The sequence below is a fragment of the Microtus oregoni genome, unplaced genomic scaffold (assembly GCF_018167655.1).
Source record: "Microtus oregoni isolate MIOR12 unplaced genomic scaffold, Mior012 000036F_ref0000092, whole genome shotgun sequence".
Classification (NCBI taxonomy): domain Eukaryota; kingdom Metazoa; phylum Chordata; class Mammalia; order Rodentia; family Cricetidae; genus Microtus; species Microtus oregoni.
Genome location: NW_024543095.1, coordinates 16,609,752 through 17,763,184, shown reverse-complemented (window position 1 = coordinate 17,763,184; position 1,153,433 = coordinate 16,609,752). Strand labels below are relative to the sequence as shown.

Sequence of the window (1,153,433 nt, the reverse complement as noted above, 5' to 3'; positions counted from 1 at the left end):
GTGTGTGTGGTATGCCAGTGCAGTAAAAGGAGTATGTGTGTATATGTGTACTGTGTATGTGAAACGTTTGTGTGATATATGTATGATATGTCTATATGTGCATGGTAGTATGTGATAGTGTGTGGCCTGTATATGTGTGTGTATATTGAGTGGTGTACATGTGTGATGTGTGTCTGTATGTGTGGTGTGTGTAGATGTATGTGTAGCATGGGTCTGTATGACGTGTATGTGGTATGTATATTTGTGTTGTGTGTAGTATGTGCTGTGTATGGGTGGTGAATAGTGTATATGTGTGGTATATTTTTACCTCCCCAGTGCTGTGATTATAAGCATGTTTCACCATGTCTGGCTTTTTTTTATGACTGTGTTCTGGGTACTGAACTTGGGTCAAGAGCTTAACTGACTATATCTGCAGCCCCTGGAGTCAGGGCTTTTGAAGAATTATTAAGATGAGGCCTCGGGCCAGTCTTAATGGTGTCCTTACTGTCCTTTCTTCCAGGTTGGTCATAGCAATCACAGACCCATGCAGGCCCTCTGTGAGATCAGGCCAATTTGCACACTGTTGTGAGGGAGGCAGGAGGCTCACAAGACCTTCTTCAGCAGCTCCGCCCCTCCCTGAGATTATGGAAGATGTGGGGTATTGACTGATGTGGGACTTCCCAGTGGGTCACTGCCTGTAAACCAGACTATCCAGGGAATTTCTGAAGGGGTTGTGTGGCTGACTTTGGGCTACTCCTGCTTCTGAGAACCTAATAATTTCATTAGCCTTGATAAATAAATAATCCTAATAAATCTATTAGTTCACCAGACCAACTTCAGTAGAAATCTTTTATTGGTCTTTAGGAACCTATTTGGGATGATTAGACATTTAAATCTTCCCAGAAAAAAAAAAACATGCGACAAAGATAGCTGAGCATATGGAGGGACAGGTGAGATATATCTGCACAGAAGAAGGCCATATTCAAGCCAAGCGGGGCAGCTCCTGTGTTCAGGCTTCCAATCTCCAGAACTGGATGGAATTCCTGTTGCCTAAGCCATCTGTGCCATTTGCTATGGCAGCCTGAACAGTCTAACACTAGGTGGCCATGGGATGACCAACCCAACAGTGATGCATGGTTCATAAAAACTCAGAGGGAGAAATTGGGGTTCAACCTGAAGATCTGAAAAGCAAAGCAGCCAGCCACTGACTCTTAACCTCAGCCTCAGTCTGAAATGGCGATCCTGACAGGAGGAATCTCAGAATGAGATTGTGTCTGAGAGCTGCCTCCTCCCATTTAATAATCCTCTCTAGGGCTGGGATTAAAGGCGTGCACCACTGGGATTAAAGGCGTGCACCTCCCGGTTTCTATGATAAACTAGGGTGGCTACTGGGATTAAAGGTGTGTTATTGCGGCTTGGTATGTAAGGCTGGTCAGTGTGGCTGTTTTACTCTCTGAACTTCAGGCAAGCTTTAGTTATTAAAATATAAATGAAATATCACTGCACAACAGAGTGGGCAGAGCAGACATACTGAAAGACTTTGGTCAAGGTACGCCCTGGCAAGAAGTCTTTGGTGCAGTCTGAGTTCCCAGGGCCTTTCCCAGACTCCCTCTTGCCCCCTTCTGTTCTGGGCTCCATGGAATTGCCGCAGTTGGGTGGTGTGTACAGCCACACTGTTTGCTGCTCTGGCACCTCCAGGATCCAAAGCTGCTCGTCCTCTCACAGAGCGAAGCCGCCCAGGGTGGAAGTGGTCAGCCCTTCTCGGGGGTGGGGAAGGTCCTGACACTCCACCCCCATCCCACTCCCCTCACCCCAGTACTCCTGCCAGGTCTCCTTGCTCAGCACTTTCACAGGACTTCCTGGTGGCTTTCCTCCAAGATCTTCCTCTGTCCCAGGACTGAACAAAGGCCCCTTTGATGACAAGTTTGAATCAAAGTCACCATCATTTTGTAAAAAAATGCAGCTTTCTATTTTTGGATTTTCTAACCTAGAGAAAGAGTCAGCTAGATAGTGTACAAGGCAGGAGAGAAAGGAGATGTGTCCCCAAGTTGGAGACTGGGTAGTCTCTGGGAGTCCTGTTGAGTGGCTAGGGACGTACAATGTGCCATGCTCACTAGACAATGCTTCCCTCAGGCCCAGAATCCGATCCAGTACTGGGATGTACATGAAACTGTGTAGTGACATTTCAATTGTATTTTAATAAACTTTGCCTGGGGATCCAGAGAGTCAAACAGCCGCACTGGTCGGTCTTACAGTCAGGCAGTGGTAACACACACCTTTAATCCCAGTAGCCACCCTACTTGCCATAGGAACAGGGCAGTGCACGCCTTTAATCCCAGTGGTGTATACCTTTAATGCAGAACTAGAGAGGATTATAAAATGGGAGGAGACAGCTCGTAGACGCGGTCTCATTCTGAGATTCCTGGAGGCAGGATTGTCATTTTGGACTGAGGTTGAGGTGTCAGTGGCTGGCTGCTTTACTTTTCAGATCTTCAGGTTGAACCCCAGTTTCTCTGAGTTTTTATTAAAGCTTGCCTTGGACACCAGACTCAGAAGTCCCTAGCTAGGCATACTCCAACAGCCTGCTATAGGATGGTAGCAAGAGCCCCCAGTCCTTACGCTAGGGCTGTCAGAATCAGGAATTCTCAGTGTCATTACTATTGTTGTTGTAATATATTATATTACAATATAATTATATATATGCAACATACTACAACAACAGTAATGATATATAGTAATATATATGGTATATATACACATTTTACATACATACACACAACACACACACATATACATACATATATATATATATATATATATATATATATATATATATATATATATATGAGAGAGAGAGAGAGAGGGAACTTGTGAGCAAGTGCACGGTGTGTGTACAGCAGAGGATAACCTCAGGCAGTAGCCCTCAGGTGCTGTCCACTTAATGGTTTCTCTTTTCTTTCTTTTTGGAGACAGGGTATGTCCCGAGCTGAAAACTCACCTAGGAGACTTGGCTAGCTGGCCAGAGCCCCAGGAATCTGCCTGTCTCCACTCCCCTACCTTACCAGGCCCCTCTGTCAGCCAAGCCTGGCTTCTTTGTGTGGGTTCTAAGGAATGAACGCACTTTACCAACTGAGCCATCTCCCCAGCCCTTGGGGTTGTTTTTGAATATGGGACCCTGTGCTGTTCTTTCTGACTTAGCTCACAAATTCAGGAGCCCTGTCCTGCCTGTCACCCTCAGGTCGCACATCCAGGTGGACAACCCCCTTCCCCGTCTCCTCTCTCCTGTTCAACTCTGTTCTCCCCACCTCAGGCTTTTACCACGTGACCATGTTAATCACAACCCAATGAGTGAGGGGCTGATGTGGGGACCTGCCCCCCAATGAGGCCTTTTGAGGGCACCATTTTGCTCTCTGAGGAACAAAAACACCTTTCCCCCTGGCCCCATCTCAGGCAGTGTGAGAAACTTGCGGGTTTGAGCCAATCTCCTGCCTTACTCTCGGATCCCACAAAGCTTAGGGAATACTAGTAACGAACCCGCAGCTGTGCCCCTCTGGCTAATTAAATCTAAAGAAGTCACGGGCTTTAAATTATGTAACAGGGATTGGCCAAAACAGCTTCAAATTGTGGGAGTCCTCACTGTGTTGATGTGCCCTGTGGAAAAAATCCCATCTTTTAATCATGCTTAACCTTCCTGAAGGAGCAGGGACACGCTTTAAATAATGGATGGATTTGAGCAGGATTCCTCAAAGCCCCACATAAGAGACATCAGAAAGCCTGGAGAGGTAGACATGGGCCTGAGGGATTCGAGAACTTTCTGGTGATTTCTGGAATGCTGCCTGAAATCAACTGGCTCCTCGGAAGCCCAGAGCAAGGACTGGTCAAAGAGCAGAGGGAGGAGGGACAGATGTGCAGCTTCCAGACTGGGCATCCTGTGGTGCTGCCAGCTCCTGCCAGCCTTTACCTATGCCAGGTATAGATGGACGAGGCCCTCTTAGCACTTCTAGGACCCACACCGAGGTCTCCTCACCTCATTTTCTGTATTGTCCTTTTATCTTTCAGGAATGTCCTCCAGGCCAAGAGAAGATCAGAGAAAAGAATGCAGTCTCAATCAGGGCAACAGTATCTTAGAGGGGGTGGTGCCCATCACAGTGTGCCCATCAGGCCGCTGCCCTGACGGTGAAGGACAGAGAGTTCTAGGCACACAGACATTCAGGTGAAACCGATGTACTCAGTGGACTTGGGACCCAGGCTGCCGCATGTCTAAGGTGCTCCCAGGCTTCCCTGGCTCTGCCGGCCCACAGGTCCTGGCTGCATGAATCAACCCAGGGCCTGATTCTAGGCTAGAAAGTTACCTCCAGACACAATGTCAGGTGAACTGTGTTAGCTACCAAAGCTCTAAGCCTTTGTTTTTCTCCCTGGGTTCCTAGATAATCTACAGGTCACTTAAATGAAGCCCAAGAAACTTAAAGGGGCGACAACAGGAAAGGTGGGGGAAGGGGCCCTTAGACTGATGCCTGCTGCCCTTCCCTGCAGTAAACGACAGCAATCTGGGCCTTGGACAATCTACAATATTCTATTTGGGGGTCTGGCGAACTCTGGTGTCTTGTCCTTCCCCCGAGACCTACTTGAAGTGTTATTAGGGCCTCATTATTTGGGCCAAAGCAGAGTAGACCTTGGGAGTGACTTCTTTTCGTGAGACAGTCTTTTGAGGCTGGATGTAGCACCATGGATTCAGAGTGGATCCCCTGGCCAGCAGTGGGCTGTGTTCTGTGGGTCCTGAGTCAGGAAGGGGAGAGACTGTAGCCTTGGATGCATCTCTCGCAGTTTTGGAGGATGCCCAACACTTATCGGTGTGTCCCGCTAAGTCCCCAGACTGGGCCACTGCCCTGATGGTGAAGGCCAGAGCAGTTCTAGGCACACCTGCATCTAGGTGAAACCAAGTCCTTCCCACTGTGGTGTGTAGTTGTGGCCACTTGTGCTCATCCTTAGACACAGCATGGGGCCAAGCACAGATTGGCTGCTGCCGGGCTCCCCATGCCTGACTCAACCAACCTAGGCCTCTGCCTCAGTCACTCCGGCCTCCAGAGCAGGAATGGTGGGCAGCTAGTTTCTTATTCAACTTGTCCTTTTGGAATTCTAATTTTGTTTAAAGATGCAAAAGTATTCTGATAAAAACTGTGCTAGGGAAGACAGAACAAGAGGTTCTTCTATCTTGTTTTCTTGATGAGGCCATTTCTGTTTTAACTAGAATTTGAGCTCTTTGACGGAGAATCACCTGGGAAAATCATCCAGCTCTAGTCTAGGAACCCAAGGTCAAGATGCCCCCAGCTACCTTAACCTCCCCTTCTAGCTAACAGTTTATCTTAGCTTCTGATAAATCACCTGCTTGTGCAAATTTCCCCTTTGCAACTCCTGTGTGAGATGCCAGGGTGTGGTTTTTGCCTTTAAAAGACCCTTGGCTAAATGTTCACGGCTACACTTGGAATCCTGAATACCTGGGTATAGTCCCAGAGGACTGGAATAAAGACTTTGGATTGGCTGTAAACTGAGTGGTCATCTCTGATGGGCTCCCCATATAAAACCTCATTCACTAACATGCCCTGTAGCTAGAAGTAGCCTGTGTTTGACCAATGAGATATAATCAGAAACCTGTGCTTGGGACTTCTTGGAAAGGCTTTTGTGGTTTTGTTATTGTTGAGACTAGTTCTCTGTAGACCAGGCTGGCCTCGAACTCACAGAGATCCGCCTGCCTTTGCCTCTGCTGCTCCATCACTTCTAGTTAGGAACACCTTTAAAGGGCAGGCCTTCCTTGCCACCTGCTCTTGGCCAATGGACTTGGTACCTAGAGCTGTGGTAGCACTGTAAGAGAATAAGGCTGAAGCCATAGGATAAGAATGAAAAACTGGGCGGGGCAGTGGTGGCGCACGCCTTTAATCCCAGCATTTGGGAAGCAGAGGCAGATGGATCTCTGTGAGTTCGAGGCCAGCCTGGTCTACATAGTGAGTTCCAGGATTGGCTCCATAGTTATACAGAGAAACTCTGTCTCAGAATAAATAAGAAATAATAATAAAAGCTGTTGTCATAAGGATAGTGGAGCCACCAGGACAGCGCCCTCTGCAATTTCCATTGCACCTTCACCAGCCCCTGGCTGACCACCTGGAGCTGCAAGGTTTGTAAAAGTAGTAGTCTCTGGGTTTTGTTTGGCTTTTGTTTTTTTGTTTTATATTTGAATTTAGTACTCAGACTCCAGCCCTCTTAACAGCATGGTTCCTGACTAACCTTGGGAAGGGAGGTCAGGGTGGGCAATGGAGGTCAGGGTGGGCACGGTTCCTGACTAGCATAGGAAGGGAGGGTCAAGGTTCCAGATGTGTTTTGTGGCAGGGAGGCATTGTTTTTGTGCCACTATTCTTCTCTGTGAGCTTCAGGACTCAGTTTCCCAGAGGATTAAGTCCATACTCTGAGACCAACATCCGAGACTCTAAGTAACGTTAGGCTGGAGCAGCTGTCCAGCCGTCACCCCCCGCAAGGACATTCCATGCCTTCTGCATAGATACACCTCCATGCTGATCTTGTGTGAGTCCTCCCTCCCCCTCCCCACTTACCTTTCCAGGTTTAGGAACCCCTCCTGGGGGACAGAGGCTGCTCTTCTTTTACAAGAAGCCTTCATGCCTAAGCTCTCTATGCTGTGAGCTCTCTTAAGTGCTCTTGTGTTAAATCCACCTCACCAGGCAGAAACTTGGGAAGAGTCTGTTCTCCAGAGTAAGGCTCTCTGAACCCTGGAATTCTCTACAAGCTGGTTCTGCTATGTCTCTGCCTCCCTGAGGTTTTGGCAAGCTGGCCTCCTTAAGCATTGAGCTGGTTACTTGGCATTGGAGGCACGCAGAAGCTGCTAACACATTGACTTGTTGCTAGGTTGGTGACCATTTAGCTGTGTCTCTTTCCTGTCCTTTGTGTCTGTGTGTCTCCTGATTTTCTACTTTGCATTTCAACAAGGGGACTTGTCCTAAGTTGGAGGGTAAACATACAGAGTTGCATCTTCCTCAGCTCAGGTCCCAGACTCCTGGCACCAGACTTCAAACACTAGATCTGGGGCAGAGGACAAAAGAGAGTTTGTATCTGGAACCCAGAGTGTGCCATAATAATTTAGTGGCTTAAGAGAGTTTTTCTTTCTCTTAGGAAAAACAAAAGCATTTAGGTCCAGTGTTGCTAGGCAACAGGAGTGACAGGATGGCCTCAAGCCACCTAGTTTTTACCCAGTGCCCACCTCTGTCTGTGACAGGTGAATAGGCAGGCCTGCAATTCTTTGCTATCCTAATCTCCTTGCCTCAGATTCATGCCAGAAACCTGGATCAAATAAGTGATCTTGAGAATTGACCCACAGCAAGCATCTCCATCACTGCAAGTTTAATGAGAAATGCCAGTTTTACCATTTGCAAGTTATAAGTGCCCATCCCACACAGGCGTAAGTGGGGATGGAGGCATTGAACAGGGCGGAAAATGGCATGCTAATACATCCTGACAGTGTGGTCCCAAGAGGGTCTTCTCCGATTCATTGAGTGTCACTCAGAACCCTGCCAGCTGGAACTTATTTCCACCCCTCTTAAGGCACAGCCCTGTGACAGGGAAGAGAGAGTGGGTAGAGATTCTCTGAGTGCTGCAAGCTGCAACCAGGCTCGCTCTCTTTGCCAGTTTATCTCCTCATGTGGCTCCCAGTGCCAGAGCTGGCCATCCTGCTGCTTGGGCTGCTGGGAGCTGAGCAGGTGACAGTCCCTGCTGGGGCGAGCAAGGGGGAATTAGTTGCTGTGTGTGGGGGGGGGTGGGGGGGGGTTAAGCTTCTCTTCTTTGTTGTATAGAGCTTGCAATTTTGCTTCTGGGCTCCACTGAGCCCTCTTCTGTTTACTTTGGAGACTGATGAACAGCCCTGCTGCAGGAAATTATTTACCTTGATCTCTGTAAGTCAGCATGTTTGTATCTACTTTTTGAGAGTCTGTGCACCTCTGTGTGTGCATGCGCGCCTGTGCATGTGTGTGTTATGTATGTGGTATTTTTAGTTCTTCGCATTTTCCCATAAAATAGCTACGATGACTTTCCTCCAGGTTCTCCTCTTTTCTGGGTCTGGGGTGTGTGTGGCTGTATTTTCCTGCCTATCTTACCAAGGGAGACTCTGGCTGCTTTAGAGTACCCTTTCCCACAGTTCTTAGAAACCTGTCCCAAGCTCCCTGGTGGGTCTGTGGCAGGTGTTAAGTCTGGAGCATAGCCCCAGTCCCTGGCATCCATCCCAGCCCCCTGGCCTGGGAGTATATTGGTCTGGACTCAAAATCCCAGGAGGGGTCAGGACCACTCCCACAGGGTATTTAAGTGGGCTCCCAGAGGAGAAACATGTGGTTCCGGGTTTGCATGTGCTCCCCCCTTTCCTGTCTCTCCGCCATGCGCTTGGCCACCCGTATTTAATAAAACTGTGGGCATCTTAATTTGGTTTGATTTGACCTAATTGGACTTCTTTGTGCCTGCAGAGTTGCCCCTTATTATTTTTTTTCCTAACAGCAGGGTGGCAGCGGCATGCCAATGTGTCTTCCTTTTAATCAGTTGTCTGAAGGCTCAGGCCAAACGCAGAATGGCCCTTGACAGCATGTGCTGCCATGATGATATGTTTGCATAGCCGGGAGGGCCCCGGAGTCTTGGCTCCTATGAGGTGCCTGTAGCAACTGCAACAAATAACTGTGGGCTTGGTGGCTTAAAATAAAAGGGCTTTCTCCCTTTACAGTTCTGGAGTTCAGAAGTTTAAATTGCATTGACAGGGCTATTCCTTTCTCTGGAGACCCTGGAGAGAATTCATATACTGAATGTTTCCACCCTCTAGAAACTGCCCAGTTTTTTTAAAAAAAATTTTTATGTGCATTGGTGTTTTGCCTGTGTGAATCTCTGTGTGGGGTTGTTGGATCCCCAGGAACTGAGTTGCAGACAGTTGTGAACTGCCACATGGGTGCTGGAATTGAACCTGGGTCCTCTGGAAGAGCAGCCAGTGCTCCTAACCACCGCACCATTTCTCCAGCCTTTCCCCCCATTCCTTGACTTGTGGCCTTGCATCACTCTGACCTTGAGGATGGCTCCCCACACCTGTTACGATATTGGGCCCACCTGGAAAATGCAGGCTCAGTTCCCATGTCAAGAGTCTTGGACGCGTCTCAGAATTGTAACTATGTGGGCAGGAATAAAGACATTCTAAGATAGACCAAGAGGCATGTGTGCTCCCCATTTTGGCCATCAGATTACCAAAACAATAGACGTTAAGAAATTGAAATTTCCCCAGACGTCTCATACTGGGAGAAGAAAGCTGAAGGCTGGAGCCGCCACAGGAGAGCTTGCTTCCTGGAAGGAGACTTCATGTAGTTCTGCGCTTCTCCAGACCTTCCAGGGGAGACTGGCCAAGACAGCAACGGGCAGGGCCACACCCAGGCTGCTTACTGATGCACATCTCTGGCTCTCTACTTGAGTCTAAACTTTGTGTTAGAACCCCCAAGGTGGACCTCTCCATTCGTCCCTCTTTCTAATGTGGTCACATTGAATAAATCTCCATTTTTCTGCATTTTATTACTGTCTACTTGGCCCGTAGAGGACAGGTGGTGGAGCTTCAGTTTGTGAAGGCTGCCAGGACACAGGATCTGAACTAACAACCTTAGAAACCGTCTCTTTTGTGAGCCAAAGTAGCATTCTCAAGATTCTGGGGGTTGGGACAAGGACATCTGTGTTGGGGGAGGGGCCCACTTTAACTTTACGATTTAAAGGGAAGAAAAAACCAATACTGTATGAGCATGTGTGGATGCGGTGGTATCCAAGCCAGTATGGCCACTCATGTGACGACGATTCTAGAAAGGTTTTCAAGGCCGTCCTTGAAGATCCACCCCTGAACCTCAACCTTTTAACTTCTGAACTTCTCCCTTGGTCACAGTGAGAAACAGGCTGAGGGCAGTGGCCTGGCCAGGTGTCTTCACCCACAGGCGGCAGCAGCTGGCAGCTGTGCCATCAGACAGGTTACAGTGGGCGGGGAGGAGTCCTGCCAGTGGTGGACGACGCAAAGGCACTTGGAAGTAGGACCACAGGGTTTTAATCAAACACAGCAAGATGGCTGCGAGGCAGAACAGGTAGTGCTTGGAGAAGAGAAAGAAGACCATCTCCTTGGCAACGTAGATGATGTGGATGAAGATGAAGCAGCAGAGGAACATGGCGAACTGGTTCTGGGGGAGCAGGAGGTCCTGGAGGCCTCCCGAGAACTGTGAGGAAAGAAGACGGCATAGCTGGCCACACCAGCTATGTTTAGGCCAAGATGTCCCTGAGCTAGTGAGAAATATTAGTTTAGGTACATTCAGTATTATTGAATTTATTTATCCATCCGTTCATCTTTGTCTCCCCTTTCCTTTCAACCACTTAGAGAAAGAAAACTATAGAAGGCCCCATATTCAAGCCCCCCCCCACCAAGATTTTGTAAATAAACCATAAGTAAAACACTTTTAAAAAACGATTCCCAAGGGCCCAGGCCTTAGATACATCATTGCCGAAAACAGCTTCAGACCTGTCCTGATCCTGACGGTGACCTCAAGGAGGTCGCTGAGTCATAACCCCCCTTCCCAAAATCATGAGGAAGAATGAGAAATGATAAAATAAATCCTAGTGAGGTCACTGTCACGTAGACAGATCTCATTCATTTTGTTTCTTGAGTTAACCTTATTTTTCCTGACCCTGGGCAGCAGGCCAATGCTGTCCTTCCTCTACCCCGTCTTGCCCAGCTGGGTTACTATGTGAACAAGTTCTCTAGGGCTCCAAGTTTCCCAGATCTGGACTCTGGTTCTTAGCAACATTCTTTGGATATTGTCCCCTAATGGCCTAGTTTTTGGGACGGTGGCACTCTGAAGGTACATCCTTGAGCTCAAATGAGCGTCTCAGACTCCCTGTGTCTTGGTACATGTCACATGGTTAGTATGTGGTCCTCCACCGTGGGATTTGCTCTCTCCTGGGGCAGGTGGCCAGAGTTCCAGGCTCCCTGAACCTGCAGAAGTTGGGTTTCCGGATGGGTCTGACTGTGAGTCGCTCTTTTCTGAAGTCAGTAACTAGAGTCAGACCCTATTTTGTCATGGGTGTATGAGGCAGAAGCCAATATAAATATTCTGGTCTGAGTTCAAGAATTTGCCATGGTTTCTGCTCCACAATACTTTTTAAGATGCCATATTTTAACAGCTAAATGGCAAAGGCCGAGATGCCCTAAACTAGCGAGAAATATTAGTTTAGATACATTCAGTATTATTGAATTTATTTATCCATCCGTTCATCTTTGTCTTCCATTTCCTTTCAACCACTTAGAAAAAGAAAGCTATGGAAGCCTCCATAATCAAGCCCACCCTAAGTTTTTGTAAATGAACCATAAGGAAAACACTTTAAAACTATTCCCAAGGGCCCAGGCCTTAGATACATCATGGCTGGAGACAGCTGCAGAAGTGAGAAAGCAATGATATCAAGACATAAAACTAAAGGCATGGGAAATGATTCCAACTCTGCTGTCTCTAAGGTGAACAGCAAGGAAGGCAGGAGACCAGAGGAAGAAATTCAGTGTTCTCTAGGCAGGGTAGTGCTCTGTAGGCTGGGGCTGTGTGTCATGACCTCTGCCACACTCTGCAGCCTGCATGTGTTTAGCCTGAAATGAGGACGGAGGGAAGTTATGATGTGTGGGTGTATGTGTGTGCATATATGTGTGTGTGTGTTTATATGTAATGCTCATATATATGCATGTACATATGTAATATGCTGATACAGTGAACTCTGTCTTGTTCATATTATATGTCTATATGTGTGTGTTTATACAATTTTCATATATATGAGTTTATATATAAAATGTTTATATATAATTTACTGATAGTGAACCGTCTTGCTTATATTATATATATAAGAACACACATATATACATATACATGGACGTATATACATATATCATACCTGTTAAGCTTTTCAAGACACTGCCCATAGCCTATCTTTTAAGAAGTAGAGGACTTTTGGGTTGGAGAGATAGCTCAGAGGTTAAGAGCCTGGTTGCTCTTGCAGAGGTTCTGAGTTCAATTCCACAAGGTAATTGTAATGAGATCTGATGCCCTTTTCTAAATTAATAATTACATAAATCTTAAAAAATAATAAATGAACCAGAGGACTTTATGATAAGGATTTTCATGTCACCCAGCAAGGAGAGGCATTCTTCCAATTAAAAAGAGAAAAATAAGTAGGAGGGATGGGCCTACCACTGTTGATCGCTAATTTTCCCTGTCACCTAGACAGGACCTGGAAGTGCCTAGTGCAGCACCTTTAGACATGCCTGTGAGGTCTTCTAGGTTAGGCTTACTGAGATGGGACTTCCCACCCAACTGTGAGTAGGCTCCCATGGGTTGGAGTCCTGGACAGAGTGAAAAGGTTATCTGAGCCCCAGGCCTGACCTAAGCAGCGGGACCAGCCTCCTAGGGCTCCTTCCTGGAGCCGTGAGCTCAAACTGACCCTTCCTTCAGCTGTGTTTGTCAGGGCGTCTGTCACAGCAACCAGATAAGAAACTCTCACAAATAGCATGCCTGATTTAAATAGTTTCTGGTTCAAATCTGCAACTATTTCATCCTTGGACATTGAGAAAAATCTAAGAATGTACAAGAAATGGAAAATATCATCGAGTGTGTGTGAATTCCAGAGAAAGGCAAATGTTTTCTAGATAGGAGAGAAAAATGTATTTCTGATGTCCCATTCAATAAGCTTGACTTGGCTCAGTAATATCATTCAATGTACACTTAAGCAGGTATCTTGTGAGCAAGAAAAAAATAATTAGGAAGCCAGCATGTGTTCACTGAGAACAAGTCATGTCATAGAAACCCATTTTCTCTTTAAAGAATTGGCCAGTCGTTGGGCCAATGTAACACCTTATTCTGGGAAGCCATTCGACACGGGACTCAGGGCAGCTTTCTTGGGCAAGCTGCGGAAATGCGAGCTGGGGAGAATGTACCGGCACAGTGTTGATTGATGCCCCCCCCCCCCCATAACCTGTGGTGGGATCTTGCAGTGGGATTCCCTTTGGGTCAGCTCCTTCTCAACAGTGATAGCAATCACTTAGATGAGGACAAGCTTCTCAGAACCGAGGGTGACTCAGAGCTGGGAAGCTTAGCTAATAAATCACATCCCAGTAAAACCGAGAAGCCTTGAGCAGAGCTGCTGCTGCGTGCGGGTCAAGAAGGGAACTGTATGAGTTCATAAAAATGCTAGCAGCCAACCATTATTGAGCGCTTTCCTAATGCGCTTGCTCATTGCAAAGCGGCTTGTGTACGCTCGCTCACTTACGCTTCACAATGACCCCATGAGATAGGTTTGACTTTAGTGTTGAGCAAGTTCAAGGGGGATTAGTAATGTGTTCAAGGTTAAGTGGTTTTTACCCAGAACCCATGACTTTAGAGAGCAGGAAGCACCACTTGGAAGTGGTGACTTCCTTCACCATGAAGTGCTTAGAATGGTCTGGTCACAGTGATAAGTACCTCACACGACACTTCATCTCATCTTGTCCTTTGAAACAAGGATTCGCATAGCCCAGGCTAGCCTCAAACTTGTTATGTCACCTTGAACTGATCATTCTGCCTCACTTCTGGAGTGCTGGGATCCTGGAGGCCCCACATGTGGTTTATTGGGTGCTGGAGACTGAACTCAGGGCTTCAGGCATGCAGGCCAAGCGCTCTACCGGCTGAGCTAGATCCCCATGGCTCAGATGATCACTCTTGTCCCCATTTAGGGCTAGAATGGGCTGAGTAGGAGTTGAATACACATTTCTCATGAAAACAACATTGCATTAGTGGTTATCAGGCAGAGTGTTCAACAGAGAAAGCTCAGACCTGAAAGGGAGGTGATGGTTCTGTTGGCATCCCGTGGTCAGATGAACGAGGGCTGCTGGGTCTACTACTGCATCTTGAGAGAAAGACAAGTGGTGGAAGACCAGTCGAGGTGTGAGTATCGGACACAGACTGTTAAAAGCGGTGCTGGGTAGAGGATGCGGTTTCAGGGTATCTCCTGCTCTCAACTCTCTTTGGAGACTTGAATCTCCTTTAACGTGGAAGCCCTAACAGAGTTAACCACACGGGACGTGATCTCAGACCACCCTGCAAACTGACTCAAGGCACCAGGGGCTGGAGGCAGCTACGAGGATGCTCACCACCTCTCAGCCAGACCTGGGGCTGGCAGGCAAGGCACATAGCCAAACAGATACAGCGAGGTCTGTCTTGCCAGGGTCCACGGGGATGGCCCTTGGCCCTTAGCACTACTCCGCTACCTGGTGAGGCAAAGCCTGCTGCTGCTGCTGCTGCAGCTGCTCCATCACCTCCTCGTGGTGCCTCTGCCGCTCATTCTCCTGGTGCAGATACTTCAGGCGTGTCAGCTCAAACTCCATGCGCACCTTCTCCAGTTCCATTGCATTGTGGTGTTCTGTCTCCAGGGGTGGGGGCAGCTCCATGGGTTCCTGTCCAGGTCCGTCACCAGCCTGACCCTTGGTGGTATGGCCAGACTTTGGGGACAGTGACTTAGGGGTCCCTGGGCAATCTCTGTCTTCACAGGTTTCATTCTCTTCCAGGATGGGCAGTTCTAACTTTAGGGGTTCTGCATCCTAGGATGGGGAAGAAGGGGTGGGATGATGATGGAGTCAGTGTGGGGCTCCCTAAAACCACATCCTCAGCTCTAAGCCTCAGTTAGCCTGGGGCGTGTTACAAAGAGTATTTAGGCTAGGGAATGGTGGTGCACACCTTTAATCCCACCCAGCTCTTGGGAGGCAGAGGCAGGCAGATCTCTCTGAGTTCAAGGCCAGCCTGGTCTTCAGAGTGAGTTCCAGGACAGCCAGGGCTGTTACACAAAGAAATCCTGTCTTGGAAAACAAAGCAAAACAAAAACCCTAAAGACAAAGAGTGTGCACTTAGAGACTCAAGAACAGAAAGCAAACTGCCACGAAGGCGTGGTCCCTAAAGTTGGAACTGAAGGCATTGATAGGTGAGGTGGGCATCTGCTTAGGTAGCAGTTCTTGTCACCAGGGAGGTCACTTTCATATTTCCCACATTTTACCTAACTGTTAGGCAATGGGCCTTTCAGGGACTCCAGAGTGGAAGAATCCTAGGGTCTGTGTTGAGAGAACCAGTCAATACATGTATATGTCTCTGCACACAGAGAGGAGGAAGGGTCTCAAATAGAGAGATAAGATAGTTTCATGGAACATTACAATCCCACGACGGGTTGCTGATTCCTGGAGGCAACTGGATACCTACTATGGGGATGAGACCCAGTCCTGCTCTTCTTGGCATCTGAATCTCATAGTAATGCCTTAGACTGTAAAGCTTAGAGTGCCCCGCCCCGCCCCGGCCCCATGGAATGTCTAGGGCAATCAAGAGAGGCATCCTCTTACCAAAGAGGCCTTTGACTTCCCTTCGGGCATGTTGTCACCAGGTGCCACCTTGGAGAGGGTGGGGCAACTTTCTCCTGCCCCACGTGCTCCCATCATCTCTCTGTCCTCTGTTGCCATCCAGATAACCACAGTGCTGCCAACTAGGGCCAGAGGACATATTTTGAGACAGCAACATTTGGCTTCACCAAGTTCTGGTGACCATCATAATCCCTTATCCTCATAATAGCCACATTCTACCAGTTGCTAGGGCACTTTTGGTTAGAGGCTGTCACACCATTGAGGAGCCATTGGTAAGAATGGCAGGTTGGGGGCAGCAAGGTAGTTCAGCCAGTAGAGTTGCCTGCTAGCAAGATCCAGTAACCTGAATTTGATCCCTGAGATCCACATGGTTGAAAAGAGAGAGAGAGAGAGAGAGAGAGAGAGAGAGAGAGAGAGAGAGAACTGACTCTCTATGTTTCCTATGGAATATGTGTATACCATATAACCCCCAAAGAAATAAACGTAATAAAAAATTAAAAGACAAAGCTCAGTGAAGATTGGGCCTTTCTTACCCCAGGGCTGCTGAAAACTGGAATGTCAGTTGTTGGTGCTAGAAGCCTATTGTATGAATTCCAATCCCTTCGGTTTGCCCTTTAAATGCGGATTATATTGGGATGGATCGGTTTTCTCCTCCCCGAGTTCTATGCTGAATGCTCCTCAGGACCTCAGAATGTGACTTTATTTGGAGATGGGATCTTCCTAGCAATGATGTCACTGCACTGGATGCTAATCCAGTGTGACTAATGTCTTTAGAAGATAAACGCACCAACAAGTATGGAGGGAAAGTGGTGCAGGCACAGCACAAGAGGGGAGCCTTGTGTTGGGTTCCCCAGAGAAACATGGAAAAAGAAACATGAGAATTAGCTCACATAATCATAGAGATTGAAAAAGTCCTTAGTCTCCTGTCTGGAAACTGAAGACCCACAAAGGCTGGTGTTGTAAAAGGAGCGGCAGGCTGTGTTCCTGGTGCCCAGCCACCTGGCTAGTTTACATCCGAAGTAATTACGCAGAAATTGTATTAATTTATTTGCTGCCTGGCCCATTAGTCCTAGCCTCTTATTGGCTAACTCTCACATCTTGATTTAACCCATTTCTAATAATCTGTATCGTCACTTGACTATGGTTTACCGGCATGAGTCTAACCAACGTCCGCCTTGGGCAGGAGAAGCATGGCGTCTGTCTGACTCTGCTGTCTTTCTCCCAGCATTCTGTTCGGTCTGCTCCACCTATCTAAATTCTGCCCTATCAAAAAGCCAAGGCAGTTTCTTTATTTGACCAGTGAAAGCAACACATAGACAGAAGATCCTCCTACACCAGGCTGGCACTGCCAGCTGTTACTGCTAGGCTGAGTCCAAAGACCTGGTGCCCTAGTGCAAGGGCAGAAGACTTAGGATGCCATAATACAACCAGCCACCTTCCACCTTCCATTTCATTTCATTGAAGACTCGTTGCATTGGATGAGGCCCACTCCCATTGGGGGTGGCAGTCTGCTTTTCTTACTCCATTTCCTTAAAGGCTTGTGTCTTCTATAAATGCCCCTAAAGATACGCCAGTAAATAACACCTAACACAATACTAGGCACCTGGGGCAAGTTGACATGTAAAATTAACAGTTATCGGCTTGGATCAGAGCCTTCTGTCCCAGTGATTTTGGAAAAACTGAGCCTGCCGATGCTTTGATCCCAATGTCTAGCTTTTGGAACACTAAGAGTGTAAATATTAGTCGACTGAGCCACCCCACCCATGGGACCCTGCTGTAGAATCACTAGAAAATGAATGCAACTTGAGCTATACATTCCAATGAATACCATGGGTAGTGGAGGAGGAGGTGAAGATTCTGGAAGGCTGGGAAATATACTTTGTCGTCTTTGGTTCTATTAAAACTTTAACAAAACACTTTCAGTAGGCAGAGTCAGGGTCACATTACAGGAGAAAGGGCTACATTCCAACTCTAGCTTTGTTTACATGGCCGGCAGGGTGGCAGTTGGTAGTAATGTATCTGGGGTTCAGTGCCCTCATTTATGAACGGGGAAAAGTGACAGAGCTGCCTGTATAGCACAACACTAATAGGAAAATGGGGTGGCGCATTCCACAAGGGACTAAGCATATGACTGCCACCATGATTATTGTAATGATGATGGTGATAATGATGGTGGTGTTGGTGATGATGATAAGTGCTTTTTTATGGAGTGAAATAAGAGATTAAAAGTTACCGTTTTGGAGATGGAGAGGTGGCTCAGTAGTTAAGGGTGCCTTCTGCTTTTGCAGAGGACCCGAGTTTCATGCCCTGCACTCATGTTGGGCTGCACACAATTGCCTGTAACTCCAGCTTCAGAGGATCTGATGCCCCGTTCCTGCCTTCATGGCATCACACAGGCCCAGGAGCAAGGCTTGGGATGACCTGGCCTCGTAGGGATAGTTATGGGTTCAAGGCAGTCCTGAGACCCTTGCTTGTGTTTCACTGTCTCTACAATTTGGCTGATTCGGGAGCAGGTCTCTGCTCCTGTGTGGTCTTCTTACCCCAGTCTTGTCCCATTTTAAAACTGTTTCACAGCTAAGATGTGCAGGTTTCTGCTCCTTTCTGATTCATCTTATTAATGACATCAACTGCAAGTGGTCCGTCAGGGTCCTGACCACATGGCCACTCTCTCTGCCTTCTTGGTCGTCCTAAGTCACTTGTGATTTGCCTAGTAAATGGTTCCAAGGGTGAGACACAGAGTAACCTGGATACGGTTACAGATGCAGGGCCTTGCTCTGTAGTGCAAGACTCAGAGTAACCTGGATATGGTTACAGACGCAGGGCCTTGCACTGTAGTCGCTGGACAGCCTCACAGAAGGTGCCCGGCCCAGTTCCATCTGGTGTGAAGAAATGGAAGGATGCAAAGCGTACGGCAGCCTTAGGTTGCCAAGCAGCAGGAGCTGCAGGTGGACAGCTGCTCTTTCAAGGGGCGGGGCAAGCAGTACACTGGAAATGGAGGGCACATCACAAAACATGCATCAATTACAGGTTTGGCAAAGACTTCGATCTGTGAGGACAGCGCTCTTGAGATTTCACACACATTTGAGTCTCAGGATGCCCCCCCTGTGAGGCAGTGCAAGGCAGGTGCAGTTACCATGGCCTAATACGCAGGGAAGCTGGGCATGCAGAGCGGCGGGGGGTGTGAGCCTGGCCTGGAATGCAGACCTTCCTTTCTCTGCCCTGTTTCAATACAAGACCATGAAGGTGATCTTTGGGGGTTTCAGCTCGAAGACACCAGATGTTTTTTGCATCGAAAAAAAAAAAAAAGCTGGTGTATCGTAGAGAATTTTTTACAAGCGTATTTGTAGCAGCAAGACTGGGAGCCACTTAAATGTCATCAGAAGGAGCTGATTAAATAGCTACCGTCGCACGGATGTCCAAACGGCTAACTGGGGTAGTAGTGCAGGTCTGGAATCTTAGCAGTCCGGAGGCAAGACAACTGAGAAGTCAGCACCAGCCTGGCTTACATGAGATGCCATCTCAAGAGAACAAACAAAGCAGATATTTTAAAGAACCATATGAAAAAAAAAAAAAGACGGTAGCTTCATTTACACCCGTATCTTGTCCTCAGAGAGAGATGATTTAGAAAAAGCAAAACAGTCGCCCTCTTTGCACTAAAATGTGAAAATACATTGAGTTCACCATACCTGTCGAGAGCATGTCTGAAAAGACTCCAGAGGAACCGCTTCCCAATGGCTGTTCTGAGGTGAGAGAGCTGAGGAACCAGGCTTATTTTCTTGTTAACTGTGCCATTTGTAATCTGACTTTAAAAAATGTGCATGTATTATGTTTTAATTAAAATTTCAAAGCGTGCCCAGAGGGGCGAGATCTGCTCAGCGCAGGTGAAGAGGTCAGGACGAGTGGCGAGAAGAACAGGGAGCCTTAGAAGCACTTTGTCCTGTGGGACCCGCACACCCCCTCAACCTCATCTAGTCTGCTCTTCAGTCCGAGATGACGTCGCGCTGTTGAAGCAGCCCCTCCCCTTCTTGGCTCCTCGGTTCTGGACTTGGCAACATTGAGACACTGTCCGCAGGTTGCTGGAGTGGTTTAGAGGGTTAGAATGGTAACCATAACAATAGCTTGTGGCTGTCGGGGACTAACTATATGCCAGACACTGAAATGTTTTCCATGGTGTATTGTACATAAGTTTCAGAACAGCCTGTAAGTTAGGACTATCGCTATTTCTCTAGAGGTAGAAACTGTATTACGGGGGAGGCTCAGCAACCTGGCCACTGCTACACAGCTAGGAAGAAACCAGGACTTCACCACGAATGTCCCTGTCTTAAATCTCTTCTGACTTGAAATACTTGGAGTGTAGGGTTAAGCCAGCCCATTTAGGGGGTGGGTTTGCCTCGGGCGGATGCATACGAATAAATCGGCGCAGGAGGCCGCTTGCCCCTTTTCTTTCCTACCTCCTGTGCTACGCGGGAACCTCGGTTCTGTAAGTTTTATTTAATCATTAAATTTGTATATATTCTTTAATATTTGCCTGCGTTTATTCACGTCGATACATTTGGCGCCCGCCCCGTGGGGCTTTGCAGAGACCCGCCCCAAATCGGAGTCTCTTGGGGCCACCGCTCACAGCGGTGGTCCCCCTGGGCGCGCAGACTACCCTTTCAGCCGGTCCGACTACGGGCTGGGGACACAGCTGAGATTCTGAGCGACTCGATCTTTCCTGGTGCCTGCTAAGGGCGGTGGTGGCGCACGCCTTTAATCCCAGCACTCGGGAGGCAGAGGCAGGCGGACCTCTGTGAGTTCGAGACCAGCCTGGTCTACAAGAGCTAGTTCCAGGACAGGCTCCAAAACCACAGAGAAACCCTGTCTCGAAAAAATAAAAAATAAAAAATAAAAAATAAAAAGTCAAACGGGACGGGAGTATTAGCACTCCCCCGGCCCTGCCCTGCCTGACAGTGGCACAAGCGCCTCTGTAACAGCTTGATCAGTCTCTGTTCCCCTCCCACCTCCGCCAGCGAGCCGGCTCAAACACACCGGTCCCTTTGATTTGTTCACTTTGGCGGCTTTCTCTCTGTTCCTTTTCCGGCCTAATTGCTATTAATCAGCCTGGTGTCTGCTCCAATTTTGTTTTTGAGTCATTTATTTCAGACTTAGGCCACGTGGACTCAAGTTGACTCTTTCGCCACCACTGGCAGGAACCGGTCATTGCAGGCAAAAGAATTTTTTCTTTTATAAATAAAATGTCTGAGAACGTGACTATTTCAGATTTCAACAGCTTTTTTTGAGTGTACCATGTGGGAGAGTTTACAAGAGGTGTCTATCACCCCACATCTATGGATATTTCTGGGATTCTTAATTTTCCTTAGCACTATGTGGTTTGATAATAGGAAAATGATAAAATCTCTTAAGGCAGAGGTAGAACGTTTAAAAACTATTGAGAATGACAACAATCTTCTCAAGAATCAGTTTGAAGTTCTCGAGGAAGAAAACAGATCTTTGTTTAACATGACTCGGTTAACTGAGCAAAATTTAGAAAAGGTACAGGCTGATGTTAAGGAGGAATTCACTACTATGGATGAAGGAACAGCTGAATTAGATCGTAAGTTCCAACAGTCCCTTTCTGTAGGAACTGAAACATTAACTGAGAGAATCAAAATTGCTGAATGTGACAATCGAATTTTGTCTAAAGTTTATGACAGATTGGTGGAAAAATTATCAATACAAGAAGGCATGGTTTATGCCATAAAAATTATGTCCAAAGATGACAAGTTATCTCTAATGGACAAATTTCATACTTTAGAATCCTCAGTGAAGGCTTTAGAACATAATTCTGGACAAGAGATTCAGACATTGCAGAAGGCAATGGTGAATAGAATTGAAAAGATTGAGGAATTTCTAAATTCTGATGAAGAAGAGCAAAGGGTAGAAAGGCAAATTTTAACTACATCTGTGGATAAATCCCTCTGGGACAATTTCCACAAAGCTCTACCTACAGCTCTACATGCCTTTCCAGTAATAACAACAGAAAAGGTGATTGGTTCCAGAAACCCTAGGATCATCAAGGAGGATACATGGGAGCCTGTCCGTATGAATGATCTCAAAGAAATTAAACAGGCTGTCATGACTTTTGGGATGCATGCCTCTTTTGTTAAAGATATGCTAAAATCTTGGGCCACAACAAGCAGAGCAACCCCCTCGGACTGGCTCCAGCTGAGCTCCGGGGTCCTTGAGAGTGGACGGAAATTGAAATGGAAATGCTTATTCAGGCAAGAGGCTAGACTCTTAGAACAGCAGGAAAAGGCGAAGAGAATTGACATTTCCCTAGATAAAATTCTAGGTGAAGGGCTCTTTTCTGACCCTCAGGAACAAGCTAATTTGGATGAAAACACACTCTCCATGTGTTCTACTACAGCAGCCTTAAGGGCTTGGGACAGGGTACAAGACCCAGGACAGAGAATGGAATCATTTGTCAGAGTTAAACAGGGTCAGAGAGAACCCTTTAGTGACTTTTTACAAAGACTAACTAAGGCTGTACAAATAGGGATATCTGACCCAGAAGCAAGACGTATAATAATTGAGTCTTTGGCATACGAAAATGCAAATGTGGAATGCAAAAAGATCTTGGGGCCTTTAAAGTTCAGATCAGCGCCCTTGGAAGAATGGGTCTTGCATATACTGAATGTTGATACATTTGATTATGGCACTGAAGCATGGGTAGAAGAAGCAATTTCCAATGGTAAAAGGAGACACCAGAATACCAAATGTTTTAATTGTGGCAAAATGGGTCATATGAAAAGGAATTGTAAACAACGGATTTTCAGAAATAATAATAATAATGCATCTTCTAGAAATAACAGAAATAAAAGGACTCAGCCTTCAGGTTTATGTAGAAGATGTGGAAAAGGCAGACACTGGACGAATGAATGCAGGTCTACAAGAGATAGACAAGGCAATCTGATACAGTCGGGAAACATGAGAGGGGGGCCTCACAGGCCCCCATGGCAAACATGGTTCAGTCATTTCCAGTTTCTGCAGAGAATATGCCTCGTCAGGACAATTAGGAAGCCACATGCCTACTGTTACAAGCAATAGTGATCAGAAAGATGAGTTACGTGTGTCTTGGCAAACTTCTATAAATGATCAAAGACCTAAGCTGAGAGTGTGTGTAAAGGGCATTTTTATTACTGGCCTGCTGGACACAGGTGCTGATGTAAGTATCATTACCCCAGAATCTTGGCATCCATATTGGCCTCTTCAGAATGTAAATGTTCAGCTCCTGGGAATTGGAACCCTATCTCGAGTAAGGCAGAGCACAAGATGGGTTGAATGTATAGGGCCAGAGGGACAAATAGGAAAATTAAAGCCATATGTAGCCAATATTGCAATGAATTTATGGGGTCGTGACCTATTACAACAATGGAATACCCAAATTAACATTCCTGCTACTTCTAGAGCCTATATTTCTGAGAATAATATTAAAAGATATTACAAACAGAGAAAACCAGCCATTAGGGCTGTGCAAGAACAAGCAATTGATGTCCCTTCAGAGATACCAACAGCCTTGCCTCTAAAATGGTTGACTGAGAAACCAATATGGACAAAGCAATGGCCTTTAGCTGAGGAAAAGTTACAGGCTTTAGAACAGCTGGTGCAAGAACAACTAGATGCTGGACATATAGAAGAATCTACCAGCCCTTGGAATTCTCCTGTATTTGTGGTTAAGAAAAAATCAGGTAAATGGAGAATGGTGACAGATCTCAGGGCCATCAACAAGGTTATTCAACCTATGGGCCCTCTGCAATCTGGAATTCCTTTGCCCTCTTTATTACCAAAAGGATGGTCTCTCATAGTTATTGATTTAAAGGACTGTTTTTTCACTATACCTTTGCAAAAAGAAGATAGAGAAAAATTTGCCTTCACAGTGCCTACTTATAACAATTCTCAACCTTCGAGGAGGTACCATTGGGCTGTCCTCCCCCAGGGTATGTTAAATAGCCCCTCCCTGTGCCAATATTTTGTGAACCAACCATTGCAAATAATACGCAAGAAATTTTCCAAATCTATAGTATACCATTACATGGACGACATTTTGTTATCCAATTCAAACATAGATACCTTGAACAGACTGTTTGAAGAAATACAGATACTTTTACCCAAATGGGGACTGCAAATTGCTCCTGAAAAGATTCAGAAGGGAGATTCTGTTAATTATTTAGGTTATAGAATAGGTTTGCAAAAAATTAAGACACAAAAGGCACAAATTCGGAGAGATCGCCTACGGACTCTTAATGACTTTCAAAGACTGTTAGGAGACATTTCCAGTCTACGACCAGCTATTGGGATAACACCTGATCTAATAATTCATTTGAACAAAACCTTGGATGGTGATAAAGATTTAAACAGTCCCAGAGAATTAACAGCTGAATCAGAAAAGGAACTGACAATGATTGAGGAGAAATTACAACAGGCACATGTGGACAGAGTGAATCCAGAGCTCGATTGTATTCTCGTCATATTACCATCAAAAATTTCCCCTACAGGAATTTTAATGCAGAGAGATGATATTATCTTGGAATGGATCTTTTTACCACATAAACCAAGTAAGAAACTGAAAACTTATGTGGAAAAAGTCTCTGAGTTAATTATAAAAGGCAAGCTGAGACTTCGTCAACTAGCAGGCATAGACCCAGCAGAAATTATAGTGCCTTTCACTGCTGATGAACGAAAGAAATTATGGGAAGATAATGAACCATGACAAAGAGCTTGTGCTATTTTTTTTTGGGAGACATTAATAACAACTATCCAAAAAGCAAGCGGCTTAACTTCATAAAGCGAACTTCTTGGATCCTTCCTCGAATCGTCCGTGATGCTCCAATAACTGGAGCCTGTACATTCTGTACTGATGCCAATAAATCAGGGAAGGCAGGTTACAAATCAGAAGACTTGGGTAAGGTGGAACAAAGTCCTTATGATTCTGTCCAGAAGGCAGAATTATATGCCATTTTTATGGTACTAAGGAATTTTAAAGAACCTATTAATATAGTTACTGATTCACAATACGCAGAAAGAGTTATTTTACATATTGAAACTGCTGAATTTATACCTGATGATACAGAACTAACCTCATTGTTTATCCAGGTTCAAGATTTGATCAGGAACAGGCTTTGCCCTATGTACATAACACACATCCAATCCCATATGGGTCTGCCAGGTTGTCTAGCACAAGGTAATGCAGAAATTGATCAATTATTGATTGGTAGTGTGCTACAAGCCTCTGAATTTCATAAATAACATCATGTTAATAGCAAAGGTTTGAAGAAAGAGTTTTCTATTACATGGCAACAAGCTAACCTTCTCTTTCTATAACCAAATGCCACTGCCTGCAGGGGCTAATCCGAAGGGCACCCATAGGAATGAAATCTGGCAGATGGATGTGTTCCACTTTGCAGAATTTGGCAAATTGAAATATGTTCATCACACTATTGACACTTATTCAGGCTTTCAGTGGGCAACTGCTTTAAGTTCAGAAAAAGCTGATGAAGTAATCACTCATTTATTAGAAGTCATGGCTATCGTGGGTATACCTACACAAATAAAGACAGATAATGGTCCTGCTTATGTCTCTAGGAAAATGAAACGGTTTTTTGATTATTACAATATCAAGCATGTTACAGGTATACCATACAATCCTACAGGTCAAGCAATCATAGAAAGAACAAATCGAACTATAAAGGATATGTTGAGCAAACAGAAAGTGGTGGAAAACACCCCCAGAAATAGGTTACATAATGCTTTGTTAACCTTGAATTTTCTCAACGCTAATAAGAAGGGAATGACGGCTGCAGAAAGACATTGGATAATGGAAAAGTCTGCTGAACAAAATCAACCAGTTTATTTCAAGGATGTGCTGACCTCACAATGGAAGCCAGGAGATGTGCTGCGTTGGAGAAGGGGTTTTGCTCTTATCTCCACAGGTGAAGAAAAATTATGGATACTGTCAAAATTAATAAAGGTTTGGTTTGAAGAAGAGAAGTCACTTGGAAAAGATAAATAACAATTCATTCACAAGGATGGCGAGCATTCTGAGGGAAAGGTTTACAGATCGGTTGGGGGCAGGGTTCTTTTCTTATCTCCACAGGAAAATACTCATCTTCAAAGAATTTAAGGGACCATGAATATTTAATTACTGATTGACGGAAAATAGTTATGACCCACTAAGTATCAACAATAAAATTCTATACATACTGTAAGTATTGATTTTTATATATATTTATATGTTTTATTGAACACTTCTTTATAAATGTGTAGAGCTTGTTTTGGAGTTGGACTATGGCTCAGTCCCTCTTCAATTCCAAGCCTGTTGATAAGAGATATTTCAGAGTTTGTGTCTCAGGTCAGGAGCCATGAAATGGGACAGAATAAGAATAATTTTATACTTGATAAACTTTCTTTGCCTTTCCTCATATCTGTGTCTTTCTTTATATGTCAGTATATGTCCTTGTTGTTAATGTTTAAATTTCCCATAACAAGCAACATATTTTCCTACAGTAATCTTTGAAGTTTCCAGGATGAAGATGGGGCTCCACAACATCAACTCAATCTGGTTTTTATGACGTCATGAATTTTTTTTAAGCACTAATATTAGACCTGTTTTTTGGTACCAACTGCAGGAGACAATTTCGAATGATGCACATTTTTGACAACACTCTGGCCGGACCTTCTCAAAACGCTCAGAGACTAGTTATAATTTTCTTAGGTCAAAGGTTAATTTGGGAATTTTACCATCATTTGCTTTCACAAGGGCCCCTAAGAAGAACGTCGCCCCCATGTCAGCTAGAAGCAATCTAAGAGGACAACGTCCCCTCTCCCAACAGAGTTTGCCCACAGGGTTAGGGACATCTTTTAGTGGTTGGTTTAGGGTTGAGGGGATGGGGAGATATTGTATGGAATTAGGGGTATATTCAAAAAAGGGGGGGATTAACTGGTTTGATGGGATGATTGGTATTTGTGACTTACTGTTTTTAGAAAATTATATTGGTACTGTTTTTTGTATATTGATATATTGAATATTGAATGTGAGTGTTCCTACCTCTATTCTTGTATAAGAGTATGCTTATATTGTATGGATACATCTATCATATCACAATGTAAATTTCTACCTCTGATACTATTTATGTAATAACATTGTTTACATTTGATATGTAATGGCATTATTTACAGGTGAAGATCATTGTCTTCATATTTTGCACAGTTGTTTATTCTCTTAGTTTTCAAATTAGATAGGTATTGAGAATTATATGTTTGTCATATTTATTTTTAGGTTAATCAGGTCTTTTAGATACATAGAGATTATTTTTAGTACAGATAGTATAATCTTCAGCCTCTTTGAAGAGCTGTAGAAAATGGCCTTTAATCTAATCTAGAATTCTGTGCCAACGAGACACAATTACTCCTGGCAACACCACTCTACTCCCGAGAGAACGTTGAGCACCAAAGACACTCCACTGGGAGCTTGTCTTCTTGGCAGAACTGGCCTTTGGGTTAAGAAAAGCCCATACCTCAACTACTGACTAAGATATAAAACAGGATTGTCTTATCTTGCCAAGACAGGGTAGGATAATTCTAAGAAAGTTCCTTGCACTTGATAATGGTATGTCAGTTATGTTAGGCCTTAGCCAAAGTTGGTTGACTCAATGTTGCAAACGAGACTTTGGGTGATTGCCCAGGTCGTCAGTTGTCTCTGTCATTTGTTGCACATTTTGGATATCTCTCATTTGTTAAGTAATATTTATTCCCTTCTCAGATCTTTGATGGAGTTGAAGATTATTTAATTGTAGTTACTCTCTACATTATTTAGACTCCTTGAGATAGAATGTCTAGAAAAACTTTTGTCCTCAATATTGTTTGTTATATTTATCATTTGTTATTATTGTTTATAGTTATATTTGGTTTAGTTCTGTCTTATTTAGACAAAAGGGGGAGATGTAGGGTTAAGCCAGCCCATTTAGGGGGTGGGTTTGCCTCGGGCGGATGCATACGAATAAATCGGTTGCGGGAGGCCGCTCGCCCCTTTTCTTTCCTACCTCCTGTGCTACGCGGGAACCTCGGTTCTGTAAGTTTTATTTAATCATTAAATTTGTATATATTCTTTAATATTTGCCCGCGTTTATTCATGCCGATACATTGGAGTGATTTCTGTTTTCTTTTTTTTTTAATATTTATTTATTATGTATACAATATTCTGTCTGTGTGTATGCCTGAAGGCCAGATGAGGGCGCCAGACGTCTTTACAGATGGTTGTGAGCCACCATGTGGTTGCTGGGAATTGAACTCAGGACCTTTGGAAGAGCAGGCAATGCTCTTAACCACTGAGCCATCTCTCCAGCCCCGATTTCTGTTTTCTTAATCCAACCCTGCTGGTACAAGGATACTCAGGAGAGGAAGCGACTATAAAGATGCTCTGAGGATATGGGGGAAGAGACATGGAAGTGGAGGATGACACCGGAAGTGGAGGATGACACCCGGAAGTGGAGGATGACGCCCGGAAGTGGAGGATGACGCCCGGAAGTGAGGGAAGACACAAGGAAGTGGAGGAAGATGCACAGAAATGGAGGAAGACGCCCGGAAGTGGAGGATGACGCCCGGAAGTGGAGGATGACGCCCGGAAGTGGAGGATGATGCCCGGAAGTGAGGGAAGACACAAGGAAGTGGAGGAAGATGCACAGAAATGGAGGAAGGCAAGGTTCTGTCGGCAGCATCCCAGAGTCCCGTAGGCTGTGTGGGAGTGTTTAACCACTGTAACCAGCTAGGAGACAGGAACACACAGTGATTCCAGCAGTGAGGGAAGGAAATACAAAGGATTAGTAGTTACAGCAGGTTGAGAAATACAGGAAACAAAGAAGGTAGGGTCTGGAGAGATGGCGCAGTGATTAAGAGCACTGATGTTCTTTTTCTTTTGGTTTGGTTTGGTTTGGTTTTCTTAGACAAGGTTTCTCTATACAGCAGTCCTGGCTGCCTGAAACTCATTCTGTAGACTAGGTTGGCTTCAAACTCACAGAGATCTGCCTGCCTCTGCCTCCTGAGTGCTGGGATTAAAGGCGTGAGCCACCACCACCTACTGGAGCACTTGCTGCTCTTACTGAGGACCCGGGTTTGGTTCCCAACACCCACACAGAGGCTCATAACCTATTAATTGGAGGCAACTCCAATTCTAGAGATGCCGACATCCTCTTCTGGCCTTCCTGGCACCAGACATACATACACAAGGTACACATACATACATGCAGACACTCAAGCATACATATTTTTTTTTTTAAAAAAAACAACTTTACATTTCAGAAAAGTGAGGTTAGGGAGATGGCCGGGACATGATGATGGGAAGGCGTTTGCTGTACATGCATGAAAATTGGAGATTGAGTCCCCAGCACCTGCGTAAGAGCTAGGTGTGGTGGTGCATGTCTGTAATCCCAGCACTGGGCCGGAGGAGAGAGGTGGATCTCTGTATCTCACAGCTGGTCTAGCTGAATCTATGAGTTCTAGGTTGAGGAAGATTTCCCATCACACAAAGTAAATGGAGAGTGATCGAGAAAGACCTCAACCTCTGGTTTCTATACAAATTACATGGACCCACATGCATGTATACACCACACACACACACCACGCCCATGCCACACACATACCACACACACGCACACTCAAAATACACAGCACACAACATATACACACACACCATGTACACAAAACACACAACCACACTCACACACTATACACCTAGCCACCCTTACCCCTCCCTCACGTGCACTACAGAGAAGGAGATGCTGTGAGAGGCCTCCTAAAGGTTGAGCTTCAGACTTCGCAGAAGAGGGTGTGGCCTAGTCACTGAAGTCAAGGTCAAAGGGAGTCAAGATTGTTAGATTGCCAACAAAACTGACCGGGAAGTCGTCCCAGGAGATGGTGAACTTGCCAGGAAGTCATTGCAGAAAAATCTCAGCTGGGGGCCCTAGCCCTGCTGAAACTCTAGAGTGGCACAGTGGCCAAAGGGTTTGGCACTGGGGTCAAGCACTGTAGCACTTGTTAAGAAAGGTACCCTGAGCCAGGCGGTGGTGGCGCACGCCTTTAATCCCAGCACTCGGGAGGCAGAGGCAGGCGGATCTCTGTGAGTTCGAGGCCAGTCTGGTCTAGATAGAGCTAGTTCCAGGACAGGAACCAAAAAGCTACAGAGAAACCCTGTCTCGAAAAATCAAAAAAAAAAAAAAAAAAAAAGGTACCATGGAATCAGAAAACAGAGCCTCTGGCCAGTGATGGCTCAGCTTCGCCCTCTGCAGACACAGTTTAGAATCACACGCAACAGACACAGTACAGGGATTGTTCACTCAGATCCCAAGAGGGGCAATGAAGGATAAGTCAGTTGAACACCTGCCTCGCTGACCTACCTGCCTTTGAGAAGTCACCAAAAACCTTCCACGGCCCTGACCCTGGTAGAGTAATAGCAAGGATCATCACGTGCAGTTCTCTCTGTGGAGTGTGAAGCCGCACTAGAGAGAGGAGGCGCCTCTTGGCTTCGTGCTCCCTAAACACACATATATGGCCTGTGCCCCTGATCACACAGGCAGACATTGCTCAGCCCAGAAAGCCCTCCTGGGGTTGTCTCTGGCTGCTCCCGATAAAAGGATCTTTTCACTTTTCTAGCTGGATAAGATACTGCTGTGGTCACAGCCTTGTCCATAGCAAGTGCCGGTCAAGGGGCTGTTCAGCCAGTGGTCCAGATAGGATACTGAGTGGTCAATGTGACATGAGCAGGCAGGCCAAAGAGTCACGGAGCCATACCCCCACCTTGGGTCTGGACACCCCAAGGAGAACCAGAGGTCCTGCTTTGTAAGCCACTTTCTTCCTTCTGCCCCTCACCTTGACATTTTCAGTTTGATTTTCAAGGCTTGGGCAAAGGTGTGTGGGGTTTTGCTATTTAAAGAAATTTTAGTTTGCTTGTATAATGTGTGAATGTATACATGTTTGTATATGTGTGTAGAGACCAGAGGTGAATGAAGAATGTTCTTTATTGCCCCCCCCCCTCTCATAGAGAGAGACATCTATCTATCTATCTATCTATCTATCTATCTATCTATGTATATATATGTATATATATGTATATATATATATATTTGAGACAGGGTCTCTCACTTACCAATTCAGTAATTCTAGCTGGCCAGCAGGTCCCAGACATCTTCCTGTCCTCATTTCCCCAATACTGTGATTATGGGCACAAGTTACCTGGCTTGCTTGCTTTTTACATGCGTGCTGGGGAGATTCACACTCAGGGCCTTATGCTTGCCCACCAACCACTTTATTGACTGAATCATCTTCCCAGCCCTACTTATATATGCTTTGGAGAGAGGGCATCCCCATATGATTGAGCTAGCCTCGAGTGTATGGTTTTCTGGCCTCATCTTCTCGAGTGCTGGAACTAACGTCCAGCTCTTTACAGAAACTTTGCATGATTTAACAAAGCTATTTCATCCCAATGTATGCTTATAGGACACGAGTTACTTTTTTATATATTGGGTTTATGATAGCAGAGCCCATTTATGGGGACCCCAGAAAAACCTGAGTGAAGGAGTCCTGTGCTTTAGCCAGCTTGGTGCTTCCAAAGGATGGAGAAAGGATCCTTCATAGAGAAATGTTAAAGAAAGAACCTATGCCAGGAGCCTGGATCTCAGCACTTAGGTGGAAGAACCTGGATTCCTTCCAGCCTGAGTGCACAGTGTCCCCATTACTGGCTTGTGGTCAGAGGACAGGCCTATCAAACACAGTGGGTGTCGCTGTGCCCAGTACAACTCTGTCACCAGCCAGGCCAAGAGCGTGGCAGGTAGGTCACTGAGCACCCTGGGGCTGCGTGGGCATTGAAGCCGATGCTGTTTCCTGTAATCTCTGCTGTTTCTAACTTGTCACATGCAAGCCTGATTGCAACGGTGGGCCCAACTCTTCACTGACCTTTCAGAACGAGTTTTCTTGGTTCCAGGGGCCGATCTAGATAAGCTTAACAATGAGGGGATCTTTCCTTAAAAAGCTGCCTCACCCGGTGTCCCTTTCCAGCACCAAGAACTCCATTCCATCCTTGCCCTCAGATTCCTCTTCGCCTTGGGCATGGAGCATGAGCGCAACTCTACGATCATGTGGGCCAATTCTGCCCCCTTGTGGTCAGTCTTTGTTGAGCCGTAGCTCAGTTTTGCCAGGGATTCATGGCAGGATGATCTGATCACCTGCAAAGAAGCTGAACCCACAGATCCTTGGGAAACGGTTTCAGTTCCAGAGAAGGCCTGTTGGTAAACCAAATCTGTGGCCCCATATTTGTGGAGGTCTGTGTGTAGGGAGGAGAACCACAGGCTGCCATCGGGAATACCGGGGTGCTGGACTGATGGGCTGAAGTGAATGGAGCCATGGGCATTTAATTTCAGGGACATCAACAGGAAGCAGCCAGTAGCAGCACCAAGAGCCTTGTGGAAGTGGCCCCTGGAGTTCTCTTCCAGCCTGCAGGAGGGGTGTTGAGCTGTGGCAGCACACGCCCGGCTTTGCTTTTGGGTTTGGGTGGAGAGGGATCTCTGGCCCTACAATGAAGGTCTAAGAGTTTGGGATTGGAAGTGGCAGGGAAAATAGAACACCCAGGAAGGAGGCAGACAGTGGGGCTTAACAAATAAGGTAGGAGAAGGCACACGTACACAGCCCTTGAAACTGGGATAGCAAGTGAGAATGTAGCCCAAAGCCACCTGTGCCCCTCAATGCCTGCAGGTGGCTTAGAGGGCCCTGGATGGGCTGGGGTCTCCTGAGGTTAGCTGAACACACAGAGAAAGATGGCGTGGTGAGGGGTCACCATCCCAGGCCTGTTTGGATCTTTCTAAGATTCCACAGAGTCTGATTTTGGCCCTGCTACCCAACCCGTGTTTCTTCTTTATCAGCTCTGGCCCTGTGCTGTCCTTCAGACTGCACCCAGACCCAGCTCTGATGTCCTTGTTAGGAAAGCAAGGAGATCGGGTCTACTGACTGAATGAAACACACAAAATCGTGGAGACGGCCGACAATAATGCAAGTATCCCATGGATACTTGTTTGCACTAGAACCAAGGCCTCTTAGCCAAATGATAGCATTTTAGCTGGAGAGGTAGAAGGGGGGGGGGGTGATGACCTGGAGTTAGAGGAAGGCTTCTCAGATCGATGCTTGTGTCTACAAGCCCTAAACAGCCCAGGTGGTGTTGTCTGTAGGCCAGTTTGGCACTGTCTTTGCTTGCTGATGGGATCCCAATGGCTTATGCTAAGCCAGGCATGGTGGGGCACGCCTATAATCCAGCACTTGGTGGATAGGGTGAGCAGAGCCAAGAGAATCAGGACTTCAAAGTCATCTTCATCTGCATAGCTAGTTTGGGACCAGCCTGGGCTACTGGAGACCCCGTCTCAAGGAAATAAGCAAAGGCTCACATTGACGAGGGTGGAATGAGTACTTGGGCCTCCCCGCATCAATAGGAGTTTCTTCTTGACTTTGCTTTCAGGTATCAAGCCCAGAGGGCATTTCTCAGGAAGCCAGTCCCTAAGGGAGGCTCGGGTGTCTCTGGTCACATGTGTTTTGGAGGTTCCCTCCTGCCATGTTGATGCTCCATAATAATGCTCACAGTTCACAGTGATAGAAGGTGGACCCGTGGAATCCAGTGGTACACGAAAGGGAACACCTTGGCTTATGCAGATGTCTCCAAAGTTCTTTGATTCAAGACTTATTTTTCCCTACGCGTGTGTACTATGCCTGAGAACTGGTTCCCCAGCACCCATGAGGAACCTGCTTTTCTCATCCTGGGATCATGAGAGTGAGATAAAGTTGAGGCTTTAATCTTCAGAGGCTACTGTGAATTCCTGACCTTACTCCGAGGGGCTCTGACATTTACTTCCACTTGCTCCTTTGATGGCCTCATGTCATGGTCTCTGTAGGTTTTGAAAGGATAATGAATGCAACAGGAGGTAGACCAGATGTACTTGGTTCTGGATAGGCAAATGTTTTCAGTATCTCCCAGGCAGTTTGGAAGATGACCAAGAAGCATGGGGAATTCTCTGGGCACAACAGCTGGGACCTTGGCATTGCGCCCTGATGCCACCACTATCAAGCATTTACAGAAGCTTGCATGTGACCATGTTTTTATTTCCCCAAGGAACTTCTATGGTCATCCTTGCGGGTATTGTGGCTCAAAGTGATTAAGTAATTTGTCATGGCACACAGCTGTTAACTACCAAAGTGGAGATTCAAAACCAAAGCTGTTTGGCTTTGAGTTCTGATTTTTTTTTTACCTTTTTTTGCCCCCTTTCACCCTCAGTTCTGTTTCACACATGTAGATTGAGCTGATGAACCCACAGGTTCTGAGGAGTTGTCTTGAGAAAAGGCCCACAACGCCCATCTCCTTATATCTCTTTTCTTCCTTCTCCTCTTTATCTTATTTTGAAGCAGAGTCTCATATAGTCCAGGATGGCCTTGAACTTGTCATGTAGCCAAGGCTGCCCTTGGACTCCAGGTCCTCCTGGCTCTACCTCCTTATGGCTAGGGTTCTAGGCCTCTGCTACCACATTCTGCTTCTCTCCCACGTCTTTCCGATGACCCCCAAAGCCTCCTGGTGACCCCCTTCCTAACTGTCACCAGATCTATGGCCATGAAGGAGCAGTGAGAGATTTTCGATTCAGTGTGATATTAACGAGATGCTTCTATCCTTTCTTGTTCTGCCACCCCCGTAAGACGTCAGCTTTGCTGTCTCCTCTGGCTATTTCCCCTTGTTCCAAGCAAATTTCCTCTTTGGGGACTTGAAGCCGGTGACATTTTACTCTGCTGCATGGATATCTTCAAGTATGTCTCGGCTCATATGCTTGACTCTAGACTTCAGGCTTTTTTGGGTCAGGGACCATGGGATTTGTGCCCACTACAGTATCTGGCATCTGGCATGGAGAAGGTGCTCAGCCACATGCCAGTTAGGTGACAAGTAAGGCAAGGGACCCTGGAAACGATTTCTCAAAAGAAAAGCAGTGTGCAGTTGAACGCATCTTTGCTGTAGAAAACGACGCTCTTTATTGCTTTCCTGGTATTTAGGAATGGCTGCAGATTTGTTCTGAGCCTGGACCCATTGCTTCCTTGGCAGTGTTACTGCCTTTGTCCAGAAGATGGCGAGCAAAGCCAACAGGAAGGAGAAAGTTCATTAGCTCAGGGTCAGGCCTGAGTGAGCTGACAGTTCTTCTCATGAAAGAGACAGGGATGGAAAATTATTTGTCAAAGTTTATAAACATGCACCAAAGAGGCAGGTTTTCTGGTAAGCTTCAGGAAAGTGAGCAGTTTCGAGAGGGTGGTTGAAGTGGAGAGGCTGCAGCAGGCCGTGACTGGGTCTTTCTTCCAGATGTCTCTTTAGTCTCTTTAATATCCCTCTCCTAGGCAGCCTGAGAGTCTCAGCAGGCCAGGACATCGTCCTTGTCTGAGAAGTTCACTTTGGAAATCTCCTAGCTTGTGGCCTTGGTAACTCCATGCTGTGCTGGAAGATTCCAAGGGCTTCCCATTCATCTTTGCACGGGTCTTTTTTATTGATCAGGGCTTGGGCAAGACATGCTGATTCGAGCTGGCTAGAAGAGGTAACAGCTTAGCAGAGTGGACAGACTGGAGAGGTTCCAGCAGGGTGGGAATTTGCCAAGTAACTTTTTAAAAGAGGCTGAGGAGGCCAGACAATACTATATCTTCAATGACAGAGCAATGCAAAGCAAGGGCAGCCAATCCCATCGAGGGCAAGGGTTTGACCCTGGAAAGAGGTGGCATGCCTCCCCCATCTTTAGAGAGACAGATTTCTAAGGCTGTAGCCACCGTCACTGCAATCCCCACCCCCCATTTTTCTTGTGACCTAAATCCTCCCCTGAAGCTGAGCTGGGCTCTAGGCCAGGGTGTCAGTCATGGACAAAGGCGCCCTGTTTTAAAGGCCTGGCCGCTGTGCTTGCCTGTAAGGTCTGGCAAGTGGTGTAGGCCTCCCCAAGCTGATAACATAGAAATACACAAAAAGGACACCCCCTCCCAGGATGCTAGCAACACTGCCCCCTCAGGTTTCCACTGCATGATGACAGAGCTATGTTCCCGAGGCCATTCTGTTCAGGCTGGTTGTGTGGTGGGTGCTGGGCTAGGTTCTTCTTCCAGCTGGCCCCGTTCTGGCTTTGTTTGATTTTCCTAGCTGACTGGAAAGTCCCTTTTTCTCTGGGTCTTTGGACCAAGAGTGAACGACATCCCAATATGGCCTCTCCTCTTTCTCCATCTACTTCCCCTTCTTGTTTCCAGCACCCTGGTCCCTCTGTCATTGAAGGGGCAATGGCAGAAGCGCCAGCTGGGCTGGGGACACACTGCTGTGAAGAAGGGAGATGGGTCTTTTAGTTCGGCAGGAAGTTCCTGCTCCTGTGGAATGGGGATGCCATCATCTACCTGACCTCTGGTCACCGAGAGTGCGAAGACAGTACAGGTGACAAATGGGGTGTACGTTCATGGTAGCCAGGCCTCTCGATGGGCCTGGAAGGTTCAAGCAAGAAGGAAACGTGAAAGGATGGGATAGACTTAGATGCGCACACTATGTGTGGGAGGTATGTCAGGTGGGAAAGGGGAGGACAGAGGCACAAAGATAGGAGTCTGTGGGACATTTCTAGGTGTCAGTAGGCACTTCCTTCTCACTAAACAAGAGCTGTGTATGTACATGGGCAAGGGCATCCATGAGAAGGGGCGTCCAGGAAGCTGGTGTGAGTGTAGTTATAGAGGTCTTGTTACAGCCCATTGCTTTACAGACTATCGCAACTACTTGGGCAGAGACTGTGTAGAAATTAGTATTAGGAGAATTTATGTGGCTATACTGAGGAGGACTGGAAAGGCCAGGGGGAAGGGACCGTTAGGAGGTTGTGAGTTCTGGGTCCAGTGGATGACACAGGAGATGAGGAAGATACCTGGGAATTGATGTCAACCCCATCCTACAGGAAACGTTGACACAGTCACCTGAGAGACCAGGACAACCACAGCATTGAGGAAGACACATAGGGTCCTGTACAAAAGCCTGGTGTGGGCGGTAGTGAGGAAGGTACATGGGGTCAAGCAAAAGAGTCTGGTGAGGGCACAGCTCAGCTTCTAAAGTGCCCTCGAAGGGACCTTGTTCACCTGGCCACTTGTGTGTGGAGGAAAGTGGAGCCCACAGTCAGACAGAACCCTTCTGTGCCTTCCTCTCCCACTCTGGGCTTCTCTTCCAGAAGGTCCTCCTTAGCCTGACTGCACACTTGACTCAGCCTCCTGGTCCAGGTTCTCTGCGGAGCTGTGACCACATCTTAGAGCAGAGCGTTCTGGCTTCACTTTGCTGAGGGCAGGTGTTCTGTCCCTCAGTGCCGGGATCCAGCTGTCCCGGGAGTGGGAGGGAAATGTAGCCCTGTTTGGAAGGCTCTGTTTAGGAAGTGAGACCAGTTATGTCTGAGAAGGAGGGAGGTAGGATGGGAGAGAGAGAGAGAGAGAGAGAGAGAGAGAGAGAGAGAGAGAGAGAAAGAGAGAGGAGAGGACAGAAAGAACTTTCTGGAAGTTAAAACAAGCAGCTCAACTCGTCTGTTCTTCTAGTCCAGGTCCCCTGAGACAGCTGCGTGTATGATGGATGGCTACATTTATTTGCTGCAGTTTTTCTGGGATCCCAGCTCTCTAATAAATGCCCATCGCCCTGCAGGAGAACACTGCTGGCATTGTGAGGGGTACATTTTCATTCTAAGGGAGTTGCAGAGGCAGGGCAAGACATTGAGTCGGCAGAGAACTGGCAGGAGACAGGTGTAAGAGGCACAGAGGAGCTGGGGGTGGGGTGAAGCCACCCCAGCCTGCTGCTCCTTGGTCGCCCTCTCTCCCACCTGCTTTGGTCTCAGCTGTGTGATGAGTTTGCTGCCCAGGGGCCATTACCACACTCCTTCAGTATGGTGGCTTCCCGTGACATATGCTGTGATTCCAGCCTGGCGAGGAGTTCAGGCATCAGATGCAGGGAACAGTGATGACCGCCCTTTTGGGTCATGGCAATCTCAGAACTGGCCATCCCCAGCCTTTCAAAAGCTTTGAAATCAGCCCGAATAGGGTACTGGATTTATAGGCTGCTCTCAACATAACCTCGTGTTCTTTCCTTTACCAAGTTAAGAAAATACTCTGAAGAGAGGTAGTTCAAGGCAAACTTTCACTGTTTTAAAAAACAATGGAAGCCTTCTATGAAAGGGCTTTTATGTGGAATTGAGATAGGCAGATCATTACAAAGCTCGTCTGTTTTGGTGGAGGGGTCCACAGCAGTGGCTCCTCCCAACCTTCTTGATGCTGTGACCCTTTAATATAGTTCCTCATGTTGTGGTGACCCCCAGCCATAAAATTATTTTTGTTGCTATGTTATAACTGTAATGTTGCTACTGTTATGAACCATAATGTAAATATCCATGTTTTCCAATGCTCTTAAGGCAGCCTGCCTCAGGGATTGAGAACCACCCCTATAGATTCTGAACTGGGGAGTTGGTCAAGGGCCAACCTTAGGGCCAGATGCGCCAAAGACAGGGATGGGATAAGTGAGGTTCTAGAATCCATGTTCATGATTTAGAAAGTACTTCCTACAAGGATTAATAGAGGGTGTCTTCTGTGTCTGCTATGAACTGCCACTGAAGACAGCCAGTATGTGTCCACTGACTATCACGGCATGACCCAACGTTGTGGATGGGCCCCCTCCCCACCAGCAGACATTTTTCTCAGCAGTTAAGATTAGCAAAAGCCTAGCTTTATTCTAAGGACCTGCAATGTTTCTCAACTCTTCGTTCTAAAACACCAAGCATGTGGAAACGTGGTGAGCTCTCAGGTAGGATGCTTCCTGAGAGGAAGGATGTAGCCCCCGAATTTTGCAGAATGAAATGGTGTAGAAACAGAAGGGCAGTAGCAGCCTTTAATAACACGACCAGCCTTTCAAGGAGACCGCGCAGACTCTGGACTGCTGATGTGGGCTGCTGGAAGGGTTGTAGCTAGAGCTAAGTGGGCTCATAGAGCCTAGATAAGGCCTGGTACTCCTGCCCAAGAAAAAAAAAATATATTATTTATTTTCTTCTTTTGAAACTTTTTTATACAATATAGTCTGGTCACACTTACCCCTCACCCAACTCCTCACATATCCTCCCAACCTCCCCAACTCTACAGCCTTTCTTTATCTTTAGAAACAAATAGGCAAACAATCAAACAAGCAAACAGCACACACACAAAACACTCTGTCTCTCTCTGTCTCCATCTCTCTCCCTCCCCTTCTCTCTCTCTCTCTCTCTCTCTCACACACACACACACACACACACACACACACACACACACAAACTAGAAATAATGACATTCAAGCAAAGGACCAATAAGACAAAAAAATGTCCAAACACAGTGATATGAGACAAAAGTCTATAAAAATACCATCGAGTTCACTTCAAGCATCTGTCCACTACTAGACACAAGGCCTACCACAGAGTGTGGTTAATACTCTGAAGTGAGACTCAATTGATGAAAACAAGTTTTTCCTTTGAGAGCAGATGTCAATTTCAGATAGTTACTTGGCTAGGGGTGGGGGCACATGTCTACTTCTTCCATTGGGCGATTTATTTTCTTCATAGATATCATTTATATCTCTTCTTAGATAGAGAGAAATCTGACTAAAGGATCACACTTTGACAGGCCAAAGGAACGAGATTAGAAACAGAGCTATCTTTTAGCACAGCAGGGTGGTAACCATAGATAAGAAAATGGCTACTAGAATGGATTTTGAATGCTTCTGATACAAAGAAACAGTGCATTCCCAACTACCCTGACCTGACCATTACATGCTGTATACACACTGTATACATGTTATCCTCTACTTCCAAAATATGTAGAGTTGCTATGTAAAAAGAAAGAAGCAAGAGACGGCAGGAGATTTGATGGCCGTTCAAATATGAGTTGGCTAACAGATGGCAGAGGAAGCCAAAGGTTCTGGAGCATCCAAGAGATGTGGAGAATCAGGGAAGAGCAACTCAGGGCTTTGGCTAATTGGGCCAATGGTGCTCACTGAAAAAGACAATTCCAATAAAGGAGGATATTTGGTCATACTGATTCTGAGGTTACCTGGCAACCAGCTGGTCTGGTGTATACTTGAGAGCTGCTGTAGATTTTAAACAGTAGTCAGCACCCTGGGTGTGGGTGACTAAGGGGAACAAGATTCTAGTAAGGAGGTGGGATGGAGTGTTGAGATAGAGGAACGGAATGAAAGAGAAGCCCAGGGGAAGTACAGCAGTCAACAGTGTCATGTGAGGCCTGGAAAGTTCTCTTTGAATTAATATATTTTTCACAAATATATTGAGTCCCAACAGTAGACCAAGTGCTCTTCCTAGACCCAGGCACCAGAGGAAAACTCATCTTAGTGGCAGAAGATAGCCAACAAAAGATAGGCACAACAAATTATCTCTCACACAGTGTCTTAGAAGGCAGCACAAGCTAAACATGAAGAAGAAGATGCAGACCATACCAAAGGAAAGATGGGAGCATTAGACAGGGGGTTGAAGTTTTAGATGTGTTGGTCCTAAAGTTCAGCATGAACAAAGGCTTGAAAGCAGCGAAAAGTTGACATGTGACACGGTGGCAGTGGGGGCTGGGGACTGGCAGGAGAGGTAAAAAGTATTTGGAAAGCATCAGGAAGGTAGCCTGTGTAGCTAGAGTAGAGGAGGAGGATCTGGAAGGAGGTAGAAAGAGGCAGGATGGAAACAGTTTTGCTAGGCTCTGGTTGGTGACTGCATGGCGGCGGCTGCTGCTTCTTCTGCTTCTTCTTCTTCTGCTGCTGCTGCTGCCGCCGCTGGCACCGCCACCACAAGGGCTTGGCTTTGAGGAATCCCTGGAAGGTTTTTAGCCAGTGAATAACACGGTCTAGTGTATACTTTGCAAACTCTGGCCACTGCATTTCTACCAACCACCAGACCAGCAGCAGTGGCTATTGTGGTGGTGACTTAGTGCTAAAGATATGGATGGGTGCCTTCGAGCAGGATTGTCATAGTTGGGTTGGTCAGATGAGATGAACATTTAGGTATGTTTTGAAGGTAGATGCATAAGAATCCCTGATGGATTGGCGAGTGGGACATGAGATGAGAAATGGGTGAACCTGAACTTGTTAGTATGAGCAACTGGAGGATGATGGCATTGCCCTCAGATGAAGTAGCAGAGTCTGTGGGTGAAGTTTGAGTTTGCTAGGTGTGGCAGGGCATGGCTTTAATCCCAGTACTCGAGAGGCAGAGGCAGGCAGATCTCTGTGAGCTCAAGGCCAACATGCTCTAGACCCTCTGGAGCTACGCAAAGAAACCCAATCTCACAACAACAATAGCAACAAAAATAAACAAACGAACAAAAGCCCAACCAACCAACAAAACAAACAAAAATCCCACAAAAGTACGCGTTCAGAGACCCAGTTTGGCTTTGGACAGGCTGAATTCTATTTGTCTATCAGACACTATGTGCCATTGTGGATGGTGTTGTGGGTTATTTGTTCACATTGATACACCAAGATTGTTAATAAAGTTTACCTTGAATCAGAGGGTGGAGTCAGCGATTGGCTGACCAGAATTAGTCATAGAGATTGTGGACGATCCAGATGGGGGGGGGGCACCAGAAGATACAGTGAGGGGCTTAGAGAGATTCTTGGCTTTTACCATCTGGGAAGCGTGGAGAGTTTGGATCAGCTGGTCATTCCTATGCCACTCTTTGGATATATCACATTTTAACCTTAATATCTGACTCCCCAGGGTTTTTTATTAATAATGAACAATATAAATGTTTCAGAATAGGGGTGTGGAAACCGGATTATCTTTGATGGGGAAGCAATTGTATAGACAGAGACTGCTCATTTACTTTCTGGCCACCCAGACCCGAATAATCATACAGAAACTATATTAATTACAACACTGTTAGGACAATGACTCAGGCATATTTCTAGCTAGCTCTTACATCTTGAATTAACCCATTTATATTAATCTGTCTATTGTCATTAGGCTGTGGCTTACCAGAAAGGTCTTCAACAACTACATGGCATCTGCTTGACTCCACCTACTCTCTCTCTATATCTCTCTTCATATTTCCCACCTGGCTCTACTCTGCTAAGCCATTGGCCAAAACAGCTTTATCCATTATCCAATAAAAGCAACGTATATACAGAAGGACATCCAACACCATCTCCCCTTTTCTGTCTAGTTAAGAAGAAAAGTTTTAACTTTAATGTAATAAAATTACAAATATAAAACAGTTGTCAAGCAAGAATTAGAGTTACAATACTAAGTCTATTTACTATTTGGCAAATTAAGGAAAATACTCTATCATCTATTCTATCTTTGTGAGTCTAAATTTTATATCTAATTTATCTTTTATCATAACTAAGGAAAACTATAACTATCTGTCTTCAATTCCATCAAAGACCCCAGAAGGATATATTACCTAAGTAAACAGGAGGTGCATTGTAAGCAACTCCCAAACTTCTAAAAATGGTAGAGACATCTTGCTGCTTAGACAGTCACCACAGTTCTTCTGTAACATCGGGGCATCCATATTCAGCCTACAAGGCATCTGCCTTGTACTGGTAAAGTTCATCAGTGGCATTATTTTGTGTCCTGCAGAATGTCTGGCAGTTTCTTCTGTGAAGCAGGAACCTTGAAGGACTGTCTCACCTTCTTTAGGCAAGTTCAGGAGGCACTTTTCTGTGGGTCCTGCATGTCCAGTTCATACAGCATACCATCAAGCAGTCCAGACAAGAATAGTTTCTTGCCCAAATGTTAGCCTTATCACATTGAAGACAAATTCCATAACAACTTTCTTCATGCCCATCAACTTATTTAAAGTAATTGGTGCTGTCTGAAGCAGACATGTCTCACTGTCGAGAAAAGTCTATGTTCTTAAAACAATTTAAATGCCATATTCTGTAAGTCTTTGAATTGTTGAAGGTTATCTATTTAACTGAAATATATCCCTGTATATCTAGAAAACCTAACTAGTTTGACTATTATAGATGACTATATACTAATCTGTATTTTTAATTATACATTACATTTAAAGTGAGCTGAACAAGTATAATACCTTAAACAAGAGCAGAAATACATATACAGAGTGTAACAAAATAGACCTTAAATTTGTATCAATAGACCAAGATCCATACCAATACAAAGTATTCATACCCCCCTTTAAATGAAAACAAACATTTATAAACAATCATTTTGAGAATTTGGGTGTACTTTTCTCCAAACTTTTTCCTGATGTTTGTTGGGTGAAGTATTTTTAGGGTTCATGGAGACCTTTTGGGTGGGAGAGGTCTTGTTTCATCAAACCACATTAGTTTGGAAGGAATCCACAGGTTCCCATCCTCTGTGGAAACAAAAGCAGAACCTCTTTGCCAAAGTAACATATCCTTAGATACAAATTTTGAAGTCAAGATAACTTTAATATATATTATATAATTATATATTAATATATAATATAATTAATAATTAATATATAATATATATTGGTTTAGTTTAGCAGCGTTCAGAACAAATGTCTCTGCAGTCAAAATATTCAAAGAAAACACATTAATATGTATAATTCAGACTCTCTGTGTATTTTCCACCTTCATGTGGCTTATTTTTCTTTACCCCTTTAATCCATGACTGTCTGTACTCTTTTATATTACTTTTACTGTCCCGTTAAAGACTTTGCTTTATTTTAAAACTATTTATTTCTTTTTAAAACTGTCTATACTCTTTTTTCTTTCTCTTCCAAGCCTATATACATTAAAAAAAAAACACATAGTGCCTCATTTAGAGGTTTTTAATATCTGAAACTGTTCTATTGTATAAATGTAATCATTTTCTTACCAGGAGTTGTTTTTTTTTTTAATCGCTAAGCAGGGGTGGCTAGGACCAACTCTGTGGCCCTGCCTGTTTGCTCCACCCAGTCCAACATGGCAGAGGTGTATTCGCTGCCTCTGAGAGCCAAGCACACCACCCCAGCTCCAGGGACACAGCAGGTCTATGTCACCATTAAGCAGTTTGTAATAGGCTGCTCATAGACCCCATTTAAGTACAGGACCTCCTGAAAGAGCCAGAGTTCATGCTCCCAGCACGAACCAGGACGTGGTCTCTTAAAGAAGCTTCACGTTTTTTGCTGCTTATGCTGAGTCAGGAAGCTTTCTCTTAAAGGAGTCGCACCTCTGCTCATCACCAACACACAGAGCCTATCTGGAAAAATGCAGCTACCAAGAAGCTGTGCTTAAATCTGTTCTTTTGTGTCTAAAATTCCTTCCCAAGCTGTCCCAGTTTTTCCAAGGATGTCGTGGCCCCGCCCTTGTGCCATTCACAGACAGAGACTGCTTGTTCACTTCCTGACCACCCAGACACAAATAATAACATTCGTAGACAGAGACTGCTTGTTCACTTCCTGACCACCCAGACACAAATAATAACATTCGTAGACAGAGACTGCTTGTTCACTTCCTGACCACCCAGACACAAATAATAACACAGAAACTATATTAATTGAAACACTGTTTGGCCAATGACTTAGGCATATTTCTAGGTAGCTCTCAGATCTTGAATTAACCCATTTATATTAATCTCATGGTATTGCCATGAGACTGCAGCTCACCAGAAAGTTCTGGTGTCTTTCTCCTTCAGCAACTACAGCAGTGTCTGCTTGACTCCGCCTACTCTCTCTCTATATCTCTGTACCGATTTCCTGCCTGGCTCTACTCTGCTAAGCCACTGGCCAAAAATCTTTATTCATTATCCAATAAAAGCAACACATATACAGAAGGACATCCCATATCACACTTGGAGGTGTAAAACTGGACAGTGAGGCTATGGGCTACATGAAGATTACATACATGTGACTGTAAAAGAAAGATGTTCTGTAGGATGAAGTAGAAACTGGCAACATCGGACCAAACAAGACTCAAGTCTGAGCTCATTTTACAGGGAGGCGGAATGATTCTACTGGGAACCCAGAAGCTGGTAGTCACAGAGGAGACCATGTTGCTGGGGGGACCAGTCTTTGAGGACATCAGTTACAGTTATGCACCCAGGGTGCTCCTCTTCCTTTGAGGACTGAGATTGAGGGCAGGCACAGGTAGATTTCTAGGTGATGACTTAGAGGGCTGGGAAATGGGGCGATTTTTACTTAAATTTCTGTAAAATAAGAAATGTTGTCATTGATGCTGAGATGGTAGTGCACGACCATAATCTCAGCACTTGGAAGATGGAGACACGAAGGCCATGGGTTCAAGGTCATCCTAGACTAATAAAAGAAGTTCAAGGCCAGCCTGAGCTACGTGAGACCCAGCTTCAGGAACAAACAACAATAAAAAGTCTGCCAAATGAGAGGAAGAGGAGGCTTCATCTGGGAACTTAGAGAAGCATCTTAAAGTTCAGAAGTGACCCTAAGGGGAGTGTTGACTGAGCTGGTCTCGTAAACATGGTGCTCTTTCTCCAGAAGTTCTTACCTCCTTGTTTGGGGGTTAGTATTCACCCCATCTCTAGAGGTAGACTTGATGGAGAGAGAAGCATGATAGAGCTGAGGTGGTTGACAAGAAAACAGTTGACGCAAGCCCTCCTGAATGCTGAGAGACTGAAGAGCCAGGTGGAGCAAGGTGAGGTCAGAGAGTAGGTGCAGTGGGAGGTTCGAGAGAATGAGAGGACCACCGTGTGATATGGAGCGGTTCAGAGGTTAAGATGGGAGCAATGGGGGCTGGAGAGATGGCTCAGATGTTAAGAGCACTGACTGCTCTTCCAGAGGTCCTGAGTTCAATTCCCAGCAACCACATGGTGGCTCACAACCATCTGTAATGAGATCTGGTGCCCTCTTCTGGCCTGCAAGTATATATGCAAGCAGAACACTGTATGTGTAATAAATAAATAAATAAAAAATATTTATTTATTAAAAAAAAAGATGGGAGCAATGGTCACTATGGTGGCGGTAAAATGGAAGACAGAGAGGGGCATGGATGCCCCAATACGGAACCAAGTGCACACTGGACAGAGTGTGGTTGTCACACCCATGGAAGCCAAGTTCTCTCATGATTGGAGGAGGAAGTGGCATGTAAGCAAAGTCAGAGGGTGACAAATTCTTCACTCTAAGGTGTGGGAAGCCTGTGTAGCCTCTAAGGAACTGATAATGGAAACAGGAGGTTGGAGAGAATAAGAGTCATCCCCCTGGCCCTCTTCTACAACATTGGTTGATCCATGAGAGCAATTATAACACGCACTCACTCTATAGGTGAGTAAAGCCAACTTGCTAAAATGCTAAAACTTTTTCTTAATACACCCCACACTGCTTCAAAGAAACTGAGAGGCTTGGCCAGCTTGGAGTTAAACATTGGGCTCACTGCCTGAAACCGACCCATGAGCCCTTTATTTTCTCCCTTCAGTTTGCATTTTTGACGGGAAACCCCATTGCCAAAGTTGAAGGTCTGAGGATTGTTGAGCCCACGAGGAAAGTAAGAGACTGATTAGGGTTCCTTGTGTGCCTCTGGAGACCCTGAGACCTAGAAATGTTGGTAGAATCTGAGTTTCATATACTCTTAGAGCTCTCCAAACTGAGGCAGAAACAAAAGGGGCAGGAAAGGATGCCAAGTCCTGCAGAATCGAACTTGCAGGATTACGTGTGCAATAAACAGCAAACTGTAGGTAAAGGCAAATATTTAATTTGAGGTGGGGTTTTATTTTCCCTCTCTCAGAATAACAGAAGGCTTGGATCAAAGCCTCTGGAACTAATGACCAAATAAATTAAATTATGTGCCATTATACGCCTCTCAAAGACTCCTGGGAAGCCATCCGAACATGCAAAGGTCCTTTGTGAATGCTAGACTTGGTTCTTCCAGATTGAGAGAGACAAACCGAGGAGGAGGTGGGTGGAGACGAGTAATTATATTTGATAAACTCGATTAAAACTTCTTAGCATCTGTAATGGGTTCTGTTCTAGCGATGGAAAACTATCAACTCAGTTCCTTTGATGATTAAAATGAACAAAAGAAAGATTAACCAAGTTTCTAGAACCTGATAACTTCAAGGCAAGACCAGGTCCTGAAGTATAGAAGATACTTCAGGGCTCATTAATACACATTGGTTGACCCATTTAGCTAGGCGATGGGTCGTGGATATTCAAATGCAGGGGACAGAAGATCATCTATGCTTGATTTCGATATCATTCTGGATTTGACATAGGTGCTGTCCATGGCTGGCTTGGGGAATGTTCCATTTTCCTCTCTGTCTTCATCTTCCTGTCTCTGTGTACATAGCTGTTTATGTCGGGTTCTCACTATGGAGGTGGTGGAAGACTGCTTTAGTTCACTCGCTGATTTTGGTTTTGGCTTTAGAGGCTTAGATCACTAAAAAAAAAAAAAGCAACACCACCACCACCAACACACACACATACAAAAAGAGCCTGTATTAAGTTCTTTTGGCCTAGGGGATTCAAGCCAAGAACTAGTTGTAACTCGATTGGATTAACACTGTGACTGTAGCGAGAGTTTTGTCTCCCATGCCTTGATTCCTGTTTCTGTTCTGACCTTCAGAGCTCACGGGTAGCAGCTTACTGGCGTTTCATGGCCACTTCCATTCCATTCTTCCTCTCAGAAATGCCCTCCTTCTTGCCACTTGTTCCCTGCTATCCTCCATAGAAACTGAGAGCGATCAGGAATCTCCTCTCTCTCTGAGTTTATACAGTGACTGCATCCCAAGTGGCCCATCCCCACCCTCTGAAGCCTGTCATCTTTGTCCAGCCCCAGTGGCACAGCTTCTTGTCCATTCCTTGGCTGGGGGTAGTCAGTCTCTGGTTGACCTTCCTGACTCCATCGTTTGCCACCTGTCCTCTGTGTTGTTGCTGGAAAAGTTTGAAAATAAAAGACGGGATTATGCTGCTCATGGAGTGACCATTGGTACCCGGTTTGGGTGTGAAGGGTTGTTGGGTTCTACCTCATCCTGGCTGGAATGCTCAGTTATCTCACTGGTAAAAAGAGGACTGAAAGTACTCTGCACTCTGGAGGGTTTCTGCAAGGATCCAGTGAATGGCCTTTCAGAGTGTGCTTGGCCCACGAAGTCAGCACCCAAGCAATGTGGGGACCTACCAGCGAGCTATGGTTCCCAGCAGTCATCTCACAGGGTGCTCTGGGATGGCCCACATGTTGAACACGCTGAGGAAAGACATGTAAGAGATAATTTTTACTCATATCTCAACTTTTGTATTAACATTTTAAAAATGAAAACTGAGTCGCTAGTTCAAATCTTAAGTTTATGAAAATTCTATTTGGCAATAAGTCAATATTTAAAGTTACTTTACAAGGGCCCATATAATTTCTGCTAAAGTACTTAGACCCCCTTAAAAAAATTTTTCTTACTTATGTGTGTGGGTGTTTTGTCTGTATATATGTCTGTGCACTGTGTGTGTCTGGTGCCCGTGAGGACAGAAGAGGGTATCAGAGTTCCTGGAATAGAGATGATTGTCAGCCTCCATGTTGGTGCTGGATGTTGAACTCAAGTCCTTTGGAAGAGTGAATAAGTGCTCTTAACCACTGATCCAGCTCCTCAGCCCCATTTTAAAATTTTATCAGTTTAGTTTCCCAGCGTTTCATCTGTTTGACTAACAAACAATATCTCCCGAGATATTTCATAGTTTCCAAAACTATAATGAATACCTACATTTATTAACTGTACACATTCTTTACAAATTAAGGTTTCTACTTAAATCTATAGGTTTACAAGTAATATATATATTTAAATCAAAACCACGATTCTAAATTGTTAGTCTAACAGAAACTCTCTTAAATATGACACCTAGTTGAAAGTTACATATTATGTTCCTGAATTTTAATTTCTTATTTTTAGAGAGCATTAGTCATTTCTATACTTAAATTTCAATTGCCTTGGGTTGGAAAGGCAGGTTCACAGCAAGAAAAGAGTAGTATCATTTAAGTCACGTGGCTTATGGCTTTGAAAATTCCAAGTTTCTCGGTAGTGAGAGCAGACCCCAGCCAGGGCACAGAGCTCGAGTCAGGCCCAAGACACCGGAGCAAGATTCTGTCCTCAAGAGCCAGGCAGTCACAGTCCCCTTACTCTAAAGCCACCATCAAGTTGTACAGGGTCAAATATTTGGTGACTCTTTACCTTACACAGGGTCCAAGATACTCTGTTTCCTCTGCTGAAGCTGACATGTCTTTAGGTTTCTGAGGAGTTTACACGCATCTGCTTCTGCTTCTACCCCTCAGAACAGTTTCATCATCTCTCTTAAGGTCATTTTAATTGGTTATGTGTATGTGTGTCTATATGTGGGTCTATGCATGTGAGAACAGGTGCCCACAGAGGTCAGAGATGTCAATCCTCTTGGAACTGAAGTTACAGACAGTTGTGAGTCACCCTTGGAACTGAACTGGATATGTAGGTGATTGTGAGTTCCTGACATGGGTGCTAGGAGCCAAACCTCAGTCCTCTGCTGGAGCAGTGCTTTTATTAACATGAACCTTATCATTAAATCTACAATGGATCATGTCTCATCTTCTCTAGCCCTCTGACGTCCCCAGATGGCCTCCTCACATGAATATCCCCAGATTTTCTCCAGGGGTCTGCTGAGTACCAATCAGTGCCGGCTTATGGGGAAAGTGCCTGATATCTCAAGGAGCCACCTGAGTGAAAGGGAAGGACTCCCGCCTGGGAAGCAGCTAGGCTGCCTGCAGGCCTTCTAGCTTCCCTTCTCTGATTCCAATGCTCGGTCTGTCTCACAGTCTGCAGCAGAATGCCTGCACCCTGATGTCAACTGAGGTTTCTGTCCTGCCTGGTTCCCATAGTCGTTAAGTCCCAAAGAGATCACACAGAGGTCTGCATTAATTATAAACGGATTGGCCTAGTATTTCAGGCTTCTTATTAACTCTTATAACTTACATTAGCCCATAATTCTTGTCTGTGTTAGCCACGTGGCTTGGTACCTTTTTGGTGAGACAGTCTTGCTTGCTCTCTGTCTGGCTTCCTCTCTGTCTGGGCGACAACTGCAGACTGTAACTCCCCTCTTCCCAGAATTCTCGTTACCTCACCCCTACTTTCTGCCTGGTCACCCCGCCTATACTTACTGCCTGGCTACTGGCCAATCAGCGTTTATTTAAAATACAAGTGACAGGGTACAGACCATTGTTCCACAGTACCCTAATTCCCCATCTCCCAACTCCCATCTCAGGGGATCACATGGATCTTCCCCTCCTGACTTCCCTTCCTCTACTTCTTGCTTCATCTCAGCCCCTTTCCTCTGAGATAAACCCAGAGCCACTCCAATCAAAGAAGCAGGTGGGTGAACTTCAGATCTTTCCTCTCTACTCCTCCAAGTCCAATCTCCCAGTCTCAGCCTTAGTTTTGTAGCAGACCTTCTGTAATGGCCTCTCTTTACTCTCTGCCCCAATTCCCAGGGGACTAAGCAGATCCTGGTGGGACATCCTGCTTTTCTCCCTCCATGGACCCTTCAGCACCCCTTTTCTGGCCAATTCCCATCCTAAGTCTCAGCTCCCAATACCTAAAAATATGTTTTGTCTGGAATCCCCAGTGGCCACACCTATCAGGATCCCAGAAGAGCTACTACAACACACAGCCATTACACTCTCTTAAGAACCAGAGAGGGCAGCAGAAACCAAGGAACAAAACACCCACCTAACAAAGACAAGACCAGATATCAGCATCTAGAATCACAACCTTCCCCAAACCATATCTTTAGACACCAATCTAAAAACACAATCAACAACAGGCAGAGCCCAACAACCTTACCACAGCAGGCCCTGAGTACTGCAGCAAAGCTGAAGAACAGGAGAAAGACCTTGAAACAACCTTTATGAATATGATAGAGGTGCTTAAAGAGGAAATGGATATCCCTTAAAGAAATCTATGAAAACACAAACAAACTGTGGAAAGAAATGAATAAAACAGTTCAAGGCCTGAAAGTGGAAATAGAACCAATAAAGAAAGCCCACACTGAGGGAAATATGGAAATGAACAATTTAGAAACTCAAGCAGAAGCTCCAGAAGCAAGCCTCTCCAACAGAATACAAGAGATGGAAGAGAGGATCTCAGGCATGGAAGACACCGTGGAAGAAATGGATGCCTTGGTCAAAGAAAATGTTAGAACTAAAAATTTGGGACACTGTGAAAAGACCAAACCGAAGAGTAATAGTAATAGAGGAAGGAGAAGAAACCCAGGTCAAAGACACAGAAAGTATTATCAACAAAATCATGAAATAAAATTTCCTTAACCTAAGGAAGAAGATTCCTATCCAGGTACAAGAAGCTTACAGAACACCAAATAGAACAGAAAAGAAAGTCCCTTTGGCACATAATAATCAAAACACTACATGCACAGAACAAAGAAAGAATGTCAAAAGCTGCAAGGGAAAAAAGAAATAACATATAAAGGCAGATCTATTAGAATTAGAATAACACCTGAATCCTCAATGGAGACTCTAAAAGCCAGAAGGGACTGGACAGTTGTTCTACAGACTCTAAGAGACCACAAACGCCGGTCTAGACTGCTATACCCAGCAAAACTTTCAATCAAAATAGATGGAGAAAATAAAACATTCCATGAGAAAGTCAAATTGAAGCAGTATCTGTTTACAAACCCAGTACTACAGAAGGCACCAAAAGGAAAACTCCAAACTAAAGAAGCTGACCATACCCAAGAAAACACAGGGAATAAAAAGCCCCAGAGCAGCAAATAAATCAAGGGGAATCTCAATCTCCCTCTCTCTCTCTCTCTCTCTCTCTCTCTCTCTCTCTCCACCCCCCCCCCCCCCAGAGCAGCAAATAAATCAAGGGGAATCTCAATCTCTCTCTCTCTCTCTCTCTCTCTCTCTCTCTCTCTCTCTCTCTCTTTCTGTCACACACACACACACACACACACACACACACACACACAAAACACATCCCCCCAACACCAACAACAATAAAGTAACAGGGAACAGCAAACACTGCTAATTGATATCTCTCAACATCAATGGTCTCAATTCCTCAATAAAAGGCAGACTCACAGAATGAATGTGAAAACAAACAGGATCCATCCTTCTGCTGCATCCTAGAAACACACCTTAACATCAGGGATAGACAACCCCTCAGGATAAAAGGATGGAAAAAGATCTTCCAAGCAAAATGGAATCCAAGAAGCAAGCTGGTTTAACTATTTTAATATTTGACAAAATAGACTTCAAACCAAAACTACTGAGAAGAGATAGGAAAGGCCACTATATACTCATCAAAGGAAAGATCCGCCAAGAAGACATTGCTGTTATGGAATATTAGTTAAAGATGTATTACATTTGTGTAACGATGGAAAGATGTGTTGCATTCTTTTATGTTGCATTTGTTTAACTCTGTAAAGTTGAGTTACTTTGCCTATCTAAAACACCCGATTGGTTTAATAAAGAACTGGACGATCAATAGCTAGGCAGGAGAAAGGATAGGCAGGACTGGCAGGCAGAGAGAATAAATAGGAGGAGAAATCTGGGGAGGGGGATCAAGGAATGTGAGAAGAAGGAGGACACCAAGGTCAGCCTCCCAGCTACATAGCCAACAATGGAGAAAGAAAGACATACAAACATAGAAAAGGTAAAAGCCCAAGGGAAAAAAAAATTAGACTGGTACTTTAACAAACACTGGCTAGAAATAAGCCAAGCTAAGGCTGGGCATTCATAAATAATAAGTCTCCATGCATATTTATTTGGGATCTAGGTGGCGTCACCTTCCTCAAAACAGCAAAGAGCCAAAGAGTAAAAGAGTGAAAAGCAACTATACATTACAATTCTTCAATTTATGCATCAAACACAAGGGCATCTACATTCATAACAACAACAAAGCACAACCACATCTTAAGTCACATTTTGACCCTCTCACACTGATAGTGAGAGACTTTAATACCCCACTCTGGTCAATAAGCAGGTTATCCAAACAAAAACTAAACAGAAAAATGCTGGAGCTAACTGACATTATAAACCAGGAGATCTAACAGATATTTATAGAACATTTCACTCAAACACAAAAGAATATACCTCCTTCTCAGATCTCATGGGGCTTTCTCCAAAACTGACCACATGCTCAGACACCAAGCAGATCTCAACAGATACAAGAAAATTGAAATAATTCCCTGCATCTGATCAGACCACCACAGATTAAAGCTGGATATCAACAACAAGAGGAACAACAGAAAGTTGAACAGGAAACTGAACAACTTACTACTGAATAAAAGATGTTTCTAGGAAAAAATTAAGAAAGAAATTAAAAATTTTCTAGAATTGAATGAAAATAAATTCATAACATACCAAGACTTATGGGACACAGGCTGCCCTAAGAGGGGTACAGGAAAATCTAAAAGAAATGGACCATTTTCTTGATATATACCACTTAACAAAGCTAAATCAAGATCAGATAAGCAATTTAAACAGACATATAACCCCTAAGGAAATAGAAGCAGCTACTAAATACCTCTTAACAACAGCAACAAGAAGCTTAGGACCAGATGGCTTTAGCAAAGAATTCTACCAGAATTTCAAAGAAGAGTTAATGGCAATACTCCTCAAATTATTCCACAAAATAGAAACAGAAGGAACATTACCCAATTTGTTTTATGAAGCCACAATTACCATGATACCCAAACCATATAAAAAACCCAACAAAGAAAATTTCAGACTATCTCCCTTTATAACACAAATGCAAAAGGTTATCAATGCAGTACTTGCAAACAAAATTCAAGAGCACATAAAAAAAACATCCACCATGATCAAGTGATGCAGGGGTGTTTCAACAGATGTAAATCAACAAAAGTAATGCAGCATATAAACAAACTGAAAGACAAAAAACAAACTGAAAGATCATCTCATTAGATGCAGAAAAGGTCTTTGATAAAATTCGTGATAATATTCCTGGAGAGATTAGGGATACAATTTTATTTATACCAACACAATAAAGGTAGTTTACAGCAATCCCATAGCTAACATCAACTTAAATGGAGAGAAACTCAAAGTAATTCCACTAAAATCAGGAACAAGATAAGGCTGTCCACACTTTCCATACCTATTTAATATAGCACTTGAAGTTCTAGCTAGAGTCATTTGACAACTGAAGGAGATCAAGGGGATGTGAATTGGAAAGAAAGAAGTCAAAATATGTTTATTTGCAAATGTAATAGTCCATGTAAGTGAGTCAAAAATTCCGTCAGGAAACCCTACAGCTGATATACACTTTCAGCAAAGTAGCTGGATACAAAATTAACTCACAAAAAAATCAGTATATCTCCTATACACAGATGACAAGTGGGCTAAGAAAGAAATTAAAGAAACAGCCTTCACAATAGCCTCAAATAACATGAAATATCTTGGGGTAACCCTAACCAAGTGAATGAAAGATGCATGATAAAACTTCAAGTCTTTGAAGAAAGAAATTGAAGAAGATATCAGAAGACAGAAAGATCTCCCATGCTCATGGATCAGTAGAATGTATCTAGTAAAGCTATCCACCAAAAGAAATCTATGGATTCGATAATTTCAGCACAATTCTTCACAGATTTTGAAAGGTCTAGTTTCACTTTCATATGGAAACACAAATATCCTAGAATAGCCAAAAACAACCCTCAATAATAAAAGAACTGTGGGAGGAATCACTATTCCTGTTTCAAGTTGACTTCAGAGCGATAGCTTTAGAGACAGCAAGGTACTGGCACCAGACAGACAGACAATCAGTGGAATCAGTTAAGACCCAGACATAAATTTACACACCTTTGGACACCTGATTTGTTAAAATAAAGAACCCAGAAATTCACATTTCTTGATATAAAAAGACAACACGTTCAACAAATGGAGCTGTTCAACCTTGCTGGCTAGCTATATGTAGAAGAATCCAAACAGATCCATACTTATCATCCTACACAAAATTCAACTCCAGAGGATCAGAGACCTCTATATGAAACCAGGCATCCTGAATCTAATAAAAGAGACAATGGGGAATAGCTTTTTAACTTATAGGCACAGGAAAAGACTTTTGAATAAAACACCATTAGCACCGGCACTAAGATCAACAATTAATGGATGGGACCTCAGGAAACTGAGAAGATTCTGCATGGCAAAGGACACTATCATTCAGACAAAGTGGCAGCCTACGGAATTGGAAAGATTTTTACCAACTACTCATCTGATAGAGGACTAATATCCAAAACACAAAAAGAACTCAAACTAGATAACAAATAATTCAATTTAAAAATGGATACCAATCTAAACAGAAAGTTCTCAAAAGGGAAACTCAAATGGCAAAAAAAACCAAAACCAAAAACAAAAAACAGAACACTTAAAGAAATGCTCAACATTCTTAGCCGTAAGGGAAATGCAAATCAAAACTACTTAGATTTCCTCTTATACTTATTTCCTTTTATTGATGAATGTCAATAAAACAAGTGACTGTTCACGCTGGTAAGGAAGTGGCATGAGGAGAGCACTCATCCATTGCTGATTGGAGTACAAACTTATGTAGTCACTTTGGAAATTAGTGTGGTGGTTCCTCAGGAAGAGGGGAAATCGATCTGATGTGGGATTCCCCTCTGTATGCTATGAGTATCATTAATGAATAAAGAAACTGCCTTGGGCCTGCACAGGGAATAGAGGTTGGCGGGGAAAACTAAGCTGAATGCTGGGAGAAAGAAGGCGGAGTCAGGGAGATACCATGGAGCCACCACTATAGACAGACATGCTGAAACTTTGCTGGTAGGCTACGACCTCGTTGTGATGGACAGATTAATGGAGATGGGTTAAATTAAGATGTAAGAGTTAGCAAATAAGAAGCTAGAGCTAATGGGCAAAACAGTGATTTAAATAATATAGTTTCTGTGTGATTATTTTGGGTCTGAGCTACTGGGCAGCCAGGAACAAACAAACAGCCCCATACAACATTGATCTACTTCAAGATCTAGCTATAACCACTCTTGTACATACACCCAAGAGATGCTTAATCCTACCACAGAGACACTTGCTCAACCATGTTCATTGCTGCTCTATTCATAATAGCCAGAAATCAGAAACAACCTAGATGTCCCTCAATAGAAGAATGGATAAAGAAAATATGGTGCATTTACACAATGGAGTACTACTTAGCCATTAAAAAAATAAAATTTGCAGGTAAATGTATGGAACTAGAAAAAAAAATCATCCTGAGTGGGGTATCCCAGATCCAGAAAGAAAGACAATATGGTATGTATTCACTTACGTGCGGATATTAGCTGTTTAGTTAACGATAATTGTGGCTACAATTTGAAGAACCATAAAGGTTATAATATAGACTAAGGGACTGGGGAACAAGGACAGGTAGCTCTCATTGGGAAAGGGAAATAGAAAAGATTGTTATGAGTAGATTCTGGGAACTGGAACAGAAAGAACAAGTGGGGAAGGGGAAGGAGGAGGGAGATCAGGGAGGAATGATAGGGAGAGACAACAAAATTTAAGGGCTATTTGAGAGGTAGCATGAAACCTAATACAGTAGAATATTCCTAAAATATACACATATATGAAAGAGATGTAAATAAAATTGTCAAATAATGGGGGAGACAGAGCCCCAGCTGACCATCTCTCATCTCCAAATGAAGCTTCCATGACCAGGATTGGGTTACATCTAACTGAGTTTTTGGCCAAAGAGGATCTAGACAATTGTCTGCTCTCCACGGTCTGACGGCAAGGCCCCATTGCTGGTGGCAGCACTTATACAACTCTTTGAACATGGAGGTGTAGGGCTGGTGCCTACATAGAGCCTTCACCCCTACTTTCCAGCATCTTTGGTACAGGAATGTACTCTCCGTGCCACCAAAAGAGTGACGTAAACACCAACCCAGTCACAAACTCTTTGTTTTACAGCGGTGTCCTACCTGCTAAGTTTGTGGGAATAAATAACCAATATCTGATTTGACTTCAGGCCTACTCTAGGAGATGGAATACATACTTGGCAGTGCTTGGGTGATCAAGAACCCAGGGACCTAAGTTAAATCCAAATACTACTGTTCTATAAAAATAATAGCAATAAAACGACTCCTAATGACACTCTGCTATACTCACAGATCAGTGCCTGGTTCAGTTATCATCAGAGAAGCTTCCTCCTGCTGTAGATGGTAGCAAATGCCTGACACTATACTGAGAAGGAGAGAACTTGGAACGCGCAGCTCTAAACTGGGTGTGTCCATCAAAGTCCTCCCCTCAGGACCCAGAGAACCCCACTGAAGAGGAGGAAGAAGTGTAAGAGTCAGAGGGGATGGAAGACACCAAGGAAACAGAGATCACAGGGACTCACAGGGACCCAAGCAGCATGTGTAGGGCCTGCATGGGTCTGCATAGGTCCTCTGCAAGTTTATCGTGGCTCTTAGCATGTTTGTGGTAACCCTGAGTGTGTGAATCTTGATTTATTCTTGTGCCCTCTCTTGGATTCTTTTCCTCCTGTTGGTTTATTTTGCCCAATTCCAATGTTTTAGCTTTTTTTTTAAAAAAAAGAAATCTTATTATACTTTATTTTATTGTATTTTATTATTCTTTAGAAGCCTGTTTATTTTCTAACAAGATATATAAAGATAGTATATCTGGATGGGAGGGAAGGGAGTGGGGAAGAATAGGGAGATGGAAAACCCTAATATTGATATATTAGGTGAGAAAAAAAATTCTATTTTTAATAGAAGGTGTTGGGGAGTGAGGCTAGGATTCCAGGGAACAGTAGCCAGACAGACATCACAGAGAAAGGCGACATATTTAACTCTAATCGCCAGACATCGCAGAGAGAAAGAGACATTTTTAATTGTAATCACCAGACATCGCGGAGAAAGGAGACATATTTAATTGTGATTGCCAGACTGGAAACCCTTAAAACTCATAAGGTTGTATAGATGAGTTAGGAAAGAATCTTTTTATTTTTCAACTTAACTTTTTATTGATTCTTTGTAAATTTCACATCAGACATCTGGATCCCACTCCTCTCCCTGTCCCTCTTTTATTGATTCTTTGTAAATTTCACATCAGACATCTGGATCCCACTCCTCTCCCTGTCCCTTCCCATCCAGTCTCTACCCTTGTAACCTCCCCACGCCCCTAGGATAACCCAAAATCTCATAAATAAAAATCTCATCGCGGAATCTGTAGTGTGACACAGTGCGTCTCACGGTAGACCCTTTAGTCCATACATCTTTACTGCAAGAGTTCATCGTAATGGCTCCTTGGTCTGGCTCGAGGCCTCTGGTTTATTTGCTACACCATCGATACTGGGCCCTCACGGGGGCTCCTCCTGCATATTCTGCTGTTGTCCTGTGTCATAGAGATCCTGCGGCCTTGGGTCTGCAGGACTGGCCCTTTCACGCGTCCCTCCTTCACACCAGGGTGAGTGCTCCAGCGTTGCTCTCCTGCTCTCGTGTCCTCAGGTCTGGCTCGCCACACATGCACCACCTCCAGCTCTTCTGTGGGGCGACTCTGCCGCTGTAGATTCTCAGCTGGTGAGAGATGGGGGGGGCAGCTCGCTCACTCTTGTGACCTTGGGGACAGTTCTTCCGCGTACCATAGGCGTCGAGGGGCTCACAGGAGGTGGACAGGGCTTCTCTCCCTGGCCCATGCCATCTTATGGTAGACGAGGGCCAGGGCCAGACCCTAAATTAAATGCTGGTCTAGTTTTTAGACCTGTACTCCAAAACAAAGAATGCTAGGACTATAATATAGCTCACAACAAGACAAAACTCACAATGAATAGCATCTAATAACCCCCACCCCACATACACACATATGTATATTGCAGCCTTAATGGAGAAAAAGATCAGACAACTGAAAGTGATGACCGAATTAGGAGGCAGAAGTTCAGTTATTTTGACCATTTCCATCTTATATGTTCAAAGGCAGAGAAGAAAAGATCAGATATAATGTAGAGAACCAGAAGATAGTGACATAAGATGAATTTCCAGAGACTAAACTATGTGACATGAAGATTCAATGTACGAAGTAGTATTAAAGGCAGATGAAATGACATGCAGCAAAAGAGTTAGGGAACTTAAAACAAAATGAGACGATGAAAAATGATAGAGAGTAAATATTAGTGAACTGTTAGCACCACCATGGGAGGAAAATTATGGCTTAAGATTTTCCAACAAAAATTAATATGCATGCATGTGTGTACATCCACTAGTTTCCTTTCGGTTTTCTATGATAAAAGGCTGATCAAAAAGTGGCAAGGGCAGAAAATGGTTTATTTCAGTAAATAGCTCATCCTTACAGGAAGCTGAGGCAGGAGCCTGGAGGCAGAAACTGAGCAAAGACCATGGAGGAGTGCAGCTTACTGGCTTGATCTTCACGAATTGTTCAGCCTGCTTCCTTAGACACCCGGGACCACCTGCCCAGGAGCAGGACTGCCCATGGCGGACTAATCTTCCCACGTCAGTTATTAATCAAGAAAATGTCCCGTAGGCTTGTCTATAGGCAATCTTACAGAGGCATTGTGTTTTCCAGTTCAGGTTTCCCTTTCTCAGAATTTCTAGACTGAATCAAGTTGAGAAAAACAAACAGAAACAAAACCAACCAACCAAACAAACAAACAAAAACCCAAATCCAACTGACACAAGGTTAGAGGTCAACCCTAGGAACCGTCCTCAGGAACTGTGGACTGAAGGCATAAGTCGCAAACAATGCCACACCAGTTTGGAATTATGATTAATAGGGTGATATTTATTTAAAGGGGAAAAAACTTACAGATAACCATCCCAGACAACAGGCTTATCATTTCCTTTACATATGCAGAGTGCAAGCCAAAATTAACAACAGCTTGCTTAATTTCTTTCAGATCATTCATTGCTATTGGTGTCCATCTAGCTTCTCTGACTCCCTTTGAGCCTTTAGAAGTTGACGCTTTGTCAGAATTAAGTATAGGGTATGTCGCTAGAACTCTGGGTAAGCCAGTTCTAATAGCTGGTGGAGGCATTGTATCCTGTCCTTGTGCCTCCTTACTCTGTTCACCAGCTCTAATAATTTCTCCAATCTTTTCAAATCTTTTTATCATTGTCTCTCTTAAATCCTGAATCTCCTGACCTGTATATGTTTCCAGTGATTTCACTGAGGTATCAATTTTTTGGTACCCATTCTGCACCTGTGATTCCAAAGCTTTAATTTTTTCCTTTAAAGATAACATGTCCTCCTTAAACTTTTCTTGTATATCATGTAGATTCCCATCTTGGAGGTACATTCTGTCTGTTACCTTATCAAAACTTTATGATAAAGTCTGAACGTCAAATTCAACAGCCTGAACCCTTTCAGGTAACTTTCTAATATCCTTGGATATGGAGTCAATTTTGTCTGTCATAGTATCCACTTGTTCAGATAACCTCTAATTTTCAATAATTTTAATCCTGTCAATTAGTTGTTCATTATTAGTTCGTAAAGATTCTATCATTCTTAGGAGTGCCATATTCTTCCTTAATGATAGAATATGGAAAAGAAAACTGAAACCTAGTAACAAGCAAATTAAGGTATCCCCATAATCATATAAACCTGGTATGACATAATCCATTGTATTGGTAAATATAAATTTACTAATCCATTGTATTAGTGAAAACAAAGCAGTAAAATTTGCGTTAGAAATTAAAACTGCCATATTACCTATTATCCAGCAGGTGGCGCTATTGCCGAGTTGCGATGAAAACGGAGTCCTGTTTCAGTGCCTTAGTGGATGTTAAAAACTGGAAAATGCGAGTTTCTCAACAAAGTAAATGTAATTAAATCAGTTCCATAGATGGAACCAGAAACCCAGAATCCAGGGGTAGAGAAGAGCAACCTGGAAGCCGCTTATGCCTCCAGGTGACAGAGTCACCCTGAGGGGTTGCAGCTTTCGGCAACCAGCAACCGCATGCTCTGGTTCTGGTTTGCACCACTTAAGAGCTGTGCTTGCAAGGGAGATTTAAAAAAGACTCAGAAAAGAGCAAACTACGTGGGCAGAGACTACGTGGGCCTGTGGACTTTAAATCCACGTGGGGAGGCAGACGATAGGGTGTGTGGGGACTTGAAGTCAATCTGAGGTGTCTAAAGGGAAAATATAAAGAACTGCAGCAAGAAAAGCCACTGCGTGATAATTTAAATTAAACTGCTGGCTCCACGCACAAGGCACAGGCCGTGGCTGAAGGAAGGGAGGGGCTTGCGCCAAGCCGAACTCACGGCCAGCAGCCGAGGGGGGGGGCGGGGGGGGCTGGGGGGGAAGGAGGCGTAAGTCACAAACAATGCCACACCAGTTTGGAATTATGATTAATAGGGTGATATTTATTTAAAGGGGAAAAAACTTACAGATAACCGTCCCAGACAACAGCCATCTGAGCAATCAGGAAGGAGTCTAGTCGCCTAGTCGCTGGAAACGGAGCAGGAAGCGAAAAGGGGCTAGAAGGGAAGTAGCCGCTTTTTTAAAGGGAGAGAGACCACGCCCCCAATGCGTTGGTATCTCAGAGGCTATAGGCTGGAGGAACAGAAGGACCTCCCGCAAAAGTGGACCTTGGTTATGGAGAATTTCATGGGCCTGGAATTTGTGGACTTGGTTAACCCAGGATTTGCTGAGCTTGATAAAGACTATCCGCCCACAGAAGCTCAATAAACCCAAATGCCGGAAATAGAAAACTAAAAAGAAGTAGAAAATTCTATAAAAAGGTGAGCAGAATTGTTTAGGATCTGTGATGAAGACCAGCCAGTTAGGCCCCAGGAAAAGAAAAAGAAGCAAAGATCAGAATGGCAATAGTTCTTAGAAGGGATGTGAGAAAACACCGGGGTGGACTCTTATCATTACATCACTGAAACTTTTAAAAAGTTGTCTTTGAATTTCTTACCCAGTGATAAGATTCTAGATAAGAAAACACATAAAATACGTTTTCTGACCCCAGTAGACTTGTTAGGGACCAATAAAGGAAAGATATCTGGAATATAGTCAATATTTGAAAGATATGTAATACACTTACAAGTAATACGTGATTGAATAACAAACTCCAAGAATATTAAAATGTTTCATATGAAATGGAATTGATATAAAAAGATTTTCCAACGTGGTGGCATACAGCTAAAGCAGAACCTAAGAGGAAATGTATAGGCCTAAAATACTTGTGTTAGGAAAGATTTCTAACCCATGACCTCAGAGAGAGGAATTAGGGGTGAGGTGCAATCCGGTAGTAGAGCACTCCCTAGTTTGCATGAGGTCGTGAGTTCCAGCCCAGTGCGGAAAGCTAACAGGGTAAGAGGCAGACAGAGAACCACAAACATGTAAGCAGAAGGAAAAAAGGCGAGAAGCCTGGGAGACTGGGGCTTCACTGGGTGAAGAGAAGACTAGGACCTGGGGTTGAATCTGCAGCGCCCACATCGAAGCTGGGCACAGCAGCACTCACCTGTAATCTCAGTGCTGGAGGGAAAGACACGCAGACCTGGTGGCTGCTCACTGGAAACAGCAAGCTCCAGGTTCAGCGAGAGACTCTGCCTCACAAAATAAGGTGGCGGCTAACATCTGGCCTATGCAGGGGTGCAGCCCTACATATATGTGTAAGCATGTGTAACACACACACACACACACTCACACACACACACACACTCACACACACACTCACACACACACACTCACACACACACATACACACACACACTCACACACACTCACACACACTCTCACACACACACACACACACAATCATGAAAAAAAACCCTGAAAGAAAATTGCACTTTATAGATCATGAAGATTTTCATGGGGCCTGTCTTTCCCCATTTGAAGTAAGTGTGAATTTTTAAGTGTCTTTGTGTGCATTCAAGTGCAAGAAACTTAGCACTTTTTTCCTAATTACAAAATTCCAAGTTTCTGAACACAGTCTTTTGTCATGCACGTCAACTCTTTAGCGGGAGGGTCTGTCATTTTGAGCTGACCCGCAGAAGGAGGCTTCCAAGGATGAGCACCTGGAGATATGAAAACCTGACCCACAAGACTCTTATTCAAAAGGCAAGCTTAGGGGGCCGCAGACATGCCTTAGAGGTAAGGAGTGTATACTGCTCTTCCAAATGACCAGAGGTCAGTTCCCTAAATGACCTGCTTCCAGGGTATCTGCAAGGACAGAGTGTGTGTGGCCATTGCTATGCTCTCTGTGAGGAGACATGGGAGTGATCTCATCAAAGTCTACCCAGTGACCAGGGGACCCCACGTTTACTGGGTCAGTTTTGACTTCTCCCAGGATAGTTTAAGGGCTGAAGGTAAGGCACTCGTGTGATGTATGCGGGGCAGTTTCCTCCCAAATCTCAAACTCTTTGAATTTAGGGCATTCGGTTTCAGTGATGGAGAAGATGCTAATGAGATTCTTCCATTATAGGAGGCAAAGCCGGGGCTCAGAAACGGTCAACAGAAAAACATGGATGCAGTTGGATGAAGATGCCCAAAGGCTGTAGCGGCGTAAACGAATGCAGACAGAGTGTAAATATATATATATATATATATAGCTTTAATGTAGAAATAGACTTACAGAACCACCGTTCCTGCGGAGACCAGGAAAGCAGAAGCGAGAGCTCAGAGCTTGCTCGCCAAATTTATAGGCAGACATTAGCCCGAGGCGAACACGCCCTTAAAGGGGCGGGACTTATCCCTACAGCTCCCCTTTTTGTCTAAATAAGACAGAACTAAACCAAATACAACTACATACAATAACAACAAATAATAAATACAACAAACAATATTGAGAACAAAAGCTTTGCTAAACATTCTATCTCAAGAAGTCCAAATAATGTAAAGAGTAACTACAATTATATAATCTTCAACTCAGTCAAAGATCTGAGAAGGGAATAAACACTACTCAACAAACGAGATATATCCAAAATGTGCAACAATTGACAGAGACAACTGACTACCTGGGCAATCACCCAAAGTCTCGTTTGCAACGGTGAGTCAACCAATTTTGGCTAAGGCCTAACATAACTGACATACCATTATTAAAGGCAAGGAACTTTTCAAAACTATCTTACCCTGTCTTGGCAGGATATGACAGTCCTGTTTTATCCATTGATGCACGCTCTGTATCTGTGTCAGTGGTTGAGGTATGGGCATTTCTTTGCCCAAAGGCCAGTTCTGCCAAATAGAAAGGCTCCAGATGGAGTATTTTTGGTGCTCAACATTCTCTCGGGAATAGAGCGGTGTTGCCAGGAGCAATTGTGTCTCACTATCACGAAACTCTGAGTTAGATTAAAGGCCATTTTCTACAGCTCTTTGAAGAGGTTGAAGATTATCTATCTATACTGAGTATAATCTCTATATATCTAAAGAACCTGATTAGTCTAATTATAAATGACAAACTTAGATGACAATTAGTCTATATAATTCTCAATATCTATCTAACTTAAAGACTAAGACAATAAACGACTGTGAAACAAATGAGGACAATGACCTCCAAATATAAACAATGTACAAATATACATTGCAGTAGGTAAATATATATCAATACACAAATATTATATAAGTATCTTAATCAGAGGTAGAAATGTACACTGCAGTATGGTAAATATATACAATATATATATATATATATATATATCAATACAATATATGTCAATACATAAAAATGTTTTAAACAGAGGTAGAAACATGCATGCGTACAATAGTCAATATAATTTAACTTTGTATCAATATACAAGAATCTATACCAATATATTTGTCTATTATCCCATCATCCCTCTTTTTTTTTTCAAAATGATCCCTGAGCTTATAAAATTCCTCCCCCAACCCTCAATCATATACTAATTATAATCAACCCCTAAATGATGTCCCTAAACCCAAGGGCAAACTTTACTGGGAGAGGGGACGTCGTTCTCTAGAATTACTTCCAGCTGTCATAAGGGCGACGTTCTTTCTGGGGGATCCTGTGAAAGTAAAATGATGGTTAAATTTCAAGATAATGTCTTTTAAAATTGCAAATAGTCTCTGAGTATTTTCGTGCAGGTCTGGCCAAAATGTTGTATAAGATGTGCACCATTTCAGCTAACCAAGTTGGAACTGTCTTGTGCAGCTGGTACCCAAAGCAGGTCTTGTAGTAGCGCTATCAGTATCATGACGTCATATCAACCAGGTGGAGTTGTTGTTATGGGGCCCCATCTTCTTCCTGGAAACTTCAAATGTCACTTCAGGAAAAACTCATTGTTCATTATGAAAAACTTAAACATTAATCATATAGACATATATATATATATATATATATTCAATGAAAGACATGATAGATATATTCAATGAAAAGTATGATAGATATGAAGAAATGCAAAGATGTTTTCTAAACTCATATTTCTTTCTGTCCCATATCATGGCTCTTGACATGAGACAGAAACTCCAGAAACTCTGGGTTTTTCTCTTACCAACAGGCTTGGAATTGGAGAGGGACTGAGCCAGAGTCCAACTTCAAAACCAGCTTTATAAATTTAGAAATATGGTTTAATATTACTTACACAACCCATTCAGTTGTCTTGATATTTCCTATTGGGCAGGTATTTTTCCATCTGTCAGTATCCAAACATCCAGGGTCCCTTGAATTTCTCAAAGATGAGTGTTTTCCTGTGGAGATAAGAACAGAACCCTGCCCCCATTCTATATGTTTTTCTTACCACCTGTATGAATATCATCGTTGTGGATGAGTTGTCATTTCTCCTTTCTAAGAGGTTTCTCCTCTTCAAATCGAAACTTTATTAATTTTGATGGTATCCACAATTTTTCTTCTCCTGTGGAAACAAGAGCAAAACCCCTTCCCCAACGTAGCACATCTCCTGGCTTCCACTGAGAGGTCAACACATCTTTGAAATAAATCGGTTGATTTAGTTCAGCAGACTTTTCCATTATCCAATGTCTTTCTGCTGCTGTCATTCCTTTCTCATTAGCGTTAAGAAAATTCGAGGTTAATAAAGCATTATGTAATCTATTTCTGGGGGTATTTTCAGTCCCTTTCTGTTTGTTCAGCATATCCTTTATAGTACGATTTGATCTTTCTATGACTGCCTGACCTGTAGGATTATTTGGTATACCTGTAATGTGTTTTATATTATAATAATCAAAAAAGCGTTTCATTTTCTTAGATACATATGCTGGACCATTATCTGTCTTTATTTGCGCAGGTATACCCATGATGGCCATAACTTCCAATAAATGTGTGATTACTGAATTAGCCTTTTCTGAGCTCAGGGCATTAGCCCATTGAAAACCTGAATATGTGTCTATGGTGTGGTGTACATATTTTAATTTGCCAAATTCTGCAAAGTGGAACACATCCATCTGCCAGATTTCATTCCTTTGGGTGCCCTTTGGATTAGCCCCTGCAGGCAGTGGCGTTTGGTTATAGAAAGAGCAAGTAGGGCATTTCTTTACAATCTCCTTAGCTTGTTGCCATGTAATTGAAAACTCTTTCTTCAAACCTTTGCTATTAACATGATGTTTTTTATGAAATTCAGAGGCTTGTAGCACACTACCAATCAATAATTGATCAATTTCTGCATTACCTTGTGCTAGAGGACCTGGCAGACCCGTATGGGATCGGATGTGTGTTATGTACATAGGGCAAAGCCTGTTCCTGATCAAATCTTGAACCTGGAGGAACAATGAGGTTAGTTCAGTATCATCAGGTAAAAATTCAGCAGTTTCAATATGTAAAATAACTCTTTCTGCGTATTGTGAATCTGTAACTATATTAATAGGTTCTTTAAAATCCCTTAGCACCATAAGAATGGCATATAATTCCGCCTTCTGGACAGAATTATACGGACTTTGTTCCACCTTATCCAAGTCTTCTGATTTGTAACCTGCCTTCCCTGATTTATTGGCATCAGTATAGAATGTACGGGCTCCAGTTATTGGAGCATCACGGACGATTAGAGGAAGAATCCAAGAGGTTCTCTTTATGAAGTTAAGCCTCTTGCTTTTTGGATAGTTGTTATTAATGTCTCCCAAAATATTAGCACAAGCTCTTTGCCATGGTTCATTATCTTCCCATAATTTCTTTAGTTCATCAGCAGTGAAAGGCACTATAATTTCTGCTGGGTCTATGCCTGCTAGTTGACGAAGTCTCAGCTTGCCTTTTATAATTAACTCAGAGACTTTTTCCACATAAGTTTTCAGTTTCTTACTTGGTTTATGTGGTAAAAAGATCCATTCCAAAATAATATCATCTCTCTGCATTAAAATTCCTGTAGGAGAAATTTTTGATGGTAGTATGACGAGAATACAATCGAGCTCTGGATTCACCCTGTCCACATGTGCCTGTTGTAATTTTTCCTCAATCATTGTCAGTTCCTTTTCTGCTTCAGCTGTTAATTCTCTGGGACTGTTTAAATCTTTATCACCATCCAAGGTTTTGTTCAAATGAATTATTAAATCAGGTGTTATTCCAATAGCTGGTCGTAGACTGGAAATATCTCCTAACAGCCTTTGAAAGTCATTAAGAGTCCGTAGGCGATCTCTCCTAATTTGTGCTTTTTGTGTCTTAATTTTTTGCAAACCTATTTTATAACCTAAATAATTAACAGAATCTCCCTTCTGAATCTTTTCAGGAGCTAATTGCAATCCCCATTTAGGTAAAAGTATCTTTATTTCTTCAAACAGTCTATTCAAGGTATCCATGTTTGAATCAGATAACAAGATGTCGTCCATGTAATGGTATACTATAGATTTGGGAAATTTCTTGCGTATTATTTGCAATGGTTGGTTCACAAAATATTGTCACAGGGAGGGGATATTTAACATACCCTGGGGGAGAACGGTCCAGTGGTACCTCCTGGAAGGTTGAGAATTGTTATAAGTAGGCACTGTGAAGGCAAATTTTTCTCTATCTTCTTTTTGCAAAGGTATAGTGAAAAAACAATCCTTTAAATCAATAACTATGAGAGGCCATCCTTTTGGTAATAAAGAGGGCAAAGGAATTCCAGATTGCAGAGGGCCCATAGGTTGAATAACCTTGTTGATGGCCCTGAGATCTGTCACCATTCTCCATTTACCTGATTTTTTCTTAACCACAAATACAGGAGAATTCCAAGGGCTGGTAGATTCTTCTATATGTCCAGCATCTAATTGTTCTTGTACCAGCTGTTCTAAAGCCTGTAACTTTTCCTCAGCTAAAGGCCATTGCTTTGTCCATATTGGTTTCTCAGTCAACCATTTTAGAGGCAAGGCTGTTGGTATCTCTGAAGGGACATCAATTGCTTGTTCTTTTACAGCCCGAATGGCTGGTTTTCTCAGTTTGTAATATCTTTTAATATTATTCTCAGAAATATAGGCTCTAGATTTAGCAGGAATGTTAATTTCAGTATTCCATTGTTGTAATAGGTCACGACCCCACAAATTCATTGCGATATTGGCTACATATGGCTTTAATTTTCCTATTTGTCCCTCTGGCCCTATACATTCAACCCATCTCGTGCTCTGCCTTACTCGAGATAGGGTTCCAATTCCCAGGAGCTGAACATTTACATTCTGAAGAGGCCAATATGGATGCCAAGATTCTGGGGTAATGATACTTACATCAGCACCTGTGTCCAGCAGGCCAGTAATAAAAATGCCATGTACACACACTCTCAGTTTAGGTCTTTGATCATTTATAGAAGTTTGCCAAAACACACGTAACTTATCTTTCTGATCATTATTGCTTGTAACAGTAGGCATGGGGCTTCCTAATTGTCCTGATGAGGCACGTTCTCTGCAGAAACTGGATATGACTGAACCATGTTTGCCATGGGGGCCTGTGAGGCCCCCCCTCTCACGTTTCCCGGCTGTATCAGGTTGCCTTGTCTATCTCTTGTAGACCTGCATTCATTCGTCCAATGTCTGCCCTTTCCACATCTTCTACATAAACCTGAAGGCTGAGTCCTCCTATTTCTGTTATTTCTAGAAGATGCATTATTATTATTATTTCTGAAAGATGCATTAGTATTATTATTATTATTTCTGAAAATCCGTTGTCTACAATTCCTTTTCATATGACCCATTTTTCCACAATTAAAACATTTGGTATTCTGGTGTCTCCTTTTACCATTGGAAATTGCTTCTTCTACCCATGCTTCAGTGCCATAATCAAATGTATCAACATTGAGTGTATGCAAGACCCATTCTTCCAACGGCGCTGATCTGAGCTTTAAAGGACCCAAAATCCTTTTGCATTCCACATTTGCATTTTCATAAGCCAAAGACTCAATCATTATACGTCTTGCTTCTGGGTCAGATATTCCTATTTGTACAGCCTTAGTTAATCTTTGTAAAAAGTCACTAAAGGGTTCTCTCTGACCCTGTTTAACTCTGACAAATGATTCCATTCTCTGTCCTGGGTCTTGTACCCTGTCCCAAGCCCTTAAGGGTGCTGTAGTACACATGGAGAGTGTGTTTTCATCCAAATTAGCTTGTTCCTGAGGATCGGAAAAGAGCCCTTCACCTAGAATTTGATCTAGGGAAATGTCAATTCCCTTCGCTTTTTCCTGCTGTTCTAAGAGTCTAGCCTCTTGCCTGAATAAGCATTTCCATTTCAATTGCGGTCCACTCTCGAGTACCGCAGAGCTCAGCTGGAGCCAGTCTGAGGGGGTTGCTCTGCTTGTCGTGGCCCAAGATCTTAGCATCTCTTTAACAAAAGAGGCTTGCATCCCAAAAGTCATGACAGCCTGTTTTATTTCCTTGAGATCATTCATACGCACAGGCTCCCATGTATCCTCCTTGATGACCCTAGGGTTTTTGGAACCAATCACCTTCTCTGTTGTTATTACTGGAAAGGCAGGTAGAGCTGTAGGTAGAGCTTTGTGGAAATTGTCCCGGAGAGACTTACCCACAGATGTAGTTAAAATTTGCCTTTCTACCCTTTGCTCTTCCTCATCAGAATTTAGAAATTCCTCAATCTTTTCAATTCTATTCACCATTGCCTTCTGCAATGTCTGAATCTCCTGTCCAGAATTATGTTCCAAAGCCTTCATTGAGGATTCTAAAGTATGAAGTTTGTCCGTTAGAGATAACATCTCATCTTTGGACATAATTTTTATGGCATAAACCGTGCCTTCTTGTATTGACAATCTTTCCATCAATCTGTCATAAGCTTTAGACAAAATCCGATTGTCACATTCAGCAGTTTTGATTCTCTCAGTTAATGTTTCATTTCCTACAGAAAGGGACTGAATCTTATGGTCCAGATCAGCTGTTCCCTCTTCCATACTAATGAATTTCTCCTTAACATCAGCCTGAAGAACTTCAACCTGATTCTTGAGAAGATTGTTATCAGCCTGGAGAACTTCAAACTGATTCTCGAAAAGATTGTTATCAGTCTGGAGAACTCCAACCTGATTCTTGAGAAGATTGTTATCAGCCTGGAGAACTTCAAACTGATTCCTGAGAAGATTGTTATCAGCCTGGAGAACTTCAAACTGATTCTTGAGAAGATTGTTGTCATTCTCAATTGTTTTTAAGCGTTCAATCTCTACCTTAAGAATCCTGGATTCGTCTCGTAAAGACTTTATCATATTTCTATTATCAAACCATTTGGTGCCAATGAAAACTACGAATCCCAGAAGGATCCATATATGTGGGGTGATAGACACCTCTTGTAAAATCTCCCACATGGTACAATTAAAAAAATCATTAAATTCTTGAACAGTAATGTGTTCAGACATTTTATTTATAAAAGAAAATTTTTTTTACCTGCAATGATCGGTTCCTGCCAGTGGTGGTCTCTGTGTTTTTGGAGCCTGTCCTAGAACTAGCTCTTGTAGACCAGGCTGGCCTTGAACTCACAGAGATCCGCCTGTCTCTGCCTCCCAAGTGCTGGGATTGAAGGCGTGCACTACCAAGGCCTGGCAGGCCTCAAACTCACAGAGATCTGCCTGCCTCTGCTTCCCAAGTGCTGGGATTAAAGGCGTGCTCTACCACTGCCTGGCCGGCCTCAAACTTGTGATCCTCCTGCCTCTGCCTCCTTCAGCAAATCCTACCGGCGTGCGCCACCACAACCGGCCAAGTCACTTTGTAACAGACCAAATCTGACACTGTGGCAGCTTTTGTTGCAAAACCGCAAGTACTTGAGCTTCTGCTAATTCAGGCAGTGGGGTTCCGCTGCAAAACTTAGCCAAGGCAGGCAGAATGGGCCTGTGTCGCCTAGTGTGTCTCGGACTCGGCACTGGGGCTGGAGTCACGAACTGAAAAACAGCATCCAGGAGGGTGCTGTGTTAGCTAGCGGGCTACCCGCTTGAGTCGGGGGCAAAATAGCCCGACGTTGGACGCCAAAATGTAGCGGTGTAAACGAATGCAGACAGAGTGTAAAAATATATATATATAGCTTTAATGTAGAAATAGACTTACAGAACCACCGTTCCCGCGGAGACCAGGAAAGCAGAAGCGAGAGCTCAGAGCTTGCTCGCCAAATTTATATAGGCAGACATTAGCCCGAGGCGAACACGCCCTTTAAGGGGCGGGACTTATCCCTACAAAAGGCTGTCAAGGAAACAGAACAATGGGAAAGATTGAGGTGGGGAGGCGTGTGGTCTCCAGGAAGTGTGTGCCTTGGGTTGTGAGGGTCTAGAAGGCATGGATGGCAGAGGCTGAACCAGTGGTGCCTTTGTGGGTCTTTGGACACGAGCATAGTTTTTTTTTTCTGATCCTTGAACTACCCACCCCTCTGTGGTTAGAGCACATAGCCTGGATGTTAGATATGTATAGATCTGGCCGAGGGGACTATGCCCCCAGCCACAGCCCAGGCACTACTGTCTGGGAGGTTATTGTGACAGGTAACTTCAATCTGTGCTACAGGTAAGCTTTTGGGTGACACTCTCATTGGTTTAAGGGCCACTCAGGGTGTATGGCAGTGTCCCTGCTCCAAAGAGTCCCATCCAGGGTTGTATTTCCTGGCTTGGACTGAGGTTTCCATAAAGGGCGGTTGATCTGATGCAGGGAGAGAGGTCTCATCAAGGAAGAATCAGAGCAGGTGAGATGAGTGTCTCAGTCGATTAAGGCCGATGACTTAAATTTGGTCTCTGAAACCCACATGGTGGAAGGAGAGAACAGACTCCCAACTCCAACCAACCCAGCATGCATGCTCCCCCGATAAATAAATAATGTAATTAAAAATATTTTTTAAAGTATTAAAGAGAGACAGAATGAGCCCTGGTGGTGGGATCCCTGCAGGAAGTGCTCAGGCACACCGACAGGCAGAGCCAGTGTGGGTTGGAGTTTGGGAAAGAACCAGTTTTGAGCTGAGTGGAGCTGGGACAAATTATCTGTTGGGCTAGCACGCTGGGACATGCTTCCTTCTGTCCCGAAAATTATCATTGACTCCAATAAGATGGACAGGACTTAGGAACCGCACTGAAGAAACAGCAAAGGGTTTGGTAAATCAGACCCTAGCAAGTGTTACGTGGCTCTGTCTGGAAAGAGACTTTGGGAACACCAGGCACAGGTCCTACTGGGCCTTGCAGGTGTGAACAGCCTGGGAGCCTACATCTGCATTCCTAGGCATAGCTTTCTCCAGGCATGTGGGCCTTTATCAGCGATGTTGTTTTTAAGCAAAGTTCTTTAGACCTTCTTCATAGAGAGAGGGGTCCCTGAGACTCTCACACTGCAGGGCTCATTAGGGTGACCGTAATTCAGGATCACTGAGAGGGAGAGACTCTGTTTCAAAGGCTGCCTGTGGTGAGTGTTTGTCTACAAGAGGTGAACACTGGTCAGGCGGTGTTGGCGTACACCTTTAATCCCAGCACTCAGGAGGCAGAGGCAGGCTGGTCTCTGAGTTCAAGGTCAGCCTGATCTACAAAGAGAGTTCCTGGACAGCCAGGGCTACACAGAGAAACTGTAGCTCTTTTCATGCCCAAGTTTGGTCTACCTCTGGACAATTGTGCTTCCTTGATAAAAGGGCCTTAGGACCTTTTCTTGGCTAAGAAAAACTGAAGCGGCTACCTCACTGACATTCAGTCTTGTCTCAGCCGTAGGACCCCAGAGTGTGCTGTCTGTGACTACTTCACATGGAAGTCAGATCAGCCACACAAGCCCTTGTTGACACGTGACTCTCTTCTGGGGAAGAAAACTGGCCTTCGTGAGGTAAATACTGAAATGATCAAATGTTTGTATAAACTTTGACTTGCCATGCATACAATTTTAAGACCCTGATGGGAAATTTAAGTATTGGCTTGTAGGGGGAGAAAGAATAGGAACCTGCCCTGTAGAGGCTCCCTGACATCATTTCAACGCTTTGTCTCGTTTTTTTTTCTTTTTGTATCAATGTGCATTTGTGTGGAGTTTTACAGAGTTGAGATCCTAGCGTGTTTGTGTCCTGACCTTTTCACATAGATGTCTTAGAGATTTTAAATGTTCCTCACTGTGTTGTAATCAGCAGTCATTTGGAGTGGAAAGAAACACGCCTTATACATAGGAGAAGTTGAGTCATACGTTCTACTAGAAACAGGATTGCCATCTCAGATTCAGTGGTTTCATGAGAAGGGGTGCCGTGAGTTCAAATTAGGGAGCAATCTGAGAAATGAGAGCCTAGCAAAGGACTCTGTTGTAGGTGAGGAAACTCGAAACCTCCACTACGGTGTTCCACTGTGACCTGTTCCTTGCTGCCCTCCATGACCCTGGAGTTGGACCGATGTACTCCTGAATCCCTTGCAGTTTGTTCTTGGCTTGGGGTAAAAGCCATCCAGAGGCTCTGAAAGAGTGACATTTCATCCTCCACTGCATACACGAGAGAAGAGTTCTTGCCTAGGACACTCTGACCAGAAAAATACTTGGTCATTTTGCAGAGACATAATTGGCTTATCCCGACTTGAAAATAAAATGATCTCTACTATAAGATACTGTATCTACCAAGTACTTCACGCCTGGTCACAGAGGGCAAAGGGGGCACATAACAGGGCAGCTTTAGGCCGAGGTGTGGGCCTCCCTGCCCCATCGAAGGTCTATGGAAAAGCAGAGGAAAACAATCATGTATCACAGGATCCACCTGACCACAATTTGGGCCGCTTACAAACTCTCAGCCCATGAAAAGTACGAAGAGCAGCATTTTCTGAGTTTCAGTTACCATGGCAAAAGGGTGGGCCCTTGTTTTGCTGACTGCATTCTCTGGGGCCTCCCAGCAGATGCCCATGGGGCTTGGTGGGCTGGGACCTCTTTAGAGTCAGGAGGGCCATTGCCCCCTTGAGCTGCCCTTGGAGGCTCTAATGGGCTGATCGCTTGCTTTCTAGGTGTGTGCTCTGGTAGACCTGTAGAGTAAAGCCCAACCTGTCTCCCCAGTCCATCTTGCTGCTGTTACAGCGACTGGGCTTTCGTGTCTCTGCCCGTCCTGTCCCACCACACTCTTGTTTTGTCTTAGTTCTCATCAGACGAGCTTGTCATTCTCGTTAGTCACCTCCTGACAAAGTCTGGTTTGTTGGCATCCCATGATGACACCTCTAGGGTCAGACTTTGATGAGCAATCCCATTTTCAAGCTCTGCAGGCAGAGGAGGTCTCCCTTTAGACCCCCCTTCTTCTTTATGAAAGTATAAAATAAAGAAATCCAAGAAATTGACACACTGAATCAACACAACTATGGTCACCCACTGCCTTTCTGATGACAAGGCCAGTTACTTGCCAGGTTCATTATGGGACAAAGATAGAGGCTGGATAAAGGGGACCAGGAAAGAAAGTCAGTCTCAGCTTGCTTTCCTCCAGCATAGTAAAAAAGATCTCTTCGTTTGCAGTTCCAGAAGGCTGGAGCTGCAAGATTCGTAGACATCACCTCTGGTACCCACACAGGTTACATGACTTGCCCAAGATCAAACAGAGATGAGGATCCTAAACTAGAACCCACAGCTTTAGTCCTCTTCTCCCCACCTTTCCTAGCCTCCCCCCACGTCACTTGGCACCTCCCTGGAGATCAGTCTTTAGTGCCCCCGAGTTTCATTCGTACCTGAGAGCTTCATTCTGAAAACACAAACATCAAATGCTAACAGTGCTTGATACTCCTTTATTTTTTCCCATGAGAATCTTCTGCCCTGTGGTTTGTGGAGGAAGCTGACTAGCAATTTAGGTGACGTGGTGGTTATCAACAGAGAACAGAGGCTGTTAAGATAACACATGTGTCTAAATATGTCAGCAGGTGCAAATGCTGTCTTGCCCCACTGCGGGTACAGGAAATGTATTCACCCCCAAAGTACAGGTCATAGATAGGTCATGGAGATAGCACAGTGCCAGGGGTCAAAGCAGACATAGTACGATTTCTGTAGACAGGTGTTTGTTGCAGGTTAAGGGGTGTAAATGTCCATCTCTAGAAAATGCCTGAGCAGTCACAAGGGTGCCCATAGGATGAATCACTCATGGAAACACATCTCTTTAGAAAATCAGGGGCCAACTACTTCAGCTTTATGCTTGGATCTACTCATTGCTTCTAAATTATTTCTTGGACATTTCGATTTATTCTTCCCCCCTAAGCATTCATTCATTTATTCTATGCATTCATTCACAAATTCATTCAACTAACTTTTAGTGCCCGTTTGTGCTCACAATGTTCTCGTTACTTTCTGGATCCTGCTCCAAATTTGTCAAGAGTCTTCCAAGATCCACGTCCTATGTGGATTGCCTTTGCCGTCTATTAGACCCTGTAGAATTCTGCTTTTTATGCTTCCTCTGCCTCGTCTGCACTAGGCGCTTCAGGGAGTGGGCATTGGCAACCGACCATACCAAGTGGGTAAACAGACTGAACGAGCATTTTCGGCCAGCTAAGTTCATGTGTCTCGTCTCCCAGTAGCCAACAGATGTTTTTTTTTTTCTCATTGTAAAGGTGAGGAAACAAGACCCAGAAAGATTGAGAAACGTGCTTGTTAGACAGTTGAGTGTGGCGGTGTAGGGCTCACGGCTTGTCTGTCTGGTCCTACATTGGCATTAGAAGGGTAGTGTGTTGGTGTAAGGCTCACAGCCTGTCTGTCTGACCCTAATTGGTGTTAGAAGGGTAGTGTGTCGGTGTAAGGCTCACAGACTGTCTGTCTGACCCTACATTGGTGTTAGAAGGGTAGTGAGTCAGTGTAAGGCTCACAGCCTGTCTGTCTGACCCTACATTGGCGTTAGAAGGGTAGTGTGTCGGTGTAAGGCTCACAGCCGGTCTGTCTGGCCTACATCTGCCTTCTCACTTCCATCATACCGTTCCCACCTATTCTTTTTATTCTCACATTATTGGCGTGCAACTGTACGCTCATCTGTTTCATTCCTCATGACTACGAAGTGGCATCTAGAGATCATCAAGAAAATATGGACACACGTGGTTGAATTATGGCCATTTGAAATAGCACATATTGTTTGGGCTGAGCCTAGAAGATGAGAAAGAAAATGAAATAAATGTATCGCCATCTTAAGATACTTCATTGGTGTTCAGTTACCACGTCATGCCCCTTCAGCTGTATAATGGAGAAGTAAATGTCTGGACTATCCTGGGTAGAGGAGGCTACAATCCAAATGGCCTAAACAGATAGGTCACCTTGGTAACTTGACATCTTGTAGAGTGCTGTACCTTTCTTTTGAGTGTCTTGTCATCCATATCATCTTAGCTCAAATTTGCTGTTTACAGAGTTTGGCTTTATATCCTGGTCAGTTTATTTTTTATTTTATCATGCATTCTCTGGTGGTCTGTACCATGAGCCTAATAAATGAGCTTTACTCTCTTGGTTTGGAATTATATCATTAAATTAACAGAGCTCTCCTTAAAACTGGGTGTAAGTTTTATCTCATGGCATTTGTAATTATGTCCATGGAGAAAAAATAGTTTAATTGCTTTCATTTCTCATCTTATTGCAGTTGCCAGTACTTTTACCATGATACCAAAAGAACGGGTAAGAATGAACTGAACATTATTAACGTTGTTTCTGATCTCTTTCTCTGTGGAACACCATTAAATATGGTATCACCTATAGGCTTTTTGTTGACGTTCTCAATAAAGTTGGTGAAACGCCCTCTCCCTTTTAGTTTACTGAGAGTTTTTGTTATGAATTGGTATTGGGTTTGTTAGCTGATTTTTTGTATCAATTGATGTGAGCTTAAGACTTTTCTTCTTAGCTTCCTTTTTAAATCTCTCTCTCTCTCTCTCTCTCTCTCTGTGTGTGTGTGTGTGTGTGTGTGTGTGTGTATAAGGGGAAGTTTACAGGTGGATGTGAGTTGCCAGTGTGAATGCTGGGGACCAGCCCTGGATCCTCTGGAAAAGCAGTATGCGCTCTTAACTGTTGAGCTGTATCTCTGTCCCCTTTAGCTTCTTGATGTGTTTTATATCATCTGCTTTTTCAAATGTTGAGCCTAGGATAGATCTCACTTAGTTATGGTGTACAAGGCCTTTCTATACATAGTTGGCTTCTATTTGATAATGTTTAGGATGCAGCTGCTCCATCTAGGGCAAAGACAGAAACCAAAAGACTCAATAGTTGCCAAATACAATAAACTAAAATGCAAATTTCTTAGTCATTCAAATCCTCTGTACCTGGCCTCAGCGTATGTTTCTGAGCTTTTCTTCCTATGTTAGGGGAAGTACCATGGTTTCTCTAAGCCTCCTCTGTAATTTTTGAATATCCTGCTTCCTCCATTTATAACTAGACAAAACAACCAACTCTTTTCACCCCCATTTTCTGACACCTGACTTTCCTTAGATACCCCTTTCACAACACCAATTATGTCTTTTTTTTTTTACTTTTCTTCTGTAACACAATGCATCATATCATATTTAAGCTCTTTTGTTTTGTTTTTGTTTCTCAAGACAGGGTTTCTCTGTATTATAGGCCTGGAACTCACTCTGTAGACCAGGCTGGCCTCAAACTCACAGAGATTCACCTGCCTCTGCCTCCTGAGTGCTGGGATTAAAGGTGTATGCCACCACGCCTGGCTATATATAAGGTTCTTAGTCTACATTTTCTTAAAAGAAAGGAACTTGAATTCAAATTTATCTCATTTCTTAGAATTAGTCTATTTTTTAAAAAAATATTAGATATTGTAATTATCTAATTTAACCTGACATTCAGAGCAGTGGTTCCTCTATACCCAACACAGACAGACTTGTTTCTGTCCTGACAAATTCATTACCTCATGATTCCATTGCTGGACTTTGTAACTACTATATGGTTTATGTGACAAAGTTTGCATGCCCACACCTTCCTTTATTGCTATAACATTTGGTGGGAGAACTCAGCTTTCTTTAAAAAATTATGATGAGGAAGCCCAGGGAACTGGAAAGAGTTTGAGTTTTAGCATTGGGCAGGCAGTGTTGGATCAAATCCTAGCCTGTGGTTGCAAGCTGCAGCATCCTGGGTGCGTCTATACATTTCTCCGTTTCCCCATATTAAGAATGGGATGAGGACAGCGTTCTAGGAGAATTGCTAGAATAAATGACAAAATGCATGCATGAAATAATTTATGTGCAACATCAAATGCAACTTCTTGAATAAAGTAAGTGTTGAGTACATGGAGTCACCATCAATTAGCTCCTACGCTTGCAACACTCCATGAATTATATTGAATTATATTATACAGTACGGGAGGATGGAGGTGCTCTGGCCTTCCCTCTTAACACCTTAAAGGCTATTTTGAGTTGCTTCCCAAGTCCAGTGATCTAGTTAGAAAGATGGTGAGCTTTATTCCTTTGCTTGGCCAAGGGATGAATCCGGCTTGAAAAGGATGTGCTGTGACTTCCGGTGGGATAATGTAACCTCTTGGGGTCAGAGGTGGCCTGCTAGAATTAATTGATCTGCCATCAGCTAAGCTGAAGTTGCTAGTGGTGGTTTAGGATAGCCAAACTTAGTGTGTGGTACTTGCAAAGGTAGGAAAAATGAAGACTTTTAGGGTTTGCGGGGTGAGCCGAGAGAACTGTCTAGACAGTGGGGGGGGGGGGGGTGCACAGGAGAATTCCTCAGAACTTTCTTTTCATGTCATCAAAAGACTTGTGGGTGCAAGTAGCTATTTTCAAAGACAATTCAGAATATAGACAGGCAAGCCTTTTAAAACATTCCCCTTTCTCATGCTCGTACTTCCGTTTTAGACCTTATGAAGATAACTATATCTGGCCCGTTACCATGAGACCATGTGATTTTATTTTTAAGCTGTGAACCAGCATTAGGGTCCCAGTGTTCTGGATGCTGTATTAAGTGTTGGGGTCTTAGCGAGCAATGGTAATGAGTGCTGCACCTCCTCCAGGGCGTGGCTAACCTCTGAAAGTCACTTGCTTCAGAGATTGGTTACTATCACAGTAGCCTAGAAAAACCTTCAAAGCACTGGTTGACGGTTCATGGCCTGTTAACTTGAACAATTGCTTATACCGATGTTAAGCTTTTCTCTTAAAGTATTAGAACATTTAATGACAGTTTTAATTAAAGCTTTTCCCTTAAAGCTAAAGACTCAGGGGTCCTATTCTTTCAGAAGATTGTTTGCAAATTTTTATGTTAAAAATGTTAGTGTAGCCAGGTGGTGGTGGCTCACACCTTTAATCCTCACTCAGGAGGCAGAGGCAGGCAGATCTGTGAGTTCAAGGCAAGCCTGGTCTATAGTGTGAGTTCCAGGACAGCTAGGACTACATAGAGAAACCTTGTGCTGAAAACAAGAACAACACAATTGTGTGTGTGTGAGAGTGTGCGTGCATGTGTGAGTGTATGTACATGTGTGTGAGTGTGAATTGCGTATGTATGTGTGTGAGTGTGTGTGTGTGAGTGTGTATGTGTTTGACTGTGTGTGTGTGAGTGTGCATATGTATGTGTGTGTGAGAGTGTGTGAGTGTGTATACATGTGACTGTGTGAGTGTGTATGTGTGCATATGTATGTGTGTGTGACTGTGTGTGAGTGTGTGTAAGAGTGTGTGTGTCAGTGTGTGTGTGGGGGGGCGTCCAGGCATGTGCCTGTGTGTGATCAGAGGATGAGGTGTTGGAATTGGTTCCCTCTTCTACTTTATTGAGGCAGGAACTTCCCTACTGTTCTACTGTGCTATGTATTCCAGACTAGCTGGTCCATGGGCTTCTGGGTAATCTTTCTCTGTCTACCATCTTTCTGTAAGAGTGTGGGATTACAGATGTCTGCCATCAGATCCTCCTTTTTTATTCAGGTCCCAGGAATTGAAGGAAGCCAAGGATCGGGAACAGTGTACCATTTTGCTGAAGCACCTTACTCTGCTTAGTGCATTGGATATTGGAGGTCAGATACTGTAGTCTTATGAAATATACCCATTTTAGTCCTATTCTACCACAAGGAAAGCTTAGATAATTTCATCCATATTTATATGTGTATTTTAGCTTCTCCTGCCTCCTGCTAAAGCCTGTACCATCATTTTCTCCTTTTCCGGATAAACCACTCTTAGAATTTCCCACAACATCCTAGAATCTAATTGGTCTTAGTAGATCATCCCTCACCATCCCTATGGTGCCTAACTATTAAAGGGATCTGGGAAGGCACGAGCTGAGTGGCAGAGCACTTGCCTGCATGCCCGCTTCTGTTCCTAGCCCACGGGGACAAAAGCACACCTGGAGGTCTTCCTTCCTGGTCATGATTCTGATGAGAGTGATGCCCACATGTGCCTGGAAACTCTCTGACCACATGTCCCATGTCACTGGTCCAAATCATGACCGAGTGTTGTCTTGAAACCAGTTCAGTGGGACATGAAAAGTCCTCTATTCAATGAGACAGAATAGGGAACAGAACCAGACTCCACTAAATGCATGGCTACACGGCGTGTTTCACCAAGCCTGTACCTTACATGTGTAGACGCCGTGTGCATGCAGAACTACATTGTAGATGTGTTTGAAATACATGGAAACACTGCGTGTCTCACCAAGCCTGTACCTTACATGTGTAGACGCCGTGTGCATGCAGAACTACATTGTAGATGTGTTTGAAATACATGGAAACACTGCGTGTCTCACCAAGCCTGTACCTTACATGTGTAGACGCCGTGTGCATGCAGAACTACATTGTAGATGTGTTTGAAATACATGGAAACACTGCGTGTCTCACCAAGCCTGTACCCTACATGTGTAGACGCCGTGTGTATGCAGAACTACATTGTAGATGTGTTTGAAATACATGGAAACACTGAGTGTTTCACCAAGCCTGTACCTTACATGTGTAGACGCCATGTGCATGCAGAACTACATTGTAGATGTGTTTGAAATGCATGGAAACCTAGAGGAAGCTATGCTGCATGGCGATACTAACACAACTAACAGTTTCTGGAACAAAAACAGACATATAAGCCAGTGTGGCCGAATAGAAGACCCAGAAACCCCCCGCGTGAATTACACTTGACAAACGGAGCACAGACGTACACTGGAGAAAAGACAGCCTCGTCAAGAGCTGCTGGAGAAAGTGGAAATCCACAAGAATAATGAAACTAGATCCCTATCTTTCACCCTGTACACAACTCAATTGAAAGGAGATCAAAGACTTCAATATAAGACCCCGAACGCTGAAACTGCATGGGGAAGTCACAGACAAGACTGTCGGCAAGGACTGTAGCTCAGGGCAAGATGGCGAGGATTAACCACAAGGGTTGCACCAAAGGACAGAAAAGGAGACAGTAACTCTAGTGAGGCTGGGGATACAGACACAGGAAGACTAATTTGAGCTCAGGTGGACTACGTAGTGAGACTTACCTCAAAAACAAGCAAAAAGGCAAACACTGAGGATGGACCTGGTGGGGTGTTTGCAGCGCTGGTGGGGGCCGTGAAGGAACTGTGGGGGCCAAGGGCGGGGGGGACGGGGAATGGGGGAATAACTGGGGCAGCAGAGAACATTTGGGAATTAACTAGATAGGGGTAGCAGGTGGACATCACGGAATGTACTAAACAACATCAAGTTCAACACTTTCACTTGGTTGATTTTTTTGTTTGTTTTTTAAATGATATTATTATTTGTTATTAATAATAATAATAAGTAATAAAACATCTCAACTGGTTTCCCCTCCTCCTTTCCTCCCAGTCCCTCTCCTCTCCCTGCTGCCCACCCCTATCCACTTCTCCATTTCCTTCCAGGAAAGGGCAAGTCTCATGGACATTAACCAAGCACGGCATATCAAGTATCAGTAAGACTAGGCCCCTCCCCTCATAATAAGGTTGGACAAGGCCACCTATGAGGAAAAGGATCCCAAAAGCCAGCAAAAGAGTCAGAGACAGCCCCTGCTCCCAGTGTTAGGAGTCCCAGAAGAAGACCAAGCTGCACAATCATAACATATATGCAGAGGGCCTAGGTCGGTCCCATGCAGGCTTCATGGTTGTCTGTTTAGTCTCTGTGAGCCCCCATGTGCCTGCTAGTTGATTCTCTGTTTTGGTTTGTTTGTTTGTTTAGTTTTTCAAAACAGGGTTTCTCTGTGTAGCCCTGGAACTCACTCTGCAGACCAGGCTGGCCTCGAATTCACAAAGATCCTCTTGCCTCTGCCTCCTGATTGCTGGGGTTAAAGGCATGCACCACCACTGCCTGGCCTTTGTGGGGTTTCCTGTGATGTCCTAGAACTCTCTGGCTCCTACAATCCTTCCTCCCCAATGTCCACAGGATTCCTCAAGCTCTGCCTAATGTTTGGCTGTGGCTCTCTGCATCTGTTTCCATCAGTTGCTAGATGAAGCCTCTCTGATAACAACTGGGCTAGGCACCAATCTATGAGTATAACAGAATATCATTAAGCCTCATTACACTGATTTTTTTCCCATTGTGTTTGGTTCTATCCTAGGTTTCTGAGGTATGTAGCCTCTGGGTCCTGACACTCCAGGCGATATCAGGCGTGGGCTCTCTCTCATGGTGTGGGTCTCAGGCCAGACCAATCATTGGTTGGCCTCTCCCATAATGTCTTTATCCCAGCACATCTTGTAGGCAGGACAAATTCTAGGTGGAAGGTTATGTGGCGGGGTTGATGTCTCATTCCTCCACTGGAAGTCTTCCCTGGTTACAGGAGATGGTCAGGCCAGGCTACATATTCCCTCTTGCTAGGAGTCTTAGCTGGGATTACCCTTGTAGATTCCTAAGTATTGTATAAATTCCTCTATTGGATAAATATACTACATTTCCTTTATCCATTCTTTGGTTGAGGGGCATCTAGATTGATTCTAGTTTCTGGCTATTATGAATCAAGCTGTTGTGAACATAGTTGAACAAGTGTCCTTGTGGTATGATTGAACATCCTTTGGGTATATGGCCAAGAGTGGTATAGTTGGGCTGAAGAAATCAATTCCCAACTTTCTGAGAAACTACCACTTGATTTTCAAAGTTGCTGTACAGGTTTGCACTCCCACCAGCAAAGGAAGAGTATTCCCCTTACTTCACTTTCTCTCCAGCATGAGCTGTCACTTGTGTTATTGATCTTAACCATTCTGACAGGTGTAAGATGGAATATCAGACTCATTTTGGTTTGCATTTCCCTTGTGACTAAGAATGATGAACATTTTTTTAACTGTTTCTTGGCCATTTGAGATTCTTCTGTTGAGAATTCTGTGTAGATCTGTATCCAATTTTTAATTGGATTATTTGGGGGTTTTGATGACTAGTTTCTTGAGTTTGTTAAATATGGGCTTGGTGAAGATCTTTTCCCATTCTGTAGGCTACTATTTTGTTTTATTGATGGTGTCTTTTGCCTTATAGAAGCTTTTCATATTCATGAGGTCCCATTTGTTTATTGTCAACTATAGTGCCGATGCTATTGGTGTTCTATTCAGGAAGTTGTCTTCTGTGCCAATGCATTCAAGGCTATTTCCCACTTTCTCTTCTATCAGGTTCAGTGTATCTGGATTTATATTGAGGTCTTTGATCTACTTGGAGTTGAGTTTGTGCTGGGCGATAGTATGGATCTATTTTCATTCTTCTATATACCAATATCCAGTTAGACCAGCACCATTTGTTGAAGATTTTTTTCCATTGTATAATTTTGGCTTCTTTATCAAAAATCAGGTTTCCATAGGTGTGTGGATTTACATCTGGGTCTTCAATTCGATTCCATTAATTCACCTGCCTGTTTTTCTTTTTTTCCCTTTCTTTCTTTCTTTCTTTCTTTCTTTCAGATTTCTGCCTCCTCCCCGCCACCGCCTCCCATTTCCCTCCCCTTCCCCCGATCAAGTCCCCCTCCCTCATCAGCCCGAAGAGCAATCAGGGTTCCCTGACCTGTGGGAAGTCCAAGGACCAACCACCTCCATCCAGGTCTAGTAAGGTGAGCATCCAAACTGCCTAGGCTCCCACAAAGCCAGTACGTGCAGTAGGATCAAAACCCAGTGCCATTGTTCTTGAGTTCTCAGTAGTCCTCATTATCCACTATGTTCAGCAAGTCCGGTTTTTTCCTATGCTTTTTCAGACCCCGGGCCAGCTGGCCTTGGTGAGTTCCCGATAGAACATCCCCATTGTCTCAGTGTGTGGGTGCACCCCTCGTGGTCCTGAGTTCCTTGCTCGTGCTCTCTCTCCTTCTGCTCCTGATTTGGACCTTGAGATTTCTGTCCGGTGCTCCAATGTGGGTCTCTGTCTCTGTCTCCTTTCATCGCCTGATGAAGGTTAATATTCAGGAGGATGCCTATATGTTTTTCTTTGGGTTCACCTTCTTATTTAGCTTCTCTACCTTCCTGTTTTTCTGCCAATACCATTTGGTTTTATAATTTTAACTCTGTAATAAAGTTTAAAATCATGGGTGGTTATACCTTTGCAGGTTCTTTTATTGCACAGGATTGCTTTAGCCATCCTGAGATTTTGTTTTTTAATATGAAGTTGAATACTGTTTCTTCAAGGTCTATAAAGAATTGTTTTGTGATTTTGATGAAGACTGTGTTAAATCTGTAGATTGATTTTGGTAAGGTTGCCATTTTTGCTATGTTAGTCCTACTGATTCATGAGCAAGGGAGATCTTTCCATCTTCTGAAATCTTCTTCAATTTCTTTCTCAAAGACTTGAAGTTCTTATTATATAGGTCTTTCACTTGCTTGGTTAGAGTTACATAAAGATATTTTATATTATTTGTGGGTATTGTGAACAATGTTATTTCCCTGATCTTTTTCTCTGCCCATTTATTACTTGTGTATGGAGAGCTACTGACTTTTTAAGGTAATCTTGTATCCAGCCACTTCACTGAAGGTGGTTATCAGCTGTAGGAGTTCCACAGTAGAATTTTTGGGGTCATTTACGTGTATTATCATATCACCTGCAAATAGCAATATTTTGCTTCTTCCTTTCCAATTTGTATCCCCTTGATCTCCTTTACTTGTCTTATTGGTCTAGCTAGAAGTTCAAGTACTATATTGAATAGACAGAGAAAAAGAGAGTTGAGAGACTTTTCATATTCCTGATTTTAGTGGAATTGCTTTGAGTTTCTCTCCATTTAACTTGATGTTGGCTGGTGGCTTGCTGTATATTGCCTTGATTAAGTTTAGATATGTCCCCTGTATCCCTGAGATCTCCAAAACTTTTATCATGAAGGGGTGTTGAATTTTTCAAAGGCTTTTCCAGCATCTAATGAGATGATCATGTGTTTTTTTCTTTCATTTTGTTTATATAGTGGACTACATTGATAGATTTTTGGATGCTGAACCATCCCTGCATCTCTGGAATGAAGACTACTTGATCATGGTGGATGGTGATCTTTTTAAAAATGTTCTTGGATTCAATTTGTGATTATTTTATTGGTTATTTTTGTATCAATGTTCATGAGAAATATTAATCTGTAATTCTCTTTCGTTCTTGAGTCTTTGTGTAGTTTGGGTATCAGGGTGACTGTGGCCTCTTAAAATGAATTTGGCAATGTTCCTTCTGTTTTGATTTTGTGGAATCATTTAAGAAGTGTTGGTACTAGCTCTTCTTTGAAAGTCTGGTAGAATTCTGAGCTAAAATTGCCTAGCCCTGTGCTTTTTTTTTTTTTGGTGTAGGGGGTGTTGGGAGACTTTTAATGACTGCTTCTATTTCCTTAAGAGTTATAGGTCTATTTAAATTGTTTGCCTGATTTTGTTAACTTTAGTAAGTGGTATCTGTCAAGAAATTTGTCCATTTCTTTCAGATTTTCCAATTTTGTGGAATACAGGATTTTGAATTGTGATCTAATGATTCTTTGGGTTTCCTCGGTATCTGTTGTTATGTTCCACTTTTTATATCTGATTTTGTTAATTTGGACATTCTCTTTCTGCTTTTTAATTAGTGTGGATAAGGGTTTGTCTATCTTGCTAATTTTCTCAAAGAACCAAACCTTTGTTTCATTGATTCTTTGTATTGTTCTTTTTGTTTCTGTTTTTATTGATTTCAGCCTTCAGTTTGATTATTTCTTGCTCTCTATTCTTTTTGGGTACACTTGACTCTTTTTGTTCTATAGCTTTCAGGTATACTGCTCAGGTGTTAGTATGCAATCTCTCAAATTGCTTTATGTAGGCACCTTAATGTTATGAACTTTGACCTTAGCACCACTTTCATTGTGTCCCATAAGTTGGGGATGTTGTGCACTGGTTTTATTGAAGTCTTTAATTTCCATCTTTATTCCTGTGTTGGCCCAGTAGTCATTCAGTATAGAGTTGTTCAGTTTCCATGAGTTTGAGGGCTTTCTGTTGTTTCTGTCACTGTTGATATCCATCTTGAATCTGTGATGATCTGATAGGATGCAGGGGTTATTTCAATTTTCTTGAATCTGTTGGGATTTGCTTTGTGACTAAATATCTGGCCAGTTTTGGAGAAGGTATACTCTTTTGTGTTTGAGTGAAATGTTCTGAGTTATCTGTTAAGTCCATATGGTTCATAACATCTGTGAACTCCAATATTTCTTTGTTTAGTTTATGTCTAGGTAACCTGTCCATTGATAAGAGTGGGGTATGAAGTCTCCCACTATCAATGTGTGAGTCAATATGTGAATTAAGCTTTAGTAATGTTCCTTTTACTAATGTGGGTGCCCTTGTATTTGGGGCATCAATGTTGAGAACTGAAATGTCTTCTTGCTGGATTTTTCCTTTGATGAGTATGATATCCTTCCCCATCTCTTTTGACTACTTTTGGTTTGAAGTCTATTTTGTTAGATATTAGAATAGCTACACTAGCTTTCTTTTGGGGCCATCTATTTGGAAAATCTTTTTCCAGCCCTTTATCCTAGGTAATGTCTATCCTTGATGTTGAGACGTGTTTCCTGTATGTTACAGAATGTTGCATCCTGTTTTCACATCTATTCTCTTAGTCTGTGTCTTTTCATTGGAGAATTGAGTTCATTGACATTGATATCTATATCTTTCAATATCAATGATTAATAATTGTTATTTTGTTATAATTGTTACAACTTGTTAATTTGATATACAATAAATTGTTAATTGTTAATCTTGTTAGTTTGTTGTTGTTGTTGTGTGTGTTTCTTCTTTGGGTTATGCTGGTGTGAGATTATTTATTGCCTGTGTTTTCATGGTGTAGTTAGCCTCCTTGGATTGGAGTTTTACTTATAGCACCTTCTATAGAGCTGGAGTTATAGATAGATTTTGTTTAAATTTTACTTTAACATGAACTATCTTGTTTCTTCATCTATTTGATTGAAAATTTTGCTAAATATAGTCATTTGGTCTAGCATCTGGGTCAACTAGAGTTCATAGCAATCTGTTCAAGCCATTCTTTCTTTTAAAGTCTCCATTGAGAAGTCAGGCTATTATTATTATTATCTTACTATTATTTTGACAGGGTTTCTCTGTGGAGACCTGATTGTTCTGACCGACTGGTCTTGAATTTACAGAGATTTGCCTACCTCTGCCTCCTGAGTGCTGGTATTAAAGGCTTGTGCCACCACTGCCTAGTGAAAAGTCATTCTAGAAGGTCTACTTTTATATGTTACTTGGCCTTTTTATTTTGAAGTTTTTCACACTTTTCTTTGTTCTGATGTTTAGTGTTTTGATTATTATGTGGCAAGGAAGCTTTCTTTTCTGATTCAATCTATTTGTGGTTTGTAAGCTTCTTGTACCTTTATTGGCATATTCTTCTTTAGGTTCAGAAAATTTTCTTCTATGATTTTGTTGAAAATATTTTCTGAGCTTTGAGATAGGAACCATCTCCTTCTTCTATTCCTATTATTCTTAGGTTTGGTCTTTTCATAGTGTCCCAGATTTCCTGGATGTTTTGTATCAGGAATATTTTAGATTTAACATTTCTTTGACTGATGTGTTGATTTCTTCTATCATGTCTTTCAAAACCTGAGATTCTCTCTTCCATCTCTTGTATTTTGTTGGTGAAACTTGCATTTGTAGTTTCTGTTTGCTTACATAGATTTCCCACTTCCAGAATTTCGTAATTGTATTTTCTTTATTGCTTCTACTCCTATTTTCAGGTCTTGAATTGTTTTATTTGCTTCCTTCAACGGTTTGCTTTTTCTTGACTTCCTTGACATTCTTTAATGGATTTATCAATTTTCTCCAATTTTTCATTGTTTTTTTTTCCTCGATTTCTTCAAGTGATTTATTTATTTCCTCTTTAGGGCTCTCTACCATCTTCATAAAATTGGTTTTAAGGTTGTTTTCTTGTGCTTTACCTGTTGGAATATTCAGGGCTTGCTGTTATTGGCTAGCTGGGCTCTGGTGGTGACATATTCCCCTGGCTGTTGCTGATTATGCTCTTACACTGATGTTTAGGCATCTGGATTTGGAGTGATTATAGGTCTAGGTGCCAATTTCTGTGTTTGTCTTTGTTGGATGGGTGTTTTCTTATTGGTTTTTGTTTCCTCTCTGGTTTTCTGGCTGGAAAGGCCTGTTGTTGAATAGAGGATATCCACCCACGTTTGGGGCTGGACTTTTTACAGCCTGGATGGCCTCTAGTCCAGCAGTGGGTTGTCGCCCAAGTTGGGGGTTGGAGGTCTGTCTATGTATGTGGCCTCTGATCTTGCAGGGGGTTCTCTAGGGCTAAGGCCTGGCCTCTAGTGGAGTAGAAGGATTCTACCAGAGGTGTGGACCAGAATATGGTGATAAGAAGAGAGGAGGGGTGGTTGGGGTTATTCTGGACAGACATGGGTAGGGTGGAGAAGTGGTCTTACTTGGGGTTCAGGATGCTGCCCAGGCCTTTGGTCTGGTAGGAGGCTTCTGCCAGAGGTGTTAGTCAGGATCACATGGCTGATTTTTTGTTGTGTGCATTTTGTCTCGTCCAGGGACAGTCATACAACCTCATAGGGAGACAGGCATCCTGTTGCTTCTGAGAAATAGCTGGAAGCAAGGATTTGAAGGCCCCTTGGAGACGTTGATTCCTGCTACCGTCCTAGTGTTCTATCATACTCCACGAGTCTCCACGGAGTCACACCACGTGGCTGCCACAGTCTGTAGTAAAGAGCGTCTGCATTGTCCCTCTTCCTCTGTCATCTGTGGATTCTGTCTCTAAGGGGGAGTAAAGAGGTCTCTGGACAGTAAGTCTCCCGGGAAAACTTTATAAAACACACAAAGTAAAATCAACCTCTTTGGGGGAACATTTACCTCCTGTGTCTCCTCCTCCTCCAAAGTATAATAAAAGATCCTACCTCAGGAGAGGCGCATGGTCTAGTAGATGGGGTTCTCAGGGTCAGCCTTGCACACAGTAGATCCCCTACTAGAACAGGCCTGGAATTGCTGAAGAGGCCGAGACCCTGAGGAGTTCTCTTAGTCTTCATTCCCAGTACTTCATCAGAAAGTCTCTCTGTTCAACAGGGATCCAATTCCCCCTCTTCTCCCAAAGGCCCTGAGTTAACAAGCCCTTCTTCACAAGGCCCCAGAGCTGAAGGTAAAAGTGGATCTGCTCTCAACTTCCCGACCTGCTCAGCCCCTTCCCATTGTAATTAGATAAACGCTAATTACTCACTAGAGCCTTTCCGTCACTCTAAGGTGCAGAGGCCTTGGGCCACTGCCACTGCCTCAGTCTTAAAACAACCTGAAATGCTTTCTAGAAACATGGATGCCCCAGTTTTTCATAGATAAACTAAACCAGAGTCTAGGTGGATGGGATCTGTGCAGCTGATTCTGTGATGCCATCAGCATTAAATGTCCCAGTAACTTGGTGGCTACCTGCCTTTTTCATTGCCACTTCAGCACTGTTCTCGTCATTGCTCATATGCCTACTTCAATGTCTAAACCCAAATGAGTTCATCTAGACCCTGTCCTTCCCCTGTGAGGTCTTCCTTGGATCTGTCGGTGACACTTTCAGGTGGTGCTTAAATCTTGTCTTCTGGATCTACCCATTTGAGCTAACGTTGCATCCACAATTCTTTCCCCAACTGCACAGTAAAATGCTCCGTATTCATGATATTTCTTGCTATTGTGAACAACAACAATTCAGGAACCACAGAAACAATTCAGGAAGGAATTATTTGGGCTCGTGGTTTCAGAGAAATCTATCATAACCGGAAGGATATGGTGGAGAAGATGGTCCATGTCAAAGTGGGCCAGAATGTAGAAAAAAGGCAATATAGGAAGTAGCTACGATAAAATAACCTTTAGGGTCATGTCCTTGATCACTTTCTTCCTCCAAGCAGGCTTCCCCTCCTGTCACCATCATGTGCCCAAACTGCCGTCATGTTAGGAATCCACTAATGAATTCATCTACTGATCATGCCAAAGCTCTTACAATTTAATCGCCCGAGGAGATGCCTCCACAGACACCTGGAACTGTTTCGTAAGAAATCCAATCAAGCTATCCATCAAAATGAACCACTACACTTGTTAATAATAGTTCACATCTCAAATTTTGTTTAAGTGATAATCCTTTTAAATCTTGGGTTAGCCAAAACATGGTACTAAAATGTGTTTCTTTTTCCCCTATCTCGTTATGTAGTTACTACAAAATTTAAAATTTATACACACAGCTGCCATTCAGCTTTGTTTGGCAGGTGCTCTGTTGGGGCACCCCCACCAGCCCCCGTAATCACACAGTGCCTATGCTGGAAGTTTCACGCGAGGAAAATGGTAACTGTAGATTTCCTGTTTCTACAGACAACTGATCACTGAGCTGCCTGGCTAAGGGCCCTTATTAGTTTGGTTTGAGAGCCCTCCCTACTTCTGTCTTCCTGTCCTTCTCCTCCGTTGTTTTCTTGTCCTCTTCTTGAATCTCTGTTCTAAACCGATTAGCAGCTGCTCCTTTCCCTCAACAATGACCCACACAGCCGCAGTCCCTGCTCATCCACGGTTTTCCTAAGAAAGTTATTCACAGTAACCATGGTCTGAAAATATTAAGTGGAAAATTCCAGAAATAAACAATTCATATGCCTCAAGTTGCGTGCTATTTCAGGTGGCATGATGAAACCACTTGTCCTGCTTTCTCCTGAACCTTAATTATTTGTTTATCCAGACTATCCGCACCGTGTAGGCTACCTGTCCTTTAGTCACTTGGTGCCTGTCAGCTACCAGCTCAGCTGTTACTGTATCACAGTGCTTAGATGTAATCCTTACTTTATTTTACAGTGGCCCTAAGCATGAGGAATGAATGATGTTGGCTGTTTGTGTAGGGTACAAGGGAGAACTGGAGCAGGAAACCAACCAATCACTGAGCAACCTGACTCTGAACCCAGAGTCAGAGAAAGAAACACACCCTGTATTTGAGACCTGGGCCAGGGAGAGAAACATCTTTATCCCTAAAACCAGGACTAAAGACAATGTGCCCTGGCTCTGAAACTAGTGCCAAAGAAACACACTTTGTCCCCAGAATCAGAGCCAGTGAAAGAAATATGCCCTGGTCCTAAGATTAGAGTCAAAAAACTAAAAAGGACCAGTGAAAGAAACACAGTTTGGCCCTGAAGTCAGAGTCATCTCTGCCACTGACCAGTCCCTGAGCAGGAAAAAAACTAACCAGTCCCCCTTCTTCCTGGGAATACTCTGCCCTTAAGAAGCCCTATATAAGCCTCTTCACCCCTTCAGTTAAGAGCTGCTATTAATCCTGCCCTGGCAGAGGCAGCCACTCTCCTGGATTCCTCATTCCCAAATAAATCTTTTTCTCAAGAGTCTTGGGTGAAGACCTTCATTTTCAGTGCAGAGCAGAAGAGCCTGGTGGGGATGTCCCTTAGGGGACTGAGCTGAAAAACCTTGCTGAGACGCTCCCTAGGGACCTCAGCAAGGCAGAGCAGAACAGAAGAACCTTGCTAGGATGCTCCTTAAGGGGAACTGAGCAAGGCCAGGCAGGGATGGAGGGGATGGAGGAAGTGGGGGGGTGGTAACAACTTTTCACCAGAGCCAGAGGAGATTGCTACATTTCTGTGCTTCCCTTTAGCAGAGTGTTAGCAGAAGAAACATCTTGGACCAGAGAAGAAGCAGGTAGTTCTGCTAGGATGCTTCCATAAGGGAGCAGAGCAGAACTCAGCTGTAGCAGCTCTCCAGGAGAAGAGCGGGATCCTTATATCCTGTGGGGAGGCTATCCTCCACTGCACCCTAGCTTCAGGTAGCCTGGCTTCCCGATAGTCAGGGCACCTTTCCTCCAGGGCTGAGCTTTCCTATTGCAGCTCCAGCCTCCAGAGCTGTCCTATTGTGTCTGTACCCCCTCCCCCCGGAGCTGTCCTATTTGGGCTCTAAGTATATCCTGGCTTCCCGATAAGTCAGGATATCCCTGCAACACTACTGTAACACATTTCCCTCCAGTTTGGATATGCCCAACAGACACTATAAACACTTCTTTTGAAAGACCAAAGATCTCAGTGAATGTGTAGCATTTGGTACTCGCTGGGGTCAGACACCCACTGTGAGTCTTGGAACACATCCCTCTATAGATTATGAGGAAACTAATATTTGTTGTTTGGAAGTCTTGCTTTTTCATTTTCTATTATATCTTTTCTAAGAGGTAGAAAAACATTAAAGAAAAATCAGAATTATGAGAGCTGGAATTATGAGAGTTCTAAGGCCAAACACAAATAAAGATATTAACTGGGTATGACATATATAAGCCACTCAGGTAACCTATGGCATGGGCAGATAACAACGCATCAACAGAACATGACAAACAATATGTATAGTCAAGGAGGAGGGGAAGACACTTGATGCTGACACTGGGGGGTGAAAGTGCATTTACAATAGGAAGGAGGCTTGGGTTTAAGAGATTGGGAACCTTCCAGGGAGGGCAATTGCTTTAGGACTTTCGTAAGTCCTGAGGTGACCTGCGACCACAGGTATATTGGTTTTTCCAGACTTAGCCTTCAGAAGGAATTATTTTAGTAGCCAAGAGATTCTTGAGGATACAAAACACATGGTATTAAAATCCTTATTTTGAAGCAGGAGACATGGCTCAGTTGCAGAGCTCTGGTCTAGCATGTATGAATACAATCCCAACACTGAAAAACATTCTTGTGTAGGTCAGCAGACTTCTTGGTGGATGAATAAATCTATTTACTTTTATAGGATATTTTTATCTACATCCATGAGTAACACAGGCTTGTATATTTCCTTTCTTAAAATACTCTAAAGTTACATTTTTATATCTAGGTCATATTGGTCTTAGAAATATTTTCCAAACTTGTTTCTCTTTCAATACTACAGAAAATTTGTATGATGTTCCTAAATTATCTTAATTAATTATGGAGTATAATTCACTTTTAAGTATTTGAACCTAGAATGTTTTCAGAATATTTATAAATTAAGTTTCTTTAAGAGCATCTAACTTTTGATCCCTTCTATTAGTTTTAACTTCTTTTATACTTTTATATTTATGTTATTAAGTGTGCATCGTCATGTGTGTAGGTGCCCTGGAGCTATGGTGACAGACAGCTGTGAACATTCTGTTTTAGGTATTGGGAACTGAATGATGGTCCTCTTTCAAAACAGCACATGCTTGTAACTGCTGAGCCATCACCCCAGCACATTTTGCTTTTTCTAGGGGTTTGTCCATTTTCTAAATAAGATCAAGATTATTATTTTTTCTATTTAAAATATTTCTTTTAAGATACGACTGCAAACATTGTCTGTAGAATCTGTAGTGATGTCCCTGTTTTCATTCTTAAGATTGAGTGATTGAGATTTCTCACTTACTTGAACAGTCTAACCACGATTTATTAATTTTATTTATATTTTAAAAGAAACAATATTTGTTTATATTTATTTTCCCTATTATAGAAGCCTACCCCAGATTTTATGCCAAAAACATGAACCAATAGAATTTGTGTATATATAGTTTTAAGTCAAATTAATAAACTGCTAAATGATGTGATCTATTTTATCTCACAAGTAAAACCTATATAACAAGAAGATAAAAATACATAAAACTGTGATTTTCATATGGTTAACATTGTTAAAACATTATAAATTATTTTTATTAGGCATATCTGAGTATTCTACATATGGATCAATAATCTACTGAGGAGGAGCAGGTTGCTGAAAACAACCAATAAAGTCTTAATGAAAACTTGCATTTTTAGTAAGGTGAGCATCCAAACTGCCTAGTTCCCAAAGGGCAGGGAACCCTGATTGCTCTTTGGGCTGACGAGGGAGAGGGACTTGATTGGGGGAAGGGGAGGGAAATGGGAGGCGGTGGCGGGGAAGAGACAGAAATCTTTAATAAATAAATAAATTAAAAAAAGAAAAGGCACTTGTCAACATAAAAAAAAAGAAAACTTGCATTTTTGTCTTCTAAATAAAGTTAATATGTTTTCAAAAATCAAGATTTGCATAAGGTTTATATTTGATTGACAGTAAAGTCAAATTATATGTCTTTTCCAGAGGCTTTGTGGTCCTCTTTTTTTTTTTTTTCTGGAAACATCATCGATTGAGGTATTTGCAATTGAAATTGTCAGAGCATTGCTTTGGCCTAGCAGCAAACTTTACATACATGGCAGGTAGAGTAGAGTTGCATAATGCAAACTTTCTAAAGAAGTACACCATAGAATTTCACTTAAAAAATCCTTATCACTTAAAAGCAGTATTTAGATCCCTCTGGCAGTTGTTAAGTTCTATTATTTTCACAGTCTCCAGTGCTTAGATACAAGAACAGAAATACAGTGTGACAAATCAATCTTAAATTTGTATCAATAGACCAAGATCCATACCAATACAAAGTTTTCATCTCTATATCACATCCTCCTCCTCCTCATTATTATTATTATTGGAAATTTACTGTGACCATATAACCATTTATACTCAATCCCTTTTAAATGAAAACAAACATTTATAAACAATTATTTTGGGAATTGGGTCGTAGTTTTCTTCAAACTGCTTCCTGCTGTTTGTTGAATAAAGTAATTTTAGGGTACATGGAGACCTTTGGGGGAAAATATTGCTTCATCAAACCACATTAGCCTGGAAGGAACTCACAGGTTCTCATTTTCTGTGGAAACAAAAGCAGAATCTTGTTTCTAAAATAATATATCCTTAGACTCAAATGTTGAAGTCAAGATACCTTTAAAATATATATGTTGGTATAGCTTAGCAGCCCCCAGAATCAAATATTCTGCATTTAGCTCATTAGCGTCAAAAAATTCAAAGAAAACACAATAATGTACATAATTCAGACTCCTTGTGTATTTTCCATCTTCATGTGTTTTTTTTACTTTATTACATTTCAATATTTATTTTATTATCTTTACTCCTTTAATCTATAACTGTCTATACTCTTTCTTCTCTCTCTTAAGCCCATGTACATTTATCCAACACTGTGACCCACTCAGGGGTCTTTTTTGTCTGAATCTATCTTATTGTGTCTCTGTAATCATTTTCTGACCAGGATCACTTTTAAAATGGTAGCAGCTTGGTTGCAGTGATCCTGGATGCTGGCTCTGCTGCTCTTAGTCTTTTAACATGGCAGAGGTATGTTTACTGCCAGCTCTGCAGTCCATGATCATTGCTCCAGCTCCAGGGCCATAGCTTATCTATGTTACCATTAAGCAACTTGTAGTATTTGGCTCTCAAACCCCATTTAAGTGCAGGACCTCCTGAAAGAGCCAGAGCCACTGTCTCTTAAAGAAGTCATGCAGATTTTGCTGCTAATGCTGAGTCAGGGAGCATTCTCTTAAAGGATCTATGCCTCTGCTTGCTGCCAGCAGAGTCTATGTGAAAATGTGTGGTTACCAAGAAGCCACACTTGACTTCTGTTTTTGTGGGTGTAAAAGCTCGCCCCCCCCTTTTTTTTAACTTTTTTAGGTCTTATGTGGATCCATGTCCCAGACAGTGGGTGCCATTTTGTAAGTGGAGACTGCTTGTTCATTCCCACCCATCCAGACCCAGATAATCACACAAAAACTATATCAATTACAACACTGCTTGGCCTATTAGCTCAGGCTTCTTATTAACTAACTCTTACATCTTAAATCGACCCATTTCTATTGATCCATGTAACACCATGAGGCTGTGGCCCACTGGTAAGTTTCTGGCATCTGTCTCCTTCAGCAGCTACATGGCATCTCCTTGACTCTGCCTACTCTCTATATCTCTTCCAGCCTGACTATATTCTGCCCTGTCATAGGCCAAAGCAGCTTTATTCATTAAGAGCAACACATATACAGAAGCACATCCCACATCATCTTTTGCCTTATATAAGCTTTTCAGTTTTATGAGGTCCCATTTATTTATTATCAATTATAGTACCCACTCTCTTGGGGTTCTATTGTCTCCTGTGCCAATGTGTTCAAGACTATTCCACACTTTCTCTTCTGTCAGGTTCAGTGGATTTGGATTTATGTTGAGGTCTTTGATCCACTTGGATCAAAGTGTTAGATATGGATCTATTCACATTATTTTATATACTGACATCCAGTAATGCCAGTCTTTGTTGAAGATGCTTTCTTTTTTCCATTTTATAATTTTGGCTTCTTTGTCAAAAATCAGGTGTCCATAGGTGTGTGGATTTACATCTGGGTAAATCAATTCAATTCAGTCTTTTGATCTTCCTGTCTGTTTTTATGCCAATACCATTCAGTTTTTATTACTTTAGCTCTGTAATAGAGTTTGAAATCAGGGATAGTTATACCTCTGCAGATTCTTTTATTGTACAGGATTGTTTTAGCCATCCTGGGTTTTTTCTTTTTTTCCATATGAAGTTGAGTATTGTTCTTCCAAATTCTATAAAGAATGCATTAGGATTTTGATGGTGATTGCAATAAATCTATAGATTGCTCTGGTAAGATGGTCGTTTTTACAATGTTAATCCTACTGATTCACGAGCATAGGAGATCTTTCCATCTTCTGATATCTTCTCCAGTTTCTTTCTTCAAAGACTTAAAGTTCTTGTCAGACAACACATTTTAATTCTTAGATGACATACTATCAATGAAAACTACTGTACAAAATCCTCCCCTTTGGCAAATATTTTCCTTTAAGGTGTTCTCATTGTTTCTGGTTTTATGCAAATTTATTAAATCTATGGTTTGATATCATTTGTTTTGACATATATGTGTGTTGCGTGCACGTATGTGAAGGTTAGAGGCTGACATAATGTGTCTCCCTCCCTCCATTACTTTCCATTTAGTATGCTGAGGCAAGGCCTTTCACTGGAACCTAGAGATCACTGAATTAGCCAGTCCAGCCAGTCACTCCTACCCTGCCCCACCCACAGGAATTCTGTCTCCCCTCCCTAAGCCCTTGGATTATAGGCAGACTGCCATACCCACCAAGCTTACCTGGGTTGGTTAGGGGTCTGAACTCTGGTCCTCATGCTTGGGCTTGGCTAGTACTTCTGCTGAGTCCCCGCCCTTCTCCCTATTTATACTGTTTATTTTGTCTGGGCTTTGTTGAAACTTTGGTGTCTGTAGACTTATAGTTTGGGAATGTTTTGGCTACTGTCTTCTCAATAGTATTTTTGTTCTTTCTTTTTTCCAAATAAATTTCCTTTGTTTACTTTGCTGACATTTTTTTCTCCCATGATCTTAAAAGTTTTTTTAAGCTTCTGTTTTTTTGTTTTTTTTTCTTGGTGTTCTTTCTTTCTTTCTTTCTTTCTTTCTGTCTTTCTTTCGTCTACTTAACACAAGCTGTAGTCATCTTGGAAGAAGAACTTCAACTGAGAAAATGTCTCTATCACATTGTCTGTAGGCAAATCTCTAGAGCAATGGTTCTCAACCTTCTTAATGCTGTGGCCCTTTAATACAGTCCTCATGTTGTGGTGACCCTAACAATAAAATTACTGTGATTTTGCTACCATTTTGAATTGTAATGGAAATATCTGTGTTTTCTGATGGTCTTAGGAGACCTCTGTGAAAGGATCATCCAACCCCCAACAAGGTTGTGACCCACAGGTTGAGAGCTGATTATGCTTTAGAGCATTTTCTTGATTTATGAATCATCTGAGAGGGAATTCCCAGCCCATTGTGGGTGGAGCTACCCCTGAGCAGGCAGTATATAAGAAAGCAAGTCAAGCAGCCATGAGAGCAAGTCGGTAAGCAGCTTCCCTCCATGGTCTCTACTTTTGGTCCTACCTCTGGGTTCCTGCCTTGAGTTCCTGCCCTGACTCCTCTTCCTAATGGACTATAAGCTTTAAGATAAAATATGCCCTTTTTCCCCAAATAGCATTTGTTCATGGTGTTTTATCACAATGATATAAATCTAGCAAGACAGCCTAGAGCAGGTAATTGCTTTTGTTTTTACAGTGTGATGTTTTGACCTAATCTATATATACATTATGGAAAAAATTAGCCATGCTAATTTAGAATGTCTATTACCTACACAGTTTGTCTTTCCTATGTGTGATGAGATTATTAAAAATCAATTTTAATGGCACTGAAATACTTTATTGAAAGCTGTGCTCACAAGACTATGTAATTGCCTATTAAATTTGATATTGCAACTTTGTGTCCTTTAATCGCTGTCTTCCCTGTACTCCATCTCTTTCATTTCATTTCAGAAACTTCCTGTTGCTATATCATCATTTCTGATTGTGAAACTGTTTTCCTTTGGATTGAAAATTTTCCTCTTGGAGGGATGAAGGAGGGCCATCAGGGTCACAAAACACACAAGAGACTCATAAGGCCCTTCTTTGAGGGTGTGTGAGCAATCACCAATCAACAACGAGAGAAAGCAGACTCTTGAGTGGTGCAGCTGCCCGCCAGTTGTACCAGCATCTCCAGTGACGTAGCTCTCACCATTTTCCTGCAAGTAAGCCCTCGGGGCATTCACCAAGGTAGAGGTGGATGGAATTGTTTGTTTAGTCTGCCAACGTACTCTCTGGGATAAATGGAATTACTCTCCCCAGGAGAAGTCACACCGTACCTGTTTATCTTGTCTGTGTTTACTTTTGGATTTGGGGATTTTTATTTTTATTTATTTATTTTTTTAAAGATTTATTTATTTATTATGTATACAACATTCTGCCTCGATGTATGCCCGCACGCCAAAGCAGGGCGCCAGATCTCAGTACAGATGGTTGTGAACTACCATGTGGTTGCCGGGAATTGAACTCAGGACCTCTGGAAGAGCAGCCAGTGCTCTTAACCTCTGAGCCGTCTCTCCAGCCCTGGGGGTTTTTATTTTTAAAGCCGGACTGGAGTCTTTTCTTCACTTTGCTATCTCTACTTAACACATTTGCCTTCCTTTCACCTTCTTAGGTGTATATAGTTATGTTTGTTACTTTAATAGTTTTATTTGCATTTTATGTACGTTTCTATTTAGTTTATTTCCCATTTTGTATTTCTCGTTTCCTTTGCACACAATTTTTAAAAGCTTCAAACTCCAGACATTATGAACTTTATCTTTTTTAGGTACTGTATGTTTTTGTTTTTTCAGGACAGGGTCTCTCTGCACAGCCCTGCTGCCCTGGAGCTCACTCTGTGACCAGGCTGGCCTTGAACTCAGAGATCCATCTGCCTCTGACTTCCAAGTGCTGGGATTAAAGGCATGCACCAACACCACCTATTGTAGAATATTAACTATGTAAAGATGTGTTTTATTTGTTTTTGCTACAGATTATTTCTTTAACTATGTAAAGGTATGTTACAATTGTTTATTCTGCCTCCCTTAACAAGGTAAGGACGTGTGTTTAATTATGGAAAGATGTGTTGCATCTGTTTTACCTGGCCTGCCTAAGGCACCTGAGTGTTCTAATAAAGAGCTGACTGGACAATAGCAAGGCAGAGAAAGGGTAGGTGGGGTCGGCAGGCAGAGAGAATAGGTAGGAGAAGAGGAGAAAAAGAAGAGAGAGAAGGGAATGAGGAGAAAGAGAGGGACATGCTTGGGGCAAGAAGCCAGGCAGCTGCCAGCCAGCCAGACATGAGAAGCAGCGGAAGTAGGATATACAGAAGGAAAGAAAAGTAAAAACCCTGAGGCAAAACGTAGATACAGAGAAACCGACAGGTTAATTTGAGAGCTAGCCAGAAACGAGCCTAAACTAGGCAAGCATTCATCACTAATAAGTTTGTGTCATGATTTGGGAGCTGGTTGGTGGCCCCCAGAAAGCAAAAGCCTGGTATAACCACCCAGCTACTTTTGGATTCCTACAATTGTTCTGGAATTTTATCCTCAGATGTAATTAAATGACTTTAAAACAGTTCAACACTATCAAGGCTTCCTTTCGTGAGCCAGGAGCATGGCGTCTTCTTGTTGAAGACTCAGTTTCTGCCCCAGGTATGTGTGATGGATTCATGCTGTCCTGACATGCCAATTTGGAGGCTTTCTGTCCCAAAAGATGGGGCTACAGAGTAGCCCTGCCCCTGTGTGATTCTGGTAACAAATTTCTCTGTCTTCTGGGGTCTTTTCTATAAAATCATCTAATTTCCTCACTGCTTTGCCCATATCTAAAGATTCAGGGGACCTTCACATGGTTCAGTGTCTAGTCTGTCTCTTAAGCCTCTTTGTGGTTGATAGCGCTAATACCCATATATTACAAAAGGGGAGACCGGTGACGTACGCAGCCCAGCCCAGTCGGCAGGTGATGGAGCTGGGATGTGAATCCCGACTGTCCCAGGGTCTGAGTTAACCACCTTGTTGTAGGTCACTCAGATGGATTGTGTTGTATGCTTTTAGTGAACAAGCTTCTGAAAGCTCTGTTCCTCGTTAACCTGCAGTTTTCCAAACGGAGGTGAACTGCCGCAAATTATACAGAACTCAGTCTATTCTTTAATTACCCCCTAGATTTTGACAGCAAAGAGGGTTTCTCCTTGGGAAGATGTTTTGCCTGTGAGAGCCACAGTAATGCTCAGACTTTAATCTCTTCTTACCCTTATCCTCTTTGCAGGCAGGGTCCAACCTCACTGCCTTATGCCCTTTTGAAACTCTCTTGAGTCATCAACAAATTTAACCCTTTGAGTGTTGCCTCTAAAATAGGAGTCTTTTTTTTTTAATGCAAGGCAGCTGCTGTTGAATAACCTTTCTGTACACTGTGAATATATATTACTCTCATCGGTTAATAAAGAAGCTGACTAGCCAATAGCTGAACAGGATAAAGTTAGGCAGAAAAGCCAAACGGAGAATGATGGGAAGAAAAAGGGTGGAGTCTGGTGTCCCCAGAGATACAGAGAGAAACATGATGGGCATGTCATTTTGAGAAAAGGTACCAAGACACATGGTATAGATAAAAATATGGGTTAATTGAAAATCTAAGAGTTAGTAATGGGGCTGGAAGGATGGCTCAATGATTAAGGATACTGACTGGTCTTCCAAAAGATGTGGATTCAAATCCCAGCACATAGGCAGGTAAAAATTGTAGGTAACTCCAAGATCTGTCACTCTTACACAGACTTAACTGCAGGCAAAACCCCAATGTACATAAAATGAAAGTAAATAAATTTTTAAAAAAAAGTTAGTAGTAAGCCTGAGCTATTGACTGAGCATTTTTTGTTTGTTTGTTTGGTTTGGTTTTCTGGGACAGAGTTTTTCTTTGTAACAGCCCTGGGTGTCCTGGAACTAGCCCTATAGATCAGGCTGGCCTCAAACTCACAGAAATCCACCTATCTCTGCCTCCTGAGTGCTGGGATTAAAGGTGTGCATCACCAGTGCCTGGACGAGCATTTGTAATTAATATAAGCTCTGTGTGTTTATTTGGAAGCTGCCAGTGGGGCAGAAACTTCTACCTACATGTAGTCCTTCCTTGGTCTAACTTTTTATAGGAGGCCCAGGCAGGAGGCAGAGTTTTGTCCACCTTAGACTGCAGCCACATCCAAGCAGAAGCCAGTACAAATGACTTCTACAAATAAAGTCCTTGATACTGGATTCTGAGCCAGGATCAGCTGTGAACTGGAAAGACCACACAATGATGGCAACAACCACAGAAAAGGCTACCTAAATTATTCAGCTGAGGGTCAGGCGTGGCGGCACACACCTTTAATCCCAGCACTGGGAGGTACAGGCAGATAGATCTCTGAGAGTTCAAGACCAGCATGGTCTATCTACAAATTAAGTTCCAGAACAGCCAGTGCCACACAGTGATATCGCAAATTAAAAAAAAAAGACAAAACCCTAATTATTTAGATGACAGTTTTTAAACTATGCCTAACTTTAGATTACTTCTTAGGAGAGGAGTCCAGTCAATGCTTTGTAGAATGCCAGGAAAATATGTCATCCATATTATCTGGATTTATTTGGCTGTATCATAGCCAGTTATTTATAGGACCTAAGCATAAATAACTTCCGTTAATTATAATTACATATACGTCTATGAAAACACCAACACAACTCTCAACCACAATGAAGTGAGGTGCTGACCTAATTAATTTATTTTATGAAATGTCAAAATAAAATAACTTTTTGTCTCAGAAAGTCATTCCAATTTTGTGGATTTTGTTTGAAAACTCAGCATTTTAATGGCAGTATATGACTTAGAACAGCTTTTGGATAATATCCACAAGTCTTTTCCACCCAAGAATAAGTATTTTAGCTGAAGTTTAAAAGGAAAAGCCAATATTTGGCTAGAGAGTAAGGGTTGGTCTGTTTGTTAATTGTACCATGAGCTTGTTTCTCTCGCTCGCTGTTTTAAATCAGGAATCAGGGAGCACCCGGGTTTGTTTGCCCTGGAATCTTAGGGCTGTTCTTCCTGGTGCTTGGCAGAGAGGTGAATCTTAGCCTTCTGGGGCAAGGCACAGAACAGGTGCTCGGGATGTTTGAGGATTTTCCAGGGAACTTATAAGGAGGCAAGAAAATGCCTACCCTGCCCAAAGGGCTCATTTCCCAGCTGATAAAATTTTATTGAGGTATAAAATTCTTGCAGAAAAGAGCACAAATCAGAAGATTTGGGCTAGATGGATTTTCCCAGTGTGCAACCTGCTAGTTCAAGTTACAGAGGATGATTGGCATTTCAGAAGCCCTTCCTCTCTTAGTATCCACCTGCCTGCTCAAAGATAACTATGTGCTGACTTTTAATATCACTGGCTAGTTTCGTCTGCACTGAACTTTTAGGTTTAAATTCATACGGCCTGTAGCACTGAGCGGTTTGGAAATCATTGGTGTTCTTGCCGATGGCCTGCTGCTCCTCTGAGCTGCTATAGCACAGCCTGCTGTAGCACAGCCTGCTGTATCCATACACGACAGCTCACCTCCTTGCTCTAGCGATAACTGTGCAGGGTGTTTCCAGTTTGGAGTCACTGGAAATAGTGCTGCCATGAATGCTGTTTTTTATTAACACATTTAAGTTAGGATCTAAAATAATGGGTTTCATTGTGACGTTTTCATGCAGGTGCATTATTGCACTTTCTCATATTTGCCCCTCCACTGTCCTTTCTTGTACCCCCTTTGCCCTCCTCTGATCCCAGTCGCCCCCTCGAGTCACTCCCCTGCTTTTCCGGTCACCTCTGCATGCACCTAGAGGCCACATATGAGGAAAAGACTCGGTGTTTGCCTTCCTGCTCACCTTTGTCTTCTCTTTCTCTCTTTCCCCTGCCTGTTCATAGCCTTTATTGTCCTAAATGCTCCCTTCTGATTTCGTGCTATACATGTATGCTCATGTATATAATATTCCGTGTTGTATGGCATTAGAGAAAATGTAGAATTTATTTTCTTCAGTCTGGTTTATTTTGCTTGACAAAATTATATCCTTTCAACCAATTCCCTTCAAATGACATAATTTTATTCTTCTTTATGGTAGACTAATACTCCAGTGTGTGTGTGTGTGAGAGAGAGAGAGAGAGAGAGAGAGAGAGAGAGATATTCTGTTCATTCCTCTATTGATAGTTGTCCATCTTGCCTATTGTGTATTTTTTTTCTTTAACAGAACTTGCCTCAAGTTTATTTGTAGAAACAGCATAAGGTCCTGATCATCTGCAAATACTGTGTAGGTGTTCACACCAGTCCATCTGTCTTCACATTGGCAGACTGCGACCCTTTTTATGGGGCCTTCACGGGGGCCTGGGCACCTTTGGGAGCCTGAGCTGCAGCTGAGGCCTCTGCCTTGGCTTGAACCTTGGGCTTTGTTTTTTGGAGGCTACGACCCCTGGCCATGTAGCTTCTAATCCGCTTCCCAAGCTTGGGGTGAGCAATGAAAGCCAGGCGGGTGAGTTTGCGGCTGGGGCCCTTTGGCCCCTTGGGCTTCACCACCTGGGGCTTCACCAGGGCCTTGATGGCCTCCGCGCGTGCGCTCATGGCCTTTGCATTATTTGCCTGCATCTTCTTCAGGCCTTTCTTGTTGTGCTTCTTGGCAAAGCGCATGTTCCTCAGGAACTTGGGGTCGACCCCCTTGAGAGATTTGTATCTTTGTGACCGGGGTTTCTTGATGCCGTTTCTGTGCCATTTCCGGGACTGGTTGTGTATGGTGTGGTTCTTGGACTTGGCCATGGCTGGACGGTAATCGGCGGCTCCCGAAGCCGCCTATTGTGTATTGTATATATGGCTGTGCATATATCTCTGTGGTATGCTGATTTAGATTCATATCCATATCTACATCTATATCTATGTATTCAGGAACAGTAGAGCTGGCTTACAGGTATTTTTTGCTTTTGAGGAACAGCCATACTGGTTTCTTTCTTCCTTCCTTCCTTCCTTCCTTCCTTCCTTCCTTCCTTCCTTCCGTTTCTATAGTATTTGTGCCAATGCACACCCCCGCCAGCAGTGATTTCCATCAATAAGAAATTTCCATCATTTATTGTCACTTTTCTTCTGACAGATATTCTGACTGTGTAAGATGTAAGGTTTTTGCTTAATTAGTGGTTGATAGTGGAGGGCCCAGAACATTGTGGGTGGTGCCATCCCTGGGCTGGTGGTCCTGGGTTCTATATAAAAGCAGGGTGAGTAAACCATGGGAATCAAGCCAGTAAGCAGCTCCCCTCCATGGCCTCTCCCTCAGCTCCTGCCTCCAGGATTCTGCCCTGGTGAGTTCCTGTCCTGACTCCCTTCAGTGATGAGCAGTGCTGTGGGAATGTAAGGCAAACAAACCGTCTCCTCTCCAAATGTCTTTGCTCATGGCGTTTCCTCACAGCAATGGTGCCCCTAAGGCACTGACTGAATAGAATCTGGGTGTTGTTTAATTTGAATTTTTCCTGATAGCCAAGGATGTTGAACCTTCATCATATATTTATTGGATGTTTATGTTTTTTCTTTGAAGAACTGTCCATGAAATTCATTTGCCCATATATTGGTTGAATGAGTTTCTTTGGTGTTTAAGTTTTTGAGTTCTTTTTAGCTTCTAGGTATTAATCTCTTTCAGGTCTCAGTTGCCAAAGATTTTCGTCTATTCTGTGGACTGTCTTTTCTCTTTCTTTCTTTCTTTCTTTCTTTTTTCTTTCTTTCTTTCTTTCTTTCTTTCTTTCTTTCTTTCTTTCTTTCTGTCTCTCTGTCTGTCTGCCTGCCTGTCTGTCTTTCTTTCTTGTCTTTTCTTTCTTTCTTTGAGATGGAGTCTTACTGTGTAGACCAGGCTGCCCTGGAACTTGTGTGTAGTCCAGTCTGGCCTTGAAGTCACAGAGACCCACCTGCCTTTGTCAGTTCTTCACCAATTTCCTGAGCTATTGGAGTCCTAGTCACCGCCATCTTGATGTGTTCCTCTTTGTTCTCCTGCCATATGTGTTCTTAAGCCTTTTCCCCCTATGACAATGTGCCCATTTGTCTTGGCTATATCTAGAAGTACAATAGCCAGGTTTTGTCTGATCTCCGAAGGAGGCAGGGCTGGGCCTGGTTAGTGCTTAGATGGGAGAGAAGGTGCTTAGGGGCTGGGGAAAGCCCTTGCTGCACAAACAGAGAACTGGGTTCAGACCCCAAGCATCCATGCAAAAGAGTGGTCATGGATGCTTGTTGTTTTCTTTTTCAAGTCAGGGTCTAGCTATATAGTTCTGACTGTCCTGGCACTCTGTAGATCAGGCTGGCCTTGAACCCACAGAGATCTTCCTGTCTCTGCCCTCCCAAGGGCTGGGATTAAAGGTTTATGCTACTACTACTCCTGGCAGCTATAAAAACTTTTGTGACACATTTAAGTCTTGTGCTTATTTTCCTGTTGGACTTTTTGATGGACTGAATTGAGGAATTACATATCCCGAGTGATGCTTTTGTGGTATGTAAATACATGTCACTACCCATTCTGTGCATGACCTTTTCATGTTCAAGGAGCCTTGTCTGCCTGCTGACCATGGATGTATCATACTTTCCTTTTTCACCTCTGTGAATATGAATATTTTCCATATAGAATGAGGAGCCAAAGCTGGTTTTTCCTATATGGCATCACCTTTGTTTTAGAGAATGCCTATTTATGAATAGATCATTTTTGGTCTGCTTTGCTCCATTCTGTTCAATTGGCTCACGTTTTCCCTTACAAAATACTGTACTGTCAGAATTACCATGATTTGAAGTAGTTGTGTTTTGTGCATGCATGTGTGCGTGTTATACAATGTGTGCATGTATGTGAGTATGCGCACGTGCGTGAGGAGGTCAGAGGACAACCTTGGGTGTCGGTTCTCACCTTCCACCTTGTTTGAAGCAAAATGTCTTTGTTGTTTACTGTTGCCTTTCCAGCCCACCCACACCTACTGGGGACTCTCCTATGCCTTCCGTTTCACAGTGTAAGCACAGGGATTGTTGATATATGCTGCCATTTCTGTTTATATGGGTTCTGGGGATTCAAACTCAGGTCCTGAGCTTCCACAGTAGGCACTGTGCCCACTGAACCTTAGCCCCTTAGCCCCAAAGTGATCTTAACATGCACATAGTCATATAGAGTCAACAACTTTGTTCTTCCTCAGAGTTCTCTTGGATACTCACTGCTGTAGTTCTAAAAAAAAAGTTTAGATCAAGTTTTGTTTTTTTTTTTGCTCATCTTTGATTTATGCATTATACTCATTTAAAATGGAACTTTTCAATTATCCATTGCTGGAGATAAAATCTAGTTAGTCTTGTGTGCCATGTTTGAATCACTGATTGATCTGCAGGCCCTTTGGCATTCTCTGCGTGTACAATCATAGAAGTTGTCAAGAATGATATCTTCCCATGTATAAACTCTGCTTTCTTCTTCTACTGTAGCATTGATTGGATCCTTTAACACAGTGTCTATGATATCATTGAATGTGCGTTGAATCTTTATTCTCTTTTGAACAACTTCTAAAACACTTGGAATTTTCAGGATGATGAGAAACTACTGTATTCTAAGATGACTGGTTACCTGGTGGATCCTAGGGAATTTCAGGATTGGGATTGATCCTCAGAAAGACTAAAGCTGGATTAGATAGTAAGGACCTTCAGCCCCTAGTGAAGGGAGAGGCACCGGATGAAGGTTGATCACCAGTGGTCAACGACTTAATATTGACAGTAAAGAAGCTTCCGTGAAGCTCCAGAAGGATAGGGTTCAAGGAGCTTCCGGACAGCCAGACATGTCCCAGGAACACACGAATGTCCCTTAAGGAGGGGCTGGGGGGTTCTATCCCTGCCTCTCTGTGCATCTAGCTGTTTACCCATAGCTTCTTCGACTTCTGTGGACTGTGCTAGCCAACTAGAGGTGGTACCTAGGACTTGCTACTGGTATCGGATGTGGAGACATTTCTTGTGGGACTGAGTTCTTACCAGGTGGGATCTGATGCTATCTCCAGGAGAGTGTTAGAAATGAATTGAGTGGTGTCTTCCGGGGAATTGTTTGGTTGGTCTGTGGGGAAAACCCTTCCTAGTGGGTGTCAGAAGTGTGAGAGCCTGGGCTGAAGAAAATGACCTTGGCTGTTCCTGCCTTGTTTACAGCTGAAGTGATGTGGGCTGGTGTCTCTGCTTGTTTCTCTGGGGAAAGTTTTCCATTTTTTTCCACTGTGAAATGTGAGCTTTGGTTCAAACTTTAATCACATTGAAGAAATTAATCTCTAATTAAAACATAATGCATTCTAAGTTTACTAAACATTTTTCCTATGTCTGTTTTTATAGGTTGTCCCTTTATTCTCTTAATATAGTAAATACATTGATCCATTGTTCTGTGTTAAAATAACCTTGCATTCCTGGATAACCCCAGCTTGTTCACGGTGGCCGTCGCTATTTGGTTGAAGATGTTTGAACTGATGTGTGAGACCGGCATCTATAAAACGCCTTTCCTACCCTGGGCTTGTTATGACTCCTAGGTATCTTCAGGGCATTTCTTCTTTTTATTCTCTCAAGCATATTTGAGATAGAGTGATGTCCCTCAAATATCCGGGAGAACTAAAGGCTGAAGACATTTGGAACTGAAGCTTTCCTTGTGGGAAACTTTCATTTAAATTAAATTTGCTGGGACTGGAGAAATGGCTCAGCGGCTAAGAGCTTAGAGTGCTCTTACAGAGGGCCAGAACTCAGGTCCCTGCACCCATATCAAGTAATTTATGATCACCTGATAATTCAGTTTCAGAGGATCTGATGTTCTCTGTGGCCGCAGTGGGCACCTGCACACATGTGATGCATATAAACTCACACGCGCGCGCACACACACACACACACACACACACACGCACGCACTAATAAATAGAGAACAATCCATGTACATTCTTCTTATTTTTGGTTAATTTGATTTTTCAATGAGTATATTTTACATAGTGTACTGACAGAATATTGATTATATTAACTTTACACTTTAATTTCTGTTCTTAATTTGTGCTGACTCTTCCTGATAAATCTTGCTAGCAGCTTACCAATCTTACTGCTATCTTCAAAGAAGTCACAATGGCTTTGTAGATTTTCTTATTTTCTTCCTGTTATGTTTAAGTGCTATTGACTTTTTAACTTTTGTTTCTGTTTTGAGGCAGGGCCTTGATGAAAAGCCTTGGCTGGCCTGGTAATTCAGAGTGAGCCTCCTGCCCCAGACTCCTGAATGCTGAGATTACAATGTGGCACCTTGCTAGGCTTGACTTTCCATCTTTGTTGTTGGTATGCATATGATTGGTTTTCGGGCTGCTCTTGATCTGAGTCACATTTAAGGCTCTGGCTCTGTTTCTCTAGAAGTGCAGCTGTCCATGGATCCTAGGAGCTTCAGTTCATTGTTTCGGAGAATGCTGAAGATGCATTCCAACACTCTCTGTTTTATTTTGCTTTTCTTGAGATAGCCTTACTCCACAGGCCAGGCTGACCTGGGACCTCGTGCAGTTTTCCTGCCTCAGCCTCCCGAGTGCTGGGATTACAGACGTGAGCCGTTCTGCTCGCTTGCTCACCTGTTTTTATTTTCTATGGTGCTGAGGACTGAGCCTCTGGGTACTTGAGCAGAGTGGGCAAGTGCTCCATTATTCAGCTACATCTCAAGCCCTCAGTGGCTCCCCATCTCCTTCTTCCCCCTCCCCACCCCTCTTCTTTCTAAGATCCATGGCTTACTTCAACTCAATACTTAGTGATTCTTAAACTTACATGTGGTTATTGATTTGTATCATAATTTTGCTGTGGTCAGGAAATACGTTCTGAGTAACTTTGAACTTCAGAAAGTGTTACAGCCTTCTTAGTGCTGGTGTTATGGCCTTAGGAAACTACCATGTAGCCCTCAAAGTGCCTATTTTGTAGTTGTTGGGCAGACAATATTTTAAGTAGCTCTAATTTCTTAGTTATGCACTTTGTTTTATTTTATAGGGATAAACATCCACATGCCACAATAGTTATCCTTTAAAATGCACAGTTCAGTGGTTTTTAGTGTTTTAATAGATTTATGAGACCGTGTCTAATGCCACATTTCCACATTTCCAAGGGGACACCATCACCAATTCCCCTTCCTTTAGCCCTTGGGAAGCATGGTTTACTTCTTGTCTCCACAGTTACTTGTTCCCTGAACATTTCATCTGAGCACAGTCATGCAGTGCGCAGCGTCTGTTCAGCATCTCCCACCCGGCGTATTTTGAGGTTCGTTCAGGTTCTTGCCTGCTTCTGAACTTCGCTGCTTTCAATAATTGATCATTATTGTGGATATACCCCATGTGGCTTATTTATTCATCATGGTGACTATTTGAGCCATTTTGACCTTGGACACTTAGGAAAATCACAGCTACAAATATTTGAGTATGAATTTCTGTGCGAAAACGTGTTTTCCTTCTCTTGGATTTGTGCTTTGGAGCAGAGCTGCAGGATTGTGTGGTTGCGAGTTTCTAGAGGTTTCCAGAGGCCTGTACCATTTCATATCCATCAATAGAGTTGTCCACTCATCCTAGTGGTATGTGAATGGTATCTCATTGTGGTTTTAACTTGTATTTCCTGACAATGACAGTGGCTAGTGACTAAGTTTGTGGGCCATTTGTCTATCTTCTTTAGAAAAAGTGTCTATGTAAGTCTTTTGACTGTTTTTGAACTGGATTATTCTCTTTCTAGCTGATGGCATATAAGTATCCTTTATACATTCTGGAGCAGTGTCTATGAGATACTGGTCCTGAATCAGATCCTCCATTAGTATGGATGTCTGCACTTTCTGGATCCTCGTTTCTTTCCTACCTGCTCTACCAGTCATGGAGTGACAGTCATAAAAATCTCCTATTAGGATTGTAAGGTTTTCTTTTTCTTAGTAGGCTTATCAGACGTATGTAAGTATAGTTGAGAATCCCTTGCCATTTTGGTTCATCTTTCTTTAAATCAATTTTTGATTTTTCTATATCTCTGTTGAAGTATGAGAGAGAGAGAGAGAGAGAGAGAGAGAGAGAATATGTAGAGGCAGCTACCTAGCTACCTGTAGTACTGTAAGATTGCCAATTCCTTTTGGTTTAGCCCTATTTTTTTTCATTAGTGGAGAACGGGGTCACATTATTATTATTAAATAAACAAGCCCTGGTCTTTTGCCAGCACTGTAATTTCCCCCCACTTAGATAGAAGGTACCCAGAACTAGTTCCAGGACCTGGGCTCAGCCCAGAGTGGTTCCGAGTGCTCCATTGGAGTCACCCTCAGCCAGAAGCCACCTTGGCTGCTGCAGCCGGTGCTCTAGGATTTAAATGGCAGGAATGAACATAGGGTTTTGGCATTCCCAAACTGGCTTCTGCCAACCCGCCCCAATCTGAATCATCCTCACCATCTAGAGTTGAATGCTGGAGTCCTGCCTCAGCACTTCGTGAAGCTCCTGCATCGCTGTCAATGTTCACGCTCAGCTGCCCTGGCCTCACCCGGGCTAATGAGGCTTGGGGAAGTGTCCTTTGTCTGGAGTCAGTCGGGGCTCCCTGCTGCAACTGTGTTCTTTTTCTCTTTATTCACACACTGGGCCCCTTCATAGGGGTCAAAGCCCAGATCAGACAGACAGGGAGCCAGCTACCTTGGCAACTCTTAATCCTTGCTTCTAGAAAACAGGGTAAACACAGACAAATCCATGTGTTCAGAGTGCACGGGTGTGATGGTTCCTACATACTATAACATGAAGAAGGCATGGAAATTGTTATGCCCAAATCTGCGAAGTCCCCGAAAAAGCCAACAAAGAGACCAAGTACCGTGTGTAAAAACAAAGAGCCTTTATTTTAATCAAGTTTGCAAACTCGGTCTGTGTGTCCAACATATTGGAATAGCCGGAGAACCCCGAGCTCAATGAGAATAGGGTTTTATAGTAGTAAAGGTGGGGGTTTCTGAAGTTTTAAGACCCCTGATTGGCTGACAACTGGCAGGTATTCCTATCTACAGCAGTTGGAATGCCAGGCATTTCCTTTGAATGGTCTGTTCTTTGGTGGAGGTCTGGTGATCTCAGTTTGTGGTTCCTCCTGCCACCAGGCATTGCCTCAGGGTAAACTACTGAGACATTTAAATTCCTCACTGGCCAGAGTTTTACTCAGGCAGGTGATAATGGTTGTAAGTAAAGAACTTCCTTTGGGTGACCTGCCCATACTTAGCTTACCATAGCTAGGCCCCACAGAAATTTCCACAGATTCCCAGGAAGCCTCTGAAGCTCTCTGCCATGCTGGTCCTTTCAGGCTTCAGGAGAGGTCTGCTCCGGACTTGAGACAATGTTCCCCATGTCTCTTTATCTCAGAAGTCAGTACAGACCAAGCCTTCCAGGCCACCAGTCACCACTTGGTCCTCGTCCCCACGTTCACATGTTCACATGTCAACAGTTGCTACCCCTCCCCATCCCCTCCACTCTCCAGGTTTTTGCACTGTAGTCTCAGAAACTTGATCTGCTTCCTAATCCCTTCTCCTCCTCCTTCCCACTGGGTTCTTCTCAGAGCTGCTAACCCTGGCCTCCAGTCAGGATCTCTACCCTCTCTCCCTGGCTCTTCCCCCCTCCCCCTCCTGCCCCAGACCTCTACTGTCTCCTGCACCCTCAAGCCTCCCTTAGACTTTCTCCTCCATTTATTTCAGCCACCTTCTGAAACTTCAAATCTTGATCTTGTTTTTAGGTTCATGACAGGGTCCACAGGTATGGGTCCTTTCTACCTTGACTAAAGGTCAGAGAATTGGAACTTACTTCCGTTCCTTCAAGGTTATTGTCTACAGTTCAAAAAGCAGGTCTGAGAGTTCTGCTCTCTCAAGGTTATTGTCAACAGGTGTGGCTAATAGCCAGACCTGGTATTTCAGGTATTGAAGAAGTAGATCTGTTTCTACCTCAAACAAAAGTCTAAGGATCCAACTAGGTTCCTACTCTCTTAGGGAGATAACATAGGATTCCTCCCAGGGAGTGGTGTGCCTACAGAATGTTGTGTTCTAGGGTGTGAGTGTGACTTGCCTTGTTCTGGCAACAAAATATTTAACTAAAAATGTAACCTGTAATCTTTTAATGGGTCTGTTCATTCCTTGAATCATGTGATCTTATTCCTTTTGGGGTTGGGGTAGCTAAGCAAATGGAAATTAAATGTGGGTGACCTTCAGTATTCTCTGGATGTCCCCCCCCAATACTATCCTATGTCTTTGCCTCTTGTTTCTCCTATATCTGTGTTCCTTTTGCCTAATAATTCTAATCCTCACACTCCTACCCTGGAACACTCAAACCTGCCACAGCTAGGAGCCCGACAGAAGTCACCCCTAGAAAGGTGGCTTATGACAGGGTCACGCATTATAAAATCCCCTTCTGGGGTGTGTGTGTACATAAACCATCACAATCATTATAGATAGACATAGAATAATTCCAACATATCAATGAACTTTCTCACAGTGTCCCTTTAAATTCAAACTGTTCCTTCACCCATTTGCTGGAAAAGACCTGCTTTCCATTTCTTTTTCTTTCTTTCTTTTTTGCCCATCAGAGTGAGACACACATGGCATGCGGTGGAATGGCCTGTTCTGACCATCTCCACTCCTTGTGCTTAACCTTTGGGGTTCCCCATGCTGCTGCTTGACTCCCGCATGAGCCCCCCTAGTGCCCAGTGCACCCATTCCAGCGTGCAGCTGTGCCCTAGCTGCTGTGACCTGCATGTGCTCTGTCAAAGGGTCAGGTGGTTTTACTTGGTGATTATGAAGAACGCTGCTTAGACATCTGTGTGCAGAATTCATATGGACTTAGCATTTCCACTTCTTCAGAATAAATATCCTGCGGTTAATGTGTGTGAAATCGCCTTTCCTCGGACAATGGCTCTCTCTGCTTGGTTCCCTCCCGGGCCAGCACTCGACCTAAGAGTTTGCTGATCCTACCACTGGTTTGCATTGACTGCCACATCTTAATCGTTTTTCTTTGTTCACCACACAACTTGGATCTCATCGTCCATTGGAATGCATTCTTGTTGGAACACCAACTTGGAAACAATTACTTTGTGTGTGATGGGAAGGGTTGTGGTGCATGCATTGGGGTCGGAGGACAACTGGCAGGCCTCAAGTCTCTCCTCCCTCCATGGCGCCTGAGGATTGGACTGGATCCGTAAAGACAGACCTTAGACGGCCGGGCTTGGCAAAGAGTGCTTTTACCCATTGAGCTGTCTCACAGGTCCTCTGGGCAACATCCTTAAGTCCTTCTCCTGTACCCTCCCGGCTGAGCCCTCCCCCGGTAGACTCAAGGTTTTGTCCATTCTGCTCTCATTAGAACAGGAAGCTGTAACAGGAGGAGAAGGCACTGGCTGTGACATATGTCCATGACTGCGGTATACTCCTGATAGTGACCGTCAGCCCAAGCTTCTAATATGACGAGCTCACACTTGTATCTCTTCTCTTCAGACTTCAGACAGCCTGGCTCCCTCGCAGCTCATGGTTTGTTCCCTGGGAGCTGGGAAGCAGCCATACTGGAGATAGCTCATCATCTTTGTTATGGTTTTGGTCTCTTTAAGAGACAAGCCATGCCCACTCCCTCCCCCATCCGCTGAGGCAGGCTGATCTTCAGCTTCCGGCCTGAACTCGCTTCTCTTTTCCATCTTCCTCTCGGAGAGGCAGCTTCACTTCTGCCTCTCTCCCCACTTCTCTGCTTTCCCCCTTCTCTGTCTCTTTCTCCTCTTCTCTCTCTCTTTCTCTCTCTCTCTCTCTGTCCCCCCTTCACCCTTCCTCCTCCATAACCCCCTGAATAAACATTCAACCTCACCGTGCATGTCGTGTCTATCCATGTTTCTGTCTTCTGCCCGCCCACCATGTATCTCCCTGCCTGGGACCAGCCATTGCTTGGGGACTAGCAGCCGTCTCTGCCTGGGGCCCACTGCCTGCTGCCACATGGCCTGCCACCACTGCTCTGGGACCAGCAGCTGTCTCTGCCTGGAACTGGCTGCTCCCAGGGCCCGCTGCCTGCTGCCACATGGCCCGCTGCCACCATTTGGGACCTACAGCATTTCTGCTGCCTACTGCCACCGGGGATCCTGCAGCATTTAAAAAAAAAAAAAAGAAACAGTCTCCACATGCTAATTCCACCTGAGTGTATCCCTTTCCATTCCCTTGTCCCTGTCAGAATGATGCACAGCCCTTTCTTTGATCCAGAGCCACTGGCCCATATTCCATGGGGCACTGATTTCTCTCAGCACCTACTCCATCTTTCCCTCATCTTTGCTCTTGCAAATACTTCCTTCCCTTCTCCTTTTATCAAGGGCCCCTGCATCACCGCCATGTACACATTTCCTAATATAGATCATCAGTAAACACAACACCCCTGGAAAAGCCAGTAAGTCTACAGTTGGGAGAGCTGACAAACATGACCTCAGCTGAGGGGTCAAGGTTCACATAGGCCACGGTAGTGGTGAAGACGCATACTCTTAACCCAAGGTAATATGAGGTTCCCCTTTCAATGCTCACCACCAGAAGAACAAGAGGGAGATCTGCAAAGCCTGCGTCCTCAAAACCAGGTGTTATTATCTGTTGACCTGTCCTGCCACCTGGGTACCCTGTCACTTTAAGAGAGAAGCCCCACCCACTCCCAACCCTCCCCTTCTGCAGAAGCAAGTGGACCTCCTGCCTCCTCTTCCAGTCTGGCTCTCTCTTTTTGTCTCTCTCCTGAAGAGTTAACTTCTATTATCTTTCCCCCATCCCCTCCTTCTCCCCCTCTCCCTCTCTCTCTTCTTCCTCTTTTTCCCCTTCCCCTTTTCCTTTTCCCTTCATACCCCACTAAATAAACTCTATACCCAAACTCTCCCTGCATGGTGTATCTGTCTGTCTGTCACTTACTGTGGTCTCCCACCTGCTAAGGTGACCCACCAAAGCCTCAAGGGACTCACTGAGGCCTGGGGAACCCATCAAGGCCTCGGGTCACCTGCCACTGCCCCTCATGGGACCACCGCCCCTCGTGTGACCACCCCCCCCTTATATCTTTAAAAAGAATAACACCAGGATCACAAAAACACAGCAAAGTTTGGGAGAAGGTTAAAGACATAGGCCTGCTCAATGGAGTGTGTCTTGGATAGAATACTAAAACAAAAAAAAGTGGGGGGAAGCCGGGCGGTGGTGGTGCACGCCTTTAATCCCAGCACTTGGGAGGCAGAGGCAGGCGGATCTCTGTGAGTTCGAGACCAGCCTGGTCTACAAGAGCTAGTTCCAGGACAGGCTCCAAAAACCACAGAGAAACCCTGTCTCAAAAAACCAAAAAAAAGGGGGGGGGGGAAGGGAAGAAGAAATTAGCTCAAAAACTGAAGAAATAAAAGTCCCGACCTTATAGTCAGTATTTTTAAATTTTATTTGCTCATTTTATGTGTATGGGTATTTTGTCTGCATGTATGTATATGCACTACATGCATGCCTGGTCCCCGTGGAAGCTGGAAGAGGGTGCCAGATCATCTGGAACAGGAGTTGGAATTCTGAGCCACCATGTAGGTACTGGGAATTAGACCTAGGCCCTGTGGAAGAGCAGCCAGTGCTCTTAACTACTTAGTCATCTCTCAGGTCCATAAAGTACAAACTTGAAATAATGTACTAACACTGGCTCATCAATTGTGACATTTATATCAGTTGTGATATATATATATATATATATATACACACACATATCAACATCATATATGTATACATACATATATCATAGTAATTTAACAAAACAGGAAGCTAAGGGCAAGAAATGATAAACTCTCAGGATTTCCGTATAAAGGTAAAACTGTAAGTTTATTTAATACTGAAAATGAAAGCCCACGCCCTCCTGAAACTGCCACTCCTCACAGCTGCACTCTTTCCCCTGCTCCCTTTCCCAGGGAACCCCTGGGAATAGTTGTGCTGTGAACTTTGCTCCCCACTCCGGTCTGCTCACTCAGCTCTCCTATCCTCAACCTGCCACCAGACTGTTCCTGTGAAGGCCAGCAACCACCTGCATGGTAGCAAGTTCCAGAAGCCATCTGCTCTCCTTATCTTACCTGTCAGCCTTCCGTGAGGCCCTGCTCATGCTCCCCTCTTTGGTGAAAATGTGGTCTTGGCTTTGGTATACTCATGGACTGCTTTCCGTTCTTGGGTGCCTCCTGGTGAGTCTTGTTGCTCACTCTTCCTCCTTAGTCCTGCTCATTTCAGCGTCCTGGGCCCTCTCCGAGGACCTCTGCCTTCTTTTGTCGACCCTTACAATTATCTTCCATACCCTCTCATGGACTAAAGCACAATTACCTATTGCACCCCCCAAAGTGTGTATCTCCAGCCTTGGCCTGTGAGGCCACAGGGGGTTCGGTTTGTAAGAGAAGTCAATTGAGACTTTGCTGAGGTTACGGAGAGGCCACACAGTTCCCATATGGGTCACTGGGTTTGAATCAGCAGAGATGACATTTTGATCACTTTAGAACTGGAAAGCACCCTTTGTAGACAAACAGGAGGAGGCAGGAGATCTAGGAGACCATATTGGGGAACAGGCAATGTGTGGGAGGGAGGTCCTGTCTACTGGCTAGGAAATTGGTCCCTGTCCCTGTGATGCTAGCCTGGGCTCGGCTCCCAGCCCTGTCTCTCAATCATAGTATGTCTGTAAGCAAGTCACTTACAGCTTTTACTTCCCTGGAATTCAGTCTCTTTAGCTATAAAACACAGAAGTTGATAACTTAGAGAATGAGGTTGGGTTCAGGCCTTTGTAGGCTCCTGTCAGCTTCTACAACCAATCTGTGTGAACACAACCAGCCCCATCTCACGGATCCTGCCCTACCCTGGCCCCGGGGAGGAAAGAGCAGGATAATCGGCCTGCTCTTCTACAGAACTGTATATTCTCTCATACAAAAGCACAGGGTGAGCAGCAAACAGAAAAAGGCAGGAGATGGCTGAAACTTCAGTGTTGTAAAGGAAATGAGTCTACATCATGTCTTCAGCCAAACCACAGCTCAGAATTGGGCCAATTTGTCCTGCACTGAGGGGGTGGGGCTGGTCAAGTTCCACAGGGAAAGTAGAATCTCTTGGTGCTCCAACCTTGGGTCTGGGTTCCCCTCCCAGAGAAAGTTCTAATCTGGAAGCTACCAGCTAGAGCGACACTGAGATAGCAGGTACCACTGAGAGAGGAGAACACGCCTACAGGCAGGAGGCACTCAGGGGCTCACCAGCTATCATTTCTTTGTCAGGATCTGGTCCTGGGGCTGTGCGCATCGCATGCTGGCACGTGTCTGCTCCTAAACCACGATATGACATCGGGAACAGCCAAGCCAGTCTTCCCTAGATACCTGAGACAAAATCTAAAGCTGTGGTGACTGAGATGGGCACTGTGTCTTATGCTTATGCACCCCCAAAAAAGACCGAATTTCTACTGACCCACTGGGAACAATGACATCCTTATGCTTCCTCTTGGCCTGCTTGCTGGACTTGGAAGTCAGAGGGGTTGGACACTCTCCCCACTCCACCAAGGCCTGGAGGACCAACCACAGCTTTGGGAGTATGGTCAAGGCCAAATACTTTGCCACAGAATAACATTATAGGCTCCACAGGCCCATTGAAGACATTGGGGACCAGGAGAGTGTTCCTCCAGACTTAAGTTCTAAATTTGCTTATTCTCTGAGTTGACCTGGTACTCAAAGTGAAGTGTGTCACTCTCAGAAGAACTGAGGGAAAAACAGATGATGTTTGCAGGAAGCCCAAGATGGTGGATAGAGGTGAGAAAGAACCTGGCAGGGTCCAGATAATCCTACTCAATGTCCAGAAACCAAGGGGACCTGTGGAGGCTCGAAAATGTGAGCCTGTTTCCACGTTGACCAGAGGTCAGAGAGTTGGAACTTTCCTCTAGATCCTTCAAGGTTATTGTGCTTCTGCCTCAAACAAAGTTCCCACCTAGACTTTGGATAGGGAGTTCTGCTCTTTCAAGGTGATTTATCGTATACAGGTGTGGTTAATAGCCAGACCTTGTGCTCCAGGAATAGAGTAGATTGATCCTACCTCAAACAAAGAGCCTAAGGATCCAAGTGCGTTCCAATTCCCTTTATGAAGATAACTTGGGATTCCACCCAGGGAGTGGTTTGCCTATAGAGTGTTTTGGTCTAGGGTGTAAGCATGACTTGTCTTGTTCTGGCAACAGAATGTTCAGCTATGAATGTAGCCGCTACCTTCAATTGGTGTGTTCATTTCCTTGTATCATGTTAATGCAGTCTTTTATCTTACTCCTACCTTTTTGGGTCAGGGTATTTTAAGCAGCTGGAAATTAAACACAGGTGAATTTTCAGTACTCACTGGAATTCCCTCCCGATACTATCCTATATGTTTCTCCGTTTTATTATTTTCATTTGTGTCTTCATATTCTTTACTATATTTCTAAATCACCTTTACCCTGGAGAAAGGTATTTTTGTTGAGGCTGGTCCCAAACAAATGGCAGCCCAGCATGGTGCGATCAGCCGACAGGGACCAGAAAGAAGCAAAAACTCCAGAAGCCTCAGCGTTAAAGTAAGACTGACTGGAGTATGGCATGTGTATTGCTTGCATTTATGTATGTGCACCATGTGCATATCGGGTACCTGTGGAGGTCAGAAGTGGGCATCAGGTCCCCTGGGACTGGAATCACAGATAGTTGTGAGCTGTCACACAGGTGTTTCCTGCAAAGGTGAGTGCTCTTAGTCACCGAGCCGCCTCTCCGGCTCAGACAGGACTTTTTGCAGAAGATCTATCTCATGGCTAGCTTTGGGGCCAGAAGGAGAGCAACACTAGATGTGAGCTGTATGTTTCTTAGAAATGAGCTGGGACGTGTGAAAGTCACTGAGTTCTGGTCTCATCTGGCAGATGTGTACACACAACATCTTTTAGGCTGATGGAAACTAACAAGGCAACAATGAATCCAAATATCAGGTGTGCAGGGAATGTTGGGATGGCTGGTCATAGGGCTGTCTATACAAATAGGGATGCTGCTGGCCTCCTCTCCTCCTTGTGTCACCCTAGAAAGATGCCTGTTTGATCCCCAGAAGAGGGACTTTGACAGGGAATAGGGAGCCCATCAGGTCCACGCCTAGTGCTGGCCTTCTGCTGTGTTCTGTCTCTGGTTGAAGTCTTTTTCTCGACCTGCAATCTACCTAGGAAGACCTTGACCCCACCTTAAAAGTAATGTTCTGTCCTGTCCCTTTAAGAGACAAGCCACACCCACCCCCTCCCTGTCTGGAAGAGACAACTCCATTCTCCCTTACTTCTCCCCATCCCCCCTCTCTCCTCTTCCCTTCCATAACCCACTAAATTAATATCCAACCTCATTCTGCATGGCATGCCTATCCATGTCTCTGTCTCTCACCTACTGCATGGCTCCCTGCCCAGGACTAACTGCCTTCAGGGACCTGAGGCATGGTCTCAGGACCCACTTGGGGAACAGTACCATCACCCACCATGCGGCTCCCTGCCTGGCACTTGCTTGCTCTCAGTCTCTCACCAGCCATGTGACTCCCTGCTGGGGCCTTACTGCCCCTAGTGGGCTCCTGCCTGGGACTGGCTGCCTTCGAGGCCTGTCATGGTCACAGGACCTGCTGCCCTCTGCAGCCACTCGCGCATTCGAGCTCCTCGGAACTTCTGGATGTACAACATGAAGACACAAGGACCAGCATGCTCCTGAGTATCTCATGTGGATTTCGGAAGGCAGAAACTACGGCTTCTTCCCTTCTTTTCTAGCTTACAGAGAAAAGGATGTCTTCATTCCTTCTTCAGACTTCTTGTCGGTTTGGTCTTAACCATCTGGTCCAGTTTGGTTCCAGTGCTCATTTTCTGTATGCTGTTGGGTAAGGACTTAATTTTCCGTTGGCACAGCCCATGATAAATGCAGAGGAAATGAGAGGCACCAGCAGGCATAGGATCAGAATACTTTAATAAGATATCAGTGTCAAAATACATTTCCTTATAAAGTTAAGCTCCCAGACAGTTACAATGCCGTCAGTAGGAATTTGACAATGCAGTAATGTTCGAAGTTGTTACATTGACAAGAAAGGTTAATGTGAAGCTTGGAATATTTCTCAGTGTTTTCTGTTTTTGTTTTTTAGTAAAACTGCAAAGGGAAAATGCCCTTAATGCTGAGGCAACAACACAGGAAATCAAATACCAGCATTTACATGTCAATAACCCTTTATGTTCTCTCACCGCGTGTCAGGCCACACCGTGGACCAATGTGTGACTTGGACAACACCATGCCTAGATACTTTTAGCTAGGCTGACTTTGAAAGTTAATTTTTGGTTGGAGCAGTAAGTCCCTTTAGGCTTACTGCATTTTGGCCTGATGGACTTTGTATGTATTTAAAGTTTTATTGTACCCAAGTCAACAACATTGTATGTCGATTGGTATCACACACCCAAAACGTGGCCTACCTCCTCCCCAGTGAGTTACAAAGTGCTCTGGGACCAGTATTTTCAGTGCTTTCTACCTATTCATGTCACTTCATGTGACTGAGACCTCAGCTAGAGGCTATCCCTGGAGGTCTGCCGGCTATTCACCAGCAGGGGGCGCTGCACCTTGGCTTTGCAGGACCCTCTGCCCTGCAAGCTGTGGGCTGTGGCGCGGTGCAGGGCTGGTCAGACCTGGCACCATCTCCCAGTTTAGCTCTCCAGGGACTGGGTCACTATATTATTTGTGAATCCCTACTTGCTTTGTGAATTCCCATTCAAACCATTTCATGGTAGCTGTGGAAATACCCAAATGTGCCGCATGAGAGAGAGACAGGTCGCGTAGCGTAGCTTGGTGCACTTGAAGGGCTAGCAACGTCACCTGAAAAAAGTGAAAGCACTTCCTGCCCATCCCCCACGTGGCAGCAATGACAATGCATACGTACATAACACACAGTGAACAAGAGGAGAGACGAGAGCTTGCCACGCTCCCCCTTAGTGACTCCACATCTATGGCATAGCAACAGGCCAAAGCAAAAGGTCACCAGAGAGAGTGGTGGGGCAGGGGATCCGTAGCGGAGTTAGTACAGGCCTGTGGGAGTACTATACAGTTCTACAGTGTGCAGAACACCGAGAAGAATAACAAGAACAGCCCTAATGAGATCTTAAAAGTGATTTTGTGAGCAGGAGTCCATTTCTAAGTTTTTAGATATTAAAAGTACCCATATATATGAAAAACACCAAACCCAGATATAAATTTTCCTTAAAAAAAAACTCTCAGTTTTGCTTTAGAGTAATAATAATAGTAAAAATCCACTGAACCTGGGGTGAGATGGGAGACATCATGGTTCAGGAAGGCCACTGTGTAGCTTCACAGGTAACTCTGGAGTTTACCCTTCACATTGCTTTCCTGCCCCGCAAGTCAGATCAAAATCAGAGCAAAGAACTGGCTTTTTACAATATGGTGATTGGGTGTGTGTGTGAGGGAAAGAGACAGAGAGAGAGAGACGACAGAGAGACAGAGAGAATCCACAGTGGGGTTCGAAAAGGAAAACTCTTCTCTTTGGCAACAATGACAAACGCACTTCCGCTGAACGGAGCCAAAGCTTTCCCTAGCAGGAGAGCCAACATCCACCATGACTGTTAGTAGGGATACTGAGTGTGAGAGAGAAACCTTTGGGGAATATAAATTAGAAATAAGTCAAGGGAGGGAGGGGGAAATCTTATAAAATTTCAGAACATTTTCATCGACGGTAAAACAAGTATGTATTTTTAAAACACAGATAATCAAGTGAGCATGTCAGATAAAGGCCACGGCTTGGTGACCTGGGCAGACCGGCCCCGGTCAGTACATCTCTTAAGAAGTGTGCTGGTGTTAGATATACCTAGTTGCAACACAGACGGAAGGTGAAGCTGGCAGGACAGGATGGCCGGGCAGGAGCATGCCCGGCCGAAGGCCCTGGCTCAGGTGGCTTGATCCAGGGCTCTGAGAAGGTCTCTCCCCTGCAGGAGTGTGGAACTTCCCGGCACAGGGACGTTCACCTCACAGTCATATCTGGTCAGTTCCGGCAACAGGTAAGGTTCCAGCGACGGCCCCAGCAGTCGGCTCGCCATGCCTATGAGAAGGGGAGGGGAGGCAGTTTTAAAAGCCTGACCCAAGCCCTGACACAGTTCCTACTCCACTGTAGACAGTCAGGACGAGGGCACTCGTGGAAAGATTGACATCTCCAGCTGCCAGGCCAGGAACGTCAGGTGCCACAGCCCTCTTGCCCTGGGCTCCACTTCCCATTCAGAGAAGAGAGCGTGTCTCAGCAGTGCTGAGATCCAAGGCAGGTAGAAGTGGCAGCAGGGGTCTCATAGCTTAGGTACAGAGCCATATCCTGGGGACCTCTCCCTCCTGGGGTCCACCTGCTTCCCCTTCTTGCCTACACACCTATGAACAGATACCCCACCCCTTGTTAATTTCACCTCTTCTTTCAGTCATGGTCAGAAAATGCTCTAAATTGAAATTATTTTGGCTGTGGTTTTAACCACTGGGGAAACTGGTCATTTGCTGACTGCTGCTGACCAGATGTATACCAGGGAGTGAGCGACGCATGGTTCTCTCCTTTAAACCTTCGGGTTTGCTAGCCCACCTGCTGCCCAGGGCTTTTGGGGTTCCACAGACTGAGAACACACCTATAAATGTCTCCCAACTATACTACTGTAGACAAGACTCTGGGATTTTCACCCCCTCCCCCAAGACCACAAACTGTGACAAACAGAGGCTTCTGTGGGAACATATCTGTTTGGTGGCAACAGCTGAACTTTCGAGATTATTACCAAGCCACCCTCCTGTCAGTGGGTCCCTGTGCATGCTTCTAGAGAGATGCCCCAGAGTGCTGTGTGTGTGCACTTCAGGCCAGGAGGAGCTAAGGAAAGACAGAGACTTCTGGTCTTACGGTGCCCAGAGCCTGCAAGTGACTGAATTACTGGAGGATTCGTAGACATGGAGCCTTGCTACCCATTTCCCATGGCAGCCAGCTTGTCTGCATGGCCCATCCCACCTTCCCAAAGCAGCCAGCTTGTCTGCATGGCCCATCCCACCTTCCCAAAGCAGCCAGCTTGTCTGCATGGCCCATCCACCTTCCCAAAGCAGCCAGCTTGTCTGCATGGCCCATCCCACCTTCCCAAAGCAGCCAGCTTGTCTGCATGGCCCATCCCACCTTCACAAAGCAGCCAGCTTGTCTGCATGGCCCATCCCACCTTCACAAAGCAGCCAGCTTCTCTGCATGGCCCATCCCACCTTCCCAAAGCAGCCAGCTTCTCTGCATGGCCCATCCCACCTTCCCAAAGCAGCCAGCTTGTCTGCATGGCCCATCCACCTTCCCAAGGCAGCCAGCTTGTCTGCATGACCCATCCACCTTCCCAAGGCAGCCAGCTTGTCTGCATGGCCCATCCACCTTCCCATGGCAGCCAGCTTGTCTGCATGGCCCATCCCACCTTCCCAAAGCAGCCAGCTTGTCTGCATGGCCCATCCCACCTTCCCAAAGCAGCCAGCTTGTCTGCATGGCCCATCCACCTTCCCACGGCAGCCAGCTTGTCTGAATGGCCCATCCATCTTCCCACGGCAGCCAGCTTGTCTGAATGGCCCATCCCACACCAGCTGTCTTGCTCAGAAGTCCATCCCAGCCCTGGGCTCTTCACCATCCTCGCCACCTCCTTTCCAAAGCCTCCCCGGCCTGAATTAGTCAGAAGTGGCTGTAGTTCTGCCCGCTCTCTGGGGCCAGAGAGCCCTTTCTCCTTCTCCTGTCCCTCAGTTCAGGTCCTCTCTGAGGGCGTCTTCAAGGGGCTCTTTGAACAAGTCACTGTCAAACCCTTCCTGGCCTGATATCAAGCAGGTCCTGGCTAACCCAAGCTCATGCAGCCTGACTGGGTGAAGAGCCCTGTGGACTCTAACCAGTTGTCTGAGACTTGAATACGGCCTGTTGTCCAAATGCCGAGCTGCTATGTGAGCGGCTGCTTCCCACCCAGCTTCCTGTCCATCCAGGCCACCTGCGTGCAGGTGTGAGTCTCCAACACTCACCTGACACCTTTGGGGCTCCTGGAGGACGGAAGTCCTGGAACTGTGAGGCGTAGCCCTGTGGCGGGAACCCACTCTTGGGATTTTCTCCTGGGCTCATGGCAGATGGTGGTTGTGGGGGTGGCAGGTGTCTCAGTGGCTGACCCAGGCCTCTCATGGAGTTTTGGGTGAATTCATCTGGAAGATCCAAGCCAGAGAGTGAGTTGGTGCTGCCTGATAAGACAGGGAGTAGCTCTCGGCCTTCTTTTTCTTTTCAGAGGTCATGGAGAGACCTTAGAACCTGGAGCCCCGCTCATGGCATGGGCATAGCCCATCTAACAAGACTCAGGGAACGGGCCCTGAGCCTCCAACCCTTCACCAGACGCCTGGTTCAGGCCTGCTTACCAGGGGCCACATTCGTACTGATGGTCTTGTCAGGCATCAGAGGACAGGTCCTCCCCATGAGGCTCTTCATACGTTTCCACATCAGATGGGAACTGCTGCTGGTGCCCGGAGGGTCCCCCTGTGGATGTGAAGTGTAGCTGGAGGAAGAGGGTCGGGGGTGGAGTGGGGTGGGGGCACCACACAGACCCAGCAGGGGCAGACACAGGAGGGTGCTCACCACCGGAAGGAGCTGTCTGCATCTTTTTCTTAGCCCTACCTCCTGCCCAGCGGGGTTGAGGCGCCCATGGTATTCACAGTGAAGAGGTGGCTTACCCCACTTGTGTCTTGGAAGCCTTGCTCCTCATACTCCAGCTGGCGCTTTAGCTTCAGCTTGTTGGAGAGGGCTATCATGGCTGGACTCATCATGTAGGGGCTGCGAGCCCCGAAGTCCTTTGCAGATCTGCCAAGAAGAGGGAGTAGGAGTAGGTGCGAGAGGGTCATGGTCTCCCACCTGGCGTCTTCACCTGGACCCAATACTTATGACAAAGGTGCTTTATGGACCCAGAATGCAGAGTGCCAAAGGACCTGACCAGCCGTGTCTGCCTTCTGCTCCTCTACCTGGTGAGATGCCAAAGCCTGCCGTCACCTGTACCTCCTTCCACACACTTATTTTACCTCAGCTACTCTCAGGCAGTCCTGCCCTCCTGGGAGTCTGTCCTGCTGGATGACATCAGTCTCTACAAGGATTTCTGCCCAGTGCCTCCCACCCGAAGACTGTTTGGGGCACCTAATTACAAAAGGCACACACTACAGACAACACACTTCGGCTTCTGGGACATAGTCCAGTGAGCACCTGGTGTGTGTGAGATAGGAAACGCTAGCACCTGCATGTACCCCATAAAGGCTCTTGGGTAGAAAGCACAGGAGTGTGGAGAGAATGGAGAAACTGTCACTCAAATACCTGTTTGTGCCCAAAGATGAACCCTAGGTAAGTAAAGTTCCCTTGGGGTGATCTAAAGATAGACACCAGGTTGTAAGCCCTTCCTCCTTTCTCCTGGGATTTTGCCCTTCAATGTCAGCTCCCTAGCTAGGTAGATAGAGCGCCGGCTGCTGCAGAGTGAGGGGATATGGTGGGGTAGGAAGCCCATGGGGGGGGGGGCTCCTGAGCACCCACTAGGGGATGTGTACCTATGTCTTCTCCCTGCCCAGTAAGGTCCTTCCGGCCAGGCATCTGTCACTGACCTCATCTTGAACATGGAGACATGGGGTGAGGTGTTGGGAGGCTCCAGCTGTGATGGCCCCAATGGCAGAGCCCCCAGGGCCTCGGCGTTCTGATCGTCAGCAGGCCACTTGGTGGGCCCAAACTGTAATGGTGGGTCTGGAGGCCACTGAGTGTTGGATCTGCCTCCCATAGAAGAGAGAGGAGTACTGGCCTGGCCACAGCATGGTGGCAGGGACCCTTTGTCCCCAGGGTCAAAGAAGATGGAAGACATAGGCCAGTGCTCAGGCTCCGTCTTCCTGCTCTCCAGCTGCTGTGGGTACTTGTCCAGGAAGAAGGGGCTGTGGGCGGCCCCCGGGGCTAGTGGCTGGAAGATGCTTGTCATGGTACTAAAGCAGTGCTGGGCATTGGGCTGGGGACTCTCTGGCATGTGTGGCTCCTCCGGGCAGATTGGGCTTAGCTGGAAGTCTTCCCCATCCATTGGGATGTAGGGTGCCAGAGTCTCCAGGTCCAGCTCATTGAAATCGGTCTGAGAAGAAAAGAGCAAAGACGAATTGCGGTGACTGCCCATCCCATGTCCATCCCAGGCCTTTTATTTATTTTTTATTTTTTTTTTAAATATTTTTATTTATTTATTATGTATACAATATTCTTTCTGTGTGTATGCCTGCAGGCCAGAAGAGGGCACCAGACCTCATTACAGATGGTTGTGAGCCACCATGTGGTTGCCGGGAATTGAACTCAGGGCCTTTGGAAGAGCAGGCAATGCTCTTACCCTCTGAGCCATCTCTCCAGCCCCATCCCAGGCCTTTTAAAATGGGTCAGTCCCCCATCCAAATTCTCCTGTTGGAAAGTCTCAGGTTTGCCGTCAAGGGTGCAAGAGTTTCTGTCGTGATAGTAAGCTTCCCATGTATGTATCCCCTCACTCAGTATTGTGAGCTTCCACCCCTGACCTGCAAAGCCTTCTCATTCCATTCTCTTTCAGTCAGGCAAGCCCCCTGCCTCCACAGCATGGGCTGCCCCTTCATACTATTCTGGCTACACGTGAGCTCCTGAGATGAAGGACAGCTTACCTTCCCCTCCCTCGCAGCCCTGTAAAGGGCCTGCCATCCTCACCAGCAGGTACCCAGAGACCCTGCATCGTGTTCCCATTGTCACAGCGGAACACTCATAAACAGAGACATGAGCTGTGGGGACTGACCCCTCCCTACAGACAGGCAGACCTCTGTAACTAGCACCCAGAGACTGTTACTGCAGCAACACTGCCTGTTCGCACCCAGGAAAAGAGACACGCGCAGAGGAGCAAGCCACAAGCCTGGATGGAGAACTGGGCCTGAGACAGACTGAGGTGGGGATTGCCCCTAGCATGCTGGCCATCACCACGTCCTCCCACCTCCTCCACTTATGTTTGTGCAAGAGCATGTGACCTTGTGCAGTAAACTGTCATTGAATATACAACCCAGGAGCACCTTTGTCTGTCATTTTTTTTTAAGTATTTAAAGTGAAATGGTTTTTTAAAATGCATTGGTTGAAGAATCTGGACACGCCTCTCTACAGGTCTGGTAGCGTGGTTTCAGTCTGGCACGTGTGTAAAGGCAGCTGTCTAAGGAAGGAGGAGATCAAGTTGAGAGTTAGAAACAGAAGCGCAGGACCAAGCGGTGAAAAGGTGGGAGGAAGGGTGATGGCAAGCTCTCTGTCCCCAAGGCTTTGCTCAGTATCCCCGGGACCTCCGCAAGGGGATGCAGGAGCCTTTATCACCCACACAGAGCCTACCTGGGTGTTGCACTGGTCCTTTGCCTCCGTGTCCATGGCAAAGAGCTTCTCAATCACTTCCATCTTCAAGTGATCCTCCAGAGAAGAGTAGTAGTCCGCAGGGCTGCTGGGCTAGAAACCGAGGAGCCGACCAAGTCAAGAACATGGTGTTGTCTCCCCAGAAGTCCAGTGTCAACAGACAAGCATGGTTCCTGGCTCATTCCTCCCCATTCCACCACGTATCTATGAAGGGGGCTCTACTATTGACAAGTGGTATGAAGTAGATCCCTTCATCACCCTCTCTGAACCTTGGTCTCCTCATAAGATGTTTGCATCACTTCCTAGAGCAGGGGTCCTCAACCTTCCTAATGCTGTGACCCTTTAACACAGTTCCTCCTGTTGTGGTGACCCCCAACCACAAAACTATTTTTGTTGCTACTTCATAACTGTAAATATTGCTACTGTTCTGAATTGTAATGTAAATATTTGTGTTTTCTGGTGGTCTTAAGTGACCCCTGTAAAAGGGTTGTTCAACCCCTGGCATCACAACCCACAAGTTGAGAACCGCGGTCCTAGTGTGTCCTGAGCTGCACACTGGATAGTGGCTGTGGCCAACAGGGCTCTGTGACTGAAGCCTTCTGTATGCAGAGACCAAACTCGGGTCTCACTGCAATTTCAGGCATCCCTGCTTCGCTAGGAGTGGAGGCAGCAGTTAGCTCTACAGGCCCTGGTGGATGAGCGTCACAGCCGTTCTTAGGGAGTACTGCAATAACGGGAGGGGGACAGTACTTCTCAGGATGTCTTTTCTGTCCTCTGGCAGCAGAGCAGAACCACCCACTCTGCCTACTCCCCGGAGGGTGGGGCTCACCGTGGAGCAGCTGCTGCTGCTTGTAGCACTGGGTGTGGTGTTCCCTGGGGTGCCCGCCTGGGGCACAGTGAAGGCAGGCAGGCTCCCGGACTCACTCTGGGCACTGTGGCTCAGCTCTGCAGCCCATGGCTGACCTGGGGGCAGCACGGCCTTGCCATAGGCTGAGGACTCATCAAAGTTCTGGCTTCCTATAAAGACAAGACATGCATGGTGGACATTCGTGAGGTTGAGGCTCAGCCCAGGGAGGAAGAAGCCCAGAAGATTCACAAAGGTCCTAAAACAGTCCTGAAAGTGGACCTGGGATTGACACCCTCTGTACCCTGGAGCCTTGCTAGGACCCAAGAGCTGCTGACCAGAGCTGTGGTTCAATATGGGGACTCCTTACAACGAGAGCCATTTCTAACAGCGTTTGGCTTTCAGAACCGACTAAACCTACTGGAAGCAGTTGCTCCCTGCAGAGCACTCCAGAATGTAGATGAGGAAATTACCAGAAAAGAATGCGGCCATTTGCCTTAGTGTCACCACCAATCTGGGGCTGCGAGGTATCTCATGCAAGGGCTCAGTGCCCTTTGGAATTCGGTGAGGTATCAATTTTCCTCTCAAATGCACGTTATCAAGGGGTGAGTGAATGCAAAGACCTACAGTCCGGATCGGGCTAGGGGGAAGGGTATGAACTGGAAGAGGCCTTTGGGTGTACACAACAAAAAGTTGAAATACCTGAGAACTCTGCCTGGACCACAGTAACTTGGCTTCTAGTGAGACAGGTGACCATTCTAATGTGGACGATCTTGGGGACTTCATCCTGGGCCTGAATTTTCTCCCCACTGGGTGTTCTTGGCCTTATTCCTTCCTTAGCCTTCCACTTAAATAAGGGCATCCTCTTTGAGATGATACATGAGGGGCCCTATCGTCTCTCTGGATATACCCAGAAAAATCCTCTCTCCCTCAGCTCAAACTCCCACAGCCAGGTGGAGAATGGACCCTTCTCATAGCCCGCCACCACTTCACGAGGACATATAACTCAGTGGCCAGGGAGTTTGTGGTTCTTTTGTGCCCAGCAGAGCCTGACCATGAACAAGTGATTGGCACAAGGGCAGGGTGTGGCTCTGGTCTAGCGAATGTACGGCTGCAGAGGTTTGCCATAAGAAGAACTGTGCCCAGTCTAAGGGAGTTCAACTAGGGCTAGGAAGTACCCACCAAAATCCAGAGAAATAATGGCATCTCCCGGGGTGGGGGCCAGCTGAGCTAGCTCCTCGGGCTCCTCCTTCAGCTTGGTGAACAGGTAGTTACTCTTCTCAGATCCAGCTACGCCACCACTGCTGTCGAAGATGCCGTTCATGGCCATCAGGTGGGGCCTGAACAGGGACTCGGTCTGGTCCATGGAGAACACCACATCGTTCTTCTCAATCTCACTACCGGCATGAGAGAGCTGGTCAGGGTTTCTGCAGATGTCTAGCCAAAGCCTTTAGCTCCCCCAGATATGTAGAAAGCCTGATAGCTAACCCTCGTAGACAAAAGAGATGGGCAGAGATACTGTTGGCAATTTGGAAAGAGTCCAAGTCTGTTAGGCACGGAGGCAGAGACAATGAGAATAACCTCTCCCCATGGGCTGCTTCAGATGGCTGCGCGCGCGGCTGGCGCACAAGACGCCTGGATGCTATGTCAGTCTCCTTCATACTAGCAATGGCTGCCTCTGGTGTTTTTCCCAGGCATGGTGGGGGGAAGAAGGCACAACATCTGAGTCTCCCCCAAAAGCAGGAGCAGCTCTCCTGTTTCCCATCCACACAATATTAAGCAACTACTGTGTACAATCTTCTCCCCACAACACAGTCAGAGACACGACACCATAACAAACAAGGCGGAAGGTGGATTAGGAATGTCAAGAGTTCTCCTTCTAAGATCTCAGAAGGATTCCTCCAGCAAACAGCTTTTAGAGGTAGCACCCAGAGCGGAGGCTGGTGCCCACCCCCCCACTCACCTCAGGACATAGTTGACACACATGATACACTGGGGTTGCAGGTTGCGGGGGTTGTAGATGACTGTCCCCTGGGTCTCCAGCCACACATAGCCTCCATGTTTTGCTAGCATCCGGTACTGGCCAGACACCACCTGCCCCTTGGTGCACACTAGGGAAGAAAGGGGGCAAAGGTAAGGGATGTGGGGGAGCAGTGCACAGCACACACTCAGGTCCCACAGGAAGTATCACCTGCCAGGGGAGGGGTGGGGTGGGCAGGGCTGCCAGATAGACACAGGGGACTGGAAAGACTGAGCTAGGAGCGAGGCTGGAGGTCATGTCAGCATGACCTTTGTTTTAGGAAAGGAAAGCAGAGCACTGCCTGCCCAGTGCGGGAATGACCCACTCCCCGCTATCAAACTCCCAGGCAGCTCAGTGGAAATTATAACCAAGAACAGCACCCTACTTTCTTCACGGGCTTCATCCTCTGCAGGCAGCAGGGGCTAGAATGCATCTTGGAGAAAGGTCAGCTGCATGGGTGCGGACCCATCATCATTCCCTGACTGAAGGACAGACAGAGGGTCACCCACATGCTGGACTTGCAAACCCAACTGTCTGCTTTCATTTTAACACAAGGTCTCTGTATTGGTCAGGCTGGCCTTGAACTCACTTCGTAGCCCAAGCAAGCCTTAAGCTTAATGATTCTTCTGCCTTAGTCACCAGAATAACTGGGACTCGGGGTTGTGCCATGAGACTAGCTGAGGTCTGGTTTTTAAAAATCATGACCTTTGCACTTGTTAGGTCTGTCACCTTAGGGGATGTGGACAGTATTAGATAAACTACTGCACCCTTCAGCTGGGGTCAAGAAAAGCCTATAACCAGGACCAGCACTTCTCTCAGCCTCCTCCTCCTTGGCCACTGGGAGTTCTTCAAACTTGCCTCCCCACTGCCCACTGAGACTACCAGCTTGGAGTTCGTTCTTTTTCTAGATTGTTCTAAGAGTTCATTTTCTCATGTGTTATCACTGTCTAAAAACACCAGGGGAGGGGGGTCCTCTTTCCCATCTCCAGATGCATTTTCCAGTTTTGTTCACGCAAGCTCAAGAGCTCCTTTTCACTAATGTCTGCTGCCTTTAGAAACGTCCGCTAGCCTTTTTAAACTGTCCACTTGACTTTCATCCCCTGGGATTTCATTGTTCGGAGCTCGAGCCCAGAAGAGCCCAGGTCACAGAGAACTGGGTAGAGGTATGGTGGGAGGATCAGGAAGTCTTGCTGGCTGGGGGACTTTGGGGGAAGGAACAGTCCTGGTGTGGTTTCCTCCTCTGCAAACTGTGGTATTAAGAATAATAGTACTGTTCATCACTGTCGTTATCAACCGTCCAGGATGCTACCGCGGTTCCTGCTGAGCATCAGATGGACTGGCCTACCCCGTCAGCCGCACAGATGTTGTTTAGAGTCTCCTCTTTCCTAAGCTACTACTGTCCAGTGCTTGGGTTACAGTGCTCAGAACTGTTTACAGGCCCTGTCTCAGGAGGCTCTGTGGGAAAACATCCAGGCATCTCCCCAGGTTTCCCGGTCAGCTCATGGGCCATCTTCCTGTTCATTGGTCCCACATGGTAGAAAGACGCAGCCTTGTCATAGTCATGTTCATCATAGTCCCTGTGTCTTGGCACTTCTTATCCTCTTGAAAACCTTAACCAGCACCAGCAAGGGGGCAGGAATGACTGAGAATTACATATATGAATTGCTCCACAGAGTCCAAATCTGCCTTGGGAGATGAATTCAAGCTCAGGGCCTGGTAAACAGTGTGCCTCTGGGAACCAGTGTCAAGACAAGTGACAGTGTTGGTTATCATTAGCATGTGAACACCTGTTTCACATCTGCAGTGACTGCAGCCCTCACAAATTTCCTTTGGCTAAGCATAATTGCTGACCTGCATGGAAGTCTCAGATTTAGAAGTCTAAATTAGATTCCCATTTTCACCTTTCTTTGCCTTTCTGTAACGAGCTTTAGTGGGTTTTCATTTGCCTTCATGGAAATGTACCCATTTTAAGCATACAGTGCAATGAGTTGACAATTGTAGACACCTATCTAGCCATCACCTTGGCGAAGGCACAAACCCTCCATCTCCCTCAGAGCCAATGCCCATATTGCTAACTAATCCTAGTTCCAACCTCTGCTCCCTGACTTGTCTGTCACCATCTCTTACCCTTCCTAGACTTTTTATAAGGTCATTCAAACTTATTTCAATGGCATGATGTCATTATACTTGATCAGCATGTTTTTTTTTTGGAAAGTATTAGCATTTAATTGACCTCCCTGAGTGGCTTCAAGACACCAGAACACAGGCACCTCCAACACCCTTTATCTTTTCTTCAGCTCTTCTGCTGAAAAATTTGGCTTTCACGATGACAGGCTGCTTAGGGAGCTTTCCCTTCCCCAGAACTTTGTAGTAGCCCGATCAGACGACATCAATGATAGGAGCAACTCCAGTTTTGTTCTTGGCAGCGTTGACCCGGGTCTGCTCACTGACCAGTGTCCACAGCTTATCCAGGTTGACGTCGGGCAGAAGCTCTGGTTCCTCTTTAAGTGGTAATGCCTCATCCCAACTTTCCCGAAGTAACCTGGATGATATTTGTCGAAGTTGATCCTGTGATGATGCATGCCTCCAGCGTTCCCGCGTCCTCACGGATGCTTGCAGTGTTTACCAATGCGGCCATGGCTGTGGCTCACGTGGCCCCGGAGTTTCCGGGGCCTTCCTCAGTCTGGATGGCATGGTGGTGACAGAAAGGAAAAAGGAAAGAGGGAGAAACCAGCAAAGTATCGCGAGGTAGCAAGTGTGGGGCGGGAAAGACGAATGCCCATCAGCATGTTTTTGAGGTCCATGTTATTGCAGATGTTTCTTCTGTCTTCTCCCTTTTCATGGGGGAGTAGTACCTCATTCTATGGATAAACCATAGTTAGTTCATCTCTCCGTTTGGATAGATGTTTCTTCTGTCTCCTCCCTTTTCATGGGGGAGTAGTACCTCAGTCTATGGATAAACCGTAGCTAGTTCGTTCCTCCGTCTGGATATTTGAGTTTTCAGTTGTTGTGAATAACACTGCAATACACATCTGTGCCCAAATCTTTGTTTGACGGTCATTTCATTTCTCACAAGAGTTTAGTAAGAAGTGAAACTTCTAGATTATATGCTAAGATCATGCTTTTATTATCAGCAACAGCCGAATTATTTTTCAGAGTGGTTGAGTCATCCTAATCTAATCTTTCCGATGGAATATTGGGCTGTAGGGAGGAACGACATCACCCTTTAACGTGAGGAGACTCAGGACTCAGGGTGGGAAGGCTTGACTCACTTCACAATGCACGAGACAATAGGACAGCCTTGAAACAGGTAGTGGGTCTTCCGATTCCCAAGGCAATCAGTCCTCCCTGACTACATTATGTCTGAGCCCAGAAACAAGCGAGAAAGCAAAGTCTGTTATGGCCACTTGGTTAAACCAACATGGACTTCTGGGGCAAAGAAGGAACTCTTGTCTTTTCTGCTGTCCTTTTTTTGGTGCTATGGAGACCCTCTTTAGCTGCAAGGGAAACAATTCTCGCACAATTTCAAGTCTGAAGTTAACTCATTTAGACAGTTCTTAATGCAAACCACACTCAAGGCTCTTAGTCTTTCTGATGAAACAGTTCACCAAGCAGAGCTTGCAACTGCATTTCCAGTAATTGCAGGCAAACGCCTGCTCCGGTCAGCAGAATCTAATTCACACCAGCATCCTAATCATCTCATTAACGCCAGCCTTGGTGAGGGGCCTGCTACTTGGTAGGGAGATAGGCCTTTTATGGCCTTTAATCTTGTTTTCCTAAGAGCACAACAAAGAGAAGCCACTCCAACCCCTCCTTTGAGAGTAAAGATGTATAAATTATTAATCCATTTGGAAATGATGACTTTCAATTATCTAAATCTGCTTGAAGACTGAGCTTCTCCAGGCATTTTGGTGGGAAACACGTACAGGCTGAGAGGCACACGGGGATGAATTGGAGACATGTAACTTAGACCTGCTTCGAACCTAAGCCTCCGCCTTGGCAGGGATGAGTGTAGCTGTATTGCAGGGGCAGGTGGGATGGGGACACTCCTGTCACCACTGACGCTGTTTCCAGCCCATTTAAACTCAGCGTGCTGTAGTGCTCTCAAGCAGAGGCCTCTGTGCTCAGGGCAGCTTTACCCACCTCCACCGGGGAACAACCACAACCAGAAACAAAAGACAAAACCCAGAGTCTGTACTTTCTATTTAGACCGTGAGTTATCTTTAAGTGTGCTGGGAGATTAAATATACGGATTAAGTAAAAACAACATCCAACCAAAAAGTTTTTCCATGTATTTCCCCCAGGAGTCATCCTCAAAACGAATAGGACCAACTTTTTTTTCTTTTTCTTTTCTTTTTGGCTAGCTCTTTTTTATAGAACACAGCGTTCTAAAGAGGGAGGAGCCTTTTCCTATGCCTGCCTGGTGAGAAGTCCATTAGCTATCTGCACATTCCACTGTGTCCTTCTGTTCACCTCTCCCCTGATGAAAAAGTACAATACTGTCCTCCAAGAATTCAATTCAGATTCAATTCAATCCCAGAATTCCCAGATGCTTAAAAAAAAAAAAGTCCTTGCCTCCCTGTTTTGACAGATCCCTTGGCTTAGAAGGCTAAGGAAGGAAGGAAGGCAGACCCCGAGACACTAGCTGGTAAGCGAGGCCAGGGCTGGGCAGAGTGCAGCTGTGTATCTTATCCAACCTGCCATGGGAGTGGGAAACCTCTAGGAAGCACAAAAGCATTAAACCCTTCAAGAGAAGGCTACAGTCTCTAGTTGGGTCACAGTCATGGCTTCCGGGAGCACCCTGGTCTCTTTCTGCCATCCCTGGGCCCCTGAGTGGGGTTGGATAGAGGCTTTTTGTGTTTGGATATTTGGGGATTTTTGCCAGAGATCACAGTGAGAGACTGTCTGAGATACCATAACGCTTCCTGCTGTATTATTAGATCAGATGAAACCCAAATGTCACAGGGAGAACAGGGAGAAACTCCCCCACCCCTCTCTCCATGCTGTATGTAGCTTGTGGAGTTGCTGCTTAGAGGATCTGAGCTCCAGCTGTCCTGACTGGGAGGCAGAGGAAAGGGAAACAGACTCGGGACTAGGACCTGTTTCCTATGTTGTCATTAGGGCTCCTGGGAAGCATCTCAGGGTTTTACCCATTTGAATCTCCTATCCCACACTCTCATCAACCCTGTCTGTACCAGTGTCATGCTCTCTCTCCCAAATATATTTTTGTTTCTGAAATTAACGTTCACTTGGTGCCCCAGACACTGTGAGAGATGCTGAGGTTAGAGGCCAGCCAACTTCAGGGAGCCCAGCCTCTTTTCCCCTCTGAAATAAGACCCCTTACAGAAGAGATGAAGTCTGTCAATTCCTAGTCTTCAGAGGGCAAGACATTACCTTGGAGCATCTACACATGGGAAGACTACATTGGGAAGCTGGCTAAGGGAACACTACAGAACCACCGTCTTCAAGAAGGCGACCACATGCCAAGAAAAGCCACTAAATTCTTTAAAAATTCAACTTAGAAATAAGTGTCTCATTGCATCAGCCACATGTCAAGTACCACCTAGGTCATGTGTGACCTATGAACCTAGGTCATGTGTGACCTATGAGGACACAATGGTTCCACGAGAGAGGTTGGGCTGGACATTTTCGGTCCAGGTCCCTCACGGTCCAGGCCTTCGCCCCATGCTTACACTGTGCTACCTGGACAGCCCCACCCCTTCACACTCTCTCCTCTGTTTAGCTCCGCCCTCCTCTGCCCTTACAACCGATCCAGAGCTAGCCCACTCCCTTCTGAACTCTCCCAGACCCCTCCTTATGCTGGGGTACTTGACTGCCTACGAGGACCTCGGAGTCTTTTTCTTAATTTGCATGAAATCATCTACAGGCTGCTGGCAGCTGTGACTCTCTGACCATCCTGATGGCATCTACTTCATGTGCCACCTAAGATGGTGACCGTGGGAGGCCAAGGCTGTGTCTTGTTAATCATACTCCTCATGGGCAGATGACAAGGACACGGGTACTCAGGAAACTTACAGTTCTGGTGACTTTTGGTCATGTTCTCCGAGTCCAGGGCATGGTAGAATTCGTAGGCAGAGCGGCCAAGGAGCTCCTCGGGGTGGTAACCAATCAGTTCCATGATTCTGATGAGAAAGAAACCAACAGGTGAGGAGGAAAGGGCCAGATGAGCTTGGCAGAGCATGCGAACGGGACTTCCGGAAGCTCAACCGAGAAAGCATCAAGTTCATACCCTGGTCACCACGTGTTTATTCAAGCAAGACCCCGTCACACTGGGCCTGCAAATGTGCATCGTCCTCCCGCCCCACACCTCCTGTCCTTCCTGAAGTCCTGCACACACAGCCTACTATCTAAGAAGTCCTGGGGCCAGGAAGGGTTCACCTAGCTCCACCTCCCGGCTCATGCAGAAGAATTTGTGGAAATCCAGGAGGGCAGAGGGGTAGTTTGATGTTCAGGCAACTGTCCAGGTCAGAAGAGGAACAAGAGCTGAGGCCTCCTGACTTCCAGCTCGAGCACATTCTAGTACACGTTGAGGAACATTTAAGTGTACTCCTGTGGCCCAGGCGGGGAGATGGCTCGGTAAGGAAGAGGCAGGCGGGGAGAGCCACCTGTGCTGTGGTGTCACCCCCTGCTTCTCAGGTGCCATCTGTGACCCTAGGTATGTCTCCAACAGCTCCTTTGATCCCCTCCCCCCATCTCTAGGAAAGGAGGACAGGGATTGCTAAGGGGGAGAAACAGGAAGCCAGGCCTCACAGATAAACAAGCAGCAAGGCCGGAACAGGGCACGACTGTGCAGAGCATGGATGTGTTCATTCTGTGTGGTGTCTGGTTTGGGTGGGAGCCGGCTAGGGGAGCCATGGAGAAGCACTGAAGCCTCTGTGTGGAGACGTGTGTGTGAGCAAAGGGCTGCTCCGGAAGCACTGCAGTGGCCACCTTCTGTGTCACATGTCTTTCCTGGGACTATTTCTCCATCTCGATACGTCACACATTTTCTCTCTTGAGTGCGTCGTCCAGTTTACTCTGCCTATCACAAGTCGGAGCTGACGATATGGGCTCATTAAGATAATCCTACTTGGAAGCACATTCCTTTGGACATGGTTGTGTCCTGTGTCCCCTGGGCAGAGGCTAAGGACAAGAAGAGGAAAACTAAAGCCCCATGTACACAACTTGCTGTTCCATATTCCTTCTGTCCACATGGGAATCCTGCATGTGGCTCTCGGACTCCATTCTTCTAAAAAGTCATTTTCGACCTGCTATTCTCTGGGCTGGGGGAAACTGCCCAGGTTCTGGGTATGCCAGAGTCTTTGTTCCCAAGCAACTTTTCGGCTCACTGGCAGTGTGCCGTGTACCCTCGGTCCTGGTCTCTTCTCCAACCATCTGCAAGCCTTAACTCTTGCAGGATCAGCCTGCGGCCTCTCTTTCTCCAGAGTCCCCTCTGATTCCTTTAGCCCTCGGAGTCCTGAAGACCATGTGCAACGGCCTTAGGAAGGTAGCGCTTGTCTCTCACATCCTGTGCTTTTTCCTATCATCCCTGCCACAATGCGGGCTGAGCAAGCACTGATCTCATGTCCTCTTTGCATCTAAGGCACAACCAAGGTCTGCCAATTCAGTACCACCTTATCCCTAACCATCTCCTTTCCTTCCTTGAGCATGGTTGACCACCGCATTGCATGCATGTTTACATGTATGTGCACATGCATGTACACACGTGAGTACCTCTAGCAGTCCATCATAATCTGCAGCCTATCCTTCCATTTTGCATGGTGCCTGCTATTACATAAACAGAAGAGGTACACTTTCTGACTAGATACATTGATGGAGGTCCACGTCTTTGTCAAACAAAGGTTAGTGCCACTGAGCAAAAGGCTGAAGTGCAGTTGATTCTGCCCTGTATTTCCTTAGTGAGAGGCTGGCTGAATACTTGTGCAAATGCCATCTCCATAGTGTGAGGATTTGCCCCCATTTGGTCTCTAGGTTCACCGGCCATCGACATGTTACCGTAGCCTTGACCCTGGAGCGGGCACCCGAAGGTACTTGAGCTGAGATGAAGCTGGGGAGAATGAGGATAGGAGCAATGTGTGCTTGTACCCCCACACATATGGCATTCTTGGTAAGTCAGGTACATTTCAAACTTTGTCTGGGAGCCAGAACTATAGTGACAACAGGATGCCCGCCTTACAGGGTCATTGATGGCCATTCTGACTGGGCAGAGGTAGAATTCTCTAGAAACCCTTAATACTGAATCCACTGACCTTCTAAGAAAGAGATAATTCTCTTTCATGGAGGAATCCCATTTCCTTTCACGATTAGGATCTTTCCGTCAAAATGCTCCAAGTAAATATTATAATTAACCTCATAATAAGATGCTTTTATCTAATTATTGCATCGTCCGTTCAAAGGCAGACAATGGGCAAGTTCTGGAAGACAAACAAGCCTAGATTTCAGACTTGCCAGTTATCTTCCCTCTAGCAGCTCTCCTTTATCTTGTCAGCCAAAATAAATATTTAATATCCCTCTTCATTCCTTTAAACAGACCCCTGTAAAAACTGGGAAATGCACAGAGCCCAAACACAATCACAGAACGTTTGGGTCATCAGACTTCACAAAGCCAGGAAGCCCCAACTTAAAGCTAATGGCCATTCGCCCCTACCACAGGCACACCGACGCCACAGGGAGGTTAAAGAACTGAGCTTGTTTATGGGGTCTGCTGCTCCGGCCCCTGCGGCCGTCCCTGCTCATTTCCCTGGCTGCACAAGAACAGGCTCTGATAGGAGTGGCAGCTGCTCTCTCCATTAGGAGAGGAGCCACTTCTTTCTCCTAATTAGAGATCCTTGACTCACTGGGGGAGGGTCAGCTGGGGTCACCCAGAAACTTGAAAGTCAACTAAGGGCCGATCTGAGAGGAGAGGGCAATGTGAAAAGACTATCAGGTCTCAAAGTTGAGGACAGAGCATATTCTTGAATAACAAGCAGAAAAAGATGGAGGCAGCAAAGACAAGGCCAGGCAGCTACAAGGAGGCAGGAGAGGAAGAAAGAGAGAACGTAGATGATGCATAGTCAAAAGGTTACTCGGTTCTGAGGCCAGTGTCACCCCAAGAAGGTGTGTGGTGGACCAGACTCTGGCGCGGGCCTTCAAAGTGAGATGACGTACTCACCGCCCTCAGTGGCTCTGTTCTTACAACGCGGTGCAAGTGTGACCGTGGAGACGGCTTCGTGGGTTAAGTGCTCGCTGTGCTGGCTTGAAGAGCTGAGTTCAGATCCCCAGCCTCTAGGTAAGAAGCCGTCATATGACAGAACATGTCTGTAACTCTGCTGCCAGAGGTGGGGGTGGTATAACAGGCAGACTCTGGGAGCTTACTGGCCAGCCAGTCTAGCCAAAACAGTAAGTTCCAGGCTCTCTGAGAGAAGCTGTTTATAAAAAACTGAGGTGGAGTAGGACAGAGAGAGACACCCAATGCTGACCTCTGACCTTCAGAAGCACGACTACAGGCAAGTGAATCCATACATACATCTACACATAGATGCGTACAAAATAAAGTGTGGTATGATAAAATACATGTATAAGTACTGCGTAGAATAGCCTAGCAGAACAAGCCAGGAAGGGAATTATTTTCTGAGTGTTGTCCCCTCAAGAGTGACGTGCCTCATGGGGCTCACTTTATTCCTCCCAGCCATTAACCATCATAGGCTGTTCGTAAGCAGGACAGAGCTCACCGACTTCAGATGCCACTGCCTGGAGACCAGGAAGGCCTGGGTGTCATTTCTACCCTGTTCCCTCCAGAGGTAAAGGGTTTAAACAAGAAAGCTACCAGTATCTGAACTCTTTATGAAGATGAAAGTTCTGAGCCCTTTTAAAGCCCCTACTTGTTTCCCGAAGAACGCTTTCATGAGGAAACGCTGGCACTGAAGTCTGTTCTTCCCTTCCATGCCTTCACAGCCCTTGAGACACTCATGTTTATTCTGTATGCTTACAAGCATTGGCAATGCATTTCTTTAATGATATCTAGACTACTCCCTGCTCAGATCTCAAGACCTATTCATTTTAATACATTTTTATAGAGATTGTATTTGTATACTGTATTGTATAATTTGGTTAAGTAACAGTCCTTAAACCTTGCACACCCCTCAAAATATTACCCAGTTATATGAAATCTATACAACCAGCTCTATGGTTGATGGAAAACCAATTTCTACTCTCTCGGTGAGATGCACTGTCTGTCTGTAGGGTGAAGTGACGCACCAGGAGGTAGCTGGGTCTCCATTCTAGACCAGTCTTACCCTGCATGCCACCAGCCAGCTTTCAGCAGACAAAACCCCACAAACAGTACGAGAGAAATGTGAGGAGCAGATCATGGAATGGTTCGAACCCTGAGACCTAGGAAACTTGGAGGTAAACTCCAGAGAGAAATTCTTGAGCATCTCTAGCAGTCTAGATGAGGCAGGACAACACATGAATATTTTATCCACTCCAGCATGGTTAGGGGCTGATTCCAGAACACTGTCAGCTGAGCAGGAACAAGGGCACAGAAATCATTAGAGTGTAGCTTTCAGATCTAAAGAAGCACATGGTAACCACTGAGAGGTATAGAAAGGGTTAGTGTATGGGCCTGTGAAAGTACTCAGAATCAGTTTTACATACAACCAGAATATGTGCACTGTCCTTGCAAAAGATAACCCTGCACTTAAGACACTTACCATCTGCTAGAAAAAGCAGCAAAAAGTTTATGAAGTATCTCCAATGTTCAATAAAGAAGACAATATTTTACAATTAATTAGCTTGAAGTCAGTCTGTTTTTTTCTTTTCTTTTCTTTTTTTTCTTTTTGAGACACGGTTTCTCTGTAGTTTTTGGAGCCAGTCCTGGAACTCATTATGTAGCCCAGGCTGGCTTTGAACTCACAGAGATCTGCCTGCTTCTGCCTCCCAAGTGCTGGGATTAAAGGCGTGTGCCACCACCACCCAGCATTATTCTTGGACTTAAACATAGATGTCTTCACACATGTATGTCTCGCACCTTTTTACTCTTTATAATCTCCTCCTTAAAACTGCATTTGTGTGCACGTGTGTGGGTGTGCATGCAGCAGTCAGAAGACCACTTGTGAAAGTCGAATTTGTCCTTCCATCATGTGGGCTCAGGGGATCAAACTCAGGCTCTCAGGCTTGGCAACAGATGCCTCTTGGCTGAGCCATCTCACCAGCTTCTCTCCCTGAGCCTCATCTCTTTTCTTACTTCATTCTTATTGCTCCTAAGCTCTTTGAATAAAATGAATTCACCACAAATCTTTCCTCCAAAGGTTTATTTTAACTGTGTGTGTATGCATGTATGTATACATGTGAGTACAGGTGCCAGAGGTTGGATTCCCTTGTAAGTAGAGTTAGAAGTAGCTGTAATTATATGTGTGTCTGGGTGGGGGAGTTTGGGATAGGGACAAACAGACAGACCTAACATTTAGGTTCTCTGCAAGAGCCATACGCACCCTTAACTACTGAACCATCACTTCAGCCCCTTACCATAAAGTCTTCCTAACTCGCTAAGCTAACTCCTGGTTATGTCCTATATTGTTTTCACAAAACGGGGTTGCTCTCAAATTCCTTGCCTGTAAAGACCAAATGGTTGTATTCATTAGTTTCAAATGCTTACTATAATTTTCATATATCTTTCCAAGGTTTCATATATCTGTCCAGGGTTTCTATTGCTGTGAAAAACACTATGACTGAAAAGCAAGTTGGGGAGGAAAGGGTTTATTTGGCTTATGCTCTAGCATTGCTGAAGAAAGTCAGGACAGGAACTCAAACAGGGAAAGATCCCAGAGGCAGGAACTGATGCAGAGGCCAAGAGGGGTGCTGCTTACTGGTTTGCTTCCCATAGCTTGCTCAGCCTGCTTTCTTATAGAACTGAGAACCAGCAGCCCAGGTATGGCACCATCCACCATGGTGTTCAATCACTAATTGAGAAATGCCTTACAGCTGGATCTCAAGGAGGCAGTTCCTCAACTGAGGCTCCTTCCTCTCTGATGACTCTAGCTTGTGTCAAGTTGATACACAAAACAAACCAGTACACAGGAAGACTCACCAAAAAAAAATCACACAGGGTCTACACGTGATTTTTCCAAGAAAACCTCTAGTCTTGATGAATGGCTTTCTTCACAGTTATTTTACTTGGCCACTAGATGGCATCTCCACATGAATTAAAAAACCCAACCCTTTTAAGGGGATTTGAAAATGACTGGTCTTACTTGGAAGAGTGGAATGTTGTGTGTTGTAATATAAATTCACTGTGGTTTCATTAGGCTGCTGGTATCTCAGGCTCAGAACTCTTAGTTACCAGCGATTATTTCTTCCTTCTTTGATATAATAGTTTAGACACATGGCAGATGTTCCCTAGTATTTAGATACACGAATTAGTTCCCTAGTATTTTATGAAGCAGACTAATAACTTATATTTGCGTGCACAGAGGAGAAGAACATCAGTTATGTTGACAATAAACTCAGGATGCTGGGGCAGGAGGATGGCTGCAAACTACAGGCCATCCTTGAGAGGGTGGGTGCTGGAGACCTGGCTAAGCAACCTTACATCCTGTTGTCTGGGTGACAACAGTCAGTCATAAACAGATTGCACACCCTTCACCTGTAAAAGCAGATGCTCACATCTCCCAACATGACATCTGAAAAGTTTTGGGTTCTAGACCACTTTGGATTTTGAATTTCCAGGTTGAGTTAGGAAAGTCTAGACAATAATTTTCTCAAACTCTCAAAGCTGAAACATGGTTCCAAGCTTTTCAGATAAGCAATCATGTCTCAGTCATGACTAGTCTGTACATAACTGGCAGAAGTTATTGGAGGGTTTTAAAGCATTTACTGTCTCAAATAATTAACAGAGAATATCAAGTGCCCCTCCCCCTCCTAAGGGAGCATAAATGTGTCTTGAACCATAGGGGCATCAGAATTGGCTCTTTTAAATTGACTAATTGTGGGAACCAGAGAGTTCAGCAAGTGATTTAGAGACTCCTGTGCTGTCTCTCTCTTCCCTTTCTATGACCCCCCCTTTTCTCTTATTAAATGTCTGAAGACCACAGACACCATCAAAGGAAAGTACCAAACTGCCTCAAATATGACTGTGGATTCAAGCTGCCTGCCTTTCTTGTCTCTGGGTAAAATGGGGGAAGCCCTGCCCTGCACTGGTCATCATGTGTAGCTGCTGGGTTTGGAGCAACTCTCTCACACACACACTGCTCACCATCTCAACATAGTGAGAACAGAACTAGCCCCTCCTCCAACCCAAAGCAATGGAGAAGTAACACTGAGGGATTAAACACTTAAAATAGTCCCTTCGTCAACTGTCTTGCCTGTACCCTGGTTACCTAATCCACTAATCAGTTAACGCTCCATGTGGCACAGCACTCTGTGTTTGCATCCTGCCGTCGTCTCTCCAGCACAGCAGAATTGTGTGTGTTGGGCCAGGGCCTTGCCATCAGGTTCCTTGAAAGGCAAGGTTATGCCGGAAATAGAGTGTGTCCTTAGACATCATAAGCAGCATCTCTCTCCACGATGAGTCATGAGGCCCTAAATCATAGGATCCTTCAAGCGATCTGCTTGTCCGTCCTAAGCCAGACTGAAGAAGTTACCACTGTGCCCCTCTCCTTTCTGTGTACATGGTATCTTCAGTTCCTTTAGGTGCCCATTTCTTGTGACATTCTCTCCTTCCTTTAACCCAGGGCAAGCGTTTTTACCTGAAACCCATTCAAACCACAATAGTGAATGAACAGATTAGCATCGAACTAACTTTCCATGGAATACTTCCCTCATCTTAAAAATAATCAATGTCACCAGGTGGTGGTGGCACACGCCTTTAATCCCAGCACTCAGGAGGCAGAGGCAGGCGGATCTCTGGGAGTTTGAGACCAGCCTGGTCTACAAGAGCTAGTTCTGGGACAGGCACCAAAGCTACAGAGAAACCCTGTCTTGAAAAACCAATAAATAAATAATCAATGTCTGAGGGCTCCCTTTTTAAAATCTTTTCTGTTATCTATAGGTGGCAAGTGATTTGAGGCCAGCAGGACTTTCCCTGCTCATGAACCTGGTGATGGCTGAGATCTATTCAGAGACGACTTCAATGTTCATTACCCACAGCCCTGGCCACTTCCAGGTGGCTGGATAAGGGTCCCATGTCATTTCAAAGCTGATGACACGCATCAGGCATTGGGACTTCTCAGGGTATCTGAAAAGACTGCTGAGAGCTGTCTTCTGCTCAGAATGCTCATGTGGATGCTAGGATAATTGTGATGCACAACCGTCTCCTGAACAGGTTCCGGGGACCACCACCCTAACAGCAGTGGCAACACTCAAATGACCATCTGTACTGACAGAGTTCAGCTTTCCCTCCCTCTAAGGTTGTAGCCTTTTCCTAATCACTTAACAATAAACTTACTTAATAAACACTACCTCCCACTGCCTTGAGTTCTAACTCCGTTGTAGTCAGAATGAGGACCCAGGAATATGCAAGGATTCTTTTACATCACTTCTGAAATGGGGCTATAAGCGATAGCCAATCACGAGATGAAGAGCAGGCCCATCTAGACTCAGAGTGAAGAATATACGCTTAATCTAGAAAGCAGAAATGCTCCCCTGTAAGACTCAGACGCCCTTAGATGTCTAGCTGGGAAAGAGAGGAGCTGGGCCTGAGACTGGTAGAAACTTCCGGTGTTGTGTGAATCCATTCAGCCATAGCTGGAGAATATGCCGCTTCACTCAGCCTTACTCCAGCTCCATAACCCAAGAGAGCACGCGACTTTTCTCTCTCTTTTAAAGACATCACTCGTCCACAGACCAGAAGCCACACCTTAAGGCTGGAATGAATTCCCACAACACTTCCCCCTTTTCTGTCTTGGGCCATGGAGGCCTCCTGATGAGAATACCAGGTTTGCTCGTGTGGGCCACAGGCTTTCATAAGCAAACTCATTGCCTTGAGCTCAGGAAAAAAATCTTTGCTTTGGGGAGGCCAGGGATGGGTGTGAGCTGAGACTCAGCCTCCTCACGCTATGGAATAGCACTTTGCTTCTCTTGACTCTTCTCACAGTGACCCTATGAAATATATCAAGAACACATTGTTCACTTCGGTAGGAGTGACCCAGTTCTCACAATGACCCCATGAAATACACCAAGAACAAACCATTCACTTCAGAAGGAGTGACCTAGAGTTTCAGGTAACACAAAGTTGACTTGGGGCACTACAGAGTTGAGGTCTTGCTGGGTAAGGCAGTCGGGCATGGTGGTGCCATTTACTCAGGCTAGGTATAACCAAGCCCAGTCACTCACTGGGCTTTCCTTCCCCTGGTGCAAGCCACTGCTCACCGCAATCTGTTCTGTCTTTTGCCTTCACATCTAGATCCCAGGAGCAGGACAGGATGGGGTAAGAAACTGCCTTCCTTGTGCAGTCTTCAGTGTCTCCCAACTTTAATAAAGGTGAGAACAAGAGCTTACACTGATGATATATAAATACATCAGGGCCTAGGCTGTCTAGTCCAAATCTACACTATTTATCACTTCTGGGTCCCCCAAGAGAATGTCCAGTTGCCTTCAAATAAGGGACTAGAGCTCATCCTAGCTCACTTTACTTAAAGTCTTCACAAGATAGCTAGCTGTTTAGAATGAGTCTGTACATAGCAGGGGTAAAGGCTGAGTGAAACCTGTCAGTCACGGAAAAGAACTGGAGAAAGTCAACTAATGTGGGTCAGTATTCAGGCCAGAACCCTACACTTCTGGTTAGCCTTTGAATCAGAATACTTAGATAATTTCTTCTAGACTCTTGTCATATGGGACAAGAAACTGCCCTTGAAAATTTCTCCTGGAACTAGATACATAAGTGAACAAATATGCACATACCATGATAATAACAACAATCACACCAGAACAGCTCTAAAGACAGACCCTTAGGCTATGTCAATGGGAGACTTCACACTATGATGCTAGAAACCTCTGAGTAGGACTGGTAAAACGACATAAGTCTAGAAACCTGCATCCAGCGATAAGACACTCAGGTCCAATTTCCGTGCCCTGTAGGTTCACTCTCACACATGGAGACACTCAGGTAAGACCCACCCTCTCCCTGCTCACGCCACACATTCTCAAGGCCGTACCTGTCATCACAGTAGGTGAACTTCATGTCCATGCTGTGGCGGCTCAGGAAAGTCTTACTGTCCAAGGGGATGTCCATGTGGGATGGGTGCTGGATCGGCTCACACATGATGATGAGGCATGACAGCAGGGGCTCCTTGTAGCCACAGAGGCTACTGTGAGGGGGGCAGTTGTTGTAGACTCTCACTTGTCCAGTGCAGTGCAAGACCTGGGGACAAGCAGCAGAAGGCAGAAACGTCTGAGCGTGCTGAAGACGGGCCAGGGTTTTAGGCACCCCCAGCTCCCAGGCTACAGAATACCGAAGTCTCCAACCCACAGCTAACGACCCACCTTCCAGGTGGCTGACTTGAGGTTGACAGTCCGGCCTCTGTTGGTCACTGTGCATTTCATCCTCATGAAGAAGTCGCGCTCGGTAGACATATCTTTGCTTTTCTTCCCAAAGCCAGAACCTGAGTGGGGAAGGGTGTGGGAACCAGTTGCATTAGTTCAAATCACAATGTTTCCAGACTACTTGTAGCCATGCTTCCTAGAAGCTTGTAGTTTAGTGTTGCCGACTGCCATGGACACAAAGTCATTCATGCCTAAAGACTAATGGTACCTCAGCGGCTGCACCCTAAATCCTGGCTGGATTATGGTCAGAACTAGAGGACAGAAATATGTCAAGGAAGCGTTTTACAAAACTTCTAGTTATGGCCACTCAGGGCTCAATGGCTAACACCAGGTCCGTGGAGACTCAGAATGGAGGGCCTGCTGGAAGGCAGAGCTGCTCTCCTGCAGAAACCAGATGCCTTTGATGTTTGTGTTGGAGAGAGAGGTGCTGGGCCTGAGGAAGGCTGAGTAGAAGCTCCTGTGTTACTGTATCACTAGGAACATCCAAGGCAGGCACTGCCCCATCATTTGGTACCTACTGCACACAGCATGCAGTCACTTAGTGCACTCGGGGTTTGTCACCTGAGAGTAGCAAGGCTCTGACCAGTCTCAGCATGAGGCAGGCCTGGTCCTCTAGTTAAGGGAGACCATGGTTACTCCAAGGACATAAGTCTTTCCAGTTAGAACCTTTGTGGACATTCCTGTCTGCTCTTCCTAACCCATCTCTCAGGAACGTGAACAATCTGTATCCTAGCTGAATCCTGGGACTACTGTGTTTTGAATCAGTTTTCTCCTTAAGGTGTCAAGGAGGGGAGGGAAATGAACACACACATATACTTATACATACACTCACACATTCACAAATACACACTCACATGCACACACACACACTCTCTCTCTCTTTCTCACACATTCTCTCTCTGTCTCTCTCTCTCTGTCTCTCTCTCTCTCACACACACACACACACTCACACACACACATACCCCTTCTTTTAACTGGAACTGGGTAGACAAGTCTATCTTAAAGATGTTCTCGACAAAGATCAATTAGATCACCTTTCATCCAGGATTAAATAAATCACGGAGACAAAGAACGTACAGAGTCTTTCTTTGTACAAGTCCCCAATGCCTGCCCAGTTTTTCTGCTTCTTGTTATGCAGAGTGGTAAACACAAGGCCAGGTGTGTCTAAAGACTGCCATCTCCATTCTGGGCCTTCCCGGGCCCAGCATCACAGAGCAATCTAGAGCCTTCCTTCAGATAGCCACACCGCTCTTTCCAAGAGAAGCTGCCAACTTCCGCACCCAGACCTCGGAGGAACCTGATTTATTTGACTGACATAGTTTGGAAGAGCTGTGTATCCAAAGAATCAAGATCCTTGAACTGGCCTTAAATATCTTTCGGGAACTCACTAAGTGACAGATTGAAAGTTGTTCTGATAAACTGTTTCTCCCAAAATTATGTTTCTTATAATTTTAGTTTTAGGGGGGTTTGTATATGATGAATGTAACTGTACTGGGGGGAGCCCCAGGACTTAGGAATGAAGAAAGGAACTAGCTCCCAACTGTCTGCTGGACAACGTTTAAGGCCTTACACCTCCCCAGAGACCATTCCACAGCCTGTCTCCTGATCTTTTCTTCCTCCAGGAATCCACCCTGACCCTTTGTTTTTAGATCACGAATGGAGTCTATGCAGACTGAAACCTTCAGTGAGGACTTGCTGATTCTCTGAGTTTGACTGATCCCAAATCCCAGTCATGAATCAATGAGCAGAAGGCGCTTAGCTGTGAGCCAGCACCCATGAAAGCTAGAAAGTTCTGACCTCAGCCTCGTGTCTGCCATTGATTTAAAAAGAAAGAAACCCAACAGCCTAGGAGTGAGCCACTTAGTACAGCTCACAGAGTCAAACCGAGACTCCGGTTAGTACTGAACTGAGATCAAGAGCCCAGCGCCAGGAGTTCTCCAGGAAAGCAGAGAGAGCCAGCCCCTTAGAAAGTGCTTCTGAGCACCTGTGAGCAAAGATGAGCAGACCAGAGCGGAAACTGTGTGTCTCAAAGGGCCAAACTATAGCTTCTATGACAAGATTTTTGTTTTTGTTTTGTTTTGTTTCTTTGTTTGGTTTTTCTTTTAAATTTGGTTTTGATTGGGAGAGTCGCGGGGAGATAAGTGGGATGTGAAATCCACAAAGAATCAATAAAAGTTTAAAAAGAAAGTAATAATGAAACCCAGGTATGTTGGGTAATCTCAGGATTTGAGAGGGAGTATTACAGGTTTGAGGCCAGCCTGGGCTACTCTGTAAGATCCTATCTCAGGGAAGGAGGGAGAGAAAGAAAAGGCTATATTGACAGCCCCTTCCTCATAAAGAACCAATCATTCTATACAGCCTAGAATTTCTCACCAGCACAGACAAGACATTAAATAAACTCATGGTTGGTCCTTAGCCTGTGCACTCTGGGAGCCAGCTGGGCTAGGCCTTTGGATAGAAAGCAGTGATCCAAGCTGGGCCTTGAATCCCAGCACTCAGGGATGCAGAGTGAGATGTGAGTTCAAGTCCAGCCTGGTCTACAAGAGTTAGTTCCAGGACAGGCACGAAAGATACAAGATACACAGAGAAACCCTGTCTCAAAAACAAAACAAAACAAACAAACAAACAACCCAAGAAAGCAAGCAAGCAGTGATCCAGGTGAGAGGTTGGGCATCACTGCAAAGGGAGGAGAGGAGTCCATAATTCTACAAAGCTCTGTAAGCCTCAGTGAAGATTACAGCACTCTGTACCAACAGCAGAGGTAAGCCAACAAACACCGGCTTTTGCAGCAGGCATGGTGATGAGAAAACCTTGCAGGTGTGGTATCCCTGCCTTTGTTATTCAGGTTGGATGAGCACACGCCCCATGGTAGTGACAGGCGAGAGGTGAGAAGGAGGATGTCTTGATGAGCAGTCTGTCCAGACCAGCGATAGGTGCTCGAGTTTGGAGAGGATCTTGGCAGTCACTGGGTGCCGCTGCTACCTATAGCTATGACTCTGTTTGGTTTTGAAAGATTTTACTGTACTTTTATCTTTGTGTTTGTGTGCACATTTGTGCAAGTGCCCACAGAGGCCAAAAGAGGCCACTTGATCTCCTGGAGCTGGAGCTACAGGCAGCTGTGAGCCACTGGACATGGGAGCTGGGAGACACACTCAGATCCTCTGGGGGAGCAGCCTGTGCTCTTAACCACTGGGCCATCTCTCCAGCCCCAAAGTTTTAATTCTTCTGAAGATCCCCATGCATGCCTTTTTTGGGAATGTTCCTAGGGATGAACCAAGTGCCTTCTGTCTGTATGATCCTCATACCTACTGGCCCTGGCTAGATACCCACAGAGTTCAGTATAATAATAGAGCTTTAAAATCTTCTCCACCAAACTTTGCTGGCCCAGTCTCATTGCCACAGGTCCATTCACTTCATGACTCCTGTAATATTAGTCTTTAGTGGTGATCCTAAGGGCCATGTCTCCTGACACTCACCCAGCCAAGGTAGGCCTGAACCTTGCATTCACCAGTAAAATAGGGGCAGAGGTGATGATGGCCTGGTTTCTGGACTTAGTCCTGGGAAGGTCTGTCCGCTTCTACTATTGCAGTTTGCAGGGGAAAGAGGAGTACACGGTCCTGAGCTGCCATGGAAGACAGCTATTCTAGAGCCCCCTTACAAAGCAGGCTACCGTGACACTCCACAGTGTAAGCTCTGGTCACTTGTGCCCTAGCTACAAGCCACAGGTGAGCCATTTTGATCACTCCAGCCTAGTCCAGCCTCTCATGACTGCAACCCAGCTGATGTCATATAAAGCAAGAGACCCGCCCACAGAACCCACAGGAACTTGGGAGATTGCTCAAGCCTGTGCTTTGGTTGGTTTGATACATAACAAAAGACATCTGTAGCATTTCCCATAAATAACCTGGCATGGGTGAAGTTATTGGTTTGGGTGGCGTCACATGGCAGAGATAATTGATCTCAGGTGATGAAATCTCCTAGCGATGGCACCCTGACCTGAAGGAGTACCCTGGTAGTATGACATCAGGTGTCATGTATGGCCACCAAGAGCTTTTCTGAGTCCTGGGTCATATAATCTCAACTCTGCATATCCACCCAAGAGCTAGTCCAACTGGAACTTACGGATATCAGTTTTCCTGGTACCAGAGCATAATCCATCTGGCCTATACGTGTAGATTTGGGGGTGGGGATCACGAGAAGAACATAAACATAGAAGAACACTTTACCATTTTTGAGAGTCAGGTTCTCACGGATCTCCTCGTGGTCACAAGGATGAGTGAAGTCAAAGATACTGTGTCCTGTTAGTTCTACCTGTTTTAAAAGCAAGGTCAGAATTAGTCACTCCTAACAATGAGGTCAGATTCCAAGAAGGAAGCTGGGATAACTTCTAGATTTGGAGGCAGGGAGAAAATTGAATTGAATGGTCACTGACAGTCTCTGGCCAATGTTAGGTCCATGGACTTACAGATGTACCAGATCACTATTGCTGGTGACAGGGACTTGATTCATAAGGGTCACCATGTTAGTCTAGCTATAATAGATCAGCTAGGATGGCCACAAGCAATGTCAAGCCTCATGCCATTGGGAACATGCTCCTAAGGCTTGTGGCCCAAGAACTGTAACCATCAGGACGGGCATGTGAAAGGAGAACTCAAGGGAGATGGTGGCCAGGACCACCCATTAGCTTCTATCCCCCACACGAAGACATTGATCCCTTTTGAATGGGGCAGAGGAGGGTGTCACCTGGGTAAGTCCCATGAACTTGCTGATATTTTCCGACAGGAAGATCATATCACCGTCTTGGGTCACCACGGCAATGAAACCCTCCAAGGCCTTCAGGTACAAGTTATCCATCTGCTGGTCAGCCTCAGCTTCAGACTCATTCTCAGAACAGACTGGAAAGAGAGGGACAGACAACGTGCATGAGTGTGGTGTTCAAACAGACACGACTGAAGGGGTAGAGGACTGCCAGGCATGGCTCCGGGGTACAGGGTGGACTTCTTGGGAAATGCATACTGCCAACTAAGTGTCTGTCACATGCCTGATGAGTGGGCACTAGATGAAACACGCAGAACACACTGATAGTGATTTGGGGGTAGTGTGGTTATTGTAGTAATGGTACTTGTGGTATCAGTAGTCATGGTGCTGCTAGAGACTAGAGATATTTTAGCTGCTAATATATGTGGAGCAATAACCGCAGGCAGACACTGCACTGAACATAGGCATCACAATGATTCATGACATAGGAACCATTCCTATTCTCATTTTACAGAGCTAGACTTGCAAGAGTTAAGCTGTTTGCCAAAGGTTGTGAAGTCTAGGAAGTTAGCAAGCCCCAGGGGCTCTAGGCAGTGGTTATGTTCAACCCTCTTGTAGGCTTTGGAGTCAAATATTGCATCTATTCCTAGATATGTCTCCCACTAGGTGATGACTCTGGGTAACAACTGTTTGAACACCAGTGTCCTCATCAGCAAAACTGGAATAGTGGTTTCCATCTTCTTGGTATCAACAATTGTGAACTCTTTACTCCATCGGCTCCCTCTAAGACATTGCCACGACCCTCAAATTGTTCAGAGCCAAGGTGGAGAATTCACAGTACATACCTCACAATGCTAAATAAACACTTGGACGTGATACAGTGGGGCACCCAAGTCGGGGTACAAAGAGCAAGTGCTGTGGGGCTCAGTGGAGGAGAGTTAGTTTGCGGTGGTCAGAGGTGTGCCTTCCAAAGAAGCAGGGTTGAGAAGGCTCAAGAGACAGAGTTCACATTAGGATGGAAAGAGAGGCTTGTCAGTCTGGATGAGATTGGGCTGCTGTTCCAAAATGCATGGGTCAGGCTTCCTCCCAGTACTGAGAGCGCCCACCTGGAGGCAGAAGGTACATCTCCCAGTATTACAGACTGTGCAAGTAAAGAAAGCCGGTGTTCTGAAGGGACCCCACTCTTCCCACCCAAGGGGCACAGAGGTGGCATCTCAGAGAACAGCATGCAGAATAATTGAAAGAAACTACACCCTACCCAGGATGAAGCTAGAGGGGTCTACTTGCGGCTTCCTTCATAATCCAGGGGAGCTGAGAATGTGCTTTTCTCTTCTTCCTCTTTTTTTTTTTAAATCATTTTCAGAAGGTGTCAATCAAAGTTGTTGCTCCACCAACCACATGCTGCAGACTGTCTGGACTCCAGGTTAATTACTAGCCCATGTGTAGAGAAAACCAGCCCCTCTGGGCAGGGTACCTGACCTAGGAAGTGGGCATAGATGGGCAAGCTGCATTTGGGTTACACTAACTTGATGACCACTTTTCTCCAGACAAGCAGAGACAGCCCTGAAGCCCAGTAACGAGCGATTTGCTCTTCTGTTTCTCTGATCCCAGTGGTAGCACTGACTTCAAAATCTGGAGTAATCCCAAGACACCCTATTTTGGTTAACTAGGCCCAGAGAAAACAACTCTGCTTAAAGTTTCCTGTCTTTAACAGGCCTAGCGAGCACAGCCAAGCGGCTTTCCATGGTGTCCAGTCTGCCTTCTTCCAGGAGGTGGCGAGCTTGGCCACAGTGGTGGGTTGACTTGTCTTTGGAGGGAAGGAGGTGCTCTGGGGCCTTGGAGAGAAACAGTCTTGAGACTGAAGTCACCAGGGCTACAGGATCAAGGACACCAGCAGTCCCTGCCCCTTCCCTGGAACACAGGGGCGGCCAGGCCTGGGCGTGGCCTCTTCCTCCAATGGAACTATTTGCTCTTGCAGCACCTGCTTATCCTCTTGAGAGTCTCTGAAGGAACTTAGCCAAGTCACTCCCAGCCTGGAGGAGGAAGGCAGACATCCCCGCTCTCGCGCCCTGAACCTCATGTCAGATCTTGGCCGAAAACTGCTGTCCTTACCACCGAACACATCAAGGCTTCCCTAGATACTACTGGGCATGTGCTGGGCACAGGGAAAGAGGTGCTCATGGCGCAGTTACTGCGAGTTTATTCTCTGTCTGTTCTGGGCCGGAGGAAATGCCTCCCTTTACACACTCCATGCTGTTCTGCAGAGCACTAGGGGTACCATAAGGATGCCAGTAATCCCACCCCTTCAGGATCAATAGACTTCCAGGGAAGCCATCTGCTGAAAGGAGTCTAAACCCCTGTTGGGGACAATGATGGAGAGTAAGCCATTGGTACAAAATAAAGTAGGTGCTCACTTTCATTATTTTGGGTTCCACCTCCTGGTCACTTGCTTCCCAAGACCTGCCAGGGTTCAAACCTCAAAGAAGGATGATGGTATATAGACCAGCCGCCTCCACCGAGAAGGAGCACGGTCATCTAGGGAGCACAACAAGATTCTTTAATGCTAAAAATAGCCCTGGTAAACAGTCTTTGATGACTCCCCCAGCCAGGATATGTGCCGCTGAGGAGGCTCTGGAGCACCTTTTCCGGAGCACTGCTCACTTCCTTCAAGGCAGCACCACCCATGTTGGTGGGTGGCACACCAGGAGCTGGCTGTCTCGGGGAAACTGGCAGGTGGCAGAGCAGGCAGCTTCTGACTGGGTCTCTGAAGCCCAACTGTGCCAGCAGTGATGCTGGCCAGGATGCTGGCTATGGTCTTACTCCACCAGTGTTATTTGTCTCAGCACTTCCTTCTTCCATAAACTCCGGGACAGCTTGACCTGTTCCTAACAAGGTCAGCTACAGGCTTCCTGCTCCAGGAGGGCTTGGTGCTCAGTCATCTCTGCAGGATCGTTCCTTTCAAAAGCTTTTGCCTAGGCAGTTTCTCCCCTCCCAGGTACACTGACAGCAAATCCAGTCCACACAAAGCCACAGGAACTGAGTGCGAGCCGCTTACTACATGGTATCTTATACCCGACTGTGGGCAGGCTTGGGCTATCTCAGACTTTTGGCAGGGGAACTAGATCTCACCCGATCTTGCTGGACTCCCAGTGTACCCCAGAAGTCCACCATTGGAGAGTTTTATCTTGTTCTTTCCATATCTGCTCATCCTATCTTCCCTCTCCGTGTGAGCCTCCATAAAATGCTATGCGGGGCTACATCAGTTGATACGCACTGATTAATCAGGCTGTTTGCTTTAAGAGAATATTGGGAACAGGATTGGCATTTCTTGAAGGAGCTTCTGGCTGTCTCAGTCAGTAACAACCTGGCAAGAATCAGCTTTCTGGCTCTCTTCCAAACAGGACAGAAAAGGCCTTGCTTTGGAGTAGAGGTGGAGGGACAGTAAAACAATTGGGATGAAAACCAGGGAACTAGGTCTGACCATGAGACATAGAGGACACGGAAACCATTTCTACTGCCATAGTTTTGTCCCCCTTGTCCCATGTTTCCAGCGGAAAGGTCATGCTGAAAACTTTAAAATCACATCTCCTGAGTTTTAACGTCTTTCCTGACATCACCTCCTGCGAAGACTATGTGCCCTCACTAGGCAAACGCCAGGAATCCAAAATAAACCTGACATTTATCTCTAGAAACCCAGCTTTGAGTTGATCTCCAACTCTATATTATAAAGAGAATTTGAATTTCACCAGGCATGAATCTGGGAAAAGGGCTCACAGCGGTTTTAAGAGTAAAAGCCCGTTGCACATTTACTGTGGTCTAAAGCTCTCCTTCAGGCCCAGAGTGCAGGGCTTGTCTTGAAAGAGCATTTAAGACAATCAAGTAATGTTTCCACTCATGTTCCCGCCAGAATGTGCTCTGTCCTCAGCCCAGCATGGGAGAGAGCATCATAAAGCTATTGTTCCAGTTTGCTTCCTGCGATACGGATCTCAACTGCGGCCCGACTCACAGCCTGGATCTCTCAGTGTCAAGGCTTCCTCTCCAACATTCCCACACACAACAGCCTACTGTGAAAATCAAAGGGAAGTGTGTTACTAAGTAAAGAAGAAATGTTAATGCCAAACCTGGTAGTTTTTAGCCGTTTGAATTCTGAGGTCTACAACCTCAGCTTACTGAGATAATGAGTGTGCAGTTTGACTTGGGAATGTATATGTAATGTCCAAGGACATTAGCTTCACCCTGTTTTTTCTTTTACCTTTCTCCAAAAGATCAACACTTTTTTTTCTTGCAATTATTACTAAGCTATAATGTGTACAGCAGGCGAGAGATGAGGGTCTTTCATATCACCTAACAGAGGTGCAAGTGAATATCATTCCCTCCAAGCTATAAAGAAACTAAGGCCCAGAGATGACAGCCACACTCCAAATGCAGAAGGATATCTGCTCGAACATCCTGCAATCTTTTAGAAAAATGTAGAAAAAAACAAAGCGAAATATAAAATCCTGACTCAGGGTTGACAAAATGGTTCAGCAGTGTGAGTTAGATCCCTAGAATCCATGGTGGGGAGAGAGAGCCAACTTCCACAAAAGTTATCTTCACACACACACGCGCGCGCGCACACACACACACACACACACAAATAAGTTAAATTTTAAAACAATCATTTAGCTGGGCATGGCAGTGCACGCCTTTGATTCCAGCACTCAGTAGGCAGAGACAGTTCAAGGTCAGGCCACTCTACAATGTGAGTTCCAGAGCAACCAGAACTATACAAGAAAAACAAAAACCCAAACAAAACAATACTTTCAAATGACAAGACAAAGAAGGCCCCGGGGAAGCGGTGAAATATATAAAGACACTTGCTCACAAGCATGAAGGTTGGCCTTTGACTCCCTGATGTTCATGCAAAAGCTGAGCTTGGCTGTGTGCCTACAACCCCAGAGCTGAGGGGCAGATGTAGGGAGACCTGGGAGTGTGCTGGCCAGCTAGCTGAGCCAAAAAAGTAAGCTTTGGGTTGAATGAGCTATGCTGACTCAGAGTGAGGAGGTGGAAGCCATAGAGCGAGACCCTAGCATCCTCCTCCGTCCACTGCAAAAGTGTGTGTGTATATACTAAAACAAATGGGAGGGCAGGGGAGGAAAAAGGTTGTTTTGCATTCTACTTCTGAAAACAGTTTCTGCAACTGGTCCAGAGAATGCCCGGTAGGAGCCTTTGAGAAATGGAAGAGGAAAGGAAGAGCTAAGTCATCACTTCCTTCCCTGAGTGTGCTCATTATGAGAACTTCTCCTTCAAGGACACCAGGACCAGATGACCAAAAGTAGAAAGTTTTTTTAAAAAATCATTTTCTGACTTCTCTTTCTTCGGGACAGAGAGCCCTGGAACTGATGTGCCGAGAGCTCTGATCTGTCCATGCTCGGGCTGTCTAGAGGGTAGGCAGTCTTTGTCAACACTCAGAGCTCCTGAGCTGGGATGTGTGGTATCTGGCATTGCATCTGCGGCTTCATGGAGCACACGGAGTGTAGGAGGGGTTGCACCAGGCCATGTGAAGACAGATCTGCTCAGAAGATCCAACGCTACGCTACCCGAGACCTCAGCAAGTCAACCCCACAACCGGTGAGGAAGACACCCAGGCATCTGTGTGGGCGAGCATAGACAATGTGTTCCTGCTACATGAGCAAGGCACAGACAGCTCTGAGAACCTCCTGTCCACCCGCTGCTCGTGGCTAGTCCTGGCCAGTCTCCAGCTGCTTCCCTTGGACACTGGCTCCCTGGCCCTCATCAACATCTTTGCCTGGCGAATCCTACAAATCACCTCTGTCTCTCTCACGTCTCCAACAGGACAAACCTCTGTATAAGAAGGGCACGTTCATGGCCTGGGATGGATTCTCCAGCAGTCTGCCTTTTATTTGGCAGTCCAGGCATTACAGGGTCTTAACCCGCGCTTCCCTCTGCCATTTGCATCAGCAACTGTGTGCTCACTACTGCCCTGCAGTCTGCCCTTGCTTTCCCCCCAGGATCTGCTTGCTTCTGCGACAGCACAGTCGCCCTGACCTTACTGCACAGGTTTAGCCTCTGGGCCCTGTCATTCTCTCCTCCACCCTCCAAAGGTCTTTCCCACATATCCTTCCTGTACACAGGGCCCAGAATAGCACAGACCAGTCTGACTTCCCTGCTTTACACGGGATCCTCTCTGTGCGGGGGGGATCTTTCCTAAAATAGCTTTGTCGTTCCAGGATGGCAGAAGGAGTTCGTCTCCAGAGTGCCACACTCACTTTGGAAAACTGAAGATAAACCAGAGATTCTCTGTTCCTCCTTCGCTCATTCATGCCCACAGACACCACTACATGCCGCCCGGTTTCCTTACAGGACTGATAAACTCAACAAGATTGCACATAGGATCTGAAAGTGGAAATCCCAGGCTGCCTCTTCCTGGTGGGGCCTAACAGGAAATGGTTTTTGAAGAATGTGACTCTGGGAAAGGGAAAAAAAATATTTTTTATGGACTGTTGTCAGAGAGATTCTAGGGAAAGGAGACTATATCGGCTGGCTGAGGATAAGTGATGCCTGAGACTGTCATCAACCAAGGGGCTATCCTAGCAGGAAGGAGTGAAGCTAAGCCCCTGTCTCCATTAGTTCCTATACGCCCCCTCCCACACCCCGTGCAGTAGGCACGAATAATTCCAGGTTAGAAGCAAAGAAACCAAGGTTCCAAGAGACCGCATGGTACATCCTCGCAGAGGTCCCGGAGATGCAGCTGGAAGACAAGAGTGAAAGGCTTCCCGCAGAGGGCACAGGGCTCACAGCCAGACGGAGCAGAGCAGGGCCTCTACGCTGTTTGTTGTCTGCTCTCATACTCCTGCTAGGGCCTCTCCCTGACCTCTTTCTGTGGGTGTACTCAGACTACGACCACTGACAGAGAGCGGATGGCTGGAATGCAGAAACAGGGCTACCAGACGGCTCGGTAGGTAGAGGCCCTTGCTGCCAAGCCTGACAATCTGGGTGTAAGTTCTAGCACCCAGAGATGGAAGAGCAGAACAGAATGGGCTCCCAGAAGTTCTCCTTTGACCCCATATACACCAACACACACGAACTCACACCCAGATAAAGTGATGTAAACTAAAGGCCCATCGTTGGCCTTTATGGGGGCACACTGGCAGAGCAATATGCCTGTGAGTAAGGTCTAGGGATGTGGCAGCCTCGGGCAGGACCTGCCAGCCTCACCTGAGGACAGGAGCTTGTGTGTTCGCAGGAAGCTGATGGCTAGCCGCATGATGGAGGCTTTGTCCAGGTGGGAGCTCACACTGGGAGGCAGGGGCAGCTCGTGGGCCAGCTCATAGAAGACCTCCGTCTCCTTGCTGCGACGACACCTTGCAGCATCTCGGGATTTCTCCTTCCTCAGCTCTGAGCTGCTCCTAGGTGAAGAAACAAGGGGTTAGTCCCCGGAACATCCCTGCCAGCCCATCACACTCCTGGCGGAGTCAGTCAAACTTATGTCCCATCCACTGTAAAGTCAGTGCTCCCCCTGACCCATTCTGGAACGACAAACACACTGCTTTCTGCTATTGGCTCTGCACTGGTGTGTGCTGGTATCTTCTCAAACAGCTTCCTTCTCCTACATTCCTATGGGGGCCGGAACTGGGCTTCATGTTGGTAGGGTTTCAGTGAAGACTTTTTGATTAAATTAATGAACAGACCTTGGGGACAGGGTCAAAATCCAATGATGGGAAGGGAAGGATGAAGAAACCGTGGTCAATGGCACACATGGTATTGGCAAAAGCCCTGGAGAACAAGGTTCTCTTTTTCCGGGCAAGATGCAGTCTGTAAAAATGAAGCCCGGTCCTGGAACTCAATCCTGTTTCAGATCTGAGAGGGATGTCATAGCAGAAACTGAAAAAAGCCAGTGAATCCCAAGGAGAGCAAGAGGCAGACACACCTCAGTTCACACTGCCAAAGTGTGTGCCTACCAGGAGATCACAGGGTGGACACACCTCAGTTCACACTGCCAAAGTGTGTGCCTACCAGGAGATCACGGGGTGGACACACCTCAGTTCACGCTGCCAAAGTGTGTGCCTACCAGGAGATCACGGAGTGGACACACCTCAGTTCACACTGCCAAAGTGTGGCAGTACAGTGTATACAAACCCTGCTGGCCTGTGCTACCAAATTGACTCTTGCTCATTTTCCTCTCTGTTGCAGGATGGAAGAAAGACACGCTCTCACCCAAACCCACCACTTTCAGGAGGTTCTGAAGATTCAGAGTCCATGCCAAGTACTAACACAGGCAAGTCAGAACATCTGGGCCAGAATTCTTAATTCTCTGCTTGCTAACTCCACACTTTAGCTAGGAAGGTGCTTAGCATCCCCTCATTGGTACCCACTTCACAGTTATTATGAGGAATTAATGTGGTCATTTGTGTGAAACCTTTAGCACCAGGCACATCCCACCATAAGCAATCAACATTAGCTTAATAGTTAAAAAAAAAAAAAGACAATCCCTCTATGAAAAGACAACCTATCAACAGCATAGGGCAACTGTGTCCTCAGAAAAATGCATGCATCACACGGAACACTTTCTGTTTTATTATGCAGAAAAACAGCTAGAAATACGGTAAATAATAACCATCCTTACAATGGTCACAGCATCACAGTTACACTGTTTGCTAGAGTTCCGCTGTGATTTTAGACAGTGCCGTGTTAGCATCTTTAAACTTCACAGCTTGCTGCAAAGTAGACATGACTAGCATCCCAGATTTTCAGAAGAGAAACAGGCTCTCAGAGGCTAAATAATTCACCTGTGGCTGCCAGCTGATAAATAGAGAACTGAACTCTGCCCTGGGCAAGGCAACCCCAGAATCCAAGCACTTAGTCATTAGGGATTGTTAAGAGCTGCCTAGTAATAGAGTTAGGGAGCTCCCCTCCCCCAGCCCTGGCCTACTGAGTAATTATCTGTGTTTTCTTGTGTTTCTATAAATAACATATATTACTTGTATAATAAAGAGATAAGTTTGTTTTTATTTCTGTAGAAGATGTTCAATGTGTTTTGTGGCTCTCAAGGCTTGATCTAATCAGCTCCAGGCTGGCTCGTTCTACCTTACCTTTTGAGGTTGCCAAACCCAGGGGCTGCTTTCCTTTTTTTTTTTTTTTTTTTTTTTTTGGCTTTGAGCTTCTTGTTATCTGAACAGAAAATCACTATTTGGGGATTCCAGGAATGTTGACGTGCCTTTCACCCCTTTACGGATTTGAGGCAGAAGCCCTGCTTTGACTTTACAGCATACCTCATTGGCAGACACAGATCCCTGGATGGATGGATTACCCACTGGATTCCAGACTGCAGGAAGAACCATACAACACTCTGAGGGCCAAGCAGAATCCTGTGCGAAATTGTGGAGTGAGGGAATTGGGCTTTCTTGTCCTCTCTGTCCTTTCTGTTTTCCTCGTCTACCCTTTCTTCCTCCACTCTCCCCGACTTTCAGCTCTTAGGAATCCCACCGCCGTACCCATCCGTCTCACCCTCTAGCAACCTGTCCTTGGGGAGATTTTGCATCTTCATTCTAAATTCATCAGGGTGGGATGTGTTGAGGGCGCACAAGCTTTTAGGCGTGGGAAAGGCTGGAGGGTACAGCTCTGGGTCATGAGAACCAGGTAGGAGATGCTGAATTCTGCTCCAGCACTAGGCCCTCACCCTTCCTGATGACCGCAGGGTCAACACATGACCTAGTCATCGGGAACATCTAAAGCAGCCATGCTGGGTGGAGCAATCATCACAGGCCGTCTATTACAGGAGCACCTTCATGGGCAAAGCCCCTGGCATGTCAGGACTCCTGCGTTAGAGAAGGAGAGCCTCCATGGTGGAGGAACAGCCGTGGGAAAGGGGGAGGCTACCCAGAGGCAGATTCTGTTTGGCATCTGAGATTTGAGCTGGGCCACATTCCTTCAACCACACGAACACTGTTCGGCCACTGCACCGCAAACTGTCCATACCACCCCATTACACCCTTCTTCCTGACGCAGCTCAGCAGACACTGTGCAGTTTACAGATAGGAAAACTGAGGCTCAGAATATATTATGCCATTTTCCCAAGGCCTTGAAGCCAGAACCTACATAAACCCTAGGAGGGTTTCCAGTTATCTTTGCAGCCGTGTGAGGAGAGCAGGCAGGTGGGACCCATGTCCCCATTTTAGAGACCTGGAAACTGAGAACCAACCAGGTTATGTGACTTGCCTAGAGCCATTATCTAATTAGTGGCAGAGCCAGGAATAAATCCTTAACCCCCAAACCCCTAGCACTCTTTTCAGTGTTCATCTGTAGGGGCCAGTACCTCTCCTAAGCAAAAAGGAAGAAACTTCCACACATTAACCATTCAGAAGAAAGGCTGAGAACCTGCAGCAGACCCCTGGTTTAGAGAGGTGTGCACTCCATTTTAGCTACCTTGTTTCTACGGTCCTGCCCTCTAGAACTAGCTTGGTTTTAATTAGATTCCCTGGTTAACATAGTCCAGAGATGTCTAATGCTGGCTCTCAGGAAAATAGACAAAAATCTGCAACACTCAAATCATTTAATTAGCAACCCTGAAGAACAGAATAATCAACATGAAGGTACAAGTAACAGAAGCCCGAGCTTGTGCATTGGCCACAATGCGGACTACCCATTCTGACTTTGGAGAAGAAAATGCATTCTCTGGGCTCTGCTCCCTTCAAAACAGGAAGAAGACTCCACGTCTTGTCAGGATAAAATAGGGTAAGTCAGCACGCTCTAGAAGGCTCTCTGGCCATGAAAACTGTCATGGCAGAATGAAGATCCATTGTCTGGCTACCAGGAGCATCGGCTGCATTTGGACTCTGCCATAACACCTAGCAGACTGTCTGGGGGTACAGGGCTGTGTCACACAAGCTGATCCTGGCCAGTTCTGCATGTCACATTGGGGCATCTTGCTAGGCCGACAAAGGGTTTCTTCCTGAAACACGTTTCTTCCAAGATGGGCCCTGCAGTGATCACGTTTTGTTTTCCTTTATTGTGTCACAACCCTAAAACAGACATGTTTGAATCCACTGGCCTCTCTTAAAAAGTTCTCAGATCCTAAATGTTTAGATAATTAGACGTGAGACTTAGTAGTGTCTCATACCACATTGGTTTTTTTTGGGGGGGGGGGCAAAGTCTCTCCTCCCCATCCTAGGTGGCTCTCCTGTTCCCACGATGAGGCCTTGTGGCACGTGTTTTGTATGAAAGACACTCTGCCTCCTGTCCTTACACACACCGAGAGCTACCTGCTAGGAGCCGCTTCTGATTTGCTGGGGCTTTTCTGCCCCTTCCACATCCATGCATAGGCAGTTGCTCTCCCTGGGGGAAGCACACATAATTCTGAAAATGTTAATCTCACGTCACTGAAGCAACTTCAGGACTACGCAGCAGACTGGAAGTAAAACAAAATTGAGTGCATTGAAGCATTGATTCATCAATCGCTAGGTACAGGTACAACCATTCCTTTGCTAGTGGTCGGCTGGCTTTAGGACCTCACAGCCATCAAAGTCCTCAGATGCTCAAGTCCTTAAGGAGTGTAGTGTTTGCATGGAACCTACACAATCCTCTTACATACTTTAAACCAGTTATAATGTTTCCTACAATGTGAGCACTATATAAGTAGTTACTATACTGTATTATTGACGGGGGGGGGTATGATAAGAAAAAAAGACTGTACATATTCAGCACATACATAATTTCTCTCTGAATATTCTAGATGTGGTTAGTTGAATAAAAGGATATGGAACCATGGAAAATAAAGTGATGATCTTAGACACTGCCATTCAACCAAGCAAAACAACCTTTGGCCAGAGCACTCGATGTTGTAAGTGTGACATTTATCCACAGTGGCCTACTCCTGGCCCAGATGAGCCTTATTTCTGACCTCCAAGTGACCAAAGCCTGAGGGGAAGTCTAGCCATTTCCAGCGCCACCAAGGAAGTTGGTTGCTCAGTTAGCTTTACCGTGACTACAGTCATCAGGTATCTAAGCCATATGTCTATTACCCTATAAGGTCAAGTAGCCGAGGAGTCAAGTGTGGGTCAGGGAGGAAGAGGGACGGAGGCTCATTAAAACAGCTTGGATCAATCTGTTGTTCTGACCCAAAGTTCCAAACTAAAGCTGAATCACAGGGGATGTGAACGCAAGAAATAGGGGCAGATGAAATTGGGAAGGAGGTGGACACTTGCATGAGTCTGTCCAAGAACTGCCTGGAGGGAGAAACATGGGCCCTCGAGGACCCGACACTCTGAGGTTGGCACTGCACAGACGTCATACACAGCCATACCGGCAGGCAAAACATCCATATACATAGAAAGAAAGAAGTAAATATTTTTTTAAAAAAGAAAATACCAAGTTCAGGTCCCAGAGAGGATCAAGAATCACTGGACCTTGAGTTTAGCAGTTAATTGCTTCATGGATGAAATCAGAGCAGAAACAAAGCTTTTGGGTTCTTTGTCTTGGCTCTTCACTGGAAGAACTTTAAAAATGGATCCTGGGGCCCTGGCTCCAGAGATTTGGATTTGATGTGTCTGTGGTACAAGCATGGCATCATGCCCCTGCCTTTGCAGTTCTTATGTAGCTAGGACCAAGGACCACTGTTACAAAGTTGACAATTTTAAAGGCCCCTTTTGTTGACTTTTGTGCATATTATATATGTAATCTGGAGTTATGGATGTCTTGAAAATATAAACACTTTAACCTTTCTCAGACATTTAGGAGGAAAAACTTTTTTATGGAGTTCTGGAGTCCAGTGCTTTTTCTAAATGGTTCCATTTGATCCATATTACATTGAGATTATTGTTATTGATGTCAGTTTGGCAAAACAGTCATTTTCAATGTTACCTTGTATCAGAATCACCTGGAGTTCTTGTTGATACAGATATCCGGGCCCATTATCATACATCACAGGGGTCTACATCTGAGACCTAGCCACATGCTTCCTCTACCTTACATGGTGCCCATAATCATCACATCTAGTAAATTTGAAGACACTATCATAAGCTAAACAGATATTATCTGGTGGCTGATGAGGCCATTGATCTACTAGGTGTTATAGCTATGGAAAGAGATCAAAATAATGACATAGAGATTGGGACTGTCACATGAAAGGTGGTGGCCACTGCAAGAGTCACTTCAGGAGAAGGCTAGGGCTTATTCTGGTGAGGTGGCCACTGCTCTAAGTATTTTGGAAGGTCATCTTGGAATGAATGTTGGAGCCACACAGAATATCAGTTACAACATTTAATAGTGTTGACGTCATTCTAAACCCCTGGCTATCTTCCCCTACTTATCCACCCTTGTAGTCACCAGACCAGGCTGTGAAAAGCTCATAATTCTTGAAAAGAATAAAATGTGCTCTCAACTGATAAGGTTTTGCCCAACTGGAGGTACTCAAAAGAACACGACGACTCACAAGAATTTCTCAGAGAGTAATTTTAAGGCTAGCAAGAATGTGTCCTGTGGAGACCGTGTTTTGATGGTCCACTTCCTGGGAGCATTCTGACATTTGTCCAGAGGTCAGTCAGGAGCATCTCTTCCAAAGGGAGGGAAAAGCCATCGGTCAATACGGAGAATACCAAGCTATGAACTCAGGAAGAACCGAGACTCGAGCAAACAGAAGAGACATTGGTGCACTCAGACGGCAGACCTTCTGTGAAGAGAGACATTGGTGCACTCAGACGACAGACCTTCTGTGAAGAGGACTAGCAACAGAGAGTGGCACGGAGGAGTGAGGAGCGGCTGCACAGGGCTAAAAGGAGGGTGCAGTTTTCACGGCCCTGTCTCTGAAGAAAAAGTCCAGATGATTGTCTTCCAGCCCAACCTCCTCTCTCGTGAGGAGTTTAGCTCCCAGCTGCCTGACCCTCTCTGAGGGTCAGTGTCCCTGGAGCAGCAGGCCTGGACTGCATTCAGGGCTGACAGTATAATGTCTAGGGCTCACCCCACTTGGCCCTCTAATGGTCAATTCTACACAGGGCTGACTGGAGATGATTATCACCCTGGCCTCCCCTGCCTCAGGCAGCCTTGCAGAAGACAGTAGCAGATTCAATTACCGAGCAGCCCATCTGGGGAACCAGATACCCAACTTCTCCCATCACCTAGGACATGTGGAGTCCCCAGCCCTGCTGGGAAAGCTGGCCATGGACTGGAGTGACTGTGACAGGCTGTTGGTGGGCTAGTCTCGCTGCACCAAGTGCCCTGATCTGAATTTCATGTCTCCAACATTCATGTTTAAATCCTTGCCTCCAATGTGGGGGTGGAGCCTCAGGGTGAGATTAATACCCTTATAAAGCAGGCCTAAATGGCCACCTCAACCCTCCCATTATGTGGCCACAAAGAAGGCGCCAGTGTGCGAAGCAGAAGGCGGGTGCTCGAGCTCACCCCTTGATCTTGGCTGTCCAGCTCCCAAGCTGTAACCTCTGCTGTTTGAAAGCTCCCAGTCTATGGCTTTTGTTTTAGCTGTCTGAACAGCCTATGACACTAGGTACCCACTCACACGTGAGTGAATAATGTCACTTTACATCTGAGGCACGTGACAGCTTCTAAGCACTTCGTGTTGACTCCTCAAGGACTATAGCCATCATTCCCAAATGGTTGCAGAGAGAGACAGCAAAAGGAAAGAAAACCAACCGTGCTTGCTTTCTCTGTCTGGGTGCCTGTTCCCTTGGCTTCCTCTTTTCCTTAGATCTAGGCTGAAAGGTCTAAAGAGATACGACCACCGACACAGAAATGGGAGCCTGCCTTTAACCAGGTCCTGAGACGATGGCCACCTCGTGGGACACTTGTCTGTCTAGGCGCTGTTCTTTATTGGCCGCCCATACCCATTGCTGTCTGGCGCCACCACTGTGCAGACTCTAGCTACGGGGTTAATCGGTATCCACAAAGCTGAGATGCTGTTGTAGCCACACCAGCAAGTATCCACAGGCAACACTTCCCACTTGATGAAGATCACTCAGCCCACCGCCTCTGATTTAATCCTCAGGTCTCAGATCACACGGCATGGAGAGGCAGCCCCCAGAGACGGAGGCTAGCATGATCAGCGCTTACCCTGTGTCAGTGGAGCCCACATACCACACCGGTTTGTAATTGAGCTGTCTTCCCCAAATGCCAATAGCCAGGCCTTTCTTGTAGCCCAGAAGGCTTTACTGAGCTGGGTACATGGAGGGTCTAGCTGCTAAGTATACTGAATTTGATGAGCCATTGAAAACACACCCTCTTGGTGTAGGAAGGAGCAAAAGGGGACAGCAGGATCATCTCCTGCTCTAGGTTGTCACTTCAAGGGGCAAACATGCCCTGGAGGGAAAGTTCTCCTTTGTTTGGAGATCTCTGTCTAAAGACAAAGAGATAAAGGAAAAAGTGGAAGGAAGGAGGGCAGGAGGAGAGGGCACAAGTGGAGACTGAGCTGCAGGGACAGAGCTGGCTGTTCTTGGCAGGTGCTCTGGACATCATGGAGAGCATTGCTTTCTCTCTGGACGACTTTCGGGCCTCTTCCCTAGGCTTGGCCAAGCCCATGCCAAAGTTGTTGCCAGATGAGCCCTGAGGCTTTCCTTCTGGTCTTCTGGGTTCTCTGTATCTTCTGTGTCTTCTGTGTCCTCTGTGTCCTTCTGTGTCCTCTGTGTCCCTCTGTGTCCCCTGGCCTTCTCTGTTCTCACAGCCTTTTCTTTAGAATCCCACAAACACCCAACATCACAATCTGTGGCTTGGCTCCACACGGACAGCCTGTTCCTACAGCGCGGCTTTCAGCTGAGAACTAAAGGGCTGACAAAATCTAAACAGCAGTAGAGATGGCCCGGATGTAAGATGGACTCCCTAGCAGGAAGCAAGACTCTGCAGTGTGGAGGGCAGCTCCCTATGAGCCCTAAGATTGAGCCCTAGCCACTGATGCTACCCACAGCCTTCTGCATTGTGTCCTTTCCATCGTTTCAGCCTATCCCTGCTGTGCTGGTCCTCTGGTCACCTCCACAAGGAGTCCATTTTGTCCAGGAAGGCCCCGCCTAGTCTGACCTCTCCACCCATCTTGCTCTAGAGATTCCACACTGCACAGTCAGCCCTGGGCTGTTCTCCTTTTTATTTTACCCCATGTAGACATGTTCTTCTGGGAAGGGCCCGCACCCTGGGTTCCTCCAAAGCACAAGCAGTACTAAACGAAGACATAAAAACCACCTCAGTGATTTCCGCTGTATAAATTCCTCAAAGTTGCTCACTGTTCTAAATCCTTCTGTAGAACTCTAATCCAGCACGTGATGAGAGCGAGATGTTTCCACCTGGGGAATAGTTATTTGTGCGAAAATGTCAAAGGTAAAAGTGTGTGTGTGTGTGTGTGCATTTGTGTGCACATGTGTGTGTACGTGTGTCTCTTTGTGTGAGCATTTGTGGGAACATGCACGTGTGCATTTGCATGTTCACGTATGTGTACATGTGTCTGTTGTGCATGCGTGTGTGTTTGTGTGCATGTGTGTATCTGCTTGTGTGCATGTGTGTGCACGTGCGCACATACACTCAGACACACAGGCACACATGCATGTGATCTATTCTCTCTGAATAAACATTGGGGTGTGAACTGGATATGCTGACATGGGTCTGTGATGTCACTGCGCACACAGAGCACTAGGAACTGGGTCTAACACACTATTAGTGTCAGCAAGTCCGGGCCAGGGCGTGAAGGTCTACATTTCTAGCATTATCCTAGCTGATATGGATGTTGCTAGTCTGACCTCACACACAGACAGAATTCCAGGGCCCTTAAGATCTCGAGGCCAAAGACACAGTGAAGTGTGTCTGCTACCCTGATGCCACCCTTGGCCAAGGGTACTTACGGTCTAAGGGACTGGGCCTTCTCCTCTGCCAGCGAGAACCCCACTCACTTCTCACACTTCTTTAGGAAACTTCTCTAAGCTTGGTGGATGCCACTCTCCTCTGATTATCGCTTCATCTCCCCTTTCTTAAAATCCCACACCCGTCTCCCCTGGCAGCATCCTAGGTGCCAGCTCCCCTGGGCACTTCTTGCCCACATTAGAGGATGCCCTGTCTGTGTGAAGGCCCTGATGCTATTAAGGACTGTGGAGGCAGAGACATACCACCTTCCACTTTCTAATGTTCTCCATAGGACCTGTGCTCTGGGCAAACTGGGTAAATATCGCTAATTGATATAAGGGCGGCTCAGATGTGCCCTTTACCCTCTCCCTCTCCCCTTCCCCACGGAAAGAGAAAGTGATCCCAGCTGTGCTGGCCTCCAGCCTCAGCCCCCAGCCACACTCCCTCCTCTCTCCCAGGGAATTGCAGCTGGGCCAGCTAGGGTTTTATTTCGCTCTCTGTAGCTCTTCTTTCCTGCAGGGAAGAGTTAAAGCCTTGGGAAGGCCGCTTCCCACTTGGAGATGTCTATTTCCTCCTGTAGCTGGAACAAGAGAACTCTATGGACAGAGGCTGAGCAGGCCAACTGCTCAGGGAGTGAACCCGCTCTGAATGAGGCTGTTCTAAGGCCGCCAAGTCAAGTTGTTCAGATGCCAGCCCCGAGGAGCAGCCCCCAGCGTCACCTCTGGAGAGCGGTATCCTCGAGCCCAGACCCAGCAGAGGATGAATGGTGAGCACCGAGCCAGAGAAAGCAGAGAGCTCTTTCATGAGCAAGCATGGAGAACCTCATCTCTTCCTAGGGTGGGGGCAGGGTGCTGCAAAGGCACAAAAGGAGGCATACCCCTCTCTCCCTGCCCCGTCTTCACCACTGAACTAAAATTAACCCTCTGATTTTACATAGAATTGCCAAAAAGACGGAGTGCTCCTCAAAAGGCAACCAGAAGGGTGGAGGAGGTAATAATAACATTAGAGAAAATATGTGCAAAGCCAAAAATAATCACTGTGTCATGAGAAAACAGAGCAGGGCTGCCTCTGGGGCCAGCAGTGGGTATATGCAGGAAGGAGGGGGCAGAAAGTCCCCTGGAAGGGCTAGACATTAGAATGCAGAAAACGGAGACGAGGAGGGGGAGGGGAAAACTGAAAGGGGGAGGAGCCACAAGTGGGATGGACAGCTGCTGACCGCAACGCCTCTCAAATATGGATTATAAGGGTCAATCCTCTCTTTACTTCAGACACTTTAATTTTAAAAAGAAGAAAATAAGTGTTTAGCCTTTCCATCAGGATCGATGCGTGGCCACATGCTCATCCAGTTCAAGGCCAGAGCTTGTGGGACTTTATGTGTTTGGAAACAAGATAAAGGGACAAACCCTGCAGGGTGTCTGTTCTCCTAAACCACCACTTCTCCGTTCACTATTGAAAATATTCAAAGGGCTGAGGATGTAGCTCACTTGGTAGGATGCTTGCCTAATATCCAAGGAGCCCTGAACCCCAGCACCGCCTAAACTGGGCATGGCAATGCAAGTCTGGAACTCAGCACTCAGCAGGTGAAGACGGGAGGAGCAGGAGTTCAAGACCATCCTCAATTATACCGCAAATTCAAGGCTAACCTGGGCTACATGCTTAAAAAAGAAAAGAAAAGGAAGAAAGTCTAAAAAGAGTGGGTCTAGAATCTGATTCTGTTGTAGGGAGTTCTGGTTTGTGGCCTATTTACGTGGTCACATGTCTGGCATTCTGGGTCTGATTCATGGCCACAGGGCAGGCACTTGTTTTCTCCCAAATTTGTCCCTTCTTGTTCCTATGAGAATTGGCTATCTGCGCATATTTAGGAAGCTTTACTCCATTCCTTTGCAAAGAAGTCATCCGAAGCCACGGGAAATGCCAAAAGACTTTCCCTCAAGTGGTAACCCTGAGCAACCTGGGGAACCAGGCTGTCTTCCCCAGCCACAGTTTGTCCCTCCACTCATTCCACAAACACGATTCCCTCGTCACAAGCGGGGTCTCTGAGCAACAGAGTGACATGTGGGGATGATGCCTGTGACATCGGGGAGCTTGCAGACGGCAGGTTTACTCCTCAGTCAACACCAGAGGGGTGTGAGAGGAGAGCGTCCAAAAGGCCGGAGCCATAACTGGACAGTGGAGCTGGTGGAGGGAAGGCAGACCGAAGAAAGGACACAGATGCTGCCGAGGAAAGACTAGCGGCCTGGAGCCACGGACAGCAAACTGGCAGTGGGAAGGCGGCAAGTCGGAGTGAGATGTACGTACACTACCAAGCGAGCAATCAGAGGATGCCGTGGTGGGCGGCACAACAGCCAGCCTGGGTCCTTGTTTATTCCGTTGGCCATGCTTTTGCCACACAGGACAGTACACAGGAGAGTTTCTTTCGACACCAAAGCCAGGAGAAATGGATCTTTGTTAGAAGATTTTAAAAGTCTTTTTTTCGAAGCAATAATGGCCGGGCTGCCACAGGCTGGCTTCTGGCTGGGTAGACAGAGACCCTAGCCAGGCATTCTTGCTGAAGAACACATCACATACATACATTACCCGTGGGATGGAGCACAACACCTTCCCCAGGCTATACCCCTTCTCAGGCTGCATGGGTGTTTTCTTTATTTCCACAGACGTTTGCCCTGTCTTCCAGCCACGGCCCTTTGCCCCTCACCTGTTTATTATGAATCAAGAAGAATATAATTGCCATTAGACCTCAGAGAGAACAGTTCGGGAGCCGAGTGCTCTTTCTCCCAAGTCACTCCTCAAGTACCACCTCCCTCATAGGACAGGAAGTGTGTCACACCTCCTTCGTGGGGAACATACTCAGCATGCCCTTTGAGGCCTCCTAGCCCCAACCTTGTTCTCTAGACTTGGAACCCCTGCTCTGAGCCCCAGTGCCTGTTCCAGCCAGACTGCAGTGCCTTCCCAAATGCCACACCCTTCTGCCACCCAGTTAAGTCCCTGTTGTTTGGCTTTAGTTGAAAGGGTCTCCTTCCTTCTACCCGCCCAAGTTCTCTGCTTTAAGGTCCGACATAGCCTGCCACTCTGCAGAAGCTCTCTTGGCCCTCCACCTGTCCAGGGAGATGCTTCCTCCCTAGCGCTGGCCTGAGCACTGAGGCTCGATTGTGTCAGTTAACTGTGAGGTACTGGCCCCTTTGTTACTCCTTATCTCGGGGTTCCCTCTGAGGGACAGCAAGCTTATGAATCATATACCTTCCCCTGACCATAATTAGCATCAGGCAGATCTTTCAGATATGGTCAGCTAGTGTGAGGGTTTAGGCAAGCCACACGCCTCCAGCCACGGGAACAGCAAGGCAGAGTTCTAACGCTTTGGTACTCTCTGGCCAAAAACAAAGGGTAAAAAGAAATAATTGTGGCTGTATTCATGGCCGGGTTATTTAGCACCCAAGGACTCTACTGTCCCCAAGAAAGGAACTGGTCCACATATCCCGGGGATATCTTCACATAGAGGTGTTTCAGTAAGCCAGCAGCCAGTCAGAGCCCACTGGCACAGGAAACAAGCCCAGACAGGGGCCACCCTCTCCCCATCCCTTTTCTAAGAACCCAACTCCTTGAAAAACGGAACAGTCTATCCCTCGGCCCTGTCTGTTGCCCAGAGCTTTTGCTACATATGTAGGTACCCTCCGCAGAGTTATTTCCGGTGGGGAGGATGCTAGAGCTTGGCCAGGGTTCCCACCTTTTTTGGTGATGTAACACGGATATGAGAAAATAGGACAAACCAACACCCCACAAGTGCCTAAACCCCTCCCCCCAAGATACAACACCAAAACAAGCACATATAAAACTTAGTGACAACCTCAAAATCACTAAGTAGTTTTAAGGACTAGCCAACACTTAAAATAAATTCTCTCCGTTAACCTGATTTTCTTTTTAAAAAGTTTACACTCCACCCCCAGCCTTCAACTCATACCAGACCTAGACACTCGTGCCACCAAGAGGAGTTGGCGGAGCCAGCTGTTTCCCTTATCTGTCTACCTGCTAATGAAAGTCCCTGCTACTGGGGTGGTCAGCGATCTCTGCAAATCACGCTTATTAGGGATAATGTCATTTGGACATCATTATCTAGCCCAGCAGTCAGAAAGAAAACAAGTTGGTATCTTTCTGTGCAACACTGTTTGCGCCTATTAATGCTGACAGGTGATGGGGAACTGGCTTCCCATGAGATGTTGGTGAAAAGGGGGCAATACTCTGTCTGTCCCAACACCAAGCCTCTGACCTCTTCCTGGAGCTACCAGTGTCTAGGCCTGTCATAGTCCCTGTATCAGGAAGAGACTGTAATGACACAGTGACCTGCCTTACTTGCTCTGCTCACTCTGTGGAAAGCAGCAGAGAGAAGCTATGAAAGTCACTAAGAACCTGCAGCCTCCATGACCCTGTGTGTGGGGCAACCTGAGTGGAGCGGGGGCTGTGGGACCCCAGAGGCTTGTCTGAGTGTCACGTGGACACTCCGAGACCTGCTCATTGGCGGAAGGCAAGGCCCGCCTCTCTGGAACTGCAGATGAAATGCTCTTTCCTGCTCTCCCGCTCGCTCCCCCAATTATTCTTAGATACCCAATGGAGCTTTGGCTTCACCGAAATAACTTCTAATGGCCACCAAAATGCTGACAAAAACACTGTCCTTTCCACCATGGCAGTCCGCCAAATCCTACAGCTCTGTCTACACTGCCTAGAGAAAGTCCTAAAGCAACCCGAGTGAGTCCTAAAGCACCGTCCCTGGACCAGGTCAAGTCACTTGCTACCAATGTGAAGACTTAAGTTTGATTCCTCAGACACACAGGGCGAAAGGAGAAAACTGAATCCCAGAGGTTGCACAGATGTGTAGTGGTGTGTTCTCTCTTTCTCAATGTAATTAAAAAAAAAAAAAGCAACAACAACAACAGATAAACATCACGGTCACTTTGCTACAATGAAAACTAAGTGCTCCTTTGTGTTTATGCAGCTTTGTAAGCTTCATGGCCCTTTGTAATTTAAACCCCACCAGGTATTTGTCAGTGGTAAGCTTTGGCATACTGAACACCTACAGGTGCCTACCCACCGGGGGGTAACGTAGGTCTCTGCATTTAAGAGGACAAAAGCCTAGTGAGGAGCCAGACAGGCAGACAGATGGGCAGCCTGGGCCTGCAGGCCTGGGTGCTAGCTCTGAATTGGTGACTTCAGCTTTCAATGCAGGTCTCTGTCCCACTGAGCACTTGAGAGGAAGGAACGGCACCCACTATACCCTCTCAAAACAGTGTCTAATGCCTACGGAGCACTCCAAGGGGCTGGAGCTCACTTTCAGCTATTGCAGAAGTCAGGGTAAGTGTTCTGGGGACAAGAGGGGGCACATAACCAGGGGAAGCTGCTGAAGAGGCTTTCTCTTCTGAGTTCCGAGTGACGAATAGGAACTGACGAGGACATCGGGCACTGTCAGACCTGAGGCTCAGGTTGTAGGTGTGGGCTCCTACATAAGCCCACACCTTATGAGTCAGATGAAGTTCGGGTGATGGGACTGAAGCTCTGAGGTGTCCCAAGGTGCCCTCAGTGGGGAACAGACTGGCTCACTGAGCCACGGGAAGCCCTATTGTGGAATTTCTTCTGCTTTTGCATTCCTTGCGCTTCGACAATGAGATGATTGTGTGGATATTACAAGAGGAGATTATCTCCATGGGCACTGAGCCCATTTTACTGCAAAGACTTAGCCTTGCCAGAGCCAAGATTTCTGAGGTCACAGCTAAGTTGCCAATTCTAGAGAACCCCCGGCAGACCTCAGAGCCATCAGAGAAACTGCTCGTCGGTATAAAGGCTGTGCTCTCCTGAACAGGTGCTTGGCAGGAAGAAGATAGGCATGCACAGAATCACTCCTATCCAGGGAAGAAATCTGTGCAGGCCTTACTTCGTGTGCAAGCATCACAGGAAGGAAAAACTTAAAGAAGACAGCTCATGCCATGAAGTGGCAACTTCAGCTCAGCAAAGGTCATCCACGTTCCTAGATTTTGGAAAGCCTTGATCTCTGGTCTCTGGTCTCATCAGCAGATGTGAGCACCAGTATGCCCCAGTCTGAGAGGACTGCAGGGATGTGAACAGCTTATGATCTGGGCATGAGGAAAGCATTCTGAGGAACGCAAAAGGAAGAGAGTGAAGAGAAAGGACAGTTTCCGCCACAGGGCACAAAGGGTTCGGAGACCTGAATCGGAATTTGCAGAGCTATAGTTACACATCCTTAGGCAGGTTCAAGTCATTCGAGAAAGGACTTATGCCAATGGCTGCAAGGGAACTTCTCATCTGTAAGGGGGACGTTGGGGGAAACTCAGGTGTGCGCTACTCCAGACAAGCAAGCAGAGGCAGCCCAGGCTGAGAGTCTGTCTTTCAGAAAGTGACTGCTGTTATGTGAAGGGGCAAGGTCTCTGGGAGAATAAGCTTGTCTGGGTGGGACAGTTCCAGTCTCACTTTCCTTTAGCTGCCAGCCTTCCATAAGTATCACCGAGCTCCTTCCAAGGTCTCCCCATCTCAGACTCTCCACGGGGACCCTCAGAAAAGATTCTGGGTCCTTGGAAAGAAAGAACGTTCTAGAAACAGGGCCTCCTACCCTATTGTTGCCTAGCACCCAGATAATAATCCCCAAACTAGGGTCAGTAACCAATCCTAGGTCTCTACTTTCGGACATGGCCTAATTATCCCGGACGGAGCTCTGGAACGGTCCTTATTAAGGAAAAGAAATGTCATACACAACCCAGCTTAAACCCCAGGAAGTTCTAATGCTCTACCAAGTTCCTCCGACTTTTTCTTTCTTCCATAATCCTCAGCTAAGTTCAAAGGTGAGCACTTTCCCAGAGGCTCATTAGAAATAATGTTTATTTCATATATTTGGAGGTTGCTTATTTGGAAGAAAATAACTTTTTTATGAACAAAAAGGGGAGGGAACAGGAATGAGACGACGGGGGTGACATTTGGGAGAGCAGAACTTAAGGAGGCCTCCTGGAAGACAGATCTCTGTCCTGAACACAGGGCTTCAGCAGCAAAACACTGTTTCCCTCTGACCGCCAGGGCTCCATCCGTTCTGCCTACTGCCTTGGGTGCCTGTGTGACGGCATGTTCTCACAGCAAGTGTGGCATGTGCTTGTGTTTTTACAGATGGTGTGATGTGCCACATCTCACCAGGATCTCTGGGGTCTGCAGCAGGAAGGAGGCTCAGCAGAGAGCTGTGGTCTGTTGATCTGACGTGTCAAGTCAGGCCATCTCTGACCTCTCGGGCAATGAGTGGGCAAGGCCAGGGAGTTCACCCACCTCGTCTTCTGTTTCTGTCTCATTTCCTCCCTGAGAGTAAAACACCAGATCCAAACGCATAGACTACCTGCTATGTTTGGCTGGTGGTGAGTAGAGTGTGTGTGTGGGGGGGGGGGGGGTCATGGAAACTGAGGTAGTTGAGGCCTCCGGAGGCCCATCTATCTCTGACATGGCCTCTTCTCATTCTTTAAGACCAGCTGAAGTTTCTTGCTCACCCGTCCCAATTCTCTGACTGAGATGACCCTAACTACTATCTGTTCCACTATTCTGGCCATTAGGGATCTGTGGACTATTCCCCTGTGGCCTGGGTCAGCCAATTTGCATATGAAACCTAAGGAATTATGGTTTGGTTTATTATGAAACAAATTCTTGTAGGTTTCCTCAAAATGTAGATGTAGATACTGCAGGGGTAGGAATGTCTATATCCCCCTCCCCCAAGATAGGAAAAGCTTAGGCACTGGAAGAATTGTCTTAGAAAAACCTGGCCCAGGAAGCACGGGGCCTTAGGAAGCTCTTCTCCAAGCTATGGTGAGACAAGTATTATCTGTGCACTGCCCTCTAGAGGCGGGGCTGAGAACACCACCTGCTATTAAATCTTAAAAATGTAGAGCCCTAGATTTTCCCAGCCATTGGAAAGTGCCTATTTTGTGCCAGATACATTTTTCTGATAGAAAGGGCATCCAAGAATATTTACAAAACCAGTTTGGACCACTTCATATGTTCTGTCTATACTGCTATTACAAAATTTTGTCTTTCTAGGTCCCAAATAGGTGGCTGTTTTCTACAGTTTCAATATTAATGCCAATGTTTCAGGAGCCAGAATTATGGGGTATGACAAACAAGTTGGAGAGCTGCCATCAAGTCTCCTCTCTCTGGTCCACTCTGAGCTTTCTTATCCTAATATTCTTCAGATTCATATTTACTTTTATTTTACATGTATTAATCTTTTGCTTGCATGCATGTATGTGTATCAAACGCATGCCAGGTACTCATGGAGGCCAGAAGACGGCTTCAGATCCTCGAAACTGGAGACACAGACAACTGTGACTTACCATGTGGGTCCTCTGAAAGAACAGCCTGCGCTCTTGACACATGGGTCATCTATCCAGCTACGTCTCCAAACTTTAGTTATTAATGTTCTCGCCTATGTTAGTGTCCTTTCCTCACGCCAACAAGATCTTAAGTACAGGGACCCCTATTCTCTATGGTTTGCTATCCAAGCATGCCCAGTGCAGCACTGGAACATACAACAGACACTTAATATTTATTCAGCCATGGAATCGTCTCAGAATAAAGGAAAGGCTAGCATTTATCTGATCTCATCCTTGTACTGTACAGATGAGGAAACAGACCTGAAGGCTTACTGAGTCAAAAACTCAAGGTTACTGCAGCTCGTCCTCTAGTGCCCTCCTCTGGAGCTAGGACCAGCCTCTATGAAGGCTACACCACTACCCTCTGGTTCTAGTACAGTGATGGCCTCCAGGTTGCAGTTTAAACACATAGGCACAGAGTGCTCACTTTCCCAAGATACCTCAGCTAAGAGGTAGACCCAAGACCTGAGCCCAGGTACAATGTCTCTAAAATATGCAGGTCTGATACCACTCTGCCCTGTGACTTCTCTGCAGAAAAAAGTTCTATCCCATGCCCACACGTTAGCATTGACTGTCTCCCACCTTGTCCCATTCTACCCACCCTCTGCTTCCCCACAACTGCCGCAGGAAAGGGGATGCCATCTTTAATCTTCTGAGGTCTTCAGTCCAATCCCCCACCCCGTCACTGGTGCTTAGTAAATAAAACTCCACTGATTTCTGAGGAGGCAATCAATGTCCTCCAAGATGCTGTACTGATCTCCTAACACTTGTTTTTCCCTCATGGAGGAGATAGAAATCTATTAGGAGTGAAAACGCCTTTGCCAAGACCTCTCCACCCTGGCCAAATGTTGCCCAATTCTTGCACAACCATGAAGTCACACGGGTGGCTCACCCCGCAGGCAGGTGATGCAGCCACTCCTTTCTGCACCCGTTCACGGCCTTTCTTTCTGCAGATTCATCTCAGCCCTCATACACAAGAGGAGTCGCTCCAGGAAGCAGTGACTCTTGATAATACATACCTGGGACTGGAAGGCAACAACGTACTTCCCCAGATACTCCCTGGAGTAAGAGTTGATTCCCCATTGGTGAACAACAATGACAAGATTCAAGTGGTTCCCAAACCCACCTAGGAGAGGAGACTGCTCTCCCAGGGGTGGGCTGGGGATGCCTGGATGAACTAGCCCTGCATAGGACCATTTTCTTTTCATCAAGTTCTCAGATATGCAAAACAGCACCTATGTTAAGCCAGACTCTCCCTAGGGAAGAATAGTTACAATTTTCTCTGTAGGGACTAATCATAGTGTGGGGGGCATCTCTTTAGGATTTAAATGTTGTGCAGGGGGTAGCTTTGTGAGTTTCTGCTTGTACTGTTTTTGGTCTTAGCTTTAAAAACAAAAAGATCTGGTGTAAATTCTGAAAAAATCATGGTGATAGAGTTTCAGTTTTTTTTTCACTGAAATTTTCATGAATGCACCAACCAATGGTGGACATAAAGTCCATTTCAAACGAGAGTGCATGGTCCAACGGTGCAACAAGCTTTCTTGTCCAACTATCTTTGACCATCAGCCTGCAAATAGTGACCCGGAGACTTATGGACTATAACCAGCTCTATAACTTAACTAACCCACATTTTTAAATCCACATTCTGTCATGTGGGCTTGGTTACCTGCTCAGTGCAGCGCCTGCGACTTGTTCCAAGTCTGCTGGCAAAATACACATGCTGAGGTTTCTCCTCCTCTTCCTCTCTCTTCCCAGAAATCCTGCCTATCCTCTCCTGCCTAACTATTGGACATTAAGCTCTTTATTAAACCAATCAGAAGGCACCCTAGGCAGAGACACATCTTTACAGTACACATAAATATTCCACAACACAATGGAGTTTTATACAACTTGAAAAGTATCGAGAAAACGGCTTATGGAACTCATCCTCCAACACATGCCTGGCACCAGATCAGAGTCTTGCAGCTCACCAATAGAAAGGCTGAGCAGTCCCAGATAGTCCTACCTCTACCGATCTGACTTGCTAGGCTCAGCGGAACCAAGAGGAAATCAGCACAAAGTGAATCATGCCACCCTTCACCTGCCTACAGGATATTCTTAAACGGAGGCCAGTGGAGCTTTTACCATAAAGGAAGCACACCCTTGCTACCCCTCCCAGCACCTTGGCCCCAAGCAAATACCCACGTCAGCAGAATTTTGGTCTCCTCCCATCTCCAGTGGACAACAAAATAGCTTTCCCTCCAAAGGTAATGACCTAAAAACTTCCACAAGACATTAATATTCTGATGTAACTCAGTCATGGTTTCCACGACTCTGTTTCTAAGTTTCCAACCTATGCATACAGAACCCCTGCCCAGCAGAGAGCACTGGGGCCAGTGGGTCTTAGGGGAGGGCTCCTTGGTGGGCTTATAAGTAAAAAGGGGGCTCTGACAAAGACCTGGCCTTAGGAAATCTCTTCTCTATCAGGAAAGTTCTGCCCATCCCAAGCTATACTCTGTTCCCTCCTCTTTAAGTGACCTCCGGAACATGCTTTCCTACTAAAGACTATAGCAAGGGCCTCTACCCAAAGGTACCCTAGAGGAAGCAAAGTAAGACCAGGGAAAGTTGGGAGCCTGGTTCCAACCCAACCCATTTGCAGCATAAAGCAGAAATATTAAGCAGTTTCTGTAGCCTTGACATTTAACAAAATAGCTCGAAATTACGGACTCTGCCACTCTTGTGAAGTTTTTTACAAGCTGCAGTCAGATTCCCACTTATGCAACTGTTCTTAGTATGTGACTAAAAGAATATCATTATAGGTGGACGTCAGTGGAAAAAGACTTGTTTATAATATATGTGAGGCCCTATGTTGGATCCCCAGCACTGAAAACAATTTTTTTAAATACAAAATAAAATGTGATGTAGAAAACCCATGGCATCTGGGAGTTGCCCAAGGAAGTCCAGTTTTCATTCTAACTAGTCTACCTGATTCTCCACCACAGGGAGTATGACAGCCAAAGTATCTGTGCTCCTGAATGCATTCTGGTCGCCTTCAACAATCTAGTTACAGTCACCTCTGCTCCCCAATAGACATGGATGCTTTATCTTCTCATGAATTAAATTTGCACTTAGAGATAATATTTACGATAGTGAATATTTACATATAATATTTATTATATACATGGCTTACTAAGTAAGTGATGCAGGGAGAGAAACACAAACACACATACACAGAACCCCCACCATCAAAAGCATAGTTTATCTTGCTCTGCCTGGCTCCTTTCACCCTTAGCTGATGCAAGGATCAAACTCACGGCCTTGTGCATGCTAAGCAAACACTCTACCACTGAGCTACGCCCCCTGCCCTACCCTTGCTGTTAATCCGCTTATAAACAGCTCCTGAGACAAGAGATCGCCCTGTATACACAATGGTCACAGACTAAATATTTGTTATTGGTGGTAATGAGGAATAGGCAGTGTGTGGCTTGGCACAAGCATCTGAAAGATGGTGGTAGGTTATTTCCAAAGAAGAATCACAGCTATTGGTTAGCAGTCTCCTGAGGTACCCAAAGCCCCACTTTGGCTTCATTTTCTCCTTGTGAAAAACATGTAACAAGCATCCTAGGGACAGAACACGGGCAACAGCCACTACAATGCACAAATCTTTAAGAAGCATTTTGAAGCTTTCTCTCAGGTCTATGCATATACACCTGTACATCTATGTAAGCACATTCATTTAATTTGTTATGACCATAGAAAAGACACAGATCTGAAGATGACTTTGGGATCAAATGTGTCGTCAGTTCAAGGTTTTATCCTCTTGTTCCATCTTGTTTATCCCTCCTGCTCGGGTGGAAGCTCTCATCGTGTTTGCACACAGTTGCCTCTGGCACCTACTGTGTTTGCCTTTCTTGGCAAGTGTTTATTGAGCACGATTTTAATATCTGTCACTATACTTCGTGCCAAATAGTGGAATGTTTGGAACATAGGAGATGTGCATTAAGAAAAAAAATTGGAAATGTAAACAACAAAGCTAAACAAACAACAACAAAACCCTCTTTAGTAACTTTATCTGCGTTTTAAACTTTGTAAGCCCTGTGTTGCCTGAGTCCCAGGCTCTGGCTGTGGTCTGTCCAGGCCTAGCCCAATTTGGGGATGCCATGTCTCTCCCATTTCTGAGCTACCAACTACTCCCCTCCTAGGCAGCCCAGAGATGAGTGTAGATGAAGTTTTTTGTTTTAGCCATCATTAGCTGATTTTAACAAATGTCAGCTCCAATGATGAGAAGGGACAGCCGGGAGCAGCAGGCCTCTGAGACCACCTTTGGGCTACGACAGGTTAATACTGTGTCTCCTCGGAATAGCAGAAGCAGAATGCTCCAGGACTGTGCTTCTGCCCCCTTTTGATATGACAGAAGCAGCAGAGGCTTTAGAGCATCCATCCATATTCAAGCTCAAATTCTGTCACCCGTAGTATTTAAGATGGAAGTCATTTGGTCTTTCTATGTCTTGTTGCCCATTTCTCAGTCTCAATGTAAAGCATCAGTTCTCAAAGTCTGGACTGAGTACCAGCACTGTCAGTGTCTCCTGGGAACTTGACAGGAAGGGGAAAACCTCAGTAAGATACTCTGAGAACATTCAGCACCCAGAGGAGTTTTGGAGTGTGTGTGTGTCTTTGTGTGTGTGTGTGTGTGTGCGCACGCGCGTGCGCATGCACATGGACTCTGATCTTTATCACTCTTCACTTTTTGTTTTGAGATAGTATCTCTCAGTGAATCTGAAGCTAGCCATTTTTGGCTAGGTCAACCAGCCAATGAACTCCCAGAATCTACTAGTCTGCCTTCCAGTGCCTGGGGGGGTCACAGACATGCAGGGCCATGCTTTCGCATCGGTGCTGGTGACTCAAACTCGGGTCGTCTTGCTTTCAGAAGTGTTCTTAACCACTAAGCCATGTCCCCAGCCTGCACTCTTGAGTTTAGATGACCCCTGTACGGCTTGAATGTGTGCTCCAGTTCTGAAGCCTGTTGTAAGGAAGAGACAGTTAGCTGTAAGACCTGTACTGCTTCCCTGTAAGGACAAAGGCTAGCTTTCCATCCACTGCAAATGGCTAGAAGGTGTCCTGTAAGTTCTAAATCTAGGCTGCCAATTTAACAATGGAAAGAGGAGAGATTTACATACTGCTTCAAGTAGAAAAACTAGACAGCAGAATGGTCCAAAGCCCTAAGCAAGCACTTGGCAAGACGTCTGTATAATTTGTTTCCCCAAGAAGAGGAAAGAAAATGGGCCCAGGCTCCTAGAGCAGAGGACAACAACGCTTGTTCTCTGGAAGAGGGATGCTAACACCTACCTGCAGTGCTAACCAGGAAGGATTACCAGGGTAAAGCCAGCCTTCAGCATGCTTGCTGTAGTTAAAACTCATTCTAAGTTTCCGTCAAAAGTCTCAAAGGCCTCTATTTAAAGTTTCATCTGCTCCCCTGTAGGTCCTCTGAGGTGCCTGGACCAGAGAAGCTGACCACATGGTCTCTCCTTTTCTCCTGATACATTTCCCTCCCCCAGAGATACTGACCACATGGTCTCTCCTTCCCTCCTGATCTTTTCACGCCCCCAACTTGACCATGAAAAGCCCCATCTGCCTCATAGGTATAAACAATGGGTCAGTGATGTCCAGTCCCACCCATGCCACACACGTACGAGGTGCCAGGGCAACGTGTCTATAACGACAATTAAATCAGTAATCATTAGGAAAACTGATTCTCCTCGCTGGCAAGGATACAAAGAAGCTGGTACCCTTGAGCACTGCTCAGAATGCAAGGCCCTACAGTTGCTATGGAACACCATGGCAGTACCTCAAAGACTAAATATAAAGTTGCTGTATATCCCAGAAGTTTCACTTCTAGGTACTATACCCTAAAAAAAAAAATCAAAAACAGGGACTCAAGGAGATGTTTATAAACCCCCACACATAAAGCAATGCTCCCAACTACCGAAGAAGGAGACAATCAAAATGTCCATTGATGATCAGTAGATAAATATCATGTAGTATGTACGTAAAATAGATTCTTCAATTTTAAAAAGAAATGAAGTCTTGATCATTGCTATAACGTAGATGAAATGAAAAGATGCTAAGTTGCAAAAAATCAGACACAAAAGAATACTTTATGTTTTCACTTATATGAGGTACCTTTGAATTGTCGTATGCATAGAGAAAGTAGAATGGTGGTTTCCAGGGGTCTGGGCAGGAGTAGAGAACTACTGTTTAACAGATGCAGAGTTTCAGTGGGATGAGGAAAGAGTCCTCGAGATGGACAGTGGTGACGGCAGCACAGCAAAGTGTGTGTGGTTAATACCACCGAATTGTATGATTAAAAACGCTGAAACCAGGAAAGGACGGAGCTAACTGGTAGAGGAGTACCTAGCATGCAGGAAAGGACGAAGCTAGCTGATAGGGTACCTAGCATGTAGTAAACTCTGGGTTCAGTCCCCTGCACCACACAAGCTAAGTACAGAGGTTCATGGCTACCATCCCAGAACTCTGGAGTTAGAGGCAGAAGGATCAGAAGTTCAAGGTCATACTCAGCTGTATGGGGTGTTTGAGGCTAGCCTGAGTTACTAGAGACCCTGGGTCAACAGACAAACAAGAAACAAAAGTAAACAAATAACTCCTCTCAGAACCCAAACAAACAACCAAAAACCATAGCTAAACCATGCCAGACAGGTCAGCCACCGTAACACCCCCTGCGCTATCACCACTAAGGAAAACAAAAACACAGTGCAAAGCTCTTACGGTGACCTAGGATAAACTCCACACAAAGTAAACGTACTGAATAAGAAGGACCCCGAACTCCATGCCTAAAACTAAAAAATTAGGGCCAATGCCTACTTTTAAGGCAGCTTCCTCCTGTACTTCACTTTGCCACACTTCAAGGTCCTCTCCTGTAAAAAGAGACACTTAGCTGGAAATGGAGACTTGGCTGTGGCTCTCCAGCTTCACCCAGTAGCTTCAAAGTCCCCATCCTCCCATCCATTAATGAGGCTTTGCTTCAACCTTTCCATTAGCCCACAAACTACTATTAAAAAAGCCATTTATCAAATTAACACGGAGTACTGCTAAAGTCATCTGCGAGCTCCGTGCACTTTGCCACGTAGGAGTTGCCATGCCAACAGCTGCCGCACGTTCATTGTACAGACCTATCAATTTTAACAAAGTCCTGTTTCATAATTCTGACTGCCGATTCAGGCTTCTTGTCCCTTCTTGCTTCCCAAATGCGCACGAGTGGCCAGGAACCCAGCAAAATCAGGTACTGACCGAGTAAAGAGATCAGTCTCAAAAATCACTCGCTAAATTAGTCCGTAGAGAAGCTTTTGAAAAGCAGAAGCTTCTTCTCTCTAACTCTTAGTTCCATCATCCCTCAGGAATACAGTATCAAGGAATTTGATGTAATAACAGTCTGGCCAGTAAATCTAGAATAGGGCGTGCAGGGTGAATAAGTTGAAAGAGAGACTGTAATTATGCAAATTGTTACAATAGATCATTTGCGGGCAACTATCAACAAAATGAGGTAAATCCTTGCAGTCTACTGGTGCCAAATTTTGTAGCAAGTTTCTGCTTTAAAAGATGCCTGAGAAGTTTACAGTAAAAGTGCTTAAGCTGAGAGTGTTCTCCTGCTTTTTGATTTAGGTAAAAGGTTGAAGCCAGGGAATCTAGGAAACAACGTGTCGTGACTCAAAAGCAAACCTTACAAACAATTGCAAATGGCAAAGTAATTAAACCCAGTCTCAAACTGCAACTTTTGGATGTATGAATATATATATATGGCCAAGGAGTTCCGTGGTAGAACACACTCCTAGCAGTTCGTGAGGCCCTGGCAGAAGCAATTTTGGAGACAGTTAATCCAGGTTAAGGGGCAGTTGAAACAGACAAATGCTATAGACAGACACCCAAATCCAGTACAGGAGCGTCCATTGTGTTGACGCAGACCGTGGATTTGCCACCCTTTCAGCATGCGGGGTGCAAATGCTCATCACTGCCCTCAAGAAAGTACCGCTTTCAGAGGCAAGGTGGACACCCTGAATCTATAGCGTGTTTTTGTTTTCAATAATCACCTTAGAAGCAAATCTGAACACTACGAATGATTCCAAGTTCTCATATAATAACAACACGGGACAAGGAGAGGTCCCTTCTTTAAAGATATGGATTGTGTCACACATTTTCAGGAAGATGGTCGCCGAGTAAAATTAATTGGAACTTCTTTGAAATCTTGGGATGGGAAAGCCACCAAAGCAAAACTTGCTCTACCTGCTAGTGGGTTCCTAGCTTAAGGCACACACAGTCCTCCTGAGAGATCATTTTCCCCAAAGTGAGACCTAGCCCAGCCCTTGGAGCTGTCGCTGGCACCGCCTCCTCCCATGTCACCATGTGAATCATTCTAAGCCTACAGAAAGGCCTACACGGTCACATAAAGTTTTATTTTGCAGTTATTTCTGGGATACCAGCATATCGGTCAGAACTTCAAGAGGGACATTGCTTTCCAGGCTTGAGAACAATTGGTGCGCTGGTTACCACTGCTTGTTGAGCCTCGAATGCACCGAACAGGAATTTCATGAAGCCATGCCTCTGAGCAGAACTGAATGCAGCTGATAATACTGACGTCCCACAGCCACCTATCAGGGGTTCTGACATAGAGGAAGTTAATGGAACTTGTTATTGTGAGGTGACAGAATTTTGGTGATTTTCTTATATGGTGACTTTATGGGAATAATTCATATTTTTTATGATCAGAAGAAAACAATTTAGCCACTTTAACAATTTTACAGGAGCGATGACTTATGAATATAAGACAGGGGGTACTGCTATGTGCAAGCGAGTGTGTGCATATGTCTGCAGTGTCCCCTAAATCCCTTCTTGCTAAAATCTTACATCAAGCAGTTCGAGGGGCTCTGCCTCCATGACCCTCAACCATGAGGACCCAGGGCACCCAAGGGTCAGAGGCAAATGCCACCCATCCTCCCTCCACATCCTACTCGTCATCCAGCAGGGCCGGGGAACTGCCCCCGCACTGGGGCCAGCCATTCAAGAGGCAAGGAAATATTATGCAAGAACACAGGAAGTCAGAGGAGACAGGATTCTGGGCAGGCCTGGCAAGGATTCTGTGTGAACTCCAGCGAACAAGCGGACTTTGCTCAGCGGGGCTGAAGCCAGGAGAAAGCCTTCCCAGGGCAGTTGGGAGGGCGGGTGGCAAAGCAGAGCTGGCCACATCATGTCTCTGGCCAGTGGGTGGCCGTCCAGAACTTGATGTACCTGATAGGAGGCTGATAAACGCGAGTCCCAATATTTCTACTTTTTTGGCCCACGTTCAAGGTGACTCCCCAACACTCTTGCACTGTGACTCACCTCTGTCCTACAGCATGATTGGCCCCTCCCTCAGGGCAGCATGACTTCATTCAATAATTTAAGCCTTTCTCTCAAGGCCTTACAGACTTTCTAGCTCACTTCTGCCTCCATGTTTCAGGCTGCAGGACACGGTATTTTCAGGCTGCTTGTGCCAATCAATTCTTGTCAGCACTAGGCCTGAGCACAACATATATAGTCACATATAGGAGTCACAGTAGCGGTGGCCCTTCCTCTGCAGAAGTTTACATACAGTAGGGATATGAAAACGGAGGCGCAGAGGCCGCGTCCCACCACTGTAGAGTGACGGCGTCGGAGAATCCATGTTCCAATCTAGGTGCTCTCTCTCGTCCCAGAAGCCTGGATCCCCAGGAGATGGAGACACGGCTCCTCCTGGACATTCAGTTGTCTCCTTTTGGGGACCCTCTATCACATCACATATCATGCCTCACTCAGTTTTTTTTGTTTTGTTTTGTTTTTTAATTTGGGGAGTAGGCTGTTAGTCCTGCTGCACTCACAGAGATGAGCTGAGTCCGGCCAGCAGGAGCTCCTGATCGAATGGAATGTATTTTTGGAGAGGAAGAGCGCTAAGAGATGGAGAGACTTCTTCAGCTTCTGCCAATGACCCTCAACTTCCCTGGAAACAGATCACTAGAAACCCCCTTCAGAGCAGAGCTGAAATCTCAAAGATCTATGAGGTTTTCTGCTCTGGTTCCCACCTACTGGTTCATTTTGAAGGAAGGGAAACTGAGGCAAGGGATGGTCATCTAGCTGGCCAATACTCATCTCTTCTGAGAAAACTCACTAAACATAGAACATCGTCCCCTGCAGAAAGTCCATACTTCAATGTAAGTGGGAGGGTCAGGGTGGGCATTCATGGGGTTGTAGTGCTAGGATCCCCACCCCATGGAGACACAGAACCCGCTGTGCAGGGGCAGCACCTACCCCACTGTTGCTCCTGGCCTGACAATTTCTAATTGTGGCAAGAACAGCAATGGCCATTCCCCTGAGACTTGGCTGTGCATTCCCAGACGCTACCAGCACACAATGGTCCCTACTTGTCCGGTGTAAACATTGCCAAATATGACAAACAATAACATCGCCACAACAGAAAACTAAGGTGCCAAGAGAGGCAGCACGGGTCTTTGCGAATAGTCTGGGGCTAGGAATCTATTAACACAGGTGCAGCCAATCCATGCCATGGTCATGACCCTCTTTTGTCTGAATTACATCATCTATAAGCTAAAAAAGACAATTCCTTATGTTTCCATCAAGAGCTTTGGAAAGGGTCAAGTATGTTGGCACATGGGAAACCAGCATGGGCTACATAGCAAGACCCTTCCTCAGAAAATAAAAACAAAATCAGCTTTAGAAAAACATTAAACACTAGACAATTATAAGTAGTGGTAATGCTGAGGGCAACACCCCGCAATAACAGCGCAGTTATTTCACAGAATGAACATTTAAGAAACGCCAATATGCACAGGCTCTGTTCTAACCACCAAGCACGAGAGGGTAAGCAAGGCCTGTGTGGAGCCTGCACCTCCACAGTTTCACCCCAGCAGGGGGGTCATGACGGCCAGAAGCAAATATGTAAACGGCAGCATGTGGGCAGTGTCTCGCAGAGACATGGGACAGGGCTAGAGGTCAGGTGAAGGAGTCACGAAAGACTCCCCTGAGGAGACCTGAGGTCAGCTGGTCAGTCTCCTGGGCGTGGCTGAAGGAAAAGCAGGCACGGAGGTATGTGGTTCAGACATGATACTGATGGTGAGGGGTCTGAGGCCAGAGCCGAGTGACCTGCCAAATCCCATGGTCAGTGTGTAGCCCAGCAGGCCTCTGCATCCGCAGCCTCTTTCTGACTTCCAGCAACTCAGGAGACCAAGGTCGCTTTCAGCTGCCCATCCTCAACTGTTTCTACACTGTGGTTCATTTTCTTGGGCATAGAGCGACAAGAAGAACCCGCGTAGCTGCGGCCCCAGCAGTCCTGGAGTCTACAGATCAGGTATGCTACATCAAGGGATCTCATCCTTGACATGAACACTGACCTGTGACCTCTCCTCCTCTGCAGCTGACGGGAAACAAAGCAAGCATGGAGGGCATATGATCTGATACTTACTAGGACTTTCTTCAGTCCCTTGGTACTAATCAGATTTCCTCAATCTCAGGGTATGGACAAAATATCACTCAACTCAATGTCACGACTGGCAAGAGCCCACAGGCCCAAAAAGCCCAGACAGAGGAGACGGCCTGGAACCAGAGTCTCCTATAGACTCTGCCAAAGCTTCCAACTGCAGTCAGTTCCCTGTAAGAGGTAATAATATGCCTAATGATTATATTGCAGGGCCTTTTAATTACAATGCCTTGAAGGTTTGTACTTTATACTTTTCAAAGTTCTTTCCATTGAGATAATGCTGACAAAGTGAGCTTTTAAGTAGACTTTTCAAATACGTGGTCTTATTCAAACATTACCTGGTTTTAATCCCATAATGATATTTGGAGAGAGCCGCGCATACATCTAGCACTCATGGGAAACACACAGAGGGTGGAATCTCTATCCTGGGCCACACAACCCAGAGAGAAATACAGGACATTCTTTCCGGCTCCTAAGGACTGCCGAAAGTATCTCTGAGCTTCATGGGGAGGCAGGCTATGCCAAGGACACAAAACAAGAGAAGGGAGCACCAAGAGCGTTTAGAATCTGCTAGGCAAAACAAAAGCAAAGCAACACAAAATGCTTGTGGTCATTCTGACGCTCTTTGGAGGCCAAGGAATTCAAGTGGGTGAAAGCTTGTCACTCTCCAAAACAAACAAGGGCCCTAGAGACCTAACTCAAGGAGAATTAAGGTGAAGTCGCCACCCTTGTAGTGATGTTTGTCCCCATACAAGGAACTACATATAGGTGGCCAGAGCTGCAAGGCACCTGTTGATTTAGATGAAAACCAGTTTCTAATGTGCTTAAGAGCAGGCTCAGCCACTCAGACAGCTGCCTGCTTCTAGTCCTGACTCTCCCCACAGCCTTGACCTAGCTAGAGCACATGGGGACCACACTAGCTTGAGATAGACCTAGACCCTAGCATCTCACTGACCAAGACCAGACAGAATCTGCTATGAGTTTCAGAGAAGCAAAGGTGGATTTTTTTTAAAAGGACCTTTTACTTTGGAAAAGAAAGTGAACATGGAAGCTAGTGAGACTACTCATCAGTTAAGAGCATGTAGCCTCTAGCTGAGGATCCAGGCCCAGTTCCAAGCACTTATGCCTGGTGGCTTGCAACCACTTGTAATTCCAGCTCCAGGGAATCCAACTCCCTCTTCTGGTCTCTGCAGATACCTTTGCATGCATAAAAACACATGTGCTTACACATTCTTTTTTTTTTTGGAACATTAAGAAAACCTTATATTCAGGAAATAAGCACAATTGTATAGACATGAAATGACTCACAGGTTGGCAGATGTCTAGTCACAGGTGAACCTGGTTAAGGTGACTTCCTTTTTCTTTTCTGATGCCTGTAAGGAGTGATGGGAATGTAGATGCTAGACTCGCATAGTGTGGCAAGATCTAGAACATGGCAACCTGTGGTCTTAGGGTTTCTTAGAGTTTCCCCGAGGCTTCCAGAGGAATGCCCAAGGTCTCAGTTGGCCCATGAATAAGGACCAGTTTGCATTGTGCTGCAAGGTTCCGCTGCCTTCTGTCCCTTTCTCGTTCTGGCAAGGTGATTAAAGCCCCCTGATCCAGAAGACTCATCTCTGGACTCAGGCATGATGCTCACACAGCAAGCACATCAAAGCAAACCATTGGCCTAACCAACCTGCCAGGACTGAGCAGCGGCTTCTCCATTCTGCAACCAGTTACCAACCACAGAAAAGGGGACAGAAAAGAACCAAGACGTACAATTGTCGTCGGGAGGTTAAATTTTAAGCACAAAGCAGTTGGGAGCTATAGCCTCCCTTGAAGAGCCACAGGCAGGGTAAGCTCGCGTAACTATGATCAGATTGCTGGCCTCTGCTGTCCCTGGAGTGGGATCTTGTCCAGGGATTTGGGATCTTTGACTGACTCCTGGTCCACAAATGTTCAGCTGTGACCTTAAGTGCTTCTAAATTCCTCCAGGGAGAAGGTCACACCTGCTGGCGGAGAGAAAAGGGCTCTGACTGTCCACCCAGGTGACTCCGAAAGACGATTCCTTTTTGCTCCCCACTCTACCGGCACTGCCAGACCCAGAACATCAGAGCTGGGTTTTAGGGAGTGGTGTGGCTACATAGCAGAAAAGGAGAAGGTCACAGAGCCACTTGGACAGAGCATCTGGGCAGGATGTGTGAAGAAGAGCTACCAGGAGAGACTGACCAGCAATGGTCCGACGCGGCCTTGGCTGGGGAACTCCCTCACGCGGTGGGTGTCGTATCTTTCTCTAAAGAGAAATGGCAAGAAGGGATAGAATGCATGACCTCACGAAATCCCTCAGGGGACAAAGGCTTTGCCATCAGAGCAAGAATATGAGGATGCAGGGCATCACCGTTGTAGGGCTCATTCCCTTTCTGGTTCCCATTCTGAACTCTAGCACCTATTACTCCCAAGTAGTTGTGCAAGCAAAACAGAAACGTGTACCTAAATAAGAGCCAGTTGCGTAAGACCTGTGGGCGCTGTGCCTGAGGTCGCTGTTACGGAGGACCACCAAGGCTTCCTTCAGTCAGTCCTAGGTGTTCACACTCCAGCTTGGCTCATGGGAGAAGGATAACGACAGTGCCCTGAACAGCTTCTATTGTCCCCAAAGAGGAACGCTAAAGATTTCATCACCAGACTTGAGAAGACCTGTCCCCAAATTTCCTAGGACAGGCTCAGGCCCAGGCCCCATCTCTTCTATTACATGAGCTACTGATTCAGCACTGGAAGAGGCACTTGCCAGCCCTGGCCTGTACACTTCTTCTCAGTTCCTACCATCTTCTGTTTTTGTTTTCCTTTCCATAACAAGATGGCAGCATCCTAAAGATGCAGCTAGGATATCCATCAATGTCAACCACCACACACGCGTCATTTGAAGAGGCCAGAGCAGGTCAAATGCCTCGCTGTGATGCTTCTGTGCAGCACAGTCCCCGGATCAGTAGATAGCCCTGCAAACACACATGCTCAGTGCAGGGCCGCCGTTACCACAAACCTCACAAACCTCATCACTTGCGTGATGATTATCACATACAGAGGGGTTGAACTGATCTGAGCCTCTGGTTTCCCATCTCTCTGCACGACGGTGCCCATATTCCCGAATTCCTTCTAGAAACAACTACAGAGCACCTAAAAGGGAGATAGGAAAGCAGGTTTTAAAATAATTATTCAATGAAAAAATTCAGAATGAAGACCAGCTTGATACAGTGGCTGCAGTGTGTTGCTGGCCAAAGAAGGCTTTCCAGGAAAGACGCTCTCTGACAGCTGGTGTCTAGCTGCACAACTTCCCACCAGGCAATGGGTTAACTTCTGAGTTAAGCCGGGGGACTCTGCCGTTCAGCTGGCGTTTGCCTGAGAATATCATATATCTCGGATGTGTGGCATTGACATACTAACCTGCCTGATCCTGCCTTTGATAGCAGGTAATGTTCATCTGGCCCATGACCTCCCCCGTTATTTTCTTTTTTGTTCTTACTAAGCAGAAACCCATGAAGGGAAGTTGTGTGGATGGAGAGAGCTGAGTCCAAGAAATGGGCTTTCTAACTAAACCAGGGCGCATCAACAAAGCAAGTCGGGAACTTTTTTTTTTTTTTTTTTTAATGAAACATGATTTCGGAGAGAAACAGAAAGGATCAAGGTTTTATAGTCCACATCGAAAATCAGACATTCCTGCTCTTGGGCAATGTGGAATCTTCTTGGAAAGGCAAGAACAAATAAAATGTCACTAGATAGCAAGGAACTATAACCGTCTCTTTGGCAAACATAAGCAGAAGCTATAACAAATGGAGGGGAGGTGACAGAGTGGAAATGACCATGGGATTCTATTAAAGGAAGAGCGCTTAGGCCTATGGGAGGAAAAGTGGGAGCCATTTAGGTAGAGAGGAAAGCCAACCAGGCATGGGCTAAGGTAAAGAAACAGGTAGGAATGAGTACGACGGCAATGCCTTTGTGGCAGAGGAGAGAAACTTGTGACTGGAACTCAGGAGGCATCATGGGTAATAGTGAGTGGAGCAAGTGGGAGATCTGGGTGGGCTCCTCGTTGCCAGCAAAGTCAACCATCACATAGACTCCCCTTGGAAAGGACTTTGGGTCAAGCTGCTACCTTTTCATTTAGGTGCTGGGCATCTAGCTAATCCTTGGATATCTTCAGAGAAACAGCCTAGTCTGCATAGAACCCCCTTGCCACAAGGGAGATTGGCTGTGCTCCCAGGACAACAGGGAAGTATTGGTACCATGTAAACGTCTTTATTAGCCTAGGAAAACCATGCCAGTGCCAGGGCTTTTCCTAAGCAAATGTATGGGTAATCCATTTCCATCTAATGCCAGACGACTAGAGTGGGGCCACAGATTCCCACAGAGGGCACTAGAATTCCCTCTGGCTTCACCAAATGGGTGGGGCACATTGGCTGAGCCAAAACAGCATGGTGTCAGAAATAAAGCCAGAAAGAGAAGCTGAGATGGGGCCTTGACTTTTATGCCCCACCCACCATTAATTCCCTTAAGTCCTGGGTATAGAATAGAAGAGACTTCTGCTAGATGGTGATGTGGCTACAATTATAGACACTCCCTTGTCACCAGTGAAATGTGACCTTCATATTTTCTTTATCTGAATACCTAGGTAAACATTTATTGTGCAAGCACACAAATAAAGGCTTTAAAGGTGAAATGTGGTGTGTCTGGTAACACCACACTGCTCTAAGCCTGGGACAAGAAAGCCTTTTGGCTCTGCACATGCTCTCTCTCTCCCTTTACCCTAGGCACCAAAATTAGCTCCATCGACCTCAGCCAGGCCTGGAGTGAAGGCTGTCATTCTAAAATAGCATCTGAGAACTCTTGGACACACCAGAGAGAAACACAAGGGTACAGTGGCTCACAAAAAACTTACTGAAAAAGCTATTGCACTGGGCTGATTTAACAAAAAAAAAAAACTAAATATATAGGAAAAAAGCAATATTACAAGTTCTGGAACTTGGGGAACTGCCCACATGGCATATTTTATATATCTTGATTTACTCTATCAAGCACTACTATTTTCATTCAGAAAGCACTAGAAGGTCATAGTTTCATTTAAAAAAATATTGTAGAGGTTGTATGGTCATAAAAGTATTTATGAAATGGCTATCCAACATTTTACTTTATAAACATGCACAGTCTTATTTCTAGGCTGCTCTACACACATCATGTCTGCTTCTCCCATTCACCTAGCAGTTGAGAATTATTTTTAAAACTTTGTTCTGAAAAGGTAAGCTTCTAAGCCCCTTGAAGGTATAATTTTCTGTTATTCCCACACAGAATTTATAAACAAAGCCAAGTGACGTGTGCATGTGTGTGTGTGTGTGTGTGTGTGTGTGTGTGTGTGTATGCTCAAAGGCACTCTTTTCCTGCAACCGTGTATGACGTATTTTCCAGAACAATCTTTCTCAACACTCCAAAGTGCTTCAGCAACAGGAAGTCGTAAAGGTAGGAAGGAGGCCAGTAAATATTTGCTGCAATTACTCATTAGTAATGAGCCGAGCTAGAGCTGCAGTTTGAGTTGCTTCCTTGACCGTGCCCCCCACCCACCCAAACCAAACCAAACCAAACCAGGCGCCTGAGGCGGTGTCCTGGGGCCCAGCCCTGCCACACCTAGATCCACCTCTAGGTTTGGCTTCAGATGACGTGGTTTGGTTCTTTCAGCAGCTCTAGTTCCCCAATGCAAAAAGACGATACCATACTGTTCTTGTTTCCCCATCTCCTACAAGAGGCAGTCAGGATGAATCTCACACAGTGATGACAGTCAGAGTTTCTAACCATGAGTGAATGTGTATTCATTCGCAGTTACCTTCAGAAGACAGAACGCTACATAGCTAGTCACGCAGCATCGTGGTTTAAATTATTACCAGTCCCAATCATATACTAGAGTTGACATATTTTAAAGGACTTACGAATTTTCTTAGATGGATCCTATGTATCCTCTTATTCTTAGCAAACTACCGACTTCCCACAGTTAGAGGCCAACTAACTATGAACTTCAAACCAACAAGAGACCAAAGGAGGCCACGAAAATCCTGACTTACATGTAAGAGCGGCAGTGGCCGCACCCTGGCATTTGGGAGTAGCCAGTACGGCAGCGGGACTCAGCCTCTAAACCAGTGGTGCTCACCTTCCTGATGCTGCAAACCTTTACTACAGTTCCTCATGTTGTGGTGACCCCAACCAGAAAATTATTCCGCTGCTACTTTATAACTGTAATTGTGCTACTGTTAAGAACCATAATATGCAAATTTGTCTTCTGATGGTCTTAGGTGATCCCTGTGAAAAGGCCATTTGATCCCCAGAGATACTGAGATCCACAGGTTGAGAATGACTACTCATGACTCTCACGGTCAACAGGGCAGCATAGGAGATCCATGTTTGTATCTCCATGGTTGGTCACATAGTCTAACCAGGTGGAAGCCAAGAATCTTCTGATTCCTAGCACTTACCTATGACATCTAAATTGTTTTTTTTCAATTGGAAGTTGTCACTAGAAGAGTGACAGTGGGTGAAGAGTGTGGTGAGTCACTAGGGGAATATAGGGAAGTTTCAAAGGTCCATTTCCATGGCTCTGTGGAATTAAGACAACTATAGGTGGATATATATATATATATATATGGATATATATATATACATACATACATACATACATACATACATATTTTTTAATTATAGGGGGCATGTGTGGGTGACTGCAGTGCCTGTGAAGGCGGGGTGTCAGATCCCCTAGGAGCTGGATTTAGAGGCAGTTATGGGCATGTAGGTGCTGGGAGTCAAACCCATGTCTTTGAAAGATCAGTGCTCTTAGTGCTGAGTTAGTTCTCTAGCGTGCATGCACATGTGCGCGTACACACACACACACACACACACACACACACACACACATCTTAATGTGTGTGTTTTACTTACCAGCAAGCCATTCTTTCTGAAACCTCATTCTGTTTGAGAAAGCAACCTACTTCCTAGGATCTGGCATGCAGATTACTCATAACCTTAAAGAATTTTCTGCTTTCTGGTAGGCGACACTATATTAAAGGAGCCTTAAGGATGTATTGGAGGTCATAAGCAAACCAGAATTACTTGAGCAATTAGGGGAAAAAAAATAGTCACTCAGAAGTTCCTAACACTTGGGTCATTGTCACACTTATCTCTTTGGTTTGGGAGATCTCAAAGGACTTCGACATTTTTCTCAATCACACGCTTTCAGATCAGTTTCTGTGCCTTTTAACAAGCATGACCAGACAAATGGAACCGAACTGCAAACTCTACTTGAAAACTGCAAGTCTCACTGGCTGTATGTATCCACAGGGGCTCCATCACAACCACTGCACACACACACACTGTGACACACAACTGTTGCAATGGTGGTTTCTCCCTCTGCTATGATATGTTTCAGGGTAATCACGGTTTGTGGCAAGGAAACTCCAAAAGACCTCAAGGTTCTTAGTACAGGGACTTGTGCTGCTCACCAGATAGGGCTCTATAAAAATACAAAATATGATCACAACAATCATAACCATTTTTATCCCCCCCCCCATTCATTCTTTCCTTCCTGTGCTGGCAATTTCAAAAGATCAAAGAGTCAGAGGAAGTCCTGTGCATCTTGATTTGTAGATGATTCTTCAGAAGCCACAGAGGAAGAGCACCTAACAGGTCCCTGTACAATGGAGTCTGAAGACTGAGCAGTTATTGAAGTCTTGCCACCAGCAAAGGGTGGGTGGAAAGCTTTGAACTTCTAGGGGCAGTAAAGACCTGTCTCCTGTTCAAGGTGAGGGGGAAAAGATCTATAAAAAAAATAAGAGAGATTCCGGGAGTTCCAGGAATACCCTTTGGCTCTTTAGTTCCTGCCTGTGTGTGGGGTTTGATACAAGGGATGAGTCATAGGAGAGAAAGTCATTATAATAATTATAAACACAACAACAAAAGAAGTTATCATTTATAGAGTGCTTACCACATTCACACATGGTATTAAGTGCTTTATGGGCCTCTTAGGGAAGGCCAGGAGGCACGGAACAGTTGGTAAGACTGTGGACTCTGGAGATACTTTGCCCAAGTGGAGGCTCAGCTCTCTGCTATACTGCCTGGGACATGGGGCAGCAACCTCGCTGTACTTGAGTTCCCATCAGCGGAGCGGGGATAATGACAGGGCTTATCTCACTGGGCTGGTACAGGGATTAAGAAAGTTAATCCATGTAAAGTTCTGAGGATAGGGCTGACTGGCACCGGAGACTGAGTGTGCAGCTTTTTGTCTTGTCCATCCGCGCACAGCAGGTTCACTTCCCCTAGAACTCATCCATTTCTGGAATACAAAAGAATCTCCAAATGGTGGGTAATAATGGAAAATGTGAGTGTCAATTTCTTTTCATGCCCTTCCCAAGATAAGAAAGACACTAGCTCTGAAATGTAGGCCCAGGCAGCCTGCAGCCTCCACAGAAAGATCTTGAAACTCAGGGCAGCTCTAGGCTGCTAAACAAGCCAACCAGGAAGGCCTTGCCTCTTCCAGATGACAGCACCTCTGAAAGGCTGCTAGGAGCTGAGCAAGGGATGGGGGCAGAGGATGCTTGCCCAGCATGTACAAAGTTCTGGGTTCAGTCCTCAAGGGAGATCGACAATAACTTAAAAAGAACATAAAAAAGTCAAAAGAAGCAAACATGCACTTGGTAGAATTTTGGACACTGAATACTACAGGAGGCCGGTTTAACAGAGCTCAGGGGAAGAGCCCAGTCCCTTTCCAGCCTTTGTGCACTTATCACAGTCAACTCTACAGCTGTCCTCACTGGAAGCAGAAACCTCTAGCTGTCACTGTGGAGGCCTGCAAGTCCTCCCTCCATCGTCGTCACAGTGTGTTTCCTTACTCTACCCCCAAGTGCTAACTTCTACCACTGCTGGGCTGTCTCCGGGATCCAGTATATGCTGGTGTCCAGTATCAGTATCTATATCTTTTTATGTGTCTTTCAGGAACACTGTGAGCCAGATTCCCCCACTTAACGTCAATGTGTCTAGATAATGATGTGTGTTGTTAGCAAGTGAAATGTCACTCAGGAGTTTCTTTTCTTTAGCTTCAAATATTTGAACCCTACAAGAGAAAAGCCATTATGGGTGATGATACCTACGGCTTCTTGTGTGGTTCTCTCTGCTTCCCAGTACAGACCAAGCAATTGGCAGTGTGAAACCTATTTCCCGTTCCTTAGCTTTCAAGCATCTCTTTTCAGACTGGGAGTGCTCGCTCTGCCCCTTGCTGATCAATATCGTGCATGTATATCATCACAAGGGTCGACAGCACGGGGCTGCAGTGTAAACTACAGGTAAAGAATACGGAGGTTTTGGGAGGAAGCGCTGCTGACTCAGCAACAGGGCAAAGGTTCAGTAGTTTGTGCACTACAAAAGTTTCCTTAGTTTGGTCAGGACATAAAATGAAGAAAGCTCCCTCGGGGTAAAATGGAAAGGGAGCTATCATATTGATATAGGACAGAACTGAGGGAGATCCTAAAAAATAAAAAAGCAAATAAGTGAGAAGTGCTGAATAGGAAAGACTGCCTCAAAGAGGAAAGGCCTAAACTTTGAAAGAATCACAAGGACTTTCAAAGGTATTAGGTCCACGTCTGGGGGCATTAAGAATTGCTTGCTTGTTCCTTTCATCTCTAAACACTTTACACCATAGATTCCTAGAATACTAGAAATCACCATGCACGCGCGCACGCACACACAGAAGCGGTGACATAGAAACTGATTTATGGGGTAAATAAAGCAGGCTGTTTTCATCTCACAGCTTTCACCCTGTGAAAATGCCTAACGGGGCCACACAACAGTCTGGTAGCTGTGGAATGTTCTCCACTTCACAAAGCAACTTGCTACATGCAGGAACTAAGGAGGGCCTTGTCATGGTTTTGCTCAGTGACGTCTACCAGAGTAATAGTTTTTTGTTGTTGTTGTTGCTGTTTTGTTTTGTTTCTCCCGGAAATAAAGGAAAACTATCAAGCCTTGGATTTACATTTCCCAGAGTTAGTAGATACAGAAAGCAGCGCTAACTGACTGGTAGGCAATTTTTCGGCCACAGCTGGAAGGCTCTTGCAATTAACTAGGAAAGTAAATCCCCTGTTTTGAAGGTCCGGGGTCTGGTGGTGGTGATGGGGGATCTCCACTAGCTCCTTGGAAATCCTCAGTGGCTAGAAGCGCATCAGGGCTGGGGGCTCTGCTGGCCACATACTAACTACGGGCTGTAAAGCGCTGACATTCTGCTTCTTATCAGCACCAATTTTCCTTGTGAGGAGGGAGATGTTTTACCATTCCTGGACCTTACCCAGAAAGAGAAAATATTTTTTATGGCTTCCATGCTTGTTTACAAAATAATCTTTAACCCATAATAAAGCAAAACCAAATAAACAAACAAACAAGCAAACTCTTTGATCTGTCATGACACCTTCTAAATTTCCGTGAAAGCTGTATGAAGCACAGTTTAAGTGCCTGGACTGACAGTGTTATAGACCAGTTCTCGAGCATTCTCTAGTTCCGGTAAATCAGTGAAAAACGCTGACGGGTGTTGAAGGAATTCTTATTAGAAAATAAGTTTCAGCCTGAGAAACCCATCCAGATTTATGTTTCCTCGACTTGGACAAGCGATGGACTTTGGTTTCATTTTCCGATGGAACTGAGAATTGAGCCAGAGTTGAAAAACGTGAAGGTCCAAGTGTCTCCAATTCCTTGTGCACCCTTGCCCCTAGCAAAAGAGCACTCGTGAAAAGTCCCTGGACCAGAGTCTGGCTTAGGCCTGGGCTTGGAGTCCTGGGCATCCGAGGACGTTCTGCTCTGCAAACCTCCACTTGAGAACATCCACACTTAGCCCTTCCTAGAGTCAGGGACCTTGGCGGGTTGATGCGCCTCTGCTTCATCTAAAGAGAGCTGATCATGCTTCCCCCAAAGCCTGATCAGTCAACAATTAAAAACCTGGCACTTAATTATTATGGATAAACATATCCACCCACACAGGGATGTCTGGGAATAAAACAATCCTTCTGGCTTCTTGAGGGGCTGTTTCTAGAATGAAAAACATGCAAATGTTCAAGAATGTTCTGGAGAAGAAACAGCTCTTAAACCAATAAAAATACAAATCTTTCAGAACGACCAGTGGATGGAATTACCAGTTCAGGAAACCCTGCAGCTCACGTTTTCATGAGGTGCTTGGGAAGCTTCGGGCAGCCACTTAAGGGATACCAGCTTTCAGGGCCCTGCTTCACAGTTTTTAATCTCAGTGCTCCAAGAAGCTAGCCAACACGACCGGAGTCTCCAAACTATTATCCTATCAGGAATTGGGCCTTGAGGGACTTCCACAGACTTGCCCTGCCTTTCCTTCACACACACGCACACACACACACACACACACACACACACACACACACCCTGCCGAGCTACCACTAGGGCACTGCACTACCTATGGCGACCTCCTAGGGGGTTCACGGGCTGCAGTTCACTGGTTCTTAAAGTGGCCACACTCATCGATAATTTTTGTGTCATTATGCAACTTTGCTCCTATTGAGACACCCATACTCTTCAACAACTCTCTGTAAAGGAGGCTGTGAAAGCCGGTATGGAAATAGCTTTGCCCACTCAACCCCGTTTCTCCCAGTGATTGGTAGAGCTAAGAGCAAGATGACACTTCTCACTGATCACCACCAGGTCTCTTCTCTGCAAATTCGACAATCACCCATAGGCACCAGAGTAATAAAATGTTTAACAAATTCCCCTGGTGTTGATAGTTTATGATTGCATTCTGATTGGCTTTACAGCTTAAATCTTTTCCCTTACTTCTCTACCCTCAAAGGACACAGCACCCCAGAGCTGTATGGTGGGTGACAATGGGAAATATAGAACCGGACTCTACACCACCCCCACTCCCGTCACCCAGAGATCAGCCAGTGCAGGGTGCGGGCGCCCCGCCAGGACGGGTGCGATTTGCTCGCGTTTATCAAATCCTTATCGGTGCCCTGAGGTGGGAGCCGGCACTTTCGGCCAGAGGATACACTGTTCCTGGCTTGGGTCCCTACGTGCAAGTCCAAACAAAAGCCAATCTGCTCGGGGTCTGAGCCTTCAGCGCAGTCCTTTACCAGACTGGCTGTGGGTCTCCCATGGCTCGCGCCACTCCGCCGTCACGCGTTCGATTCCGGTCACCCTAGCCAAGTCTCGGAGCGCAGAGCTGGACGCTCTAGCACAAGGCTCGCACCGGTCGAAACAGGAGCAAAGGGCCAGGTGATCAGCCACAAACTTTTGCAGGAGGCGAGCGTGTACTCAGGTCTGCGTGTCCGCATAGTGCGCTTCCACCCAGGTTCTGAGAGAGCCCGGTGTCGACAGATCCGGGGCGGATTGAAGGAGACTCAGGGCAGCGCGAGTTAGCCGGAGTTGCCTCTCACCCAGTGCGGAAGGGTTCGCAAGGGCAAGCCTTCGTGGCTGCCCTTTTCTGTCTTCTTCAGACACTCGGAGAGGCCCGGTGTCGCCGTCCTCTCTGCACATTAAAACACCTGCCCCCGCAGGGCAATCCAGGTCACTACCCACACTCTCTGGTGGAGTTTAGATGTAGGGAGAGCGAAAGGGGGGGGGGGTATCCTAAAACTTGAGTGCCTTCTGGAGCAGGACAGTTGGCCATGTTCTGGCTCCTCAGGCCAGGGCGCGCCCCCGAGTTGCGCTTTGCACTCTGTCCCTTGCTGGTTTGGGGGCGTACAGCCCGCATAGAAGCGCTCTCGAAAGACCTGGAGGGTCTTAGTTTGAAAAGAAAAGCGTGTCTGCTGCTCCAACAGATAAATCCAACAGAAAGACGAAGGTATCAGTCCAGAAACATTTCAAACCACTGGCTGGGGGAAACTTGGTGCTCTGGGGACTACAGACTTTGGAAGGCGCCGCGGAAGCACCCCTGACCTCCAGGGTCATCTCTCTGTGTCTCAAGGTCTTGAACTACTGGATTCGCGACTCAATTTTGCGAAGCCACAGCTACGCGTACCTAAAGCCCGCACCTGCTCACTCTCTCACCCGCACCCCAAGAGCGGTCCTCCTTCTTCCCAGACCTCTCGCGCCCCTCTTGCAAAAGTGCCCCGGGTGGCGCCCGCCTCGCGCAGTTCCGCCACTGTCCGGGACCGAGTTGGTCGCCGGCTCCGACGCCCGCTTACCTTTTCTTCTCCTTGTCAGCTGTCATTGTCGCCGTGTTCCTCCGAGACCCGGAGCACCTGGGTTCCTAGGGGCTGCAGCCGCTGCCTTTGCGGTGGCCCTCGGCGGCTCTCTGTCGCCCCAGCAGGTGTGAAAGGTCTTTAGTGCTCGCAGGTCCGAGTGTCCCGCACAATCAGGTGGAAGTTTGCGGACGGCTGGCTAGGTGCGGAGGAGGAGGAGGAGGGAGGAGAGGGGTGACAGGGAGGAACCTGCAGGAGGAGGCGGGGCCGGGGAAAGGAGTGGGAGGAGGTTGTAAGACGCCAAAAGGGAGCAGCGACAAGGGACCTGAAGTTCCGTTTATCCGCGAACAGGAGTCAGTTTTCTGGGATTTCACAAAACAAAACCAACCAACCAACAAACAAAAAAAGAGTGGTTCGAAAAGAGCGAGTTAGAAGAAATCCGGGGCCAGGCGAGTGCGGCCGCTGAGATGACCATACAGTCTCAGGACACTGCCGAGGATTGTACGGCCGCCTCAGGAGACCTGGAGCGGAACGCTGGGGACTCCGAAGCTGTGCACCGGCCGCTCTCGAATGTCCTGCTTCCTCAGCTGCCAGCCCACTTTAAAAACTCGGACGGCCCGCCCGCGGGAGGGAGCGAGGGGCGCGGGAGTCCGACAGTGGGCCGGGGGTGGGGCCGGGGGCGGATCCTGGGCGGGGCGCCATGCAAGCTCCGCCCCCGCCCTCGGGCTGCCTGCCCACCGCGTCCTGGCCAATGGGGAGGCGCAACCACAGCCTCTGCCTTGACCCCGGCCCGCCCCTTTCTCCCGGGCTGCGCTCCTCCGGCACTCGCCCAGCCCTGCCTCCTCTTTCCGCGGGTCAGAGACTTGTTTTTGTGACTGCCTGGTGGCGAGTAGCTAAGTGGGACTCGGAGCGGAAAGGCTCAGTTTGCGCGGAGTTGAATAGTGGCCGGGGTCAGCTAATTGAGCCCAGAGTGTGCCTTCGCGCGAGCGTCCTCTCATCTGCACTTTTCCCGGAGAGCCAGGGCAGAGCGCGGGGTCCGGGGTTCAGCGCTTAGCCGGGACCGGGGTCGTGCGGCGCCGCTCCCGGGTACTGCTATGAGTCCCTGCCCCAGGTGCGTGGCTCCCTCCGGTCGGTGGGAATAATTCCCAGGACTCCGACCGCAGTGCTGTTTGCCTGCCTTGGCAGTGTGCTCATTTTGGTGAAGCGTGGCTGAACTTGACTTCTGAGTCCTGCCGGTGTCTTTTCCTCAACCGGGTTTATGGTTGAGGTGCTGCGCATGCTAGAGAGTAGGGCCTTGGAGTCTTCTGGCCTGCTCTGCCAGCTCTCTATAAATAACCCAACATCACTGTGGGTTCCCTGGTGTGATCTTAGGGTTGAGAGTTGACAAGCAGACCCCAAGTCACTGGATTTGCCTGCCTTCTAAGGCTCCAGAGTTCTAGGACGATAACACCAACTGCGGGAAGTGGTGGTTCTAAAGTCCCACATAGGCAAGCAGAGAGCTCTTTGGTCTTTTCCACCTGTGAGATGTTTCTGCCCTGCCAGTTTCCCATTTCCTACGTGGTGATCAGAGGGAAATCTCCAAAAGAAACCAGGGAAGTCTTTGATTTTTGAAGACTGGGAGAAAGGCCGTGGGCTCCAAGTGTGCGTACTGCCAAGAGAGCAAGCTCCTGCAAACTGAGCCATCCTAGGTCCTGTACTTACTGTATTATTCTCTCACCAACATTTCCTAGTAAAAGTATAAGCAGAAACGGGGTGTGTATTGGGACCGAGGATGTATCTTAGGTTTGTGTAGGCACGCAGGAAGATGGGCGCTTTTCAGGAGACTTGGGAAGGTTTCTTGAAAGAATGAGGAGAGTGGGAAAAAGGTGGAAAAATCAGAAAAGAGAGACCCTTTCCTTGAGAACTTGGAAATGAATTTACGCACATGACTGTGAGTTCAAAGAAGTCAGCGGATGACTTCTCACGACACTTCTCCAGCCAGACAACCCTATTGGACGCATTTATTTGTCTTTCTTAATGAGAAATCCAAATTAGTAGATATGGTTATAATAAACTATAAGTATATTTACTTCACTTAAAACTGGGGTGGAGGGAGGGGGAAAAGAGTCAAATAACAAAAACCTCAAGCACTTTGGTCAGGGCCCTAACATTGTTTTCCACCAGAGCTCCTGAATCCTAAGCTGCTCTTGACAAGTGACTAAGCAATACCTCTAACCCGCAGGGGACATTTCAGTAGGGCTGAGGTTATGAAATTTGTCTGGGAGATTTTTGTTTTTAAGAGGAAAGGTAGGGCCTGGAGGTGCAAGTTTGTGTGGGGCCCTGGATTCAACCCCTAGAAGGCGGACACTGCAAAAGTCACTCAAGAACACAGCAACCATATCAGCATAGCTCCTTCCCCATACTAGCATCCCCTTTCTAACTGGGATTTTAACCAATAAGTGAAATGTGTCTATATGATTCCCAGAAGGACCCAACCTTGCATAACGCAAAACCATCTGACCTACCTAAAGCCTCTTTAGAGGTCTGCCAGAATTCAGTCAACAACCTTTGTAAGGAGCTGAGAGTATAAGCCAGGCATGGCAAATTTTTGCTGTTTCAGCGTCCACGGATGAGCTTAGGTCTTTGGAGAGTAACCCATTAGAAGAATGAGCTGTTGTTGATAAGGGCTAACCTACAAACCTTCAGAGAGCAGTCACTGGGGATGTAGCAGGAAGGTGTGAGGATGACTCAGTAATCCTGTCAAAGTGACAGACCTGACCCAGGATATGGTTTGTAATCAGGTTGGAGTGGGTGGGACTTAGCAGAAGAGACCTTGGAAGGCTGAGCTATTGCTTTAGCGTTTGACAGACTTTCACTTCCTTGTACAATGGGATCAAGAAGAAACAAGAGTGGCCCCTAGGAATCAGAAACTGGAGGAGACACTCAAAGTCACAAAAGCCCGCATTTGCCACTGTTCTATGTGTATACTGTCTCATGTGACAGCCCTCTGATCTCAGACTGGCCATTTAATTGGTTTGGAATTGTCAAGAACACAGAGAGGAGAGAATGGCCTATCTGGGAGAAGCCATTGCTCCTCCTCCTTGAGAAACCTTTCTGACTCACCCCCAAGAATTAATCTGCATTTATCAAGTCACCGGGTTTATAATTCCTTTGGAAACACAACTCTGAGCCAAGGGATTCCAGACTGAATAAAGGGAGGAGTGCTGAATACCGGCTTCTCCTCTCTCCTCCTCCTCCTCCTCCTCCTCCTCCTCCTCCTCCTCACTGCAGACAGACACAATGTGCTGTTGCACCTACAGCCATCCTCACCACTACACCATCCCCACATGATGTCTGGTCCCCTCGAAGCCTGGGTCAAAGAAAACCCACCCTTTCTTAAACTGCTTTGGTCAGTTGTCTTGTCACAATAAGAAATGTTTACTCTTATTCATAGAGGCACCACTGCACGCACGCGCGAGCACACACACACACACACACACACACACACACACACACCTCCATTCCAAACAAATCCAGCCCATTCTGTAACTTTATGAAACCTATTTTCTATATTCACATCTAACCCTGAACTCTGGTACCAGAAAGTCATCCTGTGCCTGGCTCCTGGCCAACATCCTGAGGTCATTCCATAGACACATGCTATATATGCTATTACACATTATGATTTGGGGCCCATACACTCAGGATCTGTTGTCTTTTTAAAGAGGTTCTGTCATTTTATTTGGAGGAAGGGGTCAAATAGGTTATTTTTCTACTCGGCTGTCTAAGTGACTCCCGATAGAGTCATCTGGCTACACCCTATCCCACTGCCGCTCCTTCACACCTGGACTGCCAGTGATTTAGAGACCAGCGGCTTCTGTTGGCCCGTCTTGGAATCAGGTTGGAGCAGGAAGGTTGTTTGTGTTTCTCCCTGGGTCATTTAGCCACAACCATTCTGCTGTGCTACTCGATGGAAAAGAATGCATCAGTCTAGTTCCCTCCCTCCTGGAGGACCCCCATTTGCACGACACTACCTGCCTTACATTATAAGTATACATTTGCTCCCCTTTCAAGATTTTTGAGTCGTAGGTGGTGGTGGTGCACACCTTTAATCCCAGCACTCGGGAGGCAGAGGCAGGCGGATCTTTGTGAGTTTGAGGCCAGCCTGGTCGACAAGAGCTAGTTCCAGGACAGGCTCCAAAGCTACAAAGAAACCCTGTCTCAAAAAACCAAAAAAAAAAAAAAAAAGAAAGAAAGAAACCAGTGACAACTTTTAAGTTATACTGATACTTTCCATTTCCTCCAAATAGTTTTTAAATTCTTAAATGAATATAATTGTACTGGTTAGTTGCTGGTTAGTTGGTTTGCTGTCAACTTGACACAAGCTAGAGTCATTTGGAAAGGGGGAAGCTCTATTGAGAAAATACTTCCATCAAAGTGCTCTTTAGGCAAGTCCTTGGGTATTTTCTTAGTTAATGATGGCGAGAGGGCCTCGTCCACTGTGGGTGGCACCATCACTGGGCAGGTGGTCCTGCGTTGGGTAAGAAAGTGAGGCAAGCCGTCCGTGGACAGTGAGCCAGTAATCAGCATCCTCCGTGGTCTCTGCATCATTTTCTGCCTCCAGGTTCCTGCCCGGATTGAATGCTTGCTTTGACCTCCTTCAGTGATGCTTTGTAATCTGGCTTACGTATAACCCAAATAAACGTTTGCCTGCTTTTGGTCATGGCGTTTATCACGGCAAAAGACAGCAAATTAGACCAATAATGAATATACTCCCAAGATTCTCTTAAATATGAAAATTGAGCACAAAACCATACGCTAACTCTCTGAACAATAGATAAGTGACAATTTGGTTGGGGGTTGGGGTGAAAGAGAATGAAAGGTAAAGAAATCTGGAATCCTAACTGTCCACTCCTAGGACCCGGAGAAGCTCAGCTGGGATTGGCCAGGCAGCAGATGGTGGGTGTGATATCTGAGGTGACAGAGTAGCACCTATGTGAGAAGAATGGCCAGTAGGAAAGAAACGCTAGCCCCGCCTTGGAAAAAGCATACACAGAAATGCAACTTCTCTTGTCACTAAAAATGATGACGCTGGGCCCAACCATCCCTGCCCTGGAGCCTGGATGACCAAAAAAGGCAGAGTAAGGGTTAGTAGAATGACCCTCAGCTAGTTAAAGTGGCCATGACCTATAACAGGGTGTCAAAGTGAGTCTCTTCGATCTTTCTTGAAACCAAGGTCCCAAACGTCAGATACCCTCTGCCCCCATTTCCAAAATGCAGAGCACAAGAAATCTTTGGAGAATGGTTTCGAGTGTTTTCCCAAGCCACTGTCCACCTCAAGGAAGCACATGATTTTCTGTAAGGAAGACTCACAACGAGATTGCCAGGGTGCATCTGTCAGCATCATGGTCCACCTAAGGGAGAACAGGCACTGCTCTCTTCAAGGCCAGAGCCTGGGGCTCTGGGAGATGACATAGGGAGCTCGTGGATATTCCTGGAGCTTGGGGGATGCACGGGGTGCAGAAAAGGTTGCTTTCATCACAGCAAGGGAGAAGGTTGGAGTTCCTGGAATCTGACCAAGGGGCAAGATGAGAGTTCATGGGAGCCCCATTTAGGACATGCTCTTGGGGGACACTTTGGTGAGGAAATAAGACCAGACAGATGGAGAAGGGGAGTCCCTAGGCAGTGTCAGTAAAGGCCTCATCCAATGCTCCAGAAAGATCTGAAACTGAGTTGTCCCATGGCAGGACCAGTAGGTCTTGTTACCCCTGCAATGAACAGTCTTTAGTGATGGATTTGAAGTGTGTGGTCTTTGGAGGTAGGTGGGTAAGTGTGCCTTTTATTCTGGAAGAGGAGTGATGGGAAAGTCTAATGTGAATCATGATATTCAGAACCAGATGTGGAATCCACAAGATGAACTTTGCCTGGAATATTTCATGAGAGACTGTCTGCATACATGTCCTCAAGAAGTCCTCAGAAAAGGGGCGACCATGTCACTGGAGGCAGAAGCTGAAGGACGGTCACAAGGGGCAGCTGAGGGAGAAGCCTTTCTGGAACCATAAGACTTTAAGCTGGAAGGGGGAAGTCGGTGATTGCAAGGATAACACAAGGGTATCAAACAGAGACATGTCTGCTGTGGCCAGAAAAACCAAAGAGAGATTGTAAAGAAGGAGGGAGGGAGGGAGGGAGGGAGGGAGGGAGGGAGAAGGAGGGAGGGAGGGAGATCTAACCTCCTTGCACTGCCTCCCCCTGGCTGAAAAGGGACAAAGACACTAGGTGGCAATGTATGTTGGCATCCTCAATGGGCAGTAGGGTATTCAGCACAAAATGGTAAATATCAGCACACGTGATAAATAACACACGGAGTGGAAAATGTTTGCCCCTTCATGGCTGTTTTGGCTTGCACAAGAGCCATGGCATCTGCATCACCATGGGTGCAGAAAGCGGGCCTTTCTGAGGTGTAGGTGTCTGAGGAAGAAGAAAAAGAGCAACCACTGAAGCACACTACCCAGCACACTCCTGAAAGCACCTGTGCGCATGCTCACCCATGCTCATGCACCTGTGCAGCTGTCACGCCAAGAAATAAGCGCCCACACAAACTGAGTGCATACCTCTGTCTTTGCCCTTTGAAGGAAACCAGGAACACAATGCGGAGAATGTGTTTGTAAATACTTAAGATTTTAACCCCCCCGAGAATGCTCTCTTTGTCTCCTCAGAGGGTTGAAGATTCTGGATTATGAATTCTGGGGATCCAAGGCCAGCTGTGCCCAACGTGCTCGCTGTCCTATCTAAATGGGCAAGTGGAGAGATACGGGTATTTCAAAGCCTTTAGATATCGGGGCATGCTCTGTGTTCATTGCTGATTTTGCATAATAGGTAGGTTCCTCTGGTTACTTCTAATTTGGCCAAATTAATGTGAGTCCTACTCAGATAGTCATTTATGGACGCAAGCTGCTTTTTGGCCTAAAAACACGGTAGAGGTAACACTCAAAGTCGATAGCTCCGGGATAGACAGTTCAGAGTTCATGGTATATCTATGTCTTACAGAGTGAAACTTATATGGCAAGGTTTAAAGACTAATTAGATCCATAATTACAAAAGTCCTGGGAAAATAACCCATGGATGATTCAGGCTAATTACACCTACTAAGAGCATACACTTCATTTAAAAACTAATAAAATGGTAGCGTTGACATAACATAGTATTGTTATACTAGCCCTCTTCAAATTCTGTTGAGGCAATATCCCATTTGACTGCAGTTCTGGGACTCTTGGCTTCATCTCATCCATCCATTCTGTATCTTAGCATCTGAGCACTGAGCCCATGCTCATCACAGTGGTTGATACTCACCCTTGAGATGTGAGCAGCATGTGGCCCTCCTATTTAACCTCACAGTTTGCTATGGGAGATGGACGTCCATATAGGTAAAATACCAAGGCCTGCTTTTTTAAGAGCTCAGGATGGGAAATAACTGGTTAGAGACAGGAGAGGGGAGCCAGGTGGTGGTGGCACACGCCTTTAATCCCAGCACTCGGGGAGGCAGAGGCGGGATAACTCTGTGATTTCGAGGCCAGCCTGGTCTACAGAATAAGTTCCAGGACATCCAGAGATACACAGAGAAACCCTGTCTTGAAAAAAACAAAACAAAACAAAAAAGAGGGAGAGAGAGAGAGAAAAAAAGAAAAAAATAGAAGAGGAGAGAGAAGTTAGGGAAAGCCTTTAGAAAAGGTGACATTTTGGCTAGATCTTGAAGGATGACCAGGAGTTTCCTAATAAGAGAAGCTGAAGCAGAGCGTTCTGGGTAGAAGAAGGCAACTGCGTCATTTCTTCCAGACTCAAAGCCAAGCACCAGCCCTACAGAAGCCACTCAAACCTTTGGCAGAGTTCTGGCTCTCGTCCATCTTCGATCTCTGGCTTTTGCTTGTTTCCACAGTCCTTGGGCCATGGAGGCCAGTGGCTACCGGATGTGTAAAGTGGGCTGTGCTTGTTCTTGTGCTCAGTGTGAGTTGGGCATGAACCTCGAACATTCCAACTTTCCCACCTCAGGTTTTGTTCCTGATAATTTGCTTTTCTGCAGGTGTCCTTGGCCCACGCAGCTACTTGCTCAGTGAGCCAGGAACCTACTTCATGTCCTTCCAGAGAAAAGTTTCCTTTTTGTGCTGTTGCTCAGCTCTATTTTACAAAGCCCATTCTAGTCTTTTTCCACTGGCATTTTGCATAACAGGTATTCATGCCAGAGGGAACTTCTCGTGCGCTCTAGACCCTAGGAGAGCCAAGTACTATCGGCAAAGCACCACTTCTTGCTACCCAGAGATCATGTGGTGCTGAGGTCTAGGCACTTGGCTATACCATCTTAGGGATGTTAAATGGGTCAAAGGCAAATCAAAGTGTCTCCAAGAGATTATTTTGTAGGTTTGTACGGCAAAGGGAAGCTCAAGGACTGGGAGTGGAGCTATCAGGGGAATCCTGGGACCTTTTAAGTTCTGATTAAACACCCCCTGGCGCACACACACCCTGACTTCTCTGTGCACTTCCCCCCTTTCCTCCCCTCCCCTTTTTATTCCTTTCCCTGTTCCTCCTCCCTAGTGAAGATCTCTTTATCTCCAGAAGTTTCTGCTGAGTTTAAAGGTGTCAGTGAGCACACTGGTTACAGCCATTGTCCAGCGTTATTTCCCTGTTGGGGGCCAGGAGGGAAGGCTCCTGTGTACGAAGAACAGGAGGGAAAGGCAGCCAGGTGTGATGGTCTAAGTCAGCTTCTGTGGTCTTAAGTCACTAGGCCACTACCCATAACTCGGCTCTGTGTTGGACCGTAGGGTGGGCACTAGGGAAGGTGTGATGTCAGAGGCTGCTAGAAAAATGTGACAGAGAAGGAGCTAGGAGACAGAGCCCCCTTTTCCTATTGTTCCCAAATCAGTTTTTCTGCTAAAGCAAAGGAAGTCACTCTTCCTTGCTCGGTGGAGGAGGAAATGACAGGGCCTGGAAAAAGTGAAGAGTACAAGTCTAAGTGCTTCAATTGGACGGATTCAAGTCCGCGAAGGCCACGGCCCCCTGTGCTGGGCTGGCCATGCAGCCAAAGGCAGCTTCGACACCCATCACCCTCCTTTGGCCAAGAAGTTCAGGGAGCTTGGAGCTGGAAGCTTGCTCTTGTGGCCTCCACTTCTTCGGGTAGCTCAGGTTCAAGTTTTCACAAACATGTCTAAGCCCAGCTCCCTCACCTGAAGGAAAGCATCCTACCTCGTGGACTTAGAGACAAGGTCACGGGTAATAGCCCAAAGGCAGTTTAAAGCATAACTCAGATGTGGTTATGATGATTTCACATTCTGGTGTTTCTTACGTCATAATTTGCTGTAGTGTAGGCTGGTTTCATGGCAATCCTCCTGGTTCAACTCTCCCTCTCTTCTCCATAGGAGATTGCATCTTAAGCTCCCATAATGAGTTTTCAAAGACGGAGTATGAAGAAGATAAAGGAAAATTAGTGAGCCTTATATACTGAAGTAATGCATATTCAATACATTTAAAGACTTAGTTTGCAGGCAGGCATGGTTGGCACGCCTTTAATCCCAGCGCTTGGGAGGTCGAGGCAGACAAATGTCTGTGAGTTCCAGGCCAGCCTGATCTACATGGTGATTTCCTGGGCAGCAAAGGCTACATAATGAGACCCTATCTGAAAACAAACAATCAAAAACACCCGAGAGAAGTAAATAGCACATAGGTTGGGTGGTAGAGTTCCGACCTATACTGCATGAGGCCTTTGGTGCGATCTCCAGCGTAAAATCTGGTGTGATGGTGCATACCTCAGAACTCTGCATGAGGGAGGTGAAGGTGGTAGGATCAGGACAAGGCCGTCAATTATTTAGCAAGTTCAAGGCCTACCTGGGATACGAGAAACCGTGTCTCAGAAAAATAAACCCCAAACTTAGATTTTGTTTTTTATTTAAAAGTTAGTTTTTATTAGCATTTAAAAGGATTTTCTAAGTATTGGGAAGGGCCTCTCCCCCTTCTCTCCCATGGTAAGCCTCTGGTTATATTTTTAAAGCAGAGTTGACGGAGATGCAGGGAGGATGGCCAACCTGACAGGAACAGCAGGTTTTTCTGCTGTCTCTCCCTCCCTGCCTGTCCCACCCTGCGTCACTCCAGTGGAACTGTGGGCCCAGCCCACCATTAGAGTGTGCTGTGCAAGATGCCCACTAGCTACCTCCTCTGGTCTTCTCTCTGCTGGAAGAACCTCCCCTCAGCTTGGAAGAAACCTCTTCTGCTGGCTGGGCTGTTCCCACCCAGGCCCTAGCAGCAAACATCAGTTCTGAAGAAGAAATGAACTGGGGGCTTTGGGCTTGGACCTGAATCGCTTGAACAGATCTGGCCTGAACAGATTTGGCTTGAACAGATCTGGCCTCGATGCAGGCTCTGTTGGGCACATCCAGTGGCCCTGGCCTCCATCCACCATGCTCCAGAGGGATCAAGAACCAGGAAACAAGGAAATCAGGCCACCTGGCTTCCAGGAAATGGAGACGGAATCAATGGTACCGTCCCTCTCCCCACCGTACCCTACAGCTCTTGGCTCTGACTCACCCAGTCTCATCTTCTTCTTCCTCTGTGACTATCACTGTCCTTCATTTGGGTAGACATTACTGGACCTTACTCTTGAATTACCAATAGACAAGCATGCCTTCCCTGCTCCGCCAGCTCTCTCACACATAGGCCTTCAATATTTATTGGCTGGTTGCTCTTTTGTCTTCCAAGGATAGAGGGGCAAATCAGTCTCGAGAGCTGAGTTTTTCTTCAATTATTCCTGGCCTGAGAGGTTCCCAGGATGTGAGGAGCACTGGCCTTTATGAAACAAGAGAAGTCTTCAGAATGGTAATCTGACGACTGGGAGCCATCTTAGAATGACACTGACTGTGCTTGACTCCATCAGCTTCTCTTGGTACCAATTTCCTTGGCTGTAACTGAGATAAAACTGCCCAGTTCCGCAGTCTACTGTAAGGATCTGCTGTGATGTGGTTCAAAGTAAGCTACACCCCTCGCTGAAGCACACTGAAAGGTGGTATCTGGCTTTTCAAGTTTTCCTTTGTTGCACACAACATGACGAGTCTTCTACCATTGACCCATGACCTCACACCAGTGTCTGTCTTCTTCTTCTTCTTTTTTTAATTCTTTATGCTTGGTTGTTGTTGTTTTTTTTGTTTGTTTGTTTGTTTTTTTTTTTTTTTTGAGATAGGGTTTCTCTGTGGTTTTGGTGCCTGTCCTGGAACTAGCTCTTGTAGACCAGGCTGGTCTCGAACTCACAGAGATCCGCCTGCCTCTGCCTCTCAAGTGCTGGGATTAAAGGCGTGCGCCACCACCACCCGGCTGCTTGGTTGTTTTGTAAGTGTAGATACATGTATATGTATTTAAACAAAATCTCTTTACTGAGATCTGCCCTCAGGGCTGAAGTTGGGCACAGCTGACATCTGCTAGAGGAACACCACTAATGACTGTGGTCTTTCTTGACATGCTGCAGGCTTTATTTCTCAATCCTCTGACAACAGGAATAGTTGTCCTTGGGCAAAAACAATGGCACAAGTAATACTTGGACACTTCCTGAGGGGTTTCTGGTGACTCCATAACCCACCCCACCCCTGCCCCCCACTAATTGCTTCCGAGAAGAGAGGCAGTGGGCTACCTGAAGCAAATCTCTGCTGTCACACATAGCCCTTGTTTCTTGTCCTAGAGGTGGGTGGCCTCCATGGTGAGGGACTAAGTGGAATTGCCTTCATTCTTTCAGTGAGGTCACCGATGATCAGCAACACCCCGTTCAAAGCCACCTCTGGTTTGGGAACTGAGGGGAAGAATCTGGCTGGCCCTGGGGTCCCATCGTTGAGTTTGTCCTCATTAGCCAAATCAGTTATCCAACCACCACAGTGAGTGAGGCCTTAGAAGCCACAGTATTCGCAGTGGAAATTAACTCACATTATCTTATGGACCCCTGCTAGCCAATTGGATTAGCAAGTATCCAGTGTGGGGAGGAGGAGGGCAGATAAGCACAGCCTTTGCTCTTGTGTGGCCCTTTGTTCTGCGAAAGTAACTTTTTAAACATTCTATCAGTGATTCCCACCGTGCCTCTATGACATAAATAGTATAGATATTTCCAATGGCCGTTTACAACCAGATAACCATACAGATAGATTGGACTAAATGACTGACACATCTAAACATCTCGGCTCACAAAGCATATTGAGGAATCCAAGGCTCTTATCTCTTAGACCATTGTTTTCTTCTATTTGCTTCTCCCTCTTGTCAGCGCTACAGGCTATTCTCCACAGTGCTGTTAGAGTTGTCAGAGTCTCATGACCTCCAACGGGTGTATGTCACTTCCCGGCTCATGGCCTCCAATGGTTTCCCACCTGAGATAGACAAATCCCACGGGTTTACCTGACTCAACCACCTGGCTCCTGTCCTATTCCCTTCCATACCGAGCCCAATTCTCAGGCCTGCATTGCTCAGACATCCAGGCCAGTCCTTCTCACTGCCTGTCTTTTGCTTTCTGGAACCATTCATTTGTTGATTGCCAGTTGCCTGTCTTTAACCAGCAGACCATCAGCTCCTCCCGGGCACGGAGATTATTTTGTTCATGCTTAAGCCACAGGATCTAGCATAGGAACTGCAGAGACAAGATAGGCGGTCAGGGCTTTTTGAATAAATGGAGATTGCACTGCGTTCTTCAGAGTAGGAGAGACAAAGTCCTGGAATTAGCCTGACCTCGGCCAGAAATCCGGGGCAAAGAGACCGTTAGCAGAGGGAAGTGCTGTGCCTAAGTTAGGGGCTGGATGGGCTCTGCTGAAGATTGTGGTGTTACTGGGTCAGCCCATCCTTTCCTATCTAAGTCTCCTTACCTGGTTTCCTCCCTCCCTGGAGACCTGACTAGCAAGTCAAACCTCGCCATCTCTCCTGAAGCTGATTCTGTCTCCAACTCAACATCACCATTGGACGGGCTGCCAAAACCAACATCTTTTTTTTTTTTTTTTGGCTTGAATCCTATGCACAATCATTCCCTTAACTTGATACTCTACTCTGAATGGCCAACCTGAACCCCTAAATAGTGTCTCCTCTACTCAGGGGATCAATCATAGACCCAGACTTTATAAATTATCTCATTTTGGCCGGCGGATCTCTGTGAGTTTGAGGCCAGCCTGGTCTACTAGGACAGCCAAGGCTGCACAGAGAAACCGTGTTTCAAACAACAACAAGAACAAAATACCCAATCAAATAAAAAGTATTCACATGTAACATACACTTAACATCCACAAATAGCAAACACTTTTTAAAAAAAATCCTATATATTTAAAATTTCTGTTGCCTCTTCTTCTTTTCTGTCTTTCTAAATTTTTATTTTTTATTATTATGGGTGTGTGTGATGTGTATATGTGCAGGAGTGTGTATGTCATGGCACATGTGCAGAGGTCAAAGGACAACTTTTAGGATCAGTGGTTTTTTTTTTCTTTTTTTTTTTTTCCCCAGCATGGGACCTAGGACTTTTGAACGCTGAGTCATCTTGCTAGCCTCCTTCCTTCTTGTCTATAAGTCATTTCCATTTGCTCTTTGGTCTTCTGTGTTGCAGAACCTCACTTTTCTCTTCATTCCTGCAACCTCTACAGCCTCCTGAGGCTATATCCTGGCTTCCACAGATCTGTACCTTCACCCAGTTTAAACATCCTACTGCTAAATCCAGGTAGAGCCATTAGTGAGAGAGAAGGCAGAGGGCAAGTGGTCCCTCTTCTTCCTGATCCTGTCTCTTCCATCCTCTTTGACTCTAGAAAGTGGGGTTTGAGGGACTTCAGAGAGGTCAAAAAGTTTGGGGACTCATCAGGAAGCCCTGTGCACCCTTCCCAAGGTCAGCAGCCCAGTCTCTCTTTCCTAGTGTCTCACTCCTAGGAATGACTCCTTTACAATCAGTCAGCAAAGGGCAGTAGAACGTCAGGTAGAAATAAATGTGATTGGGTAAGACAAGATGATCAAGGAAATCCACAGTGTGGTGATGACACATATCTTTAATCCCAGCACTTGGGAGGCAAAGGCAGGTGTATCTCTGAGTTCAAGGCCAGCCTGGTCTATGTAGCAAGTTCTGGGACAGCCAAGGCTACACAGAGAAACCCTGTCTTTAGAAAGCAAAAACAAAAAAAATAAATTCATGGAAAATGGATTCAAAAAGGAAATCTGCACTTGGATGAGGCTGCTTGCCTCTGAGGCCCTCTCATTACTACCCACAAGAACTACCACGGAGCCCCTCGGCTTTGGGAATATACAGAAGAGGGCAAACCAAAGCTTGTCCTGCTGTGTGCACCACAGAGTTGGAGAGCTTTCTGGCACATGGCTGGAGGCAACTCTCTGAAGGGTCACTGAAGGGAGAGGGCACAAGGAACTCATTCCTGAGCCCAGAGGCAACGATTAGAAAGATACACAGCTGGCCACAGATCAGACTCTTTCCTGGCTCCTAAGTCTCCAGCCCTCTGTAACTTCTCCTCCTCCCTAAGTGTCAATCCCTCTGACCGGTGACCTTTAGTGGTCCCACCAAACATGATCTACAGCTACTGTTACTAGACCTCCCTCTTCCCTATAGTCTTCTTCTTTTCTTTCTTTCTTTCTTCCTTTCTTTCTTTCTTTCTTTCTTCTCTCTCTCTCTCTCTCTCTTTCTTTCTTTCTTTTTTTTAGTTTTTTGAGACAGGATTTCTCTGTGCAACATCCCTAACTGTACTAGAACTAACTCTTGTAGACCAGGTTGGCCTCGAACTCACAGAGATTTGCCTACCTCTGCCTCCCAAGTGCTGGGATTAAATGTGTGCACGATCACTGTCTGGCAATCTTCTTCATTTTCTAATTAAGAGCTCTGGAACAAGTCATACTGAAGTTTAAATCCCAGATAGATACTTATCAGTTAACTGACTTTAAGTAATTCATGTCCTACATTGACTTGAGACTTTCTTTGTCTATAAAAATGGAGATTTCTTCTTCTTCCTCCTCCTCCTCTTTTGAGAGCTCTTCTTCATTTGGAAAAATTTTCAAGAATAAATATAATTGGGATAGCACTGAGACACTTAAAGTATACACAAAGAGGTCATCTAAAACAATGAGAATATTCTGAGATAAAAACAAGTTAGGGGTCTATAACAGATAATTCCCAAAGATAATAAAACAAATAACTATGGGGCTGGAGAAATGGCTCAGCAGTTAAGAACACTGGATTTTCTTCCAGAGGACCTGGGATCAATTCCCAGCACCCATACAGTGGGTCATGACCATATTTAATGCCAGTCTCAGGGAATCTAAGGCCCACCTCTTGCCTCCACGGGCACCAAGCATGTACATGGTGCACAGACATACATATGCACAAACATCCATACACATAAATAAATAAATAAATAAATAAAGTTATCTTTAAAAAGAAACAGCAACATTTCAAATATGCTTAGCAACAATGATATGTTATATATATATGGAAGTATAACTCAGGGACCAGGGGTGAAGCGAAGCTTAGTGACAGAATGTGTGCTTGGCAGACATGAGGCCCTGGGTTCAGTTGGTGGCATCGGAAACTAAAGGAAAACAAGCACACTTTGTCTATGAAATGTTAGAGCTGATTTTTTGCTTTTGTTTTTGTTTATTGTTTTTTGAGAGAAGGTTTCTCTGTGTAGTCTGCCTCTGTCTCCTGAGTGCTGGGATTAAAGGCGTGTGCCACCACTGCCCTGCTGTTAGAATAGTTTTCAGTTTTTAATAATTAGTATCAGACAGGGTCTGGTTTTATCTTCCTCTGTCCTAGGAATGTTTTTGAGAACAAAGTTTGGCAATACGTACCAAGAGTTTTAACAATGCACATAAACTTTGACCTAGTAATTTCACTCTTAAGGATCTGTTTGAAGGATGTAATCGGAGATGAGGTCAAAGATTAATATTCGCAGATGTTCAGACGTTCATCATGGAGTTATTAATAGGAAGTGTTTAGAAATGAAATCTAATTGGTCATGAGTAAAAACATGCTTAGCATGTTAATAATACTCGGCTTGAAATCACATAGCTAGTAAGATATTTTCAATGAAAATTAAAGGTACAATGATTACAATACAATGCTGGCAGGCAAATGAGGTATGATATTATATATAATACAAATTCCAATTTTACGCAGCTATTTTTTTAATACTGGTATCCAGATGTATTAGAGAAGAGATTGACAGGGCTGGGGAGGTAGATCAGTGAGTTAGACTGTTTGCTGTGCAGAAAGACCCCAGTTTGAACCCCAGTACTCATGTCAAAAGCTGTGAGGGACCAAGACAGGAGCGTTGCTAGGGCCAGCCTAGCTCAGGTGGATTCCGTGAGAGCCCCTTTCTCAAGGAAATAATCTAGAAAGTGATAAAACAAGACATCCAACACTCGATTCTGGCTTCTGCTCATGCATGCATGAGTACACACAAATGCTCATACACCATACTTAGACACACACACAAACAGAACTGAAAAGTACTTCCAATCCTAAGCATTAATAATAATCCTTTAAGAAAGGCTATGGGTTTTTTCCTTATTCATATTTTCTAATGTACTCCAAAAAAAGTAAACATTACTTTTAAAACTAAAAACCAAATTATTTAAAATCAGAACTGGACAGATTAACTTCAGAGTCAGGAACTTAGCCCAGCTTTGCCTGTGTTGCTTTAAGTCTATGTAGGTTGTATAATGCTCAGAACCAGGGACACACAGCCTCACAAACATTTGTCCTTTCTTTCTGGTTCAGGTGTCCAGAACTGTTTCTTCTAGATTTTTCTATTTAATCTGAATAAGTAAGATAAATTTTCCTCTCTGTCCCCATCTGGCAGGTGAGTGCATGAGAGATATGATGGCTTGCGCCTTGCAGGGGACTGCACCTGTGCCCTGGCCGAATCATGGGATCTGGGAGACCTTCAAAAAGAAGATAATTCCTCTTTCTTCCAAATCATTTTGTTCTAAGGTTATATCAAAATAACCCATTCCCAAAAAAGAAAGAAAATTAAAGAAATATGGCAAAGTATGTCGGGGCAATGGTGCTATTCACCTTTTGGATGCCCAGAAGCTGGGGAATGGCTGGGAAACTAGTTGTATTTCCATGGGACACTGGGAAAGCACAGAAGATGCTTTTCTTTTTGTCGAATTTTTAATGTCATGAAAATATTTTTGTTGTAGAGGTCACCAAGGAAGTACATTCCGCACACAATGTGGCATTACATGTGTTTAAAATGTAAAACCTGAAATTTACGACATACTTGAAGGCTACCGTGTTGTGTCGTGACCATGGGGACTACAGATGCTCTTTATTTCCTTACATATAAATACTTTTATTATTTTCATGTAGCATGCCTGTAATGAACACGGATAACTTTATGGCTAGAACTGCAAAGGAAAGAAGAAGTGAAACAAACTTCCGTGTTTGGGAATGTTGCCAATAACATTGTCTCCCAGGATTGCAGGGACAGTCAGATGATGTAATAGACAGAGATGTGCCTAGCCTGGTGCCTGGCACATGACAGCTGTTCAGTAAGGGCAGGTTTATCCCTCCCCGTTTCCATCTGCCCCCACACCTGCTTTCTTTACTTGAAACCCCCCTCCCATTGACAGTTCTCTCCCCTCATTCTCAGTGGGGCAACATTCACCTCCCAGCAGGCACCTCGCCCCAGGAGACTGATGACCCAAACTCCTTCCATCAGCCTTGCACCAGAGCATAGTGTCTGCAGCAGCCCTGGGGAGCCTTCTTCCCTCCCCCTGGTAACTCCTACACAGGTTCTCTTCTCCAGACGATAGGAAGGACGTGAAGTTTGCGTGGCCTAGGGAGAGGAATCGGTTAAGTTCTTGTTTTCATTTTTGTAAATGGTTTCTGGCTCCTCTGTCTGTCCCCTAATCTAGAGCTGACAAGAACATACCCAGAGGAAGGTAAGGAGATGCTTCCTGTACCAGCCATTCTTTCTCTGCTGATAACTGACACCCGACTGTCAGGGCTCAATGGTGGTGATCTTTCCGGATGCCTTTACAACGTCCTCCCTCTGGAGAACAAGCAGATGGAGGCTCCGAGCTCTTGCTGTGCAGTGTGCACTGTGTCATCTCCCCTTCTAAAGGCGTGTTTGGAACACGAGGATACGGGAGCCAAACGTGTAACAAGTGAGAAGACACGGAACCCAGCAGCAAGGGGCTGGACTTCCCACTGGTAAACCCCGTTCTCGGTCTCCCAACTTCCAGCTACTGTGTCACAGCACAGTCTGAGACAGGGTGAGTCTGCACCTCGGGCTCTAACTTTATAGATGAAAAGCTGAGACAGATGCATAAAGGTAAGCAAAACGTGTTCTAGGACTGCAGGGACCTTTAACACTCTGGGGGTGACTGGTTATTAAATCATTGCTACAGGGAACAAGCATAAGAGACCACTTATGTGGGAGATGGTTGAGCCAGGACTGCTGAGCTAAGAATTGTCAGGGCCAGATGGCTACAGGAAAGTGGGAAAATCTTCAGGATAGGTAAGACTCAAAACTGGCCCATTGCGCGAAAGAAACTGGCAAAGGGGAGCAGGGTCAGTCCGCAGAAAACCTAGAATTCCAGGCTTTAGTGTTGTGCTCTTGTCCTTTGGGCGAGCCTTTACAGGTTTCTGAGTAAAGAGGCGACCTGGAAAGGGAGCTTCAGAAAGTTGCTCTAAGCGGTGAGTCACAGACATTCCATTCCATCCAGGTGACAAGACAAGGGTATGGGTCGGGGCTGTGCGGACAGGAACCAGAAGACGAGACAGTGGTAGGAACCTTTCAAAGGAAGGCCAGCTGATCTTGGGGGGGCAAGTAGTAGCCAACCAGCCAGTATGGCTTATGCTTATAAGAACTTGGCCTCTGTGGCAGAGGCGCCACAGCCCCAGGAGTGCTCAGGTCCCTAGGGGAGGGAAAGGAAGCACATTAATGACCAGGGTTTCCAGGAGTTGTGTAGCCAGCCCAGACTGGCACCCAGGGCAGGGGTGGAGTCAGGGAGAGGGGTGGCTGCTCCTATTCTCTTGGACACAATGCCTCTTGAGCCAGTCATTTTCTATAGCGAAACAAGACTCTTTCCCCAACACCAGCCCCTTGGCCACAGGAAATCTGTATCCTAGGAGTCCACAGCTGAAAATACAGTTTGTGAAATAGCTAGAAGCCCGGTCGAGGCTGCCCACTGAAGGTTTCCAAAGCCCACTTTGGGCTTGCCCTATCATTCTGCATTCCATTATTGAGACCTACTCTGTTCCAGGCAGGTGCTGGGTACAGGAGGGGGAGGCATAGCCAGGCATAGCCAATGGAGCCTTCTAATGCATCACCTATAACGTAGTATGGCCAGACACGGGCCAGTGGGTTTCTGCACCAAGTGTCATGCAAACAGAAGACAGAGATAGAGGAGGGAGAGAATGTGATGCGGTGTAGAGTCTCAGAGGAAGATTACCTACCCCCTTCCTCCCCAGCCCTGGTGAGCTGCAGGCCCTAGAGGGGAACAGGACTGGAGAGATAAATTGGTTCCAAGTGGATACAATTTATCCTGGGAGCCAATGGAACACAGATACAGTTATTCCCCATGACTGGGCAGGCAGAAGTAGGGGACTGCATGTACACTCAGTCTGCCAGACAGGCTCCCCAAGCTAGGTGATGTCTCTCCTCCTTACCCCTGGCACCACCCACCACCTACTGTGAGCATGCTTCTTACTACTATGTCTGCTAGCCTTTGTCAGTCTGTCTGCTACAGTGGCAGCTTCAGCAGAGCAGGGACGTTTGCCTTCCTCATTCCCTGCTCCCTAATCTTTGTTCTCTTCCTAGCAGGCAGATGAAGCTCAGCAGCCATTTGCAGATGGAGTGAAAGAGTGGACGGATGGGTGCAGGGAACACAATGATTTTTTTTTTCCCCTCAAAACAGCCCTAGGAAGATGCTAAGAGATAAGAAATACTGTCCTCACTGTGGGAATCAAGGCAGCTCTGCTCTAAGCCTTAATGGTCTGTTTGGGGTCCCAGTAGTGGCACAGTCCCCTCCCCATGCCCAGCAGGGCACTTGGCATAGCCCAGGGCGACGTGCCACTCCTCGGCAAGCACTTCCTCCCTCAATGGGCCCCGCCCTGCCAGGCTGCCTGCTCCTGTGCCTCCCGGAAATGCCTCCCTGCAAGGCCTGCTGGCTTGGCCCTCCCTATGTGACAATGGCTTGCAGGAAGGGCCAAGCTGAGGAGGAAGCATGGGCGGGCCCTTCTAGGAAGCGGCCTTTGAGGGCCTCCTCTTATCCCAGCCCGAGGAGACCCAGCTTGGGGTCATCGGGGGCCTTTGCTGCTTTTGGCCAGTTACTTATACTCCCTGCCAACCAGTCTCCCCAGACACGGAAGACCCTTTGAGTAGGGCTCTTGACACTGAAAATATCCCGGTGTGTTTCTGTATCCATTCACAGTTTTAGATATAATTTATACTTAGATGAGAAAGAAAGCCTCCCCGTTCTGTTGGGGGCAGTTATGGGGCACTATAGCCACTAACCCATCAGGTCTTGGGTAAAAATAAAATGACCAGAGGCAATGTGAAACCTTGGCTGAAATTTTGGGTGGTTCTTCATATTATTTTTCCACTTTTCTGTGACTTTAAAAGTAGTTAAAGATTAAAAGTGAAATAAAAGCCCGGAGGAATGGCTGTGCCATTAAGAACAGATATTGCTCTTGTAGCAGACCTGAGTCCAGTTCCCAGCATGCACTGGGCCACTCCCAGCCTCGTTTTAGCTCCAGGAATCAGATGTGTCTGGCCTCTGCAGATAGCAGCACTCACACACAAGACCCACAGGAACATAGTCATAATTAAAAAGAATCAGTCTTTTAAAAAGCGAAGTAAACAAGGAGAGAGGCCAGATTCGAGTTTTCTTTTCCATGACAGCGACTTGGAGGTTTGCTGACTTTTCATGTCCTGGATTTGAGCTTTGGCGATGTTCTTTAACCATCTGGGAGAGCAAGGTGCCATGGTATCTGCTGGGAGGGAGAGAGGGCGAAAGGGTTTTCTCCCACCTCCACCCGTTTTATTTTAAGCTGGGATTAAAGGCATGCACTACACAAAAATCAAGATTAATCTGTGCTATTTTAAACTCTGTGTATGTGAACATGTCTGTGTGGAGGTATGTACACACATGTGCATGTATGTGAGCATGTCTGTGTGGAGGTATGTATGCACACACTTGAGTGTATGTGAGCATGTCTGTGTGGAGGAATGCACACACACGTGAGTGTATGTGAACATGTCTGTGTGGAGGTATGTACACACATGTGCATGTATGTGAGCATGTCTGTGTGGAGGTATGTATGCACACACTTGAGTGTATGTGAGCATGTCTGTGTGGAGGTATGCACACACACGTGAGTGTATGTGAGCATGTCTGTGTGGAGGTATGCACACACACGTGAGTGTATGTGAGCATGTCTGTGTGGAGGTATGCACACACACGTGAGTGTATGTGAGCATGTCTGTGTGGGAACGCACACGCGAGTGCAGATACCCACAGAGGCCAGAGGCCTTTCATCTCCTGGACCTAGAGTAACAGACTTGGGTCCTGGGGACTGAATGTGGCTCCCCTACAAGAACAATTTATGCTCTAAACCAATAAACCCCTAAGGTGTCTTGCTGGCCTTGAGAAGGAGCTTTCTAAAGTCTCTGGAGCCTCACCAACAGATTGTACTGTATGCTTTTCCATGCATTGGCTACTTGGCTTCCTGCGAAGTTTATTTGATGCCTCAAATCTTCATGTTGGCACATGAAGGAGATAGTGAAGAACAAACCCTAAACCAGGAGGTGGTGGCACATGCCGTTAATCTCAGCACTTGGAAGGCAGAGGCAGGCAAATCTCTGTGAGTTCGAGGCCAGCCTGGTCTACAGAGCAAGTTCCAGGACAGCTAAGGCTGTTATTCAGAGAAAGCCTATCTTGAAAAACAAACCAACAAAAAACCCAAAAACAAAACAATGAAAAAGAACAAACTCTAGGGGCACTGTCTGACCATAGGGACTCAGTCAACACCCTCTCAAAATTTCCAAGTCTCTCCTCAGCAATCTCCAGTCAGTGGGGGAGGGGGCTTGAAGAACAATCTCATAAGATCCAGTGAAACCAGGATCCCCTCCACCCTGCTTGTCTGGTTTCCTCCAGGCCTCAGGGAAACACAAATTGGTTAGATTTCCCCTTTTCTATAGCCAATAAAAACTACACCCATTTTCCCCTGCTTTCAAGAAGTTAGGAGAGCAGCCTTCTCTCTCTCTCTCTCTCTCTCTCTCTCTCTCTCTCTCTCTTTCTCTCTCGCCTTCTTGCATCCTCTGCCCTCTTCTCCCTCTCCTCCTTCCTTTTCACTCTCCTCTCCACTCCACTCCCCTCACTCCCCACTGCTGTCTTCCTTCTCTTTCCTGTCTGTTTCATCTCTCTCTTTCCTTTCCTTCCTTTTCTTTCCCTCCCTCTCTCCCTGTACCCCTCCCTTACTTCATGTCTTTCTTGCTAGTGTTTCATTTAGCCAGGGCTGGTCCCAAACTTCCTGTGTAGACAAGACTGGCTTTAAACCCTGGTCCTTCAGTCTATGCCTCTCAAGTACCCAGATTACAGGCATGCCTCATCATACCCAGCCTTTTCTCTCCTTTCTATAGCACCCAGAGCATCTCCTGCAAGGGCTCCTGCGAGATGTCAGGCCAGTGTATGTTGTAATAAGAGTGATGGGGCTGCGTCCCCAGCACCCCGGCCGCCTGGCTGAAATAATTACACGGACACTGTATTCTTTTAATCACTGCTTGGCCCATTTCTATCTAGCCTCTTCTAGGCTAACTCTCGCACCTGGACTAGCCCATTTCTAATAATCTGCTGTAGCCCACGAGGTGGCTTACCAGGGAGATTCTAGCCTACGTCCATCCTGGGTCGGAGCTTCATCGCGTGTGTATCAGAGAGCAGAGCTATCCCCGCGTCTGCCCAGGAGAGGGGAGCGTGGCGTCTCTGCTCCAGAGAGCAGCTGTGGAGTCTGAGCTCACTTCCTCTTCCTCCCAGCATTCTGTTCTGTTTACTCCTCCCACCTATGTTTTAACCTATGAGGGCCAAGCAGTTTCTTTATTGCTTAACCAATGAAATAAACAGATTGATATGACACTCCCACATCACTTCCCCTTTTTCTGTTTAAACAAAAAAAAAGGAAGGCTTTAACTTTAATATAGCAAAATTACATATAACAAAACAGTTATCAAGTAAAAATTACAATAATCTTTATCATAACTAAGGAAAACTGTAACTATAACTAACTATTCTTAACTCCATCAAAGACTGCAGAAAGATACAATATTACCTAAGCAAACAAGAAAAAAAGCAATTTTCAAACTCTAGAAATGACAGAGACATCTCACTGCCTGGACAGTCACCCAAAGTTCCTCTGTACAGCTGGGGCATCCATCATCAGCCTATAGGCCCATGCTATCCAGCAGACATTTCCATGAAGCAGGAAAATTCAAAGTCAGTTCAGTCACTATCTGTTGTGTCCTACAGAATGTCTTGCAGACTCCTTCATGAATCAGGAACCCCGAAAGATCATCTCACCTTTAGGCAAGTTCAGTAGTCCTCTCTCTGCGGGTTCTCTGTGTCCAGTTTATGCAGTAGTCCAGGCAAGAGCAGTTTCTTGCCCAAATGGCTATCCAACTCCATAAGGATCCTCTTCGATGCCCATCTTCTTCTCGAAGTAGATTGGTGCTGCCAGGAGCAGACATGTCTCATTGTCATGAAAAGTCCTAAGTTATTAAAATATTTTAAATGCCATATTCTGCAGCCTTTGAGAGATATGAAGAATGCCTATCTGAAATATATCTCTATATATCTAGAAAATCTAACTAACATGACTACAAGCTTTACTATTATTGATAATTATCCATTAACAACCTATATTTCTTAATTATACAGTACATTTTTAAATGAACTACACAATCACAATACCTTAATCAAGAGCAAGAAATACATATAACAAAATTGACCTTAAAATCCATACCAATGCAAATTATTCATATCTATATCATTTCCCCCTTTAAATGTAAAAGAACATTTATAAACAATATTTTGGGAACATGGGTGCAGTTTTTTCTCTCCAAACTGCTTCCTGCTGAATGGGGGTGCTGTTAATCAGATCATTTAGGGTGTAACCTGTGTGCCAGGTTTATCTCAGTTGGCAGTTGAGTGAAGTAATTTTTTGAGGGTGTTCATAGGAACTTTTCGGGAGGTCGTGGTCTATCATACCATATTGGGATAGATGCAATCCACAGGGTCTGGTCCTCTGTGAAAACAAAATAAGAAACTCCTTTCCAAAGCATCATGTCCTTAGATCCAAATTTCAAAGTCAAGGCATTTTCAAAATATCTATGTTGGATTAGTTCAGCAGCATTTATAAATAAATATCTTTTAGCAGCTGTTGCTCTTTCCTCAGCATTCAAATAATTCAAAGAGAGCATAATAGCATAGAGTATCAAAATTCTCTGTGTATTTTCCATCTTTGTGCGCTTTATTTTAACCTCTATTTTGTTTATTTTTACTTTTATTTTTTGAGACACCTTCTCTATACATCTTTGTCCTGGAATAATTCTGTAGACCAGGCTGTCCTTGAACTCACAGAGATCTGTCTGTCCCTGCCTTCTAGGCACTGGGATTAAAGGCGTGTGCTACCACACCTTGAAGTCACAGAGGTCAATCTTCCTCTGCTTTCCAAGTGTTGGGATTAAAGGTGTGTACTACCACACACAACAACTCTCTTCCTTTTTTTGTTTTTTACTTTAAGAACTTCAACTTTTAGTCTGCATATATTTTTAACACACTTTAAACCATTTAGAAATTTTCTTTGTCTTTGAATCTCTCTTTACTGTATATCTCTCTTTTTCTGACCACAGGAGCCTTTAAATTACTGAGCAATATGGGTAGGATTAAAGGCGTGGCTTTGCCAGCTAGATCCAGTCCATTCCTTGGCGTTCCAGCCTCATGGTGGATATACAGGCTTTAGCCATGTTTACTGTCACAACTCTATGGCATTTCAAGGTCCCTGCCAGCAAGTGAGCTTCAGCAGCCTGTGCTTGCAAACCACATGAACCACCTGCGTAAAAGAGTCAGAGTTTGCCCTGGCAGGACAGCCCAGAAAGTTGGCATTTTTAAACGGCACAGCTTTTTTCCTGCTACGGCTGAAAACCGAAAAGCATGCGTTCAGCTTTTTGTCAACACCGTTTAAGTGTTTCGTGGCAGGACCTCTTAGTGAGCTGCAGGGTTTTGCAGCTAAAACTGAGTCAGGAAAGCCTCTCTTAGATGAGAGCACTTGCTTGCCTCTAGCAAGCAGAGCAGACCCAAGAAATTGCCACAAGAAACATGCTTTACTCTATTCTTTTCCAAGCTTTCTCAGGCTTTCTGTGGATTCAGTTAGCCACATGTCTGGGCGCCATTCTGTTGTAATAAGAGCTGTGGGGCTGTGTCTCCAGCACCCCGGCCGCCTGGCTGAAATAATTACATGGACACTGTATTCTTTTAATCACTGCTTGGCCCATTTCTATCTAGCCTCTTCTAGGCTAACTCTCGCACCTGGACTAGCCCATTTCTAATAATCTGCTGTAGCCCACGAGGTGGCTTACCAGGGAGATTCTAGCCTACGTCTATCCTGGGTCGGAGCTTCATCACATGTGTATCAGAGAGCAGAGCTATCCCCACGTCTGCCCAGGAGAGGGGAGCGTGGCGTCTCTGCTCCAGAGAGCAGCTGTGGAGTCTGAGCTCACTTCCTCTTCCTCCCAGCATTCTGTTCTGTTTACTCCTCCCACCTATGTTTTAACCTATGAGGGCCAAGCAGTTTCTTTATTGCTTAACCAATGAAATAAACAGATTGATATGACACTCCCACATCAAGTGTAGACTGAGTAGCATCTCTTTAATCTCCAGATGGTGTCTTTGTCAACTCAAGTTACTGTGACAAAGTGCCACACACTGAAAATATCATTATCAGAATTTGATCTTCTCTTCTTTTAGGGAGGGACAGGAATCTCACCATGGGTATTGTTCCCTCATGACCTCATTTTACTATATTTTGCTATGCTATACTAAACTACACTACACTGTACTATACTATACTATACTATACTCCCCAAAGCCCTGCGCCCTAGTACCCTGAAATTACAGTATGTAAATTTGGAGGGAACACACACTTTCAGTCTATCATCGGTTGGCGTCATCTTGGGAACCAACCCTCTAGAGTGGCACAGAGCTCCTCTGGGTCCCCTGACTATATACATGCTGTCTTTCTTTGATTGTTTCCTTGCTCACCATACCTCCCCTCATTCACTCAAAATCACTGCACAGTTCTCTCAGGAGCCCTGGCATGTATTCGGCTTCTCTGCCCATTCTCATACTGATAGGTCCTTTCTCCAGACTAAACACTCAGGCTCTTCCCCTAAGTCCCCTTGTCTCTTACTGGACAGGTCTATCTAATGAGAATGGAAACCTTAAGTATATTTTTGTATCTTGAAGAGATCTGAAATTGACATTGAGGATGTAGCTCGGGGGTGGAATGTTTGGTAGCAAGCACACGGCCTTGGGTATGATGCTCAGTGTGGTGTAATACGGACATGGTGGTCCATGCCTTTAGTCCTAGAACTTAAGAGAGCTGGTGAGGAGAGCAGGAGTTCAAGTTTTAACTACATGGTGAGTTTGAAGCTACTTTGGTTATATTTAGGGGAAGGAAAGAGAGAGAGGGAGATGAAATCTATATGAGAGAGGAGAGTAAAAGCCATATATATATATATACACACATATATATGAGAGCCTGATGTAGATCCTACTACTACCTCAAAGAACTGAGAATTGGTTGGGATTATTTTGTTGAAAAGACTTTTCAATAAAGATTGGTAAATGATCAAACTCCTCTCTAGGGCAGTGACAGCTTATGGCCAGCTAAGCCATAAAATCATCCTGATCTCAGTACTTCCTGGTCAACTGGACCATAGAGTTTGTTGACAATCGAGTGGCCTTCCAGAACGATTTAGTTATAGGTTCACCCTGGGTTCAAAAAACTTAGGATTTTTTACAGGAATAGCTATTCTTAAAAGTTGTCCTTGGTTGTCCCTTCAGGGAATTAGAACACTAAGAGCCTGGAATATGGTTAAGTGATAGAATTCTTGCCTAGTTTGTCTACCATGTGCAAGATCCCAAGTTTGATCTTCATATTTCCATCACCTAAAGTGGTGCTAAAAAGTCCTTTACCTGTGGCTCAAGAAGCCAGGCATGGTCATGTAAGCCTATAATCCCAGTTCTCAGGGAGCTGAGGCAGGAGGATTGCTGTAAGTTTGAGCCAAGCTTGAGCTATAGAATTAGTTCCAGGTCATTCTGGGTTACCAAATGAGACCCTGTCTGAAAACAAAATAAAAAATATACACATTAAAAGTTTGATTTGACCCCAAATCCTTCATACACATCTTCTTTACATTCAGACGCCCCTCCATTATGAAGCACTTTAGGAGGTGGCCTCAAACAGCATCTGTCTGTGGATATACTGGGGTTCTTTAATCGCAAGATAATGAGTGTGAAGGATGTCCCGAGCTTCCTTTTAAGATTGTTTGTCCTTTGTAACTCACCCAGAGCTAACCCATGTCCTGGGGGGTCTTGCACACCTCTCACTCAGCCGGAATTGTCATTTAGAGGCTGTGGGCACAGGAAGAACAGCTTTGCACTAACAGGTTTTCTCTGGGATTCCTTGCTGACTCATTGTGGCCCTGGGCGATTACTCTGGCCTTTCACATAGCAGGTTCCAGGCTGTGCAACTCCCAGGGCCCAGCTCCAGCTCCTTCCACGACCAGGAGGCCTTGGGGAGAAAGAGCAAAGGGCATTGGGAGACCTGGATGACTTCTCTGTAAATCATGGCCGCGGGTTCTGGGACCCATCCTACCATGGCTGCTCTGTGAATCATAGCTGCGGGTTCTGGGACCCACCCTACCATGGCTGCTCTGTGAATCATAGCTGCGGGTTCTGGGACCCATCCTACCATGGCTGCTCTGTAAATCATGGCCGCGGGTTCTGGGACTCATCCTACCATGGCTGCTCTGTGAATCATGGCCGCAGGTCCTGGGACCCATCCTACCATGGCTGCTCTGTGAATCATAGCTGCGGGTTCTGGGACCCATCCTACCATGTGCCTCTGGCCATGAGATAGTTCATACAATTGTTTTCTTCCCCCTACCTTTCCCCTGTTTATCAGAAATCAATATATAGTTCATGTTTTCCCCACTTGAGTTTTGAAATACAGAATCAGCCAAGGGGGTGAAAGTCTGCTCTACTATGGACAGAGCCCCTGACAACAAAGGCATCTTGTTGAGGTCCTCCTCCCGAGGAGTGACCTCAACAAACAGCCAGCAACAGGCCATCAGCTGGGATAGGTCCTTTTCTGAGCTTGGCAGAGCAGTAAGGGTGCATGAAGCTTGTCAGATCCCTTTGGCTCTGTTCTGCACTCGGAACTGTGGGGTCAGCGGATCCCCCACAGTTCACCCGGGAGAGAGAGGAGTGAGGTAGGACTAGCTGGTCAGCCAGGCAGACGCCGACGTCTGTCTCTTCATCAAAGACTAAGGGTGGGAAGAGGCCACCCCTCTCCCTACAGTCTGTTTGGCAAATGGCATTGGTTGACATGTGGGATCGAGAGTCTGGGTTAGGCACTGGCTGCAGGGAGCTGCAAAGCCCTGACTCCAGCAGCTGTCAAGGGTCTCTGGCAGGCAGGGAGGAAGTTTTCAGTTCGATTCCATGATACTTTTTCAGGATTGGTTTGGTGCCGGTGCCAAGATAATCTGGAAAATACAGGAACTGCAAGAGCCCTGCCTTTGACCTTCTCATCTGCTGAAGCCAAAGCTCACGCTGTGCTCCCCAGAGCTGAGGGATGAATAAAGCGCACACAGGGGAGGAAGCAACATTTCTGCAGGGAGACAGCTGAAGGGAGAGCGTCATATTATGGCCCCGACAAGAGACGCCATGTGCGTGAACCAGAATTAGAGCTACCAAGGCCACTGCGCTTGGTAGATCACTTTTCACTTTTCCAAATCCCAAGCTGTCAGTGAGTTTGTGCTTACGGCCGTAGTTTCCGGAGGGAACAGCAGGTCTACACAGGTCCCCCGATTAGCTGCTATGCTGTGCCCAGGGACTCTGAAGACGGACTTTGGGCCATGCTGGTACCCTACTTGAGTGTGCTTCCTCACTGGGACCCCAGGTGGCTACAGCACAAGTTTTCTTGCTGTGGCTATGGGGGACTCAGATCAGCTTACAGAGGAACCGGGGTCTTCACAACATGTTTGTGATACTGCTCTTCTGAAAAGGCCTTGAAACCAAGCACGCCAGGTTTAGAGAAGTGTTTTGGATTGGCGTTCTCCCATTAATATGAGAATCATTTTCTCTTCGGACCAACACGTGCTTGAACTCTAGAGAAGGCACCAGCTTTTCCTAGCAGGTGTTCTAGGTTATTTGCCTGACTGTGGGACTGGCCAGACTTCCCAGGCCCTGACAAATGGCTCCAGGCTACTGCTGCTACCACCACACCCAAGCAAACCAAGGTGTTGGCTTCTGTCCCCAGAACACAACTATGGCCAACACCGAAAATCCATCCTCTCCACCCTCACTCACATGCCAGTTAAGGTCCGCCCTGATTTAATAATATGGTAATGTTGAACAATAACAAGGGATTAACTTCTACAAACAGAGAAATCTGAGCTGGGACACTCTGTGCGCTGAACTGACTTGCCTCATTTGGGGCCACAGCCATTCTTTGGCAAGGCTGGGTCTTGGGAAGTCATGGTTGGAAGTCACTCTTGCCCATGGAGGGACTTCAAGGGTGTGTGTGAGAGACAAGAAGAGCAGTTGTTCACAGGGCTAGGACAACCTTGGCAGTTCTCCTTGCCCAGGGATTTGTCCAGTAGGACCTAAGAAAGTGGACCTACAGTGGACCTAAGAAAGTGAAAGCTGGGGCCTGAGATCTCTCTTCTCTGAGTCTGGTTCCCCACCAGGTCTAGGGGTAGGAAGGCGTCTCTTCAGGGAGGATGCGCTGGGCAGGGTGTAATGGCTGTTTCACTTCCCTCTTGTTTTCTACAGTATTTAGAAGGGTGCCCAGGGCTTACAAGCTACTTAGCCAAATAAATATTTGTCGAACAAATGAATGAATTCATCTATTTCCTCCTAGCCAGAAACTCCCCATCCCCAAAGGGAAGCAAGTCTTGGGTGAGTCACAAGTATTCCGATTGTTATATCCAAGACCCTCCATTTCCACATTGTCTATAGTTCTAGGAGTTTGCTGAGAAACCTTCACACAGCAAGACTTGGCTTTATGCAGGAACAATGCTTCCGAGAATCTGGGTGTAAGTCAGACTTTTATACAAACAATTTAGCAGTGTAAATGCACAATGAGAACAGACTATTTTAAGAATGCTGTGAATTTGTGTGGAAAGAGAATAGTTTGGTAAACTAGCATAAAGCAAATGCAGGCAAATCTCCGGACTGCACACACTTGTGGATGCAGGCTCACTGCCTTCTCCCACACCACTCTGCAGCTGTGGCTAAGAACCACCTTTAAATAAAGATTGCACTACGTCATTTAAAAAGTAAGTCAGTAAATCTCACTCCTGTTGTTGCTTCTCCCCTTCTCCCCAGCATGGAGGATTGACTCTAGGGCTTCATGAATGCTTATATCCCCAAACCCTAGTTTACTTTTTGGGACAAGGTCTCCGTAATTTACCCAGGCAAACCTTGAACTTTTGATCCTCCTGCCTCCACCCTTTGATTAGCTGGGATTACAGGCCTGCTTCATCAGCTCCAGCTGTTGTTAAGCAAACAAACAAACAGCTGTGTGTATCGTGTGTGCACATAGTAAGTCTGTATATGTAATGCATATGTGGAAGGCAAAGGCCGATGTTGGGTGTCTTCTCCTAGTGTCTCTCACTGAACCTGGAACTCATCAATTTGGCTAGACTGGCAAAAGCAAAAACTCATCCTGCTTGGACCCCGGAGCACTTGGGTTGCAGTCACACACCACTGTGCCCAGCGTGTTCACATAGGTGCTGGGGACCCGATGGCGGGTCCTCAGAGCGGCACCGCAAGCATGGGTGCACCAACTGGGCCAGCTCCCGAGCCTCTGCTGCTTTTGTAAACATGCAAACCATTCAGGCACGGTGGTTCGCTCTGGGCCTGAGGCAGGAAGAATGCTGCCAGTTCGAGGTCAGCTTGGGTTATACAATGATTTTCCACATCACTGGACCACACAGTGGGAGCCTGTCTCACAAAATCAAAGCAAACCAAACCAAACGGATACAATAAACAAAGCCAAGGGGAGCAGCAAGTAGCTGTAACTCAGTGCTTCAGAAGTGGCCGAAAGATCAGGGGTTCAAGGCCAGTCACAGTTACGTACTAAAGCCAGCCCAGACTACAGGAGCCCCTGTCTCAAACAAACAAACAAACAAACAAAAAAAAACGAAACAGCCAATCAACCACGAACAAAACAACAAAGTGTATATTTTAAAAATGCCTGGTATTGATAATGTTTGTCTCATCTTTCAGGATTGTAGCTGCTGATTCTGATTCCGAGTAGTGGCAGAGGGGAAATGGGTCAGGGATCATTCACCACCAGATGTTGGTTAGCTTCTGGGAAGACAGTGAGTCACGTGTGTGTGTGTGTGTGTGTGTGTGTGTGTGTGTGTGTGGTGTGTGTTGGAGGAAGTGTCTAGGACTAGTTTATCCAGCCTCCAGTTTTACCTGCCTTCTGGGGACTGAGTGCATGTGTGTGGCTGGGGTGGGGGTGCTGAGGAGGGTTGGAAGAGACAGGAAATAGATTATCAGCATTGGTTAGTAACAGACAGCGCTCTGCCTGCAGGAGAACCATACAATCATCTCTTGTCTTTCAAGTGGGATTGGCTACAGGATAACCTTGGAAACAAAAATCCAAGAATAATCAGCCTTTTATACAGAACATTCCAATATTTACATATAATCTATAGTCACCTTTCTTCCCCTATACTTTAACTCATCTCTAGATTTCTTAAGATATAAACACTATGACAATAGTTGCTGCTCTGTGCCGTTTATCATGGGGCAAGAAGTCTGCATAAGCTTAGAGTAGATGCAGCCCAGCCTACTCCCTGCCCACTGCAATACTCCCAGTCCGCATTTGCTTGAAATTCTGGAAAAGGACCCAGGAATGCAAACCCAGCTCACTTCTTCCGTATTTTAAGTGGTGATAGGGCATGTGACGTAGCTTGGCCTCAGAGGTTTTAAGCCTTCGAAATGCAGACTGGTGCACATAACCCTAACTATGCAGCTAGGTTAAGCTTAAACCCTACAGGAAGAGCTCACAGTCACGAGGAACACACATGTTTAGGCTGCTTCCTTAGGCAGGCAGAGATGGCGAAGGGAAAGGGACCATACATCTCCCTGGTTACCCCTCATCCTGAGTCGCCAAGCTCCAAAGATCTGAAGGAAGTCTTATCTGGTCTCTTTGAGATTAAGATAATCTTCAGTGAAACCTGACTGCTAGCTTCTCCTAATGAACACATGCAGGTTTTCCTGTTTGGTACCTTGAGCTTCCTATTCTTGTGTTGATCTCCATCTATGAATTGCGTTTGACCCGATACATAGCCTGGTGCTGCTGTAGAGAATGAGGTACAACCTAGAACTGACCACTTGCTTGGAAAAAATTTAATCTGCAAGAAACTTTGTCCAAGTAAAGGAGGATAGACCCACGTGACAAATTCTGCCATCCTTAAAGAAAAGGGGTGGGGGGGGGAGATGCCTGTAACATGAAATATGCAATCTTAATCATTTTGGGGTGCTCAATTTCACGCTATTAACATTTGTGCTGCTGGGGGGCTTCTCCCATCGTCTGTTCACAGCAATCAGCAAGTCCTGTCTCCTCCCACACCCTACAGCACTGACATTACAAGTGCTCAGGATCACTCTGGCTTTTTTATGTGGGTTCTGGGAATTGCACCCTTAGGTTTGTCCAGTAAGTGCTCTCACCCACCGAACCAGCCCTCCCGCATTTATCTGTCCAGTTATTTGTCTGTATGTGTCCATCAGAGGCCAAAAGATAAACACACAGCTTAATATTAGTCAACCTCAAAAAGGAACAAATTCTGATCATGTGATGATATGGATGAACCCAGAGAGTGAAGTAAGCAAGGCACAGAAGAGAAACAATCTTGCAATTCCCTTTGCACAAGATACTTTGAAAAGACACATTCACCATGCCACATCCAGGTCAGATGGTACACACCCATTGCCAGGGGTCTAGTCAGATGGAGACCTACAAAAACCCACAAGAGATCGCAATGCAGAGAACAAGAGTTTTTGTGGTGCCCAGTCCCAACTGCTACATCTACAATATAATCCTACACCCAAGGCTCAGGGGTCATTTTAGAAAAGACCTGGAGGGGAGATTCTGGAGAGCCAGAGGAACAGGAAGTTTGCTAGATGATTGTGTCTCTAAAAACATCAGAGAAGTTACACTGAAATCTCATCCACATGACCGCCTACACAAGACCTAAACAATGACACCACCAATGCTGACAGAAGGGGAGGATCACAGGCCATAACCCTAGACAAGAACTGCAGGCAACCGGGGAAAGCCAAGAGTGAGAGAAACGATCTTTCCCATAAAAGATAGAAATTATCCAATACCAAGTAGTCGGCACTGAGATTATACATACAGATAGCCAGACAACATTATACAGCAATACCAGTTGTATTTATGTTTTTAGGAATAAACACACACACACACACACACACACACACACACACACATTTTGATATGGGAAGGTCTTCTGTCTATGTGTTACTTTCATTGGTTAATAAAGAAACTGCCTTGGCCTTTTGATAGGACAGCAGCTTAGATAGGTGGAGTAGACCTAACAGAATGCTGGGAGAAAGAAAGCAGAGTCGGGCAGACGCCATGACTCTCCTCTCCACCACAGACGCTGGTTAGACTCATGCTGGTAAGCCACAGTCAAGTGCCAATACAGATATTAGAAATGGGTTAGATCAATATGTGTTAGTTAGCCAATAAGGGATTGGAAATAATGGGCCAGGCAGTGTTTAAATGAATGCAATTTGTGTGTTGTTATTTCTGGTGTAAAGCTAGCTGTGTGGGAGCCAGGCGGGATGAAAAGCAGGCCTGCTCGCCTCATCACTACAACATTTGTATCAACAACTAAAGAAAAGAGGGCACGAATTTCAGAGAATAAGGGATAGGGTACATAGGCGGGGTTGGAGGGAGGAAAACGAAGTAGGGAAATAATGTAATTATATTGTAATTTCAGAAAAGTTTAAAATATTACAAAAAGACACTTGCACAGAGACAGAAGGTAGACTAGAGGTGAGTGGGGTCAAGGAATGGGGAGCCTACTGTTCCTTTGTTACAGTGTGCATTAGGGATGAGGGAAGATTCTGGAAATGGTTGCACAACATCTGAACGTGCTGGGTGTTACCAAACTGCACAGTTAAAAAGATTAAGATGGGGCTGGAGAGATGGTTCAGAGGTTAAGAGCACTGGCTGCTCTTTCAGAGGTCCTGAGTTCAATTCCCAGCAACCACATGGTGGCTCACAACCATCTGTACTGAAATCTGGCGCCCTCCTCTGGCGTGCAGGCATACATTGAGGCAGAATGTTGTATACATAATAAATAAATAAATCTTTAAAAAAAAAGATTAAGATGATCAGTCTGACGCTCTGTATTTTACCACAAACAGGACTTCATGCTGATGACTCTGGATCCAACACAGTTGAGCCTGTTCTGGCCACCCCTCTCCTCACCTCTGAGAACTCACTTCTTCCTCTGAGAACGAGAGACTGGCTCACCTTGTCCACACTAACTTCTGTTCAATCTGAGAAACCATTTTCAGAATCGCCGACACGTGGGTCTGCGGGACACAAACGTATTAACGCCATTACTTGTTCACAGCTTAATTTCCTTTAATCACACACTTTCAGAGCATGCTTGGGTACTGGGGCTCCTTCTTCCGTGTTATGGCATCGCTTATTTACAATGTAGTTAGGTTCGTTTGTTACAGTTTTTGTCCTGTTTTGAGTTTCAGTACGCATTCTAATTTTTTTTAATTTACATTTTTTTTTCATGTTTACTCTTTGCATATAGTTCTTGGGTTTTAGCCAACACGTGGCATCTGTCAGTCACTAGACATAGGCAGCTGTCTGTTCACCTTTAGATGCCCTTACGCCGCCATTTGGTCGTCGACTCCTCCCAACACCTGACACCCACTGATCTCTTCCCTGCTCCTATAGATTTTCCTCTTGCAGAATGTCAAATAAATGGAGCCATGCAATATGGAGCCTCTTGGCTTCAGATTACTCCATTTATAAAACACATTTAGGATTCACCCACGCTGCTATTTCTTCACCCTCCATACTTTGTCCTTTCTTAGGGCTTGGATGTATCCTATCAGTCATACAGCTTCTGATCTTTGTCTGCTCAGACATGAATTTCTTCTAGTTTTGGCAATTATGAGTAAAGCTACCAGAAGCCTACATACATAGTTTCTTTTCTTTTAAGATTTGCCTATTTTTTTTTTTGAGACAGGGTTTCTCTGTAGCTTTGGTGCCTGTCCCAGAACTAGCTCTTGTAGACCAGGCTGGCCTCAAACTCCCACAGATCCTCCTGCCTCTGCTTCCCAAGTGCTAGGATCAAAGGCATGCGCCACCACCGCCTGGCCCTTATTTTTAATTATATAGTTCTGTGTGTGTCCCCGTAGTATGGGTACGTGCACATGAGTTCCCGTGCCTCCAGAGTCCTGGAAAGGGAATGAACCCTCTGGAATTACAGACGGTCGTGAACCACCAAATATGGGTGCTGGGAACCAAACTCAGGAGTCCAGCAAAGCAAGCACACTTCTCTCCAGCCCTCAGACATAAGCTTTAATGTGCATACAAGTCTTCGTCTCTCTAGGATAAATGCCCTTGAATGAGATCACTACATCCATCATATGCCGAGTGCATGTTTATATGAAACTTCAGAACTAGAACTCAAAAGTTGCAGTATCATTTGCCCTGATGCGAGCTCACTGGTAATACTATCACAGGGTTGTTTGCCGCTCCAAGCTTTGTATCGCTTTAAGCTGTTCTAACGAGTAGTGTCTCGTTGTGGTTCTGATATTTTACCAGTGACTAATGATGTGAAAATCTTGTCTCTATATTTCAAATTAATAATAAATATGAGTAGATCCTTAAGTATTTCTAGCCTAATTGCATTACCATCCAACTATTGGAGGCCATTACTGTAGGGGTTGACTAGGGAGGAACTTGGTCAGGGCTGGAGCTGAGCAGATTGCCTGAGCCATGTGCACAGGGTGGGGATGGTGTGGTGACCAGAACTGTTTAGCAGTGGGGAGGATCCAGGCAGGCTGAGACTGGCCCAGGCGGGGCAAGCCGAATCACAGTTGCTGGGATCTATGGTGGCCTGGAAGTCCTTCCGATGGACGAAGAGATAAACTCAGGAGCTGATGCTTGTCATTCCTGTCCCCAATGGTTCCCTCTAAAGGTTCCCTTTAAAAGGAGTTTTGTACATTTTACACACAAGCACCACTCTGCTTCAAGAATGCACTTTGAACTGGTTGTTACGATCACTCCCATTTTACAGACAGGGGAAGCAGCTAGGAGAGGTTGAGTAATCTACCCAGGATGACCCAGGAGAAGCCGGCTACTGTAAGCAGCAGGGTGAGAACTCTGAGCCAGGGCGCTTCTTCTGGAGCTGTGTTTCTGCTATCATCCTTGCTCTGTGTGTGTGTGTGTGTGTGTGTGTGTGTGTGTGTGTGTATGTGTGTGCACGTGTGTGTGTGTGCATGTGTGCGCGCGCTAGGGGAAGATGAAGGCACACTATTGTCATCACAACAAAATTAATCCTGAGTTTATTTTTTATAGCTATGTCTACATGCCCTATAAAAGTTAATGAGTCTCCACCAGTGTAAGCAAGCCACTCCTGGGCTGTATGGGACTTCAAAGATGAGTAAGACATTATGTTGACATGAAGCGACTTATATGCAAATAGTTTAGATTGGATGATTCTCAAATTGACGGCTTGGGTGATTTCCCCAAATTCCTTGCTCAGACACAACTGCCCACCTCGCACCTCTACCTGGATGGCTGAGAGATTTCCAAACTCAAAACACCTAAAGTCAATTTTCTGTTCTTTCCCAGATGCCATTAGCCCGTTTCCTCCTCCCTCCCCAGCAGTGATGACTTATCCCAAAGCCTTGGGCTCATCCTGAATTTCTTTCTTTTATATCCACATTTCGTTCATTAGCGTGACCTGTGGACTTTGGGTTGAGAGACAGCAGAAGTCACCCTTGTGTCTCTCCTATGTACACTCCAGCCACTCTGGCCCAACTGCTGTCATTTCTCCCTCTGCCCCATACAGTGTCTCCTCAAGGAAAGCAATCTGATGAAAATAAGGTCAAATCATATTGTTCTCCCTGTTGAAAACTATGTCTCTCTCATTTAAAATAGAAGCCAGGAAAGTTTCAATGACCCCTGAAGTCCTGAAGCATGTCATTCTGACTGCCTCTCCCTCTGCCTGGCCACATGGCCCCTGAGCTCTGCTGGGATCTCTTGCTGTCAGGCTCTGCATCCACAGTACCTTCCGCTCGCTCCAGAACTTCACGTGCCTGACCTACTCAGTCTTCCCAGGCAATCGCTCCTCAGCTCACGTTGCCTAGTCTCTTCTCCTGTGCTTTCTCCGGAGTTAGTGTATTGTAGCATCTGATGCTTGTTCGAGATACAGTACTTTATTTCTTTATGTGCTAAAAGCCCTGTAGGGCATTGGCTGATCTGCTTTGCTCTCTGTATGTCCGTATCCCTAGAACAGAACCGAAAGCACTCATTGGATACAACAGACAAGTCACTCTTGAGTGAAGGAACTTGGTAATAGGAGATGAACACAATCCATGACACAAACTGGAGGTCAAAATGGGTGCCTGGGAGACAGGGTTGCATCCAAGGGGAAGGCAACAATGTGAGAAAGCCACTTTTCATCACTCTGGGTGTTACCTCTACACCTTGTACTGTTTTCCCCTGTCTCTTTCAGACTCTTTCGTGTTTAGCATTTAGATTAGGATCACAGTGGCAATTTCTGAAACGTTAGCTGTTCTTAGCACACACACCCACTCACGTGAAAATTTTTTTTTTTTTAAACAAAGTGACTGGTTTTCAGGTGCCCTTCCCTCTGCTGTGAGTGTCCTTTCAGTTAGGGGTGTCCCCATTCCTCCACACGCAGGGCTGCCTCAGCCCCCACAGTGCTTCCCAGTTGCCTGATCATTTTCTTGCTTCTTTGTTTGTTACTAGAAGTCCTTTTGGGGGTATGGGAGTCTTGTGCACCCCCCTTTTTTAAATTTCTATCTCAGTTGTCTGGCTTTTTCTCAATGTCTAGAGTAACTGGCTGTTCAGGATAGAAATTGGTGCATTCACAGAGGTGGGAGGTTTCATTGCCGTCCATCTGCGCTGGTCAAGCTGAATCCAGTTAGCTGGAATTCTGTTCGAAAGCAGAACACTGCACTTCTCCTGCCCATATCATCCCCACACCAAAGACTGTAAAAGAGGCCGGAAGAGAGAAAGCAGGAAGTGCTGACGTGTATTTTTTTCATTTCACTTGGTGAAGCCAAGAGAAGTGGTTGGAGAGGGCCTTCTCATGAGGGAGCAAGTTAAGTGTGGGGTTCCTGCTGCAGTCTTTCTTAGAGAGGGGAGAGCAGCCCAAGTCAGCGCTCCTACCCTTCGGTCCCTGACCCAGGCCCTTCCTGCCCACTCCCGGTGCCATATTTCTCTGCAGAGTAACATGGCTCATAGGGGCTCTGCCATCTTCCCTCCCGCTCGGCCTCCTCAGCAGGGACCCATCCACAGTCAGTCACTCACCACTTACTGCACCAACACCAGACCCAGGGAAGAGACTCCTAGTATCTTTCCAGGGCTACTGAGGGAACCCGCTGTCCTGGTTGGTTCCTTGTCAGTGTGACTGAAGCTAGAGCTATCTGGGAAGAGGAATTCTAATTGATAATTCTTACACAAGTCTGTAAGGCATTTTCTTGGTTAATAATTGGTGTGGGAGAGTCCATATCACTAGGGATAGTGCCACCCCCCGGGCAGGCGATTCTGGGTGGTAAAAGACGCAGACAGAGCAAGTCATGGGAAGCAAGCCAGTAAACAGCACTCCTCTATGGTCTGCGCTTCAGTTCCTGCCTCCAGGTCCTTGAGTTCCCTTTATGATGGACTATAAACTGTGAGCTAAAATAAACCCGTTTGGAGTTGCTTTTGCTCGTGGTGTTTATCACAACGATAGAAGCCAAACTCAGACACACATCCTTGCTTCTGTGGGAGTCTACAGTTCAAGGGCTCAGCTGTGTATGCTGTGAGCCAGAAATCTTTTAGGGAAGCCATTTGGAGAGCTCTAAGAATTGAATGTGGAAGAAGGAGAAGCCTGAAGGAAGGCAAGGTGATGGTGGTCAACAGTGGTAATGGACAGAAGACAGCAGTCTTCTAGGATGTCTTAACATCTTTTCAACCTCCCTGTGCATGTCATACTCTCCCGCCACACAACCTGATAGAGTAGGCATGGCTGCAGACAATTGTCTACCATTGATCAATGAGACAACTGAAGGCTCAGACGGAATAAGGGCCTCACCCAGCCTTGGAGATTGAGTCACTGTTAAAGACAAGACTAGAATTGGGGTTTTGTTGCTACACCAGTAACAAAGACATTATCCTGTTTACAACGAAGTCATGTGAGGTGTGTATGTGTCTCCTCATTAGACTCGTTTTGGTCAATTAAGTGTCATGACTTTCTGTAAGGATATGAAGCATTTCCCTTGACCTTGTATGAAGAAATATGCATAGTCGGTTGGCAAGATGATGAGTGTCATGAACTGCCCACAGGAGACTTCTGAGGCAATTTTTTTTTAGGCATAGTTATTATGGTTGGTCATACATTGCTGTGGTTAAGATTACGAGAACACTATTTGAATGCCTATTGTCAATTGGTCAATGACATGTATTCTGACAAACGCCTTTCTCTGCAAAGATCACAAGGTGTATGTGTAGTCTGTGGAAGCCCCCCATCTGGTGAAGGCAGGACTAAGATGAGGTGCATCTCAAGCCCAGTTCTTTCTTTTTTTTTTCCCCTTAGAGTTTCTCTGTGTAGCCCTGGCTGTTGTTCTATAGACCAGGCTGGCCTTGAACTCACAGAGATCCGCCTGCCTCTGCCTCCAGAGTGCTGGGATTGAAGATACACACCACCACTGCCCAGCAGAGCCTAATTCTGATTCACTTGTGTGAAGGACTAATGTGCCCCAATTACCTGGACATGATGTCAGGCTGACTGTGCAGATAGCCCCGCCCACTCTATAAGTCTCTGCAGCCTGTGCAGATGGCCTCGCCTACTCTGTAAGTCTCTGCTGGCTGTGCAGACAGCCCAGCCTACTTTGTAAGTCTCTGAGGGATTTTCATCCAGAATCTTCTATTCCCAATATGGAGTTTGAAGTAGACAAAGTCCTCCTGCATCAAGCATTCCTGGTTAGTTGCTCCCACATCCATGACTGGAAGGACCTAGGCATGCATGGGGAAACACAGGGCTCCTTTAAGGTAAGTAGAGTTCACACAGCAGCACCTGCTGCCACTGTGCCCAAAAGCGTGGGTGTCACGTGGTCTGGACCGGTAGTTTTCTTCAAAAAGTCAAGAAATTACTCTGCCGGGTGGTGGTGGCGCATGCCTTTAATTCCAGCACTTGGGAGGCAGAGGCAGGCGGATCTCTGGGAGTTCGAGGACAGCCTGGTCTACAAGAGCTAGTTCCAGGACAGGCACCAAAGCTACAGAGAAACTCTGTCTCGAAAAACAAAAAACAAAAAACCCCCAAAACAAAAACAAACAAACAAAAAAAACCCCTACATTTCTAAGTGTAAAGTTTCCAACATTTCAATACTGACTCAGAAACACTGTAAACACTGTAGAACGTGCGCACTGTACTTCAATACTGACTCAGAAACACTGTAAACACTGTAGAACGTGTGCTCTGCACTTCAATACTGACTCAGGGTGACTGTCCCCACCTCCTTCACTGCACCCACCTTTGGCTGGCGTTTTACACAAACTGCCCCTCCACACACACACTCATCCTTTTTTGGTTAAATGGATTGAAAATGCCAACACCACGGTCTTCTGTTCCTCAGTTTTGCAGCCTATCATCTCATAACCAGGATGCACTTGTGAAGACCACAAAATCATGACTGAAAAAGTAAACGCGGCAGGATGGTATTTAATATGCAGGCGATACTCACACTTCCTCAATTATACTTTCTCTCTGAAACTTTTTAAAAACTTACCTTTGTAGTTTAAGTGTATGCGTGTGAGCCTGCTCATGTTTGAGTGTACGAGGTGGCCCGTGGAGGCCAGAGGAGGCCGTGGGGTTGCCTAGACCTGGAGTCACAGGGGGTTGTGAGCAGCCATGTGTGTACTGGGAACCACCTGAGCCCTCTGCCGGAGTAGCAGGTGCCCTTAGCCAAAGAGCGACCTCTCCAAGTCTGTGCACTTCCTTTCCTTAACCCACAAACGAATCTGCAATCCCGGAGTGCAATCAGCTCAAGCTCTCTAGTGTCCTTCCACAGCCAAGGTCAGCTTCTTCGTCCCTCACCGCACTCAAAGTTGACAAGAGTCCTGACTCTTTGAAGATGGGGTCTGCATTTCTCTGAAGATGGTTTTAGCACAAGCTACATGGAAGTGTTGCCGTGTCTTCGGCGCAGCACTGCCGGAGACGAGTGTGCCAGTTCACTCAATGATGGGCGAGGCCACGCCAAGGTGGTTTCCACGGGCAAGCTCCACTGTCAGGTGACCCCGTTTCCCTTTGTACCTAGGAAATAACCTTTGGAGTGATGGTTTGAGACTGTCACTTCTGGTTTGTTTGGCGTCGTTGTAGGTGGTCTGGAAATTCAAAAATGGCAATGATATTAGAATAAGCAGTTGTCTAAGTTCTTAAGGCCAGGTACACCGGAGCTCGGGGAGCCTGTATCAGGTACGCCGGAACTCGGGGTGCCTGTACCTGCTGCTGGTCTCTGCATCCAGGAGCCCTTATCTGTGATCACTGGAAGTGAGGACTGTATTTGTCACAGAAATCAGAGGATTATCATTCGAAGCAGACACAAGCAAATCTCTGTGTGTTCAAGGTCAGCTTGATAGACCAGTGAGTTCCCAGTCTTCCAGGGCTTCATAGTGAGTCTCCGTCTCTCAAAATAAAAACAAAGCAAACACACTAAATAACCAACTTTGAGTGATGTGGGGGTGTGCTTATTGTACGCCACTCATGGAAGAGGCAGAGGAAGCAGCATATAATCCCATAGGTGCCCTTGTGCACAGTTAGGAGATTGACGCGTCAGCCTGTAAACCTAGGTGGTGGAAGCACAGACAATTTATTTTCTTCTTTACCCTGTTTTTGTGTAGCTCAGGCTTTCTCTAACAAACATTTGCTACTTTCAGCATAAAAAAAAGAGTACAGTAAAAGTTATTCAAACAAATTTAGCCTCGTTTTCCCTGCACTCTCTGTGGCTCTGGGCATAGTTCCCAGGACCTCTTCTCCTCCCTCCTCCCCCTCCCCACCCTGCCCTGATAAATAACAAGCAAATAAATATTTCAAAGGTCCTGCTCTCTGATGCTGCCCAATACCAGCAGCAAATTAAAGAGACACTGCCTTGTTCAGAAGCCCAATTTCACTGTGGTCCTGGCTCTCTCTGTCTATGACTGGAAGCCCAAGAGGGCCTTGTAGGAATCTGACAGACTTTAAAAGAAACAGCTGGCCACCATGGGATGTGGGGCGAGGGAGAGGGACCTTGGCCCCTCCTACTCAGGACTAGAGTGTCTCATTGGAAGGGTTATCAGTCATTTACACTTCAGTGTGGCCAAGTCTGTCCCTTTGCAGACAATGGATTGATAAGAACAGAGGCCACTACATTCCCAAGAACGACAGAATCATTCCTTTAGATTCTTGAATGTTGACTCGAAGGGAACTGACTTTTAATAGTATACACGGTAAGCAGAGACCATTTCAGGGATCTTTTCAGGCAGGGACCCTCACCACACCAGCTGAACACTGGAATCAGCTGGGCAGCATCAACAGAATAGACGGATGCCCGGCACCACCCATAGAGTTTTGGATATCAATGGCCTCCTATGTAGTCCAGGCTGGTTCAAGACTTCCCATGCAACAGAGGATCTTAAACATCAGAGCCTCTGCCTCTATTCCTCATGTGCTGACAATAGAGGGTGCACCACCCTACCCAGTGTGTTTCATACTAGGCTTGAACTCAGGGCTTCCTACACACTAGGCAAGGAGAACTCTGCCAAATTAGCTACATGCTTGACCCTCAACCAGATATTTTCTTAGCAAGTCACTCTCAAGATTCCTGCCAGGAGCCGGGCGGTGGTGGCGCACGCCTTTAATCCCAGTACTCGGGAGGCAGAGGCAGGCGGATCTCTGTGAGTTCGAGGCCAGCCTGGTCTACAGAGCTAGTTCCAGGACAGGCTCCAAAACCACAGAGAAACCCTGTCTCGAAAAACCAAAAAAAAAAAAAAAAAAAAAAGATTCCTGCCAGGATTGAGAGGAACTGATTTATGCCTTCCCATCATCTCTCTGGGGTTAAGGGTAATTAAGCTAGTCAGGAGTGATGGCACACACCTTTAATCTCAGCACTCTGGAGGCAGAGGCAGTCAGATCTCTGTGAGTTCAAGCCCAGCCTGGTCTTTAGAGTGGGTTTCAGAACAGCCAGGAGCTAGAGAGCAAGACCTTGTCTGGAAAAACAAACAAACAAACAAACAAAATAAACAAAAAGCTGATGTGTGTGTATGAGGGGGAGTGCTTATGCGTGTTGTGTGTACAGATCAGAGGATAACTTGCAGAAGTCAGTTCCCTGCATACTGGGGATTGAACTCGAGTCCTTAGGCTTGGCGGTAGGTGCCTTTTATCCACTGAGCCATCTTTACTTGCCCTTGTTAAGTGTAATTTAAAGAGTGCTACTAATAAAAACATCCAGATGCAATTAGCAGTAAGTAGTCTTTTTTATTCTGACAACTAATTTAGTGTTTAATAGATATGTCTTATACTTGTGCATAAACAGGAGCCATGGTCAGGAACCGGACTGAGGAATCCAGCAGAGATGATATTTGTTTGTTTGTTTGGTTGATTTTTCAAGACAGGGTTTCTCTGTAAAGCTGTGGCTGTCTTGGAACTCCCTCTGAAGGACAGGCTGGCCTCGAACTCACAGAGATCTGCCTGCCTCTGCCTCCTGAGCACTGGGATTAGAGGTGTGTGCCGCTACCAGAGATAGTATACCTAACTTCAAACATTTGGAGACAACATTATTATGTATTGCTTTTGATTTTCTGACACCTGGAACAAGTTGAGATTGGTCAGAAAAACAAGCAGGCAAAAAATTACAAGCAACATGGTCAATTTTTAGTCTTGAGCCTGAGGATGAAAGTCTCTGTGTGTTTGATGCCTTCTGCCTGCAAACCAAAGAGGAGTTGTTTGGGTTAACTCCAGAATGAGTTTTTTTTTTTGGGGGGGGGTATGGAAGCACGAAGAACAGGAAACAACCTCAGATGCACTGAAGTGCACATCTCAGGGAGGCTGAGCTACCAACAGGAAACACTATGTTTAGGCACAACACAGCTGTTGTGACATGGTATTTACTCATTCCATTAGCCACAGACACCAGCTCAGCTATTAGGGTGTCTGGGCCACCCTTCTCCTGCCATGTTGCACCTACTCCTATGGCTTTTTGAACCTTTGGTCATTTGTTCTAAGATTTTTTAATTCATTGAATTGACAAATATTAGCCAGGTATTGTTTAGGCCCCAAAGACAACGTATTAGGCCAAGGCCAGTGGTTCTCGACCTGTGGATCATGACAGTTTTAGAGACGATAACCCTTTCACAGGGGTCACATATCAGATATTTAAATTAGGATTCATAACAGTAGCAAAATTACTGTTATGAAGTAGCAATGAAGTAATTTGCAGCATTAGGAAAGTTGAGAATCACCGCATTACGCAATTAGGGTGTTTCTACTCTAACAGAAGAAGACACCATCAACAACGAAAGCCCCACATAGATCAGAGGGTCAGTGTGAACAGAGAGGCAAGAGGGCAGATTCAAGCCTCCCAGTTCTATTGCATAGAAGTCTACACTGCAAACGTGGCCAATGAACCTAAAACTGGAGCTTTCTGTAGGGAGTCAGACAAGCAGGTGACTCTGTATAGGAAAGGCAAGGACTCTGTACATGTCCAAGGAAAGAGCTACAGTGGCCAACATGGCTATGGGGACCAGGCAAACCTGGTTCTCTAGGAGATGCCCAAATCACCAAGACTGTGCTGAGTTGTAAGTTTATTGAGTCCACCTGTTGATGTCAAAAGAAGGACTCTGCTCAAGAAGATGGAATCGCTCTGGGCTAGAGGGGACAGAGAGACAGAGACTGTGGGCTCCAGTTCCAGACTTCAGGCTGTTATTGTTCTGAAGTTTGAGGAGAAATACAGCTATAAAAAAATGACCCATTGGAAAAGAAATACAGCGCAATTCAAACTTCCCAGAGAGGGGTATAGCATCAGAGAAGGAGAGAGGCTGTGGTGGTTTGAAAGAAAATGGTCCCCAAAGGGAGTACGGTTAAAAGGTGGTTTTGTGGGAGTAGGTGTGGCCTCGTTGGAGAAAGTGCGTCACTGTGGGGACAGGCTTTGAGGTCTTCCTTTTGCTCAGGCTCCCCTCAGTGTGACACTAAGTTGACTTCCTGCTGCCTGCAAGATGTAGGACTCTCAGCTCCTTCTTCAGCACCACATCCGCCCGGATGCCACCATGCTTCCCGCCATGTTGATAATGGACTAACCTGAAACTGTAAGCTAGTCCCAATGAAATGTTTTCCTTTATAAGAGTTGCCACCGTCATGGGGTCCTTTCACATCAATAAAGACCCTAACTAGGACACATGGTGACAGGTGGCACCGTGTTTTATTGTGCACAATGGACAAACTGAACTCAGGTGAGAGCTGGGGTGGCCAGGGAGCAAACCAAGGATGCACTAGGGAGGAGCTTTCCAAGCACTAGAAAGAGGAAATAGAAAGTTCTAGGTGGTGGAAGCTGGGGATTTGCTTGTGTTAAGAAAGAGCAAAGACATGTAGCTGGAACATACAGAGCTGGGATATGAGGACCCAGGTGAGACCAGTGTCACCTGAGTTTAGAACAGAGGGGTGATGGGAACACCTTTGCTGTTATTGTTTAACAGACGCTGTTACTAGTATAAGATTGTGCACGGTGATAGGTCTGTTAAAGAGTTTCGATTGAGCTTAGTGTGTCCTTTGACTCTCTTCCCCCACATAACGTTTATAGATCACATAACGCAAAGGAAACAGACAGAGCAACGAAGTGGGGCCATGCTACAAGCTCTCAAAGCCCACCCCAGCTACATACTTCCTCCAATGCATTTCCACATCCTACGAGTCCAATTACCTCCTCAAGCAGTGTTGCCACCTGGGACCAAGGAAGGGAGCCTATGGGAGACATTGCTCTCTCACGCCGTGACATCCACTGAAGTCTATAGTTCATAGTAGGGTTTTCACTTTGAGCTGAATAGTCCGTAGGCTATCCACTTTTGTTTCGGGAAGACCAGGGCTGCTGGTGTGATGAGGGACAAGGATGTGGACAGAACAGTACGTGTAGAGGCTGCTGTTGGCCTCTAAGTGTAATCCAGGAAATTTTAGTGGACTGCGTGAGTTGACAAGAGTTGCTAATGCATTACCGAGGCGGGGAATGAAGTAAGGGCATTAAGGATGACTACAGGAGAAAATAAAAACGACCACAGGCTTTGCTTGAGTAATTGGAAAGGTTATAAAATGGGGAACTACAGGAGAGGAAGAGCTAGGAAACAAACGGAGACCTTTTTTTTTTTCTTTTTGGATAAATTTAGTTGGAAATGCTATCCAAAGGTACATTTCAATCAAGAGTTGAATTCTGAGTGGCATTCAGGAGAAAGGCCTGGACTTATACATACATTTGGGATCATCAGTTTCTACATAGCAAAACATGGGACTGGATAAGGTCAATCCGAGCGTGGGTGTGGGTGGAGAAGAGAAAGCCCAAACCCTAGCATCCTGTTATAGTCAGAGACCGAGAATACGAAGTAGAAGCTGCACAGGAGGCTTGAAACTGTAGGAAAAACTGAGGGTGAGGTCAGAACTCAGAGGAACTTTCTTGGGAGATCGACTGGGCCCTGTGTTGCTAGCAAGTGGGGAGTGGGTCTAGAATTGGCCACATGCACCACTGGTGGCTCTGGCAAGAGGGAAAGCTGGGCCCGAGGACCAAGTAGAGCAGATTTAAGAAACAAAGAGAGGAACTCTTCAATGCATGAGCCAGAGGAGTCAATGCAGAGACAATGACTTCAAGGGGCTTTGTAATAAAGTAAGAGAACAAGGCCACCACAACACAGGGTGTTGGAAAAGGGTCGGAGACCTGGTGAGAAATCTTATGCATGATATAGTTAGTGTGTTCAGACCAGAGACCTCACACTTGCTCCCTTTCTAGCCTTGTGTGTCCCTTGTCCTTTGGTCTGGGGCTAGATTATGTATTCTAGAGCACTAACTGGATACCCTAAGGAGCATCCCAGGGCTTGAGTATAACTGCACTCCAGTTGTAGGGCCAACCTAGGATGATCTTTTCTATGAAGTAAATGATATTTCCCTTTGCAAGTCAGGATCTCACTCAACATGTAGCTCAACCTAACCCTGAAACTGTGATCCTCCTGCATCATCCTTTCAGATGACATATCGTAAGCTAACTCTTGGGAAGAATCCTCTCCATTCAAAGAACACGTGCACGCTCTGGAATTTCACAGCCTTGTCTTCACATTGGCAGAGCAACATCCACATGGGTCCCAGTGCCTGCTCCAAGGGGACTTCACGCTCTCCCCAGTCCTGGGTGTCCACAGCATGCCTCACTTTAGAGTTGGGGCCTCAGATGTTGGAGACCTAACCAAGGATAGACAGGAAACTGGAATTAGGGCACAGGTACCCAGACATAAGATCCACAATCACAATTTCACCAGGCTGCCTGAGTGGCCATAGGCTTTGGATGCTGAGCTGTCTTCAGGAGGTGTTCCGTCTTGGCTGAGTTCAGAGTGAAGTCATCCACAAGAGCCCTACCTGTGATTTCCACATGGAAGTAAGGCAGATCTCCTCAGAGGTCTGTCTAGAGAGCATCATCAGGAAACTTGGACCAGACAAGGAACCTATTTGGTTTACAAGGGGCTGAGAGAGAGAGCCATTATTACATAAGAGAACTTCAAGACCCCAGGGCTGGGTAACATTCAACCTAGCTTCTTGGGCCCAAGTTTTCACTTTCTCAGGGGCCCAGTCCCTCATCACACTCTCCACCCCAGATGCAGCACAGCCTCTAGTATTTCCTGCGTTTCCCCTCCCTCTTTTCTAAACCTCCCCCCTTCCTACCCAGACCACTGAGGATTCTGTCCCAGGAGAGAGCAGTCAAGGGAAGATAATATTGCCAAGGGAGTAGCTCAGAAGGGCAGATTTCTTTTCTTTTCTTCCTTCCTCTCTTTTTTTTTCATTTAATGTTGTTGTTTGTTTTGTTTTTGTTTTGGAGTCTGTCCAGGAGCTCACTCTTTAGACCAGGCTGGCTTCGAACTCACAGAGATCCACCTGCCTCTACTTCCTGAGTGCTGGCCTTAAAGATAGCTACCAATGCCCAGCTAGAAGAGCACATTTCTAACGAGAGTGTCAGTGGTGCTCCCCAGAGCTCTCTGAAGAAGATGGCCTTCACATTCAACTCCAAAGACTCTCAAGTCCTTGCCCTGAATACTGAGCTCTCCCTCCCAGTGACAAAGTCAACCATTCTTGGCTTTCTCCATCTTCTTCTTTCTGGCTCATCACCCATTACCCTGACTGACTCACTTGGAAAATGTGAGAAATTATTTCATAAAGAACTGCCCTGAGGGAATGGACAGGTAACAGGCTTTAAAGAAATGATATCATCTCATGCTTCATTTAGTAAGAACTATGCTCCCAATGTGGCTGTTGGTAAGCAAGACAGAGAGCAGATAATAGAAAGATGGACATGCTGTCAGCGGAGCTTTCTGGTAAAGCGCACTCTCCCTTTCTGTGGAGCCGGGCCAAGGAAAGCCACTCTGCCTCGCTTGCTCTGTGTAGTGAGGCAGGGCCTGGGACTCAGGCCAGCCTGATGGCGGCCGTAGAACTAACATGAGCTATGTGGCTTTGAGTCAGTGACCTCATGCTTCAATGTTCCACACAAGGAAAGGGGACAATGATACACATTTAACTTTTCCACCATATGTGCATGTGTGTGTGAGTGTATACACGTGTGTGAATCTTTATATGTGCCAAGTGCCAGGCATTGTGGTAGACAGGGCTGAGTGTTGTGTAGGAACTCTACAGGCTGCAGGGACAGGGCAAGAAGACGGAATGGCAGAGTGGGAGTCAGTTGACATTGGAGCTGAAAAGCCTTTCTTGTCAAAGGTTAAGGAGTGCTGTTGGCAATGGGTAGTGTGGCTCCAAAATCTTGGAAGGACGGACCTTTATCCTGTTGATAACTTTGTCTCCTTTTCAGCCTCATAGAACAGGCATCAAATGGGAATCAAAGTTGCACTGACAAGTGCAGGCCGTGGGCCAAAGGTGGGCTGAAGTATGAGGTAGACTCCAACATAATGAGCATCCCTTCCTACCTGTCCCCACACCTGATCTGGGGTTTATGAGCACAGCTTCCAGCTGTGTGAACTAAGGGTAGAAAAAAAAGCCATATAGAGGTCTGTGGACTAAGATTGGCAAGCGGGGCCTCCCTCGCTCTGTGGTTGCTTCCTGACACAGCAGCCACCACCCGCACCCTCACCACCAAAACAACAGCCCTAGCTCAAGTGGAAAGCCATTGGAAAACCTCACAGAGGAGAAACCAAGAAAAAAAAAAGGTAGAGTTTTATACGTGTATTGTTTATATTACAGCCACGGGAGTTGGATAAGGAATAGGATGGTCATGCTAAGAAATAGTAAGCCGGAGGATGAAATTCAGAAACACTCAAGCAGGAAAGGAATGAAAAAGAGGAAATAAGGTTTTCTATTAGAAATGATAAATATCTGGATAGCTGGAGTTATCAGAAGAGAAATCAAACTGGAGAAAAAGAAAAAAAACCTTATAATACAGATAAATTTTCTGAAAAAAAAAAAGTAAAAGACCAACCTCAGATAGAAAAGACTCAGATGGAGAGAGAGCAAAAATCGAGTCCATCTACCCATTTTAAATTATCAAAGACAAATATTCTAAAGCTTATGAAGTTCATTAAGGTGCCTGGTTATAAAATTAGTAAAAGTCAAAGATGCTTTTTCTGTTCATTTTTTGAGACAAGGTCTCTTTATGCAACTCTGTCTATCTTACAACTCACTATGTAGACCAGACAGGCCGTGAACTCACAGAGATCTGCCTGCATCTGCTTTGTTGGGATTAAAGGTGTGCAACACCATTCCCAGCCCAAGTGATGTTTCTTGCAGCAGCAAATAACTGGAAAACGCAATTGAAGAGATCTCCTTTACATAACATTAATGAATATACATCTGTAAGGATAAATCCAACAAAAGACACCAAAGAATGAGAATGTTACTACATGATATTTTGAAATCATAAATAGAATCAGGGAAACTGATTACCCTAAAGATAGCGAGTCTTTCCAGTCTGACCTCTACATTAAAGCAGAATCAGGCTGCAAGATGACTGGGCAGGTAAGAGTGCCTACCACCAAGCCTGTTGACCTGAATTCAAGACCCAGACCATAGAAGAAGAGAGCCAGTTCCTTAAAATTGTCCTCCGACTTCTATACTTACACTCTAAATGGGTGCATTCATGTGCGTGCACACACACACACACACACACACAGAACAAATAAAATAAATACATTAATTTAAAAAATCCTATAAGTAACAAATGCACATCCCAATTGAAAATGGGTAAAAACAGTGTCAACAGGCACCACCAAGACAATATAAAGGTACCCCATAAGCACATGAAAAGAAATTAAAGTCATTTTTCATTAGTGAAAAGCAAATTAAAGACACACTGAAAACCCATACTAATTTCAGTATGTCTAAAATTAAAACCTGATTGTGGCAAGTATTGGTGGGGAGGTGAGACAGCTTTTATTGGCTCCTGGAAGAGCTGGAAACTAGAACAAGTCCTTTGCCAGACAGTTTGGCAGTGCCCCAGAAGGTTGAACCTACCACACTATAGAAGTCACCCACGACACTGCTAAAGTCTTCGCCCAAGAGAAATGAAGTCATATGTGTACACAAAGATGCCCACAGTGGCTCTATCTGTAAGAACCCCAGCTGCCATCATCAACACAAGGTCTCTCAAGAGAGCAGATAATCAGTCACACACATCTACAGTGGAATACCACTCCGCCACGAGAAGGAAACATGACACCGATGAATCTCAAAATAATGAAGCAAAGTGAAAGAATCCAGGGGAAAAGGAAAGAGAGAAAGGAAAGATGGAAGGAAGGGAGGAAGGAAGGAAGAGAGGGAGGGAGGGAGGGAGGAAGGAAGGAAAGGAAAGGAAAGGAAAGGAAAGGAAAGGAAAGGAAAGGAAAGGAAAGGAAAGGAAAGGAAAGGAAAGGAAAGGAAAGGAAAAAGTTCATTCTAGGACAGACCATGGCTCAGTGGGTTAGGCTGAGGATCTGAGTTCAGTCCCTAGGAGGACACGCTTTGAGCACACACCACACACTCCCTGCCATGGTGCAGTATTAGTTTGACTGATGGTTGATGTGAGAGGGTACAGCCCTTTGTGGGTCATGCCTCCCCTGGGTTGGTAGTCCTAGGTGCTATAAGAAAGCATACCGAGCAAGTCACAGAGAGCAAGCCCGTAAGCAGCTCCCCTCCAGGCATGGTTTCTGCTTCAGCTCCTGCCTTTAGCTCCTGCCCTGACTTTCTTCAATGGTAGACTGTGATATTAATGTACAAGCAAAATAATAAAACATTCTTTGTTTCTCAGCTTCTAGGTCACGGTCTCTATCACAGCAATAAAAACCCTAACTAAGACAACACAGTGCGCAGGTGCAGGGGCCCTCCCTGGCCTACCTGTGGGCTCTCTGGTTTGTAGCTGAGGACTGGTTGTCTGCCCCCTGCTTTGCCATAGCAGCTGTCCACGAGAAGCCTACGACAAGCCAGCAAGCCAGGTCCCTTGCGAGCCACTGTCCTTCCCTGTACCACGTGTCCCTCGAGCACTCTGCTGGCTGTGTTTCAGCTTCCGCCTTGCCAAGACCTTTCCCCCTCTTGGCATTATGGGAGCAGCTGAACTGTGAGCTCTGAGGAGCTCACTCTGGGAAGCAGGTGCCATTATCTCTTGCCGTTGGCAGAATGGAGTGGGTGGGGGAGGGGAAGCCCTGGCCTAACCAAGGTCCAGCAGCTCTGAGCAGTAGACCGTGTGTCCTGAAGCCCAGGCCTTTCTCCAGCTAACTGTGCAAAGCTCTGTTCTCCTTTCTCTCCATGTCCTGTCCTTCCTGAGGCCGGCAGAGATACCACGAAAGGACATAGTCAAGTCTATGATGGGCAGAGGAAAAATAAGCCACACACAGGGGCCCATGCTGAAGCTGAGCAGGAAGAGAAAACAAATCAGATGTCTTCTTACACCTGCTCATTGCTCCTTTCTATAACCCCATCTCCAGAGCATGCACAAGACTTACAAGCAAAGGCTAGGTACTGTAGAGACTGTCCCCTTAGGTCTAAGGACCTTAGTGTGCCTCTTAAAGCAGGATGCTGGTGAGCACCACACAGACTATAGATCATTGTTTATATAAGGCTGGTGGTGAGCCAGGTGGCACTGGCCTTAGACATCAAGATTTTCTGTATCTAAAACTGCATGGCAATGATCTTGAGTCCAAGGAAAGGCAGCTATCATTCTGAAACGTATTAGGCCGTAATGGCTCAGGGGGAGGGGCCATGAGTGTTATCCAAATTTTCTTTGCCTCTCAAAAACAACCACTATGCTTTGTTTTGAGGCAAGTTCTCGTGCAACCTGGGTTGACCTCAAAGTCACCACACAATGGAGGATGGATTTGAACTTTGGATCCTTCTGCATCTGCTTACCAAGTGCCAGGATTACCACACGAGCTGTCCATGACTCTTGCTGACTGAATCCAGAGCTATGTGATGACTCAGAAAGCGCTCTACCAACCAAGCTACATCTCAAGCCCCTTCAAAACTCGGTGATTGAATTCATTGTCAGTAATGCTTCCCCAGGACATCACTGGCTGCAGACTGCGGCCAGCTGCTCTTCATCTTCATAAGTCAACATGTTCATACGCAAAGAAGGATGGCTTCGTGCTCAGAGTCACCCAGTCAAACACCAGCTCCACTGTGTCTGAATAATTTAACTTGGGACAAGTCCTGTAATGTCTTTGAGCCACCATTTCTTTGTTTGTACAACAGCGTAGAGAATATTCCCATCTCTTCCTTATGTCAAAGGCAGTAGTTAGCCTCCACCTGGCTGTTGAATGGACCTTTCTTGGAGGGACACAAACAAGTATCTGCTTCTCTTATGTCACCAGGGACAGATCAAACTCTGATTCCACTGTAGTCTAACATGTTAAGTCAAAGAGTTGATGGGGCTTATTTACAAGGCACGGCTGAGGGGTTGTTTATAAGAGTGTAGATGACCGCAAAGCAGTCTCAGCCCTGGAAAGTCTCACCACAGGGTGGACAGTGACTTTCCCATAGATGCATAGGTGGAATGCCCCCTTCATTGACCTTCCAAACTCTTCGTATGACAGGTCCTCCTGAGATCACAAGACCACACACAACTTGGACAGAATTATGTGTAGCTAAAGGGAAGTATAGGAAGGGGTGGCTGGGATCTCAGGGGAGGATCTAGTGATCCTCCTGCCCCATTTGTCTATGAGGAATGTCAACAGGAAACATCTTGAGGGTTTCTCACACATGGTGCTCTGTTGAGGATGGTGATGGCTACAGTGTTTGGAGAACTGTGTTCTACAACACTGAACAAATGTTATAAAGGTGTTCTGAAGAAGACAACTGTATAGGTTACCTGTTGACATTCAATAGTTATCTGATGCCCCACTCTACCCCCCACTACCGAGGGCTCATGTCGGTTGTAAATTCAACCTCGGTCCTCCTAGCACCATGGGACAAACCTTGCCTCCGAGAATCAGTAGAGGATCCTTGGCTAGATACTGGGAGATGGAGTTGTAGTTCCTGGGCACTTGGAAGGTTTTTTGTTTGTTTGTTTTTGTTTTGTTTTGTTTTGTTTGCTATTTAGGAAATGCCCTTTATCAAAGAATGGGAAACCCATAAAACAGAGTGATGCTGGAGGCAGAGCAGCAGCCTGGATGTCTTGGGCTCTGATAGCAAGACTCTGCAATGGACCTGGGCCAGCAGCTCTTCGGCAGAAAGCATAAAGGGGCTCATGCACCTAGAGCAAACCAGAATGGATGATTGGTGGGTGGGAAACTGGGGGAGCAGGGGTGGGGTGGGGGGACTGATGAACAGGGGAGCTGCTTCATAGACTTCCAGCTGCAGAAAAAGCAAAAAAGGATAGACAGAGGTGGAGCAAGAGGAGGCTGAGCTGGGACACCTTATACAGTGGAGAGGTCATGAGAGTTAGGTTTGACACCCCAGTGTAGAATTGGCTGTACAAGCAAGGTGGCCCAGAAGCAGGTAAGGAACAGGCAAGAGAAAAGATCTTGTGTACTCTTGGGGAGAGCAAGGCTTCATGTCAGCAAGGATTTCATGGCAGGTTTGCCTGAAATCTGCAGCACAGAGTAAAGGCAGTTGAGGGAGGCCAGGAGATGAAGGGCTCCACCTATTCCCTTTCCTTGGCATTCTCAGAAAGCAGGGCTATGTGGGTGATCATAGAGCACAGCAGAATGAGGGGCTTAAAGCACACAGACACATCCCATGACTGCCTGGAGCCTTGGAGGGCAGAATCGAGGTGTCAGTGGCTGAGAGTCCCTTTGGAATGTGGTTCAAACTGCATCACACCGACATCTGTTGTCTCCTGTCCATCTGGGTCCTTCTCTCTCTCTCCCTTTTCCCTTTTCCTGCGTTTCTCCTTCCCCTTCCTTCCTTTTACAGCACTGCAGACTGAATGCATAGATGCAGCATTCCACCCCAACTCTAGCGTCTCTCATCTTAAGACACTAGCCATGGGGGATTAAGGCAATGCTAGTGACCTCATTTGATTGTGCTGATTTTCAGATAAAGTCACATTCGTAGGTGCAGGGGTTAGGTAGTCATCCTGGTACACATTCCAATCAGTACGGGACATTCTAAGGCAGCTAGGGAGGCAGATGGGGCCTATATAAGAGCATCTATGTGTTTTCCATTTCTGCAACTGTGACAAGACCCCTAGGGGTAGACAACCTGAAAGAAGAAGTTTCTTTCAGCCCATGGATCACTGCTTTGATGAATTTGTGCCACGCTGAACACTGTACAGGATCAAACCTTCCACATAAAGGCTTAGGGACATTACACATTCAAACTGTAACAGGCTAGAGAGCAGGAAACAATGTCACAAATCCCAACATGTGCCTAAGATCATCCCACAGACCCATCATGGGGTCCTCTCACCCTTCCAGCCCTTTTCCCAGGCCTCTGGATACCAATGGGGTGATCCCTAAATTTAATACAAGATACAGAAAAATGGCAGACTCAACAAGAAAGCACTAGCACCCACTCCTTCCAGACACTAAAGTTTGGTTTGCAGCATGCTTGAGTGGTCCGTGCACCTCAAGGGGGAAGACAGACCTTTGCTCCAACCTACGGCCAGAAAATAAGAAGTTTCCAATTATTAAACAACTAACAACTGTCTAATCAAACAATCTAATTAAGATGACTTTGGTCCAGATACTGTCTCTCTCCTTGTTGCCTATGGATCTGAATGTAGACTCTCAGCTCCTTCTCCAGCATTCCATGTGCTTACACACCACTGTGTTTTCTGCCATGGTGATAATGGACTAAACCTCTGAAGCTGTAAGCCAGCCCCAATTAAATGCTTTCCTTGATAAGAGTTACCATGACCACGGTGTCCCTTCACAGCTGTAGAACAGTGGCTAAGACACGACCTTTTCTATGACCCCTCTGAGTCTCAGCAATTCTGTCATATGTCTCATGTCTGACTCTACCCCTCTTGAGCTCCTGGCAGGAGAGACCGAACGTCTTAGGATTTCTATTGCTGTAACAAAAACACCATGACCAAAACACAAGTTGAGAAGAAAAGGGTTTTCTGGCTTATACTTCTATATCGCTGTTCATTATTGAAGGAAGTGAGTATAGGAACTCAAACAAGGCAGGAACCTGGAGGCAGAAGCTGATGCAGAAGTTATGGAGGGGTGCTGTTTTCTGGTTTTCTCTTCGTGGTTTGTTCAACTTGCTTTCTTATAGAACCCAGGTCCACCAGCCCAGGGATGGCCCCATGCACAAAGGACTGGGCCCTTTCCATCAATTAAGAAATGCCTTATAGCTGAATATTACGGAGGCATTTTCTCAGTTGAAGTTCCCTCTGCTAGCTTGCTTCAAATTGACATTAGACCAGCCAGCAGACTGAGTCAGTGTGGGTCATCAGCCCTTGGTACAAGGCCTTGTCTAAAAGGGCGCTGGAGGCTTACTGCAGAGAAATGTCGCCATGGAGACTAGAGGACCAAATGCTACAATGCCTGGGAGGATCTTCCTTTGCAAAATAAAAGGCCTCCCATTGGCTGAAGCTTTCTCCTACTGTTACCTCATTTGTCCTTGATGGTCCCTGTGGGCTGTACTGGAAAGGTCTGTGCCCAGTGGGATGGTTGAGGAGATCACGCCAGGGAGTCTAAGTGCTATGTTCAAGGTCACCCACTAGTGAGGAGCAGAGCCAGGACTGGCACCAGAGTCCATGGACTTCTTAAAGGTCAGCTGATGGCTTCTTGGGTCAGGAAAGCACAGGACGACCGGGGAAGGAAGTGGAAGATATTATGTTCTAGATTTTTTTCTAAGCCGATGAATTATACAACTTTTAAAGAAAGTTTATTTTAAATTATTCATTATGTAAAATCTACAAAACACATAGACACTTATATTTATAACTTATATGAATAAGTTGATCACATGTAATCACGACTAAGTTGATTAATAGAAACAACAAAGCAATATGCAGTCCAGATTCTAAATCACCCCACTGACCTTTCCTGTCCAGCATACTTTCCTAGTTTATATTTTGCTTTGAAATGTCACTTCTTGGCCTTATAGCTCCACAGGGAAGTTAGCAAAGACTCCCTATTGGCCATCAAGTAGGTGCCAGATTATTATGGATGTCAGTTGTCACCAGCGGCTGCACAGACAGTGTCATGTTATAAATACTGTTAGTGTGAGCAAAATGCTTCCCACACAAGCATGAGGACATGAGTCTGATCCCAGAATGCATGTAGTACACCCCTATAACCTAGTACTGGTGTGGGGGATTATAGGGGGACCCCAATTTCAGGTTCAGGGAGAGTTCTTGCCCCTCCCCTACAAGAAGGAAAATGATTGAAAAAGACATTTGATGTTGACCTCTGGCTTCCACATGCTCACCCCTCCCAATATGTACACACACACACACACACACACACACACACCTCACACCATTTTTAAAAAGTAATTTCAGGGATCTTGTCTTCTCCCCCATGTGAGCACTCAAAGATCTTGGCAGCATATGGAATTCCATGAGAAGGCAGTATCATTAACTAATTTTGTACTGAGATATCTGTGCTGTTTCCAAGGCGTGCCCTTGATGTAGACTTGCATGACGATACATTTTAGCATTAGAGTAAAGACGTCCTAGAAGGGTGGCTTCTGCAAAAGGCGGGGAAGCGATATGACTGCATAGGCAGTCCAAACTAGCCTTCAGGGTCTGTCTAATCCATGGTCATGGCCAAGTCTGAGGCTGCCAATATCCTCTAATGGTATGTGCTATTTTTTCAGTTGCCAACATATAGTTAAGGGACATTTCTTTAATTTGAATGTCTTTAGTTATTAAAAAAAAAAGTAGATCATCTTCCCGTGCCTATTGATGATTATACTTCTTTCCCTATGGTGTCTATTATGGGTTGTAAAATTTAATCAACTATATACTGGTTTCTTTTTCTCTTGTGTGTATGAGAGGCAGAGATAGAGATGGGAGGGAGGGAGGGAGGGAGGGAGGGAGGGAGAGAGAGAGAGAGAGAGAGGAGAGACCCTGGATGGAACCCAGAGTCTCACACATACTAATCATAGGCTCTACCACTGTGTGATATCTTCTCTTCTGTTCTTATCTTCTTAACTGTTTCTCAATGTCCAACACAGTGGGCCACTCCCTACTCTGTCCTTTTTCTTGGATTTAATAGGTCGTAGCATTCTTTCCGTGGAAAAGTATATGAATATAAGAAGTAGTCGTGTAGGTTTGGAAGGCTTCCTACAAAACCGAACAGTTCTTCTTTTGTGCCCTTCACTAAGTACTGAGTGATAAAGGCACGGTTTCCCCTCCGTATCTGAACATGACATGATGATGTTCCGACCAGTGGGCTTTCCCGCTGTGGATAATAGCCGTTGATTTCCCACTCTGGATAGCACAGACTTAGCTGCGTTATCATCACTGGCTCCCTCAGGTAGGCACAGGGCTCTCATCCCCCAGTCTCCTGCAATGCAGCTAGATGGGTAGTCTGGGATTTTGTGTTTTAGCTTTGTAAACACTAGCTCCAGTGGCGGTGTGTAGCAAGCTTTGATTGTTTTGTATTTCCTCCAGTGTCTTATTTTTTTCTAGAACTGGCGTTTATTTTATTTTCCATTGTCTTACTTCTTGGAATAATATCGATAATTTATGAGGTTTCTTTTTCTTTCCTTTTTTTTTGGGGGGGGCAGGCGGAGGGAGCACAATGAGTAACTTGATGTAAACGGGAAGGCTTTCTTCAACATTCCCTCATCCTCATTAAGACCAGGCTGCAACTGGGAACACAACTGTCCTTCACCAGCAGCCTGAGGTCCTGTCATCTATCTCAGAGAGGACAACCGAACAAGGAATCTAACCACACCTGGTGGAACCATAAATAATTTCTCCCCTTGTGCCCAATCAAATTCCAGAGAAATGGCAGAGCCATTCACTCCCCTAGCAATAAGTCCCAAGCTCTCAAAACTGTCCGCATTCTCTCACTAATCCACAGAAGAACAAAACTTGTCTGAGTAACGTAACATAGCCGCAGCTCATCACATTCCTGTGATCATAGAAATTTATAAGTCGTTCTCTCTAGTTAATCTTTTTTTCTTTGCTCCAGGGAATAAACTTCTGAGAGCAGAGAGGAAATCTCCTCTCACATTTACAGAAGAATTTGTCACTAATTTACCCTCAAACCACAGCGTGGGTTGTATAAAACTCTTCCCAACACGTGCCGGTACGTGAGAGTCTCTCCCCTGAAGCTCTGCGTGGACAGCCTTCTGGGTCTCTCGACCTGTTCCAGTCCCTTCTGTTTGTCCTCTACACTTGGCACCTTGCTGTTGTCTCGGGCAACCCTCTCTGCATCATTCTGGCGACCTTTTTCTGTTCCTTGTATTGAAGTCCTTATTTCCTGGACCCCACTTCCTCAGGATTTCTGAGAAAGAAATTTTTAAACTTTGTTTTTTATTTTTTTAACTAACATTTAATAAATGATTCTTCTTGGGGATAAAACTATAGGCTTAAATAATTTCTTTATTTAGATTTTCTAATTACTTTGTTATTTATTATGTCCTCATTCATTATATATGGCATTACATGTCCTATAATCTTGCCACTGAAAAACATTATGTCTCGGTCATTCTACATGCTTACATGTGACAGCTTTTATGTTGCATTTTAAAATCTTGTGAAATTTTCTTTTTCTTTTTTCCATGATAGGGTTCTCTGCAGCTTTGTAGCCTGTCCTGGAACTTGCTCTGTAGACCAGGGTGACCTCGAACTCACAGAGATCCACTTGTCTCTACCTCCCTAGTACTGGGATTAAATGTGTGTGCCATCATCGTCCTGCTCTTTTTTAGTTTTAAATGTTCTCAAGTTTCACAATTATATCCACTGGATGAGGGTCTATTTTATCTACTGTGATTGAAACTTGAAGAACCTTTCATCAAAAATCTAATAACTTCTCATCTAGGAAACTTTCTTTTATTGTTTCTTTGATTACTTTTGCCCCTTTGTAGTCTCCAACACTGAAAAGGTCGGGCAGTGTGACCAACCAATAGAATACTATGGAAGTGACTGGATGCTATCCAAGGCTGGTCAGAAAGGATATTTTAGGCTTTTTTTGCTATTGTTCTCGTGATTCACTTGCTTCAGAGAAGGAGCCACCCATGTTGTGAAGACCATCAAGTCATTCTATAGCCCATGAGGCAAGGAAAGGAGGCCTTCTGCCACCAACAAACAAGCTTGTTAGTTCTGTGAGCTACTGGAAATGAATTCTCTAATTATAACCAAGTCTTTAAAAGCCAACAAATCATATCCCTGTCCCATACCCAGTGGAACTTCATGAAACATGAACTAGAATGACTCGGCTAAGTCCTTTGTGAACTCATGGCCACAGAAGGAGAGAGTGTTGTAAATTGATCATTAGTGTTTTAAGCTTCCGAGTCTGGGGTGAATCTGCTTAGTGCTGATTTGTTAAATAATGTATATTCTTTCTGTAGCCTCCAAGTAATGCATGTTGCATCATCTGGCCCGAGGTCTTCGATTTTATAATCTTTGTATTCCTATCCATGATCTCAAGTTCTCTTCATTCTGCTTTCCTGAAAGTTTCCTCATCCTTTTCTTTAATTATCCTTGTTAAGATGATAAAGTAGGGGCCAGAGAGATGGCTCAGGAGTTAAGAACGCTGGCTATTCTCCCAGAGAACTTGGGTTTGAGTCTCAGCACCAGATGGTGACTCACAATTGCTTTCAACTCTAGTTCCAGGGGATCCAACAAACTCTTTTGGACTGGACACAAACAATTTTGGTCCCTTTTTTCGGTTGGATACTAAATCAAGCAAGGATGTAAATCTTAAGGAAAGGAAGCAGAGAGATGTTTATCAGCTCACCCAGCACTCTCTCTGTACCAACCATGGATGCCTTCATGGAGGCAAGAGACTTGTTACAGGCCTGGGCACCTGGAAATCTCACACAGGAAAAGTCAAAGAGGCTGTGAAAGTGGTCACTGATATAGGCCAGCACCACACTCTGCATATACCTATTGGAAGGAGAATGAAGTCGGAGAAACCCTCTAAGAGAAGGTCCAGGGGAAGGGTGCAAAGAGGAAGAACCTCTTCCTTGCCAGCTAGTTGTGGTACACCTTCTTTGAGGGAAAACTGCCGAGGCTGTTGAAGGGTTGAAGGGGTCTTAAGACTCCCACAGATCTAAACTGGACACCTATTGTAGTCACTTGCCACAAAGACCTTAGCCTAGGGAGGGCTTCCTCCCCAAAGATGATAAAGACCCAGTCCTCATTGGTAGATTAACACTTGCAGATGCCAGGAAAGTCATGAAGGAGAGAAGACAGACGAGGAGCTGGGGAAGCCCCGTGTCTCCAACACCAGACTGAAGACGCATGAACAAGCCTGGACTAAAATACAGTTGGTGACTAATCAGGTTGAGTGTCACCCGTCTCTTACCCCAGGACAAATGAATCCAGTGCTGCTATTCCAATGATATCATTGTCTACAGATTCTTGAGCTCTCTAGGTAGACATCAGACCCATCCAGAGGACCTTTCAGTACTAGAGAATCCAAGATTAAAGAGATCGTTGCACAGCTCAGGCTCTGATATTGTTCCATATCCAGAGGAACGTGACAGACGTTCCCAAAGCTGTGACAACACACATAGAATTGAAACTCCTTAGGTCTTGATTTCAAACTGAGCAACGAGGAGACGGCCACTATACTCGGCTTTAACAGAGGGTGGAGGGCCTATGTCGTGGCCGACACTGTCAACTTGGAGGAGCATCCCTTCCCTGAGGAACACTGAAGAGGGAATTGTCCAATGGGTTTACCTGGTAGAGTCCTTCTTTTTGCTGACTCAGAACTCACTTCCCTAAGACCTGTTTTAGTCAAACTTGTCTGACATCATACTGTCTCTATCTTGTTTTAGGACCAGAATCTTTAATGTAGTACTATCCCACATTTAATTCCATGTGTTTAACCAGGAACCGACTATATCACAGGGAAGGAAGACCCAGATGTACAGATGATAATTTTTTAATTTATTTGATCTAACAAAATGCTTGTTAAACACAGGGAAATTGGGTAACATTGAAGATAGGGAGGTAAAAAGAATAAAAGATAATAATGATGGAAAAATAGAGATAAAAAGACAGAAAAAGAGAAAAACTTAAGACTTAGCATATGTTATCCCAGAGGTTGATAAATATTTCTGTAAAGAATCATGTGGTGTATGAATAAAAATAGCCCCCATTGGCCCATAAGAAATGGCAGTATTAGGAGGTGTGGCCTTGTTGGAGGAATTGGGCCTCATGTACTTCCTGCTGCCTTCTGATCCAGATGTAGAATTCTCAGCTCCTTCTCCAGCGTCATGTCTGCCTGCATGCTGCCACGGTTCCCTCCAGTGATGAGAACTGGTTACACCTCCAAAACAATAAGCCGTCTCCAATTAAATGTTTTCTTTTCTAAGAGTTGCTGTGGTCATGGTGTCTCTTCACAGCAAAAGAACCCTAACTAAGACAGTACACATTTACAGTTTTGTATGGTTCTATGAAAATGATTGACCTCTGCCAATATGGCAGGCAAACCATAGGCATATGGAAACGAACACCATTATAACTTTGTCTTGAAAGCAGACAGCAATTCTGATTTGTAGGCTGTAGTTTCTTGCTCCTGCTTTAGAGAAAGCAATCCAGTCTCTAAACAGCGTTTGCCACAAATTCCAGTCTTCAGTGAAATGGTAGTAACTGTTGAAGAAAATGGGGGAAAGAGGACACAGACCAAGAGATTTTGAAAAGGTCAGTAGATAGTAGATAGACACAGGGAAGAGGCAATCGATGGTGTTCACAGACAAGAATTCCTAACTGAGTATGATTCATACATTGACAATGTAGAAGTACGGTAGCTAGATGGTGGATGATCATAGGCTTCCACAGAGAATTAGCACAGCTAGAAAAAACAACCAGTGCCCTAAACACGGCTTAATGCATATCTGAAATGAATAACTAACTTCCTGGTTGCCAGAGGAAGGCATGTGACTTAGGCAGCTGCAAAAAGGTGGATGAGTATGCTCCTCTCGGAGGATGCAGGGTCTGAGAATCGAAGGAAAGAAAGAAGGCAGTGGATTTTATCTTTGGAGGTGTATCTGTTTAGAAAATGACTGACCTTTGGTATTGAAGTATGGATTCTTAAGTGAGGCTGATTGGCTGCCATTCAGGCATATGGTTAATATAGTTGTGAAAGCTGGTGTACCTGTCCTAACTGATCCTAAGAGATCAATCAGTCTGTTCATTGTGAGGCTAAGCAAAGACTAGACACAGACAAGGTGAATTCAGGAAACTCCGTGTTTCTTGGTTTTGTTTGTTTGTTTTAGTTTTTAGTTTTTCGAGACAGGGTTTCTCTGTGTAACAGCCTTAGCTGTCTTGGAACTTGCTTTGTAGATCAGGCTGGCCTCAAACTCATAGAGATCTGCCTGCCTCTGCCTCCCGAGTACTGGAATTAAAGGTGTGTGCCACCACCGCCTAGCCCTCAGTGAAGTTCAGAAAGTAAGAGAAGAATGGGTAAAAATAGAAACAAGTATAAAAAGATAAGACACATTTTCAAATATCCGACATACATACAGTTGGTGTATCGGAAGAAAGGATGCGGAATGGATGAAAAGCAGGATTTGAAAAAAATGGAGGTTTGTTAAGACATCCTATTGCACTTCTGTGTTACTGAGTATTTATTTATCCATTTATTTATTTGTTTGTTTGTTTTTTTCAGACAGGATTTCTCTGTGTAGCCCTGCAGTTCTCTCCTGGAACTCACTCCGTAGACCATGAACTCAGAGATCTGCCTGCTTCTGTCTCCTGAATGCTAGAATTAAAGGCTAGCTGTAGTTATTCATTTACTGTCCCTAATAGTCCCTCACAGGTCCTTTCACTGTGGCACATATCTGTAATTCTAGGACTCGGAACACTAAGACAAGAGAATTGATTAGAAGTTTGAGGCCACCCTAGTCTACATAGTAAATACCAGATCAGTCAGAGCTACATAGTGAATACCTGTCATAGAAAAATATAAAGTATTAAACCATACACACACACACACACACACACACACACACACACACACACACACAGAGAGAGAGAGAGAGAGAGAGAGAGAGAGAGAGAGAGAGGAGAGAGAACAAAAACAAAACCTTTCACAGACTTTGAATATTCCTCTCTTTTGTAAAACAAAACAAGAATTCCCAGAGCACTGTCTGTGCTTCTGAATCAGGCTCCTCTTGCCTCCCTACCTGAGTTCTGGGATGACAGCATGTGTCACCAAGTATTGCCATTTTTGTTTTAAGATTGCGAAATCTCTTATCTGAGAACACTGCACTTTTTGGGTTTTTTTTTCTTTTTTATGTTTTCTTCTCATATTCTCTTCTTAATTTTTCCAAAATGTTTGTTTTTGTTTTCTAAGAAAACCTGATAAATACTATGAAATAAGAACTGCAGGATGTTTTAGCAACTAAATAAGACATGGCTTTCATTAATGACAAAAAGGCAAATATAAACCAGTTGCAGGTAGCTATTAAAAAAATAAAATAAGCAGCCAGGCAGTGGTGGCGCATGTCTTTAATCCCAGAACTCAGGAGGCAGAGTCCAGCTTATTTATGAGTCTGAGGCCAGCCTGGTCTACATTGTGAGTTCCAAGATAGCCAAGGCTACATAGTAAGACCCTGTCTCAAAAAAGAAAAGAAATTGTTTCTATGACAAAAGACTACAAAGAAGAATAAGCATCCAGGGATGAAAAGATAAGAAATCAAAAGCTAGTGGTCAAATCATCCAGACGGTGAACTCGAATCCACAACATTAGGAAAGAGGAGCCACCACGAGAAAACACAGATGAAATGAAAAGGAGGAAGACAAAATGGCCATGCAGAAAATAATTAAAACATGTGCCAGAAAGAGAAGCAAAGGACCGACAAGATGGCTCCACGGGAACAGGCGCAAACCCCCAAGCCTGATGATCTGTGCTCGGACCCCAGGAACTACATGATGGAAGGAGAGCATTGGCTTCTGCAAGCCGACTCACCCCACACAGAAACAAACTCACAACAAAAGCATGGATGGATGCTGAACAGATGGATGAACAAAACAAGGCAGAAATGTTCCCGAGAATTTGGGAGACCTTAGAGATGCAAAGCAGGTTAATATGTGTACACTTTGAATTACCTGGGATTAAAAAGGAAAATGAAATGGAACAGATATTTGAATCGAGAGAGGAGAGAGAGAGAGAGAGAGAGAGAGAGAGAGAGAGAGCGCACAGGACTCACTTGACATGAAAGGCAGCTAAGGATGATGTCAGAAGTGTTCTGCATGCCAGAGCAAACTAATTAACCCAGCATGGTCAACATGGAGGCCTAAACACCAAGTCAACACTGGGACAAAGAGAAACGCCATCTTTGTGGTCAGCCATACAAAAAGCTGCTTCTTAAAGGGGGAAAAAAATATCAGATTGGCTCAGATTTTGCTACATCTTTGAATGAGCTAACTACTTCAATTTACAAACTCGCCAAATGTTTTCATTTCTGAATATTCTTTAATTTTTCTTAATGTTTTATAGTTCTCTTAATATCATATTCATTTATTCCTGTTTTATGTAAAAAATATTGTTGTAACCTTTTCACTCCTTTAAAACTGTTTTAAACAGCAGCTCGTGTTGCCCAGGCTGGCCTCTGTCTGATTCACTTGGTGTCGTTTCCCTCCATGGCTGTCTGTTATTAATGTTCTCTCGTGTCTTCAGAAACCATTGCCTGGATCTAATTACATCATGATGAACATGGTGAGTTATATGATTGCCTGTAGAATGCTGATTAGCGGTTCTTGTCCAAAGGAGGACTGCTCTGGCAATGGAACGTAACAAATAAGATCCCCTAGAGGACAGTAAGTTATAATATTTCCTACTTAGCTTCATCAGTCAAAGAGAAAATGTACTCAATCTGACACTCAACACACGTCAGATTAAAGAAACAGAACAGACCTCACAGAAACCATCTCACAAAGCAGCATGGGCAGGCTGGAGAGATGTCTCTGTGGTTAAGAGCACTTGCTGCTCTTCCAAAGGACCTGAGTTCGGTTCCCAGTAAGCTCGCAGCTCACAACCACCTACAACTTCAGTTCCAGGGGCTCCTATGTCCTCTTCTAACCTCTGCAGACACTTACACATAAGCACACATAAATAAAAATGAGAAAAAACACACAAAAAAATTTTTCACTTACCTATAGTATCACACTTAATGTTGAAACTCTAAATTCCCCATCAAAACCAGAAGCAGCAGGGGGTATAATAGCACAAGCCTTTGCTCTCAGCACCGTGAAAGCAGAGGTCAAGGCACCTCAGCTACATAGGGAGTGGAAGGCTAGCCTGGGATACACAGATCTTGCCTCACCGCCTCTCTACTGCAGGGCAAATTAAGAATGTCTACTCTACTATTATAGCTTCTAATAAAACTGCCCGAGTTACCCTTAGGAAATAAGCTTTGGAAATGTAAGAAATGAGAAATTCATGTTTTTTTTTTTTTCTCAAGAAGCATGAGACAAGGTCATGAGTTAAAAATGGGTGGACTCTGGGTGAGAAGCCTTCAGACTTTTGGCCAGAGGGTAAGGGACTGACTAATCTTGCTCTGGGGGAAGACAGGAAGCTGAGGACCATCCTGTGACTGCCAGGAAAAGTTAAGTTCTACTGTATTTTGTGGTCATGAGTAGAAAGGAGAACCCTGAGACCTGGAATTTGATGAGCACTGTAACACTGTGTTAGGATTTTGCTCGATGAGTAACCCCGAGTTGCAGGGAAGCTGCTGGGTTCAGTGGGAGATGACATTCTGGGAAATGATGGGACCCCTGTGATGGAAGCTGAGAACTGTGGTATACAAAGTCACATGCTTGAAGACTCCAAGATCAAATAGGAATGGGGCTTGGAAACCATGGAGGTAGAAGGGGGATGGATTTTAAGAAAAGTCAGAGGCGTGGTGGGCAGGGAACTGGAAGACCAGTTAGATGGGGTGGCCATGTGGGTGGTAGAATCTCAGTGGAAAGAACTCAGGGAGGAGAAGCAAAGAGCTAAGGACTAGAGGGGAGGAGTTGGGAGGAAAAGGGGTACAGAAATTTCAAACCAAATGACAAAACGGATTGAGAGTCACAGACGCTGAGATGTTGAAATAAACTGGGAAGGGAGGGTGCAGAAGGTGAGGACAACATACCAAGACCTAGGACAAACCTGCTTCTCATGGAAGGGGAGAAAGCCAGGGGGCTTGCTGATGGGTTGAGGGTCCCAGACACCCAAAGGGAGAGTTTGAGGAGGGACTAGGTAGTCACCTCAGTGAAAATCAGAAAGACTCAAAGTTTACAGTTAAGGTGACAAAAGAAGTACAGTTCTCAGGAGGGGCTTAAAGGAAAATCTTTTTCAAGATAGGGTTTCTCTGTAGCTTTGTAGCCTGTCCTGGAACTAGCTCTTGTAGACCAGGCTGGCCTTGAACTCACAGAAATCTGCCTGTGTCTGCCTCCCAAGTGCTTAGATACTTTTTTTAGTGCTACCATGACAAGATGAGAAAAAGCATTATCAATGTGAATGAAATCACAGATGATGACTTGGTCAAGAGGGTTCCTGCCTACAATCTGGAGGGAAGTTTCCAGGTAAGGATGTTTCCAGAGAAAGGGGCCAGCAGGGGAGGAAGGAAAAGACCCTGAAGCAGAGCATGAATCAATAAGTGTGCAGTCTGAAAACTCATTGAGGTTGCAGAGGGTCATAGGACTTCAGCCTGTGGGGCAAAGGTGTGATCACCGACTGGGTGTGAAGGTGTTAGGTAGAGATAAAGTTGAAGACCTGGTCTTCTTCAACCCCTGAGTGGTGGCCTGAACTCTTGAACCTGCTACTGCCTGAGCAACAGATTCCAAGATTGCTGCTTGTTTGGGCTGGGCACAGAGAAGCATTCCAATCACACAGACATTAATGTCCAGGAGTCCCTCTGATTTGGGCTGAGAAGGTGGAGTTCAGGGAAATGACTGCCTTGGGCTATCTCCTCACTCCTGTCCACAGCCTGGACACCTACCATGTCAGTAACTTGGCTAAAACCCGGAAAACATCCTGTCCATAGGAAGATACAGTGTCACATTTCTCAGCCAGAAGTCACCTTTAAGCCTTGCTCCACAGTCTGACCTCATCTGGTAAGGGGCGGAGCTAAAGAGTTCTTTTACTCTTGGCCTTATTTGGAAATTACAGTGCTAGCGTACTTTTGTACAAGGTTGGGGAGGGGCAGGTAAGGTCCTTGTTGGTCACCAGTAGTTGGAGGGAACCTGTTTTTCTTTGCAGCCGGGATCTCCTCTTTTATATTATGGTAGAGTTCAGCCTTAAGCAAGACTGGAGAGAAGTTCCCTGGACTCCCTCTCCTCCAGGCTAATTCAAACCCCACCTTCCAGGATTGGGTGGGTGAAAGTTTTTGCTTCCTTTTAGTGCAAAAGTCTCCCTGCTGAGCCTGGGAAGGATGTCGGAAAAGGGTGGTCAGCAACTGACAGCCTGACGGCTGTGATGCTGGAGCTGAAACTGAGAAAAGCGTCATCTGGGTCCTAGTCCTGCAGGCGGGACCAAGGGGAGAAGTCTGTCTTTTGGAGCATCCAAAGACACTGGGAGAAGGGGCTGTGCTCATGACTCAGCAGGAGAGAGCCTGGAGCATGAAGGAAATCCAGAGCACAAAAATGAAGGCTTGACCACAGTCCCAGATCTACGAAGGGAAACAGTACAAAGAGTCCATGAGGAGGAAAGGAAGGACATCGTGGGCAACAAGAAAGCTTCTACAGCTCTTTAGTGACGACTTGACAGAACAAGAACGGATGAGTGGAGGGTAGACGGAGAAGAAGGATACCAGCAGGAGTGAGCAGGGAGCAGGCCCCAGATGAATTTCTGTTTAGAGGCAGGGGCCTGCCATAGGGGATGAAGCTGGGGACATGAGGAGAATACCCAGTGTTAGGCTGAACCCCCTCTCTCTTGAGCAACCTCGGAGTTAGAGGCGAACTGAGAGAAAACTGATGGCCTTCTGTCCCACCAACCTCAGAAGAGGCTCTCCACGATCCCTGGAGAAGTCTGTCCTGTCCCAGGGTATCTTCTCTCTCCACACACCTCCCAGTGGTACACAGCACGCCGGGACACATGAACAGGCTCGTGATAATGCATACATTGCCCTAGGGTTTTTTAGCTCCAGGCCACAAGTTGACCCCCTGTGGCAACATTCTTCTTTCTCCTTTTCTCAGAGGTTATTAAGAACCACAATGCCTCACTGGGCAAACTAAAAAGCAAAATAAAGAATTATATCCTTAAAAAAAAAAGTCCAAGATCAACAGGAAGCCAAACAGGAAGTTCCCATAGAAGATGAAAATATCTGATATTTGTGCTGAGAGCAACAGGCTGAGGGGATCTTAGGGATACATAGCCATGGAGGTGTTCGTGGCCTGTGCCAACACTTTCCTTTCCCAGAATACCCGTAGACCTGCCAACCAGCCCTGCCCACTCCCAGGGATTCCAGATATAACTTGCACCTAAAGAAGCACACACACACACACACACACACACACACACACCACATCCATGAATGCATGTGTGTATTCCTGAATGTACGAACAAGTGTGCACAGAGATAAACACACAAATACAGACAGTGCAAACCTGCTAAGAGAAGCTATGTGCAAAAAAAAAAAACAAAAAAAACAGTCAAGATAATGAAAGTCAGAGTCGGGAACGCCCCTCACTTGCCATATTGACCATGTCTTAGCTAGAGATTGGGCTTTCAACGGGGCCTGCCTGCTGTGAGGCACCTCACAGACGGATCTCCTCTGACCATCCAGGCCACCCCTCATGAGGCTCCATCTTTCCAGACCTGCTGTTTCCAGCTTCTTGACCTCGGAACCCTTCCAACGTTCTTAAAAATTATGAATTAAGAAGTTTTTATTTCTGGAGTTCCATCAGTCACCAGGGGGTATTTACATTTAAGTGTATATGAATATTGTCTGTACACCATACTCATGCTTGGAGCCTGCGGAGTCCGGAAGAGGGTGTCAGATCCCCTAGATCTGTAGCTATAGACTATTGATAGGCCACACATGGGTGCCAGGAATGGAAGTCAGGTCCTCTGGAAGAGCAGTTAGTGCTCTTAACCACTGAACCATCTCTCCAGCCCCTTGTACTTTTTATAAGTGTCTTTAGGGAGCAGTTTAAGGAAGGCAGCTAGGTTCACATATATGCTTCTCCCCTAAAGTTTCTGGGATGCATTTTGGTTGACATATTTAAAAAAAAACAAATCCAGCGCCATAGAGATTTGAGACAGAGTTGAGAAAGAGAAGCCCTCCTGGACGCCTTCAAATTATCTCCTAGAAACTATCTCTCCCCAAAGGTGGAAGGACTTTCTTGATGGGATGTCAGTTTGAAGTTTAAGTCACAAAAAGACTGTACCTTCTACTCTCAGTATGCCCCCTTTGCCCTTTAGTTCAGGCTGGGATAACCTGTTCTAAGTTGCCCTGTAGAGAAACCCCAACAGAGAAGGATCCAAAGATGTCTCTGTTAGGTTCCAGGGATAAACTGAGGCCTCCCTGGTCAGCTGATTCCAGCAAGAGGAGAGCTGTGAGCTTGAACTCCAGCACAAACAGTACCAGCCCTGGCTTTCCTCTCTTGGCAAGTTCTGCTAAGGACAGTGACTTGGGGACCACATGTCATCTTTCCAGACCTTTCCCTGGCTGAGCTTACATTTGATCCCGAAGCCCAGAAGACATCTTGATCAGAGCCCATGAAAGATTTGTGATCTCCCCTAAGCCAGAGTTCTGAGTTACGGGGATATTGTGGGACCCATAATTCTTGTTTGAAGATGGTACATTGGGGGTGATTTCACAGTAAAAGGCATCTGAAAGAGTCCTCAGACCTCACTTGAGGGTTGCTCCTCTAGTCCTAACCTTATCTTTCCAAGGAGGTTTTATCCAACAGGATCTGTGTCTTTCAGGTCCTCCTCTCAGCAGATACAGGAGAACGGACCAGCAAAGGAAGGTGACTGTAACTGGCAAAGATGCACAGTCAGTACCCGGGCAGGGCAGTGCCTCCTGCTCTCTCATGGCAGGCTTGTGGGTCTTGTGCAGCCTGTAAGCTGTGTTGAGAGGCGTGGCTACTTTGATCATGGTCTCTTCTTCAGCTGATCCACCTTTATCCCTAGTGTTAGTCAGGCAACTAACCTGTAGCTTCTCTGCACGGCCTTAAATGGCCTTAATTGTAAATCTCATTCCTCCTAATTTTGTGGTTACCACACCGTCAGAGTCTGATCCTGTTTTTCAGTTGCAGTTATGTTCACAGAAGTCTGTATGTCTGACCTCCAAGGACCCTGATCGGCTGGTGCCCGATCTTCTTTTCCCAAGGCAGGATGAAGGATCAGTAGTACCATTCACAGCGCCACAGTACTTGGTAGAACCAGGGAAATGACTTTCAAACACAAGAGATTCCTTTAACCCCATTGGCCACGTAGAAGATTGTGTGTTCCTTCTCTTAAGTCCTCCAAGGACCAGCACTAGACCCAAACAAAGCAGTACCACCTCTGCCTTTCCACTCTGGGCTTGTTCTACTAAAGACAATGACCTGGGTACCACGTAGCATATCATCCTTCAGTAGAGGACCATAGAAACCACAGCCTAGAGATGAGGTGACTGGTCCATTGTCAGTCAGCAGAGTATACACTGTGCAGGGCCTCAGACTGGACACACCCTCCCTTCCCCCACCTGCTGACCAACTTCCCTAGGCTGTGGAGGCTATGAGGATCGAATTGGGCTCACACCACTTCGTGCTTGCTCCGTAGAAGCTCAATAAAGGACAAAGGACAACTGAAGACACCATCAGTCATCCGACTTGGTCTCTGGCCAGTGTCATTTTGCTGGAATCAAAGGTCAGTTTTCTACAAGGTCAAAGTGAGAGGGTCAATCTCCCCAGAAAAGAAGCCAACCACAGAAGGTGCTAGGAATGACATTTTTGCTGGGGGCCAGCCTCTGCTGGGGGTCAGTCAGTCTTGGGTCCCCGGTCCCTATAGAGCTCAATCTGAGCCAGAAAAGTTTTCATTCACACCAGAGTTTGATTGCTGCGAAGCTGACTGGCTTATCTGGTGCTTTGGGTAGCATTCCTGGAACCCAGAGCAACCTCACCCTCCCAGACTAGCCAAGGCGCTGAGTAGGGGTGATGATCCCATTCAGGAGGACAGGGAACTCAGGAGTGACACCAAAGATCACACTCTCAGGGCTGGGGGGTTGGGGTGGTTCTGCTTCCAGACTGTCTCCAGCAGCTGGCTGGGGACACAGACCCTGCCTGAAGGGTGCAGTCACTCAAAGGGCTTCAGACCTTTGGAGGCATTTCCTGTTTTCCAGTGAACTGAAAAGGGCTTCCTGCTTGGAATAGTCTGTGGGGATGGTTTCTTTCTTTCTTTTTTCTTTTTTAGTGGTGGGCGTGGCATCTGGGCAGAGGATGCAGGCTTTGTAGGACTTGAGGACCAGCTCTCAGGACCCTGCTCTGTGGTGGCATGGGAAGAAGGCTGGGAAAGGAGAGAAAAGAACCCCTGAGTGCCTTGTTTCCTGGCTCTGCTTTTGTGTGAGAGACAGAGCAAGTCTTAAGTCTCAACTGTGCTATACTTCACCTACGCCACGCTCCTCTGCAGAGATACACGTTCCTCTGCAGAGGTAAAGCAGAGCATCCCTAAGCTTGTGTTGAGATGCAAACTAGGAACATGTGGGAGAGGCTCTGTCTTCATCCCCAAGCAGCCCCAGATTCAAGTGAGCAAGTCCACAGAGCTATGCCCCATTACCACACCGGTTGTGTTGCTTGGATAGTTTCCTGCCCTCTCAGGGCGTTCATTGCTACAATGGAGGCAGAAGTGGAGCTCTAGCTCTTCCCAGATGGAACAGGAGCCAGAACCATAGGCTCTCTAGAAGGTTGTGTTTCCAGGCACCAAATGGGACGCCCAACGGCCCAAATAAATCAATACTCTGTAGCTGTGACAATTGACCTCTTGCTGGGTCCTGCCTGCTTTCCCTAACCCTGCAGGCTCACTGAAGTCTCCCTCTGGACTGGCCTCCTGGGGTAGTCAGAGGGTGGAGTTTCCTGTTGGCTCCACCCACCGGTCTTCAGCCACCTTTGTCCTCCTCAGGCAATCCCTTGCCCCTAGCTCCTCTCAGAATGCAGATAAAACACTCAGGGAATGAGGGGGTGGAAAGCAAGGTCCACAGATTTGAAGGGGGTTGTTGGTTGGTCAAATAAGGACTACCAATCCTTGTGCCAAAGCCTGGAGTTTAGAGGCACTAACCTTGGCCAAGAAAGAAGACTGTGATAGGCTGAGGAGGAAGCTCCTGGCAGAGCCTCTGCTGGGGACTCTCCCTGCTCTCCTGTCTTTTGTGTCACTGACCTTGCTTAGTGACACTTAACCTTTCTTTGAAGAGGAAGCTCCTCAGAGCTGCAGGGACTGGGTCAGTAACTTTGCTGAGGTCCTCAGCTGGTCTGAGGGATACCTACCTCTGGCTTTGGCCTTGCTTTCCTTATCTTTCTCTTTTCTGGTCCTTCTTTCTCTCCATCTCCTTTTTTTCCTTTTTTCTATTTTTTTTAAACCTTTCTCTCACAAAGAAAAATAAAATGAGAGTGAGCTAAGCCTGGTAAATCTGGAAATAATAATAATAATATCAACATTTGTTAGTGCCTGTGTAGACACCAGCGGTGACACAGCCCAGGCCTCATGGCCCTGAATTAGCATGTTATTGCAAGGAAGCTCCTTCAGGAAAACAGCCTATAGGCTGGAAAGGTGGACTCAGTGGCTGAGAGCACTGACTACTTTTCAAGAGGACCCAGGTTCAATTCCTAGCACCCACACAGCTGCCTACATCTGTCTGTGATGCCAGTTCCAGTGGGTCCAATGTCCTTTTCTGACCTCCACAGGTATCGTGTGCATGTGGTACCCAGACGTACATTCAGGCATTTATAATAAAATAAAACTAAATTTAAAAAAATCTCAAATAAAGAAAAACAAGGTAGCTCAGAAAAGTAGAAAGAAAAAAGAAGAAATAACTAAGAAACCAACTCCAAAATTCATAAGGAAGCATAAAGGGGTAATATTCAAAGTGTTGCAATCATTAATTTCAAATTACACTACAAAAATCACTAAAATAAAACCCACATGGTATACGTAGAACAATGGCATAGAGGAGCCAGAAATGAATCCAGCTACAGCCACCTGATTGTTGGCAAAGATTATCAAAACACATATGTTAGAAAGCCAACCTCTTCAACAGATGGTCCCGAAATACCAATAGCTGTGCAGAAGAATGGACCCAGATGCCCACTCTAGACAAAAATCAACTCAAAAGGCATGAAAGACCTTACGCTAAAACCTGAACTATTGAAACTGCTAGAGGAAAAGCACTTTCAGATCTAGATATATGCAAGAGCTTTCTACATGGGATTGAAATAACTCAGGGAGCATGGGTAAGAACTGAAAAGTGAGATTTCATGAAATATCAAGGCTCTAAGCAACAAAGGAAGCAACCACCAGAGTAAGGATACAATCTAAGGAAGGGGAGAAAAATTTCTGCCTACTAAGTATTTGACAAAGGATGAGTATATATAATATATAAAGAACTTAAAACATTAAACACTAAACAAACTAATGAATAGATGAATAAACGAATTGAACGGACATTTCTCAAAAGAAATACTAATGGAACTTGTGTTATGGCTCAGCAGGTAAGGAGTCAAGCCCAATGAACTTGAGTTCAATACCAGGACTCACACGAAAGAAAGAGAACCAGTTTTTGAAAGTTGCTCTCTGACTTCAGTACACATACTGTGGACAGACACAGACAGACAGACAGACACACACACACACACAAATAAATGGAAAAAATATAAATACTCAATAAATAGGGAAGAAAGTGCAATCTCTGTTTGGATGAAAGCCATACCCCAGGCTCTGGCATTCACATATCCAAAGAGCCTGGGTTGTTTGGGTGGAAGCCTCACCCCTGGCATCCATATAGCCAAAGAGTCTGGAATGTTCCGGCAGAAGTTCAACTCCAAGCCGCCACACCTGGGAGTTGCCTCAGTCTGACTCCACCTCCGAGAAAGGCCGCCAAACCATGACCCCTCCCCAGAGAAGCTCAAGACCACTCCCACAAGGCATTTAAACTGCCCCCCCCCCATAGAGAACAAACATGTGGTTTTCCAGTCTTCCTTTCATGGCTCCTCTCTGTGGGCTGGAAAGCCATCCGGGAGAGTTTTATACATTAAACCTGGCCTTTTTCTAATTCAGTTTGATTTGCTCTGATTCAGATTATTGCGTCAGTAGAGAGGCTTATTGGGGTACAGAAACTCTTCAGTCTCCTTAATTGTAAAGGAAATGCAAATTAAAACTCCACTGGGACTCCAGCTCCTAATAAGAATGGCTGCCTACCAATCAGCAAGAAACAAACACGGAAGCAGGAGGCTGAGGCAGGACACTACATAGCAAACCCAGTGCCCCTGCCCCAGCGCCCCCACAGCAAGGAAATAACAAAAGCTGGCATGATGAAGGGGAAGGAAGCTGATCTACTGTTGGCGAGAATGTAAGTGGAACTAGCATGGAGGTTCCTAAAAGAAAAGGCAGCCTGGTCTGTGCAGAGAGTTCCAGGACAGCCAGACGTACATAGAGAGATGCTGTCTCAAAAAAAAGAAGGGGGAGTGTCTGTCAGGGTTACTATGCTGTGATGAGACACCATGACTCAAAGCAGCATGGGGAGGAAGGGAGCGAGTTTATTTGACTAACACTTTCACATCCTTGTCTATCATAGAAGGAAGTCAGGGCAGGGACCTGGAGGCAGGAGCTGATGCAGAGCCCTAAAGAATCACACAGAAGTCTCCATAAGATTATAAACTGATTGGCCCGTTAGCTCAGGCTTCTTTATTAACTCTTGCAATGTGTATTAACCCATTATTCTTATCTATGTTAGTCACATGGCTCAGTACCTTTTTCAGCAAGGCAGATCACATCCTGCTTCTTGGGTGATCTGGGCAGGAGTCAGGAGGAATGGGCTTCCTCCTTCCCAGAATTCTCTTCTCATCGCCCCACCTCTACTTCCTGTCTGGTTGACCTGCCTATACTTCCTGCCTGGCCAATCAGGGTTTATTTAAAACATGATTGACAGAATACAGGCAATTCTCCTGTACCACTAAGTTGCTTCCACGGGCTGGGGAAATTCATTGGTTCCTTCATTCACCCATTCTCTTCATTACAGATGCAATCTAATAGAGCCTTAGGTAAACTGCGTCTGCTTCATCCCAGACTCAGGACCCTTCAGACTTGACTTTCTTTCCTCTCTCCAAGCAGGCAGTTTTCTTGGTATAGTGGAGAAGAGCCTGGACCAGGACATGATGTGCGTCCATGTTTTCAGGCCCCAGAGTCTGCTGTACTTTTTGCCTTTCCCAGGGTGAGCCAACCCCCAGCCTCACACCCCTGACTAAGGGCTTAGATGGACCCTGGCTGTGATAACTGCAGTATGGGAGTGTGTGTCATAGCTGGGGGTAGGCAGAAGGGGCTTAACCAAGGTCAGCGGTGTCCCTGGAAACTGGTACTTGTAGGAATCTAGAACATATTTTAAATTCAAGCCTGGTATTCTAAGTTGTTATGAACAAGTCGTTTTCAAGGGACCAAGCTAAGTCACATTTTATTTAACAACTTGTTTGATTTATAGTATAATAAATATTTAAGTGGGCTATTTATACTATTGTTTAAACATCAGGACAGTTCGGATTTCCTAACACATTACATCATTTATTATTTTTTATTTACATAATATGCTTAATGGTCGTATTTAGTTTTACACACCACCCCCACATAAGCCTGTTAGGCAGAGACTGTCACCAATAGAGTAGTTCTCAGCCTTCCTGATGCTGTGACATAGTTCCTCACATTGTGGTGCCTCCAAACACAACATTAGTTTTGTTGATACTTCTTAACTGAAATTTTGCTACTGTTAAGGAAGTGTAATGTAAATATCTGTGTTTTCTGATGGTCTCTGGCAACCTCTGGGAAAGGATCGCTTGACCTCCAAAGGGGTGGCAAGCCCCAAGTTGAGAACCTAGATTACTGGCCAGCACAAGGTAGCTGGATGTCCATGCAAGTTTGGAAGAGAATGGACATGTGAACGAATGACCCGAGGTGACAAATTCAAAGAAAGATGGGGAAAATGAAGGAGCATGGGAGGGGGAAGAATCTCTCAGCCTGGAGTCTGGCTAAAGAGCTTACCAACAGAGAGTCGAGAATTCAGCACACACAGTTACCAGCATTTTTTATAAAAGTTGCTATAGAGCAACCATTCTGGGGTTCCCAGGCCATTCTGGGGTTCCCAGAAAGTGGCAACAAGACACATTTTGCAGAGACTTATAAAGGCAGACCCAAAAGGCTGTGTATTTCCCACCAGGACCAAACGGGCAAGCATACATCCTGACGAATTTCCTGCCTAAATACCTCCCACCCAAATGCAATCAAGCACGTTGGTGTAGTTGGGTCAATAAAAGTTATTTAGGGGAGCAAAAACATGTGGCTTTACATAAATGCCAGCCTCGAGCTTCTCCCACAGTATCTGTCTTTGGGCCGGGGGCTTACAGGTTAGAGATATTTTTGTTTTATGGATCTCTTAGGCACAATAATTAAATAACTTTGACTCTTACAGTGTATGAAGTTAAATCTAAAAGGTTACTAAAGAACTTTTTTCTTTGGGCGGTGGTGCCTCATGCCTTTAATCCCAGCACTTGGGAGGCAGAGGCAGGCAGCTCTCTGTGAGTTTGAGGCCAGCCTGGTCTACAGAATGAATTCCAGGACAGGCAGGGCTGTTTCACAGAGAGACCCTGTATCGAAAAACAAACAAACAAAAAATTTTGGCTCAGAATTGTGGTAATGATCTTATTCTCCCTCTGTGGGATTAATATCACTACAGAAACGCTACCTATTGCTTCGGTGGAACCACTGAGCAGTGTCTCAAGAGAAACCTCGTAGCCACACTTACACGGACCTCTGTATTAATGTTGAAACCCAGCTCTGCTTCATATGGACTTAGACCAAAATTCTTTTCTGCGGCAAAGTCACAAATCTCAGCTTCACAGGAATGTGTCTCTATGACGGCTCAGGCTGCAGCCTGTAACCATTTGGAGCAGTGTCTACGCACACCCACTGACACGGAAAGGGGATGGATATTTTTGTGTGTAAATACATTCTATACATTTTTCTTTTATTGAAAATAGACTATTTTCTCACACAATATACTTCGATTATGGCTTCCCCTCCTTCTATTCCTTTACTCCGCCCAGTTCTCCCTTCCTCCCCTTCTATCTGGACCCACTCTCCCTTTCTGTCTTTAGAAATGAAACAGGCTTCTAAGAGATGAAGGCATACTAAATCTAATATAATATAAATATTGCTCTAGTTGAGACTTGAAGTAATATATTAAGTAAGGATGGGGAGATTGGACAGCCTTGTTTTTTTTCCTGGTTTTAGTAGAATTGCTTTGAGTTTTTCTCCATTTAAGTTGTTGCTGGCTATGGTCTTATTGTAAACTTCCTTTAGTATATTGAGATATATCCTTTGTATCCCTAAACTCTCCAGGACTTTTATTATGAGGGGTGTTGAATTTTCTTAAAGGCCTCTCCTGCATCTAATGTGGCTTTTGTCTTTTGGGTTATATGGTGGATTACATTTATTGAGTTAAGTATGTTGAACTATCCCTACATCTCTGAGATGAAGCCTACTTGATCATGGTGGGTGATCTTTTTGATGTGTTCTTGGATTCAGTTTGCACATATTGTATTGAGATTTTTTTTTTGCATCTATGTTCATAATGGAAATTGTTTTGCAATTCTCTTTATTGGAATTTTATGTGGTTTAGGTATCAGGATAACTGTGGTCTTGTAAAAAAAAGGTAATGTTCATTCTGTTTCTATTTTGTAAAGTAATTTGAAGAGTATTTGAACTGAAATTCTGATAGCATTCTGTACTAAAACCATCTGACCCTGAACTTATTTTTGGTTTAAAGACTTTCAATGACTGCTTCAATTTCAAGAGGAGTTATAGATCTGTTTAAATTGCCTAACTTCTTTTAACTTTAGTAAGCCGTATGTATCAAGAAAATTATTCATTTCTTTTAGATTTTCCAATTTGAGGTGATACAGGTTTTTTAAAGTATGTCCTTATTATCTCTGGATTTCCTCAGTATCTGTTATTATGCCTCCCTTTTTATTTCTAATTTTTTTTTTATTTTTTCTTTATTTTTTGTTTATTTTTTTTAGTTGTTGAAAAAAATTTCAGCCTCCTCCCCATTTCCCATTTCCCTCCCCCTCCTCCCACACATTGCCCCCTCCTCCCACTCCCCTCCCCCTCCCCCCTCCCCCACTCCATTCCCCCTCCCTCTCGAGAATGAAGAGCAGTCCAGATTCCCTGCCCTGCGGGAAGTCCAAGGTCCTCCCACTTCTATCCAGGTCCAGGAGGGTGAGCATCCAAACAGGCTAGGCTCCCACAAAGCCAGTTCATGTATTAGGATCGAAACCTAGTGCCATTGTCCTTGGCTTCTCATCAGCCTTCATTGTCCGCCATGTTCAGACAGTTCGGTTGCATCCCATGCTTATTCAGTCCCAGTCCCGCTGGCCTTGGTGAGCTCCCATTAGATCAGTTCCACTGTCACAGTGGGTGGGTACACCCCTCGTGGTCCTGACTTCCTTGCTCATGTTCTCCCTCCTTCTGCTCCTCATTTGGATCTTAAGAGCTCAGTCCGGTGCTCCAATTTGGGTCTCTGTCTCTATCTCGATCCATCGCCAGATGAAGGTTCTAAGGTGATATGCAAGATATTCATCAGTATGGCTATAGGATAGGGTCATTTCAGGTTCCCTCTCCTCAGTTGCCCAAGGTACTATCTGGGGACATCTGCGAGCCCCTCTAGAGTCAAGTCTCTTGCCAACCCTAAGATGGCTCCCTTAATTAGGATATATATTTCTCTGCTCCCGTGTCCACCCTTCCTTTTTCCCAACCATCCCATTCCCCCAAGCTCCCCCAATCCTCCCCTTCTCATGTTTCTCACTCCAATTCCCCTTAGCCCCATGCCACCTCACCCCCAAGTTCCCAGTTTTTGCCCGGCAATCTTGTCTACTTCCCATATCCAGGCAGATGACTATATGTTTTTCTTTGGGTTCACCTTCTTATTTAGCTTCTCTAGGATCACAAATTATATGCTCAATGTCCTTTATTTATGGCTAGAAACCAATTATGAGTGAGTACTGGATATTCTCTCCCTGCCTTATGTAAATCAACTAGCTTAAATCACACATTGACCCTCATCACTGACAGTGAGAGATTTCAGTACCCCACTCTAGACAGATCATCAGAAGAAAAGCTAAACTCTTTGTTTCATTGCTTCTTTGTATTATTTTTTGTTTGTTTCTACTTTATTGATTTAAGCACTCAGTTTGATTATTTCTTGCCACTTACTCTTTTTGGATATAATTTCTGCCTTTTGTGCTAGATTTCAAGTGTGCCACTAAGCTACTAGTATTAGATCTCACCAGTTTTTTGTTTGGTTTTATGTAGGCTCTTAGTGCTATGAGCACTCTTAGAACTGCCTTCATTGTATCCCATACGTTTGGGGATGTTGCGTTCCTTTCATTCATGTGTTCATTTTCATTCAATTCTAGAAAGTCTTTTTTTTTTTTTTTTTCTTTTTTTTGGTTTTTCGAGACAGGGTTTCTCTGTGGCTTTGGAGCCTGTCCTGGAACTAGCTCTGTAGACCAGGCTGGTCTCGAACTCACAGAGATCCGCCTACCTCTGCCTCCCGAGTGCTGGGATTAAAGGCGTGCGCCACCATCGCCCGGCTAGAAAGTCTTTTGTTTCTGTCTTGAACCCTTTTTTTATTCCGGAGAGAGCTACTCAGTTTCTACCAGTTTGCAGGCTTTCTGTTGTTTCTGTTCTGGCTGATGTCCAGCTTTAATCCATGGTGGTCTGATAGGACACAAGGGGTTATTTCGATTTTCTTGTGTCTGTTGAGACTTGCTGTGCGTCTGAGTATGTGGTCAATTTTGGAGAAAATTGTGTTTGATGAAATGCCCTTTAAATAGCTGTTAGGTCCATTGGTTCATACCATCAATTACTCTAGCATTTGCCTAATTTTTGTCTAGATGACCTGTCTAGAGGGGGTGTTGAAGTCCCCCACTATCAGCATGTGACGGTCACTATGTCATTAGACTGTAGTATTATTTCTTTTACGAACTTGGGTGCCCTTGTGTTTGGGGCAAGAATTTTAAGAATTAAAATGTCCTCTTGATGAGTTTCCTATCTCTTCTGATTAGTTTTGGTTTGAAGTCTATTGGCCAGATATTAAAATGGCTACATTAGCTTGGTTCTTAGGTCCATTTGCTAGGAATGTCTTTTTCCATTGTTTTACCCTATCCTTGATGTTAAGGTGTGTTTCTTGGATGCAGCAGAAGGATGGATCAAGTTTTCACATCTATTTTGTTAGTCTGTGTCTTTTTATTTTATTTGAGGAATTGAGACCATTGTTGCAGAGAGATATCAATGAGAGTGTTCATAGACTCCTGTTATTTTGTTGTGGTATGCATGTGTGCATGCTCATGCATTTTCTCCTTTTGATTTGCTGCTCTGGAATTATTTATTCCGTGTTTTCTTGTGTGTGACAGAACTCTTTAGGGTTGGATTTTTCTTGTAGCACATTCTGTAGGGCTGTTAGGGATGGATTTGTAGACAGATATTGCTTCACCTTTGTTTTCTCCATCTACTGAGATTGTAAGTTTTGCTCTAGTAGTCTGGGTCGGCATCTATGCTCTCTTAGAGTCTGCAAAACATCTATCCAGGCCCTTCTGGCTTTTGAGAGTCTCCACTGAGAAGTTGGGTGTAATTCTAATAGATCTGCCTTCATATGTTACTTGTTCTTTTCCCCTGGAAGCTTTTAATATTCTTTCTTTGATCTGTACGTTTAGTGTTTTTATTATTATGTACTGATGGGGATTTTCTTTCTGGCCCAGCATGTCTGGTGTTCTGTAAGCTTCTTGTACCTGGATAAGCATTTCCTTCTGTAGTTTAAGGACATTTTCTTCTAGGATTTTGTTAAAAATATCTTCCGTGTCTTTGACCTGGGTTTCTTCTCCTTCCTCTATTCATTCCCGTTGTTCTTAGATTTGGTCCCAGATGTTTTGTGCCAGAATTGGTTTTAGATCTAACATTGTCTTTGACCAAGGTACCCATTTCTTCCACGGTGTCTTCCATGCCCGAGATCCTCTCTCCCATCTCTTGTATTCTGTTGGTGAGGCTTACCTTTGAGGTTGCTTATTTGAGTTCCTAAATATTTCCAGATTTCCCTCAGCTTCAGTTTTCTTTATTGATTCTATTTTCACTTTCAGGTCTTGGACTGTTTTTTTTTCTTCCACTGTTTGTTTGTGTTTTCATAGATTTATTTAAGAGATTCTTTCATTTCCTCTTTAAGAACCTCGATCACATTCATAAAAGCTATTTTAAGGTCTTCGTCTTCTGCTATGTGGCAATACTCGGGGCCTGCTGTGGTAGGGCTGCTGGGCTCTAGTGGAGACGCATTTCTCTGCCCGTTGTTAATTGTGTTTTCATGCTAGTGTTCAGAGATTTGGGTTTGGAAGGATTGTAATTCTAGGTGATGATATCTGGTCTTATCTTTATTGGGCAGATATTTGTTCCTGTGTTTCTGTTGACCTCTCTGGTTTGTAGGAGAGTATTGGTGGCTTTGTGCTGCCCAGTAGGAAATTCTTCTGGGATCCTGATAGGTGTGACCACTGGGGGTTCCAGGTAAAATGTGTTTCTAGAACTGACCCTTAAAAATGGAGTTGGGATGGGCAGTGGTGGTGCTATCCCAGCACTCGGGAGTCAGAGGCAGGTGGATCTCGGTGAGTTCGGGGCCAGCCTGATCTATAAGAGCTAGTTCCAGAACAGGCTACAAAGCTACAGGGAAACCCTGTCTTGGAAAAAAAATGGAGTTGGGCTAGGTGAGGGGGGCCACCAGAGGGAGGAAAGCAGGGTGTTCCACCAGGGTCTGCTTAGTTTCTTGGGAATGGGAAAGAGAGTGTAGAGAGTCATAGCAGAAGGTCTGCTACAAAGATAGGGATGCGTTTCGGGGACTGAATTTGGAGTAACAGAGGGATAGGTGAAGATTTATAGTTAGCTTACCGGGTTTTCCTGGTCAGCGTAGCTTGTAGGTTCCCAGGGAATGCCTGCTGGAGTCGGGGGCTGGGAAAAAGCAATGAGTTGAGTGGAGAGGGTTAGGAGAGAAAGATCAGTGTGATCCCCTGGAGATGGGGTGGTGACTGCAGCAGCTGGTCTGCTACAGACCTGGGATAAGGCTGGGGGTCGTTTCTGGGGGTGTTAGAGGAGAAGCGAAGATCTGCAGTTAGCCTACCTGCTTCTCTGACCGGAATCCAATTACATTTTAAAACATATTAATATTTTCATTAATTCTTTGAAGATTTTATCCAGGCATGCATTGTATTTGGAACATATTTTCCTCTCATTCTTCCCCCTAACTCTTCCCAAATCTACCCCTATCCACCTTGGCATGGTTTTTGAAGTAAACGTGATGCGACCTATTATCATTTGTTAGAGATCAGCCAGTAGAGATCAGCCCCACCTATATTCTCTCCACTCCCAGCCCTGGCAGCTGAGTTCAGGGGCCCCTCCCCTTTAAAGTCTATGATTATATTTTCTCTGTCTTTCCATCCCAGCTCTCCCCATTATTAAAAGACCTCATTTCTCACAATTCAAGCCCACATACCTCACCAATGAACCTGGAAAGAATCTTAAATTATTTAAAGCATCACTGAGCCTAAGAATTGGAAAGTTTCTGACCTGTAGACTGTACCGGCTTGGTGAACAGAGTTGTAAGAACTATGCAAATTATGTAACTTCTGAGCCTCCGTATCTTCAGTGATGAGACGAGAACGGTTCTTTACATGCTTGCTTTCTTTCTTTCTTTCTTTCTTTCTTTCTTTCTTTCTCCTTCTTGGGTGGTGTTTCAAGACAGGGGGTCTCTGTGTAGCCCTGGCTGTCTTGGAACTCACTCTGTAGACCAGGCTGGCCTCCAACTCAGAGATCTGCCTGCCTCTGCCTCCTGAGTGCTGGGATTAAAGGTGTGTACCACTACCACCTGGATAATTTCTTTCTTTTTCCTTCCTTCTTCCCTCTCTCCCTTCCTCCTTCCCTTCCTTCCTCCCTCCCTTCCTTCTTTTCTCTCCCCTTCTGTCCCTCCTTTCTCTCTTTCTCTTTCTTGGGACAGGATTCAGGTGGCTTAAGTTGCCTCAAACTTTCTATGTACCTTGAACTCCTGAATCCCCTGCCTCTGCTTCTCTAGTCCTGCGATTATAAGTGCACAACACCACACTTGGCTTTTCACAAAGTTTTAAAGGGTGACTTTATGGCGTGTACAGTATGTAGCAACAAACAAACGTTAAAGTTATTAATAATCCTGAGAGGAGGTATTGATGTAGGATTGTACCGTGGCCTTCAGAGCAGCCGGCTCCAGTGAGCACAAGGCCTGAGGGCAGGCATACTTCTCCACTACCCATGTGGGTCCTGGAATGGACACTGGGCATCTCAACCCTCAGGAGCTTTCACGGGCTTCACTGAGCAGAGCAGCAAGTGGATTGAACTCTCTCAAGATTCACAGACACCATCCAGGAGGTGGGTCGGGCACACTCAGAGACTGTCCCACGCACTGCAAACAATCCTAGGAGGGAGGAAGGAAGCCAAGAGCCCTCCTGCAGCTCAGTTCCCACAAACTCCCAACTCTCCTAGGGTCTATAGCACCAAACAACTCCCTAAGAGGCCCTCCTTTGCCCTGCCCTTAACTACGCTTTTCCTCCTCTGCCTTAGCCCTTTCTCTGCACTTCCCCTGTGTGAACAGCCTGCAGGAATTTCTTTGTCTTGTTTGTCTGCCTTAGGCTTCTCACCTAGACTGGTCAGTTTGCAAGAAGACCAAAACCCCTGTCTCGCACATTCTGTTCCTTTCCTGCATTAGAGAGGAGGCCTGGCATGATTGGAGGGTAGAGAGGGTCTCTGGCAGTGAAAGGGTGGATGGGCCGAGATGGGAAAAGCCAATCAGAGGGTGAAGATCAGCTGCCCTAGATACACTAACTCACCTGACCCCCTGCTTAGCTATATGATGATTCAGGGTTTGAGGATGCTTATCAAGGAGAAACCTTAACAAAGGCACTAGTCATTGTGCGTGCTGGGCTTCTAGCTCACTGCCATTTTACAGATGGGGCCAGAGAAACTGGAATCAGATCCCCATCTCTCACTCTGCATAAGAAATCAACTCAAAGTGGACCAAAGCCCTTCACGGAAGACCTCCAACTCCGAAAGTGCTCTAGGCAAACACTTGAAGATAAAGGTGTCCTGAGGACTTTAGTAGCTTGGGAAGTAACAGGAGGAAGTAACAAATGGGAAGGCTTCACAGTTTCTACGCTGCAAGGGGACACTTAGCAGAGAGCCTGCTCTTTCCAGCTGCTCATCTTGAGGTAGGATGCCAGGAAGAGTCTATTGTCACCTCTGTCCTAAGGAGAAATAGCTGAGGCCAAGTCTTTTTGGTGCTGACTCCCTAAATCTACCTCGTGAGTCTTACCTTGGGATTTCTTGTCAAGACAACACAGAGGGCCAGAGAGACAGTGGCTCGTGGGTAAAGGAACTTGTTGCCAAGACAGACAACCTACGTTCAATCTCTGGGATCCATGTGGTAGAAGGAAATACTTGACTTCTGACCTCTAACCTCTATGTGTGTGCCACTAATACACCTGGCTTATGCACCCCTCCACAAAAATAAATAACCCCCCCATCCCCACCAGGATTTCACCAGGTAGCTCTAAATCTCAAACTGGAACAAATGGTTGGGGGTCCTATTTAACATAAAGCAGACCTGGCCTCCGGGTTCTCCCAGCATCCCTCAGTCCCTGTTACAGGGTATAGCTTGTATATCCCCACCCTCTATGGTGAACTCTTCAACCCAGGGGCTGGGCTGCCCTTCTCCCAGAGGTTCTGCCCTCTGTAGTCCAGACATTATGGTTATCTTCCCTTTCTTGGACCTTTGGCCTCCTGACTGTTGCACCTGGTTCCCTTTTCTTCCTTCCCCTCCCCAGTTCCACAGGGCTCAGCTCAGTCTGGTCTGGTTATGTCCACTCTGAAATTTCCCAGATATCCCTGCCTCTGGCTATACTCTCCCACATACCTATAATAAACTTTCTCCTCTACCAGACCTAGGAATAGTCATGTCCTTTCCTTTTCATTTTTTCATTCAGTAGCCTTGACTGACTCACTCTGTAGACCAGGCTGGACTCGAACTCAGAGATCTGCCTGCCTCTGCTCCCAAGTGCTGGGATTAAAGGTGTGCATCGCCACCACCCAGCTCTTTCGGTTTTTTTGTTTTTGGCTAGGTGTGGTAGTGCACACCTTTAATCCTAGCTCTCAGAGGCAGAGGCAGGCAGATTTCTGTGGGTTCAATGCCAGCCTGGTCTAGTTTTAGGCTAGCTAGAGCTGTATAGCAAGACCACGTCTCAAGAGCAAACAAACTACATGAAAACCCGGGCGACGCACAGGGTCCATCTCAGGTGCCATCCCAGGAGAGAAGGACAAAGGGGTCAGTGACCATGCCACTTTGTCAGGGACCAGCCTTGACACAAAGGCATCTTGGTCCATTCTCCATGTTGCTTATGAAGAGTCACTTACAAAGGAAAGTGGTCACACCTGGGCACTGCAAGGCCAAGGAATAGTAGCAGCAGCTGGCAGCAGCTGGCAGCACCAGGCGGTTCTCAGTCAAGATCCTCTCCTCCCAGATGACCCTAGGGTGTTTGTATTTAACGAGTACAACATCTTGAGCCAATGGCGTTTTTTTGTTGCTGGGGGAGCACATTGGTTTGTTGTTGTTGTTGTGTTTTCTTATTTTTTTATTTTTTTTTTTTTGAGACAGGACTTCTCTGTGTAGCCCTGGCTGTCCTGGAACTAGCTCTGTGGACCAGGCCGACCTCAAACTCACAGATCCACCTGCCTCTGCCTCCTGTATGCTGGGATTAAAAGTGTACCATCACCGGCTTTTTTTTAAAAAAAAATATTATTAGCAGTAATTCTTTAAAAGTATGTTACCAGATGTTGTCAATCACCCAGAGTCCTTGGATCATTTTATTCTCAGGGAAGAAACACTGAAAGAGCACACTCAGGTCCAGATCTGAAGCTCCTACTGAAGGTCACCATCACCCACTCATTCTCCGCTCCCTTCTGATTGGTCATCCTCATTCTCCGCTCCTTTCTGATTGGTCATCCTCATCTCCGCTCACTTCTGATTGGTCATCCTCATGGCTGAAGGCCTCTGCCTTCCTGTACTTGAGTTTTCTCTAATCTCCTGAACTTTGTTGTTGTTGTCCTAGACTTTGGGCCTAGGGTCTTGTTTATGGTGGAATCAGAGAGGAAATACATAATAAACAATCCCTTCTTCTTGGTGCGGGTCTGAAGATCCTTGTTCATAACTCCAGGCAGGGAAGCCATATTTGGGGGGGGGGGGGGCGGGATAAGCAGAGAATCCTTGGAAACCTTTCAAGGGGCAGAGCTATTTTATATTTTGAGATAGGGTCTTGGCCCAGCTTTTCTAGCATGGGACCATCAGGTCCAACTTTTGTTTTTAATGTGGAGACTTGTTTGAAGTATCTTTGCCCATCTACTTACTGCCAATATCATCCTCCTTATATCTTTTATGTCCTTTATGTTAACTCATGAACCAACATTTCTTCCCGGAGTTGTTCCTAGTCCGGCCTTGTGCTGCTAGCTGGGCCTCAGCTGTATGAACAGCATACACACAGAGCAGCCCCATTCAGCCCTGACAGCCGAGGGGCAGCCAACCCCAGGAGCTTTGGTCTTTAGTATACAAACAGCAAAAGGAGGGAGACATCTAGCTGGGACAGAGAAGTAAGATTTAACGTCATCATATTTATTACGTTCTGGAACAATACACATTCACATCTCTTGAGTACAGTACATTTGGCACAATAATGTTTACAATGAAATTACACTAATGGATGGCGAGAGGTTAAAATCACATCCAGAAAGGAAAAAAAAAGTGTACAAAGAAAGCTTCACAATACAAAATAAAACCCCTAAAATTGAATACATTTTCTATTAGCCAGAATTATTCTGCACATCATTTAAAAAGAGGTAATTTTTTAAGCCTTCTTTTATTTTTAAAGCAAGAATGAATTGTGTTTTCACTGTTGGAGGAAAAAAACATGTTTCTACTTCACAAAGTCCATCAATGAGAGGAATGGAGGAAGGAAATACTATCCTTCATGTAGGCTTTTGGCATTTTTTTTTTTGCAGTTTATTTTTTTTCTAAAAGTTAGAGAGTGAGAGTTGAAAAGACAGGAACCTGGCAGAAATGGATCAGTGTGGCTATCCTCAACTTGGCGGCACTGGAGCCCGAGCACAGGGCCCAGAGTTCCACCACTGCGTCCCATTCCCTGTGCCTAAGCTCTTGCTGAAAAGACTCAGTATCCGTCCAAGGAACTCACACCAGTGTGGATCTTCATTGGATTCAAATCTGCCTGTGTGAGAACAGCATTGGCCAGAGGTATCCTAGCCAGCCGGTTATGGGCACCGAAAAGGAGCCAGGGCGCTGACTGCTTACTGCTTGCTGGTGGAATGTATTGTTTGATTTCCCAGTAACAGTGCCAGTTGGCTGGGAAGAAGGGCCTAGCCCCCACTGTCATGTGAATACCACCAAGCCCTGGAAAACAGCCACTTGGTATTGGCCTTGGCTGTCCAACATTCACGATAGTAAAGGAAGCGGAGGACAAAGAGAGAGGGAGAGAGGGGAAAAGAGAAAGAGAGAGAGAGAGAGAGAGAGAGAGAGAGAGAGATTATATGATATCTGAGTATGATGGGCGTATTATCATGTTTTTCTAAACAATGAGATGATACCACCATGAAGATGTTTCTGTGCTTGTTATCCACTCCAAAAGATAGTCTTCCCCCAGTATGTCAAGTCACTGAAGATAAATTAAATTAACCTAATGTTCTTCATCACTTCCCTGGTATGCCAAACATACAGATTGATACAGCATAGTATTTAATATTTGCAATCATCATAAGAACAGATCACAGTTACACCTGAGTTTTTCATTAAAAAAAAAATAGCAGAAGAGAACTGAAGGTCATTATCAGTAAGGAAGGCTGTGCTCAGCCAGATGCAAATAGGGACACATTTAGTATGGGCCCAAAATAGTCACTGTCCAAGCTTGGCAACCACTATGGAGAACATTCCTCTCCGTCTGCCATCTATATCAGGGCGTGACGGAGCACAGGAGAACCATGTGAATTTAGTATAGCTCATCATACGGTTACATCTTTAACCCAAAAGGAAATAAACAAATACAAGGGGCCCCAGCCCTCCCTAGAAAGACACATACCTCTCTCTCAGTAACTTGAACCGATAGCTGATAAGAGGATTGCACCTGGACATTATTATAGCTATTCTTTCATCGACTACAGTTGTATAATATGCCTGAGCATGCAGCAGTTGATACCTCTAGATTCAATGAGTTAATTCCACAGGCCTTGCAGCAAACACTATATACAAAAAAAAAAAAAAAAAAAAAAAAAAACCTCAAATGTACAAAAGGCAAAAAGCTTCGTTAGTGCCACTTTGCCACTCACAAGTATATTTAGGGGCAGCTGGGAAATCCACGTGCAACAGTTGGAATGGATTCCATTCCCTGCTAAATCAGTTCAATAAAATAGGTAATCAAATGACCTTCAGGGAACATATACACAAAGCCACAGAGAACCCTTGGGAGTCAGAGACTAACACTGTCAGCATTATCTATGGGAGGTAATATCAGTCCATTAAATAGAGTCCATGTGAATTGCCATCGCGTGCCACCAAAACTTTGGCCACATCCCGCTACCCTGTCGGTCTTCAAACCATTTGTTCTTCAGTCTTCTGACGCCTTCTGCCTGGCCCAGGCTGAGCTTCCTTCCTCGCATTCCCACGCAGATACTGCATTTTACACACCGAATGTTCCAAACCACAACACAGTGGTACTGCCATTTTGTAGAAGTGCACAGAAGATAGAGTTTATGCTGGGAACTTGGGGGGGGGGGGGCGGACCGGAGCAAGAATTTGGGAGTTGAACTTTTCTGGAAGCTCAGGGTCTCGGTTGTTGCTCTGGCGGCCTCTGTGCTCAGGGGGAATTCTCACAATGATCAGCCAGAGTTTCCCTTGCTGCCTTTGCATAGCCCTCATGTGTCACTAAAGCACTAGTAATAAACTTTGGACGACTGGATTCTCACTGTGCGTTAGCCCTTTAATATCTACCTGCATTCACACTGGGATGTCTATCTTTTGGCCAATTAGAAAGTGAACTTGGTAACGGGTTTGTTTTTTTTTGAAATGTTAGAGAGTTCAAACTCAAAATAATTTCTTCCAGGAGATACAAACGTACACAACTTTGGCATGCTCAAAAAAGCTAGAACCAAAGCAAGCAGGAATGTGCAATTCCAGAGCGAACTGACACAGCTGGCCAGCCTGAGCATCCCCGGGCTCCCCCCAGCAAGGGCGTGCCTTGGGGGCACCTGCCCTTACAGAGAAGAAGCACCAGTTTCATCCTAGGTAGGAGGGTAGGGATGACAGGCTGGGGAGGAGGAGGGATGAGAGGAGAGGAGAGTCAGGGTTCCATATCCAGCGGCAGAGCCAGAGTCCTGGTGTTGGCTTTCTTTCTTTGTTTTCCTTTGTAATAAAAGAACTGAATTGCTTCAGGGTTGCAGACGGACGGACAATCCAATTCCCCGCACTGCACACAGCTACCCACAGAGCGATACAATTCAAATCGTGTGTTTCTGGTCGAGTCTAGACCCAAGAGTGCCTTCTGGTCACTGGGAGGGTAGGGAAGGACATGGCCTGGGGTGAGGGATTGTAATAAATAGAGTGGACACGGGACTGGGGCTCTGGGGAGGAGGAATAGTTCGAGACCTTCCGAGCCTCTGCGACGTGGAATTTTCCCACCCTCTTTGCAGCATCAGCTAATCCACCCGAGGCAGCTTCTCAGGGCATCAGGTCTTCGCCAAAGTAGGAGAAGCCTTTGAATTCCTCCTGGTTGATCTGCTTCACTATTGCTTCGTCCACAAGCGTAAGGATCGGCTCCTCCCGGGTAAAGTCCTGGTCAAAGTTATTGACGTCTCTTTTGGTTTTCTGTGGAGAGAAAAGAGAAGGTGCTGTGTTGAGGCTTGACGTCCTTCCTGAGGCCCCTCTCCCCTGCAGGGAGACTGGGCATCCAGGTGACCAGCCTCTCGCCAACACTAGCCTCTAGCTACTGGGAGCAGATACAGGGCTATTCCAATGAGGTAATAATGGATGGCCCCAGGACCCAGAGGTGAAGAGGAGGAGAGCAAGAATGAGTTAAGGTGAGAAGGAAGAGGGTGCGTGAGTATGACGGAAAAGCAGGGAAGTGGGATTCCCGCGGGCTGAGTGCGCAGTGTGGGTATGTGTGTGTACGTGTGCGTATGTGTGTGCGTGTGTGTTTGCGCAGGCTGGGAAGCACAGCTGCTATCTCCAATCACCTTTTAGCATCATTGTAAGTGTCCATCTCCTTGAAGACAGTCCTTGTTGTACCCAGGGGATAAACTTAAATCCATCTGCCCAAAGTCTCCCATGTTTTCCACAGAGACAGGCTTGATAGCCTTGCCATATCTGCTTCACAGACCTCTCTGAGGAGAAGGATGGGTCACCAGTAGGACAGGGGGAGGCCTTCTTTGACTCCCATCCGCCCTCATCATTACCTGACTTTATGGTCCCATGGCTTGGTCATTATTACAATGTTGATTCAACATTGCTTACAGTGTTTCCATACTTTTGTCTATACTAGTGGTTCTCAACCTGTGGGTCGAGACCCTTAGAGAGGGTGGAATGCCCCTTTTATAGGATCACCTAGGACCATCGGAAAACACAGCTATGTACATTAGCATTCATAACAGTTATGAAGTAACAGCATAATTTTATGGTTGGGGTCACCACCACATGAGAAAATGTATTAAAGGGTTGCAATATTAGGAAGGTCGAGAACCACTGCTCTAGACCATAGGGCCTTCCTTCTCTTGGTCAACTTTAGGTTGATGGCAGCTCTGCCGCAATAAATAAGAATCTACTGAATTAAGTCAGAAAACCTACAATGACTTCTTCCCCAGCTCAGAAGGACATGCCCACTAGATATTCAAGTTTCTAGAGGAAATCTATGTGTTCCTGGTTTCTAGGGCTTGGGTAGAGGGAAGCCATCAACACACCCACATATTTATTCTGGTTTGGGGAGAGGATCAGGAAGTGTCAACAATACCCCCACCTTTAAGGGCTTACACCTGAGTAAAAGAGCCAGCGTGCTTGTCTGGGATGTGCTGTTTTAACTACGAAGAACTTCCTCAGAGAAGTCAGGATTTGGCTAGGACCTGAAGAATGGTTTAGAATGCAGTGGTACAGATGAGAGGAAGGTGGGATAAAGCAGGGGTCAAGAACATACAACACACAACAGAACAGGGGGTCTTCCGAGCTACCTGGGCCAGAGCCCAGTGAGGGATGGTCAGAAGGTAAGGCTGGAGTCTGGCCACAGAGACCTTCAATGCCAAGCCTATAGAACTGAACACTGTGTGGGGGTCCAGTGGAAAGGCTGGAGGCCCTCCAAACAGTGTCTTTTTAGATACTGGTTAACTGGTAGTTAGTGGCCTAGATGACGAGATACACCTCATAGAAACGTTAGAGTCACTATTTAAAGGATTATTAGTAAGGAAATATGCTGCCCTCAATGGAAACCCGTAACCTTAAAGGTTAAAACGTAGTCTGTGTTTGAGACAAAGCTACCTGTTGTGTCTGTTTTTGGACAGTCACCATGAGTGTGAACAAATTCAAATCTCTGAGAAATTTTAGAAGAAAGAACCCTGGTCCATTTTGCTTAGGCTAGACTTCCTCAAACTCAACATGAAACTTTCCATCCTGAGCTCCTGAATAATGTCTTCAAAGTTTCCCAAGAGGAAAATTCTACAGGGAAGTTGGGAGGTAGCGCTCCAGAGCTTCTGAAGGCATCTTCACGTTCATTCGCTCATTCAATCCTTGGGCCAGGCAAGCACTTTGATTCCAGTTTTCTAGCAGAGGCAACTGTGACTCAGAGAGGTTTGGTGGCTTGGCTGGGGTTACCCTACTGGGAAAGAGCCAGACTCCTATCCAGGTCTTAGTATGATGCCTCCTCCCCTAGAAGAACTTAAGGAGATGTGAACCCTGTAGAAAGGGGATGATGTACAAGACAAGGGCCAAGTCCAACCAGGAGACATGTTTTTAGCATGTTTTTAGAAGAACCCAATAGTTTTTTGTTGTTGTTGTTGTTGTTGTTTTTAAGTCAGAAGGGCCTGGCACAGGCAAACAGGGAGATAGCTGGAAATCACAGTGAGAGGGAATAGAGGAGGCTGGCAGAGGAGCAAGCCCAGTGACCCAGATTAGACAGGATGATGGACAAGAAGGAGCAGGGATGAGCTACTTGTCTGTGAGTTACTGAGTTCGGGGCAGACACCGTGAAGGAAGACAGTGTAAACCACGAGAAGACAATAAATGTCCAGAAACAGGATCTGTGGCTGAGTATGGCTGTGGTCTCTTCGGAGGGGATCTCAGACGTAGTGTGGTCTTCTCTGACAGAAAGGTTGGCCTGGGGCAGGATTAGCTCTTCTCCTTCTGGGGTGTCTGAGCCAGAGGAAAGGGAGGACCTGAGCAAAGAGCTGCTTCAGAGAGGTTCCTAGGGTGATGTAAGCCGGCTGTGGGGCGGTGGTGACTGGGGAAGAACATGGCAGCAGTTGTTCTGAGGAGTCTCTGTGAAAGGAGGGAGGGGTCACAGAGCAAAAGGATGGGGAGGGCTGTGCTCAGTGAAGGATGGACAGAGGGACTTCGGGGGAGGGGGGGGTAGAGAGGTAGCAACGACTTGTAAAGTATCAGGCATTGTCCAAGGGCATCTAAGTGGCACATCTTCTAGTGGCCAGAGTGAAAGGCTCCCGGAGGAGGAGGTAAGATCCACAGGGTAGGGCAGGAGGAAGGATCCATTTGGAACATAGCTAAAGATGAGCTGAAATTCCAGGGCAGGGAAATGTCTGTCCTGGTCCACCCTTCAACTAGCTACCAAAGAGGGCAGGGTGCACAGAAGGAACCTCAGAAAACCCATAGGCTCTACGGCATTAGCTGCCTTTGTTTACGTAATGGCTCGCATTTCATCAGTTAGTCGTTAGTGACGGATTAGTGCTCATTGCTCATAGGCACTGGCTTGCTTCCTTGAGGTCAGCTGCGCACAGCGGTGGATCAAGAGTCCACAGTGTGTCCACGCTTCACAGCTCGCTGGTTCTGTGTTTCGAGAACCGGGCTCAGCTGCTACATCTAGACCTGTAGATGACCTGGAGAGTCGTCTAGTCGTTTCTCAAGGGAATTCCAGAATCATCTGAGTGCATTCAAGAGAGCACCCCATTTTCCCCTCCGACAGGTCATCTAGGAATACTGCTGGGCATCAAAGCCATGTTTGTACGTGGCAGCCAGGCGTTCTACCATAGCGTCACATCCCCATGCCAGAGGATCCCACTCCCGCTGGCCTCTACAGACGGCGGGCCACAGCCAGAGGATCCCACTCCCGCTGGCCTCTACAGACGACGGGCCACAGCCAGAGGATCCCACTCCTGCGGGCCTCTACAGACGGCGGGCCACAGCCAGAGGATCCCACTCCCGCGGGCCTCTACAGACGGCGGGCCACAGCCAGAGGATCCCACTCCCGCGGGCCTCTACAGACGACGGGCCACAGCTCCTTGCACAGCTTGGCTCCTGGCCCTATTTCCCTGAGAGATATTGTAAGTGCATGTTAGTTACCCATTTCCAATTTAAATAGATAATAGCCCCACGGGATGCAATTCCTGACTGTTGGGGACGGGAGGCTTGGGACATTTTTACAAAGCCTCTCTCCCTCTATCGCTGCATAGGCAGCATAGGATCCCCAATCGGAAAGGGCTGAGATGGTCTCCTTTGTTCACTAATTTTATTCTTTCCAATACTTCTGCTTTCTTCACAGTACACCCAAGACTCAACTGCACAGTTCAAACTCGGACGTCACTGGTCAGTCCACATGCCTTCCCAGTGCTCATACTGCGTTGCCTAACAAGTGTTGCTGGGCACATGGAACATCATTCTGACTCTGCAGACCTTCCCTCCTCTACAGCCTTTCTCACAGCCTCTGGGCCACACTCAGGGAGGATGCACGGAGAAAGACAAAGACCGCTGTCTCTGATATTGTCTTTCCCTGCTTACAGGACACTGATGTTAAGCTCTGTGGGCACTGTTTTTCTGTCTGTGAAACTGTAGAGGTGACAATACCCTACAGGCTGCCAGGTGTATTAGGTGAGCACCTGAAGGCAGTGGGCACCGTGTGCTCACAACAAACAGCTCTCAAGTGTGTCCATGCCACTGAGGAGCATCTTGGAAGCTAGGGGACAACCCTGCATCTCTCTCTATACCTCCAAATCCTAAGACAGTGCTACCTTGGGGCCTACCTGAATGACCCAGCACTTTATTTACTGATTGAGATTCTTCTACAGTACCTTGTGATTCTGAGAACCAAGTCCCAAGTTCCAATGCCTGCTCACTTTTAAGGCCTTTAGGATCCTGTGCCTGTGTGTGTAGTTGGAACGGTGTGCTCTGCCATCACTACTGGGCACTGCTGACCAGTACGAGGCTCCACACTCACAGGGTGTCTTCATGTCCCTGTGCTTTGCACAGCTCACCTTCTGCCTGGAGTACACCCTCTCTTCCCAGCCTGTAGTCCTTTTCTGTTTCTCTTTCCTATCTCAGTGTGAATGCCCTTCCCTCAGAAAGCCTTGCTTGTCCGCTGTGAGTGATCTGAGAGGACCCTTGTGAGTGGATGTCCACCACTTCTCCATTCTTGCATACCGTGGGCCTCCCTGCGAGCCCTCTACAAGCCGGGATGGGCTTGAGCTCACCGTTCCAGCCTCAGCACGATGCCTGTGATTGATGTCTACAGGCGTCTGCTGGAAGAAATGAATGAGCATCTCCTGCTGCTGCTGTGTCTAAAGCAGCAAAGTGACCTGGATGCAGGGCCAATGGCTGCCGTTCTGCCAGAGAGGTTTGTCTGACGGGGAAGTGGAGGTGGGAGAGGGGCGGGATAATGTCTGACTCACGAGGAGTCTGCAGTTGGACAGTCCAGACAAGGCCCAAGCCCCAGGGCCCTATGAGTGGGAGTTAGGCCTAACTGATGGGCTCTCTTGTCCTAGTGCCCCAGGCAAAGTTAGCTCTCTAATTGCTGCTACAAGATAGGAACAGTAACCAGATGGGGTTTGGGGAAATTCCATCAAGGCAGAAGCGTTTAGGGCCTCGAGTTCTAAGATGAGGTGTTGGGTATGTATGTTAGAGGTCAGCATCAGAGGAAAACAATTCCTGCTTCCTCTGGCATTTCTTCAGCAATGGAAGCTTAGGCTCCAGAGATCCAAACCTGGCTCCAAGGAAGAGGCATGTTTCCGGCATCCACAGTGGGGGATAGAGGAAGAATTTGGGGAAAGCAGCTTCATAGCTTCCCACATCTGAGAGACTCCACCCAAGAAACAAAGCCCCAGGGACCCAACTTATCCTTTTTAGGCCAGGAGGCCCTCTGGGTAGCATGGTAGACCCCAGCCAGCACCGAGGTGGGTTTCTGGTTACTTTTTGCCTGGCAAGGGCGATTCTCTCATAGCTCTCATACACTGAGCTCCTAATGCCAGCTCGTGGAGGAGCTGTACTGTTTGTCTCTGTGACATCTGCCTCTGTCCTGATCTGACGGCCAGATTAGTTGATGACTGTTCTCTTATGGTCTGTGTCATGGGACTGGCCCTCGAGTGTCTGTCTCGCTGGTCCCTCTCAGGCTCTTCTGCTTGGTGTGAGCGACAGTGACAAGATAGCACAGTGGTAGAGTTCAGGAAACCACACCGTACAGTTGTGGCTGAAAACAGGGGTACAAGATGCCTATGGATGGCCTCCTGTTAGGCTTCTCTTGTCTCCCTCAACACCAGCATTTCCTGACTCCCTGTCTTCCCAGGTCCCCACAGGTTAGCCTCTTGCATTTGACTCTTCTAATGTGTCATATGGGTCACCTTCCTCTTGGATAGTCCTTGAGGTATCCACTGCAAAGGAGGTGACAGGAGATAGATACTTCATGTTTATGAGCTAGAACTAATTTTTATTTCATTTAAACAACTCCTCCACTGTAAAATGTCAATATTCTAAGTTTTACTTTTTCCCCTTCATAGAATGATCCAAAACAAGAAACAAGAATTCCAATCAGGAAGCTGCTTTCTCAGCATCTACTAACTGGGCCTTTTGACATGCATGTTCATTGCAAACACATGCTCATCAATAGAGCATATGGAAAGAGGCGCACACACATGCTGGTATGTAAAATTAAATGGAATAAGGAGGGTTTTATTCTGGAGTGCTGACTAGCTAAAATGAGGGCTGGGACAGAATTTCAAGTTAACTCTCAAGTTAGAAACTTCTCTAAACACAACCCTTTACAGTTCCTCCTTATTTAATTATTTCATTAGTTATTTAGTTATTTTTGATACAGAGTTTCTCTATGTGGCTCTGCTGTCTTGGAGCTCTCTTTGTAAATCATGGTGGCCTTCAATTCAGAGACCGCCTGCCTCTGTCTCCGAGTGCTGGGATCAGAGGTGTGCGCCACCTCTGCCCGGCTAAGCATTCATTTCTATAACTCTCATCTGGGAGGGGGAACTGGGAATACACACACTTGGAGCACTTCCCCACCAGTCAGAAGTTCACGGCTTCACGGGATTTACCATTCTTTCTCTAAACATCCCCAAGTGAAGTAATGGAACTTTCTAGATTCTTGCTTTAAGAACACTCAGCTCCGGGTAGCTAAGCTGATTCAGAGGGTAAAGGTATCTCCTGCCAAACCTGAAGACCTGAGCTGGATCCCTGGGATGTGCATGGTGGAAAGAAAGGGACCAACTTCTGAAAATTGCCCTCTGATGTCCACTCGTGCCTGAGCATGCCCCCATACACATAAATAAGAAATGTAAAAATATCAAAAATAGCATCCATCTAGAAATAACCCCATATTTTCCTAAATACTATTCTTGAATGCTAGGAGATCATGTGCCTGTCTCCAACTGCTTGGCTCTGTTGGCTATTCTGTCATGTTCAAGTTGGCACAAGCTGGGGCAGCCACAGCAGAACCTTTGACCACAGGGCCTAGGGCAGTGGCTTAGTTCCAGATCTACATGGGAGTCACTTGGGAGGGCCCTAACCAATATGGTCAGTGCTCTACATCCAGAGAGTCTCCTTAACTCCTCTGAGGTCTGGCCTGGGCATGAGCTATTAGGAATGCCTAAGTGAGCTTTATAAAGAGTAATTCATGACTTTCTCTTGGGCTTCAGTTCCCTCTAAGGAGTTCTTGCCCTAATCTTTGTAGGCTATGTTTCTCTTTTGGGGAAAATGCACTGCACACATGATCACAACTTTGCTTCATTTAATTTTGTTTTTTGGGGTGTGTGTGTGTGCTGAGTATGTGTGTGTGGTATATGTATGTGTGTAGGTATGTGTAACTGTGTGTTGTGTGTGCTGAATGTTGTATGCATGTTATGTGTGTATTGGTATGGTGTGTATGTGTGTTGCATGTATGCATATTGCATGTGTGTGTAGGGTGCGTGTGTGTGTTGTGTGCATGTATGTGGTGAATGTGTGTGTGCATGGTATATATGTGTGTATGCTGAGTGTGTAGGTTGTGTGTATAGTGAGTATGTATGTTCTATATATGTATATGTGTGTGGTTTTATGTGTTTTGTTTGTGGTATATGTGTGTAGGTGTGGTGAGTATGTGTTGTGTTCTGTGTATGTGGTATGTGTGTGTGGTGTGGTATATGTGAGTGTGTGGTGTGTGTGTGTGCATTTGTGTGGTGTGTGTGTGTGGTATGTGGTATGTGTGTAGGAGGGTGCTGGGGATAGAACAGAACCCTGAGCTTCATGCATGCTCAGCCAGTGTTCTGCCACTCAACTACAGCCACAGCCTGTCCCTGTGTAACAGAGGCTGTTGGTCTATCAAAAAAAGCACAGCTGTCCAGAAACCTAAGCCTTGCTGCAGATCAGGAACTTGGCTCCACAGTGGTGGGGCTCGGCCTCTGTATTTCAACAGCTCTGAGGGATTCAGATGCACAGCCTGGCTGAGGCTATGTACGGAGGGTGGATCACTTTCTTTTTCTTATGAGCTTCAAAACAGTCTTTTGGATGTTGAAAAGCTTGTTCAGCAGCCCCCAGTCCTGGATTCAGCTCCTTGAAGTTCATGCTAACTGGGCATTTCTTTTCAGTTTCTCTCTTCCATCTATACTTGATACTTCTTGAAAAATAAAATAATAAAATAAAATAACAGAGACATCTGAAAGCTTGCCAGTGAACCACACTGGTTTCTTTCTAAGCCACTTTGAGAGGTAGGATGCTCAGTAGCTAGCCTTCATGCCCTCTGCCTGACCACCTAGATCAGAGGTTCCTAATCTGTGGGCTGCCACCCTCACAAGGTTGCGGATCAGGTATTTACATTGTGATTCATAATAGTAGCAAAATCACAGCTATGAAGTAGCAATGAAATAATTTGATGGTTGATGATCAGCACAGCATGAGGAACTGCAGCATTAGGGAGGTTGAGAATCTAGATTCTATTTGTATGGTTGCAAGTTGCCATGTGGATGCTGGGACTTGAACCTCTGGAAAAAGCAACCAGTGCTCTTAACTGCTGAGCCATCTAGCCCCCTAGATTTTATTCTGGATTCTCCAATTACCAACACTTCTAGCCTTGGGCAAATATGTGATCTCCATGTCTTCATTTACATAAAACAGGGGCGTTAATCCTATTCCCCCGCCATATATTTCAGGATCAAGAGACTGAATGCACTCAAGTGGGAACACCAAATGCCATAATTATTAGCATGGTCCATCTCAAACATCAATCAAAGCCGTCGGGATGGAGCAAACAGCATCATCTTTTGGTTGATCCAGGAAAAGCCTTCTGTCTGGTGTCACTTTGTAGCAGCAATGTCCTTTCATCCCCTATGCCTGCTAAGTCTAGAAGTGGCCAGCCTTCACTTACAGCAAAGAGTCAAATGTGTGACCACTCAAAAGAAGCTTCCTTAGCTGGTTATATTTAGGAATATATATGTATATGCAATCCATATGTGCATGCAGGAACAAATGATGACAAAACAGGCCAGGAATCTGAAGGAAAGAGGGAAGAGGCATATGGGAGGGTTTGGAGGAAGGGAAGGGAGGGGGAAATGTCATGATTAAGTTACAGCCTTAAAAAAATAAACAAACAGAAATGAGAAAAACAAAACAGAACCTTGTGTGCCTGTTCCACCCCCCCCCCCCCGGCTTTATGTTCCCTGATATAACATCCATGGTAGTGGTATGTGGGCTGTGCACCCTGGTGGGATATATGTATACTTTCTGAAACAAGGCAACATGAAGAAGAGCAAACAGAAGCCAGATTTTGCTTTGAGCACTGCTTCCTGTTGTTGCTATCTATGAAGAACAGGCGCGCCCAGGGCCCTGGGGGCCTGGGGCACTGGGTGCAGCAGAGCCTGACAAAGTGGGGCCAGGCGCCTCTGGTCCTGATGTCACCTGCCTGGAGCCAAGGCTCAGGTGCCTTGGTCTTCTCAGTCTCCAAGAAATGCCTACACCACCTGCCTGGAGCAAGGACTCAGTGCTTAGGGCTTCTTATTTTCCAAGAAGTGTCCCCACTTGCTTCTCCTCTTTAATAATCTGAAGTTCAAAATTAGCCAATGCAATCTCTGACAACTATCTATTCTCCGCTGCACATGAGCCACAGTCCTGGAGTTGTGACCACTCCTCTCATTTCATAAAGCTGCTTGAGCCTTGGATGAGAGAAGAAGGCCAACACTAATTTGTCTTTGAAACATGAACGATGAGCTTTACAGCAGCTAAATTCAGAACCCTTCACTCAGTTCCTGGCCACTCCCTGGTCTAAAGAGGGAAAAGGAGGTTTTGGGGAGGAGGTGGTTGGTACACAAAGACAGGAACCACAGAAGCCACAGATGGGGGACCCCACAATCCCCAATCCCCATCACAGTATGGCAGCTCTCCCCAATAACCAAATTCTGCGGGGCATTGTGAACATTCTCTCTCTCTCTCTCTCTCTCTCTCTCTCTCTCTCTCTCTCTTTCTGTTGTAACTTAATTATGGCATTTCCCCCCTTCCTTTTTCTCTACACACACACACACACACACACACACACACACACACACACACTTCTTGCCCTCCTGGCCTAGAACTCAGTCATCCCCCATGTCTTTAGTGTGGAGCTGACAGGCATTGTCCACCATACCTGGGATATTCACATACATGTATTAATATGCAAGTATATAATATATACATGTAAGATATATGCATTTATATGTAATACATGTGCACATCCATTTCACTTGTTAATCTGGTATCTGGTGGAGGTCTAATGTAGGTCCTCACCTTCTACCTTGTAGAGGTACAGCCTCTAGTTTCGGCCCCTGTGCTCTGCACTCCAGGCTGTTGGCCCAGGAGCTTCCAGCTAAGTTCCTGTCTCCACCTCTGATCTCACTTTAGTGTGCTGGGATTATGGGTGTGTACCACTGCCATCAACTTTTCACCCGGGTTCTGAGGCTTGAACTTCGGTCATTGTACTTGTGGACTCCTTACTTTTAGATGATAAGACATCTCCCAAGCCATTTTAATTAACTAATTATTCTATCTATCTATCTATCTATCATCTATCATCTATCTTGTTTTTTAGAGACAGGGTTTCTCAGCATAGCCTTGGCTGTCCTGGAACTAGCTCTTGTAGACCAGGTTGGCCTCGAACTCACAAAGAGCTGCCTGCCTCTGCTTCCCAAGTGCTGGGATTAAAGGCGTACGCCACCACTGCCAGGCAGTTTGGTTATTTTAAGCAAAAGTAAGGAGTGTAGAGTGAAACTCGGGAATCTGGGGGCCCAGACTGTGATGGTCCTCTCCGTGGACTTGACTGGACACCTCTGAGTCCCCTGAGCTCATCTATGAGGTGTCGGTGCAGAGAATTTTAACTAAGAAGGGGATGGCCCACCCTGAACGTGCATGGCACCATCTCTTGTGCTGGAGCCCTGACCTGACTAAAAAGGAGAAAGGGAGGAAGCCAGCTAAGAGCCCATCTGTCTGCTCCTGCCACCATGCCTTCCTAGCCATGGTGGTCTGTGTCTTCTCTGTGAGCCTAGTAAAACTTTTCTCTCTTAAGTTCTTCAGCAAGGCACATGGTCACAGCAAGGAGAAAGGTGACTAACATAGCCTAAAGCAAGAGTTGACAAATTCCTCTAAAAGGCCAGATAGTAAACAGGTTAGACTCTGTGAGCCAGGGAGTGTCTGTTGCCACCATACCACAGCTCCAAGCTTGTAGCACAAAGGCGTTATTGACACCATGCCACTGAATGGCCCTGGGTAGCATTCCAATAAAACTTTATTCAGATTCTGACATCAGACTCTCTCACCTGGAGAAGCTGTTTATTCAAGAAGGGAAATCAGGGTCTCATGAACATACAACACGATACAGCTATGTGTGCTGTATATAGTGGCAAACTTAGGTTTTTCTGGTGAGAATGTACTGTGTTAGGTTTTTGACAGGGTGGTGCATGGATTTAGAGGTGAGGTACAGTTCACTTGTCTTACATGCAAGATTCTGGGTTCATCCTCAGGATTGCAGTGAGTCTCACTGATGAAGCAAATTCCCATAAAAGCTGACTTTCTAGGGTACCACAGCTCTCTCAGAAGATTTCCAGGACACAAGGAACCCCTCAGTCTTCAATGACATATCACGCTCTATGGGGGAGGCTGTAATAAAGTGGGGGGTGCTCCTCCTAGATAAAGACCACATGGAGTTGATTGCCTGAGACCATTAACTCCGGGAACGCCTTCACCCCCTCCCTCTGCTCTTGGAAAAGAGGCTTTGTGGGCAGTGCTCACAACTACCTACCTAGGCCTGCCCAGCATCCACAAGAACACTCTGGCTAGGACCATTTGACTACAAAACCTGGCAACAGAAATAGAAAGCCTAAATTCTAACTGAGAGTCTTGTGGAGCTGATTGAGTCTGCTCTGCCCGACTTCAGCACACATGAACAAACTTCCCTTTGCTTGAACGAACTCTGGAGAGCCTAGCAGGGAGCGCCAGGCCCAAACCGCCCTTCAAGAGCATAACTGAGGGCAGGAGAGGGTTAATCTCCATTTACAGGGCTGCATACCAGCCCCAAGACCTGATGTTAAGGACAGGAGTCTTTTGGTGCCATGTGGCAAAGGAATGCCCTTTCTTGGAAGATTGGCCCAAAGCCACTGACTGGTCCTCTCGCACCTCAGCCATCCTTCCTCCCTTCCTGGAACTCCTCTTTCTTGGCAGTTGTGGCTGACTGATGGCTCAGCTAATGGCTGTCTTCCATAGCCCAGTGTTCCATGTGTGTGGGTATCAGCCTGGTGTTTCTCCCTGCTACGGTGCCTGGCACAGCCTCAGGGGAAAAAGTAATAAAGCTCAGAGCGACAGATTTGGCTAGATGTGGACCCTGCACAAGTGCCTTAGGTGCCCCGATACACGAAACCTGCAGCCACTCTTAAGGGCAGGTGGGCACTGCCATATTCTACTATGAGGATAAAAGCCAGACTTGTAGGCATTAAGCGACTTGCCCAAGCGCCTTCAGCCTTCAGCAAGCCGTGAGTCAGAGCTGGTGTTCAGTTTGTTCTGCCTGGGGCTGGGTTCCCTGGCTTGAGCCATCCTGCCTCCTAGTAAGACCTACCTGCCAGGAGGCATAGATGTGGTGATCTATGCACCTGGCTAGAAGAACTCTGCCTCGCCAAAGCTGCCAGGTGTGTGGCCGCACCAAAAGAAAATGAATTCACCTCACATTGCCTAGTTCGTTCAGCCCCCATGACTGTTAGGATTTGGGTCTTGGAGCTGGAGAGACAGTTCAGTGATTGAAAGAACTTAGTGTTCTTGCAGAGGAAAATGGGTTTGGTTCCTAGCACTCACATGACAGCTTAGAATTACCTGAAACTCCAGTTCTATGACATCTGATCCTGACCTCGGTGAGCTCTTGTATGCATGTGGTATAAATACATACTCACTGACACACACACACACACACACACACACACACACACTAAAATAAACATCTAAAAAAAGATTCCAGGGTCATTTCTTACACCTTATGGGGGCAGCATGCACCTAATTCATAGTCCTTAGGAATTTGGAGCTTTTTATGTATGTCCCAGTACATATCACTTCATGCTATCACTACAAGATTCAATAAACCATAGTTTACATGTACTCTCTGTGATGTGTTCTGTATTTTGTTCCAATGCTCTGTCTCTTCTATTCTTTTCTGCCCCATCCTAACCTGTTTTTCCACTGAACTGATTTGACAGCCTACTACTAGGTGGATCTTGAGGTTCGGCAAGAAGGTCTTGGGGGGGCCCAGAGGCTTAGCATGGTATGGAAAACACGGATGAACAGCTGTAGGAAGAGATACCACCCTGTCTACTGCTGCTTCTTGGGCCCAAAGTCACAGAGCTGGGCCCTGCAGTGCACAGGCTGTACACGGTTGGGCATGCAGCAGTCACATCTGAGGTTGGTAATGCATCAGGAGACCGAGTCTCCAGCTGGAAGCAGGCAGCAGACCATGGCAAACCTGAGCTAACTGGCAGTCACCACTGACTGTGGGTGTTTCAATGTAATGTCACCGCTAAGAGCTGGAGTCTTCAAGAGGGAAACATTGCAGCCTGGCCCTGGCCAAGCCCAGCATTCTCTACTCACCAGCCTCTCCCACTCCTCCCCCTTATTTATGAAAATGTGCTGGCTAGAGATCAGTTCTCTTGGCCTAGGATTTACTATTATGCTGCCTGCTGGCTTCTAAACAGTAACCGTAAACATTCAAATATGTGTCTCTCGCGTCAAGGTGAGATCACTGCTTTCCCTCTCGATTCAACAGCAAGTGTAGGTTTCCTAATATAGGTTCTAATTACTTTACACTTCCAGGCATAGACTGGCACAGCCATAAAAGGTGAGAAGAGACTTTAGAGATAAATTCGGGAGAAAAATACTATCTGGGCAAGGGCTGTAGAGATCTCTAAGATTTGCAGAGTGTAACATCTGCTCATCCCCAAACAGACCAAATACCTGCACTATATCAGGAGACATCCTAAGTGCAGGGAATGCACCATGAACAAAGAAAGCAGTGAAAGCCCCTCAGTAGAAGTAATTGTTGACCTTGGCTCATGGGTCTAAGGTCGTGCATTTGGACCCTTGTCTCTATGTTAGGGCATGATTGGAATTTTCTATAATAAAAACTTAAAAATATGAGCCCTACCCTTAAAGGCATGATGCCAAGTGGAATGCAACGCAACAATGAAAGAAAAAACAGACACACAGTGTGTGGTTCCATTTACGTAAAACTTGAAAAAAAAACCGGAAATAGCAGCTACAAGAGGAAGCTGAGAAGATGGGGACAGCTCAGTTGGGCAAACACTCGCTATGCAAGCAGGAGGACCTGAGTTTGCTTCCTGGAACCCACCCAGAAAATAAGCTGGGTATGCGGACACCTGTAATCCAGTACTGGGAAGGCAGAGGCGTGTAGATGGCACCGCCTCATTGGCCAACTGGCCTAGTTTAATGTGAGAGTACTACATCAATGAAGAATCTTTGTATCAAAAAACAAGGTGGGCAATGCCTGAGTTAATGCTGGATGTCATTTCTGGCCACACACACACACACACACACACACACACACACACACAGAGAGAGAGAGAGAGAGAGAGAGAGAGAGAGAGAGAGAGAGAGAGACCGCTGTACATGAACACATATTCCAAAAGAAAAGACTAGACTCTCTCCTGTAGAAAAAGTAAATCAAACCTGTTCCGAGCTAAGGAACCAGGCCCTTCTGGAGAGGATGGAGGTGGTCCTTGCACTTACTGTGTAGGCAGAAAGACAGGTACAGATACTTTTAGAATTCATCACAATCGCATAGTCCATTGTACAGTTTACTGCCAGAAATTTTAGAACCCCACAGATTCCTTCCCTCATGAAGCATAGTGACATGGAGATCTGCAAGGAGTCTTGGGGACTACTTAAACCCTTTACTTTATCTGAGGGGAGAAGACTGCCCTAGTAACTCGCTCAGGGTCGTTCCGACTGCAGGGACCAGTCCCCAGGTGTCTAGTCTTCTCCTTAGCCCACTGCCTGTGATATAGAATGAAAGTGTAATTCTGGTACTCTGTATTTTGGGGTGGCTCTATTTTGGGTTATTTGAAACCAGCATGGCACTTAGGGCCCAAGTCTGTCACACTTCTCTGGAAAGACTTCAAAGGGAGATGGTTGCTGTAGGAGGAGGGAAGTCAGCTTCTGTCTCCAGGAAAGACAGAGTTCATGCTGCAAGTCATCCCAGTTAACAAGCATACTCTGTAGAGCTTGTCTCTATAAAAGGTTGCATGCTTCACTGGTCCAGCCTTAGCGATCCAGACTCATCTGGACTCACACGACACGCGGGGCTCCGTGGAAACCCTTCAATGTGGAGTATGTCTTGGGAATGAGAATTCAGAAAAACATGGCTAAAAGATGGCTAGTGTGCCTGTGGTCAGGCCCCTTCACTTTGAAAAGATAAAGGTTGATGTGACGTCATCACAGACATCATCATAGACGACAAACCTGTAGAATTCCAGAATTCTACAGTCATACTTCTGTATTACTCTTTTTTCCTCCCTGAGACAGGGCTTCTCTGTGTAGCCCTGGCTGATCTGAAGCTCACTTTGTAGATCAGGCTACCCTTGAACTCACGGAGATACACCTGCCTCTGCCTCCCTGAGTGCTGGATTAAGGGAGTGTGCTATCACACCGAGCTGAATATTCCCATCTGGTACCCAACAAGGGGCACAAACCCATGACTCTGGGATTATGAGTCCCATGCTATGTGTCTCTGGGTTTTTATTAATTGTGCTATACACATCCAAGTCTACTTGCTCCTTCCACTGTTGGCACAAACAATAGGAGTAAACAGGGCATCCATACCCCATAAACAAAAGTAGACTTGGGGGGCTTCTTTCTGTCATGACTGACAATACCATGGAGATACAAGGCATGGACTTTGAGGCTGGTACGGGCAGAGGATCCCATGAGCATACCCAGTGTGCCTCTATGCTGTACTCTGCAGAGAGTGAAGGTGGGCTGGAGGCCTTCAAGGCCGCAGGACTGAGCTCCTTCTTCGGAAGTACTGAGGCTGTTTATTATTTTTCTTTATAAAGGAAAGGAGCCAGCCTCAGAGCTCTGTCACTGCTCTCCTGGCTGCTGGCCTATCCTTCAAAACTCTCTACAAGACAAAGGCAGGAGCACACTGCTCCTTTAGCAAGGTGGCCCCATGTTTAAGATGGAGGGTGGGACTCTTGGGATCGTGGAGGAGCCTGTCTGGTGGGCTCCTCTTATTGACCCTGGCTTTCTCACCCTTTGAAAGGCCAGGCTTACCGTTCTTCTCCTCAGCTGTGTCAGCAGAGTTCTGGAGCTTTCCCTCACTATTACCACCTATATATTCCAATCCGTTTCTCCCTGTACTCTAACTTTGTCTAGGCACTGCACGAAGAGTGTTGGTAGAAAGATTTTTGTATTGCTGCTGTCAATGTTCTCCTCCAGGACTGCAAGGAAAGGACTAAGGATGGCTCCATCATGTTGGTTAGAAGTGGAATAAAGCCACCTTCCCACAGATGCCTCTCTCTTTGACCATCTTCATCTTTCTCTGCCCAGATTTGGCTTCTCCAACCAGCTGGCTCTGCTTTCTCCTGCCTCTCTCCCTTTCCATCACACTTAGCTGCACAGAGCCTTCAGTGCTTTCAACAGGTAGGTGTGGGTTGTATGTGTATGGTCAAGTATTGATGGGGTAAGGAGGAGATTAAGTTCAATAAATACTATGCCGATGAACTCATGACGGTACAACCCAACCCAACAGCCATAAAGGCATAAAGAAAACTCATGAGCCCAGGGAAAGGCCCAATCAAGTCCAGAACTCACTAGATGGGCTCTGACCCTTTCCTGGGATGTTAGGAGGACTGACGTGAAGTACTGCCTAGTCTTTCACCACAACCCACAGGAAGACTTCTGGAATCAGACTTCTCAGATGGCAAAAATGGCTAGTCTGGGTTTTCACCCCATAACGGCTTGGTTAAGGGACATCCAGATGTCTGTGCCCTGGAATGGTGTTCATTGATGACAGCTACCATGCCAACGCCAGGACACTGGAAACCACACAGCTGCATTCAGCCAAAACACTCCTGAGAATGAAGGCAGAGCGAACGCATGTGGTGAGCAAGTCACAGAGCAAAGAAGGGCAACTTGGGCCAGCTGTGGTGAAGCATGGGAAGTGGAGGGAGGGGATTAGGAGCTTGAAGACACAGCTACCTGCAGTCCAGTCTGGGCTACATAGCTCTCTATTCTAAAAACAAAGGGATTGTGCCACGAAGCAACCTTTGGCACCATCACAAGAGATAAAACTTGAGAATCTCCCATCTGGCAAGTCACCCTTTGCTGTACCAATGACTGCATCAGAATTAAGGCCATTAGCCTCTGCAGAGACTCCTGAGTGGCATTCCTCCCCAGTCTTCAGATACTATTTTACCTCTTTATAGCTACTGCCCTGAGAGGTGGTGCTGCCCCGTATCTGGACTCCCTTCATCTCTGTGTGACAGGAGTGCTACACAGACCAGCTTCCCCCAGCCTTAGGCTCCTCATCTTCCTCACTATCCTGTTTGCTGGGTACCAGACACAGCGCTCATCATTCTAAGATCCCACAGGCCAAAGTGGAAGGCCACAGTTTTGTCTGATTCCTGAGCCCAAATACCATATGATTTCCCATAATACTTAATTAACTCTTGGTTCCCGGAGCCTTGGTGAGAAAGGAAGAGCACCTTCAGACTAAAGAAAAACAGCATGAAGGAAGAGAGTGGAACTAAACTTTACCAAGAAGCTAGGAGCACACAAGGCATCTTAGGCTCGCTACTGGTCCTGTGTTCAATGCTACGAGAGAACTATTCTCACTCCATTTTACAGATAAGACGGTCTGAGGATCAGGATGAAGTGATTTCTCACAATCTTAAGGTTATCCTGTGACAGCAATCATAGTCAACCCCAGTCCCTCTGTGATCAAAACCCCTGTCCTCTGTAGCACACTGTAACTTAACCAACCAACAAAAACAGGGATGTGGTCTTTCCCTGTGGTCTCTAGACCTGGGCCAGAGCCCCCCTGGCTCTTTGTGAGAGTGAATAGCTTCTTAGGGGGAAGGTATCTCACTCTGACATGGAAGTTGTCTTGGAGGTGTCTTTGGTGAAGGACCCTGCAAAGCCCTGGTCCTGATACACCAGGATGGAAGATGATGATGGTGTCTCATTGGCCTCTGCATTACCATAGTCCATGCTAGTCGGGTCCCTGGGCAGGTGGATCAGCATTAGGGGGAGGGGATGCCTGCCCAGCCGGGCTCCTCCTGGGGCTGCTAAGTAAGTGAGCATGTGAGTTCTTGAGCCCACTTCCCAGGTTTTCTCTCAGCACAGCCCAGTCATGCAGGGGCATGCAGGGGGGGCTTCCATCGGGGTCCTGCCATGCAGCATGGATGGCTGAATGGAGACGGATCATGAGGTTGAGAAGGGCCTCTATGTTATGGGGCCTGTGGGCTCACCTACCTGGAGAGACTCCCCACTCTGGAAGCCTTACCTTACAGAGGGACATTCACACTGAAGCAAACTTGAAAAGAGAGAACACGTACACAAAGAAAGTTTACTTGGCCAGTATTTCCCTTGTTGCCTTTGGCGTTCATGGAGGACAGCTAGGGCTCTGAGGGAAGCAGGTCTCTCCCTCTTAACTGGCTTGCTCCCATTCCAGTGGTGAAACCCCCAGAGCCTGTGATCTCAGAGTCTAATTCTTTGGGGTGCACCAAATGGGAACCAGAAGTGAGCTGACTAGCCCCGCAATCTGCAGTGTCAGCCATACCAAATACATCTCTTCTCCCCTCAATCCCCCCAAAAGATAAGCCTACTGGGAGCACAAAAACTAGATGAGGGAGACGTATTAGTGATCAGACACCATCACCATCTTGGAAGGAAGGCTCCGGTGAGACAGTGTTCACACTTGGCTGTCACCTCTAGTCTAGTTCACACTTGGAGGGAAGGCTCCAGTGAGACAGAGTTCACACTTGACTCTCACCTCTAGTCAAGTTCACACATGGAGGGAGGGCTCCAGTGAGACAGAGTTCACACTTGACTCTCACCTCTAGTCTAGTTCACACTTGGAGGGAAGGCTCCAGTGAGACAGAGTTCACACTTGGCTGTCACCTCTAGTCTAGTTCACACTTGGAGGGAAGGCTCCAGTGAGACAGTGTTCACACTTGACTCTCACCTCTAGTCTAGTTCACACTTGGAGGGAAGGCTCCAGTGAGAGTGTTCACACTTGGCTGTCACCTCTAGTCTAGTTCACACTTGGAAGGAAGGCTCCAGTGAGAGAGTTCACACTTGACTCTCACCTCTAGTCTAGTTCACACTTGGAGGGAAGGCTCCAGTGAGACAGAGTTCACACTTGGCTGTCACCTCTAGTCTAGTTCACACTTGGAGGGAAGGCTCCAGTGAGACAGAGTTCACACTTGGCTGTCACCTCTAGTCTAGTTCACACTTGGAGGGAGGGCTCCAGTGAGACAGAGTTCACACTTGGCTGTCACCTCTAGTCTAGTTCACACTTGGAGGGAAGGCTCCAGTGAGACAGAGTTCACACTTGACTCTCACCTCTAGTCTAGTTCACACTTGGAGGGAAGGCTCCAGTGAGAGTGTTCACACTTGGCTGTCACCTCTAGTCTAGTTCACACTTGGAGGGAGGGCTCCAGTGAGACAGTGTTCACACTTGACTCTCACCTCTAGTCTAGTTCACACTTGGAGGGAGGGCTCCAGTGAGACAGTGTTCACACTTGACTCTCACCTCTAGTCTAGTTCACACTTGGAGGGAGGGCTCCAGTGAGACAGAGTTCACACTTGACTCTCACCTCTAGTCTAGTTCACACTTGGAGGGAAGGCTCCAGTGAGACAGAGTTCACACTTGGCTGTCACCTCTAGTCTAGTTCACACTTGGAGGGAGGGCTCCAGTGAGAGTGTTCACACTTGGCTGTCACCTCTAGTCTAAGGAGTTTGCTGGCTTTTGTTGATTTGACTGCACGTCCATAGAGCTTTTTGGTTTGGTGTTGATGGCATATCATTTATATAAAATCAGTGTATGGGTGCAGAGAGCTGGGACAGGAGGAACACACAAGGGAATACAAGGGAGGAGGGTACAGCAGTCAAGAAGACACACGAGAAGAGACTTTCCATGCTGAAGCAGAAGCCACTGAGTGGGGGCCCACACAAAGGGGTGACAGCCTGCAGGCTGGAAACCCCCATTGCACTCCTAACCTCTGGGGAACCAGAGCAAGGGTTACACAGTGAGACTGAGACGCCAGAGGCACAGGATTCTCAGCTTAGCAAACACGTCAGGAAGGCAGAGAGCCCGCAGGGACAGCAGCCAGGGGAGGTATGCGATGGAAACTGACCAGAGGCCAAATTCCAGCCTCCAATCTGAACAATCTCTTTGGTGACACCTTCAGAGGCGGGAGGCTTCCTGTGGAGGGGATGGGATGGGAGTCAGGTCGGAAGCTGCTCTGATTTCGCCCTCAGCCCCTGTGGGTGTGAGCGGGACCCAGTCTCCAGGTGAACCCATCATGGCAGAAACGGTTTTGCCTGGTGTGATGGGTTGGTGGAGACTTAAGAGTTCTAGAGACACAAGATACTACATCGTGGCTATTCTCAAATGCTAGACTGGATGCTAGGACCACTCCTGGGCCAAACAAAACCACTTCCCCCTGAATCCAGCAGGCAGGTCACCTTCCAGGTGACTCAGCTCTGGTAGCCAGTAAGGGAACTGAGGTAGAGGCTGCTGAGTAGGTTTCTGGGGAGCGGTGGCATTCTGGTATAAGGCCAACAGGGCAGAGCTGGAGAATAAGTGGAGTTAGTTCCAAAGAGAAGAAAGCCAGGCTTTCTCGTGCCCTCCAGCACCTGAGCACACTTCCCTAAAGGTGTCTGTGTTAATGGGTGTGTGTGGGGGGGGTGTTGGGAGATGGGGGTGTCTTTTCTGAACCTGCCTTATTTACTGGTTTAAGCTTGTGCCCAGTTTCTCTTTGTGCTAGCAACACCTCCAAGGCTAGTGCTGTCTGCTCAGAGAGCTTATCTTTTTCTTCACACGGTATCTATCCCTTCATGTGCCATCTGTCTGTAAGACAAGATCCAAACACTTCACAGTGTCCTGGCGTATAGTCCCATGTCCTCATTGCTTTTTCTCGGTGTTGAACTATCTTTCCTTCCTTGAGCTCTCCCAGGAAGGCAAATGACATGTCCTCCATAGATAAGATACCTGAGGCCAAAGAAAGCCAGTCTCGCAAGGAACCTCTGCCCCGCGAGCAGGAGGGCTCCATGGCAGCATGCTGCAGGATCTCCCTCCGCAGGGACTTGTGCATGGCTGCTTTGGCCCAAGGCCATGGGGGCTAATGGAGCACAGAGCTGGCCTGCCTCCCTGCTACCGCCTGGGCTAGGCAGACATCCCTGTGCTCGTTGGCTACACGAGGATGGTGGCTCATAAAAACCCACTGAGTTTCCACACTGGGCCTGCGAGGTTCTCCCAGGTGATATACATGGAATGGTTTTGGTTTAATCCAGCATCTTCTGCTTGACTTGCACCCACAGGTAGCGCAGAGTGACTCTTCTACATTGCAGGGATGAGCTTTAGCTTGGGGACAGGGTCAGGACACCTTCTTGATAATTGCTTTCTCTTTTTCTTTCTCTTTCTCCCTCCTCCTCCTCCTCCTCTTTTCTTTTCACTCACAGATTTGATATTTATGACAGAGACCTCAGATCCCAAGGACAGAAATGTGATCAAATATTTAAATACCTCGATGAAGTCTCCGAAGACCTGAGACTGGCAGCTCTGACCATGCCACGGGACTCGGCCAAAGTATGGCCAGAAACACCTCTCGCCCAATCTGATTATTTCCTCCCCACTTTCTTCATCCCTAATGCCCTAATTTCCTCATCTCAGCTCAAACAAAACAGCGCATTGAACCCTTCTTCCTTCGCCCCCCAGCAGGGTAGTTTGGGGCACAGTGGGGAAACATATACAAGACAGTTTCCATGGAAACAGTGAAGATAGTTTTAGGAAAGTAAGATGGATGTTGGACCTCCATGGCCCAGTCCTTTCTCTCTTTTGGTCATACTCTCTCAGTGAAAGAAAGCCACCGGAAGCTCGTGTGGGTCCCCCAGCAAAGGAATTGAGCAGGGACCTGTTTTTACTCCCAGGGGGAGGCTTCCCAAAGGCTAAAGTAAGGGCAGTCCTTGTCTCCTGTGGACTGGGGTCCAGGGGAGTATAGAACCCCACCTGATCCCAGACCCAGAGAAGTACTTCCTCTTCTGGTTTCTAAAAACCCCTTGCCTATGGGAACATCTTCACACCTGCCTAGGGATAACCTGAAGGGGTCTCCACCTGCCGAGCCCTGGTGAGACTTACTCATGGGTGGGGAACACTTGGTAGCCTACCCCATTTGCTCCCCACTCTTTCCCTGTTTCTTCAGTGTCTGGGTTCTGTCCCAGATCCCAGGCCCACAGTGATCTTCCACCATTCTTCACAGCCCCTGTCACTCTGCTCTCACTCTGGAACCAAGGTGTGCTTCCTCTCCAAATGTCTTGTGATAGGACCCATAGAAGCCGAGCAAGGTTGAGACTACTAAGAGACCACATCCAGTCTACAGATTGGAAACTCAGTGAGGATATCCTGGATTGACCGGGCTTTAAGAGCTGCCTTAGGAACTTGAGTTTCTCACCATTGCTTAAATTCCAGAGCCTGCCTTGGATTGGAGTAGAAATTTCTAGGAAAGGCCCGTGGTCACTTCATCTGTTAGACCCCAGGGTCCCAGCGACTCCATTCATTAAAAAATATCCTTTGTAAACTGAGGCTCAAGCTCGCTCTCACTTCTTTCGTGCTAGGAGCTTCTCTGCAGCACTAACTTCCTGGCCTTTGCTTCCCTTGATAGCCCTAGGGGGGCTTCCTTGGGCCTCTTCACCATACAATCTCTTGAGAGGCCGTGCCTATTCCTCATCCAGCCTTTCTGGCTCTGACTGGTCCTCCCTGCGTCTGGCTGAAAGTGCCTTGCTGACATAAAGTCTCAACGTAAGTTCAAGCCAATCTACGGATGGCAATGACATCTGACTGGCCGTGGGTCTTGTCTGGGTTCTTGTTAGTTGGGGCTGCATGGTTATAATTCTGCTTCTCATTTCTCTAGGGATTAAGTCAGATTCCATGGAAATTATAATTCACCTCTCGGGCTTGATCCTTCTGTTTCTTCTCAACCTCTGGCGACCTGCTTCATATATTCTGTCAGGTATCCAGTTACTCTTCCCCTTTGAGGCTACTTTAGAGGCCCCAGGCCAAGCCATCAGATAGGCTTGACACACGCAGTGAGCTCTGTCAGCCCTACAGCCAGAACCTCAAACCTTCCTTAGGTACAAAATCCACTGTATGAACTTGGCACGGGGTGGAGTAGGGGTGGAGGGACAAGCTGTGGTAAGATGGGTTAAAGTGGAGGGGAGGTTCTCAGAGAGAAACAGACCACAAGCCTGGCCTGTTCCATGCTGTGTGTCTCTCAAAAAGCACGCAGACCAAAGCGAAAGCAAAATAGGAATACTAGTAAGCCTTAGCCTACGTCACATCAACCTGTCACTTTTGGCTTTGTCTATGGTCTGGAGCATACTCATCAGCTGGCAATCACCTTCCAGAATATTCCTCTCTGGGGGTCCAAGGGACACTTGAGGTCTTTTCTATCCTTGCAGGTGGGGGAGGAAGGTCTCCTCGGACAGGACATGGTGACCCATGGCTGGTTGATGATCTCAGGTCTCCTGCCAGCCTCACAGGTCTGGGATCCTGTCTAAGAGACTCTTCCCTTTGGTTCCCAGGTGCCTGAAGCTGGCTGCCCGGATTCTCAGCCTGAAGAACTCACTACCTCCTGAAATACCGGAACTGAGATACCTCTCTCTCGGGATTACATTGCCTGCTCTTTGAACACCGCCATAGTAGGTCAGGTCGCAGGCCATGGCCTTGGTTCCCCAGCCAAGCCTTGAGTGTAGTACTCTGTCCAGCTTTCCGAGTGTCTCGTCCCTTTGATCTCCAGCCCTCACCTGTGCTTGGCACTGCACATGGAGGTCATCCCATGCTGTGCCCGGAGCAGGCAGAGGGCAGGGACACATGAGAGACAGGACTATGACTCCCCGCAGGATTTGGGGTCAGTCTTTCTTGCAATAGCCACTGAATCTCACTTCACTCTCTGTCATACAAGGACCACGACAAACACTTAGGTCACGCTTTCCTCTACATGGCTGCTTTCAAAGCCAAAATCCCATTTCTCTCTCAAGAAACACCATCATCTCTGTGTCGCGTGGAGAACTAGGATCACTATGGCTGCCACGGCGCGGCGCTAAGAGCACGGAGCGGCAGGTGTCATTGTTGACAGTCAACACCTAAGGCCTCAGACTCTCCTAGGGGAGACCCCTCCCTGGGCTTGTAGCCACACCCCAGGTACAAAAGTGCCAGCTGACCGTGGAGGGCAAGGGCTGGGACCCACTTACAATTCTCGGCTTGAAGGGGGGCTTGATTTTCTTCTGCTCCAGCAGCACCCAGTCAATCTCCTTAAAGAAGGGGTGCTGTTTGATGGCGTCTTCCCCGTTCTGTGCCGCCACACAGCCCAGGCGCTTGTGAGGATTCTTGGTCATGAACTGCGGGAGGAAGGCACGAGAGAGTTACTGACGGAGGCTCCCAGGCATGGGTCATGAGGGAATATCTTCCACATTGCTTCCCATATCTGCACGGACACGCTAGGGGCCTCACTCCCACTGTGTTCTGCCCGTGAATATGATGTAGCATGTGCCAGATAGTATTCTAAACCCCCGGACAGATAGGCACTCATCTCCGCATGAGGTACGATTGCTAGCTCTACTTTATCAGGGAGGAACTTAAGGCACAGAGAGGTTAGTAAACTGGGCTAAAGATACACAGCCGGCAAGGTGCCAAGTTGCTATTAGGACCTAACTCCTGTTCTCTCATTGCATCCCGACGTTCAAGTCTTTTCAGCAGAGACTGAGATCTGATATACAGAAGTAAGGAAAGATAACGAGCATGTAAATATATGCATATATATGCAAATGATAATGTACCTCCCATCTCTTTCCTTTCCCAACCCCCTCTCGTTTCTTTAGTTAGTTTGAATTTCCAATTGCCACACAAAAAAATCCCATGTAGAATCCAGCAAGATGGATTACCGGTGGATAAAGACACTTGCTTTTACCAAATCTGACAGTCTGTGTTGGATCACGGGGTCACGTGTGATGCCGGGAGAGAAACAAGGCCTGCTAATTGTTCTCCGACCTCCACGTGTGTGGCATGGCGCACGGGTGTATGGGTATGGTTTTGGTGCCTATCAAAAATATTTTTCTTTCTTTCTTTTTTTTTTTTTTTTGGTGTACACTGGTTTTCAGCTATTTGGCTGAAGTTATGTTTATTCCCAGGACTGACTGCTTTGGTAGACATGAGCTCATCATGCAGAACATGGAAGTTTGTCACTGTGACTTACTTATGAGCACTAAAAGTAATAACTTTTCTCTAACTCACATGGACATGTTTTAAAATTACGTGTGCATGTGTGTGTATGTGCGTGTGTGTGTGTATGTGCGTGTGTATGCGTGTATGTGCATGTGATATGTGTGCGCGTGTGTGATGTGTATGTGCATGTGTGTGTATGTGTGTGCGTGCATAAATGTGTGTGTATGTGCATGTGTGCATGTGTGTATGATGTGTTTTTCCTGCATGTGTTGGAGATCAAGGGCAACATTTTATCGGGCAAAGGTCAGTGGGAAAAGAACCCGAGAGGACAGACTGTGGTGGAATTGCAAGGCTCACCAGCAAGTAAGATCTTCTTAAGCAGGAAAGGGTTAAGGTTAGAGGTCAGGGTCCCACCATATTCCCCTGGTGTTGTCGAACCCAAACCACTGGGCATGCGCTTTCTCAGACAGGAAGCCACAGAGAAGATGGGGATCAGTGCTTAGAAGCCTCAAATTTGTAGATGACCCATGATCTTCATCTCTGGACTAGATCTTCCTCTACACACTCTTGTTTGGTACATGGCGACATCTCAGTTTGTGTCCTGCCTACTCTTCAGGGTCTCCATGCAGTGTTTGCATATTCTCTAAGAAGCACTCGAGATGCCGAGTCCTCTGCAGCTGGCTTGAGCACCACATTTCTTGTCAATCTAAATTATAAGCTTGTCTAAAGGTCACTCCCCCTTGATGAGCTGCCTCCTACAGGGTGCCCGGTAGGTACACTGTAAAGACTGAACAGCATGCTGAGGTCTCAGTCTTGTGGGAGGGAGCCGAGTATGAGCAGCAGTAAGATGGCTGCTTACTGTTGAGTGAGTTGTTCTCTGCTTTACAATACAAATGGCCTTCTCTAGATCCTGAACCACCTCCACACGGGTAACACCCTTCAGAGACATATCTCTAAGGGCAGAGTCTTAGAAAACGGGGGCTGGAAACATTGAGTGACAACCTAAAGGAACGGGATGGGGGTTCCAAAGAGAAACAGAGGACTCCTCCCTTCTGTAGCCCTTCCTGTCCCCCCCCCCTTCTAGCAGAGGAAAGAGAAGCCTCAGGGTGAGGCCCTGGGGTAACACCTGGGCCAGAGCGCTCCTCTCAGACCTTAGCAGTTAACACAGCATGACCTCTAACTCCTGAGTCTCTGCAGGTCAACAGTTTCCTTTTTTGCCCCAAAATTCATTTTTTAATTTTAAAATTCTGTGTAGGTATACATGTGTGAGGGTGTTTGGGTGGGAATGGAGGGCAGAGTTCAGAAGACATCAGTCTCCGGAAGCTAAAATTACAGGTGGGGGGCAACTGCTCAGCATGGGTGCCTACAATCAAACTCGGGTCCTCTGTAACAGAAGCCCGTGCTCTTAACCACCAGGCCACCGCTCCAGCCCCAGGTGTTGACAGTTTTCCTACTCAGTGCTACTGACATCCTTTGCTGTAGGGCTGGCCTGTGAACTCTAGGCTGTTCAGCAACATCTCTGATACACCTCAGTATATCTTTACACCCAGCCCCGCCAACGGTGTCAACTCCAATATCTCCCAACATTGCTGGATGTGTCTACAGGGAGGATGTCAAAACCATGGTGCTGACTGGGCCATCTGAAGAGAGGGAGGGATGGAGAGAGGGAGGAAGGGAGGGAGGGAGGGAAAGAAGGAGGGAGGGAGGGAAAAAAAGAAAAAGAGAGAGAGGGAGGGAGGGAGGGAGAGAGAGAGAGAGAGAGAGAGAGAGGAAGAGAGGGAAGAAGGGAGATGGGGGAGGAAGAGAGTGAGGCCACACACTTGTCTGCTGTGTGGGCCGAGGACCCTGAGAAGGGGGCTGAGCTGGTGTCCGCCAGGCACAGTCCTGCTCTCTCCAGTGTGGAGATTAGCTGCCTGGGGCCAGGTGGGGATCTCAGAACTACAGTGGAAGGCTCATCACTCCAGGATGCTCTTTGGTGGGGGGAACCCATGAGACAGCTGCCCAAGGGCTTTTCTAAGTGTAGAGATAGGCAGACACAACATCCAGTAGAAGTGAGAGCCCTTCTTTGAGGATGAGATAGATGTAGGGCCTCCTGAGCTCTGTTTCAACAAAGAAAGGTAAAGGAGTGAGAATCTGACTCTGTATCTTCTTGGTATACACCTAGGGAACTTCTGGAAGGTTGTATAAAACTCCACAGCTGAGTCATCCCCTACAGAGCATAGGGGACAGGCGGATGGACATGGGGACAAAACGAAGCCCTGGTAGCATCCCATGTTGTGCTTTTGGCATTTAAAGGACTCATTATGTGAGAACACAAGGCTGGGCAGGGCCCAGAGATGGGGCAGGGCCCAGAGATGGGGCAGAGCCCAGGACTTTATTCTACTCAGGGATCAGTGAGAAACCCCAGAAAAAAAACAACAAGGGCATGGATCAAAGGGTGGTACCCAAGAGTGACCCATATGAGCTCGGCTTTGATCTGCACACCCTTCTTAGGGAAGGAGTTCAAAGCAGAGACTTGGCTGGCTTCTAGCTGCCTCTCGGAAAGGCTGGCTGGTCTACTGAAGGAAGCTCTCACTGCTGCAGGCCTGTGCTTCGCTGGAGGTAGGGAGTGGACACACTCCAGACAGGTGTGGCTCTCAAGCAAACTCCAAGTCACCTGTCACATCACTGTCTTGTATACCGAAGGCATTTTTCACCTTGTCAACTAGGGCAAAGGGAACAACACAGAGAGCAGCCATCTTCCATGTGGCAACGGACGCTGTGTGTGGCGCCTAGGATGTGCCCGCCATTGTCTGCAGCTCCCAGGATCTGTGAGGGAAACTGATAAAACCCCTGCCCTGCCCTGTGAGAGGGCTTCCATCCTTATGGCAGCAAACAGACTGCAAATGGATAATTTTGTAGCCAGGCATGGTGGCGCACGCCTTTAATCCCAGCACTTGGAAGGCAGAGGCAGGTGGATCTCAGTGTACAGAGTGCCAGGACAGGCTCCAAAGCCACACAGAGAAACCCTGACAAAAAATCCATTTTTAAAAAGGTTGTATTTTTAAATTAACTAGTTTACTTCCGGGGTGGTGAGTGCAGGTCCATGAACGCTGCCATGGGCACGTGGAGATCAGAGATCAACTCCCAGGAGGGAGTCTCTTCTTTCCTGACGAAGCAGGATCTCTCGTTTGTGCCAAGCCGCGTAGCCTGTGAGCTCCTGGCTGTTTGCAGCCTCCTCTCACTGTGGCAATGTTAGAAGTGTAGGTGACCCCACTGCATGGGGCTCTTTACACGGCTTCTGTGGACTGAACTTGGAAAGCAAGTGCTTTTGCCTGCTAAGCCATCTCACTGATGGGGTTCGCTGTCTTTGAGACAAGGTCTCAGGTAGCCCAGGTTGGCCTCTAAGTCACCACGCAGCTGAAGAATAGCCTTGAACTCTTTCCTTCTCTGTCCTCAACTTCCCCAGCACAGGTGTGACAAGCCTGCACTGCTTTAACTAAATTATGCATGGCTGGGGATAGAACTCGGGGCGTCATGCATCATGCGTGCTAGGCGAGCACTCGACAGCTGAGCCACAGTCCCAGTCCTCCACAGTCTGCAGGAAGGCAAAAAGTGTTATGGGGATGAATGCAGGAGTTTTCGTTTTGAAAGTCCTGAGGGTGGGGTAGAGCAAGCCTCCTACACAGCAGGGCACTTGTCCAGGGAGAGGCAGAGAGAGCAAGGGGGACAGAAAAGAGGGTGACACGGGCCACCAAGAAATAACAAGAAGCACTTTAACAGAGGGGCTCAGATAAGCTGCCAGTCTTCAAACATGGGGGCCACGAAAGGAGTGAGGCAGGGGAAGGTGTGTGATTCCAGACTCCTGCAAAATGCGTGTACACCAAAAAATGTTAAGACTTTTATTAGTTATGTCAATTGCTGCAAATTCCCCATCTGTCATACAGACAGACAGCATTCTTCATAAAATATATAGCCTAAAGTGAAGATTGTGAGTCCAGAGCCCTTGAACAGGGCTGGTTCTACGGATGTGGTTGTTCAACTACTGAACTCTGGGCTGTTCTGAAAGGAAAGGGAAGGTAGGACTAGAAGCTGAGGCTCCTGGGCTGTCCCGGGACTCTGCCTTGGTCCAGCACTGTGATCTTTGGCAAACTGACTGGTGAGCGCGCGCACACACACACACACACACACACACACACACACACACAGAGAGAGAGAGAGAGAGAGAGAGAGAGAGGGAGAAAGATACAGACACACACAGATACACACACAGACACACACACAGACACACACAGACACACAGAGAGAGAGAGAGAGAGATACAGACACACACAGATACACACACAGACACATACACACACACACACAGAGAGAGAGAGAGAGAGAGATACAGACACACACAGATACACACACAGACACATACACACAGAGAGAGAGAGAGAGAGAGAAAGAGAGAGAGAGAGATACAGACACACACAGATACACACACAGACACACACATACACACAGACACACACAGAGATACACACAGAGACATACACAGACACACAGACACAGACCACATACACACAGACACACACACACACACACACAGAGAGAGAGAGAGATACAGACACACACAGATACACACACAGACACATTCACAGACACACACATACACACAGACACACACAGAGATACACACAGAGACACACACAGACACACAGAAACAGACCACATACACACAGACACACACACACACATACACACAGAGAGAGAGAGAGAGAGAGAGAGAGAGAAAGAGAGAGAGAGAGAGATACAGACACACACAGATACACACACAGACACACACATACACACACAGAGATACACACAGAGACATACACAGACACACAGACACAGACCACATACACACAGACACACACACACACAGAGAGAGAGAGAGAGAGAGAGAGAGAGAGAGAGAGATACAGACACACACAGAGACACACACAGACACAGACCACATACGGACACGCCCCAGAGGGGGGCGAGAGAGGAAGAGGTGGGGAGAACACCCTCAGGCAGCAGAGTCAAAGGTGAGAGACAGTGACTCACGGCTTTCAGGATGCTGACGGCCTCCTTGCTGAGCCAGACAGGGTACAGTACGTCATCATGAAGGATGGATTCGAACAAGTCGTCCTCATTGTCGGCCTCAAAGGGGGGCTGCCCCGCCATCATCTCATACATCAGCACCCCCAGGGCCCACCAGTCCACCGAGGGGCCGTACTCCAACTCCTGCAGGATCTGTTCAGGAAACGGAGCGGCAGGGTCATTTAAAAGCCTCCCCCAGGAACACAAGCTCTCATGGCACCTTTGTGTCCCTACCTTCGCTTCCCACTTGCTCCACCTCAGAGTGGAGTTGTGTTCCCCGATAGAGGCTTACCCCAGCACCTCCAGAGAGGACTGTGTGTGGGAGGAAGATTGAATGTGGGTGGTCAAGAGTCCTCCGGCACAGCCAGCACCTAGCCTCTGGTGGAAACAAAAGGCAGTCCCTTTGTTCAAGCTCCTGAGTTGCACTGAGGGCCACTTTCAAAAGAAGAGAGCACAGTTTGACACTGAACTCTAGGTTAGGGGGTAAGATATGAACTTCAAAAGGCCATGCTGAGAGGGATGTGTAGCAAGCCCAGTCCTGTTGTCACACACAGCTGGAGGGAGGAGGAACAATATGCTGACTCCCCAAGTAGGAAAGAGACCAAAATCTTGTATTCCCCCCTGAGCTAGATACCCATGACTAGCCTGGAATTCACTCTGTAGACCAGGCTGACCTCAAACTCACAGAGAGATCTTCCAGCCTCTGTCTCATGAGTGCTGGGATTAAAGGCGTGCACCACCATACTTGGCTTGAACCAGAAAGCTGCTATTCCTTAAGTGGTAACCAACACCAAGCTTACCTGAGCCCCGTAATCCAGGGAAAGAAATAACAGAAAAGACATCTCCTGAAGCTCACCTGTTCTACCCAGAAAGGTCCATTGTGTTCTGTCTAAAGACCCGTTCTTGTCCTTTCTCCTGGTTCCCTGAGTCTCACCAATGAACTTCTCATTTAATAGACCCTATAGATCCCAGGGCCTGTCCTTGGGACAGCCTTGTGAATGAATGCTATCTCTATGGGCAAAGTCAAAGTTCAATCAGTTCTATGACTGTCTTTGAATTCTGTCTTTGACAATGGCCACCCAGCCTCAGCAGCATCCCCTCATCCCAGACACCGCTTATCTGGCCCAATGGGCAGAGTCAGAGAAGTAACTTAGGCTGAACCCATGTGAGAGAAGCTAAGCAGTTCTCTGGAGCAGTCCCAAATTACTTGGGATTAAACAGAAATCGATAGACACATCTAAGAACCCTAAGGACATGCGCAGTCTAGAAACCATCTAACTCTGGGATGGAGAAGACTGGGAGATGCTGTAGCGACCTCTACAGTATTTTATCCATTTCCTTAGTGGGGTTTCTCCAGTCAGTGCTCAGTGTAAAATCAGAACTATAGACTGCACCAGACTGGGGCCGCAGCCAAAGCCGGGTCATCTTTCAACCTCCCGAGATCTAGTCGGCAGGCTGGCTTACCAAGTCTTAGTGGTACCCTGGTTTCTTGTCCTTCAAGGTCATGCCTGAGCCTGTTCCTCCAGAGAGTCTTTTCAGATTTCCCTAGCATACTCCTGTTCCCTCAGGCCTTGCCCGTTCCTAAGGGTTGCGAGCACTTCCCTTATATATATGGCCATCTCAGATTTCCCTAGCATTCTCCTGTTCCCTCAGGCCTTGCCCGTTCCTAAGGGTTGCGAGCACTTCCCTTATATATATGGCCATTTCAGTCACTGTTTCCACAGCCCACATTCTCCCGGGAGCATCTGGAAAGTACCACAAAGTTATTCCCCATCATTTTCCAGAGCCTGCTGCTGTGGCCAGTCCACGCATATACTCAACACAGCTACCACTTCACACCTTCCGCTGAGCCTGCTGCTGTGGCCAGTCCACGCATATACTCAACACAGCTACCACTTCACACCTTCCACTGAGCCTGCTGCTGTGGCCAGTCCACGCATATACTCAACACAGCTACCACTTCACACCTTCTGCTGAGCCTGCTGCTGTGGCCAGCCTGCTCATACACTTAAGACACAGCTACCACTTTGCACCTACCACTGTGTGTCTATCTTATCCAGTGTATCCTGTTAACTCTGAAGCTCATGGCTCTAGCTGATAAGGTGGGCACTTCAGCATTTTGGGGTGGATGGTTAGCATCTGTACCTCTGTGGTTTGGTACCTTGTGTACACTCAGAATGGGTGATGCTGTGGAAATGGCAGGGTGGTTTTATTCAGCCTTCCTAGTTTCCCTTTGAGCTTTGATTTTGGTGAAATCGCTTTTAACTTCCTCTTAGGCTCTGCCCCAATTATCCATGGCTTGATCACCTTGCCAGTCATGGAGCTGGTAGGGAGGGTTAAATTTTGGACATCATGGGAGGGTAAGTGGTATGGAAGCCAGCCCTTGAGAGGGTCAAGTGTTGAGTTGAGAGAGCTGAACAGGAACCAAGAGCTGACAGCTGTTTCCTGAGGAGCAAGGGCCAGGTGTGGAGAAAGAAGGGGGCTTGAGAAGTGCCAGAGGGGTGCAGGGGGTGTGTATGGGGGAACTGGCAGTGCTGATCCCTCAGAAGGTGACTCTGGTTTCAGGGCTAGCCTCTCCTACTTGAATAAAGGTGTTTGCGTTCTGAAGCACTCCCACCTTTAATCCCATTAGAGTCTTAAAGCAGCCTGCTGAGATGGGCAGGGCAGGCATTAGGATTCCCATGGGAAAGATAGGAACCCAACGTTTCAAAAGACTTCCTGACTTCATCGAGGGTACATGGGGACATTCTGGGCAGGTCTGGACGCAGCTCTCACTACTGTTTCTTATACCCATGATATAATCCAATGGTGAAGACAGCACGGGAGGGAGCTACACTTGGCCAGTCTTTGTTGTGGGCTGGGCACTGTGGTCTGTGTTGTGGGCTGGGCACTGTGGTCTGTGTCATGGGCTGGGCACTGGGCACTGTGGTATGGCATGCGCTCAAGAAGCAGAACTTCACTTCACCCTCTCACTAGCCCTCACCAAGGCAGGCACACCGTTCCTGATCAGCTGTCATTCGCCTTCCATAAGACCAGCATTTGTTCGCCATTTCCAGGGCTCTAACGATTTTATACAATGGGCACAAAGGACAGGTGGGCAGGGAGAGTTATGAAGCCTTGTGCTAAGCACTTGCTAGTGCGCTACTTTACATGGAGCTGGCCTGGGCTTCTCCTTCACCGTGAAGTGCATGTTTTTCTTGGGCAGGATCCTTAACTATTATCAGCTCTTTGATCTTTGTGGCACAGGCTCACTGAGGGACAAGAATAGGAGCTTCTTACCATAAGAATTCTTTACCATGGTAAAGAATGAGCGTAGAGGGTGAGAAAGTGAGACTCATTCTCAGTCCTAGTGAGACTCCCTCCTTTCCTTTATTTTTCCTTGCCGGCTGCCTTGCTGCTATCCTTGCTAAGGAAACACATTAGCAGAGAGGCTGAAATCTCTGCTTTTAGAAGACCAAAGCTCCAAAGAGCATGGAGATGCGGAACCCACAAGCCTCACTCCTGAGCTCTCCCTGGACCCACTTGTGTGCAGGTCTGTCCTTTACCTGCTTGCTATTGTTTGTAGAAACTTGATCCAGTCATAGAGTATTGAGAATAAATCCTAAAACTAGAGGTTCAATATCAGCACAAGGAATCAAAGGCAATGCCAGTTTTTCTTAAAGAAAAATCTCCCTAGACATTCATTGGATATCTTGCAATGTTATCAGAGTGTAAGAGGCTATAAAAACAAAACCCACAGGGTGAATCTTTCTCTGAACACTTAAAACATTTTTACATGAGTATTCTAAAGAGGAAGTATAAGAATTTCAGATCAAAGACACATAGGTTCAAATTCTAGGCAAGAGGCCATTAGAGCTGCTCCCATGAGCCAGGTGTACGAGTGAACCCAACAGGTATTCTATATTCACAATTAGCTCACGTGTACAGGAGACAACGGAACGTCTGCAAAGCAGCACCAACTCCAGGAGACAGCCATGGAAATGATAGCTAACAGTATCACCCCCATGACCAGGAAAGAAAAACGCAACCCAAGCAGTTACATTCTCCGGCTGTCCAGTTCAAGTTCACTAAGATCAGAATGTTTGAAATATTTTGTGACACAGGGTCTCAGGAAGCTCAGGGTAGCCTCGGGCTTCCTACACAGCTGAGTATGACCTTGAACTTCTGAGTCTCGTGCTTCTGCCTCCTGTGTGCAGGGATTACAGTCTTGCACAATCAGGTTTGGCTTCTGTGGTTTCTAGGGGTGCACTGTGAAGGTTCTGCTCAGCCTGTTGGTGAGTACTGTGGTGGCCTGCCTTCTTCCTGGGATGGACGTGATGAAGATCCACCTCCAAATACACCCTTAGCTAGTAGGTTCATGGATCCTTCAGGGTTGAAGTCACATTCCTGGCTCTTTTTATCCTAATTTGTGTTCATCATTACAAGCACTAATAAACCACTTGCTCTATCTTTACTATTTTAAAATTTTGTTGTATTGATTAGACCAGTGTGTGTGTGTGTGTGTGTGTGTGTGTGTGTGTGTGTGTTTGGAGGTCATACATGATGGTGAAGGTCAGAGAACAACTTTTATAATTGGTTCTCCCATTCTCCCTTTAAGTGTATTCTAGGGATTGAATTTGGGTTGTCAAGTCTATGCTATAAGTGTGAAGCATGATTAATAAAAACTCAGAGAGAGAAATTGGGGTTCAACCTGAAGATCCGAAAAGCAAAGCAGACAGTCATTGGCTCTTACCTCGACCTCAGTCCAAAATGGCGATCCTGCCTCCAGGAATCTCAGAATGAGACTGTCTGAGACCTGTCTCCTCTCTTTTTATAATCCTCCCTAGGGCTAGGATTAAAGGTGTGTGCCACCACCATTGCCAGGTCTGTAAGGCTGACCACTGAGGCTGTTTTACTCTCTGACCTTCAGGCAAGCCTTTGTTGAATTGAAATGCCACTATACCAGTACTTTTTCTTGCTGAGCTACCTCACCAGCTTTTTAGTTATGCTACTTAAGTTTCCTGAAAATGGCCAAAGTGCTGTCATCTCTTGGCTTCCACACAGGTTGAAATGTCACATCCACACATTCAAAAGAAACCTGTGTGCTGGACCCTGAGAATGCCCAGAGTGAAGCAGACCCTGCCTTGAGAGGACTCACAGCCAGGAGCCGTGGCCCTTCCTTCTCCTTGGTTCCACTCTGACCCTTCCTACAGTTTCCAACAATGCTCTCCTCATCCCTGTGCTACGTATTCTCTGCAAGTCGATTTCTCAATTCTAGATGCTCCAGATGCTTCTGTACCCCAAAGGCACTCTCCTGGCTCGGGTACTTTGTTCTGCTTATAGATGTGTCACTCTCTGTCTAGACTAACAGCTCCTTTAGAAGAGCAACCAGAGTCTCAGTCAACTCCCATTCCCACGCAGCTTCGTTTAGCGGGTGCTCAAATCACGTCCACTGGAAGGAAGCCTCTCCACACAGGCAATACTTAATGGGATTGGTGCCCCTCTCCCATCTTACATGTCTCAAAACCATCAAATACATTTAATTGTCTATGGGGCTATATGGCTAAGTGTGAATCATGCCTGCTAAGTATCTCTTGGTTTGGGACAGACTGCTCTGGAGGACACAAGCCAAACAGTCACCTCATGGTGAGCACGCTATTCCCTTAGCTTTCACACAAGGCGAGCACAAAGCAACCCTCTGGTGAGGCTCACAGTGGACATCTCTGACCTTTGCTTACACCGTTCTCTTGCTCCACGCATGTGCCTACTCTGTAGACTTGCGACCTCAGTGCAGACGGCAAAGCCTTTCTGGCTTCACTATGGATGATACGTTCAGTGAAGCCACTTGCTGCCTTTTCGGTAGGATTTCACTGTTCTGATTGGGAAGAAGTGAAAGCTCTCCTGCATGTCGACCAATTTCTCTTAGCCCTAGCTCTGGTGGTAGCTCTGGACTAGGATGGACACGTGACACTTCGTAAGGACTCACTCAGGCCTGGGGACTAGCTGGTCACTCTCAATCCACCTATCCCATCCTCGTTACCTACCACCTCATCCTTCCAGAAGAATCACAAAACCATCTTCCTTCCGTGTCTTACTCTTAGAAGCCCCCCCCCCCCTTTCCGGATCCTTCTCTTAGCACCTTTGGGTGATTGGCATTGGATTGTTGCTTCAGCCCTGATACTAAGAGAGAGAAGTGGTCTTTGCACACGGGACTCACCTCGGGGGCTATATAGTCGGGGGTCCCACAGAAGGTGGTAGTGGTCACGCCATTCAGAATCCCTTCCTTGCACATCCCAAAGTCAGCCAGCTTGCAGTGACCTTCTGCATCTAGAAGGATGTTGTCCAGTTTCAAATCCCTGTAAGACAGGTTAAGGTCACATGGTTAGCCTCACACACACAATGGGGGTCTTCTTGAGTTAGACACACCCTAGGGAAATCCCCAGTGAAGGGAGTCTTGGGAGAGGGGGTGTCTGACCTGCCTTAGACTAACCCTAGTCTGGGGCATCTCCCAGCTTGTCAACCTTCAGCAGTACTTACAACTCAACAAAATTCCTTCATAATCTCCTGGCTGCATTAAAGTTTGGACTCATGTCATTTAGACCCCGCTGTGAGAAATGAGTAGGCCCCCTCTCCCACATCTTTCACAAGTTAACAAGCTTGGGGGATACAGAGTGGCATATACAATATCACTGGATCAGAGAAAACCCCAAGAGTCTGAGCTGCTCAATTTCAGGGGGAAATGACTGGAGACAGGTTTCGGCATGAGAACAAGCAAGGAGCAGTGGCCTTCGGGTGGATGGAAGCTAGTTTGGACAGATGGCAAAGAGAGGAACCGAAGGAGAAGGGGGATAGAGGCAAAGGAGAGAAGACCAAAGAGCAGGGTTCCTGAGAAGAGAGAGACAAGACAGGTGTGTTAGAGTCAACCCCAGAGAGCTTGGGGTGTCAGGAAGAGGGGTTTGAAATCCATGCTGAGGGGACTGAGTCCTGCCTGCAGGAGCATGGTGCCTATGCAAGATCAGTTTCCTGCAGGTGAGAATCATAGGTCATGCTGGCCTCAATCATGGTGGCTCTTCTGTGGCCCATTTTAACACTCCAGGGTTCTGAGATTTCTTATCTAAAACCTAGAGTCCTAGATAAGAATTTTCCCACCACAACTGGAATCTCCAGGTCTGGTCCCATAGAAGGGTCTCGATTATATGGTTGGAGGTTCCTATTCTATGCCTCTCGGCGACTACTCTGGGCTTTTGAGGTGGGCCTCTCAAAAAGGCCTCTTCCCCTATGAGCAGAGGTCAGGAAAGGCCACGCTCATGGCCTGTTGGCATCTGAACTTGAGCTCCTGGCATCCCATGGGGCTCAGACTGAAGGAGAGGTGGGGCAGGAAATACTTCTGGTGCTGCCTGTGTTGTATCTGTGACCCTATTTCTGATTACAGTTGGAATTCCTTGAGAGAAAAGAAAGCACATAGAAAGGGCAGCTCTAATCACAGAACACTGAGCCCAGCCAGCTGCCCACGGGGGCGAAGTCCTGACCCCGACCCTGGCACCGAGTGAGGGCCAACAAGGCTCAGCTCTGGCGAGGGTGGGAAGGCAGGAATGAATGTCGGGCTGGGATCCTGGCTGCCAGGGTTTCATCACTGGCTATGGCATAGCCTTGTTAAAGTCATCTTGCTGGGCTGGGCCGCATCTGTCAGGTTGGGGTCACACACTGTTTGCATGCTTGTTTGAGGGACTCATCGGATGGAGTGTGCGAAAGGCGGAAGTCTTTATTCACTTCCTTTGTGGAACCTGGAAGGCCTTGCAGAAGTTTCTTAACGGGAACGTGGGACTGGCTGAGGCAAATATTCCTCCACGCTGTAGTACCCAGGGTTGCCTCTACAAGGTCCACATGACTGTCACACAGATCATACAGCAAGGACTGTAAAACCAGTGAAAACAATGCTTCTGGTGGAAACTGCACTTACCCCCCCCCCCCATTACCAAGTCCAGCATTCTTGCCTGGAACCTGAGCTCTGAAGAGCACGCTCCCTGGCTAAGCATTTTCTACCCTTGCAGACTACAAAGACAAAGCAGGGGGGAGGTAAGGGATTTATTTCAGGTGACCAGGGTTTCCTGCTCCAAAAGCTGCTCTCTTGGCTCTGGGCTACCCTCCTTCCAGGGCCAGCCACCACCTTAGCTAGATAAAACGCCCCCAGTTCTATTCTCAGGGCACCCAGCTAAAGCCTTTGTTGTGCCATAGAAGGGCCTTATAATCCTTTAAATTAAAAATCTTTTCATACAATATATTTTGATCATGCTTTTCCCCTCCCTCAACCACTTCCACCTCCTTACCCACCCAACTTTACCATCTCTCTTAAAAACAAACAAACACGAAAATCAAAACAAGCAAAAGTACAGTAGGACAAAATAAGAATAATGCCTAAGTGAAGCCAAATGAGACAAAACTACCACTCAATTCCTTTTATGTTGGCCAACTCCTTCTGGGCATGGGGCATCCCTGGAGTACGCTTGATATACCCAGTGACACTCCAGAGAAAACTGACTTTCCCTTTGCCCGTGGGTATCAACTGCAGATAGTTTCTCAGGGAGGGATGGGACCTCGTGTCCACCTCCTCCCCTCTGCGCTGGCAACTGTGCAGATGTGGTATGTGCTGCCACAGTCTCTGGGACTTCATGGGTGTATCAGTCCCGGGGAGTCTAGGACACACGGCTCTCTCAAAACAGTCCATCACTTCTGGCTCTTACAATCGCTCCTTTTCCGCACAGATTCCTGAGCCCTGGGGACAGGCGGCGGGAGGAGGTTGGTGATTTAGGACTGAATGCTCCAATCTCTCTCACTCTCTGTGTATCGTCCAGTAGTGGGCCTTTGTGTTAACTCTTGTAGTTCTGGCTGTCCTGGAACTTGATCTGTAGACCAGGCTGGCCTGAAACTCAGAGATCTATCTGCCTCTGCCTCCCAAGAGCTAGGATTGAAGCCATGTACCACCACCACCTGGCTTTTATGTTAATTCTTATCAACCTAGAAGCAGTTTCTCTAATGTGGTGCTGGACTGTGGGCATTAGTCTCTAGTGAGGCGCTGGTCTATGGGCATTAGCAGCGTGTCACGAGTAGAGAAAAGTCTAAAGACTTGAAGCCAGCCTTGTTCTGGCTCTGATGTGCCTCAGGTTGCCATATAGAACAGTCTAGGCACCCACCAGCTCCCACCCTCCTCTCATGGGTTTCTGGCTAGCTTGGGACAGCCCCCTCGTTCTTTCCTGCCGCCTGCTTTTCTTTCTCTGGTTCACTCCTCCTGGCCTCTGCTTCCTGCCCCCTCTTCTCCCTGGGGAAGAAGTTGACCCAGCTGCTGTCGGATGTGAGCAAGTCCTATGGGCGCCCTTGGCTATGACCTGGATTGGCCCTAGCCAAAACACTCCTTCCCACCCTGTAGCCACTGTATGCAACTCTACCTCTGTTCACTTCCTCCTTTGCCATTCAGATATCCGAGTTTTTGAAAACTCTTAACTTTGCACGCAAAACCAAACAAAGAAAAAGTGAGTGATTTCTAGTCCTTTTTCTTGGAACAGAAGGCTTAGAAGACAATACTCCCCCACCCCCACCCCCACCCCTGCCCGTCCAACCCTGCCTGGGGAACCAGGCTGGCTGCTATTAGAACACCACTCCTCTGGAGCTTTTCAGTCTCATCACAAAGTGTTCATCCATCTGGGGCAAGCTTGTCTGGTGTGGGCTTGTCAGGGGAAGCAGTGGTGTGTGTGTGTGTGTGTGTGTGTGTGTGTGTGTGTGTGTGTGTGTGTGTTGGGAGTGGGGCTTTAGCAGATGAGATCCCTAGGGAAGCCAGGCCATGCCAGCTAAGGGAGGAAAGAGAGGATGTCCTTTTCCGTGAGGAGGAGGGGAGACGGATGTTGGAAGGAAGCAATGGAGGACAGTGTGGTCCCTGTTTTCCTCCCTTCTCTTCTCTAGCAATGGCTGCCTTAGGGCCCTAGCTTCTCACTTCCCCAATCCTGCCCAAGAGCCTCTCACCTGCAGTTTTTAGTGCTGTTGCCCCAATAGGAGTCCTAGGCCTCTCTAAGAGGGAGGGTAGAGAGGAATGGTGCCCAGATCTGACTTCTGAGGGCTATAGGGCAGGGGCAAGCCCTTCCTCCCGGAAAACTCGCAGGTACTCAGAACCTAGCCTAACACAGAGCAAATGTTTAGCAACCTTGACTGGAAGCGGTCCAGAAAGACAATTGCCCAGGCACCAACCTCTCCTTCTCAGTCCTCAAACACAAGAGGGCATCCATAGTCTGGTACTTTTTATTATTTTTTGTTTGTTTGTTTGTTTTGTTTTTATTTTTTTGTTGCCCCCCCCTTTTTTTAAAGATTTTATTTATTAAGTATGCAGTGTTCTGTCAGAAGAGGGCACCCGATCCCATTATAGATGGTTGTGAACCACCATGTGGTTGCTGGGTTGAACTCAGGACGTCTCGAAGAACAGCCAGTGCTCTTAACCTCTGAGCCATCTCTCCAGCCCTTGTTTTTATTTTTTGAGACAGGGTTTTGTTGTGTAGCCTTGGCTGTGCTGGAACTTACTCTGTAGACTAGACTGGCCACAAACTCATTTTTTAATTTTTTAATTTTTAAAGTACTAAGGAGCCGGGCAATGGTGGCACACGCCTTTAATCCCAGTGCTCAGGAGGCAGAGACAGGCAGATCTCTTGAGTTTGAGGCTGGCCTGGTCTACAGAGCAAGTTCTAGGACAGCCAGGGCTGTTACACAGAGAAACCCTGTCTCAAAAAAAAAAATAATAATAATAAGGTCATAGGTCATTGTTTTAGAATAAAACATTTAGTACCACCCTTTTCCCTATACATGTGATGTGAAAATCTTTACTTAATTTATTGCTAATTTCAAATTCATGTTTTCCTTTTTAATAGATCATATATGCATGTGTCCCCAAAACAGAAACCTGAAGGATGATAGGGCAGAGAGAAATAATCCCTCTTTTGGCATGGAGTCCCAAGTCATCCTTTCCTTCCTGAGAGGCAATTATTTTGTGTTCACTTCCTCTGTACCCTGTTGTTCACGCTTTCTACATAAATAAGAAAGCATGAATACACATTCATTTTTCCCACTTGTAACGAAAGGGGTACTTTCCCAAGAATATCTTTTTTAGCCTGGCATGCATTAGAGTTCCTTTCCATTGCACTCATCAGAAAGCTTTGTTGTTTATGGCAGCATAATGCTCTATCATTTTTAATCAAGGGACATTAAGACACCCCTAGCATTATACTATAACCCACACGGTTGCCTTGAACAGTCTCATGCATGTGATATTTTTATGGGTATCAAGGAACTGTATGCACTTTCTAGATGTTTCTGAATTTCAAGCAAGAATGTGGGTTTTGGTTGGTATCACCAAGCTGCCCCATTAGAAGCTAAAACATCTAACCTTCCATTGACAGCAGGTGGGGGTGCCTGCCTCTCTACATTCTTGCCAATGAGTTAAGCTACCAAGCTTTGGTTGCACGCTAGGTTTAAGTACTATCTCACATTCTTCCGTTTCTGTAGAAGTACGAGTGTTTACTTTCATATGCTTAAGAGGGAACTGCAGGGGTGTGTGTTCACTCATATGCACACACTTTTCTTCACTGCGGTATTTTTTGCTGATTCTCAGGAGTTATTTCACATTAGGATACAGACTTGGTATAGAATAAAATCTGGAGAGACTTCCACCAAAAGAGGGCTGAAGCAGCAACCTCCACAGGAGCAGGTACAAGGGAGCAACCTCTGAGAGAGCAGGCCTGAGTCAGAGACCTCTGTGGGTCTGGGTGTGAGTCAGGGACCTCCGCAGGAGCAGGCCCAAGCCAGGGAGATTGATGGGAACAGGCTTTGTCTAGTGACTTCCACCTGAGCAGGCCTGAGGCAAAGACCTCCTCAGGAGCAGGTACAAGGGAGCGGTACTGGGGCGTGAATCAGCGACCTCTGACCTCCTAGGTAGCAGGCTGGAGCCAGCGACCTCTGCTGGAGCAGCCCCAAGCAAGAAACCTTCATGGGAGAAGGCCTGAATGATCCCCAGTATTGCAGAGCAACCCCTGGGAGCACTGAGTGACCTCCAGGGTGACTGGAACCACATGACCATGACTGCACTGGGGGAGTAACCATCGGAGCCTTGGATCCACTGACACCTGGAAGACTGATCACCAGAGCCCCAACTACACCAATCAGAAGAAAAGATGGGTAGACAAGGTAAGAATACACTCAACACCACAAAAAGCAACACGACACCAATAAAAACTATTGGTCCTGTTGCACGAGGAGGGGTCCCTTTGTTTGTCCCGGATGCCCGACTAGCTTACACTCAAAATAATCACACAGAAACTATATTAATTTAAACACAGCTTGGCTCAATAGCTCTAAGTTCTTAATGGCTAACTCTTACATATTAGTTTAACACATCTCCATTAATGTGTATTGCCATGTGACTGTGGCTTCCTGAGGCAGGAGAACCATGGCATCTGCCACTCTGCCCTTCTTTCTAGCATTTAGTTCTATCTACTCTGCCTACCTAATTTCTTCCCTATCAAAAGGCCAAGGCAGTTTCTTTATTCAACCAATGAAAGCAACACATAAACAAAAGGACTGCCTACACCAGGTCCTACAACAGGAAGACTTGAACAACCAAATATAGATGAAGCAGAAGAAAATGACCAAAAAAAACCAAATAACTTTAGGAGAATGTTTGGGGCCGTTAAAGAGGAAATGAAAAATTCCTTCAAAGAAATGGAGGAAAAGAAAAACAAAAAATTGGAAGAAATCAACAAATCCCTTAAAGAAAATCAAGAAAAAGCAATGAAATAGATGAAAGAAACAATTCAAGACTTGAAAACTGAAATAGAGACAATAAAGAAAACACAAACCGAGGGAATTACAGAAATGGAAATTATGAGAAAACGATCAGGAACCACAAATGTAAGCATGAACAGCAGAATACAAGAGATGGAAGATAGAATCTTAAGCACTGAAGATACAATAGAGGAAATAGACTCATCAGTCAAAGAAAATATTAAATCTAACAAAAGCTTAACACAAAATATCCGGGAAATATGGGATATCATGAAAGCACTAAACCTAAGAATAATAGGGATAGGAGAAGGAGAAGTCAAACTCAAAAGGACAGAAAATATATTCAACAAAATCATAGAAGAAAACTTTGCCTACCTAAAGAAAGATATGCATATTCTGTAAAGCTTACAGAATACCAAACAGACTGGATTAAGAAAAAAAAGTCCTTTTGCCACATAATAATCAAAATACTAAACATACAGAATAAAGAAAGAATACTAAGAGCTGCAAAGGAACAAGACCAAGTAACATATAAAGGCAGACCTATCAGAATTACATCTGACTTCTCAATGGAAACAATGAAAGCCAGAAAGTACTGGTCAAGCATTATGTAGACATTGAGAGCCCAGACTACTATACCCAGCAAAACTTTCAACCACCATAGATGAACAAAACAAGATATTCCATGACAGAACCAGATTTCATCAATACCTAGTCACAAATCCAGCCCTACATAAAGTACAAGAAGGAGAACTCCAACCCAAGGAAGTTGGCTACATCCACAAAAGCACAGACAATAGATGATCTCACAGCAGCAAATTCCAAAGAAGGGAAAAACACACATGATAACATCACCAACAATAAAAACTAAAATAACAGAAGATATCAATAACTAGTCATTTATATCCCTTAACATAAATGGACTCAGTTCACCTATAAAGAGACACAAGCTAACAGATTCAATACGAAAAAGGAATCCATCCTTCTGCTACATACAAGAAACATACCTCAACCTCAAAGAAAGACATTGCTTCAGAGTAAAGGGTTGGGAAAAAGTTTTTCCAATCAAATGGACCTAAGAAACAAGCTGGTGTAGCTATCCTAATATCTAACAAAATAAACTTCAAACGAAAATCAATCAAAAGAGACAAAGAAGGACATTTCATGTTAGGCACAGGAAAAATTCATCAAGAGGAAATCTCACTATTGAACATTCATGCCCTAAATACAAGGACACCCTAATATATAAAAGAAACACTTCTAAAGCTTAAATCACACATTAAATCCCACACACAAATAGTGGGAGACTTCAACACTCCACTCTCACCACTGAACAGGTCTGTCAGACAAAACATTAACAGAGAAATAAGGGAATTAACAGATGTCATGACTCAAATGGACTTAACAGACATCTATAGAACATTCCATCCAAATGTAAAAGAATATACCTTCTTCTCAGGACCTCATGGAACCTTCTAAAAAATTGACTACATACTAGGTAACAAAACAAATATCAATGGATTAAAAAAAAACTGGGATAATCACATGTATCTTATTGGCTTAAAATTAGAATTTAACAGCAACACTAATTCCAGAAAGCCCACAAACACATGGAAATTAAACAATGTTCACCTGAAGCATCAACGGGTCAAGGAAGAAATTAAAGACTTCCTAAAATTCAAAGAAAATGACCACATAACATACCCAAATTTATGGGACTCAGTGAAAGCAGTGTTAAGAGAAAAGTTCATAGCACTAAATGCCTACATAAATAAGCTGGAAAAATCCCACACTAGTGAATTGACAGAATATTTGAAAACTCTAAAACAAAAAAAAAAGCAAACTCACCCAGGAGAACTAGACAGCAGGAAATAATCAAATTGAGAGCTGAATTCAACAAAATAGAAACAAAGAAAACAATACAAAGAATCAATGAGACAGAGTTGGTTCTTAGAGAAAATCAACAAAACAGACAAACCTTAATCCAAACTAACCAAATGCAGAGAGAGAATATCCAAATTAACAAAATCAGAATGAAAAGGGGGGACATAGCAACAGTAATGTGAATCCAGAGAATATTTAGGTCATATTTTGAAAACATATACTCCACAAAATTGGAAAACTTAAAGGAAATGGACAACTTCCTGGATAAATATCACTTACCAAAATTAAACCAAGACCAGATAAGCAAATTAAATAGACCCATATCTGCTAAAGAAATAGAAACAGCCATCAAAATCTCTCAACCAAAAAAATCCCAGGACCAAATGATTTCAGTGCAGAATTCTACAAGATTCTCAAAGAAGAACTAATATCAATACTCCTCAAATTGTTCCACATAATAGAAACAGAAGGAACATTACCAAACTCTTTTTATGAGGCTATAATTACCCTGATACCCAAACCACATAAAGACATTACTAAGAAAGAGAATTACAGAACAATCTCACTCATGAACATTGATGCAGAAATAATAAAATACTGGCAAATTGAATCCAAGAACACATCAGAAACATCATCCACCATCATCCAGTGAGCTTCATCCCAGAGATGCAGGGATGGTTCAACATATGAAAAATCTGTCAATGCAATCCACCATATAAACAAACTGAAAAATAAAAACCACATGATCATCTCATTAGATGCTGAAAAAGCTTTTGACAAAATACAACATCCCTTCATGATGAAGGTCTTGGAGAGAGCAGGGATACAAGGAACACACCTAAACATAAAATACAGCAAACCATCAGACAACGTCAAACCAAATGGAGAGAAACTCCCAGCTATTCCACTGAAATCTTGAAGTCCTAGCCAGAGCAATAAGACAACAAAAGGAGATCAAGAGGATACAAATTGGAAAAGAAGAAGTCAAGCTTTCACTATTTGCTAATGATATGATATTTTACATAAGTGATCCCAAAAATTCTACCAAGGTACTTCTGCAACTCATAAATACTTTCAGTAATGTAGCAGGATGCAAGATTAACTCAAAAATATTAGTAGCCCTCTTTAAACAGATTATAAATGGGAGGAGAAAGAATCAGAGAAACAACACCCTTCACAATAGCCACAAATAGCATAAAATATCTCCGAGTAACTCTAACCAAACAAGTAGAAGACTTGTATGACAAGAACTTTAAATCTTGAAGAAAGAAATTGAAAAAGACACCAGAAAATGGAAAGATCTCCCATGTTCTTGGGTAGGTAGAATTAACATAGTAAAAATGGCAATCCCACATCTTGTGGATTAATATCCAGGTCTTCGATTTGGTTCCATTGGTCCTCCTGTCTATTTTTATGCTAATACCAGACTGTTTTCAGTACTGTAGTTCTGTAGTAGAGTTTGAAGTCAGGGATTGTGATGCCTCCAGAAGTTCCTTTATTGTAGAGGATTGTTTTAGCTATTGAGTCTTTTGCTTTTCCATATGAAGTTGAGTATTGTTCTTTCAAGGTCTGTGAAGAATTTTGCTGGGATTTGATGGGTATTGCATTGAATCTGTAGTTTTTCCCAAAGCACAGAAATACTTTTCTCCACAGAACAGGGCCAGCCTGGAGTAGGTGCTGTGGGGGGAAACCAGCAGGGCACAGAGAACAGAGAGCCAGCGGGGATTTTCTGGATGCAGGTCTCCCTTCTGGGAGCTGCTGCTGCTGCCTTGCATGAGAGAGTCACTTGGGGCCGCTTGCAGCTACTGCTCTCCTTTCTTATTTTCTCTGGGGAATCCTGGAAATCCCCTCCCATTCCACACTCTGAGGTCCATGACTCTCTTCTTTACTAAGGCTGTGCCCTGCACCAGCCTTGGTGTGCAAAATCTCTATTGGTTTGGAAGGACGTTCCTTAAATATATAACTTCTACCACCATGAACTGAGTTGCAGGATTTTGCTTTTTGTCTAAAGTGCCATGGATCAAACTTGGGGCCTCAGGCATTCCGTCAAGTATTCTGCAACTGAGATTTACCCCTAGTTTATTTATTATTTCTAATTTGGACTCTCAAAGCTTGGAAAGAAAATAATTAAATCACTTTAAGGCAGTGGTTCTCAGCCTGTGGGTCGCAAACCTTTTGGCAAAACTCTATCTCCCAGAACGTTTCCATTGTGATTCTTAATAGTAGCAAAAGTTACAGTTATGAAATAGCAGCAAAAATAATTTTATGAAAGGGGGTCACCACAACATGAAGAACGTTATCAAAGGATTGCAGCATTAGGAAGGTTGAGAACCACTGCTTTAAGGACAAATGCCTATTCTTCCTGGGCCGCAGCGTGCTAAAGAAACTCTCAACCTCTAGCTTGAGGAACTCTGTCACCGACTGACAGTCATCGACTGACCACGTATGTCTCTTGGTCACACTTCTGCCTCGGGACTTTCAGGTGTCACAGTCCCCTCCCTTTGTGCTCTGTCACAAACACTGGTGGCTCAGTGCTGCGCTTGCTTCCCAGGTCTGTCCCAGCCCTCTTTCCAAACCGTTCACCTTCCTCCTAAATCTCCAAGAAGTTCACTTCCCCACAAACCTGCCCATGTGACCAGCGAATACGAAACCCTGTGAGAAGTGTCTGAGGTGCCTTTAGACTCGGGGACACACAAAGAGCTGTTGGTTTGCCCTTGACCTCACTGTGAAGCCTGCAACTCTGGCACGCAATAAGCGTCAAGTAAACTCATCAAATGGAGCAACTGCCAAACTCCTCAGATTATATCTTCTTTGACGAAAATGAGAAGTCTTAGCCTGCCTCATCCTTTCAAGATACATTCTCCTCCCTTCGCCCATGTGTGGGCATGATTATAGCACTGCACCCCTTCTCATTCACACACATACACACGCATGCATACACACATACACACACACATGCACACACATACACACACACGCACAGACACACATACAGACACACATACAAACACACATACACACAAACACATACACACAAATACACATATATGCACACACATACACACACACAAACACACACATACACACACACACACACACACACACACACACACACACACACACACACACTTCTGATCAGCTGAAGCAATGCACGGTCCAAAGACAAATACCACCAAAGCCAAATTAAACAAATACACATGTGAGCTTTCTTTCCTTAAGAATAATAAAATCTGTTTTCTGTCCCTTCAGAGGTCAATCCATTTCCAGCTCTCTGGCCTTTCAGCAGGCCATTGATAGCCTTCAAGTAGTCGGGGTGACCTCCTGTTTGCAAGAGGACGTGTCTTCCCACCCCTGTCAGCTTTGCAGACTTCCATTTGTGTCTCCTCAGCACTTTATGGAGGTCAGGTGACCCGCCAGCGCTGACCACCCTTCTAGCACGTGGGTCTCTGTGCGGCAGGACATAGAAGATGGACGCTAACTAGTTTTCCTGACATAGGAGCTTGAAGGGTCATTTTCTGACTGTTCTGTCTGGGAATGCTGGCCCTGCACTGGGTCCTGCAGATCACTTCCCCCAGGATCCAGGCATGGCCCTCCAAAGGTTACTCTAGGTCCCTTTGCTGGCACGGTTCTTTCTGTGATGACAGAGGGTTAGCTGGACCAAGAACTCCACATCTCTGGGACCTAAAAAAGGCAAAAGTATAAGCTGCTTCCTTCTAAGGGCAGTCGTGCTGGCCACTTGTCCTCTGCTGCGGGACTCGCCACCCTCAGTGCTCTGGCCTTTGTTCAGGTCTTCCTCTACACCCAGGATCCACCTCGAATACAAGACTGTCTTCTTCTTGGTATCTCCAATGCCCAGCATAAAACAGACTCAAGTAAAACTCAGTAACATCACAGAACTCTTAGAGGGCCTGGTGAGTGAGGGACAGCTCCCTCGTCATTGTCACAGCATTAACTGGCTGGCTACTAAAGTGGCCTTAGCAGAGGCTCTGCCAGTCATTCCATTCCAACAGTGAATGAACATTAAGCACCAGGCGCTTTGCAAGTCTCTGGGGACTGGGCTGTGACCACAAAGACAAGGTTCTTTTTCTCACAGAATTCACATGAGGGAACAAGTATATAAGCAAGTTGAAGAAAGACAAATTGTGCCCATTTCTGTGAAGGGACTAACAAACCAAGGTGCTGTGACCATAACTACAGGGAGCACCTGGGAGGGAGGGGGTGACTGCTGAAGAAGAGAGTAGCCAACAGCGTCTGGACCAAGAAGAGCCCAGGCAGAGCCTCTTCTCCAGGGAGAGGGGATGCTGATGGGACAAAGGTCCCCAAGGCAGGAAAGAGTAGCTGAGCACAAGGAACTGTCTGGAAACCCACGTGGTTAGGCAGAGGAGGGAAATGGCACCAAGTGATAGGGGAACATCCTGCTCTCAGAGCCAGTATAAAGAGCCTGAATCCCAGAGTGCTTGGAGGCTACTGGACACATACAGAGGTGCCCTGGTTGCATCGAGCTCTTCTTGGGTATAATTGGGAGAATAGGGTCAAGGCTATGGGAGAGCATCAGACTCGCTGCCTGTCTATGGTGGTTCAGGCCTTACCTTAATAGCTCCTGATGATAATGGGTTTGAGCAGCTATGTATGTTGTTTGGAAACGTGGCTGCCATGGATGTGATCTGAGAAATCTCCTCTCTACTTTGGTTTTCCTGTATCCATCTGAGCCACGACCGTGGAGATGTTAGGATGCACCAGGCACTGTGGCAGCTCAGGCTCCTTCCTCATGGAGTGATTCCTTATGCATGAACAACACGCAGCGAGATCAATGCTGGGACATCAGGGAAGGAGGTTTCCAGTGCGACTTTCGAGGGTCTTCAGGTGTCGCTCATCTTGCCATCTCATCTCATACTTGATTAACAGTAACACAGGGAAACAACTTGTTTGCCATTACCTCTGTCCATGGATATAGTTATTCTGATGAGTATGATAGTTTGAAAGTAATTGGCCCCGATAAGGTATGGCCTTGTTGAAGGAAGTGTATCATGGTGCGAGCAGGCTTTAAGGTCTCCTATGCTCAAGATACCTCCCAGTGTCCCAGTTCAGTTCCTGTTGCCTGCACAAGATATAGAACTCTCAGCTGCCTCTCCAGCACCAGGCCTGCCTGCAGGCCGCCATGCTCCACCATGATGCTAACAGACTGAACCTTTGAACTCTAAGCGAGCCTCTCCAGTTAAATGTTTTCCTTTATAAGAGCTGCCATAGTCATGGTGTCTCTTCACAGCAGTAGAAGCCCTCACTAAGAATGAGTAATGTGGTTAATGACATGACGAGGGATGGGATATGAGAAAGACATGTCCTAATAGACCTCGGAGCCTATTTCCATGCCAGGGGACACAAAGAAGTACTCATTTGACATCAGTAGGCGTCAGCACACTGTCCAACAATATGAAAGCTACACATGTTCTTTCTTTGTTAGTAACTCTCTAAAAAGATGTACTTTCGCTTATGTGCTTATGTGCATGTGTGTGTGTGTGCGTGTGTAAGTCATACGTGAGCGCAGGTATCCGAGGAGATTAGAAGACAGGGTCAGATCCTCTGGAACTGAAGTTATGGGCAGTTGGGAGCCACCTTCTGTGAATACTGAGAATCCAACGTGGTTATTCTTCAAGAGAAGCACGGGTTCTTACCCACTGAGCCATCTATCGGGCTCCTTGCTAGAGATCTGTAAGAAGCAGTGACTAACCCCGCAAGCAGACAAGTTATTCTGCAGTGACTCTGAGGCTTCGTTCTCAGGTACATCCCTGAGTTATTTGTCTTGGCTGTAAACCAGCATGCTGTTTGACACCTCAGGTTTTCAGCTGTCGGTATAGTAGCTGAAGGTCTGCTCTCTCCAGATAAGCCTAAGTGAAAATGCCCTTGTCTGGCTTATCAGTTACATCTTATAAACATGTTTCCATGAGTCACAAGCAACCACCCAGTGGTAGCAGCGATGCTCTCTGTCCCACAAAAGGGCAAAGTCAGTGGACACACCGACTTTTCCTCAGGCAACATAGCAAAGTGATTGAGCACATGGAAGTGATTTCCTGCCACCTGTGCGCTAGGGATCAGTTAAAAATCTCTTCAGAACCTTTTTTTCCTCATCTAGAAAAATGCAGATAATAGCCCTTCCTGGAGGGTGTGATAGTGCACACATCTAGGCCCAGCTACTGGGAAGAGGGAGGTGGGAAGATCTTGGGAGTCTGAGATGAGCCTGGGCAGTACATCAAAATAACAAAAGAACCAAAGCAATAATCCTTAGGTTCACAAGCTGGGAATAGATGAAATAAAAGATGTTCAAGACTTAACACTGAGCAGGACATAAAAAGCATTTTGAGAAAATCTCTTTAGAAGGCAGTTCTTGGGGCCTCTTAGAAATCACTCAGTGGTTAACAGCACTGACTGCTCTTGTAAAAGACTAGGATTTGATTCCCAGCACCCACGGGGTAGCTCATGACCCTCTGCAATTCCAGTTTAATAGTATCCAGTGCCCACTTCTGCCATCTGTAGACACCAGGTATACACGAGGTGCATGCATGCAGGCAAAACATTCAAACGTATAAACTATAAATCTTATTTTTAAAAGACAGTGAAGGCCAGGGAGATGGCTCAGATGGTGAAGTGAGTTTGGATCTCCCATAATCCAGATAAAACAACAGACACATGGTGCCACATACATATAAACCTGTCATTGCGTAGACAAGAGGATCCCAGAGGCTTGCTGTCACTAAATTCAGTGAGAGATCCTGTCTCAAAATTATTAGGTGGAAAGTTACTGAAGAAGCAAGCAATGCTGACCTGGAACCTTTGCACTCATAAGGACCCATGTGCACAGGCGTTTCCCCCCACAATACACCAGGCTGCATTCTAGGTGACTGAATTTTCCTATGACAAGGTATAGAGCAGATAAAAATAAGTAAACAAATAAATGGGTGAATGAATACACACATAACTAAATAAAAGGTGTTTCTTTATTTTTATGTGCATAGGTGTTTGCCTCCATGGGTATGTCTGCGTGAAGGTGTCAGAACTCCCAGAACTGGAGTTATAGAGAGCCATGAGCTGCCATATGGGTGCTAGGAACGAAATGTTAAATCATTTCTCTTGGGCTTCATACTGAATATGCCTTTACTTATGGTGATAGATAGACCTCACTTGCTTCCCTGCTTGGCCTCATGTGGCCTTTGAGAGGTTGAGCACTCTTGAAAGAGAGGGGTAGGTCCTTGCCTCAGAGGAGGCTGGGGAGGTGGTGCCTGCCAAGTCATCAGCATGAATGATGATAGCCAAGGGGCATTTAACTAGGGGCTGTTTGACAGTCCTGGAGAAAGATTGCCTTTCTCTTGAGCTTATTGTGAAATGTGAAGGTGTTTGGCAACTTGTGCCAAGAGCACTTCCATTCCCATCTGATTAGCCACAGTCAGCCCCAAAATAAGCAGTTTCTTCACCACCTCCCTCTAGGGCCTGCTCTCTGAAGATCCGAATTCTTGGCATCCCCGGAGTCATTTTGCTGATCCCTTATCTCAAGAAACTGCAAGAACTCCCCATCATCTGTGTGGCACTGAGGCCCAAGAGCTATGGAATGAACATGCTAGAGGAATGGAACATTCAAACACAGCTCCCCCCTTTCAGAATTTCAAGTCAAGTAAAAATATTTTCCCCATTGTTTTTCTGACGTGTTCAGTCTCATATGCTACCATTTTCTAAGTGCCATGTGGTTTATATATGGCCTAGTTTTTATTCTTGGGGAAGCTGTCATCAGATCAGAACAGCAGTGTCCCAAAGGGGAAATGTGACAACCCAGGGGCATCATCGTGAAGAGAAATTCGGAGTTACAGCGACAAGCTTCACTTCTGAACCTAACTCAGGTCCCAGCTTTGACTAACATTCACCCCTTCCCACCACATAGAGATCCCTGCACGACATCACGTGGTAGATTGGTAGATGCTAAAAATGATCATGGGCTGAGAAGTGTGCTCTCGTCAGTCCTGGCGATTGACGCTCAGGCCGCTCCGCTCTCAGGTCGACTCCACCACTCTTACACTCTCTTTCCAGCAGAGGCAGAGACAGGAGGAACCTGGGGGCTTTCTGGGACTGCTCTCACTGGGTAAGGTGGGAAAATCCCCCATCACCATGGTGACTCATACAAAGTAGGATGTAATAATAATTCCAAAAATAAAAGTCGCTATGGAATCAGTGCCTTACCCAATAGCTGGGGAAGGGTATTTTCAGTTTTGATTGCTCACAGACCCCAGGGAAAGACAAGACCTGATAGAGAGCTTTCACCCATCATTCTATCCTTAGTCATGGCCACAAAACCCTAATTTAACACATAGGGTAATGAATCCCCAAAGACACTCTGGGCTGTTCACTCTTATCCGGCTAAGAAGCAGAGTTGGGGTTCACACGCAGAACTGTCTCCCTTCGTACTTAATCATCAGTAACAGAGAGGTTGGGGCTGCTTGGATCTTTCTTCACTGCATGGAGGGCTAATAGCTTCCATTCATAAACTACCACACAGGTATTGGATTCTCCCATAGCCATGCTCTGGGGGAGATAAGGCACAAAAGTCTTAGTTAAATCATCCTGGATGTTACTAGTACTCTCTGCAGATGGTTCTTTTCTTATTTAAAGCATTGACCTGGAGCTCTAACTCACAGGCAGAGGACAGACTTATCCCGCAAAAGGCTCTAGGTTCCACTCCTAGCGTCGCAGAAGGAAAAAAATCAAAACAAAACTCAAAACTAACATGTGGGGTTCATAGATGGCTCGGTGACTAATAGCACATACACCTCATGCAAAGGACCTGAGTTCAGTTCCTAGTACTCACATTAGGTGGCTCACAGCCAACTGTGACTTCACCTCTAATGGACCCAAGGACCTCTTTCTGGCTCCACACTCACAGGCAGAAAACCACAGAGATACACACATATATACAAAATCAAAAAGCTTTAAAAAGACGTATAAAGTATACTTTTTTTTGAGTCAGTCTCACTATGAAGTCCTCGCTGGCATGGAATTCAATGATGTAGACCAGGCTAGCCACTAACTCACAGAGATCTGCCTCCCAAGTGTTGGGATTAAAGGCATGGTGATGCCATGCCTGAATAAAGCATACTCTTGTTAAGGGTATGTCTCATCACCAAGACAGATTCTTTTTGTTTTTAATTATCTATTTTTATTTTATGAGCATAGGTGTTTTGCCTGCATGTATGTCTGTGTGAAGGTTTCTGAACTCCTGGAACTGGAGTTACAGACAGTTGTGAGCTGCCATTTGGGTGCTGGGAATTGAGCATTTCCTCTACAAGAGCAGCCAGTGCTCTTAACCACAGAGCCAACTCTCCAGCCCCTGGGACACATTCTTGATACTAAGAGATTCATATACTGACAGGTATACCAGTCTTTATCTTCTTACAGCAAGCTTGCTTTAGGAGCCCCTCCCCATTTCCCATCTCACTAAAGTAACAAGCATAGCTTTAGAAGTCAAGCTTACATGCACGCACACACACACACACACACACACACACACACACACACACACCCCTCTCTCTCTCTCACACACACACACACTGAAACTAATCATTAAACTTTAATTTGTTTTTCTCATCACATGGGTTTTTCAGTACATTGTATGGGAATTTCCTTTCTTAACATCCTTTGGTTTTCTGGAAGAGGACTGCGCTCTTGCCCCAGGGGACCCTTGGCTGTGCCACCCTGCCCCTAAATCAGTCCACCCCTGACAGTGACTGTGGCCTCTCACCACAGCCTTCTCTTCCCAGCCCAGAGGAATTTGGCTCCTAGTGTCACACAGAAAACCTAACTCATCTGACAGTCCTTGTAAAGGTGATCACAGATAACTTACCCCTTCTGAGCCTCCGTTTACCCACCTGTTTTCAAAGGTGGGTTGGTGATGCCAGCCAGTATTACTGGGTTTATTCCAGCTAGGATCCCTGTATTTTCCTTTTCCCTTTCCGTGTGTCTTAACAATCTGAGCCTAGCCCATGTCAGAGCCGTGACTTGATCATGAACACTGTGACTTCCATTAGGATGATGGCTGTCAGCTAGAGGCCCTACCAGGGACATCTGCCATGTCTGGAGACCTTTGGCTCTGCTAAGTAGAGAAAATTTCTAATAACACCTAACACTAGAACCAGAGACAGCACTAAACATCTGCAAACTTCCAGGTCAGCCAGCACAACAAAGAAGTTCCTCCCCAGAGTGTGCCAAGGCTGAGAAATCAAGGATCAGATTGGGACTAAAGGACTCCCCTTTCCTTTTGTTCACAGCTAATATCCTTATGGCTCTCTGACCAGCTGAGGAAAGGAGTGAGGTTCCCAGGAAGTTCTCACAGGTCTTTAGTTTAGTGCAGAGAAAAGGAAGCCCCTTGGAGGGCCAAAAGGCTCTGTGTGGGGGTTCTGCCTGAGGGGCTCTTCTAGGAGTGAGCCTCCTCGAATCCAAGTCCTAAAGGTGCTCAGGACCAACAGTATTTGTTTTCATTTATGGATATGTGTGTGCCATGTATGGTCAGATGCCCAGGGAAGCCAGAAGTGGAAGTCAGGTTCCCTGCCTGGAGCTAGATAAGATTTGTGGGCAGTTGGGAACTGCCTGATGGGGATCTGAACTTTGGTTCTTCAAAGAAACAAGCACTTTTAACTCCTGAGCCATCTTTGCAGCCCTAGGATAATCCAGATTATTTAGTGTTGTTCCTGGGATTCTAGTCTATCTAGAGTCAGACAAGAGATACAAACCCAAAACATAAATACTGAAAAAGAAGAGATGATGTGATCGTTAACGGCAGACTATTTGAAAAGTCTAGAAGAATCTGCTGGAAAACTTGTTAACAAAAACTAAGAGAATTCAATAAGGGCGGGGGCAATGGAAAGATGCAATGGGAAGAGTTGTCTCTCTGTGGAAAGACTGGAAATCTAAAGCAGTAGCTCGCATTCTTTAGAAGTAAGATTCGGTAGAGTTAGCATAGTAGTACCACACAGCAGGGCTTTCAGTCAGACGCAGGGTTCTGTCTCTGTCATCTGCGAGTCACCGCCCATTCCCAAGGCTTGATCTTTGTCTTTATGGTTAAAAGTGACCAGGGTGCTATCACGCTAGCACCATGCATGGTAGCTTCATGCAGGACAGGAGAGGGGAAGGAGAGAGAGAAAAGGTTCTGTACATGTGATTGGCTAGAACTTAGTCACCTCTCCATACCCAGCTCCAAGGGAGACTTTGAATTCTAGTTGATAATTACATAGCTCAAAAAAAAATTAACATTCTCTTACTAAGGAAGTGAGAGTATATTGGGACAATTAGCAGCCTGCCATAAAATGTAGCAAGAAATACACGAGGTCTGTACGAGAGAATCATTAAAATTCTCCTAAAGGGCACAAATAAGACTGAACAAATGGAAAGACAAACAGGGTTATTGGCCAGGAAGATTCAACATCATAAAGTATCAATTCTCCCCAAGTTAATTTATAACTTTGAACATGTTCCCAATAAAAACAGAACCAGGATTTAAAAAAAAAAAACTAAACAGACAATTCTAAAGTTCATATGGAAAAACAAACAAGAATCTGAGAGCTAAGAAATTTTGAAAATGGAGACCAGCCATGCTGAGTATTAGATATATTACAAATCTATAATAATCTTTTTAAAAATGTACTATTTAACAGTGTTCCTGGGCAAAGAGTGAAGCAGAAACTCTATTTGCGTATGGGAATTTGCCATGAGATCTGCAAAGACCATATTCCAGTCAACGAGGGAAAGATGGCTGCTCAACACTGCGATTGCTTCCCCATTTCTAGGAACAAGGAGGTGTAGCGCTGACTTTTGTCAGAATAAATAAGTTCACTAAAGATCTATGTTTATAAAAAAGTGAAATAAATAGGAGAAACATGGGCAGATACATATATTACTTAAAAAGAAAAAAACATTTAAATTAAGACACAGAACCCAAAACTAATGAAACTAAATATCCATTTAGTTATGTAAAAATAAATATGAGTAAAACCTTCATGAGTCACATCGAAAGTCAAGTAATATTTTGAGAAAAGAGCTTGCAGATTTTATTTTTTTATTGTTTTTATTGAGCTATATATTTTTCTCCCCTCCCTTCCTCTCCCCTCCCTTTCTACCCTTTCCTATGGTCCCCACGCTCCCAATTTATTCAGGAGAGCTTGTCTTTTTCTACTTCCTATGTAGATTAGATCCATGTATGTCTCTCTTAGGATCTTCATTGTTGACTAGGTTCTCTGAGATTGGTTTTTTTTTTTTTGCTTTATGTCTAAAATACACTTACTAGTAAGTACAGGTGATAATTGTCTTTCTGGGTTTGGGTTTGGGTTACCTTTTCTAGCTTCATCCATTTGTCTACAAATTTCAGGATGTCATTAATTTTTTTCTGCTGTGTAGTACACTCCATTGAATAAATGTACCACATTTTCCTTATCCATTTTGGGTCGAGGGAGAGTTAGGTTGTTTCCAAGTTCTGGCTATGACAAACAATGCTGCTATGAACATAGTTGAGCACATATTTTTGTGGTACAATTGAGCAACCTTTAGGTATACACCCAAAAATGGTATTGCTCGGTCTTGAGGTAGGTTGTTTCCTAATTTTCTGAGAAATTGCCATACTGATATCCAAAGTGGCTGTACTAATTTGCACACCCACCAGCAATGCAGGAATGTTTCTTTTTCCCTATATCCTCTCCAGAATAAGTTGTCATCAGTGTTTTTGATCTTGGCCATTCTTACAGGTGTAATATGAAATCTCAGAGTTGTTTGGATTTGCATTTCTCTGATAACTAAGGATGTTGAACATTCCCTTAAGTGTCTTTCAGCCATTTTAGATTCCTCTGTTGAGAGTTCTCTGCTTAGGTCTGTATTCCATTTTTTTATTAAATTATGTGTTCTTTTGGTATCCAATTTCTTGAGTTCTTTGTATACTTTGGAGATCAGACCCCTGTCTGATGTGGGGTTAGTGAAGATTTTTTTCCCATTCTGCAGGCTGTCATTTTGTCTTGCTGACCATGTCTTTTGCTTTACAAAAGCTTCTCAGTTTCAGGATGTCCCATTTATTAATTGTTTTTCTCAGTGCCTGTGCTACTGGGGTTATATTTAGGAAGTGGTCTCCTGTGCCAATGCATTCAAGTGTACTTCTTACTTTCTCTTCTACGAGGTTCAGTGTGGTTGACTTTATGTTGAGGTATTTGATCCATCTGGTGATAGATATGGATCTATTTTCCTTCTTCTACTTGTTGATATCCAGTTATGTCAGCACCGTTTGTTGAATATGCTTTATTTATTCCATTTTATATTTTTGCTTCTTTGTCAAAAATCAGGTGTTCATAGGTGTGTGGATTTGTAGGAAGCTGCTTGTTTGGTCCCAGCCACCCAGATTCCCGAAATAATCATACAGAAATCTGTATTAATTGCAGTACTGTTTGGCCAATAGCTTAAGCATATTTCTAGCTAGCTCTTATATCTTCAGTTAACCCATTTCAATTATCTGTGTATCACCCTGTGGCTGTGGTTTACGGCAAGGTTCCGGTTGGCTTCCATCTTTCCCCTCTGGTGGCTCCATGGCATCTCACAGACTCCACCTTCTTTTTCCCAGCACTCAGTTTAGTCATGGCCCCCCCCACCTCACTCACATGGTGGCTCACAGCCATCTATAATGAGATCTGGTATCCCTTTCTGCTTTCAGGCATACATACAGGCAGAACACTGTATGCATAATAAATAAATCTTTAAAAAAATCAACAGCAAGTCTTTATCAATGACTTAAACTTCTTGCTGTTGGACCTTTCCCAATTTTGCACTTTTTAACCAACCTAATAGTTTATGAAAACAACAACGAAAGCAATTACTCCTGAAAATTCAAAAGTAGACATACCAAAGTTTGTCTTCTCATCAGGCTGAGACAAAACCACCATTTTCATGCGCTAACAATACAGGTAGACATTAATTTTCTAATCTGTGATGACTGGCAATGAAGGTATATTGCCAGAGATTAGCTGTTAAGATAAACACCCACAGCCAGACCTACTCCTTTTAGAAACATAAATGTTCTGATTTAATGGAAAAATCACTGTGGGCACAAGAATGAATTGTAAAACAATTAAAATAATAAATCCAAATGGCAGCAACTCCAGATGAGTCTTACAACATCTAACTAAAAAGCTGCCAACCCGTGGAGTCTGCCTTAGGCCCTGGAGAGGCAGGGGCAAGGGCAGGCACAGGCAGGGACTGGGGTGGTCTCTAAGAAGAAGCCAAGGCTGGCTGCAATCCTAGGTAGACAGAGCCAGTAGGAGTCAGGAGGTTTAGGACAGAGGCAGCCCACGAGTGATATGTTTGTCAACTTTCTCAGAAGGAATAGGCTATGCTATGGATGCCCAGGCTAGGGTCAAAACGAAGAGAAAGCCCCAGGACATGATGCTCAATGGTGGCATTTGCTGAGCATTTGCTAGTGTGCCCATTTGATTGACACGGGTCCTATCAACATTCCCATTCTAGAGGTGACTAACCAGACTTTATGAAGGTGGACACTGTCCCCCAAGGCCTCCAAAGCTAATATAGGTGCAGAGATTCCCCCCCCCCCCCACACACACAAAATAAAGCACAGAGCCCATCCTCCATGTAGGTCTGGGCTGGGTGGCAGAAGAGATCAAAGAGAGCCGCTGCTTGTGCTGGTCTCTGTCTTCTCCCTTGGTCCACAGTGCCAGGTTCCAGCAGCAGCAGCTCAGGAGGTACTGACTGCTCAGTTGCTCTCTTGGTCATCTCTGAAGCTTTTAGCTCAGAAGTGTGCACATCTCCTTTTTCTTATTGTGTGCACAGCGAGCGCATGCGTACACACACGTCCCATAGCATGCACAGGGAGGCCAGAAGTCAACCTGCAAGAATGGGTTCTCTCCTTCTGACATGTAGAGCCCAGGGGTCAAATTCAAGGCAGCTTGGTGGGCTTGACACTCCCTGTGGTCAATCAGGACCGTGGTGATCCCCAAGATGAGGGTGCCCCAGATGCCACTGAAGGGTCGCAAAGACAAAGCTGCCCAAGACTGAGCAGGAGAACATTACAGTTGAGTCTGAAGATCACTCGGAATCAGCCACCAATGCCATGCACGTGGCAACAATTACTTAATCACATAGAGCCTCGGGTTCTTAATCTATAAAGTGCGAATAATGACATTCAAAAAGCTCCCTGTGATGCCTAAGTGAGATTAAATGGTAAGGTTCGGAACCATTCCTGGCACAGAGTGGTGCTTGACAAATATTAAGTCTAATTCTCATTCACACAATTACCAAAATAGCGTTCAAGAAGTCTGCTTTCTTACTCTTCTCTAACACGTGAAAATACTTATGGTGTGTTACACAGGCAGGTTTAAATGTCTGCCCAGTTTTAGACCACATAACTAGTCACACAACAGCTACAAAACCAAAAGACAAAACCCAAACTAGGACCGTAAATGAGCCATCAGCGTTGTGGCCTGGAAATCGTAGGATGGTGGCTGTTCCCTACTGACATGGTTTTGTCTTCATGTCTTATGTTAGCAGAGTTTGCCACAGAGCTCTATGTGAGAGCTTTGGAAGCAAAGAACACACTGAGGCTGGACCACCTTGATCCCCTGTGGGTTTTGAGACAGTGGCATGAAGGTAAAGAGGCAGTGGGCTGCCCAGGCCATGATTCCCGTGTCCGTGTCTAAGACACATGGCTGTCTTTAATCTCCTTGCTCTTTCTTACTCCTTTCCTACTGATTTCCCAGCTTTCCTGATGGAGCCTGGAGCTGCCTCGTGGTTTTCCTGAACTACTTTACTGTGTAAGTGGGCTGCAATCATGCTTACTATAAAGAACCTGACCAAATCTGTCACCTCAGGCCAATATAAAAATCCCGATTCCCATGATGGCTGTGCCTTACTACCCAAGGCTATAAAATAGGAACCATCAGGAAGCAGTGTCATGCATTTGAGCTTGGAGGGGACCTGCTGGCCATCATCTCTACAGCACAGGCAACTGTTTGCCCCGTTGTGTGCATGGCTCTATGAAAGGGGAGAGCCTAATACAAGCAGTCAATGGCCAACATGATCAACACTGACAGAGCATTTGGCTTCCATACTGAGAGGAGACAGTGAGAAATGTCATCCAACTTATCATAAACACCCAGAACAGAGTTCTCAACCTGTGGGTCAGGATCCCTTGAGGGGGTCGGTTGAATAACGCTTTTACAGGAGTTGCCAAAGATCATTGGAAAATACAGATGTTTACATTACAATTCGTAACAGTAGCAAAACTACAGTTACGAAGTAGCAAAGAAATAATTTTATGGTTGAGAAGGTTGGAGCCACTTCCCTGGAAGCTGATAGGAATCAAGCTTAGAAACAAGGCGCAATGACGCTCTCCTATTTTTCTTTCTTTCTTTCTTTCTTTCTTCTTTCTTTCTTTCTTTCTTTCTTTCTCTCTCTCTCTCTCTCTTCCTTCCTTCTTTCCTTTCTAAAAATAGAATATAAACAGTTGTTTCTACTCCAGCTTCGAAAATAAAAGAAAATACTGAGTTTATTATTATGATGCAGAAGAGTCGTCATGCAGCTGGCTGTCTTAGAAAAGATTCTGAGAATCCCGGATGTCAGTCATCTGTGGACAAATATCAAAGATGGATCGCTCAAGGACAAGGATCAGTGACACCGAGACGCATAAACCTGAAAGCTAAATAAAGAATCGAAACCGAAGTAGCAGAAAACCCACAAAGGTCCAGGTCTACAGACTTTCTGACCCTTGAGTTTTTTCCTCTTTTCCTATTTGCTCCTCAACTCTGAGGCTAAAGGTCTGGGAATTTAAAATAGCTCTGACTCCAGCTCTAAATTTTGAGCTCAGCAACACCCAGAACAAGTTTGTCAGCCCTTCTTCGGGTCCCCTGGCCTGTGCTCTGTGGTGACCCTTCCATGCCTCCATGTCTCTGGTCTCCCAACGCTCACGCATTCTCCCAGGTGTCTCAACCGACCCTCTCTGTGACTACTCGTGGGAAGAGGGAAGTAACTCCGTTTTGTCAAATACTTTCATTGGCCACATTTGTGCTATCTTTGGAGGCAGAACACAAGAGAGTGAGCACAGAAGAACTTTTAGGGGAAGTGCTTTGTTAAACTAATTGGAACTATGGGCCTGAATAAGTGTCAAAAGATGCAAATGTAAGCATTAGCTTTGAGCTCTTCCCTTCCCCTGCCAGTAACTCTCATCACTTCCTGCAGGAAGCCTGTGTGGACTCCCACAGTGAGGTTCCATGCCTCTCTTATGGGTCCAATTCACCTGGACTGACCCTGAAATAGAACTCAATGGGAAGGTGCCTTATTGGGCACTGAGGCCCTCAAAGAAAGGATAAGAAAACACAGTGAGCATTCTGTCCCAAGAGCACCCCTCCACAGCACAGTAAGCTCTTGGTAAGTATTTAGTCTCTAAGAATGAACAAGGACCAAGAAGAGACCTAGAGAGCTCTTCTGGGTAGAACAGGGTCCACTTCCAGTATACCAGGCACTGTGGAGTATTTACTAAAGAAAGACCCATTAAGCAATTTTTCTTCTTGGAACGTATTGTTGCCTGTGCTCAAACTTCGATGCCAAGTTAACAAAACAATGCTGCCTGGAACACACACAACAAGCACCAACCTGCTGAATTAATAGTTCTAGCTTGGCAGTGCCTGGCGCGCTCTTAAATCCGTGCAGATGAACCACCCTGAGTCATTTCTAATCATTTAGAACAAGCTCTCCGCTCACACACAATAAACACAACTGGATTTCAACCCACTCCATTTCATGGAGGCAGCAATCAGGCGGTGTGGCATGGACTCTGAGTTCCACGGTTGTTGGATCCTAAAGTGAGTTATGAGTGACTCACGCCATAGGCTTACCATTTGCTTTCCTCGGGGGTGGCATTACTCACACAGCCAGGTCCACGCTGCTAGAGGTTGGTTTTGTTAGTGTTTACTGGCAGCAATAGGTTTGGGGGAAAGGAATTATCCAAAGACACTGCAATCAGTCCTTAAATCAGTAGCACTCATCACAATGAAGTGATGAGATTTTTCCCTCCTCAGGACAAAGAGACAATCGTGGCTCTTCCAGGGCAAAGTCTCCTGCCACCTCCTTCTTCATGTCACAGCCAAACTCTGGCTTCATACCCAGATCTCAGAAGTGTTCTCTCTCTCGGATGACTGATTCTCATAAATGCAAACTTTTATTTTAAATTAGTCACTGTCATCTAGAATGTCCACAGTCACAAATATCAGCTTGTTTGAAAGAGCTTTCTAAAGAATAGGCTTTCTTTAGAAATAGGCTTAATCCCTTTTGCCAGCCACATAATGGGAGACTATGCCTTTTTTCTAGCTGGTTTTGGATTGTTGAGTTCTATATTGATGTGGGAAGGTCATTTGTCTATCTGTTGATTTCATTGGTTAATAAAGAAACTACCTTGGCCCTTTGATAGGACAGAAAATTAGGTAAGCGAAGTAAACAGAACAGAATGCTGGGAAGAAGGGAAGTGAGGGCAGACGCGATGGAGCCAACCGCCAGGTCAGACATGCTGAATCTTTCCTGGTAAGCCTCTACCTTGTGGTGCTACACAGATTATTAGAAATGGGTTAGTCAAGATATGAGAGTTAGCCAGTAAGAGGCTAGAGATAATGGGCCTGTGTTTAAAAGAATACAATTTGTGTGTTGTTATTTCGGGGCATAAACTAGGGAGGTGGACGGGAGCCGGGCAGCAGGAACGCTGCCCGCAGCTCCTTCTACACTATATAATGGATGAGAGGCCACAGGGATCTTCCGTTCATTTTCCTAAATACTCTTCCCAAAGAGATTTCTATGAATATTGAGATAAATTGCAAGTCAGTGAAATTAATATTTTCTTTTTCCCCTCCGTCTTCTTGCAGCCTTCCCTCTCTTTTCCTCTACATATTTTCTTAATTAGAAATTATTTTATTATGTATGCATGGGTGTTTTGCTTCCATGTCTCTACATCACTTGTATGCCTGGTACCCACAGAGGCCAGAAGAAGGCATTCGATCTCCTGAGACTGGAGCTAAACTGTGGGTGCTGGGACTTAAGCCTGCATCCTCTGCAAAAGCATCCAGGGCGCTTAAGCATTAAGCTGTCTCTCCATTGATACATGGATGATGTTTTGGGAAGAAGAAAAGCCCAACTCAAAAGGTCATGGATTTATGAGATAATTTTCAACATAGAGGTCTCTAATTATGGAGACTAAGCATAAAGGTAAAGGGTAGAGCCCAGTGAACTGATCAAGTAAGATTTAATGGGGGAAGAGAGTCTCAATATCTATATAAATGTCGATTGACTGCATGATGTGGGATTCTCCATTGAATGCTGTGAATACCATTGATTAATAAAGAAACTGGGCTTGAGTCCGTAATAGCATAGAACAGAGGTAGGCAGGGAAAACTAAACTGAATGTTGGGAGAAAGGAGGTGGAATTAGAGAGGTCACGGAGCTCTCTCTGCTGGACATAGAAGCCAGAACTTTAGCCGGTAATCCACAGCCTCGTGGCAATACACACATTAATAGAAATGGGTTAAATTTATATGTAGGAATTAGCCATTAAGAAGTTAGAGCTAATGGGCCAAACAGTGATTTAATTAATACAGTTTCTGTGTGGTTATTTCGGGGCTGAGCAGCCGGGAATCAACAAGCGGCTTCCTCCTACAACTGCATTGGCTGTTCTTTAACAGGAGATCTCAAGGGTCTGGAGAAGTGGCTCGGTGGTTAAGAAAACACGTTGCTCTTGGTTCCCAGCATCCAACGGTGACTTAAACAATCATCTGTCTCTTCATTTCCAGGGGATCTGAGGCCATCTTCTGGCCTCCACTGATACTGTGCACATACGGGACACAGGCACAAATGTAGGCAAAATACCCATACATGTGAGAGGAAAATGACACTTTCTAAAAAGGAAAGGCCTACAGATAATTTTCTGACAATAGTCAATATGTCTTGGGACATAGTAGTGTTGAAGTGAAAATAACAATAATGTCATTCATTGGACACTAGGGTCTCTTTAATAACAGACACTTTAATGCCACTGCGAAGGCCTGGGGTGGGGTTTAGTGTAGAGCACTTGAGCCTAGTGTATGCAAGGCTCTGGGCTCAAACCCTAACATCACACAAACAAAACAGAACCAAAATAAACAAAGCAAATCCGATGGAGTGACTTGGTCCCGCTTTGGCTGTGTTTCCCTTTGATTAACCATGTATATTATGGAGAGCTATTTTTTCCATTCACTACCTGACAACTCTGGGTTTGAAGAGGTGTGATCCTTTCCACTAAATACCTAAGAAGAGTGAATAAGATAAATTAGAACCTACAAAGCACCCCATTTGCTGTTGGCCAAGGATCTAGCAGTCTTGAACAGATAAAAGCATTTATCTGCTAAGCTCAGTCACTCTTCACTTTGGTGCGCTGCTTGGGACATCCCCCCCCCCCCCACACACACACAATTCTTTAGTCCCCATCTTCTCATGGATGCTCATTTTGGCCTCAGAAATGCCAGTTACTGGTCCTCAGTTGGAGACAACAGCTTCAGACATGAAAGAGTGTGTGAGCTGCTTATCTTTTTACTCTGCGTTTCCTTTAAACGGTGTACAGACAAAAAAAGAAAACAGAGAGCTTCAAGTGTTTTCCTTTGTAAAGCTTTTCCTTTCCTTGTACTGTTTTTTTTTTCTTTTGACTGTGAACTTGAGTCAACTTGCTTTTCTAAAGTTTAAGCATACATGCCAGAGGGCGATTTAGTAAACTGGGCCATTGGGCAGCAACACTGTTACAAAGACCAACGACAAGGTAATTTAGTCTGGTGAAAAGTTCTAGAACCTTCCTCAGTTTTTACTAGGGAGGACAGAACCCCACTTTCCATGAAGAATAGCTGGTTTGACAGGATGCTTCTAGTTAGCACTGGAGGTAAGCACTCATTGGTGTGGGGCTAAAGACAACAAAATCAGGTGCTGGAGAGATGGCTCAGCAGTTAAGAGCACTGGCTGCTCTTCCAGAGGATGCAGGTTCAACTCTCAGCACCCACATGGCAGCTCACAACTGTCTGTGCTCTGGTTCCACGGCTTCTGTCACACTCACACAGACATACATGCAGGCAAAAAGCCAATAAACATAAAATAAAAATAAATTATATTTTTGGGGAAAAAAAAAGAAAATAGAATCCAGCTCCAATGCATCATCTGGGGACATATTTAGGTACAGGAGCCCCTGGAGCTATGCACGCTTTTCTACTTTCAAATCTGTGTACTGACATGCTCTAAATGGCTGGTGCTAAATGAGCTTTTTATTAAAAATGGCAGGCTAGAGAGTTGGCTCAGAGGCTGGGTGCCTGCTCATCCGGAGAACCCATGCTCAATTCCCAGTACCCACATGGTGGCAACTGTTGGGAACTCCAGCTCCAGAAGATCCAGCCTCTTTCATGGCCTTCTCAAATGCTGTGTGTATGTGGTACACAGAAAGGTATGCAGGCAAAACATACAATACACAGAAATGTATACTCATATACGTAAAGTAAAAAGAAAAATCTCAGTTTTTAAAATTAAAAATAAATGGTGACAACATGATGCCCATCATGGCGGTAGACGAAGGACTATAATACTACCATTGGGGTGGCAGAGACGGGTGGGTCTCTCTGAGTTACAGGCCAGTCAGAGTTACATAGCAAGACCTGTCTCCAAACATATAAACAAATACAGAGTGAGCATGATCATCAAGACGGCATTTCTACTAATCAATTGGCCAGTGAGCTTTCAGACATTCCTTTGTAAATCAAGACTATTCCAGGTCTTCTTCTTCTTCTTTTTTTTTTTTTTGTTTGTTTGTTTGTTTTTCGAGACAGGGTTTCTCTATGGTTTTGGAGCCTGTCCTGGACCTAGCTCTTGTAGACCAGGCTGGCTCAAACTCACAGAGATCTGCCTGTTTCTGCCTCCCGAGTGCTGGGATTAAAGGCGTGCGCCACCACTGCCCTGCTATGCCAGGTCTTATAAATTCCCTGTGTTCCCCTGTGAGTACTGTAACATTTCAGGCCTCCAGTGTGGGGCTGGCCACACCAGGCAGGAGCTTGCAGGAATCTGCTTGTGGATATCAAAGGTTGCTAGGGATTGTTTTGGGCCACCTGCTGTCAAAGCAAACAGAAGGAGAGACTCCTGTCAGTTCAGGGTGGAGCCTGTTTCAGAGCTCGGGGATAGTCTTCTCTAGACTGATCTCATGCCATAAACCGTTCAAGGCAGTCTGGCTCCAACAGGCCATAAACAACACAATGTCTACAGTGAGCACACCAAGGTGGAAAGGAAAGCTGTCTACCTGTGTCTTCTTAATCCTTTAAACCCCAAGAACACGGAACCACTGAGTGGTATAAACAGCTCTTAAAAGATGCTGAGAGGGTGGGGGAGTGAAGATACTCGGGTTAAATCAAGTTTTGGAGGTAAAAATGACTTTAAGATATTTTTGTTTGTAGCAAACTTTATATGGCGAGGTGGTTTTCTGTTGGGGTAATGGATCCAAGTGGCCCAGGGGAACACTGTGCTGACTTAGATGGTAGCCTTTCATGCCTGGCTAAGTTGGGATTTTAACAGTCATCAGGACATAGGTGAGTATCGCATAATTAGAGATCACAAGTGGTGGCAAACTGCTATTTACATGCTAATATTAATATGCTCATCAGGAACATAGGCTATTCTGGCTTTTACCGTATAGATTAATTATTTTCTGGACATAATAGTTATGGGAAATATAGAGCCGCTTGGCTTTTCAAAGACGGTGGTATCCTTTGAAAGCAACTTCAATCCCTTCTAAGAAACTAAATTATAAGAACTTGTCTCCTGGAGAAAGGAAAGGAAATGACAGGTGGAAGTTTCTGCCTTCTGCCTTCTCTGACCTTTAAGGGTTCAAAAGGGCTTCACCAGCTTGATTAGACCCTGAAGGATATGCCAACTTGCACACTGGCTGCGTTCCACCCAAGGTCCATGGCAACAAATAAGAGGCCTCTTAACACACAAGCTTCCAAAGCCTGGGGGATCACATGACTGACAGCCCTCTGTTGCAGTCACCATCCTGTGCGAGGCAGAATGGTCAGCATTCTCGGCCTCCATCCTCTCAACCGAGTGTGCGCTCTCTCCCCCCTGTATCTGCCCGGTTCCAATGACCCAAGTGTATCCAGACATTGACAACTGTCCTCCCTAGTGTTAGGGCACCTCTGTGCCACAGGACCTGTAAGAATCACCTCTTCTCATTGAGAGGTAAAGAAAAATAGCCAGTGAGCGTCTACAGTGAGTTCAGCACATTTTCTCCAGAACAGGGAAAGTACTGAAGCAAATCCTGCTTTCTACCTGAGCTAGGGAATTGAGTTTCCTAAGTCTTTGCTGTCCTGCTAGCATCTCCTGGGATTTTATGAACACAGAGGACTTGGGGCCTCACAGGTCGACCATAGCATCTCCTATGTCCATGACTTTCAAATTCCCAGGGTACCCACCAAGTGAAAACCAAGAGAACCCAAGATGTCCAAATATGACATTCCACAAGAGACATTATTATAGACATTGACGAGCTGTGAAGCCAGCATTAAGAAGTGCTAAACAGACTGGGTGACTGTTCTCATTTACCCCTGCTAGTTCCTCTTGGTGGGACCCTAACTCTGCTCTCTTCTCCTCCCCTCCCCTCCCACCCCACCCCTTTTCTCTTCTCTTTTTTCTATCTCTTTCTTCCACACCCCTTGACTCTCGGATAGGGTGTCATGAAGCCCAGGCTGCCCTTGGACTTCTTATGTGTCAAGGATGACCTAGAACTTCTGATTTTCCTGCCTGCAAGTGCTGGGATTGCAGGATCATGAAAAAGTGCTGGGGACCAAGTGGCTTTGTGCTAGGCAATCACCCTGCCACCTGAGCAGTGTCCTCAGCCTGAATCAAACATTTTCTTTTGTGAGAACAGTCAACGTGTTTCTCAGTCAGGCTTGAAAGGGCCTCAGAGCAGGTGTGGCTTCATTTACTAAACAGTGACAGTTTCTAGGAAAGCAATGGTGAACAGAGTTCTCTCGTACAGCCCTAGGACATAAAAGAGACATCATGCTAAAAAACCCTGTACCTATCCCGGACAGATCAGAAATGGATAGAATTTGGAATCTATGAATCCCCGGGGCAGATCAGCCAATCTTTGAACCAGTGGCTGTGTGTTATACTCACAAAATTTTAGTGATGAAAATTTTAATGCCTTCCTTTCCTTCCTCGTTTATAAAGATCAAGTGATACCATTTAGCCGGAGTAAAGAATGCCCTAAAAAAAACTAATAGGCCAGCTTGTTTCTACTGCCTAGGAAGGGGCGGTAGGGGTGGGAGGGGTGAGCCTTGTTTTTCTTTCTTTTTTTTTTCCCCTCTACAAAAATAACAGAAGGAAAGCTGCTGCTGTAATCAGCGGCAATTGAAGGCATTTCCTGCGTTTTTATATCAAGCTGGTTGTTTTTTTTCCATTACATACCCAGTGAACTCCAGTTAGGTCAAGACTGGAGAAAAACAGGACCAATTATGCCTCTAAACCCACAAATCTGCCTACTTAGCTCTGCTAATTTTATCGTGTTGACTGCAGGGTTTCAAGACAGAGACAGGAAAACCTTGGAGGGCTGCTTGCTCTCCTAGGAGAGCGGATCCCGGCACTTCCTCCTCTTCTACCCCATCTCCTTGCCAGCATCCCAAGAAGGAGCATTTGCTCCATCTGCTGCTGCAGGTTGCCCAAATGAGAGGATCTTGGATCAAGTTCCATTACAGGAGAGGTTCCCAGGCTCCAGGGCAGTGGTGTTCAAACTGATTCCTAAATCTCAGAGGCCAGAGTTTTTCTGTATCACTATCTCCCTGAGAAGAGCAAGGTGTTCTTCCCTGTGCTGTCCCTTCCACCATGTCTAGGTTTAGCTAACGCCACCTCTCTTGTTCTTTCTTCAGAGCCTCGGGCTGCAGACGGGAGTTTGGACCCCAGTACCAGCATAGGGTATCTCATAAAGATAGGGAACTCTAGCTCTCGGGGATCAGATGCCTTCTTGTGACCCCTGTGGGCACCTATGTGGACACACACACACACACACACACACACACACACACGGCTTGGAGGGTGTTCCAGAATTAAGACTGCATATTCTTCTTTCAGAGTACTCGTTTGAGTCCCAACACCCACATCGGACGACTCAACAACTGCCTGAACTCTAACTCCAGGGAGTCCGGCCGCTACAAGCTCTGGCATTTGGGTGTACCACCCCTGCCACACAAACACATAATTAAAAATAAACCTTTCAAATTATTTATTTATATTTATTTTAGTGTGTGTGTGTGTTTTCATGCATGCATACGATTGTACCGCAGGATGCATGGGACAGTCGGAGGACAACTTGCAGGAGTCAGTCTTCTCCTTCCCCCATGCGTTCTGGGGATGGAAGCAAACATCTACCTGCCAACGATCTCACAGGTCTGTCTCTGCGTGTTTACAGTAACACCCATCAACACCCTGCTGCTGCCTCAGACCACTCTGCATTTTGCAGTTCATGCAGGGCTCCCATGGCTGCCAGGAGCTAGCCTGGCTCCCAGGCCTTTCTGAGAAGCTAGGAAACCTCCTTTACCAATCCGAGAGCATGGCATAGCAGGGAGCAGATCTTTAGCCACCTCTGGAAAGTTTCTTTCCTCGCCTTGACCCTCAGCCACCGAATTCTGCAATCTCCTAAGCGGGTGGACTCTACACGGATTCCTCTGAGCCATGCCTGACTGCTTCATGGGAACAGCTACTTTAGCTTCTTACAGGACAGAACCACAGAGGCGCCTGGGTGGGTGCTAACTACACGCCGCTGTCCTCTCGGATGACCCTGAGATCACCTGGCTCGGGGTAATTTATTCTTCAATTCTCCACGCCACTTAATAACATTTCCCGCCCCCTCCCCCCCCCCCCGCCCCGGGTGTTCACATTAATCCCCTTGTTCTGTGTAATTCGGCATCATAGTTTTACAGACCATTAGAGTTGGCATTGACCTCATAGGGAAGTGGATCCCAGCCAGCCTGGATCAAGAATTAGCAATGCTCTTTAGCCTTTTTGCGGTTACTTCAGGTGACGCTACTCATCAGACACAGGCGAATGGACACACGAGCTCAAACCTGGCATCCTGACCATCACCCTCACAACCCTCGAGTGCCTATCTGTAACCTGACTCCATGTCAAGGTGTTTAAAGGGTTAACAATCTCTGACCTCCGTGTGCTTTTCCCAAGCCTTCTTCTGCCAACAGCCATGGTCACCACAAGGCACAATGGCCCTGCTGCTATACACGTTTTTAAATTTTAACTTGTAATGATTTGTTCTATGTGCATGAGTGTTTCGCCTGCATGTATATCTGGGTACCACATGTGTACCTGGTGTTGGAGGAGGACAAGAAAGAGCATCAGATCCCCTGGAACGGATCTGTCACGTGAGTGCTGGAAACAGATACTGGTCTTCAAAGAGCAGCGAATGCTCTTAATCTACGAACCACTTCGCCAATGCACACCCCAGGTTTTAGGTGAGAAAATGGAAGGTCAAAAGGGGAAAGAGCATGCAGCCCCAATTCAATAATTTCGTTTATAAGAGTGGCCGTGGTCATAGTGTCTCTTCGCAGCAATGGAAACCCTGACTAAGACACTTTCAATGACAGAAAAGAACCAACGTGCAATCGTTTGGGTTTCCCAAGTGTAAAGGCTTCCTAGAGTCAGCTACATTTTCCCTCTCCAAAGCAAGCTTCCAGCGCATGTCTCGGTCACCACTTCACTTCCTTTCACTTCAGCACACTATGTCTACTCCTATCTTCCCCGTTCATCTTTTAGGGATCCTTCCGCTTGAAACGGCCATCCTTCTCAGAATCAGCTTTCTTTGTTAGCTGACAAAGGTCTCTGGCAAACCCCAGGGGAGGGTGGAGACAAGTACGTGGACCACACACTCCCTAATGACCAGAGGAAAGCTGCAGGATGTTGGCATAGGCCAAATCCCAGGAATTAAGGGTGTCACTTGATGTCACCTGAGGACATAGAGTAGGACAGGATGGAAGATCACCCACTCAGGGTACTCCACAATCTCATTTCAGAACTGTTCCAAGATGGCAGCAGGGCCAGGCTACCTCAGTGCCTCACCAAGCTCTTCTTCATCTTTCATAATCATTCTATTTTATTTGAAACTAGAATGACAACAGCCAGGTCACGCTTGCTGAATGGTTCGCTGGTCATGGTGACACTGTAGAAGATCCTATGGATTACAGTTGGCTACATCTTATTCCATCTGTGCACACTACTCAGAGAGAAGCCCCTCAGAGCATGTAGGCTTGTCAGGTTGGTAGTATGCACTGACTGTCCAAGTTACTCTGCACGGCCCTAAGCCAGGAACATCAGTGCACCCGAGAGAAGAATTCATGGTCCTTGCTATCCAAGGGTGGACAATTTAGCTGGAAACTCAACACATCCGGTAAAAGATTTTGAGACCGAGCAAGCACTGGATCCCTACTTATACTGGGACACCCCCAAAGCGACTAAGCATGGTTCACTGATGTTTTGAGAAAACTGCATTCATATGCCCCTATTCTTGGGAGGTTACAAAGGAAGTCCCTGCCCTCTAAAGGTTTTGACCTTTGGCTGACTAGGAACCACAAGTTCCAAATGTTGAGGAATTTTGGTTCTTCTTCTTCTTCTTCCTCTTCCTCTTCCTCTTCCTCTTCTTCTTCCTCCTCCTCCTCCTCCTCCTCCTCCTCTTCTTTTTTTTTTTCTGACAGCCCTGGCTGTCCTGAAACTTGCTCTGTAGCTCAGGCTGGCCTTGAACTCACAGAGATCCACCTGCCTCTGCCTCTGAAGTGCTGGGATTAAAAGCACATGTCACCACCACCTGGCCCTTAGTTGTTCTTTATCGAAAAGAAAACAAAGGTGACGAAGCAAAGTTTCAGGGCTAAAAGAAAAGAAGGCACAGGGTGGCAACATTCTCTCCGTGCAGAATTCCCCAGAGTGTGCTCCAGGATGGGTGCTCACTACAGAGAGGAAAGCAGTCTGGGTCCGGTTCCGAAGAGGTTCTGATGATAGCTTGCTTTTGCTCCAATCTGCCTAAAGCACCGCTGTATCACAGCCCGGCACAGAGAACATGGCAGCCTTAGAGCGAGCAGTGACGCACAGAGGTATTTCCACACCTGAGCGCCCTGCACGCAAGCGCTTCCCACTGAGGGCACACACACACACACAAGTGTCACTCACAGGACAAAGGGCTTCCTTCTGGGCTGGAGAATCCTGGGGAACCCGTGGGGGGAATGGGCTTCTTGGTGATTCGCATTCCTTAGTCTGTTCTTCCTGCCACATGACTGGTGGGCTGCATACATCTCAGGGCAACCCTGGCTGGGTAGAAACTTTCCACTGGGTTTTAAGGAATAAACATTTCTTTGTGTGGCAGTTGGCTTTCCAGACTCTCAGCAATGGTGAGGACCTCTCGGGAGCCTGGAGGGAGTGGAAGGCCACTTCTGCAGATGGAAGTGCAGGAGGCTGGGAGATAGAGTCTCAGCTGATGTTTGAGCACAGATGGCTTTGCTGGGCTTTAGATAGCTCAGCACTGGAGATAAATCACTTTTCTACTACTTTATCCATAGACTGAAGCTGCAATGACCTGTCTCCGGGAGTCACATCAGCGGGAGCAATGGGCAGGCCGCATGATCCCTGAGAAGAGCCACAAAGAGCAGGCCAGAAGCCTTTGAAGAATTGCAGTCTAGTCAGCCCAGGGGTCCTGGGGATGCTTTGTGACATGCAATCTTAGGAAATGGGATCTTGAAATACATATGCATATGTATGTGTATATATATGTGTGTGTACATATGTGTATACATACACACACAAGTATTTTCCCCAAAGTCAGTCTTCTAGACTTCAGCAATCTAGCAAATTGCTATAATTCTCTCTATATAAATACATATGTATGAAACAGATAAAATTTACATTGCCCAATGATTTCTCCAAATAAGACACAGAGCATATGTATTACACACCCACATGTACACACGCACACTCTGAGGTGATGAAAGAGTACTGGAATATTCGGTGACTCATAAGGCACGGCAATGTGACTTCTGGAAAGAAGGGGACGTTTTGATTCCCCCAGAAGCCCTGGGTTCCAGGATGCCATGTTTAAAGCATGTCAGCTGAATAACGCCCCGTCTCTGGGAAAGTCACAGCCTTGGCTCGGGGAGTTGACAACAAAGCTCCCGGCCACAGGAAACTCGGAAGTTTCCTCGCAGGGCACCCACCATTCCTGTGAACTAGAGCCAAACAGTTCAGGATTTTTCTGTCAGCACCTCTTCCCTGCTTGTCTGGGCCCAAAGGTTCAGACTGGCAGTTCTGACATTCTGACATTAAAATCGTCTGCAGAATAAAGACAACGATTTCCTCCCATCAAACCAAAGCTATAGATCCAGAAAATGGAAGTGAGAGAAAAATCAACAAGCAAATGAAAAGGAATACTATCTAGAATATTCCTGAGGTGACAACTACAGAGTTGACGCATGGCCGTCCAGCTCAGGCACCTGTATCAGCCAAGGCGGAGAAGGACAAGGTGCTGATGGCGCTTCCGGAGCGCTGGTTTACAGCGGGGAGGTAAATCAGCTTACCATACTGTCATGTTTCCCTGCTGCCACTGCCACTCAGGGAATTACTGCCCTGGCCCATGCTGGGAGGAGCCCCCTTCCATGACACAAAGGAGAATACAAGGCCATCCTTCCCCATGCCCAAGTCTCTGCTGGGAAACGTTACTATAGAGATCCGTCTGTGCCGTTCGGGGCATTTTCTCCGCTAATGGTTAAGTATATGTAGCCTCTTCATAAGGCCCAAATGTTCCAATAAGAAGCCTAGAAAGGAAAACCGGGTCCAGGGAGCATCCTGCCTGAAGGGGGACATTTGATAACCAGCGGGAGCAGAACTACCCATGGCGGGAGCTCCTGCTGGATCCTGACCACATTCTATGGGAGAGGTGCCACTACCAACATTTTACAGGTGAGGAAATGCCAACTAAGAACAGAGAAGACTTCACAAGGTCAGTTAAGTGACAGCCTTAAACAAAAGGTTGCTTGGCTTCAAAGTCAAGTATTGTATTTAATGATAGACTATAGAAAAAACAAACAAACAAACAAAGAGACTGTTCACAGTGACACAGAAAAAATCAGTTTAGAACTATATTGTTATGCATTTAGGGTAATTGCTCCCAACCTTTCTGCAGAGATGGGAATGGAATGTGTAAATCAGTTATGAGCTCCATGAAGCACTTAGATAGTAATCACAGTCGTGGCTAATAGCTGTACTTACTGCCAACCCAAATAAGGTGCTAAGTAGTTAAATGCTTTATCTTACTTAATCCTCAAAACCTCCCAGGGCAGGGAGGTGCAGGGCACTGATCATGTCACAGATCTAGGACACACTTTGTTTTCACATTTTAACAAATTGGAAATGATATACATCTTACAATTACAAATGGCAGTCTGTCTGTGTGTGTGTGTGTGTGTGTGTGTGTGTGTGTGTGTGTATGCGCGCGCGCACGCGCGCGCATGCGTGTGTGTTGTCCGTAAGAAATCAATTTTAGGGACCACGAGGGGTGCACCCACCCACTGAGACAGTGGAGCTGATCTATTGGGAGCTCACCAAGGCCAGCTGAACTGGGACTGAAAAAGCATGGGATAAAACTGGACTCTCTGAGCATGGCGAACAATGAGGGCTGATGAGAAGCCAAGGACAATGGCACGGGGTTTTGAACCTACGTAATGTGCTGGCTTTGTGGGAGCCTAGCCAGTTTGGATGTTCACCTTCCTAGGAATGGAGGGAGAGGGGAGGACCTAGGACTTACCACAGGGCAGGGAACCCTGACTGCTCTTTGGACTGGAGAGGGAGGGGGAGAGGAGTGGTGGGAGGGGGAGAAGGGTGGAAGGAGGGGGAGAAGGGTGGGAGGAGGGGGAGAAGGGTGGGAGGAGGGGGAGGGAAATGGGAGGCTGGGAGGAGGTGGAAACTTGTTTTTTTTTTTCTCCTTTTCTCAAAAAAAAAATGGAAAAAAAAAAAGAAGTTCTGAGTACTTAAGTTATAAGGCAGTATACCTTTATCAGGCCTTTAATACATTACCAAAATACTCACTTTGGTAAATATGCACATGTGTATTTTAAGTGAGTATATAAAAAATAATTTTAGCACCCAATAAAAATGATTGGACAAAAAAAAGGAATCAATTTTAACATGACGTTCATCTAAGATAAAAGAAAAGAGAAAAACAAGTAAAAAGAAAGCCATATACTCCGTGGAGACTGGAAACTGCATTTCTCTTTTCTGAAAGACTTGGGGAAAGTTTTCTTTTTTTGCTTTTTTTTTTTTTTTTAAGTTGAATGTAGAATAGTGATGCCTGTAAGCTAAGGAGGGAAGATAAAAGAAGGCTGGATTTGATCAGCACATTCTGTATGCATAGATTAATACAGCAAATTGAATCTCATTAATGTATACATTAGTACATATTAATAAAAAACAAGGGAAAAGGAAGAACATTATGAGATTAATAAAGAGGATTGTTGATGGCTCTCCTTGTTTGCCAACTTGACTGCATCTGGAATTAACTAAAGCCCAAGTGGCTGGGTATATCTGTGAAGGAATTTTCTTGATTGCATCACTTGAAGTGGGAAGACCCACCCTTAAATCTGGGCCACACCTTTGGGTGGCAGCCCACATAAAAGACTGGGAAGAAGGAAGGAGGTTTTCGCTCTTTGCCTGCTTGCTCTTGTTCTCGCTGGCAAACCCATTCCTCACTGACTGTAGAGCCTACTTCCTTGGGATTCTGGTCTATACTGAAGACCAGCTGGGACATCCAGCCACATGGACTGAACAACTATGGGATTCTTGAACTTCTCACCGGGAGACAACCATTTTTGGAATAGTTAGACCACAGCCCGTAAGCCACTCTAATAAATCATATATATATTCACTCATTCTGTTGGTTGTGCTTCTGCAGAGAACCCTGACTAACACAGAGGTCAACTCTTTAAAATGACCTAAAAATGCTAAGCAGCAACAACAGAACAGGTGAAACACACAAAGGCAGACACTAGCAGGACTTGAAAGCAAAGGTTCATACACAGCACCCACTTAACCAGCAGGGTGGATGGAGACAAGTGTGGGTGATAGTGTGAAGGGGGTAGACCCCTCTTTCGCTGTTGGCAGACATCTAACATGGTACAGCTACTTTGGAAAAATAGTCGGGTAATGTCTCTCTCTCTTTTCTTTTGGTTTTCTTGAGACGGGGTTTCTCTGTGTAGTTCTGGCTGTCCTGGAACTCACTTTGTAGACCAGGCTGGCCACGAACTCACAGAGATCCGCCTGCCTCTGCCTAACAAGTGCTGGGATGAAAGGTGTGCACCACCACTGCCCAGCCTTCCAGTTCTCAAACAACTAAACATTTTACTTAGCAAGTCATGCATAGGTACACATTCAAGAGAAGGAAAAATGTATTTATTCAAAAATTATACATTAATATTTTTACTAGTGATAGAAGTGACTCAAGTGATCATTAAGTAATTAATAAATTAAAAAGTATAGCATAGCCACACATGAAAGGATGACCACAATTTAGGATGAATTACTGATGCATGCTACAGGATAGATTTTTTTTTAATGCAGGATAGATTTTGAAGCACCACGTTAATTAAAAGAAGCCAGTCACTAAAGTTCGCATATTGTATGATTCCATCTATAGGAGATGTTCAGAACAGAATATTTATAAAGAAGCAGAAAAGTGGCCTCCAAGATCATAGAAAGGATGGAGAATGGTGATTTGAAGGAATGGAATTTCCTTCACGGCTGCAATAAGAAGGCTCCGAGGTGGTTACAGAAATAATTACACAACTTTCTGAATGTACCAGAAACAATCAGCGGGTTAGTGGGCGGATCCTAAATTCTGTGAATGGCATCCCCACAAACTGCTAACAAAAACTACTGAACTAAAAAGGGGAGAAGATAAATCCCCTCCTGCAGTGGTAACTCATGCCCACAGAAAATCAATATGGATATAGATGCCTGTGATAGCTGCAAAATTTACGTGATCAAATAGATATTGATGAGTTATTCTATCTAACAACAATCGACTATAAATTCTTAAGCTTGTATGGAACGTCCATCATGATATATTATTGTCTAGGCCACAAAGGCCTATATTTTACTCAAAAGCATTAAAATTAACAAAGAATAAAATCATATTGGAATAAAATTAGATATCAGTAGCAGAAATAGAAGAAAAATTCTAAGTAATACATTTACAAATTATACATGAGTCAAAATCTCAAGAAAAATTTTTTAAATTTTAACTAAAAATGAAAATACAGCTTACCAAAATCAGTTGTCTAAAGAGAAATGTACACATTATATGATTGGACATATTATAAAATAAGACTTATAAAATAAGTGTATAAGCCAGGTCTTTCTTCAGAAACTAGAAAAAGAGCAACATTTTTAAAGTTAAAGCAAATAGAAACAGACCAACAAAAATTAAGGCATCACAATTTGTTTGTGGGAAACCACAAACAGGAAAATAGCAGCGAAAACCAGTAAGATCAACACTTGCTTCTCAGAGAGTAAGAGACTGCAGGGTGCTCAGCCCTAAGGGGAACCTGGCCCAGGTTCAGAGAACATTGCGGAAGAAGGACCAGAAAAAGTGCTAGAGCCAGAGGCAGTGGGTGGCTACAAGCCTTGGATCATCTTCTGGACACAGCAGGAGAGATGCACACAGCAACTCAGAAGCTGTGACCGCAAACACAAGACCCACAGGATCCTAACCCAGAGCATGAAGAAGGGCGCTGGGCGCACAGTCCTAGTCCTAGCTGTGGACCTACTGACAGCTGTTAGCCGCTGGGAAAGGGAGAGAAGGTGTTCTCTATGAGTGTAGTCCCTGGTAAATTGACCACTTTTCAGGGGAAGACCACATTGGGACAGGACAAACCGGTCTTGAAGGCTGATAAAAAGAAGAGAAAAAGAAAAGAAAAAATTTTAGTGGGAAGGAAGGGGGGTAGTGGATCTGAAAAGAGTGAATATTATCAAAATATGTTGTATGGAACTCTCAAAGAGCTAATTAAAATACAATTTTATTTTAATGTACCTCTAGCTGGCTAACCATAAAGAAAAAGAGAGAAAATATAATGAGTAACAGAAACAGAAAGGTGGATCCTCCTGTCTCACAGTTCCTTCCCCGCCCGAGATTGCAGAACGAGCCACCAAGCTGCTGCTTGAGATAAACACAGTATTCAAGTTTTCCTAAAAACTAGGGAAATGCATTCACGGGGGCCGGATGTGTCCCCTTTGGGTCTGGATTAAGCACTTGACTGGTGGCCCAGGGTGACCCTTCAAGTCATCACGAAGCCTCCTTTCTGGAGAGCTGCGCTTGCCTCAGAGCAGCAGCTTCTGCACTGGCCCAGAGTTGCAGCATGGAGGTGTGTAAGGCAGACAAGAAACCCCAGCCGCTGCTCCGCCTCCTTGGAAATCCTAAGCAGGAGAAGCACATGACCTCGTAGTAGCGGGTGCATACGTGGTGCACCACCAACAGGCCCTGGATGCTCTGGCGAAGAGTGGGAGGATCCTGCGCACCATGAAATATTGATGGAGTTTCATAAGCTGCAGACCAGGTCCTTGGTCATCCCTGACATGATGACCTAGGAACTGATACTCCTAAAGTTTGTCAGTGTGACCCTCCAAGCAATGCCATATATTCGAGGTCCTTTCCCTCTCCTCTGTCTAGAGACTGAGCAGAGAAAGATAGGAACCCAGAGAAAGATGAACATGCCCTATGAATTACATCATTTGAATGTAATTAAAACATTTTGAAATCAGGGCCTCGTGTAGCTAAAGATGACCTTGAACTTCTGATCCTCCTGCCTTTACTTCTTGAGGGCTGAGGTGACAGGCACACTCCATCACACTTGGCTTCTGGGCTTCTGGGGACAGAACACGGGGCTTCACCTGTGCCTAGCAACACTCTATCAACTGAATTACCTCTCCAGCCCCTAAAACTGCAGAAGTAGGCAAGTGGCCCAATAGCTTGATGTGTTGATAATGGTGCATTTTCTGGGAATCACTCTCAAACAGTGGGGTGTGGTGGCTCAAACCTATAACCCCAATATTTGGGAGGCTGGCAATCATGACTGTGTTAGCCTGGGTTTGTTGAGACATTGGCTGCAAAAGGATTGGGCGGCAGAGGCAGGAAGGGGGCAATGGAGGGATAAATAAATAAGGACAAGAAAACTCCCTGTAATGAAAGTTCTCGAAGCAGTACAGATTTACAGAGTGCTGAAGTGGAAAAGATCAACACAACCAGTCTAAGAAAATTGTAATATCTTCCCCCAAATGAGCAAATAACTTCTCACGTGCTTTTAAATGTCAAAGTCTGAATTCAAACCCCAAGGAATGCTCTCATAGACGCCTGACATCCCAGGGTCATTTTCTTCTTTCTGCCTTCCATTGATTCTTCTGAGATCTGCTGTGTGGCCTGGGGAGGCCTAGCTTTGTGCAGGTGTTCTCAGAGTCTCCTGCCCATCCCTCATGGTCCTGGCTGCAGTGTCTGTTTGACTGCAGTTCTCCTATGCGCACTGGCTCATGGGGCCTGGCTCCTGCTATCTGGTGCTCCAGGGACACCATCCCACCCTCTCGCCCTAGCATCTCTAAGCACGACCACAGCCGCACATGGGCCACTGAGGCAACGCTCTGGTGTTCCTGCTGCCCATGGAGGAGGCCTACACCAGCCTCATGGCCATCAGCCAGAAACACCCTCCGTAGGAAAGGAGCCTCCCAAGAAATACAGTAGACCTCTACTGAAATTCCTGGCTGTCACGCTGGCTGAGAGAACAGAATCTGAGAGGGCATGAAAGCCTTTTCATGCTACCTCTTCAGGCTGAGGGAGCCTGCCTTCTCTGGGCTTGCTGGAAGTCTTGCCCTGCTGAGGATGCCCAGGGTGCCACAGCTGAGGGAAAAGCAGCTTCTAGAATTTGTACCTGTGGACATCCTTACAGACATGCTTCCGTTTAAATATAAAACTAAATAAAAGCAGAAGCAGAAACTTTGGGAACAAAAAAAAAAGAAAAGAAAAGAAAACAGAAAATGAAGGGACAAGACAATTTGTTAAAAATAAAGCTTGGTTGCAGCAGAAGCCCCAAAAAGAAAAGGAAGAAGATGAATGGGAAAAAGAAAAGAGGTGCGTGGTTCTGTTACCAGTGACAAGGACGTGGAGGAACATTTGATGACACAAGGCTCTTGAAAAGGCTAAAGAAAGCTAAAATCGTGAAAGATGAATTTGAGAAGGGCTGTTGGTTGACAAGCAGTAAAGGAACTGCCCAGCGGACAGGCTGGGAAGGGGACAGCTGACCTCTGAGCCTCAGGTGAAGGTCCCCACACAGCTGACCCCACACGCCTTACTGCAGAATGTCAGGAGACATCCCAGAGGACTTCTGGAAAACTGTCTGCTCTGGGTGGGGGAGGGAAGCAAGGGACAGGGGGGCCAACGAAGAGGATTGCACACTTGTGAATGCTGCAAGCCCACCAGAGTCTTCGAGAAGAGTGTGGAGATATTTAGGTGTAAATAACAGATATCAGTGTTTGCTTCAATTGATCGAGCTTATTTTCTCGGGTGATTTTTGTTCTTTATTATACTTAATTTCTTCTTTCTTTTTTTTTAATATTTATTTATTATGTATACAATATTCTGTCTGTGTGTATGCCTGCAGGCCAGAAAGGAGCATCAGATCTCATTACAGATGGTTGTGAGCCACCATGTGGTTGCTGGGAATTGAACTCAGGACCTTTGGAAGAGCAGGCAATGCTCTTAACCACTGAGCCATCTCTCCAGCCCCTTAATTTCTTCTTAAAACATTAAGTACATTTGATTTTTAGGAAAAAAAGAAATTCAAAGATGTCACTACTATGTGTCACATATTGAATATGTGAACACTAAAATCAAGGAACACTAAGAATAATTCCATGTTCACAAACTTGATAATTAATGGGATAGACTAATTTCTTGAGAGAAACAAACTACTAAGTTTTATATAGGGAAAACATAATGAAATTAGGCCTCTATTTGTTTAAAGTTTGTATTTTTATTTATTTTTGTTTTGTCTTGCGATCTAGTGCTGACTGGCCTGACACTCACGCTGTAGCTCAGGCTTGTCTTGAACTCATGGCACTACCCCTCCTCAGTCCTTTGAGGCACATGCTACCACATACAGCGGAATCAACAATTTATAACCTTCCTAACTCACACGAGGATGCCAGCAGGAGCCGAATTTAGGACCAGACAAAGACACTGCCAAAAGGAAAACTACAGTTAGCAAACACGGCGATGAACAGGAAGGAGCAACTATCAAACCAAGAAAGATTTAGTGTAAGCATTCAAGGCTGGTTCAACCTCCAGAAATCAATACACTACACATGTACCAGTCACCTAAAGAGGAAAACTCTGTATATCAATTGATAAAGTAAAAGCATCCAACAAAACTGAATGCCTATTAATGATAAAAGCTCTCAGAAAACTAGAAACGGAAAAGAACATACTGAACTTGACAAAGAACAACTTCAAAAAAAACTCCCAGAATATCTGTTTAATGGTAAAACAAACAAATAAAAAAACCCCAAAAAACATAGGCTACTTTCCCACTAAAATCATGAGAATTTCCTTTCCCATTATTAGTGTCCAACATTGTACTGAAAATCCTTGTTACTGTGATAAAATCAGAAATGAAATTGAGTTTATGGACTATGAAGAAATCCATAGAATTTGCATATTATAACAGTTATCTGTACAGAAAATCTGAAATAATGAATCAAAACTTCTTGGAATTGATAAACCAGTAGAAGGTTAACATATAAAAGTCAACTGATTTCTTGTATACTTTAATATAAGAAATACCATTTTAATAGCACATCTAGATTAAATATCGACTGTCAACCTACCAAAATGTATGAATGGCTTCTGTATGAAAAATTGCAGACCTCTGATAAAAGAAATCAAGGCTATATATGTGGACAGATTTTCCAAATTCATGGTTGTAAGGCACCATTTTATGAGGTCAGTTCTTGCCAATTCAGTCTATGGCTCAATACAACTTGAAAAGAAATACCACAAAACTAATTAGTGTACTGGCATTTCTTTTTTTAAAAAAATAAATAAATAAAGCTTGCCTGAAGACCAGAGAGTAAAACAGCTCCATTGGTCAGTCTTACAGATGAGGAGCTGGTAGCAGACACACCTTTAATCCCAGTAGCCACACCAGTTGCCATAGAAACCAGGCGGTGCATGCCTTTATTCCCAGTGGTGCACACCTTTAATCCCAGCCCTAGAGAGGATTATAAGTAATATGGGAGGAGGCAGCTCTCAGTCTCATTCTGAGAAAATTGGAGGCAGAATTGCCAGTTTCAAATTGAGGTAGAGGTAAGAGCCAGTGGCTGGTTGTTTTGCTTTTCTGACATTCTGGTTGAACCCCAATTTTTCTCTCTCAGCTTGTACTAATTGTGTATCAAACATATATCAGCAGATAAATTCTGATATCTAAAAATTTTCCTCAAGTTTATATTCAAAGGCAAAAGACATAGAATTCACAGTACCAATACTCATCCTCAATGCACACAGACTTAAAATCATTGAGGAAGTTGGGGAGTCCCAGGAAGGAAAGAAAAGTGTGACAAAATTGTCTGTATTGTAAGTGCATACAGCTAATTCACAAAGGGCATGAGGGAGAAAGGGTAATAACGAAGTACAAAATTAATAGCCTCTGTAAAACAATGGACACAAAGATACATAAGCTTCGTACTTGTTATCAGTACTTATTACATCTCTAAAATTCATTCATGGAAGCCTTAGTGTACCAGGCTATGACTGCATTTGAAGACAAAGCCTTTAAAGAAATCATTTTATTAAAATAGGACCATCCAAAGTGGACCTTAATCTAATCTGATTGTTTCCTTAGCCATAGTCTTGCAGTGATACACAGAGTAATAGAAATGGGTTAATTTGAGATATAAGAGCTAACTAGAAATATACCTGAGTCATTGGTCAAACAGTGTTGTAATTAACATAGTTTCTGTGTGATTATTTTGGCCTGGTCAGCCAGAAATGAAAGTGCAATCTCCCTTTACATGAAATAAATGAAACTCCATTGGCTAAATGCATACACGTTTCTAATAATCCAGGGATCCCTGGCAAAATGGCTGGTGCTGGCATTGGTGCACAAAATATGCAACAGAAGCCTGAAGCACATCGTAGAACCAGAAAATAAGGAAGTGCTTGAAACAAACAGGCTACCCACAATGGCACGTGTGTGTATGCAAGTGTATGAGCATGTGCGCAAATGTGTGTGTGAGTGTATGTGAGCATGTGTGTGTGCATGTGTGCACGGGCACATGCGGGCAACAGAGGAGTTGATGGAAACCGTTCCAAACAAAATCTTGGAAAACTGAAAAATAATGGAAAGTAGTATTGGATTATAATCCAAGGTATAAGGTAAGTATCTCTGGATCCACACAGATATAAGTAGGAAGTGAGCAAAGTACTGTTATCTTCATGTAAGAAAATTCTAAGCAATGTAATAATCTAAGTAGTTGCACTCAATACAAACTCCCACTTTTTAAACTTGAACGTAGTAAATCAACCTCCTTCCAAAAAGACAGAGTAAAAGGAAGAAAGCAACAGATTCAGAAGGGAGCCACCAGGCAGAGACTGCCTCACTGGTGGTAACAGTCAACAGGACCTCAGGTTCCTTCACTGGGATGGGATGAAGACAGTCTTTTCTCTGGGGTGTTGCTCACCAAAAGCCACAGCCACAGTCGACCTGTGAAAACCACCGGGCAACTTCCAGTGCAGAGCCCGAGAGCAGAATGCTGACCAGCATCCCTCATACTGTTGAGATCGTCACAGCACAGAAAGTCTGAAAACTCACTGCCAAGAGGAGCCTAAGAACACCGTGCCCGCTGACTGTGCTGAGCTGTGCTATTCTGGGTGGGATCCTGGGGGTGGGCAAACAAAAAGGACACTAGGTAGATGGGGGGGGATTTGAATAAAGTATCTCTACTGCGCTCTGTTAGCTATGACAAAATCCCGTACTACTTTAGATGTCATCTTAGACATTTTTATCGCCTTGACTAGCACCTGTGAAAAGCAACTTCAGAGGACTGGGCTCAGTGTTGGCTGCATGTGTTGCTTTGGACCCCGGGTGGGGCAGAGTATCATGTGGCAGAGACTGCTCAGCTCCTGGTGGTTAGGAAGCAGAGAGGGAGATATAAGGAAAGGGTTAGGGCCCCTTAGCATCCTTCAAAGAAATGCCCACTGCCTTTGTTTTTCCCACCAGGCCTCAATTTCCACAGGCATTTTCAAATGTCTCTTCAAGTTTTGAATCCAGCAAGGGGTTAAACTTCTGATTAGGTCACTGCCCTCACAGTCTGATCATCTCTGGAAATGCTTGCAGACAGAGCCAGGGGTCTGCGGCACTCGTCTCCGAGGCTTCTCTCCATCCAATCAAAGTTTAGTGAACGAGACATGTGTATGCTAGCCCTGCCGATATGTCTCAAGGGCTGCTCCTTACTCCTCCCCATCGCCCTTTCCGGAGACAAGACTTCTCACTGACCTGAGACTCTACGCGAGGCTGGGCCAGCTGGCTATGCAGCTAGGGATCTGCTTTGCCTCTTTAGCCCTGGAATGACAAGCACACGCTGCCATGCCCAGCGGCTTTCTTTTCATATGTGGGGCCTAAGGATCAACCTCAGGTCTATGTGCTTGCAAAGTAGTCGCCCTACTGATGAAACTATTTCTCCAGCCAAAATAAAATAATAATAATAATAATAATATCACCAATTACTCTTAAAACCGATGCTGTTCTAAGAACACTGAATGAAGTCCAGAGCTGTGAGCAGATAGTGCAGGGCAGCTCTGTCTGTCTTCTGGGGAAACTTCTGCCTATTGGCCAATGGAAAACGTACTCAAGTAGCATACCAGTAAATGATGAATGCCGGCTCTCTGGTAGATCAGGGAACTGCAGCTCCAACCCTTAGTGACTGGTAGGATTTAATTACCCTGAATTGGCTGACAGTGAGCTGGGGAGAGAGAGGTCACAGGTCGGCTTTCTCATTGGGTCCTGTGGTAGCATGTACTAGCTCACTGGAGCATATTGCAAAATTGCCAGGAACCTGGTGAGCTGGTTGTTAAAAACTTGTAGTTGGAAACCGGGCCCCGGGGAGAACATTTATGCCACAGAAATAAGACAATGCTGCAAATCTGGTTTGCTTTGTTTGGCTGGGAGTCGTTTATCAGCACATAGCATCAGAACCCTGGAGTCCTGACTCAAAGTTCTGTCTTTGTCACTAAGAAACAGGGTGGCCTTGGATAAGTCTGAGTTTCAATTTGTTCATATATATATATATATATATATATATATATATGAGTGGCTGCCTCTCAAATTCTTTTATTTCTAAAAGTCTAGGAAACAGCATGCCTATCATTTAGTTCCCACATACAATACACCCCGAGATCATGCTGTGACACTCATGCCAAGGCCCCTCCCCCAGAGCCGCTTGCTTCCCAGGTCTCCCCTCACTGCCCACCAAGCTGCCTTTTGTGCTTTGGGCTTCCATATATATTAGTTCTTCAGGCCCAAGGTCCATTTGGTGGTCCTTCCATTCCCATCCCCCATAGGAACCTTTTGTATACCCTGCCCTTTACCCTTCCCACACCCTCCACATCTTTTTCCTCTGACTACCTCTTGCCTACCCCTTCAGGCCTCTTTGGGAGAGGCTACTTCTTCCCCAAAGCCTTCCTGACTTTCTCTAGGCCATCCCGGAGACCTCGCCGTGTTTCTCTGGCAGCGCCTATACTCTCCCTATCTTAACCCTTATCGGTTTTATTGTTATGGCTTGTTTCATTGTCTGCTGTTCCCACCCAAGGGCCAAGAGGGCAGAGACTGGATGTCTCCTGTCCTGATCAGAGCATCCTGAAGCATACCTAGTACACCAAAGCACCCTAACAACCATAGTTAACCTGCTGTCATGACAACACAGGCATTTTCTTGGTGGCTTCTCAACAACCTTCTCCTTCAAGAGATGGCAGCTGAGAGACGAGCGTATTTCCAGCAAAGGAGCAAATGTCACCCCTGCTTTCAAGAGGCAGGTGCCTGTGAGGGCCTCAGTCCTGACAGGACTGAGACTTCACCAGCATGCATCTCTGCCCTTGGCTAGGTGTTCTTGCATACAGGTGTAGTTCCTCAAGGTAGCACGTTCACCAGAGGAGTAAAAAAAATTGGCTACATCCAAACCTTGAAAACTGTTCATTTTGTTAATTAGGAAGCATTGTGAACAAACTGGATGGGAGGAGGGAACGACCCATCACTGGTATCACCTGCCAATGAACTCCCATGTTCTAAGGAACTGCAGGAATTATGGGCTATGGTCTTTAAACCCTCCCAAGAGGTTACCTTGGATACCAAAGCTTTCCAGACCCTCACAAAGATAATGAAGACAAATTTGTAATCCGCCTTCGGGTTATGGTCAAGGCATTCTCAGTCTTTGGGTCACAAAGCAAGCTCATCCTGTCTGGCCATCATATTGTATGGGTGGGGAAACTGAGGCCCTTTCAAAGAAAGTAGTTTGTTCAAGGCCACCCAACTAAGTGCTTTACCAGTTTCTGGTCTGGGTTCTACTCTGGTGTTCTTTGCCCAGTAGCAATGCCTCAATTAGACACAGTAAGGACATGCGGCACAGGGCAGGGCACTCCAAACAAAGTCTGGGGAAAGGCTGGTCTAGCAAGAAGCCATGAAACATTTTACCGTGTAGCCAAATAGGTTCAGTGAACTCCTCTCTTCTAATCTCCAGCCTCCTTGGTGGTAGGCGTCTTTGCTTTGTCTTATTTTTGTAAACTAAACAAATGCATAACTTAAGCATTAAGATATTGTGGTTCATTAAGGGAAACCATCAATTTATGATAATCCATGGGATACCTTAGGACCATTCAACCAAGAAATAGACACAGCTGAATGGGGGAACTGTTTTAATACACTGTAGCATAAGCAGTGTGAAGAGAGAAAGGAATGACTGGGTTTGCAGGAAACGGCCAGGGGAAATAAGTTACCATTTCAAGGATGAGAAGGAGGGAGCTAAGCGAGCAAAGCCCACTATATTCTAGGGAAAGTTCAGACGTTCTTCAAAGCTCAGAGGAGGCTGGCTGCCTGGGGACTGTTGCTGCTTGGAAGGGAATCAGTAACTGTTATGCCTGAATATGTCACAGGTCAGTCAAAAACCATACCTGTTAGGCTCAAAGGTGACTTAGAGGGAAGGTCATTGGGAGAAGCAGCTAGGAAGATAGATGGGGACCATCTTGTGACAGAAAGAGACTTATGTGTAAGTCCCAGTGGCCAAGCTTCTTGGTGACAAAGCCAACAAGAGCCCCGGGGTTGTGGCTGCTATTGTGTGAGGGGCCCTAGAACCTCCAGGTTATCTTGAGACAACACAGACCTTCTATGCTTCTTTCAACCAAGTGCCCCAGTTTCTTGCTTTATAAAAGACAACTGGGCAGCGACAGTTGCCTTAGAAAAGACTGAGGCAAGGGTCACAGGGAGCACAAACAACAGCACATGACCACAGCAAGAAGTAAAGCCAACTACGATGGCCTCTATGGTCTCTGCTTATTGTGGGGCCTTTTCTGTTCTCTTCTCCATCCCTCCTGTGACCCAAGTCACCTCAAAACAAACACAGCCCATAGGGAGGGCCACTGAGCCACCTCAGACTTCCACACAAGACTTCGCCTACCATGGCAAAGCTGCTGATTGTTTGCTAAGACAAGTCCCATTTTTAGTAGCTCAGTCATTAGCCAAGGACCTTAAAGAAACAAAATCGCATGACTCAGGGTTGGAGAATCTAGTCTCTGCTTGAATCCACAGCAGTGACGCTCGTTCCAAGATTTCGGCTTCTATATGAGCACCGTGTGCTCATAAAGAAACACACCGCTACCCAATTCCACTTCAGAGGTCAGGTCTGACACCTCAGCGTCTCACACATGTCTTCGTTTGGAAGACATATCCAGAGGAGATCTTTTCGCCAATCGGCCAATTGGCAGGCCACATCAATGGGAACTTCGGAGAGCAATGTGAAGGTTACTAACTGTACATCCAGCCACTAACTTAGTAAGTGTATGTTCTGTGCCAGATGGGACTGTAACATTTCTCATGTGTTAACTCACAGTAGCTTTGTCAGGGAGCACTAACCCCTGATCTCACAGATGGAAAAACTCAAGGTTCTAGATGCTGAGTACATGGTGTGACTCATGTTCTTAACCCTGACACTGGGCTCTCCATCCCATGCTAGGTACCAGGTTGTGCCCAAATGTAGGAATCCATGACCATTTCATCTCTAAACACACATTACTAGCTCAAATGCTGACAAATCTGATCAGGAATTTCCCTCTGGCTCTACGTTTCCTGTTTGTTCTGAATCTCCGATGTCAACAAAATTCAGGACCCCTCTTCTGCTCTGGTTAGCAGTGTCCTGGCTTCCTCGGAGGAATGTAAATACGGCTGTGGCTGTGGTTCCAGCCAGCCCCATCTGTGCTCTCTCCCCTGCCCTCCTCTCCATCATGTCACAGTGACTTGGCCACATGCTAGTACCAGTAGGACACACTGATGAGAAACCAGTTTAGGGCAAAAGATGACCTCACCCTGAAATAAATCTGGACCCATAAAAACATATAAAAACATAGCTCGCGCTCTCACAAGATTATGGGATAATATTTAGCATGACTTTTATTAGGGGATGCATTTTCAGTTGTCAGCAAGGCAGGGGGATCGCAGAGTCTCTTGAATGACGTGCACATTACTTATGGGCTCGGGATGGGTGTGCAACTGCAGCTCATGGATGTGGCAAACAGAGCCCGAGAGAAAACGGAGATGCCAATGGCAGATGCCGAGGCTTCCCGACTAGCAGGCGGCTTTGGCTTTTCCCACTCTCTGCCTACAGTCAGGGCAGGGATCAGCACAGCCAGCTTCCAAATACGTCCATGAGTCCTACATCTGTGGAAATGCCCAACCTCCCAGGCAAACTAGGTTTTAAAAACTGAATCTGTTTTGAACATACACTTTAGTTCTTGCTGTTCCCCATACAGTACAATATAACCACTATTTACATAGCTTTTACAGTGTTTTAGGTAGCAGGAAACTGAAAGATGACAGGGCTTATAGGGTAAACAGTGTGTTATTTGCCAACAGACTCCACTTTGCATACGATGCTTGAGTTTCTCTGGATTTTAGTATCTGTGGTGATCCTAAAAGCATGCTACTGTACATACTAAGTAATGACTGTACTTTTCCTGTCTCGTGGCGCTAACACAGTCGTTCTCAGCCTGTGGGTCACAACCCCTGTGGGGTCAAACAACCCTTTCACAGGGGTCACACATCACATATCCTGCATATCAGATATTTACATTATGATTCACAAGAGTGGCAAAATTACAGTTATGAAGTAGCAATGAAATGATGTTGTGGTTAGGGGTCACCTCAACATGAGGAACTGTATTAAAGGGTTGAGGCCGTAGGAAGGTTGAGAACCTCTGCTCTAACAGGAATGAGCTATAATCAAATGAAGGCTCCTTTCTCTGGAATACTGTCCAGTGCTGAGTTGGAGGCTTTGCTCGGATGGGCCCTTTACTTTCATGGCAGAATTCACATGCCTGCCAGGCCATTCACCCAAAGGAGGGGGGGTCTTGTAACACTGCCTTCATCACAGACGGTTTATTGGCCGAGCCCTCAAGCCACCTCCACAGGCATGCTTCTGTCCCTAGCTTATCAAACAGCCCATGCCAATCCCACGGGTCTTGCCACCTGGCTTTTCCTATTTTACTATAAGCACATTTGACATACGACGCTCTACATGAGTGGCTGTTTAGGTGCTTGACCCCAGCTCCTTTGTCTTAGTTTGTGAGAGTCGCCACAAACTGCATAACCTAAATGACAGGAACTGACTTCTCTCAACTGTGACAGTTAGATGTCCAGGGTGAAGATGCTGGCAGCTTGGCTTCTTCTGAGGATGTTCTCCTTGGCTTGAAGAGGACCACCTTCTCCAAGTGTCGTCTTTTCTCTGGACTTTTCTAGGCCTTAATTTCCATTTCTCTATAGATCACAGTTGTCGTGTATTACAAGCCATCCTAACTTAAATGCAACTGCTTTTTTTTTTTTTTTTAGAGATTCTACTTTTAGAGAGAGGCATGGTCTGTCATGCTGGCGATGAAAACTTCAATATAAGAATTTAGATGGAGGGAGGGGTTGTTCCAGACACTCTCTGACTTCAAAATCCAATATTCCCCATCTATCCAACTAATATTTACAGAACCTTCCAGGTGCCCGGGACTGCACACCGCACTTCTGAGGATGTTTTCTCATGCAATTTTCAAAACACTCCAAATCGGTTTATGTTATAATTCCCATGGCATAGTGAAAAAGAAACATTTCAAACCATCTGATGATGCTGGTTAGGAAGACACAACAAAGATGGGGCTGACCCAGCCTTCAGCTGCAGTTCTTTGACCCCAAACTCAGCGTCATCTCTAAAATAGAACTCCGCTTCCCATGTGAAACTGGGACAGGCAGCAGCAGGGACAGGGTGACCCGACAGTGGCGGTGAAGGTGGTGGGATGGGGTAAGAGCCCTCTCTTAGGAAACATCACAAATATTGTGGACAGTAACTAGGGCAACCCTAGGCAGTCCGTGGTGGCACTGTGGTTACTGCTGTAGTCGCTGACCTCTGGGTGGAGAGGGCAGAGAGAATACCTGTTGATACTTTCTCTCTCTCCCAAAGCTGGTCCCAAAGATGGGGAAAATAAGAGAAGAAGCAATAACCATACAATTTTGGACGTGGAAAGCACATAGAAGCATGGCAATTGATTTGCCTAGCCAAAGAAAGCTGAGTCCTGAGCCAGTGAGGAGGAAAATCAAGAAAAACTAAATTTATCCTGCAAAGTTCCCTCTCTCCTCCAGAGACCAGGAATAAATAGTTGTTTCCAGAGAGATGGAGAGATGAGAGGAAGCTGCGGTGCAGCTATAAGTGCAGATGGCCAGGCATGCCTGGCCCCTCCCCTTCACCTGCATTCAGTGGCTTACTCCCTGAGAAGGGAACCAGTGTGCTGCCAGCCCTGGAGGGTGGGTACCAAGACAGTAATGATGGGAAGACTAACCAGAGACCGGAGAGTGATCTTCCAGGCCTCTCCCTTCTCTTTGCTCTGACAGAGCTAGCTGCACCACTCAGTTCCAAAGCATCCCTGAGCAGCCACAATAGGCTATACACTGTATAGTCACACTTCCCTATAAGGAGCACAAGTCTTTTTAAGGAAATACAATCACTCTAGAAATAGCCACAGAATTTTCCCAACTGAGCAGTCATCTAGAAAAGTCTACAGTGAACCCAACTTGACTAGTCTCATAACCTAGACTATTCATAGGAATCCTTCAGCAATAATCCAGAACTGAAGGATTTGACAAGGTCTCTCAGTGTCTTGTCAACAGATCCAAGCAGACCCAAACCACATCCCTGGGTAGTTCTGAAACCCTGAAGACAGAACGACTTTAACAAATCTCTGGAAAAAAGAAATAGGTTCGCACAAGGATCAAGAATCAGAATGACAGCAGAGGCAATCTTGAATTAGCCAATAAGAGAACAGTATCCTTGAGTGAAAGCCGGCTTCAGCCTTCAGCATTACAAGGTAAAGACAGGATGGTTTCAGGTGTAAGGGGGAGTTCTCCTATGATTAGCCTTGATTGGTAGTTGACGAATTGTATAGTCATTTGGGGGAAGAAGCCTCAAGGAATTCCGTAGGTCAGATTGGCCTCTGGACATGTCTGTGGTGAGTGAACTGATGTGGGTGGGCTCATCCCACTATGGCTAGTACCATCCCCGGGCAGGTGGTCCCAGCCTACATAAGAAAGCCAGCTAAGCACAAGTCTCTGAGAGAGCCAGAGAGTGGGCCAGTAACACTTCTCCATGGCTCCTGAATAGAATTCCTGCCCTGACTTCTCTTAATGACAGAGTGTGAGTTGGAAGTATAGAGCAGAATAAACTCTTTTCTCCCCTAAGCTATGGTTTTGGTGAGAGTCCTTTTTCACAGAAGGAAGTGAAAACAATATAGGACTAGAAAACTCCTCAGTGTGGTCCTTCCCTACATTTCAGGGATCTATAGTGTGTATATGTATGATATTTTCAAAGAATTAACATGAAATATTTCTATTTTTTTTTTGAGACAGGACTTCCCTGTGTATCAACCCCAACTGTCCTGGAACTTGCTCTGTAGACCAGGCTGGCCTCTAACTCACAGAGATCTGCTTGTCTCTGCCGCCCAATTGCTGGGGTTAAAGGCATCGACCACTACCACCTGGTTTATAAAGTATTTTTTAAAAGAGAGAGAAGGACACGGGATACAGGAAAGGGAAGCCAAAAAGATGAATCAGATAACGGAGAACAGGGTTGGCAGCTCGCAGCTGGCACACTGGAGAACTCTTCATGCTGGAGTAGTTTAGAGGCAACGAGACAAAGCCACCCAAAACCATGAACTAGGTAGAGGAACGGCTGCAAATGGGCGTCTTATGGGATGATGTGGCCATCTGTGGGGAGCTTGTGGTTGAATCGATAATGAGAGCATAGATTATTATTAGATTACTATAAAGGCACAATTATTGACTCCGGGGAAAGCAAACCCAAATAACAGGCAGCAGAGGAAGAGTAATTATAGTATACCACATGACTCAGTCTCCAAAGGCACTTTATTTTTTATTTTTTCTTATTTATTTATTTATTTTGTTGGAAAAAATTTCTGCCTCCTCCCCGCCTCCCATTTCCCTCCCCCTCCTCCCAGTCCTCTCCCCCTCTCCCCACTCCTCTCCCCCTCCCCCTACTCCATTCCCCCTCCCTCTCAAGTCTGAAGAGCAGTCCGGATTCCCTGCCCTGTGGCAAGAGACTTGACTCTAGAGGGGCTCGCAGCTGTCCAGGGAGATGTCCCCAGCTAGTACCTTGGGCAACTGAGGAGAGGGTACCTGAAATGACCCTATCCTATAGCAATACTGACGAATATCTTGCATATCATCATAGAACCTTCATCTGGCGATGGATGGAGATAAAGACAGAAACCCACATTGGAACACCGGACTGAGCTCTCAAGGTCCAAATGAGGAGCAGAAGGAGGGAGAACATGAGCAAGGAAGTCAGGACCGCGAGAGGTGCACCCACCCACTGTGACAGTGGAACTGATCTATTGGGAGCTCACCAAGGCCAGCGGGACTGGGACTGAATAAGCATGGGATGAAACCGGACTTTCTGAACGTGGCGGACAATGAAGGCTGATGAGAAGCCACGGACAATGACACTAGGTTTCGACCCAAAGGCATTTTAACAGCCCTAAAAAGGTGTGCAATGCATTATCACTTATTCAAGGTATGGTAAACTAGAGAGAGAGGAGGCAGGGCTGGGAAGGGTGTATGTGACGCGTGGGAGATCGGGTGGTGGTCAAGGAGGAGGACTAACGTCTTATTACACAGGGAAAGTCAACAGGTAATACCTGAAATAGTCCCATCCAGATAACACAGTCCCATCCAGAAATCCAGAGGACTGCAGTAAATGCTAAGAAAGTTAACAGTTTCTACTTTTTGTGGAAGGGAAGGAGGGCAGAAAGAAACTGCTTTTGTCTCAACACCTTGCTGAGCGGTCTGCTGCTCTATTTGTATTCCTATCTGACTAAAATCATATTTAAGCTTTACTCTGTCTCACTTTATAAACCTGGTGAGTTACTGCCCAAGCTTGGTTTCCAGGTTCCATATTTATAAAATGAAGGAGTGGAGTCATGTGATCTCCTAGGTCCTTGATTTAACTGTCACTCACAACTCCTGTCATGGTGCCTGGGACTCTCTTTAAAAACTCAACTCTTTGATCTTGGGGAATTTTCACATTCTATAAGAGCCGGGGAAAGCAGGCAGCTAAAAACAATGCTTCCTGGTGGCACAAGTGGGTTCCATAAACCTGGCAAGTCTGGGGGACCCGTCGCCCACCATACCATCTCTGCTGCTTTGTGGCAGGTCTTAAATAAACTGATGAAATGAACTGAAGGCCAATGATAACAGACCTTCTAATTACTAACAGAGTTTTAACTAGGGACCTCGAGCAGGGAGATTCTCAACTGTGTCAATGGTGGACAGAATTCCAAGGGAATAAGGCAAGGTGCAATGACTACTCTTGGATGTCAGATTGACTATCACAGCTGAAATTAACTAAAATCCAAGCAGGCTGGTGCACCTGGGAGGGACTTTTCTTGATTGGGTCATGTGAGGTGAGAACCCTAAATCTGGGCCACAGCTTCCGGTGGCAGCCTACCTATGTGAGAGAAGGAAGCTTTTTGCTTTGCCTGCTTGCCCTTGCTCTCACTGGCAAGTTCATTTTTTTACTGGCGGTAGAGCCTACTTCTTCATGATTCCAATGTATACTGAAGACAAGCTGAGACATCCAGCCTTGGGGACTAGGTCCTGGGATTTTCTGTTGGGAAAGAGTCACTGGGCTACACAGGGCCTCCTGACTGTTCCCTCCCATCCTTCCAGGCAGACCACAAGCTCTCTTTTCTCTCACACTTCACAGATAGAGGTGTCATCTCTGACAGTCAGGGGACACCGCTAGACACTGAGCACAATGCAGAGGAGGAGAAAGTGGCTCAGGTCAAGCGACAGAAGACTGGCTCACCGCTCAAAGTCACTCCTCACAGTATGTGCAAGGGGCTTGGGGGAGGAATTTTTTCTCTCATTTTTTGTGTGTGTGTGCACGCACGTGTGCACACATGTGTGTGCTTTGCACATGTGTGGGTACATGTGTGGGTACATGTGCCCAAGTTCAAGGTCAATAATCATGCTCAATTGTTTTTTCACTTTATTCATTGGCGCAGGCTCTCCTAATCAAACTCATAATGCATCAATACAGCTGGTGTCGTTAGCCAGCTTTCTCCAGGAATCCCACCTCTGCCTTTTTGAGATTAGAATTACAGGAGGGCCACCATACCTACATGTCACTTACGTGGCTTTCTGAAAGTCTGAACTCAGTCCTCATTCTTGTACAGCAAGTGTTTAACCTCTGAGCTGTCTTCGCAGCTCAGTAGGGAGACTTTCAACAGCTACAGTGAGGATGAGGGGAAACAGTGCTTGAACACACACTTCACTTGTAGCACCGAGGAGCGGCATAAAACAGCCAGCTCGGGACATAGAGACAGTACCCTGTGCTGTGGGGTAGAGAGCCTGAGTCTAAGCAGGACTAGAGGAAAAAGCACTATGCCTATCAATTTGGGCTTTCTTTTAAGTATGAACCACTGGCTAGGAAGTGACCGCTTCCCTTAGTTATTGAATACTGGTCAATTTGCTATTAATTAGTGTACATATAAAAGTTTAGTGGGAAAGATGGAAACCCAATCTGTTTTTTTAAAGATTTATTTATTTATTATGTATACAACATTCCTTCCATGTGTGCCTGCAGGCCTTAGAAGAGGGCACCAGATCTCATTATAGATGGCTGTGAGCCATCATGTGGTTGCTGGGAATTGAACTCAGGACCTCTGGAAGAGCAGCCAGTGCTCTTAACCGCTGAGCCATCTCTCCAGCCCTGGAAAACCCAATCTTAACCCTAACAGTGAAATCCATACAACCTGGCCTTGCCTATCTGTAATATAGATTCCTCCCCCACCCCATATGTCATACACAATAAAATGGCCATCCAGCATCAGAACAGGACACACACTCAGCCTCTCTGTGTCAACCTCAGACACAAACCCTTGACAGCCCTTCTGTTGGAGGCTTGGGATGAAGCCAACAGGGTACACAGTGATCCCCTGGTCCTCCTGAATCTGTACTATAAGACATGGAAAGGAATGAGATGGCCTTTAGAGTTAAAAAAAAAAATGCATGTCAGGAATGCTTCAAACAGAGACTTTTGGGAAATATAGCCTTAGGAAGCAGCAAGTCCCAGACTGGAAAGTTCTAGAACAGAACATGCCCGAATAAGCAAGCACGAATACCATGGATGAAAAGAGCACTGTCCTATGCCACCCCATGTGAGCACTCTCTTGGGTGTAGCTCTGAGAGACAGGGACAAGGTCAGCAGAGGGATCTGCCAAACACTAACTTAGAGAGATACTATCTTGTTTAGGAGACCTTAGCATCAGGACAGGCTGGAAGGGAGGGACAGTTGCACAAACGGTACAGGTCATTATCCTGAAGATAGAAGGGAACTTCTCTAGAGCTGCAGTTCCCAGGAGTGGTGACTTGAATGATAACGACCCCCACAGGCTCATAAATTTCCATGCTAACTCCAGTTGGTGAAGTATTTGAAAGGATTAGGAGGTATGGCCTCGTTGAAGCAGCTGTGCCTTTGTTGGAGGAGGTGTATCACTAGAGGTAAGCTTTGAGATTTCAGGCCTAGCTGTGTGTACACAGGGCCTCTGCAACCAAGATGCTTACCATTTTAAAAGCTCTCCAGGACAGAAAAGGATTACAGATACACAATAGGACAGATTCAGACATAAAAGACCTCTAAATAAGACTCAGTGGGAAAGATGAAAAACCCAATAGTCTTGCCTATATGTAATATAGATTCCTGCCCCACCCCATATGTCATACACAATAAAATGGCCATCCAGCATCAGAACAGGACACACACTCAGCCTCTCTTGTGTCAACCTCAGACTCAAACCCTTGGCAGCCCTTCTGTCAAGGTACATAGGCTTGGGAGAGAGAAGAAAAAGAATATAGACAGTTATAGAAGAAAGTAAATGGTTTATAAAAATAAATAAATAAAACAAAGTATTTAAAAAGAGAGTACAGACAGTCAGAGATTAAAAGGAGTAAAGAAAAATAAGCCATGTAAATATGGAATATACACAGAGTCTACATTATGTATACTATTGTGTTTTCTTTGAATTTTTTGACTATGAAGGAGCTAAGTACAGAGAGACATTTCATTGTATGGACTGCTAAGATAAACCAGCATATATATTTTAAAGGTATTATGACTTCAGAATTTGGGTCTAAGGATTCATTGTTTTGGAAAAGAAGTTCTTCTTTTGTTTCCACAAGGGATGAGAACCTGTGGATTTCTTCTAGACAAATGTAGTTTGATGGTCCAAGACCCCCTGAATGATCTCCATAAATACCCCCCAAAATACTTTGCCCAACAAAAAGCAGGAAGCAGTTTGGAGAGAACTATGCCCAAATTCCCAAATATCGTTTATAAATGTTTGCTTACACTTAAATGAGGATATGCTATAAAGATGGATACTTTGCATGGTCTGGATCTTGGTTTATTGATATAAATTTAAGGTCAATTTTGTTATTTATATATTTCTGCTCTTAATTAAGGTATTGTGTTTTTATAGCTCATTAAAAATGTAATGTATTAATTAAAAATACAGGTTAATAGTCATCTGTAATAGTCTATAACAGTCATCTATAATAGTTTATAGTAGTTAAGCTTGTAGTCATGTTAGTTAGATTTTCTAGATGTACAGAGATATATTTCAGATGGATAGGTATTCTTCAAACCTTTAAAAGGTTGTAAAATATGGCATTTAAGGTGTTTTAAAACTTAGGACTTTTCATAACAATGAGACAATTTGTTCCTGGCAGCACCAATCTACTTCAGGAGGATGAGGGATATTGAAGAGGCCATTTGGGCAAGAAACTGCTCTTGCCTGAACTACTTAAACTGGACTTGCAGGACCCACAGAAAAATGAGTGCTAAAGTTGCCTAATGAAGGTGAGACAGTCCTTTGGGGTTCCTGCTTTATGAAAGAGTCTGCCAGACATTCTGCAGGATACAGAAGAAAATTACTGACGAACTGCCAATATAGGCAGAACTGTCATTGAAACTTCCTGCTTTGTGGAAAAGTATGCTGGATATTATAGGCCTGTAGGCTGAAGATGGATGCTCCAATGTCACAGAAGAACTTTGGGTGACTGTCCAGGCAGCAAGAGGTCTCTGTCAATTCTAGAGTTTTGGAAGTTGCTTACAATGAACTTCCTGTTTACTGGGTAATATTACATCCTTCTGAAGTCTTTAATGGAGTTGAAGAATAGATAGTTATAATTATAATTTTTCTTAGTTATGATAAAAGATAAAGTAGATATAAATATTATAACTAATTCTTGCTTGATAACTGTTTTGTTGTATGTAATTTTACTATGTTAAAGTTAAAACCTTTCTTTTTATTTAAACAGAAAAGGGGAAATGGTGTGGTAGGTCCTTCTGTATATATGTTGCTTTTGTTGGTTAATGAATAAAGAAGCTATCTTAGGCCTGTGCAGGGCAGACTAGAGCTAAGCAGGGAAAACTCAACGTGGGAGAAAGAAGGCAGAGTCAGAGAGACTCCATGGAGCTACCAGTCAGAACCTTGCTGGTAGGTCACAAGCCTCATAGTAAAATATAAAATAAAATCAATGGGTTAACTAAAGATAAAAGAGCTAGGTAGCAATACGCTTAAGTGATTGGCTAGGCTGTGATTTAATTAATACAGTTTCTGTGTGATTACTTTGGTTCTGGGAAGTCGGTAATGAAAAGTGACCTCCTACAACAACCAACTACTGTGTACACCAACATATAAGAATTTAAAAAACACTACAGGTTTAAGAAAAATGGCCCTTTGAAGAGCTTGAAATTTAGTGAACAATGGTCTAGACCAGTGGTTCTCAACCGTCTTAATGCTTCAACCCTTTATTACATACAATTTCTCATGCTCATGTTGGGATGACCCCAGCCATAAAATCATTTTGTTGCTACTTCATAACTGTAATCTTGTTTCTGTTATGAATTGTAATATGAATATCGGATATGCAGCATATCCGATATTCAACCCCTGTGGGGATCATGAGGTTGAGACCTAAAGGTGATGAGACCCCCAGTGAACTACATTCTGTATGCTGCCTTCCCCTCCCCACCTGATGAGGGAGAGTCTTCTGTTTTGTGTTAATTTCATTGGATAAATAAAGAGACTGCCTTGGCCCTTTAATAGGACAGAAAATTAGGTAAGCGGAGTAGACTGAACAGAATTCTGGGAGAAAGAAAGCAGAGTCAGTCAGTCGCCATGATTCTCCCACTCCAGACAGGTCTTTCCTGGTAAGCCACCTTGTGGTGTTACACAGAATATTAGAAATGGGTTAGATCAATATGTAAGAGCTAGCCAATAAGAGGTTATAACTAATGGGCCAGGCAGTGTTTAAAAGAATACAGTTTCAGCCGGGCAGTGGTGGCACACGCCTTTAATCCCAGCACTTGGGAGGCAGAGGCAGGAGGATCTCTGTGAGTTCGAGGCCAGCCTGGTCTACAAAGGGAGTTCCAGGACAGGCACCAAAGCTACAGAGAAACCCTGTCTCGAAAAACCAAAAAAAAAAAAAAGAAAAAAAAAAGAATATAGTTTCCATGTAATTATTTTGGGGTATAAGCTAGCCATGCAGGAGCCGGGGCGGCCGGAACGCAGCCTGCTGCTCCTCACTACACCCACCAAGTAGGTAAACTTGTGAGTTGCCTCTAAACAACAATACAGCACAACAAAGACAATATGATGTCACTACTCAGGTGATAACATACTGCGTGAGAGGCATGGGATTTTTTTTTTTTTTTAATGAGCTGTCCTGTTCTGGCTGTTCTTAAATTCCTGGGCTCATGTGATCCTACTGCCCCAGACTTCTGAGTACCTAGAATTATAGGTGTGTACCATTATGCCCAGCATGGGCACACAGATCTTAGACTCAAACCTGCTTTTAAGGTTACCAGAAGGGAATCCCCTTGGGTGGGCCCACTAGCCTTTGAGAGGAGGTTCTATTCCTTCTTTGAGTTTAGAAACTCTGAGAAGTTAAGCCCTTCTCTCCAGCTAACCTCAAGCAAGCCTCGTCAGCTATCAAGTCTTAAGAATTAAAATTCTGACCATCAGCATGTGATCTTGGAAGAAGAACCCAGACTTCATATGGGAAGCTGACTTAGCTGTCACCTCCACCACAGCATGGTGATACCGAGCATTAGAATGGTTGCGAAGCTGGGAAATGAGTAGAGGTTATTCCCAGACTCCAAGGCTGTGTGGTATGAGCCAGACAGCAACATGAAGTACAGACATGGATTCCCCATAGGACAGGCTAGAGCCATGCTTCTCAACCTGTGGGTCGTGACCCCTTTCACAGGGGTCACATACCAGACATCTTGAATGTCAGATATTTACATTATTATTCATAATAGTAGTAAAATTACAGTTATGAAGTAACAACAAAATAATTTTCTGGTTGGGGGTTATGACAACATGAGGAACTGTATTAAAGGGTCATAGCACTAGGAAGGTTGAGAACCACTGGTCTAGAGTGCAGTCTGCTGGAAACATTGACCTCCCCCACCCCAGTGATCCTGCCCCAACTTTATGAAACTGGAGACTAGCAGAAGGAAGGGAATCCTGGGGAGAGCTTGACCAATATCTTTCAGAGAACAGATATTCAAGAGCAGACAGAAGTACTGAAGCAAGAGCCTGGTCAACTCTAGCGTAAGGCAAAGCCGCTCCTCCACCACCCAGTTTTGGAAAAAGGAGGAAGCAAAGACCAAGTAAAGAAATGAATAGTCACTGGGAAAAAGCAACTTTAGCATCCTTGTTGCTGATTTAAGTATTTACTCCTCCCTCCCAGAATTCCTGACCTCACAGAAGAGCCTGCCTAAAGCTCTTTTACTGGAAAGTGTGTGTGTGTGTGTGTGTGTGTGTGTGTGTGTGTGTGTGTGTGTGTGTTATGCTGGAAGGCGACTGAGCTACTAGCAATAAATAAAGGACTGGACAATCTGAAAAAAGTCACTTCCTGTTGGATAATGTCTAGTTCCCACTCCCCACCCCCACGCCTGGAACATAAACCTCCAGCCCTGCACAGGACTCCTCCTTCCCAGAGTCTATTGACTGGAGACAGTTAAGCCAAACAAACTCAGGAAAGGGCAAGAGATCAGGAAGTGGAGGAAGTTCGTGGCACAGGAGGAAAAAGACAAGAGAATGCCCTGATGTTCGAGGAAGAGGGTGGAGGAGTCGGAGGAGTGAAGGCTGCCTCAGGATCACAGAGTCAAGACTTTAAATGTCACCGCTCGAGCCTTAAATCAAAACAGGCATAAACAGCCGGTCAAATCTCCTGGGGCCTTTCAAATATTAACATTCATAGAGATAAACAACGCCCCCTCCCCGCCCCAGTTCTCTGTATGCAAATTGGAACAAACAGCTGCTGGGAGACCCGCTGGGCAAGGACCAGAGGTAGTTCAAGGGTCTGGAGAAGTCAGCTTTTGTTCTCTGAGGAGGAAAGAGAGAAGAGGCTACCTGTATATCACGCCATGCTGGTGGAGGAACATGAGAGCAGACGTGACCTCTGCAGCATAGAACCGGGAACGAGGCTCGTCGAATTTTCGGGACCGCTGAATCTGGAACATGAGGTCTCCACCGTTTACATATTCCATGACGAAAAAGAGGCGATCCTGGAAGGAGAGAAGGAAGTGCTACTTAAGCCAAACCTGGGCAGCATCTAGTTAGGGCTAGCTATCCCCTGGGGATCCTCCAGGGGCAAACAAGGCCTTATGGCGGGTGAAGGCTGATGGAGTATTCCAGAGCGAGACAAAGGGAGGAAACACTTGAAGTAGGGTGTCAAGGGCTGTGTCAAATTCAGTCTTTGGGGATGGGGACATAGCTCAGTTGGTACAGGGCTCGTCTAGCAACCAAGAAGCGCTGGATTACATTCCCAGAAGCACACAAACTGGATTATGGTGCAAGACTGCAATCCCAACTTTGGAGGCTGGGTAGAGCCAAAGAATGCAGAACGCCCTTACACCAGGGGTTCTCAACCTTTAACACACTTCCTCATGTTGTGACCATACCAACCATAAAATTATTTCATTCTACTTCATAATTGTAATTTTGCTATTGTTATGAATCATATGTAAAAAAAAATCTGTGGGAGACCCCTATGAAAGAGTTGCTCAACTCCAAAGGGGTTGTGACCCACAGGTTGAGAACCACTGCTCTAGGCTTTTTTTTCCCTTAAGCACAGCCCCAGGAAGCTGAGCCACATTCACCCACCACTCGGGGTAGCACCTCCTTATCTGTATCAATGACAACGTGAGGAGAAAGAAGCTCAAATCCACTTTGCACAGTTCACCATTTCCTAAGCAGCTAGCATGTGGGATGGCATTGGGGAAGGGCTTATAAGTGCGGTCCTGCTGGCCTACAGTCAAGAACAGAGATGGGACAATGGGCAGAGTGGCAGAAAAACACAAATACATGGTGCTATATGAACTAGAAAACCAAGGAGGAGCCTAGAAGGAGATAGACCTTACTTCACCAAGTCAGGGGCAGATACCTCACCATGGAGCAGAGTGAATATGTTTAGGACAGCAACGTGACCAGACCAGAGGGAAAGCAAAAATAATGGAGGTCTAAGAGGTCAAAGAGACACAAGGCATCTTGTTCCCCGCAACAACCCTTCTTCTTTCCCCCTCAATCTTTCTCACGTCTCATGTAGTCCAGGATGCCCTAAAATTTACTGTGTAGCCAAGAAGGATCTTGAACTTTGATTCTCCCGCCTCCACTTCCTAAATGCTGCGATTAGAGGTATATGCTGCCATGCCTGTTTTGTGTGTGCTGGAGATCAGTCTACCAACTAAGCTACCTCCTCAGCCCTGGACACATTCTTAGCATAGAAATGTATTCTAAAAGAAGCTCACGAGAGGATATCATCTTCCCCTAAGACGGAATAAAATCATCCACAGATAGCTCTTCATTCAGGAGGCATGGCTACTTCACTCTTACCAATCCTCTGGCAGAAAGTGCACACTAATCTCTTCTGTGGGCTACGTTACAGGCATTCAAAGAGGACCCAGGGTAGAATTTCTCTTCTGTTTGTCTCATATTTCCTCTCTCTGTAGTGGTTTGAAAGAAAATGGCTCCCAAAGGAAGTGCCATTATTAGGAGGTATGGCCTTGTTGGAGGAATCATCGCACTTTGGGGGCTGTCTTTGAGGTCTCTTTTGCTCGTTTCCCTTGGTGTGACAGTGCACTTTCAAATGCCTTCTGATCGAGATGTAGGCGGCACCATGTCTGCCTGCATGCTGCCATGCTCCCCAACATGATGATAATGGACTGAACCTCTAAACTGTAAGCTGGCCCCTCATTTAAATGTTCTCTTTTCTCAGAGGTTCTGTGGCCATGGTGTCTCTTCACAGCAACAGAAGCCCTAAGACATCCTCTAAGGCCTCCCCTGCTTTTTCCCCAGCACATCAACTTGTCCTCACAAGTTCATGCTACCTTGCTGACTGTTCAACTGAGCCAGTGGTTCTCAACATGTGGGTCATGACCCCTTTGGGGATCAAATGACCCTATCACAGGGGTCACATATACATATCCTACATATCAGATATTTATGTTACAATTTGCAACAGTAGCAAAATTAGAGTTATGAAGTAGCAATGAAATAATTTTATGGTTGGGGTCACCACAACATAAATAACTGTGTTAAAGGGTCGCAGCATTAGGAAGGCTGAGAAGCACTGCCCTAAACATTCCTTCCCATTCATATCCTTAAGACCGATAGTGCTCAGACCAACTCCCACCCAAGGGAGTCAACAGCTCTAACAGTGGGACCAAGTCACTCATTGTTAAAGCCCCAGGTGATCCTGATATCCGTCCAGGGTGGGGAACCACAGACTCTCATCCCATCTGATTTCTACCAAGATATTTTTACAACAGTAAAACTTAAAGAATACTAAATTAGTTCTCTTTTTTACATTTCAAGGATTCCTTCTATGGTGTGAATTAAAACTACTTTGAGATTTTATCTGACCCCAGTCACGATGGCTTGCTATGGGACAATGGTCTTGTACTCTGTAAAGATTTGTTACTTGTATTTTAATAAAACACTGATTGGCCAGTAGCCAGTCAGGAAGTAGAGGCAGGGCAATGAGAACAGGAGAATTCTGGGAAGAGGAAAGGGTCAGTCTAAAGTTGTCATCCAGACACAGAGGAAGCAAGATGAGACTGCTTGCTAATAAAAGGTACCAAGCCATGTGTCTAACACAGACAAAAGATTATGGGCTAATGTAAGTTATAAGAGTTAATAACAAGCCTGAGCTAATAGGCCAACCAGTTTATAATTAGTGTAGACCTCTGTGTGTTTCTTTGGGACTGAAAAGCTGCGGGACGGGGAGAGACTGAAACCCCTGTCAACAATGGCTATCATCAAGAAAGTAAACTGCTGTTAAGTCCAACAGATGTTGGCAAGGATGGGAGAGTGGTGGACACACCACTGGTTGGGGATGCAAACTGGTGAAGCGACTGTGGAAGTCAGTATGAAGGAGGTTCCTCAAAGAACTGAAGAGAGAACTCCAATAAGATCCAGTCAGATCACTGGTGTGTACCTGAAGGTCTGTATATCCACATGCCAGAGAGAGCTTGTACGTCCAGGTAGACTGGTGCCCTATTTGTAACAGCTAAGACACAGAACTAGCCTATGTGTCCATCAACAGCAGAATGAAGAAAATGGGGTGCACACACAATAGTTTAATTCAGCTGTAAAGAAGAATGAAATTGTGTGGAGGAAGAAGGGGTGTGAATGAAGGGGGAGAGGTACAAGAGAGAATAATGGGTGGGCGTGAACATTAGTGTGTCAACCTGGTGTGACTCTCAGTGAAGGACAGCCTAGACAGGCTAACATGTGACCACATCTCTGGAGCTGTCCTGATGGCCATAAGAGATGTGAGAAGTCTCAGACTCAAAGCGTAAAGCTCCATCCTCTGGTTTGGGGTCCTGGTCTGCATAAGAGTAGAGAAGACTGGCTGAGTGGTAAGCATGCATGCTTTTCTCTCTCCGCTCTTGAAAGTGGATGTCACTGACTGTTTCACGCTCCCACCACACTGAATTCCCTGGTGGGATGGACTGTACCCTGGACTCAGAAGTCAAATCAGTCCCCTTCTTCCATAAGATGCCTTTTTGGTAGGACATTTCATCATAGTAACAGAAATAAAATTAAAACAGCAGGGGAAAAAAACAATTTTAAATGTTTTTGCTTATACATGGAATCTAAATTTAACTCTGTGTGTGTGTGTGTGTGTGTGTGTGTGTGCGCATGTATATGTGTGTGTGTACAAGGAAAGCAAAAGAGGAATCAAAGAGAGGAAGGAAAGGGATTAATAAGAGAGGGGACAACCGTAAATAATGGTTAAATATGAAAGAAGTACAATGATATATGTACAAAAATGCCTTCATGAAGGCTATTATTCTATACACTAAAACTTAATTTAAAGAAAAGAAAGGGATCCCTCCAAGAACAAACACCTTAGCCATCCGCATCACTCAGAGGCACACAAGAGCAGGGATCCTTGCAGCCCACACTATTTCTGATTTGGAACATTGACATCTCTAACAAGGTCTCCGGAGATGATGCTGGTCCAGTGACCACATTTGGAGAACCTCTGTCCTAGAGGCCATGGGACCAGCCTTTTCCAAGGCAAGCACAGACACACTGCTTGTTCATACTGCCCCATCAACTGGACAATTCTCCATCAGAAATAATGGCCATAATGTCCAGCGAGTAGTGACCAACCCCGAGCTTAGGCTGTGACCACAATGGAGGATTTGAAGAATCCAAATCTCTAAGGGAAAACATCTCCCTCTCCTCTTGTAGTCTACCCTGACATTAGCCACGTATTCCTCAGGGTGGAGGCTGCAGAGTGACAGAGGGGAGTGCCCACCACAACTATGGCCCTCACTGGATGCCTGACCGCGGGCAAAGAATCTGCAAAAATGAGGACGCAGGGTCTACCTTAGAGAACTATGCTTTACTTTTTGTTTTGCAGTACCCAGGGCTCAAATTGAAGAGTCTCGAGCATGTTAGACAAGCCACAGCCCTAACCCTAAATTCTATGTTAAAACGCCCAGTTTGTAGTTGGTGCTCCATGAGGATTAGCCAGGCCTATTGTCACTGGCTGTACTGATAGCTGTTATTACTGCGTGTCTCTTTTCTAACCTTTCTCCAGCTTTCTTCCTTGATTGTCTTCTCTTCCAACAAATATCACTTCCCTCAGCCCTCAGGCTGATTTCCTCCTGTTGAGTCTATGTCCTTTCCTGTCCCTTTTCTCTTTCCTGTGTCACCTCTGCCTCTTTTCAGACTTCTCCCTGCCACCATGAAGTGCCGAGCTCACAAGGCTGGACGCTGGGCCTTCCTGGTGGTGTGAACTTATTTATGTACACCCACAGCTTCCACGGCTCTCTGCATGGATGACTCATTCGCTTAGCCCTAGACGCCGTCTGTAAGTTCCAGACCCTCGTGTCTGCTTCTGATCCCCCTCCAGATGCCTCTCAGGCACTCAAACATGACAAAATGAACCTCATTGTCTTCCTCAGCAAGATGGTCCTCGCATGGAGCTTCCTGTCTGAGGTCCAGTCTTCACCTTCAGCTGGGTTTTCAAGCAGCCGTCTTTAATCGTCCCTCCGCTACCTCCCCAACACCCCCCACCAGCCCTGCTGCTCTTGCCTTTTCTCGTGCCCTGCCCACTTCTCTTGGTCTCCACCACTGCCATGCTGACCTCTCTGACTCAAGCAGCTTTTCTCTCTTGTCTAGAGTTCTGCTCTGTTAGGAGGGTTCTGCCCTTGTCTCAGCTTCCTGACCTGATGTTAGTCACGCTGTAGGTGGAGGGACTCGGCTAAGATGGAATATGATTACAATCTTCCATATTCCTTCCCTCACCCTACTGCTATTAATACGTGTGTTGTGTGTGTGTGTGTTGTGTTGTGTGTGAATATGATTACACTCTTCCATATTCCTTCCCTCACCCTACTGCTATTAATATGTGCGTGTTGTATGTGTATATGTGTGTTGTGTTGAGTGTGTGTTGTGTGTGTATATGTGTCTTGTGTTGTGTGTGAATATGATTGTGTGGGTGGTGTGTGTGCGCGCGCGCACTGTATGTTGTACACGCACATGAGTGTGTGGGTATGTCGAACCATGAATGCAAGGGCGGAGGCCAGGGCAAGAGATGAAGCATCTTCCTGTTTCATTCTCATCCTATTACCTAGAGATTTTCTCTCACTGAACTGCAAACTTGCCCTTTAAGCTAGACGAGCTGGCCAAGGCAGTGTCAGGAGCTGCCCCTCTCTGCCCATCAACACTAGAGTTACAGGCATGTGCAGATATGTCTAGAACCTTACATGGGTTCTGGCGATTCAAACTCAGGCCCTTCTGCTTGCACAAGGCAAGCACTTTCATCCACTGAGTAACCTGCCAAGAGCTCCTTAATTCTTTTAAAGGCTTGTGTTCCTCTTAGGACAAGCAGCAAACACCTTAGCACACGGTAGGACTCATATGATCTTCTGAGTCACTTGCCTTCCAGCTGTCCCTTACTCCTTCTGCCCTAGAACCTCATTTCATGTTCTTGCTGTCTGGAATGCTTCCCCTTCTCTCTCTCCCACAATGAGTTCCCCGTATCTCCTTACTGCAAAGATTTCAGTGCCATCAACGTTTCTTTGGGGAAGCTGTCCTTGATTTTCCTGACAAGATCCACTCCATCTGTCTTTGTGTTATGTCCCGCATTACAGCATTTAGTTCAAGGGATGTCATATTTGCGTGACTAGGATATTCCCATTCCCTCTGTACTGGCTAGATTTATGTCAACTCAACACAAGCAATTTCACTTTAGAAGGGGGAACCTCAACTGAGAGAATGCTCCCACCAGGTTGGCCTGTGGGCAAGCCTCTGGTGTATTTTCCTCACTGATGGTGGCTGGGGCGGTGTGGGTGGGGCACTCCAGCTCACTTCGGGTAGTGTACTAAAACTGGCTGGCAGTCCTGGGCGCTGCAAGAAAGCAGACCAGGAAATCCACAAGGAGCAAGCCAGTAAGAGCACTCCTCCCTGGTGTCTGCTTGAGTTCCTGCCTTGAGTTCCTGCCGTGGCATCCCGCAGTGATGGGCTTGTCCGCTGCAAGCAGAGATAACCCTTTTTCTCCTTGTGCTGCTTTTGGTCACAATGTTTTCTCACAGTGAGAAACTTTAACTGAGGCAGTCTGTATGCTCCAGGAAGGCAGGGGCTGTTGGTAGCTCTGCAGTGCTTCTTAGGAGTTTTTTTTTTTCTTTTTAAGGGAATTAGAAGCCCCAAAGGGAAATTTTTGTAATTCTCTCTCTCTCTCTCTCTCTCTCTCTCTCTCTCTCTCTCTCTCTCTCTCTTAAATGTGCTATAGAGCTGGGGACAGAGCTTAGTATGCAGGACCCTCCTGAGTTCTATACTCACTACTGCGCCAACAGCATTCAGCAGGAGGAGGCAGAAAGGGCAGAAGTTCAGTGTCACCCTAGCCTAACCCTGAGTTTTGTTTCCTATCCTCTCCATCAGCTGGGAGCAAATCTCACACACAGTAGGTTCCTAGCGCATCTATGCTGAGTGCTTGCATTTTTCCCTTTTCCTTCTTCTTTCAGTTTTTCAAGACAGGGTCTCTTCGTGTAGTCCTTGCTGTCCTGCAACTCACTCTGTAGACCAGGCTGGCCTTGAACTCACAGAGATCCACCTACTTCTGCCTCCTGTGTGCTGGGATTAAAGGTGGGCACCACCACTGCCCATTCCTGAGAGCCCGCCATATACCCCCATTGTTAGACACTCCAAAGGAACCGGGTGTTCCCGTGTTATTTCGGAGCAGAAGAGCTCAGTCCATTTTGAACTTTCCTTTGCATCTGCTCTCTTCCCCACACGGCTCCAATGACTTCACCGAAGCATTAACTATGGACCTCTTTACACATCGAGTCTGCTTTCTTCCCCCACAGGGCTCCTATGACCCCAAAGCATAGCTATTGACCTTTTGACATGTTAGGGATGCTTTCTTTCCCATGTGGCTCCTATGACCCCCTCCCCACCGCAAAGCATAGCTACTAACCTTTCTACATGTTAGGGATGCTTCAAAGCAAGGCGAGCTTCCCCTTCCCTCCCTCTATTCAGTGTGGGTTGCCGCTGACCTCTGACACATTTGAGAAGGGTGTTTTGATGCAAAGGGAGAAGCTCAATCATTCTGGGAACTGCTTAATTATATAAACTGAAATCAAAAGAAAGCTGGCAGGGCCAGCGGCTACTCATTAATCTCCTCTTGGCACCCACAGAAAACAAAACCAAAAACCAACTTCCTGGTAGAGTAAGCAAATATGTTTTCTGAGGTAATCAAAGGTTTGAAAAGCCTATTCTACACCCACCTTCCTTAATCTCCCTTGACTGTCTAAAATGTTACGGTCTTATGATAGCGAGTCAAATAATAAAAACTGCAAAGAGATTATGTGTCATGGCCATTTAGGGCAAGAATAGGGAATGAATGACCAACCAGTTGGAAGGATCGCATCATGGCTCTGAAATTCCCACTGGCCTCCTTTTTCCAACCCACCCACCTTCTTGCCTTCTAAGGTGACCCCAGCTTGCAGGCTCGTTCGCCCTTAAGGTATGACAGATAAGACAGAGGCGTTCCCTCAACAGCTCGGCACGTCCTGCCTAGGGGGTTTGTTTGGACACACGTTCTCCACCGTTTGTTAGATGTTTATAAGCACAGAGATTATATCTCGTTTTGACTTCACACGAAGGCCCAACAGGAGACTAGACTTGGAACAGTCCGCCTTTGATGAACCTGTGATGACATCAGAGCCTTCTCTAGTGTGCCCAAGGGAGTCCTCTTCTTCTCTGCACTCCCACCCAGTGCTGGGGACACAAACCATAGGCTTCTACGTGCTGGGCAGGTGTCCTATGATTGAGTAACACCAGTCCTTCACTCCACTGGCTAAACAACGTCATCCTACCCTACCTCACCTCACATCCACATATCTAGGTCGGGGTTCTCAATCTGTGGGTCAAGACCCTTTGAAGGTCCAAAGGACCCTTCCACAAGGGTCGCATAAGACCACCAAAAAACACAGACATTTACATTACAACTCATAATAGTAGCAAAATTACAGTTATGAGGGGGTAATGAAAATAATCTTATGGTTGGGGTTCACCATAACATGAGGAACTGTATTAAAATGGTCACAGCATTAGAAAGTTTGAGAACCACTGACCGAAGGCATCAACTCAGCAGGTCTTTCTTAAATATGTGGCTTGCATTTTGGTATCCAGGTGAACCAGAAAGTTATATAAGTTATAATTCTGGTATCCAGGAGCTAGGAATGTAAGACAAGAAACCAGAGGGCAGTCCCATCCACTAGATGAATTCTTCAAGAACTAAGCAGGTTGTGAAAAGCTGGAAATCTGGCCTGAATCTTCTTGGGTATTTGTCACTTAGGCCCTACCATGAACAGGTCACCATGAGAAACAGTTACATATCAAGTTGGTCTACCTATTCTCCAAAATACAAGTGTATGGTGGAACTGGTCATGGCTGTGGGATTTGGTTCAGATTCGCCTGATTTGGGGCAAAGACCAGTCCTATCTAGAACAATGTGGGGCAGAGGAGGGGAAAGCCTGCCCGAGACTGGAGGCAAGCAGAAATGAGCATGCAGGAACAAGAGGGTAGGACCACCCACTAAGCGATCCAATCCAAGCCACCCCCAACACCCAGGAAGCCGACTCCTAGGAAACATTGTATCCATCCGGACACCAGGTAGGGACAGACTGCAGGTGGGGCCGCAGGAGGGCTCTGAAACCCAAGTAGGGGAATGGGGATTCTAGAAAGCTTTTAAGTTGTAAAGTTACATAATTAGAGCCAACTTTAAGGGCAATCATCTCGGAAGCAGTGCCTTAGAAGCAAGACAACTTAGAGTTGTTCTACCTATCGGCAAGTTTGGTGATATGCAAGCATGTGTATGTGTGTGTGTGCACATGCATGTGTGTATGTGTAAGCAGAAAACCATTCTCTCTGGCAAATTTCAAGAGTCTGATACAGCAATTGTAGGGACTAAACTACACAGAAAAGCTCTGGGATGTAATCATCTTACATTGCTGAAACTAACTCCCAATTCTGTCTCCCCTGGTCCCTGACAACCACCATCTTTCTCTCTGCTTTTATCAGCCTGAATAATTTGAATTTATCACGTAAGTGGTATCTTTTAGTTCCTCCTTCTCCTCCTCCTCCTTCTTCATCTTCTTTTTTGTTTTTTGGAAAAGGGTTTCTCTGTAGCTAGGGAGCCTATCCTGGAATTTTCTCTGTAAACCAGGTTGGTCTTAAATTCACAGTTATCTGCCTGCCTCTGCCTCCCAAGTGCTGGGATTAAAGGTATGTGCCACCACTGCCCAGCTAGTATTTTTCTCCTACACTTGCCTTATTAGACTTATCATAACATCCCCCAATTTTATTCTCATTTTTGGAAATAGAAAGACTTCTTTTTTAAAAGCAAATAATATTTCCTTGTACATAGTCAAGAAGACTGTTTCTCATCGCAACCATCTGTGTCAAAGAGAGTGGACCCAACCCTATTTGCAGCAAAGAGAAGATCCTTTCACAATTATTATTAACTTTCACTCAATTAGAGTTGGGTAAATGGCAAAAACTCACATTCCAGTCTACTGGGTAAAAAGATACAGACATGACAGATATAATAAGATGTTTGTTTCTAATTGTTTAACCGAAGCAGGGAGTCTCAAGTTAAAGTTCAAAGGGACTTATAGTTGGGTCAAATTGAGTCACCTAATAAAAACTCAAGCAAGCATTTCCTCCTTCAGATAACACCACATTTAGTCCCGAGACCAACCTCAAACCCTGTCCCCTACCCTCCCATGCTTCTGTCTGGGTGGAGAAGGTGGGGAGAGGAGAGATGCGGTGCCTCCCAGCAGAGAACTCTTTCTTTCACAGGACCAGCATGTCTGTAGAAACAGCTCTTCTCCAAGGCTCTGCTGGTCCACATGAACCAGACCCAGCTGCCAACACCTCAGCAGTGCTGGGCACCAGAAGGATCCCTTCCAAGACTGAGGCTGCCACCACGGTAAGGCAGGAAGGGAGTGTCCTTGTTCCCAGTTTCCTCTTTGTCTGACAGATAGAGGTTAGACAGAAGCCTTGCCATCCATGAAGGACACTGTGGTGCTGATTCACGGAAGCTCTTTCTTTTTCTCCATTGTTTGATGAGCATCGTGCCCCAGCTGACCTGCCTCCTCCCAGCATCCTGGCTTCCTCCTGGTTCCACCCCACTGGAGGCCTTCTCCAGTAATTGGCACTTGTGAGGCATGGCAGCTAGCCGACATCCTCTGTCTCCAGCTACTGCTCCCTTACCCTCCAGGAAAGCAGCGAGTCTACCACACGCCGCCCTAGTCACGTCCCCAACGAGTAGCCCTGGTCATCTTGCAGAAGTTTCATGCTTTGCAATACAACTGGAGCCTCAGAATCTGGTCTGTACATGCTGCACAAGATCGTGACACAGGCCAACTATTTCTTTGATGTCGTAAAGAAATAATTTAAACAGAAAAGGAGAAAAAGGGAGTTGCTGCATTGGAGCCCATTGGAGCCAGTCATCAACTGTTGGATGCCAAAGTGAAGCAATTATGGGATGAGCTTTATAAGTCATCCTAAACACAAGAACAAAAGTGTTGCTGTAACTTCATTCCTCAGCCTGGTCAAGTTCCACCAACGGGTTCTCCTTTTACCAACTCTGCCCATGAGCTTAGGCTATGTCCCAACAATCCTGTATCCATCTCATGTGTTCACATATGCCTTCCTGTGCTCCAACAGGACAGAACTCATGGCACCCCTTATGAGTCCATATCTGTAGAGCCTCAAGGCTGTAGAGTGCAGTACCGCAGTACTGAATGAGTGTCCCTAGCCTCCAGCTCCGGGATGCTGGAGATGGTCCCCACCTAAAACTAGAGCTGGTCAGAAGGCTGATGCTGTAATCCCAGAAACTCAGAGGTATCTTATCGCCTCTGTCAACAGAAGATGTAACTCTCAGAGAAGTCATGCTGGAGTCCTGAGTTCTAGGAGGCTTACAACCTGAATACCATTGTCAACAACACCTGCAGCTTTGGGGCTGGATCAGTCCACACCATTTTGTTGTTACTGCCTATTATTGCCACATTCTCTATCTTAATCCTTTGTCCACCTGCTTACTTGCTTACCTCTATCTAGAACTGAAACCCTGCTAGCTAACCCAGGGCTTTAGAGGGGCCCGTATCTATGTTAAAGTAACCTATCAGTTCAGAGAGAGGCAACCAAAAAAAAAATAAACAAAAAACAAAATGATCACCACCTGGATAGTTCACCTCACAACCAGTTCTCAACACTCCAAGAGTCTTTTCCCTTCTCTTTCTTTCTTAAGACTATATAAGTTCTTAGGCCCATCCTGTACCTTTTAAATTAGAATATATTAATTTCGATTAATGTTTGATTATGACATTTTCATACATGTATAGAAGGCATCTTAATCACATTCACTCCCCCCTCCCCCCTCCCACTGATCCTCTTTTCTCTTCCCAAAAAGTTCCCTTTTGTGCTGTCTTCGGTGTCGTTTACCAGAACTTGGGTGAGGGCTTACTTACAGGAATATGGGCAACTTACCAATGGGTACACCAGGGAAAAAACAGCCTGTCTTCCCCACCAACCATGAAATCCTCAGGGAGGGGCATGGCATTGGGAGCTACTCCCTGCTCCATGACAGGATTGGGACCGATCTTGTGCAGGTAAGCAGAACTGCTCAGAGCTCAAGAGTGCAATAGCCAGATCATGCCCAGAAGACAACATTCCACAACGCTCCCTCTTCCTCTCCCTCTTAGGAAATCTTTCTGCTCCCCCATCTTTTGTGATGTTCCTGGAGTCTTGCAAGGGATTCCAGAGACGTCCTGTTTTAGAGCTGAACATTCAGCACTTGCGGCTGCTTTTACAGACAGGCAAGGTTGGGAAGCTGACCCCAAATACAGAAGGCATATGGGTCTTTCCCTTCCGTTGTGGGAAGGGGCTACAACCTGCTTAGACGGTAGCAATTGGGTTAGGGAGGAGGGGAAAGAAGCCTCCTCTTGCTTCCCTGGCTTAGTGTGACAGTCGATGTGACAGGTTGTACTTTTGAGAGCAATGACCTGCTCAACTTAAAGACCACACATATCCGCCAACATGCTGACACACACATACTGACATACACACTGACTGAGACCCACACTGGCCTACACTCCGATACACACACACCCATACACACACACACACACACACACACACACACACACACACCGGTACAGACAGACACCCTGACACACACACTGACTGAGACCCACACTGGCCTACATTCCGATACACACACACCCATACACACACACACACAGACACCCTGACACACACTGACTGAGACCCAAACTGGCCTACACTCCGATACACACACACACACACACACACACACACACACACACACCGATACAGACAGACACCCTGACACACACACAGTGTGGTCTCCACCACTCTTGCCTGAGTACTCTATAAAATGTAGTTTCTTGACATAGATTGTCGTAAGGCAGATTAGATGTCTCTCCCCTCTCACCAGGCACAAGCTTACCTCTGGTCATTCTAAACATAGCAACCCTTTCCATCCCTCATCTGCCCCAGAACATTCAGTTATCACCAGGTCAGCCTCTGAGGACTCTCAGAAGGGTCTCCATAGAAGCAGGCCACAGACATTAATGAAGACTTTTCCTGCGGACCCTGTTGGACCCTTCTGGTCAGAGCAGGGGTCAGTGTGATGTCCAGAGCCTTAAATTCGTTCAGAGGAAGGCAAACGGCAGGGCGAATGGACGTCCTGGCTTACAAGAAGCAATGTGGCAATGGTAAGGAAGCATTCTGCTTTAGAAGAGGACTGTCTGAAGGGAATAAGTACATGGACCATCAGACAAAAGGACCCACTGGAGGGGAACTCTCTTAAATCATTAGAAAAACTCCCTGCTGCAAGGAGATTCTGTCTGTTACTGAGCCATGCTGAGACCAATGAGCAGAATAGAGTTATCAAGGCCTCTTTTGTTACGGGAGACCCAAGTTTCCTTAGAGTGCCAACACTCTGTCAACATTGATTCCTACCGCTTTGTTCTGCACGAAGTTTCCTTCCAACATGAAGGGTTCTGGCCTCAGCCGGATGGTCATACTTCGGGGCTATTCACAGAGATACCCGCTGCTCATGGAGAGGCTGGACCAGACAGCCAGGCTGAGTGTCAGTATGTCTTGGGAGGGTTTTCAAGTATACAGCTTACCAGACCAGACTTCTCTCGGAGTGCCCAGCTCTGTGGTGGCCTCTGGAATATGCGTTTATGCTCACTGCCCCAGGTGACCCTTGTGAATAGTAACGGCTAACAGCCAGTTGACTAAACAGAGGCAAGGAAACCTTCTAACAGCAAGACTTGGTGATTCTACTCCATCCCAATCTGCTTTCTCTGATAGTTTCAAATGTTAGTGAATTTAACTAGAACGTAAATGGTATGCAGTGTCCTTCTAACACAACATAGTGACGGACAGGCACCACCCTTGAAGGGACAGTTTCTACAGTAAGAGCTGTCTCCTAGAATTACCAGGACTGTGCTGCCTGCATCTGCTTGTGTCCCTATAACCGTCCAGACAGACACTTACGCCATCAGACAATGGAGCAATGAACCCCAAATCATTAAAACTGCCCCAAGAATCCCACGCTGGGAGAATGTGAAAAGCTGCAGGGGGGATTGTACACCATTCTGACTACTTATCGGACCACCTGATAAGACAAACCAAAGCCAAGACAATGATAGGCAGGACCACACCTGGGCCAGGACTGCCAATGCATACCTGTCCTCTATATGAACCTAAATTCCATGTCAGTGCCCCCAAACAGAGACCCGGGAGTTCCTGGACCCTTTATTTGTGCCTCTTCCCACACGGCCATATTGAATACATCTCCTGATTCTGTTTTCTTATTCGAACATGTGTCTTTAATAGATGTACTGGGCACTGGTGGCTGAACACTGCTGCCCGAGCCCAAGCTTTGACCCTGGAGCTCCAGGAAGATCCCCAACAATGCTTAACACTCTACTGGGCCCAGCCAATCCACTCCAGCCTCAGTAAAGCACTGACTGTGTAACTGATACCACTCTGCATTATGTTTAGACAACTGGAAGGTTCTAGCAATCAAACCAAAGGCTTGAAATTCCTTCCAGGGCTTGATAACTATGGTTTGACGTCAACTGTGCTTCTCATCCTCCAGACTCGCCTTTTAGTGTGATAGACAGTGCTGTTCGGTTCACCTGCATGGTTGCCTCAAACCAAAGGCACCGCTTCACAAAGGCGAGAAAGTGGACTTGGCATCTCCACTCTGCTCATCCCCTGCCACGCTGTGTCTGCTTGAATGGAGCCAAAATCAGAATGGGCTAATGTGAGGTGTTGGCAACGCGAACCCGACACATGGATGTATACACGGAACCAAGCCTGTGGCTTCTGAACGCTTCGTGACATTGTTTTAGAGCTCATGGGGGCAATGTCTGTGCATGTGGAAAGACGTTTCCATAACATTTTCCTAATACTTTCATTAGCTGGCAGGCAGAGCGTGAACTGGGGCTTCTGGGGGATGAAGCACTTTGGCTCCCCATTTCTGCTCCGTTTAGTTCTGAACAGTGAGCAATGCCGTAAGATAAAGCTGTAAATATTTGATGTAATAGCACAGGACTTCTGTGAAGAATCAGAAACATTCTTGTACTAGTGGGAGGAGGACCTGTATTCCCATATGTGTTTATTTAAAATATAGGAGAGCGAACTCCAGTTAGCATCACATGTCTGCGGTAAACAGGCATAGGTGTTTGCGGAAACAGAATAAAAAACAGTCTGTGTTTAATTTGTTCACAGGCCTTTTGTTCTTAGCTGTCAGGGGAGAGTTTCAGGATGGGGATGGAGTAAAGCTTTGATATGGAGCCCAGGCTGACAATCCAGGTAGGAGGGTGGCTTCTCTCGGTGTAGAAACCCGTTCTCCAGCAGATTTGTTAGTGCCATGAATTTGGAGGAGGGAATGGAAACCTAAATTGGACGGTCTATGATCTGACTATAGGCCATGCATGGACTGAAGGGTCAAGAGTATGTGTCTAGGGATGGCCGGAAAAATCTAAATTTCACGACAAATGCTAGATAAAATGAAACCCTTCAGAACAGTGAAAATTGATTTTTAAGAGGCCATAAAACATACAAATAAGTTTATGGTTTAAACTATAAGCATCATTGTTGGTGTCTGTTTTTTTTTTCTACTTCATCTTTTTCTGCAAAAACATACTAAACATAAAACAACAACAACAACAACAGCCCAAGCCCCTCCTTATAGAAGTCCACCATGACTGCAGAGCCCTTCCCAATCCACCAGGGCCTCAGACCAGCTTTTGGAGATTACTTCTGGCAGCAGCAGTTAAAGGGCTTCTTCAACCGTGGGTGACAGGCAGGGTGGGGCTCTCATGCTGCCTGTGGTGACGGATGAAAACATGGAGGAGGCTGCCACAGACAATCTCCCAAGGAGACCTCCCTGCAAGGCCCCCACCTCCACTGTCACTGAGAAGAAAGCCCAACTTATCAACACGGTGCTTTCCAAACTTCAGTACACAGAAAATGCAATGGGAATGTTCCAGAAGCAGATTCCTGGAAACTATCTCCAAATTCCCAGTGTGCATGTCTAGATTGAACCCTAAAATCCTTCCTCTCTAAGCAGCTCCCAGCCAATGCAGTGTTCTCACGTAGGGCTCCCGCTTTAAAGGGCATAGGTTAATACCCCCATGCCCAGTCTGACAGCAATCGGATTAAAATCTGGGGGGAAGAGGGTATGGAGGAGGGAAGTGGGGGAGGGGAGCAATGATGGAAATATATGAAAATATCACAACGTCATTCATTACTTTGCATGTAAACCTAAAAAATTTATTTAAAATTTCCAGTGTGACCCCTCAGAAGTCCGGACCGGAACTGATGCTCCACCCCATCACAACCTTTGCTTGTGCCGTTGGTGCTTCTCATGGCTCCAGGAAAGTGCTCCAAGCCCTCCTTCCACTCTCCCTTCTCCCCTTGCTGATATTGGAGGCAGCCCTGAGCCAACTTTCCCTTGTGTGAATTAATGGAGGTAAAGTGTGCTGCTGGCCGGATCCTGAAGCCCACTCGGTGCCTGCCAGCCCTATGTCATACCTTATGTTCTGATAGCAGACACGATTATCTGACCTGGTGGTATGTGTTTGGCCTTTGTGTTTTCCAAAGATGGGTTTTCTCAGTTCTTAAGTCCTGGCGTGTAATAACCAACAATTAGCAAGCAGAGTTACCAACGGATGTGTTTACCATCTCTTCATGCTACACAGTTGGCCCTGTCTGAGAACACCACTTGCAAGACGCCCAGTGCAGCACCATCTCAAGATCCTGACTCCGGGAGCCCCTGATGTGTCATTCCGAAGCCCTTCCTAGCAGAATGGGCAGGCAGGCTCCTAGCTTAAATTCCTCAAGGGGGTCAACTAAACAAATGACTTTTCTTCCTTCTTGATTCGGACTAAGTTTTATATTCTTGTGTTACCCATCTTATGTTTTATTTATTTATGTATTTTTGAAATCCCAATGGCTGATCCTACCTGTCATGGTTGGTTTGATTGTCAACTTGTTCCATGGGGGGAAGAGGGAACCTCAATAGGGGAATTGCTCCCATCAGACTGATGACCTGGTGGGCATATCTACAGGGCAGTCTCTTGACTGCTAACTGGCGTAAGGGAGCCCAGCCCACTGAGAGTGGTACCATCCCGAGGGAGGTTGGCTTGGGCTGACTATGAAAGGCCAATGAGAGAGAGCAAGGAAGCCAGCAAAGAGTGGCATTTTCCCATGGTCTCTGCCCCATTTCCTGTTTCTATGTTCCTTCTGCGTTGAGTTCCCACCTTGGCTCCCTGAGTGATGGACGGTCACCTCCCTAAGTTGCTTAGGTCACAGTGTTCTACCACAGCAACACACTACCCACCCATCGACAGTGTAAAGGGGGAAACAAACCTTTCAGTTGTCAGCTGCACTTCCCTTCAGTTAAGTATAGGTCTAAAGTCGGCATGGAAACTCCCTTCAAGCATGGAATTAGGTAAGAAGTGTGTATTCTTTTGCAATACTGACCTAGGAGCATCTAACGTCAGGAAACGAAGCAACCACATGAGAAGCTGACTTATTTCCAGGTGCATGTGACTTTTACCTTTGCCTCGCGTTACATGGTCTGCCATGTCAGGAGGATAGCTATCATCTTAGAGATGAGCAATTAATTCCTCTACCTTTAATCTCCACGATTTGCTTTGCACTGGAAGTTTTGACAAAGGCTTGTGACTACCAGGAAGTCTTCAGCAGCCCTGTGTGAGCATCTGCTAGACGCTCGCAGTAATCCCTCCAAAGCACAACCTGCCTCTTGCCTCTCTTACTCTCGGAGCATCAAGGCATGGCAGGTCTATCCTTCACAGTTCCTGTGTAGGCTGAGCCCAAACCTGAATGCACAGAACAGGTAGAATGGACAAACAAGATTGTGGGACAGCCAGGCCCGGGCCAGCATGCAAAACTCACTGCCTTGGGCTCAGTCTATCCTCAGCCTGGCAGGGAGGACCCTTCGATGCCACCTTGGGCTGTTTTTCGCAATTTCAAACTGATGGTGTAAGTCCACTCTTCTTCCACTACACCAAACCACGTGAGCCAAATTGTTCTGACAGACAGAGTCTCGTGGCATCGCGCCTGTCAGTCATCTGGCACTTATTCAAGTACAATGCGATGCTATACCCCTCTCATTCTTTCATACACGACGGCAACTGACTTTATTCACGCGGCTGACACACCTTGTCTCTGTGTTGCGTCCCACTCCTCCTAATATGGTGGTATTAAGAACCAACTGGAAATTTAGCTTTTGATAGGAATACATCACTTGGACAATTAATAGCCAATTCAAATGCATATGGTTTTAAATAATTAATAGCCTACATTCTTGAGCACCTCAGTCATGTCCACCTATTTTGCAAGTAACACAATTAAAAATGACTCATCTTCTGTATCATGTAGACCGTCTACCTGGCAACAACAGAGCAGTTCTAACTCCGGCCATGTAAAGAAGCTGGAGCATTTCTCTGGATGTCCACGGACACGAGTTGGGCCATCGGTAGTTGCCTTTTTGTCATGTGTCCCTGTTAAGATGAGATAAAACTTTGCCAACTTGGTCAAAATAGAAGCGCCAACCAAAACAACAGTCAGCAGGCACTTCCCGCTAACCCTAAGGCAGAACTCGCCACCGAATTAACTATTCCATCCTATCAATGACACCCGGGATATAGTTCCCACGGACCTATCACCAAAGGTCAGCCCACGACAACAGCAGCTTGCAGCTTACCAACAGAGAGAGAAACGTCTGCCGAATTGTGGTCACCCCAAGGGGAAATTTATTAGAGAGACAGAGAGATGAGTTCGTAGACTGTACCCTGTGCACTGGAGATAACCTATTTTCACAATCCGTTTGGACAAAATGCAATGGGTGATAATAAGGTTGCTGGATGATTGTATATCTAGTGTTCATAACTGCAGGATAGTTTCCTGGTCCCTTTGCGAAGTCCCACTCTCCCTTGTCTATTCCCATTCATAAAGCTGAGGGGAGAGAATGGAAGGGAAAGAAGGTGAGCATCAGACATTGCACGAGACAGTTGACTCCTAGTCCTCACTATTGGAGGTGACTATAACTAAGCTGGCATTCTCATGGTGTGCTGGCCAAGAGATAGAGATTCATCAAGACAAAGGGAAGGGTGCTCACAGATGCTTCCCCTTCACCCAATGCTATAGGAACATCATTCTGCAGTCCTGACGCCCTTCCCCTCTTCCGTGTCCTTTCCTCTAGGCCGCAGCCTGCTACCCCACCCTCTCTCAGAGAAAGGCTAAGATCCACACGGAAAGTGGGCCATCATCACCTAGCCCTTTGGAACATTACACAACAGCAGAATCTGGAGTAACCCTGGACCTTCGCAGACAGGCAAAGGAGGAAGGCCACAGTCTTCAAAGGTACCCTCAGCTCCTTCCGCATGAGGCAAGAGCAAGCAAGCTTTTGGGACAGACAGTCAAGCGGGTCTATTCTAGTTTCTAAACTTGGGAGAATATCATTAGGAGGATGTTTTCCTGGAATCAGCACTGGGACTCAAAATATTTATGATCACCCATGGATTAGAATACAATACAGTTTTTTAAGATAACTTTCCTATTGGAAAGTAGCTTGATTCCTTCCTTCCTTCCTTCCTTCCTTTCTTCCTTCCTTCCTTCCTCTTTCTTTCTAGAATGTTTCTGATCCCTTAAGGGCTAGAGAGATGGCTCAGGGGTTAAGAGCACTTTTGTTCTTTTAAGAGAACCAAGTTCAATCCCCAACATTTACATCTACATGGAGCAGCTCACTCTTGCCTATAATCCCAGCTCCAGGAAAATCTGATGCTCTCTTTTGGCCTTTAAAAGCAACACACACACGCTATATATATATATATATAAAATGTATATCCTAATCTTAGAGACCAGAAGCTCCTTGAGCCCAGAGGGATTATCTTATTTGTCACCGTGTGCTCATTAATAAAAGTGGGAAGGCAGGTGCGATGGCACACACCTACACACCTTTAATTCCAGTACCCAAGAGGTAGAGAGATCAATAGATCTCTCTGCATTCCTGGCCAGTCGGGCTACATACTGAGATTCTGGTCTCACAAGCACTCCACAAAACAAGATCTTGACCTTGAAGATAAAGACTGGACGCGAGTGTCTAATCCTGGACTAGGAAAATAAAGGGAGTCCGCTGACCTCTGGAGAGTGATGTCTCCAATGACGCTATAGCACGTGCCCTGAACTGTGCAGTATTCTCACAGACGCTCTCCCCCTACCCCATTCTGATGGAGAGAACTGGGCAAGCCTTTCACCAGCTTGGTGGGTTCACGTCCCAGCCCTGGAGCTTACGAGCTCAAGAAAGATGGCCATGCTGTTAGGGGAATCTCAGAGGTGGATGTGTAAGTGACACCTGCTTCCCCTTGTTGGGAAACGAGGAATTTCAAAAAAGAATGTGAGAAAATATGACGGAGCTAAACCAATGCTTTGCCCTAAGACTCTTGGAGGATTTGCAGTCACCCACTGCTATCTGCCCCTAGGAGACTAGACAGACAGCATTCTTTCAAGGTGCGGGGTTCAAACAACCATCCCTCCCATTCTTCTTCCTTAATACACCTTTAAAAATGAGGTGGGGGAAAGTGTGGTTTCATGGGTAGACTCCAGACTCAATCACACCAGGCAGGTCTCTCCCACAGCACTACAGCCCCAGGTTATCTCCTAGCTCCATATCCATAAGCGTCTCTGTCACCATTTGCCTCCAGTTTAAACCTATATGAATAAGAACAGTTTGGAGACTTACTATCATATATCATCCAATCCCAGCTCTGAAGTTGGGTAGTCACCTAACTTCAAGCATGGTCGTACGTATTTAGAAAGCAGCCATCATGCTTCTCTTGGTGTTCAGGTTAAAACATGAACTGCAGAGATAAAGGTCTCGGCGATGCTCCACCCCCAGCCATTGTCCCCACCCCCACAGGTAACAGCAGCATCTATAGTCCAGGCCATGAGAGAGATATATATGAGGGTGAGGTAGAATATCCTGTCACACTAGGGAACCCACAGAGAGAGCCAGAATTAGTGGATTACAACAATGGGGGGAAGGGCCTGGAGAGATTCCCCAATGGTAAGAACACTTGTTGCTCTTGCAGAGAACCTAGGCCTAGGTCCATTTCCCAGAACCCACATGGTGGCTCACAATCATCTGTAACTCCATTTCCGGGGGATCCCACACCTTATTCCGACCTTTGCAGGCACCAGGCAAACATGGGGCACACAGATACAGATGAGAGCAAAATACTCATACACGTAACAGAAAATAAGTCTTTTAAAAGAAGAGGGGTACATGAAGTGGGGAGAGAAAATGCTGGGGGTGCTTGTGGGGAGCGGGACCGGACACTGGTGGTAGAGATGATTAAGATACTTTGTTTACACGTATGACATTATCAAATAATAAATAAGAGATATTCTATTAAAATTGCAACAATAATTCTGCCCTCTAAACTAATTTATGGTACTAGTTTCAGGCCAGCAATGTGGCATTTGCTAGTTCCCACTGTTTGAACTCTGATCAAAACTGAGCATAAACACTGCCTGGAAAATGTCTCCCTAATTCTATCTAATCTAGAAAAGAGATAGCATTCGGGCAGATTTAGCTCCAGGTGTAGCCTCTGATGCTAATCTGACTCCCTGGGCTGGGTTTAAACCTTTGTTTGCTAGGACTGCCCTTCCATTATCATCACATACCGAAGAAAGCATTGGTACCAAGAAATCTGATCAGCTGGTGCTGCCAAAGAATAAGCAAGGACCACGTTGCTAAGGAAAATTCAGGCACCAGGATGTTTAGGCAAAGGAATGAGACTGCGTATTTAACGGCAGTTAATGGTTTTCATAGACAATTTGAGGACTCAAGCCCAAAACAGTTATTCACAAAGGAAGAGAGACTCTGTGGAACCATTAAAAAGGTTAAGTCCCAGAAGGCAGTGGCGCACACCTTTAATCCCAGCACTCAGGAGGCAGAGATAGGTGGATCTCTGTCATTTCGAGGCCAGCCTGGTCTACAAGAGCTAGTTCCAGGACAGGATCCAAAGCTACACAGAGAAATCCTGTCTTGCAAAACAACAACAACAACAACCAAAAAAATCAAACAAGCAAAAGAGTACGCCCCCCCTCCCCCTCCCCCATTCCTTCATGAGTCTTCTCACGAGTTTGATAGGAAAATGCTGCTCCTATTTATACACAGAAAGAGGATCACCAATGACAGAAACAGAGGGGAACCTCTGACCAAACACTTGCCAAAGCCTTCCTGCCCTTGTTTGAGATGGTCTCAGTGACTGAGTTGTCTGCCATGCTACCATACTTGACTTCTCCTTAAAAGGAAAGAGAAGGCCTGCTTCACAGAGCCCAATGAGCTCTTTCCAATCAATGACAATCTATTTCCCCACCAGGTGATGTTTACATAGCAGCCTCAGAGACCTGAGTCAGCTCGGGAGCTCAACACAATTAAGGAATTATTTCACTTGTCTTCACTTTAGATGTAAAAACAGGCGATATCAAGTAGGAACAAACACATGCAAGCTTCCATGGATCTAGTTTTTTACAAGAGATAGCCCTAGAAAGTATTTGCCAGTATTGGAAACCGGAAGCTCCAAAGTGTCTCTTCCTAAATTGGCACAGGTTTGCTCACTTTGCTAAGTTAAATCATGTATAGGGCTCCTGTCTCCTCTCCCTGACCTCGACGGAGCGGCACACAGCCCGAGTTGCACACAACCGCTTGCCTTTCCAATTATGGTCGCCATCTAGTGGCTGAAATGGTAAACTGCAAGATACTTGGTAATGTCCTTAGAAAAGTTCACTTTCTCCACTGGGCATTGGTAACATGATTGCTAAGACTCAATTTAGTAAAATGGAGAAACTGCTTGAATGTCTATGTGTTTTTGTTTAAGCGAGAAAAATGGACATTTTACCTTTTCTCTTTTAACTTAGAGAAAAAATACAGGACGTGAAAGGAAGAGTAGATGGGGTGGGGGAAGAGAGCAGTCTACCACTAACGAAGAGAGATGGTTGTGTGTCTCAGAGAACTCCAGGCATCACCCTGTCCAGATTTCCCACTCGCCCCTTAGTTCCCAGTCCGTGTTCGGTTCCGAATTCCCAGGCATAGTTTTAGGAGCCCGGTGGGATACTCGTGACACATGACCTGTGGTGGCTTGCCAGGGAGAACCGTTTGCAGGAAGAGGCTTGACCTGATGAAGCAAGACCATCCCCGGGCCAGGAAATGCCCACAGGGAGACCACAACAGGCTCCCTGGCCCTCACACCCTGCCTTCCAGCTGTCCTCAGCAGGAGCAGTTGTCTAGATTGCTCACCCCACACCCCCAGGACTCTACCCCCGGCAGGACACCAGGGAAGGTTTAACTGAGGAATGAAGGCACGGTGCTGATGGACACTGTGGAAACCCAGGAAACTGATTGCCAGGCCTGATTTTCCCCAACAACCAAATAGGAAGAATCTAAAACTCTACTTCCTGAATCCGGACCGACGCCGAGGAGGCAGCCCAGGCCCAGCTGCCTGGGAAAAGGCCCTCCCTGTTACAAGGTCAGGGGTTGAGAATCTCAGCAGCATTCTTTATTATCTGTTTGTTTGTTTGTTGTTTGTTTAGGTCATGCTGAGAATCAAGCCCTCAGGCATGCTGGGCAATTGCTGCAGCCCATCCCAAAAGTGAATCCCCCTGGAGATCAAACCCAGGACCTTGATTCACTAAGCATGTGTTCCAGGACCTGAGACTCTGGGGTAACCACAGTAACACTGACCATGGAGGACTGGTCTGCCATGGAATCAGAGGCAATAAATCAAGCTGAATTGTAAATTTAAAAAAATAGAATGAAGAGAAAATCATTACAGAAAAACAAAGCAAAACAAAACAAAAACCCAAACCTCCAATGGGACTTTAAGATTGACGGGGCTACTCCATGTCTCCTTGGGTGCCGGGTTGAACACCAACACAGATACCAATTGGAGGGGGGGAGTGTGATGTGCACCAGAGGTTCATCTGCTTCTGGGTCTCCACCACACTGGCCTTCAGGGACATGGGTGGCAGTGCCTTCTTTATGTACCTAACACAAGTGGGGTACCTTGGGCCTTCACTGGCTTTGGCCATCTCCCTGAAAATGTCACTGTTTCAGTGAGTGTGTGGTCACCTGGGACATGTCAGTATGTGGTTATCGGAGGCATGGCAACTCTGAGACCCACTGCAAACCTCATCCGTAGCAGGTGCCATGAAAGGCTGGGCGGCAATGATGCTCCAGTACAGCAGTCTCTTGGGCTGTCCAGGCGACACTCACGAAGGGCCGGCCTGTGTGACTTCACATGTCATGACTAGTTGAACGTCAGTCATTCACTTTGTTAACTTCAGTTCCGGGAAACTGAAAATGCATTTCTCTAACGAAAGACTATGTTCTCCAGGGAAAACATATATTGGACCAAATGGGATCTTCTCTCAACTTCCAGGAGTGAGTAATTCAAAGCCAGACAAGATCAGAGTAATTAACAAGGCAACTTCTGGTTATTCCCTTCTTTTATCTGGTAAGATTGCAAATATCTGGCCCCGAGCAGAAAGCAATAAGGAAACACCACACAGCAACTGCAAATACTCTTGCCCATGCTCTCTGAATATTCAACAACTCTTGCATTTTTGCTTTAAAGATAATTCAGAGTCGCCTTTAAGGTGGTAAATAGGAGTAGCAGTAGCGGTGGGCGGGCAGAGCAAACACAGGTGTTAGGCCTGGTGGGAAATCGCCAAGGAGGGACGAACTGCCTCTCAGGTTTGCTTGGGAACTTAACAAAACTGTTTATCTCTTCCAAGGCCCCATGAATCCTGACCTCCTTGAATCCCAAATGGCCTTAAAGATGCATTTTCTGAACCAGACACTCTCTGCTGTGTTGGCTAGCCATGCTGATACTGGTTCCTTTAATAAGGTGCCTGACATAACTGCCCCAGGCTGAGGCATTTGAAATAATTCTTACCTCCCCTTCCCTACTGCCTCTTGTCTCCAAATTGGGTTTCTGGAATTTAAAATTCTGACCATCTGGCATTTTTGATTGGAGTTTGGTTTGACCAAACAGGTATTTAGCTTCTTCAATCATGACCTGGATCTTCTGGAAACCTGTCGTTCCACTGCCACCCTGTGAGAGCCTGGCTCCTCCCCAGATGTCTAAGGGCAGGATGGATGCTGAAGCCACTGTACACTGGACATTCATGTCTTACCAGGAGAGCAACCAGCAGCAGCCCACCAGGCCCTCCTGCCAGCCTTGTCTACATCTCTGTGGGTCCCTAAGTTCCCTCCAGATCCCTAAGCAAAGCAGCAATTCACCTGGTCTTCTTCTGCCACAAACTGAGAGACATGGCCTTGGGCTGGGCCGGAGTCAACATTGTGCATTTCCTATCATTGCTGTTGGGGCTCTTTTCCCCTGTCTGCATTTCAGTCCGTGCAAAAAGAACCACTGGATAATCCCAACTGTGGCATTTTCGCTCCAACCTTTCCTCAGGTGGCGTCTGTCAGATTCCCACAGAACCTTGGCAAGAGAGGTGGGCAGGCAGGTGCTAGTTCCCATTTTGTGGCACAGCAAATTAAACTCTTGACAGTTTGAGTGTGAATAAGAAACATAAACTCAAGCAGAACACAATGCCAGATCACAGGGTCACTCGGCCAACAAAGGCTTCAAAAGGAGCCTCTGTTTCCTTACTCCAAGGCTCACTCCATTTCACAGAGCTCCTCAGCAATAATTTTAAATTATAATAAAAGGAGGCTTGGAATTCAGGGGAGCTTGGTGGGGGAGAACACTCATGTTCCCAAGACAGCTCTAACGAATTTCCCATTTCATATGGCCCCCAAATAGACTTGAGGGGAGAGGGGAAAAATAATGTCACTGTGACTTGTGTCTTGGTCCTCATAAGCGACACATGAAAGTGATGATGTGCAGGGCTGGGGAGATGGCCCAGCAGTTAGGCGCTAACTAAAGAGCATTTGATCTTTCAGAAGACAGGAGTTCAGTTCCTGGCTCCCTGTAATGCTGGCTTCGGGGAAGGGGAGGGGGTGGTATGATAATCTCTTCTGGCTTCTATGGTACTTACGTGAACATACACGAACACACAGACTCCCACACAGACACACATAAATAAATAATAAATCTTAAAAAATAAAGAGATGATATAAACATCTCTTCTTAAGGGGTGGGGATACTGAGACTCAGAGGTGGGGCCAGCTAAGACCCTGAACTGGGCGCCTGCGCTCTGAAGCCGGGCACCTGGAGCTGGCCCCAGCATCCATTCTTCAGAACTAGCCCCTTCCATCCTCCTTTCTCCCTCCTCACTCTTCTCACTCCCCTCCCTCACCCTTTTCCTGTTTCTAAGACAGAGACTCACTTTGTAGTTTAGGATGGATAACAGAGTACTCATAGCAATCCTCCTGACTCAGGTTCCCAAGTGCTGGGATTATAGCTGGGAGGCATCATGCCTGGCTTCTAAGGCTCTCAATGAATCGATTCAAGAAGTGAAAAAATCCAAAAAGCAACAAACAAACAAACAAACAAAAACCACCTAAAACTAGAAACACTTCAACTCTGATACTGCCGCCATTTTTTATATTTTTGGTTATGAGCCTAGCCTTTAACGGCTGAGCCATCTCTCCAGCCCCTGCCGCCATTTTTTAATCTTAGTGTAACACCTTTTGTTAAAGGAAGAGGAAAGGGCTTGAGGTAAGGACCAGATAAACCCTGCAGATGACACATGGGAAGCCAGTGTCTGAATGGGAACTGTCTATAAGGAAGACATACATCATACATCCCAAAGACAACAAAGATGAAATAACATGACCCAGGGATGGTAAGGTTAAATATTAATAGCAAAGATGGCCCAGGGCAACAGCCTGTGTAATTTCAACTTCAAAACACAGTGCCAGCCTGCAGCAGGTTGGGCCTCCTACTAACGTGGTACACCTGGGTCACTTATTTCCATTTAATAGTTCAGCAAACTAAGGCCTAAGATGAGAGGCACACACCCTTGGGGAGCCTGGAGTCAAACCCTAGGAACTGAGCACCTGATTCCTGTACCATGAACCATGAATGCCTGGTGCATAACAACTAGAAATATTGGGTATCATTCTGAGGAGCATGCCCGGTCTGAGAGAACAAGCCACCGCCAGGCCGATAATGACGGATGCTCCAAAAGAATTTTCTCTGCAGTAGATATGAAGAAGAAATGCCTGTTCCAGGGAGCGGCTGGGACCAGGAAAGGAACTGATCACAGGCCTCACTGTGTGCGAGCCGAATAAGCCAAATCCAAAATTTTAGCTCTGATTGAAATTCAACTGTCAGATTACAAAGAGACATAAAACCTGGGATTCTGTGCCCATTTGAAATCACAAGAATTTTAATTTGGGGATGGGATTTTTCCCTAAGGATTGAAGATTTATTTTATCCTCCATAACTGATCTCTATCTATTAATCTTCCTGCAAGGGTATCCACTCTCAGCCGGCAGAGAATGAGGCAGGTACATGCCGAAGAAAACACTCAAGAGGTGCAAATTGCTTGTTGCCTTAAATGAACAGGTGATGTCTCTGGGCTTCAGTTCCCTCACTGTTAAACACAGGAGTTAAGATACTGGTGCCTGGAGACTTCTGGGTAAGATGGCCCACTGGTAGTCTCGCCCCCTGGTGAGACACTTGGTGGGAGAAAGCAGTGAAGATTGCACACAGTAAGCACTTACTCTGCAGGAGACAAGGACTATAACACAATTCGTAAGCCAATAAAGAGCCCTGCATGGAAACAGGAAAGAAAGCCCCCTCCATGCAGGCCTACCTGTTTAATAAAGCTGCCCAGGGCTTGACATGTTGGCACAGGCCTGCACTCAGAAGGCCGAGGAAGACAGATTTCTGTGAGTTTCAGGGCAGCCTGGTCTCTATAATGAACTGTAGACCAGGCAGGGTACATGGTAAGACCCTGTCTTCAACAAAAACAACAATGTCTGCTATCTATGAGAGAGCAGAAACTCCAGGGGAAGTGGTGTTTCTCACACACCCACCTAGCCATCTGCAGGACTGGAAGAGAGCAAGGTGGGGTGCAAGGTCTAAGGGAACCACCTGGCAAGGGCTCACAATCTCCTGGAACTCCCAAGGAGCACACAGAGTGTCTGAGCTTGAGGACCAGGTAGAGGCCCTGGAGCAGTCAAAGAGAGAGAAGGCCAAAGCAGTAAGAAGGCACCAATGGGAGATACAGACATATAACTATAAAACCTACAGATAATAGATAGAGAATATCTTATATAATCATATATTTAATAGACTATAGAAACATAGGTAATACTTTTGTAGGAATCATAACAGAAAATTTCCCAGAGTTTGAAAAAGACATGCGAAGCAGAGAAGAGCAGAAGAGAATTCCCCCCGCATATTATAATTGCAATGTTAACTATACAGACGAAGGAAGCACAATGCTACTATACCCAGTAAAGCTCTCAGTTATAACTGAAGGAAAAATAAAAACTTTCCACGATAAAAATAGGTTTAAAGGAATTTGTGACGACTAAGACAGCTGTATAGAAGATACACGAAGGAATCCTTCAGACAGAAGAGAAAAACAAATCCACCCATGAGGCCACAGGAAATAATAAACCACACTAGAATAATAGCAAGAGAGGAAGAAGGGGGGAAAAGACCCAAACACTGCAAAGCCAACAAAATGGCAGGAATCAATAAACAACTTCAATAATAGCTCCTAATATTAATGGTCTCATCCCCCAACCAAAAGATACTATTAGGTTGGATTAAAAAAACAAAACAACAAAAAAATACAAACAAACAGGAATCATTCTTATGTTGGCTTCCAGAAACTCACCTCACCACAAAAGGCAGACACTAGCTACCTCAGATGGCATGTGGGAGAGGTATTTTAAGCAAATGAACCTAGGAAAGAAGCAGGCTTTGCTGTTCTACTATCTGACAAACAGCCACCAAAGCAAAACTTGTGAGGAAAGCTAGAGGCCAGTAGATACACACTAGCAGGACAATCCACCAAGAGGTTATGACGATGCTAAATACACACAACCACAACATGGATGCAACTAATTTCATACAATAAGGACTATTAGATGCAAAGCCATAGACTGGGCCCAGTACAATAGCAGTGGAGATTTAGTATATGCCCGTCTCACTCCTCGACAGATCATCCCACAAGAGTTAGGCACGTGAGAACGGCATCATGGATCAAAGGAACTTAATAAATGCCCACAGAACATTCCTCCAAATGTTTCAGAATGTACGCTCTCCTCAGCAGCTTTCTCTAAAACAGATTGTCTTGTGAGGATGCAAAGCAAGTCCCACCAAGTACAGGAAAGAAGAAGGAATGCATTACATCCCACCCGTTCCCAGGGAAACAGACTACTGACCAACAGCAGGAGAGAGTCTAGAACACACACAAACTCGTGGTGTTTGACCAATACACTGCTGACTAAGGACTGGGTCCGTGAGGAAATCAAGGAAATAAGAACAAATCCTAGATGCAAATGAAAAGGAGGGCACATCCTATTGAAGCCCATGGGCTATAATAAGAGCTACGCTGAGAGGAGAGGAAGGGGCCTTAGAAGCCAGCCAGCACTGTAGCGGCCCCGTCCTCTCTCGAGCCCTCTTCTTTAAGATGCAATCCAAACAGCTTCCTCCTCAGATACAAGGGGACTTTTCATATTTCCACTCCCCCTCCTCATCCAATTTTCTCAATCACCGAAGATCTTGACAAAAAGACAACCTTATACTTATATTGCTGGCAGCCTTCAATACTCTCTACCTTGTTAACCAGGTGAGAAGTCATTTGTAAGGCTCTTCCCCTTAGGCATGTTGCCCATGGAGTAAACTTGAGGTTGCAGTGTAAGAGGAAAGAGAGCATGATAGTCTCACAGTTGGTGGAGGGTTTCAGCACTAGGGAGGAAATTGATGACCACAAATCTAAAGGTTCAACTCTGTGTCACTGATCCCTCTAACTAGTTCTAACTACTACCACCCTATGTTTGTTACTATGGCTTTTTAGTACATTTTGAAATCTGGGAATATGAGATTTACTTTGTTCTCTCTCTAGATTGTTTTGCCCCTTCTAAGTCCTTTCTATTTCCATACAGATTTTAAGAGCGTCCTGTCAATTTCTACCGAAAAAAAAAAAAAAAAAACCACTGAGATTCTTAGCAGCGGGGCCTGTGTTGTATAGATCATTTGGGAAGAACTTCCATGTGAATAATACTGAATCTTCAACTCTGTAAGTGTAGCCCATTTCTCTATTTAGTGCTTTCTTAATTTCCCTCAGGAATGTTTTGCATCTTTTGCATACCTGTCTTCCATTTCTTTCAGTACTTCTAATTTACTTCTAAGTGTTTTCAATCTTTCTGATGTCACTATGAATGGAATTTCTTCCTTAATTTGACTTCTGTGTCACTCAGTGCTTGTATATTGAAAGGGGATTGATTTTTGTATATTTTTCTTGTTTCTTGCAGCCTTGCTCTATTCATTTATTAGTTCTACGAGATTTCTGTTTTGATATTACCTGAGTGTTTTCAGCATATTGGATCATGTAGTCTGAACACTTGAACTTTTTGAAAATGATAAAAATAGGTTGAACCAGTAAGAGAGGGGACTGCATCCAAATCAACACAGCGTTGGATGACAGGTGTTCGCTTCTCATGATTTCAGTAAAGTGGAGGCAGAGAGGGGAAAGCAGAAACAATGTGTGTTGACTGAGATAGTCCCCAGGAAAGCCGTAGAAGTCTTAAGAACCTAAAATGCTGTGTGCCAGTTTCCTCCCACAAGACCAGAGCTGCCTGTCAGCCAGCAACTGGAGGAAGCATGTTAGGGTGCTGCTTTACTCCCCAGATCCTCCATGTCACTGTACACAGATCTTCTGGGCTCCTTGATCTCCTACCTTCACATTCATGGTGCAGACAGAAAGCGGCAGCATGTGTCTAGTACACTGAGGTACAAGGAGAGTTCCTTCACACCAAAGACCAGCTCAGGATCCCCCAGCCTCAGGCTACCCCAGGGGTGCTCACCACCTACCCAGAAGACACATGCATTGCCCTTCTTGGAGAGGTCAACTTGAGCATTGAATGACGCAAGAGGAGAGTTACAAATGACACGCCGATTATAGAGCTTGCCTGACAACGCTTTAGATGCTTTTCCTCAGTGGGCTTTGAGAAAGACCATATTCATGATTGCTTTTAGGAAAGAGTGAGGCTTAGACACAAAGAAAAGATTTGGAGACATATCCAGCTTTGTATGGAGGGGCATGACAAAAAGGAAAGAAGGGAGGGAGGGAGGGAGGGAGGGAGGAAGGAAGGAAGGAAGGAAGGAAAAGAAAAAGAATATTCAATAAGCCATTCTCTTTCCAGGCCACAGGGAGTAGTCCCCAGTCACCTTTAGAACTACAAGGGCACTGCTGGAGAATGAGAAGGAAACAAGACCTTTCTTTCCCCACCCTGGGTCACACCTAACATTATGTAATCCATCCAGCTCCCAGGGGAGGAACAAGGAGAGAGAGCACAGGCAAGGTAGGAAAAGAAGCCAGAAAACTAGACATGTTTCCCTTCCGCTGCAATCCACATGGTTTAAACTCACTCGACCCCAAGGTGATTGCCGAAATTGGACACCTCCTAAGGATCAGAACACTGGAGCCTTAGGTGTGCCCCAGCACAGGCCTGCAGAGACGGCTCGGCAAATAAACCCTCCACAGGCTTCTCACGGCTTGGGGATTAGAGAAGGGTGTTTACTTAAATTTCATAAACTCTACACTCACAAAGAGCCCAGAAGAAATTACCAGGCTTGAGTCTTGGTGGTAGCGCCTTTGCCAAGCTTTCTTACGTTGGTTCTTTTCTTGCGAAAGGCAAATACAATTTAAAGGAAATGACTTTACAGATCTGGGGCGGGGCATGGCCTTGGCCACACTGCGGACAGGACCGCGAGGGAGGAGGGAGAGGCCAATGCAGGACGTGCCCCCAGTGCTGTAAGGGCAAGTCTCTCCACCAGGGAGTAGGCACTGGTGTTTTTTTTTTTTTTCTCTACCCTTCTGCATTGGCCATGATAATGGCTTCAGGCATTTCACAGGGAACCTACCTAGGCAACAGTGTGCTGGTTACTTAGACAGAAGGACCTGCCTGGTCTTTGTCCCAAGAGTCATATGAGAAAATAGAAATCACATAAAAATCTACTGAAGATTTCACTGGGTGTGGTGACACAGGCATTCCCCTAATCCCAGAACATAGGAAGATAAGACAGGAGGGTCACAGGTTCAAGGCCAGGCTGGGAGGAGAAATCCTTTCTCAAAACAAAACAAAGCTGTGTCAGAAATCTTCATACAGAATTGCATTAAAAGTGAATAAAAAAGTGTCAGACACAGAGGACTCTCAGTTCTTCAGCAGGCAGAACTCAGATGGTTTTACGGTGGGAGAGCACAGAGGGGTGCTGTACCCCTAGGACAGGGGCTCCAATAAGGAGAATCCCCTGCAGCCGTAAAGACAACAGAGGCCCTTTCCACAGAAGGTATCACAAATCCCTCTCGCCTGAACTGAGGACCTGGTAGGAACAATCCAGGCACCAGCCAGTTAGCTGCCTGAAGGCTGGATCCCATCTAGGCTCCCAGCAAGCTAGGCAGGCTCCTATGTGTGGCTTAGCATCAACTTGACACATTTTGGCCTGTTCCTGCTGCCCTAGCTCAGGCCACTTTAGTGAACAGTGGTTTAAAGGATTTGTAGGCCTGAGAGATGTGGTGCCCTGTGCACCGTGAAATTGCAGAGAACTCAGAAGCATTCTTCTAGAGGAGTGGGAACCTTTTTCATAACTAATGGTATTTAGTGTTTGGTGGTGCCTTAGTAGACGTGCCCAGGCCCCTGAGACTACCAAACAGGGGGAGATGCAGTGTGGGAAAGCCTAGGGGGAGTGAGTCTTGCCTCCTGCAACCCAAATGAGAAAAAAAGGGGGCCTATTTCCTCCTCTGCCTTCTAACTCTTGACTCCAGAGAGGAGACAACTAAGCCCTTCATGGAACATCTTCTATGTGGACAGGATATTGGCATTAGAGAGTCACGGTAACCCCGGTCTGGACCAATACTACAGCCTATGATTTGTGCCACAGGAAAGTTCAAGAGCGAAGAGTTCATTATCTCTAGGATGGAGAAAGAGAAAGAGCAAGTCTGTCATGGTACACTTGACGGTCCATATCTCCATCCTACCGGTTCATGGTACACATCTTCAATTCTGGTACCTGGAAAATTGAGGCAGGAAGAGCTCATGAGGAGGGCTAGCCTGGGCTACATAGAGAGACGTTGAGGAGGAGGGGAGGAGTGGAGAAGGAGAAAGGGAGGGAGGGAAAGGGAAGATGGGGAGAGGAGGGCTAAGAGAGAGACAGAGAGACAGACATAGAGATTGAGTTAGTCTTGCATATGTTTCCTTGGGTAGAGAAGTCTCTTGGTACACTGACCAGGGCCTTCCACACTAAGTGCTCAATGCATTTCCCAAAGACAGAGGCCATGCCAGACACTGCCTAGGTACTTTTCTTTGACATTTCTTTGAGAAATGGACAGAACCCTCACATAGAGCTTGGAGGCTACAGTAGCCATGATCTGTCCACCATCTGACTCCCCTTGGAGAAGGGCCAAGTATTAGGACAAAAAAGGATCAAGAACAACAGGACATCCTCAACAATGGCATAGCTGCTTCTGGGCCAAGAAGCAGGGGCGGCCTAGATGTGTTAAGAGACGCTGACTTGGAGACCAGCGAGATGACCCAGTTGGTAAGGTGTTGGCTATGCATGTGTTTAGACCCAGCACCCACAAGGAGATCCAGGGATGGTGGCACATGCCTACAGTCTGAGTGCTCAAGAGGCAGAAGCAAGAGGCCCCCAGGAGCTTCCTGGCCAGCTTATCATCCGGAATCAATGAGTTCCAGGTTCAGTGAGAGACTGAACTGTTTTTAAAAAAGAAACAAGATGGAGAACAATTGAAAAAGATACCCAGCATTAACTACGGCCTCCATACATATGTATACATATATGCACACAAACATGTACACGCTATGTCATATACACATAAAAGGAAAAAGGGTGAACCTTTAAGACTCTTGATTATAATTTGCATATATGCTGCTTTTCTAATTTTCAAAGAACTTCTTCCATTTAATGAGCAACTCAGTTGGCTCTGGGAAAAGCAAGGGAGAGCTGCATTTGAAAAGCCAGCTTCCATTTTCCACCCTCTTGGTGCTTGACAGAAAACTTCCTGTAGGATCAAAAACCAGAAATCCTTAATAAATAAATAAATAATAATAAAAAAAAGAAAACTTCCTGTAGGCAGGCCAATGGTTAACCATTACTGGGAACACTTTGATAGAATTTATTTCAGGCCAAGATGTGCCCTCCCTTGGGGAAAAAAAAAACTCCCTCCTTAGCATTCTTATTCAAAAACAATTATTTACATCAGGAAATAAGGGGAGGGGCATAGGGAACCACCTTGATTAGAACAGTCGAGGTTTCCCAGAGTCTGTCCTGGTTAAATTCAGTGTTGGGAAATACACGGCTTTCCAAACATTTAACATCCAGCATGTGAACAATAGCTCTGAATTTTAGCATGACCTCTCATGGGCAAATTACACTGGATAAGCCTACAGGTGTTTCTCTGGCTGATCACGCGGTGCCATCAGCCTGGCAGGCGGGCAGAGTAGGATTGCCCAGATTATGTTTTCTGAGGCAAGCGGCTCCCTTTCCCGCCTCCCAGACCGAGCAGCTACACTGCTGGTTATCAGCTATGCTCATCCACCCTTAACAAGAGGTTCAAGTACTCCAGGGGTTCCTTAGCCACGTAGAACTGAGAAGTCCATGCTCTTTCCAGCAGCTACTTAGAAGTAGCTGCTTGGTGAGGAGGCTGGAAGACAAAGTGTCCCACTTTGGGGAACAATGTAGCCAGTCCATGTACCTGGCCCAGCCTGTTCCTAACCATGTGCTCTTCCCAGCAGGGGTAAAGATGGTTGGGGAGGATGGGTCCCTTCAGGAAATACAGGGTTCATTCCTCGAGCTCATTCCTTTAAGCTCCATCTTTCCTAGCCGATAAAAGAACTGCAAGGGAAGTGCAGGCAGAACAGCCCCGAGCCCTTCCTCCTCACCGAGCTGAGAAGCCTGGGCATGTGGTGAGCTCACAGGAGCTGTGGAGATTGGTCGGTGAGAAGCCTTGGAATGACGGGAAATACAGGGAGGCTCACACTCGTAGGAATGCTGGCTATAAAAGAGCCCCAGGATGCTGCTCTTAAAGAGATTCCTAGAGGGGACTTGGTGCGGGAGAATTGTCTGTATTCTGTCAATCATGTTATAAATAAACGCTGATTGGCCAGGTAGGAAATACAGGTGGGAAAACCAGACAGGAAGTAGGAATGATGTAATGAGAATAGGAGAATTCTGGGAAGGAGGAAGTTGATTCCTCCCACTCCTGCCCTGATCATCAAAGCAGCAGGATGTGATCAGAAAAAATGGGTTAATCAAGATGTGAGAGTTAGCCAGTAAGAGGTTAGAGCTAATGGGCCAATCAGCTTATAATTTATGGAGACCTATGTGTGATTTTCTTTGGGGCTAAACAGTTGCGGGGTACTGGGCGGGACAGAAAAACCCCAACAACAAGCAGGCCCAGCCTTCATGTTACAGGGACTTGTCCATAGTGTCACCCCTCAGAGAGGAGCCTGAGTGCTGCGGACACAGCTAGGCCACCCACTTCCTGCCCCTTTTAATGCTATAAGCAGCGGTGTCAATCCTGACTAAGGGATAGAGGAACCCAAATTAGCCATCTTTTTCTCTTTTAAGGTGTGTGTAAATGTGTGTGTGTGCACATGCATGTGAGTCTGTGTGTGTGTGTGTGGTGTGTGTGTGTGTGTGTGTGTGTGTGGACGCGTGTGTGTGCATGCATACCTCACACACTGTGAAGGTCAGAGGACAGTCTTGAGTGTTGTTTCTCATATTTTCTTTTGTTTGAGGTAGGGCTTCCTTGTTGTCTGACATTACCCTACAGATGCCAGACTAGCTGGCCTGTGAGCTTTCAAGGGCTCCATTCCGCCTTGCATCTCACCATGTGGGTGTGGGATTACAGACACGCAGCTTTAGATAGGTTCTGGGATTCAAACTCGGCTCTCATACTCACACCATGCTCCTAAAGCACTGAGCTCTCTCTCCAGCACATAAAAATGAAAATATTGCTCTATTCCTAACAGCTTCCTACTTTCCAAGGTGATATCTATAGGAAAAAAAAAAACCTGACAGTTTAGAGCCAAATTCTGAATATTCAGAAGAATGCTCCCAAATCACTGGATCTAGGAATTCTACTTTAGGGATTATTTTGATGTCAGTGTGTGCTCACTCTTTCTCCACTGCGTATTTTTTTTTCTTCCAAAATGGGATCATATTATGTTGCCCAGGCTGGTTTTGAACTCTAGTATTCAAGCAATTCTCCTGCTGTAGCCTCCCAACTGTCAAAACTGCAGAAGCATGCCACCATGCTCAGTTAAGAGGCACAGTTTCTAAAAGCCACTCTCGGAGAATCGCTGTGCGGTGAACCAGACAGGCCATACGGTGCTGGGGGAAAAAAAACTTGCACGCGGGGTTAGATACACTCCAGAGCCCATAAAATGACAGATAAGAAAGAACAGGGACTCATCCTCGGAACTGGCTTGCCTGGAGTTCTCACTGAGCACTGCCAGCAGGATGAATTCCAGACACACCTTGCTTGGTAGGTGACTGGGACACTGGCCTGTCCATCAGAAGGGAGATTTCCTCCATCCCCAGAGGCCATCTTCCTTGGCATCACCGAGGATGTTTGCCATGACTCTGGCTTGTTTCTAAGGCACTCTCTTTGCTCCCCGTGAGGCAGCTTGCTGCTCAATACCTACATTCTAACAAGTTATGCTGTAAGGAGAAGAGAAGCTGAGCCCCTAGACACCAAGCGCACCCCAACCCTAGCATCACTTTCACTACAAAGCGGGTGGAAATTCAGAGCTCCTGCCCTTAATTCATAGATCTGCTGATGTTTTTAAAAAAAACAAATTAGCATAAACTGGGGCTGTTGAGTGAGATGGTTCGGTATGTAAAGCTGCCTGCTGTGAGTTCTATCCCTGTGATCCACATGGTGGAAGGCGAGAACTGACCTCTGACCTAGACAGCTATGCTGTGGAGTGCACACTGCCCGTCAAATCAACAGATGTAATAAAAGATTATAAACTAGCATAAATCTCGCCCGTGGTAACCTCACAGCACTCCTACGGGTACCAAGTTCCTACTGGACTTTGTCCTTAAAACACTAAATGATATAAACATTTGCGATGTGCGAAATGAGTGACCTCCTTCGCTCAAAGTGCAGAATGGAAACACGGAGCCATATACCACCAAATATAACAGCATTCATTATACGAGTGTCTCTTGTAGAAAAAGCAAAGAAAAAACACTAAGTGGTTATTTTAAAACCCAAACCCTTAAGGCTCCAGTTAAGTTCCCTTAGGGCCACTGCTCATCTTTCCGAAGCCCCCACAGCAGGTTCAAGACATAGGGGAAGAACCAACAGGGCCACTGCTGAGCACTTCCTAGGGAAAGGTCCTTGAGGCACTATGCAGAGAGTGACAAGCCCACTAACTATTGCCACATAGTTCAGTTCATGGCCGCAGGGCCATCGGCCACCTGAGATATGGAACTTTGGTGCCGCTGACCAGTCTGGTCTCGTTCACAAGGCACAGGAACCAGGTGGGTTCAGTACATCTCTATGTTCACGGAAGAGGTGACCCTGGTTCATCGGAATCCAGAACTTCTAATTATCTGATCTTAACCAGTTTCTGGAAGTGCCTGGTATCAGGAGAGTGTCCTTGCTTCCTTCCCTCACCCCAAAACTCCTCTACTCTCACCCCCTGCTTATACTTGTCTTCAAGATTTCATCCAGGTCTCCCAGACCACTCTACAGTGACAACTTACACGATAAATCTGAGACTTCAAGCACCCTTGAACCATGTCATGCAGCTGAGTCTTCCCCAGTAAATAAGAAGTCAAAGTTAAGCCCAGAACCTCTCAATTACTCACTCAACAGCGTGTGCTCACTTGGAACCAAGGTGTGCCTAATTCCTGGTCTTTCTGCTACGGTACTTGTTAGATTTCGAATACATTTATTTTATGTGTATGTGTGTGCATGCCTGATGGATGTATGTACACCAGTTGTCCGCAGGAGCCTGAAGAGGCCAGAATTGGCACAAGATCAGCAGGAACTGGAATTACAGATGGCTTTAGGGCATCATATGGGTGCTGGCAGCTCACCCTGGATCCTCTGTGAGAGCCGTATGTGACCCTAACTGCTGAGCAGTCTCCCCAGTCCTGAAGTTATAACGATTTATGGACCTGGAGAAATTCATCTCTGATTGTGGAGCTCTATTTACATTGCGTCTAGAATTTCATGTTAGAGAATGAGGAGCATGAGCAACAGCTGCCCCCTGGCTGGACTTTCTTTGATGTGTCATCTGAGTCAACGCAAACTCTACCACACCCCTGCCACACAGGCATCCAATCTACCATGCTTTGTTTTTAATCAATAAAGAAAAATCTTGGTAGATATTCATTTCCCACAATACTTTATAGGCAACAGCTGACTTTTGACCAGTTTATCTCTAGGTCAAAGTATGTAGCTGCCCTTTAAGGTTCTTTTTTAAGTAATGCAATATGTTTTTAAAAACATCAATAGGGAATTTCTAATATTAAAAAAACCACAAACCTTTGGAATGAATACTGCACATATGACTCTTACCCTCTTTGGCTGGCTTGAAACTTGTTTGTCTTGCCATATAAGCATGCCCATAAGAAGTCCAAACAAGCTCTGAGTTATATAGCATTTCACACTTTTAGGGGCTATAATTAAAGTGATAAGATTGTGGCAATGGTCCTAGAACAGATTAAGGACATAATTCTGATGAAAGAGGGCTTTGGGTCAGTAAAAGTACAGAGCCAACACGGTTTGATTGAACACGACTCTGGCAAAGCATCAGTAATAATCCTATATTCAAGGAACACTTTTGCAGAGCTGGTCCATGCAAGGTCCTGGAACTTTCCCTGGGCAAGTGTTGAATTTGGATGTGACTGCTGTGCTGTGTTAAATGAAGTTAGAAGACAGGAGTGGGGGAGTGGGGGGGGGGCAGTGTCTCTCTGGAACCTGCCACAGAGGCTTGTGATGGCATGAACCGGGTAAAAGCCAAGTGGTTTCTGTAACTATGCTCTTCTTCTATTTAGAGGTTTAGCAGAGAGCCAGGGATATGGCTCAGTCAGAAAGGTGCTTGTGCAAGCACAAGGACCTGAGCTCCATCCCTGGGACCCAGGTAGAAACGATGGACAAAGTAGCATGCTTGCAATCCCAGCACTGGAGAGGTGGAGACAGGCAGGTCCCTGGGTCTCAGCACCCAGTCAGCACAGCCCACTTGGTGAGTTACAGGTCTCAATTTTTTTTTCCAAGTAGATGATGCCTGGGGAATGACACCCACAGTTATCCTCTGGCTTCCACACGAACACAGATAACATGCACAGATAAACACCAGCATGTGCATGTATGTGTGTGTACACAACACAATTACACAGGGACAGAAAAGTGTCGAAAGGGATGCCTGAGAAACCAGACACTAACCAGGCCAGGGTCTAGGGAAAGACGCCCACAAAGAAGCCCACAGTCAGGCTGAGGCACACTGAGGAAGAGGAGCTGTCTTGTAGGAATGTGGCTCCACCATTTCAGGTAGCATTTAGTATACTATGTGTAACCCTTCCATAGAGAAGGTCCAGGTAAGGTGTCTTCTCCCATCTTTCTACTTAGCAGAATACTGAAGTGAAACCAATCCCAAGAGCAGTGTACACGACAAATTTTAAACATGGGACCTGACCAGAGACAAAAAGGTAGGACGCAGGCCTCTCAGGCCTAGCTGGTCAGTCTACCCTCCAAAGCTGGGCCTATTTTAGAATCACACACTCTAACCTGCTGGTGCCTTTCTTTTACTTCCCTTCCTAATGGTGTTTCTAGAGAACAATTCTAACTGATTATGCAGTTAAACAGAACTCGGTAGGAATAAAAGCCTATTGGGGACTAGGGCACTGGGGAGAGAAGGCAAGAAGGGAGGACTCTCAGAGATAATATGGGTCAGCCATGGAGGTTCCCACCTTTGTCAGCAGGGGGAATCTGGGAATCTATGCATGCTGGCACATGCCCGTAGTCCCCACTCAGTGTGAGGTTGGGGATGGAGGAGCACTTGACAAATTCAAGACCAGATATGGCAACTTACAAGTGTAATGATCTGTCCTGTCCCTTTAAGAGACAAGCCACGCCTACTCCCTCTGCTGAGGCAAGCTGATCTTTAGCTTCTAGTCTGAGTTTCTTACCCCCCCCCCCCGTTTCTCCTAGAGGCATCTTCTGAGCTTCTGTCTCTCCCCACTTCTGCCCTTCCCCCCATCTGTCTGTCTGTCTGTCTGTCTCTGCTCTTCCCCCTTCTTCCCTTCTCTTCCATAATCCACTAAATAAATATCCAACTTCACTCTGCATGGTGTGCCTATCCGTCTTGGTCTGTCACTCACCACGCAGCTTCCTGCCTAGGACCTAGCTGCCTTTGTGGCTTGCTGTGGTCTCAGGACCCACTGCCCACTGCTGCCACTTGGGGACCTGCAGCCTTTTACTTTTACCATTACAACAAGACTCTCTCAAAAACTAACAGCAAGACCAACAGGTATATAGTCTTTATTGAAATTGCAAATTTACTTTCCTTTTAATTCTTATTAACCTACTAATGCCCATAATATTAGCACAAACTGTTTTTCTCAGTAGTCAACTTTTAGCACTTAACCATAGTGATATATTTTGCTCATTTTTAATTAATTATTTTTTTTTACTTGCACAGTTAGGGTCTCACTTTGCAGCCCATGCTAGCTTAGAACTCACGGTATAGCTCAGGCTGGCCTCAAACCCATGGTGATCTTTCTGCTTCAGGTTCTTAATGGTTGAGAACAAAGGTATGGGCCACCATGCCAGTATATTACCATGTAGTTTTTAATGTAATAAAAAAAAAATAAGCTAGGCCTGGTAGTATAGACCTCTAATTCCAGCCACTGGGGAAACTGAGGAAGCATATGAGAAGTTTAAGGTCAGCTTCATCTGATCCATTCTGTCTCGTAATTAAAACGTGTGAAGAGGGCTGGGGACATAGATGTGGTGGCGCCCATGTTGGTCAAGGCCCTAGTTTCAATCTGTAGTATTAACATCAGAAAAATAAAAGGAGGAATCTTCAAGGGAGCCTGCCACATCCAATTACATCAGAACCGAGGGTCAGAGGGCATGTGTTTGGATAGCTACAAGAGAGACCACCGCAAAGAAAAAGTCATGTTATGCCTCGTGTACAGAAAAGGGAGATCATTCACACAGAGACAGCAAAACACAGGCTGGCTTTTTTTTTCTAGCATCGAATTATTAGTAATAGAGTGTTGTTCCATGGGGCAAATTCTTCCAGGTGGCAGAATTTGACATTTACACAAGGCACAGTATATTAATCTACATTGTATCAAGATGCAAATGGGATAATATGCACAAGAAGACACTTCCGAGCTGTTTTAAGTCTCTTTTGAGCTATTCTTCATGGCCTTTGCTGTTTCACTTAGGAATCAATGACTAAGTCGACACCTTTCTGATTATGTGGACCAGCGACTGTGAAGCTTCTCCAGAAAAATGGGCAGAGATTCCTGTGGTTCCTTTCTGTGCTACAAGGTTACCAGCACCCTCCCAGAAGCCAGCAGGAATGAAAGTTAGGTCAGAAACACACATGTGCTTTTCTTTCTTTAAACCCCAAGGCCAGTCTGAGCAACTCTAAATGCCTGAATTAAAAAAGCAAAAGCATCACGGACAGAAAGATCAATGAGCTCATCATGTCTACGTAAAATAATTTTGTTTTAATACTGCTTTATTCTTTTTCTGTTCGTGTTTTGTCTTTCATTTTTCCCTGAGACAGGGTTTCTCTGTGTAGTCCTGGCTCTCCTGGAACCTGTTTTATACACCAGGCTGACCTTGAACTCAGACATCCGCCTGCCTCTGCGTCCAGAGTGCTGGGATTAAATGCGTGCACCACCACTGTCTGGCTTACTTTAACATCTTATATGCTCAGCACTCTGAGGCAAAGGCTACCTGCCCCGCTAGTCTAGGCCCTCTTAGTCTAGGCCCTCTGGGCTGACGACGGGTATCAAGAGAAAAGCGGAGTTCACAAATGCCTGCTATGAACCTGACGGTCTGTGGGACACAAGCTATTTAAGAAAGAAAAACTTCCTATAGTTTGTTTGTGGACAGACACGATTTCCAACAAGTCAGAATATGTCAGCTAGAAGGAATGATTTGGTTTCGACCACTGGAAATAAACACCCCCAAGTTACTCCCAAATGCCTCATTCCTACTACACGTGGCAGCCTGGGCTGTGACCAGACAAAGGACAGGCTCTGAACTGTAATCAAGATTAGTCAGTTTGCAAGCTTTTGGGAAATGAGCGGATTGTGAGCACAGAAGATACGGTTAGGAAATGTGGGGGAGCAAGTCTGATTCAGTCCTTCAGACTGCTTGCCCTTGGCGGGGCGAAGTCTGAATCAAGTCCTTCATACTACCTGCCCTAGTCTTTGTTTCTCTTTGGCATTAAACAGATTTCTCTCCATGAGTTTTTACACAACTCCTCTAAATTCATTCTGCAATTCTGAACTCAAAACTGACGATCCTCTTAGGAGTGTTAGTAAGTTACAGTCAAAGATGGCTTCAAGGCAGGCTCTCTGCTTAATGTCCCCTGAAGTCCTGAGCAGGGGCTCTGGCCACCTATGCAAGCAGGCTCTCCAGCCTCAGTGACTTTGAATGTAGTATGGAGGAACTGGATCTTCAAACTAGCCAAGTAGTCTAACTGAAGTCAGAGTAGACCACACTGGCCTAAGATATTCCAAGGCATCTGCTGTCTGTCTGTCTGTCCTTTAACTATTCTTACATGTCATTAAACTGCAGCCCGATTGCTATTTACCCTTCCCAGTCCCTGCCCACACCCCTTTTCATGTTCACCCTCCCCCTAGGAATGCCTATGGCTCTCCAGTTCTTTCAGCTGAAACCATAGTTAACCCTCAAGGCCAGTTCAGTTCAATGGACTGACTGCTCCCAGGCACCTATTGTGATAGGATAAAGGAGTATAACCTTGGCAATGCAGAGATCCTGCCTCCAAGGGTCTTCCAGTCAGAGAACACCAGATGTCAGAATCTCCTAAGACATTCACTCCACCCAAACACTTTTCTCTCCACCACATGCACGCAGGTGTTAAACATCAACAATGCCCATCTGAGTAGGGATCAAGTCTGAGATGTCAGTGACATTCACCAGCAAGTCCAGCAAGAACAGAATATGATGCTAACCTGTGCATCTATGAAGAAGACAGCTATGGAGGGAACTGGAAGCCAAGTCCTGCGTGTGAGCAGGCCTCAGAGACACCTCTACCAGATTCAATACTGTCTTCTCTATTTCTCGAATAAACAACAGGGAAGCACTTGAAAGAACAACAGCTAGCATAGACTCCAGAGGAGGAAGGCAGAGCCAACCCAGAACGGCCACTTCAAGCCTGGGGGTAAAGTAGGTTTGGATTTTTGTTTATTTGTCTGTTTGATGACTTGGACCTATAAGCCCCAGGTTCAGCCCTAGGTTTATTTAGCAAGAAGGCTCTGGAGCTCCAGTGTGGAGCTCTGAAGTTCAGCTAGGCCAGGTGTCATGATGAAGAGAAAAGGGAAGTGGGGACTATGAAGATTCCAAGTCCCTGGAACTACTGCTCCTGCAGGAAGGGGTGAGCCAGATGAGCTGGGAAGGCAGCAGCAGGGGGAGGGTGAAGTGGCCTCGAACAGGAATACAAAGCACAATGAATTACAAGCATCATGAGATTCCTGAGAGCTTCTCACTGTAGCTGCTTACTAAATCTCCCTAACCGGATGACTAGAGGCCATCACTATCTTCATTCTGGTGATAAAGAAGCCAAAATCCAGAGCAGTTTAAATAGCTTGACTGACATGGTACAGTTAGTTAAATCAGGGGTGAGTCGAAGCCACAATGATCATTTGGAGCCACTCCCCCCGCCCCTCTTAACGGACTGCATCTCAGTGGGATTTTGGATGTCCAAGAAATGAGAAAAATTGCATTTTAGAAACATTCCCTGATACCTACTAAAATCCAGGAACTATACAGGCACTTCAAACGATGCCCAGCAAGATATGATGCCCCCACGAAAAGAACCACAGATTTCTTTATGGCAATAAGTAGCAATGCTCAAAGCCATCCAGCATCTAAAGGTCCCACGAGCTAGGCCGGGAGGCTCAAGTGTGTCCTCTGAGCTAGCTCCTCGGATGGCAGGAGAAACACAGTACAAGGCTTTCCTGAGTTACATAACTAGTTCAAGGCCAGCCTGGAAACTCAGATTCTGTCTTAACATACAAAGTAGGCAAAGGGATGGGCAGATAGTATAATGTTCGTGGTTTTGACCAGTGTGCACGAGGCCTGGGTTTAATCTCGAATACAACCAGCAACACAAGCTAAATAAATCACTTATTTCTGGCATTCCCCTATTTGATGCTGCGAGAGGGAATCTGTCTTATTATAAAGAATGGTTTAGGTCTGCAAGCTTGATGCACACAACAAGGGTGTCAGAAGCAATATCTGGACACACATCGTGTGTGTGTGTACATGTGTGTGTACATGTGTGTGCGTGTGTGTGTTCTGGTCAAGGTATCATTATCCTTCACTTCATCTCTTGAGACATTTCAAATCTCTTCACGAAGGACTCCAGCAAGGACAGAAAACTATTTCGGAGGTAGGACCTTTAGCCACCTCATGCCTGGAGTCTCTTCTGGAACCAGTTCACCTGAAGTTCACACGGCACTTGGGAGCGCACAGCAGTCTGAACTCTTGGCCCTGCGAGATATCCTTCCCACTGGTGAGCAAACATGTGGTGGGGACAAACAGTTTTCACACAAGTCTTCATTGTACAGGGATAAGATCTGGAGAAACATTTCCCCCTGGTTTAGATGTCTTTATCCAAATGCCACACTCAGAAAATTCCCCAGCCTACTGTGCCAAGACCCAACCTTGGCTCTCCCGTCTGGGAACGTCAACAGTTTGGCATTTGCCTCCACTTCTCTCTAAAGAGAAATTGAAATGCTATGTAACCATTTGGTTTTGTTCGCCTCAAGATTATACGCACAGCATAAAAGGCTTAGAGGGACGGTAAACAGGAAGGGGCCCTAGCTGCCTTGGCCATATTCAATGGCTCTCCCTCTGCCTTTCCAGCTTAGATGAGGCAAGGACTGGGTTCAGTCCCTATCCGGGGTTCTGAGTGCACTCCCACATGCAAATTTGAAATAACCTTTAAAAAGGTCACTCACTAACCTTCCTTCCACTTCAACTTTTCTAACATTTTTTGTTATTTTATGTGTATGGATGCTTTTCCTGCATGTATATCTATGCACCAAGTGTATCTGCTTCCCACAGATGCAGGAAGAGAGCATCAGACTCCCTGAATGAAGGTTCCGAAGTCGTTAGTGGCTATACGAAGGTTAGGAACTGACCCTGGGTCCTCTGCCTGAGCAGCAGGTGCTTTTAACTGCTGAGCCGTTTCTCAATAAACAGGCCCCGTTTATTGGCAGCATATACATATAAGTCTTCGCAGCCAGTGCCTTTTTTCCTTTTTGGTACAGGGGCCATGATCTTTAAGACCCTTTCTGTGGCTCCCAAAGGCCTCCTCATAGCTCCAGGGATCTGGATGTCACTTAGAGCAGGTTCTGTAGGCTAAACGGCAGCCTGAGAGGGAACAACAGACACAAAATCCTGCTCTCAGAAGCCATCTCTTTCTAAAGTGTGATTGCTGGCTCAATAATGACTCGGGTATTTTTCTACATCTTTTGAAAAAAAAAAAATGTCAAATGAGTGAAACAATGCGAGCTATAGTGTTACCAGGGCAGGAACAGGAGCATTAGTCGCAGGGACATTCGACCCTTCCTGAGTAGTTTATGTAACAATGCATCACTTAACCAAAGCACATTAGCTGATAATCCCTTTCTCCCTTGTCACGGGCAGCACCTCCCTGCTTCTCTCACACGCAGGTTAATGAGTGATGTAAGGGGGGGAGCAAGGCTCGGGGCTGCTTGCACAGAAGTTGGCCTGGAGCCTGGGCTCCTTATCTTCAAGCCCTCGCTGTCTTCCTGGCTCAGAAATCTAGGAGCACCTTCCATTAGAAAAGACGCCCCATTGCCCCACTCACCCTCCCAGTGAAGGGGTCCCAGCAAGCCCAGAAAGGCCGAGAAAGTCTCTCGCAGCCCTCAGAGGAGGTTTCTTTCTGGGAGTGTCTGTGTCTTGGAGGGAACCTGGCTTGTGGCCCTGGAAGAGTGACACCATCAAGGGAGGGAGGCATGAGAAAGTCAGCCAGTGGAAGTACTGGGCCCAGGGCATGGGCAGCCGCTATGGAGACCTGAGGCCTGGGAGGCCTGGGCCTTGGTAGAAAAGTGAGTGCTGGCAACTCTGCCAGCCTAGGCCAGGTTTCTCTGAGGTGGGGGAGCCAGACTTCCCTTGGCTTTGCAGAACTCTCTCTCTCTGAACACTGCCCTGGCCTCTCACTGTTTCTCCCAGGCTTCAGGACAGACTCTCCTCCACACTTGTGGCCACTTCTCCTGCCAGGGAAATTGTAAAGCATCCACACGGCCTCTTGTAGGAGGATTTTCATGACTGCGCCAGCACAGAGGGAATTCCATCAGGTGTCTTAATCAGACGTGTGGGTGCCTTCACATGGCACCTACCTGCCCTCACATGGTGCACCTCAGGCTTAACTCAGTTGTGTTGTTTTCCAAAATAACTTCAACTCATTCTCCTTTCCAGCCACCAGGACTTCCTCGCTGGACTGTATAGGCAGGAACATGTCTGCTATAAGACCTTAGCACGGGCAATGTCCTCTTCTTAGACCTTCCTCCCCGGGGTGTCTGACTGGGTCACTCCTCTCACTCCCATCATGCCTCTGCTCATATGTCACTGTCACATTGGGTTACAACACACATTCACACACACACACATACACATACTCACACACTCATGCACACACATGCACACACACACACACACCATAATCTTAGCACACTCACTTTCTCACATTTTGTGAGTCTCATTTGTTACTACATTGGATGCTTAATTAATCTGTTTATTACCTTTTTGAGATTGCATGTATGTTATTAAATAAGTGGTTTTCCAGCTATTTTTGTTCATTGCTGCATCCCTAACAGAACAGAGCTTGCATGTAGTAAATACATGGTAAGCATGTGCTGAATGAGATGAGTTATTATAGCTCCTCTGTGGCAAACCACACAGAATTAGGATGGACACACACATACATTACTTATGTGTGTGTATAAGCATGAATGCTCACATACATATCTTGTGTACATATTTACATATGTTATGTCTAGCACCTATACTAGAATCTTCATCTGGGTTCTGTCCAGGGTGCTAGGCTTCCTCTGAGGAGCCCAAATGTGGGCTGTGACGAAATAGGCGTCAATGCTGGCCTTTCTTGTGTTTCAGAGGACAGGTGAGCAGTCTCTCTACATTCTCAAAACTGAGAGTCGGATTGAGAAGACGGTCTGACCAGGAGAGAACACGATGTATGATACGCAATCCCCGAAGCATGCTGCCCCTCCAGAAGGGAGCAAAGGGAATGCCTGCACCATTGCTATCCCTCACAGGCTCTTTACTGTGGGCCTGACGCTCGTGGGTAAGGACTGAACTCAAGCTACTTCATCTGATCCTCATTCCACTCTATAGACTTGGCAGTATCTCCCATCTAAGGTTTACACTGTGCTTTAAAAAACCCATAAAACACTCAGAGACAGCATTAAAGTATATATACCCAGAGTTTGGACACTCATATACTAGCTTTTCATCTCAGGATGCTCAAGATACTAAGTTTTTTTTTTTTCAAAGCAAAATTTCTAAATGCCCAAGTGTTGACTGCCATCTCCAGAATGACCTGAATCAAGTCCTTCCTTGCTGATGGGTTGGAGCATCTGCTGAGATTCGGTGGTCATCCTGGGCACATTAACAGATTTTAGGGAGCCCTAGACAATGCCCTCTGAGGCTATGGCACTCTCTAAATTGAAACAGTCTTTAGGATAAGCTCAAGGCTGTCCTCACACTGGTGACTCCCCAGGTATTCTCTCAGCAGAGCCCACTTTCCCTTCTGAGTCATCGGTAGGAATTCTATGGCTTTCCAGATTCCATTCAGCTCAGCTGAAATGCCACCTCCTATACCCAGGAGGCCCCGAGTCACCAACATATTGGAACTCAAAGGGTTCAGCACGAGATTATGTGATAGCCTGTGCTGCCTACTGCCTAGATGGACATCTCAGAGAAGATGACTACTTCCCTAGTCTTACGAGTCCTAGAGTAGAACCCAGGGTAGTCACTTGCTGGTTCATCTTAAAGCTAATTCTCTCGGGGCAGGGAAAATGGCTCAGTCAGTAAAGAATTGTCATGAAAGCATTAGAAGCTGAGCTCGATCCCCAGCACCCATGTCATGGCCTTTGCTATCCCAGTGCTGGGAAGCAAAGATGGGTGAGTCCCTGGGGAGTGACAGCTACTCAGCCCAGTCAGTGAGCCTTGGGTCATACATAGTAAGAGACTGTCTCAGAAGACAAGGTAGATGGTGCCTGAAGAATGACATCTGAGGTTGACCTCTGTCCTCCACATACACACTAGCCTCCAAAGAGCTAACTCTGTCCAATAAGAAGGCGACTAACTATCATGAGATATGTCAAGGCACGGAAGCCCCCCCCCCCTTACATTTAAAAACTGAAAGTCTCCCAGCTTCAGTTAATCATTGCCTCCAAGAGTGCAGCTTCTGCTTTGTCATTTAACCCATCTTCTTGGAAAACCTCCTTTGGAGAACTCTGCCGCCGTAAGAGCATGAGTTTCATAATCAGCAAAGGCTACCCCTAAAGACTGTCAGAAGACAGTGTGGGGCTCTGTTGCAGAAATCTCCCATCTTGGCCATCTTCCCACACCAGGCTTCGGGAGTCCCTGATTTTGCTCTCCAAGGAACCATTTGTGATGTGTTTTCATTACTGCTGATGAAAACGAGAAGCCTAAACCCTAAAGGAATGTCTGGCTCACCTTCCTCACCTCCCACCCTCCCAGAAATGCTCAGTCTGCAAACCCTCCTTTTGGCCTCTTGTTATGGCTCCTTGAGGGGAGGCCGTTGGGTCTCCACTCCTCCACTTTACAATGGCCAACGATGAGATGGTCCTGTCCCTTCTAAGGAGGTTCCAGGTCTATGCAATGAAACCTTGACCTTAAAAGTAGTGCTGGCGACACTCTCATGTTTTCAGTGCATGATGGAGTCTTTGGCAATGAGCTCTCTTCTCAGAGCTCCCAGACACTGGCAGGCTGCAAACATGGATGCTAAGCTGGGAAATGCAAGCTCGTATGGCCTCTAAAGAGAAACTTCACACGATGATCAATCAGAGTCATTCTCAGTGAGGAGAAGGATTAGAGCGCCCCATTCTGGTCTCAGCTTCCTGATTAGGACCTTCTAGAGTTACGGGCCCTTTGGTAAATCAGCCAAACTGACTTTCTTACTCCAGTCAATATGACTCCAACCATCAACACATCATCATTGCTTGAGCGTTTTTCAGCCTAGCCAATAAAAATGCCCAAGTCATCCAGTGACTTTCTGAGGTGACTTGAGAAGCAAGGAAGTAGATGGAAGTCTTTCAATCAAATGCACGGCTGGAGGCAGGCAGGGAGAACGGTTCAGGAAGGCTGCAGTGAAGCGGAGCTCCATGACAGTTAAGGATAAGTACTCCAGCAAACTCAGGCCACTTTAGGGAAGCGATGCTGGCTTTCTCAGGAAGTGGCAGTGAGTGGAGAGCTCATTCCAGGGGTGAAGGTTGCCTCTTTCCCCCTTCCCAAAATTAACAGTCCCGGGAAGAGTCGAGACACACATCCTGCTCATCCTCACAGATATCAAGGAAATAAAGTGACACAGTAATATGCAAACAGAACACATTTCGAAAGCTGTCTCGGAACTCACTATGTAGACAAGGCAGTCCTTGAACTCACAGAGTCTGCTTTCTATTGTCTCCTGAATGCGAGCACCACCAAGCCCAGTTTGCGCACACGAATCAAAAAAAGCCAGGAGCTGGTAAGAAGAGAATATACAGATAGTAGAGAGTTTGGGGTGGACAAAAGGGTCTGTGGGGAATCAGGATGGAAAAAGAGTGTGTGGGGGGGGCACCAGCATCACTAGACAGATAGCGCTGGGCCATTTGTACTAACAGGAGAGCAGGAGGTTTGGTTACACACTGGAATTTCCAGCAAGCAAAGGCTGAGATTGCAGAGCGCAGCTTCAGAACCAGGAGAGCTGGCATCTTACTTTATAGGCTTTGGGTGGTATCCTGACTTGTAGAACGTGATAGTAAAAGTAAGCAAACTATTTTGATCAGGTTTGAAAACGTCAATGAGTGATTTCAAATAAAAATCTAAGTGGATACCCTCTTCAAATCTACTGTTTCTGTTACTACCCAGAGCAGGACATAAGGAAAGCCCATTTAAACACGCATTCCCACTCCCATGGAGCTTGCTCCCTCAATCACACAGTCGGTGCTTAAACTTAGGATGCACTCTGGGGAATCCAGTGTATTCTGGACTGCATAAAGCAAACACCCAAGTTCCCACCAACCAGAAGGGGGCATGCAAATTGAAGGCCGTTTTCAGAAAGAAAACTGTACCAACTCTGTGGATGACAAAACCAACAAGGAGAGGAAGCAAAGACGCATTCTGTGTCAGACAGGGAAGAAGAAGCAATGGATTCAAAGGAGGAAAGAGCCACGTCGTTTAGAAGGGGAATTCCTCTTGGTTGGGCATAACTATAATTTGCCCTGAGACAGTCCCACAGCAATGACCCCAGGGGATGCCAATGCCAGACCTCAGTATAGTCCCACATGATGCACCACAATCAAGGATGTAAGAGTTTTCTGGAATACCAGCAATGGGAGAGAGGGGCAGACCTGGGGAATTCCCACGGTCAGTGTGCGGCTAGAATACCCAAATCATTTCGAAAATGGTATCTTCTACACTCCCCACCCCCACTGTCAAATGCCACTGCCCTGAGGTATTCTGAGATGACAGGAAATGCTTACGGCCAGCCAGCAAGCCAGAGAAACCCTCTCGAGACTCTTGCTATGGGTTTAAAGGACACAGGCATCAGACAAGGACAGCTGATGGACTGGTGAGAGACTGAGCTGGGTTTTCAGCAGATCTGCTAGAAGCCTGTGTGTTTGTGCATCTAGAAGCTTCTCCAGTGCGCTCCTCCCTGTGTGCTAGGGATGTCTAGAAGTCCGTCCATCTTCTGAGAAGAGGAAGCCACCAGTGAGGCCATTGCCACTCTGGGATGTAAGGCTCTTGGGAGTCAGTGCACTAGGCCTCCCCCACAGCTTTGCACTTGAAAACATTATTGTTATCATTGTTGTTGTTGTTTTGAGATGGGGTTTCTCTGTGTAGCCCTGTCTGTCCTGGAACTCACTATGTAGATCAGGTAGGCCTTGATCTCTGAGATCCCTGCCTGTCTCTGCCTCCTGAGTGCTGAAATTAAAGGCATGAGCCATCACTACTTGGCTACATTAAAAACATTTTTACAACTCCCTTAGTAGAACCAGGGTCACAGGATCTTCTAGTCTTGTTCTGGGAATGTATTTCCCTCTCTGCGTCACAGGGAGGACATTTAGGAGAAGGTGTAGTGTGGGAAATAGTTACTCAGGCACATGGCTTGGGAAGGGGGTCATTAGTTGCAAAGCCTTCTATTATAGGGACCCTAGAAAATCCCCCTTAAACATCATTTCCTCCACTTACATTTTTTTTTTTAATGCTGCAGGAGTTTGCTATTTTCTTGAAGTTTCCTCTTCCTGACTCTGTTCAGGATGACGTAGCTGTTTACTTTAAAGCTCAGGAGCTAGCCAGCATTGTAAGAAAAGAGCCCCACCACCACCACACACACACAGAATAAGCCACTCTTTCCATGACGTTTTTGCAGTAAGTATACATGAACAGGCTTGCTCCTGTGCAGTCTCAGCTCTGCTCCTGCCTCCTCTTTCAGAACTCACTCACCTCTATCCTGGCATCCTGGCACTGGGGGCACAAAGGAGGCCATGGTGGGAGGAGGAAGGATTAACGTCAGTGAACAAATGGGGTCTTCACTGAACGTCTCCAACGCACTTTTATGGCCCCCTCTGTTATGGTGCCATGTTGGAACATCCACTCCTACCTCGGTGTAGTTGTCCATGAGAGGAGGGAAGATGGGGCTGACTGATAGGAAGAGGTGACATCATGCCTCTAAAGTGAAGAATGGGGGCTGGAGAGATGGTCAGCAGTTAAGAGCACTAGGTCCTGAGTTCAATTCCCAGCAACCACATGGTGGCTCACAACTACCTGTAAAAAAAATCTGGTGCCAACTTCTGGCCTGTAGGGACACATGGAGGTAGAACACTGCATACATAATAAATGAATGAATGAATGAATGAATAAATAAATCTTAAGGCGAAGAATGGATCATCCAAGGCAGTGACTGGAATGGGAACAGCTAGGGTAATGGAGCAGAGACCACCTCAGCTCAAATCACAGTTCTCTTTCAGGTTAGATGTCTGTCTTAGGACACCTGCCTCCTTCAGCCACTGGGAGGATTTATCAATGACTATAATGAGCTTTGGAAAATGACAAACACATGGTAAGTATTGTAAAAATGTCAACTCCTTGAAGTTATAATCGTGTGTGTGTGTGTGTGTGTGTGTGTGTGCATGCGTGCGCGCGCGCGCACACACACACACACACACACACACAATTATATTAGCTACTTTGGAGACATGAGGGAAAGGAGATAAGGAGATAATGTCAACCAGCAGCTGGAAAGGAGATGATGAGTGGTACAGCCAGAGGCGTGTCCACAGAATACAGGCCATCATTTGGAAGGGACACCCAACAACTAAGGTTTTAAAATCTATGTGACAATTTATTAAATAATTCGTAGAGGAAAATGCAAAGGTGCCTATGATTTTCACAATACAAACTGCCAAATAAATTGCTAGGCTATAACTTCCTGGCTATAAAACAAGGCTTTTCAACCTGTGCCCTCCCTGCATAAATACTGCTGGAATCCAATGGGCTTCTGATTCCGTGATGCTTGTATGTACTAGATAGATAGATAGATAGATAGATAGATAGATAGATAGATAGATAAAACTTTTATACCATCCTTAGTGTCCCTGAAGTTCTAGGATTATCGCTTTCTCATGGAGCTGAACAGACTCCATCCTCCCTGGATCCTGGAGTTTGTAAAATGGAAGCATCCCCTTGTCATCTGTAGTGTTTGGAAGACCGGCTCTACTTTTCTCTATGGCATCCACAGGTGCCTATTTCAGTGTTCACCCAACATCTGGGGGCTGAGGCTCTCTCTGGTTCCCAGGGCACTGGGCTGTTTTTATCCTTAGATTTATGTAGTGTTAAAGCTGTATAGAGGAGCACTGGGTCAAGCAGGTGGATGGGAGGATCTGACCTACGTGTATATAGGTTTGTTCTCCCATTTTGTTCTCTTTGTACAATGACATATCACACCAAGTCTGCTTCAATTTGGTGCGCTCTCAGCATTGAGCTCATGAAGGGTGATGGGGGGGGTCAATGTTCTTTGAAATCCTCACATTGAAGGGACTGTGTCCCCAGAGGTCACTTTTCTCTGACTTGTAGGACTGTGCCTATGACCTCAGTTTGCTCATTTCTCTGACTCTGAAATTCTAGGATGACTTTAACAGGGCTTGCTTTCACCCAGGAACATGTCGCTCTCTGGGTCACCCCCTCAATCTAACCTTCCTAGGTAGGCTAGAAGTTCCTTGGACAAGAATTACATCTTTTTCTGTCCCCAGACTATCCTGATACTGAATCAAAGATCCAGCAGCTATTAGAAAAAATATTAGCTGACATATACTAACACAGAACACTTTTCCTCCCCAGGGGCTGGCTTGTGGTCCCGGTGTCTTTTCATACATCCGGTAGCAGTGATTCCGGTGAAAACCTGTATACCTTCTGAAGTTGACTATAATGGGAACTAACTTTTGAAAAATGAATAATCCACTCCTAAGTTTATTAGTTTTTTTCAAGTTCAGATTTTTTTTTCAAGTTTTCTTCCAAGTGGGGTGTTTAATCCCCCACACTTGGGAAGCTACAGCAGGAGAAAAATGAATTTAAGGTCACCTTGGACTAAACAGCAAGTTATAGCTAACCTGGGCTACATAACAAGCACCTATTTTAATGAAACAAAACCACAGGGGAAAAAAACTAAAGAAAACAAACAAAAAGCCCTAAACAAGAACAGCTTCCCGGCTGGAAGCACCTGTCTGACACTTCCAAGACTTGAGAAAGCTGTTTCCATCTACCGCATCCACCAGGTACCAAATTCCTCCGAGAGCACAGGCTTTATCTAGTTCCCATGATACTGGACTATTTTCTTGCAGATTAACGTGGCTTCCAAGACCATTAATAAATTTCCTCAAAAGAATAAAGCTGGATAAATATGACTATGAAATGTTTCAACAATATACTAGTATTTCGTTTGGTGCTGACAGCATGCTTTTAGTGATAACACTGGCTAACCTACAAAATCTTCATACATTAGAGCATGAAAAAGTAAGTCGGATTTAAGCTGTTGCCCCCAAAACAAACCAAAGCTGGGCTGCTTAAGTGGTGGCAGATCATCAAAAACAAAATCACCTGCCCTGATTCCTTAGATGCTCAAACTTACTGTACTACGCTTTTCATACTCCCTTTGGAGGGCAGGGGAGAAAAGCAAACTCGTGAGGCTCCAATCCAGCCCCACACGAGAAGGTCCAGCACTAATAGCCTATCAGGTAAGGAGCTTAGCTCCCTAGCAACCTGCACATAGACATCCCAAAGTGGATTACACGTTGCTGCTGAATCCCACAGAGATGTAGTACTGACGCGGCAAACAAATACATTTTCACACCCACCCAAACTAAGGGGGCTGGTGGGGAAATTCTTTTTGCCTGGGATCCATCCTCATGTTCTCTTTAGAACATCATGGTGAAAACAGAATGTTCCGGCGGGGGTGGGGGGGTGGGGCGGGAGGGCTGCAACTTCCTATTGGCTGTGCCGATGACACTCTCATTCCAGGAAAAGAGAGTCTGCTTAGTCTCTTGCTTCCCAAGATCAACATTGATTACCCAAGATACCAGCCCTGAACAGTTATCCCAGAGTTCCCTGGGTTACAGGCATACCGAGTCTGCCTGCCCCACTATAAATAAACCAGCTGCCATTTCAGTTATATATTGGTCTCCTGGGATTCTAGTTTCTGTTAATCTTCAGGACTTTGGCTACTTCTGGGGCAGTCAGACAGAACCAAGTTTCTGGAGGCCTACTAGCTCAGTTTGAGCTCAGTCTCTACCACTTTCTGTGGCACAGCCTTTCTTTAGGATAATACGCCTGCTTCACAGGGTCTGTGTGAAGACTGAGTTAGCAGTATTTAAACTGCTTGCAACTGACCCTGGCATTTCGGAGTACTCTATGAGTTGCTGACAATACTATCATCGCTGAGCTGAGGGTGGCCCTGCAGTAGCAGAGGAATGCTAGTCCACCTAGAAGACCCGGCTCTCCTGTCAGGTTAAGCTAATGCCCTTCAGTACCAATGTTCTTTTGTTGTTGTTTTGGTTTTGTTTTGTTTGTTTGTTTGTTTGTTTTGTTTTTCAAGACAGGGTTTCTCAGTTGCTATGAAGCCAGTCCTGGAAGTAGCTGTGAAGAGTTCAGGCTGGCCTTGAACTTACGGAGAGCCACCTGTTCTCTACCTCCCTAGTTCTGGGATTAAAGGCCACCTCTACCTGGCCAGTCCTGATGTCCTTGACTAGAATCAGTACCCACCTATGACAAAATGCCCAAGAAAATCAAGGCAAAGAAGCAAAGATTTGGGCTAGTGGTTTCAGTTCACGCTCAATTGCTTCTGGGCCTGTGTTATACAACATCTCTGCAGGAGCAGATGGCAGAGTGGAGGCTCACCTCATGGAGGGCAGGACACACAGAGCATGAAGGAGCAGGAATAAGATAGAGCCCCCAAAGACGCACCCCCACTGTGTGAAGTCCCACCTCCCGGGTGTCTGTCATCTCCCAACAGTCTATCAAATTGAGTCTAGAGCCCTCAGGGTCCAGTCACCTTCCTAATGTCCCGCCTCTGAACATGATGCACTGAGAACTAATCCTCCAATACAGGAGCCTCTGGGAAAACCCTCTGGGGTCTGCATTGGTGAGACTGTTCCAAAATGTGGCCTTCCTGGGGGATGAGAAATAGAGTAGCCCCAGCAGGAATTTCCTGAGATCTAAAAAAGGAGCAAACGCCTTCAAGGGGAGCTGTAAGAAACCCCTGATCTGGTGGCTTGGTCCAATTCAAACTATGGGCTGAAGAATACAAAGGACAAGCTCCCTAATTCCTAGGAACAGACAAGCAAATAAGTGATTTTCACATTAACCAGCTAGAGTTGCAAATTTACTGACAGATCGTAGGGCTAAGAAACAAAACGATATAGCGCAGCATGCGTCCTCTAACTGAATAAGATTCTGGGAAGGAGTGGATCAGAAATTTCTCACTTGGTGCCCTCCTCACTGTGCACTTGCTGTACGGCAGGTAGGCTAAGAGCTCAGGCCAAGGCTCTACTGCCAACAACAATGTAGGCTCAGGCCAGGAGACAGGTACTCCATCTTTTCTCTTTCTGAAACTGGCATGCCCAGGGTTAGGTATCCTAACAGTCACTTCTCGATTCCGCTTCATGAGCGGTTGTCCGATAGAAGCAAACACACCAGAGGGAAGCGTGGTGGTGAGAGACGCGGCAGTCCCGAGTCTACCTGGGCTCTGCCTACACCAAGGACACGGGGACTCTAGAAACCGACAGATTGTTTGCACCCACTGCATGGCAGAAACTGGGCTGCGCGTCAATGAGACAACTATAGCTCTTCGTCACATAGCTTCGTATGTAGGATTCTGTGATTGAGAAAAACAAAACAAAACAACAAAAAGCAATGGCCTTGTAGACAGACAGGCTTTGGCCAAGGTAGGATATTTTACTGAATTGAACTTTGAAAACCAGTAAACAGAAGACCTGTCTCATAATGATCTTCTAAATGTCTTCATCCCCTTCACGCCTTAGTAACGGGTAAGGTTAGAGCGGCCTTACTAGTGATTTCACAATCACAGACCCTTAATGTCAGATTTGGGTAGGATCCTTTGCCATCCGTGATTATGAGCAAGGAAATCAGTACCCATAGAAGTGTCTCTGGGAAAGCCTCGTAGGCAGAAGCCTGAGCAAGATTGGGCAGTCTTTCTGGTTGTGGTTTTTAGAGGCAGGGTTTCTCTGCGTATCCGTGGCTGTCCTGGAACTCACTCTGTAGATCAGGCTGGCTCTGAACTCAGACTGAAGGCGTGTGCCACCGCCTCCTGGCTTAGAAGGGGCATTCCTGATACACAACACTCTTTTTCTGGTATACCATGGTCCCTACAAATCAATAGGGCACAGTGAACTCGAATGGCCTAGTGGGCTGTACCCACCACCTGGCAAGATCTTCAAAGCTAGAGAGGAAGGGCCAGTGGGGTTATCTGAAGTACCAGAGCCCACTGGAACAAAAAGTCCAGGTTATGTGAGCAAAGGCCATTGCTTCAGCCGAGAAATTTCAATAGCCACGCAGAAACTTCTCCATGCAATGCCCATGTGACTGTCTCTGGAAAACATCACACCACTATCAAAATTCAACACCAATCTAAAAATAGACGCTCTAAAAAAAGAGGTAAATCCTGAAATCCAATCAATGGGGGTGCTGAGGAGACATTGAGAGAGCTGACGTCAACCACGAGGAAACTGGCTTTGTTGGCCGCTAGTTTTAGATTTCTGCACAAACCTTTTCATTTGGATTAGGAAACACGCACTTGACATCTTAGAAGTGTGCCTATCACCTACCAAGGCTGGCAGTGGCCTCTGTTCTCATCTTCCCATTAGTCCGGAGCTCGAGACCAGTCACTAGGTCACATGCCTTCCTCACAGGTTGGTGGGTCTTCCAGATACAGAGGAAAACGGAATGGCCTATGCCAGTTCATCCTTCAAGACCTCTTATGGTCTCCGGGTTCCTAAGTTGTTCAAACAGCCTCCTCCCATGTTCCTGCTTTTCATGCTTCTCTTCAATTCACGCTACATGGAGTTGCACGGGCTGTGCTTTCCGAGTCATCGTTCCCTGGAAGATCTTTAAGGACGTCTCTTTCTGCATGAGTCTGGACCTTTGCCTGGCATTGGTAATAGCTGCAGCGCTGAGCAGGAATCTCTCCCATGCAGCTGTCTTCCTCACAGCTTCCCAGTATGAGCCTGTTGTTTCTGCACAACGTGGCATACGGGGCCTATTCCTGTAAAAATCTTTTGCTCCCTAAAACTCTCTGTCTCTCCCCACCCCCACAAAGCAGGCAGAGTCCATCCTTCCTCCAGCCTTTCCCACAGTGGCCCTCTTCTCCCCGGGGACACACTGTGATCTGTGCAAAGTGGGCACTGTGACCCGAATCCCAGCTCTGTCTTGCTTGGAATGTTAATATGTGAAGAGGACAAAGGGGGGTTGCTCTGCCATGTGGGAAAAGTGAGCTGCGAAGGCCACCATGCTACAACATGCATGGGGTCTGTTTAAATACCCCACCACCATCTTAGCTGAGACCCTGCTACAGAACCTCGTTTGAAAATTAGCAGTGTTAGAATAAACAAGAACTCAGAGGAATGAGTAAGTACGTTCCCTCATGGTAGAAAATGAACAGACACACACACACACACACACACACACACACACACACATTAAAACATATGTTAAAGGTGTTTAACTCTTAGTCTGAATTATGACATTGTCAATGATTATGCATAAGCCACTGTCGAGTTGACATCCTAGGAAGTTAGGAGTACCGAGCAGGTGGTTCTGCTTCTGAGCGCCCTGGGCCAGCCCTCTTGGGGCAAAGATGAGCAGTGAATTCTGAATCTCACTTCAAGAAACGTTCATAATCTTCCCCCTAAATTCTGATGAATCCTGACCCTTTGTGGCCACCTTCAACCAATGCAAATTTCTAGCCCGGGGTCCTGACTTAGTCTAGAAGTCTAGAAATCATCGAGAAGAACACTGAGAGCAAGGAGAGGAGGAATTCTGTATGACCAATGCCAATTGTAGGAATGTGTATATCAAGTATGTGTTTTTTTTAAAAAAAATCAGGAAATCCAAAATTGTTTTAGTAATAGTCATTTGAATTATTCTTTTTTGTCCTTTTTGAATTTTCCAAAATGTAAACAAAGAACAAATATTTTTGAGCTTGGCAGAGTGGAGCATACCTTTAACCCCAGCACTCAGAAGGCTGAGACAAGTGGATCTCTATGATTTTGAATCTAGCCCGTTCTTTGTAATAAATTCTAGACCAGCCAGGGCTACATAGTAATAATCTACTTCAAAAACCAAAACCAAAACAAAGCCCTGTTCTTGAAACCTAGAATGAAGTGAGTACTTTCCACACTGTGGTAAAATGAGCATGCTCCCACGAGGTGAGACCATGGCAACCCCTGACCACCACGACGGCCTGTGATGGGGAGTGTGGTACCTCACGGCATGGCACACACAAAGGTGCTCAACACACGACGAATGTGAGGCCCCACCCTAGCCTATTCTGGATGAAGCAGACACAGGCAAAGCCCAGGGGCTTGCTGGCTAGCTAGGCTAGCCAAAATGACAAGCTCCAGGTTCAGAGGCCAAGGCCTTATTTCAAAAACGGATCATGATGGGACATAATCCAGGCTTATCTCTGGCTTCACACGTTCACAGGCAGGTGAGGATCCTACATACAATTGTTCAAAGGAGCATATCACCCCTCCCCCAAAGTTAAGATATTTGTTGATATTTGGTTGGTTAATGATTTGGGGTAGGGGTTGTTTGTTTGTTTGGTCTTTCTTTGAATTAATCTTGTTATGTAGCAGAGGTTGGTATCAAACTTTCTATTCTCCTGGCTCAGCCTCCAAATGTTAGGTTTATAGGCCTGTGCCAAAGATCATACATTCTATGTTCATTTTATCACAATAAAAAAGTGAAAATAAAAAAAAAGGAGAATGCTCAAACTTATTTTGCCACAACATGTGAAGAAGATGTAAGATGGGCTGAATGGTGGAAGCCTTGGAAATCAGCTCTGCAATTCAGATGTAAGGTTTCCTTCCATGCAAAGAGGTTACCTCCTATAGCAGCTCTCGATGAAGAGGCAGCACGCGCCACCATGTCTGTCCTGGGGTGGGGACACAGGAGCAAAGCATACTCTGTAACTGTGAATTTCATCAGAGTGGATCCTTGCTTCAAGACCTGAGTGACAGCCTTCTTCATCAGGCTCTGTGGTGATTTGAAAGAAAATGGCCCCCAAAGGGAGGGGCACTATTAGGAGGTGTGACCTTATTAAAAGAAGTGTGTCACTGTGGAGGTGGGCTTTGAGGTCTCACATATGCTCAAGCCACGCCCATGAGCAGACTACTTCCTGTTGCCTGCAAGTTAAGATGTAAGACTCACAGTTCCATCAGCAGTACTATGTCTGCCTCCAGGCCACCACATTGCACCGTGGTGATAATGGACTGAATCACTGAAAATGTAAACCACCTCAATTAAATGTGTTTCCTTTATAAGAGTTGTCATGGTTATGGTGTCCCTTCACAGCATCTAACCCTAACTAAGACAGGCAGCAGAGATTATCGCTCAATGACTTTAAACATTGAGAGTCCCCTTAAGTTGCAGGCCCCTGAATGTGTGAGCTGGCCAAGCAGGAAAAATGGCATTGCTGCCCAGTGCCATCAAAGGAGGTATCTTTCTCAGAGTCTTAATCTCTTGGATAATTGATGCGTCACTCAAAGTCTAAAGGAAGCACCCAGACAGACTCACTTCACCTAGATCTGCTGAAGATTTCCAACCTTATCACTGCTTAGAATCTTACAATGGCAAGCAAATTGATTCCCTGAGGGCTGCTAATCCAAAACCAACCCGCTGTATTGAACAGTTTCAGGCTTTTTTTTCCCCCCAGAGACAGCACCAAGGGGGTCAAAAGCCCTCCAACCCCTCCTAGCACCTGCCACTTCCAACATCCCATGGTCCAGCAGGACCATGGCCCACATGCCAGCTTGCTTTCTCCACTCTCTTAGGTTTATCTTTTTATTAGATTTGCCATCTCTTTTTAAAACTGCCAATCAACTTGTCCTCCCTCAACCCCCTTTTTTGTCCTTTAGGGTTTGCTATTCTACTAAAAGTCTAAACAAACATTAGAGGGCCTCTCCTCTGTTGTCAATGCTTGCTCTGGGTAGCTCTCCCCGTGCCCACAGAGATGATTAAATCACGCTTGAAAAACATCTCCAGTTGCTTTTTCAGGATTTTCCATGCGGCATGTTCCCTAGGGCTGGAAGGAGGCCGGCCAGCGGAGATCCTGTAGGAGCTCAGCCCTGTTTCCTTCACAGCAAAGTCCTCGAGGATTTGGCTTCCCAGGCCTGGCAGGAAATGCCAGAGGGTGGGGGACGGGTACAGTATGCAGAGCTGCAAGTTTTAAAGAAGCAAAACCATCGGTGAAATTGTCCCAGTCGGGTTTTGCAGGATCCAGCTGAAAGGGCGGTTTTGCAGTGGCGAGCATAAATACAAACACAGAGAATCTGAAAGGGCCTGGGAATTTTAATTTTCTGTTAACCACAAAATCAAAACAAATCGACTGCTTGGGGGTTCTCTGAGCCCTAATGGCCAACGGGACAGGCAAGTTCTGAAAAGTGGCTCCTCTACCAAGCTCTCACCTGGAGCAGATCACGTCTTTTAGAGCCCATGGGACACCTCCAGTCCCTAACAAAAGCTCACAGCACCGCTGTCCCTTTTCCTTCAGCCTCTGACTTTTCAAGAATTTATTTTCCTATTTTCTCAGTATCCCTCCCTCCCCGAAACTTCACCTCTTTGTGCCATTTTTCCATAATGGAGCAGGACGCAGGAGCTGTGAAGTCCAGTGTGGGGAAAATGTCAAAAGTGAAATCTAGAAAGAACTTTGAGGCCATCTCTTGACAGCTCTTACCTCCTTCTAGATGTTAGCCCTACTTCAGGGTCCATTTTTGCAGCTTCTCCAGTCTGGTTCAAATTCTCTAGAAACCCAAAAGGCACATAACATAGCAGGAGCCCAAGTCTAACAAGGGGCTGAATTTGATGGAAATTTAATTTGTGGCCCATCTGCCCTGGAATGCTGGAGGGAGCACACTTTCTTCTTCCAGCACTTAGGAAGATGACTGCAGCGCGCTCACCAAGAGCAGAATGGCTTAGCATAGAAAAATCTCGTTACTATTAGCACTCAGCTTGGTCGTTCAGTGGGCTGCAGCCGCCAGACAAGACGGAACCATCAAGGTAATGTTTCTGGGTCGGCACATCGATCACCCCTGGTTGCCACACAAGACACAGGCCCTGACTTTACGCTCTTCCAAGCCTGCAGTCAACTGGCACACAGCTTACAGCTCTGCATCAACTACCAGGAAGTTCTCAAAGCAGTGTCCAGGACAGCTATTTCTTCCCAACAACAACCCCGAGCCTATTAGTTCCTTTTCTACCGCTGTGATAAAATACCACGACCAAGGCAGCCTAGGGGCAAAGAGTTTATTTGCCCTATGCTGTCCACGGCAGCAGAGCAAAGACATGGCGGCAGGGGCTACAAGCTGAGAGGCTTCTAACCCCCAAAGCCTGCCCCCAGTGACACAGTTTCCCAGGCACAGTCACACCTCTGAAGCTTCCTCAAACAGTGCCACCAATAAGTGACTAAGAATTCAAATGTCTGGGCTTAAAGGGGTCACCTGGAGGCCAAGGAACTAGACGTTTGCAGGAAAAACAACACGTGAGCGAGATTGAAAACTGAACATAAATCACGGTTGTCCTTTCAGCTCCCAGCCCCACCCAAATCCCACCCTTTGAAAGCATCTTTCCCCACTAGACCCTGAAGAACAACAGCTCTGAGTCCTCTTGGTTTGAGTGTCCCCCCAGAACTTAGTGTTAATTTACTGCAGAAGCTGGTACGAGATCCCATTCCTGAACCCGGTCACCCAGACACCCTTCTTCATGGTGTCCTCATCTACTTCAACCAGGATAACAGCCATTCTTTAAGACCATGACGGTTGGCCAGTAAAGGACAATTTAGGACTTTAAAAATGTCTTATTCATTTATGCATGAGTGCTCAGGCCAGCAGAAGGCATCAGATCCCATTATAGATGGCTGTGTGCTACCATGTTCTGGGAAATGGCTGGGAATTGAACTCAGGACCTCTGAAAAAGTAGCCAGTGCTCTTAACCACTGAGTCATCTCTGTAGCTTGACAACTCAGTTTTTAAAATTTGGGGTCTGTAGTGGACTGAATGAAAATATCCCCCACAAACTCATTTGAGTGTGACTTCGTTGGAGTAGGTGTGGCCTTGTTGGAGGAAGTATGTCACTGGGGGTGGGCTTTGAGGTTTCAGAAGTTCAAGTCAGGCCTAGGGGCTCCGTGACTCTTCCTGCTGCCTGTTGATCCAGATGTAGAACTCTCAGCTACTCCTCCAGCTCCATGTCTGTGTGCCACCAAGCTTCCCATCATGATGATAATGGACTAACCCTCTGAACTATAAACCAGCCCCAATTAAATGTTTTCCTCTTTACGAGTTGCCATGGTCATGGTGTTTCTTCGCAGCAATAAAGCCTTACTAAGACTGGGTCTATAAGCTGCTACTTCATAAACTTCCTTTTGTAGTAAATCAATGTCCTATAGTAAGATTAAATTATAATTCATTAAGAAAAATAGGTTATGTACATGCTATTTAAAAGAGGTGTCAGCTTGTTCCTGTGACTACCTGACACTAATCTAGGGGACAGATTAGTAAGTCTCTGAACTGCAGAGGAAGTCTCTTCTCTCTCCTCCAGCTACCCTGACCCTCAAAACCTTGCCAGTCCATTTCTTCTGCCATAAATAAAATTCATGGTGTTCTTTGTATTTCATGCCACTTTGTATTTCAAAGAGAAACTTTGGCTCTGACATTCCTCAGTGAGTGTTTGCTGTAGAAAACAGTGGCGTTGAAGATGCCATTGCCCTTCCCATTACTCATCAAGCAGGCCTCTGACTATGGCTCTCCACGAACCAAGCCCCGCAGAGCCTGGACAACTAGACCCGGCACTTAGGCTCCCGGCAAGAGTGGTAACGTGGTTCCCACCCTACACCTCTGTCAGAGATGAGCCCATAGAGACGGGTGGGGCACTTAGCTGGCTCCGACATGGCAGATAGTCACAGCAGATCAGAGCCTCACTGGGGTAGCAATCCCAAAGCCCAGACAAGGAACCAGGTTTGACTGCCAACATGTACTGCCTGTGGACAATAAAACCTCTGGTTCATATCCCAGAGACAGAGTCCTGGCCTAACATTCATGAGACTCTAAGTTCAATTCTTAATACTGCCTCCTAAATACAAACCAAAGAAGAAAAAAACAGCCTATTGGTTCCTGAAACAATTCTCTCGGTGGTACAGAGAGAAGAGCAGATTAAGTGGGTTTTGTTGTTACTGATTGTGGCAGTCAGCCCATGCTGGATGTGAACCCATGTGACAAGTACCACGGAAATAAAGACATAGGGGACCTGATACATTTCTCCTTCATCTTGAGTTAAGTTCTAAAGAAGTCAGACACGGTGGCTCATGGATAAAATTCCAGTGCTTAAGAGTGGAAACAGGGTCATCACAAGTTTCAGGCTCACGTGACCTAGACTTCCGAATAAATCAAAAACACAACAGCAAAGTTCTAGCGGGGAAAAAGAAAAACAGCAAGTTGAACCCACCTCTGGGCTTCTCCTGTCACCCTGGACTCTGCATTTGTACACACACGAACTCACACCAACCTGTCTGGAATTACACAACATGCATTTAAAAGCAAAGCGAGGCCCGGCCAGCCATTTGTAGGATTGCTTAGGAAGAGAACGGAGTCTTACAAAATGGGGTTCTCTGAGGACAGTTTCATAGAGAAAGCAATCACTGTGTCCCTGAAGCCGTGGAATATCTGGACATTTTCAGGTGTTTCTCATTTCTGAAGAGATCAGAAAATAGGGAAACTTCCCTTAGGTCAGCATTGCTCAACGCATGGGGGGGGGTAGGGACCAAATAAGTTGAGCAATAGTGGATTAAATTGAGGTAATCTTTCTTTTCACACTGCAGGACTCTTTGGAGCTTCTGATAAACAATTTTGGACTGAGACTGCCCAACAGAGGCATGGGCCACAGAGTCCTTTATTCTTAAAGCTCCTCTGATAAGCAGGGTTCTCAGGACCAGCCTCAGGGAACTCTACAAAAGAAACCATAAAGTTTCAGAGGGCAGGAATGGGGTCTTGTCACCGGACCTAGCATATAGGAACACTCAGTGTAGACAGAATGAAAGGCTTCTGAATGACAGGAGGAATTCGCTTAATTGTGTGCAGGGAGAATGGCTCTTAGAACAAAAGGGTGGCGAGTATGCCAGAGAGCCAGGTATCTCATATGTGTGTAAATGCATGTGTGCACGCATACACGTACACACGCACACGAGCACACACACATGCATACACATGCCACACATGCATACAGCTCCAGCACCCCTGTTTTTCATCCTGAATGCAATCCTTCACTATCTAGGCTCCAGGCAGGAACAGGTAGGAGCCTGGATAAGTATTTGCCTTTTAATGACGAACAGTACAAATCCATGATGTATCCTAGAAGACTTTCTCTCTCACACGCTCCCCCCAAAGGAAAATAAAATAAGAATTTTTATGAAAAAAAAAATATGCTTCTTTTCCCACCGAGAAAAATACCAAATCAGATGAGGAGGCCTCCACAATGCCCTTACAGATCTTTGTCCCTTTACTGCCACCTGCTGGTGGACAGGCACCTATGCGGTAAATTTTAAAATGCTTGAATTTTCACTGTTGGAATCCAAGCATGTTTAGATTTGGCATCTTTTATGACATCGCACAAGTTAGAAGGATTAGGGCAGCGTTTGCTCTTTTCTTTTGAGTTGAAAGCAGCCCAGAAGTGATTTGATTGTTGATATAAAGTTAGGAGGCAGAGCAGGGTACACACCATGCCCATTGGTTTTTTTTCCAAGGAATCAACATTCGGCTTTGTGTAGCTACACTTTGCAAAGGGCATTATTGTTCTTCTCATCCCTGCACGAGGGCTCTAAATGGAAAAGTCCCACGTCCTTCAAAGAAGACCACGTCCAAATGTGTCCCTGTCTCCACAAGGATAAAATCCACTCTGCCACAGCCTGAGAGAGAAGCACGCAGATGGCCAACACTGGTATCCAGCAAAGTCAAGCCAATATGTATCGTGTCGCACGATACCGCCCACAACTGCCCCTTTGGCCGGCATACCTTGGTCTGGAAGCAGCAGTAGAGCTGGGTTAGGTAAGGGTGTTTCCGGGCCAGAGCCAAAATCCTCTTCTCTGTCATGGTGCAGTCCACGTCGTCGTCCTGGAGGATGACGTCCTTCTTCAAGACCTTCACAGCGTATACTTCATCTTTGCCCTTGAGTTCCGCCAGCATGACCTGCAATGGGTTTGAAGGGTCTGGTCAGTCTGTGGACACACGGAATCAAATGATGCCAACTATCTAAATGCTGGTTGCTTTTTCCCTTTCAGTTTGAGTGGAGATGTTCAGGAAATTAATGTTTTAAATGCTTTGGAACACCACCCTGCCTAATCATCTACTAAAGTTTTAACCTCCATCAGTGGTCGTCAGGTAAGAGAAATTCAATGCACGGGGGGTTACGTGAGTATTCATTTCCTCATCTGCATTAGAGATGCTGTAATTATCAGAGAAAAATGTGTCTCCCTTTCCCTCTCCTCTCACTTCCTTTCCCCACTTTCTTCCTTTCTTTTGACAGTCCACACTATGTAGCCCGGGCTGGCCTTGAACTCATGACACTTCTTCTTCAGGCTCCCAAGTGTTGGTATTATAGATGTGCCCCACCATGCAACACATGAATAAGGCTTTTAGAAGAAGCGGTATTTTATATGGGTTTTCCTACAAGGTCACCATCGTTACCATGATTGCTGATAAACCACAAACACTATAATTTATTCCACTATCACCTGCCTTTTGAAAAGTTAAGTTACACCAACTTGAGTTCTATATAAGCTGCCTTGAGTGCTTTTGAACACAATTTAAATGTCTGTTGGCCTTATATCCTTGAGATAGAAGTTCTTAGGACTCGAAGGTTGAACGGTTGCCCCATTTCCTGACTTTTAAGGGGCTCTGCTCACACTGCACACCGTTTTAATGGAAGCACTTATCTCTATGAGCACAGGCCACTTTCCCTCACAAGTGTTTTGGTTGTTTGCTTTCTCTTACTTAACAAGCGGAATATACACTCTTGATTCTGTTTTCAACTTGCAGCCGAACATTCTGGACTATTTATTTTCTAATTGAGTTGCTTTGGGAGAGAATGGCTTTTCTCCTTTGCTTAGTTAGCTGCTGGCTCGCGCGACTTCTCCTAAGTCGGTACACATGATTCACAAAGACAATGCGCTTGCTTTCTGCACAGGCCTCCATGCCTCCTCCACGGCAGTCCGTTATCTGTTCTTCCTAAACATTTGTGTATTAAGCCCGTCCTGTGTTTGCCATTAGGAGTCTTCCCACAGCTCTGCGGGGGGGAGGGGGGATGACACACACACACACACACAATCTCTTCCCCAGCACCTGATGGGTGGGGCTATTTTCTTGACATTTGCCAAAGTGGGCATTTTCGTTATCTACCATGGTCACAGGTCTTTCTCCTTTTGGATGGCTCTGAAGTAGGCTATCCCACTGTTGTTGTCAAAGGGCAAGAACATAGCCCAAGGAACTTTAGAGACTGAAGATTCTGCCACCCACACAATCCAGCCTGCAAACCTGACTCCGACTTACTGCGATGGCTGTGTGTTCGTCTAAGAAATTAGCTAAGTGCTCAGAACTCGTAACCCGCCTACATCACCAGGAAGCCCGGAAGCTCTGCGCATGCCCCGTTTCCTAGAATCTTGCTCAAACACAAACCCGGCCCTGCTCCCAGCCTAAGCCAGAGGCCTGGGGTCTGTTTCCTATTTAGCTAGTTTTAAAGAATGTGATTGCTTCAGCAGTCTCCCTCTGAATAAATTCCAGTTACCTCCTTGTCAGGTGATCTCAGGACAGACAGGGGCAGGCAGGAGAGTGCCTGCATAGCAGGCCTGTGCCTGGGGCTTCCTTGAGCCTTGCCTCAGAATTGCTCTGGAATGGTGAACAGGCCTTCAGCTCAGTCAGCAGACTGACTCATGGGCACTGCTTCCTAGAGCCCAGTACATATGAGAACACGTGATTCCTTGAGCTGCCTGGTCCCCAAGTAGGGTTTTGTTTCATGAGGTCCCCAAAAGGCAACTCCCTTAGCCCCAGGCACAGCTTGAAGGAGGAGGACAAGGGGGCAGTCAGAAGTGTGAACCTCTTTCCCAGTTTCCTGGGCTCTTTGTCTCTGTCTTTCTAAAGTCAAATCTTTGCATTTCAAGCCCATCACTGAGCACTGCGGCAGGGCACAGCCCTGGTCTGCGGCAGTGGAGAGCAGGGATCTGTCCCAGGGACAGAGGCCCCGGACCCATCAGAGGATCCTCCAGTTCTTTTGTCACATGGATGTGAGCAGAGCATTTAGCAAGCAGCAGGAAAATCAGTGAAAGGACGTTTAGCTTCCAAATTCCTGCGTGGTAAAGTTTGTTTTCAACCTGAAGTTCTCGGAGGACAGGGGCTGAGAGTTTATGCTCCAAGACTTCCAACTGAGAGAGCAGAATTTCAGCTGGCTCTCTGTACAAGGGAAACCAGGCAGATGGGATTGACAGTGGGAAGAGGAGTTCCTGTCACTTACAGGAAGCCTCTCAGTGTGCTCCCTTCCTCCACTCCTTCCGCCATTTGACCAATGAGAAGAACCAGATCCTACAGAGAAGACAACCCTACATTCCCACAACCAACCCAAGAGCAGAACTGCCCCCACCATCGGCAAGGCATTTCACTCCCTAAGGAAGGAAAAGGTGAGAAGCTATTCTTGGCCAGACTGCCCCCAAGAAACCAGCATCACTGCACATGTGTGCCACCAACCTTGCCAAAGCTGCCTTTGCCCAACACCTTGATGAAGTTGAACTCATCCAGGCCCAAGCGCTTGGCCTGGCCTTGCCGGACTTCACCATTCTCGCCCGGGCTGGCCAGTTGGCCATCGGTAGATGATGATGCTCTGTGCTCCTCTCCTCGGTTGTCAAAGGACAAGGCCTTCCGGATGTTGTTTTCAAGTTCTTTTAGTTCTAGGGCCAAGGAGACAAAGATGCTCGATTAGAAGACCCCTCACGAGCCCTTTACATCAAGACTCGATATCCAGAACCCACGAGCTTTCAGTCCTCCCTTAGCCATTCATAGCAGCAGATCCAGGGACAGCCCCTTCGGCTCCTTTATCTGTCTAACACATTTCCTTTGGTGCCTAATGGACAAAAAGACACCATTCTGCAAAGAGGAGGACACAGTTCCTGAACTGGCCGGGTTCACTGCCACCAAAGGCCTCTGAAGGCCTCCTCGCAACCTTGGCCATGATTCGAGGTACGGTGGGAGTTCCTGTCCTCCCTGGGACTCTGCAGACTCTGAGGCGACAGGCACCCTTCCCTTCAAGTTTCCTTTGAAGATCAGAACAACCCTCACAAGCCACACTCACAGCCATCACTGGTGACAGAATCACTCAGTTGCAGGGACCAGGAAGCCTTTGACTCCTCAAGGTCTTTACTTGGCCTTGATGCTGGTTCTACTCTGAGTACTAGTCCCACACAAACCTACCTCACAGAACGAGCCACAGACTTATCCTTAACAACAGAAAAGCTTCCCACCATGACATGTCTCCAACTCATCTTTGATGGGCAGGAATCTTACAGTCCAGTTTCACAACTATGAGATGGTCTTGCAGCCTTCGGGATTATGTGACCTAAATCACCTGGGGAGGATAGTGCTGGGAGGCCCTTTGTCATTTTCTGTTTGAACAGGGTCTATTATAGTTAGACATTCATTCACGAAAATAACACTCATCTGTGCAGAATGTGTATCCTGACATGAACCTACAGCAACAGATTCTGATGAGTAACAGGGCTCACAAGCGGGAGCAGCGAGTGTTTACCCCACGGAATGAGGACAGATGAGCGAGCAGCACCTCTGGATAGGAAGGTCTTTGCCTCCTGTCTAGGACTTCAGTCACAAGGGCCCATGCGGGAGACCTGGAGTGAACTCATATCGGGGTGGAAAGACATCATCCTAGTCTACAGATATTCCGTGATGACAGATTCAGCAGCTGCCTAGCTACTTACCTCACTCACTCCAAAGTATGATTTTTTTTTTATCTCATCGGGCTTCAGTTGCTAAGAGCATCTTGGAAGGTATAACCCAGATGACCTAAGACCCCAAGGCTTAAGAAAAATGTCTTACAACGGAGGAGGGACAGCTCCTGACTCATCTGTTTTGTGGTACTTATATTACTAAGAGAGTTTCCCATCCATTAGTTCTCACATCGGTCTGGGAAACATGGTACCTGCTGGTCTGCTACATCTGTCTGAATAAAGGATCCAGGAGGCGCAGGCAGACAGTACAAGGCAAGAGACAGGCCTGGGAACCACTTTGGGCCCATTTATCCTAAGACCTCCTAGCTTTGGATTCCAGGACACTTCGAAATGAAAAGGGAGAAACTGCAAATGCATCACTGACCAGGAGAGAAACTGGAAACTGGTTACTGAGCAATGAGTGGAATCTCTTCTGGAATGAGGTAAAGGCACAGAAAGGAAGTCAGAACTGAGGGTGATTATTTTCTTGTCTCAAGACTGGCAAATGGCCACCGAAACTGTTCTGCTCCCTCCTGAGGAAGAAGGACTCAATGTTGACATGCAGAGTAGACCTCCAAAGAGGAGGCCATAGCATAGGAGAGATCCTGGCCCAGCCACCAGATTAGTTCTTGGTCTCAGGACAAGCATTTCCAACCCAGCTTTCCACTTCCCAGCCAGTTACCTGGGCTGAGCATCAGGACAGAGCTGGTGTGAGTGAAATAGTAGAAACAAGATCCCAAGAAGGACCACCATCCTGTGAACCCATTCCTGCTTGCAGGTACATGCAGTTCTTTCCAGGGATGTTGTTGGAGGAGGGGGGACCCATCTGCCACCAGGACAGGATGCTTATCCTAGCACTTCAGGTCCCACAAACTCATTCCTGTTGTTTATGCTCACAGAACTTACTGTCTGAGGCATATTTAATCAGAAGGAAATGCATCTAGAATGTAGCCAGAGGAAAGTCAGGCCCAGCGCTGATTCCCTCCTGTTTCTCAAATTTCATCTTTCTAGTCCCGTCTGCTCATCCAAAGAACAGGGGAGGAGACAACCCCCGCCCTCCGCCAACTCAACCTAATGTCAACTCTTAGGGTACCATGGTTAGAGTTACGAGGAGGTTGTGAACCAAGTAGACAGACACATCGAGGTCCAGAGAGAAGGCCATGGGCAAAGGAGCAAGACTTCTTCCTCTCTACGCTCGAAACTGAGAAAAGAATGTCGGAGAGACAAACCTCAGCATCACACAGGCCTCCCTCTAATCCTAGGCTGGCGGGGACAGAGGTAACAAGCACTTCCAGCTAGCGCTCTCAAGAAAGCCTTGTCGCATGCAAGAACAACAACCATATCAACAAGGAAGCAGTGTGTGGGGACCACTAAGGCTGCTGGCTGTGCCGATTAACAGGCAACAGAGATAAGAGGTAACAGGGAAATCTGAGAGTCTCACCCTGGTCACAAGGGGAGGTGGGCGCTGACTTGGATCGATCATCCCCAGATGGAGAGTTTCCAGAAGCCGGCTGTGGCGATTCAGCACCAGTAACGAGCTAGAAAGGACAGAAAATGGGAGAGTCATCAGCCAGGAGGCCAAGTGATGTCAAACGGATCAAGGCACCATGCAGAGAACCGTAAAGGTGGGCACAGCAACGTCCATCGAACTGGAGCAGGTGTGTGCGGTGTCACGAGCCAATTCGGTGGAAACCAAACCACGGAGGATTTCCCCATCTTAATATTTATACTCTCCAAAACAGGTAGCCTGTGAAGCAAACCCTGCTCCATTTATTCTTTCAGTAACACCGCTGCCACACACACACCTATCTCTCCATCCCTACCCTCACAACTATGTATACAACACACTCTTACCAAGTGGGATACCAGCTGGCTCTACCACCTGTTTGGTGTTTATGCGCGATCTTATTCACCATTACGTCAACAACAGTGTCTGCCGGTGCGCATTGTGTATGTAGGGTACTCAGACAGACCTTCCAGTACTCCACTGCCCCCCCCCCGCCCCGTGGCCAGCACCAAGTAATACACATGACCGATGTGCAAATATTCTCCGTAAATATTCTCAGGTGTAGTCAAGCCTGTTGGTTATTTTAATGGAAGATTCCCAGTAACATGTGTTTCCTGGAATAGCGCTGGCATGTCCAACTTACTTGCCAGTATGGACTTAGAGATCACAGGGGTCTCTGATCCCTCTTCTCTTGGTTTTCCCAAAGATCTTTTCTAGCAAAAGGTCTGAGACCCGTGCAAAGACAGTTTAGCTCCTGACCAAGAAGAATACATCTCCCTCCATCATACAACTGATACCACCTCCTGGCTTTCTCCCGCTTTGTGTCACGACTGTCACTGCCGTGACTATAGCTGATGACAGTCCCCAAGCCTGCTCTCTACCCATTGCTACATTTTTCCAGGCTGGCCCCTTTCTCATCAGGAGCCGGCAAATGCAAGTCTTCAAATGGAAGGCAATAGACAGCACCTTGTCACCAGAACCACAGTCTATGTGAATGCAAATGCAGGAAAGAATGCAGGCAGATCATTTCCCTTTAAATCTCTCCTGCCAGGGAAAGCTCGTCCTTCCAGCAGGGGGAAGCCAACCTCTGGAAAACTCTCTCTGGCTTTCATCAATGGCACACTGGCACCACCGTCCTTACACAGCCTGCCTCTTCAGGAGGCCCTAGTATTATTGGCCACTTCGCTTTGTAACTCCAGTGTCTCGGGGACACAAAACAAAGCTTGTTTTTTTTTGTTTGTTTGTTTTTTGTTCTTGTTGTTTTTCCTAGCAGGATTCATATAACCTAGAGAAGTCACCCCATGTATGAGGCCTCACAGTTAACAGGGCCTGCATAACAACTTTGCTCTTTGGAAAGACAAGAGAGACCATTACATTAAAAAGAGGAAAGATATATGGTCCTTCTCATCAGTTTTTCTGGGGGTGCCAGGGAAAAGATACGGGCAGGTTTGACAAGAAGAAGAGCAGGAAGTGTAGGCTCTTTGGAAGGGTCTTCAGGCCAAGTACAGAGAGAACACTGAGGAGGGAAGGCCGTGAGGCACCTACAGGCAGACTTGCTCTTCTAGACAAGGACTTGAAGAAGTTTGACACCTGCCAGGTGGTGCCGCACCCTAATCAGCATCCACTGTCCAAATAACGTGGCTCTGCTTCTCTCGTAACCTACTTTTCCAAAGGCCTCTTAAATTTTCTAGACTAGAGGTCATTGCTGAAACAGAGCTCACTAGAGATGCCCTTAGCTCTGTCTACATCTATAGGCTCTGACTTGCAAAAACAACACATTAGAACACCCGGCTATTCCAAGTAGCACTTGGAATGGCATACGCATATATAGGGATTGGGTCTCTAAAGAAAGGTCACGTTTCCTTAAGTATTTCCCAGGTAGCTCTGTGAGAGAGCTGGCACAAACAATGGCTTGCTGTCTGAAGGAACTGACCCTAGTGTGTGAGTGTGTGGGTGACCTTTCACAGGGGTCACCTATGACCACCAGAAAAGACAGAAAAGACATTCCGATTCATAACAATATCCAAATTACAGTTATAAAGTAGCAACAGAAATAATTTCATGGTTGGGGATCACCAAAGGCGAGAAACGTATTAAAGGGTCACAGCGTTGGGAGAGTTGAGAACCACTGGTTTCTAGAAGGGACTTCAAGGTCCTCGTGTCAAAGCTTGTTTTCTCTGGTGAACTTTTTGCTCTGTTGTGTTACTGAGAATTGAACCCAGGGTTTTGTGGACATGTAAAAAGCTAAATCACCTAAGCATCCCCCAACCCACACATAACTCCAGGCTTGTTCTATCGCCCCTCCCCTTTCTCCAGTCGTGAGGTATAATGAGACTTCCATGTTACCTGGCATGTTTATTTTGTCTACACACACAAGGTATTATGACTATCTGAAGCCTAAACCTAGGAATCTTACATCCCCCATTCTAGAGTACTCTCAGAAGCAGGTCCAGAGAAAGCTCCAGAATCAGTGGTCCCTACCTTTTTCCTCCTCTGGCCGCTGTTGGTGATCTTGTCTGGAGTAACTCCGAGGTCAGCCAGCACTTTGGCAATTCCTCTGGCGTCCACTCCACAGTTGGGAGCCACGTTGGTCTCACATCGACGGTGAACATTCATTTTGCAGACTGTAAGGAAACAGGAAGGACAGACATCCAATATTCATGCCTAAAATGTCACCCTTACCAAATTACAGAAGTAATACATGTTCTTCTGACAGAGCTTGGAAAATGAAGAAAAATAAAAATATACACAGAGAAACCATCACCCATTCCAATTCAGAGAACTACAATAATCTGCCAGCCACCTTGCAGAGAAAGTCTGGAAGCTGTTTCTAGTTGCCCCCCCCCACTCCCTTGCAACACGCCGTTCCTACATACATGAAATAAAAGCAAACAGAGGTCACATTTGCATTTCCTCTGGGGAACAGGATACTGTCTCTGTAAGAATTAACTTGTTTTCACTGACCTAAGCTTGATTCTAGACCCGAATGGATGCCACATATATGGTCTCCACACCATTCTGTTGTGGGTCACAGGATCCAGCGAGCTCCTTGGTAATCATAGGAGACACTCAGCCAACTTCCAACAGGGCCAGAGGAAAATAAACAGCCCTGAAACAGGCCAGAGCATTTCTGCTCATCTTCCCCAGGCCTGCCAGTAGAAGAGACAGCTTATTTGAGTTTTATTGCTGGGTTTTATCAGATCCTAACTAACCTTGGGGAAACATTAAGTCCAGACCACTGGGCCATCTGATTTTACCTGAGGCCAGAGGAGCTTGGGAGCATGGTGGGCTTTACCCTTCACAGTCACATGCTACCTATGAGACACTGTGACATGGAGCACTGACTGCCACGCCTTTGATCTGGTTATCAAGAGAAGCATTACAGGACATAATGAAACATGCAAAATAGTTTAAAAACATGGAGCGACCCATCTAGACTTACATGGCAAGGATGTTGGAAATCATGGCTAAGAAGCTTTGAGAGAAACTGAAGCCATAGCTCAATGGTAGGGAGGTTACCTATCTGGCCATGCAGAGCGCTGGGTTCCATCTTGGATGGAGGGAGTGGGGGAGCAGTTTAAAGAGACATGTCTTCTAAAGGTTTCCATTTACCTTCCAAACCAAACTGTGGCTTGGGAAGATGTCTAAAATTCAAACTATGACACAGGGAATGGCTGTGCTTATCTTACTCAATGATGCCCCAAAGCTACAAAGGAAGTGATGCTGGCTCTTGACAGCCTGCTGTTACAAGGTTTTGTTCTGTTCTGTTAGTAGGTATTGCCATTACCTTTATTGTATCTAATTTATGAATGAAACTCTGTCATAGGGATGCTGTAGGAAGAAACAGCATACATCAACTAGTACCATTTGTGCTCCCTGTATCCACGGGAGCTCTTGGGCACATCTCCCACCATGAGGGTTTTAAAGTAAATCTGTACTTTGTACCACAGTATATTAACTTCAGATACAGAAATTTTTGGAACAAGGAAAGCCATTTTAGTAAATGAGGGGCAGTGCACAGCGACTATAGCTCCCCAGCTAGATAGAATCCCTAATATGTATGCACCTAGCAAGAGAATATCACTTATAGCCAGTAAGTGAATGAAAAATCGATGATCCTGCTATTATATCTGGTGACTTCAATACTGTACTACCAGAGAGGCACAGGCATGAAGACAGAAAATCATCAAGGTGTTAAGTTGGGAGCGGAGGCTCCAGCCCCTTGCATCTATCCCAGCCCCCAGGCCTGAGAGTTGGTCTGGGCTCAAATCCCAGGAGGCCAGGTCCTGACCCCTCCTTGGGTGGGGGGAGGGTCAGGATTACTCCCACTGAGTATTTAAATGAACTCCCAAAAAAGGAACACTGGTCTCTTTTCTTTCCTCCTGGTGTTTGGGGGTTGGGTTTGCGGCCCTTTGGGGCCACCTGAGAGTGCAGAACTCCCATTAAACCTGGATAATTTTAAATTTGGCTTGTTTTGATTTGGCTTGATTGGGAATTTGTGTCAGCAGAAAGCTCGCATTAGGAAATATTCCTGACACAAGAATGTAGCTGAATGCTGCAAAGATACCAAGTAACCTGGGTATAACTGACCCTATTGACTATGTCACCCACCGGGAAGACACATACTCTTTAAGCACACATGAAACGTTCAATTTATACTCCCCATGCTGGACCATAAAATGCCTTAAAACAAACTGTTTTGGAAGGTGTGACTCTGCATCCTGGCCTATAACAGACCGGCAGATGGGGTACACAAGGTTGCAGCTGGGTCCAGGAGCTCCAGCATGGGAGGCAGCTACTCAAGAGGAATCACAGAGATGACGAGCACTACACTCCAGCTCTGGGGCTCTAAGCATGCTCTCTGCTAGGCCAGTGAAGCCAGGAGTGGTCCAGCACTACCTGATGGACAGCAGGCTCTAGGGCCAGGGCTAGACCGCGCCTACGATGGGTCTGAGGCTAGAGTTGATGGTGGCAGGAGCTCCAGGCTATTAGAGCCATGGAAGTTGGGACCATTGCCCAGCACCCTACCCTATTCCCACTAAAACACCTGTCTCTGCACTACCATAGCAAGAACCTGAAACAGCTGTACTACACAAATCAGCGCTTCTTCCTGGGAGTTCTCCACCAGAGTTGGATGGAGGAGGTCCAGGAGAAGGGTGACCACATAACAAACTACGACTTTAAGAATGGGAAAGCAGACCGGAGAGATGGCTCAGCCATTAAAGGCAAGGATCGCAAATAAAATGTCAGTAAGTGAAGAACTATGTCATCAAAGTATACACGCACTGTTACCTTGCTTGCTGCCAAGAAATGAGGGTTCCTGACTTTGGCACAGAAGCTGACATTCCAAGGGAGTAAAACCATCAAGCAAACACAGCACCAAGAAGCAGACACTGAGTTGGGCTGGGGACAGTCTTGTTTAGGGCACCAGCTCTAAGTCACCAGAGTTCATTTTGTAGGATGACTAAGCTATAGTTTTAAGTTTTATTCCGAAAATGTTTATAGTATGTATACAATGTCTGATTTTAGAACAGTGGAGTGGAGCTAGAAGTCAGTTGGAGAAAGATAACTGGAGGATCACAAGCAACACACTGCCAACTAATGAGAAAGACTCCCAAGACTTATTGAAATGGCAAGTACAGCTCATCAATATGAGTGAGGTGTAGCCAAAGCAGCACTCACAGGGAAATTAATGGCAGCAACTGTGCACATATCAGAGAAGAAAAAGACCCTAAAGCCAGTCATCTACTCTTTTGTTCAAGAAACTAGAAAAAAATGTACAAATTAAATACAGAATGTAGAAAAGATAAAAATTAGATCAAAATCAACTGAAGTGAAAATTCAAAGTCAACTGAGAAGAAGTTGCTATTTTTTAGAAAATCATTGAACCTCTTGTCAGGGAGGAAGGAAAAGAGAAAAGAGAGAACACAGTTGTTGTCCTTAGACTTTCTGCATCATAGGCAGAGCTATACCCCCAGCCTTCACAAATCTTCATACATCTGAAATTAAAAAGATCAGACTGATACACATGATCTATCAAAGCTCACACAAGAAGAAAAAGCCAATAGGAACAGCTCCGCCATTAGCAGAGTCAATTACCTTCTGAAACAGAAGCACTGGGCCCAAAACATCTAAAGAAATCTAATTCTCTAAAGTCTCCTTTAGAAAACAGAGGCAGGGGAGATCTTTCCTAATTCATCATGGAGCCCTAATATCAAAGCAAAAAAAAAAAACAAAAACAAAAACAAAAACTACAAAGCAACAACAAAACAATAGAAAGTTGACAATAACCCTCAACAAAACAATAGAAAAATTAATCTAACAATAGGCTAAATCTAATCGAGAATTAAATGACATGATCTAGTAGAATTATTCCAGGTATACAAAGCAGGTTCAACATCTGGAACAAGACCTCTTCTTACTAATCCTTGCTAGTCATTGGTCTGGAGATCCTAAATGATAGAGTCAGACAAAAACAGGACAAAAAAGGCATGTACACCAAGAGAGAGGAAAGCAAACCTTAGTCTGCAGATGCAAATGTGTCTGTAGAAAACATGAAATAATAGAAACTAGTAGAGAAATAAGAGAAAAGAAGTAGGGAGAAGAGAAAGAAGGCATAAGGAAAGAGGAGGGAGAGCAGGGAGAGAGGAAAAGAGAGAGAGAAATGCTCCTATAGCCAATAATTGGTTATAATAAGATTCCAGACAGTGTTAATACAAAAAGTCAATCAATGCCCTTTCTATCAGCAATGAATAAATGGATTTAAAAACTAAAACCATTGCTACTTAAATTAATACTCCCAAATGAAATACTTCCATAAAAATTAAGCAAAATACATAAGGTTCATATGAGGAAAACTATGAAATTATAATTAAAAAACCTAAAGATTAAATTTTTAGAGATTCATTCTATATGTATGGATTGAAAGTATTGGTGGTGTGAATGAGAATGGCCTCTCTAGGCTAGTGTTTGAATTTTTGGGTCTCAAGTTGGTGGAACTGTTTGGGAAGGACTGGGTTTGTTGAAGAAGGTGTGTCATTGGAGAGTTAGATTTGAGATTTGAAAAGACATTCCCAGTGTTCCCTCTGCTTCCCATCTGTGGATAAAAATGTGAGCTCTCAGCTCTTCCTGCCACCATAGCTTCCCTCTGCTATCATGGACTCTAACCCTTTGCAACCGTGAGCCCAATTAAATGTGTTCTTTCATCAGTGGCTTTGGCCATGATGTCTTAACAACAGAAAAGGTAACAGTTATAAAAGCTCAATGTTGTCATAACCTTAGCTTTTCTGAATTGACTTATAAACGATGCAATTCCAACAAACTGATTCCAGAAAGTTAAAAGATATTAGAGCAGTCAACTTAACACTGAAGAAGAACAAAGTCAGAGAACAGATACTTATTCTAAAGCTTATTGTAAAGCTACACACACACACACACACACACACACACACACACATCCAGGACTGTATGGAATTAACAAAAAAAAGAAAGTGGTCATTAGAACAGAACTTAGAGCGCAGAAGGGGGCCCACAAAAACATAATTAGTCAATAATCGACCAAGGAACAAAGGCAATAAAAGATAGTTCTTTCAACAAATGGTTCTGCGACAGATGATACACACATGCAACTACAAAACAATAATCAAACAAAGGCCTCAACTCAGACACAGAGCTCATACTCTTCATAAGATTAGTTTCTTCAAAATGAATCATAGGCCAAAATATAAGACGCAAAACGATGTAGCTTCCAGAAAGAAAAAGGGGAGTGGCATCTGGGTGACCTTGGGTATGGACTTAGCTTTTTAGATATGATGTCAAAGACCTGATTTATCAAAGAAACTAGTGGTGAGCTAGGCTTCATGAAAATCCAAGACCTCTGCCCTGCAAAGACACCATCAATCAAAGGAGAAGATAAGCCACAGACTGGAGAAACATGTTTGCAAAGTACGTCCCTGATTAAGGCCCAGGATCCAAAACAGACAACACCCAAAACTGGACAACTCAATTAAAACTGGGCAAAATATGTGGGCAGAAACCTCACCAAGGATAGTCAGATGGCAAATCCATGAGGGCGTTGTACATGCTGTGTATCACTGGGGAATCTGATTCAATTAGAGGGTACCCTAGTTAGGGTTTCTGTTACTGCGATGAAACACCATGACCACAGTAACTTGGGGAGGAAGGGTTTATTTCACTTACACTTCTACATCACAGTTCATTGAGGAAGGAAGTCTGCACAGGAACTCACACAGGGCAGGAACCTGGAGGCAGAAACTGATGCAGAGGCCATGGAGGAGTGCTGTTTACTGACTTACCTCTCAGGGCTTCCTCAGCCTGCTTTCCTGTAGAACCCAGGACCACCACCCTAGGCCTGGCCTCACCAACAGTGGGCTGAGCCCACCACACCAATCACTAAGAAAATACCCTCCAGGCTTGCCTTTAGTCAGATCTTCTGGAGGTGTGTTCTCAGTTGAAGCTCCCTCTTCTCGGTTGTCTCCTTGTGCCAAGCTGACATAAAACTAGCAGCACAGAGGGGATGGGGAGACGACTCAGAGGCTAAGGGCACTTTGTCTACAAGCATGCAAATCCGAGGTCAAGTCCCTAGCAACCAAGCAAAAATCTGTGCATGGCTGCATTTTCCTGTAAACTCGGCACTGGGGAAGAGGCAAGTGGATCTGAAAAGCTTGTCTAGACAGGACGGTGAGCTTCCAGCTCAGTGGGGGACCCCATCTCAAGGCAACTGGGTGGCAAGTGATAGAAGGTGTCTGAAGTACTGTTTCCACGTCCACATGTGTACACTGGCAGACACACCCACATACTCATGTACTCATTGCATGCAGCACACACACATACAGACACAGGGAGAGAGAGAGGGAGAGAGGGAGGGAGGGAGAGAGAGAGAGAGAGAGAGAGAACTACATTATCCTATTAATATTAAAACAGACAAAATCCAGAACACTGACAACATCAGATACTGCTGAAGATGTGAGGTATAAAAGCACCCATTCACTGGTACTTGGGGGGCAGGGAAGGGTGGCATAGCCATTTTAGCTATTCAGACAGCTCAGCAGCATTTTCATCTTTTTAGTTTCTTCCCCCCCCCCCCAAAAACATCCTATTTACCATATAATCTAGCATCTACACATCTGGCACTCATTATGAATTGAAATTTTATGTCCATCAAAAACCTGCTCATGTGTTGTGGAATAATCTTTTTGTACACTCTAAAGATGTGTCTTTGCCAAGGTGCCTTCTTATTGGTTTAATAAAAAGGCTAAACAGCCAATAGCTAGGCAGGATTTTCCAGGCACAGAGGACTCTGGGAAGCAGAAGGGCAGGATTGCAAGGAGACGCAGGACTCAGAGGAAGCAGCAGAGGCAGTCCGGAGCATAGGTAATGATGTCGTGAGGCAGAAAGTAAATTCATAGAAATGGGTTAATTTAAGTTACAAAAGCTAGTTAGAAACAAGCCTAAGCTATTGACCGAGCTCTCATAATTAATAAGAAATCTCCATGTAGTTATTTGGGACCTGGCAGGCAGGACAGAAAAATCTGCCTACACTCTTGGGTGTTTTGGCAGCTGGATTTAGAATCTTCCAGATGTGTATGCCTTTGAGAGATGCTTCTGAAGGCAGAAAAATAACCTTTGGTATATCTAGACACTCCATTACTAACTGGCCCTAAAGAAAGACTTCAAACCATGGACCAACATGGAAAAGAATATTAAACACTTTTTACGAAATGAAAGCGTCGAGCTGAAAGGCTGTACTTCACCGGGCGTACAACCCCGCAAAAGGCAAAACTATAGGAGCAACACAAGGGTTAACGGGAAAGGAAGCTGAGCAGACACAGAGGACTCCAGGGTAGTGATGTCTTTCTCTTGTCTCTTAGCTACCACACTGGACTCTTGTCACTTTGTGTTTGTCCAGTCTTACAGATGTTCCTGTGCTCACCCGAAGCCCTGACGTAAACTGTGGACTTTACATGATAATGACATGTTGATGTATGTTCGCAGGTGCTCACTAATGGCCCGTCCCGGTGTGGAGCACTTGCAGTGGGCCTGTGCATGTGGGGAGCCTGCACATGTGCGGAGACAAGGTTCTATGAGGCTCTCAACACGTCTGCTCAGGTTCACGCTGAAACGCAGACTTCCTTAAAAATCCAAGGTCTGTAAAGCAATTAAAAATAAAGTGTTTCGAGAAGGAAACCAAGCAGGTGGAGCCGGGCCTCCTGCTGGCCCCAGAGCGTGATCACTGGCCTAGAGTGGGCACTGCACAGAACCTCCGGCGGAACAGATGTTCCAGGAAGAAGACGGTGCGGCACACGTGGTGGAGGAGGAAGAGAAGCCTACCATGGCCCTTTGGTCTGGACCAGAGAGCATCCTCCGGTGGATCACACAGTCCAGGCCACAACATGGTGCTCTGTTTGGCTCTCCACCCTTTCCCCTCAGCAACATTTACCTTTCCCTGTCCTGCCCAACAACCCTGGACAGCACTCCCTTGCCCCAAAGCAACTAACTTGTTCAGCACAGTTTAACCACTGGCGCCCTCTGGTGTTGAAATACCAGCTCAGGCTTTTCCCCAGGGTGGACTTGGGTATGCAGGTTATAGAACTGGAGCTTGTAAAAGAGACTTTGCTTTTTTTTTTCTTTCTTTTTTTCTTTTTTTTCCTTGACAAAATATCCAATCACATGTCAGTCAACTCTAACAGCTTGAGGAAGTGGAAGAGAAAGGACTTTGAAAAGCCTAGTGCCCAGAATAAAGCTGCGTAGGCATGGGGATACTGGTGACAGATATCCACAGTGGGAACATGCAGGGCGGATGGGGGGGGGGGGGGATCCTGAAGGCAGAAATGACACCAGGAGGTAGCAGAACAAAAACTGGAGTGGATGTCCCAGCTTGGAACAAAAGAAACCCAAGTTACATTCACATAAAGTGATTGAGCCACCTATATCACGTGTGTGCGCACACACACACACACACACACACACACACACACACACGGGCATGAGTGTGGGGGAGGTGTTGGGGGCACTATGAGGGAACACCAAACAATACCACAACCCCAAACTCCTCCCAACTCAACCCTGGACTACCTGTAACATTCATTTGCATTGACTTCTTGGAGATGAAATGCCGAAAAGAGCCACTCTGCCCAGGTGGCAACTCTTATCTGTCTATTTTAAAGAGCCACTTTTGTCCTGAGACTTAGCTTCCATCCCTGCTGCTCTGAGCACCCACCCTGTGCAGGGAGATGGGGCCGCAGAAGCAGGGCCGTCCCAGACTGGCCTGGAATTTGGGCACACAGATCCATGTGCATCCTCTGCATTATGTTCTACAATTTGGGTTTTTTTTTTCTTTCTGTTTTCACCTTTTCCCTAGCTGATATTAAAGCTAGGCTCACAATTAGAAGGGCAGACTAGTAAATATCCTTTAGGAGCGAGCTGACCTCCTGGGGTTGGTGATTAGACCTGCTTGGGCTGCCATAGCACTTTCTGTGGGGTGATTTCGCTATGGCAGCTAAGCACAAATGCACACAGAGGGCTTGGGGAGAGCCAAGGCGAATGTTTTAATAGCAGTTAAGTCTCTGGTGAAAGTATAAAGACAACACACACAGAGGGCTTGGGAAGAGCCAAGGCGAATGTTTTAATAGCAGTTAAGTCTCCGGTGAAAGTATAAAGACAACACACACAGAGCTCACTACGTTCCACACATGCATCTCCTCTTAGGTCTGCATGAATCGCTCACAGTAAGGACATGTCTTTCTATCATCAGTGTGCATTTCATTCTAAAAACAAAAGATGCTCACCGTACTAGACCTGGATGGAGGTGGGCGGTCCTTGGACTTCCCACATGTCAGGGAACCCTGATTGCTCTTCGGGCTGACGAGGGAGGGAGACTTGATCAAGGGAGGGGGAGGGAAATGAGAGGCGGTGGCGGGGAGGAGGCAGAAATCTTTAATAAATAAATAAATTTTAAAAAGTGAAGAAAAGGTTATGGACAAAGGGTCCAGCTGCTAAAACAACAACAAAGGCCTGAAGTTTGAAACTGGTGAAAGTTCTTTTATGCTTTTAAATATCCTAAGCACTTTTGTATAAAAGGAAAGCAGAGGAGGGCATGGTGGCACATGCCTACCACTCAAGAGCTGAGGCAGGAGGATTGCAAGTCCCAGGCTAGACGGAGCAACTACTGAGACCTTGTCTCAGAAAAGGTGGAGGAGGAGGGAGAAAAGGGAGAGGGGCAGGAGAAAGAGGAGGAGGAGGGATGATCTGTCTGCCTGCTTGGCTCTGCAGAGCCGTCCTCTGAAGCATGTGGCTCCATTTACTCTTTCTGTTACATTCAAAAGGCAGAAGGGCAGATGGTGACCTGCATATGGTCCTCCAAGCAGGCAGTAACCAAACCAGGACCATGAGAACTTCTCTCAACCCTTAGCCCAACATAGTCTCTACAAACCATAGCTTCCCTAGAATTCTGTTACTCTCTATTGCCCCCTGCAGACACCATGAGTCTTAATCCAGGTGAACAGTTACTAAAATTTAGTTCAGTGGTAGAGCAAGCGCTTGCTTAGCAAGGGCAAGGCCTTGGGTTCAGTCTTAAGCTTCCGGACTGGGAGAAGGGGAGACAAAATAAGATGGATCTCAGAGAGAGGCTGGGGCCCGGTGAGAATCTCCAAGCTAGGCCTTCCCAAAGCACACATTCCTAGTGCCTCGGTACACAGCTATGATGTAGTGAGAGGACTCTGGAAGGCATGATGAAGCACAGGGCCTTCACAGAGCCCTGCAGGCCAGACTGCAGCCCATGAAGGAGATATGGCTTCACCACCAAACTGTTTCTTGGTGTCTTCTGACTTCAGGGGTGGCTATGCTGAAGTGGGGGTGCTCAGGCTGAGGGAAAATGGGGAATGGACGGGTTTAAGTGGCCCACAGCAGGTTATACACGAGTAGTAACCTGATCCTTGGAAGCCAATTTCTAGGCTGCTGCTAATGGTTGCTGGGCTCTGCGGAGCAGGAGTGAGAGCCAAGGGCCCCAGACTCTGCTCAGTCTGGAATGGCAGGTGATGAAATGAATGGGCCCTTCCATCTGCCTGCTTAGAGCCGGCATTTTCCTGTCCTCACTTGAGGGGCCCAACTGCCCAGTAATTGTGTGAACCCCGTCCCTCTGTGGTAAAGACAGAGAAAGGACAACCCAAAGGCCAGAGGGCAGCCCCTGGCAGGTTTCTGGCTGTAAACCCTGGGGTTCACTATGCAAAAGTCAGTTCTCTGCTTCTTTATCATTCAACAGCAGCAGAGTTACATAGGGTATAGCATTCCCTTCATGTTTGACCACACACAGCATAGGCAACGGGGGTCCTGGGAGGTGACATCACATAGGCTCATCACAACCACTGCCGTCTGCTAGTCTGTTCAGTGATGTCTGCACAACAGCAACATGGCCGCTTCATAACATTCTTAGCCAAATCGCAGCCACTAAGTGATGCGAGATATAACTGTACTCTCCCCTCACCCTAAACTGGAAGAGCAAATGTGCAGTGCTTGCACTCATGTGGCTCAGGTCATTTCAAGTTAAAGGCACAGGATGACCTGGGCAATGACAAGGGTCTGTCTGTTTAGACTCGAGTTCTGAAGAAACCTGTTTTACTGAAAACACTAGGACCCATTCCAGGAGTAGAAGTGGCACCAAAGCTGAGTCCACAGAGCCGCAGATGGGCCACAGGTAGCAGAGGAGGTGAGCTCTAGCCTAGGATGGCCCACCAGCACGCCTACAGTGGTGCAAACCTGGGGAGCCTGCTGAGCAGGAAAGCAGGGCAAAGCCATGACGAGGGCATGAAGCAGGACCAGGCAGATGTGGATAATTAGCTTAACTATGGAAAGATGTGTTGTATTTGCTTACCTTGCCTGCTCAAGGCACCTGATTGGCCTAATAAAAAAGCTAACTGGCCAATAGCTAGGCAGAAGGTATAGTGGGAACTTCTGGGCAGAGAGAATACGTAGGAGGAGGAATCTAAGGCTCAACAGAGATAGAAGGTGAGGGAGGGAGGGAGGGAGAGAGAGAGAGAGAGAGAGAGAGAGAGAGAGAGAGAGAGAGAGGAGGGCGATACCAGGGGCCAGACATACAGACAGACATGGAGGAAGCAGAAAAGCAGGTCATACAGAATGAAGGTACAAAACCCTGGGGCAAAGTATAGATGAAACAGGTTATATTAAGTTATAAGAGCCAGTGGGACAAGCCTAAGCCTAAAGACCAAACTTTTATAATTCATAAGTTTCTGTTTCTTTATTTGGGAGCTGGCTGGTGGTCCAAAGAAAATCTGAACTACACCAGGCTCCATGGGGCCTGGTATATGAATTGTCTCCTCAGACTCTCAATGATCACCTTCTCCCTGTCGTAAGATATTCTGAAAACACTGCCTCTCCATCCTCACTCTGGCCTAGTGCACTTGAGATGCATTCCAGTGTCCCTCCTGTGTTGCCAAGGGCCTTCTCATTAGGAGCCCATGTTTCATGTCTTACCTTAGATAGAATCTTTTTTTTTTTTTTTTTTTGATTTTTCGAGACAAGGTTTCTATGTGGTTTTGGAGCCTGTCCTGGAACTAGCTCTTGTAGACCAGGCTGGTCTCCTTAGATAGAATCTTAAGGGCATTCATTTTCATTCTCCTTGCTTTCTCCTAGTGTGTGTGGGGTGTGTACCTCCCTCCAATCCTCGCTCCCCTCCCCAATATGGTCCTTCTTTCCTGTTGCCTTTGCAGGATTATGCTAGAATCTACCACCCCTGGCCATAAGGGCATCCTTAAGTCTTCTTTCTTCACATGAGGTCCTTACCAGAGGGTAACATCTCTATTGCTACTCTACTGATCATTGGAAATGCGAAGCCAGCCCCTTCTCACTTACTGGGCTCAAAAAGAATGGCCAGCAAAGAGATGGCTCCATGTTCCAGGGGAATGCTCCTCAGGGACCTCCTATCCCCAGGTCAAATTTATCATTTTGTTCCAACCCTGATGTTCCTCCCACACTCCCATTCTAAAGACTGTTCCATCATTCTCCCTGTTCTAGTCACACTAGACATGAATTAGTCCTTTAATATCTTTCTGCTGCAACCATGATTTACAATGTCCATAGTGTCAGTAAAAATCCCTTCAGTGATCGGTGTCCATATCTTGTTTATTTCTTTATACTATACTTTAAAAGTGGTTATTATTTATTAATATAATCATGACAAAAAATAAAACCTATTTAAAAATACTCTCCAGGAAAACATCTTGCTTATTTGTGGTTGTTTAACATTGTGGGCACAGTGGACCATACAGAACTGGACCCTTTATTCAGGTTCCTTGACTATGGCCCCACTTCTCACACTCACGAGTTATCACTGGGACCACCCAGCATGCTCTATGGAACAGTTGGCAGGTGGCATAGAACAGAGAAGGAATCCGAGATGCAAGGGTCAAGCCCCACTTCTGGTAATAAGCTGTGGGCTATGTACAGAACACTTCACGTATGAGCCTCAGTTTCTGCCATGGTCCTGTGGACATCTATCAGTAAGACATCTTAGGTGACAATGCCCTAGCATGATTTTCTCCAAGAGTCAGCTTGGAACCAAGGCTGGAGAGAGACAACCACCAACTCATACCTATTCCTTCAGTAATCCAACCCTAAAAATACATCCTCCATTCTGGCCCACTGCCTCTTTGCTTTAAATCTTCGTTTTGTTTTCCCGAATTATGAGCCACTTGACAAGGCTCAGCTGCATCTTCCTTGCCAGGTTTCCTCCACACTCATGGGCACTCTCTTCAAAGAGAGGTCTTCAAAGGTACCCAGTCAGGGGACGATGGCTTATCAAGGGTTAATGCTATAGGCAAATCTGAAACCCACTTTAGAAAGTCATGCTATACGGACAGAATGCTTTTACAAAAGGAGAGAGGAGAGGGGCATTGGTATTGGGATGAGGGGTCAGGAGATTGAGACTCACCTTTACACTGCAAGCCCTGCCGCAAGAGGCCCCAGAGCAGGGAGCCACAGTGGTCACAGAACGTGGGGACCTTGTAGTTGTGGATCCCGAACTTGTGGGGCATGTTGACACTGAACCGCTGGGAGCCCACCTGCGGGACAGGAAGACAGAGTATCAGCACCCAGGAAGACACGGCATCAGCATCCAGCTCCTCTAGGAAGCTGATTGCTCCCTGGATTCCTGGATGGATTGTTAGAGAATCCCATCCTCCGAAGGCACACGTCATTGCAGGCCCCTGAAGAGAACTTCTCCTCCAGCCCAGCTTTCCCTTTCATAGTCATCCTAATTCACAGACGAGAGGAGACTGCTTCCCACGCATGCCCCTCCATGACATTAGGCTTCTGCACAACCGTAGCACACAGTTAGCAGTGACCACCTTACACCGAAGTCACTCACAAGACATCACTGTGTGCGTTCAGCTCTGGTTGTGCACAGAGGTCTAGCTGGGAGGAGAGAAGCTCCCAGCAGCTGACGAGGGGACTGAGGAGCCTATAGAGTAGCATGGGACAGCAACACAGTATGGAAGATGAAGACAGTTAACAGAGTGACAGCCACTGGTGGGCACCATTGCCTTAAACTCTACTACCACAGCTTGGGGTGGGCTCCTGCTTCCTCAGCGTCACTGACAAGAAAACAAAAGCAGTGTGGGAGTCAGAAAGATGCCCACAAATCCAACAGATGCAAAGCAGGCCCTGTCCCCACATGTCCAACTTCACAGCTCGAGGCTCGTGTCTGCTCTGCTGCTATTTGCTCGTTACTGAAAGGTGAAGGTCAGGTCAGACAGGGAGGACGCAGGAAGAAACTTAGGTGTCTGGGATATGGGCTGAGCTCCGCCAGCAAACCTCTAGTGTGGTCTCATTCCGATTTCCTGCGACCTCGGGTTTCTGACCTGATGTCACAGGAGAGCAGGGTCAGTGGAACAATGGAGGGGAAGAGATGGGGACATGAAGGGTTCCACAGAGCCACGAGTCACCAACCGGTGCAGTCTACTCTCCTGGGTCTTCTCAGAACCTTTGAGAGCTACTCCTTGCCATCTGGTGAAGCAGCCACATGAACCCGCCCCTTCCCAGTCAGGGCAGGAAGCCATGAGAGGAAGACGCCGACGACTCTACGGTCAGGGAAGGGGTGTGTACAGTGTGTCTTTGACTGTCAGCTGAATGTGGCACAGAAAGGCCCCCTTGGAGAACTCGGGAGTAATGCATGCTGGGTGCAGACCCTGATTAGGGTGTGAAGCCGTGACCAGGGGTCCTCGTCACTCAGCTCCCAGAAAAAGCCAGTCCTCCCATGGTACCAGAATGCTACTGTACCTCCTCCATACACGGGCATCCATTAGAATCCCATGAGAGTACAAATTCTCCAGGTATCGCGAGAACAGTTGTGCCCACCACCTTAGGTTTATCAGAGTGTCAAGTGTCAACCATGCGCCTTCCTTTCTGACTCCTAAGGTTGGATGAGGTCACTGTGCCCGCTTAAGTCCTATAGTTCTGAAGACATGGTAGACATGTAATAAGAAGAGAAGCCAACCCACCAGGAATAATTTAATAAATATATGAATGACAGACTAAGGTAGAAAGGTACAGAAGCTTGGCCCACGTGATCAGGAGGCCCTTATGGGGTTGGAGACAGATGTATGAATTTCAGTTGGGATCAACAAAGACTCCAGGCAGCTTGAGAGATGGCTCAGAGTTTACAATCACTGGTTGCTCTTCCAGAGGTTCAGAGTTCAATTCCCAGCATTCAAATGATGGCTCACGGTCATATACAATGAGATCTGATGTCCTCTTCTGGCATGGAGCACCATATATATAAACTAAAATAAATCTTAAAAAAATATTTTTAAGAAAATCCCAGAGACTCCAAGGTATTAGAGAACAATGAGAAGACAATGGGAGATACATCATCATACCAGAGTCCTAAGGAGGAGCAAACACAAAGACAGCACACATGCAAGTGAACACATTCATGTGGGCATCAGCACACATATATACACTCCTACTGTGGAGTGCACATGGGCAAAACTCTCAGAGAAAGCAGAGGAGGAAGAACAGGGCAGGGAGAGAATTGCAAGATTAAAGGAAATGAAAGGAGGGTTGACACGAAGGCAGGGTATTCTTGCTTCCTGCAACAATAAGGGGTATGCAGACTGTCAGACATGAGACACACGACTGGCCGAGTGCTCATGGTGGCAAAGAGAATGTCCAAGAAGCCCATCATCAGAGCTGATTAGTTTTCCTTTGAGATGGAGTCTTTCTATGTGGCCCAAGCTGGCTTCACACTTGCTATTAAGGTAGGCGCCCTTTTTAGTAGACGTTTCCCAAATGCTGGGAAAGCAGCGTTTGGGGCTGCAAGTGTCTGTGGTGTGTGCAGATGCAGTGCATTCATTACACTGCAAACAGTGACTCAGAGGAACGGACTCAAAGACTAGACACCCAACGGAGAGGTACTCAGTTGCCAATGCGATGGGGAGAACCGGATGGGCAATCCACTCTACCATACTAAGTTGCCCCACTCGAGATCCTGGCCATTTGTCTCCGGGGATGCAGGCCACATTTAGGGGCATGTATCACTGGGGATATGACTGCTAAATCTGCCAGCAAAGACAGAAGGAAACATCAGGGGCCAGATTAAGTGGGAACTGTGTGTTTCCGATCTCATCTTGCTACTGTACAAATCTCAGAGTCTTTTGGGACAGTTCCCTTTCAGGAAGTGAGGAAAAGCTTCAGAAACCTGAGGTTCCCAGGTGATCATACCTGTGAGAACCACGAAGTCTGGGCATATGAGCTCTTTGCTTCTACTGGACTGGGCACAATGCCTGCCACAAAGGAAGTGCCCAGTAAATAGTCAACGGAATGTTCATAGGAAGGAAGTGGAGCAGTAAATGCCCTATCTCCCTCCCCATCATCTTGTAAAAGTAAGGCAGTAACAATGTCCTGTAGGTTATCGTCCTAGGTCAGCAGTCAGGAGAGCGAGCTGCCAGGTGGTATGTTATTTTTCCTTCCTTGGGACAGGGTCACATGTCTCTCAGGCTGACCTTGAACTCGCTATGAAACCAAGAATAGCCCTGAACTTTGTCCTCTTGCCTCCATCTTCCTAGTGCTGGGATTAGAGGTGTGTACCACCACGCTTGGTTTCTAGTACTGGTGATTGAACCTAGGGCCTTCTGCATGCTAGACAAACTCTCTACCAACTTAGTTGTAGTCCAGGCACTGGTTTTCACATTCAACCAGGACAACAGAAGCCCTTGTAAACAGCTGTGGAGATTGAGCCTCAGTTTACCCTCAGGGCACAGGTGGCTTGACCTCAGCCTCACGCCTGGCTGCTTTCAGAGACAAGCACAAAGCAAGAGGAGACCCAAAGATGAGAAATGTCTCAGATGCGAAGCTCCATATTTGCCTGACCACTTTCAGGAAGTGGACAGAAGGACGGTGTAGGTCACTTCTGGGAACTCAGGTTCTAAGCTTCCTTCACTTTAACCCCAGTGGCCAGTACTCCCAGGGTTCCTGGGCCTGGATCCAGTACCATGATTGTGCAGTAGTCTTTACAGCTGGAACTGAGAGCTTCCCTCTGAAATTCAGCCCAGGCACCGTCACCTCCTTCTCACATCCCGCCTGCCAGCTCCCCTCAGCAGGGTCTTCTGGCCTACCAGTGGTACCACTATCTTGATTCTTAGAGGAAACCAGGCTCCCTTGTGGAATTTCACATCTCAGTAGTGCTGGGATTTCCCTTAAAGCCAGTCTGACACCGACTTCTAAGCTTGAGAGACAGGGAGCCAAGGCTCAAACTCTAATACAGGACACGGCTCTTTCTCATTGTAGCTATGTGTCCTGGGCAAATTTTGTGGGCACTCTGCTGTTCCTTGTCTCTCTGTGCTAAGACGAAGACAGTAATATCTAGCTCTCCTTAAAGTTACAATGGGGTGAAATAACATGTTGAAGTGCTTCTGAGTCAGGCTGGGTATGTACTCAGTGACGTCATCTAGTCTCTCTAAGCCCTCCTCGGGCTGCTCACGCCTCTCTGTTTCTGACTATCTCACTAGGGGATAGCTCCTGCTGTGTGCTGATCCGATTTGCTTATCACCTGCACGTGGACACATCACTGTGCCATTTCAGGGTTCCAGTGGGGCAATGAAACAAGACTCCACATCTCAAAGCCAGACATCGTGGCACACACCTTTAACCCCGGCACTCTGGAGGCAGAGGCAGGTCAATTTCTGTGAGTTAGAGACCAGGCTAGTCTATATAGTGAGTTCCCAGACAGCCGGAGCTACACAGTAAGACCCTGTCTTGAAAATACATTAATAAATAAATGGATAAATAAATCTATGGATCTCCACATTTCACTCACGGTCTGCAGCTCTGGGCTCCTAGTTCACTCTGGTAAAACTAACTTAGAGCTGTGTTCATTCAAGAGGCAGTGCTTCAAGCCAGCAGGCGGTGGTCACCTTTCATTCCTGCCCCATACAAGGAAGACAACGGCAAGATCTCAGAGTGCTGAGGTTCCCTTGCAAAGCAGGGGCAGAGAAGGGAGAGGCTGGTACAGAAGAAAGCACAGAATTCCAGTGTTGTAAATATTTACCTCGTCAGGGGTTTCCTGTTTCTTTAGGCCAGCACACTTGGTAATAATGAGCTCATGACATCGCTTGTGGACGACACAAGTGCAAACTGCAGATGAGAAAAACATAAAAAGCCCTGAGTGAGGAAGTGAGATTCCAACCCGAGATTTAATCAGGTCTCGGCGGAGACATGACCAGAGCTGGGCCCCTTCAGACAATGTCCTAATCTAATCCCCTTGTTAAGCCTTTAATGCAGTGTTTCAAACACTCTGCACCAGGACTCTGGGGCTTCTTAAACATCCCGCAGAAGGAGGAAAGCGACGGTTGTCAGGCGATGGTTGACAGGCGCTGCTCAGCTTCCCTGCTGCCATCCGCCGAGGTCAGCGACCACCCAGCTCTCCACGGAGCCCTCTCTATTAAAGGTTCTGTACTGCTCCTCATTTTCCACTCAGGACCATGTCACAAGGACTTTTCATTTGGGGTCAGGACTGGAACATATAACACAGGAGTCCTTGGGCTTAAAAAAAAAATCTGCTTTCTGATCACCATGTACAAAACTTAAAAATTTCCATTGACTTTAGTAAGTCTACAAAATGTGACCTGTAACTCTAGCTACAAGGTCACGGGGCAGTGTTAAAAGGAGGTAATAGGTCATAAGTAGTTAAGGAGGTGACTGCACACATACTGTCCCAAACCACAGCAACCATTAACAAAACCACCCCCAAGTTCTGTCTGAAGTTAGACTCTCAAGGGAGACAGCATGGCCTCCCAGTTCTCCCTAGAGGGAAGTCTCGAATAGACCACATCTTATTTCCACCCACCAGACCAACTTGACCTTGCATCTGTAGTCAATTAACTAGAGAAATGGAATCATCAACACCTCGAGTGGGCTCTAAGTGCTTAAAAATGATTCCATAGCAGAGATCACACAAAGAGAATCATCAAGAATCATACAGGGTTACTAACAAGCCAGTGAGAGAGTGCCTTCCAAGAGCCGGAGGAGGGCGAACAGGGAGAACACACAGACCCGAGGAAGACAGAAGACTCCTCTAACTGAAATGTTACATCTACCAGAAAAAAAAAAAACAAACACTATTGCCTTCTGCTACTGCAGCCAAAATGCTAGGCAAAGGGCACTTGCTAGGGTGGTACAGACAGGAGGTACTTCTGTGGCATGTGTCATACAGGTATGTAGGAGTGATGGCCAGGTAGTAACGAAGTTGAGGGGTCACACTTCTTAGAGAGAGAGGACAACGGAATTGTACACAGGCTCTACACATAACCCAACCTTCTAGAAGGGGTTATCATCTTAACCTAACCACAGGTCCCAAAAGCCAAGTTCATAAAACGCCTCTTACCTTGACATTGGTACCCCTGTTTTCCTATGACACCCCTGAAAGGAAGAAGATGGAATTTTACTAGGTCAAAAAATAAACACACAAAGCCACCCAGTTCTGGTCACCATCCATGCTGTAGTGAGTACCGTGGTGTCTGCTGAGCAGTGTGACTTCACTACCACTTGGAGAGTTAGACATGCCTTCCAGGAGGCCACAGGGACAGCCTCACTTGTGGAGCAGGTACAAGGCCTACTATATCAGGATTTGGTTTCTTGTATAAACACTCACACCGGTGGGGGTAGCAGTATTCTAGAAATCCACAAGGGATCCTGCTTGCTCTGGACAGAAGTCAGTCAATTAAAACATCCCCTCCTCGTGGATATAAAGGACATTCCTCAACTTCTAGCACCAGGGCACACCCCCAGAAGGCTCTGTGATGGTGGATAAGGCTTGCCATTGACTGGCATATATCCTGGGCACCCCAAAGCTTGTCAAGAAATATGGGCAGTCTACAGTTAGGACTGAGGACTCAGTGGTTCAATTAGTCATTGGAGGTTCCTTCCACAGCCACAGCAGGGTTTTGTGAAGGCTAGTTAGCTTGGAAACAGTCAAACCCATGTCCCTGTCCTCAGTGTACCTGAAAATTCACGCCTGCTGCTGAAGATACCTCTGCTTGACTATACAAACACATCCCAGAGTGCCCTACAGTCCTCAGCCAAGAAGAAGGAGCCACAGGTCATTGGGCCATTCTCCGGAACTAGAAATTGGGGTGTTCCCCACAAGCCCAGAGGAAGATTCAGCCAGTGAGACCGTCCACTCATCTCATAACCCACACAGGAATGGCAGGCCTGGGACACGGAGTCAGGGCTGCTGGCAAGATGCACTGTGGAGAGCGCTGCTTCCGCTTCAGCTGAGGCTGTCTAAGCTGCATCACTTCAAGTGGCCAAGCCAACCTCAGTGACTTCTAGAACCCAATGGTCCCGTAGAAGCCCAATTCAGATGTTCACCAGGAAACTTGGCCTCATTGGCTCTCCTCACTGGATTCCAGTACGCTGATTTCTGCTCCAGCTTCAAAGAGCTCGGAGAATATGCTGAAATGTCTGCTTCTTTTTACTTTTTTAAAATATGCACAGTAAAATACACTTTTGTAAAAAAATATCAGCATCTCATTCCTGCGTGACATTTAAATCTCACACCCTCGTGCCAGCTGTTTTATTAAGGAAAAACCTGTACTGTCACCATCAGATTCTCCAGGGCTGATCTCAGCTTCGCGCTCTCTGATGAGACTCGGGGAGAGCAAAAGGCTTTCCTTATTGAGGTCTGTCTTTTAAACTTTAAAATCAGAGCTCCAAACAAAGACAACACAATTACTATAGAAAGAGCTCTGAATGTTAACACACAGCACACCTGGACTTCTACTAGAGAAACCACTCCTTTGTTCCAAATGAAAACACAATGCTTCTGTCCGCAAGAACGTTGCTTCGTTCATTATTTGCTTTCATGGGAAAGTCAGTCTCTCTCTCTCTCTCTCTCTCTCTCTCTGTCTCTCTCTCTCTCTGTCTCTCTCTCTCTGTCTCTCTCTCTCTCTCTCTCTCTCCACACTGTGTAGCTCTCAATGACCTGAAACAGCTATGTAGACCAGGCTGGCCTCGAACTCACTGCTTCCCAAGTGATGGGATCACAGCCATGCACCACCATGCCCAGGAGAAAACCTCTCTCATTTACAACATCACTATTGATTGAGGTTCATCTTCTCCTACCCCACACCTGATCCCTGCCTTCTCACTACGGAGAAGCTAGAACCCGGGGTTGTCGGGAGAAAGGAACTTACCAGATGAAATCTCTGCAGTGGGAGCAGTAGGTGGGCTGCCGAAGGTAGGTGGCCATGAACTTGTGGCCATTGACCTGGTGGACCCTGCGCCTGACAGCCCCTTGCCGCTTCCTCGGCCGCATGCGCTCCCTGAACACTCGTTCTTCATTGTCTTTAGGGGCTGCAGAAAGACACAAGCAGAAAGGAGACCACGTGGGTTAGTGCACCTTAACACTGGCCTTCGGGCAGGGGTCGGCTGGGTGGGAGGCAGCCTTTCTGCTGCCAGAGGGGCTGAGGGTTCCGAGGGGGCTCAGTGCTCAGCTGGTAGGAGTGCGCATCCAAGGGGATGAAGCCTGAATTTGTGTACATCATCTCATGTCTGCCTGCATCCTCAGAGTCGACCCCATTCCAGACTCTTCTCCCAGCCATCCCATTTCTTCATGCCCCCTTGGCCCAACCTACACATTTTGAGAGTCACGCGGATCAGAGTGTCTAATGTTCAACCTTAGCAAACTTTTAGGTGGTGTGAGCTTAGAAAGACAGAATCAGATCCAGAGGCTGGAGAAATGACTTAGTGGGTAAGAGTAATGGCTGCTCTTCCAGAGGACTCAGGTTCAATTCCCAGAAGCCACGCAGTGGCTCACAACTGTCTACAACTCAGGTTCCAGGGAATCTGACACCCTCACACCAATGCACATAAAATAAAATAATAAAGTAGTTTAAAAAAAGAGTCCAATCTCTTGCCACGAGTCTCTGCAGGCACCTCTCAATAAATGGGGTCACACTGTTGAGCACACGGCATGGCTGCAAAGCTGGTGCTAGGAATCCCTATTGACTTGCTGCCCGGCTCTGAGTCATAGCTATCTAATAAATCTAACGTCTCCCTTCTCCCTCATCTTCAGAATAGAACAATCGATCCTTTTCAAAGGTCAGAAGGAATGAGGGAGGGAGGGAGGGGGAAAGAAGGGAGAGAGGGAGGGAGGGAGCACACCACCATGGAAGCAGAGTGCTCCTCTGAAGCTCAGAGCACTGAGAGAAGAGCATCGAATTGGGTCCCTGAAGGCAGAGGAGAGAAGGTGGTCCCGGGGAACAAATGCCCAGGTGTGTGTGAGTGAGTCACAGCACCCAGGTGGCCTGGTCGTCACTCACTGGGAGCCTGCCCTGAGCTCTGAGGCTGCAGAGCTAACACAGCTCCAGATGATGAAGACAGGTTCTGCCTGTTGTACCCCCTGGTCTTCAGCTTCCTTGGGATTCGTTGCTAACTGGTGACTATTGCTTCCAAATGTTCCCAGTGACATCAGCTCCTCCTGATGAAATGAGCCTGTCATTTCCTACCCTGCCACATGCAGGGCGCTTAGCCCGCTGACCAGGTCTCACAGGAACACCCCTGGTGATTTAACGCAGAGATCTCTTGGTGCGTACATATGTGCATGTATGAGTGTGCATACACACGTGTGTGTGCACAGTCACAGTATACACAGGAGATCAGAGGACGACTATCAGGAGTTGGTTCCCTCCTCCTACCACGCGAGTCCTGGGGACAGATTGCATGGCATCAGACTTGGCACCAGGCTCCTTTGTGCACTGGGGCATCTCACTAGCCCCGAGCATGCCCTAGTTTTCATAAGAAGAAAGTAAATAACTAAAAATCCAATCTATGTGGCAGGAATATTTGTCACAAACCGGATCAACAGAACCTAACCCCAACCCTGGCATTATGGGATGGAGATTCTTTTTGACAAAACAAAACCCACCGACGACAGAGCGCAGCCCTTTACTTCTTCCCTAAGCCTCACCGCAGAACCCGCTAAGGCAGTAAACCAGCTCCTAGAGCATCGAAGACACAATCGTATTTGCAAGTGTGCCAGTTGTTTGCATCCTGAAAGACTCAGTTTTCAGCTAAAGATGAGAAGTTCCCTTTTCTCCAAGGAAGTCTGCCTGAACTCTCGCAGAGTCTCCCTGCGGGCCTCCCCTCTCAGCTTTCTGCAGAGAAGACCGGTAGTTTATTCAAATGTCCAGAACTGTGTTCACTCTGATTTAGAGGGGAAATGTGGCAACCAACGAGGACAGCTGCGTTTATTTTCAGATACCCCTGGCAGGGGCCATGGATACTGACGGGACATTATAAAGTCATGCAGGTAAGTGGAAGGAAGGCGTCTGTGCAGGTCAAGCTGCAACCAGGGGTCACTCGTGCACACTGGGGCCTGTCTGAACAGCACTTCCTTCAATATTTTTATTACTTCATCTCCTGCACACATCTGCCTGCCTTTTAAGTTGGATTTTATGCCAGTGTATGGGGAGACAGCAGGCCGTGGAGGCTCAGGTCTAAATTCCCACCACCCAGGAGTCGGTGGCAAGAGGATGGCTGTAAGTTCAAGGCCAGCCTGGGCTACAGAATGGGACCCTGTTCAACTTGGAGTTTCTGTAGTCATCAGGAAACTAGAAAGATGTCATTGCAAATGGGAATGTCTTCCGGGAAGAGGGAGGTAGATCACGGGCTGCACTAAAGTGGAGGGGCAAGCTAGGTGGAAAAGCTTCAGTTGAGAGTAAAGTGTGAGGATGGGGGCAAGGGATGAGGGTCCAAGGGTTAATCAGAAAGAAGGATGTATGAAAAAGCCATGTGAAACCTACTATTTTATAGATCAATTAAAAAATATACACTAGGGGTGGGAGAGGACAGTATGCATAACTGGACAATGCTACTCCGAAAACTATGGGTTATTAAACACAATTTCCAGTATTGGAGAGTTAATGAGTTGTTGGTCAGGGAAACCAGAGGCTCTGCTTTCTCTCTTGGCTGCTCACCAGCACGAGTTGATAGGACTCTTACTGGAGACATTGTGTACCTGTAAGACATCCAGCTAGAACTGAGCTAGAGGCTTCCTCTAGACCTGAGCTGATAGCTCACTATTGTGTTGTCTGAAGCAGTAAGGAAATCCCCTAAAACCTTTAAAAAAAAAAGAGCTGCTGGATGACCCAGTACCCCCAGCCTTGGCTACACCCCAGAGAACGGAAATCAGAAGTTTGAAGCTATGTTTGCTCTCACAGTTTTAATGTAAGCATTGTCTGCATTAGCAAAGACAGAGACGCAACTAAATGTCCACTGATGATTGGGCAGCTGTGGAGAAATGTGGTCAACGCATAAAGGTGGGTCTACAGGATCACACAGAGAAGGAAACCCTGCCATTTGGGATAAAAGGCATGAAAGACACCATGCTAAGCAAAACAAGCCAGTCACAGAACACAGACTCCATAACACCACATACGCAGGGACTCATCAACAGTCAAACTTAGAGAAGCAGAGAGTAGAAATGGTGGTTTCTAGGGCATGGAAGGAAGCAGAATCAGGGTGGTGTTAACGGTACCAAGGTTCAAAGCAAGTAAGACCTAGATGTCTGTCTACAGCATGCTCCTCTTGCTCACAATATTGTATTATACACTGAAACATTTGCCAAGAGTGTGGCTCCTATATTAAAGGCTATCACAAAAGTAAATAAAAAATAAATTTTAGCTTCCATGGCAGGGGCAATGCATAGCGTATCACTTTCCTCTGAGATGAAACCTTCCAACTGGAAGGGAAGCCCATTAAGATTCAGGATGGTTAGCCAGGTGTATTTGCCCATTCATTTGGGAGGCTGAGGCAGGTGGACCTTTATCAAGGCCAGCCTGGTCTACATAGCTACACAGTGAACTTCTGACAAGACAAGGCTACACAGTGAACACACGCACACGCGCGCGCGCACACACACACACACACACACACACACACACACACACACACACACACGATACAGGATGTTCTAAGCAGAGGTAAAATGTTCCATCCTGCAGGGAAGCTTGCTAAACTAGGGAGCAAACAATTCAAAAGATTCAGAAAGTCCCTGAAACTGAGCAGAAACATTATGACCTTCTTTTGCAAGCAAATAGAAGCTGTAAAGACCGCTAAAAGACATCAGATGAGACCAGCTGTCTGGAAGAATGTTCAGACCAACTGAGCTGCCTGAAAAAGGCACTCCCCAATTTCTCAGGCTGCCTTTAAGTAAGGTGAGTTCCAGGGTTCCAACTTTCATGAGCCATGACCCATGTTGGGGTGGACTTTGGTGATATAACTGCTTCTAAGTGATTTCTGCTTGTAAGGCCTTACCACATTCGGTTAAGCACTCCTTACTTTGGTCTGTGTTCTGTTCTTTATCTGTGGTGAATAGATGTTTGTTTATGCTTCTTCTCTAGGGAAAGTGTCATACAACAGATGTGTGTGTGTGTGTGTGTGTGTGTGTACACATCACGTGTGACAGATATGTAAGTGAGGGATACACATCCATTTGGATATGATATATTAATATTATACCTTATAGTATATATAATTAATATAATGATATATTATGATATACAGTACACATAATCCGATGATCCATTTGGAAATGTAAACAAAGTGACACCATGCCTAAATACGTCAGACTTTATTTCCCAAGAAAAAAGACATTTTACTTTTTTGTTATTGTTGCTGGTTTTTAAGATAGTGAGACAGTGTCTTCAACACATCACAGGAAGCTGCACCCATGAAATCCTAACAACATGGTCATATAAACAAGACCTGCACAGCAACAACAGCAGTTGACATCTCAGGATGGATGAGGAAAATCTTACAAGGCCTCACTCCTAGACGGAGAGCTGCAGGCAATCATGGATGGCTGCTATGTGGAGAATCATCTGCCCAGGGACAAGCTCCCTGACAGGTTGTCGAATCCCAAGTGGTCAGCTCTAAACACACACACACACACACACACACACACACACACACTCATATCACATATACCACACACACATCCATACCACACACGCCAAACACACACCACACACACAACATATGTACACACACAACACACTACATACATACACTATATACACATGTACACACACCACATATACATACATATACACACACTTAACACACACCACACCCACATTTATACCACATAACACACACTAACACATACTCATACCACAAATTCACACAAAACACTCATACACTCACACATACTGTGTGGGATTAATAATTAAAGAATATATCATGGATTTGACAGGGAACAGAGAGGAAACATGAGAGGAGTTGGAGTGGAGAGAAGGGGGTGGAAATGATGCAAACACAGAACTCATATATGAAATTCTCAAAAGTGTAAATGTAAAATATTTGCAGGAGAAATATAAAATACACACTCTTACTAGGAATTTTTTAAATGCAAAACAGAACGTTATTACTATGCAATGGACATACAATTTCATACCTAATAAAGCAACAACTTTGTTTTAAAATGGTATTTGTTACTATGAGGATACTAATTTATTCATTTACTCCTAGAGGAAATGGCAGAGGACATACATTTTCAGAAAGCGATATTAGAATGCATAGCAAACACAAACATATCAGCAATGAAATCTGACCTGGCAATTCCTTAGGAAGCAGGGCTAAGTAAACGACTAGATACAAACAAAAGCTATTTAAGCATGAACTACCGATCCCCACCGCACGGCTACAGGAGCCAACAAAGAAAAATAACTTGTCCAAGACTCAGACAATGGTCTAAACATGCGTTACATCCAGAGCAATTCAAAACCACGTGCACCAATGTCTTTGCCTCCCAGAAATCTCAAGGTCCAAATCAGGAGCAGAAGGAGAGGGAGCACGAGCAAGGAACTCAGGACCACGAGGGGTGCACCCACACACTGAGACAATGGGGATGTTCTATCGGGAACTCACCAAGGCCAGCTGGCCTGGGTCTGAAAAAGCATGGGATAAATCCGGACTCGCTGAACATAGTGGACAATGAGGACCACTGAGAACTCAAGAACAATGGCAGTGGGTTTTTGATCCTACTGCACGTACTGGCTTTGTGGGAGCCTAGGCAGTTTGGATGCTCACCTTACTAGTCCCAGATAGAGGTGGGCGGTCCTTGGGCTTCCCACAGGGCAGGGAATCCTGATTGCTCTTCGGGCTGATGAGGGAGGGGGACTTGATTGGGGGAGGGGGAGGGAAATGGGAGGCAGTGGCGGGGAGGAGGCAGAAATCCTTAATAAATAAGTAAATTAAAAAAAAAAACATGTGCAAACACCAATACAGCGTGAGAAACGAACAAAGCATGATGCACTCTCTATACCATGACCCTGTATCGACCAACAGGCTGGGGGGTACCAGTAAAGAATCACACCATGCCAGAATAACTGGATAATAGTCTAAAAAAATTGTTCTCCAGGACTCTTTTCAAAGTTTTTTCTCTGCCTAGATCACCAAGTAACGCAATGGCTCTCTAGCGGTTGGCTGTCTCCCTGGCATGAGCAGAAGAAATGGGCCTTGGAGAGCAGGAGACAGAACAAATTTCTCCATCCTTTGCTCTATGAATTGCTTACTAATTCATAGGTAGGGTCTTGCTGTGTAGTTCACGGCAGTTCTGGAATTTGCTCTGTAGCTCAGGTGGCCTTGAATGCACAACCAATCCTTTATTTCCAGAGTAGATCACAGGTGTGCACTACTTTGGCCACAAGGGGGCAAAGTCAAACAGGAAGTCGGCACCTCTCTATTACCTGCTCAGTTCCATTCCTGTTCAGTGACAAGCCAGAGTCACGGTGGAATTTCTGGTATCCAGGAAAAGTCATTATGCTTAGGAGAGACACACAGAACAAAAACATCCCCAGGCCCCTAGCCTGGGAACTTGACAAGTAATCCCAGGTATCCCTTAACACCTCTAGCTCTCTGAAGGATGCTCGCTGCTGCCTCTGGATACACCGTACCATACTTAGCTGGTGTGACTGTCCCTTTGACTACAGGACCCAGGCAGTTCTCAGATGTCTCATTTTATGACTCTATATGTCACTCAGCAGAAAGGGTCTCCAAAAGTGAGGGAAAGGCTAGCATTTAATATGTTTGTTTTGTGAAACTCTGGAAAGTAGAGAACCCGACTGGTAGGACAGAACAAGAACCCACAAAAAGACACAAGCTAAACATGTCGGCATCTGTGATAACCCCAAACCTCCATGCATTCCAGGCATGTGGTCTACATCCTCCAATTACCCCATAAATTTCAAACTCCTGGAATTTTACACAGTAAATATCAAGCACCCCCAACATGGAGAACCATCTATAAACGGCTGCAAGCAGGTGATACCAAGAACACCGTCTGGCTACTACTTTGTGCAAACAAATCTACCCGGTCCCCTTTCCTCGGTGGGAGGGATGATCTTTCCTTCCAGACTTAGAGTACTCGGAGACTCCCGAAGAGGCAGGCGTGCCGCCAAGCACTCTGCTCTTCTTGCTGGCAGGCAGGTCGCTGAAGGAGTCACGCCTGCATCGTCCTCTCGCTAACCAGCCACATCTCTTTCCACACACAAGAAGACAGAACTGAATATTACCTCTCTGGCGAGGCCATGGGCATCCTCAACACTGGTCCTCTAGAGATGTCTTTTACTTTAAGAACACCCAACAGGAAATTCACAGGCTATGGATTCTAGGGTACTTCCAGGCTGTGTGAAGGAGAGACTGCCAAATTCAAGGGATCACAGGCATGGTGGTCAGTCAGGGGCACTGCTGTTATTGCTCAGTATGGGATTATCCCTAAGGCACCAGGAGCTGTTCTTCAAGCAGGTCTCTTCCTGAGTTCTTGCCATTGGCTCCCCCCCACCTTTTTTTTGCAGGCATCAGGGGCATAGGCTAGATTTTTGTCTTTGTTGCAAACTTGACATTTCTATACAAGTCATTACTTTCTTTAGGTTTCTGGTTTTTGTTTTTGTTTCTTTGTTTTTAATCTAACAAGAGAGGGAAGACACCATGGCCAGCTCAGACAGTGGATTGGAAGGAGCAGGGCTGTGACGCTTATCTTACCACCCAACAGGAGTATCTGAGTCTCTAGATGTATCTTTGAGGGTCTCTCCAGTGAGGTCTAACTGAAGGGGGATGACCCACCCCCAATCTAGATAATACCATCCCTTAGGTTGGGGTTCATGTGAGTTGAGCATAGGCATTCATCTGATTCTTGACTGTGGATACAACGGAACCAGTTCATGCTTCCAACTGCCATGCCCTCCCACCGCAATGAGCTGCTTCCCTTTAAAATTTGGGCCAAACAAAACTTAAGTTGTCCCTGCCAGGTGTAAGTCACAGGAATGAGGACCAAGAACGTCAGATCCCTGGGAGTTCAGTTCAGTTTACCTTCAGTAGCTCCCTGGCTTGGAGTATATGGACTCGTTAAGCTAAAGCAAAACAAAACTCCAGTGTCACTCAGCTGAAAAAAAAAAGCCAAACGAAACGAAGTCCTGCAGCATGAAAGCAGTGGTACTTCTTATTGTCCCTGAGAAAAATGGGTGACGCTGTTTACATGTGAACAAATGCTTCATGACAGCGAGTTTTAAATATTAAGTAAATATTTATGTGGTGCCAAAGAATATTCCCTACATATTGTACTCACACAATACATTTTTTTTTTTTAAACCCCTTCATGTTCAAAACAGGAAAGAGGAAGCAGGAGCTGATTTCTTGGGAGAGATAGCTCTGTGTGTATCTTCCCAGAGTCAAAGCTTCATCATCAGAAGGTCTGGAAGCCGCAGCTAGGGAGGGGCTACCCGGTTCTCGGGGTGTGTCTTCTCATCAGGACAGCACTGGTCTCGCATTCACTACAAACCCTTTCCTTCTTCCTTTCGGAAAGACGTTTGCTGTGTTCACAGCAGAACTTAAATTCTCTCCAGTCATGGAAACAAAACTGCAGCTGGTATATACTCTCCACGGGGGTAAAACCCAATGTATGAAGACATTGAAGGCTGACAGAGCAGAAGGTACAGCCGGGTGTCAACTGAGCAAGCGACTGTGGGACAGTGGGAAATGAGGCAGACACACCCCTGCCCCAGGGCCTATGGTGAACAGTGCCAAGTGCCTGCGGCAGAGAGAAAGATCACTTCAGCAGGAAGTCAGCTTGCCTTCTGGCTGTGTTCCTTCCTTTACCTGCTCAGGTATATGCCCCATCACAGTGGAATTTCTGGTGTCCAAGAAAAGTCATTATCCCCAGGAGGGACAAAAAGAATAAAATCATCGCCAGGCTGCCAGCCCGGGAAATGGACCAAGCTCAACATCTGCCAAGGGAGGGTCCCGGCCCCTGCTGTATCAGCAGAGGTCCAGGATGAGTGGCAGGGAACTTGTCCAATGTTGCACACCTCAGCACTGTGGAGATAATGCACCCAGGGTCGGTTCCTGCCCGTTGTTCATGTTCATTAATGTGGCGTCAAAACCCACCTGAGGGACCCAGTGCCACAAGTCCTAGCTGGGTGTCTACTTGTCCCTAGGGGTTGGTTAGCTGGCAGTTGTGTAAGAGACAGGCTCGGATGTCTCCTTCCTCCTCAACTCACTACCAAGCCTTTCCAGGTCAAGGATACTACAACCCCAAAGGCTTACAAGGTTACCTACTGAGAACCCCACCCCCTTGTTGTTAATGCCTGCCTTTGCAAAAATCCAGCTGCAACCTGCAGAATTCAAAGGTTGAAGTACAGTGAGCTAAATCTCCCTCCCTCTTACATCCAGGCAGCCCCTCCCTGCCTCCCTGTGGATGCTCAGAGCTTTCAAAAATTAAGTACTAGCCCCACTCCCTAAACCACAAGGATTTAACTTGTGGTTTTCCTTGAGTTGCTTCTTTGCTGAGGAAATTTTAAATTCTCACTAATTTTAAAATAATAATAATAATAATAAAACCATAATGGCATAAAGCCCATGAGCTGAGACAGGGGGATCACTGTGAGCTCAAGGCTAGCCTAAGATAAAACAGTGAGGCTGTCTTCTCCAACTCCCATCCCACCCCCAATTTTAAAGAAAAAAAATGGCTTCTTCAAAACTGGTGTAGAGTCAGGGAAGGGTTCCCAGGAAACAGATAGGGTGGGGTTTATTGGCCAATTTAAGAAGGAAGGCTAATCTTAGACACCAGAGATTAAAGGAAGAAAATAAAAAGGTAATAGAAGAATAGTAAGCTAAGGAGTTGGAGGAAGAGAAATAAAGGGTAGGAAGAAGTTAAGGTAATTGTTGAGCCACCGACAAAGGAGTCCATGCCTTCCAGCAGAGCTTCACACAGGGAACACAGCTCAAGACTACACAAAGGCAGCCATGGTGGCATGCCAGACTCGTGGATATCAAAGTAGCCATGAAGAGAGTCTGTTCTCTTCTCTGGGACAGCCAGCCGCCAGTCCTGAGGCTCCCAGGATGGAGTGTCCTCTACAGCTAACGTGTCTTTAGCGAAGCCAGATCAAATCCTATTACTGTCCCATTAGACCTGGGGATGAAAACATCAGGCGCTCATGTGTGCCACACTCTTTGGTTCTTCTGAATCACCTGAGAAAACAAGGTGGGCGCCATTTCACCTTCTCCACGGGGGGAGAGGGGGGCTGCTAAGGTCTCTGGGAAGCAGTCCAGTCAAGGATATGTTAGAAGCAACTTCCTTAGCTCCCTGCTGCCCATCCAGGAGTACAGGGTGACCCTCTTCCTTCTGCACCAAAGGACTTGCTGCATTTAAAAACTCAAAATCCTTTCCCCTTCTCTGTGGCCAAGGAGCACTCTGGTTAATTTCTGCATGAGAGTTACTGAAACTTGACACGTCATTGACCAGAAGATTTAGGGGGATGATGCTCAACCTCATCTTGTCAGTCAGGACACGAAATGGCTCTTTTCACTTTGTAAAGTATCTTATAAAATCAAATAAAGCAATCTTACTTCTGCACATTTATTCAAAGTACATGAAAAGTTACATTCACCCTCAAATCTATAAGCAGATATTTGTAATAGCTCTATCTACAACCACCAAGAAAGGAAAGACCAACTATCCCTCTCGGAAGGACTGACGTCCATCCACGCATTAGAAGGACTTACGTCCATCCACACACTGGAAGGACTGATGTCCATCTGTGCATTGGAAGGACTGACATCCATACACGCACTGGAAGGACTGATGTACATCCATGTATTAGAAAAACTGATGTCCATCCATGCATTGGAAGGACTGACATCCATCCACGCACTGGAAAAACTGATGTCCATCCATGCACTGGAAGGACTGACATCCATCCACGCACTGGAAAAACTGATGTCCATCCATGCACTGGAATGCCTTCCAGCAGCAGAAACAAACTAATAATTAGCAGAAATGAAAATGAGGATGAATCACAAATGCTAATGTGGGGGCTCACAAAGCTACATACAGCTTCTGGGTGCATTGTTATTCTGGAGAAGGCAAAGTAACAGGCACTGGAGAGCCTACCAGGGGCTAGTGGCAGGCAGAGGGTTTGACTAGGAAATGGAAAAGACAAACGGATAAATTGGGAAGGGGTGGTATTCAAAGGATTCCATGTTTTGATTGTGGTAGCTTACAAGACTACACAGGTTTGTCAAAACACAGAACTAATTTGCCAGAAAGGGTGAATTTTACTGTATGCAAATTAAATGGTCCATTTTGAAAGATGGAAGAAAAGAGAAAACAATGAAGGAAGGAGGACCCACTTCCGTTCTCAGTCCTGCCTGTTGGGGGGGGGGACCTTCCTGATGCTGAGCTGCTGGGCGACCATATGAGAGGAACAGCTGAGGCATTTAGACAGACTGCCGCTCAGCAGACTAGACTGTCCTCAGGAGCTGGGTGGAAGTCGCCAGGCCTACTTCCCTCCATAACCGGCTTTTCCTCCTGTGGTTCCCGCTCACTCCTCACTCATGTGAGTCTCCCCAGGATCATCTTGGAAGTCTTGATGCCCCATGCTCCCTCCCAGCCTCTCATCACAGTGTGCCTCCTCCCTTCCTACACAGGGGTCTCGCTCTCCCCCTGTGTGAATTTGTTCTCATCCTTTAACAGATCTCTCTTGCACTGAGAATTTTTCTCATCAGAGCAGACCATAGGGATCCTCTCTTCTTTGAATTTGTGCAGTGCCGGGAGTCTTTACTCTTCAATTTGATAGTCACCCATTAAACATCTAATGAGCTACATCAAATGCTTGCCGTCCTTTGCTCAGAGAGACAGCTAGTTCATCCAGGAAAAAAATTCTTCAGATTTCTTTTGCATCCTTTCCCCGTCCTTACCCTAACGCCCTCATTCACATTGGTGCTTCGACTCATTATTAATTGAATAAAACACCCAAGTATTGACAACAATAGGTAAGGGAACATTGCAATCTGTCTACTTATAGCTCAAAATTACTTGTATTTTTTCTTCCATTCAATGTGATTGAAATGTCTTTTCACAAAATAAAAACCAGCCACAGTTCTAAAGAACATAATAACCCATGAAGGACCCACAATAACACAGTAAGTGCGTACACTTCCTGGCATTCAATTGTTCCCAACTGTAAGAGTTCTTTCATGTTACAGCACATGGCGGGGTTACCACTCCCTGTTATTTTTTAATCCTACTCAAACAAATCCTATGCATTTCTTTTCTCTTCTACAAGTCTTGGCCATGTGTCTCGAGCTAATATTAACCCTTCATGAGTATTTCCTAGTTCCCGTGCACGCTCATGTTTAAAGTAGAGAGCCAAACTAGTCTTCTAATCCCACAGAAGAAGGCTGCAGGAGGGAACATCATCTGGACTAACGTCCCTGTGTGCGGGCTCATGTCACATCTTATTACATGTGCTTTGGATAGCTCCACAATAAAGGCTACATGGACACTCGGCTCAGTATGGACAACGCATTACTTGGTTGCAAGGGAGTTATCTTTTCTTCAGCAATGTCTGATAGCATATACCTGCCAGGCATGCCTTTTGTCTTGGCATTGAGGTTTCAGTGCAGGCAAACCGCCAGTTTCCGTCTGCTTGGTATGAACATCACGGAGGTGTGTCAGGAAATGAGGTGGAGAACTGTTTCTCAGTCCAGAACCACTGGAGACTCACAAACACGCCATGTGCTCCAAACTCTCCCCATGTGGGAGAGGGGCACTGGCAGGGTTGGAGGGGCTGAGATCATTTTATAAATTGCTATTTTCACTCAAGACCAGTTCTCTCTAGTATTAACTATCTGTCTCAGCAGAAAAAGGAAACACAACAGACACCTAAATCTCTCTCTCTCTCTGTCTCTCTGTCTCTCTCTGTCTCTCTCTCTCTCTGTCTCTCTCTCTCTCTCTCTCTCTCTCTCTCTCTCTCTCACACACACACACACACACACACACACCCCACATATACCCCGCTAGGTCTCTGGGTCTGGAGCTTGAGTATTGCAGGCCTCTCGAAACAGATGGACACTCCCCTTCAGCTTTCTGTTCAGCAGGTCTGCTTTAGAGTCGGAGAATCTGTATCCAACAAGATCTTAGGACATGTGGACAGGCCTGGAGCCAAGGACAGTTTAGGGGCCTCTGCCTTGGGTTGTCCATGGTTTCCCAGACCACTGGAATCCCTGGAAATACCTTTGCTAAGAAATGGGAAATCCTCTCAGAGCCCTCCCCCCCCCCCCCCCCCCCAGTCAAGGTAGCTCAGGGCATCTCCAGGGAGAGTTTCCTGAGGATGTCAAGTAAGATGTCTCTAGGTGTCCCAAGGAATTCCCGAGGTCAGCATCTTGCATCTGCTAAGAAGCTGAGCCACCGGGTGAGTAGGTGACAAACAGAACACAGCAAAGTGTGGACCGAAAAGCATGCCCACAAAAGGGAGACGGGTGCCAGTGACTAGAACACCCAGATTCTACACCCGCCCCCGGAGCGCCTGCTGTGTGCCAGGGAGGCAGCCAACCTCTGACTCCCCACTTGGGCTTGCAGATGTCCAGAGGAGAAATACTGTAGGCCGAGGCTTGGCATCTCTGCTTTCACTGGCTACCTGATCTCCTTGCTATCTTAAGCCCTGGGTCCCGTCTGCTTTGCTCTCCACGTAGACAAGTTCATCACTTGAGGAGGGGTCTGTGGACTGCCGACAGAAGGTCACTTCACCCTAAATAATGCCTAACCTGTCTCGTCATCTTCAAAGATCGAAGACATCAAGGTGAGAGGAACTAAGATTCCCAGAACAGGAAGCCTTGTAGCCCCACCGCTTCAAGACGAGACTACCTTCCTCACCTCTACTGAATGGGAAGAATTTCCCCAAGATGGCAACCGAGCCATCTCGTTTGAGCCGCAGCAGTCACCTTGTGGTGGGAACCAGAAGGCCACCTCTCGTGATGGTGACTAGAACTTGGGGAGCCTCACAAAACCAGATGAGAGAAGCATCGAAGAGGCCAGTATGGCCAACCCTGCTTGACTGTGCACACTTCTTTTTACATTTGTGGGGGAGGTCAAAGGACAACCTCAGGCATTGGTCCTGGCCACTACCTTGTTGGAGATGGTCTCCTCGTCACTAAAGCCATCTGTATAGGATTCTCCTGTACAGCTAACTTGGCTGTCTAGAAAAATGGCAAGATAGATTTCTCCATAATCTCCTCTCCCGTCCTGCTGTAGGAGAGCTGGGGCTACAGAATTATCTGCTTTTGTATCTGACTATAACTGGATTCTGGGAGCACACATTCAGACCTTCGCACAGGCATGGACAGTACTTCACACCCGAGTCAATGCCTTCACTCCAATTATGTATACTTCTTGCCCTTCATTTTGTTCCTTCGTTGCTTAAACGAGAAGCTCTTGACTGTACCGCCAAACTTCCCCAATAAGCCTGTACCACATAAATCATCCCTCCTCCCTTCACTAGTTTTATTTCCTTTTTCTTAGAGTAAATGGCTAGAATGGGTTTGTTAGACCTTTCTGAGGTCTAACCTTTCTGCCAATATCATCTTACCAGTAACAATTTGTATCACTCCAACCTTGGACACTGAGGCAAAGCCCTTGTTTGTAACCAGCTTCTTCTTAGGACTCGGTAGTGAGACAATTGGGATCCATTCTCACCATAAAACAGTGAGACTCTGGGAGTCCCCGCCTTGGGCCTATCTTCAGTGTCTTCAGGGGTTTCCATTTTAGTGGTCCTAGGAAAGTCATCTACACAGCATCTTAATGTGTCCCCTGTGCTTTAACTCAAGAACCAAATGGAAATTCACGAGGGGATTTCTGGGCTTCTTGGGCTCAAGGGGAATTGTGCTGTCATTGCTTATATTCCACGCCCTTCACCTAGGATGAGAAAATATTTCATGGAAAGTACATTTATTTCATTTCAAGACTCAAAAGTGATATATGAAAATGGTAGTTGAACATATTTCCTTGAATGTAATAGGCGATGAGATGTAGGAGGGGAGGTGGCAAGCACCCGAGCCCAGGAATTTATTTACCTCTTAGAATCCTTGACCCCACTCTGAGTCTTGCCTACGTCAACTACCAAATGAGGTTCAGTAGATATATAAAAATACTGAGAACTGGTATTCCATGACCCTGATTCTCAACCCTGGCAACAATACTGGAGAATAAAGTTGTGCCTGGGGCTGGCCAGCCAACTGAGTCATGGTTCCTGGAGTGGAGACAGGCACTGGGATTGGGTTTAAACTCCATAGGTGACTCTAATGTATAGTCCTTTGAGGGGGGGCACTCCTGTCAGCAAAGATCAGGAGAGATATTTAGGGATAGAGACACTGATCAAGTTAATACATCCTGATCTAGCGACTGCCTATTACACCACGCAAATGATTTGGTTTAATGTTTCTTCTTTCTCCTCCTCCTCCTCCTTCTCCTCCTCTTCTACTTCCTTGGGGTGGGGGCATGGCTAGTTGGAGATTCTAGGTGTTAACTACAGTGTAGGAGATATGAATGTCCAGCCTTTGACACTGTGGTATGATACTGTCATCTATGAAGTTTACACTCAAGAATCAAACAATGGTTTTAAAATTTGCAAAAAAAAATCTTTTAAGTAAACCCATAATTTTGGGTTTGGTCTCATCTGTAGCTCTTCTGGGGCACATATGGCTGGCAGGCCAGGGTTAAACGCATCTGGTAGATAGATATTCAGGTAGAGGGAGAGGGATAGGAAAAGGGGAGAGGAAAACAGGGAAGAAAGAAAAGCATGTGTTGAGGGGATATTTGGTTTCAGTGACATTCTGAGAGTGTTAATAAAGCTAACCCCTGAAGCAAGGGGCAGAGTCCATGACTAGCTGACTAGAATTAGTCATAGGGATTTTGGAGGGCCCAGACAGAGAGGCACAGGAAGAGATAGGGAGGGCTTGGGGAGAGTCCCAGCCTTTTTGATTTGGTAAGGTGAAGCGGGTCAGCTAGTCGTTTCTCTACTGCTTTCCTGATCTATCATGTTTCTACCCCAGCATCTGACTCCCAAATTTTTATAAATAATAGAACAATATAGGCAAACATTTCAATCATGGTCTATTCAAATTCAATGAAGTGTCTGTACCTGGCCAAGGCACTGGTCACATATGGGTGTGAGTTGTGAGTGGATCATTACTCTTCCCTTGACCTCACCTCCACAATATAAAATGCTATGGGATGGTTCTGTGTTGTCCTGGCTGGTTCTGGGACTGGCCTGGTGTGCCCTGTCCAAATCGCCAGCATGGGGCTGGAGAGATGGCTCAGCACGTTAGAGTGCTTGTCAGGCAAGCGCAAGGACCTATATTCAGCACATAAAAGCAGGACTTAGTGGTGTATACCTGCAATCCCAGAGCCAGGTGATGGAGAGACAAGTGGCCTGGGAGTGTGGGACAGCAAGCCTAGCCAAAGGAGCAAGCTGTGGGTTTGGTGAGAGACCATCTCAGAAATGCAAGCTGTGGGGAAGACGCCCAAGTCAACCTCTGATTTCCACATGCATGTATGCATGCACACCTATAGGCAAGCATGTCTGTGCACACACACAGCAGCAGCAGAATCTTAAATGCTCATCTATATAGGTCTATATAGAATGGTGATAAAGGGGCTTCGGAGCTGAGAAACTCTTAAAAATCTAACTCAAATACTGACATTTGATAGCAGTTGGTTTAGGGTCAGTACAGAGCAGTCCCGGGATCTCACCTCAAACAATGCTCAGTAAAGTCAGAAGAGCAACGGGCTCTGCTCTCCTGTGAGACAAGGGAAAGGACATCTGCCTAGCACATCAAAGACAGTCTCTCGCTGCAACCTATGGTTCTATCCAGCTTTCTGGGTTTCACCCAGGCAGTTTCTGAGCTCCTTGCAAATGGAAAATGGTTGTCTAATAGGATCTTGGTGTTTTGTGGCACAATATCACTCAAGCAAGGCACTTTGCAGGTTTCTTTCCCTGCAAAAGTTGTGTTCCCAGAGAGCTGAGTGTCGATGGGCTTTCCATCAATCAAACCTCCCGTTAAATGTACATTCAGTGCTATAGGAGGGTACCCTGGGGTGTGTGCTTTTGAAGAGTGACTGAACGGTTTGGTAATGCTAATAATTATACCTTAATTCAACTATTTAGTAAACCTAAACTTTAACATGGCAATTTCAGGGTAAAATAGGGGTTCTTTAGGTTGCTTTAATTTGAACTCTTACCAAGGGAGTCTTGGGGCCCCTCATAACACATCTCACAAATAGTTCAAACTCCTCCAGAGTGCTTGTTTCCAACCAAGGAAGCGGGAGCTTTATTAGTTTCAACCTTAGGGGGCTTTCTCATGTGGAGGCAGTAAGAGAAAGAGGGGAAAGGCACGATAATGCTGTGACTTGTGTGTGGAGGTTAAGGGCCAAGGTCAGAAGGGTGAGATCCAACGACCAATGTGAGCTGAGGGCTCAGGACCCTCGCTCTGCACCCACGCCTGAATTCCTTCCTTCCTCTAGCCTTCATTTGGCTTATCTGGTATCGGGGTCCGGTGCTAGCCCAGACCATAAATTATTTCTGTGGACCAGAGGGGAGGCATGGGATCAAAGATATAACTCACCTGGCTTTATTAAAGGATGTTATGCTAAATTTTACATGTGGCCCTTTTAATTGAAGAACTGCAGATCTGGCATGGTAAAACACGAAGGTGACACCAAGGTGACCTTTACTAAGGCAAGATGAAGAAGCCCTTGCCATGAATGATAAAAGGACCCAACCTGTATTAATTTGGGGTCAAGGATGTGTTTGTACTTTTTTTTTTTTTTACAGAAAGAAAAGGAAGCTGGATGAGATGACTGCATATACAGTAAAGGAAGACCCACCTACATCAGGAGTGGCAGACCTGAAGACATCATAGCTGCAAAATGTCCCCATAGAGAAGTTAGAGAAAGGAGTTGGAGAGGAGTCCTTGGTCCAGTCTTCCCCATCCCCACAGAGAGGAGTGCCTGGTCTGTGGGACCTGCTGATGCCATGTTACACTGAGGAACGGATGTTGAGCTGCTTCCAGACACTTGGGGACACATACACAGACCCAGAGGCCCTACTGAGATGACCTAACCGTGATGACTGTAATTTTTTGCAGTCTGAATCCTGTTTGCTTTTTACCTGCCGGTGGGTTAGAGTTAGCTGGCTGCTGCGCCTGCGCCTGACACCTCAACCTCAGCAGCATCCTAGTCGATTTTTGAGCCAAATGCCATATTGCCTTCACCTTTCCTACCCATTTAGCAAGTGATAAAAGCTGTATCTCTGCGACTATCACGCTTGCAGACTCTAAATATTGTTGCCATTGTTTCTGCTCCACTTTAACTTTGTTTAGCTATCAACCTACATAAATGAATACTCTCTCCTTATCCCACATATATAACTTATTATTTACAAATTTTTACTCCTGATTTAAATTTTTCCTACTTCTCTATGCTTCTTTAAATTCTATTTTCTCTATTTTTTAAGCACTCATTACTCACGTATCCCCCGCCCCCGTGGTGCAATTTTCTCTCATGGGTTCCTCACTTTCTCCTCCTTACATTTGGTTACTTCTTCTGTGTTTTTTGGGGGTTTACTGATCAGCCCCACGTTGGGTGCCATTATATCACAGTCTGGGACCAACCCGGACAAAAAATTATTTCTCTGAACCAGAGGGGAGTCATGGGATTAAAGACATAACTCATATGGCTTTATCAGAAGGGAGATTTTCAGAGATCCCTAATGAAATCCTGAGTTCACATCCTAAAAATTTTATTCTCCAAACAACTTTTATAGAAACAGTTTAACCATAAACTGAGGGGGAAATTCACTAGCATTCTGTTTCCTAGGTAACCAGGTGAATGGCTTTAGTTATGTTCTCTCTGTCATGTCTTCCTGTCTTCCTGCTCTGTATGCCAGCACTGTCATGTAGACTGAATTAACATCTCTTTCCTAGGCATCCTCCAAATTACAAAGAAGGAGCAGAACAACATTAGCATATCCTGACCCTTTAGGTTTATCTGGGAAGACTATGTGACCGCCTGTGAGGGAAGCAAACTGGCCTGAGATTCTGGCTGCCCTTATGAAGTAGAAATATGGGCTTTATAATAGATGGCCCTACAATCTGGTGAAAGAAATATCAGAGTAAGTAATTTATAGTCTCTTTTCAGTTCTCATATCTAAAAGTCTAGGATGATTTGGAAAGCCTGGATCATCTGAGGTTGCCAAACGTTAAAATTCTAGGAATTGGTCTGTGAACGCTTTGGTTCAGCTTGGCACAAACTCCAAGAAAACTGAAATTACTGTGTTCAACTGTAGATTGTACACTGCACAGAGGTGGCACCTAACCTCCTACACAGAACTTCACTGTCTAGAATAGGACCCTGACTGTCTTAGTTTCTGTGTGCTCTGCCCTGGTGAGAGAAAGACCTAGAACTGTAGGCACCAAAGCAGAAATCAGTGACCAGCACTTAAATGCGGCTCCATGTAAAGGGTCTTTCCTCTCAACCCAGACAGCCTTGCCACAGGTGTCAAGACCATGGGCATACAACATCACTTAATGCCAGTGAAAAAAATCAAGGCCAGAGTATCAGCCCAAAGATTTACAAGAACAGGGACCTTACCTGTAAACACCACTTTTTTGGACGATATTTTCAGAGCTACTACTGCATAGACAACCTGCCCCTTCAAGGGTATTAGGCTAAAGTGGACTATTGCAGCAGTCCTTAGTCATGGTCACTTATCAGAATCCCCTGGGAAGCTGGAGCAATCAGACACCAGGGCCACATCCGGGTCTCCCTAGGTGAGGCTTAACTGTGCTCTTTCATTCGCCTCCCCAGGAAATCTATTGCAAGTAACATTGTTGCTTTTGAAGGACACAGGTTTGAAGCCACATTCTGAACCCTCAGAAAGTTACATGGGTAATTCATGGCCATAGCAGGGGGATACATAACACAACAGGATACAAAGCGGTTCTACTTGAGGCTGTGTTATGGTGGCTGTACAAGTTACTGCTGTGACCAAATAACATAAAAGGAGTGATTTATGGAGAAGTGTTTGGCTCACAGTTTGAGAGAGTAATTGTCCATCATCAGGGTGGGGACCGTTCACTGAATGGGAATGTATGGCTGGGGCTCCTCACATCTCTGCAGACTAGAAAGCCAAGAGGTCAAGCTAGATTCTAGCCAGGCTACAACCTTCAACGTTTGCCCGTCAGCAACCCACTTCTTCCAGTTAGGCCCGCACCTCCTAATGTTTCTCCAACTTACCAAAATAGCACTAGCCGCTGGATACTAAGTGTTTAAACACATGAACCTGTGCAGAACATTTTCCCATGGAAGCTTCAACAGTAACCAAGAGAAAACGGGCCCAGGCAGAAAACCTCAGCCACCTCCAGCCAACAAACAAAGGTGGAAAACAAAGGTGAAGGCGTGAACCTGGGAGTTCAAATGTCACAGATATTTACTCAGAGTTCTCTTTAGTTCTTGAGGGAGACCAGTCCTCAGGTTTATTCAGTCACACCACCCAGTCCCAAACACATCTTCCCCTGAGCCAAGAGATCCTTGAACAAAACACGGTGGGCAGAGTCGAGACTGCTCTGCATCCCGCATGCCCCTCTCAACTCCCGACCGTTCTCCTTTTCCGTGTGCTGGAACTAGCTTGCTAGACACTTGGCCTGGGGTGTTGTCAAGCAAGGGGTCTAGCAATTCCTGGGGAAACTGGAACAGAGTCAAGAATAAACTCTGGCAATGACCTTGACAGCTGTCTTCTCCTCAGCCAGCCAGAGCGCCTCATGCAAATGTGACATCTTTATCAACGATCCTCAAAATTAGAATGTGAGAAGCAGAAATAAATGCGCTTCCAGCAAGTCCAACTCAACGTCTGCCAGCAATTTCGAGATCAGCTCCTCATACTCAAACAAGAACAGCGAACGCGCTTGCCTGAAGTCCAGACGCTGGCTGGAAGCCACCATGGGACAATAACTAAATGACCTGCCTTTCACTCAATGATCTTCCCTTTTCACTTCTAATTTTAAAATTAATCATTAATTTTTGGTTAATACACTAATTTCACTAACGGGACCGGGAATGAAGCTGCAGACAATTGAGGTCTCTGGTCAAATTCATTTTTACAACCAGGCATGGCAGCACTCACACCTGTCAGCTGGCACTTGGCCTCACCAGGAAGGTTGAGAATCTGAGGTCTTCCCCAGGTGTACTGATACTTCATTTGTATTTTAATAAATAAAGCTTGCCTGAAGATCAGAGAGTAAAACAGCCCCACTGGGCAACCTTACAGACCAGGCAGTGGTGACACACACTCTAATCCCAGTAGCCACGCTAGTTTGCCATTGAAACTGGGCAGTGGTGCGTGCCTTTAATCCCAGCACTAGAGAGGAATATGAGACAGGAGGAGACGGCTCTCAGTCCCAGTCTCTTTCTGAGATTCCTGGAGGCAGGATCGCCATTTCAGACTGAGGTCGAGGTAAGAGTCAGTGGCTGGCTGTTTTGCTTTTCTGACCTTCAGGTTGAGCCTCAGTATCTGTCACTACACTGGGGTATAAGGAAGACGCCATCTCAAATACAAAATAAATAGAATGCTAATGCTCTAGAAAATGACCTGGTTATGGTTCCCGGCCTTCAGCCAGAGATAGACTCCCTAAGGATTTCTTTAGGTAAGTGTTTTATTTCATAAAACTCTGGAAGAGATTTCAAACAAACAAACAACAACAACAAAACCCCAAGTACTTTAAAAAGTCATTAACATAAAATCACTGCATTTCCCATCCAAAATTCAGTAGATTCCTCATGAAGTTAGAAAAACTAATTTTAAAACCCATAAAAATAAATGACCAAAACCCAAAACCAAAAACTGTTGACCAAGAGGAATAATGAGGGCTTGCTTCACCAGGAACACTCACTTCATAGCTAACATAATCACACCAGTGTAAACTGGCTCAAGGACCCTGACAGACAACCAGAATAAAACAGGTAAGAAAGAGGAGGCTCAGTGGGGCCCACCTAAACTGACGATCGTAACAGGAGCCCAGGCCCACAGGCTGTCTGCCACACTGAAGAAAAATTCAACTCAAGTAGAAGAAGAAAAACATTAAGAGTTCTATTTTATAACTAAGAAGATACTTTAAATGAACTAACACTCTCTAGTCAAGCATATAGCAAATACTCCTACCTTTCTGTAAGATAAAGACCTAAGACAACAAAACAAAATAAACAGAGGATACGAACTGCTTCTTCTCGGGGAGCACAAAGTTATTGGTGATCCTAACATGAACTTCCATCTTACTGGTAATCAGAAAAATACAAATTCAGATGATGAGATGTCGTGTCATGCCCTCTGGAAGGGAGAGCAAAAACTGAACCCGTCTTCACTGAGTGCTACAAAGGATACAATCACAGTTCGGTGGACTGCTAGTGGGGGTGTAGACCATCGCGACCTAGGTGAAGGGCAATGTGATCACCACTGGCTAAGCAAACATTGTTCTCTACCAATAAGCAGTTTCTAAAGACACACCTGAAGGGAACCTGCTCTTAGACTCTGTGGCAGTAAAAAGCTTAACACAACTTAAACAACCATCAACAAGAGAATAGATTAAAAATACATGACAGTGTCGGGGGGTGGGGGAGACAACACCAGATAGTGGTTAACACAAGGGATTAGCTTTACATCACCGCACACCAATCTTGAGCACAAGGTTGCCTTTAAAAAACACGCTTCCTTTATATATTTTGGAGATCAGACCTTTGTCAGTTGCAGGGTTGGTGAAGATCTTCTCCGAGTAAGTGGGTTGCCTTTTTGTCTTAGTGACAGTGTCCTTTGCTTTACAGAAGCTTCTCAGTCTCAGGAGGTCCCATTTATTCAATGAGGCCCTTAATGTCTGTGCTGCTAGAGTTATACGTAGGAAGTGGTCTCCTGTGCCCATGTGTTGTAGAGTACTTCCCACTTTCTCTTCTATCAGGTTCAGTGTGTTCAGACTGATATTGAGGTCTTTAATCCATTTGGACTTGAGTTTTGTGCATGGTGATAGATATGGATCTATTTTCATTCTTCTACAGATTGACATCCAGTTTTGCCAGCACAATTTGTTGAAGATGCTCTCTTTTTTCCATTGTATACTTTTAGCTCCTTTATCGAAAATCAGGTGTTCATATATTTGTGGGTTAAAGTCAGGGTCTTCTATTCGATTCCATTGGTCAACTTCTCTGTTTTTATGCCAATACCAAGCTGTTTTCAATACTGTAGCTCTGTAATAGAGTTTGAAGTCAGGGATGGTAATGCCTCCAGACAATCCTTTATTGTATAAGATTGTTTTGGCTATCCTGGGTTTTTTGTTTTTCCATATAAAGTTGATTATTGTCTTCTCCAGATCTGTGAAGAATTTTGATGGGATTTTGATGGGGATTGCATTGAATCTATAGATTGCTTTTGGTAGAATTGCCATTTTTACTATGTTGATCCTCCCAATCCAAGAGCAAGGGAGGCGTAAAAGGCTAATCAACCCAATTATAAAATGGGGCACTGAGCTGAACAGAGAATTCTCAACAGAAGAAGTTCAAATGGCCAAAAGACACTTAAGGTCATGCTCAACTTCCTTAGCGATCAGAGAAATGCAAATCAAGACAACTTTAAGATACCATCTTACACCTGTCAGAATGACTAAAATCAAAAACACCAATGATAGCCTTTGTTGGAGAGGTTGTGGAGAAAGGGGTACACTCATCCATTGCTGGTGGGAATGCAAACTTGTGCAACCACTCTGGAAAGCAGTGTGGCGGTTTCTCAGGAAATTAAGGATCAACCTACCCCTGGAACCAGCAATACCACTCTTGGGAATATACCCAAGAGAGGCCCTATCATACAACAAAAGTATATGCTCAACTATGTTCATAGCAGCATTGTTTGTAATAGCCAGAACCTGGAAACAACCTAGATGCCCTTCAATGGAAGAATGGATGAAGAAAGTATGGAATATATACATATTAGAGTACTACTCAGCAGTAAAATACAAGGACTTCTTGAATTTTGCATACAAATGGATGGAAATAGAAAACACTATCCTGAGTGAGGTAAGCCAGACCCAAAAAGAGGAACATGGGATGTACCCACTCATATTTGGTTTATAGCCATAAATAAAGGACATTGAGCCTATAATTTGCGATCCTAGAGAAGCTAAATAAGAAGGTGAATCCAAAGACAAACATATAGGCATCCTCCTGAATATTAACCTTCATCAGGTGATGAAAGGAGACAGAGACAGAGACCCACATTGGAGCACCGGACTACAACCCCAAGGTCCAAATCAGGAGCAGAAGGAGAGAGAGCACGAGCAAGGAACTCAGGACCGCGAAGGGTGCACCCACACACTGAGACAATGGGGATGTTCTATTGGGAATCCACTAAGGCCATCTGGCCTGGGTCTGAAAAAGCATGGGATAAAACCGGACTTGCTGAACATAGTGGACAATGAGGACCACTGAGAACTCAAGAACAATGGCAATGGGTTTTTGATCCTACTGCACGTACTGGCTTTGGGGGAGTCTAGGCAGTTTGGATGCTCACCTTACTAGACCTGGATGGAGGTGGGTGGTCCTTGGACTTCCCACACGTCAGGGAACCCTGATTGCTCTTCGAGCTGATGAGGGAGGGGGACTTGATCGGGGGAGGGGGTGGAAAATGGGAGGCGGTGGCAGGGAGGAGGCAGAAATCTTTAATAAATAAATAAATTAATTAAAAAAAATAAAAAACACGCTTCCAATGGACAACACAGCACACCCCTTCCCACGGCTCTACAGATACAAACACACACAGGTTACTTAAGAAACCACATGGCTGTGAATGAACACAAGGTTGCCTTTAAACAGCACGCTTCCAATGGACAACACAGCACACCCTTTCCCACAGCTCTACAGATACACACACACACAGGTTACTAAGGAAACCACGTGGCTGTGAATGAGAAAACAACAACACAAAACCCCAAATGGCCAACTTCGGCCTAGCTGCCACCATTAGGACAAAGGGCAGAACCGTCTCCATGGGCACCGAGAGATTTCGGATGTGTCCAGTATTTCATCTCAACAGAGCAAATGAAAGAGGCCCAAAGCAAATACTGCTTCCCATGTGTCAACTCTGAATCATGGGTAGTTAGTCAGCTTGTGGCTAAATCGCTCTTGCCTTTTCACCTGTGTTTGAACAATTTCCAACATGCATAAACGTTGTGAGTCCGCGTGCAGTATCCACGCGCTGCACGTGAGCCACCCACACTAATGCGCGATGGCTTTGCAGAGTAGCCCTTGAAAGCAGGTGCCATTTGCAGGCTCAGCCACTGCTGCTCCGAGCCGGAGCCTGGCAGTAACATGGAAGGTGTCTACAGATGTGAGGAAGGCCTGAGCATGCGTGTACGTGCCTGGCTCCTGGAGGGAGTCTGAGGGCCACAGAAAGATGGGTTAATATCCTTTTCTCTAACGCATCCCATTTGCCTTCCACTTCCTACCGTTGTTAGAGGAACACGTTAGAAAAGGAATGCAAATTTCATTGCAAGAAAGTCTAACTCGATGAGAGTCTCTCAAGAAACTCTCCCTCATTTTTCAGTCTATAGAAACTGCCTAGGGAAATATCATCACAGCACGTGAGGAAACTTCACCGCCTCATTTGGAAGAGAATTAGGCCAAACAGAAAACTGTTAGAGTATAAAAGAAGATGATAAAGACCACGTGACAAAAGAGACATGAGTTTGCTACAAAGAAAACCTTCAGGTGCCTGCAGTGAGCGCATGGACATCAAAAGGCAAGCAAAGATCAGATGTGTAAAGACAAAAACAATCGTGTTAGTATATTACACACACTTCCATTTTCTCCTTATCATTTTAAACCTTCAAGTTTGCAGTCTCTCTTTCTGAGACAGGGGCAGTGTTTCTTAAGCATCTGTCTTCAGTATGTAGATAGGTCATAGCATTGAAAGTGTGTTGTTAACAGAATTGTGTAACCATTTTAACCAACAAGGTCACAACATTTTTTTCCACTTTGTGGTAGTGTACCCCTCTCAAGCACCTTCCCTGTCCCCCAGGCCTTTGTCCCCAGCAATCTCTAAGTCACTGTCTTTGTAGATACGCCGATGCTCTGGAAATGTCTTTGGGAACTGCTTTCTTCACCTGGCCCAGTGTCTTCAAGGTTTCTTCACAGCGGCAGCATCTACCTTCACGTCATCTCTCCTTGCTGAATACCATTCCCTACACGTCCAGACCATGCTCTCTGTGGTAATTTACAGTACAAATGCATATACTAAGTGACAGCGAGTGTTTCAGAGTTTTCTGTCTACCCTACTGTGACAAGAGATGGTTTGGTGGTCGGAGACCCTTATGGAGCTGGCCATCTCAAAGCCTGGGGCCCATGATGCTGCTAAACATTGCTATCAGACAGATGTTCTTGCTGCTTCTGGTTGCAGAAAGCACCCACAGACCATGCACATACCTCTGGCATACCAGACGGAGCTGAGCTTCTGCTGAGGTGCAGCAATAGATAAGGCGTGGGGCGGGGGGCGTAGCACCTTGAATTGTTCTGGGGCAAGAGCACACTCATGTTTATTCATACTATTTCCAGAGAAAGTCCCATAAAGCAGACAGGGAAGTATCAGCCCAGCACACCATGTTGGTATCTTTGTCATCTCCTCTACGACAGTCCAACAGAAATGACTCCTTCCCAGGGCTCCATCACGACTCTCACTAAGATTAGGGGCAGCTGGCTGGTGTGATGACTCTTACCATCTCTGACCATCTTTGAAGAGCTGGAGGACTGATGTCAGGGGGATTGGCGAGCTCTGTCTCCTGACTCCACCCCCTTCAAATGGGTAGAAATCTCAGCTATCCCGGCATTCCCTATCAAACCCAGGAATTGCTGAGCCAGCACATTCCAATGTTCTGACTTGGGTTACTTGTAACTCAAATTATTCCCATACAACTTTATTAGATTCAAGAGGGGGAGCCAGAAAACAAGCAGGAAAGCAAGTAGGTCATTTGGCATGGTTAGCTATGGCTGACTGAGTGTGAGTCACAGCCACAACGATCTTGTCAAGGAGCCTACAATCCTGCAGTGAGTGGTACCAGATCACGGTAGCAGGTAGAGGCGAGGTAGTCACCCAAGTCCCACACACAGAAAAACTGAAGTATAAGAGATCTTGTTTTCTCTAGAGTGCTTTTTACACACTCTGCTCATCTCGGCTGTATTTAGTCAGCAATCTGCGGCCTCGTGAGGCCTCTACTGGGCTCACAGTCACTCCTGTCATTGCAGATGGAGAAGTTCGGGACATTAATAAGCCCAGAGTAACTCGTACATGCATGTGTAAGCGGTCGCTTATTTGCTATCAGTTTAGGTCATGAAGAAGTCTTTTACTTAACGAGTCTTCTTCAGCCAGGGCCACCATTCAAGGCCATATTCTTCCAATTAGGGAATAGAGCCCTTTTAAGGACTCTCTAATAGAAGGATGGAGTTCAATGAAACAGAGCCTTCTCACAGGTCATGTGAGGCCTGAATACAACTCACAGAAAGCACTTACCATAGTGTCTGGCACATAGACACCCAGTAAGTGACAGAGGTGGTTGTGGTCATTGTGTAGTGTCTTCCTCCTGAGGTCCTACTGGAAGCCTGAAAGCCTTCAAGAACACACCCTAGTCTAGTGAGTTGGGGTGCCAGTCATTTTCCTGCCTACAGGGAGGATCCTGCGGCCACTGCATCTATAGGTATGTTTGCATACTGCTCTTGTTATGGCCCCTGCTCTCCCAGGGGCTCAAAGATGGCTCTATACACAGGAAGCACAAACTATTTTAACGAAGGAATAAATGAGTGGATATCAGTTCAGCTTAGGGTTTGTTTGTATTGGTGTTGGGGATCTAACCCAGGGTCCTATGCAGGCCATACAGTCATGGTTTAGGGTAAGTTTAATTTTGTCTTTCAGCCATAGGAAAGTCCTAGGCAAGAGGGAGGATCTGAGAGGAGCAGAAAGTTCTCTTTCCAGCTACAAAAAGAAAAGGGGCTCTGAAGAAGCAGCCTGGGGGGAACCATGAAAACGAGCGTCACCACCATACCATGGAATACTTCTGCCACCATCGTGTGGTCACCACCATACCATGGAATACTTCTGCCACCATCGTGTGGTCACCACCATACCATGGGATACTTCTGCCACCATCGTGTGGTCATCACCATACCATGGGATACTTCTGCCACCATCATGTGGTCATCAAACTGAAAGCTCATCTAGATATCCAAGGACTGTACATGAGGTCGTGTAAGTGAAAGCAAGGATGAATCTGTATAAGGCAGCACACACAGATCTCCGTTTTGTAAGTAGACGATTTTTGGCAGCTGTATACAGCAGGGTTACCACCCCTCCAACTTGAGTTGCCTTTTATTTTATTTATTTGTTTGTTTGTTTATGTGTTTATTTGTTTGTTTATTTATTTATTTGATTTTTGAGACAGGGTTTCTCTGTAGCTTTGGTTCCTGTCCTGGAACTAGCTCTTGTAGACCAGGTTGGCCTCAAACTCACAGAGATCCGCCTGCCTCTGCCTCCTGAGTGCTGAGATTAAAGGCATGCACCACCACCGCCTGGCTTGAGTTGTCTTTTATAGACTCACTCAAAGGCACTTAATTTAGAGTTCAAACGTCAGTGACACCAGCTGAGATGGAACAGCTCCTTTCTCTACAGTCCTGGTACCCTAAGACCACATGTGATACCCCAAACTCCAATAGCCAAAGCTAGAAAAGACGATTCAATAGTTAAGAGTACTTACTGCTCTTGCAGAGGACCCAGGTTCAATTCCTGACACCTATGTGCAGTTCACAATCATCTATAACTCCAGTTTCTGGGAATCTAACGCCCTCTTCTGGCCTCTGTGGGCACTTGCACACACATGGGACACATAAACTCATGCAGGTACACAATCATACACATAAATAAGAATGTAAGTAATAAATCTTAAAGAACTATGATAACCATGTATGGTTGTGCATGCCTTGGGAGTCTGAGGCAGAACATTTTTGAGTGTGAGGCCAGCCTGAGCTATGTTACATGAGACTCTCCCTTAAACAGCCTGGGCTATGTTATATGAGACTCTCCCTTAAACAAACAAACAAAGTCCAGACGCAGAATACAGGGTAGATCTGAGTCATTCACTAAATGATTCACCCTGCAAAGCTTTGCACACATAAGCATGTGAGAGTCTCTAGGGATGTCAAGGTTGGTGAGCACAGAGTAGACCCAGAAGGCCTAGACCCTTTCCATGCCCAACTCAGCCAATGTTGCTGTCTTTGTGTTTGAATAAACCATGTCACAGTTTGGGACCTGCGTTACTAAAACCTATCAACGGTGAGAGCAGAAGGTCTGACGATCTGTCCTGTGTGTTGGCTTTCTCTCCAGACAGATTCATTGCATGGTAGCTCCAGAACACACTTAATTTCTGCACACAGCTTCCTCATTGCGGCCCCATGGACTCTGCAAACCTGGAGCTATGCAGATGAGGACACAAGAAGGCAGGGGAAAAACACCAAAATAGTGTAGCTGGGTGACAGGCTCTAAAATCCTGGTATCTTTAGAGAAATTTAGGTTCCCGTGTCCTCCTCAAAGTCACCTCAAATAGTGTAATGAGAAAAGAGAAAAGAAGTTTCTAAAAGAAGAAATACTGGTCTGTATAATGTCAACAAGCCTGAGACTGTGTAGGAAATCCAGTCACACCCTGTGTGTTCAAATTCGAATTAATCTGTAAGGCTGAAGTTCTGATGGAATCCCCACACCTCACTCGGAGCCCTTCCTAAGCCTCAGGATAGCCAGGTCTCCTGGCACACACACTCTCCAGGTATAACTGCGCACAGCTCTTGCTACAGACCTTTGCTCTTTCACAGGTGAACTGAGGTCTCTGTACACAGGACATACAAAATATTTTTTAAATGGAGGAATAAATGAACGGATGTTAGTTTGGCTTAGTGTTTCTTTGTAGCAGTTGTTGTGGGGCATGGGAGCCGAACCCAGGGTCTCATGAATGCTAGGCTGGTATGCTTTAGGGTAAATTTAATTGCACCCTTTAGCCATGGAATTTCCCTACCACAACATTTAAAAGTAGTAAGATACCTACAACAGTTTCTGAAAAACAGCCAGGTCTCTATTTCAGAGTTCATGTTCCAAGCAATTTTTCTCTCTCTCTCTGGCTAAAATGATTTACCAACTTAGAATATGCTGGAAAAGTTGAAACAGCTAAAAGAAAATGATAAGCCACACCACACATAAGTGTTTACATAAGTATGTTTAAATACAAAAATAAAAGATCAGCAACAGGTCAATTCTAGGGAGTGGATGGAGGAGGTTGGAGACTCTAGACCACAATTATACTGTATCTTAAAGGACTCTCAGATATTGTGAAGGGTCTTACCCAAAGCATATATGACTTTTAATATTTAAATGATGTTTAAGAGTGTGGGGTTTCTAGTTTATATGTATACTCACTTATTTAATTATAGGCTATAAGATATACATAATACACTACAACACATCTCACTGATGAAAAAATGAGTTTCAAGATTAAGTGACTTTCCCAGGAGGTAACTGCCATATCAGAAAAGATTATCTTATTTAACAAAGCAAGGGAAAGAGTGGGATTGTGATCAAACTCTAATTCTCCTTCCCCACCATTAATCTACCAGTAATCTATTAAGTGCATATCCTGGACCAGCCCAGGCTTTTCATATCCTCATACATGACATGCTACATGACATACATCAATACTATTCAAAATGAAATATATAAGAAGCTTCCTAGTTTCAATTTACCTAAGTGGATTCTAGAAAGAAACAGGTTTCCTATAACAACATTTTCCTCTCATTTCCACCAGTTAGAAATCAAACCAAACAACAATCTGGTGCCCAGGTTTACTCCACCTATGTTTTTTGAGGCATCTCAGAAATACCCAGATCGATAAATACTGTCTTGGGCCCACACCAATTTTTTAGTGTTTTTGTTTCTTAACTTACACTGTGAGACAATGCTCTTGGACACTATAAATATCTGTCACTCATATTGGTTTAATAAAATGCTTATTGACCAGTAGCCAGGCAGGAAGTATAGGTGGGGAAACCAGACCAGGAGAATTCTGTAAAGAGGAAGGGCAGAGAGTCAGTCACCAGCCAGATGCAGAGGAAGCAAGGTGAGAATACCTTACTGAGAAATGGCATCAAGACACGTGGCTAAACATAGACAAGAATTATGGGTGAATTTAAGTCATAAGAGCTAGTTAATAATAAGCCTGAGCTAAACAGTTTAAAATTAATGTAAGCCTCTGTGTGTTTCTTTGGGACTGAACGACTGCGGGACCAGGCAGGACAGAAACTTCAGTACACAAGCTTACCTAGCACAATGATTCATCTTTATGACACTGAAGAGAGAGACAGTGTCAATGTCTTACAGGGACTGCCTTGGATGAGTAGAAAACATTAAGAATTGCCTGATCCCTATTTATCTTTCTCTAAGCCAGAGTGTTCACACTCTTGGACTATGCCAAGTGCACTGAGGTCTGTTTTTCTAAGAGTTTTCTTTGACAGCTCTTCGGAAAGATGGCATCAACTGAGATAAGATTTCAGCTACCTACAGCAGCCTCTTGCCTGGCTTTCCTGCTACTCAGAAGACAAAAATATAAACCTCTCTGATGGCAAGAGCCTTCCATCCCATCAAGCAAGCTGCCCACACTCAGTTAATGTATTGCCTCCCAGCAAATGCCAGCCAGAGCAGGCTGCCGGGCTAGCTTCAAATCCGAGGGCTCAAGTGGACCTTCAAAGTTGTCTAGTCGATAAGCTTCTGTCACTTGGAGTCTCTCTGTGGATTCTCCTCTGGATGCTTACGTAGGATGAGTGACTTGAATTCCAAAAGCCCTCATTCTTTCAAGAGATGGACTCTGCTAGCTAAATCCCCCTTCCCATTCTCTTTACTTCAGCTGCCTGTCACTTAATGCTCAGCTAAAGTCCTGGTGCCTTCTCTAAAGTCTGCAGTTAGCCTGTCATTCACGTCTCAACTCCCTCTCAGTTGCCCAGATGCCCAGTGTTTTGCACACGTTTCGTGTGGGGCTTCGGCATCCTTCAATCCTAGCGTTAGGTTTCCAAAGCTGAACACATCTTTTCATGCCGTTGGCCCTAAGATCACCTTGTTCCATATGGTGAAATATTGACAGTATCTCTCCAGTAGGTGGATAGAAAAAAGTTTCTATGCAGCACTCTTTGCTTTTTAAGGCTCATCTGAGCCCAGCCATGAAGACTGGGCAAGCCAGCTCCCATGTAGCTACTCCAGGCTTTGTTGGGAGATTAACTATGCAACTATGTCTCCTTCCCTCCACAGGAGCATGTGGCTCTGCCTTGGGTGAATTTGTAAGCCATTTGTGCAGTTAGGAATTGGTCAATGCAGTTTATTCAGTGAAGGTGTGGCTGTTCAAGACTATGAGGTGTGCATGAGGGCCGTGTCCATATTTGCTTGTGTGATGTGTGCATGGCATGTGAGTATGGACTATCGCGCCAATCTAAGTCTTTATGAATACCTGTGAGGATGCCAATATGTGCCATGTCTAATGTGTGTAGATGTGTGGGTTTATATGCACGGATATAGACAGGCTCCTGGACATCAGCTCTCATCTTTGCTCGCTAGCCTACCAGGAAAGCCTCTCTTCTCCATCCTACCAAGCCAGAGAGCTCCAAATATTTCAAATATCAGCAAAACATTTTATATGTTTCTTTTAAATTGTAAGCACATAGTCCCAGAATCTATGCATTTAATATTAAAACCAAGTCATTTTTTTGTTTGTTTTTGTGTTTCTTAGGTACGAAAGCCAGGCAGAAGACCCATGGTGTTGCTCTCGAATCTCAGGAGCCTGTCTTGTTTGCCATGTGCAGCACACAAACTCCACTTTGCAGACTGATCTCATTAAGCCGCAACTTCCCCTGAGCTGCTCTCTCTTCTAACTTCTAGAAACACGCCCTGCTGAGGGTTAGGGCTGCCTTACTCGAAGCAAACGCTAGGCAATGAACTGGAAGTAAGGCCTGTGTTCTTCTGCACAATGAAGAAGCTCAAAACTTGTGCTGCCGCCACCAATTTCTAGGAACCAGAAAGTTCTAGAGGAGAAGATGAAGGCAGTGGATGCTGAGGTGAGCTCTAAAGCCTTAGGCCAGCAGAGTGAGGTGCCTCTGGGAGGTTAGACTTGGGGCAGGAGAGAACATGCCTTTGCTTTGCACGTATTTACTTGCGGTTCATTGGCAGGCCAGCTTGGTGAAGGGCTGGACTACAGCCACACCTCAGAAACAGCAGCAGATGCCTGCAGCAACACACAGCAAACCTACCTGAAAAGTAAATTTGCTACCTGCACTCACTTAAGCAAAACATTGTTTTAAGTCGCATTTTCTCTTAATGGCACAGACTTGAAAATGGGTCTGAAAATCCCGGAAATCTGGGAAGGTAGCTACCCAGATGCTCCCTTCCAGAAGAACATGCACATCAGCACAGCTACAGAGGCAACGAAGCCAGAGGAAGACACTCCTGTCTCCTGTCTGCCCCTACTAGAGAGCCACCAAAACCCTGAAGGTTTCCAGTGACATTTCACACTTGTATCTTCTGTCTTTGCTGAAACCCACACTGCCCATCACCTGAGGGCAGCACCAAGGGACCAGCAGAGCAGACTCAGAGGGGTTAATGACTGAGGTCTAGATCCTGCAGCTCTGGGCTTTTGCTTTTGCATGTTTTTTTTTCTAGAAGAAACCACAGGAAAGCGTTTCGGTCTGGCAGTTCCTTCTTCTGCCATGTGAGCTCTGGATGAGCTCTTACCAGGGCAGTGGGGTTGGGTAAGGTCAGAGCTGGTGCACAGGGAGACTATGGTACTGAATTCCAGAGAGTTCATTTAGCTGTACAAGCCTACGAGGGCACAGTGCTCAGTGAGTGACCAGAGGTGCCTGCCAGACTCAAGTGAGTGAGAAGACCTGGCTTGTGCCCTCAGGGGGTCACAGTCCAGTATTTCAGGGACCAGGCCAACATTTTAGACACTTGTAGACAGCAAGGAAAAGCTGACCGAGGAAATTCGAGTATCCTAAATGTAAGTGCATTTGCATGTTTGTGTATTTTGTCCACCGAGGAAGGAATGGTAGTGAGTTTACGGTTCCAGCCAGCCAGGAAAGGCCAACCTGGGTGAAGATGACAGACCCAGGAGTCTTCACGTGAGGAATGAGTGCAAGTCACAGTCGGACAAAATCTACTAACTCCATCAACAGCTGCTGCTATGATCGGTGGGTGACAAATGACATATTCAAAAGTCTCCCAGAAGTCAGTCACAGAAACAAGGGAGGAAACCCCGGGAACAGTCACAGAGTGAGTAAGAGAAACGGATTTCAACTCACTTGGGCATGCGCGGCTTCTGCGTGTTTCCTCAGTCCTCAGGCATGTCCCTTTCACTGTGTCCTTCCATTGAGGATAAACTATTCAGTTATCCTGTTCTCAACATCACACAAGATACCGTGACCTGAGACAGAACCCCTCCTGCCCAGCTGTCCACAGATTCTCCATTTATACAGCCTCTACCAGAAGCTAAGTATTTCCCCCACCAACCTTCCCCTAAGCAGTGCACACTCTGTCCCCCTCAGAGCCCACAGTAAGGTGTAAACTCAGACAGTCATTCCTCACTCCTAGGATGGCTAAGAAACAGAGACAGAAGGAGAAAGAATGGAAGTGGGGAGAGACTGGGACCCTCTGAGTTACATTCATCGTGAGAGTATGGGTGCCCTTGCAGCTGGAAGGATGCTTCCATGAGAATCCAGGTGCGGCTCCTAAATTCGCTTGCTGAACTTCTGGTTCCAGAGTCTAGATAAAGCAGTGTCTACCCTCCAGGGTCAGTGTGCTGCTATCTTTAAAAAGCACACAGAAAGAACTCGATGACAGGACATGAGCCTCAGAAGAACAAAACTAAACCAAGGAACATGTTGAGCCTATCAGGTAGCTTGACGTAAACTTCAAGAAACAGGAAGCAATACGTGTACTATGCCAGGGACCTCTGGGAAGAGTCAACAGACACTGCTATGGCTGGGACTTTTGCAAGATTTGCTGTAACACCTGATTATGTGTTTTTATTTAAGTCCAATTACAGAACTATATCCCAAGTCATGTCCATAATCCTAGTACTCGGGAGGCTGAGGCAGAAGAATCACTTTGAGTTCAAGACCAATCTGAGTTATACGGTGAGTTTCAGACCAGCCTAGACGACAGGATGGGACTGTATCTCAAAACAACAAACAAAACCAAAAGCAAAACAGATAAATAAAATGAAATGTTTGAGAGGAGTATGCAGACAAGAAGTCGAATCTTTTCTTCCCAGCCAAAGTGGACAGTTTTTGTTTTTCAATGTGAAGTTTGTTTTACAGTAATTGCCAAAGAGTCCCATATAAAAAGGCTCAAGTATCTGTGGAATGCCAAATGGTGGTGACTTGTGACTGGGGATCCAATGTGGAGACTCCACGCTCCAGCTCTGTAGGTATTTGGTAGACGCCTGTTGCAGCATGAACGCGTGACATCAGCGGAGCCTGTGGGTTTGGTCCTGCCCCGTTTATTAAGAACAGACTGTTGTTTGGAGGAAGTCGGTCAGAACTTGGGGGGAGGGGGAGACATTCCCAATTCCAGAGAAAAACTACAACCCCTCCCCCCAAGTTAAAGGTGGCTGTGGGGTGCTTAGTTGATGAGAAATAACCACAAGGCCTGCGAGGTGGTGCATGCCTCTAATCCCAGAGACTGGAAGGCTGAGACAGGAAGGGACGGTGTGCCGCAACCTGGGCCATTTTTAATGAAAACTCTCCAAACGAGAGGAGGAACGAAAAGGTGGATGGGGGAGGGTTAGAGGGGACCAAGGGAGAAGACACAAAATCCAAAGACTATGCCAAAAGAAGTGAGTTGGGAGGGGGGCACTGGGCTGCATTCCCCACATTGCTGTGAGGTTACAAAACCTGGCTGCGCTTCCGAAGCCTTCCACCACGACTGGCCACAAGGGGGCATGAGAGCCAACATCTTGACTTCTGGCTCCTCTGACAGGAAACAAGTCGGAGGAAGAGGGCAGAGGCTCTGCAGGATGAGTCCTTGCCTGGCTCCCTGCCACCAAGGCGGTGACTCAAGCAGTTCATGCTCAGCAGTGCTTCAACACTGCGAGAGCCGGCCCAAAGGTTTCCCCCTCACTTTCTAAGCACAAACCTGCTCTGCCTGGGGCACAGCGGCTGAATGTTACACAGGGGCGGGGGCGGGGGTGGGGGGGGAAGGGCAGAATAAACAAACACCGTTTTCAAAAAGACAACATCTTCAGCGGACACTATCAGAGCAAATACAAATAAATAACCGCAGAGGAGGCTCGTAGTGGGTACCGAGCAAGGGCGGATTCTTCAGGGGGTCACCATGGTGTCCTTGGCGCAAATGGGGCTGGCTCTCAGTGCCTAACTTTCTCAGGTGAGACTGGCTGACAGACTGTTAAAGCTCGCTTCCATACCGCATGCTGATCTCATCAGCAGCACATATGAAAATCCCTGGGAATATATCAGGGCTCGGATCCTGAGCAACACCAGGTGCCAAGGCATGGGCAAGGCTGGATTGTCTCAAATCTCCCGAGGCTTCCAACTACACACTGACCCAGCAGGTAGATCGGGCTGTTATTTCAAGCTCAGTTATGATCCAGACTTTATTGAAAGGTTTTGGAAGAAATTACCATTTTATGTATAATCTTGGAGGGGTATATGAATTTTGAAGTATTAATAGCTTTGACTTTTCGACGAAACAATATTTCAAAGATGTTCATAGCTCAGGGCCCCCGTCAGTGAGGAGGGGCTCCCTCTCCTCTGCCTCTGTTAGCCAATTCACTTAAAGAATTACAAAAATAAGCACTTTAAATATTTTAACTGACAACTCACATTCAAAACTCAACATTTACGGGCAAACAAAAACCTATGTGTACACTCGTCTGGCAATAAGACACAGCCGAGGTCTTTAAGGCCTGGTCTCTGTTTCTGAGCTCGGCACTGTCTCTTGTAGACAACAGACCATTTGTGACCTTCAAGGCTCCGTGCATCTCTGCAGCCGAGTGAAACCTGGGTGGTGCTCATGAAGAAGCGTGGATTCAGACTTGGTGGGACATCGTCACCTGCGTCTCTATGCTACACTGCTCTCTCGCTCAGAAGCCAACAGTTATCAGCAATTCTTTTACGCTCTTTCCCTCAGACTCAACTTCGTTTCCAGAGAAACATTTTCTTCACACCCATATTTTATTACATAAGGTTAAATCAAAATGTGATTATAGCAAGAGTGACAAACACAAGGAATGTTTAACAAAAACCCAGCCAGAATGGCAGGGCATTGTGTGCTGGAAGGGGAGTGTGCAGGCAACTAACCTGCAGCCTAGGGAGGGGATGAGGGGGGAAGGAGGAGACCAAAGGGCAGGAGAGGGAAAGGGAGGGGAAAGGAGGAGACCAGAGGTCAGGGGAGGACATGGGTGGGGTAGGGAGGGGAAGAGAAGAGAGTGGAGGAGAGGGGAGGGAAAGGGAGGGGGGAAAGAGAGGGGAAAAGAGGGGAGGAGAGGGGAGGGGAGGGGAAGAGAGGGGAGGGGAGGAGAGGGGAGGAGAGGGGAGGGAAGGAGAGGAGAGGGGAGGAGAGGAGAGGGGAGGGGAGGGGAGGGAAGGGTAGGAAAGGGGAGGGGAGGGGAGGGTAGGGAAGGGTAGGAGAGGGGAGGGGAGGGAAGGGGAGGGGAGGGGAGGAGAGGACCTGTAACATGAAGGAAGGCAATTGTGCTTCCTCCAATCCTTGACCAAAGCCAACAAGAGGTTGCTGAAATGCAGCCAATTGCTGGGGGTCAAAAGTCTACTTCCACCCGAAAAGACAAGTAAGGGGGGGGGGGGGAAGGAGAGTAGCACCATTTGAAAGAAATTTTTAAGAAGGAAACCTGGGGGATATCCTTATGGCCTTCAGGCAACAGACAATGGTATTCTAATTGTAACACAAAGGGTACAGACCACAAAGATCAATTCAACTACATTAGCTGCAAACATTTGCCCATCAAAAAATACATTCTCAAGAAGTGAAAAGGTAAGCCAATCCATATGTCAGCGAAGAGCCATGCCTAGAATCTATGAAGGCTTCCCATGAATCAATAGAAAAGAGACAGATAATCCCATGGAAGAACGGCTAAGGGACTTGAGCAGGCATCCTGAATGCGGCCAGCCAAACAACAAACGCACCGGGGAGAACTGAACAAGCACAAAGCTCGCAGGAGACATAAGCTGAGGCAGGAGGATGACTAGTTCCAGCCAGACTGGGCTATATAATGAACTCAAGGCTAGTGAAGACTCAAAACCTTTTAAAAATTAGGAAAAAAAAAAAGAGGAAAAAAAAGTCCATCAGACTACAAACAAACAATAAAAGATCTGAAAACAGGAAGTCAGATACTACACCACAATACTCAACTCAGGATCAAGCTCAGTATCCAGAGGAAGAACAAACCCAAAGGTCCATCAGCAAATGAACACAAAGTGGTCTGTGCATGATGGAATGTTATTCATCCTTAAAAATTGGGAAATGCTGAACACGTTAGAACATGTATGAGCCCTAAGGGTGCCGCACGAAGTGAAACAACCGAATTACAACGAGACCAACACCGCTCCTCTACCTGCTCTGACCCAATCCACATGAACAAAGCAGATTGTAGCTGCCAGGGCTTGGAGCAACGGAGAAGGAGGGCAACATAGTGTTTGAAGGCTGTGGTGTTTGTCTGGAGAGACTAAGAATTTGAGGTAGACAGCAGTGCTGACTGCTCCCAAGAATGAATGTTTGAACACCAGGACACTCAAACGGTTTAAGTGGCAAATTTAAAGTTATATCTATTTTGCCACAGTTATTAAAAGCATAATAATAATGTGGAATAAACAAACCAGAACAGCTAAAAATGGGAAAGAGATGAGCAACACCCAGTTTGGCAAGGGCCATGTGGCAGCTGCAGGTCTCAGATACCGGGTGGTGGGAGTGTGGGCCAGCAGTCACTTGGAACCGAGCATTTATCAAGGCTGTTCAGCTGCGACCTTGAGACTGAGCAACCCTGCTCCTAGGTAGACACTCAATAACAGTGTGCACATCTGCATGCCAACACCACAAACGACAGTATGCACCGTGGCATGATGCTGTGCAGTCCCACTGACCTGAAGACCGCCATGCCACCACCGACAGAACTGTTGGATGCAGGCTGACAACAGAGCTCTCAACAACGAAAGCCAACAAGCCGCACACAGCGTCCAGCAAGGTCAGAAGCATCATGTTGAGTGAGAGAAGGAAGATGAGAAAGAAGGTGTGCCACACAAACCCACTTGGTTCAAGTTTAAAAGGAAGCGGACGCATTCCACTGTTGGGAGTCAAGCCCATGGCAAGGTGAGGGCTGGGAGGGAGCATCTCGGGGACAGGTCGTGTTCCGTTTCTCCATCTGGATGCGGAGCATGTGGCGCCTTCGCTCTGTGAGGATGTGGCAAGCTGCACACTTAGGAACATTTTCCTGTCTGTGCTACTTACATGAAAACTTAGTGGGGTTGGTCCTCTGCATACGATGATGTGTTCATTATAGACTCTTTGGGACACAGTGTGGGGCTCTAAAGTCCCTGATGGAGCATGGTGATGCAGAACATTCCATGCAGGTCTGAGCAGAGTAGAAGGCATCAACGGGAAGCTACTTACTAGGGCCAAATTCAGGCCAGTGACCTGATGCTACCTACACAGGGTTTCAGTGTATTTTTCTCATCTCGTTTGTTCCAGCATCTAGTCATATTTTGAATGTTTGACAGTATTCACCTGAACTCTAAGGCTCTAAAGTCAGGATACTTTGCAGTGATTTCTCTAGCACAGATCACAGAACAAAGTCACTTGTTTAATGACAATACACCATAATGCTAGAGTTGTGAGATAATAATAAAAGTTCAGGGAGTTACAAAACAATACAAATCACAAACTAGCAAGTATGTACAGAGGCTATAAGAGGCCTACTTGAGCCCAGGAGTTTGAGGCCAGCGTGAGCAACATATAGGAACCGATCTCAAGAAAATAAAGACCAATGAATCAAAGCAGGGCTGAAGAGATGACTTGGCAATTAAGGGTCCAGGCTGTTTTTCCAGAGGACACAAATGTGGCTCCCAGGACCTATGTTGGGTGGCTCACAAGCACCTCTAACTCCAGCTCTAGGTGATCCAGCTCTCTTTTCTGGCCTCTGGTTGCATGTGCACGCATGCACACACACGCATACACACGCATACACACACACACGCCACACACACACGCACAAATAAACTGGAAAACAAATAGAAAATCTTGAAGCCTGCTAGGTCATAGGCAAGCTGTATAATGCCCTAGTCTTTGCTCTGCAACCCCCTACTGGGCCTGTGGGAATCTCACAGAGTGGATGTGAAAGCTGGTTAGTTATATGAGGGACAGGTGATCAGGAACACATCTGTGCCTAGCAACATCTGAACGAGCTGATGACTGGCCTTCTGCTAAACCATAAGCAATGTGACCCGGAGCAGGGCAGCGCCACTCAGCTGCTCAAATACCCCTTCAGCCAGCTGCTGATAACTACCCATCAGGCAGTTCTGCTCTCTCACCTTCAATCTCTTTTTGCAGCCACAGATTTTGGAGTCCCACAGAGCTAACTGTACAACAGCTACGTTAAGTGGGTCCCGTGAGCCATGAGTTAGCTGTGAATGTTCTCCTTCAGGTCTGTCATGAGCCAGTGGGGTCCCCTTTTCAGACCCTGGTTCAGGCGTTTACACTGGAAGGTGGACAACAGGAGCACCCCATTCCTGGAGCTGCCTGAGTGTGGGGATATCATCTGGCTTCATGGAGCAGTGTCCATGTCTTACCAATAACAGGCAGGGCAGGGTTTGGGCAGGACTGGATTCTAGAGTGGTCCTCTATGTTTGTGACATTTACCAGATGTCCCCCAGGCACTATTCTAGATCTATCACTAACCCTTCCATTTCAAGTCACATTTTCTGAATAGCCTTAGTCTTCACTCGGCCTTTAAACTGATAGGCAGAAGCGTCTCCTGGCTTATTAATCCGGTGTGACTCTCTAACGTGTGGGTTTTGCCAGTGCCAAAGTCAACCCCCTTCAAACTCACTCCTGTGGCAGCCTGTTCTGCTATCTTTAGACTCTGTGGGTCCTCACTTGTGGGGTGTCACACAGCACAGTAGTCAGGTGACGAGCTGAATTTGGAGTGTCACCTGTCTGACAAAGGATACTAATAGACTTTTCTCACGCTGTTTTTTTTTTTTTCAGAAATGACAGAGTTCAGCCTTTGATGTGTCCCCTCATTTACTAAATGGCTCACATATTCAAAGGACCAGGAGGCACCTTGGCCTAGGCGCTATGCTGGGCATCCAGGGACACAATGCACTAGACCCAGACCACACCCTCAGGGTTGTGCATGTTCTATGGAGATACAGTAACTCAATGCAAATAATATATAATATACTACTACCAGGAAGAACGGAGCATGTGGAAGGCAGAAGGAAGAGGCCAGAAGAAAAGGATGAAAGACGCAGGAGGAGCACAGATACTTGGTGCAGTAAGGCTAGGGCTCTGAGACGCGTAGACATGGAGCTAAAATGCAGTGTTCCACTAAATTCTCATAAAAAAAAAAAAATCACTGATGGAGCCGGGCGATGGTGGCGCACGCCTTTAATCCCAGCACTCGGGAGGCAGAGGCAGGCGGATCTCTGTGAGTTCGAGGCCAGCCTGGTCTATGAGAGCTAGTTTCCAGGACAGGAACCAAAAGCTACGGAGAGAAACCCTGTCTCGAAAATCCAAAAAAAAAAAAAAAATCACTGATGGTTGGTTAGTGATGTCCGGAGCCAAAAGAAACATCAAGAACCTGAGTTTTCTACCCGCTGGGCTTTGGAAAGAAGTCAAAGTGGGACTGTTCCTTAGCACCCACCTAGACACTCCGCTCTTCCTGAGGGAGATGTGGCTCCCAGCATCTTTTCTTAGACCCGGGTCCTGCTGCCCAAAGTTGGTCCCTGGCGTGGGGATTTGGGACTGAGTGGGAACTGAGCATGGTTACAAAGCCACCAAGCAGAGAGTACGCACAAGAGTAAAATTATTTATATGTGGGCATCTTTACTGGGAGGAATTGCTCCTCTGCCGTTCCTGGGTGTCTCAGACTAAGGCACAACTCATTTTTTTTTTTTTTTTGGTTTTCCAGTCCAATTAGCTACATATTTTTAGCACGTGTTATATAAGGCTCATCTGCCCAAATTCGTTGGCTTGGGGCCTTTCTTCCCTTTCGTTTCACTGGTGGATTGACCCGCGTGGTAGGATGACGAGCAGATCATGACAAGTCTGTAAATAGCCTGCCTGTGGAGGGGTGGACAGAAAGAGCCCTGGAGATGAAGGGAGGGCTTGTATTTGGCATGCCAGGCTAAATCTATCCCTTCTAAAAGGGGAGAACAGAAGGAACATACAATTCCAAACTGAAGTGTAGGGCATTAGGAGAAGGCTGCCCCGTCTACTACAGCACCAAGTGCAGCGAAGTACTGCTGGAGAAGCCCTCAGGTGGTCACTGTGGAGGCCAGGGGCCCTGTCAGCTGAGCAGAGTTTAATACTGGTAGAGCATGAAGTGTTCGCTCTTCCACAGAAAACACTCCCTCTTTCTCGGGCTCAGCAGCCATGCATCTGAAGCCTCTATCACTTCCATACATTGCATGCTGCAGGGGCTAAAAGGGGAACACGGATGCGCTCAGGGAAGCTTAACATTCTATCTCAGTGTAGAGCAGTTAGGGTTATGAATCTCAGCTGTGCCCATGACCAAACCACATACCACAGTTCAATTGGCAGAGATCACTGTTTAAGCTATCATATACTTTGACCAAGTCTAGAACAGTGGTTTTTAACCTGTGGGTCATGAATCCTCCTCCACCCATAAACATCTAGCTCCAAAAATTTATATTATGATTCATAACAGTAGTAAAATTACAGTTATAAAATATCAATAGAAATAATTTTATGGTTAGGGTAACCACAACATGAGGAACTGTATTAAAGGGCCACAGCATTGGGAAGGTTGAGAACCACTGATCTAGAACCTGTTACTTACAGAACTAGAGTCAGGAAGGCTTTTAGAGATGAAAGAGGGGACATTAAAAGTCAAGGAATTAATAGCTAGGGGTACTACCTTATGGCCCTTCAAATGACATTTAGAAGAGGACAGTCTTCCCCATGTTCTAGGCACAGGTCCAAGTTCACTAGAACCCACCAATCAACACCATCCAGGCAGGACTACACCCTCGCTGTCCCTCCAGCCTGAAGGTGACACCATGTGCACCAGCTACTCAAAAGGCACGCACCCATGTAAAGCTCTCGCCATTTGAGAGACCATCTGAAGTCTCTCCACATCTAACAGAGTGGTACCTCCCCCCCCCCCCCCACTCCGCATCCACCAGCAACCAGCGATTATGTGCTTCCCCATTTAATGAGATGACAAACTTTCAGGTCCACCGCAGGGAGGAGAACTAGCTCTCCCCAAGAGACTGCCTTCCTGCTGGCGCACAGTTCTGCAGACAAACTTCTCCAGCACCCTCTCTCCTGATCAGAAGGACACTGACAGGTGGCATACCCTTGGACCAACACACATGGCTGCTGCCTATAATTTGAGGTCTAGGCTCTGTCTTGATGCTCAAAAAGCCACAGTTGTCAAGATTAGACAGACCCAGACTTTCCCCTCTTTGCTCTGCAACCTTGACGGAGGTACTTCCGCTCATGTGATAGATAGTTTTTGACTGTCTAAAGCAGGGGTGCTAACTCCTGTTCCTCAGAGAAGCTGTGAGGAGTCAGCCAGGTGATGCATAGGGAAGTGATTAGCACAGCACCTGGCCCAACATGGTGACTTGTAGGTGTGTGTGTGTGTGTGTGTGAATATGTATGCATGTGTGAATGTATGTGTGAGTGTGTGAGTGTGTATATATGTGTGAATGTGAGTGTGTGGTATGTGTATGGGTGTGTGTGTGTGTGTGTGTGTGTGTGATGCGTATGTGTGAGTATGTGTGTGCAAATGAATATCAGTCTTCATTACAATTTCAGTGCGAAATGTTCCTCTACAAGCTTATGTGTTTGAAAACTTGGTTCCTAGTGGTTACTATTTTGGGAGGTTACAGAACCCTGTTGGGGGGCTGGACCTGGTTAGTGGAGTTGGGTCACTGAGCTCAGACCTTAGAGGGTTGTACTCTGGGCCTTGCTTCTGGTCCCAACTCTTTGTTTTCTGTTTTGGTCATCACAGAGAAGTCCCACCACAGGCTTCTGTCACCATGCTCTACCATGTCTTCCCTGCCATGATGACCTGATCTCTGAAGTTGCTTCTGTCCGGTGTCTTGTTACAGCAATGAGAAGGGTAACTTACATTTTCTGGGCTCCAACAGCAAGAAAACCCATGGAAACACATGATCTCTTAACTCCCTTTAGTCCCACGTACATAGACACATTCTGCACCATCTTTGCCCCGTGCTCTACTTTTCAGATCAAGCATCCTTACTCAAACTCTTCTTACAGAAATCCTCTTGGGTCCACAAGAACCCTTCTCAGTTTGAACACTTCCAGCCATATCCACCGATGTCACTCTGTGACAAGAGACACAGCTGTAAACAGGAAGGGGGGGAAGCACCAATATACAAATCCTTCTAGATCTTAGCCTGCCTTTCAACTGGAAACAATTAGGGTCGAATATGATTATCTGCATGGGAGAGCTATTAGGTTTTCGGTACCATTTAAGTACAAGTCTCTTCCTGCTCTTTACCACCACCACCACCATCAGCACAAAGACCACTGTCACTACCAGCATCACTGTAATGACCACCATGACCACCCCCCCCCCCCACCTACATCACTACCATCAGTACAAAGACTGCCACCGTCAAAGTTCCCTTCAATGGTACCACTGCTGTCATAACAAAGGCTCCTTACAAGGTGAGTGTGCACACACCTCACAGGCTGGTCTGGTTCCTTACAAGGTGAGTGTGCACACACCTCACAGGCTGGTCTGGTTCCTTACAAGGTGAGTGTGCACACACCTCACAGGCTGGTCTGGTTCCTTACAAGGTGAGTGTGCACACAATTCACCGGCTGGTCTGGTTCCTTACAAGGTGAGTGTGCACACACCTCACAGGCTGGTCTGGTTCCTTACAAGGTGAGTGTGCACACACCTCACAGGCTGGTCTGGTTCCTTACAAGGTGAGTGTGCATACAATTCACCAGCTGGTCTGGTTCCTTACAAGGTGAGTGTGCACACAACTCACAGGCTGGTCTGGTTCCTTTCCTGCTGTGTAATTAAAGCCCACAGCAGCCTTGCTAGAATGGATTGGTTAGGTATGGTGGCGGTCCCGGAACACAACAGAGTCCTTCTCATTTCCCTGAGCCTATCATCCTGGCTTGGGCCCTAGAGGAAGGAAAATTCAGAATTAGCCAGCCAAGTTTCCATGCATATCATTGCAAGCCCTACAGTCAGCTGCTGAGCAGCAGACAGAAAACTCATGCCTGCCAACCTTGTCATTTTTCAGAATTCTTGAGTTATTTATACCACAAAAGCCTGTGAGCTATAAAGCCCCCAGTTTCCTTGGATGTAGGAGAAACTGGCACAACATTCCTTTAGAAACTCCCTCCCTAACGTGGATGGCACTCACCTTCTATGCCGCAGAATCCTCTCAGCCTGACCGTATCCACCAAAGTCAGTTTCTGCCCTCCCCCCTCTGAGGCCCTACCCTTACAGAACCTCTAAACTGGGACAGGCAAAGACTATCTCAGTCTCCTGCTGTTAAGGCAAAACCTTACAAGTCCTAGTTCAAGTGGTACCCACTGCTGGGAACCTGCTCAGGATTGACAGCTTGTGAAGGTGTTGGGCTTTCTCTCCTCAAGCCCATAGGATTAACTCTGAAGCCTGACTTCAGCCTAAACAGTCCTGGTCCAGCCAGTGAGCTGCCTGTAATAGTTAATATCAACTTCACAGGCTTTAGAGTCACCCAGGAGACACCTCCCAGCAGGCCCGTGAGGGATTAGCTTGGTTATGTCAATGGAGGACAGAGGATTCATTCTTCAGGAATAAGGTAGGATTTTCCGGGTTCGGGTCCTGGATGTCACAAAAAGGACAAAGTCAGCTGGGCGCCAGCAGTCACGTTCTCTGCTTCCTGACTGTGAGCACAAGCTGCCTCATGCTCCTGCAACCAGCCCCGCCCCCAAACTGTGAAGAGTCAAAGTAAGCCCTTTCTCCCTGAAGTTGTTTTTGTCAGGGTTATTTTAGTTTATGACGTCATCGGAAAGGCAATAATGTACCACCCTGGTTCAAATGGTACAAACGGTCCCCTGGGCTCAGGTGGGCGTATCTCAATTGATAGTACATACTTGCTGGCAATAATCTATGCTCAAAATGCAGGGTGCTTGGAGAGAACAGGCAAGGTGTCAGGACAACGTGTTTGCTCAGAGTCCCCTTAGAAGGAAAGGGGCTAAAGCTTATGAATAAGAAACTTGACATCTTAAAAGCAGGCTTCTGCCTGGCTGCCCCAAATCATGCTCTGGATATTTCCCTCTATATCAAGGGCTTTGCAAGCTTACTCTGGAAGCAATCTGGGTACCATTAAACTCACAGCCCACTCTGTCAATCACTGTCCTGACCCTTTTCGGTATCCTCGGTTTTCACTTGGAGTCTATCTATGCACCCCAGTTATGCAGCCGTGGCATCCCCAAGCCTCAGATTGACTCCCCAGTCCTCTAGACTCAGGACCACTCCTGTCCCTATGAGTTGATAAGCCTGGAGTCCCCTTGAGGATCTGAGGGGTTTTTGCATAACCCAGCCTGTCTTTGGAAGCTCAGTCACGCCCACAGCCACATCTGGTTTCATCCAAGTTCCGCATAGGGCCTCACATCTCCCACGAAGCCACTCCTGTAGAACTCTGCTAGACCAATGCAGAGGGCACGGGACCTGGGTGCACCCGCAGCAGCTCCAGCGTTTACTGAGAACATTCACTGTGCTAAACAACCTTCCACACACTTTATGTGTGTTCACAAAGTGACACTTCATAACAACCTGATGGGATGGCAAGGTGGATCATATTATTCTCTTTGGTAAGTTAAAAAAATACTCTATAACCCCAGGTAGGGAAGTGGTAGAGCCTGGATTATCTGTCATGGAGTCTGTATTTCCAGTCTGTGAGCTACACCCACATGGAGTGCAGGATAGCTCAGTAGGTCAGGGTACTTGTCTGCCTTCCAGGCTGTAGCTTCCTACTCCAGAGAGCTGGGCTAAGAAGTTGAGTTTTTTATTTGGTACAAAGAGGTCTTTTTTTTTTCTAGCCGTAACTATATTAGCTTCATCTTTTTCCAAACCAAAACACATATTTCTTCCTTTTAAAAAAGACCGGGAAACAAATTATTTAGTAAGTAAATGGCCGGGCTGGGTATGAGCAGCCAATTCCACTACCCATCCACCGCCTGTTAAAGGAGCATTGTTATTGTTTCCTTCCCTGCTTTTTGGTTTTAGGGTGGTTTTGGGGGGCAGGGGATGTTTGTTTTGAGATAAGGTCTTACTGTATAAGCTAGTCTGGAGCTCAATATATAGACAAGGCTGGGGCCTGGAACTTTCAGAGATCTTCCTGCCTCTGTCTCTAGAGTGCTGGGATTAAAAGTGTGCACCATGACACCCAGCTGTGTAAAAGTTCTTGCTACACATAAGTCGGGGGGCAGAAAGCAGACGGAATGGATTCAGCTTCGAGAATTGGGTCCATTTGTTTTGCAAGCCAGAGTTCAGAGAGGGCGTATCAACCACCCAGTCTCTCTCAGCATCTCTGAGGAGCCTAAAATCCAAGTGAAGTCAGGTGTAAACATTGTTTTTTTTTTTCCCAAACTTCCAATATGTACCTCTCTTCTTTTGCTGTTATACCCAAGAGCAAACAGCTCGTTCAGCTCGGTTCCCCTATTCCTTCACATTCCACTCCACCCGCCTCCACCACCTTCCCCCCCACCCCCCACCCCCGCCCGCCACATGTGTGCGCTGTGCCCCAGAGGGCAGTATTTAACCAAGCACTCCCACACACTGTTTGGGCAGTGTCGCCTCAACTTCTCTTGAAGCAGAATTTAAGCAGCTCATACTCCTGTGTCCACCACATCACAAAGGGTTGCGAACACTGCAAGGCTGCGAACATACATGCCAGACTGATATAAATAGCCCTGGCTACTGCTCTCCACTGAGGAAGCGACAATTGCAGGCCGAGTCACAAATCCTGCCTCCCTTAGTTGTTGTGAAGAGACACGTCTCCCCCTCAGGCCTCACTCCGTGAGCTTCAGAGAGCTAAACTAGTGGCTGCCCCACGGGGGGCATATATCTGGGCACGCAAACATACCTGTGGGCAGTGTAGTTGACTAGTCTCCACATTATTCCGAACCCCTATGAACAGCTCTGAGGGTGAAGTACGAGGGCCAGGGATGCATAACATTTCCATTTCCTACAGCACAGGCAGTACCACGGTCTCTCCCACACAAACGCTCTGTCATGTTCTCTACTCAGTGAGGCCCACTCTTCTATTTCTCCCAGACAAACAGTCACACTCCAAGGGAATTTAAAGTCAACATCTCCTCCCTCCATCCAAGCACAGGACTATTTCTGGTCCTTTGCTTCAGACAGCTTTACTGAAGGCTGTGGTAATTTCTCCCCTCTTACAAACCCCCCCCCCCCAAAAATCGTGCACACCATAACCCAGGAAATTTCAGAACATGGTCCTCTGCGTGTGTCCTTTCTAATAAGTCATACATAAAGGATATCCCTAAGCTAGAGGGGTTAACAGAACACTGGAGGCCCAGAGAAAGGTCTGGAGGAGTTTAGACCTTCAAGCACACCCTCGTATGGCTGAGATACACACACACACACACACACACACACACACACACACACACACACACACTCGCCAGCATGCTGTCTCAACTACATGATAATCTCCAGGCAACAGAGTCAGCTGCTTAGCAACACCAGCTGGAGGATCAGCAGGGACATCTCTATTAGAGAGCTCCTCCGGCCTCCTGATGAGCACCCCTGAGCCAGGCACCCTGGGAGACACTACCAGGAGGAGACCAGGGCCCCCTCCTGGAGCAACCCAGGAGGCAGGATTCAAGGACAAGGGCCAGTGGGAAGGTAGATGGCAGGCTATCCAGGGATTCCAAATAGAGGCTCAGAGGCCTTGCTTCTCACTCCTCTTTCGACTATGTTAGAAGCTTTGCTCCATAGGCATAAGGGAGTTTTGCTTTAGACAATCATACAGTCAGTGGCTCAGTCAATAGAGTTGGTTCTCTAACCCTAGTTCCCATCCACATTCATAGAGTCAACTGACTGCAATAAGAATATCTTTTACATTTTTCATCTGTAGGAAATATACAGACTTCTTTTCTTGCCATTCTTCCTTAGACAATATGGCATTACAACTGTTTACATTGTCTTTGAAATATGTTAGATATTATAAGTAATGTGCAAATCACTGGGAGGGTATATGCATGTGAGGTGAAAATGCCACACCATTTTATCCACATATGGATGTATTTGCAGATTTGGGCATCAAGAAAATAGCAATTTTTGAAACCACTATTTAATGGACATATTTTGGAACTCAGTAGCTACCAGGAGGATGATGTGGGATGTAGGCTGCTTGAATGGGCAATTACCCAGTTCTAGAGCCTACAAAGAAGACTTTGTCTAAAAGGATGGCAAGGGTACCTGTCCCTTCCATGTTCTTGTGTGCATCAAATGGGTAAATGGAGCAAGTTTTGTCTCTGTAGCTGTCGCTGACTGCTACTGTGATAAGCACTGGTCCCTCCCCGAAGGTGTGACGATACACCAGTTAGTGAGATCACGCGTAGCACTCAAGAATGGCAAGTCAAAAGCTTTCCACCCCTTATAAAACTGAATCCAGAAACTAGTTTTCTCTTAATGTCAGGTACTGACCTCTTGCCTGGAAGCGGGGTAGCGTGAAGGATAGTTAGGAAAAACTATTTTCAGTGAGTCAGGGGCGATCAGGACAGCACAGCACCTCATAGCTGTTGCCAAGGCTCTCGGTCTTGAGTCAAGTTTATTTTTAATTTCAATTTTATTTCTTAATAAGCTGTGTGTGTGTGTGTGTGAGAGAGAGAGAGAGAGAGAGAGAGAGAGAGAGAGAGGGAGGGAGAGAAGGAGGGAGGGGGAGGGAGGGGGAGAGAGGGGGGGGAGAGCGCGCGCACGAGCAAATACCTACGGAGGCCAGAAGAGAGCATCACATACCCTAGACCTGGAGTCAGAAGTGGCTGTGAGCCAGCCAACACAGGTGCTTAGAACTGAACTCAGGTCCCCCTACAAGTACAATATATATTCCTACCTGCTCAGTTAGCTCTCCAGTTCCAGCTTCTATAGATTTTAATTATCCAGGCTACAGAAATTCCCTGGGGTCAGAGACAACCTCAAACGGATGTCAGCACTCATGCTATCCCCACGTTAATCTTTCACCTTGACCTCCCAGGGAAACTCAGCTCACCAGCTGTGACACTCATTCACACCATGAAGTACCCTAAAGAAAATGCAGCCCCACGGAGGAAGGTTCCCCTGGGCAGGAAGGGCCTGCTCTTGAGATCAAAGAGCCCTGCCCACCTGTAATACCATTTGGGTCTCAGTTCATTTTCTCCAGGTAAGGGAACATCTGGATATAAATATAATTGTACTTGTACTACTTATAATTATGATTCACTCCCTACCATTGAACGAGCAAAGCAATCTAGAAACTATTTAACTGTCTTTATGTGTTATCCATTCAGATTAATTCAGCCCAAAGCCAAAGAATGTATTTCGAGCCCATTTTGTAGATTAGTAGGCATCACAGCAGGAAGAAACACCAATCCGAAGCCAACAATATGTCTCCCTTCCAAAGCTGTACAAAAGGATGACGACCCAGTCTTCCCTGCCTGTGTTCTATAACGATACATGTAGAAAATCATAGTGGCTCAGGGGTGACCAGCCTATGGCTCTGGTTTCTGGTGACCACGCTCCATCTCTTAGCAACTCTGTGGTTTTGGGCAGATGAAGCATCTGTCCAGTGACTATACTTCCTAATCTAGGAAGCAAGGATGACGCCAGGTATGGTGGTCCACACCCGTTAACCCTGCACCTCTGAGGTAGAACACAATGATAGGTGTGGTCGTCCACACCCATTAACCCTGCACCCAGGAAGCAGAAGCTATGTGAGACTGTGTCCCAAAATAAAAAACAAAAAGCAATTCAGCAAAGAAAAAGAATATCGGAGCGACAGTAATAACATGATAAGTAATTTCCTAAGATGTTGTATGGAATACCTGGCCCATTAAATAGCCCTTTAAAAAGTAGTATCTGGGTGCTTTGCCTGTGTGTATGTCTGTGTGCCATCTGCGCGCCTGGTACCTGGGGAGACCGGCAGAGGGTGCTGATCTCCTGGGACTGGGATTACAGATGCCATGCGAGTGCAGGGAATGGAAGCCCGGTCCTCTGGAAGAGCAGCTCTAACTTACAGAACCATTTCCACAACCCCATAGAATCTTTTTTAAAAATAGAAGGTCTCACTATCCATCCCTGGATGGCCTGGAACTTACCATGGAGACCAGGCCTTGAATTCACAAGAGATCTGCTTGCCTCTGCTTCCCAGGGCCCAGCCTATCTATATGTCCATTTCTTTTTTTCTGGAAATCCTTGCCCATTCTGCCTCTCTCAGAAGACACAGGAGTTGAGCAGTTCCCTCTCCTCCCACAATCCCAGGGCCAGACCCCTCTTCATGGGCACCTCAAGAGTTTCCACCAACACCTTAATCTAGGGAACATGACCTCCCCCCACCTCCAAGTGGCCTGTATCATAATCTAGGGAACGCGACCTCCCTCCCCCCACCTCCATGCAGCCTATATCATATTCTTCTATCTTTTCTGGTTCCCAGACTACCATCTGAGCAGTTATTTTTGCTTTTTGTGAACAGTCTGCAGGTTCCCAGACTTTCTCAGAGTTTATCAAGTGCCTATCCATGTCTCTCCAGGTCCTCTCACACGAGGGGAAAAATCAGAAGGCCTGGACAGTTCTAGAAGAGGGGTAGGGACAATTATTTGCTTGAAATTTTCATTAAAGAGTTTTGAAAAATGAATCATATATTATAAATTCACCCAGGAAAAAGAATGTACAGCTCATGTTTTTTTCTAGTCACAGACGAGGAAAATCCAAAATCAGTTTTGAAATATCTTTACTACCTCAAAACAAACAAACAAAGAAACAAACCATGCGATCCTAACCTTCCCGTATCCCTATGTGGCCCAGAACTGTATAGATGTGGCCCTGCATTATCTAGAGTGAAAAGAATTATATCCTTTAGTGTTCATGTCTAATATCTACTCAACATTTTCCAGGGTCACCTGTGTTAGCACTTCATTCCTTAAGACTCAGCTATATCCCTTTTATTAATATTCTACATTTTATTCACTCACTTGAAAGGTGACTGACATTTTGGCTGTGTCTGCCTTTTGGCTATAATGAATAACACTGCCATGAACACTCACGTATGGTTTCTGTGTGGACATGTATTTTCCTTACTCTTGGGGTTTTACCTGGGACTGGAATCGCTGGGTCATCTGGCAGTTGTGATGAATCATTTGAGGAACTACCAGGCTGGTTTCCAAGGCAGCTGGGCCATTTCCATTCCCATGATCAGACAACCAATGAGCAGGAAGTTAAGAGGCCTCGGGGTGCATGGCACCAGTCTTCCCAGTTTCTCCCCTCAAGCAGATGCTTTGGTTTCCCCTGTGAGAACTTCGGATACCCTTTACTTACGTGGTACTTTGACAGCGAGGTTGCTCAGCTCTTGCCTACATGCTATAAGTAAAGTATGGCTTCTCACTTGAGGGAGAAGCTGTGAGCGCTGAGCTATGAGAGGGTCTGTCTGAACAGGCTGGGGCCACGTGTACAAGTGGAATAGGATCTCAGGAGCTTGGCGACATCAGTCAGAAACTGGCAGGGACAAGAGGGTAGAAGCCAACTAGTAGGTCTTGAAATGGTTACTATTCTCTGACAACTTGACAAGAGCCAGAAGCGCCTAGGAGACAGACCTCTGGTCATTTCTGTGAGGGAGTTTCTAGGCTTGTTTTAAGTGGGAGACCTACCCTACAAGTGGGCAGTGCTACCCCATGGGCTGGAATCCAGCACGGAAAACAAAGATAAAGAATTAAGCATTAACCTTCCCCCACCCCTACAGATAGGATGGGAGCAGCACAAAGGTCCATTGCCTCCCCTGCTAAGATGGGCTGTGTCTTCAACTGTGAGCCCAGAGAAACTGCCCCTGTCATCCTCCCCTTGCCAGACATTTGCTGCAGCAATGAGGAAAGTAATTCAAACAGGTCCCAAACCTGTTGCTTCGCCTGCATCTCTTCTCCTCACCCTTCCCACTGTAAGGAAGGCGGGAAGAGTGTCCTCCTGAGTGGTAAAGATGGGTGTACACTTCCCCTTCAGAGAAGACCCCCCCATATCCATTAGGAGTCCAGGGGACCATGTTCATGCAGGTGGCACACCGTCTCAAGGCTGTTCCTCTCCTTTCCCTCAGCCTTCGCTTTACCACCTTAGAAACCTTGGACTTTTAAAAGGCCCCATGTAAAAAATGATCTGTGATCCTAGTGGCCAGTTCCTTTGGCTTCTTTGTTTGTTTGTTTGTTTTGTTTTTGTTTTTCGAGACAGGGTTTCTCTGTGTAGCTTCGGAGCCTGTCCTGGAACTTGCTCTGCAGATCAGGCTGGCCTCGAACTCACAGAGATCTGCCTGCCTCTATCTTCCTAGTGCTGGGATTATGGGCATGTGCCACCACCACCTGGCTTCTCTCAGCTTTTTTAAGGGCTTTGTCTTTGGGCAGCTGACCCGATCACACAGTTTCAGAGCTCCTCAACAAACGAGCCAAACAGTACCATCCACCCAGAGGAGAGAAGTTGCCGGACGGGAGGTACAGGCAACTGTCAGATGGGTTTCCGAGTTCTAGCCAAAACTGAGATATGAACAAGAACTGCTGTGGACCCACCTGTACAGGGTGAGGCTTACACCTTTAGCAACACCGGCTTTCTCGGGTTTCCTCTGCCAGTTGGGTAACGGCAAGCTTTGGGAAGAAAGCCTGGTCCGTGCCTGGGGTCCCTGCAGCCTGCCCACCCTGTTTCCTAAGTCTGAAGCAGATGTTCACAGCTTAGCGGCTGCCTCAAGGACTAGCTGTTCCTCAACATCCAGAGGCCAAGCCTTCCTTCTCATCTTGGCCAATTTCTACCTCGTCTCTCCACCCTGAAACCAGCCAGCCGTCTCCACACAGCAACCTGATTCACGTACATTTCATCAAGCCCACGTGGGTTAGGCCCCTGGTCTGACTGCCCGAAACGTTCTCAGAGGGGATAGCCATCCTGTTTGGGCCACCAAGGCGGCGACTGTCATCTCTGCCACGCTGAGTAGTGTACTGCCTCTGAAGCGGTGTCTACATCCCACCCTCTCCCATCTCTAGCCAATCCCAGTTCTCCTGCAGCCCAGCATGAATCACCAGGAAGAAGCCTTCCTCAGGCTAGGGCTCACCGTGTTCCCATCCCACTCACTGCTGACACCCCCTCTCCCTCTTCGGCCTTCATCTGCCTGAGCGCTTTGTGATGATGTCTCCTGAGGTGACATGTCACAGTCGGTTATTTTCCTTGGAAGCACTACACAAGATCGCTAATGAAAATCTGGTCCGTCAAACGAGAGTATAGGAATATAGGAAACATAGTTCAAAATTCTACCATCTAAATACTCTGTGTGTGTGTGAGAGAGAGAGAGAGGGGGGGGGGGGGGGCTTGCCAGCTTTTTAGCTCTGTTGTTCCTTTTGAAAAAGGAAAACTCCCCGAGGACGGAAATCTATGAAAACAGCTGAAACTTCACGACTTCTGTCAGTTAGCAGAGGTTGTTCCTGTGCATTCCTCCAGCCCTTGCCCCTGAACTACAGACCCTCCTATGGGCCCCTGCAGGGCACAGGGCATCCAGGGAGGCAATAATGACCTGAGCTTTTCACTGTCCTCTGCTTCCCCTGCCACGTTCAGCCAGTCCCTCCCAGGCTCCTGGACACCTTACCCACAACCTTCCTGGGCCACCACGGAGGACTCCACTTTGCAACCCTTGCATGTGCCTTTTGTCCTGAGCTCGTGGGCAGATAGATCCCTTTATAGCACGAACCATGAAAGCTTCGGGGATTTGGGTTGAATTTGAATCATCTGGCTTTAAAGTAACTATAGAAACCCCAAGATGATTTATATGGTGATTTTTGTACTCCAATTTCATTTGTTGTCTGAACTATTTTCTGGTCCTTAATCCTACATAATCTGTCATGGTTGTCATCTGAACATGCATGCTTATACATGGCGGCCTCACGAACTCCGGGGCAGCAGCCCCCTCCACTCTGGCTCTCTAACACATCCTGGTACTTCCTGTTTCTGGTTCTGCTGTTCTCTGTGGTCCTTGCAGAATGTGCGTTGACTCATGTAGGCTGCAGCTCAAATAAACTGTTGGTATAGTAACACTGCTTCATCCAATCATCAGAGTTTAACAAAAAAGAACCGAGTTACAGTTTTGTAGAAGGTGTGAAGCTACTACGAACTCCACAGAGAGAGCTGAAGCCATGCATGAGGCTCTCCTTGTGTGAGGGGGGAGAGTGCCCCCTAGCCCTTCTTCGGGGTCACACAGTATTCCACCTGCAATGCTGAGCCCCTCCATTTGGCGGCTTTAGTATGTTTAGACAACATGGCTTTGAGAAGCTTAGCCTGGAAAGATTGAGGTTCTCATTCTTTCGATTACATCGGGATTTCCCAGACAAACACGGACTGTATACATTGCCCAGTCAGGAATTTATCAATGGACACAGGACAAACCCCTTCCCTGTTATAACAACAATAACACTGTATCATAAACTTCAAAAAGAAAAGCAAGAAGCAATGGAGAAAATCAACACAAGCCCCCTCATCCCAGAGCCTGATCAGCCTTCTCCATGTCTCCAGAGCTCCGTCCTGAGCATTGGGGATCCTTGTCGGTCTCCCCTGCACTAGGATTAGGGATGGTACCACCATGCCTAGTTTCCTGTAAGTGTTGAGGATCAAGGCCAGTGCCTCTGGGTTTTTTTTTGTTTGTTTGTTCATTTTGTTCTGATTTTTTAAGACAAGGTTTCTCTGTGTAACAGTCCTAGCTGTGTTGGAACTTACTCTGTAGCCCAGGCTGGCCTCTAACTCATAGAGCTGCCTGCCTCTGCCTCCGAGAGCTGGGATTAGAGGTCTGCGCCACCACTGCCCAGCCAGGACCTCTTGTTTATGTGGCAAGCACTTTAGGGACTGAGCCATCTTTCAAGGTCCTTCCTCAGTTTCTTTAGTCTGTTTGTGTCTTCTGAAACAGAAGGCAGGTATAAGTGAGGCAGGTCCAGAGCCAAGGAATGGCTGCATAGAGCAGACCAGAAAATGGGGAGAGCCTGCGATCGCTGCAACCCCAGGGAGACTTGGGACTGCGGTGCCTTTCACTTGTCCTGTGTAGGCCCCTCAGGTAAAACGGATTTGCTTCTGGATGGCACAAGGAACCCCCAAAGCTAACAATGAGGGGCTGAGTTCTTCATGGCTCGCTGGAGCGTTAGAAATTCTGAAATGCTCATAGCAAACAGACAATTCCCCATCTTATTAATATTTAAAGCCTTTCTTCTTGCAAATTCATGCCGTGGATCTTAAGATGTGCTCGGAGGCTAACCACGGATGTGCTGGCTGAACACATTTTAAAAATCTATTTATTCCTACACAAAAAAGCAAAACAATAAATAAAGACTCCCAGGGCTGAAGGAACAGTGTTCCCTCCTCCTCCATTATTTTATATTATTTTGCACAGAATTTCAGGTGTGGGGAAAAAACCAGAAATCCCTTTTGTCTGAAACACACTATGATAAATCCAGCCAAAGGGTACTTTATTCGGTGGCTGAGAAGTAGAAAGAACAAAATATTGAAAAGGAAGACCAACAAAGAGCTCCCGATTGGGCATGCATTCATGACCCTGCAGAGCTGGGTGCTCCCAGCTACTCCTCCAAGATGCTATGCATTGCCTCCTATGTATGTTGAGTCAACAAGGCAACACTGGATCAATCTACCACTCAGACAGACCATATGGACTCTTTAAACACACCTAATCTGATTGTGCTCAATGATTTGAACATGAAAATAAGGACTATCATTTGCTCTTGAAAGTCACGTATGCAGATCTCAGGAAATAAAACTACAGCCCAAAGAGTGGAGCATTGCACCAAGCTGCCTCACAGTGCAAACGGAGGAAACTAAGGTCCAAAGCCACAGCCCTAGGTGTGGCAGATGATAAAGTCATTGTTCATAAATGTCACATACCCTGCACTTGGCACACTGGGTTCTCTCCTCGACTAAAGGGCAACTCAAGAATGTGAAGGAAGGATACTGCTACAATAACCCACATGAACACTTTAAGCTCCTGGGCATCCTGACTACTGGGGGATGGTAGAAGAGCTTCAGAGAAAAGAGCCACTTTGGCCCTTCTCTGAATGCCTGTCAGAGCAGAAGGCATGATAAATGATGTATTTGCAGAGTTCCAGGAGATGGAGCATAGCCCGCGAGGCTCCAGCCAAAGGGTGGGGCGGCCACCGGAAGCTTCTGGTAAGATGACACATGCCGCCGAGAGCAATGGGCACAGGACACCCCGTGAGGATGTGAGATCATAAGCCAGCTCTGTGGACATGGAACACTCTGGTGTGCACAGGGGCCGAGTCCTGGCACCCAGAGGCTTAGCACCTTCCACAAACAGTGTCACAGTCTCTCTCTTTCGGGTGGAACACTGACCACACCAGTAGATCTTAAGTGTGGTTGATGCTTGGTATCTTCGGAGATGTTTTCAAACACAGACCACTGATATCAGAGGGTAGAAATTCACCTGGAAACAGGCAGAAGAAGAAGAAGGAAGAAGGAAGGAGAAGAAGCAGCACTTTGTATTATTCCAAATGTTCAGAAAAGTAGGAGTCACTGAAAAAGAACATTAATTTTCAAAGGACCTGACCCCAACGCACAGCATAACATGCAAAGCACAAAACTAGCGATGCACACATACTTACATATCTAAACATCATAGTTCCACTAAATAATTACTATTCCCAATGTGTGATGCACTTTTACAATTGCTGCTTTTTATGTTAAAACTGTTTTACACTTATTTCTCCCTTGGGTGTCTGTGTGGGTACCACTTATATGCAGAGGTCAGGCTTGTACAGCATGCACCTTTACTGAGAAACAATCTTGCTGCTCCTGGGTCAATTTTTTTTTCCTTCTTCACATTTTAAAAATTGACTGAACCCACTAAAATTCATTTCACACCCCACTAATATGTCACTCTGGAAACCACTGAGCTATACCACCTCCAAGAAGCCAACAAACACTAAATGAAGGCCAAGAATGTGCCCACAGGGTGTGCTCTAGAAGGGGGTGTGGCCTTTTTACAGATAGAGGTGTAGCCTCCACTCCCAAGAACTTTGAAAGGGGAGGAAGGCTCATTGACCAGAAAACAAGGATTCTGAGAGCTGGCAGCCATAATTAAAAACCAACATGAGTAGACAGCCACGCAGTCCTTCAGAAGCAAAACATTGGGAGAAAATCTCCATGTACATGAATTATCTTCCCTTGGAGAGCTCTGGAGAGGCAGCGAGACCAGGCTAATCTCTGTAGCCTAATTATGCTAGCAATTGAAAGGGTGTTTTCTTCCTTTGCATCTGCACTATTATTTGAAGAACATAGCTGTTAATTAAAAATGCAACAAAACTTGCCCAGAGCTCAATGTGCCCTGGCATCCTTCATTGCAGGGAGACCCTGTGCCTCAGGCTGTGGTGGAAGGCAGAGACCAGCCACTGCCAGCCAAGGTGGCCTTGAGAAGGCCACTGGATGCGTGTGGGCGTCAGTCCGCCCACAGTTCGAGGATACAGCGCTGCACAGCAAGCTTGAGGCTCTCTGTTCAGTTTCTAAGATCAAACCAGAATGAAGCCCAAAACTCCATCCTGGACCCTCTCCCTCCTCATACTGCAGGGTCTTGCACCTCTCTCCCCACTCCTCCCACACTCCTCTATCCCTTCCTTTGGGCAGTGTAGTCATGTGATCTCTCCCTAACTGCTTCCAGGGCAGGGGGCCCTGCAGCTTTCCTCACTACTCGTTCTGATCCGTCATTCTTCCACCCGGCCATGCTCTCGAGTCTGAAGGCCAGTTCCCACCCCTAGGCTTGCTTTCGTGTTCCTCCTGTTAATTCTCCTTCACTCTGTAAGCTCTCTGTCCCTACCTGTCCCATAGACGGGGTTTCCTCAGGCTTTTTGTCTTCCGCTGGGCTTTCTGGAAGATTCTCCATACATACACTTCCCAGACCACTGCATTAGTTACTCTTTCTCATGGCTATAGTAAAAACCTGACCAAAATAACATACTGAAGGGTTTGCTCTGGTTCACGGTCCACCATGGTGGTAAAATTATGGCAGCAGGGATGTGAGGCCATTGGTCACAGCATGTCTGTAGTCGCAGAGAGATAGGAGCCAGTGCTCAGCTCACTTCGTATTTCCTTTAAGTTCAGTCTAGGGACCCAGCCCACAGGCTATCCTTACCCACTTTAATGGCGGGTCTTCTCTCCCCAGTTAAACCTCTCAAGAAATACCCTCACCAGATATGCCTGGGGTGTCTCCTAGGCAATTCTAAATCCGGTCAGGCTGACTGGGAAAATGACCCATTACAAGCATTATGACTTCCAGATTATTTTATGTGCTGCTAACTACCAAATCCAGACAGACAGCACAGAACGACCCTCTGTCCCTTTGATCCAGAGAACCACTAGATCTCTAGATGCGACGTTCCCAAGACACGTTCAGCTCCATATATGAGAACAGAGTCTGCCACATCTTCTGTTGTTCTCATAGTGAGTTACGGGACCCAGTGGCCATCCATCAGCTGTTCTAAGCACACATTCACCTCTGAGCCAGCTTGTGTCTCGTGTTTGAATTCACACATGGATTTATCATCTCTCTTATCACACAAACACTCCTCTATGCCCTCAGAGCACCTAGCATACTGTATGCATATATATTATATAAGTAACCAGGAAGTTACTTTAGGGGTAGAATTTGAATTATACTTAGCTATGCATACAAGGAAAACTATCTGCTAACAGCTCTTAGCATTGTTAATGGTGTTCACCCAGGGGAAAAAAAAGTATTAGGCTCCATTAGATAAGCAGACTACAGATTAAATCTTAATATACTCTGCATGAAGAAGGAAGGAAAAAGGAAGGGGAAAAGTGGGCTTTTGTCTCTCTAGCATCAGAGGAACAGACGATAACGTTTTGGCTGGTTATGCCACACACATTCTAGATCCACACAGAAGAAAGGTTAACACTGTGTAGTGTCTGTTTACACACCTGGCTCCCCCCCCCACACACACACGTAAACACCTGGATGGCAGGGGTAGTGTCTGCAGGCTGTATCCCCAGTGGACTGGATCATGTTCAATGTAGTCTTTGTTGGAGTGAGTTAAGGAGTGCACGGACACCTGGACAGCAAAAGTGGTCCACTGAGGCAGAAGGAGACCTTCAAGTTGGAACTAGATCAGGCCCACTATAGCAGCACAGTGAGAGTCACCCAACTGAAGGGATGGATCCCAGAGTTCCACTGAGTAGGGACAGCCGGATAAAGAGTATGTGCGGGACAAGACTTCCTGTTCAGCTGTACAGAAGAGTTTCTCAGAAATATCACCTCGCCACCTCCTCCTATGCCGCTTTCAAGATGGCAACGCCCTTCCTATAGACCCGGAAGAGAAGGCGCACTTGACGGTGGCTCTTGCCAAGCTCTCAGGTAAGTGGCCCCTAAGCACCAGTTCCTTTTCTCCACTGTCACAGTATCCTGAGTGGCCCAGTAAAATGTGGATTTGACCTTTTCCTGGCTCTTCTTTCTGGGTTTGGGTATGGACCAGAGTGAATTGCCCAAGAGACTTGCAGGCAGCCGATGGGAAATGAGTATAGAGCTCTTTGCCTCACTGGGACCATCTTCCTTGTCCAGGACTCCTAATTCAAAGCCTTTCCTTATTCCGGACTCAGTCTTAGAAACCTCCAGAAGCTTCCATGTCTGCTCAGGGGAAGCCAGATGTCAAGAATAAGTCCCTCCCCTTGAGTGACACTGTGGAGGGTGTAGATGCCGCTGCGGTTCATTTCTGGCCACCTGCAAAGCCTGTCTCTCGCTGTCTCCAGAGAGGCTCCTGCCAGCCTCCTGAATTATCTCTACTGTCAGGAGCTGTCAGAAGCCTGCCTCTCTGACAAAGGCTGGGTCCAGAGTCTCAACCCACCACAATCAGGGCCCTTCAGCATCTGGCAGAACCCCAGCTTCTCATCCCTCGGAAGGAAATGCCCTTCCTCCACTCACAACTGCAATGAATGGCCACACGTGATTTTCTTCCTCCCTTTTACTCTTCCCAGCTTGTACCTGGAGAGCATTCCCTGTCCCTACAGGGGGACACTCCCTGGAGAAGGAGGGTCACAGTCTGTTATGATTAGCCATAGGACTCAACCAGAGTACCCAGGCCTCACCTCACCTCACCTCACCTCCACCTCTCTGCTCTCTTTCCTGGTGTTATAATGCCAGTGAGAACAGGAAAACACTGGCCCAGTGCTCACCACTGTTACCAGCATTAGTCTGATTTCTGGGACTGCAGTGGCCACTCCTGGAACAGATGGAAAGGGAGCACCCCAAAACACATCCACTGCCTTATCCAGTTACCACAGTTGGAAAATAATCCCCCAGGCCTGAGGCAACACGAAAGTCCTCTAGTTTCTTCCCTCTGGGTTTTTGTATGTTTTGCAACTCTGGGAATTGAATATAGGGCCTCACATACACACTAGGAGAGTACTCCACGGCTGGGCTATACTCTCCACTGCAATCTTCTAGTTTCTTGGTCACTTTAAAGTTAAATCACCACCCTTGGCAGGTGGTGCTGGCAACAGCAGCCGCTAGAGCAGCAACACCTGTTCTCTGAAGACTTCCCAGACACCAAAACATACACTATTGCCAGGAAGCCTATTACCACCATCCTAACGGGGTGGGTACAAAAATAGGAATGAAAATACTAAGGAATTCTTATTGGCTCTGTGCAATCTTTTCTGTAGAGCTGGGAATTGAACCCAGTGATTCACACATGCCAGCGAAGAGTCTGACCACAGAGCCATACCTGCCCTATCATTGCTACTTGTGCTTGAGAAGAGGAAATCAGAAGTCGAGATGTTAAAGGAAGGAAGCCAGCAAGCAGCACAGAACCATTCAGCTGCCCTGCTTGCACCATGATGCTCCCATCTTCCTCCAGGCCAACTAACATCAGCAGCCCAGTTACCCATGGGCCTAGTAGATGGTAGGGCCCCAGAAAATGAACCCAAAGTAGGTTATTTAATCACAGCAGGAGGTTAACAAAGACTACTCATTAAACATGGTTTCTCATCTGCCTTCCAGGGTTTGGAGGAAACGGGGGGCCCACATACAGTCCAGCAGCATGGGTTCCAGGGAAGGCTTCAAATCACTTGAGATTTGATGACCCTCTTTCCCAAGAGGCTCATCATGGTTCTGCATGCACCAGGCTTGTTTCTGAGCAGGTCCAATGCTCACAGAGCATTAGGTGGTGCTCTCTGTGTCATGACTCATGTTCCCAATGAATTTCTCGTTTCCTAGTGGGTTGGTGGTAAGGGGTGAGGCTGAGCAAGGTATGAAGGGGTGAGGCTGGGCAAGGTATGAAGGGGTAAGGCTGGGCAAGGTATGAAGGGGTGAAGCTGGGTAAGGTATGAAGGGGGTAAGGCTGGGTAAGGTATAAAGGGGTGAGGCTGGGCAAGGTGCTTATGGGGGGAAAGGTCTTTTTCCTTTATTCTTTTTCATTTTTAAAGAGAAATCATTCAGCTCTTCCTAATATTGATGGATAAATGCCTCCCCTGAATTCCAGTCTGTAGAACCTTTTAAAGGAAACCATTGTCAAAGCTGATGGGCAATGAGTCTCTCGGAGAAGGCAGTGTTACTTTACCATTTTCTCAGGGCTGACACCATTCACTGCAGCAAGCCCAGTTCACCCAGCTCTCCTATCCCGAGAAAGCAAGGCATCACGACCCCGCTTTTAACCCATTTCCCCTCCACAGGCCACAAACACCCTTAGCACTTTTCCCTGGGGCCTTCATATTGTCGTCTGCTGCAGGGTAGAACCAGCATGGGGTGGGGATTCACCCTACTCAGCCAGGGCACAAAGCAGTCAGACTTTGAGATCTTGAAAAACCTACTGAAAAAATTCAAGCTTATAGCCAGATGAACCAGGATTTGCGCCCTGGCCTACTGTGGAAGGTGTTCCCTTTCTTCTGCTGCTCAGGACACACTAATACATCACTTAGGACAAAGAAAGAGTATCTGTACACACGTGTCTCCCACTGGACAGCGTCTGTTGGTGGTAGGAGGCTCCTTGGCACTCTAGCTGCTGGGTCACTGCCCTTTTCTGATTATGTCTAGGGTGGGCTTCTGCACGAAGCCAGAGCAATGACCCCGGAGACACTTCTATGGTAAGGTTCTAGTTGTACATGATACTCTTTTAAAAACAATTTAGCGATGGTATCCCCAGAATCATTAACGCAAGAAACACACTTCTTGGTTTGCTTTGGTTCTAGTCATGAAGGATTTCAGTGGTCTGCTCAGACATTCTTGACCACTCAGCTGGGGACAAGTTTACTGGAAAGGGCCTTTTACAGAAATGCTATCTGTCACCCCTACCTTCTACATAGGCAGAAGTGTGATTCCAATTCTATTTAAGGGAAAGAGCAGCAGACTGTCTCCATGGCAACCCCAAGCTGCATGTAGAATTAGAGCCTAGATCAGGTTTGGGGGAAAATTAAGTTGTGGTTGGTTATGTGCCTGTCTCACCTTATCACAGGTAGTGGTTTGGAAAGCTTGTCCAAAAGGAGGGAGACAGGCAGGGGGACCTGGAGGTGACAGTCACAGTGCAAGTCCAACAAACACTGCCCTAGGAACTCTTCCGTGGATGGCCTATCTCAGCACAGAAAGTGAATCTTGCCGGAAAACTTAAGCTTGGTGTGTGTGTGTGTGTGCGCGCGCACGCGCGCTCGTGTGTGCACACGTGCATGTGCGTGTGAGTGCATGTTGGGAGAGGGGGGAGAGAGAGGAAAGGAGAGAGGCTGAATAAAGCACACTTTCTAGTTCATGTCCCTAGATTTGTTCTTGTTGATTTTTATTAGCTTTGCTATTTTAACTTCATTCAAAACCTTGAAGCATTCTTAGCTGTGCACTGAGAAGCAACACAATACTCCTCAAAATTATCTTGGTCATGACACTCAGCTATCAACAGGCTACACCTAAAAAAACCTTATTAATATTAAAACACAATATCTAGAACCAGGCAAATATTGCTGCACCGTGGACAAGCCTATCGTACTGTCAATATCAAACCTAGTAAAAAAAAAAAAAAAAAAAGAGCAACCATCACAAGTCTCCTGTCTGCTACCTTGTGCTCTGGCCTTTGCACAAACCAACCTTAGCCTCAGTTTCCTGGGAATGATTATCTTTTATCTCAACAATTGTATTTTGAGTATAAAATAAGATAATGACTGTAGAAGACTGTAGAAGTCTTTGTAAAGTACCAGATAATCCACAAACATGGGAGGGCACTGCTGTGTTATTAATAAGTGCAGGGTTTACTACAAAGAAGCAGGCTCCTAAAGAACACATTAGTCGAGCACTTTTTCACCCACCGACCTTTTTTTTTTTTCTATGTTCACAAAGACAGAGAGAGGCAGAAGTTTCCAGGGCTGGCTGGCTCCAAGGTCAAGGCTCAGTCATGCATGTTTTCAGGGCACAAAGAGCGGCCAATTGATTGGACACAGAAATCAGAGTGTGAGGAGATGCTGCCTGAGCAGATGCGTGCACCCAGAGAGGAATCTTCCTGCCACACGGCCCACCTGCTCTCCTCCTGCTGCGCTTCTGCCCATCCTGGGGCTAATTCTCCCCATGCCGAGGAAATGAAGTGATGCTGTTACAGAGAGGCCATTTCACTGCCCCAGTGAGACCTTATTAGCTTCATCCTGTCTTCTCCCCCATCGTGCTGGTGCTGAGAAACCTGGGAGCTTGAGAAAGAAACCAGGGACCACCCATAGGAGGGAAGATAAGTTGTCCATCTCAATCTGTCCGCTAGACCTTGGAGAACTGGGCAAGGTTCAGCATCTGCAACAGCAGAAGCTGGCTAGAGCGGAAGAGCCCGTGGCTGAGCACTCGCACAGAATCAGAATGTGAACTTAGCCACCCCGAGGGTCATATGGATACACATCCTTCTCAGTCTGAGAATCAGTGATGCTCTGGTGGCCAAGTGCTAGGGAGAGGGGGATGGGTAAATGGTGACTTTCCCACCTCCCTTGGCTCTGATGAGCAAAGACAACTCTGCTTCCTTGTCCAGTCAGAGAGTGCCAGCCCAGGTGGGGGGTGGGGTGGGAGAGAAAGGACTGGTCACTTCATGCAATGCCTGGCCCCAAGAACACTCTTCCACCACACACCCCTGGACCTGGCTGCCTCTTTGGCACTATTTTTTTTCTCAGTGCCTAGGAGTTACTTTATTCATTTATTTCCCTGCATCCAGTACCCAGAAAGGAAACTGGAGGGCGGTGGAGCTTTATGGAGACATAGCAAGTACCTTCCTTTATGCATGAGGTATTGCCGAGTGCTCGGGCATCTTGGTTTCTACCTCTGATCATCCTGTACTTGAAAAATCTAAGGTTTCCTGTCCCAAAATAGAGTGATTATCGTCACCCCATCAGAGCTGGAAAGGGTGAGGCAAAATATAGGCAGAAAAAAAATGGGCAGGAAGGAAAGATCACTGTAGACAAAATATTTTGTATATTAATATATGTGCTGGATATAGTTCTCACCCTTAGCAAATCTGAGCTGACTGAGCTGGCCCAGGGCGGTGCAGTAAGCACAGCAGTGCCTGTTTTTGTGTGAGTCAATGAAGACCCAGGGACTGAAGAAGCTCGGTCTAGTCATCCTATCAGAAGGCAACAACTCTCGCAGATCTTCGAACAAGCACACAGCACAGGAGTGTCTTGTCCTTTTCCCTGGACAAAACAGAGCAATGGGAAATACCTTTGTGGGAACCCCAGGCAGCTAACGGGGTAGACAGGATCAGCCACACCTTCAGGCCACCTCCAGTCAAAAGCAAAAAAGGTATCAGGTGAAGCCCTTAGAAATGTTCTCCGTCCAGTTTCCTCCCTCTCAGAGACAAAGTCAGCGAGTCCAATTTGCTTCCAGTTCCATGAGAGAGCTCGCACCAAAAGCTCTTCAGAGAACGGTGGAGGGCCTCAGGGACCATCTTGACCACCAAACCCAATTGGGTCCACTCAAAGGCTCCTCCAATAGCCAGTTTGCCTGCCTCTAATTCCCTGAGAGTCACTCAACAGGGGGCTGAGTTGTCTCTCCTCTGCCAATAGCCGGTCACTCACACTCTTGTGTTCTCAGTCAAATGCTCTGTGACATCTGAGGCTTGCTTTCTTCTTTTTCTTAGGAGCTCTCCTCCACTTCTTTAGTTCTTCTGGAGGTCCTGCCATCTTAGCTGAGCTCTTCAGCAATCCGATGTGCGAGGCCTCTCCGTTCGTCTTTCCAGGTTCACCACATGTGTGCCCCCACTGCCTTCCTGTGGAGTCAGGCAGGTTTCCTGTCTGGTAACTACAGGGGTACCATGGGGAGACACTGCCTAGATCCTCAGTGCAACCCACCACTTTCCCTATACCGAGACTAGCAAGTGGAAAGTCAATTGTAGCACCCTAGGGAAGGTTGGCAGGCAGAGGCCCTGCAAAATACTCCCCCAACTGCATGGAGGGTGTGACCAGTCTCCAGAGGGTTTCTGGGAACAAAACAGCTGTTCCAGCCAGTGCTGGCCGCAGGCCTCTGCAGGGAGGGCTGTCACATAGCCAGATAGCTGAGAAGCTCTCAGAATACCGATGCCCAGCAAGGCTACAAGACAGAGGCCTGGATGGCAGCTCCAGATGATTCCACACTCCCCCTCCCCCACCAACTTAGCCCAGCAGAAGATAAAATGGAGTCACAGCAGCCAGAGGCATGTTCAGAGGACAGATTTTCAGGAACAACGTTAGAAACCTTCCCCATCCACTTACTCCCAGTTCCATCGAGCTCAACACAGCACTGCACAGGGAAATGGGGCTTGCCTTGCTCTAACGGTGAAAGCCTTGGTTCTGTTTAGCAAATGTGCAGTTTTAAATCTTCAGAGTCTCTTAGAGCAATTATGTACCTGGAAATCTATAGCTGCCTAATTAGCCCAACTGCCTCTAATTCCCCGTCTTTAGGAACCTCTTCTCTCTGTGTGGCAGTGTCTTGTCCCACAAAGAGCTGCCTGTGCCCTGTGATGGGGGGCTTTCCATACTCAGCATCTCCGTGCATATTAATGACCCAAACAAGATGTGAGCGGTCCAGTTAGCTGGGCAATCAGCTGTCTATATGGCCTTAGCTATTGTCTAGAGCAGTCATTCTCAACCTGTGGGTCTCGACCCCTTGGAGGGGTCACAGATCAGTTACTTACATTACGGTTCATCACAGTAGCAAAATTCTAGTTAGAAAGTAGCAACGAAATGAATTTTATGGTTGGGGTCACCACAACATGAGGAACTGTATTAAAGAGTCACAGCATCGGAAAGGTTGAGAACCACTGCTTTAAAGGATTCCTCCCCAGCTTGAGCCATGTGAGAGACAGTAGGGAGGGAACGAAGGGCAGCCAGCAGGGGGCCCAGCTAATTCAGAATATGGGAGGCTTGGACAGACTGTACCACGCCAAGCCAAGCTCCCCACCTGGGACATGCAGGGGGCAGAGGTCGGTCAAAAAAACATCACCACCGAAAAGAGTGCCCCTCCCCCGGCCCTACTGTATACATCCCATGCCCTGTATTATGAACACACACTTCCCCTCTATCTGCCTCTTTGACTAAAATGGTATATGCTGTAGGAGCCACAGCTTCTCCAATTTGTAAATCCTGAAAGGGAAGCTAGGTACACAGTTGGAGTACACATGTGTGCTCCTAGATCAGAGCACGGCCCACTCTCCCCCCGCCTTTCAGGAGGGCCCCTGACCACAGGCAGGTTGCAGAGTCTCATTGTCCGCCTTCCGTTTCTGTCTCCTTCTGCCCACATCCCAGCGGCAGCAGAGGCCAGGGCCCACCTGCTCTTCCAGCACTGTAGGGGCCCAGCGAGAAGAAATCTGTTCTGCTCAGCTTTCAGGAAAGCAGGCCGGCACATGAGATCCCCTGTGAGTACGCGGGGCTTCACTAAACAGCAGGATGTCTGTAGCTGATTATTAAAGCCACATCTACTACGCCCCATCAACAACCAATTTGGCCTAGTAAAATAGATTCCAATTCCCTCGGCCCGAGTCTCCTAGCAATCAGCTCATCAATATACATAATGTTTAGAAGCTGGGTATCGATTGTGGAATCTAATGGACTCCTCATTCAGGGTTCAGCTTGACCTCCTGAAAAGCATTTATTAGCACGCCTCTTCGCCCCCTCAGTACCAGGCTCCACGGCTGGGTTAGGGCGGAGTGTAGTAGAGAGAAACGAGGGGGATCCTGGAACTTGGGCATAAATCAGGAACCTACACAGCTCAGTTTATCCCAGCCAGTGTGAGCTCGGCTGCAGCACCGCCCACCCCAGCATCACTTTGAATTAGCAAGGATCTGCTGTTGCCATAGGATACAGAAGGTAAGCACCAGCGGTGTGATCAACACCGGCCACAGCCAGCAGGTCCTGTGTGCTCCCAGGCTTGCCAAAGTAGCATGCACCCCACCACCAGCATAATAGGATCTCTTTATACTCACTCTCCAGGCCTCATATACAGCCCACCTAAACCTACTTCTCCATCTTGGAATGTTCCCTAAAGGCTTGCCAACACATATTGATAGTCCAGTGCCACCCTCAGAGGTCCTTGCTGTTCAGAGCACACAGCTTCTCGTTAGAAGGAAGGGACACATCATGGGACAAAGGGATGTCACCTGGGTCAGCTGCGCAGCCATCCAGCAAGCCACCTTCCTAGAGAGAGGCTCACTGATTCTTTCTCACCCTGATAAAATCTCTGAGAAAAGAGAACTTACACTACAGCCCCCGCCACTGGGTCGTCCTCATTGGGGCCCCTGCCAACGGCATACCTCCCTTTTCAAAACGCTCACCTTATCCAGGGTCAGCACGGAGGCACACGGGCTTTTCAAGCAGCTTTATTTGTGAGAGAATTTTGAAATTATCTCTGTGTTAAATTATCCCTAGTTAAACTCCGAAGTGGGGAAAGGAGGAAGAGTTAAGAAACCGCACCTCTCCTCTTCCCCACTGATCTCTGCCCTGCATGGCCACACACATCCTTATGTTGGTCATTGCCGGCAAGGGGCTCACAATCTTTGGGAAGCCAGGTTTATCCACCACTGGATATAGACTTTGCATTTTCAAGAGACTTTTAAAAAAGAAAAGAAAAGCTTTCTTTATCCTTCCTTCCTTCCTTCCTTCCTTCCTTTCTTCCTTTGTTTTTTGGTAAAACTTTGTTTCTCACTTTTGCCTTATTTCATGTGAATTGCACAAAACATTAGCCAGGCTCCACCTTCCAGAACCCCATAGCCTACTAAATAGATTAGGACAAGGGTGAGTGGGGGTGGGGAAGGCCCTTGAGGTTGATTTAATCCATCCCTCAAAGGGGAGGGTCCGGATTCTGCAGGACTTGGAACAACTGCACTCTTTTACCTCGCGCATTTGAAGTCCTTTTCTGTGTGCATAGGCTCCCCTAAGCAACTTGCGAGGGATTGCCAACTCGAGTAAAGGAAAACACAAGATGCCCAGATGAATTTCAACTCCAGAAGACAAAACATAAACAGAGACTAGAGGATGGCAAGGTCATACCTCAAGAGAAGACGTGAAATCACAACAAAGAGTTTTTTTTACTTTTTTAAAGCCAAGGTTTCACATCTATTAATATATCAAGAATAACTTCTGAACTGAGTGACCCTGGGATATTTTATTTCAGGTTGGGTTTCCCCAGAGGGCCACTCATTCACTGGTTTCTTCAAAGGAAGTTCCTCTCATGTCCCTTCAGTCAATTCCTTTGGGAGCTCAGACACTGAAAACATCTATCGATAGTAACTTGCACTAAATAAAAAACAAAACAAAAAAAAAAAACCCCAACAAAACATACTGAAATGAATCATTTTGGCTAGCATTTTTCCTATGCAGTTGTTTTGAACTCTATCCCTTCTGAAACCTTCTGGAAAACAGCACAGTGATTGGGTGGAATATACAGGAAACTACAGGCTGTGTATGCCCATCTGGTAAAAATCACTGTGAACGTCACCATATGCAAGGTCTGGGGAGCCTGGAGGCATGGGAGCCCTGGGTTGCTTGTCTGGCACCCGCCACACTCACAGTCACGAGACTACCAGCCTTCTCCCCTTCTCACATCCATCAGCCCTGTTCAGAACACAGTGGACATTCATAATGGTATGAGCGCCTCTCACACACCGCCAGTCCTGGGTTAATACTTCTTTCTATCATCCACCTTAAGTCAGGTAAAGTCTCTAGAAGGTTCCCTAGCCCAGACACAGGCTCATTCGGCTACAGACAGTCCTGAAAGACCAGATCCAAGAATTACATCCTCCCAGAACACTCCCTCCTAGCTCTCCAGCCCACAATGACCACTTCCTTCCTTTTTTCTCTGACTTCTCATTTCGCCACACATCCCATGGCCTCAGGACATCAACTCAAATATCCTGATCTGATCATTTGCTCTTGTCTGATATCCTGATTTGATTTGTTTACTTTTGTCTGATTATTTCATTTCTCCACACTTTGGCTCCTCATGTAAAACTGAGGCTCCTTGGGCAATGTTCTCCAGCTCTATAGACCACAGGCCTTTAGCATGGGATGAGCTAGGCATCCCGCAGGCCTTGTGCATGTGCTCCCAGACGGAAAATAATTCCTGCACTTGTGTGTCATGTATGACTAGAGACCAAGGACAGACTTCCTAATAGATCACCAGCTAGCTTCTCTTAAGTGCCAGGAAAGAAGAAAGGTCAACCCTGTGGTCTTCCAGGACAACAATGCCAGCCTTGGCTGTTATACCACTAGAGAAATTCTCCATTCCGATAAAGTACTACGGCCAGTCAAGAGGGAAAGACTGAGAAAGTGGAAGACTTATACGAGAATAAAATGATTTTCTAATTTGTATTCAAAGTTCTCAAACATCACACAAGCTACAACCAAGAAATTGAAATGCTTTCTTTTATCTTGGCCAACACTATACTATCGAAGACAAAAACAGCCAGGTACTCTTATAAATCACACTACCAAACGACCCACTCAAGCTCTGAAGTCACTGTATTCTTAGGGGACGTGCCTGGCTGGACTTCAGGGCTTTTATAGACAGTGCTCTGAGCATCACTATGAACCAAGGCCAATGTAATGCAGACTTCTAGCAATCAAATGCATTTCTGAATTCTCCAGGGAGTTCTCGCTTTTCACTCGGAGACTCTTGCCTTAAGAGAAAAACCTGAACAACAAGAGGGAATGTCTACAACGTACAATGTGACCTCTGAATACAAAGCGACTCTGCCTGCTGCTCACAAAAGCAGATCTTTTCCTCTCTCAAGTCAGGTTATAACAGAACCTTCCAACTCCATATCGAGAGCTTTCAATAAATAGCCCGAGTATTCACGGAAAAAAAAAAAAAACAACAGACTGATCTTATAGATGCAAAAAAATCAGCACTCAACTGATTTTTATAGATTAATAATTTTCCAGAATGCACACAAAGCCTTTCCAAGAAAGCCCATGGCAAACGTTATCCTATTTAGGTCCCGAAAAAGTTAAATGAGAAACATATTAACTGGCTAATATACTTTGTGGGGGAAATCACTGAGAGGCCTAAGCAACACTTGGTAACCAGAGAGGCATAATTACGCATTCAAAAGATCAATGTGTTGCTTGTGCTCATCTCGATCTAATTTAGAATACTCAGGATGGCCACTGCTGTTCTGCAGGCGCAATCCGTACTGAATTCCAGTTCTTGTAGCCATTCTTAATGTAGTGCAGAAATCTCAGTGGTATTCAAATACATGCAAAGAATTCCTATTCACTCGGGGCTTAGCCCTGGTCTCAGTTTGTTCACACCCTTTGCTGACCACCGTAGCTCAGGGATGCTGGTCTCGCACAGACACCACTTGGTTCTCCCACAATGGGAGCTACCCAGTTTTATCATTTCCAGGGCCCCTGTGCGGCCCCCGTCTTGTCCTAGGCATTTGTTAAATGTTTCTTCTATAAATTGGTGGTAGGGAATAATAGAAATTTCTTTGCATTCAGGCTGTCAGTTGAGTTTAATGCTGTGTCTCAATGCTAGACCGAGGCCCAATTACCAATACATTATTTTATTATGCTAGACTCTAGTCTAAACCATATAAAGCCCAGCACTCTCACGGTTCTAAGTATACTATTCAGAAACATTAGAGCTATCTATAATTTTATACCATGGCCACCATCCATCTTTCCGAACTGAAGCTCAAACCCACCGAACGGTACCTGACCTTCTCCACACTGCATCACACTGGCCCTAGTCTTTTTGGTGTCTATAAATCTGACTACTCTAGGGCCTCACACAGGTAGATGCACACAGTGTTGGTTGTTTTGTGACTGGTTCTGGTCATTTCGTGACCTGCATGTTTTCAAGGTTCAACCGGGTTGAAGCATGTGACAGGCTCCCTTCCAGTTGGAGGCTGGATCGCCCACTATATATGCATATCACACCATTTATTAATCTGCTTAATGACCTCGTGAGTTATTTTACCTTTTTCTTACTGGGACTATCACCAAGAACAGGGTACAAATATCTGCTTGAATGCCTGCCCTCAGTTCTTAGAGGAACACACCCAGTAGTGGACTTGCTGACACAAATCTAATTCCTTTTTAAAAATTATATATCAAGAAAACAGCAGCTTCGCCATTTTCGATGCCTGCTAGCCATGCACGAAGTTCCACTTTCCTTTCTCTACACCCTTGCTATTTTCTGGTGGGTTCTGTTTTGGGGTTGGGATGCCGTGTTTTATTTGAAGCAACACAGCTCCTATTTAGGTCAGTGGATCTGATAAGAAAGTAAACTGATTCGGTTACTGCATAATACATAGAGAGAGGTCACCGCTAAGTAAATAATTTAGCTCTCGCAGTCCGATCTGGCTTAAGGGCACAGGACTGCTTCTGAGCACTTACAGCTGCTTTGCACTGGAAACATCAGCGAGGGAAGGTAACAAGAAATCCATCGGGCAGCATCCTTACAACACCAGAGTCAGGCTTCTCTGCAAGGGGCCAGGTTGCCCAGAAGTGGCACCCTCAGCAGACGCTGCTCCGTGCACCCCTAACTTCAGGCCCTGATGCTTCTGGAAGTACATGAAAGGGCCTATGGAAACTGTGGCATGGGCCATTACGAGTTGGAAGCAAGGGAGAGTGGAAACTCCAGCCATCTGAATGCAATTGCCTGGCTTTATCTTTGCCCAACACTCTAAGAGCCTATAAACATCAGTGGAGGGAAAAGGATTTAATTTCCAAAGACATAAAATTTTCAGAGCTCTGTGACCTCTGAGAGAATAAGGCCAGCTGAGAAAACGATTTCCTGAAGCTCAAAAGCAGCCTCCAGGAACGAGGCCACCACAACACTTGCGAGTCAGCCTGTCCTATTCTGCTAGACTCAGGTCCTTGGGAGGAGCCTCGCCCACCTGACTGTGTCCCCCTCCTCCCCCAGGCCTCGAGTGGGGCCTGTGTGGAGCTAGGAGTGGACACTTCTCCTCTGAAACAATAAATGGCAAACTAAGAAGCTTAGACGGGGCGAACTATCTGCTTGCATCTTGTCATCCCTGACTTGCTTTGCTCCAAGGCTGGGTTTGGGTATTCTAATGAAGATGCTGGCACATGGTGACTCTTCACAGAAAGCTCTGCTGTTGTCCTGGATCCGTTTCAGCTTATGGTGAAGACCAGATTCTCGACTCTCATGTCAGAACCAGACTTGGAAAATACTAACCTGCCTGTGAGAGGTTTCAATTCCCTCTTTCTGTCCATGGCCTGCTCTTCCCCGTCTACGCTGCACTCCCAAGAGTAGTAAGAGCAGCGGTGACAGTCACAGACAGCTTCCTTTGCTGCTCTGCAGCTGACACTGCATTATCAAATGCATTTATTTGATCCTCCACGTAACCTGTTAGATAAACAAACGAAATGCGAGCTCAGGAGGGATCAGGCTTACATGAGCAAAACGCAGGAAAGCCAAGCCTCAATGCGCCGAAGATGCGTCTGCACTCTACTGCTGACTTCCCATTCCTCCAATGCCAACCAAGCACATGCTAATGTCACAATCCAAACTCTCATCCTAAAGGACTGGTCCCAATTACTCATTGAGAAGGAAGATGGAGCCCAGAGACTGGAACCTCACCATCCATGCTGTGACTGAAAATGGATTTCATGTTTGTGACTCCTTGGAAAGACGTCTGACAATTCTTCCATTCCCCTCCCTTTGGCAGTAGAATACTCCGCCGAGCAGAGACTGAAGTAGATAACTTGCCCACGATGAGCAGAAATATAGTGTATGATTTCAGGCGCTAGCTGGGGACTCCAATCAGGCTCTGTAGAGGTCAGCATCCACATGTGAGAAGAGTCAAATGGCCATGTGCAGGCTCACAGGACACCAACGGAGACCTCCTGCAGGCTCCACTTCCCCAGATCCAGTCCCATCTTACCAGCCAGAAAACCAGCTGTACCTTTGGAGAATCTCAAGCTTGGGCCAGCAGCTCCTGAGTGCCCAACTCAGAAAGAGAGAAGGGAGGTTTTTGTTAAAAATGATGAGATTTGAGGGTAACTTGCCCTGCAGCAATAGCAAACATTGACACTGAAGAAAGCTAACCTCTGCACACACTACTAGCATTTGGAAGGCAGAGCTCTGTGAGTCTGAAGCTAGCCTGGTCTACAGTGAGTTTCAGACCAGCCAAAGCTACACAGCAAGCACCTGTCTGAAAGAAGAAGGGAGAGAGGAAAGGAAGGAGGTAGAGAGGGAGGGAGGGAAGACAGAGGGGGGAAATGGAAGGGAAGGAGGAAGGAAGGGAAGAAGGGAGGAGGAGGGGAGGGAGAGGTGACCTTTGAAATTTTATTCTTTATCCGGATACCATTAATGTATGCTTCTTTTATTATAAGTATAGACAAGAATAAAGACAAACTTAAGAGTTACTCATATTCTCAGCTAGAAATAACTTTAACATAACTTCCTGCTTTTTATTTGTGTGCTTATTTGACAGAAATGAGCTCATACTATCTGGAGTCTATTTCTTGTCATTTAGCAATGCTACATGCCATTTTAGAGTTCCAAGTGTCTCCTTTGGATGCTATTTCAAATCACCAGGTATAGTGGCTGGAGAGATGTCTCTTCCATTCAGATTAGGGCACTCCTCTTGTGGAGGACCCAAGTTTGGCTCTCAGCATCCACATCGGGCAGCTTGCAATTCTCTAACTCCAGAGGCCCAGTTCTGAACTTCACAGTCAGTCTCTCTCTCTCTCTCTCTCTCTCTCTCTCACACACACACACACACACACACTCATATATACACACTTAAAATAAATCTTCAAACACACTAAATATACATTTACAACAATGTTTAGGATAGTTGTGGGATATTTTATTGTTTAAGTGTACCTAAATATACTTGGTCAAACTCCTTTTTATTAAGAGATCTAAGCTGTTATCTACAGCTTCTCATTTCTGGCCTATAGTAGAAAACTCCACACATCTTTTGTATACTTGTCCAATTATGCCCTTTGCAGAAACTGCTAGGCATGCAAATGCCAGATAAGATTGGTCAATGCGAGGCAAGAAATGACAGTCGCACAGATTGAAAGATGACAGTATACATCCTAAGAACAGGTCACTTTTGTGTGTGTCTCTCATTGCTCCCTGCCCAGAGGTGATTGCTAATGGAAGCCAGTTCTTAGCTACAGAACTGAATCTCTCAGGATGGAGTTTCAAACCAACCAAGGAGAAGTTATTTTGATGGCTGAGGGAACAGTTCTCTAAAATCACACACTTTCTTTCACTGTTCCTTCCAATTCTGTCACCCTGACCTGACATTGACTCCTCTTAGCTCATCCAGGCACAGCGTGGCTGGAGGCAGAGGCCATCGTGGCAGTGGAATGCAGTTGTGGAAGTGTGTGGCACAACCTCTCATAGGCTTTGGACATTTAGCAAGTGCCTTGAGCAATGGTGCCTGCTTTCCCATAAACAACCCCAGTGTGTGTCTTTTTATAATCCTCGCCATTCATCCTTTGGCCTGTACAACTTCTTAGTGCCCAACAAGGTGGGCAGCCTCATCAGATAGGGTCAACCACCAGCCTTGTCCCTCTGAAGTCTGAAAGAACGGATCACCATCTATGAGTATGAGGCAGGGGATTGCTGGCCAGGATCTTACAGGTAAGTGGACAATGAGCCAGTAAAACAGCTACAAATTTCTACACTTCTTCCTTAGGGGACAGATTTATAGACTGGACATATATTTCATACGATGTTAGATATTTCTTTTCTATTGATGTTTGTGTGTTTATGCATGGTGTGATGTGTGTGAGATTTTGGGTATGCATGTAGTAATGCGGGTTCACTTAATGCCACAGTGTGTGACTGAAGGTCTGAGGCGAAGTTTTGGGACTCTCTTGTTATTTCTGCTGTGCGACGTGCACTTCGGACCAAGTGGTCTGTAAGCCTCTGGGTGACTGTCCTGTCTCTACCTCCTCTCTATAAGAGTGCTGGGATTAGATATACAGGATTATTCCAAACTCAGGCTGTCAGGCTGGCACGCAAGCACTTTACCCATCGACCCAGGTGAGCCATCACCCTGTCTCACTGTTAGGCAGTTCTAAGATTACATGTAGTGATACTGCAATGATTTGAATAAATATGGCCCCCGTAGACCCATAGGGAGTGGCACTAGGAGGAGGTGTGGCCTTGTTGGAAAAAGTGTGTCACTAGGGAGCACGATTTGAGGTCTCAGATGCTCAAGCCACGTCCAGTGTGACATTCTCTTCCTGCTGGCTGCTGATCCAGATGCAGAACTCTCAGCTACCTCTCCAGTACTGTGTCTGCCTGCGTGCCATCATGAGTCCTGCCATGATGATAGTGGACTAAACCTCTGAACTGTAAACATGTCCCGGTGAAATGTTTTCCTTTATAAGAGTTGCATCTCTTAGCATGATAGCCATGGTGTCTCTTAGCAATAAAACCCTGACAGAAAGATCCCAACATGGTTTTTCATGATTGTCTCCCCTTGCACGCTCTCCCTATGAACGCCGACCAAGCAGGTGCAGACACATGCAGGCCCCTCTGATACTTATAAATATTCACATTTTGCACATGTCCTGAGTCTTTGCCAACCACAGATTTTTTTCCTCTGCAATTTGTTCATATCCAAGCATTTGTGTTCTTTATTAAGAGGTAAGTATAATGACTTAAATTTTCCTATTTTCATAAGAAAATATACACATTGTGCTATTTGTCTGCAAAGAGCTAATTACTTGATTTTAATATGCAAATGTAATTTATCAAAAACCTTGAAAGGGGAGTCCAGAAAGAACTTGGAAGAAGAAAGTATACACATGTTCAGGACAATTCTTTGGATCTCAGAGACAATGTTGTCAAGGAGACAGGGTGGCGTTCAAAGGTTCTTGGAATACCTTTCCAGCTGCAGCCATTTCAGGTCCATGACTTCCAAATGTCTTCCCTTGCACAGACTATCTCTAGGAAGAGTAATGACAACTAACCAACCATGATCAACAAGCACCTAAAACAAAAATAAGTAAATTAGGAATGGCCACATAGTCAGGTCCAGTGTGGGAACCAGGGCTTTGGTCTCTTCACACTGCAAGGCCAGCAAGTGTTCTCTCTTGGGTGCCTTTCCCAGGTTGCATACATCAGGACAGCCATCATAAATGGCTGGCACCCAACTGAGGGACTCTTCCTTATGGAGGCAAAGCCACACGCTGAACTTCAGCTGGAGCTCAAATGCCAGCTCCTTCAGAGTCCTTTGTCCATATCCTCTACCGTCAACCTCACAGCTCAGTCTCTGTGGGTATCGCAGAGTTCCCTCCACATCCACACGGACACAGCCTGTCTAAGAAGACTCCTGATTTCCAGTGCCCTGAGCCAGGAGCCAGGACTTCTTCCACTGGGTTTCCCCAGCGCCACTCAGAGCATGAAAGTCCAGTACCATTTGCTCCAGCTGAGATGGAAAAACTGACATCATTCACCTCACATGCCACAAGAATGACCGCTACCCAACGATGAATAAAACATGATTGTTTTGCATAAACTCAGAAATCATTTCTTTTCCCCGGACCAAACTGTAGCAGTAAAGAACTGACAAGTTTTTCCTAGTGTCTTACAGCAGGAGAAGGATTGAAACTAGGAATATACCTTAGAGTCCCCTTCAGATCACCACACGGCTAGCTTGCCTTGCTCACCTACACCATTTATTCCCACCATCCTGGGGCTAGCCAGATGACGTCAGGGTACACAGACAGCCAGGCCTCCCTGCTAAACAGTACCGGCTTTGTGGAAGATAAAGTCTCACTGGATTTTGATCTCCGAAATACCCCAGGCATATTACCAGCATCTGGCTCATCACTCAAGAGAAACTATCACTGCTATAGCCGCCTGTGGGCCAAAGTTACAGCAATGAGAGCCACTGACCAGAAGCAAACAACAAAAATCACTCCGCAAATGCATGTTTTAATCATCTTATTTCTCAAGGGACACCTATATGCCTTTCCCTTCCCTTAGGGTACAGTCCAACATACACCCTCAGCAATACACACTCTCAACAAGTAACAAGTAATCTCATCCCAGAGATTAACCAGGTAGAATCAAATGCTTTGAGGACATAGATGAACTCACTTTTATTTTTCTGTTAAGTATGTGGTGCATTTATTGTATGTGGGGTGTGGTGCACATATTTGTTACATGGATGTGTACACACATAGATGTCAGGGGGTTGACACTGGGCATCTTAATTGATCTCTACCTTTAGTGTTTTTAGACCCACGGTCTCTCTGAACTTGAAACTCATTGATTCGGCTAACTGGCTGTCCAGTGAGTGTCTGTTCACTGCTGGGATTACAGGTGCGTGCAACATCATCTAGTTTCTATGCGAGTGCTGGGGATCTGAACTCAGGTCCCCATGCTTTCCTGGGGCAGGTTCTTCACAAAGAAATCTACCTCCCCAGCCTCTGATGAGCTCAGTTCAAAGGTGAGTATTTGTTGTTGCTTCCAAGGGATATGCAGAGAAGTACTCTGTGCTGGCAAGGTTGAGTTTCATATACACAGTGAAGCCCCCTTCTCACATGGACACCATACCACAGCATTACTACCACACCTTAAAGCCAAGGCAACTCCTGCTCCAACAAAGAGAGGGACTTGCTAAAAGCCACTGCCTGAACTTGGTGCTATGTAGGCTGCCCCATGGTAGACTCTCTACTGTTGATGAGGTAAGAACTCCCAGAGCTTTCCATCTATGTCTTCCATCTCAAATTTATCCCATCAGTTTTCTTGGACTTTTAACTTCTTCTCCCTGGCATTCACTACTGAGAAAAGCAAGTCATTTCCTTAAGCTTGCTTTATCCTACTTCTTTATTGACTAGGAACGTGCCAGACTCTAAGTCCTGTCATCAATCCTGGTACCGAGCGCTTGTTGGCTAAAATCACAGTTCTGAAGGAGTCCTACAAAACTGATACAGCTCATCCCCATTAACTATTAAGCACGCATTTGAAGTCTGTATTATGCGTCTCACCTGTGTGATGACAACTGTGGGCTAAAGAGTGTAGGGAGGACAGTGTTTATTGAACACATGCTAGGTCCAGAGAAAGACATGTGTACATGTATTAGCTCTACGTCTGAATCATGTTTAAGTCTGCTTTCTCAGTGAGTAAGGTGAGACTTGGCAGAGGTCAGCAGTCCACAGGCTGAAGCAGAGAAGCTGAGATGACCAGAGCCTCACTCTTTACAGGGCATTTCCCCTTATGCTTGCCATGACGTTGAGAGTCCCTGGACACACAAAGAAAAGAATGACCCCCAGTCTACTGGTATGCCTGGCTGGTCACTAAAGAAAAACGTGATTCGAGGAGTGGACACACGAATCACTGAGCATCCCAATAAGAGGCACCTATGTGGTGAGAAGAGAAGCACTGGGGGGGTCTGAAGTAGAAGGGCATGTGTCAGGCTGTGACAAGAAAGACAGAGGATGGCTATGAAAGACCACCTCTACCTGTGAGCTCCCATCACACTGACCTATCTGGACAGCTGCCATTTTCACAGCCCAGCGTCCACACACTCTGAAGAAACCAGCCACCTCTTTTTTGTTTGCTCCCAGATGCTCAGCTGAATACTTTGTCATCTGAGCCTTCCAGCCCTCCTTTCTCGTTGTCCTATTCTTGAATTTTACTGTGGACATAGTCTTTTCAGTTCTACGAGGACCAGGAAGGACCCAATTTGAGCCTGTCAATGCTTCTCTAAGGAGCAGCACGAGCAGATACAGGACAGGGCAGGAGACCCAGGCCAACCTTCCTAGGGAACTGGCTCAGCCATTGTCCTTGAGAAGGCATCCATCAACAGCAATCCTAAGAGTCCCAATGATGACTGCTACAGGTTCATCACCCTTCATGCCAAGAATACAATGGCACAGATCTATGTCCCATACCGGCGCAAGCCATGAGGATGATCCAGTTGCAACCCATGAGTCTTGTAAGCCCACAGTCCATCAAAGAGCTGGTGTTGCTTACGTTCATGCTGCACCCACTCTGATCATATAGACACAAGTATCAGTCTTCAAAAAGCCAAGATCCTCAGTACCAGGCTCCTAGGCCACCCAGCCTTTCAAAATCCCCCTGGGAAGCAGACAACGTCTTCATTTGGTTTGTATCATCCAAACAGCAAAATCCATCCCATCATCCTTCCTAGCTTCCCTGCTGCTCCAGCTTGCCAATACTCCATTGATGACTCTCTAGCACAGCCCTGTGAAATTTTCTGCTTCTAATTGTCCACCTCTCTGTTCTCTTATGAAAAGGAAAACACCAGGTTATCTCTCGAGCCCTCATGTGTCCAGTACTGTAGTGGTGAATTAGAGAAATACAAAAAATGGTACCATGCTGTCCATTCACAAAGAGACATCGGACACAAATGGGCCTGAGGAATCAACACACACAAATGCCACCAGAGCTCAAAGGAAGTGACCCTCTCTCTGGAGGGGTCAGCAAAACTTCAGAGGAACAGAGGTTCTGTGAGGCCAAGAGCTCAGGGAAGGCATTAGAGACAGCAGAACTAGCAAAGAGAAAGACACATGTGCAGCGAGGTACAGAGTATGTTTGTGAGCCTGTGCAACTGGGGAGAGGGCATCTGGGGAGACTGGTAAGGTTGAAAATGTACAGGGCAGAACCAAGAAAGGACTTAGGCTTGATCCTCTGGGAGAACTTCAACGATGCAAACCACCACAATGCTTTGGTTTAGGTTAAGGCGGCTGCGGCGGCGGCAGCAGCAGCAGCAGCAGCAGCAGCAGCAGCAGCAAGGACTGGACAGAAAGGACTGGAATTAGGAGCTACTAGAAACAGAAAATCTGCATACAAGATTCTGAGGCACCTGATGGTGAGGAGCACCTGAGCTCCTGCAGTTGCCATGGCGATAGAAAAACCAGAACAACATATGCAAATGGCATTGTCATGGAGAGCAGAGGCCAGGTGATTATGATGGACAAGGAGACAGCCAGCGATGACAGTGATCTTCAGAGCGGACACTCACTTTTTTAGGTGCTTGGTGTCAAGATCCCTTTTGATCCAGGAGAACCCCTGCTTCGGGGCTCTTGAGAGCCAGGGTTGCTGCAAAAGCAGGCAAAGTTAATACACCTCTCCCACATGGAGTCCTTGCTCAGGTGTATAACCTCCTGCAGTCAGATGGTCCCACGAGGATGGTTCTAGAATTCAGTCCCATGGAAGGCAGCCCAAGGTAGAAAAGTATAAATGGACTCATCTTCCCATGGCCTTGCAGAAGACAGTACTCCAGACTAATGAAGTCTTCAGTTAGCCAATGAGTTTCTAGTACGTTCTTTTAGTCAGAATTCCTTTCCATTATCTGAGGGTAACTAACTGGTACTCAGCCCGTTCTCCCCTCCCCTTCCAATCCCCTTCCCCAAGTCCCCAGATAACAGAGCCTCTTGCTACACAGAGCAAATGGACACCACATGAACACAAACACTCAGGGGGTACTTAGCCTGGACTCACACTTATTAGGCAAGAGTTCCAAGGATAAATTGATCTGTAAGGGATTCCAGGATGGGGGCTGACATCACCAACATCTTCTGCTATCCCAGCCTCTTACAAGCCCTGCCCCCAACACAGAGCTGCTAAGGTGTGCTGGGTAGGCATTCTGCATATGTGAACACTGACCTGAATAGATTTCTTCTGCGGAAACCCAGTAAGTCCCTCTTTTAAAAGCCCTTCTCTCTTCAGTGCCTAGAAAACTTAGTAAAAATACAGAGAAATAAAGAAAAAGAGGGATCTAACACATGTAACTATAGCTTGATAATTCTTGCCTCAAAGTAATCCATGGGGAAGGAAAATGACAAGAACCTTTGTGTCTTTGAATTCATCATCTAAGCACGAACTATTGTAAATCACAAACACTGGGGGAAAAGAACGGTGTGTATATGTGCTTGTGTGTGCAAAGACGGCCCAGCAGGTTAAACCGCTAACTGTGCAAACCTGATGACTGGAGTTCAGGTCCCAGATCCCACCGCGGACAGAGAGAATCACAGCCCCCCAAAACTGTCCTCTAACCCCACAGACACACGCCATGGCACAGGCACACGTGCACTCTTTCATACACAGTATTTTTTAAAATGTTCCGAAAATTATACTATACAGAAAATGCACAGGCTCTGCCATTATTTCCCAATAAGCATTTTACATCCATTTATAAAATAACCTTGTAAATATAACCATTTACAACACAGCCATTTAATGCTGCTGTCATTTACACGCCATTTACACTGCATTCGATTTCAAGTGATCTAGTGATTAATGCACTTGGTAGGAAGTGTGGGCTGCATGCAAGCATTCTCCCCTTTTACAGGGGGAATACGGACAGTCACAGGTTTTGGTGTTTGTGATGGCAGCTGGGGCCAGGAGTCAATATTCCACAGAAAACCAAGACAATTATATAAATGTTGTAACTTACCAAAAACAGACACTAGAGTTTGGAGCCTGAATGTCTCCCAAAGCCCAGTTGTTGCAAGCTTAGCCCCTAACCCAGGGCAGTACTGAGAGTGCAGAGCCTTAGGAAGCAGGGGACATTGAAGAACGTTATGTTTTTGTTGAACCATTGCCTTGCAGAAGATTTGAGGCCTGGATTAACCCCTCCTCTTCCTCCATTTTTGGTCTTGCTTTGTTTTGATTTTTGGTTTGCTTTCAGCCACCATGAGCTAAGCTCCTGCTGCTGCTTCTGCTATACACTCCCTACCACGATGCTCTGCCTCATCTCAGGCCCAGAAGCAATTTGGTCAACCAACCATGGACCCAAACCTCCAAAGCTATGAGCCAAACTGACCTTTCCTCTTTTTAAGTTGATTTATTTTAAGTATTTGTTACAGTCGTCTTCCGCCTAAGCCAGAAGATAACTCTTTAATCTAGGCATGGACAGACGGATTATATAATTCTTTCTACTACTGATACAGAAATTTCCCTAATAAAAACTTAAGAGATTAAATCCTCACTATCAAAATGAAATTATTATCTCTCAGAGTCCTGGTGTGAACGTGTGGCGGATTCACATTGCATGTGATTGCGCTAAGTTACCACTCTGGCACAGATAAGTAAGCGCCAGACTGTGTAATTAGGAAAAGCTGGGATTTAGTAGTAATGCTAGCCCTCTACTAACTAAAGTGCTTACAGAGAAGAAGAGACCTCCACTAAGGAGATCTGTGCTGAGGGATTTGATCCCAGAGAGCACAAAAGCAGGCGAAAGGCAGTGGAGTCTTCACTGCCCAGCTCAGGCAGCCCTGTGCATAACTGGTGTTCATGATAACTAGGAAGCTAAGTGGTAGACTTATGTATACACAGGAAGCTACCATCCATCCCATGACTTCAAGTTCAGTCAAAACACACTAACAAGGAAAGAGCCAGAAACACGCTGAAGGCTATGTTATATGACATTTCTACCTCCCAGAAAGCCCGCTCAATTCTGCAATTCCCTAGTTGCCTGTTACTGGGAAAGTAGGTCCACGAATGGTACGGCTGACTTCTGAGAAGCCAGGGTAATGGAGCAAGCCTGAGAGTACAGAGCTCAGAGCCTTTTCCATAGCTGCCGCCCTATCTCATGCTTACGCTTGACCCAACAAAACACTTGAGAATCACAAATACCACAAACGCAGGTATTTACAGAGCCGCCTGTGTGACTAGAGTGTCTCTTACCCTCCTTTGTACTGTCTGGTTTCCAGAGGCTGCCTGCCGCCTACCTTCCCTCTGGGCCTGGTTCCCACTGCCAATGGGGCTTCACTGACCCAGCTGCAAGTCCTTGGGAAGCGCAGTCAGTCTTTCCCACCCTGCTCAGGAGTAGGCGCTACATGTATTTGCATCTGAAATGCTCCCTCCTTCATTCAGGACACCAGAGACCACAGCTCCCCACTTCACTGCTCGTACTTTCCACAGCAGTACTCTCTGCTTCCACGAGAGATCAATAAAGATGAGACATGATCTACAACGAACACTTTATGATTGCTCCACTTTCCAATAGTGATCATGGGCACCTCCACGGAGCCCTTGGGGATGACTCATAGGCCAGATGGACTCCTGTGGGGACTGTTCTTGTTCACCAGGTCAGGGGAGCCATGCCTTGGGTTCACCTTGAGAGGCAGAGGCTGCATGCACTTCAGCAAAGCCCTTCATTGTGCTCCGAAAGGCTCCCGACAGAGGCTGTGTCAAGGGCAGTTCCCTAGAAGTAACGGAAACCTCTTCCCCGCAGAACCAGCTACTTGTTCTTCAAAGGAGCATTTCCCATTTGCTGGGAAACACCACTTCTGCATTTTTTCGGGCAGCGGCACTTTCCTGTGGTCAAGCAAGTTTGGAAGAAAGCTGGATTCCATCGAGAAATCTACAACACTGGCACGGTACACAATAGGAAAGTTTTTAATGCATGATTTCCCTTCATAGCAGCCAATGAGACGAAGGTTCTCAAGAGCTTCCCTGAGGATATGGTAATGCAGCCTAACAGCTGCAGAGCAGCTAAGAAGAAGGAACAGACCTGTGGCCTTCTGCTACCCATTGATGGCACTGTCCACACAAGTATGGACTCCTCTGCCAGGCCTGGAAACAAGAGTCGACTTCTCCTGATCACAGACACAAGGAATGACCCTGGCTTTTACCAATACTCTACCAACCTTCTGTATGCACACTAGCCCTGAAAGACATGAAAAACCAGAACCCCATCCCTCAGAGCCCTTGTAGCTAAACTTCCAGAAATGATTTCAGTCTGGTCAATGAGACTTACGTTTGCAAATTTCAGACAACGGAAGAGGAAGAGCTAACTTTAGTATCAGCTGCTCTCCGCTCCATGAGCAAGGCCCAGAGAACCTGGCTTTTGTAGAATGGTTTTTCTAGCCACGGTTCCCTCAGCCCTAAGGGACCAGCTTTCATGGGTGCCAGGAAGCAAGACTGAGGCACTGGTTTGCGGAGTTGGCTCTGGCAGCTGTGGCACGATCTAGACCAGCCATGGACGGCTACCAGACTGTGGCTCCATCATAATCACTGAAATTGCAAAAATGGTTCTGGAAAACCAGCTTCAGGGAAAGCAGCTTCCCATTGGAAACAAGTTCCTCTGTGGTCCAGTTCTTTAATATGGTTTGAGGGTGATTGCTCCTGAGACCTCCACCCAGAGAAAGGTTCAGAACACCTCGTCATCTCTCAAGACATCCTGTCTCCTACAGTAAGGTCCTTTCTCCTTTAACTTTCTATAATGGCCTCTCTTTTCTACAGCTGACCCTGGAACCACAGACCAAGTCAAGCTGTGCTGAGACAAGGAGGATCATAATTCCCAGACTCCTTTTTGTGGCTTCCAAACACAGAACATCGTCTCTGTTCCATGCAGATGAGAAGCCACCTATGTGGCTGGCTGGGGCCAAAATGCTCAAGTACACCCTGCCAACTGGCTTTGTACAACTGTACACACATGCTGGGTCAGATCAGCCCGCTGTCTGTCTCCTTAGCAGGAATGAACTTGAAACACCTTGGAGAGTAAGGACTTTATGCTATACTGCAGTGTGAACCCCTATCCACACCAGACAGCAGCGGCTACAACAGAGCAACACACCCGAGTTCTAATCCCAAGCCATGTAAAAGGCTTCATTCCATTCCCACCCCTGCTTCAAGGAGATGGTAACATTATCTGCTCATAGGAAGACAGGAGGAGAATAGGCCTGGAGGTCTTTGCAAAAATAAAAGCCTATCAACAGATGCCATTTCTTACTGCTAATACTAATGCTGGCATCCAGAATCATGAGGAGGAGAGAATCCTTTTTCTACACACTTAAGGGTGTCTGATAAATCTTTAATACTCATAACTTCAGCACATTGGCATTTAGAGACAAAGTTTCATGAGCATCATAAACGCCCGGATGCTCAAAGCTCAATGATTCCTTTAGCCATGCACAGGAGAGGTCGGATGCTCAAAGTGCAAGGCTTCTTTTAGGTTATTAGCCATGCACAGGAGAGGTATTAAGAAGAAAAATTTGTCTTCTCTGGCGCTGCCAAGACTCATTTCCGGATTCTTGTCACCTTAAGTTTTGTGTGCACTCTTCAAGATGGGAGGTTGTGTGGGACTGAAGTTTTGATGCCATTTTTGTTTTGTTTTGCTGCTCTAGTTTTTGATACGCAGAGATGAGAACTGGTCTCCTTTAAGCTTCACGCCCTACTCAGCACATCCTCGAGTCCTTTCCACATACACTGTGCGCTAAGGCAGCAGACAGCTGTGCAGCAAATGGCTCTTCAGGAGAGCGAAAGAGGACGAGAGCCGGCACCAGGCAGACAGGAACTGACAGACTCAGCACTCCAGCCCCTGCACAGAGGGAAGCTAGGGATTTGGACAGGGACATGCACAGAAAGGTCTCCATCAGCACAAGTTTTGGCGGAACAGGAGAGGAGTCACCACACGGAACACCCCAGGGTCCATCAGGGGGACCGTGCACCAGGGCAAACCAGAGCCCACGCAGGATAGATCAGGGCTACACGTGCCAGAAGGTTATCGCACACACAAACAGCCTGCATGACAACAAAATGCACACAGGATCCTTAGTGCCCACAGAATACAATTCATCTCACCCATTTCACTTTAGCAAAATATCGACACTAAAAGCACACACACACCAAACCACACATATGTGTGTATTAAAAAAAAACAACAGAAGTAAAGTCATTTCACTCTGTAACACAAAAGGATAAGAGCTGTTCCGGCCCCAAAATATTCGTTTTAAGATGTTTGAAGCATTTTCTTTCTCTAGAGAACTAAATCCCATCTGTTAACAACAACGGTAAAGAAATCTGGGTAGAAATTGACAATACAGTGCTTCAACGGCCAGCTAGGCTAAATGCAATCTAACAGATCCTTGTATTTCTGTAGGTGAACTGATTTTTTTTAAAGATGAAGTTGGCTCTGCTTGATGTGTATATAGGAAGACATGTTTTATAATCTACATAGCTACCCTCTGCAACCCAATTAATAACAACAACTTCCCCCAAGGACACTGGAGAATGGGCTGCCTACATAAATGTCACAGGCAGGGGTCTCTGAAAGCATGGCCTTCTGAAGAGCAGCACTGTATTCTTGAAGATCTAAAAAAAAAAAGAGAGCTTTGTCAGGTCACACACACACACACACACACACACACACACACACACACACCATCTATGTGGAAGCCACAAGGCATGATTAAATTTAACTGGGTGGACCAGTGGAAAACCACAGTATTAACAACCTAATTCTGAGGGGAGGTTCAGCCTCCAAACGCAGGAGATAATCCTAAAAGCTTTGGACCAGTAGGAACAGCTTTCAACACCAGATTTCCATCCATCCATGAGTACTGAGGTGGAAGGAAGAATCTCGCTGCTCATTGTGGCTCAATATCCTGCAAGTCAGCCTAGGATCTTCATCATTTGGGCTCTTAGTGGAAACGAAAATATAGCTGTGTATAATAGGTCTTGTGCAGCTTATATAAGCCATGGTGTGTGCTTCTGTGTGACCAATCATATGTACCCAGGCACTCAGACGTTTCTAGAAAGACACAAAAGGCAAACAAGTCACCTTTGGGCAGGGTGCCTCACCCGTCACCCTTTCAACTTCTACCACGTGCCTAACTTTCAAAATTGAAAAACCTAGCCATCATTATTTTTTCTTCAAATCACTGTATAAGTGGTGCGGGAGAATTGTCTGTATTCTGTCAATCATGTTAAAAATAAACGGTGATTGGCCAGACAGGAAATATAGGCGGGAAAACCAGACAGGACCAAAGCATCAGGATGTGATCTGCCCCACTGAAAAAAAAGGTACTGAGCCACAGGGCTAACATAGATCAGAAAAATGGGTTAATCAAGATGTGAGAGTTAGCCAGTGAGAGGCTAGAGCTAATGGGCCAATCAGCTTTATAACTTATAGAGATCTATGTGTCATTTTCTTTGGGGCTAAACAGCTGGGAGTACTGGGTGGGACAGAAACCCCAACAACAAGCCGGCCCCCCTCCATGCTACATAGGAGTCGCAGGCCTATAGCTCTGAAGTCGCATTGCCAACCTGCCCAGTCACCAACAGGCTGTAAATAAAGATGTTTCATAGCTATAAATTCAACGCAGTACCAGGCCTATGTGCCCTCCCTTTTGTCTCCTCACATTGTCTTAGGAACCGAGGCAGGATCCTTCCGGTGACAGCTAATGTTCTCATTTTCTGCACAAAAACAGAGGTCCAAGAGGGTAAACAACCTGCCCAGCACCACAGGCCTAGAAGCAGAGGAAGCTGAACCCGAACCTAGGATTCCTTCCTGATAGCCTTCCCTGCCTTTACACAGTTAGCCTTCAGAGGGTCACTGCCAGGGTCCATTTATCCAGCAGGAAGATGGAGCTGTTATTTCAAGTATCCTCTCACTAGAGGAGCCATTTCCTTTTTCAAACAGCAGTCAACAGCGGTTAACAGGCAAAACTTGAACTCACACACAGACACAGACACACACACACACACACACACACACACACACCCGCACTACCAGTTCATATTGCTCTCCAGGAATCCATCTCTGTCTAACAACGTCCTGGAACCCCAGATGTCATAGCAGTCCTGGGGTTATGACTATTTGCATAGACAAATATTCTAGAACTCAATGCAAGAACAGTCTAGTGGCAGGGCATAAGGCCACTCGCTTTAGAGAGGACAGCCAAAACAGTGTGCATGTGCTCTCTCTCGGTCTCTCTCTCTCTCCCCCCTCTCTCTCTCCAGTTATATCTGCAGAGAACTGAAAGAAGGAAAGCTTCCTCCAAGGGAAAGGTTCCCAGACCCCAAGCACATCACCCAGGCTGGGCAGGCTGGGAATCTTCTGCCCCCTCCTCCGCCTGGGCCTTGACCACATAACCCTGCTCTCACAATGGCTGTGCCAAAGGCTGGACAGGGCAGCCCAGCTCATCCTTCAAGCACAGCATGACAGGGCTGCCTGGAAGGGAATCTTCCGAGAGAGCAGTGACGGTGATAAGAGCGAGCAGAGGGGCCTGGCAGTCTTGCACAATGCACTTTCAGTCACAAACAAGACTGGCCACAAATGTGCAAAAACTATACTACATTTAACTTCTCACTTCAAGTCAAAAGCCCACACTGATATGTGAGGGGGAGGAAGTCAATCATGACGGCATGGATCTTGCAGGATGAGGAACTCTAGACTCCAGAGCTGCCTCCTGCAAGAGCATTAGCCATAACTGAGGCAGCAGCAGGGGCCATGACGGCCTTCATGGGATGCTCACCCTCACCCAGGGGCCAGCCAAGAGCCAACCCTCGAGAATCCCCCAGGAGCTTCAGAGTCCTCTCCCAACTGCTCTGTAGCATGCCAGCTTTCAGTTGATGCAAATGCAATGGCCAGTTTATCTCAACAAAATCCAGACTCACACTCGGCTCTCTTCATGAGCAATCTGTTTAGGGAAGTCCCCAAATGGTAGGGCTGGAATGCAGCAAACACACACATGTACACCCAAGGCACTAGAAGAAGCAAAATGCATTCAATTATGAATTAACTATAATGGATTTTTCCTTTTTATTTTCAACCCAACTAAGCCCAAAGAAACTCATATTTGAGTCTCGATGGCTCGTCACCATACATGGTTGTGGAGTGTGTTAAAGTCTAGCTTTGCCAGAAGAACACAAGTAAGACCTTGATGCTTCCTAAGTGATAGGCAGCTTTGTCCACTACTGGGAGTCCTTGTGAATGGAGCCTGGTTGCCCCTATCTGAAATCTGAAATAAACCCTTTCCTCCCCAAACCACTTTTGATTGTGGTATTTATTACATCAACAGAAAGCAAATCGGGACAGGGAGTCATTGCCAATTGAGCCAACTTGCTAGGGAGTTCAAGAAAGAAAAATGTCCTAGTAGTGTTTTTGCATTGATAATTTTCTAACATTATTTCCCCCTGGAGTAGTCTCTGTGAACTGGCTTGATTGTTACTCAACCCTGCCTGTGTCAAGAGGGGCCAGCATCACAGAGCAACTCTCTAGTGAAACATCCACCAAGGTGATGGCCTCGGGCCACTGCGTGCTCCAGAGTAGGGAGGTTGTGTTCCCCACAGCATTCTGTTTACCTCGAAAGGCAGTTCTCTGTGAGTCTGAGGCCAGCCTCATCTACAGAACTAGTTCCAGAACAGCCAGGCTTGCAATGCACAGAAACCCTGTCTCAAGGGGGGGGGGGGGGGGGGGGGGCAGTAACAAGAAAAGGAAAGAAAGATGATAAAAGATCTATGATTCGAAATATTTTCAAGTAAGTGAAGTATTTTCATCTCATTTCAGTAAGAAATCTCTAATGGCTGGGCTTTAAGGAAGAAAAGGCTCAAGGGGATGGACGGGCTGAAGTACAAAGAGAAAAAGGAATATTCATACATAAGAATGGCCACACAAACATCACCGCATACAATGGTAATTGGTAAGTTTTTCCATAATCCAATTATAACTTTCTTTTTTTTTTCTGTTTTTTTTTTATTAAAAATTATTCTGTGTATGCCTGCAAGCCAGAAGAGGGCACCAGACCCCATTACAGATGGTTGTGAGCCACCACGTGGTTGCTGGGAATTGAACTCAGGACCTTTGGAAGAACAGGCAATGCTCTTAACCTCTGAGCCATCTCTCCAGCCCCTCCAATTATAACTTTCATCAACAGAATGAACATGGTAAAAATAAATGGAAATTATTTGAAGGTCTTTGTTTTATACAAAGAAAGAGGTTAAGAGTTCTTATTAACTTTAAAACTCGGCACACAGCAATAAACAAATTTAAGTAGAAATCGCCAAGGTAGTTACTAGAAAAATAGAATTTCTGTTTCGTAAACTAGTAAATGGAGAAAAAAGGTTTAATTCACCTCAAAAGTTAAGGAAATAAAAAAGGCCTAAGACAGTGACGGGAGCAGAGAAAAATGTAGAGCTCAATAAAAACCAATACAAATGGCCCAAGAACGCTAAATTTAACCCCAAATATAATTAGTTATTACATTAACATAAATGGTCTGGAAAGTCTAGTTCAATGACAAAGATTAGAGCTGGGGAGAAAGCTTAGCTGCTGAAGTGGCCGTTGCACAACACTCACGGAAGAGCTGGGCACTGTCACACCAGGCTGTCACCCTAGTGCAGAGGGTGAAGATGAGGAGCATGGGGATCACTAGAGTTCAGTGACGAGTCAGTCAGCCTAGGTCCGTCAGGGACACTGTCAAGGAAGCTACCCGATGTTGGATGCCGACTTCTGGCCTACACACACACACACACACACACACACACACACACACAGAGAGAGAGAGAGAGAGAGAGAGAGAGAGAGAGAGAGAGAGGCAGACAGACAGACATACACACAGAGAGACAGAGACACACATCCAGATAGAGAGGCAGACACACATACAGAGACATATACACACAGAGAGACACAGATACACAACAGAGAGAGACAGGGACACACACAGAGACACATACACACTCAGAGACACATATACACTCAGACACACACTCACACACACAGTCAAGATTGGTTTTTCAGACTCCAATATGCTGTTCACAAGGTAAGGTAAAATAGAAAGGATGAGAGGCTGCTGGTCATGCAAAATTAACTATCTAGGCTGAATAGATAGCTTCTGAGTAGGCCTAGAACTGGAAAAGTTAAAGTGATTGGTCAATGTGGTGAGCGGAAAAGAGGAAGGTGAACTGCAGCCTAAATCCTGGACCAGCCCATGCAGGAAATGGCAAAAAGGGACACACATAGTCTATCCCAAAGGGTTCAAAAGTACTAGAGGAAGAAAGGAGACATCATAGTGTTCTAAAAGGGGCAGGGCTTAGGCTGCTCCTTCCAAACACAAATGCTGAACAACCTGACTCACTGGACAGTGATGTGGCTAGAATGTCAACCTTGAGGTTAAGGGCAAGGCAGAGACAACCCAGAAATCAGCGGTAGTCTGGATTTGGATCGATAGTTTAGACGGATGTTTTTGCAGATGAGGAAACGCTGAAAGACCTAAAACGGGGGACTAATTTGCTGAGCCGTGCACTTACGGCCACTCAGGGAAGATGCTGGAAAATAGAAAGAAGTACGAGTGTGGGCTATCAGACCGCGGCTGGCCTGGGTGCCACTGCAGCGTTTTCTTGTGCACGTAGGCACTAGGAGACGGCGGAAGGACTGAGGAGTCCTATGTTCCCATGTGGGAAGTCACGACCTGGAGAATAGATGGGGATTTTTGGCAACTACAGAAAGCGATTGTTGGAGTTGTCACCAGATGCCAGAAGCTGCCAGAATTATAAAAACCTGTCTGTCACACTCACAAATAAACCTTTGTGTATTTGTTAGCATCTACCCAGCGCTATGGGAAACACAAAAGGCTCAGGGCTTCAGAGCTTTCCACCGGAAGAGGTGCCATTTGTTGTCTAAAGAATGAGTTTGCATATTCGGTTTTCTTCAACAGCCATGGCATTTCTAGAACCTCCTTTTGGCCTAAAGTCAGCTGCACGAACATGGACCTTGCAGAGCAGCTGTCTAACTGCGGACACACTAGCTCAGGCTTACCTCTTCCCCCACTGCAGACACGCTAGCTCAGGCTTACCTCTTCCCCCACTGCTCTTGTTTTGGCTGAGGAGGAATAAAATAAACCCCTTCCGTGTGTGTGTGTGTGTGTGTGTGTGTGTGTGTGTGTATGTGTGTGTGCGCGTGTGAATGTGTGTGTGAATGTGTGTGTGTGTGTGTGTGTGTGCGCATGTCTGTATGCATGTCTGCACTTGTAGGCACATGTATATCATTGTGGGTGTGTGGACATGTGGACAGAGCCCAGAGACTGATGTCAGGTACCTTCTTCCATTTTCTCCTTATACACTGAGACAGTCTCTCACTTGATTCTGGAGCTCATCAGCTGGCCAGTCATGCTAGCCAGCTTGCTGGGGAGACTGCTCGTCCCTGCTGCCTGCGTGTGATGGTTACAGGCAGGTCACAGCTTGCCTGCATTTATGCGGGTGCTGTGGATCCAAACTCGGCTCCTCGAGTTTAGCCAGCAAGTGCTTTCCCCACTGAGCCGTCTCTCCAGCTCCAAACTGACTTATTACTACCTAACTCCTCTTTCCAGAAAGACAAATCACTATCAGAGGACTTGAAATAGGACACAAGTGGTCTGCCATGAACTCTCCTCCACTAGAGACTCCAACCCCCCTCCTGGTCCTGGAGTTTCAAGGTCACCATCCTCAATTGGCAGCATGAGAACTCTTCCTCAACTAGAAGAATTAAGAAAGGTTGTGGAGGTCGAATCACCAGCATTGTATAACAACTTCATTCCATCGATACATTAAATGCTAAGACAGACGAGATAAGCTATAGAGTTCTCTGGTGTTGGCGGTTGAATCTTGGACTCAACAGCAGTACTGCCTCTCCTAGTGGGAAAGAAGCCTGCATTTAATTCTCTTTCCACACTCTTTCCTGCTGTTTCTGTGCCAGGGCTTAGCTGGAGGAAGCAGCTAAAATGCCCACCAGCTCCCAGAACCCACATCATCTTCACTGTCACTCCTGAAGCAGTTAAGGGGACCTAAGGAGACCAGGTGCGCCCATCTGAAGTTCCATATGCATGTATACAATATGTGGCAATTATACACAGACATACATACTCCCTTCCTAATTAAAATAGTTTTCTCTGTCTAAAACAAGACAGGACATTCTTACCTGATATAAATGTGGGCTAGATGGACATACACTATCCCCCCAAATAAAATAAGCCAGAACCAAACAGAACGAGCCATTTCACTCCCAAGTATCTCCACCCGCCATCTGCTTGGTGGCATATTTTGAAATCTGAGGCAGTGCTAGCAGCAGGCAGAAAGCAAGAATCCTCTCTGTAAACAGTGGTAGGCATCTTGCTGGAACTGCAAGCCACCAGCTGCAGTTAATCAGTAGGAATTTAGAGCCTGAACGTGGGGGTTAAGATGGCATTTTAATTAAAACACACACACACACACACACAGAGACACACACATACACACGTGCTGCACCTGAGTTAAATAGCTGCCTCACCTTATAACTACACCCTCCTCATTCTCCCCATGGTGTTTTTCCTGAAGCTAAAACTGGCTGGCGAGACAGAGGGGAGAATACGCGGAAGGAAGCAGGGAACCCGGCAAGGTGGCAACTGGCAACCTACTAAGATGCAAGTGACAAGTTGGGCGAATGGCCTAGGTCACATTCCCGAATGTCAGGAGGATGGACTCGGAGCTCGCTGCTCTTGCCAGCTGTGTTGCCTCCATTATCTGGCCCCGTGATGGCAGCGTGGGAGGCTAGAGGACAGGCAAGTTTCGGGGCACACCAAATAATTACAGAAGACCCTGGGGCTGCTGCTTCTCCCCATCAATAGGAACGGAGCCTTCTAGAGAGGTCGGTGGAAACACTGGGAGTGGCTCCAGCAATCTGTGATCCAGCATGTTGACTGAGGGATGGCAGACTAAAGATTACTTCAAGTCTCTGAATGAGGAGTTGAGAGCTACAGGATTGGAACAAGTCTGGATTCAAAAGTGGAAGTCACCTGAATGGTTGGCTTTATCGAACTGTGCTAAGCAGGCTTCCATACCGTCTTCGACCGGGCACTTGCCACCATCCCACCAAGCCACCCAACAATATCACAGGCTGGAAAATGTGGCCCCATCAACATCTTTACCCCTCCAAAATTCCGTTCGAGGACAGCTGTGTCCAACTGGAACAGAATGTATCTCCTCACTGGCCCGCAAAGCCAGCGCGAGAGACTCCCATGGTGGGATTCTTGGAGTCACCTGGTAAACACTTCTAGACCATACACTTTATTTCTCACTTATTTCTACGTTTTTTTTTAAGTAAATTTTATTTTTTGGTCACTACCAGGAACTGATTCTGGAACCTCACACACGTTAGTCATCTTGAGCAATGTAAGCAGAAAAGCAAATGAAGGTGACTAACATTCATTAGTCAAGTGCTCTGCCACCGAGCTACAGTCCCACAGGCCCTGCACTTTAAGACAGTCCGGAGCGGCTGGGAGAGTAACTCTCCAGGAAGAAATGAGGGGCAACTCACATGAGGCAGAGGGAAGCCCCAGTCTCCTGGTGGAGAGGGAAGACTGACCGGCACGGATGAGAGGTAACTGCTGGTACCATTTAGCAAAGGGAAAGAATCCAGTCTTAGGAGGAAACACCCATTTCTCAAAGTCTCCCCTGAGAAAGTCTCACACACTGGGCAGAGCCGTCGGCCATTGAGGACCCCTGTCTATCCATTGGTGGCCCTACTACACCTTCCATGAATGACTCACACCACAGGTGAGCCACCTATGAGATCACCTTCATTTGCTTTTCTGCTTACATTGCTCAAGATGCATCAACCATTGTCGTCCTTGGGGCACCGGGGCTGTGGCAAATGGCTATGAACATTTCTAAGTGTTCCATCTCAATTTTTTTTTTTTTGTCTTCTCTCTTCACTAGCTAGTAGCGGATTGCCTACGTCCACACCATTCTTGAATGGCATTTTGGGAATGGAGCTGGAAAGCTAGGGAGTGGGTACAGCGCATTAAGGCAGTAGAATGAGTCCCAGTGAACACTACCCATGTCGCTGCTATTATAAACTATGATGAAGGGTGTCTCGTGGTTGTAAATGCCAGCATTCTACAGAAGGTGGCAGTTTCAAGGCTAGACTGAGTTACATGGAAGACCTTGTCTTGTTAAGAAGTGATGAAACAGAAATAGATGTCTGGGAGAGCGCTGACAGAGCTGGGTTCTACTCCAGCTAACTGAAGAGTCGAGCCCCCACTGCATAAGCTCCAGTCCCCCCCTTTAGCGCAGGATGGTCACTAAGAACACCCCCAGGTTCCAAGCAGCATGCTCCCTTGATGGTCGCAGCTCCGTAGACTGTGTGCTTGTGAGTCCTCCCCATCGCCACCATGAACCACCACTCAAGCCCAGAACACTCTCAATAGCACCAAGGCATCAAGTTAGACATGTTCAAATTAGGAGCTCAAATTAGACACCATGCTCTTGAGGTCTCTTCCATCCGTCAGTCACGTTTCATTCTCCCAGCTGCTTCAAAGAAACCCCTTGGACATGTCCTTGACTTGGGACATGTCTCTCCCAGTCAATTTCCGGCATGTCAACACAATCCAACAGAATGCGGTTCAAAAATATCCCAAGTCTCCTTCCTCCACCCCCTGATTAGCTACTGTCACCACTGGACTAGGTCATAGCAGTGGCTCCTATTCCTCCCCTTGGTCCTGCCACTGTCTCTTCCTACCCATTCTTAAGAAGGCAGAGGAGTCAAACTTCAGATCAGGCCATGTCTCTGCCCAGAGCCCAACAGTGGCTCCTACCTTCCTTTGGAGTCAAATTCCTAAGTGTGATGTCACATGTACCATTATGCTGGACTTCCTTCCTGCCCTGGGATCCCTGGATCTCTCTCCCCTCTGCCCACACTAGCTTTCTTATGTGCAGGGCCTTTGCACTCTCTGTCTTACATCCTGGTCGTTTTTCCATCCCACATCCCAGTTTTCCTAACTCCTGAGCCCCTCCCCTGCCACCTAGCTCACTCAAATTCCGCCCCACCCTTTTCCCCCCTTCATTTTTCCTCCTCAGAATTTACGACTCCTAACCAAGTATGGTTTGTCTTTAGTATTTCTCAAAGGCAGAGACTTGTCTGTGTGGTTCATAGTATATCCTTGCTGTCTACAAAGCAGATAAACGCCAGAGGGGTGGAGTGCCTGCTCTGGGTGGTCCAAGGCCCTCAGGTTGCCTGAGGATGTAGTAGGTAGGAGAGAGGCCTGTCTCTACCTCTGAGTTCCCTCTCAGCACTGTCTAGGCTCTGGCTGGGGGAGGGGCAGGGATGGGTGGACTCCCCTCCTAGTCCCCTTCAGTCTTGTGGCTGACCTGGCTGGGAAAGTGGGAGCTGCTTTGCTCCCTCATCGCGGCACAGGAGAATACCCCTCTAGGATGTTGTTTTTAAAGCTTAATCCCATGTAAACCTTCAGCTGTTTACCTGAATCCTATTTAATCTCCCAGAGAGAGCAGCTTCTAAATCATCTGCTCTGGAAGAGGCACCCAGGCCCCTGCTCCTCCCCTAAGACATTTTTATTGCTTTTGCTGCTGAGAAGCAAGCTTTCACTCCCATCAAGAGAAGCAGCACAGAACAACGGAGCAATTATTTATAGTGTTTTTCCTGGGCGCTAGATTATCTAACCACAGGCTTTCCAGGGCATTTAATCTCCAACAGGTAAAAGGCTTTATCCATTCAAATGCTATTTCGGATAAGCAGCCTGGTGGGCAGCTGTGCCTGCTTGTGTGAGTGGCTTGCCCTTAGATTTGTCCCCAGCAGGGAGGGCAGGTAATGCTCCTAAAGCAATGGCCACACACAAGTGAGAGGGTCCTGGAAGAGGACAGAGCCTGTAGGCCAGGTCCGGGCTTCCTACCAAGGAGGTTTCCCACCGTGGGTAACTTAGTCACTTGTTTTATTCTTCCTGGAGAAACCAAAGGACATGACAAGACCCTTGAAGGTATGGATCATTTGCAGGTTTGACTTTGAGAACTGTATTTTACAATAGTCTTGAGAAACATCCCTACTGTGTGCCCAAAGGCTCACTTCCAAGTGTTGCTGCTGCTCCAATTATTTAAAAAAAAAAACACCCTGGGGTCCATGTCACACCCAGGAAAAGGTACCCAAACTCTGCTCACGCCACTGAGTCACTACAAGCCAAAGAGAGGTGAGCACATTATCTCAGTTTTAGAACAGCTGAAGGAGCCTCTCGGCCAAAGTGACAGGACTAATGGGTGGGCCAGTCCAGAGGCCACCTACCAGGTGCACTCACTTCTGCTCCATGTCAAATGCTTCCACAACACTAAACACGGGAGCAGGAAGGAACTCTGATCTGCACGTCCTCGAGATGGAATGTGCAATATGTTCTTATTAAAGACGAATTTAAACACCTGAACCAAATAGTTGATGTGAAAATGTGTAAATAGAAGAGGAAGTGGTTTCATTCAATTATATTTTTAAGACATCAGTATCTTATGGGCACCCAGACATACCAGTGTGTGACACTCATGGCTGACTGGATCCCACAGAATGTTGAAACAATGATCAGACGCTGTCTTGGCGATCACTTCCCTCAATTTACCACTCCCACCCCCTTAGTGTTTCCCAGTTGCTTTTCTAGCAGCCTGGCTAGCTACCCACCCAGCCTGATCCCCAGGTACAGTACAGCAGAGTGAGCCTCTGATACTCTTATGAGAAAAATCTCAGGTAGGCAGAGGGTGTGTCTGAAGCAGGTGCCATGGGCCTGAAGTGCAGAGTGGATCCCAATATCCAGCCTTATGGGTAAGGATGCTAAAAGCTGCAGAGCCCACCAAAGACCACAATGGACCAGTGAGAGGCTGCCTAAGCACAGAACAAAGCAAGGTCACTAAGCATGCTCCCAAAGAGTGTCGCAACCTCTCTTCACATGGGACAGCTGAAGAGTGAAATACCCCCCTACCTTACATGGGGTGATGGTGAGAAAGGGCTCGGCCCAGTGTCTGGCACAAAGTAAGTATTTAATAAATGGTAGATCAGGGGAAGCAGGGTGTTAAGTCTTCATTAGTAACACTGTGTGGTTTTTATAGTTATTAGTGGCAATTAGTAATATTACACACAGAAGTTCAAGCTGGTCCACAGAACTCTATGCGTTTGATTCCCTCAGCTAATCCTCTCTTCCCAAAGGACACGGCTGGCATTCGCTGTAACTTGATCATATGACAAGAACAATGGTACCCAACATTTAGTAGCAGCTACATCAGGCTAAAGCTATTAGTGAACTATAAAGTCACTGCTGATTGACTTTTGCAGTCGAAGTATTTAGTCAAACACTCTAGAAAGGGTTCTATCAGCTTAGATTCAGTTATAAAACATGATCACCTACCATCAACGCCTTCCTCCTGCCCTTGACCACAGACACAAAGCCACACAGCTAAAAAGTCTACAGTTGACGAAAATGCAAAGGTTCAGGAAGACCAGGGTGGGGTAGAGAGACAGGATGTTCCATAAGCAACCAGGCACACTTACGGTAAATCCACTTCATCAGATTTGCTGGGGTACCCAGGATCAACCAATTCCCCAAGGCAGCTTTGAGTCCCAACAAGAAAGGAAACTCTAGCGGTGGAGACCCAAGGACAGGAACTCTGCAGCCAAGCTGGGCCCTAGAATTACCAGAGAGTCTAGAAAAGTGCACAAGCCCCTACCAGGCACGGCTGTCTCCATTCTCCCTTGAGCTCCATGGGCAAGTTCAACACAAAGCTCCGCCTGAAAAGCTCCTCTCCAGGCAACACGGGAACTCAAGAGAGTTAAAGACGACAGGTTAAACAGAACGAAAACCACAGCACACATGATCCAAATGAGATCTGAAGAGGGCATGCGTACAGATTGGGCATGTGTTGTGTATGAAGATATAGTGATAAGTGTATCCTATAAAAATATATCCTCCCTTTAACTGGGATGGTATCCAGAGCCTCCAGAAACAACAGCAGACTAGGGAGGGTCCCAAAAGTCTACCCTTTCAAAAGAGGGCAGGCAGGACAGTGTGCTGGTTCCCGCTGTCAACTTCAGGACATAAAGAAAGGCCTGGGTGACTGTAAAGTTTGCCCTGGGCGTGTCTGTGAGGGCGCTTCCAGAGAGGACTAGGTCCTGAGTACTTTGGTCTAGTCAGCATTTTAGCCCACTTATGAAGGCAGTATCTTCACAGACAGTTAGGAGGTGGGCGAACCACCAGGTGGGGCCTGCTCAGAGGAAGGTCACTGGGGAGCTTGACGGGGGCATTAGCATATTTATTGACCTATTCCTGATGGGTGTCTTGCCTTGTTACCTATCTACCATGATGCGTGCCCTCCTCTAGTATGACAGAGAGCAATTCCTGAAACTGAACAAAATAAGTATTTTCCCCTTTCAAATTCTTACGGCAGGCGTTTGGTTAGTACTTGAAGGCTCAAGGTGTGAAACCCCGACACTAGAGGGCACTAACACCAGGCTTTCTTGATTACTACACTTCCTCCATCAAGGGTCCATTGCTTGTTTAGGATACAAAACACCTTAAGGAACTGGCATGCAACTGTCCCACCCCCTCCCACATCCACACCCACAAAGCCCTCAGTTGTAAATGTAACGAACAAAGTAGATGAGGAAAACTATAGCCCTTAGATACAGAAGTCAGCTCCAAATAAAGGAGAGATGAGCCCCCCTCCAGGTGGCTTTAAAGGCACATGCCAATCCTCTCCGTGGAGCTGACCTCCTTCACAGCGCAGGCTAACAGAGAAATTCACCCATATACAGCAACCCTGGAGATCTACAGGGAAGAACAAAAAGCCCAGAGAAAAGGCTCCAATGCAGAGCTGCCAGGGAAAACACAAATAATTTTTACTGTATGTCTCAGATATTGCTTGGAACATACTTACATGAAAAATTATTCATCTTTGGCCGAAAATTCCAATTTAACGGGGCCTCCTGGATTTTTATTAGCTGTATTTGGCAACTACGCTCCAAGCCCTCGTGGTAGGCAGACCTTAGGAAGAGAAAAAGCAACAGACCCTTGCATGTGTAGTGTGGTGCGTGCTTCTCACAGTTCTCGCCACTCTCTTCTCTCCAGGTTTTTACCCGGTGCACATGAGGCACAGGGCAGGTACCTTCACCCTCATCCGTCACGCCAGAGAAAACCAGGCCCAGACCATGGAGAGACAGCACACAGCAAGGTACAACCTACACACAGGCTCGACACCTGAGGCCCAAACACCACCTGAAGGATTCTGTTTTAGTTGGCGCTCTGAGTATCTTTTCTTTTTTGAATGCTAGAAACTTAAAAGTATACAAAAACTACAAAAATGAGGAAGGACTGGGGACCCTTCTTCTCATGACTGGTCTCATTTCAGACTCCAGGGCTGCCCAACGGTCTGTAGCAGGTGCTGGCAACATGCTCTCTCCACGCAGCGAGCCACAGGCGAACGAGCTCTTGGTATCATGGAGGAACTTGATTTTCCATTAAAATCTTTTATAGTCAAACTTAAATAGCCACAGGTGGCTAGTGGCACACATTTTGGACAGCACAGCCCAACACCATTACTTTCACAGTTACCTCACCCACATATTTGGGGGTTCAGATATAGGTTTTGTTTGGGTATGCCTGGGATCAAACCCAGGTACTTGAACATGATAGGGAAGGACTATTAAGCTACACTGCCAGTTCACAAGCAATCATGCTGCAAGGAATATATATATATATATATATATATATATATATATATATATAATCTTTTAAAAGTTTTCAAAGGGTTCAAATGCAAGAACATGGTTGGAAATCAAAGAGTAGCTGTCATAGTTCATTGCTGCTATTATAACAAAACCCCTGAGATTTAGCAAATTTGGGGGGTGGGGGTTCAAGACAGGGTTTCTCTGTAGCTTTTTGGAGTTTGTTCTGTAACTTGCTCTGTAGATCAGGCTGGCCTCGAACTCCGAGATCTGCCTGCCTCTGCCTCCTGAGAGCTGGCATTAAAGGTGTGTGCCAGCACTGCCCGACATGACTTCTTAAAGAAATATTTTCTTACCATTCTAGAAGTTAGGAAGTCCAAGACCAAGGGCCCACTGGGTTCAGGGGTTAGGAGAGTAGTGCTTTCTGCTTCAGAGGAGGCAACATGGCAATGTGTCACAGAGCATCACAGAAGAAGTAAGCCGACCCAACCCGCTCCGGCGCCTCTTTTACAAAGACCTTAATTGTGAGCAGGGAACCCTCAACCTTTTAAAGACTTCACCTTTGGGGCTAGCAGTTGGTAGCACCTAAATTTTTGGAGGAGCCATTTCAACCACGGCACCAGTCAATCAAATATGCAAACTCCCATTTTTGAGAACTTGACTCTTAGACCGGCTGTGCGGAGCTCTGCCTAGTTCCAGGCTCTACCCTCAGAGATTCCAGGTATTTATTTTGCAATGAGGCTCCTCCTTCGATTCCTCCTCATTTCTCTACCAAGATCTTGAATCTGCTATGTAGACAGGGTTTGAACCACTGCTTTGAAGTGTTTCTACATGAAGAATTCTCCAGTGCCCAGTGGACTTGGAATTTCCTGAGAGACGGTTAGACCAGCTGAATCTTAGGGCCCCTCCTAGGCTAAGATTCAAGACCTGAACTTTGACAAAATGCCCCAGGATCCTCTTCCTGGTTGGTCATGAAGTGAAAAGCACTATTCCAAACCAAGCTCTTGCCAGCATGATGTTTTACCTAAGCGCATGGGACTAAAAAGCCATAAACCAAACCCGCTGAAACTGTAAACAAAACATCCTCAATGGTATCATACATGTGAATCTGGACACCCTACATCACTCATACTTCTTTATACATTTCCCCACACAGACATGTGTGTGAGTAAGCACATGTGTGTGCGTGTGTGTGTGTGTGTGTGTGTGTGTGTGTGTGTGTATGACTGACAGGTATGCATATGCACATTAGCTTCAGAAATACTCCTGTATAGCAGTATTCCTCAAAGCCTGTTTCCCTGTCGTGAGGTCTCAGGCTGCCTGCACTAGTTAGGAATGAAAAGTTTGCCCTTCCCTCAAATCCCAGAACCACAAAGTTTGTTCTGGGTGGGGCCCAGCAGGCTGCATTTTTGCAGCCTTCCAGGTGATGCTTCCAGATGCTAGAGTTTGAGAGGCACTGCTCCGGAACCTAGAAGGCTGTTCTGCATGTGAGAGCCACAAGCACTGATTATAGAAGCACGTACTTTCTTCCAAAAGAGAAGCTGAAGTCAACCCTCAGCTGCCATACAATCGAAGAGCAAGCCCTAGGAGTGGTGGAGAGGAACAGAAGAAGACAACTTTGGCCTTCTGGGGTTTGGTGACAGACTATACACCCCTCACTTGACAAGAACACAAGCCAATAATTGATGATTATAAAAATGTCCAAAATATTAAATGCTTAAGTTATGCTCAGCACATTCTCTTTTTAAAAGGCAACATTTTGGAAATATTTCTCCTGAAATGTTTTACATTTCTTTCAAATAATTGCCTATTGTGACAGGTATTTCATTCTGAAATCTGTGGGGGCCAGAAAAGAACAAGAAGAAAAGTTACTCCCGTGTGACTTTCACCTAAGCCTCTTCCAATGTAGCTATTCTTGAGCTTTGGGGACCTTGCATTGTCCTGAGGACCGCAGCAAGGTTGGGGGCCTTATTCACTGAAATTGTGTTGCCGTGATATACAGAACACTTTGTGGGCCCTATCAGAGGGTTAGGCCTATTAGGTCAACCAGTCAGACCTAGGAGGGCCCCATTCTAAGGCCTTGGAAAGGGGGAATAGAGAGGAGACTGGGGCTTGGCCAGGCCAGAACCGGGCTCACCAGCTCTCTTTCCAGTCAACTGTACCAGGGCCTGGGATCCCTCCTCTCCCAAAAACTGACTGTTTTATGGCCATCACCAAAGAAACCCATGAAATGCTACCTCAAAATGGGCCACCCTGGACTTCAGATTCAGGACATTTGAGGAAGAGCAACTGTGGGGAGGAGATTCCTAGAGTTCAATGTGTATTTCAGGTAAAGGACAGCCCTTCCAAAAGAAACTCAGTCTTCAGGAGCCTTGCCCACCATGGCAGCTTAAACTAGAATTACAGGAGACTGCAGGAGACACCAGGTCCCAATAAGCATGTGGTCTGTCACCTGCCCTTGTCAGGGTCCGTTCATCTATCCCCCAAATCATTTATTATCTCCTAAGTTCAGGTGATACCGAGGCACACAACAAACACCTTTTCCCCTTTGATGCCCACTTACTTCCAGACGTGATTGCTGAACCTGCAGATAATGGGAAACATTTTTATCTCCCCCACACATCTCTCCAATATTCAGAAAAATTAGAGGTCAGTCTAAATGGGCCATTGAAAAGGTCAAGCTTCAATCTATGTGGCTTTTTAATGGTTCAGCCATTGACCAGCAGGAGGTCTCTTCAGACACACAGCCTCTCTCCGCCACTTCTGCTGGTTCCAAAGCCTGTGTCCTATACACCCAGAAAAAGTCATGCCCATGACCGCATGCCCTTCCCCATCAAAAAAGGCCTCCATTCTGAATCTCTAGGCCTTATTTCTTCATAGCCGGAGTGGCCAGTCCATCCTTTGTGACCGGTGAGCTTCTACCTGCGTTTCCTGCACTAACTGTTGGCATGCCCACTGCTACAACTCCCTGAGAGCAGGAACAGTGCGACTTATACATCAGTAGCCCAGCGTTAGTTCAGCCCTGAAGGGCACAGCAAATGGGGTAAAGGAGATGGAGGGAGGGCAGGTCCCATTCCAGCTCTCAGACCCCTCTGGGGTCCTGATTCATAGCAGAGTGGTCACTGGGTCTTTGGAGTGCTGCTAACCAGATAGCGTGTTTTCAGACCATTCTGTCTCCCAGGACTTCATTTATTTATTTATTTATTTATTTATTTACTATGTTTACAGTGTTCTGCCTGCATGTACACATGCAGGCCAGAAAGGGGCACTATATCTCATTACAGGTGGTTGTGAGCCACCATGTGGTTGCTGGAAATTGAACTCAGGACCTTTGGAAGAGCAGCCAGCGCTCTTAACCTCTGAGCCATCTCTCCAGCCCCTCTCCCAAGCCTTTTTGAGGCTGACAAATTTTCCTCTTTGCATATGAAGCATGGAGGGTCGCATTCTATAGACAAAATCGTGATCTTCCAGATAAAGTCACCTAGAAGCTGGGCAGTAGAGTGAGGGCTAACTGCTAATAAGATCATTAGGACTTCCATTCTGCAAAGTCAACTTCTATATGCCCCGGACACACAGAAAAGGGCATCGTGGGGCCAACTCCCTCTTCTCCTAGGCTCCCCGGCCCCTAAACCACACATTTTGCTCCCTCTTGTTCTCTGCTTCAACAGAGAAAGAGGAGAATAGAGAGCCAGTGAGGCTCATTCTCAAAATGACCGTCAGTCAGAACAGACACGAGGGGCTCAAGAGTTTTCATTGTGAACGCTGCCTGTCGCAGCCAAGCTCTGAGGCCCTAGCACGTGATACTGCACATATTGGCATATGTGCCATATGTATACAACCCACCCCTCCCCTCCCAACACATACTAACAAACATATTACAGAACCACCCAGATCACATTTACATACACACACACACACACACACACACACACGTATAACACTATACACACACACACAACCTTAGGATAGAATGGAGTTGACTTTTGGTAACGCTACCTACACTAGATCCTAACAGTCCTCCTAGCCCTAAACTTTGCAACTTGTTCTCAATGTCTTCATGCTGACCTGTTTAAGGCTCGCAGCACTGGGGGTGGGCGTGGGGGCTTAGGTATGGGAAAGTCCAGTTCCCAGGACATAGGATAGCAGAAGACTAAATTCAAAAGAGCCTACCCATCATTCTGCTCAGAGGAGTATGCCTGATGCTATCTTGTATACTCACTGATGATAATGGCTGGAATAGCTAACAGAGCTGTATCACAGAACCACCTCTGACTGGCCTCATGTATGAGAGGAGGTGTCACCAAAAGCTATGAGGTTCTGTGTTGATGTGGGATTCCCCTCCGTAAGCTGTGAATACCCATTGGTTAATAAGAAAAGTGTCTTGAGCCCCTGATAGGGTAGAACAGAGCTAGGCAGGGAAAACTAAACTGAATGCTGGGAGGAAGAGGACGGAGTCAGAGGGAAGAAGCCATGGAGCCCTGCTGGAGCTGGATGGAACTTTACCCAGTAAGCCAGTGCCCCGTGGTGATGCACAGATTAATGGACATGGGTTAAATTAATATAGAAGAGCTAGCTAATAAGAAGTTAGAGCTAATGGGCCAAACAGTGATTTAAATAATACAGTTTCCATGTGATTGTTTCAGGGCTGAGCAACCGGAACCAACAAGCGGCCTCTCTTCAATGCTATGTGGCACTATAAGGAAGCCAGGCTACACAGGACTGAGGATGGAAGGCGACTGTTGGCAGAAGGAGAGGTGATCACGGTAGACTAAAGAGTCAATGTGAAGACTTTAAAGTAACAGATTCTAAATATATACAGTGTCAAGGTAATAATATTCATGAGTTTTAAAGATGTAGGAGGAAGAAGGAACTGGAGCAATAGCTCAGAAGAGCACTTGCTGCTCTTGCTGAGGACCCAAGTTCAGTTCCCAGGACCCACACCAGGAAGCTTACAACCACCTTTAACTCTAGCTCCAAGGGATCCGGCGCCTTCTTCTGGACTCTTCAAGCACCTGCACTCATATGCACATGCCCACAGAAACACATTCATACACATAATTAAAAATAAAATAAATACCTAAAAAAAGAAGTCCCTATTCTCCTTAACACTATTCCGAAGTAAATTATGTACACAATTATATCTATAACTATGTAAAGTGTATATATATATATATATATATATATATATATTCAAGTGTGCACATGTGCATACATTTCTTTTTATGCAAATGGTCATATATTATTCTTTCTTTACTTAACCATTCATTTTTAACATCTATCCTCATTAATGTATAGAAATACTAAAACTTTTCCGTGATCTCTTATCATCAGTTATAGAGTGGTATGAAATGTCCCCGAGCTGTAGGCAGCTAGCTAGTTTCCAGTATCCTATTGTTCCAAACCCTGGCCATTGCCTTCATGCCACCTGGGTGGGTTCACCATGGCACAAACACGAAGTAGAATGTCTACGAAAGGGAGAAACCATCATCTCATTCTTGCCAGCAATTCAAACATCCTACAGGGTACAGGAAGAGGCCCGACTAAAGACAGCTTATTTTCGTGACACTGAAAATACGCTATATTAGGGATCTGACCTCAAGTGCAAAGAGGCCATTTATTACTAAGAAATGAGCTGAGGGCGTTTCTGCTCTGTACTTTTCCCTTTTCTGTGCATGCTCGTGCAAGTGTTATGATGAATATTAACTGTGCATCCTATAACACAGAGCTCCAGAACAGATCGTTACACGACATGTTCCCTCCCAATCAATTACATACCACAAGCCCCCCTCACCGTCTTCAGCACAACAATGTGCTATAAATCCTGTCCATTAAAAGCATCACCATGTACCTTCTCAGAATGATCTCTCAGAGGTTGCCAAGGTTCCTTGCAGAGGTTAAACCCAAATTCATCTTTAGAAGCAAGTACACCCAGGCAGCCCATGTCAACTTCAGCTTGCAGTAGCATTAACAGCTCAGCCGGCTGTTTGTCCTCCCAGGGAGGAGGAGGAAGCGGGACTCCCCACTTTAGTACTGGTTTCCTGAAAAGTCAAATTCTCATTGCTCTCCAAGCCTGAGCCTCTTTCTGTCCCCACCCTTTCATCCAGAAGTGAAAGTGTAGCAGCAACAGCACACTAGGCTTTGGCATCAAGGACCAGCCTTCCGGGTTCCCAGAGAAACACTTGTCTGGGACATGGGTTAAGGAGCAGCCAAGAAGAGGTCACTGATCCCCGTCTCTAGGGCCCAGCGGCTTTGGCACGGGGAGGAGCCAAAGCTTCCAGATGTTCCACTAAAGGACTGGAAGCATGCCACGGAGCCCCACAGCTCCAAAAGGGAGCCTGCTCCCCAAGTGTGCACCATGCCAAATCACAGCTCTCTGGAGAGAGCACTCAAGAGGGCAAGGTCTCCAGGAGCACTTCCGGGGGTGACCATCTTTGGTTGTTCCCACCCACAGCCAACAACTCCACAACACCCTCTTTCCCCAGGACTCACAAACATACACATTTCCCCCACAACTACCAGCTCCAGTTTCCATAGCAACCAAGCAAAAGCCAACAGGGTTTGTAAAGGCAACAATCTTGACAGCGACCATAGAGAAGGGCAAAGAAAGTAGCCTGGGAAACTTTGGTCTTCCCCTGGAAATCTGACCTCAGAGGAGTGCCAGCCCATCAGGGGGCCCTAGCTACAAGTCTAAAACGGAGCACTCTGCTCCCAAGGGTGCAATTCTCCTCCACTCTGGACGAGAAAGGACCAGAGACACACTGCCTGACAGACTATGTAAGTCTGTGAGTTAGCCGAACGGGGAGCAACTGTTAAAGACAGCATTTGTAGGAATTCCGAGCAATAACACGGCCACTACTAGCACAACTGATTCTATTACTCACCAAACAAACATTTGCTGAGTACCTACTATGTGCCAGGTTTCTAGGAAACAATGGTAAACAAATCAGATAAAATGTTTGTCTTTGAGAACTTATATTCTAGGGGGAAATTGATTTCCTAAAGCACCAAGTAAAACAAAAAAATCACAGCTCCAACAACTACTATTCCCACAGTGAGTTAGGTATAAGAACGAAGGCCGTGTGAAGATGTGGGAAGAAAGCTAGTCTCCCTCCAGAATGTGTGGGTGTGGCTTTATTTTCAAACAAGCTTCCTTGCAGGTCTGTTCATTGGGCCATCATAGGCAGCTGAGTGGTAATACATCGACGGGCTCATCTACCCAGAAACGTGTGTGGAAGCCCAAGCATGGGAAATGTTTTGTTCAGGATCCTCCAAGACTCATACTTTGGACGTCTGTATGTCAGACGACCACCACCAGAGTGAAACCATTAGCCACAAACTAGGGCAAGGTATTGGCCGCTCACACAACTGCCTCTGGAACATAAGAAACAGATAAAGACAGGCAAATCATACATGAAAGGAGTGAACAGGCCTTTCTGAGGCAAGGTCCCAAATCTGCAGGCATTTGAAGGCTCTCAGCATCATTAATCACGAAATAACCAATGAAAACTAGATCGGTGAACAGAACTACTCCCTGGGTGAGTTTCAGGAACCACTGACTAGCAAACAGACCCAGGCTTGGGTACAACCCTTTGAGCCACACCCCCACACTCACTTGTTTGTCCTCCAGAACTTGATGGTGAGAGCCTATTGTTGAAGACATTATATTCACACTGTGGTCACAGGACTTGGGAACATCCAGGTTACAGTGTGGTCTGGAAGCCTCCTCCCGGATGGCCAGCTTGCGTAGAACTGCAAAGTTCTATGCAGACAGCTGGGAGAGAAATGGTGTCAGCAGCCTTTACCCAGCTGTGAACCCTTTAAACTACAATAACAACCAACCTAGCAAACTATGTCCATTGGTGTAATAGCGGCATAGATGTCTTCGTGAGGAAGAATCCAACAGCTATCTGATTAGATTTAAGGCCTGCAAAACAGGAGGAAATTCATGCCCGGCACTGCAAACTAAGAATCCATTGATACTGTATCCGACTACCTTCCAGTTTAGCCTTGTACCCATAGATTAGTACAGCTCTCACCCTTGGTCAAAGAAGCTGATGGACGGAGGTTTACACAGGAAAACACAGGGAGCGCGTGACTGTGGAGTGCTCATCCCCCAAAGAGTCATCTACACCACAGCCCACCATCCATTTATTGAGGAACTATCATAGAAGGCGAGGTGATTGGAAGAGCCAGATGCTCAGGGGACAGCTATAAAAGAGCCTCTTCTGGACATGACAGGCAGATGAACTCATGAGCTCCCAGCTGCAGTAGTGCCTACACATGACCTGCACAAAGTTGGTCTAGCCACCATTCCATCATGGGTGATGAGGAGCTTCCAAGGCCCCAGCCCTAGCCGAGAAGCTATGTGCGGTTGACAGGTCCAAGTGAGAGAAAGCTAGCTAGTTTTCTTCAGTGGTGGGGCCCTGTGCTGAAACCCTGCACTCCCGTGCACGTGGCAACATTAGACTCGGTGTGTTTGGGAGTATGTGTGTGTGTGTGTGTGTGTGTGTGTGTGTGTGTGTGAGAGAGAGAGAGAGAGAGAGAGAGAGAGAGAGAGAGAGAAAGTTGGGAAGAGAGAGTGAAAGGGACTTGGGAGAAGTTGGAAGGGTGGATTTGATCAAAATAAATTCATGTATGAAAAATAATAAAAATTTTAAACTATAATGTTAGTTTAAAAATCTGCTAACACAGGGCTGCAGAGATAGCTCCGTGGTTAAGAGCACTGTCTGGTCTTCCAGACCACCCAGGTCCCATTCCCAGCACCCACGTGGTGGCTCGCAACTGTCTATAACTGTAGTCCTAGGAGATGCAATGCCCTCTCCTGGCCTCAGTATGCACATGGTACACAGACATACAGGCAAGCAAAATACTCATATACACAAAATACATATTTTTAGTCAGATAATTAAATATTAAGAAAGTATAAGGCAAGTAGATACTGTAAATCCATTCGTTAGTAGCATTGATTGGTATAAAAACAATTTATTATGGCATACAAAGAATAAATGATTGGGTTTGACATAATCATATAACGTAATAATACACAGAAACAATAAAAAAAATGAATCAACTATAGTTCACACCCCCAATAAGGATGAGTCTATGAGATATAAAGTTAAATGAATCAGAAAGCATTTATACAAAGTATTTAAATAAAGGACAAGATAAACAAATTTGTTGTAGAAGAATATATGTGCATAGGCAGGTAAATCATAAATAAGTGCAAGAAAATAATAACACAAAATTCAGGGTCATAACTGGGAGGAAAGGTTCAGACGAGATAACACAAGGACCGCTAAACAGTGGGCAGGGGAATATTTCTTAAACTCAGTCTCGTGCACAGTGCATAAGACATAATGCGATTTTAGAATTAAAAAACCACAAGGAGGGGAAGGGGCAAAGATGACTTAAGGACAAAGTGATGAAAAGCAAAAACCATAGAGGGATTTTTCCCCCCCTTAAATCAAAGAAACAAATCTTTTTGTTTTGCTTTGTTTTCTACAGAAAGGATGCCTGTGAGCTAGAGGAAAGGAATGTTAGATTTAAAGAGCCCTGATTTGATCATTCAAAATCTACAAAAACAATAAGATTCTTCTGCAGGCAGGCCTAGGCGCTTCTGGTTAACCTGGCAGTGGAGTGGCTTCGAGAGCTCTAATTACAGGCAGGAAGAGGTCAAGAAGCTGGAAGGACATCTATAATTAAGCAGGTGAAGTCTGTCTTCCAAGTCCCAGAGGCTGTGACAGCAACCCCAGTGACCCCAAACCCACTGATTACAGGCAATTCTTGATTTTCATCCATTAGTCTTCGCACACGGGCCAAATGTACTCAGCCATCAGCAGGCAGGGACATCTCAGGAAGGGCTTTTACCTGCCAAGCATCTGTAACCCCTCCGCAGCCTCACCATTTCACTTGGATCACAGCCATTCCTTAATTCAAGTAGCAAATGTCTCCTAAGTATGGCCGGATCCTGTACTGCCTGAGACCATGTGGGCATGGCAGAGTCAACACAGACGGTTTAGCGTGGCTTAGACTACAGTGTCGGTGCAGTTACTGAAATACTGCATTGCTTTCTACCCCCCTTTTCTTCTCTAAAAAATAAAAACAATAAGGGGGGAAAAGGTGACTTATTCGCACAATGAAAGATGGACATATTGCATTTTGGAAAATTTAGGCGAATAGGAACTAGCCATACAACCTCTAGTCCTAGCTGGACCCACCCAGCACCTAAGCAGACTGGTATGCTCCCCAAGATGATTAAATAAATATATATTTTTATATATGCTTGCTTTTTAAAAAATTTGTTTTTTGTGTTTTTTGTTTTTCAAGACAGGGTTTCTCTGTAGTTTTTGGAGCCTGTCCAGGAACTAGCTCTTGTAGAACAGGTTGACCGTGAACTCACAGAGATCCACCTGCCTCTGCCTCCTGAGTGCTGGGATTAAAGCACCATCACTACCCAGCAATATGTGCGTGCGTGTGTGTGTGTGTGTGTGTGTGTGTGTGTGTGTGTGTGCATTTTTCAAAGAACAAAATGTTGGAAATATTACCAAAGAGTGTGTCCAAACAATGAGACATAATGAGAGGATTCTAATGCATTTTAGCTCTGGTAATGAAATCCTGCATCACAGCACTTAACTCAATTATTGAACTTCCATTCCTCTGGCCTTCAGATGTATTTTTAGAAGCATCATGTGCAGACTTGGAGCGCTGCCTCCGACAAAGCCACTGTGGGCTCATCATGCACAAGGTTTCAGAAAGGCTGGATCCAGTGGCCTGCTAGGCTGGGCCTGCTAGGCTGGGCCTGCTGGTTGGTGTTGTGTGAACGTTTCCTGGGGAGATTCAAACAAGTTCACTGCTCACCCTACTGGATAGGGTACCTACGACAGATCACAGTGTGATTCCATCACAGCCCAATTGGATGAACCAGTGAGTTCACTGGTTTATCTAGAGATCATGGGTAAGGAGGTGCTTACTGGAACAACTTCCCACAGCCACATCACCAAACAGTTTCACCCCAGCATAGCTGCACAGATGGAGTTCTGTGTCGGTGAAGCTTCTACTGTATACTCTAGCTGCTGAAATATACCACACACACACATGAAGCTTCTACTGTATACTCTAGCTGCTGAAATATACCACACACACACACACACACACACACACACATGAAGCTTCTACTGTATACTCTAGCTGCTGAAATATACCACACACACACATGAAGCTTCTACTGTATACTCTAGCTGCTGAAATATACTACACACACACCACACAAAGCTTCTACTGTATACTCTAGCTGCTGAAATATACCACACACACACATGAAGCTTCTACTGTATACTCTAGCTGCTGAAATATACCACACACACACATGAAGCTTCTACTGTATACTCTAGCTGCTGAAATATACTATACGCACATATTAAGCTTCTACTATATATTCTAGCTGCTGAAATATACTCTACACACACATACACACACATATATGAAGCTTCTACTGTATATTCTAGCTGCTGGAATATACTATATACACACATATGTACTATATATGAAGCTTCTGCTGTATACCCTAGCTGCTGAAATATACAATTTACTAAACACACGCATATATATATATATGTATATATTATATAATATACTCTATATAGAATATACAACACACACACACAGTATATTGTAGTAATAAGAGCGGCGGGGCTGCGTCCCCAACACCCCAGCCGCCTGCCCGGCTAGCTTATGCCCTGAAATAATTACACGGACACTGTATTCTTTTAATCACTGCTTGGCCCATTCTCTTCTAGGCTAATTCTCACATATTAATTTAGTCCATTTCTAATCATCTGTGTGTAGCACCCCAAGGTGCGCTTACCGGGGAGATTCTAGCCTAGTCCATCCTGGGTCGGAGCTTCTTCCCGGGAGCGGGGCATGGCGTCTATCTCAGGATAATGAATAATTTGCATTAGTATAGATTTTGCTTTATTGATAGAGATTTACGGTCAATTCTGTTATATGTATTTCTGATATTGATATTGATTAAGGTGTTGTGATTGTGTAGTTCATTATTAAATGTAATGTGTAATTAGGAAATATAGGTTGTTGATGGATAATCATAAATAATAGTCAAGTTTGTAGTCATGTTAGTTAATATTTTCTAGATGTATGTAGATATATTTTAGATAGGCATTCTTCATATTTTTCAAAGATTACAGAATAGGACATTTAATGTTTTAATAACTTAGGACTTTTCATGACAATGAGACACTCTGCTCCTGGCAGCACCAATCTACTTCAAGAAGAAGATGGGCATCGAAGAGGATCCTTATGGAGTTTGATAGCCATTTGGGCAAGAAACTGCTCTTGCCTGGACTGTTGCATCAACTGGACACAAAGAACCCGCAGAGAGAGGACTACTGAACTTGCCTAAGGTGAGATGATCTTTCAGGGTTCCAGATTCATGAAAGAGTCTGCGAGACATTCTGCAGGACACAACAGATAGTGAATGAACTGACTTTGAATTTTCCTGCTTTATGGAAATGTCTGCGGGATACCATGGGCCTGAAGGCTGAAGATGGATGCCCCAACGGTACAAAAGAACTTTGGGTGACTGTCCAGGCAGCGAGATGTCTTTGTCATTTCTAGAGTTTGAAGTTTCTTAGTTCTTGCTTACTTAGGTAATATTATATCTTTCTGGAGTCTTTGATGGAGTTAAGAATAGTTAGTTATAGTTATAGTTTTCCTTAGATTATTGTAGCTTTTACTTGATAACTGTTTTGTTATATGTAATTTTGCTATGTTAAAGCCTTTTTTTTTGTTTAAACCGAAAAAGGGGAAATGATGGAGGAAGGTCATTGGCTAATAAAGGAACTGCCCTGGCCCATTTTATTGGTTAGAAGATAGGTGGGAGGAGTAATCAGAACAGAACGCTGGGAGGAACAGGAAGTGAGGTCAGAGACTCCACAGCTCTGCTCTCCGGAGCAGAAGCCTCAGCAGAGACGCCATGCCCCGCTCCCGGACAGACACACGCCATGAAGCAAACCGCCAGGTTAGACATGCTGAACCTTTCCCGGTAAGACCGGTGCTCACCGATTATTAGGGATGGGTTGATCGGGATAACAGAATTAGCCAGTAAGGGCTAGGGCTAAAGGGCCAAGCAGTGTTTAAAAGAATACAGTGTCCATGTAATTATTTCGGGGCATAAGCTAGCTGGGCAGGCGGCCGGGGTGTTGGGGACGCAGCCCCGCCGCCGCCCTTATTATTACAGTATATAGGGTAGAATTACGTATGGCTGGGATGCAGGAGGACATCGCTTAGTCCTCAGGTGAGGGTCTAACAGCCCTTCCCTGGTCCTCCTTCTAAGAGGCAAAGTCAATAGGCTCGGTCCCAAGGGTCATTCCTGAGCAGTCGCAGCTGCTTCTGATGAAGCTGACAATGGCTGTTAGGGCTGAGGGACAAGGCTCTACCAATAGTTTCTTTTTGAGGTTTAGGCTTTTAATGTACACAAAGAGCTGGGTATCCTGCCTCCTATAGGCACTCTGTGTCTCGGCCATTTGGGGCAATACATCATCACTTAGTAAGAATCTTGACCCCTAAAATATAGCGTACTCTTAAGCAAGCCCGGGTTTCTGCTCACTAGCATGGCTTCCAGGTAAGAGCTTCCTAATCTGGAGAAGAAAACTCCTGACCGCATGGCACACATGAGTAAGTGGGACAGAGACAGGACACTGGCTGCCATTCCCCTTCTCACTGGGGTTCTGTCCATCAATACACACTGAGGAGCACTATCTAGCAAGCTCCCCATTCTATTCATGGGGCAAAGTTCGAGGAGACAACAGTGATGCTGCAGGAGACCTTTATTTCAGAGGAGGGGTTCACAGAACTTGGAGGCATTCAAAGGCCTTCCGGGGCACTTTAAGACTGATATTCAAATCTTGGTTTATTTGTTGTTTTGGAGATTGCTGTCCCACACTGTCCTGTCCCCCCTCCCCACACCACCTCACCTTGAATTTCCAGTCCTCAGTAGCTGGATTAGAGACACATATTATTACACCTGGCTTCAAGATTCAAGTTTTAGCATCTCCTCTGTTGCTGACATTTTCAGGAAACAAAACTGCTCTTGAAAAATAGGGCTAAGGGGGGCTGGAGAGATGGCTCAGTGGTTAAGAGCATTGCCTGCTCTTCCAAAGGACCCGAGTTCGATTCCCAGCAACCACATGGTGGCTCACAACCATCTATAAAGAGGTCTGGCGCCCTCTTCTGGCCTCCAGGCATACACACAGACAGAAAATTGTATACATAATAAATAAATAAATATTTAAAAAAAAAAAAGAAAAATAGGGCTAAGATCCAGTGTTTTCCCCCTTTCCTGCTTTTTCCCACTCATTTCCTCTACCCTTTACAAGACTGGCACAGACTATGCGGCTGTGGCTTAGGGGCCAGGCAGGGCCTCCCCTCAATTCTCCTTATAAAACATACAGTAAAAATAGACGAGGACAGCAGTGTAAAGAATGCCTGGGACAAAAGCAGAGCAAAAGATCAGCAGGCACAGGTGGGGTGGGCCCGTGTGGGATGGCTCCCAGGAGGAGGCAAACTTGCAACCACACTGCACTGTAAAAGAACAGAGAAGTAACTGAATGAACAGGGAGGGAGGGGTGTTATAATTGGGGACCTGGTGTATGAGGAGGCCATGAAGTAGCCTCAAGACCCCCCCCCCCCCGATAAGAACCTGGCACAGAAAGAAAACTTAAACACTCAGGCCCACATCCGCCCATGAAACAGATTGTAACTGGAATACAAAACAACTGGTTATCCAAAGCAAAGTCAGGCAAACACCTTATTTATCTCAATAGTTCCCCTTTGAAAGCAACACATTTGCCTGTTACTTTCATTTAGTCACATATCAATTTAATGAACAGGGAAATATTATGCCCCGACTGTGTACCCAGCCCTTAATCCAGAACTCTCCCTCCTACCATGAGAAACAATACAACCTGCTATCAGAGAAGGGTTACATAGAGGTAAGTTCTAGCAAGGTCCCTGGGTGAGTTTCTTTAATTAAAGTCACAGGAACCAGAAGAAAATTAGCACATTGGGATCAAATTCAAGCACCACTCGATACTTTGGGGTTATTTATTGAAAACAAATACAAAAACAACAACAACAAAAAATCCAATATGCCGTCAAGTGGTTTCCAAAAGGCCCCTCAAGGCTTTGCTTTCTTGCTACAAACTGGTGCCTGTCCGTGCCCTGCAGAACCCCAGTGTGGCCCACTCTGCTCTTCTGCAGGCTATTAAAGTCAAGCTCAAAAACAAGGCCAGGGCACTGCCTGGCCTGCTGGTGGATCCTGAGCACCTTCTGAACCCTCTTCCCAGAAGAGAGGAGAAACTGAGGTTGACTTCAGGCAAACTATTGGGATCTAGAGAGAAAAGTAACTGGGAGGTTTCCATAGGAACTGCTGCCTGTTAAGCATGGTTCAGACAGGACCCTACGGACTAGTCTCTTGCTATTCCAAGTGTGATCTGGTTACCAGCAGCTTGGACATCTCCTGGACATTGCCAGGCCCACTGAGTCAGAATCTGCATTTCCATAGCATCTCTGACTGATTCACTCTTAAGCCCTGTAAGCCTCATTTCCCCTAGATGTAAAGCAGGGATGGGCAAGCCTGCCTGGCAGACCCATTTGAACAACAATCTCCATTTAGCACTCTGCCTTGAACATTTTCTTTCACTTTGGTTAGCAATAGCTAACAAAAAGCTGCATCCACAGAGCTCCCATAGGCTGTGCAGGCATCTCTCGCAGTAGGAGGGTCTCCTCTGCCCAGCCATCACTGGTGCTTATGTAACAGTGAGGAGAAGCCTTGTGACCTTTGTAAGTTTTGAAAGCTCCCTGAGCCTGATAAGTTTTGTTTACTTCCTGAATTTTGTATGTTTCCTTTACTTCCAGAGTTAAGTTAACTTCCTTCCCCGCCCCCAGAAGAAAATACTTAAATGCATAGGAGATACACATTACACCCTTGTGTACAGAGACGACAAAATGGCCTAAATAGAGTACATAGCTTGCTGCAGGACATTCTCCAGGCCTCAATCTTTTTCATTGTTTTGTAGCCCTTACCATGGTGCTAGAAAACAAAGGAACTCTGAGTATGTGACTCTTCTGTTTGGTTTGACACAGTTTCATTATGTAGGCATGACTGGCTTGAAAGTTGTGTAGACCAGGCTGGCCTTGAACTCACAATGATCTGTCTGCCTCTACCTCTCCGGCACTAGATTAAAGGAGTAAACCATGAGGCCCAGCTCAATATACATTTGTTTTATGTATTGGTAAATCATACAATACATGGTAAAGCAGGAATTAAAATGAAGATTCCAATAAACACACACACACACACACACACACACACACACACACACACACACACTTCATGCTAACCCTAAAAGTGAAGGTGATTTTCTTAGAACTCATTCTTCCTCACTGTTTCAAAAGAACTCACCAGTGGAGAACATGGGCTTCTGCAGCAGAGAAGACTGCCCCCCCCCCCCCCCCACTACACATCCCTATCATTGTTAGTGCCAGAGTCAGAGGGACAGGAAGCCCAGGAAGCAGGTCTGACCCACTGGCAACCATTTGCTCTATGTTGGTTTTGTGCTGTCCCCAAGCACAAGTGAGAATCTCTTCCCTATTCTACTTTTCCTCGTCCTCAGTTTCCTTCATTGGAAGCATCCTTTATTTTCTTCTCTTGAGTATCCAAGGACCGAGGAGTGCAGAGGTAAGGAGCGCATCCCTACTCTCAGGGGCTCATGTTCTTCTCGTAGAAGGGGACAAAGACAAGAAGCACAATACTGTTTGCAGCTGTTGGTGGGAAAGGGTAGGGTGAGGCCACCAGGAAAACTCCTCCCCACCACGGAAGGCTCTCCCTTGTGCAGATTGTCAACAAATAACAGCCACTAGCCCTGATCTCAAATGATGTCCTTCAATTCACACAGCTAAACTGAACTGAAAATAGTAGCAGATACTATATTCTCTTCCCTGGTCTGGGGAAACAGAACTGCTGCCCAAAGGTGATCCATGCTAGGGCTTGATTCATCAAAATTTTCAATATCAGGAATATATCCAATTTATACAGACACATAGTTGTCAGTTATGCATTGTAAACCAGCTACTCGGTCCTCGGGCACACAGGTGTACAATACAAACAAAAATCCCTTGACAATCACATTCAATTCATTTCCCCTGCCACCACCGTGTGTGTGTGTGTGTGTGTGTGTGTGCGTGCGTGCGTGTGTGTGTATACACAGAAGGTCTCTGCAGTGATACACTGGGAACAGTTATCATCTCCGGGGAAGGGATAAGTAAATTTGGAAAGAAAGGAAATTTTTCTTGTCTAGTTTATAATTTATGAATATGAGCTATTTAAAATTATTTAGAAATAATAAAAAAGGAATTAGGTGAAAATGTGACTGTTCCCTTACACAGAGGGCCAGTGACTTGTCTCTGGCTAAGGATTACAACAGGCTCCAGAAATCCCTGTCAGAAAGAGAGAGATGATCCACTGATTCCACACAGATCACAGATGTAGGGGCAAGGAGCCCCAGATTAATGCTGTCTACATGGTTATTGCTCAGGAGATCCCTCTAATAGGCAATGAGATGCATGAGAACTAGAGGTTCCTTGGGCCTAGCCTTCAGTGGGGACTCAGTACTCCTCCTGCAGAGAGGCGGGTGGGCCCAGTAGTCCGTCCCCATGGAGCAGGGAGTGAAAGACACTCTCAGCAGTTTGACGCCATGGAGCCGCTGCTTTTCCTTGCAACATTCCTACTGTGATGTTTCTGGTGTTCATTTAGTACCTGTGACTTCCTGTCTCAAGCTTTATAACCATAGACTGGTGGCTTCACGAGCTTTGGTACCTCCTGCCCAGCCGGTACCACATAGAGAAAGTGGCTGCAGTGGGTCAGACCTACTCCCCAGGCCTTCCTGTCTGCCTGCCACTCCTGCCACTCTTGCCACTAGTGACAATGGTGATGTGTAGTGCAAAAGGAGATGCCTTCTCTGACACAGGCACCCTGGCCTCCACTAATAAATTCCTTTGAAACTGTGAGAAAGAGTGAATTCAAGGGAGTCCGTGTGCACATGTGTGTATGTGTCTGTGTTCACGGCTCCTCAGTCTATACAAACTCACACCAGACATTTTACAATAAGAAAGGAAGATAAAAGCCTTGGCGTTACACCTAGATTAACGATGGCAAAAGTATTTGATTGTGAAAATGTGGGTGTTTCAACAAAGCTAGGTAATAAGGAACATCAATAAAACTGTCAGCACCGGCCAGTTTCAAGTAGATAAAAGAATAGAATAATTGGTACAGAAAGACAACCCTCTAAATTAGGTTAGATGAATGGAAATACCCTTTTCTTTCAAGCCAAGTCACGAGGACATTAACAACAGCAAATGATTCAATTATGGGCCATTTCACCCAAATATGATCTGAGCTTCAAACATTATTTCCCCCAAACCCTCTTTTATAAGCTACAGAAACGACACACATCAACAGATGCAGGATGAGGGGGCATGGGAGAACATACGGGGCCTGTGTCTTCACTCCTGACTCATCACGAGCATGATGCTCTTTCTATACATGCATCTCTCCCACATGACTATCCTAGTGCAATTAAATCAGTAGTAAAACAAGTGCACAGTTAAGGGAAAATATACATCCACACCCACATCATAGCAGACAGGAAGGAGGCTTGCAGTGAGCGGCTCCCCAGTCTCTCCGGGTTCAGTCCTGGTTTTCGTCTGCTAATGGCTGGCATTTGGTGTTGTTAACTGTGGATGATTCATTTCAGAGGAACTGCTGGGCTTCTAGAGACCATTTAAAAGGGAATGGGAGTGGGGGATCTTGGCTTATTTCTCACGAGCACTTCGGCAACGGCTCTGTGATATAAGGATGTCTTGACAAAGGCGGGGCTCATTGCTCTTCAGCTGAGTCCTCGATCTTACCTATGTATTTGATCAGAACTCCCCAGGGGCAAAGACGGACCTCCAAATCTGGACGGCAAACTTGTGTGTGTCAGAAGTTGCAAGAAATTACAGCAGGTTGGGAGTTGGGAGGAAGAAGCACAGATTTTAAGATCAATGCTTTTGAACATCTGAATGCTGTTACTCCTTATTTTCTGGACCCAATGTATTTCTGGAAACTCTGACACATCCACAGATGTGTAGGGAGCACTCGAGGTGAACATACCCAGAATCCTATTGCCTAAGGGACATCCCACAGAGGAGATGGGTCAGCACCTTGCAGCTGGGTGTGGCTTTGGGAAGATCGGAACACCCATAAATGTCCGAAGTGATCTTTCATACTCAAAACTGAACAGAAACTGAAAAGAGAAAACATGGGAATAGCTCGGTGGTGGAATGCTTGTCTAGTAGGAATGAGACCAGGAGTTTATTTTCCAGATCTGTAAAAGTGGAGGAAGGGGAGGAGGAGGCTGGCAGCTTGAAGACAGTAGAGTGATTAACACAGGACTTTACCACGTGTCTAAGTGGGGAAAGAGAGACAGCGAAAAGGCCACAGAGGGATGTCTTTCCTTGGACTTGGCCTTCTATATACCTCAGTGCCATAGTTATACCAGGCCCCTACCCAATATTCTAGACGTGATTAACTTTGACCTGGAACCCTCCTTTCCGCCTTGGGGATTGAAGAGAGAAAGGCGCCTTGGCCATGAAGTTAAACCCAGAAGAAACTGCCTCTGACTTTCAAGCACGGATTAACCATTTGCAGCATCCCATTCCCCCTGCTCGACAATTTCCACCTGCAATACTGAGAACTATCTTTTTATCTGGATGTTCACAGAAAAGACGCACTCTGTCTACTTAATCAATCCTGCGTATCCTGTCATTCCTAAATATTCAAAGTCTCTAAATCTGTCTTGGATAATGATAACAGGACTCCCTCTGCTCACAGAAGCCTCTCCCCTCCTTCCCTGAGGCCCACTCCACCCCTGCACTCCCTTGAAGCTTTGCTGGATTATTCCCATTCTAGTTTACTCCCTGACCACACCCACTTCTGAAACGCAATGCGAATGTGCTATTTATTCTTTGATGCCTTCTTCCTACAAGATGTATATTCCTGATGGAAAGCAATGTTCCAATTCTTGTGAATGCCATTTTCTGTTTTCCACTTCCCAGCCCCCTAACCTAGCAATATACCAAATTGGGCACTTTTGTTAAGAGGCATTGGTGGGTGTCGTTCAATTGAGTAAGTGACTCCCTATAAACTCTCCGACAGCCATGCTTGATTAAATAATATGAAATTTAGAAAAGGCCAAATTCTTCACTAGGGCTATGGAACCTGGAGACGCTACACCGTGGCAGAGCCAAAGTTCCCCCGAAAGGCTTGAGTGTATGCCATAGACATAGGACTTTACTGTCTCTACGATAAAGAGCAAGGCAGTAGGAAAGCTCATTGTCCTACTTGGTTTATGTCAACTCTAGTTTCGAACCCGGATCTGCTTAAGGCTCCACAGTACAGCCAGCTGGAGAGGGCTCCAACCATTCCTGGAACAGGGACTGCAGCTTTCCTTTCTGAAAGGATGAAAAATAGATCTGTGTATTTTACAAAAGGGACTCTGGGCCACCTTTGGATTAAAAGTTAGGAACTTTGGTTTTATGTTTCTATTAAAAGCTTTCTGAAGAAATGGACGAACGAAAATAATAACAACATCAGGAGGTCATTCCATGTTGAAAGCCTCTTTATCAGGGCTCTGACAGAGCAGAAGACTGGAGGGGAGCCCGCAGTGTGCTCTGAAGTTATCACCTGTCCTCTCAGCGCCCCACTTCCATGGGAAGGTGCTGGTGTCAAGAACTTGGTAATGTGGAAATCTCTATACACACGCTGGCTTTCCTGAGCCAAGCGAAGCTGGCTTTAGCGCATCTGTCTCCTTGAGCAACTAGAGAAAATCCCGGCCAAAAGCTGCAAAGAGGAGTAAGATTTCGAAAACATACCCGCGGAAAGGCTAAAGGATTTGATGAATTCTGCCCTGAAGAGGAGAGATTTAACAACTGTCTTCAAACAGATGAAGGGCTTTACCCGGGGCCAGTGAGAGCCTGGAGGCCATGTGTTCTCGGTCTGCACCGAATGGTGGTGCGAGCAGCCAGGTTCCAACAAGAGAAGCTGTTAACTGTAATGCGCTCAGGACACAAAGCAGTGGTTCTGGGATGCTCCAGAGAGTGTTGGGCTAGGAACTGCTTCACTTGGGGGAGGGTAAGGAAGAAAGATGAAGGAGTAAAACTACATCTAGGTCTCAACCCCACAGGAAATAGTCTCCTAGATCTGGCATAGATCCACGTGTTCTGTCAGTGGCCTCCTTTGCTGGCTTTGCTCTTGACTCCAAAGAAATGAACAAAATAATAACAACATCAGAAGGTCATTTCCATGCTGAAAACCCTTTATCAGGGCTCTGACAGAGCGGAAGACTGGAGGGGAGCCCATAGTGTGGTCTGAAGTATACCCACACCCAGAGTGAGAAACCTGCCTTCCCGTTCTTTTCCTGAAAAGCTGGCCTGCTACTTTCGACGTGACCTTGATAAACTACACCCACCGCCCTGCTCTGGGGTCTCTAGGCTCTGAATAGTTACTGAGCATCTTCATATACGTGAACACTGTCTCAAGGCCTTCTTCTTACAGCCATCTTTCCATAGCAGTTTCACGGGTTAACTTCAGTGTGAGTTAGGTTTACACTGAGTGACAAGAATGGAGTCTCCAAAGCTATGTCCAAAGGAAATGTCCCCTCACCCCCATCTTCTGGGTGAAGAATCCAAAGCTAAGCTAGTGAGTAAAACAGCCGGGATTTCCACCCAGGTCTGAGGGACTACTAGGGCCATGTTCTTTTCTACAGAAGACACCATGCATTTCAGCATCATGTAACTGCAGAAAGGAGGGGTAGGTGGGCCCTGCCCCCTGTTTTTCAACTTCCACCGTCCACAGTCCCACCAGGACCAGACTCAAATGTAGTATGTGTGGAGTTTGTAGAGCAAAAGTCATTCAAACTTCTATTGTGGATTCTGTACAGTGTTGCAGACATCTTTGGGAGCCCAACATCCAACGGGGCCTACTTCTTACAATTTCTTTTGCAGTTTAGACTCTGAATGATCTAAGATGAGCATGGCCCCCAGATGCCAAGCAGAGGAAGATCCCACAGTCAGATTCTACCATCTCCCATTCAGAGGGCCCGTAATAATGAAGCATTGCCATATTATTATAACGAATAAGAAGTCACATACAAATGACAGGGAAGGCAAAAATAATAACTTACATACGCTGCAAGAAACAACTGTTTACACATTCGAGAAGTTGCTGTCAATACTTCTGTTAGCTGAGCTGATTATGCTTTGACCTAATTCCGTGGTGAGCCAATAGTGCCAGGCTTACCAGGGAGCCAAACGGTTGCTCTTCACGCTGAAAGCCAGACTCAGGAATATCTCAGACTGGGGCTCACACAAGAATGTTGTGTGATATTAGTGAGACATCTATGACAAGACCTGCCCCTTCTATCAGCTGCAGAGAGTACCCACTCGTCAGCCATGAGCTCTGACACAGATATCTATTCAAATTACACAGAAGAATAACATCATATGACCGGAAATGACCTTCAGTGTCATCTGGCCTGACCCCCTTATGTCTGGGGTCAAGTTCCCCAGTTTAGCCAAAGCACACACTAGTCAAATCCCATTACGGTGACCAGCACAGGATGTGCAAGTGATGGAATTTTATTAGATGGTTAGAAATCACATTAGATCCTGCTGCAGCGGATGTAAACACCCAAGCTTCCTAACAGCATGTTAGCAAGAAAAAGAACCGTTGGAACACCCTAGAAGATGGGGGTGTATTCACACGGACACCCCCACACCTTCCTATGCACTCTCTGGAATTTGCATGTGTTGTAACATGTGCACGGTATCTATGAATCTGTTCTTCCCATTGATGGAGGCGGAGCATGGAGACAGGGTTGCTGAAGCGATGTCGGTGGTAGAGTAATAGAGTAGTGACCCCCTCAGTTCACCGTTCCATAGAACACAACTAGAATTTGCACCCAAGAAAGACAGTGGACGAGGACCTGTGAGGAGAATCCACAGTTTGTAGTGCAATTGAGCAGTTTGATTCTCTGTGAGTTCTAGCCATGGTTTAGCCCTCTCCAAGTCTTTCTTTCACCTTCCCAACCCTTACACAGCCAAAACCACCTCCAGACTGAGAGCCCTCTCAGGCTGGGCACAGGACTAGAGGAAGAGATAGATCTGGTACAAATGGAGCTAGCACAGGCCCCTGGAGCCTCGGCCCGCCACTCACAGAAGGGAATCCCATGTCTAGACCAGCAAAGGGAAAAGAGAGCCCTCTTGACTTTACAGCAACACATGCTAGTACTTTACAGACCCTGGCATGTGTCAGCGTTTCTAAAGTAAACTCTATTTTCTTTAGATGAAAGAGATTTAAAAAAATAGAGTTGGAATATAACCCAATGAAAATTGCTTCGGTTATTCGCATGCAATAAAGCGTAGAAGCAGAAAAAAATCAATTGCTTCTGATTTATTTATTCATTCATTGTCCATTTCCATTCTCTCTAATGTAAAAAAAAAAGTATGCTGTTTATAATTTTGCAAGCCGTTAATCTTTTCGAGGAGAAAAAAAAAATAGTTCAAGCCTGCCATTGGTTGCCCAGCATCTTGGCGCAGGAAATGCATGTTTAATTAAGGTTGGGGAAAGAACAGGAAAAAAGGAATTGATTTTTGTTTATCAAACATTTTTTCCAACATCTACAATCAGGACGTTATTGTAAACTCTCAAGTCTGATAAGCTGGGCTTGCATACCATGCTAACAATCTTTTAAGGCAACTAACTGTAAGCCTCACTCTGTGTTTGCTTTATTATTTTTCAGGCTGGCCTGGATGTGCATGCTTCTTGGACTCAGGGCATCTTCCTGTCTCTGCTTCCAGAGTAAGGGAGCCCTCAGGCATTCACCACCTGGGCCAGAATAGGTTGCTTTGTCTGAACCTGATTGCTTTATTTCACCTTATTTTTGTAGGTTTAAATATTTCATACTACGTGTTGTCAAATCCTCAACTCTTCAACGGCATATTCTATTCCTGGCTGTGCAGGGCTGAACAGAGAAGGGAAGCTGGGCGTACCAAGGATAATTGCAATGAAGAGCAGAATACGTAAGATACCAAGTTTGAAAGGATGAGGAAAGCTTTTAACCTATGCCAAATCATCAAATACTATTAAAAGAGGACCCAACTCCAGTGTGGTCCCCATATGCCTGTGGTCATGAAAATATTCTGAGCACCTGCTGAGACTCATGATGGACAAACCAGATGAAAGTGATCAGGGGCCCCTATCAACTATCATTTGCCTAGAGCAGTGGTTCTCAACCTTCCTGAGGCTGAGACCCTTTAATATAGTCCCTCATGTGTGGTGACCCCCAACCATAAAATTGTTTCACTACTACTTCATAACTGTAATTTTGCTACTGTTATGAACCATAATGTACATAGTTGATATGTGACCCCAACGTGGTTGCAACCCACAGGTTGAGAACCCCTGACCTAGAGCCTTTGATCTTCCTCCCATCACAGCTATCACCGAGAGAGAGAGAGAGAGAGAGAGAGAGAGAGAGAGAGAGAGAGAGCGTGCGCGTGTGTGTGTGTGTGTGTGTGTGTGTGTGTATGATTGCGATCTTGTGCTTATAATCTATGTGAGTCTGTGAAATGGCCAAGTTTTCTAGCTGGGAGAGCTGAAGGACAAGAATGTCTGCCTTCCAACTGGGGACACAGACCCCAAACACGACTTCTTTCCCTCATCTCTAAGGGGAAGCAGATCCTGTCTTCCAGTCTCTCTTCCATGCCACTAATATTAACTGTTGTGTCTCCCTGACCACAGAGAGAGGAGGAGGAAAGATGAGGTCAGTCAATGCATTTCGGTTCGGTTTACTCACGACCCCGTCTAGTGCCCAAGGCAGCCATAATTGCCCTGCACCCATTTGGACAAGGCTGATTTTCTAGCCTTCCCTTGTACCATGGGTGTTCAGTCCTCCCCACACGTACAATGCTACACTTAAGAGATACTACGTGAACAAGGGTGGGGCAAGGCAAGAGAAGAGGATGCAGAAAGAAGAAAAATATAAAGAGAAAACCTACGTGTTGTCTCATCTCATCAGCTTGATTTGCCTTTTGAGTAACCAGTAAAATGAATCTGCAGATGATGCAAACATGTAAGACTCTAAAGTCTGCCACCCTCTTTGTTTCGTTTCTGAACACCGTTAGACCAACTGGTTTTACTTCCTTTTCACCATACACAACACAAACCCCACAGAAGCCTCCTGGGAGAGGGTGCGCTCCTCTGGCATCTGCCCTGCACACAGCATTTGGAAACGCATGTGTTGCTGGTCTCTCAGCAAGTCCGAAACCTCCTTCTGCTCCACCACTAACAGATGGCTGGCTCCTCTTGGTACATGGGCACAGCATCTTCAGAAGAACCTTCCCCTGCTACAGCACACCAACTAATTAAATGTCACTGTGCTAATGCCCTGGCCACGACAGGAATGGGGAGACCCAGAAGACCAGGGCTCAGCACAGCAGGACGAGGGGCAGAGGTCATGCTCTCCTACCTTCACCTGATGACCCCGAGAGATCGATGATCACGTACACCTTTCCTTCTGGCTCCAGATCGATCTACAAGGAAGAAAACGAGAGCGGGTCTGTTAGTGCTCGTGCGGGCAGCTCAAGGGTCCACATTTCCACCGGGAACTGTTGTAGCCAGAGGAGCAGCTCCATGCACTCAGCAGCCCACACTGAGTCAAGAGCGAGGCGAGTTAGGAGTGAGCTCCAGCGCTGAAGGAACATCTACTGTGTTGTACCAGGAGGTCTGGAGCACCCCCAAAAGGCAGCATCAATCAGGGGTCTTCAACTGGGAAGGACCTTGTTTTACAATGGATCCTTAATGGCTTTCTAGAGGCATGGCTGTCTAGACGCTGACGGTCATGACTCGCAGAGAGAAAGCTATAACTGGTACCTAAAGGGTAGAGATGCCAGGGAAGTCAGGCATATAAGGCAATCCCCACAGCTAAGGATCACCCAGCTACCAGGTCAACTGCATGAAGGTTGGAAGGCCTTGTGTTATTGCCTTTTACAGATAAGGAAACTGCTCAAAGGTCCAGGCTAAGTGTCAGTGCTGAGATTTGATGCCAAGATCACCCAAAGGAATGTGTGTCCTTCATTCGATAGGACTGCTTCTCAGGGAAACCAGAGACCCGTAAGACGTCACTCCTGTTCTCAGTGATTCAAATCTCATTGTGATGTTAAAAACCAGAACAGTGATGAGCTCAGCTAATAAGAGGGAGAAAATAAACAATGAGCAACTGGATCTCCAGAGCAACCAAGAACAGTCAGAGAAGAAACAACAAAAACTAAGGCACAGAAAGTCCACTCCACTCTACCCTGAGTCCCCCATGCTTTGGTTCTGTGCTGGCTACACGGGTGTTCTGTGACCCACAGATTCCGGCGGGCTGTAAAGAGAGAGCCAGTCCATCTAACTGCTTACCAACGGCTTCTCCTTTTATGCCCAATTTGCCCCCTACCTTACTCGAACTCAACTAACTCCCACTACACAGAACCAGGCAGTGGGAAGGAAATCAGAGGACTGGACCACGTAAGACATCTTTGCAAAGCAGGAACTCTCTTTGTAGAAAGTGTGCTTTGTGTGTGAGAGAGTAGTAACTCTGGAAGCCTTGGTTCTCTAAGTCCACACTTAGAGAAAACCTCCCACCCCCACCGTCCATCTGTATACAGAGAGTTCCAATGGACTCAAGCAGTGCCAGGCTCGCGCTCCAACAAGCTGCGCATTTCTTAAGAACAGGAACCACCATCCCTTCCTGTTATTTTTCCACTGTCCCCAGCAAAGAGCAAGCAGATGCTTAGCGAGGAATTCTTAGGAAGAGGCAGTGTGGTGAACGTCTCCTGCTCCTTCAGGGTCAAGGGCAATTTATGCCTCCTCTCTGAAGCTTTTCCAGATACTCCCATCAGGCCGCATTCCTCCCTCCTCTGGGTTCCCACAGCACACCAGACATGTCCTAATCAGTTTTTATTAAACTGAAGCACAGTGTCCATGTCGTTCTCTCCCGTGCCACACTCCCAACCTTGGCTCATGTCTCTTGGCCAGAAAACACCCAATACCCATTTGGGGAGGTGGGAAAAGGCTCTGGATTCTAAAGCATATCTGTGTCCGTCACTCCTTAAAGTCTTCATGCCCAGGGAGAAACAAAGACTTGTGACTTGCACCGAAGCAGCAATGACACAAGACTCAAGAGAGGGAAGCTGAGGTGGCCACACAATGACCATCTATGAACACCTGTGCAAGGTAAAGACACTCAAGCTGAACAGATGTTCTCTCCAGGTCACCCCTACCCTTTCCAGAATCACAGATTCTAGAGCCACTCAGGAGCTGTATTGCACTGCCAGACTTAGCCCTGAGAACGCTAACTTTCTGCTTGTCAAGTGATCTCTCTCCCACTGGTGAGGCCACTGGAAGTTCAGGCACTCTGGTCAGAGAGTGAAAAAGGGCAGTGAGCAGATTTGTGTCACATCCAGGGAGACCACAGGATCCACTTGTCTGAGCCTTGGCTCTAGACGAGAACCAAATACCCAACCGGGAATCTCATGGGATGCTCTCTCGTGCAATTCCACCTCCTGAGTTCGTCATTTCAAATGTGTGACGAGAACAAAGCTTCCCCCAGAGCTCTCAAGCACGAGTATGACCCCATCATAAACAAACCCCAGCCCTGGCATGGAATTACAAACAGGAAAGCCAGCCACTGGCCCTGCTCAACAGCGCTAAACCAGAATTCTATCCCTGCCAAAGTTCAAAACGATCAGGAGCCCTTTTGCCCCTCGAGCATGGAATTCAAATAATGTATGCCTTTTGGAGATTAGATCATCTCTGCAAACCCCCAAACAAAATGAAACACTTTCTCATATCCTCCAAGTCAGAGGTTTCCCACGGCTGCAGACTGTATTGGTGAAGCACAATGCTATCTATGTAAGGCAGGGAGGAGGAGAGGGAAGGAATGAGAAGGGCAGCGAGGCCTATCCAAAGGCGGGCACCGAGCCTATCTCTGCAAAAGGGGAGTGAGGATCGTAGCAGGGAGGACAGGTCATTGACAGTAAAATGTATTAGGATATTACCATTCAAGATAGCTATCAGAAACCATTTTAGCACCCACTGCTCCCTTGATGCTAGGGAACTGCATTTCCCGACCAAAAAATAGAAATTAAGCCATTAAACTTGCCAAAAGCAACAAAGAGCTTTGCAGGGTGAGCAGATGGCTGCAGAGCTCTGGCCAAGCCCCAGTCAGCCAAATGAGGAGGCTTTGAGATTCCATCCAGGGTGGCGGGACTTCAGTGCCGGTGACTGGAAGGATGGCTGAGTACAAAGCATGGTAGAAAGTGGTCTAGCTTCACAGCCAAGTTTATTTCATCACAGATTCTGCCCATGGTTGCACGGCCCAGATAAGGAAGCAATGTGAGCTCCCAGGCCTGCAACTTTGCAGTCTCAGAGGGCATCAGTACCAGGGCCAGGCAGCTGGAACGACTTAGGAGCAGACTCCACCCCTCCCTCCAGCCATTCCCAGGTCAGCTCTGAACCCCACCTGCAATGCGGACTCATTCCACTTGCTCCAGCTGTAGCTCTATTCATAAAATCCTTTCTAGACTTCTTGCATCTCCTTGACACACTTCCTAGCTACTTTCCCTTTCTCTCGGACTGTGATCTTCCCTCAAGCTAAATCACCATTGGCTTCCCCACTAGCCAGGGCCAGAAGCCAAGGAGACAGTGGGGGAGATGACCACAGTCCTTGGATTCATACCAGGGCTGAATCCCAGTTTTGTCTCTTACCCGCTGAGTGACCTCAGGCAATTATTTCCTCTCCATAAGCCTTGGCTTCATCTGTAAAATGGGTTGTCATGGAAATTCCATGAGACAGAAATGCAAAGCATTTGGCACTCAGAAAATATTCAATGTGTGGAAAAGAAAATCGACCAGGACTGGATGCCCTGAAACAAATAGAATCTACAACATGCCTCATTGGGTAGAGGGGCTTGCCACTAAGTCTGATGATCTAAGGTTCAGTCCCAGATGGTGGAAGGAAAGAACCAACTCCACAAGTTTTCCTCTAGTCCCTCTCTATATTAGTGTTATGCCACACATGAGTACAATGTGTATACACATCACACACACACACACACACACACACACACACACACACACACACAGAGTCTTCAAGTCCCTTCTTTATAATCCAAAATTCTTTCTACTCTTACAAATCCCCTCATACACACCGAAGACCTTTTGTGTTCCTTGATATTACTGTATATTATTACAAGATAGCAAATAACTTTTTAGTACTACTGTGACTATCAAAAAAGGTTAAGTCTTGTTCCCAACCTGGGGACAGGCAAAAGGTCCGTGGTGCCATGACAGATAGGGAGAAGGGATGTCACAGGTTTCCTGGGCATTGACTTGGCTCCAGATGCCTTCACACGCCTCGGCTTACTGACAACCTTACGAAGTCAAAGACAGTCTCAGTTTCCAGACAGAAAAGGGGACGACAGTGAGCTTCACTGCGATGCCCACCCTAAACTACCTCATCACGGAAGGAATTGATTCTGCCTCCACTCCGAGATGAGACTCGAGCTTTCTACCCCAGAGAGGCCTCACTGATACCTGTCCAGGGTATTCTCCTCCCAGCCAATGTTGGTCTCATCCTTTTCAGTGGCCACTGGCTTCCCAGACCCAACCTTCCTAAGGCAGATGGATGCCTTGTAGATCCGCATTCCATTCATTCCAGTGAAGGAAAATGCCACAGAGACAGAACAAACCACCTAGAAACCCCTGCAGCAGCAGGGTGTCAAAAACAAAGAGTCACATGGACTTCTGGGTGGTGACTGACCTTCTCTAATGCCCTTCATGGGTTGATTTTTATTTACTCCTCATAATTTACCTGTAAGGTAACAGGTAATGCATTGGTCTATGAATAAGAACCCGAGATGGAGATGGTAGCACATATCTGTAATCTCAATACTCCCAAAGTAGAGACAAGAAGGTTATGAGTTCAAGGCAACCCTGGGAAACATAATAAGAAAATCTCAGCAGGAGAGTGTTTTCTTAGATTCACAAGGTTCTGGTTTCAAACCTTAGCAGTTCAAATAAACAAACAATTTTAAAGCTGAGGTTATAAAGAAGAGTAGCCAGCGTCTCCACAGTATGCCAACGAGGGCACATCTGCTTCGTGACGTCAAAGTCATCATGTATCCCTTGTCTCTAGGAATACAGCCCTACAACTGAGTGTTGTAGATGACTCAAAAGAGCTAGCCAACCTCAACTCCTAACTCTCAGGCCAAGGACCCTTCCAGCACCCCACACCCCCATCAGAAATGCTGGAAGAAGTAGTTTGGAATAATCACAACTCTACCAGGGAGTGATCAACAACCTCCTTACCTACAAAGTATATTTCAGGCTTTAGTGACCACAGGTATCTATGCCTGTGTCTAGTGGATTGAGGATTTCAAGAGTTAGGCGGTCTGAAATTCAGTCAAACTTCCTCCTAACCACAAGCCAACTTTCACCTGAGACCTCTAGATAAACTTCCCCCAGACCAGGCTCAGGCCACTTACTTTCACTTCCTGTTTTTCACCATCCACAGGCACCAAGCTTAGAGGGAAGAATAGATGGGGAGAGAGGTTTGCACTGTCTTGGGTCCACCTACCGGGACTCAAGTAATTAGATGTTTTGTTTCTCTTTCTTCCTTCCTTGGGAAAGGTTGGGGAAGATGTAGGAGGTAGAAGAACCATCCAGAAAGGAAGCTGAACATAGTGGCCCAGGTCTGTAATCTCAGCCACTTAGGAGACCGAGGCAGGAGGTGCATAAATCCAAAACCTGCCCAGGCCACAACTGGGTTAAGGCCTGCTCTGGCAACTTTGTAGGACCCTGACTCCAAATCAAAAGAAGAAAATGGGGAGATGGCTCAGTCACTGAGATGCCGGCTGCCTAAGCACAAGGGCATGAGTTCAGATCCCCAGCACCCATGTAAGAGCTGGGTGTGGGGATACACAGTACAATCCCACTGCTAGGGGCTGTAAAGACAGGAGGATATCTGGAGCTCACTGACTACCCGGTCAATAGGCAGTCCCTCCAAGTCGAGGGAGGGGTGCATCTCAACAAGTTAGGGGGGAACTGATAGAGGAAGGATACACATAGCATCAACCTCTCGCTGCTCTGCACACACAGGCATGTGCTCGCACACACGAATGCAACAGATACACACTAAAGTACAAAAGATCTAACACAGTGGTAAAAGGCTTGCTTAACAAATGCCAGAGAAAGTGAGAGAGAAAATAAAAGGAAGACTCAGTACCCAAGTCTGTAGCCTTCAGTTTGGGCCACTCTCCCACACTTAGGTACAACACAGCCTCAGGGCTTCCTGGCATAGGAGACACCAGGCTGAGAAGGACCACTCTGGCAGCCAGAATCTCATAGGACGTTCAAAGCACCAAGACATGGCAAGAGAGCGAAGGCGAATAGGGGTGTGAGTTGGACCCTAGCGCATTGCATACAAATACTATGATATTGAAAAAAATTCAGACATAAAAATTGAAGTCACCAAGGCACCGCAAGCGAACACGTCGTGGCTCTTCATCAGGGAGGAAACTGCTACCCATTCCACCAAAAGCACACACTCACTGGTCAAGAGGCTGTGGGATGCACGTAATGAATGTTTTTCATGGTTCGGTTCCACTCTGATAACAGGCAACCATAGCAACCGCTTCCATGAAATAATGGGGAGGGGTTGTTTTTATCCCCTCAAATGACTCTCACTGTAGTGTAAAGATATTACACAGGGGGCAGGAGTTGGCTCCGTGGGTAAGAGTGTTTGTGATGAAAGCAAGAGAACCTGGATTCAAATCCCCAGCACCCACATGAAAACGCTGAGCATAGTCACTCACACCTATGACTCCAGCAAGGGAGGACAGAGGCAGGCAAATCCATGGAGTCACGGGTCAGCTAGCCTAACCAAATCCACAAGCTTCTGGTTCAGTGAGAGACCCTACTTCAAAATTAAAATGAAAGATGATAAGAGGAGACACGTGGCATCCTCGTCTGGCTTCCATATGTGCACACGAGTGCACTCGCCCACCCTGTTCCCACACACAGATGCTGTGCAGGCTTGTGTGTGCATCCCTGCAGGGTGGAGTCTCACTAAGCAGCCTTTGTTTGTACAGTGCTGGGCATTGAACTCCAGTCTCATGTGTGCTGGACAAGTGCTCTTCACTTGAGCTACAGCCTTAGAACCAACAGACATTTGCATGTGTTGTCTCTACAAAAGCATGTCCTATTAATTCACATTCACAGACATTGGGGCTGCACAGGTGGGTGATGGAGGTGACTTGTTTTGAAGACATGAATCTGTACACAAACGTCCCTAGCAGTCCCTCTCCCTAGGAGCCTCAAACTGGAAGCAACTCCACACTCACCAGCAGTACGAGGATAAGCAACCAGCACGACATCCACACAATGGAAGTTTGCTTAGCAATAAAAATGAATAAATTAGCAGTACTCATATGCCATGCCAAAGACACCAAACACCATATGGTTCCATTTATATAAGGTCCTGAAACAGGGAACACTAACTTACAGTGACAAGAACCACAAGGGTGACTACATCCTGAAGGCAGAGGTTGCCAAGAGACGCAGAAGAGTCTTTGGGAAGATGGACATTTTCTCCATCTTAAATGTGGTGATGACGGGGTGAGTATATACGTTTGAGGAAACGCATCAAGCTATGCACTCAAAATGGCTGCCTTTAGCTGTCTGAGAGTTGATTCTCAATGAAGTTGCTCTTTAGAAAGGAAAAAAAAAAAGTCTTACTTCCCATAAGGGTTCCTCCACAGGCTTCCTTTAAATAAAAAAACCATCTTTCCACCCCCAGAGCATTTAAATTTTCATGTTCATTTTTAAAAATAAAAAGACTCATTGAGAGTTTTTCACGAGCACATCTGTCACACAACATAATGTACACCTACCCGCGTGGGTGCATACATTCACACACCACCCACACACGCGAACACACTCGCAGGCACACAGCTGAGCCACCCTCTCCTGTCGTCTGGGATCAAAATATAATAATAGCAAGAAAAACACATCCAACATGTAGGTTTAAGAGTCTACCAAATTCTTTAACCCTCTTTTTCTAAGTGTGGATCTCCATTTTCTCACAGACAAAATGAGATGACTTTTCCCAAATGCTCTGTAGTGGTTAATGGGGACCCAAATGACCTAAAAGCACCAAAAAAGCTAAAGAAATAAATAAATAAGCAAACACCATTTGATACATCACTCTACAAGTAAGAAAAGGATCTAAATGTGCTGGGTGGTATCTGAGATTCAGAAGTGGGAACGACAAGATGTAAGTGTTTATATGCTAAGCTGTCGTGCAAAACATGGGCGTTGGTGTGTGGGTGGACACACACACTCCAGATATAGCGCCTGTCTAGGGGAACACTTGCTTTCAAGGTTTTTGGAAGTTATTTAAATTTATTTTTGATTCTTTCATATCTGTGTTTAAGTATAGGAACACACACATTTAGAACACACACGGAGAGGAGAGCAAATCCTTGGATGTTGGTCCTCAGCATCTACCTTGCTCAAGACAGGATCCCTTGGTGCTTGCTGTGGCATACACCAGGCTAACTGGCCCACAAGCGTCCTTGGATTCTCCAAGCTCTGTCTCTGATCTCACTGTAGGAGCAATGGAATTATAGAACATACGACCTTTCCTGGCTTCATATGGATTATGGGATCTGAATTCAGGGTCTCACACTCGTGAGGCAAGGGCTTCACCCACTGAGACATCTTCCCACCCACTAGCAAGACATTTGGTCAACAAGAAGTGGAAGCCTCCTCACGAGATGGACACCACAGGATATGGAGACCAGAATCAGGTCTTCTTCTCCATTCCTAACCCTTTTGTTTTTAAATTTCCATTCAGGATCATTTGTTATATAGTTTTAAGTCAGCAACTTTTCAAAAAATAAAATGCCCTTTCAAGTGCATTGGCTGAGTTGGCTTTCACTATTGGACACATCTTAGTAAGTAACCCTCAATCTGGTGGGCACCCTGCTTTCCCATCATTCACAGCAAGGTCACGGGAAGCAACTGAAAAGCAGCCCACCCTAGTGAATCTCACATCTACAGCAGAAACCTGCACGACACATCTTAGCTCTCGATATACCACAAATGCAGTAAACACAAGTTCAAATCTGCTGCTTCCTCTTTCCAGGGGCTCAGAGAGAGCTAGCAGCTTCTTCTGATGACAGAGGTGGCGCAAAACAAATAAGTCTATGTGTACTGAAAAGGCTGTCCAAGACCAGCAAACATTTGACTGTGAGCCAAGCCTAAGAGGGGGCATGTGTGAGGATGGACACCGTCAAGGTACTGCCTGTAGCTAGGCAGGATTTCCAGGCACGGAGAATTCTGGGGAAAGGGGGAGAGACACAGGAGCCACAGAAGAAGCAGGAACGCAGGATGGATAGCGTTTCTATCTTGGAAGAAAATGTCAAAACATAGCCGTATGCCCTAACAGAAGGTGGTGTGGGCACAAACAGAACCAATAGCAGGAAATGTAAGCCTTGACCCTGGTCATTCTGAAGTGAAAAGCTCCTTGCTATTATCTTGCATTTTGCTGGGAATAATCTTTTTGTACACTGTGAAGAAGTGCCCCTCTGACTGGTTTAATAAAAAGCTTAACGGCCCACAGCTAGGCAGAATGTCCAGGCACAGAGAATGTCGGGAAACAGAGAGGAGACACGGGGGAGACAGGGAGGAAGCAGGATGGACTGGACATAGATGAGGTAAATGAGCCTCGGGGCAGCACACATTTAGCTGTATGCTTACTTCATTTTCCCGCTTCTCACATTAGACCAGCATGGCTTAGCGATGGAGTATATAGACACTGACACCAGACTGCCTGGGTTCAAATCCCAGCACTGCCTGTTCCAAGCTATGCGGCACTTACTTTGGTTTCTTCATCTCCTTGTGAGCTATCCCTTGAGCCCAGGCTTCGTAGCTAACAAAAAAAGGGATACTTTTTGGACTCAACAATGAAGCCATGAAAGCCTGCATTGTCCTCTTTAAAAACCTCAGTTCAAAGTACTTGAAACCACAGCAAAGCAGCCAGGCAGATCAGTGAGCACAAACAGGATGCAGGCTACCCAACAGCAGTCAGTCGGTGCCCCCAGCAGTTGGTGCCCCCAGGGCACATTCCTATGTGACCATATTCTGGATATCAAGTCTGATTTATTTTTGCTTTGCCCCATACTGTTGGAACCATATTCTCTGAGGGAAAAAAAAAGACCAGTTTGGCAAAGCTCGAAGAAGCTTGAAATCTAAGAGTCAGAAACACTTAGAAATGACTTGGTTCAAAAACACAAAGAAACCAATTAAAAGGGGTCAGGTCTTTTTTCTTTTCTTTGCCAAACCGGCCATGTTCTTTCTCCTGAGCTATGTATTTCCGCATTATTTTGAACTAAATTTTGACCCAAACTGACTATAATGGTGTGCTTGTTTTTCAGAAATCAAAACTTACTTGCCTGCTTGAGATGAGAAGCGAGTCTTCTGCCCCATCACTCCCAAAAGGGACCGATTTTTAATAATTCCTATTGAAGTTTTTCTCATGGCCACTGCCATGCCTTTAAATAACACATGCCTCAATTCCCTGGCTTCTTCTCCAGGTGTTTTCTTTGCCTTGCTGCTGTGATAAATGAGAACTTGGTTCAGCAGTCACCTTCCTCCTCATTCCCTTTCCACTAGACATTCCATGTCAGAATTCTCAGTTTTTAAGCAGTTGAGTGAGGTCAGTGGTATAAACTCACCTCACATAGATAGGGTCCTTAGTTTGATCCTCAGCAACACACACACACACACACACACACACACACACACACACACAACCTCGTTTGCTCCTCTATCTTTCTCAATAACTAGAAAACACTATCTAAAATGTCAATTTCTAATCACATCAACCCTAGGCTATCTCTTGGCCCTGCACATTGTAACTAGAAACTATCGGTGCTTCCAGCGCTCCCCGTCCTCCCCGTCCCCACACCTTTGTAATTTATACCAATGTTGGACACTCAAGACTGACAATGCAGGCAGACATTCCGTTTTCCTGCCACAGTTAAGTTCCATGCTTTGTTATACAGTGGCTCTAAACTCTGAAAACTAATATCATTCATATACGAAGGCCTTATAAACTGTCTATATATGTACATATTCATATCTATATTCATACTCTTATCCATGTACAAAAGTGGTAACTCCCATGCTACTCAGTGGACAACACAGCATCAAACTCAGAGTCTTTGGCTTCCATTCGGTTGCTTTTCTATAATCCCCAAAGTTTCCCAGGATCCTTCTGAGTCTCTAGGCTGGTAAATGACTTAGGGTGCAGTCTCTGCTGTCAGGACCCACTCTCTCTTGTTCTGAGTTTATGCTAGGAAAGTGTATTCTTGGTGCAACGCTATTAGTAGTGGGTATGACGCCAGTGTGCTAAGACTCAGCATGTCTGCCCTCACAAGTGAGCTTGATTAGATATAGAACTCTAGGTTTAAAAAAACCATAAGTTATCAGACTGTCCTTTTAACATCAATACAACCAACACAGACTCTGATGTCAGCCTGACAGCCATGGCTTCCTTTCTGAAGTCTGGGGCCCTTTTTCATCCTTGCTGTTCTTGCTGTTGTTAAATTTCACAGGGATGTGCCTCAGAAAGGCGCTGTGTGTGTATATGTATATATATATATATATATATATATATATATATATATATATATATATATATATCACTGTGCCTCGTGCTGAAACTTGAACTTGTGGAAGCTACTCTGAACTTGTGGAAGCTACTCTGAACTTGAGGAAGCTACTCCTCTATTTAGCTTTTAATCCTTTGTCATATCCTTTTATTTCATTTTCATTCTTCTGAAACACCTATTACTTGAATGTTGGGCCAGTGGAATTGATCCTTAGGTGTCTGATCATGTAAATAGGTTTTTAATTCCATAGTCTAGATTTCCTTGACTTTATCTTATTATCCTTTGACTGAACTTACTTCTAATAATACATTGGGTTTATGCATATGACTTCCTACTTCCTTGTGGCTCTCTTCTCTCCTTCTGGTACATACATACAGCACATATTCAAAGAATACCATTCCCATCTGCCCTTAGGGTTGGACAGAGGAGTCCTCCCTTGCAGCAGGAAGCCCGGATGCTCTCCTTTAAGCTTCCGATGAAGCCCTCCTCCCCTTGGTTAACTGGCAGTGGTACATGGCCCTAAGTTGTCCTGAAAGCCTGGAAGTGATCTCTTTCCGTTCCTCTCAGGTGGTCTCAGGCACAGTCTATGGAGTAGCAGAGAAATGGTTTCTTCTGGAAACTTCCACACCATTTTTCTAGCCCTCCCCCAAATATTCTACCGTTTCTTTTGCAAAGGGTCTTCCAACTTTTCTCTCGAGGAGTCAGCCTGGCTCTAGGTCCTTCTACAGTGAGACCAAGGAACATACATCTCTACAGCTAGGTCTATCCATAGGCTCTCGTTTTCTCTCCCGCCCTTGGGGTAAGCACTCTCCCAGCCTGGAGTCCTTCAGAACACCATGGAGAAGCTGTCTCCATGCTAGGCTGCAGAACCTTCCTAATGCTGCGACCCTTTAATACAGCTCCTCATCTTGGGAGGACCTCCAAACATAAAATTATCTAGTTGCCACTTCATAACTGTTATTTTAGTGCTGCTATGAATCATAATGTAAATATCTGATAAGTAGGATATCTGACCCCTGCAGGGTCACAACCCACAGGCTGAGACACACTGATCTGTACTGCTTTGAACTGAAGCTCCCCAGTCCCTCCAGTGCGCTCCACTGGGTGGCACTCTGCTGTCTCCTCGCCCAGAGTTTAAGGATAAGTGTACTGGGGTTCTTTCTGCTCTCAGGGATGTGACAGATTCCTCCACGCTCCCCCGTTTCTCTTGTGTACATGGAATCTTGAGTGGGCAAAGGAACAGACATAGTTGCTTCAAGAAAACCTCAAATGGAAATTTCCAAAACATGTCACCTTGAAGTGACATTATGCAGAGCTGGTAAGAATGAGGGAGACAGAACCACTCGTGTAAGAGTGTGCCCATGGAGTGGAGACAGCTGCGTGTGTGTAAAGAAGGCTTTGGCATTACATAACAACACTCCCTTGACCTTGCGATTCCGCTTTGGGGAATTTATCTCATTTACACATGGGCAAAAGATGATCATTACAGCATTTTTAAGAACATCAAATTAGAAAGTAATGATTTAGTTAATAGCTTACTACCAAATAAATGGCAGACTATTCAAATCATTACACACCATGCAAAAATATTTAAGATTACATTTAATAACATGGAAAACTATTCACAGTGTGGTATTAAATGTTAAAATTTGCTTATAAAGGAATATGTGCCCTCTGATCCAATCTTGTGAAGACCAGTGTGTGAGGGATATATCTATAATCACAATTTTTAAAAAGGACCTATGCAGAAGGGGGTGAGGTGTGATTTGTGTGTGTATATGAATAGTTTTTAAACATTCTACCTTCCTCTGAGTTTCTACCACACTTCATGATTAAACGTAAGTGCACTATTCTTTTAAGAATATTATGCCAATAAATCCCCTTATTCACAAACAAGGAAAGGCAGGCACAAAGAGGTTAATAATACGGTAGGCTGTAAGCAAACTGCTTGGGAATCAACAATCAGAATCTCAGCTTTCTTAACTTTAATTTGGGGATACAAGTTAAAAATGGGGCATGACTTTAAATTGCACATCTCCAAAACAGTTTAATTTTCAGGATAGTGGTAAGAGCACTGCTCATTCCTAACCAGTGGGAGAGAGGCCAGTGCGCTCCTCAGCTGGACACGGCCTAGACAAACCAAGGAAAAGACCCACATCTGATTCCCAGCACTCACCTTGTGTGGCTCACAACCACCTGTAACTCCAGTTCTAGGGGATCTGACGTCCTCTTCTGTAGGCTCCAGATATATGACACAAACATGCATACACAAAAATATGTCTTTAAGAAGTGAGCTAAGTCAGACAGTAGTGGAGCATGCCTTTAATCCCAGCACTCAGGAGGCAGAGTCAGGCGGATCTCTGTGAGTTCGAGGCCAGCCTGGTCTACAGAGCAAGTTTCAGGACAGGCTCCAAAGCTACACTGATAAACCTTGTCTTGGAAACAAAAACAAAAAGAATAAAAACAATAAAAAAAAACAGCAAAAAGATAAGTGAACTAACCTTAACTTTTGTTCTGCATGCCCCTCTCTGTAAGGTGAGGTTGTTCCATTTGTGTGTGTGTGTGTGTGCGCACGCGCATGTGCATGCGCATGAGTGCATGCATTAGGGGGGCATGGAAGTGGGGGTGATGTAGCCCCTTGTTTCATATTTTATACCTTTCACGTAACACACTGTCGTAGCCTGCAAACCTCACTGATCCGATGATGAACAAATGTCCTGTTATGAAGGGCCACACAGCCCTCCTCAGGTGGCAGTCAACCTGCCGTTGTTACTTCTACAACCATACACTGGAATACTTCCTTCTTATCTAAGAAAGGCTCTAAGAAAACCAGGCGCAGGTCTCAGACTTCCATCAGGTAAAGTAAAATAGAATATATTAGGCAAGGCAAAACCAATGGCACTTTACCCCCAGTCAAATATCCATCACTTGAGTCTGTTACACGATAGCAGGAAAGTTTTAAGCGTTTTTACGTGTATGTGAAAACAGTGGGATGGTGTCTATAAGAAGTGTGGCAGAGTTTTCCATTCTCTGAGATGGAACCTGTCTTTACCCATAATGACATGTTTGCGTGCTCAGCTGGCTTTCTCTATAACCCAGTGATCTCATACGGTTTCAGGTACAAATTATATATGAAAGCAGGGACTCTCTGTTTTCTGACAGTGAACAACTCTCATTATCCAGCCAGGTCCTGTTTGCTGCACAGTTCTGAAGGCTGGGGCCCTTTCAGATGAAAGGGTGAATGCGGCTAGATACACAGCTTGCCCTTCCTTCTCTGAAGCTCACACCAAGTCAGCTAATGATGGAGGTGGGTCTTGTATTTATCTGTTGCTTTCATTGGTTAATTAATAAAGAAAACTTCTTGGCCCTAATAGGACAGAAAATTAGGTAGGCGGAGTAGACAGAACAGAATTCTGAGAGAAAGAAGCCGATTCAATGAGTCCCCATGATTCTCCCACTCCAGACAGACGCAGGTTAAGATCTTCCCTGGTAAGCCACCTCGTGGGCTACACAGATTATTAGAAATGGGTTAGATCAATATGTAAGAGCTAGCCAATAAGAGGCTAGAGCTAATGGGCCAAGCGGTGTTTAAAAGAATACAGTTTCCATGTAATTATTTTGGGTAAAGCTAGCCGGGTGGTGGGAAGCAACCCGGCCACTCCTTATTACAACAAGCTGAAGAAAAAAAATATTTCCTAGAAACAAAGTAAATGGGTTCTGACGTTTGCATGTCCAAGTTCTGCTTGTCAGGGTACCTCTCTGGGGATATCTCTAAGCTAGCTCTTGGATTTCCACTGGCTACCTGGACCAACACAGATTAGTCTGCTACTCCATAGACTGTGCCTGAGAGGACCAGGAACAGATCACATCCAGGCTTTCAGGACAACTTAGGGCTACGCACCATTGCCAATTAATCAAGGGGAGGAGGGCCACTTTCCAAGCCTAAAGGACGTTCTCAACCTTTCAAAGACATCCAAGGAAAATAAAAATTTCAAACTTGAAGTCGATCCTCATAGTAGCCAATGCCCAGTGTAAGTGCTGAACCTTTAGTTGGTTGGCACTTCCAGTATGTTCAGCAAAAAGGCAAGTTCACAGTTTGAGTTAGGAGACAGATAATTACCCAAGGTCACAGAGGAAAGCCTTCCTGATTACTGAAAATAGTCAGCCCATGTACTTCTTGGGGAGAACAAGGGGCATGTGCAAAGGCCCACAGGTGGGTGAAGACGCGGCCTTATGTGTGTAGAGGGAACAGTGGGGACTGGGGTCAAAGAGGGTGTATGCAATGGAGAGCCAGAACTGAGTGTGTGTGGAGCTATAGCATGCTGTGACTCCCGCTTTCAAATAACTTGTCTCCCCGCTGTGTGGCGAGAAGGAGAGCAAGCCTTTGGCAGCCAGGTGGCCACGCTGGCAGTCCTCACCATAACCCAAGCAAGAGCAAGTGCTGGTCGGGAAGGGGTGGACGTGGCAGAAGAGATGGGATGTCGCAGAGTGTGCATATTTGCTGAAGGATTGGCTGAGGGGTTGTGTGGAAGGTAAAGAAGAGGAAAGTTCAGCATAGTGTGGAGACCTCCAGCCTGAGAAGCCATGGAAGAGCCCTTTCCCGAACAGAGGCCCGAGGACAGAGCAGAATGGGTATGGGCATTTGCACAGCTGAGGACAAAGCAGAATGAGTATGGGCATGTGCACAACAGAAGGTGACAATGTTGAGGACAGAGCAGAATGGGTATGGGCATTTGCACAGCTGAGGACAAAGCAGGATGGGTGTGGGTATTTGCACAGTGGAAGACGACAATGTTGAGGACAGAGCAGAATGGGCATGGGCATTTGCACAGCTGAGGACAGAGCAGAATGGGCATGGGCATTTGCACAGCGGAAGGCGACAATGTTGAGGACAGAGCAGATGGGCATGGGCATTTGCACAGCGGAAGGCGACAATGCTGAGTACAGCTGACACATAAATATGAAGGCCAAGTGAAAGGCGGACATGTAAGAGCTCACTTTGGAACACAAGTACGCTGCTATGTACCGGCAGTCCCAGCACACGGGAGGTAGAGGCAGGAAGATTAGGAGTTCAAGGCTAGCCTGAGCTACATACTCATGCTTCCTGAAGGCCAAAACACCTAAAGATTTTTTTCTTTTTGTAAAAATTTGAATCAAGATAATTTGGCAACAAAACCTCACACAAATTGACATAAGGATATCTGTTTTTATATTTTTAATTTACTCTTTGTGTGTGTGTGTGTAAGAGAGAGAGAGAATCTATACATGCTCCCATATACCATGGGTGTGTGTGTATGAGAGAGAGAGAAACAGACAGACAGACAGACAGACAGACAGACAGAGAGAAGAATATACATGCTCCCATATGCCATGGGTGTGTGTATATGTGTGTGTGTGTGTGAGAGAGAGAGAGAGAGAAGAATATACATGCTCCCATATGCCATGGTACATGTGTAAAGGTCACAGAAAGACTCCAGGAATCAGCTCTTTCTTTCCGCTGCAAGGGAACAGAACTCAAGCAATCAGGCCCAGCAAATGCCATTACCCGCTGAGCTTCTCACCAGCCCACAGGCTGTTTCTTATCTATATCTATCCCACTGAATGTAAATAGTTACATATTTGTGCAATTAAATCACTGTTCATTTGCATGATTATGAATGCATGCCTTATGACCTTTTGGAGTTTGGGGGTAACATATAAAGCACAAAATAAACTAACCTAAAAATCTGATAAAGTCTGGCTTTCCTACAACCCAGACCACAGGTTTTGGATGAAGTATCTCCATCTGAGCTTTGAGTCATGAAGCTGGAAGAACGAGGGGTGTTACTCGGGCCCTCAGACACACAGACCAGGAAGGCAAACATGCATCTGCCCTCCCCTTACAGGCCTGACCTCTGCTGCCCTGGGCGGAGACTGCTCCGACCTGCCTGCTTCCTCTCCGAGGTCACCACCAAACACAGTTAGATAAATTCCACCTAAAAGCTTTCTTAATTTTAGCTTTCTCTGCCTTTCAAAAACAGAACAAAAAACCCTGAACCCAGCACAACACACACACACACACACACACACACACACACACACACACACTCTGCAGGTGTCAGTCAAGTCTTAGCACTGACCTCATGCATCACTGAACTCACTCTAGGCCCTCTTTGCCAGATGGAGTCTGTGTGGTGAAAATCTAAAATGCAGAAACTGAACTAAGCTTCGAAGTTAGCATGCAGGTATTTCCTGGGAAGGAGAGACTGCTGCGGCTGCAACTGCCCCAACACATTTGCATGTCCTGCCCTCTCCACTCAGACCCCCCAACTTCTGCTAGGAGGAAACCAGAAAGCTGTTGTGAGGGCTTCACATCCCAGGCCTGTTGTAAAAAAGCACTGAAGTGAAGAAACTTCTGCCTGGACCCTTCCTAGGTGCAGCAGGAACACATGCGTGCTCAGAGGTGCGTGCGTGCCCGTCTTGGCACACACAGGGTGTGCTCAGAGGTGCGTGCGTGCCCGTCTTAGCACACACAGGGTGTGCTCAGAGGTGCGTGCGTGCCCGTCTTAGCACACACAGGGTGTGCTCAGAGGTGCGTGCGTGCCCGTCTTAGCACACACAGGGTGTGCTCAGAGGTGCGTGCGTGCCCATCTTAGCACACACAGGGTGTGCTCAGAGGTGCGTGCGTGCCCATCTTAGCACACACAGGGTGTGCTCAGAGGACTGGGAACCAATGCCTAGGGCAGGCTGCTATGATGGAGGAAGTTACTGCAGCTTACTCTTCTGCAGATGCTCCAGAGTCATGAGCATCTTTGCTGACCTGGCAGCGTGATGGCTAATACTCACAACCCACTTGAGAGAATCTTCTATCACCTAGGTGGCAAAGCTCTAGGCAGGTCAGTGAGGGGATTCCTAGATTGGGTTGCAGGGGGAAAGACCCACACTCTGTCCCATGGGCTGGGACACAAAAGTGGACATAGCTGGGAATTAGAATGTGTCATAGCTCCTTTCTGACCATTGTCATAGTTACAACAAGCTGCCTCACATCCCGGTCGTTGTCACTTATCTGCCATTCTCGTAATTTGTGAACCCAAGTAAACCCCTCCTTGCTTTGCATTTGTGACGACAGTGAGAAAAGGAACGAATACACGTGGCCTGTAAACAGTGAAAGTTTACCATGGAACGGTAACCATCCTCCACACCCATCCAGCCCACAAAGGGGGCAAAGGGGCCGCTAGCCTTTCCAGAGCACCTTGTGCAACCTTCCCCAGCCACTTCTGCCCTGACAGCTGCTTCCTACGCTCCTAGAACCTTCCATGCAGACCAAATATCAGACCGATCATTCATCTATGGAAGAAGAGAAAAAGACAGAAATCTCCACCAGAAATTCTGAGAACTCCTTATTCATAGACAGAAGCGGCTTTCAACAAGTAAGAAACACTTGGCAGGTGAGATGGAGCAAGAGGTAAGGATGCTTCCTGATGACCCCAAGGACCCAAGTTCAATCCCCAGGACCTGCATGGTGGAAGGAGAGAACAAACTCCCTCAAGCTGTCCTCTGACCTCCATAGATGTAGCACAGTACACATGTACACAAATAATAAGTATAATCTTAAAAAATTAAAGCAAACACATGTAGGAGGGGAGGGGTTGGTGATCATTACATACCATTGGAAAACGGGTTATTTTTCTAATGGCCTTTTGAGTATGCATGAAAATTTCCATAAATTATAAAGAGGAAGATGGGAGAGAGCAGGAAAGAAGTACAGGAGAGAGGAGATTATCAATTTAACACCCCCACTGGTCTGTGCTCCAAAGGTGTACCCTGGAGTCCAACAATCAAACACGATGCTGCCTCGTGGAGAGACAGAGGAACAAATACCAACCCCCCACCAGCCATAGATGTCCATTCTGGGCATCCCCATTCCCTCTAAGGAGGTAGGTGACCTCCTGGCCCCTGGTCCTAATCCTCGTTCTCTCAGACCAATGCAGTAGGTGATACGTACTTTAATGTCTTTCGGGAGTCACAGTTAGTGTTTTAGAAAGCACTGTCCTACACCCCTTCTGTTCTTTAAGAAGTTGCTTTTCCACTCTGGACTTAGTATTCCACAGTGGGGAAGGGTTAAGGGTTAAGTTCTGCTGTTAGCAGAACTGTCTTGATGATGCTGAAAGTGATCTCAGGCCTCCTTTGGTGGCCTCAAGAGCACCTCACCGTCTCCACACGTCCACTAGGCTTGTTCAGTAGAAAGCCAGGTATGTGGACTCAGCACTGTACTAGACAGGGGCCTGACAGCTTCCGAGGCATTAAGTAAGCCACCCACTTGGCACAGTGCCAAGGAAAATCCAGTGACAGGACGAGCATGTTCTGCAAGGGCAAAGCTCGCCCCACTCACTGCAGGGACTGTGACCCCGGGCATGGTATTTGTGGAGCAAAATCTCTACCAGGGTGGTGATGGAGGCAACTTCCAGAGCTTTGTGCCTCTTCTGCTGCCAGCTGCAGAGCTGGGCATGCCCTCAAACATGGAACCAGGAGGTCTGGGGATACCTGGGGACTAACAAAATGCTGAAGGAAAGGAGCGTGCTCCATCTGAAGAGCTCCGTTACTGGCAAGTGAAAGTTGCTCTCCTAGGAAGAACAAAGGTGTCACATGAGCCACACTGCCAGGGTCGCCTCCCACTTTCTGCCCCTTTCCCAGATTTATTACTATTTTTTTTTTCAGTCTGTAACATACACCCTGGTACCCAACTGGTTCAATATGAGAAAGTCCACCACTCTGCTTCCTAGATAACCTGGTTATCCTCTGACACTGTGTGTGAGACCTATGCACACGTATATGTTTGTGGATCTATACATATGTGCATCAAGGCTAGAGATTTGTGTTAGATACATTTATCATTTTCTAACTTAATTATGTGAGACAGGGTCTCTCCCTGGACCCAGAGTTTGGGTCAGCTAAGGCCATGATCTTCCTTTCTCCTCCAACCCAGCATCAGGTGCTCACCTCTGTGTTCAGTTCTGTTTTTTACATGAGTGCTGGGAACCTAACTGAACTCATGCTTAAGTGATGACAGGCAGTGTACCAACTGAGGCACCTTCCCCACACCGACTCTCGAACTGTTTGGTTCACTAACCTACCAATGAATGGCAGGTTTCCTGACTTGAAGACATCCAATGGTCTCAAGGACTCATCTGAGAAACTAAATACATCATGATGAAATATTTTCCAACCAATCCAAGTTTTCTTTTATTCAGAAGGAGTAGAGGAGCAGAGTGATTAATGATAAACATCATGGGCCCAGGCATGTTGCTTGAGCTCATGAGAAGAAGGTGTGTGCCAAGGGTAACCTTCTCAAACAGTAGGAATCCCGGCCCTGAGAATATACCCAACTGCTCAAAGCCATAACTAAGACTACTTCCTTCTTTGCCAAGTTACTTGGGGCACAACATTGGACATAGAAGAATAAGTTCAGGAAGAGCCTGGCTCCTCAGGGACAGGGTCCCATTCATCTTAATCTCCTTTAGCTTTAAGCATGGTGCCTGCAATTAGGGATGGGGTAACAGGGACAAAGAACTGAGTAACAGAACCCAGGGAGATGATCATTTATCTGTAACTGTGCTTTATTTTGGCCATCACCTGTCAATCACAGGTCCGTCAGTGAGCGATATGGGTAATTATTAATGTCAGTTTCAGTTTTGCATATGGGAGTTATTATGAAAATAAGGAGGTAAGAGACAACCCTCTTAATGAGAGAAAATTAAGAGGCAAACACTTCTAACTAAGGCAGCAAAAGATGAAGCCCCTGATTATGTAACACGTTCAGGGAGCGACAGAGTCATACCTCGTGCCCTACAGCATCCCCAAATGCACCCCTCCCGCCGCCCACACTGACAAGTCATGTCAGTTAACCAGGTTGCAGATCCCACGTCACAAAGCCCGCTACCATCCAGAGTTATCCCAGGGCGAGCAAACCCAGACAAAGCGAATAAAGCACCCATGTTGTGTTGAAGATCCTGGCAGCCATGCTCACTTCCACATCCCATAGCCGGTTCACCAATGGACAGCTCTGACCCTACAGAGGGCTTATGCTTCCAGGCCCTGGTCCTTACCTACACCACTCTCTGAAGGTAGACAATTGGGACTACTTCCTAATTTTTCCCATGAGTCCATAGCACTTCTCTCCAAAGTTGGGTTACATTTCACTCTCTGGAAACCAAATGCTCGTAGAACGCCATGGCCTTTCCCAAACCATGAGATCATATTCTCACTTCTGGGGATGACAGGAATAGTTATAGTGTCCCCAGATCTTTGTTTACAATTTGATATATATATATATATATATATATATATATATATATATCCACCGATAAATAATTCTGAAGATATATGCATGAAACTCAGAAAGAGCACTGGACAAAGGCTAGAACATTCCATATAACCTATTCCCCCACGTCCTTCATTTAGAGCTATATACCGTTTCTCCCATACTCTGCCTCTTCTATCTACCCAATCACCAAACAATGGTCGGGACAATCAACCACCCAGACTAACGCACAGATACAACTGTCAGTCTGAGAAAGCACAGTGCTGAGTGCGTCCAGATAGATCCAGAGGTGATATGCCCCTTAAGGGCCTCACTTCACACAACAACATTGAACTCTCAACTCCACCGCTCCTCCGGCCACACTCAAGTCACTCGCTGGCATTTAGCAGCCTTCCAAAGAGCAGCCCCGATGAAACTCGCAGCTCTCCCACCCCCTTATGGTCCAGCCAGATTGCCATCCCACCACGCCAGGCCTTTGTAATTGCAGCCTTCCTGAGTACAAACTCTTCATTCAACAAAGTCCACATAGAACTTTCTAAACCGCCTCCCTCAGGAGCCTGCTTCCCTTATGCTATGAGGGTCATGCATGAGCAGAATCATGGCTAAAGCCCACTGCTCCGCACACACTTTTTCTTTTGTCTGGGCCCAGGAGATACTCCTTTTCCTACCAAGAGCATGTGTAACACTTCTAGGTATTTACAAAGTTCTCAGCAAACTTCCTTTAGTTGATGAATGTAATTGCAAGAAAATCCAAAGTTCTATTAGTCAGCTGGGCACTACTAAAGATTCACCCTTCCCGTGCTCCTTCTTTACTGCCAAGCTCACCTCAACCAGAGAGAAGGCTAAATCCAAGGTTCCCTCTGCACCCCTAAACTAGGCATCCCTTGCAACCCCCATTACTCTCAGCAAAACTTTTCCACAGAAACTTCCCCCATCCTCCAGATCCATTCAGTTATATGGAGGCTCTGCAGGGATGCAGCCCAACCTCATTCTCATGCAATTGCTTCCTCCCGTTCCTGTCTTCCTGCAGCTGTACCATTGCTCTTTATTTAATCCAGAGAGCTATTCTGAAGTTTTACAGGAAAAATGAATTATGAGTTGCCTTCCATCCCACATCTCCATGGCTTTCGAAGCTTTAGTCCATGTCTCTCAAGGCTCTGAGTCAGACAGTTTCACAGCCCAGCTTATGATGGAGTGCCATCCAGGTCCTGCCTCAGTCCTTTAACCCCCCACATCCAGGCTGTACTGTGTGTGTGTTGCCTTCTTATCATCTGGACTCACGTCCAGCCCCGGGATCATGAAAAGCCATGTGATCAACTAGCCAGCATGGCAGGGAGAGAGAGAGAGAGAGAGAGAGAGAGAGAGAGAGAGAGAGAGAGAACACGCTGGAAGAAGAGAGCCATCCCTAAAACCACAAGCTTGGAGGAACATATTGGCCATTCATTCAGCTTTGTGGCTAAAGTCACTGAGGACAATGTGTCCTCTTGGATCCTTGCTATAGACTTTGACTCAGAAAAGCCATGTTCACCAGAACCTACCAGGGGGTGGGGTGGGGAGGCAGCTCTCTGAGCCAGGTGAATTTTCAAGGCAAGAGGAATAGATATTCGTATAATATAAGACAAGGACTCAGGAGCTGGAGGGGCTGTGCTCAAGCCCACTTAGCTGGGACCTGACACAAGTCAATTCTTCTTTCTATGTCTTTTCCTCTATTTGTAAATAGGCGTTGTTGCCAGGTTCTGATGAGTCAGTAGACATAAAGTATATAAGATTATGTATCCTAGAATACAGCTTGCTATGGTTATTATGACGTCCCCCTCCCCCTTTGCTTTGTTTGGGTGAGAGAAGCTTCACTCTCTCTACAGACCTCCATGAACTCATTCGGCCTCCCTACCTCCACCCAGTGCTTTCAACATTTCAGTCATAGTCAATTCATTGCACCAACCGGTCTGACGGGATTTCTTCCTCCACAGTCAGCCTGGTTTCTCCCAAGCTACTGGATGCACTTGGTAGCCAAGGCAAGAATGTTGACACAGGTTTTTATCATTAGACATGTTTTGGAAACATGTGTGGTGAGTGCTGAAGCCGAGCAAAGGAGAATACAATGCATTAAAAAGATCAAAAACAGGTCTCCATTTCCTCGTATTAAAATTATAGCGGTCATTCTCCCCTGGAGCCAGCAACTTTATTGGGAGGCTTTACTGTTCTGAATTCAAACTGTCAGCTCAAAAGGCTGGCCTGGGAACCAGATAAGGCAGATGGGAGGAACTGAGGATGAAAAGAGGTCAGAGGGCTCACTCCTCAAGCCTTTGATGAACCCTTCGGATATTCGGGTTTAACGCCAGCTTTGGAGAGATGCAGTCAACAGAGGCCTTGCTTTCCTTCCTAAGCTCCATCTGGAACAACTGAGACCTCAAATCATTTCTTCTTCCTTTTCAGAATCTTCTGGGGGGCATGAAAATCATAAATGTTATCCTTATGGCTCAGATGAAAGTCAACTTTCAAACCCAGGGTGAGGTGGGGTGTGTGTATATGTGTGTGTGTGTGTGTGTGTATGTGTGTGTATGTGTGTGTATGTGAGTGTGTATGTGTGTGTGTATGTGTGTGAATGTGTGTATGTGTGTATGTGAGTGTGTATGTGTGTGTATATGTATGTGTGTGTATATGTGTGTGTATGTGTGTGTATATGTGTGTGTATGTGTGTGTATGTGAGTGTGTGTGTGTATGTGAGTGTGTGTATGTATCTGTGTGTGTGTATGTGTGTGTATGTGAGTGTGTATATGTGTGTGTATGTGTGTGTATGTGTGTATGTGTGTGTATGTGTGTGTGTATGTGTGTATGTGTGTATGTGTATGTGTGTGTATGTGTGTATGTGAGTGTGTATGTGTATGTGTGTGTGTATATGTATGTGTATGTGTGTGTATGTATCTGTGTGTGTGTGTGTATACATTCCATCCATCCTCCGAAGTCAAAAATGAAAGAAATCTCCAAAGTAGCATCATTTACAGCTTCCATCATAAATGTTTGGAAGGAACATTTCAACGTGACAAAACATGCCCAGTTAAGATAGGGGAAAAAAAGAGCAGAATTTAAATTTCTCTGTGGTACAAGGCAAACTTTATCGCACAGGACAGTTGGCTCTGCACAGTCACCCTGAAGCTCGTACTGAAGAGGAGGAAGAAAGTCTCAGACTCCCAAGCACACCATCTCTTTTCTCCTGTAACACTGGGAAGACCAAGCTGCTTAAACTCTGCCCGACTGCTCCAGGGCAGCAAGCGCAATTCCCGGAAGCCTGAGGATGGATGGAGCGACCCTGCCTCTAACATGCCCAGGCCCCAAAGAGCAGGCAAGAAGCATCTTTCTGGGTTCTCTGCTCAGGAGGGCAGGTAGAGCAAACACCAGGCCTGCCTTAAAAGGCAGGCTTATATTCCCAGTTTCTCTTGCTTCACAAAATGACATCAGACAGGCCGTAAAAACTGGGTGAGCCTCCATGTCGGCCGAGCTTGAAGGCTATGTGAGGATTTGAAATTTGGCAGTCAGCAAACTGTAAAGCTCTATTACATACACACCAACCGCAACGTCTATTGAGCAGGTACCTATGTTACTGGAATAAACTACACGGTCACGGTTGTGAGTGGAGGTGGACAGGGGTGCCAGGCTCTCTCTATGGGGGCATGCTCCCGAATTAACACTCTGGGTGTATTTCCTATTATTTGAGTTTTATATGTGTGTATATGTGTATATATGTGGGGGGGGTGTCATGTGTGCATAGGCTCACATGGGATCTGCATGTGGAGGCCAGAGTGGCTGTTTAGTGTCTTCCTTAATCACTCTCTACCTTATTTTTTGAGACGGGTTTTTTATGCGTTGGCTAGACTGGCCAGTGAGCTTCTCACCGTCCTCAGTACCAGGATCACAGATGTGCAGCTGTGCCTGGCTATTTTACCTGCATGATGAGCATCAGAGCTCAGGTTCTCAGGCTTGCGGAGCAAAAACTTTTTTTTTTTCTTTTTTTTTTTGGTTTTTCGAGACAGGGTTTCTCTGTGGTTTTGGAGCCTGTTCTGGAACTAGCTCTTGTAGACCAGGCTGGTCTCGAACTCACAAAGATCCGCCTGCCTCTGCCTCCCAAGTGCTGGGATTAAAGGCGTGCGCCACCACTGCCCGGCCAAAAACTTTATTGAATTAGCCATCTCCCACTTTAGTCTTTTGTTTCGGTTTTTATTTTGATTTCTGTGATGCATAAGCACTCTACCCAACTCTCTCTCTCTCTCTCTCTTTCTCTCTCTCTCTCTCTCTCTCTCTCTCTCTCTCTCTCTCTCCAGACTCTCACCAACTTGCACCCATGGTAGTTTTGAACTCCTGTAAATCAGGCAGATCTTAACCTTGCAATCCTCTCGACTCAGACTCTTAAGGATACAGGATTGAGTCCTTTCTTTCCAGGGAAAGATGCCCAGCTTTCTATGGCGTTCCAGAGATGCTGTCTCCATAGGAGTTCAGACTGGTGACTGCAAGACGGGGTCTTCCCCCCGTCGGATCTCACAACGCTCCGCCATAAACAGCCATCCTTTCAGAAAATGCCTCTGGAAGGGGTTTAACCTACCTTTCACTCATGCTTGGGGTTGGCTCGCTCTCTCTGGATCAGGGAAAGGGTTTTGATGGGACTAGTATGTAGAGAAGAGGGACAACTGGAAAGACAGGAAGGAACCGTCTGACATGCCAACCAGGGAAACGCGCTAGGGTGGCCACGGGGACAAAGAGCCGGGATGCTGCGGAGCAGCCCAGAAAGCGAGTGGTCCAAAGACAAGGGCCTGGCACCTGGGAAGTACGGCAGGAATGCAAAGATAAGAAAAGAAACAAAACCTGAAACACAACCAAATGAACAGAAGCCAGAAGTCACACAGGAAGTTCAGACAGTACAAGACTGTTTTCATCTCTTCATGGGACACAGAATGGTAAGGATGCCTCTGACCATCAGGTCACCCACATGGACACCTGGAAGCAGGCCATGTGGTCTCATCCCCAGAGAGAGGCATTCATCAATTTCCCAAGGACCAGAGTTTCAGGATAGCTCCAGATCCTTAAACCCGACTGTTGCCCAGGATATGGTGCTGAAATAAAATTCAGCCTGGTCATTTAAAGCAACCATCCTTCTACGTTCACAGTTGGCTTGAGACTCAGAGCAAAGGTCAACAGCTCGCCAAAGCAGAATCCTCATGTGGCACTCTCCAGGAAGGGGCTCACGTGAGCCCTTGTGCTATGCAGGATCAGCCCATCACATCATAGCAGATGATGAAAGAGAAAATGGGCAAAAGAGAGGCACCAAGATGAGCTTTGCCTCAGTCTTCAGCCATTGGCATCTATAACCCCAGCATGACTGAGACCTGAAGGTTAACCAAATAGAAACCAGGCAGAGGGTTAACCAAAGCCCACCTAAACAGAAACCAGGCAGAGGCAGACCCAGACATGACTGACTCCGTTCGTGGTAGCAACAAGTAGTGGCACATGTCTTCTCAGCATCTGCCATTCCTGACCCCGCTCACATTCCTTGTCTCTCTTACATATAAGAAATACAAAAGTGGCCAGGCGTGGTGGCACACTCCTTTAATCCCAGCACTCAGGAGGCAGAGGCAGGCGGATCTCTGTGATTTTGAGGCCAGCCTGGTATACAGAGTGAGTTCTAGGACAGCCAGAGCACACACAGAAAAACTCTTGTCTTAAAAGACCAAACCCAACAACAAGAAGAAAGTATATGGTCAGGAATATTTTGTCCACCTTTTCTATGCAGGGGGTGGGGGCAGGGGAATCAGTAGACACTCTGACTGAAAACTCATGAATACACACAATAATTGTCTCCTTATGAAGACACAAAGAGTGAGCAGGAGGGGTGGGGACGAGAACTTCGATGAGATCGAATGGGCAAGAACCCAGAGAGGAAAACACAAAGTGCTTGGGGCTTAAACATATATGTGTGTGCTCGTGCGCACACGCACACATGTACACACACACACACACACACACACACACACAGAGGAGGAGGAGGAAGGAACAGCAATGACAACCGGGGTTGCAGAGATGGCTCAGCTGCTGAAGTGCTTGCTATGAGAGCAGCATAATGACCTGAGTTCAGACACCCACCACAGCACATAAAAGGCCAGGCTCAGCCATGTACACCTACAACCCCAGTACCCAGTACCCAGCAGGGAGGAGTGCGCAGCTCTTTAGAGTTTGCTGGCTGGCCAGGACAATGGGTCAGTGAGGTCCCTGAAGGGTCAGTGAGAGACTGTCTCTAAGAAACACAGTGGAGAGCATCTGGAGAGACGTGAACCTTTGGCTTCCATTCACTTCACACACACACACACACAACACACACGCACACGCACGCACGCACGTGCACACGCGCTCATATCCACACAGGAACACATAGACGCACCCACCCACATAGGGCACACATACATGGTCAGACACACAAGACATACATACATGCAAGCATGAACGTGGGTACGACGAAGACAAACAAACAGAACAACTGGAAAGCAAGAAGGGAAGAAACTACTGGACAGAAGGCGAGTAAGAGAGGACAGCAGAGCTGAACATACCAGAGCCACAGAGGAGAGGAAGATTTAGAATCTCAGCCGGTCTGCCATGGACACGGCCCAAAGGGCATGCTGCCTCTGAGCACCAGCCTTTTGTCAAATGTGTTCATTGGTAAACGCTATAAAAAGCCTATTACTGACCCTCAACTGCCACGAGAAACCAAAAGGGGTACCAAATTTCCTATATAATCCTCTTATAAAATTAGTACCTTCTTAAATGGCAATGAACTTTTGAATAGGGGACCAAATCATACCAGAGGGTAATTCTCTTGTGGAAAGGACATGGGAGACAGGCTGAGCACAATGCTCAGACCTGCTCAGGACCAGTGTAGCTAGAACCATATCGTCCAGGGCACATGGAGCTCTGCAGCCTCAAAACCCTAAGATACCCAAAGTAAGGCCCTGTTGCTTTGCTTTGGGAGACATCACATGGCCCAGCCTCAGACCTGGGTAGGTATGCCATCCCAAGGTACTTTCTTGGGTCTCTTCTCTCAAAAGCCCATTGAGATGACAGTAGCCTGAAATAAAAGTGTTACATGCCCCCCCCCCATCATCCCAGTGGAGGAGAAGGTGGACATTCCAGCAACCCCCAGCATCAATCACTCCTGCCTCCTAAGCCACCTCCCAGCTATACTTGGGCTCTGAAGGAATCCACATGCCTGCCTGGCCTCTGCGAGCAATCCCTCCCAAAGCGGCGGTGACGAGCTGATGGCCACCCCTCCTTTCCCACACAGAAGCACATTGTCTGACATTTCCACTTGCCTTCTCCATCTCCAGCACAAAAAGATTGCTAAAAGCCCCCTGGAGGAACAGAGCAGTCAGCCCCTAGAAGTGGTACCTGGGATAAAACAGATCTGGACTGATGAGGAATTCTGACCTCCAGTCAGAGACTACAGGCTGCTGTATGACAGTGGAAGCACTTCCTTGGTGTCCCTCCCCCCCCCCAAGCCCCTCCTTGAGCAGCGTGTGTGAATCACTCCAAAACAAGCCCACAGGCCTCTAGGAAAATGACTCCTTAATCCTCTCAGCGGGGCATGAGGGGCAGGGTCTGAGCTTCTTTGCTGGGTACCACAGTCTTTCTAGGGTCCCCCTGAAGCAACCTCTTCATCATGATGGCGGGAGGTGGTTGGCCTCTAAGGTACTCTAACTCGAAATCCAGCCACCCCCGCCTTTCCTTTCTTCATTCCCACTCCAGCCGGCTCCAATCATCCTGCCTCAGGCTCTGCTCCCTGATAAAAGCTAATTTATTTATGACTCATGTTGGACACACACAGACTCTACTTGGTTTTTTAATTTACTGTATATGTTCTTGGAGGTTTAGATTCTTACAAACACTCAACTAATCTCAGCTGTGGTTGCATTTATGCTGTGAACCCACACAGGCATTTTAAACCACCGTGGTGTGGGGTGCTTTTATCTTATCTCAGTGGGTCCCGACAAATGACCCATACGTTATTTCTATTCTGAAGAGGAGGATTGGTACAGGCCATGATGAAGTACCTATTCTGCCCGTATTCTTCCCCCCGCTGTCACGGGTGACATTTAGGAGGGAAGCTGGAGTCTTGCAATGGCCTCTGGGACCTTCAGTGGACCTCTGTTTTCTCTTTTGTGAACGGGGAGAGCTGGCCCCGGGGTTTTGTCCAGCTGTGTGTTCTCTGGGGCCACACAGTGTCTCCAGCAAGGGGCTGGGCACAGGGCTAGAAGGCGAGGAGAAAGCAAAACGAATCTCTCTGTGTGATTGATGCTCAGAAATATGGTCCTTCATTAGCATCTGCGTCTGCTGCTTACCAGAGAATTTCGACAGGAGAGTCATCTGCCCGCAGCCATTAACCCAGCCTGCCCTTCCCTGCTTATGCACTCACCGAGTCACTTTAAGGTCCTTAAAAACAAAACAAACAAACAAACAAAAAAACCCCGTGGCCAGGAAGGCCTTGGCGAAGAGAAGCCAGTGAGCCCATCCCAGACCCCTGGAGGAGGCAGCTGTGCCTCCGAGTCCAGTGAGATCAGTGCAGAAGGAAGGTGTGTGGCTTCCTGGCTGGTGATTAACGCAGCAGTGAGGTCATGCACAATCCCCTAGAGTTTTGAATCCTGAAATTCAGTTATAAACACATATTAACCCCAGCGCAAACAGGGCTCATTCCTAGGCTGCTAGCGGACCAGACAACCCTAGAAATGGAATTTCAGTGGCCGTTTTCTTCCAATCTTGTCTTTTCTGTATTTTTTTTTTTGTTTTGTTTTGTTTTTGTTTTTTCGAGACAGGGTTTCTCTCTGTGTGTGTGTGTGTGTGTGTGTGTGTGTGTTTGAGCCTGTCCAGGAACTAGCTCTTTTAGACCAGGCTGGTCTCAAACTCACAGAGATCCGCCTGCCTCTGCCTCCCAAGTGCTGGGATTAAAGGCATGTGCCACCACCGCCCGGCCTGTATTTTTTTTTAAAGCAAGCTTAAAAAACTTTTCACACTGACAAGGTCTAATAGCTCTAACGCGTCCATTCGCTGTTGAAGTATTCAATCAGGATAACCAGCGCTCACTAGAGTATGTGGTTACAGGACTTTCCCCGCCATTAAATTGCAAGTTAAACAAGAACAGAGAAAAATGCCATTAACAATTCTACATGTACTTCCATGACACCACCTACCTGGGTGGCAGCTCCCACACCGTGTGCTTTAAAGGTCAACGGCACATTTAACTCACACAGCCTACAGACTCCACGCTGTTACTATCACTTCCTGGCATCGCCTCCACGCCAGGCACTGCTCCACACGGCCATGAGGTGGCGCTAACACTGCCCACGTGGTACAGGAGAGGACTCCAGGCACACAGTGGTGCAGTCATGCCTGAGGTCCCCGCGCACCCCCACCCTGAGGTGGGAGGGCCCTCACAACCACAGGCTTTAGTTCTTCCCCATCATATCCTTTGGCCTCCTGTGTGGTCTACCATATCCAATGCTCCCTCAATCATGTTTTCGTTGGTTCACAGGTCAACATCAGCAATTCCAATTTTTACTTTTACATCTCAAACTTCCCTTCTGCTGGCCAGGACAGGGCTTCCCCAAGTGAGGGTCTCCTCTCTCTGGGAGTGGAAACAACCCTGTGTAACGGAATAATATTTTGCATCTTTTCAGAAGCCCTGACATTCCTTCTCCACTCCAAGAACGCTCCTTTGGGGCAAGCAGAACAAGTACTGTTAGCCTCATTTACAAATGCAGACTGTTTACACAGTGGTAGCGTGACACACTACACACTCACAATCACACTACTGTCAGGCTGGAGGCGAAGGCCAAAACCCAGTCTGCGGGTCCTTTTCCTTCCTACTGTAAGAAGAAATGACTACAAATAGGTTTAAGATTTTCCCTACTGCGGAATCTCCAGAAGAGAACAAATGGAGGGCCCAATGAAGGAATGAATGAGTAAATAAATAAATGGGCGGAAGGAGGCTACCTGTGTGGAGGTGTGGGTTTATCTGTAATCGTCACCGTAAATGTATGGAACATTTAGAGATATTATTAAGGAGTTTGTAGAAATGATACAGTCGGCGAAGTGCCTGTTGCACACACATACGAATATGAGTGCACATGAAAACTGAGGGTGATGGTACACGCCTGTAATCTCGGCACGGGAGAGGCAGAGCAAGAAAGATGCCTGAGGCTTCCTGACCACTGAGAGACCCTGTCTCAAAAAGCAAGTGGACAGCACTTGAAAAAGACACTCAAGATCAGCCTTTGGCCTTCACGTGTGCACAGATATGCACACACACACATACACACAGTAATACATTTAAAAGGATATCACTAAGTGTTTAAAACCGTGGTATGTAATTCAGGAATCACAAAAGAGTTCTGGGAATTCAGGGAAATGACTCTCTCCCATATGTGGTTATTGTAAGAATCCACACTCCTCTTCCCACAATTTGGCCATTCTTTTTGTTGTTGTTGTTGTTATTTTTTTTTTTTTTAACAAATTAGAAGCTGCACCTCTTCTCCAGACTCAGGCCAATTCCAATTTTCCTTAGTCACATGGAGATGGTGACCTTTATTTCATTTTATTTTGTTTTATCAATGACTAAAACACATAAGCATGATCATAATTCAAAGAGAACATAAAACAAATTTAATGCAAGGTCAGACAATCTCCCTCCCTTTCTTGGCCCTCAGTCACCAGGAGACTATTATTCCTTTCCGCCCTCCCCACTGAGTGTCAGTCCACATATTAATAAGTATATTCATCTATTTTCAATCTTAAACAATAGTCTGCTATATAGACTCTTGTGCACGCCAACTTTGGTGCATACTTGGTGTGGGAAGTTCTTCTGTATGTGTGTTACTTTTATTGGCTAATGAATAAAGAAGATGCCTAGGCCTGTGATAGGGCAGAGAAGAAGTAGGCAGAAAAAACCAGACTGAATGCTGGGAGAAAAAATGGTGGAGTCGGGAGATGCCATATAGCCCCACCAGAGACAGAAGCTGGATGAAACCTTGTTGGTAAGCCACAGCCACATGGCAATAAACAGATTAACAGAGATGGGTTAAATTAAGACGTAAAAGCTAGCCAATAAAAAAAAAGCTAGCCAATAAGGAACTAGAGCTAATAGGACAAGCAATGATTTAATTAATACAGTTTCTGTGTGGTTATTTCGGGAGTCTGGGTGGCTGGAAAATGAACAAGTGATCTCTTACAACACATACTGATCTTGGACATCCTTCTCTCAGAACACACCCTTGCTTTCATTTAAGGGCTATATCACAGTCTACTGTATAGATGTACCATGGCTTGCCTGACATATTCTAATTATATCTCATTGTCTTCAATCAAAAACATGGCTGCAACAACCACACATGACAACTGAGGCAGAGGCTACTGAATGCACTCAGGGTCAACAGTCCCCTTCCCCTGTATAACAGAACACATGCATGTCACATTTCCTAACCTTCTTCACAACCTTGGCTGGCCATGTGACTAACTTCTAGTCACAGGATCTAAGCAAATGCATACATGATTACTTTTAGGGACTTTCCTTAAGAGCCGGCAGCTGTATTCTCTTCATGTGATTTCAACTCCATCTTGACACACACAAAACAATTATGAGAGTTGGAAATGAACAGAAATTTTAATAGCGTTCCACCCAACGCAAACCTCTGTGCTATCCCACGCATGCTTTCTTTGGGTCAATTTATGACTCTGTGAGAAAAAGAATGCTGTAAACAAGGCCAAGCACAGGTCCTAGAAGCACACACCACATCCAATGGAGAGGGAGCTTGGGGATACTGATCAGTTTTGCATCTAACTGTAGGTTTGTTTCGACAGTCCTGGTGCCCTGCATATGGACATTCAATTCTCCCTTGAGCCAGTTCCCCCAGACATAAATGAGCTAAATAAAATCTTAACTGTGGATTTACTTCAAGTGTTTGGCAGTCACTGTATTACTTTTAAAATACCCTTTAATAACAATTTTCTCAGAGAGCACCTTCATAAAACAGTTGCTGGTCAAACTGTACAGTTTGATGCAGAAGAATAAAACTTAGTTATTATCCCCCACCCTGAGCATAACTCCAAAGGCACCACAGATCTCAATATAAAATCTGATATCCTGACTCTGTTAGAGGATAAAGTAGGGAATATGATTCAATTTATAAATACAGGAATGGATTTCTGGACAGGACCCTGCAGCATTGAGATCAACAATGGACAAACTTGACATTAAAAGCTTCCATACAGCAAAAGATATCATCACTCAAGTGAAGAGGCAGCCTACAGAATGGAAAAAAATCTTCAACAGCTATACGTCTGAGAGGGGGTTGATGTCTAGAATATGCAAAGAACTGAAACAACCAACACACACACACACACACACACACGCGCGCGCGCACACACACACACACACACACACACACACACACACACACACACACATATATATATTCATTCCAAAACTGGGGCATGAAACTAAACAGAGAGTTTTCAAAAGATTTACTGCAAATGGTCAAGCTTTTTTTTTAATGTTCAACATCTTTAGCCATGAGGGAAATGCAAATTAAAACTACTTTGAGATTTAATCTCATCCCTGTCAGAATGACTAGGGTCAAGAAAACAAAGGATAACAAATGCTGGCATGGATATGGGGAAAGGGGAACACTGAAGTCACTGTTGGTGGGAGTGCCAACTGGTGCAGCCACTAGGGACATCAGTGTGGAGGTTCCTCAAAATGCCAGAAATAGATCTACCATATGATCCAGCAATACCACTCCTGGGCATAGTCCCAAGGACTCTGTATCCTACTACAGAGACACTTGCTCATCCATATTCATTGCTGTTCTATTCACAATAGCCATGGGATGCAAAGAACCAAGATGTCCGTCCATAGATGAATGGATAATGAAAATACAGTTCCGATACACACTGTAATGTTATTCAGTTGTAAAAAAATGAACTTATGAATTTCCCAGGTAAATGGGTAGAGTAGAAATAGTCATTCTGAGTGACGTAACCCAATACAGAAAGGCAAATGCTGCATGATTTTTCTCATACATGGATGCTAGCTCTGAAGTATGTGTGTTTTCAGACGGGAGTGCCCAGAGAAGGCAGGAGTCTAGTAAGGGTTCAAAGGAAAAAGGCCAGAATACAAGTGGTATGAAGAGGGGAAAGGGACTAATGGACTAGGAAGGGTGAGGTAGAGAAAGGAGTATGGGGAGGGATAAACCAATACTAAAGACCTTTGAACATGACATACGGAAATTGACTACCATAGAAGCTTCCCACAATACACAGACATACATATATTCGAGGGGTTTAAATAGATACCCTATAGTGTGGTAGGACAATGCCTTCCCAAGACACCATAGTCTGCGAAAAGCCCAGTGCCAGGTATAGATTATCTCTTTGCGAGTTGTTGGTTAGTGGGGTCCCATTGACTCCCCTCTCCCAAAACATTATGGGCTATTGCCATCGCTTCTGGATGTCCTCCAAAACTTGGCAGTAAAGAGGGTACCACATAGCTGAATCACAGGACATGGAGAAATCAAGCTAGTACTGATCTAGACGCTTCATCCACACAGGCTAGCTTTAATAGTTACGGAAGGTTCTAGGCATGCTACAAGGGGAGAAAACCGGTCAACAGTCTTACCAAACTACGAACTCTGTGAGACACGATAACATAATCCCTGACACAATATGCCCAATGGTGTGACAGCGGCACAAATATTACTGAAGTAACTACTTTCTGGTGAGGTTGAAGGCCTGCTTCACAAAACAAAACTCAGGCCTGGTTCCAAAAACTCAGCTGGTTATGCCACAGACCTTAGAGGAGAACCTAGTACTATTGGTCTGTTAAATGGATATATAAATCACTGCCCCCTTTCTTATCTTTAATCCCATAGATTAGTACATCTCTCAACCCTCATCAGAGAAGCTTTTTTTGCAATAAATAGCAACTGATCCAGAGATCCATAACTGGCCAAGCTGTAGAGAATAAGAACCCTTAGAGTACTCAGCTTTAAGTGGGACATCTATATCACATGCGTCCCCCCAAGACTCAGGGATGACTGTGGAAGATAAGGATGGAAATAGTGTAAGACCCAGAGGGAGCAACTGTCTATTGTGAAACAGTCGCACACAAGAACTCACAGAGGTTGTGACTAACACACATAAGACTTGTACAAGATCAAGCCAGGCAAAAGCCCAGCATGGATGAGGGAGAGAGGCTCATGAAATCCCACACCTACTCGGGAAGCTATTGCAGCCGATGGCAACTGGGGAAAGGGGAGTCAGTCTTCTTCAGGGACACAGGCCTTGGAAGGCAACCTGTGTTCTAGTAGATAGCCCCACATCCATCCACATATGGGCAACAGTAAATTAACTCAGAGGGTATTATTTTTTAAATAGAAAAAGACAGCACAAAAAGTTGGGAGGGAAAAGTAATAGGAAGATGTAGGAGGAATGGAATGGGAGGTGGATTTTATCTAAACATATTAATATATATGGATTTTAAATATTAAGTAAAATATTTTTTTTTTAAAAAAAAAAAAGCAATCCTTTTCTCAGGCTGGCAATACGGCCGAGTGGAAAAAAAGTAATTGCTTTGTAATGTAAGCATGAAGACATGAGTTTGATCCCCGGGACTTACTGTGGAAGGAGAGGACCAACTCCTGAAGGCTGCCCTCTGATCTCTACATGAGCAAACCACACACACACACACACACACACACACACCACAATAATAAATAATAAACAATTCTTTTCTAGGATATTGAGAGATTGCTCAGGGGTTGCAAGTGTTACTGCCCTTCCAGAGGACCTACATTCAGTTCCCAGGTCCCACGTGGAGGATCTCAACACGCAAACTCCAATGCCAGGGATCCAGCACCCTCTTCTGACCTCTGTGATTGCATGCATGGAGTGCACACAGGTACACTCCACACACACACACACTTAAATGAAGGACACATTTTTTAAAAAACACTAGACCTTTTCTCCACCCTGCTTCCCAGGACAGAGATGCCTCTGTCTTGGACAAGAAGCCTGGAACCACCACTGATCTGAAGATCAAGGGACTTCTTCACCATGTCTTCCTTGGGCTTCCACCCAGGTATTTATCTTCTTCAAGATGCTGTTCTTTGGGATTTTTCCACTCCCCCAGACCTAACAACGACTCCAGAAAGAAATTGTTGCCGACAGGCTGTGTGGTGAGTCCATCTGTGCGGAGCTGCAGACGTCTGCTTCTGGAAGGCACCATCAGTCAGTCACGGTGCTTTCTTCGCTGCAGAGCCCTGCTCAAACGCCTCTCAAGGTCACATTCTAGGCGGCCATTAGTATCGAAAACAATTCTGAATGATGCCTAATTACCAGTATTCCTGCTACAGGATGACAAGCAGGACAAGCGGCTCAGCTGGCCAGGCGCTAACATGAAAGTGTGTACTTACACCCTTCTTGTTTCCTTACTAGGATGAAGGTCCCTGTCCTTCCAGTTAGTCTTAGATGCAACTAGCTGAACCCCCTCCCAGAAACTTAATAAACCCCAAGTTCATACAGGTCACAAAGAGAACATGTCACCAGTGAGGACTGAGAACTGGGGTATTAGCTTGGGAGAAAACTGAAGCAGGTAGAACACTCACTTAGGAAAGCTGGTCTTGGCATGAGGTGGGGATATGACAGAGACACTTAAAGGACCATACAGTTCATACCATCCCAGGCATATGCAGGATAAGCAGGAAGCTAAGAACAAGGGAAGCCAGGATCTCCTCCAGTCTTGCTTGTAATTAGTGACGGACAACAGATGCTTCCCCTCACTGGGCCTCAGAGGGCCCATCCCAAAAATCAGCTCCAAAGCTCCCAGCCCGAAAATTAGACTTTTCTATCTAAAGCAGCAAGTAACCTTGGCAGCCTTGAGGACCTGGTACAGGTCAGGTACATCTACAATCCACTGCTCCCCCCGAACACATACACTGTGAGGGTTCCCCCAAAACAGACACACACACAAACACACGTACACTGTGAGGGCTCTCCCATAACAGACACACACACGTACACTGTGAGGGCTCCCCCAATGCAGACACACACACACACACACATACACTGTGAGAGCTCCCCCAATGCAGACACACATACACTGTGAGGGCTCCCCCAATGCAGACACACACACACACACACACAAACAGCCACACAGCCACTCACACTGTGAAGGCTCCTCCCCAAACAGACACATACACAAACACCCACATACACACACACACACACTGTCAGGGCTCCCCCAACACAGACATAGACATATACACACAGACACACACAGACACACATACACACAGACACACAAACTGGGAGGGCTCCCCCAACATAGACACATACACAGACACACAGATACACACACACAGTGAGGACTCCCCCAACATAGACACACATACAGACACACACACACACACACACACACAGTGTGAGAGCACCCATCCAGCATCAGCTGGGAAGGAGGAGGGCTGGCTGCATTTGGAGACTTCACCCTCTGCAGACAGTAAGCAAACAGGAAGCCAGGGAGGAGTGATAATTGCTAAATTGACGCTCCGGCAGCACCTGTTGAGTTTCCTCTAATGATGTGAAAAGTCAGACACCCAGGGAATAACAGTTCCTTATGGTTGTTAGTGTTGATCGTGATGTTCCATCAGAGATGACAGGAACAGAAATCCCCTAATGATTTGTAACCACTCTGTTTCTCTAGCCTCCAAGTTTACAAGTATCAGCAAACCAGGTCTCTAAGCTATGCCTGTCACGAGCCCTTCCCTGGCACTGGTTAAAGACACACTGAATGCAGTAAGAGAGAAAGAACTGGAGGCCCTCTCCGTACTAGCCAGATATCCATCATGTTTACCTTGGGTACCAGGCCAATTTCTTCGCCACAGAGCAGCAGTAAGAAGTCCACCACAAGATCAAACAGCAAACAGGAAGGGCTGGTCTGACTAGGAGCAACCTAAGTGATGAGACCTGAGCCTTGGAGGACACAGAAGCTTCTATGAACAACCCAACTGCCCTGAGAAAGACCTGAAAGTGGAGATATGCAGTTGTTTGTCGTTTGTTTGTTTTGTTTTGTATTTTCCGAAGGAAAATGAATCTGGCTAGAACAAGGAATATTTAAAGGCGGTGGGGGGGGGGGTGTGCAGAGAGAAGTCAAATCGGCGGTGGAGGGAGGATGTGGCTGGACTTTTCAAACATGAGCCTGCATCAGACTCACCTAACTGAGCTCATTTTAGAGCAGGGTTCAGGCTCCATCCCTAGAGCTCCTGATTCAGGATGTCTGCAGTGGGAGCCTCCGTGTTTGCAGCTCTAGTGAAGTCCCAGCTGCCACCGATGGTGCAAAGCCACAGTCATAGCAATGGGGCAGTGCTGGGCTAGACTGCAGAGCCACGGGGTCCCCATGCTGCAGGCCTTTCCTTAAGCAGGTGGGTGGGAAGATAGGATTTGTTTAGTGGCACCTGCTCCTTTCCCTTCCCTTCAGTTCCCTTTATTGTTTTGTGGGTTGGTTAGCGGGTTTTTCAAGACAGAGTTTCTCTGTATAGCTCTGGCTGTCCTGGACCTCTCTCTGTAGACCAGGCTGGCCTTGAACTCAGAGGCCTTTCTGCCTCTGCCTCCTGAGTGTTTGGATTAAAGGTAGGAGCCACCACACCTAGCTTATTGTTTTGGTTTTTAGCAAGTCGGCTTTAGGAGACATCAACCACTACCTACCACACCTAGCCATCCCTGTGTTTTCACTTCTTCCTTCTGTATGAAAACAGGTCAGCCAGGCCGGGCCAAGCCTGCATCCTCCATCCACTCTGCATCAAATCCCCAAGCCTGCATCCTCCATCCACTCTGCATCAAATCCCCAAACCTGCATCCTCCATCCACTCTGCATCAAATCCCCAAGCCTGCATCCTTTATCCACTCTGCATCAAATCCCCAAGCTTGCAGAAAACTCCTGAAAGCTGCTTTGGCCAGGCCACCTGCAGCTGCTCCCTGGCCACAGTGTCCCCAGGAGGCAAACACTAAGCTAGCTTTACAGATGCAGTGAATAGCAAGACTTGACCCTACCTTCAAGGCACCTGGGAACTTGGTTCTCGCTGTCTGAGTCCCTACCCATCCCTAGTCCCCTCAGGCCCCCTCAAGTCCAGCCTCAAGTGCTCTCAAACTGAAGACAGCTAAGAGGAGGGATAGGAAGGAGTTAACTGAAACCAGCCGATCACAAAAGGAGAAATACCACGTGATTCCCCTATCTGAAGTGCTCAGAGTGGTCAGGTTCCTGGAGTCAGAAAATCCAGCTGCGGCTGCATAATGACAGGAGTTGTCACAAACTAGCAGGAGGTGAAGATTTGGGGCTAGCTGCTGGTGACTGCAATGTATTTAAACTGATAGTGTATTTCACCTCAAAATGAGTAAGTAATGAATTCCATGTCAGGTGTATTTTACCACAAATTTCAAATTTGAATTCCTGGAAGAATGAATCAGGTGAAAGGAAGATGCCCTGATTTCTGGGGTTCCTTTTCCCGCCAGTCCATACCCATGGCCAAGAAGGGCAGATGCATCTCTCATTGTGATACTGGGCAAGTTACTTACCTTCTGTGCACCTCTGCCTTCTGTCTAAAAATTAGCGATCGTAATACTGTCTAATGCATGGAGTTTTAGGGAAGATTAGATAAATTAGTGTTCAGAACAGTATCTAAAAGAACAAGAACAAGATATTTTTGGCTCAGCTATTCCAAGTACTGGGCCTCTAACTCGGGTGTGTGTGTGTGTGTGTGTGTGTGTGTGTGTGTGTGTTTCCATATGCGCAGCCTTGTTCTAGAAAGAGTTCCTAGAATTGTCCTTTCCTTCTCAGTAAAGTTGAACACACAGTGACTGCTCAAAGACAGATGATAAACCTAAGCGGATCGTCTTTAAAAGGCTTAAAATTTGTTTGTGTGAAGGAAATGAACATAAAAAGCTTTTTAAATAATCCAGCTGGGTTCCTGGTTGACCTTCCTGTACCTGTAATTTCCATATAAATATCATCAAGCCCAAATCCACAAATGTGAACCCCTCAGTCTCTATATTTCCAGGTACTTAGGAGGACTAAGAGGGAAATCAATTTCTCTCCCCCTCCCCCCCGCTTCTCCCTCTGCCTTTCCTCCTTCTCTTTCTCCCTCCCCACTCCCACTCTCTGTCTCTCTGATCACCCCCTCTCCTGAATTACAGGATGCAAGAAGAGCCATATCCTCCCTTCCCCTCCCACCTACTCTAAAGTTCATCAGTTGATGGGTTTCAGAGAACAACCTGCAGAGGTTTCCCAGGCCCCGGTCCTCTTCCCAGCCACTTCATGCAATAACACAAAGTCAGAGGAGTTGGTCCTGAACAGGACAATCTTTTCCTGGCTAGCCTTGCCCCAGGATGCCACGGGCTCTCATCCTAGAAGGCCTTTAGAATAGTCAGCAGCCGTGTTAAGAGCTGCTATCTGGTCGGCTAACACCCCAGTGCCTCTTGGCTTTGTTTCTATCAAATCGCTTGCTCCAAAGCGGCAGCATCTGCACAGAGCACTCCCTGGAGTCAGGCGTGGAGCTAGCACGCAGGATAGTGACCTGGGTGCCGCATGACTGGAGATACATGTGGACCTGCCACTGACAGACTAGGCAGCTAGACATCCCACGCATCCAGGGAAGAAACATGGTGTTACAAGACAGTGTATCTGGAACTCAGTCCAATGCCGGCCAAAGACAAGGACGTGGGAATCCCAAGTCCTAGCTTTGCCCATACAACAAGTCTCTCTAGAATCTTGGCGGGTTTAGACAGGCTGTTTTATTGGCCCCTCCACCTAAAACTGTATTTTATAAAATTAACTAAATTTACAGTGTACACAATTCTTTGGGAAGAAGCACTCTATTATTAAAACATTTCAGGAACAATTTACTAAACATTTGTTCCATTGACCTAAATAGACCATAAGCCACAACAAGGGGAGCCAGCACTCCTTATGGCTAAGTACACTAACTGGCCACTTCCAAACCATCAATAAATATTAGCGGTAAGCTACAGCTGGGGAACAGAGAGGGATTAAAGTTCAAAGAGTGCTCTGACTGCTTTTCTAAGCCAGACATAATGAGCAGGTCCAAAGGGACTCCAGCAGCCCCTTTCCACCAGCTGTGATAATGCCAGTGGGGAAAGCATGCCATAGGCTACCTCCTAATGGTGACCCATCCTCAAGAGGAGCTCAAACTGTCCACAAGGCAAAATTCCAGTGGGAAATGAACGCAGGAAACTGAACTGTGTTTAGCATAGTACCAGCTCCTGTAATGCTAAGCAGACAGCAAGCTACTTATCCAGCATTTGTATCCCAGGACCTAATCTTCATGTATGATTGTATGATTTTGCAAAGCAACATGGCTACAGTTAAATGGGCAGAACATCTTACTCAAATCAAACCCTGGGCATATAGAGCAAACCTTGTTGTCTTGTATCTATACATCCACGTCTGTCTTTGGAGATCGTGTTGTCTATCAAAAATAGTTCCTCTAAGATTCACCACTGTCTGGACCATTTTAAACTGAATTTTTAAAAAAAAATCATCTTAGGACACTGTTTGGAATTCTAATACCACCTATCAAAACATATTTTATTGTACTTAGATGTTCAAAATAAGCACGGATGTGTGCAGATACAACTTCCAATATTATTCGGACAATTATCCACCTGGTCCCGATGGAGGTTCCTCAAGGATGATGTCTCATCTCGGTCACCAGAGATGAGACAACATCATCACCTTCTATCCAAATAGAGGTGTATTCTCCAACCTGTGATTAAAACCATTGTGTAATAGGCAAGAGTATCCCAGAAAAATAAATCTGCCCTAGCGCTGAGGACAGAGCCCGCACCAACCCAACCCTGGAAAACTTTTTGTGGGCTCCAGTGTCTGTGCTGTTAGCTTCCAGCTCTGTGTCTGGTGATCTTAATTCTCACAGAAGTTTGAAGTCTGGGTTCCATGAAGGAAACAAAGTGAGGCCTGTGTGCACTCAAACCTTCCTGCTTTTAAAGATCTGTCCAGTCCTTGGCTGTGAATGGGGGCTGAGTGGAACATTCTGAAGTAATTTGAATTCCCTTGAGGGGTTGGGCCATTTGCTTTTGCAATTGTGCCGTAATACATTTTAATTTGTTTGTTGTGGTGGAGATTGTATCAGAAGACAAAACCTCACCTTCGGTGGGAGGCATGCTGTCACAGGCCTCGTGATAGTTCACTTCTTGAGGTTTGCAAAACATACGTTAATTACAGTGCTTCACCCAAACCGATGTCCCATCGCTGTAAAGTGGACAACTACTTTATGTATTAGTAAGAAAAAAGAAAAAATGCTGTCAGTTAAGTATACCAGGCTACCTTTGTAAGATGTATCTGGATTCTTAGAGGCTGAAGGGGAAAACATGGCTTAGATGTGGTGAGCAAAGAGTGTTATGTTCGCTTTAACTCTCACCCTGGGTGAGAGAGAATTAAACCCTATTAGTCCAGAAGGGGAAGAAGAAGCACGAGGGAGGCCCCACCCTAAGGACAACAGAAGCAGCAGGCTTGGGACTTGGGTTTCTGACCAGTTCTTGGGCCCTCAGACTTCAGAGCTTCCCTCAGGCTAAGCAAGTGACAGCCAAGGGACACCTGGGACAGAGACATGTCCTTCCTGGGACTTTGCTTCCCTTTCCAAGAACCCTCACACCCTGTCTTGTGCCTCTTGGGCTCCAGAAACTGCATGTTCCAGCCAGCTCTCAAACTGTGGGTTCATCTTCTCTCCAGGCACCCATGCTCTCATCTGGCCTCAGCCCTGCTGGAAACCTGGGAAGCATTCTCCATTTACCCCACCCCTCCTAGCCTCTCACCCCCACCCCTGCACCCCTTACCCCAACCCCACTCCTCCTATACCCCCACCCCACCCTTGTACCCCTTACCCCAACCCCACTCCTCCTAGACCCCACCCCTGCACCTCTTACCCACCTCCACCCCTCCTAGCCCCCCACCCCTGCGCCCCTGCACTCCTTACCCCAAACCCACTCCTCCTGGACCCCACCTCCACCCCTGCACCCCTTACCCTAACCCCACTCCTCCTAGCCCCCCACCCGTGCACCCCTGCACTCCTTACCCCAACCCCACTCCTCCCAGCCCCCACCCCTTACCCCAACGCCACTCCTCCTAGCCCCCACCCCTTACCCCAACCCCACTCCTCCCAGCCCCCACCCCACCCCTGCACCCCCACACACCCAACACTCCTCCATCACAGGGTATCCATGGGGCTGGAGTGTGAGGGAGTAAAATTCAGCCCCTTCTGCCTATAATCCAGAGCAGCCGTCCAATTGCTTCTCTTTCTCTAGTTTTCTCAAAGCCAGCTCTGAGACCATATTCACACCTAATCTCTAACAAAGCACTGAAAGCGGCCTTTGTAAAATAATCCAAATTGTCCTGGCTACTCTTTGGCTTCATGCTTTTTCCATCATTGTTTATGCCTTCTTAAGCCTTGCATGGCAGGATCCTATTCTCCATAAAACTGTGGGCAGCTCATGAGTTCCAGAACACCAGCATTAGAGTCAGGGCTCAGCTGTCACGCGCTCACTTTGATTTTCCTCTTGCCTCTCCATCAGCCTGTGGTGACAGGCCAAACTAACGCGAATCCAGCTTCCGAAATGGGCTCAGAGAGCTTTTCTTTCTTCTCTATAAGAGATTTATTTACATTTATGTGCGTATGTGAGTGTTTGAATGTCTGTATGTGTACTACCTGTATGCCTGGGCCCAAGACAGCTAGAAGATGGCATCGGATGCCCCGGAACTGGAGTTACCGACAATTTTTAAGTTGGTCCATGTGTGTGTGGGAACCAAATCCTTGTCTCCTGCAAGAACAGCAAGTGCTCTTCCTCACTGAACCATCTCTCCAGATCCCACAAGATCTGTTCTTAGCTAGAGATCATCACATTTGTTTTGCTTTTTTAACATGTGCATGCAAGTCTGTCTCTGTGTATGTTTGTGTTCATGTTCATGTGTGAATTGGCATGGGTATACATGCATGTGGGGGCCACAGGTTGATTTCTGGTAGCATCCTCAGAAATATCATCTATCTCATCTGAGACAAGTCCTCTTATTAGGCTGAGGATTACCAACTAGGCTAGACTGGTTGACCTCTCCACTGCAGGGATCCCCTTGTCTTCACCCCACTCCAAGCTCTGGGGTTATAAGCATGTGCTGTTATGCCCAGCTTTTTATGGGATGCTGGAAATTCAACTCAAGTCCTTGTGCTGGTAAAGAAAGTACTTTGCTAAGTGAGCAACCTCCCCAACAAGCCCCATTTTCTGAATGTTGACATATTACAATGATCTGCTCTTCTTCAGGGACACAGTGAATTCTGCCTGTATGTGTTGGGGAGGGGGCCGCAGCTATGCCTCATTCCCACCTGGAAACGCCAGGCAGAGTGTAGGTGCATGGGAGCAGACTGGTGGAAGGAAAAAAAAAAGCCAGCCTTAATGCTAGTTCAACTGCAAGCTCCTCCCTGCAGCTTAAACATTAGGGCTTCCTTTTGCTCTCCCGACTTGAGCCCCCAGGTTGAAATTTTCCACAGGGCTTCCAGCATGGACTTGACTCCTGTCCACCAGCCAGACTGTGATCCTGTTCTCTCTGTCCTTACTTTGGAAGGATGAAGGCTGCCCTTGAACCCCAGTCCAGGCATGGCTCTTCCTGCCTGTGCTCCACCCCATGTCTGTAAAAACCTTCTTCTGTGCCTGCCAGGTGCTACAGGTCCCAACCATTCCAGCGTGGTCTGGGACCAGCATCAATAATGAAGTACTCTGAGCTCTCTGGAGTCAGAGCCTTGACTTTAGGGGTCTTAGGAAGTGCTCTTTCTGCCTGGGTACCAATATTCAGGCTACAGTCATCAGACCCTTAGTATTTATGTTTCATTGCTCTTGTGTTGTTTTTTCTTGTCTCTCAGAAATACTCAGAGTACCACTCGGGGCTTTACTTTATCACACTGTCCCGCTCCAAGCAACCCGATGCTTCCACGCCACTCTGCCTCATCCCATCCTATACCAACAACCACATTTTCACCTATTCTGTGCTGCCAAGCCTGAATAATTGCAGGAAAATACTACTCAGCTTGGCCATCTTGACCGTGGCCACATAACCCACTTTCCTTACGTTTTCCTCCCTTGGGCCCAAGAAGCATGGACACTCAAGTACTAAAGGCTTACAACATCCTTACTGAACTGCAGTCTGCTGATAATGGACCCAGCTTATTAATTATGTGCATGTGTGTGCATGTGTATACATATGTGTGCATATGTATGTTAATGCATGTGTTCATGTGTGTGCACATTCACGTGTAGGTGCCTGCAGAGACCAGAGTCACATATGTGTGTGTGTCTGTGTTAATGCATACGTTCATTTGTGAGTGCATGTACATGTAGGTGCCTGCAGAGACCAGAGTCACATGTGTGCATATGTGTGTGCGTGCATGTGTTCATGTTTGTGTGTAGGCACGTGTAGGTGCCTGAAGAGACCAGAGGAGGCAGTTCCCTCTGGAGCTAGAGTTACATATAGTGTGACCTACCTAATACAGGTAATGGAAAGCAAACTTGGGTTCTCTGGAAGAACTCTTAACCACCGAACCATGTCTCTATCCCTAACAACATAATTCATATAATTTGAATATACCTATATACCATAAGGTGATCTTTTATATCACTGATAATGAATGTAAATTGATTCATGACAGAGATCAGAAAAGAAAGAAAATGTAGTCCATAGTGTGAGTACGGTGGGACATCACTGTGTCTCCATCACTTAGGAGGTACAGAAGGATAGTCATGAGTTCAAGGCTACCCCAAGCTATCGAGTGAGACCTCAAAAACCAAAACCAACCAACAAACAAAAATTGAAAAGCAAGAAAGAGAAAATCAGTAGTGAATAAGCATGCTTATATTTGTAAAGAGCTGGAAAAATGTATGCAGGGTATAATTTAGCTGTGGAGCGCTTGCCGAGTGTCCCCTGTGCTCCAGGCACTGGGTTCCCATCCCCAGTGCTGCCGCTCTCCCCTCCCCATGGCTCTCTCTGCTCTGTCTCTCACACACATACCAAAAAACACACAGGAAAAAAGAGAGGTTTCTATTGAACTTGACTTAAACATAACTTGAAACAATATTAAAAATTCTTGACGTAATAAGCAACACTATAGATTAAAACAATAAAAGCAAAAATTATTCCCATCAAATGTGCAACTAGAATTTGATATTTTGCTAGCTTCCAACCACCAAAGTTCCAGTTTCATGTGTTTTTATCGTATCTTTCTAAAGATGTATTTGTCAAGCAAGGAGGCTCAAACACATTTTAACAGCCTGTTTCTTTGGCTTATAATCTTTCAGTATTTGGATATATGGCACAAGGATCTTCACGGAGGCCCCAAGTGCGGGGGTGTGGATGGGAGGCAAAGCAAAAAGCAATGCCAAGTTTCAGGGGTAAGAATTTAGCTTCTCAGCCAGGCGTGATGGTACACGCCTTTAATCCCAGCACTCCGGAAGCAGAGGCAGGAGGATCTCTGTGAGTTCGGGATCAGCCTGGTCTACAGAGTGAGTTCCAGGACAGCCAGTGCTGTTACACAGAGAAATCCTGTCTTGAAAGAAACAAACAAACAAAGAGTTTATTTTCTCAGTTCAAGTTCGCCCTGATGCACAGTAGGTGACGATTTTAGGGGCCTCGCCCTTCCTTAGTGACTGCAGGGAACCACCGACCACTTCTCAGGGCACTGCCACTGGAACTCATTTCATCCTCTCAGCTACCTGATGAGGTGGAGTTATCAGATAACCCATTTTATAGACGGTGACGCTCAGGCCAGAGAGTTCAAGCTAATTTCCCTGGAACGACATTGCCTGAGTCAAGGGGAGACAGCACTCTGTCAACAACCTCAAGCTTGACGATCATTTCATTTTGGTAAGAGTAATAAAATCAGATGAGCCTTGCTAGGAGCCACTGCTCACACGTGCACCGCTTGCTCTGCGCTAAGGTTTTCTGGCATAACGTCGACATAGCTGGTGTGCATTGCATCTCAGAACAATAGAAACAACCATTATCCTCTGGTTAGCCACCAGGAAACTGAGGCCTAGAAAAGCCGCATGGTCTACTAACTTCTCCTCTCTAGAGATGCCCCCTGCCATTTTGTTAGTATTACAGAAGGACGAGAAGGCAGAAGCTAGCACTGCCTGGGAACCCAGAGAAAACATCCAGGAAATAACTGGGATTCAGCAAGTAGAGCACGAAAGGGCACTGTATACTGAAGGTACAGCACAGGCAGACATGACTAATCGCTGCGGAGAGACGCAAGCAGGCCTAGTGTGACAGGGATGTAGGGTGAACGGTGTTTGCTTTCCTATTGTTTTCAGTCGTTCCAATCGCTTGAAGTTGTAAAAGCATCGTCGTGGTGCCTCACATGCAGAGCCCTGCACAGGCAGATTCAGAATTCTGTTTGGTATTGCTTAGCTCCGCTCTGCTCCCAGCCACACGGGAAAGAACCAGCATTTAGTGGAAAGAGAAGAGTCGGAGGCCCCTAAGGAAGGGCGCGGAGACCAGGGAGCCAGGGTGCGGAGACCAGGGAGCCAGGGTGCGTGGTATAAAGTAGCCAACTATAGAATGTCTGGGCCAGGAGGAGATGCCAACATGGGCAGGCAGCAAGCAACAGGCAGGGCAAATGGTTCAGATATTTAAGTCTTGAGGGTGAGCATTGTGTGGATGTGGAAGAGAAGGAGGATGTGGAGGAGAAGATTGGTGCACTGTGGAACATGAGCCAAGATGCTGCAAAAGACACCGTAGCTAAGGAGGATCAGAGCCCGCGCCACAGGACCCAATCTGCCCATCAGCAGAGGTTCCCAGTGGAGGATCTTGAAAACAGGACAAGGGGCTGGCCTCACCTCCTCAGGAAGATAGAGACAGGCTCTTTGGCTGAGAAGCCAAGTAGGTATAGGTGGGTAGAACAGAGATTAAAGGAACAAGCTTAGGAACCATAAACCAACAAAACTGATTTTGAATTTTCTACTTTAAGGTTCTCTCTTTTTTTTTTTTTTTTATTTTCGAGACAGGCTTTCTCTGTAGCTTTTTGGTTTTTGTCCTGGTACTAGCTCTTGTAGATCAGGCTGGCCTCGAACTCACAGAGATCCGCCTGCCTCTGCCTCTGGGTTTAGAGTGCTGGGATTAAAGGCGTGCCCAGCCTAAGGTTCTCTTTTGGAGGGAACAGAAGGAAAGGAGAAAAAGATAAGGTGAAGGGAGGAGGAGGGATGGAGGGAGCAGGGGAAGAGGGCAACAATATCCCTTCCTCCACAACGTACCATAGGCGATCAATAAATGGTGGCTATAGTTATAGATAATATTTCAAATAATTAGAAATGGAGGGGGCTAGTCATCGTCTAAAACTGGCACTGGGAGTCAACACTGGAAGTCAGACCTTCAGAAGGAAAAGGAGTAATCAGAGACCATCCCTGGTCTCCCTTTAGGGACCAGACTGTCGGGCAAGATTCATGTCTTCCTGAGATTTCCAGTGACCGCAATGTGCAGCTTCCTCCCTGGGTACCATGAGCTACCAAGGTGTGTGCTGGAATAAAGCAAGAGTGGGAAGCGCCTCGTTTCATCCCGGCTGGTGAGATCCTCCCTAGAAGATAAGTAACCCAGCCCAGAATGCATTTCTTCCGCTAGATCTTGGCAATACATTTGCCATTTCCAAACACAGAGCTCACCCTCTGCATAATTCATTATTCAAAGGAAATGCCAGCCCAGAGTGCGCCATTCCATTTATTCTGGCAGAAGAGTTAATATCATGCCGTGTGTGTGTGTGTGTGTGTGTGTGTGTGTGTGGTTTCTGAAAGGGACCCACATGAGAAAACGTCGATATCTAAGAAAGCAAGCAGAGAGTTTAAAAGGGCCATAATTCATAAATCAATGATGCTACACTCTTGAGGAAGCGCTGTGCCCCGCCTGCTCACCAGTTCCATTTGCAGCAAGCTGAAACATCTGTGTCTCTGTGGCTCCAGCAGTGTCCTCAGCTGCCACTCACAGCTAGAGGAGGCAAGCTCCCAGGAAGGCCAGAAACCAGGCGCGCAGAGGGAGGCGGATTTACTGCGAATCTGATCTACACTCATTTCTGCGAGGGGCTAAATAACCCAGAACCAAAATCTGAAACAAGCCACAAAACCAGTCTGAACACTCTCATGACTTCTAATCCCCCTTGCTTGGCATTCCAGTCAGACTGCTAACCAGTTAGCAGGAGACCTTGCCCTTGTCCTTGACAGCAGCCTGTATGTTCCAGCTGAGCCCAGATCCTGGTTCCAAATACATTGGCGAGGGAAAGTAAACAGTTGCTGTTGTTGTTGACGGCTGCTGGTGGCCTCCATCAACACGGGGTTTGGCTTTGATAGAGAATATGGAACCTGAAACTGGCTAATGGCCTGCCACCAACTCATGTAGAGGTAAAACTGAGCACGAGGAGAGGAATGAGAAAGTGGGGGCCGGAGCTCAGGGTTGGCTTATGACACCAGTGTCACAGACGGACCAAAGCTTGGGGTCAGCTCTCAGGCTTCCCAAGGACAGAGGTGGGGTAAGGCTAGGCACCATTTCTTCTTCCTTAACCAGCCTGTTCCCCTCCCCCTGGGGTAGCTAAGCACACACAAAAACTATACTCTCTGCCTTTCATCAACGCTTAGGGCAGAGCACACGTGTATGGATAAAGCAACTATTCTTATGCCTCATTTTATAAAGAAAGAAACCCAAACACAGAGAGGTCAAAGTGTAACCCGAAGCTATACAGTCAGTGGCCGCAGTGGGGCATGAACTCCAGCTTGGTGCTGGGAGCCATACTCAGTCACCATAGACCCCATGTGTTCTGTCAGAAGTGTAATATGTGGGAGGGGCAGCCTCCCTTGTGTTTAGCATAATGATGAGAAGTGGCTACTGATAATAATAACACTTACTGAGTTATTTGTGCCAGAAAAGCTCCTTTGTGCACGTGGCTACTTACATCCCCATCCCCAACCCTCCACGGACTCAGCTTCAGATCCTGGTGTGAGATGAGAAAGGCCTCAGCCTCTGTACTTGCTAGAGCAGGACTCTCATCCAGTGCGAGGTCTCCAGCTCCGAGAGTGACAGTCAGAAGTCAGTGAGTGCCTTAAGCCCCTATCTGGAAACAGCCACTTGCCAGGAAAATGCAACCCTTTACGATTCTGGGGTCAGATAAACTCTCACGATGGAGTTCAGCAAGCATGGTCAGGCTCATTAAGTTCAGTTCTCTAGATCAACCGGAATAGCTTGCTCCCTCCCCTCACCCTATCCCCCTCCCCCGCTGGAAGCCAGTGTTCTGCTATTAGGTTCCCTTCTTAGGTAGAGGGACTTTCTTCATCCTTTCTGAACCACCTGGGCTACCAAAAGGACACAGAGAGCTGGGGACTAAGTCAGAGGAAGCAGAAGGCAAGTGACTCTCCCTGCTTCTTGGGCCCCATGACCTCTCAGAGGTATGGCTACAAGCCTTTTCAGAAACTGCTGCTCCAGGCCTCCCCTTTGTCACCAAAGTGAGCTGAGAGGCCATGTGTGGGAATTAGAAGGACTCCGATGGCTGCTTGCTTGTCTCCTTCGCCAAGGAGGTACTGGCCTCAGATCTCTTGAGAGCTGTGCCACCACATTACCCGTTCCTCCTCCACCATCACCGGGACCATAAAATCATACTGCCAGCTGCTTGGCTAGAGAGGGACCATCCTGGAAAACATCTGTGGAAGGAACTGGTGCCCGGCGACATCTATTCAAACATCAACTTCCAAAGTTTCTTGTGTCTCTCAACAGTCCTCCGGCAAATCTGCGGAAGATGAAAGCCGGCAGCCACAGCACAGGGTTCCTCGAGGTCGCAAGCACAATGGTCAGGACCCAGGCAATCCTGGAGGACCCTGGGCCACAACGGAGGCCCTGATAGAGCGGCCATTTCCTGCAGCCCCACTTCCTCTCATTGTATTTTGGTGGAGCAAAAATGTTAGAGTGAGCAGCCACGGGGTCACATAGGATGCTGAAATGGACACATCCTACAACCCTTGAAACCCTGCTCTGCACCTTGATAACAAAGCTAAAAATACCACAGGGCCTAGTAGTAAATCTGAGCTTCCAAATGAGAGGCAGGAATGTGTGTGTGTGTGTGTGCGCGTGCGCGTTTTCTGCACATCCTGAAGATTTTCTTATGTGTCTCTTTCTCCTCCCCCACCCTAGCTTTACCACAGCAACCTTGAGAAATTCTGATATTATTGGTTTATTTCTTCCACATCCCTCATTCAGCTGCATACCTAATCTGAGGGTGAATAATTCTCTCATATGCATCTATCTTGTTACCTGGCCCTCCTGTAAGTCCCGTGAAACACCTGAGTAGGAAACCACTTGGCCCTCCAGCTCATGCTAGCCTCGCTCTCAGGCCAACCTCACCCGGTGCTATGCCTGGCTTAGAGGCCCTAGCTGACACTCTGCCCTGGTTCTCTTCCTTCTCTGCCTCCTGTGACATTTCCATTCTCCTGGTCACTGTTTGTTCTCCGTGCCCATCCCAGCACCAGTCCTGGTACAATCACCGAGCTGTGCTCAGAGCCGCATTTGGCTAAGCCCTTAAACCCGGGCTGTAGTCCAGGCTCATGAGCTCATGGCAGAGACCCAGTGCCTCCCAGCAGTAGAAGCCCTGCTTCTCCCAGCTTGGGGCACAGCACCTCACTTTATGGCCTAGTGGGGCTGCTCTCATAGCCACCAGCAGGAAGATGTACTTCAGAGCCTCCACTCCATGGGCAGCCTCCACACCTATGGGTCTTCTGGTCAGGTGGTAACACCCGTGAAACCTAGACTTGACAGCGGGTGGTGGGGTGGAGGGTGGAGGATACGGAGACTGGAAGTGGAGGAGGTAGCACCTATTGCTCCTCCCAACTCAGTCTCCCGAGTCTGAGCCATTCACTCGTTTGGAAATCTGGACTTTAACCAAAGTCTTTGGTGACTCACTGGGCACGTTTGAGAAATCCTAGCTTCACGGAAAACAGCAGGCTCTGGAACCAGGCTCGTGGGTTTGACTCCTAACTATACTAGTTTTGTGTGATTTTCCACAAGCTACACCGTGTGAACAGTCTCCCCATCTGTAAAACAGGACTGATGATAGCGGCTACCTTGAGTTGGAGCTGCAGTTCAAGGGCAAGGTACTTGCCAAACATCCACAAAGCCCTGGCTTCAGTCTTCTGTGCTGCAAACTCAGTAACTAGCTAGCTAACCAACTAAATAACAACTAGTTAAAAATAGGGGCTCCATCTATAGGTTGTGACAAGGATTAAGTGCCCAGAGGACATGCAAAGTGCGTAGGGCCATTCACTCAACAGTGAACCCCAGGAAAGCCTACTGCTACCATTTCATAATGCACTTGGACCCCCGCCACCTCTTCCCACACAGACTGCCCTCTTTCCCAACTGAACCTCGGGGCTGAAGCCTGTCCCCACACCTCAGAAATGGGGCCTGGCTGCCCCAGGTCTGCTTGGCTGAGGGCAGTGAGTTAGGCAGTGTGCAGATGGAACCTAAAGATAAAATGGCTGAAAGCAGACACCAGAAAAGAAGTGGGCAGGCACCGAAATGGAAGCTGGGGTAGAGAATACAAACTTCATGAATGTTGGTTTTCTTGGAAACCCGCGGAGGAGCCTGGTAAGTAGCAACTGTCACTTGAACTGTCTCGTCACTGTAGCTCCTTGGGACACATCCTCCTGGGAGACCTCACTAGGCATAACAGGAAATGCTGGACAGCCCAGAACCCACAGGGGCACAGAAGGCAAGGAGGAGCATAGTAGATACAAAAAAACCCCAAAAGACTGCAGTTCAGGACCCTGCGACATCCCCGACTCCACACATGGATCTCAGAGTGTGTTTGAGCAAGGCGCAGGTCCCAGGGTTAAACCTCGGTGACGCAGAACTGGAAGATGCGCGGTCCTCAAGTGACACAGGGAGGTTTGGCTGTTACCTGTCACAGTAGGTCCCTAAAAAATATAGGAGCACTACAACAGCTGAGCGAGGAAGCAGGTTCAAGGCGGCCTCCTTCTCCTTTGTCTCTCTCTCCCTCCAGGCAGCACTGGCTGCCTCCCGGCTGTCCATTGTTACAAGGAAGGCAGAGGTCAGAGCTTGCTTCCTCGTGGAAGTCCACATCTGCTCCATTTCCTGGGATGGACTGATTGATCTCTAGGCCACCAACAGATCTCACCACAGGTCTTCTAACCCTGACCCTGTCCCCGAACGCACTGACTCTCAGGAGACACTTCCTCATGGATTTGGGAAGTGAAACCAAGAAGAACTTCACATAATGTCCAAACAACTTTGAATGAGGAAAAAAAGAAAGGTTTTTTTCCCACCTACAAAAGGCCAGTTCCATAGGCCTTCCTTAAAGCTTTCCTTAACGCATATTCTTGATGCTTACATCTCTTGTTTCTTAAATAGTGGTAAATTTTGTTGTTTTATGGTTTTGAGATAAGGTCTCACTGGGTAGCCTGGGTGGCCTAGAACTCCCCACATAGACCAGACTAACCTTGAACTCAGAGATTCACCTGCCTCTGTCTCTAGACTGTTGGGTTAAAGGTGTGTATCACCATGCCTAGATACATAGTACTGTTTTAAAGAAAATGTGTCACTACTTAAGAAAACTAGTATCGCTAACCATGAATATTTTTGATACAATAAAACAAGATAATACCATCCTGGGGCTGTCTTCTTTTGCTTACCAGGGGGAAGGAGCAAGTCTTAGAGGTTTATGGTATCTGAGCCCCCAGCAGCTGAGTGTGTTTCCCTGATGCTACCAGAAGACTGGGAGAAAGAGAGGGAGAGAGAACTTCATCGTTAAGGCACAATCACTATGCAATACAATACTTAGGACCTAAACACGGTTCTCCAAGTGTGGCAAATGCATGTACCGATATAATCCACACTATAGGAAAAAGGAAGCTCAAGGACCAATATCGTTGTCCCAGAATATTCTCCAGGGTAGCTCATACACACACACACACACACACACACACACACACACACACACTTTCTCTTTAGTGAAGAGCAACTGCCATTTTGAATGCTAGTCACAGACGTCAGGTTTGATCTGTTCTTGAACTTCCTATTTGGCTCATAGAATTCTTTTTCATTAATAAATCTAAGTTCCGATTATTTAATACTTGCTATTTGAAATTTTATAATGGAAAGATATTATTTCTAAATAGCCAGGCATGGTGGCACATAGTTTTTATCCCAGCTAGAGGCTGAGGCAAGAAGATCTCTGAGTTTGAGGCCAGCCTGGACTACACAGCAAGTTTCAGGCCACCCAGAACTACATTATTCAATGACCCTACCTCTGTCTGAGTTACTTTTCTATGGCTGTGATAAAGCACCAAGACCAAGGAAACTTAGAAAGCACTGAACTAGGCTCATGGTTCCAGAGGGTTGAAGTCCATGACAGCAGCACAGCAAAGGCAATGGCGGCAGGAGAGCTGGGCGCTCACATTTTTATCCGTCAGCAGGAGGTGGAGAGAAAGACACACTGGGAATGGGGAAATCCTTTGGAAACCTCAAATCCCATCCCTAGTGACACACCTCCTCCAACAAGGCCACACCTCTGAATCCTTCCCAAACAGTCCTATCAACTGGGATCAAAGATTGAAACATGAGAGCCTAGGAGAATCACTCTCTTTCATTCAATTCACCTCACGGTCTGTCTTTCTTTCCTTTTCTTTCTTTCTTTCTTTCCTTTTTTTTTTTTTGAGACAGGATTTCTCTGTAGCTTTGGAGTCTTTCTTTTTTTTTTTTTAAGTGAGGAGTTTATTGAGAGAAAGGTAATAAGGTAATGTGAAGGGAAGAGAGGGAAAGAGAAATACAATGAGGAAGAGGAGACAAGGACCAGCCCGCCCCTTCAGAAGAGCAGCAGGAAGAGACCACACTGTCTTTCCCATTGGGAAGCTTGGTCTGGACAGAAAAATCCCAGCAGGATGCTCGTGGACCAATTTTCTTCTCAGTAAATCCCCATTAATCTGATTATCATTTAATCCCCTCCAAAGAAATCTAGAGTAACAGTCCTTCATAGCCAGCCCAATCCTTCCCTTTTCCTTGGTTAGTCTGGATGTGTTCCTCGATACAGCATGAACCCTCCATATCTGCTTTCCTTTCTACGGCCAGCCCTGCCGCTTCACTGCTCTGGACCCGACCCAATACCAGAACCCCCGACTCCGTGCTCCATGTCTGTGCAGGGACTGCCTTGCTCTGCGCTAGCTCTTTTGTTTAATACAAGGGGACACCTTATCTCCTTGTCAAGCAGATCCTCGGGTTTATGAGGGCAGGAAAAAACAGCATCCTGACACAGACGACCAGATATTGGGGCAGGACAATGGCTGGTGAACATATATTTGAGCAAAAGAAAATGAAAACTGTTTCCTGATTGGATCCAACACAGTTCAACGTCACAGCCTGAAAATCAAGGAGAAATGAGAACGGTAGAAGCAGTAACCTCCATGACTTTTTTGTTGTTGTTGGTATTTTTGATACAGGGTCTCACTCTGTAACCCAAGCTAGTCTGAAACTCACTCTGTATCCCAAACTGGTCTCAACCTCATAGTGATTCTGTGCCTGTATCTCCTAGGTGCTGAGTCAACAAGGGAGACATTTGATTTGCAGAGCCCTGCTGCTCCTGCAACTTTGCTCTCAGATTCCTAGCCCCATTTGTACAAACTGAGCCCTCGCAAGTTCCGAGTAGGACGTAGAAGCCTGCACACGCCCAACCCCTGAAATACACTAATTCTCGTAGCTCATCAACCACACCAAGTGCAATGCATGACTGGGAAGAAAAAAAAAGCAGGATATTGGGCATGTCCACATCTAAACGACTAAGAAGAAAAGCATGATCCTGGCCAGCATGAAGCCTGAGCTGCACTCTGGTTTATTGTAACTCCTGTCACTGGGGGTAGCGTTAAACAATAAGAAAATCAGCTCCTTGAAATCAGGGGTTTAAAAATGTAGTTCGGTGTCGATTCTGTATAAGGTCATTGTCAAGGTACAGCAAAGAGAGCCACAGTTATTGACCAAGGCCTGGTTCTGTTTTCCCAATAGCACTACCCAGCGGTGCTTTCCTCTTCCTAGAAGAGGAATCAACGGGAAAGGAATATGTTGAAGCCTTGGGAAGGAGGTTGTACATAAGTACGTGTGTGTGTGTCCATGCGTACGTATGTGTATGAGTTTGTATGTGAGTGTGTGTATGTGTATGAATGTGTATGTGTTTGTGTGCGTGTGTATGTGTACACAATGTCAAAACACAGCTGTTCTTAAAATTTTACATTAAAAGACTAACCATGGGGTAGAAAACTCAGGACTCTGCCTCCGAGGGAACTGGCATTCTTGCCACAGGAGCGTTTGTCCTCTGCCACTGGAGAACAAAGGGGGTTTTGAGACAGCTCTGTGTAAAGGAGGTGAACATCCTCCCAGCCCTCCGAGCTTCCACTGAAAACAAACAAACAAACCCAGCCTGACTGGGACGGGTGGGGGAGTCAGCCTTTGAGAGCATGCTGCCCAATGGGCCAGCAACGTGGCTATTTATATTTGTAATCCAATTTGGATGGGGAAGGCGTATAAGAATAAATTGATTATCTTGAAACCGTAAGAGCAAAATTCGCCGAGACAAAAAGTAATGAAATAATAAAGAGGAAGTACCTGCATGGGTCATCTGAGGGGATGTTTCTCGTGAACTGTTGGGCCCTGCTCTGCTCTCTTGACTCAGACAGGAGGAAACTATGGCTAGCTGAAGACTTGCCAGAAACCAGATGCCAGCTGGTGGGTATAGGTTTGCCAAGTTTCTTCCCCTTTGCTATGTGCACAAACACATGTGTGCAAGCCCATATACACATATGAACACATGTATGTATGCTCAAGATAATCAACCAAAAACACACTCAAAGGATTATCCGACAGAGGGTTGATTATCTCCAAACCCTTTATAGCTTCTGAAAAAGAAAAATCAATACTTCATGAAAAACAACCATCTTTCCCTGCTCTAAGGGCCAAACAAAAGCATGCATTATCCTGGAAACACTGGCCTTCTATCCTAAATCTCACTCATCCCCTCTCCCATGGAGACCAGATCCAACACTGTCTTCCCACAGACACAATGGCCAGCATTGATTAAACATGCCATGCATGCCACAGGCTAGAGCTGCCCCACTGAGAAGAGCCAAGCGGGTTCTGGGGTAGGGGCTGTCAGCCCATTTACAAGATAAAGGACCAGAGGCCTACAGTTCCCGGCATTACACTGCTACCAAGTTGGGATCTGGACCCAAGTCTGTCTAGGATTTGTTTCATTACTCTTCACTGTTTCTAAGAAAGAACTAAAGTACAGTCTCCAAGATCGATACAGATGCCAGGAAGTGGCCAGCGATGCCTACGACTTCTCGATGGACAAGAGGAGGCCAGGTGAAGCCCTGCTAGCTGAATCAAGGAATGATCCATCCCACAGCTCAGTTCAAGAGACTGTAGGAGGAAAACCTTCAAAGAGAGGGAGCTCCCACCTCACTGGCTGCCCATATGAAGATACCCAGTCTTTGTTGGGCCCTTGTATGGAATGTGAGGACAGACATGACCAAAGGCTGGGCTCCACTCTCACTTCCACGCACTGCTGATTCAGAGAAAGGACGTCACTCAGCTAGAGCTTAGAGCATTGTCTATAAACAATGGGGTCTGAGGGAAGGGGTGGTCAAAACCTGTGCTCCTTTCCAACAACAGGACTGACGCGTCTAATAAAAATGCCTGGTCCTGAAGTATCCCAGCCTCCAGTGAGCTCAGGAAAGTGATGTGGAAGAACCATGTTTAATAATGCTAAAAGTCCAAAGAGAATCATGTGTTCACCTGAGCTGGGACATCAGAGAAGATCCCGTCTCAGCTGCTTTATCATGTCAGTGCGGGCGTTACGTATGGGCCAGTGGTGAACAGCCCTAGGCGTGGGTGTCTGATCAATAGAAAACACCAAACACATGGCTTCCTTTTTAAGATGATAGAAGGCTAATCAAAGACACCAAAAAACTCAGTATGACCGCTCAAGTAAAATGTGCCTGCAGCTGGACTCCCAGGGTCTGTGTGTGATGCTGGATTCCAGGTCAGAGATTAGGTTTTACATTAAGTGATCTTCCACTGGCACTGGTGTTGAGATGCAAGGTTGTCGTGTTTTCTGGCAATTCATGCAAACTGATCCAGGATAGCCAAGCTGTCCTCGGTGGCGCAGCAGTGTCCATAGCGGAACAAGCTTAGAAGTAGGGAAACAAGCTTTCTGGGGATCCCTTTCCTAAAATGGAGACATACTAGTCCAAGGAAAAAAACAAATGCACACCACTTTGAGAAGAGAAAGTCCGTTAAACCTATGGTGAAAGCAAGCAGGCCAAGGGGACCACGGGGCCAGATGAAAGGGCCCATGAAAGGGCCCTCCAACCAACCGTGTGAGGTCTGAGCATGCCTCTTTTGTTTTCTACTGTGCTTAAAGAGCAAATTGAAGGGGGGACATATGAGGTATCTCTTTCTGTCTGCCAACCAACGGCCACCCTGCCCTGTGTCATCACTTAACCTGGCTCAAGAAGCCCCAGCCTTTTGGTCAAGACATCAAGACTGAAAGTCCTGGTACTAACTATTGCTTTATAGAATATTAGAGGGCAGAGAAATAGGTGCAGAGACACTTGGAGGAGGTTAACAGCAAAATTTAAAATGTAGAGACTCTTACCAATGACTAGCTTCTTCAACAGAAGAAAAGGGAAGGAGAAATCAAAGGAATAGGAAGAAGTAGGAACTTACGAATAAAATGAGATTTAGGGAACACCAATCAAATGCGATAGGAAGAATCATCATTTAAACACATGTTAAAGGTTTTTAAGGCAATTGGGAAAGTTTGAACACAGACTAAAGTTTGATGATCAAAAGGAATTCGAACTTTGATGGATGTGGGTCTTGTATCTATTTGTTGCTTTCATTGGTTAATTAATAAAGAAACTGCTTGGCCCTCTGATAGGGCAGAATTTAGATAGGCAGAGTAAACAGAACAGAATGCTGGGAGAAAGAAGCCAAGTCAGGCAGTCGCCATGATTCTCCCACTCCAGACAGATGCATGTTAAGATCTTTCCTGGTAAGCCAGCTCTTGGTGCTATACAAAATATTAAAAATGGGTTAGATCAATATGTAAGAGCTAGCCAATAAGAGGCTGAAACTAATGGGCCAAGCAGTGTTTAAAAGAATACAGTTTCTATGTAATTATTTCAAATAAAGCTAGCCATGCGGGCTACCAGGAGCCAGGGACGCAGCCCCGCCGCTCTTACGACAGAACTTTTTAAAGTACAATGATGCTTATGTAAAAATTTGGACATGTCCTTATCTTTTCAGATAGATCCAGCTATATTTATGGAGGCAATGTGGGTTATTTAGAACTTCATTTAAAATAATCCATTTGGGAGAACCAATGGCAAGGTATGAAGATAAAATAAGATCACCCATGTATTGACAAGGGCTGAAGCCTGAGGAAATGGATTTATTATACTGTTCTGTTTGTATATATTCAAAACTGTCCATAATAATCCAGGCATGGTAGTGCATGCCTGTAATCCCAGCACTGAGAAGTTGGTAGAAGGAACACTGTCTGTGAAGCCAGCTTGAGTTACATGCCAAAACCTGTCTTAAAGGGGGAGGGGAGCTAGGAATGTAGCTCAGTGGTAGTCTTTGACTAGCAGATGCACAGTCCTGGATCTGCGACCAAGGAGCAGAAAAAAAAACATCAAAAGTAAAGTATTTTTTTAAAGGTAAAAGAGGACTGTGATTTGACTTTTTATGACTAATTATAAGAAAGCCAAAAATAATCCTGTTCAAAATAAATCACATATGTGTCAACATATTATTAATTAGTAACTTAGATTGGAGACCCCACCTCACTGGACTGCTGTGGGACATCACTGAGGACAATTAGGCAGGCTCTTAACCTGCTTCTAAGACTCTGTCAGATGTACATGAAATAATAGTCCCTCAGAGACTAGTAACCATAAGTTTTAAGTGAAGTTAAGAAGACACCAAAATCCATAATATATATACCATGGAAACACACACACGACTAGGTATGCCTAAATATGTAGCTTTGCCAATGTAAGGAAACTTCTGGAGCATATACAGTGCTCTCTGACTCATCAGCGTTATATCCCACCTCAAGTTGAATACTATACATCAAAACACATTTGCTTTACCTAAGCTGCTATGCGTCACAGCTCAGTCATGCAGTTAACCAATTATCAGCTGTTTTCCATCAGTGTGTAGCTGACTGGGAGCCCCTGACTAGCCCTGCGAGACAGGATCATCTGAGATAACGCTAGCCCAGGATAAGACCAAAGTTCAAAATTTAAACTAGGTCTTCTACCAAATATATATCACTTTACATCATCCTAAAGTTGAAAAACTCCAAGGTTAGGGGCTATCAGTATCCCCAACTTTTAACCATTCATCCTGTTTTTTGGTGAAGGGTGCAGACAGAGGGAGTTTCTCTCCCTCCCTTCCTCTCTTCCTCCTTCCCTCCTTCTCTTCATTCTTCCCTCCCTTCTTCCCCCTTCCTTTCTTCCTCCCTCTTCCTCCATCCCTCCCTCCCTCTCTTGCTTTTTCCTCAATTCCGTATCCTCTAAATGTCTTCCTCCTCTATCTGCCCAGGAATCCCAGGAATAGTCATAGTAACTCTCTAGAGTCCCATAGCCAGCTGGCAAGAGCTCCTTATCCAGCCCCCTCATCACACCATGACACCTGTTGTAGCTCAGGTCGCTTCCCACAGAGACTTCCATACCAGGGCCTCCTCCAAGCCCACTTCACCTACCAAGCATTTCTGCCCATGCAACATTCCATGCCCCAGATACAAACCTCCCTCCCAGTCAAGTGGTCTCGCTGGCTACTTCCTTGTACAAGTCTCCCTTCTACTCCAAGTTGGCCATGACCTGATAAAGTTCTGCCATTGGATCAGGGTAATCCTCACAGACTCAGGTAGCCCGGAACACAGGATATCTGTTAGGTCTCTATGGCATTCTAAGTAACTTAACCTTGAGCCTTGGCTCTCTCACTAGTAAAGTGGAGATTAGGGCACCTACATCACAGGATTGATGTGAAGCATTGTCAAGGAAACGCAAGTAGTTTCTCTGAACCTGTTTCCAAAATACAGCCACACGCACAGGAGATACCCCCCCCCCCCAGGATGCATATGGTAGGAAGAACACTGTGCCCAGCACTATTCATTTGTTGATATATTAATGACAAACACATACTGAGGTCAGGAGGAGGAGCCCTAAAGGTCACATTTTGAACTCCCACTAGGTGGCAGTATTGTTGTCATTATGCAAATAGAGGGGGAAGGCCACTGGGAGGGCAAACAAACATCTCTTTAAAATGGATGACACAAAGAGAAAAATTCTACCTTTGTATCTCATAATATGGAATGGTGGCTAGCCTGAGGCATTGTACCAACCGGAAACCACAGTGCCGACGATGAAATCCCAAGGAGATCCTGGGTCTCTCTGAAGTGGTTGGAGTTGGGTATGGAAAACCAAAGGAGTAGTGGAAAAGGGTCACTGAATGGACTGCGGTTCTGTCTCAAAGAAGCAACAGCCAGAAGTGAGAACTCTCTAGAAACCTGAACCACAACTTAAGTCTCCACATCTGAAAAGCAGCTTCATGTGACCAATGGAAACAGGGCTCTCAGGGAGTGGGGTGTTTTAAACCCCACAAACTACTCTCCTCCAGGCACATCCTTTTGGGAGGCTGATCTCCAGGGAAACATGGCAAGCATGGTCTGGCCCCAGCTCTCCACAGTAACATCTTCCTCTTCATGTCCCACTGCTCAAAAGCCTCTTCCTAGTCCTCACTGTCTCAGGACCAAAGCTGCATTTCTCCCTACCAGCCATGGGCATCAGGAAACACTGCCCACCACCATCCGTCCTGACTCTTCCCCAGGGTTGCCAGTGAAGAGGACAAGGCTACTTGACTCACTATTTATATTCAAAGCCACCTTCCAGATCTCTACCCCATCCGTATTTCATAATAAACACACCCATTTGCCTGGCTCAAAGCCCAAGGGTTTGAACTCTTCTTCATGTCCAGCACCTTTCGTCGGATATCTGTGTTGTGCTGTTGTTATCATCTTTTCTCCCCACGTTTCCTACAGCTCACTGAGGAGAGGACAGTGATCAGTGGAAGCGCTGCAGAATGAAGGACACCATCATGGTGAGGTATGCTGGGCTCTACTATGAGTCTACATGCCAGTCTTAAGTCTATATGAGCTTAGTAGGGTTACCTAACATCTCTAGGTGCTGTGGGACAATGGTCTTTTGTCCTGCCACTTGTATTATTTTTAATAAATGCTGATTGGCCAGTAACCAGGCAGGAAGTATAGGCGGGGCAACCAGGCAGGAAGTAGAGGACAGGAGAATTCTGGGAAGAGGAAAGGCACAGTCTGCAGTTGTCACCCAGACAGAGAGGAGGCAAGATGAGAATGCCTCGCTGATGAAAGGTACAAGCCATGTGGATAACACAGACAAGAATAATGAGCTAAATAATATAAGATGTAAGAAAGAGTTAATAAGAAGCCTGAGGTAATTATGATTAATTATGATTAATGTAGACCTCTGTGTGTTTCTTTGGGACTGAACGACTGTGGGACCTTATGGGACAGAAACCTCAGTCCACAAATGGTGTCAACATGGACAACTAAACCTCCTTAAAACCTGAAAGAGTTTAAAAAGGAATTCTAGACACAAAAGAACAGAGTTAAGCATGGCTTAACGCCATGGCTCCTTTGAGAGGTTTGCCTGATTAAGTGGTAGCAGAAAAAAAAGCCACACAGCTTTGAAACAGTGGCTTTCTGGCCCTGCTGCTAGCATGAACTCTGGCTCTTTCAGGAGGCGGAGCACTTGAACGGGGTTTGTGGGAAGCATGCTGCAAGTTACTTAGAGATAGCATGGGCCAACTGATTACCAGAATTGAGGTGATGAGTATGACTTCCACCTGGCAGTCTCAGAGGCAGTGAACAGACTTCCACCATGTGGGACTGGGCAGGGCAAGTAGGCAGGGTCCTGTTTGCCCTAGCAACACTGTAGCATAGGATTATAAGAAGTGCTTAGCATTTTAAGATGCAGTCCTGGTCAGAAAAGGATTACAGATGCACAATAGAACTGATTCAGACAAAAGAAACCTCTAAAAAGTTTACAGTGCATTTAAAAATATATGTAGGCTTGGGAGAGAAAAGCAAAAGGATAAAGTCCTTAAAATAAAAAAGAAAGAGAGTAGTTGTGTGTAGTGGCACACACCTTCAATCCCAACACTTAGGAGACAGAGGCAGGCAGATCTCTGTGAGTTCAAGGACAGCCTGGTCTACAGAGTTAGTTCCAGGGCAGCCAAAGATACACAGAGAAACCCTGTCTCAAAAAGCCAAAAATTAAAAATAAAAATAAGACAAAGAGAGTTTAAAATAAAGCCACATAAAGATGGAAAATATACATAGAGTCTGGATACTGTATATTGTTGTGTTGTCTTTGAATTGTATGACTGCTGAGGAAGGAGCAACAGCTGCTAAAAGACATTTGATTATAAATGATGCTGAATTAATGCAAGATATGTATTTTGAAAATGCCTTGACTTCAAAGTTTAAATCAAAAGGTATGTTACTTTGGAGAAGAGGTTTTGCTTTTGTTTCCACAGGAAATGAGAGGTTGTGGATTCAGTCTTGGCTAAGAAAAATCAGGTTTGTCCAAGGAAGGCCCCCTCAAGAATCTCCAATAGGAACAGATGGTCCAGGTGATCCAACATTTCAAAGGACCTCTGTTGGTGTTTCCTCTGAGTTCTGCATCCAGAACAGTTTTAATATTGCTGGCTGAGATGATCAAGCCTCACAGAATATTCCATTTAGAACTTGACCATAGTTCAAAATTTTCTTGAGGTCCCTATAACATTGTCAGCAACCCCAATCAGCAGGAAGTAGCCTGGAAAACTACACCTGCATTCCCAAAAAATGGATTATGGATCTTTGCCATTGTTTAGAATGTTGGTTACAAGTTGTTATGGATAACAGTCAGGATAAAAGCTAAACAAAGGATATTAGATTCAGAGTTCTTGTTTAAAAAGGAAAAGGGGGGAGAGCTGTGGGACAGTGATCTTTTATCCTGTCACTTGTATTATTTTAAATAAACGCTTATTGGCCATTACCCAGGCTGGAAGTAGAGGTGGGGCAATGAGAACAGGAGAATTCTGGAAAGCAGAAAGATGCAATCTGCAGTTGTCATCCAGACAGAGAGGAAACAAGATGAGAATGCCTCACTGATGAAGGGTACAAGCCACATGGCTAACACTGACAAGAATAATGGGCTAATTAATATAAGATGTAAGAAAGAGTTAATAAGAAGCCTGAGCTAATAGGCCAATCAGTTTATTATGATTAATGTAGACCTCTGTGCATTTCTTTGGGACTGAACGACTGTGGGACTGGGCAGGGCAGAAACCTCGGTCAACATCTAGGACTTGGTTTCTCTGTCTGAAAACAAAGTACTTACTACAGGGAGTTGTTAGTGATCAGATATCATGCATGCAGGGCACCAAGATGTGTTGGGCACACAATGGGTACATTATGGGCATGCTTTCTGGCCTCAGTTCTGCCACTTGTCAGATGGGTCCTTGTGCAAGTCACAGCATCTCTTGGGATTTGCTGTTCTTAGTGACAGCATGGAGAAAGAGTGAGGTAGCAAAGAGAGTGATCCAGAGTTTCTCTGAGACCTCGAAATCACATACTTCTTCAGACATTGCCTCCGGGGCTTACTTAATTATAAAAGGGGAGAAACTGAGGTACTGATGACACCCACCTGATGCCTAACCTCCTCATGGATGTTTGCCCTGATACCTCCACCCCTGCCCCATCCACTTTCAATGAGGTTGACTGCCTCTGCAATGGTGGGCTCACAACAATATGCCTCGAAATACGTACTCTGAATCTGAGCTCAATGACAATCCCATTTCCCAGACATGCAGGGTAAGGTTCTGAGTGCATTTGCTACTCATACAGGATCCACAGCACTAGTAAACTGGGAAAGTAAGTCAAAGCACCGTTCTCTTTGACCACAGATCCTTCAGGAACCCCATCTATGCCTTCATATAGCTTAATATTAAACAGTTGACACATACAAAAGGGTATTTGTAAAAACATATGTGAGTTATGAAGCGTAACAGGAAGAATTCCAAGGAGCTGGGCAGCCAACCAAAACCCTAGAAGGCAGTGTTAAAGACCCCACTGCGCTTCTCTCCAGTGCTGTCCTTCTGCCTGCCCTGCCCTGGGCAAGCAGTTCCCTGAATCTGCACTTATGATTCTCTCACAGATTTTTCTCCTTTCGCTTTGGACTGGAGTGGAATATGCTCCCAGAAAAAACGGCGCCTGTGCAGCCAGTACCGTGATCAGGAAACAGAACACACAGCCCCCGGAAGTTCCGGGTCCCCATCCAGTCCACAGACCCTGGGTTCTCCTCAGTGTTTCACACTGTTCTGAGGGCTCTTCCATTCTGTCTGACACACTGAGCATTCTCACACCAATGCAGAGGACATGCACATCCGAAGGGCCGCTGGCCCTGAGGTGGTAAAGAGTTTTCTTGGAGAATTCTGGTTTAAAGTGATCTATAACAAAGACTGTTAAGTTGGCCTCCTCTGGAAGCTTCTCCCCAGCCCTGAATTTACACATGGGCTTCTTTAAATAGCATCAGAATGTGATGGGAGAAGAACTGAAAGGAGGATCAGGGGACTGAGAGTCATCACGAAAGCCTTGTGTGTGGCTTTGATTAAATCATCTGAGTTAATATTTCTCACAGGCAGGTCTTGATTAAAAGCAAAGGGGTTTGCAGGCAGACCACCTTCAGCAAATTTCGAGTTCAAGAATGAAGGCCTTTGAGAAGAAGCTTATTTGGTGATGTGAGAGTCTGTGAAGTCTGCCTGTCTGTGGAGTCATCCTAAAGAAGCCGCTCTTGTCGTAGAAAGGTACTGTGCAGTTACTGAGGGAGAGAAGTGACAAGTAGTCCTCCCTAGCTGTGCAGTTATTGTGGAACAGAAGCGATGAGTGGTCCTCCCTAGCTGTGCAGTTATCACGGGAGAGAAGCGACAAGTAGTCCTCCCTAGATGTGCAGTTATCGTGGGACAGAAACGATGAGTAGTCCTCCCTAGCTGTGAAGTTATCACAGGAGAGAAGCGACGAGTAGTCCTCCCTAGATGTGAAGCCTACACACCACAAGGGTGACAAGGCAAGTCATCAAGAATCTAACAGTAATATCTTTATTCTGGGGGTGATCAAAAGTAAGCTCAATAGGAGGGAATTCATACCTGGGACTGCAAACTCAAGCGACAACCATGACTAGTCCATGGAACCTAGAGGTCACTTTCCTAAACAGGAGAATTTCTAGTTTCATTCTTAATATTTATCCACATACCCACAGATAAATATAGCTCTCTCTCCTCATCAAAAAAGCTTCGTTTTGTAACAGAAACACAGGTTCAAATTCAGAGAATTTGAACTATTCTCAATAAAGTAACTATGGGGTGCCTAGCACCAAATAATCCATCAACACTATAACCCCTACAACATAAGGCTCAGAGAACACACAGGAGATAGATTGTAAGAACCAGGGGACCAGGACCCTTACCTACTAGATAGAATCCTCTAGACGGGACAGGGAGGCTGCACCCATGAAGTCAACAATATGGCTAAGCAAGACCTTCATAATAGCAACATTGGTATGCCAGTGTGGAAGTAGAACTATCACAAGGTTCCACCCCTAAACAGCAACCAATAGCTGCTGAGAGAAAGACTCACTGATGTCCAGGGACAAGATCCCTAGTAAGACATCCTATCCCAAGTGGTCTGCTCTAAACTCATTTACATACTTACAACACCGAATGGACTCAGTAGGTTATATGCATGTGTATATGTGTATGCTTTTAAATGTGTTTATAAATATATATACACACATATATATACAATACATACACATATATAATTAATGGATAAGTTATGAATTTAAGAGATAATTTGGGGGTGCAGAGGATTAATGAATACAAAAGATGTAAATATAGTAATCGTGTATAAAATTTAAATTTTTTAATTAAAAAAATCTTCGTTTACCTCTCTATGTGCACATTCCTGATCACTTGCACTGTCCATGGGAAATGGCAATGTCAGCCCTCTAGGTCAACAAGTGTGAGGTACTCATGAAGCAAGCATAGAAGGTTTCCACCGATGCCTGACCCCTGACCTCAAGACAAACGCCAAAAGAAAGGCTCAAAAGGGATGGGGAGTTTAAGTAGGGTTCTAACAGAATATCTTGTCTCAGGGCCTTCTCCTTCAGGCCCCTGTTATACATGGATTTTGCTGTTTACTTAATCCTGGAAAGCAGAACTATAAGTCTATAAAACTCCATTGGTCAGTAAAATCCCAGCCCTGGGGGAGAGCGCTTTCAGCACCTCCTCTCATTATCATGCACCAACTCCTCACATACTGACTCTGACTTGGGTTCCATGAGAAACCCAAGACTGCAGAGGGAAGAGACTTTGGGTCCTTCAGCATCTGAGATGGGCAGGGATGTAGCATGCTCCCGAAGGAACACATGAGGCAGAAGGGCAACTCTGTCCCTGTGGGACTCTATAGATCCCGAGTACATTTGAAACCCGGTGTTCTAAAAAGGCATGCATGATGGCCAGCTCTAAGCACATCTACACACCGGTAACACCAGATGGACTCAGTAGGTTATATGTATGTGATGTGTGCACACTCTTAACCCCCCGCCCAGTAGCCAATGGTGGTAGTGGACAGTGTCATTTCTATAGTTTTGGAAGTTGTTTGTTCTGCACTTCCTGTTTACTCAGGTAATATTATATCCTTCTCAGGTCTTTGATGGAGCTGACGATGAGACAGTTATAGGGACAGTTCTCCTTAATACCAAATTTAGAAACTCACAAAAGAGATATAAACTGTATAAGGTTGACAGACATTAAAATTTAAGTTGGTTATCTAAGAAAATGTTTTGAGGTCTAAAAAGATAGTTTTAGGATGATAATGTAAGTTATAATAGAAAATGATTTGCTATAAAACTTTAAGTTTATCAAGATAAGATTGATAATAGAGTATTTTTCTCTGAATATGCCAAAAACAAATACAAGACACTATAAATGTAATTCTTACCTGATAATTGTTCTTATTGTATACAGTTTTACTATGCTAGAGTTAAAATCTTCCCTTTTTATTTAGACAAAAAGGAGTAAACGCTATGTGGTATTTGTACACTGTATGAAAATATAATGGTGTGACTAGTTTAATAAAGAGTTTAATCGTCAATAGCTAGGCAGGAGGTATAAGCAGGACTTCCAGGCAGGAAAAAGGAAGTAGGAGGAGATAATCGAGGCATACAGGAGACACCAACAAGATATGGGGGAAGTAGGTTATACCGAATAAAAGAGAGGTACAAAGCCAAAGGTAAAATATAAATAAATAAATAAATAAATAAATAAATAAATAAAACAGGTTAATTTAAGTTATAAAAGTTAGTGGGAAAGCCGGGCAGTGGTGGCACACGCCGTTAATCCCAGCACTCGGGAAGCAGACACAGGCGGATCTCTGTGAGTTGGAGGCTAACCCAGTCTACAAGAGCTAGTTAAAGGACAGGCTCCAAAAGCTACAGAGAAACCCTGCCTTGAAAACAACAAAAAAAAAAAAGTTAGTGGGAAAAGTCCAAGGTAGGACTGAGCTTTCACAAATAATATCTGTGAGCTGGCAGCCCAAAGAATGTCCTACTACACAAGATACATAAATGTAGTGATCTTTCACTTCCACACTACCAGCCAAGGAACTATAGCTCATAGATCATACTTGTGTTCCTGACTTGTCAATTTATGATAAAACCATGTGTCAACTTTTAACAATAGGATATAATCTGAGAAATGAATATTGTGGCAACTTAACTATTGTTATAAACATCATTTAATGTGCTCACACAGACTAACACTGATGATATCACTAGACAGTATGATCTTATGGGCTTGCCATGGTTACATAAGCGGCCTAGGCTCTGCTGGTAATTTCCTATGGTATAGCTAATCTTCATGAGTCCAAATTCCTCATGTCAAAATGATGAATTCTATGGAGGCCCAAACATTTGAGCCTATTTCCACCTTGTCTAAAGGTTAGAGAGTTTGAGGTTGCCCAAAACTGTTGACAACAACCAGGGCTCCACATCCTGACCTAGGGTGTGGTTACTTGGTTCATTTGGCAATAAGATGGCCCATATAGTTGGATCTACTCCACCCTGACCAATGGTCAGGAAATTCAAGCATACTTCTGCTTCTTCTTTTGAAATAGGAGTGAAATTGAGAGTGGCTGCCTTTAGGATACCTGGTCTAGGCTGGGTTCACTGCCTAGACAATAGATAATAACTTGCGTCTCCAAGTATTGAAGCAAGTAACTGTTCTCGCTGTCCTTTATCATGCTAAAGCAATCTTTTGTCTTCTTCCCCCTGTGGTATTGGGGCATAAAGGTATATGGAAAATTAAATGTAGGTGATTTCAGTCTCCGCTGGAGCTCCTTCCCAGTACTATCGTATGTTTTCTGTTTTATTATTTTTTACTCACATTTTCATGCCCTTTACTAACTCTTCCAATCCCTACGCCCCTATCCTGGGAAGAGGTATTTTTGTCGAAGCTGGTCTCTGATAGAATTCATGCGCCCTCGTATCTTCTTTGCTCCCGCCCTGTAGATCTGAACGATGCTTTTCTAAGATGAATAAGTGGGTGCTCGTTCAGGGAGGAGACCGGCAAAGAAAAAGAACAGTAAGTTGGCCTTGACCACACGACTCTGCAAACGACCCTCATGGACCCACCAATTGAGGCTGGCTGGAGAGAAGAGAACTACAAAGGAATCAGGCTCCAAACTCAACCTGCTGGCAAGGGCCTCCATCTCCTTCCCAGTTAAACTCTGCCACTGCTTAAGCGGAAGCTTAGGAGTGGGCAACAGTGTGACTGAGAAGAGAAGGAAGGAGCCTGCAGATGCTGGAAAGGAAGAACAGGCAAGGGACCCAGCTCACCTGGTACCGGGGCAGAGGAACAAGGCTTAGAACTTAAGCTGAACATGAACACCTAGGTTCTACACAGCTGGCACAGTGGCAAGGGGAAAGGGGCAAGCGTCTGAACTAGTGAAGCTTTTGATTCCCAGGGATCTGAGATTAAACCCAGCTCTATCACTAAGTGGCTGGAGACACTGCCATTTGTCTTCTCTGAGTCTGCCTTTTCTCCAGGGAAGAAGGATGGACGGATTAAGTGTCACACTCCATATATGACAGGCCTGCTTTCCACATCCATGGCTACCTTTGATTTTACTCAAAAGATGAGCCTGAAACCCTGGTGCTTGAGTTGTGACTTCCTGCTGGACGTAATTTCACTCATTAACCAACTAATGTATGAAAAGTCCGCTATATGCCAGATTATTCTTTTTTTTTTTTACATTTCTTTTTTTTAATTTATTTATTTATTAAAGATTTCTGTCTCTTCCCAGCCACCGCCTCCCATTTCCCTCCCCCTCCCCTAATTACGTCCCCCCCCCCCTCAGCCCGAAAAGCAATCAGGGTTCCCTGTCCTGTGGGAAGTCCAAGGAACCACGCACCTCCATCCAGGTCTAGTAAGTTGAGCATCCAAACTGCCTAGGCTCCCACAAAGCCAGTACGTGCAGTAGGATCAGAAACCCAGTGCCATTGTTCTTGAGTTCTCAGTAGTCCTCATTGTCCGTTATGTTCAGAGAGTCCGGTTTTATCCCAGGCTTTTCCAGACCCAGGCCAGCCGGTCTTGGTGAGTTCCCAGTAGAACATCCCCATTGTCTCAGTGTGTGGGTGCACCCCTCATGGTCCTGAGTTCCTTGCTTGTGCTCTCTCTCCTTCTGCTCCTGATTTGGACCTTGAGAATTCAGTCCTGTGCTCCAATGTGGGTCTCTGTCTCTGTCTCCTTTCATCGCTTGCTGAAGGTTAATATTCAGGAGGATGCCTATATGTTTTTCTTTGGGTTCTCCTTATTTAGCTTCTCTAGGATCACTAATTATAGGCTCAATGTCCTTGGTTTATGGCTAGAAACCAAATATGAGTGAGTACATCCCATGTTCCTCTTTTTGTGTCTGGCTTACCTCACTCAGGATAGTGTTTTCTATTTCCATCCATTTGTATGCAAAATTCAAGAAGTCCTTGTTTCTTACTGCTGAATAATACTCTAATATGTATATATTCCATACTTTCTTCATCCATTCTTCCATTGAAGGGCATCTAGGTTGTTTCCAGGTTCTGGCTATGACAAACAATGCTGCTATGAACATAGTAGAGCATATACTTTTGTTGTATGATAAGGCCTCTCTTGGGTATATTCCCAAGAGTGGTATTGCGGGGTCCAGGGGTAAGTTGATCCCAAATTTCCTGAGAAACTGAAACACTGCTTTCCAAAGTGGTTGCACAAGTTTGCATTCCCACCAGCAATGGATGAGTGTACCCCTTTCTCCACAACCTCTCCAACAAAGGCTATCATTGGTGTTTTTGATTTTCGCCATTCTGACAGGTGTAAGATGGTATCTTAAAGTTGTCTTGATTTGCATTTCCCTGATCGCTAAGGAAGTTAAGCATGACCTTAAGTGTCTTTTGGCCATTTGAAGTTCTTCTGTTGAGAATTCTCTGTTCAGCTCAATGCCCCATTTTATAATTGGGTTGGTTAGCCTTTTACAGTCTAGTTTCTTGAGTTCTTTATATATTTTGGAGATCAGACCTTTGTCAGTTGCGGGGTTGGTGAAGATCTTCTCCCAGTTAGTGGGTTGCCTTTGTGTCTTAGCGACAGTGTCCTTTGCTTTACAGAAGCTTCTCAGTCTCAGGAGGTCCCATTTATTCAATGAGGTCCTTAATGTCTATGCTGCTGGGGTTGTATGTAAGAAGTGGTCTCCTGTGCCCATGTGTTGTAGAGTACTTCCCACTTTCTCTTCTATCAGGTTTAGTGTGTTCAGACTGATATTGAGGTCTTTAATCCATTTGGACTTGAGTTTTGTGCATGGTGATAGATATGGATCTATTTTCATTCTTCTACAGGTTGACATCCAGTTTTGCCAGCACAATTTGTTGAAGATGCTCTCTTTTTTCCATTGTATACTTTTAGCTCCTTTATCAAAAATCAGGTGTTCATAGGTTTGTGGGTTAATGTCAGGGTCTTCTATTCGATTCCATTGGTTGACTTCTCTGTTTTTATGCCAATACCAAGCTGTTTTCAATACTGTAGCTCTGTAGTAGAGTTTGAAGTCAGGGATGGTAATGCCTCCAGACGCTCCTTTGTTGTATAAGATTGTTTTGGCTATCCTGGGTTTTTTGTTTTTCCATATAAAGTTGATTATTGTCTTCTCCAGATCTGTGAAGAATTTTGATGGGATCTTGATGGGGATTGCATTGAATCTATAGATTGCTTTTAGTAGAATTGCCATTTTTACTATGTTGATCCTCCCAATCCAGGAGCAAGGAAGATCTTTCCATTTTCTGGTGTCCTCTTCAATTTCTTTCTTCAAAGACTTAAAGTTCTTGTCAAATAGATCTTTCACATCCTTGGTCAGAGTTACCCCAAGATATTTTATGCTATTTGTGACTATCGTGAAAGGTGATGCTTCTCTAATTTCCCTCTCTGTTTCCTTATCCTTAGTGTATAGGAAGGCCACTGATTTTCTGGAGTTGATCTTGTATCCTGCCACATTACTAAAGGTGTTTATCAGCTGTAGGAGTTCTTTGGTAGAGTTTTTGGGGTCGCTTATGTATACTATCATATCATCTGCAAATAACGAGAGCTTAACTTCTTCTTTTCCGATGCGAATCCCCTTGATCCCTTTATGTTGTCTTATTGCTATTGCTAGAACTTCAAGCACTATATTGAAGAGGTATGGAGAGAGTGGACATCCTTGTCGTGTTCCTGATTTTAGTGGGATGGATTTGAGTTTTTCTCCATTTAATTTAATGTTAGCTGACGGCTTGCTGTAAATAGCTTTTATTATATTTAGGTATGACCCTTGTATCCCTAATCTCTCCAAGACTTTTATCATAAAGGGGTGTTGAATTTTGTCAAATGCTTTTTCAGCATCTAATGAAATGATCATATGGTTTTTTTCTTTCAGTTGATTTATATGCTGGATTACATTGATAGATTTGCGTATGTTGAACCAGCCCTGCATCTCTGGGATGAAGCCTACTTGATCATAATGGATAATTTTTCTAATGTGTTCTTGGATTCGGTTTGCCAGTATTTTATTGAGAATTTTTGCGTCGATATTCATGAGTGAGATAGGCCTGTAATTTTCTTTCTTGGTTGGGTCTTTGTGTGGTTTTGGTATCAGGGTAACTGTAGCTTCATAAAAGGAATTTTATGCCAGATTATTCTTTGTACTCAGGGGAACAAGGATGGGAGAGGCTACCATCCTTGGAGAGCCTACATGCCAGCAGTAAATAAACAAATTGCATATCTTAAAAGGTCCTCAAAGTTCCTAAGGCTATTATCCTTTAATGCAGTTCCTCATATTGTGGTGAGCCCCCCCAACCATAAAATTATTTTTGTTGCTACCTCATAACTGTAATTTTGCTACTTTTATGAACCGTACTGTAAATATTTTTGGAGATAGAGGTTTAACAAAGGGTTCATGAGCCACAGGTTGAGGACCACTGTTTTAGACAGTGATAAACATCGGGGACAGGGGACCACAATCAGAGAACACTGTGGTTTTAAGGAGAGTTTTTAGGGTGTGGTTTACTGTGGGGACATTGATACAAAGCCTTGAAGGAAGCAGTCAGATTAGGATTGATCCTGGGTTTAAGAAGAGCTATCACAAAATCAGGACCTGCCTAGGACAAAAATTTAGTAAAAAAGTTTTGAAAGACAAAACTACAAAATGACACTGTAGGGTTGGGGAGAGGAGCATCAGTTAGGCCCAGCTTCAGAAGCTCTACAAAGGCATTGTTTGTTACTCTCCAGGAAGGCACACCATAAGATCCCAAGCAGGTAAATAATGTAACCTAAGACCATGCCAGCTGGGGCAGCAGAGAAAGGTCCCAGGCAGAAGCAGAGACCAATTAGGCGAGCACTGCATTCTCCACGAAGATGATGGGACTGGACTGACATCGTGGAAATGGGGAGAAGGGGTCAGACTCTGGACTTAAATCTTTCTTTGGTGCCGGGCGGTGGTGGCGCACGCCTTTAATCCCAGCACTCGGGAGGCAGAGGCAGGCGGATCTCTGTGAGTTCGAGACCAGCCTGGTCTACAGAGCTAGTTCCAGGACAGGCTCCAAAGTCACAGAGAAACCCTGTCTCGAAAAACCAAAAAAAAAAAATCTTTCTTTGGTGTTCTGCATCCCACACTGGAATCATTTCAGTACCCCCTTTCCATCTCCCAAGGAGATATAAAAATAATAATCACGCAGAAATGTCTGGGGTAGTCCCTTGGATTTCAAATGCCTACAGAAGCCAAGCACAGATGCGCGCGCGCGCGCACACACACACACACACACACAGACCTGTAACCCCAGCACTTAGGAGGAGGAGGCAGGAAGATCTGGAGTTCTAGCCAGCCTTAGCTCCACAGTCTCATGAAGTCAACCTAGGCTACGCGAGACCCTGTCTCAAAAACAAAACTAAAGAAAGAAACAAACAGAATGCTCACACACACAGAGGAATGTATGAAAAGACTCCTGCTTTTAGGAGAATTCCATTAGCCTCAAATGCTGTGAGTATCTGCATAGAATCCATGTCTGCACATCTGTCTCATGCGGAGACACACACACACACAAACACATACACGCACACAGACATATGCACACAGAGAGAGAGACAGAGAGACAGACATGCATATAACAAACCCACAGCATAATCTTTGTAGCAAGACACGCCCCAGCAGCCTGATTAACATACTTCTTTACCACATGACCATGAGTGACTTTACTTAACGTCCATAAGCCTTTGTTTCTCATGTGCAAATGGGGGTTATAAATTCTGATTTTGAGAACCAAAGCACAGCCATCCGAAGGCATAGTGGATAAAATGATTGCCACATAGTACAGTTTCAAAACGCCTTCATTTTCTCTCCTGTGCTGAACTCCTGGAACTCAACAGCCACCAGACCATGCAGACTTCAGAGGGACCGACTTGTGGACAACCATAAAGTGTCCCCATTCCTATTGTTGCTTTTACTATCCTGTTTACCATTAGGAAAAACAACTTCCTTTACCACACCCAGCTGGGACTGTGTCACTGTGCTTCCTCTGGTCAATGTGATACCCTGGATTTGGAGAGAGCTTCAGGAATAGGAGGAGCTGGGCCAGGGCCCAAGAGGCCCATGGGAAAGGGTGTGCTGGTCCTGGGGGCTGTGCAACCCCTCGGGGAGGGAGTCAGAGTCAGGGTGACCAGGCATTCTGGCTGGATTCATAGATCAGGAGACAGAGCTGGAGGTCAGATGGTTCCAGAAGCCAAGGCCTGACTGTCTCCCTGGGCCTGGGACTTGGAAACACTGCCTTGACTGGATGCCATTCCTCGCGCTGCCTGCTCTGTAAGGACACACAAAGGGCCATGCCTGACTCCTAAAATTCAGCTCTCCCCAGAGCAGAGAGAGCCACATGAGCAGAGGAGAAGGGACGCTCCGCTCTGGCACAGGAGCTGGGGCACAGGAGAAGAAGAGAGGGGACAGCAGAAAAGCTAGGAGCGCAGTTACCGAGGCCGTGCAAAGCTGGCCTTTGTCCTCCCCCCTCCCATGGGATTCTGCACTGTCTTGTGTTCACAGCCTAACATTTGTTTAAGAAGCACCTCCAAAGGGGATGCTTAGAAGCTACATTGGCATGATACCGCCACTGCCACTGAGACCAGGACAACTCCAATTCATCTTCCATCAGGCTACCAATCACAGGAGCCAATCAAAACCGCAACAAAGGAAAGGGCACTTGCTGTAGAACATCCCACACAAGGACCCTACCCTACCTGCTGCCCAGGTAGACAAAATCCTACTTCTTCTAGCCCTGAGTCTTTCTAAGGCAGGCTTCCAGGGTGAACAACATCAGCAATCCCCTGATTGTCTTGGGTACCATCAACAATGTAAGAAGAGCGCCCGACCCGCAGAGCCTCCTGCCTAACGCAGACTGCTGAAGGGCACACAGGAGTGCAATCACTTAGGCCTTCTCCCCGGCATTTCTGAAACATCGCCATCCCCAAAGCCCACTTGGGACTGGTCCTTCGCCAGACTTCTAGAAGGACTGAACCAAGGAGCATCAAGCAGTCCTGATCTTCCAGGTGAGAAGAGAGAGGCATGGGGGTGTGGCAGTTAGTTTTTTGTTAATCTGTCACAAACCTTAACATGCCTGGGAAGGGGGGAATCTCAATGGAGGAACTGCCTCCATCAGACTGGCCTGGGAGCCTGCCTGCAAGCCATCTTGATTGCTAGTTAATGAAGGAGGGCTCAGTGCACTGTGGGGGGTGGGGGGGGGGCGCCATTTCTAGGCAGGCAGGTCTGAGCTGTCTAAGAGAGGCAGCTGAACAAGCCAGGAGAAGTAAGCCAATAATCAGCAATCCTCCGTGAGCCCTGCTTCAGTCCCTGCCTTTGGAGTTCCTGTCATGGCTTCCCTTGATGATGGAATAAAAGCTGCAAGTCAAATTAGCCCCTCCCTCTCCCCCGGTTTCTTTGGTCAGTGTTCTATCATAGCAGAGGAGCAAACTAGGAGAGAGAAGCTAGCTCCTGGGGAGGCCACAGAGCATGCTCCATTTGTTCTACGGCTTTTGCAGTGAGGGAGAGTAGGTTGTGGTCCATTCCTAGCCCCTTGTAACTGTCAATACTGGCTGTTCATCTACAAAGGGAGACATCGTTTTCTCCTCCGTTCCTGGAAGGACCAGGAACATCCATGCCTGCTTTGGAGAGGCTGAGCAGAAAGGCAAGCTTTATGGTCAGTGACTCTTGCTACCTTTGTCTCCACCTTCACCCAAAGTCACAAGATTGACCAAGAGGAACAAGCATGGACGGTATCTCAACTCCTGCTCCCATGATGCTTCGTCGTTAGGAACCCAGGCAGTCTTCCTCGGGACAGTGATATAGTCTCTAGCTGGCTGTGGTTATCAGGGAGCATAGATACAGGGCTGTAGGTCCTAGAAGACAGGGCAGACATTCTTGGGATCATGGCCTTTAAAGGTCTACCTGAGGGATCTTCTGGGGCTGCGCAGCCTCTTGTGGCCTGCACAATGAAGCCTGAACACAGAGAACATGGATCTAAAGCAGAACTATGCTGTAACGCGCTTGCCTTCCAGGCACAGAGTTGCAGAGAGAACTGCACCTATCCCAGAGAGTCTTTCTGGTTTAGGCCTAGACATTGCCACTGTTACCGCTCCATGCAAATGTGCCAAACTCAAACAACTAACAAGGAAAGGCTCATTCCAGGCCTTGGAGTAACTATGCCCATTGTATTGCTCCAGTTCAAAATGGGGTAGGGATTGGGGGTGAGGGGTGAGGGGTGAGAGGGCAGGAAGAGTCAGGGGTTGAGACACTTGTTTTCTTTAGCTCCACCCTTATTCTCCAGGCTGCTTCCCCCAAAGCCCCACCATGGCCTTCTCCACCCAGCACCTGTTCGGGGGAAGCCCCAGATTGGTCCTGTGTTAGCACAAGTAATGACAAATGCTCAACTCATGTGCCCAGAAGCAAACCGCTGCTGTCACTCAACCGTCCCAAGCACAGTCCTCAGGTGGTGGCTGCAAACTTGCTGGGGAAAAGCCTGGACCAAGCAGAGAGCCAGAGTCAGGTCAACCTACTAGGAAGACAATTGAGGAAGATGAGGACGGGGTAATAAAATCCGAGCTTGCTAGGAAATGCATTCCTGCATTTCTTGCTCATGGTGACCCTTGGACATCTCCCCATAATTCCCACCCAGTTCCACTACTTCCTTCTTTCTTTCCCAATACTCCCTGCTTCCCCCATTCCCTTCCAGTATGTCTACTGTGTTCTCTGGCTTTGTGGAGAAGAAACACTGAATTAGGTACGGGGTCTCTGGATGCTAACCTGATTCTGCTATCCAATAACTGCTTCTCGTGGCTTAAACAAGGCACTCAGCATCTCCTGTTCTCAGTTTGCCCCGCTCTCAAATGGGGATCCCAATCCCATCACTAAAAACTATCGAGAGAATGAAACGCTGAGGAGGGTATGCCCCTCCCTCACCCTTCCCCTGGCCCACAGTGTGCATTCAGAATTGGGGACTACAGTTTGGCCCTCACGGCAATGGCCAAGAAAGTCACCCATCACCCAGGAAGCTGGAGTTCCACACATGGTAATGGCATCTCTAATGCCCCAAGCAGTCTGTGCAACTCTTGGGACCTTAGGGCAATCTGTCCAGCTAGGGACTCTGGAGAGGACAAGGCACAGGTTATCAGCCACTGGTGGTGAATACTCCATCCATCCTCTCTCTCTCTCTCTCTCTCTCTCTCTCTCTCTCTCACACACACACACACACACACACACACACACACACACACATGTCATAGAGTCCCTCAACCTCCATTGTGTCTTAGGCAAGTGAGAAAGCAGAACAGAAGTGCTAAGAAAAGACACAGGAGAAGGAAGGGCAAGGCGGCCAGAATTCAGTCCCTGTCACAGTGGGTGGCTCCCAGAAGGTGGCTCTCTGGGCAGCAGAGCAGTGTTGTGCTTGAGTCTCGCAGACACATGCATGGTACCATGGAGAGAGAGGTCAACCTGTGGCCAACAGGTTCCCTGTCCCCACCCACTGGGGAGGGAAATGGCAGTGCCAAGACAGAGGAACCTCTCATTAGTTGTCTGAGAGGCTCTTCCCCAGCAGACAGCCAGCAGCCTCTGCCAGAACAAGGATGTACCTAAAGCCAGCCCCTCGAATCCCAAGTAAACACATCCCGCCTGCTCCTTCCTGCCCTGCCTTCCTCTGGAGCCCTTCCTTTTGTTTTCCTGCAGTTTCCAAAGCACCTAGGTCATCACCATCTGGGCCAACAAAGGAAAGGAAGACAGCCTGGCAGGGGAAGTGTGAACTGATCAACCCCTGCCCCAATAGTCATCGTGCAGTAGGGGACACCCCTGAACACACACCGGGCATCCTTGCTCAAACTAGAGGTCACCTGATGTGAACACCCCAGAGCTGAAAGGACACTTGGAAGGGTCACTTCAAGCCAGTTCCCAATGCAATCACACTAGCCAGCCTAAACAATGAGCAAACTTAAATATTTTCCACCCACATTAATCAGCTCAATGATTCCTTAATGACTTCCTAAGAAATGTGTAAAGAGAAAGCCTGTGTTTGTTTTGATTCAGTTGGTCTTTTTCACCCTTGGGTTAAGGACCTCATTGTCTCCCAGGGGCGAGAAGCAGCCTGCAGTTTTAGGAAGGAGGAAGCAATACACTGTGGATGGGGCTGGTTCCTTGCAGGTCAAGAGTACTGGTGTCCCTGTCAATTTCATCATCCACCTAAGATGGAGAGATAACCTTAATTGCTGCCTGCCTAAATCACAGGGTGCTTGTGTGGTTTTGGGGGTTGGCACCACCCTGTGCCCTGCCTGGTCCTCCTTGGAAGGTACAAAACTCCAGTGATCTTCATGCAGCTGGGAAAATGGGGGGTCTCTCTCAAGTCACAGCAACACAATCAAGGGAACAGCATGAATCTGAATTCTCAGAACTGAGCCCCGGAACTCTAATCCACTCTGGTGTGAAAAGGCAGGCAAAATCTGTCTTTCTAAAACAAAATAGCAACATCACACCCTTAAAATAGAAAAAGCCACATCGAATGCTGTGTTTCAGACACAGGAAGCCTGGCTCCCACTTGTCCCATGAATCTGGATTGTCATTCTAGGCTGTCGTTCACTGCTGTGCCCCAGTTCAGGGACGAGGGGCACCTCTGTGAAAGAGGGGGACACCAGAACATGACTCACCCAGCTGCAGTCCTTGAGAGCGGATTGGGGTGCACAGTGCTTTGATAGTGTCCACTCCTCCAGAAATCCCTAAGTGAAGGGCTACCCAGGAGGCAGGGAGCTCTCACCTGTGGCCAGCGTTAGGCGGTGTGAGCCCTGCCTCCTCTGCATTGCACACACATCGCCTGGGCAACCAAAGGTACAGACATGAGTGACTGACAACCTGAGCGTTGTGTCTCAGTTGGAGTGATCTGTTCTCAAAAGCTCCCTACCCTCACCCCAATGCCCCACACAACCACCACTCTCTTAACCACAGTGCCGGAACGGGAGGACTTAAGAGACCACCATGCACTTAGAAAGTTCTAAAAGCGCCCAAGTAAATCGGTATCTGGGCCTGGACCCTTAGCTATAACCCTAAGATGCAAAGCACAGCAAAAAAAATATAGATGCACATAAGACAAGTCTCTCACACTGTAGGCAAACTATCCAAAGTCCATCGCTGAATGGGAAACGACCCTCAAAGGGATGGGCCATTGGGAGGTGGTGAAATCTTTGGGATGGGGGCTAGTGTGAAGTATTTTGGTCACTGAAAGTGTGTCTCTAAAGTAGACAGCTAAAACAAACCTTCCTCTCGGAAGTCAACTATCTTGAGCAATTCATTCTAGTGCCAGCAAGCTGACAAACACACCTTTTAAAAAGACAACAATCATATGGATCAGACGAGCCTAATGTCAAACGCTGGGCTTGAAATGATTTTGCTGAGCTTCAGTCAGCTGTGGAGTCGTCCTTCACAAGGGTTCACCAGCAGCCGTGCGTGGGTATAAACACGCAGTCAGTCGTGCACGCACGCGCGCGCACACACACACACACGAGCCTGCGTATGGGTGTGTGTGGACACGCTATACATTACATACCTAAGCACAGGCACACATGCTCACACACTCTCCTCCCAACTCTGCCGCAGGGTCAACAGTCTGACTGGGAAACCTTAACAGCTAACAGAAAAGGCAGGGGAGATAGCAGAGACTGGAAAGTTCCCAGGGGGAAGAAGGAGAAAGGGCTCCCTGGGATGAGCTTGATTCAGGGCAGAGATGGGCAAAAGCGAAAAGACCATCAACAGTCTTCAAAGGAAGTCAGTAAGCAGTGGCTGGGCCTTGCTGGCTCCCATACCCACAAAATGCAGCCAGTCCCCAGCTGGTTAAAAATGGGCTAATCTGACTAGAGAGTTTTAAATTTGGATTCACTGCCCAGTTAACCAACACATGGGAAAAAGAAAGAAAGAAAGAAAGAAAACTTAAATCTTATCCTCACGGTTCTCTTGCCAAAGTGGCCCAGAATCTGCCAAGCACTAAAATGAGGTTTTGATGACAGGCATGTATCAGTGGGAGAACCATCAGATGATCAATACATGCCTATAGCTAAGCCCCACCCTGAAGACATGGAAGTGGGAGGAATCTGATGCATTCAGGACATCAGATAGCTTCAGAGAAGACACAACATTTAGGTGTGCAAAACAGCGACCGATTAACCAGGGGTGAGACTCGCAGTAAGCTGTCTGGCAAATGCTGTGACTGGTGCAGATGTTCAGAAACAGGATCGGTTACTGGAGGTAGATAAAGGATGTCCTTCATCTGGCATACGAAGGAAGCAAGATTTGGATAAACACAAAGCAAAGAAGCGCGTAATTGCTCAACGCCTGTTCCCTTATCCATCTGTTTGGCCCATTATCCAGACAGGGCTCTGGGTGAGATAAAAAAAAAAATAATAATAACTATTTCATGTCACTTCCCAGGCTGACTATCCCTGCTAATTTTCTTATTCTCTTTACTCCATAGCCAAATATCAGTTACTTAGGCTTTTGAGAAAGAAAAGAAGTCAGGGAGAAAGAGAGCGTGCTAAAGGAACTGTATTTCTGAGCCGTTCGGATAGAGCCATGAAAGCCCCGCTCATGAAATGCGATATGGTTCTCAGCTGACCCTTCCCAAACCATCCCCCATGGGACGCACGCAGACCGTGTCATTTGGAGTCAATCAGATGTCACTGGAGATAATGAGAGTCAGACCAGGCTAGGGCACAGGAAGAAAGCATTCCCAAAGTGCACAGCTCGTGATGCAGCAGCCTGCCGAGGCTCTTTTGTTGCTCTGACTTCCTTCCACTACCAGAATTGTCAAACTGCCTGTGAGGTCACGTCCACCCACTGGGAAACATCTGGCTGAGAAAGGTGTGGAAAGCTGGGCCTCCTCCAGGTTCCTTCTCCGTGATCTTGGGCATCTGGGTTTGGGTAACTGTCTACAAGGCCTGGCCAACAATTTTGCTGCTCACCAGGGCACTGCTGTGCAGTACAGTCAACAAACAGTGCCTCTCCAGAACCTTCCTGAGACCCAGCTCTTGTAGGGCTAATTTCTCTGCTTTGAATCGGGCTCTTTGGATCTATTCTTCCGACAGAAATTTTCTGCCACCTCATGTTCTAGTTTCCATGAACTGGTGATAGACTTCATACTATGATGATGTTTAAAGAGAGAGAAAAGTCTCTATCTGTACAGCACGGCACATGCCTGGAATCCCAGCACTTGGGAGCCACAAACAAGAGGACTGGTGCAAGTTCCTGACTAGGGTGGGCTACATAACAAAGCAATCAACCCATCAAAGATCGCACATAAAAAAATCCCTCCTAAAAAGAAAGCATTAAATCTTCTGCCAGTAAAACCATCCGCCTAAGGAATCTACACCTGGACCCTTCCCGGTGATCACCCACACAGCACAGTAACAACAAAGCCAGAGATGCCCTGAGGAGAGCGAAGACAAATGCTTGGTAAGCCCATCCATCTGACCTGCAATAGACCTTGGATACAGCTAGATTAGTGCCCCTTTAGTGGATTTCTGGTTATCATTCTGTATGGAATAGAGTTAAAGAGTACAGGAGCTATACCAGCGTTGAAGTTCTTTCTCCAGCCTGAGCTGCGCTGACTGCATATTCTTGTCCTATATAAACACCCTGAGGATGAATGAGAAGAAAGAGCCAAGGTTTTGGATAAGCAAAATAAGGATGCGGAAACAATGCGTTTTGCTAAAATACACACTCTTCTGAATTCTGAAAGAGCTTGAAACTGCTCAGGAAGAAATTGGCTAAAGGGAGACATGGCTGTGTAGACTTTCTGCTTTTGTAAAACAGTTACAAAGAACACGGGTGGCTCCAGCTAAGGACCTGGGCCCTCCTTCCTTCCAGAAAGAGAGGATTACTTGAGAGAACTATCATCTCTCTCCATCTTGTTTTCATAATTATTCACGCAGTTCCCTTTAAACTGAAAAGCACATGTGCATCACAAGCAAAGCAGATACGGCAGTGCGCTTCCCGCAGGCTCGACACTCGGCTTTTGTGACAGTTAAGACTGGAGTAGCAGTGGAACAGATACCTGTGATGTGTGACTCAAGAAGCCCAAGAAAAGTTGTTCACTGCAACGGAAAAGTACTCTGACCCATTAGGTCGCATAAGGACCTGTGATTTAATACGGACTCAATCCCCAAGTTTAATATTGGAGCGGGGCCATGTGGCCATTGATTCTTTATGGTATTGTGATTCACCACAATTCCTCTCTACCTCTCTCTGGGTCTCTTGGTAATTCTCTAGAAATATTCCAAGACACTACCCAAAGTAAAGCAGTAGGAGCTGAGACTAGAAGGAAGAATGGGACCACCCTGAAAACGCACTTTGATCTCTTAACTCCAACGAGAAAGTCCAAGGTTGGCTTCTTGCTAAAGTCTTCATTCAGAATTGATGGTATTCTGCCCAGCCTTCAGAACAGGACTGGAATCAGAGCATGTATTTTTAGCTAGCAAACAACCTATTCTTTTCCTTTGGCTGATTATCCTCGCCTGGAGTTTGGGGTGAATGGAAGACTTAGCTGACAATGGTGTCTACAGACCTCACTTCTGCATGTCGTAGCTCAAGACTTCAAATTTCTACAAATGTGGGTACAGTCTGGGCACAGCCAGCACCACAAGGAAACTGCTGTGTTTGCCAGAGTATCTTCCCAATCTCCTGCATCTGACTTTGCCAGTTGTTACCAGAAGGTAGAGGTGGGGGGCTCAGGTTGAAACCAACCCCTGGAACGGCAAGTTTGTTGAAATAAGGTTCTTAGTTCTTTCAGCAACTTCCAGTTACCCACTGTCATTCCATTCCCCAGACTTGAATAGGGCCTTCTGGAAGAAGCGGGAGGTGGGAGGTATCCAGAAGAGGGGAAAATCCCCTTCTGTGCATTAATGTTTTAAAAGGCAAACTCTGCCAAGAGCCGGGTTCTGGGAAGGAGCTGTAAGGGAGCCCAGGATCCAGTTGGGTGGCCTCATCTTTGAGAGTGGGATGTCGGGGTCAAGGGTCCAAAGTTGTATTTCGAGCATCAACAGAACTTCAGCCAAGATACTTGACCTTTTTCATAAACCCCTCCCCCTACCAAATAAAAGGGAAAGGAAAAGAGGAAGAAAGGAGTGAGTAAGGATGGTGGTGGCTTGAAGAGAACTCTGTTTATTGGATGAAGACCTCTGGAAGCAGCCCATGAGAGGAAGTGCTGCGGCTCATACCAGCCTTCCAGGGAGAAGTGCACAGGCAGCGACCCTCAGCTCTGCTACATCACGAGGTTCAAATGAAGCATCCCCTGAGGTCCACCACACCTCATGTCTGTAACTCAACATGAATACTCTCTGGCTGTACCCACCTTTCAATAAGCATTATGTTTTGTTTTGTTGTTAAGAAAATTTCTTCAAAAAACTCTGCTTTCTCAACTTACTCATCATGAGGCCCCCCCTTTAAAAAACTAAAAAGGAAAGCAAACAGAGAAGAATTAAGTAAAAACTAATTAGAAACATGTGGGTATATTTCCCTTAACGTCTCTCCAGAATATATGAAGAGTAAGGGCATTTCCTCCATCCAGGCTTGAAGAAAGCAGGCCTTCTTCTTGTGAGTGGTGGGTCTCAAGGGCTGGCCCTTGGGATGGCCAAAGGCCAGAGCCACAGGGAAGAAGGGTGCGGCTCCAGTGGGGTCCAGGCTCCACATCGTGTCTGCTCCTCATGGCGACAGACATCTGAGAGATGCCAAAGGTTCCTTCATCTCCAAGGCATTCAAGACAGATCATGAGGCAAGAAGCAAGCAAATCACAAAAATTCTAAAGGAAGGAATTTTAGGTCTTTATATATGTGTTGATCTTAATGCTGATTTAAAATAAATAGCCTAATTTATTCCAAAGCGCTAAGTACCACTTTCCACTCCTAAGACAACACTGGCCTTTACACTAAGCTTCTGGCACAGAAGTAACTACATAATCGTACTTCCGGATTGCTTACTCACCGAAGAAAGGGAAAAAAAAGCAGAGAAACTTACAGAATTGAGATCTGCTCTCACCCTCCCACTTCGACTCTGGCACAGGTTTGAATTCACCTGGTAGGTGTGGCGGTCGGGCCTCCCCCCTTCCACACATCTGAGATGTAGACAGAAACTTTCATGCGATTAAACACACATGGGCCATACTCAAAGACTGAACTCTGGTTGCAACAGAAACCAGTTAGAAGATTAACTCGGTAATTGCTTAATCAATTTATCCTTAATTAAGGCCCTACTTTGGCCTTAATTGTCTGCCATAAGACGTCTTCCTTTGAACTAAAATCTTCTGCCTTCGTTGCGAGGCTTTTAGTAAAACACGTGTTTGAATTTCCTCAGATAAGTTAGGGTCTCACCCATCTTATGTCAGACAGATGTACCTTAAGTGGAGCCGATATTTCCACTGTCCCGGGCAGATTCTGAAACTCTCCTGACGGTCTGTATGCTAAAGGCTTGGTCCTTTGGGTCTCATTCTTAGCAATGGAAAAGCTCTATCGCAGGGACACTGGGAGCTTCTTAGGTCACTGGGGTGTCCCTTGAATGGGATTGTGGGGACCTAGGTCTCTCCTTGCTCATGCAATGTGCAGGCCACAGGACAACCTTGGCTGTTGTTCCTCCAGTTTGTGCACCATCTGTTTGAGACAAGGTCTCTCACTGCTTGGCACTCAACTCACAAGATAGGGTGGCTGGATAGTGAGCCCAGGAATCCTCCTGTTCTACCTCCCAAGGGCTGGAATTGCCGGCAAGCATCACCATGTGCTATATGGAATTTTGTTAACTTTGGTTCTGGGGAATCACAGTCTGTCCCTCATCACTTGTAAGGGAAATGCTTTATTAAGCTACCTACCCAGCCCCAGCTTGAGACTTTTCAACAGGTGTGTAAAGTCTTCTCTCTACCACGAAAGGGATCCAAGACCTGCTCTTCTCTCCCCAACTGAATTCAACTACATGTTTCCCCAGATCTTTCCTAGCTCCAGGACTCACTGAGTCTGGGCAGAAGGAAGAGAAAGAAAGAAGGAAACCTAGTACCAGAAGCCCTGGGAAGGTATTCTTCCAGTAGCATCCAGAGAGCTCACTTCCCACTGGTTACTACAGCATCCCATGCTGAGACTTTACGAGAAAAGTCAGCAAGGGCTGAGGCTGTTTGGAGAAAAGTTCCCAGGAGAGAGAGTGATGGACTAAGCAAGCCTACACATTTCCCGACCTCTGCTGGACAACAGCAGGTCTGGGTTTGGCTGGTGTGGTAAGGATGTTATGAGGTCATTTCAGCCTTTCCCTCCAGGGCAAACTTGGCCTCAAGTTGCCCAGCGGAAAGGTCCCTGCACAGATTTTGCTAAAAGGCTCAAGGCAAAATCATTTAAGATCTGCTCTGGATTAAATAAAAAAAAAAATGTCCATTCAAAGAGACAAAGACCACTCTGGGCATTATAGTCTGGGAGCCCCCAACAGTACAGTGGGTCCCCAATCTAATCTTGCCAATTTTTCATGTGTAAATTGGACTCATAAGTGTCTTGTAGGCTGCTGGATATATTAAATAATCAAGGGTGCTTAATAACTGCTCAGTGCAGCACTTGGCACCAAATGAGGGCTCAGTGGGCGACATCTATGAGGCAGACAGAATAGCTACAACTACCATGCAGCTCCAGGTGTGCTGACCAAGGGCACAACCACACACAGTGACTCTCATAGACAGCCCCATCATTCCCTTTGCAGGTCAGTCCGAAGATACAGGAGTTAAGCAGGAGCCTTCAAAAGCAACACAGAATAAAAAAGAATCCTGGTGTATGAGAAGGGAATTCCCTCCAAGCCCATGGGAATGCACCCTAGCAGCTGCCCAGATCACCCAACACCATTCCCCAGTGGCAAAGGTCAACTGGAAACAAAAACAGACTGAATGAGGACAAAGGCAGGAATTTGGGTGTAAATCCGAACATCATTCATTTGGTCACCAGCTTTCCCAACACACTGGAACCAATGTGGCAGGACCCCCAGATTACACAATCTCTTCCAACAGAAATAAATGTAAACTCATCCTAGTGACCAAAGGTAAAAGGAGTCTCAAATCCTTCGGAGTCCTCTTCCTCTTCCTCCTTTTCTTTCTTTCTTTTTTCTCCATTGATGAGACTTCAAATCTTAACCTATTTTTACAACATTTCTGATATGGCAAAACACAATGGTATCTGGCAGCTATTCCCCAGGAGTGTACCAGTGAGGGGCACACACAAATCCGAGGACCCAGATGAGAGGTCAGCTGGCAAGCTGGAAGTTCAGCTAACCTTGACCCTCCCAGATGCCTCATGTACAGGTTTCCAGATGGGAAACAGGAGCTTGCTGGGTGGTCCTGAAAGGAAGGCAGACTTTGAAAACAGGGAGACCTGGACTCGACTTTTATGATTCTTGGAAAGGACTTATGGGTTGTAGACAGCTCTCACTGTCTGCAGGAGGAAGGGTACAAACACCGTGACCCTGGGACAGAACATGGCAGCCTGGAGGCCAGCAGGGAAGGTCTGAAATCAGACAGGGAGGTACTTATCTTATGAAAGAGGCCAGGAGCTTGCTGGGAGCAAGAGAGGTTTGGAACAACATCCCAGCCACCACGGAGAGATGAGAGGAGGGAGGGGCAGGACACAAGAGGAGAGGCTAGAGTCTCCCTGGGCCCGAGCATCAGCACGTATCTGCACCCCAGAAACCAGCACATGCTTCAGGAAGCTGTGTGAATAGGCTAGCTAGCACACTGTTGAAGAGCTTGGGAACAGAGGAAGTGCTGGCAACTGTGAAGGACAGTAGGCATCAGAAATAGTGCAAAGCCACTTGCTGGCATGTGTTCTTTCACGATTACTCTTTTTACAAACTTAGACTTCAAATTACTTTCAAACTTTTCGGGGACCAGAATGGTTGATTTAGTGTCTCAATGAACATGGGTCAAAGATTCACACTCTACACAGCACTGGTGACTAAGACATGGCCAGATCTGGCATCAGACGTGTGTTTCTTTATTGCCTTTGAGTATCAAGATGCTAAGCATCCCACATCCAATATCCAGACCTGGGAATTATACATCACAAGGCATGGAATCACATCTTTTAGCTAAGCATTATGTCCAGCAAGGTTCTCTCCCCCTTACAAATCTATTCCTTACAGGAATGTGCTTCCTGTGCATTCTTCTAGAAAATTCTTCCGACTCATTTTCCATCAAGCCAGAGTCCCCAGATTCCAGATCTCGCCAGCTCAGCAGCCATCTGAATTAGCTCCAGTGTGTCACACCTCCATGCCTGACCCTCTACTTTTCTAAAGGCTTTGTGGTGGATGTGTCTTTCATGCCAATAAGTCCTTTAAGTCAATTCACACATTGGAAAATGATTGTTAAAAAAAAGGGGGGGGGACATTTTCACTTTCCTTAGGAGTAGAATTTCCCTTTATAAGGTGATCTGTGAAATAAACTTGTAATTCATTTCATCCCTGCTGCCAACACATGCAGACAAAATCCAGTGTTGAACAAGGCCAGTGGAATTAGATGCTCTTCTCGTTCTTTCACCCATTTTTTTTTTACAGGTTCAGTTTTCTATGTGTTGGCTTTAATGTACAAAGTGGCTCTCAGCAAGGTGTATCCATCCTTAGACAGAAGGAAGCCAAGGTCCACATAAGAGCAGAACATTCTCCTTCCAGTGTCTTTACCATTCACAAGCTGCCCCCTTCAAGAAGCCTTCCCAGATCACCTCTCCTCGGTTGCCAGGCACTGAATCTCATCTCTACCCAGGTATTGCTCTTCCTAATTAGTTGCAGGGGTGCTGCCAGCCTTTGGGGCCTCCAAAAGATCTATAAAGTCACACCGTAGAGACTCAAAGAGTAGTTAGTGCTTGTTAGATGACCTCGGACAGGAACTGTGAAGATGCCTAACCCAGGACTTCCCCAAGAAATCCTTCCGCTCCTCTCAAAGCTATGAAGGAGCACGGGCTCAGACTTTGGAGGAAGATCCTCTCAGAGGCCCTCCACAGCCCAAAAAGCTATGTCTGTCTTACTCCTGAGATCATAACCAAGGCGCCTCTACGTTTGAAGCAAAGGAGGCGCCTTGGTTATGGAACCAAATAACTAACATTTTATATTAAAGGAAGAGCCCTGTCGTGGCGGTGCTGCTTGCTACACTGAGGAACCGCTAACCCTTCCCTGTTCCTCTTGTCCTCTTTCCCTCAGTAGCTCAAGGGGAGGTCCTATTAAGTATCCCCAAGGCTGGGCAGTACAGGAAGCCTCACGGTGCAAGTCAGCCACCCAGCTATTGCCAACCCGGCTCTTACACGGGTAAATCAGAGCCATGTGGCTGGCTTCTTCTCTGACACATATGTCAGCTCCTCTCTTGGGCTCCCCACCCCCTCAGCCTAATATGCTCCTTCTGCACAGAACCTGGGACAGGCTGCCCTTCACAGTGGAACTGCTCTTGACATAGTAAATGACAGCCCCCACAGCCCACTGGTTTGCCACAGATCAGCACTGCCTTGTCCTGGTGGGTTTTCTTTCCACGTGGATATAGAACAGAGATTCGAAACGGAGGACGGGGGCACAGAAAAAGTGCCGTGGCACAACGAGGAGTCCCACTCAAACCAAAGAATATACTACCTTCTCATTTCAGCAGCACGTGGGAGGGATGGTGTCTCTTCCATCTCGAAAAGCATGAACTCTGAGGGACAAAGACTGACATGTGGACATCGATAGCAAGCTTATTCTAAACAGCCTCGTTTAGAATCATCCAGCAACGATCCAGAGGCTGATGAACTGGTTGCTAGGGCACACTATTCTCTCTACAGCAGACGATAACCCGACCACTAGGAGGACACACAACACAACATGGATGAATCTTAAAGGCAGCTAAGCCAGCCAGGCACAATCACCACACAGATGATTTCATTCCTGGAGAATAGCAAGGAAGAGGCAGAAAGCTGGGGTGGAGAGATGAATGGCGAAGGATTGCTACTGGGCATGGGTTCCTCCTAGAAATGGCAAACATGTCCTAGCGTTGAAGTAACAGTTGCGTAGATCTGACAGCATTTAAAGCCACCTGATGGTACACTTTAAATGGGTGAATTCTATATCGTAACTTAATAAGGTAATGTGCTATGTTGTCAAGAATGGGGGATGCGGGTGGGGCAGCCATGGCTGTGCTGGTTTAAATGGTAACCTCACCAATGTACCAACAATGGAATCCCCAAGCGTGCTAATGGTTTCAGGGCATGGGACTGCCAGGGTGTAATTAGGAATAGATGAGAGCTGATGCCTGTGTTGGCATTAACAGTCACAGCTGACGAGGGAAAGGGACCACTTGGTGTCTTGCTGCCCCGCCACAAGAGGCCCACATGTTAACAGAGCGCAGGCCCTGCCCAGGGCTAAGCATGTGATCACGCTCCTGGACTTGCAGGGCTCTACACTCTGAGCCATATGAGCTTCTAGCCTTTGTATATTATTTACCCTCAGGTGCTCTGTATGGAAACAGAAAATGGGCTAAGACACTGGCTTAGATCAAAAGAACTATGTAAAAACGAAACTAGCCTCTCCCTTAGAATCCCGTAAAACTCCCCACTGGGCCAACTACCGGAAGATCTTAAACGTTTGCCCTTCAGGAACAAGACTGAATGTCGAATTAGTTCACTGTCATTTGCTGCCACATCTCCTGAGGCTCCACTAGGCACAGCCATATCCACGCCCTCCTCTCTTTTTCTTGGAAACGCTCTTGCACACACCCATCTTGTGAGATCTGACCCCACCCCTTCGCCAGCTTGTTTCATCACTTTGTTTCATCCTGACTCCCCACAAGAGCCCCAAGGCCTTCAGGTACATGACCTCTATAATGTAGGCGGGGAAAGACTGAGGCTCAGAGATGCTGCCTGGCTCACAACCAGCATGGCAAAATGTCCTGAGTACCTATGGGAGTCCACAGAGTGCTCCAAACCTATCATCATGGAGCCTACAAAACTAATTACATTCTAGCAGGAAGAAGTGGGGGAATCCCACACAAATAAAGGGATGCACATTGCTGCTGTGTGGTGGCCAGGGAGTCAGTTTGGGGGTCAGCAAAGGCTTTTCCGCATGGGGCGTCATTTGAAAAGAGCCCTGAAATGTGTGAGGGAAGGAGCCAGTGGACATCCTATAAGGAAGACTGTTCTAGGTGTTGCGCTGACAGTCACAGGCCCGGGGGCAGCACCACGCAGGGAACTCGCTCGCTGTACAGCTATGAGCATGCATAATTGTCATTCCTATTTTATAGGTGGAAAAAAGAGAGACACGGGAAAGTCAGTGATAGAACCTAAGGTTACCCAATGCCTATGTCCAGCAGCCAGGACAGTCAGGCAGCTGCTCCTCTCGACCGCACCTATCCGGCCTCCACCTGTGCTCAGAACATTCTCCACTAGTCTCCTCTCTGTCCATTGGCACAGCTTGGTGGGTCTGTCTTTCCCCTCCCTCCCTCCCTCCCTCCCTTAATATTCTCTGCTCTGCGAAGGCCCCCACCTCTCACAGCACCCCCCCCCCAGGCACTTCTTCTAGTTCTTTCAGCTTTGCCTCCATCCAGTCTCCCTCCATAAGCTTAGATTTGGTGCTGCCCTTTCTATCAGTTCCTTCCTCAGTTCCAGGAGGATATCTGATGTTTTTTCCCTCTTCTCATTTCCACTGAAATAAATTAAGTACAGTTCAGAGGTAGGAATGTGTAGTTAGCGTGTATCTGTTAGGTTCCACACCGGCAAATTCAACCAGTCACAGTTCAAAATTACTTTTAATGTGTTTTTCACCCATACTGTGTCAGCCAGGTTTTCATCACTGGGATAAAACACATGGCATTATTATCTTAAAGACCAGGCTAGATTTATCCAGACTCACGGTTTCAAAGGTTTCAGTCCCTGGGCAGTTCATTCCACTGCTTTTGACCCAGGCAAGGCAGAGTAAGTGGCAGAAAGGACATGATTTTAAATATATGGGAGGACATACATTTGTGTGATGCAAACATCGTTCCATTTTGTGAAAGAGACTCGTGCATTCTTAGATTCTGGTGTCCTCAGGGGTCATGGCACCAAGCCCTGGGGACGTCAAAGGGCAGCTGCAGAGAGCTCATAAAAACGGCCTTTTTGATAGGACTGACTGCATTGAATCCCCCAGCTACCACTTTGATTTTAGCAGCTTTCCTGAAACGCACTAAGCATGAGATGAATTCCATGAGTTTAAAAGTAACCCCAGTAAACTTTAACACATGCTCACACCCCACCATACTCAAGGCTGTGAAATATCTTTCAGCCCCAAGGGTCCTTGTCACCTCACCCCTGCTCTGCATACTACCCCTGTCTCACAGTAATTGCTGTCTTTCTTGGTGGCGCTACAGATTAGTCTGCATTTTCTAGAATATTTTATTAATGGAATCATGGAGCATGTCTTGGTTTTTTGGGGGTGTCTGGCTTCTTTCCCTCAGCATAATTATTGTGATACCTTCATTTTTTTTTTCCTTTATACTGCTAAGCCGTTTTTGGTTTGTGGATAGACTAGTTTGCTCTCCCATTCTCTCTTGATAAGCCCGACTTGTTTTCAGCTTGGGTCCACTACAAGTAAAGCTGCTGTGAACAGTGCTGTACAAGACTCTGCAGGGCAACGCTAGAGGTGAGTTATTACCCACGTAAGTCAGTTCTCTGGTTTGCGAGAGTCCGAGGACCTTACAGTCGAGATAGTGCTAGAGCAACGGGACTTTAAGAAAAGCCTATCCCCACCTTTGGTTTACCTTGGGTCACTACCTAGGAGTAGGACGACCAGATCAGATGGGCAGTTGGTGGCTAGCCTTTTAGGATCCTATCAAAACATTTTCTGAAGAGGTTGTATGGCCCTTACTGTCCAAATCCAAAACCTTGAGCTTCCCCATCCTTTTTAGTCCACCCCAGTATTTCCTGCTCTGTGAGACCACTAGCTGCCTGGGGGGCAGGAGTCACTGTATCTTCTCCTTCCTTTCTGCTTTATCATCTGGTGCCTGGAGACCTGGGCTTTTAAAGCAGAGAGCCTAGCTGGAAAGACGACCTCCCTCTGATAAGCAAATGTTTATCTTTCTGAATTTGACTTGCTCCTGTCAGTTTCATTCACCAAGATCACAGTCAGATTGAAGAGCTCTGTTGCCACCTTCCCTATGGTCAGTTTCCAGTCCTTGGCAGCTCCAACCCTGTCTAGCATACCACTAAGTAGTTCCAACTGCTTAGCCTTGCCTTTCCAGGGTTCTCAGCAGCGAGTCTCCTCTGGCCTTCTCTACATGGGACACCTGATTTCCACCCCCTTTCTGCATCCATCCTCCGCCATTCCTAGGGCTCCCTGGGTCCACCAGCCATTCCAACCACCTTTAGGAAGGCTGTTCTGACGAAGCCAGCACCAAAGCTCTCCCTCCACTGAATCCAAAGAGAACCACTGTGAGCCCTTTCTGAAGTATTACCAAGCACAGGATGACTGGTTCTGGGTAACCATTAGTATGTACAGACCCCAGTGCCAGGAAGATGGGAAGAGAGCATCAGCAAATGTTGTGCTCAAATGGCCCAAGGTCCAGATTAGCAATTAAGATGTGGTTACAATAGAAATATCACAAAGTAACCTAATAAAGACCATAAGAAATTTGAACTAACGCTAATGATCAGAGGGAGCTGGCATTCAGGTACGAAAATCTGAGGAACACCATGCTGACTGATAATTGGTTGTTTCTCAGCAGAACTGCGACCATCCGTGCCACTGTGTAAGGAGGCGCTGTTTGAACAGGCTGGATGTACCACGGCACTTGGGACAGCCTCGGATCTGTCTTTTTATCGGATGTGTAGCCTGATTCGCTAAAAACACAAATTCTTGCCCTCACTTTTCTGAATTTTGGGAATACATTTGCATTTACTGAGTGCCATTATATCCCAAATTTACAAGATGATCAGCATCGCCATCCCTGAAGACCTTCCGATCCAAAGGAGGCAGTGACAGAGAAACAGCACACTAAGTGGCTGGCACTTTCAGGACACTGGAGGATCACAAATGAAAAGTGCATGGAGGCGACTCAGGCAGCCCTTAGTGCATGGAAGGCAGCACTTGAAGCCCCCAGACCTTGTTGCCAAGGCCCCCACCATCCCACTTAGAGCACCTCCACCTAGAGTCCTCCTCTGTCTCCACTTTGAACCTGTAGACCCCTCCCTAACAACCAGAATCCTATCCAGAACAGTCCTGGCAGCTTTGTGCTTCAGCCCTCAGCCCAGCTTACCCTTGGCAGCACCACACAGTACCCTGTCGTGGGCCATATGGTAGTACAGCTGACGCTGTGTGACGCAGGACGGCGTCTCTTGCCAATCCGCGTCAGCCCCAGCCACGGGTACACCGTGGCATTTAGACTGCAGCAAGGGGCCTTTGATTTGGAGGGGGAGGCTAAAAGGGAGTCTGTAACATGTCCAAAACACCTACGTGAAGGATGAGCAGGAGGCCAGGGCCTGGGGGCGGCCACAGCCATCACTCTGTTTATCACCCTTCTGGAGAAAAACCAGGCCACCCAAGTGGACTAGGTAAGTGTGTGCTCTCAGGGCCTGAAACTCAAGACCGTACTTCCCATCACAAGATCTAGGGTCTTTAATGGAAGGAGAAGAGAAACCAGTGGAGAAGAAAGCACAGGTCCCAAGTCCTGAGAGCCTCAGCCAAGGGTTTAAGAACTGAGATCTCTCCCCTCCCAGGCAATACAGTCACTCTACAAATACATTCCGACACATTCATATGTACAGATGAGAGTTATTCTTTGATCTAAAAGTTGTGTGCCCAGCCTCTTTGTCTTTCCAAACAACTCATGGTCCCTGGCCCAGAATTATCTGATCCCAGAGCTGCTGCTCGTACTTTCGAGGCACTTGATTAACCCTGGTGGCTAGCAGTGTCTATTCTCAGTATAGCAGACCCACTCCCACCTTTGAAGGCCAAGTTTCAAAAGAAAAGTACCTAGCAATGAATGTGCACTATGCCTTGCTCCCAACTCAACTAAAACTGCTATTTTTTTTTAAATTGGGGAGATAGGAGTATGGATTGAATATTAAATATTCAAATAATACTTCGACACTCTTGTTGAATTTGTTAGTTGTGGTCATGGTTTTGTGGTTATGCAAAAAAGTATCCCATGTTGCGGGAAATACTTGGGAGGGGAGTAGTGGGATGTCTGGAAATGGCTGTACAACACTTGTGCAAGAATAACAAAACCGCAGCATTAAAAATTTAGTTGATGGGATTATCGAAGTTTATTCTATTCTTTTTGTTTTTATAGGTATACATACTTTAAATATTTTAATAAGAAAAGTAGGGGTGGATCCGCAGTTAAGAGGACTGGCTGATTTTCAGAAGGTCCCAGGATTGAGCCCCAGCACTCTAGGACTGGCTGGAACTCCAGTCCTGGGGGATCTAATGCTCTCTTCTGGCCTCCGTGAGCACCACAGATAGATAGTGCACAGACATACATACAGCCAAACAGACAGACACCAAGGGACTGTAAAGGAAAGGTCTGTGAGTGTAAAATGCACAACTCAGGCTGGCTCAACCAAAGGGTGGTCTTAGGGCACCCCAAACCATAGCCAACACAACCACAATGGCCACAATTGCGACTGTATGTGCAAAAGACACACAATTATTCCTTCAGTTTATTGGGATACCAGTAAATAGAGTCCATCTAAAAACCCTGCCAAAAGGTCTCCATGTAGTCTCAGTCTGGAGATGTTAGGGGATGAGATGATCCCTTTAGAACTTCAACACCCTAGCGGTCCAAATGCGATCACTTCTAGGTCCCTTCTTCAGCATCTCTAGGAAACTCGTTAGATATGTAAATATCAGGCTCTGACCCACATCTGCTCAGAAACTCTGGGGTGGGTAGAACCCTGAAGTCTGTCTTAATCAGCTTTCCTGGGATTCTGGGCTCACTGCCCCATGCTGCCAGGTGACCCAGACATTACTCAGTGCCTGACACACGAATGGCAGAGGAATTTACATCCCATATGGGCTCAAACAAACTTAGTCCTACTCTGCCTTAGTCAAGAAAGCTGGTGGAGAAAGAATGGGGAAAAATACGGCCCTAGATAAATGTATATGTCCTCGGGGAGCATCCATAAACCTCCAGGACCCTCTCCATAAACCTATGGTCAAGAAAGCCCTATAAACAACAAGGGCTCCCACCTGCAGTTCAGAGGAGACAAACACTATTAAAACGGATGGGAACATAAATGGCTTACATAACCCACTAAGCCCTTGCCTCTCAGCACCCCACCAGGTCTCTCCCTCGGCTGGCTGGAGGCTTCCACAGGTATAGTGAGGTGGGGGTAGGGAGGTGCCTGGGTCAGGGTGACTTGACCGTCTTGCCTGCATGCTGTGAAAGATAATATGCCTGCAGGTGCGGGAGGAGAGAAGGGGCCTGCAGAGAAGCCAGTCCTCCTGTTAGGATTTAATTCCTAGAATCACAGAATGTTCTGGATAAATAATGGAGATCGCTGAAACCAGTTCTTAGATTCACAGACGGTGAAGGGAAAGGGCCTCAAAGAGGTGAGGTGATTGTCCTACCATCAGACAATCCACGGGCGCAAGAAGCCCCGAGTCCTGTGTGTCTCCATGTTGTGTGTGGGGAGGGCATGAAACATGGAGGGAAGTCCGTTGGGCTATCTCTGTGGATATGGGAAAAATGACAAGAAGAATGCCCCCTAACACAGGAGTAACCCTTCAGTTAGCAGATGCTCTAATCACAAGTCTACTGACTTTGGATGAATTAACTACTCCATGCCTCAGTTTCCTGTTTTAGAACATGGGGACAATACCAATGGCCTCACAACAGTCCCGGAGTAGAATCTGAGGGAAATCAGGTTAACAGCACAGAACCGTCCCTCAATAAACACCAGTTATTGACTGGGAGAAATGCATTTTAATGCTCACTGTGGTCTGGAGGGAGGGCTGGGAGAAATGCATTTTAATGCTCGCTGTGGTGGTGGGGGGGGGGGGCGGCTAGGAGGACATCCAGAGGTTAACAACAGGAGATTTTCACTCCTTTGTATTGTCAAAAATGTTGTTTTGGTAAATTTTCAAGTCAATTACATTTATCAGGGAGGGATTAATCAAATTCTGTCTCCCCAGCCTAGTGTTAAGGGCTGCGAAAGAGCCTCTTCAGAGAGCTGTCCTCTTTGATTTGATTAGAAGACCCAGGCTACACACACAGTAACTGGTTAGAAACCCAATTGGTACCTGACAGCAAGTAAAGATTCTATATATGGTATCAACATACGTAAGTGAAATATTAAAGCATAATGGCATGTAATATTACATATATAAATTGTGTCCCCACATGCTTAGCACTCTGGGTAAATGGTGGATAGCATTTTATTTCAGTTTCATAAATAATAAGAAAACTTTCCCCAGGTAAGGTGTTATGGTAGACATAAATAGGGCTCTATAGAGGTTAAAAAGGCAGGGATGCCCTCGAGGAATTTGCAACCTAGTTAGGAAAGCAGATGTGTATAAATGGCCCCAATATGCTATGAGGACAATAACACACTGAACATCTACCAGACATCACCCACATACAGCAGCTCGGTTAATATTATTATGGATGAAGTATCGTCTCCAGCATGTATTTTATACGTCTCAGAAAGACCTTAGATTTCCATGCTGTTATGACTGGTGAAAGATGCAGAGAAGGGAAGGAGCAGAGCTCTGCCTGGTGCCGCAGAGTGGAGTCTGTTCCCAATGGAGCAGCACACCAGCAAAGACACAGAGACAGGAAGGCAGGGGAGCCCGGCACCACTGAACAGGACAGGGAATTCACACGTGAGAGAAGAAATGAAAGAGAGACCAGAAAGGAAGACACGAGAGATGTAGACTGCCTCAGTGCTAAGTTAAGGGGCCAGAGCTCTCGACTCTTACGTATGGAGGGTTGCAGATGTTTCTAGAAGGAAGGAGTGATTTAGTCAGCACTGATCTGGTGGCAATATTCAGGCCTACTCTGATGGAGGATGGAAAGGAGAAAGACCATTGAAGGGCCTCCATGATTGCCTTGTGAACAGTGTGGGCACAGACCACATTCTGGCACTAAATACTCACCAAGCACAAGGTATTAATCCACTCTGGGTAACTCCTATCCCATAAGCACGCACTGCTCTAAATATCCCCATTGTTCTCCTCCTTGGTCCGCAGAAGTGATGTATTATATCTCCATCTCACAGAGCATACAAACCAAGGCAAAGCAATAATAACTTGTCCAAGATCCCCCAAACAAGGAGTGCCCCCCAAAGCTCAAAGATGGCATATGATTTTCCCAGGTAGTTGCTTAGCTCACTGGCTCTGGTCCCAAAGGTGGATTCATCTTGGGACTCAGCTCCCAAGACTGTAGTACTACTCCCACCCCAGTTAAAAAAAAATTAAAAACAAACAAACAAACAACAACTTGGGAAAGAGGAAGCAGGGGTGTTAAATTAATGGCACATGAGACTGTAGATTATATGAGCCCATCTACAGAATACTAAAACTCTATAAACAGAAACCAGGACAGAAAGTAGATTAAATTTCCCAAAACCTGGAGAAGGGCAGATGGGGATGGCTGCTTAAGGAGTGAAGGGTTTCCTTTTGGGGTAATGAAAACCTTCTGGGGCCGGACAATAGTGAGGTTTATAAAATATAGCTAGCATATGCCTAGGCATAGGGGCAGAGGAGTCAGTGAAGAAAATATATTATCCACCATGTGTTCCTGGCAACCTAGAAACTCAGCCATGCTAGAGGGACTGTAGGCAAGGACGGCTTCCTGTAATATGGAAGGTGTGTTCTTCCTAGAAAGGGCCATATCCTTTCACACAAGTCTTGGCCTCTTGGATATCTACGGGAGGATGTTGGGGGAAGTTGTCAAAAGCATTTCTTCTGTTTTCCTTGGTGAACCTATGTCCCATTTTCTAATGAAAAGGAAGCTTAGTGCAGTATGGAAGAACAAAGAAGGGGACAATATGGAGCACATCAAGTCTGGACCCCATAAGTCTCTAAGCGGAGACTCGGGGGACCTGCTTTGCCCCATCACCGGTGACACCTCCACCTTATGTCATTTTCAAGTACACACACACACACACACACAAACTAAGTCAATTAAAGTGTTCAAAAACTACCCATTATTTAACGCTCATTATCCACACAACAACTTTTAAAACAGACAATTCACAGTGTTTGAATGTCAGTCCGTGCCTAGTGGAATCTCTCTTCAAAGCGAATAATAGCCTCTTAGTTCATATCAGGCATCCGTCCAAGTAGCTGAGCCATGTCTTGTATCAGGATACATCTGTGGAGTGCCAAGCCACATGCTACAGATGATCATTCAATTCCCCAATAAATGAAGACGCAAGGGCTAGGAGAACTCATGACCCAAGGATCACTGTAAGATTTGCAGCCTATTTCCTTCATAAATATATTTTGCTCATCAAGGACTGCCTCCCATCCTCTTGTCCAGCATGAAGGCTGGCCTGCCCCGACTTCTTCTGTATCAAGTTGATGAATGCAGATGTGCTTCTTGGAGAAGACCTGAGCTTATGTGATGAAGATACCAGAGCCTCTGCCTTCCCCATGAAGGTGAACCAAGCCCCTGGGGTACCCTAGTCATGCTGAGATCCACCCTTCGAAAAATGCATTTTGTAGCCAGAGATGCTGCCACAGCTGTTAACCAGGCAAAAGAGTTTCTTTAAGGAAATCCAGACAAGAAGAATGAGGCGTACCACATGTGTGAAGTTCCCTCTGCACCCTTTCATGCAGCCTGCAGGTCTGGCAGGGTGGAGAGGCAGAGGACTGTCTCACTCATCTTAGCTCTGCCACTTGGTAGGCACAGGGAGCACAAGCATTCACATAAAGCAGTCAGGTAAACCTCTGTAATCCCAATGCTAGAGATGCGGAGAGAGACTGGAGCATCTGTGGGGTTTGCTGGCCAGCCAGCTCAATCAGTTAGTTCCAGATACACTGAGATCCTGTCTCAAAGGAGGTGAAGAACTCCTGAGAAACCTCTCTCTCTCTCTCTCTCTCTCTCTCTCTCTCTCTTTCTCATTTTCTTTCTCTTTCTGTCTCTGCCCCTCTTTCTCTGTCTCCCTCATAACAACAGTAAGGTTTTTTGTTTTTGGGGTTGTTTTTTTTTTTGCTGTGAGTATCTTACATTGCTTTACAATTAGAGAAAAAATAGCTACCAGTTGCTTCAGACTTTGTGCTATGAAGATGTAAGAGAATAAGAAACAAATGTCTTGGCCTCCAGAGGTTCCAGTCTCAGAGGGAACGAGATGAGTTCACATGCAAAATGAGGCAGGGTCAGATCCGATATAGGTCAGCACTAGAGAAATCAGAGAAGCATGTAATGGGTGAGCTGCGAGGTGGGAGACTTTGGGAGGCAACAGGACCAAAGCATGGACAGTAAGAAGAGTGGAAGAGCTTGGGCAGGGATAGAGGGGAGCATTCCAGGCCTTGGACCAGGAGAGGAAGCTTAGGGGAAGGAATTTGATGACATGTTCCTGAGACAATGAGGAAGTCTTTCTCCCTGGGGAGAAGGCGTGTGAAGCAATCACTGAAGAGGACTGGAGGAGTGGCTTGGTGGTTAAGTGCATCAGCTAGTCTTCCAGAGGACTCGGGTTCTATTCCCAGCACCCAATGGCAACTCATGAAGCATCACTAACTCCAATCCCAGGGGATCTGGAGCCTTCTTTTGGCCTCCACAGCTACCAGTCACACACAGGGCACATATAAGCAGGCAAAACACTCATACATAAAATAAAAATATATATATTTTTTAATTTTAAAAGACATCGCTGGGGAAGGCAGGAAAGAGGTAGAGTATGCATTCTAGTAAGAGCTGGGTGAGTTGTCTCTGTAGGGCTACAAGAAAGAGGGCACTGGATGCCATGGAGAAGGTTTATGGTGCCTGGTCTGAATAGAGCTCAATTCACTATGCCCAGATACACGCCATCAAAGTGCAGGCATGCGCAGTCACACTGGCTACATTTGTACAAGACACTGACATGAAGAGTGGGAGGAGCTGGTGGGTCACACATGAGATGAAGCCACACCTGACTTTCCAAACACAGAGAGGAGACTTTGTTTTCATGGTAGGGGTCTCTGTGCAGCCCTGGCTCTCTTAGAACGCGCTCTGTAGACCAGGCTGGCCTCAAACTCATGGATTTGCCTGTCTCTGCATCCTGAGTCCTGGGATTAAAGATGTGCACTGCAATCACCTGGCAGTTTTATTTCTTGCTCTATAAACATTTACTAAACACTCACTGTGTGCCTTCCAGACACCGAGGACAGCAAGCTTGCTGAAGTAGCTGATTCTGGGAGCGGAGGTATGTATGAAAAGCACACACATGACCATCCAAGTCTTCGCTTAGAGGAGAGGTATGTGTGTCAGGGGCTGCAGGGATAACCTAAGGATCCTCAGACATACAGAGCTAGATACAGCTAAGAGTTTTCATTGCATATACAGATCAAGGCCGTAAGAAAGAAAAAGACAGGAGAATAAAGGAGGGGCAAGAGGGCAGGGAGCAGAGATAGAAGTATTTGGGACCATTGTCTGAGTTCCTTCAGTTCCATTGTCTGGCTTCTTTAAGCTATCACTATGGGGGCACACAGTTGCCATACTCATTTATGAATGACGGGGAAACCCCCTAGCATAATAAAAGTCTGAAAGTTCATGGATTCTATCATCTGTAGTGACCACATAGGCCATCCATTTGACTTAGTACGGTGGCCTGAGCTAGAAAGGATGCAAATGTGGTGGAGAAAAGGGAGATGCCACCTAACAAGCTAAAACCCAGAAATCAGAACTCTCTGACGGCATTCAGGTTTCTCCATCTTGCCTCTGTGCAGATACTGGGATGCCTGAGGTTAGGCCACACGTGTTACCCGTGTCTACAGAGACACATACAGAAGGTGGGTCATGCCCCACTGTCTGCCTCCTTGGCATCCCACCAGCCTCCAGAGACAAAAGGACTGACGTTATGGAGTAAAATGAGGACATTTTCAATCTCATGCCCAGTTCCATTTGAGGGCAGAAATGGGCTCACATCGCAAACAGAGAAGCTGGTCCTTCTCATCCTTCCACCTCAACAAGAAAGCATCCTAAATCACAGCCAGGTTCAGAGCTCAGATCTCTATATGACTGGTAGGGATGCCTGCAGGGTGCAAGAGAAGAAAGATTGGTTAGATCCGAAATGAGAAGAGAAACAAACACTGAGCAGATGGGGAAAGAGCTTCACGGGACTGTCAGAACAGAGGGACTGTTCATCCATCTTGTGGGCCTCCTTCCGAGGGCCTTCTACCCTCCTGCCTGCATTGCTACAGGAAGGAGGAGAGCATGCAGGATAGTGTTTTCTAAGATGACTGGGACAGGAGCTATAGTAAGATGCTACTATGCTCAAGTTCCCAGAAAATGAGCCTCTTGCCCTGCAAGGCTTGCCTCCCTCACCCCTTCTTAGCACCCTGCACAGCTGCCCGAAACTCAGATCAATACGGCTCATTCTTTTGAGTTAAACCAGGGGGCAGTCTCCTGAAACTCTTGGAGAAACAGATTCTAGGGCATGGCCTGAAAAGAGAAACACCAGGATTAAAGAAGCAGGCCAGTCAGTTTAAAAACCCTTCACGTGACTCTGATGTGTGGCCAGAATCGAAAGGAAAATGTCGCCTTCTCTAGAAAAGGTTTTTGGAAAACAATCCTAGTGGACTGTTCATGAGAGAATCCCAGTAACAATCACTACCACTAAGAGCCGCCCAGGGTTCTGGTCCTGAACTTGAACTTGGTGAATTTAATGTCTGCTACTTCTCATAACCCTCGCAGAGATAGCATCATTCCCTTTCAAAGACAAAAGTCAACTCTGAGAAGCATCGAGCAGTCACCCAAGGTTGCTTGGAGAGGAGCTCTTCAGTATGGTTCAGGATTTGAACCCAGGGCCATCTGCTTCTTTTCCATATGTCATTTTTATTGCTCTCACTATCTACAAAACAGTAACAGTCAAATCCACAATCCACTCAGCTCCCAGGGTCAGGCTTCTTCCTGTACATCCAGGTCTCCGCGCCCTTTACCAGGCCCAGGGATGAGGTCATTCTAGCCAAGCCAGTTTTCTCCGTCTGTGGCTCACAAGCTGACAAAACATCTGCGGGGACCAGAACCGGAATCAGGCTCTATGGATGTGTTGGCTCAAACTCTCTGGACTAAACACAGTCTGAAAGGTCTCCTGCTTGGGGGCAAAGTTTTGAAAGAAGCATTGGAGGGGGAGGAGGTACCCACGCCCACAATACGGATATGAGAAATAAATAAACGTATACAGATGTGGCCAGGCCAGTTGGGAGCTGAAAGATAAAGCAGAACTGGCTCGGTGGGAAGGGATGAGCTAACTTCCTACATTAGCCCCTCCTGGTTCCCTTCTCCTTAGCAACTTCAAAGACAGCAAAGCACCAGCATAACCTTGGAGGCTCTCAGATCTCTGTGGGTGAAGGATGGGACAGACAGTAAGGAGAAGGACGTCCACCAAGCTGTCCTTTTCACTGAGGCATTACTGACAGGTGAAGCATGATACACTCATGGCGGATATACACTAAGATGTCTGAAAACACACACACCTAGCAGGGTGTGGTGGCACACACCTTGGATCTAAACACTGGGGAGGGAGAGGCAGGAGAATCTTTGTGAGTTTGAGGCCAACCTGGACTACGAAGTGAATTCCAGGACAAAGATACACAGAGAAACCCTGTGTCAAACAAAATAAACAAACCAAACCAAACTAAACTAACCAAACAAATAAACGAAACACTTTAGACATTATCACCTCCTAACTGCTAACAGCACTACCGGACCTCACTACCCTCTTCTTGCCATCCTGATTCTTAAGGTATATTCTCTCGGCAAGTTTCAAACACGCCATACACCATTTTTAGCTATAATTGCCATGCTGCTCACTGGGTCTCCAGAATTTATTTATCTAATAACCCCTCATTCACAACTTCCCGAGCCTCCAAAACTATCATTCTACTCAATGTCTACAACTCTGTTATTTTTCTAGTCTACACATGAGAGACTACACAGACTTTATTTTCCAATGAATGAATTATTTTACTGTGCACAACAACAACAGGGTTTGTCCCTACTGTCATGATACTTCACGGTCTACAGTAACACATTTTCTTTATCTACCAACACTTGGGGTGTGTTCACATGACAGTGCAGAGTCCTAGAAGTGCTGGATAATATGGAAAGTCTATTTTAAACTTTCATGTAAAGCTTTTGAAGGCGCATCCATTCTACTTCTCCATAACGGCGCTGCCAAGTACATTCCAGCCAACACTGTTGAAAGGCCTCCTTTCCGCTACGTCTCAACCAGCACATCATCTTTTTGCCAGCAGCACCCCAACAGGTGTGATGTGGTCATGCTCCACGATTTTAATTTGCATTTTCTTGATGATTAGTAAAACTGAAAGTCTTCACTTCAGATATCTATTACCCATCCCTTTATCTTCTTTGGAGAAACGTCTTTTCAGGACCTTTGTCCTTTTATATATGGATGTGTTTATTTATCTGACAGTCTTACTTCTCTTTGTCCCTCTGGTATAAAAACCTCTATGTGGGAGCCACAGCTAGAGCACGGATCCTCTGAGTGGAGACTCGGGGGTGGGTCAGTGAGATCCTGTTAGAAAGACTTGGGGAACACAGTCCCCTTTAAGGGGTCAGGGGTCATGCAGCTCTAAAGTTTCCCACTTTGGTTTTTAAGGATTTATTTATTTTTATTTTATGTGCATGGGTGTTTTGCCTGCATCTATGTTTGTACTACATTCATGCAGTGCCTATAGAGGCCAGCAGAAAGCATCGGATCCCGGGGAACTGGAGTTACAAACCATGTGGGTGCTAGGAACCAAACCTCAATCCTTGGGAAGAGCAGTCAGGGTTCTTTAACAGTTGAGCCAGCTCTCTGGCTCATGTATTTACCCTTTCTAGAATGTCTTTTTGTTTGTGTTTGTTTGTTTTATTGTTAGTGGACTATATCAATTCCTTGAATCTTTTTATATTAGTTCCTTATTGTGTATACAGTCTGCAAGTATTTTCCCCCCATCCTGAGTTGCCCTTTCATTTGGCTATTTCTTTTGCTTTTCAGTTTGATGTGGTTCTGTTTGTACATTCTTACTTTTCTTGTTTGAGCTTTTTGGTATCACATCCAAAACTGCTAGAGAAGGAGGTACCTGGCATCAGGACAGAGGACAGCCCTGCACATTCTCACCCCAGCACATCTTTCCAACATCCCCAGAGCACAAGACAGACACTGGAGTGTTCGCAGAGGCTTGAGCAGACAGCAGTGTTCTCGGGGAGCTTGGAGTTCAGCATTCGTTAAACAGAAGACCCTCTGCAGGCCCACAGGGAGGATGGTTTCTGGGGCAGCAAAGCCCTGTGCAGTTTCTTGGTCGTGGACGCCTGCCCAGGAATCCAGCACATGCTACATTAGCATTGAGCCACCTTCTGAACCTGCCCTTGTGAGACCACAGCCTGTCAGCAGCACTGGCCAAGCCTGGGCACAAACCCAAATGTGCAGATGCCATCTGCATCTGCAGGGCTTGCACTGGCAAGGTCTCCCAGCTGATCGGTGGGGTCTGGCTGGGGACCCAGTGAAAACCGGAGAGCAGGAGGTGCTCAAACAGGGCCTTGCGAGCATCCCTCCGGGCCTCCTCCTTTGCTTGTCTATCACAGCCAGGCCGCAATCTTTCAGCACTGAGTTGAAGAAAGAGCCTGACACTTGTCCTCGAGTGGCTTGAGACCCTGTCTCGCTCCCTACAACTGATGGGGCGCTGTGTACAACTTTCAAGCCGAGAAGTGTCAGATCTGTGTATGCTGGAAGCCAACTATAAACAAGAGCGAGGAAATGTTTCTCAGAAGCTGTATGGAGCTAGGGCGTTGGCCCTCGGCCAGAATAGGCTGCTTCATCTGAGTTCCCAGCTCAAAGCAAACCTCCTGTCCTTGTTGCATCATCAAGAGCTTTCCGTGTCTCGGGATCTCACCTGTTACACAGCAGGAACCTGATCTCCTTCATCAGTGACTCCCGACAGGCACACTCAGAAGCCATTGTGTCTGGCATCCCCAAGACAGGCTTCCCAGCACCTTAATTCTACCCCCAGAGTCTTCCCTGTTTCCTTGGAATAACTGGTAAACAATGTCTCTCTTCCTCTCTCTTTTTTTCATCCCATTTCAGAAAGACTACAATTGCTTGCAATTCATGTATTTTTAATCAGGTGTCTCAAATCAGAGAATGCTGTGTACACGACTGAAAGCATCCATTAGTTCCCTGGCAGGAAAGCCGGGCATTGAGCAGACTAGCATTTCAGAAACTGCCATGTAATTTGTGTGTTACATAGTATCTTCTTGTTCTGCGGCTTTATTGTCAAGCAGTTGCTTTAGAGACAACACAGGGTGGCAGGAAGAAATTGTAGCATTTAGGGGTACAGGAGTGAAAGACTGGATCGACAACATGTATTCCCAGATTGGAGTGCACTGGAAGGGATCGTGAGTTGGAGAGAATGAGGAATACAAAGACCCGCATTGGAAAGATTGGAAGGAGATCCCAAAGAGACTTCTGGGGGGAGAGACAATGGGAGGAAGGAAGGGAACACCTAAATTGGTCCTTATATGTACAGGATGGCTTGGTAAAGGGATAGTCCAACAGAACGACAAAGAGGGATGCTGCATTCCACGTGTACCAGATATTTCCAGGCTCCTCCCATCCCCCTAAGCTGGCTGGGAAACACTGACTGCACAGCATTATGGGAGCGGAGGCTAAGCAGCTTCCTCTAGAATCGTTTATTTCTCTGAGCTCCGCTGTCTCGTTCTGTGCCTCAGCCCTCTGCCTCAATACCAGCTGCAACATTTCCCAGATAGCTTCTGCTACTGACCTAGCCCAAGGGAAGAGGGGTGTGGTGTGGCTCATGGCTTTGGTAGGACAGTGGTGGCAGGAAGGGCTCCCAGTGTGTTCATACTCAGAACGGCTTAAGCACTTCCCAGGGAGAGGCAATCTCCTCTTGCATGGCTCTAATACTCTGTGGCTTCTTACTTTCAGGATTAGATCCCAGTGGCTTCTCAAAGCTTTAAGTCGTCACAGCCTACAGCTGCAGTGTTCATTAAGTTGTCAGTCCCCCTGTCATTCAGGACTGAACAGGAACTAAGCGTTTGGGTACTCAGTTAGGTATAATTTGCCCACAATAAAATGGACCCCAAGCCGGGCAATGGTGGTGCACGCCTTTAATCCCAGCACTCGGGAGGCAGAGGTAGGCGGATCTCTGTGAGTTCGAGACCAGCCTGGTCTACAGAGCTAGTTCCAGGACAGGCTCCAAAGCCACAGAGAAACCCTGTCTCGAAAAACCAAAAAAAATAAAAATAAAAATAAAAAAAATAAAAAATAAATAAATAAAATGGACCCCAGAGTACAGTTCCAAAGACTTTGATAAATATGAAGAGTCTATAATAACTACCACCATCAAGACTGAAAAGAAAATGTTATCTCAAAAGATTCTCCCATGTTCCTTTGACCTCAGGGCCACCCCATCCAGCAGACACTCATGTCTTCAACACCGGAGTTCTGTCAGTTCCAGAACATGGGATCTGAGAGTGTGCAGCCTTTAAGGGTAGCTTCTTTCACTTCACAGAATGCTTTTGAGATCCATATCAATTTTTTTAAAGAGGATGAAAAGAAACAGAACTTAAAGGGACTGAGTATTTAGTCTTCAGGCCAATAAAGAGGATCAAGGAGAGGAAAATAAAAACACAGTAATGTCCTTTGCGACCCTTGCAATGGAACTCAGAGTTGTCATCTACGTTATCAAACAGGTTTGTTACCTGGATACAAAGAAAAGACACTGACTGTCCAAAACAACAGAGAGTAATTCAAACAGCATGGGTTCTGGTTTGCTATAAGATCTTCCTTGATCTACTTAACTTTTCTAAATCTGTAGTCTGCTCCTCTGTTAATTGGGGGCCACACTTGGCTCCAGAGCACCATGCTCCCTGGGTACCACAGTGAAAGAAGAGATGGCTCCTCCCATTGACTTCTGCTAGCTATCCAGAAACACAGGCTTTTCTGTCATTCTGTGTTCCTAAGCTACTAATAGGTAAGTGTAAGGGTGAAGCTGTGACAGTCATTTCTGTTTCCACCTGGGATAGCCTTAACCTGAGGATATAGCCAATCAGAACTCAGCAGACGAGACAAAGACAGTAACATGATGTCATATGAACGTGTTGATCCAACTCTGCCTCCATCTGTCCCCAGACCATTATATGACCAATAAAGTCCCTTAATTTGCTTCATAAAAACAGTACATGAGAAACCCATTACTCAGAGGTGCTGTAAGGGCCATAAAGTAACAGTTGTATTGAAGCCATGTAAATGATGCGCAGGCATGACATAAATGCTCGCCTCTTTACGTCTCTAGAAACTGGTCCCCAGTCCTCAAATTTGAGGAGCTATTATGCTCTGTTGCTGCTGCTGCTGCTGCTGTTATTGTTGACACAGAGTCTTGCTTTGTTGTCCAGACTAGCCTAGAGCTTGTGGGCTCCTTCTCCTCATCCCAAATAGTTGGGGAAAGAGGTATGCACCATTACCCACAGCCTCCCGACCTGCATTCTTCTCCCATGCCAGAGATGATACCCAGAGCCTTGCATATGCCAGGAAGGGAAAGAGGTGTCATATCTTTATTACAACATCTCTGAAGCAAAGGGCAAGCGCCCATGACACACAGGCTCCATGTAATAACCTCACATCTAAGATTCATTAACATCAGTTTAGGCTTTCATAAAGCCTCATCCTGGCTCCTCCCAAGATTCAGGATAATTTCAACAAGATGTGCAAGGCAGAGCTATAGTTATAAAAGAATTAAAATATTGTCTCCCTCATAAAGGCAATCAAAGCAAAGAAAGGTATCCTTGAAGACATGCCTCGGAATAAGGCTTAGGCTGCACACAATTCGGAGGGAAAGGGACATTTAGGGGAGGCCAAGAAAGCTTACATGGGAAATAGCAAATGAGCGATTTTGACCAAAGTGTACTTTGTCTATGGGTTTAGAGATCAAAAAGGCTGAGCAAATTCCATCTGAGACAATATTGTAGATTTGAGCAAGAAAATCACATCATTAAAACTATTAATTAATGGTTTTATCTGACATAATTAAGACTATAAACCTTGTAACAGTGGTAGAATGGAGCTGGAGACAGGGTAGAGAGTGGACCCAAGGCCAGTGAAGAGGAAATTCTTAAAAGGCTAAGTCAAAGGTTCCAAGAACCTATACAAGGACTACGACCAGGAGGCACCGAGGCTTCTGGGAAATAACAAATAGACTTCAAGAAGGGACAGAGAGCAAGGGGCCCAAGAATGGCGCAGGAGTCCAGACAGCAGAGTCTAGATGAACAGAAGTGAAGCTGGAGACAGGAGGGGAAGCTCCAGTTAGCAGGGGCTAAAATAGCTTATTCTTAGATTTGTAGAGTTTGGGGTGCTGGGACAGTGTCCACATAGTTTTTTGGAAATACACACAGCTTAGCAGATGGCAAGACTGTTGGTGCCCAGAATAAAGGGAGGCAGACCTGAGAGGCAAAAACCTTGTCACAGGCGAAGCAAGGAGAGCACTCGGGAAGGTTGGGGGAGATCTGGAAGGCGGGGGATGAGGCTGAACCTCACATTCTGAGCCCTGACATTATACATGTGGCAGCTGCAGGGCGGGAGAAGGCCGAGTGAGACATATCACAGGGGACATGTTCATGTCAGACGCAAAGGGAGAGATATCCAGGAAAGACATGGAAGAGCTGAGAGTGCTCTGCCAGTGGGAGAAGCCCAGACTCCTAGACAGATTCACCCCCACGCTGGTCCTGTCTCGTGAAGGGTACACCGCTCACCACCCTGTGTCCCTGGGCTGCCCACGTGGAACCTGGACAGGTGATGCACATATGAGTGCTGATGGGAGCCTTCTGGTCCTGGCAGGTATTTATTCTGCCAGGCGCAGGCCAGGTGGGAAGGGCGGGATGATTCCATGAGGAGTGCGTTCCGGGTTCCTGATTTATCTGAGAGACGAAGGAAAAGCTCAAGCAAGCAGGCAGCCTGAATGCCAGCCAAGACGTGGGACAGGGGTAATTCATTCTCGCTCGCTTGCTCACTGGCTCACCCACCTCTCCGGCAGAATTTCATGTGGAAGACAGCTGTGTAGGAGGAACATTTGGTCTTGAGTTGGCAGGGCTGGCAGAGCCATGCTCCTGGGGGACTGACAAAACCCCCACAGTGTACTGGTAGACTCTCTTGGTCAGGATAGACCCCTGACAGCACACAGAAGTGGTCAATGAATGACCATCATCCACCCCCTAGAACGCGGCAGTCTGCTTTCTGAATAGCCATGCTTCTCTTTGTTAAGCTCCACCACCCCTGCCCCGCCCCAGTTGCTTTTATTCTCCAGACGCAAGTGTGACTCTTCCCTCCCCCACACTGCACCCTTCCACCTCCCAACTGACCCTTTCCCCATGGATGTCAGGTGCACCCGAGGCTATAGGTTCTGATCTCTTTACCACCTAATGCTCCCGCTGGCTCATTCTTCCCACCTCTCTGTGGAGGGCAAGGTGAAAAGAAGGGGTTTGACCCTGTGTGTTCTCTAGGAACTTGACTGTGTGACAAGAACGAGGACACCCCTCTGAAGCGACCACAGCACCTAGTACTTGTTTATGTGGGACGGACACTCCCTGAGGACTCAGCAGAGCCAATGACAAGTCCACATCAAGGAGAACAACGTTCAACTCTAAGATCTAAAGCTCTGACTGCAGGGAGGTAGGGAAACATGAAGCCAAGCCACAGGGACGGCGAACCACACACAGTGTTGCAACTGTACCATGGCCCAGGCTCCACATCACAGGCACTTTCTAGCAGATTCTGACCGGGGCTGGGGACTGTGTTGGAGATCTGCACAAAGGGTTTCTGGGGTACTGGCCCAGATCAGCCCCCGTGGAAGGAATGACGGAAGCAGGAGCAGGCGGAAGGAGACATCATTGCAAAGGTCTCAGTCAAATCAAAGAGAGTCTGTATGGCAGGGCCGGCCTTACAGAATTGCCCCAGGTGGTGTGAATGGGGTCAACGTTTGACCCTGGTAAAGTCACCTTTCGGCACTGGCACTGGCTGCTCTCAGATGGGACAAAGCCTGGGACTCTCATCATCTAAATCTAACAGTCCCGGGAGGAGGGGACAGTGGGGAACTCTGAGCAGCGCATCGTCCCAGTCACTCGAGTATGAGTGCTCCAGGCCTACACGGGGGAAGATGAGGTGTTTATCGAGACTAATACATAGGCTTCAGGGTGATCTTGACACATGCTAGTCCGGGCATAAAGGCTTGCTCTTCCAAAATGCAGGCAGGGCACCCAGCCCTGAGCACCTGTCTCCCCTTAGGCTTGTCTCCAGCCCAATCTGTACCACAAAGCCATCTCTTCTCATCTGTCACTGGCTGACTGCCACCACTCAAGCCACTTGACTGGAGGAACACACTACCTTTCTAGATTTCAATGGTTACTTAAGTGAGCTTCAACTAGAGACGTGGCATTTCAGAGCTGAATGTTTAGCAACCTGAAGATATATTTTTAAACACTTCATAATCACATAGCCTCGATCCCCTGTCCCACACTGTGCTACCTAACCAGTGTACACAGAAACCATAGGGGTGTCCCTGCCTTCCAGAAAATATGCCCAAGAGTCTGAGGCCCTTGTGAAACCTCTGCCTCCCAAATGCCCTGAGGTGGGCTCCAGGGAATCACTTCTCTGAGAAGGAAGAGCCAGCAGGTCCCCGTGGCCTTGTGACTCAGCAGAGCAGAAAGAAACCCAAGATATCAGACAGAGTTTCTCTAAGCCCTGAGCAATTCTCTCAGCTAGTTAGCTGGACAGAGAGTCTTCTCTGAGACACGTGGCAGCAGAGTTGAAGAACATCTCAGGTCAGCTGCTCGGCTGACCCTACCCCCTCCATCAGTTCTTGGTTCGCACGGACCCTCTCAATGAGGCCGGTGCTAACCAGCCCGGCCTGAAGTGCCTGCCACCTCATGCCAGCCCAGAGAGGTGCAGCGCACACTTCATCACACACAGCAGTTTTCCTCTGTACATCACCTTTATCGTGCAGTCTCATATCGATTACTATCTCACCGATCATCATCATCATCATCATCATCATCATCATTATTATTATTATTATTTAGTACTTACCACCTACCTTCCTTTCCTAAGATGTAAGTTTGACGATGATCCTGCCTATTTTTGTTCTTATGAATCCCCAAGTACCTAGAATGACTGCCAGAACAGACCGGGCCCTCCGTAAGTTCTTGTTGAGTAAGTGAGCGAGGGAACAAACATGTTGAGTGGGAGGTCAGAACCAAAGCCTCATTGCCATCACATATGGCAGCCCCCAGTAGTAGTAAAAAAAAAAGAAAAAAAAGTTCAGGAGTTCAAAGATTGTAAGGCTTAGGTCTCCAGTGTAGGATGCTATATTCATGACCAAAACCATCGATGTCTCTAAATCTTTCTGTCATCCTTAAAACAAGTGTGAGAACTAAAGAAACTTAACTTTCTGTTTCCGGAAGAGCTGTAGTAAACAAAATCTTTCCAGACAAATGTTTGTTACTCATTCTGCTCTACCACCCCATGTCTCTGGGCATCTCTCCCAGGCCCCGCATCTGTGCAGCAAGCCTGCAGAGATCACAGAAGTGATGGTCCTAAAGCATGATGGGAAAGCCACAGGAACTGGCTGCTTTGTGTTGGAATGAAATTCTCTTGGTCCAAGAAGTGAACTGCAAAAGGTGGGCAATGTCTTTAACGCATGATTACCATCCTTACAGGATGGGGAAAGACCATGCGTCAATATGGGCAAAACTGTCCTGCATCCTTCCTTAGGCCACACCTCAGTCTCTGGATATTGCCAGGAATAGCATCCTCCTCTCTAAAAACAAAGGCAAGTGTAGACTACTCATAGAACTCAATTATCCCAAACTTACTTTCCTACCAGTCTCCACAGTTTTCTCTGCACAGAAAACCCACAGCAGTTTTCTGAGTGTGCTTCCTCATTAGAAAGCACCCAAGATTCTGAGGCAGACAGACAGAGATTAATTTAGGGATTGGACTCCACTTGGCGTGGGCTATGCACACAACCTCTCCTAACAACGTACCTAGCAACCTGTTGGCAACACAGAGTCTCACCTGCCTTGCATTAGGCTGTATGCATGCTCCACTCCAAATACTGGAATACATTCGTTTATCTTTCCCTTATAATAATAATCCCAGCGAATTCTGTTCAGTCATACTCTCCTTATGTCCAGGTATAATATTAGAAAGGGCAATCCAGCCTGAACTGGTTTGGAGTGCATGTGCAATAAGGAAAAGCTAGATTTTCAGGTAAACAGAGAGACTCCCCCATTTGCCATCTTAGACCTCTGCATAATTAAAAATGCATATGATTAAAATCAGATGCATTATGCACAGTGGAGAAATGATTATATAACCTCATGTGTCTATATTGATTAAAATAGAGAATTACCCACACCACTCTCTTCTCTTTAGACTCCATAAAAAGAGACCTCAGGTAGTCATCTGGGCCCTTAAGTATGTTCACTCATGTAGACCACTATCATACTTGACAGTGTCCTCCTTTCCCCTACTCACTACTGCTTTGCTTGAAATAAAGTTTCCTCATACTTTGTAATCTGTGTGGGCTTCTATTTCATTCTTGAATAAGATGTTGAGAGCCTAGAAACACCTGACTCTGATCCCTGGTAACATCTCTCCAGTCTCTCTACATCCCTATTTCTTTCTTTTTTTTTTTTTATTGAGAAAAGAGAAAAAAAAAACAAATTTCCTCCTCCTCCCAGCCTCCCATTTCCCTCCCCCTCCTCCCACCCTTCTCCCTCTCCCCCCACTCCTCTCCCCCTCCCTCTCCAGCCCAAAGAGCAGTCAGATTTCCCTGCCCTGTGGTAAGTCCTAGGTCCTCCCCCCTCCGTGCATTTCTAGGAAGGTGAACATCCAAACTGGCTAGGCTCCCACAAAGCCAGTACATTACATAGGTTCAAAACCCCGTGTCATTGTCCTTGGGTTCTCATCAGCCCTCATTGTTCGCCATGCTCAGAGAGTCCAGTTTTTATCCCATGCTTTTTCAGTCACAGTCCAGCTGGCCTTGGTGAGCTCCCAATTACACCTCAAAAATTCTCATTGATCAAAACCACATGATCTTTCACACCCATGAAATTTAGTTAGCAAACTTTATGTTTCATGAATGTGAACGTGTATTTCCAAGTTATAGGACTGGGTAAAATGCTTTCTGCACAAGCACGAGGGCCTGAGTTCAAATCCCCAACGCTCATGTAAAAGCCAGCCGAGCAGCATGTGTTTGTAACCCCAGCAATGAGAAGGGAGAAACAGGTATAATCTGGGGGCCTACTCCCTGGGAAATCTGGTAGAAACAGCAAGATCTTTTCTCAAATAAATAAGTAATAAATAAATAAAATGGGTAAGTGACTAATGAAGACATCCTGGTATAACCTCTAGCCTCTACACATGCCTAAATGGGCTAGTCCACTTGAACATACAAGTCTATACACACACACACCCCATATACCATCACACACACACATCATATACCATCACACACACACACACACACCATATATCAACACACACCATATACCATCACACACACACACATCATATACCATCACACACACACCATATACCAACACACACACACACACACACACACGTGCACACAGATTACAAATAACAGCCCTTCTAAACCACACTTGTTAAACGGATACACAGTATTTTGTCTTTATTTCTGTTTCTATGGAAACTTTCTTGGCAGGAATGTCGCATCGAGAAAAGCAAAGTGGTAGAGCCCTTGACAGTCAAACCACTTATGCCCCCAAGCAGCTCCTGTGGCCTGGCACCCGCAGCACCATGACTGCTGTCCTGACGTGTCTTTCCATTTGTCCTCCTAGTGGACTCAACAGCAGCTGTTCTTGTCAGTATTGCTGAACAATAAGATTGTGACTTAATACTTTTCTTTAAAAAATGGAAAAATTCTTCCATGGCCCACAGGTATCTTTCAAATTGATCTGTCCCTTTCATAAGGCCACAAGTGAGTCTAAAACTTGGACCTTGCATGGATTTCACACCATTGCCAAACTGAGCCCTTGGTGAGCTGCAGAGAACATTCTTCCTCCTGTAGAGGGTGGCCCTGGGCTGTTCAGAGTCAGTAAGCAGGCCGGTCAAGGAAATGACTGAGGTGCCTTGTAGTATTTTCTACAGAGACTTGGAAACTCAGCTCCTATGAAGGGTGAAGCCTCCAGCAAAGCTGATCGTGCCCTTGGCCCTACATCAAACTGTCAGTGATCACAACATCATGGGGCCGGGGTAGCATTCTTCAAAGCACTGCTGGAAGGAGGGGAGAACAAAAGCAGACAGAAAAGGGTCTGAAAGGGAGACACTACACATGACAGAAGTGGACAGCTGGAACCCTCGGTGTGCCGTCACATCTGCAGTGACAGTCCCATCAGCAGGAGACCACTCTTCAGCCACTGACCTCTGCTGAAAGGGGAGATGCTTGATCCCTTCCTTCCAGCTATTTTCTCTTTGCTCTATTGCTTAATCTCTCCCCAGCCTTCCTCTGCCCACTGTCTCAATCAACCAGCCCTCACCTCCTGAATGAGAGATCTGGCTCAGCGCCACAGCTCCTCAGATAAGGATCCTGAACCACAGAAGAAGTCTTTCCTGCGCTATCTATGGACTCCAGAGCCCTCAATCACCTTGGCAGTCACCAGCACAATCCGACCTTTGCAAGGAGAACGTCAGGGCTGTGGAGGATGGGAGAAAAGAGATACAGGTAGAAGCTGGGGAGGAAATGGGAACGACACAGCAGCTTGGGAGCCCTGCTCTGGAGCTGCCGCTGCATTCTGGAGCCACACTTCCACACAAGTACCTATTAGCAGCTACACGCTGCTCATCAACTGTGGGGAAGAGGTCAAGGTCTTCTCATACAGTCGTTCTGAAAGGTGAACACTACGATGCAATGAAGCCTCAAGAAGGAGCAGCTGAGGAAACCCCATTGAGAACCTGCAAAGTTATGTGACCCACTAGGGAGAAACTAGATATACAACCCGATTATCAGCTCCCTATTTGTAAGTGAGACATTTGGAGTGAGGATTTCCTCCCAGCTCCAACGTTCTCAGAGCCTAGGAGTGATGACGCAAAGACTCAGATGTGATGTGGGCATCACAGCTGTGATGTAAAAGGTCACCCAGCAGCAATTCACCTCTGCGAAAGGACGCGGAAGGCAGGAGTCGTAGGTGAAGTGTGTGTGAGTTCTGTGTATGTGGGAGTGCTGGGAAGGGGTGGTTAACCACAAATGTCACTGCCCACACTGCTTTGCTACGCCAACCTCTCGGGAGGTTCTGACCATCGAGGTACTGGGTAGACAGCTGAAGTCTTGTTTTTAAAAGTCCCCTAAAACTAAGAGAGGGAGGGAGGGAGGGAGGGAGGGAGGGAGGGAGGGAGATCGATCATATTTCCACCCTAACCTTGATCTTTGTTCTTGAAACTAAATGGATAGCACCTTTAAGCTGTATAGAATAGCTTTTCTATGGATTTCCTCGAACAATATGAAATCATTTTTTTCCAAATACATCTAGAGAGAGAAGGAACACGAGAGCGAGCACTGCGCAGTACTTAGACAGTATACCACTTTCTCCAGCCAAGTCCAAAGTAGCTTCCTTCCTCCCTCTCTCCCAGATTTCGGGTACCCTATGGAAATATGGGCCCAAATGTGGAGCCAGAAGGCAGGAACCCCTGCAAAGCCAAGACATCAGTGTCAACAGGCTCATGACGGCCAGCACATCTGGGCAGACGGACAGATGTCATATAAAATCTCGATCATATCTGTAAGCCAACTAGAACTCCCCCTGTCCTGGTCCGAATCCTCTTGCCTTTAAGGCAGAGTTTAGAACTCCATCCTTCCAGCAGCTCCTTCTGGTAATACAGCCTCAGATAGAGATGAGCTACTCCTGCCATGTACCCTGGTTGGACAGACAGAATATTCTGCCATCGTGTGTCTCCTACCCTCAATTCACAGCTCATTCCTGTGGGACTTCCAAGGTGGCTGACCACCTCTCTCCAAGCACCTTAACCTGGCTCACGCTGAGTAAGTAGCTGTAGCCTAAATAGATAAGTAACCATTCCTGCAGTCACAGTTTTCTCCAAGTTATATGTTCAGTCATAGAAAAACCAACTTCACTTGGGCAGATGAGAGACTGTATGTGAACACTCATCCAGGTATATATCTTTACTTAGAACATTTGGCCAGCAAAGGGCAGGTGGACTAGCAAGAATGCTCAGGCCAAGTCTGGTAACCATGTAGAAATTGCTTTACTTGCCTTCTCAATCCCATTTCCCCCCAAAGAAAAGGCAGGTCCAGAAAGGTTAAGTGACTTACAGAAGGTCACCCAGCTAGCAAACAGCAAAATCAGATCTGGAATTGATTCCAGTCCCTTTGTATCCCCCATAACTAGCCTAAAGAGTGCCCTTGAAACCTAGACAGATAAGGCAGTAGCAGCAGAGGCCAGAGGCACCCAAGATGTATCTGATTCTCCAATGCAGCAATATTTGTATAAGAAAAAAAAGTGTATCAAGAATCAAAACCACACAGCTGGAGTGCCAGGATATCAGAAGCCAGGCATTGGCAACAGAAGATTCCAGAATGCTTAAGCTTCTGGAAAACAAGAATTATAAGAAGGGACCCCTCCAGGAACAGGCCATGTCACCACAACATGAAAAAAATAAATAAAAGTACAAGTGTTGGAATGTTAAGTGAGCTGTCCTGTGTAGCAGAAAAGCCACAGTGGGCAGAAGCAAGCAGTGAGTCATGGCCATTAACAGGGCAAACTGGTTAGAAAAGGGAGAGTACCTCCCCCATGAACAGCCCCAAGCAGGACTCACTGGCCCAAGTCCCCTGAAGCCCAGAAGCACCTCTGGGCTGGAAAGTAATATTTCAACCTTAGAGGCTGGAAGAGAAGCACGCTCTAATTACTGCCTTGCAAATACATGAGAACTGGATTCTGGTTCTCTCAGGGGCCTCACTCCCAATGCTGCATCCTTTTCCTAAACAGGGAGGATCCACAGCATCTTCTACTGAGACTCTCTAGGGCCAGAGAAACCACACATGGACACCATGCGGACTGTGAGCTCAGAGAGGGCAGACACGGCCTCTCAACTGTTTCCCACCAGGAGGAGAGAGAGTAACTGCTACTCACTTAGCACTGCAATGCATCGTGGGTCTTGAAGAAGGCAGTCCTGAGGTGCCTGTTACACACATGAGCCAGGATTAGAACTCTCATCGGAAGGAGCCAAATCTGTCATTGGGCGTCAGTATGCTCAGACTCCCAAGAGATGGGGCCAGGAAGAGGAGCGATTGTGGCCTGTGTTCCCTCTTCTTCCCCTGTCCCAAGGGAGATCCATCAAGAGTCAACTTTCCACCCAACTTCAACACCCTCTTGGATCTTGTTTAAAAATTAGCATCCTGTGTGGGTGGGGGGAATCCCTGAGAGATTTTCAAAGATCTATGAGGTTAAAATCATTCTCCTAATAGTTCCAATAGACTTCTTTATGTCCTTTCCACTGTCAGGAGACTCCGTGGGCTACAAGAACGGTGATAGATCACAACCGTCCAAAGGCAGAAGCCAACTTACTCATTTACCTGACTTCTATGAAGCCAGACGCTAGAGGGGTTTTCAAAATTATAAATGCTTCTATGAAGTTTGCTTGAAAAAAAACTTTGTGCTTCCTGAAAATGCACTCTGTATGTTAACATCCAATGGGCTTATTTTAAATTAATTTTTAAATGCATCTATTTCCATTTTATGTGTAAATATTGACAGCCATCATCCACAAAAGCAGGCTCTCTGAAGCTGTCAACTCTGGTATCTTTTAATAATCTTGAAATGTTGACATTTACATAATTTAAATTTTGGTAGTAAGACCCAAAAGTTTGAGAACCATCAGTGTATAAAAATGAGAGGGAGATTCTCACTTCCCATCTCTGTGTCTGGAGAAGCTAAATCTGGACCACCCACAGTTTTGTGTCCACCATCAATGGTCCAAGCCCATTGAGATGTCTTGATGGGCCTGCGTTTTACCTTCTGAATGCCCCGACAGCTATTTTGCTATGTCAGCTAGCATGTCATCACACAAATGTCTACGATGTCGGCGACATGCTCCACGCTATTATCCCGGGGTTACATAAGCTCGGCTGTTATTTAACTTCTCCAGGAGGGTGTGCCATGCTTCCCCAGGGCAATTCAGGACTGCCAAAATGGGTCTGCCTCTGAACCACGGGCTGACCTTTGGCAACTTACAAAGCCTCGGTTTCCTTGTTTCCAAAAAGGCCAGGCAGGGCAGGCCGACTTCCTGAGAAACCCAGGCAATTACCTGTTCTTCCAGTACCACTCAGCTCAGGATTTTTCTGGGAATTAATTGTGATGACAATTTTTGAACAGTCAACTTGGGGTTATTGGCATATAGAAAGATTACCAATTCTCTTGCCAATGGCCCAGCCACCACAGCCGGAAATGATCAAGGGCAAGAAGGAATGATGCATGGATCAGTAATTCAAGTTTCAACAAAAGAAGGAGTGCTCTCCTGCGGGGACAGTTATCCATGGGCAACTTGACTTGTGGCTCTAAATGAACAGTATTTATAAACTAGAGGGGCATCTCAGTGTTATGGCATTCACCTGCCATGCACAAAACCTGAACTCAATCCCAGCTCTACCAAGAAAAGCCTAGGTGCTTAAAGGAAAACAAGACAAAAGAAAAAAAAAGAAAAGAATTATTGAGATTTGGTGTGTACCGACACATCTAGAGATCACGTGGTCAGATACCGCAGGAATCTGTCTCTGGTATTTTATCATCCTTATGATCTCAGTATCTTAGTTCCTCTTCTTTGTCTTACTAATAGAAAAAAAGGGGAGGGCCCAATGATGCTTCCCAAACCATTATTCAAGTGCAATGCCAATTCCTCCACCCTCCTATATAGGTCTCTTACCAGCCATGAGGCTGAACCAACTGTGGAACACCACATTCCACACAGCTCCCTTGCGCCATCTCAGCTCCCAGAGGGCTGTGGAAACAGCAGCTCCCAGGCTTTAGGCCATATTACTTTACCTGGATGACCTTAATACAATTCTTTACACCTCTCCACCCTGGCTCTGTCTGTCTCTCTGGCAAGCAGTACATAAAGTAACCCGTGAAGGCAGGAAGGAGGCAAAGAACACAGTTTCTGTGTGGACTTCACGGTCCCAGGAAAGAGAATCCAGCAAACAAGCCAAGTATGAGCTCCCTACAGGCAATCTGGGAATTTTAATTTACTTGGGGTACAGGGAGATCATGACTTTGTTTAATCTAGTTTGTACAAGGGTTAGAGAAACCTTTGCAAACCATGTGCATTTGACATCTGTAGTCTGTGGCACACACATGACTCAAAAGGACCCTACTCTGAGCTATTACTTAGAACCCTAACTTTCAAATGTGGCTTATCACCTCTCCATCCATGCTGGGTACCAAGAGCCCACTGCTCGCTCACTAGTGCCTCCCATGAAAATGAATGAGCCCAAAACAGTCCTTCCCATGGCCCTCCAGACACCCTGAGATAACGGCAGAAAGGGTATCTGTGTTAGGGCCTCTATCCACTAATAGTCCTATCGAACTTTAAAATAAGACTCATAATTTGCCCTCTGGGAACGAAATTGTAAAGTGAACATAATGAATTCATGGCCAGATAAGCAAAATCAATCACTTACACTAGATTTCAATCAGATTAAACACTTTAATATAATCACAGCCGAGCGTGAGGCTGGGATGGGGTTTGATAGGTGAGGACAAAGCAGTCAGCCAAGTAACGAAGTTGCCAGGCATCTAATGGTACTGTTCTAACACCCACAGGCCAGGGTGTCCTGTGGTGAGGATGCCCCAGGTTCTGTCAGCCTGTCGTGAAATGGTATCAAGAGACATCCCACAAGTTTTAGTAACCAACACTAAATATCAATCCTGTTGAATTCTTGTAAGTCACATTAGCACACCAAAGGTCCTAGTGAGCTTCAAAATCAAGAAATTGGTTTGTCTTCAAACTCAGAGTTTGGAAACTTACTGGAGCCCAGAACTGTCATCACAAAACAACCATGAATGGTCCCTGGGGTTTATGTTTCTTAAAATTCTATGGAATCACTGAACTTATCAAGTCTGACTCTGGCATTAGAGTCATAGCCTGCTTCCAAAGTGGATTAGTGAACAGTTTCTACAATCCAGATGGTCTAATTTGAACTGATACACTAACTTCATAAAATGACATGCCAACACTTAGTGGCCATTACCACCCCCTCTCAAAAGACCGGAACCTCTCTTATATGCTAACTAAGTGTACCGAAACTGAGAAGTTTTGTCAGGGCAAGAGTCATCCAGTCTGCCTGGAGATGCTGTTGGTCATAACTAGGGGGAGAGAGCTCCTGGCATCTCCTGGGTAGAGACTCATGGATGTTACTCAACACGCTGCCGGGCACAGGCAGCCCCACAACAGCCACCTGCTCCAAACATCAGCTTTGCTGATGCCGCAAACCTGGAAAAGCCATCTTCTTGGTCTGTAAGGTTGACAATCTTGAAAGACTGGCAAAGACAATGAACCCTTAAGGGATTATGGGAAATCAGTCATTGGTTTCTTGAGGGTGGTGGTAGAGGAGATATACCTATATCTGTACATTTCTTTAAATCAAGAGGTGCCCCCTGGAACTGGGGCATAAATGTATCCCCAGAGAATGAACGAGACCAGGTATTCTGGACTGGGCACCCTCTGTCCGGGCTCTACCCACAGCTAACAGCCACACAATGCCATTCCTGCCGCTTGGCCCTCATTTGTTTAAATCAGTGATGGTGAACTTGAGGAAGTGGCCAGGCCAGTGGGAAGTGGAAGCCTCAGCTGTCTCCTTGACATCGGGAGTCCCCAACCAGAAACCAGAGTGTGGTCATCTCGCGTAGCCCCTTCTGTGACTTCAGTGTCGCAGTTCCCAACGAAGACACAAACCTCAGGGTTTACTTTCCATAGTCAAAGAAGCCTACCATAAGGAATGCATGACGCTCTGTGGGCTCCACGGATGTGCACCAATCTGGAAATGTGTTTTAGAAGGAGCTTAGTGGCAGCTTTCCTGAGGGAAACAAACTCTCCAACACAGCACATCTGTATTCACCCACTTGTAGACAAGCAGAAAGAAAAGGTGGATGAAACAGAGACGAACAACTGACCTATGATCAAAAGGGACAGGGTAGAACACTGTTGTCTATGTCTTGCTCCTTTACTCCCAGGGCTAGCTTTCCCTATCACTCAGTGTGAGACCACATACAGACCTTGACACTGTGAAAAGAAGCCGAGAGGGACTGTATTCAACTTCTCCTTCCCCGCAGTTACATGATGTTGGGCTGGGCCAGCCTGTTCCAAGACAAACACACTAGGATTTATGTCCTTTTCACCCAATCACTCTGGACAGGGTCAGGACAGCAGGCTGTCCCATGGCACCAGCCTTGACCTTTGAAAGGGAGAGGCAGCCCTTGCCAAGGATTCGAGTGTTGTTGGCTGCTGTTCAATACAAGGTAAGAGACAAGAGCAGCAAGCTGAGGAAGAAATGAGAATTCAGAGTCATTTCATAAGTTCAAAACTGGCACAGTGGCTTAAGACGTAGCCTCAGCAGAGAGCTTTGGCCCAGCACTGGCAACAAAGACTTCTGAGGGTCCAGTTGGGAGGGAATGCCCAGGGTGTCTGGGGATGAGGGCACCACGGGAGTGGGAAGGAGGGGAAGAGCAGTAACAACAAACTTAGGGTGTCTCTAGCTGATACCATTCCACTTGTCCCAAAGGACAGGAGTCCCATCGTGCCCCCAAACAGGAAAAGAAGATACAACAAACCCACCAAGAAGACAGTCAATGTGGAGGAGACATGCAAGATGCAAGAAAAGCTGAAGCAGCAGTCAGGAGGCAGAGGAGGGAGAAGCAAGGTGACACAGGCCACTGCGGGAAGCAAATCCATCATTCATCAGGAACCAGGGCCAGCATTTGCCTCAGCACAGGAAACGAAGCACTGTAGTGCAGAAGGATCTGCTGCTGCTCTGGAGTCCAAAAGGCCCAGAACAGGGGTGGGAGGACGCTCGGCTCACAGACTGCTTACAGTGCACCCACGAGAACTTGAGTTCAGTTACAAGAAGCCACATTTTTAATAAGCCAGGTGTGGTGATGGGCACTGTTAACACCAGTGCTGGGGAGGCAGGCATAGGAGGAAGATCCTTGAGGCTGCTGGTCATCAGTCTCTCCTAAGTAGTGAGTTCCACGTTCCAGTGAGAGACCTCATCTCAAGAAACAAGCCAGAAAGCTCCTGAGAAAAGACACCCAGGTTGTCCTCCTGCCTACAAACACACACACACACACACACACACACACACACACACACGCATGCATGCACGCACACACACACACACACACACACACACACACACACAGGTTTAAGCCTGAGTTTCATCACTAAGAAGCCAAGTGACCCTGGTAAGGTGTTACATCCTAAGACTCCATAAATGGTGATGTGTTTACTTCAGAACAGTGAGACCTGAGGTGATGGTATAAGGAAATCCAAACACACCCAGCATCCTCCTGTACACAAACCTTCCTTTCCCAGATCTCCTCTTCTTCATCCCCTCACCACTCAGGTTTTATTTCTGATGAGATTCAGCTCTTGAGAATACACTAGACTGTTTCTATGGAAATCGTACTTGTAGAAAAATCCTAGAACAGAAGCCAAGTTTTGAGGCAGGGGTGGGGGGGAAGCCAGGAGCTTTTCAGAAGACAATGAAGAACAATCATACATGAAGGGGAGACTGGAGGGATTTCATCCAAGAGGAGGAGCCAAGAGTCACCAGCGAGAACACAGCATGTCACTAAAGACCGAGCTCCCCCCAGACTCCAAAGGTAGCGAATGGCATGATTCAGGCCCCACAGCACCTACAGAGGTGTCAAGGCATCAGAAGGGAAGGAGAAAGAAAAGTGCCCTCCTAACAAGAGTTTAAACCCGGCACAAGTGACATGGCATGACCAAGCACATGAAAACAAGCCAGAGCAAGTGACACCCAAGTCCACACCAGATCGTAATGGTAGCCAGCAGGATGCTTGCAGAACACTGTGAAGCTCTTGAATCCAGTCCCAGTACTGTGATGATGATGATGATGATGATGATGATGATGATGATGATGATGATGATGACGACGATAACAATAATAGTAATGAATGTTTCTAAGCAAGTGAGTGATTTGTGCAGCTTGCACTGTGAGTTGTCTCTTCTGGCAAAGCTCGGCCTCATTTTGTATTAGGGAAAAGTTCCAGATTGCTGGGGCAAAGGCCAGAGAGCGCTGAGCTGCAAGTTCTGGGAGTCCAGACACTGAGAGGTGAGAGGCCAGTGGCTACCTGCTGACCCAAATGCCCACACCGGCAGCGATGCATCCACCACCGTATTCACAAGGGAAGTCACGGATGCTTTCGGGTCAGTGGCTGCTCCATCTTGGTGCTGTGGGAGACAGAAAGTAGACTCCAAGAATGCCAGGGAGATTCTAAGATGGGCCTGGCAGGCTCATGGCCCACTGTTCCCAAGCCTAGAAGGCACTCACTGAGAGCAAGTTGGAACCACGTATTCTCACACAATCACGCACTTCCAATGTACAGGACAGAGCTTCCTGGGCCAAGAAAGCCTATTACTGACCATAGCAATATAGGGAAGGGGGAGATGCGGACAGAAGAGAAGCCAAAAGAGAAACATTCATGTAAGTGTGCATGAAACTGAAGGTGTAGGTTTTTTCCCACCTCGGACCCTTGTACATCTTTCTGCCTGAACACTGTCCAGATCCAACTCCTCCTGCCTCCTCGGGTCACTGTGCCTTCCCAGCACCCCTCCCCAAACAAGCCACTAGAAGTCAGGACTCCTCTTCTCCCTCAGATTTTAGTCCCTTGTTTTTCTTCAGAGCATGGACCACGCCTGCCCCGCCTGCCATGAACCAGTCATCTCGTATGGTATTGGGGCACACTGGCTCTCAGTGAAGGCATATTCAATTATTGAAGTAAATGTTCCATTTGTTCATGAACTAATTATGGAAGTATTTATTTCTTTCCTTCTTCCTTGGCAACATAAGAAGAACGCAGCTCTAGGTCAGTCCCTTCTCTTTTCTCCATCTGGGTGTGCAGGGACAGCAAGCAAGATGCATTTTACTCTTTCAGGAGATCCTAGTTTACAAACCATACCGTAAGAATTAAAGTGCTTTTGTGTCAGCAAAGATTCCTCTGGAGTTCCTCCATTAAAAACGCAGACGTGCTTCAGAAACAGGTGCTGGCGAACAGGGGTCAGCAGACCCTCACCTAGTCCCAAGGAAGCCGGCTTCTCCAGGAGTGTGCTGGCTTCGCGTCTCATTTGCTATCAGAAGACTCTGGACCTAGGCTTGTCTGCCTTCTCCTTTTCTGGCCTGCCAAGCTCTTGCTTATGCAAGTTTTCATCTTTCGACCTATAAATATTCATGAGTTCCTGTTTAAAGAATGGAGACCCATTTGGGGTTTCGGTGACAAGCCCGTGCTGTGGCACTGGTCTGTCCTCAGACTGCACTTGCCTACAGCAGGAACACCTGTTTCGCACTGAGAGGCTCTCAGTGAGCCCAGAGCCCAATCAGGAGCACAGTGGGAGAACGCATAGCCCTGCAGCTAATAAGACACCAGCGTCTTTATGGTTGTCCCTTACCATCAGGCAATGCCCAGCTATGCCAGGCACGGGGAAATGTACGCTCTTAGCTTCCCTTGGGCTTCTGCTCTCCTCATGGCCATTCCCACCAGGCAAAGGTGATGGACTGATGAATCTAAGGGCAAGATGGGAAGAAACAGTAGTACCCACTGCATGTCCAGACATCCATTCCAAACTCATTATCACATCAATATTCATGCCAACCTTCCAAGACAGTAGTGGAGAGAGTCATTTTAGATCACCTACAAATGGGGAAACTGAGGTATGGGGTGACAGGATTATGTATTAGAGAGAATGCTGTAAGTCAGCCACTAGGCCAGGCCCAGGATACATATCAAGAGTGGGCGAGGGCTTTGAAATCATGACCAGAATGGCAGGCCAGGTGATAGCAACATCATTAGCATGACTCCCCATCCATTCAAAGTCCTCTGAGCATTTGCCATTTGCCAAATATACTTCCAGGCTCAGGGAGGGAGACACATAGTGATCCAAAGATGAATGATGCATGACCCCTGCCCATCAAGCAAAGAGAAGGCCCTGGAGACGTTGAAAACCTCACAATAAACAAGGACCCTACAGCAAATAGAGAGCCAAGCAGGTGGGGCAAAAGGAGGACAGCACAACTGTGTGGAAGAGCAGAGCTGGCTTTTCTGCCAGAGTAGAGACAAGCAGCATTTACACACACACACACACACACACACACACACACCCCAACACATACACTACACACACACATGTGCACACACACACATACACACCAACACATACACCGCACACATATACCACACCAACACATATACCACACACACACACACATGTGCCCCCCCCACTGCACACACATGCACACACACACCAACCCATACACCACACGCACATATGCACACACACACACACACATATACCGCACATACACACAAACACACGTGCACACACCCATATACCACACATACACAGCACACCAACATATATACCACACCAACACATAGACTGCATACATACACACGTGTGCACACACAAACAGCAATTCGTAATAATTCAGGCATCACGATACACACACAGCACTACCCTACAGGGCACAGAGACTAGTATGACGATGTCATTATCCAGACATGTAACATGGAGTTAAATTGAAGATTTTTCCCATTCTTTAACTTTTCATCTACCCAGTGAAACAATGACATTTGTTCTGCAGTTATTGTAAAGTTATTAATGATGGAATGATGACTGAAATAAGAGCCAATATGTATTAATCACTTATGTATTTAAAAAAAAAAAACAAGCGGTGAGTCTCCGTTGCTCCAAGGGTTTTACAACACCTGATTCATTTAAATCTCACAATGAGCCTGTGACATAAGGACTTGGAATACATTCGTTTTACATCTAAGGGGACTGAGAAATGGAGATGTTAAGGAACTTGCCCCAGGTCACACAGCAGTAAGCTGCAGAGCTGTGCTACACAGGCACGGAGTCTGGCCATAGTCCCTGTTCTCGTCCACTAAGTCCATGGCCCTTGCTTGTGCTATGCCAGCACTATGGTAACTTCCCCACAGCTGCCTGTGACTTTGGTCCTCACAGTACTTCCTCGAAGCAAACACTCTTTTCACTCTTCTAAAAATCTCTGTTTTCTAGATGAGGAGGCAGACAGAGCAGATGGGTATCCAGCCCAAAGCTGCAGAACCACTAAGTGGGTGAACTGCTAATTGTCTGTGTGGCTGCAGACTGCACTGGTGCCTGCCCTCCCCACTCTTTTTTATTCAACGGAAATCATGAGGAGGACCAGGGGAGCAAGCAGAGTGTTTGGTAAAGGGGGCTAGCAAACGGGATGCTTCCTGGCCAGAACCCCCCTACACACACACCAGATGTAAAACAGAGAGAAAAATAACCATTCTCAAAAGCCAGGCCCAGGCTTGGGTCCCACAGGTCATGAAGCCCCAGACCCTGGCAGGTGAGGTTCTGCAGGCCTTGCAACTGGAAGGGAGGAGCTGGGCAACAGGACTCTCTCAGTCGGGCCCTGATGTTCTGATAGGTCCTGGCAAGAGCAAGGTGTCAGTTAGCATTGCTGTAAATCCTCTTGACAGCGGCTCTGCGGGCTCGGGCAGACTCGGGCCAGGCTGGAGCCACACTGTCCAGAGTCCTTCTTTGCCACTTCTCGGGACTAGGCGTGTTGGCGTAGAGCCTGGCAGCAGGATCATTAATCTATGGGCAGGCTTCTTACAGAGGAAAACATGAGAAACAGCTTTTAAAAGAATCACCAGGCCTCCGTTGGCACAGGCCATCTAGAGTGTGATTCTGAAGCGAGAGAATCCCGCAGCAAAAAGGTGCTAGGTGTTTACAAGGACATAGGGACTGGGAGCGGACCCAGAGGACAGCCCGTGTCTTTCCGTGGCCCACAGCATAGACTCTGAAGCTAAGCTTCCCAGGGAAAATCCTGCCAGTTCTTCGGGCCCTGGCATATGAGGGTACAGACAGCAGTCATATCAAGTTGATACAGGGAATGAAGGGTCAATATCCAGATAGAATGCCCAGGACATAGGCAGTGTCCTGAATGTACTTATTAAATAACATGCATGGGCTCAGTAGACAAATGTACTATCTCTTCCTGCTGGAGGAAGTCAAAATACCCCAGTTAATAAAGTGAGAAACTGCTTCTGCAATTTTTTATTTTGTGTGGGTGCGTAATGAAATTCACGTATTTGTGTATATAGATATATTCATGTGTATACATGTAGGTAGGCATGATCTTGCATGAGAATGGCAGAGGCTGACGTTGGATTACTCCATGAACTACTCTCCACCTTACTTTACTGTTTGGATATATTCGTTTTATTTCATGTGTATGAATGTTTTGTCTGCCTGTATGTGCATATACCATGTGCACGCCTGGGACCCATGGAGGGCAGAGCCAGTATATGGATGCTAAGAATCAAACCCAGATCCTCTGCAAGGGCAGAAAGAACTCTGAACCACTGAGCAGTCTCTCCAGTCCTCATCCTACTTTTTGAGACAGGGTCTCTCATTTTAGCCTAGTTCAGGATTCTTCCTGGCCCCTCCTCTCCAGTGCTGGGATTACAGGCATATGCCAGGCTTTTACAGGGGTGTTGGGGGTTAAACTCAGGGCCCCATGCTTGTGTGGCTAGTACTTTACCAACAGAAGCACCTCCCCCCCAACTTCTAAGACACTATTTCTTTAAGAGAGTTTGGTCTGAAGGTCGCTGATGTGGGGTTTGGGGGGGGGGATGGAGGTACTCATCAGACAGCAGCTTTCCTCAGGCAGAGCCTTGGAACCTGGGGTAAAGTGGGGCGGCTTGGGAACTACAGAAATCGTCAGGGCGCAGTGTGCTCGTCTGTGTTAATGCTTTCAAACTTCACCCTCCACACACATATCATAGATTACCTATCCGGACACAGATATCATAGATTACCTAGTCCGTGCACAGATATCATAGATTACCTCCATGCACAGATATCATAGATTACCTAGTCCGTGCACAGATATCATAGATTACCTAGTCCATGAACAGATATCATAGATTACCTCCATGCACAGATATCATAGATTACCTAGTCCGTGCACAGATATCATAGATTACCTAGTCCGTGCACAGATATCATAGATTACCTAGTCCGTGCACAGATATCATAGATTACCTAGTCCGTGCACAGATATCATAGATTACCTAGTCCGTGCACAGATATCATAGATTACCTAGTCCGTGCACAGATATCATAGATTACCTAGTCCGTGCACAGATATCATAGATTACCTAGTCCGTGCACAGATATCATAGATTACCTAGTCCGTGCACAGATATCATAGATTACCTAGTCCGTGCACAGATACCATAGATTACCTAGTCCGTGCACAGATACCATAGATTACCTAGTCCGTACACAGATATCATAGATTACCTAGTCCGTACACAAATATCATCGGTTACCTATCCGTACACAAATATCAAAGATTACCTAGTCCATACCCAGCAAGGGAGGAAGGCAACCATGCTGAGCGCCAGAGAGGGACCTCATCCAAGATCCAAAGCTGGTGGATATGATTAATGTGGCAAGAACCAGGTTCTGCTAGAACTCGGGCATGGTCCAACACACCAGTCTCCTGGCTTTAACTGGAAAAGACTGAGAGTCCAGGGTTTGAGACTGGGCTAAAAACAGCAGCCACCCTGATAACTGAGGTACTGACACCAGTCCACAGCCACCCAGTCCTGGCAGAACCTATAGAACACAGCACAATTTCCTTTCAGAAGTAGAGGACCAGAGTCCTTTTCACACCCAGAAGGGGCTCCAGGCAAGAGCACTGAGTCAGAAGATACAGCTCAAGAAGGTGCCCAAAGCCCGCCCTGCTTGCATACTTCTGGCTCAAGTCAGTATCTCTGTTCCTGAAACAGCTGGGATAACAGGCATATGCTCTTCCCATCCTGGGAAAGGCTCTCACCCAAGCAGAAACTGGAGAACCGGACTCATCCCTGCTGTGATGTTGCCACCTTCACGCCGTGGCCAAGAGCACTCTAATAGGTGATTCAAGCCAACCGAAGGGGAAGGCACCCAGAATGCTAGTCTGGTGAGATTCTGTGGACTGGCTAAGAGGAGGGCTCTTTCATCCTCATTCCACTAGTCAAAAGCTAACCATGTGGTCCTGCGTCGGCCATAAAGCACAGCGAGGTACTGTCTAAGCCAGCTCCCATGCAACTAGAAGCCTTGGCAGGAGGATGTTTGAAGACAACCTGGACTTATGGAGGTTGGGAGGGAGAAAAAGGAGGGGAGGAGGAGAGAGGAGAAGAGATGAGAGGAGAGGAGAAGAAAAGAAGAGGAGGAGAGGAGAAGGAAGAGAGGGGAGGGAGACATGCTGTGTTCTAACTCTCTTTTCAAGATGTGGATAGACTTCAGTGGACACATATGCTACCTTTGCTGTCAAAGACAGTGACTTTGCTTTATGCCATTGATGGTCCTGGGCTGGAACCCCCACATCAGTCAGCAACTAGCTCTGTCCAGAAAAATATCAAAGGGAGTGCAATAGCCTTCCATGTCATGCCCAGTGTCTGGTATGCAGGGACGGTGGCAGAGATGCTCTTTGAAACACTTTGAATTGAACACAGGCTCCCGCAGCACGGTAGGTACTCTCACACACTGCCGGCCACAGACAAGGCCCATGTGTTGGCTGAATTGCAGAAAGGGCTCAAATGCAACCTGCAGGCTACTAGGGCTGACCACTGCTGCAGGATGCTGGCAGGAGCCGGCCTCGCTGGAGCATCACGCCTGGAACTTGAGGTTGGCAGCCAGAAACCAAGGAGAAGAGGGGAGTCAGAGCCCCCTCCCCGTCCCCACTGGCTCTCACAACAGAGGCAGGACTCTCAGCTCATCTGTGTGGGAAGGAGGCAAGAGCTGCTTCCATTTTCTTTCACAGTCGTCACGAACAGTGGCCCACAGACAGGAGGAGACAGAGAAGCCATGTCCACCCTCCCCCCACAAGCTCCTGAAAAGCAAAGTCTTAGAGGAGGTGGGTGGGGAACACCTTTGAACAGGCATAGCCTCCCCGAGAAGACGCCAGCGGTAAGGGAAGAACACGAGCCAAGAACTTGCTACCAATCTACTCTGTGACCTTGGGTAAGTGACACATTCTCTCTGCCACCCGCTCCCCCATCTGTCAAATGGAGATAATAAAAGCTGTTCTGCAGTTAGAATGAGATAATCAATGTTTAAATGGATCTGGAAAGCATAAAGCTTTCTTTGGGGATATAAGGTGCTATTATCCACTCACCCTTCCCGCCTCTCGGGCCGACTCAGGTGTTTGCTAACAATTACATTCCTGGCCAGGACTCAGTCTTGACGAGAGGAAGAGGAAGACACAGCAGCCTCCACATTTCAGAGATGGTTCTGCAGCCTGGATCCTAACTGCCCTCCAAAAGCCCACAAGAGTTGTTATTGGGAACTGATGAAGCCTTTAAAACCCGGGACCTTATGGGAGGTGGACTCTTGATGGAGCCTGTGGGACCCTGGCCTCCTCTTTTTTTCTCTCTCTCTCTTTTGCTTCCCAACAATAAAGTGAGTATATTTTCCTGCCTCGTACTCCAGCAAAGATATCCTAACTCAGAGCAACATGGCCAACTGGTCATAGACTCAAACCTCTACGACTGTGACCCAAAATGATCCTTCCACTTTGTACAGCCATGAGCTCAGGAATTTGCAATCATACCTACCTAGAGGGCACTGGGACACAGGAGGCCTGGCAAGTGATAAGACTCATGGGCCAAGCAGGCACTATGAGCCTGTGAAATCATGAACTGTGACTTATGGGGACTTCCACCGTGCTCATCAAAAGCCAGGATAGCACTGACAGATGTGGACGTGGAATGCGCTGGACAGCAAGGAATATAGCTACAAAGTCATGGAATTCTGCTGGCTACGGCCCCGTCCCTAGAAAGGGGCTCCAGTCCCCAAGTATAAGGAGGAAATGGACTCCGTGTCCCATTAGCCTGGGAAAGGTCTACCAGGTTAACGTGCAAAATCATGGTTCAGGATCATGAACCAAATATCTAACCACTCCCTGCCCCAAATTCTCCCTCATAGGCATAAGAAATGAGAAAGCAACTCGGTAACTAATATGCACAGCTGCAAGGAAAGCTAGTTTCTGCTGTTGATCAATCCTTGCAGCAGTCTCAAATGTTCTTACATACAGCAGGCAGCTTCCCATGTTCCTTCTGCCGGGATTTAATTTGTCATGGGACAGTTGGTCATGGAGCCAACATCAGCCTCCTCTTCAGGCTCAACATGGGAAAGGAAGCTGCTGGGACGGCACATGGGAGCCTGTGACAGGTGCACACTTTGAACTAATGAAAAGCAGAACCAGGAGCGCTAATGGTCGTTCTCAATCGGCCTGAGCCCTGCAAGGGGAGAGCCCACATCTTCAGACCTCTCTCAATCAAGACTGTTTGACATACCCTGCTGGAAGACCCCTGAACTTGAGCGATGTTGAGCAGAACTTCGGAGTGCTGCTAGAAACACCGGTGGGGGAGGGGTTCCTGCACGGCTGAAGAGAAGAAACAGGCACCCTCAGGGCCTCCTTCCTCATCAACATCAGGGCGCACTTGGAAGGAGGGAGGATTTTCACAGAGAGTCTAAAGCAATCCCATATAACACTTTCTCTTGCCGGCTACAATGGCAGCTGGGCGGCACCGTCTCCCAACCAGGCTGTAGCCTTTCTACGCCACTTCCAGTCCTTCCCATCATCCCACCAAAGCCCCTAGCTTCTACCCCGACATGTTTCCATAGTGAAATCCTAAAAGAAATGCTTTATAGTCCTCAAACCCTATCAACTTCGAAGAGCAAAGATCCTTTCATGTGCCATGGTGACCTCTGTGTCACTGGACAGAGTGAATAGGGACAGCCAGCCAGGCACAGCCAGCCAGGCACAGCCAGCTCACCTGCGGCATCTGACAATGGGTATCAAAGCCCAGCTCAGCACCCAGGCTCAGAACCATCTTCAAAAAGCCCCCAACTCACGGCAGCCGTGCCACTGGACACATTTCATTCTCCTGAGCTCCAAAGCAACACAGAAGGCTTAATCAGGTCAGAAGCTTTGATCTGAAAATAAGTACCTTTTGGCCCTCTGTGGATTATAGGAATTACGCCTGGGAAAGCTACCTATACCGGCGTCATGTCAGGATATTCAGGGATATTTGGCTGAGGCAAATGACTGCACAGCCAAATGCCATCAAACCACAAAACCAAAGCTAGCCCACCCATCACTCCAGAAACCAAAAGCTTTGAGGCTTATCTGACAGTAGAATACAACAGCCAAACCTCAAGATTTTCACACCTCCCGCTTACTGTGCTTTTGCCTATGAACAAAACGGGCTGGGGTGGTCCAGCGGGGTTACAACCAGCCTGCTCTGATGCGCACCGACACCCATGCCCAGGCATTCCTGTCTTTTTTGACAAAGTATCATTTCAGCTAAAATTTTCCACTCCTGGACTCAGCCCAAAGGTAAATTTATTTTGGACCGTCTCAGCAGATTGCTCTGCAGCGAGAGAGTCTCAGGCAGGTAAAATAAAGGCTAGGTCTTCTCTTGATGTAAAATTATGTCCTGAGAGAACAATGATAGCTCAGGCCCCTCGTGTTACCTGGAGCCAAGCTCCACAGATCCGGGGGCGAGGATATTAACTATTAAACGCGTGGTATTAAATATATGCCTACAAAATGATCATGAGTGAGAAACTAAAATTTAATTCTTGACATTTCCACATGGGGATGAGAGCAAGTCTCTGGCCATTTTAAGATTTAGACATCTCCAAGTGCTTCATCCCTCTTAACTCATCCGCACTTCAACAGCTGCCTGGAGGGAAAGCAGTGACCAACCAGGCTTCAGTTCGACAGATGGTAAATTAGGAGCCAAGGACAGGCTGAGAATTATGGTAGTTACATAAGGTGGCACCGAAAGTCCATTGGCAAGGTCAAGACCACTGGTTAGCAGTCCTAAGAGAAATCTGATAGTCTTTGAATAAGCATCGGAATTAAAGTGAATCTTAAAATATGGCATTGCAACAGTTTATTTGGTACCAAACAAAATACTTGAGGCCGGGTGTTTTACAAAGCTAACAGTCCTGGAAGCTGGGTGGCCTTGTTTCTTCAGCCTTTAAAGTGAGTACCTGGTGGTATTAGAACATAACTGAAGAGCAGAAAGGGAAACGGCCATATGTAAAAGGGGGCCAAGTACATGGGACAACCCCACTTCTTAAGAACCCACTCTCTGAAGAAACAACCCCAAGATGACAGCCGTCATCCCTTCAAAGGACAGCACATCCAATGAACTAAACGTTCTGCACCACATATGCCCTCTTAGGGTCCTACCACCTCTCACCACCTCACAGCCATGCGGGGGACTCCTTACACACAGGGGCACATATCCAACCCACAGCATTCACCCAGCTCTCCTCGGCATAGCACTTAGGTGAAGTCTACTGCCTGGCACTTTGAAAAGTAAAGGGGAAGGAAGAAACTGACATTTATAGGGCACCCACACAGCAGACACCATACCAAACATTTCTTCCTCATAAAACTCTGCTATATCACATTCACTTTTCAGACAGGAGATAAGAGACCCCGGCAGTAACTAGACGAGCTAACACTGGGGATCAAGCGAGCCTGCTGATACAGGCCACATCACCCCATCATGATCCCAGGCAATGTAAGCTCTTCAAACTGTCATGTCACATTTGATATAGAAATGCCACTTTAGGGTATGAACTCTGAACTACGCTTTAACCAGAATGGCTGATAAAATGCAATAGCTGTCTCACTCATCCTTCTCCAACTGCCCAGGCACTGCTGAGGGAAACTTGCAGGGTCTACAAATATTAGCTACGTGTGGTGGTAGCCCATGGGAGGTGGAGGCAGGAGGATCAGGAGTTCAAGGCCACCTTTGACTACACAGAAAATTCAAAACCAGGCTGAGTTGACCATAACTGTGTCTCAGGAGAAAGGAAGAAAGGAAGGAAGGGAGAGGAAAGAAAGGGGAAGATAAAGGAACAATGAAACTCCGACAATCTACAAACCAAAAAGTGCAGCTCCTACAAACTAAGCTGCTAATTCCATTGAGATACAATATAATTAAGAGGTACAAATATGTTTTCTTCTCTATTTAGTCAAAAAAAAAAAACAAAAAAAGGAAGCTATGGCGACACACCTCTTAATCTAAGCACTTGGGAAGCTGAAGCAGGAGGATCAAAAGTTTCAGACCAACCAGAACAAAAGAAAAGAGGACAGATTGGGACAGATTAGTTATGAAGTCCTTGCCTTACACCTCTCAGGATCTGAGTTCAATTCCTCAGAACGCATATTAAGGAAACCTGGCAGTAGGGTCATGAACTTGAAACGTCAGTACTGAGGAAGAAGGCAGGTAAAGCTCTGGTGCTTACTGGGCCAACCAGCACAAACTACTTGGGGAACTCAAGCCAGTAAGACACCCTGCCTCAAACATCCAGCCTTCTGAAGAATGACACACAAAGCTGATCTCTAGCTACACACACACACACACACACACACACACACTCATTCATTCACTCACTGGGGGTGAGAGAAAAACAATCATAGAGAAGAAATAAAGATAACATGCCAATAATCGCACATACTATCTGAGGTTCCCTACCAGGACTTCCCTGACCTTAGTCTATGTGGATGTGTGCTACCCATATGACTTAAGACCTTGTACTTAGTAAATGATGGATAAATGGATGGACAGACGGATGGAAGGATGGACGGACAGACAGATGGATGTTACCAAAATGTTCTCCAAAATAATTCCTCCGACTCCAAGGGAAGTTTAAATCTGTACTACTCTCTATTTGATATTTGAATACGTATTTGTCATTTTAATACCAGCAATATACAATAAGTTGTTTGGACTTTACCTGCTGCAAGCATATGGAAAAAAGAAATGAATATTTTTTTTTGTTGGTGGGGAACGAACAGGCTGCATACTTCAGATAGTTTCCGAAGGAATGTAACAGAAGCCCAATTATTGTTTTTAAATAAGACACAAAATAAATGTTCCAGGAAAGAATTTTCATAAAAAAGTGAAGATTTCTATGTAGGACAATAAGAGAAAGCCTGCAAAAAAAGCCATCCCAGGGACAGAAGAGCTATGTGTCAGCTCCATGGGATGCCTTCCGGTCCCACACAGGTTCCTGCCCTCAGGAAGCTTCTCCACTTGTCTACTTGGGGGTTAGAAACTAAAATGCAGCAGGCATCACTGTGCCCCAACTCGGAATGACGAGATAGAACAACTATTACCAGAAACAAACAAGCAAAAACTAGAAACCCAGGCCCAGAAGTTCCACCTTCAATGCTTCCACAAAGAACTTGGGTCACCATGGAGGCCCTTGTCCACTTATGTGGTTAACTGTCTCCCTAACAGTGGCTCTGAGGAGTCCTGGGCTCCGAAGTCTTCCTGGAGAACAATCCCCTTCTCTCAAATGTGGGTTTTCAGCAGTGTTTGGTCTTTCTGCACCAAACATAAGGTAGTCAAAGGGCTCCTTCTGGGACATCATCTGAGGGAAAAGGAAGAGGGACAGAGATAGGTGGTCCTTGCCCTCCAGTCAACAGCAGAAGCTCATCTTTGATTTACAAGAGACACTGCCCCTCTCTGGAGTTTTATGAAGAGAGGGGGGGGAGGGGAAGGAGAGTGAGAGAGAGACTGAGACTCTACTTACAGAAATAATTGTAATTTGGATACCAACCAGGCTAAATCTTGCCCAATTGCTATTAAACAAATCTGTATGGGAGCAGGTGTAGAAGCAGGTGCAAACCAAGATACTTAATTAACCTCGAAGCCAGCCTTCAACAAGTGTGAAGCCTTGAAGGCCAGACCAGACACATTCACGAGTTTTGCTCTTCTGGGCAAACCTCCTACTATGGACCATATAAGGCTACAGACACTGTCTCATCCAGTCATGACTGGAAGGACTCCTGGTCACTCCCATTTTACAGATGGAAACTTGGCACTGAGAGAAAGACAAGTGACCATACCCAGGAGGCAGAACTGGTTGCCAAGGCTAGGGTGCACTAAAGCTTCCTTGCCAGCTCCCAAGACTGGGCTAGTCCTCACAACCCTACATTCAGCCCTCAGTGGCTGGCACATGCCTGCAGGCCTCAGCAGGTTGGTACAGCCCCACATCCTCAGCTGGTGATGCCCATTCCAAGAGTATTCTTCATCTCTACATTTGTCTGGTGATGGTGAATCTAAAATTTAATAGACTGAGATAAGAAAGGAAACGGGCTCAACTTTACCAACGTCTGGGAGGATTCAGGTGTCAGGTGAGCCCTCGCTAGTACCACTGGAGTGGATCACATGGAAAATCTGCTTTTATCTGGAGCTATGTCTAGGTGAACCAAGGAATGAATAAACTTGCTGTTTCCACCTCATTGCCTCTTCTCCAAGGTCCCTCTGTATTCGGACCTGTGCTGTGCTGATAGGGTCTATGCTAACTCATCCAGACATCAAAACTAGCTCTGGAGAGGGATCTGGGGTCAGTCATCCACCAGTTACTGTATCTTCAAGTTTCTACAACATAGCTGCATTTTTTTAATAAATTTGGTGTGTGTGTGTGTGTGTGTGTGCCCAATGTAACCTTTGAGTATTTCCAGGTTTTCCAAAAATAAACACAAAAACAAGGCGAACGCCACACAAAAACAGGACCTGCCCTATTTTCTCCTCCCATGAGACAATAGTTACTATAAATAAAATGACCATTGCAATCACTCAGGCCTTGTCCTGGGTATAAATATCTTCACTTGGTCTTCAATATAGCCCTTCACCAGTGCCTAGCATCTTAGGTCTTCCATAGCAAAGAACCACCGACTGGGAATGTGTCCTCTGCAAGTTCCAGAGGCAGGGAGCCAAGGGGGCTCTGCTCCTTCAGGGTCCTCTGAAGGAGTCTCTCACTTGCTTCGGGGACACCTGGGCATCTGATCCTGCCTCCAGGCCACACAGCATCTTCTCCCTGAGTCTGTCTTCATGTATTCATTCCACTTTTCACATCCGGAGAAAGACATTGATCATATTGGATTCAAGCTATACTAATGACCAAAGTTTGACTATTATCTGCAGAGAGCCTGCTTCCGAATACAGAAATGAAGGAGGTTGGGACGTTAACCTAACATTTGTTAGGGAGGACGGAATTCGACTCCTAGTATCCATTTGTGGACTGCTCAGCCTTCAGGGTCACAGATCAGGGCACGCTGGCTTACACTTGTCATTCCGACACTACCAAGACTTAGGCAGGTGGATCTCCCGGAGTTTGAGGCCAGCCTGGGCTATCTAGTGAGTTCAAAGTTAGTGCGGTCCATATATGAGACCCTGTCTTTAAGAACTGAAGGCATTTAAGATCACAGCAAACTTCAGGGTTATCTCCCACATGATCCTTAGCATCTGAAGAAGCTGAAGGAAAGAAGAGAAGCGTCACCCTCTTCCTGCTGTCCCCTCTGCTTCAGACATCTCTTTTTCACTGAACTGCTCCATGTCTTTTCCACACCTTAGCTCAAGCATCCTGGCAAAGTTCTCCTAGACGTTCCCGCCTGGGTGAGAGCTACTCCTATAGGATCGCTGTACACTTCCGGTACCCTATAGGCTCTCTGTACACTTCCGGTACTCACACATCACCATTATGGCAAGTTTCCAATCTCTGAGGATGACTCCCTTCTGTGTGGTTGATCTGAAGTTTGGGTTTGTTGTTTCTTTGTCAGGGTTTGGTTGTTGGTGGTGTTATGATACAGGTCTTATTGCCCAAGCTGGCCTCAAATGTTAGGTTCTTTTGCTTCAACTTTCCAAATGCAAGGATTGCAGATGCATGCCACCACACTTAGCAGTTTAGGGATAGATGCTCCATCACCATCAGACAGACATTGCAGGGACCGTAGATCCTGGCTCTCAGGAAGGACACAGAAGCTAATCATCTGCTATTTGAAAGGAAAATTCCATACCATATCTCCCTCCCCCTCCCCAAGCTGACTAGTTAACTGTGGATATCCACTTAACTTAAAAAAAAAGATTTATTTAATATGTATGTGTGAGGGCCTGCACGTATGTATGTGTACTGTGTGCATGCCTTGTGTCTTTGGGAGCCAGAAGAAAATGTCAGATCTCCTAGGACTGCTGGAGTTACAGATGGTTGTGAGCTGCCCTGTGGATGCTGGGAAATGAAGTCTAGTTCTTTTACAAGAGCAACAAGTGCTCCATTCATGGCTGAGCTGCCTCTCTAGCACTACTGCAGGTACCCACTTAATGGTCTATGCCTACCCTCTAGCACTACTGCACGTACCCACTTTATGGTCTGTGCCTACCCTCTAGCACTACTGCACGTACGCACTTTATGGTCTGCGCCTACCCTCTAGCACTACTGCACGTACCCACTTTATGGTCTGTGCCTACTCTCTAGCACTACTGCACGTACCCACTTTATGGTCTGTGCCTACTCTCTAGCACTACTGCACGTACCCACTTTATGGTCTGTGCCTACTCTCTAGCACTACTGCACGTACCCACTTTATGGTCTGTGCCTATTCTCTAGCACTACTGCACGTACCCACTTTATGGTCTGTGCCTAATAACTTCAACAGGTTAAACCTGACCACTGCCTTCCATTCCTCTAACAGGCATACGAGAACCAGAGAGCTAGCTACCTCCTGCCCGCCTCCTGCCCGCCTCCTGCCCACCTCCTGCCCGCCTCCTGGACTCTTCAACCACCTGCATTGCCTCCATCCCTCAACCTCAAGGGGTTGATCTTCAGCCCCTCCCCCACTCCAGATTGGGGACTGGTATCCACACTAGCACCTCTGGGATGCTGAAATGTAAACTTGCTTCCTACCCTCCATATTCAGCCGGCAGTAACAACAGGTGGCCCTAAGTGCTTGCTTCCTGAGGGTTCCAGGGCCTACCTGTAACACCTTAAGCAGCTCCATGTTGGGTAATAGTTGCCTCCAGGGCTGAAACATTCTTTCCTACAGGAAGCTCCTTAAGCAGGAAGGTCAACAACTCAAACCGGCTTCAGGAAGTTCCTGAAACTGACCAGATTCACTAGGTTCCTTCTGTGCCTGAGAAAAAAGTAAAGTCTAGGAACACCTCACTGGCCAATGAAGCCAAGCTGCAAAGGAGACTCTGAAACCAGAGCAGCTAGCTACCTGGAAGAAGAAACCAGCTGAACCGGCTGGAAGAGACTTGGACCAGAGCGTAACTTGAAAAGGGCGCTCTCCATCTGTTTTGCTTTCTGCATGTTGTCAGGGTTCCTAGCTTTGTGAGCTGTCTTCCAGCCTGGGGAAGTCAACTCCTCTGCATAACCCCAGTACCACTCCCTGCTTCACTAAATTGGGCTTTGGTAGTATCCATACTTTGGTCTGTCATGGTTCCCTATCTGAGGTGAGCAGACGTGTGTTTTGTCTCCCTAGAAAGTTTTCTCATCCAACAACACACTATACACACTCACACATGCCTGATGTGCTAAACATCCTTCAGGACCATAACATACATGTCAGGCTGCCCTGGGTCAGCTTGAAGTAACTTCCACATACAGTTAAAACAAACTTGGCACCGTGTACAAAGACACTTGATAGAGCCATGTCTACTGGCTGGATCCTGTTGAGAAAACTAACCAGATCGTCACCTTCATGATAGCCTCTCAGGCACACAAAGGGGCCCTGTGTGGCAGCAGAGAGGAAGGCCACCCAGCCATTCCTCCTCCTTGTGCTTACTAACTCACTGTGACTCCTACACCCTCCTTATCAGGCAGCGTTTCTTGAGTTCTGATAGTGTCACCACAACAAATAGGGACATTGAACAGAGGAAAAAGAGGCCCGTTTTGGCCCAAAGGAATTCGCCAGCATCTCAACCCTGAAAAGAGACCAGCAAGAAAGCAAGCAAAAATATACAGTGACTATAGCCTGCATGGTAGCATGCAACTATAAGCCCAGCACTGGAGAGACAGAAGGGTTAGGAATTTGAGGCCAACCTAAGGTACCTGGAAAATCCCAGGTCAGCCTGGGCTATATACAGGTGAAAGACCCTGTCCAAAAAAAAAAAAAAAAAAAAAAAAAAATTTTTTTTTTTTTAAAGGAAGAAGCAGTAAGTTGATGCTCCCAAGAAAGATAAATGCAGAGGGCTACTGTGACCTGCAGAGGTGTCTTTCCTGAGGAGTGGGGCTTGTGAGGAGGCCAGGAAGGCAGAGAGAAGAAAGGGCGGTTGAATGGCATGAGTCAGAGCTTCTAGGGAAGGGGGAAATGCATTGTGGAACTGGCAAACCAGACCACTTGTCTGAGTTGTAGGCTGTCTATTGCAAATAAAAATAGATGTAGGCCAGCTTATAAAAAGTGAGGTAATTAGCTGGCGAGGTGTGACTTGCTGCCCTCCCTTAATACATGAATTGAACCTTCTGTTAGAGGTGCCTCTCTGAGTTCACGAATGACGGGTGAGTCCTGCACAGGGGAGGCCAGCACACAGTCTCTCTGTGCCTCTATGCTGCACTGCTTGGCTCGCAGTTATACACACAACCAGACCCTAAGAAAGGCAGACTCCTCATGCCGCACCTGGGCTTGTCTCGGGCCGGCTGCTTGTTCGGATGGGCTCCTCAAATGTATTTGTGGTGACACCCAGATCTGAGATCTGAGAATCTGGGTTCAAAACCCCAGTCTTGCCCCTATGGCTTCTCGCTCACATAACTGGTGCCCTCCCATGTGTCCTTTCTCTCCCCTCTTCCTTTCTCTCTCCCTACCCTCCCCCCCCCACCCCCCGCCCTGGGCTCACTGCTGTTTGCAGCAGCTGCTGGATTTCACATATCTGGGAAGTCCATTAGCTTGCTGTTTATCCACACCATTAATGGAGCTGTTGGGTAAACTCGAGCCTGTCACCCCAGCTCCACCCCCCAACAGAAAAGCACCCCTTCTGGTTACAGGCATGCTACCAGCCCCAAAATCCTTTCTGTGTTTACTCACTCTCCCAATTGGAGGTTCATATTTTACGTAAGTCAGACTGTGGATTTTGCCAAAATAAAACTCTAAACATGATGGAAGAAAAGAGTCCCAGCAGTTCACCTAATCTGAATACTTTTTTCTCTCTCTTTTCTTTTTTCTTTTCAACACTATATTTTAATTACAATATTTCTCAATATTTCTCCCTTCTCCTTTCTCCCTCAAAGCTCTTCCATCTACTCCTCTCCTCATCTGGGTGGTTGTGCATAAATCCATAGTTGTAAATCACACATGAAACCCTGGTTTAGCCTCTTTTCTAGAAGCTGACCCACAAAACGAGCATGGGTTGCCCAAGCTGAAGCTGAGCATTACCTTCGCATGTGGCACCGGTGGAGGCTTTGCTGAAAGGAAAAGCCAGCACCAAATGATCTCCACTCAGTCCAGGGCTGCCTGGAAATTGAGATGAAATCTGCAGGGAGATGCCATGAGCTCAGCCTCTCAGTGGAAAGTGCTCTCTCCCTCCCCTTTCTCTCCTGTCAAATGGCTGCTTTCTGCTCACTCTGGCTGGAAAGGATGGCATATGAGGTTTAATATGCTCAATTTCTCTTGATGTAAAAAAAAAAAGAAAGAAAGAAAGAAAAATGCATGCAGGTTGAGAATCCCTACCCTGAAAATCCAAAATGCTCTGAAATCCATCTTTTCTTTCTATCATCATAACTCAGGACACTCTGGGGTTCGGGGTTTTCAATTAGGGATGTTTAACTTGTACAGTCCATGCAAAGATTCTAATCTAACAAGCTCCAAAATCTGAAAGAGTTCTGGGTCCCAAGCATTCTGGATGAGAAATACTCAACCCGTACACAACCGAAGGATGAAGGGACAAATTTCAGCTCCCCGCACGGACATCTAGCTGCTCATTCAGCAATAAAACCTTGACAGGAGCTGGGGTGGTCAATGGAGCTGATGGAGACCATCCATTCTGGAACTAGGAAGCTCGAGGGAAGGGATGCGAAACAAGAATCAGCTTGTCAGTCAGCTCCTGAGAATGGAAGCAAGTGACTCCTAGGACATCCAGGAAAAGATGATACCTAGGAGGAAGCCACCTAAAGAGTGACGTCATCATTGTGCCAGAGCAGTGGTTCCCGGCCTTCCTGATGCTGCAACCTGTTGATGCAGTTCCTCGTAGTGTGGTGATCCCCAGCTACAAAATTATTTTTGCTACTAATTCATAACTGCAATTGCTACTGTTATGAATCATTATGTAGATATCTGTGTTTTCCAGTGCTCTCTTTGGGGAGCTGGAGTACACAGGTTGAGAAGAGCTGTGTTATGGTAAAGAACGAAGTAGGGCTGCAACACCCCATGGTGGCTTCCTCCATAGGAAGTGAAGAGCTGGCTGGGCTCCACCCCTCCGCATCTTCCCACTTAGTGGGGGAGGTATTGGTCTAGTCTACATCTTTTATTTTATTTTTGAGCTGTGTTTTATTAATTTTAGTCCTTATCTGTTTGGGGTAAACGAATAATAAAGATAGTGTGCACCAACATTTTGGTCAAGAATCAAAGTCTAAAAACCATTTCATGAGGTAAATAGTACAGTGTTGTCTGAGGAACCAGAGCTCTTTAGTGCCCCAGGAACAGGTCTGGGGCAGCCAGGAGAGCAGAGTAAAGCCAACAGGGGGAGCTCTCCTCCTTATTGCCTCAGGTACACACAGGTAAGGCAGAATATAATCACTCCTGGTAAATCAGAGTGGTCCATTTTATTGGCGCCTTCTTCCTCAGCAACATCCACTTGGAATACTGGGACAAACTCAACCTCAGGGGTAGATATGTCCAATAGTTCTACGTTATTTCCGTCCAATAGGGTCGGAAAGGAATTTGTTTTCACTCTGCACCAAAGACAGGCCTTGTTGACGGGTACATGATAAATCCAAGGCCGGGCAGGAAGCTAGAAACAAAACAGAAATGGAGAAGGGGCTAGAGGGATAGTTTAGTGGAAAAAAATGTTTGTCATGTAAGCCCAAGGGCCTGACTTCAACCACCAGCACTCACTGAAAAAGGTGCATGGGATTAGCGCTTGCTCATAATTCCGATGCTGGGAAGGCAGAGACTGGGGAATCCCTTGGGCTTGTTATCCAGTCATTCTGGCTTAAATTTAGAGCTCCAGGGCTCAGTGAAAGTCCCTGTTATGAAAACCCAAGAATGATGGGTGGTGACTGAGGAATAAGACCCGTGGTTGGTTGACATTTGCCAGAGAGAGAGAGAGAGAGAGAGAGAGAGAGATCTCGCCCAGGAAGAGAACAAGAGCTCTATGGTGGGAGCCAGGAATCACATGACTAGCTCTGGAGTCCTAAGCATTCACCTCCTGGTCCTCAAACTGCCAGGATTAAGGCCCTTAGAGTTTCTATGCTAGTACTGGAATGTTATAGTCTAATATTCTGATTATTACTGATTCTACTAGAATATTATATATTGGAATTATTCTGAATATTTTGCTGATAGTCTGTTATTGGAAGAAGCCACATGGTAGCCAGACTTCACTGTGCAGAACAATCTGGAAGGCAACCCTCCTCTGCTTCCCATGAGAAGGTTTCCAGCTGGATGAAAAATGGAGCTGGGTTCTCAGGCCCCCGACTCGCCCCCACAGGCTCCTGTCATGTCTTCTGCATATTCAGAAAGGCCTAAATGTTTCAGAGCAAATGAAAAGATGATGCCTGTCAATTGGTTTCTTCGCCCACCACACAGCCCTGAGGGAAGAAGAATTCCAAAATGAAAAGACAAAAACGGAGAAATCAGAGCAGAGGCACAAAGGACCCCGAAAGACGCTGTGCAGGAGCAAAGAGAAACGTGTGTACCTCCGCAGCTTCCTGCGAAAAGCTTCACAGGGATCTGAGAAAACAAGGTATCTCTGTCATTGTAAAGAACTGGGGCTGTACTTAACAGGGCCCCAGAAAGCCTTTTTTCATCATTTTTAAAAGGTAATTATTTTAACTGCCGATGTGTATAATAAACTCTTGTCAGCCTGACATTAAAATTTGTTTCTTTTCTCTGCTCCCCCTCTTCCCCACAAGCGCTTACATCCCACAAGCACGGCACATGTTCTATTCCTGTTATTTCAGGGCTTCTTCGCAGAGCTCCTCGGGAGGCAGTTATTCTGTGAAGCCATGGTGTGTTTGCTTCACACCAGCCACTATCTCCCCGCGGGGATGGAAGGAGCCTACGTAGGCGGTGCTCAGGCTGCAGAACACGGCTGGGCCTTTCCTGGGGGTGGTGAGGGCTTCATCATAGGCATTGTGGGAACAGAGGGATGCAGAAGGGGACATTACCAAGATCCTTGGAGGCTAATGGCAGGATAATACGGCTGCAGAGAGAAGAAGAGGACTGAGAAATCTTTTGGCTTCATGAGAGCCTGGGTTTGACGTGGCTTGAAGAATGTCTAAGCTCATGGGGAAGTTCCCTGATTTTCCAAGATGGAAAAACTAAGAACTCCTCATCTCTTTCTTGAGTTCCAGAAGGGCAGAGAATGTGGCCAAAGCATCTTGCATGAGGGCTTGGCACTTCACAGGCACACTGAAAGCCTGGAAAAGCTGTTCTCTGCCCAATGGACAACCTTCATACATGATCCTAGCTCTTTCGGTAGCTCTCATTTTCTCAAGAAAAAAAAAAAAAACTTCACAATCCAGCCTGAGAGTCAAATGTTTCAACAATTCAGGCATCTCACCTGGTCACAGACTCCTATACACACACACACACACACACACACACAGCCCCTTCTTAACTTGGCCAGCCTGGTCTCAAGAACACAACACATTACTTGCACATCCCCCATCTACCTGCCATGCCATTGTTTTTTGTTTTCCCACATTTTTAATTTGTCTTAATGAATTTTATACCATGTGCTTAGATCATATTCATCCTTTCCCCCAGTTCACCCCTCCCAGATCTACACCCCCTTTTTGTACTCATCCAACTTGATCTCTCTCTCTCTCTCTCTCTCACGCACACACACACACACACAGTCCAGTTTGTTGCAGATATATTCTTGGATGTGTAGTCTTCTCTTTGAGCACCACTGATCTACCAGGGGCTGCATACTTTAGAAAATAATGTTCCCTCTCTCAGCAGCTACTCATTCATTGCCAATAGCTCTTCATCTGGGGGCGGGGGGCTTTGTGCCCTCCTCCCCTCCCAATGCTGGGCTTTTGTCTGGATGGAGTCTGTATCGGTTTTATGCATATTGTCATAACTATTGAGTAACTACCATGCTGTGTCTGGAAGATACTGGGTGGTTTTGTTTGTTTGCTTGCTTTTTTATTTGTTTTTTTCAAGTCATCCACCACTTTTGGCTCTTAGAATCTTTCTCCGCCCTCCTCCTCTTCAATGATTCCTGTGTCTTGAAAGGAAGTTCCCCAATGCCATTTCTTAATCATTTCTCCTAACTGCCCATTGAAACCCATCAATACCATCCATGAACATTTCTCTATCACTGTTATCAAAATAACAATGGACAGATATGTGTGTGTTGTGTGCATGTGTATATATTGTTGTTCTCTTGCAACACTACAACTCCCAGCATTCCCCTGGACTCCAACGCACGCAAGCGCGGGACACATTTCCCAGAAGCTTTTGCATTCCCCGTTAAAAAGCGGGGGCCGCCACGAGCCCCCCTCTCTCTCCCTCTCTTTTCTTCCCCGCCTTTCCTACCGTGTCTGCACGTCCCTTACCTGCCTGTTACCCCTCCCCCATTAAAGTGCACCCACGTGGGACCGCCGTGTGTCTGTGTCTTCTTCCTCGCGTAATGTCTCTACCATTTAACCCGCAGAATTAAGAACAACATATATACATACACGCACACGCATGCATATGCTAGAAAACTCTTGTCTCCTCTCCTAGGCCAGAACAAGCTGTGCATTCCATGAAGCTACACAAAAGCAAAAAACCCACTCCTCTTTTATCTACCAGATTCAAAATGGAGCTGACTTGATGCTTTGGCACCCTAGGGCACAGTGTGAGGCTGAGGTGGTTCACCCCAACACTCCTGACCCCACCCTCATTCTCCATCCCCACACCCTATATACAGAAGCTGAGATCCACAGGGAAGCAGAGGCAAGAGGGCAAGCCTGGTGGGGTATAGAAGAAACTAGGTATTTCCAAGGCAGCCTCCTCCAGGTTGTGTGTCTCCAAGATGACACAGTCCACGAAACTCTAGTACTTGGGCTACAGAAATCCTACCCAGGAAGCAGAGCTACTTGGGTCCTGGACACACCCAAGTTTCTGGAGAAGCTTCTGGAGCTACAGAGTGCGCCTCAGTCCCCATGTCTGCGCCATGCGTCAACAGGTCCATTCCCCGGCCTTCTGGAATAGCAGAGAACCAGCTGAAAGAGTGATTGATCCTTTTGGACTAAAATCTCTACTCTTCAAACTCCTTTCACACAACAACCATATCTAGTATCCCTTAAATCCCCCTGGAAATCTCCACTGAATTCTCTCCCTGCTATCAATCCCACATACCAGCTTTTCTAGAACTTACCTCATCAATTAATTATCCTCTTTTCTGTCTACCTGATTTATGGGTTTCTTCTCTTTCCCCTGCTTCCCATTCCTTCCTGCTTCTCGATGCCCTTTCCAGAGTAAATCAGTACTGACTGTCTTCATCCCACATCCCCTTAACTTCCTCCACTGGGTGAGTTTTCTCAAGATGGGCCTCTCAGACAGATGTGACGGCCTTCTCACTTTCCATTCTTCTCAGCTAGAGTGAAGTAGGCTACCTACTCCTTCTACCTCCATGCCCTGCCTTGTCTCCGACACCTGTCCACCTGGCTGCATTTCCCCAGGCTTAGGCCTTACCTAGCCCCCTCTCCTGCCTCTGTACACTTCCTCTCTAGGTGACCTCAGCCACTCCTGAGGGCTCAGGTGCCTCACTGGCAGCTGTTCCACTAGCCTTGTCCTCTCCTCCAGGATGCCAAGCTCAACTTTCTAACTTGGTGCAGAGCACCTCTACCTGGGGCCGCAATGATCTCAAACTCAACGTTGACATTTGCAGGCACATTGAACATCTTTCCTTCCAAAACTCGCCCTCCGTCTGTGCTCCTAATCCAGTGTGAAGGATCCACTATCCTTCTAGGAAGCCCTGCCAGAAATAAGGGTGAGCTGTCCTCTGACCAACTCTCAATACTGATGCGCTCTCTCTCTCTCTCTCTCTCTCTCTCTCTCTCTCTCTCTCTCTCTCTCTCCTCCATCCCCAACTTCTCAGCCCACCACCATTCTTGAGTTCAGGCTGTCTAGAGCTACCACGACCTAATGAAGAATTACACAAGTCTCTAGTCCTCCCCCTCCCCTGTGTCTTCTAGAAGCACCTTGATTTCCAGGCCTAACCACAGTGCTTTTGCAACTTTGCGTATAAACAACTTAAAAGGCCCTTCACTGCTCTCTTCTCTATAACCAAAATTCTACCCATTCCTCAAAGCCACAAGCCAGGGCAAAATCAACAGAATCTCTGCCACTTAACAACTCTGCATCACAGTGCAGATGCATGCTGGGTCCTGATGTGTTGTCTGTTAACACACGAGTACATGAAATTCTCCATGGAACTCTTGCTACTACTAGCACAGCGCCTGCCCCTGTGCTCCTTTTAAACCGATCCCATATCTTTGCATCCGTTTCTCTACTAACTTGGAAGTTAGTATTCTGGGCTATATTTTATATTTTGTACTGCACTCTCCAAACAAAAAACAAAAACAAAAAACAACCTTCACAGAGAAGCCCTAACCCTCACCTTCAGTACTTGTGACCCAATTTGGAAATAAAGCCTTTGTGGCTATAATCAAGTGAAGATGAGCCCGTTAGGGTGAGCCCTCGATCCAACAACTAGCTGTCCTGTCCTTATAAGAGGAGACAGACAGATGAGGGGAAGACAGTCATGCAAAGACAAAGTCAGAAGTAGGGCTGTGCTAACACATGTCATGGAAAGCCAGGGCTACCGGTGGCTGAAATCCACAAGGAAGGATTCCCTTCTGGGTTTCAGACAGACACAATCCTACGCATGCCTTCATTCCGAACTTGCAGCTTCCAAGAATACACTTCTGCTCCTGTGAGTGGCAGAGTTTGTGACACTTTGTCTGGCAGCCCTGGGAAATAGAAGCAGGTGGGAATTTGCTCTCATTTGTTTTGTGACCCCACGGTGTCCACAAAGTCCTCGAAACTCTCAGTGAATTAGTTTCTCTGTGGATTTGTAAACAAAATGATCCAGAGGCACCAAGAGTCTCCTGCCATGAGTGAAGGATTTTATAAAAATTACCCCATACAACTTGAGTGCCATTCATATTTAAATGATCCTTTGTATGTCCCAGGGTTGATATTGGGGATTGAATCCAGGGCTCACACACCCGCACAGACTTGGCAAGCACTCTACCACAGACACGTCCCTTTACTTGGTTTGTTTTTGTTTTGTTTTCCTAGACAGGGAGACAGGGTTTCTGTGTAGCCCTGGCTGTCCTAGAACTGCTCTGTAGATCAGGCTGGCCTTGAACTCACAGATCTGCCTGACACTGACTCCTAAATGCTGGGATTAAAGGTATGCACCCACTACCACCTGGTTTCCTTTTACTTCTTATTTTGTGTCTAAGCTGTCCAGGTTGGCCTCAAACTCAGTCCATAGCCAACCTCATAGGTAGCTGTGATTATCATGTGTACTATGAGATCCAACTAAACCATCTTTTATATATACATACATACATATATATATACATATATATACACACATATATATATCATAGGAGTGCGTGCATGCATGCGTGCATGTGTGTGTGCATGTTTTGAAAGTCAGTTCTCTCCCCCCAGCACATAGGCTCTGGAGATAGATCTCAGGCTATCAGGCTTGGCAACAAGTGCCCTTCTTTATCCACTGAACCTTCTTGCTGGCCCTAAAATATGCCTCACGTTTTTAAAGACCTGGAGGGAAATTCTCTCCCTTTTTATGTTCGTTTGGTTTTTGGGTTTTTGGTTTTGGTTTTTTTCAAGACAGGATTTCTCTGTAGTATTGGAACCTGTCCTGGAACTCGCTCTGCAGACCAGATTGGTTGAACTCACAGACATCCACCTGCCTCTGCCTCCCAAGTGCTGGCATTAAAGGCATGTGCCACCACCGCCCAGCCCTACAATATTTCTTTATAAAAGCCTAACTACTGATAAACAATGAACAGAACCTCAGAACTAGTCTTTATATCCAGAAAAGGTGGAACTGCACCGCGTTCACCTCCCTCTCCTAGTCTCTGAATAGCTCCTGAAACAGTGTCAAAGCAGGTGGTTGACCTGCAGGTGTCCGCTACAGGAAACAGACTCTCTGCCTGTGCAAAACTGTGACCTTGTCCCCATTAGCATAAGACTCCATTCCACGGAGCTCAAGGCTTCAAATACTGGCCAGCAGAAGTCAGATACCCTGAAAGGGGAAAGGAGATGGACAGCTGGGTGCAGGCTTTCTTTGCATGCCAAAGGAAGAGTGCAGAGATGCCACACCAAGATGCCAGCGCTAACACTGAACTGACTTCAAGTCAACCAAGAGGACATCTGAACCGAAAGCCGATGTAAGACGAACAGCTGGAGAGGAGGCTGGGAAGACCGTGCATTCTTCTCTTGTTCATAGGCTGAAAACCAACCTGCAGGGAACATTCCAGAAAGCCCTTTGATGGACAGAGAGGAAACATTTCTAAGCCTCGGTCAATCTGTCTGTTGGTCTCCACCAGTGTGGTGGCCATAAATAATATGTCTGAGTCACAGCAAAAATCCACAGTCTCTCTGGGGACACAGCCAACCAGTAACAGGTGCACCCTGCCTGCTCCTGTGAGGAAATGGAGCTGGAGGGTGGCAAAAAGACTATCCCTGCCTGCTACAAAAATGCAAATGGGGCATTCTTCTCCTCGGGGTAGGCAACACAGAACCACCAGGCCTGGTCTGTGAATGACACAGTCCCTGATTTTCCAAAGCCCCTGCAAGGGCTCGATGCGTCTTTCATCTCTTAGCCCTGAAACATGATGCTACTTGTGCAGTTAAGTTTAATGGACAACAGACATGGCCTTGGATACCTTGGTCTTAGTGCAGATAATTTTAAATAAAATGAACGCTAGGCCACAGAGAAGCAGGTTCCACTCAGCTCAGGCTTTTTCCAGGATGGCTATCTTGAAGTTTGTAATTATTGAACATAAAGTACTTTCCAAAATAAGTTAGTAGTGTCCCTACTAGTACCCTTGGGGCAAGTCCAGCGTAGCCTGTGCCAAGTTGGTCCTAAACCCTGAGAACAGCAGGGTGTTCTGGTGGCTTTGAGCTGTCCTTCCCATCTCTTAAGTGTACTGTCTCTCTACCTGAGCCCTGTGTGCTCAGAGGAGCGATCACATGAACCGTCTAATTCCCCTATCCTCTTACTTGTAGTTCCTCCCTCGATCTTTTCTTTAACAGCTCATCTGTCAGCCATGAGATTAAAAAAATACATTAAAGAAGAAAAGTCTTTTTACTATGGAGTTTTTGTCTACATTTTGATCAAGCCTTTAAGCAGAGGCCTATCACTCTCAGGAACCGCAGGTTTCTCCTGCAGAAACCCAGCAGACCAAGAGCTCCTGTCCCCACTGTCCCCACCACGAGGGAAGATGTGTCCTCCAGCGGATGCTCTGCTGACAGAAGGTCACTTGCACCAGCCTTGTCTCGCTCCTCACCGGGTGGTCAGGAACTGGTAACAGCTAGGTCTATGTTTTCCAAGAGGAGCTGCCTAGGTGGCTTCTAATAGCCATTTCTTCTCAGTCAGCCATCTTGAGCATCTTTCTAAATGAACTGTTGCCTTCACGGAGATAGAGAGCTGTAGGCAAGTCAAGGGAACGTCGATGCAAACAAAATATTCATGAAGGCACTGCTTAAAGTACTCACTGAACCACGGATGGCTACCCTGGGTAGAATCATGACAGGAAAGCAAGTAAACCAAGATGAGCAGAATAACAATTTGTAAAACCTATAGATAACAAAAGAAGCAAAGATACCATGTAATCTGTCCTGAATATTTCTAGAGAGATATACAAGGCGCCAGCCTCTTGGGAAGGAAGAGGAGCCTCAGATAAGAAGACTAACTTCCAACCACTGGCCTGTTACTATTGAATTCTTGACTGTGTTCATATATTAATTTTTTAAACATTAAAAATACAAATAAAATGAAGAAATGGAAAGGTATTGATACATTTAACAATATAAATCCTTATTTAAAATCTGTGACATTAGCCAGACGTGGTGATTTATGCCTGCAACCCCAGCATTTGAGAGGTACAGACAAGAGGATCAAGACCTCGCTCAACTACAGAGTAAGAGAGAAGTCAGTCTGGGATATGTATGTGTATATGTAAATGTATATGATGTATATATGGTCCTATCTCAGAAGACAAAAACAAAATAAAAAATCTTATTATCTACTTTTAAATTAATTTATTCTTTGACAATTCCATGCACATATATAATACATTTTGGTCATCCTCATCCCTAGGCCCTCTTTTCCCCTCCCATGCTCATCACTGCCCCCTTCCTCCCACCAAGTCCCTACCCGACTTTCATGTCTTATTGTTTTTGCTTGTGACCTTTGGGTTTAACCAGAGCCACTTGCTTGGTCACGGGTGCAGCACTACCTCCTGAAGCATGGTTAACAAGGAGAATGGCCCTGACTCTCCAATCAACGCCTTTACTTCACCATAAGGACACCAAGAAGAATGGATAGCCAAGGGTTGCTGAAGGCAGGCCTGCTGGCCTTCCATTCACTTCAGCTCCTCCCTCTCTCCACAACATTCTCAGATTCCCTCTTAAGGGAGGCCTGGCTGGTCTTTATTTCATGCGTTAGCTTGACTTCTGGGAGATCTCTGTCTTTGTGAATTAATGTCTGTTCCCAACGTGCCAGGGCTGTGCTCCCATCACTCACTTCAGCTCCCTGGGCTTCTCTAACCCATCGCTCTCATGAGGTTTCCCTGAGACAAAGAATACCCCATGGTTCATCGGTCCCTGCAAGGACGCCATGTTCTTTTCCCTCGCGTTCTTATGTTTTGCCCACACCATTCCAACTGCTTTGAAATGTGAGCTCCCAAAAGGCGGTGACTCTCACGAATCGTGCCCGCCGGGGCCATTCAGACACCTTCTGCCACAACAGTCCCGTTAGCTATGACACACTGAATCAGGGGTCAAGAACACTGGCCACAGGTAAAGTTACAAACTTACCACAACAAACAAGGAGAAAGTGAGCTCTTCCCACCTCCTTTGGAAGCTTTCTCTTTGCCTGGTCTCTACTCCTAGCTTTTCCTGACTTCTTAGCAATGCAATAGCTTCACTGTTACATAAGCTGGGGAGCCTCTAAATACTTGTTCTCTTTCAAGAAACCCACAAAATCAACACAATCATTTGGTGGTTTAGGCACTAGCCATCAACAAAGCCCAGACTGATACTCTATTTGTTATGTGTAAGATATTTATCCAAGTTAAAATTCTCTTCATTTTGCTAAATTCTATCCTTGACTGTTTATAAACCAGCTATTTTACTTGACCTTATTTTGGGGTTGAGTGGGGAAGTAGAAGTAAACCTAAACGTGCTTTAAAATAATATTTTGAACGAGAAAAGAACTTAAAAACCTAAATTTGAACATCAGACTTACTTTCTTCTCTTCTAGAGACAAAGCAGCTCTGACATGTCACTCTAGAGAATGCTCTCTTTTTTTTTCTTTGTATATTAAAACTTTTTAACCTGCCCACTCATTAATTAATTGAAAATATTTCCTTCTGGCCTCTAACTGCTCAGGGACCTCTCCAAGCAATTTCCTCACCTATAATTATGTGGATGGACTGGGTTAACAGGTGGCATTATTATCCAAGTCAAATTGATGTCGGCATGAATGTTAACACTGCCCAATGGGAGGGTTTCTCCCCTGCTGGGACCTAGATGACAGAGAAGGTTTTCCCCACAGGCATTTCCATATGGGGAGAGCTAGAGTCCCCCAAACTGGGGAGAGGGGTGCATATCATCTTGGTGTTAGCATTCCCTCTCCAAGGGGTGGGGCCATAATGGCTGCCAGCAACCCCCTCCACCGGGTCTCCAAGCAGGGCACTGGATGCCAGGACAGAGATGTACACAGAGAACTACCAGGATGGCCCTGCCTCATCAGGACACGTCTTTTACTCTTTCTCTCTTTCTTTACTGGTGGTGCTGGGAATCAAGCCCAGGACTCATCACACGGCTAGGCCAGTACTCTCTCAGAGAAATGTAACTCTGGGCTTATCACCCTTGCATGTCAAGGCACGGGGCCATTCCCTGCTATTGAGGATTCTTCCTTTTCCTGAACTCCCAAGGCACTGTCACAAATTGAGGGTGACTTTCTTGTTTCGGGCAGTCTGGCTCACCTCTGAGCTGCTCATATGTCTAGAAACTAGAACCCTTTCTTCCAGCTCCCAAATGAGCAGAATGACCTACAGCAACAAGGTCTGTTCGTATACTGGCTGACGCCCTCCCACATATTTCTGTAAAGTGTTTGGGGGGTGGGATTACAAGCTAATGGGTATGTGTGTTTTCATGTCAATCCCTGTTGGTACATTGCTCAGTGGTAGAGCTGGTGGTTAAAGTGGCCTAGACTCTGAGTTCCAGAGACCAAACTTAGGCCATCAGCTCACCCAGCAAGTGCTTTCCTAGGCCATCTCCCAGCCCCTTTGGTTTGCTTGTTTATTGTTGTTGCTGCTGTATGCCCCCCCCACACACACACACGGTGAATCACGTGATCCCAGCTGGCCTCAAAACTCCCTACAAGGCTGCAGAAGGCCTTAATCTTAAAACTCCCAGTCTTCCTGCCTCCACCTCCCCTCTCCGAGTGCTGAGATCACACAATGCACCACCACCACATCCAGCTTATGTGTTACTAGGGGTCCTACAGCCTAGGATTCATTACAGCACAACAGCCCTCTCCCAAATGAGCTAGGCCCTCAGTCCCAAGAACAACCGTGGCTGGAAGTCAATGGGAGAATGCATCCTTTGGCATCCTTTGGCAACACAGCCCCTTAAGCCTCATGACTCTCACTGCCTCTGTGTTCTACAAACCCTGCAGAGAGGAGAGAAAGGAGTGAATGAAGGTTTTGATGTCTGCTCTGGGGTCCAGGTGTAACAGACACGAGCAGGAAAGAAATCAGAGCGCAGTACGGGTTCCTCTCCCTGTGTTGGCCCTACGTTTTCTCTGGTTCTGCTTGCTTCCTTCTCCTCTTAAAGCTTGCCACACATTACACGGACAGGTGTATGTTTTGTGGGTGTCAAATACAAACCAAATTTAAAGAAGACTAAGACTGTATTCTAAAATCTTCCTATGTGATTCTTTCCACTCTTCCTGCCAACCCCTTGTACTTAAATTTTTAAATAAGAATAGTGGTCAAAGCCAGTGAACTATAATTTGCCCCTTGGGACTCCTGGGCAGTCAGGGTTCTTCCTGTATGTAGGAGGTAACCAGGTTGCCAGCTCTGTCCTCAACAGGCTCTATTATAGGTATAGTCATCACAGCAGCGGGTCCTATCTGCAGTGTACAGTGTTTCAGGCAGTCTCATTCAACAGTCCCGGAAAGCCCAAGCCATGTTCCACACTCCTCCAGAGCCTTCCCACACCATGGCACCAAACATACGGCCAACAATGACCAGTCCTCCACCAAAGTCTCTATAGCCCCTCACCCCTTTGTGACTGATAACTCTAAATTTTTAGCTATGTGCATAAGTATCTAGAATAAATACTGTATTTCCAGACCTTCCATAACACAAATACAAAGGGCTGGGAAGACGGCTCAATGAAGGATTTGCTGTGCACGCAGAAGATCCTGAGACTGGACCCTGAGTGCCCTTGTAAAAAACTGGACAGGGTGATGGCACCCGGATTCCTAGAACTGGGAAGGTAGAAACGGGGATTCCTGGAGCTCGCTAGCCAGAGAGATTACAGCATCAGTGAGTTCCAGGCTCAGTAAGACACCCAGTCTTAGCCAGGCAGTAATCCCAGCACTCAGGAGGCAGAGGCAGGAGGATCTCTGTGAGTTCAAGGTCAGCCTGGTCTACAAGATCGAGTTCCAGGACAGGCTCTAAAACTATAGGGAAACCCTGTCTCGAAAAACAGAAAGAAAGAGAGAGAGAGGGAGAGGGAGAGGGAGAGGGAGAGAGAGAGAGAGAGAGAGAGAGAGAGAGAGAGACCCAGTCTTGAAATATAAGAAGATACAATAGAGGAAGACACCAAGACACCTAACATTAACCTCTGGCTTCCATATGCATGTACATCTGTTTGTGCTGGAAGGAGAGCTCACGCACACACATATACATACCACGCACACATACACACACACATACACACATCACATACACCACATGCATACACATACATGCACATACCACACACACACACACACACCACATACATACACACACTCACATTTAAAAAAACAAAAAGCAAGCAAGAACGCCGTCCTCTCCTTTCTCTTAGAATGAATATGTGATAGCTGGAGTTTATGGCAACCTTCTTGAACCATGTGGATGAAGGGCACACCCTTGGAATACAAGCTATATAGAGCCAAATTCCTGATGTATTCATGGAACATCATAGAAATCCTACCTACTGGCTGTCAGTGAGAAATGTGAGGGGCTGGACCACGCTGCTAGAGGTGGAGCATCACAGATTACACAGGGCCAGGAGGACAGCTGCCTGCACGGCTCTCCCACTGCTCCCAGCATCCAGTACTGGCTGGCTCCCCTTAGCTCTCTTTCCCCACTCCTGGGGCCTGACAATTCGCCAACAATGGGCAAATATCACCATTAACTTTCTGCTAATTTGGATTTTCCATTTTAGGTGGGCATTCTAACTTCTAACGGGTCTGTATTAAGTGACACCCTACCTGGTCACTGTAGAGGTGGGTTGGGGGCCCTTTCTTATGTTCCTGCAGCAGTCTGGCTTTCTCAGCTCTGCCCCACCCCAAAGACTGGTCCATCCCACTCCATCCCTGGTGCCTACTCAGTATCTAGGGTCGCAGTGGAAAGCCAACAGGTATTTGCTGGGTGACAAACTTGGAGTGGCACAAAAGAAACGCCTGTGCTCTGCAGGGCGTTATCAAGTGCAGGAGGGGAAAAGAAAATGATTTTCCTGCCCTAGGAAACCTGGCAGATGTTCTGTTTGCCTTAATTAACTCCCTGGCACTCCCTCCTGGCACAACGGCCATTGCTTGAAGCAGAGCAGTGTCTCCTCGGTTTTCAGAGGCTAGATGCTGAGTAATGGGCTAGATGAAAAGTCGGAATGTCCCAGGGAGGGCACCCAAGCAAGGGAGCAAGCTTAGAGCAAAGGGGTGGACCCAGGGCCTTGAGCATGCTGGGCAAGTGTCCGACCACCAAACCACATTTCCTACCCCCGCTCCTTTTATTTTTTCCTTTCGTTTGTTTGCTCGTTTTTGAGGGAGAGTCTCATTGTGTAGCCTAAGTTAGATTGGAACTCATGGTAAACCTCCTGCCTCAGTTTCCTAAGTGCTGGGACGATAAGCATGTGCCACCTTACGTGGCTATCTTTAAAAAAACAATAGAAACCACTGTATTTCAGATGCGTAAGAAGACCTACTTCCACAACGCAGGGTCTGACCAGGTCCCTGGTATAGCTGTTGGTCAACTTAGTAGCAATAATTTCCATTTCCAACCCAAAACTGATCCTCTTTATCTTTCACTCAGAAAAAAAGCCCAGCACTTCCCTTTTAGGCAAAGGAGGGTTACCCAAGAGTCCCTGGCAGGGTTGAGGTCACCTGGGCCTCTGCTTCTCACCTGGGTTCAGCAGCTTCCCGCTGTTGGCCCACTTTCAGACTGCAAGAGTGGGGGAGGGGGGGGCGGGACGGGGACATATCGAAGAGGAGCCAGGACTAGATGCTGGAAGCAGTGCCAGCACCAGGCAGGCAGCCGTCCTGACCTCCTCTCACCTGTGACGCTCCGCCTTCTGTTCCTCCGCGTGCTGTACTGCAGGCACGCCGCCAGCCCCACACATCTACGGTAACGACAAAAGGCCTTGCAGGACACATGAGTCCCGTGCCGCTCACCTTGGGCGCACAGGCCTCCCTGTGTGCGTTATCAAATGCGCTACCCAAACGGAGTGTCCGGTGGGAAAGAGAAAAGAGACCCAAGGTGCCGGCCCACGCCCCTTCCCCCACAACCCTACCACACACCAGGTGTGAGAAATCCAAAGCCTCAGCTTGGCTGGGCCCGTCAATCACGTGTCACTCACATGTCACTCCTGGGTGGCGAAAATAACGGAGTAGGGCCAGGCAACAACACTTCAGTAAAATAGCGGGTTATTAACACAGATCAGACACCTCTCATGTAGAAGGGTAGCTGGGGATTCAGGCCAGCTTCCTAAAGCCCAGCTTCCAGCCTGCCCAGGTGCTGAGGTAAGTGTGTACTCAGGCGGACATCCCTTCCCCCACCCCACCCCACCCCAGGCCCAGTCTCACAATCTGACCGCCTTTTGCCTCCTACCTTTGGTTTTCTTCACCAGGGGCCATGAGCTTCCTGTTCACTACAATCAAAAAGACCACAGTCCTGCAAAGGGGACTGACCCACTGACCGGTGCTCATACGCTATGTGCCCCCCACACCCGTGGATATTCCTGAGAGCACATTCCTTACCCAGACAGAGCCCACCCCTCACTAAACAGAGAGCAGGGAACAGACACAGCATCCCTTTTCAGCACCCTCAGTCCCACTATCATGCAGCCTCTTCTTCCTTCCCACCCCCGAGTTGCGACTCTCTGGCTGCAGGCTAATCCTGCCCTGGTGGACTGTGGATTTAGAGTCCTACATTCTTTCAGTTGCCACCAAGAACCAGTTGTCAGTGGGAAATGTGTGTTTAGACAAGCGATGGGAACTCAGGAACATCCCACTGAAGGCAGACACGGGGTGCAGGTGTGGGTGACTGAAGGGACACCAGAGACTGTCAGGGGACGGCTGTTTATTTAGGCAGCATTCGCTTGACATCAGGATACCATCTAGGTCTAATAACTCATTCAAGGTAAAAAGGATGCTTTCTAAGATAGCCATAATTTTACTTCAAAGAAACAAAACCTTAAACAGTAATGGTAGCACCTTCCCGTAATCCCTTCACTGGGGAGCCTGGGGTGAAAGGATAGAAAGCTCCAAGCCAATAAAATCTCATGAGTTCCAAGCTACCTCAAAACTATCAATTAAACAAGAATATGGGCTGGGGATATAGCTCTGTGGGTAGAAACATTTGCCTAGCATATAAGAAGTCCTTGAGTTCAGTCGCTGGCATTGAATGCAGTAATTCCAGCATTTGGGAGGTGGAGAAAGGAGGATCAGACGTTCAAGGCCCTTCTTCGCTACATAGTAAATTCATGACAAACGGTGGATACATGGAATCCTGTCTCAGGGAAGGAAAGAAAAGAAATGCAATGGCTTGGTTACATTGTCTCTCATTGCAGCTAGAGACCAAAGACCATGGTGTCCGTTCCCTGCAGGCCTAGGCCCACAGTGGGATCGAGGATGCTGGTGGCCTGAAACCTTCTTCCCCAGGTTGTTTTTTTTTTCACTTTTCTTTCTTTTTTTCCTTTCTCCTTTCTCCTTCCTCCTCCTCCTCCTCCTCCTCCTCCTCCCCCCCCCCCCCCCACTGTCTCCTTGTTTTGGAGGAAGACAAGACCCGCAGGGACGGAATCTGAAAATGGTTTCTCGGTTTTGGTGAATCCAAAGACAGACATCTCACATTTCCTAAAGCTGCTTGGCGGATGGCTTGGGAGAAAATGGTTCCAGTCCACAGGGGTGCTAATTAGAATCAATTAAAACTCAGCTGGGCTGCCCTGGCACTGAGTTAACTTGCAGGACTTGCTCAGCCCTTATGAAAATCAAAGAGGACTCCCGAGAGAAAGAGATCCTGTAGTGAAGAGCCTGCGGTAATTGGTGTATGAACTTATTGACCCCGGCAAGCCTCTTGACCCCACCCAAGCCAGCCAACACCCCAGGAGGTAAAACCTTGGCTGTGTTTGTCAAGAGGATCAAGGGCCAACAGCTGTAGGCCCTTGATCCTCTTGACAAACACAGCCAAGGTTTTACCTTGTGAAATAAAGAGGGCTGGAAAAACACCTCAGTGGTAGAGTGGTAGAGACTTGCCAAGCATGAGGGAGGCCCAAGGTTCAAGTCCCAGGACTGCAAGATAGATAGATAGACAGACAGACAGATATTCATTAAGACTTCATGGTTTTGTATATGTGTCTACCAATAAACAGTCATTATTGCATGCTAGAACAGCCATCTCACCCCAGGAGAAAACAAGAACCAGGTTGTCATCTGAAAGCGAAGGTACCCCCCCCTTTAAGTAATAAGAGTGTCTTGTCTACACTGTGAGACAGGTAACTCATTTGACCACTAAACCTACTAGGGTGGAAAAAAATGAATTTCTCAGTCAAGTTATCACGTTCAGACTTTAAAACTGTGGCTAAATGTACAGTTTGTTGTGTGCCGGTAGTGACTTCATAGAGTCATTTTCAATTCAACGCATCAATTCATAATTTTTTGAATGAAAAAAAAACACTCCTATATTTTCAAAAGGCCATCACCCACATTTTGTAAATATAAGTGAGACCCAAGTTTGCTCCCCATGAAGACTTTCTGGAAGGGAAAACTCAGTGACCACACTGCTAGAGCAGGGCAGCTGAGAAGAGACGCCAATGTACGCAAAGGCCACTAACAGCCTAAGACAGGATGTCATCGGGGCAAAATGGATGACTCAGAACAGTGTCTCTCAAGAGCAGGGATTGCGAACTATGCACCCAGGGACATTAGCCACGCTGATGCTGAGAGAGACAGCACAGACCTCCCAGGTCTCAGGGCTTGGTCTCCCACTCTCAGGATTCCTTGGTGTCTGCTCACGGGGTCCCTGCTAGCATGACACTAATAAGCCCAGTTCTGATCCTCTTGGTCTCACCTCAGGCTAAGGAGGGGAATGCTAGGAGAGCCAGATCCTCTCTGGAATATTCCCTCAGATATGATCACTCTAACAATTTGGTGGGGCCTTCCTCACCGGCATAAACACTAAAGCCAAAATAGATATGGTATACCTCTGTTTATGAACATCATGAATTCCTTCGTGTGTGCTCTGAAGACATCATCACTATTTATAGACATGTCTAGTAAGACCAGTCATCTTCCAAATGGCCATTTCCAAAGCATCTGGTGAGAGCCCAGGGTAGCCACACTGCCTTTGACATGACATCACAGTTACTTCTCCCAGCGACAGGCAAACAGAAAGAAGCTCAAGTGATTACATGGAGAAAAGTTTCTGTCTGGAAAAGACACCTAGAGACTGCAATAATACCTAAGTTCTCAGAGCTTTCCCAGCCAATGCAGGGCCTAGAACACAGTAAATGAGTGTCTACTGAAGAAACAGCCAGTGTGCTGTGCTGCAGAAGAACTTTTAAGGATCTACGTCCACTCTAATTGCTGAATGTGCTAGCCTGTTTTTCATCTAACTTTCCTTGGGACAAAAACATATCTTTCTTATATCCACAGACTGAACTACAGAAGGTGCTGGAACGTGATTACATTCCCCATATTTCCTGTCAGCGTTCCTCGAGCTCCTAAAAAGCAATCACCAGCAAGACGCCTTCCATGTGCAGGTCTATGTGTGTCTGCAGGCGTGTGATGACCAAGCTCAGCTGTGCTCCCTCAGCCTGTCTTTATCTCTCTTTCCCAGTTTGGCTTGCTGTGTTCGGGACACGCAAACAGTCCAACTTTAATGTTTAACTCCGAGGACCATAAAAGTATCAGTCAGAGGCACAGGCTGTAACCTAAAGGGCAAGAGTCAGCATCCCACCACAGGTTAGCTCCCATTGAGATAGCAAGAGCACGACCCTGTTTTTCCATCCCAAATCCCAGCAGAGGCCAGAGGAACATATGGAGCAGAATCCTGTCTCCTCTGGCACACTAGATCTTCTAACTTGGAGGGAACAGCCCTTGGTGCTGGTTCCCCTATGACTGCTGGTCTAAGTATTCCAATCCCATAAAATTACATAGCATAAACACCAAAGCAATCCCCATGCCTTGTCTGTGGACTTCTATTGTTCTAAGAGCAGTGAGTGCTAGTCTGTGTGACAGCCCCAGACTCATGTCCTAACCTTTCTTCCAAGCACACTCCTATTTATGTTTTCCTTTTGCCACTCTCTCGAAGTTACTGATCTCTTTCAAAATGTTCTCTTTCTGCAGAAGATGCCTCTCAGATCTAAAATGCATGAAATAAAGGTCTAAAACAGACGGAACCTAGATTTGGAAAAGAAACTTCTCATGTCCTTTGCTCTGCTAGGACTTCACCTCATATTGCATTGTCCTTTGGTCACACTTGGAAGAGCTGAGCTGAGCTACTCCTCCCTGTCCCAGCCAGAGGGAAGCTAGATAAAGAAAAATCAAAGTGCCTACAGAGGTCAATGCAAAAATCCACAGAGGGACCTAGTGTGTGTCTGCAATACAGACTCTGTGCTCTTAGCAACCCCCTCTGCAGATAAGCATTGCACCTATAGCCCTTCCATGGACTATTCCAGCCCATTCCATTATTCCAGTTCCACCACTGGAGGAAGACATCCGAAACGATCACATCCAAAACTATCACATCCGTATACCTACGAACTCAACTTCCTTAGGTCTGCACTGCTTCCTGGCTACACCATCTACCTGACCCTTAAACAGACTCAGATTTGAACAGATATGTACCGTTCACCCAATTGCCTTGTAAACTGAGTACAGGGTGCTCCTAGCTACACCACCTACCTGACCCTTAAATGGACTCAGATGAGAACGCGTGTACTGTTCACCCACTTGCCTTGTAAGCCGAATGCACGGGGCTCCCTTGCAACCCTGCCTTCCTCAGAGCAGGCAATGCCATAAAAGTTTGTGAGTTCCTGTCGAAGAGAGGTCAAGTTTTAATACTAGATCTCAAAGGAGGGAAACCTCGAGCCCAGCGGAAATAAGGCTTCCAATGCCTTGTTTTCCTTTTGGAAATGACAGGTATGCGTGTAGCTTGGCACGGGCAGTGTAGCCTCGGCCACGGACAACTGTGGGCAGATTTGATCATTGCCACGTTGCCATTTGCTGCTCACGGATTTTTGAAAAATGATCCTTTCAGGATAAAAATTTCCACAACTGCTTCAGATCTTTGGATCCAAAATAAGTCATTCTCCATTTCTGCCCCTCCCTCCCGCCTTCCCTCCCTTCCTCCCTCCTTCTTCTTTTCTCTCTCTCTCCCTCTCTCCCTCTCTCCCTCTCTCTCTCTCTCTTTCTCTCAATCTCTCTCTCTCAATCTCTCTCTCTCAATCTCTCTTTCTCACCCTGAAAATTTGAACAATACCCAGTCAACCATGGAGAAGTCAAGCATTACTTAATAATAATTTTTAAAAACAGAACGACACAGTTGTATCTTTCAAAACCAATGTAAGCCTCTTTTCAAAACCAACTCCAAGACTAAGGAACTTTCTGTTTGTCTTGGTCTCACCAAGGATGTACCTTGTCGATAATGAGGGCCAATGGGATGGGAACAGATCACAAACAAGAGGCATATGTATTTCTTCATTGTACTGGCTTCAAGCTTCACAGATTCCCAAAGTCGTGTTCCTCTCCCCATATCCTCTAGAATTTAAAACTGTGCTGTATTCACGAAACTCTCATGGTTCACTGGGACTGAGCTAAACTCAGGGAGATGGGGGTGAGGGTTAGCGATAACCCGGGAACTTTGGGGCAGCTTTTGCAGTTAACCATTTTTAAAGTAAGATTCTCTACAACTGCTGCCTGCAATGAACTCTTCTGCCCTCTGTGCTCCCGTCTAGAAAACACTCTGGCAGAATATTTGTTTTAAGACTCTGACTCATACATGTATATTCTGATGCCCATAAAACAGGATAAAAGTTTGGTACTCTCTGGTCACCTTGGCTAGCAAATGCGTTTTTCATTTGGTAGTATCAATTACAAAATGTTTGCAATCTACAGGACAAAACATTGGGGAAACTTTCTAAACCTGATCCCTTAGTGATGTGACCGAAGTCTACATCACAACCAGTGACAGCTGCCAAAATAAAATTTGTCATTCTTAACTTTGTGTTGCTTTATTATTACAGCTTTTTTTTTTAAGAGACCCTTTAAGAATATTTAGGAGGCTGGGGATGTAGCTCAGCCGTAAAGTGCATGAGCAAGGACCTAGGCAATGTATTCAAACCTTAGCATCAAAAAAAATTACCATGATATAATTCATAGAAATTGCATGGTATGTGCTGAACACATTTAAAACAGATACACTATTATAATCTTTAATACAGATTTTAAAAAGAAAACCTTAAGTTTTGACATGACATATACATATAGCTCAAACCCCAAAAGGTGAAAAAAAGGGGGGGAGGAGAAATTGGTAAAAATTCCTTGCATAGAGCAAAAGAATGGAGTTCCCCTCCCAGAGAGTAGGAGACCAGCAACTTGTTGGGCTGCATTCTCAAAGACCCTGGGGCTGCTCACAATCAAAGCTGACGTTGACCTTGTAGGAGCAAAGAAGAGATTAGAAAAGCATCCCAGGGACTTCTACCAGGTCCCGAACCTCCTCACACTCTGGCTGTTCCCTGCACTGCCTCTTAACCAGCCAGATCTCTGACACAGACTGCCCCAACTATATCTAAAGTGGTGACCAGAGAAAACAGCATCCTTCCAGAAGCCAGGTCCCCAGTCAGTAGAGTCTGACTGCACCTACAGTCGTGAGGGAGAGAGACAGACAGATAGACATAGAGAGATCAAGAGACATAGAGACAGAAACTCAGAGAGACAGAGGCAGCTGGAGGGGGAGAGGCAGCAAGAGAAAGTGACCGTGTGCATGTGTTTGGAGACAGGATTTAATGTAGCCCAGGCTAGACTCAAGCTACTATATAGCCTAGGGTGCCCTTGACATTTTCTTTATTTTGCTTCCACCTTCCAACGTGCTGAGATTATAGGTATGTACCAACATCCCCAGCTAGGCCACAGTATCAGTAACAAACTAGCTAAACGGTCACAACTTAAAAAAAAAAAATTCTATCACTAATCCAGTCTCCAAGGAAATAAAAATCTGGACCCAACCGGGCTATTTTGTAGGTCTAAACTCCTTCTCTGGCTCCTCTATTACTCTCAGTATAAAGCCCAAACTCCCAAATTGCTATTCACCTGAAGCGGCCCCTTGGGATTCCACCTTTAAGTCAGAAAGAAGAAAGGGAGGAGGACAGATCCTAGGTGAGAAAACTCTTGACTCCTCACGCTTCCAGCTCACTCCCGCCCACCAGGCTTCATGACGGTAGCACTGCTCTTTGCTTCAGGTCTGTGTTTAAAACCAGCTCCTCCAAAAGGCCCACAGACTAGACAGGGGCCCCTTTGGGTGCTCTGACAACATCTGTCATGGGGCCTTTCATGCACTTTCATCTCCTCCCTAGTTTAAACATACATGCTCAAAGTCCGTATCTATCCCATCCGCAAGGTCTAGCGTGACAATAGCCATGGTGGGTGTCCCAGAAGGTTAACTTCAATGAAGGAATCATCTAGAAAGCGGGAAGAAACAGGGAGAGAGGAGCATGCCTGATTCTGATTCCTTCCTTCAGTGACGGTGACTGACCCCAGCAGGAGGAGCTGCCTTGACTGGTCACCTGTGTGGAATCTGAACTCATCTGTCCCTTGAATTGTAACAATCTTTTATCACACTGTAGCAATAAATATGCCTCGTTCACAGTGAATGAAAGGGAAAGGGGATGAAATCTGACCACCCACATCACATACATATGTTGAAATGTCACGATAGAACTCACTAATTTGTATAATCGATACATGTTTATAAAAATGGCAGAAGAGGGCTGGGGAGATGGCTTTGTGTTGCTGTGGAAGCACAAGGCCCTGAGTTCGATTCCCCAGCATCCAAATAGCAACTATTAAAGAGCCAGGCGTGATGGTGCCTGCCTGTAATCCCAGGACTGAAGAGGAAGAAACGGAAGAATGCCTAGGGCTTGCTGGCCAGCTAGGCTAGCTGAATCTGCATGTTCCAGGTACAGGGGGAGAACCTGTCTCAAAGGTAGAGAGCAACTGAAAAGGCACCTAAAGTTGACCTCTGGCACCTTTCTGGCTTTTCCTGTCGGCATGGGTGGGAATTTGCTTCATAGGAGAGCCCCCCCACTCTATTCATGCTCCTGCCTCACACCCAGCTCCCCTCCTCAGAGTGATGTGTTCTGACCTGCATGTTCTCAGAGGGGGTCAGGCTCACACACTTCGAAGATACTAAATGTCTCAGGTTGTTCTGCTGCATTTGTCTTGATTTCGTCGTAGACAAGCCATCAGACTCTTATAGATTAACAAAGGGGATCCACCAAGGGTCCACAGGGCCATACACTCTATAGAGAGCCAACCAAGGGTCCACCCTGAGCCTGGGGACCCTGGAGACGAGGTTTCTAGTGACAGTGGTTAGGAACCCACATGCTCATTGAAGCCATCTTGGGGCTCACTGAACTTCTTGGGTCCAAGAAGCTCCTCCTACTGTGATGCTTACCTTCCCGGAAGCAAAACAACCTGTGGCCATTCGCCACGGTGACTGCGGCCATCAAGCAGAAGTGAAGCAGGAAGCGACTGCCAGAGACAGAAGCATCTCCAGCCATTGCCTGAAGTAGCAGGAGCAGCTGATGGAAGAGGCACCGTGCTAAACCACTTTCATCCCAAGAGCCTGCCCCTCCCCAGTCTGCCCATGCTGCCAGCCTGGAGGCTTCCTGGTGGAAGGCTGCATCCAACCCAATTCCAGACCCACCTCTGAGCTACAGTTCAAGCCTCCAAATACTGCTGGCAATTCCTAGTGCAGGCAGGTGATAAGCACAGACCTCAACTCTGAGTGCACGCGTGACCTTCAGCCCAGCCAGGACCCATCCTCCCGTCTGCCCCACCTTCGATGATTAGTGATAACCATGCCCAGTAGACCAGTATGCTGGAAAGGAGCAAGGTTGGATGGCGTAAGCGGCAACCCAACCTGGATATGCACCACTGAGTTTTCCTCAAAATGGACTTTGAAACTTGTCAGACCGGTTTAAAATTAGCTAATACCCAGGAGAATCATTTATTAAATGCATCTGGGATGATTCATTTAGATCCACTCCAGTTCTGAAATGATAAACGGCAGTGAAAATGACTGTATTTATCTCCCTGAAAGAGGACACAAATATTCTCACCGCCCTCAAGTAAAATATGGGATAAAGAAAGCAAGTGAAGACTTAAAACCAGCCTATCATCCACGGGAAGGCAAAGAAGGATGAGAGCTGAGACGTGGGCTAGGATGATAAGCGGCTCCTGCAGTTTCCTGGCCCAGGGAAAGATCTGCTAGCGAGGAGACTGCTTAATGTATGCCGATCCCAGTCCTGTTTTGTTTTGCAACTTGTAATGTTTTGGACTGCGCTGTGTGTTTGTCACTGGTGGTGATGCTCAGGCCCCAGGATCTGCCTGCTTTCTCTGGGGTTGGCCAATCTCAGGAACTCCCATCACACCCCTTCCTTTTCCCTTCTCTGACATACAGCACCAGATTAAAAATCAAGTATGTGGATGACCAAAGGCAAGTAGAAACCGCAATCTTAGAGAGGTGGATCATGGGTAAAGTGCTGTGCAAGCATGAGAACCTGAGTTCCAATCTCCGCTCCCACACAAAAAAGTCAAGGTTAGCAGTGAATGCACGTAACCCCAGCACTGAATAGAGCAGGGCATTCCCTGGCTAGACAATCTAGGGGGAAAGTGAGCTCCAGGCACAGTGGCAGACTCCATTTAAAATAATAAGGTGGGAAATGATAAAGGTACCTAAAGATGACCTCTGACCTCCACACGTTTGCATAGGTGTAGGTACCTGCATGTATGCACAAACATGCCCTGGTGGCAGGGGAGGGAGACAGAATTTATAAAAGTTATAATCTAATGTACATACAAAAAAATCTTATTATCAAAGATTATTACTGCTCTTATCCGTTTCTCAGACTGAAGTTCAGCGTCTGCTTTGCTTTGCCTTCAAGGTCATCAGGATGACCTAGCCACCTACCTGTGGCTGTTGAAGACCTTAGACGAGAGCCTACTGCTGCCATTGCCTTAAACCAATATAATTTCTGAATAGTTACTTATTCTTGCAGCAGAGACCATTACAGAAAGCCACAACTGGCCAATTGCAGAGAACAACTGACCATGAGGTGTCCAGTCCCAACGGATACATCAACAACACAACCCTATCCTACCCTACTGTTCAGGCAACATTGGGGGTGTATGAAAAGATTGTAAAGGGCCAGAGGATCAAGACATCTGCTGTAATATAGTGTCTTCTACACACCACAGGGAAGCTGCACCCATGGTATCTCAACAACACAGTCACCTAAAAGTCACATACACAATGACAGCACCAGCTGACATGCCAACATGCATGGGGAAAAATCTCACAAGGCCCCCCCATCCTTAGATGACAAGCTACAGGTAATTACTGTCTGCTGAGAGAGAATCAGTCTTCTCTACACATGAGTCCCTGATAGGTTATCCAATTCCAAGAGGCCAGCCCTAAAAACACATAAGAGAAACATTAGATGGGATCAGGAGGCTGAATATATGTAGATGTAATAATAATTGAATAACTGTGAATTAGGAGGGATAAGAGAGGAGTTGGAGAGGGGAATGGGAATGATGTAAAAACAATACTCATGTATAAAATCTTTAAAAATAAAGGGAAAAAATGAGACTTGAAAAAAAAACCAAAGATCAAAGAAAGAAAAGAAAGAAAGGAGAGAGAGAGGGAGGAAGAAAAGGAAGTGATGTAGGAAGTCCTTCTGTATATGTGTTGCTTTTATTGGTTAAGGAATAAAGCTGTTTTGGCCAGTGGCTTGGCAGAATAGAGCTAGGCAGGAAAACTAAACTGAATGCTGGGAGAAAGAAGGCAGAGTCAGAGAGACACCATGGAGCTGCCAGAGTAGAAAGATGCAAGCCACTAGCCGGAACCTTACCGGTAGGCCACAAACCTCATGGTAAAATATAAAATAATAGAAATGGGTTAATTTAAAATATGAGAGCTATCCAGAAATATACTTAAGCTATTGGCCAAACAATACTGCAATTAATATAGTTTCTGTGCGATTATTTCGAGTCAGGGCAGCTGGGAAATGAGTCTGGGAAGCCCAGAAATGAACAAACAGGGAGAGAGAGAAGGACCCGAATTGTCAAGGACATCAAGCAGGCCCTGCTGTGGACTCTCTCCTCCCTTGACTCCAACAGTTGCCTTCTCTTTTCCAGTTAACTTTCCATCAGGAAGCTGGAGTTTTCTTTTTTCTTGGCTTCCAATCGGAAATTTAGGCAGAGCCATAAAACTCCTCAGTCATTCATGGCCTGTTTTTCCTTTATAGTAGAAAAGCACTAATCGCTCAGCCTTAAATGTGATGTAATCAAGAAATACGTCCACAAAGCAGAGCTAGCTGGATGCTGACCCAGCACTCAAAGTTTATGTAAAGACCCTATAGCACTTGAGAGAATGTGGTCCCACAGTCCTGTCACACGTGAGGACCTGGATCAAGAGTCCTCTGAACTATCTTTACCCATCACCGATGTGTAATGACACTGCTCTCTGGGAGAAAGAATATGTCCTCCACCTCTCACTTTCTACACACACACACACCTACACACAACTCATAAAAAGCCAGCCTCGGGGGCTGGAAAGACGGCTCAGCAGTTAAGATCACTGGCTGCTCTTCCAGAGGATCCAGGTTCAATTCCCAGCACCCACACAGTGGCTCATAATCAACTGTAACTCCAGTTCCAGGGGATATGACACCTCCATGGGCAAAAGGCATTCATGTGGTGCACAGACAAAACACCCACACACATAAAAAAAAATAATTTAAATAATTTTTTAAAATGTCAATGTCAGCCTCAGACAGAACCATGCATCTCACTGTGAATGAGTTTCCTTGCCACAAGGAGGGGGGAATCCCAGAGGAACCCTAGAAGAGACTGGAAGCCGAAGGACAAAGAACAAAAATCCAAAGTCAGTCTCCAAGGCAGCCCCAAGGACAAGGCTCACATTTCTGCAACCAAATACTGAGGCCCACCTTCGCTGTAGAGTTTGAAGCATGCCTGGCCTTGGCCCGTGTCATTCTATATGAACAATCTCCAGAAGGGCAGAGCTGGCTTTGTTTTATAAATGTCACTGCCCATTGACACAGCAAGAATGAACTCCAAGAATATCAAAGTCCTGCTTGTCAGGACTCTGTCCACACTATTTTCATATATAAGCAGTTATATAATCCAAGCTTCTATCTTTTCCTTAGGCTCAGGTGCCCGCAATAGCCCATGGGATTCTACTTTTTATTTTCTTTTTGAGACAGCGTCTCACTATGCAACCTTGGCTGGTCTGGAGCTTGTTATGTAGACCAGGATGGTCTTGAACTCACAAAGATCAGCCTGCCTCTGCCTCTTGAGTGCTGCAATTAAATTCGAGCACCACCACACCTCGCCAGGACTCTCCTTTAAAAAACAAAACAGGCTGGGCAGTCATGGTGCACTCCCAGCACTTGAGAGACAGAGGCAGGTGGATCTCTGAGTTTGAGGCCAGCTTGGTCTACAGAGTGAGTCCAGGACAACCAGAACTATACAGAAAACCCTGTCTTGAAAAAAAAGCAAACAAAAACAAACAAACAAAAGAATAAAAGATTAGCTTTTATGATAAAAAAGGAAAAAAGAGAAAAAGAAAACCGCTAGCAAACTGTTCAGCACATTAGCCTCATCCACAGCCCTGGGAAAGATTTGGAAACATTGCTCACACCCTGCTCATCTAGGGAAAGCAGAAATCAAACAGAGACTGTGCAAAGTTCTGCAGGGTGCTGAGCTTCACCCAATCCACCACCTACTTTCCCATCTAACTTGAGTGTACAATACCCTGAGCGCTAACTGTGTGTGTTCCATTAGCTCCTTTGACTATGTGGGACACAATCTGGGGACCTCTGCTCTAGTGGAACTACTGCAACCTTGACAAAGGAAATCAAGCCAAGACCAGGCATGGGGGCATATGCCTTTAACTCCAGCAGGAAGGAGGTGGATTTCTTTGAGTTCAAGGTCAGACTATCTACAAAGTGAGTTCCAGGACAGTCAAAGACCCTGTCTCAAAGAACCAACAAATAACAACAAAAAGCAATCAAGCCATTCCAATGCGCTGATAGGCTCACAAAGGCAATCACATCCTGATCCAGGGTTCTAGAAGCCGTGGGGACCAAAAAGACACACCTAAAGAAGAGCAAACCTAAAAATTAAAACCAAACCAAACTTAAACTCCTCTCTTTGCTGGTTTTAAGCACCCTTCTCACATACAGAGACCAACCACTTATGGGCAGCAAAGTGGTCATTGCAATCAAGAAGACAAGTTTCAAGTTCTGTCAATGCAGAAAGTACTGCACTTACCCCAGACTCAGCCAAGGTTGAGGAACGTTCTGAAAGAACAAGCAGAAGTCCTATTGAACTCAACATTTTGGAAAATGTCAGTGGCATTAACTATATAACCAATATACCTGGGTGGATGGAAAGATGAAGGATGGATAGGATGGGTGGGTGATGATGGATAAGGACGGTGGGTGGGTGACCAATACAGTGGACTATGACATTATAGTCACCCTACTAGGAATCAGGAAACCTCCTCTTTCACATCTTCTATGTCTACTGAAACCTCCTCTTTCACATCTTCTATGTCTACTAGATCTTTTTTCTTACTTTGGCCAAATCACTTAACTTCCAAGCTATTTATTTCATTTATAAATGAGTAGTTAATGAATATCTGATATTAGAGAGAGTGGTTTTTCTCATTCTTTCAGTTGGAAGGAAAGTGATGTCTGGCAATGTCCCATACCTGATTGTCCACAAGAGAAAGAAGAGGGAAAATGAAGAAGGAAAAGGGACAGGAAGAAGAAAAGGAGGCATTCTGATCACTCACTAGATTGTCTTTTGAATACAGCTTCAATGTGTAACTGAATAATGACAATCCACACACAAGAGCTTTGGAGCCAGTCCTGGCTACTTCAGCATGTGCAGTGAATAGACCCTACTGACTAAATATCATCATCCTAAAACCCAAAATGTCATCTGTTCAGTCACCAAGTCATCACATAAATTTTTTGGTCTTGTTCTCAAATGTCAAACTAGAAATGTATATTTACGACTGTGGTAATTCGAGTAAGAATGGCCCATATATTTGAACGCTTAGTCACCAGAGCATGGAACTCTTTGACAGGATTAGAAGGATTAGGAGGTGTGGGCTTGTTGTAGGAAACGTGTCACTGGGAATGAGCTTTAAGGTTTTCAAAAGTTTCAAAAGCCAGGCCGGTGTTTCTGTCTTTCTCTCTCTAGCCTATCAATAAGGATATAGCACTTGGCTACTTCTCCAGCACTATGCCTGTCTGCCGGTTATCATGTTCCCTGCCATGATGGCAATGGACTAAGCCTCTGAAGCTGTAAGACAGCCTCAATTAAATGCTTCTATTAGAAGAGTTGCTGTAGCCATGGTGTCTCTTCACAACAGCAGAACACTGACTAAGACAGCTACGATACTAGTTTGAAGGGAAACACAAGGAAAAAATGCATATTCGTGAACGCTGGATAGCCTCATGATGGATGAGGTCGAAACACCACATCCTCCGAAGTCTCTGAACACTAACTGGAGGCAAAGTTGTCCTGGGCTGGTTGGGCTGCAGCCAGTGCTGGGGAAACCCACTGTACCACGGGAATGAACTCTCAACTCCCTTACCCTGGATGCCAATGGCTGCACTAGGATTCCGGAGGCACCACTATCTGGTGTTGATTGCCATTTGCAAGAAGTTCAAAAGATGGAGGCTCTTGGAAAATGGAAGGTTTTGGTTCACCAGGGGCATGTCTGCATCCTTAGCTGTTACCGATTCAGTACTGACGAGTAGGCAGGCAAAGCGACATGATGGTACATGCATGCAGATCTAATTGATTCCACCTGATCTTCAGGACCAAGGCCAATGTCAACCCCTCTAGAAAGCCTTTCTGTCTCCCCCTGGACAAACTTACCATGTGAGCTGTTACAGAACTGTTAGGGCTGCAAAGTGTGAGGTGCTGAGTGCAAGGAACCCCTCTTTGTTATTTTCTCACCTCCACCACGCTCACCTTAAAGTAGGCTGCGTGAGAATGTCTTCTAGGACACTTTTCGTTTTCTTTCTTTTTTCTAAATTGGAACTTACAACAAGAAAACAGAAGCTGGGGAGATGCCTTGCTGGGTAAAGTACTTATGCAAGTGTAAGGACAAGAGTTCGAATCCCCAGAGTCCATGTGAATGTCAGACAGGTATGGTGGCTGCCTATAATCTCAGAACCTAGGAAGAGAAACAAAGGGTCTCCAGAGCAAGGTGGCTAGCTAGACTAGCTAAGGAGGTGAACTCTAGGTTGAAGTGAGAGACTCTCCTTCAACACAGAAGGTGGGGAAAGACCAAAGAAGACAGCTGGCATTGACCTCTAGTCTCCTTCATGCATTACACACATGTACATCAACCCTTTCTACACATACACCCTTGCACGTGTGAATCCATGCACACAAACACATGCAAATAAACAAAACCCACAGGGTTTAGAAATCAACACTTACCTGCATACAAGGCACTGTGATGATGACTACAGCATTCTATTTTCACATTAACATGGCCATTTGAGATGTATTTTAATTAGAGCTGGAATGTCACTAAGTGACAGAGAAGCCTACTTAGCATGTGCAAGAGCCTAAGATCAATCCCTAGGAGAGAGTGTTAGCCAGGGAATGAGGAAGAGAAGAAAGACGGACTGAATTCGGAAAGGAACAAATAAATGATGCTGAGTGCCCTAAAACCCAGATCCCCATTAAAGAGGCTTATATTGTTGTCAACCTTTCTGTGGAGAAGGCTACCTTGCCAGGAAAGACAAATAGCGTCTGGCTATCTTACATGGCATTAGTATAACACACACACATACATGCATGCACAAACATACACGCACAAGTACACTCATGCATGCACACACCCCTGATACTAAAGAACAGAATCGGTAGTGGCCATTACAAGCATCTTAAGTTTAGAAGCTACCACTTGCTAGGATGCTTGCCAAGAGGTACTTCTACTCACATCTTGTTTTCCTTATGTGGACCCCCACAAACCCTTGTGGGGGTCTCCACTGTGCCATCCCCGTAGCAGAACAGAGCAGGACCCAGCCTCCTACTACAGAGTGCAGAGCACTGGGAGGAGGCCCCAGCAGGCACAGGCAGGGCTCAAGGGCACCCTTCTGAGCTGTAAATCTCCTTCATGGGGGCGGGGCCTAACTTGCTCCCTAGGCACAGAGGCTTCCTCAGCTCAAGCCAAAACTGCAAATCCCCCCACCAGGGGACAGACAAGTGACTCCACACTCCCCACCTCCCACCCTCACTTGTTTCCGAACCTAGTCTTATCTGCCTTCCTCCTCTTTCCCCCTGAAATAGTCGGGCTGTACGGGCGCCTGCACACAGTCATGATAAGCACTGATAAAGACAAACTCTTAAAGAGCCTTGTAGGGATAAGGAAGCTGAAACCCTGTTCTCCCGCAGGGGTGGAGACCGGGCCTTCTACAACACTACTATCCTAGAAGCAAATTTTAAATCTTCACTCCCAGCAATATTATGCATAATACGTAAGTAGGGCTAAGAACCAAAATGCTGATGAGCCTGGAGGTAACTGAGTTTGGTTTCTACCAACAGACATTCTCCTGCCTCCACGCCGTCACTTATATACTTTAGATGAAGACAAGCCACTTCTCTCCCCAGATCCCAAAGTCTCCCTCATCAGGATTTAGAAGTAAGTGGCATTCTTTTTTAAGGGTCTACAAGCCTCTAATGTGACCAGACCCACTGTGACTGTCCAACTTCACACTGCAGGAACTCTTAAGCTCAGAGAGGTTAAGTTTCTTCCCGGAGGTCACAGAGCTCATTAGCAGCAGAGTCAGGCTGGTGAAAAATAAACAAGCTAGCTGTGAACGCAGCACTCTGTGAATATATGCTGGCCTATAAACGCTCAAAAGCGGGCAGCAAACACAAACTTGGCAAACCACAGCCATTTCCTATGCAACTCATTAGAATGAGAACTACCATCTGTCTGAGAAGTAGCCCTAAGATGAAAGGCACCCCCTAAACCCACGCGATAGTCAGACACACAGAATGCAGTCAAATGGCCTCCTGAACAACATCCTCAGCCTCAAACCACAGAAGTCACAATTTACATTTCACAATAGGGTTCTAATAACTAACATTTTTGGGTGCTTATCGTACGACAAGCATTTTCTAAGCACTTTGTATACACTACGCTATTTATTCCAACAACACACTTAGATAGCTATTACAGGCTTTGTGCTAAAGATGAAGAAATGAAAGAGGTTATGCAACTGGTCCACAGGTCATATAGCTGGTTCAGTGGCCACAGAGGAAGGCAGAGATTAAAATCCCTGTCTTTCTAACGTAAACCCCAGCACTATGGTAACCAAGGTGTTACCTGCTTCAACAGCTAGCACTCCACTGCATCCTTCTGAACTCTTAAGTTTTAAAATATATACACATTAATAATTGCAGTAGAGAAAACTGTGTGGAGTGGAGTGGCACTCTGTGCCTTCTGCTCAATGTTTTAATAAACTAAATATGGTTTTAAGAAGTAAAGTAGGGCTGGGGTGTAGCTTGGTGGTCAGACACTTGCCTAGCCTGGTCATACACACGAGACCTTGGGTTCTATCCTCAGCACTGCAAACAGTGCTATTGTTATAACAGTTACAACGTTAAAGGTGCTAATAGAGGCCGGGCGGTGGTGGCGCACGCCTTTAATCCCAGCACTCGGGAGGCAGAGGCAGGCGGATCTCTGGGAGTTCGAGGCCAGCCTGGTCTACAAGAGCTAGTTCCGGGACGGGCACCAAAGCTACAGAGAAACCCTGTCTCGAAAAACAAAAAAAAAAAAAAAAAAAAAAAGGTGCTAATAGATTCTGAATAAATAGCTGAAACAATTCTTGCCTTTTCAAATTTTAAGGTGTGTGTATGCTCACAAGAATCCAAATGTAATTTTAATACCACATTCTAATTTCTTATGAAAGGAAGGAAAACACCTGAGCATGAATAACTAAGGAGCATCTATGACTGAAGTAGCTACGTGCAATTTTTATCAAAGCAGTCCAACATTTGTGCAGAAGGCAGTACGTCAAGTGTCAGCACCAAACAGCAGGACTCTTCCTGTCAGAAATATTCCCTGCCTCTGCTGCAGAACAGGCAGGAAGCGCCCCACCATAAACTGCCAGACACGAAGGCTTCCAAACAGAAATACAGACAGTGGATAGACACGACCGTGATTCAAAAGAGCTGGAGTCAGAAGCTTCCTTGAAAAAGGGAGATTGGGGATGGGTGTTCTAGGAATTGGGGTGTAGAAAGCAGAGCAAAAGACCAGATTTCATCCCAGAAGCTCCTGCTGGGAAGTCAAGGGAACCACTGGGCAGAGAAAGGAAGGAAGGTGTATTCCGCAAGCCCTGAGGGCTGGCCAGGTGAGGAGAATGGGGGCTGTTATCCAGCCTGGGACAGGAACAACCAGAGTGGGAAGGTCCATGCTACGATGACCCTACATAGATCTCACACAAGTCCCCTGGGTTCCTCAGAAGGAAACTCACAAATATACAGTAGCTAATCTCAAAAGCTTCTCCATGGTTTGGTTCCCATTCACCCAAGCTCAAATAAGGTAGTCTTTCTAAGGTACCAAATAGTAGGGTCACCATGACCAGGCACTGCACACCTCTGGACAGCCCTGACTGTCACTGTGGAAGGACAGGTGCAAGGTCCCATGGCAAATGACAGGACAATGCATGAACTGAACCTCCCCCTTTGTGGTGGTTGATATCTGTTATCAAACTGACGGGACCTAGAGTCACCTAGGACAAGATCTGGGCATGCCTATGAGGGACTTTCTGAAGACACCCTGATTATGGAGGCACCATCCTACAGGATGGGGTTCCAGACTAAACAGAAGGACAAAGTGGGGTGAGCAGCAGCAGACACCACTCTCTGCTTCCTGACTTCAGACAATGTGACCAGCTGCCTCACCCCCCTGTCACCACGCTTTTGACACCATGGTGGACTGTACCCTCAAACGATGTGCCAAAATACAGCCTTTCTCCCTAAAGTCTCTGTGGTGGCTAGTGTTCATTGTCAATGTGACATAATCTAGACTTGCCTGGGAAGAGAGTCTCAACATAAGATCGTCTATCTAGATCATGCTGGCCTGTGGTCTTGTCTATGGTGATCATCTTGGGTGGCACCATTTCATCAGCTGGACTGGGACTTGAAGAAAAGCAGAAAGAGAGCTGAGCCCCAGCAACAGAGCATTAATTCAAAGCTCTCTGCTCTTGACTGTGGATACATCGTAACCAGCTGCCTCCAACTGTTGACACCCCAGCCACCCCAGGCCCTCATCCTTCCAAGGATGAACTGTAACCTGAAACTGTGTACCAAACAAGCCCTTTCTCCTTTAAGTAGCTCTTGTCTGATTTTTGACCCAGTAACAGGAAGTGGAGCCAAGACAGTTGCTTCTGTCAGGTAGCTGTCATAACCACAAGGAAAGTAGTCACTGCACACCTGGCCGCAGAAGTGACCACTGTGATTTTATGGGAGCTGCCGATCAAAAACACCTCTTAATTATGATTCCCGCCAGAATTATTTTAACAAAAAGCTAAATGTTCCTGCTTTTTCTTCAGAGGAACAAGATAACAAGCTCATTCCTGCTCATGCCATGCTTAAATAATTACCAGAACTGTAGGAAACAGACTCAGGACATAGACTATGTAAAAATAGAAGCCCCCCAGCTACATTGTATTTCCAGGTAAACACAGAAACTTTTTAATATAAGTATGCCACATTTAATATTTGGGACACATCTTTGGTTTTAAAAACAAAAATATTCGTCATTTATCTGAAATTTAAATTAACTGGGCATCGTGTATTTCATCTAAAATCTGGGCTCAGGTGGCTTTAAGAAAAAGATGGGTATTCCACAGGAGCAAAAGGAGAGCCTTCGGGGGCTGGAGAGATGGCTCAGTGGTTAAGAGCATTGCCTGCTCTTCCAAAGGTCCTGAGTTCAATTCCCAGCAACCACATGGTGGCTCACAACCATCTGGAATGAGGTCTGGTGCCCTCTTCTGGCCTGTAGACATACACACAGACAGAATAGTGTATACATAATAAATAAATAAATATAAAATATTATGTATTTATACATAATAAATAAATAAATATAAAAAAATCCTTGATTACATTTAAAAAAAAAGGAGAGCCTTCCTACTCCCGCCTTCCTATTTCTGCCCTCCACCCCTGCCCTCCTACCCCATCCTCCTACCCCAGCCCTCCTACCCCATCCTCCTACCCCATCCTCCTACCCCAGCCCTCCTACCCCATCCTCCTACCCCAGCCCTCCTACCCCATCCTCCTACCCCATCCTCCTACCCCAGCCCTCCTACCCCATCCCCCTACCCCATCCCTCTACCCCATCCTCCTACCCCAGCCCTCCTACCCCAGCCCTCCTACCCAAGCCCTCTACCCCATCCTCCTACCCCAGCCCTCCTACCCCATCCTCTTACCCCATCCTCCTACCCCATCCTCCTACCCCATCCTCCTACCCCAGCCCTCCTACCCCATCCTCCTACCCCATCCTCCTACCCCATCCCCCTACCCCATCCCTCTACCCCATCCTCCTACCCCAGCCCTCCTACCCCATCCTCCTACCCCAGCCCTCCTACCCCATCCCCCTACCCCATCCCTCTACCCCATCCTCCTACCCCAGCCCTCCTACCCCATCCTCCTACCCCAGCCCTCCTACCCCATCCCCCTACCCCATCCCTCTACCCCATCCTCCTACCCCAGCCCTCCTACCCCATCCTCCTACCCCAGCCCTCCTACCCCAGCCCTCCTGCCCCAGCCCTCCTACCCCATCTTCCTACTTCAATACCCTGATTCTTGCCTTATTTCTCCAGTCTTCTATTTCTGGCCTCCTAGGCCTAAAATACCCCGAATACTTGGAAGGAAGGAAAAAACTTTACATAGCTGAAAAAGAGAAGACAAACTTTTGTCTAAGAACAATCATTAATGACGGTCAGAAGAATAACTTGCCATGTTTATTTCCATTACTTACAAGTAATCATCTAAAATGAAGTCCAAGTTTAAAGATTGAGCATCATAATACATAACTAGAAAGTAAATGTCTAGTTCTTTAGAGGAGTATGGCCTGGATATTTTTTTGTTTTGTTGTTTATTTATTTGTTTGTTCTTGTTTTTGCTTAGTTTTGTATTTTAACTATTTAGCTTACCATTAAAGTAATAGGTTTCACCACAATGTGGTGTGTAAAGTCCTTCTGTATATGTGTTGCTTTTATTGGTTAATAAAGAAGTTGCTTTCAGCCAATGGCTTAACAGAATAAAGCCAGGCTGGAAGAGATACAGAGAAAGAGAGAGTAGGCAGAGTCAGTGAGAAGCCATGCAGCCAGCCGCCAGAGGAGAAATACACGAGCTGCCAGCTGAAACTTTGCCAGTAGGCCACAACCTCGTGGTGATGCAGAGAATAATCGAATGGGTTAGTTTAGGATATAAGACCTAGCTAGCAATACGCTTAAGCTATAGGCCAAGCAGTGTTTTAATTAATATAGTTTCGGAGTGATTATTTCTGGTCTGGGCATCCAGGAACAAATGAGCAGTCTCCGCCAACAACGATGTTTTATTTTATCGCATTTGCTTATTTCTTTATTGAAACAGCTCACACTGGAGCCCAGACTGGCTTGGAACTTGCAGCAACATTCCTACCTCAGCTTCCCAAGTGCTAGGATTAGAAGCATGTACCAACACCCACTGTTTACTCTTTAGGAAGTCCAGCACTGTGGTCAAGAGCAAAGTCTTGCTTTTCAAATGAAGTACCATGTACACCGTCCAGATTTAGGCCTGAATAACAAAACAATCTCTGCGCAGTATACTAGAGGTCGGGTTTCTATAAGGATCCCAGAGAAGGAAAATGAAGTCAGATGTTTCAAACCTGAGAACTGAGACAAACATCTAGACTACAACAGAGTCAGGAGTGGGTGGGGGGGGGGGCTCAAACTCCAATTACCACTCTAGGTAACGGATGAGGCAGGTGATGTTCAGGTCAGTACACAACACTGCGAGAGAAATGCGCGGCATGTTCTGTCTACACTCTGCTCCAGCTCAGAAGCTAACAAAAAGGGGTCAGTGTAGAATTCAGGTTCTGCACACCGAAAACTTAGCAAACCCAGCTCCCATCACCAAGTCATTGCAGAGAGACTAGAAAAGGGTTTGTATGCAACTCAAATGGTTACTGCTAACAAAACCTTCAAACAGGACCAACCACCAAAAAATATCAATGATACTTATAATCATAATTAGTTATTATTTACTGGGAATTTGCTATAAGTCAGGCGTTTTTACAGTTCTGCCTAATAGTATAGTAGCTCTCTAAGGCAGCTGTGATTCCCAGATCACAGATGCAGAGAAGGGCATTACTAACTGTGCTAGTTTGAATGTAATTGGCCCCCATAAGCTCAAAGGGAATGGCACTATTAGGAGGTATGGCCTTGTTGGAGGAAGTGTGTCACTGTGGGGGCGGGCTTTAAGGTCTCATATATGCTCAAGCCAAGCCCAGTGTTTCAGTTCACTTCCCTTTGCCTGTGGCATCAAGATGTAACTCCTTCACTCTGAGCTCCTTCTCCAGCACCATGTCTGCTTGCGTGCTGCCATGTGCTGTCCCTTGTGATATTGGACAAAACCTGTAAGCCACTCCATTAAATGTGTTTTCTTTGTAAGTATTGTCATGGTCATGGTGTCCCTTCACAGCAACAAAAACCTTAAGACATGAGCCCATATAATTTGCTTCGTATCATTCAGTCAAACTTTATACTAAAATTCAAATCCAGGACCAGGGTTATGAATATAGTTCAGCAGTAAAGTGTTGGTCTAGAATGCAGGAGGCCCCAGGACCCTTATTTGAAGATGGTGTTAGCAGTAATCATTTGAGTTATCTGCAAAAACACTTTCTTGTCTCTTTATCTCTGAAATGAAATGGTGATAGGAACTGGGTTTGCTGAGTTCCAAGTGTGAAACAGATCCAGCACTGGCTGACACCAAAGCCCATATTCCATTCTTTAGATTCATGAGCTTTCCCCTGCCAAGCTTTAGTTTCGTGAAGGATGTATACTGATAAAAAAAAAAAAAGTTCTCCATCCCTATCAGGTTATCAATAAGTAAAAAGAAGAAGAAGAAGAAGAAGAAGAAGAAGAAGAAGAAGAAGAAGAAGAAAAAGAAAGAAAGAAAGAAAGAAAGAAAGAAAGAAAATAAAAAGAAAAATATTAGCTGGAGTACAACAATGGGGGACTGGGGTTCTCTCTCACACTAAATTTCTTAATAACTAAGAGCTTGATGTAATAGTGAGTGTCTTGATTCAACCTCTTGCCCTAGAAAAGTTCCTAGAACACAGACGGTACACAGTATGTACTTGTTAAATAAATGTCTGGATAGACGGATAGATGGAAGGATGAATACTCACTCTGTCTACTGTTTCAACTTGGATTTTTTCCATGTATGTGTGCTTCTATGTTTTAATGTTTCTATGTTTTAATAACTGATTGTGGTTTTTTTTCTGTGGTTGCAATCTTACTTTAATCCCAAACATCCACACCCTTGCTCCAAATGTTAAGACCTACTTGTCTTCTGGCCCCACTTCCCTGTTTGTCTAGATCCCATTTTCTTCAAGGCCTGGTTTAAACTCTTCTTGAAGCCTCTGCCGATCAGCAGAACTCATACCATGTCCTTTTCTTTGGGCCTCCACCATGTTCAAGCTCACTATTTCCCAAGATCCACTAGAATATGGTTCAATTTTTCTTTTTCTTTTATTTAACTATGATTATATATATATACATATATATATATACATATACATGTGTATACACACACACACACACACATATTTCACAAAGCACTAGTCCTTGGTGTCTCACAAATACTAGCTATTTATGATAACACATCTGAGACAGGTCTGGCTGTGCAGAAGTAAACAACTGTCATTGCTTTGGGTCATCATCTGTATGTGTGCGTGTGTGAATGTGTGTCTAGGCACGTAATCACATGTACACACAAATACATGTTACATGTGTGCACAGGTCAGAGGCCGATGCCAAGTGTCTTCCTCAATTGCTCTTCACCTTATTACTCAAGACCCAGTCTTCACTGAACCTGGAACTGACTGGCAGGCCGTCAGATCCTAGAGACTTCCTGTGTCTCCCTCCCCAGCCCTGGGGCCACAGGCACTCACAGCCAAGCCCAGGGTTTTACATTGGTGCTAGTGTGATGGGGGAGAGTCTTCTGTTTTGTGTTAATTTCATTGGTTAAATAAAGAGACTGCCTTGGCCCTTTAATAGGACATAAAATTAGGTAGGCGGAGTAAACAGGAACAGAATGCTGGGAGAAAGAAGCTGAGTCAAGGAGTCGCCATGATTCTCCCACTCCAGACAGATGCAGGTTAAGATCTTTCCTGGTAAGCCAGCTAGTGGAGCTACACAGATTATTAGAAATGGGTTAGATCGATATGTAAGAGCCAGCCAATAAGAAACTGGAACTAATGGGCCAGGCAGTGTTTAAAAGAATACAGTGTCCATGTAATTATTTCAGGTAAAGCTAGCCCTGCGGGCGGCTGGGTGCCGGGAAAGTAGCCCACCGCTCCTAACACAACACTAGTGGAGCCAATCAGATTCTAATTCTTTCACAATGAATACTTTAGTGAGCTCTCTCAGGAACATACTATACCCTGCCCCCGTCCTGCTGTTGCTCTCCTCCCCGGCCCTGCTGTGGCTCGAATGTCTCTGATACACCAAGGTGCATCTGACTTTGTAACATGTCCCAGCCTCTGATAACTGAGACATGAAAACACCACAAGCCTCCTGCCCCTTCAAAGACAGTTTGACCAACACTGGATGATGCCATGTTCCATCTCTAACGGCTGACGGAGGAGTCTCTCGGTTACTTAAAATGGTTGACATAACCATCGATGTGAAAGGCAAAGGCAGAGAGTCATCAATCTTCCATTCTGGAAATTTTGCTTGCTTGCTGGTTTGTTTTTAGAAGAACCTGGATGGTTCTACGGCTCAATAATACACAAAGAGAGATCGTTTTAAATCTAAATTTACTCTTTGCGGTCCTTGGACTCTAGGTAAAGAAACAAGCTATGAAAAGTAGCTTTATGGTCTTCCAACCATGGGGAAAGACAGAGCAGGGGGTGGGGTGGGGGGAACAAAACAGGGCAGTTTTCCAGAGTAATAAGCAAGGCAATTTGAATAAAAGAGACAAAATATGATAGCGAGGTAGATTGAGCACAGTAAAAGACCAAAATGCAGGGTTTGAGAAGTCAGTTAGGACTGTTGCCATCAGGGACCCAAAAAGCATCTGGCCAAGCTAACTCCTGACTTCACACATGTGCAGTACACGCTTCACATGTAAGCACAGTGCCACTGACTGACCGGTGTCAGCGGAGTCAATAAGTTCCCCGAGGAAAGAAGCTATCAGTCCACCAGGACCTGCAGAGGTAGATCTAGGTATGGCCACACTCTCTAAGACTGCACTAAGCGCTTCCTCTCAGCTGTGAATTTATACACCAGGGCTTTTCTGATACTCCTTGATAAACACGGCCAATAGGCTCTCTGCTCACGTGACAAGGTGCCCAGCACAGGAGGTATTCAATAAACATCCGCTGGTGGATGAAAGGAAGGCCAGACGCTGCTTTTACTGCTCAGCAGCTTCTGTCTGGCCCACTGTCTCAGTTAGGGTTTCTATTGCTGTGAAGACACCAGGAACGCGGCAACTCCTATAAGGAAAACATTGAATTGTGGTGACAGCTTACAGTTCAGAAGCTCAGTCCATTATCATCCCGGTGGGACATGGTGGCATGCAGACAGACATGGTGCTGGAGAGGTAGCTGAGTGTTCTACATGTTACAGGCAACAGGAAGTGAACTGTGACAATGGAGGATATCTTGAGCATATATAACCCTCAAAGCCCGTCTCTACAGTGACACGCTTCCTCCAACAAGACCACACCCACTCCAACAAGGCCACACCTCCTAAAAGCGCCACTCCCTTTGAGGGGGTTACACCTACCATCTTCCTTTTCTGCTCAGATTCTGAGTCCGCTTGATTGGAGAATGTGTAGACGGGCCTGGAAGAGCGGGCCTCTCCAGAGTCCGTTGACTAACTGGTGAGTGGGCTTCCCAGACTTCCTGAACAGCTCACACTCTGGAGAGCCATCAGATGGGTGAGAAAAGACACTTCCCATTCACAGGATGCTTCCATCTGCCTGGCACTAGGAGATGCTATGCTCTGAGAAACAACCAAAGGCTCTATTCAAGGTGGATACAGGCAACACCAAAGCATACCCGTCCCCAATAATAAATTCTAGATTCACCCACCATGGTTTTTGTTCCAAACCCTTCATGAATTGATTAATTTCTGACCTTAAATACTTCCTGGGTGGCAAACTCAGTGAGTGTTCGCCTATGCTACTAAATAAAAGAGCCTCCCCCTTGCCCCCACCTCCCAAATGTGCTGGCTAGGGTTACAGGCACACAGCAGCACAGTTGGCTTAAAGGCGACCTCCGTAACACTTCAAGGAGAGAGAGATAGGATGGGAAGAAGACAGATGAGGTAAGAGGTCATTACAGCACCGAAGTTTGGTAGCAGGCTTGAGTTTCTCCTCTGGGCCTGCCAGAGGAGTCCAAAGCCATTCCCTCTGGAGATTCTATTTTGTTTGGATGTGGGTGAGTTGCACTGACACGGTACATTCCTGCCCTTATGATTCTCTCGGCCCAGCATAGGCTTCTGACCACTTCACATGCTTTCTGACAGAAAACTAAATTTCAACCAGGTATAGCCCTGCTGATTAGCGTTATAATCGACTGTAACTACTTAACAAGCCCATATACACCCAGAGGAACTTGGAGAGAAATGTGTTTTGCCAAGTGAAGCTTTTATTTATGTAAAACAGTGCAGGCCTGTTCTGGAATTCGTTCAGCCTGTGTGAAGCCACTGGAAGTTGTGCAGGTACATGCATCAGTGAGCCCCGTGAGTTCAGGGACTGCTGTCTCAAATTTCATGTCTTGTCACTGCCAACTGCAAGGATTTTTTTTGGTAGATAACACCCCAGTTAAGAATTTAAAGCTAATAAACCCTGCAAATAAGGACAAGTGTTCTTTCAGTATTTCTTCTGACTACAGCACCTTCTACAGGCTCTGGGTACCGAGATGGTACACAGCTCCCCCTTTTAGAAACTTTAGGCTTGGTTAAAAAGGAAAGTCTTTGGTGTAGTGCAAACTGATTTGTGGAAATCAGAGCGCATTCTCCTGTCGGAATGCCTTCAAAGACTTCCCTAAAATTCCTCCTCCTCTCTTTGAACTGTACAAAGCGAGTGCTTGAACCGACCGAGAAGTTCGTCTATCTTTTCACCTCACCAGAGACCCTTCCTGTGGCAATGGATGGAGAACAGTGCAGACAGAGGACCACACCAGCCCTACATTCAGACAATGGGAGGTCATAGAGAGCTCAGCTCTTAGGGAGCTGGCTGCATCACATCCTCTCCCTGCAAGGCTCGAGGCTCACTGTAGAAGAGGGGCGTCAAACGGGGTAGGTGCCTACAATGGAACCGTGGCTATGACCACATTACAGGACCTGTATACCACCAAACCAGACAAAAGTCTAGCATGGATGGGGGGGGGGGCTGATAAGGTCCCATCCCTCGCTGAGGTCACTGATGGCTGCTGGACGGGGATGCAGGTGATGAGAGGTTGTCTAGACCCAGGCACATACAGGCAGCACTAAGTGGGCTCAGAGAGTTTAGAAACAGAATACATGAAATTGGGAGAGATTATGTGGTGGGGTGAGTCGGAGAACCATTGGAAGGGAGGGAATTGGAGATGAATTTCATTAAAAAAAAATACATTACACGCATGTACAAAATTCTCAAACAATAAAAAATGCGATGAAAAAGAAATACCATCTAATGCTTGCCATTTCAGTCTTACCAAACACACGTCAAGCTCTCGTGCTCCCCAGAGGCAGGAACTGGGGCACACACACCTCTGTGTGACCAACAAACACCCCAGTATCTGCCAAGGCGCTGCACCATGATAAGTACTGAGAGAATACACATCTCTCTGTTAGCATGCACCAATACCTAGGTTCTGGCTGGGGTGCTGAGAAGACAGAATGAAATAAAAACTTCTGTTTCTAGAGAACCTCTGTCTTAATGTTAGACAAGAAATGAATACAAAAAATATGAAGTGTAGGAGAAAGATGAGGGAAAAAGAAGCCACGTAAAGGAATGTATAAAATGGCGCATAAACTGGAAATGCAGAGAAAAATACAATCCAAGTACAATGCCATATACATATAAAAATGCCATGATGAAACTCATTATTTAGTGTGCTGCCTTAAAAATTAATAAGCCTTTAAAATTAAAGAAGTAAAATGTCTGGGAAAGCCAGTCATGGTGACCGTAATCTTAGTACTTAGGAGGTTGAAGCCAAAGAACTGAGGGCTGTGATTAGCCCAAGCTACATAGTAAAGCTCCATCTCAAAACAATAATCAAATAATAAGACAAAATCATAAATCCTGAAAAAGAGTGACATTTTGGATAGGACTACTAGAAAAGGCTTTCCTGGAAATGTTACATTCGAATAAATGTTTGAACCAGGAGGCTCACTGTAAAAGAAACATTCTAGAAAAATGGGAGAGAAATGAAGGAAGATTGAGGCAGGTACACGGTGTGTCGAAGGTGACCCCAGGCCCTTAGGACTAGAGACTCACAAACAAGGTGAAGCTGGACAGCAGTAGGCAACAAGCCAGGGAGGCCCAGAAGGCTTGTCTGGATTGTCTTACAGGAAGGAATTGCGTTTTTTCCCCCTGAGGGATTTTTTGACAAAGTTCAGGCAAGGGGGAACCAATTAGGGGACGGTTGAGATAATCCAGACACAAGGTAAGTGACGTGGGCTCAGGAGAGGCATGGAAGATGATAACACTTGGGAATCGATCCTTACAGCAGACATGGCAGATGCTGCTGCTATGGACTAGATATGGGGTGGAGGTGAAAATGAGGGACGTCAAAGACAATTAAGAAGGGGAGAACTAGGCATACAATACCATACAAATTGATTTTTAGCTGTACCATACACAATCAAATGTCGCTGAAACTAAGAAAAGCCTACATATAAACTCTGAGGTTGCAAGTTCGGTATGGTCTGGAGACAGGAATCTAAAGTTAACAGCATTGAAAATGTATTTAGATCCTCAAACAAAATAAGGCTGGTACAGTCAAACCAAACATTAGCTCCAAATTGCTCCTATTTCTGATCACTAATCATCTTCCATAAATAATGTCTCCAATAGCAATAATTCCTAGGTCCGCCAAAGCAATCTGATCAAAAGTAATGAAATTGCTTTTAAGAGCTGAGGAGCTATTGACCATTGATAGCTGCTGAGGGAGTGAGAATCAGTGTTTAAGGGGATGGCCACTGGCTGGTCCACCACGCTCCAGTGGATGCCACAAGCCTAGGGAGAAAGTGGGCAGTACAGACTGTAGTGGATGAGCTTGGAGAAATGAGGACACCAAGTTGGGTGGGTAAGGAAGAGGGGTGGAGCTGGGAGGAGTTGGGGAGACGAGTATAATCAAAATACAATGAACACACAATTCTCAAAGGATTAATAAAAGATACATTGTTAAATATAAGTAAATTAAATTTACTTTTAGATGATCTAAGACTTCTTATAAAAGACACATTCACAGAGCAAGGAGAAAAATGTCTTTCACTGGGCCATATGTTCATCTTAAGATGTTCATCTAAATCTAGGACTACCAACCCATAAGTCTTCAGATATTAACACAATTTGCTGAAATGCATTATGGCCAGATCTTTCGCTGTGAGCTTCATAGGACTCCCTCACTTCATCCACACAACAACCTAAGAGGTTAAGAATTCTCATTGTTCCATTTTACTAACCAAGAAACAAGCATCTGGGGCTTAAGTCACATGTCCAAGGTTGTAACCGGTGAGTGTCTGGGAACTACAATGAGAACTCGATGATTCTAAAGGCAGGTGACCACTGGGGAGCAAGAGAGCCCCAATTATTCACTACACTGGCTGGGTATTGAGGGAGTGGGGGAGAGGGAGGGGGAGGAAAAGGGAGAGAGGGAGGGAGGGGAAGGGGAGGAAAGAGAGGGAGGGAGGGAGGAACAGATCACAGAGTATGCTTGACTGCCATAAAGCAGGAGTATGGATATGCTAGGCCTAGAACAAGAACTAATAGTTATACAATACCCTATATGCCAAGGGAAGCAATATTGAATTAGATGACAAGTATCATAGCAATAGGGAAGCCATTTACAAAGGGATCTTGGATGGACAATTGCCATCCTAAGAATGCCCCCTTTATAGATCCTATCCACTGAAAAAATTTCAGAAATTCCCTAAGAAGATAGAGACATGTCCTTGTGCGATGTACAAGGACCCAATCAGGAAAAGGTCTGTTTAGCAGGGCCATGTCCCCAGGACCCATGGGGTTCTTAGAACCAATAGTTAGGGGCTGGACCCTGGCAGTGGTACTGTAATAATCTCCCTCAAGTGATTCTTGTTGACCAAGGCAGAGCCAGTGCACTAGCCTACCCTTTCCAGTGCCGGGGCATTCAGCTGGGCAATTAAGAAACATTCCTTGAGGAGATACTAAGGGCCAGGCATTGGTCCAAGCACACTGCGAATATAAACTCAATTCCCCTACAGCCATCATTTCAGGCAGATCATTTTTACCATCATCCATTTTGTACACAGGAAGAAACCAAATTTCAGAAAGGTTAAATGGCTCACTAAAGGTCACAGAAGACTTAGGTCATGGGGAAGGGTGGCCTTAAAACCCAAGCAGTCTAGACCCAGCATGGACCTTTAGCAGCTGTCACAGTGAGCTTCAGTTGTCACTTTGGCATACCTGAGAAGAAGGGACTCTTCTCCATCAGACTGGCCTGTGGCATGTCTGTGATGTACCTTCATGACTGCTACCAAGAGGACCCAGTCCACCACGAGCGGTGCTACTCCTGGGCAGGTGATCCTGAGTTATATGACAAAGTTAGCTGGGTATGAGCCGGAGGAAGCAAGCCAGTGACCAGTGTTCCTCCTTGTCCCTGCCTCGGTTCCTACCTGGGGCTCCTACCTTGGCTTCCCTCACTGACAGACTACCAAGTAAAATAAACTCTTTCGCCTCAAGTTAATTTTGGTCAGAGTCATTTATCCTGGCCACCGAAAGCAAACTGGGACAGATCCTCTGGAGAACACCTTTTCTCTCAGAGGACGGCGATCTTCAGACATAGCCGCTACATTACCAATGCATCTGTGCCCGGCATGGTGGTGCACACCTTTAATACCCTCAGTCAGGAGGTTGAGGCAGGCAGGAGGACCTCTGAGTTAGAGGCCAGCCTGGTCAACAGAGTGAATTCTAGGACAGCCAGGGCTACATAGAGAAACCCCATTTCTAAAAATCAATAAATACATCATAAATAAATAAATGTATCCATGACAAGATACATCAAGGGACTGGCACACACCAAAGATGTCTGCCAACATAGTACTGGTCAAAGAGCGAGCTGAGCTCACTTTGTACACTACTGAAGCAGTAAGTGAGGAAACCCAGACAGTGAAGCGGCCAGCAGCTGTCCCCCACGGGTTGCACTCAAGACCTTCTCCCTAGCTTGTGTCGCCTAAGCAAAAGACCCCACATTTAGCCCTTACTCAACCTCTGCCTCATCGAGTATGAATCCTAATGTGTATAGTTGACACAATTATTCTTACAAGTCTTGTTTTAAGAAATATGGGGCTAGGAGATGGCTTAGCCATTTTGGGGCTTGTTACACAACCCCAAGGACCCACACAAAAGCCAGGTGCTGCCTCAGGGGTCTGTAACCCCAAGCACCTTGCCTAGAAGGCAGGATAAGTGGAACCCAGTGACCGGCTAACCAGACCAGAGGAAACAAACTTCCTCCTTAGTGAGGAGACTCTGTCTCAAGAAATAAAGTAGAGAGCTAAAGAGGGGGCTCGGCTGGTAAAGAGGCCAGCTGCGGAACCCACTGGGCAGAAGGAGAAAAGTAACTCCTGTGGGTTGTCCTCTGACCTCCATACGTACATCCATAAACACACACACATGCATGCGCGCAAGCACACACACGTGTATGACTACACATAAGTGTGCATGCTAAATTAAATAAAAAATAAGTAAAGGAACAATGTGGCCATCAGTAAAGAATGACGTTCTGATCATCAGCTCTGGCCACCATAGATTCTGGAACCCTTTCTCTGCCCAGTTCCTATGCTAGCTGTACTTCTCAGAGCAAGCAACTCAAAGGACAGACCACTAAATGTGCAGATTCTTCACGGTTATCTCAAAGCAATGGCTCTAAGGAGGCCGGGCAGTGAACCTCCCTCCCTAGTACCTTTCCCTAGTGACTGCAATGCACATCCAGGACAGCAGCATTTCATCTAGTGCATCAAAACCTTAGCTCAGATTTGGCCTTCTCTTTGCCTCGGGCTCTGTCTACAGCAGCCCCTCGGTCGTCATAAGCTGCAGTGTCTGTCTTCCTCACTGGTAGATAGTTCCCACAGCCTGTGCTTTCCACATTCTCCCCCTCGGTCCTCAACATTTTCTTCTGCTCTAGAATGTCAATGTTCAGTCCCACATCCCTAGCTATGTTAAAAAGTACTGACTGGGATGAGCTTCCTTCCTTGCATTTTACATCCATATTTATTTGAATGTGAGCAAAAACAAGCCCAAACCACCAAACCCAAACCTGTGGCTCTATAAGGCAAAGTGGGGCTTGAGGAAAGATTAGTACAAAGTGAAAGAACCAGTTTGGATTTTTACTTATGTGTTTGCTTGCTTTCTTTAAAAAAAATATATATTAAATTATAGTTCAGGTGGCAGTGAAATAAGAAGACTTAAGCTGGGTAAACTTGGCTCTGCCATGTCGTCAGCTCAGCCGTGCTTATCCATTCTGCAGCCTGAACATAGGCTCTCTCCACGCCTTTCTGCCGGCCGTGTCCAAGCTTGGCACGTTGTGTCCTCTCCAGATGTGTCTTTGAACATGACCTAAACTTTGACACTCAATGTGCATGCGTACCCTCCTTCCAGGAGCCTTCCTGAATTCCCCCAGCCCTCCTCGCACACTCTGGTTTTGAACTTCCAACCTACTGTAGTGCCTGCCACTCATTTGGAACTGAATGACCACTTCAGTGTCTATATGCATCTGCCTGGTGTCCTCTCCCTAGAGAAATGCAAGTCCCTGGAGAGTAACCTGTGGCCTCTTATTTTATCCCGGGGCGAGTTAAAATGGTAAGATTTCCTAGTAGAATTTGATCACATAGGGAACTCAGTGGGCAGGCGAGTGCAGAGCCGGCTGAGGTACCCCACAGTAAAGAGAGGAGCACATCGGATCACTTCAGGCCGGCTTCAGAGCCACACCTACGAACAGGCATGTCTCTCCATTTCTTCCCAGAACGGTACTCAAGGTCTAAGCCCAGGAAAGTCTACCTACAGCTGTGATGCTGCTCTCCATTTCTTCCCAGAACGGTACTCAAGGTCTAAGCCCAGGAAAGTCTACCTACAGCTGTGATGATGTGGGTGTACTTGGGTGACAGACATGGGGAAGGTGGTCCCTTTGCAACTTGACTGTTTCCAGGCTGCTGGGCACTGTTGCTGGGGTCCCCGTATTCACTTCAGAGAGCAGCCTCCAGCATCTCCCGGTCCCAACCAGCTCACCACTCGATTCATTCTTTGGACTGCTCTCGGTCTTGTTTTTAATCTGTCCAATGCCTGTCATATCCAATTCACACTTGCTACAAGGCAGAAGAGATAATGATTTTGAAAGCACTTTACGTTATCGCACACAATAAAAATGTCAGGGCCACAGCATCTGAATCTGCAGGGCTAATAAATAGCCTCAGAAGCCAGACAGGCTGTTCCCCACTGGGCAAACAGTGAGCAATAGGAGGTGAGGGCTCAACCTCCAACCCACCTGTGCTTGCCGTGCGACCTTGGGTACCCACTTAGCTTCTCTGGAACTCAATGTCCTTGTCTGGATATTTTGCCTGTGCACTAGAAGATCTGGTCTAGAGCCAAAACCAGCATAAATGTAAGAGCCTTGGAGAATGGCTATAAAGCAACAAGCTCTGGCTGCACACTTCCCTAGAAGAGCCGAGGAGAGAAAGCACTGTCCTGTTCTGCCCTGCGTTTGGAGCAGACCTCAATTCTGTGTTATCAGAGACCTCTTTGCTGCGCCCTTCCTGTAGGGATAAGTCCCGCCCCTTGGGGGGCGTGTTCGCCTCGGGCTAGTGTCTGCCTATAAATTTGGCGAGTATGCTCCCAGCCCTCGCTTCTGCTTTCCTGGTCTCCGCGGGAACGGTGGTTCTGTAAGTCTATTTCTACATTAAAGCTATAGATATATATTTTTTTACAATCTGTCTGCATTCGTTTACGCCGTTACACCTTCCAACTGGAGCGTGCGTGTGGAAAACACAGACCTGCCTGCCGTTCATCTTCACTGATCTCTGCCCTCTGGTTATCCCCTCTTAGCACCTCCTGCAAAGCACCCCACCTTCCTGCTACTCTAGTCAAAGTTTTCTTCCCCTTTGTATGCAAAACCACAGATGTTTAACACTCAAGTCTGTTTCTGAAGTTAGTGATCCCTCCAAGGCCCTTTGGGTAGCACCATGGATAACAGTAGATTGACAGCGAGGCAGAAGGAAAGGAAAGTAGAGTTCAGGATCCTATGCTTGGCCCTGCTGTCTAAAGTAGAAATCACAGATCTGCCAGAGCTCAGCTCTTGTGGCTTACTAAGGTTGTCCTGAAAGCCCTGTTAGTAACCATGGTTCCCAGAAGGTACTATCACAGGCAGGAGCAGAAAAAGAGCAGATTCTCCCCCTCCCATTTCCCCCTAAAACTCCACATCCATGAAAAATGTTTAAAATATGAGGTAAAATGATATGCCAAGGACACGCGCACCCTCTGACCCCTAAGATATTCATGAAGTTATCTGTGTTTTCAGCAGAAAGCGGGTCTTCTGCAACTCTTCATGAGGCAGCACAGACAGCTCCCTGTGCAAACCAAAGAATCCTGAAAATACATTCATCCATAGCAACACTTGCTCCAGATAGAAACATGTAGCCAACCTGAAAAAAAGAGCTATTCGTTTCCTAATTTAACACTGTTCCTCCAAGAAGAGAGGGGGTGGGAGAGGCTGGCTTCTCTAACTCTCCAAGTGCCAAGGTTGAATGCATCTGGTTTAAGGTATATTGGCAAGGCCTTTTTCCCCCAAATCCCTAATATTTGACAGTGTAATCAGTTAACAATTAACTAAATTTCAAAAATAGTGTTTGATCCTACAGCGTCTTGGCAATCAAAGCATGGAAGCATATCACATTAAGATTCTAAGTCCCGACTTCTATAACCACAAACAGAGTCCTTTTTAAAATACAGCATTCTAAAAAGATGGGCAAAACAAGCTGGCCTGGTGTTTCTGGGACTGACACCTTCTTGCTGTATGTCAGCAGATGAGTTAACCAATGATTTAGGAACAAGAAGGCTTCCTATCAGAGGGATCTTTAAAACGACTCACTGGGCTACCCAGGACAACGCCAGGCTGCACAAGAACCTCCAGTCTGAGCTACACGTGTCTCTCCAAGGACAGAGAGCTCCCCCCCCCCCCACACACACACAGTCACTCAGCCAGCCCACCATGCACTTGCTGAAGGTCCCCTCTGCCAAGCTATGCACCTGCATTCCTGGGCTCTCCCAAATCGCAAGCCCCCTGTACTGCCCATTTTCGGGAGGGCACAAAGGAGACCGGAGATAGTGCCCACCTGGCAAATCTCATCTCTCTTATCCTAATGTGTATGTCTCTTTAGCTACGAAATGATACGTGCATCTTCAGGGAAACTGAGACATGTATGCACACACAAACACACATCCTTGAGCCTCGCGACCAATCCCGAGGCAGCAGGTCTTTCCCTGGGACCCCGGGCTCCTGGACGTGGAGGGGCTGGACTCACCCAGTCCTCGAAGTGACGGCTCCCATTTTGCAGCAGCTCCTCGAACTGGATGGTGCAGTTGGCCACGAAGTCGTCGTAGCCTATAGGAGCATCATGAAAGACAGCCAGCTCGATCTTGCGCCCATTGCACACATCAGTGACGAACTCATCGTGCCAGGCCGGGCTGTTGGTCTTCTGCTTGGTGGCTGTCTGGCCGATGCGCGAATCGTCCACGTTGAGAGCAATGTAGGGGTCCAGAAGGAAAGTCTGTGGCCGGGGTCCCACCGCATGGCGTAGCGACCAGGCTGTGGGCTTTAAGCTCACGGCCTCGCAGATTTTGATCTTAAGAAGGCCATTGAACACTACCATGGTCGGGGCGGGGAACTAGAGCCGGGGTCACTCCGTCCGCCCCGAGGGCAGGAATGAAGAGCAGGCAGCAGGCACGCTGGGAGCCTGGGGGACTCCTGGGTCCCCTCTCGCCCCACCCCACTCTCGCTACACCTTGTGGCGCTGCGCCCTGGCGCCGGCGATTCTCAGCGAGTGCATGTATTTCCTCGCCGGATTCCTAACGGAAAACAGGGAGGGGGGAGAGTTGGAGACGTCCGTTTTTGGAGCAAGTCTCTCCCCCCCAACCACTGGCGACACCTCCACGGGAGGAGACAAGCTGTCGCCTCCGCTGCAAGCCGCGGGGGCTGACTCGCTGCCTCTCTGGTTCTCCGGGTCCGTGTGCGGAGAAGCAGGCGCCGCTCCCGGCGCTCACCTACCTTTCCGAAACATAATCCCCCGGCAATTTCGAGTCCCGGAGGGGGAGGGGGCGACGGGACGGGGCGGGGACGAGAACCGGGGGCGCAGATTTCAACCCGGATCCTCTTCGCCCACCCAGCGCCTGCCTCGGACGGCGCGGGGTGGAGGGTGAATTGAGGGATGTGCTGTCTATCCGGAGGGATGCATGTCGAGAGGAAATGGTCCTCCCCGGAGCCAAATTTTTTAAAAATCCACAAGCCTCACAGCCAGCCCGGCCGCCGCCTCTGGGGCCAAGCAGTGGAGTGCCGCAGCTGGCGATCGCGAGGTGCCCGGTTCCCGGGATCTCACATCCGCGCGGGCACGGGAGGTAGAGGTGGCCGCCACTCGGGCTCTGGGCGCAGGCCGGCACCCGGCGGTGCGCAGCGCGGCGGCGGGGCAGGGACTGCGACTCGGCGCGGCCCCTCCTCCCGGCCGCCGGCGCCCGCCAGCCCGCCTCGCTATCCGCGTCCGCGCTCTCGGCACGGCCGGCTCGCCGCCGGCCAGAGCGCTCAGCCCGCGATCTCCTTCCCTCGATCACCGTGCGAGCGATTCTCCCTCCCTCTAATGCAGGAAATGCGCAAAAGACGTCAGTGTATGTGTGTGTGTGTCTGTGTGTGTGTGTCTGTGTGTGTGTGTGTGCACGCGCGCGCGCGCGCGCGGCAGTGTTTGGGGAAATAGAAAGTTTTGCCGGTTGGGGGAGCAATACGGGAAAAGTGAGCTGAGCAGAAAACAGCAGCGAGCCGGTCAGCCCGGTCCGGTGGCGGCGACTCGCGAGGGACCCGGGAGGGTGGCGGCTCTGGGATGCGGGGGCGAGTGTCGCAGGCCGAGTCTGTGCGCCTCTGGTCCGCACCGGGAGAGCTGGGTCTGCACTCAGAAAGCCCGGGGCGGGAGGGTGTGAGGGGGAACGACAGGCATCTCTCGCATTCTCTGCAGCCAACACTACTTTTTAGAACCGGGGTTGGGGGAATGGAGGGGGTCGCAATGTTCCAGAAGACTCAGCAATTTTCCCCACTCTGCCTAGAGTGCGGCGGTCACCAGCGGGAGAGCTGGCCTGTCTGTCACTCCGTCCCGGGATTCTCCACTGTGCTGCCATGGGGGAGGGGCTACCCGGACTCTTTTGCTGGGTGTGAGTTTTAGAACCTAATTTTCCTCTTCCTTTTCCTTGGGGAGACTGTCCCCTCTAGGGATCTGTCCCGGACTTGCTCCGGTTGCAAGAACTTGTTGACAAGTAGAAGCCTGGTGGAATCCCGGCCCGGTTCGGTTCGAGAGTCTTTATTTCTCAAAGTGACTCCTCCTACACATGGGGACCTCGCGTGTGCCCTTTAAGGGGACAAGGCTCGGATCCACGCGCTGACAGCGGGCGTCTAGGCTGCGGGAAAACCGGCTGAGCCCTCCTGGGGGCCGGTGGCTGTATCCATGCTAATTTCCTCCGTAACCTTTAAACTCTCTCTCTCTGGAAGAGGCTTCGGAGGCGGCTGGTCACGTGAGGCGAGCCCTAGGCTGCTGGGGAAGAATTTCCTCCGCCCGGGATCGGGACCGGGAAAGGCGGCGGGCTGGGGGGACAGCCCTGAGACTAGGGGACTAGGAAACCTCGGAGGGCCCGGACGGAGCGCGCCAGGCCCAAGGCGCCAAGCAGCGGGAACTTCCAGCCTGCGCCCAGGAAGGGGTTTGGTGCAGCAGCTCCGGGCTGGGTGAGTGGAAAAAGAAAGCCTCCGCCCTCACCCGTGTGCCAAGGCAAGTCCGGCTGTTCGTAGGGATCGTGAAAAGCTGAGTGTTTTTCTGGTGACTGTGATAAGTGTAAACCAAAATGTACAAACTGTATCCCGTTCACTTTTTTTTTTCTCTCTGGAAAAGGGATACCTAGGCAAGAGGCAGTCTCCAGGAACGCCACATCAAGTGCAGTACAATTCCCCAATACCCCCCACCCCCCTAAAAAAAAAGAACTTGGGAGTTTCACAGGCATTCAGGCGGATCTCCTGCAAAAGTTGAAGCTTGCTGTCACGCCCCACCACCCGCGCTCAGTTTACTAATAGTAGTTGAAGATGGTTCTGTTGCATGGGATAAATTGGTATTATAGGCGCCAAAAATGCAGCCTTGGGAATGATTATGGTCTGAAGATCATTGACGCTTGAAAAATAATAATGATTTAAAAACTTCCTTTCAGGACACACATTAAAAAGTAATGGCAAATGAGACGTTATCTTTAGAGTGTGTGTTTAGGAAGCAGGCCCAGCACTAAAGAAAAGATAGGGATACATTCCTAAGTTTAAAGAATGCCAAGAAGCTCACTTAACAAAAACAGTATTTAAGTCATTTTTAAAAAAATAAAAGGTAACATGAATTTCCAGGATGAACAAAATATGCCAGTTTTAGATCATTTTAAATAGCTCAGATTATTGACACCCATTAAGCTTTATACCTAAATTGATTGCTTCATTTGCCCTCCAGTACTCCTGGGCCTGCTGGCCAGTCCAGCAAGTCAGGGATTTCTTAAACTTAGACATCCTGACTTTACAAGGTAATGTTCCTGACTTAACTAGGTGGTGTTCCTGACTTAACAAGTTAGTGTTCCTGACTTTAACTAGGTGGTGGTCCTCACTTAACTAGTAGCATTCTTGACTTAACTAGGTGGTGTTCCTGACTTAACAAGTTAGTGTTCCTGACTTAACTAGGTGGTGGTCCTCACTTAACTAGTAGCATTCCTGACTTAACTAGGTGGTGTTCCTGACTTAACAAGTTAGTGTTCCTTACTTAACTAGGTGGTGGTCCTCACTTAACTAGTAACATTCCTGAATTAACTAGTTGGTGTGCTGACTTAACTAGTTGGTATTTCCCACTGTCTTACTGATTTTGTCTGTCAAACCCTAACTGACATGCCAATAGAATTGGAATGGACAATCATTGGCCTAAATTCTCTTTGGGGTATATTAAACAAAAAAAGAGTTTAAAATCAAGCACTAAATTTGAACTTTTGGGATACATCATACCCCTTCCCTCTCCTCCCACACCCTGCTTCCGGCAGGCAAACATATTAAAGACTTAAAACATAGAAGTCTTTTGCCGTCTCTATGACTACCTTAAAACAGCGAAGCCACATGCTTCCAGTACTGTCACCCAGCATCCTGGTTAAGGTTATAGAAAAAAAAATGCCTGTCTCTTAAGAGGCTACCCATGTGCACAGTCAGACTGCCGTTCTCGGGGTGAACAGTTTCAGTCTACTTCCAATTCTAGGTCTTTTGCATCAGGAATACAAAACACTTGGCCAATAATAATAAAAATAATAATGCCAGTAGTGGATTGGCTGAAACTCTATATGAAAAGGGAGCATGCTGGTGCTCTTCATGCAAACACTGCTCTCATTACAGCCTCCCCTCCCCCGCTTTTTTTTGATACGGGTTTTTTCTGGGTAGCTTTGGAGCCTGTCCTGGAACTCACTCTATAGACCAGGCTGGCCTCGAACTCATGGGGATCCGGCTGCCTCTGCCAATTTAATTGCTGGGATCTAAGGCATACACCACTTCAGTATAAGGGAACACTATTAAATTCGTCTAAAATAACCTGCTTCAGACTCCAAATGAAAAGGAAAACAGGCCTTTGCCAGCTAGGGCTGAGAATGTAAACTTCTGATCATAATTACGACATGGTTCATCCTTCTCTTGGCCCTGCATATGGTGTAAAGGTCAGGAAGCCAACTGTATATACATTGAGTAAAACAACATTTTGGATTGTAACAGTATTCTAGTTATTTCGTAATCTTTGAGAGAGGGCAGAAGAGAGGAAGAAAAATGATGTAAGAATGTAACAAAGACAATCAAGCTGGGGGCATGGGGAAGGAGTAATATCCCAGTGCAGCAAGGCTGCCCAGGGCAGTGCAGCCCATGTCGCAACAACAGTTCCAGGAATAGGAGCAGCATCCCTTGCCTGGGGGAGCTTAGGGAAGCATCACCACCAGACCCTTTGAGTCAGAATTCCTTCCACAGCAGACAGGGAAAGGAGGCAAGAACAGACCGTGAAGCACATGGAAGGAATATCTAGTATCTAGTATCATCTAGTAACCAGTAACTAGCATGGCTTATTCAGGTAAGAACAGGAGAGGAAGTAGGTGGGAACCGGACAGTTCTAGGGCATGCAGATGGTTCTGAACTGCTCAGAGACACAGAACATTCTAGTGGCTAAGAAGTATTGTTAGAATGCATTCTTTTAGAAGCCAGTTTTGTATCAGGGTATAACTCAAGGGTAGAGCCTTTGTCTAGTGTGTTTCAGGGGGGCCCTGCGTTTGGTCCCTTGAACTGTAGTGGGGAGGTGCAGGGAGGATAGCAAACAGCCGGTTTCTGTCTTCTGTAACTTCGCCCCAGCAGAGAGATGTATAACGGAGGATGTTTTGCACTCTGTTCAGAATGAACCCTTCTGTGGGTATTTAGATCTGCTAATGGTGGCAGCGAAGGAGGGGCCTGAACCTTATAGTGTTTATAAGGTTTCTTATATCTGTGTCCCTGCTGCTGTGCCAATCTTTGTCATTTATAGACACTTAGTGGGCCTTGAAAAGGTCACCACGACCAGGGTCTATCATCCATCCCTCACAGGTTCCATGGAAAAGAATTCAGCCCCCTAGGCCTGGGGATGGCATGTGTACCAGCATGAACAGTAGCCTTTCCCGGCCTCGCCAGCCCACCCCGGCCTGGCCACCCCACCCCAGCCTAGCTCCCACCCACCCCAGCCTAGCTCCCATCCACCCCAGCCTAGCTCCCATCACCCCAGCCTAGCTCCTATCTACCCCAGCCTAGCTCCCACCCACCCCAGCCTAGCTCCCACCCACCCAAGCCTAGCTCCACCCACCCCAGCCTAGCTCCTATCTACCCCAGCCTAGCTCCCACCCACCCCAGCCTAGCTCCCACCCACCCCAGCCTAGCTCCCATCCACTCCAGCCTAGCTCCCATCCACCCCAGCCTAGCTCCCACCCACCCAAGCCTAGCTCCTATCTACCCCAGCCTAGCTCCCACCCACCCCAGCCTAGCTCCCATCCACCCCAGCCTAGCTCCCACCCACCCCAGCCTAGCTCCCATCCACTCCAGCCTAGCTCCCACCCACCCCAGCCTAGCTCCCACCCACCCCAGCCTAGCTCCCACCCACCCCAGCCTAGCTCCCATCCACCCCAGCCTAGCTCCCATCACCCCAGCCTAGCTCCCACCCACCCCAGCCTAGCTCCCACCCACCCCAGCCTAGCTCCCACCCACCCCAGCCTAGCTCCCACCCACCCCAGCCTAGCTCCCACCCACCCCAGCCTAGCTCCCATCCACTCCAGCCTAGCTCCCACCCACCCAAGCCTAGCTCCTATCTACCCCAGCCTAGCTCCCACCCACCCCAGCCTAGCTCCCATCCACCCCAGCCTAGCTCCCACCCACCCCAGCCTAGCTCCCATCCACTCCAGCCTAGCTCCCACCCACCCCAGCCTAGCTCCCACCCACCCCAGCCTAGCTCCCACCCACCCCAGCCTAGCTCCCATTCACCCCAACCTAGCTCCCATCCACCCTAGCACTCCCAACTCTCTCCTAGACCCACCTTTCTCTGGGCTGGCTTTTACCTCACCTATACCATGACTAATTTTGCCCCTGGCTCTACTCTGAACTCCATTCCTGTCACTCAGAGGCCAACTTTCACTTGAACCCACAAGGAGACAGAGGGATCAATGGTCACCCCATAAAAATTAAAAATGGATGCAGGGAAGTGGTGGCCTGGTACCCTCTTTCCATAGTTCCCTGGAATGACTTCCCACTATCTAGGGCACCACATGGAGATAATATCCCGTATATCTGCTCCTTTCTCATGTGCTGTGCTGTGTCCAGACCCTTTAAATACTCGTATTAATCCAAAGGTTTTTTTTTTACTAAGTACTTGCTATGTAATAGATTCGGGCATAGAGGGCTGGGTGTGTAGCTCAGTTGTAAAGGACTGGTCTTGCATATGAGAAGCCCTGGGTTCATTCCTCAAGATCCCTCCCTCCCTCCCTTCCTCCCTCCCTCCCTCCCTATTCCTCCCCCTCTCCCTCTCTCATTTTCTCTCTCTCCTCCCTCCCTGTCTTTCTCTCTCTCCTAGGATGGGTGTTCTGGAGAAAATTGTTGTTGACTAATTCCTCCTCAGCCAGGAGATGACCAGATCAAGTCATTTAATTGTTTCTTAGTCAGGGTGGAGCTGTCATTGGTTTGGATGAACTCAGATGTGCTGCTGGCTGCTGGGAGATGATCAGCAATCCCCGGATGCCAAAACACGTGGCACGTGTTGGTGGGAATTCTGCCCCACCTACCATCACTCTTGTCCCTGTGCCCAAGCTGATAGAACAAAGCGGATGATGGTCACAGAGCAAAGGCTGTCTGGAGGGTCCTCCACAGGCAAACAGTGCTGGAAAACAACTAAGTCTCTGCTACTCACCAGCTGATAGAAAGAACCAGTAATGTCATATGACCCCTCTGACCCAACTGCAGGGGACTGGGAAGCTCTCCCATTCCCATAAGCAGGGCTCTGGAGTATTGAGTGGGTAGCCCTGGAGACTATAGGTATTACTCTCAAACAACAATCGGTACAGTAAATCTGTATCCACCATAGTAGATAAATAGCTCAGCTGGTAAGTGCCATCACGGGGTGGAGCATGGTACCAGAAATGATCACAGAAAGTTTAACCTCGGGTAGACCTGAGCCACCACATAGAGAAGACATGGTGCCATGGGGGAATCCTACCCCTTATGCCAATCAATGCCCCCCCCCCCCAGCTCTCTTTTTTCCTTCCTATGTCATTCTACAGAATCCAAAGACCCTTAGTGCCACACTAAGGAGACATCCACACACCACGGAGCCGAGGGGACTTGTCTGATTTTCTGCAGGATGTGACAGAGAACTTTATCTTTATTGATATTTAATGAGGAATCTGGGACATAGAGGAATCCGAGACTTGCACAAAAAGGACAACAACGAAAGAAAGAAAAAAAAACACTAATTAGAGGTCTAGACCCAAGTATTAAACTGCCTAGTTAAAGTCACTGAAAAATAAGTAAATGACTAAACAAACATTGTCATGCTGGAAGTGATACAGCATTGTTTAATGATGCTAATGTCAGTTACATTCAATTATTTAGTAGTGACATTTCTTTATACCCAAGGTCTGGGTTTGTCTTAATTTATTGATCCTAAATTAAACTGACCTTATAATATAATATAATTCTTAAAATAAAACACATAATATATTATGATAGTGATGTACTTACTCCCAAAGGGACAATGTAATTCTTGTGTTGTTTTGGTGATTAAAACCAGGCCAGGTGATGGTGGCGCACGCCTTTAATCCCAGAACTCAGGAGGCAGAGGCAGGTATAACTCTGTGAGTTTGAGGCCAGCCTAGTTCCAGGACAGCCACTGCTACAGAGAAAAGCCTTGTCTTGAAAAGCTGGGGGATGGGGGAAGGGACTTAAATAAAAAACTCTGTGTGTGTGTCTGTCTGTCTGTCTGTCTGTGTGGTGTGTTTTAAGACAATCTCACTGTGCTCAGACTGGCCTGGAACTCACTGTGCAGACCAGGCTGGCCTAGAATTCACTGTGTAGCCCAGGATGGCCTGGAACTCACAGCGATCCTCTAACTCCTGACTCCTGAATGCTGGGACAAAGCATGCATCACCCTTGCTGGTATATCTTCTTTATTTGTGCATCTTGATGTCTTGTACGACTCCTAGATACATTCATGTCCACATATGGCTTTGACACCTGGACAGGTGCAATAGATGCACCCGCCGTCTTCCCTGTCTCTAGCACACTCTGGGTATCTAGCCAATCCATTTCTACTTTCTCAGCTACCTTTCAGGATCAACAAGGGCTCAAGGGGCAGGAACTGTTGCTGTGTGTCACTGATAAGAATCGAGCACAATAAAATGTTTCACCAGAACCAGTGAAATCCACCCATTCTGTTGCAATAGCTGCACTGTTGATCAACCTTCCCTTGGTGAAGGACCATGACGGTCCATGGACAGAGCATCACTGTCTCAGCCTAAGCCGGAGCCTCCTGGAACTCTCAACCACTTTCTCCTCTTACCACTTTATTCACGGCATAGTTATTTGATACCTGTCTTAATCTACTATTCCCCCACCCCCCAAAAAATGGTTTAAAAGTTCAGAGGCTCAAACATGACTCATTTTGGGATGCCCAAGTATCTTGGGCATACTACAATAACCTAATGATTCTTCCGATACAATGATACTGGTAGGGCTTTTCAAGTTATGTGGGTGTCAAGGGTCAAACAAAAGGACATTTTTGTATTGATAACGTTTGCTCTAGAAACATTTAGAAGAAAAAGGGTGTTATGAATGACTTTCTTGTAGGTTCTCCATTGTTTGTCCAAATGAGTGCCAGGCATTAATAGAATCGGAGAGTGCCTCTTGGCCAACGCCTCCACGCCATGCCCTGCTCTGTGAGCCCATGGCGCCCTCTGGTGGACACTGGCAACTCGCTGTTTTGAGCCGAGCTAATAAAAAGGACCATCCCTTTTCTGCCATGGTTTGCTCTGGCTTTTCTCTGCTAACTGCTGAGTCTCTCTCAGTTCACCCCAGTCCAAACCAATGATGGACGGACTGGGGAATGGAGCCTTGAGTATAAGGAAGGCTCCAGAGGATCTTTTATCTCGTGCTGGGCATCTGCAAAGTGACTGGGCAAGGGAAGAGATTCTTTTTATCTCTGCCAGGGCTTTTGGAGGAGGGTGCAATGGGCCTTGCGTGGTCCTAGGAGAACTGTGCTCTCATATCATGTGAACACCGTTTACCCTCTCTTTCCCCGTTAGTCGCCGTCATTTCAACATCAACTGTTGTTCTGAGATGCGGTCTCATTCTGTAGAGAGGCTGCCCTGACTCTCACTGTTTTCCAGGCTGGCCTCGAACTTCTGATCTTTCCACTCCATGCCTCCAAAGTGCTGGGCTTGAATATGCAGCATCATGACCATACTTTTCACCTACTTGAGATACAATGTGTCTAACCCTTCTCCTGGTCACCCTGCTCTGTCACCACAGCTCAGCCTCCTCCTTCCTCCTCCCATTCCTGAAGTTTCTGCACTGCCTGCTCCCTCCTCAGCCTGCACACTGTGCTCACTGGGCCATCTCCCTCTTCCAGCATCCTCAGCTCTGGTTTGTAGTCTTCACCTGACAGAACCCTGCTCTGCAGTAGGCGATTCAGGGTCATCTCCCTTCCTGGAATGTTCTCTCCCTGGTTTCCATGACATCTGAGCTCGCCACACTCCACCCTCTTCCCCCTCCTCCTGGCTTCTCCTCTTCAGTTTCTCTTGCTTCCACAGTAAACATTTTACCCACTGAGCCATTGTCCCCACCTCAATACCGTTGTCTTTATAAGAGGAGACACACACACACACACACACACACACACACACACACACACGGGTTTGCTCTGTCTCTTATCAAGTGAAGTCCTGTGTCACCTCGAGTCTTGATTCGGCCAAACAAGAAGCCCATTGTCCTGATGTTGGAGTAGAACTCTGAGACCGAGTAAGCCTCCTTGCTTTCCAACTCTCACGCCCGAGACAGTCTGTTCTGAGCAACAGAAAACAGAAATGCCACACCATTGCTAGTAAGTTCCCTGAAGCAGGGACTGTGGGTCAGATTCCCTAGGCCACTGCGAGTGTCTTCAGCACACGCTAGTCTCCAGATGAACACTGGATAGGTGAAAGAATGAAAAGAAACTTCCTCAGTGTGCACTTAGCAAGTATCTCTCACAGAGAGGCCTTCGCACCGGCACCTGGGCACTCCAATGGATAGCCTGAAGTGCTTGTCCCTCCGCCATAGCCCAGTTTGCTGGAGGGATGCAGTTGAATACCTAGGGACTTTGAGCTGAGATCCTGGGTAAACTGTCCATTTCTTCGTGGGCCTCGGTCTGGTCAAGTGTAGGACGGTACAGAGTGCCAGGCCTGTGGAATTATGGGTGAGGACAAAATATGGCACAAGTAAGTCTCAGGAAATGCCCTCTCTGGGGAACGTGTTGCTCTTAATCCCTTTATCACCAGCTGACAGCAACTTCTTCCCCAAGGTGAGTCATGGAACACAAAGGGATTTTCCTTGGGTCCAGCATCCTACTAAGAACAATCACACCCCCAGGTCTGAGGAGCCCCCGCGCTCTGCTTGTCCCTGCAAGGAGATACAAGGCTGCACGGGGGAGGGGGGGGGAATTCAAGGAAGCTATGCAATAATCTAAATGAAAACATGAGAACCAACATGGCTTGCCAGCGTCCCTATGCCGCTGAAGCTAAGTTCACCCATTGTCTCACCTAACAAACTCCTGGCTGTGCATCTCCCTAGCATGGCTGCCAAGGAGCGCTCATTTACCTGTCCCGCAAAGGACAAAGTGCAGCAGAAGTGACGGGATCACGGACTTCAGGTCCAAGCAGAAATCTCAGAACTGTGGCCCAGGCCCTTGTTCTTACTGGGCGTGACCTCGCATCCCTAAACGTCCACACAGACTGCTGACGCGTGCCCCTCACTTCTCTGGTGAGAACTGGAGCGTAGCCATGCAAGAATGAACCCTGATGCCACAAAACTTACCTTGTCAATGTGGGTTGTCTCTAAGAACTGAAAGCAATGTATGCTTCTCGCCCTGTCCTCTGTGTTTGCACATGCCACAGCTTACAGATCAACAGCAAATCTATCAGGACGTAGAGATGGATGGCGGGGTCGGAGAAGCAAGCATTTTACAATTTCTTCACTATAGGTTTTACTGTTCTTTCACGGCAGTGATAACGGACCACTGTTGGCTGAGACCCATGTAGATTCTGAATCAAAACAAGCCAAAGAAATATTATCGCTTAATTTCTCTAGATTTTTAAGATCACATGTTAACGTTTTATAATCTGTGATTTAAAATGAACTGTTATAGCTTTTAAAAATGAAGATTTTAAAAAAATGATTGTGTGTGTATTCTGGGTCTGTATGTGGGTGCATACGTCTGAGGAGACCAGAGGCATCAGTGTCCCCCTGAACCTGAAGCCAGAGCTACATGCCATTGTGAGCCACGAGACACAGGCGCTGAAAACTGAACCGGCTTTTGCGAGAGCAGTAATACTTTGAGCCATCTCTCCAGCCTTCAACCAAGGATTTCCCCCGGCCCCCTCCCCGCCCTGTCTCACACAGAGATAGCCTTACTGTGTAGCCCCAGCTGACCTGGAACTCCCTGTTTAGACCTGGCTGGCTTGGGATTTGCCTGTATCTTTTTCCTGAGTGCTGGAATTCAAGGCATGGCCATTAAAGGCCACCTCAGGCATGTATGTGGTGCACAGACATACAAGCAGACAAAGCATCCACACATATAAAATAAAAGAGGAAGTTTTTCATTAAAATAGTGTATTGCCTTGGTCGGTTTTAAAATGTTGGACAAGCCTTGTCTTCACTTAGTAATAAGATACTGATTTTTGTTTATTTCTGTATCCAATTTACCAGTATTTTATTGGGGATTTTTGCATCTACACTCTTGAATGATACTGATCTAGTTTTTTTCCTCCTATTTGTATTTTCAAATGTAAGCATTTAGTGGTTGAGTTGTCCCTGTGAAGGCTGCTTTAGTTATATAATTTTCATTTAGTTCTATAATATTTTAAATGTGTCTTGACATATTTTTCTCTGATTCATGAATTATTTATAAATAATAGCAAGAGAGCTTCAAGTTTGGAAGGAGAAAGTCCCAGATACCTTTCTGTTATTGAAAATCTTGGCCATATATTATATATAATTGTAAATATAAATTGAGGCTTGCTTTATGAACTAGGATAGAGTTTGTTTTAGTGATGAATAGTTCGAGAGCCCTTGAAAACACCGTGGCTTGAGCTGGCAGGACGACTCAGTTGGAAAAGGTGTTTGCTGCTTGGCCTGAGAGCCAGAATTTGGTCCTGGGAGCCCATGTGGCTGCAGAAGAGAACAACTCTGGCTCCACAAGTGTTTTTCTCACACCGACAGGAAGGCTGTGGATGCAACGCAGGCACCCCGACTCTGAGCTTCCCAGTTCCCATAGTAAGAAGAACACAGTTGGCAGATTCATCCCCTCAGAGGAACCTGCCCAGGTGGCTCATGTAGCTGGAAAATCTGAAAGAGGTGAGAAAGGAAGCTGGGAACAGAGAATTGATACTGGTGTCCACGTATCATGAGCTGGGTCTCTAGTGGAAGTAAGAAAAACATCACTTGAGCCCCATCGAGACCACCTAAACTACGTAGTGATTGTATCCATCAAACAACGGCTCAGCTGGGGACATTGTGCACATAATCACACAGTTCCTAGGCGTGGGAAGGAGTGTCAGGGTGGTTTGTTTGAATCCATGGTTTCTATATTAGGAATTGCTACCTTCTGTTGGAATCATGAAAAGTCTCTAGAATCAGGTCAAAGAATGGCCGAAGAAGGCAGCAGCAGCACCAGCCCTCACGTGGGTCACACTGGCAGCTTCAGCTGCTTGAGTCCCTCTGGGACTACTGGTCACTCCGTTCTTGGCTTGCTACTGCCCAGGGCTGCTGACTGGCACAGATATGAGCCAAAGTTACCTTGCAGAGGTTCTGGCTTTTGACCCTTTCTGGCCTACAGCCCCTAGGCCCCAGCCCACCACCCACTCTGGTCCAGAAAACAAAATATCACAGAAAAGGCCTATTTATCCTGTGTGTACTGGGCCAGGAGGTCTCAGGTGTAGACTAATTGGAAAGAAAGCCTGAGTCCCTGTTCCCTCCAGCTCCTCTGGGGGGGAAAAAAAGATAAAAAAAAAAAACGTTCAATGAGCAACAGTTAAGCTTTCAAGAGAAAAAATTAAATATGCAGAATGTCACCTCAGGGACACAATGTTTAAATCTCTTAAGTTTCCTAGTTGTCACTTTTCTTTCTTATATCCCACAGTTTGGGAAAATTATGATTCCTTCCAACTCTCTTCATTCTTCTTTAGACCATAATTGTCCTTACCCTGAAGGAAACGGTCCAACTAGTCCAATTTTCAGATCAAGCAAACGCACTCTTGTTCCTTGAGTTAATAAGCGTGGTTGGAAAGAGGCAGGTGGCGAGCTCCGGTTGGGAAAGGGTTCTGGAGACGCGCGCTAAGGCTGGTTTCCTCTTCAGTGGTTTGCTTGCTCTAATTAGCTTGGACGTCTCCTCTGGTTGCCTCCCACACCCATCTCTTCACCTACAGTTCAATTTCCCCATGATATTTCTCTTAGAACAGGGATAGGATCCAAGTTTCCAAGTCCCTGTCTGGTGAGTTACCAGCTGTGGGAACTGGAACGAACCACTCTATGTCCCTGGGTGCCAGCATTTTCATCCCACGGAGGAAGCAAGTCACCTCACCACCTACTCACAGGGCAGCTCTCAGCCCAGAGGAGGCTGCGAGAGCATTGATAACTCCAGAGACCAGTGCAGGTGTCAAGAACAGGTTTGGGGGAAATGTCGTCCCTCCAGGATGCCAGCTGTTGCTCCATTGTTCAGAACTCAGTGCTGGGCAGAAATTCTAACTGTCAGAAGTCTCTGGTTTGAGGTAGAGAGAACATTTCTTTATATTTCAGGTAAGAACTTGTCTATGATCCACTCCATAACGTAGGCTGTGTCCCAAAACTGCATGCCAAAGGGAAAAATGCCTTCAGATGCCCTGAAGGAGCTGGCCTTTCTTTCCCAATACAGACTTCCCAGCAACAACACTGCCGAATACCAGGAAGCCTCTCTCCTTCCAAACCCATCTGACAGCTCTCCCTAAGGATGCTCTCCTCGTGTGGGTCAGTGATGACTGTTAGCAAACCACTTTGAAATTAGACTCTGAGTGTGCTTCCACTAGCATTTGACTGCTCAGTCACCGAGAAGGTCTGTCCTCCATAGCCTGCAAGTCCCTTAGGTACAGACTGAGACCTTGTTGGACCCCCTCATCCCAGACAAGACACTTGAAGTGCCCTCTCTGCCATCTTAATTACCTTTCTGTTGCTCTGATAAGACACTATGATCAAGGCAATGTATAGTCGAATTTATTTGGGACTTCCCGAGTTAGGGGGTTTGGAGTCCATGCCCATCATGGCAGGGAGCACAGTAGTGGCAGCAGGCAGGCAGACATGGCTCCAGAGCAGTAGTGAGAGCTTACTTCATTTTCCACAACTGTCAGACAGAGAGAGCTAACTGGGAGTGGTAGGGGCTTTTGAAACCTAAAAGCCCACCCTCAGTGACACACTTCCTCCCACAAGGCCACACCTCCAAATCCTTTCCAAACAGTTTCACCAACTGGGGGCCAAGCATTCAAATAGATGAGTCTATGGGAACCATTCTCTTTTTTCTTTTCTTTTCTTTTTTTTTTTTTTTTTTTTTGGATTTTCGAGACAGGGTTTCTCCGTAGCTTTTGGTTCCTGTCCTGGAACTAGCTCTCGTAGACCAGGCTGGCCTCGAACTCACAGAGATCCACCTGCCTCTGCCTCCCGAGTGCTGGGATTAAAGGCATGCGCCACCACCGCCCGGCTTATGGGAACCGTTCTCATTCAAACCACCACACCCACACAACAGGCCTTCCAGTTCTAGTGCCCATCGGATGGTCCTTGGTGCACACTTGAGTTTGCCAAAGTCCCTTCAAGCGTTCATGTGTTAGTCTCCTGTTGTGAAACAAGTTACTCTAAGCCCTATTGTCCTCAGACTCAGAAATCAAGAAACGGTTTAGCTCAGGGGCTTCTACTCTGCCTCTATCGTGAGGACTCACAAAGGACATCCTGTTTGGAACAGATGGAATCTTACCTGAATTTCATCACTTCTGCCAATGTTGCTAACACCAACAAACTCAATATCTTCCAGATTCAACTTGGCCTGTCAGATCAGAATCAAATGTAACTAGTAGAGAATCACTTAAGAATCAATATATAGTTGGGTGTGATAGCCCATATCCATTATCCTGGTGCTCAGGGAGCTGAGACAGGAGAACCACCACGAGTTTGAGGCCATCCTGGACTACATAGTAAGTTCCTTGTTAGTCTGAGCTACAGAATGAAGTCCCATCTTAAAAAAACAAAACCAGCTGTGTGGTGGGGCACACACCTTCAATCCCAGCATTCAGGAGGCAGAGGCAGGCGGATCTCTGTGAATTTGAGGCCAGCCTGGTCTACAGAGCTAGTTTCAGGACAGCTAGGGCTGTTATACAGAGAAACCCTGTCTCAAAAAACAAAAACAAACAAACAACAAAAAACACCAACCAACCAACTAAATGAAGAAACAACCAAAAAACAACAATTTCAATTTTTTAAAGAAGGCAGAGCAAAATGGATGAACTACTTATCATTACTAGTATTGTCAGAAATAGATGAGACCACTTATCATTACTAGTACTGTCAGAAATGGACGGAACTACTTACCATTACTAGTACTGTCAGAAATGGACGGAACCACCCACTGTTACTAGTATTGTCAGGAATAGACGGGACTACGTATCATTACTAGTACTGTCAGAAATGGACGGAACTACCTATCATTACTAGTATTGTCCAAAATGGAACTTAACCCCAGTTTTGTTCAGCAACTTGTTATAGCTGGGATTCTCATATGTCACTCAGAGCATGGGTGGAGGGAAGACGACACAGGTCATTCAAATTCATCACCCTCTGCCCCCTGCCCCAACCTAGCAGTGACATAATGTTTTCTGGAAAACATGGTCTGATTCTTTGATGGACTTTGTGTTTATTCTATTTTATTCTCTGGAAAGAATCTCAAGGAGTAAGATAAATTGGAGAATTCAAGTATGTATAGGAATATAGGTAAGGGACTACAAATCTGACAATTTCTATAGCATTTTCTCTTATGTCTTGCCTTTCAAATTAAGCTAACTTTATTAATAAACGAAACATTTTGATAATAGATTTTAATTTTAAAAAGGACAACTGGACAGACATCCTTTGCAGCCTACCACACTGTGCAGATTTATTTGGCTTCCCACTCGTTCTTTGGGTCAGTCAACACAGGGACAGTAGGACTGTGTTGTTGTGTGCACTATTCTTCATCCAAAGTCCAGAATGGTAGCTGGTCAGGGAAAAATCCAACTGATGTCACCCCTTCCTCCAAAAACACCAGTCTCCTGTAAATGCTAGCCAGATCCTTACTGGTTATAATTAAGTTCAATGTAACCTTAACCCATTGTTTTCTTTACCCTAAAGTTTTCCACAAGACAAGGAATAAGTACGTATGATGTCCTACTTTGGTTAGATTCTGGCTTCCAAAAGAACCTTGAACAGCATCTGGGGTGGGGGCAGGTGAGAAGAAAAAAAAACTTTAATTGGTGTCAACACACTTGCTAACAAGTCAAGTCATGTTACCATGATCATCCAAAGAAAATGAAGTGACCACAGGCAGTGGCTAAAAGACGCTGGCATGTCACTGAGATTCCATTACTGATTCATGCCTGTTGATGGTAAACAGCCAGTCTCCAAGACACTCTGAAGGTTATATGCACACAGAAGGTTATATTAAAGTGAACAAAAAAAATTGGGGACGGGAATATAATGCTTGTCAGGCGTCAGGGTCTGGTGCTAGCCCAAACTTTCAATTATTTCTCTCCACCAGATCCTAACGTAAACTCTCTCTCTCTGGACCGGCGTGGAGGCACAGGGATAAAGACACAACTCACATGGTTTTATCGGGAGGAAGATTCTCACTGGTCCCTCATGAAGTCCTGAGTTCACATCCTGAAGAAATTCTCCGTTTATTCTCCAAACAGTCTTAATACCGTGACTTAACTTAGGGGAAATACATTAGCATTCTGTCTCCTAGGTAACCAGGTGACCGGCTTTTTGTCACATCCACATCTACCTATCTGATCTGTATGCTAGCTGTCACATAGTCTTGAATCAGCATCTCTATCAGACATCCCCCAAATTACAAAGAAAGGAGCAACAACATCCTGACCTTTTGTTAGGGCAGTGACAGCCTGTCTGCAGGGCTATGTGACCACCTCAGGTGGGGCCTATGGCTTCAGAGTCTGGCTGCCACACCATATAGAAATATGGGCCTACAGTCAGGCATACAAAATGAGGTCTTCAGTTCAATCCTTAGTACTGCCAAGAAAAAAATGTTGATATCCTAATGGGGAATAAACATGAAGTAGTTCCTATAGTGATTTTCAAAATTAAAGATTAGAAATTTGTTTCAATCCACAGAATATTTAGTTTTCTTATCTAAATACTAGGTCATAAATATTGTTCCTACTTTTGCTTGCTCTTTCTTTCTTGTTTGAGACAGGGTCTCATGTCTCATCAATTTCAGGTTGGCTTTGAATTTGATACATAGCTAAGGGTGACTTTGAAGTGAACTTCCTGCTTCCTCTCCTGAATGCTGGGTTTGAAGACATATCCCACCGTGGCTAATGTTACGTGATGCCCGAGATCAAACCCAGGGCCTTGTGCACGCCAAACAAGTGCTTTACCCAGAGAGCCAGCCACAGCCCACCCCTCTTTCATGCAAGAACTTCAGGGGTCACCTGAGTAACTTGGTTCACTGTGGCTTTTCTTTTTCTGTCACATGTTTTACCCCATGAGACAATTCTTCCATAAGCCTTGTGTCTTCTTTGTTCTCCCAGGGTCACTTGGCACCTCTCTGCAGCCTCCTTGCTACCGAAGGAGGTCACCATTTGGAACAACTATGTCAACCAGGTTTCTTCTCAGTTTGGATCCTGCAGATTTTGAGCAGAAAATCAAACGACAGGGATGTGTAGTGATATTTTGTTTATTTATTTATTTTGGTTTTTTGAGACAGGGTTTCTCTGTGGTTTTGGAGCCTGTCCTGGAACTAGCTCTTGTAGACCAGGCTGGTCTCGAACTCACAGAGATCCGCCTGCCTCTGCCTCCCAAGTGCTGGGATTAAAGGCGTGCGCCACCACCGCCCGGCGTGTAGTGATATTTTAATAAATAAAGCTTGCCTGAAGATCAGAGTGCAAAGTTAAGCCACTAGAGGCCAGTCAGTGGGGGTGCACGCCTTTAATCCCAGCACTCAGGAGACAGAGGCAGGTGGATCTCTTTAAATTTAAAGCCACCCTGGGCTACACTGTAGTGAGCCGGACAGGATCGCCATTACAAGATGGCCCCGACATCCTGTCTTGTTGGAAATAAACAACTCCATATTTGGCTCTGCCTTTGGGAGCTGCGTGTCCCCCCCCCCCCACTTCCCGCATGCGCGGTGGATAAGGGTCCTTGGGCCTATCCGATGCAGTCTGATGTCAGCTGATGGTGGCAGCCAATTACAGGGCGACCCGTGTGCCAATTCCCTATATAAGCAGCTGCTTTAGTGCTCTTGGCTCTCTCTCTCACTCCCTCTCTCTCTCTCACTCTCTCACTCTCACTCTCTCTCACTCTCTCACTCTCTCGTCTCCTGCCCCTTCGCTTCCTGCTCCCCTCAACCAAGGGCACTCCAGTAAAGCGTGATCTGAGAAGAATCCTCGTGTGGTGGTTGTTCTTTCTCGCTGGTCGAGAAGTTCGCCGCACTACACAAGATTGATCCAGAAACAGATCCAGATGGTGGTGGCTCACACCTTTAACCCTAGTGTTTAGGAGCCACACACGTTTAATCCCAGCATTAGGGAGGTAGAGACAGGAGCTATATGGCTGGGCAGATAGAGAAATATAAAGGGGAAGAGCCAAAAACTCACTGCAGTGTGGAGTCTTGAGGTTTGGTGCAGACACAGTGCAATCCAGGCAGTCTGAAGATCACCCCTTAGGTCTGCCCATTGGTAGAGGTAAAAGGTCTCTCCAGTGGCTTACTGCTCTGCTTCTCTGATCTTCAGCTTTAGCCCTTATATATGACTCTGGTTTCGATTAATTAAGACCAACTAGAATTTGTGCTGTGGGGATGTAATAGTGGTATTATTTATTGTCTATGTTTAACAATCCAGGTTGACTGTGTCCTTAGACCAAAAGTCACTGTTTCTCCCAAAGAAGCCAACTGTACAAGACTCCCAGGATCAGTGATAACCATTCCCTCCCTTCGTCCTTTCTTGCCCAGGGATTGTCATAACATTGTCTTACTTCTCATGATCATCACTCCATCGCAGGCCCTTGCAAATGGCTTGTCATGGTGAGGAGCAGGGGTACAGTGCCAGGCTAGGAAGCTTGCCTGGCCTATGTGAGCCCTTGAGCCCAGCAGTATTTGAACACCTTTGATGGAAGGGACCTGGAACTCAGGAAGGATGGTGCGGAGGAGCAGGTGTCGGTGTGCTTGGACGGTTGTGCAGCTGACATCTGGACAGACGAAGCAGAGGAACTTGTCACAAGAGAACAGTATTTCCAATATTCTGCTAATAAAACTAAAGGTTTATCTCCCCCAAACCAAGGGACTGGAATATGATTCCTATTTCCCACCAGGACACTAACAAACCTCATCAAGAAGCCAGAACAGCAACTTAGAAAACTCACGTAAGAGAATGACGAGCATGGATTTGTCTTCCAGTGACTAAGGGGTCTGCTCCCTGGAAGAGAAAGTCCTTGAAAAAGATGACATGAATCTCAGAGGTCGATAGGACAAGCACGAACTGCTTCAGATGGGAGCATCATAATAAGAAAATGTCATTGCAGATGCCAGTAGGTTGGGAAAATAAACAAAAGTCAAATGATAAGCTGGGGGAAGATTCATAACACTTATCAAAGGGCCTTCATATGATTCTGATGACTTCTCTTTCCGTTTTAGAGGGTTTTGGTGGTGACTGGCTGACATTTTTATACTTCACTCTTGCTAGGAATCTTGTTGAATCCTTAAAACACAGTCACACAAATGAAATCCCAGTTGTTTTGCACAAGGCACGTGACAGCTCCCACGTGTTAACCTGTTTTCTGTCGCGATAATTGAAATGACTGAAGTCATGTCATCTTGTCCTGATCTTTTTTCCTTTTCTTTTTTTCCATTTTATTTTTTTTTTTTTTTTTTTTTTTTTTTTTTTTGGTTTTTTCGAGACAGGGTTTCTCTGTGGTTTTGGAGCCTGTCCTGGAACTAGCTCTTGTAGACCAGACTGGTCTCGAACTCACAGAGATCCGCCTGCCTCTGCCTCCCGAGTGCTGGGATTAAAGGCGTGCGCCACCACCGCCCGGCTTTTTTTCCATTTTATATATTTATTATTCATTTTACATTTCAACCACTGTTCTCCCTCCCACCATTCCTCCGCCCCCCTTCACCTCCCCTCCCCAGCCCACTTCCCCATCCACTCCTCTCAGGGTAAGGCCTCCCATGGTCCCACTGCCAGAAGCTCCTCAGATAGACCAAGCTACACAACTGCCTCCAACATGCAGAGGGTCTCGTTCAGTCCCACACAGGCTTCCTAGCTATCAGTCTAAAGTATGTTGTCCTGACTTTACCCTAACTTTATTTTATGTCTGCTTGGGTGCAGTCACCTTGGCAACATATTAGAAACTTTCCATGACCCTGGCCATGGCCCCAGTGCATAACCAAAATATCTGCTTGATGTATAGCACAAACAAATGTCACCAGGTTCCCCTGAGCTACACCTGACAATAATGTCATTGTGGGTTTTGACTTTTAAAAAAATCTGTACCCCTGAATTTTATGCCAAGACATTTTTTGAGGCGCTAGTCTGCTCCTGTTTAAATAAAGAACTCTAACATGGCCTTATATGCATGGTGGTCTGTAATGTTCTCACCTGACCAATAGCATAATAAACACTGGAGACAACATATGAAGAGAAAAAGTTATTTCGAACCACAGTTAACAGGTTCTAACCTCTAACTCGTCGACCCCATTGCTTTTTGGCCTCTGGTAAGACAGCCCATCACTATGGGGATGTGTGGTGAAAAAAAAAACTATCAATACTATGACCAACAAGCAAAGGAGAGGAGAGGTTCTGCAACCATTTCAAGGCCGTATCCCGGGGACCTGAAGACTTCCCGTTAGGCCTCACCTCCTTAAGGGTCCAGCATCTCCCAGGAGCGCCACTATGGGGATCAAACCTTTACCATAGAGACTTCTGAGGGGAATTTAAGAACAAGACTATAGCTTGAGGTTCTTGGGTGAAGATATCAGACATAAAATAGCTCCCTCTGGCCAGAAAAGTAAAAAGGAGACAGGGTTGTGGAGGTAGCAAGAATTCAGAGTGAAGAGCTGAAGGCATGTGAGAGCAGGGAATCACCATATACAAGAATCTCCGATGTCCATTCTTCTGCACATAAAAGTTGACAAGCGTTCGCTTATGAATTCTGGAAACAGGCCTGAGAGTTCCAAGAACTGTAGACCTGGGACCTCCAAATTGACAGATCTCACAGTAGGAAGTTAGGAATGGCCCTTTCACATGCAGCTCCTCCTTCTTCTCAAGTCTCACTTCAGCACCCTACAGTAGTTTCCTGGTAAACTGTCTTGATGTCTTCATATTTAGATCATGGTCCAGTCTCAACACATTATATTTGGTAAAGGGCTAGTGTTTGTAATTATGAAAAAATTCATAATCTGATCACAAACAATTAAAAATCGGTAAAAGATTTGAATAATCACCTCACCAAAAGACCTATGTATGGCAAATAAACATTACTAACAAATATCATTAGTCATTAGGTCAATACAAATAAAAACTCTAAGGAGACAATACCTTAGAGTACTTAATGGCATAGTTAAAAAAGATATGCTCAAAAACATGACGAAGCCAAGTCTGGCAAGGATGAATTAATTACTTTTCCAATGTTGTGAAGGACACCATGGCCAGGGTAACTTATAAAGGAAAGCATTTAATTTAGACTGATGTTTGCATACAGAGGGTTAGAGTTTACATACAGCAGGCAGCAGACACAGTCATGGGCCTGGAGCAGTAGCTCAGAGCTGACATCTCATCCATAAGTATGAGGGAGAATGGGAAAGAAGGAAGGATGGATAGAGGGAGAGAGAGGGAAGAAAGAGAGAGAGAGAAAGAGAGAGAGAGAGAGACAGAGACAGAATTGGGATTAATATGAGCTTTTGAAACCTTATAGTCCACCCCCAATGACGCACCTTCTCTAATAAGTTCGCACTTTTTATTTATTTATTTTTATTGTGTATACAACATTCTGCCTCCATGTATGCCCACACTCTAGAAGAGGGCGCCAGATCTCATCACAGATGGTTGTGAGCCACCATGTGGTTGCTGGGAATTGAACTCATGACCTCTGGAAGAGCAGCCGGTGCTCTTAATCACTGAGCCATCTCTCCAGCCCAAGTTCGCACTTCCTAATCTTTCCCAAATATTTCTACCAACTGGAGACCAAGCATTTGAATATATGAGCCTATGGGGCTCATTCTCATTCTTATTTTTTTTTGAGACAGTTTTTCTCTGTGTAACAGCCATAGCTGTCCTGTAATTAGCTGTGTAGACCAGGCTGGCCTTGAACTCACAGAGATCTGCCTGCCTCTGCTTCCTGAGTTCTGGGATTAAAGGCGTGTGCCACCACCGCCCAGCTTTCATCAAAGGGTCTTCAAATGATTCTTCCTGATGACTCCTCTTTCCATTTTTAGAGGGTTTTGGTGGTGAATGGCTGACATTTTTATACTACACTCTTGCTAAAAATCTTGCTGAATCCTTAAAACATCCCAGTGTGTAGATCACTAGAGTTTATCCATTCACTAGGTGGACGTTCAAATTGTTTCCACTTTATGAATAAAGCTTCTTGAGCATCCATGTGTGTCTATGTGGACATATGTTTTCATTTCTCTTGAGTAAATAAATATCTAAAAGCAGGATTTCTGAGTATGTGGTATGTATGCTTAATTCTATATGAAACTACTAAGTTGTCTAGCATAGTAATTGTAATATTTTTCATTTCTTTGGCACACTGGGATGCAACTAATTATCAAAAGAGAGGAACTACTGATACATGTAGGGAAATACATTAATGCCAAAGGCATTAAAATCACTGAAAGAAAACAGCCTGAGATGGTTAGTCTGTGAGATTCTAATCCCACAACACTCTGGGAAAGGTAAAATGTCGAAGAACAGAGAGCGGAGCACTGATCACTAGTGAGGGGGGCACCAACTTCAAAGGAGCAGTGGGGGGTGGATATGATGGTGGTGTTCCCTAACTTGACCAAGGATGCTGTTTATTATACAACTGTTGTATTTATTAGAATAAAGAAGTTAATTTTTAGCGTGGCATGGTAGTGTATTTCCGTATAGCACTCAGAACACTGAGGTAGAGAGATCACAAGTTCAAATCCAGGTTGAGCTACAGAGAAAGACTATCTCTAAGAAAAAGCTGAGTTTTACTTTACGTAAATTATAACTTAATGAATTTGGCTTTAAAAAGTGTATATTTGGGGCTGGAGAGATGGCTCAGAGGTTAAGAGCACTGACTGCTCTTCTAGAGGTCCTGAGTTCAATTCCCAGCAACCACATGGTGGCTTACAGCCATCTATAATGAGACCTGGCGCCCCCTTCTGGCTTGCAGGCACACGTGGAAGGAATGCTATACACATAATATAATGAATAAATAAATAAATAAATAAATATTAAAAAAAGTGTATATTTACGTAGACATAGGCTGATCTGATAAACAATGTTTTTTCTAAATTGAAATTATAGTTACTATATGAATACTTTAGTATTAAAACTTTTACTATAAGAATTCCTAAATATGATGGGCGGTGGTGGCGCACGCCTTTAATCCCAGCACTCGGGAGGCAGAGGCAGGCGGATCTTTGGGAGTTCGAGGCCAGCCTGGTCTACAAGAGCTAGTTCTGGGATGGGTACCAAAGCTACAGAGAAACCCTGTCTCGAAAAACTAAAAAAAAAAAAAAAGAATTCCTAAATATTTCAAATGACCTTTTAATAAAATTTGTTTCACTTTTATTTATGTTGTGTATGTCCCTGAGTATGTAATACACACATGCGCAGGTTCCAACAGAGAACCAGGAAAAGGCATCAGACTCCCCTGGAGCTGGAGTTACAGGTTGTTGTCAGCTGCCCAACAATAGGTGCGTAGGCCCATATTTCTATATGGTGTGGCAGACGGGCTCCAACATAGGTGCAGGGAACCAAACTCAGATCCTTGGTGAGAGTAGCAGGCTCTTAACCTTGGAGCCATCTCTCTAGTCCCTCCAATAAACGTTTTCCAGAATTGTTTTTATTAAGTTTTCTATGCTGGGATTTGGGCCCAAATTACTAGATATATCTAAAGTCCAGTTCAGATATATAGAAAGCCCAGATATGTCCCCATATGGTCAGCCTAGATCAAACTATCTTAAGAACCCAGTTCAGATATATAGAAAGCCCAGATATGTCCCCTTATGGTCAGCCTAGATCAAACTATCTTAAGAATCCAGTTCAGATATATAGAAAGCCCAGATATGTCCCCTTATGGTCAGCCTAGATCAAACTATCTTAAGAACCCAGTTCAGATATATAGAAAGCCCAGATATGTCCCCTTATGGTCAGCCTAGATCAAACTATCTTAAGAATCCAGTTCAGATATATAGAAAGCCCAGATATGTCCCCTTATGGTCAGCCTAGATCAAACTATCTTAAGAATCCAGTTCAGATATATAGAAAGCCCAGATATGTCCCCTTATGGTCAGCCTAGATCAAACTATCTTAAGAATCCAGTTCAGATATATAGAAAGCCCAGATATGTCCCCTTATGGTCAGCCTAGATCAAACTATCTTAAGAATCCAGTTCAGATATATAGAAAGCCCAGATATGTCCCCTTATGGTCAGCCTAGATCAAACTATCTTAAGAACCCAGTTCAGATATATAGAAAGCCCAGATATGTCCCCTTATGGTCAGCCTAGATCAAACTATCTTAAGAACCCAGTTCAGATATATAGAAAGCCCAGATATGTCCCCTTATGGTCAGCCTAGATCAAACTATCTTAAGAACCCAGTTCAGATATATAGAAAGCCCAGATATGTCCCCTAGCTTAAGTCAAGCCTCACTCAGTATGCTGCCATCCGTTTCTTCCAACTCAACCCGCCATGGCAGCATTAGGATCTAAATGACTCTTTAGATATTTGAGGTATTTCCTAATGAGAAATTTGCCAGGAAGGAACTTGTATAATATCCAAATGCAACCAACCAAATGTCTCCTGCACGAGAATTTACCAGACAAGTGATGAGTGGAACAGTGGACCCCATGGTAGGTACAGTAATTTATCTACTGTTCATGCTTTTTATTGAGCACTAACCCATGGAGATCAGAAGAGGCAACTGGTGTCCTGGAACAGGAGTTACAGACTGTTGGGAGCTCCCAGGTGGATGCTAGGAACTGCACCCAGGTCCTCTGGAAGAGCAGTCAATAAACTTTTAATTGCTGAGTAGTCTCTCCAGCCTCTGTGAGTGTTAGTTTTGTTTCTAATTGTATCCAGTACAAAATACTTTCTTATAAAAGAAAAAATGAAGTGGGCTAAAACATTGCAAATCCCAAGTTTTTGGCTCAAAAATAGAAATTACATTCCAGAATATGATTTGATGTGTAGATCTCATCACTTATTTTATGTGAGAAATTTAAATATATGTAATCCCTTTGATTCCAGTTCCTTGAAAAAAGCTGTACAATTAACTTCCTTAGGTTTAATTTATGCCTCCTCCAGATCTGTTTAACATTTAATCAAGGCTCAGGATTTTGATCCCTGAATCTATCTTCTTTTAGAAGAGATTAACGAGCTTATATGGGTTAACAAATGACCTTACCTTAGACTGTCATGGTTTGATTACCCTGCTGCTACTGGTCTGGTTGGAAGAGTAACATGACAGCCACAGGCAAGTTGGAGAACTCCATCTATCTGTGAAGTTCACTTAACAAGACTTAAAAATAGATGTACCGAGAAATCCCTTTCTCATTTGTGAGACAGAGGCAGTCCCATTTTGAGGGCCAATCTTGTAGATTTTTTTTTTTGATTTTTCGAGACAGCGTTTCTCCGTAGCTTTTGGTTCCTGTCCTGGAACTAGCTCTTGTAGACCAGGCTGGCCTCGAACTCACAGAGATCCGCCTGCCTCTGCCTCCCGAGTGCTAGGATTAAAGGCGTGCACCACCACCGCCAGGCTAGATTTTTTTTTAAAATAAATTCTCTAAATCACTGACAGAATTATTCTAAGAAATTAACTGAGATCAACTTGTTTTGCTGGCTGGTGCTGAGATCTCCTGCTGGAATGGGAACTAATATGCATATTTGTGAAATAAGAGCCATTTTAATTTGTGCATTGTATAACTTGGAACACTCTTCCATCATCATTATTTATAGTTGCAGTGCTCACTGGAGAAACAGAGTCTATATGATTGATATAGATTAGGAAGGTAGATAGAAGACAGGGGATGTATTATAGAAATTGGTTTAGATAATTATGGAGGCAGCCCTGCAATAGTCCATCCCAGACAATCAGGGAATCTGGGAACATGGCTCTTTCTAAATCCAAAGGCCTCAGAATGTAACCTGAGAACCTGGTGAGCAAAAGGATGTAAGTCCTAGGATTCTGAGGGCATAGACTTTGGAGTAGACCATCCCAGGCCAGGATAACAGGGATGTTCCAGCTACAGAAAGCAGAACATTCTTTTTCTTCAGCTTTTTGTTCTATTTGGACCCCCCCAGACATTTGGACAGAGCTCACCCACATCATCTGGAGAATCTTCTTTAGTCTACCAAGTTCAAATGTCGCTTTCCTTGAGAAACACTCCGACAGGCACACACACGAATAATTCCTTTCCGTCTAGTCAGTATCTGTTAATTGAGTCAAGCTGATACCCCAAAATCAGTCATCACACATCATTTTTACAAGGATGGTTTATTTTAAATGATGACCCTACTTTCTGTGCAGCAAGGGAGCTTCAGCCATATTTCTAGTATGAGGGAAGGTTTCCTTTACTCTGGCCTAGGGGTTAGTCTACTATTTTACTGAGTATTATTTCTCAAACATTATTAATTACCATACAGTCAGAAAATGGAGCAGGTGTTAAAAATAACCAAGGCCTAGTTTTTAGATCCAAGTATCTTAGAATTCAGTTTGTGGACCAGCTGTGCCTTGCATTAAGAATTTGTGTTCTTGTGAAGCCAATAGAGAACATAGTTTTATACTGCATTTCAAATTGATAGATAGGACTTTATTTCGGGTAGGAGAGGTTCAAAATTTATAGAGCAACTCAAAGGCTCAAAGTATGGTAGGGGTTACCAGAGTTGAGGCAAAAAAGACCTCTGCGTTAGGCTCGTGGTATATAAATTTCTCATGAAGCAAAGTAGATGAGTACGTTTGAATCCTGGGTCTACAACTTTATCAAAATGTGAACCTAGATGAATTAGATTAACTTCTTTGTCTGTCTTCTATAAAAAGGGGGTTACAAAATCCCCTTTAGTTCATACGTGAATTAAATACACAAGAACATGCAAAAAATATTAGTTCTTGGCATGAAATGGGTAGTCAATAATGGTACATTGTTAATATAATTTTATGTTCTCCCCAGAGATATAAAACCTAAAGAAAGGTTTGACAAACAAGACAATAACACACAAATGCTAAGAAACCAGGGAGTACCATGGGAAAGTGAGCTGTATGTTTTTGGGAAAATAAAACAAACATTTAAAATAAATCCCCCAAAAGATCTAATTACTTTATTGCATGGTCTCAGGTGGGTATCCAAAGCATCCCAGGCTGTGAGTCTAAATCAATGAATTTCTTGGAATTCATTACTTAAGACCCAAAGGTAAACAAGTGATTGGGCAAGAAAAGATGGTTTTAATGGTGGGGCCTGGTTTATACTTAAATTATTACACATTCCCCTTGACAGTTTGTGGTGGGAGTGGCTCTCTTGCAAAATTCCACGGGAAAAAGCCTTTGGATGCTCTTGCTTGTCTTTGGAGTAGGCCACCTCAGACATATTTTACTTTTAGATGATTATTACCCAACTTTTATTTTTCCCAGATGTCTGATGTCTACAACCTTACCAGTTTTATTGTAGTTTAGTAATTTTTTTTGCTATATTCCATGTGGAAGGCAAATAATCCTGTTGTTAGTGGAGGTTCAACAACATGTGGGGCAACACCCGCTGTCCTCACTGTGAAGGGTAGCTGTTACCTGCCTAACCAACACCCGCTATCCTCACTGTGAAGGGTGGCTGATACCTGCCTAACCAACACCCGCTGTCCCCACTGTGTAGGGTGGCTGTTACCTGCCTAACTCAAGCCAGGAATCCAACTGTCTTGCTTGGGTTGTATCAAGTTTCTAGAGTTGTTTTCAAATGTCTTTAGGGAATGAATCATGTAGAAATACTTTGTAGAGCCACGCCTTTAATCCCAGTACTGGGGAGGCAGAGTCAGGTGATCTCTGAGTTCAAGGCCAGCCTGGTCCTGGTCTACAGCTTCCAGGACAGCCAGGGATGTACAGAAAGACTCTGTCTCAACAAACAGAAGAAAGAAGGAGACACACTTTGTAGAACAGTCACTCACTTGGAACGTGATAACCTTCTCTACCTTAAACGTGTCTGGCACACTGCAACACCAAAAGAAATGTAGTAGTAAATAGTACATTGAAGATCTTATCACCGTAGTTTCCTTCTCATAAATTGTGTTCTCTAGCAATCTTGTGGGTCTATAAAACTGAGGAGCAGACTGAGATTTCAGCAGACAGTTTTGAACCTTCTAGAACTAATTGCAACAGGCAACATAAGATGGGAAGTTAAGAAAAAAAATGTCCAAAGCAATCTCAGAAACTTATCTCTAGTGGCCAGTGGTTTAACACAATTTGGTTTACTGATTTTGGAAAAGGCCTTTCTGTTCTTCCTATCACAAAAATGATCTAGCAAAAACATATGCTCACTCAGGATGGATTCACAGCAAGGCCCACTACTGGGTCATTTCAATACCTTGCAATTTATTTCCAGAGTCCCTAGCAATGAGAGGTTAGTACAAGAAAGCTATTTTCTAGACTCTTCTAAGAAAACAAATCCATCTTTAAAAATTTTTAAATGACATTTTACTTACTTAAATACTTTTAGTGTCTGTGTGGGTGCACACGTGTGTCAGGCAGAGGACAACTTGAGGAGGCTGGTTCTCTCTTCCCACTGTGTGGAGTCCAGGCTTCGTTAGGCTTAGTGGCCAGCACCTTTATTCACTGAGCTGTCTTGTCACCCCATCCATGGGTTTTTGGATCTGTGAAGTTATTATTTGAGATCGAATCCTCTGTAGCCCAGACTGGCCTCGAACTCACTATGTAACTGAGGATGATCCTCCGACCTTTACCTTTCAAGTGCTGGGATTTCTGGCCATGCTCTCCTTGATCTATGAAATTGTAATCTAGACTAACAATAGTCTCATTTCTCTAATTTAAAACTCGATTTCTTACGTTGTTTCTGTGAGCTTAGAGTTTAGTGGGATTGATGAAATTATGGCACTGGAAAAGATAAGTCATTTTTAATTTCCTCTGGGAATTGATTTGAGATGTATTCAAGTTAAGCACGAAGAATTTCTGGAGAATGCTTTATAGCTCTTAAATTGAAATGACTGAAAAAAAAAAGTGGAATTCAGGGTATCACAGTGGGTTTAAGATTAGGCTTCTTCCTAACCCCGAGAGCAGCATGGGGACTTTCTGTGGCTTAGGGTATAGCTTCTGCTAGTCTATTCAGATGAGAACTATGCAATTGTCTAGGCATTTGATGTGACCAAAACCAGACAGACAAATAAATAAATAAATATTTAAAACAAAACCAAACATGCCTCCTTGTGGACAAAAAGCTATTTAAACCTAATTTAATAAAAAGACTCTATTTTTGTGTCAGAGACCAACTTTGTGCTGTTGCTTCTCTCTTTACATGGGTTCCTGGAATGCAGTCAGGCTTAGCAGGCTTACTGGGCAAGTGCATTCCTGTATCACCTGAGCTCTATCACTAACTCTATTTCTGTATTGTGAGTAAGGAAATCAGGGATATAAGATGTAAAGGAAAATGTGCCTAGGCTAGTTTATCAGGATTGTGGGCACTGCACTTTTCACGGACTTTGAGTGTGAAATAGGGCAGGGTTTCTCACACTCTGTGAAAGATCTACTTTTGCCTCAAGGTAACGATCCAGTGACTATTATTTCCAGTGTGCTGGGTTAGCTTAATAGAGATGGGGGCTGGGGAAACAGGTCCAAAGGCAAAAAGCAATTTGTACAAATTGTCCAGGGAGTTTATAAGAGGGCTCGGCTTCCCAATGGGTGTGCTTGGCAGTATACCGAATGGCCCGAGACTGGAATAAGACACAGCTGACTCTCCAGCTCTCGTTACGTAAGGTTCCGCGTGGGGTGAATGAATGCAGACTTACCAAAGGCGGAAAGTTTCAGACATTTTCCTAGCGGGTTGCAAAACCCATTATATCAGAGTTTAGAAAATAATGAAATATACTATAAACATCCTTGTGGACGTCACTTAAGGTTTTAATGTGACAATAGAGCCGAACTCCTTTTCATCTCCCACTACGAATGAATGATGCAATGAGCCGTTGCCGATTTCGAAAAAAAAAAAAATTAGCCACACTTTCTAGCTGCGACAAGACGACTGAGGCGTGTTCAGAGGCCAGCAGGGACAACGTGGCGAGCTCCAGTCAAGGGAAGGATGGGAGAAAGAAGGGAAGGATGGGAGAAAAGAGCGTAAAGTCGTCCAAGAGATGACAGAAAAAGGAAAACACAGAAGCGGACACACCATTTGGCAAAATCTTTACCCTTCCCTTGGGTAAGACCCCGCAGACTCAAGCAGCGCTCCCGCCCCGCCCCGCCCCGCCCCGCCCCGGTAATCCGCTCTGGGGAAAGTAAGGCGGGACTTCCTGTATTTGAAAAACTTCCGGCGGGAACCGGAAGATTCTGCAACAGAACTCCAGTCTACAGACACGCCAGGCCGGAAGGTGAGCTTTGTGTCCACCCTGGCGGCAGTGCTTCGGTCTGACCCAATTCTGCGTCTGGGTGGCGGTACTTTGGGGGCCACTTACCGTTATGAGTGCTTGTTTGGGAGAGAGCAATTTTTGAGACGAATTTTCGTTACGTTTTAGTATCAGCGGTCCGCTTTACAATCTACACCTGTAACCTGGCACGTCCTTTCATTGCACCAGCTGGCAGCGCTTGGCAGGCGTGAGAAAGCCAGGGCGAACTTTGTTATTTTGTTTTCCCCCCATAGAGTCGGAGGTGAGGGAAGAAACACTGTCAGATCGCAGTCCTCCGAATCACTCTCATCTTCGGAAGTACCCTGGGCATATAGGAGGCGCTTCAACAGTTGAGGATGAATGAGAACTCTAGGCAATTTTCCTCTCTTCCCACAGGGCAGCTTTTTTAATGTCCATGCAATGAGAAACGAGGATAGCATTGGTACTTGTGTCTCTGAGTTCTAGGACCTTTGCCTTACACCTTTAAACCATTTCATTCTTAAGGTTCGCATTCATAAAAGAATGCAGCAGGGCTTTCTCATCGCCAAAGCTAGTCGCAACTCTCCTGCTAAGTTTTTGGTTTTCGGCTCTTATTTATTTTTTTTCCTAGAGAATCTCTGCTAACATTTGAAGCACTTTTGTTGGTTCCCCAGGGGAACATTTAGATGCCTCTTGAGTTCTCTCTCTTTTCTCCTACATACAACTTTAAATGCTGTTTCCCCCTTTAAAATATTTTTTTGTGTGTGTGTGTGTGAATTGCCTTTTCTCCCTATTTTCACTTTCCCCAGTTTCTAGTATCTCCTCAGTGATATCACAGGAGCCTGTAATTTAGAACTGCTTATCCCTGCAGAGATAGTGAATATGAATGAAATAATTCAGAAGAGGGAATGCTTCCGATCACTAAAGAATGGGAGCCTTCTTATATGTCATAATCTTTTCCAAACAGCAGTGAAGTAAGAGTGGTAGAAAATTCTTTTATTTTTTTCCTATGGAGACCCTATTTGTACTTAAGTTTATTCAATAAATAAATACTTTTAGATCAGTTATTAAATTCTGGGCTCTCAGGTACTGAAGTAAAGCAAGGGTTTTCTTTAACCCCGAATTTATTGAATTGAGGGTATCAGACAGAAAACAATATTATACTTTTAGCCTATTTTATATACCACTGTATACAGGATGGAAGGGGGAAGATGATATAAAATGCCATTTTAGGTAAGCGGATGCTGAGAGCTAAGGGATGAGAAGTAACCAGATGTTTGATATGAATAGGATTAGGGCTCTTCAGGTAGAGTGGACCTGATGTGGGGAAGACTCATGCTTGGAACAGGGACTGAAAGAAGGTGACTAGAAGCAAGCAGATAGATGAAGGGGGTGAGTGGGGTTAGGGATAGAATGTGTCAGTCCTGAAAAGGGTCTTGGTTTTGATTCTTGAAGCACCAGATGGAAAGTCCCCGAGTGTTTTCAGAGCATTTTAGGAGTGATCTCAGGGAGAATGGATGGTAGGGGGCAAGAGTGGAAGAACTGGAGGGCAGCTGAGAGCGTGCTGCAGCAGTCTAGTAACAGCTAAAGACGACTGTGGTTTGTGTCCCATGTAATCCTCAAATTCATAGATTGGAAGGTCAGACCTTTGCAAGGTGTTTTAGATTAGATGAGGCCATAAGAGTAGCGCCCCCCCCCCCCCGACACTGAAAGGCAGAGACAGGAAAAGCTCAGCCTATAGTTCCTTTTCTTTTTTTTTTCTTTTTTCTTTTTTTTTTTTTTTTTTTTTTGGTTTTTCGAGACAGGGTTTCTCTGTGGTTTTGGAGCCTGTCCTGGAACTAGCTCTTGTAGACCAGGCTGGTCTCGAACTCACAGAGATCCGCCTGCCTCTGCCTCCCGAGTGCTGGGATTAAAGGTGTGCGCCACCACCGCCCGGCCTTTCGTTCTGGAATAGTGTGGAAAGCAGGCCTATTTCTAGGCCGTAGGATTGTGAAGGAATGTTGTTTTTGTTAATTACCCAGTCTCATCCCCTGCTATAGCACTAGAGACTAGGGCCTCACTGCCTCACTGGCAGTGCTGATGAAATATGATTCATTCTGGAGGAAGAATTCATTTACTAATATTCTGAATATTGGCGATGGAGGGGGGAAAAAAGATTCCCAGTACTGGCTTTACACGTGGCTCCTTGGTGAGCGATGGGCATCCTCACTATCTTGATTGTGAAAATGTGTATACTTATGTCAGAATTTAGCAGATTTGAACATTCTAATCCTGAGCAGGGGATTTTGTGTTAGCTTCTTTAGGGAAGCTATTAAAAAACGTCTCACCAAAAAAAAAAAAAAAGTCTCAAATTTTAGCTTAACAAGTGGATAGATACTGAGAGTGGAAAGAGGGATAGAAACAGTTTTTTAGAAGAGGAACGTAATTATCAAGAGTCCCTTTATGAATGTGTCACATTTGGGAAACTAGGAGACCTCTAAATAGTTTCAGCGGCAATTTATTGTGTCAGTCTGAATCACTTTCTGTGTATATGCCTGTGTGCGCGCATGCATGTGCGGGTGCGGGCGCTTCAGGCAGCCGAGGTCAAGAGGATGTCTTCATTAATCACCTTTCTGTTTGAGGCAAGGTCTCTCCCTGAAGCTGGAGCTCACTGACGTGGCTGGATTGATTGTTCAGCAAGCTCCTATGATCAATCCTCTTGTCTGTCTCCCCTACCCTATGTAAATCTAAATCTTAAATTTTGGGACAGAGGGAGTAGGATTTTAATAAGTAGGTGCTCAAGGTACAGTCTTGTACTTTTATTGATGTTTGGGATGGATGCCAACAGAACATGTACAACTATCGAAAGTGCTTCTCTAAGACCATCTCACCTATAGAGCTGTCTTAGTTGAGTACACTGTAATGCCCAGATGACAATTGCCTAGTGATGTATTTCTGAGAATACATCCCTGTTATCTCCAAACATGTCAGTCATCAAGGTTTTGGTTATCCCAAGTGGAGTACACAAGTATACAAATCCCTGAGAGAATACTTGATATAGGTAGTTGCATACAAATAATAATTTCTAATTTTTGCCTACACACACACACACTATATATATATATATATATATATATATATATATCCTGTTTATAATAGATAATTGTGTTTTACCTAAGTTTCCATGTTCCATTAACTCTAGAATATTAATAAAGAGGTAGTTCAAAGTTTGTGTTTAGGGTTAATCTAAATACTAACTGATGGTTAATCTTGGTTGCCAGTTTGACAGACGAAGGGACCTCAGTTGAGTCATTGCCTCCATCTAATTGCAGTATGAGTATGTCTGCAGAAAAGAGCCAGACCATTGTGGGCAGTTCCATCCCTAAGCAGAGGGGCTTGGCTTATATAAGATTAGATGGCTTTCCCATTGTTTTCTTTTTGAGGCAGAATCTCCGGTAGCACAGGCTGATCTTGACCTCTGATCTTCTTGCCTCTTCTTCCCAACACGTGTTGATTTTTATGCAGGATTCAGATTCTCCAGGGAGGCGTCTTCCATTGTCTTTCATGGAGGACAAGGATCTAAGTGGTGGCTTTTTGTTTGTTTTTTTGAGATAGGGTCTCTTGTATCCCAGGTTCACTTTGAACTCATTGTCTGGCTGAGAACAACTTTAAGCTCTCAATCCCTCTGCCTCCCAGGAGCTGCCCTGTCATATCTGATTTATAAGGTAGTAGGGCTCGAACCCAGGACTTCAAGCATGCCAGGCAAGCACTCTCCCACCCCCACCTCTCACTGGTGACTTCTGGGGGTTTTAGCGTTCAATTTGAATGGTATGTATGTATACAGTTGCATTCATTGTCTTCTGCTCTTTTGACTCTGTTCTGGAAAATAAACTTCTAGACTTTTTTTTTTTTTTTTTTTTTTTTTGTGGATCAGTTGCACATGTAACATGGGCTAGGGCACCTAAGACTCTTTGTCAGACAAAGATACCCAGCCCCAGATCCCTAACTCTTGTTCCTAATGATTTCAGCAGTCATTTCTGTTGGCTATTTGTCTTTCCTTTCTTTCTTTGCTCCTTCCTTCGGTCCTTCCTTCCTTCTTTCCTTTCTTCCTTCCTTCCTTCCTTCCTTTTTAAAAAGTTAAAAGAAAAATTTTTTAATGGGGAGACTAAAGGCTAAATTCTAAAATGCCCCAATTACTGGCTTGGGATTTTAATTTTTATATAGTAAAATCTGTTAATCTTTTTGGTTTTGAGTTTTAAGACGTGCTTAGTGACATCTGCATTTTCTCATCTTAGTCAACGTTCTGAAGAGTTACTTTTTGCTTTTTGTAGAACTTTTAAAGCTTTGTTTTGTGTGATTTAAATAGTTCACCATCTTAGGGCGTGGTCTTGCTACTGAGGAGGGTGTGGAAGTTAAATACTTGCTTTTCTTCAGAGGATTAGCTAGTTGTCTTGCAAAGTGAATTCATGTTCTTCCCTGACGTATTTTGAATCGGCACCCTTGTCAAGCATCAGCTTCCTCTTATTTATTGATTGCTTGATAGGATCTTAGATTGTAGCCCTGGCTGGCCTGAAGCTCTTTATGTAGACCATGCTAGCCTAGAACTCTTAGTGATCCTCCTGCTTCTGCCTTCTTTGCAGTGGGATTAAAGGTGTGCCACATTCCTGTTCAGTCTTCTTTTTTACAGTTTTGTTTTTATTGTGGTAAATTGTTCATAAGAAATCCTATTTTCCTGTTCCCTTGTGATAATAGCTAGAACTGCTTATTTGAGGTAGGATGACCCCCATAACCAGAGAGATGCCTAACAGACATTGAAGGAAGAGAGTTCCCTCTGTCCTTCTGTTTCCTTCCTGACACGGTTTGCCTCATGGTTCTGCTTTTCCTGGATGGAGCTGCTGGGAAAGAAATCATGTTCCTCTTGGTGTCAACCCCTTTGGTACTTGTCTGAGGTATTACCTCCTCTGATAAGTGCTCTTAGAAGCAGAAGCTTACAGTAGCCCACTCGTCCAGGGACTTGCCTCACAGATTCTAAATATGCAGGCTAATGTAGTTTTTATAGTTTGACAAACATATTTTGGGGAGTAATAAATGTTAACAGTTTAAGTAAATTTTTTACTTATTATATTATGTGATGTCTCTTGTCATTTGTCTTAATTTTTTTTTAGCGCTGAACCGTTGACTGTGGTAAATATTTTTGGTAGCATCGGTTAATCATTTATAGTACAAGAGGATGTGAGCTTTGTTTTAGGAATAGCCTTGCTGCTTACTCAGTTAATTAGCATCCTTTGTTCGACTACTACTTTATGAAGACACCTCTACTGTACTGTTACCAGAAGACACAGAAGAGAAGAAATATTTCTTATATTTGATACTTTAATAGATGACTTTATAATTTGTGGACTGGTAGTGTCACCATAAAATGATACTTGCAGAACACTCAAACATTTAATTCTAAAATAAACTTATTACCCTGTAAGATCTTGTCTTTCTCTAAAAGATGGCCCCATACTCATAAGTTATTTGAGACCGTTGAAAGACTGCTGGGTATTCTTCTGATCAGCAGGCTACATAATGTGGGAAGCCAGTGTTTGGGCTTGTGAACAAATGTGATGTTTTTCTCTCCTTTATGTCATTTCTAACAGCAAAGCTTTTGGAGTGTTAGTTTTGAATGGAGATTCATTTTATAGCCAAACAAAGTGATAAAAAATCTTCATGTCAGCCGGGCAGTGGTGGCGCACGCCTTTAATCCCAGCACTCGGGAGGCAGAGACAGGCAGATCTCTGTGAGTTCGAGGCCAGCCTGGTCTACAAGAGCTAGTTCCAGGACAGGAACCAAAAGCTATGGAGAAACCCTGTCTCGAAAATAAAAAACAAACAAACAACAAAAACAAACAAACAAAACAAAAAACAAAACAAAAAAAAACTTCATGTCATGCTGACTTCATGTTCTGTTTCTTCCAGATGTCTTCATTGCCAAGAAGAGCAAAAATACAGGCCCAGAATGTGGAACCCGAAAATGAATTGTCTTTCTTCTCTGAGTTGTAAGCACATTAGCGAGATGTTGTTGCGGGAATGGTGACTATTTTAAGGAGTAATATATTCTGTCACTTAGAAACTTCAGTCATTTGTCCTTTATCCATACAATAGCTCTTTGTTGAATTCATGCTGTGATCCAGGAGAGAAAATAGCTAACTGAACACATTATATAATATTTACCCTGGAACCAGGCTGAAGGAGGACTTGCTGTTGTTTACATTGCTTTAAAATAGCACGTGTAATTTATGCAGCATTGCCACTGTGTATGGGGTTACCTTTTGTTGGGGGTGCTATCTGATGCTTTGTAGGATGCTTAGTGGTATCTGTGACCTCTACCAAGTACACGTGATAATCACAAATGTCCCAGGGAATCCAAATCACCTTCAGTTTAAGAGTCTTTGCTATAGAGTACCATATAACATATGCTTTTGACATTTGTAAAGAAATAAGTGATTAATGTTAGGTCACAATAGGATTATAAGGTAAAATTAAAGCAGGTCGGTGTTAGGGAGCATGCTGTGTGTTTGTATTAGAGGGGCATTTTTGGATAGAGCAGTAATGGTGTTTTTTGGAGGATGTGCCTAGAGATCCATATTTAATTTACTAGGTGCTGTGATTTGGATAAATGTCCCATAAAGGTCACTACCAGGGTAGTGGTATTTGGAAGTGGTTAGACCTGTAAGAGGTGGAGGCTAGTCTGAGGCTCTTAAGCCACTGGAGGCAAGCCCTCCAAGAGAATTGTAACATCTGGCCTGTCTTCTTTTTGTTCTTATCTCAAGATGTGCATGTGTTTCAGCACATGTTCCTGCTTTTGCTAATTGCTGTCTTCATCAGAGGCCCAAGCAATTGGGCCACCTGGTTTTGGAATAAAACCTCCAAGACTGAGATAAATCAGCCATTTATTAAGTTATGTCAGTATAGTGCCCCGAAGCTTACAAACACAGGAGTTCACCTCGGGGCAAAGATTTAGATTCTGTTACAAATAGAGAAGACCTTGAGACAGCAATGAGTTGATCTATAGGGAACAGCAAGAACAGTGCGGCCAGTTTAGAACCATCATGTCAGAGAGTGCTAGGCAATGAGACTGGAATTGCTAGTCTCCAAGAGTCTATTAGGAGATGCTAGGACTTTATTAGAAGCCAGTGGAGGACTGTGGGCAGCGATCTGACTTGGTCTGGCTTATGTCTATAAAATATCATCACGGTTTCTTGGTTTCACAGACTATAAGGGGACAAGAATGGAAGTATGAGGGTGAAGCAAGGAAACAGGTATAGAGGGGAGAATGGTAAGAAATAGTCTGATTTGGGGCTCATTTCTGAAGGTAGACTAAAATGGACATGTTGGTGTTTATGGGCTTCTTGAGAAGACTAGAGGAGTAGGTAAGAGTGTTAAATCCAAGAGTTTTATTTTGGCTTGGCAAGTTGGTGGTGATTGCTTGACATCTAGCTAAATGTGGATCTGCAAAGGGAAATGTCAGTTTGGAGATGTAAAATTGAGATTCCTTTATTGACTCATAGGATAAGACATAAACTGAGAGAGAGGACTGAGGTTAGACTCTGGAGAGTTGAGCATTCTGAGGTTGAGGGGAGAAGGAGGGTCAAGAGGTCTAAGGAGAGGCATATGAAACATGGGTGTGCTGTACAGGATGAGGGCCGGGGCCGGCTGACGACTCACATGGCATGGGGATGAGCATCGACTAGCTGCCTTGAGCCACTTCCTTTGTAACCAGTGATTTTGGACGTTTGTGTTTTCTTCCCTAGACTTTTAGCAACCTACCCTTGTGAAGTAGGGTTAGTTAGCGTTCTGTGTGATAGGCTATTAGGCAGGAGGAGGGTAGAAGATGTTCTGTTTGGTTTATAGTAGGAGGAGGCTCTCCTTTGTCTTCCCCTTGCCTTTTCCTCTCTTTCTTTCCCATTGCCCCTGTGTGTATGTGTGTGAAGGAGAGTAGGGCATGGGTAGACACGGTCAGAACTTGTGACCCTCCTGCCTCCCACTCCCAAGTACTCAGAGGATTAACTGGCAGAACACAGGTTTTCAAATGATAGTTACTTTTGACTCTACTTTTTTAGTGTTTTTTGTTTTGTTTAGTCTCAGGCTACTTACTGACCTCTGAAAAGAACTCTGATGATGCCAGTGGTTTGGCCTGCCATCATTATGTTTTCTTGGAACATAACTTAGCTGAGGATTCATTTAGTGAGGCTCTTCCTTCTAGGCAGAACTGAGAACCCTTCAGGAACTCAGCCTCATCGATTACTCTCAGGCCATTTTCCCCACTTATATTTACCTGTTTAGGGGAGGAATAGAGTGAAGCAGATGGGTGGAGGGCTGTGCTTTCTCTGCTCCTGATGTGTTTGCTTCTTGTTAGAAAAGTGGTGTGGCTGCACCTGACCCAGTCTCTTCAGGGAACAGATCTATTCTGTGAAGGGAAAAAGAGTCAATAAAATAGGGAGTTGAAGTGTCTTGGTGATGGCTTTTATGCAGTTTCAGGTATTTTAGAAGCTATTTCTTAGTCCTTTCATTGGTTTGAATAACTTAGTATGTTTTAAATGGATTTGACTGGCATTTAGGAACCTAAGTGCTTTTTACTGTTAAGATTGAAAGGCTCACATTGACAACTGGGCGATATGACCCAGTAAGTGCCTTAAGGTAATGGTTGATTTTCTGTGTCATGATGGTGTGTGTGTGCTCATCAGGTGGGGGAAGAGACTTGTCATGGTATGTGGTGGGGAGAGGGCATGTCTACATGGGTCTCTGATCACTGTTCACTCCTTAGCAATAATTGTGCACAGCCTATGCCTATATCAATTCATTTTCTATCACACACTTCCAATTATCATGTAAGAAACATATGCCTCTCTTGACCTTTGTCATTTGGTTGGTTTCGTTTTTCCTGGAAGTTCTCCTGTCAATTTACTTCTAGGTCATCAGGCTCTGAAGAAGATGACCAGGAAGATAGTATTTGGGAACCTCAGAAGAAAGTCCCCAGAAACCGTAAGCAGCCTGCTTCCAAGGAGTCCAAACAAAAGCAGGGACGGCGGGTGAAGAAGAACACCCCACAGATGGATGCTGTATCAAAAGACCTGGCTATTAAGGAGGAGTTGGTAGGTGGCGTTGCTAGATGTGGGGAAGGCCACTGTATTTTCCAGATGGGGAGGAGCTGTTCTTCCTCCTTACACAGTGTAGGGCAGAACATGTAAATGACACACTCTTCAGGGCCATGGTATCCCTGTCACAGTCTCAGGAACACTTACCATTCCAACAGCCGTTTCTTCAGCTACTTCCACTCTCCTTTCCCAGGATGTGTGCTAGGCGTGGAAGTGCTGGTTTGGATGGTGACGTCAGCAACTATCTGTGTGTATTACCAGCCACGCAGCATGCTCGACATTTTACTCTGAAGATCTCGTTGTCCTTACAACCATTGGGAATGGCTGCAGTTACCATCCTGATTTTATAGATAAATGTGCGGCAAGAGATATTTAGTTACATACTCCTAGAACACAGAATTTAAGTGATGCAACTGGGTTTCTAAGTCAGCAGTTCAAAAGCTGATGTACCTTGTAGGGGTACTTTTATATCAACCATGCTTGCAAGAGTGTTGTGTATATATGGAGTGCTGGTTTAATAGTTAACACTTAGAAAAAATCATCAAAAGCATTTGAAACTCTTATGGGCAGCACTTTCCTTCTTGGAGGCTGAAGTAGGGTACATATAAACCTATCATTTACTCGCTTTGTGAAATTAAACTTTATTTGTAATATAAGAAACAACAGGGAGGGATTCCATATACCTTTTATCTAATTTTCCCCAATGGTAAAATTTTAGTGTCTTATTTTAGCATTGTAAAATATAATTGGTAAAAACCTCTTTATTTAGAATTCTCTGGTTTTCCATGTGTTTATTTTTGTGTAGGTATTTGTATTTAGCACCATACAGTTTATTACATGTGTAGTTTTGTGTAACCATTGAACAGATCCCTGATGTTGCCCTTTCTTTTCTTTTTTTTCCTCCCTGAGACAGGGTTCTCTGTGTAGCCCTGGCTGTCCTGGACCTTGTTCTATAGTCCAGGCCGGCCTTGAACTCAGATCCTCCTGTGTTGGGATTAAAGGCATGTGTTTCCACCCCAGGCTTCACATCACCCTTTCTCATCCATGTGGCTGCTCTCCTTTCACCCACCTATTTCTGCTCCTGGTGAGCGCGGCTCTGCTTAGGAGATTTCTGTAAATGTTCTCATATTGTATGCAACTTTGGGATGGGGTTTTTCACAACTCCACGTAGTTCCCTTGAGATTCATTTAAGTTGTTATTATGTGTATTGATACTTTGTTCCCTTTCACTTCTGAAAATATTCCAGGGTAGTTGTTTTCTAATCTTATAATTCTCATGTGTTCTTTTTGTGATTTCATAGAATAGCCCTGTAGCTATTGTTGATGCCAGCTTGGAAGAGAAAAATCACAAATTACATACGACAAAGACTCTGAAAACTGCAGCGAAAAAACAAAAAAACTCAGTACAGAGGGCCAAAAGAAAGTTGAAAGTTGATGAAGAAACCAGCCAAGCCAGCCCCTTAGAAGGTGGAAATAGCAATATGGAGATACCATCAACAAGCACCACTTGGGAAGATGTCTGCAAGAAGGAAGAAAGTGAAGACGACTTCACATTTGGTCAGTCCCCTTTGAAGAGGATGAAGACTGAGGCCTGTCCTCAGGGGAGGCCTGTCAAGTTTCCCGAGGGTGCCAGCAGCATTAAAGAGGAGGTGGAGATGAACTGGGACATAGTGCAGGTAAGTGCAGCCGTGCGTCACTTGTGTTGAGTCCTGGACGGCACACAGACTCAGCTCACTACGGCACACAGACTCAGCTCACTACGGCACACAGACTCAGCTCACTACGGCACACAGACTCAGCTCACTACCGCACACAGACTCAGCTCACTACGCCACACAGACTCAGCTCACTACGGCACACAGACTCAGCTCACTACGGCACACAGACTCAGCTCACTACGGCACACACACTGCTCACTATGGCACACAGACTCAGCTCACTACGGCACAGAGACTCAGCTCACTATGGCACACAGACTCAGCTCACTACGGCACACAGACTCAGCTCACTACGGCACACACACTGCTCACTATGGCACACAGACTCAGCTCACTATGGCACACAGACTCAGCTCACTACAGCACACAGACTCAGCTCACTATGGCACACAGACTCAGCTCACTATGGCACACAGACTCAGCTCACTAAGGGAAGTGCTGGCAGTTTTGAATCTGCTTTTGCAGTTTGCCAGAGATTTCTGGAGTCAAGCTTTGACCACTATTTCTATTCTTGGCTATACTATTTTGTAATCTGGCTTATCGGCTGCAGCTCTTTTGCTAAGAACTGTGACTTCAGTCAAGAAAGTCGTTGCCCTGGTACATACTTGCACATCATGATCTAGGTATTTTACATCCACAACTGGAGGCCTCAGAGGCACATTGCTAAAGTTTTGTTTTGTGTTTGGATTGTACTGTACACATGATTAGGTTATTGGCTGTTGATGCATCCAGTATATAGGAACAAGACCCAGCAATATTTCAAAGAGAAATTCTTTAAGAATTCTGACTTGAGGATTTCTCCCAGGTTTCCTTTCCTTTACTCTCTGCCCCCTCCCCCGCTCCTTTTTAGCTGCCTTGGGGTTGATAGAGAAGACTAGAAGGGTCTCATGAGCAGTGAGCTGAGCCTTAACCTCGTGTGTTCCGTCACATTCTGGGGCCATAGCAGGTAGATGAGGGTGCTCTTCCTCTCTTTATGTCCTAACAGCATTCTGAATGGACTCTGCTATAAACTGCTGCTGTAGAGCCCACGGCTTTTTGCAGTTCTAAGACCGGGGCTGTGTTCTTCAGAGAGACGTTTTCTGGGCCATGTTGCTTTTTCTGTCACCTGTAGAGTGTCACCGGTAGTTGTTAGTCATTGTGTTTTTCCTCTTTGGCACACTAAGGAATCTGGAATGTTGCCCTATAGCTTTCTCTGTCTTTTTACTGAAACGCACCTTGCAGAGTCATTGAGAACAGTGTAAGTAGCTTTCTCCGTCTCCCTCTGCGTGGTTCGTTCAGATCTGCAAGGCAGTGCTTTCACAGAGCCCGTCACAGACCACCTGCACGGAGTTCACTCTGAAGACTTTCTTTAAACTCCATTCTTGGTCCAGAACTTCAGGAGCAATGGATGTGCCCCACTTTTCTTGCCTTACCCTTTCTGAACACCGTTAAGCTTATTTCTTTTGCCAGGGTAGATCCACCTCCAGTAGCTGACAGTGTGCAAGAGGAGGAAAGGAGGGTTTCAAAGTCCGTGAAGTTCCTGGCCTTTCAGACATAGTCGGTCCTTCATGGTGAAGAGCTGCCTTCTATAGGACACTCTGCTTTCTGTCCTGCCTCCCCCATCTTTATCATGGGAGAAGAAAGGAATATTGCCCCACCCTAGCTATTTTAGTCCAGATTACAAGGGATAGAAACTTAACCTTTTGTTAAAATTTTACATTTATTTATTTAGAGTGCTGGGAGTGGGGATGGGGTTCTGTGAGGATGATCTGAATAGGCTGCCTAAAAGGATGTCCTTCGGAGTTGAGCTTTAGGTGAGATCAGTTGCCTTTAAGATGGTATGATAAGAGACAGGTGTAAAGAATGTAAAGTTACAAACCTTGGTGATGACTGGACTCTTGGGAAGGTTTATGCATGCACACATGCATGTGTCCTGTTGTAATCTCAGGTGTATGCTTACAGGTCTGAAATTGCTGGTAGGTAATAATGTTTGCCATTTATTTATAGTTGACTTCGTGAGCTAGGCTCCATACCGTGCATGCTAATATATACATTTATTATAGTGCATTAGAAAAAAATAAATGGGTAATCTAAAAAAATCAGTTATAGTCAGGAGAATGGACAGAGGAATTCTTGTTTGTATAATACAAGCTAAAGAGAACCCATCTAAAAGGTACAATTACTGGCAGCTAACTTAGCATAGGAGTTTATAGGTTGTATCTTTCCTCTGGTATACCTATCACTAAAGTTGATTCCAGATTTTGAGAGAAGTTGTTCTGAAATCTGTTAATGTGGACTTTGAGTTCTTTTTATTTTAAATATTTTTGTTTCTTTGAGGTAGGGTTTCATTCTGTAGCCCAGGTTGGCCTGGAACTCTACTAGGTAGCCCTGGTCCCAAATTTCTGATTGCTGGGATTATAGGTGTGAGCCACCACGAGCAGCAACTTTGTATTTTCTGTTAGGGATACTTTCTTGAGTTTGATAACCAGTTCTATAATGCTGGTAGGATTGCATACACATGGCATTTTGTAATATACAGTCCAGGAGAAAGGCAAGATTAATTGCTGGGAATGAATAGGGGAAAGCAGGATGAGAAACAGGTACCTGGCTGCCGGGTGAGTGCAGAAGCAAAGAAGTAAGGAAATCTTTATTAGAAGCCGAGCAGCATCCTCCAGTATCATCCAGTATCAGCTGGAAATGTGTTCACTCATTTCATGGCTTTGGCTTACTTGGAGGCTATAGATACACTAGTTTTTCCTTTACATTTGAAGCAGTTTTCCCTCCTGTTAGTTGGAAGTGGTTTTATTTTTAGTTGAAGACAAATTTTAAATACAGTGCATTCTGATCCCTCTATTCTCTTCCTCACAGCTCTCCTAGCTCCACGGCTTTTCTTCTCTCAAAATCAGCCTAGTTGTGATTTGGTCTATTATCTATCTATCTATCTATCTATCTACCTATCTACCTATCTACCTATCTACCCATCTACCTAATATATACACATATGCACATATATATGTGTATGTGGAAAAGGGGACAAGAAAGGCTACATCTGAGGGTGTGAGGAAGGACTGAATGCAGGTACCGAGCAGGAGTTATGAAAGGGGATATGAGGTCATTGTTTTTCTCATTCTGATTCTGCTGTGGGATTTTTGGTTTTGGTTGTAAACAAATGCATAAACATGTCTGATAGTGAAAGTAAACAATCCGTGTTGAGAAGTTTCACAGCATCTATCCTGAACAGCTAATCTCACTGTATTGACCGAATCAGACAGTTCTCGGGGCCAGTCCATTTCAGTGCATTTTCTGTGCAACATTTTTGGTATGCACTTATGCAGTTAAATCTAGAGAGGAAAAAGGTTTGCATAGATAAAAGAGATATTACCTAAAATTATAAAATCTCCTAGAATTGAGGGGAGATGACTTATAACTTTCAACTATAAATTGAGCAAAGGCCACAAACAGGTCACAGCCAGGAAAAGCTGAAACCGTGAACGGTTGCCCAACCTCACATTAGAGGAAGCGTGCGAACCGACGTTCAGGTGAGATTCCTTTCTCTTGCTGATTGGTTGAGTTTGGCCCCATGCTCCAGAGCAGAGCTTGGACAAGCACTGAAATTCCTCCATATTTTTTAGTATGGACACTTGGCAGGTGAAATTACTATATGAATCGGTCCTTTATGTATAAGTCTTTATTCATTTAAAATCTTATTTGTTTCTCTTGTTGGTAAATGCTAGGTCAATGTTCTGCCAGTGAACTAAACTCTGGACTCTCAGGATTGTCTGTTTTATTTCTTGCATCTCAAAACTATATATCCTAACAAGATTGCTAACCATGAGAGCCTGTGACTCTTAGAAAGAGCTGTCCTCTTGACTTAAACTCAACTAGGAATAAGTACACTGGTTACAAGATGCTTCTTGCTCAATTAAAAAAAAAATCTATTATAAAAAAAAAAAGAAACAAACAAACACATCTACAACACAAAACCACAAAAACAGAAACCAAAATCTACGTGCATAAGACCAATAAGACAAAAAAAAAAAAAAAAAATACCCAAAGCAAAATGGGGCAGAAAGTCCACAGAAATACCACTGAGTTATTTTTGATGCCTCTTGGGCGTGCGGCCTAGTAGTGTAGTTAATATACCAAGTAAGAAAATGAGTTTTTCCTTTGCTAATGGTTATCAATTGCGGATAGCTTCTTGGTTGGGGTGGAGGCCTTGTCCACTTGCTGCTGCAGGCGGTTCTCAGGGAATCTCAGGTCCTTGGCTGTGGTTTTGGAGAGATGTGTTAAGAGTTGTTTCATCTCTGCTGAACATCTGTGGGCAGCTTTATTAAAGCCTGGGAAACCAAATGGGAATTTACATGTTTATTTATTTATTTTTTCAATTTAACCTAACAAACCTTTTCCTAACTTTAACTCTCTATGCAGTTCCTATTTTCTTTTCTTTTCTTTTTTTTTTTTGGTTTTTCGAGACAGGGTTTCTCTGTGGCTTTGGAGCCTGTCCTGGAACTAGCTCTGTAGACCAGGCTGGTCTCGAACTCTCAGAGATCCGCCTGCTTCTGCCTCCCGAGTGCTGGGATTAAAGGCATGTGCCACCATTGCCCGGCTGCAGTTCCTATTTTTTATGTGGATTTCCTTTTCTATTTTTTTTTTTTTTTCGAGACAGGGTTTCTCTGTAGCTTTTGGTTCCTGTCCTGGAACTAGCTTTTGTAGACCAGGCTGGCCTCGAACTCACAGAGATCTGCCTGTCTCTGCCTCCCGAGTGCTGGGATTAAAGGCGTGCGCCACCACCTTTTCTATGCGTTGTGAATCTCAGCTTCCCACACCAAAAAACAAAAACAAAACAAAAATAAAAAACTTTGTGGGAGGGCTGGAGAGATGGCTCAGCGGTTAAGAGCACTGCCTACTCTTCCAAAGGTCCTGAGTTCAATTCCCAGCAACCACATAGTGGCTGATAACCATCTGTAATGAGGTCTGGTGCTCTCTTCTAGCCTTCAGGCATGCACACAGACAGAATATTGTATACGTAATAAATAAATAAATAAATATTTTAAAAAAAACTTTGTGGGAAAATAGTTTTGCCTTAAAATTGTATTGCTCCTTCCAAATGTAGTTGAATAGTGCAGGGGCTGGGAACATGGAAGTGAGAAGGGAGTTTACTGTGTGTGTATTTGGGGACACTGTCTTGAATATTTACATAAAGATCAGACCGAAAGAAATGTCTTTAATGTACACACCTTCTTCCACAAAATATATATTCAGGTTTCGGGGGCAAATACTGAATAGCACCTTGTCCAGAGGGAGAGGTTTCTGTAAACTAGCTGAACACTTTGGCAGGCTCTGCTCACCATCATGCCTTCATCTTCTGTTCTGTTGAGGTTATGTGTCTTACCTCTGGAAACTTCACTGCCTTTTCAGGGATCCTACCAAGTTGTGTGAGGAGGGTAAGCCCATAGCATATGCTTGATTAGTGTTTAGACTTGAGTCTTCGAACACAGTTTGTGTCTGTTTCCTTGCCAGGGACTGAGGACTGGCCTCTTGAGCAAAGCAACCTACCCATTTTCATCTGTGAATATATGGCTGCCATGGGAAATTTGCTTTTGTTAAATCCCCTTATGTTCCACACTTGTACATTAATGAGAACTGAAAAAGTGACCAGCATAGTCAGTTGTTGGAAGAATTAAATTGTGCCAAAGTTATGACTGCCGTGATACAATTTCTTTATTTTGAGGATGAGCCTAGGTAGGTGCAGTGCTCGGTGCATCTATTAGGAGAAAAGCAAACAAACCCTTTTTGTAAGTTCTTTTCCCTTGGTTTCAAGAGCTGATAACAGATGATGTATGTGAAGGTGAAGACAAAATAGGAAAGGAAGTGGCATGAAAGGGAGCCAGTGTCTCTGAGCTGGAGACCTCACTGCCATTCTGCGTTAATAGTAGGTACAGTAGTTCTTGATAGATGTAGCCCATTTTCTCTGGGAGAGGTTAAAATAGTGGGTTTTTATTTTTGTTGTTGTTGTTGTTATAATCAAGTTGGTAGTATTTGTTATAGACTTTAGCATCAACAAGCTTTGATGTATTCCATATATATATGAGGTTGCCCAGCATGTTCAAAAGTATAACCAAGCTACTTCCAGGTTGTAAACAACAGAATCTCCCTCATACCCTTCTTCCATCACCCCTCCTCTCCTGTAACCTCTTTTCTGATTTCTGGCAGTGTATATTAGCTGTCCCCACTCCCATCTTTACATAAGCAGTTGTGACATAGTGATATAATCAACTCAGGTCAGGTGGTGAGCAGTTGGAATCAGCAGCTTTTCAGAAGGGAGCTGTTCAAGTTGCTGGCTTGGGAATGATTCTGAAAAGAAAATTTTCTCATTTTTACTTATTAGTGAGCCATTGAATGTGATGTTAACTCTTTTTGTCTTTTCAAGACATTGTTTCTCTGTAGCTTTGGTGCCTGTCCTGGAACTAGCTCTTGTAGACCAGGCTGGCCTCGAACTTACAGAGATCCACCTGCTTCTGCCTCTGCCTCCCGAGTGCTGGGATTAAAGGCGTGCGCCGCCACCGCCCAGCTTGATGTTAACTCTTTTAAAGTGCAGAGGTTGCAGGATTATGAAAGCTGTGGTGGATTTACTGATGCCCAGATGTCCTCTCTTTAACAGAGGAGATGGGCTTTTCCCTGGTAGTGCTCTTGGGACACTGGGGAAAAGGCATCTTTCTGGATGTTTCCAACAGTTCGAGGGCACTCTGTCTTACATCTCCACTGCTCAGAAGAGCAGAAACAGTTTAAGTCCTTTGTACCTTTGCCTGATAAATCCTTTGCTTTGAATTTTTGAAGAGAAATATGGCTAGTGGGACTTGGGACAATTTACTTCTTGGACTCAAGTTTTTGTGTGTATAAAATGAGACTAATATCAGTCTATCTCATATTTTAAGTGAGTTAATGCTGAATGTAAGCAGTTAGAACATAGTAAGCCTTATGTATGTGTCAGCAGAAAGCAGCAGTCCCAAAGTAAAAGTCAGTATTAGAGTAGTTAGGGTAGTCCTCCCTGGCCCTTCCCTTCCTGCAATTCTTTCTGACTTTCCTTAATAAATGCGTATTCACTTTACCTAAGTAAGCAAGCAAGCACATCCATAGGTCAGAAATTAATGTGAGAATTTTCTAAGTAAAGACTAGAGTTCCCTGCTCTGCTGTTCCATGTTCTACAGAGTTGCCCTCTGCTTTGTTCTTGTTGTTTGCCTCGTTTTTCTAAGGCTCGGGATGGTCAGGTCTTACCCTAGAGTTTCTGATTCAGTGTATTTTAGGTGGGACCTAATACTTTTCATTTTCAGCAAGGATGTAGATGATCCCTATGCCTTTCCCTTGAGAACCAGAGACTGTGCTGCTATAGTCCCCAGAAGCCCTGGACTCTCAGAGTGTAGCGGTACAGGTTGACTCAGCAGCTGAGCTGGAACAAGGAGAGGTCAGATGTTGGCAGGCTTCTTTCCCAGTTAGCTTTTTTGGAAAGAGGATTGATTTTTATTTTTTTGTGAAGCTGAGAATTGTACCAGGGTCTCATGTATATTGGGCAAGCACTTACCACTGAGTTTTTTCCTGCATATGGCAGCAGGTCTTTCTTGTCAGTCTTTCTTTGGACATGGAGACTTATCAATTATGAAAGCTTGGCCTTAGCTTAGGCTTGCTCCCAACTAGCTGTTATGACTTAAATTAACCCATCTTTATCAATCTGTGTTTTGCCATGTGGCTCTTTACCTTTCCACATTCTCTGTGACTAGCCCCTCTATGTCTGGCTGGCGAAGTCCTCTTGCCTAGATTCATCCTCTGAATTCCTCTCTCTGTCTGGAAGTCCTGCCTAGTCTCTCCTGTCTAGCTATTGGTCGTTCAGCTTTTTATTAAACCAATTAGGTACCTTACACACGTGAGCAAAACATAGACCCATCTTCATGCAGTGTAAACATCCAGCAACTCCTGGGACTGTCTTGATTATCATTGGCTTAAGATGTCTTTTGAGTTAGGGTCTAAGAAAACCATCATGTTCAACAATGAAAGTAGGCAAGGAGCTCATGGCTAAAGGATGTGGTGAGTAGCCCAGCATATCAAGGAAGCATGCTTTGACTTGGTAAGTATGCTTAGGTTTTTGGAAAAAGACAAATGATTTTTAGAACTCAAAAATGCTTAACAATGAGGATCTGGAAGTTAGTACATCAGGGTAGGGGCTTTGAGAAATGTAAATACATTTTCTTACTAAGGAAGTAATTATATACTCCCCCTCCATGTTTTCATGGGGTTTGGGGAGTAGATCCCTGCCAGATGATTGATAGGGCCAGCTGAAATTAACTTCTCATGGAATAAACAAATAAACACAATGGTCTGATCTTTGGAGCAGATCAGAATATCTTATCTTCCAGGATCAGAGGTATTCCATTCTTTTGTCTAGAAAGCCTAAAGAGGGAAAGTTGTGATTACCAGGTAAATGGGAGGTGGGTCCAAAGCCTTATGAGGGAAGGATCTGCTCTCAGTAGCTTCCAAAGCTACTGATTCCTGTTTAACTGTCCAACAGTAGAGTTTGTATTGTAGGTGCTTTGGAACAGCAGTGATGGTTTTGACCAGTCAATGACATGATCTAGTACACAGTTTGAAAGGAGTATTCACCATGCTCCTTATGGAGATAGGAATAGATGAGACTGGAGTGTCTGCAGGGAGAACAATTAGGGAGACTGTGCTGTGGGGTGGGAGAAAATGAAGATAATAAAGAAATATTTTGTAACTTTTGTTTACTGTTCTTATAATGAATCAGACTTAAGATTTGGAGGTGGATGACTCTTCTAGTTTGAATTACTATTTGAATAGATAGCACATGAGGAAAAGTGGAGGGTGAGTAGTTTTGAGAGGAGAATGACTTTACAAATGCAGGGTTGAAATACCCATTAGGTTTCTGGGATATTGTCTTAAATAATTGGCCATGGGTTCGGTGGCAATATGGAAAAGAGCTATGCCTGGAGATATGAATTTAATGTCTTCATCAGAGATTTGATATTCATCCCTTAGAATGACTGCTGAGATTTAGGATCAGTATTCAAGATGACTAGGAAGTGAGGTATCTGTATGGTCTCTGGGGTTCAGCCATTTATTGCGTCTGTAGTTTTGTAAACAATTCTATCATACGTTTTGGCCTGATTTTATTCATCTGGGTGATGATGATTTTGGATAGGATCTTACTTCATGGCTCAGGCTGGCCTCAAACTTCTGGTAGTCCTCCTGTCTCAGCCTTCAAAGTTTTGGGATTATAGGCCATAGGATTTTGAATCATCTTTTCTTTCTTTGCAGGTTTTATCTGAGAGAACTAATATTGAACTTTGGGTTTGTGCCAATATCTTACGCCTCTTTAATGATGACAATACAATTCCCTTCATTATACGCTATCGAAAAGAGCTCATTAATAACCTCGATGCTGATTCCTTGAGAGAAGTTCGCCAGACCCTAGACGAGCTACGGTAAGAAACCCGAGGGAGTGGTGGATCTCTGAGCACACGAGGGCAGACAAGGGGACGTTAGTTACTATTTTCGCAGTCCCGGTGCTTTGTTTTTATTAATTGTTGTCATCTAAATGTAGACCTCTTTTGCCAGAGTAGTCAGGTTTGTTTTCTTAGTTAGGCCATGGAGTTGGACATGAATCTATGGGGTACGTTGAAATGATTGACTATCGTGGCAGAATCTTTAGCATTCCACAGTCCCCAAATGGAGAGTTCTTGCCAGTATAGATGGTCTTTAATCTATAATAGAGTGTCTTAATTTTTGCATCTTCATGATACTCAAAACCATAAGCATTCAATAGAAACTCTACTTTGAATATTACTTTTTTTTTTTAAATCCTGGGCTGACAAGATGCTATAGTGACTCTTACGATGCTGCTCCCAGTCAGCCATGTGATCATAAAGGAAAATGATACTCTATGGTGCTGCCAATGATTTGTTTTAGGAAGAGATATTGTCTTGGTTTCTTCTTCTACTGCTGTGATAAATACCCTAACAAAAGCAACTTAAGGGAGAGGAGGCTTTTTTTTTCTAATAGTTACAGGTTACGGTCCACTATTGTAGGGAAATCAAGGCAGCAGGAATTTGAAGTCAAGAGCCTAGGGTTAATGTATTCATATTGGTACTCACCTTTTTCACACTACCAATACCACTGCTAGGCAGATTTTGTAAATAAGAACAGATAATGAGCCAGGCGATGGTGGTGCATGCCTTTAATCCCAGCACTCGGGAGGTAGGAGCAGGTGGATCTCTGTAAGTTTGAGGCCAGCATGGGCTACAGAGTGAGTTCCAGGACAGGCTCCAAAGCTATGCAGAGAAATCCTGTCTCAAAAAACAAAAACAAACAAACAAAAAGAACAGGTAATGAAATAAGATGGTGAGTATGACATATACAGCAGGATTACACATTCACAGTGAAAAAAATTGATTGAAAATTATAGGACCTGCTGGGCCTGCCATTCCTCTTGCCCCATCTGTGTACTGATTCATCTGTATTGATTTCCAGAATCAGCTCTTATGCATGGGTCCCAGTTCTTCATCAGTGGAGAATAGTACTTAGGAACCAGTTATGTGTGCTAAGTGTGCCCATCCTGAGCGATATTGCTCCAGTACCAGTGAGCACATGTAATAGTCAAATAGATGTCCAGGCGGCAGCCTTTGGATTTCAATGCTTAGGAGGAAAGTAAAAGGTGAGCTGGGATATCTTGTTTTAGAGAATAAAGAAGTACTCAAAGAGTAAGAGGAACAAGTCAAAAACATAGCAGTTAGTTTGAAAGGGTTACTTCTGATCAAGCCAAGATAATTTGAACAGTAAATATGTCATAATGGTGAATTATAACCACTAAATAAAAAAATAAGCCAGAAGTCGATAGTGATAAGAATAAATCAGTGAATACATCAGAGGTTTGGTGAGAAATAAGATGGTCTCAAAATATCCATCCCTCCACAAAGTGCGTATCGGTTACAAAGGGAAAAAGGATGCTTATATCAGAAACCACAAGTGTCCTCTTCCTAGGTCACAGTCTGTTAGTAGAAGGCTACACTGAGATCTTTTGTCTCTCAATGAGATGTAATATAAAGTCTCACTTGGATGATATTCCTGCCAGGAGGCCTCAGGTTAACTGTAAGGTAACATCACAGGAGCCCTTGAAGGCTTGCAGACACTACAAAGTAACTGGTAGGGAACATTTCAAAGTACGAGACTTTAGAATCCAGGAGAGCCTGGAACATTGCTTCAACTCGAAGAGACCGCATCTGACAGCTCCATTTCCCCTGGTGAGACTCCACAGAGGCCTTCATCAGCACTGCTGCTGAAACCTTAAAAGGAGGAGTGTAGTGATAGGTCAGGGCTAACTTCCTGATACTGACACTTTTATTATGACTTACATATTATTCTCTCTTGGAACTGCAGGCTAAAGTATTTGGGGGTGAAGTTCTCGTCTGTCAAGTGTGTCAAAGATAAAGCAGTTTTGTCTTTTTTTTTTTTTTTTTACTTTCCCTGCACTTTTCTGAAATGTGAGGTAGCCTTGAGAAGAGAGGTCGGACATGTGGGCCATATATATTATGTAAGCTTTTAATTTCAGGGCTGTTGCAAAGAAGGTTCATAGTACAATCCAGAAAATTAAGAAGGAGGGGAAGATATCTGAGTGCTTGCTGAAAGCCTTGTTGAACTGTAAAACATTTGAAGAACTAGAACACGTGGTAAGGAACTTTATCTTTTTTTTTTAATATTTATTTATTTATTATGTGTACAATATTCTGTCTGTGTGCATATCTGCAGGCCAGAAGAGGGCACCAGACCTCTTTACAGATGGTTGTGAGCCACCATGTGGTTGCCGGGAATTGAACTCAGGACCTTTGGTAGAGCAGGCAATGCTCTTAACCACTGAGCCATCTCTCCAGCCCCAGGAACTTTATCTTTTAATGTAATGCATAAATATGTATGATTTGGGGGATCTTTTTACCACTGAGGAAGACCATGCCATAAAGAGCTAATGCCATTGGCCACTGTTACTTAATTCATCAGGGTTTTTGTCCTTTAGTCAATATATATTTACTGAATACCTTTTCATCTGTGCCAGGAACTTGGATTTACATATACGGTAGTAAATAGTTCTTGCCCTCAAGGAATTTCTAGTCACATAAGGAAGTAGAGCAGGTTGTCAAAGCGTAGAATGCAAAGGAGATGGCACAGCCGAAGATCAAGACATGCGTTCTGCTGCCTATAGTTGGCACAGCTGCCACCATAGTTACTTGTTGGTTTCACATCTGTGTGCTCAGTCAACCATGGATGGAAAATATCTGAAGAACATTGTCTGTATTGAACAGGTACATACTTTAAAAACATACCCTCACCTATATAATGTACTCTAACAAATCTGAGTTATCTAGAGGTGACTGGTCTTGATAAGAAGCAGTACAGAGGCTGTGTGGAAGCACCACACCATTCTCCATAGGGAACTTGCTGTGCACAGAGGCCAGGCCCTCATGGGTTCTGTGGTTGGCTTCTATTAGAAGCTATGAGCCGGCAAGAATTCATGAGCATGTCAGGGTTGACCACTGGGCAACTATGAAGAGAATCTGGAAAAAGAAGGCCTGGTGAGTGAGTGAAGGGTAATTCAACTCGACATCCAGATGAGGAGGTTTTTAGATGAGTAAATCCAAGCAAAGAACTAATCAAGCACATAGAAAATTACAAAGACAAATCTATGACACATAACACTGGCAATCTTAGCTAGTTAATATGAGTTCATCTCTGAGGGGAGAGGGGAGAGCAGAGAGAAGGATGTCTGTGGCGTTCTCAGCATGTCCTCTAGCCCTGCAGCCTTGTTTTAATTTAAGCTTTGAAAACAGACTGCTATTGTGTATTCTCTACCTTTTTCTTCCTAGTCTGCTCCATATAAAACAGGGAGCAAAGGCACCAAAGCCCAGAGAGCAAAACAGCTGGGACTAGAAGGAGCCGCGTGGCTACTGCTGGAAAACCCAGGACAGCTCAACCTGTTGTCTTATGTCAAGCCTGGTGTTAAAGGTACTGGCTCCCTACAAGCCATCAGCCCTGCTGATGCTTAGCTTTTAGAATGCACACATTTACATTAAACATGTCTTCACTAATGGCCATGTGGCTGTCTAGTAACAGCAGGTAAAGAGCAGGTGATTCTAACAGACAAGTCGCCCAGCCTTTTGCTTCCCATGACCTCCCCGCTCTAGTCATTTAGCTGTCGTGCCTCTGCCATTTTCTTTCTGCATTTCCAAGTGTATTCTCACAACACACATTTCCCCACTTCCTACTGGGTCCTTCTTAATGCCGTCTTTGGTCAATAGAAGGTCTTGGTTTTATTGTTAATTTATTAATCTTTTAAGATAATTGACATTTTACTTTTAAATGAAACCTCTCCATATCCCAAGATTATAAATATTCTCATTATCTTTCAAAGCTTTTGTTTTATTTCTGATTTTTTTTTGAAAAAAAAACATGTAATTCAAGATCTCTTCAGAAAGAATTTTAATACTCCTGGCATGCACAAAGTGCAAATTGGAGCCTGCTCCTATGCTTCTGTTTCTAAGTAATAAGGGGACTTTGTCTAAAATTTGCTCCTAAATATATTCTGGCCTTTGTGGGTGAGAGAGAGTGAGACAGGGCACAAGAGAAAGATCTATAAGATTATTGCTTTCAGGAGGCTTACTATTCAGTCTGGGCTAGAATTTGCAGTTTTCTTGCCTCATCTTCAAAGTGAAATTATAGATTTCTCAAAAAAAAAAACATTGATTCTTTTATGTTTAAGTAATTATATATATCAAAATATATAATGTTTCGATATAAATGCAAAATTAAGTAATTTCTGTAGTCAAACAAAATTGACCTGAAATTAATATGTGTACTGTCTGACACAGCTTACTTTTTTCTTCTTTTGGTGATAAGAGCACCTAAAATTTATTTTCTTAGCCTAATGCTAGTATGCTGTATAATGAATGAAATCCTTATGCTGTACATTAGATTTCCAGGCTTACTTAGCCCATACAGCTGCAAGTTAACTCCAACCCTAGTCTTTATTTCTCCATCCCAGTTCTAGTTTTTCTTTTACTTTCTCTTGATTCTTTAAATTGGGAGACTCACACATCAACAGGGGGCAGTCTGTGATAACAAAATCCATGCCATGTCCATAATTATAGAGAAATATCAGCCATATTCCAGAAAACCTGAATTCATGATTTTAAAAATTGAGTATATCTGTCCGTAAAATACAAATTATCTGTTCACAGAAATATATACATTTTAATTTGTTTGAGAAAGGACAGTAATGGAAAGAATTATTTGAAGTTAGAGATGGATTACAATGAATACAATCCAAATGTGTTTAATTTTTAGTGCTATTTGTAGTTGTATTTTCAATGATTTACATTTAGTTTCTAATTTTCGATTTGCAATACGTTGCTTCATTTAGTTACACATTTGCTCTCTGGGTAGGGTGCTGGGGATGGACCCAGGTCCCTGTGCGTGCCTTTTCTCCTGCAGACCCAGGTCCCTGTGCATGCCTTTTCTCCTGCAGACCCAGGTCCCTGTGCATGCCCTTTCTCCTGCAGACCCAGGTCCCTGTGCATGCCCTTTCTCCTGCAGACCCAGGTCCCTGTGCATGCCCTTTCTCCTGCAGACCCAGGTCCCTGTGCATGCCCTTTCTCCTGTAGACCCAGGTCCCTGTGCATGCCCTTTCTCCTGCAGACCCAGGTCCCTGTGCATGCCCTTTCTCCTGCAGACCCAGGTCCCTGTGCATGCCCTTTCTCCTGCAGACCCAGGTCCCTGTGCATGTCCTTTCTCCTGTAGACGCAGGTCCCTGTGCATGCCCTTTCTCCTGCAGACCCAGGTCCCTGTGCATGCCCTTTCTCCTGCAGACCCAGGTCCCTGTGCATGCCCTTTCTCCTGCAGACCCAGGTCCTTGTGCATGCCCTTTCTCCTGCAGACCCAGGTCCCTGTGCATGCCCTTTCTCCTGCAGACCCAGGCCTTCCTTTTGCTGATTGCATTTCATATTTTAACTGTAGCTGAGCCTGAGTAGTCCAGCCTTTAGAGTCATTGTAGTGGTGGGGCCGGTCTGCCCACCACGGAGAGCAGCTGCAGCGAGATTTCTGCCTATTGTTCCTTGTGGCTGATTCTTTGCCTTCTGTTTTCCTGTCTTCTTTGGTTGCCAGGTATACTGCATTCCTACCAAACAGGCCTTTGATAACCACCTCTCTTAAAAAATTCTTTCGTTCTTCGATAGGTTCATCTCTCTCCACCCACCTCCCTCCTCTCACTGCCCTGGCAACTCCTCAGCATGTGCTCATCCCATCTTCACCCCTCATGTTTCCTCCTTTTGTTTTTGTTGCTGTTTTTGTTTTGTTGTTATATAACTTACTGTGTCTATTACTGCTCCTGCTGGAATATTGACTGATCTTCTTGGCTTGACCTTGCGCAGGGAACCATAACAGCATTGAGTTCAGGAGTGCAGTGGCCATGTCTTGTCCCAGACTCAGCATTTCACAGCCCTTCTGCCCCCTTTTCTGTTCTCAGGATTTGTGGGGTCCGTTTAAGGGGACACACTCCACAGTCACTTACTGTCAACACTGTGATTAGTTAGGAGTCTCTATGAGCTTCAGCCCACTGCAAAGATGCTTCTCCAGCCAGAGCTAAAAGCAGCACTATTCTATAGTGTAAACATAAATCCTGTTCTACATCCCTTTTAATTGTCACATATGATGATATATGGGATACATGATGGTTGACACCAGGTAGTGACACTTCTGATCATATGACTAGCTCAGGACCACCATTGACACTGTGGTTCTCTCTCTTTTTCTTTAAAGATTTTATTTTTATTTGTATGTGTCTGTGCACATAAATGCAGGTGCTTGTGGCAACAATAGGGTGTTGGATCCCCTGGAGCTGGAGTAGCAGTGGTTGGGACCTCAATTCTTGTCCTTTGCAAGAGTTGCAAGCGCTCTTAACCACAAGCCATCTCTCTAGCTCCCCATGTCCTTCTCCTCAGATGAAATTATCCTGTCCACAGCCTTTTTACAAAATTTATTTATTTAATTTTACAAATAGTGACAATTGGTTTGTCACTGTAATTTTTTTTTTTTTTTGAGACAGGGTTCCTCTGTAGCTTTGGGGTCTGTCCTGGAACTAGCTCTGTAGACCAGGCTGGCCTCAAACTCACAGAGATTTGCCTGCCTCTGCCTCTTGAGTGCTGGGATTGAAGGTGTGCACCACCACTGCCTGGCTGTCACTGTGGTTCTTACAGACACAGTGGGGTGGGACTTTCTCTGGGCTTTATCTAATCTCATATACAGAGAATTACGCTTAGTTCCAAATAACTATGTACTGTGTTAGTACTTTTCTGTTGCTGTTATAAACACTACCATCAAAACAACTTCTGGGAAAGAGAGTTTGTTTTAGCTTGCAGTTCCAAAGGGATGAGAGTCTTTTATGGCTAGGCAACTGCAGTAAGCTGAGAGCTCACATCTTCAACCACAGGTATGGTGCACAGAGCAAACTGAGTGTAGTGTGAGGCTGTAAACACTCAAAGCCTGTCCCAGCGAGTACCTCTTCTAGCTGGGGACCAAGGGTTTGGATGCCATGGGAACATTCTCTTTCAAACCACCACATGCTGCTTTTTAAATTTTGTTTGAAATGTTTCTTCCTTCTCACTTCCCCCTCATTCTTCATGTTCTACACATATACATGATCACTCTCAATTCTATTACCATGTTGTTTTTTTCTAAAGAAATATTTTAATAATTCTCATTATTCTTCAGAGAAATATTTCTGAAAGCCAGATATTTCAGTTTTGTTTTGTTTTTCTCTTTTCTCTCTCAGTAGTAGATATTTCTTACTTTCTGCAGACTAAGAACTTGATCTGAATGGAAATCTATACTGTACCACAGATGGGCATCGTCCTGGGATCCAAGCATCTCTGTGTTGATGGGCCTGATGGTGCTGGTACAGATGAAAGAAATGCTGGCTTTTCAATTTTTTTTTGTAGTCACAGTTGTTATTCCAAGACGTCTCAGATCCTGTTACTGTATAAATTTTATTATTTGATTTTTCTGGTTCCTTCTTTGTTCCTTTTTTGTCTTGAGATGCTCACCTTGGAGCCTGTAGTCAGCTTAAAAGAACACCCAGGAGTGGGGCTTTTTCAGACATGTGGACAGTGTTTCCAGTCTGTCTAGAGCAGATAGGCGTGCAATAGGAAAGACTGCCCAGATGACTTGTAATTTCTGCCTTCCTCTGAGAGCCACTGCTCCAGAGAGGTGACACGGACTCTTCCTAGCAGTGGTTGTACAAAGCTTTTGTCCGTCATCTGCATTGCTCCTGCTGTCTAAGAACCTGCAGCTTTGACCCAAAGACAGTCCTTAGACTATGGTAATTTTAATTATAAAGATTCGATGTGTGTGTGAGACTTCCTAGGGGTGCTCTTCCCCGAGGTGAGGCCCTTCTGTTGTTGCAGACTTGCCCTTTGTTTCGGTTCCCTGCCTTCAGTAGTGTTTCACTGTAGACTTGTACTACTGAGCTGTCGCCCTGGTGGTGTACTTCTCTGTGTGATGGTACTCGGAGGTGCTTGGGGCTCCTGTCACACGAGTAATAAAACCCAGAGACATTCAGGTTCAACCCAGAAAAGCAAAACAGCCACACCATTAGGGAAGTCTTACCTCTACCAAGGCTGCAGGACCACAGACTAAGACTAGTGTTGGGATTAAAGGCATGGCTCCCGGTACTGGGATTAAAGTGTGAACCAGCACCACCACCACCTGGATTTGTTTCTGCTTTGAATTTGTGTAGCCCAGGGTGGCCTTGAACTCACAGAAATCTGTCTGCCTCTGCCTCTCAAATCTTGGGATTAAAGGTGTGTACCACCACTGCCTGACTTCTAGTGACTTAGCTGTGCCCTTCTGATCTTTAGGCAAGTTTTATTAAAACATAAATAAAATATCACTATAGGCTCTAGTTGTTAGTGCAGAGTGAATAGTTTTCTTAGCTCAAGATCCATCCAGGGAGAATAGTAGCATATGAATTCATACTGTGTGCTACAACCATTCTAAATCCTTAGCATATACAGGTTTCCATATTGTAAAAGTAATTTGTCGCTAACTTTTTCCTCATATAGAAATTCTTCTAAAGTGTAAGTAGAATTCTTATTAATTTCAATTCATGTTTCTTTAAAGTAAGTACTACTTCAGTATTACCATACATTATTATAACACAACCAAGTAGGTATTTTTGTCTTTACTAAATATGCCAGAATAAGTTTGTTGTCCTGTTTGCTTTTTTTTTTCTACCTTTTACTCATGAAAACTATGATCACAGAAAAACGTACTTATGACATCCAGTGATTCTGTAATTCAAGCCTTGATGTAAATTCACAACAGCATAATGCAAATGAAAAATGAAGACAAGAGAAATGAAAGACCACAACGCAAGTGCTCTCTTGTCGGCCGTGATACCCTTGCAGCTATTTCACGACTGCCTGTAGACGTGGCCCCGTGAAGTCTGGGATTGTCTTTATGGAATATGAGAAATTCAGATGGATCACTTACAACCTGGAAATGCCTCATGCTAAAATATCAATATTAATAAAATTGCTTGAAAGGGCAAATTTTTATAACCCATAAAATTTCGTATCTTGGGTTATGATTGATGCATACATGTTTCTTACAACATTTAATCTTTGTAACTAGATGAGAGAAGTAATGATTACTCAATGCTTAAGGGAAACTGAGGAAGAAAATGCAAATAACCTCTTCCAGGTCCCAGAATTGGTAGGTGGTAGAGCCCAGAGCCGACCAGCTTTGTGCTCACCGGTGCACGGTGTTGGGAAAGGCCCTGCATATGCTCCGAGAGCTGTACTGCTTTGGGTGTGCAAGTGAGTCACTCCCATGGTGTTTTCTTTCCTAAGTCTGTTAACTTAAGATTTTTATATTAACTGGAATTTAGTTTATTGTGTCTAATTATAGACCTTACAGCCAATCTTACACTTCTTGCTTCTGGTCTCCTTCTTCTTTCCTAAAGGCCTGTCCGAACTCAAGGATATTGAGACAGGAGTACAACACATTTTAGCAGACATGATTGCTAAAGACAAGGACACGCTTAACTTCATTCGGGACTTGTAAGTATTTTTTTTTGGGGGGGGGGGGCTTTCTGTTTTGTGGGATTCACACTATTAAGGTCCCATGGTTAGTGCTAACCCTGTGTTCATTTAAAGCTGGTCGTCAGGCTTTTCCTTTTTAAACTAAATTTGTTCAAACAGTACAATCCTAATATGTAAAATAGTTAAAGTTGGTTTTGTTTTTAATTTTTTAATTTAACTGCATTGATGTTTTGCCATGGGTGTCAGGTCCCCTGAAACTGGAGTCACAGACAGTTGTGAGCTGCCATGTGGGTGCTGGGAATTGAACCCTGGTCATATGGAAGAGCAGCTGGTACTCTTAACTGCTGAACCATCTGTCCAGCCCAGTTAAAGTTGTTTTAATTGGATTATGGTAAGAGGGCCTGGAAGTCTGCCTTCCTGTCCTCTTTATCCTCAGATGCTCCAGTGGAGACTCGGATGAGTACAGTTTAACCAGTGCTTGACAAGATGTTATTTGAGAGAGTTTGTGTTCCTTTGGAGCAGGTGGCATTGCTTTTGTTCTGTGCTAGTTTGTTGATCCTTTCTGGGATTTACTGTTTTGTTAGTTCCTCTTGTGTCACTATGGTGAGAGGCCTGATGTAAACGACTTAATGGAGCAAAGTTTTACTTTGGCTCATGGCTTCAGAGGGCTCAGGCCATCATCATGGTAAGTGGGTGTGGTGGAGCTGAGCAGTTCACACGATGGCAGCAGTGCTGGCTGCCTTTCTTCCTTTTCCCCTGATTCAGCCATTCCATCATGGGATGGTGCTGCCCACATCTATGGTACGTCTTTCCCAGTCCTTCCCCTTTGATAGTACCGTCACAGGCATGCCAGTGTCCTGCGCATGCCTCACTAATCTCTTGGGTGTTCTAAATCCAGTTAAATTGATAAACCAATAATTATGTCTGTGTTGGGTTGCCTTGACAATGTTTGATGCCAGGTATGGATGGAAATACTGGTCCAAAGTGCATTTTAGCTCTTGGAGAGAACAGCTCGGCTGTGGCATCACAGTCTAGTTTTAGAAGGGTGGAGGACTTTTGTCAGAGCTTACTTGGGATTACAGTTTTGATCTTCTGTGAAAGAGCCTTTAAATCAGGTGTAGTGACACAAGCCTTTAATCCTAACACTGGGGAGGCAGAGGCAGGATACTGAGACAGAGGGGTAGGGCAATAGTACAGAGACAGACTTTGACTTTTTTTTTTTTTTTACTGATTTTTATTGAGCTCTACATTTTTCTCTGCTCCCCTCTCTGCCTCTCCCCTTCCCTTCTCCCAAGGTCCCCATGCTCCCAATTTACTCATGAGATCTGTATTTTTCTACTTTTCATGTAGATTAAATCTATGTATGTCTCTCTTAGGGTCCTCATTGTTGTCTAAGTTCTCTGAGATTGTGATTTGTGAGCCAGTTCTCTTTGCTTTATGTTTAAAAACCACTTATGAGTGAGTACATGTGATAATTGTCTTTCTATGTCTGGGTTGCCTCACTCAAAATGATGTTTTCTAGCTCCATCCATTTTCCTGCAAAATTCAAGATGTCGTTATTTTGTTCTGCTATGTATTATGTAAATGTATCGCATTTCCTTATCCATTCTTTGGTCCAGGGGCATTTAGGTTGTTTCCAGGTTCTGACTATGACAGACATTGATTTAAAATCCCTTTCTTTCCTTCTCCCCTTCCCATTCTTATTCTCCCTCTCTCTCCTTCCCTCCCTCTCCTCCATTCTCATTCCCCCTCCCTCCCTTCCTCCCTCCCTCCCTCCCTCCCTCTTTTTCTCTCTTTATGCACCAGTTTTATAGTTTTGGTTGTGAGCCTACCCTTTAACAGCGGAGTCATCTCTTTGGCCCAGTGGTTCTCAACCTTCCTAATTCTGCAACCCTTTAATGCAGTTCCTCATGTTGTGATGACCCCAACATAAAATTTTATTGCTACTTCATACCTGTGGTCTTGCTACTGCTGTGAGTTGTAATATCAATATCTAATATGCAGCTCCAAAAGGGTTGAGGACCACTGCTTAACCCAGTGTCCCAGTTTTCCATATTGTTCTGGTACTCCTTTTGCCCCTTCTTATTTTTAGGTTGACAGTGACTCCCTAACTGACTAGGGAAGTGTGACTAGATGATTGGATTGATTCCTAGCAGTCATGTCAGCATTGAGTGTTCATAGCTATTATCTGAACTCAGGCATTTTCGATGGTTTGTTTTGATGCATAGATTGATCTGCAGGGTATATGCTAGTATGATTGTTTATTTGTTTTGAGACAGGATTTCCCTGTATAGCCCTAGCTGCCCTGGAACTTGCTACGTAGACCAGTCTGGCCTCTAACTCAGAGTTCTTCTGTGTTGAGATTAAAGGTGCAAGCTGGCAGAGTCCTTTTGATGGGATAGTAATGTCAGTTTCTTACTTGGGCATCATTAGCCAAATTTCATTTGGTAATGGCTTAACATTTTTCTTTCCTTCATTTCATATAAACTTATAAAATGTAAAGCACACATAAATGTTTGATTTTTAATATTTGTATATCTGATCAGGTGCCAACATAGATACATTTGTATCCAGTCATCTCTTGCAAAAGTATCCTCAAAAAAAGTAAATGAAAAAGATGTTGGTAAGTTTCAACTTTACCAGAACTTTTCCTGCAACATAAGGAACATCCATCATCACCAGGTAAATAAGAACACTGCCTCCGATAGTAGTAATAATGATAATACTTTTATTAAAAATTTAGAAGTTTTATGCCAACTATTTTATTAGTTTATATAAAACTTGTAAAAATATTGTATTTTCTGACTTCACAAATGGAGAATTGAAGACCCTGAGAAGTCAGTGACACTGGAAATTCTTATTAGAGCTGACAGTGTGACAACCCACATCACTTGCATCTGTCTGGTGAGGTCTGAAGCACGATTAACAAAAACCCAGAGACAGAAATTAGGGTTCAACCTGAAGGTCAGAAAAGCAAACAGCCCGTCACTGGCTCTTACCCCTACCTCAGTCTGAAATGACGATCCTGCTTCCAGGAATCTCAGAAGGAGACTGCGTGAGTGAGCGTTGTCTCCTCCAGTTTTATATTCCCCTCTAGTGCTGGGATTAAAGGCGTGCACTACAACTGCCTGGTTTCTATGGCAAATTAGTGTGACTACTGGGATTAAGGGTGTGTATCATCCCTGCCTGGTCCGTAAGGCTGATCAGTGCGGCTGTTTTACTCTCTGAACTTCAGGAAAATTTTATTTATTAAAATACAAATGAAGTATCACTATAGAGGTCCTGCTTTCAGTGTGCTTAGTGTGAGCACAGATCATTCCCAAGACAATTACAGTCCAATGCCTGATTTAGAATACAGTATATAAGGTCTCATTTGGTTTCATGAATCATACATAGTCATTATACCTCAGCCTTCTGATTTCGTTTTTTAGCTTGTATCTCCCTAAATATCTATTTATTTTACTAAATGTGGTCATAGGCAGTGTACTGTGCAGAATGTAATTTAAATAGCACAGTGGCAGGAGAGGTGTTTCAAGAGAAAATTACAATGTACTGGTTTTTCTGTTTACATATATAGTTACTATAACCAGTGTTCTATATTTCTTTTTATGGCTTTGAGCTGTGGGTTAGCGTTTTTCATTCCAGCCTTAGCAACACTAATATTTCATGTGGAGCAGGTCTAATAAAGTTAGACTGCCATAGATTTTATTTTGCTTGGGAGTTATAATTCATCTTTCTTTTTAACTGTAACTGTTGTAAAATGTCCACAGTATAAAATGTACACTCTTCACCATGTGTATACCATTTAGTGACTCATAGTGTTGTGAACTGGCCATTCCAAAATTTGAATGCTGTTTTATATGTGAGAAATCTGATGTTAAGTCTAATTCTCTGTGTTCTATGGATGCAAATATGTCTTGTGTTATTTCATTTATTATTTTTGTTGGTTTAATGGTTCTTTTGAGAGGCAAGGGGGTGTTTTGAATTGAGAGACTACCAGTATTCTCCCAAGGTGAAGGTCCTCATGAAACATTTTAAAATGATTTTCTCCCTGTCTACATTTTACAGCCTGTGTAGAGAAGCTAATAAAACGTGTTAGAATTCTTTATCTTTTGTGTGATAATTATTTGATTATCACAATGTAATTTTAAATATATGGTTATGCAAACATGAAACTCACCTTTTTTCTCATTGTAACATGATTCATTCATCCCACAAATTATTTCTTGAGTATTCATATTGTGGTGGATTTTCAAGTATGGTGATGACATGGGCACTGTCCTTGCAAAGTTGAAATAGTTCATTACTTTATAATTACTTTTTAACTTTTATGTGTCACATGGCGCGCCTGTTTGCCCACAGAGACCAGAAAAGGACACTGATACAGGATTCCCCGGAACTGGAGTTTGCAGATGGCTGTAAACTCTGGTCCCCTGTGAGAGCTGCACGTGCTTTTAACCACTGAGCCATCTCTCCAGCCCCATTACTTTTTGTCTAAAGTTGCTTATTTTACTTTTTTGTGCCCTGGATTTGTTATAGGTGATGAAACACATAATTTATAAAGTTTAGATGTAATGGAGATGGATTTACTTAGTTTTAGATTACAAATATAGGATAATAAAACAGTGACTTGCAATATTACCCACAGTGAGGGCTGAGAGCATAGTTCTGGTAAAGTGGTTGCCTAGAGTGTGGGAGGCCCTGTCTTCTTCCATTCCATATTATACACACACACACACACACACACACACACACACACACTATATATATATATATATATATATATCTAAAAATGTATCAGTGATCATATGAATTTACTAAAATTCATTTTGCAAGAATGATTTTGGTATCATATTTTGTCTGTGTGTATGTATTTAAACAATATTTTGTTTTATACATATCATATCCGGTATTTATTTATGATTGATACAGTCTTCTGGAGATGATAGTACTCAAGCCTGAGAAAGCAGAGTCCTTTTAAAATGCTAGTTTGAAAAACACTCTGTGTTTTAAGCACTTTTCAGGTTCTTGTGTGCCCGAGGGTTGCTGCTGGGTCATAGCTAGTTTCTAGTATCTGAGGTAGTGAACCCTACTTTTTATCATCTTCCATGTGACTATGCCAGCATATGATCCCCCAGAAGACAGATGGATGGCATACTGACAGGCCATGGGAAAGCAGCACTGCCATAGCTGTTGTCTGTTCATCATCCCATCTGCATCTTCCTTCCTTCCTCTGCGAATTCATCCTTAGCTCATGGCTTTACCCCTCGTTCTTTGCATTCTTCAGGACACCTTGCATTCTTACTCTTTTCTGCTGCTTCTCTCACTGTTGACCTACCTCCTTTGCTGTAATTCTGCCTTATATCGGTACATAGTTGTAGCTTCAGTTTCTTCCCCTGTCTCTGATTTCTATGTTTAAGAAGATGCATTCAGCTCTCAGTTTATTGAGTGCTTTCATCAGAAAGGGCTGCTAGATTTTTTCAGATGTTTCTGAGTCTATTAAGATGATCATGAGCTCTTTTTAATCAATTGGCATAATTCGGAACATCAGTTCTAAAAGTAACTAAAAAGGTAGTATTTCTGCATGTGTTTGTTCATGTGCCCATGTGCATACCTTTATGTGGGTTTGGGGGGATCTTAACTTAGGTTCTCATGCTTGTCTAGCACACACTGACCCATTTCCCAGCTCTCATTATGATTTTCTTTATAAGAGAGATGTATTAGTTTAAGAATGTATAAATTGTTTTTAATACATTCCTTTGTAAATAAAAAATAAAAATGATATGTTCTTGACTAGATAGATGCTTAATTATTTTGTTTATAAATATCAACTGGTTAAGTTTATCTTGTTTTATTGATCATCAGTCTTTGCCATATGTTTGTGTCAGATTCTGGCCATTAACCGTGGAGAGAATTTGAAGATACTGACAGTGAAGGTCAACATTTCTGATGGAGTGAAAAACGAGTTCTGTAGGTGGTGCCTCCAAAACAGGTATGTTTATGGCTACCCAAAAAATTTGCTTTCTAAAATACCGTTCTGATATTATTGTATATTGATATGAAAAGATGTATATTATTAAAAAAGCAAGTGACAACATTTTGCATCAAAAAATTAATATGAGATAAATTGCTCAATGGGTAATGGTGCTTGCTGTCTGAGTTTGGGCCCTAGTAGGAGATTACCAACTTCCACAAGTTGTCCTCTGTGTGTGTCTAATAAAATTAATGTGTAAGAAGAAAGTATGTTTGAGACATATACTTAAATAGGGACTAATCCGTGAAGAGAGTAAGAGATGGCTAATATGTTCTTTGAGGAGAGGGCTTTTATATAGTCATGTGACTTCTAAAGTGGGCATTGATGAAACATGTATCTGATTTTGGTTTTGTAATTATTATGGAGTTGATACCTTCCTAATGCTTACTGAACACAAAAATCAAGAAGCAGCAAGAAAAGAAAAAAGAACGCCCCAAGAAAATTGATAGTGAATGGTGCTGTAGCAGCTTGGGGAGGCCTTTCTGGGCTGCTAGGAAGTCTGAAACCATGGACCACAGCACCAGCGGCAGCACTCCCTCAAGGGGAGCCTAGTAGGCTCTTGGGAAGGCATTTAGGGAGACCTTGTTATCGTGGGACAACAGGTGGCAGCTCCTCAGATCTCGCAGCCACTCAGGACCCTCCACTGACAAGATGTGGAGGAAGAACAGCAATACTGATGGTTCTGACACAGTGTAGCCCTCAGGTAATATGTGAGTTTTTAACCAAAAAAAAAAAAAAGAGGAAAAATAAAATATTTGATGTAGAAAAAACTTATAGAATGAGAGTATAAAGGAAATATGTTTGTGTAGCTTTGCTATATTTCAAACTTTTATTGAATAAAGAAAAAAATTAATTTGGTGCAGCCTAAGTGCATGGCATTTAGAGTCTTGAGTCATGTCCTTAACCTGTCCCATCACTCGGTGCTCACTGACTCACCCACAGCTCTATGTGAGGAAGTGCCTGCAGAAGCACTCTGTATGGTACATCTCTATACCATACTTTCCTGTGCTTATTCTGGGTTTAAGTGTGTTTAGATTTATAAGTCCCATTTTGTTGTACTTGATGTAGTATATAACTTAGTGACAAACTGTACAGAGTCACAGTCTGCAAACCATAGCCTATCCATAGAGGCCCATATAGGCGCACTCTGTGACGTTTGCACAGTGACATCGTCTTTTTATATAGTCTTCAGAAGCCATCTTTGTTATTAAATGATATATGAAGTACCTTGCTATGCCATTTGAATATTTTATAGAACATGCTTTTCCTTGTGAAAAGAACAAATCAACAAAAATGTCACCTGTACATTCATGCCTGATATGTTATCAGCTATAGTGAGATCTTATCTTAAAAAGAAAAGCTAAACCAAACCAAATGCTATCACCAGCTCAAACCCAAAACAGTACAAAGATGATTTATAATAGGATCTCACTGGTTATGAGCAATCTGCTTTTACGCTAGAAGAAAATTTCTGAGACATTAATAAAGGGTTTACTCCTTAGCTCTCGTGTGAGATTTTTAATGTTCTGTCTTATACTTTCTGTATAGTTATCATTTTTGTTTTTCAAATAACATATTTTATTTATCTGCTGATAATTCATATATTTATACAATATATCTTGAACATATTCTCCCATTATTGTCTTTCTTCAGCTCCCTCTACTGTCCCCTACTCCATCTTTCTCACAATTTCATGGCCTCCTTTGTTGTTATTAGTAACCCTCTGAGCAAAACTCGTGCTTTGTATATGAATATGAGTGTGGCATCATGCATTGGCATATCGACAACCTAGCAGTGACATCCTCAGAGGAGAGTGCCTGCCTTTCTCCCTTACAACCATCCTCCTGCATAGCTCCTCCAAGGTTGGGGCCACTTCCTATTTTATGCTTGACTTATGTGTGCAACACTATGTCATGTTCAGAAGTCAGCGTTTCACAGCTCTCTTCCTCATCTCCTAGCTTTTACTCGTCTCTCTGCTCTCTTTTCTGTGATGCTGTCTGAGCCCTGAATTGGGAAGTCAGTATAGTTGGTCATCTACAGCTGAGCAGTCACAGTTGCTTAGCTTGGCATGTTGACCCATTCTGAGTTTCTGTGTTAACCACTCCCCTCTGCAAAAAGAAGCGTCTCTGACCAAAGTTGGAAGCAATTATACAATGAGAATAAATATATAGTTAGAAGGCATCATGACCATTTACTGTAACAACATTAGGTTCTTCTCTAGGGCCTATGATCTCCTTAATCATAGATTTTTGATTCAGACATGCAAGATTTATGTTGTGTTTTTATTTTCCTTCAGTGCTGGTATTTTTAAAAATTTTTTTCTTGATTTCTTCAATGATTGAGTTATTCAGTAGTGTATTGTTTAGTCTTCAGGAGTTTGTTTACTTTCTGTAGTTTCTATTGCTGTTGATAGGTAGTTTTATGTTGCGGTCAGGTAGAATACAGTGGTTCTCCCATCCCCCACCCCCAATTTTCCTGTGCTTAATGAGAATTGTTTTTGTCCTTTTTAACATGGCCAGTTTTGGAGATCACATTACTGCAGTGGTGTTGTCTTTACTATATCTCTTCATTCTGTAGAAGGAGCTGCGGGTTGCATTCCTGCCACCCTGCTCCCAGCCGCCTGGCTAGCTTATGCCCCGAAATAACAACACACAAACTGTATTCATTTAAACACTGCTTGGCCCATTAGCTCTAGCCCTTACTGGCTAATTCTCATATCCCGATCAACCCATCTCTAATAATCTGTGTAGCACCAGTCTTACCGGGAAAGATTCAGCATGGCATGGCAGCTTGCTTCATGGCGTGTGCCCCCGAGAGCTGAGCTATGGCGTCTGTCTGAGGCATCCTTTCTTACGGAGAACCAGGAGCAGAGGCAGGAGATGATGACAGCTAGACTCGGGTGCTTGTAGTGGGAAACTGTAGATGGATTTGAGCAATCTGCAGGAGGCAGAATTTACAAGGTATCTAATTAAATGATTGATGGATTGGCTGGGCAGAATTGATGCCTTTTTATGCCTTGAACAAGCTGATGATGGCACTCTTCACCATCATACAATAATAAATACATTCAGTGCTGTATAGTTATGGGAAGAGTGAGCTAACTGAACTTTTGTGGCTAAGTTAATTACAATAGCAAGGGTTGAATGCATCCTAAGAATGATGTGTAGGTCTGGACCCCAAAGCAGAAGAGTTTCTCATTTGGATGTGTTGCTTGTAAGAGCATACATGTGAAGAGGACTCTGAACTTGTCAGATGATGCGAGAGTTTCTATGCTTGCTCTTTAAACAAAAGCGTGTATGAGGAAATGGTCTCAAAAGGTCCCTGCTCACCACCTGGATTGTACAGTAGCAGCTTCTTTTTGAGCTCGCACAGTTGTGTGTCTGACTTGTCGAGTAGATGTCTAGTGTCTGACCCGTGCTGCTGTTTTTCCTGTAGAAACAGGTCTAAGGGACACTATTCCCTGTAGCCAGTTGTGTAATGTAGAGAGAGCCTGTCATTGTCTTCCCTAGGTGAAGGGAGGAAAGCATATTTGTCTAATGGCTGAACAAAGAATTTTCTTGTCAGACATGCAGTTCAGGGTATGGACCTTTTCAGTTACTGTTGGTCTCCTTTCTGAACTTGGTAGACTTTGAAGATTTGAGATTCTTGTTGTCATTCTGGATTATATTGAATGTGGAATTTGGGGTTAGTGAAGTCTTGCAAAGATTTTTCAGAGGTATGTGCCTGTTGAGTTATAAGAACAACCCTTAGGTTTTGAAATGGCATCACATAGCCAAACATTTTATTACCTAAGGATGTCATGAGAAATAAGGCTGTGAGTTCAGCATACTCTTTCAGGACCTTAGTTTTCTCAGCGCTGGAACTGGATCCCAGGAAGACAGTCAAGGGTAGAATTGTGGAAGGAATAAGAAGGTGTTTGTGCAGTGCATGGAGTACACGCAGCTGTTCTCTTTAGGACTGGGCCTCGGGGTTTGCAGGTGAGCTGAGCAGGTGTCAGCAATGCCATGTGTATACAATAGCAACATTCCCACGGCCTGTTCACAGTGAGAAGAGTAGAGTGCTCTAAGTTGTGGTTGAATCTTGTGGCTTGAAAGCTGGAAAGGCAATGTGGCTTTAAGACGATAGGTAATAATTATTTCTAGCTTTTTTGGAAAATAATGGTAAAACTTTGGAGCTTAAAGAGAACCACTCTTGTAGACATTAGACAATGGATGCATGCAGTAAACAAACAAGTCACTCCATTAGTCTGCTAGCCTAAGCACTGTTTCCCTAGCACTGGTGTCTCCCGACCCAGAACTATGTTCCCCTAACAAGCCAACCTCCCTTACATGATGTATGAGACCCTTCATGAGCTAACCGCGGCCACATTTAGCCTCACCTTCCCAGTTTGATGCTGTCACTTGGGCGCCCTAGCATTATGAAATTGTTTATATGAAGTTAAGGCCACTTATCTCAGATTTAGCTTTTAGCTAATACAGTGTAATTCCCTCATCCATACTTTTTGGTGTTCTATATGTTTCTATTTTTGCATTTCTTTATGTTTTATGGTATACAATGTATATATGTTTATTTATTTTGTCTTGAGACAGGACCCCATGTAGTTCAGGTGGGCTCACTATATAGCTGAGGCTGTCCTCGAACCCCTAGTCTTCCTGGAATAGCAAGTGTGATCTACCACGCCTGGGTAGAACACTTGTCTCCTCATGAAAGCAGTGTGCTGCTCTTTGTATCAGTGTGACCAAAACACTTGGCAGGAACAGTTGCTGAGAACAGTTTATTTGGGGCCAGGCATCAGGGACTGTAGGTTCATCAGGGCAGAAATACTGCATATAATGGCGGGGAGCAGGAGAGTCTCATGGCCTCAGATGAGGAAATAGGAAGTAAGCAGGAGCAGGTAAAGTACAATGATCTAAAGTCTACCAAGTGACACAGCCTGCAAAGGAGTGCCCAAACCTGGGAAGCAAAAGTGCTCGAAACAGGAGTCTATTAGGAACATTTTAAATAACATGGGGCTCGTATGTCTAATTCTTATCCCCTTCCTTATCACCTCTCATGTAGGGGAAACTGTGGGGAAGTAACAGAGATTTGGGTGAGAAGAATGTATCATATGTCTTGCCTAAAATCACATTTGTTTAAATTGAAAGACAAAACTACATGTTGCTGATCTAACATCCTTCGGAAGGGATTCAGTTATTTACTGTGGTGTGATCTTTAAAGTGCTCGCTGAAGTTTCATTTCCTCCTAACTTATGGAGAGATTACCTTAAGGTGCATTAGCTTTCTTAAAAACTATTCATACTTTTGCTAATGGCTTCTGCAGAAGAAGGCGTTGAAGGGCAAATGCAGAAATACTGGATGTGAATGAAAACATGGAGCCTGTGGGGCTGGGTTTGTGTCTGATAGATCCTCTTTGCCATTCTGCTCTTTCCCCAATGTCTAGTTGGCTTTATTCACTGTGCATACATGCTGGGCAGTCAGTGGGGCCTGGGCAGGAGGTCAGCCAGTGTGCATCCATGCTTCTGGGCAGGAGGTCAGCCAGTGTGCATCCATGCTGCTGGGCAGGAGGTCACCAGTGTCCATCCATGCTGCTGGGCAGATAGTGGGGCCTGGGCAGGGGGTCAGGTTGTCAACAATACCCAGATGAGGTTCCAAAATGGTGCCATGAAGTCGGAGATGCTCTTCCTTCTTTGTGGAATTGAACTAACTTTGATTTTAGGGATTTTGAACTAAAATAATGAAGATTTTTATTTATTTTTGAATATTTTTTATAAGTATTTATTTATTTATTATGTATACAGTTAGTCAGAAGAGGATACCAGGCTTCATTATAGATGGTTGTGGGCTATTATGTGGTTGCTGAGAATTGAACTCTGGCAATGCTCTTAACTGCTGAGCCATCTCTCCAGCCCATATTTTTGAATATATTTCAGCAGGATTCATTGCAGGTTTTTTTCCTTTTTATCATGTGTGCTTGTTTTAAGTTGTGTCAGGCTTTTGGACAGTACTCCCCACTATCCCTCTCATCTGACAGTTGTAGGGGGAAGAAGAAGAGGGCGAGAACCCTACTGTCAGTGACACAAACATCTTTACCAGTGTATTGTATAAGAAATGTAAGAGGAGAGTGTTTAAGAGGTGAGGGTAAGAGCTCAGCAGTGGGAGCGAGCAGGGTTCACTTCGGATAGACACTTGGGTTTTAGAGGAAGAACCTAACTTTTGAGTTGCATCGGCTTTTTGTTAAGTTTGAGACATGTAAGGTTTTAAGGCAAAGTTTGCTACCAAGAAAATGAGAGTGCCAAGAAATAAGATTCATCCAGGTTCTCTCTACAGCCGCCTTTCATTCTCACAGAAAAGATAAGGCTGTGGGCAAAGCTGCTGCAACCAAACACTAGAGACTTGGTGACATCAGCAACAAAGGTTACTTTCTTTAGAGTCCTAGAGGCGGGGAGTAGAAAATCAATGAGCCAACAGTTCAGGCCTATGTGGGGCTGTCTTCTGCAACTTTCTCATGTCACAGTGACTAGGGCAGCAACGCAGGCTCTACCATACGACCATCTGATGCTGATACTTTCTGTAGCCCCGTCCATCTTTATTTAATCCTGATGTTTTCTGTAGCCCCTCCATTGATGCCTCACACCAGGGGCTGGGGCTTCCGCATGTGGATAGTGGAAGGTGAAACTCAGTTTCTAGTACCATCAGGATGTTTTAGTGGCTGTCAGATGTCTCAGGAGGTTAGCCTTCACTGGTAATATCTGGAGAGGACAGTCACAGCAAACTTGAAGGCAGTATTGTCTGTATAGTGAATTCTAGGTCCTGTAATGTTACACAGTATAGACAGAGACTGCCTGTTCATTTCCTAGCCTCTCAGACCTGAATAATCACACAGAAACTATATTAATTTCAACACTTTTGCCAATAGCTCATGCATATTTCTAGATAACTCTTACATCTTAAATTAACCCATTTTTATTCATCTGTGAATCATGAGACTGTGGCCTACTGGGAAGGTTCTGGCTGGCAGCTGTTGGCAGCTGGCATCTTTCTCCTTCGGCAGCTACATGGCATCTTGCTGACTCTGACTACTCTCTTTCTATATCTCTGGGTTTCTTATCTGGCTCTATCCTGCCCTGCTATAGGCCCAAAGTAGCTTCTTTATCAACCAATATTCACAGCATACAGATGGGAATCCCACATCAACACAGAGGATCCTGTCTGAACAAATCAAAACAAAACCCCTTCAAACAAAACAACAATCCCCCCCTCAAGAAACACTCCCCTCAACATGTCACATGATACCTTTCCGACACCACAGCCTTAGGACAGCCTCTCCCAGATTATCCTCTGTGGCTTCCTGTTCCCCAGCTCCCCTCTTCCAGGTGCCCTTTCATGGTCTTGTTGTCACTTCAGTTTTATCATGAGCTTTTCCTTCTTGTAGATGGAGGCCACGTGGCTTTGCACGGCCAGAGTTAATGCAGATCTTACGTAATTCCCTGGATGACTCCTTTAAACGCCTTATTGTTCCTCTCCTCTGTAGAGAGTTCAGGTATGTATCCTGTTTAATTTTGTGTACTGTTTACCATTAGGGGTGTGTCTTCATAGAGTGTGGAGTAAATGTTGGTTGAGTATGAACTAAGCCAAAGAACTTAGTCAAACGAGGTCTTCAGTGTGAGCCTTGGTTCTGATCTCTAGATTCCTTCTTATGCATAGATTTCACAGCCTTCTTCTTCATCGTGAGACTCTTTTTTAGTCAGGAACACCAAATCCACCCCTCCAATTCTGCTTTGCCAATGTTGCAGTTTGGCAACCAAACCAAACATGATTTTATTGATTAGAGATCTGGCTTGGGAAAAACAAACTGAGAAGTTAATGGAGAGGTTACTTGGAATCGTTTTTCTGACGGCCATAGAGCCAAAGAACGCATAGGAACTTGTGAAAGGCGAGATGATCTGACTGCTGTGAGGAGTGAAAGCAATTATGTGTGTTCATCTCCCAGTGGGAATTGTCTGGGTGAGCAATGACACGCACTGAGAAGGTGATTGAAGGAAACCCAGGGGGCTCATGGGAGTCCTGTGAGGTGCAGAATTGCTGTTAGCTGAGAAGATGGAAGAGTCTCACTTTCTCTCTTGATTTTTTTTCTAGCTGTTGTCTTGGTAGTTAAGTCCAGACTGCGTGGTTTCATGCAGTCTTCATGTGAACTGTAGATCAGTGCATCCTCATCCTCACCTTTAAAAAAAATAATAATTTAAGTAGCACTTTTTTTCTATTTATTTTGCATACCGATCACTACCCCCCTCTCCTCCCCTCATCCCCATGTAGTGTCCTATCTGTCCCCAGTCTTTCCCCCTCCACCTGCCCCTCCCCTTTTATTCCTCCTCCCTCTGCATTCAGGAAGGGGCAAGCCTCCCATGGGTTTGAACAAAGCATGGCACATCAGGTTGATGCAGGATCAAGCTCCTCCCTTTGCATCAGGGCTCGGCAAGGTAATCCAGCATCTTTACTTTCCTTGAAGCTTCAGCCAAGCTCCTTGGGAATGGTGATATTGCAGTTGTCCGGTCAGTTAGCCGACTGATAGATTTCTGTTCCCCCCTTGGTACGTTTGGTCTTTGAGTTCAGATTATCCAGAGTAGGGAATGAACATTATAAAGATGAGGGCTCCACTGTTCAGTTTGCTTTATCCTTTATCCTTTATCCTAGGTGGCCCCTAAAGATACTGTTCTGTTTGGAACTCTGCATCATCTGTGTGATGTAATGTCTCTTCCTTTCCGTGCTATGGCATAAACTTTAAAGGATCTGTTCTTTTACTTATCCAGTTATTTATTTATTTTTTGTATGTGTGTCTGTGTGAGTTGTATATACATGGTACATATGATGGTGCTTGTGTGCAGTGGCAGGAAGAAGGTGGGAAGAAGGTGGTAGGTGTCCTATGACCAGCACATGCTCCTTTGAGGTGGAGATCTTTACCTGAACCTGGGGCTTGTGGATGAGCTGGGTTGGAAGTCAACAAGCCTTAGCAATATACTTGGCATTGTAAGACACTTGGCTTGTCATGTGGGTGCTAGGATCCCAACTCTTGTGTAGCAATTGTTCTGAACTATTGAACACCATTCATTCTGTTTTGAAGGGAAAAATAATCTTAGGTAAAATTTCAGTGTGGCACTTCTTTTTCTTTTTTTTTCGTATTTCATTCAGCATCTGATGGCATTTTGACATTTTGCTTTGAATAATTTGAAGCAGTGTGGTGTGGGATTCTGTAGGACATAGTCCTTTTTTTGATTTGCACTGTGGGTAAGCAAGAGCATGTTCCTCTTCTAATATGCCTGTGGTAGAGCAATATAGTTTCTTTCAGTTCCTAGTTAGAGTGTAGACGTTAACCAGAGATGGGTCTCCTTAGAGATACTTACCTGAAGAGTAGCTGAGGAGGGAGCATAAAGATGGCTTTATGTTGCTTTGAAGAAAAATATTTTGTTTCCTTCTATCAGAAGGAATTTATCCTAAAGATAGAAAAGTTGATTCCTCTGGTTCTTATTTTTTTGTTTTGTTTTTTATTAATATTTTATTTCTGTTCTATTTCTGTTCTTGGCCATGGTTGCAGGTGCATGTCTTCAGCCAACATGCCTGGCTTTTATGTTGGTGCCGAGGACCTGAGCCCAGACCCTCATGGCTGCTTGGCAGCTGCTTTGCCTAATAAGCCATCTCGCTGCCGCACATTACCACTGAAGAATCCCATCTTGTTACCTTACAGTAGTCTACGTAAAGTCCTCCCTGTAAACCTGTGTCCAGGGTAAACTTGAGGCTCTTTAGAAGAGCCTAGTGACTTGTTGCCAAGGATTTTATTTTGTCTCTTCAATTACTATGTCTTTGTTATTTCTTTTTCTCTTAGTATGTGAAATCACTTTATTTTTCTTCAAAGAACTGTGAACCTTTATGCCATTTTATTTGTATGTGGTGTCTCCACATCCCCACCTTTATGTGTGTAGCTCTCATTCACCTGAGCTGCTCCTGGCATAGGTTCCTGCTAAGCTTGGCATCCCCATTATTTTCGTCTGTTCTGTTTATTCTTCTTCTACCATCATGTAGTGGTCTTCAGGGCAGGCGTGTGGCCCTTCAGTTTTATATTACTTAAACCAATCGTGGTTACTTGCAAAGTCTATCAGTCAGTGATTTCACAATAAATGAAGTTCAAAATGAAAACTTAGAAATACTTGTAATGATATTTCTAATCTCTTTTTGTAGAAGTAAAATAATTACAGTGAAATGTTAGAGAAGATGAGAGAAAATCTTTACAAACAAAATTAAGCCGGAGAAACAGACAGTTGCAGTGTGCATCTTTACATGTGTAGTTAATCCCTCCCCACATAGACGCAAAACCCACGCTTGGAAAATGTCGTTTTCAAGACATTTAGTTTTCAAGACTGTAGTTTCTTGTGGCCAGTGACATTTATTTCTTATTTGGTCCAGTAGAGAAGAAATACTTGATAATTATGAATTTCAAGAGATGATGCATTGAGAGCTTCAGGTTTCCAGCTGCCGTTAAGCCCATCATCATAGGCTTTTTTTTTTCATCCAGCAAAGCTTGTTGATAAAATAGAGGCATTGTTACAAGAGGCATGGTTCTGCACTATTTGTTAGGATCTGTGGCATTGTCACGTGTCTGAACGACAAGGGGGTGGATGTGGAAAGGAATATAGACAATGACAATGACATTGAGACTTGACGTCAAAATATTGAAGTAAATCATGTTGGTGGAGGCTACCTGTGGCCTTGCCATTCTGTTTTGTGTTTGTATTTTTAATCATCTGATAAGCTTTAATTTGATTTGAAATCTTTACAGGCTTTTTCTCATGTATATGCATACATATTTAACTTATGACTTGTATATAACAGCAGCTAGAGAAGATAGATATTCAGACAGTTTGCTTCAAAGTTATTTATCATGTTATTTTGTTCTGGTTAGCAAAAGTAGACTCAGTGTAACTCAGGAATGGCATGGTTCTCCTGAGGATTAACTGCACAAAACAAATTGTGATCTTTTTCTGGAAAGAAAACTTGGATGAATGATAAACTTAAGTAATTGTTTGTCATCTCTCCCCGGTCCCTGCATTTCTAAGAGCCAAACTGACATCAGACGCAGAGAAGCAATCCGTGATGTTGTTTGGACAGAACCTCCGCCAGCTCCTTTTAACAAGTCCTGTTCCAGGCCGCACCTTGATGGGAGTAGATCCTGGGTACAAACATGGATGCAAACTAGCCATCATTTCTCCTACTAGTAAGTTCTTCAGCTTTAAATAGTAGAGTTCCTTGGTTGATCCTAAGTTTCACTTCATAGATTTCATGAAGATTTGGACATAATGTTTGTTTTTTGAGGCTTAGAAATTGTTTTCTCTTGGGACTGTGCTAGTCGGAGTATTTCCCTTATTTCTGGATCAGAACTCTCACACAGAAAGACCAGCATTTATCCTCTTCTCTGTGTGTCAGTGGAGAGAAATAGATTGAGCATTAACTAGGGTCAGACTTGAACTCCTCTTTTCTTTTCTTCTCTTTTTCTTTCTCTTTCTTTTTTCTTTTAAAGTATTTATTTATTTATTATGTATACAATATTCTGTCTGTGTGTGCCCGCAGGCCAGAAGAGGGCACTAGACCTCATTACAGATGGTTGTGAGCCACCACGTGGTTGCTGGGAATTGAACTCAGGACCTTTGGAAGAGCAGGCAATGCTCTTAACCTCTGAGCCATCTCTCCAGCCCCCTTCTTTTTTCTTTTAGACACAGTTTCATATAGCCCAGGCTAGCCTTGAACTCTAGGTAGCTAAGGAGAATACTAACTCATGATTCTTCTGCCTCTACCTCCTGAGTGTGGTATCACAGACACGTGTGCCATCATATCTTCCATATGTGGTACTAGGCTTTAAACCCAGGGCATGCTAGGCAAGCATTCTCCCAACTGAGCTATATATGACCCCAGTTTTAGCTGTTACCAACTTTAATTCTTTATGATGTATTCTAAATATATGTGTGCATAAAAATATATTATCAGACATTTTGCCGCTGTGAATATTCTTTTCCTGCCCCATGTAGTTACCCTTTCTGTAACTTTGCTTTCTGCATTTCTGTGTTCTCATTTGAGAGCATCTTCATATTGTGACACTCTGTAGAAGGAGCTGTGGGCCACTTCCTGCCACCCGGCTCCCGGCTAGCTTTACCCGAAATAATTACACGGAAACTGTATTCTTTTAAACACTGCTTGGCCCATTAGCTCTAGCCTCTTACTGGCTAACTCTTACATCTTGATTAACCCATTTCTATTAATGTGTGTAGTACCACGAGGTGGTGGCTTACCAGGAGGATTCTAGCCTGCATCCATCTCGGAGAGGAGAGCTAGGGCGTCTGCCTGAATCTGCTTCTTTCTCCCAGCATTCTGTTCCGTCTACTCTGCCTACCTATGTTCTGACCTATCAGGCTAAGCAGTTTTCTTTATTAATTAACCAATGAGAGTAACACATAGACAGATGACCCTCCTCCATCACAGCAAACTAACTTTCTTTTCTGTTTGCCCAAGTCCCTTAGAAAAGCCAGCTTTCGCCCAGGGCGGAGACTGGACCTGATGGTTTCTGGAACAGGTTTCTTGGTTACTTGCTCTTCTTTAACCGGCGTCCTTTGCATTCTGTGTTTGACGTACTCGGTTTAGATCAGGTTCCAGCTGTTTGTTTTGTTTCATTTTTCCACTCTGGTACTTCCTCTTCTCTTAGCTTCTGGAGTCAGGATGTTAGTGGGTCTGCACCAGTGTGGGCTCCTTCTCTGACTCTTGTGCTCTCCAGGATGGCATCGCCTCCTTGGGCCGTTATACTCTCTGTGGCTCTCTTCTGCGTTCCCTCAGATCCCTCTCGTAGAGGTCTTTCAGCTGTGCTGGTCATTCTGACCTGCTTCTTTTGGTTTTGTGGGGATTGTTTGTTACCTTTGTTAAAAGTGCAGCCATGGGCTTTTGCTTTTTGCTTTCCTAGTTGTCATTTATGCTATTAATTTTCCGCACATATGGGACGGGTTGATAATCTCAGTGTTGTTCCTGTACCCACTGAGGTGCTTGTCCAGTAGTGTACCACTGCGATAAATTATAGTATTTAGATGTTTTCCTTACTTTATTTTTGAAACAAGGCTTCACTCTGTAGTCTAGGCTAGCCTTAAACTCACTACGTAGTCCCAGATGAACTCTTCCTGTTTTAACTCTCCGAGTACTGGAATTCTGGGCCCAGCTAGGTATTTTGTTTTGTTTTGAGAATGTCAGATTACACTTTTTTTAAAAAGATAACTTCAACTTGTCCATGCTACCTTCTTCTGGACCTATTGGTAGATGAATTTTCAGTATTGTGGTTAGTTGTTCTTAGAATTAGAATTTGAAACCCAGTGTTTTCTCAGTGTGTGTTGATAAAGTTCTTGCTCCGAGTCTTATTTCTTTTTAAACTGTTGCAGCTGTGGTTATGTAGCTTCTTTATTTGTAATATATTTGTATCTTCCTTTTCCTCATTGATACTGTTGGAAGCATTTTTTATTATAAATATTTTATTTTAAATTTCATTGATCTTTTCTGTTATACTTCCTTCTTCCCCATTTTTTTCCCCATTAACTATTTTTGGTGAGGGTAGCTGGCTTGGAGCTTGAGGCAGTCTCCCTAGTTCAGCCTGCTTGGTGTTGGATTGTATCAAATCTTTTTTTTAATTATTTATTTTGTGTGCCTTTTACATCTGTATCTTTTCTCTCTCACTTTTTAAATACTGTATCACTCATTTCTTACCCTCTACTTTCTCAGGGATTATCCTGTGTTATTATCCCCATGATTATCCCCATGGTGTTAGTGATCACCCTGAAACTTTATCTCAACCAAAAATTTTATTTAAAAATAAAATACTTGGTGTATAATGCAAGCTAGAAAAATCCCAAAGTTCTTAACTATATGCCTCGAAGAAATAGACCGAATAAATAGGTTTACATATCGACAACTGAGAAGGAAGACCAGTGTGACCGAGCTGATCTGTAGCAGCTGTCTGGCAAGTGTGGGTGTTACTGAAAACCATCTCTCCTCTAGGTTTCCTAACACAGTATTCAACTACTAATGGTTTTGTGTGGAAAAGTGGAGTTATTTTACTTTGAAAGGAACAGCTTTTTCTGAATTCGTAAGGAGAGCCTGATCTATTGACTATGAAAGATTCAGACTGCATTGTAGTGATCTTTTTTACGTTTTAATTTGTGTAGGTGTATGTATGTACACTTGTTCATGAAGGTCAGAGGTCAGCTTGAGGTAATCATTTCTCTTCTTCCACTGTGTGGATTCCAGGATCCAGCTGAGGGTGCCAGGCTTGGTGGCAAGCATGCTTCCCTTCTGAGACATCTCACCGACCCTCGATTTAAAAGATAGGCCAGTTCGGTTTTCAGCTGGGACTTGCTTAATAGAAACAGTAGTGAGTTCGAGTTTGCAGATGTCTTTTTACAACCCTCCCACCCTCCTTTTAAGGTCAGATTCTTCATACTGGTGTGGTTTATTTGCACTGTGGACAAGGCTTCCGAGAGGCAGAGAAGATCAAGAGGCTTTTGCTGGACTTCAAGTAAGAAAATAGCTCAACCATCTTAGGTACCTTTGAAACTCCTAATCTGGAGTGTGGAATTAAGAGAAATAACTGGGGAGAAAGAAATAACCTCATGCACAATGCTGGGCCCATTGTTCAAGAGCTCATACACGGAGACAATAGAGAACTACTTTTCTTTACTCTGCCCTCTCTCAAGTAGAGGTGGTGATGTGGGTACCTGGGAAATCCTTCTACACCTTCTTCCCTCCCTTTCTCTCCTGAAGAAGGGATATTGTATTAGTTAGGAACTTCAGAAATTAGCATTGTATGATTTAGTTGTATGTCTTTATTATGATTTGGAATGAGCATGAGTTTACTTATGTTTATTTTGGCTTGATGTATACGAGAAAAACACCTGTCTTTTCTTAAGATGACAGTAAACTGTTTCTCCTTGCCCCCTCCCCTTCCCAGACGCAATGTGTTAGTCTAGAGCAGTGTAGAGGTCTCATGGTCGTTTGAGAGTTAGAGTTGTGTCTAACACTGCATTCCATGTGCTTTCCCTGGTTGACTTCAGACTATGCCTGACCTCACTCAGGTTCTCATTCTGTTTTTTCCTTGAAGCTGCAGCACAGTGGTGATTGGAAATGGAACTGCCTGCCGGGAGACCGAAGCGTACTTTGCCGACCTGATAAAGAGAAATTTCTTTGCACCGCTGGATGTTGTTTACTGGTGAGGACAGAAGGGAGACTCGCCTTCTTGGAGGGCCTAGGATCTTCTCAGGCGCCTTTTGTGATGCCTTTTCTTCCCTTTTTGAAAACATGTGTCTTGTTGCCTCCCAACTGTCTCTTGCTGTTAATAGGAATATTGCAGGAATTACTGGAGCAGGGCAGGGCCCTGGGAGCTCTCACAGCAGCAGCCTATCAGAGGTCAGTTTACTCCATGGAGTCCCAGACTCTACTTGATTTGAGGACTCTAGTTAAGTGTTAGCTAAGTATGGTAGAGCACCAGATTAACAACCACTGACTGGATAGCTTACCCTTTTTCTGCCAGAATAGCAAGCCTATGAACCACGGGTCCCTGGAACTGAGAGCCACGATAACTTGCAAGTGTTTCTGATGTGCCATTCCATTCTCTCTTCCTGAAGAGTTCCCATCTCAATAGGCAGACAGTTGCTGGGGAGTTGTTGTGAATTATGCTCCGGCTTCCTAGGCCTGACCCAGCATTTCAGAGTAATTCTATTTTCATTTTTCAATGTTTTTCTTCTTTCTCTCTGGGTTTCACATAACTAAGTCTACCCTTGCGGTAGATAGTAAGTTCTAAGGGTTCAGTTAGGGAGAAAGAAGTATAGTGGTGGGCACTGACGTAGACAGGCTTTAGGGAGCATCTAATTCTGCTTAGTAAGAAGCCCAATAGCACAGCAGCTGAACAGGGTACAGGCAGGGTCAGCAGAGCAAATAAAGCAAACCTCCTACAGAAAGAATTCTAGGAATCACTTAAGAAAGGCTGAATGGAGGGGCTATAACTCGGGTGTCGAGAGTGCAGTCAAAATAAGCCAGGAAGTAAACTCAGGGTAAGCAAACAGGGATGGAAGACGGTCAGGGAAAACCAATGTGCCATGGAGATGTAGTTCAGGAAAGAAGCAAATTGAAAGGTCACCTCGATTCTTCTCCCTCTGCCTCTGTTCAGTTAGCTTGGGCATCCTGTATGTCTGTCTGCCCTATTCTAAAAACTGCAAAGGGGACCACGACTTTTGAGAAGCTAAGTGAATCCCCTGGATGTACCTGATGATGTTTATTACAGCCAATTTCATTCTCATCTGTTCATTTTAATTTGATGTAAATATCCCAGGAATAGCTGTAAGTGATTTTTGAGCATTTGGGGTTTTATAGCCTTAATATTTTTCAAAGATAGATATTGTTTTGGGGAATAAAATTATGATATGGTTAGAGTTGTGTAATTGAATCATGAAATAACTGGAGCAAATGTTTAATATCTGCTGTCTTGCATTTTAATCTCCAGTTGGCAAGCTTTAGGCTAAAGATTGCTTTAAATCACAGCATTGTGTATATTTTGGAGCATCATAGATACATGAGGTCACTCCCAGCCTGGTGTCTAGAAATGCAGAACAGTTTGTGCTGTTATTTGACTTGGTGTTTATGTTTCTGTACTGAAAGCTTTACTGTTCACGTGGATGTTAGCAGGCAAATCTTAAAAAGAAGAAATAGTTTTGCCTTCGAATGAACACTTTTATTAGCAAGAATTGGAATGGATTGAGAAAGTACAATTTGTGATGAAAGGCTGCAAAGAGAGAGGTGCTGTGGTGAGGTCTGGGAGTGTGGTTTGGAAGTGAGGGGCAGAAGTGGCCAGAGCCTACCAGGAAGGAAGCCTTGGTGGTGGACACCTGGGAAACACTCACTGAAGCTCACTCCCATTTCCTCCCAGTGGGTTAAAACTATTAGCAGTAGAAAAACGTAATTTAAGGAATCATTATTTTTTTTGCTTGAGGTAAGTTGATGTTCCTCTCAGAAATCTTTATAGGGAATTGGATGAGCCTTAAAAGGTTAAGTCACTTGGGGAGTAAATAAAAGACTTGAAGATGAAAAAGTTAACCCTTTTAAAATAAAGAAATTAAAAATACATGTTACTACAGACTAGCTAGAAAATGTGGCTATGTGGTAGGATTTTCAATCCATTGCCTAAAGTGAAATTTATGCCTTAGATTATATTTCTAATGTTTTGTGGTTTATAGTATGTTGTGGAAAGGAGTCCCCACGGTTTGTTTCATGTGCTTTTCCTTAGTATGTTGTCATCTTTCCACGCCAGTCACTGTGCCCACAACATCTAAACATCACCACAGGTGCACTTTTGTGTGACTATACCCAGTTTTAGTCATTCCTTGCTTGGCAGCTGAGATTTTTCTAATTATAATAATTTTAAATGAAGCTAAATCAAGTGTTTTATGCTCTGGTCTTTGCACTTACCTTTATTTCTTTGGAATACATTCTAGTAATGGAATACAGATTTTTAAAATGAATTCATCCTTAAGATAGTTTCATATATTTGCAGTTTATACTGAGTACATTCTAGCACTGCAGCCAAGCTCTGAGGAAGCTCCTCACCATTGTTCCTGACTGAGGAATGCTGGGATGGCAGAGCCAGTGTGCTAGGTCTTCTCTGTACAGCAAGCAGTTCTCCCTCTCTGCTGTTTAAAAACATTACATCATAGGGCACTTAAACTATTAGATCTAATTGGAAGAAAATAAAGCTTTTTTTTAATTATGAAATTTATCTCATTGTGCCATTGCTCTCAGATTTGAGGCTTTTTCACACACTTTTTTTTTTATCGCCTCTGCTTATCCTATCCATCTAGCCCATGTAACTGGAGTTAAAGTATTTTCTTAAGACAAACCTCTCGCAGACACAAATAATCCCAATCAGACCGAATCAGACCGAATTAAATGACACCCGTTTAACAGATGACCTTATTCTTAGGTGGCCCCAGGAAAACAGGGGAGAAAGAGAAGGGGAGACCAAGCGAAATCCAGAGACCACGTGTTCATTCTCTGAGGGGGCAGTTTAAATAGTCTGTGGTCTTGACCTTCCCTGGGGAGGGGTCACCGTTGGGCGGGCTTTCTCAGAGGTGGAATTTGAACTGAGGCAATTCCCAGGGGAGGGAGCTTATGACAGGAGCTGAGGTGAAGCCCCTCAACCAAACAGCTGGTGTTTTGAATTTTGTTTGAATTATTAAATCTTACTTAAGTTTTAAAGATGTACTTTCTTTAAAAACATTAATTTACGTGTATCTCTGTGTTTATGTGTCATATGTGTGATGGTACCCATAGAGGCCGGAGGAAGGCGTCGGGTCCTCTGGAGTTGTAGTCACAGGTAGTTGTGAGAAGCTTGGTGTGGGTGCTGGGTGTGGTGAGACGGCTTGGTGGGTCAAGGTACTTGCTGCCCACCCTGGCAATGAGTTTGATCTTCAGGCCCCACAGAGTAGAAAGAAAGATGCAAGTCCTGCAGTTTGTCCTCTGACTTCCACGTGTGCATTGAGGTACAAATGAGGTACATATAGACACATACACTCATAAATGAGGTACATATAGACACATACACACATAACACATTGTTAGGAATTTTTCCTAACTCGAGCTCTCTGCCGACACAAAATCCAATCAAGCCAAATCAAAACGATCCAAATTAAGAAATATCCAGGTTTAATGGGAGTCCTGCACTCTCGGGTGGCCCCAGGGGAAACCAGAAGGCCACAAATGTGACCACCAGGAGGAAGGAAAAGGGACCACGTGATCTTCTTTTGGGCGTTCACTTAAATACTCTGTGGGAATATTTGGAATCCAGACCAATACAACTCTCAGGCCTGGGGGCTGGGATAGATGCGAGGGGCTGGGGTCTATGCTCCCAACTTAACACACTTGCCCAAATTAATGTAAGAACAAATTTTTAGAAATTTTTTTTCTTTTCTGTTGCTTAATGAAAGTATTAAAATTTATTTTTATGTTTAAGTTCATTATTAGGTATGTTTTATAATATTAATGCTAATTTTGGCTTTTCTTTTTCTTTTTGATAGACTTTTGGAAATAGCAAAACAGTTTAATTTGGATGAACTTCAGAAGTTCAATCTATCAATTATTAAAAATTTGTTTTTCAAGATAAAGTATCTTTGTGTAGCCCTGGCTGTCCTGGAACTCACTCCATAGACCAGTCTGGCCTCAAACTCACAGAGATCCACTTTTCTCTGCCTCCCGAGTGTTGGTATTAAAGGCGTGAGCCACCACCCCTAGGCTGAAGCTTTATAGTTTTAATAATGTTCATTTAATCTGTCATTTAGTGCTCAAAGAATTGATACTTAATTTTTAATTTTATTTCTGTGTTTCATTTCTAATGGTCTATTTTTCTCACACCTGTTTGATGTTGCTTACAGGTTTTAGTTCTTCATGAACATGTATGTTCCTAGACTTGCCTTTGTCTCCTTAGTCGTGGCAACCGTGGTGTTTCCTATCTGTGTGAGGATAAATCAGTCTCTGCCATCTGTTGTCACTGCTGGTTGTTCGTGGTCTTTCCTCTGCTGATGAGTTTCTACTGCAAATTCCAGTTTTTAGTGGCCTCTTCTATGGGAATCCACCGAGAGGCCTGGATTGATTGTGCCTGTTTTCAAAGATTTGCATTTGCTTCTGTAGACAATACTAGTTGAGATCAGCTTGAGGGGTTTTGTTTGTTTGTTTGTCTGACCACCCAGGTGGTGTGAATTTAACCTGCAAACTGGAGAACTGACTTAAGGCTCTGTATCCTCATCAGTGACATCTGTGACATTCATTGTGGTCTCCAGGGTGCAGGATGTAGTGAATTAATTTCTATTTTACATTTTACCAAGGGCTTAACCCTTTTGGGTCTCAGTTTTCTAGGGGGTGAAATCTCTAGTTAATACCTTTGGTAGACCCAGATTTGGTAGCTGTTTCTGGGGGTTTGTGAAACTCCATGAAGCAGTGTAGCTAGAACATAAAATTCACTCAGCTCTGCACCTGCTCTCAGCCACAAAGTTCAGAAATGGTGCTTGCTGCATGTACTTCATCTCTTTAGTTAGAGTCTTTCTTTCATGCTGACTCATAGAGGAAGTGTGATCCTAGTTAGTCTTACTAATAAAAACCCAGAGTCAGATATTAGGGGGTGAAAGCTGAAAGATCAACGAAGCAGAATAGCCAGCCTCTATGAATTCCACCAATTGAAAGGGGCCGAGCTCCTGTCTCCTCCTGCCTTATATTCCTTTCTCTGCCCAGGCATATCACTTCCTATCTCCTATCTATATAGACCTCCAGACCTCTATGATTAACTAATGACTTGCTTCACCCTCTGATCTTCAGGCAAGCCTTGTTAGAGCACAAACAAAATAATCACCACACATAGATGTCTTATAGATAGTGTATTTTATTTATGACTTTTAGTTGTCAGTAACAATTAGCTTAGGTGGGTAGTTTTTCATATTGCTCATAAAGAAAAGTCAAGTGATTTTCTTCCTTTGGGATTAATTTTTTTGAGTTTTAGGCATCAAAGAAACAAATCGGATCATAGAAAATTTGAGGATTAACACTTTTACCCATCTTAGTTTACGTTTTATAGAATTACTTGTTTCTTCAGGTTATAACTACCTATGGAAATATGTACATGGCATAGCTTTTGTTCCCTGGAAATTTAATTTTTTTCATAATTATGTTCAAACAGAAGTTTTTATTATTAAACTCAGAAAATACAAAGGAAAGTGAAACTGTTTTGTAATCTACTACTCAGAGATTGGCATTCATATTCTAATAGACTTCTTTAGCTGTTTTATTTGTATATTTGTTTGTGCTGGAGGGAATTCTGCATCTGAATTTGAATTTAATCAGCTAGACTCAATAGGAGTGGGGAGGGAGCCTTTCCCTCAGATCCCAACCCATTATTTAACCTATTTGAATGCATTCAGGGTAATCCCCAGCTGAATACCAGAGCTTTTTTAGTCTCTCTCGGTCATTAGAACCACGCCTTTTCAGCACCTGAAGTTTGTCTCTACCACAGTCACCAGGGCTCTGTGGTTGATGAGTTAGTTCTGTAACAGGCCTGCTTCCCTCCAGAAAACACTAATGTAGGAACTGGAGGTTGTCATGGTGGGCCTTATCACTTTTTTGGGGGGGTGCTTTTTTTCCCCCAGTCTCAGTAGCTTGATCCCTCTAAGCGAAGGTCTCAGAGTTATAGTGATAGGAAAATAAAAATGTGTTTAGGAAGTGGGGGTGGTGGTAATCTGGAGCTCAGACCCTCTGGGTGGATCAAACATAATCACCAGTCTTTCACGAGATATTTTCAAGAATTTTTCTCTGTGCTTGTTTGATTCCCCCTCTTGGAAGCTGTGATGTCTTCTCCATAGGGCCAATTGTGACTCATTTATGGATCAGGCTTTCTGCCACTTTTAGAGGATCGTTCTGCATCTCATTACCCTTAGACAGAATTTCTTTAAAGCATTTTATCTTACCGTTCTTGCCTCCTCTCAAAGGAGGGCCCACAGCATCTGAGCACAGCTCTGCTTCTCTTTTGAGTCCCTTTCTCGTCAGCTTGAGCTTGCAGTAATTCTCTTTCTTCCTCATCTCTCCCTCCGGGCCATATTTTTCTTCCTTTGTTCTTGGAGTGGTCAGCTTCTCCAAAGCGTGTTTATAAGGGTGTCCATAGTCCAGGGAACATAGATGAAGCTCCAATAGTGTCTACATGAAGACCTCTAGCATGGTATGCATTGAATGCCCTTCGCCTTGAGGTATTGCTGCAACAAAAGCTCCAGCATTTCTTCAACCTTCCTAAAGACAGTGTCTCTCCCTAACACCCAGACACAGTCATTTTTAGGACAAATGTTTGTAGCTTTTATCCTAACAAGCACACAGTGGGTGCTTTTTTCATGCAATCAGGACATGTGGCTGAGCACTAGGACTCAAAGGTACCATTCTGTATGCTGTGAATGAGCTCAGTGAGCACAAAGCAACTTCCATCCAGAACAGTGATTCTCAACCTATGTGTCATGTCCCCTTTAGGGTCACATATCATATATTTACATTATGGTTCATAGCATAGAAAATTACAGTTATGAAGTAGCAATGAAATAATTTGGTTGTTTGGGGTCACATGAGGAATACATCATTAGGAAGGTTGAAAACCACTGATCTAGATGTTTGTTTGTTTGTTTTTTTAGTGGGGAAAACTTACATATAAATATGCATGAATTTACATATGGTACATGAATTAGTGATACACTATACATGGAGAGTTAAAAGCAAAGGAAGAGTATAGAGAGGGGCAAGAAGTACAGGTTTCAGGTGGAGCAGATGCTCTCTTCATGGTCTTAAGAAAGTCACCCAAGCTGAAGGAAGGGGTGTGTGAATTTATCAGTGTTCTTATTTGGCCATATTATATGAGCCATGTTTTTTTCATAATGTAGATTGCAGTCCATTGGTAAAAGCTAAAAACATTTTAGTTGAAATAACAGAAAACGTGTGTCTTACACAGCAGGCCAATTATCATCTCATGACTACTTAGCTTGAATGTATGGATTAGACACTGGGTTGTGATATGCAGGGCATTCGTTATCTTTAGTGGCACAATCAGATAAGTTTGAGAGTCCTTCCTATATGAAACCCGGCAACCCTCTAGAAACTTAGAAATCTTGAAGACTGCTATGAGGGAAAGCTGGTGAGCAGCCCTCTTTGATGTGCGGGTCGGGGCGCTTTTAGAAAGGGAATTTGGTCCTCGCTATGAAAGCAAGCAGGCCAGCAGTTCACAAAGCACACTGTATATGACCCAGACAACTAGCCTGCGCCTGTGCCACCACAAACCACAACCCTTTCCAAGGGTTCCTGGGAATTTAAATTAGTAATAGAATTTTCTCAGTAAGATCCTCATGTCAGAACACTTCCTAAATACTGGTTACACGTCAGGGTTTATTGTGATTTCATTGCAAAAAAAAAAAAAAAGGCTTTTGTAGACCAACTGGGATGAACTTTTGGGAGTAGGATTTTATTCAAAAGAGAATATAAAATGGTTATTGTAGAAAATCAAAACTGTTTGGGTGATTGGCTTGAGGAACAAGTCTTATGTCCGTTAAAATGTATCAGGTAATTGCTTTAAACAGTGTATTAAGAATGCTGTATTTTTTTTTTGTAAAGAGTTTGAATTTTCTCTGGTTAAACTAAGATTGGAATAAATTTTCTTTTACATTCAAACATTTTCTTTTGACATCTGCTAGCATTTAGTATCTGATTTAGCTCTTATATATGTAATCATGCTGTTTTATATGCAAATATTCCATCATGTTCTGAATAGACTACATTGGCTTCCAGGGCTTTGCCACTAGGAAGAAAAAAATAGAAACTAAACGTGAAAACCAATTTATATGTACTGACTGCAGACTTCCTGCCAAGCTTGACTTTTACAGAGACATAAAGCTGAAAAAAAAAATATAAGTAGCCAAGGATGCGTAAGAGGGAATATCAAAAATTGTTCTCAGAGACTAAAGCTTACAGTCCAAATGCTTTTACTTTTCTTCTTCTATGTGGTAAGTATAACATAATAGGCTTTTAATAATTACCTTAAGGGAACAAGTGTAATAAATGGATCCCACTGCTTGTAGATAGTTCTGATTGCCATAAGCCTCACTAAAGCAGAATTGTTCACCTCTCCTAAAGATTTGGGAAATAAATGATTTTAGGACTGAAGATAGGAATGAGAATCACAAAAGGAGACAGGACTGTAATTAAAGTAGGACGACCTCTCTAAGATAAGGAAGGTTTTGTTTTTTTATTTCATTGTCTTGCGCAGTGAAACAATGCCTGATGTTCTGGGTGGATTTCTGACTAGCATTCTGAAAGCACAGTGTGTTGCGAGGTGTTGTGGAAACTGGAGGAAGACGGCTGTTCTTGGGCTGTTCTGACAATGACTGTCTTGTCAGACGTGGTGGCTGGAACCTCTGGACACTTCCGATCATAGCCACAGTCTTTGATAGTCTTTCTAGACCCAGTGGGCAAACTAGAGGTGCTGGCTATGTGACTCTCCAAGGAATGTTGATTAATACATGGTATGAGGGCCGTAGTGCCTTGCCTCATACAAGGGACTGGTTATTAGTCAATTTTAGAGGCATGCTTTTCAAATCTGTGGACAGAGATCAGTTAGAGTTAATACCTAAAAAATTTGAAAGGCTTTAGGTTTCAGATACAGTCTTGTTGTGTGAACTATTATTTGAATAAATGACTTTTGAGGTGTTAGGTGTAGAGGGTTTTTTGTTGTTGTTGTTTTTTGTTTGTTTTTTTGATCAGGTGATTTCTAAGGTTTCTTTGATTTTTGGGTATGGGCAATTCTCTCAAACAACACAAACCATCTGACCTTTCTCCTCGTGCCTTAGTTGAAAGAGATTTACTTTCTAACAAATTTGCTATGCAACTGTATTTAGCTGTGCAACCCCATGATGCTAAGAAGGCAGTACTGTTTTGTGTGAGGAAATGTGGTTGCTCTTACTTCTTTCTCATTAATTACTCCATTTCCTTCCGTGCTTTACATGGGGAGCTTTCTTTGTAATTAGGAAGGACATCCCATGATGTCACTATGTATCTTAGGCTGGGCTCACACTTGTGATCCTCTTTCTGTAGCTTCCTAATACTGAGATCACAGGCACACACTACTGTGCCTGGCATGAATTAGTCTTAGAACTTGTGATGGCCTCAGTTGTTTTAAGGATCTCAACATGGTCCTTATAAGTCACGACAAATTAAGGTGATGTGGTGTATCAATTCTGAACTTTTTGTAGTCACAGCCTGGGAAGATGTAGGATTTTGTTTCCTTTGACATCTCAGTATTCTCTCCATTCCCACACTTGCCATAAATACTGGACTCTTCTTAATAAGGCTTCTTGTTGAAATATTTGTGCTAGTCAGTCAATTTAAAAATAAATTTATTTTCCTTTTGTTGAAAGGCCAGAATGCTTTTAAACATATGTAACTAAATAGACTGCTTTAGCAAGGTGGAGTGGGAAAGGAGGCATGAGGAATAAATAATAATGGTAGAGTTTTTCAAAATAATGCTTAGATTTGAATTCAGTTTGACAGGTTTTGATCAAAATAAAATGTGCTTTATCAGTTTTGTAACCCATGTGTTTTTGTGTCATAGAGTCCAATTTAAGTATCTGCAGGAGTTACTTCAGCCCACCCTTAATTTCATCCTTCTTGTAGATCTTTGTTTATTGACTTAGATTAGGACTGGCTTAGAGCCCAGTGATGGTCACTTTGCATCTTAAGGTTTTTGGTTACAAATCTGCTTTTGTTGCCAGTTCCAATATAGATTCTTGATTGTTTTTGTTAGTTTTATTGTAAGTTCTTGCCAAAGACACAGTGTAGTATAACTGAAACAGATGTTCTGTTTAGACAAATGTACATGCTGTAACCGAATGTAGATGTCAGGTAAACAGCAAAGTGTCCAACATTACTGTACTAAGTGATGAACTTTGGAGCTTTGTTCTGATAGCCGTTAGGTTAGAGAAGAAATAGTGCTCATTTTCAACAATTAATTTATATTTTTCTGTGCAGTTTTTAGTTTGCATCCATAATTTTACATTTTTGTAAACTGACATTTTACTGTGGTTTTAAGAAATAGCAAATGATTCATTTCATGTCTATAGTCAGTTATTTCTTAAAGTACATATATCAGATAAGTGCTAGTTTCTGCTTTCTACTTTCACCTAACATTCTGGAGATGTTAGTAGAATATAAAAGAATAGTTTTAAAGACTCTAATGTTTGTAAATAGGGGAGTGAAATTAATACCTTTCCCTTGATGATATTCTTTGCAGTGTTGGGCACCATACTGCAAGACTTGGAGAAGCCTGCCTTTTAGCCATTTCATAGAGTCCAGTGTAGTCTGTGCTGGACTGTGTTAGAGGGAACACAGGCATGCAGAACAGTGGGACAGATATACTAAGTGGCTTTAGCTCTATTTGCTCATAGCTCCTCTGTGAATTCTCGGTGAGGGTCAGTGGTAAACAATGGAACCATTTCTACTTTGAGATAAGCTCTCAGCCTGTTCTACTCATGTTGTATTCTTTCCTATGACATTGGACACCTTGTAGTTTCCTGTCACTTTTGAAAAAGAAATGTTTCATTGTTTATTTAGAAGCATGGAAGTTGTTTCTTCCTGCTCCTGTCTGGGTCACAGCGAGTCACTGAGTTCTTTCTTGCTGCAGTTTGTGTTAGCATCATTCAGGATTGCAGAGATCCTTTGCTCAGATCCCTTCCACTGGGAGCAGAAACACAGAGTTGAAAATAGGAGCTCTTGAATCCACCTTATTTATGATTTTTGGTATGATATAGTAAGTTTTGATTCTAATGTGTTTTACGTGGCTAAATCTGTGTATTAAGTACTCCTAACTTAGTGAAATGCCACTTTTAAATTCCCCACATCCGCACATTTCTAAGGTTACACCCAACTTAATTCCCATTCCTTTTCTGCTTCATAGCACTTCCATATTGAAGGAACCTGAACATTTGGGTTCACATTATGATAATGAGGTTTCCCGGACATGGGGGATTAAAGGTGTCGCAGGTCTGGTTGCAGAAGAAAGTTCAGAAGCACTTGTAAAGCCCGCCTGATTGGTGGGTCGAGGTGCTTTTATTTATTCACTGCTCATGCAGTGTTAATCCGCATTTCATCAGGTACCTTCAGTGCTGAAATTCTAGACGGCAGTGACCTTGGGTCTTGATTTACTTCGGCTCCGTTTTCTTTATTAATGTGCCATGAAAGAGGTACATGAAAGATAGCCAACATCAAAGCTCCTTTTAAAGTCAAATGGTTGATAGGAATTCCCTGGTATTTAACATTGTCTGTCAAATGTTTCAGCTACTTTGCATCCTTTTACAAGCTATTGCTTGCTGCACTAAAAGACGTTTAAAGCAGTTGTTTCAAGTGTTCATGGGATGAGGTGGGGGTGGGATGGTAGGGGTGGTGGTGAGGGAACAATACTGAGCCAGAGAGGAGAGTCAGTGAGAGGCTAAGAGCGTGATCGGTCAGCTGTGCTTCTCCCAGTCTGATTTTGTTTTCCACTGTGCGAGGGTTTTCCGATCAGAACGCTGCTATGATTCAATGGAGCAAGCATGTACCTTGGTTATCAGAAGGTTGAAAAGGGTGGCCAAAGAAAATCCTCAGACTTCTGTGACAAAATAAATAAGAGGCAATGTTAGTATCTTTTCTAGAGATTGTTGGAACAGTTACTTCCAAGCCTGTTTATTCTTGACTGCTTCATGGGAAGCAGAGGCTGAAGAAAGGACAAAGGAAGTGGGATCCAGAGAAGGCTGGTCATGTGTGTTATGAGCTCTAGTTTTCATAGATGCATCTTTTAGAGGCTGGGGTCCCTTGGGGGCCAGATGTCTGTGGGTAGAACTTCTTGTAGTTAGGTTTTGAATTGATTCTTGTTTTTGTTTTGTTACAGTTTACAACTATTGATGGTTTGTCCTTACTTAAGAGGAGTCATGTAAAAGCTGTTCACTTATAAGACTCTCATCAGTTCCCAGGATTTATACCTGTACTCGTCCTCATCCAAATAGTAGAAAATAGAAATTTGAGAAAGTGAAGCTTATTTGCCTTCAAAGTTTTATTTTGAACATACCAACATAACACTGACTTGTAAAAGGCTGGCTTTTATATAATCTATTTCAATAAGATGTCTTGTTAACAGTGTGCATTAATGTGTATTTGTATGTAAGCAAAATGCTATAAAATTGGTATGTGTATATACAATATATAGTTTTAAAAGATTTATTGTATGTGCCTTATGAGTATATGTGTACATACACACACATACCATGTGCATGCAGGTACCTGAGAAGACTTGAAGAAGGTATCAGACCCCCTGGAAGTGGGGTTACAAGGGGTTGTGGGCTGTCTGATGGTACTGGGAACTGAACTCAAGTCCTCTGAAAGATCAGTAAACTTTCTTACCTGCAGAGCCATTTCTCTAACCCACAAATTCCTTTATTTTTATATTCTATAATTTTCTATACACTTATCTACTTATTTTTTTCATAAGTGATATGAACATAAATTTCAACCAAGACCTATATTTGGCAGTTTATTGGACCAGAGATTTTGGCTTATAGAATATAGGACATCAGCACTTGAGTGCCATGGAGGAGTTTAATAATCACCTTTTCTTTTCCAGAAAAGCAGATTATTTTTGACAGCACAATGATCAACACAAAATGAACTCCTGAGGCCTCTTGTGTTTTATGGACGTTCACCTAGTCCAGTGAACATACGTGCAGTTCATTTGGAGTCAAAGTTTGTGATGAGAAAGGCGGGGAGAGACGCACATCTGCTCATTTGCCAATAAAGGCAATGTGGAATTTGCTCTCATCATTGCCGTGTTTCATATGTGGCTCTTTGTTTGCTTATAAAAGAGCAGCTTTTGGGGAAGAAAAGATGCATGTTAAGGAATAGGTAACAGAATGAAAGCTGAAGATAGACATTTTTCTATCTGGTTCTATTGGCCTTCAACCTCTGCAACTCTTTAGTAAGTAGTTTTGTATAGGGTATATTGTCCTTTTGTGTTTGAGACAGGGTCTTGCTGTATAGGCTGGTCTGAAACGCGATCGCATTCCTGCAGCCCACAGAGTTGCCTTGCAGTTGTGTTCCCTCGAGCCTCACAAGAAGTTGTTCTGACTCACAGTCATAGACAGTGAATCGGAGCTTCTTAGGAAGGACTTTTTTCTTTTGGTTACTGTTTATATATTTAATATTTTGGGGTTTTGTGTATTCTATCTTATTAGTGATCAACATAAAGTACATAAATTCATAAATGTATATTGTTATTCAAACATTATTTACAAGTTATTCTTGATTGGCAAGGATTATTATAGCCATGGATCAGGAAGCAACATTTGTTAGCTGCTTGGTAGAATGCAACTTAAACTTGCAAATGAGCCATCAGCTTAGCAGTTATCAGTGTACTTCTGCCTGATTCCCATGCCTACTTAGTGTCTTAGCAGTTCTCTACGCTGTTAGTAAATAGTCGAGAGAGGCAAACAAAGAGGAAGGGTTATTTTAACTCTTGGTCTGCAAAGCATAGAGTTCGGAATGTAAGGCAACTGGTAACATGGGGTCCTCCGTCAGGACGGAAAGAGATAACTGCTCAGGTTCATCTGGGTTCCTACTTTCCCCTTCGTATCCCTTTCTGAATTCCTTCCACACGCGCATGGACCAGTCCTCCTCAGTTCCCCCGGCACAGACTCTTGGAGGGCTACCACGTCAGTGCCTGTAGTGCTGCATGAGCCAGTCAAGTCCACAGCTGAAGCTGCACATCATATTTAGTTGTTGTTTACCTAAAATAATTATGGTTATTTAAAGCACTTTTATTTCTCTCTTTAACGTGTGATTTTCAAGCATCAGAGGACTACAAAGAGCCATAGGACTGTGATGGCCCTCCTCAGTGCATTACGGCCTTGAATTAGGTATTTCAATGTTTTGAAACCGAAACCATGCTGCAGCCTTCATTGAAATTTCATTTTCCATTTGATACTTTGTCCATTTTCAGTCATTTCTGACTTAAAATTTAGATGTTGGTATTGCTAGAACTTGGTATTCTGTGAATGCAATGAAACCTTTATAATGTCTTTGTTACAAGAAATGCTTAAGTATCGCTCATTCCACCCCTGTTTGAACCATGGCTTCTAATTATAGCATTTAGTGACTTCCTTCTCTTCAGGGTCCTGGGCAGCTTTTAAATTAGAATTCTCTACTTATACAAGAGGAAATCAGGCACCTCTTCTCTTCACGGCTTCTTCTTTCTGAAGTCTGTACCTGTCAAGTTTTTTGAGACCTTCTTATGTCCAGTTTTACTAGGAGATTCCACTTTAGATGATTTATACTTTGGTGGGGAAAACAATAATTAAAATTTGAACCAAAAGCTAAGTGTTTTTGATTTTGAAGAATTTAGTTGTGTACAGATCTCCCCCCTAACCTCCCCCCCCCCACTCTTTATCTCTCTCACTCTCTCTCTCTCTCATTCTGTGTTAATTATTCCTTTGCTGTTTTGCATGATGGCTCCTTTTGACAAATAAAACCCCGTTGCATGTGCTATTGTGAGACATGCTTTTTCCTCATGAAGATTATCTTAGAGACCCTCACTCAACTTTTCAGACCAAGGATTGGATCAACATTTTCCTCATTCCTGATAGGGAGAACCAAGAAGTAAATAAAGACAGCTGGCCTGAGGATATCTAAGAATGCACTGGGTTTCTGCAATGTCTCAGATCTTTCAGGTTTGATTTGTTTCTACTCTTCTTCACTTATGATACTGCCTCCCCCGCTTTCTCTTTGTTTACCCCCCCCCCCCCCCGTGAGACCCGACAGGTTTGTGCTTAGTGAAAAATGTAAAATGTATTTGTCTTCTTGAATTCCATATCTAGCTGGAAGTTTGCCCTTCTATAGAAGTGAAGTTATTTCCTTTGAATTCTTGACCACAGTTGAATGCTTGAGATTACACTGTGATGTCATTGTTGTTTTCACCTTTGATAGTACATTCAGGAATCTTCTGGTTAGAATAGATAATTGCCATCTCTTTTGACTATCAAACTTCACCGCTCAGCCAGGTGGTGGCTCATGCCTTTAATCCCAGCACTTGGAAGGCAGAGGCAGGCGGATCTCTGTGAGTTCGAGGACAGCCTGGTCTACAAACGAGTTCCAGGACAGCCGGGACTGTTACACAGAGAAACCCTGTCTCAAAAAGTCAAAATAAAAAAAAAAATTAATCTTCTCATCAATTAAATGTTTTTGAGAATCTCATTCTGTGCTAAGCTCAGTGAGGTGAAGTTTGATCAAATTGTGTTGAGTGCCTGTTGTTGGAAGGCTGCTTGTTCGTTACTGGCCGCCCAGACATGAAATAACCACATAGAAACTGTATTAATTAAATCACTGCTTGGCCAATCACTTAAGTGTATTGCTAGCTAGCTCTTACATCTAGAATTAACCCATTTCCATTATTTTATATTTTACCACAAGGCTTGTGGCTTACCGGCAAAGTTCAGCTGGCAGCTCACATCTTTTCCCTCTGGTGGTTCCATGGCATCTCTCTGACTCTGCCTTCTTTCTCCCAGCATTCAGTTTAGTTTCCCCGTCTAACTCTACTCTGCCCTATCACAGGCCAAGGAAGCTTCTTTATTCATTAACCCATAAAAGCAACACATATACAGAAGGACTTCCCACACCAAGTGCCTACATGACTTCAGCCCAGCAGCAACTCCAAGCTTTAGCTTCCTGGTTCCGTCTCCCTTATGCCGTCCTCTGAGGCAGCATTGTTCTGTAGCCATGGCCTGTTAGCATGCATTCTGTGCACCCTTGCACCTTTCCCTCACAGTTAAGTTATGTACCTGTCAAGCATTTCCCTCCTCTGTGTCTCTGCACAGATTTAGATTTCCTTTGCTTCATAATCTTCATCACTGCTGCTGTTATCCATTACTGATCTCTGAGTTTCTTTATCTATGAAGTGGAAATGGTGAGATTATCTATTTTGTAGGATTTTTTTGAAGATTAAATTGAGTAAAGCATTACAAGTACTCAGACTTGTTCTTGGTATGTAGTATGCAATCAATAACCATGAGTTGCTATTGTTTTTTACAGTGGTTTAGTGTCTATTACTGTTTCTTTCTTGGGGTACCACCCTTTTTTCATCTTCTCCTATAGCAGCTTTACCAGAGTCCTCAGAGTCTCTTGTACATTCCATCCGCTGTGAAATCCTCTTAGGTATTTCAGGTTAAAATTAAACTTATGTCCTCTAAATTCCCTCAAAACTCTTTATGTACTTCTGCTGAGACAGTTAATGTATAATCATCATTTTACTGTACCTGTTCGGTAATTATTACATGGGAGATCATTTATGACCAGTAGCTCATTACTGTTTATTTCTTCAGAATAGTAACTGCTTTGCCTAACTTGGCAGTCTTGGATTTAAATTCATTTAAACTACCTCCCTCTGTTGCCTGCACATATTGTATACACACACACACACACACACACTTAGTAAAGACATTTTCAGGGGGCTATGAAGGATACAAAACATACATGGTATGCTTTCTAAGTTAAAACCTAGTGTTGTTTGAACATTTAAAAATGTTGTTTAAAAATGTTGTAGAGGGGCTGTGGAAGGTAGAGTGCCTGCCTAGCATGTATAAGGTCCTGGGTTTGACTCTCCGGTACCACATTAATTGGGTGTGGTGGCATGCACCTGAGGTTCATCACTGTGGCGATGGAAGCAGGAAGGCCAGAAGTTTATAGTCATCTTCAGCTACAGAACTGAGGTCTGCCTGAGCTACTCAGTGCCCTGTCTTAAAAGAAATTACTGAAACAAGGGAAGCAGTGTTGTTTATGGAACTGTGTGCCCACCACGTGGTTTAAAACAAAACATTATCAATTCACTGAGAGCCCCTTGTCTGACTTCCTTCACATTTCCCATCTCTCCTGCAGTGACCTCCCTCTCTTGAGCTCTGTGCTGATGGTTCCTTTGCTATTTTGCAGAATGGCTCCTTGTAGAACCCTGTTCCATTTGCTATTCTTGGCCTTGCATTCTCTTCATGATTATTTTGCATTTGTTTTGATAAATGCCTGAGTATATAATTGTATTTATGATTTGTTCACTTTCAATGTTACCTTGCAAAAAATTTTATGTATTTTTCTATTTTGGGGTTGATAAAGATTTTAGGCTTTTTTTTTTTTTGGTTTTGTTTTTTGAAGATCTATTTATTTTCCAAATAATCGTTTATTGAGATAAAATCATACATTTTATAGTTTTTTCCATTTGAAGTGTACAATTCAATATAATTCCACGTGAAATACATAATTCAGTAATTTTTAATATATTCACATATAATGTAGCTGTCACCACTGGTGATTTAGAAGGCATTTTGATCATACTAAAAAGAGCCCTTATACCTTTTGCCGTCATTCCCTTCTGATCCCCATTCCTCCTCCTGGCTCTAAGCAGTTACTGCGAAAGTTTGGGTGAGCATCTGCTAAAGCTACATGTGTTAAAACTGTAGGTCCCCAAGGAGGCCAGAGTAATAGGATCCCCTGAAGCTGGAGTTAGAGGTGGTTATGAGCAGACAACTCACGTGCTGGGAGTTGAGCTCAGGCCCTTTTTAAGAGCACATATGCTGTTAATTGCTGAGCCATCTCTTTAGCTCCCCCAGATTTTCTTTTGACACATCAAATAGCATTGTTATTTGAGTTATAAGATAAAGAATATAAATGTAAATATGTTCAGTATATTTAAGGAAATAAGAGTGTGTGAATGAATTCATCTTTAAAGGTGGGGGACACATGAAATCATATTTAATCAAATATACCTTTTTAATCCTAAAATACCAGCTCTAGGGTCCTTGGAAACATCACAAACCAGATAAATTCTTCATCTCTTTTATGCTTTTCTAGGCTGCTGCCACCTCCTTCCTCTTCCTCTTCAAACCTTAGGTAGATAAAGCCAAACTGATTCAATGCTATCTAAAAAAAATTTAAAGCTCACTTTTACCATTTGTAACTTGCTGGTTCGTTAATGTAAGCCAAATAAGTCACATAGACATTTGTGTTTAAATAGACTTAGTTCTTTGACTGTGGCTGACTCTTTTATGTAGGAAACTTTCTGGCCATTTCTTATGGTCTGTGCCTTTCCAAGCTATCGCTTTACAGTCTGATTCCCTGTTTGATTCCAGCCTGGGCGGGCTCAGGAAGGGTAAGGGAAGATTGCTGCTTTCTCCTTCCTTCTGCTTCCCAGCAAGTTGCTGTGGAATACGGAAGTGAGAGGCACGACCTGAGGCGCCGAGCCTCTGCCAGTCTCTCCATTCTCTTTCCCAGAGCAATTGATTGCACTGGCTACCTTTCTAGCTTGAGATTGATGTACAAAACTGTTTTGTCTGTTTTTTTTTTTTTTATTGAGGTAGGATCTCATGCTGGCCTCTTTGCCATGTAGCCAAGACTTATGCTTAAACTCCCAGTCCTCCATGGCCTCCCCCAAATAACAGGCATGTACCACCACATGTGGTTTCATCATGTTCTTTGATTCATTTTTCTTGAGATCATCTCTATCATCAGAGTTCAAGTAAACTGAGAGGTGATAATGGTGATAATACCGTAGCTATTTCAGAGACTCTTTGAAGAGGCGATGTCGACTGAGCTAATTAGCAGAGAAGTAAGCTAGAGAGGAATTAGAGCTGTGTGCTCCAGGCCAACTCTGATACTTTGCTAGTTTTGTGTCCCTGGGTAAATGATCTAACCTTCAGTTCTCTGACTTGTAAAAATGGGGGCGATAACAACGCTAATAGGATTATTATGGAGGCTAAATCTCTGAATGCATTTCAGTGAATGTGAGATGCTATTAATTTAAGACACGCCATATTTATACAACTGTAAAAACCCTGCCTATTAAATTGTCATTGCACTTTCTCATCACCAAGAGCATTTTGAATCGTCTAGACATAAATTTTTTATCATAGATTACTCTTATAATAAAGATGTTAAAATAAGATCGACCAAATTATTTCTGAAACTCTATATGTATTCAAAGACTCAGTCAAGAATGAACTTTGCCTTTGAGTCAGCAGGTGATTTCTGACAAATTAATGCAGCAAGGCTGAGCTGTGGACCTGCTCACAGCCTGTCACAGCAGCCCCTCTTTGCTCTGAAGTAGCTTTCATCTTTTCTGAGGGATTGGACAGCTTTTCCTGCTCTGAGTTTCCCTACTGTACCCTGTTTGTTATATAAACTGGCCTCTCACCACAGCGTTTCTCAATGAAAATTCTCCCTAAGAGAAAAAGTTGAATCTTAGATAAAATGAAATTTAAAAAGCATATCAGAAAGCAATGTGAACACTCACAAAAATAGTACAGGTTAACAAATAAAAATAGCTGTCAAAACAGAGCTGAGTATTGAAAAGTTGGGATAACCATGGCAGCAAAGCAATGTGGAAAATATGGCTTAATAATGTTTGAACTGGTTTAATAAAACATTCACAAATGCAGAGTGCCGGTGGGCTGGAGATTCTTGAGTCTTACCTGTGGATTCACCTACCTTTCTGGAACGCTCATTGTCTGTGGCTGAGCTACGGTTCACATCACTAGCAGGCTGCAGGTGGCTCTAATTGCTCAGTTCGTACTTGGGGAAATTTAAGGACAAGTGGCCACTCGCTAATTTGTAGAGCGCCACAGATAATAGGAGCCACATGTTCATAGATATGTGTTCAAGGATAGAACAGTGCCTAGCACATGGTAACTCACTAAATTTATTCTACATAACCAGGGCTTGTGGGTACTGGGGTATTTTGTTTTATGTTTATATTGACAAAATGCCTTTTCCTTCCAAACCCTCACTTTGTAGTTTTTCAGTATATATGTATGTGTGTGTGTGTGTGTGTGTGTATGTACACATATATAAACATGCATTTTTAAAACAATTCTTTTTTGATGAAATCAGAATGTACCTTGTTATGTGTATGTTCTTTATATACTAAAAACTAAGAATATTACTATTGCTTTTGAGGAACTATGGGCCCCTGCAGGTAGTTTGAATGGTAAATCATAATCCAACAAACACTAGAGAAATTTAATATGTACCCCACAATCTGGGAGTAATAGTCATTATTCCATTGTTGTAACATGTGTATTACAGGGTTCCAGATTTGCTCTGTGGTGCAGGTGTGTTTGTACTTAACATTAGCAGTCCTCGTCTTTTCCTTCATTAGTGTGTATACATAACATTTTAAGGACATGGAAGCAGCATTTTATTTATTTTATGATTAATTTTCTTAATATGAACTCTTTTTGACAGAGGCTGAAACACATGATTTCAGCAGTCAAAACCAGCTTCTAATTATCCTTATTTTTTTAAAAAAAATTGTATAATAATAGTCTTGTATTCCTATTTACATATTTAGAATGTTCATTTTGTCTCCTTTAATTATTCTCCTTTTAATCCTTCCTATAGTCTGTATATTTAATACCATATCCTCAAGTCATGTTTTTAAAGTGAACCTCTCAGACTCCTAGTACTTTGAAATGAGCTCATTGGAAATCTTTGTACTGGCTTTAAAGTCAAGGCTGCATGTTTGTCTAGGAAGGAGTGGTTTTAGTTGGGTAGAAAAGATAACTTGGAGGATGTACCCAGGGGCTCCCTGTAGCACCATTGTGTCTCTGGGACTGGCCGTGCTCCAGCCAGCAAGTGTGATAACCATGAAAAGATGGGTTTGTGACCTGCCTCTTTATGAGACACCTTCTTTTTAGAATGGTCAGCAGTGACAGCAGTGACCTTATCTGCAGATAAGTTAGAAGCATCACAATAGTCACATGCTGTTTCAGATGTTTCTTGATTGTTTCCATCATAGACATTCTTTGGTCCCCCACACTTACCTATCATGCCAACGAGATACAGGACAGTAAGGAAGCATCCCCATGGGTGAGAGGCTGTCGTAGTGGCAGACTCCCTGTGTCCTTCAGTGTACTCTGCCTTGTTAGCTGTCCGACTTTTAACAAGGCAGTTAATCTCCCTCGCTTCAGGTATATAGTTAGTAAAATGAAGATAATAATCCCAGCTTCCCAGGAGTGTGTGGGTCACTCAAGATCTTTATATTTGAATAGAACTAGCAGCTCAAAGTAGTGGCCAAGAATCTGGACTCTTGGAACAGGTTGAGACTGCAGATTCTACTGGTGTCAGTAACTATTTGTGTAACCTTTGTAGTTCCCTGACCTCCAAGCTGCTTCTCTTTCTTCACTACATAGGCTAGTACTAGGTTTGCTGTGGGGGTTTTAAAAACCAGTCCACATGTATTCTTATTAGCCAGCGTGTCATTTAGTTGTGTAATTATAGTGGACTCTAGAAACAGTTGGCACTCGGTAGCAAGTCGGAAAGGTCTAATTTTGTGAGGTTCCACATTTTATGTCTAGTCAGATATGGCCCCGTCTGCACTTGCTCCTATCCTATCTCAAATTGGTTTCCTTGAACTACCATCCATGTCCAGGTGTCTGTCATATTGCTTAGTAGTGTGTTTTCTTACAAGGAAAACAATTCCTTTTAAAATTAAAGAGACTAGAGATTTGAATACAGAGGTGAAGAATGTAGTCTTTAAGTATTCATCATCTAAGACAGACTTGGAATGTTTGGTTGAAAATGGTTTAGAAATTGCCAGTGCTATAAATTTTTTAAGGTGTAAGGAAGTTATTAATAATTTTTAAAGTAATTTAAGTAAAATGTGGAAGAGTTGGAAAGTGTTTATCTCGGGGACACTTCCTTTGGAAAGTCTGACAGGAGTTGCACAGTTCACTGGTTTCCATAGTGATGATGGGGCCAGCAGGGCGGAGACTGGCCCAGCTTCTCCCAAGCCATTTTCTTTTCACCATGGACAGTGTGACGTATTTGTTTTCTTCTTAGCTGTGGATTATTATAGGCATGAAAGAAATTGATTTTCCTGCCTCATTTTACCATGAAAGTCAGCTAAAGTAGCTCTGTTGGCATGTTTCTGAGTGGTGTGTGTTTGTCTTTTTCACTTTAGGAAATAAGTATATTGGTAAAGCAATCTTGCTCTCCTTCCTTTCGTACATGATCTGAGAGGTAATTCTTTTCTCACTTTTGTTTCTTGTTGCTAGTCACTCCTGTTTAATGGTGGGATTCTCTCTGGATTGTTTAGCCTTGCTCATTACGCTGTTCTCTGCTTTCCACAGCCACCCACTCTTGCTCTTTTGTAAGCACTAGTTTACCACGTGTAGAATGTGCTCTCCTTTCCTGAACGGGGGACTGAGAGACAGCACTTCCAAATGGCCCCTGCTGGTCACACTAGTGGTTCTTCTGCGGACTGGGATTGCAGGCATGTGCTCTACCCCTGGAAAACTACTAAGAGTTTCAGATGGTTTGTTTCTTTGGGTATAAAAAAGGTTTTTATGGTTTTAAAAAAAGGCAGAAAGCTTACCCTTAGTTAATGATCTTGGACTTTATACATGAACATTTTTATTGGATAGTAAGTCAAGTAACTGTGTGTATGTGTGTGTATACATATATAATTAGTTATATGTATACACATACACATACATACATATCATGTATACCATGGTGTGCTTAGAGATGAGTAAAGTTTGATTTTAGTAAATTCTTTAATTCAGACTTTGGGCTGCTACATATTGAGTGTACCTCTTCTCACTTAATTTTCATAGCAATCCGAGTGTGTCTAGGAGACTGAATTGCAGCCTAATATGGATTAAAAAACAAGGAGAAGGGAGACTGGAGGCCAGACCTTAAATCCTGGCTGTTTCTCTGCATAATGTACCTTTCCCCCTTTACCATAGTGATTAGAACGTCTGACTTGACAGTCAGTAAGCCTTTTCTTTAGAGCACAAACACAAACTTCTGAATGAGATTCAGAAGAGTTTGTATGTTTCTTAGCATTAAGAAATTTGCTTAACTCATAGTGTGAGAAAGAAGCCGGAATGCCTTCAGATCTAGTCCAACTTCCCTTCTCTAGAAGAGATTCAAGACATGGCAATCAGGCCATATAGACTTTGGTTCTGTGTAGGTTCTGAAACTCTTTCCATTTGTTTTAAAAATTATTAAGGTTGTAGAATGTAATACCTCCTTTGAATCTTTAATCTTCTTTAACATTTGGGGAAAGAAAACATTTTGGAATTCAACATGAACCTAATTTGTCTTGGTGCTATTTGAAACTAATTTCATTAACTTGTCATTTTTTGTTTGTCTGTCTTTTGTGTATTCTGGGTGAGTGGATCTTTCAGAGAGTAAAGTAGCCTTAGGTGTATAATAGGTTTGTGTATTATGTCTTTGTCCTGACAGATTTTTTGAAAATTGATTTTATTGAGCTGTACATTTTTCTCTACTACCCTCTCTTTCTCTCCTCCCCTTCAACCCTCTCCCATGGTCCCTATGTTCCCAGTTTACTCAGGAGATCTTGTCTTTTTCTACTTCCCATGTTCATTAGATCCATGTATGTCTCTCTTAGAGTCCTCATTGTTGTCTAGGTTCTCTGGGATTGTGAATTGTAGGCTGATTTTCTTTGCTTTATGTTTAAAAACCACTATGAGTGAGTACATATGATAACTGTCTTTCTGGGTCTGGGTTACCTCACTCAATATGATGTTTTCTAGCTCTATCTGTTTGCCTATAAATTTCAAGGTGTCATTATTTTTCTATGCTGTGTAGTACTCCATTGTGTAAATGGACCACATTTTCTTAATCTATTCTTTGATCAAAGGGCATTTAGGTTGTTTCCAGGTTCTGGCTATGACAAACAATGCTGCTATGAACATAGTTGAACACATGTCCTTGTGGCATGGTTGAGCATCCTTTGAATATATACCCAAATGTTCTATTGCTGGGTCTTGAGGAGGTTTCTTAATTTTCTAAGAAATCACCATACTGATATCCAAAGGGGCTATACCAGCTTGCACTCCCACCAGTAATTCAGGAGTGTTCCCTTTACCCCACATCCTCTCCAGCATAAGTTATCATCAGTGTTTTTGATCTTGGCCATTCTGTGCTACTGGGGTTATGTTTGGAGGCGGTCTCATGTGCCAATGTGTTCAAGTGTACTTCCCACTTTCTTCTCTATGAGGTTCAGTGTGGCTGGCTTTATGTTGAGGTCTTTGATCCATTTTGTCCTGACAGTTTTTGAGCCTGTCACCTTAGCTAGTGTCAGGAAATAGTCACTGGGATTTACTTATGGGCTAACACAATATCACATTATTCAGATGCAGGGGAAGAAATGTGAGGTCTCTCTGCCACATCTGCAATGCTGTCCGTTGGCTGCAGTTCTGCTGGAACACAGGTTGAGTGTTATAGAATAGTGGCATGACCCTCAAGGAAGGCATCTGGAAGGGGAACTGGGCTGCCAACTTTCCTGTGTGTTTCCTGAGAGGAGGTGTGTGCTGCAGGAGGAGCTTGTGAGCCTTGCTGTGTGCTTGGCTGACCCTTCTCAGCATGGGGCTCGTATTGCTTCTTACTTCCCTGAACAGGCACTACATTTAGGTTAAGGTGTAAGCTCTATCTTTCCCCCCAACAGAATGTGATGGATTTGTGTTTCCATTATTAACATAAATACGATATAGGCATAAGGAAAAGTATTGTTCATTTACATAAATTCTCAATAGACATGCCAGAGTTAAAAGTTCGTAAGAGGAGAGGCAAGCAGTTGCTTTACTAATGATCCCCTTTCATTGTAAACATTTTACTTTGTAGTTAGATAGTTGGTGAGCTCACAGATTGTGTATAAAATGCATTGAGAAGAAAGTGTGCGTTATGAAAATTCTTTAGAAGAGTAGATATTCCTGAACCAACCCACACATAAAATAGAAGTCTTATCTTTGAGTCCAATGTCTCAATTGTTCTACAGAAATAGTAAAGAGCTCAGTACACATTAGTTAAAAATCCCTGAATTTGGTATGCCAAAAAGAAATTATTCTTTAAATTCTTTTTAAAGTATCTTTTGTTACCAGATAGTTAAACTTGGCACTTTGTTGAGGTTATCCTGTGTAGATTCAGATTGTCTTGGCATTGTAAACAGTAGGTATTCTTTCTTATTTAAACTATACTGAATGTTTCTACAGCTGGAATTGGTTCAGCAGGAGGACACTGAATACAAACAGGTCATGCACATGAAAGTAAACTAAAAAGGTATGCTCTGTAGTGGAAAACTTGGAGAAATAGTGTAAATCCCATGAACATGTTGTTCCCTTTTCTTTTAAGTAGCCTTCAGGTTTAGAAATTCCCTTAGGAAAGCCATGTCCTGACTGTGAGTGCCCCTTTGTCACGGCCGCGGTTCTCCATTCTGCCTTGCTAGAGATGGACATGGCTGTGCACCTCAGGCTCTTTGCAGGGTGAGGTAGAGCAGAGGAAACGGCCATGCTGTGCGTCTCAAAGACCCTTGTGTGGATATGGAAACATGAAAGGAGATGGGCATTGATGTCTTTGATCACGTCAAACATTTGGAGGTCAGGGTGGCTGTGGAAGTAGTTCTTTACATAAAGGGGTTCTTGCAGTCTTGATGAGGTAAGTAGATTGAATAGGAAATGGTCTGTTTGTCATCACTTGAGACACAGAGCTGGGAAACCTACTACCCGGAAAGAGACCTTAAAAGGCATCAGCAGAGAGATGCGTTTGATAAGTCAAGGGCCTTTTTGAAAGGAATATGTGCACGGAATGTGCACCCCTGAGTTTTTGCTATTAGCGCAGCCCCCTGCCACAGTGAGGACCTCTTTGATTATCTGGCATAGCATCAGATGGTTTTTGGCACACTATAAGTTAGGCATCACTTCAGCACGCTTTGTGTAAAGTCTTATTCTGAGAGTCTTATTTTTTGTCCTGTGCTTTCCTTTTTAAGCCATAGAAATAACATTTTAGAGTTTTGGGGGGGTGGAGTATAGATTTTTTTTTCTCCAGTACTTGTGTGGCTAAATTATTAATGTACTATAAACCTCCCCCCGCCCCGTGGGGAGCTGACTCCCAGAGAGAATGTGTGCACAGTCCTCACAGTCGGATGCTCACAGGGGACACCTCAGCCCTGTAGTGTGAGTGATGTGCAGCCTTTGTAAAGCAAGGTGAGGAGTAGAAAATGCCATTCTTAGAAAGGCTGATTTGTCCATCCAAGGCAGCAGAGAACACAAAATGACTTATGGAGGATTTCATTTTCTCAGAGCCCTGTCTCTAACTTGGAATTCAGTTGGTTATTGTGCTGAGGGATAGGTGCACTGACCTTGTCAGAAGAGTGAATGAGGCTTCATTTGACTCGGGTTTGTTAGTTCCCAGTACTCAGGCATATTTGGACCTCTAGCCTTGGCTTCTTACAGTTCTGTAATCCTAGGCAGTCATTCACTGTGAAAACACTTGTGTTTCTCCTTTTTCTTTGTGTTTGTTCATTTGAAAAGCCTTTCAGTGGGAATTGCAGCCTGCCTATGATTATAGCTATCAGTAGCACTTAAACTAACTGCTGAGATGAAACTTTCCTTTCTGGACCCAGCTAATCTCACACCCTCAGAAATGCACATTCCCCCTGCAGAAGCCCATCTTTGCTAACTGGTAGCTGCTCTTTGGATTGAGCTTGGATTCCTTAGGGACAACATTTGATAGAATAATTTTTGACATTTTAATTTGACAAGAAACAATTCAGAGAACAAATTTAGACACGTGCCTGAAATGGAGGCTTCTTTAACTGACTGTGAACTCAGTGTGGGAACTGTCTTTGGAAGTCCCTGCGAGCCATTTCATAGGCAAGTCCCAGCTGCTTGGCAGCCTTTTGTATAGGTGTCTTACTCAATAAATCTTATATTGTTGGATGTGTTTTTATTGATATTAGGCTATTTGTAGAGCAGACAATGTAATAGATTGTTTGTGACGAAAGCTTTACAGAGAACAGTAAGATGATGGATGCAGAACATAAATTTTATGCCCTCTTTTCAGTGTGATAGTAGGATGGAACCCAGGGACTGAGCTGAGCAGTATTCTGCCCAGGAGGCGGCTTAGCCAGCAGTCTTATTACAACAGTACCTTTAGCATCCCTACACCTGAAAATGGTAAAGTATATTGATTTCAGTGACAGATTTTGTGTGTGTGTGTGTGTGTGTGTGTGTGTGTGTGTGTGTGTATGAGAGAGAGAGACAGAGAGAGAGAGAGACAGCGAGAATGAGTGTTTTTGTGTCTTAATATGGGAAAACAGTGAAAGTAAACAAAGCAAATACAGAGTGTGCACATTAGACACACATTTTTCTCTGCCTCTGCATGTTTCTAATATGTGTCATTTTCTTTCTTATCTACTTGATGTGATTAGAAATGAACACTCTCAAACTTGTCAGTGATGACGTGATTTATTCTGGGTGAAGAGAACACATTTGTTTTCCTCCCAGATGTTCTCTAGGAGTAAGAGGAGGAGATGCATGCACTGCTCTCTGCTGATTGGCCACGCTGTCTCCTATTAGAGTGCATTACTAGCTTGTATTTGAATATCGTGCTTAATCTTCTGAAGATTATTTGTTTTTATTTTATGTATTGGAGGTTTTGCTTGCATGCCTGTTTGTACACCACATACATGCAGTGTCTGCAGAGGCCAGAAAAGGGTCTCAGAGCCCCTGGACCAGAGGGTGAGCTGCCATTTGGGTTTTGGGAATTGAATCCATATCTTCTGGAAGAAAAGCCAGGGCTCTTAATCCCTGAGCCATCATTCTAGCCAAGGTTAAAAACTTTGAATGTATTCTCATTCCTTCCCCCCTCTATCGCCTATCTGCTTTCCTTTTCTTTCTCTTTTTTCCCTCTCATTTGAATATGGGGGAGGGGCTAACAGCTTTGGTTAACATTGTGGCATACCTATGACTATTAATTGCCTTTTCCCCATGAAGACTTAGGATATTAATAACTTTTATTTTAATAGACTGTCTTGGCATTTTTTATTGCTATGAAGAGACACCATGACCACAGCAACTATTATAAAAGGAAAACATTTAGTTGGGGCTGGCTTAAAGTTTCAGAGGTTTAATCGGTTATCATCATGGGACATGGCAGAATGCATGAAGACATGGTTCTGGAGAAGAAACTAAGAGTTCTACATCATGATTCTCAGATAGCAGAAGGGAACCGTGTCACACTGGCCAAACTCAAGCTTATAAGACCTCAAAGCCCACCTCCACAGTGGCACACTTCCCCCAGCAAAGCTACACCTACTTCAGCAAGGTCATAGCTTCTAATAGTGCCACTCCCTATGGGCCCAGCATTCACACACATGAATCTACGCTGGCCATTCTTATTCAAATCACCACGTAGAGTTACTTTTAAATTACCTTTAACATGTCATTGGTTAAAACTGTTCATAAAAATGTCACTATTCTATAAGGAAAAAAGTCAGAGTTAACATAGTGTCTCATGGAATTTGGTTTATATTCTAATTTCTTTGTTTTTAATTTGCAAATGAAAATTACGTTGGAAAATGACTATGTTTTTTTTTAAATATTTATTTATTATGTATACAATATTCTGTCTGTGTGTATGCCTGAAGGCCAGATGAGGGCGCCAGACGTCTTTACAGATGGTTGTGAGCCACCATGTGGTTGCTGGGAATTGAACTCAGGACCTTTGGAAGAGCAGGCAATGCTCTTAACCACTGAGCCATCTCTCCAGCCCCCAGAAAATGACTATGTTTTAATATTATTTTAAAAGATTATAATGTTACTTATATTTCTAAAAGTTCTAATTAGAAAACTTGAAATTAACACAAAAAAATTAATGGAAGCCCATATTATAAAATGTCATGCTTTTGAGACAACATCAAGTTGTTTAAATTTTTCTTTGGAATGAAGACTCGTAGTCAAATCAAATTTAGGAGAAATAAAATAATCTTACAAGTTCTTCCAGTCATTGTGCACAGTTGCTGTTGCGGGCGCTCCAGCACTGGGCCTCAGGAAGTTTGGCAGTTTCGATTTTTGAGGGTCAGGTTAGATCGCAGGTTTTTACACATTGCCTTAAGAACATGTTAGTGACAGCTAACCTCCTTTAACTTCGGAAATTTCTAGTATTTTAATACTTGTTCTTAATAGCAGGACTGTATACTTTTCTCTGTTAGTAGTGCTATATATACGAAGAGAAGTTCTATGAGTATCTGTTGGCCATACTTAACTATTGTGAGCAGGAAACTCAGAAGGGACAGGTAGAAATAAGATTAGACCAAGTGTATGTTTTCCTTTTTGTTGGTTAGAGCTCCCCACCCACTTTTTCTTGCCACTCTATGATTTTATTTTAGCACTGCGAAATATTGAGATAAGATTTGTTTGTGGAAAGTTAGATTCAACAAAATAAAGCTTTAATATTGCCAGGAAAATCCAAGAAGACATTAGAAAATGTTGGTAGCTTGAAAGGAGAATGGAGTGCCTGTGCTTTGGTTTGGTTAAGGAGCTTGCTGTGAGCGCCATTAGCCTGGTAATATTGAAGTGCCCTCGTTCGTCTGCTTTTCTGACCGTTACTGGGAGCCTACAGCGGCTGTTACTGGGGCAGTTTTGGAGTCTGGCTTCTCTTTGTCCTGCTTGTGCTCCATTGACTCTAGGAGAGCAGTCGTCCCTCCGCTGTGTGTCATCTGCGTAGCTTGAGCAGTGCACATCCCTGTGAGCAGCACCCCTACTTTCCACCCACTCATCCTGCAGTCATGAGCACAGACTGGTTCTTATTTATGTTCAGGAGCAAGAAAAGAAGAACCCTCCATTTTAATGTGTAAACCAGAAAAACAAGTAATTCTGGAAAGTCTGGAATCAATTAAGTCAGCAAGGGTATAGAAAAAAAGACAGCAGACATAGAAATATAAACCTGCAAAGTACATAGTGAACAATAAATTAAATTAATTTAGAAAAATTATCATTTTTCATTTAGGTTTAATTTTATTTAATAATTTGATTTTTGAACTATATGCTATATATAAAAATATCTCTAGTCTTTATATGAATGCAGTTCTGTGATAATTGGTATTTTTATCTGTTTCATGGTATGTATTTTATTTATATGTGTATATGCTTGTGTTTGTGTGTAATGTACATGCGTATACAGGGATATGTGCCTCTGCATGCATGTGCAGAAACCAGAGGAAGACAAAGAATGTTCTCCATTGTCACACTGTCTGCCTTATTCCCTTGAACTTAGAGCTCCCATATCCTTTTCCCCAAGCAATCCTACTTTCTTTATCCTGTTCAGCACTGCCATTGCAGGCACATGTGGCCATGTCTGGCATTTTAACGTGGGTGCTCTTACCCGCCTAGCCTTCTCTCCAGCCCCATGCCGTTTGTTTTGGCTAGCCTACCCACTGTTGAAGAACCATGCTTGCCAGCCGCAAGAGCTCCAAATATATGGCAAATGCATGAAGATCAGTGATACAGTCGTGGAGGTAAAAGCTGTGTTGAGGGGAAGAAAGACACAATCCATGATCCATGAGAGCATTAGAAGACCAGCTGAATCCCCAGGCTTCAGGCCCTTTCACCAAGTCGTTATAGTTGGCGTGGGTATGACCTGTGATCTCAGGTCACACTTGCTCACTGACACAGGTCTCACGTGTCCCTGTCGTCAAGCGACACAAACTGCACTGTGTAAGTGTAAAGGATCAGTATTATTTACTTTAGAATAGCAGAAGATGACCTTGAGAAAGTAACACCCACTTGTAGACTAAACAAAGTTCTTCAGTCATCTTCCTCTCTTCCTGAGAAGGGTCTAGCTGGGCCAAACTGTTCCACAGACAGAACGTGCAGAGGCCTTTGCATTCAGCGGTTTCCCATTTTCATAAGAGCCTTGAGTTGAATGTTTCTCTGGGCAACTAAACCTTGGCTCCACAGCCCTGTTCTGAGAGTGACATCTGGCACTGGGCTGATGTAACTGAGTCTGAGGTTTGCTCTTCACAGAATGTGCTTTCTAGGCAGCTTCTGTGGCTCTGCCATGACCACATGCTGCTGCTGCTTTTTCTGCCTTCCAACTCCACATGTGACACTAAGGCGTTCTGACACCTGCCATTTGGAACCTGTACTTAACTGGGAAATGTCAGGATTTTCAGATAAGATGAAGACAGATATAACTGATCCTTCTCCCCTGCCTGAAGGAGGCTGAGGGCATTTGTCTGTGAATGAATTGCTGAGTGGTGCAGTTCCCTTATTTTGGGGAGAGATTATAGAGCATTTGTGTTCAAGATTTCAGTGTGTTTATATGTTCTTATTCTCTCTTAGACCTCTTTGGTATGACAGTAAGGTGCTGTTTGGATAAGGAAATGCTCTACTAATCTTTTCTGGATTTCATTAGGTAACGGCAAGAGTTCAGACAGGAGTTCCCTTCCTTACTCCCTGTGCATATCAGAAGCCCCAGTGGGAAGTTGCAGCTTTGGGAGCTGGATTACCGCTGAGGTCTGATTACACATATGTACCTGGCGCCCTTCATATCTGCAGTCACAGAAACAAGAGCTCCTGTTCCAGATCTCCTCCCATCTCTTAGCATGTTAGGACCACAGAATAGTTTGTTGAGTAAGGCAGGAAAAGTGATAACTTAGTCAGGTTGTTCCTCAGAGTTACTGATGTTTCACTGATTGAAGAGAGGAATTGAACGCTGGCATCAAAGTGAGAGTCTGGAGGACTGTTGGGGCTGTTACTTTTGGTAGTAGTAGTAGCAGCAGCAATAGTAGTTTATTCTTACCTTGCAAACGTAGGAGTGCATTATAATATCTATATGCAGGTGAGTAAGCTATTTCCTAAGTTACATTTACCTTGACTCTCAAGTCTAACTTAATCACAGTCTAACTCAGAGTAATTTGGGAAAGACACTCCTATGACTTTAGTCTTTCAATAATAATAATAAAAAACTATAAAAAGTTGAGAAGTGCTCTAAACACTGTGTTATTGAGATCCAGAGCACGGATAATACTAAAAGTGGCAAACTATTGCCCTTTGGAAATCTGCCTCTCAAGTGACTTTGAGTGGCACAGTGGGAAAGGGAGAATGAATATTGGTCAACAGGCCTGTTCACTATAGTGCAATGATGGATGGAATATAAAACCCATTGGTAGCAACCAGAAAGGAGGTGAAATAGCATGAGGACAAAAGATTCATATGTTAATAAAATCCATGAAGTAGAACATACAGATTTGAAAATATTTTACAGTGGAAGCCTTGTAATAAAATCTTCAGTAATAAAACCGTGCTCTGTTCTAGGTAGAACTGAATTATATGAAGAAATCTTTTAAAATCTTCTTTCTTCATCTTTTAATTGAATCTTTCCTAGTGTAATAGCTTCTACAGAATTCAGAATATGTGTCTTAGGTAATAGCTAAGCATTTATAGCGTCTTCATCTTAGGATTTACATTTTTGGTATAAATAAATGATCAATGAGTAAACATTATTTTGGGTTTCACCTTGAGGGTTAAAAAATCCCTCTTAATATGGCTCCTACTTGAGTCAAGTACATCTTAAAACGTTTTGTATATTTGCAAGTTAGGGTTGTAGACAAGACTGAACTCCGGTTGTTATTGTTTCCTCTTAATTTAAAGTCCAACAAACTTTCAATAAAGAATTGTTGGCATGTAAATTATTTCTTTAAAAGCCCCAAAGTGAAGAAAAGCAATTTAATTAAACAACAACAATCACACATAACCCACCATAAGGTTAACCAAATATACCCTTTAGAAAATAGGTTATTTGTAATCTCTATGTTGTGTATTGTCTTTCTTCCTAGTAATCTACAGAGTAGATAGAAGCACACCTTAACTAAGCATAGTGTCAGCCATTGGACTGACCGGTTATTGGCTTAGAAGTCCGTAGTTTTCATTGTCAGCATTGTCTTCAAAGTTTAAAATACTCGCTGAAGGTGAATTTATCATGTAGTTAAAACCAGTTTCAGGTTTGATCCTCTCTTCTTCCTACAAAGGTTCATTAAGATGATAGCTGCAATAATATCATTGTTAGCTTTAGCTGTAAATGTCACATGCCCAGGAAGGGGGGATTCAGCTGAAGAATTGCCTACATCCTATTGGTCTGTGGGTACATTGTCTCCATTGCTAATTGACGAAGGATGGGTCAGTGCACTGTGGGCAGTTTCATCCCTAGGCAGGCGGGCTTGGGCTGTGTAAGAAAAATAACTGAACAAACCAGAGGCAGCACACCTCTAAATGGTGTTCCTCCTTAGTTTCTTCATGTTCCTGCCTCCAGGTTCCTTCCTTGGCTTCCCTCACTGATGGGCTATAGTCTCCAAGCTAAAATAAACCCTTTCCTCCCCAAGTTGATTTTGGCTGTGGTGTTTATTACACCACAGCAGCAGAAAAGCAAACTCCATGAAGAGGCTTTGTTAAGACAAAATGGGAACGATACTGTAAATAATGTGTTTGCATGGTGCATGCATGCTTGTGACTACAGCAGAGCATGAACTTTCACATTTTCCCAGGACTGGGGCTTTCTTTTATATTTTTAAAACTATAGACTAATATTTGTCAAAGTGTAGTCCCAGACTTCATTAAACTTAAAAACTTAAAATACCTTTTTAAAAAAGTAATACTTGGTTTAAATAATTGAAAATTGTATATCTGTTAAATGACATGTATTAAGAATATTTATAGAACATTTGAAACGGACTAATTTTAGCAAGCAAACCAATTCAAAATGAGCAACAAATTTTCCCAATAGTCCCGGGAATGAACCCAAGGCCTTGTGCTCCTAGACAAGTTCTTTGCCACTCAGTTGCATCCCAGCTCTCTTTTCTCTTTCTATTCAGATACATACAAAGCCTCTCTAAGCTGCCAGGCTTGCCTTGTACACACTGTGTTACCAGCCTTTAACTTGTGATCCTCCTGTTCAGCCTCACAAGTAGTTGGGATTACAGATTTGCTGTGCTAATCTGTGTGTTTTACTGAAGAAGAAAGAAAAGGTTAATAATACTATTTTGTAGCCAACAGAGTAGTTTTAGTTTAAAAAAATCCCAAACAAAATCAAACAAAACAAACCATAAATAAATAAATAAATGAAACAAGTATTACCAAGGGTATGAACAAACTGGACTCCTTCAATGATTGTACCCAGGTGACTTCTTGAAAAGCCAACTGAAGCTTACAGCCCAATGTTTCTACTCTTGAGAAATATATTCAAGAGTATGAAAGTGTTTGTGGTGACAGTATTCATAAAACCAAAAAAGCAGGACCAGTCAACCTCAGAATGGATAAAAAAAAAAAAAAAGTACTCCTGTCAATGAAACATTATTCATAAGTAAGAGGAGACACTAGAACATGCAAATTGAAGACCAAGTATTATATGCTTCCATTGATATGAAGTTTGCAAAAAGGAAGCATGTAGACAGGGTATACTGATAGGTACCTGGGGCTGCCAAATGAGAAATGAATCCACACATAACTAAAGAGCAATTGTTTGAGATAGAAGCATTCTGATGGGCAAGTTTTATGAAATGGAAATTATACTTCCATGTGATGGATTAATTGATGAATGCCACCCATATTCTCTGGCATTTGAACACTTGGTCCTCATTGGTGACACTGTTTGCCAGGGGTGGCGGGCTTAGGAGGTGTGGCCTTGCTGGAGGAAGTATATCAGTGAAGGTGGGCTTCGCACCATTTCCATGGCCTTGCTGGAGGAAGTATATCAGTAAAGGTGGGCTTCGCACCATTTCCACTCTGCCCTCTCTGCGTTCTGCTGTGGTTTAAGATGCGAGTCCCCAGCTTCATGCTTCTAGCGCTGCTCCTCCATTTGGCCATCATGAACTCTTCTGAAGCCATAAACCTAAGGAAGCTTTTTCTTGTGTAAGTTGCCTTGGTTGTGGTGTCTTATCACAGGATTAGAAAACTATTATGTTTAATAAAGCCTTAAAATGAAAAATGTGTTCCCAGGACCTGTAGCACCAGCATGGCCAACGGACTTGCTAGCAGTGCAGAGGGTGGGTCCCAGCCATTTGTGTTTCAGCAGGCCTTCCAGCTGATTCTGACGCAGGCTGAAGTCTGAGAATTGCTGCTCTAGCATCAAGATGTGGGCAGTGTTGTCTAGTTTCTGTGCGTTCAGCCTGCCCTGTTCTGTAACTGCGAGAAAGGTTTAAATTAAGGGCTGTTCTAGTAGAGTTAAAGGAAATTACAGGGCAATGTGAGTAAAAATAAACTTCTCTCATGTTCTTGATATGTTCCCCCAAGAAGCTTTATGATTGTAATGTTTGTGTAGCACATGTTAGTAAATTCCTGTGCTCTTTTAGGCTCGTCTTTGTTAACGAACATAATATAAACAGGTTCATTTGCCATAACAACAGTGGAAGTTTAGATCCTTGAAAGGAATTATTTCTCCTAAATATTTACACAGTGTAATGTAGCCAAGCTAGAAGTGTGCAGTGATCCTGGAAACGTGAAGATCTTGCTATTGATAAAGATAAGTGGAGCAGCTGGTGGGCTGGGCCTCCATTCTCTCTTCCCTTCAGTCTGAGGCTGTTTCAAAACTCCACTTACAAAGAAGTTTGATCTGCAGTAGATCTTACACATGGCATGTGCTATGGGGGCTCTTTGCAGCATTGGCTGGGGAACCAGAAGGGCCTGGAGATCCAACCTGGATGCTCTTGGAGGGCAGTAGGTTGGATTTTTTTTACTTGCAGTATTGCTTATCTTGGGGCTTCGCAATGTTCACCTGTGACCTCGCTAACCTTTTGTGGGGAAGTAGAAATGTTAGATAGGATAAAACAGCTTTAAAAGAGGGGAGCAAAGGAGATGTGGGAGCCAGAGCATGGAAATAGTAAACTCAGGTCACTTGTCTGTGAAATCATGATTGTGAACACTTCCAGTTAGGAAAGTGTTAAAGAGTGTGGCGCAACCATTGTTACCTCGAAAACTTCATTAACTGCAAGTGAAAGATCGGGGTTATTATTTATTGCAAACCCTTTTTTTCTATCTCCCACTATATCTCTCTTTTCAAGTGCCCCCTTTCATGTGTTTTATTCTTCAGACATAGCTTCAGTTATGGCCCAGGCTGCCTCGTCCTCACTCTTGGTTGCCCACCTCAGCGTCCCCAGTGCTGCGCTTGCTGCATGAGTGTACACTCGCCCTCTGACTGTGTCTCTCCCAGTCGTTTGTTTAGGGGTTGCTTTTCTTGTTTTAGTCAGAGCCTTAACTCCATAGCATTAGGTTATTGAGCTCTTATTTGAGTGATAGAGTATTATGTTCTCTCTGTTTGTCTAAGATTTTGATTTTTTAAAAAATCTGGATACTCAATAAAGAACATTTTGGAATAAGTTTCATTGAGAATGACTATAGCAGTCTGATTTCATATGCTTATTAGTAGACAAATTCCCACTGATGTTATAAATGGTAAATACTGATTGTCAGGTTGTCAGGATCTAGAGTCACCTTGGAGGGTAGCCTCTGGCATGCCTGTGAGGGATTATTTTACCAGGGGTAGCCTGTGGCATGCCTGTAAAAAGATTATTTTACCAAGGGTAGACTCTGACTCAAGGGATTATCTATGATGGTTTCTCTTAGTTGGGTTAATTGATACGGGAAAACCACACCTAACAATGGGTAGCACCATTCCCTGGACTCGGGTTTAGGACTCCATAGAAGCGAGCAGGGAATGTGTACCCTTCCTTCTCTGGCTCCAGACTGCTGCTACAATGCAGCTGACTACTTAAGCTGCCTCTAGTTCCTGCTGCCAGGATTTGCTCCTTCCTGAGGGGCTGCATCCCCAAGCCGAGAACCAAAACAAACTCTTTAACTGCTTTTGACGGGGTGTTTTGTCACAATAACAAGCAAATTAGCCAAGGCATATATTTAAGATTAAAAAATAGAATGAATGAAGCAGACTTCCCTTCATTAAAAAAAATTGTCATTCTCAGTGAACATTCAGAGTCATCTCTGTAAATTAAAATCCAATCAGAATAAGAAAATGCGGCTAATCTTTATTAAGAGTAGGTATAAATTGAGTGCATATGAATTTACTGTTTCTGAGTTAACTGTAAATCAAGAGGGTCAGCATACTTTTGGATGTGGGGAGGACTTTCACAGAAGTCAAGAACATTTCAATGATAGGGTGAGAACATTCTGAAGCCTTCAGAGCTTCCTGCCCTCTGAGTTTTTGTATGGTGTCCATGATGACCCTGGAGCTATGTAGTTCTGCTACAGTTTCTCCAAAGATAACTAAGCTGCTTTTCCTGTCCCACATTCATCAGGGCCTTTGCTTAGCCTGATAGCTGGTCCTGTGACTTGCTGAGTGGTGCCATGTATTTTTGTATAGCAATTTTATGTTGGTATATCATACAGATTGGGGTTGGGTGAAATATTTTTGAAAATGAAAGATGATGATGAAAGTATTGGAAAAAGAATTGCCATACTTATTGTGGACGGTACACATAAGAAACAGAAGTACTGTGTTTCTGCCGTCCGTCTGCAACTGCTGGTACCTCAGAGGAGGATCTCAACTTAGCAATAGGGACAAGCTCTCCACCTCCTTAGTCTTTCAGTTCTGGTGGTTTGCTCCCCAACTGGCATTTGGTCTCAGTCTTTGGCCCACGAGTAGGAGTAGGTGTTTAACACTTTGTGAGGTGTCGGTGCAGTTGCTTCTGTGAACAGAAACAGGCTGTACAGGAGAGTCAGTCTTTATGTGAATGCAGGGTTTTTGTTTGATTCTTTTAAAAAAAATAGATTTTATTTTTATTCATGTGTGTTGGTGTAGTGTCCATACCATGCAAAAGTGCCTATAAGCCAGAAGAGGCTATCAGATTCCCTGGAGCATTGTGAGCTGTCTGATGTAGGCACTGCGAACTGACCTCTTCTACCTGCTGAACCATTTCTCTGAGCCCTATAGAGACAGTCTCATGAGGCTTAGACGGCTCTGGTTCACCATGGTAGCAAGGCTAAAGCTTCAGCTCCTGTGCCTCTTGTACCCACCTCCCAAGTGTTGGAATGACAGGCTTGAGCACAGTACCTAGCTTTTCTGGTTTATTCTATTTTAGTGGATGTTTTGTTTGTGAATAGTGGGAGAAGATTGGTTGCTAGTGCTCCGAGGAACTCAAACTCCACGGAACTCAAACTCCACATTCAAGTTCTGCTTGGTAGTTGTTAAATTAATTGTGATCTGCCTTCCTTAGGCTTCTTGCCTAGAAAGTATGCTTTTCATTCACTGTGCAGTGAGACACTGCAGGAGAATAAGGCAGAGCTCAGTTGTGTTGAAATTGCTCTGTAGGCAATTGATAGGCTATCCATCTGGGAGTACATGGAGGTCTCATGGCTGGTAGACTCTAAATCCACCCAGACTTACTGTGGGCCCTCTGTATGGTAACTGTACCGTTGCTAATGCTGGTCTCAGGAAAATGTCCTTGTTTGAAATACTGCTAAAGACTTTGGTAACTGAAGAGGTGCCCCTGGCTTGCCCACCACCAGATGGTGCTAGTGTTACACACCTAAAGACAAAGGCAGCCCTGCCGTGCTGTTGAAATGTGACGATAAGGTGTGGAGATAAGATGTATTTTCTTTCCTTTTCTACCCTTGCTGCTTTCTTCACACACATGTCTTCCTGGTGTGCTTCTGAATGGATATTCGTTTTTAATATTGTAAGCAGTGAGAAGGATAAGATGTGATGGAAACTTAGGTCTGTATAACTTGTCCTTGCTGTTAAAGTCTTCTTCATGCATTTGCTTCCCACCTGGCCTGTGTGTAAAACTGACAATATGAGTTTTCTGCTCAGTTACCTTCCTTTTATGCAACCATTAAAATATCATGTTTACAATAATCTAAAGGTGATGTTCAGAGGTTATTACCAACAAAATATTGTCTATCCAGATTTAAGTTGAAGTAGAATATTTTAAAACCTGGCAGTTTTTAAAAATATTATCCATAATAGCAGATTTCCTTATCACTTAGAAATTATACTTAAATTTTAAGCTTTTTTTAAAAATTACATATTAAATATTACTGGGCTATTGCAGAAAATAAAAGAAATAATTTCTGTTTAGGTACTACTCACATAGTACATGAAGCTTTTTTTTTTGTTTATACATATACTTTAAAGCTCAATTTTTTTATGGCCATACAGTTTTTTTTGTTAGTTTTTCATTTAATAATTTATCATAAATATTTTACATGAAGTCTAATCTTTTAGACAATAATTTTGATTAACAACTTAATTTGCTATTCATTGAACCCTTTAAATGAGAAGCATTTTGATTTTCATTTAGTTTTGGTTGCTTTTAGACTATGAACAGTGCTGTTTAATTTTTTTGTGTTTCTTAATCTGTTTCATATAAATTCTAAAATTATTGCTAAGTCAAGAAGAAAGGATAGTTTTTATAACTTTAGCTCAAGTTTTTATCACCAAGCTTTATAGTTAAATGTCCTTACCAGTGTTTGAGTTTTTCTCCCATTATCTTCCTGATCATAAACAGATTGCCTGTGTTTGTTTGTTTGTTTGTTTGTTTGGGGTTTGAGAGAGAATCTCCCTACATAGCCTAGACTGACTTGTGGTCTTCCTCCTCAGCCTCCCCTGTGCTGAAATTATAGGTGTGTGCTACCATGTCCAACTAAGTTGCCTTTGTGTTCAAAATGACAAACTAGTGATCTAGAGCTCTCCGAAATGGTAAGCTCCAGTAAGTAAAGGGGTTTAAAGGAGCTTGGCTGTATTCCTTAAGCATCAAGTCCTGGAGCGCTTCTGTTTGTGCAGCTTGAGTTTTGGGTTTATTACCTGTTTTTAAAATAGAAGCCACTATCCATCCATTCATACTTCATAGTAGACTACTTCATGGCCAGAGCAAGGAATCAATTTGTTGTTAGTATTTTTTAGCGATAATAATAAAATAAATAGAATAGAATTAAGATAAAATAAAAACTACCAGAGTGACGTTGGATCAGATAGACAAACAGCGGGAAAAGAGCCCAAGAGAAGGCACAAAATCAGAGACCTTGTGTTTCCTAGGACTGAGATTCATGGACGCATTCAGTTTCTCTTTGGATGCTTCCAGTCTCTGTTTTGAAGACTTGAGTGAAATGCTAGCTTTTCAGCATGGCAGAGGTATGATACAAAAAGAAGGAACCACAGTCATGGGACCAATTAGAAACACAGCACTCTGTATTAACGGAGTAATCATGCCTTGGCTGATTTTTTTTTTTTTTGTAAGCTCAGTAACTACATTTTTAATTTAAGCAAATTACTTTTGAATTAAATTCTTCCACTAACATAAGAAAGCAAGTGATTTATTTTAAACATCAGAGGAAGCAGCAAAGCTATTTTCATATTTGGAAAATGGGGAAAGAGGAAGAAATTCATGCCGAGGCTTCGTGTAGCTCTCTAATGGATGTGAAAACTGTTAGTAGCTCCAGGAAAAACTAACAACCCAAGCTTTCCTTATGAAGAAGATCTCACTTTTTCATCTTGGGTCTGTAAAGAAGAAAGCAAAAGGCACCACGTTCTCTTACGATCTGAGTCACTAAGACATGTGCTCTCAAGATTTTATCAAAACAGTCCGTCATGTTAGAGCCGAGAGGTTTCAATTCTGAAACTGAAGTAACTCTTTAAGAAAAGAATCAGCTGCTGATTTATGATCTATTTTATATAAACACCATCATTGAATTTTACTAGAGGAATCAAAAAATACAGTATTATTACGTAGAGTTTTGGGAGAAGTTTTTTAGTGAATTGAACGTAATTGTTTCTATATTGTAGATGTCTGACTTTTTAGGTTGTGAAGGTATGGCTTGATTTTTAAAAAAAATTAAAAGACACAGAAGACCCCAAAATAGGGTTTAGGTAAAATATTTCTAAAATGGCCTATTTAATTCTAGAGAATCATCATAATAGCATGCTGTTCTGGGGAAATGTAACTCCACGTTAGCTTCTAAAATATTCCTTTGTGTATTACAAGCTCAAGATGTCAAATGTCTCCATTTAGGTGCTTGTCTTAGCTGTATATTTCAAAGGATCTTCACTGTGAGATTCTTAAAGTGTTAGTTCATGTGCAACTTCTTCTCCTAAAATACTCCACATAGTAAGTTTCTGTTACTCCTGTTGACTTTATGGTCAAATATATAAACTAATCAAATTGCTATGATTTTAATACTGGTTTATGCTGGAGAGAAACTTACTTTTTAAGTAAAATTCTCAGTACATACTTACACATGATACTTTTACAAAGTTCAATGTTATTTTCTTCATATTTCTGAATTTGACAGACCATTGGGATAATTCCCTATAGTTGACTGGGAGACGGAATTTAAACAGGATGTCTGATAAATCTGACACGCATTCTGTTGTTGAGTGTGTGCCCTTGAACTTGAAACAGGAATGAAACAGTGGGAGAGGGAAATTATAGCTTTTGTTCTCAGCAAATTCTCTTGGAAAAATTATCACCACTCTGATTTGTTTTGATTTTTTTTTTTTTTTTTGCTTTTTTCGAGACAGGGTTTCTCTGTGGTTTTGGAGTCTGTCCTGGAACTAGTTCTTGTAGACCAGGCTGATCTCGAACTCACAGAGATCCGCCTGCCTCTGCCTCCCGAGTGCTGGGATTAAAGGCGTGCGCCACCACCGCCCGGCAAAATATTTATTTATTTTGTATACAATATTCTGTCTGTGTGTATGCCTGAAGGCCAGAAGAGGGCACCAGACCCCATTACAGATGGTTGTGAGCCACCATGTGGTTGCTGGGAATTGAACTCAGGACCTTTGGAAGAGCAGGCAATGCTCTTAACCTCTGAGCCATCTCTCCAGCCCCTTCTGATTTGTTTTGATCTTAGACACATACACATCTTAGGTGTGTATATGTTTTATATTGGAATAATCAGTGTTGTAAGTTTCTCTTTGTCTAGATTATTTAGCTTTATGATCCATAATTAGTACTTAACTGTTTATTGGGCCCATTCAGTAAGTATGACACATGAAAATTTCTACATTTTGTATTGATTTAATATTAATGTTAATTGAAAATCTTTGGGTGCAGTGTGTCACATCTGTTTTGTATTCCTCTGTTTAAAAGAAGTGGCAGTATGGAATTTGGAGGAATATTTATTATCTGAGTACTTTTCTTTACAACTGTTTCCCCTCAGTTTGTTGAGAATTATAACCTTCAAGAGACAGTGAATCATTTGGTAAATTTTCAGGTACCGTACTAGTAAAGGCCACAGTTAATTAAAATTTTAATTTACCATTTAAGTTCCCTACACTTAAATAGTTATAACTTTGGAAATTTCTGGAAATGATATAAAGTACATTTGTAGAAAGATTTTTTTAAAAATATTTTCTTTTAATAATGGGTTCAGGCTGCAGCCCATCAATAGTTAAAATTTTTTAGAAAGGACTTCATTAGGATAGTTTGGTTTGTGTTGAAATGGTGCTTTCCATAGCTGGCCCCTGAGTAGTGTCCTCTTGTGGTAGTTTTACCCATTTTTCTAGGGCAAAGTATGCATAAACACAAGCATTTCAAATGTAACTTTCACTAAAATACTGCTCACTGTGTGGTCATTCAGTTACGAATGGCTGTAATGAACGTGACGTCCCTCCTAATGTGTGTGACATTAGCTTCATCTTTCTGGGCCACACCAAGATCCTTCAGTTCATGGGGCTTACATTTCTAAGTTTTATTTATTATTATCGTGAGAACATGCAGGCACGTGTGCCTTGGCTCGCTAGTGAAGGTCAGAGTCGGTTTTTCAGGGGCCACTTCTTTCCTTTTTCTCTGTGAGTTCTGGCAGTTGAGTTCGTCGAACTCAGTTTGGTCTTCAAGCTTGGTGACAAACGCTTTTATCTGCCGACCTACTTCACCGGCCTGTGTTTTCTTCACTTTATTTAATGTTGCATTTTATCTTTAATCAGTATGCAGCAGAAGATGAGGATAATCTAGATCTTACGTTGGAGGGAAAAAACACAATTTTCTCTTAGGTTAAACTTGCTCAAGCTAAGGAATTTCATTGATCTTGGACATGGTTTAAGTTCTAAAGAAAACAAACTCAGTTTTTGTTTGGGTTCTAGGTGAAGATGTAGCATACCTAGATGAAGGTATGAGTTCTTAGGGACCTGTTGTTAAGACAGTGGATCTTAGGAAAGGTGCTGACAGAGCTGGACTCTCATGTCAATGAGAGTAGTATAGTCCCCTCAGCTGTGGGGGTGCAGAGCTCAGCCTTGGCGACCAGGCAGGGTAGGATACAGACCCAGCATGGTTGCTCTCTGGCTCCTCAGCAGTGACCATGAGCACATTGCCTACCTATAAATAGGACCTGACTCACTAAGCTTATTTCTGTGGAGGACTTGGTTTTGTGCTTCAGAAAATGTTTGCTCTGCTACCATTTACACTATCCTCGTGGTGGTGTTCCTAAGGAACGAACATCAGCCATGCTTTCCAACAGCAGTGCTTCTGTTTCCTGTCTTCAGACTCTCAAGAACAGTGGTTCTCAGCTTTCCTGATTCCTGTGGCCCTTAATACAGTTCCTCATGTTGTGCTTACCCTCAACCATAAAATCACTTCATTGCTACTTCATAACTGTAATTTTGCTACCATTATGATTCATAATGTAGGATGTCAGGAACTCTTAACCCTAACGGGGTCAAGACCCACAGGTTGAGAACTGCTGCTCTAGCATAATCTCAAGTGTTTCTGACTTACAGTTGTCACATTTCAATCTGGAGTTTTCCCTTTGATTTCTCAGTGTTTGATTAATAGCAAAGGGCAATATGTTAAAGATTATCAAAGTTTGTCTCAGGTGGTTGAAGTGGAATTTGAGGAACCCAGAATGAGAGAGGTCGCTAAAAGAAGAATAAATACACTGACATGATTCTCTCTGAATCCTCACATGTGGGTGGTCATGTGACACAGCTGAGGGTCTATTGGGTGCTGAAAAGTAAATAGTGTGTCTTTGCTTATATGTCTTAAACGAGAACTCCAATTTAAAATGTTTGGTCAAACACTGTACCAGTGGTGTCTGCGAGGTTGTTCTCTTTGTGGTGTATAATGTTTGGAGCCACAGGAGACAGAAGTGTGGTTTGTGTGGTGCACTGAGTGAGGAAATGATGAGCTGATGCCTGAGTGCCTGCCCGAAGTGAAAGCTTCAGGTTTGCTCAAAGAATGGTTCTGAACCTCCTGATAGGATGCTGACCCATCTGACCTTTCTCTTTCTTGTATGTTAACTAGAACCAGGTAATAACAATAGTGTTATGGCAGTGGCCTCTGCTGTGTGTCCACCCATGCACATAACTGCCATACCTATAATTGTATACTTCCCAAGATGCTTAGGGTGATTGATTCCAGTGGAATTCATAAATGTCAGTCAAGAGTGCTTCCCAAATACAGGAGCAGTAAGCCTGTGTTTTTGCTCTACAGAAAGGCAGATAAGCATATCTCAGTGCTACTTATATGGTGGAATAGTTGATATTGTAGTTTTTGTTTAGCTCTGCAGAGAGCACCTTGCCTTGGTATTTTCTTGTAATGCTTAGTTTCATTCACTTACTCTCTTTGACCAGATGGAACGTTTGGAAAATAATGTTCCCACTTTCTGTTTCCTCAGTATCGTCAGTGAAGCAGGGGCCTCCATCTATAGTGTCAGCCCGGAAGCCAACAAAGAGATGCCGGGGCTGGACCCCAACCTGAGGAGTGCAGGTGAGTAGACATGCTCCATGACACCGTGTGGAATTGTGATAGTCTGCATTTGCCTATGTGACAACCAAATACTTTACATAAAAGCAACGCCACATCTATAAGACTTGGCACATTCATGTGCGTTAAACTAATACTAGGAATTATGAAAAACATGAAGAATAGTGCTCTTATGTTTTTAAATACCTTGCAGTACTCTAGAATTAATGAAAATTTAACACAAAAGTCTTATTAAAATTAGATGCTAGAGTTCAGTAACCAAGAAAATATAATTACTATTAAGTAGTCAGTATTGCATTTTCTTGGCAGTAAGTAGCAGAAATATAAAAACATGCAGTTCCAATGTAAACATACATAGACTTTGTTTTACTGCAAAATGCTTGGCAACCGAATCTTCTCTCTTGGTCTCTGATTGAGCCTGTCATGGTAATGCATTACTTTAAAAAGCATGCCTTTCTTTTATTTGTACTTGGTTGCTTTGATGTCTACGATGTAGAATAGTTAAAATTTTGTAATTGAAAATTAAAATACTTTGAGACATCTAGGGAAAGTAATTGGTATAAATAAAATTTTAGAGTAATTTTCTGTGTAAAAGGGAATAACTATGTTACTTTCTTAAAAATTGATGTTTTAATTTTTGTCCTAAAATATTTTCACTGACTTTTAGTTTTTTAACTCTATATCTGGAAATATTTTTGCTTTGATCCAAAGTTTAATTTTTTTTTAATCTGAAAGACCCTGTTGTTTCTTTTTTTTTTTTTTTTTTTGATTTTTCGAGACAGGGTTTCTCTGTAGCTTTTGGTTCCTGTCCTGGAACTAGCTCTTGTAGACCAGGCTGGCCTCGAACTCACAGAGATCCACCTGCTTCTGCCTCCCGAGTGCTGGGATTAAAGGCATGCGCCACCACCGCCCGGCCCTGTTGTTTCTTTTAGATAACTGTTGAAATGACACAATTTCCTAGGTAAACTATCTTCTCAAATCTTGCTTCTTCTGTGATGGCTCCCCTATCACTGCAGCTCAACCTCCTTCCCATGTCTCACATGGAGCTTGCCTTGGAACAGTACTGTGGGTGACTGTGGTAGGAGTGGGAATAGCCATCAGTGAGGGAGGTGTGGTTCTTATCTCTCTTACTCAGGGTGCAGGAGACATTGCACCTGATTCTTCACCAAGATCCTTCCCACTTTACAGAAGAAAAAAAATTAAGGCTTTAGCCGGCATACATTTTGTGAGTGTGCTTGTAATATTTGTATGTAGAATGTCTGAATAGTTTTAAAAAGAAAGTAGAAGAACTCTAGAACTTGGCTTTATCTTTCAACAGAGTATTGGAAAGAATACCTTTGCCATAATTTCTGGGAGGAAATAGCTCCCTGGGCTTCCCCACTTCTCAAGAAACTGATGTTTTATCCTAACTACTGAGCTATGCAGGTGCACAAGTGTGCTAGAATTACAGGTGAAAACCATATTACAGTGTCCATTAATGCCTTCTGAAGAGAGAAGATTAGACAAAGATGACGCTCTCTGCCTGCTTCTATGACTCTGATGTGAGAGTGTAACCAGCTGTGTCTTCAGTCTGTAACTCACTGCAGATACACCTTCCTGCTAGCTCAGCTTGCATCTATGCGGAAAGTGATGAGATTTATTCCAACTCAAAGCATTTTATCAAGACACTTAAGTCTTCAAAGTATGTCCTTTAAGGAAATAGTCTAAGAAGCTTAGAGACTCCAGTCTTGGTTCCTAGGGCCCACTTCCTTTTCATGCCTCATTTTTGCCCAACATTTTGCTGTTTCCTGGTAATCTGCACCCAGGATGATTTCCTTTCAGACCTCTAACCACTTTTATACTTTAGATGTAGTTTCTGACCAGATTAAGATCAGTCAAGTTCAATCAAGTTCAGTCCCTATCATGGCACTGTTGATAGATGGTTGACCCTTACCTAGAGAATTGGGGCCTAGTCCTGGGTGTTTGAACCATAAAGCTATCACCTTCAGAATGGACAGACAGCTTTTCCTAAGAGGCCACACTGTTCTCTACCTCTTCAGCATGTGGTTTTTCTCTTTATTCCATGCCATAACCCATTCAGTTTCTACCAGAAGCCAAATTAGATGAGGCAAATCAATCTTAGCTTTTCTAACTCTACAACTGTGAATTGAATTTGAATGAGCTTTTTTTTTTAAATTAGTGACTCAGTGTCATGAATTTTGTTATAGCAACTGAAAACAGATTTATATAAACTTTCTATAAATTTACTGTGTTAGAATATAACAGAATTATAACAATTTTAAAAGTATTAAAATGTATCTGAAATAACCATCATAATGACATCCTTATCAGCGTATTGAAAACAGTTGTTCTTGTATTAAATGTTTATATCCCCCACAGTAAAGCAAATGAGAAGTATTAACATTCAGTTGATAGAACTAGTAGATTTCTGAATTAACACTGGAGAGTGAATATTGCCTTCTTTCTTTCCCTTATTTCTGAAATTCTTTTTAAAAAAAAAATGATAGAAACATGAACAGATAAAAACAAGGGCCAAAAAGAATGAGATGAGAGAGACGCAAGTTTTGAAACCTGAAACCAGATGAGACATAAGTGAGTGAGCCAGCTCCCACCATGTTGAATCTTAAGACAGCAGATAGCATACTAGAACACACACAGGCAGCTAACCAGAAGATTGTGGCACACCTACTGACTCAGGAGTGTTGTGGGCACTGTTGGAAGTATATTGGGAAGGGTCCAAAGGAAGAGGGTTGATTGAAAGTCTGTTTAAAAAGTGATGAGAACAGTTTAAACAGAAGTCCTACATGATTTGACAGTTGTGCTCCTTGGTATATACTCAAACATGGAAAAGAAGAACTCAAGCCATTACTTAAACACCTGTCACAGTAGCCGAAAGCTGGGAACAATCAGATGTCCACCAGCGAGGACTACATAAAGGAAATGCATTGTTTCCGCACAACCATAGAAAGGGTGAAGTACTAAGACATGCCATGCCATGAGTGGAACCTGAAAACATAAAGCTAAGTTAACAAAGAACCAGGGGGTGGGAGCCGATGCAAAGGCTATGAAGAGATGCAGCTTCCTGGATTGCTCCCCTTGGCTTGCTCGGTCTGCTTTCTTATAGAACCCAGGATCACCTCCCTAGAGTGGCACCATCTCCAGTGAACTGGGCCTTCTCATGTCAGTCATTAATCCAGAAAATGCCCTACAGTCCACTCTACTGGAGGCATTGTATTAAGTTGACAAAAAACTAACTAGGATACTTCCTAATGAGAAGGAAAGAGATAAAATGAGATGAATGTTTGACTTTAGAAACAAACACTTGTCTCATTATGGTTTCTATTCCTTTGATGAGACACCATGACCACAGCAACTCTTAAAAAGGAAAACATTTCATTGAGGCTGGCCCACAGTCCAGAGATTTAGTCTATTATCATCATGGAGGAAAGCGTGGTAGCACAAAGGCACACATGGTGCTGGCGAGGGAGCTGAGAGTTCTACATCTAGATCAGCAGGCAGCAGGAAGTAAGAGACACTGGGCCTGGCTTGGGCTTCTGAAACCCCAAAGCCCACCCCCATTAACACTCTTCCTCTAACAAGGCCACAGCTACTCCAACAAGCCACACTTCCCAATAGTGCCAATCTCTATTAACCTATGGGGGCCATTTTCATTCAAACCACCTCAACACTTCTGTTTACTATTATTAGATAATAAGACAAAGTTGAAAGACTGTTTACTAATTCAGTGGTTCTCAACCCTCCTAATGCTGTGACTCTTTAAATACATTTTTTCATCTTGTGGTGACTCCCAACATAATTTTTGTTGCTGCTTCATAACTGTAATTTTGCTGCTGTTATGAATCATAATGTAAATATCTGATATGAAGCTTTTGTGAAAAGGTCTTTGAACCCACAAAGGGATTGTGACCCACAGGTTGAGACCCACTACTCTAGTGCTTAACTTCGTCACAGTATCCCTTACTATCATCATTTATATCTTTTTATTGAATTTATAATAGTACTTCCCAATATTTTAAGTTTTCTCAGGCCTGTATTCATAAGAATTAGAGTAAATGTCTTTCCCTTCTAAGAGTGTCTTACAAATTAGATTAAATATAAAATTTTGTGAATGTTTGGTAAGAGCTGATAACAAAGTAGTTGAATAAAAATCATGATGTAGATGAAAGAATGTTTGAAGTTAATTTTTGTATAAATTCTTTCCATACAATATATTTTAATCATTTTTTTCCATCCCCCAATTCTTACAAAATCTTCTCCACCCTACCCACCTGTCTTCATGTTCTTTCTCTCTCTTTAAAAAAAAAAACAAAACAAACACAAACAAAAACAGAAAAGTTGTTTCCAAAACTGGAAATCAAAATAAGCAAAAGGTTTAAAAATGCTCAAAGCAAAATGGATATTTTAAAAAAAAGTCTACAAAGTAATGTTTGTTTTATTTTGACTAACTACTCCTGGGCTTGGGGGCCTGCTCTGAGGTGCAGTAAATATACCTAGTGAGATTCCTTTGGAAAAAACTGACTTTTCCTTTGACAGTGGGCATCAAATGAAGATAGCCTCTTGGTTAGAGGTCCATGTGCACTCCACCCCCTCTCAATGCTGAGCCCAATCTGGCTTGAACCTGTGCAAGTCTTGTGAGTGTTGGCACAATCTTTGTGAGTTTGTATGTATATCAGACCTGTTGTGTCTGGAAGATACTGTTTAAACTGTTTACTTGGAATAATTATCTCTGGCTCTTAACGTCTTTCTGCTTCCTCTTCCACATAGATTTCTGAGCCTTGAGTGGAGGGCTTTGATGAAGACATCCTATTTTGGACTAAGTGCTCCAAAGTCTCTCATTCTCTGCACATTGTCCAGTTGTGGGTCTTTATGTTAGCTTCTCTGATGAGAGTTGAGGAAGACACTGATCTATGGACATAGCAGTCTATCATTAGGGGTCATTTCATTGCCATATTCTTTTAGCAGAATAACAGTAGTAGGTTTTCCCTAGTTTCAGGTTCTTGGCTACAGGTATGGGTTCCATCTCATGGAGTGGGCTTTCAATTGAATCATAAAGTAGTTGGTTCCTCCTATAACTCTTGTGCAGCTGTCACACCAGTGCATCTTGTAGTCACATGACTGTGTTAGATGGTAGTGTCGGTAACTGAGAGATACTGATTAGTACCTTTCTTCTCTAGTAGCATGCAGGGTACCCTCCAGTCCCATTAACACTAGTCAGTAGGGGGGCAAGCTTTTAGTTAGACACCAGCTGGACTTCTCCATGTTAGATGACATAGGCAAGTGTTGTTTTCAGCAATAGGGCCTTACCATGGGGATGTGAAAGTACCCAATAGCCTGGGCAGTACCTGTGATGTCTGGAGGCTTTCATGGGACCCCTTTGGCCATGATTCAACAAGATGTAACCCTTTCCTGGCCCCAGAGTTTATCCTTGGTGGCAAAATAGGTCTTGTTAGCACATCAACTCCCCTATTGTTTGGTAACTCCGTTTAGATTGCTTCCTTATATGTATGTATTTTAGGACGCTTCTATAGCAGTAGGCTTCCGTACTTCAGGTTTCTTGGTGATGAATTGTGATGTGTGGAAAGGGGTGTGGTTAAGTGGGTAGATTCCAGAGCAGACTCAGTATACCCTACAGCCATATTTAAATCACCCAAATGTATTTACTAACCAGCATAGCATGGTTGCCTTTTAATATTCTAACATCCATTTATTATTAACATCCAATCTACTTTTAATAAGAATATTAGCTGTGTCATATTGGTAGCAATGTAAGATTATTTGAAGCAAATATCCCCATACTCTTTAAAGCAAGAAGCACCCTACTACCTAAGCTTTATTTAAAGAATGAAGAGATAATTGTATGAGAATAGGAGCAAAATGTTTTGTTTATTTTTCTTAATCTGTAGTCCTTTCTGTGTGTGTCTTGATAATGCCTGGGGTCTTAGCCAGGTGTGGTGGCTCATATCTACAATCTCAGCATTTAGGAGGCTGAGGCAGGAGGATTATCATGGCATATAGTAAGTTCCAGGCCAGTCAAGGCCACAGAAGGAGACCTTGACTCAATAATAATAAATAATGTCTGTAGTCCTGCTGATATAATTGGGTCTGAAATACTTCATTCATTCCCTTTTGCATAGGAAAAAGAGAGAACTTTGAAACTTAATGAAATTGGAGGTGGGCACTAGAGGGATAGGTTAAGTATTTGTATCATAAGGACATAACCTAAGTAATGATCTGAGTACTGTTTTTTACATTAAGTCATACTTGTTTTCTGATTCTGTTTTTTTTTTTTCTTCAGTTTCCATAGCAAGGCGTGTTCAAGATCCATTAGCTGAGCTAGTGAAAATTGAGCCGAAGCACATTGGAGTCGGAATGTACCAGGTAAAGCAATGTGGATCATTTAATTTTTGAAATTTGGCAATACAAAGAGTGTGCTTAAACCTGGCATTATATTTAACCATGACTGGAAGTAGATTTTTATTTTCAAAAGTTATACAGTTGATAAGAAGGTAATAAAAGTTTCAACTCTCAGGGAAAGAGACTACTTTCCTATTTTTTTCTTAATTATTTTGATCAGGTTTTAAAATTGTCCATAATCAGATTTAAAGACTTTGATAGCATTAAGCCAGGCATGGTGGTCTTTTTAACTCTGTCCTAAAAATGGAGGTACTGTGGACCATTGGGCTGTGTGGCTCTTTGTTTAAATCAGAATGAACTCTTGCTTGTTTCTGGTCTCCCAGGAGAAACCTCTGATATTTACTGTGACCTTTTCTGCATTCATTTCAATTTGGTCATTATTAGTTTTCTGTTTTGACCCAGAACAGTCTAAAGTCTTGCTCCAATAGTTGTTGCTCCAATGACATCATCATTGTGGTTTTTGTAGATACTGTATTTTCAAGTCTTGAAGTTGTATGTATGCACTGAATGATTGAGGACAGTAGTAAACCTTGGCAAGTTGGATCCTTGGTGACATAAGAATCATATAGAGAACTTACGGTACATGGAGTCCAGGAGACTCGTGTCAAAACTATTCTCCTTTTTGTTGAAATTCTTTCCTTCACTATTCCTATGATATGCACTTAAACTCCCAGCTACTCAGGAGGGTGAAGCAGGAAGAGTCCTTGCATTTATAAATTCAAGCCAAGCCTGGCCAGTGTGCAAGACTAAGTAGTCCTTGTTGTTTGGTTTGGCTTTTTGATACAGAGTCTTACTGTAGCCTAGGATGGCCTGGAAGTCTGTAAGTAGCCTAGGATGGTCTCTAAGTCATAGCAATCCTCCTACCTCAGTTTCTTAAGTGGTGGAAATATAGGCAATCCTCCTGGCAAGAAAGTACTTCTTAGATCTGAGATACAGTATTTTCCAGCCTAGTTTTCATGGAATTTAAGCGGTGCTGCATTGTACTTCTTTCCTAGAGAAGTATTATGTCAAGTCATGGCATCTGTGACTACCAGAGATGGAAGAAACTCTAGAAATCATTCAGTTCTACCCCATTACTTAACACTATAACACAACTAACATGCTGTGCCCCAGAATCAAACAGTGGCAGAATTTGGATTAACATGTCACGTGGATTATGATTCAACTGAGAGTATTAGCATTTTATGATAGCTGGTGGTAGAGTAACTATACTTTTTTAATACTTATTGTTGATTGAGTTGAGAGATGTCTTTGAGATTAGTTATACACTGGGATGTGTGTGTGGGTACATTTCCACAGAGGGCTAATAAAGGGGGGAAGTGTGTTCTTTTTGTGGGCGACACTACCTAGTAGACTAGAGAGCAGAGGAATGAACATAGAAAGGAAGGAGGCCAGACAGCAGGCATGCTTCTCCCTGCTTCCTGGCCACCGGGAGGTAGACCGCACTGCCTCACTATTCTTTCCCTGTCATGATGTACTGAAATTTCGGAAACGTTGAGCCAAATGAATCTCTTTCCTTAAGTAGTTTTGCTCAGGTTTTATTCACAGTAATAAAAGTCTAACAAAAGATGTTTAACTGGGTTTGTTTGTTTGGGGACGATAGTCATTAAGGGATCACTAGGAATACCTGGTATCTAAGGAGTACCACCTCGTGTTTTTGTAACATAAGCAGATGAAGTTTTGGAACACCTCAAGGTCAGAGAAAAGAGAGAAGTTTCAGATTTATGGAACCCAGGAAGCCTACCAAGTTTTTGACATTAAGGCTATCTTTAAGTCTTTAGTAGTAGAGGACTGACCTCCAGGTTGGAATTCAGACGTAGTCTTTAGTTTCAAAGAACCTTGAATTTATCCCAACAGCACTGAGAAATCACAGGCAAATTTTAATCAAGATAATGGTATGATTTGTTCAGTCTGGTAAGAACGAATGAGACAAGGAAAAGCAGGACAACTAATTAAAGTAGCTGATAACTGGCCCATGTGAGTGATGGTGCTCGGACAACACTGGTGGCAGTTAATATAGAAAGGAGTGTTTCATGGGGACTACGTGGTAGGTAGGGGAAGAGACATTGTTAGGGATTTGCTCAAAGAGGTGTACTGTTACATGTTTTATGCCTTGGTACAGAAACTTTATGGATAAAGATCATTAGTTCCACCTTGAACATGTTGGTTTGAGATGCCTAGGAGATATCCAAGTTGAGTCTACGTGTCTGAGACTAAGGGAAGTAGCCATGCTAATTCAGGGTGCACATAGTTGAACAGATACTGGAAGGCAGACTGACGCACTGAGTTATTTAACTGCACTATCACCCCAGTGTGTCGACACCGTACGTTCCAGGAGATGGCAGAAAAGACATATGCACGTGAGTCTGTACCCAGGGAAATGCGTATTTCTGTGAATAGCTGCAAAAATAAGGAGTCCCACCAGTGGGTGGAACTCAGGAATTTCTAAAAGATATTAAGCATGAATAATAGTGTATTTAATATAATAATAATAATAATAACAAATAGAAAAGGCCTGGTGGACCTATAGTCCAAAACACACACAAGTCATTAGTTAACACAAAAGCTTGAAGCCAGATGATATATTAGGGAAATTATTTACCATAAATTTATATGTATTGTATGATATTTACATATTTTATTGTTAAGAATTTAGATTATGTCTTTGTTGATTTGTAAGCATTTATGTGTTGGTTTATTTGAAACATTTACAGAAAATACATAAAGAGCCTGCCCATGGCATGTCATCATTAAAAAAAGTTCAGGCTTTTGAGCCACATAAACGTGCAAGTGCCTATTACCCCAGATACTTGGATAATTAATAAGAATTCAATACTTCCCTAAGTACCACACCAAGACCTTGTCTCAACTACAACAATAACAAAACTCACTAAGTTTTATTTACAGGAGAAATCACTCTTAATGTGATGTTTTCAAGTCACACAGAGCTGGTAGTGCAGCAGTAAACTGGGCTCAGAGTGCAGCTGTGAGCTCCTGTGGAAGAAGACAGCACCTGACAGGCTGGATAGGATGGGAGATTTTTCAGATTTTCTATAATGAATATGTATTTTATTTTAATTAATATGTATTTTGCTTTAAAATACATATTTATTTCTATATCTCAGCATATGGACCATGTAATGTTAAGTCTTCATACTGTGTAAATCAATAAATCATAGTAGGACTGACTTTCTTTTTCATTTGGGTCCACTTTGTGATTTTGATGTAAATTTTATCCTGACTTAAAAACACAAGAACGGCCAGATAAACATGGCTGACTGAGAAAATGAAAGGTGTTCACAGAAAGTTAGATGAAATAGCAGAAACTCCAGTGGTATTTCAATGGAAACTGAAATGCTTTTGGTTTAATGGCAGCTAAAATCCTTGCGGCGGTGCTCCAGTTCTTGTCTGAGAAAATGAGGAGAGTTGATTTTAAAAACACATGCCTGTCATTATTTCTGGAGAGCAAGACAGCCAGTGTGGTCGAATGACAGCATATCCTTGATTGACCCCTGAAGACTTTGCTGGAAAGTGGCTTGGGATGACTCCCAAGAAAACACTCCCGGGCGAGAGCAGGATGACGCAGGGCTGCCTGGGTTGGGCTGTGTGGGATGTGGGGAATGATGGCTTAACTTGGCCTTGTCATACCCCGAGTTTAAGTTTAAATAAGTTCCATTTACTGGTTCTTTGTTTCTTCTTGGGACTATGTTCTTACACTTTTCCCACTCATTAGCACCTGCATTTGGTAAAGTGTGTGTCTGGTGAAATAGCAAGGACTCAGAACAGCCCTCTGTCCTCTGTTTACCTCTCTGTTAGATCATTGGTGCTGTTATAGAATGAGATGGTTGTGCAAACCATCCTTGTTCCTCACTCCTGAGAATAGCGAAGAGCACAGTAAAAGGAAAATCACCTAGCCATAGCGCTGCAAGTCTTTCTAGTAGAACCTCACAGATAGCAATTTGCATTTCTCCTCTCCTCTGTGGGATCAATTGTGGCTAAAAACAAAGAGGTATATCAAAACAAAACAGGCAGCTCTTTCATGGTGAACGTACTCGACACTTCCAGTTTAACCTGCAGGCCTGCTAGGTATCATTTTGTTTAGGTCTATAAAGGTAAGGCTTCTCATCTTTTTGGTGTCATTTGCTTAGACTTTTGTTTTTTCAAGACAGGTTTCTCTATGTAACAGTCCTAACTGTCCTGGAACTAGTTCTTGTGGACCAGGCTGGCCTCAAACTCAAGAGATCCGCCTTCCTCTGCCTCCCCAGTGCTGGGATTAAAGGCGTGCACCACCACCACCCAGCTTGCTTAGATATTTTTAAACACATTTGAACTACTGAGTAATGTGTCATTATAGAGTGAGACTCTTCTGAGCCCGCCCATAGTTGCCTGGGTGACTTGCTTAGATTGGTACTGTTGTTATTATTAGCACTGATAACTTTAATTGCTTAGATTGGTACTGTTGTTATTATTAGCACTGATAACTAAGGCAAAAGTGAAACAGAACACTTCCCAAGCCAAGACTGGTTTGTGTCAGCTTGACAAAAATCCATAGTTATCTGGGAAGAGAAACTTCAATGAGAAAATGCTTCACTTGCTTGGCGGTGGTGGCGCATGCCTTTAATCCCAGCACTTGGGAGGCAGAGGCAGGCGGATCTCTGTGAGTTCGAGGCCAGCCTGGTCTACAAGAGCTAATTTCAGGACAGGAACCAAAAGCTATGGAGAAACCCTGTCTCGAAAATAAAGAAAGAAAAGAAAAGAAAATGCCTCACTTGGCCTGTACTGCAGGCAAGTTTTCTTGATTAATAATTGATGTAGGCGAGCCCAGCTTACTGAGGCAGGGCCACCCCTGGGCAGGCAGGTGGTCCTGGGCTCTATCACAGAGTAGGCTGAGTAAGCAGCGCTCTTCTGTGGTCTCTGCTTCAGTTACTACCTCCAGGTTTCTGCCTTGGCTCCCCAATAATATATTGTAACCTCTAAGCCAAATAAACACTCTTATTCCCATGTTGCTTTTGGTTACGGTCTTTATCACAGCAATAGAAACCTAACTAAGGCAGCCACCTAGGTTAAATTCCTGCCAAAATGATTTTGTAGTCTCCTCCCTTGACTAAGCAGGACACAGACTGTCCTGCCCACGAAGTTAGGAAAGACATTTAAGAGTCTAGTAGTCAGAGCTTTCCTTGCTGTGAACTAACTGAATATAAACAAGTAATTGACCTTGACAAACAGTGTGAGCCAAACTCATATGTTATAATTTGTTAATAATTACCCAGATTTTCAATTTTAAAAATTATCTCTTGGGACTGGAGAGAAGGCTTAGCGGTTAAAAGCACTGGCTGCTCTTACAAGGGTCCTCAGTTCAATTCCCAGCAACAATTTTGTGGCTCACAACCATCTGTAGTGGGATCTAATGCCCTCTTCTGGCATAAAGGCATCCCTGCTGTCATATATAAAAATTATCTCCTGGGTTGTTTTCTTACACCTGGGTAAATTAAGCTTCCTGCACTGAAATATTAGCTTCAGTTTCTTTTTCAGATTTTGTATAATACCCAAGTACCCTGATGTAAAATGTTAGTTTTATTTGAAGGTCCTCTTACAAGTAATACTTTGAGTTAACAGGGACATATCTAATTTCCTTTATCTGTATTTGTTTGCCCTTTGCACGTCATTAACTTTGGTAGTAAAACCACATTTATGTCAATTTCTACTTCTTCCAACTTTTATATATTAACATTTAAATCCGTCATGAGTTATAAAACTTTAAGGTATTAAGTGTTTAAAAACTAGTTAACATGAGTATTGAAAAAAGTCATATTAAAACAGGATCATAAAGGGAAAGATTAGACTACATCTGAATCTAAAATGTTCTCTGGATCAGAAAACAATTAGACAGGCCACATACGGGGAGAGCATTGAGAATCCTGTACATTCCTTGTAGGTATATAGTTTGTGCCGCCTTTTAGAGTGCTATTAGAAATCAGTAAAGTTGGGGGTGAGTTCAACTCTGAGTTTCTGTTGCTGGAAGTGCATAGCCTAGAAAAGTCCCCTCATGTTGGTGCAAGGAGTTCCTTAAACACTATTTACAGTGGTGAAAATGTGCAGTCATGTGTCCTTTGTCTGGAAAACGGAAAGATAAACTGGTATGGTATAATTACACTGTTCAGTGTTGTATGCAGTGAAGTGACCCAGTGAGAGCTCCCCACTGGGAGATGGGGGGTGAGTTATGGCGTGTGTATAGGAGCATACAGCTGATACGAAGCTGAAACATAGCCAACAGCACCACCATTTGTGGCTAGTCATGTATAAATACAGAAGGACAAGCACAGGAGCATACGTCTATAGCTGCTTTGAAAGAAGCGTGGAGGGGGAAGCAGGGAGGCACAACAGGAGGGTGTGTACGCTCTCTCTTCCACTGTGTTGGACTCTAGAACATTGATTAAATACATCATATTATCAAAAATAGGCAGAAAAAAGTGGGTCAAATGCTAAATATGCCCTAACTTGGGAACTCTTGACTTTCAGTCAGTTTTTAAATTCTCCTATGTTTATGTCTAAATGTGTGAGAGTTTAGATGATTTTTTTAAAAATATATAAACAGAAAATTTCATTTTTCAGTGAAAAATAAAAAAATGCTATCATAGGTTGTATTTGTTTCACTAGTGCTAATATTGATGTTTTTGTTTAATCTTGAACAGAATTCAATAGTCTTTAGAACTTGCTTTGATACTGTCTTGAGAGCATGTTCTCACAAACACCATCTTCTGTGAATTTCATGATGAAACATCACTCTTCTGCTCCCTGGTAACTGTAGAGCTCTTGCCCGGCCATTCTGTTATTAAGATTCATTTACAGGGCCACTGATGGCATTCTTCAGAGTGCTGTTCATATCTGACCACACCTCCCCTTTTGCTTACTCTGAAGTAGTCTGAATTAGAAAGCCTAAGGTTGAGCAGGAAAGCTTAGAAAAGAATAACCCAGTTCAGACCCCACCCCTCAGAGATTTATTGTGCTTGGTCTGGGTTGGGCCTCACATGGCAACAGGTTTTGTGACTCTAGTATCCAGGCCCTATGAGAGCCTCAGAAGCTACTTAGTATTGCCTTAGAATGGTTTATAGTGCACATTTTTGTGCCCTTTTAAGAGCTATGGGATAGGACATTTGTGGGGGAACGAGCCTTTACAGCCTGTTTTGTCAGCTTAAGTGTAAGGAGCCCTGGTCTCTAATACCTTTTATCTTGGATATGCTGATCCCCGTGGAGGTCTTGTTACAATCAAGATTCTGGGTCAGTGGACCTGGGGTGGACAATGAGATTCTGTGTTTCTAGAAAGCACCCAGATTATAGGAAGATACCATGCTCAGAACCTCCCAGGCCCCACCTGAGGTGCTACTGATCCAGAATAGGATTGCCATAAGGCGTCTAGTGTCTTGACTTCACATTACAGAGTCTGTGATGTAGCAGGGTAATCGGGAATTCTTGTCAGGTAAGCCAAGCGTTGGAAGAAGCAATTATCAATATTATATGAACCATCACAAGGAGTAAATGGGATTAAGATATGCCTTTCATGTTTAAAATGCAGAAAAGAAGAGACAGGGAAGGATTTATTGAGAATAACGTTCAAATTAAAGAAGACTTTCTGGTGCACTGCTACACACAGGAAGAAGACCACCGAAAACAGTTGTGTGCCACACACTTTGGATAGAAGAGCAAGGGGTTCTGAGTGCTTTTACCATAAAGAACTGATGTTTGAAGAGATAGATATAGTTAACCTGGTTAAAAATAGTATAATATATACAAAGATCAGGCATCATCTAGTACTTCATTAATATGTACATTTTTATGTATTGGCAAATAACTTTTCAAAATGTAAGATTAATATAAAGAAAAATGGTGACCATAACAAGAATAGTTGGCATAGTGACAGAGAAGGAAATCAGCAGTGAATTAAGGACTGAAGGAGGAATGTACATGAGAGAGACACATTTATAGATCATTGAAGAAGGTCAGAACTAGGAATATCATGGAGAATCTTGAATACAATTTTTATCTTAGTCAAAAACTATCTGCAATATAATAAATAATATTCATGAGGTTGTAGTTGAGAGGTTATGATACAGCACTATACATATCTCACATGTGGAATGTCCTGCATTAAATTCCCAGCACCTTAGAGGGATGTTGAAAACCCAAGGACTGTAAGATTATAAATTGTATTAATGACTGAGAAAGAAGAGAAAATGTGCAAATATTAAAAAGGCCACTTCTGAACTGAGCATGTAAAAGTGTGTATTTTGAATGTTTGGTATCTGGTACATTCAAAAACATTAATCATAACTGTATGAGAAAAGCTATTAGTCACGGTCCTTAAAAGAACAGCACTGGTAATTATAATTGCTTGAGATCCCGTTACATTTTGCATCCAAAAGAAGGCATCATCAGTAGCATAGTGACAGCACACATTAAATGCATGTTCCAATAGAGACGACTCGGATGTAGACAGGTTAGATGATCCTGAACCCTGTGTCTGCAAAGTGATTATAATGTGACACAGTACAGGAGAGCTGGCCACACTGATTATAGCATGTGTTCACCAGTGGCATGCGACACTACCAGGCCCTTCTTTCTACAGTTGCATTGCAGTGTCTTTCTAGAGTCACAGAGAGGAATCTAAAGGAGCGAAAAATAAATCAATCCCAGAAAACGATATGAATTTATGAAAGTTTTCTTTCCCTCTCAACTATTCTTAATATTTAATACCATTTGCTAGGAATTATAGAGAATTCTCTTTTCAGTCCTCGGGAAGAAAAGCATCTGTTGCCTGACATTTTAGAAAACAGCTTTTCTTGGGGGCGAGAGTGCTACTTGCTTGGTGCTGCAGGACACTGGTAACCAGGATAAGATGTATTCTGTGATAACCAAGGGCAGACATGTAAGTTGTTTGTTGCACAGTTGTAAAATTGCATACTTTCAGATGTGTAATTGAAAGAGTCTCTCTTGATGTGTCCAAGTCTTTTGTTTGATTATTTATTTGGAATAAATGGGCCCAGAAGGTATGAGTAGAGTTAGGTTTTGTTGGAGGGGCAAAGACTTTCTGAGGCATGATGTGCAAGTGAGTGTTTTTAACTCTCAGAGGTGTGATTATGTCATAACAGCCATAACCTCTGGGCTTGCTTTATTACTTTTATTAAAACAAATCTGTATGGGGGTGCTGTGTATATTTTGGTGATGAAGGAAATGAGGTGGTTAATTTATTATGTGAACAGCACTTTCAACTAACCGCAGCATGATTCACTGAGGGTGCAGTGGAAAAGCCCAGCTCTGCAGACATGTCTGCTGTTTGATTTGTGAACCTTAACTTTCAACACCAGAGCACGAAGTTTATCTACAAAACAATTCTTTCTTTTTTTCTGTAATATTTTTTGTCTAATTTTAACCTTGAAATTTTCCTTCATTTTATTGTGAGCACTTACTGAATCTAAAGCAAACAGTCCTTGCCAATGACCTCAAGGGGAAGGTGGGGCTGAGAACCTATGTGTGGGGCCATTAGGAAAGTGGGTAACATAGCTTCATGGTTTCTAAGCCCCTATATGTACTTCCGAAGAGGTCTTGATGGAATAAATTGACACCTCCAGGCTTCAATAAATGAAGATAGAACCAGACAAGGATGGGGGAAAGTCAGGCATCAGATGTCTTCCCCTTCCTGTGCCGTGTCCGCACACAACTAACTACCCTGGAAGAGTCTCCTGCAGGAGCCCCTGACAAGTGTGTATTTGTGGCTGGAGGGTGGTTGTGGGAGGAGCTGAGAACCTTGCACCACACAGAAGTGTGTGTACTACAGAGTGAGGTCAGAAGGGAACCTAAGCATCTGACTAGCTCACGGTGCATATAAAGCTTCTGTTGTATACTCATAAGCAGCCGGAGAGTGGCTGGGAAGGCTGTTTTCATTGGAACTGAGCCATGCCCAGCATAATCTGCTGATGTGAACCTGCCTAGAAGGTGAGTGAAAATAGGTCATCTTTCCAGAGCACCTTTTGAAAGACTCTTTCACTTTCCAGATTTGCCAGTAGCACTCATTTATAGACCAAAAATTAGAAATCAGTCAGACATTGTATTGACAAGAAAAATGAAGGCTTTTAATATCTGAGACATCACCAGTTTTCATGAAGTAAGAATAACAATCCCTTTTCTAGTTCGTCTTTTCTTTGGGAACTAGAGACCATGCTCCTCTTCAGAGTCCTAAGTTTACTTCAGAAATGATCACTCCATAACATACTTTCTGGAAAGGGCTGGCGATGGCAGGAGATACTTCGTTTGTGGAGTTTGAAGCATTTAGAGGGCAGTGTGGGCTCTGTGAGCATGGATGGGAAGGGTGGCACTGGGCAGGTGCTCTCAGTCATCACAGCCAAGTGTTCCAGTGACCAGGTGCTCAGACATGGCAGGCTGCTTTAGATTTCCTCAGCAGTAATGGCCATCCACAGCCCTAACTATGGTAGAAATTAACGTTAGAAGAAGTTGGTTAGTAGGCAAGCTTGTTTTAGCCATACTAATTGGGTCTCTCCAGCTCCATGTCGTCTCACTGGTAGAAGAAAACCATTTGGACAGTCTGGGAAGAGACACTGTTGGACAGTACGTGACCTAGGAAAAGTGGTCTTCTCTTCATAATGGTTTTTTTTTTTTTTGCTACATACTAGAAGATTGAGATTTAATAATTATTCTTGAGAGCTGCTTTTTAAATCTGGTAGTCTTACTTTTCTAGATACCCACAACTCAGTGCAGAATTTCACAGCTGTTTCTAAAGCCTGGTCCTGGAGAAAGCTTGATCCCTAGTGCGTCTTTAGTCTTTCACCTTGCCTTGCTCTGTCTGCTTGCTTTAGTGTGTGTCTTTGTACTTCTTATAGGCTACAAGAAGCTTCCTGAGTAGTTTGTCCCCTAGTCCCTCATTCCCACTTTCCCACCACCCCCACTTTCATATGGTTTGACATACAGCCAGGCTTTTTTAAAAAGTAATCCAACCATTATTTATAACTTGAAATTTACAGAGATATGCGATAACAAATTTAGGCAACTTTTTAGTTTTTCATGTACAAATTTGTAGATGTGTTAACAAAAGTTAGTAGCATTAACTGCACCCAGGCCTGGTGTTGGCAGCAGGATGCAGACCATGTCCAGTCAAGTCTGTTCCATGAGCTTGACCTGCAATAAATGCCACCTTGCAGTTGAGAGGGAGACAAGAGGGAAACATTTTTTTGTGGGAAATGTTAAATTTACCATTAAGTTTGTAAAAGGAAATTTGAATTCTAGGTTAAAATTCTTAGTTAATCATTGTATCGGGGCACAAAACTATGTTCTCTGACCTATGCCCATCTTTGCAGTCGAATAGCTACAATTCAGGGTGTGTTTAATCAAAGTTTCCCTGAAAGCTAAAATTCTTACCCAGACAGAGCCTGTCTTAAACTTAAATTACACAAACATTCTCATGGCACCATCCTCATTTTAGCGCGGTTCAGTGAGGAGAACTCAGCCTCGGGGCATCGCGGCTTTACCTTGCCACGTCTCCTTGGGAAAATAATTTCACTTCATGCTCTTTTGGAAAATAAGGATACCTATATGTTTTCTAGAAAAATGTTTAAAACACAAAAAAAAATAGACATGAAAGTGCCTGAAGATTAAGCTATGGAAGTGCTTTTGTTTCTTAGGAGACATAAAATAAATTCCATATACTTTAGAATTCTGTAGCCTTTGTTGTTGTTGTTAAAGTTTGTTTTATTCCAAATATTTATTCATATGCTAAGCTTATCAAGTATTTATCAGATCATTTAATGTCAGGGTCGCTCAGTTCATACTGGCACATATAAACATGTTCATTCCTGTCTGCCAAAGGCAAGGAGGACAGAAGAAGCGGTAGGAGAAACTTCCAGAACAAAGGACCAGAGTGGCAGCCTTGCTATGGTCATAATCCAGGAATGAGGAAGTGAGGCCTGAGCTGCCTCTCACCAATAGTAATGACAGAGTGTCTTGCACAGCGAGAAACAGGCGTTTGGAGTTGACTTGGGGCATGCACGTGAGACTTCTGTTAGTGATTAACTAGAGACTTTTATCCAAGTCTATAGTGTTTTACTTGTTATCTGTGCACATCTGATTCTTCTGTTGTGGTTCATATCCAGTGTTTAAGTTGATTCACTTTTCTGGAAGTGGGAGTAGAAGAGAGTAGAATGCTTAAAAGCAAACATAGCCGCTACAACAGAAACAAGCTCCCTCCTTCCCTGGGACCCACGATCTGCCTATGTGTTGGCAATAAAAAGCAGCTGTTTGTTTGTTGACAGCCTGCCTGTCCTCTCCCATAATCAAGCTGTTTCTAATCATGTAATTACTAGCTCTTTACTGTTTGAGGCTTGTTGTAGATTTATAGTTGGTTGCATAACGTTTGCCAAACGTCATCGTTTAGATAAAAAATTAGTGATTCTCCTGTAGTCGTCCTACTGAAGTATGAATGTGGGTTGTAATAAAAGAAAGATGCCTGAAGAAACTTCTGAGGTACATTTTAAACTGAAGGGAATGCAGAGGGACTTTTCATGCATGTTTTCCGAGAGTATTGGTGGTGGTGGGTCTCAATGTAATTCTTCTTGAGGACCCATCGCCCATCTGAAAGGCATTCTGGTTTCTGCTTCCATGAATGTAGTTAGTCTGCACACATGCAGACAGTAGGAAAAGTTTGTTCTTATCCAGAAGGCCACCCTTGGTTGTCCGCTATCTTTTTGACATTTTCCCCTAGAACACTGTTCTGATGGGAAAGCCAGGAATGAAAGGAAATGAAGTTAAATCAAAGTTCTTTGCATCTGCAATGATGGTTCAGCCTCCAGGGCAGCCTTACCGGCTGAAAAGAACCTGAATGAGCCTCTTACTGTAGAGAGGCTTCCAGGCCAGTTTACAAACAGATTCTTGGCTCTGTACTGCAGAGAGTCCTGTTTAAATGAAGAAGCTCTGTGCTCTAGCAAGAGAAGTCAGAAAGGTGAGCTGCTGCTGCTGCTCCAGTTTGTTTCAGTCACATCTCTAGGCGCCACGCTGTTCTTGGAGAGGAGGGTGCTTTAGAAAATCCCCTCTGAGCTGCAGAGTAGTCTGCTTGTGCTTCCTAAGAGTGTCTTTCATTTGAAATTACAATGGAATTTAAAATACCTGTAGTAGAATTCTCCCTCTGGTCCTAAAGTTACTATATAAATTAATTACTCTCTGTATAAACGTGTAATTTAAAAGCTGCAGTGGATAGTAATTGTGTTTGGGAGAGGCTGACTAGGAAGAGGAATGTTGGTTTAAACTGTGTGGAAAGTCAGATTTTGAAGTACATATTTTATAGTGTATATTTTCACCATGCTCTTGCTGTGTCATCTACAGTTCACTCTCTTCTAAGAGTGTAAGTCATAAAGATACTTCTACTTTCAAAGTCTTTGTCAAAGTCCTCCTCTTGCCTAGCCAAATGAGTCCAGCCCTTAATGGGAACTAGATTAAAGTGATGTCACCAGGTCCCTGGTGACAGTTAATACTTGGGGGTCATTACCAGAATATGACATGTTCTGATTTTGTGAGCTGTGTGACACCAAGAAAATGGCATTTTTAAAGCTGCTTTTAAACTATTTAATTACAGTTAATATCAGCATTTGATCCTTATCTTAAACTCTAGCTATATACCACTAGGTTGGAATTAAAAACCCAGAGATTAATCCTACCTGGTTCCAGCAGTAGGAGGTGGTGTAGGCTTTCTCCTGCACGCGGCTGCGCCTGTGGTGTTGTGTCCTTCGCCCAGACCTGTTGCTCTAGTAGCTCACATTCAGGTGCACAGTTTCAGGCAAATCAATCACAGATGATCCGTTTAAAGGCGCTTTACTGCTTGGATGTCAGGGGGAGAAAAATTCAGTTGTAATTTTGAGAACTTCATCCCCAAATCATTTAATGCTGCTCAAGTTTAGGTGGATAAACATCAGTCTGTTATAAATAAAATGTGTTCAGATCCTGAGTCTAATGGCCTACTTGAGGGAGTGACAGTGTGCTCGGGGACATTACAGGATAGTATTTTACCTTCTTATTTCATTTTCTTTTTTAGATGTTACTGTCTGGTAATGCTTTCTCTAAAACTAAAAATCCATTATTTTCAAGCCATTTAAAAATACTGGCTTATTATCCAGTGATTAACATCTGTGGCCTTTATTTATGAATCAGATTCATAAATGTATACATTTTTTCTGTCAGTCATTGTATAGAATTTCAATTTTGCTCTGCTTTCCATTACATACCATGAATTATATGAAATTAATTTAATCGCTACTACAAACAGAAATTGAATGTGCCCTAATCCAGAGTTACGTTGTTTGCTTTTACAACTGTAAGTCATAAGTAATTAATTTTCCTTGGAAAATTAATTCACTTACCATTCCCAGTAGCATCATGTGTTGACACAGGGTTCTAGGTAGTTTAATTTTTTTTTTTTCAGCATGCTGGCCTCAACTTTAGAAGACCTTAAATGAAAACAAATTAAAATTTATTCAAGTGAATATAATTTGGGCTTCTTTAAAATAAGTGTTGTTGATGTCACCTAGGTGATGACTCAAAAGCTGCACTCAAACTTTGTAGAATCTACACTAGTATATTAACACAATTGAGACACTGTATCTCTGAGAAGCTGTTTATACGATGGTAGTCATTAGCATGTTCCAAATAAACATTTTCCAGGACTGCCTTATTAGACAGTTCAGTATCTGGGAATGTTTGACTGTCTTTGCTGAGCACAACAGATCTAGAAACTTATTTGTTGGAGGCTTTGGCCAATTAGACTAGCTGACTGTCCTGTCTGCATCTCACAGAGCTGATTTCTGAGATCTTTCTACCTCCATCTTCACTTGGTGGAAATATCTGGCGAGCGTTTCTTAGAACATGAGAGATGTGCCGTGAACACCCAGGTAATTGTGACGCTGCTGATTGTGCTGCTCTGGTTCTTTCGTGCTTTCCTCCCGCTTCTCAGTAGGGCAGTGTGGAAAATGAAAGGAGTAAACGTCTTCCAGCTGAAGGAATTAAGGTCCACATACTGCTGCTTATATTTTGGGAACTCAGAAAATATGAATAAACCAAATTTAGCTGCCTTTTGCGTTTGCCAGAAGGTTATTTAGTAAGGTGACTTTTTTCCCCCGGTTCATAGAACTCTATAAAACGTATAGTGTTTATACCTCTGTTTGTATTTATTTAGGTCACTAAGGTGAACTCCAGTGATGGTGGCAGTGTTACATTTTAACATATGGGGGCTTATTTCATAAAGGTGCCTTTGTGGCTGTGGCTTTAAGAAGGCAAGAGGTTCTCCGTGGCGTGCTCTTTATGCCTTTTGGAAGAGAATTGGCCGTTTAGTTTTAGGATAAAAGAAGCCTGAGAATACAGAATCAGCTCTGTTACTTGTTCCTTCTGCTCAGTGTCGTCCAGCTCTTTGCCCTGTGCAGTGTCCTGGGAGATGGTTTGCTTGCTACTCTATGGGGACGCGACAGAGGAGTCCCTTTCCCTGGGTTCCTTTTCTGCTTTCAGAAGTAGGAGTGTGTCTTTCTTCTTTATCATCTTCAGACATGATGAGAACCCTTTTTATGTCAAGTCAAAGGCATGTCTGTGCTCTGACCCAAGTACAGATGGTTACATGGTAATGCTATTGAAGAGAGTGATCTCTCACGTATAACTAAAGTAGGAAGTAAGGATAATAATTATTCTAAAACTTTGTCTCTCTCTCCCTACCACGTACCTACAGTGTGGTTATGTGTGCGTGTTTTGTAATAGTGTATGCATTTTTATGCTCTTTCTGAAATGCCCTTTATTCTGAAACGAATCAAACAGGTTTGCTTTATCTCATTTTGAAGTTTGAAAATATTGATTAATAAACATTTTTTATATTTATAACATAGTTTCAGAAAATTAAATTCAAATGAGAGGAGTTTTTTACTTTTTCAAAACAAAATAGGTATTTTTAGAGAAGTATTAATTTTAATGTGAACTAATGCAGTAGGGGATTATGTGTACAAACAGATCTCCAGAGTGTGGAAATATGAGGTGCTAAATTTGAGCTATATATGTTTACCTAAAATTGACAAATAGAAAGCTTATATAAAAGTTAGAATTCAAGAAACAAAATTCAGAGAAGCAAAATTCACTTTTTTTTTTTTAGTTCAGGTTAGAATAGAAAAAAGCAAGACTTTATCGTAGAAATATAAGTTCTTAAAATTTTTATATCATTACCATGGCACAGTTTTGTAACTTGGTAAATAACAGTTATAAACATGTCAAAATTGTGATGTGTGTCCCACCTGGACAGATAATTGAATATCGTGCAGATGTTTGGGATCTTTGTGCAGAATCTGGCTTCAGTTTGATCAGTTATACTTTTTTTTTGGTCCAGAAGCAGAATGTAAATAACTATAACCATCCTGAAATTGCCCCCTAAAGTGTGGTAGAGGTGAGTTCTGCAGACCCTTGTCAGAGATGCTGTTCATGTTTTATAACGTGCAACTGTTCAGTGGGTCCGGCCAAATGACACTGAGTGGAAAGTTAATTTGTCCTTAAAGAAAACTGCACAACTATCCATTTGCTTTCTGTTCCATGTTGTTCTTTCAAAAGACCGAATTTAAATACGTTTTTACTTCTACTCACAAAAGTATAATTAAATTAAGGTGATACATCGGAAGGTAAAATGGCAATTTGCCACCACCTAAGATTAACAACGAAAGTCTCCAGCTTCTTCGAACTGAATCATGCTCCCGTGATTAGCTCATATGACCTGGATTCTACACAGTAACAATGGGACAAATTGTGTTACATGTTGACTTTTACTAGATGCTCAAATCAAATCACCAACAACGGAGGCAGTCCTGTGCTGAAATATCCCACTGTTGTGTGCTTGTTAAGACTGCCTACCAACTTGTGGTGCAGAAGATAGCTGGCCTAGATAGGCTTTTGTGCCTGCAGCATCATTTGTGGTTTGGGACCATCTTCCATCTGATATATAAAAGCATGTTTCAAAAGGCTGTGTTTATTTAAGAAGGTGGGATAGTTTAAAAACTTCCCCCTGGGTGACTTTGAAGTAAACTAGAGATTTGTTCATTGCAGTGGGCGAGTCGTCACATTTGTTCCCCTAAAACCGTGTAGCAGAAAGTGAGAGGACTAGAACCCTTAGATTATGCCCTGTCTCTGGACTGTTTTATATTCTAAGTAATGCAGAATTTTTTTTCTCTATTATAATATTTGAATAATAAGTTTTTAGTTGTGATTTTTCATAAATCAGATTTTCAAAGTAGAACTTCTTCCCAAACTTCACCACTAACTTTGATTTGTGTAAATTTTTAGGATAAAGGAACACTAGCTACTTAAGCCCCCCCCCCCCATTTTTAAACTTAATCCTTGTGAAATCTATAGAGCCCTCAAGTGTGGGGTTTTGCCTTTTTCCTCTCTGATCATATAAACAGAATGGAGGTTAATATACACGCCAGTTCCTCTCCTGTGCTGATTAAAGAAATGTATTGTTTGTTAGTAGTGAAGTTGAACTTACTTTAACATTGTTGTGGACTGTGTATGCTGTAATATAGAAAATAACTTGAGCAATATGGAATGAAATAGATTATTCTGTCTGGTAAGGGTACTTAACTCGGGGCCACCAAGGAGCTTGGTCATGATTGACAAGCATCTAGTGGAGTCTTTTCTTTTTCTTCCTCTTTTCCCCCCTTAGCAATGTTGAAGTCAGTCAAAGTATATATACAAAGCTGGGTGAATACCAGTTTCCCCAGTACAGGGGCTGTTTTTTTCAGGAAGTCTAACTCAAACCAGATGTTTTGCCTAGATCTAGAGTTTGTGGCTGCCAAGTATCTCATCAGAGGTCAGAGTTCTGGGCTCTGGGCCCTGCTAGAATTCCTTCACAAATTGCTATTCGGTGAGGTTTTAATCCTAATGGAAAGAATAATGTGCTTGTAAAATCTGCAGTTATTACAAACACAGTATACATATTGTGAACTTCAAATGACTACATATTTCACTCCCATAAACAGGGACTGCAGATGGATGCCCAGTGCGATAGCTTTAGACAGTCTAACTAAAACCTAGCATACAGTTTATGCCACGTTAGCCATTTGTATTTGTAATATCCTAGTGACAGCAATGCCTGTGTCTGGATGACACTGGGAACAAATTCCTGCTCGCCACCATGACCAATTTTCTTTCTTTCTTTTTTTTTTTTAACAAGTTCTACTTATCCAGCTGTTTGAACACACAGGAATTCAGAGCTCTCAGAGATAAATATTAGATATTCTTGCAGGAAGATCTGGGAATGTGACAGTAGTGGGTGAGAAGTTCTCCAGCTAACAAAGAAGGCTCCACCTTGTCAAGATGCAGGGATCCGTGTTGAGAAACATGTCTGTTGATATCGAATGCATTTGCTCAGATTTCTTTAAAATGGTGAATGTAATTGTGACTCTTGAGAAAAAAAGAGAGATTAGCGAGATTTATCAATATTGTATATTTGATACTGTAGATATTATTAAGTGCTTATTTAGGGGCTCTGTTGTCCCTGACCATAAGCCCAGGAGAAATTCTGAGCTACCTAGAGTGTGAAACCCAAGAATCCCTATTTGGCTAGTTGTTAAGTGTGTTAATTAGACTAGACCTACTAAAATTAAATCTGCTGTTGAGGTAAATGTGGCCAGTTTTTTGTGTTAACAATAGAGTAGAAGTTTAAATTTGCAAAAAAAAAATTAGAAAATTGAAAAAAGTGACAAATTCTAGTGTCTGTGAATTTTGGCATACCATACAAAAGCATCTTTTGGGCCCAACAGTTTGTAGTATTTATTTGGAGATCCTATTCTAATTTCCTTCGGTTTTTGTATTTAAGTGACACCAATATAGGATGTACATAAATACAGCTCAAAAAGGTTCTCAAGTCTTGGAAATAAATAAAAGCGGTAAATTCAGGGGCTTGTAGAATTTTAGTAGGATATGTGCAGAAGGGTAGTACTTTTAAACTACCAGTCTTGTTTTGTGTCTATAAAGGAAAATTACCATTGATGCCAGCTCTGCTGCACAGACTGGCCATTCAATTGGTGTTGGGAGGGGTCACCATCCCTATGAACTGACTGCCCTAATTGCTGCCAGCAAATGAAGGAAAAAAAATGTTGAAGTGTGATACAAAGAGATTTTGTTTGGAAGATCTGTAATCTATCAATTTCTTTAAAAAAAAAATTTCTCGCTTTCCTTTTCTTCTCTCCCTCTCTTCCCATCTTCCCATACTCATCTGTGCTACATGTACATGCATATTTCTCTCTCTCTTTCTCACGTGTGTGTGTGTGTGTGTGTGTATGTATGTGTGTATGTGTGCGCGCGCACATGCGCACGCTGGAAAACAAACCAAGGACTTGAACTAACACAAGGCATAGATACTACCATTAGGCTCCCTTTCCTACTCTAAATATTATTTTCTGACTGATCTTTTATTGTTGAATGCCTCTAAAGATACATGATTGGCAGATCTTCCACCTAACCATATTTCCTGTTGTACATTTAGAACTTGTCCTTTAGATTTTTCTGTGTTATGTAGTAGCCTACAAGAGGATCTTTCTTGAAGACAGGTTTAGTATTGATTTGATTTATGATGTTTTTGTTGTCTTTGATATTAAATGCAGTAAAATAATGTGTTTTTAATCCTGATTTTTATATGTTTATAAGCCTCAGTTAGTAGAGTTTTCCCAAGAAAACCAGGGGATACCATCATCTATTTCTGTAAACAAGTAGAGAATAAATGTCAGAACTCAAGTCTACAGTTCATTCTACGTGGCATAATCATTCAACTGTAATTTAAAACAGTCTGAGACTATGATCATGTAATGAGAAACAAACAATTTCATATTAATGAGAACCCATTTGCCAATAATTCTGTCATTTGTAACTTGAATCAGTCATCACCCCTGCAAATAACCCTTTCAAGACATTATTTGCAATTTTGTCCTCTGCTTTCTGTCCTTGATGTTGTGAAAATGGCTGTCTACTGTTACAGGAATGAAAAGAGATCCCATTCAAACATCTTTTGTGTTTCCACTTTCAGTGAAAAATGTTTTTCAAACCTGCAGCTGGTTATTTCTGCAGGAGTTCCCACTTATGCTCAGATTTGATTGACATTTTGAAATGGCAGCTTTTCATGAAAAGCTGTTAACTTGTAGAATTCAGTTATGGCACTAGGACAGACTGACTTTGTTCTGTTGCTGGGACCTGTCCAAACTAAATAGAACCCTGCATCTGAATTTAATAGTCTACTCGGCCTAGATAGGGCACTTTGCCTTTTATTTTTCCTCTAAGACTGATGCTTCTTACTTGTACTAAAATGAATTTGATCGATATTCATCCCAACATCCTTCTGTTCTGTAGTTACATTAATTGACATATAGTCATCTTTTTGTCCCTCCTCTTGACCAGCTAATGGGCCAGGACAGGTTTTCATTTTCAGATAAATACTAATTGAGAAGAACTTCCTAATTTGCAAGTAACATTTCAGAGCACAAAAAAAAATTTTAAAAATGTTTTAAGAGTTTTTCTTTTCCTAGTATAAAGGGCATAAATTTTTTTGGAAACCAACTCCGGCTATGGTATATATTTGTTCCTTATGTGAAAGTATGTTACATATGATTATACAAACCTATTTGGCATATGATACTATGCAAATATAGTTTAATATTATTCCTCTGCTTATTTAACCAGTGGACAATCTCAAGGACAGCATGTTATGTAGTGAAGTACATGAGCTGTGCTTCAAAGGAACTTTTATATTCACTGTCTTATGATATGTACTGCCAGTCCACAAAGCTGTTAGCTCTTAAGGGCTTTCCCTCTCCAAGCTCCTCATTGTTCCTATATTTGATCTCTATGTTGTAACATTCTCATGAGATTAATATGAAACTGTGTCTGCTGGGCTTTTTTGTGGCCCTCTGCTATCTTTTGGAAAATGTAAGTAAAAACTTTTTTCCCTCCCAAGTACTGTTGAGGTATTATGTGTGGGCTGCTTATGTTGAATATCTCTGTGGGACAGTTTGGGTTTTACTGTCAAGAAAGAGTACCAGGAAAGATAATTGCTATCAATTTTGATATCTTTTAGTTTGTTTGTTTGAATAGAATTTTGCTTTATTGCCCATGCTGGCCTTAAACTTGAGACCCTCCTCATTTATTTATTTATTTATTTATTTATTTTTGTTTTTCGAGACAGGGTTTCTCTGTGGCTTTGGAGCCTGTCCTGGAACTAGCTCTGTAGACCAGGCTGGTCTCGAACTCACAGAGATTCACCTGTCTCTGCCTCCCGAGTGCTGGGATTAAAGGCGTGCGCCACCGTCACCCGGCCCTCCTTCTTTTTATTCTTCCAGGAATTGAGACTCTAGGCAGGTACCCTCATACCCAGCTTCTGATTGCCTTTGGAAGCCTGGGTTTTTGCTTCAGATTGCTCACCTGAAATTTCATTGGGTAGCTGACTCCAGAACTCTTAACCTAACTCGTATTACTGTAAGTGCTTAACATTGCTGGTGTAGCCTTAGAAAAGAAACATGCATACCTATAAGAATATGAGCAAGGGCTACACAGCATGCCTCTGAATCTTTGTCTAAGATACAGTAATTAATGTTTTTTCTTATATCAAGTTCAGGGTTGAAGTTCATTGAGAACATAGGAGATAAAACAAACCACTTTTGTGCACAGGGACACGTTCAAAAACCCTAGACAATTCTTCAGATCGTGTGTAGTAGCAGACCCTATATACATGTGTATATGTCTGTTTTTTTCCTATACTGTACACACTCATGTTAAAAATTTTCTAATCTGGGCAGTGGTGGTGCATGCCTTTAATCCCAGCACTCGGGAGGCGGAGGCAGGTGGATCTCTGTGAGTTTGAGGACAGTTTGGTCTACAGAGCTAGTTCCAGGACAGCTAAGGCTTTTACACAGAGAAACCTTATCTTGAAAAATCAAAAAAAAAAAAATAATTAATTAATGAAATGAAAATTTAAGTTCTACAGTGACAGAGTAACAATAATATTGGTCAAACCAATTTTACTCTGTAAAATATATAAATATGGTCTTCTCTTTAAGTCCTTATTTTACATTATTTTTGCACTTTATATCTTCTCTTTGTTGTATATAAATTGCTAGCATTAATTCTCTTATACATTAGCAGTTACTAAGTTGACTATGGATTTCCTGAACACAAGCACTGAGGTGCTGGGAGAAGTGTTCTGATGCCTAAGATAGCCACTGAGTGACTCAAGAGGCAGGCGGTAAATACAGTAAGGACCGCCTAGACAAGGAACAACCTATGCCTAGGGACAGGCAGGAGAAAGTAGAATTTGAAACTGAAGAATTTTTTTTCCTGAAATTTTCTATTTAAATTTTGTGTCAAGGTCAGCCACCAAGCCGAAGCTGTGGAAAGCACAGATGTAGTAGATAAAGGAATATTTTTATACTGAACAAAAATGGCGAGTTTTAATATCCCTGGATTTCTGTATTCTACCCAAATTTTGCTCCCCAACAATTAATATAGTTGAAATAAAATTACCTATATCCAATTGTATGAATATAGTGGAATAAGAACACTGGTGAAGCCTTATTAATAAAAGTAATGCAGCTTTGAAGTTAGTCTCTCTGTGCCTTCCAGGACTTTAAACATTTCAAATTCGAGCCAGTAGGGTACTGTATTTCCCTTCAAACTCAGCAAACTTTCGTTTTGTTTTATTTTTTTTATTAATTTATTTATTTATTAAAGATTTCTGTCTCTTCCCCGCCACCGCCTCCCATTTCCCTCCCCTTCCCCCAATTAAGTCCCCCCCCCCAGCCTGAAAAGCAATCAGGGTTCCCTGTCCTGTGGGAAGTCCAAGGAACCCCCACCTCCATCCAGGTCTAGTAAGTTGAGCATCCAAACTGCCTAGGCTCCCACAAAGCCAGTGCGTGCAGTAGGATCAGAAACCTGATGGAGGAAGGTCATTGTCTAATAAAGGCACTGCCCTGGCCCATTTTATTGGTTAGAGGATAGGTGGGAGGAGTAAACAGAACAAAATGCTGGGAGGAAGAGGAAGTGAGCTCAGAGATTCGACAGCTCTCCTCTCGGGAGCAGACGCCTGAGAGAGACACCATGCTCCTGGCTCCCAGGATGAAGCTCCGACCCAGGATGGACATAGGCTAGAATCTTCCTGGTAAGCGCACCTTGGGGTGCCATACACAGATGATTAGAGATGGGCTAAATTAATATGTGAGAATTAGCCTAGAAGAGAATGGGCCAAGCAGTGTTTAAAAGAATACAGTTTGTGTGTAATTATTTCGGGCATAAGCTAGCGGGGCAGGCGGCTGGGGTGCTGGGAACGCAGCCCCGCCACTCTTATTACTTCAGAAACCCATTGCCATTGTTCTTGAGTTCTCAGTAGTCCTCATTGTCCGCTATGTTCAGAGAGTCTGGTTTTATCCCAGGCTTTTCTAGACCCAGGCCAGCTGCTCTTGGTGAGTTCCCAGGAGCCCCTGGCCAGCAGGGAAACCTGAACCAGTTTTAACAGGATCCAACATTCTGCTGTTTGTTTTATATTTTTTTATTAAAAATTTTTGCTTCCTCCCCGCCTCCCTTTTCCCTTCCCCTCCCCCCACTTTTCTCTAGCTCCCTCTCCAGTCCGAAGAGCAGTCAGGGTTCCCTGCCCTGTGGAAAGTCCAAGGTCCTCCCGCCTCCATCCAGGTCTAGGAAGGTGAGCATCCAAACAGGCAAGGCTCCCACAAAGCCAGTACATGCAAACTTTTAATAGTAGAGCCAAGATTTGAAGCTAAGTCTGCTTGTTTTCAAAATCTGTGTGCTTAATGGCTAGTTTACATGTATAGATGCTCATACCCTTAGAGCAGAGCTCTTAGAACAGTTCCTCCTCACTTGGTGGTGGGGCGCCTTCAACTTCAGCTCTCAGGAGGCCGAGGCAGGTGGAGATTTGAGGTCAAGGCCAACCTGATCTACAAATCAAGTTCCAGGGCAGCCAGGGCATGCAGAGAAACCCTGTTTCGAAAAACCAAACCAAAACAAAGGAAACAGTTGCTCCTCTTGTTTATATACTGCAAATGAAACAATACCTAAGGTTCCTGGTGTTGTTTTTTATGCTCTCACGACCAGTATCCTATTTCTTAAGTTTTTAACTGACTACTGTACAATGTGTTGAGATGTGGAGAACAGCCAAGGCCTGCTGTAGATGTTATGCTGTGTCTACAGTAAGGAGAAGTGTGCTTACCCTGTGTAGAAAATGATGTTAGCTTCAAATTTCTAAGTCTGATGTGTTTGGCTTGTGTGGTACCATGTACTGAGAATCATAACCTGGTCAGTAAGCAAGCTCTCTGGTAATCCTTTGATATACTACCGCCAAGATTTTGTGTGCCTAATGTTTGTTATCAAAATGCATACTTAATTTTCCCTTTGGGTTTCCTTTTAGCAAAAGAAACTGTTTTTGGAGATTCTGGTTAGAGGGAGAAATTGGCTTCTCTGTGGAACAAAAAGTAAATATATTGCAAAATTTGTAACAACCTCATGAAGACTAAGTCACTTCTTTTCCAAACCCCATTTCAGAAATGTAGCACACACCCTTTTGAAAGTGATGGTTTACAAATTATGGGGAAAGCTGGCATGGGGTGGGCATGGGGGTGCACTGAAGATGTTAGCTGGAGACTGTGTGAAGAGTTTAATAGAAGTGTGTGTTCCACTCACACATGGGAAGTTAGGAAGACGGAAGCGCACCTTTCTACCCTGGTGGAGAGTTGTGGGAGGTGTGTAAATGTTTGGCATGTTGAAAAACATTTTACTTTCATGCTTGAATGATATTTTCACAGATACAGACATTCGGATTGAAAATAATTTTTCCTTAGAGATTTTCCAGCACACATTCAATTATCTACCATCAGTCATATCAATGGTGCTTTGATATGCATTTCCCTTGAAGAGTAATCTGTACTTGGAACTTCTAAAGTTTGTTGTTGCTCCTGGTGGTTTGAATGAGAATGGTCTCCAAAGGCTCAAATATTTGGATACTTGGTCAGCAGTTGGTAGAACTGTTTGGAAACAATTAGTATGTAGAGCTTTGTTGGAGGAGGCATGTCCCAGGGGATGAGGGACTGGTCTTTGAGTTTTCAAAAGTCCTTACCATTCCCAGTTAGCTCACTCATGCTCACCCCCACTCCCTACCATATGCTTTTAGATAGAGATATGAGCTCTTAGCTGCTGCTGCAGTGCCCTGCCTGCTGCCGTGTTCCCTGCCGTAATGGTCATGGACTCACCCTGAACTGTAAACAGGTTCCAGTAAACTTTTTTTCTTGGTCATAGTATCTCTGCACAGTGGAAAAATGACTAAGACCAAAACTGGTACCAGGGTATGGACTATTGCTGTAACAGCCCCGACCATGCTTTTTTTTTTTTTTTATGAATGTGGAAGACTTTGAGATTTTGGATTAGGAAAGCAGTTAAATACTGTAAGTAGGCACTTGGAAGACAATAGAACTGAGAAGCCTGGCTCAGGAGGTTTCTTTCAGACAGGAGCAATGGTAGCAACTGGTCTAGAGACCATTCTTGATGTTTTGGCAAAGAATGTGACTGCTTTTTGCCCTTTTCTAAGAATCTACCTGAGGCTACATTGAAGAGTTTTGAACTAATTTTATTGGCAGAAATTTCAAGATATCCTAAAATTGACTGTCACTTCGTAATTAGTGATGACTCCTATCCAGGTTTGCAATGAAAATGAGCAAATGGGGCAAAAAGAAATGCAAAATGTACAATTTGAGGGAAAAAGAACAGGAAATTTAATATTAGAGCCAAAGCTTTTGCTGACGGAAGTGGAGGGGAGCAAATGCCAATAAAAGGGGGTGGTGATCTTGGAGTGAGAGCCCACTCAGCTGACCCTGCAGTTTACAAAATGAGCTAAGGAATTATCTGTTCCTGAAGAGCATCAGCAAAGGGAACCATATGCAAATTTAGTTCAAGGAAGGGGCCAGGTTCCATTCCAGTGAAGCAGCCGAACTTGACTGAATAGGCTGTGTGGTTCTGGTTTTGGAGTCATAGGATACAGGAGTAAAGGAATTGTGGAATCTTTCTCCACAGTTAAGGAAAGCCATTGAGACCAGGTATGTGACAGGGAGTCTTGTTTGGAGTCCCAGAAAAGCCATTGTGTGAAGCTGTGGAAATGAAGCCTGATCATGTTAGAGATGTCATATCTATGAGATGCCTGCCAAGGAGAACTGAATACAGGGAGTGCACCCAGCCCAAGAGAGAACAGTGTGTTGCAGTTAGCAAAACTGAAGCCCTTTGACAAGAGATGTGGAATTTTCTCAGCTTAGTTTTTTTCTTGCTTTGGTCAGTAGTTCCTCTCTGTGCCCACATTCCTTCCTTTTAGAATGATAGTGTAATTTTGTGCTATTATATGTTGGAAATGTGTGATCTGCATTTTGGTGTTACAGGGATTTATAGCCTTGAGTTTCAGAAGAGACTTTGGTCTTGTAAACTGATTGAGACGGAAAGTCTATGAGGACCTTTGAAATTGTACTAAATACATTTTGCAATCTGATATGGCCATAAATCTATGAGGCCCAGGGAGCAGGGCATGATGGCTTGAGTTAAAATGGCCCCCATAGGCTTATGTCGATGGATAATTGGTCTCCAGTTGGTGGAACTATTCTGGAAGGATTAGAAGGTGTGATCTTGGAGGAGGCAGGTCTGTTGGGCTTTGAGGTTTCAAATGGTCATGCTATTCCCAGTTAAGGTTCTCTCAACTTCATGCTTGTGGATCGAGATGTGAACTCTCCGCTACTGCTCCAGTGGCATGACTGTCTGCCTGTTGCCATGCTCCATTCCATAATGGTCATAGACTCACCCTCTGAAAGTGTAAGCTTCTGTGAGTTGTCTTGGTCATGGTGTGTCTTCACAGCAATATAAATAAATGTGGCTAAGACATTGCTGCTGCTGTTTGGATCTTCCTCTTACCTTCTTTTTTTCTATTTGGTGGGATGCATACTTCTTCAGGGACTCTCAGAATCTGACAGTGTCCTTTCTGAGAAATTATCTTTTGCTGTATTTATAAATCCTGCTTTCTTATTGTCTAACTCTACTAAGTTGGATATTGGTCCTGCTTTGTGGAATATCATTGTCTCTCTTCTTTTTTCAGTTTTATGAATTTTTTAAAATTTATTAGATTTTTTTAAAAAAAATACCAGCCGGGCGGTGGTAGCGCACGCCTTTAATCCCAGCACTCGGGAGGCAGAGGTAGGCGGATCTCTGTGAGTTCGAGACCAGCCTGGTCTACAAGAGCTAGTTCCAGGACAGGCTCCAAAACCACAGAGAAACCCTGTCTCGAAAAAAAATAAATAAATAAATTAAATAAATAAATAAATAAATAAATAAAAACATACCAAACCAAGTTCTTACTCCCTCCTCTCCTCCCATTCTCTCCATACATTCTCCCACCCCACCCCCATCTAATCCTCAGAGAGGGTAAGGTACATTGCTTTGTGGAAGGTCCAAGGCCCTCCCTACTAGATCTAGGCTGAGCAAGGTATATATCTAAAGAGATGAGGATCCCAAAAAAACAGTACATGCAGTAGGGATAAATCCTGGTGCCACTGCCTGTGGCCCCTCAGTCTGCCCCAGCCGTGCAACTGTCATCCACATTCAGAGGGACTAGTTTGGTCCTATGCTTGTTCCTTCCCAGTGCTGCTGGAGTTGGTGAGCCCCTATTAGCTCAGGTAAACTGTTTCAGTGGGTGAACCCATCATGGTCTTGACCTTTTTGCTCATATTCTCATTCTTCCCACTCTTCAACTGAACTTGGGAGGTCAGTCCAGTACTCCAATGTGGGTTTCTGCCTCTGTTTCCAACAGTTGTTGGATGAAGGTTCTATGGTGATATTTAAGATAATCATAAGTCGATTACAGAGCAAGTCAAGATGGGGCCCCCCTCCTCTATTGCTTAGGGTCTTAGGTGGGGTCATCTTTGTGGATTCCTGGGAATTTCTCTAGAGCCTGGTTTCTGCTAGCACTATAATAGCTCCCTCAATCAAGATATCTCTTTCCTTGCTCTCATCTCTGTCTTTCCTCCACCTCAACTATCCCATTCCCTCAAGTTCTCCTCAACCTTCCCCTTCTCTCCTCCTCTTCTTTCTACCCTCCCTTCTCCCCCAATGCCCCTGCTCCCAAATTTGTCAGGCAATCTCGTCTGTTTCCAGTTTCCAGGTGGGTCTATATATGTTTTTCTTTGGGTTCACCTTATTCCTTAGCTTCTCTAGGATCATGAACTATAGGCTCAGTTCTCAATAGAAGAATCTCAAATGGCCAAAAGATATTTAAGGAAATGTTCAACATCCTTAGCTATCAAGGAAATGCAAATCAAAACAACTCTGAGATACCATCTTACACCTGTCAGAATGGCAAAGATCAAAAACACTAATGATAGCTTATGCTGGAGAGGATGTGGAGTAAAGGGAACACTCATCCATTGCTGGTGGGAATGCAAACTTGTAAAACCACTTTGGAAATTAGTATGGTGGTTTCTCAGAAAATTGGAAATCAACCTACCTCAGAATCCAGCAATACCACTCTTGGGCATATGCCCAAAAGCTGCGGAATCATACTACAAAAGCATTTGTTCAGCTATGTTCATGGCTGCCCCAGCCATGAAACTGTCATCCACATTCAGAGGGACTAGTTTGGTCCTATGCTTGTTCCTTCCCAGTCTGGCTGGAGTTGGTGAGCCCCTGTTAGCTCTATATATGTTTTTCTTTGGGTTCACCTTATTCCTTAGCTTCTCTAGGATCATGAACTATAGGCTCAGTTCTCAATAGAAGAATCTTAAATGGCCATAAGATACTTAAGGAAATATTCAACATCCTTAGCTATCAGGGAAATGCAAATCAAAACAGCATATTGTAATAGCCAGAACCTGGAAACAACCTAGATGCCCTTCAACCAAAGAATGGATAAAGAAAATGTGGCACATTTGCACATTAGCGTACTACTACATCTTGAATTTTGCATGCAAATGGATGGAATTACAAACACTATCCTGAGTGAGGTAACCCAAACTCAAAAAGATGAATATAGTATGTAATCACTCATAGATGGATACTAGCTATGTCTCTCTCCTTTTTACCAATAAATGTTTAACTCTTGGTTTGTAGTAGTGATATTGTTATTCTTAGTGGAGCCCTTCAGCTTTTCTTCTAATAGTTTTATTTTGGCAATTACATTTCTAATTTCAAAAAATACACTTTTGAGTTCTAACCCTCTTTTATAATCTTACTTTTCTAGCTATGATATTATATTTAATTTTTCCTTTACTTGTTATCTTGATGTCTCTTAGAATAAAGATGTTTCTCAGCTTTTTATGGGAGTCTGATGGTCTCTCCCAGTTTAAAGATCCAGTCATTGGTGAATAAATGTAGAACTAAAATTACTCCTGCTATAGCCATAGATCAGTGCATCTCTCATCCCTCTCCAGAGAGAAACTTCTTGTAGTAAAAGGCAATTAGCACAGATCTTAACTGGCCAACATACTGATAATAAGGAACTGTGAAAGACTTGACACTAAAGAGGGTGCATGTATCACAGAAGAGAGATCCCTACAGAATCTCAAGATCTTTTTGGAAGAGGGGGGAAATATTGCAAGAGCCAGATATGGTAGATGGCTTCAAGGAAACAGTGTTGGATAGAGTAGGGTAGTTGCACATATAAACTCACAATGATTGTGACAAAATACACAAGACCCATGCAAGCTCAGGCTAGACCAATCCCAGCACTAGGTGAGGAGTTGTTGGCATTTGGTAGGTACTAGGAGGCAAGGAATTGGTTTTCTTTAAAGTGTTGTCATTGTTGGCAGGTCATCCACATTCCAGCATAGCCCCATTCCCATGAGTAGTTTGTCACTACAAATTGGACTTGATGGTTTGTTTGTTTTTGTTTCCTTCTTTTTTAAAAAAAAGAAAGAAAGAAAGAAAATGAAAACTCAAAATTAGAGTAGAAAGGTGAAGGTGAATCTAGGAGGAGTTGGGGGAGAGGGGATGAATATGATCTAAAAGCATTATGTGAAATTCCCAAAGAATTAACCAAAAATTTTTTTTTAAAGATCCAGATATTCGGAGCAGACAGGAGCTCTGCTTTATGTAGCGGGGCTTCATACTTCATTAGCAGGCTCGGCTCTGCCAGGATCTCTTGAGGGGAAAGAAAGTGTCTACCTGCCACACCGAGGAGGACTTTTTCTGGTGGTTTAATAGGTCCTCCTTAGTGAAAACAAAAGAGAGAGAGTGTGTGTGTTTGTGTGCGCGTGCACATGTGTATACACAGACACATCCCCCTTAGATGGGGGAAGGTGCAATTAATATTTTGCATGACGCTTGGGGTAAGTCTTGTGGATATATGGTTGAGAAGCCAAGATTCATGTCTTAGTTGGAAAGAGGATCTCTTAGCTTGTTAGAATAAGGCCATAATATGTTAGCATGAGCCCTGATCCAATTACCAGTGTCCTCGTGAGAACAAAGTCCCCTGACACAGACAGAGAGTACCATGTACAGAAGACAGGGACTGGAATAATCCCTGTAAGGATCGTCGTGTCTCCTTGGCTTATCCAGTATGGCCGTTGACACATCCGACGCCAGAGGTCTAGAGAGGATCTATGTGATTTAGACACCTTTCCTCTTCAGTCATATCCCTGCTGTAAATGTGCAAGCCTGCAACTTCCTTCTTCAGGCATTTGGAGCTGAGGACATGAAGCAAACATCTGTCCCATGCTGCTGACATTTTCTAGTGGCAGGCATACCATATAAGGTTCAGGAAGGGAAAATAAAACCCTGATACTTTTTGTTGTTCCTCTTCTGCAGGTTTTCTTAAACTTCACGGGGGCAAGGTCTAGAGCTTCCATCTTTAAATTTAGTCCTTGTTCGGATGGAAAGGGTTTGTAGGTGAACTTTCTCAGTGTCTGATGGTAACAGGCATCATTAAAAGCAGGTATGATCCAGGCGTTTAAGTTACTGACAGAGTGGCTTTTTTCATGTTGTCCATGTGTTGGTTTCTTTCATGCATTTCTAACTTGGGTTTTGTGCCTTAGCTAGTACGAATTTCTCCTCTGGTTTCTCTTTACCCTCAAAAGGTATTGCTTCTGCAATTTCACATTATAGAGAGAACTCTGCCTCCCTGTGACCCTAACCTATGCAGTAAATCCTCTGAAATTAATTTTGGTTCTTTCTGATCTGGCCCATGTGACTCTCCTCAAGACTCCATTATTAGACTCTGACAGCCTTTTAAATTTGTAAGTGCCACAAATATGTCACCAGAGGCTAATGGGTAAAAAGAGAATTCCTTCCCGGAGAGGATATGGGTAGAATATTTCAAGTGGCATATCTGCATCAATAATGTTAATGTTTATGGGGTGTTGAAAACCATGGAAGTCTTAAGCCAGAATCATGTTCAGCTGAGTCCCAGAAATGTTGACCACAGAAGCCGAGGCACATTCCACTTATTCCAACAAATACTGTCAAGTCCTTTGCAACTGTTTGAGAGACAGTTGTCACCCTCCAGAGCCCTACATGTTAATGGGTTTTCTATGCTACCAGTTAGAGCAGCAGAAGCCCTGTCTGTTGTGCCCAAGGTGACTTTTCTCTTCCCCTGACTTCCTAAAGTGAAAAGCCAATTTGCTCTGTGCTTTTGTCTTTATTTTTCTTGGTCCTCTGGCAATATTTTTAATTTATTAATGCATACATATGTGTGCACATACACATGCGTGCTTGTGTGTGTGTGCATCTACACACATGTGGAGGTCAGACCACAGTTTGCAGGAGTTGCCTTTCCCTTTCCATGTGTGGGTCCCAGGGATCAAACTCAGGTCATGGGGATTTGTGGCCTGCACCTCTGACTGCTAAGCTGTCTTTCCAGCCACTCTAATGTTTTTGAGAAAATTTGCATCATTCTTTCTGATTGATTTTAGGCCTTGTTTTTATGTCAGAAGTTTGTGTTTCCTGAGCAGTGAGCAACCACAGAGCAAGGGCCTCCCCTTGTTTTTACTGAAACTAAGAATTGCTTCTGGTTTCAGGCAAGAAACATTAGTGTTTGGGAGGTGGGAAGTACATTCAGAGGAAATTTGTAAAAACATAAGGAAAATTACCCTGAATATGATGCCAAGTAGCATGTTTATATTGTTATTTTTAACAAAGAGGATAAGGAATTACCCTCTATATGACAATGTAAAATGTTTTCTTTGTATTGGCAGAACCTTTGATGTTTTCCTTGAAAACTGCTAGCAGAAAGAACTAATTAAAAACTAAGCCATCATAAAGTTTTTCTGGGGAAAATGAAAGTTCTTTGGAAGAAGGAAAAGGAGAGAACAAAGAAAAGCATGATTTAAAAACTTAGCACAAGTTCACACCATTGCAAGCCATACAGGTGTCCATACTGTAGATGGTAACAAGCGTATCTCTTTCCGAGATTGCAAGAAGGGGCTGTCTGAATAGTAAAATAGCATGGTGGTTTCATGGAGGGAACTTCACATTGCATAAAAAGAGTGCTATACAAGTTGATTAAGCCACTACACTGTGGTAAAAAGAAAAGTTTATTCTTAGGATGTACTAAAGGGGATGAGACAGGATTTTTCTCTCTATTGTACAGCTGATAGCACTATGTTAAATAGTGTTTTACTTGCTATTTCTTACTAGATTTTGTTTTAATTTATTTAATATTAGGGTGGCAGGAACTGTCCAGCAGCTAAGGCAAGAAGCTCAGAAGCTGGCTGCCAGCCTGGGCAGCTGAGCAAGGCTCTGCCACCGAATGGCAAGGGAGGGAAGGGCTGGGGCTAGCTCCATGGAAGAGTGCTGGTGCTCTGCCTTCCAGCTGCTGGAGTTCAGTGTTGGCTGCACCATTCCTCCTGTAGAGTTAAGTTGTTAACGTTGAGGACACCTGAGGACTTACGCTAAACCCATCCTTTTATCTAAAGAAGTTAAAAATCTCAAAAGTTAAGTGACTTGTCCACCACTAGTGTTTTCTTTCCTCCTGCCTTTTGTATCTGCGACACAGCAGCAGTTTCTAGATGTTTTCTTTTATGACTAATAACATCTTCTAAAAGTTTATCATGACCTCTAGTGTCCAGGATACTTGTCCTTGATCCCTGACTCTTGGTATTCACACCCTGCTCTCCTGTCTTCCACTGTATCAGACTGTCAGACTTTCTGTCCAGTACTTCATAGGGGAAGTGGCGGTTTGTCTCTGAGATCCAGTTATATGAGGTAATCTTGACTTCAGTTAACACTGCTTAAATTCTTCCTCATGGCTCACTGGGAAGGAAGCTCCCGTGTCCTGTGCAGCCATATGCGGTGACCTGTATGATGAGGCCTGGTGTCTCCAATGGTGGCAACAGCCTCTGAGAAACTCAGCATTTCTTGCCAACAATTACTTAAGGGAACCATCTTGCAAGGAACCTTTAACCTGACTGTAGCTCCAGCCTGCCCCGTGATGGAAAGCTCATAAGGAGACCCTCCTGAGAGGCTCTACTAAGCCGTTCTGAGCTGAGAAAATCAGTGCTTTCTGTGAGCAGCCGGGCTCTGGGGTGGCTTGGTCCACAGCAGTAGATAACTAAGGCAATGGCTGTGGAGCTCTGACGCGGTTTTAAAGTTTTCCCTTGTTTGTGACGAGGAAAAGAGAAAGGACTGTCTTAACACCGAAATAGCAGGGATGTCATAATTACATAGTAAATGACAGTTCTTTAAAGGGAGATTATTGTGTTGAAAAACTTGTCACACTGTTCTCTCTTCTGTTTTGCTATTGAGCACGGACAAATTATCATCAGCTGGCATTTACTTCATGCTGAGTTCAGTTGATGACTTTCAGCTCTGCCCGTGTGTTGTCCTCAGTTATTTCCTAGATAAGGAAGAAACTGTTGTCTTTTGAATTGAGGCTCTAGAAGAACTAAAGCAAGTAGTGTAGTGTTATTTCTTCTTGTGACAGAGATGCAGTTCCATGCGAAAACACTGTAATCGTGATTCCTTATGAATTGGATACTATGGTATAATCCCTAATAAGCTTTTCTGACCCTAAAATCAGATCTTACAAAGACCCTTAGACATTACAAATTGCTCTTTTATTCCATTTTTATTTGGGTTTTGTATTGTCTTATTTTTGAGACAGAGTCTCCCTTTGTGATCCTGGCTGTCCTGGAACTGGATTTGTAAGCCATGACGACCTTGAACTCACAGAGCTGTGCCTGTCTTTACCTTCTGAGTTCTGGGATTAAAAGTGTGGGCCCACCACATCCCCTTTCCGTTTTTTTAAAATGCAGTTGTCTAAAATCAAATTTAGAAATCTCATCAAGACTTACGTACTTACTGAGAAGGAGAAAGACAGGCAAACAAGAGCCAGTTGATGAGGCCTTTTTCTTCTTCTTCCTCCCTGACTCTGCCCTGTGCATCTGCACATGTTCACCTCCATCTACACTCTTCTGTGAGGGACCCTAGCAGTGATGGAAATGTCCCAAAGTAGTCATTTCCTTGGGGAAAGAAATACGTCTGTCATTCAGAGCTGAGTTGCTTAGGCGGCTAATCATAATTATTTTCAGTGTGTTAGATAAAATGCTACAATTGATCCTTCTTAGTGACGAAGGATAGAAAAATAAGAGGGAAGGAGACAGGAGAAAGTAAATTATAGTTTTCTGATAGATCAGACTAGTACCCTGTCAAACAAGTTGCCATGTAGTTTCTTTAGAAATCACTTCCCTTGCTTTTTCTCCTAAAACTGTACACAGCTACCATTTATGTAAGATTTGTAATACAGAATTTTAAAGGTTTATCTATCATAACCTTTAGTCATAGCAAGTCTTAAGAATGAAAGGAAAATATTAATACACAAAAGGTATTCTGATGAATATTTTTAAAACTTGCCTTAAAAATTATAAGCTAGGTAAAATCAGTGGGTTTTCTTTGTAACTCAAGCCAAAAAGCCAGGGTGTCTGAGTCCTAATAGGGACTTCATGTTTAAATTCTTGGGCTCCGGAGATGGGGCCTTTGTGTGCAGCCACATTGCCAGTATGTTCAGCCAACCCACCTGTGCCTCAGTTTCTCCTTCTGTAACTTGGAAAGGTAATGTTTACTATATCACAGCATTGTGGAGATAAGTTCAGACTATAATCTAAGATTGTACATATCTTCTAATATCCAGTATTAATGTTTTCTAGATTATTGTTTAAAATGGATCTTCTCTGTAGACTTGGGTGAACTTTGGCAGCCCTGTGTGGATTCTCTATAGCACTTTGCCTTCTGCTTCTCATGTGAAGAACAACTAAGCAATGATGAATCTTAAGGAAACCCAGCCCTGTCCTGGTCAGCTACAGAGTACCCACCTTACAGATTAAGGCCTGCTCCAGTGGATGCCACTGGATGTGTGTGTGTCGATTCCAGAGGCTGGGCTTTATAAAATAGGGATTTCTTAGGATCGTTTGTACATAGCAGCTGTAAGGAACGTCATCCTCAGGGTTTTGGTGTACATTTCCGCTTGAGTCCCTCAGTGTTTCTGCACTGTTATCCTGCTACACTGCACTTCCTCCTAAGCCTTCCGTGCTTAGTGTGTCCCATCCTTGACCTCTCTGAACCCCTAACCTAAATACCAGCTACCCATAGCTTATAAACTGGAAATCTAATAGACATCCCAGACTTATGCCTAAAAGAGAACTCAGCCCCCCGCCAGTTGAGCATATCCAATTAGTAGCTCCAAACCTCATTAAGACTTCTTTATATTAAAAACCTGAGAGCAGCCTCAGCTCTTCCCTGAGGCCACCCACAACTTGGGTCGCCACCTGGTCACTGCTCATTTTATCCACATTAGATCATTGTCTTCACCCCATAATGTGACCTCATCTCAGGAGTGATAGCCACATGCCGCTCACCGGATTACAGCTGTGAGTGTCGCAGAAAGTGCCTCAGAGTCTCAGTTTCCTTAATGGTGGCCTGTGACTATGTGGGGTTTGTTCGCTTGGTTTTCTTTTGCAGTGCTGGGGTCGAACTTGGGTCCCCGTGGAAACAAGGCATATTTTCTCTCAGACTGACAGCCCCAGTCCTCTATGTGTGGCTTTTAAACAGGGTGAGGCTTACTATTGCTTCCTGTTTGAATGGCCTGTGGCCATCTCTTGCGTCTTCCATTCAGAACAGCTGGTTATCCTGACCGTTCTGCTTTTATGACTTAGACAGAGTAATGCCTTCACTGTTGTAATGCCCACTGTGTTCCTTTCCTTTTTGTTTTTGTTTTTCCCTCAGTGTCAGGAAAACAAACAAACCTCTCAAACTAAACTAGAAAGGAAGTACAAATTCATCTTAAAAACCAAACTTATTTAAAACAGTCTGCTCTAAACAGAGCCTCCCATTGATTAAATAGTCTCCTTGGTGGTTTGAAGAATTAACACAGCGAATAAGTGTCTGAGTCCTAATCTTGTGTGGCTGCTCAGTAAGGACAGTGTTCAGTTCTTATTTCTGAGGAGTTGGTAACATTTGTAATACTTTCTGAACTTCAGAATGTTTCTACCTTTCCCCTGTAAGCCATCACTCTGTGGGTCAGGCAGATGGGTATGGTTTTGCCTGCTCCTGTGGTGACCCATGGAGATACTTCTGGGAAAGGGGCAGTTACCATACACGGAACTGTCAAAGGCTGTAAGGGAACGACAGCATGGTCTGCTGCCTCGGCTCTTGCTGGGCTGGAGCTTGATGTCGAGACCAGGCATGAACTGCAAAGACTCTCCTGCCCTGGCCTCCTGGAAGCGGAGATAACAGACTTACTGTGCCCTGTGAAATATTGGATATAGGTGCAACACTGTGGTGTCAACAACTATACTCTCTCTGTACCTGCTGGTTGTCTGTCAGGATCTGCAACTATTTGACCTGTCTAGCTATGACATTGAGTCAGGGTTTTGTTTTTGGTTTTGTTTGTTTGTTTGTTTGTTGCTTGTTATTATGTCTCTGACTGTGATAAGGGCTGTCTGTGAATGAATTCTGAGGCTGACTTGAAAGCTGGCCAGGTGAGAACTCAATAATATTTCTATGTATTTTGGTTCCAGATCCCCCAATTTCTTTGTCTCCTGATTTGTGTCAAATTAGTGGAGCTTGAGATGATAAAGACAGGAGGTGCTGAGTTTTCTTGGCTTTCCAGGAAAAAGGCACAAGTGTTTTCAGCAAAGCACCTGCAGTTGTCCTGATTGGGTGGGAATTAGCAGGAACTCTTAATCTAGAACCTCACCCAGAAACCATTCTTCTGGAGACGTCGTGAGTGTGGAATGCAAGGGCCCATGCCCAGTCTTAGTACAACATGTTAAAACAGTTGAATTTTGTTGTAAAACTTCACTCTGAGTTTGCTGCTGACTGTGCCTGCTGAAAAGATTTTTCTGTCTAATGTGTTTGGGACATAATACCACCATATCCTCAAGCTGTTCTTGGGGCCAGTTTCTCATCTTACTTGAGGCTACTCTTTTCTTTAACTTAATTTTCAACTCCTGCCAAAAGAATCCAAAGGCTGAAGAGAAAGAAATTTGCCCCCAGTTGCCCCTCTTTCTCCATGTAGCAGGCAGCAAGGCATCAGGAAGTGGAGATACAGAGACAGAGAAACCTCCTCCACACACCCAGTGCTCAGTGGAGTACAAATGACGATGGCAAGACTCACACTGAGTCTGTACCAGATACACCAGAAATAAAATGAAGTTTCTCACTTTCCACAGCTGTGTGCATAGCATATTCCTTATACAGCTGAAAACAAGAAATGAGAGGGCCAAGTGTTAGAGCCCAGTGATACAGAAAGCTAGGCTAGCTGCAGAATTACTGTAGACCACATGAAGCCCCCGGGCTCCATGCCACCAAGTCGGCTCTGTCGAAAGGGGATACCAAGGCAGTGGGTACCTTGCCTTCTGTGTTTATGCTGCAACTCTGTGGAAATGTTCTGTTGTGAATCCAGTGCTGGCAAAGGCAGCCTTTGGTTTTACTGAGGAAAGTAAGCCATCTCTAGTAATTAATAAGCAGAAGTCAGTTGATAGCCAGTGTTGTGTGTGGCCACTGTCTGCATGAGACATGCATTTGAGGACATGTGTCTTTAGAATTTAGAGGTGTCATCAGGGAGCCTTATTTCCATATTCAGGAACAACTGAACCTTGACTTGGTTCTTTTCAGTCACTGTCACTTTAGGGACACAGTAACACAGCAGCTGTCCGAGTGTTCATGCCCACCAAAGGTCTCCCTCCAACCTCCGTCGTCTCAGATCAGATTTTCTACATGGTTTTATTTTTAGTTTATTAGAAGGAAAACTTCTCTCTTGTGGCTAAATCTTTTCACTCTATTTTTTTCTAAGGTCTGCTTTTATGACTAAGCCATAAATCGCTAAAAATAAAGATTTACAGTGGAAATGTCGACTCCTTTGTGTTGTGTCAGGTCAAAATCTGTCACTAATTGGCGTACATTTGTTCATGCCTATGTCATGAGCCAAGATCATGTTTTAGCTAGGTGGCCACACATGAGGCAGGTAGGCGTGATCCAGTTCAGATGTGCTAATGTTTTCCTTGTTATGATCAAGTGGGACACACAAAGCCTTGGTTTGGAGAAGTCTGTGGGTAAGGCAGGCATTTAGGATTTATGGACCTTTACTGAGCTGGTATTGGCCCTATCTTTTCTCCACTATGTCGTCCTGTATCCACTAGGGGACATAAGAGCACCTGCTGCAGGACAGAGTAGAAGCCTGAGTGTGTTAAAGTGTAAACGCCGAACAGTTAGGATAACGTGAGAAGACTTGGATATGATCTTCATGTTCATAAAGAAGCTATCCGCCCTGTTTAAGTCTCGGTTACCATGGGGAGCAAACCTGCAGCTGACTAGGCAGCTTGTGCCACCCAATTGTGCTCCTTTGCTTTGAGTTCTCGAGTCTGGAAGGCTGTGCCAGAATGAGCTTAGCTTTGACCATAACAGCGTTCTATAGAAGGAAATCCTCTGTCAAAGTCAGGGCTGTCGGTCCAGTGGACAAACCCCCAGAGGAGTCTCTATGCTATACTCAGTCACATGTTGTAGAACTATGAAACCTGAGCTAAAGACAGCAGAGCTGAGGATCAGTGTTCCCTTCTAAACTGTTAGCTTTGATAGTCAGCTCTCTGAGCTCACAGTTTAGAAACTTAGGGTGGAGTTTTGCTTATTTATAGTTCTGTGTGTTCTGTGCACATGAGTGTGGAGGTCAGAGGTCAGCATCAGGTGCCTCCTTCCCTTGCATTCTAACTTATTGGGGGACAGGATCTCTCATTGAACCAGAGCTCATTGGTTTAGCCAGGCTAGCTGGCCCGTGAACCTCGGGGATCTGCCTCCACCGTGCTGACATTTCAAGAGGACAACAGTACACCCAGCTTTTCCTGTGGGTGCTTGGGATTTGAATTCAGGTTCTCATGCTTGCATGTTTGGCAGTTACTACTGAGCCGTATCCTCAACTATTTACAATTATTTTTAAATTATAATATATGTATTAAAAGTACAAAAATTTTAAACGGTGAAAGGCAAATTTGTCATTTATTGCATCTATTTCACTAGGCTATAGCTTGAGTGTTGATATTACTGAATTAAGGTCTACACTAATTTATTTTTCCACTTTCTATTTTCTCATTGGTCCATTGTTCTTCCTTTTTGGCCTATTTTGGACAGAAAAGTCAAAGAGCTTTTGGTTTTCAACTTTCAATTTCATCTGTACTTCTCTGCAGTTTTCCCTTAGCAGTCATGGCAGGGATTGTAATGTGTAATTACCTTTGCCCTAGTCTGCAGTGGTTAGCATAGCCTCACTTCCCTCTCCTTTGTTTTCATAGACATGGATATGTAAGTGTCACATATGTGACATATAGTTGCAGATTCCATGTTAGCGTTTTTGCTCTAAGTATTCCTTTATCTTTAAGGTACATTATAATACACACTAACTCATAGTTTTATATGTGTCCACCCATTCATTTCCCATCTGTTGTCAATTTTCTCTAGTCAGAAAAATTCCCTTTAACATTTTTTGTACGGCAGGTCTGCTGGCAGCGAGTTCTCATTTATCTGAAAGCGCCCTAGTTTTCCTTCATCTTTGAGAGATAAATTTGAAGTTGACAGGGTTTTTGTGTTTTCTTTCCTTATACTGTACTTTGAAGATGTCATGTCGCTGTCTCTTGTTTCTGACAGTCCAGCCGTTACTCGCGCTCTTCCTCCATGCACAGTGCACCCTTTCTGTCTGCACTGCTCTCACCGTTGTCCCTTTACTGTCTTCTTGGTAGCTTGGCTACAGCAGTCCTACATGTGACTTTCTTATCTCGAGGTTTCAGCGTGCTGCTTGAATCTATATAATGTTTTTCAAAAGAATTGGAAAAGGTGCGCTGTCAATTGCTCATATTTTTCTTCTGTACACTCTCTGTTCTGAGGTTTCCATGATACACATCTATCCATGTTAACTTTTGTTCTGTAGGTCATGAGGCTTTTCTATCTCCACCCCATCCCTTCCTTATAATTCTATTTTTCCAATAGACTAATATCTACTGATCTTTGTGTTCACTAATACAGGTCTCCTCCAATCCACTATTAAACTTAATAACTTTGTTTTCATTAATTTTGTTTTATTTCAGATAATTTTTGCAATCACACAGTAATTATAGCCTCTGATTCTCTTCTATTTTCCATTTTTTTGCTTGCCTTTTTGTTGCTTGGTTTGTTTGTAATCATATTGCCCTCTTAGTAGTTTAAAGCTTCCTTAAAGTATTTGTCTGCACTCTCTGCCATCTGAGTCATCCATCCTAGGTTGTTGTCTGTTGAATGACTAATGATCTATGTTATAAATCACATTGCCTCACTTCTTGGCATATCTACCTATTTTATTTTATATGGAGGACTCAATGCAAATTTTGTTTTCCTCAGCGTATTGGATTTGTTCTGTCAATCAAGTAACTTGGCAGCTGATCAGACTGAATCTGATAGGAATTTTGAGAGGTTTTAGGCTTACAGCAAAGCTAAGCAGAAACTAGAGAGCACCCATTTATTTTCCCCTGCATAGAATTGCAGATTCCCAGACTACTAGCATCCTGCACCAGGGTGTGTATTGATAGCAACCAGTAAACCCAACTGTTACATTATCACCAGAGTCCATAGTTGAGGGTATTTGTTCTGTAGATTTTGACATAGGTGTAATGGCATCTTGCAGAAGTTGTCTGTACCATGCCAGTTCATTCCACCTTCAGCTAGCCATAAGCACTTTTTCCATTGTTTATGTAAGGCAGCCTTTCCCAGAACATGAATTGGAGTGATACAGCCTTTTGAGATTCACTTCTTGTCCTAAGCAGTGTGCAGTGGGGGTTTGGCCATGTCTTTCCATGATTTGCTAGCTCATTTCTTTTTCTTCCTGATTAATATGTTACATCTGGTGTGTCACCATTTACCCATTTATCTACTAAAGATCATCTTAGTTCTTTTTAAGTTTTGGGAATGATGATACATATGTGTAGTAGGAGAGAACCACTTGTTGGTCCCCGGCTGCTCAGCCCTGAAATAATTACACAGAAACTGTATTAATTAAATTACTGTTTAGCCCATTAGTTCTAGCTTCTTATTGGCTAACTCTTACATATTAATGTAACCTATTTCTATTAATCTGTGTATCGCCACATGGCTATGGCTTACTGGCCAAAGGCTCGGAGTCTGTCTCCAGCAGAGCCTACATGGCATTTCCCTGACTCCACCCTTCTTTCTCCCAGCATTCAGCCTAGCTTTCCCTGCCTACCTAAGTTCTGCCTTGCCATAGGTCCATTGTGGTTTCTTTATTGATCAGCGGTACAGAGGAAAATCCCACATCACATATGAAAGTTTCTATGTTGATATAAATTTTCAATTCATTTGGGTAAGGACCATGGAATAGAATTTTTGAATGTTCAGACCTCAATAATGCTTTAATATGGATTCCCCAAGTAACACAATTTTATGAAACATCTTGCATATGCTTACTTACCGTCTGTGTATCTTTTGTCCAATTTTAATAATTATTATTGAATCTTAAGAGTTTCCTATATTTTTTGTTGTTATAACATTTTAAAATATTTTCTCACAATGTATGGCTTGTCTTCTCATTTTTTTTTTCTTTTGACAGTGTCCTTTTTTGAGCAGAAGATTCTAAAGTTAGTGAAGTCCACTTGTCAGTTTGTCTCCATTGTAGTCCAGTCACTTAGGTTTCTCCCCTGTGACTGATGCAAGGTCTAATAGCTTCGCTTTCACATTTAGGGCCGTGATCCACTTTGAATTGGTTTTGTGCCTAGGTTCATTTTTAATATTTTTCTGTGTCTGGTTGCTATAGCAATAGTTTGTTGAAAAGATGATCTTTGTTTCACTGTGTTGCTTTTGCTCCTTTGTCAAAGATCAGTTCATCACATTTATATGAGACTTTCTGGGCTTTCTATTCCTTTAATCTATTTTTGTTGGTTTGTTTGTTTTCCCCGGTTCCTCATTGTTTTTGATTACTGAAATTTTATAGCAGGTTGGGTTTTGTCAGTTCTGTAGTTTTACTTTTTCCTTCAGTATTCTGTTGACCATTCTGAGACTTGCTTTGTCTATGTGCGTTTTATGACCAACTTGGCATCCCTAAAATCATTTTCTACAATTTTGACTAGTATTGGTTTGAATTTTATAGATCAAAATGAGAAAGAACTGAAGTCTTAACAATATCGAGTTGTCCTATCCATGAACATAGAATGGCTTTCACTCATTGAATTTGTCAGTGTATTTTGCCGAAGTTTTCTGGTTTTCTTCATACACATGGAGACGGGGGAGGGACTATTTGTGTAGATAGTTAGGTTTGAACCTGAGTTCTTTATTTCTGCACTGCTAAAGTAAATGATAATTTGTTTTCAATTTCAAGTGTCGTTCATTCACTGGTATAGAAATGTGACTGAACTCTATATTAGTGTATCTACCTGTATCCTGCATCTTTCCTGTGACTTCCAACAAGGGTAGTTTAATTTTTTTCACTTCTAATATGCACCTTCTTTTTTCTTGTCTCACTATGTTAGCTTGGTCTTAGAGGATGATGTTGGGAAAGGACATCCTGGATTTGTTCTTATACTAGTAAGAAATCTAGTTTCTTAACATTTAATATGATGTTGGGTGTAGGTTCTTCCTGTTTAGTGTCCTCATCTCAGATAATAGTACTGCATTGCCTGCTATTCAACATCAGCTGTCAAATATAAAATTGTGTATATTTCAAAATTCCATGAAGCCAGACAGAAAAGTTGCTGGAGATTTGTGAGCTGAATGGAGATTCCCAGAGGTACAGTGTGTCCTGGAAACAGGAGTCTGGTCATGCAGAGCACGGAACATCTGTGGATACTCACTTGATGCCCTAAAAGTTTAGGGCTTTAAAATTAATCAATTTGTCTTGTGCAGAACAAATAAGTTGTAGTTCCAAGGATTTTTTCTGTCAAATTGGCTTGAATAATTGATTACCACTAAATAGTAAAAGCTCATTCAGGCAGCATTGCTTACTGCCACATTAGTGGTTGCCAGCATCCCTTCCATATGCTTCACCAGGAGGATTTGCAGAGACTTCCTTCTGTGTTGTTTTTTCTTCTCCCAACCACGGGCCATATTTCAGTCTGTTTCCAGATCCCAAAAATCCCTCTGGTGCTGAAAGACTAGTGCCCTTTGCCATCTTAATCCCAGGGTCCCGTAAGCACAGTGAGTAGTTCACCGAACAGTTTACTCATTTAGAGCACAGAACTGTTCTGTGGAGTTCAGTGGGTGTGTTTTAAGGAATGTGCTTATGCAGAACTCTTGTCCATTTGTCCCACAAAATCACTTGTCTTGATGCATGTAACAATTCTCTGTGATCGGATAGAGCTGGAAAGATAGGTCTTTCACAGGCCTCTGGCTTGTATTCTCTTTTCTCGAATGGTTTCTGTTCTCCTGTCACTTCTTTCGCTCATGGGTCATTCACACTCTTCTGGATGACTCTTAGACTGCCACGTGTCAATCAAAGCATAGTAGATGCAAGATGAGAAAAGATGGGGAAAACCTCGGCTTGCTTAAAATCAGGTAGACTTTTCCTTCTACACTGCCGTCTCATTGTTTTGTCTTGCATGCTAGTTTCTAGCTGTGCTTTGTATTTTGGTCATCTTTAAGGGCTAGAAAGGAACCCGAGTCGTAATAGAATAAAGACTCTAAAAGAATGCCATGCCAGAAGACCACAAGGGAACACAATTCAAGTTTAGTGTGAATGTACACAGTCAAATTCTGTTGCTTCAGAAGCTGAGTCTCCAGTGTTGCATCTGGAAGGGCTTTTAACAAAAAAATAATTGTGAGATAGTTTTGGTGCTTCAGGAGAGAGTAAAACAAGCAGTTTGATGAGCAATTCTTCAGAAGTTTGTGGTAAAGTAATAATAAAAATGTGGATTCTGACCTCAAAAAGGCTGACTAGCATAAATGACCATTTATAATCCTTTTTTAAAATCTCATAAATTTTATGTAAAAATATAATGACCCAAAAAGTATGTCCTTGAATTTGAAGGAGTCTGTTTATACAATTCACATAACTTGCCAAAAAAAAAAAAAGAAGAAAAGAAAAGAAAAAAGAAATGCAGAGTTGGGTAACTTCTTTCTGAAAATAGAATGGCCCATTTTTCCTGGCACAGGTCCTTGGGGATTATTAGCAGTCAGTCCTGGGGGCCTCATGTCTTGGACCAGTGAGTACAGGTAGTGCCATGTGTCACGCCCCGGCTTTCAACAAGTCTCGGCAAAGCTCTGAGACATGGCACACACATCGCTTCACAGCACCGTCAGCACCGAGCTCCGCGAGCACTGCACCGTGCCTGGGAGAGAGGAGCTGCAGACACCTCTGCTTCAGCGCGTGTCAGGGGCACAGTATGTATCTGCCCCGTCCTGAGCAGAAAGGTGAAGGAAACCATCAGCAAAGCCCATGATGAGCGTGGACAGCATGCTTGTGTGGCTTCTTACTAAGGAGCTGTCGAGGGCGACACTTTAGCCCTGGGTTGCCTTAGACGTTTTATATATGGCATTTTGGTGAAATAGCCAGTCTACTCTGGGTTTCATTTGTTTGGTTGATTTTATCATGTATTTCCTGAGTCCCCTGTAGATAGACCCTTAGATTGCACATTTGAATGCACATGTGCACATACAAACAACACACTCACCCTTAATTTGTATTGCTGTTTTCCTAAAATATATTCTCATTGTAAAGATATTGTGTAAAATCATAGAAGCATTCTGTCAATTGTCGTGAGAATTCAATTAGATGATGTTCCAAAGCCTTAAATAATGCCGTACTGTAAGAGCTCAAAGGTGTTTGGTCTTATGCTTCTTGTTTTCATTGCTTCTGTCTTTCTTGCTAGACTTTGAGCCCCTAGATAAGATATTTGGTTAGAAAACCATAGTGGACATAACTCAAAATGGCTTGAACAATAAGGAAATCTATTATCTTTATTAAGTAGTAAAGAAATATCGTTGCCAGAAACTCAGAGAAGTGAGTCCAGAGCCAGTTCATTCTGGAGTTCCTGTCTTTCTGTGTATTCTACTTTCAGTGAGTTGGTTTTCCTCAAGGTCATCCTATCACGTGATACAAAGATCCTAGTGGTCTTTCTTGAGTAATGATGGCATCTTATTCTAAGCCCCTGGGAGATCTATCCTCACATGATTTAACATCATTAAAGAAATGGAACAGAGCTAGCATGGTTGGCCTAGACTATTGCTTTTCGTCCCTTTGGCCCATTGGAGGAAATAGATTTTGTATTGTGCTCACGTTACCATCACACATGTATTTGAGCACTCTAAACAGTGAAACCTAATTCTTTAGGAAATGTCCTGAAAACAGAGTAATGACCTCTGCCGCCTGCGGTGGTTTGTATATGAAATGCACAGCCAACGCGGCACCTGTGGTAGACTCGGTCCTCTGTCGGGGAGGCGCTGACACGAGGACACAGGACAGCTGCAAGTAGGTTGTGGAGTAGGAGCACAAGGGTGCCGTGGGTGTTGTCTCTTGTCCTCGATCCTTTCCATCTCTCTGTTTCCTGATTGCTACGATATGAAGCTGCTTTGCTCCATCATGCCCTCCCCACCACATTGGAAACCATGAACGGAAACAGTTTATGTCAGGTATTTAACAGCATGGTGATGTAAAAGCCACTAACACGCTATTATTTTAAGATTAAGCACCATATTGCATATTTAGTGGCCAAACACACAAATATTAGCAAAGATTTAATGTAGCTAGGCTACTGGTGAGGATTTTCCTGTCCTGAATGTGTGAGGGCGATGCTGTGAAGCTGTATGATATACTCAAGCTCAGTCCATTCACTTCTCGGATTCACACTCACTGTACTTGATATAGTAATATTAATAATAATTGATCTGCAGGAGAGTCACTAATGTCTCCAGTACTCAGTAGAAACTTACAGAAATGCATGAATAGTAGGATTTGGAGATCATTAGAAACCATCTTAGAAGCTGCCTAGTGAAGTATGTGAAGATGAGTCAACTAAATTTAGTTTGTGATCCCAAGTTGAGTTCTGGATTGGTAAAACAGTTCTCTGCAGAGTGATTAAGATACTTCAGAAAACTTGAATGCAGGCTATGCATTAGCCTGCTTTTAATAGTTGTGCTATGAATATGTGTGACGCTGTTCTTCCTATTTGGAGAACACACTGGAGTGTCTATTTGATGGAAGACTATAAAGACCTCTTTTTATGTGGGTGAACTTTTCTGGAGAGGTAACATTTACTCACCCCAGATAGGGCACCAACGACAGACCATGTTGTGTGTGGTGAACCAGTGAGCTTATTTAATCAAACTGACTTAGCGTTTGCCTGATGCCCAGACAGTGCATCCTTGCAAGCTCTCACTAAACATGATGACAGCTCCCTCATAGCTGCAGCTACATAGATGGGAGCCCCACTAAACTCCCACATTCCCTCCAAAGACCACAGGGAGCCCAGAGAATTATTACATCAGCTGAGAGGGAAGTGCCAGAAGCGGCTGCAGCCTCAGGTGCCCTGATTAAGACGGCAACGGCATTCTGCTCTGAAGCTAGCTTTCTACAGTAATGCTTTTCTTTTCTGAATTCGAAATTGAAAGTCTAAAAATGTCATGGATTGTTTGCAATTTAAAATATGTGTATCTGGTTCTTGAATTCATTTTTACTGAGTGCATCTCAGTATGCGTGTATGCATGCCATGGTGTGTAGTTTTTTTTTCTTTGAAAAGTTAAAAATACCTTATTTTTTATTCCTAGTCACTACTATAATTACAGGGCATTATACTTTATGTATTGAAAAGAAAAGGAAAGGGCTAGAACAGATAAAGGCCACAGAAATGTACATCTAGTGGACACTCTATTGCTTTAACAGATAGCTGCACCTTTTGCAAACTGACTCTCACTCCTTTGAACAAGACAGGTTCCTAGTTAAGCTTCTGTCATTTTTCTCATTGGATTTGGTTTGTTAGCATTGTGTGCACCTGTCTTCCTAAGGGGTGGCATTTTCCTGTGGTGTCTTTGCCTGACTTTGGTGTTAGTGATGGCCTTGGAGGATGAGGTAGGAGCTGTCACTACTGTAGTTGAGGATCTGGGAAGTGTTGGCAGTAATTGCTCTAGGGATGTTTAGTCACATTCACCAATGGACCCTGGACCCAAGGTCTTCTACTGGAGGAATTCAAGCTTGAATCCCTCAGCTGTTCTGTTTCTTCTTGGGTCAGTTCCTAGGGATTTTGCTAATTTTTTTTATTCCTTTGTGGTTTAATTTATATTGACTAACAGTACACTTTTTACATTGTGTAAATGTCTGATTATGTTTTATGTAAAGTTATATTTAAACCACACAAAATAAAACCCTCCATAAAAACTGCCTTGCTTTATATATTTGATCTAAAATGCACTTTTGATGATAATGCTTTATGCAGTATGGGTCTGCACCCTTTACCAATATTTGGTATTTGCCACCAGTTGTATTTCAATCTTTCTGTTTGGAATACTCAAAAGTGCTTTTGTTTGTGTTTTTAATTTTGAAGTTTTAAAGCTGGCATCTACCAGAACATCATTACCAAAGATACACCTTTAGTCTATCAGGTTTTTTTCTGTTTCCCTTTGTATGTGGTATATGAACGCGTATGTATGGTTTAGAATGTATGGAAACAGATTCCTTAATTTCAGTTCAGTTACATCTATTAACATTGTGCTTATGAGGAATAAAGGGATTTTCATGGTGTGCGTTAGTCAACCACCAATAAATACGGGCAGACATGAAACAGTCTACAGGTGGCATCGCCTTCATTTGATCGCTGCTTCATCTTTATCTTTTCAGCACGACGTATCCCAGATTTTACTCAAGGCAACCCTGGACAGCATTGTGGAAGAGTGTGTCAGCTTTGTGGGGGTGGATATCAACATCTGTTCTGAGGTTCTGTTGCGGTGAGACGAAAGTTTAATTTGCTAACTGAGAGAAGGGGGCTTGTGTATAAAGTTGTCCAGAATAGAAAATCTGTAGGTTTATATGTTCCTGTAGAATAATCAGAGAGAAAGGAGTCATTTAAGGAAAGAATTGCAGGAGTGCACATAATTATTTTTAGTAGTGCACATCTGAAATAGTTCATGGTAACCATTGATTGCATCAGTGCTACTGATTGAACTTAAATGAGGTTAGCATGGAATGTGCCATTGCCCCAACTGCAGAGTAGATGCCTTCACCGACCTAGTCTCTTGCAGATACCTGTCAAAGCTGAAGGTAACCAAAAGGTGAGCACTTCTGCAGGTTCAAGGAGTGTCACGGTCACCTGTCAACACTAACTGGCTGTTTTCCTGGCAGTTACAGAGGAGTTCCTCTTTCTTTCCTTTGTTTTAGTTCACATTCTTGCTCTGGATGTACGGGTCTGCTGGTGCTCTTTGAAGTTCCTGGATCTGAGCACTTCTCACCAAAACTGTGATAGTGGAAAATATCTTCTGTGTTCTAAGATACCACTTCCTCCTACCAAAGCCATAGTTGTAATTCCATGCTTGGAACTGTGCAGTGGAATTAGGGTTCTCTGTAATAACAATCTTTTAATTAAAATCAAGCAAAGACCTTAGTGATAGAGTTTTCATGCCTTTATGGCAACCAGGCCATTCACAGGGAAGTTCCTCTCCAAGTTCAGTTTTGGATAGCAATGGACCGGAAGATTCTAATAGGGACGGCTACGTGAAGCCCTTCTCTAAGCTGAGCAGAGATGGACACACTTTTCCTGAGTTGGGAGATACAGAGATTGTGAGTCATATGGAGTAGCAGATGCTCTGTTGCTGCCTCAGTTCCACCATATCACAGGGAGCAACTGGCTTGTTGCTGCTTTGCATTTTCTCTTCTGTCCTGCTTTGATTAATGCAGACGCCTGGCAGTGTGTCATTGCAGTTGATGTTATGGTCCAGGGGATTTGTGACGTTGTATTTTTAGGCGAGATCTTTCTCTTTTCTTTTATAACTATTATTTTATTTTACCTTTTTATTTTTTAGGCATATTGCAGGACTTAATGCCAACAGAGCAAAAAATATTATTGAGTGGCGAGAGAAGAATGGCCCTTTCATTAACCGAGAACAGTTGAAGAATGTAAAAGGGCTTGGTCCAAAATCCTTCCAGCAGTGTGCTGGCTTCATCAGAATCAACCAGGACTATATCCGAACATTCTGCAGGTGATTGTGAAGCTCGCACCTGTGGTGGTACTGCTAGCCTCCTCTGTTGTTCTTGTCCCGCCTGCTGACACTAAGCTCTAGATGCCCGTTGTCCATCCTCTCACCTCCACGGGGGGGGGGGGGGGGGGGGGGGGGGGGAGTATGTACTGTACTAGACTAGGAATACAGCAGTCAGCAAGGCAGAAAATCGCCTGTTCTCATGGTATCACGATTTAATGCTTGGAAAGGACAGTAAGCCACTAGTAAAACAAGCAGATTCAGATGGTGAGTAAGTGCTGTGAAAATTAAGGGATTTGGCTCTGTCCTGGGGGCCAAGTAGCTGCTTTAGCTACATTATGCATTAGAAAATTATTTGAGGCCGGGCGATGGTGGCGCACGCCTTTAATCCCAGCACTCAGGAGGCAGAGGCAGGCGGATCTCTGTGAGTTCGAGACCAGCCTGGTCTACAGTGCTAGTTCCAGGACAGGCTCCAAAGCCACAGAGAAACCCTGTCTCGAAAAACCAAAAAAAAAAAAAAAAAAAAATATTTGAGCAAAGTTTTAAGTGAAATGAAGGGGCCAGCTGCACAGGGCTCATAGCAAGCAACAAGTATAAGAAGTCCTGTGGCAGAGCCAGTTTTGATGTGTTCAGAAACAAGGCTCAACCGGATGACAGCGCCGTGTCAGGGGAAGGAGAGGCTCAGCCGCATGATGGCAGCAAGCCGGGGAAGGAGAGTAGAGACTTCATGTGTCCACATTGCACTGCTGAGTTCATGCTGACCACCAGCCACCAGTCGGGGGGACTGAACTAAATCCTTCCCTACTAGTCCAAGTTGCCCAAAAGCAAAGAAATTGGGTAAATTTAGTAGCATTTTATAGATATGAAGGGATATTCTTTATGCATCTGCTCCTTTAGGAATTCCTGGTTCATCAATGCATAATTTTTTCTCTTCACAAAATTGTAGGTCATGCAAAAGCAGTTTCACTCGGAAGTAGGTTAAGCGAATGTCAGCCCCATATGATGGTAGAATACATTACAAAGCTCAGTCATGAATGCAGTAACAAAACAGTTGGGTTTTGATAAGTAAATGGAGCAGAGTAAAGTCTCAAATCCACTATAAAATAATTGGAATTTAGCTTATGATAAGGTGACATTTCATATACTGGTAGATCATGGATAGATAAAATCACAGAAAAATGTAATTCAGAATGTTGGTGCATGCAGAGGATGCTGGCATCCTAACTCACTCTCATTGTCAGTAAATTCTAAGTAGTTCATAAAGTTATATGTAAAGGAGGAAGCTGTAAGTGCGTAGCGAAAGACTGGGGAAACTCTTGCAGAACCGCAGGATGGTAGGACTTCTTCCGAAGCAGATTACAAAGCGCAGAAGCTGGGCCTGGCAAGGCAGCTTAGTTGGTAAAGTGCTGCAGAACACGCACAAGAACCCGAGAACCGGCACCACCTTAAAGCCCAGGTGTTGTGGGATATTTGTATGCCATATGAAGGTGTGTTGCTGCGATTGGTGTAATAAAAAGCTGAATGGCCAAATCTAGGCAGGAGGTATAGGTGGGTCTTCCAGGCAGAGGGAGAACCTGGGAAAGAGGAAGGCAGGGTTATGAGCTAGATGTTGAGAAGCAGGACGAGCATACAGAGTAAAGGTAACTGAACCACATAAAAGAATGTAGATTAAAAGAGACGGGTTGATTCAAGTTATAAGAACTAGTTAGGAACAAGCCTAAGCTAAGGCTGAACTTTCATAATTAATAATGTCTCTGTGACATTTTTTTGTGAGCTGGCTGCCCAAAAAGAAAGACTGCAGGCACCTCGGGAGTCTGCGCTCATCGGCAACGCACACACAAGACCCAGAAGCCATACATTAATAGTGTTGAAGATAAAATGGTCCTTTGTTAGCTTATATGTATTTTGAAAGCTTGGTCAGAAAATTCAAATAGTATTTTAAAAAAAATAAGTGAGTGTGCCTTTATTTCTCACTTTTAGAGCTTCTTGTACCTATTTCCACATTGTAGATGTATTTCTACATCATTTGCTTGTGGTGTTCTCTGTTAAATATGAGCAGGAAGCTTATGCTATGTAACATTTGAAATCTTTCCAAGTATTATGTACAGGTTCCTGCTATTTTCTTGTCATTTTCTACATGGCGTATGTAATATTTTAATTAATTACAGGCAGGCTATAATTTAATGTGATCTTTGCCTTATTGGTAAACATTTGAGTTTTAAAGCATATTTTCAACTGGTGTCAGTACTTGAACTTTGTGACTGTTACATCTTCTAGACAACTCATGCCTTTAATAAGAATATCATATAAATTGCTACCTCTGTGATTTTGCCTTGGAATTTTCTGATTGCTAGCATTATTGCTCTGCTTGCCTCTATAGATCATGTGTGTTGTTATTTTCATGCCTAGCATTTAACTGTCGGTGTGCTTCTTGTAAGCATGTAGCTGGTCTCATGGCTCCCCTCAGCCTGACTCTGATGCATTTGTATGTATTGTAGTAATTAAATGCACTGAATATTCTGTCTTCTGTATTTTTCTCATCATGCTTTCTCCCGTGTCTCTCCTTGTTTTCCTGTCACATCTTTATTTAATCATCAGCTCTGTCCTCCAGAAAAGGGCTAGAAACTTAGCACTTTCCCCACTTTCCCAGCTGGCTTCTCTTTAGCTCTGTTATCCTTCATGGAGAGATGAGCGTGCATGCACACATACATGCATACACATATACAGTAGCATTATTTATATATAAATATATTTATATATTATTTTAATAACATTGATAAACATTTGTTTAGTGTTACTTTTTGTTTCTGTACTCTCCACTGTTTCTGTAGTGCATATTATTGTACAGGTTTTGCTGAAGTTTTACATGTCTGGAGATGTTTTTGGTTTGTCTTCCTATTGAATGCTGCATTCAGAGCATTTGACTCTGCACTCAGGGCATTTTCTTTACACCTTCAAGGTTAGTCGCCTGTGCTCTGACAGCTCCTGTTTGCAGGTGATGTCTAATGCCAGGCTGATTTGGCTTGCCTTATCTCTAAATACTGAGTTTGAGTTTACTCCTTTGAAAGCCGTTGTCTTTTCTCAAATAGATATTCTGAAGTGTCCTGTTTATATGTCAGATGTGAATCTAGCTTCATGCTGCATTCTGCATTCAGTAGTTTCTCTTGGGAACTTGGTTTTCCTCAGCTCTGAGAAACTATCTTTGCCATCTTACTATGATGGCAATGGTTTTATTTATTTCTTCATTTCCCCTAGAATGCCAGTTGTATGGACTGAATAATAACAAAATCATATTAGTATTTTAAGCAAAATGTGATAGTATCTGTGAAGTGAATGACTGCCATGTGTGGTTTATGTAGCAGAAGACTCAGTGCATAGTTAAGTCATGCTTCTTTGCTTTTCTGCCTCACTTGCTCATTTTTTATCATGATTTTTCCTAACTGCAGTAGTGGGCCCACTGACTCTTCAGGCCAGAACCACCAGGGAGCTGCTGTGCTCACTGGTGAGAAGCTGGGCAAAAAGAAGACCAAAGCAGATGTCATCCTCACACCGAACCCACTGGACCAGACTTGCATCCATCCGGAATCCTATGACATAGCAGTCAGGTGAGCCGGAGGCCAGCTCCAGAACACTGCCTGTTCACAGTGAGCTCTGCACAGCACATAGCCTTTGGATGGGCATAATGGGAGCTGAGACGCAAGGTCGTACTAAGCATGATAGCAGTTTTCAGAAATTCCTGAGTTTCTGAGTTGACCACACATTATTTTATTGCTCTTTCTAGAACTGTGCCAGCCAATAAGCCCTGGTTCTAGGGAGAAGTGTATGAAGTGAAAATTGCATGGCATTCTCTGTTTGCTTTGGAAACTGGCATGACTGAATTGACCAGTACCTGGTCTAACTGGTGCCCTTGGAAAGACAAAGCCAACAGCCAGCTTTCCCAAGAAATTCTGTTGGGTTATCAGAGTCTAATGTACTTTTAGTAGGGGCATATTAACAGAGAACAATGCTGAGATTATTTTCAGTACAAGAGAAGCTTAATATAAAGTGTTCAAAGAAAATGACTTTAAGATTTTTTATTATATTTATCTGTTTGTGTGTACATATATGGAGCGGGGTCGGAGATCAGCTGTCAAGAAGAGTCAGCTCCCTCCCCTTCAGCCACGCGGTCCTGAGACTAGGACAGTCATCAGACTTGACAGCAAGACTTGCTCACTGACCCATCTGACCCCAAAACAGCTTTTTAGTTGCATTTATAATTACCTTTAAAGCTTTCAGTTAGTTTTAAACCTATGAGTTGATACATAACCAGAAATCCTAAGGTTCTGACTAGATTGTACAGTAGTGGATTTAGGACCAGTTTGTTTTAACTCTGATGCTAAAGTATGGGATCTATAGATTGCTTTGAAACCATTTGTATTTGCTCACTTTGGGGAATGTCATTGACTGGCTTTCTTCAACAGTGTTTGTTATTATAAAGGTAGAGGAATAACTCAGAAAAGGAGACCTCGTCCACCATCACCACGGCAGTCTGCCCTCCCCTGTGTTTGATTTTGAGAATTATTGATGCATACAGAGTATTCCATTACACCTTCATCTAATATTAGCATATCACTGCACCTGCCTTTCTATACATCTGTCCATATCTATCCATCTACTTATCATCAAACTTATTTAGCTGCTGAAATAAGAACATTGTAGACTGATGTGTATTTTTCCTTATTCTTCATGCATAATATAGTAATTCTTTAGTTTTTTCTCTTATAAAATTAACATAAAGTTTTTAGTGTACATTTGGAAAATACATATATCAATGTAACCCAAAACTCTTTCAAAATTAAAAAATAACAAAAACAAAAACTACTGCTTTCATCACCAAACATTCCCTCCTGCTGAAACCTCCCAGGAGTTTGGCAAAACTTAGCTCATTGCTCTTAAAATTTCGTAGAAACACTCCGACGCCACACAGATGTGCTCAGCGCATGTCCCAGTTACTGCCACACAGATGGGCTCAGTGAGTGTCCCAGACTCTGCCACACAAATGTGCTCACCGGCATGTCTTACCAGTGTAATACTCAAAGGTTTATTCCCTTTGTAACCAACACCAGTAACTTGTTTCTTTTATTTTCTTTTTGCTAGTTAATATTCCATTGTATAAATACACTACAGTCCTATCTATTATGCTTAAGGAATTATGAGCTATAGAAAAAAATTAATCTGCTTTACTATTTTTTACTCTCCGTACAATGTCAAACGTGCCTGTAGCCTGAGGTATCTACAGCTAGCTTTGTAGCACATTTCTCAGTGGACCAGGAACACCCTGTACTTCATTCTGACATTGCTCAAAGGGCAGATTCCATGAAGTGGAGCTTCCATTCTACAAGTGCCCACTCTTCCCATGCCATTCACAGCATATGTTGTCACCCACACTTTGAGCCAGTTTGCTGTGAATTAGGGTTCCCCATCTTATGTTAGACCCTGTTTTTGATGTTAATACTGCAAAACAAACCAATAAATTGAGATCTCTATGATAGTCTCTTTGGGTTTGGTTGACTTGCCAGCTCACAGAACTTAGGGTAAAATATTTAAGTGCACCCTCTTGTTGTGAGTAGAGATGCACAGCTATGTGTGCAGTGAGTTCCTGGGTGAGGTATGACGTAAGGGCTACGGCTGAAGCATCTGCATCTTCTGCCTCTGCCCATGTCCAGCCTTCTAGAACTTAGACCTCATTTTTCTGGGTTGTTTTTTTAGGCATGAATGATTTCATCACTGGTGGTCAACTCAGAGTACAGCCTCTCCTGTCCCTGGAGATGTGGGACTGAAAGTTTTCTAGTACCGTGGTTTTAAAGAGTAAAGCCACCTTCCCCCACCCCCACACACATGCATGCTTGCAGGCACATATGTCCACTCAACCATTCCTTTACCCAGATCTCCATGGAGAATCAAATGCCTGTATAAATGTGGCTTCATTTTTAGCTCTGAATTGTTAAATTAGTCTGTTTAGAATTGCTGTGGGTTTTGTTATGGTGGTTTTGTGTTTTGCCATGTTGGAGAACTCAGGACCTTACACATGCTAGGTATGTACTCTACCACTGAACTTGACTAGTCCTTAACTGATGGCTCAGCCTAGTGTCGTTGCCACACAGTCCTGATTACTGTTGAACTCAAGCTCTCAGTTAGCAAGTCCAAACGAAATCTGCATTGGGTGTTCCAGATTATTTGTATTTTCCTATGATTTTTAGAACCAATTTGTTAATTTCTGTTAAATAATAATAGGGGTCAGGCGGGCACACCTTACATCCCAGCGCACAAAAGACAGGAAGGTGAATCTCTATGAGAATTCAAGGCCAGCCTGGATTATATGTGGAGTTCCAGGCTAGCCAGGGCTGCTTAGTGACTGTGCCAAACAAAAAAGTGGAAGTTAACTAATTCTTTCTGTTTATTTAGTTTTTCTTTTGCTTTCCTAAGCAAAGCTTAGTTTCCTGTACACAAGTGTTACTTGTGTTGCACTACTGTGTAGTGTTTTCAGTGATGTTATAGAAGCAGTTTCTAGTTTATGGCTTCTCTTTCCCCGTGTGTTAAGCTTCAGTTGATCTTTGTACAGTGCTCTCTCCTGCAGACCTGCCACAGGTGTGTATGCTTTTGTAGAATTCATAAATTTAGGTCATCAGCAAATAGATTAAAATTTTACCTCTTCCATTTTAATCTTCATGTTTTTAGTTCTTTTTCTTACCTGTTGCAATGATCAGAAGCTTCAGTATAATGCACAGGAGTAGCATGAGGGACTGTCTTAGGGTTCTGTTACTATAAAGAGATAGCCTGTCCAGGGCAACTCTTATAAAGGAAAACATTTAATTGGGGAGACTTCCAGTTCAGAGGTTTAGTTCATTGTCATTATGGTGAACATGGTAGCCTGTAGGCAACATGGTGCTAGAGAAGGAGCTGAGAATTTTGCATCTCTGATCTGAAGGCAGCAGGAAGTGAACTGAGTGTCACCATGAGTGTAGCTTGACCAGAAGAAACCTCAGAGCCCACCCTGTCAGTGACACACTTCTTCTAACAAGGCCACACCTACTCCCACAATGCCACACCTCATAATAGTAACACTCCCAGTGAGTTTATGGGTGCCAGTTATATCCAGACTGCCACATTCCACTCCTTGGCCCCCATACACTTATAACAATATCATAACGCAATATGCATTTAGTACAACTTGAAACGTTCCCATACTCTATCACAGTCTCAATGATGTTTAAAAGTTCAAAATCTTTTCTGAGATCCATGCAATCTCTTAACTGTAATCCCCTATAAAATAAAAATCAACCGGGCGGTGGTGGCGCACGCCTTTAATCCCAGCACTCGGGAGGCAGAGGCAGGCGGATCTCTGTGAGTTCGAGACCAGCCTGGTCTACAAGAGCTAGTTCCAGGAGAGGCTCCAAAACCACAGAGAAACCCTGTCTCGAAAAACCAAAAAAAAAAAACAAATAAAATAAAAATCAAAAAACAGATAACTTCATGGGAACCTAATTAGCATGCTGTATTGTATAAGCCAGTCGTTTTCTATGGACATTTTTGTTTCTTTAATCCATTTGTAATATGGTTTATAAGATTTTTCGATTTGCTTCTATTGTAAGCATATATCCCTCTTATTTAAGATCTAGATCTTTTCATTGGGTGACTGTAATTTAGTAATAATAGTTTTAGCAATGGTTCCTTGTGGTGGATCCCTAGAAATAGAACTGCCTTGCCAATGGTTCAAGAGATTCGGTGGCTCTTTACATTGAAAAATAACGTACTAGCTTGTGATGCTCTCAGCAGGATTCAAGCCAGAGCAGTCTTCATTTCCCCTGGGAGGCAGGCATTTCTGCCAGCTCTCACGGGGACCAGTCTCCACCTGTGGAATATCAGTGCACTTCTCTCCGTGCTTCCTTTGGGGTGACCTATTTGCCCAGAAACAAGACAGCTGTTCACTGTTTCATAGGAAATTTCTTTTACATGCAGTTCCCCCACACACACCTCAGAAATTTGGAGGTGAAATGGGTAATTACCTAATCACCCTTGGTGTCTTGTCCAGTGCTGAGCTGTAGAAGTCACATCTGACTTTCACACGCGTCATCTAGATGACACTCAGATAGTTCCTACTCACAGTGGTGTCCTACAAGTCTTAACCAATGAGCCATCTCTTAGCCTCCCAAATGCTTTTGATCCATGCTTGATTGAGTCTTGGCTGGCAGTACCTTCAGATTCAGAGACCTAATTACACCATTATTATCGTATTTGTGTGATTTTTCTTGTTTGTCTATGTGTTCTTTGTATACTGAAGTCTGTCATTGTGTGAGCTCAAGACTTTAGTCTGCGTTGTTTACCTTTGTATTTGCTCATAATGTTGGCTTGAAATAGGAATGTTTAATATTGATGAACTAAATTTTTTCTTCCTTTTATGTAAGATGGCCCATCTTTTAATATGCTCATCTCAAGGAAGCCTAGTGTTTCCCTAATTTTTTAAAATTCCTTATGGTTCCAATATTTACTCCATGGGTTTTGTTGTTGAGGTTTTATTCACAGCTTACAATGTGGTAGGGCCTGGAGAACATAGAGATGTGTGAAGGTAATGTACCCTTAAAGGAGCACACTGCAACAAGAAGAATTTAAACTAGGGGGAAGAGAGCTCATTTTCAGACAGGGCTGTCTTGTAGGTTCATGCAGGTGGTGGGAAAAAAAGATGGACAGGGTATCTAGTAGCTGGAGAGAAGAGAATGCAGCTCAAGCTAATTTAAGGAGTTGTTGATAGACCAGTGAAAACAAACATTCATTGGCTACTTCCTCATTCCCAGGCATTTTAGATGGACCAGGATGTGTAAGCATCACAGCAACCCCAGGAAACTGGTGCTGATGTTATTCCCATTTCAGGCTGGCCAAGTCTCAGAGGGAGAAAGTCAATTGCCTGAGACAACTTAGCTTAGTAGAACCAAGATTTAAACCAGATCTGCCATCACTCAAAGCCTGAGTCATTAACTGGATCGTACTTTTCAAACTGGAGCCAGATTTGAATGCTGTCGCTGTGGTCGTGGTCTTCTCTGAAAGATAAAGTGTGGTGCCCCTTAAGGAAAAAATAGTGAATATTGGGAGTATCTATCTAAGCTTGAGTGTTCTTTCTGCTTCTCAAGAAAGCATCCTGTCTCCTAATTGAAGCTTTGCCTATTTATTTTATTGAGAAGTCTTCAGGAAGTGGATTTTTTCTAAAGCAGGTAGAGTTTTATACTATTCTGCTAAAGATGTGTTTCCTGGATGTTGTAGTAAAAAAGCATTCCTTTGTGTTTTAGAATAAGTAAAGTAAGCAGACCAGTAGTACCCACATTTGCTTTCTTCTTAATTAAGAAAATTTGAGAAACCAGAATAGAGGGGCAGAAAGCCAGAGGGGGTTTGTCAGAAAGCATGGGGACTGATGGCATTTGAATGAAATGTGGGGGAAGCACTCACACCCTAGAAGACAGGAGGGAACGGGAACCAGCATTTCTTCAGGCCTTTGAGTCCTGTCCTCTATGTCTCTTTAACTTGATTCCGGTCTTCTCCCACTCACAGGGTGACTTCACTTCCTTCCTCGCTGAAGAATTTGAAACTCCTCCACAGCTCCTCTAGCTGCACCCTTCTCTGCACTCATTCTGCCCTGTCTTTCCCTAGCTGCTCTGTCTCCACCTTCACTTCCTCCGTGCCACTAGGACTGTAGTGGTCTCTGTTAAGGAAGGAAGTGGCAGCTAGGAGAATACCGTGCTTCAGCTCTGAAAGTCTAGGACTGCTGCACCTCTTGTCTCCTCCACCTTGCTTACAGGTTTGGCTCAGACTTCCTACTCCTGTGATCTAGTGTCCCCTACTGAGAGCTAAACACTGCCTGCCCATTGTGCCTGCTTTTCATTGTCTTAGGGCTGCCTGCCTCTAATTCTTACTCTTTTCTTCCTCTCATTCCCTTTCAGTTTTCCATCCTTGTTCCTCTTTTGAAATTCTTTCTCAACCAGTGACCCACTTATCTAAACCATCCTTAAACCATGTACCCAAACTGCCTTATTTGACACCATCAGCTTGAGGCTGCCAGAAGTGATGGATCTTACTATTTAGTGAGAACTGTGGCTTGTCTAGAAGCTGGGGAGTGACACCATGAGAAGGCTGCGGTGGTCTGCTGTGTTAGGAGTAGACTGTAAGGACGGAGGAAGAGTGTGGAAACAGACAAAGTGCAGTGTCCACATTCTCTGTGGATTTCCAGAGTACATGAAATGCAGTAAGTTATGAGTGACAAGAACAATATGAACACCAGGGACACTGTGGAGGACGGAGTGAAAACTCACTGTTAGAAGAGAGATACAGAAGGGAGACACTGAAAAACTGCAGAGTCATTGCTGCCCCATGATCTTTTCACTCTCAAGGCTTTTGAGACCATCACTCTGCATGGCTCCTAAATTTACTCTTAGTTTAAACTAGTCTTCTAAAGCTCAACCGGCATCTGCTGCCTCCTCAGTCTAGCATGTTTAAAGCTGAAAGCTGGGTCTCTCCTGAACTTTTGCTCCAAACATAACCTTCTTTATAGCAGATAATTTTCAATTCATCCTCTCAGTTTCTTAGTACAAAAGCTTGGAAACTGATCTTGTGAGATAGTGCTTAGCAGTACTGTTACATTGTTGGAGGCTGCTTGTTTGTCCCGGATGCTCAGCCCTGAAATAACTACACAGAAACTGTATTAATTAAAATCACTGCTTGGCCTATTAGCTCTACCTTCTCACTGACTAGCTCTTACATCTTAATTTAACCCATTAATTTGAGTATTGCCTCATGGCTGTGGCTTACCAAGGTTCCATTTGGTTTCTGTCTCTGGCAGGCTACATGGCTTCTCCCGACTCCACCTTCTTTCTCCCAGAATTCAGTTTAGTTTTCCCCGCCTATCTCTATTCTGCCATGTAGAAGCCCAAGACAGCTTTATTCATTAACCAATAAAAGCAACACATATACAGGACTTCCCACACCACTGTTATGTCAGGGTTCGTGGCCCCAACATAGAAACCATTTTTTCCTAACTCCAACAAGTCAAAATCATTTTTTTTTGCATCATCAGTCAATACTGACTCTCCAATAATCTTTTTCCATATCATAATTTTATTTTTTGTCGGTCAGTACCGACTTTTTAAAATTTCTTTTCGGTCAGTACCATTGTTTTTAGTACCATTGGTCAGTACCAAATTTTTTCATCATCTTATATGCAGTTGTAAATATCAGGTCATTACCAGTAAGAGTACAATACCATTTGCTGTTATAAAATACCACTTTCAGTCTCTGAGCAGCTGTTAAGCCCTTAGTCTGCCCCTTTCTTAAGTGAAGAGGGGTTTTAGTCATTTCTTATTTTGAGTCTTTCTTTCCCTGAGGGTAAAGCTTAGGTCTTAGATTTTAGGTTTAATATTTTACTCAAAATAAATTTTGTGTCCCAGAAATTGAGAACATTTAAATGTTTAGTCTGTATCTTAGTTTTAAAGCAAACAGGTTTCAAACCACAGCAAGCTACAGACATCATATTCGTATTCCGTTTCTCCTGCTGGGTGGTTATCAGCTATGCTGTCCTCAGGTCTGTTGTCTTTCTACTGAATGCACCAAATCAGTCACTCTGGAAGCCATCTGGCTTGGTTTTCATCATATCCACCCATACTTTCTTGTGGGTTCCTCACATCTGGTCACTTCTTCCTTGTTTTGGGGGGTTCGCAGATCAACCTCACGTTCTCCTCCGTCCTTTCCCTGGCTTTTCTCTGGGTTCAGATGTCAGCACCACATTCTCTTTCATACTTCTTGTCCTTTCTCCTGCTTTTCTCGGGGTTCAGTGGTCAGCACTCACAGTCTCTCTTGTACTTTTTGTCCTTCCTCCGGCTTTTCTCGGGGCTCAGTGGTCAGCCCCACGTTGGGCGCCATCATGTCAGGGTCCGTGCCCCCAACATAGAAACTATTTTTCCCTAACTCAGTGGGTAAGGAGGCGTGAGAAATAATGAGACGCAGTTCACACAGCCATATTGGAAGGGCATCTCAGACTTCATTCATTCCTGAAGAACTACCCGCATTTATTATTCAAAATACCTTTTATCCCCCAGGTAAACCAAGGTGGATACTCATTAATATTCTCTTTCTGGGGTACTGCGGGACTACCAAAACACCTGCACCTTAAGTCACCAGCTTTGGAATCAACACCTCTCCCCAGGCGATCTACATAATAACAAAAGAGAAGGAGCCATACATCCTGAGTCTTTGTCGGGTGGCTAGCTTGTTTGGCAGAATTGCAGCTGCCTTGGAAATTAAGCACAGCCAGAGAGCCTGGCTGTAAATATTTTGTATAAAATATGGGCCCACACTGTTAGAGATACCTGTGAGCTTCATAATGGCCACTTACTAACTGTTGACCTCTAGTCTAGCATCTAAAGAGTGTTTTTCTTCCCTGCATTGATAGGCTTCTTGAGAACATAGATCATCTCTATTTATGTTTCAGTTCTACACATCCTGTTGCACTGTGGTACACATCCCAAATAATAAATAAAAACAAAATTCATATGGTAATAATGGAACCATTAAAAGAGATAGCAGGGAATAGAGAGAAGGCTCAGTGATGAAGAGCACTTGTTACTCTTCCAGAGAACTCTCAGTTCCCAGCACCCACATCAGGTGGCTACAACCTGTCCAGGTCTAGGGGATCTTTTCCTCAATGAGCATCATGCACATACATGCACACATAAAGACACATACTCATACGCATAGATAAAAAGCAAGCAAACATAAAAGTATTGGAAAACAAAGATATTGAACTGATCATAAAGTCTTTAAAAGACTTGTTTGTATAAAATCATGAAAAATAGAATTAGATTTCAATTTTGTGATTAAACATCTTTTGATGTGACTGTATTATTCTCTACTTTATCTTACATATTCACAATAGACTTGGATGGTTAAAAAGCCAACCAAACAAGCAAAAAAAAAAAAAAAAACAACCGCACAGTGTAATAGCATAGTTAAAGTTCTGACCCTTTATAATTGTTCTTGAACCTGTAACTTAAATAATGCATCAGAAAAATTGGCATCAGATTTGTTAGGCTCGTAGCAATGTAATTAAAGGTTAGTTATTGAAGGCTATAAGCTCCAGTTGGCTAGGGACGATCGGAATCTGGCTTACCACAGTATCTACAGCACCCAACAAAGACCGATCCAGCAGTTTGAAGGAATAAGTGGAAGAATAGAGAATGAAAGGGAACTATGCAGAGAACACCGAGGAAAAGAAACCGTGAGGGAACCTTCCCAGAACAAGGTGAAACGTTTAGATTGGCTTCCAACATTTTTCTTTTCTGTAGTCTAAAGCTGCTGAATTCAATGTGCAAGCCCAGCTGTTACTAGAATGATCATCCTTTCCTGGCATTCTTGGCTTATCCACGTACTGACTAAGGACCTCTTTGAGAATCCCAGTTCACTGAGAGGGTTCCAGCCTTGTAAACAGAGTCCCATGTACCTTCACAGAACCTTATGTCTGCTTCCAGTGCCCTCTCAGAGTTTACAGACCGGACAAGCGGAGGAAAGCTATAGGCCAGTTATTTTGTTGTGGAGGAATCCTTACATATCCATATGGGAGTAGTTTGATTGCTGCTGCAGTATGAGTGGAAGCAGGCCCAGCAAGAGCGTGTGTAGGGCCCCCACCCCTCCCTGCCTCCTCTCCCTTTGTCCTACCGTTTTGGTTGGTATCGGAGCTAGGCACGTACCTGATTTTCCTTCTTGCTTTAGGAGAGCAGGGAACTCCTGCTGCAGGTTCTGCTGCTGAGCCCTCTGCATCACATGGGACCTGGCACTCACCCAGAGAATGCTGGGTTAAGAATCTGATGCATTGCTGATAGTTAAGCTCCAGCGCTTCTCTGCTCTCAGTTTAACTTGAAAAATGCCAGGAAGTTTCATGTCAAGACTCACTCAGCACTCATTTTGATAAAGTATATGCTGTTTCCATTTTTGCCGTTAGGGAGCACTTTAGAAGACGGGTTCCCAGAGGAGCCAGTGTAGCCAGAGGAAGGTATGTGGTGCTGTTGTCATGTGCCAGGTGAGCAGATTTCAAAGAGCAGTTCCATCAGCTCAGTGCTGACCTCCTGGAGCTGTGCAAGTTGCCTTAATACTGCAGATCTGCCTGTTTTTGCCTCTTACAGTCATTGCAGCAAGGTGTATTTTGAGAGCATCAACAACCGTAAATGTAAAATTCAGGTCTAGGACAAGAATAATCACATAAACTTGGCACCCTGCTTCCATAGATAGGGGTGAAACTTGTGTACAAAAACCAGTCAATGTTAACTTTTTATTGAGAAGTTATAGTGGGTTTTTAAGACCTGAAGTAGAATGACTCCATTGGATGCACACAGTGGGTAGGAGGACCCAGACCAGCACCTATGGGCTAGCAGTAGGGCAGCTCCCTCAAGTGGGGCAGATGGCACACTTCCAGTACCTAACACTCTTAGTGTTGGCTGTCTGTGCTGCCTGCACTTCTCTTTCAGAACTGTCTGTAGAGGTTTTGTGACCTTACACTTAAGTTGTGCCCAGCTACGAGCAAAGCTTCTAATGACAAACAAGTGTAATGCAGGGAGTTATTTATGTGTGTGTGTGTGTGTGGAAAAAGCACAGGTGGTCTGGGAAGACAACTCAGGATAAAGCGCTTGGCACACAAGTGTGGGAACCAGAGTTTGGATATCCAGAACCAAGTAAAGGCAGATGGGCATAATGAGCAGCCTGTAATTCCAGCCTTGGAAAGACAGTCTTCCTGGAGAAAGCAGGCTGCAAACATTAGCCAATAATAGATAACCATTTGCTTAATCTAAACATCTCACTGTAGTTCCCAGGAGGTTTGCATATCAAAACTGCTCTCACAAGAGTGGGGAATGATGACAGAGCACCTGCCTGCTGAAGTATGGGTGGTCAGGCCATGGCACTCCTGGAAATACCATACACATTGTTCCAGCACAGCCCAGTTAAGCTCCTAACAAAACTGCCTGATCATATCCTGGCTGTTGGACCTAAAACCACTAGCCTTAGTGTTCTTGTAAGTAAAATAAGTAAAATAGTAGTGCCAATCTCATGTGACTGGGTAAGTTAATGTATGTCGTATACTTAGTTCCTGGAACACAATAGTAGCTGTAGTGATCGCTGCTATTTTTGCTGTTGTCAAGAAGGTGCTATCAGCCAAGCACGCTCTCTCTCTCTCTCTCTCTCTCTCTCTCTCTCTCTCTCTTTGGTTTTTTCGAGACAGGATTTTCTCAGCTTTTGGTGCCTGTCCCGGAACTAGCTCTTGTAGACCAGGCTGGCCTCGAACTCCCAGAGATCCGCCTGCCTCTGCCTCCCAAGTGCTGGGATTAAAGGCGTGCGCCACCACCGCCTGGCTCACAATAGCTTCTCTAAGGCTGTGGTGGTGAGGGGGCTGTTATTCTAACTTGTGATCTGGTTGTAATTTGCACATTTAGCTTTGTTAATTCATATCAATACCCCTTCCTGGGACTAGGGAGTGGACTGGTTTCTCTGCTAATGTCTGTAGAACAGCCAGCTCCTCCCAGTGAAGGAGAATGAAGAGGGAGCTGCAGGCCAGCCATGGACTGTGCTACCTTTAGAGGCTTCCACCATACAAGTATTTGTCTGTCTGTCTCCTTGTTCACTCCTGCTCAGGTTTAGACCCCTCAGTCTGGAGCCTGCCTCTCAGGAAGGGATTGACTCTATCTCCTGTTCTCTCACCTTCCTGCTCCCAGTCTAGCTGTGGGTTTGAGTCTCAGCCTGTCTTCTGATACTATGCCATCATAAATGAGCTGCTTCCACTTCCCTTCCCCACTGAAACAGAGGCCTCCTAGCCATTCAGGGGCTGCTGGAGATTTACCCAAACAGCGGATGTTAGGAAGCTCCTGCTAGTTTTTAAAAGGAACGTCATTGACAATTGGCCTTGTGGTATGGAATTCGCCTCTTAGGAGTTTTCCCTGTCACTTGGGCTTGCTCCAAGTGACACTAGAGTGACTTGCTTCAGATTTTCCTTCCGTCAGCAGCCTGTGTGCTTCTGAATACTATTGCTTTATTTACCCTCTTCTTTCAAATAGTTGCAGGCACTAATCCACATTATGGCTTTACAGGCAGTAAATTAAATTATATTCATTCTAAACACAGTGTTTTTGAACTATATAGAGGCTGCAGCCTTTGAAACCACTAACTTAATTTTGTTCAACCCTTACTCTGTAACTCAAAAAGAGCCAAAGTTTCTTTCTTTCAAATTTGGTTTAAAAAATAATAATAAATTGCTCCCAGGCAGTAGTTCTGGGTGCCAAATTTTATCTGCAATCTGAATCTTCTGTCTGCACTGGAGCTCCTATAAAGTCAGGGTCAAAGTGTTAGTGAAGATGGAGAGGACTGTAACTTTCCCTTTGGCTCCAGCTGTGTGACTCTGTGCTGGTCACTTAACCGCTGGGGCGTTTGAGTCTCTTATCTCTTAAGCTACATCTGCAGTAAGATTTTCCAGAGAGTGGAACGCATGTTTGAGCACTTTGAAAGTGTGTACCTGTCTGAACATGAAGCCCTGCCTCCGAGGATAGGCAGAAGTGACAGTGTCCCAACTGGCCTCTTCTTCCCCGAGTTCTTAGAAAGCTTATTCAAGGCCGAGGATCTGTTTCCTTGATATCGAATCTCTCCACATGAATACTGCTTCCTGAACCAGGCTAAGCAAGCTTTTCCAGTGTATTTTTAATTGGCCTTAGCGTTTTGTCACAAGACTGATTTTAGCAAATTCTCCTCATTATATATTTGAGAACGCCTAGGCTCACTGAAAAGGAGGTGATCAAACAGGGACACTGTCATTCTCTCATAACCCCACCATTGGGCTCCTTTGTTTCAGTCTCTCTGTCTCTGTCTATGTGTGTGTGTGCGCACGTGCATACACCCACACTTGTGACTTTTAAGTTAAACTGTGATACTTATACAGCATATGACTCATAGCAAGTTGTTCAGTTGTTCAGGAATAGGTGATCATTGCTGTTTATGACATTGGTTGTTGCTTCACCAATCTTAGATGCTTTGGTGAAACTGTCTCTAAACAGGTATCGTCCTAATAGAGGCCAGAAGAGGGCGCCAGACCTCTTTACAGATGGTTGTGAGCCACCCTGTGGTTGCTGGGAATTGAACTCGGGTCCTTTGGAAGAGCAGGCAATGCTCTTAACCACTGAGCCATCACTGGCAAGTCTTTTTAAGTAAAGTTCATTCCCTATGTTGAAGTGCTGAAGCTTGTGAGTTTTATTGAAACAGCTGCGTGAGGACAGGTTCTCCTTGCATTTACTGCGGCATGCAGTGAGTTCTGCTTCTGAGCATTTTTGATGGCCCTTAAAAGGAAGGAAGTGTATCATCTCATCGGTCTGCAGGAGGTGTGTGTGGGGGGGGGGGGCAGAAGACCCTGTATTCCTCAATCAATGGTAGCAGGTTCTTGGTTCTCAGTGACTTTCTGCTACTCACCAGTGAAGGAGACATTCTGAAGACATTCTAAATAGTGCCCCAAAATGGCTCTAAAGTCATCTGTCCCTACTCTGGCCCAGATAGTGTATACCGTTTAAAATTGCACTTCCAGGACAGAGTGTGAGGGTCTTCACAGCCAGCCCCATTGTAACTCTCAGGATATTTATCTTTCTATATTCTTAAAGCCTTGTCTGCTGTTCTTTCTTATGGAGAGTTCTTTGCTCTTTCTGTGGTTAATTAAATTAAGAAAACCCACTCAGATACCATTTCCGTTATCACTTCCTTACCCTCTTTTCCTGGGCAGCAGTCGGCAGCTTTGGGGCCTTCTGTACCTGCACTTTCCTTGGATTGTCCCTTGCTTCTGGGGTGTGTATCAGCACAGATTGTTAAGGGTTCTGGCCCAGGTCTATGTCTTGGTTTACCTAGGACAAATGTGAAGGTTCTTAGTGATGAAAGTGCAGTCCCCATGGCTGTCACCCAATGTGATCACAAGACATCTGATACGGTCAAGTTGACACCCTCTCCATCAATCCAGACGGAACTCATTGTGCACAGTGCCCCTAAATACACCAACTTGGATATACAGCGGCAGAGGTGCAGGGGGTCTTGTTTGCCACACTGTGTTAAAGTTTCTTCTCTCCTCGTTCCAGTAATAGCTTTGAAACTATACATGTATCTGGAGTCTTTAGAGTAGCAAATCATTGCTGGACTTTGAGTCAGTGCACCACTTAATACACAACCCCAGCCTAAAAGCTAAATCTCCCCCATGTCATGGAATTTCTCCATACATGACCTACCCTCTGTTTCCTTTTCCTTCCAAAATGGCCGTGATCTTGTGTTGAATTTTTAACTTGTTGACAAAACTCCTATAATAAATGGATAAAATGAAGCAATTGTGAAAAACTCTGAAAACCATGGAGTTTGCTATGGTAGCATCTCTCTCTCTCTCTCTCTCTCTCTCTCTCTCTCTCAATGGGTTGTAAACCGTATGTGCTTTTTTTTTTAAAGTCATGGTGTTCTATCACCAAGGTTCTTGTGAGCTCCACAGGGTGTCACATTGCTCTATGTAACAAACCCCTCTGCTCCTAAATCCCTGGGCTGGAAATGATTACGGAAATCTGAATGGTCATTTCCAAAGTCTTATGAATCTGGAGAATTTCTTACTCTTTGGGGGAAAAGTTTTACATAGACTTTTCTTTTCCTTTGTAGAGAAAGACCTGGCCTTTGTCGCAAGCTTCTGCTGAAAACATCAGCAGTGTTAGCTTGTGTCGCTTTGTACTTGCAGGGTAAGCGTGTCTCCGCTGCAAAGTCTGTTTTAACTTTGTGCAGATGTGTGCTAAAAGAACATGATGTGCTTATTTGTTGCATTTATGCTACTTTCTTACTTTAAGTAAGATGGATGAAATTACATATTAAATAAAAACAGCAGCTCCAACGGCAGTCCTTAGCAAATGGAAAAAGCCTTCCAGAGACAGGAGAGAAAGCAAGATGATGGTTTTAATAACTCATTGACGTGTGAGAACTGTCCATTTAAAAGCTGTGTATAGTAAGTTCTTTGTGGGATTTTCTTGGTGTTAACTGCCTAATGTTTAGAAGTGATCTGACATTAAATTGTGCTGGTGTGATATTTCCCAACACATTGAGTTTTGTCTTGCCAAATATAACAGTAATTTTTATGTGTACTCAGTGGCACGGACACCTATGTGTGGGATGAAACTCCAATGACTAGGAGTAGCTGCATGGCCATGGGCAGGCTATTAAGCCTCCCTCAATTTTTGTTTTCTGCATTTGAAGATTGCTGGGATCAAATGAGGATGTATAGCTAGCGGAGCTTGGCATATGTTCATCTTTGTGGGCTCATTCTTGGTTCCAGGCTTCAAGGATGTGTTTTCCTTTTGTACTTTTGAGCTAGGAAGTACTTTGTGTTGGCCTTAGTTCTCAATTCTAGAGGGAAATTTGGAATCTGGAGAATGCTTTTCCTGAGCAGCTCCTGAGCATGAAGTGTCCCCTCCTATCCTGGGCAGCCAAATGTACCCGAGACCCAGGTAGGGTAAGACCTGCCGCAGTGCTTGCTCCGGTCCTCCCCAGTTTTCCCCCCCTTCTGTTGGTTTTTTCTGTGGACTGGTCAACTTCAAGGAAGTTTTCAAAATGCAAGAACTATTTAACTTTGTTCCTTTATTGTTAAAAAATAAAGTTGATTAATACAGAGCTTTAGCTGGGAGCAAACATGATACTTTCTTATTGATTTCAGTGGCTACTGCCTTTAGGCTTCATGAGGATGAAAATGATATAGGAAATACACTCCTAGGTTAAACAAACCCATTTTCTTCTTATAGTCGCAGTCACTAAAAGCAGACTTTTTTATATAAATGTGATTTTGTAGCAGTTACTATCTCTCCAGTGTGTGTGTGTGTGTGTGTGTGTGTGTGTACGTGTGTGTACGCGCGTGCGCACACGTATTCACATACAATACAATCTTAAGACTCCAAGTGGCCTGCTGAGTGGGTGCTTTGGGAAGTTTTCTGCCATAGCTTTACTAATTGCTAGATGCTTTTCATATATATGTATATTGTCCACTAATTTTGTGCATCTTAACAAATAGTTAATTGTGTGAGCCAGAGTATTGAGGTGCTGGAAGGTGCTCTACATAGTAACTAGTTGTACACACAGTAAAGCCAAACTAGTGAGTATCAGAAAGGGCTGTCCAAAGAGCGGCTGTTATTGAAAAATGAGTTAGCTGTGGAGATACTGCCTGTGTCCGCTACCCTATCAGTAGGAACTCCAGCAGCTGGCCCTGGTGCTGCTGTTCGTCAGTCAGTATAACACACAGGCTGCCTCCCCACCTGCTGGGGAATCCCTGGTCTCCAGAGGATGCTCGTGTCCAAAGAAGGATCTAAGCATCACTCCTTGTCTTCTTTATGAGACTGCTTACCAAGATAGATCCTCATGAGAATTTGGTGGATGCTGGAGGATCTTCTAAAATAAAAACTGTGGCTCCAGAAATGTAGAAGGGTTGCACATTTGAACCAGCCCAAGAGACATCCTAGTTAAATGTGAGGTGAGAGCCTTTTCCCACCAGGATAATCAGCACCAGAGTATCACTGAAGAACGAGGTCTGCTCTGCTTGAGCACTGTGCAAACAGAGAATCAGGATGGCAGGATGGCAAGCAACCAGTTCTGCACAGTGCAGTTGCCTGCCATGTGGGCCAGATCTAGAGACAGACCTCCAGCAGTTTCCTTTTCCCTTCCTGTATTCAAGAGGCATTCTTAAAGGAAAGAATTTGAGGGCATTAGTATCACTATCTGTCTGATTACTGTGTTGACATTTTTAAAGTGCCATTAATCATAGGAAATGGAACTTAATGATGTAGAAAAATGCCCAGCCAAGGAATGTCAAGAAAGGGAGCCATGACCCAGAACTCACATGAAACTGAAGGGAACTGCATCCTAACCATCGTTTTTTGTTTTGTGTTGCTATGGCTTTACCTCTGCTCAATAATTGGGTAGCATCTGTGCAAGCAGGGAGATAGCAAACACTGCAGTATGTGATGTATAAAGAATAAAAAGAACATTCATCTTTAGATTATATCTTTGAGATTTTACTTGCCTCCTTTTGGGAAAAAAATCACTTTTTCTTTCACATTCCCCCTTTTATATTGTTGCTGTGGGGTGTTTCCAGGTTCTCTTATGCATGCCACTTACACATTCTATGAGCACTCACAAATGCCTAGTTGCCCTCTGGTATTTATTTTCCTGCTGAATACTCCTGAAATTTTTAGATAATTTCATGTGTATGTGGCTCGGTGTCATTGGTGTCATTGGTACTGGCAGGTCACCCTCCCATCACATAGATATACACATACAGCAAGACATGAGCAGAGTGTTTGTCAGAATGTGGCAATGCTTGACAAATGCCATATTGGACTTTTGGTATCACCAATAGATTGTATGTGACTGGTGCTCTAAATTCAAATGTTTTCCTAACTGAAAATCATAGGAAACATGAGGTAAGTACAGACAGCCTTGTCTAGAAAGTCTGCGTGTGACACTGAATTGTAATGAACAGCATACTGTAAAATGTTCCTGGGCCAACTCTGGTCGGGTGCTGCCCTTGGGAAGTAGCGCAAGAGTTTAAATACACTCCTGCCCCGCCCACATGCCCTTCAGCTCCATCACTTATTACAGCAAAGGCCAGTTGATGTATAGTGACCTGGGGAAAGAGAATTTGAAGATGACCTATGAAAGAAAATGTAAAAAGTCGTATTACTGATGAATTTGGGCTTTTCTTTTCCACGGAAGGTTTTTGTCATTCATTGGTGGGACGCTGCATGAGATTGGAAAGCCTGAAATGCAACAAAAAATAAATTCATCTCTTAGAAAAGAAAGTATAGAGAAGATTGCAGAGAGGTTACAGACAACAGCACACACCTTACAGGTCATCATGGACGGTCTGAGCCAGCCCGAAGGCTTTGACTTCCGAACAGGTAAGCTGAACTTGAGGTGAAGCCCATGCTTTCGTATAGCTACGCCATCACCTTTGATCGGCCGAGTGCCTGCAGTGAACAGATTCTGCCATCCTGTCCGTGACCTCCGCAGTAACTAGAATTGGTGTCTCGAGTCAAACAGAAGCAGGGCTCTGACTCCTTGCCCGCTGTTGATTCGCAATGCACCCAGCTAGATGATGCATCACCGTGTGCACAGAGGCGTGCTCTCCTGAGTGTACTGTAAATTATCTTCTGTCTGAAGTGCTGGAAGATGAAATTTTCCCTTCATGCCAAGTGAATCTTCTTCCTAAATTGCAGCCTTCCAGGTTTCTGGATTCCATGTCACAGAACACGATGAACAAATAGATGATAACTCTGTGTTGATTATCTTTCTGATTTAGCATGCTCTTGGCTTTCTGTGCAGGTAGAGGGTAAAGGAAGTATAATAGCCATAGTTATTGAGAGCAATGGCCCATTGAGACCGAATTGCCACTGGAGAAAATAAAACACTGAGTAAGACCAGTGGTATCAAAGCCTTCCAGTTGTCCTTCATGTGAAGTGGCTGCTCCCACAGATGAAACTGCCAAGAAGCCTGCTTCTCTCTATGTGGATTCCATGGCTGTCTTTTGCAGAAACACTAAGATCAATGTCTCTCACACAGGGTGAAATTGGTGACATGCCTATGTACCAACTGGATGGTTGACAAAGACTTTTGCCACAGGTAGCCTGTATTGGCTTTTCCTGATATCTTGGTTTTTCTATCACACTGTTGATTGCTTCATTATCTCAGTTGCACTAAGGACTCAAAGGCAAACACCCAGTCAACCCATCTAAGCAAAGGGCCTTCCTTAATGAGCCTCTTGTTGAGCAGAACGCAGACAGACCCGGTCTTTCCAGCGTGACAAGTACAATTTCAAATAGGTTTCTTTAAGCAGACTTTGCAACTAACCTTTGCCCTTGTTAAGTTACAGTTTTCAAGATATTTGAGAACTATCATTTTACTACTGAACACATTCTCAAAGGGTCAGGATGCTGATGAGTCATACTTTGGAGGTAGAGAGGGGATAGACATATTTTGGGCATTTTCATATTATAGTATTTGAATTACATCTCTTTTCTCCATTTTCTCAAAAGTGTTTCCTGTCTTAATAGCCTCATTCTTTCTTATACTGATCAAACTTCAGTTTTTTTCAGTGACATAATCAGTTCCTTTTTATCAAAGCTCTCTTGCAAGTTAGTTTTCTTACTTAGGAGCAAGCCGATGACAGTGACCTAACTGCCGCCTTGGCTCTCAGTGTGTTAAAATTTGCGTGTACATGGAGGATTTTGGGTTTCTCAGCGGCCCAAGCCATCTAGGGGAACACGTTGAGTAGCTCTTGAATCTGGCTTTCATGCAAAGTTAAACTGAGCAGCTGATCAGAGCCCTTTGGGGATTGGCAGCAACTGGACTTCTGCAAGGAAAAGGAGGAGTTTTCAAGCATGGGCCTGGAGACCATCCTGCCCTGGCCCTGGGTGCCCGAGTTTCACCTGGCGTTGAGTAGCCCTCACCCTCTGTGGGTGGAATTCCCCGAGGTTTCCTGCTTTGGGATTCAGCATCAGGTGAAATCTCAGAGTCAGTCCCCAATTGGGGTGCTTAATGAGGACAGTGAAATTGGGTTTCCTGGGTTTGGGCTTGTTTGATAGCAGTGGGGAGCTTATTTCTAAAAGATCCTGATCTTACGGTGGTTGGACTGAGGGAGGACGAGAAAGGTGAGTGGTTGTTAATTCAGTTGTAAAGAATAACTCAGCAATTAGCCAGGGCAGGCAGCAGCTGCGGAGGAAGCGGGAATGGACTGGGTGCTACTCTATAAGGGCTAGTGTTGGTGAATAGAAGCGTGGATAGTGGGGTGGGCCAGGAGAGGACTGTCAAGGCTGAGATGGGGACCTCGGGATCTTTGTCTCTGTGTATCTAGCATCCAGCTGAGCACCTGGCCATGAGGTGGGAGGAAGTAAATACTCAGTCAGCTTAAGTGAAGGAAGAGAGAGAAGGCTAGCTCTGACTGGTGTGGGTTTCTGAGCCATAGGTAATAGAGAACCTATGTATCCTGATTGAATAAATATGTTTGAAACAGAAAACATTGACTCCTGAATTCCCGGATTGCGGGAAGAAGTATAGAGAGAACATTTGATTTCACCCACGTTTGTCCAGAAACTAGTGGAACTTTCACCACCTTGAAACAATTTAAGAATCCAGGAACTGGAAGCTAACTCCTGCTCTCGTGTCTCCAGGGCTCTCCTTTCCTGAGCGTTTGTCATGTAGTCCAGTGTGGTCCCCAGCAAAGGGACACTCCAATAGTCCTTTGCCAGAAAGAAAAGGAGACTGTCTGTCCATGGCCTTACAGACTGCTCGTGTTCCCGTTAGTGAGACAGACTGTAGAGAGAAGACAGTGTCGGACTCATCTGTGTAAACTGTTTCTCCCAGGATGTATTTTTTTCTCAGGACAAGCCTGTGCACTCAGCTCCTTTTGTCTTCCCTCAGAGACTGCTGTTGATCTGAGCATCCCTATCAGTCAGTACACAGTGAACTCCAGACCTCTCAGCGCAGCGCCTTCTTGGTTATACTAACATTTACCCTCTTTCCTCATAGATTTTGATAAACCTGACTTCAAGAGAAACATAGTGTGTCTGGAAGATCTACAAGTTGGGACAGTTCTTACAGGCAAAGTGGAGAATGCCACTCTGTTTGGGGTTTTTGTGGATATAGGAGTCGGGAAGTTGGGTCTGATTCCTATACGAAGCATAACAGAAGCTAAGCTATCTAAAACAAAGAAGAGAAGGAGCCTGGGCCTAGGTCCTGGAGAGAAAGTGGAAGTCAAAGTCCTCAACATCGACATCCCCAGATCTAGGATTTCGCTGGACCTCCTTCGGGTGTTGTGAGCCCCTCACTGAAGGCCAAGCACCATTGTGTTTCCTCATTTCTACAGCTTTCAAGGACAAGCCAAAGCTCAGCAAACCTAGACAGCAGATGAGAGGGGATCCTGGGTAGAAGTGTTGGTCACACTCCTCGTTTAGAAAACATCTCCTAATATCCTCCCATGGGTTGGGTGGCAGCAGTTTTCTTACCTTTTGTACTTGCTCTACGCTTCTGTAGCAGGTGACTTCACTTCTTCCTGCTAGCATCTGCTGTCTTGGACCCGGGTGGGTTGTTTTCTCTATTTGAAGTGCACGATGTTGGTTGACATATCAGGACTAGCAATCTTTAATCCTGCCATTTTTTCAGTTGTTAAATTAGGACTTTTGCACACAATTTATAATTTTTTAATAATAATCTTTATTTTCCCTTACCAAACTGAGCAAAAATATACCAGTAAAAGAAATTATCATGTATTTGTGACCATCAAGTCAATGACAGTGTGTTCCTCAGAAGAACTATGTATGGCCCTACAATAAATGACTGGCTGGTGACTTTGGTGTGCTGTGTTCATTGAGTGAATGCTAGAAACCACACTGAATTAAAGTTTGTGAAATTGTGCCTTTGGGGAACTGGGAAGAGTCTGGAAATGTCAAGAATTACTTTAATTAACTTATCATAGAGGGCATATTCTCTTAACTGTTGGAATTAAACTTCAAATCAGAATAAAAATGACCTTCGAAAAGACTAAATGTAGATCAGGTGAGATGTGCCAAGAGCAGTGGAGGAAGTGCCCCCGACTCTTGTTGTTCAGCGGAGACGGTAAGTGTTGCCTGAGAGCTGGGGTCAAATGAGGTGAGCAGAGCCCCGCTGAGCACTGCTGCCGCCATGGTTTGCCCAGAGGTGTATCTGTGTGAACAGTGACCTGTTAGTGTGTGGAGTATCTGTGTGAACAGGGACCTGACGGTCTCCACGGGGGTGTGTGGAGTATCTGTGTGAACAGGGACCTGACGGGGTGTGGAGTGTCTCTGTGAACAGTGACCTGACGGGGTGTGGAGTGTCTGTGTGAACAGGGACCTGACGGTCTCCACGGGGGTGTGTGGAGTGTCTGTGTGAACAGGGACCTGACGGGGTGTGGAGTGTCTGTGTGAACAGGGACCTGACGGGGTGTGGAGTGTCTGTGTGAACAGGGACCTGACGGGGTGTGGAGTGTCTGTGTGAACAGGGACCTGACGGGGTGTGGAGTGTCTCTGTGAACAGTGACCTGACGGGGTGTGGAGTACCTGTGTGAACAGGGACCTGACGGTCTCCACGGGGGTGTGTGGAGTGTCTGTGTGAACAGGGACCTGACGGGGTGTGGAGTGTCTGTGTGAACAGTGACCTGTTAGTGTGTGGAGTATCTGTGTGAACAGTGACCTGTTAGTGTGTGGAGTATCTGTGTGAACAGTGACCTGACGGGGTGTGGAGTATCTGTGTGAACAGGGACCTGACGGTCTCCACGGGGGTGTGTGGAGTGTCTGTGTGAACAGGGACCTGACGGGGTGTGGAGTGTCTGTGTGAACAGGGACCTGACGGGGTGTGGAGTGTCTGTGTGAACAGGGACCTGACGGGGTGTGGAGTGTCTGTGTGAACAGGGACCTGACGGGGTGTGGAGTGTCTCTGTGAACAGTGACCTGACGGGGTGTGGAGTACCTGTGTGAACAGGGACCTGACGGTCTCCACGGGGGTGTGTGGAGTGTCTGTGTGAACAGGGACCTGACGGGGTGTGGAGTGTCTGTGTGAACAGGGACCTGACGGGGTGTGGAGTGTCTGTGTGAACAGGGACCTGACGGTCTCCACGGGGGTGTGTGGAGTGTCTGTGTGAACAGGGACCTGACGGTGTGTGGAGTGTCTGTGTGAACAGGGACCTGACGGGGTGTGGAGTGTCTGTGTGAACAGGGACCTGACGGGGTGTGGAGTGTCTGTGTGAACAGGGACCTGACGGGGTGTGGAGTGTCTGTGTGAACAGGGACCTGACAGTCTCCACGGGGTCTCCATGGGAGGTGTGGAGGATGGGTACTGAAGGCTGGCCAGCCCTATTGATTTGTAAGTAAGTGCCCATTACCCTTGCAGATTTTCAGTTCTGCCTTTTGTTCTCAGGATGCCCAGTTTGGGATCATACAGTTACCAGTCAGAAAATAGTATCTCGCGATGGTTCTGCCTTAGCTCTCCATTCTAACTAGTGTACTAGGTGTCTTTGGAGTCCTGTTTGCCTAACTTTCATTCCTGGTGAGCTTTTCTGCTGCTTGCTGATCTTCACCTGGCAGTGCATGCTAATGCTATCATGTTTAGTAGGTCTTCCTACTCATTCTTGCCAAGGTTCTCTGGTTCACAGTGCCGTAAGTGCTGAGTGGTGTCTCAGGAAGGAACCAGGGCAGCTCTGAGCCCGGGACAGCTAAGAAGGTAGTACTGCCGTCAGTGTGTCCTCTGCCCTTTTTATCTCAGACGTGCTAGAAACTACAGAGACCGCCTTAGGAGACAAAGGCCTATATCTCAGTCATCATTGTCCTCTTACTGATAACGGGCTTAAGAGTTGGAGTCAGGTTGGAGGTGGCGACCATAAACAATTTTGCAGATTTTGGTGGTAGGGGAAAATGGCATAACGGCTAGAAGGTGGAAATGGAGCCAAGAGAGTTTCTGTGTGTTTCTAGAAAGAAGAAATAATGTGTAAAAATTAAAATTGGAGTTTGATACAGATGACAAGAAAATTGCTGGATGATGTCCTAAATGGCTTCAAATGGAATCCAGTGTCCAGGGGGTAGTTTAAAAGACAGGGACACAGTAACAGCTGAACTGTACTCATACTTGCTGGAAGAGGGAATCTGTTTTCTCCAGTCAAATGGCAGAGTCTGTCCACCACTCTAGGATGGGCCTCGTGTTCAGGAGTAGTTACCAACATATACTGGACAGTACTCCACAGGGTTTCTTTTTGGTGTCATTGTTTTGTTTTGGTTTTGTATGTAAGCTTTTACATGGTTACAATTGGATACTTTTGGGTTTTTTTTAAATGTGGTTTTATTTTTCTTAGTTTGGGGGGGGGTCCTGCTGTTGTATTGGGTTTTGGGGGGTGGGGGTTGAGAAAGAATAAAGTTGGGTGGGTGAAGAGGGGAAGAATATAATCAAAATATATTTAAGTTTTAAAATTCTTTTAAATATTAAAAAATAAAATGATTTTTTAAAAGCTAGGCATACAGAGTTTGTCCATATGAGTAGGAGAGGAGATGGCGTATTTGAGCGCAGAGGCAGGAGTGGATGCGGGAGCGCACAGGTCTCAGTTTCTTCTATTTTCCTGTATTGAAATCAGAGAATTGAAAAGAAAGGGAAAGAGAAGAAGAGGTTGAGATGGAGTGAAAGGTGAAGGCAGAGGCCAGTGCTCGAATGCACATTTGAGGAAAATGTCTACTATGAAGGACTCTTCTAAACTACTGTCATTTAACCAGTGGGGCTGGACAGACAGGACAGAATAACAGTAGTAAAAGCAGTGTATGCAAACAGGCGGTATTTTGAATTAGGGCCAAATTATATTGTCATTTCACAGATAAAATCAATTCCAGATGGGTCATACATAAATGAAATTTCTTCTGAAGATTACAGGCAAATAGAGAGGGGCTTTGAGAAACCTTTGAAAAGCTTTGTACAGTGCAAGAAAAAAAGGATGGGAAAACATGGATCTGTGAACCTAAAAATTCTACTCAGAAGGACATGTCCCAGGTGATGGGGCCCTGTTGATGGAGGAAGGTCATTGGTTAAATAAAAAGAAACTGCTTGGCCCTCATTGGTTAGAAGATAGGTGGGAGAAGTAAACAGAACAGAACGCTGGGAGGAAGAGGAAGTGAGCTCAGACTCCACAGCTCTCCTCTCCGGAGCAGATGCCTCAGAGAGAGACGCCATGCTCCCGGCTCCTGGGCAGACACACGCGATGAAGCTTCCACCCAGGATGGACGTGGGCTAGAATCTTCCCGGTAAGACCGGTGCTCACAGATAATTAGAGATGGGTTGATCAGGATATCAGAATTAGCCAGTAAGGGCTAGAGCTAAAGGGCTAAGCAGTGTCTAAAAGAATACAGTGTCCGTGTAATTATTTCGGGGGCATAAGCTAGCCGAGCAGGCGGCTGGGGTGCTGGGAACGCAGCCCCGCCGCTCTTATTACTACACCCTGTGCCAGGGGTCGGGAACCACGGAGGAAGAAGTTGTGTGGAGCTTGTCTACAGTAGCCTGCAGTGGTCCTGGAATCTAAGCAGCTTCTCCTCATGCTGGAAGCCACGAGACTTTAGAAAGCTTAGCTCTGGATTAATAGAGTACTTGGGTGGGGGCAGGAAGCTCTGTATTTCTAACTCCAATCTCGGAGTTAACACTTGGCGTTAAAATTGGAAACGGCAAGAAGGGGCGGGATGGAAAAACCAGAAATAAATTCTGTCTCCTCATTTTGGCCTCCTGCATAAAGCCAGCCGTAATTATAAGTTGGGTTTTATTAACAGATGATGAAGACTCCCGAATGACCGGGCTCATTGCCAATGCTGTCTGTTCCACAGGAAGAAAAATGGGATTTCTTCTCACTCACTCATCTTACAGGGTGAGGATGGCTCCCACAGCTTGGGTTTCTTACTTAGGTAAGAGGGATCACAGACTCACCTCAGAAACTATGTGCTCCTTACCCTGGAGCAGGCATCTAGATAACAGCTATGGTCCTACCCTCAAACGTCTCCCTCGCATTGAAGTAAGGAAAGGATTCATCTAAATGCCACGGAGAAGTGCCATCCAGCAGGCTGGGATGCTGTGTAGCCCAGTCCTAGCAGGCAAATCTCCAGTGAGAGACACTGGTGGGTAGGAGATGGGGTGGGGTATATGTAATGACTGCGTCCCTGGAGAACCCCGTTTTATCCAAGCAATCAGACACAGTTCAATTCTGGATTTACTGCAGTGTTTTACGGAGTGTGCAAGTGACCCAAGGGAACCTGGTGCTCACTGAATGCTGTCCCTGCAGACAGCTTTCCACCCTTCCCGCAAGGAGGAGCATTCACTGCAGGGCGGCCTGCGTCTGCCTGTCTCAGTGAACCAGTGCCTGTCCCCTTGGATCACTTCACACATGCGTTCCAGGTTCGGTTCCCTCGGTAATGAAGATGGTAGCACCAGAGGAAAAGAAGCGTTTTCTCAAATTCTTTGCTTCACACTGCCAAGGAATTCATGAGGCTAGAACACAAAATGACTGAATTCTTAGGTATACTGTCATTTTACCTAACACACTCCTGAAGTTCTTTGGGGCTGTTTTGTCATAATGTTATGACCTTTTTTCCTGATTAAAAAAGGAACACATTAGCCGGGCGGTGGTGGCGCATGCCTTTAATCCCAGCACTCGGGAGGCAGAGGCAGGCAGGCGGATCTCTGTGAGTTCGAGGCCAGCCTGGTCTACAAGAGCTAGTTCCAGGACAGGAACCAAAAAAGCTACGGAGAAACCCTGTCTCGAAAATAAAAAAAAAAAAGTCATAAAAAAGGAACACATTGTGGTATATTGTACAAATAATGAAATTAAAACATCCACAATGTGAAAAGTAGCCACTTTTATAGATCATGTACTTCCCAGACCTTGTATGTCCTGTGAAGACTTTGAATAGACTGGAGTCTTAACTACTGTTTTGTTAAACTGGGGTTATTTTTACTCTTCTGCTTTTTATCTCTAAAAGTGTGTAGTATGGACAATCTTTTCATATCAACACCCACAAATCCACCTCATCACGGGTCCAGGTTGGAGTCTCAGATGGCCCTGCCAGAATTTTCATTTGAGCACTTGCCCCCCAGATGGTGGTATTCTTCCAAGGGGCAGTGGAACCTAAGGAGGTGGGGCCTATGTGACAGAATAGTTCCTTAAAAATGGACTTTTGAAGGTTATACCTGGCCCTGATTCTGGCCCTTTGCTGTCTACTTCCTGCCTTAATGTGGTCCTTACCATGATGGGCTGAAATCTGAAACCTGGGCCAGAAAAAAAACCAAATCTCTCTTCCCTTAGTTCTTCTGTCAGGGATTCTGTGGCAGCAGTGAGGAAAGCATTGTCTGTGGAAACAGTTGCTGGGGACACTGGTATGCAGCCTTGAAGGTGTTGTTCTGCTCAGAGTAAGCATGTTTAGGTGCCCACGGCGAAGGAGAACTATTGTTTTGTGAAATGTCTGTCTCGGTTCTGTATGCCCATTGTGAGTGCTGATGAAGGGTTGAGGTGTAGAATATGATGTTATCTTAGTTAGGGTTTCTGTTGCTGTAAAGGGACACCATGACCACAGCAACTCTTACAAATGAAACATATAATTGGAGTGGCTTGCTTACAGATTCAGAGGTCCAGTCCATTATCGTCATGATGGGGAGCTTGACAAGCATGCGGACCGATGTGGTGTCGGAGCTGAGAACGCAACATACTGCAGGCAGCAGGAAGTGGACTGTCACCGAGTGGAGCTTGAGAAGAAAAGAGACCTCAAAGCCCACCCCCACAGTGACACACTTCCGAGTAGCGTCACTCCCTTTGGGGGCCGTTTCAAACCACCACAGATGTGACATTCAAAAGGGAAGGTCAAGCCTGGAAGAAATCTTTCAGGAGTAAGGATGATGCCACCACCTGTGTTACTTACAAGTCTTGTCACTGTGACCAAGTGCCTGATAAAAAGCTATAGTACTGGGGCTGGAGAGATGGCTCAGAGGTTAAGAGCATTGCCTGCTCTTCCAAAGGTCCTGAGTTCAATTCCCAGCAACCACATGGTGGCTCACAACCATCTGTAATGGGGCCTGGTGCCCTCTTCTGGTCTGCTAGCATACACACAAACAGAATATTGTATTCATAATAAATAAATAAATATTTAAAAAAAAAAGCTATAGTACTGAGGATTTGTTTGGGTTGTCATACTTTAAAAGTGGGTATAGTCCTTCCGTGGTGGGAAGGAACAAAGGCCGGAATGTGAGGTTGCTAGTCACTTGTCAGAGAGTCTGCATGCTGGTATTCAACTTTCGTTTTCCCTTTCTATTGCTTGTGGAACCTCAACCCATGAGATAGGACTGCCACCATCCGTGCTGGGCCTTCCCTGCTCAGTTGCACCTCTCTGAACATGCCCTCATAGGAACTAGCAGAAGTGTGTCTCCTAGGTGATTCTAAATCCAGGCCAGTTGACGAGGAAGTTATGAAACCTTGGAGTCACTCCTGCTTGGGACAATCTCCCTTCATATGCATCCCCACTCCTTCATCAGGTCCCGGGAACAATCTCATCCCAGATGATATCCTGTCAGAAGTCTCACGGACCTACTAGGCTACATAAATCAAGCTGACACAGGCTCTCCTTGTACCACAAAACCAACCTTCACTTCCTAGCCACTTATGTGGCTCAACAACATTTAGTTGTCTTCCTCGGCATTTTCTGTGGGGGTTGTGACCTTGAATGTCCACCGCTGACACTAATCCAGACATCTTGATCCTCCTCATCTGTTCCTCCTCTGGCTTTGGCCCGGATTCTCCTTCTTCTTCCGTTGGTTCCCAGGTGTCTTCACCTCAGGCTCACTCTTAGCTCACTCCCTGTAGAAAATAGAGCACTGAGAAATCTCAGATGCCTGGCATATTTGAGGATTACCACCCCAGGGCAGGAAAAGGAAGAGAAGATTGAAGAGCCAAGGAAACAGAAAAGACAAAACACAAAGGGCGGCTCACAGCCTCAGAGCAGAACCTGGCCAGGGTTCTTCGTCTTCGGGTAGGAAGAAGATGTATGAAATGATGGTGGCTGAGAACAGGAGGAGGAAGAAGCAGACATAAAAGGCAGAGTGTTTACTCCCTGACTTTCTCACTGCCCAGTTCTCACCTGACCATGCACCGGGTACGCATATCTGTCTCGGCTTTGCTTCTTGATTTCTGTGGACAGCAAGTGAGGAAATGGGTTCGATGGGGCTAGACCGCTGTAGTGGAAGCACCTTGAATCCCCATGGCAATGGTTGTGATGGAGATCATGCTCAAGTCTGGTTCTTGTCCCCTGTCTTCATGTCCGGCTAAGGTGAGACAGTTGTCCCTGTGACCACAGTAGCATCCAGGCTGAGACAATAGGGCTGGGAGTGATGAGGGAAGGCCACGTGAATTGGGGAGCCCCATAAACAACCAGCACAGACTGCTGCATTAGAATTGATCTTCCCCAGCACACTGGATTTTCATACAGTACAGTACCTACCACACCAGTTTTCCCCATCATCGCGTGTCCCCATTCTGTACTTGTGGTTCTCAACTGCCACCCATGCTACTAGGCCCAGGTAGTCCAGACCCCCAGAGCCTGCCCATTTTCAGTGTTCCTTCGGTTCCTGCTGCCCCCCACCCCCAGTCCTCTGAGAGTTCTGAGCAGCTGTTGCACGTCCAAGAAGGAAAATGAGAAACTCGTAGCAGTAGGGAAAGGGCTTTGGCTCCGGGAGAGTTTGGCTCCTGTGTGATTGATACTGGAAGCTGTTGTAGCTGGAAATGGATGTGAGTCAAGGGCCAAGAAAACTAAAGCTGACAAATGGCCCTTAACCCACATCTTTCAAAGAGGAAAACACTCTCCATGTCCTATTCCATCCCCAAGATAAAAACATCAAAACCCCTAGGAGAGGGTATGCAAAACTAGACTGTGTATGTCTGATTTGACAAAGGGTTATTTCAAAATAAATCGCTCAAAGCAAAGTACAGGGCAGGAGAGTTCCTTTGGGTTTGGGCCAACCCTTCATTACTGCAGTCTGCTGGCCCCAGCGAATAGGGCCAGGACCAAAGAAAACAGTCTGCAACCATGCTTCACCTCCAGAAACTGGACCCTGTGCTTCTAGTTTCACTTAACACTTTTACTGAGATCAAATATCCAAACATACCATCCACCCTTTTAAAAGATTCATACAAACGAAGCTGGGCCTGGTGGCACATGCCTTTGCTCATCACTTGGGGGAGCTGAGGCAGGGTGAGTCTTGAGCTCAAAGCCAGCATGGACTATACAGTAAGACCCCACCTCAAAAGACAGCACAAGAAAACAATACTAGAAGGCACAGGCTTTAGTGTATTCACCGAGTTCTGCAACAATTGCCATGATAGTTCTTTCATCACCTCAACAGTCCTGCTGCCACTAGCAGCTGTCCCACATCTAACCGTCAACCCCAGCTCCAAGGAATGACCAATCCACTTACTGCCTCTGTGGCTTTGCATTCTGGACATGTCACTTACTTTTATCTTACCTTATGAGACAGGGTCTCACTATGCAGTCCTGGCTGTCCTGGAACTCATTATATATAAACCATGTTGGCCTCCAATGCACAGAGATCTGCCTGCCTCTGCTTCCCAGGCGCTGGGACTGAAGGTTTGTGCCACCAACCCCAGCACACACTGCATTTTTATCAGCAGTTTGTACAGGTTCCATTTTTCCACATCTTCATCAGCATTAGTGATTAGTCATATTTAATTACAGCCACTCTAGTGTTTTGGCATTGTGATGTTGACTTACATTTGTTGCACACACAGTGCCATTGCTCATGTTTTGTGTGCTTTCTGACTGTACGTATGTGTGCTCTGAAGAGATGTCAGCGAGACTGGCCACTCTTTGTAATGAGGATGCCTTTCTACATGGTAAGCATTTTTGCGTACTCTAGGAAAGACTTCTCTTCAGATGTACAGCTTTTACCAACTATCCCATTGCAGTGCCTGCCCATTCATTTCTTGATGATGTTTACTGAAGCATGTTTTTAGTTTTCATATTAATTTACATAGTTTTTTAATTTGGTTACTTTGAACTTTTGATGTTGTGTTTAATCAACTCTTGCCTAGTCCAAGATCCCCAAAATTTATAACATTTTCTTTTCTTTTTGGATTTTAATTATTTGAAGCTAGGTGTGATGATGCTCTACCTATAATCCCCATGCTCAAGAGGCTGAGGGGTAGGATTGCAAAATCAAAAGAAATTGCCAAGCTACAGGCCAAACCCCAAAACCCCATCTCAGAAAACAATGTTTAATCATTTTAGCTCAGACACTCAGGTTTCTAGTCCACAAACAATTTCTATTTATGTATAGACTAAGACAGTGGTCTAAACTGATTCTTTGGGATGTCAGTATTCATCTGTCCAGTTATCCCAGCACTATTTGTTAAAAAAAAAAAAAAACAAAAAACATTTCTTCATGTTTGCTTAGGACATTGTCAATAATCAGTTGACCACAGTGTGAAGTCTCTCCTGTGCAGACCAATTTTAATCCACAGACTTTTATATCAGAGCCATACACTCCTGCCTCTTTTTTTGTTTGATGCATTTTAATTTTTTATTAAAATTTTCATACAGCACATTTTGATAATGTTTTTCTCCCTCCCAACTCCCCCAGATCCTCTCCACCTCCCTACCCACCTGACTTCATGTTCTTTTTTTTTTTTTAAGAGATTTATTTAGTTAGTTAGTTTACAGTGTTCTGTCTGCATGAAGGCCTGCAGGCCAGAAGAGGGCACCAGATTTCATTAAAGATGGTTGTGAGCCACCATGTGGTTGCTGGGAATCGAACTCAGGACCTCTGGAAGAACAGTCACTGCTCTCAACCTCTGAGCCATCTCTCCAGCCCTGACTTCATGTTCTTTAGCTCTCTAAAAACAAAGAAACAAAAACTTGGCAAAACACAAAGAAATAAAATCTAAACAAACAAACAAACAAAAAACAGACAAAAAGAAACAAAAACATCCATAAAAATGCCACCCAGTTGTCCATTTTAGGCTGGTCAACTGCTTTTGAGCATGGGGCCTGCCCTGGAGTGTGATTGATGCGCCATGTCTCCACTGAAGAAAGGTGATGTTCAGTAGTGTGCATTCCTGGGTACTGTAATAACAGAGCAGGTTTCACGATTGGGACGTGTGAGTACTCTCTGTTCCTCATTCTCAGGAATGTCTTGGTTATTCTAGGACCCTTGCATTTTCTTAGAAGTTCGGAGATGAACTTGTCAGTTTCTGCAAAGCTGCCTGCTGAGGAGTCTATTGTTTGTTTCGACCAGCTGGGGACTATTGTCATCCAACAATTTTAAACTTTCCAATCATGAACTCAGGATGTCTCTCCATTACTTATTTTTAAATTCCTTTAAAAATGGTTTTGTTGTTGTAGAGGATAAGTTTTGCATATTTGTTACTTTTATTTCTATTTTATCATTTTGATGAAATTATAAATGAGGATGTTTCTTATATTTATTTCTGTACACTCACTGCCAAGTACATAGAAATATAATTGATTTTATATTATACTCTTGATCTTGTATATTACAGCCTTGCTAAACTCTTTCATTTTTAGTAGATTTCTTGGTATATTGCTATGTATAAGGTCCTGCCCATCTTTATTGAAAAGAAATAGTCATTGTTTTTAGTATATTTTCGGGGGAACTAGTTGGTCTCACTAGAGCCTGAGTGCAGTTGGGCAAAAATTGAGAGTAGTCATTCTTGCCTTGTTGATATTCTTGGGAAAAATTCATGGTTTTTTCCATTGTTATGTATAATATTAGCTATTGAGGTTTTGGTGTGTGTATGTGAACACATGTGTGCATATATGCACGTGTATATATGTGTATATGCGTGTGTGAATACATTGTGTGTACATGCATACATACGTGTATGAGTGCATATGCATGCAGGCATGTCTGTGTGTATGTGTGTGTGTATACACCATTTGTAAGGTTTAAGGTCTTTATTTTTCTAATTTTTTTGGAGGGGTAAGTGGTGTAAATTCAACCAATTCTCCTTAATATTGAGACTGATTAACACAAGTTCTGATTTCTAGTCTTCTAATACCGAGTGTTACATTAATTAATTTTCAAAAGCTAACCCAGTTCTATTTCTACTGATCATGGCACATTACCGTTTGAATCGTGTCCTTAAAAGTTCATATATTGCAGGTCTGCTCCCCAGTACCTGTTGCAAATAAGATCAGTGCAGATATAATTAGTTGAAACAAGGTCCTATAAGATTGCAATGGGCCCTAAGCCACCATCACTGATGTTTTCAAGGGGAAGGTCTTTCACACAGACAGACCCGGGGACAATGTTGTGTGAATAATGAAGTTAGGCTGGTACGTGCCGTGGAACCGTGGTAGAAGAGAGTTCTAGAATAGACCTGTGACTATTCATTGCAGACATCTAGCTTCCAGAACTGATACTTTAACACCCATTCTGATACGTTGTTTCAAAAGTCCTGGGAAATTTATATGATATGTGATCCTTTTATATAGTATTGCTTTTGGCTGGCTAGTAGCTTGTTGGGGGATTTTACATCTGTATTTGTAACAGACGTTGACTTGTAGTTTTCCTTACATGGGATCTCTTTGTTTGGATTTATATATTCTTGGTCTCTCTCCACACTTGCCATCTACATCTTAACCTAGAACAACTGACTCCAGAGTATGCTGACTTCTTCTCATTGATTTACAGGAACATTATTGCTCCTGTGCAACTCTGTCTTCTCTGATACAGTTTTGTACAGCTTTTGTCAGATTGTGTTAGAACTATATGTGTTACAAACCCAGTCATACACTGGTGTAGTTATTATTTCAAATCTATTAGGGAAACTAAGAAAGGAATTTAAGTACTTGTGTGTGGGATTTGTTCTATTAACTTTTGTGTCTATCATCTCTGGTTCTCTTTATTTCTTAGGAAAGAGGCATTTCAATTTATCTACCCTAGGTCAACTGCTTTGGTAAAGAGAACGTTGCAACTATAAAACCAGGGTGATTAGACACTCAGTTCAACTCAGGGATGGATAGTTACCCTCATCAGGACTTGTTGACGGACTGAGTTCAGTCCTGCAGTAGATTCAGGAAGGCAATTTGAGAGGCTGAAAAGCAGCTTTCCTCTGCGGAAAGCACGGTGCCTAGCAGGTAAAGCCCTTCCCATCCCAGTGATGAGAGCAAATTGCCAGGCTGTTCTGTGTGACCAGCAAAGAAGCCGGGGCTCCCTGTGCACGTGCCCCTGCAGCTGTCACGGATGAAGTTACAGACGGATGAAGAGAATGCAGAATTCCCTTCCTCTTCCCAGGGCAGATGACCTTTCAGAAATTAAACAAATCAACTCTGTCTTCAGAGGAAGCAGGTTTGACGGCCCTGCTTCAATAGACGCTATTGTTTCAGGGGAGTCCATTCATCACTGATGTCCTCCCCAGGAGATTTTGTCTGTGAATTTTTCCCCCTCTGGAGTAATTTTATAAGATCTGGATTAGACCTGCCACTATGTGCAATAAAAACAAAAACAGACCAAAGGACAAAGAGTGTTCACCCCTAAGCATAGTGACAACAGCGACGTAGAGACGGCATGCAGTGTTCGTCTGTGCGAGAGGAGGGGACCAAGGATGGAATAAAGGATGGCAGTTAACAGTCATGGCAGAATCTCCCAAAGGTGAACCAGATAGCAAAAACCAACAAGTAGCATCAAAACTTTAAATTATTTCCACTAAAAAAAAAAGAGGTTAAAATTAGAAAATACAATTTTAAATTAAAAAATAAAAAGGAAGAAAGGAAAGGAAAGAAAAGGCACCCTATCAAAAAAAAAAAAGTCATTTCGTGCTGCTGGTTTCATATGACCTGAGTGACCCCAAAATCCTCAAGCCAAGAATATGGCTTAAAATAACAGTGTTCTTGACACCTGCTGGAATGAACGCAATCTGAAGGAATCCACTCAACTGAGCTCAGTGGATGACATCAGAGTCCTGGATTTCAAAGCAAACAACTCCAAACAATACATAAATCACCCTGAAGAAGAACTAACAGAAAGATAAACGCAAGAATAAAACGTACGATGAATTCTGTGTGTGCTGGGATTACTAGACACAGATTATTTGATATGCTAAAACAAAAGGAAGGAAAAATGAAGAATTTTAATTGGTCTTTTATTTTTTGATAATTTCATAGATGTAGATAATGCATCTTGATCAGATCCCTGCCTCCATTCCCCCACCCCACTTCTCTCAGGTTCAACCAAAAGCCCCCCTCTTTATATCACAATCTCTTCTCTCTCTTTTTTTCCACCGAACTCTCCCGAGTCCTATTAGTGTTGCCTGTTGGAGCGTTGCTGATGTTGCCAACTTGTTCTCTCAGGTCGCCATAGCTGCAGTGAACCGTGAACAGGCGGCAGTTCATAGTGCTCCTCCCCATCCCTTGGCCCTTATATTCCTTTCTTCTCCTTCTTCAGGATGCTCCTGAGCCTTGGAGGGAGGTGGGGACTGATGCACATGTCCTAATTCTGGATGAACATTCAGTAGTCATTCATTCTCAACACTTACACTGGTAATGAGCCTTTGCATTAACTGCTGACCACTGCAGGAAGAACCTTCTCTGTCCAGGACAGAAGGCAGCACTAATCTGTATTATAAGCATAAATACTTAGAAGGCACATAACAGGACAGCCATGGAAAGTCCCTTTCTAGAGTCTGGGACCTCCTGATCCCAGTTTTACATATCAGGAATGAATTCCATCCTATGGAGTGGACCTTAATACAATCTGAAAGTGGTTACCCTTATAACCTTAGTGCCACTATTGTGCCAGTGAGCACATCTTGCCTAACAGGTCAGTACCACAGCAGGCCCACTACCCACAGGCTCACTGCTAGGTAATACCATTGGAGGCTTTTCTACACCCATCCTTCCCCACCAGTGGCTACATAGCACCTTCTGGCATTATGAAAGCCATCCAGCAGGCAGCAAGTTTCCAGGTTACTTCTGGCTTGATTTCTTTATGATATTTACTAACTACTGCATGAAGAAGCTATGGGTCTAGCCGTACATCATTAGGAGCCATTTTATTTCTCTGTTCCTTTAGCACAATGATATTAGGTTTTTTTCCCTAGGTCCCATGGCCTGTCTGTCTATTTAGTCTCAGGTTCTCGGCCACTTTGGCAGTGTCCCGTATGGGTTCCTAAGTCCAAGGAAGAAGTATCTCTGCCACTTCCGCACCCGTGCACCGTGCACCTTCCAGGCGGGGTGCTGTTGGAGGTCACAGAATCGCAGCTGTAGGGTGCTAGTGATTACCTTTCTTTTAGGCTACTGTGTGGCGTATCTCCCGGGATCATGAATGCTAGTCTCAAATTAAAAAAAAGAAAAAAAGTTATAGACTTATTTAGAAAGGATTGCCATCATATTGCCATTATTTCCTTATTTAATAGTGCAATAGCACATACCTTTTAGGTTAATCCTTAAGAATTCTATGATTTCCTGCTACTATAAATTGTCTATTTTCTTCTGTTATAGTTCTAGATTATTGTTTATAAGGAGAACTATTACTTTTGTGTTCCTTATTCTTAGTCATTTTGTTTCATTGTCTTGCTTTTGTTAATGGGTGTTTTTGGTTGACTTACTAAACTGTAGCACAGTTTCTTCTCACCTTTAAGTATATTCCTCTTTTTCTTGTCTGCTCTGATATATTTTTCTTTTCTCTCCTCCAGTGATACTGGCTTGTATTCTCCACAGAAAATTAAGTAATGAGTGGTAACATGTACCCTTGTTTGTGACTTTAATGGGACTCAGAATTTCACTGTATGTTTTATGAATTTTAATGTGAAATATGTATACTTTTCATATGTTTCAATAACATTTTAGAAATATGTGTCTATTACTATTTTACTGATCTTTTTAAAATAAAAAGGAGTATTAAGTATTATTAGATATAATTTCAGGAATGCTTATGTGATATTTCTCCTTATATGTATGTGCAAGTCATATTATGATAGTTTTCTTACTGTTGAACTATCTTTGAGTTCTTGTATGAGCTCTGCTTCATCATGATATATATCTTGTACGATGCTCCTGGAATCTGCTGGCTAGTGTTTATTTACTAAATTTGATGGTTAAATTGTTCGACTGCTGAGTTGATAAGATTTTGGACACTTTTTTTCTTTTCTCTGGAACCATTTAAATAATACTATATGTTCCCTTAAAAGATTCAGTGGGATCCATTTGCAAATTTTTCTACAAATTAATATATTTGTATTTTGTCCTTTTTATGGAGTAAGTTTTGATCATTTGTATTTCCATCTCTATGCACTATATATACACTCAGCCCTCTATCCCTATGGCTTTTGCACTTATGAATCCAATCAACTGCAGGTTCAAAATGTTTTAAAAATATTTCATATGTGTTAAATATGTTCAGGCTTTTGTTGGCATTATTCCTAAGTGAATAGAGTGTAACAGTGGCCTTTGTGGGATACATCCAGAGATAATTTTCTAGTGTAAGAGAGGATGCGTGTAAGTTGGATGCAAATGTTACACCATTTGTACAAGGGCCTTGAGTATCTACACATGTTGGTACCCACAGAGGTCCAGGAACAAATCTCTCACAGGCACAGAGGGGCAAACATACCATAACATTGAGCATGAAATATCTTACAATTTAGTGTTCTCAGGCTTTTTTTTCTCCACTTTTATATTTAATATTTTGCCATGTCTTTTCTTTTTTATTCTTTGATTAGCCTAGCTAAATGTGTACCTTTTAGTGTCCCTTATGAACTCCCAGTGTTCCACAGCTTCCTTCTTTTCTAACTCTTTGTTTCTTTTTATCTTCCCAAGTCATCTCTCTTCCTTTGTTCTTAAGGTTAGGTAGGGTGCTAGCTTTTCCCTAACTTACTGAACTCTTAATTATTTTCATCCTATACTCTTCTTTTAAGGAATAAAGCCACCTAAAAAGTAGTTGTTTTGTTTTCTTTTGTTTTTAAGATTTTTTTTATTTTATGTATATGAGTATTTTGCCAGCATGACTATAGGTGTACCAGTGTAAACCTGAGACCAGAAATGGGTGTTGGATCCCCTGAACCTGGACTGACAGACAGTTGTGAGCCACCACGTAGGTACTGAGTGCTGACCTGAGTCTTCCTTGAGAGAAGCGAATGCGTTGATGATTGAGACATTTCTCCAGCCCTTTATATGAAGTTTTAAGGGAAGGGCCCCTGGATTTATGTTGTAATAGGAGCGGCGGGCTACATTCCTGGCACCCGGCAGCCCACACGCTAGCTTTATACCCGAAATAATTACATGGAAACTGTATTCTTTTAAACACTGCCTGGCCCATTTGTTCCAGCCTCTTATTGGCTAGCTCTTACATATTGATCTAACCCATTTCTAATAATCTGTGTAACACCACAAGGTGGATTACCAGGAAAGATTTTAACCTGCGTCTGTCTGGAGTGGGAGAATCATGGCGACTGCCTGACTCGGCTTCTTTCTCCTAGCATTCTGTTCTGTCTACTCCGCCTATCTAAGCTGCTGTCCTATCAAAAGGGCCAAGGCAGTTTCTTTATTAACCAATAGACAGATGACCCTCTTCCATCAGATTTACTCTCTGAATATTTGCATATTTGAAGCCATCCACATGTTGTCTCTGTGCTTGAACTAGACTTTGGCTGGAAACAAAAATTCTTTAGTCATAGTTTTCCTGGGATTTTTGAAGGCAACAAGTTTCTACACGCAGAATATTGCTTTAACGAAACTGAGAGCCAACCTCACCCCTCCCTTGACCTTCCCCAGCACAGTTTGACCTTCTGTCTGAACGACTGTATCTTTGAAGTGCAGTAACTTTATTAGAGAATGTTCTAGTACTGATTAATCTTTGCTAGATCTTCTTGGAAGATGATGAGCTTTTGAAATTTATAGACTCAAGTATCTTATTTCAGAAGATTTCTTGAATTATACCCTGGATTTTGTGTGTGTGCTTGATTTTTCATGCTGTCTTCAAAAAAATGTAACTCAACTGTGACTCTTCCTTATCAATTGTTCACACAGATGAATATTTTTCTGTAATTCTCCAAAACCCTGTTTTCCTTTTTCTTTTTCTTTCCTCAGCTTCCTCCACTTCTTTAGCTCCTTATAACACTAACTGTGTAATTTACTTTTTATGTATCACAATCTTTTTGGCTTCCCTCGGTTCAGTTTGTCTTCCTGTGGCCTCTTTTTTCTCTGGTCCTTTTATGTGTGCTTTGTACTTGTGACCCACGGAAGCCACTTCTTCACTGTGTCCTTCAAATCTCTGTAAAGCTATTTGATCACCATTTTCAACTGCTACTCCAGTATTATTTCCTGACAATTGCTGGATTTTTTTCTTATCTGTTCTGCATTTTCCCCTTAATTATTTTGTCTTCTGATTCACTTTTTAAAGATTTATTGAAACACAATTCATATGCAATATAATTGACCTCTTAAAGCGCACAGTTTGAAAATTTGTGTGCCTGCGTGCACATGTGCTTGTGTGTGTACGTTTGCCTAAAAGGGCATGTGAGTGCATCCAAAGGCTAGGGACTAATAGCAGGTACCTTTTTTTTAATTCTAATTTTATCTAAATTTTTGAGGCAGGGACTCTGAATGAACCTGTTTGATGATAGGAGTCTAGGAACACACTCGTTTCTGCCCCTTATTTCAGGGTTTGCAGGCACATCTTCCGGCATCTGCATCTGGCTTTTGTGGGGGGAACGGAGATCTGATCTCAGATCTTCATGCTTGAGTTGCAAGCATTTTGCCAACTCAGGCATCTCCCAGCCTCACAATTTGATATTTTAAAATGATATTCGCAGTGTTGTGAAACCATTCCCGCTTTCTTTCTCAAGTGTTCTTTTTTTTTTTTTTTTTTTCGTTTTAAAGAAGGACTTTTCTTGTGGAAAGGAAGTGTGGGAAGGATGGCCGAGATTCTAAACACTCCCTGGGTCAACAAGAAGTTCTAACTCACAGGGAAGCCCTGCGTGTAAGCTGATTGGAATGTATCTTAAGAAAAAGTCAGGTTTTCCAACTTTTAATTTCCAAGCATTGGTAGTTCTTCTGGATGCTCAAAGGGCATCGCTTTGCAAGAGCCTTCTCTCTCTGTGTGTGATTTTGTAAGGAAGAAAGCATTTTATGGCCAGAATAGAAGTTATAGCCCCACCCCTTTTCAGTTAAAGAAGGTTTGCTTCTCGGGCCAAGTCACTAGCATTGTCACTTAGCACCGCAGACACGGGTGCCAAGTCTAATTTTCACCATGGCACAAGACTGTAGATGCTATTTAACTTCCTTCAGATGCACTTTGTATCCGCCTTGTTTAGGGTAGATTTTAGAAGACACAAGAGGTCAAAGTGATCCTCAGTACTCCATCCTAAAATGAAGACCTGCTAACTTTATTAGTTTAGTTCTCTTCTTGGTTATGCCTTGTGTTCTAGTCATTTAAACTTCTGGTTTGCCTACCAAGTTCAAATCACGCATACGTTTATGTATAGCAAAGTAAGAAAGTGAACCTATCTACAGTTCTTTTGCCTACCTGTTCTAATTTTGCCCTGCACCATCTCGTACTATTCTATCATTCCTACAACATTGAGATTTGAGGCAACTATGTCTTCTGTGGTTTTTTTTTTTTTTACTACAGCTTTAAAAACTGGAAAAAAAAGCATTTGGTTAAATTATTGTACACTGTGAAAATATGGTGAACTGTGTCTTCAAATACTGTTACTCGAAACTTAGAGAATAAAACAAAATCCCATGTCACTTACTGTTGAAGTACGTAGAACACTCCAAACACCACTGTATCCATCTTACACTCAGAAAATTAATGTATTGTAGTTGGTTACCTTTCTTATACATCATCATGTGCTTCAGGCTTTTAATTGCCTTTTTATCTTGGTGCTGATATTATATACATTCCTTATAGCATATGACAACATCCTTTCCATACTCTAAAACATCTGTCCCCTTACCATACTAACCCTTGACAAAATCCACTCTTTTCTTTGGAAGGTAGACTCTTTGCGGGGGAAGTTGAAATGAGTTCTTCTCAAAGCCTGCTTTGAACATTTTTAAAGTCATACTCGCGGGTAGGTGGGACTGTTCCTTAAAACTGAAGTTTTCTTTTTTGGATTCTTTTGTTGTTGTTGTTTAGCCAGAACACATTACTAAGGACGTCTTGAAACATAAACATTGGCTGTCAATACTTGGAGATTTAAATGTCTGAAAATATCTCTACTCTACCCTCTCTGTTGACCGCTAAACTGAACATCGAATTGTAAAGTAAATGTTTCTTAGAACTTCGAAAGGGTTGCTCTGTTAGGTTGTGGGACATAGCATCATGCTACAGTGACAGTTGTTCCACTGTGTTTGATGTGTCCTGATGGTGGAATAATCATCAGGTGAGAACTAACACCTCCTGAATGAGTAATTCGGTAACTTTGATGTTGCATGCACCCATGAGTCTTTTTCCCCCACTTTGCTTCACGCTGATACTTTTTAGTGACTTATTAGTTAATCCCTGTTTCTCCTATGCCTTTTCAGTTTTTAATTCTAATGAATTTTTGATGTCAGCTGCTGTTTTTCAGCCCAACCTCTTACTCTGATTCTTTTTGTCATTGCTGATTCTAGCGCTCTTACTCACTTGTTTTAAATTCATGCCTGATAACTCCACGCACTGTCATCCATGAGTCTGTTCTGCCGCTTGCTGGATCCCTCAGTTTGGGTCTTTTGGGTCTGTCTCTCTGTGTGTCTGGTACTTTAGACACTAGTACATGAAAAGCATGGCTATATTGTGAGACTCTGGTGAATGTTGTCATTTTCCAGATACTAGTCACTGTTATTTGCCAAGGAGTTACAGTTGGGGTAGATCACTTGAGGACAGTCAGATCTAACATGAAGTGGTGCTCCAGTTTCTTGCAGAGCCATTCTATTTCCCATGTGTCTATGTACCTATGATGCTTCCCTGCAGAACCTTATCTACAAAGCTGGCCTGTGTATCCAAGCCCCTCCTTCTTCACAAGTGCTGGTCTCTAGTTCTAGACCTAAGCCTGGGAGTTTATGGGAAGATTCCATTGGATCCTCAAGATCCAAGTTACTCCTCCTTGCTCTGTTTGTTCAGTTCTTTACTTAAGTCATTTAGGACCAGCAGGTTCACTAAATGGGAAAGTTATAAAGTCTTTAGCAGTCTTATTGTGTAAGTCAATAACCTCAGCTCCCATCTTAAGGAACTATAAAAAGAACATCAAATGAAATTAGCATTAGAAGAAGGAGGAAAATAACACACAAGAACAAAATGAAAACAGCAGAGAAAATCAATAAAAGCAAAACACTTGAGGTGCGGAGGTTAGGGCAGAGGCATCTCTATCCAGACTGGCAAAAGAAAGACAGTAATTTCCCAGTATCAGGAATGAGAGGGATGTCATAACTACCTCCTACTCACATCCGAAGTCTTTTTTGTTGTTGTTGTTTTGGGTTTTGTTGTTGTTGTTTGGGGGATTTTGCGTTTTTTTTTGGGGGGGGGTTCTCTGCAAACTCTGGAACCTGTCCTGCAACTAGCTCTTATTGACCAGGCTGACCTCAATCTCACAGAGATCCACCTGCCTCTGCTTCCCAAGTGCCGGGATTAAAGGTGTGTGCCACAACCGCCTGGCTCACATTCAAAGTCTTAAAAAAATAAAAGAACAAAACTCGGATTTCTAGATGAGATGACAGATTAGTAACGTCATCACTGAAGGTCCATGAAGGAAAAACAGTCAAAATAATACAAATAAACTCTTTACCCACCATAGAAGGTCTGGAAACAAACATATTAAGCCTAGGGGTCACTGCTCCTCCTGTACCTGTAGGGTCAGCCGACCTATGCTGATCTCACCCTTGGTCAGAGAAGCCTCTTTTTGCAGTGAGCAGCAGTTGATGCACAGATTCATAGCTGGTCAGAATGCTGACGATAGCGAGAGTTGAGCACTAGGCCCTAGATGGAACATCTTCGTCAACTCAGCCCAAGGCCAAGAGGACACAGTAGAAGAGGGGATTGGAAGGATCAAGAGGGGTGCCATGGAATGCTGTCTTCTAGACAAGACATGGCTCTTGCGCTCACAACTGTGTAACAACGGTGGTTACCTGTACAACATCTATCCAAGCCCATCAACATTCCAGCATGGGCAAGAGAAGCACCCAGGAGGCCCCACCTTCTAGTTGAGGAGCTCTTGGTAGTTAATAGCTATTTTTCTTCAGTGATGAAGCCACTGCTAAGTCCATGCTCCAATAAATAACCCTATACCCATGTTCATGCAGACAGTCCTAAAAACACTCAGTGAGTCATTAAAATTTGTCTAAAAGACACATAAGACTAGGATGGGAAGTTGTTGGAAAGCAGTCGCATAATGAGCGAATATGGTCAAGATGCATGTATGAAATTATCAAGGAATACATTTTAAAATGTGGGTTGGGACAGTGACCTCTTTGACCTTTGGCCATTCTCACCCTGTGAGAGGGTTTCACTTCAGTTTGGCTAAACCCTCTCTGTCTTCTACACTGAGGTGGGGGTGGGGAGACAGACTGGATGATGGCATTGTGACCATTGGCTGGGCACTGAGGCGCCAGTTCCTTAGAAGTGTAAACTTAGTCCTAAAGCTGCTTCTAGAAGAAGTGGGTGGCGTAGCCTGTGCTGTGTCTGTTAAAGAGATTGAATTTGTAGCTGAAAATTTCTCAAGTCCTACTGGTGAAGCCCAGCAGACACTGAAGAAAAACTGCCGATTGCTTCAGAATTACTTCTAGAATGTCACAGAGGAAAGCATCTCCCAGCTCATTCCACAAAGCCAGCATTGCCTTGGTAAGAAAGCCAGAAAAACATGTGGGTGGATATCTGAACGCTGACAGTTGAAGATTTGTTGGCCATGGTGGTACTCTTCAATCTAAGTCCTCGGGGACTCACAACAGGAACATCGTGAGTTCTAGACTAGCAGGGCCTACATAGAGAACCTTTGTCTGATAAAAACCTCAAAACCTTGATATAATAAATAAATTAAAACTCTTTAAAATGTTATCTTGAGGTGTTTAAAATATGTAGAAATAAAATTGGTGATAATAGCACACTAAAAGTAAGAAAAACAAGAGAATCAAAAAATCTGTATAATCTTTACACTGCTGAAACAGAAATTTCTAACAGGTTCTAGCGAGTCAAGGTGCAGTAACCATGGAAAGACTAGAAGATGATGTATAATTAACAAAGTAATCTAAAAGAAAACGCATGAAGCCGGGTGGTGGTGGTGCACGCCTTTAATCCCAGCACTCGGGAGGCAGAGGCAGGCGGATCTCTGTGAGTTCGAGACCAGCCTGGTCTACAGAGCTAGTTCCAGGACAGGCTTCAAAGCCACAGAGAAACCCTGTCTCAAAAAACAAACAAACAAACAAAAAACCCAAAAACAAAAACAAAACAAAACAAAAACCCCAGAAAACGCATGGGTATCAATTAATTTCCTTATAAAATGAAAGAAAGGAGAGCGGAAAGCACTTTGGATAGGACAAACAAATAAAAAACTATAGTGGTGGTCTAGTTTTAAGCCCCAAACCATCAATAATTACCTTAAATATTTTTTGATGGGAAGGCAGAGATTATTCAAATTGAATTAAAAACAAGCCAGAAGCTGTGGGTGTGGCAAGCGGCAGAAAGCAGCAGAGAACCCATCATCATAGGTTCAGAGCTCAGGGACACATTGTAAAATGTGGCCTTTAAGGTCTTCATGTACACACGAAAGAAAGGCATAGGCTGGGGGCAGAAGGCTCCCGAGCCTGAACTTAGTTTGGAGGCAAAAGGAGATGATCTGAGCAAGGAGGCACTCGCCCGAGTCCACCCACTAGCATGTGCTCCTGGGGACGCCTGGTTGTGGATTCTGTATCCACTGGTGACATGAGGGGACAGTGGACAGAGCACCACTTCACTGCTCACCAGCTGCCAGTGGCGTGGGTAAACCCTCTGTTGGGTGTGTTCTGGGTCACTGGGGAGATTGCCGATTTCTATTTCCTTCCTCTTTTCTCTTTTCATTTTTCCTCTTTACGATCCCTGTGGCTACAGACACAACACACATTTAAGTCTCAATTGTAGTATTAACATTCTTCCTGACACTTCCTTAGATCTAGATGACGAACTGGCAAACTACAACCCAAGAGCCGCTGGTACTGCGTGAGTTCTATCCCCATTCAAGTCTAAATATCACAATACACCAAGCATGGGGCTCACACCTTTAATCCCAGCACTCTGAGGGCAGAGGCAGGTGGATCTCGGTGAATTCCAGGCCAGCCTGGTCTACAGAATGAGTTCCAGGTTATCCAGGGTGATGTAGGAAGAGCCTGATTCAAAAATAAAATTAGCTCTCGCAATGCTTTGATATAAGTCAAGCTATACAAGTGAGCTTTCTATTGTAAAAGCTGCCTCGTTCACGCCATTTCTGTTTCCCTTGAGTCCGTTTCCTTTCTTTGCTGGGACACTTTATCCCAACACAGCATCTTTATGTTTAAAAGAAGTGATTGTTTTTCACCCTATCATATTTCTCTGCAACAAAATCGACACATAAATTATAATGTAGTCGTTTATAATTCCCTATATCTATAAGCCTCCTAAGTATTCTTTTTCCATTGAACCAGTTATTAGCAGTGTACAATTAAGCTAAGTAAATGTTATCGATTTTGATCAATAAGAAAGCAGAAGTTGGGGCTGGAGAGATGGCTCAGTGGTTAAGAGCACTGCCTGCTCTTCCAAAGGGCCTGAGTTCAATTCCCAGCAACCACATGGTGGCTAGCAGCCATCTGTAATGAGATCTGGTTCCAACTTCTGTCATGCAGGCATACATATAGGCAGAACACTGTATACATAATAAATTAATAAATCTAAAAAAAAAGAAAGCAGAAGTTGGCTAGACAATTATCACTTAGTGGTAATGGAAGAAGCACTTCCCAGTCACTTCCCGTAGCTATAGCTCCAAATATGGCTGAACTAACCTCAGTTCTACCCCTTCTTTTGGTTTTCACAGATGTAAGAGCTGGGGACTCCCCCCATTTTTTTTTACTTAAGTAGACAGACAAATGTTTTAATGTCACCAAAGTTTTGGACATCCCTATACCAAAATTTACAGTGGTAATACAAATTATTTTAAGTATCTATAACTGATAACTTGATCCCTTTATTTTGTCAAAATCCAGAATCAGAACCCACCCAGCTGTCAAAAGATTGTGTTGCCCAAGTTTTAGAACCTACTGGTTGTTTCAGTTTCTGGTCATTTTGTCCCTCTTCCAACTCTTTTCAAGACTAAACCAAATTTCTTTGAATTATTCTTGTTATTTTCCAAAGAATCTCTTCCCACTCACAGAGTTCAAGAAAGAGTGGCCCAGTGTTAGGAATGAAGCAGCATCAGGCTGAATTGCCGTCTCCTAAGATAGGATGAAATGTCTTAAAAAGACATGGACAGGTGAAGAGAGTTTGGACCTCAACGAGATCAGCTGGTGATTTACTTAATGGTTCGGAAGGCGCGTGCTTCTGGCATGATTAGAAAGCATATCAACATGGAGCTGGAGAAGTTATCCCTGATTAAGTAAAATCAGCCATCGAAAGTTCGGGGTATCATGTTCTAGTGTGTGTTTAGGGAACATTTTATCCTAGGCCTGCACAGAAGAAGCTGGTCTGTCTTTCAGAATACACTTTAAACTCCTTCGTAGAAAGCACTGGGCCATCAACAATCAGAGGCCTGCAAAAGTATTAGTAGTTGTTACTCTATCTACAGTGGAATCTAGAACATCTACTACTAACATCCATATCTACTAAGCGCACAGTGAAAAAGAATACTCGAGTGGTGTGTGGTTTATGTATTTGAATATATACCCAAGTAAAAATGAGCTTATTGTGTTTCATAATCTATTGGCAAAAGATCAGTTATTCCCCTATTAGTTTGAATAAAAGTTCAAAAAACACTATGATAATTTAGATATATTTCCTATCTCCAGAGGCAACACTAATCCACTATAAGCATTGGGAAATTAGTGTGAGATTTGTTCATTTTCTCCTCAAGGCCATGTGATATGCACCTTCCAGGACCAAGGGATGAGTTGATGGAAGGTCCTCCAAGTCCTGTCCTGAAGATTGATACAGATTCAGAAAGAGCCCCTTGTAGACTGATACATTACTTTGATGCTCAAAATTCTCAGATTAATGAAGACAGAAGAGATCATGTATAAATTTATTCCACGAATGCTGTCACAAGATTCTTCCTGGGGCAATGTATTTTTTGACAACAGTTATGGCTTGGAAGAGGCAAGAATCACAGACAAAATCCACGGTCTTTCTTGCCAACCCTCTCTACAGTGAACTCATTAGACTCCTCAGATTCTTCCTTCTGCAGTGATGGATGGACGAGCAGGACTTCCTGCTGGCCCAGAACCAGCTACTGGAGGAGGTCCACCAGCCCCTGTGTAGAAGACAAAGCCCTCAAGTTTGAGAGTGGCCAGAACCTTTGGAATCGAGCCAGGCCAGAGAGGTTCAACACTTACTTATACCAGCTGTTTTAAGGACAGTGGGGGAATCTCAGTCTTCATACTGACTTGTGCAGGGTGTGGGTAGAGCTGATGCATCGAGCACAGAACCCGGGGCCTCAGGGGCAGCGCTGGCACTGCCATGCGGCACTTCAGTCGCTACATGAAGTAAGGGCCTTCCCACAAAGAGGCCTCAGCTTCCTAGAAAGAAGAGAGCCAGTCTCACTGACCTGGTGTGGGTTATGACCATTCACGAAAGGAGGCCTTGCCAACACCAATGACAGGGAGTGACTGGGAAAGCAGAGATGGGAAAAATAACCCCCAGAACATTGCAACTTCAGACATGTTTCCTGGCAGATCAGTTCTTAGAAAGAACACGTAGGAAAATTGAGAGGATAGGAATCGATGCTCTTAAACGATTCGTGCTTGCACACCCCATAGAGAGCTTCTGCTCGAGGGCGAACATACTCAATTAAGACTGCTAACAGCTAAAAGTGAGAGCCAACTGCCAAGGAGCAAGGCTCTGAGGAGGAAGGACAGTTAAAAGAAGGCATCAGGAATAATGAACAGAGCAAATCTCTAAAGATAGAATTCAGGGGGACAATCCTAAAAATATAGAACCCTGTGAGGCAAAGCTCTAGGGAATAGTGAGCCCGAGCAGTCACCTGGAAATACGGACTCAAAAACTGCTGAGCTGCAAAGAATTCTTTGGAGAAGTGGGCAAGTAAAAAGGAGTTATGGGAAGCTAAAGTACGGGGCTTATCAGACATGCCTCACGTGATTAGAAGATGATAGAATTTACTGTCTTGAGAAAGTGTGACCTGAGACTTCTGCTGGTCAAGCTATGATCCTAAATTAAAAACCAAACAATACACTGTTGGAACAATCCAGGACACATGCAAGGATGCTTGTGTCAATGAACCTTACCGATGGGCAGGAGATGTATTTTAATCACATAGACAAAGATGGGGCACTGCTACGGTCAGACGATCCATTTAGCTGCAGGAACAAATCAAAACAAACTTCGGTTTTTGATTACAGAGGAGAATGCAAATATAAACCAAGATACTTTGAGAAGGGAATGAAGCAGCAGAGGCTGGACAAAGGGATGAAGGCATGTCCTAAATAGAAGAGAAGTCCTTAAAAGCTGGGAGGTCAAGTGATACCATTTAATATCAGAAATGTAAACATCTTCCTAGAATGATATTCAAAATTTTATGGAAGAAAGATATATATAAAAAAGTACAGAAATTGTACATACCCATACTGTTAAATTTCACAGGGAAAGCATATGAATATACTTATGTAAAAAGGAGCCACCCAGAAATAGGATATTTCTAGCACCCAGAAATCCTTCCTCAGGTTTCTTTACCATAGTTGCTCCTCCCTCAGAATATTCGCTCCCTGGTTTCCAAGTAAATACAGTAGCTGTATCTTTATGTATTTGTGTAAGATTCACATGCCATGTTGTGGCTCATCTCTTTTGTTAAATATTATGGTTTTCAGATCCATTCATGTTATTGCATGTAACAACAGTTCACGTGTTATCATACATATTGGAGTGCTTAATTGTATATCACAGTTTATTCCTGACAGTCGTGGGTGAGTTTTATTTAGTTAAAGGACACTGGGAGTGGCTTTGTTACGAGTATTCTTGTGCTTGCTGGAGGAATTAGACCAGCTTTACAGTTGAAATAATTATACAGAAGAAAGTTATGATGCCTCCGTTTAATGTTTACAAATGTATTAACCCTGCCATATAAAATATAAGTTCATCATTTTAACAACCACAGAAAAACCAGCATAACCACAAAAAGAAAATGGGAGAGAAGAAGTAGATGGGCTGAAATCGAGTATATAGTATCTAATTACAAATCAAGAAGCCTATAATAAACTATTTATATGACAATTTATCTTAATTTTTAAATTTTATAATATTCAAGACCAAAATGAGGTATTTTCCTATACAGAAACTAGGTTACTTTTATAAGGGAAGTTTCGTGTATCCACACGTTTGGTTTTCTTTTTTCTTTAAAAAAAAATGGAGCATTAGAATTTTGTTTGAAAGCATTGATATAAAGGTCAAGAAAATGTTAGAGTAGATGTCAAAATAATTGAAAGTAATTATCTTGGACAGTTAGGGTGGACTGCCTTTGGTTATATGTCTCTTAGGATTATCCAACCTTTTCCCAGGACCCGTGAACTATTTGGTTTGTTTGATATTATTTCAGTAAAATTAAGGGTTCGACTTTCTTTTGTTTTTTCAGCAGTGCAGCTAGTCACGACTTAGTTCTCCATAGAGACTCATCGCAAATGCTTCTCACCAGACCCCAACCAGTCATGTTCCCAGCTCAGTTTTATGTTAGCCTGATTCTTCAAAGGCCCTCAGGCACTCAAGTCGCAGAGGAGAGCTGTGCTGAGATCTGTGGCCGTCACACTTCAGAGTCCTGGCAATCACACTGCCAGGGTGAGCCTGAAGCTTGAGCATCAAGAGCACTCAACTCCAGGGAGCAAAGGGAAGAGAGAAGAAAAAGGTATCTTAAAAAGGTGGACTCAAGGCCAGTTTGCTACTTAGGAATTAGAGGATGTTAAACACACTCTTAACTGTGATGCAAGGCTCATCCTCACCCAACCTCAAGGTGACTTGAAGGGCTCCTAGTTCTTCCGGGGGATGCAACTACTATGTCATTCCAAACGCAGTGGAGAGAAGTTGAGTTGAGAAGACACCCACTGCCACCTTGAGTTCCTATGCAAAGTTCCTATGAAAATACTTTCAAGGAAGGAAACAAAGTTTAAAAGTTTATAACATAAAGTGAGAAAAGATAAGCAAGATGGAAAATTAATTCCCTTTCTGTAGATTAAAAAGCTGTGGATGCCACTGCTTATATGTGCAGGGAGTTAGGCAAGCCAAGGCTAGCTCTTGGGGCCAGATACTGTGTCTGAGCTAGGAGACCAGAAAGGTCTCTGTCATTGAGAGTTGAGTTCATGCAGACACAGGCCAATGAGGCAAGGCCTCTATCACAGGCCTTTCTTGCCTTGGGCCTTTTTCCACCTCTTAGATGGAACCTCACTAATTTGTCCGTTTGGGGATGGCTTTGTATGTGCACCACAGGAATGGAATCAGTGGGACGATAAATCTGAGGGAATTTCCTCCTGGTCCTGACTCCTGCTCCACATGGCCCTGCCCATAGGCTTTGCCCGGGATCGTGTTTCAAGCCTTCCCCCATGCGTTTACAAATAAAATCAGGCTGCTCTGGGCATGCTTGTGAGGCAATGCCTGGAGCCTCCACGCTCGGGCCAGAGATTGATATGGTGTGTGCATGCCCGTGCCAGTACAGCCCTTTGATCTTGCTCAGCCTCCCGCTTTGAGTGATTGATTAAGTTAGGGTCTCTTTCGGGAATTCTCTCTCCTCTCATGCCTCTTCACCAGCTCGCAGTGAGCCTGCCAAATGTTACCCACCTTTTATGCCGCAGATTGCTCGATTCCACGTGGATAAGTGGGGACTGTTTCTAATATGCAGTCAGCGCCCGAGCTCTTTGTATGCAGCCGGGTATCTTGAAATTGCTGTCTTGCTTTCCTCTGGTCCACGTCCTCTTGTTCCGGCATCAGCCACACGCACGGTTTGGGCCTATGGTTAGGGTGCGGCTTTGCTTCCGAGCTAATCCCGAGGGAAACGAAGGTGAAACCATTTGTTTCACGACAAGCCACAGCACATGTCTGCCATGTAAGGGGACACACACCATCTTCTTTTGCTGCTGCAGGAGAACAGGACTTGCCTGCAGCAGGGGCTGAAGGAACAGAGATGTAATGTAGTTCCAGGCCCCTCAGCCTTCTTATCTGACATCCTGATTTTGCAATTCTTCTGTGCATGCATGATGTTTACTTGTGGTGTTGGTGTCCAACCTCAGTCAATAATAAGACTGACATGTCCTCCTTCCTCTTTTCCAACCTTCCCTTCCCTAAAGTGGCCTGTCTTGTCAGTTACATAAGACTGCTCACAAGAAAACTCACCCTCAAAGCTCTTTTCTTGTTTTTTTGTTTTTTGTTTTTTCCGCCCTGTGTACAATGTCTGGAATGTCGTTGCATATAAACTAAGCCTTTTCTTCAGGGTTCCATGGCTGTCAGGGAAGTGCTGTTTAGAAGTTCATTTCTGTCTCAGCCTTGCTGCAAGAAATTGAAACTGAGGCAAAAGCAGTGCTGGATCCGAGCTTTTAGAGGAGGAGGGGACCTGTCTCAGTTGCCATTCTGTGCTGTGAAGAGACAGTGACCACGGCCACTCTTACAAGGGAGAGCATTTGATTGGAGGCTTGCCTACAGCTTCAGAGGCTTAGTTCATTATCGTCATGGTGGGAAGCAGACAGGCACAATGCTAGAGCAGTAGCTAAGAGGTTACATCCTGCTCCACAGGCAACAGGCAGAGAGAGAGAGAGAGAGACCCACCCTAGTGACACACTGCCTCCAGGAAGGCCACACCTCCTAATCCTGCTAATGTCTCCCAAAAAGTTCCACTCCCCCACTCCCTGGTGACTAAGCATTCAAATCTAAGAGCCATGGGGACCATTCTCGTTCAAACCACTGCAGAACTTCTGGAAAGAGAATCGGGAAGGCAGGTTCAGCACCCCCCACCCATGGCACACTCTTCTAGTTCCACTAGGCCCGAGTTTCATTCTGTTATGTGTTGTGGAATATTAGTTTAAGATGTGTTGCATTCATTTATGCTGTGGATTGTTTGTTTGATGATGCAAAGAGATGTTGCATTTTTTTTTATGTTGTATTTGTTTAACTCTGTAAAGCTGTGTTACTTTGTCTGCCTTAAACACCTTATTGGTCTAATAAAAAGCTGAATGGCCAATAGGTATGCAGGAGAGAGAAATAGGCAGGACTGGCAGACAGAAAGAATAGATAAGAGAAATCTGGGAACAAAGTGAGGAATGAAGCCAGGGGCCAGCCACCCAGCCACATAGTCAGCCATGGAGTAAGAAGGAAAGAAAGAAATACAGAATAAAGAAAGGTAAAAAAACCAGAGGCAAAATGCAGTTAAAGAGAAATGGGATAATATAAGTTAGAAAGACTGGCTAGAAATAAGCCAAGCTAAGGCCAGGAAGAAGTCTCCATGTATTTATTTGGGAGCTGAGTGATAGGCTCCAAAGATAAAAACCAGCTAGGAATTCTCTTTATAATTTAGGATATCAATCTGTGTGTTTTTCTTTTGGCAAGCCAGTTCACACTCACACACACACACACACACACACACACACACACACGTTTTTTTAAGTTACTTCATGACAGTTATTGTGTATGTGATAGTGAGAACAATATTGCATTTCCTGAGAGCTTATTCCCTTATCTGTTCACACACAGATTTACTCTTTCGACATGTGCTCCTTGTCCAGGCCTGGTGACGGAAGCCTGAAATCCCAGAATTTGGGATGTAGTCCTAGAAGAACCACCACAAATTCAAGGCCAGCTTGCTTGTTCTACTTAGCAAGTTCCAGGGCATCCAAGGCTCTATGGCAAGATCATGGCTGAAAAACAAAACAACCTAAAGGAGTGTTCTTCAAACGTCTCTCACATACCAGCTAGAACAAGGCACTGGGGACATAAGAGTCAATGACGTGTGTATATTCTCATGTGGATCTGTGCACACATGGTACACAGCACTAGAAGATTCTCAGTACATGTGAAAGGAAAAATCCCTGTGGGCATGATATCTACCAACCACAAATGATCCAAGACTGCTGGAGGAGGAGATGACGAGGGATGACATCGAGAACTGTGGAGTGAGCGCAATTGGAAGCCATTAGATTAAATCTGGGCTTCACAGCCAGGCAGGTTGTCACTGGTGAAGGAGGAAGAGAAGCAAGAGAGCTGAGGGAAGGGCAAGATCAAAGGGGGATCCTTGCCTGTGCCAGGAGTCAGGAGACTAGCTTAGAGGAAGGGTAAACACCTGAGGAGGAACAAGCTATGGGGTCCTGGAAACTAAGTAGGAGGGAGGGACTTGGTTAGTCGCCACTTCCTAAGGAGGACCTAGGTCATACATAGGAGAAGCGGACTTGCTTCAAGTTTGAATAGAAACTGGTCCAGTGCCTGCAGGCTCTTGGAGGGATAGTAGATTGCAAAAGTGAAGTAGAGACTGGAAAGATGCTCTGACGTGCTGAAGCCGAGGGCCAGTAGCTGGGAAGGTGACTTCTATAAGCTCCGTGTACCTACAGCCTAACCTGGTCTCTCAGTCCATCCAAAGTAAGCAGTCCGGCAGAGCTGGAGGAAGATCTAGGTCCTGTGTACCCCGTGTAGGCTGACACCACCACAGGTGTCCACAGCACAGGATGAAGGAAAGATGCTACCTCAAACTAGTCCTGGTCACTGGACAAAAAGCAGGGACCGAGACTTAGAGATGAGGATGCCTTGGAGGAGCTAATCAACCCATCCTGTCACCATGGGGACCCTGCTCCAGGTCATGTGCTCCCTACTTAGCAAGAACAAACTCCCTGCTGAGAATAAATGTTCCGTTTACCAAACACGGAAGGCAAACAGTGGATAATGAGAAAACCAAACAGAAACAACCATGATCTGTGCCATCTTTGCCTTCTCGTGTTTTGTCTTCCAAAGGAAGCATCCCCGCATGCGAATCATTTTGTATATTTTGACTGATTGCTGGCAAGATAGAGAGATGTAAATATTGCTAGAAACGGACATGGCATAAACATATCATTAACCAGGCTGCAACTCTGTGTGTGTGTGTGTGTGTGTGTGTGTGTGTGTGTGTGTTAGCAAGTGTGGCTTGAAGGGATGCTTATGGTGCCTTCGGCTAACGAACTCTCCCTCCTCTCCGTTCTCTGATCAGTCTTTAATGACTGCAGCTTCAGGAAACGTGTTGGGGGCTGGAAGAACATTCCAGATCTTCAGTGCTAATTAAGTTAGAAACTTGCCATCTGCATATCTGCTCCTATCCCTCTGATCATCTTTCTTAATTTTTAAACGTAGGAAGCACATTAGCCGTCCCCCACAAAGCCGCTGCAACTTTAGGAATTCCAGCTGTTGCCCAGCTCATCTTAATGACAGTGCCGGACCAGCCTGGCAGCCGGGAGGAGGAAGTGTCTCTGACCTCAAACTCCACCAGAGGCCGGGCTCATAAATGACATATAAATGGGCCACTGTGACACTCTTTCCCCTCTCCTTTAAAAAAGTCAGCCCTTGTCCCACGGAGGCCAGACTCCAGCCTAGGAGGACTGAATGTAAAGACGTTAGCAGCTGAGTTGAGATGGAGTGTTTTCACGTCGGGGAGATATTGCTTTGTCTAACAAGGGGCCCCAGCAGGCTTCCAATTGTGGCGTCTCCAGACCCTCCCAGCTGCAGAGGCTGATTGACAGACTGTGGGCAGACGCGGTGCCAAACTCCAATAAAGAGAGGGCCTTGGGAAAATAGAAGGCAATTATTGATGGGCAGCAATCCACTAATCAGACAATTTCAAAATTAATCCCATATTCCCTTACTGTATTAGCTTTCTTTCTTGTTTGTATTTATATAGCAAATTCATGACTGCAGTGAAAATTCTTCCCTCCAGCCCAATTATGCCTCTCCGAGGGCATTAAATTAAAAAACAAGAGATATTGAAAGTGGCTTGCAATTAGTTCCTTTAGTTAAAGGTTCTGTACATACTTAGCAACAGTGGGGTTTGTAACAGGATGTGTAATAATAAAAGTAAACACTCCTATTTTCTCCTCTCCTTGACAGGGCAAGGGGCTGCTGAGGGCAACATACTGACATTACTGAGGGCCAGAGATAATGGGTTAAATAATTGTGATTTGATTTGGGAGCTGATTATATTTGCATAAAATCCCGCTCGAATGCCTTGATAGACTCCAATCCTTTCCCAGATACTCTGCCCTCCTAGCCATGGTCCATCCGGGTGGCCTCCTTGGACTTTCCAGAGCTTCATTAAGGGTGTGGTATTTTTACAGTAAGAACACACATAGCAAGCCCAGCCAGTTCTTATTACAAGGGTTCATATGCAGGATCACGTCCAAGTTGTGATAGGAGCTCTTTATTTTTTTTTATTTTTTTTTAAATTTATTTATTTATTAAAGATTTCTGCCTCCTTCCCGCCACCGCCTCCCATTTCCCTCCCCTTCCCCCGATCAAGTCCCCCTCCCTCATCAGCCCGAAGAGCAATCAGGGTTCCCTGACCTGTGAGGAGTCCAAGGACCACCCACCTCCATCCAGGTCTAGTAAGGTGAGCATCCAAACTGCTTAGGCTCCCCTAAAGCCAGTACGTGCAGTAGGATCAAAAACCCATTGCCATTGTTCTTGAGTTCTCAGTAGTCCTCATTGTCCACTATGTTCAGCAAGTCCGGTTTTATCCCATGCTTTTTCAGACCCAGGCCAGCTGGCCTTGGTGAGTTCCCGATAGAACATCCCCATTGTCTCAGTGTGTGGGTGCACCCCTCGCGGTCCTGAGTTCCTTGCTCGTGCTCTCTCTCCTTCTGCTCCTGATTTGGACCTTGAGATTTCAGTCCGGTGCTCCAATGTGGGTCTCTGTCTCTGTCTCCTTTCATCGCCTGATGAAGGTTAATATTCAGGAGGATGCCTATATGTTTTTCTTTGGGTTCACTTTCTTATTTAGCTTCTCTAGGATGGTGAATTATAGGCTCACTGTCCTTTATTTATGGCTAGAAACCAAATATGAGTGAGTACATCCCATGTTCCTCTTTTTGGGTCTGGCTTACCTCACTCAGGATAGTGTTTTCTATTTCTATCCATTTGCATGCAAAATTCAAGAAGCCCTTGTTTTTTACTGCTGAGTAGTACTCTAATATGTATATATTCCATACTTTCTTCATCCATTCTTCCATTGAAGGGCATCTAGGTTGTTTCCAGGTTCTGGCTATTACAAACAATGCTGCTATGAACATAGTTGAGCATATACTTTTGTTGTATGATAGGGCCTCTCTTGGATATATTCCCAAGAGTGGTATTGCTGGGTCCAGGGGTAGGTTGATCCCGAATTTCCTGAGAAACCGCCACACTGCTTTCCAGAGTGGTTGCACAAGTTTGCATTCCCACCAGCAATGGATGAGTGTACCCCTTTTTCCACAACCTCGATAGGAGCTCTTTAAACACATAGTGAAATTTCCCATATATTTTTCCCAGTTGCTCACTATAGAAGTCAGTCTCTCTACTAACTATATCCACTCCTGGGTCACCTTTCACTACCCTCTGGGTAAGATTTGGTGGGGAGGGGCTCGAGACAGGTGGTATCCTTCTTTTGACACTGAAAAAAAAAAATCCCTTCCACAGAACAATTCCTGCATCTTTCAGCCTCTCATCCCAATTGAGGAAAGCCAAGGACCAGCGCAGCTCGGAGGAACTGGAAACAGCCAGAGCCTTGCGCTAGTGTGGAGACTGTGGCTAAGCACTGCCTTTTCTTCAAGCCTGGCAGTGCCTCCCTGGTACGCTGCAGTCTGCTCTATCCTGTGCTTTGGCGGGAGGGATTGAGGAAGCTCTGCTCCAACTTTGAATCCAACAGCTTCAAGTACCATTTGATGCTCTTCCCCTTCTGATGCCAGCCTTAGCTGCTAATTTGAATGTCCTGAGCACTCATGGCAATCTTTTCCTTTTGGCCGTCAGCTCACAAATAATGACACAGGAACTTTTTTTTAATGGACACTTATCCTACTAGCTCGTAGAACTTAAATTAACCCATATTTTTATGGCAACATCCTACCACATGGCTTTTACCTCTCTCTCATTCTATGTGTCCAATCTCCCATTCTGTGTGTCCAATTCATTCTGCTTCTCTAGTTTTTTTTTTTTTCTTTTTCTGTAGCTTTTTGGAGCCTGTCCGGGAACTAGCTCTTGTAGACCAGGCTGGCCTCGAACTCACAGAGATCCGCTTGCCTCTGCCTCCCAAGTGCTGGAATTAAAGGCGTGTTCCACCACCGCCCAGCTCATTCTGCTTCTGAATGGTGTCTATCTTGAGCCTAGATTCATCTTGAGTTTCCTCTCTCTGCCCAGATATCTCCTGCCTAACTATCTATTGGTCATTTAGCTCTTAATTAATTAATTAATTAATTTTTGATTTTCGAGACAGGCAGAAGGCACCTTAGACAGAGACACATCTTTATAGTGTAAACAAATATTCCCCAACACCTCCCTCCTATGCTAGAGTGGCATTGGTAATCAGCTGTGAACCTCCTTTCTAGAAACAGTCTTGGCAACTTGGAATCCCAGGTCTGGATGGTTACAGTACCAAGAACACCAATAAGCTGGATCAAGGGAAAGGAAGATGTACAGATGCTGAGAATAGTGAAGAGGGCTTTCTGTTACAGATGTTACAGATGTTGGGATGGAGAGTGGGAGATAGGGAAGAATAGAATAAAAGGATAAATAGGGAGTGTGCTGATGGCACGAGGAACCAGCACTCGTGGAACAGAAGGCTTGTAAGCTATTGGAGGGAGACTCTCTTACACCATAGAGCCTGCGGCCCAGAACTCTCTGGCTACAGTCAGAGCGGTAGGCTTCTGGGGCCACGACCTTATCCAAATGTAGATGCCAGGCTCTAGGCTGGACTCCCTGTACCTTTGTTCCTGTTTTTGATGGCCTTCACAGAATGCCAGTCTCAAGACAAAGACCCTGGTCCTGAGGCTTGCTGGACCAGGAGACTGCAGAGCCTCCCTGAAGCCATTGTCTGCGTGTCTTGGGGTGGTCCGTCAGTTTTAGATGCATAGTCTCTCTGGAGAGTCCTGTGTTAGCTCTCTGTTGCTGTCACAGAGGGTCTGACTTAAGAGAAGGGTTAGTATGACTCATAGTTCTGGAAATTTCAGTGCCTGGTTCACTAGGCCTAGACGTACATAGCAGGGGGAAAAGTTGCTTCCCCCCGACAGTAGAGAGAGAGATGAGAAAGAGGCTAGGAACAAGCTGTACTCTTTAAGAACACACTCTCAATTATCCAGTTTTTCCAACCGTACCTCCACTCCCAGCATCACCACCACCAGTGACAGCATTGTCTCGCTGGGGCTCAGGCAGAGGCAAGACAATAGTTGGCAAGGATGTCACTTCAGAACCTGGGTTGCACAGGAGAGCGCTGGTGACTTTAAGGTCACTCTTGAGAGAAACAGTTTGTTGTTATTAAAGAGGCAAATGATGAAGCCATTGTTTTTGTAAACGAGATCACCCTTTTATCTGGAACATGTACTGGGGAGGGGGGTGTCGGGATTTTAATCTTTCTGTAGCACCTCCTAGTTAGAAGTTTTAGTGTGATCTCCTCTAGGCACACCACTGGCTCTATTCCCCATACAGTGACCTCCATGGCTCCTGGCTGCTCACATTCCCTGCATCTCAGACCCAAAGGCAAGTGCTTTGTTGTTTCAGCTCTGCATATGAACCACTCAGAGCTTTGAGCTCCTCCTGTCAGTCCCTCCTCAGGAAGTCTGGATGATTTGTCACTGCCCACATGACAGCCTTCCTTCTTACCCTGCTGCCTGCGACCTGGTAACATCTCTGTCCTTGCTGCCCTGGGCAACCTGTCCTCTCGTGGCTCCCTCACACACGCTCTCCCTGGCGTCCTCTTTCCTCTCACCCCACATCTAACACCCAGAACAGAGCGCTCTCTTCTCGGCTCCTTTGCATCTGGCTTTAATTTAATTTATTTTTTTTCTTTTGACCTAGCATCTCCTTCATTCACCTTTTGTGTGAAAGCTGCAGACCTTCACGAGAAGTCTTCAGAGGAGAACAGACGCAGGTCAAAGGGAAGAGACAGACATAAACAAACTGGGACTTCCTGTCCCCTTGTGTTTGCCTTGGTTAATGTCAAGGTCAGCAGCAGGTGAACTCTGGCTGAAATGAAAACCGGAAGACCCATTTCTCAGAATCTCCTGTGTGAAACTCAGTGTGGCTGACCTATGGGACATGTCTCCGGAGGCCCACAGAGTCAGGAAAGCCATGCATGTGAAGAAGCTAATAGTTGACATCAGAGTCAACTTAGGACTCTGGAAATGGCTCGTGGTTGTGATGACATGATGTGCCACTGGTCAGCTTGTGTCTGGGGGGAGGGAAAGTCAAAGGTGCTGGGGTCTGAGGGCCAGAGTGTCAGTTCAACCCCGTTCTCTTAGCTGAGGGGTCCTGACTATGCTGTTTCGTGTCTCTAAGTTTGTCTCTACATCTGCAGACTAGTGGTAGGGATAGAAGCCTTCATGGCTGTATCTGGGATCAAATGAGTAGGTGATTTGCAAAGTGTAAAGGATTATATTGTATAATTTTATATTGTATAGGCTTTGCCTTTACAAGTTTTGTTAGTTCTGGTCTCAGACAACAAGGTGATGAAGGGGGCCTTGTGCCAAGCTTGCTCACAGGGGCATGGCAGGAGCGAAGGCTGGGTGTGGGTCATGGGGAGGACCATCCATTCTTCCTGGAATTGAGATGTGCTTCATGTAGTATAAATCACACTGCTTTAGGGACAGTATTTCAGCGGCTTTGAATCTAATTACTTTGATGGACAAACTCGGCACTAATTCCAGAGCAGTTTTATCAACCTGAGTAGAAACACCTAGTCTGGGACTAAGCTTGTCGCTCGGCTGAGAGAGTGGTTTCCTTGGCATGCACAAAACCTGGGTTCAATCCCCAACACCACATAAGCTAGGCACGGTAGTGCACGTCTGTGATCTCACCTAAGAGAAGGAGCGGAGAGGATCTGAAATTCAAGGTCATCCTTAGCTACATAGATAAGAAACCTTCAGAAATTTCAGAAAGAAACCTCTTGCCCATTGGCGAGATCCAAAATGGTAGGGAAAGAGGGTAGCAGCAGTTAGGTATAGAAGGTTTTCTCTAAGCTTGAATGGACAGCATTGGGCATTCTCTCTTCACGGATGACCCACATCTCTTGTGTTTCAATCTCCAGCCGCTCGCCGACTCATGAACCGTCCTGTAGCACAGGCGTTAATTCCATGTTCTTTATGGATTTGTCTCTCCGAGACGTGTCACATAAACAGAGCTACACCCTATATTTTCCCAGTCTATGGTGTTTTATGCTATTCCAGGCTAGAACACCTGGAGGAGCTGCTGGATGTGGAGCACTGTGATGGTTAGCTGCTTTTTGAAACAGGAGTTTGCTGTGCACCCAGGCTGACCTTGACCTCTCAACCGTCCTGCCTTGTTCTGCCAGAGGCAGGGTCAAGGCTGTGCAACACCAAGTCCTGTTCCGTGTTTAACTCTGTGAGGACTTACTAGACCTCTCCACAGCTGTGCCACTGAGCACATCTCCTGGCCATGTTTGAGGGTTCCAGTCTCTCGGTGGCTGTGGCAACACTGTCATTTTCCAGTTTTCTTTTAGAGTCGGCCTAGTGGATAGGAAGTGGATTCCGATTCTGATTTTGAATTTTTATTTCCCAAGTAAGGGAATCAAATATTTTCTCCCTCCCTCCCTTCCTTCCTCCCTCCCTCCCTCCCTTCTTTCCTTTCTTCTTCCTTAAATAACTTCTCACCAGGTGGCCCAGGCTGGCCTTGAACAATTCTGATCTTCCAGTCAGCCTACTGAATGCTAGGATTATAGCTATATGCCTCTACACCCAGTTCAGACTCAATATATTCTTTCTGTGTGCTGGTCTGGGGATCAAACCCGGGTCCTTAAATATTTAATCTTAACAGAACTGAGCCGTTTAGGAAATACCTTCAAAACGGCCAAAGGCCTTTATAGAAACAGAAAGCTTGAGTTTGTTAGTCCTACCTCTGCTCAAAGTAGCCAATGGCAAATGTATTTCTGTGTTCCAAAAGACAGTGCTACAGATTTGGGGAGGGAAAGGGTGGGTGGATAGTGTTACTGTCCCATTTAACAGCTGTGGAAGCTGAGGCTTCAAGATATTGAACAGCCTGTCTAAGGGCATGGAACTGAGCGACAAGGTCAAGTCCCAATCCAGGCTCTTAACCACGATGCCATAGTGATCTCTGCCAGAAAAACGAACAATGTAAAATCCAACAACTGGGGCTGGCAGGATGGCTAAGCAGGGAAAGGTGGTTGTCTCCAAGTCTGATGACCTGAATTCAATCCCCAGAACTGACATGGTGGAAGGAGAGACCCAACTCCTTTTCCATATAATAAATAAAATGTAGTAAGTGCTTTTATTATTTTTAATTCAGCAAATGCTTCTCAAATAGCCATGGTATGATTCAACCTGTGCTGCATGCCAGGGCTTCTGTAAAACGGCTTCCGGAGGCAGCCCAGACTCCAGAGAGTCCATATTTGCTGGTTAATTTTTGTAGGGTGAAAAAATGAGTTTTATAATTTTTATTTGATTTAGCCCTCAAGTTGTTAACACCTCCAGTATGGGGGAGTGGGGAGGCTTGTCTATAAATATCAGCTCCCAAACTCAAAACGACTCTTTCATCTCCAAGGACTTAATTGAGCTGTTGACTGGGGAAGGATCAACACCTTTGTCAGTAACAAAAGACTCGTCTGTGGGTGGGAGGGTCTGTCCAGAGACTCCTGCAATTTGTAATCTTTGAAAGGACAGAACCAGGCAACCTGGGTGGCACGGCGCTAAGTCTACCACAGAGCACCCCCCTACACACACACACACACACACACACACACACTGCCGGCATACACCGCCCAGTCAGTCAAACACTGCCGGCATACACCGCCCAGTCACACACTGCCGGCATACACCGCCCAGTAGTCTGCCAGGCACCTGACATTCCTGTAATAGACAGACAGAGCAACAATAGACACGTTTACTGACAGCGCTACCTACAGAGGGAAACTGGCTCTGGCAGCCCCGGAGTCTCTGTGGTCAGGGGATTCTCTCTGGTAAGAGAGGGCCACAAGCCACCTTCCCAGAGGGGAGTCAGAGAAAGCAGCCCCTTCCCTGCCTGACACTGACTGTGCTGTGAGCTGTTGGGATAACGGCAACCCTTCTTGGAGGGCAGTTCGGAGAAACTGACTTCCCTTAAGGCCTGATTGGAAAAAACCGACTTGTTCTACAGCAGGCTTGAGGCTGGTGCCGAGAGCAAGCACATGGGAGTTTAAGCCAGGGTGTAGAGCCTCAATGTAGAACTCAGCGGGGCGAATGGGTTTCAGGGGGCAGAAGGGAGCACAAGCCTGGAGAAGAGGCTGCCATGCAGAAAAGAAGTTAGTGACGGGCACTGAGAGCCGCTGGAGATGAAGTAGCCACTGCACGAAGTGGTGTGTCCTCTGTCCTCTGAAAGGATGACATCTCTGGAGCGATGACCAAGATGTTCACAGCCGTCCCGCCATCACCAGCAACTGCAAACGCTTTGAGTCTGACATTGGGCCACCAGCTTTTTCTGAAAGCAAAATTGCAGAAGTGTGGTGCACTTGCATGGCAGAAAGAAGGGCAGCTTCAGGCCGGAGCTCTGCTGCCCGAGGAAGATGAGGATAATGGAATCTGCCCTGGGGTGACAGAGAGTGCCCGGGGCCATCACTACCACACAGACAGACACTGAGCCTCTACCTGGCTGCAGGCTCTCAGGGAGGGGTGGCGGTGCTCTACGACCCCTAAACAGACAGACAACAACAGGATCGAAGCAAGCTGTCTAGGCTGCATCCTACAGCAGATGCTGCAGAGAGGGTGGGAAGGAGAGAGAATCCAGGGCCAGGTCCTCAAGGTCTGGAAGAGGGAATTTTCAGGGCCCCCCAAGTCATCCTGAGCACTGAGGAACTCCAAAGTCCGGGTTGATCCTAGCTCACTAGGAGAGCTCCAGTGAAGCTCCCCCCCACCCCCACCCCACAGCCTGCCTGCCCCAGACACTGCATCTCAGAAAGGAACCAGCCACTTCCGATCTAAACGTTAATAAAACTGAAATCCCTGAGCAGTCACCAAAATTAGCGGGGTATGATTGAAATGCCAAGGCAGGTCTTGTTATTTTTATGAAGCCGTGAATAATATAAGTATCCGATTGATAAAATGTTATTAAAGCTGACAGCCCTTAAGTGATCTAAGTGGTAAATATTGAAATGAGGCCTCCGCAAACACCATGCCTGGGGGGGCCTGCGGTGCTAATAAGCATTAACAATGATTCCATGGGCTCTGGGGGCCTACAGAGCTCGGGGGAAGCAAATGCTCTCTTCCTCCTAAATAATTAAACCAGGATTCCAGGGATGGATCGCAGGTCCTTGTAGTGGTTTGTTAACGTCTAAGGGAGCTGCCTTCAGGCAAGGACTCTGTAGGGACAGCTTTCCCCCAACTGGGGGCAGCAGGCCTGGCTCCCCTCCTACGGACTGGACCCCCAGGAGCCTGTGTGGAGTAAGCTGCATATTTTAGTCTTTATTTATAATATAAACAGACTGGTGTGCCCCGAGGGCGGCGGATGGTGGATGAGCAGTGGGGCTGCCATGTGGGTCTGAGATTTTATTAGCACTGTTTAGGAAAAACCACCATAGAGAGCAATTTAGAAATTCCTGATCATCGGATCCTTAAAGACAGTGGGAAACATCTTCCTACGCTCTGCTCCTGGAACAAACAGGCAAGGCTCTGTGTCCTCATCCATTCCATTCTTAGCTCAGGACCAGCTACTCGGGTCACCTGGGTCTTCAGCATGTAGGCGGAAAGGCAGACCAGAAAGTAGGGTATTTCTTAGCAAACGTGAAGTCGGCCTGTGAAGGGCAGGGCCGTGGGGATGTGGGTAGAGCCACCACGATGATGTAGGCACAGGAGAGGTCACAGGCTCAGTTTCAGCAAGGCTGTGTCGTGCACCTGTTAGGAAGTGTGGGTAAGGGGTATTAGGGTCTTCCAATCCTGGGAGCCCTGCTCTGGGTGCTGACACTGCCCGGGCATCAGGGATAGGGGAAGATGGGAAAAACCTGCTTGAATTTACCAACGTTCATGCTGAGTTCCCAGGGTCTTTAACTTGGGGGGTGTCCTCAGTTGGGCCAGGAAGCCAGTGTTGAGAGACTAATGCGGCTCTGAAGTCATTTGGGTTCTTGGGTGGAAAGCAGAAACTGTGATAATGCAGTGATGGTTTTTCAGTGTAGTAGGAACTGCGGGCCTGCTTTTCATCCTGCCCAGGTCCTGCACGGCTAGCTTTACACCAGAAATAACAACACACAAATTGTATTCTTTTAAACACTGCTTGGCCCATTAGCTCTAGCCCGTACTGGCTAATTCTGGTATCTCGATCAACCCATCTCTAATAAACTGTGTAACACCAGTCTTACCGGGAAAGATACAGCATGTCTGACCTGGCGGCTTCCTTCATCGCGTGCATCTGCCTGGGAGAAGGGAGCATGGCCTCTCTGAGCTCACTTCCTCTTCCTCCCAGCATTCTGTTCTGTTTACTCCACCCACCTATGTTCTAACCAATAAAATGGGCCAAGGCAGTTTCTTTATTTTTTAACCAATGACCTTCCTCCATCATTTCCCCTTTTTCTGTTTAAACAAAAAAAAAAGGAAGGCTTTAACTTTAACACAGCAAAATTACATATAACAAAACAGTTATCAAGTAAAAATTACAATATTTATATCTATTTTATCTTTATCATAACTAAGGAAAACTATAACTATAACTAACTATTCTTCAACTCCATCAAAGACTCCGAAAAGATACAATATTACCTAAGCAAACAAGAAATAAGCAACTTTCAAACTCTAGAAATGACAGAAACATCTTGCTGCCTGGACAGTCACCCAAAGTTCCTCTGTACCGTTGGGGTATCCATCTTCAGCCTACAGGCCCATGGTATCCAGCAGACATTTCCATGAAGCAGGAAATTTCAAAGGCAGTTCAGTCACTATCTGTTGTGTCCTGCAGAATGTGTCACAGACTCTTTCATGAATCAGGAACCCCGAAAGATCATCTCACCTTTAGGCAAGTTCAGTAGTCCTCTCTCTGTGGGTTCTCTGTGTCCAGTTTATGCAATAGTCCAGGCAAGAGCAGTTTCTTGCCCAAATGGCTATCAAATTCCATAAGGATCCTCTTCGATGCCCATCTTCCTCTTGAAGTACATTGGTGCTGCCAGGAGCAGAGTGTCTCATTGTCATGAAAAGCCCTAAGTTATTAAAACATTTAAAATGCCATATTCTATAATCTTTGAAAGATATAAAGAATGCCTATCTAAAATATATCTATGTACATCTAGAAAATCTTAACTAACATGACTACAAACTTGACTATTATGATTATCTATTAACAACCTATATACATTACATTTTTACATAAACTACACAATCACAATACCTTAATCAAGAGCAGAAATACATATACATATAACAAAATTGACCTTAAATTTACATCACTAAAGCAAAATCCATATCAATGCAAATTATTCATACCTATATCATATCCCCCTTTAAATGTAAAAGAACATATATAAACCATATTTGGGAACATGGGCACAGTTTTTCTCTCCAAACTGCTTCCTGCTGAATGGGGGCGTTGTTAATTAGGTCTTTCACGGTATAACCCGTGCGCTAGTTTCATCTCAGTTGGCAGTTGAACGAAGCAATTTTCTGAAGGTGTTCACAGCAACCCTTCAGGAGGGCGTGGTCCATCATACCATTTTGGGACAGAAGCAATCCACAGACTCTCACCCTCTGTGAAAACAAAATAAGAAACTCCTTTCCAAAGCATCATGTCCTTAGATCCAAATTTCAAAGTCAAGGCATTTCCAAAATCTATGTTGGATTAGTTCAGCAGCATTTATAAACAAATATCTTTTAGCATCTGTTGCTCATTCCTCAGCATTCAAACAATTCAAAGAGAGCATAATAGCATACAATATCAATATTCTCTGTGTATTTTCCATCTTTGTGCAGATTTATTTTAACTCTATTTCATTTATTTTTACTTTTATTTTTTGAGATGCCTTCTCTGTATATCTTTGTCCTGGAATAACTCTGTAGACCAGGCTGTCCTTGAACTCTCAGAGATCCGCCTGTCTCTGCCTCCCAGGCATTGGGATTAAAGGTGTATGCTACCACACCTTGAACTCACAGAGATCTGTTTGTCTCTGCCCTCTAGGCACTGGGATTAAAGGCGTGTGCCACCACACCTTGAAGTCACAGAGGTCAATCTCCCTCTGCCTCCCAAGTGTTGGGATTAAAGGTGTGTACTACCACACCCAACAACTCTCTTCCTTTTTTTTGTTTTTTACTTTAAGAACTTCAACTTTTAGCCTGCACATATTTTTAACACACTGTAAATCATTTAAAAATTTTCTTTGTCTTTGAATCTCTCTTTACTCTTTATCTCTCTTTTTCTGACCATATGAGTCTTTAATTTACCAAGCAATATGGGTAGGATTAAAGCCATGGCTTTGGCAGCTAGATCCAGCCCATTCCTTAGCTTTCCAGCCTCATGGCTGAGGTACTGGCTGTAGCCATGTTTACTGCCACAACTCTATGGCATTTCAAGGTCCCTGCCAGCAGGCAAGCTTCAGCAGCCTGTGCTTGTAAACCGCACGAACCACCTGCGTAAAAGAGTCAGAGTTTGCCCTGGCAGGACAGCCCAGAAAGCTGGCATTTTAAAACAGCATAACATTTTCCTGCTACAGCTTAAAACAGACAAGCAGTCAGCTTTTCAATACCATTTAAGTGTTTCGTGGCAGGACCTCTTAATGAGCTGCAGGGTTTTGCAGATAAAGCTGAGTCAGGAAGCCTCTCTTAGATGAGAGCACTTGCTTGCCTCTAGCAAGCAGAGTAGAACCGAGAAATTGTCACTACCAAGAAAACATGCTTTACTCTTTCCCAAGCTTTCTCAGGCTTTCAGTGGATTCAGTTGTCCACACGTCTGGGTACCATTCTGTTGTGGGGTGCTGCGGAGCTGCATTCTGCCACCCAGCTCCCGCTACCGGCTAGCTTTACCCTAAATAACAACACACAAATTGTATTCTTTTAAACACTGCTTGGCCCATTAGCTCTAGCCCTTACTGGCTAATTCTGATATCTCGATCAACCCATCTCTAATAAACTGTGTAACACCAGTCTTACCGGGAAAGATTCAGCATGTCTGACCTGGCGGCTTGCTTCATTGCGTGTGTCTGCCTGGGAGAAGGGAGCATGGCCTCTCTGAGCTCACTTCCTCTTCCTCCCAGCATTCTATTCTGTTTACTCCACCCACCTATGTACTAACCAATAAAATGGGCCAAGGCAGTTTCTTTATTTTTTTAAACAATGACCTTCCTCCATCGTTTCAGAATCTGTTTTATAAGTAAACTCAGGCCCAGAGATGTTGAACAGTGCATCCAGGTGTAATAGCAATAACCCCCCTCCCATCCCCCATCCCCACCCCTCAACTCTGAAAACCAGTAGGGCTGACTTTAGGCAGGGAAAACAAAATTTCGAAAAACTCTATTTCACCTTGTCTTGAGTTTGGCTTTTCTTTCCAACCAACTGCTTCTTTTGAAACTGCTTCTGGGTTCTCCTGAAGCTGAAGGGGGCTGTGTCAAGCTCAGCTCTGGGCCACATGGCTTTCCACAAAGCCTCCTGGAGGCAGCGCACAGCACATGCTCCACTGGGAGTGACCACCTCCTGCCCAGTGTGCAGCAGCTCCACCCCAGCGCTAACGGTCGCTTCCGCTCCCAAGTGTGGCACCACTTTCCAAAAACGGTAATTGCTTTCCTGACCTCTGACCCTCAACACCAGCCAAGAAATGTAACACTGATCAGCATACTAAGACCTCCCTAGATGATCCAGGTCTTTCACACCTGGGTGATTTAGTTGTAAACAAGTGGCTAAGCCAATGGTTTAAGGGTAGAAGGATTTACTTTAGTTCACAGTTTCAGAGGGTTCATTCAGACTATGGTAGCTCGACGATGGTTAGAGTCCTTACCTTACAAGTTCAGGAGGCGGGGACAAAGGGCAAGGTGTGTCCTACAGAGGCACCTTTCCTGAGACCTTCTTCCACCAGCTAGGCCTAGTTCCTAAGGTTTCAGAACCTCCCCAAACAATGAAACCAGCAGGAGACCAAGCATCCAACACATTTGCCTGTTGGGGACATTTTATATTTGCATTCATCAGCTGACACTCAGGCTCACTCCCTCCCTGTGTAGATTTCTCCAGGCAGCAGTTGGGGAAACTGAATTCTAAAGCAAAGGATATGAGCTTAGCTTGTTTCCCAAACTGATACGGAGATATTCTTTCTCCTGTGACCCACCGGTGGCTTAAAGTTACTGTTGAGATTTAGTAACAGTGGCCTGGTGAATGTGCGCCGAATCCCAGACCCCACAAAGCAGAATTCTGTCTGGAAGGGTGGATGATCTCTTGTATATATAACCTAGTGCCCTGGGCCTCACCTTAGAGGCCATTGTTTACTTCTGAAAGGGAAGATTATGGGATATTTTAAAGACATAAATGCAAGGTCTCTTGTGGGTAGGCAGTGGCTCTGAGTGCAGGTGGGGAAGTCAGAGAGGTTGGCCGGTGCATTTGAGCAACAGTAAAAACTTCCAGCTCCAGGTATCTCGCTCACGTGTCCTGGTGCCTCCGTAGGCCTCTGTAAACAGCAAATCGATTGAGTGTTGGGCTTGTTTTCATAGCTGTTCTGCACACTGGGAGTATTGGATGAAGCAGACTTTTTATTTAGTTCCTGACAGGTAATTAAAATTTGCCTCTACATCGGTTTGTGATTCAGCCAAGAAGCCAGGAGTAGAATTCTGAATGGCCCTGGTTATTTTCTGGAATATTACAACTTAATTTCGCTTCTCGAGTTGCAAGTAGAGGTTTTGATATTGTGGGAAGCTTGACTCACACTTGGGGCTCCAGGTTGGAGATTTCATTTTTTCCAACAGGACTTTGTTCTCTTTCACAAACATGTAAAAGCCCCATTTCTACATTCTTTCCAGAGTGACAAACTGTGGGAAAAACTAAAAATTACAAAGTTAAGAAAAACAGCACCTGGTAAGAAAAGGATTCAGATGCCTTCCACAAGACCTGTTTCTTTAGGAATCGGGATCTTTATAGAAATCTACTATAGAAAGTTCTGGAATCTGTGTTCATTGCAAATGGAAAAAAGAGTTATCAAGAATCTGAGAACTTTTATAAGGAGCATGTGGGATTGGGTGTACAGGTAGGGTCTAGTGGCCTGAAGATAACTTAGGTCATGATGGTATACTTCCCTGTGTGCCTGGACCACTGCTCCATCCTAGCGTGGTGGCAGCAGCTTGCTGGCCCTGTTCCTTCTGAGTATTGGGTCTAATTGTACTCCTCACCCTGAGAACAAATGAAAGAAATCCTAGGGCCTGTGAGATGGCTTGGCGGGTAAATGTACCTGCTGCCAAGCCTGACAACCTGAGTTCAATCCCCAGGGCCCATATGGTAGAAGGTGGGACTCCTGCAAGTTGTCCTCCAAACACATGCAAGCATACATATACACCTTTCCCATGCATACACACAAAATTTAAATTTTTTAATTACAACACTGCTTAGCCAATGGCTCAGGCATATTTCTATCTAGCTCTTACATCTTGAATTAATCCATTTCTATTTATCTGTGCATTGCCATGAGGCTATGGCTTACTGGTAAAGGTTCTGGGCATCTTTCTCCTTCAACAGATACATAGTGTCTCTTTGACTCTGCTTACTCTCTCTATCTCTGTTTGGATTTCCAAATGGCTTTACTCTGATAAGCCATTAGCCAAACAGATTCTTTATTAATGAATAAAAGCAACACATATACAGGACATCCCAAATCATCTCCCTTTTCATGTTCTAATTAAAAAGGAAGGTTTTAACTTTAACATAGTAAAATTACATATAACAAAACAGTTATCAAGCAAGAACTATAATTACAATATTTAGTTCATTTACATTTGTCAAATTAAGGAAAATACTCTATCATCTATCCTATCTTTGTGAGTCTAAAGTTTCTAATTTATTTTTTTATCATAAGTAAGGAAAACTCTAACTCTAACTCTCTGTCTTCAACTCCAAAAAGACTCCAGAAAAATATAGTATTACCTAAGTAACCAGGAAGTTCATTGTAAGCAACTTCCAAAACTCTAGAATTGACAGAGACATCTTGCTGCCTGGATGGTCACCTAAAGTTTTATGTAATGTTGGGACATCAATCTTCAGCCTACAGACCCATAATATCTGGCAGACTTTTCAGTGGAGCAGAAAATTTCAGAGACTGTTTCACCTATATTGGCAGTTTATCAGTCACTTTCTTCTGTGTCCTGCAGAATGTCTGGCAGTTTACTCTGTGAAGCAGGAACCCTGAAGGATCATCCCATCTTTTAGAAAGTTTATCAGTCATTTTTCTGTGGGTTCTGCATGTCCAGTTCATATAGCATACCATCAAGCAGTCCAGGCAAGAGAAGTTTCTTGCCCAAATGACTAGCCTTGTCATATTGAAAGCAAATTTCATAATGAGTTTCTTCAATGCCTATCAGCCTCTCTGAAGTAATTGATGCTGCCAGAAACAGACATGTCTCATTGTCAAAAAAAGTCTAAGTTCTTAAAATATTTTAAATTCCATATTCTGTAGGTCTTTGAAGTGTTGAAGATTATCTGTCTGACTGAAATATATCTCTAGATATCTAGAAAATCTAACTAACATGATACAAGTTTGATTATTATGACTATCTATTAATCTTTATTTTTAATTATATATTACATTTTAAAATGAGCTGTATAAACATAAAACCTTAAACAAAAGTAGCAATATACATATAACAAAATTGGCCTAAGTTTGTATCAATAAATCAAGATCCATACCAATGTAAAGTATTTATATCATATCTCCTTTTTCTTAAGAAAGACCTTGATTGTGACCATTAGCAATTTATAATCAACCTCCTTTAATTGAAAACAAACATTTATAAACAATATTTGGAAATTTGTGCATAGTTCTTTAGACTTCTTCCTCCTGATTGTTGGACAAAGTATTCTTAGGGTTCATGGAGACCTCTCAGGGGGTCTTGTTCCATCAAACCACATTAGCTTTGAAGGAATCCACAGAAACAAAATTCTGTGGAAACAAAAGCAGAACCTCTTTTCCAAAATAATATATCCTTAGACTCAAAATTTGAAGTGAAGATACTTTTAAAATATATATGTTGGTTTAGCTTAGCAGCCTGTAAAATGAAATGTCTCTCTGTAGTTAGCCCACTCACAAAGTTCAAAGAAAACACAATAATATGCATAATTCAGACTCTCTGTGTATATTCCATCTTTACATGGCCGATTTTTTTACTCTATTACTTTTTAGTATTTATCTTATTATCTTTACTCTTTGAATCTATATCAGGTTGTACTCTTTTATATATTTCTTTTTTATAACTGTTTATACTTTTTTCTCCCACTCCCAAGCCTAAATACATTTTAAAACACACTATGACTCATTCAGAGGTTTATTTTTGTCTGAATCTGTCTCTATTGCATATCTGTAATCATTTTCTGACCATGAGCACCTTTTAAAAAAGTTTTTATTGAGCTATATATTTTTCTCCACTCTCCTCCTTTCCTCCCCACTCCTCCTCTACCCTCTCCCATGATCCCCATGCTCCCAATTTATTCAGATCTTGTCTTTTTCTACTTTCCATGTACATTAGATCCATGTATGTCTCTCTTAGGGTCCTCTTTGTTATCTAGGTTCTTTGGGATTGTGAATTGCACTCTGGTTTTTCTTTGCTTTATGTCTAAAAGCCACTTATGTGTGAGTACATATTATATTTGTCTTTCTGGTCTGGATTACCTCACTTAATATGATGTTTTCTAGAGCCAACCATTTGACAACAAATTTCAAAAAAAAAAATAGAAAAAAAGAAAAAGAACAAGAGATTCTTGCCTCTAGGCAGAGGCTTCTTTGATGATGATTTCCTGAGTTCTCTTGGAACCAGGTCCAAGACATCTTTAGGATCCTCTTGACATGGCCAGCATTTCCACAGTGATGTCCAGGCTTAGCCTGTCTGCTCTCAGGGACTACTTTCAATCTGATGAGAAGTATGTATCTCGTTACTACTGGGAAATTCCTTGCATCTCTTCCCTTTGAGTATTGGTCCTCTGTCCTTCCTTCCCTTTCTTCTTAGTAACCTGGAGCACCTACTAAATATGTTTGCATTAGCCAATCTATTCTCTAGGTCTCTTAAACTGCATATATAATTTATTTTTCTTTACATGCTGACATCATTTAAGGCAGGGTCTTACCCCATGTAACCCTAGGTGGCCTAGGACACACTACATAGAACAGGCTGGTCTCAAACTCACAGAGATTTGCCTGACTCTGCCTCCTTAGTGCTGGGATTAAAGGCGTGCACCATCATACCTGAATTTTAAGAGCATGCTTTGCTTTCTCCTGTAATTGATCATTTTTCTCTTTAACTATATCCATCTCATGTAAAATTTATTTTATTCCATATTAATTTTTTATTAATTCTATTTCCCTCGAAGCTTTGGGTTTTCTTCATTTTTATATCTGTCTCACCCTCGTTTATCTTCCTGTTACTTTAAGATGTTAATTTTCTTTTACTTTTTTCCTAAATGTACTTCTTCCATTTTTTTTGAACTCACAATTGCTTTTATTTAATTTGAAGTAAATTCATTTTCTTGTTGACTTTTTCAGGAAGTTTCTGAGGGCTAGTTTTTCTCTTGTTTGGGAATGTTTTGTTGGCAAGCTTATTTTGAATGTAATTTCTCTCCCCCCCCCACACACACTTATTCTCTCCCTCTCTCCTTCCTTCTCTGACCTTGCATTTACCTTTACTGAGCAGTTTTGCAGGGGTCCTGTGCCCTGTCCCTGGTGTCTCCTGTAAGCCTGGTATTTATGGCTTGGATCTTCTACCCTGATCCTGTGGAAACCGGACCTGGGCTCTGGCTTTATGAATACCTTATTTCCCCTGACCTCTCCAGACAAAGCCGAGCCTATAGTAACACTCTTCAGTGCTAGTTTCCTTTTTGAGAAGGGAAACCCTAAATCAACGCAACTCCTGATATTTTAGACTATGCTCCATTTTGGTTTTGTTTTGTTTTCATTTTAAGGATAGGGTTTCTCTGTGTAATAACCCTAGCTGCCTAGCTGTCCTGGAACTCACTGTGTAGACCAGTCTGGCCTTGAACTCACAGAGATCTGCCTGCCTCTGCCTCGAGAGTGCTGGGATTAAAAGCGTGTGCCACCACCATCCAGCAACCATGCAAAAGCATGGTTGTAATGAATCTTTTGCCTCTGCTGGCCACATTTCAGGCCCACTGAGCTGCAAGAGCTAATCTGCTGTCTGTTTGCTTGGCATAGCTTTCTGCATGTTGTGTGTTCTCAGTGGCATTTGTCTGGGTTGGAGCTATTGGGCTCTATCACTGTACCATGCTCATTTTTTACCTGAAGTCACTGTCCTTTGCAGCAGAGGCCTCCAAGTGTGAACAAGTAACAGCATATTGGCAGAAAGTTCTCTCTTTGTGTGTATAAGAGAAGGAATTCACATGCCCCCACCTTTGCAGACAGTTCTGAGGCATGGGTAGTGCCCAGGGTTGCTGGAAAATGCCAGCAAGTACTTGGTTTTGAAGGATGGGAGAGAAAAAGCATGTGGCTAAAACAGTAACAGAATTCTGGAAGCTTCATTATTGGGAAGAATAGTGAAGGTCTTCAAATCTATGCTTTGCTCCTTCGTCCCATGATTCTCACAACACGGCAAGGGCTTGTCCACACTCGGAAAGACTCTCCAGGGGAAGGACCTCCATCTTCAGGCTTCTGCATCTCTGCAGCTCTCCTCTTCTCTTAGCCACCTGAAGTCTGTCTCCCTGTGGTCCTCCCAAGGTACCACATGGAGAAGTCCAAGCATGCTTCCACCAGGCACATGGAAATGTTCAACACTTGCTCTCTATACTTATTCTTGAACATCTTTCACCCGCCCAAATTCCCTGTGCATGGTGCATTCCGTGGTTTCACCGCTCTTCCTCAGAAGTCGTATCATTTGGCAGTCGGCTTCTGCCATCTCAAGTTTTCTGAGGGCCTCTCAAAAGGAGAACAAGACACACTGCAGTCCTTGCTTCCCCTGTGGAGGGGGAGAGCTTCTAAAAGCAAGCGCAGAAGGAACGGTCTTTCTTTTTGGAAATCAGTGTAACTGGGGAATCCTGGGGGTCAGGAAGCACCCCGTCTACAGCAAACCCAGCCTGCAGTTCCAGGCCAGGTGGGCAAGGACTGAGAGGTGGCCTGGCATTGTATTTAGAGCATGGGAAACATTCCAAGGAGTCAGTCTAAACTTAGTTATACAGGGCTATTCTTGGTCCAGGGCTCTGCTACCTGAAAGAAACACTGAACTCCAGTCCATCAGACAACCAGAGAAGCTTCCACAACAGTAGCAACTATTCTACTAATTTACTATTTAAATTGTGTGTGTGTGTGTGTGTGTGTGTGTGTGTGTGTGATGTGAGTGGGGGCACATGCACGCCACTGTGTTTGTGTGGAGGTCAGATGGCAACTTTTGGGAGTTGACTCTCTTCCTTCCACCGTAAGTTCCAGGGATTGAACTCGGGTAGTTAGTATTACATGGCAAATACTTTTACCCACTGGGCCATCTTGCCCGGCCTCCTGTAGGTCTCTTTAACTCAGAGCTGTGATCAGAATTACATTGATTTGATCAGTATGCACTGGGCACGTGTGTTGAAATGTCATGTGGCCCTCATTAACATCTATAGTTATTACACGTCAATTGAAAGCAAAACCAACAGTTGGAAAGTTCTGAGATTTCCTTATTAAGATGTCCCAAGTGTAAATGCCAGTTCACCCACCACAGACCATTAACTTATGATGTCTACAATTTCTCTGATTGTTTTTCTTTTCTGAGTCTTAATTCGTTTTGTGGAAAATGGATTTAATTGTGTGCATGCATGCATGTGCATGTATGTGTGTCTGTAAGCGCGCACACGCGTGGGTGTGCCTGAGTGCTCCTCACTTTCTCAAGTCTGCCCCAAAGGGCAGATGATTTCACGTTCGAAAGGTGCTTAATATCCTGTCAAACACATCAATGATAAACATTTATCTAATGCTCCTTTAGTTACTCTTCTGTCTCCTCATTTTATTTATCAGGGATGATGATGATGCTTAAATCACAGCTTTTCCTGAATCAAACAAGATAACTTATCACAGACTAGTATACATCATTGTTATTAGGAGACATGTGGAACGGTCTGGGCTACCTTCCCAGCCCAGGGGAGCCAACACCTAATGCTTGCCCACCTTTCGCAGAGGCCAGTAAGGGGACAGGAAGAACAGAGGTGACTGTGGTATTTCTCCAAGTGGCCAGAGTTGGGCATGAGGTCTTTTGTTCATGCATTAATTCAAGTCTAATTACTAGGGACTTCTGAAATGTGTGAAGCAATGTTCTGTGGGCCCGAAAAAATAAATACACCCCAGAAATCAGTTCATGTATGGGTGCTGAAGACAAATAATTCTGTTCTTCGCCCAGCTATGACCTAGAGAAAAGATAGTCCACACCCTCCATCTCTGTCTCTCTCACTGAGTACACTGAGTAGCCCAAGCTAATCTCAAACCATCATCCTTCTACCTCAGGCTTCCAAGTGCAGGGATTACAGGTGTGTGACGCCCCTTTAAAGTTGGGATTTTAGAAGGAAAGATGGGACAAGCAGACAAACAGGAGAGCCACTTTACAAGGCTTAGCACTCTGCGTGCACGGAGAGCTCCTCACGGAATGACAGCAGGGCAGTTTCCAGGGTTTGTAAAATCCTCAAAGCCAACCCTGAGCGTATCAGGAGGCCTCAGGGGATGCTGGAGATTTGAGGGCCGGCAGGGAAGGGACCAAGGAGACTTGCCAAGCAGACTCTTGAGGTGGAAGCATTCCACATAGGGGTGCCAGGCCGTGTGATTCTTAACAGGCAGAAGTAAGAGACTGGTGGCTGCCATTTCTCCAGGGCTGGAGGTGCTGGGGCTGCTGAGTGCATTTGCAGATCTGCAAGCAAATGTATGTGCTTTATAAACGGAGTGGACGCCTTATGTTTCTGATTGATGGGCCATCAGTTGCACAGTTGTTGGGCAGTGATTGACTTTCCAACCCAGCTGCTCCAGCTGTGCCACAGATGCCGCGTGTCTGAAGTCGGAGGGCTGGTGCCGTGAGCCGCAGAGAAGATCCTAATTGGAGTGATCCCTGAGAAATCGGCCATTGTGATGGCTACCAGCCATTAATTTGGGGCTTCCTTGGGGTGCCAAAGTACAAGCTCACCCTTGGTAATTGCCATCCCCAACTGGATTGGTGCCATTGTGAAATTCACAATGATGCAGATGGGGCCAAGCTGAACTCCTGCATGCTTTGTTGAGCCAAAACTCAATTTGCAAAGTATCTTATTTTAAAATCCGAAATTAGCACGTTACTGGAAAGCTCTTAAAGCCCATGAGGAGGCGAAGGATGGCCGTCAAGTGCACTGCCTTCTCACAACCGAAGGGCAATGGCAGCTAAACAGTTGGCTGTGTTTTACTTTGGTTATTTTATTCTGTGCAAGTGTGATCTAAATGTTTTAAAAGTTGGCAATTATACTTCAAACATAATCTTATATCTCGAGTTTTATCTTTATAATTGGGAATGTAATCTATGCCTCTAATAAAAATAAAATTGCTGACAAAGCAAATGATAAAAAAGTTTGCCTGTACTCCGGGCAAAGAACTGCTTCACAGCAACCTGGGTGAGGATAGGACTGTGGGAGATAATGGGGACCTGACGCTCAGAAGCATTCACTGGCATGATAGTACATGAGGTACCTAATTTATACAGTGGTACTAATACCCACCCTCCCATGTCATGAAATGATGCAGAATCATACCATGTGAGATCATTGGAAATGATCAGATAGTCAAGTATTGTCATTATTCCTTAAGCTAGGAGAATGTCCTAAGCTTGCCAGCTGCACACATACGTACAGTCTGATTAATTAGAAGCTCCTCATTCATTAGAGCAGACCTGTCTTGGCTTGTTTGGCTTGTTTTTTTGAGACAGGTTTTCTCTGTGTAACTTTGGAGCCTGTCCTGGAACTTGTTCTGTAGACCAGGCTGGTCTCGAACTCACAGAGATCCGCTTGCCTCTGCCTCCCAAGTGCTGGGATTAAAGGCGTGCACCATCACCACTGGAACTTGATCTGTAGACCAGGCTTGCCTTAAACTCACAGAGATCTGCCTGCCTCTGCCTCTCAAATGCTGGATTAAAGGCATGCACCACCACCACCTGCCTCTTCCTTGGGTTTAAACATCTTTCCTGCCAGCCAGCAGACTTGGGCCAGTAGCCCTCTGGAGTTTTCTTCCAGCTCCAACTTTTGCCATCTGATGTCTCTGAATGAGCTAACAAATGGGCTCTTCCAAGTACCCTGGCGGAGATCCACCAGGGCTTCTCATGGCCCTTCCCACTTTGTCCATACAATGATTTGGAGATTTTTTTCTCATATGCCTGTGGCCCGAACAAGGTTACCTTGAGACATGGAAAGACAGTTGAGTACTACAGAGGTGGACATTTCCTGTCAGGGATGTTGTTCTGGGTGGCATGAAGTTCAAAAGGCCCCTACAAAAGTGGCTGGGCCCAAGTGACGCTCAGCCTGGCCTTTTAGGCACAAGCTTGCAGCTGCCAGGGCAGGGTGGGGTGGGGTGGGGAGGGGTGTCTTGGGCCCAGTTGCTCCCGGCTCTGCGCAGGCGCAGGTGAGGCCTGCCACCGGCTCCCACTCAGCTAACAAAGGCGGTGCGCCCCTCTGGCCTCCAGGAGGCCGGCCTTCTTTGAAGCGAACAGCCTGGATTATTTAATATAATGGAATAGTGCAACTCGACCTATCAGAGACATAAATTTCCAGGTGTTTTAAATTTGTTTCCCCCCCGTCAGAATGGTAAATGACGGACAGTAAAACTCAGCCTAGGTCGTGGCTATGGGAGCAGAACTGGCCTCGAGCTGTGCTGGGTCGGCTCTGGGGTGGGCCTGATGCGCCAGGCCGCAGGGAGCTCACAGGAGAGCTATCTCCGAAGCCTGGAGAAGGAATTCTGCACCCAGCCTGGCCACGGATCCTGGGCCTTCAGATTGTGGAGTCTCTCCAGCACCTGAATCTCTTGCCCCAGACATCTGTGCAAAGCAGCCAACAGTTTCTCGCCTCCCAGGTTAATTGGGGTGTGAGTGCCTGTAACACCCATAACAAGGTTTCTATTGCCCTTGCCAACTTCAATTACGGGAGCATCTGCTTTCTGATTTTTCCAAGATGGCTCGACGTTTTCTTTTCCCCACAACTACAAAGGGAAAGACTACACAGTAGCCCTTTGCAGAAGAGTAAGAGATTCTGGCTGCTTTTTCCAGATTCCTCTTTTGAGATCTGTCAGAAGCCATAGGGTGGCGGCTGCGGATAGATGTTACCACGAGGGATTCTAGAGAAATCAGATCCTTGGTCTCACTCCCCACAAGGCCTTTCACCCTTTTCCCCTTCAAAGTAACAAAGGATGTTGACTTTTTATGAGGTGGGCTCCCCTGCCTGCTACTCAGAAACCTACTGTGATCTGTCATTTGAAATGGAGAAATCATTCCACGTTTATTTCCCGAACAGGAAGCCCCTGCTCAGAGAGGCAGAAACTCCAGAAATTAGTTTAGCTGAGGAGATGAAAGAAGGGGAAAAGCTACTTATTGCCAAGGTGATTATCATACCCTACTTGTTTTTATGGGCAGGGCCTTAAACAGGGATGCCTTGGGGACCAACCTCCTATTGACAGTTATATTGGCACTGGGTAGCATACTTTGTTGGTCCAGCGTTACATCTGAACACACAGATTTATGAGGATCGGTGGAGGAACAGGGCTGAGAATTAGAACACAGAACCATGAAGCGTGGAGGATTGGTAGCCCTCTGGGCACTTACCTACCGTTGCCCCGTTGACCATAGCTGGCAGGTGCCAGTGGAGCAGATGGTCATTAAGACCCCAGAAGGTGGAGGAGTGATAAATCGTTCCTGGTTTTCTGGTTTTTTGAAGGAGATGTGAAGCATCTGAAGCATGTGAAGGTGGGGGTATCAAAGAGCAAGACAAGGTGAAGATGCATGGAGGATCTGAGCACCAGAGAGAGGTGACATTTCGGAGATCACAGTCGGGCAGGGTAGGAGCCTGGCATTCTCAGAAAGTTGCCAGTCCCCTCTTGCCCCTGTTGCTGTGTTTTCAGCCTGCCTTTGCTTCCTGGTCACAAGCCCCAAAGAGCAGGACGGTGTTCGGAGGTCAGCGGCTCTCGCTGATTTCTGGAAGCAGGAAGCAGTGATTAGCAGATCAATTAGGGTCCAGCCAGTCCTCAGATTAGAAAGAGTGGCTGTTAACTGAACACAGACCCCTGAGAAGGCTGCCCACAGCAGCTCTGCTAACGTGCGTGCTGACTGCCGCTGCTCCAGGAGCCAGTGTGTGAGAGAGACTCCAGCAGTTCTGCCTTGCTGACGACAGAAGTGACCGTAAGAAACCAAGGAGGCCACAAGTCAAACAAATAATTTGGTTGACAAATAGGAGTATAAACGAGACCTTGATAAATGAATTTCCTAATAGTTCTCTGTTTATTGACATTAGCAGAGCTCGGTCATTAGCCCTGACATCGCCTATATATACTGTGTAGCATAACATCTATTCATTCTGCGTTTGCACATTTTCTCCGTATGTTTTATGTCTCTGGGTCTCATGGTCTTGGCTGGACTATGAGGCCTTAGTTCCAAGAAATTGTTATGTGCTCAGGAAAGCTGGCCCTGGTGGTGTGCGTGCCCCACACCGAGGGTGTAAGAGCAGGAGAACTGGCTCCTTCCTGCCTGCTGCAGCGGGTGAGCTAACTGGGCCAATGCTGGAGAGCTTGCCCTGTTGGTGTCAATGCAGGAAAACTGGCAGGCTGACCAACCCAGGCCCAGAATCAGTGCTATGAGTTGGCCCACCCCAACGTTCACCTCAACTCTGAACTACTGGGCATGTGAGGAGTCTGGACCTGCAGATTCAAGCTACTGGGTCTCAATGACACAGGCAGCAACAGGATATCCAAAAGGATTCCCAGGATTGAGGATCTAGCAGAAGTCAGAAGTTTTGAACCAGACTAGTGATGCATTGCAATGAACACTTCACACTAGCATGTAAAGATGTGTGGACTCAAGGGTATTCGGTGTGGCTCACTCTGACACACTACAGCTTGCGTGCTGAGGGGTGTGTGTGTGTGTGTGTGTGTGTGTGTGTGTGTGTGTGTGTATGCGCGCGCACGTGTGTTTGTTTTAAATTTTGTTTTGTTTTGGGGTTGCAAGGGTAGAGGGCAGATGTGAAGGGACAGGGGGATGGATGGGATCACTATGCATAATGTGAAACCCATGAAGAAACCGTTTAAAAAATTAAAATTTTATATAGCACTTAGAATCTCATGTGAAAATTTCTTTTTGAAATAGTTATCCACAAATAAAATATTGTTATGTGCTTACTGAATGAAAAGTAAGGTCACAGAACCTATGAAGGTGAGCTGGATAATAAGGGAGGTGAGGAGAGCCTCCAGCAGGACAGTAACCCTTGGTCCATCTGGGACTCGGGATCTAGCTCCACTCACTGGAACGTCTCTGCTTTTGTAGACTCCTCTCTCTACCTGTTGTGTCTCCATTGTTCCATCCCTAAGCACGTGCTGAGCGAGACACTGGGCGAGAATGCACACTGGAGGGATAGTCTTTCGTGCAGACAAGAGCTTGTTTCCCTGAGGATCGTGGCCACGATGTAGTATAGAATACTTTGGGGACAACCAGTCTTGCCTCTAATGGCCCAAATCTGACAAGTTTGCCTTGGGAAGGTGTCTAGCCTATCATCAGTTCCTGGCCAGAGGAGCCAAGGAGTCAGAATGTACAGGGGCCCTGTGATCCCAGGGAAAGATTCTTGCCTGGGGTAACTTCGTGTGGTGTGTTAGCAATGTAAGGAAAAGCAAAGGCAGAAGGGGTTGAAGTTGTAAATGCCAGCTGTATTTTTATTGGTCATCTGCAACTTCAAAGGATTCCCTACTTTAAAGGAGGCCCAAACAGGTATCCAATAGGCTCTCTGAGCTCCCGGCCTCGAATGCCTTATTGATTTTCAATGTGGCTTGACTCCCAGGTGGGCATACTTCAAAAATGGTGTGTATTTTTTCCCTCTGACATGTTTCCATCCCCATTTGTCTCTATCTCCAGCAAGATTCGGGGCAGAGTGGAGGGTAGCTCTACCTTCTTCGGAGTCTCTCACTCTTCCCTCGGACGGGATTTCAGGCGGCTAAGGGCTGCTCCTGCGAGGTTGTGTCTTGGGGTTGCACGGAGCTGTGCCAGATGCTGTGCCAGATGCTGCCAGGTGTGAAGGAAGAGATCAGTGCTGGCAATCAACCTATCTAGCTTATTCTGACTGAGGCCACTCAGGAAGGTGTGGCAGTGGTGGTGTGCGAGCTAGTCACTGCTGCCAATTCCCTGGCGAGCACATACCCTCCAGAAAGGGCCTCCATATACCAAGTGTTTACTGAGCTATCATGTTTCATGCCATGGGGAGAACGAACACTTACAAGATGCCCACTATAGACCAGGTGCTCTGCTCAGCTCATATTTCATGGTAGCTTTACTGAAACTCCATGTAAATCCCGCGTGGCTTGAGGAACCCAGTTGTTTTGGCTCCCTTTACACAGGAGGAAATGAGATTGCAGGCACTTACCAAACTTGCCCAAATTCACTGAACAAGTGAGTAAAGGCAGACAGAAGCTGAGCTGCCCTCTTTGCCCACGCCAACCTGGGATGTACGTGCTTGTTTGTACTGTGGAGAAGTGGGAAACCCTGGCAAGATGGCTGTCTCATTCACTGGCAGATCATACATATTCATGTGGAATAAAGAAGCAAACTGAGCCATGTGTGTGGACACATGACAATAGCAGCCAACACCTCCATAGCACTCATGCTACCAGGGCTACTGAAGTGTTTCATCTGATGTTAACTAGTCCCCATGAGGTAACGGAGGCAGAGAGGGATTGGGTTGCTCTCCCAAAGGAATGTGGCTGGGCATGTCAGATTGAAGATTCAGACACTGGGTATGTCTTGAATACAATCCTTGGTTGAGTTTCAGACCAGCCAGAGGACACCAGCGGTATAGACTGACCGATGCCTTCTGCCAGAAATTCTACCACCTGTCCCTCCATATTTAACTTCTAAACCATTGTGAGGCTGTGGTCAGGCCCAGGTGTCACTCTCTGTGGTAGATGAGGGAGAGAGAGATAGCAAGCAAGAATCCAGAGTTACCCAAACCACACCCATGCAAGGGCTTCCCTAGTATGAAAAGCAAAGTGCCTTAGCCGGTTTGAACAGCAGACAGATGTTTGATCAGAAGTATCTTGCCCGTAAACCTGGGACGCACTGGTCTATGAAAGGTCTCCAAAGCAGGCAGCTGCCTTCTGTGTGCCCTGGCCACAGTAAACTGGGAAAGAGATTTTTTTTTTTTTTTTTTTTTTTTTTTTTTTGATATGAAAGAAAGCAGCAAGGCAAGCTGGGTTCAGCTCCCAGGGGATTCCTCAGTTCCCTGGCACAGACAGGCCTTCTGCTAGGCAGACTGCCTGGGCCAGCCGTGCGTAGGAGAGGCCTTTGAAGTCACAGACCGCCAATAAAATTGCAGCTGGTACCAGGAGCTCCCAAGGCTCCAGGCGTGAGATTTTACACCACAAGGGACTAAGCCAATGATGACAGGGTTGGAATGTGCCCTGGATTCCTCTTTCTTGTGCAAAGAGTCACTAGGGTGCCTCAGACCCTGACTACTCTGTCACCCAATCAATCAAGGCGACAGTCAAAGCCCATTAGTTACCACAGGGAGGTGAGAAGAACAGCTCGCAATGGAGGTCTAGACCCAAGACAGGCTGGAGACAGCCACAGTTCAGACTGCAGTTCAAGGCCAGGCAGTGAGGCCAGGGGAAGGGGACAGAGTGGGCATGGGTGTGATTGATAGATGGCAAGCTGTGTGTGGTGGCACATGCCTGTAAGGCTAGTTACTCAGGAGACAGAAGCAGAAGGCTTGTGAGTTTGAGGCAGCCTGGGCTACATAGTAAGACCTTGTCTCAAAGGGATGAGAGGGGACTGGGGAGGTGGCTCAGTGGTGAAAGTATTTGCCACATAGTATGAAGACTGAAGTTTGGGTTCCCAGAAATCCATTACAATGCCAGGAGTACATGGGGTCCCACTCTTAATTCAAGGCAGAGACAAAGGATTCCCCAGAGCAAGCTAGTTTGCAACAACTGCCATTATTGCAGGTTTTGAGGAAGGCCCTCGGTGGACATGGAGCCATAAATTATTAAGAATAACTAACTGGATAGTAATGGAGACATCCTTAAATCTCAGCTTACAAAACACACATGCCCAGGAGAGATGTGTCCCCTTAAAGTAGTTGCCACGTGACATCAGCATTCCCTGGGACATGTAAGCTTTGCTGGAAGTTCTGCCTTGTCCTGGAAAGGAACCAGGGGTACTGGCCAGTAAAGCACCCATTTCTGCTCTCGGATATGCAGAGATAGCACTTGACGTGACTCTGATTTTAGAAAAGAGAATATACTCTGCCTGTCGTTGGGACCGCTGGGGAGGCGGCCAATGTGGGGGGGAAGGCGGTCAGTGTGTGGGGAGGCGGCCAATGTGGGGGGAGGTGGTTAATGTGGGGGGAGGTGGCCAATGTGGGGGGAGGTGGCCAGTGTGTGGGGAGGTGGCCAGTGTGTGGGGAGGTGGCCAACGTGGGGGGAGGCGGCCAATGTGGGGGAGGTGGCCAGTGTGTGGGGAGGTGGTTAATGTGGGGGGAGGCGGCCAATGTGGGGAGAGGCGGCCAATGTGGGGGAGGTGGCCAGTGTGTGGGGAGGTGGAGACGGCCAGTGTGTGGGGAGGTGGCCAATGTGGGGGGAGGCAGCCAATGTGGGGGGAGGCGGCCAATGTGGGGGGAGGCAGTCAATGTGGGGGGAGGCGGTCAATGTGGGGGGAGGCAGTCAATGTGTGTGGGGGGAGGTGGGCAGTGTGTGTGGAGGTGGCCAATGTGGGGGGAGGTGGCCAGTGTGTGTGGAGGTGGCCAATGTGGGGGGAGGTGGCCAGTGTGTGTGGAGGTGGCCAATGTGGGGGGAGGTGGCCAGTGTGTGTGGAGGTGGCCAATGTGGGGGGAGGCGGCCAATGTGGGGGGAGGCGGTCAATGTGTGGGGAGGCGTTTCCTTCGTATTTGCCAAATCCTATAAAGGAAGGTGATCAGCCTTGCGTTAAGTGAGCTGCCCTGGGAGGACAGAGGGAAGGAGGTGTGGTTTTGTTCTGCTCTTCCTGGTGAAGCCTGAGCTTCAGGGGTGGAGGTTCAGTCTACTTGGAACCTTGCTGGGTTGCAAAAATCCAACCATTTCTGTTCCTGAGACTCAAGCACGGGGTTGGTGGGATTTAAGCAGCTGTTGACTTAGCCAAGACTCAGGTTTGGGTTCTACCACAATGGTGGTGAGCCCACAGGGGAGGTGGACTTTGGGGCTCACGTGGCCACAAGGTAATTGCTGCTAATCTGGGAGCCTTGGCAGAGGCCAGCAGCCAGCGCCTTCAGGAACCAGTCTGCGGGTTTGGGGATTATGAATACACGAGAACGTTAGGTGTGCCAGTCTTCCCTTGTGAAACTGGGAATCAAACCCAGGGCCTCGTGTATGCCGGGCAACTGCTTTACCAGTGACCCACACCCCCAGCTCTATATGAACTGTAGTGGTAGCTTTTGTTTTGCTTGAGACATGGGGTGACCAGAAGGTAAAACACTTCTAGTGTATTTTTAAAAATAATTAGCCAAATGAACCACAAGTCTGACCTTAAAATAATCAGGTTCAGTACTTAAATTCTTGCCTGGGCACCTGGTGTTGCACCAGGAATAAGGACTCGGCAAAGGCAGGCAGTCTGTTCAAGTTCACACTCTCCACTGACCACTCAGACATAGCAGGGGGGACAGTGCACAGAGGTGGGGTACAACACCAGCGGTTTTCCGTAACAGGAATAGCAGGATTCCCTCCCTAGGAACATCTGATTACACATCTTCTTATTTGCTGTGGAATTAGATTAGCTAGCATGTGAGTAATTTGGTATATTGCTTTCTATATCCTGCTTTTAAAACCTAACATTGTGAGGAATCTCTTTCTTGAGCATTCTCTCAAAAACAGTGTTAGAAGATGGATGGTATTCTACTAAATGGAGCTCACAAATCTGGACATTAGGACTATTACTTTTTCCTTTATTAAAAGCAATTTTATATGTGCATATGTGTTATATGATTATATAATATGTATTATATATAAAATATAATACATATATATATATGTGTGTGTGTGTGTGTGCTTGTGTGTATACTGTATCCTAAACATGTCCACCGAGGTTACCCTTTCTTCTCCACTTCCCAGTCCTACAGGCTCCCTTCTTCCCAACTGTCTCCCTTTTACTTTCATGTCTTATTTTTGTGTGCAAGGTCTTGTGTGTGTGGACACAGTCATTCTTGTTCATCCTTACACCAGCCGTGTTACAACCAGAAGATGTTTCAAAGCCCCCCCCCAACACACACACACACACACACACACACACACACACACACCCCAATCTCCAGCTCATGCCATCATTCTGGCCCCTTTTCTGTGATGTTCCCAGGGGCCCATTTAGGACCGAGCACTCAACCGTCATTTAGTCTCTGCATTTTGACCAGTTAGGAGTCTCCGTATTAACAATTGTCATCCACTGTAAAACGGGGCTTCCCCACCCAGAGTGGATGGCTGCGCTCGCCTAAGAACATAAATATTTGGAAGGCAGTTGGGCTAGTATTTATCCAGCTTTGTGTCAGTAGTTCCGTCCCGGGACTTACAACATCCTCAGCTGTGGATCTGCGCCTGGTTTATAGTACCAGGTGCATGTTTCTTCCTGCAGGGACGGCCTCAGATGCAGTGAGAAAGTGGCTGCTTGCATCTTGCCTGGCAGGTCAGTGCCTTGGTACTCAGCACCCGCGCCCCAGCCGGGTGAGAGGGTTAATGCATTCCCTCCGGGCAGCCTGCAGAGCACCCTCTGGCACGATGACGCTAGCCAGCAGCGGGGAGGTTCCCATCTTAGTTCCGGCTTGACTCATCCCTCTGTTCATCCCAAGTGGGTGGTGTCTGTCATCAGCAACGGGGTCTTCCCATCCAGTTCTGGTGGGTGACCAAGAACAATGACGACAGCCTTCGTCGTTTTGCAAACCTCTGAGGGGGCCCTCTGACTAATCACTCAAAGGGAGCTCGCCCATCCTGTCGCAGGGATTCTTGTTTGAGACCCGGCTTCTGAGAGCAGCACTGTCCATTCATTTAGGGTACCCCGATGAGAGGTTTTTTTTTTAAATTAATTAAATCTTATAGTTATAATTTAGTATGTTTCTATTGACTTTTCCCTGTATATTCGATGTTTTGGTTGCCCTCCCATCCCTGTTCCAATCGTTCTAGCCCTAGGATCCTCCCACTTGCTCTTCTGCCCTTCCTCAAGGTCACGCCGCCCTTGACCTCTCCTGGCTCTTTCTTACTCAGTGGCTTTTTTGTTGTTGTTGTTATGTTAAGATGGATTCCTTCCAGTGGAAATACTGTGCTAGATGGATGTCTCTGTGATAGTTTCCCTCCTGGTCCTGTGGTTCTTGCCACCTTCAAAGGGGACCTTTTTTTGTGTGTGACACACTAGCTATCTCAAACGGGTTTGAGCTATCATCACTCATTTTCACCCAGGAATGGGGTGGGCTCAGGCCTGCACTGCTTCATTGCTGTGGAATCCTACTTGAAATTTCATTTCTCGCATGTCCCTTTGCTACACTGGAAGATGGGGTACCTCCTCATGCCCAGGCCTTGCCTCCATCATCTCTTGCTGACCGGAACAGGAGCCTACGGGATCCAAGAGCCATCTTGGATCTTGAGCCACGTTGTCCAAGATGGCTCAGCGGGTCCCTCTGCCTTCCTCCAAAGTCCTGACTAGTCTGTCAGGGATGTTGTACAAAAGGAAGGGAAGCCTGGGATCTGAGCACACAAGGCAGCAGGACTTGCCAATCACAGGAGCTCACAGAGGGCTAGCATAGGAACAGTCAATAACTAACTCCCGGGGATCTTCCGATCACTCTGGCCCCCCGTGTCTCCCTCCTCCATTTTTACCAGGAGGGTTTTCTGATGGCAGAAGCATCCTTATTCTTTGCAGATATTTAAAAAGTGTAATAATAATTATAAAAAAGAGGCATGTAGCCACCAGGAAAAGAGTAAAGAGTCCACACGGACATTTGAGATAAACATGTTTCCCTTCTTCTAGTGGGTTTGTCTCAGAGTTGAGAGCTTTCAAACTTATGCTTTGCTTTAAAAATTATCGTAAAGTTTAGCTGCGCAGTTATGTCTCAAACATTCAGTTTTCCATACAAGGAATGTTCTAGAACTTTCTCATGCATTCCCCTTTCGTTGCAGATTTAGGTGTTTCCTTTATGTGCAGTACGTCCACCATCCGTTCTCACACATGGCTGTATAGATGATAGATGTGCTGTAGGCAGTATGGATGACCATTGCTTGGTGAAGGCCACTTACCTCTGTCCATTTCCTGCAGAGTGAGATCAGAGACCAGCTGGAAAAGCAAATATATGGGTCCCTAAAAAGCTGAATGAGGCCTTCCAAAGATATCAGTCTGAACCTGTGAGCTGTTAGCTCGCATAGCGAAGGAGCATTGCTGGCAGATTTAGCTCAGAATTTGGAGCCAGGAGCTACCCAGAGTTTTCCACCCGAGCCCTGTAGAGTCACCATTGTGTCCTCATAAGGGGGCACGAAGCCGGAGTTTCGGAGAATGGTGTTGCCACAAAAGCAAAAGTGAAGAAAGAAATATTTAAAGATGGCGCAGTATGGACTTTGAAGGTGCAAAAGGGGGACAGAAACCAAAGAATGCAGACAGCCTCCATAGTTTCAAAAGTTTGACTTCCAGAACCTACTTGTCATCCTCTGACCTCTCAGTGCGCACTGTGATGGGTGCCCCCTCCACAAAATAAAAAAATAAAATGTGACAAACGTGCATCTACAGTGTCCTTGAGAGTGGTGGCTAAGTTTCCCTAGCACTGTCCCTTGAGTGCGGTGGTAAGTCACTTTCACAAGTCACCCCATGTGCATTGCAGGCGAATTCACAGCCCCGAGACTCACCGGATAGAGAGAGTTTCCCCATGCTGGCGGGCATCATTGGCTGAAATCTGAACCTACACCATACATGGAGTAATGCTGTTCTCAGGAAATGATTTATTTATTTTCAATATGAAGCTTAAACACTTTATTGTACCTCCCAAGACGTTACCTGCTTCAGAAGACTACAGCGAATCCATAGCGTGCTCAAGAGCCAACTGCCTCTGGGGTCACCTGCCGGGAGCCAGCCTCCCGCTCACCCAGTGCCAAAGGAATGACAGGGAAATGGAAAGCTAGGAAAAATGGCCTCTAAATCATACTTGGGGTATGCTTTGTCCACTGAGGTTACTCCAGATGTCGGTGGGTGTGAAGGACAGATGTTGTACCCTTCCTAGGGAGGAGGGAAATGAAAGCTCGTTCCAAATCTGCTAAAGTGTTGGTGGCACACTCTGTCTGGGTCTCTCTGTTTTAATAAGAATCGTTAGTCATAAAAATAGGTTGACTGTTACTGTCGGAAAATAAGTGCCTTCTTTATTTTTCTTAGTGTTCACTTTTTAAAGGTTGGTTTTGAAAGCCTGATTCACTTACTCCTATAACATCCCCTTCCTGAGCCCATTCGTTTCTCTCTGACCCAGGTCACTGTCTACTAATTCACTGGGCAGATTTGCTAGTAGTGGGCCTGGGGCGCAGTCTTGCTGTCCGAGAATGCATTCCCTCCGTGCAGAACTCCCATGAGTCAGCCTCATGGGCTGCTGTAAGACTAGAAGTCCAGGCTGCATCTCTGCAGGTAGAATGCAAACAGAAGCAGTGCGGTGTGGGAGTGTGCGTGTGTGTGTGTGTGCGTGTGCATGTGTGTATGCATACCTGGCTTAGGCATGAGAACCTGTGCTGTGAGAACAGTCATCACCAAAGTGATGGGGACACTTTTCTATCAGTTTCCCTAGAAAGTAGATGGATGGGTGAGACCAGACACGCCTCCTTATTTCCCTGCCCCCATCCCTGGGATTATTCAGCGCCTTCACTACCTCCAGGTCCTAATGCCATGCTGTCTTATAGTACTTCACTGGGCTTGCTCATGGGTTGGTTTCAACACCCAGGAAAGCAGGCCGCCTCTACATATCGGGACTCTAAGCAGAGAGACAAAGCGATTAGACACACTTTCCTCATCTCTCACTTAGACATTAATACACATACATACTGTTATAGTAATCCACACGCTGCCACACCTTTACTGCACCCAGGGGCTGGTGTGTCCCAGAATGCCTGCTGCTTTGTAAGGCCCCTTTGTTTGTCCTAGGTGAGGAGGCACCAACCCACATTCTAGTTTCATGACCTGCATTTCCCATTTCCTGTAAAGATGTTTGCTGTGGCTTCATCAGTGCTCAGCTGGAGCCTGTCTGAGCTGTACCCCTTCTCATGGCCTACATGGTCCCTGCTTTTGGTGCATTGCAGCATTGGGTTCCCAATGGCTAAGCTTGCAGCCTTGGGGTTTCTGCTGGGCCTCTCCCTTCCCCTTCCCTTTAGGTCTATCAGTGGCTATGTCTTCTCCCAGTTCCTGATCTCATCCTCCACCCCTCCCCACACCTTCCTGTTTTTAAATCTCTCTGTGCATGCCTACGTATGTGCTCCTGTGTGTAGTGATATTTTGTCTATGATGTAACGAATAAACCTCGCCTTGAAGGTCAGAGTGCAGAGTTGAACCACTAGGTAGCCGTCGAGGCCAGGCAGCGGTGGCACACACCTTTCATCCCAGCACTTGGGAAACAGAGATAGATGGATCTCTGTGGGTTCAAGGCTACCCTGGGCTACACAAGATTGAATCTGCTTTAAAAAGAAACAGAACTCACACAAAAGCGATCCCAGCACTTGGGATCAAATGCCTTTAATCCCAGTACTAGGGAGGTAGAGACAGGAGATATGACTGGGCAGAGAGAAAAATATAAGGCAAGAAGAGACAGCGGTTTGGATGTAGTCCGAGGATTCGTAGAGATAAGATTGCCCCTTTGGTTTGAACATTGGTAGAAGTAAGAACTCTAGTGGCTGGCTGTTCTGCTTCTCTGATCCTTCAGCTTTCACCCCCTGATGGACTCCGAGTTTTTATTATTAAGACCAATTAGAATGTGTGCTACACCTGTGTGCTTGTGTGTGTGTTCGTGCTTGTGCCGACGTGCATGCCTGTGTACCAGTGTGTCTGCGTGTGTGAGTGAAGCTGCAGACATGCCACAGGACTGGTGAGGTTAGAGGACAGTCTTGGGTGTAGGGCCTTGTTCGCCATCATGTTTCCCACTGCATATGCTAGGCTAGCTGGCTTCTGAGAATCTTCGTCTTCGTCCCCTGATGTCTTGGGAGGTTGCTATATGCTACCACGTCCAGCTTCTCTCTTGCCTTCCTATTTACCATCCACTTTCTCATCTAAATGCATCAGGTGATCAGCCTTCCCTACTGAACCAACCACCTCGAGATACTGGCCTTCATCGTCAACCTGGCTGGATTTGGAGTCACCTAGGAGACACACCTCTAAGTGCGTAGGTGGTGTCCTCAGATAAGTTTGCCTGTGTGAGGAAGATCTACCCTGCATGGGTACCACTGGGCTGCAGCCACCGGGCTGGGATTCATCTGTCTCTTGACTGTGGACGCTGTGACAGCTGCCTTGCCTGACAGCCCCTATCCTGCCTCAGTTTGTCTTTGTTGTATATTTCTCAGAGCCCAGGAAGGTACCAGATGCACACTAATGCGTGACTCTCAACCATCCCTCCCAGCCCACAGCCTGCCATGAGCCACCACTGCACCGGGTTAGTAATAGATCTCCTCAGGGGTTCTCTTGCGCCCCCTATATTTGGTTAGGCTAAAGTACTGCTCTTGTAAGCTGTGCCCAGATGACCCTCCTCTGTGAAGCTCCCTACATGACTCTGAAGTGGATTCTTTCTTCTGAGCAATCTCTTTCCCTTTTAAATTACCTTGGAGCACTATTGGGCTTGCCTTGTACTAAACTTACTCGCGTTGGAGCCTTGTCTTGAACACTGAACTACGAGCTCCTGGAGGGTATAAGAACTGGCGGTCTCGGCCACCCACCCCCCGCCCCAGGTTGTCCAGCACAGCTCTCATCCCTTGGCCAGCTTCATAAACATTTGCAGAGTTGAGCGAGCTCCCACCTGGCCCGCTGCCAGGCTGAGAGTTGGAGAAATTAAACAGCTTGCACCAGGTGGGAATCTATGCTCGCTCACAGCCCCCAACACATAATGCGACCTTTCTTTCCATTCCTTCAGGATTAACAGGATAGCTGGAAGTCCCACTGGCCATTGGACACACGTTCATTAGGTGCTAACTATGTGTCAGGCATTGGGTGCTGGGGTACAATCGTGAACAAGACAGCCACAGACCAGCTCTCGCTGGAAATTGAGCTCGGTGGTGGAAAACAAATCTAAATAAATGATAATTAGGTGCTAGGAGGGGGGACCGGGGCTGTTGGGCTAGGATAGCACAGAAAGGAGGATTCTGACCTGAGCTAAAAGCTTTCCTTAGGCTCTGCTATTCAAAACAGCCTGGGGGAGACAATGAAAATAGGAATGGTTTTCAGGGCCTGGGAACAGCAATTTAAATGCCCCAGAGCAGGAAGTATCAGGGATGGAAAGAAGGCCAGGGTGGCTGGAGACATTAGCGAGAAACAAGGTGGCAAGGGTTGGTATGGAATGGCAAGAGTATGGTATGGAGAAGAGAGGAACAAGACAGGCCAAGGGAGACAAGTCGGGGGGTACCTGGAATCCTCAGAAAGGAGAAGGTAGAACCCTAAGGTGAAAGGGTGCAGCGACGGAGGGACAGAGGAAAGAAACAGGCACCCACCCCTCCTGCCCGCTTCCATGACTGTGCAGTGTGAGCTCATACCAGTAAGACTAAAGATAAGCATCATGACCTTTTCTGGATGCTGATTTGGAAGACTAGGTCGAGAAGATGAGTGTGCAGAGCCTGGATAGCATCTGGAGGCCTGGCCTCACCCCCGCCTGGCTCCTGCACACACTTTGTGTGGCCTGCGTGGGACTTGAAGTCTTTTCGGTTTTCATTTCCCGAATTATACAGTAGAGTTGGTAAGGCCCCTCGGAGAGTGCCAGGAAAGCCCCGTACACAGGGTTCTAGACATCCTCCGGAGCATGACTATCATTTACACTCTCCTCCCTGGTGCTGTCACCCGAGAAGGGGTTCATGTGTGGACGAAAATGCTCAGAGCAAGAGAGAAGGGGCAGCCTGCAGCTGGAGGAAGTTGCAGACTGGCCCCAGCAAGGTGGACAAGCCCCGTGAGTGGAAGGAGCACAGCCTGCGCTCATTGGATTAAGAGTGTAGAAAAGCAAACGTGTTCGAATCTTAAACACATCATAATTTTAAGCATCCACAAGTGTTTAAAAAGTGTTAGCTGCTATGAGCACATACATCCATTTACTAGTTAAACATCATAACCTGTTTCTTTTCTAAACACATGGGCAGGAGAACAGAGCACGGTTAGCATGTTAAACACACTGACATGTTTACAATGTGTTGCTAGAAGGTGTTTAACTTTTTGTGCTCCAAAGCTAAACACTTTGGAATTAGAGCATTGGCTAATTCCACCTCCATTTAGCTCACACCGACTGGTCCCTGGGCTTTGGACTGAGCACCTTTGAGAAGGAGGGCATCCCTGAAGAAGTAGATGAGCTGTGATAAGCAGCCTGCTACAGGAGCAGACCAGGCAGCTTGTTATAGAACCTTGGGGATCGTGCGATGTGTTTTGGAAAGTACATTGTAAGAAGAATTAGTCCCCAATCCGTGAGTCACCAGACCCCACTCCTTTTTCGGATTGGTGGGAGCACATTTTCTTCTCTCTAGTCTTAGCCTCCTTTCTGCTGGGAGGGCTTTTGTGGCGTCTGCAGACAAATGTCAGCTTGGCCCAGGTGTCTCCTCCACACCGGCTCAAACCTTCATAGAGAAATAGAACCCCGGAAGCTACTCTGGGGAGAGGAATAGAACCAAGAGTGTGGGGGTGACGAGGGGACCTGGTGAGTCTTCTCTTCTATGGCTGCTGGAATGAGTTACATCTGGTGCCTAACAACAGACATTATTTTACAGTTGTGGAAGTCAGAAGTCCTAAGTGGGTCTCATGGTGACAATCAAGGTTCCAGTAAGACGGATATCCTTAGAAGCTCTGGAAAGAATAAATTCCTTCTCCTTTCCCAGTTCCCAGAGACTTTCTGCAACCCTCAACTTGCAGCCCATTTGAGCTTCAAAACCAGCCTTTCTCACAGTGTCCTTTGACCTTTTCTCTTGCTCCCATCTGTAGCTTACAAGCCCTTTGCGATGACTTTGAGCTTATCTGGACAATCTAGGGGTGCTTCTGCTGGTAACACAATGCTGTCACATGTTAACACAATGCTGTCACATGTTTTAGGCGGTGTCTGCTCCTGTTGCAGGTGGTTTGACCGACAACTTAGGAGTCTCTGTGTGGTACCCGAACACACAGGGGACGTGCCACGAGGGGAGCCTGAGGAGGCCACCAACGGCAGGAACTTCCGAACTCCTCCCCAAAGCTCTAGATGGTCAGTAGGGATCCCTGAGTCAGAGCTGTCTGAGGAATCCAGCTTATCAATTCCTGGGCCCACTTTCCAGTGCTAGGAATTGCTGAGTTTGAGAGAGTGGGATGTAGATATTGGTGGGGGCGGGAGGCATTATTCTGCATGTCATGGGCTATTGCAGAGAGAAAGAGGAAGAAAAAGACTAGGAGAAATGAAATTCCACTGGGTTACTTTCCCCTGAAGTCCTTTGTGCCTAGGATAAAAGACTGTCTCAGGGAATTAGTAGAGCACCTGGGGAAGTGAGCCAAAGAGCAAGGACTGCTTGCTGACCCTAGAAGCCATCCGAAGACATCTACATTGCGACCCTCTTAGATCCCAATGGATCTCAGCTAGGACATGCTATGGAAAGCAAAGGGGCATTCGCCGTTCTGGGAACCGGTCATTGCAGACTGGCTTTGGCAAAGCTAAGGAGCCTAAGCTACTATAACAAAAGGAGCGCTACAGACAACGCCACAAGCAAGAAAGGTCATTGCTCTTCTGTGGCAGTTGCGGAGGTAAGCAGTCGGGGCTGCTGTAGTGAGGCTGATAAGCCCAGGTGTGTTCACTAGCCTGCTGTGACTAGTCATAAGGTATAAAGTAAGAGAGGGGCCATTTAATCTGGGCCACAATTTCAGACATTCTAGACTCAGGCCAACAAGCTCCATTGGTTTTTGCCTGAGGTGTGGCAGAATGGCATGGTGTCAGGGATACAGGACAGAAGAGAGAGGATGCGGAAAGATCAGGGATCACAGACAGGCAGATCCCCAGTGACCTGCTTCCTCGGGCAGGCCTGACCTCCTAGATCCATCCCCCACTTCCCAGCAAACTTATCAAATTAGGGGCCCACAGATTTATCCACCAATTACATCGCTTCTCAATGGCTGGATCCATGAGCTTATGACTGAACTTCCAATACACACACTTTTTCACAGGGATGCTGTATTCCAAGTCACGGCATCAAGTTTTTGCTTTCTGCTACCAACTGAATCTAGAGAGAATGCTCTACTCTTACCTTGTAGCATGGAGGAGAAGAAGGAAGAGCCAGAGGAGGTAACGTGCGTTCCTTTTCAGGGCATGATCTAGACTGGAACCTTGCAACTTTAACACTTTTTATGTTATTTTTATACCAAGTAACTCTTTTATGTAAGGGGCTGTTTTATAAGGTGTAGTATGCTCTCCACCTCTGGAATCCACCGTCTAGATATCAGGAGTCACATCTTCCAGATGTGACAATGAGGAATGTCTGTAGACATAGTCAAATGCTCTCTGGGAAGCAACGTCACCAATAGTCAAGTTGATGCAGAAAAAGCACACACTGCTTCAGGTGTCATCAGAACTTAGCCAGACAGTCGTTGTCCTATAAAATGGCTGAACACGCAGTGTCAGCTGGCGGTGTGTGTGCCAACTGCAGATAGTTGTCTTGCACTTGGTATCTGAGATAAGCTCCTGAACACATGGGGAAGTGTCGTTGAGAGAAGCCTGAGGGTGGCCACTGGTGGAAGGAATTTCTGAACTCTTCTCCAGGGCTCCAGCTCTAAGTTGGTGTCCCTGAGGCAAAGTTATCTCAGAAGTGCGGCCATCTGCCTCTGGTCCCGCTTTCCAGTGCTGGGTGATAACAAAGATATTTGCTGGAGCCGAGAGCTTCCCCGGTCCATCATACCAAATGTAAACATAGCTCAGCTGGTGAGCAGCTTTGATTTGTAACCTCCGGTTCTGTCTTTGGTGGGTCCACAGTGACTTTGCTCTCCTATGGGGTAACGGGTTCCAGAGGCAGGCAGGGTTGGCTTCTATTTTGATCACATGTTAGCTTTGTGGTTCTTTATAATCCTGGTTTCCTCATCTGTAAAATTAGGACAGTATCAGCTTTTACTAAGGGTTCTTGGGAGAATTAAAAGAGATAAATATGGTAGAGAGACTTGTTTATTCTTAAGACTTCAACACCCAAGGGACTGGAGAAATGCCTCAGCAGGTAAAGAACTTGCTGTGCTATCAGTGAGTCCAGAGTTTGGGGATCCAGCATTAACATAAATTGACATAAATGGTGCATAGGTGTGGAAGCCCGCTTGTAATCCCAGCACACAGTGCAGTTGGGTGGGGATAGGGGTAGGTGGGGCTGGGGCTGCATGGAGAAAGATGCGGCTTGCTGCTGAGGTCCATCTACATCTCTGATGAGGACCAGGTAGGTAAGGAAAAGTGGAGGGCAGCTTGAGGCAACGCAGCCAAGGACGTGGTCCTAGAAGCCAGGGACAGAGATTCTGACATCATGACTGTGAGGTGGGGCTGACAGACTGGGTACACAGTTAATTATTACAGGAAGGCAGGAGGGACAGACGCACGAGGGCACTCCTTTCGCTCAATGGGAGGAATGAGAGGCACCTGGCCAACGTCCAGGCTGCTGCTGGGGTTACTCCTGGTGAGGCCAGACTGGCTGATGAGGCAGGAAACCTGTTTTTTTTTTCTTTTCGAATGGGGTGCTCCATGGTGGCCTAATGGCAAGTTTAATAAAATATGACAGCCCCCTGCCTCTGTTCCTCTGCCAGCCAACCCATATGCTGCATCCTGTCTATTGGCGAGCTGATCAGGAGAGCAGGTTCAGGAGGCAGGTCACTTCCATGAAGTCATCAGGGAGCCACGGAGTTAATGATGGCTCCGGGCAATGAGGCTCAGACTTTTTTCCATCCACAGCTCACTCTTGGCAAAGCAAAAGACCTCACATGTTCCCACTTACTAAAACGGAAACCCTTCTTTCTAGAATGCAACTTACCTTCGACGGCCAATCGTTACCACCACTCCCTTTTGTGTCCCTTTGATGCCTCTGTCCCCCCATCTCCTTGTAAAACCACATCCATGGATGGGTAAGTCTGAATTTTCTTTTAATCCATGCTTGTTTGGGGGCTGGGGGTGGCTACCACAACTTTGTTGAATGTTCTCATCTTCAGTTCATGCCCACAGGTTATCACCCACTTAGAGGTTATCACACAGAGCTTGAACGCATCCCTTTCTCACTCAAGATAATGACTATGACTTCACTCCTTCTCCTCAAACCCCTAATGCCTTCCTTCTTCATCATTCCTGGCTGATAACCTTGCTTCCTTTCTCTCTTCATGGTCAGGCCACCATTCCCCCTCCCCGCTGCTCTAGTGTCCTGCTTCCTTTCCTCCATCTGCAGAGCCAACCTCTCCACCTGTGTTTCATCTCATCCCTTCTTCTCTGGTCAAGGACATCACCCCAGCCGTATTTCCCACTCTCTCCTCCGTCTTCAGCTCTTCACTTCCTCCTAAATCTTTCCTAACAGTGTACACACATGGAATTGTGACTTCCAGCTTTAAAAACACCATTCGGGCCAAATCTACCTAAAACTTTTTGTGTGCTTCTCAGTGCCACAAACCAGCTCTAGGAAATTTTCTGTATTTCGCTTCTACTCCTTGTCTCCTCCCAGCCTCTCGTCCGGCCTTTTGTCTCAGTTTCCACCTTGTACTTGTCACTCACTGTTCACGGGTCCCCTGGGAACGTCTGGTGGTCTCAGCTGTGCTTTGTGCATCTCCTCTTCCCTTCTGTGCTGACTTCTTCCTCAGCCTCGAGACAACAGTGTCTTTGTTCTTGGTTTCTGGAACTTGGTTTCTTGGTATCTTTGGTCCTTTAAGGTTGCTCCTTCATCCACAGCCATTGCTATCACACTTGGCACAGTTCCAGTCTCCTGGTTACCTACGTTTATCACTCCTGTGGTTACCCTCCTGGCTGGAACTGCATCACCTTCACCTGAACTGTGACCTTCCACCCTTGTCTCACTGCAATCTATTAAAAAAAACTGTTGGCTGAGATTTCTGTCCTGCTCAGTTCCCACAGTTGTTAAGTCCCAAAGAAATCACACAGAGGTCTACATTAGTGATTGGCCTAGTGTCTCGGGCTTCTTATTAATTCTTATAACTTACATTAGCCCATAATTCTTGTCTGTGTTAGCCATGTGGCTTGGTACCTTTTTTGGCGAGGCAGTCATATCTTGCATCCTCTGCACCTGGGTCACAACTACAGACTGAAACTTACCTCTTCCCTGAATTCTCATTGCCCTGCTTCTACTTCCTGCCTGGCTACTGGCCAATCAGCATTTTATTAAAAGTAATACAAGTAACAGGATAAAAGACCATTGTCCCACCTTCTGTAACAAATGGCACCCACGTGTACAACTGCATCCACATAAAGCCTGAGAGAGCTTGGGAAATTATTCTAGATATAAAATAATAGAGTTAAGCATGGCTTATTGATAGCAGCACTTTCTCGGGTGGGCTCTGTTTGCTAGAGGCAAGTGCTCTTGTTTAAGAAAGGCTTCCTGACTCAGCTTTAGCTGCAAAACCTTGCAGTTCTTTTAAGAGGTCCTGCCACCAAACACTTAACTGGTGTTGATGAAAAGCTGACTGCATACTTTTTGGTGGTGGCAGGGACCTTGAAATGCCATAGAGTTGTGGCAATAAACATGGCTCCAACCAGTATCTCTGCCATGAGGCTAGATTCTCAGAAAGCTAAGAAATGGGGTGCATCCAGACATCAAGGCCACAGTTTAATCCTAGCCATATTGCTTAGCAAATTAAAGACTCATGTGGTCAGAAAAAGAGAGATATACAATAAAGATAGATTCAAAGAGGAACAAAACCTCTAAACAATTTACTGTGTGTTTAAAAATAAATGCAGGCTTGGGAAATTTTTTTTTTTAAAAAAAATAAAGTCCTTAAAATAAAAAAAAAGAAAAAAAGAGGGTAGCTGGGCATAGTGGCACACACCTTAAATCCCAACACTTGGGAGACAGAGGCAGGCAAACCTCTGTGAGTTCAGGGTGTGGTGGCACACACCTTGAATCCCAGCACTTGGGAGGAAGAGACAGGCAGATCTCTGTGAGTTCAAGGACAGTCTGGTTTACAAAGTGAGTTCCAGGACAGCCAAAGATACACAGAGAAACCCTGTCTCAAAAAGTCAAAAATTAAAAATAAAAATAAAAGAAACAGAGGTTAAAACAAAGCCATCTAAAGATGAAAAATACACAGAGAGTCTGGATACTCTATGTTATTTTGTTCTTTTTGAATTGTTTGAATGCTGAGGAAGGAGCAACAGCTGCTAAAAGATATTTGTTTATAACTGCTGCTGAATTAATTCAAGATGGGTATTTTGAAAATACGTTGACTTCAAAATTGAAGTCAAAAGATATGTTACTTTGGAGAAGAGGTTTTGCTTTTGTTTCCACAGGATATGAGAGGCTATGGATTCATTCTGGGTTAAGAAAAATCAGGTTTGACCAAGAAAGACCCCATGAGAAATCTCCAATAGGAGCTGATGGCCCAGATGTCTGAATTCTACATCCAGAACAGATTAAAAACTGCTGCCTGAGATGATCAAGCCTCACAGGATACTCCAGTCAGGACTTGATTATAATTCTAAATTTTCTTTAGTTCCCATAAGATTATCAGCACCTCCAATCAGCAGGAAGTAGCTTGGAAAACTATACCCACATTCCCCAAAAATGGATTATGAATGTTTGTCTTTGTTTAAAATATTGGTTACAAGTTTTTATGGATAATGGTCAGGAGAACAGCAAAACAAAAGAAATTCAATTCAGAGTTCTTGTTTAAAATAAGGTGGGGGGGAGTGCTGTGGGACAATGGTCTGTACCCTGTCACTTGTATTTTAAATAAACACTGTTTGGCCAGTAGCCAGGCAGGAAGTATAGGCAGAGCAATGAGAATTCTGAGAAGAGGGAAGTTACAGTCCACAGTCGTGACTGAGCCTCAGAAGAAGCAAGATGTGGCTGCCTCACCAAAAAAAAAAAAAAAGGTACCAAGCCACATGGCTAGCATAGACAAAAAATATGGGCTAATATAAGTTATAAGAATTAGATAAGTAGAGCCTGAGATACTGGGCCAATCAGTTTATAATTATTGTAGACCTTTGTGTGATTTCTTTGGGACTTAACGACTATGTCAACCAGGCAGGACAGAAACCTCAGTCAACAAGAGAGTCGTTTAAGATAGAAACAGACCATGTCCTTCTTCTCAGCATCTTCTAGTCGCTCTCCATTTCCCTGAGGCTTTAAGAGATCATCTAGCAAGGCCATCCAACTCTACCTCTCCACTCATTTCCTATCCTGCCTCTTTCAACTCTACTTCAGTCACAGATACCCTTGTGTAGGTGGGGATTCATTGGGACCTCCAGTCAGCTCTGTCTCGCATAACCACACAGAGACTTAATATTAATTATAAATCCTGGGCCAATAGCTTAGGCTTATTGCTAACCAGCTCTTACATCCTAAATTAACTCATGTTTTTAGCTCTGTTCTACCATGTGGCTCAGGACCTTATCTCAGTATGGTGTGTTCATTCCTTTCTTCCTCTCATCTCCTCAAAGCTCGACCTTCCTCCTCCCACCATCCTCTCTCCCTGAAAATCCTGCCTCACTATAGGCCACTAGCTCTTTATTAGCCAATGAGAATAATACATACTCATAGTGCACAAAAGAAATCATTCCACAGAACCCTTGAAACTCTTCAACACCCGAGGCATGCTCCAACTGACAGGCTCTACTATCATTCTCTGTCCTTGGATGGTCCCCAGGCATTCCCATGATCCACTCCCTCCCTCCCTCCCTCCCTCCCTCCCTCCCTCCCTCAAATCTTTGCTCAGTGTTGCCATGTCTGCACTTACTCTGCCACCCCTATTTACTACACCTGCTTCCCCACCTCCAGCTATTTTTCCCCTGTTCTATGTCATTATTGTTTTCGTAGTACACATCCCACTCTGGCATCCTGTGGGTGTCTTTATTTATTTAAGAATATTTATTATTTGGGGTTTCCAATACTTGCATATTAGTTCCACGAGGGCAATGACTTTTGACTTTTGTTTTATTCATGAATTAATTCTGGGGACCTAAAGCTATAGCTAGCACATGCTAAAGACATATTTGCTGGTGACTGAACAGAAAAAAATAGTCCTGCTATGAAGCCTTTAGGGAAAGACATGTGCCATTCAGTTGTCCGTTTATCCAACTGTTTGTCTATCATCTAGCTTCACATTCAGCGAGTATAATTTAATCATTTTTTTGACCAATGTTTTAGGGCTGTAGAAAAATGTTTCCACCCTAAAAGAACTTTTGATCAAACCAAGAGGAAAAGCCCATACAGATGAATCACTAAACAGAACTTAACTATTGCTCATCTAAGTTAGAAAGTAATATGAGGGGGAGGGGGCACCAGAGCCTTGACAGGCTTCTAATAGCTCCTGCCAGGGACCAGGCCTTAATTTAGGTTTACTGGAAGTGGCTGGAGGTGAGGAAACAGTTCTCAGAAAACCACAACTCAGGGGCAAAAGATGCCCCCTTGGCCTTCTGCTGGCTCAGCAGATGACCACAGACTCCTAATAACTAAAGATAGCTATCCCTACCCTGCTGCTGGAAGGTCCCTAATACTAGGATCTCCCACCAATCAGCCCCCAGAGTCATCTTTCCTCCACCAATCATCCCCCCAGAGTCTTCTTTCCTCCACCAATCAGCTCCCAGAGTCATCTTTCCTCCACCAATCAGCCCCAGATTAATTCCTCCTCCCTGGAATTCCCCTAATTCCCTTAAAAGGAGCATGCAACCTCCTTGGGTGGTCGCCACATGCCACCCCAAGGTTGGAATAAAGCACTCTTGTTAATTACATATGAGACTGTTGGTCTTTTCTTGGAGGATTCTCTCAGACCCTAAGGTAGTAGACCTGTCACACTGGCGGGTTGGTATGGGGTAACAGCAGTTCAAACATTTGAGAGCAAAATGTCCTGGCTGTGCTGAGAATTTGCCTTTGGCAGCCCTGGGAGCTCAGCAGCCTGAGAGAGGAACTGCTCTTCTGTCCGGTCCCCCTCACACTCCCTTGCCCCGTGTGAGACAGACTCCTAAAATGGGGTGGGATTACTGGGGATGGGGTAGAGCTCCAGGGCTGGGATCTTTTCTCCCATGGAGCAGACCAGACTTCTAGCTGTCTATATTCAGGAATTGCCCTGCCTTGAAAAGCAGCAGCTTCTACCTTTGTTGGAGGAGAGGCATTCTCAGCGGCAGGAGTGAGAGATGGGAGCCCAGGCCCTGGGCATCCTCTCACCTGACTTCATCAAATGCTGAAAGAAAAAACACTAATCCCCCAGCCCCAAACCAAACAGCTTGCAGCTGGCCAGCTTAGCAAAACAAACAAATCAGGCCTCCTAGAAAGAGTAGACCAGAGACTGGCCCTGCTGCTGCTCTTTGTTTTGTTGTCCCTGGGAAGGTCCAAGGGGGTGGAAGGTGTTGACACACAGCATCACATCTGGGTGTGCTGGTACATCTCTGGGAAGGATGGAGAGAGAGCTTCTAGAAGAAGCATGCTGACACCTCTTTACCTTCCCTCCACCGTGGGCACTAGGACTCCTGGATAAGTCCGTTAGTGTTGAGAGGGCCTTGGAATGAGGAGCAGCTCACCCTGGCCTTGATTCTTCCCACACAGGGCTCCGAGCGGACTGTTTTGGACTATGTAGCTATTCACATGTAGACTGGACATGCCAATCACAGCAGATTTCACTGCCTGGGCCCTTGGCTGCTTCCTAGTTACCCTGCCCTCTCAGCAGAGCGTCCTTAACTTTCACGGCTTACCATCTCTTTTCACCTGAAAAACTTTTTGTGAGGCCCTAGGTACATAAGAAATAAAATGAGTATGCAGATAAATCATTTACCAATAATAAATCAGTCTTAGTTATTTTTTTGTGTGTGTTTGTTATTATTTTTTATTCTTCTCTCATATAACATATCCTGACTGCAGTTTCCCCTCCTTTCCCTCTCCCCAATCTCTTCCCCCACTTCTCCTCTCCCCCAGATCCACCCTCCCTTCGTCTCCCCTCAGAAAAGAGCAGGCCTCCCAGGGACATCAACCAAACACGGTATAATATGCTACCACGTGACCAGACACAATAGCATTAAGGCTGGACAAGGCAACCTGGTAGAAAGAATTAGGTCCCCAAAGTAAGCAAAAGAGTCAGATAGCCCCCACCAAAACGCTCACTGATAGACTTGCCAAAGAATACCAAGCTACACAGACATGACATATGCAGAGGACTTGGGTCAGACCCTGGCTTAGGGTTTCTATTGCTGTGAAGAGACACCATGAACACAGCAACTTTTATAAAGGAAAATATTTAATTGGGGCTGCTTTCTTACAGTTCTGGGGTTTAGTCCATACTGTCATGGTGGGAGACAAGGCATGTAGACATAGTACCGGAGGTGAGAGTCCTTACATCTTGACTCAAAGGCAAGAGGAAGTGGTACGTCTCACTTGGCATGAACATGAGACCTCAAAGCCCGCCTCCATAGTCACACACTTCCTCCCACAAGGTCGCACCTCCTAATAGTGCCACTCAGAGAGCCATTTTCTTTCAAACCATCACAGACACCTATAGTCTCTTGAGGCCTTTTGTATCCTAGTTAGTTGATTCTGTGGGCCATGTTCTCATGGTGTCCCTGATCCCTCTGGTTCCTCTATTCCTTCCTCCCCCTCCTCCACAGGATGCCTTGGGCTCCACTTAATGTTTTTCTGTGGACTCTGCACCTGTTCCTATCAGTTGCTGGGTGAAGTCTCTCCGGTCTCTTTGATGACTATTCTGCTAAGCTCTGGTCCCAGAACACTCTGCAAACAGGACAAGCTGTAAATCGAAGGTTCAGTGGCTGGACTGGAGTCCCAGTCCCTCCACTTGAGGCCTTGCCTGGACACAGAAGATGACTGGTCCATGTCTCCCATTGCTAGGAGTCTTTGCTAGGGTTACTCTTGTAGATCCCATGGGGGTTTCCATTACACTAGGTTTCCACCTTGCCCTTGAAATGCTCCCCCAATTCCAGTAGTTTCTCTCAGTATTCACTCCCCCGACTTGATCCCTCCTGTTCCCAAGCCCACCTTGCCATCAATCCATCTGAGGAATCTATTCTATTTCCCCCTCCCAGGAAAATCCTTCTGTCCCACCTTAAGCCCTGTTTATTACTTAGCATGTCTGAGTCCGTGGACCATAGTACAATTAATATTTCTTTATAACAAATATCCACTTTTGGGTGAGTAAACACCATGTTTGCCTTTCTGAGTCTGGCTTACCTCACCAGGATGATTTTTTTCAAGTTCTATTCATTTACCTGCAAATTTCATGATGTCATTGTTTTTTAACATAAATGTACCACATGTCCTTTATCCATTCTTCTGTTGAGGGACATCTAGATTGTTTCCAGTTTCTGGCTTTTACAAATAAAGCTGCTATGAACATAGTTGAGCAGGTGTGCTTGTGGTATGATTTAGCAGCCTTTGGGTGTATGCCCAGGAGTGGTATAGCCAGGTCTTAAGGCTGATTGATTCCTAATTTTCTGTAAAACTGCCATACTGATTTGCAAAGTGACTGTACGAGTTTGCACTCCCACCGGCAGGAGTTGAGTGTTACCCATGTTTATGTGATTTCTTTCTCAGCCCATTTATCATTTTTTCTTTTTTCCCATTTTTTATTGATTTTTTTTTAAGCTCTACATTTTTCTCTGCTCCCCTCCCTGCCTCTCCCCTCCTTAATTGAACCCTCCCCCAAGGTCCCCATGCTCCCAATTTACTCAGGAGATCTTGTCTTTTTCTACTTTATACTTCCCGAGTAGATTAGATCTATGTAAGTCTCTCTTAGTGTCCTCATTGTTGTCTAAGTTCTCTGGAATTGTGGTTTGTAGGCTGGTTTTCTTTGCTTTATGTTTAAAAACCACCTATGAGTGAGTACATGTGATAATTGTCTTTCTGTGTCTGGGTTATCTCACTCAAAATAGTGTTTTTTAGCTCCATCCATTTTCCTGCAAAATTCAAGATGTCATTTTTTTCTGCTGTGTAGTACTCCATTGTGTAAATGTATCACATTTTCCTTATCCATTCTTCAGTCGAGGGGCATTTAAGTTGTTCCCAGGTTCTGGCTATGACAAACAAAGCTGCTATGATTATAGTTGAGCACATGTCCTTGTGGCACGATTGAGCATCCTTTGGATATATACCCAAAAGTGGTATTACTGGGTTTTGAGGAAGGTAGTTTCCTAATCTTCTGAGAAATCACCACACTGACATCCAGAGGGGTTATACCAGCTTGCATTCCCACCAGCAATGCAGAAGTGTTCTCTTTTCCCCACAACCTCTCCAGCATAAGTTATCATCAGTGTTTTTGATCTTGGCCATTCTTACAGGTGTGAGATGGAATCTCAGAGTTGTTTTGATTTTGCATTTTTCTGATGACTAAGGATGTTGAACATTTCCTTAAGCGTCTTTCAGCCATTTTAGATTCCTCTGTTGAGAGTTCTCTGGTTAGGTCTGTACTCCTTTTTTTTTTTTTTATATTGGATTATGTGTTCTTTTGGTGTCCATTTTCTTGAGTTCTTTGTATATTTTGGAGATCAGACCCCTGTCTGATGTGGGGTTAGTGAAGATCTTTTCCCATTCTGTAGGCTGTCATTTTGTTTTGTTGACCATGTCCTTCGCTTTACAGAAGCTTTTTAGTTTCAGGAAATCCCATTTATTGATTGTCTCTCTCAGTGTTTGTGCTGCTGGGGTTTTATATTTAGGAAGTGATCTCCAGTGTCAGTGTGTTAAAGCATATTTCCCACTTTCTCTTCTATCATGTTCAGTGTGGCTGGCTTCTTTATGTTGAGGTCTTTGATCCATTTGGACTTGAGTTTTGTGCATGGTGATAGATATGGGTTTATTTTCATTCTTCTACATGTTGAAATCAAGTTATGACCACACCACTTGTTAAATTTGCTTTCTTTTTTCCATTTGATATTTTTGGCTTCTTTGTCAAAAATCAGGTGTTCGAAGATGTGCGGATTGATATCTGGGTCTTCTATTCAATTCCATTGGTCCTCCTGTCTGTTCTTATTCCAATACCAGGCTGTTTTCAGTTCTGTAGCTCTGTAGTAGAGTTTGAAGTCAGGGATTGTGATGCCTCCAGAAGTTCTTTTATTGTACAGAATTGTTTTGGCTATTCTGGGTTTTTTGCTTTTCCATATGAAGTTGAGTACCATTCTTTAGAGGTCTTTGAAGAATTTTGCTGGGATTTTGATGAGCATTGCGTTGAATCTATAGATTGCTTTTGTCAAGATTGTCATTTTTACTATGTTAATTCTGCCTACCCAAGAGAATGGGTGATCTTCCCACTTTCTGGAATTTCTTCAATTTCTTTTTTCAAAGATTTAAAGTTTTTGTCATACAAGTCTTCCACTTGTTTGGTTAGAGTTACTCCGAGATATTTTATGCTATTTACGGCTATTGTGAAGGGTATTGCTTTTCTGATTTCTTCCCCAGCCTTTTTATCATCTGTGTACAGGAGGGCTACTGTTTTTTTTTTGTTTTTTTTTTTTTGAGTTAATCTTGTATCTGCTACATTACTGGAAGTGTTTATGAGTTGTAGAAGTTCCTTGGTAGGATTTTTAGCATCCCTTATTTAAACTATCTTATCATCAGCAAACAGTGAGAGTTTGACTTCTTCTTTGCCAATTTGTATCCCCTTGATCTCCTTTTGGTGTCTTATTGCTCTGGCTAGGATCTCAAGAACTATATTGAATAGATATGGAGAGAGTGGACAACCTTGTCTTTTTCCTGATTTCAGTGGAATTGTTTGGAGTTTCTCTATTTAGTTTGATGTTGGCTGTTGTCTTGCTGTATGTTGCCTTTATTATGTTTAGGTATGTTCCTTGTATCCCTGCTCTCTCCAAGACCTTTATCATGAAGGGATGTTGTATTTTGTCAAAAGCTTTTTTGGCATTTAATGAGATGATCATGCGGTTTTATTTTTCAGCTTGTTTATATGTTAGATTACATTGACAAATTTTCATATGTTGAACCATCCCTGCATCTCTGAGATCATGGTGAATGATGGTTCTGATGTGTTCTTGGATTCTATTTGCCAGTATTTTATTTAGTTTTTTTGCTTCAATGTTCATGAGGAAGATTGGTCTGTAATTATCTCTCTTCGTGATGTCTTTCTGTGGTTTGGGTATCAGCGTAATTGTAGCCTCATAAAAAGAGTTTGGCAATGTTCCTTTTGTTTCTATTGTGTGGAATATTTTGAAGAGTATTGGTTTTAGTTCTTCTTTGAAAGTCTTGTAGAATTCTGAGCTGAAACCATATGGTCCTGGGCTTTTTTTGCTTGGGAAACTTTTGATGACTATTTCTATTTCTTCAGCAGTTATAGATCTGTTTAATTTGCTTATCTGGTCTTGATTTAATTTTGATAAGTGATATTTATCCAGAAAGTTGTCCATTTCCTTTAAGTTTTCCAATTTTGTGGAGTATAGGTTTTCAAAATATAACCTGATGATTCTCTGTATTTCCTCTATGTCTGTTGTTATGTCCCCCTTTTCATTTATGATTTTGTTAATTTGGATATTCTCTCTCTGCCTTTTGGTTAGTTTGGATAAAGGTTTGTCTATTTGTTGATTTTCTCAAAGAACCAATTCTGTCTTGTGGATTCTTTGTATTGTTTTCTTTGTTTCTATTTTGTTAATTTCAGCTCTCAATTTGATTATTTCCTGCCTTCTAATTCTCTTAGGTGAGTTTGCTTCTTTTTGTTCTAAAGTTTTCAAATGTTCTGTTAATTCACTAGTTCGGAATTTTTTCAGCTTCTTTATGTAGGCATTTGGTGCTATGAACTTTCCTCTTAACATTGCTTTCATTGTGTCCCATAAATTTGGGTATGTTGTGCATTCATTTCATTGAATTCTGGAAAGTCTTTAATTTCTTTCCTTATTTATTCCTTAACCCAGTAGTTGTTCAATAGGGAATTGATCAGTTTCCATCCACTTTTGGCTTTCTGTTGTTTTTGTTGTTGTTGATATCTGGGTTTAATCCATGGTGGTCTAATAAGGTACAGTGGGTTATTTCAGTTTTCTTGTATCTATTGAGATTTACATGGTGACCAAGTATTTGGTCAAATTTGGAGAATGTTCTGTGAGGTTCTGAGAAGAAAGTATTTGGGTGAAATATTCTGTAGATATCTATTAGACCCATTTAATTCTTAACACCTGTAAGTTCCATTATTTCTATGTTTAGTTTTTGTCTGGATGACCTGTTCATTGGTAAGAGTGTGGTGTTGGAGTTTTTTACTATTTATGTGTGAGGTTTGATGTATGATTTAAGCATTAGTAATGTTTATTTTACAAATATGATTGCCCTAGCCCTTGGGGCATAGATGTTAAGAATTGGAACTTCATCTTGGTGGTTTTTCTTTTGATGAGTAGAAATTTCCTTTTCTATCTCTTTTAATTAATTTTGGTTTGAAGTCTATTTTGTTAGGCTACATCAGCTTGCTTCTTAGGCCCATTTGTTTGGAAAATCTTTTTCTAACCCTTTACTGTGAGATAATATCTGTCTTTGATGTTGAGGTATGTTTCTTGTATGCAGCAGAAGGACGGATCCTGGTTTTGTGTCTGTTGTATTAGCCCATATTTTTTTTATTGGAAACTGAGTCCACTGATATTGAGAGCTATTAATGACCAATGATTATTAATTCTTATTATTTTGTTGTTGGTGGTGTTGGTCATGGTAGTGTTTTTGAAATTTGCTGGTATGAGATTATCTATTGCCAATGGTGTAGGAGGGTCTTCTTTCTATGTGTTGCTTTCATTGGTTAAATAAAGAGACTCCCTTGGCCTTTTGATAGGGCAGCAGCTTAGATAGGCGGAGTACATAAACAGAATGCTGGAAGAAAGGAGGCAGAGAGAGCTGCCTGCCATGAAACTGCCAGGTAAGACATGCTGAATCTTTCCCAGTAAGCCATGAGCTTGTGGTGATACACAGATTATTAGAAATGGGTTGAATCAAGATGTGAGAGTTAGCCAATAAGAGGCTAGAACTAATGGGCCAGGCAGTGTTTAAGTGAATACAATTTCCATGTGGTTATTTTGGGGTATAAGCTAGCCAGGCGGCCGGGAGCCAGGCTGCGGGAAGCAGCCTGCTGCTCCTTTTACAACAGCCTGTGTTTTTGTGGGTGTAGTTAACTTCCTTGGGTTGGAGTTTTCTTTCTAGTACCTTCTGTGTGACTGGTTTGTGGATAGATATTTTTAAATTTGACTTTGTCGTGAAATATCTTGTTTACTTCATCCATTGTGATTAAAAGTTTTGTTGGCTATAGTAGACTAGACTGGCATCTGTGGTCTCTAGAGTTTGCAAAATATCTGACCAGGCCTTTCTTGTTTTTTGGAGTCTCCATTAAGAAGCTGGGTGTAATTCTAATATGAATGCCTTTATATGTTACTTGGTGTTTTGCTGTTGTATCTTTTAATAGTCTTTCTTTATTCTGTATGTTTAGTGTTTTGATTATTGTGGACTAGGGGACTTTCTTTTCTCATTCAGTCTATTTGGTATTCTGTAAGTTTCTTATCCTTTTAGGCATATCCTTCTTTACTTCAGGAAAATTTTCTTCTATGATTTTGTTAAATATATTTTCTGGTTTGTTTTTTTTTTTTTTTTTTGGTTTTTCGAGACAGGGTTTGTCTCTAGCTTTGGTGCCCATCCCGGAACTAGCTCTTGTAGACCAGGCTGGCCTCGAACTCCCAGAGATCCACCTGCCTCTGCCTCCCGAGTGCTGGGATTAAAGGCGTGCGCAACCACCGCCCAGCTATTTTCTGGGTTTTTGAGCTGGTATTCTTCTCCTTCTTCTATCACTATTATTCTTAGGTTTGATCTTTTCCTAATGTACCAGATTTCCTGGACATTTTTTGTTAGAAGATTTTTTAGATTTAACTAAATGAATCTATTTCTTCTATTATATCTTCAATGCCTGAGATTCTCTCTTCCGTCTCTTGCATTCTACTGGTGATGCTTGCTTCTGTAGTCCCTGTTTGCTTGCCCAGATTTTCCATTTCCAGATATCCCTCAGAGAGAAAGAGAGAGAGAGAGGGAGAGAGAGTATATATGTGTGTTTCTTTTCTGTTGTTTTTTTATTGCTTCTATTTCTATTTTCAGATCTAGAATTGTTTCCTTCACCTGTATGTTTGCTTTTACTTGGCAATATTTTAGGGGTTTATTGATTTTCTCCAGATTTTCATTGTCTTTTCCTCAATTTCTTTAAGAGAGTTTTTTCATTTCTTCTTTAAGGACCTCTATCCTCTTTATAAAATTGTTTTTAAGGTTGTTTTCTTATGCTCCAGTTGCATTGGAATATTCTGGTCTTGCTGTCATAGTATAGCTGGGCTCTAATGCTGTCCTGACTGTTGTTGATTGTGTTCTTACACTGCTATCTAGGCACTGGCATTTGGGATATTTATAGGTCTAGGTTCTGATTTCTGAGTTTGTTTTTGTTGGATAGGTGTTTTGTTCAATGGTTTCTGTTTCCTCTTTGGTCTTCTTGACTTTGTGGCCTGGATTTCTGGCAGCAGAAGTCCCTCAGTCTTGGGGTCAGGACCTGTTTCAAGGCTGGTGATGAGGTGGGAGGAGTAGGTGGCAGAATGGGTCTTTGGTAACAGAATCTAGGAGGGGGCAGCTCAGCTGGCAGACAGGTCACTCACCTTTTCCTCTGCCTGGTGTCCTTGCACCCAAGCAGCTTCTGTCTTAGTTATTTTTCTATTGCTGGGATAAAACACAGTGACCAAGGCAACTTATAAAAGAAAGTATTTAGTTTGTCTTATTGATTCAGAGGGTTAGATTCCATGATGGTAGAACGTTCACATCTTGATCCACAACCACAAGGGAGGGAGAGAGAGAGAGAGAGAGAGAGAGAGAGAGAGATATCACATGAGTCTTTTGAAACCAAAGCCCACCCCATAGACACACCTCCTTCAACAAAGCCACACCTCTTAATCCTTCCCAAACAGTTCCATCAACTTGGGACCAAGTTTTCACACATACGAGGCTACAGAGGCCGTTCTCATTTAAACCACTACAGTCATAAATACGTTCATTTCTAAAATTATTACATATATCTAATTTTACAATTTATTAATGATAAAGACAAATTTACATACTAATTAGGTAGATACACTTGTCTATTTCTATGGAAAGGTCAGAACCTGACTGAATATTTAATACTGCACAATGTGGACAATCTCCAACAGTTTTCAAGGTTGATCAACATTCTTATTTTATAATCATCAATATTCAGAATGCTGCTCCACACAGGCCATATAAAATAGCAGAAGTCTGTTTAAGGCAAGTTAAGAAACTGTTGAAAATCTTGTCTTGATCTCAATCCAAAATTCATTCAGTGATTTTTTTTTAAAGTGATATTTAAGAATGCAACACAAATGGCAATTTTTCAGACCCAACAATTCTAACATAAACTAAGATGTGCAAATATGATGATGTTTGCCTGCTGAGGGGTGATGGTGGGAAACAATTAAGTTTTCATTTTCTGTAATTAAACATTATTTTTCTATCATAGCAGAAAACTTAAACAGTAAAAGCCCTGCAATTCAGGATGTGAGCTATGTTGGGCAGTGGTCACCAGCTTTGTGTGGCCTGAGTGCACAGACAGTGCAAGGTGCAACTGCACAATATAGCCACATGGGATGAGGTCATGTGATACACAGAGGGTGAGCACCTCAGAAACACCTTGGATCCATTACACATTTAATTTTGAATTAATGTTTAGTCATTGCTTGCTCAAAAACCATTTGTTGTTGCCAAATTTTGGAGACCCCCATGTTTAGTTCCATGACCTCAGATGGGGTTGCCAACCACAGTTGAAGAAATTGGGCAGTAAGTCAAAATGAGGGCACTGGTCCCATGCACAAGAGCTCCGCTCATATGGCCTACTGTCCTAATGATACTCTTCCTCCTAAAACTATCGAGTTGGATTCAATTTTGGACTGTAGGAACAGCTTTGGGGATACCCTGATGAAAGGTTTAGGAATGAGGAATGGCAAAGCCTTACTGGCTATGGGGGTAGGTGCCTTGAAAACACCTACTGCTGGAACTAAATTCTTAGGTTCTGTATCTCTAAACTTGACTGCTGAAGCGAGAGGGGAGGAGATGACATCTGAAGTGACCTTGTAGTTGCTTCAGTACCTTAGAACGTCTTGCCTTGGTTCAGTCAAGACTGCAGGCTGGACTGCATAGCCGACAGTAGGGAGTGGGCAGGAGGGACTCTGGAGGGGGCTTAGCCCTCCTCCCAGTCAAGCAGGCAAGGATGCTGAGGAGGAGAGAAGAGCAGAGTCAGGTTCCGTGCTAGCTCTTCCTCACTGTCACAGGATGTAAAGATTTGAAGGAGGGAAGCTGAGTTTGGCTCCGGGTTTCAGAAGTCTGGCTGACTCACTACTTTTAGGCATTGAGGAGAGGCAGGGTCATACAGGGTGTAGTTGGGCGGAGCTGCTCCTCTCATGCAGGGTGGCAGGAAGGTGCCAGAGACAGCCTGTGTTTCTAGGACACCCCTAGCAGCCAATCTTCTCCATAGGCCCCACTTCCTTCTTTCTACTACCTTCAGGTACCATCAGATTATAAAGCCATTAGGAGATTGATCCATTGACTAAGTCAGACCCCTAACAATTTAATCAAATATCATCCCACTTTCTGAGGACCAAAACTTTAGCTTATGAGTCTTTTGCAGGGTACACTTTAAATATAAACCGTATCATGTTCTTTATCTGTATCATCCTAACAAGGACATGTGGCTTCAGAGCTGTCTGGTTGGTAAGTTAGCCAGATATAGCAACACTGTGTTCCCAGGAATACAAGTCTGGAAAGAGCAAGCTCCTGAGGTTAGCCACGCATAGAGGTGCTACAGCACAAAGTTCTTAAGATTAAAAAAAAACTGCATCGCTATGTGTGGTGGTGGCATGCGCCTTTAATTGCAGCATCCAAGAAGCAGAGGCAGGTGGATCTCTGTTCCAAGCCAGCCTGGTCTACAAAGTGAGTTCCAGGCCAGCCAGAGAAACCCTGTCTCAAAATGAAAAATAAAATAATAACAAACAAAACAATAATTGCATCTCAAAACCATAGTTCTTCAATGATGATCTTCAGCATCTAAAGCATTCCATACAAGTTAGATTGAATTACTAAATTCATTTATTTGGCTAATTGAATTCTAGAGCAAAGAAGGGGGCGGGTGTCGGGAAAGACCTTGGTGGAAAAATTAACGCAATCCAAATAAGATATAAATTTCAGTTAATTACAATTAAATACAACCATGTGAATTTCTGGGTTCTGACATGAATACTCTGTTTACATAAGATGCTAACAACTGTGGACACCGAGTGAAGGGCGTACGGGAAGTCTTCACTGTTCTCGCAACTTCCACAAATCTAGAATTATTCTAGAATAAAATTTAGTATGATAAAATTATTTCCAAACTATATGGTGGTATTCTCTCCGGTCTGACTCACTCATCAATTTGCATAAATCTCGACATCTTTTTCTAGTAGAAAGTGATAAAGTGATATATGATTCTATTCTGTGGTCGTGGCATTTTCTCCTGAGGACTTGCTTCAGTGGAGAGAGTGATGTCATTGCTTTTAGAGAGAGAGTGTGCTCTACGCTAATAAAAACAAGCCCTGAGGTGCACAGGACAGAAGTCTGCAGTGGTCTAGTGTTTGGGGTGCACAAGGAGTGAAATTAAAGGAAGACTTGGGAGACTTCTTCTTAGGCTGGGCAGATGCAATGGAGGCAACGTGTTGGGAAGAGACACCCTCCAGGACTCTGCAGAGCCTTGATCTCAAATAGGGGAGCCACTACAGCTCAGCACTGGTCTTGGGAAGGTGCCTTGTCTTTGTTCAAGTCATTTTAAAAGATGAAGACAGAACCAAAGATACTGAAAGGATAACCAGAAAGATGGTGAGGAGGCAAAGAGAATGGGGAAGAGGGAACAAGAAGAACAGAAGATAGAAGTTTTAATATGAAATGGAAAGCCTGGGGTGGCTGTCTCTGGCCTTCTCCACCCTCCCCACCTACCTTCCCATCTGCCTCCTTCCTATCCCAGGCCAGTTAATGATGCTGACCTGTCTGGGCTTAACTGTGATAGGCTGTGCCGTTGTCCTTTTGGGTTGGGTGGTTTCCCTAGGCTTCTCACACTCGGGAAACTATGAGGTTACCTGTCAGACGATCACAGAAACATCAAGGCATACACCAAACGTGCCAGTGGCTCTTAACCATGTCCTTGGTGTCAATCACACACTGTGCTGGGTGATAGGGACATCCTGTGACCACACAGAAGAGTCTCTGCATGCCGTGTCCTACAGCAGTGGTCCGCATTGTGGTCCTGGGACAGCAGTATCATGGTATTGGGGACCAAAGAGAAGTTCAGACACCACTGGGGTTGCACCCCACCCTCTCTTCTACCACACTGGTTCCAGGCCTTTCAGGGCCCTCAGTTGTATCTAAAAGGGAATTGTAGATGGAAAAACCAGACGTCTCAAGGGCGAGGGCATAGCTTTTGCATGGGTGCTTCCCAAGGGTTAACTCTGCTCACTAGAGAATCTTGGAGAGGCTACAGGTCTGAGGAGCTTCAGAGCAGGAGGTGTAGGGAACAAGCAGGGGAGCGGTAGTTGTCCGGCCAATGAGAAAAGTTGAAGTAGTCACCACTGGGCAGAGGCTAGCCCTGGGACAGAAGAGCCGAGGGACGCTGTCCTGTCTTCTGTGCAGAATGGTCCCATGTCTTAAACATAGCTCCAGGTCTCCCACCATTAAGTGTTTTCCTCCCAAACCCTGGTGCCTGTGGGTTCCATCTGTGTTTGAAAACTTGGAGGTAGGCTGCAGCCCATGAATCCATGCTTCAGTGAGAGCCCTTCAAAAGCACTTTTGGCTCGATCTGCATGCTCTTGGGAGCTGGAGACTAGTGTTCTCTCAGAGGAGTGAGAGCGTCTAGACAGTGAGGTCTTAACCACAGACTGCCTAGCCATGTATCTGTCTTCTGGCTCTGTCCGGCAGGGGCTCTATGCTTGCCAGGTCTCAGAGCCTCTCCCTCTCTGCCTAGCCAGCTTTTGGTGCAAGGGAAGGGAATGTGGACTGGATTCCCTCAGAGTATTCATTGGCTTCCAATCCTACCTCAGTCCTGGGCAAGGAGAGGGTACTGAAGAGGAGTTATGCCTCTGGTTTCTGGGCATCCGAGTCCTGTCCCAGGGAAACCGACTTCAGGCTAGGCACTAAACAACACTTCTCCCTTGCTTTCCCACCCCCGCCCTCACCCCCTCTACTCCACAGTAGTATAACATCAGGCATGGCAGGGGTGACGCAAGCCGGTGACAGAGACACACATGGGTGAGTTATTCTCTGTGTACCATACTGCTTTTCTGATTCAGTTCCCTTGGGTGTCTTCATCGAGATAGCAGTCTGGACGCGTCATGAGTAAGAACTTGATTCCAGCTTTCAGAATTGAGCACTTCCAGAAGAGAGGATAGTTGGAGAATAAACAACCGTAGAGGCCACAGTACTTGTGAGACCCGGCCTCTTTGTTCAAGGAGAGTCCAGGTGTATTTTTTGTTGCTACACCTGAACACCAGAGATCGGGCAATTTGTAGAGAAGAAAGGTTTACTCCATTCACGGTGGTAGAGCTTGGGAGGTCCAGCTCAGAGAAGCTACATCCAGTGAGGCCTTCTTGCTGGTAGAGAATTTCTGTAGAGTCCCAGGATAGCACAGGATGTCACACTATAGGAGGGTATGTAAAAGGAGCAGCAGGCTGCATTCCTGCCACCCGGCTCCCAGCCTCCTGGCTAGCTTATGCCCCGAAATAACAACACACAAATTGTATTCATTTAAACACTGCCTGGCCCATTAGTTTCAGCCTCTTATTGGCCAACTCTCACATCTTGCTTTAACCCATATTTAGTAATTTGTGTAGCACCACGAGGTGGTGGCTTACTGGGAAGATTCAGCATGTCTATCCTGGCGGCTGGCTCCACTCTGTTCTGTCTCACTTCCCTTCTTCCCAACATTCTGTTCTGCCTACTCCGCCTACCTAGTTTTCTGTCCTACCAAAGGGTCAAGGAAGTTTCTTTATTAACCAATGAAAGCAGAAGGCCCACCTACATCAGAGGCGCACACAGGCGACAGAACAAAACTTAACTTTTGGTTCTCCAGGGTCTCAAGATAATGAATCTATTAGTTTACTAATCCATAACTGGAGCAATCCATTCAGGAGGGCAGAGCCCCCATGAGTTAACCAGCTCTTATACTCCACCTCCTAATTCTTCACGATGGGGATTAAGTTTTAACGCGAGTCTTGGCAGAGACATTCAAACCATTGTACTGAGCCCCGGTGTGTACTTATAAGAGTGTAATTGACATTTCCCTGAATGAGCAGAGTTCCTGGATGTGGAGTTAGGGAATGTTCCATTGCTGGCCAAGCAATCCAGGACCCATTGGTAGAAGACACAGAGTAGGAGCCCAGTGAGCCAGATGATCATCGGGAGGGGGACAGGATGGGGAGAGGAGAGGGACGGGAGGGGAAGTATGGCAGTCTTCTGGGGATGAAAGGAGCTCTTGCTGAAGATAGACAGTGATTCTAGTAGCTGGAAACATGGAAGAGGAAGTTTTCCAAGCCAGGATTTGATCGTGGGAAGTTATTTACAGGTAGGAATGGGCATCAGTAAGGTGGGACCCTGTGGCTGCATAGCCCCTAGGCCCCAGGATTCTGGAGGCCTGTGCGATGCCAGCAGCAGATTCCTGCAGGTCATTAGCTCTCACAGGGGAAACACCTGTCCCTGCTCTATGCCAGGGTTTTTTTTTTTATGTTGTCTTCATTACTTTGTCTTTATCTCATTTATGACTCTTAAAAAGATTCTTGGCAGCTGTCATCAAATCCTAACAGTGCCTTTAATGTCCCCACATATTCTGAACAGGCCAGCGATTCCACTCTGCACAGTCACATGTTTCTTTGGTTTCCAATAAAACATTAGAAAAATGTAACTTCAGTAGAAAGGACTGGGAGGAAAGTGAAAGACACAAACATGCACGTCCTCCTAAAGCTCCAGGCAGGTGTGTGCTCACACACGTCAGCAGACTCCCACTTCTGAAGTGGTTCCAACCTTCCCCAAATCAAGGACTACAGAGAGACCAGGCAGCGGGGCTGTAGAAAGTCTATATGTCCTGTTTGCAGGATGGTGGCATGAGCCAGGCATCCTCGGAATCTGAAGTGAAGGCACATCAATGTCCCAGGACCAGTCATTGTTAAGTGACTTCTATGTGTCTGGGGAAAGGATATATTAGCTCCATGTCCGCATCATCTTCCTGTTAACACTATGGATGGAGGGAGGTGCTGAGTCTTAAACTCAGTCCTAGCTGCATGTTTAGACTCCTCTGCTTCAACCGAGAGCTCTGGACAATCACAACATCAGGCCACCATCAGGGGTGGTTCTGCTCAGGACTTGGACCTGGACTGTCTCTTGGTTTTATGAGCTTCAGCCTGCTTCATTCCCCTTGCCAGGGATCCAGTTTACCCAGTGTTGCAGCCTCACCCTGAGAACCCCCTTAATCTCTCATGGGGCCACAGTAGTATTTGGGGGTTTGTCTTGGTTAAGGGGCCTCTCTGATGTTGGATCTCTAGATGGCTGGATCTATTTCCCAGTGCAGAATCAGAAGCCTTCAGGCCATGGAGGATATCTGGGTTTGGATCTCTGACTTCCCCCCTTCTAGATCTCCAACACACACCCGTGCACACACTCATGCTCACACACACACACACACACACACACACACACACACACACCACTCACAGGGCACTGTTGCCCACCTTGCTATCGGCTTGACTTGTATTCTGGGCCTCTGGTGCACAAATGTGGCCCATTTTATGGCCAATGGGTGTCCATTTGTGAGCACTAATAAATTCGTCTAAGAGCTGATGTGTTATCAACCAGCAAGTCTTCATTGAACTTTTACAGCTTACCTGGTCTAGGGAAGGATAGTGGATACAAGATATATAGGCATATTTCTCTACCCAAAACATTGGATGCAGTTAAGTCCAACCGTTTTCAGCGTTTATCATGACAGATGATGCCTATAGTTCAGGTTCCCAGTGTTTTTGTCCTAGTGTAGCCCCCAAGAGGAGCTAAAGCACAAGAATTCTGGGTAAAGAAATTCCAAAGCAATGGTATTGTGGTGGTCATACCTTTAATCACAGCACTTGGTAGGTAGATTTCTGTGAGTTCGAGGCCAGCCTAGTCTACAAAATGAGTTCCAGGACAGCCAGGATTACATAGAGAGACAATGTGTGTGTGTGTGTGTGTGTGTGTGTGTGTGTGTGTATGAATAAATAAATAATCCAATAACTACCACCTGTATGCCAGCCAGGCAAAGTATTGTTCAAATGAAATCAGAGTGTCCAGATTGTTCATGTTTCTTGGATGTATTAATAACTGTTCAGTTGTGGCTGCCCCAGAAGCTATACAGAATGTCCAATGTATACTTGTAGGAAGGACCAGTCACAAACCTACATGATCCCAACCTCTTAGCTTTCTGAAGGAAGCTCAAGAACTCAGTGGCAGAATGGCGAAGTGAACAGGGTCAGTGAGCCAGCTGCCTAGCAGACATCTCCAGTTCTAGGGACCTGCCTACACTGATGTTCTTAAATAAAACAACCTCTCAGCAGCTTCAGGAGAGGGGGACAGTAGTGAGGGCTTAAGGGACAGCGGGGGGGGGGGGCTCAGCCCTGTAACAAACTGGCCATTTACATTCTGGCTGAAGTAGATTACTAAGGCCAAGAGAGAAATGCCCCAACACTAAGTAGTGTCTAATATGGAATAAAAACCAGTCCCTGGGGCCCGTGGAGCCTGGAGGGCCCGTGACAATGGACTGGTGGACTATTGTTCCATTAAGAGAGTCCCAGATTCCCAGGCCTCACTTCAGCGTTGTATCTGGCTTTCCTGAGCAGCTCCCAGCGGACCCCTCAAGGTCCAGGGAGGACCTGTGAGCCCAATTCTAGGTCTCTTCTGTTTCAAGTACTAATTACTCTGCTGTTGGCTAGGGTTGCATGCTGAACAGTGGTACTCGGAGCTCCATGGAAACTTCAAGAGTCAGGATAAGAGTGCAGCCTGTGGTGACAGAGGCAGAGAAACCTAAAACAAGTGCAAAAGTAAGGTTCCTCTGTCCCTTCCAGGAAGTCTGTGACAAGTGACAGTCACAGGTAAAGATTATGGCTCCTCTGGGAAACCAGGGGCCAGAGCCAGAACCACCCAGAATGCACAGAGCATAGAGTGCTAAGGTTACAACCTGGCCAGCTGGCTTGCTGGGCCTGAGGAACTAAGTCCCTGTCTTCTGTGGGCTCTTTCAAATGTGGATCTGGTGGGCAATGACAACAGGGTCAGAGCTGCTTTACACGACAGCTTTCCGAGCCCCATCTGACTTCCTAGACCTGGTTGGGTCCTCTCACTTTCCTGGCTCATTGGAGATGTTTGTGGAGGGAGTACGTGCCAGGTGCCCCTGGGTTTGGGAGCTCAGATATAAAAAACACCCAAGGCCATCAGTGTATTAAGGGGCTATTTTGGAGCATAGTTTCAGAGGTTCAGATCCACAGTGGGTTTGCCCTGTTGCTTTCAGGTGAGGCAGTTCGTCATGTGTCAGTGTGTGGCAAAAACAAAGACTTCCCTCATGACTGAGAAACAAAATAGCGAAATGTCTCAGTAGCCCCTTCAAGGACAAATTCTCAATGACCTACAGACACTACCTCCTCCCAGCAGGAGACTCTTCTTAAAGCTTCTACCACCTCCCAGTAGCACCCTCTAACTCATCAGCTTTTACAGGGACATTCAATATACAAACTATAGCTGCAGGGGTTTGAATAAGAATGTCCCCCATAGGCTCCTGTATTGGAACACTTGGTCACCAGTTGGTTTTGCTGTTTGGGGACATTTAAGAGGAGCATCCTTGCTGAAGGAAGTACCTCACTCAGGGTGGTCTTTCAGAGCCCAAATCCTCTTCCTACCTTCAGTTTGCTCTCTCTGCATCATGCTTGCGAACTGAAGATATGCGTTCTCAGCTTCTGGCTGCAGTCACTCTTCCTCGACTCTGCCGTCATGGGCTCTGATCCCTCTGGGACCATAAACCAAAGTAAACTCTTCCTTCCCCAAGTGGCGTTGGCTGTGGTGTTTCATCACGGCAACAGGTAAGGAATCCCTATGCTGGCACAGGACTAAGAGGAATGGAGGATCCACACTGAGAAAATAACAACAAAGAAAACGTATGACGTAACGTGTCTCACTGTGTTTATAGCACACATGGAATTGGGAGGAAGAATGCTGTTCAGTGAGATCTCAGGAAAGTTTATGAAGGAGACTCCGGCTTGGCATTGAGCAAAAGAATTAACTTTCTGTCAAAAATTCTTTGGGTGCTGACATAGAAATCACATGGTGAGAGCCCAACAAAAGCGATAAGGTAGAAGTCTCCGAACAAGAAGACTTCTAAGAGTGCGGCACAGCACACAGCAGAAGGGAAGGGGGAAAGGCAGACAGAACTGTAACTGCACCAGATTCTCTGTTTGTCCGGCTGTCGCCTTGTCAACCGTGCAGTCCCACTGTTGGGGGCCACCCTATAGTCAGCATGCTGTCCCCTGGCCAGTGAGGGAGCAGTTAGCTAAGCAGACCTGCTAACAGGTACTGAGGACAAGCAGATGTGGGGAAAGGCTGTTCCTCCGTTGTGTGTGTGTGCATGCATGCGTGAGTGCGTGCGTGCGTGCGTGTGTGTATGTGTGTGTGAAAGCCTTGGGCTTGGATTGGTTAACGGTGGGAGATATTTTTAAAAATAATAGTTGGGTTGGACAGAGTAAGGGATAAAATGTGGGCACTGTGGGAAAATTGAAGTATACAAGGCAGAAGTTTAGGCTGAAGCCCAGCTCCCTATGCATCAGACTCTCTTTAGGTACCGTGTTCATATCCTTTTCTTCTAGATTAGACCTCTCTATGGATCAGAATGATACAAAAGAAATTCCACCTGAGCCACCTGTGCTCCTTAAAATGTTTCTAGTGGCCATATTAATAAAAGTAAAAAGTAGGTGAAATAAATTTTGGAATAATACTTACTTAACCCAATATGTCTAATATATTATCATTTCCACATTTTGTTGGCAGAGGTTTCTGTCCTGCTTAGTTCCACAGCCATTTAGCCCCAAAGAATCACACAGAAGTCTACATTAATTATAAACTGGTTGGCTTATTAACTCAGGCTTCTTATTAACTCTTATAACGTATAAGAGCCCATAATTCATGTCTGTGTTAGCCACGTAGCTCGGTACTTTATTTGGCAAGGAAGTCACATCTTGTTTGCTCTGTGTCTGGCTTCATCTCTGTCTGGGCAACAACTGCAGACTGTAACTTCCCTCTTCCCAGAATTCTTGTTGCCCCACCTCTACTTCCCGCCTGGCTACTGGCCAATCAGCGTTTATTTAAAATACAAGTGACAAGGTACAGACCATTGTCCCACAGCAACATGTGTTCAGTGTAATGAGCTATTTTGTTCTGGACTAAGTCTTTGAAATCTGGGTGTATATGATACTTATGCATCTCAATTAAGAATGGCTTAATGAAGCCGAGCATGGTGGTGCATGCCTTTAATCCCAGCACCTGGGAGGGAGAGGTAAGTGGATCCCTGAGTTTGAGGCTAGCCTGGTCTACAGCATGAGTTCCAGGATGCCAGGGTTGCACAAAGAAACCCTGTATTGAAAAACCAGAAAAAAATTAAGTAAATAAAAGAATAGCCTAGTGATCAGTAGAAATCTATTTCCTTCTTTGTAACATACCCTCCTATCCCGACACGTACAGAAAGACAGACAGACAGACAGACCCCTACACCTTCTGTCCATTCTGAAAGTCAATTCCTAGGATGGCAGGAGAGTTGGGGATGTAAGGAAATCCATGTGGCCAACTAGGAAGGTGTGTGGAGATGGGTGATGGGATGATGTTAGAGACAATGAGTGGGGCTAGCCATGCTGGTGGAAGACCTCCAGAGAAAGTTGTCTGTGGATTGGCATGGTGACAGGGGGCTTTGGAATCCTTCTCTAACTGCTCTGTCTGCTGTGTGCTCACACCTACTGTGTGCCCAGCACTGGGGTTGGTATTATGAGAGGGAAGACAAGCTCTGTGAAGATGAGATAGAAGTCCTGAGATTAGAACCACAGGCACAGTCACACATGCAAGGTCCCCTTGAGTGGTACCTGACATTAGCTGAAGGGGAGGGTACCGAAAACTGCAGCTGGCCTCACATGCATTGCTGCTGAGCTGTGTGGACTGCGCAGAACTGAGTTGCAGAACTCAGGCTTTTTTTGGGTTGGGACACTGTTCCCTGATATTACTAGATGACATCAGTCAGGACACTAACTTCCTCAAGGGTGATTTTCTGATCCAGCGCGTGGATATAGTGGTGTTTGCCTGGCCCATCTCTGGAGTACTTGTGCTGAGGGTTGAAGAATCCAAAGAGATGGAGGGAGTTACCATGGCTGCTGGAACAGCTGGGCTCAGGGAGAGCCTGGGAAAGCCCCTGGAAGGAGCATCTAGCCCAGGTCACATGTCCTCAGAGGTTGGTATGCGCTCATTTTTCTGCCAGGAATAGCCTACAATGCCTTTGCCATTTTCTGAGACTCCAGTCAGACCGCTCCTCTGGGAAACTGACTTGGATTATTGTTTTCTACCCTGAGACCCTGGTGCAGTCCCCATGCACTCCTGCCTGGCCAGCTACTCCCGTCTTCTCCCTGTGTTAGATGAGGGACGGCGGGGAAGGAAAACTTCGCTCATTTGCCTGCATCCTGAGACACCTGGCTGGTATCCATTTGCAGACTACGTGCTGATGTTGCTCTGTCTCTCGAAGCTTCTCAAGGGAGGAGCGGTCCTAGGCTCTCCTGATCCTTCCGAGGCCCCTTACTCTCCGCTAAGTGAGGATTTGGAGGCGGTTTCTGATTTGAAAATTGCAGCCGAGGTGGTTTTCATCCCGTTTTCCAAAGTCAACATTCCCAAGCAAATCTGGGGCAGGGAGGAAACGGTGCCCCTGGACCTTGAAGAAAGGATCAATGTGGTTCCATTATGGAATTAGGTGGGCGAATGCTCATGGTAATTCTTCCAGACAAGGGTGGGAGGACACACCAGGGGGTCAAGCCTTCCAATCTGGAGAGGAAACCTGGCCTGGGAGGAAAGCAGGAGGTGAGAGGTCAGGGTTACGGCTACCCCAGAGATGCCATGAATCACGTCTTTTTGTCCCTCAGGGCCTAAGTTCCTCATCCGTCTAATGTAGATGTGGTTAATTCCCTGAAATACCTTTGAAGTTAATTGGGGGACTTTTATATAAAAAGCTCTGACAAACTAAAAACAGTACTGGTGCATTGGAAAACACTGAGTAGTGCTCACGCTGTGTGATCTTGGCTGAGTCTCAACCCTCTCTGAACCTTCCATTCTTCTGGGGGGAAAATGATGAAGTATAGGGTTGGGTTTTCCTGAGAGTTGGAGGAGTTCTGAACGTTTGCTGGTTCTTCTCATGAGAAGAGGCTTGCAGAGACAGGAGCTCATAGTTCCCAGTTCAAGGCTCACCCGTGTTTGTGTGCTAACAAATCACCACTACTCGCAGCCAGCCAGCCGCCGTGAAGGGCTGTGACCTGCTCTGGACTTTGTGCTTTGTGACAGTTAGTGGTTTGGTTATTGACTTCCTGTGTCTTGTGGTCCATCTAGACCGACACTGTCTGGGGACAATGCCATAATATGCGATTAAAATGTCACAGTAGCCACGCTAAAACAAAACAAAACAAAAACCCGAGACATTTTACTAATGTTTTATAATGTTTTCTTCAACCTGTTATACTATTTTAAAACAAGGTGTCTTTTGTGGTTATATTAAAACACACACTCCCAGTAAAATTATGTGTGTGCATGTGTGTGTGTGTGCGCGCGCACACACATGTATGACTGAATATGCATGTAGAGGCCAGAGGTCCACGTTGTCAGGTGTCTTCCTCTATGGATCTCCATCTTTTTTTTCCAGTTTTTTTTTTTTTGAGACAAAGTTTCTCTGTGTAAGCTGTCCTGGAACTCACTCTGTAGACCAGGCTGGCCTTGAACCAGGAGATCTGCCTGCCTCTGCCTCCCGAGTGCTGGGATTAAAGGAGTGTGCCACCACTACCTAGCCACCTTATTTTTTTGAGATGAGGTCTCTCATCGAACCTGGAACTTACTCATTGCCTAGACATCCTGGCCCACAAGTTCCTGTGATCGGATTGTCTCTATCTCCCCAGCTCCGGGGTTACAGAAGCATGACCCTGCTCCCGGCTTTCAGGTGGGTGCTAGGGATCAGGTTCTCATACCTACACAGCAAGTACCTTACCCACTGAGCCAGTTCCCACTGCTCCAGAGGGTATTTTATACTTACCACAGGTAGCATTTTGTATCAGCCATATTTTAGGCATTCAAAAGTCATGGTGGCTGGTGGCTACCGCAGTGGGTAGCATGGACCAGACAGTTAACGGTTTGAAGGGAAGACTGCATTTTCTGCCGCTTAGTATCTGACATCAGCTTCAGTTCACAATCTCCTTCTTCCGTCCTGTCATTCAGCAGTACTTGTTAGTGTGGCTGGCAATTGTGGACACCATTGTATAGCTCAAGAGACCGAGGTTTGGGGGAGAGCAAACACCTGCTCAAGGTAAGGGCAAATGGGAACGGGGCTGGGATTTGAGCCATTGTTTTGGCTCCAAGTGAAGAGAGGGGTGTAGTAAGGCAGCCACCCCCACATGTCTGTCCGTCTATATGCAGCTGGTTTATCCACCTGGTGGATGCTGTGTACTGGGCACGAATGAGACATTATCCACCTCTGACTTAAGAAGCAGGGCCAGAGAGGACTGTGTGATGTTTCTATTTCTTTTCTTTTGGTTTCAACTTTGCGAGGAAGGCGAGCTTGTGTTCTTCAGCAAGTTCTGTCACTCAGAGCTGGAGAACATTCGTGCATTTCAGACTCTATTTTCTTCCTTCCATCAGACCCTGACTCTGTGGTCCCTGATCCAGCTCATCTTCCCTTCTTGGTCTGCATCTCACGGAGCCTGGAGATACTAGGTAAGTTTCTGCTGGGCCTGACTTGGTGAGATGATGTTGGCCACTTGTTTACAGGGTTCCCTATTTTACTTTGTCAACAGAAATTCAGGACTGGGGGACCCAAGACCTTGTTGCTACAAGTCCAGGTGAGTTTGTGCTGAACTGGGGAAAGCCCAGTGCTCTGGCAGAGTCTTGGGTGTCCAGTGATTCCTGGGGGCATCAAGGGACGGCTCTAGGAAAAAGGTGAGAACACATCCTTAAGAGAGCGGTAGAGATGCGGAGGGCAGACCAGGGTCCAGAGCTGGTGGCCACATGGAAAACACTTGACTAGGAGGCAGTATTGAGGAGCAAGGCGTGAGGCTCCAAAGCTGAAGTAGATGATACCATAGTCAGAGTGATGGCGGCCAGTGCTAGATGGTGGGAGACGAATTGGGAACTGAGAAAAAGGAACCCTTTGCCTTGGAGACCACAACGGACCTGTGGACAACTCATGCCTTGCCCATGAGCAGAAGAAAGAGCCTGAGGTACCTACTATTCCCCTCATTTGTGTGAGCAGTCCCAGATAGAAGCTGTAGCTACTGGGTGGGTGACACCGTAGATACTGGGTGCTGTCTGTCCCTTTATATTTGGAGGAGAGTGGGGTGCTGTGGCACAGAAGACCCCTCCATCATACAGCTTCTCCTCTACTTGAGCAGCTAGCTCTGCTTGGTGCAGTTCACAATCCGTTGTAGGTAAAATCAAGGCTGTGGAGCTAGCTGGACCCTTACGCACAGTTCAGAGACCATTGGTAATGCATACAGACCATTCAGGGTTACCAGAGGTGACTTGCAAGGCTCCTGCCCTGCGGCTTTTTGCTGTGCTGCAGAGCCCAGAATGGGCTCTGGAAACTCCACTGTCTTCAACCAGACTCAACAGTCGAGGCATGGAGCGCCTGCTGGCCGACCCGAATGTGGTGCTGCCTGTGAAGGTGTCTGCGCTTTTGAGAACTTTTCTAGCCTCGCATCTCCTTCCTTAGGGTGAGCAGGGTCCTAGGAGACCCAGCTGGAGTTCTTCTGCCCTGGTGCTGGGGAGGGGCCCAGGGCCTACTCCTGAGGGCTGCTGGGAGCTGGTAGAGAAGTTGTGTCAGGGTGGGCTCTGGAGGCTGTGGGATTAGATCAGAGAGGAGTGAGAGAGAGTGTTTCCAGGATAGAGGAGTTCATTGTGAACTGGGTGGGGGTCCGATAGAAAGATGGGGTGCAATAGAAGGTGGTGAGAAGAGAGATTGCCAGGCCTGGGCTTTAGAGAGTTGGAACACCACGCTGAGTTCAAACTAATGCTCGCAATTTGAAAGGACTATATTTGTTCTGTCCCTGGCCCTCCCGGTATTCACTCTGTCCCTGGCCCTCTGTGTGTTCACTCTGTGATACAGAATCAAACATCAGACACGTTTCCATCTGCACTGCCTTTACACAAAGCTATTGACAACCAGAAGCTGTCTTTGGATTGGAGGGAGGATTCGGCAGTGCCTCTGGCTCCTGGGAATCCAGATGTTCACACTGCTGGGAAGAAGCTCATTTTAAAAAATCCAATAGTTTGTAATAAGATGCAATTTTCTCCCGAAAGCAATTAGTAGCTGCTAATTTCTTTGCACACAATTGCTTTCAAGCATAAATCCCAGGCTCCATATGTATCCCATTAATCATATCAAAAGATTTCTTTCTCCTTCTGCATTTTTAAGCAGGTTCAGACTTCAGCTTTTAAGTAATGAAATATACTAACACACAGTCTTCCTTCACACTGTAGATGAGAGAGTTTATATTTTAAATTCCAGACGGGATTAGCGTCCAATTTTACATTGTGTGTAGATTAGTCTAAGTGGAGGATGAGAAATAATTAAAATGGAACAAAACGGGGTGTCCTGGATTCCACCTGCAACCCCAGCACTCAGGGGGAAATTGGAGGCTCTTTGTGAGCTTGGTGTCAGCCTGGACTACTAAGTCTGGGTCAGCCTGGGCTATGTTGAGACCCTATTTCACTAAACCCCCCCCCCAAATGGAGGCAAGCCCCCATGGAAGATTTGCCTATATTTGCTAGGAGAACAGAAGAGATGAGACTGCAGGCCAGAGGAGAAACGACTTCAGAGCATGAAGCCCTTGGGTCCTAGGGATGTGTGAGAAGCGCAGAAGTCCCAACACGTACAGTGGTTTTTGTTTTGTGTTGTTTTTTTCCCCCACAATCTGCTTAAAATCATGCTCGCATCAGGATAAAAGCCTATGTCTGCCCTAAGCACATATGAGGGTGCACAGGCTGCCCGAGGCCATGCCAGTGAGCATGACAGGTCTTCTCTTGGATATCTGTGCCCATGAGCTTACTGCTGGGGCATAACCAACTTGTCAATGGCGTCTTTGAGCATGGTGAATCGAAACTCCTGTGCACTCTTCTTAGGACTTGATGCCATGGAAGGAAACAGTTTGCTCAGGAGGCAAACACAGATATTCAAAATGATTCCCCTCAATCTAACTATTAAGCAGGGAGTAACCCAGACTCATTCAAAGGCTAACTGGTCTATTTAGGAATTGACCAGAGGTGCGTCTCTTAGCCTGAGGACCAAAGGGTTGCCACAGTCCTTTGAAGACGTTTTTCCAAGGTAAGAACAGGAAATTCTTAAAGGAAAAATGGTAGAGACATTATGAAAAGTTCACCTGGAGAAAAGTTTGTAGATCTGTGTTGTGCCCTTTGTGAGACACGAAGTCCACCCAAGCAGCAATGGCTTCAGGAAACTAGAGAGTCCCTGTGTTCTTCAGTATGGAACGGTAACCATGCTGTTGAAGAGTTATCGTTTTTTTTCCAGGGAAATTTTCTCTCAGGAATTCCCTCCATCGTTAGCACATTATAGATCAAAACAAAGAGTCCAGGGCATGGAGTATAATCCAAGTTAAAGTGCCCACTTTGATGTTCTTCTAACTGAGGGAGCAAGGAGAAGTGACTCAAGCTGTTTGAACCACAAGGGTTGTGTCAAGTGGCTTTTGATGAAGAATAAAGTCCCCAAAACACAGGCCTAAGACAAAGAATGGAGTATATCCCATGATTCCATAGATTGGGTAGGCAATATTTCATGCCTGGTTATCTTTAATGGGTGGTCCCAGATAGTCTACTCCTATGCCCATGGCCCTAGCTGTGATGATGGACTAGCTGGACTGTCTTCTCTTTGACCATTAATTCTTTAGGAAATTACCCTGTATTTATTTATATAGTGGCAAAGTGTTCAAAACCCCACTTGCATGGTGTTGGGGAATATCCCACTGGCCAGAGAAAGGCGGTCAACCGTGATGCAGAGAATGGAGACACTGGCGCCAATTTTTAATGGGACATGATGCAAAATACTGTGATTTATTATGATATTTTTTATTTTGCAATCTACCAGATTAGATAATGCAAAGCTTTATTCTGTTGGTAACTGCAAGGCTGTGTGAGATGGGAAAGCTGCCAGCATTGTCCTGGCACATAGTAGGTTTCACATGAGTGGAATCCCCCTTTCTCCTTCTCTTCTTAGATTAAGGGCCCATCTTTAATGAAAGACACAATGGATCTGTTGACTCTTAATTCCATTCTCTTTCAGAGCACATGGAAATTGAAGCCATGTGGGACTTAACAAGAGATCAAATGGTATCTTAAACATCCCAGGGCAGCTGCCCTGTCCCCAGAGCCTGGGGCGGCCTCTGTGAGGGGGCCCCTCTTTTCTGGTGTTCTGGGTCCCTCTCTTCCCAGCTCTACTAGAGGTCGGTCTTTCTTTTTTCATTACAAATTGCTCGTAAGCACACACATCCCCAGATGCCTGCATAAAAACTGGCATTAAAGTGGGCTAATGGTGGAAGGAACCTTGTTACAATTAGTGCAGCCGTGAGCTGTTCTCCAGAACTATGGCTTCAGTGGGAGAGCCTAGGGAAGCCATGCATACCTGAAGTGCACGTCAGCTTCTTTCCAGTGCGCTGGAGGTAGCAGGCTATTGGTTTGTGTACTCTGCTGGGCTGTCCATTATCCTTGTAATGGGAATTAGGGTGTGGGAGACAGAGAGACCTCTGAAGAGAGAAACCCCGAGGGGCAGAGAGATCTTCAAAGTACTCTGCGGGGGAGTTTTCCTAGAGACACATACCAAAGGACCTGACACCTGTCAGTGTTTAGCCCAAGCCTAAAACACTGCCTAACCAATATAGGCCTTAGGATGGCACAGTGCAGAGAGCCAGGATCCTGCCCCTGTTCAGGGCCCCACCCAGCAAGCTTGGCAGGAGCATTGGCACCATTTTGACTTGTAGGATAGTGGGGTTTGGAATCAAGATTCTCCACTTCGTTCCCTGAGGAATGGTTTTTTTTTTTTTTGAGACAAGGTTTCTCTGTGGTTTTGGAACCTGTCCTGGAACTAGCTCTTGTAGACCAGGCTGGTCTCGAACTCACAGAGATCCGCCTGACTCTGCCTCCCAAGTGCTGGGATTAAAGGCATGCACCACCACCGCCCGGCTCTGAGGAACGTTCTTTTCCCTCTGTTTGGTGTTCTCTCCTCAGTGATGGAGGTGCTGACCAAACATTAGCAGCCGACCCCTGTGATATGCTCTCTGGCAAGCCGAAGTGTGCTGTGAGTGGTCGTGTGCTAGGTGATGGCTCTCCGTTGACCTCTTGCCATCAAGCACGCAGGGTTCTTGCAGTGGCTGACTTGAGTCTCATGATGAGAACTAAGCATCGCAGAAATGAGAAATGATAGCTGGGCAATAGTGGCACATGCCTTTAATCCCAGGACTCTGGAGGTAGAGGCAGGGGATCTCCAGGTTCGAGGTCAGCCTGGTCTACAGAGTGAGTTCCAGGACAGCCAGGACTACACAGGAGACCCTGTCTCAAAAAACAAACAAACAAACAAACAAACAACCGGAAAGAAAGAAGGAAAAAAGAAATGACAGTGGCAGGCTCAGAAGTGGAAACTTCTTCTCACAACCAGAACCAGAACAGACAAAAAGTCAAGAAATAGACATTCACCCAGCTTCAAAAGCCAGGCTATGGATTTACACAGCTAATATTTTTTTCTTTATTCTCAGTACCTCATTCAACATCAGCATGGTTAATGTTTCCTGATAGCTGAATCTTTTCTATGACTATCGCTGGATAATTCCTTGTTGAAGACAGGACCTTGTGGTTAGTTTTGGCCAATGGCTGATGATGTATGGAAGTGAGGTGTCTGGGCTAAGACATTGGGAAGCCTGCAGCTGACAGAGTGATGGACATGCTTGAAACAGTTTATGTTGTGGAGGTTTCCGTGTGGAGGACAATTGCCTTGGGGAGGCCTCTGGATCAGCATCTGGCTTTGCCTGCGTAAAAACAATAAACCTTTGTTTTGGGGGATTCTTTATTATTGCAGTACAATGTAGCATATGTTGCCTGGTGGAACCCTTGACAGGAGCCTCTGGTCATTTTACAAATGAAGAAAACAGGCCTGAGACTAAGTTGAGAACTTTCCAAGGACACACAGACACACAACAGGGTCTGAACCCAGGACCAGCTCTTCCGCGAGATAAGCTGACAAATGCTTGGTCCACGGGAGATCATCCAGGCACTGTGGAGAGCGGTGGAGGCAGCCTGCTGAGAGCAGGCTCCCTGGTGTCCTGCTGGCTTAAGTGTGCACTGTCATTGGCCAATCATTTGGGGGAACTGTGCCCTTCCTTCTGCTCCCTGGGTGGGGTAGGGGTGGGGTTGCCATTGATGCCTGCTTCTCTCTGAGGAGAAGACAGCAAGAGCTGATTCATCTGCAGTCAGAAGGGCAGGATGAGCCCGTGTAGCTTGTGTGGAGGTGGAAGACAGGTTGCTGGGGAGGAGGCAGGGGGGTTCTCTGTCCCACTGCCAACTTTCCACAGCTCCCAGCTGAGAGTTTCTTGTCCCTGGTTGTTTCTTTGCCAGAGCCATTCACAGGGGTTCCATTTTCAATGAAGACCATATACCGAGGACGGAGGTTTACCACCCAGCCTGGCCATCTGAGTGGGGTACTGGTGTGTGGCCTGCTTTCCAAAGCTTGCCTGGACATGAGATCACCTGGGGCCACACACCAGACTCCCCTCTGTCGTGAAGATTCTGCGGGAGTTTGTTTGCTTCAGGCTGTGGGATCTCTGACGTAACCAGTCCTCTGGGGACTCATGGCTCTGGAAAGATTTCTGAACAGAGCTGTGTGGGTCTGCTGGGCCGTTTGAGGGACTCGGGGTATGGATGGCATACCCTCTGGCAATCTGATCACAGCATGAAACCCCTTCAGCCGGGAAAACTTGTTTGTCTATTCTATTCTTTATGTTCTAAAATGGACTTAGTCTGGAGACTTATCTAGTTGAGCCTTTTGGTTTTGTTTTTCGAGATGAAAACCACTGGCCTACTACAACCCTTGGGTTCCCTTTGCAAGTCCATGTGAGAAACTGCTTTGTAATCTCATCCCCAGGGAATAGCTGTGGTGGTTCTGAGTAAAAATTGTATTTTACCTTAGCAATACGGTGAGTCCCATAACTGGTAGAATTGCTTCTTTCTGGAGCATCTGGAAGCTCAGAGTCAAATTTATAGTTCTCCTTAGTGAGGATTTATGCTTCATCTTATATTTCTGCCTGGTTTTCTCTTGTTTGCTATAATAACTCCTCCCCCAACGCTGCCCCCTGCCCGTCTTGTGTGGACTTCTGTAAACTTCCACAAATCCTATTGAGAATGAGGTTATATGAACATAAACAAAGCTTATGCCAGGGAAATGGTCTCCTGGAACTGCTTGCTCAGAGAGTCAGCCATCAGGAAACATAGACGCATGGAGGGAGCAATAGGCAGCTTAAGGGAGCCCGAGAGAGACAGAGAGGGCAAATGATCGAGAGAAACAGGCTGAGGAGGACCCTGGTACCCTGACGGGGCACAGTGCAGGTGGAAGAACCACCTCCAAGGTAGTCAGTCCCTTCCTGAAACAGTTATTCCAACACCCCCTAAGGCCGTTGGTATGCGATCCCTTTGGGACTTGACAATTCTTCGTTTTTCAGAGTGTCAATGAAAATACATATATTTAAAGAAAGCGAAGAGGCTTCAGGTGGTTTGGCAAGTTCTAGGGAAGCCTTCAGAGGGAATGGGGAGCCAAACTCCTGGGGAAATGAGTGAACAAGGCTATCCCAATGCCAAAAGTATAAAGTTGGCGGAGGAGCCCAGTCAGTGTGTGTGTGTGTGTGTGTGTGTGTGTGTGTGTGTGTGTGCGTGCGTGTGTGTGTGTGTGTGTGTGTGTGTGTATGATAGTGGTAGGTACTTTTCTAAAGGTCCAGGACCCCTTTGAGCCTCTATTCAGCCTAAGACTGACATGGAAAGAAGGGAGGAAAGATGGACAAAGGACCGGTTTGCAGTTTTGGCAAAAATAGTTGTGGGGTTTTTATGGTATTTGGCTGTGCCTGCCTGGTTTTAAACCGTGTCCTGTCTCCCACAGAAGCAGAAAGGACAGAGTGCTCAGATGTGCCTCCCTCCTCCCTCGTCGTCTGACAAGACCCAGGGGGCACTAAGCTGTAGGAGACACATTCAGAGAGGGAACTTAGAAGCCCTGAGCCCCAGCTGCTGTCCTTGTTGGTTGGTGCTTTTGTGTTTTCCCTGGCCTCTTGACTCAAAGGTGTCCTGGCTGCAGGGGCTCCAGCCCTGTGACTTTGAGGCTATTTGTATTCTCTGGCCCTTTGGGGGCCAGCTCTGCCCTGGCTCTTCATGAGACACACGTGTGCGCAAGTGTGTCTGAGAGTGAGCGTGAGGCGGGTGGGCACACAGAGGCCCGCCGACGTCTATTACATGGAGAAACATCTGTTTTCGGCAGAACCTCCAGAGTATCAGATGTTTTACTGCAAGGAAGCCATTTTTTTAATAAAATGAAAATGAGACATGGAAATCAAGGTAACCACATTTTCAATGTTTATGGAAGATAAAGGTTTAACCACAAGTCTTTCATCACGTGGAGGACAATAGAAAAAAGCTTAGGGAATGCCCTTTGGCTGTCCTCGCCTCCACAGTGAAACCTTGCCGGGTCTCACCTCATATGGCACAGGGTCCTAGGGGCAGCTGGAAACAGTTAGCAATGTGTTTAGATGTTGCTGTGCAGTGGCTGGCTCTACCATCAGCTCGTCTGGCTGCGCCCGTGGGCAAAGAGAGGTTTGGGCAAGTGAAGAACCCTGACCCAGGGGTGACTGTGAACGGCGCCCTTGGGAGCGGGTCACCCTGAGGCCTGAGGGAGCTTCAAGAAGGATGAGCCTCCTGGTTGAGCCCCAAGTTCTGAGGTTGTAAGCAGGTAGCCAGCTGCGGGGGAGAGGGGATTTGGCCTCTCGGTTTTAGGTCAGTTATCTTGATTTCTCAGCACTCAAACTATTAGCTAAAGTTTCAGCCCCTCTCTGAATAGCTTCGTGCAGAGCTCTGCCTTCTTAAGTAGCTATAGTTACCACACACTTTTGGTTTTAAAAAAGTCCTTCTGCGCCATCACCTCTTTTAAGCAGATTGCACCACCTGGGAACAAAATGAAGCGTTCTCTGAGGTGCACAGTCTCCTGGATTTTTTTTTTTTTTAAACCTAGACATGGACGGAGGGGGCAGGACCTTGGACTTTCCACAGGGCAGGGAACCCTGACTGCTCTCTGGACTGGAGAGGGAGGGGGAGAGGAGTGGGGGGAGGGGGAGAAGGATGGGAGGAGGGGGAGGGAAATGGGAGGCTGGGAGGAGGGGGAAACTTTTTTTTTCCTTTTCTCAATAAAAAAAAAAGAATAAAAAAAAAGAACAAAAAAAACCCGACCCTGTCACTCCTTTAGGGGTCCTCGTTTCCAGGGAGTGGTGCACACTGACCCTGTGTCCTGTTCCTCAGCTGAGAGCGACTCTCATGCCCCAGACGAGAACTCAGGGCCAAGGCTCTGAGGAGCCTGCCTGACACGGAGACAGAAAAGGGACATGCGTGTCTTCCTCATGGAGTTAGAGCGAGCAAGGCAGACCTAGAGTGGAGACCCCTTGAAATGGCTCCCCCTCCTCCGTGAGCAGCTCCTCGAACCAGCTGCTCCTCTTTGGACGGGAGCAGCTTTTTCCATTTTAGAGCAATCCTTCCCTTCACAGACCCCTGGCGGGAACTTATCTCTCACCATCAGCTGTGTGTCCCCCTGAAGCGCACCAAGTGTAGGCTGCAGTGAGGGATCATGATGAATGATGTGACCCACAGTTTACTGTGGGGACCCCCAGACATCCGATCCAGTGTCTGAGTTCAGTTACCACAGAGTCAGCGATTAGGAGCTTCTACAAAGGGAGTTGGTCCTGAGGCGATGATTGCAAGGAAGACCGAGGGGTCCAGAGCCTGGAGCTCTCTCTGTGCGGCTGCTGGCCCTCATTATGTCTTGCACCTCTGTGGCCCTACGACTGTGTGGATTACTCAATGGTCCTTTTAGTGGCGTAGGCATTTATACACGTGTGCGTGTGTGTGTGTGGCAAGGAGCTTATGGGAAGAAAGAAGATGATAGAGCCCACTGGGGGCCGCTTTGGCTGCCGGTGAACTGGATTTAAGGACTTGAGTGTCTTCCTCCCTGCTAGCCCAAACCTGAACTGTATTTGTCTTGCTGAGTTAGCAGGAACTAAAACATAGAAGGGCTTTCAAATGGGGTAGTGAAACCAAAGGTATTCCACAGACACACAAACCTCCTGAGCTATCAAATGGACTGAGAATTCTGTGTAGGCCATAAGCTAAGACTGCGGGGGGCTGTTATAGCCGGTTGTTTAGCTGAATTGCCCACAGAACAGAGTTCTATTTTCTTAGACATACGATATAATGACATTTTCCAAAACCCCAAGATGGGTCGCTGAGGCCAGGGTCCTTTCAGCTTGAGACCTGGTTCCAGAAAGTCCAGGGCTCACTGGACAAATGAAGGGTTGAGGAACCCCAAACGCATCTGGACCGAGGATAGAACAGATTCACAGCCAATGGCCCAGCATGAGATGGGTCTCAGTGCGTAGCTAGTGGATGTGTAACTTGGATAGGAATCAGGAACTCAGATCTTTGCCCTGGTTTTGTCTGGTGTTTTATTCGTGCTGTTATTTTAGATAGGGTTTCTCTGTGTCCCTGACTGGCCCAGAACTTGCTCTGTTGATCAGGCTGATCACAGACTTACAAAGATCTGCCTTCCTCTGCTTCCCTCATGCTGGGATCCAAGGTGCGTGCCACCATGCCCAGCTTGTCTAGTATTTTTAAAGAAAACATAAAGCTTCAGCGCCTCAGTTTCTCTTTCTGTGAATGACCTAGAAACACCTGTCCTGGACCCATTTGAGGGCCACTCTGAAAACCCAGTAAGAGAGGGTGGTGAATGAGAGACTGTCGCTCCTTAAGACACAGGCACCCTCTTCCTAGATCATGAAAGGAAAATAAACTCCCCCAAATAAAAGTGGACATAAGGTAAGATGAGCAGTGTGCAGGAGAGGTAGTTAATACGGTAATCTTATTACTTCTGTGCAGAAGGAAGTCCCATTTCACAGACGAGGCAGTTGAGGCCAAGTAACTAAAATCATACAACTCGTGACCTCAGAGGGAAGAGGAACCCAGATGGGTCTAGAGCCCAGGCAGGGTCATCGTCAATTTTATCTAAAAGATGAAAGTTCTGCTCATGCTCATCAGAGCCCCCGTTACTTAACCATGTGGTTGCTTTTGGCATTAGCATAGGTGGCTTGTCTGCTGGTTAAGGAACAGTGGGAACTGGAGTTGGGGAAGGTGAGGGCTGACTGCTCAGGTAGACGGCTGTTAGAACCACTGAAATGCAGGTTCTGCCTCTCCCAGCTCTCCCATCTGCAATCAGTCCCTTGTGATTGTGGAGGTTTCTCCTCCGCAGACTGGCTTCCGCTCAGTGCTACACCCTACGCGAGCAGGGAGCACTCAGGAAAGTGGAAGTGCTCCTTGATTTGTACAGCCTGCTGAGTTGTGGGTAGATACCTAATCTGGGGAGATTTCTGATTCCTTGACTCAAAAATTAGCATGTAAGTGCAGAAACCTAATAGCTAACCAGAGACGAAGTCTATAATAAACCCAATAAGGCTTAATTGTTCGTATTTGTAATCTAAAATGAGCTGGCTGGATTGCTGGGTCTTGGGCTAGAGCCAGGTTCCTTTCTTTATTTAACATGCGTTTGCTACCAGCTGCCGAGGGAGCCTTCCTGTCTGTATTATTAATATGATATAGGCCTTCGGTTTCCAGTATCATCTCTTTGGAATTTCTGTCTCAGATCCTGTGCAAATGAACATAATCCCCCATCAGGAAAGGCATTGCAGAGTCCTGGCATCGGGCTGGGAGCCTCCGGGTTTCATGTGAGGAATGCCAGCTGCTGTTGGGCTTGGCCTTCTTGCTTAGCATCTTTGGCCCAGCAGAAACATCCACCTCCCCATCCACCTCCCCATCCCCCAACCTGAATTAAAATCTGGACCAGGAGGAAGGAAACCTTGGGGTTCTCTAGCTGAAGACAGGAAACCAGTGGCTCACGAGGACTCTTGTGTGGCTGTCCTCCAGAAACAGAGGGCATAAAACAGTTTAGAACAAATATCACAGAATAGTGTTTAGATGAACAACATGGCTTCAGGTAAGTTACAGACCACCCTCTGAATTTTCGATTGACATAAAGAGATCTTTACCTTTTAATGATAATTGCTTGGTACCCATCCTAGGAAAAATGACTGTTTCTTCCCTGAAAGAGTTGGAGGAAGCCACTGATCCAAGGGCTCTGGCTGCCCCAGAGGCTGAGAGGCTAAGTCATATAGTTCGCCCATGATCCATCAGGGCCTGCAAAGTTACTCCGAGTTGGCTGGGTGGAAATCGAGACATACATGGAACAGTCTAACCTAGAGAGCGTCAGGTTGTTGTTTGTCTACAGAATATTCACTGTGCAAACTACAGAGCATCTTCCCTCAGTGTTGGAATGAGCACAAGCAGGTACCTCGAAGAACTAAAGGAGAGACATGCAGGTATTTGTGATTGCAAGCCAGAGCAAGCCACTTAACACCTCCGAATGTCATTGTCCTCATCTAGTATAGGGTGGAACAAGGTGATGCTATTCAGTCAGCTTGGTGACCTGCCAGTGGGAAGCAGATAAGAGGGAAAGCACATGCCATGTAGCAAAGGGTTGTGAAGGGTCATTAGATGGCTATTCTTTCTTTGGTTCTTACTCTGCTTGCTTGATATTAACAAAGGGTTGTGCAGGGTCATTAGATGGCTATTCTTTGGTTCTTACTCCCACTGCTTGCTGATATTAACAATAGTGTGTTACCTTTCTCAGTGTTGTGATGGATACCTGGCATACATAAAGAAGGAGTCAGGGGTAGGGAAGGCTAGGAATCCTAAGTACTTAGAACACTATGGGAAGCATAGGATCAGTTAAATCAAACGTCGCTGAGCTACAGAATGAGTTCAAGACTAGCTGGGAAACCTAGTAAGACCCTACCAAAATAGAAGAAAACAGCCAGGTAAGTAGCTTGTTGGTGGAGTCGCTACCTAGCATGTATGAAGCCCTAGGTTCAATCCCTACTACCATTTACCTCTCCCCAAAGAAAAACTTTATAAAATAGAAGAAGACTTGATGTTCATTCATAGTTTCAAAGACTTCAGTCCATGGCTGCTTGGTCGCCTTACTGTGGGCCTGTTGAAGGCAGAGCATTACAGCAGAGAGGGCACAGTGGAGCAGGGCTGCTCACCTCATGACAGCCCGGAAGCAGAGAACAAGACAGAGAGGACAAGAAAGCCCCAAAGGTATGGGTCCACCCCTGCTCCCGGGTTTCATCTTGAGCACAGTTTCTGGTCAGCCAGTGAAAACATCCTGCTGTTTGTTCCTGTGCTCCCTCTGCCCTGCCTGGTGATTAGCTATAGGGCATTGTTGACTCCATCTTGGGTGTGGTAATTTCCCACATGCCTAGGGGGTATTCCATTGTACAGCAGCTAGATAGTTAAGGTTTTCCCTAAGTTTGAATCAACGGCATTCGGCTGATCTCCTTTCGAATGACCCAGGTCTCTTGTGTGTTCTTTCAATCTCCAGGCACTTGCCCAGCTTGCATAAGGTACAGTGGCGCGTGAACTGCATCGAGAGTAACGCAGGCACAGGCGTTACAGTTGGAGACCCTGCTGGGGTCAGGCATTACACTATTTCTTCCAAGATCCCACTTCCTATTTTTCACCACCTTCCAATGATGCCACGAGATTTTGAATCCATCAAAGGACAAATCCATTGTATAGATCAAGGCCTTCATGATCCTCTCAATAATTGTATCTACTATCTGAGAGCAAACTTTTCTACTCAGAGACCTTTGCAAGGACACTGCCTGTCCAAACCACAGCAACTGATCTCATAAGAAAGGGCAATTGCACAGCACTATGGAGAGGAGGGATGTGTGTGGAAGACTTGGGGAGGCTATTGTTAAGGGCACTGACTGTCTAGTTTTGCTCTTAGGCGATTCTCAGGAGAGGAGAAAGATGATGCTTCTGTTCGAGGGCCTTGGAGGGAAGTTATGTATTTCCTGAGGCTTCTATGTAATTTCTACAGCAGAGATACACGTGAGAAATGGCAGTGTTTCTGACAATTGGGGATTGACATTCCCATTCCATCCTACAGCCACTGACCACAAGGGTAGGTGCTATGGGACAGTGGTCTGTACCCTGTCACTTGTATTTTAAATAAATGCTGATTGGCCAGTAGCCAGGCAGGAAATATAGGTGGGGTGGACAGGCAGGAAGTAGAGGTGGGGTAACGAGAATTCTGGGAAGAGGGAAGTTTCAATCTGCAGTCGTCACTCCCACACAGAGGAAGCAAGATGTGACTGGCTCTTATAAGTTATAAGAGTTGATAGGAAGCCTGAGCTACTAGGCCAACCAGATTTTGACTAACATAGGCCTCTGTGTGTTTATTTGGGACTAATCAGATGTGGGACCTGGTGGGACAGAAACCTCCGCCAACAGGCAGGCCTCTGCTGGCCACCGTGTAGTAGTACTGGTGTCACCTTGGCCCTCGATTGAATATGATCTTGACACCTGGCTTTAATGTCCACCCTCAGAATTATTCTCCTTCAAGTCTGTAAGAGCCTAACAACCTCGTCCTTGGCTAGACTCTTGAACAAAGGAGTCTAAATGAGGAGACTTTAGTCCACTGTGTGCACCGAGTTCATGAAGAGACGAGAATAAAGCCACCGGAGAGAAAGAAAAATCTTTCCTTGCCTTTGTCATGGCCTCCATTTTCTTGTCTCCTCATTAGGTTCAACTATTCCCACCTTCAGTTTTCATGAGACCCCAATTCTTCTATCTTCTAACAACCAAAATAGTTCTTCTTAACAGAGGCATGGGAATTATTTATTATCTATGACAACTCTGGGATGGACAAGAGAGCTCGGCATATACAATGACTTGCCGTACAAGCTTGACATGATTCCAGTCCCTAGAACCACAGGCTAAAGAGAGGACAGTCCTGAGAGCTGTCCTGTGACCTCTGCATGTGCACCATGATATGTGGGGTTCATGGTTTCTGAAGTTTGATAGGGTCATTTGGCCCTATCACCGTGGGTGTGGGGAGCTAGAACATTACGGCGGGAAGTGCACGGAGGAGCACAGCAGCCATCGAGGGAAGGAAGGAGGGAGGAGGGAGGGGCTGGGGACAATATACGGGTTTCCCCTCTTTTGGTTTTTTGAAACAAGGTTTAACTGTGTTGTCCTGGCTGTGTGTAACCCTGGATGTCATGGAACTCTCTCTGTAGACCAGGATGACCTCAAACTCACAGAGATCCGCCTGCCTCTGCCTCCCCAGTGCTAAGATTAAAGGCGTGTGCCACCACCACCCACCTCAATACACAGCTCTTAAAGGCATGCTTTAAGGGTTTTCTCTGAAGGACCTACTTCCTCCAACAAGGACATCTTAAAGTTCCTACTGCCTTTTAGTAATGCCATCAAAAATTGGAAACATCAACGGTTTGATTCCACTGCTAGCTACATTGGGGACCAATCTTTCTGCGCAGGAGCCTTTGAGGGACACTCATATCTGAAGTTTGAGAGTGAATAAGATGATTAACGTTTATTTACTTGTGTTCAGGGTCTTCAGTCTTGTATCATCTCACTTAAACTTGCTTTTAGCATGGAGTGACCTCCATCTTGGACTTGGACTTCTGGGATCTGCTTCTTATGCCCATCACACTATGTCTCTCAATGTTACTCAACCCCACAGCCTGAATAATAGGTTTTACAGCTTCTTACCATTGCAGGGCATCTGAGAGTTCACAGATCCCTGCTATATGTGGAAGGAACCACTGACAAAATTGCTTTATTATTCTCTTCATTTGTTGCTTGAGAGCATTGTGCTGTGTGCTATTGAAAAAGCTGTCACCAGAAGATTCACAGTATGACATTTTCCTTTTTGTTGTTGTTGGGGGAGGACTAGGTAATTTATATTTATTACCTTTGCATATTTATTTTTAGAATTACAATGTAATTACATCATTCCCCCCTTTCCTTTCCTTCCTTAAACACTTCCTATGTATCCCCTTTTGCTCTCATTCAAATTCATGGTTTCTTTTCCTTTATTTTTACATGTATGTGTGCATGCATGTATATTCACAATATATATGCATATATATGTAGACATTATATAGACTAAGAAGGTTAGATATACATATATATTCAACTGTCTTAGTTGATATGCACACACATATATATATATGATGTTATATATGTATATATATTCAACCTTCTTAGTCTATATAATGTTACTTGTATGTATGTTTTCAGGACTGATCGTTTGGTATTGGATAATCAATTGGTGTGTTCTTGGGGGAGGCTACTTCTCCAACTCTGAGGATTCCTTAGTTGTCTCTAGTTCTTTATCTAGGGTTGAGGCCTCATGAGCTTGCCCCTTTCATATTTCTGTTGGTATTTTTCTTGTTCAGATCATATTTAGGCGGCTATGTTGATGAGCCATGTCCATGTGAATGGTATCTGAAATTTCTAGGCGATGCAGTCTTGAATCACACTTCCTCCTCCTCTGGGTCCCACAGTCTTTCTGCCCCTCTACCACGATGATCGCTGGGCCTTCAGCTCAGGGGTTGTGTTACAGATGTGGAGCGTGGGCTCCACAACTCCGCATTTTGATCAGCTGTGGTTTTCTACAATGGCCTTCACACAGTCAAACATTTTCACCCCTTGAATGGGGAGTAGCGCTGAGGAAGATGAAGAGAGAGAAGAACTCCAATTTGCAGTGGGGGAGACACCGTGGGTTAAGGGAGTGGAGCTGATAAAGGCCTCTTCATCTCCAAGAACACAACGACACACTCGAGACAGCGTCTGACATGGCAGCTACAGCCTGACCTCTGAACTCTGGCCTATTCTGGTTTTAGACGATGTCATCTTGGGTATGGATGCCTTCATCACACTGTCTCCAAATGACCAATGTATCACAGCAACCCAGTCTTGGCACCCACTCTCAGGAACACATTTCTTCGTCTCAAAAATGAGACTGGAAACACCCACTATGTCTCATAGGCTTTCAAAGAGATAGAGCCAGCAGTGTGTGCGCAGGGTAGATCAGGAGGTAGGATTCAGGGAGGAGTTCTGACTGACCAAAAGGCGGTCTGCCTGCTGAGGTCCTCGCTCTTGTGGGGGATGAGTCTTTGCTCTTCTAAGGTCTCCAGCTGATTGGACAAGGCTGCCCCAGTCCTGGAGTGTATACTGTCTTACTCAGAGCCTGCTGATGTAAACTTTAATCTCACCTGACATCCAGAATGCTAGACCAAATACCTAAGCGCTATGCCTAGCCAAGTTGACATATAAAATTAATCATCACAGCTGGTCCCAGCGGACAGACTTGGAGATTTAATTAGTCAGGAAATCAAAGAAGTCCTCTGTGTTCTGAAAGCTTCACTCCCAATGCAAGGGACTCTGTGGGCTGTTCTTGCACCCCCAGGCAAGAGTGCGGGTACATGGTGGGCTCAACAGCCCCTGGGTGGACCCATGTCCTTCTACCTCCTGCCTCAGCTGTCACCCTCCCTCCCAGTCACCCCCTGCTGCACCCCAGCCAGCCCTCAGGTGAGGAGGACTGGCGAGGCCTCCAGTTGCCTGACACTGGATACTTCCTTCCTGTCTGGATTAAGGAAGAATTGTCAATATCATGTTCGTGTTTACCAAATTAAAAATGGTCTTCATGTTAAACACTGGGAGATTTGCGAGATGGATTTCTCAAAAATGTGCCCGGCTCAGGGAATGGCTCCCAGGTGATGGGCTGTTTGTCTTTTTTGGACTCCTGGACCTTTTTTTTTTTTTTTTTTTTTTTATGAAAAGCTGCGGCCCTGCCATTCCGCAGTCTGGGCAGAGAGCCTCCAGGCGGGTGTTCTGAAGGCAACTGGAGTCCTGCTTCGCTGTGGGGGAGGCTGCTTTCTTCTGGACCCAATAGGAACAAATACTCTTGGTCAGTAGCTCCAAAATGGAAAATAAAGTGTGTTGAAACTCTGCCACGGGTAGAGAGGGGCCTCCAGCCAGGCCCTGGCATACTGCTAAGTGTGGCAAAGGCAGCAGAGACAACAAGACAACACACAGTCTTGCTGCCTCTTTGCACCTAGATGCTGGCATCTTGTCCACACTTGGGAGGCAATTGCATCTTTGCCTTGCCACCTGGAGAGCATGTCTCGGGGTCTGTGGGGTGGTAGGGGTACCTGGTCTTCACATCTCTCAGGGAACAACAGGTGCTCAGGGTGTGAGCCTTCACGCTTGTGCCAAGTGATGAACATCTCTTGTGGACCTGTCTCTTGAGAGCTCCACGTTGTAGTCCATTGTCTTTTAAATGCTATTTACTTTGGTAAGGTGTTAAGAGGAAAGCAAAGAGCGAGTCCCCAGCCCCTCGGCCGCATAGCAGCCATCTGAAAAGCCAAACTGAGGGGAATTAGTTTTCTTTCCTTGACTTACCAGACAGCAAAGAGCTGGTTTAACTGAATTGACCAGTCGTTTGATGACTCAATCAATTGGCAAATATTTGTTTTGTGAAGCCTCTGAGCAAAGCGCTCGGTGTTTGATTAAATTGTTTGATGAAACAGAACAAACAGAGCTGTCTTCTGGGCCCCTTGTAGACAGAGGCGTTGCTTGCTGCGAGCCACTAATTACCCTCCCACACTACTAATTACAGATCCGAGCACAAACTCGGCTCTTTCTCTTGAACCAAAAGCTAACCCTGAAAATCTGGTAATGCAATTGCCGTGCTTGTTTCAACACGTTGGGTAGAGAGCAGGAGGGAAGAAAAAGAGAGAGAGGGAGGATATGAATTTGCCCCATTTATGAACCCCACAAGGAGTGAGGGTTACAAAAAGACTCTAGACCTGGGGAATAATGCAGGCCTGTAGCTCAGCATGGTCTGGTGTCTGAGATCCGGCTTTGAAAAGGAGCCGAGACCAGCTTTCTTAAGTGGCCTTTAATGTGTTCCTGTGGGTTTAGGGTTTTTATTAGCTTAGTTTTTAATTGATGTCACAACTCAAAGTCAGGACAGCATTTTAAGAACGAGCAAAGAATGAAAACACTCAGGAAACACAGAAAACAACCCAAACCCGAAACCACAACAGTGAAAAAACATGTCTTTCTTTTAAACATCATCTGAGTATTAGGCATTTGGTCCTGTCAGATATGCTTGTCATACCCACATATTTTATAATCCAATATGTTCAGGCAAGAATTTTGGCACAATCTGCCAGCAATCATCCTGAACTTTCCTTGACACTTTCAAGAGCACGTAATGCATTGTAGGATGTGGGGAAATGACTGGCTTGCTGGGAAGCCTTAACCCTTTCATTTAAGTCTTAGCGTCCTTAGGAGACAAGCCTTACTTCAGAATAGAGCCCCTGGAGCACCTGCCACAGGCAAAGGTGACAAAGAGGACAGAGTGTTGACACGGGCTTCGACATAGCCTCCCCTGGAGCCCTCACATGCCCATGTGCCACCAGGGCTCTGAGCTAGGCTTCCTTTCGAAGATTTCATGGAGAATACTACAGAAATGTGGTCATTTCTGCCCGCAGACTCATGAAATTCCACAGAGCTGTTTTGATGATTTTATCCAGCAGTTGCTAACCTTGTCTACACATTGAAAACACTTGGAATGCTTATGATAACAAAACAAAACAAAACAAAAGAAAAGAAAACAAAAACAATAGATGAAAATCCATGTTAAGTCTGACTGCAGCCCTCACTGTTAAGACTCAGTCTTCTGGTGAGTCTAACGGACGGGATACCGGACACACAACTACAGTTCAGCTTCTCAGTTCATAGAAGAGGAAGCCGAGGCCCCATCTTCGGAGGAGACTGCCAGTGTCTGGACCCAACTCAGAATCAAACACCTGTTGATTTGTTTGAACACCTGCAGAGTGTTCAGCCCTTCCCTGCTTGATGGGGTTGTGAGCAGAGCTTGCCTGTAATGCTCACCCAGTCTCAGAGGCACAGGCAGCGGAACTAGGGGCTGAAGTGGTCAAAAGCACACTTGCAGACAGGAGCTGAGCTGCATATCACCGGTGCTAACCCTGGGAGAGGTGTGCACACTGACAGCGAGAGCGAGTATTATATGCGTCAGTGTTAGAGAAGAGGCCAAAGAAGGAGAGAAGAGGGGACACATCCAAAGGCGAAAGATGGAATTATACCTTGGAGACTGGCATGAGTGATTCCATACCATGTCCCATGTGATGGTGGCCTGTGCTGGAGGACCTATGAGTTGCAGGAAACTCATGAGGTCTGAGGAGGGAATGAGGCTCAAAAGGCTGGTGCTGCCAGTACAGGCAGTTCTTAGCAGGTGTGCTTGAGAATGACTCTTTGTCCAACATGGAAGGACCAACAAGGTTAAAATGGAAAGGCAGAAGTGACTAGGTGTGAGTGAGCCCTGTTCTGATTGGTTGGTGGACCCAAGTCATAGCAATGCTTACATGTTTTAAAAGTCTTCCCTTCTTCACATCTTTGGCTAAGTGGTACCCTAGATTTTGGGGACCTCATTTCAAACTATGGATTAAAGGGAGTTCTGAGCACAAGAAAGCAGACATGACTACATGGGGGTGAGGAACATTCAGCCATAGGTGAGCAGAGAAAGCTCAGGCCAAAGCTAATAAGAAGCTCCATGTTCTTGGGGATCCAACCAGGAACTTGTAATCCTACCTGTCCTTGTCCACAGTGGTCCATGGTCTATGAGAAGGATGGGGTCTCTTCCCACTACATATATACATTTTCCCACCAAAACCACATGACCTTGTGTTGTGATTCTCCCCGAGTCCTCTTCTCTTAAACCTCCTGCATGGATATTACCTTTTTCCTTGATCCTGTGGGTCAAGCGAACCTCTATTTTCTTAATTTAAAGACAGCTCCAGACGGAAGAATGTTAGGTTAGTATACTGTGCCAGGAAGTAGATTTTGAAAGTGAGAGTGGTTCTTGTCTTTTTCAGTCATTTTGTCCAGAGCCCCTTGGGAGTCCTTGGGAAACAGAATTTCTCTGGGGTCCTCTCTTCAGTTGTGTGTCTTACTTTAAAATACATTGTCACTTAACTGTCATCGCTTTCATTGGCTGCCTACCAAGAAGCCACTTGCCTCTATAGAAATGGCTCCTGCCACAGCACTGTGTCAACCTTGCAAAACCCATGAGATCCATGCTCTCTGAACCTATACCAAGAGCTTCCTTCTGGAATGTTTCTCAGATTCCATTGGGCCTAACTTGATTCTTATGGGAAACTCAGCTCAAAATTTCCGCCTATAAAAATACCATATTTGAATAGCTGGGGCAAATCATCTTGGATTTTTTTTTTTGAGATGCTTTCTCTCTGTTTTATTGTGTGTCTTGTGTGTTAACTCAGAGAGCATGGAGCTGGAGACCTCTGAAGTGATTTGCCCAGCTCCTTCATGTTAGTCTGTATAGATGACCAGTTGAAAATCAGGATCAAGTATCTTATTTATTGACTTCGAATCTTGATGTCAGAATTCTGAAGCTCTGACCTTGGGCATGTCCCTCCAACTCTGATACAGCCTATAGTATTAGTCTTTGCTAATTGGGTAGTTCCCATGCTTAAGGAGATAACCCAAGTTAAGGGCTTAGCATAAAGTCAAACACATCCATGCCATTTTTCTGTTGTCATAAAGAATTTGAGATACTTATTCTGTAGACTTCCCAAATCTGTCAGCAACTTGTCTTGTTAGTAAAGTGTTTCTTAAACTTTCACTGAGGTGTCCCTAACTGCCTAGAGGAGCAGAACCAGATCCTTAAGAACCCAGGGAGCTGGCTTCTTCCCGAACAGAACAGTTGGCTACCTTGGACATGTGTCCTGTTGGCAAATGCCTGAGAACCTTGCATCTTGGTTTCGTTTGTTTGTTCAAATGATTCAGTGTCTTCTCCAACATCAACTCTTCTGAACACACACAATGCTTATCAATTGCATGTTGGGAATATCTGTAAGTTATGGAAGTCCAGTCTGAGGGACTTGAAGTTAGCACATGGAGTGTCTTGAACAGCTGGAAGTCTACTGCTTCTGTGGGGTCCTCCCAGGAAAGGAGGCAAGAGGGAGAGGGCTGATTATCCTTAGGCAACCGCTCCCCTGAGAAAGGAGGTGAAGCCAGCAATACGAGGCAATGATAACTTCATTCCTGAAAGGTAACAGCTTCGTTCCCAGAGGCCCTGCCAGTATGACTCTCGGGGCTCCAGACTGGAGGCTCTGGACCTGCTGTGCCCCAGGGAGGCCACGATCTGAAAGGCCAGCCATGGCTTGGTGCCTCCATGCTGGCTGTGTGCTGAAATGGCATCAAGACAGACGGCTAGTGTGGAAACCATGCAGTGACAGCTTCCTTCACCTTCTAGACCTTTCAGCTCTTGAGGAGCTGACAGACCTTGACTGATAAAGCGAACAAAGGCTTTAGAGCTTGGAGGAAGAAGCTAGAATTCTTTCTTTGGTGTTTCCCTACTCATAACAAGTCACAGAACTAACACCTGGTCTCGTGAGGTGTTAGCAGTTCCTAGTTTTTAGGATCTCCCTGGTGTGAGGACAGAGACTGAGCTGGGAATCTAGGTAGCTCCCTCTGCTGGCCAGGGAGCTGGCCACTTTCCTTGGGAAGTCCTTGGCCCTCAAGGTTGAACCATTAATACCAGATTGTCTATTGGCTTGGGGGCCACTCCTATTTACCACATTTTTTTTTTTCTGGCCTACTCTTCAACACTCCAGTGTTCCTTAGCCAAGCTCCCTGCCCCAACCCAGGGTTTGGTCCCAGTTCTCCACAGCTCTGGCACCTCAGTTCTTTTTCGAGGTTTAGCCCCTATTCCATGGCCCAGTCTTGCTCCAGAAAAGCAACCAAGTTTTTTTCTTTTTTAACTGCAGTCCCTGGAGTGTTTTGCCTTCTGCACCCGACACCTCCCCTTTTGCAGAGCAGGGACAGCAGTGGTACTGTATTTCTGTGTCATTACTTGCGAAGACAAATGGCCTTTTAGGGTGTAATTTAAAATCCATTTGTCTAGCGGCAATAGCTGGAAATGGACTTCCGCTGTAGGACCCTATGACTTCCTCTATGAGCGAGGGCTCGGTGCCGAGGGCGTGAGGCCGCCTTAGGACTGGTTGGCAGAGGCCGGTTCAGACTCTCATTGTTTTCACACAAGGTTCAGGAACCGGAAGTGGCCTGCGGAGGGCCTCCGGGCTCACCGCGGGGCAGAGGGAAGGCAGAAGTCTTTCTCCTAAGCCAGTGTCTGTCCTTCAACACCCTGTAAGCACCAGGAATAAGAAATAGGCGGAAGTGAGGGACATCAAGGAGGCCAGTGTCACCAATCCGAAAACCTGGATTCTTGCAGCCTTAGAAGACTGTCTTGCATGGTGACTCTTTGGAGTCTACAGGTAAATTCCAGCCTTCTGGCTTTGGCACATGTCAGGCATGAAATTTCTCAGACAACCAACACGTTCTTCTCTTTAGACTGCGAAGCTTCTCTCTTAGTCATTGGGGAGATGCAGTTTTTATAATGATATTGCTTATGTTTCCTTTCCAACAATCTCTGCAGAGATTGAAATGAAATGTTCATTGATGGTGCAGAATGATTATATCGCATGCCAATTTTGGAAACTGTCTTGGTTATACTTTTCTTTATTATATGCTGTTTTCCAATGACATCATTGCATAGTGAAGTGTGGAAAGTCTCCCACAGGCTTTGGACTCTTGGTTCGCAGCCAGTGGTGCCCTTGTGGTAGGTTATGGTGGATTAGGGTTACAATGGCAGGCCTTGGGGATTATAAACCCATTCCACTTCCAGATAAACCGTTGCATGACTCTACCACCATGGATAGAATCCCAGTCATCACACCTTCCCTCGCCATGACGGACTGACTGTGGCCCTTCGAACTGTGTGTCAAGTTAGTTGACTGTGTGTCAACTTCCTCTATGAAGTTGTCCATTGCAAATTCTGTTACCGCGACAAGAGGAGTTAGGTAATACTGTCACCCTGTGTATCCCGGTATTTAATGTATGCTTACTCTTTTGGGCAAAGGAAAAACGATATAAAGGTATGCACTCAGTGTGCCTCCCTGTGGATGTTAGAAAGGACACAGAGGACCATTGGCATTGGAGCACCAGGATGCCTCTTTTCCCATGGTGAATCTGGGTAGGCTCTGATTTCACGCACATATTAAACTTCTTTATTTTTAGTTATAGTAATTATTATTTATGTACATGTATGATGCAGGGGTAGGTTGGGACCCATGTGCTGCCACAGTGCGTGTACAGAAGTCAGGGGACAGTTCTGCAGGGTTGTTTCTCTCCTTCTACCTTGACACGGATTGCAAGGATCAAACTCTGGTCACCAGGCTTGCACAGCAAACAGTAGGTTCTTCACATCTGTGAATGATGACTCTAGCCTCTGTGGTCGTAACCGAAAGCTCTCTGTACTCAACTGAACAGGTACCCAGGCAAAATCAAGTGAATCACCGGCTGTGTGGCAGGCCTTATTCTGGTGCTTTCATGTGCTATCTCAGTCGGCATGATGCTCCTGCTCAGAAGTCACCTTGTCCAATGGGTGAAGATGCTGAGGCTAAAGGAAGTTGCAGAAGATATTCAGGTACATGCAGTCGACAGGCAAGGCAGCTAGGTTTAAACAGAGCGGACGCTAACTCCACAGCCCTTGCTGTTTCTATTAGGAAATGTCAGCTACCCATCACCGCCATGATGCGAGATGATGACAAGGGGTGTTCAACAATCAGGGCTTATTCTTTGTCCCTTGGGGTTCACTTAGAGTCCCCAGCCACTTTCCTAGGCTCATTTATACGTCCAGCGGTGGGCTGAGAGGTACCAACCGACCCAGGCTGGCCTCATTTCGGCCCACAAGGGTGAGTCAGTTCGGCTCTGCCTATCATCTCATTTGTCAATAGGCCGACCCAAGAATGGTCTTATGTCAGTGGCACAGGTGGGAGGGGGAAAGAGACGCCACCTAGGCCTTGAAGCTCAGCCTAGGAACGGGCACACTGTCATTTCTGCTGGACAAGCCTGGGCACGTGAGGTAGACTAGGGTAGAAACAGGCTTGTGGAAGCCAAAGAGTAAGGAAACCTGTGACGTAGGATGGAATGGCTAGGGTACACGGCTGAGGGACAAACTGAGGCCATTAGGACCGTGATCCACAGGCTAAAATCTCAAGCAGGTCTTCTGAGGGCCTTATTTGGGCCACTCAACTTACATTCTTAAGGTCTGAATTTTATCTTGGCGAGGTGGGAAAGGAAACTTTAGTGGGGCAAGTAGGGAAGAGGAAGGCTGATATATGTTAAACTAAAATAATCTCAGTCTGCAGGTACTGCTTTTCTAAGAGAAAAATCCTTAAGGAAGCGTTAGATGCTGGATATATCAAAGTCAAGGTTCATTTATTACAGCACTTCTTGGTGCTTTCAGTATTTCAATGTGCATTCAATACACAAGAGGAATATTATGAATTTCTCAGTTTCATTTGAAAATGAGGTTATTTTTATGAATCCTTCTGACAAACAGTTCTTAGAAAAATAGTGTCCTGGGAAACCCATGTGTAGGCTTGGGCGGCTGATTTTAGACTGGCTTTAATAGTTCTGTTGTCCCATGCTGTTTGTAGCAGAACATGTAGCCTGCAACTACTCGGGGAAGGAGAGGCCTTGGCTCGTTGTTTTCCACTCCAACACAAAATCACCCCATTTTGTGACACACAAAGCGAATAGACTACTGGACCATCCCCAGGGACTTCCTGGACCGTGGGCTGTTGTGGGCTCCAGATGCCTTGGTCTGGCATGCTGCCAGGCTCTGG

The 1,153,433-nt window shown here is 45.2% G+C and overlaps 5 protein-coding genes, 1 long non-coding RNA gene and 1 pseudogene across 7 annotated transcripts; 1 reads left to right on the top strand and 6 right to left on the bottom strand.

Annotated features, from left to right (window-relative positions):
• Positions 1-9,890: 9,890 nt before the first annotated feature.
• Tmem247 (transmembrane protein 247) lies at positions 9,891-15,544 on the bottom strand. The gene is made up of 3 exons (XM_041630974.1): positions 15,428-15,544; positions 14,312-14,641; positions 9,891-10,250 (listed from the first exon to the last, which is right to left on the bottom strand). The coding sequence occupies exons 1-3, from the start codon at positions 15,542-15,544 to the stop codon at positions 9,891-9,893; spliced, it is 807 nt and encodes a 268-aa protein (XP_041486908.1).
• An 88,028-nt stretch (positions 15,545-103,572) lies between these two features.
• On the bottom strand, positions 103,573-104,034 carry LOC121432783 (60S ribosomal protein L29). Its single transcript, XM_041630911.1, has one exon. The coding sequence runs from the start codon at positions 104,017-104,019 to the stop codon at positions 103,573-103,575; it is 447 nt and encodes a 148-aa protein (XP_041486845.1). The 5' UTR covers positions 104,020-104,034.
• A 16,114-nt stretch (positions 104,035-120,148) lies between these two features.
• On the bottom strand, positions 120,149-202,266 carry Epas1 (endothelial PAS domain protein 1). Its single transcript, XM_041631027.1, has 16 exons — positions 201,684-202,266; positions 158,989-159,179; positions 151,756-151,907; positions 151,239-151,323; positions 146,953-147,071; positions 146,625-146,830; positions 136,510-136,616; positions 130,417-130,564; positions 129,636-129,850; positions 128,439-128,626; positions 127,592-127,702; positions 125,842-126,347; positions 124,933-125,059; positions 124,621-124,738; positions 124,240-124,413; positions 120,149-122,290 (listed from the first exon to the last, which is right to left on the bottom strand). Exons 1-16 carry the CDS (start codon positions 201,707-201,709, stop codon positions 122,139-122,141), a joined length of 2,625 nt encoding a protein of 874 aa, XP_041486961.1. The 5' UTR covers positions 201,710-202,266; the 3' UTR covers positions 120,149-122,138.
• Positions 132,721-133,167, bottom strand: LOC121432867 (annotated as a pseudogene).
• Positions 202,267-248,523: 46,257 nt separating the features above from the next.
• Positions 248,524-253,929, bottom strand: LOC121433035. Its single transcript, XR_005972263.1, has 3 exons — positions 253,826-253,929; positions 249,875-249,979; positions 248,524-249,700 (listed from the first exon to the last, which is right to left on the bottom strand). It is a non-coding gene; the product is annotated as an uncharacterized LOC121433035 (long non-coding RNA).
• Positions 253,930-289,930: 36,001 nt separating this feature from the next.
• On the bottom strand, positions 289,931-815,893 carry Prkce (protein kinase C epsilon). 2 transcript variants are annotated; one of them, XM_041630989.1, is made up of 16 exons: positions 815,546-815,893; positions 619,993-620,056; positions 491,933-492,092; positions 490,123-490,157; positions 488,788-488,873; positions 484,174-484,303; positions 470,691-470,833; positions 468,144-468,240; positions 465,453-465,652; positions 462,732-462,905; positions 395,959-396,113; positions 330,049-330,187; positions 323,817-324,005; positions 317,792-317,938; positions 311,823-311,852; positions 293,085-293,206 (listed from the first exon to the last, which is right to left on the bottom strand). In XM_041630989.1, the coding sequence occupies exons 1-15, from the start codon at positions 815,891-815,893 to the stop codon at positions 311,838-311,840; spliced, it is 2,082 nt and encodes a 693-aa protein (XP_041486923.1). In that variant the 3' UTR covers positions 293,085-293,206; positions 311,823-311,837. The 2 variants fall into 2 exon arrangements, with proteins under 2 accessions (XP_041486922.1, XP_041486923.1); XM_041630988.1 differs by lacking the exon at positions 311,823-311,852 and having other exon boundaries at positions 289,931-293,206.
• A 31,206-nt stretch (positions 815,894-847,099) lies between these two features.
• Positions 847,100-1,024,895, top strand: Srbd1 (S1 RNA binding domain 1). Its single transcript, XM_041631103.1, has 21 exons — positions 847,100-847,129; positions 853,063-853,142; positions 856,058-856,238; positions 857,542-857,916; positions 867,265-867,431; positions 869,555-869,672; positions 870,861-870,999; positions 877,010-877,106; positions 879,635-879,770; positions 882,977-883,080; positions 890,554-890,661; positions 894,227-894,384; positions 897,621-897,711; positions 898,294-898,401; positions 943,223-943,314; positions 949,628-949,710; positions 998,114-998,220; positions 999,292-999,468; positions 1,002,912-1,003,070; positions 1,021,279-1,021,463; positions 1,024,090-1,024,895. Exons 2-21 carry the CDS (start codon positions 853,063-853,065, stop codon positions 1,024,377-1,024,379), a joined length of 2,955 nt encoding a protein of 984 aa, XP_041487037.1. The 5' UTR covers positions 847,100-847,129; the 3' UTR covers positions 1,024,380-1,024,895.
• The last annotated feature ends 128,538 nt before the right edge of the window (positions 1,024,896-1,153,433 follow it).

What these genes read in the sequence shown, in the direction of transcription:
- Prkce (XM_041630988.1), bottom strand. Translation starts at nt 815,893, where the DNA reads ATGGTAGTGTTCAATGGCCTTCTTAAGATCAAAATCTGCGAGGCCGTG. An exon ending in ACTGCTGCTTCCAGACCAAG is followed by an intron (nt 396,114 to 462,731) that starts GTATGCCGGCCA and finishes CTCTCCTTCCAG; the next exon opens with GATCGCCTCTTTTTCGTCAT. An exon ending in CCCCCTTCAAGCCGAGAATT is followed by an intron (nt 293,207 to 317,791) that starts GTAAGTGGGTCC and finishes TTCTCTCCACAG; the next exon opens with AAAACCAAAAGAGACGTCAA.
- LOC121432783 (XM_041630911.1), bottom strand. Translation starts at nt 104,019, where the DNA reads ATGGCCAAGTCCAAGAACCACACCATACACAACCAGTCCCGGAAATGG.
- Tmem247 (XM_041630974.1), bottom strand. Translation starts at nt 15,544, where the DNA reads ATGGCAACAGAGGACAGAGAGATGATGGGAGCACGTGGGGCAGGAGAA. An exon ending in GGAAGTCAAAGGCCTCTTTG is followed by an intron (nt 14,642 to 15,427) that starts GTAAGAGGATGC and finishes TCCCCATCCTAG; the next exon opens with GATGCAGAACCCCTAAAGTT. An exon ending in AGCAGGCTTTGCCTCACCAG is followed by an intron (nt 10,251 to 14,311) that starts GTAGCGGAGTAG and finishes CTTTCCTCACAG; the next exon opens with TTCTCGGGAGGCCTCCAGGA.
- Epas1 (XM_041631027.1), bottom strand. Translation starts at nt 201,709, where the DNA reads ATGACAGCTGACAAGGAGAAGAAAAG. An exon ending in GTCTCCATGTTCAAGATGAG is followed by an intron (nt 125,060 to 125,841) that starts GTCAGTGACAGA and finishes TCTTCTTGGCAG; the next exon opens with ATCTGCAAAGGACTTCGGGG. An exon ending in AGGAGCCCCAAAGGTGTCAG is followed by an intron (nt 122,291 to 124,239) that starts GTGAGTGTTGGA and finishes CCCTTCTCATAG; the next exon opens with GCATGGCGAGCCGACTGCTG.
- Srbd1 (XM_041631103.1), top strand. Translation starts at nt 853,063, where the DNA reads ATGTCTTCATTGCCAAGAAGAGCAAAAATACAGGCCCAGAATGTGGAA. An exon ending in AGGTGGTGCCTCCAAAACAG is followed by an intron (nt 883,081 to 890,553) that starts GTATGTTTATGG and finishes TCCTTCTTGTAG; the next exon opens with ATGGAGGCCACGTGGCTTTG. An exon ending in AGGCTTTGACTTCCGAACAG is followed by an intron (nt 1,021,464 to 1,024,089) that starts GTAAGCTGAACT and finishes CTTTCCTCATAG; the next exon opens with ATTTTGATAAACCTGACTTC.